We start from the raw sequence: 1,146,531 nt of genomic DNA on the forward strand, positions 1-1,146,531 counted from the left end.
ATCTTAAAAATAAATTTTTAGACGTCCATATGTCAACTTCTATATCTTTCACCCCTTTTTATAAACTCAATTAGCCTTGAGCAATGATACGAAGGTATGGATGATGGATGAATAGATGAATTACCTAACATTGAGTTTGTTTTTCAAATAAATTGTTTGCAAAGGTCTTGTTGGTGTCACTAACGAGCCATTAGGAATAGCATTTTTACTTATTAGGAAGGCTGTTAAGAAACATGGATGATATATAAGAAATGTTTAATTACTTTCTTTAAAATGACTGGACATCCTTGTGCTCTTACATGCACAACATATGTTGTTCAAACAGATGAACATGGCACCTTAACTAATCTGGAAATTGTACTAGAGGATGAACCAGACTGGTAAAAATCCACAATTCTCCATCATTATTTTTGTTTATTTCATATGAGTTTCTCTTTATGTCACACATTAGAATAAAACTTGACTGATTCACCTGGGTAACATAGGAACACAGCTCTGTCCACCCACACATCCCAAATGACATCTAGCTCAGTAAGTCATTGAAAAGTAACAGTAAAGATTTTTGCTTTAGGAAAAAGTTTCTTAGCATTCAAAGTAACACATTTTTTTAATCAGAGAAGGATAAAAAAAAGCTTGACTTCAAAAAGTCAAGTGAGAGATTGTGGTGTTCAAAAAGGAAAACTTGCTGTATTAATGGATTATACTATATCAACATGACCTGAAAATTATGTTGTTGTTTTTCTGAGGATGGCTTCTGACAGAAACATGAAGGAGGAAATGCTGCAAATAAGGACTGTGAGAGATAACTGTACTCCTTGATGTCTGGAAGGCAAATACCTCTGGGAAGAGGGTAAAGTCCTTCTTGATTTATTGGATTTGAGGATAGATGCGTCTCTGGCAAGGAGTAGCAAGGAGTAGCACCGCCATACGGCTCTACAATCTTCTTCTGCAAAACAAAGAAAGCAACTTTTTCTTTCTTATGAAATTGAAAGGCAGATTAGCTAGAATAATACACAGCTATTAATGCACACAATTATCTACAGAAGAACAAAATATGTTAGAGGAAATGTTGGCAAGGAAGAGAGAACAGAATGTGTGTTTTTTTGGCTTCCTACATGGATTAAGGCCAACTCTTTACTATATTTTGTAATTTGACTTTCTACATGTTGCTTTTATTCATTTCAGTTTAACGCCTTTTCCAAATGTCGACTGTTTATTGATTGCAAGCAAAAGGGTCTAAAGTAAAGTTCTTTCCAAGCCACCCCCTGATGCATATGCTGAAAATTACAAACAGGATCCATACTTTGTAGTTGTGTGTGGGGCAAGCCTTCAAAAGGTAAAAGCTAACACAGTAAGATTAATTGCTTGTAACATCCCTTCTGGCAGCCTGCAGGACTCTCTCTAAAGACTCAGAAATCAACCACAACCTGAAAGTCACTCAACTGAAGTGGGTCATTTGCATTCATTAGATTTTAGTAGAGCAGTTTCTACATTTACTATGTCTTATTTTCACTTTCTAGATCATTTTATAGGAACGATGCCTGGTCTATTGTGAATTCTGATAATGACATGCTGTCATGTTTCTGGGTAAGAGATGGATGATCGCAGCTGACCAAACTTCTGGATGAAGTCCTGCTGAGCCTGGACTAAAGCTTCTTCGTCTATGTAGACTGCTGGCCTCCTTGAGGTGACAAAGTACTGCACCCTCCTGAGGCTCCAGCCGAGGATGTAGATGAGAAGGCCGCATACAGCCGCCGTGGACCTGCCGACTCCGGCATTGCAGTGAACGTACACGGTGTGGCCATTTTCCAGGAGTCCATGGAGCAGGAATACAGCCTGGGGAAGCATCCTGATCCGACCTACAAAGAAAAACACAGATATCATGAAGTAGTCATCCTCTCAGATCCACTTTTATATGATTAATGTTGCTAATTCTTGTTGAATAAAATATACATATTCAACATTGAAGAATGTTTTTGAAACACAATAATTCATCAGTAGTTGCCATCTTTTTTCACATGCTTTTCCTTTCGATCCTCTCCTGAGAAAAAAGTATATATTATAAACAAATAAGTAAGGTAAAGACAACTTTATGCAGTTTCATTAGAGGAACGGCCACATATGTATTTATAATAGTTATGTATTGTAATAAATAGGTGCACGTTATCAAAATATGTAGATATAAGGCTCAGAGTCTGATCATAACTACCTAAACTGAGACTTCAGACATTTTTTATTTATCTTATCTTTGAGTCACTTAAAAAACAAATACAAATCTATACTGTGCTCTAATATTTGAATCCTCTTTTCTCCAAACTATCAGGGCAGCTTCAATAGGAGTTGAGGATGTCATACAGTTTGGGGGAACTCTTTCACTTTTATTCCAGTTGATCTTTTTTCCAAAAAAAGCTACCAAACTGATTTAGATTTTTTTTGTTTGTTTTCTATTGCCTCCTGTTTTATGTTTTGTAAGACGCTTTGTTTTGCCCTGGTTGTACAAAACTGTATGTAAAGAGTGGCTGAAAAAGATTATTTCAATCTTCTTTGCATTTTGTAGCAGGCTCTTCTTTGTGGCTGGTCACTTTTCCCTTCTAAAATACAAACATAACCAATATGTAAACCCACTTCTTACCCTCTGTGCTCATGTCAGGTGTTGGTAGCCACACATACACAATGCCACAGTCTTTGTACAAATGCATCAAGGCATCAGGGCTCATGGCTTCCTCGTGGTTACGTCTGCATCCACTGGAGTTGTTCACTACGTCCCACTCCGTCTGAAAGTTCATCACAGCAGTGATGCCCAGTTCGTGCTTCATCTTTATGGTCACGTGCTCCACCTGTCGAGGGCAGCTTCCCAGCCAGACACGTGGCAGAACTCTAGGATCAACAGACAAGGACAGATTTATAATTCTTGTCAATTCAATTTTAATGTGAGAAAATAACAGAAATATATTGTTAAGCTAAGGCAAGTCTTCTGTTAGCAATTATGACTTGTATTTTTTACAGCTATTGTGAAAACAAATTAGAAAACTCAAACTGCTAATGAGCTGCAGGCTTTGCCTTTATTTTCTGTCTCTCAACATTCTCTTGTTCTCCGTCACAGCTCTTTTGATTTCTTGACTCGCATCCCTATTTTTTCCCCCCTGGTCCGCATAGTCTGGGGCAGACTCTCTTGAGTGACCATTAGTATGCACAAAGTCAACAAGCAGAGGAGGTGACACGTGAAAGACAGGACGGACACTGTTAATATGTGATGTCTCATTGTAGCACTTTGGTCTCAGGATGTTCTCATCAGGTGAACTGGGGTTTTGGGGGGTTATTCTTTCAAAAAATAATCTCACAAAACAACAGTTTTTTTTTTTATTTAGCTTTATTCCCAGAAGTAAAAAGAAACTAAATTCTACATAATCAATAGGCCTCTTCTTTTTCTACTTATGAGAACAACAAGTTAGTTATGAAATAAAAAAAGCTCTTTGCATATATTGCTGACTTACCACAGAGTGTGTTCATGATTCTTGGGGCTGTATGGATGCACAGTTGGAGAGACTAAATTAGAAAGCAATTAATAGGCGAGTTACAAATTCACCGTTCTTCCTCCTGAACACCGGCCCTTGACATAAGACTTGTAAGGTCTTTTAAGCACAAATTAAAACCCGATGGCACAAGCAAGCCCAGCTCATTCTTATGCAAGTAAAGCACTCACAGCTTTAGGGATCTTCTTGTGCCTGCAATAGCATGGCACTGACTCTGTACTCTACAAAGACTTGACGTGTATGAGTGATTTGGTTCACAATAGTCTAAGATAAAGATTTTTATGATCATACAAAGCAGTTCTTTCTATTTTTTTTTTAATCAAAGCTAACGCCAGCTTCACTTGTTGCTCAGAACATGACATTTACTGTCTGTCGCTCCCACTGATCCTGCAGCAGTCAACCAAAGTTCATGTCTTCTCATAGATCAAGGGATGGCAGGAGAATCAAAGGACAGAACAGCAGTGGAAAAAAACAGAAAAAAAAACATGGTGGTGAAGGAGCACAGTACAGATAGTCACTATTTGCTAATCTACAGTAAATAATATATTTCATGTGAAATTATTAGGGAGACTGTTTTCACTAATACATATTTTTGTCTGTTGAATAAAGCAACAGTTTTGAATGCAAGCAGAGTTGCACCTAGACTTAACGCCAGTCCTGTAATAATTATGTTTTAATATGTGGATTTTGAAGAAACATAATAGATAGATGCCAGCATCAGCAAATAAGTACAAATGCATCTTACAGGTCCACAATAACAAAAATCTAAACAAGAAACCACTGCTTTGAACTATTTCCTTGTACATAAGAGCAAAAATAATGATTAAACCAACTCAGTTTGTCTTTGAACATTTTCTTTTACAAATCTAAGGTAAAGAGAAGAATCCTGTGCTGAAGAAATAATATTAGTATGCCGGATAAAGGCATTGGTTGGATTAGATTTTACTTTGCAGTATTTGAGAAAGGATGCTATTTGCAAATACAGAGAACTTCAGAATTTGATTAGTAAAAAAATCCAAAACTACAGATAACTGTCCTTTAGCTTTACAATTATGCACATGTTTATGTTTATCAAATTACTGCATGTTAACACATAGGTCAGTGGCAGTAGCATGTCAAAATTTGAAAAAGTTTGTAGTGTATGAATACTTTTTATAGGCATGTTATTATAAGACAAAAGTAAAATAAAAAAAGAAAACAAAAATGGTTAATATTATGAATGTTGAATGTTGTTGCATTCAGACAGGCCAGGTTTTGTTTAGTATCCATCCATGGTAAAGCTCTCCCTACAAGTAAACCTTGAGCAGAGCTCAACTTCAGTGCAACTATTCATGTTGAGAGTCTACAGTGTGCAGGAAAGACTGGAAATAGAACGGAGATTTCTTTTTCTGCCTCTCCCATCAAGAATATAGACAGTTGTGGTGTCGTAAGGTACCAAGGAAGAACTTTTTGACAGAAGAAATTCAACTTAGAGGCCGAATATATATTTATTCAAAACCTTTTTTTAAAGAAAGACAGCAAATGTCAAAAAGTGTGTTTAAGCGGAGAGATCGGCCTGATGCAATCCTCCAGGCTGTTCAAGAAACAGTCACTGTTTAGATTTCTAGAGGCCAAATGTTAAAGGCACACACAACAATAGTATCTACATATCAGGACAGCTCCAAGTCAGGATATTCTGCCTCCTCTCATTTCCTTCTGTTTGTCTATGCTTCATTTTTTTATACTCTAAAAGAAAATAAAGCACCTCCAGCCCCAGAGAATCGGATTTAGTTTTGTGCAGAAAAGATGAATTTCTGCACAAAACAGAACTTGGCAAAAACTTGGCATTTTGGAAGTTGAATGATGAAAAAAACATGCAAATAACTAAACATGACAGAAAAAAAAATCATCCAACAAGAAGATATTACAAAGAATTGTTAATTAACTTACATGCCAAGATGTAATATTTCCTTACAATAAATCTGCTTTTAATTTTTTTCTTCAAAACGTCAGATATGGATGCAGCTGCTAATTGTTAAAATTCATTTACTAAAGTTGTCAAATACAAAGAATTATGTTAAGCATTCGGTGTCTATAAAATGTACTCAGCTCCTTGGATGTTTTACTCTTTTTATTGCACTTACAAATCAATCATGATCAACCAATTTTGGCTTTTTTGACTAAATAAATTTACAAAAAAAACTCGCAATGTCAAAGTGAAAACTAATTTCTACTAAATAATGACATTAAATAAAGACAATTTACAAAAATAAGTGATTGCATAAATATTCACCCCCCCTCTTAGAGTGACTGACATAATTTAACACAGGTCCATTGTGCTAGTAGTCTCACAATGAGTGCAGTGAGTGTGTCTCAAGTGGTTCTAGTATGTAGTCACCTGTGTTCAGAGGGTGTATTCACTGGTTAATCAGTATTCCCGGCTATTGTTACATCATGAAGACAAAACAATCCAAGCCAATCAGAGAAAATATTGTTGAAAAGCACAAGTCGGGGGAATAGACACAAAACATCTAAGAACTGGAGTTCAGTTAAATTCAGACAGGAAATTGAAGGAATATGACACAATCTACCTAGATCAAAATATTTGCCGAAATCTTCACAAGTGACCATACAAGAAGGAGACTAGTGAGAGAAGCCACCAGGTCACTCACGACTATGCCGAAGGAGTTACAAGCTTCAGCGTCAGAGATGGGAGAGGCGCTGCAGTAAACGGTTGCCTGGGTTCTTCACCAGTCAACGCTTTATGGGAGAGTGGCAATGAGAAAACTACTGTTGAAGAAAACTCATATCAAGGCTTGACTAGTGTTTGAAAAAAAAGGCATGACTCAATGGTCAAGTGGAAGAAAATTCTTCGGTCTGATGTGAAATGAAAAGGGCTGTGGACAGTCGATCACCAGGCCATCTGACAAGAGTTTGAGCAGTTTTCCAAAGAAGAATTTAGTAAAATTGCATTGTCCAGATGTGAAAGGCCAACTATAGCTACACAGATTCCATTCTGTGATTGCAGCCAAAGGTACAACTACTAAATACCAATTTGTAATCACTTATTTTATGTAAAATATTTTGTCATTATTTTGCAAAAGTCAGTTTTCATTTAAATTTTTTGTACCTTTTTGTTAAAAATGTTGTTCTTCATGATTTATGAAGTAATAAAAAGGGTAAAACAACCACTGGGGGTGAGTACTTTTCATAGGTGCTGTCTTTCAAATTATACAGTTACCTGGAGAAATGTATGGCCTTCTGACCTGCAACCTTAAAGTAGAAATTGGTGGTGTGCCTCATCTCATCAGTGTGTCCTGTTTCCTCTATCCAGTGACCAATCGGGTGGCAGTACACTCCGTTCACCACATTTCTCTCATCATATAAACAATGCCTGTCATGACTTGGTCCGCTACCTATGGACAAACAAGACCACAGTTTTTTTTAAATTTTCTTATTAAAGGACATTTATATTTCAACTCTCTGATAGTGCATCCAATCAAACACCAGTCACTCTGTCGACCTATTCCATTGAAAAGAAACACAAATGTCCAATAGTTGGACGCAGTATGAGTTTTGATGCATTTTTGCAGGTTTTTATTTGTAAAAAAGTCAAAGCTTACACAAATTTATTTGACTAAAACAATTGGAAGTCTTGAAACCAACCACAAACACTTCTTATTTTCCTGACAACTGATAGTCATGAAGCCAAAAATTGAAAGGCGTTTTGAACAACTCCTCAACAAATAAACACACAGGTTCACGGAATAAATGAAATACATAAATGAATTCCTTTATCTAAGAATATTAATATTTTCAGCTGTGCTTGGAAACGTTATTTTAGCTTTAATAGGAAAAAAGATAATAGTTAATTCGTGTGTGTTAAATAATACATTTTGAAATTATCCAAGACACTTTGCTGCCACCATGTGGCTGTAAGTATGTATTACATCACATGCACCACTTGTGCAGACATGGCGACGTACTTATTTTCTCTCTATGCTAAGATAATATGACATTGGTTTCGGTCCTTTCGGTGTGTTGTGTTGCTGCATCTATGTAAATCGTTGCGTACCTTCCCAGATAATGGTGTCCCGGGCCTTTCTGATAAACTTGAACCACAGAGAGTCTTTGAACGGCTCGGCCAGCTCCACTTCGCCGGTCCACAGACACGGTTCATCTGGTGACTGCAGCTTCTGCGAAGCCTTCATCCGAACCGCCCTGTTCGGGTCCCAGTGACCCATTTCCTCACGCGAACCCAGAACTAAAACCTCCACGTCCGAGGACTCCGGAGTCAGAATGACACCGAATCTGAACAACATATTCGCAGCTGTAGCTAAACGTCTCTAAACCATGTCTTCAGTTTGAAAGCGCTTAGTATGGTACTAACAGGAGTGATATACAGTAGCTGTTCTGTAAATTCGTGAGGGACGGAGACTGACTGTGGACCGCGATCCTAAAATAGTCAGGCCCTGTGATGGTACGTTTGGCATCAAAGATATGGTATAGATGCAGACGGTTCACTCTCTCAGAATCCAGAGGAACCAATCGTGGGCAACATCACTTTTGTAAGTCGAGCTCGGAGAGAAAACAGAAATAAACGAGGAAAGCTTCTGCATATCGACGGCTTCAACAAGCATCGCAGAGGCGTCCAAAGGTCATTTAAGGCCTGAGGACCAGACTTTTCACTCTTCTAAAGCTTTTTTCTTTCTTTTATTTTAGCTGAAGTCACAATTACTTAGAACAGGACTGAAATATTATTAATCTAAGTAGTAAATTGAAGGAATTAATTTCAGTCCTCTTTTAAGAAGAAAGTGTTCAAATAAGCAGCAATTCAAGACAGATCTTGTGGATCTATTACTTATAAAACCTCCTTCAGTTGATACCTGATTAATAGCCTTTTACTGAACTGCAATCACTCAGGTGTGTAAAAGCAGGGAACCATCAAAAACATGCAGGGCAGTAGGGCCAGGGTTAGGAAACACTAATCTAAAATATCTGGTTAAACAAAACAAAACAAAAAAATAATAGGCAAGACTGTGTTTTTTGAGTTATATAATTAGATGTATTTTAAGTTAGCTACTAATGTGTATTGCAGCTAGACTGTGTGAAAGAATGGAAAAGAACTTATTTCAGATTTAACAATTTTGATCTCTACTATTTAGGTTATAAAGAAATGAGTCTCTTGCATACTATGTATTCCTCAATCTGTACGTCAAGCTTTTTTTTTAAACCTCATACATTTATCTTGAGAGTTTGAAATGTCTTTCTTGTCTTTTTCTGCTTTGCCATTCATCAGACTCTGTAGATCCTAATCAGCATGACTCTGTTCCAGCTTTGCTCTCCAGAAAGCAAGCCTACAGTACATTTTTAATAAATGCCAACTTTAAATAAATAAAGCACTCATAGTTAGAAGAAGCTTTTGAGGAACACTATTTCCTTGGCTCTAAAGTGTTTTTCTTTACATTTTGGTGTAATTTTAAGCATTAAAAGAACAATGCATGGAAAGTACCTATTACTCTACACCTCAGAATAACTGCCACTTCATTTCACCATTAATGCAGCCCGTACAGCTGTGTGCACCCCCACAATATATCAAAACATGTGACTGGATCTCAGCATGCAGACTATTACTTCTGTTGGCATCTCAAATCTTTACAAACATTATGCAGGCAATTATATGGTCAAAACATAACATTTCTGTGTTAAAAATGTGTTTGTTTTTTTTTCCTTTTCGTGATGATGGGCTTTAAGTCTCTAATCTCAACTGGAATAAAAAATCCAACCTGCCCAATACTTGTCTTTTGGTTGAATTATTTGTAGGGGCGTGTTCAGTGTTGCTCAAACTTTGGTCTTGACAAAGAGCCAGTTTGGGTCGAAACACTAACTTTATTTCTGCTGTGGTGATGATAAATCAAGCAGCCCTTCATTCATCACCACAGAATTAATTGACTTTTGAACATTTTAAAGTGATAAATCTGGTTTTCGACAAAAATTTGGCAAGAAACCTGCAAGATTCATTTTCCCTTTGAGACCAACTACACAGCCTATAGCTATGAATGGAAATGAAGCAGTCTGGCTACCAGCAGGTAAACTTTACTAAACATGTTACTTTGCTAGTAGAACACGCCTCTTTCACATTCCTCCATGATGTATTTAAGGTAAAGGTGAAGAGTCGCATTTTGAATTAGTCTTGAGGCTGATTTAAGCGAGACAGGTATGTGTTTATTGAGACTTCATAGGTTTTTTGAGAATTATCAGTCAGATTTAGAAACTTAATATACTTTCATTTAGACGTTTGAGTTCACAGTTTTCTTTTTTCTTCTGGACAGCTGCCTCAAAAAAAAAAAAACAATGACTGAATACAAACTGGAAGTGACAACTGGGGACATGAAGCATGCAGGGACAACAGACAACATCTATGTCATCTTGTTTGGGTCAGAAGGGCAAAGTGAGCACACAAAGTTGGACAATTCTAGGACCGACTTTAAAGCTGGGAAGGCAAGTTGCATTCTGTTAAGCATGGTTTATGATTTTTAAACAGGTTAATCAGGTTTTCAAACAGTGATTGACTGGTCTTGTGACTCTTGTGTTTTCCTTTCTTTGTTCATTTGTCATTTATACACCTTTCTTTAATAGGTTAATATAATTGGAAACTGATACTTTTTAGGGGTGTGAACTATTACAGAACAGAGTGAAGAAAATAAGCATTTAATTCCCTGATTTTCTCATCTTCCTCACTTACAGTCATGTTTTAGTTTATATATAATAGAATAGAATGTCACATACACACCCAGAAAGAAATCCAGCACATAATATTTAAAACATCCTTTAAATGTTAGTGACAAAGATAAGTATAGTTAGTAAAATAAGTATTGATCACAATAATGATTTTCTCAGGAAATATAGTTATAATAATGTTTCTACAAACAAGACATTTACACCAGCTGTTGGGAACAATTAAAGTAATCCACATGTACACGAAAACAAAAGCAAATTACCTCACACATTAAAAAAAAAATGTCTTCACACCAGAGGCTCAAATACTATTTTCCTCACAATAAATGTAATACTTTAGTTTACCTGCATTGGGTCAATACATTGAATTTTTTTCTTTTTTTTCTCAGACAAGGACATACACAGTCAAACCTGCCTCATCTCTGGGGAAACTTCTGTTCATAAAGGTGGAAAAAGAGCCTCTTTTCATCTTCCCAGAAAATGAGTGGTACTGCTCCAAAATCGTAGTGACGGCTCTGGAAGGGGACACGATTGTTTTCCCCTGCTATAGATGGATTTCCAGAGGTGAACTTGTGGAGCTCAGAGGAGGAAAAGGTCTGATTCAAATGTAACCTATTTTAAATGATACCGCTACATAATAGAACTTGTACTTTACCTGAAAAGGATACTTTCCAGAACTTAAAAGCATTTTTAGGAGCTATAATGCAAAGTGTTGGTTATTTTTCTGTAAACTTTTGCAGGATTCTTTGAGGCATGTTCTATATTTAAAAAAAAATAGATGAGATGTGTTGTCTAAGTTCAGCAAAAGAGGTAGATAAATTCCAGGAAAGTAATGATAAAGTTTTATGAAAGTTCCACAAAATGAGTTTTGGAAAAGTTTCTAGAAAACAAAGTCTGAAAAGCTTCAGAGGAGCACCTAGTTCATTCTGGGAAAGTATCAGGTTAGTTCAGGGATATTAATCAGCAAGTTTTATAAAAGTTTTTCTAGGTGCTAGGAAGTTATGGGTAAGTAGCAAGTATGTACTCTACAAGTAGCTGGCATGTTCAAAGAAAGTAAAAAGTTAATTCCATTAAACTTCCAAAAGCTACAGGTTCCAAAAATAATCTATGTTCTGGGAAAGTACATAGCCTACTTATGTAGTGCCACCAAATAAATATTAAATAACTGATGCTAATCTATTCATACATGGGTAATGATTAATTTGAATGTAATTGTTTTTAAATCTGGAAGCCATGACAGTTTTTGAGGAGGAACATTCCCTGCTGACTGATCTTCGAAAAAAAGAACTAGAACTTAAAAAGAATTTATACAAGTAAGTTTCCATTACACTGTGTCACAGGAGCTAGTCTGAACAATCTTTAAAACTTGTTTTTCTGTCTCAGGTGGGAGATTACTGATGAGAAGTTGCCACATTCCTGTCACTTTAAAGACATATCTGAACTCCCTGCAGAACTTCGCTTCTCTTTGTCCAAATCAGAACAGGTTCAATATACAATAAGAATGATGTGAGTGAAATATTACAACATCATCATTATCACAATCTTCTTCTGTTTTTAAACCGATATGTCTGCACTGTTTTACGCACATTTGTTTTGGCAGCTCTGACCTGAAATTTAAAGGGCTGGCTGGATCCCACAAAAAAATGGAAAGACATCGATGACATGTAAAATATCTTCTGGTCCAAAAAGACAACACTATCAGGTAGATCACACCATTTCAGTAAAAATGACATGGTTTTTGATGGTTTGTACATTTCTCCTGTCTGATATCTTTAAACAAGGAGATTAATTGATCCGTTACACCGAAGTGCTTGCTTGCAAACAATGTAAATTTGCAATTACTAAGAAAATCCTAGTGAGACATACAAACTTTATTTTGTATGTCCAGTCCACCTTTTTTTTTAAAATAAAGATTAATCAGATTCACTATGACTAATGCAATATGTATGCCCAAGAATAAAAAATCTACATACATACATATGCGCAGAGCACAGCTAACAGAGATCAAAAGACTAATCATTCTTTTGTACATGTACTAATTTGGACATTTAGAAAATCACTCAAAGATGATGTAACAAGGGGCTACCAAGACTTTTTCTTTTTTTATTATTTTGCTATAAGATAAAATAATGTCATTTATTTGTACTCGTATTTTTTTCCAGAGTATGTTTCACAGCACTGGAAGGAAGATGACTTTTTTGGATTCCAGTTTTTGAATGGAACAAACCCCAATGTGATAAAGCGCTGCTCCAATCTTCCCCTAAACTTTCCAGTGACTGATGAGATGGTGAAACCTTTTCTGGAAACTGGAACCACTCTGGAAAAGGAAATGGAGGTTCGAAAGACTATTCATGGACTGACATTTATCTTTAATTATCCACAGCATTTAATCAATTTCTCCAAAGGTTTGCCTTATTCTAGCATAGTTCTTTGTCCTACATAGAAAGGCAATATATTCCTGTGTGACCAGAAGATAATGAATGGAATCCCAGCCAGAATGAAGGATGGAAATCCTATGTACGCAACAGCCGGTTTGTGTTTGTTCTACATGAACCCTGAGAGAAAACTGATTCCAATTGCAATAGAGGTAATGACCTGATGGGAAAGCCAACTCTGTAATGATATTGTGAACAGAATGCAGTTTTAGCTGATTTGAATTTCTCATTATGACCATTATCTTATTTTTTGGTAACTAAACTTTGTCGCATGAAGGAACAAAAGTTATAGTGACGGGAGACCAGCATCACGGCACTCATCTTAGCACAACCAATCAATTCAGATGTGTTTAGTCAATCAAAAGGTTCCTGAATGACATCAACTTCAGGCAATAATCTACTTTTTAAAGCCTTCATAAAATCTTTCATTTCAGCTGCATCAACAACCCTCTGAGCAGAACCCCATCTTTCTGCCAAATGATCTGGAAACAGATTGGCTTCTGGCCAAGCTGTTTTTTAGGAGTTCAGACCAGATTGAATACCAGGCCGTCCATCATCTCATGAACGTTCATTATCTGGCAGAAGTCTTTGCTGTTGCTACTCTCCGCTGCTTCCCAACCATTCATCCCCTCTATAAGGTATCAACCGACATAATACAGCTGACAGAGCAATGTTTTTAGTTTGACTTAGTTTTTTAAAATATATTTTGGCTTTATTTATACAGCTACTGATCCCACACTTCCGCCACACTCTACACATAAATATAGTAGGCCGTAAAACTCTTCTTGGACCTGGTGGAGCTTTAAGTGAGGTACTGCAATTTAACATGCATTCCTAACACCACACTCCTATTTTGGCAATGAGAAGACATGTTTTGTTGTTGAAGACTTACAAGATTAAAGTGATTTTGAATAATTTAACTATGCCAGACTTTATGGTTAATAGAGCTCTCTTGGAGAGGAGGGGCTGACAGAGCTCATGAGAAGAGCGCTGTCTCAGATGACCTACAGCTCCCTCTGTCTGCCGGAGAATATCGCTGCTCGAGGACTGGAGACCATTCCCAACTTCTATTACAGAGATGATGCTTTGAAGGTCTGGAATTATATCAGCAGGTAATGATTTGTTAAGCTATTGTACATTTTTAGCAAAAACATATTTTGTCTACAATGTAAAAGTGATTGGTTTAGAGAAATATAAGAATGAGATATTACACAGAACATTTCAAGCATGTTCATACACCCTGAAATTGTACATATTTTATTAGGTTGCAGTGCCATTATAAATTATTAGTTTCCTGTACTCTGATTTGATCTCGTCCAGTCAGAGCGCCTTCCTCTAGATGTCCCTTCTTCGTCAGGTTCACTTCTAGGTTGTACGACCAATAGTTTCTCTATCAACTGATTAACTCTGAAAAGCTTTCCTGTACCTGCTTAGTAAAAACTGTCCCACAGGATAATGCTGCCACAACCACATGTTAATGTGAGGACCATGCTGTACACATTTTTTTTATGTGGTGTCCCCTGCATATTTTGTGGCAAACTAACTGGGACAATTTCATGCTGTTTATTCGCCAACTTTTCCTGATAAACCTCTTCACAAAAGCGCTGCATCTATGCTCAAATGTTATTCTTGAAAAGTGGACATTTTTATTTGCTAAATATAGTACCTGACTTATAACGATACCTGGTACTTTATTTTGGGTTGTCAAAATAAGGGTGAAAGGGCCTGAATATAAATACTTTCCATAGTGTATGAATTTATTTGCACTTTGTTTTCACAATTGGGTTGAAATAAAATTCCAATAAAATACAATGCAGTTTGTGGTTGTTATGTGATAAAATTATGCATGTGAATACTTTTGCAGGGCGTTTTATTGCCAAAAATATACTGCAAAATTTGATAGTCAGATGCACACTAAAGAAAAGATGAATTTGTACTTTTTTCTACTTTTTACTAGTTTTGTGAAGTCTGTGGTGGAATATTACTATAACTCTGACGGCAATGTGTGCAAAGACTCTGAGCTGCAAGAATGGATCAATGAGATATTCACACATGGCTTCCTGAAAAACAAACTGTCAGGTGAGTGCCAGACTAACCTATAATATTGGTCTTGATCAATATTTCTTTATAGTTCCATCATTTTTCAAAATAATGAGGTACAAGAAAAAATTTCCTTTTGCCAAATACTGTTTGTAACATGTTGTTTTCATTGTTAATTTAGTTGGAGTTAAAACTATGTACAAATTATGTCATAGGTTGTCCATCGTTCTTTAACACCGTGGCTGAAGTGACCAAGTTCATCACCATGGTGATCTTCAGAGTGTCAGCACAACATGCTGCTCTTAATGATGGACAGGTGGGCAAACAAGATCTACACGACTGAAATGTTTAGGAAATAAAATGATCTTCTGATTGTAAAATAATAATAAAATATCCTTACTAAATCAAAGATCAACCATTTGCAACTTCTATCGTTTTATTTGTGTTTTTAACTAATGAAGAGCTAATGAAAAAGTAAAACTTTTTCTTCTAGTTTGACTACAACTCTTGGATTCCCAATGGCTCCCTCTTGTTATGTGAACCTCCTCCCACCACCAAGGGGCAGTCCAGCATGCAGACGCTTCTGGAGGTTCTCCCAAATGTTGGAGACACAGTAAAGATTGTGTCAGCTGTTTGGATTCTCTCAGATAAGTACACCGATGTGGTGAGTTTTATGTCTGTTCAGACTCGAATCATTATAATTCTAAAACTATTCTCCAAATGAACTGGTGTATGAGCTAGTTGCCTTACTTAATGGCTTTTTTCTGACTGCAGGTTCCCTTGGGTACATACCCTGAGGAACATTTTGATGAACCTGCCCTGAAGCAGATGATTAAAGAATTTCAAGCTGAGTTGTCTTACTTGAGTGAAGAAATTACAGCAAGAAATTCTCAGCTTAAAATACCCTACCCATATCTGAACCCTGCTGTTATAGACAACAGTGTGACCATTTAGGAAACAAGGCCAGCAGATACTTCTTTTCTTTTTTTCAGCTGGCTTCTCCTGAAAATTTTACAACTCTTTCAGATAATTGCATATATTGTGTCTTATTTAATTTTCTAGTGATTGCATTTTTGAATTACTGTACATTCGTTTTTAATTTCTTAATTGCAAACATTCTCCGTGTTGCTTTGAAGTTCTGTAATCCTGGGAGCAAATCTCGGCTTTGGCTCTATCTGCCAAAGGCAGAATAACTGGGTTGAAAAAACTGTGAAGATTTTGTTTTTACTCCTGATTATGAGATCTCTACAACTTTGTACTCAATCAACAGAAAATTTAATAAAATGTTGAAAATCTAAACCCTCTTCTAGATTTTTTTTTTCAAATCGGTGACAACTTCACTCTTCTACAATCTCTTGTCACAACAGAAAAAAACCCATTACCTACATTAGTTTTATTATGGGTATTCGTAGCAGATTATTTAAGTCCAAATAAAGTTCACAAATAAGAAGCTGGTATTTTAGGGACCTGCTTTCTCAAAGATCTAGTTCACTGCAGCCTATTGTGAAAAATTACACATGAAATGATGTAATTTATTTCATGAAAATAAATTTGTGAGCAATATTCCCTTTGCCATTTATGTTTCTATGATACAGAATTACATATTGAAGTTAATTAAAAGTGGCCCAAGAAGGAACCATTGGGAGACCCCCACAATTAAATTTTTTTAACCCAGGTTTATAATTACAGAATGACAGAAAGTAATTCCTTTCGGACTCCTGCAAGGACTACCAAGTTCGCTTCAAGTGCCCATGCACTGAGTGAAACCAGGCTTCTGCACAACAAATTTACTGGAAATACAAATAAATGTTGTAGCTTTAATTTCTCTGCAAAATTGTTTCTCCTACTTTCAAGCTTCCTGGATAAATTGTTACATTTATGTATCAAGGTGAATTCTAGAAAATGTGGCTAAGGGAGAAGATATTCTGAAATTTGTGTTTTCTTTGGGGGATCATGATTTAAATAGCCTATTTGTAAACGGTTGATTATAATAAATCAATCTGAAAAAAAGAGATAAAAAAAAAACTGTTTCAGTGGATTTTTTTTAGTCAGCATATTCAAATTATTTGGGTTTATGTGATGCAGAATTTTTATCACTTCATATTTGGCTAACTGGTGACTAAATGCAGATTTTAATCTTTTATTTATAGAATTGTCTAGCAATATTGGAGTAAAACATTCAAGCTAGTAATAAACATGCATGCTAAACTGCATATATCATTTCAAGATAAAAAGTTACATATTAACACAAACTGGCAATTTAGCAAAGAATGGTTTCTCTATCACCATGTTTGCAATGGAGAGGCTTTTTTTTACCCATCTATTTTGCTCATATGGCCTACAAATAAAATCAGATAGTCTTAGAGCACATTATTCCCCTGTGGAAGTGAAGTATTTGTGAATTCCAGTTTAATGGTAATTTGAATTTCTGTATAAAAAAACGTTTAAAAGACATTTTGGTTATTTCATTTACCGGTACGTTTTTGCAGGTCTCATGTCATATCTACATTTTTCCCTCAGCAAAGTGCTTTCACACTTCACTCTGCCTTAAGCTCTAAATTACCGTAACCTACTGACTGCCACTAATTAACAGCACACCTGTTTCAGCTTTCATGATTGCCATTTTCTTCTTTTTAATCTGCATCACCTCCACCTGCTTCTGTTCAGCGATCTGGCTTCTTTCATTCCATGAAGTTTGTTCTAGCTGTCTGCTAACTTTGTTAGTTGGTTACACTGTCACTGGTAAGGTAAATGAAAGCCAATTTAACTGTTGACATCAGTCTTATGTTGAGAATTTGAAATTAACTTTTTGTGTGCTGTAGCTTAAAGACCGTTAACTATCACATCTGCAGCTGTAACTTTTGTGTGCAATAATGACTGCTTGGCCATTTCTTTCTCTCACGGAGGAGAAAGTAACTTGTTTTTGTTTTCCCCAATTGAAATGTCTTGATTTTTCCCCTGCTTCAGACTATGGCTGAATACAAGCTCAAGGTGACGACAGGTGCCATGAAGCATGCAGGCACAATGGATCACATCTACGTCATCTTGTTGGGGACAGAAGGGCAGAGTCCGCGCACCGAGTTGAACAATTTGGGGATTGACTTTATAGCTGGAAAGGCAAGCTGCTGTATATTTAAATATTAAAAAAAGCAATAAGGTTGGCATACAATGTAAACCTGAATGTATTTAGTCTCAAGAATTTTGTCATAACAAACATGGATACACTTGTTAAACATTCATCACTCTGATATGGATATGTAGGACGGCATGTTGACGTTCATATTTTGTGTGGTAACTTTCAGACTCGTGCATACAAAGTCAAAACTAGTTCATCTCTGGGGAAACTTCTGCTTATCAAGGTTGAGAAGGATCCCTTTCTACTCTTCCCAGAAGATGAGTGGTACTGCTCCAAAATAGAAGTGATGACTCCAGAGGATGAAGAAATTGTTTTCCCTTGTTATAGATGGATTTCCAGGGGGGAATTTGTGGAGCTCAGAGGAGGAAAAGGTCTGACTTTTAAAGTACAATATTACTAATGCTGACACCCTGCAGGTTTTACAAGACTGATTATTGGGTATATTAATCTTCTGAAGTTTTTTTTTTTGTGTGTGTGTGCTTAAGGAGTAACATTTATGGAAGAGGAACATCCTCTGCTGCTTAACCACAGAAAAAAAGAACTGGAGTTTAAAAAGAGCTCTTACCAGTAAGTTTCCAGTCAGGTTTCTCTGGAATTGCATCTGAGCAAATATTAAACTTAATTTTTATTTTTAGATGGGCATTCATTGATGATGGGTTGCTGCACGTCAGTCACTTCAAAGATGTATTTGAGCTTCTTGCAGAAGTTCGTTTCTCCATGTCCGAATTGGAACACACACACAAAATAATGTGAGTCAATTATTCCAGGTTACCCCTTATTCGTGCTCCCAATACCTTAAAGTTGGTATGTGTTCACTGACTTCTGCTTTGTACTCTATTCTTCAGAACTCTTGGACTGGCAATGGAGGGACTGGCTGAACCTGGTAAATGGAAACGAATTGAAGACATAAAAAAGATCTTCCAGTACAAAAAGACAAACATGTCAGGTGGTTGAAGCCTTCTTACTAGTTTAAATATTTGGGTGCCTTTTTTTTTTTTTTTCCCCAGGAGTGTTTCAGAAAATCTGAATTTTGCTGTTTGGTTTCCAACTTTTATTATTCCAGAGTATGTTTCAGAGCACTGGAAGGAAGATGACTTTTTTGGATTCCAGTTTTTAAATGGAACAAACCCCAATGTGATAAAGCGCTGCTCCAAACTTCCCCCAAACTTTCCAGTGACTGATGAGATGGTGAGGCCTTTTCTGGAAACTGGAACCACTCTGGAAAAGGAAATGGAGGTGAGCATATATGAAATGATGATTAATGGAGGTGAAGGATTTTATTTATTTTTTAGGTGCTCAGCTAGAAATGTACTTGTATTTTTCCACAACTTTAGATCTGGACTTTTAAAGGGGACATGATACTGATGCACTTCAGTTTTGTCTTTAAGGAACAATATTTAAAATATCAGTTCTACTTTTTCTCTATTCATATTCTCAGAATAGAATGGTGAGGTTGTAATGTACTGAATCCAACTTGTTTCCCCCACACACAGGAAGGCAATATATTTCTATGTGACCAGAAGATAATGGATGGAATACCAACCAGACAGAAAGATGGAAATCCTCTGTATGTTGCTGCTGGTTTGTGCTTGTTTTACAAGAACCCTGAAGGAAAACTGCTGCCTATTGCCATACAGGTAATTTACTGAAAGAAACACTTAAACATGTTCATGTCCCATTGATAAACCTAATTAGTCACTTGGCATGTGAATATGAAAATGACACAAAATGCTCATTTGAGACAAAATGGGATCTAACGGTACAAAAGTGACATTAATTGGGGATATTAGGCAAATTGAGTTTATGTTTTTGGACTTGAATTTTTTTTTCTTTATCCCAATTCTATGCAGCTGTACCAACAACCCTCTGAGCAGAACCCCATCTTTCTGCCAAGTGACCTTGAAACAGATTGGCTTCTGGCCAAGCTGTTTTTTAGGAGTTCAGACCTGATTCAACACCAGACGCTCTATCATCTCATGCACACTCACTACCTAGCAGAAGTCTTCACTGTTGCTACATTCCGCTGTCTCCCAACCATTCATCCCCTTTATAAGGTATCGGCTGACATTGTAAAGCTTGTGCAAGCAATATTTTCTTTAGGCTACTTGACCTTCAATTTTATCTTTGGTTTGTCTTGTCTATACAGCTGCTGATCCCACACTTTCGTTACACTCTACACGTAAACATCTTGGTCCGCAAACTGCTACTTTCACCTGGGGGAGCGTTGAGTGAGGTATGACTGGAAAAATCTTGGTGAAGCCTTTCATGAAACTCTTTTGGCTTTTATTTAAGAACAATGGAATTTTATTTTTTATAACAGAGCTCACTTGGAGTGGAGGGGCTGACGGAGCTTATGAGACGAGATCTGTCTCAAATGACCTACAGCTCCCTCTGTCTGCCTGAAAACATCACTGAAAGAGGACTGGAGTTGATCCCAAACTTTTACTACAGAGATGATGCGTTGAAGCTGTGGAGCTACCTCAATGGGTAATTAAACCTGGCAGCTTATTGTTGAATGCAATTGTCCTTTATTTTTTATTTTTCTTGCCAGTTTTGCCAAGGCTATGGTGGAGTACTACTATTCTTCTGATAGTGATGTGATTAAAGACATTGAGCTGCAGGAATGGATCAATGAGATATTCACACATGGCTTCTTGGAGAATAAACATTCAGGTAAAGATCAGTTTTCAGTTCAAATGCTGCTACTGCTGCAGAATAATGGACAGTGACTCTGCAACAGGTTTTCCATCATGCTTCAATACCATTGAGGAAGTGGCAAAGTTCATCACCATGGTGATCTTCAGAGTGTCGGTACAGCATGCTGCTGTTAACAATGGACAGGTGGGCAAATGTTAGCCATTTTCTGAATTGACTGTAAATTTTAACATAATTTTCATAGCCTTGATGTTGCTTAAATGTGATTAAGTAAATCAAATCAGTGGAATACCTCAGGAGAGCCACAGGCTGATCACCTTACACAATGGAGCAATGATTGCAGGATTTCCCTTCCCCCCCACCCAGTATCGTGTCTGCATCCTATGCAAAAGCATGGACAGTCTTCAGTAGTAAATCTTTATTAAAATGTATTTAATTTGGTTTTATGTTAACATTATTGAAGCGTTAACTGTAAGCTCTAATTAAATTTGGCAAATGTCTGGGGCAATATTTGAATAAGATTCCAACACACCCTAGATTTTCTTGTACATTTTATTCTAGTATGACTACAACTCCTGGGTACCCAATGGCTCCCTCCTGCTGTGCAAACCTCCTCCAGCCACAAAGGGGCAGTCCAGCATGCAGACTGTTCTGGAGACTCTCCCAGATGTTGAAGACTCGGTGAAGATTATGTCAGCTGCTAGGATTCTTTCAGAAAAGTACACTGATGTGGTAAGAAAATCAAGACAGACTTATTTTTTTTTTTTTTTTTTAAAAGTTCAGTTTTCAAATGTCTGGCACATGCAGGTTCTCCTGGGTGAATTTCCAGAGGAGCACTTTGACGAGCCTCGCCCGAAGGAGATTATCAAGGCCTTGCAAGTTGACTTGTACTACATGAGGGAAGAAATTGCAGCAAGAAATTCTCAACTGGAAATACCCTACACATATCTGAACCCTGATGTAGTAGAAAACAGTGTGACCATTTAGAGATTGTTCATTATATTTAAAAAATAAAGGCATGTGTGAAAAGCTTTGCGTTCAGTCTTGAATGTACAATTCCCCTGGACACAGGGCTCTACAATGCTTATTGAAAAGTATTATCTTTGCTGTGCAGTATATTGACATTGTAGGGTGTCAAACAGCTGTTCAAACAAAACATTGGCTGTTAAATTTCTAGCAAGGGCGAAAAGCATCTAGGTCTATTCAGAATAGATGAGGTGAATGACTTGAGTCATTTAATAGTTTGTACATTACAACTAAATGTGCCAAGTGTAAAAACACTGGGATTTTATTTAGGAAAAATTGCATTAATTAGAAGGTACAATCAGGATTTGTGCACACAAATTGTTGACCTGTGATGCTTCTTGAGACTTCACCATACCTTGCACAGATTCAAGGTGCCCTGTCCCAGATGTAACACAACAGCCCCAGAACATAACGGACCCTCTTCCATGTATCACAGTATTGACTGTTTTTGTATTTATTTTGTGTCTGAACACAAAGCTGAGGCAACTTGCCAAAAAGCTCCTGATTCCTCATGTCTGAAGGACTTTCTCCCAGAAGCTTTGTAGTTTTAATATGCATTGTGGCAAATTCCAGTCTTTTTATTTTACTTTCCTCTGGTAGTCTCCTATAAAGTCCACTTTGGCTGAAATGGTGACTAATGTGATCTGACTTTGATCTTGGAGTTCACCTTTAATTTCTTTGGCGGTTCTGAGTTTTTTGGTTACCATTAGTATTATCCCAGGGAGGTTGGCTACATTGCCATGGACCTTTTGAATATGAACAAGCAGAAATGGCCTACCTTCAACATGCTTGTCTGTAATTGCCTTTCTAATCTGCAAGGATGACTCTCTTCTTTGCTTCCTGTCAATGTCTGTAAAGTACTGTACACACCATGTCACAACACTGCAGTGACTACTTGTCACCCTTTAAATAGGCAGACTGATCATTACAAGCTCAAATACACTGGCATTGCTAATTAGAAGGTGAAACATATTTCAATACTTTCATTGGCTCCCAGTTATATTAAATGTTTGTTTGTAAGAAAGCTATGTAAAGGTGGGAGTGGAATAATGGAATGGCCAAAAATACAAAATCAGTTTGAAGGTAATCCTTGTTAATGAGTGCTGGTAAATTCTTCCGCACTCAGTCTAATAAACTTTAGTCTACATATGTACAATTTAATTTGGACACTAAAAAGTCTAAAAGGCAGAAACAATATAGTAGGAGTTCTTGAATGAACAGCACCCTTGGTGTAATCTTTATTTTTCTTTGAAAATGTAAAAACTCAATAGCAAACTTGATAAATAATTCAGTACATGTTTGACCCATATAATTATGCAAGCTTCAAATGAATCAATTCTAAGTTGGCACAAAAACCCAGAAAAAACTTTAAAAATGCTATTTTGCTTGTGAGCTATATCCAGTAATAGTGAAGCCAGATTTCATAATGGCCGAATTCCAGTCGCCTATTCACGTTTTAATGCTTGTATGGGCAGAAATCACATAAAGTGAAATTTGTAACAGTTGTCACTTTTAACCTATTCCCATTCTCTCACCACTGATGGGGTTTGACAGTTTATTTTGCCCTTGAAACAGTTGTTGCACAATGAAACTGTTAAACTGAGTAAGTATATATTACAATATGTTATTGTAATATATACAACATATTGCAATAACAATATTACAATATGTTATTGTAATATTACTCAGCTATGTAAGGGTAATTTCAGTCTAAATTTGGATTAGGTTTCCTGGATTTGGCAAGACTTGCTTTCTATCCAAACATCTTACATAAATATGGAAATGAACTATTAAAAGACACCTTAGAGAAAAATAAAAAGTCAGTAAACACTTTATTAAACTGCAGCAATCAGGTACATTAGTCATTCTGTGATGTCAAACTGTGATCCAAACTTCAAATAAAACTAAACATAACATACACACTGAACTTGACCCTTAGTAGTGATGGGAAGCTCTTCAGACAAGGTTCACTACTCAGTTTGGAAGGAATTAAAATATAAAGTGCCGGCATGTTTTATAATATTCAGAAATAATGGAGTTTTATCGTATTGTTTTCCATAGCTACAAGTAAAAAGGCAGAATAATATTTAATCTTCAGGAGAATATAAATCTATTGTGCACAATTATCTTTGTCAAAAAATGTTTTCTTAGCAGAATAAAGGTGCACTTTCAGCACAAATCCATGCAAAGCAATTGTGAATGCTAACTTTCTCATTCCACATTAACAGATCTGAAATCATATTTTCCCATTAAGGTTTATTTATAATCAAAACTAATCGGAATCCATTTTACTTCATTAGCCACATTCACATAAAGCTACAGTGAATCTCATGCAGCTCAGCCTTGTTTGGTCAAGTGTTGACATGACGTAGGACGCGGCGGAGTGACAGTCCATCTCGTGCGGTACACATGGCAGGAAGAGGTATCGGCTCTGTCTTCTGCTCTACTACATTGAAAGGACACTTCTTAAGGTGAACCGACATGCTGGGAACCTCAGTAAAACCCCACGAGGATACAGGAGTGAAAGCAGTGCTGAATCTCCACACCTGTAACAGTAAAATATATTTGAATGATCATAAGAAGATTTCGTTTTTTGTTTCACAAAAGTATTCACACTCATTGAACTATGATATATAAGTTCTGAACTCACCTTATTTTTGACCTGCCACGACACATTATGGAGCCCACTAGAACAATCTGTTCGCTCCCACTGTAGCTCTACAATGCCCCTGGTCTGGAGGAGACTGGCACACACTTCCCTCATTGTCCTTGACACCAGGGACAGCTGGCACAGGCTAAAACTATCCAGGAATCCAGCTATGTGCCACAGTATCTCAATAGGGAGCCCACTAAACCGGTCTGACTGGGAGTCTGTTGGCGGTTGCAGTCTGGTGCAGGGCTGAACCCCAAATGCCTTAAGATGCCTATCGTGAACCACCTTTGCTCCTCGGGTAGCTGGGTAAAATCTCCGCTGGGAAAATGTACAGCCATAATATGCAAGAGGGCACCGTTGCTCTATCCAGCCACTGAGCCAAGCGTGAATCTCCCCGTGGATGTTTCTGAAATGTGATGAAAACTGGTCCCGCCTGAATGACTGACCACATAAGAAAGGAAAGGTGTGCTGGTGTTGGGGGTTAGGTGGGAGGTAACGATTATATGGGACCGCCTCCGAATCCAGAGCTTCGAGGACCTGGCCAAGGCGAAGGGTGCGAAGAGGGCTGGGGTAGGCGAGCTGTGGTGCTGCATGGTCACAGGCTGAAACAGAGGCCATGTCACCCACTCTTGTATTAGTCACCAAGACTGCTGTAGGAAATGTGAAAGTCTGTGTGCCAAGGTCAACACGGTAACCATCAATGTAGACTGTATCAGAGATCCTTCTACACTCCCTGGACTCTTCCAAACAGAAGAGTAGAGCTGGTGGGATCGCATCAATCTCCCCAAGACCCATAGGATCATCATCATGCTCCAAGTCTGAAGTATCAACTGCTTTGTCTTCCATTTCTACCTGGAGCCTATATGGTGACTTGTCTGGTTTAGCACCTAATTGTCCATTAGTTAGAGGATATTGAACCTGGCCCTTATAGAAGAGGTTCAAGGGCAACATCCTTTCAGGTCCAAGATTTCCTGGAAGAACTAGCCCTTTATTGTCCAGAACTACATGGTCAGCCCACTGTGCCACACCCTGGCTCACATGCACTGGGGATATCATTTGTGGAGTCGCAGGTTCTTGTGAAGTATCAGCATTTGTTGCCTCCACCAATGGTCCATTGGCTGTGGTTTTGTTCTGCATACCGATTCCTTCAAAAGCTCCATTTTCATCTAAGCGGTTCAGACTAGAACTGTTCCAATTTATGTTACTTTTGTGCAAACCATCAGCATGTTGAGGGGTTATGTCTTCCAGTCCATTCTGAATGCTTCTATTATTGTCCAAACTGCTTTGTAACAAGAAATCTCCTACATTTTCACCTACTGAGCTACTTTCACCACAGCTGGCATTGCTAACAAAGTCTAGAGCAGCAGCTAAGCTTCTTGCAGTCTCAACTGTGGCCTCATACAGCTTACTGAGCTGTTCCTCTTTCAATCCATTAATCCCACTGAGAATTTTCTCCTTTGCTGAAGCTTTGGGGGCTGACTGGGATTGATGCGAGGAGGATAATTGCGAGGTTGAGATTTCAGGAGCAGACGACTGTAAAGCTAAATGTTTCGCTTTAATCTCCTTTCTAGTGAGTGGATCTTCTTGTGGAGATGGAGTCTTGGCAATCATCTTCATCGAATCAAGGAGTGTTTGTTGGTCCTGAAGTGCAAGCGCCATGTCCAGCTGCTCCATCTCTTCCAACAGACTAATTAGGCTCTCGTAAGAGGTGTAGTTCAAGCAGCTAACAGGCCACCTGTTCCACTCCATTGTGCAGGAGACAGCTCCTGCTGGACAAACATCCAGGTGTGCAGACATCTGGTTACGGATCAGCATGGCTGGGCAGCCGTAGCCGCTATTAAGGCATGGAATCCTCGTAAGTGGGCACAAAAGTTGGTGCTCATCAACTTTGCAGGAGTGAAACACAGCCCCACACACCAATGGACATGCGATTAGATCACAAGAAACTCCTGGTTCAGGTTTGACCATGCATCTTTGGTTAACACAGGAGATACAGTGAACATGGTGGTGCTCCATTTTAAGAGCCACTGAGGTGGTGGAGTGGTTTATATGGGCCCCTCTGTAGGAGAATATCATGAGAAATAAGAGTCAGGTACAAATTACTTAAATTATGTATTTACATTATGTCAATGGGTTTTAAAGATACACAAAGACAAAAATGCTAAAAAATACAGGGAATGACAAACACTATTCAGCTGCTATCAGAAAATAGTGTACTGAATCTACTGTATATAAATATCAGTATATTGTACATACACAGTGTGTAACAATTATTTACATAAGTATAGATTCATTACACACTCCTATACTAATCATATATAACTCTGTATAATTTTGATGCTTATGTAGTAGCTTAATGTAAATGAAAGCCCAAAATATAGAATCTCTGAAAGTTATAGTATTACAAGTTACAAAAAAAGCATATCTGTATAAAATGGTTTACTCAATCCATTTTGACTTGGTAGATGTCATTTACATGTTCCACAAGGAGAGTAGTCCTCAATAGGTCATTGCTAACAAAGTTGGTTGTTTACAGAATGCTACATCCAAGCCTATTCATAGAAATTGCAATAGAAGGAAAAAGTGTAGTAAGAAAAGGCGCACCAGCTACAGGGCTTTCATTACAGCTGAACAAATCCACAGGCTGATCGCCTCCATATTAAGCTGCTTTGATGCAATAATTCATGCAAAAGGAAGCTCAATAAAGTATTGAGTGTATTCAAATAAACTCTCTTTTCAAAAGGCTGACAATTTGGTTTATTTTTATTGCTCTTCTGTAATATTCTGAGAAAGTGTCTGAGAAACTAAATTTTGGATTTTCATTCACAAGTCAATCATAAAAATGGCTAGAAATAAAGGGTTAAAATATGTAATTCTGTCTGTAACGAATATATGAGTTTCAATTGTTGAAATGAAGGACCAAAAACATGACATTTCTATAATATTTACATTGTTTTAGATGTACTGGTATTAAGTAGACAAACTGCGTTTTAGTGATTTGTTTCAGACTTGAAAGACTGCTATTACAATAGCAACCAGCAGATGTCACTGCTACTGACTCTATTCATCCATGCCTCTGTTTCAAATCACTGTCGCAAAAGATCAATGTTTAGGTTTCAGGAACTTCGTCTATGCAATGGGATTTTTGGTGAGAATGTTTTAGGTGATTTTGTTAAGAGCCATTTAAATGTGAACGTTAGCATTTATTTTATGTGCAAGATTGAAAACAGAAACAAGCAACAAAAATTAAGAAAGAAGAATGCCTCTGCACCTCAGGCTGTACAACAAAAGGGGTTTAAATCCCTTTTCAAGAGTTTCAGTCAGTTTACATAAAATTAAATTTTTATCAAAAATATGCCTGTTCAACCCAAGCTAAGCCAAGCAACCAAGTGCATGTGCAAAACAAAAAATAAATTTAGCTAAAAGTAGACAAAGGTTCAAAAAGATCTAAATTAAAGAAGTCCTTTGAAATTTAAAGGCAGTGCTGTGCAGTTAATCAAAATTGCATTTTAATTTAGAATCCAATCAGAAAAACTATGCTACTGACCAAAAGACAAACAGCAAAAAATAAGCACAATAAGGGAAATTCCTGTCTCATAGATTCATAGCATTGCAATTTCTATTTTGGCCAAAATAACTGAGATTGGATTGCTCCATATTGGAGCCTTTCAATCTGCAAGTTGTCCTAAAACTGCAGTTTGATCATAAATCTGCGGTTGTACATTGCTTTACTTTAAAGCTGCAAATTAAATTTCTATAAATCTGACATTGCAACAACTAAAAACTTTTAAGTAGCAAAGTTAGTAAGGGCTTGAAAAACAACTTGTGATCACAGAGTGATGTTATAAATGCATCAATTTTCATTAAAACATATGAAAAGCAGAAGACGGGAAAATGTTAAATGTAAAGCAATAACTGCTCAGCTATCTAGAGAAAATTAAAAACTTGTCTTATTTCTTCAGGACATTCCAAAGTATTACCATACATTTAAATAAAGCTTTTATAAATTAAGTATTCTAACAGTTATCAAAAATCGTATCTTATCTTATTTTAGGATGGCTATCGAGTAAATAAAGCATTTTTAACGCGAATTTACTTATAACAACTGAGACAATAAGATTGGAGCTACTTCATGTCAACAGGAAAAGTTCAGTTGCAACTAACAGCTCTGTAGCAAAGTTTACAGCAACATTTCGTTTCGGCAATCTACATATTTTTATCCATCAACCTAATAAAAACTCTCATGTTGTCGTCTGTCATTTTTCTACAATATCAACTTCTAAAGATAACAATAGAAGGCTAGCTAAAGCTCGGAGTGAGTGTTGCTAATGTTGGCTAAAAACAGCTAGCTCGGACGGAAGTTGAGCAGTTCACAACAAAAACAACTTTTCGTAAAATAATGTTTTAGAGGTTCCAGATGTTTCTCACCTGTGTGTCGTATTGACAGGAAAAGGCGTGTTATGACGTCTTTGATTGTTTCCACATTAATGCGTCTAAACCTGTCTGTTAACTGTAGTTGCCACCGGGAAGAAACTGCTAAAGATAGCTAGCCACTCTCAGTCAGTCATCGTCTCGACCGGTTTTTTTTTTCCACCCCTCTTCAAAACTTTATTTAACAAAATGTGAAGTTTATGCCGTTGCAATATAATCGAGTGGGAGAAAAAGGAAAACACATTTCAATACTGCTGAAAGAAACAATAATGTAGTTTATACAGATGAATTGCTTTAGTCTAGTGTTCTAGATCAGATGAGTAGAAAATCAAAGAGGAAATGTTCTAAGTGAAATAAACAGTATAGGAGAGAGGGGGAAAAAAACAAGATTAATGTTCATTATTTGTGTCAGATTATGGCTAATTGCATTTGTGAAAGGCAGGCTGCACAACAAACCAGTTGATATGAAGTAGTAAAAGCATGGATCACGCCTTTAAGGTCAAGATTTTAAAAAAGTGTTGTACAATTAAAGAAATTTGAATCAAATGCTATCCCACATTCTTTTAATGTATGAGTTGACAAAAGTCCATTCATACTGTAAGTAATCATTTAGTCAAACAGTGGGGCTTCATGAAAAGGAATGGAAGAGTTTCAGCTGAACGTCAGTCTGAGTACTATTAGTTTATAAATCAAAATTTTTATATATTCTGAAATTGATGCCATAACAGTGGGATGTAGATAAAAACCGCAATCCCTGAAGAACGCCAGAAAAAGCAGACTACAGAGAAACTCAGATCTGATAGATGAGACCTAAACCTCACTTAAAAAGTGTAGTTACATATCAAGGCCATGGCCATTACATGAAAAATCCATGAGAAATAATGTGGGGTTGGAGGGGCTTTCCCAGGCTGCCATTCATGCAAAACTTATATTTGTAGCACAAATCCATGATGTCTACTCCTCTCTTCTGACTCAAAATTGCAAACCTGACTAGTACATCATTTTAGCGCAAGGGTTTCTGAATAATAAAAGTTCCATTTTGATTTAGTGCAAGAAAGGACATTTTTATTAGCAACATTCCCATAATTCCACAGTGAATCTCATAAAGATCAGCTTTGCTTGATCAAGCAATGAGGCTACGCAGGGTTTGATAACAATGCAGGATTGAGAGTCTGTCTTGTTCGGTGCACATTGCGGTAAGGGGTACTGGCTCAGTCTTCAGTTCAGCTCTGTTGAAAAAAGGACACTTCTTCATGTGATCCGACATGCTGGGAACATCAACAAAATGCCACGAGTACACAGGACTGAAGGCAGGGCTGAATTTCCACACCTGCAACAGTAAAAGATAAGTGAGTTTACTAATACACAAAAATAAAAAAAACAAATTTGCAGCTGTTAAAGGTACATCCACAATTAATTCCATGGTGCATGTTATATAACAGTGATTGTTTAAAACACACAGATACACAAGTTATTGTTTTTTTACTCACTTTACTTTTGACCCGCCATCTCATAGTGTGAGGATGACAAGGAAAATGTCCTCGCTCCCACTGCAGCTCTACTATCCCCCTTGAAGGGAGGAGACTGGCACACACTTGCCTCATAGTCCTCGACACCAAGGACAGCTGGCAGAGGCTAAAACTGTCCAGGAATCTAGCTATGTGCCACAGTATCTCAATGGGGAGCCCACTAAACCGGTCTGACTGGGAGTCCTTTGCAGGTTCCGCATTGATAGAAGGCAGGATTATAAACGACTTAAGGTGCCTATGGTAAATCACCTTGGCCATGTGGGTGGATGGCCACAGCCTCTGCTGGGAAAACCTACATCCATACAATGCCAGAGGACAGTGGGACTCTATGCGGTCACGAAAGTTGGGGTGAAAGTCACAATGGATATTTAGATAATGGGAAGGATATTGGTCGCGGCGAAATGACTGACCGCATATGGGGGGATAAGTGTGTGATATTATTTGAAGGGTCACAGGTTCTTTTGAAATATTAATGGCTTCTGTTTCCATAAATGATCCATTGGTTAAATCTTTACTTAATACACCAATATTTTCAGGAGCACCACTTTCATTCAAACAGCTCAGACTAGAACAGTTCTCCTTTATATCTCTTTTTTTTAAATCTTTGATTCCACTAACAACTTCCTCTGTTGTGGATCCTTTTGGAGCAGACTGCAATTGAAATGAGGAAGTCACAGTTGATGCCTCAGAAGCAGACAATGCTAAAGCTAACAGTATCGCTTCTTCAATAACAGAATCTTTGTAAGTCAAGTTTTCCATCCCCATCTCCTCTATGGTCTCAAGGAGTGCCTGACGGTCCTCCAGAGCAAGTGCAAGGTCTTTATGGCTCCTTATCTCATCCAAGATACTTCCTAATTTCCTACCAGGTTTCAAATCCAAGATTTCTGTTGGGTGCAAGTTCCATCTCTCTGGGCAGGAGACAACCCCAGCCGGACAAACATCCATGTGTGCAGGGATTTTGTTGCGGATCAGAATAGCTGGGCAGCCATAGTTGCTATTAAGACATGGAACCTTCATAAGTGGGCACAAAAGTTGGTGCTCATCACCTTTGCAGGAATGAAACATAGCTCCACACATCAAAGGACATGTGATAATCTCACAAGAAACTCCTGGTTCAGACTGTGCCATGCACCTCCGGTTAACACAGGAGATACAGTGAATATGGTTCTCCATCTTCAGAATCAAGGGGGTGGAATGGTTCGTCGGGTGCCTCTGTGAAAATAAATAAAATGTTTAATATGAAGACACACAAAGCTAGAAATGCATTGAAGATAGTTAAATAAATCAACTCTTAGGCAACAAATGCAAAACAATTAAAATGTTACTTTTTAACTACAACCACAAGATATTACATGGCTAATGGTGTTTGCTGTGTCACAGCTTAAATCTCTGTTGCGCAGTGTTACGTCCCTCCACTATGGAGGAGGGGAGAATAACCCAACAACCACAATAAATTGACAGAGTCTCTGTAAATGTAGAAATATAGAGTTTTTTTCTTAACAAAAAACTTAAAAGGTTTGCACAAACTGTGGAGGAGAAAGGGGCAGTTAGGTTGTGCCAAATAAAAAAAAATACATAAAACAAAACAGGGTCCAACTATCAGCTACTCTCAGTGAAAATCTGGTCTAACAAAAGAGATTACCAAAATGTTATATGGGTGGCACCTTATCTAGGGTGTTTAACAGAAAGAAACCTACGCAGTAGCGGCGCAAGGGTGCTATAGTTCCCCCAGGAAAAGTCATAGCACCCCCAGAAAATATTAGATTTAATTTATTTTTCATCTGATTTAACATTACTTATATGTAGTTGTTGCAGCATTTTCATCAAAAGACACAAAATAAAAATAAATTATTATATACTGAGTAAAAAAAAAAAAAAAAAAATCCCACAAGAGGATTTGAACTATGTGTATTATCACTTCCAGGAAACGATTAACATGATGCCGGCTCCCCCCGCATGCAGACGTGGAGCAATCCTCCCCCAATCATTCCAGGGTATTTGTCAGCAACTGACGAATCGGCAGTCACAATTTGTAAGAAAGTGTGCGTCTCTTATCTAGATGAACTGACTTTGACAATATTGACAGTGTTTATCATAGCAAACTACCATATGTTAGTCAGCACAAAGGTAATCAGTAGTAAGCATAACATTTTTTAATGTTTTGACCATAATTAGTTATGGTCAAAATTAAAACATAGCTTCTATATTGGATTTTGGATTTGTACATCTGACTATGGTGGAATCTGTCACTGCGCACCAACATGTCTTAAGTTTCAGAGTTTGAATTTATACAGTTGGGCTCTAACTACTTATACCATAGGTATATTTAGGTTTAAGGCAATCTTTTTATATCTTAACATGTTTGTTTAAACTGATAGTAGTATTACCCCATTTGGAGTGGCCCAGTACTTGAATCTGATAGAGACCCTAGAGCACATGTATCAAACTCAAGGCCCGCCGTCATTTTATGTGGCCCTCTCCCCCCACCACCGTTTTACAGCCCCATTGATTGACTTAAAATAGGTTTTGAGCACGAATTGACTAGAAACTACATCTCCCATAATGCCTTCCGATTGTTACCAGCCAACATTACGGCTTCTCGCCACTAGAGTGCAGCAGAGTCACCTCAAGCTGATTATTAATTTTCCCAGCGAATAAAACTGGAACATCGACAAGCTAACAAGCTAAAGAGCGAAGTCCCGTGATGTTTCAATCGAGGACTTTTACCGTCTACTGCCCCCTGGTTTGATGCCACAGCTTCGACTCCATGCAGCTCGTGTTTTGTCCATGTTTGGAAGCACCTATCTGTGCGAACAGATGTTTTCAATAATGAATTTAAACAAGACCAAGCACAGATCGCGCATTACTGACGAAAACCTACACGCCGTTTTGCGGATTGCCACAGAATAGAACTAAAACCAGACATCGACGAACTGACCAGGGGAAAACGGTGCCAGACATCCGGCCAGAAAACATTGGTAAGCACGAACAAACTACATTTAAATAGAATGAATGTAAAACCAAAACTCAGTATACTGGAATATGCATATAGTTTATTGATTTAGCTTGTGTTTTGTTTTGTGTTTATTTACAGAACACGACACAATGAGGATGTGTGAGTTGGTGAAGAGGGATCAGCTTTGTGTTCAAGGACAGGAAACATCACCTCATTGTTTTGTTCTTATGTGAAATACATGTTCGTTGTGTAATAAATAAGGAAAAGGTTTTGTGAATGAAGTTGAGAGTTAATATCAAAACTTGTTTTTATTCTTTGTCTGCTTATCTTTAAAGCAGACAAAGATTAATTTCCCCAGCGAATAAAACTGAAACATCGACAAGCTAACAAGCTAAAGAGCGAAGTTTAGCTGAGCAGTTTTAAAATATTGTAATTTTTAAACTGAGCAGTAATTTTACATCCATGCAAACTCAAATGTAATATTTAAAACTTGAATACATAAAATCAGTTATTTAACAATATGAGGTGTTGTTTAATTTATTTTTAACATTGTATTTTCAGACATTTATGCTAGGGTTGCCCAAGTCTAGTTTTCCAGACCTATCACTCTGCAACTTTAGATGCGTTCTTTCTCCAACACACCTGGATCATTGACTCATTCATAGGCCTCTACAGAACTGAGTTGCTGCTAATGAGGGAAGTCAACTTTTTGTCTGGGGTATGTTTTAGCAGGGACGCATCTAAAAGTTGCAGTCTGGAGGACTGCACTTGGGCATTCCTGATTTATACCGTCAATGTGGCCCATTGAGGGTGGCCAATATGCTGAAGTGGCCCTTGGTGAAATTTGACACCCCTGCCCTAGAGGGAGCCAAAGAATAGACTGATGGCAAGGAAGCCATCCAACCTCAAACTTGGAGCACATCAACAAAGATACTAATGGAAACATACAGTGTTTAGCATATAAGGAAAACTGATAAATCACAATTAAAATCACAAAATTGTGACCAGTAGTCAGTGATATTTCAGAAGTCAAAAACACTTAGTAATAAATGAGAGTTTTAGTTTTTTTTAACTCATTGATTGAACTCATCTAGATAAGAGATATAAGAGAGTTTTAGATTTTTCAGTTTGCATATATCAATAATTTTGAAGTTTAAGTGTACATAACTAGTGTCCAATTCAAATAATTAAAATAATTTTTTAAAGGGAGGCTGGGGAACTCGGTTGATTTCAGTCTGAAACAATATATTTCTACAAGGATTTGTATTTCTGCAAGTGTGTAGAATCATGTAAATGGAGAATTTAAGATTACCCGGCTGCATATGTCAACAAAAAAAGTACACTGCAACCATCACCTCTTCAGTAACTTCTTCAGCAATAAAATACTTTTGATATAGATATTTGTGCAACAACAATTCTTTTTTTTGTTCAAGAAATTGAGCTATGCTATTGTGTGCTAAAAACAACTAGCCCGGGCGGAAGTTAAGCATTCCAAAACAAAGGCCGTTTTTTTGCAAAAGAAATGTAAGCACTGCTGGTTTTCCTTACCTCAAGTCATGTTCACTGGAAAATGCATACGACTTGTTTGTGTCTACATATATGGGGTAAACCCGTGTGTTAGCATAGTTGCCTCCAGTGTTGTATAAAGTACTGGAATCTCAGAGTCAAGTAAAAGTACAAGTACCTCTCCAAAATACGACTTTGGTAAAAGTCGAAGTCACTGACTGAAATGTTACTTGAGTAAAAGTCTTAAAGTATCTGAAACTTCTTGTACTTAAGTATGGAAATTACTGTAAAAATGGATGTACTCAAGTAATGTAATGAAAAGTACAAGTAAAAAGTAAAACAAGGCAAGTTTGAATGACATTTCTTATATCTTGGTAAACTTGTCAAATAAACTTAAAATAATGTACCCAACCAAGTGCAGGCAAAATGAAACCTGCTAATAAATTGTTCCAGTTTTAAAGAGTAGCACATGTTAATGGTTTGTGGTTTTGAACTTGCATGCCTTTCCTATATTCGTTAAATTTAGTCTAAATTGCTATCGCTATGGCTTCTGTCCCCCATTGAACTAGGGTGACCAGACGTCCTCTTTTTCCCGGACATGTCCTACTTTTCAGACCTAAAAAGATGTCCGGGGGGAATTTAAAAATTGTCCGGGATTTTGGTCAATTGCCTCAAAACACATTACATAGCTTACAGTGGATTATAGGGCACGGCGCTGCGTGTCACGTAATCCCTGAGCCGCGTCAGTGCGGGCAGCACTCTTCTCTGTTCGACCCTCCCTCCCGATGCAAGGTGTTCCGATTTCTGATTTCCCCAACAATGGGAGAAGCGAAACAGGTGTATCCTATTGGAGGTGATGAACAAGCCAGGCAAGCAGGCTACGACTTTGTTCGGTAGCCTGCTTGCTAATCAGTAGGTGGGGTCAAAACACTTCGTTTCTCTCTCTCGCTTTTTTGTAACGAGTAACTAAACCACACATTGAAAATGTATCGGAGTAAAAGTACGCAATTGAGTTCGGAAATATAGTGAAGTAAAAGTGAAAGTCATCAAACATTTTCATACTCCAGGAAAGTATGAAGTACTCCAAAATGTACTTAAGTAAAGTAGTGAAGTATTTTTACTTCGTTACTATACAACACTGGTTGCCTCTGGAAACATGTTTAGCTAGCCTAGCCACAATCGCCACCACTTTTTTTTTTCCTGTCGGAAACTTTATTGAACAGTGTAACTGTTGCAATGCCTGAGATATTACTCGACGGTGAAAAGAAACTTGGATAACGTAGCATCGAATTTATTATTCCAGATTCTTGTGTTAACTTTTTTTTATTTTTGTCATTATATATTTTTATTTCATTCAATCTGTAATATATAATAATATAATATACTATATATAATGTAATATATATACAGTAATCTATCTATCTATCTATCTATCTATCCATACATACACACCCATATATATATATATATATATATATATATATGGGTGTAGAATCATGTAAATGGTTCTACATATATATATATATATATATATATATATATATATATATATCTTTGTCAAGTAACCCTGTTCTGAACGTTTTTCGGTGTCTGCTTCCAAATCATTGCGTAATGATCATAATTATAAGAATAATTATGAGACAGACAAGTTTAGTTGTTTTTATCAGAGTGGAGAAAATGGGCTTACATAATAGCTTTTCTTTATCATTTATTTTTTAAGTTATTTACATATGTGGGGGGAAAAACAAGTATAATTAACTCATTAAAGCTTTGTTAGTATTTTTAGTTAAATGGTAAGAAATGGCATGAAGGTACAGTGCATTCATTTGTTAATGCAAAAGTCAATAAAAAACTTCTGAACTGCCTAACACGGATTATGAATCTAACATGTAATAGCCTGGTTGCAACAGGAGATGGCAGTGTAGCACGTGATTTATTTTCTCTCTTGAGGACAAAGGTTTGAACAGACGCCTGCTCATTAATGTTGACAGTGGGAGATGCCACATTTCAAGTCTGGGGTCACCTACACAACATAAAACCCCCAGGAGCAGGAGGAGTTGACTCATGGGCACATCAACGGCACTGATGACCACACTTGTTATCAAGAATTGAAACAAAACCATCGTATGGGACCACTATGATTGCCATTATGTCACATCTAAAAGGTGTTATACATAAACATTAGAATAATTATTCTACTAAAATATATTATCTAATATGCCAAAAGCAATGCAGCTAGAATCTCAAATGGCTTTTGCCAAGTCAGCAAAATACATGAATATATATCATAAAATAAAAAGTAGTGAGGCCCGAAGAGAAATATCATCTATCTTGGAAATACTCAGCTCAGTACGTTTTGGAATATTTGAATTTGAAAGTAAAAAAAAGTTGATCATACTGGTTTTCATGTCTGCAAAGCTTTGAACTCGTGGCTAGAACATGGTTAATTTGCACAAATGCTATGTTTTTTGCAACTTGTAAGTTTGTGATTCATTTTATTTTATTGATCACAGTTCAGTGTTCATTTTCACATTAACTTATTTGCGCTTTGTTGACTTAAAATGTCTATGTCAAAAACCCAGTTTGACAGTATTTTCACCAGACATTAAATATTCAGCAAACTTCTTCTCAGGATAATTCAGATATTATAAGCACGAGTGAAGATGCAGAGATACACAGCTCCAAACAATATAATGAGCAGACTGACAGCTGCAAAACAGTTTAAACCAGTATCTTCTTGTGCTTGTGCTTGTGGGTCCACTTCAACCTCAATAAATCATGACACTTAAATCCTTTTATGGTTTTGTTAATACAGCTACACTGTCTCAAACCTTGTAGTTTATTTAGAGACACAAACACAGTTTCTGAGTGAGTTTCTTGACATAAGTCATAGAAAAAGTTGTAAGAAGAAAAACAATGTCTTTAAAACAATTAAATTCTCTGTTATATTCGAAAGTAAACTTGCAAAATAAATAACAAACATACTGAATAATACATCTAGTTCATAAAATTTCTTTAAGGCTAATAAGTATGTCCACTACCAATAATTCATCATGATGATGATTATATAGGCCTATAGTGCTTAAGTCATTTGCCTTGCAGTCAACCCACGCACACTCCATTATGAGAATAGACCAAGCTTAGCCATAGCCCTTTGGCCTGAAGAGTGTCTACAGCATCCAAACAGTCTTTCCTTCTCATACATGTCACTTTTATTCAGGTTCTGTAACAGATGATCACTCAAAAAGCCTTGGGCAACAGTGTCACACAGACTTCTTAAGTTTATTTGTGATTTATACCGCCTGGTGTGAGTCACGACACAGCCCTTCATGTATAGGGTTTGTGTCCCCAAGGAGGGGAAAGTTAAACTATTTACCAACTCATTTGCTACTTTGGAGTCGGCTGTTTTAACAGTATCTCATATTTGCATGTTTTTCAGTAAAAATGTTTCTTGCAAAGCTTACTAAGATTTATAGATATAGGAGAATGCCATTGCAGACCAAGGTTGCTTCACATGATCTGTTATATCAAATACAACTCACATTTAAGATGAACAGAGAAGTTCTCAACATCTATGACTCTCAAGCAGATGCTAAATGTCACATGAGAAGAAACTGAGGAATTTCACTGGTTGTGTCTATACTCACTGCTCAAGACTCTATTGCTATAGAGTCTATAGAAAAGCCATATTTTAGCTTGATTAAAGTTTGCTTAGAAGATTTGGACAAGCCAGTGAAATGTTGGGAGAATATAGATGAGGTCAAAGTGGGAACACTGAAATGTCACCTGGAAGGAAGAAGAGATCCACACATCACCCCAGAATCTCCTTGCCAAAAGTAAAGTTTGCAGGTGGGACCATCATGGTGTGGGGTGTGTTACGGCTTAAAGTACAGGCAAGGTTCATTTGAATGAAGGAAAGCAAAAAAATATATCATGACATTCTTGATAAAAATCTGATGAAACAAGCTTGGCAAGACAATTGCCCCAAGCGCACGGCCAAGGACACTCTTAATTGATTTGAGAGAAATAAGAAGTAAAACTGCTAAATTGACGTAATTAATCTCTGGACTTATTTGGAGTTGAAAATCTATAGACAGAACTGATTATCAGAGTGCATAATGCTGGAGTGTCAACACATTAAAGATTTTTACTACAGGTTGTGTGGGAGAACGAGTCAATTCACACCAGAGCGATGCATGTAGCTATTTTCTCCATATAGAAAATGTCTGTTGATATGACCAAAAAACGTTACTTCATACATTTCTGTAAATATATTCTGTACTTTTATCCCTTACTTGATCTGTTAATTTAAGGGTAACCCCAATAAAAAAAATAAGAAATCAAAATAACTACATTGATATTTATAACTTCTGTGCTGCAGTGAAAAAGACTGGCTCATTAAACAGACTAACTCCTGACTGGGTAAATAGCATCAAATCCATTTTAGACCACATTGACTGGAGTAATGTTAACACTACTTACTTATTTTGATTTATAATCAATTTAAGATTAAGAGTAATTAATTGAGATTAAATAGTCTTAATCTTGGTTAAAAGCACAATTATTGCAAATTGTGCTTTTAAATAAACTGGCACTATACTTTTTGCACAATTTTTGTTCATATTTTTTTATATAATTTTCAACAGTTACTCATGAACTTGAGTACTAATTTGTTGTGTAAGTATCTATGGAATTTTGGCACTTTTGGTCATCCATGAAATGTAAACTTAGTAAAAATGAAGCAAAGAGTTTTGATTTGTTGGTTGTTGCTTGGGATCCAAATGGATGGAGCAACTCCTAACATTTCATGTTGTCTTTTGATTTCAAGAATCTGAATTCACTTTATTGAATAGTACAGCATTGTAATTAAGCAGCCCATCTGTGAAAGTCAGATTTAGACTGCTTAAAGTAGTACCATAAAGAGTGCCGATTCTTCTGATTGGGTAATTATTATTGCTGGAAATGCTTCAAGTAAAACTAATTAAGTTATATCCTAAAGATAAAGGCTCAAAGACAGCTCTGGAAAGGGGGGGAAGAGGAAGAGAACTTGGGAGTGGGGTGGTGGGGAAAGGACTGGAGGGGGTTCTCGTTAACACGTTTCGAGTTGGATGAGCGAGAGGGAGAGGGAGAGAAACTCAAGTAATACCGACGAGGACCACGCGGCACAGAAGACGGATGAAGGCACGAGACATGATCCAAGGATTGAGGTAAGTTTTAATACAGCAGAACAATCCGTATGCATGGCGAGGAACTGTGTGGTTGTGTAACCAGGCACGTTCTGCTTCGTGGTTAAAGATTATAAGACAACTGGTATAATAATGTATCATTGATAATCCTGACTTCATCCGCTGATTGAGAGAGACTTCTCGAGAAAAAAAAAAGAAAAAAGAAAATCCACGCTCTATGAAAAAATAAGAAAACAGTCCAGGGAGGGAAGCTGTTTTGTGCTTCTGTTCGTGCTAAAATAAAGGTGAGATTTTTTTTTCTTTATATATATATAAATGTATATGTTTATTATTTAGGTTAAACCGTGAAGAGTTCGGATCTGCGGGAATGATGCGTGCAGACAAAGTCACATAGACGTCCTTGTAACGTGTTAGGAAAGCGCGCTGTCCGTGGTGCTGAAATCCGGTTTCTGTATTTTCTCAATGAATGACACTGGCAGGATCTGCACTCAACCAGGTGCAATAGTTAAATTCTCTTTAAAGAATTATGGAGACGCAGTTGAACTGTGTTTTAAGTGGTTTGTTCAAAGGCATCCTGATAGGAGACTGTAAAACAGGGCGTGTGGAGAAGAACATGCGTGCTTAGTAAACTCTTAACCTTCTTTCTCCATATCTCACCAATTTTCTCGTTTTTTCTGCAGGTGCCTACGGATACACTCCAAGCAACATTCCCACAGGTAATGGCTGGGATAAGCGTGGAAGCTCTGACAGACAGCAGATAATATGCCATCGCGGACGGCACGGCTCACGCTCTGTGGCACGACATGGCACGCGTAAAGATGGGTTTTTTCGCTCTCCTGTGTCTCCCCGCATGCCTCGTGATCACCCACAGCAGCGGCAGCATCCACGAGAGATCGGTGGTGCCCCGCGCCGCGTCCCGTTCCGTGGCCCGCATGGACGGGGACGTGATAATCGGCGCGCTCTTCTCTGTCCACCACCAGCCGTCTGCCGAGAAGGTGGCCGAGCGGAAGTGCGGGGACGTCCGGGAGCAATACGGTATCCAGCGGGTGGAGGCCATGTTCCACACGCTTGACCGCATCAACTCCGACCTACACCTGCTCCCCAACATCAGCCTCGGCTGTGAGATCCGGGATTCCTGCTGGCACTCCTCTGTTGCCTTGGAGCAGAGCATCGAGTTTATCCGGGACTCTCTCATCTCGATTCGGGATGATAAGGACGGTTCCAAATGGTGCATCGACGGAACCCCGTCCAACCAGCCACCGCCTTCAAAGAAACCCATAGCAGGAGTAATCGGCCCCGGATCCAGCTCTGTGGCCATACAAGTGCAAAACCTTCTACAGTTATTCAACATTCCACAGATTGCCTACTCTGCCACGAGCATCGACCTGAGTGACAAGACTTTGTTCAAGTACTTCCTAAGGGTCGTTCCTTCAGACACTCTGCAGGCCCGGGCCATGCTGGACATCGTCAAGCTTCATAACTGGACCTACGTGTCTGCAGTCCACACTGAGGGTGAGAAAAATTAGCCCCAACTCCAAGGCCAGTTTTTGAGGGATCTGGGCCAGATTGATCTAAGTTTAGTTTTAAACCTATAGATTGAAACTGATAGGTATTAAGAGCCTAAAATGTCAAATAATAATTCATTAAATATATAAATTCATATGTGATCATATAAACACAATTGGATTTTTTTTTTTTGCAACGTGCTGATCACTTTGAAATTCTCTGTAATTCGTTAAATTGTGTACTTTATCTACCTATTAATGGTTTATAAAATGTTTATAGTTCAACTAATAGTTGGTTAAAGTATTTAATACCTATATTTAAGGATAATCTCAATGTAGTCTCAACAAAATAAACCCATTAATTCACAGTGTTTTCAGTGTAATGTAATAATGAAAAGTTAAAACTAAAATCTGATGTCCTTAAATAGTAAAATGTATTACATCATTTCAGTATCGATTTGATATTTTAATTCCTGTGTTGGAGTGCTCTGGAAAGTAATTATTACTGCTGCAAGTCATCAAGCCTGAAGATGATTGGTTATGGTAAACATGAAGTGAACTTTAAACCAATCAATGTAAGCTCCACTCATCTGCTGACCCTCATGACAGTCTAGAGTAATTATTCAAACATAAAGAACGTATATTAAAAATTTCAATTGATAAGAATACAGAAATGAATAAATACATCATTAATTGTATGTGATACAATCACTGAAATATATATATATAAAAAACAAAGGTCGCAAAAAGCATGGACAAGGCTTGGTGTTATGTCTGTCCTGCTCAGAGGTAACTTTGAGGTTAGAAGTAGGTCTACAATGACATCATTGCTTTCAAATAGTTGCCTTGGCTATATATGATATCTATGAGAACCAAAGTAAAGTAAAACACCCTAATGTTACTTTCAAAATGCTCAAAATATATTTTGTGTTTCAAAACCCGAGGGTTCTGGGTTAATCTCCTAAAAACCTTTTTAAAGTCTAACACAGACCAAATCTGAATTGCAGTCAAGGATCTTATAATACATGTCACATGTTAATAAACAAAATATCTAGTTTATAGTGATCCAGGTTCTCTTGATTGCATCTTCAATCAACCATTTCACCAAAGCATTTCTTTTGATTAGGAGTGGCACAACAGCTTATTAGTTGCTACATTTATAGAAGAGTCATACACTTTGACATGTCGAGGATCACATGCTGCTGAGGTTTCACAGGTCCTCAGGGTTTTATGGTGGAATATAAATATGCACTGACCCCAGAGCAGTTTTTACTTGTTTTTTTTTTTTTTTTCTAAACTCCAACTGTGTGTTTTCTGTTTGTGTCAACCTTTCGAATTTGAACTCGATATAATTGTCTTTGTAATAATATCTCACACTTGGCAGGAACATTCACATGTACATCTGCACATGAAGACCATAAAGAGTGCTCCTATTGTTCCCACAACTTCACACCTAATGTGCTTTGCTAATCGGAAAAGAACGTGCGAACTTTCTGGCTTTGTTAGGATGGCCACCATCGCAAGTTTCAGAACTGTGTTACAGCACATAAGGGACTATTTTAGAATTTACACATGAATATTTATTCAATTTTTAACTGGAGAGGACAAGGTTAAGAATTATACAACTGTTTCAGATTTCATCAAATACCTATTAAACTGAACATAAATTCTCAAAAATATACTTCAGTTCTCGCATTGTGATTAGCTTCTAACCTTTTTGAAAACGTCCTCATTTGCAGCACATCGGTTATGTTGTGGTGGAGACAGGAGATAACAGAAAAAGGCGGGTTGGGTAGACAGAGTAATTACTGTGAAATGAATTATGTCTGTGGCTTTTCATTAAAGTCTTGGTGAAACACAGTCAGTGATGTGCACCCAAATTATGACTGACAGGCTGCATTAACCAGGATCTCTCTCTAAGGAACTGCAGACATGCTGGGAGTGTAAAACATCTTTGGAGAGTCTTATTATAGTTAGGTATGGGAGACGAGCGCAGGCTGGCATTAGGTAAATGGCAAAGGGAGTGAGGAAAGTGTAGTACCTGAAGGACTATAGGTGATATCAGGTATCTGACCCTCCTCTGGGAATGCCATCAGAAAATTTAGGAACTGCAGAACAATGACATAAAGGAAAAGTTATCATTTCTATCAAATGCCATACAGAATAGTACTGGCAAATTAATATTTGGATCAGACGCTGTTATTTTGCGATTTATTTTGTGGATACTTGTGATTTGAATACTTGCAAATCACAAGTATTCAAGCGATGTTCTTAGCAACATTTTTCATTACAATAGTTATTTGCCAGATGCTTGTTACATTGTTAAAAATTCAACAAATTATAATTAATTCCTTCGTTTTGAAATAAATAACAGTTTTTTAATGAAACTTTTCTACATTTCTGCTGCAACTGGCTGAGCTACAAGCACTGCCTTCTGCCTAAGCAGTGATAACATTTGGACATTCGTTGACATTTTTTTAAAAATCTCTTCAACCCGTTTTACTCGTATAGATCACTATCACTTTGACCAATCTGAAAGAGATTGAAATTTGTTTTAACACCCTAAACTCAATCCCCAGAGAGGCAAAGTCATACTCTGTCCATGAAAATAAAACAAAATTTTCCAAACACCAAACAATTTAAGTATTTACAACCCTTGAACTTTTACACGTTACACTTCAGTGTCTTTTACTGGATTTTGATGCGATAAACCAGTAGAGAGTAGAACAGAATTGTGAAGTGAGTACATAAGGTTTTATAACAAATGAAATCTGTAAAGTGCGGCATGCATTTGTAGTCAACCTCCTTTGGCTGTAACATAACTAAAGCGGTGTTAATACTTTTGCAAGGCACTATTCTTGTTAGTCTTGTCTTCAGTCATCTTGAATCTGTGGTCACGACTGGCTCAAGCTCATCAGTTTTCTATCTCCACCACCCGAGACAAGTTATAAGTGCAGCTTGTTGCCTGTAGCAACAGCTAGAGCTGTGAAATTGCATAAATTACCTGTCTCGATTATCATCTCTGTGGTGATGAATGCTTAGTGCGGGTTTTTTGTTGTTGTTTGGTCATTGTGAGGTGTCAACTAATGCACCACCATCCACCGGTCTCATAGCTGAGATGGAGCGAGTAAAATAATTGGATATCATTATTTCCATTTACCTGCAGCAGAATGAAAAGAGGCAATTGAAAATATAATCAAAGGACTATTGGCAAACCAACACGTGGACGCATTATGGACCTGTGTAAATGAATTACACTGATGTCTATTTCAGCAGCAATGTAAAGCTTCACCATGTGAAGATGTATGATTGTTTGTCCTCAATCAAGCAAAACACGGCATAGACATCCTTCAAGAATCAGGCTACTTATCAACTGCAAGACAAATGTTTTTCACATATTTACTGCAAGGTGCTTCTGATTTCCCTATGATGACATGTCTGTTCAAATGCAAAACATGTGCTGTCGCATACAAGCGATTGGATTGTCTGTGTGATCCAGCTCTCAGAAAGAGAAGCTGTGGGTTTTCTCATCAATTCAGAGCAGCGTTGCAGTCTACATGGAAGGAGGAGATATAGACGTAGAAACAGCTTTGCCAGGCTCTTGATTGGGACAGTTTAGAGTTAAACAAGGACAGTCATCTTCACCCCTTTGGGCTTGATTGCAATCAGCAGCAAGTCTGACTCTCATTATCAGTGGATCAGAGCTTTGGGTCAGTCAAGGATTGAGGCAGTGAGAGACTGCTGAGAGGAGTCCTTTAGGCATGACATTGATTATCTTTTACATAAATATGTAGATTATGGCTTGTAAAAAAACATGTTAACTGTACTCTGACAATCTATTTGCTTCCTTTAAAAATTAAAAACACCAGAGAGAGTACAAAATGCAGATTTCAAAAGACGTTTTATTTTATTAGATTAAAAAAAAGCTATCCAAACTAACCTGACCCTAAACCTTGGCCTGGTTGTGCCAGTGATGACAACACCTGTCATGAAGCATCTGCGATATCATGAGATGAGATTTTTTTCAGGCATAATTTCTAAAGTAAAAAAGGATGCATTTCAATTACAAATGTGTGCAAATCTTTGTCTATATTTTGCTAATGTAAACTTCCCCACCCCCACAATTTTGTGATTGCGGTGTTTCCATTAATTAAGAAATTAAATTAAAATCACAGGTGAATAAGCTTGTTCACGCATAAGTCATAAAAAATATCAAGGCAGCGACCGATGTAAATGGATGTAAACATTAATTATTTGAATAATTCACCCATAATGCTAGCGCTTATCATCCATCAGTTATCAGAGGAGACGGCGGCGTTTTGTTCAGGTGTCTGAGTGACAAGCCCCTTATTTTTTGGGGCAACTATGTATGCAGTGTTTTGACTGAAATTGTAGTTGACGATTTTATGGACAAGCTGGGCATTCAACACGTTTGCCTGACACAAAACTTCTCATGAACTGTGCGATGTTGTGACAGCTCTGGTGGAGCCAGCTGCACATTGTCCAAAAAACCAAAACAAAAACAAACATCATCCTCCTACTACTTCTCGTCGTCTTCTTCTTTGTTGTTTTCACCAGCAGTAACATCCAGCTGTTGATCATGTGACTCGGGTGGTGCGGAAAAACTGTTTCCATTGCAGTTTTGCTAAATACATCTATTTCAATACGGCGGAAAAACAACCTCATCTTGGCGGAAACACTTTTTATCAAAAAAACGGATTTTTGTTTCTCTCAAAATTGACGTGTTTTCATTAAGCAATTTTATGTTTGAAATTTCAATTTGGGCAATTCTATGGTTAATGGAAATGCAGCTAATGTCTGCTTTATTAATCACCTTCAGGAAACTATGGGGAGAGTGGCATGGAGGCCTTCAAGGAGCTGGCCTCTCAAGAGGGCCTGTGCATCGCCCACTCGGACAAGATCTACAGCAACGCCGGAGAGAAACACTTTGATCGCCTTTTAGGGAAACTAAAGGAACGTTTGCCCAAAGCTCGTGTGGTGGTGTGTTTCTGCGAGGGCATGACGGTCCGTAATCTTCTGATGGCTATGAAGCGACAAAGGGTGCGTGGGGAATTCCTCCTTGTTGGCAGGTATGGTTGTATGTATCTGCATGTTTCTTTTCACACCAGTCCAGAGCATCTTGCTGGATGACAATGACTCTGTTAACAAGCTGGGAGTCTAAGAGAGGCTGTCTTGTCTTTCCAAAGCACATGTCACCAAGGCAACCAAAAAGAATTAGACTACATAAAAGTAGCACTGAATAGAAATGTTTGTCTAGATTGAATAATTATCATATCTGTCACAGATGCGCAAATAGACAAACAGTCAATTTTTCCTGTCCAATTTCTACCGGGCCTCTTTAAGTAAGATTTTCTTATGTATGCAGTTATTGCATTTTGTTTCAGCATTGACTCATTTGGCTCAAGCACTTGAATTATAGAAATTCCCCTTAATTGGATATCCAATTAAGCTTTATCTCACAATTAATTTAAGCTTTTTTTATGTAAATATTTATTTGCATAAATACTTGCTGTTGTCAGTCACAGCAGTGACTGGGTGCGTTAGCATCACATCCACAAGCTAGGTTGAAATGACGGTGTGGTTTGTTGAGCCGTGAAAGTGGAACCTTGATAGATCTTTTCAAATGTTTTTCCCCCACAGACATGATTATTTATCCCATACAATTCAATGGAAACACAAACAAATCTGCTAAAATAATAATAAAAAAGAAAAACGGCAACATTCGTGTTGCATAAATATGCACACCCTTAAATTTATTCACTTCATTAAAGCATCTTTTGGTTTACTTTCGTGGCTCAGTCTACTTTGGTGAGAATTAAACAGCATCTCACATCAATAAGCGCCCAATCTGCCTCTTAGAAGATCTCAGATATTGGGGATTGTGCGCGCATCTTTTGTCCACAACCCTGTTCACATGGCTACAATTTTTCTGTCCATTTTAGTTTTAGATTGTGGCTTGGCCATTCTAAAATCTTACATTTCTTTTCTTTATTTTTCTGTGTGGTATTTGTTGTTGCCTCTTGGCCAGAAAATTAGGTTTTTAATCTCTATGTTTTTTTTTTATCCTGGTAAAATAATGTTTAAATAAAGAAAATTAATTGGATTTATCCTTGCTCGTACTAGATTGCTGAGAACAACAAAACAAATAAAGATAAAACAATGAGATTACAATGAAAGCCACTGATTGTGATGCTGCTACTGATATATTCATCCTGTGTGTGAACAATGTTCTTTTTATAGTGATTTAATGTTGTTTTTATGCCAAACCTACCTTGTCGAGTTTTGGTCCAAAGTTCAAGTCTGATTTCAACAAATTGTGACACATTATCCCACAAAGCTTAGGGAAACTTTAGATAATTCTTGACGTTTCACTTGTAAGAAAAGATTTCAACTTTAAAGCCCTCCTCTCTTTTCAGATAAATAGACACAAAGGATGATGTTGTTGTCTCATGCAGAAGAACACAGATATTTCTTCAGTTTTCTTGGTGCTACTGTCAGCCTCTTGGCAGCTTCATTGACCACCTTGGTTGTTGCTTTTTCATCAATTTGGGACAAACTTCAAGTATTTGCAATGCTATTGTTTTACTGTGGTTTTAGCTGTGCCATGTCATTAAGACAGACAAGCAGTGAGTTTTTTTTCTTGTGCTGTTAATTTTCTAATCTTAGACTCTTTTGCTAGATGCTATGAGTAAATTAGATGCAATGCTGCAGAGCATAAAAACTATATGGATTACAACACCATTCTGTGAATAGAGTAGAAAATTATTTTCTGTTTCATTTGAGCGATTCTCATTCAAAAAATAGGGAATATCTTGTCAGTGTGAAACCAGTTTGAGTTTTTTGAAGGCTCTCTGTTTAACATAAGATAATTAAGTTTTGTTTTTTAGAAAAAAAACAAACAAAAAACATAGTAAATTAATTTTAACATCTGCACTCCAACAGGCAGGCATGCTGCCATGACTTGAACTTATAAAAGGGGGAGGAGGGGAGAAACAATAGAGCAAACACAACAATGTTTTCAGAGATTTGTAGGTAGCTAGGGACTGAGGCGGAGATAAACACTGAAGTAAACCAAAGTTGATAATTCTGGGTTCCATTAACTTAGTGGAAGTAGGGGTAGTAAGAATAGGTGCTCATTGCAGAATACAATCTCATTCCCCATGAAGACTGCCCTGTACATAAACCCTAACTTCTTATTCATCATGTTTTATAAAAGAGGGAGGCTCTTGTACTTGTCTAAAACTAAATTATCATTTAGATGAGAATCAGGATTAATATTTGCATTGAGAGTTTTAATTATGCTTAGTATTTCCATCCAGATAGAGATCACTTGATCTAATCCAAACCTTTCATGTTGAAGAATATCTTTTTGTCATTGTCTTCATCTTTGAATAAGCCTTTCTCATGCCCTGTATTATTTCCCATAAGCAGAACTGAAGAGGACTCAATCAGCGTTCTTAGCTGCCTGTTTATATTTCTACATCCAATGCAACCATGCATATCTTAGTTCTTAGCAGGGCAGTCTTCCTTTTTTTGAATACCATCTAAATTATCTATTGTAACGACACTCTAAGACTGGCTCCCATATGTGTCCCTTAACCTTTCCTCCATAAGAGGAAAAAGTGAATCCTTTTTTTAGCTTTTTGTGGAAATCTCCATGGGAGGAAGAAGTGCTTCTAGGTCACAGAAAATAAAAGGAGATAGGAAGGAGTGTGTAAAATGACAGAGCAAGTCTGGACCAGCACAGATGCTATGCCACGTGTGTGGCCAAATAAAGCTGGCAGGTAGGTATTAGCTCACCAACGGGAGCTTGTTTTCCTAATTTATGCTTTCATCCTACAGGGAGCCTCTTCACATGATGTGTGCATGTTCATTTTGGCTTGTTCTGTGTGTTACGTTTGCATAAAGCAACAAGGGACATTCAGACTGATAGCATGCAGTTGGTAAAGAGGCGAAAAAGTTCAACATTCTAAGTTAAGACTGGATTTATGAAGTTTTAATCAATAATTTTGGATATAGGAACATTTGAAACAATGGTAAAATCATACAGCTATATGTGAAAGTGCTGTGTTGTCACAGTTTATGTTTCCTGATATGGTTTGTTCCCAGTTGTAGCCAGTTGCTGCTTTTTGGTGAAAAAGCCCCTGGAGACCACTTTTCACTTGACAGCACACAGATAAACAGATAAATTAGCAGCTGAACAACACAGAGTGTAAACAAATAACAGTCCAGTATGCTTGTAATTAAAAAAAAAAAAAAAATCAGCTTAAAAAGTAAAGGCAAATCACTACTTCAATCAGGCAAACCCTGTCCACAAAACATGTCTGTGCTTTGAAACTATTTTTAAACAACAAATAAAAGCAGTTCAGTGAGCTCTAGCAACCTTAGTGGTTTGGATATTTTTGAACTGGAAGAGCCACAGACTGAAAACAATTTGTTCAACTCTGAAAATTAAGGTTTGGCAACACCCTTTAATGGAATGTTTGTACACTGGAAGAACAACTCATCAATGTGGAGAGGAATTTAGGCTTTTGTCACCTTTCCAAGTGGAAAGGTATTAAAGCACTCCCGCTAATATTACCTGAAGGATTTGCTATCTGATGCTAATGCTGTTGACTTAGCTACAGGTATTTGGTTTTTGGTGATTTGCCTGATATCATTGCTCAGCTTCAATGTTCTCTGGATAGATTTGTTTCTGATAGACTGGTTTTATGGAGTTCATACTGGAGATCATATGAGCAAGCTTTTGAGGAAATGCTAAGCAGAAAGGAAAATGCCAAATAGTGAGTTCCTATCATGTTGTCTGATAATGCCAGAAATAGGGAAAACATGGTGGATGATATGAAAATTTTAATCTTGCTGCTTCATGCTTGAGAGTAGATGGATTGTGCACAAGAGATTCATTTCATGCTCCAGAATCACAGAAACTGCCATGAGTATGACAGCTGGTCATTTTAAGCTTTGAACTTTTGTAGAGCAACGGAGATGTGAAATCATAAATGTAGTTTTGATCTTAACAATCTTATTTTACTTAGGATGTGTAATGTGCAACTCTGTGCTGAGAGCATTGCAAACAATAGATCAAGTTTACATATCGGCAATTATTGAAAATGAAACGTTTTGGATCAACACTAGCAGCAAAAGGGTCCCAGCCTTAAACCAATAGTCAACTTTTACTTCATAACCCATAAAATGAGATTTTATATTGAAGCTTGTATCTCTTTGACATTATCTCAATTGCTGCTGTGCCAAGAAATTGCAATACACCAAATAAAGCAATATGAAAGCTTTTGATTCAGAGCATCAGGGTGAAATCATCGTACGCTATCAGTGTGGTGGTTTTCATCCTCATCTCGTACACAGTGATGATCAGAACCCCACAGAGGCAGACAAAAACACTACAGCAAGTGGGCACATGTGAGTGGTTTGAATCTGAGAGCTTTTTGTTGTTGCTGTTCATCTAACCTGCTCTTCAGACGAGGGCTGTATGTGGCGTCATCCTCGACCCACTTCATCCCTTGATTTCAACCTTTTCCATCCACTCTGCTTCTCTGTGGTCCGGGAGTCTCTTTTCGTTCTCTCTCCATGTTTTTAGCGATGATTGTCTCAGCCAGCTCTCTCAGTTGCTCTATGACTCCAAACATAGAAACCAGCTATCAGTGTGGTATGAACAGAGAAAGAGGAACTTCCATTCCCAACACATTGTGCCCTACATACTGTATATTCATGACACTTGAACCTTTTTCAATGTTGTTACCTTAAAACTACAAACGTCAATGTTTATGTTCTAATTCAATGGAAGAGCACAACGTAGAAATAGAAAAAACCCCACATTTTCAAACTTTTTTACTTATAGATAGCTTTGCTTAAAAACGTAAAAGTAGCAATAGCATTAGTAGGTCTAAGGAAAACAAAAAAATGTTATGGATATACCTGTTGTGAAGTTTGTTGAATAGTTAGGCTATAAAGTAATATCTCAAGCTTTGGATGTTTCTCATCTAAAAATGGAAATTGTATTGCACAGCTGCAAGTCTACCAAACTGGGGAAGTAGAGCATTAGTGGGAGAAACAGTCAATATCCCCATGGTGTGGTAAAGTCCACACACATGACCTTTATGAAAGCAGGGCAACAATAAAGTCATTGATGAAAGAAAGAAAGCTATTGCCCTGGTGAAGCATGGTGGTGGTAGATTCATGCTTTCTCTGACAGGTCAGTAAAGGTCATGATATGTGTTTTATCGATGGATTGTAATAAATAAAACACAGTGCAGAGGCATTAAACTGACTTGATTCACATATGTGGAAGACTGTGGGTGATTTCTCAGCTCTGCACTTAAGACTAATTGAAGATGAATATCGGTATTCTTCAGGTGTGGACTTTGAACTTTTCAGATTGAGAGGTCTTGCAGAGTAACTAGTGATAAAAATAGATTATAAAAGAGAAAAACAAAACAAGTTGACAGAAACAGAGAAATTGGAAGAAGATAAGAGAGCTGAGGATGGAGATTTTGTTAGATTATCATCTGTGGCTTTCAGTTGTTTTCAAAGATTAAACGCTTCCCAGCAGACTAGAAATTTGTTTTTTGTTTTGCAGGGAAAGTGGAAAATGCTAGCAGCAACAATCCAAATTCAAAACTTGTAGTTCCACTGTGGGCAGTTTTTATGCACCATGCAAATCTTAAATGGCAGTTTATTATATACTTTTTCCTATACAGGAATTAACTGAGGGGGTGTACGCAGAAAACAGGCCCCAAAAAAAGTCTAGTTGTATGGACTGACTGAAAAATATTTTAAATGGAAAACTAGATATCAATTTCAGACAATTTCAGATCGACCCGCCCCATTCAGTACTCAAGAATATTAATTTATACTTGACTCATGCAAATTTACAAAAGAAATGTAGAAGTATCAGTGCGATGACCTTCCTGATGCACTGCATTAATAGAAGGTTGTGAAGTTTGCTAATGAAAGGCCGGCACATCAGCTCTGCACAAAATCAGTAGCCTACTAATTTATTTTTTCAGCAGGTCAATGAGGCTTCTATGCTTTGTATGAAGGAAAGACCAACTTCGACAAGAAATGTGAGCTAATCAGAGAGTGGTGGTGCAGATGGCCACAGAGTTTTCACTTGTTAGCTATGTGCCAAAGCAACATGCACAATGGCTCCCAGTGTGCATTGTTACAGTTCAAACTTGATTCTGTTTCTTTCATATATCAGCGTCTTCACCAAATACGAGTCCTTTGAAACTATAAACTATAGATCTGTGAAGCATATTATCAAACTAAATTAGGAGCTAAGTTTGAATTTTTTCCCCTTATACAGGGAACAGTGCCTGGCAGAAATATCACAAACTCCTTGAACTTTAAGTTATAGTAGTGCAACTTTGTAAAGTGGAAGGAAAAGGAACAAATAAAAACCTCAAACGTGAACATAATTTAGATCAGATTTGTGGAGTAATTAAATCTACCGTATGTAACTTTTAGAAAACAAAATGTTAAGTTGTGACAGAATAATGTGAAACAAATGATTTGTTAATAGATCACGCTTCTCCACCTCCTCCCAGTGCTGCCATTGCTGTTTGAAAAAATGCATTGCTCCCAGTCAAAAACAATCAATCAGTACCAGGAGGAGCGTGTTAGCACTGTCAATCAACCTTGTGTATGTGCTACTAAATGTGCTAATGCTGTAGAAACAACTTACCGTTCCAGGAAAACTGTAGCTATGCTAACTAGCCTGAACATTCATAGAAGCCTGTGTTTTGGTGTACCCAACTGTAGCGTAGCAAAGAGAAAGAGAGAGGTTGTGAGCAGCATGTACACAAGGAGGATCAACAGTACTAAGACCCTCCTCCTGGCTCTGATTGGTTATTTCAGAAGGACTAGTGTATTTCTATAGCGGACAGCAAGTCCACAGGGAGAATGCAGAGGAACGAGCTTTTTTTTTTTACAGATTATCTGTTCATATTTTACTGTATTTTACTCATATTTTAAAAGTTACTTTAACTGATGGTCACTGTGTCAAATTCTGAAGTGGAGATCTCTCAGTTCCCCCAGAGTTCAAAATCACCCTTCCAAGAACAGCTGTGCACACATTAATATCTTTATTCAATTGTTAGGTGATGTATAAAGCTTTTGATTTAATCATGGGTGTCAGATCACAAGGGGTTGAAAAGATCCATGCACACCACACTTTTCAAACAATTTGTGTAAAAGCTAGGAAGCCATGGTTCATTTTATCCTACCTTGCTTCTTTACTTCTAGTTTGTGTTAGTCCTTCCAACAAATCGCAATTCAAATACAGTGAGTTTGTAGTTTGTAAGCAGAGAAGAACTTAAAACATTTAAGGGAACATTGTGAATGTTTCACAAGACAATGTAAACGTAATTTAAACCTTGACACAACTACTGCCATATAATAAAAATAAGCCTCTCAAAGTCAAAATTTGATTAATTTCCAGCTCATCTTTAGCTCAGGTACAACCTCCTGATTGTATTTAATGCCTATTTTTGCAAAAGCCTGCAGCAAGTAAAAAAAGGAGATATGTATGAGAAAGTGGCCCCTCTAACATTTGCTCTGTAAATTACACCAGATTCAGGCATGAGGAGTCAAACCTGGTTTCATGCTGGCATTTTTGAAAACCATTCAGGAATTCATTTATTTCAAAGTTGTTTTGTTGTGAGAGTGGAAAATATGTTTGTGAGATGTGGTTGCCTCTTAACAAATATTTAAATAGTGTTCCCTGGGGCCAACACCATTAGGCTTATTTTGCAGTTCAAAATGTTACAAGGAAGCTCTGAATCCGGAATAGTAATTTTCCACCCGCTCCATTCTAAAAAGGAATGATCGCGGCATTCACGTCTGTCTGCTGAGCTTTAGTTTGTGCAGCTTTTCAAAACCAGCTATACATTATCTGTGCAGTGGCCTTTGTTATTGTTCCCTCTGCCGCTTCCCCCACCACCAAGTTTCTGAATGGTGGCATGCAGTGAATCCACCCACTCATTTGCCTGCCTGCTCTCTTGCAATTAGAAGCATTCATTTTCTCTCTCTCTCTAATGCTGCTTCAATGCTGTTATTACCAAACACCATTTGCATAAGCTGCTTTTCCACATGTTGTGCTCAATTCTCTCCTTCTCCTACATGCGTGGCTTTTTGGTCGGGGTCCAATTTTCAAGACTTTGGTCTTGTTTAGTCTGTCAAAAAGGACACTGACTCGCTTGACACCCGTCATTACAATTTGCACGACTCTTTATCTGTAAAGAGAAAGCTGGAAATCTGAGCTGTATGCACCAGCTGCATTCAGCAGTACCATTGATTTTTGTTTTTGTGTATGTAAGAGGAGATTGGCATTTTCCTCCAAGACTGAATCATAAAATGTTTAGGGCTACAGGAGAAGAAGCGTTTCTGAATGGACACATTCTACTGCCTTTATCTATTCATTTCTATGTTTCTCATCTTCTCTCCATCTCAAGGAGAGCACTAGGGATGTCAAATTTTCCCTCTTGGCTTCTTGACACGAGTTATTTGGTAAATAGTGGGGCATGAGCAAAGAGAGAGGCTCCTTCTGTCAATAGCACTGAAAGTAATGATAAATAAATTGGTCTCTTTTTCAAGCAGCTCTGCACATGTTTTTTTTTTTTTTTAACCAAGCGCAATCCATCCTCTTCAATAAAATGTTTCAAAATATTCAGAATGAAATTATTTTTGAAATAATTAAAAGATCAAAATGTTTTTGTTACATAACTCAATTGAAGAATCCCACAAATATGCACTTCATTAGCTAAAAGAATAACAGCACTACCATGCTTTATATAATACATATTTTACTAATCCAGTAGTTTACAAAGTAGGTATCAGAATGAAGTTCATAAACATTAAGGGTTTTTGATTATTGATGATTATTTGTCTTCCACCTACATGTCTGCTGCACATTTCTGTGAAGATTAAAGATACTAGTTTTGGAGCAGTAGAAGAACACACTCAATAAATATTAAAGTGTCTATATTGTGAGATTCCAGTTTATGATTTATGATAGGTTTGAACAACGACAGTCCTTGAACAGTCAAACCAATTTCTGATAGTTTGGGAAAGATGGACACAAATTGGATTTCCCATAAGGATTTTGATCCTAAACACACTTCAAAAATTGATAAAACCGGATAACAGTGGGCATCTGGAATGGTTCTGACCTCAACACTTTTGAAAATGTAAAATTATACAGTTTGTAAAATTACAAATTCTTGTCAAAGAAAAAAAAAAAACACAATCTCCATGCTTCGATCAACTTCAGAAATATGTCATCCTTGAGATTTCCTTTCTATCTTATTTATTTTGTTTTGTTTGTAATTTCCCGGATTAAAGACAAAACACTCTTTTAACATTAGTGACTTTCTGCCACGTTATACACCTATGAACACAATATAAGGGGTCAAACTTTGGCAGGACTTTGTATTGATATTTAATTATCAATGCCACAAACACAGTTTAGTTTCTAATTTCCCTGTTTCACATCCTTTTATACCTCACACAGACATGTAACAATGGGTTAAGTGTACTATTTCCATTTATTCTGCTTACTTCTCTTAAGACTTGTCTGAAAAAAATACAAACAGCTTCATACCAGTTCATTAACTCTGAATTTCCTATGTGTAGGAAACGTAGATTTTTCTGTGGCATTCCACATGAAAATCATTCTAGTTTATGTCTGCAGAGAATGAATTTATTGACCCAACGCACAAAAAAATAAACAAAAATTAACTTCTGTGATGCTTTCACCACAGTCTCCATGGAGACATTGTTTGACCTCTTGACAAAGTTTGTGTGATCATTGCATTGCAGATCTGTTAAGCGCTCTGTCAGCGGGGCTTCGCTGAAGCCAACACAATGGCTCTTTCTCAGCAGACATGGCTGAAAATGTTCCATTAATAAGTAAAAAAAAATGCATCTATAAGTAAGGAATGTATTGCAGTAAAGGAATTGTTTCTAAATACACCAGTTGAATCTTTATTCATGTTGGGTGAAGATTGATGAATTTATTTGTCTTCACTTGTAGAGAACAATGTGCTGAACCTGGATATTTTTATCACACCTGTGATGTTAATTGAGATCAGCCACACATTGTCAAGGGCATCTATCTTTCTAATTGATGCCTTGTGCTCCAAGTACAAGGATATGGCTCCACGGCATTGAAGGGATCAAAAATAGCTCACTGGCCTCGCATCTGGGCATAGCTGTCACAAGCTGATTAGTGGAAGCTGTAAGGCTTTTTGTGCAGACAGAGGCCACTAGAACAAAGTGCGTGGGTGCTAGGCTTTTCTACAGAACAATATAACTGAACCGAAAACAATTTTTTTTACATATTTAGCTGAATTTTTAAAAGACACATGTCCAAAATTTTGAAAGTCTCATATGTTTTTACATTCTGTGTCGACCTTGTGTGTTCACCGAATGAATGAAGCCATTTGAAAAGATCTGAAAACTGAAAGGAAAGGAAAGAGAAGGTGAGCATTGAGTTTGCAAAAAAGAAAGATGGCTATGGTTGTACTTCAAAATAATCTATACAGGTAGTCACATCTACAGTGATGTGAAAATCTATTTTCCCTTTGCTAATTTTCCTTATGTTTGATGTTACGCTTAAATATTTCAGATCATCCAATATGTATTTTTTCTCAAAGATAATCTAGGTAAATACAAAACACTGTTTTCAAATGATGCTTTTAATTTACTCAGAGAAAAAAACTATCTAATGTAACCTTATAATCCAAGATTTACCAGGCCATCTGTAAGGCTTTAAGACTCCACTGAACCACTGAGAAATCCATTAACAAATGGAGAATAAATGAAACAAAGGTGAAACTTCCCAGGAGTCTCTAACACAACAAAAATATTTCAGGCGCAATATCGAAGGGTTTTAAGTCTCTTGTTTAACACAGAACAAGAGACTTAGCAAAATGTTGTGTATGTCTCACATTTGTCAGAAAATATCTCGATGATCACCAAGATTTCTGTGAAAATACTCTGTGGACAGATGAGGCAAAAGGAGAACATTTTGGAAGGTGTTCACCGTGTTTCCTCTGGCGTAACACCAACACAGCATTTCAGAAAAAGAGCAAAGTCCCGGCAGTCCAACATGGTATTGATAGTGTGATTCTCTGGGGATGTCATGACCTGGAAAACTCAACGCAAATTTTGTCCTATACCAGCACCCTGCCAGGATCTGTATAAGACTCTCCATCCTTCAACTCCTGACATGTTTATTCATTGTTGGTTCACAGTGTAGGACATTTAAAAACTAATTTACTCAGGCTGTCTTGGTCTGATGTAAATATTTATTTGACCTGAATCATTCAAGTGAAGCAAAAATGCACACAGGACATTTTTATGATGCTATGACCTTTTTGCTGTAGTGTAGGTATTTTTGGTCAGACATTTCACTGACAACATTCTGGATGTTATCACTTAACTACAAATTTTCTGAAACGTTTTACCAAATGTGCAGTAGATGTTGAAATACCTAAGTTTATTGTTACCTGAATTTTGAAATGCAGCATTTTGCCTCATGACCAATAATGGGTTCTGTAATGGAAAAAGGCATAATGTAGATTATATTTTTATAAGATATACAGAACAATTTATTAATGGTCCTTTATTTGATTGTTATTTAAGAGTTCACTCTTTAAGACATATAGTCGGGTCTTAAAAGCTTTTCAGTAAAACTAATAGCAATTCTTTGGAGTTCACAGGCAAACAGGAAAATGTGAACTTCACCAGAACGTAACCCAGTTTAAGAAGAGCAGCATTAAAAATGTAACTAGTTGCTTTCAATATTTTAGTATCTTTTAGACCATTTGGGAAATAAATGTTGTTAAGGGATGTAGAAGTGAACTGAATCCTTTTGTAGTAAAAAGAAAAAAAGACCCCTCCCCCTGTGGTCCTTCCTGTTAGCGCTCAGGACACTGATCTCTCAACCTAAACTGGGGCAAGATGAATTAATAAAATATCAGCTTGCATGGCTTCCATAGACCACTTTGGGCCTATGCATCACCTCAAGAGAGCTGTGCTACAAGGCAGAAAAATGGATGACAATTAAACTACAGAAAGTGGGATGGTATTTTTGATTGTGGAGTCTTTAGATGAATACATGTTAACTGCCTTTGTACAGACGATATTGCATGTATTTTTCGCTACGTATGAAAGACATTGTTTATCGATGTGGGTCAAGTTTTCTGATAAGTATAGATAGTATTGTATTGCTAGAGGCAGTCTGGCAAGACTGAGATGAGCTCTGCACATGATGATTCTAACTCTCCATCATTTAAGAAACCGTGTGCTTTAAAGATAAAACCACTAATTTAGCATCATGCCTATTTTTAAAACCTCTGTGTTTATTTATTTGAGCATTCTATGCATTTAATATTCCTTAGTTAGGCCTTGCCAAGTGTTTACTGGGGTTATATTTGTAAATTTCTTATCTATTCAGATTAAACATTGAGATTTTTATCCAATAATACTTAAAAAAAAAAATTATATTTTACATTTATATGTTATTTTATATCCTGCAATTGATTTAAATTTTTGATGAATTTATTTAATGATGCATAATCATATAAAATCTAGGAGTTTTGCACTCAAACTTAAATTAACTTGCATTATCAACTTTTTAGCTTTTTAAAATTATTATTATTTTTTTAATTTATCAGCAATCATGTAAAATCTTGCTTTCTATTTCTAATATGAGCTTTAGAGGCACCAATCTATCTCTTACTTTCCCATTTTTGTCTGGATTGGTTTTATTTGGTGATCAGCAGGTCAAAAACAAAAAAATAAATGTTTTCCCCTAATAATTAAATATATTAAAACTAAAAATGCCCACCACTTGTGGTCTAGCAGCATACTTTGTCTTTTTTAAGATTATGAAAAATCTAATACAGGTCAGGGGCATATTTATATTTCTTGTTATAGAAAAAAAGAACAAAAACAAAAATCAGAGTTGCTCAAATTCATATGTAACAAGTCAGACTTTGAAGAAAATCTTGAAATGTGTACTGGCCAGAAAATACTAATTAGTGCATCAAATCAAAAATCAAATCAAATCAAATTTTATTTGTATAGCACATTTCAGCAGCAAGGCAGCAAGGCAAAAACACAAAGTCATGCAACATAGAATCAACAATAAGAACATTACATTAAGTCAAGTGCCATCATTAAATTCGTAATTGATTATGTTTCAAAAGCAAATCTAAACAGGTGGGTTTTTAGTCAAGATTTAAAGGAAGTCAGTGTTTCAGCTGTTTTACAGTTTTCTGGAAGTTTTTTTTCCAGATTTGTGGTGCATAGAAGCTGAATGCTGTTTCTCCTTGTTTGGTTCTGGTTCTGGGGATGCAGAGCAGACCGGAACCAGAAGTCCTGAGGGGTCTGGAAGGTTGATACAACAACAACAGATCTTGAATGTATTGTGGTGCTAAGCCGTTCAGTGATTTATAAGCTAACAACAGTATTTTAAAGTCTATTCTTTGAGCTCCAGGGAGCCAGTGTAGATACTTTAAAACTGGCATCTATACTTCCCATTAACAGTAACCTAATTATTGTTCCAATTTATGAATGATTACAAGTTTTGTTATTTTTAAATCCACACAGCAAATTTAGGAACTCTTCACTCTCCTACCCCACTTTTCTAAAGCAACTCTTCTAAGTCGTCCTCCAAGGAAAACAGTGCATGTGATTAAATCTCTCCCCTGCCAATTAATTCATGATTTTATAAATATACAAGTGTACTTTCAAACTGGAACCGGATCATCTGACAGAGTCCTCGATTTCCACGTTTTTCATGCAGTTCTGTGAAATAACCTAATCTGCTGACATGTGTTTTCTCAACGGCACACATGACGATGTCTCAGTAAATCTATCAAGTATTTCACATGTTTCTGAAACTGAAATCACTGCTGACTTTCAGGAATAACAAGAGACATTTGAAAAACGTCATCTAGATATGCCTTTTGTGAATTTTTACCCCGTTGTCCCACTAATCCGGCTTAGTTAAAGGTGTTCAAATGCACAAGGACAAACTCTTACCATTCTAAGATATCTTCTGTTTTTGAGTGAATGCATCTTCATAGGCATGAAAAAAGTAGTCTGTTACATAATCTGGTTGCATAATTCTTTTTTGGCAAACTGCAACGAGGACGATCAGGATTTATTCATTATGTGATAAAACCTGCAATTATCTAAGTCAAATGTTATCCTTCATCCATCTTGAATGATTTAAACACATTTTTTTCTGCTGAAGGAGCTATAATGAAACTAATTACAGATTATCTGTCAAATTTTCCTGTTTTTGACCACATTATAAGTCAACACATTTAATATATGTGCACTTGATGTTGCTGTTATGCTGTCTTATATGTTCATGAAGCATGTTCACAAAACAATTACATGACCTTCAACAGACGCACCATGCCTTTTCACTTTCTGCTTGGTTTGAATGCTGCTTGGTCTGTTACACATCACTTCCATCCAGACATCTTCACTTATGCTTTCTGACACCATTCTTGGCATGTCGGCTGTGAAATTACAATTATATATTTTGGTTGAAATGAGAATTAGACAAATATCACCAAGCCACCTTTTCACCAATTCAGGTCAAAAATGGAAAAAGGTGGAAAAGCTCCCATTACATAACAGTATAGTTTTGCTTTACAATATCTGAAGTATCAAAAGTTGTGATCCTTTCCGGTACGATTTGCTTATTTTTAAACCTTCTGGCTCTCTGTCATTGTGGAACCATCTGCGTCGCTAATGCCACACTTAATCTGTTCGAACAGGTGTTTCTCTGGTATGCCCAACTGCATTTATGTAACGATGGACCATTCAAATATGCAGCGCGAAGGTGCAGAACATTGAGGTGACAGAAAATCAGATTTGGTCCCATTAGGCAGCCGTCATGGGGCACGGTGAGCTTTGATGAGCTGTTTGGACCTTTGCCAGACAGAAATATTCTCAAAGAGAGAAGTGTGAGAAGAAAGAAATGTCATTTCACTTTATCACAAACTGCACTGTGAGACACAGTCAGGCATGTCTTCAGTGCGCTGTGAATTATTCATGTGGAGTGTTGAACGGCACTCCTCCTGCCTCTCTTTCGCTCACTGTCTTTATTTTAGAACCGCCTGCTTCCTTCTCTTTACTTAGACCAAAACATGAAATTGCAAAGCACAGACTTTACTAAATGCCTTTAACCTTTCACGCTAGCATGTTTGTGGTGTGCTTTACATTTTTAAATGATAACATGGGGCTTGTTTTTGTGTCATTTGTACTGAAGAAGAGAAGGAGTAACAGAGGTGGTATTGACTCAGAGAGAATGAAGGAAATGTGACTAATGACCCAATGACGTTCACGTGTTTCTGAGTCTTAACTCAATTTGGAGAATTCTAGTGGTGACTCACATCAACTCTCCTTTTAAACAGTCAGCAGAAATGCAGGAAATCTTGTTGGTACATCATCCACAGAGATTATTTATTGGCATTTAAGAACACAGTAGGATTATGCAAGGTTATGCTATTTTGTAGAGTGACTGTTACATTAAACTTTAAAGGCAACAAACAATATTTGATTAGATCTTGTCTGACTGCTGACCATTTTGACAACAAGTTCATATTTAGCCCAGTTATGATTTTTGGTTTAATATAAGATAGATATGTTACAGTGTATTACAAGCCTGGCAGGCCACCAAGTTTTACTTGGGCCCCCACCAGGCTAAGCATGGCTTATTTATTTAGTTTTTTTAAATGTTTGCATTTTTTAAGACTTTATAGTTGGTATTCAAGCATTAATCTTACAATAACACATAATTATCAAGTGATATTTTCAAATTTCCTGTCAACTTTAAACACTTTGTAACTCAAAAACATAACAGGCAGCTGAATTAGGAAGCTGAATGAATGACTGGCCTAGCACCCCAACCGCTGGGCTTAGCAAGTTTTTTGGGGAAACCCTGTGTTGTTATATCTACGATGGACTGGCGACCAGTCCAGGGTGTACCCTGCCTCTCGCCTGTTGACAGCTGGAGATAGGCACCAGCACCCCTGCCAATCCCAATTGGATAAGGGTGTAAGAAAGTGGATGGATGTTATTATGTAGGCACATACATCGGCGTTGTGGCCTTGTAGACCAGTCAGAGGCCACATTTTCAAAGCCTTGGTCTTGTCACAGTCTAACTTTTTACTGAATCGTGATTTGGTCTTGTAGATGCTGGATTGAGTTTTTTTTTTTTTTTCTCAAGCCCAAAGATGCAACATTTTTTGACTGGAACATAGTTAACACATAATTGCATTCTAAATCAGTAGATATATGCTGAATTAGTCATCAGTGGAAAATTTGAAAGGTACACTACTGTTTCAAGTTTTCTCCATTTTATGGATATTTTCTCTCAGCAGGGTTTACTAAAGTTCCAAATCATTAAATATATTTACTCTTTTTAGAATAATTTATCAGTTAATTTTTTTGTTGTTTGTTGAGGGATTTATTAATTCTGCAGGTAAAGTAATTATTAGCTCAATGTGTGGCTTGTGAAATTCCACTGTTTCACTGAAAGTTGTGAATAAATAGGGGCATTGTATGTAAATGTTTTAAGCCATCAGATTGACCCAACTGTTTCCGTACTGGTATTCTTATGGATTCATAAATGTCATGTGATAATGAGTCTCTGATCTTGCACAGTGGGATGACTACAAAGCATATTTAATAAAAGTTTGATCAACCGTGGTAGTTCAGTTTTTAACAATATGAAAAGATCAGAGGATCAGACATCAGCGTCAACTTCTGAATAACCTGAGCTTTACCTTTGAAATAATTTCCATATTTTTCCCTTTTCCAGCTGAACAAATATATGCATGGCTTCTGCTTTGATAAGGTCCACACTTGGCTTCAATGCGTCTCCCACACAATCTCGCCAATTAGTTTGACTGTCTCCTTTTTCCTGACTGGCAGTAATTGTAGACAAAAAGGTCAGAGACTCTGAGCTGAACTCACAGAGACATGTTTGTGTCCTTTTCCATCACCCGGAACAATGTGTGAGGTAATTGGTTCCACGGTGAGTTGCACTTAATTGGTTTGCAGCTGTAGACGGCACAGGTATTTCAAGGCAGGAGCTCGGAGCTAACATTAGGATGAAAGAGAGACACAGGGAGTCAAGGAGCTGAAAACTCTCTGGCTCAGACTGTGAGGAAAAAGGTAGCCCTGAGCGGCGTTGTTCATCTGTTAATTTGTGTCACTTTCACTGATGTTTTTCATTTCTTTTTGAGCCCACTGGCCAGCTATATCCAAATGAGCTTGATAGGATAGATGTTCAGGCACACTGGAATATGCAAGCGAGCAAACCAGCAAGCTGGAAAGATTTTCTAAAACCAACAGTAACAGCTGAGGCAGTGAGATTTCCGTCTTCTTGACTTAAAGATTGTTGCAGCAGATTGTCAAACTCATACATTTCTGCGCAAGTTTTACATCATACCATCTTCATATGGAAATAATGATTTAATAAAACAAAATATATTACACAAGTTCTATCCTAACTGACCTAAAACAGGATTTCATGTCAAACAGTTAAAAAAAACAAGCTTAATTATCTTTTTATACAGGACTAGTTCCAGCTGTGGACATGCTGTACCCAAAATATAAACACATTAACAAAACTTCCTTTTGACATTTAAGTGCTTTTCATGACCTTCAAATGACAAATACGGGAATAATCTTTTCTTTTTTTTATCCTCTTTGAGAGCTGCTTCAAAGCAAAACATCATCAGTATGTTGATATATCAATTTTAAGATTACTTGGTAAAACTGAGCCACCAATCTACCAAAAGCATTGTGAATAAAACCAGGACAGAGCTGTGTAACCAAACACTGCATTGGCGAAACGAGTGAGCGAATGAAGGAATGAATTTCTGAGCTCTTGCAAATGTTTGTTCTTGCATCAATCTGATACTAATCGCAAATTACACCCAACAAGAATCTATTTTAAAAGGAGAACTGACAGTGACAAGCAAAGTCTGTCATTACTGTCTGCGGTGACTTCTTACTGGTCTGTCGATGCTTTATGGTCTATAATTATCATAATTATCTTGATGACTATGATTTATATTTAAGTATTTTTTTTAATTTATTTGCATGTCACTGCAGCGATGGATGGGCTGACCGTTACGAAGTGGTGGAGGGTTACGAGGAGGAGGCGGAGGGAGGAATCACCATGAAGCTGCAGTCGGAGGTCGTGAAGTCCTTCGACGACTACTACCTGAAGCTGCGTCTCGACAAGAACACCAGGAACCCCTGGTTCGCCGAGTTCTGGCAGTATCGATTCCAGTGTCGCCTTCCGGGGCATCCGCAGGAAAACAAGAACTACAAAAAAGTCTGTTCTGGTAGGTGGCAGCAGAGAAGTTCAGATTTAGTTTCTGAACTAAAACAAAAGGGTTGCATAGAATTAGATTTGAGGTAAAGCAGGGGTCTGCAACTCCAGTGCTCGAGTGTCACTGTTGGATCCATACCTGAGTCAAATGAATGGTTATTAACCAGGCCTTTGTCAAACTTGCTGACATGTTGATGATTAAAGTATTTTTTGCAAAACAGTGGCAATCGAGGATTGGAGTTGCTGACCCCTGATCTAAAGTGTCACTTTGTATGCTTTTATCTTGAAGCGGCTACATTTAAGCAGTAACTCTTAAAACAAAAGAACAATGACATCTTTTATTTTTCTCTTTCTGAATATTCTCTTCATTTGCTTCTCAAAGGTGATCACGGTAAATTTTGTTCTTGACAAAATCAACCACCACTGCATTCAGTTGATTCAATTGCACCGCCTGCTTTTTGTAATAAAAGAAATGAAATCTCATGAATTTTACTGCTTCACACATGTACAGTCATTGTAATCACAGCTGCTTTTCTGCATTGTCTGTGTCGCTGTTTAAAAACCAATCTCCCAAAGATCTTCAAGGTGGTGAGTGTTAGGTTAATATTTATTTTTTTGTCACTTGCACATTGTTTATGTTTGATTCCTCAAAGGCAAGATGAGTTTGGCCAATTTGAAAACAAGAACAAATCTCTGAGACTGTTATGATGCATACTGAGATTTTCAATGGTCAAACCTGATATGTGAAGAAGACATAGACTGCACAAATGAATGGCTCACACTGGCACCTAGGTGGACCTGTAACACCTTGTGGTTTCTAGAGTGAATGCATGCATCTGACACAGAGCACAGTTCACCCGTTTGCCATTCTGAACCACAATTTAGATGCATCATGAGGATAAAACAAGTGGTAGCAATCCTTACATTTTATTTTATTAAATTTAAATACAATTTGAATAAGGCTATTCCATTTAATTTTACTTGAATTCAAATGCATTATAATTTGGGATTTAAAAAAAAAAAAAAGCATTTTTATGCCACAATTAGCATTTTACCCCAACTCCATTAATTGTTTTTCTGTCCTCTTTCCTCAAAATGTGAGAGATTATGGTCCTTCATGTCAAAATATCTGCATACCTCTCTTGCTGAGACACACGACTACTGGAGTCCCATAACTGAATATGATTGTATGAGAATAAATTACAGAAAATGACCTGAAATTATCCATTCTCAAAATGAGCATCGATTACCCCTAGTGGAAGTAGAAACTGATGTATGGTCTCTATGGATGGCTCTATTTCATTTTGAGAAAGTCAGTTATAAAGTGAGACCCATCACAAAGATTTTTAAACTTTTACCTTCAGAAACACAAAGAAACATTATTTGGATCCACCTGAAGAAATAGATGTATTTGAATTACTTTGGGCTTTAGTTTTATTTTATTTTATTTTATTTTATTTTATTTTTTACAGAATTTGGTGTTCCTCTGAACAGAGGAATTGGTGTTAACTGTTAAAAAGTTGTGGATGGTTATCCATCCCAAAACTGGATTTTGGGATGGATAAAGTTCACATTAATAGTGACAATGTAAAAATTTTAGAAAATGTAACTGAAATTCAAACTTGTGCAACTAGCTTTATTTCTGAAGTCGTTTCTTGCACAGATTCTACATCCTGCAAAAAAAAAAAAAAAACTTAATTTGATTTTAGACTGATTTGTGTGTATATAAACTCCTCTCAAAATATTCTCCTGAATGTTTCCCCAATCTGTTTCCTGTGGAAATTTGGATGGATATGTTGATATTTACGATAAAGAAAGGACAATGGCTTCCATTCCTGTTTACTTCATTTGAATCAGATTTCGCCACAGTTCTGAGGCTTGCACTGCATGACTTTTTTTATTTTCTTTCAACAGGAAATGAGGGCCTGCATGACAACTATGTTCAAGACAGTAAGATGGGCTTTGTCATCAATGCCATCTACGCTATGGCTCATGGCCTTCATGATATGCATAAGGAGCTGTGCCCGGGCCAGACGGGACTCTGTGAGGCAATGGATCCAATTGATGGCAGCAAGCTGCTGGACTACCTGCTCAAGACGTCCTTCAGAGGAGTGTCAGGGGAGGAAATTTACTTTGATGAAAACGGAGACACCCCAGGCAGGTGAGAAAAGGAGGAGAAGAGAAGCAGAGCTTTCGTGCATAAGCACATACATGTGCGCTGGGCCTGAGCACACAGAGGGATGTAATTAGTTTGGACTGGAACAGATTCAGCGGACGGTCCACTGCGGCAGTCCACTTTCATCTTTTTTCTTTCCAGCACAATAGACACTGTTTGACAGTCGGAAAACAGAGCAGGGCCATTCCAACAATAGTGCGAGGTTAGGTGAAGCACATCCCGGCTCATTTTAAAAATGAGAAGGCCGTGTACTCCTGAACACACACCCCAACAAGGTCTCGCACTGCAAAACCAAATTTTAACAGACAAAATGGTTGCAAGGCTGTTTAATCTCTCTAAATTACCTCCCACTCTTCAACTTCATCCTGCTCATACCAACGCTTATCTGCCATTTTTCTCTCCATATTTCCAGGTATGACATCATGAATCTCCAGAATGTGGGTGACGAACGCTTCGACTACATAAACGTAGGATCCTGGCATGAAGGCATCCTTAACATCGACGACAACAAGCTGTGGATGAACAGCAGCGAGATGGTTCGTTCAGTCTGCAGCGACCCCTGCTCCAAGGGACAGATAAAGGTAGGGATTCAAATCCTGCTTAAAGGGGATTCTGCAACCGTAAGTAAACACTGTCAGCGATTTGTCAAAATAGTCTGAAAGAAATCCATAGTCATTTAACAGCTGCAAATAGCTGCTGTAGCAGAAGAGGATGAGCTTGGAAGTCAGTTGCATTCTAATGATTTTATAAATGATTCTTGCTTTCTCAATCAAAGGCAGTCTACATCACATATCAAAAGTGATGCCAGACATTTTCTAGAAAGTCGTGTAGGAAACTGCTGCTGCTGTCAGATATCTCTCACATTCCTGTTTTTCATTCAGTGTTTGACTTTAACAGTAAGCACAATCATTTTCTGTTTATTAATTTATGAACAGATATGTGTGTCAAATTACACTCGAACACAAGGATATGTCCAAAATCACTCAATATCTGCTTTACATAATAAACTTCTCAGGCCTGTTTTGAACATCCATAGTTAGGCTAAGTCTGTATGTTGTACAAGAGTTTATCTGTGGGAAACAATATAAACAGAGCTAAATGTATATAGATCAAATTCCTTTTGATAAAATGTATGAACGCTATAAATCAAGTCAATCAATCAAGTTTGTTTGTATGTCACATTTCAGCAACAAAGCAGTTGAAAGTGCTTTACATCATAAAAACACAAAAAATAAAGTCATAAAAACGTCATTCACCAATTGAGAAACCAGTAGCAAAAATTGCATTTTGTCAAGTGCCATCATCAAAATCATTAAAACACATAAAATATAAAATAAAATGTTGTTTTGCTTAAAATTAGTTATTAGTTTAAGTGGTGCATCTTAATGAAATATACTGTATTTACTCTTCCAGGGTTCTATACAAGAATATCAATATTTAGTAAATACCGATGACATAAATATACATATTACATTTATTAAATGAATAAATTTTGACTACGTATTCCAACCTTACCTGTTTGAAATAAGTAGTCAATGGTGTAACCTTAGAAAGGTTATTCCTGAATTATTTAATTTTAGATTATGCCTCATATCGCACACATATTCTAATAATACTGGGACTTTTACCCTAACTGGATGAGGAGAAGGCCAGTTTGCCTCACTGAGTAATCAAATTGGTTCTGTGCCCAATTTCATGAAATGCCCCGACTGGCCTCTGCTGGGGATGAATAGTTTCTGTTGTTGTATACTGAGCTGTCCTGAAGGGAGGGTTCAGCCTCTCTCTGTTAGCTGCCCCATACTTCTTCCTCTATCTGCTTTGTTTCTTGCCCCACTTATCACCCTGCTTTGCATATCACAGCGCTGGTAACAGCCTCTCTGGGAGCCGGATGTAAGAGAGCAGTTGGCCTTGTTTTCCAAACACTGTCTTTCACTCAAAAAATTATGCACAAAAAAAATGCCTGACTTTGAAATTTTCCTTGATGCAAATTACGATTTTGTGCTTCTTAAAGTGTACTGTGCTTTATGTGGTGATTGGATTAGCATTGTGATTGGTTGAAGCATTGCCTATTCCCCATCTGTATCCAGGTGATAAGGAAAGGTGAAGTGAGCTGCTGTTGGATTTGCACGACCTGCAAAGACAATGAGTGTGTTCAAGATGAGTTTACCTGCAAGGCCTGTGAGCTGGGATGGTGGCCCGACGAAGATCTTGCAGGTAGGAAAATCTTGCTATGAACTATTTTAAAGCCTGATATGCACATACACTGTATAAAAAGATGAAAAAGGCTTTTCTTTTCTAATTGTCTGACATAAGATCAAATTAAATGTTTCCCGTTTTGATCAGTCGAGATTACTAATACAAAATGGGGTTTTTTCGTGCAAAATCTCAGATTTTTTATAAATTTAATTTAAATATCAGTAGCATTTGAATGAATTTCCTTTTAAACTGTAAAAATGTTGTCAAATACACTGGATATCTAGACACAGATATCTGCCTACCTGATTTCTTCTGATGTCACCTTGATGTCAAACAAGGAAACTGTGTTTGAGGTGGTCCTTAAAATACACCCACAGGTCAAAAAAAATTTTTTGTTGTTGTTTCTATTATTTCCTGTTATAAAAATCATTTTGGCAATAGTGTCTGATCTAAAACAGGAAATATTTAGTTTAATTTGAATATAAGTGAGACAAGATATTGAACAAATCCATAATAGTTCACCTGTTTCAGCTCCTGTCAGGCTTTAGCTGATGTGAATAATTAGGTAGATGGAATAAAATACAAACTAGTTTATACTTTTACAGATCACGCTTCTTCCTGAAGGGTGATCCTCTCATTGCTTCCTCAGGCTCCTTGTTACTTAAAAAAGGTGATGTTGCTCGCTTCCTTGCTCCCTGCTCTTCACCTTGTATCTTGGTGGTTGTTTTGACAGCAATTTATGAAGTTGAGAGGAGCTCTTCATTCCCAGGTGTAAAATCCCATTACTGCCATGAGAAGCCTGGGAACACACTTCAGCAGTGTGTTGAGGAAGAAATTTCCCTTTCACTCTCATTACTTTGAGAGAAAAGAAAGGAAAGGGGGGGGGGCACTCGGTTTACTTAAAACGGTTTCTTTATTTTAGAATTGTAACTGAAAGGATTTAGAATGGCAAATTTAAGTTTTTATCTAAAATAAAAAGCATGTTCTCTCAGTGTTAGCCAACATGGACTACTTTTAAATGTCAGATTTCTAATGATTTGACACGTTAGGCGTCAGCTCAAAAGTGGGCTTCTAAGTGAAGTCATTTTAATGCTATTAGCAGAAGCACATCATTTATGGTGTATTAAGCTGGGGAAGTCGAGGGATGTCAGTTTTTTTTTCTTCTTCTCCAAATTAAGCTCTTCAATATTCCTCCGCAGGCTAGATGACAAGCATGCAACTAGTGCAGTTAAAACACACATATTTATGTCTTGCAAAGCCAAATTAATGCCAGAAGACTATACCATTGCTGATAAAGAAATTTGTCCAGGAACATGAGCATGCTAATAAGTCTTTGTACTGTAAATGTCTTTCAGGCTGCCAGCCCCTGCCTCTGAAGTATCTTGACTGGGCCGATGTGGAATCCATTGTCGCAGTTGTTTTCTCCTGCGTTGGCATCCTGATCACCTCCTTTGTCACCTTCATATTCATCCAGTACCGTGACACGCCTGTGGTTAAATCCTCCAGCAGGGAACTCTGTTATATCATCTTGGCAGGCATATTCTTGGGTTACATCTGTCCGTTCACATTAATCGCTCGACCCACTGTCGCTTCCTGCTACCTGCAGAGACTCTTGGTAGGCCTCTCTTCTGCCATGTGCTACTCTGCTCTGGTGACTAAAACAAACCGAATTGCTCGTATTCTAGCTGGCAGCAAGAAGAAGATCTGCACCAGGAAACCACGCTTCATGAGTGCCTGGGCCCAAGTCATCATTGCCTTTATGCTTATCAGCGTGCAACTAACTCTTGAGATCACGCTCATTATTCTGGAGCCTCCCGAGCCCATCAAATCATACCCAAGCATACGTGAGGTCTACCTCATCTGCAACACCAGCAACGTAGGCATGGTGGCACCGCTGGGCTACAACGGCCTACTTATCATGAGCTGCACCTACTATGCCTTCAAGACGAGAAACGTCCCTGCCAATTTCAATGAGGCCAAATATATTGCCTTTACAATGTACACTACCTGCATCATCTGGCTTGCCTTTGTGCCAATCTATTTCGGCTCAAACTACAAGATCATAACCACGTCTTTTTCGGTCAGCCTGAGTGTAACAGTAGCCCTGGGGTGCATGTTCACACCCAAGATGTACATTATCATTGCCAAACCAGAGAGAAACGTCCGAAGCGCCTTCACCACATCCGACGTGGTGCGAATGCATGTCGGCGATGGGAAGTCTGCGGCTCAGTGCGGGAGCAACAGCTTCCTTAACATGTTCCGTCGGAAGAAGGCGATTTCTGGAAATGCCAAGTGAGTAGCTAATCTTTTTGATATTTGGGAAAATTATATCATGTTCGGTAACATATATTAAAATTAGAAGATACTGGTGCTAATCTTTTTGATATTTGGGAAAATTATATCATGTTCGGTAACATATATTAAAATTAGAAGATACTGGTGCCTTCCCTTTGAGCTTGTAAGTCGGAATTTGCTTTCATTTATCTGAAACTCCCAGGAAGGGATAGACTGCATACTGTCCAAGACATTTTCAAATCCCAGTTCTGACTTTAGAGGCAGAGGGATTGCAGTATAATTCAGCACCAAAATGAAATAAGAAAAGCAGAAGCCTACCACCTATTTTTCCAAACGACATGGATTTGTATAGTTCTTATAAAGTGCAGTCAAAGGGAAAAGTTTGCATGAAATCATCACAGACATAAATGTTATGAAACTACAAAACAGAAATACATGCAGTGCAGTTCTCTTTTAAAAACATATTCTTTCTATCTGTAACAGAACTGCTCAGCTGTAGTGGCTGCTGTTTTATCAAGAACGCAACACTACGCTGGATGACTTCTTATGAAATCTGGCTTAGCATATTTTACATAAGCTATTTCAACTAATAGCTTTGAGTTGAGTAGTCTTTTAGAAATTCCTTAAAGATAAATCTCTTAAAAGTAATAATCCTCTTTCTCGGATCTTGATTGAGCTTCATTTATTTAACCTTTGCACTGTTCATTCTCGTTAAATAACTTCTGTGAAACAAACTCTTACCAAATAGGTTGATTCACAGTCATTCAGTGGAAGTCAAACAGACTTGGGAAGCCGACACCTATGTTCAGAGTGGACAAATACACATATCTAAAAACCTACATTTTTAATTCATAAGATTAATCCTAATTTATATTTCCCAATGAATTATAAACAAATCAAGCTATGACATCCATGTTCATGATGTATGTAAGTTTGTATGTGGAATAGTTTGAGTTCTTTTTGTAGAAGTTGTTATTGTTTATACTCCATGAACTTGTTCACATTTTTTTACATTAGTACCACAAACTTCTATGTATTTTGGGAGCGATTTTATGTCACAGACCAACATGTAGTTGAGTGAAACAGTGAAGTAAAAAGAAAAGGAAACATGGTTTTCTTTTTCATTTTTTTGCAATTGAGAATCATAAGAGTTTGGGTACAATTTGGATTCAACCTAATTTACTCTGATATCCATAAAAAAAAATCCAGTATGACCATTTTGAAGTAGCCTAATTAACATATAAAGTCACAGACTAAGGCACTCTGTGAAAACAACTAATTTGTGGAGGCCTCCAAGGATCTTTGAAACAAATATGAATACCACGGACCTCACCAGAGAGGTCAGGAATAAAATTGTGAGGAAAGTGTATAGCAGAGTTGGATCCCAAGCTTAACCCATCATCTAAAACTGCAAAGAGGAAACTCCAAGCATATCAAGACAAAACTGTCCATAAAAACTGAAAGTCTGACCAAGGGGACCATTAATAAGAGAAGCCGCCAAACGGCCCGTTCCAGCCATGGAGGAGAATCTGTTGATGGGGGAACTGTTAGTGGTGCTCTCCACAATTCTTGCCTTTATGAAGCTGGGTTTGGAAGGATATGCCGTTTGTGATTTGCCCACCTGAACTAGTGATGGTGACAGCATCATGCTGTGGTGATGCTTTTATTCAGGAGAGGCAGCAAAGTTGTTCAGATTTAATGTGAAGAGCTGCTGAACACAAAGCATTAATGGTCAAATGTATGTATTTAACACCTTTCACAGATTAAAATGACAAACTTCACAAAGATTAATATAAAAATATAGCTTTAAACATCAAATTAAAACCTGATTGAAGAAAAAAACTAATGAAATGATGAAGACAAATATGCAATGCTATGTTAAAAGATCCTAAGGAAAAACATGTTTGAATAAATGCACTTTAAATAAATGTTAGAGCCAACAAAAGTCTTGAGAATGGGGAGAAAGATTTACCCCATTCACACGTAACCATGACCAAATCAAACACCAGACTTAAATTCAGCTAAAAATCTGCATGAAGGATTAAAACTTGAACAACAATTTTTAAAGCCCTAACATAAATTTTCAATTGGAACTTTTTTTCTTTTTCCAAGGACGAATGAAAACAATCTTTCCTGGATAGGTGTGGGCTATAACTGTAGTAAAACGTGGCTCTACAAACATATTGTCACAAGAGGTTGGTGTGGGAATGAATGCCACAACTGTTAGATCCTTTCATTTTCAAGAATTATGAAAATCATGAATCCTTTTCCTTAAACTTCAGAATTAGGCAGCACTTTCTATTGGTCTGTCCTATAAAAATCTAATAAAATCCATTTAGGGTTGTGGCTGTAATGCGACAAATTGTGAAAAAGCTTAGGGTTTGTGAAATCATATCAATTTGACTTTTGGCACTCTAGTGTTAGTAATGTGGAACTGATATATGTTTTTTTTATAAATAATTTCACAAGACACATTCCCCTCCCCCTGAGTTCTAAAATATTAATGACGAAATTAACTTCAATTTATTATATTACACACACAAAAAAAATGGGACTGGTTTTACAGATTTGAAGTGAACTGGCTTTTCTTCATGTAAGTGATTATTTAAGAACAGATGTTACACAGTCAGTCAGAATTGCATGTAACTCTTTTGAGCTCCACAGCAGTGACACGAGGACAGGTGACTGAAGTAAGGAGTGGGGCAGAGAATGAGACTGATCCTAAAATGTTTAGGTGTTGTCTCTAAATCCTTGCTATGCATCCTACCTAACATTAACCTTTACTCATCTACACAAGCACTGTAGATTCAAGGCTGGCAACTGCTGTGGCAAGGGGTTTTATTTGTCTTCTTTACTGGAGGGCTGCACTGTCAGTGGAGCTGTTTTTATTTTTGACATTCAACGAAGTGGCTGTTCAGTAACTGCAGTATAAAAAAAAACATAGTGTGCTATTCAAATTCTTAACTCCTTAAACCATTCCCAGTTTGCTTCTAAAACACAAGGGTTTCGATTAACCTTTTTAAAATCTTCCTTTGTGCTTAAAAAAGGATGGGGAACAAGAAGATGGCATGTCCAACCTAACACTTAGCCCTAACAGCTCTGACACCAATATGAAGGTGTGTTTTAGTTGTCCTGTTGATGCAGGGAGAAAGGAAAACCGTAGAGTCATCTATCTGTTCAATGGGGATCTTTTAGTTAACTTGCATTTCAGAGGTTACTGCTTACCTTAGAGTCTGAGCAACCACATCACTCTTCAATCAGAGTCAATGAAGATATTTGGTAAAATATTCCACTGCAAAATCTGACAGTAAACAAACATGTCAGTTAATATAATTTATTTTTACATAAACAGACTTGAACTGTTTGAAGTGCAAGACTCCTTGCAAAGAATTGGGTAGTGATGTACTCAACATAGCACATTAGAAATTGCAATGCTTTAACATTTGTGACGTTTTCATTAGTACATCTTGTAGCTCTTCAACAATCGCCCCTAACATGCTCTGTTTGTAGGTAGAAGCGGTACTTTCCTCTCTCCTTACATCACAAAAACTGAGTGGAATCTAAGTAGATCATAATTGTCCAAAACATTTTAGGTGGTGGTGTCAGAGGATGCACATTTTAAGCTGGCAGATACAATCTTGAATTTAATCTTAGCTCACTGTTTCCTATCTGGTCATGCATCCAAAGATGAAATGAAAAACAAACATGTTTTGTTTGAGGTCTAAATGTGAAGAAAGGAAATCCTGTCTCTAGAATACGTTTCGTGTTTCTAATGAGCTTCCTTTACGAATAGTGTATGCATAGTGGCATCAAGGGTTAGAATCCATGGTGTTCAGCTGCATTTGGAAAATCCACAGATGTTCTTGGAATGAAATATTCATCATCTCAGTGAACTCAGTGCTCTGATAATTATGAGCCACATTACTAAGAAAGTAGGGTAAATCAATTTCAATTTTAGCTTAGAGCATCCGTCATGTCGAAGTGAGAGAATCTTCATCAGTGCAAACTCAGCAGAGGATTGTGTGAGATTGTTTTTATTGGGTCACTGCTGTAATATCTGAGTCACAGTTCCTTCAGTTCTGTGGCAGTGGAGTGTGAAAGCTGTAGCATTCATGCTGTAGAATTCTTTTTATTTGCACATTGATGGGAGCCTAACTGAGATGGTGTTCAATCGATGCCCTTGTTGTCCCTGAGATATAAATCATCCAAATGGTTACAGCAAGTCTTCTTGTGGTGTCTTTCTTATAAGGGCCACTGTTATATGTTTAGTAATTGTGTGCATCTTGTAGTTTGGAGTCTCTCGGTTTTTAGTGAAAACTGAAACCTCAATTTCTGCTGCCACATAGTCTTGCTGTCGGTCTTTTGCAGTCAGTTGAGGGTTTCTCACCAGCTGCTGCTTATAGGTCTGGTAGATAATCATTATTGGCTTCATCTTTCTGCCAGATTCAGGTGGTATAGCCACCATTACTTTAATTTTAAACTTGTGAAACATGACTCCCTTGGAAGGTTTAGGAGTTTTACTTTCTTATTGGACCTCTTTCCTCGTTTGTGCAAGCTATGATCTCTTCTCAGATTTTTTTTTCTTTGAAAATTCTCCAGACATAGCCTTATCTCTGATATGCCATAAAACATTTAACATGAGACTGTTTAACATGTCTCTTGTTAAACAGTTTAACAAGAGACATGTACCAGCATAGCAACATATTCAAATCAGAGTTTACAAAAAATAGATACAAAAACTTTTATCATGAAACATAAATTGTTAAATAATGAAAACATGGACGTTAGCAATTAAATCAGACAAAAGCAATGTTTTTGCATACGTACGAAGTGGTTAACCCTGTATTCTTAACATCAACTGTTCGACATGTTAAAACAAATTCAAGTTTCTTCTTCTTCTTCATTGTTTGTATATAAGAGACAAAGACCTTGATTGGTAGATTTGCTAAAGTTTGTTCTGATGAAGAAGTACATTCAAGCGGCTGAATAATTTCATCCAAAAAATTGCCTTTTATGTTGAAAATTGTTCTCCTAAAATGGTAGTCCAAAGTCCAAAGAAAAACTTTTGCAGACTTTTAGAAATTTAGAGAAATTCTTGTTTAAGACCACTTTGGCTACTTGGAAGCATGATAGAGATTTGAAGACTTAAGATTCTTGAACAGCAAATTTTTAAGTAATTAGGATATTGTACTTTTTTTATTTTACATTCAGCTACAAAGCAGTTTGCCTGCCACTGATGTATCTCTCCCTCGATTATCTGGTCACTTCGGTGTTTTTGACACTGCAGCCTTCCAACGAGGAGACCTGCCACCCTGCTGCTTTTGGTTTATCCTGAATTAACCTCACATTTAACTTTTCTCAGCATGTACACCCTCCCTGACCACCCCTCAAACTAATCACATTAGAGCCAGTCCAAGCTCATTTTGAGCTAAGCTGTATGTTTTTGTCAGACCAGTTCAGGGACAAAAAAAAATCTGTGCAAATGCATGCATCCTGTTTTATTAAAAGCCAAAAAAAAAGAAAAAAAGGAATCAAGCAATGAGTTGGATGGCTCCTAATTCTTTAAATGAGGATCATAATGCTGTCTGCAGCGCATTATGAATCACTGTTTGTTGAGCCACTACGTGTAATGCTCCTAGCGGCTCACCAGTTAGCTCTCACAGCAAAGCTGTTAATGTCTAGTTATGTGATTAAAAGTATTTTGACATGCACCAGAAATGTTAAAATGCTATCACCCTGCTGTGGTACGTTGCTGCTGTTGTGTTTTGCTGTTTTTTTCTGCCTCCACCTCCTGGTTTCCTTTGATAGTAACTTGGGTCTTTATCTCATTCATAGTTCTAATGGCAAGTCTGTGTCATGGTCTGAATCAGGTCCCAGACACCCTCCGAGGGGGGGGAATGTGTGGCACAGACTGTCTGTGCATGTGAGGAAACAGGAAGCCGGCTCGAATCAGACAGCGGTCATCAGGCCCCTAACTAACACCCCCGACCCCCACAGTTGTGAGCCCTCCACCGGCAACCATGGCACAGACCCCCAACCTCCACAGGACACGCCTGGCACCAAGCCTCCATGCAATAAGGCAGAGGAAGACGACCAGGGGGATGCACAGCGCCCCCTCTGGACTCCGGCTTGCTCGGAACAGACGCAACAAGGACTGGAATTTGATTTAGATGAGCCTGCTACTAATTTGCCCTCCGACTTCATACGCCCCACCCAGGAGTGCTTGCAGGGGACGTTGTTGAACACGCACAGCTCTCATGTCCCTGCACTAAAAAGCCACACTTCCTTTGAGCAAATTCCTGCCAATGAGCCTTTGAGCCTGATACCCTCTCAGTTTCCTTCAGACCCAAGACTGGGGGAATTTGAGGACGAAGGGTCTGAGGATGAGGAGCTGGACCTCTTGCACAGCTACATTTACGACGCCAAGGAGGAGGGGGAGGGGGATGAAGGAGAAGGTGAGGATTTAACTCCAAATAAGACCATTCTGGAAGATTCTCTGGCTCTGTCTCCCCCCTCCCCCTTCAGAGACTCGCTGTGTTCAGGGGATTCAGCAAACGGCTCCCCCATCATCGATTCCCTGCTCGGTAGCTCTGTCTACACCTCAAATATCCTCCAAAACTTTGCACACAGCTCCTCAACACTGTGAGAGCAGAACCGGCGAAGTCAATGGACATTTCTTTCGAAACATCCAGTTACACACAAACAACTTTTCAAAATTTTCATTAAGTGATTTGCTCGCTTGAGTTTATTTCTTTTATGCGTAGGTGAGTAAAAAAAAAGAAAAAAAAAAAGTTTAAGGATACATATATGAGGAATTATTTACTGTAAAAGCGCTTTTGGGAAAGGCTGTTATTGCACGTTTTTTCAAAAAGATTTACAAGGAAGAGTGCCAAAACCAATCGGAGGCTTGTGCTATGAAGCAGGTTTATTGGCTTATTGAAGTAACTTAGGCTTCCAGATAAGATTTCAACAGATGTGTGAATAAATTAAAAGGACAGAGATGACTGAAGAGTGAAGCAGTGTCTACTGTCTCTCTCTAAATTAATTTCACTGAGATGTTGTTAATAAAGTACATCCCACCAGAATTGATATTTATTTATATGTATAACAAAGACTAAACCATCCAAGGTTTTTGCTTAAATATTAAAGAATCTTTAATTACATGATGTGACGTTGTAGGTCCTGAGTGACTGAAAATGAACTTGGATGTTTACAATAGCCTACCCCATTACCTGGAATGTATGATTTTTAACTTGAATAGTATTTAGGGTAAAGTGTGTGGAACAATCATTTTCTTAATATTTCAACTTTGTCTCAGGTCTCGATAACAGGAAACACCTGCCCTGCAAACACCGGACATCCAACTTTTAAACATATTAAGAGAGTATTAAACATTCTTTTATACACATATTTAATTTCTCACTTTTCATCTTGCTGTTTAGATTAGTGGATCTCATTTAGTCTGGCTTCAGGTACCACCAATAAACCTTAATGACAACACATGACCCAAAGGAAGTCAACTCTTCAACAACTTGGACTAAAAGTATGCTATTTGGACCTTATATGGTAGAATGGGCTGATACAGTATCCCACAGTATACACACGCCCACACACACACACACACACACAAAACAGGGTGAACATTTTCCCTTTAACACTAAATTACTTGCATTTTATTTAAAACCAGCTTACATTAGACTTGTTTGCCTTTCTGTAGCAAATTCAGAAGTGCTTTCATGCTCAAACATGAATTAAAATTCCAACTATTTCAACTTCTGAGAATGAATTTCTCTGTAGTTGAACTAAATGTTCAGTCCTCATCCACCATGCTAAAAATAACTGGTTTAGACAGAGGACAAGACAGGTTTATTATACTGTAACATTCATACACATGACAATTTGAATGATTTAAAGGAAAATAAAATAGTAGAGGCAAAGAAAATTACAATAAAGTCTTAGGCTAAATTTAAAGATTAAATGCTATGAGGATCACATAAAGTGCAAATAGAAAATAGGTAAATACCTAAGACTTGCTAAAAAAAATTAATTGATAAACGACAAAGTCGTCTATTTTCTTCTAACTTTCAGTTTTGCATGTGGGACATATTAAAATAATGCAATATGCAATGGTAAATTTGTACTTTTGTGATGTGGCATTGATATTGATAAGTTTATAAATCTTTGTGTTGAACACACTGAGCTTTATTTTCTGCTTCTTCATTGTCGTTGAGTCTCTGACATCAAATCTGTCAATCTTATAGGAAGGGTAGACTGACCAAAGGTTAGTTAAGATAGTTGAGCTAAAACTAAAAACCTGCTTTGTAGTACCGGCCTCTTCTTTCAAGCCAAACGAACCTGGAAATCATGATAGAAGACATAATTTTGGTTTTGATGGTGCAAACAAAAGGTCTGTAAGAAAAACAATTTTATTGAGAACATAGAGATGTAAGGGTACATAAAAATCACAGTTTGGTATGTACCTCGTCTTTAACGCCAGATGAGAGAACATCTTCAGTATGGTGACATTGAGGGCAACAAAAGTTAAGTTTTTTTTTATATATATATATAATATAAAGTGTACCTGACTACAAGCTTCTTGCAAATTTTCCATTTCCTATTTTTCATTTTAGTTTTCTAGGTTTTACTTTTCAGGGTTTGACTTAATTGGCATATGAGCTCAAAACTTGTTTTTTTTTTTGTTAGTTTTTTTTTTTAAATCTTAAAATAATGTTGAAACTGGCTTTCCATTTGGTAGATTGATAATGCATATTTTACAATTCCTTTGAGAGTTTAACAAATTTAAATCAGTTGAAACTTATTTATTTAAAAAATGTACTGGGTTATTCAAGGGTTTTTTAAAATTATTTTTCATCCATTTGAATGAAACAAACAAACTGGAGACATTGGAGTTTTAACTTCTCTATGTTTCTCCAAAGTTGGAAAAAAAAAATGCAATTTAATAACTCCTGAACTTTAAGACTACTTGGGAACCATGAACCTAATATTGTTCTTGTGTTAAAATTAGTGGGAGGATCAGCACAACCTTTGGCTAACCTTAGTTTCTACTATCTTATATAAAGCTGATAGAGTCTGCTCGATGAAATGCTGATGAGGGAAACTATAATGTGGCTTTACTATCTTACAAATCTGTTTAAAAAGGAATATAGTTGCAGACACACACCAAAAATGATAAATATGAATTAATCTGTCGCTATTCTTACAAAAAGACAAGTTTCATGTCTTTGTTAGAATAAATGCAGCTCATTCTTCTCCGGATCAGAAGAGTAAAGAAATCTCAGCTGTGTTAAAGATATTCTTTTTTAGTTCATCTAACCTCCAATAGTTTTGTCTTAAGTCTTTAATACAACAAAATATTAAGAAATGTGCCAAACATTGGTTACATACTAACTATTAAAAGGTCTCAAACACCAAATAACGATACAAACTGTCATTTAGTTGAAGGCTTGAGCTGTATGATATACATATCATGTGCCAATCCCTGGTTTTAACTCTTTTATATAAATTATCCAATGAAGGTGATCGTGTGATTGTAGATCATGGCATTGCTATTGATACAGTTTACACTAAATTATAGCCCTAGGAATGAGTTTTAATGGCAAGAAAGATGATTTAAAAAAAAAAAAGAAATGTTTTTTTTTTTCCTTTTCATGCTGCGCTGGTATTTTTCCACGTTTTTCAAAGTTTTACTGTGTCATTGTATTTGAAACACAGTACAAGCTGTACAAGCTCTCAAAGTTTTTAATACTGTTTAAGCCATCAATTGCTTTTTTTTCTCACAGGTGGTATGTTTGTAATATGGATAAATGTTTATATATTTAGAATGTGAACAGAAAAAAAAGTTTATACATTTTGAAACTGTCCGCAGATGCTGTGTGTTTGAATTTTTGGTAACTTTTAAGCTAACTTGAGTTAACTGTATCCTCTTGCTTTCTGTAATGGGATCATACATGTTTCAGTTTCGCTTAAATCTTGCTATAAACTTAAGTAGTTCAATTAAGACTAGATTTCTTACCCTTACTTTTTTAAATCTTTAAGATGGAAAATAATTTTAAAGTTAAAGGACTACATGGTACATACTGTAGTGCAACTGTATTGTATTTCCAAATGTTTTTAGTCGAAAATAGTGTAAGTTGTTTAATGATTTAAGCTGATGTAAAATATACGAGGTGCCACCTGTTTTAACACTGTTGAATCTAGAGTGAAATAGGCCTTCATGTTTTGAGTAAACTGGACATGAACAATGCTGTAAAAATAAAAGTTATTTATATCTAGAAGTCTGGTCACTGCCCACAATTGCTACAATTTACACATTTTAAACTGTTTATGTATATTCTATTTGAGCCATGTTTCCAACACCAAAAAAGAGGTGTTAAATGTAACTTGCAAGGTTAGTACAGTAGTCTATTATTCTTAATTATGGCAGGATTTGTCCTCCATAAAAAGTCAACATAAGAAAAGAACTGAGAAAACAAAAGCTTTGATTTTATACCCTCATGACTTGGGAAGTAGTTATCATATCCAAAAGCCATGAACTGATAAACTCATATTTACATTTGTACACATGGCTCATAATAAATTTCCCAAAACTAATAACTGCTGTATCAAATCACACAGTCCTCATGTGTAGTCCCTTGTTGACTTTAGTGTAATTACAACAAGGCAGAGCACACTAAATTTGGGCAGCATTAACTTCTTGATACATCTTCCTTAAAACATACCGTGGTATGTGGTCAAGATCCTCTAAAGGTTATGTTATCGTTTTGTTACCAGGAACACAGAACTATGTGAACCTGTTATCATTTGTGCATAAGGACAGAACAGAAAAACATCCATTATAGAGGAGAAATAAAGAAATTAATATTAACTCATAAGTTAAAGCGGGAGAAATTTTAAAACAATAGGATATGGTATTATTTTCAAATGTCTTTGTAAGAAGTTTTCAGTTTGTTTTAAAACAATTTTTAAAAACAGAAATGTGTACATAGACTAATAACTTTCCTAAATGTTGCCTATCGATTCAGGAAATAAAAATAACATTACGTTGAGGAGACGATTTGGCTTTAGTGACAGATTACCTGGGAGCAGAGAGCACAGAAAAGTGTCTGATTTATTATAATAAGCAGCAAAGGTTTATGTCACTCACTGCAGAAGCATGTCAAACTTACTCGACATTTCCGGGTCCTATGACTTATCAGGTGGTTACTGTGTGGCAGAGGGAGGAGAAGAAGGAGGGAGGAGGAGGAGAAAAACGGAGATTTAGAAAGTAGTGGAAAAGGAGGGACGGAGTGGGGGACTCCCTGACCGACCCAGCTCCCTGACCTGCCCATTCTCCTTGCCCATTCTCCTCGGCTCCTGTCAGCGCAGCTTATATGACCGAGAAAGCAGAAGTTGCTTAAAGTTTCGCTAACAGCTTTCAGTCTCAGCATGGCCGGAGGCTCGGTGTCAGAGTGTAAGGAGTATCTCTTCAAAGTGCTGGTCATCGGGGAATTAGGAGTGGGGAAGACCAGCATCATCAAACGCTATGTCCACCAGCTTTTCTCCCAGCACTACAGGGCGACGATCGGAGTCGACTTCGCTCTAAAAGTCATCAACTGGGACAGCAAAACGCTGGTCCGTCTACAGCTCTGGGACATAGCAGGTAAGATATTTACTTCTTATTTTGTAAATAGATAAAAAAAAAACCAGAATCTTCTGGCTTGGAGTTGATACTATTTCTAACGTTGTGTGGGTAAGAGTCATGTGTGAGTGAGGTTTCCTCTTCAGCAGATAAGTGTTAAGAGATTCTTTGCGACTTGTTGACAGTTAACCCGTGAAATTACGCAATGTGTCAACCACGCTAAATCTGATATGCAAGGAGACAGAATAATAAAAAAAAAAACTGGTTTAATTCCGGTAGGGCGTGAGTTTAAAGACTCCAGATAGGAAATTCCCGCAGCCTTCATGCCTGCTCATTGTGTTTTCCCCTTTTGATCACAGCAGCTCATAATTGTCAATGGAATGTAGGTCACGTTGTTATTACCGACTAAGCGCCGCCTCAAAAAGTTGGCTCCTTTCAGTTTGTTTTTTTTTTAAATATCTTTTGTTTGAATAAAACCAGGGTTCTCAAACTGTGGTACTCGTAAAACTAGTGCCTGGGCTGTCTTGAGTGGTAATTTTTAGCTAATTATCTGTAATGCAGAGCCAATAACATAAAAAAAAATAAGTTGTCTAATCACACTGGTCTGTGCTCATCTTCTCAAAAAGAGGAGTGCAATAGAGAACAACTTCAGTGCTGATGGATGAAAAATATTTTTCTTTCTTACTTTTTTTTGTTGAAAAAGCAAAACAAACTTTAAATGTCCAAATCCAGTTGTAGCATAAAATATAAAGTAATTGGTTTTTCTTCTGTTCTTAAAAAAAATGAGTGTGTGTGGGAGAAAGTTTGTTCTTTTAGTCTTTTTTTTATTGTTAATGTCTTAAGTTGCTTCTATACCACTTCATAACAAAGTCCAGGCATTGATTGGCTCCCTTAAATTGCCTGGTGGCTTAAAGGCCTATTTCCAGAGCAACAGCTACTTTACACCACAATGTACTGTTTCTACACAAATAAAGTTAAATGAATGAATGACTGCTGTATCTGTCTAGGTATTATTAGGACAGAAGTAATTAAGTAAGTGGTAAAATGTTTGAGAACCATTGGAATGAACTGTTTATGGGCTTGCTCAAGGATGTAGTCTCTTATCTTTTCCCTGCTATGGATTATTATTTTCAAACACAGCCAAATTATCATTCCCCATGTATAGTCCCATGTTGACCTTTTATTTCGGTTTCAACTTAAATAATCTTCTTTATTTAATGCTGCCAGACTTGGCCCACTTCCCAACCTGTTGCATTCCAGCAGCTTGAGTAAGCAAGCTGAAAGGAGCAGGGTAAATGCAAGTTAACCCCTTATGAAGTCAGCCAGGCAACTGATAATGCCACCTCAATGCAAAAATAACAGAGTTATCACAACAGTAAGAAAGCGACATGCTTGAAAAAACTGATGAATGAGGAAGTGAGCAAAGACGTTATGAAGCTTTCAATTCACTATAGCTGTAGCCAGACTGGTGTTCCCATAGTTCAGTCAGCATGAACAAAGGTGGTGTCTGTGTTGTTCCATAAAATCCTTTACTTTTTATTATGCTTGATATGATTGTATTTATCATTAAAAATATGTCTGACATCAAGGCTTTTGAAATTCCTTGGTTATAAACCCTCATGAGCGTGCTGGAAGTCATGAGGCCAATTCATGCTAATTATCATTGTGTGTGGAAGATCATGTGGTACAGGGCCTCTGAATGTGTATGTTTTCTTCAGTCATTTTGGAAAAGCAGAATGTAATTTGTGCAGACATAACCGTTTTTGTTGTACTTTTGTTATTTTTAAATCTTTTATTTTTATAAATTCTAAAAAAAAGACATTTGAGCCTTGAGCAAACAAATTTCTGTCTTTTAAGAAATAAGACATACTGTATAAATTTAAAGGAAAAACCAAACATTTGATATTGCTCTGTAACAGTGATTATAGATAAAGGGAATATAGTTAAACAAGTGGTGCATGTTCATTTTTTTGTGTTTTAGAAGTATCAACATCAGGGTTTCCCCCCAGGAAACTTGCTAAGCCCGGTGGTCGGGGCGCCGAGGCGGTCTACCGGCGGTCCACTGTGTTTTTGTATTAAAAGACGTTAAATAGACAGGAAATGTAAAAATATTACTGGGTAATTATACTGTATGTTACTGGAAAACATCGCCAGTGAAAAGCTCTTTAAACCCACAACTAGCCTTAAAAACAACAAATCAAAAAATACAGTTGAAATGAATATCAATTATTTGCACTTCTGTTTAATCCAAATTAAACAGAGGGCCCTTCGAGGGCCACATAAAGGCTAATATTTTAACACAGACCACAGATACATAAATGTAACATTTGTTTATTGAGATGATCAATGCTGCTAAATTTGATTTAATGGTTTCAGCATACATAAACTAAAAGATTTTAAATTGTTTAACATTTATATGTAAGATTTTAAGGATCTGGCAAGTTTAATTTGTAAAAGTTAATGTGGCTTTAGCAGCTCTTCCATTTCGTGTCTGTTGAGTTTTTAATAAAGGCCACAGAAACTGTTGCTCGAGTTGATGGGACGACTTTTTCAGATCTCCGCACACATTAACTCTGCTTAAGTGGACAAAGCATTTGGTATGATTTGATACAACGTGTAACCAGAAAAATAAAACTAAAAATAATAATACAGTAATCTAAAACCAGCGTGATGCGTGCCTACGAAGAGAGCGCGAAATCTCCTCACCGGGCTGAACCTGCATGATGAGTGATCAGCGCTGGTTCTTTAATCACTAACGCACCGGCCAACCGGGAACACATACATAAACTTTATCAGCGCGGACAGAGCCGGGCGCTGAAAATTCTTTGTCTACAAATAAATCATTTTTACCGATCGCTCAACGCACCTCTGAAAGCGCAACTACAAGTTATTCCTGCGGTTCACGTAGAGCTGCGCAACCAGAGCTAACGCAGTGGGGTTTAAACTCCTACCTTGATCAAAAACTCCGGAAAGAAACATAGTTCCTCACAGGGGGTTGATGTAAATATCCATACAGGTCAGCTTGTGTCCAGTTTCAGTCAAAGGAGGCGCCGCGATCCGCAAAGAAGTTAACTTAATCCAGCTGCTGCAGCGCGCGAGGCAACACGCAGAGGCGCCAGCGGTGTGATTGGTCCGGCTTTAAATGCATAAACAATAAACCTATCTTCTATAAACATATCTTTCAGGAATAAATCTGTTCCGCCAGTGAAACGCTCAGAGCAACAAAGACATTTGCAATCCGGCTTAGAAAAAAAAAGAAGCTATTTTTATTTTTTTCATTTTCCTAAAAACATAAACAAAAAAGGCTTAGCCTGGCGGTGGGGCTAGTAAAGCATGGCGGGCCACCAGGTCTATAATACACTGGGGGAAACCCTGAACATATATGTGACAAGGAATAAGTGGTAACAGAATTTGACTATTGTCCAACGAGTGAATTATGTTTCTTATGTCTCTGCAATCATGAACTTTGAATTGTATGATATAATTAAATCAGAATCCATTTGTTATTAATGACCAATCAACGAAGTAAACAAAGCATTGGTTTCTGTAGAATTACATTTTGACCTAAAACAAGACTAACCCTGCTAAATTAAACCAAATGGCTGTCTTGAATTACTGTGAGCAAAATGTTTTGATGATTAGATTAATGCAATTTACAAATTTTATAAAATAAATAAAAAAAAAATAGTACTGTTAAACTTTCATATTGTAGCTATAATTTCGATGTGTTTCTGTCTTCAACAGTTGAATTTTAACCAAACTTGCTCGTAGAAGCTCTAAGAGTACAGTTCTAAACTTAGTTTCCCTTTGAACACACATGCTTTCTGGAAAGATGTTCTCTAGTCAGATCAATCAAAGAGGGATTTTTGACCTTAGTACCAGAGAGCAATGTTAGTTAATGGCCTAAGGCTTCTTATGAAGGAACTTCATGCTAACTGTTTTGCATGGTTGTGAAGATAATGCAGTTTTGCAGTGCTGTGCTGACTTAAGTTCTGGAGTGCTTGCTGTGATTAGTCTGTGGAAAAATTCTGCACTAAAACATTGCAGGATTACACTGATAATAAGTTAACAAAACACCAAGACAGGATAACATGTAATTTTTTTTTCATTAAAGGCTAATGCTGTGCTTTTGGAAATGTGTTGAAGTAGAGTTGAGTCTGTTTGTTTAATTAGATATTAGTCAAATCTCATTTGATTAAGCAGATATGTCATTTTAATATTTTCTTTTAAATAGAAAAATAAATTAAAACTTTTAAATGATGGTCTCTGTTAAAAAAAAAATCAAGCATTTTTTTAAAGCATTTTTTACTTATTTATTTAAATTACAGTCCAATTAACATACGGCAGTATAGTGCATGAAAAGGATCAAAATAAAAACTTCCCTTTCTAGACAATGCATACAAAAGGCATACACATCCCTGTTTAAGTGCTGGATTTTTAATTTTATTTTACTTATATTCTGTATAATTCAATATGTCAGAAATGTATTAGGAGATAAATACAAAACAAAAAAAGCATTATTTTTGATTATGTATCACACTTCAACTAAAATTTTGCTCAGGATCCTTTTGATTCAGTTATAATATTTTGCTTTTCTGGTATAAGTTGATCAGCGTCCTGTGTCTTGACTTGTCAATCAGTCTTCAGTTTGCTAAAACCCGGAAGCCTACATGTATTAAACAGTCGAGTTTTCAACTTGTCTCTTTAATTGGAGAAGCATCCAGTTTTCATAATGACACCATACCAGTCCTATGCTTTATTATTGATGATCCTTCTTTTCAGTCTGCAATGCGTGAATATGTAATGCTGTAGACTTTTTGAACCTTTATCCTGACTGATACCTTTGTATTACAATATGCTTTTGATCTGCTGTACATCCTCCACATTCTAGGATTTTAGCTAAAGAATGGAAATTTGCAAATTGGTGAGAAGTTTGAACTCAGGAAGACTTAAAGTTGAGTTAAGTGCTCCAAAATTGTTACATTTGGAACACATTGCTGTAGTTTTTTAATATCACAAAAGACATATTTAAACAATTCATAAAGGGCATTCAAGAAGGCATTTGGATTTGGCAGTACAGTTACAGCCCATAAATTGTTTTTTTTCCAGTCATTCATTATACTTCAGACGTTTTTCTCAACACCATATAAATTAGAGCTGAATCAAATGTATCGCAATTATGAAAGTAATATCAGTGTTTGCAATGTAATAATCTCAATTGAGTTCTTAAATGCCTCTTTTGGTATGACATTATATTTTAAGCATTCATATTCTGTATTCCAGTAATGAAAATGACAGTGTATATTGTGACTGTTCAGCACCATGTTCGCAGTTACATATTTTTCCTGCTATTGTGTAGCACAAAATCTTACAATAATCCTTAGGGTTAGGATATATGACTCCTGGAGCTTTGCACTAAGCTCATGTGAGTGCTGGTATGATTCCAATAATGTGACTTATTGCCATTTTGGGTTGATTTCAAAACACAAGTCACATGAGGAGTTTTTTTTAATTTTTATTATTACTAGATGTGTTCCTCTTGACAACATCTCCTTCTTGAGCTTCATTGGTTAGATTGAAAATCTAAAACTTAACTTTTCAAAACAGTTTTTAATCCTTTGGAAGGAAAAAGTATGCCCTGCCTCTAGACACATTCTGTTCTACCCGCTCCCTCAATCAAACAAACCTCATATGCTGAGACAGATCGGGACAGATGGTTATAAAGGCTGCTGTTTTTTTTAAATTTATTTATATATATATTTATTCCATTGCTCATAGCAGTGACAGAAAGGGGGCGAACGTTTGGGTGCTGGATAGGTCGTCACAACAACTTGAGTTTCTGTCAGAAGCGGATTGGCAGTCCAGGCTGACGTTCAGACCCTCGCAGCTCAAGCTCAGTGAGTGTGCACGGCATCCGTGACTAAACATCAGGGTGGGCCGGCTGCCTGTCACTGCAAATCAGGACCTAATCAGAAGATCTGTAAGAGAAAAAAAACAAAAACAAAAAAATAAAACATGATACTTTGCCTGATGTTTTTGTGGCGAGACAATGAATCATTTGCATACATTGAGAGAGCACAGATTTTTACTCCCAACTAAAAAACTTGATGTTGCCCACATCTACAACAAAACGTGAGATAACTTAGAGAAAGTAAAAAGAAAAAAAAAAACAAAATGTGGGTGTAAGAGAGAGAGATTAAGGTAAATTAGATGAGTCATTAATGAATGGCCTTTAGGCGATTTGGTCATGCAGAAAGAGAAGGAAGGAGAATTTAAATTGGAAACACAGAAAGCAATTTCTGAGTTGTGTAGGTCTTTTTTAACAAACACAACTGTGATTACAGTCCATGTAGAATGACAGTAATCAGGGGCTTTTATAAGAGGTAGGAAATGAGTATGAAGCTGGAGAGTAACCCAGCCCCTTTTCAGACACAATTGGTACCTTCGCTGGGATGTTTTTAGCTTGTGGACAGGATGTGATTACCACTATGCTACATTGTAAAAGGAGGATGCATCTTGTTGGGCAGAACAGGTGGACTATTGTAGGAATACATTTTTATGGTCATCACCTGAAACTTGGGTCATTACTGTCTTCAGCGTTCATCACCAGTCTCCTGATATCAGCTGACCTTTGTTCACACCTATTAAAACATTGTGAACGGCTGATCTGTACACTGTATAATCACTGTAAAGTTATGGAATTTTATAACTGTAACACTTTAACTCAGCGATCTTAAATGTAAGGTTAAACATTTGGAATGCCGTCTCAAAGGATTTTGGACTCCATAACTGGGATATGCGTTTTTACAAGCAGAGAGAACCCTGTAAGCAATTTTACAAAACTTTATGAGGATCAGTGAGCAGGAAGGGCCGTAAAGGTTTGACGGAAGTTGTGACTGAGCTCCTGTGCTAAAATGAGGCTTTTAACCAATGACAAATTCTGTCAAATTGACAAGTTGAACATATTCTAAATATAAGTTTTATTTGTATTGTTGTATTATTTTACTTATTTTATGTGTTGTAGTCTTCAGACCCATGTTTCTTTTAAAGTGAAATATCTTAATTTTAATGACACCTGGATAAATAAAGATTCTACATAAAATGCAAATGGTAGTCAGGCTTTTTGTTAATTGCCTAATTGATAGTATTTTGGCAGTTTTGCCAAGCATACTCTCAACTACTCTGCAGATCCTCATCTAAATCAACTCCTCTGCTATCAGATTTTTTTAAGGACATTGATGCGTTGAAAGATAGGGGGTAAGCATGCTAAACATGAGGAGATGAAGTAGAGTTTGAAGAACATCAGGTCCTGTCACTTATTAGACAAATGAATCAGTAAGTTGGTTGTACTGACAGTTTCACTTTCAGTTTTATGCATCCAGTATGCCGAGGTGAGCAATACTTGTAAAGTGTAGTCAGCAAAAGTAAAGCATGACAGAACAAATGTTTTCAGTGAATCATGGCTGTGACTGTGTACCTGTGGTTCCCATGTAATTCACATGGTCAGCAATTTTTAACTGGTGATGAAATATTTTCAGCTGCATTTCTAATTTCGACCTAAGGTAGTGCCAGAACATTATTTTCCTTTCCCATTGCGCCGTCCGAAACTATTCAATTTAAAGGCAGGTGTTTGATAGTGTGATGGATGATTGTATTAGTATTAGCTGCAGGGATAAAAAATGGGAGCAGCAGGACTGAGCCTGAGGGTCACTTGGTGTCCTTTCTTTTTGAAAGTTGCACAGACAGTAAGGTATCTTCAAAAGGTTTTTCTAGTGAAGTCTAGAAAATGACAACACTGGCACCCCTTGGAGATGAACAAAAAATCCCTGCTCTACTTTCTCTGCTTCCTGTGAACGAGTTACAGCTCAGATCAATTTGTAGATAAATAAATCAAAACGGCTGCAAAGTGCTGAGATGTGCCACATACACTGAAAGCCAATTGAGCAATAGATTAGATCAGACAGATGAGATGCCATTTCATTCGACATGACTCTGTGTTCTTTCCAAACCTCAGTCTACTGTAGCCTTTGCTAACTTCTGCTAACCTCACTTAGCAGAAGAGCAGCTATAATTCTCTTGTCTCTGACAGAAAATTAGACCATTGTTGTGATTGGCTAAACGGTCCTTCAGTCAAACTGCTTACCCCATGCATTTAGCATAGGTCTGTAGGAACAGAGCACCAGTTCAAATTCCTGCTGTAGAAGATCACAATCATATAAAATGAGAAAAGTTGGGGGATGAAATTATATTTCAGCAAAGGTCTTTATTGCTATCCTCATGCTGGAGACATTTTTGGAAAAAATAAACATCAATCCACATATTTTACAATCTGCTCAAATTTTGGCAAACCCAAAAGCGTTTAGAGGCAAACCAGTCTTTAAATGCCTGAATTTTCTTTCAGGGACTACAAGGTGGTGGGGGTTGTAGGGAGAACAGTCCAAATCTTTCCAGTGGAAAGATGAATACCCAAAAACAGGATACAGACATTTTTGACGTGCAGGTGAACTCTTGTTTTGCTGGGGATTTTTTTTTTGCTCTCAGCCAACACAAGTTTCAGAAGGATGTGAGATTTGTGTGTTCAGTAAATTCTCTGTATCTATCTAAGGTCATGGGAGTATGCAATACTGCAATTTAAGTTAATTAAATTCTTTTGCATTATGCTGTCATAAGTACATGATTTAACACAATCTAAAATGTATTTTAAATTATACCAATGTACTTTTAATGTCTAACAAGTTGTTAACCATAGTCTTTAAAAGATGGAACCAACTTAAAAAAAGGTTCTTTTGAGGGAAAGCTAAAGAAGTATACTTTTTTTTTTTTTGCTTGAGATTCACCCATGAAATGAAATGTATTTAGATTACCATAGCATGTTTTGAAAGTAATATCTATCTTCTAGTTCTTGTGATTATTTTATGTTCAGCCTAATATCCACTGTAGGTTTTCTGGTCTATTAGAATCGTCATTAAGCTCTGATTGTTTTTTAGGCCATTTGCATATCCAATGCTTTTACATGTGAATTTTTGTTAAATGTTAAATCAGATGTTTTTTCCTTATTAGCAGTGAGAATCTTTGCACAATGTGTTGCTCGCTACAGTGATTTCATTCCTCATCACAAAAAATTGTGACATTTAGTTTAACTTAATGCATTTGTTGAACAGTAATGAAAGCATCCAGGTTTTTAGTTTTTTATTCATCGATCACCGATTAGAACCAAAAATTTGGAAAGTGGGCCAATTACTTGCTGATTGATAAATGTTCTAAGAGGCTTTGTGGCAACACTGTGTTCCTACTTCCCCCACAGTCTTCAGTTTGAGTAACACTTGATTAAGATTGTCTGCCTTTTTTCAAACCTGTGGTATTTTCTGAACACTAAACCATTAGACTGGATTCAGTGGATCGAACATACAAATGTGTATTTGAAAACTAGTGCCACAAAAATAGATACTTTCACTATGATAAAACTCATGTTTTTGCTAAACTGTAGATTTCAGTCAGGATTTTCTTTAAACATTGTCTCAAACTTACACTTTGTGACACTTTAAAATAACCTACTATGATATTTGCATTTTTTCTGATTAATGATTCATACTTAGCAACTATACAAATGGTCTGTGTTGCTCCACGCGCCTATAGATTCACTACACATAACTTTACTGATACACAGTTTGCAAACTAAATGAATAATGGCACAACAACTGTTAATTTTTCATCAATCCCCTCTAAGTCCATATTGCCACATTGTTGAAATATTTGCACACTAAAAGATTAGGATGCCCATTCCAGATTGGTGCTCCTTTTTGTAGTTTTTCCTGATATTGTGGATCAGATTTGTTGCAGCTCTGACACCTAATTCTTACTCTTAGTACATCAGTTGCACTTACTCGAATGTAATGCATTCAGTTGGATGTAAAAGATGAAACGCTGCACTTGAAGTTATGGAGTTTTTCCCTGAGTCTTTGCTAAGCGCTTAAGTAAGCTGCAGCTTTTCCTCACATGCTGCTCAGAGGAATTTTAACGTGTCGGTCATGTGTTCTTCACAGTCTCGCTATGGAATTCCTGCTGAAGACTACCTTAAAGACAGAGCTACTGTGTTGCTTTTCTTTTTTTAGTGCTGTTGGGATGGGGGTGGAGGGTATGAGGAGGGTCACAGGCTGTTGGCTCCCTAACAGATGGAGGCTGCTGCCGCTGTTGCCGCTGCAACGTCTGGCTTGGACAGTTTCTATAGTAACCCACCCACAAGAGTGTGTATGACCATAGAGGAAGCAGGGGCTGCTGGGTCTGTGGATAATGATGAGACTGTGCTTTATTTCTGTTTCTCCCACGCAGCAAACACAGATTAACCAGTGGCTGCAACTTAGCTGTTTCATAAAGTAGTTGTGCAGGAGGTCTGACTGATGTGCATCTTACCAGGGTGTCTAATTGTACTAGAGGCCATGCACCAGTTCTTGTAACTTTGGTATACTGAGCTAAAAAAAAAAAAAAAAAAGAAGTTCATCTTATGAAACTTGCTGGTTTCCTTCTAAATTTCTGCATCTTAATGTACAGCTTTGGATGTATGTTTTTCTTTAGTTTGCAGGCAGTTGCTTCATGTTGTGCATTGGACGCAGCAGCACACATCTCATGCTCCTCTGTGGCATCCGCTGAGTAAATACTCTATTGTTCATGTAGTTCAGTCCATTCCCATGTTCTTTGCTGATTAGGTTAGCCACATATGACACTCATTAATGTTTGCGGTGTAATTTTGTTTTCTCCTTATGTAACAAGACAAATCTTGTTGAGATATTCTCTTCTTTTGCTTGAATATAATGAAAGATGACAGATTAAATAAAGCAGAAAAGTATGAGCACCATTAGAAGGATTTTTGCTGATCAGATTTTTTTTCTGCTTGCTAGTTTGTTATGGAAATCACGACATTATCGATGCTAAATTTAGAGTTGCTAAATTTAGCGTTTTACATTATATATCAACAAGCTTGTTTAATATAAGCAGAAAATTGTGAGAATGAGTGTCTAAACAGCATTTCAGCAACCATTTGATAAAAATAAATAAATAAATATGGGCCCTGTACAGAGTTATTAGCGAAAATGTTATGAATAAAAATAAATCAAAGTAAACTTCTTTATTAATTATTTGAAGTCTGATAGGTACACAAAAGGGGAAGTCTTGAACAATAGGTCAGTTGACAGCAAAATTTCCAAAAATATTCCAGTTTTACTTTTCAAACAAAGGGATATGTTTTAATAGTAAACTAAAAGAAAAGCCTTAAAGTAAATTTGATATTTTCACTTAATCACTTAGTCGACTCACATATCAAGAGGAAGAGTATCCTTTTTTATATACACTTGGAAAGATCATTGGCTCTTCTATCTAGAGCCCCGTGATAATGCTGGAGGAGCTACTAACTATCCTCACATGCTGGAGGATACTCTTCCAAACAGGCCACAAATTGGCCTGTTTGGAAGAGTACTAGAAAGAAAGACATTGCTGAAAGAAAGTCTGTTTAGGGTTTACTACATGTCATGGAGGAGACATTGCAAACACATGAAATAAGGGTGAGACTAAAATGTAACTTTTTTGATGTCAAATATGAAAAACATATACCTTGTCCCTTGTCAAACATGGTGGTGGCTGTATCGTGGTATGGGGATGTTTTCTGGAGCCACAGTGAAGTTGGTCAGAGAAGATGAGAAGGTTAATGATCAGGGCAATCCTGGAGGCAAATCTTTTAGGGACTGAAAAAGATGTCATGCTATGGTAGAAGTTCCCCTTACTCAATGACACTGGCCCTAAATGTAGAGTCAGAGCTACAAAGGAAGGCTTTTAATCACAGCATATTCATATGTTAGTAGGGTTTAATTAGACACTTTATCTAAATTCACTTAATCTGTGGCAAGGCTTGAAAATTGCCTATGAAAGACTTCCAATCTCGTCTCACTTCTCAAAAAAGAATGGCTCTGGTCGAATCACATCCCCAAAGATAGAATAGAGGGAGACTCATATAAATGCATTCACCACTTGTGGTGTTAACACTAGGAGGGCCGAAGGTAGTCCATTTGGTGTTTCTACCTATTCAGTCTAGAGATAGGCCAAATGACCTGAAGGATTTTATCTAGCAGGTGCTTTGTTCTGTAAATAAGGCCATTACCTTATCAGTACCCTGGTAATGGCCTCAACGCATCTCACAGTTGCACAATTGTTCCTTAGACTTCGACTTCGACTTAGACTGACTTTGTTGTCATTTTGCATGCACAGGGTGTATACAGAACGAAATTTCGTTGCATACGGCTCAGGACAATGTTTGAGGTTCCAATGTTGTGAGTAAAATAAAATACAGTATAAAATATGAATATAAATCTAAATATAAAATATAAAGTGCAGGACTGACAGTAAAATAGAAGTCCACCTGTCTCTCCTGCACCCCAATGCATGCCTGATAAAGCACATGTGCATTCAGTGCTGCCATGTCAATCATGTTTGCCAGGTTTGCTGACCAGCTGTCACATAGTGATGGAACCTTGGTCACCCCCCGCAAGATTATGACTGAAATAAATGCCAATAGTTCTTGTGAACTAAATAGGTGAAGCAGTCACCTATTTATCCTCCACAGCACAAAAGGCTGCATGCAAATTTGCATGTGCAAAGTCTCCCAGATCTCTTTTGCTTACACTTTTTGCATGATTTTTTTGAGGTGGATCAACACAATTAATTTGGTTAGTTTATTTCTAAACTGTCATTTTATACCCTCTTAGCTTTATTTCAAAGAGAAACATTACTCATTTCTTTTAGAAAAACCTTTGCATACTTTTTGAAACAGATTGTATGTTTTGCAAACTCTATGTACATTTGGCAAAATGACCTGGATAATGCAGCACAACATCATGGATCAACTGCAAAAAGTCACATCTCTCCAAAAACATCGCTTCAAAACTAAACCGACTAGTGTTAGGTATCATAGATACCCACCCCCAACATGGACTATTCACATCCCTACCTTCTGGCCTGACGGTCAACGACCACATGTACAATAGAACAATAGAAGAATAGAAGAATGGATGAATGGAGGCTAATTTGAGCCATCAGAGTCGTCAGGTTTTCAAGATCAGGTCTTGAAAACCTGGCAGGTCTTAAAAACCTGGCCCTCCTAAGGTGGCAAAAATGTTAATAAGATTTGAAACTTTTGAATGTGTATATCCTGTATATCCTTGTTGTACTTGCTATGCCTACTGCCTAAAATTAGTTTGCTGAATTGTGATGTTCCTCAGAGTTCTCCTCACCCAGTCCATCAACTAACAGTGATGATGCCGTGCGAAAATGTCAACCCATTCTGGCATAATTGTTGTATTTTACTCAGCAAGCCCATTAACAACAGCAGAGGTTCTCAGAGAATGATGAGGTCCTTTATTTTTGTCTTTATTCTGCCCTGGCCTGCTCAGTTCTGGACGTACGCTCTGTACAAGGCCTGGAAATAAAAGCCTTATTTTCAGTCCATCGGCTCTTTGTCCCACTGTGTCGTGTCTCTGGTGATTTCACCTGGGGTTACATCAGCTAAAATTAGACTCTCAATTATGAGCAATTACCACTAGGCCTGTGGGCCCCACAGTGGACTCGCTCTCTCTCGCAAACCTGCACTGGAACACACCTCTCCAGTTTTCTGCGAGCTTGGGAAGGCACCTATACTGCAAAGTGAAAGTGTGATAGGAGGAGCTTTGCTTACACTTCCTCAATTGCTTTCTAAACCCATTTCCTATTTTTGCGACAAAGATATACCGGCTGTCTTTCTCAATACGTTAACTGTAAAGTCTTTATTCTTTAATTGGAGCAATAGAACAAAAAGTTATGTACTAAATCTGTCACATGCCACAAATCATTGGAGACCCTTTATGCATGGACTCAATCTAATCACCTCTGTGCTGCTTCTTGAAACTATCCAAGAGCCTAAAAAAAACATTCTGCCATTTCTTTGGGGATATGTTAAGGTGTCTTGATATCTGGAAAATTAGCCATTTCAAAAACCTCACAATTATTAAATAACAATTAAGAGGCACTGCCTTGTTATTACACAAAATCCACCATTGCACAGTTTTGCAACTGTTTACAGCCATTTTCACGTGAATGCAGCATGAATATAAATGTTGAGTTGGAAGTGGTGGTTAGCAGCAGGTTTTTTGGATTTAAAGGGAGAGGAGGCCCTACAACAGCTCATTCAGAAATGAGTTAAAAATAGACAGAACTATAAACAAATAAATAGAAAAACTTAGTTCAGCCTCTTTATATTCTAGATTTTCCCACAGAATGTTGACAGAGAAAGATTTCATGAGAGAATGAAATTCTATGACTTATTGCATGTGGATCGGAATTTGGCTTATACCAAGTTAGGGATGCAATTTTACCTAATTTAAAAGAGAAGGATTGTGTGAATTCTCATTGGTTTAGAGTTTAAAATGTTTAAAAAAGAAGAGTGAACTACAATACCGTGAATATCAGTGTGTAGTCCTATAATATCTTTGTAATCACACCCACTCTTAGACTGATCTGCAATATTTAAAATCTTGTATTTTTCTAAATCTATAGCACTCTTCCAAGATTTTAGCCAAAGATAAATATTTCATTCTTTCTTTCCATCCCTCTAGGGCAGGAGCGATTCGGAAACATGACGCGGGTGTACTACAAGGAAGCCGTCGGGGCATTTGTTGTGTTTGACGTGACGAGGGGCGCCACGTTTGAAGCCGTGTCTAAATGGAAACATGATCTGGACAGCAAAGTGAAGCTGGCTAATGGCAACCCCATCCCCGCAGTGCTCCTCGCCAATAAATGTGACCAGAAGAAAGACAACGCCAACAATTCAACACTAATGGACAATTTCTGCAAAGAGACAGGCTTCCTGGGATGGTTTGAGACATCGGCTAAGGTGAGAAACAACCAATAACCCACATGTGGTGCCTTGAAAAAGTACTTGTCACTTTACAGGTTTCTCCTGTTTTTGCTCTTTTTTTTGTCACACTTACATTTTTCAGATCCTCAAACTGACTTTAATGTTCAATAAACACATTTTTAAATGATATATAAGCAACATACTTTTAAAATTATAAAATAGTTTTGGCATGGTTGTTTGTCCTGTCTGTTTCTGTGTTACATATACAGTATATCCCTATAGTGACGTTGTGTTCATCCTTTTATGTGTTCTTTTCATCTCATATTCAGTATCTCTATTTTAGTTGTGTCATTGTGTTTCTTCATTGGTGAATCATTCTGCAGCAGCATTAGGTTCCCAATGTTGGAGTTGCTTTAATATCATGACATGATGTGATTGTTGCTGAAGAGAGATTATAGCTTCATCAAGTAAGCTTTTTACATGACCCAACAAGAGACAAAAGTTGTCACCGGACGTGTTGCCACCTTCCTGAATGATTTCCCTGCTGCCACTGGCTGACAGGAAATCCTCCAAATCATGTGGGGAAGCCCGGCCTCTTCTGCTCCTGTGGTTATTGTGAAAATACAAAATGTTGAAATCTTTTTGGCTCTGAACTTTTCAACAGCTAGTGTCTGAAACAAGCAACCATATTGGTTAAAAGTGTTTAAACCAGTCCAGTAAGCACAGACCACAACAAAAAATATTTAATATGGTAGATTGGTTTGAGATTGGCATATAAAGGAAATGTCTTACTTTTTTTCCTTCTCCTGGAGTCACAAGTTACTGTTTTTACTCTGTATACTGTGGTCTTCGTAAAGTAGAATCTTTCAAAATTTTTGTGAATACAATTCAGAACAAATGAGCTTGATTTTCAAATAAACTCTTTTATGGACATCCTAAAAATTAGCAGTAACCTTAGTCTCAGTATAAACTCTCAGAGGTTTGTAAATTAGCATTAGTAACTAAATCGCATGATAATAAACAAAGAAACAAACAAGACAGGTCTCAGATAAAGTTTTGAAAATATTTAAAGTGTAAACGCAGATGGATGGAAAACCTGGAGAAAGAAAGAAAACTTGTTAGAAGGTCCTAAAGAGACTGAGATGGAGATTCACCTTGCAGCAGGGCAAAAGCAGTCAACATACAGTGAGGTGCAATGGGGCAGTATAATTCAACACATGGTCATCTTTTAGAAGGGCTCAGTCAAAGTCCAGACATGCATCCAAAATCTCTGGCAAGACTTCACTGATGTTCTCTATTCAGTCTTTCAGAGCTTGAACTATTTGAAAATAGGCAAAACATTCTCTCTGTGCACAACTCATAGGTACCTCAAGGGGTAGTACTTTAACAAATTACTTTTGTTATTTCTTTGGGGGGAGGCATTGTTTGCTTAAATTATTTTAAATTATCACTACTAATGGGTGTTTTGAACAACAGAGTTGTACATTTCCCAAATATAAATAAAAGAGAGTAGGAAAACTTCCTCCATATTTCTTGTCATCTAATTCCTCTTGCTGTTATACTTTACTCACTGGCATTATCAGTCTTTCTAGGAAAACATCTGGTGTCAAGAAACTGGAAACACTCCAAGAAAGAGGCTCCCTTACATTTTGAATAATAGTTAGCTACTGTTACTCTTCCCTGTTAAGAGATGTTGATGTGTTTGGAATGAGTTGGCTCTATTGATCTTATTATAAAAAAACCTTTTGCTCCTGGAGCTGTGTCATGTGAAGTGTATGGGTGTGTGACGAGTGCAAAGCAGTTTCCTTTCTGTTAGTGCAGTAACTTGCTGGTCACGTTAGTGTAAAGGCCAACCCATAAAAACCTGGGATGGGAGTTCTCTTAATGGGAGCCAAATGTTCACAGAACAATGTGTTCTCAAGGCCGTAAGCAATAAAATAACATTGTTCTGGTGAAGTAAATCAATGTTTTTGGAGGATCTTTGAAATATGGGTCTGAAATGTATAGACTTGTTACTAGAAAAGTTGGGGACTATTTTTTTTTTTTTAGAAAATAATAGAAGTTAATCAAAATAAAAAGTAGTAAAATAATGTTATTTTTGATCCAAAAGAAATCCAAAAAAACATTCAAGACTAATTTCAGTTTTACTAAAATGAAAATAGCATTTCATTGTATTCAGCCTACTTTTGAAAAATAATTATCTCTCACTGTACAGTTATTTTGGCATACTCATATCATCAGTTTTGCAAGACTTCGTGAGAACAGATGTAAAATAATCCTTTTGTAATATATCTACCTTCTGTTTTCCACTTAGAAATTGCATTTCAATTGCAGCACAGGCCAGGCATCAAGTGAACATAAACAACTGCAAAGGAAAAAACATTGTCAGCAGTTTTAAATGGCTCAAAACAATTAAAACAGCCATCTGCTTGTTAGAATATTCTGACAGCTTAAACTAGCATCTGACTGCTCCAGGTCAATTCACTCATTTTCCATCTTCAACACCCATTTTTGACCCAAGAGTTGACATTTTTTCCCCACCTACTTCCATTTTGATCCCAAAAACAAACTTCGCTATGCATCAGTGCCATTTTGATGCATAGGGAACTTATTGCAATCCTACAAAAAGCACATAAAATAGTCTTTTTGTTCTCAGCAGCCACTATGGAAACCACTTACCATTGGTTGCACATGTAAAAAAGCAATAGAAAACCAGTTCAAGGCACAACAGACAGATGGCTGTAAATTTTTATCTGGCGCTTGAGCGTCTATGTCCAACCCAAACTGTAAAAGTACAAAATGGTTGACGGGAGAAATGACCGGGAAGCTTACCACAGTTAAAAAGCCGGAGTATTTCTAGTTTTCAAGTAATTAAAATACTTGAAAACTCTTTCTGTTGGCTGAAAAAAAAAAACAGAGGACAATGTAAATTATTCCAATACACAGTCTAAAGGCAAAACAGAACCAAGATTTCAGTTGGAAAGAACAAAACTTTTTTGGGGGTATATTTTGCATTGGCAGTCAATGCCCATTAGTCATTTAAAGCTTTTGTCCAAAATGAAAATGTAGTTACAAACAAATGTTGTTCCCATGGCTTGTGTAAATCTATTTTGAAATGAATGTACTTCATATCTGTCATTTCTTTTTGTAGTACGTATCCTTTAACATCATGTTGTCATATCCCCATCTTACTGAACAATTTTCTTGTGTTATTAGGACAACATCAACGTAGATGAGGCGGCTCGTTTCTTGGTAGAGAACATCCTGGCGAATGATAAAGGTTTGCCATATGAGGAGAGCAACGGAGACCGGATCAAACTGGACCAGGAGACCGTAGCTGCTGAGAGCAAGTCAGGCTGCTGCTAACACTCAATCCACTCACATTAGCCATCCACCTCCCTCTGGTGGGGTCCAGTGAGTTCACCCAGCCTGTGGCTCCAGCTCCCTGATGCAACCTTGGAGACAATTTTTTTTTTTTTTTTTGTCTCTTCAAAGCTTCAGGAACTTCTTACACTGATGCCCATTTGAGCATCTAAGATTCTCATTACTCACTTTTATTTTCGATTTTGCCTCAAAGGTTTTCTACTGCATTTACTTTGCATTTGGGGGATTTTTTTGGTGTTGTTCCTTTAAAAATGCTTTCAGTATGTACAGCTGATTTTCAGACTGTTGCTCTGACAACCTCTTAAGTTGCTTTTTTTTTGACAACCTCTTAAGTCTTGGACTAATATCACAAAAGAAACAGGGTGGGGGGTGTGGTGCATTCACTGCAGAAAGTTGAGGAGCAATTTGTGACCTTGTGATTGTCACTTTCATGTATTCTTAATCAATATCATTCCATGTATGTCTTATTTTCTCACCTCACATTTTTCTGTGAAACAAAAAGTACAAAAAAATAAAAATGCTGAAGCTTTTCTTCAGTGCCTATAGATGGACATTGCATTATATTGCACACAGAGTGAATTTTGCCTGCTTTTTTCATTATTAGACTACTGTTAGCCAGTCGTTCTGTAAAATTTGAAAATTGCCATTTTCCTTTTATTGTATTGCATTTGTCCACTTATCTCTAATTAAGTATTGTGCCATAACATTGTTATTATTTTAACAATGGCTTGGGTAACAATTTTTATGCTTCACATAGTACAATCAAAATTACACTGCAGTATTTCACACAAAAAAAAGAAAAAAGAACAAAGCTATATTGATGGTACTGTATGACTACAGAAGCAATTGCAGACCTTTGCTTAGCTATGTTTCTGCTGGTGTGGCTGTGTAAATTCCTGTGCTTTTAAAATGTTTTGTGTCAAATGTTGCATAACTGACTGTGCAGCAAAACCAGACTCTGACAGAGGTCTCCAGGCTTTTGTATATGGCAATCTGTTGAAGTGTTGATTAAATGTAAATATTGTCTTAAACATGTTTACAGGTGAAAATACTTTAAATATGCAAAACCAAAATAGAATAAACATTTTATCAGATCTTTCTTGTCAAGTCGTGATTTAATGCCTGTTGCAGGGCTCTGGTGATAGATGTTATCCCAGCTCCAGAAAGTCTCCAGGAAAAGGTAAAAACAAAGTGGGTGAAGTAAGATGAACATTACTTCTTTAGTTGAGTTGTACTTAAGAGCACTTAAGAACACAAAATATGTGTGACAGTTCAATCTTGTCTATGACCTCCGAAGAAACAGATGTTGTGCCTGGGTTTTACATTAAGTATGTCTAGTAAAGAAGGTTTATTGGCACCTTAAAAGTAAACTAATCCATCCATCCATCCATTTTCTGTACACCCTTGTCCCTTAAGAGTTGGGAGGGGTGCTGGTGCCTATCTCCAGCTAACGTTCCGGGCGAGAGGCGGGGTTCACCCTGGACAGGTCGCCAGTCTGTCGCAAAAGTAAACTAATGATTAAGCTAAATACAATGTAGTTGGGCTAAATTTAAGAGAGGAGATTAGAGCTGTTTTCCTTACACAAACAACTTCGATATATGTTTTGGAAATATGATCTAAATTGATTTTTATATCGGCAGATATATAATTTCTTCTTCTTAATGTTTTAGAAAAGTTTGAGCACACACTGCCAAAATAAGAAAGTGCAGGAAATGCCCCTGCTGTTGATCCCGCCCACCTTTAAGCTCGGTTGCGTAGCAACTGTCAAACTTCGACAGGCAGAAAGAAACGCTTATGAAACGAGTATAATTAAGGCGCTTCGTGTTACTTTTCTTTTTCTGTTTTCTGACATAAACACAATGGCCAAACAAGCACAGGTAAAGAAAAGGGATCACGCCACCAGCAAAACGTCTGCTTCAGACCGGCAGTATGAGTGAGTAATTAAATACAGTTGCGTTGCTGCCTTGCCGTTTGCTAACAGAGAGAAAAGTGCACAAAGCTGAATCGAATGTCTCGGTATTTTAGGACAGCCAACTCCTCCGAGAGCCTCGAAAAATCCAAAATGCACATCTGGCCCGAGTGGAGCGATGCCGAAGTCAGCAAGGAGAAGTGGGACGTATCTAAAGGAGAAGGCAGAAAGTCAACCAAGACCAAGAGTAATTCTGTAAATATGGGGCGGGGGATGGTAGTCAGTGAAAGACGGTTCCTACACTGAGAAACTTGATTTCAGTATTTTCCAGGTCTACAACGTCTGAAAAAGATCTTAAGAGCGTGGACAAATGGGTGTTTCCGGATTTTATTCCGTCTCATCATCTAAAACGCTTTGTTGTTATCCTTCCTTGCTTCCTTTTGAGTCATTCCTTTTCAGGTGTCCTTTTCAGCTTCCCTCTTTTCCCTTCGTCCTTTCTCCCACACTTTTCTCTTTCTTTGATTCCTTCCATTCTTTCCTGTTATGTCTTTTCTTTGCTACCTTTGTCCTTACAGCCTGTGTTGTTACAGTTCTGTCATTTAAAGCCTTTGCACTAAATATCCTATTCATTGTGAAACTTTGTATTTCATAGAACATCAATTCTGGAAAGTACTGAAAATTTTCGTGAAAGATTAATCCATAAATGGGAGATAGTTAAACTTTATCAACGCATTCAAACAAAAATGATTAAAATATGCATCTGCATTTGAAAATTAAGTTGCCTTTACAGTCCTTCTTCGACGATCCAGAAGGAAAGGTGTTTTTGCCTTCAGCCCTGAAAGTGCACACATGGAAACGTCCATCTGAGTTTATTGTTGATAAGGTAACTATACCATCCCTTTCAGAATTATGTTGTTTTGTATTAAAACATAAACCTTTAATTTCAGTTAGTTTTAGTTGGGTATAGCTGCTAATATAATAGTCTAATACTAGTGTAGTGAAGCTATATTAACTTTGGCCATTTAGTAAATATGTTGACTCCTATTGGACTATAAATGTTGTCCAGCATTTATAGTTGGACAACAAATTGGTTACCCATTTGTCCCGCCAAATGGGTAACCAAGTTTCAGCATGCAAGAAAAAATCATGTTAAATAAGTAAATTGTTAGTAATAATTTTAACCACTTTTATCCTTTATTTTGGATCTTGTGTCAGATTGCAACTAACATTAATTCTTATCCTTGCAAATATAAAAGCACTGATACAGTACCTCGAAATGGTATTCTTATCCCATTGAACCTTTATCCAATTTGTTACATTACAAACATAACATTTTATGTATTTAAAAAGGTTTCATGTGATAGATGAAAATAAAGTAGTGTCTGATTGTAAATTGGAAGTTAAAACATACGTGAAACAATTGAAATGAACAGATGAAAATTGTGGTATGCATTTGTATTCTGTCAAAGCTTTTGAGAGTCACCTCTTACTGCAATTACAGTCTCGTTAGTTATGCTCATCTATAAATTGAAATGCAGATATTGTTTTCAATGGAAAATGGCTCAAGGTTAGACAGATCAGATTGAAAGTGTCTCCAAGTTCTTTCAAAGTTCTCAATCAGAATTTGGTCTGGATTTTGACTGGGCCTTTAATGCTTTGAAATAAACTATTCTATTGCAATTTTGGTAATATTATTGTTGTTCTACTGGAAATCGAAACCTCTGCCCCCGCCGTTAGTGTTTTCGCAGCCTGCAGCAGTTGTTCTTCTATGATTCAACGGCATTTAGCTCCATATCGATTTACCTACCTGTCAAGTATTTATCTGCTAATTGAATACCTAGGGTAATTTACTCAGCAATAAATCCCTAAAGTAAATTTCTCCTTGCGTCACAATGTGAAAAGTATACAGATATATTCTCTAACCTTCTCCAATTAAGTGTAATTTCATCACTTTACTTTTCACATTGGTGTATGGACCACTTACTAACTGGAAGCTTCCTGTTATTTTGAATCAGTCTTTGCCAAGTCAGATGGTGCCTTTTCACTCAAGAAGTCAAAACGAATTCAATGGTTTCATACAAAAGGAGCAGAGGCTAATCAAGGAAGCAATCAGCCATACAGAAGGAAGCAGAAACTCTTCTGAAAAAGCTGTCTGTCTTGCTGAAGATACATATTATGAAAGAAATGATTTAATGTCCTTGAAAAAAGTTGCTTCAGTTTGAACAACAAAAACTTCCTTCTTTAGCAGTAAACCTGTGTTTCTGACATCTGATGCAGGACAGGCATAAATAAAACAGTATTAGTATTTTATTTAAATGCATACATTTAAATATATGCATTTCAATTTAAATTCCTTATTTAAATTTAAGGACCTTGAATTGCATGTTATATTGGCCTTTGACAGTAGATTACTACATAAATTGTGTATTTGTTTATATTCAGTTAAAATTGTATATGCTACTGTATAAAATGCACACAACCATTTATTTTCACTGTTTGACATTAATTTAGTCTTAATGTTTTCTCTATTGTGTCAGTTAGGTTTACCAAAGATATTTTATGTAATTATTATCAGAATAATGAGTGTTTTTGGTCACTTTCCTGAAGTTCTGTAGGTTACCTACACCCAAACTATTTAAGAAAGTCCATATTATAATGACATGGCTTTCTAAGCCTCTGATTAAATAACTGGTTAACACACAACATCTAAGTTAAGTAGAGGTTTTGCTTGCTTTTGTGTCATTTAAAATAAATGTGACAAGACAGTTAGAAATGTCAATGTGAACCTCCTCAAGTCTAGTTCATTCTTTGGTACAAATTTCCGATGCCTGAATGAACCATGATAATCTGTTCAGGCAATATTTGCAAGTACAAACACCATGGAAATGTCCAGTCATCATACGGTTCAAAACGATGGAACTGTATGTGCACCACAAATTTTGGCACACAATTTTTGTGGAGACATACATTTGGTGCAAGATTTGTGTATCCATCAGACATGAAGCAACATCCTTGTGAAGATTCTGTCTGAAGCTGACAAGAATGTCATTTTCCAAAGTGAAACAAATCCTATACAGTCAGAGAGGAAGAAGATTTTTTTTCCCCAAAAAGCAATTTAAAAAGCCAGATTCTGGTTTGCAAATGCACAGAAACCTTAACCTTATCACGTCCCATTATGAAACTGAAGCTCGAGAGCAGATTTGTGAAAGATTGTGGACAGACCTAGAAAGCTGTGCTAGCAAAGTGGCTCACAAACTTGACACATTTTCTGACAGGAAGAAAGAGTTTAGTGTGTTATATTGTTACAAAAAAACTAAGGTTGTGTATGCTTTTTATACTGTGTATGTAAATATGTTTTCATTTGTATGTATTTACTGTATATCATAGTTGTGTTGAATAGCCAAATATCTTATAGGCAAGTCAGTATCTGTCGTTTTTAGGATGTCACTGTGGTTGAAAACAAAACGGACTTTGACCTGGTCTCCCCCAACAATCATTTGTTTGGTTGTGAGGTTAGTTTTTAACATGTTCTACGTGTAAATATTACTTCTGTATTGACCATGTAACACTTATACTGACGGTAATTTTTGCCTGTCTTCTCTGCTAAGCTGATGAGGTGGATCATCAGTGAGATCCATATTGTTTGGATGCTTTATACAGAGTCAACCTTCCAACAAGACAGCTGGAAACCCTGGGAGCACATCTACTCAATGTGTGACGTGGTGAAAGGTCATGTGCCACTTTATAACAGCTATGGGAAATATGTGATCAGACTTTACTGGATGGTAAGCCTGTCAGAAAAACATACATTCATAAAGACATTCCTGAAGTCACAGTAGTTTTGTAATCATGCATGTATGAAGGCACAGTGTTTCATTTCTTTATACAGGAGATTATATCAGATTTAGTCAATGAAAATGTGAATGAACTGAAATAGAGGGAGGGAGGGATATGAGAATCTTGTTCTCTGAGCTAAAATCAATCAGTCTCACTGGTGTAGCAAAATGGATATGTTGAATAGATAAGGCTTAACACGAGTCTGAGGTTTCTCAAGACTCAAGTTCGATAGTTACACTTTGGTTGCAGTTATATTATTTTGTATTCAAGTTTTACGATTTTGTTTCTGTAAAGCGGGTCAAAATTAAAAATCTTTCTCTTGGGTATAGCTTAAAACTCCACTTTGTGAGTTTGTGTGCATCTTACAGACCACTAAAGTGATTGTGTTTTTTTTTGGGGGGGGGGGGGGGTCAGTTCTTTTCTCCACAACAGCTTGGGTCAACTGGGAAAAAGATTTATTATATTGCTGATTCTTGCTTTGACAAACAAGCATAACACAGTTGTAGGCATCACTTTCCATGCCAACCATAGCATCCCAACAGATGGTTGTTGAGATGCTATTAGGCACCCAGCCCCCACTATCCTCCTTTCCTGTTTCCTTGTCGCATTTTTGCTCTGACTGCTTAGCTTCTTTATTTGTTCAGGTTTCTGCAATGTGCAAATAACTTATTTACATTTTAGTCCTCAGTTTGTCTTGCATACGATTATCTTGTGTTTTTAAAGTCTCTCCCTATACTCACTATCTTGCACTATACTTCACCTCATCCTTTGACCACATCAAGAGCCTCCTCTGTGGGGAAATATATATTCCTGGAGCTAAAAAGAACACGTGAGAAACTAAGTGTTCCACCCTTCCCTGCCTCTGTTCTACAGAGGTTTGCAGTGCTTGTTCACACTTTTCTGATAAGTAAAAGATATGGTTGTGAGCAATCAGACATGTCACCTGACTGCTTATTTTCTTTATAGTTAGCAGACAGACTTATAGTGTAACAATCTATTACTCTAAACCTAATAACAGTAATTGCTAGAAGGTAGAATGGAGAAAAGCATGAAGCCCGAAGTTAGCATGCAATAAATGTAACTCGTCATTATTACTAGAGTTACCCATATTACCTATACACTTCCCTCATTGGGCAAAAACTGTGTTTTTTACAATATCTGTAAAACAACATCCAGTCTGCTACAGTGTTGCTACATGCCATTATTCAAACAAGGGACAGTGTTGTACATTTTTTAATGTTAATTAATTACCTAACATTATTTTAAAGTTCCAGTTTAGTTTTTTATAAATGTTCAGCATAGTATTTACAATGTTTTGTGGTAAAATCAAATAATTACAGTTTTATTACTTTTGGGGTTTTACGATGACGAAACACTGAATTTCTACAGTAAGATATTTTTTGCAAAATATTTTCAACTGAACACTCCCAGTGGCTTTTAAAATAAATATAAAAATGCAAATACTTAAAGCAAATATTTTTTATGATATAAAAAGACTAAGTAAAAATATTCCACGTACTGTTAGTGCCATATTATCATATACTCCAGAAAAGATGGATGACTGTCGAAACGAGCATCTTTGTATCTATAAGCATAGCTTTTATTCAAAAATAATTTTTGGTCAAAGGTGCTATGCCACATGCTGCCCTGGAACCACAGAACTTCCTTATAATAGAAATGTAGATTCATGAAAATTATCATTTTCAAGAATGGCTTATGTTCTGAATAGCTTTAATCTATTGTCCAAAGATCGGACAGCGCCAATATTCCTATGATCGTCTTTGATAAGTGATTGGTTGGTCAAAATACAAAGAAGATTGTTTTCTGCTCATAAAGTGCATCAAAACTAAAAACTCCTATTTATTTTTGATCTGTAAAACCCATCAGCTTACAACACCTACATTTTTTGTACTTTTTTCAGTTTACTAAAAATTAAAATCAGTTAGACCGCAAAGAAAATCAGAAATTCACTAACGTAAGACCGATATATTAGTCTTAATGTTTACATAAAAAACTGGGTGACTAATATAGCATATTTCTTCCACTCTATCTGAAAGCTCATTCAGTTTCTTCTATTCTCCCTCTTTACCCTCAGGGTTCCTGGAGAAAGATGACTGTGGATGATAACATGCCATTTGATGAGGAGAATAATCTTCTTCTCCCTGCCTCTACTTGTCAGTCAGAGATTTGGCCAATGCTGTTGGCTAAAGCTCTAATTAAAATAGCCTGCACAATGTAAGTTACTGTGTTTTACAACATAATTAAGCATTTTACATACTACAGTTAGCATATTTTTAACCAGTTTTGATGTTTGTTTTTTTTTCTCAGTCCAGTTTTCAGGGTTGGTGGTGAAATGGGTGATTTCACCTTTATCCACTCCCTCACTGGCTGGATGCCAGTAATCAGTCCTATAGCGTAAGATTTTTACCGATCTGCTGGATGTTTGTTATAAACAGTTCTCTGCAACTCAGGATGTCACACCCAAAACACTAAATACATTCTAGATAAAAAAACACATAACACATTTGCAATTTCACTATTAATGCATCTTCTTTTTTTTCCCTTTTTTTTTTTTTTTACAATGAGTCATATTGTCTTAAACTAATTCTGTTCTCCTTTACACCCTTTTAGGCCAAAGCACTCAGGGAAAATATGGGATTTCCTTCTAGACACCATTCCTAAATTTACACACGATGATACGGGTTTGGGAGCGTCGTTCTCTGACAGTGACGATCAAGCTGGAGGGACAGATTCCATTCCTCATGACAATAAGAGTCTGGTCCAGGAGACAGAAAAAAGCACAGGTCCAGATTGTTGCATAATTAGGCACACATTCATTTTCACCGAAATACACATTTATGAACAGATTAATGCCTACATAATATTTCTAAATTGCATCTGGTATTAAATTAGTTAACCAATCATCTAACATCTGGCCATATCCAGTATGTATGTTAATTTATGTCTCATTTCTTGGTATTATCTTCTTTTGCATCTATGTAGATAAATCCAGGAGAGCCTCCATCTATTCTTACTTGGCTGATCCAGGTAGGAATTAGACATTCTCAGAGATAAATTTTATCTGAAGATAATTTGAAAAGACCATTTTATGATAAAGTGGGACTGTTCAATTCATATAGCAGATAGTAAAATGGCATTAACACTATGTTAAAAATCTGGATGAAGACAGACAAAAGTTGGGGTTTTTTGTTGGTTGTATGGCACCAAGTCATTTTCAGCTACCAAATATTTTAAACCTTTCTCTTTTTTACCTACTGGTTCTTTTTTGTTTTTACAATAGACTCCTATATATTTCTTTCCCAAGCCCTCTTAAATGTAAATAGCCTTGGCAGAGTAAAGCTATTTACACCTAAAATTTGACCTCCTTCCATATCTTTTCTTTGTCAGATACATGGCTTGTGGTACATTTCAAGCAGAGCTACTGAGGGATTTCTTTAAGCAATGAACGTCTTCTTGTCACTCTTCCCTAAAGGCCAGGCTTGGGGAGTGCATAAAAAACAGCTATCATGTTAGCAAAATCTGCCAGAGTGGCGCATCTCTGCTGCTCCTACAGTTCTACCATTGGCCACTTCCTACCTCTTCACCCTGATGGAAATAAATGTCTTTCACCAGCAACAATGGCTAATAGAAGAAACATTTTACCAGCCATTCAAAATTTCACAAGCAACTATTAGTTTCAAACTTATGTCTTTATAGTATTTGTATTATTTACAAAAATATATAAAGTTAAGTTCTTTAGGGCCCTATTAAATGTGTATGTATTTTTTTTCTCCACATTCCATTTTAGTTTTTTCTGTTCATCCATCCATCCGTACAATCATTATCTTTGCAGGCCCGTGGGTGCTACTGCCTATGTCCAGTAGTCATTGGCCGAGAGGCCTCGTACACCCTGGACAGTATGTTTGTCCATCACAGAACAACTTAGGACAAACAGCCATGCATGTGCACACTCACTCCTGGACAATTTAGAGAGACCAATTAACCTAACAGCCATGTTTTGGAGATTTTGGAGGAAGTTAAGCTATTTGGAGAGAACCCATGCAGACACATGAAAAACATGCAAACTCCATGCATAAAGACCCCAGGCCAGGATTGATTCCTAGGACCACCTTGCTGCAACCAAGTGCACTGCAGTGCAGCCCTTTTTTCAAAGTGTTTTTTTTTTCTTCTTTTTTTGTAGAAATGTAATCAATTTTTTCAATTTAGACCGCAAACTCACCCTTTTTGTAGGTTGATCAAAGTTACCCAATACCTGCTACTTCATAAATTTACCTGAGATTTGGCAATTAGCCAATTTCAACTCCTGGTTCTCTAATGAATCCTCTCTTTACCCAGCCTGTCGGATTAGATAATGGCTATGTCTGGGATGGACAGCTATTGTGACACACTCTATTTGTGAACATTATATCTCTCAAGCTTTGGATATTTTATTGTATGGCCCTGGTTAAAACGACTCCACAGGTTACTCCCTGAGAAGTCTACTGTGTTCCTTGGTGAACACAGTGAATGACTTTTGCCCTCTAATGTTGTCTAACGAACCTCTAAGGCATTCACTGTAAAGCTTCGTTTACAGATGTTTTTATGAGATAATATGCACACTGATAACCTCAGTTTACTAATAAGCTCATTTCAGAAGATGGTTGGTTGCACTATATGTTATTAGTGATAACATTGTAAAGAGGGCAAGTTGAAAATGCACACCTCAATTTCATCTCACTTTTGTATTGGTTACAGATCTTTAAACCATATTTATTGGTATTTTTCAGGTCCTCTAAAAGTTGCAGTATGTGCCAGCTTCTACCCTTCTCTACAAGATTCTTTTGGGCTTGTTCAAACGGTATTTATGTTTCTAGTGTTCTTCTGCTCTTGCTGGCTACTTCAGGTTTCAATGCTGTCACAGCCATTTATTAGGATTAATTGGGCAGACACCTTTTCACATTTGGATAGTTAACAAAATGATTATTTGAATGCTGGATTTTGTTTTCTATAGTTATATTTATCTCAAATTGACACTTATTTAATGATCTGTGTGGCAAAAACAAAAATAAGCAGAAATCTGTAAGAGCCAAATACTTTTAACTTTACTGTTTTAAACAAGTATTTATAACTTTCGCTGAAGATGTTTTTATTTCCGTGCATCTGACATTTGTGGTCATACAGGCAACTTCCTCAGAGCTTTTACGGTTTTATGGTTTGTCGATGCTGCACAGCCATGTTGTCCTGTTGACCAAAACCCGTTCATGTTCGCTGACACCTCCTCCCAAAGCTAAGATGGTATCCCGATGGAAACTCATCCGTCTGCGCAAGAAGATAGTAGTCACTTCTGAGCCTCAAAGTAAGAAAAAGAGAAAAGGAGACATTGAATTATGTTTGGAAATAAAAGCATGGTGAAAAGAAAACTGGAAGAGAATGCATGGGAGTATATCAAACAAGCAAGGTGCAGGCAATTCCACAGTGTGTTGGCTAACTGGATAGATTTGATTGATTGATTGATTGATTGCATGATTGGTTTGCAGCATTGTCAGCAAGAATTTACATGAAAAGACATACATACACACATTATACCATGACATTAATAACAAAGGGATTTGAATGCCTCCACAATTTGTGGTACCTTTTTACTGTCTAATGATTTAATTTCTTGTGGTATGAAAGAAAAATTTTGTTCTGTTTCTTGAGCATAGAAGAAGGCAGTTCCTTATCCCTGAGGGAGTCATCTCATATGAAGATCTTAAGGGGTATGTATTGTCTGCTATAACCTTGTTTGCCTTCCTCATAACCCTGTCCATGTATATTTTGTCCATGATTGGAAAAGTGGCATGAAATAAATTATTGTCCTGTTTCTTGAGAATAGAGGAATGCAGTACCTTAGCCCTGAAGAAAACACCTAAAATAAAGTTCATAAAAGGTGTGTATTGTCTACTATAATGTTGTTTGCCTTCCTTATGACTTTGTCCATGTATATTTTTGCTGTGTTCTGCAAAGTGGTCCCTTTGTGGCTGTGGTCACTGGCTTGTTAAGGATTTCTTCTGAACCTCTGTAGCATTGCCATGCTGTCTGTCTGTCTTTCAAAACTACAGTCTCTACTGAGCTTTGTTGCTGATAAAATCACTCCATGAGTCCCACTTTAAATTACAGTCCAGAACCATGCCCAGGTTCATGTAGCAAGAAACGGTCTTAATCTGCTCTGCATTGATGAAGGTTGGAGATAATGACTGAAGCTTCCTGAAGTCTATAGTCATTTCTTCTGTTTTAGTCGTGTTCAGAATTAGTTTAGATGTTTTGAACTAGTTAACGAAGAAGTTCAGGACTGGTCCTCTTGTTATTTAAAAGGCTTACCAGGTTTGTGTCATCAGTATATTTACTTAATTGTCTATTTGTAAAAGTACTTATGTATTTTGTGTTGGTGTATAGAATAAATAATAGTGAAGATAAAACATCCCTGAGGAGAGTCAGAGCTGGTAGTTGTTTTGTCAGAGAGTGTTGAACCCACTCTGACCCGCCAGACTCTACCTGTTAAAAAAAGGTCAACCAGTATTACATGCTAACATGAAAATATGAGCTGTGCTGGTACATAACTTCTGGTACTAAATAGCTCTTTGTACCCGGCACCTGCTGATCTCTGACTGATCAAGTAATGTTGGCATGATATGTTCCGAGTTTTTAATTTTTCTCCATTTGCAGAGGAACCTGAGCCATCACATGAGAAATTCATTGAGGTTACCAGCACTTTTGTTTTTCGCAGTGCCACAATCACTGGAGGCGTCCCAGAACCGTACGTTCTTTTAAATGACCAAAAAATGAAACAGTGTTGAATTGTTTTTTCTGTTTTGGTTTTGCAAGATACTATTGTCTTTTAATATTGGCTTTTGTTTTTTTGCAGTGACATAAGCAGTGAATCCTCTGTCCCAGAACCGTATGTTCTTTTAAATGATCAAAATATGAAATCAAGTTGAACTGTTCTTTCTATTTTTGCAAGATGCTATTTTCTTTTAATAACAGCTTTTAAAATTGTGCTAATACTATATTATTTCTTGCTTCCTTATCACTAAGGTAAGAAAAGCAAGAAAACTGACCCCATATGTTGTTTTAACCCAAAAATGATGCTACTTATGTTTCTCTCTGTCCTTTGATGCAAAATGGCATTGCAAGATTACTTGCTCAGAACTGTAAGATATAAAAATTATGCATTTTGTATTATCCAGTAATTTAAGGTAGAAATTTTGTTCTTAGCATTCATAACTGTTTTCTGGGTAAAATGATTTGTTCCATTTATTATAATGACAATGTGTTTTTGTGTGGCAGAGAGACCAAGGTGAGCACAATAAGGAAGCGTTCCCGTAAACCCAGTATGTTTGCGATTACTGAGTCAGAGGAGGCAGACAGACATGAACCTGAAGTAGCTGAGCCAAGCAGCACTGGAGAACTGAAGGTGTCTCCACAGGTGTGCTTTTAATATATAAATTTAGAATAAATGGATTTAACATGTAAAACTTAACCTTTTAGGGGAAATGGACTGATGGCTTCTACGGATTTTAGGATCTTTGTGAAATTGTATTTCAGTGCTGTAAAAAAGTGATATTTTGTAGCTTTTTGTTACTACCTTCCATTGTTTCATTCTTGTGCCCTCACACCTCTTTAGAGTCATTATCCATGCAGCTGAAGGCTGATCAGTAGAGTCCCGTGTGTTTGTGACAGCACGGCTGCCATCCACCAATCTCAAAGTCACTTCTGTTATCTCCTGGTCAGGCCACCACTGACCAGAGGCACATTTGGACTAAAGAAAGAACCAGCTCAGAAAGGGAAATACCAGAGGCTAGCATTCAAAGCAGGAGACATATCCTTGCTTCTGTCTGAGACGAAGACAGAAGCAAGGATGGCAAGGAGCACAGAGAGGCAACTAATGTGCAATAGAACAGAATATGAAAAGGGGCTTAAAAATGGATAGAAAGTGATAAGTCCATAGGTGCAAAGCATGAAAAGACTCTGCAGTGTGGTGGTGCATAGGTGTCGTACAGGGAGGTGTCATGTACTATGCTGATGAAAAAAGGACTGCAATTAGATGGTGAGCCATGAGTGTCTACATCTCTCGGGGGCTTCATTATTATACTCCACCCCCAGCATATGCAGGAAAAAATAGCATTCATATTAATCGCCCTTTTGTGTAACTCTGAGCAGTTATAGGGCGGATAGGTTAGGACAGTGTTGGCATGCTAATTAGATTTGTGTGTGCAGACTTCTCAGATCAGTTTGCATGTGTCATGTGTGACACTTTTCATGGCGAGCACATGGTGGATCACATGCTGAGACTGTGAATCAAGCAAAAAGGGTTTCTTGCTCCGTTTTCCCCTCCCACTGTTTTTGTTAACCCTGACCAATAGAATTAAGCTCTGCTGCTGACTCCAGGACAAAAGGGAGGTGCCATCACATGACATCATTAGTACCCTCTCCTGGAGTAGGGTTTATACTGTTAGCTCATTATACAAGCTCCCTGCTTTTACTTATTAAATGGTCGGATGGTCATCCAAACTTACAGCTTTGTCATTCATCAGTTTGCTTTATTGTTGTAATCTCTGATGCCAATATTTTGAATATCCAGTCTCAAAATCCCATCTCACCACACAGATGAGTAGTCTCATGGATGGGTATAGAAAACATTGCATGACTTGGAGCATGACTTAAAGTTTTATGAACTTTTGCCAACTTACGTAGACATCTGCATATTGGCATTTCTGTTGCAGCAGAGCTTTTTTACAGTGGTAGAGAGGAGGTCAAGTGTGCCTCCCGATCACAATGCCTCTTTCCGTCTGTCTGAATCTCTGGGTACTTATTTGAATAAGTGGTGACTCACATGCAGCAGCAGACACACTCTCTGTCTCTCTCTGAGTCAGAGAGTCTTGGCGGGAGATACTTTGAAGCTACACAATACAAAATGATAATTCTTGTTCAGAACTGAGTAAACCCTTGGACATTCACCAGATTGGTTCCTCAAGGGAATGTTTTTCGACAAAGACTTAAAGGGAGGAAGGTTTAGATCAGTGAGACATGGGCACATCTTCTTGTAGTTGGCTTTGATATCAAAGACATACTTTTCTGGAACAATCACTTTGTTTTTTGTTTAAATTTGCTTAAATTAAGCTCACAGCAAAGCTAATTTTATGGCACTGTAAATTAGGAATAAATTGGTATAATTGAAATCTAAATACTCCAATGTGTTTCATTTCATCACTTACAACCTGAAAGTCCACTATATTTTTTTCATTTAATGTTATAGGAAAATATGAAGGAAAATGATACTTGTGTTTTAAATTTTTTACAAGAAAATGGAAGTACTCCAGCTTTTGTGTTTGGCCCCCTTTGCTCAGATAACATAAATGAAATAAAATACATTTAGTTGCATTCACAAGTCAGGTCTTCTCTCTGGCAAACAGCATTAAGTAGAGAAGACAGCAAAGGCTCACGATAACTCTGGAGGACCTGCAGAGAAACACAGCTTGGGTAGGAGATTTTGTCAACAGGACAACTGCGTGCACCACAAGTCTGGTCTTTATGGGAAAATGGTAATAGTAAAGTCTCTCTTAGAAGTCTTTCTTTAAAGAAAGAGACCATGTGTTGGTCTGTCACCTAAAATCCCAATAAAAATACCATGTAGTTTGTGGTTGCAATGTGAAAGTGTACTGTGTGGAAAAACTGTATCTAGATGAATGTATTTGATTAAATCCTCATTCAGATTGAGTCCTTTTATCCTTAACTTCAATAATTTCCCTCACTTTCTTTCTTAATAGTAAAACACTTCAAGTAAAAGCAGTCAGGAGTATTTAGTGGCAGACTGAGAGGACAAGAAGGGGAAACGAGAGGGAAAATAGCTTAAGAAAACATTGCAAGTATATAATTCTGACTCATTAGTGCTATAACTTTAAAGGACTGGGCAGACTTACAGGGAAATCAGAGCCACTGTGTGAATCACCTCTAAAAGGAGTAACAAACTACACAACACAACAACTCCTCCTCTGTCACTTGCATTCAAAGTAAATTAGAGCTGGTATTCCCTGGTGGTGATTTTAGTTGGGGCGGAGCAGGCCCTGTCACATTAAACTGTGTCTCTGTGTCGGGTGAGAATGGCACAACACCACAGCTGGCGTGGAATAACTAGAGGGTAGAAGCATATCTCTCGCAGTGGTACTCTGTCAGCGTCCCACAGTTCATGCCTCTCTCCCTTTTTTTCTGTCTCTTATTATCCCTCTAGGTTACAGCAGAGGACAAGATAAAGGACACTGATCAGATGTACATTGGTAAATGCTATTTCCATGCAATATTTTCACTACTTAAAAGAATATCTGTGTGGAAAACTGCCTTGTAAAAAGTCAAATATTTGATTATAAGACAAATTACACAAGGTCTTTCATTATACATCATGAAATGTTACTATATTTGGTCTAGTTGAAAGCCTCCATGGAGTTCAGCCTAGTTACTATGATGGGAAATATTTGCACCCATCTTTCTGTCTCTCTGTGGGCGAAGCGAACATTTGAAGAAGACAGGATTGAAATTTCAGCTTGTGACATCAAACCGATTCTCTGCCTCTTCTCTGCCCCTTTTTAGTTGCTTAGTAACACCTGCAGTTTGAGTTTGCAGACCACCATTGCTCAGCGGCAGAGACGCTTGCCCTCGCAGGCTCAGCTTACTGATCAGAATCTCGCTTCAAGTAGAGCTCGGGGGTAGACCGTTTGCATGTGCTCGTGTGTTTTCTTTTTTTTTTTTTTGAGATGGAGCCTGTATGCATGCATATGTCTGTGACTTTGGACAGGATGCACAGAGATGGTGGGAGTTTGAGTGGGAGTATGGACGTGCATGTGTGCTTACACTGTGCCTTTATGTGGGAGTTTGGCCAGTTCAACTTGCTGTAATGATTTGAGTCTAGGATAACTTGCTATGACTCACATACATTTACTTGCAGCAATTTGAGACTAGAACTATCACTGTAACATGAAAAGCGCCACTCATTTCAGTTGTTAATCGTCTCAAAAAGGTCATTATTTTGTTCCTTATATAATGATTTAGTGTGTGTGCTTCAAAGACAAACATTCCTGTAGTCATGATGAATTATTGACCTAAGTTCAATCCACTTCCTTCCAGAACAACTATCAATTAAAGATCCTACAGTCAAGAACGCCAAACCTCTACTGACCACATGGGTGGACATGGATGACTTTTCAAAATGTTTTCAGTGAGACAAATGCAAATGAAAGCAAGAAACATTACAGTGCATGAAGTAAGCATTAATGGTTGGGTGAAACAAAAATAAAAAAATCTTCCTTTGTTGTTTTTCTTTAGGTCATTGTTGGTCTTTCACAAACCCCAGATGTACTCTCAACATATCCAGAAATCACAATTCAAGGTAAGAAAAAAAAGCATCTCAGAATAAATGACTAATATCTGCATTTTTAACATGCTGTTTCCTGACATTTCATTGGTTTGTGCTTTGTATATTATCTTAATACTGATTATTGTGATGACTGTTACCTGACTGTTCCTTTATCATCAGAGTACTCTCCTCTCAAGAGATATGGGTAGTGTCAGCGGCTCTGGAACGTCTTGTCAATATCCTATCAATAGATCTGTGGATATAGCAAGTGCTGAGGTACATATGCAAACACACACATTTTAGAAAAATGATTTTCTCCTTTATAGATTTAGTCTATTTCTTTCTTTTATTTTGACATTCCAAAGTTACCAATCACCTAATGCATTTTAACTAAAGACAAAGATAATACAAGTAAACACAAAAAAGCTCTCCAAATCAACCTTGACCATATGTGAAAAAGTAAATGGTAAGCTACTTAGATCAACTTAATTATGACTAAAATGTTCATTATCAAGTATGGACTGGATTATTCAGCATTAAGTACCACCCAAAATCAATTTAGTATTGAGTTTACCATTGTTGTTTTACTTTCCTTACACTTTTCTACTTTATTTTTTTAATTAAAATTTCTTTATGCTCCAGAGAAAAACATCTGAAAATCCAAGCATCTTTCTATACAATTTTTTCCTATTATCCTATTAACCAAAGATGGAAAATTATGGCCGAATTTTAAGACATTCAAGAATAGAAAAGATACTAACTCACTTACATTGGGACTCAAGAAAACCACTTTATAACGTTTGTCCATAAATTTTGAAAACATGGAGCAGTGGTGAACCTTCTCAGCAGTGACCATTACTCCCATCCATCAACAGCTCATCCAGGACGGTCAGGAAAGAACCTAAAACAACATTTAGCCCTGCAGGCTTCACATGCCTCTGTTAAGATCCTTGGTCATGAGTCAACAATAAGAATGAGACTGGACAAAGCCCATTTCACATTTTTCAAAAGATGCATTGATCCCCAAGCCTAGTTGGGCTTGGGGATCAAGGGCCCTAGTTGGGCTTGATCCCCATTTGAATTTCATTTGAATTTCTCTCTTAGACCGCAACTCCCTTCCTCCATTATTATTATTATTATTATTATAGTCACAGTTCTGATTACAGACGCTCTCAGTGAGTGCCAGCTGGAGACATCCTCCAAAGACATTCCTACAAATGTAGGAATTTTCTGGAAGGCAGCTTGTTTTCATTAATCAATAAAATAATCATTACAAAATTCCCTTGTAGTATTCAAAAATGGAATACAAGCAGCCAGCACTGTACACGTAAAACCACACTGAGAAAATATTTAATATGCATTTCACCTTCCATCCTTCAGTTTCCCCTGCTAAGGGTTTACCTTCAACATTAGTTTTTCCTCCATAAAGCTTTCCTTTGTTCTTGTTTCAGTCCTCTTCCAGTTTTTATTTAAGAATATATCGGTCTTGTGTGTGTTTCTTGGCACAGTGTTCAGAAGTAAGAGGAACTTACTATCTTTTTGTCGACTCCCTGGAACCTTCCGAGATCCTCGTCAGTTTGTCTGCCTTTCTTCACTGGGGAGACACTGGTGAAAAGAGTAAGGGATTATCTGCACATGAACACACACTGAAAATAATTTTCTGTGCAGTTTCTGTAAGAAGCTCAACTTACTTGCGTGTTGTGTGTGTGTATATCAAGTTGTTGCTAAAAAATGATAAAGTTTGTGTTTACCTGCATTAACATTTTGTAACTTAGATTTATGTTAAACTGTACAACCATTATATTTGAAATGCTTTCCATTTCAGCAAGTTCTGTTGAGAAAACGTCATTCGGAATACACAGGCGTGCAGTGCTTCTTATTCAACCTCAGTCCTGGACATGCTTGAAGGCTCAGCTTCCAGTTCTCACTATCAAGACCACCTTCTCAAAGGCAGCTGTTCTTAGCTTGGCAGCAGGGTAGGACTCATTTGTTAAAACTGCCAAAAAAAATTACATTTCACTAATAAACATAAAAGCAAAGGCATCAGTTAAGTACTTAATTTATTGGACAATGGTGCTTAAAGATTCCACATACAATTATACATCAAAACAAAAGAACTAATAGTATAAGAAATCCATACCTTATATGATTTTTTTTTTATTTCCTACAGAGGTAAATAAGTGGTTCATTATTTCCCTTCACAGCCATCGAAAAATCTACAAGTGGCTCTTATAATGTGAGCACATATATTTTCCCACTATAGTTGTCCTGAAAGGCAGCAAAAAAGTATCTGTCCTTGTCTCTATTAATGGCAATAGTTTGGCCTAGAAGGAGAAAGCCTAGTTTCTGGGGTCAGGTGCAAGTGTGCAGCAGTGCAATTACTGCTGAGCCATAATCATGCACAACACTCAATTGACAATGCCCCATAATACTACTTCCTCTCCTGTGAACTGTTATTATGCTTTTTGTTACAAAATTTACTGCCCTAGCACATCTTTGTGTTAAACTCTTTGTTCTACTCTATCCTTTTCCACTGTTTTTTGTTTCCTTTTCAGTTTCTGTAGCCCCAGCCAAGCTCTGATTCACTGCTCACCCATTTACTAAATGCTGTGATGGCTGAATTGTATAAAGCTAATGGGTCTTGGGTAGCAGAATTCCACGCTTCAGTCCCTGTGAACTCAGCTGGGCATTTGGCAGACAAACTCTTTGACTGGAGCAACTCTTGACCAGTTGACCCATTGATTACCACAGAGAAAAATGGAAACATGCAGTACTGCTTCCAAGAATGCAGTGAATCTGTCTAAAATACTCAGGAAAATTAAAAAATAGGGCTCCTACTCAGTATTGAAAGTATGAAATTAGCTTTTGATAATTTTCCATCTTTGGTTAAGTATGATGATAGGAAAAAAGAAATGTATAGAAAGATGCTTGGATTTTCAGATGTTTTCTCTGGAGCATAAAGAAACGTTTAATAAAAAAGTAAAGTAGAAAAGTGTAAGGAAAGTAAAACAACAATGGTAAACTCAATACTAAATTGATTTGGGGTGGTACTTAATGCTGAATAATCCAGTCCATATTTGATAATAAACATTTTACATTTTCACACCTTTCGGTAAAATAGAAATGATGTGAGAAAAAGAAAAAAGAAAAAAAATACATTTGTCACGTTGCCCAATAAAAAGCCAAATTGCATATTGTCTCATGATATGTGGAACATTCAGATAATGAAACTAACTTTGCTCATTTTTGTTACTTGTTTGAAATATTGTAAAAACTGAAGAAAAATGTCAATTGTTTCAGCAAGGAACATACTAAATACAATAGTAAATGACATATTAAAATAAGAAAAACGAAAGGAAAAACATTTCTCAGACTGACAATGAAGATACTTGAGATTTTTTTTAAAGTGATTTGAATGTGGTTTATACTACAGTCTCTGATTGTGAAGGGGGTCTGTTGATGAAGGATCTCTTTGTTTTATTGAATAAATGGTAGCACAAGTCCTTATAGTCTATTTAGTAAACAGTATGAGCTGCAAGTCCCTGTTTTAAAAATGTATTTTGCCACTGTCTCTCATTTCTCAGGCGCAATGTGTTTCGCCTCCACGTACATGCGACTCTAGCCTACCACATCCACCTGAGCAGCGAGACTCAATTCATGTTAGGAGATGAAGAAACCATTATGCCCATCCTAGCAAAGGTGATCCAAAACTGTTGTCAACACCTGATCATGTTGGTGGTTCTAGTGGACAATATAGTATCTTTGATTCTAAACAGATTATTTTTTATTTCCCTTTTTCTAGACAAATCCACTGACCGTATCAGTGTATCAAATGTACACACTGTTAAATAAGAAAACCACTGTGTAACCAAAAAATTCAGAAGAATAGAAATATCCTTTCATGTACCTAGCTGGGGGAAATAAGTGAGGGGGGAAGTTAATGAAAATAAATTGACAAATCTTGTGTTTGTCTATTTCTCCAAGAGTAAAACAGTATATTGGTTACTGAATTAAAGAACACGTGTTCGAGCAATATTTTGTATTTTCTTTCTCAGAAAACTAATTATGAAACAAAGAGACAAAACCAGAGGAATTTGAAACATTTTTTCCACTTTTTTCTTTAAGCATTTACTAATATAAACACTTTCTTTTGAAATATTTTCTCTAAAACATATTGGAATTACTTTTCTTTTTACCCCACCAGCTTATAAATGTGTACAGCTGTCTGTGTACTTTTCTTCACGTTTTAAATGAGTCTCTCTGTTGCAGATTTTTTTTTTCTGTTTGCCAGCAGTTTACAGTTTAAACTTTTTTTCTGCTACATTTCTGCACCAATTGCATCAATTTTAGTTTAGTTTAGTTTAACTGGCAGCAGTAAATAAAAACATATGCTAATGTTCTGTCTTAACAGGAAAGTGTTCGCTTCAGTGAGCAGGCTTTGGCCATATTCAAAGCCTTATCCTGCGTGGTTGCTTCCTTTTCTGATGGACAGAAGCTCCCATCACTCAGAAAGAATCTGGAAAATACTTATTTCCCCAAAAGTATCTTTTCCAAAACTGGGAGAAGAAAACACCAAAAGGTAACTTGTGATCATAATGCGACATAAACATAATGCCATACAACAATGATCTTATTGTGCAGCAAATAAGTATGGATGGTGCAGAGAAACTTGCTAAATGTGCTGGGCTGAACAGCTGAACTGTAAAAACAGAATTGGTGTTGGGACTTTGACTGTCACAGCTATTATAAACAAGTGTCATTTTGGTCTATGAACATTTTTGTCCTGATATTCACATAATTATTTATTATATATGATATCTCTCTGTTAGCTTGTTATATCCAAGCTCTGCAACCTAAAAACCCTATGGTAAGGCTTTAATGTGCTTTACTAAATCACCTGTAAGATTTTTTTTATATATTGGAGAAAGACTATTTGATGGTGTCAAAAATTATTTTGTAAAAATTATAAGTTGGTAAAGATCTAATAGCCCTAGCAGAGAACCTGTTGTGAGTTATTTCACATATACACAAGAGTTTGTATATAAAAATAGCAGTAATAAGTCGTCTTTAATTAGTAATAATTACTATGTTTAACTTTTAGCAAGCATGAGAAGTAATTGTCCAGCAGTTATTGTCCTACAGGTAGTCCTTCTCATAACTGTAATCTTGCAGTCAGTTTTTTTTTTTCACACATTCATGTATGTATTTGTTACTTTGTGTTTGTTTGCCGGAAACAAAGCTGTTTAACTTGGCAGTGTGCCACATGTTTCGTGAGGCCCAGGGCAGAAAGTTGACATCACAGGAGTACTTTGCACTTCAAGCCCTTACTACCGACCCCTCACTTTGGGCCCCAGTCATAGAAGCATCACCTTCTACCCGTAGGTCTCATTTTTATGTTGACAAATAAAATGTATACATTTGCATATGTTTGTAATTCACAATTATGGTATGCTGTCTTGCAGCTTATATTTGCAACAGCTGTTATATGTGCTATAATCAGTGGATTTACTCCTAAATCCAGGTCTGCTTGAGGGAAACCATTTCAGAATATAGCATTTGAACTTTTTTTTCCACTTTCTATAATTTTAACATGTTGGTTTGTTTCTCTCATTGTCCTGTTTCTAGCAAATACAAAGCGCTCTGAAGTATGGGGAGACAGGCGGCCAACAGACAAAGAAATCCAGGCAGTCACAATTCTGCAAGCTCGATTAAAAGGGTATTTGGTGCGAGCGGCACTTAACGCCTCAAAACCTGGTAAAGGTACACATAAGTATATGAGAAACATGCATTTAATGGAGAGTAGCTTACATTTTCACTCATTGTTAAAATTTGCCTGATTTATTAAACTGAGCTGTGAAGCACAGGAGCCAATAGTGAAGGACCTCCATTCTTACCAATACGCCAAGACAAAGAGCTCTGTAGATGAGGAAATAGAGAAAAACATTTAGCTAGTTGCTCTCACATGTTCATACACTAATATACAGATCAGTAGCCACGCTGAGGTTAAATGTCACAGGTCCTGAGTGTCTGGACGGCTGTAACATTCAGCACAATCTGAAGGATAATAAAATAGAAATCAGCAATAACGACTGAAGCGCTGCCTTTAACATCCAGATTGCATTTTTCTTTATTTGTTAACAAACAAAACTTTTACAATGTACAGTATTAATGTTTTACATAACCATTGTCTTATAGACCTGGTTTATTTTTCTCACAGGTAATAATTAACTTCACACATTACCCTTTTCAAATTTCCATCAGTCACTTAGATGAAGACAGCCAAGGTACAGTGTACCAAACAGGATAAATCAACTGTTAAAAATAGAATTACAAGACTTACAAAACAAATACAGAATTTAACTTGGCATTATTTCAACTTCAACCTCAATTCACACACTTTATGAACAAAGACTATTTCTCTACCTTTAACTTTGCCTGGACTCACTTTACTGATGCTCTGAGTTACTTTATGAGTCAACAACTAATTTACAATGAATATTATTCAAACAAACGCAAAATAAAACTCCTAAAACCCGGAGTTTGTAACGGACTGGTATAATTCCAACTTTACTTTTGCCTAATAAAACGGGCAACTATTGGTAAAACGGTGCACAGAAACCGTAACACAGTCAAATAAGAGGTAAACATCTTACAAAGTAGTTTTGGTATGTTTTCACCGTGTACTGACCTGAAGGATAATAAAATAGAAGTCAGCAATGACGATTGAAGCGCTGCCTTTAGCATCTAGATTGCGTTTGAGGCAAACCGGAACTCCGCCCCAAAACCATCCCGGAAGCAACGCCCCCAAAACAAAGGTTCCGCTTCGCCACAACTGCTCCCAACCCAACCTCAGGAAAGCGCTATAAATGCAGGCAGACGACCATGCCGACCTGCAAACAAAATATAATTTGTCAATTCTTGGAAAAAAGAAATAGAATCAATTATACATAAAAATATTTCAAAATTATAAAACAACCAAAATAATGTGGTGGCATTTTAGGTGCACCACACCAATGCTCAGGTGCACATCAGGATGAGACTGAAGGAAACTGTCCAACCAACAAATTTCAGATTTCAAGTTGACTACTGTACACATTGAGCCACAGTGCCGTCATATAAAAATCAGTTCATATCAACCCAGTTCACTGCAACAGTGCAAATCATTAAGTGCAGTTTGATCCCAATTAACATATGTTACAATCAAAACTAGTTGTTTCATATTTTATGCATGTAGCCTACTATCCTTTTATAAAAAGAAGTAGAAAACAAAATATGATGTTCAATGCCTCTGTGGAATAATGAGGAAATTCTAAAGGTGACATTTGTTTTTATTTCAGTTGCCTGAGGCTAGTTTTGGAAACTCCTGGTATGATATGTGTCAGTGTCAAAACAGTAGCTTCTATAAGGCATCACTTAAAAAAGAAAACGTTGACATGTAGTTGGAGTCTTCAAGACACCTAGAATACTAACATTGTTATAGAATCTGCCAGTACTGCCAGAAAAAGTTGAAGGGGGTCAGATACCATTGACCACAGCACTCACTAAGGCTTAGCTGCTTGATCTGTATGAAACTGGACTGTCATGCTTTGGTTTTTCCTACCTCTTTCCTGTTAGCATGTTTTCTCTCCATTTCTCTCTTTATATTTGAGGCAGCTTATCCCCAAAAACCCAGACATTGCACATTACGACATTTAATTTGAAAATGTGACCACATAAGGGGGCAAGGAAACAGATCCTCCACTTCACCTAACAGTAGACATTTGGTAACCAGAATAATAAACTGAATTTCAATTTAATCTAATGGTTGTTCTGTAGTTGCCAAAAGTGGCCTTTGAAGATTTGTTCGACATTTTTTTGACCCCCATCCATCCCAATTAACAGTTCCAATAAATGCTGAACTGTGTCATGTCATATTTACTCAATAAGATTTTGAGACTCTGGCCAATTTTAGTGCTGAATTTGAATATCTAATTTTGCTAAATACAAAGAAATAACAATCCTTCTAAAGGGACTAAAAAAAAGGAAAATAGAAAAACCCACAGACTGGCAAAGTGAGTCTGATTTCCAATTTCTGTGGCCCTGCCTGAACTAGCTCATCAATAACAATGGTTTGTGTTTTGTATAAACATCCATTGTCCTTCAGCCTTAATAGCGGCTACTTTTCTTACTTGTTTTTTTCTTGTGCTCTTATGTCATTCAGGAAAAAAAGAAAACCTTCGTGCTTCCAAGATCCTTTCAGATATGTGGCAGAAGATTGAAGCAGATGCAGCAAAACATTCTGCCTTGTTGCTACGGTAAATAAAAGACAGATTTTTATAATGTGAAACTGTTATGAGGAATAGAGATACAAAGATACAGGTACATCTAATTAAATTATGTTATTGGCAAGTTTATTTATTTAACTAAATTCCATAAGTAAATATTACATTAATTAATTTCAAACAGATGGATGTTTTCAAGCCTCTATTTCTGTTAATTATGATGACTTTCTGCTTATAGCTTTGGAAAACATAATTGTTTTATTTCCTGGAAGATTAAATTACTTCTGACTAATAAAAATAATACAGAAATGTTGGGTTACTGAAAAGAATGTTTAATACCTGCTTAAAGGTTGTAATTTTTAAATACACTTTTAAACTAGTTTCATCGAAACGCATACTTCAATTTATGCATCAAAGCTTGACTTTTGTTTCTGTAAACATTTGGAGACAAATACCAACATTAGAGAAAATGTAACATTATTCCAGCTTCAGTTTTTTGTGAATATTGTGTAGATTGTGTGATCATATACTTTGCCTCTAATCTACCACATACCCAGAGTTTGCTCCCTCTCCTGGTTGTGGCAGCCTGTGGGGGCCATGCAGGGAGTATTTTCCACATTGTGTTCCATCTTTTCCCAGTGGTACCATCTGCTGTTTATACTCACCCCGTACCAATCAGCTTGCAGCGTCTGTCGAATGACCCGCTGCCTGGGGAAGCATATATGTGCATGAACACTGAAAGCTCAGTCAGTGTGTATGGAGAACAGAGGGGGCATTTTTTGGCTGTTGTCAACCTTTAAGCATGTGCTTGTCTTAGCTGACAGAAGCATCTACTCCACGCTGAGAGGCAACAAAACGGCATCTCCTCCTCTCCAGAGTAGCTTTATATTCATGAACTATACTTAGCTTTCATTCACTTTCTGCTAAAGCGTAAATGTTTATTTATTCTGAGAATAAATTTTAGAAATTGTGTTTAACCTTTGCAGAAAATTTCTTTGAGTTTTTAAGTATGTTCTGATTTCTGTCTTTCCTGTCCAGATACATTATTGATCATTTAGGGGAGGAAGAAGAACTGTACTCCTGTCTGGAGGATGAATCGTCAAGAATTGCCTTCGCTGATTACTCCGTCTCTTACCAGGACACAAACCAGTCCTGGGCTTTGGTCTTTAGGTTAGAGAACAATTATATTTTAAAGGCTAGGTTTGGAAATTAAGCAGTTTCCTTTCAACCTTTAATAGGTTTTATATGTTTGGTAATTCAAAGTCACTCTGACAAGCTACCACAATGACAATTGTGATGGCCTATCAAACTGTTTGGTAGGCTTCATGTTATCTGCTGAAAGTGTAATTTTAGCAGATAATTTTTCACTTCCTAAATAAACCAATGTGTTGTTCTTATTTAATCCCCGCCACTCTTTAAAGTGTCCATACCAATGAGTGTTGTCAGCCAGACCTGGTACCACCAAGCCTGATACACAAAAAGATCAATCAATCACCAATCAGTGTCAAGCTGACCACTTCATTTTTGTTGTTTATATAGAGAAGTATTCATTGTTCCAAAGGAGATGCTGCTGGTACCGATCATCTTCTCTCCAGTTTCTAACTGTTGTCTGCATGTTGTTAACAATGACACGGGAGAGGAAATCGAGATGGTCAAAGTGCTGCCCCATGTTTATAAACCCAATAAGGTTTGTGGATACAGAGATTTGTTCTACCTTCCTTCTTAAAGCACTAGAAAATCTTTTGTTATATTTACATTCTTAATTTTCTTTTTTGTTTTTGTTTTGCAGCGTGGCTATACATTTGTTGCAGAGGTGGTTAAACCTGGATTCCCTGTCAGTGATAGCAAATGGAGGATGCGGTTGATCGGTTCAAAAGAACCTCTTCCAAAACTGAGCCGTGAAGTTCCTCTCAATGCGTTCTCAGTGAAGCAATTCCAAGATTATTACATTCCAAGCGACAAAAATCTCATTTGTCGGTGAGAAGACAAATTATGTTAAACTAACAGTTTAAGAAAGTATGGACAGGCCAAAGGTAATACTCCTCTGAGACTAAAAAACAACTATGATTTTCTGAAAATTTCTTTCAGTTACAGTGTTCAGGTGATGGCAGATGCTATGGGCACAATTCAGTTTGAAACTTCTGACCAAAACGTTTTGATACACTTGTCTGTTCTGGACAAGGAGGAGGAGATGGCTGGCATCACTGGGAGGGGCTTTGTTGTACTACCTGTATTCTTCTTCAAGGCAAACAAAGGTCAACAGCCAGGTAAGTTGAGTACTTTTTGTTCAAGTCTTTTGTATTATGAGAAAAATTTATTAATTTAAATTCTTCATGTGGCAGAAAGTTAAAATGCCTCATAAATATATTTACACACTTTTAATGTCTTCTGGATAGTGTAAAGACATCACTGAGTTTCATTTGAGATTTAAACATCCTAAAGTGATGCATATGAAATTGAAAGAAAAACATAGTGTGACATGTATTTTTATATACTTATACATCTAATAAAGCCCACATTAGCAAATAAACATCTTCATGAAGACCAAGGAAAATAGCAAACAGATCAGGGTTGAAGTCATATATATGTTTAAAAGAGCAGTATTATGTAAAATAAACTTCTTCTTTTTTTTTAGCTTCACAGCATGTGAAGCTAAAAAAATGTCACAGTGATCAAAAACATACCTGGAGTGCTGCATTGATTCTTTAATGCATGTTTGAGAAATCCTTTAATCTCCTGTGGCAACCATTCAGCTGTGTAAAACGCTTGGGGGAACCTAGGACGAAGCTCCTCCTCAGAGCTGCAGTTTCCAAGCTTCGAAGTTTCCGCCTCGTAGAGCAGTCCTCCCTTGTGACTCCTCCACTCAGCTCCTTCAGACTAGCCAGAAGCAATTAGCAAACGCCTGGTGGAACTGCACATTTGCTGTGCTCATTACATTAGCTACTTCTTAGAGCAGCGCTGTTAAAAACGTTACTATAAGGTTAATAGATGAACAATGTTGTGATGACTTCCTGAAGACGGAGTGTTAAAGAGCAGTCCTTTCTTACAGAGGCCCAATTCCAATGTGTTAAATTCCAAAGTCAAATTTCTTTTGGGTTATATTTGAAATATATCATTTTTATAACAGCTGAAGGTAACATAATTACTTGATTGTGCTATTACTATTCACCCCACCAATTAAAATTAATTATGTCACAACTGCAAACCAACTAACTTTGTGTGTGGCCGCACTTTTTAAAAAAACATTCTGTCACCCTGGAGACCCACACTTGTTGAATGAGTATGTTGTTATGGTCGAGTATTGTGCTTCATCAATTTTTTACTTCAGATATAAACCGCTGTGAATTTTGTGTTAACAGACTCCAGGAGGGATAGGCGGCGAAGCTTGGATAGATCAAAAGTGTCCTCTAACGCCATCCCGGTACAAAGACATTCTATGCTTGTCCCTCTCACCTAGTTAGTTTCTGCCTGTCCATATCAGTTTTGCTTCCTGCATACTGATTTGTAAGCATGCTCACACATATTGATTTACATTCACCCACACATACACTATCCTGCCAAAAGTATTAGCACACTTTTGCTAAAAGTGCATGCCTGTACAAATAGAGAAATTTTCTCCTCTCCAGTGGAGAAAAAGAAAAAAAATGTGTGTGTTTCTCTTAAGTTCTGAAACATTTTTTTTCCTTTCGCACTCATGACTTAATGTTTACTAACCAGGTCTTTGTTTTTGCTCCCTATGTGCTTTAGTCAAAATACGGAATAGCTAAAGCTAACTCTTGTGCTTTAAAGCACCTTTTTCACTGTCATATCATAAGTAAGGCTTATGGCTTTATGCTTATTCTGGTTTATGCTGCATATATCTATGCATCTTTTTTGTACTGTGTGGATTTCTTTGTTTTTATATTACAATGCTATATTTTTATGTGAATTTTTGCTTATTTGTGTTTCCCAGGATCATAAGTATGTGGTGCAAGCAGAGATGCTCTGCAAGAGCTGGCATTTGGATGAAACCCAGCTGGATTTTGTCCATATGCTACAAGAAATGAAGAAGAATGAAATCAGAGGTACATACTATATAAAAACTATGTAGATGCCACACCAAACAGCTATTCTCAATAGCCCCTAGGATAGCTAGAACACCAAGTCACTCAAGTGAATCTTGATCTGAACTTGCAGCTCTTAGTATGCATTCCACATGACTCATGTAGCCCCTTGATACATGTAAGCCTATAATAGGCAATGAAACCATTTTCCTTTTGTCTTTGCAGCATTTAGGCCTCAGGTTCTAAATGTTTTATTATTATTATTGTTATTTTTATTATTTTCTCATCATCGTTGCTTTCGTACATGTTATTCTTTGTTTTGAAGTGTTATTGATATTCAAGAGAGAGTGTTGGAGCTTAGGCATTTCCAGGCTTCCAATGGTCAGAAGCCTGTAATTACAAGTCTAACGGAAACCAGATGAATACAGCAAATCAAAGAGATATCTGCTTAGTCCGTTTATTATTGACTGTTGAAGCAATCTTGGTTTCTTGGATCTGGGTTTCTAATTTTAACAATTAGAACAGATCAGTTGGAAAGGAAAAAAAGAAATTGGTTTAAATTTGATATAATCCTTTGAACAGTTTGAGGATAATTCATTGAGTGCAGCTGTGTTGCTGTGAAACAAATCAGCATGGGAAGAATATGTATGATTGCCTGTAGAAAAAGGCCAATTTGCTGTCATTGAATTCTGACTGCGTTTGTTACCCTTGGCAATTTTGCTTCCATTTCGAGTTGAAATTAGATGTTCACATACACTTAATAAAAAGATACACATTTTTTTAGGTACGTTAGAAATTATTCTAGAGTAAATATGCCTTCTTGGTAAATATAGAAAAAAATATCCCTTTCTTTAAAGTTATAAATTTACATAAATTTCGTTTGATTTTGGTAGAATTGAAATTAAATTGTTTGACTTGGGTCAGAAATTTTGGGTTTTGTTTCACATGGTTTATACAATTTGCTAGAATTTTTGCTCACACTTCCTCCCAGATCAGGCATAACTGCATTAGGTTTGTAGGCTGTTTTGTTACACCACAATTTGCAAGTATCCACCTTTTTTCCCTGAATATTTATGGTCTCTGTCCCTTAATGCATTAGCAAACAGGAGAAGTAAAAGTTTTATAAACCTTACTAACATAAAACTTGACACGTTTTGTCTGAATAAACATCAGGTACAATGTAAGGTGAAAAAGATAGTAATTTCCTAGTGTCTGTGTAGACATCTGATTTCAACTGACATCTGATGTCACCCATTTATACAATGGATGGATGTTAAATTAGATCAAATAAATAAATTTGTTTCCAGTGAGACATACAAGGTAAAATTATGCTTATGGACAATACTAAAATGTATATATTTTATTATTTGTACAGAGAGTGGGATGTACCACCTGTTCTCAACTCGGCTTATCGTCTCAAAATATGCAAAATATGGTAGCATATTGCAATATTACATCCCTTGTAATATATCATAAAATATTTTTACTATGTGTAAGAAATTAATACTACCCAAAAAATAATATCAACCCAACTTATAATGTGTCATCACAATTTCTTTGTTCTTTGATTTAAATCGCTAAATGATTGGACACAATATCACTATTATCCATCCTATCAAGAATGTTCAGCATTTTGTCACTGAGTTTGTTCGTATGTCTATGAAGGGGTCAGTCCTCAAAAACCTCCTGTGTTCTTCAGATAATTTTGTAGAAATGGGTCAATGGGATGTCAAATGAAGTTGGCTCTTGCCCCCTGGTGCCCAGGGAAATATCCAAGCAGAAGACTGGATTAATTTCACCCAGTTTAACTCTGTCTCAGTGGTGGAACTGTGCCCTTGATCATGCTCCCATCACGCTACACAAATACACATGTAGTGCATGCCATGCAAAGCTTTTAAGCCTAATTTACAAGTTATCTAACATGACGCAGTTAAAACACTGCACTGTGTTTGGCACATGCATAATATTACGTGTCAACTATGTATTCTTTATTTCTCCATTAAAACAGTTAGCCACCAACAGTAACTGTGCACTTACTTGTTGTGAGGACTGTGGAACTTTTACCATGAAAACATAGTTTTAGCTAAAACTAACGTTTTAACAAAGCCAAAGTTATATTTATTTTGCAACAATGCACATATATTTAGATACAATAAGAGCAGCAAATTTCTACAGCCATAGAAGAATTTATCAAAGTTCTTCAGAGAGAATGGCAAGAAGTTAGCTAAATGATGATAAAATACTAGGATTCACTGCATTGAAAGTTAGAAGTCTGTTAGTTTTAGCTTTTGAAGTGCAACAGTGCCATCTAGCATACATGTGATTGCACAACACATGCGCCTCTTGCCACACTTAGTAAATCTCCTTTACTTGTTTAAACAAGGCTGAAAAACTATTTTTATTTGGAAATGGAAATGACTTCTTTTTAAATGCTGCTGCTTCTTTTCTTCTTAGAATATCTCATTGAAAAAGATCAAGTAAAATGTTTCAAATGTAATAACAGTTTAACACTGAATTAAAAGGGTTTGCAAACCAGTCCAGCATGTTGTAAAATATTTCTATTTTCTAAAGCCCTTAAGCATTTTCTTGAACTGTTTGTACTTAAGCTCATGTTCAAATGACATCAGGCAAAATAAAAAAATGCTTTCCTACTATCTTTAACATTCAGTGTTCAAGCCTGGAGATGTTAAGTCTTCGTCTAGAATCGGCCCATCAAGCCAGAATGGTACCAAGACTGAAACACAAAAAACGAGCCGAAAAAGTGAAGTTGACAGGCACAGAGGAAAGAGTAGTGTCTCCATAAATGTTTCCAAGCAAGAATCGGTAATGTATGACAAAATTACAGTGACAGAAGACAGTAAGCCAACAAGACAATCACAATGTAGGGCAGATCATATTTATTCATTTTAAATCTGTGAAGTAGAAGAAGGTTGTCTGGCAAGTGTTACTGTCCACCTTAATTATTAGTAATATATCATAACTAGAATGAATTTCTAATTTAAAAAAGCATCATAAATAGCAGAACAATGACTTTCAGCTAGTGCTTGTTGAGGTGAGCATGATCTTTATTATCTTGTTTGTGTGTGTACCTCTGCACAGACCCTGGACCTGACTAAGCCAAATTACACACTGCGTGTCACCACTGACCATACCAGCCCAGAGAGTGTTGAAGTAAAGAGAGATACGGAGAGAATTGACCAGATTAAATCCATGAAAAAAGCCTGGGAAACGACTGAGCCAGGGCGTTTTGAAAAGGTAGCCCAGATAACCCAGAGAGAGATTTCAAATCCAGTGATAATCCCTACCACAAATGAAAATACATTTTGATGCATTATTTGCTCAGACATACAGAATGCTACAGAGACGATGTTGTTCTGTTGTTGTAGGCTTCTCAGTCCCGCCTCCAGTTCCTCAATCAAGTTAAGCAACTGGAACGTGGTCATCATACTTCACCTAAAAGCAAGTGTCATGGCATTATTCTACAAAGACTTAAAATCATGTATTTAGCTCTTTTGTCCTTTTAAATACAATAATTTCATTCTTTGCAGCTACACTGAGCTCTGATCAAGTTACCCGGCCCAGTCCACCCAGCAGTGAAATGACCGCCCCAGCCATGCCAGATCTGTACACAAAGTTCAGTCATTTGTTCAGGTCTGCTTTCGCTCTTTTTGCTTCTAGATTGCTGCTCATACTGTTTCTACTTGCAGTTGCAGATGTACTAAGACTTAATTTCATAGAGGGATATTTTGTGTTTAGACATCGATGTTTCAGGTTACATAATGCATTGTAGATACATGCATTTTTGTAACCACAGAGTGGATAAAAAGCTACCCGAAAAACTTTTAGAGTAATTTCCCTTAAGTGAACTTAGCTCTTATTAGTGCAGTGAAGAAAGATGTCCCTTGACTTTTCCACATCTTGAAAGGGCAGTGCATCCTGTCCAGAGGGCAAGTTTTGAATAATTGTTTATGAATCAACGAAAGAGTGGTGGCTAGTCACACAGCTTGGTCCTAGCTTTGCTGTTTTTCCATATTTACAACTGTGTGGTTAGTCTCAACCTTTAAATAACACCTTAAATTAGATGAATATTGCAGTTAGTCATAGTCAGTATTTTTAAGAGTAAAGTTTTCACCTGAGTTCCCACTGGATCTCCCACATGCCTTCTTTTATTCCCTCTCTTCTCCTCTCCCATTGTCCATCCCTCTACAGGACAAATTAGATAATATTTGGGTCTGTTAATTAGAGAGCTATTTCCGAGCCCCAACGAGTTTGTTGCTCCAAAGAGATGTGCCCTTTTTCTGTCACCTTTCTTATCCTCTTGTGACATTTGCAAGTGTGTGTGATCAGGTGTGTTACTACGTCCAGGCATGTATGACTGCAGACACCTTATCCAGCAATTTAAAAAAAGATAATGATGCAAAGCAGTGGTCTGTCAGAGGCACCGGTTGAAACCAGCAGTGCACTAGTCTTACATATTTGTGGAACAGGATGCTGTGTTATACTTATTCAGACTCACACAATTTCTCACTCCGTAACAAAGATACAAGAAGGCTATTGTTCATTAACCTTTGCTGACTTTCTTCTCCCCTCAGGTAAAAATAGCCATTTGCATGGGGAAAAACATTTATAGAGTGCTCAATAAATTTGATGTGAATATACTAGGATGTAATTAAAGTCATTAAAACGTTCAGTTATTTTAGTCATTTGAACAATTCAAAGTAAATTAAATCAAGTAAAATGCAGTCCAAAAGCCGTCCATGTATTACTTATGCTATACAGTGTTGTCCTACTATTTTCAGGAGGCCAACATTTCTGTATTTAAAAAGACATGATTGTTTAGTTTTATGTAGCCAGCTACTAGTGAGTATTGTGTTCCAACTTTTTTCTCACAAGTATTATATATATATATATATATATATATATATATATATATATATATATATATATATATATATATATATATATTTATATTTATATTTACCTCCATAACTTTAATTGGGTTTCCTAAATTTTCACAACTGTACGTCATCCATTAAATCATAGATGTCATGGTTTGTTGGTGGGGGTGTGTCTGTGTGTGTTGGGGTTTTCCCCCTTGTGTTTTGATTATGCTTCCTCTGTGTCCAGTCTGTGTTTTAACGTCACCTTCCCTCAGTTCCCTGCTCAGCATCTTCCTCAGCTGTTTGGCATCTCCCTGATTATAACTGGTTTCCATGTCACTAAACACATTTAGTGTGTGTTTAGTGATATAAAATAGGCATATAAAATATTTAACGTCTCTTCTTTTTCTTTTCTGCCGCCCTGCCTGTGTCTACCTGTAAGCTTTGTCCTTAGTAAATCTTTGAAATTCACAGTGTTGCTCCTGGGATCCTACCTGCACTTTTTTCCTCCATGAACACATTATTGTGACAGTAAAGCCGTCAACCACAACTGTCTGTATAATTAGCTAATTTGCACTTATTTTTTTCCCCTTTCAAATCTTCAATCTGTCCCTTTCATATTAATGCTCCTTGTCACTTCTTATTCACAGATGGATATATAATTTCACACCTTTTCCACATTCTGTAAATAAGGATCTATAAATATGCCAATGTAACTCATCCGCATATTTGCCTACCAATAGAAGACTTCCTGTCCCTCTTCCCTTGCTTTGCTTCTTAGTTCTATTGCTGGGTAATTCAACTGTACATGTCTGAAGTACAACTCTAAATTACAACTGGAAGTGTTAATGTTTGCACTTTTTGTTGCTCTGCACAAATTAAAAGCACAGTATACATTTCAATAACCATTTCAGTCCAGCTAAAACTGGCTTTTGTTTCGTTTAATGACTTTAAAAATTCAACACCTGAACCTTGAGACGTTATACAAGACATATCCATCACATGCTGACACAATGGAAATTACCCAAATGACACTTAAATATGGCAACAATGACCCAGTATTCAGACACTGTGCCTGCACTAATGAAAATGCACTGAACTTCGCATGGTGCATGCTTGGAGCAGCTCCAATTGACGGCAGTTCCACTTAATTTCTCATAGACTCATAGAGTTGTTATTCACAGCTGGTCAGGTGATCTTTAATTATGTAGCAAAAAAAATAAATAAAATAAAATAACTTCAGTCTTTTTAAACACTGAAAGTTCCACAATCTTGATCCAAATAGCATGCACTATACAAAGCAAAAGCAACACATGTTTTAATGCTTCATGATTCCAGGATTAAAGGCATATAAAATAATTTTTGATATGCCAAAATAAGAAATAGTGACGTCATGTCCATGCCACATGGAAATAAAGTGCACAGCCTCAATTGTGTCTACAGAGCCACATAAAAACTCAAGGCATGTCGGATTTGGTCCCTGGGCCTTGAGTTTGACACGTGATGTAGAGAAAACAATTATACAATTTGAGCATTTTTGGACAGACCTCTGACATGAAGGACCCAGCCTCTGGAGTTGGACAATATTACATTAGAAAAAGTTTTGCCGTGCACTGTTAATGAATAAATTTGATCCAAAATGTGCTACTTACTCATGAATGTTCATTCTGAAAGGAGACATCTCTGAAAGATGTGAAACTCCAACATGACTGTAAATTGTGTTGCACACATACTGTACGTGCTTGCAATGTTTTCAACAAGACTTTGTGCTTGGATGCAGATGCCAGAAAGATGTTCCAGAGCTATTGGACTCACAAGGAGAGGAGGCCAGGGAGGAGAAGCGTTATGAAAAGATCCACAGCTACCGGTTGACCCGTGAAAGCATAATGGAGCACTACAGGCAGCACATGATTGAACAATATGATCTAAAGAAGCGTCACCTCGAGACGTATGAGAAAGTGCTGGTCAGTGAAACGAATACAAGTGTCGTCTGTAATTGTTTGAAAAAAAAAAACAAAACAATAATGAGCTAAGTTTGCTACATCTGTCACTGGTTTGACATCTTCCTGTCATTTGTTTCTCTCTGCTGCCGTTTTGTGTGTAGGAGACCAGTGAGAAAGTATCTGAGGATTGCAAAGAATTTTGCAACCGTCTAACGTTGGTAAAGGAGCAAGAAGAGAAACCAGCTCAGGAGGAGGCTGAGATGGCACCTCCACCCCCTCTTACACCCTCTAAGCAAGGCAAGAAAGGCAAGAAGAAGAAGTAATCAGTGACTTTGATCTTCAATCTCAGTTCACCTCAACGAGTTTGCTGAAGAATCCTAATTTTATTTCTTGTCTGTTCTTTATGGCACAGTGCCAAACTACAGGTTTGGTTGCACAATTCAAAGTTGTTTGTCCATTTATACTGTTTTATGACTTTAAACTTTACTTAAACTGCATTCTGTAGTTGTTTATGGATATTTGTTATAGCATCCAGGTGTAGCAATTTGATTGTCATTGGAAAGTGAATTTATTTGAATAATTCTACTCAAAGAGTGGAACTTTTATTACACAAATTATTAGAACTTCTGTTAAATCTAGCTATTATAGCTTGCAGGTAATGAAACCCCCCAAAAATTGTTTATTAGAAAATGTAATTTTGGAATTCTTTGATAAAGAAATGTTGGCCTACTGAGTATATGCACCTAATATGGGGATGGATTTAGCTTTTATTAGTGCAACATTGTACCTCAGCATCAAGGTGTTCATCCTGTGCCTCTGCTGAGATATTGAGGAAGTCCAGGAGACTTTAATAGTGATTTTCAACTCATCTGCATCGATGGGTCTGGTGTCTCTCATTTTCCTTTCTTCCTCCAGACTTCGAGAACCGTAATTTTTCTGATGAATTAGTTTCCAGGTTTTCATTAGCTGTAAACCTGGAAACAGGTTTACAGGTCTGCAACAACCTGTAACCTGTCTGCAACAACAAAAGAAACTTTTTTTAACAAGACATGTTTTGCCAGTCTGGATTGCCCTGTGTTCTCTAGCCTCATTAGGCTTCTGTAAACTCCAAAGCTGCCCAATAATGCTGCTGGTATTTTACAGACTGCAATTCTACAGTGCACAGAGACTAGAACACACTATCTGACTATCTGATAGGCTTTATCCATCCAAATTTACCGTCTAAAATTATGCTGCATTTATGAGTTTCACATTTTGAGTGGACTTACTGAACTAAATTAACTTTTCAATTATATTTTTATTCATCTGCAAGTTTCTATTGTAACAACATATTTACATATTTTTCAGCTTGTATTTAATAACTTAGCCTGAATAAAGTTTATAATGCATAATTCTAATGTTTTCCTACCCAAATCATCTTCAACTCTTGTTCTGGATTTTGTCATGAATGGTATTTAGTTTTGGTCTGACCCAGACTGAAATAACCTACTAAATAACTATCCAAGATTGAGACAGTTTTACCATAAGTAATAAGAATGATAATTTTTTTAAAATTCTAAAATACAAAATATTTTACATTACATTGACATGTCTGGTGAAGATTGTTAAACCTCACTTTCGTTTACAGACAGAAAAAATGCTGTTAGTAGCTTTGACTTCTTCTTTGGATCCACTTGTTTTTCTTTGAGTCTGCCAGAATGCCTAGTGTGCCTATCAGATTTGGCTAATCTTTTGTTTGGATGAAGGTCATTGTATTGACTGTCTGACTCGAGTCTTGTCGAATACAGCAGACCTCCCACAAGCTGAGTGCCACTGATTGATTGGTCAGTAGATAAACTGTAGTCTCTCTGAAACCCGCCACAGTCACATTCTGCAAGATAATGTACATTCTGCAAGATAATGTGAGGCTTGAGAAAAATATAGCAGAGAAAACCTCAGGGTGAATGTGTTGCATTTTCAAAACCTTAAAGAAGTATTCATACTCCTAAGACTTTTAAACATTTTGGCAGATTAAAACCGTAAACGTCAAAGTAGTCCATAATTAGAAAGTGGAAGGAACATCGTCCCCATATGGATCAATAGTTTGCATGTTCACCTTTAACTGCAAATACAGCTTCAAGAATTTGGGGGTTTGTGTCTGCTGGTTTTAGACATCTAGAGACAGAAATTGCATGTCTGTTAAAAGCTATGCAGGATTTTAAACAAAACAAACATGGACTCAATCACACACAGCTATTAAAGGGTCAAGCAGAGCCTCCATTGACTTCATAACAAATATTTTTTTCCCCTTCTTTTTTAAGTGAAGCAAATTAATGTTAGTGGTCTGTTTTTAGTTTAGTATTTAGAGTGCGTGGGGTTTTCTTTATCAGATTCGGCTGACAAACGAGAATGAAAATTGGAAATGAAAGGAAGGATGATGCCATCTAGTGGCTGCCTTCATTAATAAATTGTCATTAACATGTCTGCTGGTTATTCACTGTTGTTGTCTGAAGGTTATGTTGGATTATGCTGTGCTTGTATTTTTGTGGCATGTGTGTAATAGAGCAGAGTTATCTTTATTTTCCCACAGCTCCACCCTGCGGTATTCTCATCCAAAGCTTCTGAGTTGTGTGTCTGACAGTGCACAGATTATTCTCAGCAAAAAGTTGAAGCTTTTTAAGGTGGATGACTTCAAGTGCACACAAAAGAGTGTTATAACAATTGCATTGTTTCAAATTTTAGAATAGTTTGAATACATATGTACCCATGCATGACCACTCTTTATCTGCAGCTACCTGTAGTACAGTGTTGGCATGTGAGGAGTGCTATGAGCTGTGTGTCAGAGCTCACTGAGTCAACCACAGTTTTTTACCCGTTTACTGTACCTGCACGACAAAACAAATGCTAAAAATCTTGTTTGGCGCATGTCTGCACCGCTCTCGCTTCCCCAGCTCACTGCTCCTGTTGAAAACAATTAGCCAGTCCGTTATGTCTACCCTGCACCTAAATCATGTTTTCATGAGTGTTTGCATGCTGCAGTATTTTGCCTGCTACAAGAGAGAGAGAGATCTTCTGACTCTCTAAGTGGCGGTGGCATGTGTGTATTAACGGAGAGGCTGTGTGTTAATTGGCAGCTGTTGGCTTGTGGTTTGATGCAAATGCGTTGTGAGCGTCACAGGAACTCCAGTTTAACCTTGAAAGCAAGAGGACACACAGCAACTCGCTTTGTGTGTGTGTGTGTGAGAGAGAGAGAGAGTGAGAGAGACTTCCCACAAGTAATAAGAAAATATTTGATTCTTAAATGGACCCACGTTGTAGATGGATGATGAAATTAAGTGAAAGTAGATACACATTCCTGGAGTGCTGGGGAGACTCTTTCCATTGTCTGGGCAATAATTCAAGGATGCTTTAATCAGTTTTCTTTCTGCTGCTTTAGTGAGTGATTAAAGAGTATTGGTTCTTATAATATATACTTATTCTGCAACAATTAAAAAAAATACTTCATGAAACACAAGGGGAATGTAAATAATTAATCAAAAAATTCAACCTGGAATAGGTTATACTCGCATTAGTTCTTGTATGCAGCCACACAACTTCATTCCTGACATTTCAAGTGTTTTCTTGAGTTGTATGAGCCTGAATATTCATCAATGTTGGCTAAAATACGGAGACCTTCACAGAATAGTTAGCTTCTGAGCAGAATTTAAAAGTATACATCAATATCTTCTTCTTTCCTTATCACAATTATTTCATACTTTATAAAATAAATGTTTTTTCTGAGACAAAATAGGAAGTTGAAGAGGGATAAGTACTTTTGCAAGGCAAAAAGAAACCATGCATTCATACCACCATGTTTTTTGTTTCATCTGATTTCAGCATTTCTATTTGTTCGTCTAATCTATCTCCAGATAGTAATTAATACAACAAAACCTTTTAAAATTTTATTTGCTGGAGTGTCGGACAATCAATATAAGATACTTTAGCAGATCGACTCCAGCATTACCAGCAATGCATAAACACTCGACAGGAATAAAATATAGTCAAATTTAAATTACTCATCATAACCACTTGGTTATCAGCACACTCAATCCTTGCATAACTAAACAAAAACTCATCGGTATTAGACCGGATGTCCCCCTGATGAGTCACTGTGTGTTTAATACATTGTGTGATTGTCGTTAGTTGAAAGAAATGAAGTGAAACAGAGTGCACAGCTGTCCTGCTGCGTCTGTGAGCTAAATCCACCTGTCAGCATCTCAGTCATGGAGATTCACTATTAGAACATGTACATGTGTCCACTTATTTCTCATTCAGTCTTTCAAGCTGTGCAAAGAAGATGCAGTTGTTTGTTCGGCCTCACCTCCTTCCTCCACACACATTTTATACCTTTTCTCAGCACGTACATAATCACACATAAACTAACCCCAGTACTGTCAGATAGTGCGACGTGGACAATGGGTTCTTTTTTGCATATTGACTCAACATTCTGTAGCATTGTGTTGTTGTCTCTCCCTCTGGAACTGAATGTCTCCCGAGATCTGTCCTCTGAGCTTCCTATGCTGATAAAAGACAAAGCAGCGAGGCTTAGGGAGCGAGAAGTCTGTGTTGTCACAGCTAAGACTCAACTCAGACGACAAAGAAGAAAAGGCCAAGCCTTTGTGTTTTTCGAATGATAAGGCTAAAGTGGTAAAAGGTGAGAGCTCAGAGAGTAATGCCCAAGCTTTGCTGCAGTAATCGATGCTCCCCTGAAACTTCCACCTCACGAGAAATGTGCTTTCATGTCTTCAGAGGACATTACATTGACTTACTATCATTTCTTAGTCTCTTTAACCTTTACTTTTAGGTAGCGTTCAAGTTCAACCAGATCTCAGTTTCTCGGGAAAGTTTTACTTCTAATCCTTTGTGTAGGGAAAGAACTAATATACATAAGTAGATTTAACAGTTTTAGATTTAAAAAAATATATATTTGACATTTTACAGACTCAACTCAGTGGTACATATAGTTTGTAAGGTATTCTGCAGCTGCTCTAACCGTCTCAAATATATCTATAATCTTATTCTATTATCATAAACCTAAAACCAAATCTCCCCCCTCATAAACCACATGTAACTAGTGAAGAGCCCGCTGCTTGAAGCAATAGGGAATGAAAGTTCACCTTGAAACACATAATAAGACAAAGTTAGTTATTTACATCCCATCCCTGGAGGCTGTTTGCCACCTCACTCTTAGACGGAGCCTGCTGCCCTGCTGTCTCGTTATCTCTCACCATTATCCTACTTGTTTTACTACTGCTACCAATGTCTGACTCCATCAAACCTCAGCAAGGATCATCTCCCCCGTCAGCTAACATAGAGAGTCTATCGCTGTAGATAAGCGACAGAAGTGAAAAATCAACAGCCTGTAAAAGAAAAAGAGCTTAAAAATTGTGAGGTTCTCTTAAACTAAACCAGTTCTGATAGTTAAAAGATTAACAGTTGTACCACTTCAACTTTTTCAAAATTTTTCCACAAATTAGATTTAGGTGGACACAGGCAAAAGTTACACTTATATATATACATACATACATATATACAGTACAGACCAAAAGTTTGGACACACCTTCTCATTGAATTCAATGAGAATTCATTGAATTCTCATTGAATTCTCATTGTTTTTGCTGTGTTTGCTGTCAGGTTTCTCACCTGACAGCAAACACGATTTCAATGTGCAATCACATCTGATGGCCAAATAGCAAATCCAGAACCAGCCTGAGGCATAAGCAAACTAAGCTGCTGCTTAGAGCCTCTGGGACAAAACTGGGCACTAAAATATGCTTGACTTATCAGCAGAAATACAGATACAAATATATTGTACTGAAAGTTTCTATTAAAAACTGGTTTGAATTCCTTCTCATTGAATTCAATGAGAAGGTGTGTCCAAACTTCTGGTCTGTACTATATATATGTTTTTTTAAGGCCTCAGAAGTTTGTTTGTGAACAACTATTTTACTTCACTCTGGCTGTCACTTAATGATGCCTCCAAGCCACTAGCTCATAGAGGTCCAAAGGAAGAAGCAAAGGTCAGACCACGTCAATATTTAAGCACGGCTAAGAAAGCACATGTTGGGGCAGATTTATAAACTGTGCCTGAGCCTGTGTATGCACTTCAGGATTCAACACTGGCAGCAGCGCAGAGCGGCAAGTCCCTATTCAGAGCAAAGGCTTAGGTTGACATTTACACCAGAGGGGATCAGAGGATCGTGTGTATGTGTGGGCATGCTGTCATGTGAGGTGTGGCAGTGAAATGATGGCCGCTAATTCTGTAATTCCATTTTAATGAAGAACTTTTTTCCCTCCCTCCCTTCAGTCTACTCTCCCTCTAAGACTGCACATCACTGCACAACACAACAGACGTTTATTATTAAACTGTAATGTCCATATGAAACATGGTGCTGTAGGCACTGTAGCTCAATTGGTATATTTTTATCTATTCCCCACTGTTGGTCTGTCTCCCTACTGAGAATTATAGCATATTTGACTTCCCTTATGCTGTTTAAATATGGAGATTTTCAATGCCATATCAATGGCAGCAGTTTTGTCATGTTATTTTAGCAAACATATCGTTCCAGCGACAGACAGCATAAGAAAAGTTTTCATGCTAAGTTTCTTTGAACATATCTGGTGCTCAACCCTGTGAGGGCTTTTTCTTTTTAAGTTTCTTCTTCTACATATAGAGGTGAACTTGGCTGTTGAAGAAAACTCACTTTTAAGAAATGAGGAGCTCCTGCGTTCCAGCAGCATTATTGACATAACTATCTTGTTGCAGGACGATGCACTCTCCAATGAGTTTGGAGGAACTTATTGGAAACCAGGCAGATGTTTCTGCACAGCTCACAATTTGTTGGGGCAACCTGCCCTCAGCAGTCCTATTATCAATTGGCACACCCAACCTTGAGTTTACTTAAGAATCTGATGTGATTTGCATCTTGGGCATTTTTTTCTTCTTGTAGTAACATCTTTCCATTTAACAGACTTTTAAATAATTGTGCAGGATCTTTAGAGTAAAGTATAAACTTCATGACTTTTGCGTCTTGTAGTTAAGCATGTGCCTTTCTGTAAATAGGCAAGATGTAGACTTTTTCTAATCTACTGAAAGGTTGCTAAGAGTTTTTTTCTATTTATTACCATATAGATAATTCTTCAGTCCTCAACATTGAAGGTCTTCTTTGGAGCGATAGTCTGTTTGTAATTACCAAGCTCGACAGCACATTTGTTCTTCTTTGGTTTGTCCGGTGACATTCTGGATTTTCACTGGGACAGTTTTTCCTCCATATGATGAACAACAATAATTACAGAAGCAAGGCCAGTTATTGGTATTTCTGAACAACCGAAGCAATTAATCACACTTGGATTATCACATACACGCTGGAAGTCCATTGTACCAAATATTATGGTGCCCTCACATGACTATGGCATTGAAAAGTAAACAAAGGTTTGTAATGTACACTTATTAATCCCTGAATGGTTTGATTCTAGATTTTTAAATGATGAGCAGAGGGATAGCTCAAAGAAATGTGTGTCTTTGTCCCAAAAAGTGTAGAAACCACTTTATACTGTAGACGGCTACAAACATCAGCAAAGTCTTCCTGAACACATTCTTATTTCCTTTTATCTCAAAGATTGATTATTGAGCAGCACAAAGAAGAAATAAATCACAAAATATTTTAATATGTTAATGATGTATCAATCTACCAAAATAATTTACCAGTGGGCAATAACTTATATTGTGCATCACTAAGCCTTTCTATAGCCAGTGAAATAGTTGGTAGAGTTGGATTGTTTTGCTTAATAAATAAAATCATCACTTGGAATCTGCATTTTCTGCTCTCTTTGGCTACCTTTGTTTGATATTAAAATAAGCAACTTTCTTTTGAACCACTTCAATCATTTGATGTTCCAGTCTCGATGCTCGGCCTCAACCAGCATGTGGATGAAGCAGGATCTATAGATAGCTGGCTGCAGGGATACACACAATTTCCTCAAATAGCATCACAGTGACAGCTTGAATTGCTGTTTAATTGCCTCATGTTGGAGATGATTGCATTAATTCAGCGGTACAGACTCAGTTTACACAACAGAGCCTGGAGGTGTTGGGCTGCCAATAAAACAGGAGTCTAAGTTTCATTCCTCTATATTGGATTGTGCAATGGCCTTTGCCAATCACCAGGGATAATTGCTCAGCTTAATTTACAATCAGAGGCCACAGGATGAGAGTAGTCCTCCATATGATCGCTCCATTTATGCTCTGCAAGGGAAAAAAATAATTAAAATCCCTCAAAATCCTCTTTCAACAGTCCTGAGCTAGATTTCACAGCAGGCCCGCGTTAGCTTTTGGATTATGTTAACACGTCCTGACAGACCTTCACTTCTAATATGTGGATGAAGGTGGTGTTTCACGTGTCGTCTCACACCAGACCTGCGGCCCTGGCAAGGTCACTGTGAAATACTGATATGATAAAGTGTGAATTGATTCAAGCTAACACAAACAGCAGGTGGCTGCACAGGGGGATCATTGATAACCTACACAGAGCTCCGTATTGATTATTACTCTCTCAGGCAACAGGAGCCATGTTTCTGCTGTGCACAGAGATACATAATTGTGTGTTCTCTGGTTTACTTGTATTTAAACCGTCCAGATGATAAACAACAAACAGCTGCTTTGGTTTTAGGGAACAAAGAGACATAATTACTAGCAACATTTTTAGCAAAGTTTGGTGTTTGTTTTGGTACAAGAAAAATCCAGTGTAAGGTTTGTGGTTGTAATATTACAAAATGTGTAAAAGTTCAAGCTGCATACATACTTTTGCAAGCCATCGCATTTACTTTTAAATGTAGACAACCCAGAAGAGAAACATTAAACTCTCGATAGCCTCTGACTGACTGTATCGGACTCTTGCCTCTGATTCTACAAAGCACTAACAGCAGTGGCTGTCTCAAATCACTGAGTCAGTGAAGCTGATCTGAGGCCAGTATGCTATTCACCTCTCATGCCTCTTCAATCTCCAGATGACTGGTTCAAGTCAACTTAATACTGACTGCGGCTTCTTTCTGAATCTGTCCATGGAGAGGCTCAGCATCACAGCAATGGCGGCACTGGCAATGCCGTTTGGTTTATTAGTGGCATCCATCTGCTCCACTGTGTTTATATGCTTGTGTGTGGGGGGGTGTGTGTGCAGTTTGATGACCATCCTATCGCCTTGGCTGATTATTGGAAACCAGCTGTGCTGCCCCGAGTGGTGACAAGCTGATGTGTCATATCTATCCCCTGAGCTGTTTGAACAAACACCTCAGTATGAGCCTTTTCTGGCATTTTAAGCACTTATGACCTTTTGACATAAAATAAAAATCCAATATAACAGCACATCTTCCCAGGAGATGCACGTTTTCTCTTAGATTCTTGTCAGGGCTCTCCGCTGCCTTTCTAATGAGGAGCTGTGTGAACATGATGAAGGCTTTACCCTGTTTTGAATATCTCCTCCTCCACCGCTTCATCTTTTCCATCAATATTTATAAGCCTCACCACGGCAATAACAGTGAGGACAGTGAGGTGGGGCACTTACAGATGTGCCATTCAGCTGTGTTTCACATGAAACACATCTACATACGTGTCTGACATTAAAAACACACCGCGCCTAATTCCCTCAAGGGCGATGGCTCATTAACAGCTGTGTATGTATAATCTAAGTGGCATCCTTTTTTTTTTTTTTTTTTCCTGCTTTGTACATTTCCTCCTTGGTCTCCGGCTGTTTGTGTGACTGGAACACCCATGTGACAAACAGCTTTTTGCACGAGTGTCTTCTTCACGTTTCCTTTTAATCACCAGCCCCAGGCGCCGAGCGGGTTTCTTGCGCTGATGATGTATGACCGCACATTTCCTGGACAATCACTTGTTGGAGGGAACGGCAGCTGGACAACGCAGGGAGGTTCGGGGTCATAAATGTTAAACTCAGGTGGGTTCTGATGTGCGTGATTAACTACAGCTGCCAGGAAGGGCAGAAGGCCACATCCCTCCAGTCCTTCTGCATGACAGGCACACGCCCGACTCTCTGCAACCTGACATTCTCCCTCCTTACATGTCCCCCTGGGTTTTTCACTTTCTCTAGACAGCACAGGGACTTTGTTGCTGTAGGGGTCAAACAGGGCTTTCTGTGATGCCAAGTGCTGGGACTGGATCAGTCCTAGACGTGTGAGAGTCCGACAAGGTCCATTCCTGTTCGGTCATCTGTGAGATTTTAAGGGGATAAGTTCACTTGAGGGTATTTTGTTTACCAAGACACTTATTCTACATGGTTTTATGCAGACAATATATATAAATTACAGTGACAATTCAGACCTTAAAGGTTTTTTTTCTTTCACAATACGGCCACAAATATTAATGTATTTCATTGAGATTAAGTTTTCTCCTTTACCGTCATTTTTTTAGGCTAATATTCCAAGCTAAATGTAAATCGAGCAAAGATGTGATCATACACCTAAACTGACAACCTGAGAAAGGAAATAATAAATCGGTGGTGCAGGAAAGAGGTAACTGTGGAGAATCTGCAAACTACCACTGCTGAGCTGGGAGAATCTGTTCACAGGGCAGCTATTAAAGGTGTGCTCCTCCAATCTGGCCTTTTTGTAAGAGCGGTAAGAAGAAAACTGCAGAAAGAAAGCCACAACAGTTTGACACAAGCCATGCAGGTGATGCTGCAAAAAGATGGAAGAATGTGCTCTGGACAGACCAAACCAAAATTGAGCTACTTAGCTTTTTTGCTAGTTTTCTATTGCATGAGATGAAATACTAACACCTCACATCAGGGAGAAAATGACCTCAAATAATTTGCAGCAATAATTGTAGCTAAAAGTGATTGTAAAACTTATTGCTTAATGCAAATGCATGCCACACAATTCAAATGTTTCCATTTTTTTAATTTAAAAAACAGCTGAAAATCAATGTTGTCCTTTCTCTTTGTTATTATGTATAATTATGTTGTGTCTGTCAAATAAAAATAATTGCATTATAGTTTGCATTTTCAATGGGGAAAATGTCCCATAGATTGCAAATAGTTCTTTGCAATCTATTTTTGCAAAGAACTGTAAATAGATTGAGGACCTTATGTGTTAGAAATCACCCAGATTTCCACTGTAGGACTTGAAAGACAAGATGGATGTGTGTTTATATAAATATATAGGCTAATGTGATGGAATAATCTTAAACCTTATGCCAGCCACTGCATAATCCATAGAGATGAGCTGATTTTGGTTGGTCTTTTCATGTCTGACAATACATCTCGCCATCTGTGTTTACATAAAATCATAAAACCCAAAACAAAATGCAAAACAATTATTTTGGCTCTGCTGCTCTTTATTTTATCTAAATTACGTAAATCTACCATGACTGTTGGTTTTGAACACATATAGGTCAGTCCACCATTTGAATGCAGAGCTTGCCTGATGCACTCAGAGTTTACTGTAATTGTTTTTGGCTCATCTGTCAGCACCTCTGACCTGCAATTAACACTAGATTATTTCCTCAACCATTCACACCAAAATCCAATGTTCCTGTTCTTCTGGCTTGTTTACTTGGATCAATATTCAAACACTGCCAAAACTGCAGAGGTGAGGAGTAGCCTGCTGATTGCATTCATCTGCATAAGTGCCGCATACAGTGAAAGAGGATTTTCTGTTTGTGCCCTCTTAATGTATTCAAGAGGAATTAAGCCACATTTTTGATGCTTAAAAGTTATGAGAGCAATTTAGAATGATAAATATAATCGTGTCTGTTGTGAAGTACATATAAATATGTATTTCTAATATACCTTCAAGTAGGTTTTAAAAAGTCTACAGATAGCGTCATCACTTGCATTTCAAAGGAGAAGCTAAATTCTTGTCCATTTTCAGACACGTTCTATAGAAAGTTAAGTGGGCAAATTTTCCTAAACATTCCAAATTGTAATCTTTTTGTGAAAATAATATTTATGGTAATTATTTTGACATTTGTTTTTTTTTTAAGCCAACTGTCTTATTTAGACATAACATATTCCATAAATAACCATATCATTGTCATTGTGTATATAGCATGCGCAATAACAGTAAAGACAATTTATTTCTACTATTGTAGAAATGTCATGGGCAAAAATCCATGTGATCTTTGCTAGTCTTTAATATTACATACCAAACACATTTATCCAACAATCTCATCTGTTATGGCTAAATTCAGGCTCAGAAATGTGGTTTCAGTGTTTGAAAACATCTATGGATGTGATGGAGAAATGCACAGTGCGGGCAGAGGGTGTGGCCTCAATTGTCCTGCAGTAAGCAGTTTGCCGTGTGCAATGTAGGTATTCCCAAGTATACTTTCATCAAACATAGTTGTATTTCATGAATTCATATCATTTTTTCAACCAAAACAACTTAACAATGTTAACTTTCAGTGTTCAATGTCTTAAATTCCAGCTTTATTGCAATTTATTCATGTTTTGCAAACCCTTTCATCACAGCGCATCATGTTCTAGTTTCACAAAACCTAGTGGTTTCGCTATAGCTTAAAGCCTGAACTTTTATAGTTATGAACACTTCTGGTTGCATTAAAGAATTCACACAGACAATGAGTAAATAAATCCTGCATTATCAGAGATTTTATTTCCCAAAATAAACACAGTCTCCTTGTTTTGCTGCTTTTCAGCTATGACTCTGCATGACAAATCAGCAAAACTGCATACCTAAAAACATTGTCAGACAAAAAAAGAAAAAAAAAGAAACCCCCAACCGCGCAGGCACAATGCAAAGCCCTTATCAACACGTACAAACACAGCAGTCAGCCAGCAAATCCAACGCACACAAATGCATATGACGCAGCCAGATGAATGGCCTGGCCACGACACAATGGTGCTAAATTAAATCAGCGATGTCGATGTGGCCCAAAGCTCTCCCCCTTGCACAACATGCACTCACACGCAACCGAGGATCGACTAATAAGGCAGCTTTGTCTGCACGGTGATGCATTTAGGATCAGGTGATATCGGCCATGGCCTGGAAGATGCGAGTAGTCGATCGCTGCTCATTATGCAAATAAGCATGGCAACAATTGTTCTCAAGCCCCATCGTTCTGATTCCTGAAATAATGATTTGCTCCCCAGACATTTTAAAATCTTTTGCATGCCCTTTTATTTAAAGATCAGCTCAAACAGAAAGGCAATTGTACAAGCCAAAATGGAGAAGGATTTTTTATTTTATTTTTTTTACTTTTTGCCAGACTAAGCATCAGGTGTTAGGAAGCCAGGGTACAAACACGCCTATTATTTCCACTGCTTCACCTCTGTCCCTACAGCCAGCAGGCACCTGTCTAACATGGGCCAGTTAGTAAACAGGTGGGAACATCAGTGTCACTCAGGCATGAGCTGCCCCAGTTGAGCTTGTCAAAGCTCATATGTTCATCTGTGACCTTACTAACATACCGAGCTGAAGTGAGGTTATGAACTCAACCTAGTTTGGAAAACAGGACAATGGCTGAAGATTTCCAGAAAGTGATTGATTGTTGGCTGACAGAACAAAGGGGATTAATGTCTTATATGTTTAATAGCCTCAGAAGAATTCATTTAGAAACATAAGTCAAATGACCTTATCTTTATTTAGCCAAACTTTTGTTAACCCATGAGTCCAGTCCAGATTAGTTTGAGCAAAAACATTTAAATTAATATATCGCTCTTTTTGGCAACTAACTTTTTAGCCACACATAGACATTATTATACATATATATGTACATGTTGTTTTATCTTTCCCTTTTAATAAGGATTTACTGGGAAATATTTTTATTTTAATCTTTAATATGCAGAACTTTAATTTTTTTTTCAGTCTGATGACATAATTTTTAAATATTGAATCAGATGATCTGTTCAGTTTCTCAGCATTCGAGTAACCTTTTTATTAAATTCTTTATTAATCTTGAGTAATTTCTTGGACGGTTCCTTTATACTTTTGCTTGAGTAAAATATGTTGAAGTAGCCCTACTCTTATTTGAGGACAATTTTTGTCAACTCTGATAACAGGTTTTAGAGTTAAATTAACAATCACGTGCTAATTTAGAATACTAGAAATCAAAAACACATTTATGTTTTTGTAAAAAAAGAAAAAAAATAACGGTGAGTTTTTGAATATTTTTGTGAAGATGATTTGATTAAAATAAGTCTTAGTTTTGCATCATTGTTAGGCCAAACAGCCATTACGAGATCAAACAGTTCTTTGCTATTAGGACTAATCCTAATTAAAATACAGTTTTCAGATCATTATTGTTATGTTCAAAACTTTCCTCACAATCAGTTTTCCTTTGCAGATTCTAAATGAGATAAAGGTCTTCACTCTGACAGAGCCTCTCTCATGATGGCTCTCTATCAACAATTTCCCGACCACAGTGACGCTGTCTTTCTCATAATTGTCTTATTAAAAGCAACTGTGCTGCCCAGGGCCTGGATTTCATACAGACAACCGGATGCTTTCCGCCAGAATCCTAATGCATTATTCTGTTTGCTTTAACAAAATTGCCAAGCTCATTGACTGAACATTGCAATTGTGCCCACATTTAAAACAGCAGCATGAAAACAGGAAACATATTAATTTATCTTGAAAAAATAAAGGTGGCCCTTGACGTGGCTTTCTTCTCCTGTTGGTATGCCTTTGAGTCCGCTCACCAGTGGTGGGCACAGGTGATGGTTGAAGCTAGTATCTGAGGTTTGTGATTCACAAAACCCTTTATTATGGTAGTAAAAGAAGAAAAAAAATGCAGTTAATGCCAAGGAGGCTCATGGTGGTGGGTTATGACAATACAGTTGTTTTCATGTAAGAAAATGTGTGGTTGTACCCTGTTTTTTTACCTTTCATTTTACAGTACAAAGTCTCAGTTTGTATGAGAAGAGTGGATTTTGTATTTGACCATCTACTTTGAAAAATGCAGGGTACCCCATCCTGGGGCCCCTTTTCATGAATATCTACAGCCTCCTGCTAGCTGAGATTATAACAAGTAATAGCTACCATAAGTATGCAGATGATACACAGCTCTAATACAATGCCAGGTGAATGTGAACACATGCATAGATTGTAGAGAACAGATGCTTAGAACAAATCAGTGCATGGATGTGCCATAACTTTCTTCTTAAGTAATTAATTTTGGAACAAAAGAGGAAAATCAAGAGTTCAGTACACAGCCTCAGCTATTACATCTAAAAACTTCTGAACAACCAGAACCAGAATCTTGGTGTAATGATGGACCAGAGTCACAAAAAGACAGTTATAAAGTTGGTCTTCTATCACCTGAAGAACCTTTCCAGGACTAAAGTACGATAGCGTCTCAGCAAGAGTTTGAGAAACTCCTCCATTCGTTAACCATAGGCAAAAAAAAAAAAAAAAAAAAAAAAAAAGATTACTGAAACAGTGTTTTGACAGGTCTCCCTAAAAAGTTAGACAGCTGCAGCTGATCCAGAACACTGTTGATTGTCTTCTCTCTAAAACTAGAAAACTGAAATTGTGTTCAGGCACAATTTCAAAATACAAGTTATACAAAATATATGTGCTCAGGTTAGTTTAATTTCTCCTGACAAGTACATCTTAATGAGATAGTTTCCTTTAGCATTTCAACTTATAGTGTAAAACTAGTATAGAGATTAATTGCGTAGAGTGACATTGTAAATAGTTTCTAATTTTGATTACCAGTAAACGAAAACCCACATATAGTTTCTCAGAAAAACAAAACCAGTCAAGAATGATTTTTAACAGACATTTTATGTTGTTGCCAATATCTTTATTGGTTTTATGTATGTGAATGGAAAGTTGAGAGGATGGGAAAACGTGGTAGAAAAAGGAGCAAAGGAGATGTTGGTCTTATGTACTATTCAGATTTTCTAAAATCTCTACTTCAAAATATATCACTTTCTGTATCATCAAACAAATAAAGTAACTTTTTGATAATTATTTTAGTTATTAATATAATCCTCACGTTAACTTTACAAAGTGAGCAGTTTGCCATTTAATTCACCTTCACCACTACTTCCTGGTGTTTCCATGGACAGTCTTCCATACGAGCTGACAGGACCTGGGTGCAATGGGAAAGAATGGTGCAGAAGCAGCGGGTTGTTTGCTCGTCTTTCCCCACGCAGGATACTCACAAAGCTGTAGCATCCCCGCATCACCAGGTGCAGCGGAGCAAAACTCCACAAAGTGGCCGCGAAAAGGGGCGGAGGGATTAAGGCAGGGAGGGGGCGTTGTCGCTGGAGGCAGACGGAAAAAAAAAACGAGAGAGGGAGGGCATGGGCTGGAAAGGTGGCAGGATTTTAGTTGAAACCTCCATTCTGTCAGACATGCGCAAGAGCAGAAGCTTCTCCACCGCTGCGCCGCGTTTCCGCCTTGGCTGAGCAAACGCGGGCGCACACAGTCCGAGAGGGGCGGGGAGCGAAGCCGAGACGCAGTGGTGGTAGAGAGGGGAGACGCAGCGAGCACGGATTCGAGCAAATTATACGCCAGCCTCCACGTTTTCCCCTCTTAGAGAGGCGACCTGTGCGGCGCGCGCCGAAGCCTTCCCAGCATGGACACTGCGCTAAAGGAGAGGCACTAAGATGTGACGCTCGCGGGGCAGATCAGGGGAGACAGAGAGCGCGCGTGCGCGTGTCTGTGTGTGCGTGCTCGTGTGGAAGAAAGTGGGCTGCACTCATCTTTCTTTCTTTTTTTCCCCCCCACGTTTGCCGGTGATTTCAAATCTGAGCTGCGCGGCGAGGAGATGAAGAAGTTTAACATCAGGAAGGTGCTGGACGGCTTGAAAGAGGCGTCTTCCTCCTCTTCCTCCTCCACGCCGTCTGTCCAAGTAGGGCCCCAGGAGAACAACCTGATCCAGGAGACGCTCCAGTCCGAGCATTTCCAGCTCTGCAAGGTGGGGGAGACTTCTGATTCTTATCAGCTCGTTGGGACTCCGGCTAAGCCATCCTGTCTGTGTGCGCCGTTTTATTTTTTTGTTTGGCTTGCTCTCATCCCATTCCAGGATGCACACGATGCGGGAAAACTGCAAATAATTATATAATTATTAGGAGATCCTTTGTTCTTTTCAAATCTTCATCAACTATTTCCAGGTGTTTTTTTGTTTTTTTTAAGAGACACGGGGAGAATCTACCGTTCACTGATTGCATTTTAGTTTGTAAATCCATTGAGAGGCAAATCTTACGGTGAAGTGACTGTGCGCTCGAAACAGTTTCAGTTTGGTTGCATTTTTGAACCTTTTCCCAGTCATCTGGTCACAGTGTGGTGACATGCGTTGGTACACTCTGTGCAAAATGTCAGAGTTTGACGTGTGTGTGCATGGTCTGAACTGTCATATCAAGGGGCTGGGCACAACTGATCCTTTCTTGCATAATCTGATGGGTTTGGATTAGCGAAACGCTTATCATGTGCATGTGTCTTTCCTTTCACACACACTCCCCCCCCCCAAATGCGCACATCTTAACTCCACTCTTCACACATAAAAAAACATTACCAGGCTCTCTGTCCTGCAGGGAGTGATGTTGCCTGAAGTGACTCGGAGCCTGTTTGTAGGAAATAATGAAAAAAATAAATAAAATGTCTGCATCTCTCCATCTAGAGTGCACAGAGTAACAACAGAGGGGATAATTAAACACTCATGCAATTTTCATGCAGTGCATGCTACATCTCAGCCCACTGCAAAGTTAATTTGGCATTTCCCCAGTTGTGTTTTAATGATGGTGTGGAGTTTTAATAAACCACACTTTGTGTGCTGGGTATCGATTCCCCCCCACACACACTTCTGACCTGTGTGGTTGCTAAAGACTCAGTTCCGGATTGCTTTTAAACTTGTGATTTGCCATGACTGTTTTCATGTGTCTCCAATAGACACAGTTAGCTGTGTTAAACACTGAATCAGAGTTGGGGTGGTGAAGTTTCTACAGAAATCAAGTTTAGACTTATAAAGACTGCCTGAAATAATAATGCAAACAAGATGCAGAGATCAGACTTTTTGTGGTTCAGACTACTATCTGTTTTATTTTTTTTATTTGTTTACTTGAATTTGAACCAATTCTGATTTTTTTTCCTTTTGGACTGCACCTAGGAGAGAGAAAGGAGACCAGAAAAGTATTTTCATACAGGAAGTAGTTTTAGGGCTGCTGAATTAGGATTGTTGCAATGTATGCATCAAAACATGACCTTTAACTTTAAAGACACAGCAGAATAAATTAGAGTAAAATTTATAGCTAATTATTTTCAATATTTTTTAAATAAACAAGAGAATATATTACATTGTAGATTCACAATGTTATTCAATCCAGGTGTTAGTTTCTATTCATTTAGATGATTATGGGTTACAGTTAATAAAAACTCGAAGTTCATTTCCTTAGAAAAAATGAAGATTAGATGAAAAAGACAGTTGGCTTTCCAGTTGTCCTTACAACCAACACAAGGACGGTGACTCAAAAAAAGGTCATTGCTGTAGAAGCTGAGTGTTCATAGATTGCTGTACATAATGTAAAGTTAAGTGGAAGAAAACACTGGTAGAAAAAAATCTCACAAGCTATAGAAATAACCACAGCTTTTTGGGAGAACCATGAACCAAAGCACAGTAGAGGATTTACATGGTGTGAACTCTGCTGGAGTCACCGCTTCAGAGCCACCATACTCGTATGTGTCCAGGACCTGGACTCCAACTATTTCATTCCTTTTGCATTTAAGACACCGGCTAATAAAAATGTGTTTCGTCTTTAAATTTTAATCTATGAAATAACTTCAACAATATATAATAATTTATTGAGTCACTCCTCAATATACACAAGATCAGCTGTGTTGATGTGTTGCTCCTGATAAGCATCACAATTGGGATGCTGGAGAAGCCGAATGTTCCAGGAAGGCACATAAACCCCGTTCACTTTTGTATTGGGGATTGAATGACTGTCGGTATGATTTTTGCGTTTGTTTCGCAAAAATCAAAAACGCCTTACCTCTAAAGGAGGAAAAATAAATAAAATTGTTAACTTCTGGATTTATGTAAACATACATGAAACACAGGGCAGATCAGGACCTTCTGTAGACACAGCAGTTCAAGCATGTTTAAAAAAAACAACAAAAAAAAACAGCCAGACATCTGATTGAAGCATCTTCAAATGAGACTTCACACTCCCTCTTGCACCTTCCCTGTCTGCCTAGACCAGAACTGTCTGTAACGTCTCTGCAAGAGAGGCAGGTGTCTCTACTGCACTGAGTCCTCCTTATGTAACATGCTTTAGCCGTCTGCAACAAAGCAAACAAATCCAAGGGCCCACCGATGACTGACTGATGCCATAAAACCACAGTCACACATGCACCAACCGAGGAACATTTTTTTCCCCCTTGTCATACAGGCCTGCAAGGGGACCAGATCATGAGCAAATGCACTTTATTGATGTATTTTATTTCCAGACTTCAGTGTAATCACGACTTTATGTGGGAGGCGGCGAGAGAGGAAGGACAACAACATAAAACAAGAAATGAGGGAGAAGAAATCTGAAAATAGGCCTGTGATTAGAAAAAGAGGCCAGAATATCAGCCTTTTGCAGAAGACAAACCTAGACAGAAACATAATTTGTTCCTTTTTCTCATCCTGTTCTCTCTCATCTTTGCAATTTCAAGCTTAATTCTTCAGTTTCATAACAGTCATCCACATCCATCTGGGCAATTTGTTTACTGAAATCAGGTGTGTGACATCCTCTAACAAAGCAACACCCCTGCTGTGAAATGCAAATTGATATTTTCTGTTATGAAATCTGACTTTTTCCTCCCCCCCCTCCGTCTCCATCTTCTACCTGCCAACCAGACTGTCCGTCATGGCTTCCCCTATCAGCCGTCGTCGATGGCTTTCGACCCCGTGCAGAAGATCCTGGCCATCGGTACCCAGAGTGGAGCTCTCAGATTGTATCCTTTCATTTACCTTTTGAACTGTTGCAGAAGTCTGTGCCCTGAGGCGGCAGCAGGTAAGCGAGCGAACATCAAAGCTGCCATAGTCTGAGGCTGATGGACAGTTCTGCTCAAAGGTCTCGAGTAAGCTTTCGTTTTTACGTGTTTTGCTTTTAGGAGTGAGACTTTCTGGTAACTTGATCATCAGTTTTTGCAGGCTTTCTATAGGTCTAGTTTCTTTTTTCCTTTCAGTTTGATCTGGTTTTTCTCATTTTTAGACAAGCCCAGTTGTGTTTTAACAGTCTGAATAACACTTGTTCGTGCCCCATTAAACTTTTTTAACAATGTTTCATGTTGAAACCACCAGTATCGATGTGTTTTATTTGCACAGCGTGGAGGATTGTAATTGGTGGATCAACACAGGGCAGTTTGTAGCTCAAAAGCTAAAAATTACAGATATAATAGATATAATTCCAGTTGTTAGATCAGTTCTGACCAACTTCATTTCCCCCCTTTGAAGAAAAAACATCCTCACAGGCCATCACCATTTTACAGTGGAAATGATGTTTTCAATATGATGTGAAGTGTTACTTTTCTACCATTCATAGAGTTTTATGCTGTAGGCCCAAAAGCTAAATTTTGATTTCATCTAACCAGAGCATCTTCTTTCACGTGTTTGCCACATCCTAAGAGGGCTTGTGGGAAACCTTAGTTAGGAATTCTTATGGCTACATTTTAACAGTAGGTTTCTACTTGTTGCTCTTCAATGAAGGTCATATTTGCCGACTGTGTGATTAATAGTTGTCCTGTCGACAGATTCTTCCTCCTGGGCGGTGAATCTCTGCGGAGTTATCACAGGTCTCTAGTCTGCTTCCCTGATTGATGCTCTCCTTGCCAGGTCTATCGGTTTAGGTTTTGCTGATGTGGTATAATCTTTTCATTTTCAAATGATAGATTAAACATCTCCTTGATATCATTTAGTAACCTCACCCTTTCTTTTAAACTTCTGCATGGCTTTTTATTGGCTCTCTTGCTATGTTCGACGTCTCTACGGTGTTTTTCACCAACATTCTCTTAACAAAACGCTGTGCAAGTGGATTAGGTATTTTCTGAAAGCAATTGTCTGCTCTGGTTTGCATTTAGGGATAGCAAAGTAAAAGAGGAATATGCTAATAAATAGCACACTTTTTTATTTGTAAGGAGTCTGTACACATTTCTGTTTTTGCATGTGTGTGTAGCACTTGTCAGCTGTGACTGCTCTGAACTGCTTTTATAAAAAAAAGGTTAGTATGGTAAAGACTTTTCAATTTTCCCTGATATTTAAAATGAAGCACCATTTTATTTGTGTAATTGCATAACATCCTGGTAATGAACTCTCAGGTTTATGGTTGCAACCAAACAGAATGTGAAAAGTTCAGCGTAGTAGTGTGTGTTGCCTCTGTTTTTGATGGTTTTGGATGAACAGCTCTGCAGAGCATCTGCATTTTTGAGTCTCAGTGGTAGAGGAATTGTAAGTCTGCAGACCTCTCATACCTTTAAGATAATCATGTAGTACAGTAATGATGAAATGTGTTAAGTTATACCAACTCTGCAGTACTACTTTATGAGGGCCTTTTTTCCCTACTGACACTGCTGTTGAACCTTTTGTTACATATTTCAAGTGACTGAGTCCCGTCATGTCCTGCGACTCGCCACAAGTGCACCGCTGTCTTGCAATATGAGAACATTTACGCAAGCAAGAAACAACAGCTTGCCATGAAATGACACCACGGGGAGTCGTATAGCCTCAGAGAACGCCTGCAAGCGAGCCTGCGTGAGGCCACCTTTACAGCTCCTCCATGTGTTCCTCTGCCTGTCCAACAACCCTTGCCAGCTCATTACAGTGTGATGAAGAGCCGTCCGCCTTGTTGTCTCTCCTTTTCTACCTGCTGGCAGCCGTGCTCATGACTCAGTCCTCACCTGTGCTGCAATCGAGAGGATCAATAGCAAAGATTCTCTCGAACAGTCTCCAGAATCACAGTTTCAGCAAAAAAAAAAAAAAAAAAGCGTAACCTAGCCAGAGGAGATTCACACACATTAGTTGACAGGCGATGAAATGTCTGTGCTGGTGCATTTGCAGGAACTGGAGCATATAGACTTAATAGGGCTTATCTCTTACATGCTACTACATTCTTCCCTGGGATAAGCAAAGAAAGGCTGCAACCAAGAAGTCTGGCACCAATCAGCTTGGAGATCAAAATGCATCCTCCCTTCAGATTATCCTCAGCTGGGATCCTGCGGGGGAAAGTGGTCGCTTTGAAATCGAACGAAGGGAAGAATGTCTCACGTTTGACTGATGTGGATCAGATAATTTTATCAGTCAGACGAAAGTGAAATGGGAGGCGTATATCTGCTCCTTGATGCTCATCGTCCTCCTCTGTTATTCTGATGTTTAGTCAGCCCTGACGCTTTATCTGATGCCACTGTGACATTGAAGAAGGGGTGAAATAGAGGCTTCACGACTCATAAGACTTGCATTGCTGTATGCTTTGTTACTAGATGTGTTGTAGTTTTGGCTGGTTGCGTTCCCTCCAGGGAATCCCATGCTTTATGTGCATTTCTGTGCCTGGGCGACCTCCCGGACATTTGGTTGCACCACTCTCCCTTTGGAGCATTTACAGGAAGTGCAGATCAGAGGCCTTAGCCTGGCAGTGCAGCAGAGAGCCGAGAATTACAGCAGAAGCCAACGTGTACCCTCTGAGGAGAGGCCTGATCTATTTACACCGCAAAGCCAATGGAGGCTTTATGACTCTTCCACGAAACGGTTCCATGTTTCATGCTAGCCTCTGCATTTGCTTTGTCCTTCATCAACCAGCTGGAAAAACATCTGGTCAGCAAGAGAACCTGAGTTTGAGCTCAGGCTCAGAGAAGATGGAGAGAAGGGGGGGTGGAGAGGTCTTGGGGAGGCAGGCTATCCCTTTTTCTAGAGCTAATGGCCAAGAATAGAATCCTTATTGATCTGTGTGTGGTAATGCACTGAGTCAGATATGCCCAAGTGCATACACACACTTTATCACTCTCTCTCTCTTGCTCGCACGCCGAGTCAATTGTTTTCAGTACAATATATCCGCAGTGAAAAGAAGTCATGAGTCTCAGAAAACAGGTTCTGCTGCACAAGCAGTCACCTCATATTAGCTATGCGCTGATTTAACTGTGTAATTGTAAAAAAAGGAGAAAAAAACCCCCAAGCAGGACCAATGGTGCTACATAGCAAGGCTACAGCATTTCTGTTTAAAGGTGGAATAGCAAAAAATAATAATACAAATGAAAAATTGTAGAGCCCTTTTTGTTTATTGGTCCATTATGTTCTAGCCAAAATGAACAGAACTACCAGAACAGAATCTGTATTCCTTGCAAGGTTTAAGCAGATCAGTGAAATTAAGTAAATGTAACTGGCGTACAAGGAACATTGAAGGCCAGCTATCAACATACATTACCTGCTTGATGGAACGTCTGATTTCATTACTTAGAAAGCATCAGCTAATCTACAACTGTGCAAAAAACAAACAAAAAAGCATCGTTAACATTTTGCCTAACAGTTCTTTTAATAAAAAAGAGATGCAATTAGTTTATGCATTGTTTTTTCTATAAGTAATTTGTTTTTTTTCATTTTCTTTTTTTTCAGGCAAATGCCAATCAACAGCCATATCATTTTTTATTCTTTTAAAAGATGGCCTGACTAGCTAATTCACAATTGCGATTTTCTCTCTAAGCACTTTCTTACTATTTTTGTGAAAACTATTGTACTTCAACTATTCAATTTAACCAAAATCCATATAATAGCTGAAGGCGATTAAAGGAATTACAAGATTATTTCCATTGAAGCATCAGAAATGGTTTCTAGCCCTTAATCAGAAGCAGAACAAAGTGCATCAGTAATGATTTGGTTGACAATGTGTTTATAAGCCAAAAAATATGGTATATTTCTTCACTGATGCAGCAAATATGCAGTAGAAATATATTGATTTTTTTCCAGCATTTGACCTACTGATCACTGGTGAGAGCTCGATTAAGGGAAAACTGGTCAATTGATCGGTGCATCACTGTTTCTAATTCAGCATTTTTATTTGCCACCCACCTACTGTATACACACAAAGCCAGTTTCTGTGTTTGAATGTAGGGAAATATTCTGACAATGTTTTCTTTGGGTTTTTTCTGTCATTTGTAGTTCTGTGAAAAAGTATTTCCCCCTTAGCGGTCTTAGCTTTTTTCAGTTTTTATTTTGTTAGACACAATAATCATAATTTGAATGTATTTCTTATTTGCTCAAGCCATCTTTATCTATTTTTAAGATATATTTGAATAGAAACATTTAACTGCGACAAAGTGAACCTGAAGATATCTCTGAGTGCAAACATTTTTTCACAGCACTGCATTTCGAATAATCGTTGTAGTAATTTCCCTTTTTTGTCATTGAATGCATATTTCAGGTCAGTAGAACTAAATGGTTATTATTTAAAATAAATCTATACAAGCAACAATTCTACAAGCCTTTAATAAATAAATATTGACAAAGTTGTTTTTTTTAAAATGATAAACTACAATATAATTACCATTGGCATATTAACTGGCTTAGTTCTTCTTTATTTTGCATTTCTGTTTTTAATGAGACATTTTAAAAATATTAGCTACTTTTAACAGTGACTCATAATTTGTATTAAAACAAACTGAATATGTAATAATGAGTTCAAGCTCTTTTTTTGCCTACATTTTTGGGTTCAAACTTATATTAGCCGTAGGGTAATTGAATTAGGAAGTCTAGATAGTGGAGTTGTTCAGAATAGCTCTTCAGATGCACTACTTGTGCTTCTCCTTTTTTAACAGCTGGTGTCACTATTGAGCAGATTTACCCCTTTTAAGTGAGGCCAGAAGAAGAGGTCTGTAACGTCACAGTTTGAATTTAGCAGTTTATATTTAAAACCTTAAATGTTTATTTGATATTTGCAAACAGTATGAATTATTTTTTTAGTTCAGAGACAGGGAGGCATGTGGAAACTAACTCGCTCACTCTTCCTGGAACCTTTTCCTTCAGTATCAAAGGTCAGTTGTGCCAAACTATATAAAGTTAGTACAGTATAGAGTCTGAGGTTTCTCACTGAGCACTGGCGTTTGGGAAGTTGGCACCAGATTCCCAGTGTTAATCTGTAAGGAGCAGAGCAGCAGATGTAATATTCTGCCTTTTGCATATGATACTTTTGATGTAAAAACCATAAAACTGGCATTTTTATTCAAAATCATCTTAAACCAGCTTCTGCCTATCCTTGGTTCTGTAATCCTGTTGTTTGCAGATTAAAGCTTCTCATTGAATATTTTTTAAGACCTTTAATAAATTTCATCAGCTTACAAAAAATGGGGAATTATCCGTTTTCTGCAGATGGTGATGGAAAAAAGACTGTGCTTTATTTTTCTTTTAGAGGAACTGCATAATTTTCAAGGTTTTGGTCAGAGACATGAATGTTTTTAGCATTTTAACATAAATATGTAGGCTTTTTGGGGGGCTCTACAGCTGTGTGTGACAATATTGCTGATTCCCCTCCTTATTGGTGGTGGTCAGAGGAAATGGCAGGACCATAACTCAGAGGCTCTTAGGCAGTGGGAGAGATGCAGATCAATAGATCAAATTGTCAGTCTGTGCTCTTTCTGATTATCTCATCGACAGACTCAAGACATCATAGCTCTCACACACCCAAATGAGGGCAACACACATTCTTACTCACGCGGACATTATTTCAGAGCTGGTAGACAGAACATCAGTTTGTCTTTTGTGGACACATCAGTGGATGAGTTGAACAAATGTTAATGAATTTGCATGCACATAATGTAGGCTGCACATGCACAGAGATGTTGGGAACATGTTTGCAGACTTATCTCTGGACACACACAGGCATCATCAATAACTGCTGCGTCTGATAGTGGCCCTGTGCATCTTCTTGCTGCAGCAAGGATTGACTGTGACATATCTTTATCATTAATCTTCCTTCTGATTCACTCAGTATCTGTGCCGCCATTCAAGCTTTTTTTCCCCCTGCAGTTACAAGAAAACCTCACTGAACTGTGAGCTCCCTGACTGGACTACAGAATAGGAACAATTTCTGGTGTTAAAACAGGGAATACTCCCGACCACATCGGTCAAGATGCTGCCCCTTTAATATTGGTGCATACAAGGTTCCTGTGAACAATATTGTATTTGAATTTGTTAGCAAAATTATAGAAAGTTGGCACCTGCACCTCAGCATTGTCTATTGTGTTTTTTTTGAGGATTTTTGTAAGAAAGATTCACTTTATTATCAGTGTTATTAAAACATTTGCAGTGTAATGTACTAGCTTTTTTTTTCTTGCTCGCTCTCTTTGTTATAGTTATCATAAATTATTTATGTTAGGATCAAGCATGATATAATACAGCTTGTGAAACAACAGTCTATTTTAAATTAGAAAATGAATAGTTTGAGTTAACCGAACGTCTATCATATTTTAGTAATTAGCATATTAACGTTCCTATACCAGCAGTTTGTCTCAATATGCAAGTGTTGATATACTGTAGAACAGGGGTGGGCAATTATTTTTTCCATGGGGCCGCATAAGAAATAGAAAATATTGTGGAAGGCCGGGCCAAAAGGCTGAACATGTTGGTGTATAATACAATGTAAAAATACCAATGTCTGATCTGGGTCAATTTCGCTTATTTTATCCTGCATACGTTTTAAAAGTCTGACATTTTTCCTGTAATATTTTGACAACCGTCCGCGGTAACACCTGCCAATTTATTCCCATTTCAGTTCCAACTTGTCCACTCACGTATTTACCTCCGTGAAGAGATTGCTCCCTGTCGTCGTCCCTTTTAAAGACTGCATAGCTGCCAGCTCCTCCATAATCTTGAAGTCCAGCGTTATCCCACGGAGTAATATGAGTAGCTGGGCTGTGTCGCGGACATCATAGCTCTTGTCCAAAGCTACAGAGGAAAAAGTCAAAACTTGGCACTTCATGTTGCAGCTGTAGCTCCAGGTTCCCAGCAATGTCCTCGATCCTCCTCACAGTCCGCCTGGACTTGCTCGAATGCGGCTTTTTTTTTCAGGGCATATTAGCACTGCAGAGTCTACCAAGCACTCTTTCACAAACTCCCCCTCCGAGAATGGCTTGCTGTTTTTGGCTATTTTGTGGGATATCACAAAGCTGGTCTTGGTTTCTGTATTTCTGGATGTGTGGAGCTTGGTAAAAAAAAAAAGCCTTGCTGGGTTCACACTTTAGCTAACAAAGCTTCCAATTTTTGCGCTTTTTCGGCGTCAGTCAAGTTTTTATATTTCTCCCCGTGTTTCGTCTGGTAATGCCTATTCAGATTGTAGTCCTTAAACACAGCGATCTGGTCCCCACAAACTAAACACATGGCTTTACCTCCAACTTCAGTAAATAAATACTTAGCCATCCGATTTTTGTTGAAAATCCTACATTCGGAATCTACCTTTCTTTTTTTTTTGCCTGAGCTGACATTTTGAGGGCTAAAGTAGTCTTCTGATAACGTTCAATCACGTGCACGTCTTGCATGAATAAGAAAAACAGCAACTTCAGAATAAAAGCAGGGTATGTGGTCTGGGCCGTACAATGCCCAGGCCTGTCATACGGGCCAGTCAGGGTCATCCAGTGGGCCGGATGTGGCCCACGGGCCGTATAATGCCCAGGTCTGCTGTAGAAGATATGACTTCCTTTTAAATTGCTTCTGGCATCTTCTAACTTTTCCTGCAACTCATTTTGAAACAATGGCAACAAAAAACAAAATAAAACAACTAACTTTGAGTTTTTGTTCTCAGCAACTGCATCCACACAAAAGAGCGTATTCAATGTGATGTAGTAGATCTTGTGTGTAGTGCCTTTCCCTAATGGGAAAACATTCTTTCTCTTTTATATTTTCAACCAAAAGGGTGCCAGTGTGAGCCATACAAAATGAAAACTATCGGATTCACCAGCCAGTTTCTCATGTGATTTTATTGTTTAGCTTTTTGCACTGGATGCTTTTTGCTGAGCCAGTGCATTACAGTTGTATAAAGTGCAGGGGTGCCCTTAAATGAATACCTCATTAGCAGAGCTCTGAATGACTGCTGATGAGGAAGTTTAGTCATTTGGATTCAGGTGTGTTGGGGAAAGGATGCGTGTAAATGTTGCGGGATTTGATGGTAGCTCTCGAAGATTAGATTTGATGTAGTGTGACATACAAGTCTAAATAAGTGACTAAGAAGTTACTGTTTTACCCAAACTGACCTTAATGGTCAGTGCCGTAGTTTATCAAATGGGTGTGAGTGCAAAGATTGGCTGGTGAAATTGGGGAGGATGAGGGGGTAGGTTTTCAAGTAGAAGAAAAATGCTGTGATGCCTGTCCTTGGCTTTCATGTCATTTCAGTGCACATCTGCTTTGCACCATTAATGGAACACGGGATGTTTGTCTGAATTGAAGGACTGTTAATCAAAGACCCCTCGCGTACTCTGGTTTAATCTTTTATGCCTTCTAAAGGTACTCAAGATCTTCTATTCTATACTTCCTTTTTTTAGATATACTGGGGCTACAGCTTTTTTAGTCAGTTCACAAATGGAGGGGAGAAGGAAGACATGAACTAATGGTCAAGAGGTCAGAAGTCAAACCTTGTACAGCTGCTTCAAGGTCAATTAAGCTTTGTACATGGAATGCCTGATCTAATTCTGCGTCTGTGCTCTCTTACTATTGTTTCTGTCTTATTCTTTTCGCTTTAAACGGCAGCAAATGTGACCAAGCTTCAGAAGCTCTGCTGCCATGTCGCTTTGCTTTAAATTGTTTTTTATATTTTATCAGATTTGTTTCCCCTGCTTTTTTTCTGCTGATGGCTGACTTGCTGAATTGTTTCTTGGTGTTGGATAGGAAATAACCTTGAGGAGTCATATGTTAGACCAGGTACCTACGCACAGATCGGAGCTGCAAATCCAGCAAAATAATGCCTGTCTTTGTCAGTGACTCATCAAAATTTACAAGGCCATCCAGGGCTTTTGTTCAATAAAAAAAGTGAAGGGGAACATCAACGGCTGCTGTTGGTGGAATACTAAGTGCTGGCTGTAAATGATTGCGTTTTGTAAAACTTAATTTTGAGATTTTTGATGCTTGTCGCAACAGAAAAAAACAGTTTGTTCACTTTGCATCATTCTGGAGAGAGAGAAAATAGAAATGAGACTGTTAGTGGGTATGTGTATTTCGTATATGGAAATTATCAACACATGAGAGGTCACCAGTCTGTGCACTAATTGTTCCTGCAGACATGCTTGAGTTCCACAATGAAAATGCCAAATTTTCATGGCTGGTTCGACCTTTATTCGTTCTCAATGAGAGAAAATGTATGGTTTTCATATAGTTGAGGACGGAGTATAAGACTTCAGTGTGAATCAAAAGCAAATCGGGAATGTCTTAAAACCATTAAACCCCAGCCAGAGAGGAACGGTTATAAAAGTATTTTAAAGCGTCACTATTTAACCCTAGTGTTTGTAGGCAACCGTTTTTTTATTAGAACTTTTATTTATCTTTGTAGAATATTTTTGTGAGATTAAAATATTAATAAAAAAATCTTGTCTGATTTGAAGATTGAGTTTAGTTCTTATATTGTAGTTTGCAGATCATAAGATGAGTCTGGACAACTGCAGGCTGTCTTTTAAGATGAGCATTGAGCAGTGAAGTGAATATATCCATGCTGCATGCACTGCATACTTGTTTAATTTTCTTTTTCATTTCCCATCTTACAAACACTAATTAACTGGCTTAAAAGAAAAAAAAAAACTTGGAAAAAATCTAATGAAATGGTATTCCCAAATTAAACTGCAAGACCAGTTATAAAGAATGATAAATGTTTATATGTCACTAAACTAAACACAGGCCTGAGATGGCTTTTTCCCACATTTGCATTAATTTTGTAACAGTTGACTCGGCATGTTTAAAGGTAACCTGGCATAGTGGGGCCTGGTGACTCTGATGTACTGTTGATATGCAGATTTAAAGCTAAAAGCAATTGAGGATTCTGTGCTTCATTCCTTAGCGTGTTGACAGCTGCCAGTAACTTCGCTTGTATTTGAAATGTCAAATGTATTTGATGGCTGATAAGATCATTGTGACTTTGACTACATCTGCCTTTATTGTTTTGGAAAGAAGTGCAATACTTCCTGTCAGTACTGGTATAATGCTAATTTATTGGCTTTATCTAAGGAGAAGCATATTTTGTGATCATGACTAACTTTATTGGATGGTGATGTCAACAACCCTAAAAAGTGGTAGTATGGAATGTTTGGGACTGATGCTTCATGTGGCATTATGTTGTATTTATACTTCAAATATATGAACTCAATTATTGTGTAGGGGTTGTTAAAGATGCACAGTCTTACCGAGCTTTACCTTTTTATTAAATTAATTTTTGTTTTCTATTATTCTTGATTTCAGACTTGCACAGTCATTAAGTAACCTGGTATTTCACCAAGCCAGTACATCAGTGTTTTGTGATTTATGATGGAATTGACTTGGCTTTTTTTGCAGCAATGTTTACTCCCCTCTGTAAGCATCATGTTCTTCCTTATTGATTTGTGCTCATATTAGTGCAAGTCAATATGTTGCTGTTATGTGGAGATGCTCTGTGACCAAAGGGTTTGACCGCTGCTCACTCTCTATCCCACAGAGATCCCCTGGCATCAAAAGTGAAATTTTCAAAGTAAGTACTGTATCCTACACACTATTGGATTTGTTTAAAGCAATCGATTCAGGACTTCTCATGCAGGACTTTACCCCCTAGTAACACTATGCCTTCTATTGATTTCATTTGTTGGTCTGACATTCGTATTATGTTGACACTTTGGTAAACTCCCCAAAGATCAAACCATGCTGCTTAAAAAAAAATCAACACAGCAGTTTCCTGACAATCAAAATAAATATTCTGAATATTCCATAAGAACGTGCACTGGTGGACAGTTTGAAGCACAGGCTGTCTGTGACATGACCAGAGCAGAGAAGGACATGAACTGATGGCTTGTCCAGTTGTCTGAATATGGACTCGGCATACATTCTGTGAATCCATTGCTTCGTATAAACATCACTGTCATTTACTGTTCTGAATGCGACATCGATGGAGACTGACTTGCATGAAATCTACTATGCGTATTTGAGGTTGCATGAGAACGTAACACCTTCAATTACCTTAAGTAAACGCGATGTGTGCGAGGGAACTGTGATTGCCTGACATTATCATCCACAGGTCATGTTGTAGGAATTTTTATGTACTCTGCTGCCTGAGAAAGTTGTTAATATGCGAGCCAAGAGCTTATTTGATCTAATAAGATTTTTGTTTCAAGGTGACCTAACTGAATAAAAAGTGTCTAGAAACTCACACAAATTGCCTTTTACGATCTAGGGATCACCCTAAAATAGCATTTTGCTTGGCTGTAACTTTAGTTTTAGTGGTTGAGACGTTGTGGTTTTGCCTGACATTGTTGTTGGGGTGTGGAAGTGTGGCGGGGTTGAGTCAAACTCCTGCTGTCAGGTTGCCACAGTCCCTGTGGTGCTTGTAAAGGGGACTGGCTTACAGAATGCTGTGAAGCACAAAGATTTTGTCATCTCGCTTTTCTGCCTGCCTTTCATGTGACCTTCGGGGCTCCGCTTGGCCGGAACATACTGAAATAATTTCAAGTGTTTCTTCTGCTTTTCTTCCTCCACCGTGCTGTTTAGTTTCTTAAAATCTGCTTTCTGCAATTTGCAGTCCCATGGATGTAATTATTTTGCTGTTTCTGGATGGTAAGATTTCTCTTAACAAGGTTTACAGACTTGTTTCCTCTTCCATGCACTCCCTTGTTTTGCTCCTGACCCCGTGTTTCATTATTTTTGTGTAGCTGCTGTAGATAATCTGCTGCTCTGGTTTGGGGTAGGGGGGATTGGGGAGTAAGATGGGAAGTGTGGGGGATAGTCTCTGTTCTCTTCCCATTAATGTTTCATATGTTTTCTTTCTATTTGTCTCTGTAACATTATCCTCTCTCTCAGCTGCCTCGCCCAGACATCCAGAGGGTAGCATTTTTAATGTTCTTCTCAGGCTCTTTGTTCCTCACCTCAGCGACCTCAATGAAAACAATATAATTAAGGACCAATTCATTGTCTTTAACCCATTATGAAATACATAAGAGGAGTTAATGTGACCTTTTGTTACTACTGTAAACATTAAACAATAAACAATACAGTGGAATCTTCCAGTTTGCATAAATAATGTCATTTGTAGAAGTTACTGTTGAAAAATGCCCAATGCTTTTATGACACAGAACCAAATGGATCCTTTAAAACTGAATATACTTTGAAAAGTAGCTCTTCCTATATGTAATCAATAACATCTAATTTAAACAGCTGTAAAATATATACATGTTTTTGTATTTTAAACATGAATTTTCAACTGAAGCAGAGTAGTCACTGAATAAGAGCAGAAAAAGTAAACTGAAAATGTAAATATGTTTTCCTTTTCAAAAATTTAAAAAATCTCAATTTATGAATATCTTTTTTACATTGATTAATGTAAATTGCATCTTCTTTGCCTTACTACATAACTTTTGTTCAATTTATTGATTATTTAATAGAATACACACATAAATACACACCAATCAAAACAATAGCCCCCCTATCTTAGATCAGGATTTTTAGTCTGGTTCTATAATCTTCAAACTTCATCTTCTAATGTCAAAAAGCCTCAATATGGATTTTTAAAAGAAAATCCATATTGACTTCTTTGCCAAAACAAAAAACATTGCAAAACAGCTCTTTAATGTACTTTGTATTGCTGGCCAACTTCAACAATGTTTCATGATTTGAAGAGCTTGCAGGTCAAACCAATGTAACTTCAAGATTTATGCTCAACCATTCCAAAAGGCTAAGAATTTGTTGGAAAACTAAGGGAAGGAACTCTTTGAGTCTCTCTCTCTTATGTCATGCAAGAATGACTATGTGGAAAAACATTAAATTAATTAAAATATATATTTAAGTCCCAGACTAAAGGAAACGGCTGGAGACATTTGGGATGCCCTAATCAAGATGTTTGGTCCACTAAACTTGGAGTCATATAGTATTCAGTTTTTCTTGACGTTAGTGGGACACATTAATTTTGCTTACTACATACCACAAGTACAATAAAGACCAGCAAATATTTGATCAATGAGAAAACTACCCTGTGTGCCATGAGGCCAAGCAGTGACATTGGGCAAACCTCTGAACTCCAGCCTATCTGGAGTAAAGCAAGTAGTAGTCACATCAGACAACATGCAGGTGATATTGAACTTTTTTCCACCAGTTCAGATAGGGATGTGTCAACAGAGTTAGGGGTGATTCTAATCGCACAAAAATGCCATTATGTGGACCTGTAGCCAGTGGTTTGGATGGAACTGGGACATCCTTAATAAGAGAAGCAATTTTCAGGTCAAGGTGAGGTACAGATGGCAAGAAAACTGTGAGAGATGAGCTGCAACTTGACATGCAGGGTGTCACAGCAGAACATCTTTGAAAGAGTTGCCTCGACTAGCTACAACATAAATTTTCTGTAAGATTTTAGGTTTGTACTTTTGCCATTATCTAAAAGACAATTTGACTGCAGTTTGGTAGAAAGGAAGGTGTTGGTGAATGCATTTTCTGCTGACTGGGGATATTAAAGATATCTTGACCTTGAAGGATGGTGACATTTCAGTAAAATTAAAACTGTTTATATCACACATTTCAAAAGTTCTTCATGTTTTCACTAAACACAAGCTATCAAACAAATAAAAGCTGCAAAAACAATTTTTTAGTCTATTCAGTCAAAGGGGAAGGAAATGAGATGAGTGCTAAACAGAAAATGCTTAAGCTGTATAAACAATAAAGATTTATCAAAAAAGAAAAAAGATGTTTAATTAATCCCAGAAAGGTGTTCGTAGCTATAAAGGAATATTTTTTGTTCTCTGTACTTCTTTTGGAGCTTACATCTAACTTTGTCTTTGGTGATGTCAGTATTTTTTTCCTAGAAAGCCACAGGGACAAATTACTTTTCAAAATATTTAGTCCCGTTTCACCAACAGTTAATGATGGACTTGTGAGGCTGCAGTATTTTTGCCTATTGCCAACAGCAGCACATTAAGGAAATGCTTGAAATTTTGCTTAGCTGAAAAGACGGGCTCTTAATATCATCTCAGTGGCTTAAGCCTTGCTGCTCCAGCCTAAATAGATGGCATTTTCTAATGGACTTATCTGGAGTAAAGCCCGTGTCCGAAACCTCAGTCAACTGGAGCTGTGATGGCCTGGATTTTGGTGCTTTTGTCTGTTAATGAAGGGTATGCAAATGAAAGTGCTTGCAAGAATCAATCCCCCTGTTGCTCCAATTTATATATTATACTATGCTGCTTTGCTGAGCGCCTGCAGAGAAGATGCACACATGTCGCATGGCATGATGACTCAAGCTTTCATGCCCCAATGCCAACCCCGCCCCCCTGTAGCTCTTAGCTTGTTTGCGATATATAGGCCCATATTTGAGTGCATATGAGAGCTGATATTAATCGTCCGTGCCTGCAACAAAGATGGTTGTGGGGGTGCTTCAAATGTTTTCACTAGAGGAAGTACAAAATGGATTGTGCTATCAAAATAATTAAAAATGGTAGGTTTGATGCAAGAAAGTCAATGCAAATATATTTTATATGAAATAACATCAGTTTCTCTGAGCACTTTTTGAAAGTGTTTTTTTTTTCTCCACCGCACTAGAGATTGCCAGAGTCAACAGCATTAAACGAATCTTGAAACACCTGAAAGCTGGATTTGACCTTGGTGTGTCATTCACTGCCACACAAGCAGGAGAGTCCCTCTGTAGACAGAAGAGACGAGATGGAAAGAGGACTATTGTAATGATGAAATTACTGCAGACTGACCACATTCAGAGAGGAAGGGAAATTAGACAAAAACTGATCTGTCTGGCGTCCAAAAAAGCTGTCACACTGTTTCTTATTCTTGCATATCTAAAATGTGTCTAAAAATGAAGAAGGGAACCAGATTTTGTGGAACACCAAGTTTCGTCCCATCTGTGAAATTTTGTCACCTCTGATTTGCCCCTGTTATGTATCGTGAATGTATGATTAGGGGTCAGTACAAACTGGGTTCCTTTTACTTTGATGTCAGCCTCTGAGTATGAAAGTTTATGGCCCTTTATACAAACTGAGTGTCCCCAAATGATCTAATAGTTGAAGGACCTGCACACAGTTGAAGCAGCTCCAAAGAATCCAGCATTTATTATGTAATCTTACTTTTGAGTCATTTTCGCACATTTCTTTGCAGCACTTTCTGAGATGGTACATAACTTTGCACAAACGTAGACACAAACTTTCCCTTTTCCCCGATGACAGCTTACCTGACGGCTTGGAATCAAAACACCAAGCTGGTGTTTGACATTTGAAACTCCTGTAACACGGCAGGTTTGCTCTATTGGATACAAGACAACCAAAACTAGAACAGTTTGGAAAGATAAAGGGGCAAAATTACCAGAGTAGTTTGGGATTTTTTTTCTAACTAGATAGCAGCTGATGAATTGGCCCGGTCTTATTGGTTTTTCACTAGTTATGCCAACACAAATAATGCCTTATTGCAACATATCTTTCTGGTCTGTTTTTTAAAAAAACCCTGTGCCTTTAATGAAAAACCCCCATTACTGAGAATAAAATCAAGTACTGAATATTTGTATTTGCATTGCATTGTGTTGGAGTTTTAAATTTTAGTATGATGAAAACCCTGATGTGTGGTAATTATGGGTATTCTGAATTGTGATGTGCATGTGAAAAAAGATTATTTTTATTTCCAAAACATTAATAGCATCTTGTGTAAGCTGATGCTAAAATTATCTATGTTACAGTGTCAAATGTAAAAGCAAGGTGATGCTGGCACATTGTAACGTTGAAGCTGCACTTCCACTGAAACGCAGAGCAGTAATGCAGCACTGCAATATTCGCATTAGTTATTCTTGGTTTGCAGATATTGCTCTTAGTGTCTTGACTCTGAGCTCTGTGGTTAGTTTTTTGCAGAGATTGAAAGGGAAACGACTGGCTTCTGATCAAACTATAATCAGGCACTCTGGCTGTTTGTGTGCTGCCAGATCAAGAGATAGACCCCATAATTTCCAGAAATAATCATCTTTACTCTAAATCAAAACAAGTGCAGTATTTGAGGGAGGGGACAAACTTGTAGCTTGTACATCACTGCTTCAATTTCAGAGTTGAAGCTGCTAATTTGTTTGATACACCAAAAGCCCCTGCCATCCCCCAAACGCCAGTGGGAGTGAATGATGAGCAGTCAGTGGAGGAAGTCTCAGCCAGCACTGCCACTAGGCTTCTATTAAGCCTCGATTTGGGTCTATTGGCCGGATTTCTCTTCCTGTCTGGTGCTTGGCAGCACTTTACCCTCACATTAGACGCAGGCATTGAGTGTTGATATCACAACGAGGAAAGATATGGAGAACATTAACTTGTTGAATTCGCTGCTGCTGATTTAACTTCATAAATACATCTAAAACCATAGTCCATGCCTTATTTATCGGGTTGTAAGATTGTTCGAATTGTCATTGTTTTTACTCCGTATGGATCTTCTGCTCATTTTAATTTTCAATTTTTAAATTCTTTCTTTGTTTTGGTGGTTCGCTGCATATCGACCCACAGCCCGCCCTGCTGCTTGTTTTAGAAGCTGTTGCTGCAGTGCCTTGCATTTTTAATGCCTTAGGCCGTTGTAGCTGTGTGTGTACATTGGTTGTATCTTTGTTCTTTAGGAGAGTTCATGGTAGTGTATATTCAGTGCAAATAGAACATTTGTGAAATCTCTGAATAATAAAAATAAACAAAAACAAAGGAGATCCAAATTAATTTGGATCTTAAAAGTACTTTTGAAGAGGTGTTCACATGAGTGACTTTAATGCAGGTAGTTCTATGCTACCTGATTGTTTTGTAGAAGAGCGTTCCAGAGAAATGAGGCTTTGCAGTTGAAGCATCTCTCCCCCAGGCTCTGAAATTGGTCCTGAGTGGCAGACGTGTGAGGTTGGAGTTTTATGACTGGGGGGAAAAAATGGTCGTGTAGCACTGAAATCTGTAAAGTAGAAGGGGTCCTGGTCATGGAAGGCTATGAAGGTGAGCATAAGATATTCGACTTAAATTTTAACATATGGAGTTACATTTGGAGTAATTGAGCCATGCATAAATTATTATTATTTAAATGCATAAATTATTTTTGTATTTTTTTTCATGTGAATTTTATTTTGTATGCCTGCTATTTTGAACATCATTTTAAAGACGCAGCTCGAACAAAAATGTCTCATAATAAGAAATGAGTAGATGAGGGTTTTAGCAGGAGTACAGAGTGAATAGCAGAGGTAAGCAGTGAAGGAGACAGTTCTGGAGAGGATGATGATGTGTCTGTGTGTAGGGGGGGAAGAGGGACTTATTATGGAATGGCCCAGAGTAAGACCAAAGGTTAGTAATCAGGTTAGTAAAAGCCTTAGGTCCAGTTATGCTTTTGACAGCATTACTTGACCTTTTTGATTGGATTCAGCTCTGCTTTGGGGAAGTGTATTGCAGGAAAAACTGAGAAATCATGTCTGAGTTCTCGGTGAGTGAGGAAAAAGTGTAGCACCCTTCCTTTATCAGGCAAATTATCAGTGTGCAGCAAGAGGTGGGGGAAGGGGAACAATGGTGCTCTCACTTTTGGTTAGTCTTTAACTTTATGTGGCGTCTCTAAAAAAGGCTTTAAGGCACAAGTTTTTAAATCTAGGTATGCCTTGACATCATCAACTGGCCCATACCTAATGTAGAACAACTAATCCTTTAGGAGTGTGTATTGGAGAAGTTATACATTTCTTCCAACTTTTCTTCCATTCACTTTATGGAAGAAAAGTTGGATAATTCTGCAACAGTTTATGCCTGAAAAAGAGATGGACACCTGCTCTAAATAAGGCTTGATGCTCACAGAAAACTCATCGAATGCACCTGTTGTTCCAGTTTCAGAGGGTAGGAAAAGTTTGGTGCCAACACACAAATATTATTGGTCATACATACACAAAGCTCAAAATCTTGGTGCAGCATTGCTCTTTGTGTGCGCAGGTGTGTTCTGAATACCAGTACGAGCGTGAGCTGGCTGCACAGCAGGAGTCCTGAAGGAGTGATGGAACAAGAAGGAGGAAAAAGTAGGAAAAAAGAGGGATCAGACAGAGAGGTGATACAGATAAAAATGACAGTGATGGTACTAGCGAGAGAAGCGGAAAGACGACAGAAGGGATTAGCACCAGAGCGAGAAAGATCTGCTTTCTCTTTTTTGTCCCCTGAACTCTCCTCTTTCTCCTTTTTCTGTCTCCCACATGCTTAGCACACTTTTGCTAAACACACAGTGATGAAACTGACTGTGCCCTGCCCTGTGTGCCCTCCACACCACATGGCATGTCTGCAAATACCCACATTTACAAACACAGACAATCCTCTTGACTTATGTAACGGCCTTTGTGGTAATCTGTACTCCCTTTAAACCCACCCAGAATGGTGAGTTACATATGGTGATTATATTCGGGGCTGTCTCTTCTCCATTGTGTCTTTGGTCTTCACCTGTCTGTTTTAATCTCTGTTATTATCTAACAACACAACACATAAGTATTGAATCCTGTGTATGGATTTTTATTACAGGACAATAAAAGTCTTAGAACTGACGTGTAATTGAGTACGTGACATAATTTGTGAATGTACACAACTAATCCGTCCATATGTGCCGAGGCTTTCTTTTTAATCTACTGATTTACTTAATTCAAAGAGTAACTTCAGTGCAATTACCAAATCAGTCCTCACTCACTGTTTTTTGTCTTTGTAAAATTATTCTTTTATACTATTTTTATGAATTCTTACACTTATAAGTCCAGATTGTCTTTTGAAAGCAATGTGACCTCAATATATATTTTATGTAGACTTTTGCAAGATTAAGATAAAACCAATTTATTGTTCATCACCTTTTTAGAAAGGTCTCTGACATCTGGCAGAAATCATCCATATAACAAATAAAACACAAATAACCATTAAAAATACAGTAACAACTTTATAAACCTGTTATAAACTAATTAGCATCAAAACCATCATCACTCTATTAATCCAAAAATGTGTCTTTAAAACAACCCATCTGACTACAACAGGGAAATTAAGAAACTGTAGATGGTAAATGCCAGAAAAGTTCTGAACATGGACAGTAAAGATCCATAACTTGTTGATTTTAAAACACTTGTATAAGAATACGATATTACTCTACAATTATAACGGTCCAAACTAATGTTCAAAGGTTCACTTGATGCACACACCTAAGGACTACTTAGAGTGACCAATGAATGGTACCATTATGTTTATGGAGATAGCCCACACATCCACAGTGAGAACATGTGAACTCCATCCCAAGATCTCCTGTCTCCTAGAGTCATAGCAAATATTTTCTAACCCATTGCTGTAATTAACAACTCCTGCAACTTAATGTAAGATGCAGGACACAGGCCATAAATAAGGAAACTTGAAAGTGATTAATAAAACATGTTTTTATGCTGCTGTGACTTAAAACAAGTAAGACAGATGAGACCCCACTTGTGCTCTATCTCTCTACAGTTGGTCAGGAATTAATTACTTTTTGCTACCATATTAATTACCTGGTATCCTTATATCTTATTGTTTCAGGCCTTTTTAGTTTTACTTAAGTTATCTCCTAGCATGAGGTGATTTTAATAATGTAAGTCATATATCTTCTCTTTAACAATTATTAAAATGTTAGTGAATACATATAAAAAATGTATTAAATGTGTTTTCTACCCTGCCTGTTTTTTTTTAAGTGAAACCTGTTGAAGCATAAATTACTGCACAGTACCTAACGTCTGTGAGGCAGATGGTCACCAACATGGGGAACTTTAAACTTTTGTCCTCCAGTCGAAGGACACTTTCACTGCTCTTTGTGTGTGTGTTTCTCAGTGTGTGTGTGTGTGTGCAAACGTGGATGTGGATGCTCACTAATGGTTACCACTTAAGTGCTGGGAATATTTGGCCATTGATTCTTGTAGAAGAGCAAAGGACAGAGCTCAGGTTCATATTTTATAAGCTGTGTGGATTTTGGCAAGATGCCTTTTTCTTCTGGCAAGCGGACAGCGCCGCAGTGTATGGCTGGTGTCTAATTAGTCCTGAAGCAGATACAACAGAATTAATGCCCACAGGGAGTGATGTATAGAAAATTCAAATTCAATCCATCAACATGCATAAATATGGATTTATGCATGTTGATGGATTGAATTTGAATTTATATAATTTATATATATATTTATATATTTATATAATGTATAGACATTATATATGCTGAAGGTATAAACTGCCATTTTTGTGAGATGAAGAAATGAAAATCATGATAAATGATTTTCAATTTTTGCTACCTTTTTAATGTGACACATTTTGTACAATTTAATTGAAAAACAAACAAACAGACGTGTTAGGGAGGAAATCCTAAATATCGTAAATAAAACTGTTGCAATATCCTAATTTCACAACTCTGCTCAGCCATAAAACATCTGTGGATTCAATTCCAGGACTTGGTCTTCTTCTTTGGTCAGAGTATTTGCACCCCACAGCTCGTCTTTGTGATATCTGTCGACTCTCATCTCCAGAAATTGTGCAAATGTACACGATTGAATTTTTCTAGTCCACAGAGCTCTTCAGATTAGACTGCATATTTTCAGATTTAGTTTAGTTCCAAAAATTGTATTTGGTTCTAGAGAAACCGTTATCTAGATTCTGGTGACCTCCGTTGAATCTAAGAAAATGTAATCCCTGAACATGATGCCCCAACGCTATATTTCACTGTGGGCAGAATGTTATCTTGGTGATACTAAATGTCATTTTTTTCCCCAAACATATCTTTTGATATTGTATCCAAGTATACCATGTTTTCCCACATTGTTTTAGAGTATTCTAGACAAGTCTGGATATTTTGCTTGCAACATGGAAGCCTTTTCTTCCAATCTTACGTTTTAGCCCAGATATATAAAGGATGTAAGAGGTTGCAAATGTGGGAAAGGTCAAGAAATCTTCATTTTAGATTAATAAATTGAATTTAATTGATATGAGGTGTGAATTCTCAGATACTGAATGACTAGACTAAAGTCACAAAGGGATTATAGAAAATACTAGTTTAAGGAGAAACATGTTTATGCAACTAATTTACTATACCTTTTAATTTTTTAGCCCCTCTTCAGACGGATTTTTGTTTTTCAGGATGTGTCCAGGATATATGTGGCATTAAAGGTGGAAAAGGTTTTTAAATATTTCTCACAAAACTCATTTTAGCAGAGGGGTGTACACATTTTGTAGGTAAGTGTACCGATATCTACAGTTGGAACCATAATCTGAAGTTTAAAATAGCTAGAACTGTGACAAACACGACTGGATGAGGATCCAGGTTTATTTTGGGATGGGAGGACAGGGGAGGAAAATGAAAAAAAAACCTAAAGCTGCTTCTTAAACTGCAGCATTTCTAAGATTATGCTGGATGGATATACTGTAAGGGTTTTTATCGTTACATGGACTCCCAAGCAGTGAAGGGTACAGAGATTATTGCATGCTACAAAGTCTTCAATTAGTGAGGTCTTGCGTCTGTTGATGATGTTTGCACATGAAAGCCTTTGCTGAAGTGATTGAAGAGGTTATTGCTTGTTTACATCCAATTGTGTCTTGACAAAACTTACAGAAAGAATAATAATAAAAAAAAAGTCTCCACACCCCTTGCAGCTCTGATCACCACAAGGCTGAATGGAGACTGAATAATAAAACACAATGACCGAGGTGCTACTGCATGGTTGGCAATATGCTGATTTTTGCTTTACTGGCAGCTTGCAGGCACCTTGAAAGCAAGGCCTGGCTCTGCATCGGTTGGCACATCGAAGCATATTAGAGGCCAGCAGTGGCTGATCTCCCATAGACTTACCTTTGAAAAGATTTGTTTGATATCAATGCCAGAGGGTGCGTATGTGTTTGTGTGAATGCTTGAGTCCAGAGAGATGAGAGGACACATTGATTGCATTGGGACAATTTTTTGGGGGGAAATATCTGCATTTGTTTGCAAGATATTTTTAGCATTGTACACAGTTTCCAAGTTACTTTAGTCATTACACTGGTTAGTACGGTGTACAAGAAAAGCAGAGTACAGCATGGTCTTTTTAGATTGAAGGATTTCGTCCTGGCTCGAACACATTTTAAAATAGTCGTGATTTTGTAAACTAAATGTGTATGATGTTAATTTGAGATGAGGTTTCAGTTGCAGAGGTGGAACACATTTCTCTTTCTGCCACTTGAAAAGTGTAACACAAGTAGCTATCTAAATGCATGTGGTTGCTCCCGATTCTCACATTCATTATTCATAGAAAGGAAGAAAACTTGTCAAAGACTTCTTTTCCCCACTTTTCTACTGGTATAAAGCCAAGCCGTGTTTTCCTTAAATTATTCCCCTCATACTCTTTTTAAAGTGTCCACTTGGGTTTTGTCTTTGAAAGTGGTACACCTGTTTTTGTTCCTTTTTCTTCTTCCACTGAGACTTGTGATCGCTTTCGTTTTTTGTAAATGAGAGAGAGATGGATGCTTAGAGACAAGAATGTGGGAATTTATATAATCCACAGTAAATGATTCTGTTCTCCTGGCTGTGGACTTCAGCTGACAAAATGAATGACAGGAAAGGGCACATAGATCCATTTTGCTGCCTGCATTACATTTAGGTCAGTATAATGAAAGTCTGGGTCATACAAGAGGCACCTAAAAAATGTTCTTAAACTAAAATTTTTATATATATTTTTAACCTTCTCGTAGGTTGGACATTGCTATCACTTCTTGAGCTCTGAAATCTGCAGGGGCAATGCTTAATATGTATAAAGTTACAACTACGGAAGTGAAATGTGTGTCGAGAAAATACAATATTCTGAGTTATGAGTGTTTCTGTACTAGCCCCTTGGAGATGTGAGGATTGTGCATTAGATTTTTTTTCATACATCATAAGGGATTATTTCTATTATAAGTAGATAGAGATTCAGGCAGAGTGAGCATACAACCAATGCCCCCAGAGATCTTTGAAAATACAGGCAGTATTTATTATGTAGATATTGTTATTTCATAGAATATACATTTGTGAATCTAACCTGCTAACTCATGGTGTTAACAATCCCTGAATATTAACTCCAAGAAATATTTTTTAGAAATGCATCTCAAGTCTAGAAACTGATTGATACCAAGTTAGAAATGGCAAACGCATATTGTTGACTTATCAGCTACATAACCAACCAACTTAATCCCACTCACCAAATATCAATAAAGACCCTTTATAAACTTGGACTCTTCCATTTTCTTGTGACTTCATAAACATGTCACTCCATGTTTATGAAGTCACAAGTCTTTCTTTAATGATAGTTGGCTCTTTTTTACTATAGATGTTGAATATGAAAAATGAAAAACGCAAGTAGTTGGTACAAAACAAAATGCTAGTCTGCAAATCCAAACCTCAGTAGTTGAATATTTGGTTCCAGATGTAACACATGAAACCAGTAGTTTCTACTCCATGATGGATCAACTGCTCCTATCTCCCCTCTCCAGTTGGAGCATTACTTTAACACACAGCGACATCACACCTGTAAAACTCACCGGGGATTAAAGACGAGATTAATTTTACGGTAAAATGAAAAATTACCTACGGCAATTTTATTACAGACTGCAAACTGAACTGAAAATATGAGTTTTTTCCACATATAGTGAGGCTAGGTAATAATCTCCCTCGTTATACAGTTTGTAGTCTCAATGGGGTGTATTACCCTCTTAGCACATCTACGCATGCCTGAGGGAATAGCTGAATAAGATGGCTAAAACCTGTTGATTTCAGCAGGGTCTTGGTGAACTTGTCGGACTGCTCTTGCATTTGCTCAAATTTCTATTTTAACATATTGCTGTCTGTCAGTTGCGATTCTAAATGAATGTCCTGCTTAGTTTATTTTATGTCACTGTAGAAATGTATTGACACTATATACATGTGCTGCACTGTATTTTACTTTCCATGACAATGAGAGATTCAGCCTGTTAAATAGGGTCTCGGGACAGAGGATCTCCATCCCTAACATAAGCCCTTTTCAGGTTATCCTGTCATTTCATGCCCCTTTCTAAGGCTGACTTGCTCTTTATTATGAATTGCATGAAAACATGATTAACATTAAAATGCCGTTCTGAATATTAAGTTGCATGTCTACCAGAACATCTCTCCAAATTCTATACACTCTCATTTGAAATGTGACTTTTAGCCAGCGTTGGAGGGGGAAAAAATTGCAATTTTTTTAGATGATATGAGAGCTTTAAAGTTTATAGGGACAGCAGCCAGGCAGCAGCCAGACAGCAGCTTTATCCTTGTGCTTGTCCTTGGTCCAGCACTCATGTAGAATACCTAATCATCCTGTACCAAGCTGATAAGTATCATGTAAAATATGGGCAACACAAACAAACTGTTGTAGATAATGTAATCCACAAAGCTGCATGCGTTGCACTTTCCTTTTGATTTCTTTCAGAATACTTTCATCTCCATTTTTAATTGAATACACCATTTGCAAAGGCATCAGACTCCAGTTTTCTTTGTTTTAATTACCTTAAAACTTGAAACAATGTATTGATTCTATATTTTGAAGTTATGGGGGAATAAACTTTTAATTAAAAAATGATGGCAACTAGGCTGGATGTTAATCACAGCCCACACCGCTTTCTTAAATGATCCTAAATGTTCCTGTGGTCATTATATTATTCCTGTCAAATAGTAATATAATAAAGATCAGCGGTTCTGACTCTCACTGACGGAAAACTGTACATGCTTTTCACATAGGGGCAACAACTGTCTGTACTGAATTCCTTCTCAGAGCAAGACTGACAAAAAAATATAGCCAGTGGAGACACGGTCTTGGCCCAGAGGCTTAGACGTCTTTCTTTCAGGTGCCGTCCCCAGGGCTGGGACTGCTCTGCCTCAGTCATTTTCTTTCTGCTTGCGAAAAAGCCATCTCCACCTTGAGCCTTGAGGCTCTACCTCAATTAAAAGCCTTGAATATTGTTTAATTTGAGTTGGGTCTTTAGTATTTAAATTAGATTTCATAACCAAAGACAACACACAAATATATATTTTTTTCTAAACTAGTCCTATAGTTGCTGAGAATCTTTTGCTCTTCTTTTGAAAACCTGATGCCATTGATCCAAAGATTTAAATACCAAAAAGAAACCAAAAGCAACAGTTTTTTTTGACAGTCAACATTTAATTGATTGTCTACTGTATTTCCTCCTTTGTATACATTTTTTTGTTCACGACATGCTGGACTGTAAATACTATGTTGTTTTTCTCAGATTTTTTTTTTTCTCACAATTATTACTGTTTGTACTGGAACATGCTGTTTCAATCAAAAACATTTTAGACAACTGTAGATGTGATGTAGTTTAATTATCAGGTAGTAATCTCCCACATGTCACGAGTTTTATTCTTTTTTTTAACGTAAAGCATTTTATTAGCTTGACATTGCTTGAATTACAGAAAAACTGATTTTCATTGCATAAAAGATTTATATCTTATATTTGGCACAAAGAATAGAAGTTACTTATCTAATGCACAGGTATTGTTAGTTATGTATGTGTCTCTTTTGCTTTATGTAGTGTCTCCTGATCAAAATTCTTTCACTTGCTTTTCTTCCCTGACAGCCCCTCCCACCCTCTGTTCATGTCTCTTTCTATTTTCACCTCATGCTGCCTTTTTTCAAAATTTCTTCTACTCTTTCTTATGCTTTGCATGCATTCACTGCAAGGGTCGGCCGCAAGCTGTTCAGCTGACTCAACATTTATTTTGCTTAGAGTTTGTACCCCCTCATCCCCTCCAGCTTCCTTTTCCACCCCTCATCCCCTGCACTTCTCCATCTCCTCATGTTCTTTCCAGCCTTTAATTTTCAAAGGCTCCATTTTTTTTTTTTTTTTAAGGATATTTAATCTTCACACTTCATGTACAGTCGCACAGTGCTGAGATACTCTGGTAGAATAAGATGATGTACTGGGTTATCAACACTCTTCTATGAGTAGAATTGGCTTTTCGCCAATAACCAACTATTCATATTATTTCTACAATATGGGGAGGTCTTCTTTTTTTTTTTTTTTGTCTGTCTGCACTAGCACTCCTTTGTTTGCTGGCTTACTCTCAAACCTTTAAACAGAGTAAGATCATGCTTTAAGTGTTGCTTTTCAACATGTTAAACATACAATTGATCTAGACCCAAAAAGATTCTTGTCTGAAATCCCTCACTTGACTGGTGGGTGGAGCTTGTTCCTTGTTCCTTCCAGCCAATCAGCTTCAAGGATAAAGTACAAGAATTCGTCAGGTGCTCATTCACGAAAGTGACACAGGGACACGTCACGTGTACATCAGAAGTTTTACATAATAGGAGTTTGCCTCGGCATTAATTATTCAGATGAGAAAGTAAATTAGGCCCTTTTTTACCTGTAGTGTTCTGTAGTAGCCGTGGTAGTACAGTGTGCCTTGAATTAGGAATAAATCCCCCAAATCATTACACGTCCTCCTCCATGCTTTACTGTAGGAATGAAACATGTCGAAATTATTTGCTTAACATTTCTGCATCTCAAAGACATGGAAATTGAATCCAAAATCCAAATTTTGGACTCTTTGGAACAAACAGATTTTCTGTCATTGAATGTCCAAGTATTTTTCTCCTGGTTGTCATATCTGCATCTTTTGATACAATTTGGCCAGGAAGGCCTATTTCACAGTCTTCTCTGATGTTCAGATGTGCCTTCTTGAGATGTGAGTTCTCAATTGAGAGGCTGTTTGAGGCGACTAAGTCCGTGCATCAGAGGTAATGCTTGATTTTTTTTTATTCTTTATTTTTTGCTGGATTCAGTCACCACGACTCAGTTTCATTATTGCACTTGATGGTCTGTGTAATTAAACTTTACAGTACTCTTCCTAAACTGTTAAGCTATTATTGACATTCATTTCTTAAATTAATGATGTACCATCATTTTGCTTTCGTTAGGTGAGTGGCTGGTGCAATATTATGAATTACAACTTTAGTCAAATATGATTACTTACAGTATAGACCTTTGGACCTGCCCTACTTGTGCACAACCAACCAACTGATAGTTTCAAACACATTAAGAAGGCAAGACCCTCCAGAAATGAACTCTTGACAAGGTAATTAATGGGTTAATTAAAAATCATTTCAGGGAACTACCTCCTGAAGCTGACTAAGAGAATGACAAATGTTTTCAAGGTAGTCGATGAAAGAGATGGCTACTTTGAAGAATCTTATATAATGCTTTATATATATAAAAAATACAAAATATTCTGTGTTCTTTCATAGTCAGATGTCTTCTGTGTTAATTTATAGTGTAGAAATTGGAAAAAAAGAGAAAAATATATGATCTCTCTGCCAGCTATGAAACCACATCTCTCTTTTTATCTGAGGATTGCTGCAATGTTGAACTGTGTAACTCAGCAAATAGCTATTGTCAAGAATGTCATGTAGATGAATCTTTGGAACAGGGACCATAATAGATGTAGGAGTTGGAAATGTGTACGTGTGTGCACAACAAAGTGCATTCCAAGGCAAGTGTGTGCAAGCTGAAGCAGTGACCATTATTTAGTGGTTCCAAAGCAGTTTAATTGTTTGCAGGCATAATAAATCAAATGTGTCGAGGGAGATTATTTATACAAGGGATGTGTTAAACAAATTAATCACCAGTTTTCCCATCTCTGGGTCTTTATCTTTTTGTGATGTAGCCTTTGTGACCAGGCCTAAACATGACATTAGTGTGTTACTTGCATTTTTGTTTGATTGCAGGGGAAGATTTGTGGATGCTTTCCTGTTTTTGCAGCTTATGACTATGAAACTCATGAGGGAGCTGGGTTTTCATAGCTTCTCCAGGCTCTTTCTGTCATTGATGCATCATGGGCTGCTTGAATGCTCTGGCAGATGAGGGGAAAGGAAAACAAATTAACACAAATAAGTCATAGGGGGCCCTAAAGTGCTACAATGTGTAAATCTCTTAAGCTCAAGGGGTGAAGACCTATGTGAGCAGCGCTGATTTAGATTGCGGCCTTTGCAGGATGGGAGTCATTGCTACTGTTGCTAAGCGACAATTGAAAACTTCCCTGAAGTATTTTATATTTTTTGCTTGAGTTATGATCATTTCCAAATTTTTCTATTGCATCTGAAGTTCAGAATAGAAACTGATGGAATATCCCCTAAAGGAAAACTTTAAAATTGATCAGTCAACAACAAAGAACATTGCTGCACGAATTTACAGTGACGAAAGTAATAAAACTGGCAAAGGTCAGAAATATTTTTTAAAAAGTTGAAACCGAATCTTCATATTTGTTACTGTAAACGTTCAAGCTAAGGTTTGCACAGTAGCACACCTAGCTCTAACAGATTGAAAGACAATTTTCTTCTGTCGTTTATGATCCTTTCAGTGATTATTCTTCCAAAAAAAACCCAATACTGATGGCAGCTTTATTGGTCAATCTCCAAACAGCCATTACTTTAGAAATGGCTGTTATTAAGAAAAATGTTTTAGAACATCGGTTCAGGGATCTCATTTATAAATGTAACATATGCACAAAACACACCTTGAAACGGCTGTACTTAATTCTCCACGAAGAGGTTGTGATCTTTAAAAAACCAACTTGACGGGAGAACGTTGAGTTCCTCAGGCAAACACTGACCCTCTGATCCTACTTATACTCATTTTGAAGTCAAGAGAAACTGGCGACGCAGATGGTGAGGTGGGGAATTGAATTAAATTATACCCCAGATCTCTGTTCCCAAGATTAGTTTCTTATCCTTTGGAATCTTGAATTCAAAAACTGCAATCCACTGAGACTAATCATTTGAAGGTTTATAATCTTTTAATAACCTAAGATGCTTGGAATTGTTCTATCTAATGATCTTGCTTACTCCTTAGACTTTTTTTTATGTGTTTATGGATTTTTTCTATTTATGGAGCTCTGATTACATCAAGTCAGAGCTCTGTCTTCTAATTCCAACAAAGACAATTTTCTATTATCCCTTTTAATAATTACCTTTCATGTTGTCTACTCCTACTTGGCCTAACACAGTTTATCAACAAATGAGAAGTTTATTATATGCTTCATTAACTTTTTTTCAAATTTAGTGTCTTTAGACATTAAACCCAGAGTTAAGATTTCTGCCTCACAGTTGATTTGTTTGCGTTATGTAAACCTATAAACCGTGTGTACAATTGTGCTGCTTGCCATAACATAATGATTGAAAGCAACTATATTTGAAGATATTATACTTTAAATTAACAAACAGAAGAAAGACAGGTGTAACAAAAAACAACCATCCCACCCTTATCCCACCCAGAGGGCATATGGTGACCATTGCAATGTTGACTTTTTCAAAATAAGAAGACAGTAGCTAAAATTGTTGAAAAGGCTGGGAGAAAATCTTTGTTCTTGTAAAGAAACCCAAAGTTCGATTTTTAGGAGAAGTGTCTATCTTAGTAACTGGCTTAGATCATTACAGGATCAATTGTGTGGAGGAAATCGGCTCTCAGCAACCTCTAAATCAGATCTAGCTGAGAGATGGATAACAAACGATGGTTCAATAGTCTGAGGTCAAGGTAGGCTGCAGCATCATGGAAGACTTGGACTGTGGGAACAAACAACTAAGCTTCCGGTTTCATAATTTAAATGGGTTGTGAATTTAACTCTGTTTAATGCTGCAAAACCTTGCCCTGCTCTGGTCCTTCTCAGGCTAATTCCCTTTTTTATTTCAGTTTTTTTAATCACTTTATTCAGTTTTCTGCCTCCTAACTTCAGTAGCCTGATTCCTTCCTCTGAGCCCATTGCAGATCAGACTCTGATCTGGTCTCAACCCCTCCCTGGCAGAGTGATGTATGAGTGGCTAGCTTTTACGTCACTTCAGGCCCGACGTCATAGCAACTCAGTGCTCCCAGGCTTGCTCTTTCTGCCGCTTTCTCTCTCACCCTCCGTCTTATTGCTTTTCCTCTTTTTCTTTCTAAATATTCTCGTCATTCATTCTTTTCTGGTGTACATCACTTTGACATTTTCTGACCCTTCTGTGTTGGAAATTTTGAACATACAGTATTTTAGAAAGGGTGTACATATTTTCCTTTTCTCTTTTGTTTGAACCAGGTAGATATCTTATCAAGTAAAATAAAAATTTTTTTTCGAGAAAATCTAAAAGCTGAAAGCCCCTCCTCTGGTGTCTATCTCATCTATTTTCAGCTACACCTTTAATAATATCCCTCAATATAAAAAAACAAACAAAACTTTTATAATTTTTCAGTGTTCTCCAGCTGTATAACTTAGCCAAATACCCAGCGATTTACCTTTGTTTATAAAGAAATAGGTCTGTGGCTTGGACAGAAATAGATACAAGAAGAGCAATATGAAAGTGAATTTAGTCAACTTTGACTTCTAGAAAAGCTCCAGAAATTTTCATTGGATTTGACGGGACACGAAGCTGACCCACTTTCTGCTTTCACTCTCTGTCTTCCTGTACTCTTGTCTTGTTGCTATCGCTGCCCGCGGCCAGTCTGTCTACTTATAGAGTTGGTGCAGTGTGGGGAGAGGATGTGGACCGGGATAGAGACCTCACTCGGCTTAAAAGGAATGAGGAATGCTCCTGTCAGCAGCATCTCCTGTGAGGCCTGGCCCACGTTGATTGAGAGGGGGCATGTCAGAGGAACTTTAGGTCATGTTTGTTAAAATAGCGGAAAAATATGGACAGCTGAGATGTCGGTGATCTTTTCTTGGAAAGTGCTGGGTGTTTTTAAAATTCAGTAAGGGACAGAATGTTTTAGGCTGAAATGCATTCGAGTATCACTAATAGACACTAAACACATGCTGCTTACTATTTAAACAGGGCTTCAAATTGAAGATTTGGGAGACCAGATATGTGAAAAATTATACGTTGGCTTTGTGGGGTTAGCTGTTTTTATTTCAAAATGAAGACAGCTGCTCCTAAAATAGCATTGGTTAGTTACTAGAATAAGTTGCAGCTTGATTCATTTAGGTGTACACTTGAGCAAAAATCTAAACATCTGCTAAATTAAATGCCAGGTTTTAAATCTTTTTGCCATTGGTCTTCATTTGGATTGATTCATTGTTGACCTTATTCATTGTCTGGCATGGACAGAGAATGTTTATGATTACCATAATTTCTTACAAGATAGTTAAAAGATTTTTGTTCAGCAGTGTCAAAGATTAGTAATGCTAAATTAAAATAATGTGCAGAACAAAATGTTTCCTCGCATCCAGCCTGTCCATGGAAAATTGTAGTAAACCTCTTGCCTGAGGGATAACATAATATTTTGTAACACAGCATTTAGAAGGAAGCATATATTTCCTTTTAAAAATAAAGCAAAAGCTTTGTTTAATAATATTGACTTCATTGAAATTGATATGATTCCTATGTTTATCTTGATCATTATACCAACCCCCTTACTTATGAACATTGAATTATCTCCCATTTAAATACATACAAAATGCATAGATATTGTTAATACATTTCCAAGATGTTTTTAAGTACTGTCTGGGTCACGGTGTGTCTGTGTGTGTGTGCTATGACAATGGAGTTGTCGGACGGCTGGCTCTCTTCAAATAGAAGGCGAAATGAGCAGTTTAAAAAGCACATCCTTAAATCCTTTCCTCTCTCTTTCTGAGCCCCTGGAAGATTTGGTTGCCAGGCAACATTAGGACAGAGCTTTCAATTAACTCACTCTGAGTTGGCTGGTTTGCACTGTTGTTGGGTCCAAAGCATTATGCCTAACACCTAACTGCGCTGCTGTATTTATGCTCATTAATGTTCTGTGCAGAAATGAAGGATGGGTTCTGAACAGAGGACGATTTTTGAAAGTTCCCAGATTTACACAGATCTGCAGGGAAACCTGCTTGTTTTTGTGACTTTGTGAGTCATACAACCTTTTTGTTGTAAAGTGTTTTTGACTTTTCCTACTATTATCATTATCGTTATTATAAAAAACAAAAATAACAGTGCCCAATATCTTACCAGCACCAGATGTTAACCAGTGTAATTTCAGTTTGTAGAAACAGCTTGAGCCCTGGTCACAGGGCTTCAGCATTCCTGAAAGGCTCACTATTTCTACAAACTTTTAATACCCCATGTTTTTCACCGTTTTCCGCTTCAATTTAAACTGGGAGCTTTCAAAATGTAAGCTTAAATATCTCATCTTTATCACCAAATATCTCCCAGCTCATTGAGGGTTAAACAGGCCAAATAATTTTCATGCTTTTTAAGCTAAGCTGTCCACATGACTTGGTGGGAGATTCGATTGTTACTGACTTGGTTGCACCCTCCTGGTCTTGCGGTTCAAGTGTCTTCACTCCCCCTGGAGGCTTATTGGCTTAAATCCACTAAAGCTGGTGGATATTTTTTCTGGTAAAAGGATCCTCAGTGCTCAGATTTAATCCTTGGATTGCCTCTTTAAAAGAAAATAACATGGCATAATTCACCTGAAGAGTCTAGAAGCAGATATGAGGAAGGTGAGAAGCTCCTTTCCCTCGAATATCTTGCTGAGGCTTTTAGGTGGGGGAACCTTGCTACATTCTCTTATTTGCTGTATGCTTGTTGATTTAAGAAAGGTGTTCAAATTATGGTTGTTAAATTTCTTCATGTCTACAGGTATATGCAGCTTGGTGGCTTTGCTGACTCCAAATAAAATAACTTCCATCACTGCATGCACATATTTGATAAACAGTAGTGTTGTTGACTCTAAGATGGTTACACCTCCATGAGACCTTCATGATAAATTGCCACCCCAGCTGATGTTCTTGGGGAAAATGAATGGATATAATCAGTAAGGTTACTCATTCATCCTCCTTGAACAGTGAAACCCCTTATTCTCTGTCAGCCTCCTCCTGTTTATCTTTTCTTCTGTTTACTTCTGAAATTCAATTCCTCCCTTCTGCTCTTTCCTTTCTCTGTAGCTGTCATAAGAGTTCTTCCAATTGCATTTATACTCTCACTTCAATTTTCTCTCTGGGATAATTTTTTGTACTCTCTGCATAATGTCCACCTTTTGTGTTTTGATTCAGTTTCTGTGTGTATAAAATGTATATTATATATATATATATATATACAGTATATGTCTGCCTGATAGTTTTTTAGAAGTTTCTTTTGTTTTTGTCACAAGTTGACTGAATATGGTAGTCCACAATCGTCTGACCAGGTCACCTTATTGTGCTGTGAATATACTGTATGCCTTCATGCTTTAGCAGCATCCGCTTCCAGTGCAACTCAATGCCTTTCTGAATAGTTACGTTTATGAGTGCAGATTAATTAATTTTCTTTACTTGTTTCTTTCAGTTTCTTGAACCAAACTGAAGAACATTTATTAATGTGGCAATGTAATTGCCACATTGCCACCATGTAAATCCTAGATTTTCTTTCCTTAAATCGTATTTTAAACCAGAAGTAGTGATGAATGCGTCTTTCAAAGAGTTTTGCTTTCGTCTCGACAGTCTGCAAAATATTTTCCCAAAAGTCTTAGGAAATAATAAGATGTTGTAAAGTTGTATAGTCAAAATGGGGCTTCATATGTACAAGTTTGTGCATTGCCAGTCCTAATCGCACAGTTCAAAGGGGGTGAACCTTTCAGTAAACTAGAGTCTGTTAGTTCAGGGTTTTCTTACTTTTTTTCTGACAGTTGTAACAACTTAACTCTATATAAAGATGGCTGAGACGGTTCACCAATTTCTTCTTGCATGTGAGAGGAGAGATAGATCATCATAGTAACACCCTTATTTGTGTACACATTTCGTAAAGCTTCAATCAGAAGTAAATAAAAGTGGTATGCTTACTTTAAAGCCTTCCTGTTCAAACTCACATATCTGCAGAGCTATAGTTCTTGACTGAGATTCTCCAGGTTTGGTCGTCCTGGGGTCGAATGCTACTGTCAGCATGAGAGCGGAGCAGCCGTCATCCAGCTCCAGTTTCTCATCAATGAGGTGGGTTCCATTTAGATTTTTATGCCTCAGATGCCAGATGATTGCAGCTTTGCTGTGCCACAGCCTGAAGTGTTCTTTGGTATGAAGTTGAGCTTCAAGTTGCTTGTCAATGTATTGTATAGGTATGGATGGATGAATTTGACTTGTGAACACCTTTTGTGTTTTTGACTAGAAACGTTTTGAATAAATTCAATCTCAATGTTTTGTGATCAGAGATTTGTGGTCCGTTTTTGAATCTGTTTCTTGTAAGTTCATTATCTGCCGGATTTAGCCAATTCCTCTTTCTATATTTTGAACAGAATCAAATTCTGTTCAAAATATTTCTTAATGCAAAATATTTTTTTATGCTAAAGGAGTAATTAAGAAAGTAATGTGTGTGTAATATAATTCAAAACAAAGACAGTAGGAGTAAGGAATATACATTTCATGTATATTTAACATTTTATATTGCTGATTAGCAATGTGATGTTGTCTACACCCAACAGCAGTATCTGAGATGTTATTGTTCTTTCCTTAGTTCAACACCTGAATCAAATAATGATTAATCTCCAGGCCTCATCATATGGGTTGCTCCACTATTTGTTTCAGCCATGTTTGATTACAAAATATCAAACTCATTTAGGGCACAGGTCCTTGAAGACTGTAGTTGGAGATCCCTCCCTTAGAGAATGTGAAACATTAACCAACATTTACAAAAGGCTAAAAGGAACTTGGCCTTAATACATTCGACATTGCTGGTGTGGCTCCATAACATTTAGGTCCTAAATCGATTCCAAAAATCATCCAAAAGCACAAAGAAGGCAATTCTTTTTTTGTGCCTCAAACCCTCAAAAAAGTCTCTTACAAAATAGTAAAGAAACAAAATAAGCAAAACAGCTGCACCCTTCTGTAAAAAATCTTTTCAGTTTTTACAAATTTTGTGCTTCCTTTCATTTACCCCATTTAAACCTGACTTACCCTGATTTAAAATGGATGAATTTGCTTTGTTACAACTTCCATACCAAAGAATAGTAAAGCACAGATTTTTGAGCTCCTAGGTTCCTGAAAGGCCAATCACTGGTTGGGTGTAAGATCAGCCAATTCCTGTTGCACTCAGATGTCTTGGAGGACGACTGAGAATTAAAAAAATGCTTATGACTACCCCCGATTTAAAAAAATAAAATTTCGATCTCAGACGACATTAATATTAATGTACTGATAGTCTGCTTTCATTTAAAGAAGCATTTTTGAAATTAAAAATCACAGCTTTTGAACCGAAGTTCTTATTCCTTTTTTACTTTTAACAGCTCAACCAATACCTTGCTTTGCAATGGCTCAAATTAAATTCAAAATTCTATCCTTATATTATTATAAACAATAAGACAGACACAAATATCGGTGTGCTCTGAGTGGGAATCAGGAAGTCTTAAACATGCCCGTGGTCTGGATTACCTCCAGGCCATTCTGAGTCACTTAATAAAACCAACTTGATTATGTTTTGCAACGTATTTGGTGAAAGCAGCATTTCATGCTCAGTCGTGTGTGTTTTGTCTGTGTGCGCGCGTGTGATTTTGCGTCTGTGTGATTGTGACTCAGCAGCTCAAACAAATCCTTCGGGGAGATGGAGATGATTTTTAGTTCCTCCTACATGCACACATACACTTTTATACATCTTATGAATCATCATCGTTACCTGGGAGCAAACTGCCTGGGAATGTGATTAATGTTCTTGGGGGGAATGCAGTCTGAGGATGTGTTTATGGAAAATTCTGTTTTAACCTCATGTATTTCTGAATGTTGGATTTTATTTTTTGAAAAGTTAAAATAAAATTAAAAAAAAAACTTTATCTCTGATGTAACAGGGAGCGCTGGTGAGTGCTTTGGCCGATGACAGCGTCCACTTGTGGAACCTGAGGCAGAAAAGACCAGCAGTCCTCCATTCCCTCAAGTTCAACAGAGAGAGGTAATCTGTTTGTGAAAACACTACAGCAGATGACGATCGGGATGTCCACGTCATTGTTTTTTTTTCTTCTCTCTTCTAAACGAGACCCTCACACTTGGTCTGGTGCAATATGAACTGTGACTTTCTGAGCAGGGGCATAATCACACTTTGCTGCCTGTGTCAACTGCTAGCTTTTGCACTTGTACAGTATGTAAACAGACAGCATTTCATTTGGCAGCACTGTTTCAGCGCCTGGAAAACCATTTGCAGGACAAAGATGCTCCCGGAGTGGCTGCTTCTCAGCTTCTATTGTACTTTCTCTGTTTGTCCCTGCTGATATTTAAACACTTGCTATTTGGGTTACTTTCTATTATTTTAGGATTTCCCATCGCGTTGGCACAGGTGTGATCCTTATCCAGCTGCAAGGGGGTAGACTTGTACATATGTGCCTCTTCATAGATGCTGTTTTGTTCATGGTTATCAGAGCATTGATTCTCCATCTTATGTCAGAGTGATTCCATCCAACCGGAAGCTAATGAGGTACATCCGGTGACTTTACTAAAACTGCAAACATTCCAACTACCAAATCTAACAGCTATTTTATATGTAGCATCAGGTGAAAAACAGCACATTTAACTTTTTTTTGGACATAGTCAGAAAACTTTCAATGATGGTAGATAAATACCTCTATAAATATTAAAAAGCTAAAAACAAATTTCCTGATTTCTTCCAAATATGTCTTAGAATTTTTTAAAATTTATTTATAAATATTGTTCAAGTTCAAAGAAGCAAGTGGAGAATAACCTCACCTCAAGGAAGTTTGTGTCCACTGTCTCATCCAATCACAAACGTATCCACTATCCATCATAGCCAATCATATCATCTGACAGTGATTTGCCTCGATGAAAAGACATGAAGGGGTTAAACATCATAAGCAATAACCTGAGAAAGCGCTGATGTGATGGACAGGTGGCCAGCAGCAGCTTTTAGGGCGGATTGTGTTCTTGTAGAGGCGCTTGACCGCCTCTGACATTTAGTAAGCATTTTGAACGAAATGACCTCAAGTCATGGTGCTGCAGAAGAGCGGAGTTTCTGAGTTGCTTAAGAGATGTCGAGATGGGAAAGATGGGCTGCAAAGTCACTTGGCACATTTCAAATGTGGATGGAAGAGAAGTTCAACTTCTGTAGCACAAGAAAATAGCATGTTCTTTTTGAAGATTATGACAAATCAAAAGTCAGACAACTGGAATAACAAAAAGTGGTATCGAAAGATCAAATGCTTATGGTTTTTGCTTTTTGTATCAGCTTCATGCAGATTAGTTTAACAACGTTGTTGGTTGTACTTAGATTTTTTTTCTAAAGTAAAGTATTGCTTCTAAAAGGATTAGCCATGTTGCAATACTTTGCATCATCTAATGAGTATCAGGAATGAAAACATCAGTCACCCAAATCAAACCCAGTTGCTGGTAGATGCATATCTAAGTAAATTAAGAAAAAAAGAATAGTTGAGATCTACATGACAAGGTAAAACTGAGGTTTTGTGGTCTTCAGTTTATGATAATTTGATTGCAATTGCAAGATAGACCTGCACAGGGAACGCATTTTATCATTGCGGGTTGTGATTTGAGTCAAACTGAGTATTCTGGGCTTGCTGAGCTGTTGGTAGAGGAGCAACAGCAGTAAATGGATTCAAATGATAAACTTACAGACTATATCAACACTATAACCTATCTGTTATTTCCAAGCTGAAGTTACAAATATTAAGTAGATAGGAACCCAGAAATCACAGTTGGGCACATATGTCTTTTTTCCCCCCCATAAAACAACAAAATAGATACAAATATATTTCCGTCTTGCCACTCTAAAGGCTGCTATCTGTGTGGTAGCAAATATATACCTTTGTTGAATAAATATATAAAAAAATAATTATCATTCTGCAACAGAAGACAAGCTGTTGTACATCTAGCAGCATTTTATGCTTTTCGGGTCAATTTTGGGTGCATCATTTCTGTGAGTGTGTTCTGAAAAGCATTTTCACAAGAAGCACTAAGACACAGAATGAAAGCGAACAGGTTGAAAGGCAGATGAGCCCACACACAGTAAGGAGTGTGGTTGGTCCTATGGTAAATTGCTGCATTTGTAGTTTAAAGTGAGCAAATTCCCTTAATAAATGACATTATTTTAGCAATATGTTTTCACTCAGATGATCTTTGTCTGATTATTAAATTAGTTTGACCTAAAGAAACTTGTAAGGGGGCAAACTCTTTTCCTCCTCATTGTAAATTGTAAGTGAATATAAACAGACTGAGTCATTTGAAAACGGATTTTATAATTAATATGAGACAATTTTGTTTTTCTTAGCTTATTACTATCTAACCAACAGGAAATATAATTCTACTAGCTGATAGCTATACCCTGAATCGCTGCACAGCAATCACCTAGGGGATTTTGCCATATCAAGGTGGGTCTGGACACAATCCCAGTGCCAGACTGCTTTGTTAGATAGTGTCAAAAGGGAGAAGGAACCAGAAGAAGCAGGCTCAGCTGAACAGAATGCTTAATGTAAGTCATACAGGGGGGAGGAGTGTTCCAGTACTGCCCCTTTATCTACCATAACTCTTGTCTCTTAAAGCCTCCCTGTGTGCCTTTTGAAATGGAGCAGTTTACCATGCTCATTCTTTCAATGTGCAGTAATATTGTTCTGTGGAAGGCTAGAGACAAGTGGAAATGGAGCCCGGTGCCTAAAGCATACCACCATATGAATGAATTTGAAAGCCTACTCTGGTTCACTAGTGTCTGTAGTTAATGTAAATGAGGCACATGTGGCCAAGTGATTTGCCATTGAAATGTAACATAAATCATTTCAAATGGTTAAATAAAAAAAAAACTATGGAAGTATAACTGGAATTAATATTTGATTATTGATTTACTCTGGTGCAAGCAGTCAACCATCCATTCACCTGTAACAAGAAAAATGAATATCATAATGGTCTGTGCTGACTTCACATGGCTAGCTCTTTGGCATTCTTCCCTTGGTCTTGACCTTGCTTTTTACATTTTAATATAATTCAGTCATACTTAAAAAAGGCTCATTCTTCAAGGTTCCAGAATAGACAAAATAAGGGAAAGATTGCTTTTCTATGCGTCCTTAATCACAGAAAATGACAATCCATATTTAATTTTAAACACCACAGAAAACATTTTTTTAGCCAGTTATCACTTTTTTCCCCTTGAGCCATATTTATTGCTCAAAATATTGCACTTTTTTATTTCCTCCAAATGTCATCTGCAGTTAGGCCTGATTGTTGAAGTGAAGCCTAGCAACAATGTCACCAGGTTTTAAGGGTGACATGTAATATTGAATGAGACAGATCTGTAAAACTAATAAAATACTTGCTCTCTGACACTCTGTCCCATCTTTTTAACTTTACTTTTCTTCTCTCTCCCAAATGCTTAAAGTGTGACCGGCCCTTGTCAAGTTGTAGACAAGGTGACAATTTGAAACATAATAGTTTTACAGATGTTTACTGTACAACTACATACATGATGCATCCTGAGTACAGAGAACATAGACTCTCAAACAGTTCCTCATTTGTTCATCAGTTGTACTTGTCATTTGCTCAAAAATATTTCTTGTTGGGGGGGAAAAAAGGGCCCAGTGATCGAACTTGTCCCGCCCATTCACTTCACTTCAAAAACATGTCCTTAGTTATCTCTGCTTAACAATATTGCACTATATATTTTGGTAGAATTTTAGTCAACTTATTATATTTAGCAATGAGACAATTTTATCAAACATGAAAGAATGAGTGAAAACTGTAATTATAAATAATAATGTGGTTAAGAATGTCATGAAAAATGCTTCTGTTAATTTTACGGTTTCCAAATCATCCCCTGTGCACAAAAGAACAGCGAGAGTACACATAGCACGAGGTGATATCTTTTTTTTGTATTATTTACATGTACTATATAATGAATATACCAGAACATTGTTTCCTCTTAAAAGACTTTAAAAATGTATGTTTTTTTTTTTTTTTTTTCACCTAGAACAACGGCATAAACACTACACCAAAAGTCTGGTTTGCAAGATATTACTGCAGGTGTGTTCAGAAAAGTGCTTTTATAATTTTCTTGACCTAGTTGTCTGAAAATATTTGCAGACATTCAGACTTCCTATAACCTTGAATCTTTTTTCAGTTTTTTCTCATCCAACAGTCATTTTTAGTCCCCCCCCCCCCCCCCCCCCACTCCCCTTCCTCCCTTCTGACCAGAATTTGAGCTGATGGTTGAAAGCGTTGCTGCAGAAAGCGTCAGCATCCACTCACATCTGATCACAGGCTCCAGAAGCGAGAAGAGAAGCGATGAGAGGAGGAGGAGTTGAGACAGACTGGGCCTCAGCCAGTGAGCAGTGATTCAGTATGTGGGAAGGAGTGTGGGGATGTAGGGAGTGCAAAAGAAATCCTGCCGAGTCATTCTGGCGTAGGATGCTCTCGTCACCTCTTCGCCTCGTAGGAATACGTTGCAGAAGTGGATGCTTTATTGTCAAAGCAGGGTGATATGATGCGATGTAATTGTGGAGGAGGAGAAACGCTAACTTACATCATGACTAAAAATGGATTTTTCCACTTTTGCTTATTTGCTGGAGATATTGGGGAATTTTGTTTCCATTGTGTTGTTGCGCAACACCCCCCCCCTCCTTTCTGTCTCTACTGTCTCACTCTCTACTTCCTCTTCTGAGAGGGGAGATGTGCTACCAGCTCTCCTTCTAACGGGTTAATTGAGTTTCCTAAATCTGCCGGGATTTACCCTGCCCAGAACTGAAGTAAACTCTGTTTAAGCTGGTTTCGAGAAACGATTCGCCTGGTTTTCTGACGGCCTACATCCAGGTGTCCCACCCTTCTTCCCCCTGTGAATTAGCCAGACTGAGCAGCCTACAGCCAACTAGTTTCACAGAGCACACCTGTTAACGGTCGCTCGTTCTCTATTTTACAACTTGCATTTCTTATTGAACCAGGTAGGTTTTAGTGACTCGGGTGAGTCCCAAGGATGACGTTTTAAATTTGGGCTACCAGCAACCTAAAAACATTTTAAACTTTTTCCTCTCCAGAATCAAACATCACAGCTATTTTACAACCATCAAAGAACCTTAAGGTGACTCATTAACTGAATGTCCACAACATCTTTTAGATTTTCTTTATGCTAAATATTTTATTAGTAAGGCAGTTTTGCAAGGGTCAGTACAGCTTAATTCAGTAGCAGAAATAATCAAATAAGTAAAATCAATCATCTAGTCTATCTTTCCCTACTGCTGATACTGAAAACTGAAAAAGGGAACCTTTGAGAGAGACGGACGGAGTTTGGCGTTTCGAACCCCAGACCTGGCCTGATGATGAAGATGTTGCAGCAGGAGGAAGATGTTGATCGGCGAAGGTCAGGATCTCCGCAGGTCTGATGAGCTTCTTCTCCGCATGGATGGTGAGGTCACACAGGACTTGGTGCTGGCAGGAAGGAAGGCACCAGTTCTTCTTCTTTGTCTTTGCCTTTGTCTTCATCTTTGTCTTTGGGGTCTGAACCCAGCTGATGAGAGAAGTGCGATGTGAAGCCACAGGTTGTGGGCCTGACCGGTTGGTCTCCATAAGCGGGACAGTCTTCGGCTCTGTGGCTCCGGCTCTTCTTCAGCTGCAGAGTTCTTTGTCCATCTCGATCTTGGCTCGAAGCTGCCCGGAGGATCCAACAAAAGGTTCCTCTTTTGCACCCACCTTATATAGGGTTTATCCACCCTTTTGGTGCGTTTTCATTGGCTGTCTGCTTAGACAGATGACCTCACATCCATCACTGTCCTTCAGACATTATGTCCTGAAGTCTGTGCTAATGTCTCAGAGTTGCTCAACCTCCTATGTCCATTGCCTGCACAACCTTTTACCTAAATAAGGCGGTGATCATCTCTGCTCTCCTGTTAGTTCCCCTTTTTCCCTTAACCGTTCACCTTTCACCTACTCTCTACCTCCAACATATCAGTGATGTTTAATTGCAGTTACACCCTCTACACCATTTCAAGTTTAATGTCAAAATCACATTTATATCACATTTATTTTCTTTAGCTTCTCTGATTTAGCATTCATTTATAATTTTATAACCATAACTTATATCACATTTATTTTCTTCAGCTTCTCTGATTTAGCATTCATTTATGATTTTATAACCATAACTTATTAATTATACTTATTATAATCTTAATGTGAGTTATTACAGATGTTCTTCTGAAAAGAAACCAAGAATAATCCATGATTCTAATTATTTGATACCAAAGTTACAGTTACTTGTTTTTCTTGTAAGTGTTCCCACAAATGTACGTGTAAATATTATTACAAGTAAACCAATATTAATATAAGTATTTTACTTTGAATCTTATCAAATTACTCAAAATGTTTAGATTTAATTCTTTAAACTTTCATGCTTTAAAATAAGAAATAGTCTCAGCTATTTTTATAAATCTGCAGGCTGGAAACTTCCTCTTTTTCCAGGAAACCTGCTTTTCCTGTTTAATGACTCTCTCTGTCTGACTATGATTTCTTATGATTAGATAGAAAAAAGTAGAATTAAAGCAAAGTTTGCATGAGACAAAACAACACACACAACCAGATTTATTTTATTGACACTTAAGTCTACTGCTGGGCCTAGATGTCACTTGAGTGATTCATTTAAAAGATAACTTTATTTATTATTACTGTTAAACTTAAATCTCCAGCATGGGGAAGTGGGATGAGCTCGGATTTTCTTGACACCCCCTCCACGAGGTCAGACCTTTCACATGCTGGGAGTCCATCACCCTCCTGCAGTTCGCCGTCCTCATCCCCTGGAAAGAGAAGAGGTTCGTCTGGGATGTGAAGATGCAGATTCTTCATCCTCAGTTGTCACAGAGGGCTCAGTGTAGTCATCAAAACTCCACTTCTCTTGACACCCCCTCCTTGGAGTTTTGATTTCCCCCATGAGGTGATGAATGTCGAAGAAAACTTGGATCGCTCTGAGTCTTCTACAAGAACCTTCGCTGGATGAACTGTCGGTTCTTCAGGATGTGGGATGGTTCTTTAGGGAAGATGGGCTGAGACAGAAGGCCTCAAAAAAAAAAAAAAATTCTGGCTGTTTAGCAGAGCAAAGCAAAAAGCATAAGCATCGTGATGCTTTATCCGTAATCATGATCCTTTTCCATTTTAATCCATCAGGATGTGACAGGAGTTCTTCTTTAGCATAGTCCAATTTCTTCACGGCCCTCCCAGTCCAAAGCCTTGAAGTTGTTCTTTGAACGGCAACCTTCCCGTAATAGTGGCCAGTCTACTGTAGGATGGCATGGTGCTTGATTCTCTGGCCATCTTCTTGTAATGTTCTGGTTTGCTGTAGCTAAGAACTGGCTTGAGCACTGCTTCCTCATGGACCCCTTTCTTCATCAGTAGTACTGTGTTGAAGTTCAGTACTTGCTTTACAAAATCTCGGGCGTTGAATCTCAGCTTGATCACCGTAGTTGCAGGCCGATCTTGAGCTTTAATCCAAACTCTCTGCCCTGTTTTCAGTGACACTTCGAGCTGCAACTTCCCTTTTCCTTCTGAGCAAAAAGGAGAAGTGTCTTCGCCTCCCTGCTTTCTGTGACGTGAACGGAGTTCCTCTGCAGGGGAAGACCTGCTCTTCTAGCAGTTGTCACTGTGTCCATCAGCACCAAGAGGTACTTCTCACCTCTCTTTCCTGTTGTCCCCATTGGCTCTGCTACATCCATGCAGACTGAACCCCATGGGACTGTGCTCTTGATGAACAAACCTTCCATCCGCTGCCCTGGGTGCCCTGCGTATCGACCACATACCTCAAAGTCACACAGCTGCATCGGATGGGCTGAAGGGACATCCAGCAGTCCTGCTTGCTCAGTTCTTCATGGGGGAGTAGCACGCCTGCATATTCGAGGGCCTTATGCACGCACCGTACTACCTGCTCCCCGTGCTACTCTAGGACCACCTGTCCTTAGGTGTTCTGTCCCCCCTCGACACCGGCAGAGACAACCTTTCTTAGTGGCACGAAAAGTCGTCATCTTTGCCCCTCCATAGGGCTTCTTCTCAGGTGTGCGCCTTGTCGCTGCACCTCAAGTTTCGGGCGGAGCCTCAGTTCTGCTTTCTTCTTCCACAAATCTTTGTGTGCCACTGGCTTGCCCTTTGCAGTCTCGAAACCATTTTCTTCCCAAATGGCCAAGTCCTCTCTAAGGGCCTGAGCACAGTAGTAACTGTCGGTTACTAACCTGGCACTCTTGATTTTCCTTTTCACCAGCTCCAGCAATCCTTCCAGTACTGCCGTCACTTCTCCGGCTTGAGCACTACCGAGAGCTTTCCCTTTCTGACGGCATCTCTCTTTGCCGTCTTGCTTCAGAATAAATCCCCAGTATGCCGACTGGTCGGACCCCTTTCTGGATCCATCGGTGTGGACTGTCCCTTCCAGTTGTCCTGGCTTCTCAGATGTCGCTTGCGGTCGTTTCTTACTGGTGGGTTGTGCTGGTCCAATTTTAAGCTCCGGGTCCAGCAGGATGTCTTTAACCATGTCTGCGTCTGTGTGATGATGTCAGCTGCTGGTGTTTGTTCCTCTGTTGCCGGATGTCTTCTCGATGGCTGCAGTGGAGGACGCGGTGTGCTTCCTCATCCATCGTCAGCTGATGATACTTTTCTGTGTTTCTTGTGCATGCTTGCAGGCTGGTCTTTTCTTTTCTTGTCAACATGACATCACGATCCACTCCAGCAAGAGTGAGCCAACTTTTCTTTGTCAGGGGTTGATGTTTCAGTTCCTCATTCTTGGAACCAACTTCCCCACTTGCTTCAGGTCTGAGTCACAGTAGCTGTGCAGAAACTGATGCAGTTCTGTTGAGGTCTCCTCTTTCTCCAAACGATCTGGGCGGCCGGCTTCCTCCGGTTTCTTCCCCAGATTTTCCTCCTCGAAGTGATCATCCATCACTCCGTCTCTCTGTCGGTTCGAGTTGTCTATCCCCCAAAGCCTCTCTTTGCGCTCTCGAGCAGGGATGGGTCTAGACTATGTTGGCTACTAGCTTCACTGTCTGGATCCGGTCATTTATCCTCAGTAGAAGCTTTCCCTCACCTGTATGCCATACAGTTACTGCAAGGGTTGTGACTGACGGCCATATCAGTCACCATTAACTCTATTCCCTAAGAGTTAACAAACCAAGTGAGCTATTCAGATCCTCACATCTGTTTTTACTGACTTGGCAGGGCCCTTCTACTCCGTTAGTCGAGTCCCTGTTCGGGCGCCACTTGTTGTTGCGCAACACCCCCCCCCTCCTTTCTGTCTCTACTGTCTCACTCTCTACTTCCTCTTCTGAGAGGGGAGATGTGCTACCAGCTCTCCTTCTAACGGGTTAATTGAGTTTCCTAAATCTGCCGGGATTTACCCTGCCCAGAACTGAAGTAAACTCTGTTTAAGCTGGTTTCGAGAAACGATTCGCCTGGTTTTCTGACGGCCTACATCCAGGTGTCCCACCCTTCTTCCCCCTGTGAATTAGCCAGACTGAGCAGCCTACAGCCAACTAGTTTCACAGAGCACACCTGTTAACGGTCGCTCGTTCTCTATTTTACAACTTGCATTTCTTATTGAACCAGGTAGGTTTTAGTGACTCGGGTGAGTCCCAAGGATGACGTTTTAAATTTGGGCTACCAGCAACCTAAAAACATTTTAAACTTTTTCCTCTCCAGAATCAAACATCACAGCTATTTTACAACCATCAAAGAACCTTAAGGTGACTCATTAACTGAATGTCCACAACATCTTTTAGATTTTCTTTATGCTAAATATTTTATTAGTAAGGCAGTTTTGCAAGGGTCAGTACAGCTTAATTCAGTAGCAGAAATAATCAAATAAGTAAAATCAATCATCTAGTCTATCTTTCCCTACTGCTGATACTGAAAACTGAAAAAGGGAACCTTTGAGAGAGACGGACGGAGTTTGGCGTTTCGAACCCCAGACCTGGCCTGATGATGAAGATGTTGCAGCAGGAGGAAGATGTTGATCGGCGAAGGTCAGGATCTCCGCAGGTCTGATGAGCTTCTTCTCCGCATGGATGGTGAGGTCACACAGGACTTGGTGCTGGCAGGAAGGAAGGCACCAGTTCTTCTTCTTTGTCTTTGCCTTTGTCTTCATCTTTGTCTTTGGGGTCTGAACCCAGCTGATGAGAGAAGTGCGATGTGAAGCCACAGGTTGTGGGCCTGACCGGTTGGTCTCCATAAGCGGGACAGTCTTCGGCTCTGTGGCTCCGGCTCTTCTTCAGCTGCAGAGTTCTTTGTCCATCTCGATCTTGGCTCGAAGCTGCCCGGAGGATCCAACAAAAGGTTCCTCTTTTGCACCCACCTTATATAGGGTTTATCCACCCTTTTGGTGCGTTTTCATTGGCTGTCTGCTTAGACAGATGACCTCACATCCATCACTGTCCTTCAGACATTATGTCCTGAAGTCTGTGCTAATGTCTCAGAGTTGCTCAACCTCCTATGTCCATTGCCTGCACAACCTTTTACCTAAATAAGGCGGTGATCATCTCTGCTCTCCTGTTAGTTCCCCTTTTTCCCTTAACCGTTCACCTTTCACCTACTCTCTACCTCCAACATATCAGTGATGTTTAATTGCAGTTACACCCTCTACACCATTTCAAGTTTAATGTCAAAATCACATTTATATCACATTTATTTTCTTTAGCTTCTCTGATTTAGCATTCATTTATAATTTTATAACCATAACTTATATCACATTTATTTTCTTCAGCTTCTCTGATTTAGCATTCATTTATGATTTTATAACCATAACTTATTAATTATACTTATTATAATCTTAATGTGAGTTATTACAGATGTTCTTCTGAAAAGAAACCAAGAATAATCCATGATTCTAATTATTTGATACCAAAGTTACAGTTACTTGTTTTTCTTGTAAGTGTTCCCACAAATGTACGTGTAAATATTATTACAAGTAAACCAATATTAATATAAGTATTTTACTTTGAATCTTATCAAATTACTCAAAATGTTTAGATTTAATTCTTTAAACTTTCATGCTTTAAAATAAGAAATAGTCTCAGCTATTTTTATAAATCTGCAGGCTGGAAACTTCCTCTTTTTCCAGGAAACCTGCTTTTCCTGTTTAATGACTCTCTCTGTCTGACTATGATTTCTTATGATTAGATAGAAAAAAGTAGAATTAAAGCAAAGTTTGCATGAGACAAAACAACACACACAACCAGATTTATTTTATTGACACTTAAGTCTACTGCTGGGCCTAGATGTCACTTGAGTGATTCATTTAAAAGATAACTTTATTTATTATTACTGTTAAACTTAAATCTCCAGCATGGGGAAGTGGGATGAGCTCGGATTTTCTTGACAATTGACAAGAACACTTTTAAGCTCAATTTAACTTGGAGCACTTGAACACTATGCAAGCTAGTTGAAAAGTGCTTTCAAATGGTTAATGTGTAGATAATTGCATGACACTTTTGTGTGTTTTTGCTTTTGATTTGCTTCTTTTTCATGAAATCACTTTCACGAAGGACACATCTATACAACCGCATCTGTATGCCTCTTGCAGTTTCTTGCACAGGCCTTTAGCTGCTACATTGAGTGCACTTCTTGATCGACTCGTACAATGACACTTTCATTTCCTGAAAATGAAAAGCATGTCTTGTTGAATATGGCAACTTATTTATGAGAAACTGCAGCCATGTTGGTATTAAAACTTGCAGCAAGCATCTCCAGACAAAGAAATTTGAAATGCACTGTAAACAAACAAAGTCCTGCCTATGAACTTCTTGCATAATAATAATGGTTTAAAGTTACTCTGTTACATGTACCGGAAATCAGTTCTCATCAGTTTCAAACATTTATTATAGACGTTACCACTTTTCCCCTACTACCCTGTAATTGATTCTACTGTACTAGCTTAAGCTAGATCTAGTCCTCTAAATATGCCCATATTAAATTATAGAACTAATAATATGATTAAATTTTTCAGAGTTATTACAATTCAAAGAAATTAGTAGCCTTACAATTTCACTGAACTTGAGGAATAGTTTTCTTTTTATGTAAATCTGTAAGATTTAAATCGATTGTTGAATTGTTTTGATTTGGCCCATGGATGCTGTCACAGCTGGTGGGGGCTGATGTTGTTTATTGAAGTAGATGGAATATGGTTGTTTTGGAGCAACGGAAGGACACATGGACATGAATGCACAAAGGAATGTTCAATGTATGATTGCATGATTTCATGATTTTGACAATTTGTAATAAAACAGACAGAGTTTGGGGAAGAAAACGGCGGTCGTTCTTCGTTCGCTAAAGCTGTTGTTGTTTACAGGCTTCCCACTCGGAAGAAAGGAGAAGAAGAGACAAAACAAAACAAACATCAATTGTTACAACTGTTTCAATACAGCTGAGACATGTAACATAGGTATAAAAAATATTTTTTCTGAGGTAACAGCCTGCGATGTCATCGATGACATCACGTCCGTCCCTGACTGTCACTGATGACATCAGACTGACAAAACGAACGTGATGTCATCGATGACATCGCAGGCTGTTCCTTCAGAAGTGCTTGAATAAGACGACCACGTGGTAATGTGAAGGCCTGTGAAGGCCTGGGATCCTTCAAGGACCTGGCCTGTGAAGGCCCTCGCACCGAACGTGGACGCGAGGGCCTGTGAAGGCCAGGGATCCTTCAAGGACCTGGCCTGTGAAGGCCCTCGCACCGAACGTGGACGCGAGGGCCTGTGAAGGCCAGGGATCCTTCAAGGACCTGGCCTGTGAAGGCCCTCGCACCGAACGTGGACGCGAGGGCCTGTGCAGGCCAGGGATCCTTGAATGACCTGGCCTGTGAAGGCCCTTGCACCGAACGTGGACGCGAGGGCCTGTGAAGGCCAGCGATCCTTGAATGACCTGGCCTGTGAAGGCCCTTGCACCGCCACCTGGATGCGAAGGCATGTGAAGGCCCTGGCCTGTGAAGGCCCTCGCACCAGCACCTGTATGCGAGGGCCTGTGAAGTCGTGTAAAAGTAGTAGAAAAAGTTGAGTACCTTTCTACCGTTTCTACTCTCTGCTCCTTCCATGCGTTGCTCTAGGGTGTCCCTACGCTCTTTCAGGTCTCATACTGATGTTTCCAGTTTTGTTAGAGCCAAATTATAGACAGCGTTTCACCAGGAGACCTAGAGTGAGGAGCCCCGCCCCTTTCCCCCTTGCGCCTCAGACAGAGTTTGGGGAAAAAGATGGGGGTCGTTCTTCGTTCGCTAAAGCTGTTCTTGTTTACAGGTTAGTAGTGTGAAGCTGGTGGAAACTGTCCCCGCTAAAATGTAAATTTACAAGTTCATTCGGTGCTGATTTCGTAATTACTTGCTAGACGTGTTTAGACGTTCGAGGGAAAAAGAGTGATTTTGTTTCATAATTACGGTTTGTAGCTATAACGGTCGTAAAACAGCCGTTATAGAAGTTTGCTACATGTATCTAAACTTCGATACACTCTCCGACCCAACCTTATTAAGATTTCGGTGGTATCCTGACGGGTTGTGTCATCTTTTGATAGGAAGTGTTAAAAATTATTGTTAAATCTTGTATTATAATGCATCCTATATTTAAATATTTTTATGATAGAATAACTTCTAAATTAGAAACAATGTTAATATGAATGTTAAGACATATATCAGAATAGGAAAATATGCACACATATGGATATGTTTTAAGCAGTCCCAATAAATGTAGCATGAGATTGTTGGATTTGTTCAAAAGATTACACTAACTGTTGAAATCAGTGAAATATGATTACAAAGTGGCAAACAACTGCTATAAAGATATTGACACGTCAAGTTGGATACAAACTTGACATGTGTATAACTGCCTCATTCTTGTCTGCTCTGCAATGAACGTATTAAGATTGTCTTTACAAGCGGTGGTTAACAAAATTGACTGCTTTCCCTTTTTTATATTTACAGTTTGCAACCCAAACACAAAACATGCCAAGAATTCACAATGTTGTTTTTATTAGTGATCCTATGAGGTGTTATTAGCTGTAGAGCTTATTCAAATTTCTGAGGATTGCAAATGAGCTTCAGACTCTTGTGAAAGTTCTCCCGTGATTAATCTGTTATGTTGACGCTGTGGAAAAAATGAGGAAGGTTGTCAAACATCTTCAGGCATAAAGCCTCATTACTCTGGCTTTTCTACTAAATATATGCAGACCTTGAGGTACTGTAACAGTAGTCAGAGAAACCTGTCAGGCAGGTGATCCATTAAACAGACAAACTAAAACATTCTGAAGTTTGAATACATTTGGTTAAAATGTACCTTACTCAGTAATAGGCACCTTTAGTGGTGGCAGTGGATGTTCATGTTTATTCAGTGAGGACACCATGTGAGCTTGGCTGCCACTGACGTCTTTGGAAAAGTTGATCAATTCCACCACATGAGTGCTGCAACTTTTACATGCCATGTGTACCAACAACAGTGATTAAAACATAACAGCATTTACCCATTGACATGTAAATATTTATTTAGCTACTTTTATGCATATAGATTGGCTCATCCATATATAGCGTTGTCATGCATCAATGCTCTCATGTCCTCTGTCAATTTCTTAAGTTGGCTTTGTTACTATGAAATGTCACCACCAGAAGCCAGTTCTGAGTTGACTTGAGAATTTAGAGGGCAGTTTCAGACAATACCATGGTGACCATGGACAACATCTTGATGATGTACACTCAAAAAGACATAAAAAGATGCACCTCAGTAGATGGAGGGGTGTGAGGATGACTATTGTGATTAAAAAAATAGTCTTCCTTTTTGTTTACTATGTACAGAGACATGATTTTGCTGAATCCGGTGAATTTTGCCTTTACTCTCAGTGAAATTCTGAATATTAGTGCACTAAAGCATACCAATGCAATGCACCAAAGAAACATTGCTGGTATTGATATTCCACAAAATTTCCTTAATTTCCTCACATTTATACCAGCATAAGAGGTGTCTTTTGAAAAAGTAGAAAAACACCAAAATACTGTACATGGTGAGACAGAAAACGGACAACAGTTGTGCTTGTCTGCAATGAGATCCCTGACACAACATTAAAAGCTTGTGTGTGTGTGTGTGTGTGTATATATATACAGTATATATATACTGTGTATATATATATATATATATGTATATATATATATATATATACACAGTATATATATATTTGAATAATGCCACAATCAAGTGGGGTATTAAGGGTATTTTTAATATTATTTTCTTTGCAGTCTGACCTTGTTGTTGCATCAGTAATTGGCACAGATCATCTTTGTGGCAAAAAAGTGTCGCTGACATTTCAATTATGCCAAGATGTTAATGAATTTCCAAATCTAAATACAATGGACAGAAAAACACGAACAATTTCGGAGAGATAACTGTGTTAAGTAATTAACATTGTGTTTGATTGATTTTTATATTTTTTGATTAGTTCTATAATTCCCTGGCTGCATCATCCTCTGCTGTCATAATCCAGTCCAGTATGTTTGAATAAATTATGGATCTACATTTTTAAAAAGTCCAATTTATAAATTTACTGTCTCACAAAATTAGCAAAGCTTAGTTTAATGAATTAAGCAATTCATATCAATTTTGTGTCTTGAATGTTTCTTTCCTTATTCAGCAGTTATGCCTCTAGACTCGACTGCAGTTCAGTAAAATTATCTCTGCAATAAAGAAAGCAATGCTAGACACAGGTCTGTTTAAATGGAAGTATTTTTATGAAATGCTTGAACAGCTTCTGTAATCTAAGAATCCGCCTAGTTAGGAACACAGAAAACCATACATCAAAAAGGGCAATTTTCTGAATTATCCTGTCTCTTTAATTCGTTTGCAGTGAACCATGCGCTCATATGTCTAGCCCACAGTGCAGTGAGTCTCAGAGCTGAGCTGTGTGGCAGGCGTCTGTCATTTCTGAGGCAATGTGTTTGGCCCTGGGCCAGCAAGCTGGCAGCTGCCTTTGTGTGTCGTGACCACTTGAAGCTGGAGATTTTACCAGGAGACACATGTATGCACAAACAATCGGGTGCATATTTGCACACGTAGACGCACATTGCGAAGTGGACACACGCATGCACGCACACCGACAAATTGCAAGCAAATTTGTATAATTATGCTCCTGACACTGCCTCTCAGTTTGCCCTCTCAAACTGGCTCTCAGAATACTTAATCAGCTAGCTTTCGTGCGTAAACGTGTGCATGCACAGACACACGGCGAAATTATGCAACAGATATTTTCATGCAGTATGTATGCAGAAAACATGAATGCATATTTCCCGCTGGGAAGTGTGTTGTACACAAACACAAACAGGCAAGCTTTTATGGGCCCGTAAATGAGAAACAAATAGTCACTGAGAGCACACAGATTGCATTTTATAGAATAATATTTCTGAAAAGCAGAACACACAGAAGTAATTGTGTATAAAACTGCTGCAGCTGTTAAAGGGGCGCTCACTTACAGACACTATTTTACCCACTAGATGCAGGGGTGCTACAAACTGACAGCCCTTAGGTTCTTAGGTTGAAGTGACTTAGCGTGTAAAACATTTTGAATAGTCTTTTTGCAAGAAAAAAAAATGCTATTAAATTGCAAATGTAATGCTTTACGTGTGTCCACTTTTGTAGATAGTTAAGAAGTTGCAATCTCTTTTTTCTGACTTTTAAAAATGTACTTTGGAAATATTATTGCATTTCTAGTAGCTTATACCAAAACATTTTGCTGGTAATGAGCAGGGCATCAGGCTTGTGCATTGGCTGATGTGATACAGATAATGAAAGAATTCAGCTATTGGCTGCTACTTCAGTTAACTTGTAAATAATAAATTATGCATTGTTGTAGAAGTGATTGTAGTTTATCATCATCTCTATCTTATGTTTTAATCCCATGTTAACTGTTGTCATAAATTCTCCACACACCAACACATTATTAAGTGTTGACCGGTAATGCCTGTTGATGCATATTTAACTCATACCTAACTGTGGCTGGATTTAGGCCCAATTATGCCTAATACACAATGTACATCAATTTATATCTAATGGGTCATATTTAAATTAACAATATCATCTTGATTTAGAATCTGTTTAACTATAAAACACAGAGAATTGACTTTTTAAATCAGTTTATCCGGTAACGAGTAAATCAAAATGGGCAACCTGGCTGAAAAGTTTATTATCACCATGTACTGGACTGGATTGCCAAAAAGAATATTTGTAGGCAATCTAATAAAGTCTCTCATAACCCAGTATTTCTAAGCATTTTATTTTGTTGCCAATTTTTTTGTACTAATTTATTTAGTCATTTTAATTAGGAGACTTTCAGTTAGTTTTTGCAAACCACTAGTTAATGCACATTCATTATATCAAACGTGAGTCATAACTATTGAATGTTGCAGAATTATGCAGAATAATTAAGAACAGTAATTGAGACATAACATTTTATTAATCTTGACTCTGATACTGATCTGATGTGGAATTTTCATGTGTTTAATGATTTAATTGCTCTGTAGCAGCTAATTCTGTTGTTATTACAAAGGAAATATTTACATGCTTGATCACAGGATGATGTAATCTGAAAATAAAGAAGCCAGACTTTTTTTCCTCTTGCTATGTATATAATATTCATACTCAAGGAGTAACTTAAGGGTTCTGTTTTGAGCCTCTGAAGTCTAAAGCTTTGTCTCAAACCGCTGTGCAGAATCAGACAGATCACTGGAGGATCTAACTGACCTTGAAATATTAGCATGCTGGATTACCAAGGTTGCACATTATTATTCCATGGGAGGATGGATGAAAGAACACAATGATGAAAAAGGGATGAGAAGATGAATGGACAGTCACGTTAAAGGAGGGAAGGGTTTATAACCTCTCATTAAATCTAAGTCTGATGGATGGATGAAAGGAGGAGATACCGAGAGATAATGAAAACAGGAGAATTACGCTTGACTCTTGCCCTCACATGTCCTATGGATGTACAGAAAAATGGGCTAAATGGCTGAGTAAAGCCCTCTTTGGTGTGTCAGTCTTATCTTGAGTTCTCTGACCTGTTGGAGTGGTAAGTAATTCCCTCAAAGTTTGGCATAATTTGTCACCACTTATGAGACACTCAGTGATTTCCAAGAGTTTTCATCGTTATCCAAACATTTTCCCTTAATGTTTGGACAATGTCTCTAATGGTTGTTGCTTCTTTTTCCTTCCACAGAATAACTTTCTGCCACCTGCCATTCCAGAGTAAATGGCTGTACATCGGCACAGAACGAGGGAACGTCCACATCGTCAACGTGGAGTCCTTCATGCTCTCAGGCTACGTCATCATGTGGAACAAAGCCATTGAACTGTGAGTGGCCCTGACCTCTTTTTTTTTTTCTTACCCTCTGATGGTTTCTCTCCAACAAAATTTCTCTCAAGTCTCTTTCTTTCTCCTTATCTTCCAGTTCCCACACATCTGAACACAGGGCTGCACAGGCCTTGTTTTCAAATTTCAGCTTCATATTTGAAAGCTGTCTCATAGTCGGTGGACTTTATAAGTCTGAACTTTCCTGTTACAGTAACAGGCTTTTGTGATTGGTAAATAGGATTATTGTCAATATTTTTTTTACAATTGCGTAATAAAAAAAATATTTTTAAAAAACAGCACAAAGAGGAAAAAGAAACATTTAAAGAATGCAATATCTTTGCTAAAGAAGTGTTGACGCTATTACTGTTTCAGCAATTTTAGCATTAAACATATCAACTTAGCTCTACTCTACCCTTAATGTCCAAAAATGATTTCTAGGATATATTTTGTCTTCATCCTTCTTCAGGTGACCCCATGAATTTTAATTTTCACATTTTAACAGACTTGATTTTGAGTTTTAACTGAGCTTTTCCAAGACATCATTTTTCTTCCAAAGAAGGCATGTTTGCTGTTGATTTGAACAAAAAACATGCTCACGGGGAAACTGCAAAATAAAATCTCATCATCTTATCTTCAGTTTTCTCGAAAACACCTAGAGGTTTTTGGTCTAAACTACCCGATATGTGAGGCTGTTCATAACTTCACCTGAATAAAATAAACAGTTTTGAAGAAAAGGAACCCCACAGCATGATGCTGCTGTCACCCTGGGTTTCACTGTGGGTATTGTGTTCTGTAGACAAAACCCACTTTTGTTTGTGTGCCAAATTTAAATTTTATAAATGTTGGTAATTTTCTACCCATCACTTCAATTTTTGGACTAATTTACTTCTGTTTCTTTTTGTTTCTTGTATTTGTGGATTACTTGAGTTGTTGGTGTTGTTTGAGGTTCACCGTAAGCAGAATAGCTTTCTAAGCTCAGCTATAGTTTTGTAATGACATAAGAAGTTATTCATAAGTGTCATTTCAAAGCACGGTATCAGGTAGTGAGGATGCCATCTCTGCTGTTTGAATGGATCCGTCAGGATGACAGGCTCCATTTTGGCTCCCCGCTGTAGAGACTTAAATTATTCACTGGAGCATTTTGCTTCACACTTTCCCCTCATCCCTCTTCTTGCATGTGAGCCCATATGCATGTTTGTGTGTAGATAGCAGGAAAAGATTAGGAGGGGGGAGGGGGTGGAACAGGTGTCTGCCGAGATCAGTGTATGGTACACACAGACGTCTCGTCGACAGGGCTGCGGGGAAGAAAAGGCGAGAGTTGAGTGGTGGGAGAGAGAGGGGGAAGCGGGATTATGACAGAGGGGAGAGAAGCTGAATGGATGAGATGGGGCTTTCGCCTGGGGAAAAGGACGCGCACAGAGGCAGAGTGATGGAGGAGATGGGTGGAGTTGTGATGGAGGGTTAAAAGCAGGTAGCACAGGGCAGAGCAGATAAAGGAAGTTGTGCAGATAAGAGATAGCGACCAGGGAGAAGGTTTCCAATTAAAGAAAAAAAAGGGCAGAATGTAAAGAGTGATAATGATGAGATGGAGAGACGATATGAATGATAGATCAGTAGATATCATATGGCCTTCAGATTAAAGGACAAGCCTTAACTTTGACTTTTCTTGACAGAGCTCTCTTCCTCTGTCCCTCACCTTCGCAGTTCACACTCTAAGTTTGTTTGGAAAGAAAAAATTCAAATAAATTTTTAAAAGGTATATCAAAAAACTTTTCGTTTCAGTAAAAGAAAACATAACATTCTAAATGCAAAGCATTAATCAGTTATAATTAAATGTCTTGAAATGATATTTATTTGTTAAAAAAAATCCTGTTAACATGACAATATGCACAAATAGGCCTGTCGCGATAAACGATAAATCGATTAATCGTACGATAAATTAAAGCTATCGACGTCATTTTAATTATCGGCACTATCGTCTCTTCCGACCTTTTTCTCTTTCAGCTAATGAGACTGAATGAAAAAAAGCTCAACTCCGGTGCTCTCCACTGACTCCTCCCTTCCTCATTTCCTTAGTGTAAAGCCCAACGCGCACTATACGATCTTAGAACTGTCGGCCCATTGTCGGCCCATTTTCAAAACCTGACAGACCACACATTAGCCGACAGAAATCCTTGGTATAACGGTTCGATCGGGTTCGTTCCTGCCGTGTGGTGTCCAACAATGGGCACAAAATAATGGCTACAAGTTCAGTGAACTAATTTTAAAACCAGGCATTAATTAATGCTTTACTACAATCTACCTGCAATGCATGTGGCTAGTGTCAGTCCTGACCGAATGAAAATCATTAGAACCTATTTACGCCACGTTAACGAAGAACAGCTGAAAAGTTACCGGGTTTATCAACTGCGGTAGCAATTTCGCTCCAACTCCTCCTCTTGTCATTTCTATATTCTTTGCATGTTGAATAAACATTAATGTTGTTTCCACATATCATCTCCAATGTCCGCTGGACTTCGGGTTGCGCCGTGTCAGCTGTTTGGGATTCCCCGATGTAATTTCCCCTCAGAAAACACGGAGGAGAATCCGCGCTTTCTGATTGGCTGCCTGTCACATTCAACAGGCTGCGTTAAGTTCCCAGTCGGGGAAAAACCCCTGATTTAGATCGGAGCGGCAACGAGGATCTACGGTAACACACAACACAATCTTAGAAAGACCAACGTTTTAAGATTGTCGTAAGGGGAAAAATAGGATAAAAAAACCGTGTAGTGTGAACTATTGCATCAGGTAGTCGATGTGCCCATTTTCTCTATTTAAATCTAATTATTACTGAAGGGCAACATAATATACAGACTTCATAATCTGCACTCTTTTGGTTGAATGCAGTATTTATTTCCACTTTTACTTTATGTTGTTTAGTTTTTTTTTTCCAAGTGAGTTTTTTGTTAATGGAGACTGAGAATCCATTTTATTTTTGTTTTTGGTTGTTTTGTTTATTTTGTTTATCAGTTCAAGTGTTTAGTGTTCTTTTGAAAATAAACTGTATCTATCTTTGGCAGGAAATAGCATGCATTATTACATCATTTTCAGTGTAAAAAGGTCTTCAAACAATATTATCGTTTATCGCAATAATTTTTGAGACAATTAATCGCTCAGCAAAATTTGCTATCGTGACAGGCCTATATAGACGTTACCACTTTTCCCCTACTACCCTGTAATTGATTCTACTGTACTAGCTTAAGCTAGATCTAGTCCTCTAAATATGCCCATATTAAATTATAGAACTAATAATATGATTAAATTTTTCAGAGTTATTACAATTCAAAGAAATTAGTAGCCTTACAATTTCACTGAACTTGAGGAATAGTTTTCTTTTTATGTAAATCTGTAAGATTTAAATCGATTGTTGAATTGTTTTGATTTGGCCCATGGATGCTGTCACAGCTGGTGGGGGCTGATGTTGTTTATTGAAGTAGATGGAATATGGTTGTTTTGGAGCAACGGAAGGACACATGGACATGAATGCACAAAGGAATGTTCAATGTATGATTGCATGATTTCATGATTTTGACAATTTGTAATAAAACAGACAGAGTTTGGGGAAGAAAACGGCGGTCGTTCTTCGTTCGCTAAAGCTGTTGTTGTTTACAGGCTTCCCACTCGGAAGAAAGGAGAAGAAGAGACAAAACAAAACAAACATCAATTGTTACAACTGTTTCAATACAGCTGAGACATGTAACATAGGTATAAAAAATATTTTTTCTGAGGTAACAGCCTGCGATGTCATCGATGACATCACGTCCGTCCCCGACTGTCACTGATGACATCAGACCGGCAAAACGAACGTGATGTCATCGATGACATCGCAAGCTGTTCCTTCAGAAGTGCTTGAATAAGACGACCACGTGGTAATGTGAAGGCCTGTGAAGGCCTGGGATCCTTCAAGGACCTGGCCTGTGAAGGCCCTCGCACCGAACGTGGACGCGAGGGCCTGTGAAGGCCAGGGATCCTTCAAGGACCTGGCCTGTGAAGGCCCTCGCACCGAACGTGGACGCGAGGGCCTGTGAAGGCCAGGGATCCTTCAAGGACCTGGCCTGTGAAGGCCCTCGCACCGAACGTTCGGTGCGAGGGCCTTCACAGGCCAGGGATCCTTGAATGACCTGGCCTTCACAGGCCCTTGCACCGAACGTGGACGCGAGGGCCTGTGAAGGCCAGCGATCCTTGAATGACCTGGCCTGTGGAGGCCCTTGCACCGAACGTGGACGCGAGGGCCTGTGAAGGCCAGCGATCCTTGAATGACCTGGCCTGTGAAGGCCCTTGCACCGAACGTGGACGCGAGGGCCTGGGAAGGCCAGCGATCCTTGAATGACCTGGCCTGTGAAGGCCCTCGCACCGCCACCTGGATGCGAAGGCATGTGAAGGCCCTGGCCTCTGAAGGCCCTCGCACCAGCACCTGTATGCGAGGGCCTGTGAAGTCGTGTAAAAGTAGTAGAAAAAGTTGAGTACCTTTCTACCGTTTCTACTCTCTGCTCCTTCCATGCGTTGCTCTAGGGTGTCCCTACGCTCTTTCAGGTCTCATACTGATGTTTCCAGTTTTGTTAGAGCCAAATTATAGACAGCGTTTCACCAGGAGACCTAGAGTGAGGAGCCCCGCCCCTTTCCCCCTTGCGCCTCAGACAGAGTTTGGGGAAAAAGATGGCGGTCGTTCTTCGTTCGCTAAAGCTGTTCTTGTTTACAGGTTAGTAGTGTGAAGCTGGTGGAAACTGTCCCCACTAAAATGTAAATTTACAAGTTCATTCGGTGCTGATTTCGTAATTACTTGCTAGACGTGTTTAGACGTTCGAGGGAAAAAGAGTGATTTTGTTTCATAATTACGGTTTGTAGCTATAACGGTCGTAAAACAGCCGTTATAGAAGTTTGCTACATGTATCTAAACTTCGATACACTCTCCGACCCAACCTTATTAAGATTTCGGTGGTATCCTGACGGGTTGTGTTATCTTTTGATAGGAAGTGTTAAAGTTACTCTGTTACATGTACCGGAAATCAGTTCTAATCAGTTTCAAACATTTATTATAGACGTAGGCCTGTCGCGATAAACGATAAATCGATTAATCGTACGATAAATTAAAGCTATCGACGTCATTTTAATTATCGGCACTATCGTCTCTTCCGACCTTTTTCTCTTTCAGCTAATGAGACTGAATGAAAAAAAGCTCAACTCCGGTGCTCTCCACTGACTCCTCCCTTCCTCATTTCCTTAGTGTAAAGCCCAACGCGCACTATACGATCTTAGAACTGTCGGCCCATTGTCGGCCCATTTTCAAAACCTGACAGACCACACATTAGCCGACAGAAATCCTTGGTATAACGGTTCGATCGGGTTCGTTCCTGCCGTGTGGTGTCCAACAATGGGCACAAAATAATGGCTACAAGTTCAGTGAACTAATTTTAAAACCAGGCATTAATTAATGCTTTACTACAATCTACCTGCAATGCATGTGGCTAGTGTCAGCGTAAAGTCCTGACTGAATGAAAATCATTAGAACCTATTTACGCCACGTTAACGAAGAACAGCTGAAAAGTTATCGGGTTTATCAACTGCGGTAGCAATTTCGCTCCAACTCCTCCTCTTGTCATTTCTATATTCTTTGCATGTTGAATAAACATTAATGTTGTTTCCACATATCATCTCCAATGTCCGCTGGACTTCGGGTTGCGCCGTGTCAGCTGTTTGGGACGTAATTTCCCCTCAGAAAACACGGAGGAGAATCCGCGCTTTCTGATTGGCTGCCTGTCACATTCAACAGGCTGCCTTAAGTTCCCAGTCGGGGAAAACCCTGATTTAGATCGGAGCGGCAACGAGGATCTACGGTAACACACAACACAATCTTAGAAAGACCAACGTTTTAAGATTGTCGTAAGGGGAAAAATAGGATAAAAAAACCGTGTAGTGTGAACTATTGCATCAGGTAGTCGATGTGCCCATTTTCTCTATTTAAATCTAATTATTACTGAAGGGCAACATAATATACAGACTTCATAATCTGCACTCTTTTGGTTGAATGCAGTATTTATTTCCACTTTTACTTTATGTTGTTTAGTTTTTTTTTTTCCAAGTGAGTTTTTTGTTAATGGAGACTGAGAATCCATTTTATTTTTGTTTTTGGTTGTTTGTTTATTTTGTTTATCAGTTGAAGTGTTTAGTGTTCTTTTGAAAATAAACTGTATCTATCTTTGGCAGGAAATAGCATGCATTATTACATCATTTTCAGTGTAAAAAGGTCTTCAAACAATATTATCGTTTATCGCAATAATTTTTGAGACAATTAATCGCTCAGCAAAATTTGCTATCGTGACAGGCCTATGCACAAATTAACTATTAGCTGCATGTTACCAATGCACTTCCTACACATGATCACTTAGTCACTTGGCAATTTTAGAGGAAAATCACCTCCTTTAAGATGGTAGAGGTGTCTGGACTGATTTCTCTGATATGCTACAGAAGCACATGGTTTGCATATTTTTGTGCACATGTGTGATTTGCTTTGAAGCAGATCAGAGAGGTGTGAGCTGAACCCCTTGTTCTTTGTCCTTGTATCTCTGTGCCAGCTGTAGAGGTCATAGGGTCAGTGTCCAGCAAACAAAAGCTTCTTTACCTCTTCTGTTTGGCCGCTTGTGTTTTAATATGACAAGGAAGGCGATTACAATTCAACTGGTACAATTATATAGGTAATATTGATTTTTAACAGGTGTCCCTGTTTCCATTTTACTGGAATTAGCTCTTTACAGATTTGCACGTTTCACATTTTTCCAGCTGATTGCTTTTTGTAAGGCTTTGACCTGCTGATGCTGATTTTGGCCGATTTCTCTTTGAGGAGTAACATAATAGAATATTAGAACAACAGCAAAATATTATTTTCAAGTCATTATGTGTTTATATTAGGGGCTAAGGCAATGTCATACCATTAGTGAAAGAGCATTCACTGTTAAAGAGTTTAAAAAAAAAAAAAAATACCCAAGACAAAATGATCACGGCCTTGACATTTTTCTATCTTTGTCATCTTAAATTAGCTGGTATCACAGTAAACACTGCTGTTATTGCTTAAAGAGAACTCCCCATGCATTCAATTTCATGCCTTGACTTTCCAGAAAGCCATCAGCATTTTAAAAAATCAAGGATACTCCATAACAGACACAGGTTGAAAGGTCAAAAGGGTAAAAGAAAGCAACTTTGTTTACACTGTTTAACCTTCCTGTTATCTTCTGAAGAGTCACTCCTTCACAGCCTAAATGATCCCAAAGAATGTCTTAATATACTGCAGAAAATGTTCCCGTAAAGTGTCCTTTGACATCTTTTCTCTAACTCAGTTTTAACCATCTCACTGTTTCAGAGCGATGACTCAATGTCAGATATTTTTTCAGTGACATGTTGTCAACATGACCTGGTAACATTTAGTTATGGTGCGTTTGTTAATGGGGAAAAAGATTGGAATTTAGATTTAGTTTAGAAAACTGAAAGTAGTAGCTGTTTTGAATATAATTTGGGTTCTGGGAAACCAAATGTTTTGCTTTGTTAAAACAGTCTTGAGACAGTTTTTTTTATATTATTCTCAATTCAAAACACACCCCCTTCATTGTTACCATTAGCATGGGCATAATGTTGCAAGAAGTACTTAAATGTTAAATTCCACATTCTGCTCAGTGCACCACTGTTCTCCTGTGACTGCTAATAGGCCACGATGTAGCGGTTTCTGGGGTCATTGTCCCTTGGGCCCTTCTATTTGGAGACGAGCAGCACCTGCTATGCCATTTAGCCCAAGGCCTGGCCAGGCCCAACCCAAACCAATGCTATGTGCTCATGACTCACACCTCTGTTCCAAAGCCACTTTGCTGGAAACTGTACCGGAATGTAAAGTAAACACAGTGCACTATTTTGTGCAAATACACAAAATGTCTTAACAATATGTGCCTGGCTGTTTGTGCGTCTGTGAGTGAGTTCAATTTGATTCAGCCACATAGTTACTGGCAACAAAAGTTCAAGATGTGGTAGAGTAGAGTGATGAATCTTCCTGTGACTGAGTTTATGTGAGCATTTTGACTTGCGGCGTCTCCTGTTCTGGTTCCCTTTTAATTTCACCTGTTCTCTTACTCAGAGGCCAGCAGCTATTGTAAATGTGTTTTGTCTTTTAATGCTACTATTTCTTGCAAAATGTAGTTTTGTGTATTTGTACAAAGATGTCACCTTATGTGTGAAAAGAGGGAAAAAATGTCTCTAAGCCATTCAGTGGTCACTTGTCATGCAGAATCTGGTCTAAGTGACCTGGATTTCTAACTACAACCATTATTGAAGTGACTACTTAAAGAAAATAATTTTGTTGTCTTATCTTGTCTTAATTTTTGTAAATTGTACATTTTGAGTAAAAGACTAATTTATTTCAAGTAGGCCATGCAATTTTGTCCATTTGTTTTGTCCTAAATAATCTAAATATTAAAACAATGGTTTATTTAGAATCCTGATACTGATCTTACAGCTGCCAATATTAATAATATACTAATACATTTAATTTATAGAAGCCTGAAACAATCTAAAAGGGAACCTAGATTACTAGTAAAGTTTGAAAGCAATATTAACATTAGCTTTGTTGATAACTTACTCCTGGTCAGAGAAATGGTTAAACACAAACACTGGCAAAAGTGTACTTTGCACTGGAACACAAAAACAACAAAGTTGATGGTAGCAATAGCTACTTCTAGGGAAGGGGCACATCTGACCACAAACATTGAGCTAATAACAGATACTTTGTCAGTAGCCCTATTTACTCAGTACAGAAAATGAAAAGATTAAACACTGAAACGCAGATAATACAGTTTATTCTATGTAAAGAAAAAAGATGGCTCTACGTAAAACAAAACATGAATAGCAAATATGATTTAAAATGACTGTAAACACTACTGACTGAGGTGAAATGAGGCCACATATGGCATGGACAGACTGTAAATATGCTGCTTAAGCCACTCTGTTTCACTGAAAACTGCAAGCTGCCTCAGAGATCATTACCTGCGATGACACCAGATGTTTGAATCTTGCTCTCTGTGTGCATAACTTTGTGTCAGGTTTTATCAGTATGCATAAGTGCTGGTAAAGGATGCTTTAGATGTGTTTAAACACATTAAATATATATGTGTAGCATATATGTGTAGCAAATGTAGCATAAATCATATGCTACATTTTTAAATACTGGGAATTTATCAAGCACAAAAATGAAACTCCTTGCGTTTCCCCTGAAGAGATGTTGTCGAGTTTAGTGAGGTGTTTCTTTTTCTGTTGCTTAAATATCCCCACTGTGCCATCAACACACCCACCAACAATTGCTTAGCAGCACTTGTATGCTTGCTTGCAAAACACACGTAAAGCAATAGTCCATTCTCTTTAAATGCACTGAAAGCATGGTTGGGCAGTGGTGATACTCAGAAATGGAGTTTGGTGCAGCACAGGTGCATAAAAGATGAGTGTCTGAACCAAAGCTATCAAGGTTATACTTGCCACTGGGTATTCAGTTTAACTCAAGCAGTCGCCAGGTTTTGCGAGTGTGTGCTTGTTTGAAATGAAAACCTTGAATAAGTAGCTGAAAAGACTTGAATGTGATAAATGTGAAAGGTGCTATGAGAATAACGGCATGGAGACAAGCAAGCACACATGCATGTACACACCCCGACAGGTGTGTATGTGTGCAGTAAAGCATGTCCTGACAGCTTTTGGTTTGTGTGGGTGTGTCGGTTTGCTCGTGGCAGACTACAGATGGTTTTTGGGAGCCTATGTGCACTCTGCCCATCCTGCCTCTGTTGCCATGGTGATTCCTTTATCTCCAAACCTGAATGTGTATTTGCAGACTTTGTGAAAATGTTCATGTCGGATTTATGTGCTGTAAACAATTTAATCAGAATTTTTAAAGATAAATAGCAAAGATAGAATTAAGTCATTGGACAAGTAAGTATAGCTCCCTACGACAATGGTGGATTTTGACTTCCATAAGGAGATTGTTTATGCTATTGGGGATATTGTTTACAAGTGTGAAAGTGTTCAAATATGTCTTAATTGTGCTGACATGCATGTTTTTGACTGCGAATGTGCCTGCAGGTGTAGATAGCTCTTAGCTTGCATACAGACAGTGAATGGGTATTAGACACATCAAGAGATCCTGCTGCAGCAGAGCTTAGGTAATAAGGCTCCAGTACTAACAGGCTAAATATAGAGACAACCGACTGTCTGCCTGCCCACTAACTGTTACTTTCTAATAGACAAACGAGCACATAGACCCATTGTTAAATATGTTTTTCTTCTTTTGATTTTATTTATAGATTCTGGCAATGCACATCTTTTAAAATAAACAAAAAATTTTTTGTTGCAGTTTAATTTCTATCTACATTTTTCTTAAATAGTATAATACAAAATTAAAGTATACTCAAATTAATCACATGGTGACCGGGAAGAAATTTAATCTGGACCAGCTTACTGAGTCCTGAATGCTCAGAGTTATCGCTAATGTTTTATTTTATGAAATATCCTTATTTTTTCAAGTTTAAAAGTGAGATTTTAAGTTTCCCACCACCACACCTTAAAGTGTCCTTAGGCAAGACACTGAACTCCAAGTTATAAACTGATTTCTTTTAAACTGACCTATATGTGCATTTGTGTCTGTTTGACTAGAGAGCACTAAAAGAATTCAGTTCATTTTCCATTTATCATAAGAACAGATTTATAAAAGACGTACGAAGTACAATGTCAATTTATTTCTAGTAAGATTGAGAATAAGCTGTCACTGCATGAGAGTTTTCTTTCTTTTTCTTTTATACTTTGCTGTAAAATTAGAAGGAAAAAAATACTGCTATGTATTAAAGTTCACAGAGATAAATTACATTTGACCTAAACTGATACTGGAACCAGAAACTGTAATTGTAACCTTTCATCAGTACAACTCCAGTTTTATTTTAGCATCAGAAAATCCTGTCACCTTCAGCTTTTCAGTGTGCCAAAAAAAAAGTGCACTGTCATAAGATGGACCAAAGCAAAGGTGTCCAATTTTCCTCACTTTTGTGTTTCTTTCATTTAGCTTCACCTTCCTATCCTTGTGTGGCATCCTTATCCTTCCTCCGCCATATAAGAGTTATGCTTTTACAGCAACAACAATCACTGTTTTTCAGCAGTGACCTTCCCATCTCACCGCGTAAAGGAAGAGCAGGCTAGGAAATTTCTGAAACGGGGAATTTGACACAAAGCTGTCTGGAGGGTAAGACACAGACAGGAGGACGAGTGAAGAGGCGTTTTAGGCTTTCTCCACGGACATGCAAATTAACAGACGCATAAACTCACGTACACACAGCCACCAGGGACTGACACAGTCATTTATCACAACCTTTGGTGAATTTATGACTTTCGGCTGCTCTTTTTCACCACGGGGTGAGCAGCAGCATTGTCTTCTCTCTTTTTCCTTCAATCCTTTCGCTGAAGAAAAAAGTGCATTATTCAGTTTTATGTTCTTCTCAGCTGAATTATTTGAATAGTAGTTGTTTGCTAGTCAGACATACATATTGATCTGGCATTAATCACTCCAAGCACATTGTCAATTAACATATAATTGTGTATACACAATGTAGAATAATGCTTCCATTGCTTTTTTAAGCTAGTATTAACACTCAGTTTTCACACAAATGCAATATGAAAAATAGATTACAAAGAAAAAATACTTATTTCAATATAGACAAATGAATAGCATCTGTTTTTGGCCATACTTGGCAACATAATTACCAATGTAATTGTCAAATGACTGGAATCATCTACATAGAACCTGTTTGACAACATGAAGTGAGCTAAAAAGTCTCTAAAACAACACATATCACAATATAAATGAATTCAAGAACAAGTGGTTATTGCCAAGAAGATATAAAACCAATTCTAAAGCCTTTGGAGTTTACCTATATGCTTTTGGAGAGTTTTATTTTGTTGTTGATTTTTATGTACCGTGATGATTAAAAAGAAAAAGAAAGTAGTTTGCTTTTATTTACTCAGGTTATCTTTGCTATATGTTAAAAATGGTTTGATTACCTCAAAGATTCAGATTTTTTCCCATGGCATTGCTTCTGTTTTTATTTTGTGTATCATAGATCAAAACTGATAAAATACATTTTCTGTTCTGTCTTTTTGTCTCTCATAAGTTCCTCCAAGGCTCACCCGGGACCAGTTGTCCACATAAGTGATAACCCTATGGATGAGGGAAAGGTAAAGCACATTTTTTTTGTCTATAGCTATAGATTTCTTCATTGTGGTTTAATGCTTAGTCCCACTTACAGTCAGAAATTTTCATACACATTACAGGTACCAATGTACTTTTATTAATAAGGGGCTTTCAATCATGAATTTGAACAAAGTTTCCCCTGAGTGTAATGATCATACAACAATGTCAGATAATGAAAAGTCTGAATTTAAAGTGGATTTTCTGTATTTAGTAAAATCTTCATGAAAGTTGCACATAATGCACATGATTTCTTTTTTTCTTTTTTTTTGGCAAATCTAGGCAGAATTGGTAAAGCTCATTTAACCTGGTTGGTTTCCTTAATCTGACTTTTAAGCAAAGTCTACACACATTTTCAACATAGTTAAGTTCTGGGTCATCCTCAAACTTAATGTTACTGTTCTATTTTGATTCCAAACCCATTATTGGGATGTGTTTAAGATCACAGCCAGTAGTGTCCAGTTTCTATTTTGAACATTTAAGAACAACCCAAGAAAAAACAAGTTTCAAGCCTATTGTAAACAAGAAGTTAGTGATGCACCAGAGTCATTGCTCACACGTAAGCAGGTTTAAAATCAATATGGACTGATAGGGTGCTGACCAAGAAAGAACATCCTGCTCCAAAACAAATAATCAAATGCTTGACTAAAATTTGTGGCTGTTGACATTTACATTTAAAATGCTGCCTTAAATACAGTTTCAAGTTTAAAGCAGATAAGATTGAGCTCTTTGCTCATAATAATGAGAAGGTTGTTTGGAAGTCTGTCAAAGAATTAAGAATACTGTACCAAGTTGCTAGCAACATGATGAGGATTTTGTTTTCAATTCCACTGATGCAGGTGAACTGTACAACGTAGTTGAAAAAATGGACACACTCCAAATTCTTCAATTTTGTCTCAACACAACATATAGATGGTTGAAATTAGGAAACAATTAGTTGTTCCAACTACATAGTGATCCAAAACGCAAATTAAAACTTGTTTGATAATTGATGCAACATGTTAACATCAAGTTTGTGGAATAACCTGGAATTTAGCTTTGTTAAAATTTTATGAACTGCTTTTAAAAACTGAGTCGCTGCCTGGAAATTAACCTATTTAAATACTCTCAACTAAATATGCAGAGAAGCATGGTGAATATGAATAATATAACATTTGTGTATATGAGATGAAAACTTCTACCTTAAAGCAGTTGGGCTTTTATCACCTGAATTTAACATGTACTTTTAAATCACCCATGCAAAGTTGGAAGTTAACTGAGGAAGGTCAAAAATGGTTCATGTGAAGTGAACCATTTCAAGCTGAAGAACAGAAGTAATCTAAGAACGCATATTAAACGTTATTACATTATTTTTTTTGTTTAGACCACACACAACAATGAAAGTAGGCGTTTTGCTTGTGAATATTCAGTAGTTTTTTCAGTTCTTATTGCAAATTCTTATTCTGCTTATCCCTTCTTCAGAATACTTGACAAATTGACATTTTTATGAACGCTTGGAGTTACCAAGCAACTCTCTTCTAAAGATGAAAAATACATGACTAGAAACTTTTATCCTGTCGACCAAAAGAAAACCAAATATGGTCACATTGACAGACTACTGCTGTACATCTGTTGTGGAATTTGCTGATCACTGTGTTTCAAAGAAATGAAACGTCATTGTGTCGCAATCCTTTTTCGGTTGCTGGAAACGCCTTTGTTACATGTCCTTTTTCCAACAATACCTTTCATGCTTATGTTGTGACCAAATAAATCATGCTGATCTAATTTATGCTTTGAGTGTGTTTGTGGCACGCTTACTGTCAAACAGATGAACATGTCTTCTCCATGTGTTTGTGAGTCGTCCATCTGCCTGTTTTAATAAGTCTGTGAGCTCTCTCAGCCATCATTCCGTCAAAAAATGCAGCACCGTTAAAACAATACAGGACTTCATGCATACATATTTTAATGTTTGCATGAACGTGCACATTGATGTTGCAACGCATTTCTGCATATAAGCTTCCCCCTAAATACAGTGTCCACAATATTCACTGTATATAGAGTATCATTCCTACCTTCACATTTTGTTACATGACAGCTGCAAACTTAAATATCTTTAAGTTAGATTTTATTAAAAGATTTTAAGAAAATTATTTATCTTCATTTGTAAAAGACTTACTGTAAGAATGCCCCATTGCAGTGCTTAGTTCTCTTTTCACTGTAAGTCTCAGCACATGTAAAGCTTTCTGTTTGCTTTTTATATATAAATATTTTTATATTTGTGAAACAAACTGAAATCTGAATGTACTGAGACTGTGTGGTAGGTGTTGTTTCCTTAAATAGGTTGTCAAGAATCAAAGCAGCCTTTTGTTCTTTTTGCAAGCTTATTTTTTTTTTGCCTTTTCTGCTGTCAACTAGGAGTAACAGGTTGCTACTTACACTGACTTTCTATCATACTGTGCTGAAATGTCAAGAGTATTACTTCAGTTTCAGCTCATCAGAGGGTCGACTCTATCCCCTGGTCTCACTGAATGGTTGTTGCTCTTCCTCTGCAGCTTATAATTGGATTTGAGTCTGGGATCGTGGTCCTGTGGGATTTGAAATCAAAGAAAGCAGACTATCGCTACACTTATGATGAGGTAGGCAAATCTCACTGATTTATTTCTTCCCGTCTGAGTCTTTTCCTTTCGTTTTCAATCAGCAGTAAACTTACCCCATTGTCTCTTTTATAACCTTAAAACTTCATAAAATTTTCATGACCCACCTGATCTGTATTTTCTAACAGGTAAAGTGTTTGTTAAAAATGTGTATATAAGTAAGATTCAATTTTAAATTTATCACACCTTGGGCTTGCTTTTTATTTTTTATTTTTTACAATACTATTAGAGGGTGGCAGCTGATTCTGTAGAAGCACCTGGGCTCTGTCGTCAATCGAAAAAGTAGAGTCAGCAGGATGCCCCGGGTCACTCTACTGGAGTCCCATGGCTTTATTGACTTCAGTTCCATGTGACATTGATGAAAACTTAGGTGGACATGCTAATTTTTACTCGGTGTTTGCTTTGCTTGGAGCTGTAAGAATAAGTGCAGACCATCAGTAAGTTTCAAAGCTCACATTTATTGACTGAACTGTCACACTGTGGCAGAAAATTGACAGGAGAACCAGGGCTGGGACACCATCTGCAGTGTTATGAAGACACTGTTATCAGCATCTGTGGACCAGTGGGATCTTTAGCATAATAATATGCCACCTTTCAGCACATCTCTTTCTAATTTCTAGCATAGACAATTTACCTTCTCTTTCTCTTGTCATATGGGAATACATGTGATTATGAAAATAGAGAAAATGTAAAATGTGAAAACAATAAATATATACATATTAAAACATTTACCTTGTAAATAACAGATTTGTTAAATTGGTAAAATGTAAATGAAAACATTTAAACAAATCGGAGGCAACTGAAAAGTACAAAAGGTGAACACTACCTGAATAACTTTTAATATCAATTAAAAGGTAATTTAACAGTGACATTGGCACTGAGTTTAGTTACTCTTTGACTGTTTGTGCTTAGATCTGCTTTGATCTAAATAAAAGGTCCAAGCAGATGATGTTGTTTTTTTTTATTTGTTGCATTTGTTAGATTCTTAATTCCTTTTTATACCATTTATTCATATTCGGTTTTGACTATTGATTTCTCCCAAATCAATAGCCAAATATGGAATAAAACCCATACACAAAAAATAAAATTAAATATAAAAGTGATGTCTCAGACAAAGCTGTTTTTAAACGTCATGGACTTCACTTTTTCTTTCTTCTGCAAAATATAGTGTGCACCAAAAAGTACTCATGTTTTTCTTGGTAATAATAAATAACAGTAAGGTGCAGAGTTATTCATTCCTGCCTTTTGGAGATTCCTGGAAATATTCTTCACAATGAAAAAAGTACATATACATGCTTCAATGAATATATGTTGGTAAAAGGGTTATGGACCTTTAACTTAGATTCTGAATGCCTTTCTTTTTGTTGTATTCTAAAATATACATCCTCTGGATAATTTTATTGTTCTTATTTAAGGCTAATAGACATGTTGGACACAAAGAACACCCAAACTTGCATACATTCTGCTTGTTAATACGTCTACATCTGAAAACTGAATGTTGCATTGCAACGATTAGTGTAAAACCCACTTGTAGTTTTATTTGCTCCCTAGAATGTTCTTCATAACTTAAAATGTGTTGTTTTTAAAGTGAGTTTTTTGCAAAATGACAAAAGCTGCTGTTGCTTGAATGGATTTTAGGAGCAGGAGCCAGAAGTGAGTTCCCCCTAGCACCCATCCCATCCCCTCCTCTTCACTTTGCTAATTTGATTGACAGCAAAGTGCTGTTAATGCATTCAAATTGACATCCAATTTTTATTAGCTCTTCAGTAAAGCCCATTGCCTACTTGGCACATCTGACAGAGGTCAAATGTGAAATTTAAAGCTTGTGGTAGTACTATGGCCAAGGTTTTTTTTTTTATTTTTTATTTTTTAAACCTCACAAAGTCATTGATTTATAGGCCATTACTGTGCCTTGAAATGCCTTGTAAAGCCTCAAATGTAATTGGTAATTTGTTGTTGCCTTTAGTGATGTCATTGCTTCTGAAGCTTCTGAATGATTGACTCATAACTAGAATTACAGGGGCAGCAGAATCATGTTGTGTAGGTTTTTTGATGCACAGGGGACTTGTGCTATTTTATTAAAAAAGTGGCATTGTGAGAAAAAAGTGTGAATGAATATTTAAGCAATGTCTCAAGACATGAGCCTGGAATTATGGCTTGGCCACAACACGTCTTCCAAAGGGACAATGAGCCTAAGAATACAGCTAAATTAGTTCCGAAGTTTCTTAAGTACAACAAATGTGTGTTGAGGTAGCCAGCACAAATCTTGTGATCAGACTGAAAAGGTTTGTCAGAGTAACACGGTCTACAAACCTGACTCTGTTATACCAGGTCTGTCAGGAGAAGTGGGCCACATTTTGGGAAAACAACTGAGAGACGCTTATAGAAGCAGACTCTCAACTTTTGACCTACGTTATAAACTTAAAAGTCAATTCTACTAAGGAATTTAACTCTAATTTTATAGTGGGTAAATGTCAAAAGTATCTTGCTCGTTACTCTGGCCTTTAACAAATAAATAAATAAAAAAACTAACTGATTTAAAATGGGAAAAGTTAAGAATAGAGTAGAATCAAATTTAATTATTCTTTCTTGTGCCACAATGGGGAAATTAAGTTATACCAGCTTCAACTTAAATGGAAGAATGCACATTAACCCAAAGGTAAAAACAAAAAAATATATAAAAACAGAAAAATAAGGTAAATTTGTAACAAATGAAAAATAATATTGTACAACAATTAAAAATAAGATTCTCAGATTAAAGTAAATTTACAAGTGAGAAAGATCATTTAGAAAAAAGACATGAGAGATGTGTGTGTATGTGTATGAGCGAAAAACAAATTCAATTAATGCCAGACAGTTAGGAAAACGGGTATGTTTTTTTTTATACAGAGGCTATAAACATCTGGGCCCATATTACAAGAGAACCCTAGTGATGTCATTTTAGGAAAGTTATTAAAATTTCTGCAAATATTTTCTTAGAATTTTACCTAAATAAGATGAGCTATTCACAAAGCACCTTAGGCTTTAAGAGAGATCCTAATGTGACAAAATGTCTGGAGTAGAAAGGAGGATTTTTACTGAGCCTACACCTGTCTTAGGCAAGGAAGACTGGAAAGGAGAAATATTCCCCATATGATGGATAGAGCTCTGCCAATAGCAGTCACTGCTCCTGTCCTGTTTTTCTTTCATGTTTTTTACTTTCCCATTTTATGTTAGTCGTTTCACCAGATCATACAAGTGTATACAAACAGGCGATCACAGAAATGTACTGACAGCTGAGCATTCAGGTTAATATCAAATAGATGATATGGGGAAATTACCAGCATGGCAAGAAGATGAGATAAATCAAAATGATAATGAGGATGTAAATAGAGTGTGATCAAACATGTTAATGCTGTGTGACAACTCATTTCATTTTGCATAGTTTCATCATCATAACATACTTTTCTTAATTCAGTCAGTGATTGGTAATTTCTATCCCCTGATTAATGGTGTATATTAGCTCTCAGCAGCTGGCTAAATCACTCTTAAGCTGGGATTCCTCTGCAGGATGTTTTGGGGGGAGACAGGAGCGCTTTGAAAATCCTTGGGAATACAAGTCCTATTTTTAGTTTTATGTTTAGAAAAAAAAGTATGCACATTTTAGGTGGCAAATTAACAGAATTTTGCAGCTTCAAAGCAGGCAAATTTTATCAGTTAACCTTCTGTAGGTGCAACATATTCACACTGTCTGGGGCACATTATCAACAAATGCCTATTCTTAAATGAATGTAATCAATATGGAGGAATAAAAAATTGTGGTCAGTACATCCTTAAAGGATATCTGACTTGTAAAACATTTATATTATTCTGTAGAGCCAGTTTTACAAATTGACAATTGGGTTTACAACTGTTAGTGATTTCAGCATTGGTATGAGACTCTCAGAAGCGACTTTAAAGGAAGTAAGTGTCTAGCGCTCTGGCCTTAGCTAAGAAAATAATAAGCTAATGGGAAATAAGCTAAGAAATTAGGCAAGTGACTCAGACTGAAAAATTACCTGGAGCTTTTCTATCAATCCTGTGTGCCCATAAAGTGGCCCTAGCATGAACTAAAACTTTGAAGAGGAGCTTATGCTTATAAACCTAAATCTTATAAAACTAATGGGCATACACACAGTCAACAGGCACTTGCTTTTACACTGATCTCTGTGGTACTGTTGTGACCACCAGTTAGGGATAATCATATCATTTTTCTTTCTTGGCGTGGCTCCGAGATACAGAGACTCACAAACACAAGCAGCACAGAGGATTATGTATTTTCAGTACGATAGGAGCGCATTCTGTTGCTTTCTGCGTCTGCTGTGCCCATCTCCCTTAGATAAACTAATGACCTCTCTCTGCTTCTGAGCATTACAGTCTCTAGAACTGAATCTTCCCAAAATGAATCTTCCCATGAGGGCTTATCCTCATCCTAACTCTAACTCTCCAGAGACTGGGCTTTTGCTTTCATAGGGTTTGAACTGGAGGAGTGAAAAGGAAGTGCTCATCCATTGCATTTCCTTAGATTTACTTGCTGGGATGGAGGATGAAAAGATGCCGAAACACTGACCTCTTCTTTTGCTTCTCATTAAAAACGTAGCCATCAGATTCCTAGTAGGCAAATAAATTCAGTTATTAGAAAACATCTGAAATTTTTGGAGCAATTTGGCCTGGAACCCTCCTCCAGATTGACCATGTGCCACATCAGTAGGGTATTGTGGCTAAGATTGTGCTGTGACTCCAGTAATACTCTGATGGACACGGCTGATGCAATAGTTAGTTAAATTGACTTCACAATGAGGACATGGAGTTTAAATCCATTTTTATACACGATGTTTAGGAAATTGCTAATAAAATTGGAATGCAAGATTTTCTTTAGTTATAAAAGGTTGGGGTTTTTTCAGCCCAAAACTTGAATGAGAGCTTGGTATTTTAGTAAAATACACATGAGATGGAGTTTACTGTGCTATAAAGGATTTTCTAACAGTAGAACATAATAAATATGTGCACAACCAATCATTCAACAATTAGTCTTCCGTGAGATCATGACTAAGTGCAAACTCTTTCTCGTGAGGTGAAAAAGAGTGTAGTCATCTATTCATCTATCAAATCCCTTTCCAAACCACATTGTACACTTCTAGCAATATTCTGTTTTTGTTGTGTTTTCAATCCAACCCCAGTGTTTGCCCAGAAGCTTGCTGCCAAAAATCAAAGTCGTTGACAGAAATGAAGACGGAAGTTTCCTGTCTTATTGTTCTCAAAAAAAGAGCAAGCAAACATTCTAAGCAGCTCTGGATTTAGAGTTTTGAATAAGCTAATATTGAAGCTTGGTTATCATGAAAATTTTTAGTGAGACGGAATAAGTTTCTGGGTTTGAAAAGATGGCTACAAAAAAGTAATGTAGGCTGATAAGTATAACATAACATTTGCAAGTTAGACAGAAGTGAAAGATTTTTTATTTTTTGTTGCAGATGCTGTCATATATTTAAGAATTGTCAGCAAAATCTCAGAAGTTAACATGTCTTCTAAATAACCACAACATTTTTGCTGAAGTTCGAACAAAAACCTGAACCAATAAAACTTTGGTTTTACAAGCTCTTAAAGAGCTGAGAGAGCACATCATCCACTATGTTTCTTTCAGTGGTTTGTCTATTATTAGCTGCAGATCAGCACTATGGGTTTCCAGTAAGTGCCAGCCATAGAGCATCTGTCACGCTGACCCTTCCTCCCTTGTCCCATCTGACTCAACACCTTTGGACATAGTTTGAACCTAAAGAATAGTCCAAAATTGTAGCCAGATCTTAATTCTCTGCCCCTCTAGCCTCTTTTGCTTGTCTAATGGTTAATGTTGCTCTCTGACAGAATGCAGGATTTTATTTTATTGTCCTATCATTCTCTTAATAGTCCTATTGTTTGAGCTTTCTCATTTATTCTGCTGTCAGCTCTACAAACAACCTACCATTTGCCGTGCATCTCTGAACTCATTTTCTTTTCTACATTTTGCAGATTGCAGTCACTTTCTCAGCGCTCTCATTTATTTATGTCTCAATAGTTATATAGAATTCTTAATATTTTTATTTATATATTGAGCTTTTTTTAATATTTCCGTTGCTTCTGGCTATCAATGTCTTGCTGTTAATGCTAATAAAGATGATTAGTGTTTCCATTTTCTAGAGTAAATGTAAAAGCCAAGAAGTTTTTTCTTTTTTTTTTTATAGAAGTGCTCAAACTTGTATTCGAGATTGTACACAACTTTTTAAAATTTACCCTCCATTGTAGCCTTGAGTTGGGCAACAATTGGCTTGTGTCTGATGTAGATGGGCAACAGCACCAGCTGTGTATCTGATCTGTTTGGTGTCTGTTTGTGGATGATTGAGAGTTGTGAAAATACATATTATAGAAATTATAAACATTAAGGACAATATTGCAGTTACAGCAATAAATTATACACTTATTATTTTAATTCAATACTGAGGCGTAATCTGAGAAAGCTTATCATTATTCTGGAATATCATTGCCACTGACACAACAGTCTAATATATCCTGACCCTATGTTAATTTAATGCGTACCACTTTTTCATTGTGCTGCATTATTAATGTGTGCTTAAATGTACTACTTGGTAACTGATTTAATTAAAAAATTAATATGCTATTACCATTGTTAAAATGTTAAATAATGTTAAATAATAAAGTAGTGCTATAAAATTGATTATTTTAATGTTTGTGTAGAGACACATTAAGACAGAGAAAGAGGTGAAGCTTATTTTACACACTCAGACTCAGTCGTGATCTCAACAATCAACACAGACATGCAAAACCACCATAATGCCGAATTTATTTTGATTTTTAACTAATTATTCAAACCTTTAAGCAGACCGTCTGTTCTGAATCTAAAAAGCCAATGTTAATGAGTTAGTAACTTGTTTTATTTGCCTTAGAAAGGCTTGGTAATCCTTGCAGATGTTTGCAGATGTAGATTTCGATACAACATCGTCTGGAAACTTGCACGCACTGTTGATGTTTTTGAAACAGTGTGTGCAAACTGGCGTGAACCTGCTGTGTCAGACCCTGGCACTGTTGGGTAGCTGTAATTGTTGCCATATTTGAAGAGCATCGAGTAGCACCACTGTGTTTTCCCCTTCAGTCTTTTTAATCGGAACTCACCTTTTTAGGCCATAATACACAGCTAACTAATGACTTTCCTCTAAACCTGCTGAGGAGAGTTTTAGTGACAATGTATTGTTCATAGAACCAGGAGAAGTTATTATAATTTCAAAACAAAAACAATCATGGGACGAAAACTCTCATAGTTTTGAACCCATTTATTTTTTGCATTTGTGCTTTCAAATCTGAAATGGATTATTTGTGACTTTTTAAGTAAACTCTGGTTTTATAATCCTTTTTTTTTCTTCTCCAAGATTAGTTATGAAGCCAGACAGATGACCATTCAAACTGTCTAAAACCAAGTGATGTCCATCAGTGTGCTGAATATTTCTGTTTTAAAAACTTTATGCTTCTACATAAAGCTAAGAATAACTTGACAATACCTACTTTTTAAATTAGTGAAAAAAAGTGATTTCATGTCACTGTTCTTACAAGTCATTTACCAGGGTAAACCATTTCTCTATCATTGTAATATACAGTATATTGTTAAGGGGTCAGTGTTGCTGAGCTTTGTGTAAACTTTTGACCTTTCATCTGAAATCACAGTTGGGATTAAGTTTCTCTTTTGGTACAAATCTAATGATTAATCAGGATACAGCAACCCCAATATCTAAGATGCATGTGTGTTTTAGGATGAATTTTATCTAAGCCTCTTTCCTCGCTGTAGTCATGAAATGTGATTGTGAATCATCTTTTTATTACAGAAAACATCTTAAGGAGCTCAATTGGGATTGTTTTATTCAGTGCTTATGTAACGATAGCAACTCAACAACAGGCCCAAAGTGGATTTCTCATTCCAAAGCAAAAATGAATTGCTCAGTGGGAATCGGTGTTGACATTTTGCCCCGAGTGCTTGTTTTTGTAGACTTTCTTGTCATAGATGAATATTTGCGTGCACACAATTACCCAAGTATGTCTCGTGGACATAAATCTGTATTCAGTCACATTTTGGATAGTTGCATAGTTTTAAAGGACAAAGGTCAAAAGTTAAATTATGTATTTTTTGGTGAGGAAGGTTTATTCAAGTCTAGACTTACGAAATGCTAAAAATCAGGAAGTAACTGAGAAATGAATGTTCCTTGATACATCTGACGTTTTTGTCTGTTATCGACAGGTTCATCTTATTTAGATTCTCATAAAAAAATTATTTAAGCAATCCAATTTGAGTTTTATATTCACACAGTGTCATATCTAAAACATATCTCTGTTAAAGTTAATGATTTTGGCCAAAAGCAAATGAAAGACCAACATTCAGATTAATAAATAAAATACGATTCTGGAGATATGTGGAGCTGCTGTCTAATTCATGACTTTTGGCTTTACTGATCATTTAAAATAAATTTGATAAAACAGTAGATTTTAAAACCATGTAAGTGTATGTGACTACGGAGACTTCGAAGTGAGTGGGATCTGATCCATATGAGCATGACTGAATTTACTAGTAAAATGTGATTTCTGGCTGAGGTTACAGCAAGACTCCAAATCTGATTCATGGATCTGTTCAGGAGCCACTCTAGGGTTGTCCTTCAGTCCTCCACTGCATTTATTACTTGGTTGAAGCTCCTTTTGCATCAATAAGTGCAGCAATGAGGTTTTGCATGGAGATAATTAGCCTATAACAGGTCAGGTTCCTTTGCCCTCGCCTCTTCTGCTTTATTGTGTTTGATGCCTCTTCCCTCCTTCTTGGCGATCCTCCAATCAAACACAGTAATACCATGGCCATTAAAACGGGTATTAGTGGTTATGTGTAAGCAAATGCCAAGTCAGGTTGGAAAATGAAATCGGTCTTTCTATAAAGCTTATTAACTATACATTTCATAGGCACCTTTAAAGGTCACCTTAAATTATGAGTCAAATTTTAAAGGAAATTTGCAAAATAAAAAAAAGAAAAACACCACCTCACAGTTACCATAAAACTACTGTGGCAGTTAATGATTCCCCTTTCTTGTAAAAAGAGGGAAATATGAAGTTCTCAAAAATTTACTCCTAGACCGCTTTGCTGACCTGATAAAACATAGTGTACTTACAGCAGCACATAACATGGTTTTCAGTACCAGGCTGTGAGACTTCATTAGCAACAAAATTCAAAAATTACTTCCATCCAAAGGACAGACTTTGGACAGCTCAGAAATAGTATGGTTCTTATTCTTCTTAGCCCAAATAAGATGCTTCTGACATTGTCTCTAGCTCCAGCCAAAGTCCTTGCCTTGGGAGAATCCATTCAGTTTCTAAATTGAGCTTTGCTCCACAAACTTGTAAAGGATTTTACTTGTGGAATTTTTTCTACCAGAGTTTTTTCTTTAGCTAAGCTTTCCATATTAACATGCTTGCATGTAAAACATCCAGGTTTTGTGGCTTACCTTAACTGGTAATACATCAGTAGATGTATGTATTGAAAATGCATTTTTATTGGTTTTATGTAAAGTGCCATTTTTTTGTTCAAAAGTCTAAAATTTTTTGATTCTTTAATTATTGTAAGTCAAAATAAACAAAACAATTATCTTAAAATATGTTAATCTGTGTATTCAGTCCACCCAATGTGCCTCTTCTTTTCTTATTACTAAAGCCACCTTTTTGTTGAGATTCCAATTTGAGTGCTACCAGTATGTGATCCTAATTTAAAAAAAAACATAAAATGGATTCTTCAGAATCTTATTGTTTCTACCTGAACTAACGTTTACAGTCTTGTGAGGGATGGAAAAAGTCTTTAAAAGCAAAAGAGAAAAAGAATACAAAGTCATTTTCTTGGTCAGCCTATTGTACTCTGAAGTGATTGAACGAGACGTTTGTGTATGTGGTACTTTAGAGCTCCTATGGGTCCCACCATGATACAATGCTGCCAGATGATACTCCAGCTAAGGCTGGGATATTGACGTCTGTGCCCTGCATCTGGTTTCTTTTGGCAATATTAATTTGTGCTTATTAGCCTTGCTGTAAGTGCGGGTGTCTGTGAGTGTGTGGTGCTATCCTGTGACTATAATGAGTGTTGACTGTATTCTCTCTTCCCTAAAGACCAATCTGTGGAAACAAGCCTAATGTGATAAATCATGAAATTAGTCTTTTTAATTGGTATTGTTTGATTTGATGAGTACCATGTGTTTTAATTACCCTGTTCATTCTCCAATTAAGCGTAGTGGATTGTCGCCTATTGGGACTGTCAAAAATGAACAGACTTTTAGAACTCTGAAGGGTTGTTTCTGTCAGGAAACTATTGATGGTGTGAATGAAGGATCTTGGTAATGGAAATATGATTGATTTTTGTTAGATCTTTCAGTTTGATGCCTTGTCTTTAAGAGTCGATCTCATTAAATGTATAATGTTTATAACACTTGTTGCTTGATCAGTTGCTTTGTTATAGTTTGCAAATTTGAATTTAAAAGAAATTGTTTACAAATAAGTTTAAATGAAATATCTTTAAACTCTTCACCATTCCCAGTGCCATCATGAAATTCGGATTACAAAAAAAAAAAAAGATCTGCTCTGAATGTTTGAAGAAACAGGTGAATTAGTCATGGATAACTTGGACTATTTCAAAACCGTGTAGTCCAGATATATTTTGCAAAATGGGAAATTTCTTCACACTTCATTCAGGACACCTACAGGAGTACATCAATGCCATTTGGCGCAGCACTCCAGTGATTCATTTGTTGCGAATTAATGACAAGCCCATTTTTCTTCATTGGCTGCAGCTCACTGAACCCACCACTTTTTCCACGCACAACAAATCTTCATACAAAGGAAACAAGGAAATTCCATAAGCAAATATCACTAGATATTAGACAACATGTTAAGGAATCATGTTTGAAAATAACTCTATGTGCTGTTTTTGATCAATTAGACTCTTTCCCTGACTTAAAGGATATCCTATTGTGTAAATCTGTGTTTACTCCCTAACAACACTTAAAAAGAAATGCATTTAAAAAGAAGCTTTGGTATTGTGAGCTGCAAATCCATTTTCTGTGTTGAGCTAATTCATTAAATTTATAAAGAATGAATAGTGTCTCCAGTGTAAGATAATAGCATTTGTAGAACTAGAACTAGAACATTTCTTAAGAAATTTAAACGGAGCCTGCCAAAGTGTACCCGTTGGTTGGACCCCCGCATTCTGATGCTAAAAATTAGCATCAATGCTAAAGTAAGCTACAATGTGCTCAATAGCATGTGGGGAGTCACAAGCATGTTGAGTAACATGGACTTACTCCATTCAGTATGTTAAAATTAGTGTATAAGCTAACACACAAGCTCTGCCTGTGTGACCACTGGATTATTGGTCATGTCTCTGATCAATGCCCTTTTTCTCCTTGCTGCACAATTTGGTGGGGTGGCCATATATGGCAGCATCCTAGTGGTTGCTGCCCTATCCACAAAATTGAGGTCACTCAATTTTTGTGGACAGTCCTTCTGCCAAAACGTCTTCTTTCTTGCCCAGATCCTTGCTTTGACACCATCCAGTCTCAGTGGTCAAAACACAGTTCCTTTGACTTCATTGCTTGATTTCTGCCCTCTTATGACCTCAGCGATGAGACCTCCTGTAGATGAGTGTGTTTAATTCTGAATCATGTTGAGTTAACTGAATTTACTACTGTGACATTCACTCATGTTAAAGAAAATGCTGCAGTTATTTTTTTTTCCTGATAATAGTTGTAAACATTTATGTAGTTATTTTTAAATGTTTAAATCTGTTACGGATCTACAAACACTCTGACACTGGGTGGTTGTTATGGAGATTTTCAAAATAAGATTATTCGTTTTGGTTTAGAATAAGTAAAAACACTGAGGGGGTTAGATTTTCTTTTTGTTTGTTTTCTCTGAATGGATATGTTCCTTTTGAAATTTAACACAGCAAGACTATATAAATGAAAAAGGACAAACATTACCCACTGGTGTGGTATGAACACAAGCATTTTCCCTTTTCAGTTGTAGTTATTTTCTTAAAATTCAGCAAACCATGTAAGCTAGACACGCCACAACAGTTCTGATTAATGATATAAGAGGAACTGAATTCATTAACATGTATTTTTTTAATGTGATAGTTTTGAGTTTTTAAACTTGAAACACAAAACTTAACTGGTAATCTTTTTACTGTCGCTTTAAACCTCTTACATGTAATAGTTCAAATACAAAATGTTGAAATGTAAAATATTGTATGTGATGTGCTCTTATTTCATACAGAAGATCCTTCTGTTACTTCAAGCATGTTTTACATGTATGATGTGAAATCCTAATAATAACCTACAAGCCCATATCTTGATCATTTCATCATGATCAAGAAATGGCTCTTAAAATACTCTTCTGACTGTAGCATACCATAATAACAATTCAGAAGTCAAGGCATTCTTTTTTCTCACTTCTACCATCTGTCCATGAACACACAGTCACAGGCTTTTAAACCACTTACAAGTAACGTGTACCGTATGGCTTCAGCACTGCAGCAAACGTGTGGCGTAAGGGACATGGTGGCACATGATGTTCTTATCCTGTTCAACCACTTTCCCCTGACCTCCCCCATTCTCTCTGCCTTTCTGTCTGTAATTTCTTAGGCTATCCACTCAGTTGCCTGGCATCATGAGGGAAAACAGTTCATTTGCAGTCATTCAGATGGAACTCTGACCATATGGAACATCAGAGGCCAAGGAAAACCCATACAGACAATCACACCGCATGGTAAGGGGATGAAGACCCACAAGCTCTGTCTTCATTCACAACATCACTCACCTATTTAATATTTTGTTACCAACACATGCTCTGTGGCACTCTCCAGAAACCTGGAGTCAACAACTTTATGATCCATTCATCATAAGGAAATATGTATGTCGGTTTTAGTTTTTAATATTAGATTTAACTAGAGACAAATACCAATTGGTATAATGTTCAAAATTTCAATAGGAAATTAATATCTACCAATAATACATTAACATACAATATGAGTTTATGGCAGCATGCTTTTCCTAAGATGTAGCCTTCTAAACATTATACAGATGCGCAGTGAAACTTTAAATATGTGACTCCTTTCATACACAAGACAATCCATCCATCCATCCATCCATCCATCTTACACCCTTATCCCATTGGGGTCAGTAGGGGTACTGGTGCCTATCTCTGTCAATGGGCGAGAGGTGGGGTACACCGTGGACAGATTGCCAGTCCATCGCAAGGCCAAGATAATTCAAAGAGCTTTAAAAACAGTTTATAGACAATTGCTTCTGGACCTGAGTTTCAAAATGTTAGGAAGAGTTCAGGCTCTTGGGAGCCGTGCAGCAGTCTTCCCACGCCCTGGATCACATGCAGTACAATCTAAACATTTGTTTTCAGAAAATTTTCATTCGGAAGCCTCCATATTTAGAGCTTCCACTGTATTTGTTATTACTCTCTGTCCAGAAAGGCCTGTGATGCCCTGTTGCTATTTGTAATATAAGCATAAATTAAATAATGTCTTGAGCAAAGGGTTATTTGCATTTCAATTCTGTTATAGAACCAACATATCATCCATAAAAGTTGTTTCTTTTTTCCTGGAAATTTACCTATTATGTAATGACCTTTTTAGGGTCAATTTGATAACGTGCACAGGAATTGTTATATATTATCACAGCTGATCACAGATTCTTCCATATCCAGTTAGTCCTGTTTCAGCTCATTTTTCTATGTTGTGTGCTGCCATGTTTCATTTGTTATAAAACTTTTTGCACATTTTTTCACGTTTTAGCTTAAACTAATTTCATTGTTCATTTTCAAGCCTGTGATGGCAGGTAACACATAATTATATTTTGGTCATGAGAGACACTCTTATGTCATTTTCATCAAAAATACAATTATCAGGTCAATATTTGCAATGGAAAGAGAGAGTTGTAACATCATCGTAGTAGATGGACTGTTCATCCATTGTGTGCTGCACTCACTGCAGGCCCCCTCTTAAGCAGTAGATGTCATGTCAGAATAATGCTACTTCTTCCCAGCAAGAATGAAAGCAAATGAAAAGAAGCACAGGCAGTACATTCTTCATACACAACATCACCACATTCATGGACTCCCATAGCAGGATTCCCTGCTAAATGTTACCTGGGGAACATGAACTGAAATGCCTGGGAGTTATTTAGCTGGTTCTTTTGTCCTCATCCACACTACCCAATTCCCCTGTAACTAAATTTTTGCTTTTCCATGCAGCCCTTTTGCTCCACAGATGTAGTTCATCAGCAGAATTTCCTGAAGCAAAAAAAAAAACCTTTGAGCTGTTTTCAATCTCTCTTGTTGCAAACAATCCAAAAACTAGCAAATTCAGGACTGAAATAATTGCATTTATGAGGCAACCATTTTTAACAAAGTTTATATTTCATGATTTAGTTCTGATTGTTGCTGATTATAGTTTTTTACTTAATAATCTGCAACAATTTTGTCTCCCTAAATGGCATTTTCAGGTCTAGAGTAGCTAGAACACTTTGGATGGATCAAGATAACATTTTCCCAAGTTGGAGAACTTTGTCCAGTTATTGCAGAAAGGATTGCTGATTGGCTAATTTTTACCCTATGCAAAATGACAGTATTTATTTTCAAAGGGGAAAATTCTTTATCTTTTTATCCTAGAGAAGAATATCTCTTTACTTTAAAATAATGCTAAATGGTATTGTCATAAAAATATTATTATTATTTTTTTTAATTTAGGCACACATCTGAAAACCTTGATGGTCCTGATTACTTGTTGTTTAACTTCGGAAATGATGTACACAACTTATTCATAGAACTTGCTGTATTAAGATATTTTAAAATTTTTACAAAATGGTCTAAATACAGTATATCCTATTTTTCAAACATATCTATTTATTTAATCTATTTTGTCTAAAAAAATAATACCCCTTTGGTTAAAAATTGACATAGTCATTGATTTTGTTCTTTTTCTTTCTTTCAAAATGCAAGCTGTCCATTAAACATGCATCATGCATTTTGTTAGATGCATTCTCACTGAAAGCATTCCTCCACGTATTTGCCTGCTCATGATTCCCTTGCAGTTTCAATTAGAGGTTCTATTGTCAGCTCGGTTATAATCCGCCTCTCTTCGCTGTACCTCGTACCTTAATACATGCACTCTATTGCTGTGGCTCTGTTTATGTCGTTCTACTCGTATGAAGATGTTTCACTTCATACCTCTCTGCCTCCCTGCATCACATATTCACACAGAACACCTTGACAGTTTCTGGACCTCAACAAAAGGGGCAGATTGTGTGGGAGTGTCAACAAGTCGGAGAGCAAAAGAGTCTAGATGAGAACAAAGGCAGTAATTAAACCAAAGGGAAAAAGTTAGACTTTTCAAGTTGTTTTTGTATGCAAGGAAATGCAGAAAGGATTTCACCACACCAGCTTTTTAATTAGTTGTTTCCCTCACTGCTTCATACGTAATTACTTTGGTATTTAATGGGCAATTATGCAAATTCCTTTGACTGATTTAAGTAAGGCTTTTAAGTCCCTCCTTAATTGTCTTTGTTGATATCCGTTATTAAAAGTCTTCTTTATTTTAAACAGATTTGCTCTGTACACCCTGCAGGAGGGATCACCTTGAAACATCAGGAGTCATTATGTTCAATGTCTTATCGTTATGAAAAAATCTAAATACATTTGAATTTCCTATACACTCGAAAACCCCTGAGGTTTAAATTGATTGTTTCGGCAGAACCACCAACAGACATCAGACCTCTGCAAATATCCATCATTGTCTTCCTCTCCTCTGTTGTAGAAGTCTTCTGTTGCTGTTACGACTGTTCAGCCCAGCGTTTTAAGTGTTGCTTCAGGGGGAAAATTAAATGACGAGAAACACGAAGAAAGGAGGAGAAGAGAAAGCAACGGGCAAAGTAAAGTAACTTCTGTTTGTTCTATTTTAGGAAAACAGCCCAAGGATGGAAAGAAGCCAGAGCCGTGTAAACCCATTCTTAAAGTGGAATATAAAACAACGAGAAATGGGTAGGCTCCCTCTTACATACAAGAATTTTTTTTCAAAAATAGTGTACACAGTTGACAAATAACACAGCAAGTTCGTTAACATGGGTTAAAAGCTACTAAGCTGAATTTGCCAGCTTAGTAAAGTTTTATAGAATAAAGTTTTTGAAAAAAAATATGTTTCTCTTTAGCTAAACCAATTATGGTACAGTGTAGCAGTGTGACTTTAATAATATGTACCCAGTTTGTTAAATATGCAATGTTTAAAATACTTAAACCTCTATTTGTCTATGTATTTATATTTGAGATTTTCACTATAACCTGAAGTTTTTTTTAATTACCTAATATTAAGGTGACTAATGTTATTGACAATCTTGCAGAAAACCTCTGGACAGACATATCAGGAATAGCTGGTCAGTTTTAAAAATGCACTTACCTTAACAAGAGTGACAAGGTTTGCTCAGTAGCTTTCACAACATGATTGTGGTTTTTCCTAAGGGAAATATTTCCATCCATTATTGTTGCAAACATAGAAAACGTGTAGCAGCTTTCTTTCAACCATCTGAGCAGCAACATGCCGCAACAGGTGGGGTAAAGGCATAGCAGTTATTCTATGCTAGTTATAGAGTGAGAAACTAGTTGGCTCTGCACTTAGATTGGGATCTATAAATGTATTGATTTATTAAAAATATTGGTACATCTTGATACAGGCATCATGATTAACATATATTCAAACTGTTGCAATATTTTGATGAAATATTGTTACTATGCTTCTTCTTATAATATCCAGGGACCCTTTCATTATATTCTCTGGTGGTCTGTCCTACGACACGGTGGGACGGAGGCCATGTCTGACAGTTATGCATGGAAAGAGTATTGCTGTGTTGGAGATGGATTATCCTATTGTAGACTTTCTCACGCTATGTGAGACACCATATCCTAATGGTAAGTTTTGGTCAAAATTGGCAAACTTTCGGCACATCTGTAAGCAGTATTTTCATGCTCCTTGTGGATTCAAACACACACACATACTTCTATCCTTTTTAAATTATGTCAGATTGCTTGTAGCGTTGTGTTACTGCTTTTTGCAATAAATTTCCCAACGGAATGGATTCTACCTCTCTTTCATTATCTGAACAACAAAATATTACATTACATTTTAATTTCATACCTTCGTACATAAAAGGCTTCCATCAGAATTAAATGATCTTCTTTCCAATGCTGGTGCGTCAACAGTTTAAACAAGTCCAGCCTTTGCTAAACGACATGAGGTGCTGAATGTGTGTAATCCTGGGTGTAATCTCTGCTGCTATGTAATGTGCCACATGTACAGTTTGAGGGAGGATTAGTAGATTATGTAACAGTTCATTAAATCGCTGGGAACCTGATGGCACCATCCACTGCTTTTTATCTGGTGATGGTCACAACTGGGTTTCTGTTGCTGCATGAGACATGTCTGTTGATAGTGTATGATTGTGTGCACTTAAATCCTCATTAAATTGCAGCATCTGTTTATACGGTACAACAATTGGCTTCAGAACATGCAGTATTCCTAAATGTAATAACACTGGAGGGTGAAAATAAATGGCTTCCATAGTCCCATGCATCATATTAGTTTATACGCATTCAAAAGACATGTTTCTGCTGGCATGGCCCAATAGTCATTAACATAGTTTTTTTTTGTTGTTGTTGATGTTCATGTGTCACTCTGATCCTGTAAATATTCATTAATATCGTCCCTGCACAGCCAAACAGGTCAGCATTAAAACATTGCTCTATTAACCAAATTTAATGTGCTCTGATGAGCACTCAACTAAAATCTAAAAAATTGTCATTTATTCCTGAATATATCTGACTCAAAACCTTCAGCCAGTCTTTAATCAGTTTAAATTTTGCTCCTGTTGACATTATTTCTTCATGCAGAGCAATTTGCAGAAGCATGTTACTTCTGTTTTGACTCATTGATCATTTTGTTGGTACCATAACTCATTGTACATTCAGATAAGAATTACAGAAAAAGTTCACTTTTACATTAAAACACTTATATTGTCAGGAATGGCCTTCTCTTGTCTTCAAACTGATTTGCATAACCTGTAACATTTTTCATATTATGAACATGGAAATTTTATAAACAACCACACAGGTTTTTGGTAATATTATGGATGAAATTTGCATATAATTCCAAAGAAGTACAAGAAGTTCAAAAACAAACATTTAAAAATGTTTTTTGTTGGACTGCAACTTGTAGGATTTGTAGGTAAAATATTCCTATTTTATACTTTATACTTGTCTGATTTACCTTTTTTAAATATAACAGGTATAACTTGAATTAATTCCAGGATGACAATCATTATCAATGTTATACTTCAGAAAATATGGAAACCCAGTATTTTTGGATTTCCACTTACTTTTTTAAGTGGAAATGTTTGTAAAGCTACCTCCATTTCAGACATTCCAGTGTAACAAGCAGATGTATCTATGATGAAAATAAACCTACAATGCAATACTACTTAGATTTGTAGGTAACACTTTATTAGAAGCTTACCTGTATGACACAACACCTGTCATGAATATGTAGGAGTCTAAAGGAATGCTTAAGACTGTTGTATGAAGTGTCATTTGGTGAATAATGACTTTTTTAATGCAAAGTTGATGCATTTAATTGACTTTTAATGCAAGTTTTAATGGAGCTTTGCATTAGAAGTAACATTATTTACTGATTCATGCAAAATTTACACTTTTAATGAACTTTTAATGCAACCTTTAGTGCACCTTTGCATGTTCATGACAGGTGTTATGTCATGTTTATGATAGTTCATGTCAGTCTTATGGACACCCCTTCAAATAAAGTGTTACCAATTTATTATAAGGTTTAGAGAAAGCCTGAAGCCAAAAAGCAATTTAATGCTAAAAAGACAGTTTTGTGCTTTTATTCCTTTATAAGAAAAAAAGGAAAAAACAAAACTTTTTCAAGGTCCCCTAAAAATAGGCTCATAACTCTAGGCTGATGTCATTAAGCAGCTGTCAGCACGGAACATCTTAGTGATCGCTGTTGTCTCTAAAGATTAAATATTTGCATACATTCACTACAAAAACAAGCTTGAATGGGGTGCCGATATATTAGCTACAATGTTGGGCCTGTGAATTGTTCATAGATTACATGTTTTCATAAAAATCTATAATCAAAATTTCTGAAACTCTTTTCAAGACTGGTTATCCAGATAAGACGTCTGATCCAGTTTGAATTTTCTATGAAAATTTTTTTATGTGGTTTGTAAGAATCAGGGGAGTTCTCCCAAGTGCTTAATAAATGATTATATCTGTTAACTTTTACAGATTTTCAGGAGCCTTATGCTGTGGTGGTCCTGTTAGAAAAAGATTTAGTGGTGATCGACCTTGCACAAAATGGGTAAGTCTTACTTTCTTAACTACATTATTTAAAGCTGCTTTAACCACTAAAATTGACCTGGGAGTATCTCTGTTTCCATTTATTGTTCTTTTTTCTTGTCATATTCCAAAATGTAATGTACATAAAGCAAGCATTTACCACTTTTGTTAATGTGGAAACACTTCATGCATAACAAGTTGTGTGATCAGTGTTTGTTCCAATCTTGTTAACAGTTACCCCATATTCGAGAACCCATATCCTCTAACGATCCACGAGTCTCCTGTAACCTGCTGTGAGTACTTTGCCGACTGCCCTGTGGACCTGATTCCTGCACTTTACTCTGTTGGTTCGCGGCAAAAGCGACAGGGTTACAGCAAAAAGGTACCGTAAAGAACAGCTACCACATCTCATTGATAAAGGCCTCTTTCTTTGTTCAATATCAAAGAGAAGAAGGAAAAACGTAACTGTAAAAGCCTCCTCAGAGAAGGAAAATAAATCACAGAGATCCTGTGGGCAACACATCTGCAGGACATGCATTTTCATTCTCGGTATGATCAGTACGTTTATATTGTATGAATCAGTAAAGCAGCATTTACAGTGACTTTAAGACACTTATCCCTTTTATATTTGCTTATACATACAGTATACTTTCTTTTTTTGTCACACTTTACTGTTTCAGATCATGAGACATATTTTACTAGGAGTCAAAGAAAACCTGAGTAAATACAAAAAAAATTAATTAAGGATTTGATATATTTAGAGAAAAATAATTGAACCAGAATGAACAGAATAATTTGTTTTATCAAGTTTTCCAATTACAATTTTTATACTGTGTCTAGTTGTAATCAGCAAGTATTGAAAAAATGTACCTATTTAAGTCGCTCAGTTAATATTTTAGACTCATAGATGTAGCAGTTTAGACTTTATTTCAAACCAGAGAGTTATAAAATGCTGATTTTAATTTTTACCCTTTATACCTTACTGACTCATAATATACGAATTATGTATGTAAATTATTTTTTAAGAAACGCCCTCTAACCTTTATGCCATACTCCAAAAACAATAAAGTTGCAAGGATAAAGGGCAGTTTTATGTAACTACAAATTGAACTCCAACAAAATCTCAACAATTTAATTATAACTAGTAGTAATATTAATTAATGTCGTCATAAAGCAAGATATGCGTAAATCTACTACTGCTCAGCAATTCTAGTTTTCTTTCTGCACACCTCCAGTCTCCTCTCATTCTCTTCTTCCTTTCTTATATCATACCAGACAGACCCCCCTCCTGCTCTTTCAGCCATTATGTATGCTTATGTTCTTTTCCTTGTCGCCTTGTTCGGCTTTCTGTTCGAAATGTCAGAATGCACTGACCTGAACTGGCAGCCTACCCTCTTCTTCATTTTTTTTTCTGCTGAAGAAAAGCTTCACTGAGCTGCAGGGGGGCCTTCTCATATGAAGATCACTATGAGTCATACTGGTGACCTTTGTATGTGTGGAAGACTTGAGAGCCTGACCCCCCACTGACACACACACAATCTCTCACAGAGGTGTATAATGTGTTATTGCAAGGCACACTGTGAGAGATGCCGAAAGACTCGCTGCGTGTTACCATCTGTAAATTCACACATGGAGACGTTCATCATGACATCTCTGTGCAGAAGTGGCGTGTACAGCGACAGCTGTTCATTGACATACCTGTTAACTAATGTGTGTGTCCTCTCTTCATCAAGGAGTGGCCTATTAGTGGTGGAAACTGGGGACAGGGCACACAGAGCTACTCCGAGATCATCATCACCGGGTAAGATGAAAAGCACTGTCACTGACGAGATGCTGCGATTATTGTCCACCTTAACTGCACTCTTTAGGTCAACTCAGTAAGAACGATTTTTACATTTTCCTTTGCAGCGGCCTCCTAAGTTAGATTTTTTTTTTTATGCGTTCAGCAGAAGCAGGGTTTTCTAACAGATCAGTCACACTGCACAGGTGACACTAAGAACTCTTCTCTTATTCCTTTCTGTTCACCTCTATGACTGGCTGGATAAATGAATGAAAATCAATGAATCAAACCACATTAACATTTGTGAAATTGAAAGGTTCTTGGTCAGTATAAAGAAATAATACACTGCCTGGCCAAAAAAAAAGTCGCCACCTGGATTTAACTAAGCAAATAGGTACAAGCCTCCTATTGGATAAGTACTGCATAGGCGATTATCTTTCAGCTGGCAACAAGTTATTTAACCCCAGCTGATGCAATGAGTAACTCCTCATTTCTTAAACAACCATGGCAAAAGACACATCCTGTGGACGTGGAAAAGACGTTAGTCTGTTTAAGAAGGGTCAAATCATTGGCATGCATCAAGCAGAGAAAACATCTAAGGAGATTGCAGAAACTACTAGAATTGGGTTAAGAACTGTCCAACGCATCATTAAAAACTGGAAGGATGGTGGGGAACCATCGTTGTCCAGGAAGAAATGTGGTCGGAAAAAAATCCTGAATGATCGTGATCGGCGATTACTTAAACGTTTGGTCAAATCAAATCGAAGAAAAACAACAGCAGAACTCAGGAGTATGTGTAATTGTGAACGCAAAAGCATTTCCACACGCACAATGCGAAGGGAACTCAAGGGGTTGGGATTGAACAGCTGTGTAGCCATAAGAAAACCTCTAATCAGTAAGGCTAACCAGAAAAAAAGGCTTCAGTTTGCTAGGGAGCATAAAGATTGGACTCTGGAGGAATGGAAGAGGGTCATGTGGTCTGATGAGTCCAGATTTACCCTGTTCCAGAGTGATGGGCGCATCAGGGTAAGAAGAGAGGCAGGTGAAGTGATGCACCCATCATGCCTAGTGCCTACTGTACAAGCCTATGGGGGCAGTGCTATGATCTGGGGTTGCTGCAGTTGGTCAGGTCTAGGTTCAGCAACATTGTGTGCCCAAAGAATGAGGTCAGCTGACTACCGGCAGCTGACCGGTAGTCTTGATGGACCAGGTTATTCCATCAATGGATTTTGTCTTCCCAAATGGAACGGGCATATTCCAAGATGACAATGCCAGGATTCATCGGGCTCACATTGTGAAAGAGTGGTTCAGGGAGCATGAGACATCTTTTTCACACATGGATTGGCCACCACAGAGTCCAGACCTTAACCCCATTGAGAATCTTTGGGATGTGCTGGAGAAGGCTTTGTGCAGTGGTCAGACTCTCCCATCATCAATACAAGATCTTGGTGAAAGATTAATGCAACACTGGATGGAAATAAATCTTGTGACACTGCAGAAGCTTATTGAAACAATGCCACAGCGAATGCGGGCTGTAATCAAAGCTAAAGGCGGTCCAACAAAATATTAGAGTGTGACCATTTTTTGGTGGCAACTTTTTTTTTGGCCAGGCAGTGTAGTATGCAGTGAAAAGAAAAAAATAATAATATGCCATGAACCTTTTTACATATTTTCATCAAATTTAATCTCATAGTACATATGTACAGTGACAAACAATAAATTCTTATTTCTATTTTCATTACAACCTTAAATCTCAAACAGGACAGAATTGTGGGGCAGAATGCTTATTTTTATTACTTTTTTCCTTTCTTTCATTCCAGCATAAAGCTTCTAAAGTATTGCCTCATATTCACAATGGGATTTTTGGTTGGTCTGGATTTGACCATTCTGACATACAGTGATCTAGTCATTCCATTGTTGGTCTGGCCAGATGTTTAGTTGTCTTGTGGAAAGATGAGCCTCCCGCCGCTCGCTCTCTTTTGCAACAGGTTTCGTTCAGGGACTACCCTGCATTTAGCTCCAACAGTAAACTCAACTGCAAAAAACATCCATGTTCCTGTTTTACAAAAAGCAACCCTCACAACATAAGGCTGCCAGCATCATGTTTTAAAATAGGAAAAAAATGCTTAGGATGATATGCCACATTATTTTTCCACCACACATGTTATTCTGTATGTAGGCCAAAAGGTTTGGTTTCAGCCTCATCTCACCAGATCCCTTTCTTACAGATTTTGGCCCTGTCTCCTATCAATTTGTGGCAAACGTCTAGCTAGAGTTTTTGTGATTGTCAGTATTGACTTTCTTCCTGTTATTTTTCCACAAAATGTCTTTTTTTTTTTTTATTCCAGTCATGCTGATGGAACAGTGAAGTTCTGGGATGCCTCTGCAAGTACGTCATTCCCACTGTTAATCTGAGCATCCTGCTTTCTGTTTATTTTTTAGAATATCATTTTGTTAAAATAGAACTTTTTCCGAACTTTGAGTCAAAGAGGTAGATTTTTGTACAAATGTACAAAATTTTGGTACATTTGAGCCAAAATGTACCAAAATTTTGTTTTGGTACATTGGATGTTGAGAGAACATCTAAGATATTCGATGTTAGAGATTATTTTTGGTTTGTTCTCACAGAATTGGATATAGTGAATAAAGCCCTCGTTCAGTTCTGACACTGCAACTTATAAGTTTTTTTTCTTGGCTCCTTTTCAGTAATGCTCCAGGTGCTCTATAAGCTAAAAACGGCAAAGGTTTTTGACAGGAACCGATCTAAGGAAGACAAGGGCAGCATTGAGGTGTCGGACGAAGATCCCTTTGCCATTCAGATTATGGCCTGGTGCCCTGAGAGCAGGATGCTCTGTGTGGCCGGAGTGTCAGCCAATGTTATCATCTACCGCTTCAGCAAGCTCGAAGTAACTACTGAGGTGGTGCAGGTGGGTTCCAGTTGTTGCCTTTATTTTAAATGTTGCTTTCTGCTTTTCAAAAAGTCAGTTGCAGCAGTGCAAGCACGCAGACACAACAGAGTTCCTACACAGTCTGAAAAAGAATTGGATTATCAGTTCCATTATTTCCATGTCTTCCTTCTTTCTTTCCTTCTCCCACTTTTTGTTTTGTCAAGATCAATATTTAAATCCTTCTCATCATAGATATGTTTGTCATAAATTCATGCAGAACTTGAGTCTTCTATATTTGGAAATGCACATAAATGACAAAAAGGTCTGCAAAGCTGAGTCTTGAAAAGTTTTGATTTTCTGGAGAAAAAACCCCCCCGAAAACCTGTGTTCAGGAAAACAAGGTAATTGAAACAATCTCCATCACCAAACACAACCCTTGTTTTCTTGTGATTTGCTTTCGACACTCAGTCCCTGTCCCGATTTAAGACGCTTAGGCATATAAACAATACACACACACACACTCAGAGGCAGTAAGGTTGCCATGCCAACAGACAGCAGTGAAGCAAGCAAAGCTAAACCAACGTTATAATCTTCTTTGATAGCAACCTAAGTGTTAATGGCAGTGCAGTGGGAGTCTGTGTTTAGCTGAATAAAAACAAATGCAGTTAAATCTATTCTCTGTGCTGTTGCTGCACCTGGCTCTTTTCAATCACAGTGTGTGGGCAGTGCTGTGATGCATCTCACTGATGCCCTCTTTTTTTTTAAGTTCAGAACTGTTTGTCATAAATATTTAAAACCCTCAAAAAGCATTCATGAATTTAAAGAGCCTGATCAAACTTACACACTCTTCTCCCACCTCACAAATGCTGCAGTGTGGAATCAGGGCTAGATATGAGGATATAGCTGGAAAAGTGTTTTTTTTGTTTTGTTTTGTTTGTTTGTTTTTTCTGCATAAGGCCAAACTTCTATACAACCTTGTAGGAGTGAAGAAGAGAGCAGAGAGAGGGAGAGAATCTGAAGAAGGGCACTGATCACTCTAAACTCCCACATGTCAATGGGGCTAATGAGGCTGACAGAATGCCAAGGAGAAAAGCTTATCGGCATTGTGTTTGAGCTCAGGAGCTGTGTGTATCTTTGCGAAGGCGGAGGTTGCAAAGGGGTAGCCTGGAGTGGGACTTGGAAGGAATAAAGTATTTCAGTATTAGAGGACCTCTTTGACTTTCAGTCTGCCCACACACATGCAGACCCATCACTGACAAATCCATTTGATCAGAGGCTACTGTCTGAATGCATGCAGATGTCATTCATCATCACATTATCCTGTTGCTGGATATTGTTGGATTGTTGGCAACAGTAATTGGTGCTGCCATACAAAGCCATGTGTGAATGTCTCCACATTTTGTCACATTTACACTTTATTTTAATTTTATATGAAAGTGCAACTCATAGTAGCCCTTAATTTTGCAGTTGAAGGAAAATGAAATTTTAATAAATTTGCAAATTAAATTGATAGTAGAAAAAGTAAAACAAAAAAAACAACTTCTGACAAAAGTGGAAAATTACCTATAGCTATAAAATCTGTGCAGCATATCAGCTGCATTTGCTGTACAATGTATCATCCCCACTAAAATAAAATTCTGTTTATATTTCTGAAAAGCTTGCATTGGTCTTCGGCCTTCTGAAGTGTTTATGATGTAGAACCAACTTGAGCTGCAATTTTAGCTCTGGCACCTTCACAGTCTAAGCCATGCCTAAAATTGTTGCCAATTCTTCTTTGCAAAATAGCTCAAGCTCAGTCATTGTGGATGGGCAGAACCTGTAAACAACAGTTTTCAAACCTTGCCATAGAACCTCAATTGGATTTAGGTCTGAACTTTGACTGGGCCATTCTTACCCATCAATTTTTCACCACACCTAGCATTGCAGGTGCTGTCAGTCAGTTATGATGTTATCTGACTAGAGCATTTCCTTTATGTTTGCCTTTTCACACTCTAAAATAGCTTGTGGCAAACAATAGGACTTCTTATGGCTTCCTTTCTAGACTGGTTTACCTCGTCCAGGGCCTTTATAAGGGGCATATTTTCAGTGTATGACCAATAAATAGTCCCGTTGACAGATTATCTCCCACCTGAGCTGTGGATTTCTGCAGCTCCTTCAGAGTTATGAAGGGCCTCTTGGCTGTTTCTCTGACTAAAGCTTCCCCTGCCCTGTTACTTTAGATGAGCATTCATGTTTTAGTAGCTTTAAAGATGTGCTCTGACCTGCCAGCCATGTTTATTGATCTATTAAAGACCAATAAATGCATCTGCAGTTAAGTTAGCAATTTTATGAAGTCTTACTTTTATACAGAGATTAAATAACACATAATCTTTGGGGGATCCAAGTATACAGAGCTCTGTTTATAATGTGTCAAAGTGAGAAAAGGTTGCTGTGTATGTATAATTTTGCAAGACACAGTATAAATGTGGTATCTACAGTACCAGAAAACACTTTATATGTTAATCTGTACATTTCAAAACCCCCATCATAAAAAAAGAATAAAATTTGACAGAAAATAAAATTGAAAATGCATAGGAACCCTGAGATTTGCTAATATATTCTCATTTCTGCTGTCATTCTGTGCACATCTGTGTGTGTTTGCAGTTACTAGAGGTGCGAATGCAGTACGAGCTGAACGAAACAGAGTCTCCAGATGGTGGAGGTGGCGAACAAACATCGGCACATCCCACCCCTGGTGCCTCCCCTCAGACCAGCGGCCCACCTTCACACCCTTCTACCAGCAGCAACAACTCTGACGGAGGCAACATACCCTGCCTAAAGTACGAGACAGACGTGCACAGAAAAGGGCTCACATGAAAGAAGTAGGAGCACTTGCATACACATGAACACACATAAGTCTTGCTTTCAGCCTCAAGCACAGCTGCACAGAGTTATTCAGAGGCTTCAAGCATTCTCAGCCACAAACCCCCATCTACCCCTCTCACACAGAGCTTCATCTGCTACACATATCCAGCTGCACCACTTGTACTTCTCTTGTTTTTGTGCTCTTCTTTTGCCTTTTTCTCATTCCTTTTTTTTTTCTGTCTCTTCTACAGAGTGCGAAGTTCTCCTTTGAAGCAGTCTCCAGGCTACCAGGTGGATTTGGTGGTCCAGTCAGTGTGGGTGAGTGGAGAGCCTCCTCAGCAGATCACAAGTCTGGCGATGAATTCCTCCTACGGCCTGTAAGTGGATACACAGAGAGTTTGTAAGAACACTGGGATCTGTTTCGTCTTTATCTAGAGGTTTCGTTTGATATTAGCAAACTTTCTATGCTATTATATTGCCTGATAAAACTAGTTGTATTTTTTTGTCCCTTTGCAACCTCAAACATTAGCCTTATTTTACAGGCATTTCATGTGACTGATCAACATAAAGTTGCGAACAACTGAAATGTATATGGAAAATGATGCAGTTTCTAACAATATTTATATGTTTTTTCTTCATAGAATCTTAAGTGTACTGTGCATTTTAACCCAGCTGATGAGTCGATAACTTTGTTTCTAATCTATGTGTTTTTATCCTTGTTTCTTAAATTTCTTGCCCTTGTGCTTCTTCCACTCCGTCCATCTTTGCTTCAATTGCTCCCTAGATTGGTGTTTGGCAATAGTAACGGCCTGACAGTGGTGGACTACATCCAGAAAACGGTAGTTCTCAATCTGGGAACGGTGGAGCTTTACGGATCCAATGATCCCTACCAGAGACAGCCTCGGTCGCCAAGAAAAACACGGCAGCCTTCGGGAGGTAAAGGACGAAGAAGACATGTGAAAGATGAAAAGTTTGGAAAAATTTCTGCAACCAGCCTAAATTAAGATTTTAGATCTTTAAAGAGAGGTTGTTGTTTTTTTTCCATGAGACGCTAAATGACTGGCACCACATGTAGAAATAGAACATTGCTCAAAAAATGAAGGGACACCTAAATAACACAATCTGTAAATAAAATCAAGCTGTCCAGTTAGAAATCAGCACTCGATGTGAAACAAGTTCACCTGCTGTTGTGTAAATGGAACAGACAACAGGTGGAGGCAATTAACAAGACAACTCCTATACAAGGAGTGGTTGTCAGGCTGTCTCATTCTTTCTGGCTGACATCTTGGTCATGTTTGCATGTTGCACAATCCACATCAAAGTGATGTGCTATAAAGCTTTGAAGTGTCTGTCAGTACAGTGTCCAAAGCATGGCAGAGGTACGGGGAGACAGGCCAGTGGACCAGGAAAGGGAGACATAGGAGGGCAACATCCCAGCAGCAGGACAGCTTCCTTTGTGCAAGTAGGAGCAGGAGGAGCTCTGCCAGGGCCCTGCAAAATGGTCTCCAGCAGACCACTATGTGCATGTTTTGCTTAAACTGTCAGAAACAGACTCCATAAGGGTGGCATGAAAGTCTGACGTCCACAAGGGGAGTCCTTGATTACAAGCCATTACCGAGCAGAGCCATTGGCATTTGCTAGAGAACACCAATATTGGCAGATTCATCACTGACACACTGTTTTCTTCACGGATGAGAGCAGGTTCACGCTGAGCACGTGACAGACGTGACAGAGTCTGGAGACGCCATGGAGAATCTTATTCTGCCTGCAACGTCCTCCAGCATGACCAGTTTGGCAGTGGGTCAGTAATGGTGTCGGGAGGCATTTCTTTGGAGGGCTGCACAGTCCTCCATGTGCTAGCCAGACATGCCCGGGCTACCATAAGGTACCGGGAGAAGATTCTTGTATTCATTGTGAGACCGTATGCTGGTGCAGTGGGCCCTCAGTTCCTGAAAATGCCAGGCCTCATGTGGCTCAAGTGTTTCAGCAGTCCCTGTAAGTTGAAGGTATTGATGCTTTGGTCTGCCCTGTACATTCCTCAGATCTGAATCAAATGGAGCACATCTTTTCTCATTCCATCCACCAACACCATATTGCAGCACAGACTGTCCAGGATCTGACCGATGCTTTAATCCAGATCAGGGAGGAGATCTGCCAAGGGAACATCTGTCACTTCATCAGGAACATGCCCATAAATTATAGGAAAGTCCTATAAGCACATGAAGGTCACACACAGCCCAATTCTGACTTATTTTGAGGAATTTCAACTTCAGGCCGATCCCAAACCACCATAGGATAATGATTTTATTTCACATTGATCAGTTTTGTTATTCCAAATGCATGTTCAAAGTATAATATAATAGAGATTTTCAACATTCTGTTCATTTCAATCTATGATGATATTTTAGGGTCCCCTTTATTTTTTGGGAAGTGCATGAAGGGTGTACCTGAAGCTTAAACAAAATGATGCATAAAACATAAGTGAAACCAAAATATGAGGCAGACTAATGGTCTTTTTTTAAATAAATGTCATGATAAAAATTATAGATTAAGGTAAAAATGATAATGCAATGACAAAATGACTATTAAAACAAATATTGAACAAACTCATACTGTAATAAAAAATAAATCTAAGCATGTAGAAATATTATTCTGTTCTTTTCAGCCTTTCACTGGTGGCTATATTAATACACAAAATCCCAAAGGAAATTAATTCAAATTTGCATTTTTTTTTTCTAAGATGACAGGTTTAGCTTGTCATTAAGCATGATGACTTGTTATTGCCTCGAAAGCTTCACCACTGGTGCTTAGTCCCTGATCTAATCTGTAAACTTATCTAAATATGAGACACGCATACACTGCATCCACGGTGGCTTGCTAAAAAAATAATTCCCAATCATTTTTTTCACATCGTTTCAAGTTACAGCCACAAATTTTATGTAGTAGAGATACTTAGGACTGTGGAGTGGGAAGGTTTGTCATTTGATGTGTACCTGTACCAGTTTTATACATCAAGACTAAAATATATGCCCATTCCTTTTAGCAGAATTACTCATTCAGTCAGATTTCATAAATGAGTTCTATGAACATTCATTTTCAAGTTTTACAAATAAACCCGAGTTGAATTTAGATGTGAATTTAACTAGGCCGTTCTGACACAGAAATATCCTTTGATCAAACCATTCCATTTTTTGTTTGTACGCTTATTATTGTTATCCTGCTAAACGGTGACTTTTGCAACCACAAAGAGGTTTTCATACACTATTGCAGTGTTTTTAGCTGCAATACTCTACCCCATGATGCTGAAAATGTAATGTTTCACATTGTTTACAGGGTGAAGTCCAGAGTTTGGTTTCTTCATACAGCATTTTGGTTATAAGCAAATTAGTTGTCAGCAAACCCTTCTTTCACATTTCCCGCTTCCTAGATATCTTGAAATACGAAAGGTTCCCTATTGCTTTCTTTCAGCATTTTTTTTCTTCCATCAAGGTCAGATTTGTTAAGTGCAAGACAAATGGTTGTTCTGTCAACAAATTCTTCATGTAAGCTGCGAGTCTCTTCAGCTCCTCTAGAGTTACCATGGCCCTCTTGACTGCTTCTCTGATTAATGCTCTCTTTGCCGAACCTGTAGTTATACGCAGACAGGCATGTCTTGGTAGACCTGCCATTCTCTTTCTGTTTTCGGCTGATGGATTGAATGATGTCCAGAGTTCTGTACAAAGTTTGAGATATTGTTTCATTATCTAACCCTGCTTTAAACCACTATTCAGGTCAAGGCTGAATCCTTGACCTGCCTGTTGTGTCTGCTGGTCTTTGTTATGCTGCTTTTTTTACTAATATTCTCTAACAACTCGCTGAGGTCTTCAGGGAATTGTTGTATTAATATTGACATTAAGTTATAATTAAGAGGACAGTTTTAATTAATTTTTTTTTTTTCATCTTTGAGGCTGCAGTGTATTTTTTAGTTAAAGGTATTAGAGTGACAGAGGGTCACTATATGAATAGCACATCTTTTAGATTTTTATTTGGTAGAAATCAAAACCATTCAATGCATCATTTTCTGGCTGTAACATGACAAAACAAGAAATGGGGCAAATGTTATGAGCACTTTTGCAGGTAAGTTGATGCTATCCAACTCTAGTGTGCTAGGCTTATACATGACAAAGCATTTTAACTCAGTTCTCACAACTCGACCTTTCCATTTTTGTTTATGGTCTCCACATTTCTGCTTCTGTACCTTTTCATTGCATGTTTTTACTCTCCCTGAGCTCCAAACTATCTGCAACACGTAACTGGATTCAGTGTCGACACACTGCCATCATGTGCTGAACAACAGCAGTGCGGATACATTGCCTAGTAGAAACCTAATTCCCATTTGTCTTATTAGCAAGTTTGCAAGGATTGCACACATGCTGAGTGATGACCTTATGATAATGATTCATCATCAATTGCTATTGAAAACAACTATCGAAAACTGGAAATATTGAATTTATTCATCCTCATTTTCACAATGTTGCAAAAATATGCTTGTATAAATACATCTGGAGTCACTATGGGCACCAGGCTGGTTCATGTCAAGGCTTGGTGAGCTTGTGTTGTATTCAGACGTCCAGCTGTGTTTGTGTGCCAAGAGGGAGTGCGGTCTGACTAGCTTTCTGCCTCATAGGACAATGTCACACATGCGCATGACTGCACACGGAAACATGTATGTGGCAAAAAGAGAAATAAACATTCAAACTGAATGGAAACAGCTCCATTCTTTTCAAAGCAGAAAACTACACGTCTATTTGTATGTTTTGCTTATTTTTATTGCATTTTTTGAGCTGACATTTATTGTTTACATTTTCAAAATAAAGATTTCACTCATTCAATTCAATGCCAATTTGTGTTTTATCTGCTCCGCTGTAGGCTTGTGTGACATTAACGAGTGTTCAGCCACGTCAGAGGACCGCTGCAAGTCTCCAACTTCAGGTAACCTGTCCTTCAGTGTGTCTGTTGAAGCAGGTTTGTCCAAACATCACAAGTCCAAATTGTGCATTATTTTATACAATGTAGACAGAGGCAACAGTTATTAAACATCAGTCTTTTTTGATGTTTTTCAGAAAATAATATTCTCAATTGTTGCTTATTAAAGCGGAACTTTATGGTGCACATTTTTGTTAAACCATATCATTGCTTTACTGTCAGTTTCACTCATCCTCAGCACAATTTTTTTAGTCCATACAATATATTCCCATTTCCACACATATTCATTAACCTCTTCTCAGAGTCCAATAGACAAAATTCTAATTTATTTAAAAGATCTCCATATTTTGTGGAAACTGTAAATCTTTGTAGCATATCTGAGCTTAGTGTGACTGTTGATAGATGCAAAGTGAATGCAGCTTTACATTTAACAATGTGTAAGAGAAACCTATTAATTTGCGTTATTTGTTTCAGTTAGAGAAATATAATTTTTGCAACACGTACCTGCGTAATGGCATAATTATGGAAAAAATAATAAAAGCGCTGTGATGCATTTAATTTGTTTTCAAGAATATCCAAATTAAGTCTCAAGTTAGATTTTATGTCAATATCCTTCAGTTTTGTCTGGGTTTACTACATCTATTCCTCCAAATGCATAAGCAGATTTTATAAGCTGTAACAAAATACAGATTTCTGTTTTGCAAAGATGCTCCTCTGTTTGCATTCACATAATCTACATTGCTGGTACCCTTGGAAAACAAAATGGCCCAGTTTCATCTCATTATGGGTAGCTTGGCATCTGTGCGATAAAATGATGAAATTTAAAGGTCAGATACAAATCACGTCTCTAAGTCTGCCTGCTGTTTCCAGGTGTGATTGTAGTTCCAACCCCCATGTCTGGTGCCATCAGACCCCACAGTACGATACATCGGTCTGCTATGCATAATTTATGGTGAAGAGAGAGATAAGGGGCTTTCCAGCATGAGTTATATGCTTTAAATAGTCATTTGGTCTAAGCCCAAGTTTTGTTTTGTTTTTATTTTCATAAATGTATCAGGGTTTTCTGGTGGGCTAAAAACATGGATTGCTTTTATTAAATTACAGTTATTCTCTAAATTGTTCAAAAAGAATTAAAAATTACATAAGTACACAACGTAAAGAAATTTAAACTTTATGTATACGTTTCCTTATTTTGTTTTTCACACAAATTTTTCACTTCTGCACAAGCCCATATGAAAAGCTGAAATTAAAGCTGCAGTTGGTAATTTATATAAAAATAATTTTTTTGGCATATTTATTATAACTCTTACTACGTCCTGACCACAGAACTTGAGACATATAATTTGTAAACAAATCAATCTTCTCTGGCTGTAATACCACAGTGGGGAGGCAGAGGAACTCTTTTTTTTTGTACAGACTATCTTTGTCATATTATACTCAACACAGTGACAGTTTTAGCAAATACATAAAAAAACATATTATTTATAAAAGATACTGCAACTGATATTCTAAAGAACTATTGAGTTAAAAATGATACTTTGCCCATTAGAACTAAACTGACTCAAGAAGTTGTTTCTAACTGTACATTTACTGTACTTTACTCCCCCTCCCCTTATCCCAAAAGTGTTGATGTCACACAGCAATCTTCAACAGTTCTACAATGGAGGTGGTAGAGGAGGTAAGACTGGCCCAAAGTTTCCATAAGAGGCTCTGTTGGCAGGACAAATATGGTCCCAATTTGGTACCTCTGTTTTGTTTTTTGTTTGTTTTCTTTTGTTTTTCTTTGTTGTGAATACACCTTCTCTGTCCTTGGTGTTTATAGTCAGCAAATACTACTTGGAATAAATAATTTAAGTGAAGGAAACAAAAAAAAGAAGAAATTTCAAAGTATGTCAAGGTTAGCTTCTGTTCCACTACCTTTTTGTTCTGTATGCATTTCAATATAAGTGGATGGCTTAATTTGTTTTTATACAACAAATTCTTTTGGTAACACTTTAATTGACAGGTTGTGAATAAGACTAAATAAACACGACAGTGTCATGTTTATGACACTGTCATGTAATACACTTGTAATACAAAGTTGACATTATTCAAAATGTCTTTGTTATGACAACTTGACATTAACCAAGAAATCATGATCTGACATAAATCTGTTATAAAAGTATTACTGATTAAACTTTAAAAATGATGTAGCTTTATGTTATTAAAGCTAAAGATTAATCAGTAAGACTTTTATAACAAATTTATGTCAGATCATAATTTTTTGGTTAATGTCAAGTTGTCATAACAAAGACATTTTGAATAATGTCAACTTTGTATTAAAAGTGACATGATTTACCGAATGACACTTTATGACAACAGTCATAAATATTCATGAAGACTTACTCATGTTCATGACAGCTGTTATGTCATTCTGTCACGACAGTCTTATTCACAACCCGTCAAATAAAGTATTACTATTCTTTTTTATATATTTAAATGCAAAAAATACATAACATTGAGAAAACTGAAAGTTCTTGGAGCAGAGGATGACCTAGAATGACGATGACATTGCAACTGCTTTGAGACAACTTAGTTGTATGATACACATCTTGCATGCTACTTGTATGTAGCACATGTGTCAGACTGTAAGTGTGTTTGCGTTTGCCGTCTGTCCTGATATGATTGTTTATAATATGGTATGAAACCCCAGAGCTCATCATTGTTCCAACTTTGTATTCATTTATCGCCAGTGTTTTGGTCAATGGTAAAAATAAAGTCTGCAACAACTGTAGTGTCACATTTGAGATGGCCCTAAACCTTATATTAAAGGATAGATCTACAGATCATTTCATTACCAAACTGTTTAGTATCTGCAATATTAAATTTAATAACTGAGCGTTTCAATCCGAGTTTTCTATGTGTTGCAGTGATGTTTGAATTAAGAGGGACTGGATTGACTGACATACCTCTCTGTCTGTGTGTGTGATGTGACCTGGTCTGCGCTGCTCTCAGACATTTCCAGAAAACGGTCAGCGTGGGAGGAATATGCCCAGAGCACTACTAATACAGGACATAGAAAATATTTGACATTTAAGCTAAAGTGCTAAGTTTTTAGGACAGAATAAAAACTTTGTAAGTTTTATGTACACTGGATTGACTGGAACTGCGTTAAAATATTTTGCGAGAATAACACTAGACACCTTCTGTCAAAACACAGGAAACACTGTAGTTTTAGTTCAGCAATTTGCTCCACTGGAAACATTGTCACCAGGAGATAGGCATGAGTTTATAGAAGATTGCAACTCTATTATGTCAGACTATTATATTTTTGTGTTAGTTGAAGCTAAAACTTAAAGAAATTGGCAGAAGACATCAGGAGTGAAGCCTGGGGCATAACTGACTCAACACAGGAAACTTCTTCCTTCCAAACTAACAGAGTGATAGCTTTTCTGGATTGTGTTGGTGGTGTTGCATGGTCGTTCTTCATCTTCTGGTTAATCCTGTTAAGAAACCAGTCTCTGTCATGCAAACTAGCTATGTGGCTTCATGCAGTTTTTCTTTGAGGGACAAGCGTTGTTCAGCCACACGAGATTGAGCAATAACAGGTCTGTATACCGCCTGTTGATACTACAGAGTGGATTGGTAAGTGAGGTACTTGGACAAGGTATGAATGAATCCTGGCATGGGGCTGAGAAGACCACTTGTCTACCTAAAAGTTAAAGTTATAGGCGAACCTGCAGATAGACCACTAAAACTGGGTTTAAGCCATCACGCCCCACCAGGACTGACTTGGGAACTGCAATCAGGTCTATGAGGAGTAATGTTGGTTACCTTCATGATGGGAGACCTCCACTTCCTGTCCTACTCCATGTTTAATCTAGGCCCTCATCACTGAGTAAGCATTCCTCTTGTGTCCTTTATGACTTCCGCTCCTAAGTGTACAGTCCCACCAGCTTTCCTGCGCTTGCACTGTTGGTGCACAACGCTCAAGTACTGGTAATTCACAATCCGGCAGCATAACTTGGAACTCCTGCAGTGCTGTGCTTCTGTCGCCCTTCATTTGCTGATCGTTACCAAACTCTAAAGCTGAATAAGTGTTTGTCTTACTTATGTTGAAGGTGTTATCAAATCATCATAGATGCCTTACCATCAGTTTAAGGCTGCAATGTAGAAACTCTGTTCCTGTCGAGAAAGATTTATACTAGAACAATCAAATTTTGTTGAGTGATGTACAATCTTGATAATAATTGGACCATACAATGCAGATGAAATTTAGTAAGGTTTTTTTTTTTTTTTTTTTTTTTTTAGTATATGCATGCAAAACATGTTGACATGTTAATGTTGTATCTAGTACAGATTGTGCAAATACTTATGTACATGCCTCTAAACTGTAACTAGGAAAAAAGCCATTTGCCAGTTTTAATTCTAAATAAAAAAACATTACGGTAAATTTTAATAAACTTAGTGACGTCACCTGATCACATTGTTTCAGAAGTATGGTGTGCCTTAAAATTCTATACAAATAGGCATAAATGAGATGATGCTTTATGATCCAGCATGGTAGCTCTAAAAGTGAAAGAATTAATTTAGTTTCTTTTATTTATAAAGGATCTTAAACATACACACATGCAACCTCATTTGTTCTTAGGGTAACGGTATAGATTTCACTTTCGCTGTTTTGGAATAGAGTCTGGTCATTTATTAAAGCACTAATGTTAACTACTGGCACATCTAAGCTTCATAACAATATGTAGAGAATGTTATATCTCAGTGAGTGAGTGACAAAACTGGTTTGTGCATCTTTTTCCTTCTTCTTTCTACTGCAGAGAGTGAAACAACTTCTAGCCTTTATTTACTGTCATTTGTTTTTCACTTCCACAAAAAGTTATGTTAAAAAATATTTAACTAGCTGTAAACCCACTCCAGTGAACTTGAATCACCTTTTTCCACTATCACTGTCTTCTTCCATTTCTGATGTTCTTTATTATTACTTCCTGGTTCTTGCTGCATGCTTCTTTGGCATGACAGTCCTGAATGGCCCTTGCAGTTTTGGTCTGTCTTACCACTCTTCTCTTTAGGTATTTGTACAACTACAGGTCCCCTGTTTTTGTGTTCTGTCACAGCATGCCTTCGAGATATAGGAGTTGCCTCTATGTTTTTACGTAGAACTTTTGTATGTAAAGCATTTTGGCTCCTCTTGTCAGTAAACCAATTCCCTGGAACATGTCGCAGCTTTTCTTTTTTTCTTTAGGTGTGTCTCGGCATTGTGCACAATTCTTGTCCAGTGCTGGATACTTGGCTTTGCATGGCACCGTGTCATAGCTTAGATGTGTGTTTGTAAAGAGGGATGTTCTCTTTTTTCCAGCAAAGATGTCACGGAAATTAAGCTTACCTACTGAGCTAAAGCCAGACTTGGGTAAGCCTTGACTTCGTGTCTCCAAACATTTTTTTTAAATATGATTTGCAGTATGATTTTATTGCTCTGACTGGACTCAGCCACATTCCATCAGTCCAGTGGAGTATATTTCTCTGGTTTTTAGTCTCAAAATTGGCAAGCTGTGCAGATGTTCTCCTGAGTTTGCATGTGTCAAAAGTAGCACTGATCTGGCCGTAATTAAAATGTATTGAGCAGAACCGAATTGTTGAATTATTATTATTTTATTTTTTTTAACTATATTGGGGTTTTCATAAAAGGTCAGTGGTGCTAACTGCTCACCCCTTCTCACTGCAGAGCTTTTTGTAACTTTTGCAGCTTTCTTTTTCTTCTGTGTTATTTGTGTATTTTCTTTTCTCTGTGTGATTGTTGTTTTGTTTTTTTTTTACATTAAAATGGTTTTCAGTTGGTAAAATGGAAATGTTTACTTCCAGGGACATTCAGCTGTTTGTCATGTTCAACACATTGTTTAGTTTCAGATCACTAGTTAACTTAAATAATTAAACTTCTGATTGGATATAAAATATCTTTGTGCCTGATATACAAAAGGAAAGAATATAAGACACCGAAATGTTTCTGAAAATTTTAAGTAAAAATAATCTTTTCCCAATCTAAAGCATATATGAGAAGCTTTTCAGTTAAGAATTTAAACGTCAACATTACCAATAGATATCTGCTTTTTCACTCATGTTTCATTTTATTGTGCGTATCCTTTGAACTTTGTCCACTATTTGCTCCATTACAAATTCAAATGTATTTCGTTGGGATTCCATGCGATTGACCGAGATAAAGGAGCACATACTGTAATTGTAAAGTTGAAGAAAAAACTATTTGAACAATTTGCTTTTGTAATTTATTTATTTACCTCTAAATTTAAAAATTGTGACTCTGCTTCACTCTCATACGTTTGTATAAAACATTAATGAACATATGGAACACACCAGACAAAATAAAGCTGAGATGAAGTGTAAATCACGGTTAAACACACAGCCAGTGTTTCAGTGGACTTTTTGGGATTAAAAGCATATTCAATTGTTATAATAGCCCTTGCAACACTCAGATAAATTTACGCTACAATTGTAAAAGAAACTTTAAAAAACATTTTTGAAAACCATATATCATTTCCTTGCACTTTACAGTAATACTTTGTGTCAGTCTGTCAGATTAAATCCCTATAAAATAAGTTGAGTTTGGGATTGCGATGTAACAAAATGTGGAAAAGGTTCAAGGAAAATGAATACTTTTGCAAGGCAATGTACAGATTAAGTTGGTGTTGCTGCGTTGCAGGTGCTTTACCTCTCTCTGTTTTCTCCGTACTGTCCTCCTGTCCGTGTGCCCACCGCGGGGTGCCAACCCATTAGACCACCGGGACAACTCTTTCAGCCGCTCCCGCTCCTCCAGCGTCACCAGCATCGACAAGGAAGCCCGAGAGGCCATCAGCTCGTTCCACTTCTGTGAGACTTTTGCCCGGAAGGGAGACTGCACTTTGACGCCCTGTCTATATGTCGGCACCTCGCTGGGGACTGTACTAGTTCTGGCACTCACTTTGCCACCTGCAGGGGAGCAGCGGCAACTGCAGCCAATTATCATTTCGCCTACTGGTAAACTTCAAATAGTTTCTTATTGAATTTATTAAATTACATTAGAGTTAAACTGTAAGATAAACGGTACAAAAGACCAGCAGCAGAGATGCCGAGTGTGAAGCTTGAGAGACTATTTCTTTTCACAGTGTTAAGAAGGAAAGTTATTAGGTTAGCTTAAATTTTGGAAAAAGCATGGCTCTCCTTTCCTCCTGTTAGCCGGGTCTCGAGCGGATGTCGTCACGGCTGCAAGACAAGGCGAGGCACAATGACGTCACAGATCACAGAGTTTAATTCATACAAAGCACCGCATGAATGCGTTAACAGAGCTGCAGAGGTACAAAGATATACATTTTATACAGACAAAGGGAAAACAGACAACACGAAACACAGAAGACAGACAAAGGGCCCACGTGAAGAAAAGATGGAAAAAACTCCTGCTGGCTTGCTGACCTGTATTTTTAAATGTAAGAGGCATTTCCCTATTTAATATATGCAAAGTAGGCGTTCTGCTCTTCGACCAATTAGAACTCCCTCAGGCCCCCAGAGAAAGTTGGGACTCCCTGATTTATAGCAAAGGTGTCTGGTTTTTATCTAAGTAAAAAGACGGACCACTTCGTGGTCATCTCTTTCTGATACGGGCAGAGGCGCCAAAAAGTCTGTTCCCCCTATCGGAATGTAAATTTATTGCTCTGTGTGTGGGGGAGGCAAAAGGGCCCTGCTTGTTTAACTGTCTGCTATATCAGTTCCCACATGTTCAACAGAAAACTGTTCCAAATAAGAGTGTTGGCTATACCTTTACACATGTCATAAGATTAACTGCATTAAACACCAAAATAATCATTTTCCTTTACAACAGGTATGCTGGTACGGCTCAAGGGAAGCATCATGCGGATGGCTTTTCTGGACTCTGCTGGTTCCCTGGTACCTTCTGCATTTGAAACGTGGTGTGAGCCCAATGTCACAGCTGATGGTGAAGAAAGAGAGAAGATCCGAAAGCGGCGGCCCGTCTCCGTTTCACCTTCCATCTCACAGGAGCTCAATGAGAGCCAGTTTGCTGTGGTGTGCTCTGAGAAGCAGGCCAAGGTCATTTCACTTCCTTCCCAGACCTGCATCTACAAACACAGTATCACAGAGGCTTCTTTCATCTTACGGGCAGACGTCGTACAGATGAACCAGTCAGTGTGCGTGGCTTGTTTTTGTGCCAACGGCCACATAATGACCCTCAGGTAAGGAGTTCAACCAAGGATTGTTAATCAAACAATTAATTTAAACATTCTAAATGGATTTGACTTTTCTTTTCCAGTAAAAGTTTTTATCTTTCTTCAAATTAAACAACCTCTTAAATCCATTTAAATGTTATGCCAATTTTAGCATACTTTAGTGCCAAAATTGCAAAATAGTTGCAAATTGATTTTTAATTAACTGATTGTACAACAAATTGATTTCATTAGACACCATTAAATCTTTATCAACATATATAATTTGTAAGTCAATAACTTACAAATGTTATTGACTTACAAATAACATTTGTTATTGTTATTACTTTGGATAAAACTGGTAATTTGGAAAGACCAGACTGCAACTTTGCAGCCATGGAGCCTGAGCTCCACAGCATTCACAGATTGGACGAGGCATATGACCTCAGTTGTTTCCTGCTGTTGAGTTGTTACATCAAGTACTCAGATCCACACCGTTCCACAGGGCCAGCAGGTTTCTATTATCACAGCAAGGTGCTACTGAGCACCACACTGACCATAAACACTGACCTAAAAGGCAGGACAGACGATATAATTAGCTGAGGTGACATGAAGCCACCTATTTTATTGGTTTGTTAAAGTCTTACAATATACTCAAATATATATATATATATATATATATATATATATATATATATATATTTACTGTCTTAATATGTAACCCACACATCAGCTTTCAATAATTTTAGTTTTAGAAGTTTAATATGTATAACTTTAATTTATCAGTTTTTGATAACTTGCCTACTGTGAATAACAGATGGTACCACATTTTCTCCACTCAATTTTCAAACATCTTTGAATACAACACTTTGTGAATGGCCAGCTTTACTGGCATGCACATTTGTGGCGTTCCTCTCTTATGGAACATGTCATGGTATGATCTGTCTTGACTTACCAGGATGCACTTTTATTGTGCACATTGCGCAGACGATGTGCACCACATTCAACAAACCGTATCCTAAAGTGTTGTATCCAACGTTGTGGCTAATGAATTTGTCAAGGTTGGAAACTCTCCACTCAGACAGCAGGTGGATTTCTATGCAGCGTGTGACGGGTTGTAATTGAGGAGGGGTGTATCAGTGTGACGGTCGTTTTCATCAATCACGGTTCCCTGAAGTAACAGACAGAACAGCCGTCCATATGGGTGTCTGTGTGGACAAAGCGAGGACGTCCAGCTGTTTCTTTGTGTTTCTGTGTTTGTGTCATTATGTGCGTCTCCTCCAAATTGTCAGTGCATAAAGAATGCTCAGACATTCAGGGGATTTAAAGGTTTCAGGCAGTTACGAAACTCCTTTATCATGTTTAAATCATAAAATACTGGCTCTCACTAAGACAACCTAAGGAATGCAGACAACTGTTGCAGTTCTGAATGCTGAGGAAGCCTGGATACGGTGGGAACAATTATTAATAATCCATTTATTTCAAATAATTTCTATTGCTTCTGTGCCTCCTTTCTAGTGTGCCGGGACTGAGACCACTCATGGATGTAAACTACCTACCTTTGACAGACATGCGGATAGCCAGGACGTTCTGCTTCACAAACCTAGGCCAGGCCATGTACCTTTGCTCGCCTACTGAGATTCAGAGGATAACTTACAGTCAAGAAACCTGTGAAAATTTACAGGCAGGTTACTCGGTGTTGAACCAGCTCTTATGTTAGTTGTGTCTGCAAACTTTATAAAATGCAAAAAAAGAAAGATGTTATATACTTTTTAAAATAAATCCAACTTACAGAGCTTTTTATATTTTAGGAGATGCTGGGTGAACTTTTTACACCAGTAGAGACACCAGAGGCACCAAACAGAGGGTTTTTTAAAGGTCTCTTTGGAGGAGGAGCGCAATCGCTTGACAGAGAAGAACTATGTAAGCCAGAGTCGTCATAAAAATGTTCTCCTCTTAAATGTGTGCAATCAGACTCAACATAATCTTTTTCGTCTTCTGCCCTGTTCTTGCTTCACTAAGTTGGTGAGCTAGCGGCTGGGAAGGCATCTCGAAGTCTGGCCCAGCACATCCCCGGCCCAGGTGGCATCGAGGGGATGAAGGGAGCGGCTTCAGGTGTGGTCGGAGATCTGGCACGTGCTCGGATAGCGCTGGACGAAAGAGGCCAAAAACTGGGTGAACTGGAGGAGAGGACAGCTGCCATGATGGCCAGCGCAGATTCTTTTTCCAAACATGCCCATGATGTAAGAAAATGTGTTAAAAAATAATAATAATAATAAAAAAGATAACTTGTTGTGAAATCTCTCATAAAAACATGTAAAAAAAAATTCTTTAAAAGAACTTAGCATGTTGTTGTTTTTTTAGTGTGGCCAGAATTTGCTGATTTACTGATATAACTTAATAAATATAGAAACAAATTTGCTGTGGCACAATATGCACAAAAATTGTGAAAAACCAAATCAAAAACCAGAGTCCGGTTGCATTTTACATCTCACAACAGTGAACAGGTGCCTTATTTGAATGTGCAGTACATTTTCTAGGTTTGATGTGATGGATCAGATTTTATTTTAAAAAATTCTAAAACATGCTAATGTTCACTATTAAGACATGTTTTCTTAACTGATGAAACAGTTTGCTCTTTCTTCGTTGCTGTTCGTTTGGGAAAACTAAATTATTTAAAGCTAAAGCACTTAGCTTTAAGTTATTTATGCATTGTAGGAATTACTTCTCTTACAATGCATTTTTTGGTAAATGCTAATTTTATTCATTTGCCCACTAGAGGGCAGGATAGAGCCACGTATCATGACCTACGAATGTATGTGATTTGTGTACAAAGCATTTTTATTTTCTTTGGAAATTTGCATCCAACAGTTTGTATGTTGTTTTTCATTCACTGTATTTTCTCAGTTGGACATTTTTCTCCTCTCTCCAGATGATGCTGAAATGCAAAGACAAAAAATGGTACCAATTCTGACGGGCCACTGGCAAGGAGCAGAGCTCTGTGGTTACAACGATCTCACTGACCTTCCATCAGCTCATCTGGACTCACACTGACTCCCCCCGCCATCTGTCCATCGAGCCGTCCGTCTGAGCCTTCTTCACTGGAAACATTTGGGAGTTTTTTCCCTAGCACAATGTTGGATACTGTTCTGACCTCAGTGTGAAGGTGGAACTGAGGTAAAGAGGGGCAACCTCAGAGGAAAGTAATACATAAATGGTGAAATTTTTTTTATTTTGTTTTGGGGTTTTTTCTTTTTGTTCATGTTAAACCTCCCTTCCAAGGCCTCAGATTGGTCCATGCGCCTGAGGAGTCCTCATTCTCATTTTGCCAAACGTCCTTTTACTGTTGTCTCCTCTGTGTACCCTCTAGGCCAATATTCAGACCATCAGATAATGGCTGAAAGAAGACTTAATATTTAACCAAGTTACAATGAATTCATGTAAGAGAAAAGGAGTCTAAATAAATCGATATATCTATACATAGATCTAATAAATGTGCAATGCTGTATTCACTTGTAGACTTTTGTACTTTAGTGACAATTATGAAAGAATGGGATTTCTCATCAAGCCGATGGAAGAGAAGCGTGCAGAGTCTGCAACAATGTGGGCAGTCACAAAGATTAAAGCTACTCTCTGATGTATGCCGGGTATTTCCTCATCTTATTTGATCTCAAAACTCTCCTCTGTATCTTAGACTTTTAAACTGTTACAGAGTGCGTGTGCTTGTGTGCGTGAGGCAGTGTGTGTGTGTGTCATTTCTCTGTTTAATATTTCTTGGGGTTTTCTGCTCTGTATTATTCAAAAACTTATTTTTCTAAAGGTGTGAAAATGGTCACAAGACACAAAATTACTTTGTTCTTTCGAAAAGGGCTGGAATCTACGAGAAGAGCAAGGCTATCATTTCTTTATTTTTTTATATTGAATTGGATCTTAACATTTGACCCACTAGTCATCAGTCCAGAAAAGAAACACTATCAACTTCTGTCTATCTTTGATGTCACAAGCTTCTCCAATTATATATATAATTGCAGTGCTTCTTGGCAATAAACATCAGACAGCAGGTAAATGTTTTGTTTGTTTTTTTTTTCCCATCAAGGTACCACATTTTCTTCAGTAAAAATGCATTTGTGGGTTAAGCAGCATAATGGGAGATTTTGGATGCATCCCTGAGAGACAACCAATTTTATTCAAAACTTTGGAGAAACAAGACATATTAAGAACTGAACAATTCATTTATTTACCAAGCACCACTGTATTTTACATGCACTCCAGCTGTGCATGGAAGCACTGCAATCAGCCACAACAGCGTGATTGTGCATGCTGGCCACGAGCTCGGTCATTTACCTCTGTAGGACGACATTCCATTCTTTAACCAGCATTTCTCTCAGCCAGTTTGGTTGTGTTTAGTGAGATTTGAGTCAGCACAAAATGCTAGCCACTCCATCCTCTCATCCATTACCCTATTGCTCCAACAATATACATAGAGTTCCCTGCGTATATTTACACTATGACCCTACTATCCAAATGCTGCAGGAATATTTTGGACCTAGAATGATTATCCACATTAAGACTCCATTGCGCATGTTCTTGATAATGTATTAAGCACCTTATTGTCAGTACCGCGGTAACCAGACGCTCCCAACAAGAGCCAATATACTCAATTTTGCTGCTCCCCCACGACTGTATTTCCTTACAAATGTGGCACCATTCAGGAGAAGATAAACTACTGCTCACAGCATAAGCATTATCGCCATAAAGCTTTGCTACAATATGATTATATATATATATAGATATTTTAATAGGATAAAATTTGAAATCAAATTCAGATTATTTACATTGTCTTTGTAAGATAACTTTCTGTGTTTTCTATGTTTGTTTATTCACAAAGGAGACTTGAGTTCAATGTTGGAAACGTTCATCTTGATTATATTTTCTGAGTTCCAGCTTGTTTCTGGTGGTGTTTGCAGTAAGCCCCTCCAAGTGGTGTATCTCCGGTGTGTCAGGCATCTAACCTTTATTTGTATATAAGTAAATAGTTTGACAATCTTAGACCAACTAGAAAGTAAACATTAAGGTTGCACAAGAAACAAATGAGGAGACAGGCCATATTTTTTCTGACGCCAAAGAGTTTCTTTAGCTTGTCCATTGAGTTATTGTTTGGAACCAGCGGTCACCCAGACAGACATACATATTCACTTTTCAATAACTTAGAATATTATTGAAAAGTTTATTTATTTCAGTAATTTAAGTGAAAGAGAAACTCACATTCAATGTTCAGAGTGATATATTTTAAATAGTTTTTTCTGTTCATTTTTATGATCATGTCTCATTACTAAAAGTAACCAAAGTCCAGTTATTCTGTCTAGTCTCCCCAAAACTCTTGAACAAACTTTCCATAACAATCCAGTTATCCCTGTTGATTGTACATCTTTTTCAATCACACTTTTTCCTTCCACCCATTTTACCTTTAACATGTTTAAAGGCAGCCCTTGGTGAACAGACACTTTTAATAGCAACTACCTTTTCTGCCATTAGCTTCTTTAGCTAAAGCCAGAAAAGGTGGAGAGCATCGGAGACAGTCTACTGGATAACTGCCAAGTCAGCAGTCTTCCTTATGATTGTGTAGGACTTAACACAATATTTTTCTTTAAAATTGGCTTGTGCAGTATTCCATACTGCTGTTAAACCCATAATCACCGAAATGAACAGAAATAAACACTTGAAACATACCACACTATTTAATGAATTAATCTAAAAATAAAGAGTTTTGCTTTTTTAATTAAGCTACTAAAATAAATGAACTTCTTATAAAAGTGTTGTGATACATTACACGTTCATATATGAAGAGTGGACAAAGACACAGTTTAACTTGGGAGTTCTATCGCCATCGCCATTTGTTGTTGAAATTACGATCGAATGCCATTTATTCAAAAGTACAAAAAGTGATGTTTTATCTAAAGTTAAATGTTTCAGTGGACCAAGCTGTGAGTCAGTGATGCCGTTCCATTCAGTCCAGAGCCACAGCTCACCTCATACAATACGTATGGTGTTTCTAAATGTGTGAATGCGTGTTTGGATGTCTGTACGTCTGTGCCCATCTGAGTTACGTATTACTAATATTGTTTTCTGGTAGCTCATGTCCAAGTCCCTCCTTGTTAAAAAAAAAAAAAAAGTGAATCTGGTTGAGTGTCAGACTACAGTTAACAGAGCCGCCAACACAGAAAAAATGGAATGTGTCAGAGGATCAGCAGATGATGTCAAAATTCTGGTTTATTAAAACACATGTTTAGTCTGTATGCAAATAGCCTTCAATTTTCAGACAAAGCTGTTATGTATTACCAAGTTGTTCCACAGCTATGGTGGATGTCTGGTTTTCTGTGTTCAGTATGGAGTGTGGATGCTAGCAGAAAAAAAGGAAAAATAGCCTGTCTTTTTTTCTTCTATTTGTGTTTGTCTTTTTAATTTTGTTCCTGCCCAACGTCATGCTATTTATTTATTTTTATTATGTTTTTGACCTGCTTCTGTGTGGTTTGTTACAGTCTGCAGTATTCTTACCTGGTACAACCCACACACTCAAACAGTTCGAGGGACTCCTGTGTATTTCCATACACCGTCTTCTGTCCCGGATTCAAAACTCATTAGTGGGGTGCAGTATTTTTCTCATTGTAGCCAATTTTCTTGTACAGTTTTATGCAAATTTCACATGGATGTTATGACTTTATCTGCTGCCACAAAATTTAGAAATTCTGTAGATAGAGATTACTGTGCAATGGAAAATAAAAAGTGAGAAATGTATTTTCTGTCCTTTATATTTATTTTTTCTTTTAGTTTAGCTAGAAAGGAGAAATAGGATCAACTTCTGTGCCTTGCAAATATTTACCTTTAATGTAAGGCAATCTTTCATGGAAGTTTTACAGTGTTGCTTTATTACCTACTGTAGCTGCAGGAGAGTGCTGGCTCTGGAAAAATTGTTGTAGTTGTTGCATAATTTGGTTCACAAAAATCAACTGCAGTGTAATGGGCTGCACATAAACATTACTTTTAGCTATACAATTTTTTAAAATTCTTTTTCTTTTTTTAGTTAATTTGTTTTTAAAAATTCCTCAAAAGTTTTGAGTACTTTCTACTTCAAAATGAAGATAAGATAAAACTGCTTAAACGTGGAGCTTTTTGTTATTTTCCTGCTTCAAATTACAAAAATCATAGATATGCTGAACTTGAAGTAAAGCTGATGAACAGCTTTGCTTCCTACTGGTTTCTGCACAGCTTGTCTTAGCTTGTACTGCAGTACTCAGCTTGTTTTGCAGTCTGCTTTTTGATGTATTTTAATGGCCGGTCTTTGGACTTTACACTACATTTTCAGAAGTACTGTACTTACTGTACTTTGCAAGAGTACTTATTCCATTTGAACCTTTTTGCTTTGTGCCACTTTCAAAACAATACATTTTAATGGATATTACTTGGATTTTATGTGGTAAAATATAAATAACCCATAAATGGCAAGTAAAATCAATTTTTTTTGTTTTTTTATTAGTTCCATTGGCTTCTCGATACATCTGATAGTTTTGCTTTTATTCAACTCCTAACCAGCTAACTTTTGTTGCAAGTTTCCACCAACTTTACATCATTGGACGGAAAAATGTTGTCCATCTCACTATGCCAACCAGCTCAAGCTCCATTAGATTGGAAGGAGAACATCTGCAAAAATAATTTTTCAGGTTTCGCCACAAGACTTGAACATTGTTTGATCTGAGCCATTTCTTTGTTGCTTTGGTTGTATACTTACAGTCAATGTCCTGCGGTTAGGTGAACCTTTTGTTCAGGAAACAAGTTTTTCTTCCAATGCATCTAGCTCCATTACTCTTCCCAAGAACTCTTCTCAGATTCCCTATTACTGCTGAAGAAAAGCCTTCCTAGTACTGCCATCACTGGGATGTTTCACCATGTCGATGGTGTGTTCAGCGGGATATCTCCAGTGATTTTTAGGTGTAGACTAAGTTTAATTTTGTTTTCATTTGAGCAGAGCATGTCCTTTTACATGTTTCATTTGTCCCTGACTTGGCTTGTTGTAAGAGCTAAGCTAGGTGTCTTTTATCAAAGAGTCAACAATGTTTCCTTTGTTGCAGAGTGAATAAATAATAGTTTTCCGGTTGACAATCTGCCGCTTTTCTAGAGTTACCAGGGGCCTCCCAACAGCTACTCTGATTAACTCTCTCAGTTCCTTGCATGGTTGTTTCAGCATAGTCTTCTTAATTATTTTTTATAATAGATTCAACAGCGTTCTATTATATATTTAAAATTTCAGAGACTGCTTCATAAGCTTTATTCTTCTCCCCAACTTTATATATGATCTCTCTGGTGTTTTCCTTGTTTCTCATGATGCTGTTTGTTCGCTGATGTTCTGTAACAAACCGCTGAAGCTTTCATACAATAACTGAATTTATACTGAGGTTGAGTTACGTGCAGGTGAAGTCTACTATGACGAATACAAATGCACACCGCACTTCAGATTGTTTATCTTAAAAATCATTTTTTCACTTGATTTAGTTTATGGAGGATTGCAAGGCACCATAGCTTTAGTTTGTGTTCATTAGGAAATGTATGGTCTCACTAATTGCAAAACATTCATAATCAAAACTGAGATAGATGCAAGAATGAAGTGTGCCCTGCAAAACTAAATGGAATTAAAAATGGAAAAAAAAAAAAAACCTTAGCTAAAGTTATACCCAACAAATAGAATTATCTTTTACTTGTATCAGTGACAGTCTTAATGTTGTAGTTGAAGTTTCCACATGGAAGTATGCAGTTCAGCAGCAATATCTACATACAGGTAGATGAAACGAGGCATTTGGATGATTCTCTAGTTTCTGAAATGTTTGAGTCTTTACACTAGAGGGCAGCAAATACACATTGATGCATGCAACGAGTCTGAAAAGAATTAACGCCTATATTAATCGAAGATTTATTAGATGTAATTAACCCATATCAAAAATATAAATGTGAAATGCCTTCACAGTGCTCCACTGATCATCAGTCAGACTAAAAGCAGACACAAAACAGTTGAATTACTGGTTCAATCATACTTATGGAAAAGGACAAATTTGGAAACTGTATTGATAAAAGAAATATTTTAAACAGAGCTATGCATCCTACCCTGTAAGCAGCAAACGGATACTCGAAAGCATGAAAGTAATTTTGACCACTCCATTTCCTCCTTCAATGGTTGTCATGATTCAGGATCTTTAATGAGACATTATGTTATTGTTTCATAGAAATTAAAATAATCAGATGAAGCAGAGTAATCATCATAAAGTGCTGGGTTTTTTCATCTGCAATAAGCTTGTGTGGCTGAGGGAAGTTGAAGGGTAAATTAAGGTGAGAGCTGCACACCGCAGACACAAAGGGAGAAAAATCGGTTCATTGGGGGTAAAAAGCTTGTTTTGTGCAATTTGGCTGAAACCATAAAGAGAAGGTCACTGGGCAGAAGTGTTTGTTGATGCATACTGTTTGAACTACTGACTGACTGAGAAATAGGGTTAGGCAATCCACAGCCTGGCATGGTGCACAGCAAATGACAAGTCAGTGAGCCATTGTTGCCGTGGTGACTGGAAACATGAATGACCTAAGCCATGTTCGCACCACAGGAATCAGTGTGACACCAGAAAGGGATTAAGCTGGTGGCAAGCATGCAGGAAGGCAACTTTTCCACAGGGGCTGCAGTCAGAGTGTTCTGCTGCTCATTGCAGAATCATGTGACTGGGAATGTTGTAGTTAAAACCACTTGTAATAAACCAATGGAAGCAAGACTGTTGCTGATGCTACAAATCTGGGAAGAAAACTCTTGAGACAGCTCATTTATAAATGTATAGCAAAACTACGGACTAGCTAGTTGCACTGATGCACCTATTCTTTCAATTTGGTCCACTGTCAAAGCATTTAGTTGATTCCAAACATTTTTTCTCAACTTGTCAGCAAACTTTCAACTATATGCCACTTATTTAAGACATCTGAGAAGATGGTAATAACTTAAACAGAAAATAAAGAGAGAAAAAGAGACCAGGTAGACATCAACCTAAATGACATCCTCAGCAACATAAAAACTCTGGAATACACTCTTTCCACATATAAGTACTCCATTGAAGTTTACACCTAACTTGACTAAAGCACTGTTTTCTCACAATTTAACAGCTAATATTCTCACTCCTTGCAGCACCTAGCTGTGCTGCAGTGCTAGTGTCAGCGTGTACATAGGAAAACCATAATAAGTAGTGGAGAAATTGGTAAAACTGTTTTTCCTTTCTCTATAATAGTGAAAGATTTGTGCTATAATGTCCTTGCTAATTAGAAATCTAAGGCTCTTTGACGATAAGTTAATATATTAATTTATTAACATAATAATAATAGTATTTAGTATATGGTACAGCCATAATAGTCCAGTAAGGTCATTTGCGAGATGATGGTTTTTAGGTTTCAGACTGATTTTATCGATAGGGGATCCCAAATTATTCATGAGCCTGGCAGATTTGATTTAAATTAATCTTTTAATTTTACCCAAATTTAATCATCTGACTGGAAGTAATATTAATGTACTGGAGATGCCAGACAGAATCCTGTTTTAAAAAGGAAAAATAATCTGTGGCAGAAGTGACAGATTAGCATGATAGCAAGGGGACCATCCAGTCTCAAAGACTTGAAACTCAACACTAAAGACACGCAGATCAAAATACAAAAAAAAAAAAAACAAAAGCATGTAAAAGACTGGTCAGCATTAGGGAATTGAATTGTTTTCCACTGATTTTTAAGATAGTTTTTTTCCCTTCAAAACTAATACTTCTGTGACATTGTTTCATTATCTTTTCAGACATATTATGTGGATATGACTGTGGTATGCGGGAGACGTCTGAGTTGATGCTTTATTTGAATTGGTGTGCAAGCCACGCCTACTTGTGGCATCGATTACGTCCCCAGGTAACAAAAAGTGAGCAGCCAGTCCTTGCAGATCATCATCAGTCATTATCCCCTTCCAGCTGTGTCTGATTATGTCACAACGTGAGAACTGTCAGCCGAAACAATAGACAGCATTCTAAAGGCCTTTCATCAGCTAATTCAAAAACACACACTTCCAGGTATGAAGGTATTAAACCCTGAAGTAGAACTGGGAGGATTGCATGTGGGAGTTACTTGGCTCAGGAAAAAAAAAAAAAAAATTATCAAGCTTTTAAACAGAAATGTGAAAGCAACATGCCCTTCAATTGGGGATGAAAATAATAATCAAGCAACAACTAAAAGAACTAAAGCTCTATTTCTATTGTGTGTCCCATAATTCTGACAAATATTTGTTGGGTGTTGCCTGTGCTTTTAAACCCATTTACTTTAAATTGTCTGCTGCCACTTGGTAGAAGAATGCCCAGGAATTTGTTCATTTTTGATAACTCCAACCGTGTGTTTCTCCAGGAAAATATAAGCATGTGAATGCCCTTTGCCTTGGTGCTTTTAGTGTTTTATTTTCTGGTTTGTGTTTTTGTTTTTTCAGTTGTACAGCCACAATGGTGGCCCACACAGCCAGCAGACATTTTAACATCACAGACATTTAGATGTGAAATTGAACTGTGGTACAAAGTGTATTAACAATAGTTGCTTTACACTTTTGCACCTTTACGGCATGAAAAAAAGCTTTAGCTGGAAGACATAATTATATAAATAGGCTACGAATAATTACATTTGGAAGTTACATTTTCTGTAATGCTTTTGCATTAAAGGTCAAGAATTTCTTTGAAATGGTTACTTAGTCACACGTTTTCTAATTTCAGATTTTATTTGACTTCAAATGAAAAAAGTGCACCACACATTAAACTATGCAACTTCTGCATTTTGCTGGTACATTGAAGATAATCTTCTTTTTTTAATACCACTCTACCTTGCAAAACCTTAGACTTCCTATGAAACATTTTTCAGTTTGCAAATATTTGTCACCAATCAATTGAGACAAAAGTCAAACGTTCTGGTCTTCATATGCTCTGCATATTGTAAAAACTAACAAAGCACATCACCATAAACAAACCATCCCCACTATGAAACACTTTGGCGGCAGCATCGTGCTGTGAAGATGTACTTCTTCTTGAGGGATGGTAAAACTTATCAGAGTTTATGGCAAGATGGATGGAGATAAAAAAGGAATACAAAGGAATCCTCAAAGAAAGTCTGTTGGAGGCTATAAAAAAACCTGAAACCAGGATGGAATGAAAATGTACGCTTACATATTTGAGATATTTTATTTTGGATTGTGTCTTTCTACTGCTGTGCAAAACATTGTTTTCAGCTATCACATATAATTCTCTTTGTGGTTGTCATTTCACAAAAAAGCATCAAAATGAAACATTTATTTTTTGTTATATACATACATTTTTTGGTGCCAGAGTTGAAAGAGATGTAGAACACAGACATGGGTGTGGCTGAATCTCTGACCTTGTAACTTAAAAAGGACTTTAGGTCAGTGGTTTCTTTCCCAGTGAGAAGAACCTTAAGGCGAGGACTCAGTGTTTGAGTTGTGCCCACTTTCTCCTTCAAATATAGACAAAAAGATCCCAAAACAGGGTGGTTTTCGTTTGTCCACATGGATGCATGAAATAAGACGGTGGCATATGGAATGCATACCAAAACGAAACACCCGCCTACATGAGGAGTTTAAAATTGCTCTTTTATTTGGTTTCAAAATACCACAGCACAAATTGACACAAATTGAGATTGTGTGCATGTGTAATTACAGAAACTTTCAATCTGTCTGGTTCTTTGAGCTGTCGCTGGGGAATTGAGGACTTGCTCCTAGGAAGAAGAAATAGTAGAGGTTTCTCATCTTATGTAAGCGGTTCAGATGTTTGTTTTCTATAATACTACAACACATACAGGTAATGTTCAATTGTTCTGTATTTTGGATCAAAATAAAGTTTTTTTTTTTCCTGTGTCAAACTCCGGTTGTTGTTATTCCAATTAAGAACAATTTGCTGCTATCCTCTGCTGATCCTCTTTATGTCAAAACAAATTAGGTGTTTTTTCCTGGTATATGCAAGGAGTGATTTGGATTCATTTATCCTGCTGAGCTCAAGTGCTTCGCTGCATATACTTAGTCTTAAAATGTTTTGTCACTGGGGCCCTGTTATGCAAGGATAAATGTTGTATGTGTCTGTGAATTCTTAAATATTTCACTCATCCAAATATTAAACACTGTTTGGGATAGAGTGTCTTTGCTCTTTTTGGAGAGGGACCATTTGAATATGCAAGGCATGCTGTGTGTCGGCACAAAGGGGATGAATCTTTCATGGCTAGTTTGAAAGCAGCTGAACCGCTGGAAGGGGGACTGGCAGACATTTTCACCAAGTGACACCGATTCCTGCAGCTTAATCGGCCATTAATCTTCAAATAGATTCAGGAAACGTTGCCCTTTTTCTTTTGTGTGCAGTGCTATGATCAGAATTTCCTGTGATTACTGTCTTTTAACAGCTATAGTTGGACGCAGTGATATTTTATATGTATATACAGTATAAATGAAGTCATATGCACGAGCTTTGAAATCTTCAACTAGTTTCCTTCGAAACTAATGTACACTGAGCTGAGGCGTGCTCAGTGAGCACACCATCTGGCAGACACTTTCATGCAACCTGGTTACCATAACAAATTAATTAAGGATGTTCCCTGTCTGCCACAATGTGTTTGATCATACCAGGAGTTCTAATCTAGAGGTTGCACCACATCAATGATTAACAGGAACATCCAGGTAGCTGTTTAGATGTCTTTTGTGGCAACAAAAACTTGTCTTTATGGATCGTGATGGTTTTTGTTACGGCACTGCAGCAATTACCATGTTGGGCTGCAAATTTCTCTAAAGTGTTTCATGTGCAGTGCTTGACTAACCATAATCAAAAAATTTACCCAAGTGGATGCAATATCGTGATATTTAAGCCCACCAAAAATGTTCAGAAAGAAAACACCTGTAATCTCAGAGGCTGGGTTTATGTAAGAATTTAATAACACCTCGCAGCTTTTTAAAGCAAAAGCAAATCATCATCAGATCTTGGGATCATTTGACCTCCCGAAAAGAGCCAGATTACTGTATTTTATCTGTATTATAGATATTTTAAAGATCAATAAACCTGCCATGCTTGGGTTCCCTTTAATAAAAAAGTGACAAAGTCACAAACATAATCGGCTTGGAACAAACCCATTCACTGTCCTAAACTTTGCAGCCAAGGACAGGCTGTTCCAAATCGAGATGCTAATGTAACATTTAAGGCTTCCAGTCGCCTTTTTCTGTTTGGAAAATAGCAATTAGAGAAGCCCGAACTTTTCTTTGGTAACACAGCAGAAGCCTTCATCTGAACCAGGTTTACTGCTTGCTCAGCTGTTGTGGTGATGCATGAGTCTCGGAAGTGAATGGTCTTTAGTTAAAGAAATAGAAAATCAACTGCAGTCACATTCAATAAATTAGAAATTGTGTTCTGATGAAGTTTGTTTATTAGACCAAAAGTACCTTTTGAAAATAACGTCTAAAAAGGTAACGTACTTTTTTATTTTACCCCATTTATGTACACAGTGGCTGGAAAACACCAGTCTGTGATATTTTGTTTTTTCAACAATATTTTGATTTATAGAGCAGATCTGTACAGATGCTCACAAATCTGATGGGTGAAGTGTCTACCCTTTGTATAAGATATTTCCAGATACGTCCATAGATTTTCAACAGAATTAAGATCTGTGCTCATTGAGTGTTATTTAAGAATCTTCCCAGTTTTTAGACAGTTTTAAGTGATTTTTGCATTATTTTCCTGTTGGATCATCCATGATGAGGCTAGACTTGTTAGCACTGGGTTGTGTGTTTGACCCAACCCAGTGTTGCTTAATGCTTAAATCTTTTCAGAATTTAAGCATCCTGAAAAGATTAAAGGTTTTCTATTGGTGTGGTGGTGTTTTCCTTTAAAGCTGTGTTGTTCTATGTGCAAATATGGAGCTGATTTAAAAAAAACAACAAAAAAACTTAAATCTTTTCAAGTCCTTTCAGAAACATTGGGGCTTGTCAACATAAAGTTTTGGTGAGTTCCACTCTGGCTTTTTTGTATGTCACTGTCAATAGTAAACCCCTCCTGGGTTGTTTTCTATGGAGCAGATTATAGTTAAAAATGCAACACATGTTGTGATTGAATTGGATAAATATAGTGAAGTAGCAGCAGTGTCAGGGAATAAGTACCTAGGAATTCTCATAACTTTATCTGAAAATAAGTATGTCTGAACTTGGCATGCCGCCTCTACAGATATTGAAGGTGCTCACTTATGGCTTTGCTATAACGTTTTACACACACTTTTCCATGAATGTCTTTAGGTCTAAAGAAAACTACAGTTTTTACTATAGATATTGATTGGTAACAATCTTTGTCTTTCCTCTGCTAAAGGTGTCATATGTAATGTTTATAAAGAAATCTGTTTTTTTTTTAAAATATTTATTAGATATTGTCACCATCTAGTGACAGTATATTGTGACACAGACAATCTGTGAAAAGATCGATCTCCTCTTTCCTGAGCCTCCTGACAACTGGTTACTTCTAGATAGAACTGGGAGCACTGGGAGAAGGCAGAGGAGCTATCTTTTTATCAGATTATTTGTCTCATACCATACTGTTACAATAGTATGGTTGTAAGAGATATACATACTGCAGCTTTTAATAGCGGTTGTTTCTGAGTTTTCAACGCATGAGTTATTGATATCAGCATCAAAACATCAGCTTTGGAAAAAGATTACAGGAGTGGTGACCATTGATCATCATTGACAGGTAGCACAGTTCTGTCTGTCTGTGAGGGTGTCCTTAGTAGAAAGTGCCAATTCTCATTTTTCATATTTTCTAAGCTCCTTACAGCTTTTGCATCCGTTTTCTTTGCTCCATGTTCAATATGATTCACACAGCAATGCCAAGCTACCCTTGTTCTCTTTAGATAGGCTGGATAGCTGATGAAAAGCTTGAAGGCACCTGTTACAAGGCTGTCAAGGTCCCAGACTTGGTTCTAAACATAACTGTATTACGAGGAGTTTTAGAAGCACCAGCAAATCTTCCCATAGCCTTTAGGCATAACGAAAAAACAAAACACTTTCTTTTCACAAATATATTTCTTTACTATCGCATATAAACAGATCATACAATTGTTTTCAAATGACATGCTTTTCCTGAGAAATCAAGCATTATTTTTAGTTTTACCTTCAGCAACTACAGTTTTGTCTTTCTTTACATTTTACATTTCACAAGCTAATATGTAAATACTAATGAACATTTCTTGAAATAGTTTCATTATCTTTGCAATTTATAAAGTCACCTTCCCTTTTTTGCTTTAAAATACCCACATCCTCTCAATTTATCTCAACTTAATGCCCCGTTGCTTTTAGCTGAAGGCCTGCAGCATGTCATGATCGTAAAATGCCTAGGTTACTATGAGATTAAGTCATTCGTCTATTTGCCACATGCCGCTCCTCACCAAACAAAAGATTTCATAGGTTTTAAATCAGTCCGTGATGGACTCCTAAAGTGGGCAAATATCTGTTGATGAACATGATTTAATCAAGATCTCCACGACAGCTGTTAGGGGAACCTCATGCAAAAAATAGTCTTAATAGACCTCCCGTTTTTGAATGTGTTTATGAATAGTCGGCCTTTTTGCTTTTCCTATCTGCTTGGATAGCACATCGGGGGTCTAATTAACATGTCTAGCCAGCAAATAGCCCTGTTCCCCCACAACAGCAGTAATAAAATAACTAGAATGAACAAACACAGCTGCTCAGCATACAGCATCCGCAAACAGTGATCATGAAGACAGCTCGTGAAACAGAAATCGCTAAACACGCAGTTTTCACATAAAATGTTTCTGTCATTTTGGTTTATCCAGAATGATTATCATTTTACACAAAAAAGTTATGTAAAAAGAAACAAAAAAACACAATGACAAAAAATGTGGTGGCATATGTTAATCTCTCACGTTTGTCTCATGTGTCTTTGGCAGACAGTATTCCCACTGCAGGAATTTTCAAAGATCCAAATGCTTCATTTTGGAATTTCTAAATGACTGCCTGGCAGCTGCTGGCGTTTCCAAGGCAACGCTGTGATTGGGAAAGGGGATTTGAATGGCTGCTATCAGAGAGGAAAAATGAGTGCTGCCACAGCGATACATTTTACCCTGTGAGAGTTTGTTAAATGTGGGTCAATCATAAGACTCTATTAAGTCTTCACCCCGGTGAGGCATATTAATTTGCATGTTGCTAGCCTTGCCTGTCCTCCATTAAGAGTGGTGTGCTGCCTGCTGCTTTCATGAGCTGCAGTGTTATGTGTGATGAATGTGTGGCGGTAAGCGGCAGGAGAGGATAAAAAGAGATCTACCGGTTGTTGCAGACTAATGGAGGCGAATGTCATCCGGCACTCTACGTGCCTTTTCGTCATTTTTTATTTAAAAATTATTATTATTTTTTTTTGATCAAACAGCTTATATGTTGAACAATTTCATGGAAATTGCTCAATGGGAAATCTAACAACACAATTTTCTGGGATTTACCCAAACCTGCTTTATGCCAGGAGATGCACATATATTACTTTCTCAGTGGTCCATTGTGTTTGTCCTTTCTTTACTCTGTTGCGGTAAGTTTAATTGTATTAATATTAGATTTAGAAATTAAAATAGACCTTCACGTCACCAGAGTTATTTGAAGTTCATTACTAAAAGTAAGCTAAAGTAAGCTATAGCAATCTGGATTACTGTGTTTCACAGAGGTGATATCACTGAAGGCAGAAATTATGTTCCTAAATACCATAGGTACCAGCATTTAACTATATTTTGTTTTTGTAAGTCTTACTTTTTGTCATGGATTGCTAAGTTGAAGGACCCAATTTCATAGTTAGAACAATAAATGTATCGATAGGGAGAAATCCAAATTTAATGAAAAAAAAATGGAGGTAATACAGAGCAAGGAACAACTGTCATGGCACAGGGAGTGTATTGGGGAGAAAAGCATAAACTATTGAGGAAATCTGACAACTGGTGAGGGAGGTAAATGCTGTATTTGGGAGTTATTACTGAATGGAGAACTGAGGAATAAGTAACTCAATGATAAATGGCAATGGGGAAGCATGGGTCTAACGGCAACAATTAAGAATAAGGGCAATGACTAACCACAGTCAAATATAGTATTTAAAGCCTTCCAAACTCAGACTTGGGGCTCATCGGCAAAGATAAACTACCAAAATACCAGTGGCTGGTCGGATTTTTGAAGGGTTTTCTCTGCTATAATGCCAAAAAAGATTTTTCCAAAGATAAATGAGAACATCATAAATATTATTTAATATGCTATTTCTTAATAGGATGTAAATTTAGCAGGCAATGCTAGTTCAGGCAGTCAACTGGAGCTGTGCTCCTTCTATTGATGGATTGGGTGGACTGTTTAAACCATAAAACTTACAGCTGCTCTCTGTATTTTATGTGCTGCTCCTGCTTGACTGCCTCCCTGCCTGCTGCTGCCAGCTTCTGCTCAGTTCTCTTCAGCCTCTCCACCACCCCATCACCCCAATTGGATTACAAGGTCAGAAACAACATTCTCACCTCCTGAAATTCAGAAAACACGATCAAAGGAAAGACATGTGCTCATGTTGTGTGGCATGAACATACTGTAGATGCCAAACTAAAACTTGTACCATATGTACTATTAAAGATATTTTTAATCATTTAAATGTTTTTTCTGACTGGAAACGTGCTCTAAACAACATTTGCCACTTATCATTGTTCCATTGTGAAGATTGGAATGCTTAATGTGTTTTCTAGGGGACACATGCCGTTTCAACCAATGACCTGAAAACAGTGATGCATATTTATTTGATGTTAGTAATGTCAGTTTAGAAGGGAAGTAATTTAGACTATTTTGTTTTCAACTCTGATGTCTAGGTTGCCTAAACGCACAATTAATCAAAGGTTCTCTGTTGTTAGACATTTTTCATGGGATCTTGTTTCCATAAGCCTTCATCATATACTCAAAAATTAAGTTGCATACGGAAAGAAAAAAAAAAAAAAGAAGATCACAGCCTATTTATTTATAGACACATCCTTCATCAAACTAATCTGTTAAAACACCTCTAAAGACAGATTGGAAGTGAGACTCTGGTGATAATATCTTAGTCAGAACAGTTAAGAATGTTTCACCAACTCTTATTTGCAAGTTGTTCAAATTTAGTTTGCTTGGAACCTTTTCTACCCAAAACGTCCTTCAGTCAGGAGCATTCAGTATCCTTAAGATGGCATTTCAGCATTCAAGTATATCTATGAGATGGCATAGGTGAGAAATACTCGCGTATACATTAAAAGCTGTAATGAGCTCTTAACTCATTACACGCTAGTCTTTTTGCATATATTGTGATAAATTTATTTTTGCTGACTGATTATTTTTTTGAAGTGTGTAGGGAGATTATTTGTTCCTTCAAATTGATTTCTTAAGAGCATTAAACACACGAGATGACCGATAGACTCACAGCAAGTCCATTACCGGCATAAATATGAAATTTATGTCAATCATCCATCCTGCCTGTAGTACCCCTCTGACTATGGTTTCAATACCAGCCCATATTAAACATATTTTATTTAGTCTGTTTCAGGATTGTTTGTTCAGCTGCAGTAAAAGTCAAATCAAAGTGTAAGTTTGGTTGAATTTTTTTTAATGAAGTTTATTGTTCTCTGTGTCCTTACAAACTTTCCCTTTAATCCTGCCTGTGATCTTTGTAAATGTATTGTAGCCAAATAATCCTATTTAATGCACTTTGGGAGTTATTGTGCCGATTTTCTCTGCAGTATGAGAACAGAAGTGTGGAGAAGAAAAATCCCATGTGCCCAGTTTTCGTTTGATCTCCTTTTATGTCTTCTTTTCTGTGGAACATTTTCCCTTCTTAAAAACATGAGCCTTGGCATCTCTGAGAGCTTTACAGTCATTGTGTGATTTACAAGCAAAGTAATGACAAGTCTGAGCGGTGTTCTGCTCCAGCACTCATCAAATTAAATCATGCAAATTAGACATTTGAACATTTTGCCCGACAGCTGCAAGCAGGTTTATAAGATATGTATGTGTGGAACATTTTATAGATAACTTCTGTTTGGAAATATGGCAAATTAAAACACAACATTGTGTAATATGATGGATACAGTGCTAGGTCTTAGATATTTGAAACTATGTAACAGGAAGTGATTAATGACACACTTCTTTGCCCCAAAGGAGACTTCATTTGCATCCTCTTGTATTTGCTAACAAAATATCAGTCATAATTTTGAACTCTGCTGTGTCAAGTATTGTTCTCTTCTTTACAGATACTTGACAGAGAAAGTTTCTTTCCACATCTCTCTTTGCAATTAACAGTGTGCTCATGTCTGTTTTTAATTCAACCATTCCTTATTATATAATTAAACAATGTACATAAACATACTTACAAAAAAATACGCTCTTCTTATACATTTATATCTAAAATATCTTCAATGAAAATAAAATGAACAAAGTCGAATTCCTTGTCTGTGGACACAAACTTTATGAATACAACTTATTCTGATTAAGCTTGACCACTTACAATGTAAGACATTTGATATTTATTTTATATGTACATTTTCACATAAGCTACGAAAAAGAAGTGTAGGATGATGGGGCTTTCAGTCTTTTATTTTAGAAAATGCACAAAGGTGACTCTGGAATCACATTGCTCCTTGGATCTACTAAAACAAGTACATCTGCAATAAATAACACAAACATGCAGAAAAGCCACAGTTATTTGGAAGTCATTTGGTAATCAGTAAATGCAATATGAGTAATCCCCCACAACCTGATATCCACTGGTTGTTTTCAGTAGTTGGTGCTGCATCATCTGTGTGATGCACCATCAGGTCTGACTTTCTTTAATCACAAGCATCAGAGAGGCTTCACATATAAATGCAAATGTGTAGACATCGGTACTACACAAAGGCGAGAAGCATTACATCCTTGTTCACTTAATGCTAACATAACGGTTTCTTTGCAGGGAGTGAGACCCAGACATGGTAGATGATGCCTCGCTTTTTTGTTTGCAGCTGTGTTCAATTTGGACCTGAAATGGGATTCTGTCTTCTCTACACTTTTCCAATTTCATTCAGAGCACTTCCTAACTCACAGAACGTTGAGGATATCAAGTCACACTGTATTAAAGAGGAGGGAATTAATAAAACTGTTTCAACTGCATTGTGTTTGAAGTCAGAGGCCAGGCCCCGTAGTTATGTTTGACTAGAGATGCCTTTTGGTATTCTTGAAATCTATGTATACACTTACTCACCAAGTCATTTCTGATTTTTTGTGTACATAATTTTAATGCAACAATCAGACTCTACTGTGATTAATATGGAGCTCTAAAGTGAGCTACATACACTGAAGAAGACATGAAATATGTCATATCAAATAAGTCGAGGCAAATGAGAACATGCATGTCTGTGTATTACATGTTTATTATAAATAAAGGGATTACAAGAAATACAGGATTTCCTTTTAGGTTCATGTACCCCAGAAAAACATTTTAAATCTCTTGCACTCCCTTAATTTTGGGAGCAAAATGATTTAAAGAATATAATGTATTATACAAAATTTCATTTGGTGTATTGTAGAACTAAATATGTTTAGTTATACATTTAGACCCAGGTTTTAACAAATATGTAAAAAACATTTTTTATAAAAGTTACCTAATACAGCTTTAACTGTATCAAAAGCCAATGAGAGGTCAAACAAGATCAGGACTGTTTATTCTCCACAATCTGCTGACATCTTGATATGACTGTAGCTTTAAGTAGAACTGTCTGAGTGGAAGACAGTTTACAAAAAAAAAAGAAATGGGAAATTATTATAGATGTTGTACTCGATGCATTTCCATGTTCAGTACAGGCTCAGAGAGAGGCATGTACGGCCATTCACTTTTCAAGACAAAAATAAATCATAAAACTTGAACGGGGCTGATATGCAAAAACAAGTAAATAAACCCAAGAGAATGCTTCAAAGGTTAACGATTTCAGGGAGCTCTTTTGATTGCATTTAAAGCTGAAAGACTGTGCTGAGGCCTTTGGAGTTCTGACACAACAAACATTTTCTTGAATCTGGAGTTTAAACAAGGCCACACATTTTCAACATGAAAGACCTTTAATAAATATCTTGTGATTAATTTGATGCCAAATATTAATGAAAGGAAATTTGGCTGCCTGGCTACATTTGGAATAAATTAAAAGGCCAACATGATCCAGGATTCAAAAGAGATCCAATCAGAAAGCATGAAAGATACCAACATGACAGCTCAGTCATAAACTGAAGGTTAGCTGTGGGTGGCCGCGCTAAATCAAACCAACATCCATTAGAACTGTACAATCTGTTGTACTTATTTGAGGAGTTGAGGGGCAAGTAAAGATTTCTTGTAAAAAACAACAAAAAAAACTTGCTGACAAGGTTTTAAAAATGATGAGAGCCAGATGATCAGGTCTTCACCTTTAGTAGCTTTATACTTTACAGTAATTCAAGCAGGAATGTAAATCAGCTGTCTGAGGACTCAGCAGTAAAACCCTCTCTGGCTCTCATTCTATTTTCAGAGCAAGTAACAAAACAGACAAGATGTTGCTTGGCAAACTGGTGAATCTGTAATTCAGGTTATCTATCAATACTACATCACTAACAGTCCATTTTTGGTAAAGTTACAGTATATCCCAGGATTGAAAACAAGCAGTAGATCTTCAGGCATCTTCTCTGGTTATTGTTTGGCTTCTACCCAGACTGCAATCACACACTTCTGTTCTGTCCTGTTGTAGATCCTTTACATGGTAACAACGGGTGACAGATGTGTCCCAAACTTAATCTAAACTAAACTTTTCAACCTGCACACGTACATGCTCAACCAATATCTGATCTAGGTACTTTTTGCAGTCAAATGCTTGCAAGAAAGCAACACTAAAAGCATTGGAGGAGCAGAGGTCATGGGAGGCTAATGTCAGGGAGGTGGATGGGCGGGGTATTAGCTGAGTAATGTTTTAAGGATGTGAGTTCAGGTTCTGGCCCACAGCCATGACCTCAAACATTTCTAGGGCTGTCAAGACAAGCAAAGAACATCAAACTTGTTACTTGGAGTCTGTGCAGAGTTGAGTCACTACACTTTTGTGGGGTACAATGTGTTGCTGAGCCTTTTGGTTCCTGGGAACAGCAAGACGTAATTTTGTATTGCTTTTCATTGCTTCAGCTTTCATGCTTTTTATCTTGCGTTTAATTTATTTTAACGTTGCTTCATAGAAACCAAACAAATATTTATATGGATAAAATCCATAGAAATATGGATAAAATTTATATGGATTTTACCATATCAATATGGTAAAATTCTGGCAACCACAGTTGCTGTTGTTTTATCTTAAATTAGAGAGATTTTTTTCTGTTTTCTTTTTTTTTTTACATTGTATCTGAGTATCATGTACCATGATACTTCAGCTGCCTTGTCATTTACAGCACTACAAATATGAACTACTTTCTGCTATGACCATATTTCCTTTAGCTTCTTGTCTAAAAACTCCTGGACTTGCTCATCAAACTCACTGTGACAAATGAGTCGACATGGTCTCATAGCGTTGTTAGCTAGCACCTCATGGCAACAACACTGTGGTAGTGGAGCTTCTTCAGATCGAACCATAAAAAATCAGGCTTTAATTTAATCATTCTTGTTTTTTTATTTATTTTTATTTTGCTTGGCCCAGAGTCTGTCTTGTCATTTAAATTACAAATAAAACATTTTTTTTTATTATGGCATAAGCTTGGTGAAGTTACTTTATTCCTCATGTCACCCCTCCCCATAAAACGCTGATCTAAACCAATTTATCGTATCTGTGAACGTATGCTATATGTATGTGCAAAACAGGAGTTCAATCTTCCTCCAGATGGTTGCCGTGATGCTAAGAAGACTGTGGCATATTGCTACTAGGGTTTTCTTCTTGTAACGGCTATGAACTCCAGAGCTGTGGAACTACTGGAAGCTGTCATGAGAACAGGTTCTACAACATTAATTGTGGATCTCTGCAGCTGATTTTCTTTGTGACAACATTAATAATAGTATGATAATTATTATAATAATAATTAATAATAATTGCTGTAATAGCTCAAGCGCTTCAAAGGTTTTTGCCAGGCAAAAGTAAAAGAGCTTGTTCTTGAGGTGGATTAAATTATTTATATTGGGGATCAAAATATGTTCATCGGATCTGTAGTTTCTTTCATTTCAAAATCTGAACAACAAAATGCAGGTAAAACAAAATGAGCTTAATGTTTCCTGTTTTCCTGTATCATTCTGCTCCTTTATCAGCACCAGGAAACAATAGGGAAGGGGAGCAAACTAGTGGTGACCCAATCAAAGGTCTCCACTCTTCTAATTAAAACGTCCAATCCATTCATCAGCTTCCACAAGGGCTCCACAGAAAGTACCAGACGAAGGCCTGATCTGAATGAATGGAGGAATTAGACACATAAACAAAAGGGCACAGCCGTAGATAATTGCAGAGGAAAAGAAGCTTCAATCGAAAGTGACATCACCAACATAAACAGCCTTCTCAGATGAAAGCACATCCTGAATCAGGCGCCTCATATTCAGAACCAGAGAAAGTCAATACATTACAGTACAGTGCGTCAATACAATGGTGGCACGGCTTGTTAGTAATTGTCTGAGTAAAACTGGAGTCATAGTGGCGATTGTTCACAATGGCTTGTGCCATGTTCCCAGATGAGATCAACTGAAGCAGGCAACTGTATTGTCCTCAGAATACAATTAATGCTGCTGTGCTTAATGGTTTCTCTGACAAGTAGAGAAGTCTACAGAACACTGAAGACATGACTAAATATGTTAGATTCAATTGCTAGTGAACTGAGCTAAAAGGTTAGTTAACATATGTTTTAAATAACACCACTGAGGCAAAATTGCTCCTTTGACATCTATTTAATTAATTCAATCAGTCTATGACCTCTACAGATCCCATCATATCCACCATGTGTTTTATCATGTCATCCAAGTGCCACCTCTGATTCTGACTATACAGACATTTATAAAATAAAATTCCTGTCTTAAAAATATACAACTTGTAGAGTAGAACTTGAAACAGGCTGTCTATTTGTACACAGAATTACAAGATGATTTTTGTAAATTTTTACTATATAAATCATGACTATTTTCATAGGAGTAGTTTTACTTACCTGTGAAAAGTGGTGCAAGACCTTCTTTTAATATAGACCATTGCCTGCAGAAGTATATTCATTAGACTGCAGCAGATGGGTTACCAGATTGTTCTATAAGTATTTATAGTGTTGACCAATTGGATTTTGCAAGCATATTTGTTATGTATATATAGAACTGAAAAGTTGAGTTTGAATAAGAACGCAGGATAGATGGGAACAAAGACACTATGCTTTTTAAACGTATAGCTTCTCCTATCCCCGTCTTAATCAATGAATAGCTGAAGCAGCCTGGAAGGTGTGAGGCACTGGTATCTGACATTCTGAGACTGGAAACAGAGACAATATTAAAGGTCAGGTGTGTTCAGCTGTCTTTCTGTCTCAGTTGGGCTATATGGACAACTGAGCTACTGCAACAACCGATACTCCACTTCAAATGAATGGGAATGCAAACTTATGGGAGAAATTGTGTATTTATATCAATCAATGAACATATACTGTATGTGGTATACGATACTTACACAAATTTGCCTTGCTGTCTGGAGTCTTATTCTTAGCACCATTTAATGCAGTTAAAGAATTAATATGTAGGAGAGGCTGTTCACTGAGGCTCTCCGAGATATTTCTGTTGAGATTTATGAGCAAGATTTGGTCCATTATTAGCAAGTTTATTTTTGATGCAGCTATGTGCATACCAATCATTCACACGCTGCATAGCACATTCTCTCTCTGCTCAAAGCAAGACTATGTGGAATAAAATTCAATTTAGGCATGGGAAGTAACACGAAAACAAACTTCCTTTAATGTCATTAGTACCAGTGGGATGATGAAAATGATGACTCAACTACATCAAATATTTGTGTAAATTATGCTTAGATATTGCAAAAACTGAGAAAAGAATTGTCACTACACATTTATAGTAATTAATAATAATGACGCCAGGCTGTGAAAATCACCTAATAGCTCACCCTGCCTTTCTCTGACTTGATTGTTTGCCTATAAGAACAGCTTTTCTCCATGACCCTTTTCACAGAAATTTAGATCTAGCAAAAATAATTCTTACTCCATGTATCATCTCTGGATTTTCAAAATATTAACAGTTTTTTGCACTGGGTGGGTTGTTATGGCCATGTTAGAGAGCATACAACAGGCAAAACAACTTGATCTTATTTTGTCATTTCAAAAGTGAACCACACCAGCTGTAAATGGACCAAATTTTGCAATTTTTGTCCCAAATCAAACCAAGTCTACTGGACTATCAGGTGGGAAAACACCCGTGGAGTTTGGAGAATATGTTCATTTTCTGTATTCATGTGAGTTGTGGCTGTCCCATTTGCTAAGGTAGTCATTATTTAGAGTTACTCTATCACGGTCTTATTGAAAGATTTTTGGACTTCAATAAGTTCAAAGATATGTTGTATGCTACATACAGCATATTGACCAGCAAAGAATTGCTAACCCTACGGAAACAGAGCCCATCTATGAATATTTTGAACTTTGAGTATGTACAGTTATTCAGTAAGCATCTCAAAAGTTTGGTGGAAGAATGTGAACAAAAGTAGCTTTAGCACCATTTTTAAGTCAGAAATTATGCACTTTCTGGACCATTTCACAGCAGCATTAGCAAGGTATTGCTATTTTTTTCTAACATCATCTGTCCTCAGAAGGTGACACGTGACAGCTGTCACATTACGTCTCATCTTGTCACATCGCTCTCTAACAGCTTTGTGGGTTTCCTTTCCCTGAACGCCTTCAGAGCCTGCAAAAAGCTTTATATGCACTTTGATTCACACCTACACAACGCTCCGACTTTGCACAGTGCTCTTCTACCAAAAATGGCCTTTCTCTTGCCATCCTTTTGTTTTCCCTACTTGTGTTCAACCTCTTCACATCTGCTGCTTCTACTGTCAAACTTGAGGTCTTATTTCATCTCTCCCTACCTACCTATATACTGTATATATACTGTATATATATATACGTATATATAATATACAATGTTATTTTGAAAGTAGCATTTTATCTAAGCAAACACAAATCTATTTTATGCATTGAACCATGGAATAATTGCACCCACAGACAAAAAAGATAGGAACAACACTGGCTATGGAACAGAAGTGAATGTGCTATTACACCCCTTTTGTAGCGTCAGATGTGCAAAAAATAGGACATTACAAGGTGTTCCTCTTTAGACAGCATCTCTGATGTAACTAAATCTAGCTATGCTCATGTCTGCATTTTGGTCAGAAAACAAACAAAACTTTGCCGCTATATTTAAACAGAGTCTATTAGAAGCAGTTTGTTTTATGCAGAGACAAACTAAAAAGTAAATGAAGAGTGTGAAAGTTTTAGAATATGGCAGATGTGGGCCAGTTATTTTTTAAATGTAATTATTAGCTATAGTTATTAGTTTTTCAAAAAAAAGTAACTGATTTAGTAACTGAGTTGCTACCTTGTACGAATAACTAACTAGTAGGGAAAGTAAGTATTGTGCTACGTTGATCGGAAAAAAAACATCTTAGGTATGTAAGACCATTTTCTCCTCTTACTATAACTTTCAAATACATGTTCAGGTGTTTTTTGATTATGAAAACTTTAAAATCTCTCAGAAAGGAAACAATGCTTTCACTGGTTGAGGTCCTGGTTTTTGGGAGGCTTCTGACCCACATGCAAGACACTCTTGAGACTCATAAACTAAAATACACAGATTAAGTTTATTACTTGAAGACAAAGAATAATGAATGTACAGTCGTCTTGAACCAAGGGGTGAGGTTCTTGAACAGAAAAAAGAAAACCAGTGGAAACGAACAGTTGCTATAATTAAATGAGGAATGAACAGCTTATGATAGATTGAAGAGAAGAACATCAGGGAGGAATGAGCAGAGTCTGGATTGCTGGTATGTGTTGGTATGGAGTGTTGGTATGTGGTGGCAGGTGGAGACGAATCTGGAGTTGGTGATTGGAGCAGATGTAACATGGAGAGCGCAGAAAGCATTGGAGAGTAAAGGTTTGGTTCAGGAGGATGCTAAAGATTAAGGAGGTGGAGGAAGAGGAGCCTTATAGTAGCCGGTCATGGTAGATGAATCAAGTTTGTTATTGAGCAGCTGAGGAATCTAGTAAGGAGTTCTGAGGAGAATTTCCAGGAGTTGACAAAGGTGTAACTTTTAGAACAGAGCACTAGGTAGATATTAGTAAAAATACTAATGCACAACTAGGAGATGAAAAGAGGGCTAGAGGTACCGCAGAGGTTAACATCAGGCGTCAAATGACCAGCAGTCTGTTCCTCTTATTCAGCAGCTGATGAGCTTGATGAATTGCAGATATGTGGGAGCACCCTGCTCAGCCCCACCCTTCAGGGAAAACCTGCATTTCCAATACAGAGTGAAAATACACACAAACACAACAACCCCAAACTCTGAAAGTTGAATCCACTCCTGTAACATTTTTTTTGCAGAGACTCATAGCCTACATCTCTGTTGTTGTTACCACATGGAGCCCTGAAAACAGTCTGAGGATACATTAAAATGACTCAACTCCAGCCAAATTCAACTATTATTGGATTGGAATGGAACCACAAAGAAGACGAGACTGATAACATAATGGCTCACTCAATGCTAATCATGGTGTAGGAAAGAAATAGTTGAGTGATTATGAAACCAAATAAAAATAAATAGAGTAGTTTGGGAACAAATGAAACACATGGATTAGCATTAGAGAAGATCTATTAGTCTTTCCTGCTTTATAATCAAGCAATAATTTTCTTTGGCGGAAATTAATCCACTTTAATGAAGCAAGACAAGTTTATGCTTTAAATTAGGTCAGATTCACAATATATTCCCACTATATCAGCAGAAACACCACTGCCCTCCAGCTAACTTACAGCTGTCCACATTAGACACATGAGGCAGAAACCTTTGCTCAGAAACTGCTAATGTTGCACAATAACTTTAACATTTATTATTTTTATTTTTTTATAAACCCTTATCTACAGTTATATTCAAGTAAAACTAAAACTTGTACATATACAGATGCTAACAAATATTTCAGTACATCTTGGCCTTATGTACACTCAGTATACATTACCTTATGCTGAACTTTGTATGACCTGATAATAGCTTACAGCAATGGCAGTTTTAAAGTAAAATTGCCCAGGTTGCCCTACTTTCTGGTGATTATTACATAGCTCCTCATTTGTCAAAACTGCTGACTGCTTAATTAGAAATCCTAATTAGCTGTTATTGTCAGCCTCGGATCAGTATGGCACTCAAGGACCACACTCTCACCATTACAAAAACAGTATAATTTATATTCACTTTTACTTATTTTGCTTTATTATTTAAATAATTAGTGATTCACATAGTGAATCTATTTGCACAAATTACTGCAGGTATAAACAAGTCACAAAAAATAAGCACATTCACCTCTGACAATCAATTCAACCTGCTTCATCAGTGGCGACAGCCATTTTCCATTCTCATAAATACTTTCTAAATGGATCATGCAAATCAGGCTTAGAATTAGCAGGAGGGATGGTGATGATTTTGTCTCCATCTGTGGCATCGAATGTGGCATCAAATGTCCCCGTTACTACGTAGCTAATTGACAATCGCTGTCATTCTACTGCATTTAGAAATGGGAGCTAGTCCCAGCTGCATAAATTAAGACCTTTGCTGTTACCTAATTGCTCCGATTAGCATGAGCTCTGTGTCAGAACGGTGATGCTAATCATAGTACAGGTTCTGCAAGCTTCTTCGTCAGACATGGAATTTATAATGCTATTCTAACAGCGCCTAAATACTGTATGTCCCCTTCTTGCCAAAATGGAGCTCCATGATTAATTTTTCTGAAATATGTGATTTTGATTGCTATTTTTTTTCTGTTGTCTAGCATAATTTGCGGCTATGCGAATGTACAAGCACACAAATTTTGTAAAACTTACTTTGCAAACCATAAGAAGATTTTACAAATTTCTTGAAAACAAAGCATGTCTAATTGCCCAGTTAATGTCCATCATTGGTGTCATAGCATCTAAGATGTCATGACATGAGACATTATAATGTAAAATAAACTTTTTTAAAAATTTAAATCATGTGCTGTTCCTTCGTCAAAAACATACCTGGAGTGTTGATTTGATTCTTTCATGTGTAGAGGGGTCAAAAACAAGTTGTAAGTAAATCAAAGTACCAAGTATAAAAATAGGCACCCCAACATTATTCTTCATTTTATTCCTAATTTCTCATTCTAATAAGTTCTCTAGTGATATTTCAGTTAGTCAGTGCGATTCCACATACAGCCATCAGGGGCGCCTCTCGCATTGGTAGAATAGAGAAGGTTGAGCACACAGAAGAAGAATAAGCCTTTCTTATTCTTTTAGCTTCTTTTAAATGCTAATAGAAGCTCAACATATGCGTCTCATCTTTTCTTCATCACAGGTCAGTAAAAATTTATTTTGATGCATACATATTGGTTTCCTTTAAAAGTTGAATATGTTATTGAATTGAGAGTCAACTAGTGAGTCACGTTATGCAGTTTCTTGTATGAGTATTGTATAGAAAATGGAGGCTAATAAACGCTAATGCTAGCAGACTTTGTAGATGTGCGTTGAGCTAGCTGAGAATCTAGCTGAAGGACTGCTAAATTCACTTTGAACTAATAGTATTTTGCACTTTTTTGGAACGGTTCTTACATAAGATACTGTTTTGGTGTCTTTATTTTTAAAACAGACATTTTTATGGGTTATTGCAAAAGCCAGAGAAACCATATTGCTATAAATTTTGGTGAGTAAATAATGACTGCCTGTGTGTGAAGCTTGGTAAAGAGAGACAGCATTAAAGGAGCATTACACCTTTTTCAGTTTTGTTAGTTTTTTGTGTAAGAGATCAAATATTATTATTCCGTTAAAACAATGAATACAGTTGAAAGCCAAAATGCAGAGGTCCTCAAGTCTACAAGAAAGCTTGACCTGATGGTGAAAAAACAGGATGTTTCTAAAAGAAAAAAAAAAGAAAAATACAATTCTTTGAAGTAAAAGTCAGTGAAGAGCTACATGAAATCTGTAGAGAACATCCTCGGGATGAGAATAATTTACCTCATGCACAGCAATAAATTAGTGGCCTATGTCCCTTTCTTCTCCATGAGCCCATGTTATCCTTACTCTCTTATAGATTGTTTCAGTTCATGCATGACTTAATGGATTCTCTGTCTCCTCTTTTGTGCAGAATATAGACATCAAGGAGTGCTGATAAGACACTAAAACAGGCAGTCATGTGAATCCAGGTGTGTATGACACAAGGAAAGGGAAGGAGTAGTTTTCCTTTAAAGCCTCAGTTTGACAGATTGCCAGTTTAACCACTTCAAACCGGTGGCTGTTGTTGCCGTCCACCTAGGATATCAGGCTAATGAAGAGCATGAAGAAGACTAAATGACAGGGATTGGGAAAGTGGCTAAAAGGGCAGAAAGGGGGATGAAAATCTCCACATGGGGTCATGCATTAAGCTGATCAGTTGGGTGTGAACCCAGTTTAGCCGACTTAAATGAAATCAAAGTGCATTATGCGAAATTGAGCAAATAAAGGTCTGGGCAGTTGTTAGCCTGTAGTGCACCAATGCCATGCAGTACAACATCCTCAGAGGTTAATGCACACTAATCCTGAGGTTTATCACATGGGTTGGTTTTAAGAGATTTTCTGTCATGCTGTAAACATGTGTTAATATGTTAGAGTAAAGGATTGATGCAGTGAGACATACATTATCTATAATTTGACTTAAATATTGCTTAAATGATTAGTGGACTCATTTAATATATAAAAAAAGTAGCACCCAACTAATGCATGTTATTCTGGGTAAAACCTGTCTAAATAGAGAGGGAAATTATTTTGATATGCACAGTATCAAACAATTTGACTACATTAAATTATGCATAATGTATTATTTAATATTCCAGACACATAGTTACATTTTATAGCACAATCAAGTATATTACCTTCAGCTGTTATTAAAACGCTGCATATGTCAAACATAACCCAAAAGAAAATTGACTTTGCAATTATTCAATTTTAAGTGAAGTCTTCCATGAACAGGATGACATAGTCAAAGCAGCTGCAGACATAAGCAATAGGGCCAGGCAGAGAAATTTGCTGACAGCATGAAAGAACCAACAAAGGGCATTGTTTCAGCTTATATGCTCTCACAAGGACTCACCATGATAAGACAACTAAGAGGTAATGGGAACAGTATGTGGAGGTTTTGTGTCCTAAGATTATTTTTAATAAATGGTTTAGAATAAAGCAGAATTATTAAAAGTACACATCCCACAAATCATAATGTTCTACAAACGGTTACCTATGAATCCATAAATATGAAAAGTGCCTGAGTCTTCAATTCAGACACAACAGAATTTATAAATATTTCAATGAAAAATTGATTCTCTTTAAAGTGTTTTTTTGTCACTGCCTGACCCACAACTGTGTTGATCCCTAGAGAGACATCCGGCATGCCTGTCATTACATTCAATGATACAAAACTGACAAACCAATCTTTATCTCACAAGGGGTGTGTTGGTTCTTTTGATGTCTTACATTTTTTTCAAATGTTTATTTTTTTCCTCTTTTTTTTCCTCCCAGTAACAACAAATAGGTTTTGTGATTTCACAACAGCTGTCATCTGAAAAAAGTTATTTTGCTTTATTTTTGTATTAATTGTGTGAAAATAAGCATATTATAGTCTGTTTAATTAAGAATGTTCTTTCTTTGGGTTGGTGACCAGACAGAAGATAATTAAGAATGGGAAAAATGAATGGGCAAGCCAAATTACATCCTTTCGGAAATGGGCTCAGGGAATATTAAGTGAACAGGATGTATCACTGTATTGATAATGTTATCAGTTATACATTCAGATCTTGTGTCTAACTGAATAGACTGTGGCTTAGTCTGGGACATTAGGAAATGTGAGGTGAATTTTAAACATTTGTTTGAAAGAGGGGAAATTGGTATATGAATAAAATGTATAAATATCTCATCTTTTTTTTTCTGATTTCTTTTTGAACCTTTTTTAAAGTTTATTACAGCATAAAAAAACTCAAATAGAGACACCATCATATTTTGGAGTTAAAATATTGCATCTATCAAGGAATTGTTGACAAAATGGAAGAATTTTGCAAAACAAGATGAGATGTCAATCAAAACTGTAGCTATCAAAGTGCACATTCAAAGACAGTTGCTTGGCCAGAAAAATCTAATATGTAATTAATGAAGTACAGTAACTGACATCTAAAACTGTTTTTCTATGTTTTTTCCCCACATTACCACCCCATTTTCTCCCCCACCTCCTTTCAGCCTCACCTCATCTCCCCCATGAACCCTATCTTTCTCAGTGAAACATTTCCATGCACATGCTGCTAGAGGAAGGCAGCTGAGCCTCTTTGAGCACCAACAGCTGCAATGGTGTGATAAGGTAGCAAAAACCCAGGCCCGAGGTTTATTTTTTAGCCACGGTCAGAATCCTGGTGTTGTAGAGGTTTTGAGCACAACAGCGATACATCACGACTAAGACCATTTTCATCATTCCTCATACAATTTTATGGTCCTAAATGAAGACCTGCAGCCCATGTTGAAGTTTTTACCTCAACTGCTTTGTCAAAGGAAGAGAAAAGAGGATTATAACAAAAATTGATAAGATGAAGGGAGGAAAAAAACTAAAATGACAAAACTCTTCACAAGGCCATTTTCCATTTCCACCAAGGTGACAGTGATCTATGTCTCCTGTTGAGCAATATACTTTGTTTTCTACTTCTGTCCTTTAATCTCAGATAGACAATATAGATAGAGAGTACATCAGTTCAAGGAAGGATAAGGCCCACCCTGTGGTGTTTTATCAATGACATTCTGCTGGAAATTCACTGTGTCAGCGTACTGTACAGATTACTTGTAAAGCATGCCTCTTCCATCAATTCAAAGTTTAAAATGTATTACTGGAACTGCGTCTATTGTTGGACCGTAGAACGCCTTTCACTTGCATGTAAGAAAGTTTTACCCTGAATTCATATTTATTTATATGGTACACAACAGTACTTACATGCGACAAAGTGCTTTCAAAACATAGTAAAAGAAGTTACAAAGTACAGCATAATGAATTTAAGATTAGAGTAAATAAAAATACAAAAGGAAACTTATTGGCACATACTGTACTTGCATCATGAATTTGCATGTTCTGCCTTAAAAATTGAATGACTTATCAAAACCATGAATGTAAAGCATCTTAATATCCTTATAGTTAAAAGTGGATTATTTTTCAACTTTAACATTGTACAGTTTTCCCTATATAATTAATCAAAATGGTCAAGAAAAAAAAAATAGTAGCCATAAATACCAGCACACCCCCAGCATTTGTTTGGGCTATTACTGATATTGAATTTTTGTTATTGTTCTTTGAATAACAATGACATGCAAATGAAATGCATGTACTGTTTGGGATGATCCATCACGTCAGATCAGAACATACAGTGATGTGTATTATGTCAAGGACAATAACGAGTTCACACACAGACAGGTGGTTGATTGGGTGATCTACTGCTTGGTAGAAAGCAGAACCAGGTGTCAGTCTTAAGACTGTGGAGGTGACAGTGGAGTGTGTATCACTGTGTGGTTTGGTTCATCTACAAAGCAGGACAGGTTTAGGGTGCAATGAAAATTTAGGTTTGTGGTTAGGATCATTGGGGCTGACCTTCCCTCCATCTCAAACTTTTACAGCTCTAGGGTCAGGAAAAGGGCATGTAACATCTCTGCAGACCCCGCCGTTTAGACTTTAACGTTCAACTCTAATTCCAAGTTCTGAACATGTGACACTCACAGTGGCAAATTAAGTCATGTTAATGATTAGGCATCAAAGGCCCACAGTTTTAACCTTCTACCCTTTTATTTTACATATTTAAAGGCTACTTTTAAATGTCAAGATTTCTCATAGTTACTATGATGTTTACCTACCCACTAGCCCTCACATTCTCACACTCACTGCACAAAATCTGATGCTTCCTGACATATTTTACCACTTTCTATTCCCTATGTCTTTTCAATTATGGATAATTGCCTCTCTAAATATGGGTGGATAGTGAAAAGATGACGCCTGAAATGCCAAAGTCATTGGGCTGCTTATTGAAAGCAGCGTTCCTCTGTCCCAGCATGCAATTCCTGCATTGATTTTCAGAAGGCGACGCTGTTGATCCATGAAGGCAACATGGTGGCATATATTAGAGTCATTTGAGCCAATTAGAGTGATGTATGTCTCGGCAGCCGGTGGTGCCACAGTGTGCGACACACTCGAGCAGAGACACCCTCCATCATATTTCAGAGTAATTAGAAAAACATCACGGGCCACAAGAGGCGGGTTGGGCTAAGCGTGAGACTCCTGGCACACTGTGACACTGCCATGGACAAATAGCAAACACTATTTAACGTTGATTTATGATGCAGATTTTTCCTCCATATATCACTTCATTTGTCTTCATTTTAGGGGGGGAAATATCTTCTTCACAAGTCAAATCACAGATGATTTACCTGGCAATATTAGGAAGGGAACACCTCCACTGCCTGCTGAATTAAAGCTTTATCCCAGAGCTGCAGGGAGTGCTCTGGGTTCCTTGCAGGTCCCTCAGAGTCATAGCAAAGACTAAAAGGAGCTTAACTCAAGCAGCCAACCTTAGGAGGCCTATTTCTGAAAGAATTGGGATGGTAGAGTTGTGTGAAAAATATAAACTGTTTGTGTGTGTGAGACACAAACCCTATTTTTCTCTTCACTGCTCCCATGGACAGCCACCTAAATCCTCCCCTATAGACCCATACATATATAAACAGCAAACAGTTGCTACAGCTGTTTGTGTATATGTGTGTAAAGCTTTATTTTTACACTTGTGAGTAATAAATAAAACTGACAATTGCATGTGCCACATACACAGTTGAAACAAGATATTTACACACACCAAATAAAGATATACACATTTTTTACACTGAAGTATGATCAAACAAAATGTATCTGTCAGATACTGTAAAGCCAATAAGCTTGTGTCCTCATGTTCCCTGTGTGTTGTAATATTACAGATTCACATAGTATCAGAAAAAGATGTTACATTATCTTGTTGCATACACTGTAAACCTTTACTTAACTGGGACAGATGTGGGGTGAAATGGAAACATAGACTGAAACGATAACAAGCTCCAGTGCAGAAAAGCAGCTCTGGTTTTTCTCTGTATGACAAATTGAATCGAAACGATGTCCCATACTCTGACAGAGTGACTGTGTCCTGTTTTACCTTTTGCTCTACCTGCATTTGTTTGTTTGTTCACAGCAGGTTCAGATCAGATTATGCAGGTATGAAGTGTTACATGTGGCACAGGTGCCACTTGAAAATGTGCAAAACTGTCACTGACTTCTCTGACAGTTGTCCTTGCAAAAGTGACCAGACGCCTTGATTTTTTTTTTATTTCTATTTTTTGGTAGCTGATCAATGGTTGTCAGCATGTTTTATATGTAAAATACTAAAATGAGTGGAAAGTATTTGTTTTAAACCCCCGTTCCTATATACCCCTCTGGGTGTTTGCTTAGAACACCCAGAGGGGTGTTGGTATAGATAAAACTGTACTGATCTGTTAAAATCCAAAGACTTTTTGGCAAGATTTGAAAATAAATGTTTATTGAGGCTCTTCATCCAACCTGACTAAGCTTCAGCTATTTTGCAAACAGCAATTGGAACAGAATTTAGATGGACAGATGGATGGTTCTGCAATCTTCCAATACCCATAAATATAAATATATATTATCCAGATTTGAATGAGAAAATTATCCTGTCAGACCTTTATTTCACAAAGTCAACATAGGTCACGTTGAAAATTAAACAAAACACCAGAATTCAGCTGTGTTTGTGATGTTGGTTGTATAAAATGGACATTAAGTTATGTTGTTACCTATCCTGCTCCTTCCAAGTTTCTTTTCATCTTTCCTGTGGCTCTTCCTAATCCAAACAGATCGTGTTTTTTCTTGGAACGGAACACCAAAAGGGATTTTAATCATTGGTAATTGAAGACCCTGCTGCGAGTAAATGAGCTTTAATCTGACAGACGGAGTGTGAACCATTAGCACCGTGGGTTTAAGCATTTGCATGGCACTTTTAGTGCAGATTGAGGGAGGATTTATCGAAGTGTCAGTAGCTTTACAGTTGTGCTGAAAAGCCATTTCTGATTTCAGCTGGTTGGGTATTTTTAGCTCATGCAAAGCATCTTGGATAAGCACTCCTTTAACGCACTAGAGATAGCGCTGACATTAAACACAACTAAAAGCTGTTTTGATTGTGAAACACATACATACACACATAATGTTAGTCATCATTAATTAATACGTCTTACCACTGTTTTATATTAAACAGATACATTCAGATACATTTTCCATTTAAATTATGCACCATGTCCACATTCTTTATGTTTTATGTTTTAATTCTTCATACATGTTCAATACCACAGTTTATAGGCAGCTTCATACCACAGTTTATAGGCGGACAGAAATAAAAAGAAATTTGAAGATATGACATTAGCATGAATTAAAAGTTAGGAATGTTTTACATATAAACACAGCGACCAGATCTTTCTATGTGTGAAAGAAGTTTTGTATGTATTCTGTGGCTGATTTTATTTCTCTGTTTTCTGTAAAGATTTGACCAGTCAGTTTTAGCCGATTTTTCTTTTAAGCACTAGAACTCATGAGGTACAAAAACCTTTCCTCTTAGCTTTCCAATAATCATTTATATTAGAGTCAGAAACAACATCCCACTGTTGGTGTGAGAGAAGAGTCACTTTAAAGCTGATGTGCTCATAGCAAAGACAAAATATTCTGACTCCACATTTTACAGGATAGCATTTTATATAAACTGCTAGCATGTTTGCTATCATCAATCTCCATTAATGTTTTATCGGGAAAATTATCTGTAACTCTCAGATTTCCAAAAGACATTAAAAAAAATCCATCTCTCATTACTCTGGTATTTTGCAAGTAAAAATAATGCTGTTAATTCTGAGTGAAAACAGGAGATGTTTGTCTTTATATACATACTAAAATATCTAGGTTCTATTGTGTGTTTACATTTTTCTACTTTTCTTGACAGTTAATTTTTCATTGTTCTCAATTGAAGGAAGACATTCAATTTCTGGCCCATTTTCATCAAACAGAAATTTAAATATTTTAGAAGTTTCAACTGAAATTTCCTTATCCACTCCTTTGGGCTCCTTTTTGACCTTATCAGCGCCTGAAGTGTTAGAAGTCGTGATCCACAGGTGGATTAGTGGCTTCTGAGCTGGCTCATCTACAGATTAAAATCCAAATTTTTTTTGCTGCCCTCTTCTTTTACTGGTAATTAGTTAATCCTCTAATCCAGCTCCTGGTCAGCAGGAACACTCTCCAAAGACAGCTTGCTTGCTTGGCCAAAGCTTAAGCTGCTATGACGAAAAGCTGTTGCCAGACTCTGAATCAGTTTTATAACAAATGGTGAGAACACACAATTTCTTGTTGTCGGATTTGTGTGAAATGGATCTGGCTAACTGTAAATTTGTAGACTTTGTCAGACTGTGTAAAAGATGGAACTGTGGATGATTTGTAACAACTGTGAGCATTTGCAGTTCCACTTTCTTGGCCCAGTCAGATATGCATCAAAGTTCTTTTAGTTGTTCACAACAACCAAATATTCATTGTTTTATTTTACATTCTTCTCATAAATAGCTAGTTAAAAACACACTTTACAATACCAGCATAAACTGCTCTTACAATTAAAAAATGGCTCTTATTTGTTAGTCCCTTTATTTTATCAAATACATTAAGTAAGTTACAAGTTGAGCTTCTGCTGTGTTGTCAGGTGTAGAGAGTTTTTTATTCATATTCACTACATTCTGATCGTGATGAGTTGTAGTCAATAGACTTAAATCACACTTAGGTCTCAAAAACAAATACCCATGACTTACCTCAAAGTTTGGGGGCAAAGTCAAGTAATCACATTCCAGTAAATTTGTGATTTATTAGCCAGGAAAAATTGCTGACCTTGGGGTATAATTGGTTAGTAACAATCTATTCATGTTAATTATGGTTTGTTACAATGACCACACAGATGTCTCTCAAATAAAATTATATACGAGGTCTGTATTACTTTGTACTTAACTTCAGAACAAACTGAAGTTAAGTTTTCTCCAACATCTTGATGTCGTGCTGAACCATTACAAAGTACTTCCTCTTCCAATTTAAAGAGCCTCCTGATGAAAACAATCGCCGCACTTCAATCAATACCGCTTAATTCCAAACTTTCATATATTAATTACTGTTAAATTACAGCTGAAGTAGAAGTAGTCTGAATTGGTGTTCACAGAGCAATACTTCACTGATGCAGAATTGATTAGCCTGATGAGATAAGAGAGGTGAAACTGGGGCCAAACTCCAGCCATACCTCTCCTAGTGAGAAATCGCACTGGACAGGTAATCGGAGTGAAGATAAACCAGTGCCACTGGGATCTTAATTACTTTGTGGGTAATCTAATTGTATTGCCATGCATAGTCTGCCAGTCTTTCAGTTTATACTAACAGCATTAAATTCAAAGACAAGTAGATGCCATATGTTGAGACCGAAGCTGTCATTTTGCATTGAGGACTCATCCTTACTTTCCTTTTGTGTCAGGTGTTTCCCTCAGTGGTAAAATGGAACAAATGTTAAGGGATAATTGATTACAATAATACAATTGCTCATGTAGTACACATGCACACACATCACAGAATTTGTTCATGTGCTCACTGATTCTTATCAGGCAGGAAATGAGGGCTGGATAAGAGTTATCCAATTATGTAATCTAATGAACAGCATTTGAATGGATACAGTTTCACAAATGCATATTTGTTATGCACATTACCATCATGGTAAAAATAAAGTGCACCCTTCAGCATCCCTAAGGGTCTAAAATATTCAGTATTATCACACCTTTACCAGGTTGTAGACTTATTTGCTTTATCCAATGAGGAGCAGGAAATCAAAACAACTATTATCTGACTGTAGTTCCTCTGAGACTTAAAAAGCGACCATCATGTAAATTAATTTAAAAGCCCTCCGTCACAAGTCCAGTATGTTTAAAATTCACAGCGACAGGCTCAGTGACCGGTGGAGATGGGCATCAGTGACCCTGCAAGGATAAGTGGATGGATGGAAAAAGATTTTGTGGCACAAATGGCATCATTAAGAGTTTGTCATCATTAGAACAGATGTAATTTCTGCTCTGTTTTGAACCAGCGTTACTTCTCTGACCTGCATAATGTTGGCATCTTCCTGCCAAAATTACACTTTACATTTGTGAACAATGCAGTGATTTCGATAGTTCTACTTCTCCTTACATAATACATCTGTTTTTGTATTCATGGGGGTTTTACTACACTTCTGTAATGTTACCGTTAAGATGTTATTTCAAGAACATTATAGTAAAATCTAGTTCTCCATCTGCAGGTACTTTTTTATCTAAAATTTGACTTCATACTAATTTAAAGTATTTAATGGTTGAAATGGAAGATAAAGCAGTGATGTGAAATAACACTGCAGGTGCAGATAAACTTCCTCAATTGGCTCAGAATTTGTCTTTACTCTCCCATTGTTCTGAACCTCCAGTAAGTGGCCATCCATCCACGTATATTGGTAAAAATCTTTCTAATCAAGAAAATAGTTTGTGTTAAATTTACATTGTTACATCAGACAATGCAGATTTGGATGGCATATCATTATCCATATATGTCTCTCACTTTTTGTTTTTAAAAAAGGGAGAATTCAGATGGCGGAAATTTCTGCTTTTGACTGACATTAACAAATGCTTATATAACATTTTTAGAATTATCTGCTTTGTAAAACAATGGAGAGGTCCACTGTAATTTATTTATGTTTCATATTTATGGCATCATATTACTTTGTTATGATATTTGTTCTTAACATGTAGCTTCAACATGTAGCTTTTTTGATTTGTTTGCATGGAATGTTCCATCTGCACAACATTTTTATGTTCCTCTGTGCATGTGTGTTTATCACAATTCAGATGAGAGTTAAAATTTAACTGTCCTGACAAATGTGCTTCTTCCAAACTGCTTACACCCCCACAAAAGGCTTGTTAAAGTGTTACAGTACCAGGAGACCATTTGTCACTGAATGCTAAATAAACAGCAGAGAACAGACAAGTAATCGCTGTTTCAGAGTGTGTGGTCTCTGCTAGGTAAGCGGTGCAAGAGGTGGAAGATGTTTTCACTTTTGAGTTTTTTTTTAATTTGCAAGACTGCAGCTGCACACTTACTTTGATAAGTTAAATAACAAACGCATGTGCTACATTACTTTATTCTACCCTATCTTTCTGTCTAAAACTATTTCCTTGGAAATAGTCAGAAAGGAGCCATCTACATATCTTAATAGCTGGCAACCAATGTAGTCATTCATATAACATTAAGACAATAATGTTCTGTAAGAAACTAAAAGCACTGACTTCATCAAAACCCTTGCCACATTGTTTATGTGCACAGGTTTCACTTTCATACCTGTCAGTGTCAGCAGTAAAGCCCTCCACTTCACCTTCAATGTAAAATCATGTAAAACGAATGCCTTCGTTTGAGAGAAAATCTGGCTTTCATAATTTATGAAACTTTTCATAATCATCAACCTTTATCTTGCAGTTCAGAACAACCAAAATAATGTTGGCGGCTGCTGTTCTCTAAATCATGACCATGTGTCTGATGATACATTTTCAATATAACACTTGTCACATGTCAGAGTGAGAGGAGAACTTTACATAGGCCTAGTGGGTCACTGTGCCAAAGAGCTGCCTCTTCTAAAGAAGTTCAACATCATTTGCATTCCCCACACACTGCACATTTACACACATTTAATAATAATAGGGTGGGACTACTGAGGAATGTGTCCATGCAAGCAAAAACATTCAGCCCATGGTTTGGCAGAAACTCTCTGCCAAGTCTTCTAATTTGCCCTCGCTGTGTTTTCTCCTCCTCGTGCAATCAGGCTTTTGTGCATTTGTATGGATAACTGGGATGAAGACAAAGAGCTAAGCCTATTTATTTCCTCTCAGACAGGAGCTGTTGGTGCGTGACCGGGAAGAACTCTGGAGGCAATGCTGACTGAAGCAGGCAAGCTGTGTGGATTCAGCTTGTCTGAAGCCAGAGTTCTGTCAATGGCCAAACCACAGCAGAAAATCAGCCTCTGTTTTCCAATACAGGGAGATGAAGCAACAGATCCAATGCATGTACAATAGTATTGATGTTAAATAATCCTTCCAATAGATAACTTAACTGATATAGATAACAGTACAAAACTGAACCTGAAGAGTAGCATGTATTCATAGTTTAACTCAATTTTAACCCGTTTCTTTTTAAAGAGCATTCAGGACAGATCATTGTTTTAAGGTAATCTTTTCTGCTTACCGCCCTGAGCACTATGCAGTTGTTTATCCTGCGTCACATTTCCATTAGTGACACAAGAATAGTACAACATGCATTTTGTTCACAACTATCCTAAATTTCCCATTATTTCCATTTCCTGTGTTAATAAAAGTGGAAATACTTGGGTACTCTCCCACAAGCAAGATGCATTGCTACCAGTCAATTTAGAAGTATACTTTAAAGTGTGTTATTTCCAATTTCCTCCTAGAGTTGTGATGTTTTTGTGCTAGAGAAAAATGTGTCACACCTGTTTTTTCTTCTTCCTACCATAACATTTAGGCTTCCTTGTGTAAAAAGAGTTTGCATTGAGCACAGAAGGCTGAATGTAGGATCATTATTATCTTTACACCAATGATTTTTCAGAATGCTCATGACAAGAAACTTCTCAATGTAGATTTTGTCTTTTGCTTTGTCTTCTTAAGACAAAAAAACTATACCAGTTTTGATTGGCTTTAAAGTGTTTCATGGTTTAGATAATTGTTTTCTATACTAAAGCTTTTTTCAACATTACCAGGTTTGACTATGGAAGCAATGCAAGGTAGCTTGATTACAGAGTCTAATTTGACCTAAAAAAAAAAAAAACACAATTACTGCATACCAGACTAGCAATAGAGGCAAACTGACTGTTAAAATGTGTGAAGAATATCAAATTAGTATTATCTGCATATAAAAATAAAGATTAGGCAACATGGTGATGGGTCCTGGGATGACCTTTTTGCTCAAAAATGTCATAAGACTTGCTCATGTTAAACCGTTACCAGCACAACTCTTGGATCTTGGCATTTCGTGGCCCTCCTTTGGTCTTTCTGACGTCATGCCCAGGAGGTGTCGGACGCCATCTGTTATTCTCGTGGAGACAAGAAGTTTCCTGCCTAGTGTATTAAGCTGCACAGGTGAAAAAGTGAACCTGTCCAGTATCAGGAAGATCTTAACAGGCTAACAAGATGAATAAACACTTCTTGAAGCATTGTAATTCTGCAATCCTCTAAACGGCTAAAGGAAAATTACTAAGCAGCAAAATAAGATCAACTTGACAAAAGACAAATAATAAACATTTATTTATTGCAGATTCTTCTCTTTTTCTAGCAGTGCACAAAAGCAGAAAATAGAGAGGGAATAATGCTTGGAGTGATACACAAATTCTGCCCTCTGCCCTTCATTTGGAAGGAAGGCCATGTGTTGTTCCTCTGCTCCTCCTTCCCCTCAATGCTCAGGAGGAATATCTAATACTGCTGCTTTTGCTGTCTGTATACATTGTGAATTCCAGTTACGGTGTGTCTGAATCATTGGTATTCAGGGCGCAGGGTCCAAAGAGTGGATGTACCCGCCAGAATCGACATCGTACAGGTTTATTGAAATACTCTTCTTGCTCTTCTGGTAATTGCTCTCTATCTTGTTTCTACTCCCTTCTCGTCTTATTTTTGCCTTCTAATTCTGTCACTTGTTTTGTCCCTTGTTTCTTTGTCTCATTCCTTATTTGTCCTCATTTTTTTATTCCATTCACAACCTCATTTTCCCCTTGTTTCTTTACTCACTTTGTCTCTATTATTTTCAAGCCTCTCCTGGTTTCTGGCTGCACTTTCGTCTTCATTGCCATTCTCCCCTGTCTCACCTCAGAGTTCTTCTTTGTCCACCCATAAGACAGGAGGGGAGAATTACAAAGATTCCATCATCGGGCTTATGAATAGGTGATGTAGATGTCACCGATGTTCCTGCTCCTCATAAATACACATCTTATTACCTGCCTCTTTAATAAACCCCTAAATGTGCCTTGGCCAACTGTCTGCCTTCTAAAATATATGGGATTTATGCAGCGTGTATGACACTCAGTGTGACAGCACAGCAAATAAATGTAAATCGCATTCTCATTTCACCTGTGTTGGATGTTGCCCTTGCTCATCTGCTTGTCTTTGGGAGCAGATTGCTTCTTTTCTGTTCAGCTCTGCCTCTTTCAGTGCTTCTACCAACACCAACATAAGAAGCGAGTGCTGTTCGCAGCCTGCCTTGTGTGCATCACTTACATTTTTTTTCCCTATCCTTTGTTCCGCGTTCTCTTTTTTTCACTCCTGGTGCTGATACACGTCTCTCTGATTCTATGTCTTTCATTTTCCTTGACACTGCATCTTACTGTACTCCCCGGTGTCTTTCTGAACTTTAGCGCAATGTCCCAGTGGGAGTGTTAACCACATGCAGGTGTAGATTTTGCCACCAAAATACTTTTAGGTGGTATCCATCAGTGCTTAACACAGCTTCTCTTGATTTCTTCAAGGAGTGGTAGGGTTGATTTTCTTTTTTTTTTTTAGGATTCCTGCTTTATCTGTGGTGCGTGTGGGTCGGGAGGTAGACCGGAGCATGTTAACAAAGGCAGGATTACAAACAGGATTTCCTTGTGCAGACTGAGGGAGGTCAAATATCACCCTGACCAGTGTTACCTCATTATCAGCTGAGAACTGTGGATAATCCTCTTCATGTCATGTGGGGCATGCATGAGTCAGAGATGAGGAAAGGAGAAGAGAGGAGGAGAGAAGTTGGTTTCATCATTGTTTTATTTTAGCACATTTAAACAATACAAGATGACTTTCATGCTGCACCATGCATAAAATCACCAGAATTGGTCAAAATAAACTACTATGGAGTAATATAAAACATAATCAGAATAATGACTACGCAACTGAATCAAATGAGTCCACTTATTTTTAGAAAAAAAAAACACATAAGTAATCTGTCTGACTACTTTATTAGGTATGCCTTGCTGCACGTTGGGTTGGACCTTCTTTTGGATTCAGTACTGAATTAAATCTCTATGGCATAGAGGCGAAGTCTGTACCAACATAATAGTATCCAAACTTTCTAGGGTACTGTCATGTCTGAAAGGTCTTTTTTTTTCAGATTGAGATCTTTAAGACTTGAAGCCTTTGGAGTATAGCCATCGTGGTTATAAACCACCTTCTGTAACAATTGTCCACCAAAGGAGACAAAACAGAAGGATCCTAATTGAACTTTTTAATGAGACAGCTATATTTGATAGATGTTAGGCATAATGCACAGCTGTAGCAATGACTATGCTTTTGGATAAGATGTTTTTCACCATAGTGAATATCTGCCATTTTATGCAAGTGGTCATCTCCAGATGGCTCAATGCCCAAACTCAGTTTGATTTGGCTTTGTTCAATGATGCATGTAAGCCACATTGACCCACCCGTGTGATCATCTGACCTTGCTTCCCACTTGCCTGTCTGTGCCATTGAACATACTCAAATACATCACCAGAAATAGAAAGTAGTTGTATTATATTCCATTAGCAGTGGATTTAGAACCAGGAGTCAAACGGAGATTTGTCCTGTAGGAATAGGGGTCTCTGTTGTTTTGATTTTTTGCAATTCATGAATAGCACACACTGTCAGGAACTGATACCTTTTTATATAAACTTTCCTGGCTATCAATGCCAGAATATTTTGAAGGAAACGTAAATAAAGTTAATTTGTAGGAAAGTCCAAAAGATGAGCATTATTTTTCAGGAATAATGATATGTTTTTAGATTTGACTTTGACAACTGCAAGTAGAGGTAGAAGGCTTCATAAATCATATAGGTTCTTACCTTATTCAGTACATACATTTTTAAAATTGTAGGCTGAGAACATGCTGATTTTCCTTTTCTTTTTAAAATGTTCTTTTTTCAAGCTGAAACAGGTCTAGTTGCCAAATGAGTTTGAGAGAAACTAGTTTTTGTTCTCAAAGTTAATATAATCATATTAGAAATAGGAAGCAGTGATGCAGAAAACAATAGCTCAAGGTGAGTATTAGAAGTGAGGAACAGGATGGACTTAGAAGAAAGATCCAAGTGAGAGTGACGGTTGATGGATGGAGGAAGAAAATGTGTCGAGAGGCTTAGAGGGGCTCTATCTGCCTGCTGGCTCTCCCCATAGGAACAGCTGTCTCTCAGAGTGTGACAGACGCAGATTCACTGAGGTGGGAGAGATGGTCTGACAACTCCTTTGGTCTTTTCACAGTCCATTTTTTCCACACACACTTTGTTATATATTCTGTAGTTTTGTCTTCCTTCAGTGGAAATACTTTTCCTACTAAGGCAAGACATTTTGTACATCAGCAAAATATTTTAAAGCACTTATAAAAACGTTGTGAGGTAATGTTGTTTTTGTTGCCTTCTCCTTTCCCCTCTCCAAAGTGAAAAGTCCTTCAATAAGTGGTTTGATTTGATTAGTCCCATAGCTGTCTACTGGTAAGAGATGTTTTCAATTATCTTGCTTCTCTTTGCACCACAACTTATAGTTGTTTCAACCAGAAAACAGATTAAAGGTGGCTGGTAGAAGATAGTCTGTCAGCCTGATTTGTTCTCATTACAGGGACAAAGGAAAAGTTGTCCAAAAGCCATAGATCCGTCATCAAGGTCAAGGCTGTGATTTCCAACTGTAGCAAAAGAAATCGTAACATTTCTTTTGAAATTATAACATTTATAGAAACATTGCTTAGAGAAGCAATGTTTTTTAATCATGCAATGCCTTACACCTTGTTCATTGTCAGATTTTTCAGAAAATGATCTTTAGTTTAATAAAAACTTAGACCTTCAATTAACACCAGCAAAAAATGCCAAAGCATAGCAAGCTCAAAGAGTAAAGAACCATGAACAACAGAATAAAATCTGATGCAAATAAGATGCTTTTTTTTTTGCCACAAGTGACAGGCAAAAGCCTAATACTTACTTCATCTTCAAAAAATATTCACTAAGAAGTTTTGTAAGTACTCTACATTTTTTGCTGTTCAAAGACTTCTTTAAAGAACTCCATGCTTCTTGCATCAGTAAAGCAATGTTACAGTCCAGGTCTTTCGTCTTTAATAGAGGTGGGCTGAATCCCTCACCTTCACATGCATGTCAAATGTGCCGTCTACATTTTTCAGCATGATGTAATGGTACATCATTCTTTACACTTTCTCCTGAAGCAGCTTCCACAAAGCTCAAACTTAGGTCAAAGTCAGTTCATGTTGCAAGGAAGCTACAGAAAATTATTTGGTGATGATTCACTCCTGAACAACATTTTGTGACTGGAGAATAATTTTAATGTATTTGCATCCTGCGGCTCGTGACAAGTTCAAATATTTGTTTGTGCATGCTTAATGCAAATGCTCACAGTAGGCTGGTGTAAACATTGCTCCAGGTGGGGAAGATGGCTTCATGAAGAGCATGCACTGTCTGGAACTGATACCTTTTTCTATAAACTTTCCCGGCTATCAATGCCAGAATATTTTGAATGGAGTGTAGATCAAGTGAATATGTAGGAAAGTCCAAAAGATGAGCATTATTTTTCAACCCTTGTCAGACGGGTGCCTGCCCACTGCAAGATATCATCAGCTGAAGTTTCATGTCCCTTTACGACTAGATTCATTGGTCCATTTTGGAAAATACTCTGCAGATTATGATGGAGTCTTCTTCACTGTGCTGCTTTGAATACATCTCCAGTGGGATTTCTTTTTTATGGTACCAGTGCTCTACTTTAGTATCATCCAAACAAAACAAAAAAAAAAGTTTTCTAAACACAAACTTTCTAATCCAATTTACTTCCACTTTTCAGTGTCCCATATTTGCCAGTTTTTTTCCCCTCTCTTTTGTGCAGATTCCAACTGAGGTGCTGTAGATGTGACATTTGAAAATATTTTTATTTTCTATAGCTTCTAATCACACGTTTTCTTATAGCTGCTGGGCTCCAATCAGCATCTGTAAGGTGGTTAAGAGGGTTAAAAATGTGCCTGTGGATTAACAAACAGTCCACAAAATTATCTTAAAATGCTACTCAAATTTCCTGCTCTGAAACCTCTAATGTTCATTAATTTTAATAGATTGCCTATCCTATTTGTCTGTGTTACTTCCTTCTGGTTTTGATTTCAAAGCTTTTCTTAAAACCTAATGTTGTTATGATCCATCAGCACAAAATGCATTTGCAAAATATTTTATTTTTCAGTCTTAAGATTTTGACCGAGTATATTTTGGTGTCTTAGTTTCTTGTTTGCTTCAAAAGTTACATTTATAATACTGTAGAATCAATTAAAGTGACTGACATTGATTAAACCAAATTTTATTTTTTCACTTGTCACAGACAAACACAAGAAAACGTCTTGCTGTGAACATTTATTTGAACATTTATTTAACTTACTAGGTCTTTACAGTAAGAAGGATTTAACCGTGAGCATAATGGCATCCAGTAAGATAGGACAACAGCGAATACGTCAGCAATTAATTAACTTAAATGATAATATATATATATATATATATATACTATCTTTCCCTTCTTTTGCATAGACAGTGGTATTTATCAAACTGAATATGAGAGTTAATTGGCAATAATTTAACAAAAATGATGTGATTTTACACGTTGCTATGATTTAATATGTTTTGTTAAAAGATCAGTTTAGTTTTTGTTTTGCTGCATCCCACATTTACTTTGCTTTGTTTTGGATTGAAAGAAAGGAAAGTGTGGGGGTATTTTTAGTGTCATGATTGTCTGTACACCTTACAAGCACAGACACACGTGAAAACTCAAGCGTGTTTTCCCTTGATTCCCCCCAAATTATCTTGTTCATTAATTTTGACATAGCAGGAAATGAGCCTGTTCTTTGCCTGAGGCAACATTGAAATTAGAAGAACTGGAGTAATCCAGAGATTGGAAGGTTTTAACGACTAAGCTCATCTTTTCCTTGCACCCAAAATATAAATAAATTGAATAAAAGGAATTGTGCCATTTCTGATTTATCTTCTACAAGGTTATCAGACAGCAAATTATTGTTCTCCAGTTGGTGTTAATGGTTTGTTTCCATTATTTCTTGTCCGGAGTGATAAGGGTCAGATCCAGATATAGTACAAGCATAATTCTATCTTAAGGCTAGTTTTCTTCTTTTTTCCCTTCATCCACCTGTCATCATTTTACCTATTTGAAGTAAAGTATATCCCGACTCTGCTGTAAGGAGATGGATGAGGGGAAGTGGTCAGATTCTCCAGAGAGTCAGCAGCCGATTTGAAACACAAGGCGTTTGACTTGGGTGTCAGAGGATGTTCGCTAAGATGCTTGACTGTTGAACTGTTCACCCAGAGGCCTGTCTAAGCAGCAGTCAACTAGACACAAAGGAGCAGAGGAGGAGGAGGGGAGAAACCAAGAAGAAGAGGAGGTTAACAGCTGAGACAACCATGTATTGTACAGTATCCTGCCCTGTGGGAGGTCTATTGAGTGAAAGCACTCTGCACTTCAGTTGTCTGCAGTGCATCCCTGGGACCAGGATGAATGTTTGCCCTATGTTGCGTGTGTGCTAGCTTAACCTGTGTGGATTTTTTTGTGTTATTTTTAGTAGCTTCATTATTTCATATCAATAAAACTTGTCTCCATTAGTTGAGTCATAACTCAGTTTTTGTCTTTTAACCCTTTGCATATGGAAAAATGACACAGAAGGGTGGCCTTATAACTGTAGTGCTTCCTGTGTTATTTTATTTTTCTTCACTAATTTAAGACAATATACCAAGGTCAACATTGTAGTTCTGCTGTTTCATATTGTCTGCATATGGTTCTCTTTTAAAACAATAGTTCTTTGACAATGTTGCTAAATGAGCAAGCTGTGCACCAGCAAGGAATCTTCTTGATATTACCAGAAACAACATTTAGTTTATTTTTATTTTGAAAAAGTAAATTTTTCACAATGAATTATAATTTTCAAGCAGAGCAGAATTACACTCTTATCCAAATGCAGCATTCCTGTGACTGAGTGCCACATAACACTATGCTGCAAAGAATGTTTTAGAGGCACATGGGGAACAATACATTTAAATTTTATTTGTCATTCATGTCAAAACAATTTTGCCTGCTACACATGTCCTTATAAGTCCTGGACTTGTATGTTATTTGAACATAAACTTTGTGAATATGTTGCTCACTTAGAAAATACAGTGTTAGCAACTGATTGATCCTGAGCTTGGACTCCAGCTTGGTGTGCCTTTTCATCATGGTTGTCAAATTCTGCAAAAGAAAAGGACTTTATGTGGGCTTTTGAAAAGCATCTGAAGGCACATCAAGAACATTCAGAGCAAATATTTGCCAACTAAATACCTGAGATTTAGCAGATAGAAAGACCTCTTAAATGTGCTGCATAATAGATTTTTTGCAATGGTTGTAGAAAAGAGAGATCAACTTGAAGACATTTTCTGAGGTGAATTGAGCAAGTCAGCACAGCATGATGCTTCACATCCCTGCTATCACTTCTGCAAAGATAATCAATAATTAAGGCATGATGTGATGAGGGTAGGAATCCCTCTAAAGTAACATAATACTTTACCCTTTTTACCTTTGCTAATGATTGAGACTGTATAGCTAACTCCCCTTGATAACATTGACGGTTTGACACTGAGGTACTATTATAGAGTGACTTTTCAAGTTAAACAATCACAATTGTTGTTTTAATACATAAAAAATAATTTGGAGACAAGTCTTAACATGGTCTGTTGATTAGTTTTGATGCTGCCTAAATACTTTTCACACACCCAGGAAGTTTAAATACGATTAAACCAGGCTGTTAGGTTAAAATAGTATTAGGTCTCCCATCTTCAGGACGGTTAGATAAAAGAATTGCATTTGGTTGTCGTAAATGATCAATACGGGATGTCTCTGAGACAACATTCTTTGAAGCACTCAGACAGACTGGTGTGTCTGGAGGACTCGTTTGAGCAGCTGATGAAACAAAGAGTCTTATCCCCACCATGATTGTGATGCTCTATATTTCCCAATAGGGTTTCTCCTTTTTTGTTGTGTCACTCTTCCCCCTTCTCTCTCCTGCTTGTCTCATATCTGTGATTGAATGTAGGTTACATCACTTTTCAGGACTTTCTCAGACAGTTTCTTCTCTACAAAATAAACATTTTACTTAGTATCTAGTGGAATGTGTGAGTTGTGATGGTACATAAGTTGCCTTATCTCCATTAGAAGTTGTATTTTTGTTTTGAGGGAATAATATTTAGCTTTGAATTTTTAAAGCTGCACATGTGTATGTCACTGAAAAGTCAATGCTGAGCAACAAGCCAAACTAAGCAAGTGGTCTGAGTGGATGCATTATTTATGACTCACAAGATCTTTTGAAATCCTTCTTTCAAAACAAGACCTTGGAGGGTTTTGTAGAAACCCAAAGATGGAAAAAAAGAAGAAACATGTACAAAAATCTGCTGTTTATGTAAGAAACAAATTGGTCAGGTTATAAAGGCACACCGTGTTATGACCATTTCAAGCAAAGTAGTAGTTTAGCTACTTTGTGTGTTGTTGCATATAAGAAAAACCTCATATTTCCCAAAAAACAACTAAGAAAACAACAAATCAAAACTATTCTTCGTCGCAAGTAGTCTCATATTCCCTTTTTTCTCTTCTATATCATATCTTTTCCTGCAAGATAGTCCCAGAGCTGCTCATTAGAAATTGCCTTTCATCCCACTGGCATAGAAGCCCTCTGAACCCATCTTCTACCATGTTCTTAAAGCAGACCTACGCTTCGATAACCATCCCTCAAGAGACAGGGGGATAGGACGTTAAAGCCACTCACAGAAGCACCTGTAGTTGTACCAAAAAAGGGAAAGAAAAAAAAACTCAGTCACATAAAATAACAACACAGTGGGACAATGGTGCAGCCAGATCAATTTAGGAATCAATACTACATGGAGTGGCCTTTATGGGAGGACAGCTGAGCATTTTAGGAAATGTACCTTTAGCTTTTGTTTGTATTTACTGTATCTTGTCTTATCTCCTCTCTTGTCTTGTTTATATTTGTCTTCTACTCACTTACACATGACTTTTAAACTTATTGTTTAATGTTGTTCTTTTGAAAGAAAACCAAAAGGAAATTTCAGAGAATTTGCTTGATGCACATTTCGTTGTGATAAATACTAAATGTTCATTTTATTTAGTTCAAAAAGTTTTGTTAATTTTCACATATCACTGGTTGTTTGAAATGTGTTGCCTTACCTTGTTTTCACGATTTACTGCCTGAATTCTTTCAAAGAGCACAGATAAAAGAATAACTGTTCTTGCTTTTTTCCAAAGCAAAATTTGATCTTTTTATATTGGTCTAATTAAGATGTATTCAGTCAGAATAATACATTTTGATGTTTTTGAAGTGGTTTGAAATCGGTCTTGTTTGGATTTTAAAAGAATTTAGCAGAAGTCTTTTCCAAATCTTTTTGATAGAGCAGCTGCAACTTCTGTCTTTAAAATACTTTGAAATAAATAAATTTAATTTTTTTAAACATCTTTTTTGGCTGTTGATTAAGTAAAAGAATCAAACCAACACTCAGCATCTTAAACATTTCTTGCAACACTACATGTGTTCCTCCTATTTACCTCTCTTTCCATGCAGTTGTTTCCTTTTTAGATGAGCCCTACAAATGGCAATCACAGCAAATGTCACCATTGTCATTTGCATATAAATTGCATCTTTTATTTATTGAAAGACAATTTTTAACCTTAACCCCAACTCTGAAGTGTAAGTCTGTTACTTTTTATCCCTTCTTTATAATGCCTGTCAATGTATAGCTAAATTTATTTCAACACAAAATTGTGCCAGACTAAACCTAAACATGACATAAAGAGGATATCTTTCTTGATAGTTTAGCACATTATTTCCTCACTATTTATTGATGATAGTTTCTCAGTATATATACTTGCTTATATACTTGTATTTACTTGTCCTGTTCCAAAAAGGTCAACACCGTCCATTTTCCCTTAAAGATGTAGAATGCATTAATATCTTTCCTTAATCCGCTTTGAAGAGATGAGAATTTTGTCCTGTGTGACTACATAGCTCTGTGCATTTGTATGTTGGCTTTGATTTTGTCTCAATTTTTTTCATATAGGATATGTTGCTTGAAATTAGGCTCTGTTTTTCTTGTTTCTTTACTTTTTTTAATTACATGTTTTACAGCCATTGCTTTACTTTTTATGAAGCATATTTGAAGGGAGACCAGAAAATTACAGATAAAATATGAGCTTGTGGTTAGTGGCTGATTTTTGAATTGATTGTAAAAGCTGATTTAGTGGGATGGTGTTATGTATTTTCCAGCCACCTAGTGCCATTTGTAGCACAATCAAGTAACATTTTTATCTTCAGTTGTTATAAAAATGCTTTATATATCAAACATAACTTTAAAGAAATAGTGGACAGTGGATAACGGATGGTGAGTGCTGGTGACTGTCCCCAGCAGTCATTAGTTGTCCAGCAGGGTACAGCCTGGAAAGGTCACCAGGCCATCACATGGAAACACAGAACCACATGAGACAAACAATCATGCTTACACGCACGCACACGTTAGGGCAATTTAGAGAGACCACTTACCCTAACAGTCATGTTTTTGAACAGAGGGAGGAACCAGGAGTACCCAGATAAAATCTACACATGCACAGGGAGAACATTCAAACTCCATGCAGAGACCTAAAGCCAGGATTTGAACCCAGGACCTTCTTGCTGCTACCACTGTGTAGTCCGTCAAAAAAGATGAATGGTGAAATATCCTAGTCTCCCATTTGACAAATGTTAGATTCTTCCACTGTCAGCAATCACAGAATCACAAAAAATGTTTGAAAGGTTTACTGAAACTGTTGTGCAGTGGGCACAACAGTTTTAAGGTGAGTCACTGAGGAGGAGAGCTAGGTGGGAATTGTTTGAGATTAGACAACAATGACTCGATGCAACCTGCTGGGTTTCCTTAGATGGAATTTTCAAAAACTACTTTGAATAACTAACTGAGCTCAATGTGCTGTTTGACAACTAAGATTAGTTGGAATAATGAATTGAAATTATTTTTTGTAGTGTGCCTCTAAACATTTGTTGTGAAATGGTGCTATATAAATAAACTGAATTGAATTGAAGTGAGGGATTATGTTGTGTAATGGATAGAGAGAGGTTCATACTGTTGAAGTCAGCAAGTCTTATCCATAGAGTATGGGAATGACAGGTGGGGTGAATGGGAGCTGGGTTATTGTTTCCTCCGTTGTCTCTTCCCAGAGTTGAAGGTTGCAGGTCAGAGGACTGTCAGAAGATCAACAGGCAGGTGACTGAGTAATGCGCTGTTGAATATATCCAAGGGTTTATAACAGGAGGGCAACTGGAGGAGAAATGAGATTTGTGGGGAGAGTCTTGAAGGAATTTCTCAAATAATCAAGAGGAATGAAAGGCAAAGCAGAGGAAGCCAAGAATGAAGCAGGAGTGTGGGAACTGGCTTCGAGGAAAAGACAGCAAGACAAGAGCCAGAAATTTGAAGAGAACCACATTTCCATGACAGTAACCTTGGATGCCATGTATGAGAGCAAAGTAACCTGGTGTCTGCCGCAGGGAGTCTGCTCCCCTTTATGCTCCTCCTGATTAGGCTTTCTTTCTTCACCCAATGAAAGCAGTGAGATATTATTTTTATTATATTACTTAATCACTACAATGACAATTTTTAAGACAGCTAAATCACAACCAGCAAATTGCATCAATACAAATTTGCCTAATAATAAGACACCTAAGAATAGAGTTAGTATTTATTCATTTACCATTTCTAGATACTGCCTAACTGAGTTAGGAACTTATACTCCTACATGTTTAATACTCTGTCTTGTTTCTTGGATACATTGATGCATAAAGACACAGTGAAAATAATTTACTCCAGCGACTTCCTTAGGATGTTTTTTTTTTTAAACCTTCATCAGCCCATGATGAAATAAGAAACCACATGACCTTATACAGCAGTGTATACTGTGACCTCGACAACGTCATACAAGATGATGTCCTTTCTAACAACATCTCAGAACAAAAACTGAAGATCATAAACTTTGCTGTGTGAAACATACTGCCCATATGGCTTTAGTGGGAAACATACAAAAAAATTGAAAAAGTGAATTTTGTTTAAAAAAAAATCCAGGATGTACTGCTCAAATATGAGTAAACCCGTTGCTTCTTATTTCATAATAAACTAAAAATGTTCTCAGTGTACCTTTACAAATGAGTGGGTCATCCAACTCATTTGTTGGCACGGTATTAGATATTATTGATTTGTCGTGGGTAATCATTCAGTTTATGATGGAATCATCATCCACAGCCATCACTGTACCTTATAATGACTGGTGGAATTTCATGCTTTCCATCTAAATGGATGACACTGCAGAGATAAATACGGAAACAAAAGTCGGTGTTCGATAACCCATTTACTTTTGCCTCATTTTTCACTTCCTTGCTCATGTGTCATCACTGCGGTTTGTATGGTAAAAAGGAAAGATGCTGTGATTTGTTGGGGTTGTTCAAATTATGTACATTTTCAACATTCGTGATATGCTGTACTTTTTGTTCCATCAGTTTATACTTCCACTACTAAATCTGTGGACCTGGAGAATAGACATAATGCTTGGAGCCTTATTCATGAATTTTAAATTTTAACAAACCTGGGCTTGGAGCCATCTTTCATCATCTTCCCATCCATTTGAGGTCTGATTTATTGTAGCGGGATTTATGTGGCAGCTGTGGCTAATAGCTCTTTTGTCTTCTGCTCTCCTGTGGTACAGACTCCAGGAAAGGGTAGACCTGCAACTTTGAAAGAAATCCTTTTGCCCAATCCCCACTACCCCTTTTAGAAAATTTTTAAAGAATATTGAATATATTCTATTATTAAAATCCATGTTGTCTGCAATCTAATGAGGGCTCTGCCATCAAAAAAGAGTTAATTATGTTAAACTGTTCTGTGTAGAGTTGAAAAAAATGTTTTTCATCCCTTTTGGGCTGTCAATCATTTTTGATGAGTTACTTGTTAGATTTATAAGTTCTTCATATATCTGCATAATGATTAATTCACTTTCAGTCACCTTATTCTAATTAAGAAAAGAAAAGAAGGTTATATGCCGGTGAAAATAGCTAATCTTTATTAATTAGGCTTGCTGCATCACTGCATTGCTGAAGGGACTGTAATAAGACATTCTTTAAAGTCAGACAGGGATTAATTTATCACTAACTGGAATCCTTCCTTGTAGCTTGCCAGTGTCCCAAATATAAAGAGATGCAGTCTCTTACATTTTCCAGGGTTTTAACACAATTCATCCACATTCAAGCAATCCCTGGGTGATATCCTGAAATCTGAGGTCAGAAAATTCTGAGATTAAACCCAACTCCTCCGGGTGCCATTATGCGCCAAGGTTGGCTGTGGATCATGAGGTGATGTCGGTCACTGAAATTTATCTCTAATCGATAACTGTCAGAGATCGTCATGCTTGTTTCCAGCCAGACCTTGACCTCTCAAGATGATTGTATCTGCAAATAAAGTCAGCTGTGGAGACCAGAGGGGTCAGATTTGAGTGTCATTCCCAATTTATCACATAAGGACACTATAGACCAAACACTGCACTTGCATTTTGTCCTGTTTGCACATTAGTGGCAACAAAAGACTTTGTGTTTGGATAAAAATTTAGATCTTTATTCTACCACATCACTTTCACATTAGGTAGATTATGTGTGTGAGTACTTCTTCATCAAGGATACATTAGTTGGCTACAATATAGCCAAACGTGATATGGTAGAGATTTCAAATGTTTCTGGCTTAAACATTCTGGCTTAAAATGCAACAATTTGGCTGGGACTGAGCATACATTGCACTCCTATTTCATCAGCACAACTAAAGCTCAAATCTTTTCCAGCAGCTGTACAATGACTTATTTTTAATATTCTTGGTTGTTTTGCACGTAAGGCTGTGCAAAAGTCATCATCCCTCATGTAATTTGCTCCCAAGCAGTCAAACTTCCATTTCAGAAAGTTCTTGTTGAATATTTCTTCTTTTGTAATTTCCAATCAAATAATTGGCCACATCAAACCACTGCCTAAGTGTAGACAATGCTAGACCGTGAACAAAATGCAGGTACACTTTGATAAACTCTGAAAGGTTACTTTATTTCAAAAATTCAATACAAAATAAATTACCACAGTGATAGTTTGTGAGTAAGATTGCATTATATTCTAAAGTTGACGTACCAGAGTCTAGAGTAGGAGCAGTAAGGCACAAAATCCAAGTTCCTTGATGTTCATTGTGAAGTTTCCATAGTCAGTGATGTTTTGGTGAACCATATAACATGCTGGTGTTGGCCCACTGTGTGTACTGATTTCCCATAACCCCATAGAGTGTTGGGATTATTCCCAAATATGACAAACAGATGTATAAACGCAGCAGAGCTTAAGGCTGCTATTAAAGCTGGGGTTACTTAGAGCTTGAGCAAAGTTACAGGCTAATCTCCTCTATACCACACCATATATATATAAACTTAATTTTAAATGTGCATTCACATGGTTGCCCATGCTTGACTAGAATTGAAGCTGATTATGGGGACATGTTTGTCCCCTTTGAGGCACCAACATTATCTTAGATTCACCTTTCTCACTGCAAACCCAGCTCTTATTAAAGTAAGACCCAAGGCAATAACCAGAGTCACACTGCCTGATTATTTTCTTTCATAAAGCCTTATTTCACACGATAGAGGCTTAATGTCATAAAGGAGCAAACTCATGTTTTGCGTTGCATGGTGTGTGGTGTGATGGGATTTGGCTTATTTTTCTATTTTTCCATGAGACGCATAATGTTTCAAGACAGTCTGACCCATTTGTAGAAAATTATTCTATTACCTGTTGTGAAAGAGGTTTCTTTTTCTGCATGCCAAAAAATGTTTCTAGCTCATTAGCTTGTGTTGTGAGGGTTTGATTTTTTTATATATTTTTTGCACAAAACATAATTAATTTTAACTGCTCATTTGCAACAACAGCAATTTTAATTAGCAGTGCTTTATTGCCGTGGGTATCTACACTTGCTCGCCTTTCATTTCACTCTCTGCAACTATAAATGTGTAGCCCGGATTTACAATCAAGAGAATAAAACGGGATGCCAAAAAAAAAGAACAATTCTAAAACTCAGCAACCTTTTTTTTTTTTAGCCTTTTTCATTTTTCTTGCTTCAAATTTTCTTCAGTTTTAATAACACCACAGTCCACATTGAAGAAGGTGATGTTTTCAAAAGGGGATTGCACGTCCTCCTCTTGCTTTAGTCCACTCACAGAAATCACCTCAGGTGTCTGAGATCTGTCCATCTCAAGTGAAGTGAAACCCCAGAAGAACTTAAGAGGCAGGTCAAAGACGTGTTTGATTGATGGTATCATTTTTAACACTTGAGTGAAAATGCTAACACAGACGACTGACATGTTTCTTTTGCTCACGTTTTGTGATTGGCAGGTGCAGCTGACATGTTTAGAAATTCTTCCTCCATGTGAGATTTGGAGATATTTAGATGGATTGTGTGGTTCCAGAAGTGGACATGACTTCCTTGTTTCACCTCTGCACCCTAAAGACTCTAGCCCTACCAGTTGTTTTTAATTGCATGAGTGTATGAAGTTTGGCTTTTTCTCACCTGATTTAAACCAGAACAGCGTTTTAAAGTTGCCCAGTCATAGAGAGGCTAAAATATATGTTTATCGTTCCTCAACAAAGAAAAAGATAATATTTGCGTTGATTGCATTCAATTTTGTCCAAACTGGATATTACTTCAAAATGTGGTGCAACAAATTTATAGTTTTGAGTAAAGTTCAGACATCAACATTAGAACCATAGAAAACCACTTAGAAATATCTAAAACTTAAATAACATTACATAATGTGATAGCTGATATAGACCTATATACAAAGCACCACAAGAAATCCAAACAAGAGGTGATAAAATAAGGAGCCATTCTAGCAATAACAAATGGAAAAAGTTGGATTTTTAAAGCAGCTGTACAACTAATTTCTCACAGCCTAGAGACAAGCAATGGGACCAGAAGCATCCACTCAATTGAGGGGATCAGATTCCAAATACACCTGAAAGTTGTCTATAAGAAAATGGGTTAAACCAAACAATCCAGTCAGTGTAAGATTATTTGTGTAATTTACAAATTCATCTACACCACAATACGGTTTACAAATTTGAACACTTCCGATAGTGGAGCTCAAATGGTTACTGTAAAGAGGAGAAATAATTCCATACAAAAAAGAAAACCCTTCATTTGGTTTAACCCAGTGATGCAACTGATGACATCACAAACAGGAAGTGCTGGGCCGGCCTCCTCCAATACACATGTCCTAAATGTAGGATCCAGGTTAAAGGAGAAACGATGGTGAGTCTGTTCAAAGAATCATTAAATGAAATAATTTCTGAGAAATGTTTCTTTATATTAAAAGGAAACTTCCAATTTATTAATGATTCAATAGTGTTTGCTATAAAAAAAACAAAAAACATATGTTGGATGTAAGCTGCAACATAATGCTACCACAAACAAACTTCGTATAGTATGTGAAACAAAATTATAATAGGAATGTTAAACCAAAGCATTCTCAATAACTTTAAAGTAAGATGGAATAAATAGATCCTGGAGTCATGAAAAGTATGGAATATTTTGTCTCTATGCCTGAAAATTATGGAATAATGATTTTCTTTATTATTAAAATATAGAATTGTTCAAATGTCTAAGAACTACTCTCTAAGAACTAGAGAGTAAGAGATATTCAATAGTCCTATTACGGTAATTTTATTTGACTATTATTTAGTTCCCTTCATTGTCCTTTATTTGCCGTTTTGTGCTTTATTTTGCTTAGCATTTATCTAAGTTGTAAAGCACTAATTTGGTCATGTTTCATTGTCGTTAGATGTACTACACAAATAAAACCTTAATTGTTATAGAATATTCAGTGCGAATTAATTCCGAAGTGATTCCAATCCTTTTTCTGGGCTAAATAAATGTGAGCTAGAGGAATTGTGGTTTTTGCAGTCCTTAAATTATGAAGAAGAAAACAAATCAAAGAGAATTGGCTGTGAAAAAAAATAAATTCTTAGACAGTGAAAAAAACAACAGTATAACATGTTAAAATATTAATATCTTGTCTGACTTCATTTAAATAAGATTGAAAACCAGTTTATATGTTTCACTGTATGAATTTCAGGATGAGAGACAATATTTTTTTCAAATTTTTACTGAACTGCCAGCAGAGGACTAAGAATATCTATCTTATCCTGGAAGAAAAGCAACCCCTGAAAGCTTTGCCTGAGATATCACATTTTTGACCTCCATACTGCTTCTACACTTAGGTGGACAAAAGTCATTCTCTGGTTCAAAGGATTTTAAAATTGAGGTCTGGAATGACTCACCCTTGACACCTGAAGCCAGAGAAACTCTAAAAATCCACCCAACAGAGAACTGTATCTTATGGTCTTCAAGTTTTTCCTGTTAAGCAGCACAAATGCAGATGCACAAGGTGTCAACTTTTTGCATAGACAAAGCCGATGTTTTCCTTGTGGCCCATCATCTTCCTCTACCTCTTTTAGTTTACCTGCTGTAAGTTTTCCCCTTTGCTCTGCTGAACATTTCAATCAACTCAGACAAAGCAGCCTATAAAAACCATTGCCTCACTATCACCACGACATGTTTGCCCATAGTCCTGCTCTGTATATTAAGAGATGATTATTGAGTGGTTATTGATGTTGCAGCAGTTCTCTGGTTGCAGAGAAAGACAACTACAGAAAGAAGAGTAGCTGAGTGATGAATATGCCCACAGACGGGCTGCAAAACAGTGAGATGGTACAAAGATACACTGGCAGCCAGTTGTTGTCACGTGACATAAAGCCTTGTGTTTTTTTTTAAAACAGTGAACAAAAAACAAAAATAAAACGATGAGCACCTACCACAGTAGTAAAATTTGTGACAAAAAGATTTTGTTAAAAACAATTCATTAACATCGGATCTGTTGATCTTTACATAGTTAATTCGTAATTTAAAGATCAGACAATTTATTTGCATAAGAACATATATTTCACTACTTTTTTTTTACTCTGGTGCTACTTTTTGTTTTAATTTTACACTCTGTTTTACATTATTGTATAAATGTGTGCGACGTTGTCACTGTTGCAATGACTGGTGGGGGCTCACCATGGTCCAGGACAGCGGGGTGGAGTACTGGCACTGCCAGTATGCCCTCTGAGTCTATATACTGCAGAATGCGGCGCTCTGTGAGTTCCATCTATCAATCTGGGCTGATATTCTGTTTCTACTGGGATATATGTAAAGTGTCTCATATATAAAATGCGATGATGTGAAAATGATTAAACCAAGTCTTTTACTAAAATAGTGCAAAGTTGGGAAGTCTAATCTTTTTTTTATTTGCTGTTTCTGTTGCATTTGGTCACCCACAACAACAGAAGTATATTATTTATTAACTGGTTTGCTTTACATTTTACTTCATACCTCTAATCACTCTGAACTCAAATGTTCTGCAAAATGTGTCACATTCCCCTCAGATAGGATTACAGATATTAACAGCTGGCATGTTTATTACTTTATAATGTGCCACATGTTAGTGATTGGCAGCTCTGGACTGTTGATAGGTAGTTTTAACGCTCAGTGTTTTACTGCAGAATGCCACCCATGCTGTTGTAACACATTGAAAATGTGGGTTTGGCAAGGCCTGCGCTGAAAAAGACAGCATCTGGACGGCAAAATTAGCAAGCGCAGCATGTGCAGTGGTCCATCCCCCATGTCAATGGGGATTATGACTTTGAACGATGTGGGCACAAGCTGGTTAGTCGAGCTCTTTACTTGACAAGATGAATCAGTATCCATATTTCAGAAAAAGTACTGAAGGATTTGACCACTTTTCCAATTTACATTATTGCTTTTTTAAACTGACCTTTAACCTAGACAATATGGAAAGATTCCTGGTTTGCTGATCGGGATTTTCAGATTTGTTCATAGTTTGTGCATTAATCCTCTTCCATAAACTCCAGATCTGTGGAGTGTGTCACTAAAATCCATCCAGCCAAACTTGAGCTATAGATCTCTGTAGCTTCACCGGGGCAATCTTTGGACCTTGGGTGGTTTCTCCTATCTTGGTAGGTCTGTAGTTGCGCCACACTATTTTTGAATAGTGTGGAGCTCAGACAACTATTTCCTGTTGTTTCCTGTTGTTTAAACAGTGCTCTGTGATGTTGAAAGCTTGTAAAATATCTTCATAGCCTTTTCGTTTTGTTTTTTTAAACTTCTACACAACTTTGTATTTTGGTTGTGTGGTGTCTTTCTTGTTGTTGTTTAACAGATTTTTTCCAATATCCTTGCAGGCCTTCACAGAACACTTGAATTTATACTAAGATTAAGTTAGTGTAACTTAATCTTAATACAATTGTTAATCATTAACCATTTGTGAAGGAATTGCTTAAATTGCAATTTATTTTGAGGGTATCAGAGTAATTCCAAATGCACACAACACTTGTCAGATGTTTCTTTGTATTAAACAGGTATCATTTTTTTTATATTTGACAATTATGCACAACTTTCTGTTTCTCTATGTACAAGCTACATGTTGGTAGCTGTAGCATGACATAAGTTCAGGAGGTATGGATACTTTTTCAAGACACTGCATTAGTAAACTCTTAATTTGACATTGTAGGCTCTGGACATCTTTGAGCTCTTGTGCTTTTGTCAGTAAACTAGATCAGACTACTCAGGAAGACAAACAACAGAGAATATTTTGGAGTAATTATACTGACACCAAACAGCTGGATAAACCTCAGAAAACACCAACTCACTCATGTCTTGGATCAACTGTGGGATGAAGATCTAAACTGCCACTTACCTCTCGGCCTCAGTCAAGTGTTTCTGGCTTATTTCTTATGTTGTTTTCCCCTCCAAAGAAACAGCGATGCTGCTCCCTTCACCTTTTTAACTGTGTTAGTTCTCTAGTCCTGCCACATATAATAATGACTTGAGGCAAATCACTTTCAGCTTAGAGCGAAGACGGTGATTGTATCAAACTGACCCCTAACAAGCTGTCAGCTCACATTTGATGGAGCATGCGTCAGCACCGACCAGTATGACATACCTTTGGACAGACAGATCTTATTTAAGGAATGGTATCCCCTTAGGTCTCAACCTGTATGTTTCTCCCTTGTTTAACTGTTTAACTTTTTCTAATGCTAAAAAGAGGGGGTCTAAGCTGCAGCAGTTTAATGGGATTTGGATTCTATAACAGAGTTGCATAATTAGAACAAAAAATGTTCTGAAGTTCCTTTTGCTAAAGGATGAGAGAGACTGTATTTGTCTCTCATGACGTATTCAAAAGAGGGTGGTTAGATGGAATTGATAACACCGAGGTGAATCAACAAATCTGAAGATTATTGTGGAATAACAAATGTTTGTATCACAGTTTCTCTGTGAAGGGCTCAGTCTTACTGAGATATTTTCTATAGTAGAATTTGTAAACATATCAGCATCTAGACTGGTGCAAACGGGGTGGTTCAATACATACATACATACATATCCACCACACTTTCCAGTTTAATTGTAAAAGCTGAAAACCATTTATCCTTCACGATTATGCACTGCTGTGGTTCATCCATCGAATAAAATCACAATAAAATACCTGATATTTGTGGTTTATAACGTAAAAAAAATTCGAAGGATTCGGGTAATTTTTCATTGAACTGTTTTAGAGGCTGCAGTGCTGCCATTCCAACACTGAGGGAGCTCATGCGTGTGGACAAACCAAAGCATGGAAACGCTGAATGAGTGAGGGGGTGCGTGTGTATGGGTGTGTGCGCACAATCAAGCAAGAGAAGAGAAAGAGAGAGGTGCAGTCAGTGGACGAAATCATATCTTTGGGGAGTAATAATGTCAAACAGAGAAGCAGAGGAAATGATCTGTGATTGCCTTTTCGCCAGACTCTTCTGTTTCGAACTAACTTCAGTGTTCCAGTGAGTGGGGAAGCTGGTGACCGGGAGGGAAGCCACGAGGCTGCGCGACAAGTTCAGAGGGGGAGCGAGAGAGAGAAAAAGGGATTTGGCTCACTATTTTTAAATGTATGATTTGGAAAAGGGGGCGTGGACGTTATTGGAGCGCCAGCAGCTGAGACAGAGAGCGTGTTGGTTCTTGGCTGCAGCTCCAGAGTAGTGATGTGCCGGTTGGAGGAGGAACTGGACTGAGGGTAGACTCAGGGCTTTAGACGCAGATCCTCTGCAAGCTTTTTTTTTTTTTTATGTTTGTTTGTGAGAAATTGAAGACCCCTCGGCCCCCCCTTCGGCTTCTCAGTGGATTTATTTCTATTTTCTTTGCCGGTGGTCGACACAGAGAAAGGACTCGAAGAAAACAGTAGGAGCTTTTGAAGCCGTGCTTTGCCGTGCGTAACGGATGAAATCTGATTTCGTAGCTGTTTGAATGACAGCACTTGGAGACATCTGATTGTTTAAGGTAAAGCCTTGTTGCGCACAACAAACCACGCTGGCACGGGCAAAACAATCTTTGAAACTCAAAAGCGAGTGGATTTTGAAAGCTGCCTCGTATGAATGTATTCCTAAATATTGCTGGTTTTGATGATTTTAATATGGTAGCCCAATCTTTTGGCATGGATTATCTACGAAGTGCTTAATACAATTCTTTACGCCACTGAGTCTTAGAGTTAAAGTCACGGTCAGTGCCTGACTGAGAATGCGTTTGAAACGCAGAACAGGAAAGTAAGGGCCACCTGAGTTTTCTCAATACAGCCAAAATGACAAGCAGCGGACCTGTCATTGTCTTCGAGTGGCTTAAGACACTCCAGCTTTCGCAGTACGTAGAGTCCTTCGTGGATAATGGCTACGACGATCTAGAAGTTTGCAAACAAATAGGAGAGCCCGACCTGGACGCCATCGGGGTCTACATCCCTCACCACAGACAGAGGATCCACGACGCGGTGAGAAGGCTGAAGGAGGAAGCCAAAGACACGGCCAGCGGTCTGTACTTCACCCTTGAGCCGATGCCACCCGCGACAGAGATTTACACGGGTCACACGGTGGAGCATGAGTCCAAGCTGCGGGGATCCAGGTCTTGGACAGAGCCCAACAGTGACCGAATCGGGCGTAATGGTGGCTACATGGGCGCACAGAGAAACCTGACGCTGGGCAACAGGAGGGAGCTGGTGATGTACCCCAAGCTGAAGCTGAAGATCATGATCAGGGATAGACTCATCAGAGATGGCATCAATCTCGCAAGACCGCCCTACTCTAATAAGGTAAATGATCCCTAACTGGCCAAAGTACACACAAAAAGCATCATGCACTCTCTTCCTTCCATTTTATATTTAGGTTACCATTCAAACAACGAACACACAATAATAACAAAATAACATAAGATAGAGTATAGGATGGTAAAGATGTACCAATTCATCAACCAGCAATCAGAATTGCTATGTTTTTCCTCCATTTTCTCTTATCAGCAGGTCAAACAATGAAATATTGTAACAAAACCAGAACAGAGTTTTTGTCAGTGTAGACGTCACATGTACTTTGATGCATTTGTTTGAGGTTGATTAAAGATAGATAGGAGTTTAAGACATAAGGAGTTTTCTTCCTTTCTGCTCTCACCAGGAGGAGATGTTAGTGTCACGTTAATGCCTCAATACAGTCAGATGGGCTTCCTAGGATTGCTTTTTAATAGATGGCATTGCTAACAGAACTCTGATCAAATTAGAAGTCTCGTAATTGATTTTAAATCTGTCTCTTGCATTGGATTTTGTTTCTAGATATGAATGGGACCCGTTATCTTTAGCTCCTTGAGGTGACATTCCTTGTCATTTTCTGATGGATTAAAACCAATAACCTATATCAAGGAACTTGTAGTAATTTTTCTTCATTTTCTTTTTTATATCGGATGTGATACTGTTTTTCAGAAAAGGAAACTGTCGATATCACAATACCGGATTTTGGTATTGGCCTGTTTATTTTTATACCCATTTAGAGATTTACCAAAGATAATTACTTGAATCAAAACAGCAAGAAAGGTTCAACAACCTAATTTCTATCAATCTGCACAATATATTAAGTTGTAGGCTTTGTTACTGTATTAGTGTTTGAGCACAAGGAAACTTCTGCAACCACAGTAGACTCATTCTGGGTATTTTTTGTAGAATATTGTAATTTAAGAACCAAGTATTCACACTTCATATTCCAATTTTATCTCTGGTCAGCCAGAGGGATGATAACGATGATACAATGAAAGTTTTCTGCAACTAACTACATACCAAAACTGCATAATGTCAGAGCTGCTGTTTTATCATGTAACTGTATTTTATTCATGCTAACTAAATGCAGTAACTTTATGGGGGGGAAAGGAGTATTTATATTTTGGGTTCATATTCTAAGAAACTGTATCTTCATCCTGGAAGGAAGAAAAATAAATTCCACAGAAATGCGTTGATCAGAGACGGACGGCTTTCTGTCGTCTTCCCTGTCAGACCTTTATGCAGACTGAAGTGTTGGTTCATTTCAAACTTGAGGTACTCATAGCAATCAAACATCTTTCCAAGTGAGTTTGAGCTCTTTAAAAATCATTGACCTTGTCCTTGGGTTTTTGGACATTAGGCTCCAAGAGCTCTCTGTCCACTGTCCCACAGCATTTGTCACAACCATCCCATGACTAACTTCTCCAGCCTGCAGCAAGTTGACTATAACTGGTTCACCAATAGATTTTAAATAATGTCTGACAGTATGGCACATGTACTCGCACGCATATTAAAGTGTAGACTTTTCTGTAATAAGCGATGAGAAAGCCACAACAAGCAGCCAGTAATGTTATATATATATGTATAAAAAAAATAGAAAGAAAAATGCTGCCAATAAAGATACACTGATCAGGTTTTCCCAGGTCCACACCAGATTCAGCTTTTCAGTCGGGTCTGAATAAAATCTAGAGGAATTACAAGAACAGAACCTCTTTCAGATTTTATTTTTATAAACTATCCAACCCACCATCCTCATGTGTGAACATGGTGGCCGCAACATCATGCTGTGGGCATGCTCTTTTTCATCATCAACAGTTGGCCAGAGTGGATGAGAAGATGAATGGAGCTAAATATAGAACAGGAGGTTGCTATAGACTTAAGAAAGTGGTGGAAGTCTGCCTTCCAGCATCTCTAAAAGTGAAACATTTTTTCAGTCCTTTCTCTTTTTTTTGGGTGAGAGTTAAATTATTTTTATGGGCAAAAAGGTTTTAACATGTGGATACAGATGATTGCATTAAGAAAATTGATCTCCCCCCTGCTCAGCATGAGCATCATCCATTGCATAGATTAAAGCTTGCTTTTAGTCAGGTAAAGCAAGTCTTGTATGAAAAGCACATTTCAGAGAAGCACTCGCCATCAAACCAGGAGCTGAAACACAGGTGAAGCTCTGATACTTTGAAATATTTTCAGGACCACTGCACTTTTGCACGAGTCTGAGTGGTTGCTGTCAGGGTGAATGATGAGAGTGGAGTAGCTGCAGATCAATAATTAGAAAAGAGTGAAGATTCTGGGAGGCTTTTGCTCTGACAGTGATTCTCTGTTGGGCAGAAAAATTTACACTCTGATTATTAGTCTACTCTGACCTCACATGTCGCCCTGTTTTATTCTCATGTCTCTACATTCAGTTAGAAATGGAGCAGGCAGACCAGACAAAAAGTAAACCCCAGCACTTTGATGTAATGAATGAGCAACAGGCTTGTCGAATGCATGGGCAGGGGATGAAGTGCACCCAGCTGGGTTGGCTGTGGCAGTTCTGCGAGTAACCAGACTCAGAGGGCCTCTTGTATTCACAGACTGATAGTGACCTCTCCTCACAAGTGCCTGAATCATATGCCTTACCAGCTGAGGACGCCCTCGCCGAGTTACTGTTGTGTACATACAGGGAGGCTTTTTATTTGAACCTCCTCAGGCCCCTGACTAAGCAGATGTTGTATCCTGTGCTTTTTTTTTTTTTTTTTGCTCTGGTTCTCTAAAAAGATGCCCAGTATTTGTGCTGAAGCAGATAAAAACATTCACTCAGCTCTGGATGTGGAGTAAAAACTGGAGCAGGAGTAGATTTGTTTGTTGTACACAGAGTAGATAAACCCAGCATTTAGTCTGACATGCTGCTGCTGAACTATGGAGATTGAAATATATTTTTTTTGTCGTCTCCGAGAAGCTTAACACCACTTTCAATTAATTTCGAGCCATCTTGTTTTGTTGTTTTTAGAAAGTGACCGACACAAATGGGCAGAATAATTATGTGTGTACATTGTCAGGATGTTTTTCTAGCTTGTATAGTACAAAACATTCGGTGGGTGTAACATTTGCATGTTTCTATATGAAAAACATTGTTAGACTGGTTACTTTAGCATAAAAGATTTCCTACAGTACAGTTTTAGTAATCTAATATGGCAAAATATTAATCACCATGTTGAAGTTGCCCATTCTTAATTCTTTTAATTCTATTCATTCACTATATTTAAAATTTTTAATATTTACCGTGTCTATTTTTAATCTGCTTGATTTTTTTGTTATTACAATCTTCTTGTATGTTGTTTTTAACTTTCTTGTACAAGCACTTTGAATTGTCTTTGGCTGAAAGGCGCTATATAAATAAAGTTGCCTGGCCTTGCCATATCAAATTAAAGCAAATAGTGTATGCCAATCTTTTTCTGCAATTAACAAATTAATATTAGAAATACTAAATAGATAAAATACAAATGCATACAGACCCAAAACAGATAAAACATGAAGTTGCCTTACAAACAGGCAACAAGCTTTTCCGTCATTTCCTTATACATATCCTAAAATAGGGAACCAGTGCATAGATGAAAGGATATGATCTATTTTCTGGTGTTGGTCAAGTCTCTGGCAGCAGCAGTTTGGATTTTGCAGCTGCCTGGTTTATTTATTGCGTTTTTACAGAGATCTGTATAGAGACTACTGCAATAATTTAACCTACTAAAATCAAAATGTGAACAGGTTTTCCTGTGTCCTGTTTCAATAGGAAACCCTCAATTCTGGCAGTGATTTTGAAGTGGTAGTAGGCAGATTTAATGACCGACTAAGTTGTTGTTGAAATTCAGGTCTGAGTCCTTCTGCATTAAGCTTGAGGGAATTCTGACTCATCCACTCAGATATTTTGAACATGCTGACCCATGCACTGTAGACAGAGAAATATAAACTTGTCTTTCAAAAGCACATATATTGTAAGAGATGTTGCGGTAATTCCCAATCTGACCTCTGCAATCACGTCAATGGAATCATGTCAATAGAGGCCTGAGGAGCCCCATCTGTGACCTTTACTACCAAATGACAAAAAGTAGTCCTGGTATTCCAAATTAGATCTAAAACTATAGCAGTTTGCTGTTTTTTGAGTGGGAGTAAGAAGTCTCTTACAATATTAAGAACTGAGGTTCTGCTGTGGTTCTGAAACAGATCTTTACTCAGTGGTAGTGGCACTCCAATGAAGCTTTCAGATCCCCTCAAAAACCTAAATACCATTTTAAACTCATTTAGTTTTTTGTTTGTCTTGAAAAATTATGGCTAGTTTTGTCAAATATGTTTGCAATAGATTCTGCATGTTTTTTTAGTATGTGCAATGAAAACCATTTTGTGGGGTGTACATATAATTTCAATAAAACACAGATCCAGAGAAACAGAGTTGATTAAATCTTTCGAATAGCTGTAGTCATTCAAAATAGGAACATTCCAAGGACCTTCTTGGTGCCCCTCACTATACATTTCTGTGGCTAAATGGTATGCTGCTGTTGGGCCGTGAGATTTGAAAAATATATTTGTGTCTAGTAATTAAGATTATGCTGATTAAGTTAATTTCAGAACATAAACAAATGCCTTGAAGAGTTATGTGTGGTTTTCAGATGTTTAGATTTGCAGTAGGTTGTGTACAATTTTCTGTGTACAGATAGTCTATGTGCTTTTGCATATTTCTTTATGTAAGATGACTCTTCATATTATCTTCCAGGTCCAGCTTACATGAATTTTTAGTACTATAATATGGCTATATCTTAATGAAATCAATTCATTATCACTTTATTGTAAGGTCAGTTTTACACAACAGATTAGGTATTTTGTGAGCAGATTACTACAAAATTATTAAATGCATTTAAAAAAAGTATTCAAAAACACAAAACAGATGAAACATGAAAATATCTTCAGTCATAAAAAGTGTATATGAAACAGTGGCAACATAGTGAAAATTTTAATAATTATGTAAAAAAATATATATACATATTTTTATAAAAGTTACCTACAGCAACTTTTTAAAAAATTGACATGGTTGTAAAGAGCCTAAATTTTCTACTTATGCAGAGTCCACTGGTTCAGTTTCTCAGAAAAATGTGCCTGACCAGAAAAGCTGGTAACAAATGTTTCAAGTGGTTATGTTTGGTTTGCAAAAAAGTACATTTGTATCTTTTTTTTTTCAGAAATTTTCTAGTTTGAGGTCTAAAAATTTCATCCTGGACGTGACTTTTTGCACAATCTGATTCTGTAACAGCAGTTTTTAGATTCTCTTCCGGCTCATTCTGCATTTAGATTCTCTGGAGCTCATTCTGCATTTGCTCATCAAATGCAGAATGTAAGTTTCCCCATATATGTGCATTCTCATCATGTATCTGGGTTGTGTTATTGCTTCTGATAATCAGAGTTTGCTTAACAATGACTTTTGAGTTTTTGAATATTTCATAAGCTTCTTTCCTCTGGGTATTTTTTGCCACTTTGGCTAACCATGAGTCCCACAGAGGTTTGGGATTTGTGAGGGATTAAGCATGAGACCGAGGCTGAAACAAAGCATTGGTTTCAGAGGGTTAAACTATCTTTCCTCTTGAAAGCTGTGTTTAGTTAGAACCATAGCTTTGGCATTGAAGCCTTGGAGAGGAATGAGCGGGTCAAGGTCTTTGAGTCTCTTTTAGTTAGTGTGTCTGTGTGTGTGTCACCCTGCAGTTTTGAACTGGCTGCAGTCCAGTACTTTTTTTCTTTGTTTTTCCTACCCCAGGGTGAAGGAGAGTGTGGGAGATAGAGCAATGACCAGCTGATAGTTTGACTAACGGGCCTGTGATTGGTTGATATTTTCCCTCTTTGTGCCCTTGGGAGGTTTGTCACCCCCAGCAGAGACTGTGAATGGTGACTCAAGGCTGATTGGACACAAAAAGTCACTTTCTTATTTTTCCCAATGACCAGAGATTTTTTTTTCATCCTTTTTGCTTACTGATCATCTGTGCAGAACTTTCCATCAGGTAAACCCTTAGATAAACCAAGAGTCAGAATTCCACTCCTGTGTCTGCTGAATGTATTCTGGTGAGACAACTCATTATCAAGCAATTCACTGAAAGGCTCTGCTGGGTGTAATAAATAGCTGTGATCCTTATCAAAGCCACTGAGACCCCTTGTCTGAGAGGGAGTATTATTTCTTCTGTTGTAAACAAACACTTGTGCAGAGGGTTGCACATTTTATGATCGCTCATCGGGGAACAATATACGCCGGAAAGACGGGGCTGCCTGCTAGTTTGTTGCTATAATGCACTGCGTTCAATAAATTCTTGCTGTTTGTCTTGGTTTGAAAAGTCAAGCTGACTTTTTAAAGTTTATCACTTGGGCTCCTCTTTGTCTTTGTTTCTTCTGACAGTTAGAGGACAGTGAATCAAAAGACGTTAACTGCTATTTTAGATGAAAAATGGCACACTTCATTTTGACAAATAGTATTCCAAGAACATTTGTAGACTTTTGAATGTAAGAAGAACAATCTTAATGCTCAGCTCAAATTTCTATTTTAAAGGTTACTGAAGAATCTTATTTTTGATTAAACACTTTTTTCCCCCTGAAACTTCAACACTCACTTTCAAATTAAATTTTGTGGCGGAATACAAGTATGTTAACTGAAACAAAACATTTATATTCTTTTACCTTTTAAGGCTTGATTGTCTTTGTTTTTCTTTTGCTGTCTTACTGCTGCTCAATTGTTTAAAAAATACGGGAATATTTTGGCTATTTGCACTATTTTAATAAAGTAATTCATTTATTTTTGAGGGTATTTGTATTAAAGTTACGTACAAAACACTTGTTTGTTAACTCAGTGCTTCAGATTTTATTATGGATCCAAAAGGTCTAAATGTACATGATGATAAAATAAGTTGTGAAACTTCAATTTATTTTATTGTGGAAATCAGACGTGTTATCGATTATAGTAAAATTTGGAGCAATAAATATGTCAAAGCCAAACATTTTAGCTTTCTGATTACCTCCCAGATAAAATAAGTTGCCACAGGTTAACTATTAAAATTAAGTGCTAAGAGTCAGCTTTTTAAATTACTGTTTTGAATCAACAAAATTTGGCTTCCTGTTATAAAACTGTATAAGCCATATCTAGGCAATATGTTTAGCCAGGCCATCAGTGTCTTCTGTTCTTGGCCTTTGTGTAAATTTCCAGTTGACCATGTTTTTTCCAAAGTTTTGGGTCAGGTACTGTGGTTTACATTTTAAGGTTACAGTGAAATACATTCAGAATTACATATAAAATGTATCAAGTTCTTTTGGTCTGGGAAAAATGTGGTTGTGAACCATCAAGAACTAGTGGTACATTAAACCACAGACTATACACTACATGTAACTTTACTTGGGCATGACACCAAGCCACATTTCCTTCCATGCTGTCATCACAAGTAACAAACTCATTTTGGGGAAAAGATTCTCCAGCATGAATAATAACCATTTTCCTTTTAGAAGAGCTGACAATAGTCATTATTCACATTTAGTTGTTGCCATCTGACCTTCTGCTCCTCATTATTGATTTTTCTGCCTCACAGATTTCTTAGAATGGAATTCATTTCATATTATCAGAGAAATTGATCTTTTAATTTGGCTCTTTGAATCAACTGAAGCCCAAACTATGTGAGGATGTGTTCCCATCCTGGCTTCATCTTGGATCTGGATGCAGCAAACAGTCAGTCATAAGGTTTCATTGTTCGCCCAGTGTGTCTGGAGGAAATGTAGGCTAAACAGGAGCAGATTCTCCATTGTTTGTTTGGAATCTGATGGGGCTGCATGTCCTTTCACTACTGGTCTGTTTTGCATTTCCAATTTCCGTCTATTGAAATGGGCTATGGAGGCAAGTGTCCAGCATTGTGTTGATGGGTGGGTGATTAAAACCTGGGTATCATGCTGAGGGAGAGCATTGGAAATAGATGGGTACATTGTTTATTTAGGATGGAAGGGAGTTGGTGGATGTTTAGATGGTCAGGAAATACGTTTGAGTTGTTGGGAAGGGTTTGTTCCTCAAGGCCATTTTATGACCTCACAGAGCAGCTGACCAAATGTAGTCGTTGACAATCAAGAGAAGACTTGCAGCTCCTGAAAAAATGTAAAAACATGCAATGAAGTCACAGAGGTGCTGCGCCGGTCAGGGCTGGATTAGCAGAAACAAAAGATAGACTTTATCTAGTCATGTTCGTAGCTTCCTTTAGCACACAGAAGTTCACCACCTAACATGACAAGGATTCACTTTGCTTCCTGTTCCAGGCCTCTTATCTTAAGTAATATCCCAACACTCTCTCCAAGCAGGAAATTAGAGTTTAGCTTGAGGTTCACCCCAGTTGGCTGACTGTGGCTGTTGAAGTGCTTTAAGCTTCTTCTGGATTACTGCCAAGATTTGGAAAGACGAATAATTCAAGGAAATTCTGTTTATTTCCTCTGACACTTTTCAAAACATAGATGCAACATAAGTGACGTTCAGATGATAGCAAAAGCACAATTTGAAATAGCAGTGTTGAAATAGTGTTTCATTCATTTAACATTGATGCATAGCTCTTAGATGAACTGTTTAGTGAGATTTTATTTAAATTTAAGTGTGAATGTTAGTTCCCCAGATCGAGAGCTTTTTGCATCCTTCAATGTTAATTGAAACTGCAGTAAAAGCTTTCTAGAGCTTTTCATTTGTGCCTGTGTTTTCGGGAAATGTCTTCATTATCAATGTCCATTCCCATAGTGCTGACATTTAGCCACAAGGGCAGAGAAAGCCTCTCACATCAGCCTCTGAGTTTTCCATTTGTTCTGCTGAGAGCCCTGTTTGCTCAGTTCTTATTAAAGGGTCCTTAAAGGCATAATCAGCCAAGGACTCATGAAGGGGAAGTCATAAAAAAGTCAAGGACCAGTCACATTGTCCTGAGAGGACATAGAGAGTCCATTAGCATAGTAGGATGCTGTTTACATTGCAATTTGAAACTGAGTTGTATTTAGCAAATGGTGTGAATGGGTGTATTTGCACCATGTTAAAATGATCTCGTGTTTACTCTCATACAAACAAGTTCACACAGGGGCTTTGAAGCATCTTTTCAAGCATCTTTCATCAGAATAACTTAAAATACCCTTGCTTAGGGATTTAAAAGGCAGATGGCACATTTGACACAAAATTTTGAAAATGAATAGATTGTTCAACCTAATATTTTGCTGTGGATTTTGGAAATTATGATGCCAAGATCCTAGATCTTATCTCATGAATGTCTGGAGTCTCAATAGCAAATTTGTCTTCAAGGACTGTTTGTTTTGAGTCATTGATTAGCTACATTAGAAGCAGATGCAATATCTCCCCACCTGTGGGGAAGGGCAGTTGTAAAGCAGTGTTCATTATTATTTTAACCCAAATAAAATAATCACAGGGTTGACATTTTGAACTGTCTTAACCATTTATTTATATGGTTAAGCCAGTGTAAATAAAACAGGTTCCAGGTTATTGTAGACTGTAATCAGTTAATGTTCACTCTTTGACTTCCAAAAGACTGCCAGCACTAGCAAATTTAGCATGTTCCATTACAGACTGAAAAGGATAAAATCGACACAAATTCGCTGTAATACATTTAGCCTTCCTGTTATCTGTTGAACATCTTGCCCTCTCTCATTTTCTAGATTAAATAAAGTGCAGACACATCTCAACGTGTATTGGAAATTTAGTTTGAAGTAGCATCTTACTTATGTTTGTTACCTCTGACTCAGGTTTTAAGCACTTCTTTTGGTCCTGAAAACAACCAACATTGGCCCCTTTTTATAAAACACCTTGAGGAGGGGATAAGACACCTTTTCGCCCCTTCCATGTGTTTTGTGAAGAAATCATTGTCAAACAATAGGGTGATTGCGAAAGGACTTCAGTTTGTTCTGATGCAGCAGCACTCATTTTCTGCAACTCATATGGAGATTTAATAGATCATGTAGACCACTTAATTGGCACCACAAACAGCTGTAAAAGGTGCTCAGATCAAAATTGAAGATTTTGGCTTACATGCTTCCGACACCTGGTTACTTGGCGAATGCTTACTTCAGCATGGATGGTAAAGCTTTTCAGAGTTGATGAGAAAATGAATAAAGCTCAATACAGAGGAACTTTGATTGAAACTCATGTTTCTATAGACTTTGAAATGGTTCAGAGCTTTTCCTTTCAAAGGAAACAATTACCCTAAACTTACAGCCAGAGCTAAAATGGAAAGGCTAAGACATTTTGATTTGGTTTACACAAACTATGCTGCACTGCTTAAAAAGTAGAAAGTACATGCATCCTAAACAATACCAAATGTCTTACAGTACATATGACATGGTTTGCTGTTGAACAAAATGCACATAGATTCCTCAGCCTTGGACCAAGATAATGCACATTTGCATATGTGCCAAAATATCTGGAAAGAAAAGAAATACTCTGACCAAGCTCTAAAATTGGTTTAGTTTAGGACATAATGACTTAAACATTTTATTTATTTATTTATTTATATATATATATATGTATGTATATATATATATATATATATATATATATATATATATATATATACTGTATATATATAGGCTTTGGTTCTCCGGTGGAGTGATCTCGGTTTCATGCAAACCAAGGAGTTTTGACTGGCAGCTCTGTTCGGCTGCACTGACTATTCTCTGTTATCATTAAGAGCACTTGCCAGCTATATTTATGCTATGTGTAAGCTTTTGTGTCTTCTAAAATATATTGCTACTGTGGGACAGTATATGTATGTATTACTTAAATATGCGCAGTCATGGTAACGGCTTTTAAATAAAGCAGACCAGCAAGTCATCAAGGCAGTTTAATTTTCCACAGTGCTGAGGAACAGTTCCTGATGACACGTTCATGACAGATGCATTATCAGAGCTATTCTGGTCCATAGTTTAGAGCTTCTAGACAGCCTGTCTACATTACAGACATACTGTAGTATCACACAAGAAAGCCGACCACATTATCAATACCAGCTTGTCTTTATTTCTGGTACATCTTCATACTTTCACCCTGTAATCTTGTCTGTTTAGTAAACTTTGCTTTGGCTTAAAGTGCCTTTGAACTGGTGTCATGCCATGATTTCTTCTTCAGCTGGTCCCCACGGAAACCTTATACAGTTAATTTAAAATGGAAATAGTTTTTTTTTTTTTCTTTAAGTTGCTTTAAAAAAATCCTCTTAGTCCCTTTGAAGTCAAGCTCCTAGGCGCACAGCTATAGCTATATATTTCATAGTTTGCTTAGAAGGCGTATTTCTTGTCAGGGACTGCAAACAGACTAGATTCTGACTTGTGGCAGTAAACATGTTTATTTTTTGTGCATTTGTTTCCCTGCATACATATCAGTGGTTCCAAATACAGGATGCATAAACAAGAGTTTACATTTGTGCTTGAAAATACATAGAATTATAAGTATATACTGGGAAAAATAAACTAACCTTTGGTACATGTCCATTGTAATCGCTTCCTTGTGCTGACAAGAAATGAAAATATCGAGTGTGCAAGCATGAGCATCTGTCTGTGTCGGGAACCAAATTGGAAATAGACATGCAAAGTAACATGTTCACTTATGTCTGTTTGTCAACAGCTCTGCTTTTGTGATGCTTCACCCACACCAATTTGTTTTGCGAGACAGATTTTTCAAGAAATAGAGGAGGATTGCAGAATAGCAAAAAAACTGCTGTGCAAAAAAATGTCACTTTTCTCTGGGGTTGGTTCTGCTGCATCGTCTGAGGTGGTCATGTGTGACCTACATAGTCCAAGAGGTCTAATTATGTCTGACTCCTGTTCAGCTTTGTGCCAGGAGGTCACTCACTGAAGTGTCTTGTTACCATAAAGACAGTCAAACTACACTTAGATTCACAAATAAGCAGTTTTGTAAGTTAAAACATTCAGGAATTACTGTTAGGATAACTACAAAATTCTAGTACTCTTCAGACTTTAAATATGTGAATATTTGGTTAAGTAGCTTTCTATTTTAGCATTACATTCACAAAAGTTTACTTTGTTGAAGTTGAAGTTAAAAATAACCATTCAGAAGATAAAGGGGGTCAAGAACTATTCATTGTTGTAGTCCTCTTTGGTGGTTTTATTTTGTGTTTTTTGTCATATTTGGATGTTTTCCTGTTAGTTTTCATTTCTCCTGGTTTTTTTTTTCTGTAGCCTTCTGTGAAGATGGAATAAGTAGCTCCCGAGTCATACTTGGGTTAAATAAAACATACTTGGTTAAGCAATCGGCATTAATATTTAAGTAACTTATGAGACAACTGGATGTTTTATTGATATTCCAGAAATTTTTGAAATGATCTATTAAAAACTATGTGCAGTTATTATCTTGCCTATAAAATTTGAATTTGGAGGTTGATAGTTAGTCCAATAACAGCCTCAGCCAATTATTTATAAAAGAAAATCACAAGAATTCTTAATCTAATATGCCCAATCAAAACAAATCAACCAAAAGACAAAAATTTACAATTTTGAATAAAAAAGGGGGAAAATTTGTCCTACAATAAAAGGCAGTACAAACTCTATCGTTATTGTCAAACAGTTTTTTAACTAAGGTTCTCCACAAATAGTGTGTGGCTGATTGGTTGAACCAGAGAATAAATGACTGGTGGTCCGCAGGTGTGTCATGTTATGCATCACTCCTCTCAGGTAACTAATTGGCATCTGTCAGTTTTATGACTCAATCAATCATGCATAGAGGCTTGCACTTTACCATTACCATGAATTTACCATCAATCATAAGTAGACATTTGACAGCACAACATTCGAAGTAACCATAACATTCCATGCTGTTTTATATGTCTGAGTAGATAAACGTTGGACCTTTAGAAAGCTGGAAATTATACCCAAGGATTAAAATACATCCACTGTCAATCCACAGGTTGACTGCCATTTATCTCAAGTTTTGTGACTCATCTAGAAGCTTGAAAAGACATGATATAATCATCTGGGCTTTCATAATTTTCTAAAGAACATTTATTATAGTATATAAGACCACCTGTCATTGAGGAAATAAAAGAAATGAAAAGCTTTATCTCTAAAATTTAATTGCGTTCTTGTCAGATAAGATATTTTTTACACTTTTAGTTTCAAATAAATTTCCCCATATTTAATATGAAACTGCTTTTTTTCCTTTTTTTTTAAATGAACAACGACAGCATACCTTGTTAAATAAGAACTTCAAACACTCCATCAGAATGGAGAAGATAGAGAGATGGTTACTGGTAGTACTGACACCAACATCAGCTTATTGGCAAAATTCTGAAGGCAGCAAGTTTTGGGGTGGTTAAAACTCTGCAACAGAGATTAATTGCCCCCACATGTAGCTACAGTTTGGTTCATGTCAGCTGATATTATATTGGCCCATGTAAGAGAGATGTAATGCTGTGGTGCTGAGAGATGAGTGAGCCGTAATAGCGGAGGGTATGAGTGTTAGTGAGACAGACAGGTGAGTGTGTATAATTACCTTGTCTGAAGCCACTGCCAGCTAGGTGTATGGCATGCAGCGCAAGCAACTCTCAACCCACCCTTATCGCTAATTGGTCCATTTTCTGAGGCATGAGTTCAGGGCGACGCTGAAAGCTTTGATCACGGAGACCACACTGGTGTAGATATGTTCCTACCTGAGTGCTTTTGTAGTGGCTTTGCCTGGCAGGGGATTAAGCCAAACTAAACCCACAGAGTGTCTGTCTTTCTGCCTGTCTTACCCAGGCTTCCCTGCAGCTCTACATACCTGAATCTGAACTCTAATTACCAGGCAGTTACTACATTCCTCAAACACACCCACGCAAATACACATACTTTAAAACATGCAGTGTGTTGCACTTAATTTTTCACAAAAGCACTGTATCATTTCATAGGTATGCGATTGCTTTTTGTGGTTTGTAAGATTCCTAAGTGAAAACAGTGTTGTTCAGTTTATACTCGCCTGCAGTGTCTAGCAAAGGTTCAAATGTGTACCACTTTGAACAGTTAAATGGAGAATGTGAAGCAACAAATTTCAAAAGGCATAAAGATAAAACATTCAATCATCATACTTGTTTACAATGTAGCAAAACTGTGAAACTAAATTAATTGTGAAATGACAACAGTCTGCTGTTCAGATTCATAAACTTTTGAGTAGCTACTCGTCATATTTAATGCATAATTCCTCGAAATGGAGCAATGGTGTGTTTAAGTGTTTTTTCCTAACACTTTTTGTAGGGTCTATGTTTTTTTTTAGATCAATTTTTGAACAAAATGAGGAAAAGTGCATAACTCAAAATGTGAGTATGTTGCTAATGTTTGCATGCAGCTCAAATTACCAGTTCCAAGCACTCCAAAAACATAAATAGATAATGCAGATGTAGGAATATACACTCACTGACCATTTTATCGGGTTCCTCTAATTGATTTTCAACCCAGAAGGTGAATCAACCAATCACATATCAACAACTCAATGCACTTTGACATCTATATGTAGATAAGATGACTTGCTCAAGTTCAAGCTGAGTATCAGATTGGGCAAGAAAGTTTTTTTTCTTTTTCTTTTTTTTTTAGTGTGGGGTGATTGTATGCTAGACTAGTTGCTCTGAGAATTTCAGTTGTGTGTGAACTGGGATTTTCACACAGAACTGTCTATGGGTTAATAGAGAATGGTCTGAAAAAAAATACCCAGTGAGCACACTTCTTGTGTGAACAAAAGTGCCTTGTTGATTTCAGAGAAAAAAATGGCAGATGAAAAAAAGATAAGTAGCTCAAATAACCAGGTATGTGAAATACCACATACACAGTCCAGGGCTGTCGAGATTAAAATCACCTAGTTCTATTCTGCATTCATGTTTAGTGACTGGTTCATCTCATTACCATTACTATTCAGACAAACCTCAATTCAGCCTTGCTGGTGATATCATACAGTCAGCTGAAATTTTGGCTTGAAATGCATGTGTGAACAAACTAATCAAAGGCTTATGTAAATGTTGCCTTCTGCATTCACTCGACGTGGCCTTGTTTGACTTCTTGTGAAAGCTGGCAGCTTGTGTAATCAGTCTTGTTACAGTTTACTTTAGTTGTTTCAAAGAAGATTACTCTAAGTCCAGTATTTATTTCGACATGGGAGCCTTTAAAGGCCCTAGCTTATAATGAGCTTTTTAAAATTCTGCTTTATATGAGGGAGTAGTTTTGGTTCTCATGAGAAAGTAAACCACAAGATTGTGATTATTGATTGACAAGGAAGTATCAGTAATTTAGTAAATTATGCATGTATCCCAAAGCTGATTTCATAAACAAAAGCCCAACAATGAAGAGCCCAACAGGCAGCTTGCTGTCTGTCTGGGTCATGCATCACAGACTTTCTCTGCTCCACAAAATATCCTAAGTCAGTTTTTTTGGCCTCATTCTCTACACCGTACAGGGAAGGATGGCAAGCTAAAATACAAATTGACAGACAGTCAGACCTGACAAGCTGACAGAGACCAAGAGATAAAGACTGACAGCCAGCAAGGCAGGCAGACAAACAAACACAGTCTTAGACAGACAGAAAAAAGCAGGAATGCCAAAAAAAGAGCAGCATGATTGATGGAAAGGTAAAACATATGATTAGCATTTTCAGGCTGTCTTTAGTCGTTTGCAGTATTTATTAATTGGAGACTTTTTGACATACTTTCCACAGCCATTCAATCTGTTTTATTCTCTGCTTTCATCTGCATGCGAAAACTTGTTTTTGAAGATTGGCATGGAGGATACACTCCAAAGCATTTGGAAACTGAATAATAAACATAAGTAATTAGATTTATGCATCAATCCATGAACTGTGCAAGACTGACTGAAGGTACTATTGCGGGTCATGAATTGGTCTTTTCAGAGTGAATAACCATTATTGGCTTTATCAATTCAAAGTGAAATATGCCACCTTGTAATATTAGCTGTTTTCATTTCCTCACATTTTTCTGTGAAAGAAGTGGTGTCAGTGAAGGAAATGAATGTGGTCTACATGTGAATGCTTGGCAGTGTCCGTCTTTTGGGCGGACTGCATTGTGATGTGGGGTTATTGTTATGGTGCCTTCGCCCCGTTGAAAGCCTAGAGAAGGGATTGTTTTCTTTCCTCTCTGATGACAATACACTGGCAATCCAGAACAATGGTCCACAGGGAAGGGCTGCGTCTTCCAGCTCCCCCTGCAGTCCTGGTCCCTGTCCACTCCATTAATGACTCAAGGGCTAAACACTATTTACCCTTCTGTAACTGGAACCTCAACCACCCTCCCAGAAGCAACCAGTGCCAGCTTTATCCTGACCAGGTGTATGGGACATTGTTGAAATTGTTCTGTCCTACAAAGTAGCAAGTTTTTAATAAGCATATCTCAGTCAGACATTGAGATAACTTGAACAAAATTTGAGGTGATTGGATATCCTTACTAACTCCAGTGGCTGCCATGCTTAAGCGTTTTTTGGAGGCAGATTATTGTGCAAAAGGGGAAATTTAGGGTAGTGATTATGTACAGAGACAGTTCTCATTGTTATGCAGGAATTTCCCATCTGGGCTTATATCAATTGTTATGTAAAGCAGTCATTCATTTTCGGTAGTTTGCCTGGAATTGAGTTTCTGCACTAGTCTTTGTGTGCAAATGCTTTCAAGAATGGAAGAGGCGGAGACTATGTTGTTTTAAATCCTGTTTGAGTACAACACACCTGCCTACATATGTATAAGCCCTAATCTTGTCTCTTTTCCCAGGATCAACCACATATGCTGCTTTTGAGTGAGCCATGTCTGCAAAGTTACATTCGGCCATCACTACACAGTATGTGGTTCATGATGGCAAGACAAGATGCAATTGTAGCAATATTTTTGGTAAAAAGAATAAAACTTTAGGGGGGTTTTTGCAAAACACTTTGCTCTGTGACAAAACCACTAATAAGCTGGCATCTTTAGGTAAGATGTTTGAATTATCAAGCAGCAACAATTCAACTAATGAACCAAATTAAGGTTGGTTCAATCATTTGTAACATTAGTGCCTCCTCAGTGTGATTGTTCTGACTAGGACATAGAAGTCTATGTTTTGAATGGAAGGCTATGAGGTGAAATATTTGAATATTTACCCCAATACATTGCAATTGTCAAATGTAAAATATATGTCCCATAGATCTCAACTAGTATTAAAAAAACATCCATCATGGATGAATGAATAGACACATTGTTAATGGGAAAGAGATCGGGTTCTCCCTGCCCATCAACATCCCAGATGATGTTAGATTATAAATATGTTTGTCTCAAAATCAAAGCCTCTCACTTATAGAGTGGTCTTTACCTTCCAAAAACACAACAGAGCACACGGAGTCTTTGTTGCTTAGGAAGAGGTTTATCCTTTAATTCTAATCAGAATATTGATGATTAACCCTTGCCACTTGCATCTAAATTTTGAGAGAGGCTTTTTAAAGCAACATCAGTTCTCACAGGCTGAGGCTTAAATGAGGTGTCACATTAACTCTCCCATGGTCTTAAGAGACCCCACAAATTTTTTACTTTCTGTGCGGTCTGGTGGTGTCACACTGATCCCGCACTTTTACGAGGTTTTTTGTGTGTGTGTGGTTTTGGACACTGACTGTCTGATGGGACAAGCCCCTGCTTCCCCACTGTCTGACCATTTGCGCTCCTCCTGAGCTTCACCCTAACACTGCAGGAGGGTTAACAATCCTCTTAATACTAGATAGGAATATACCAAGAGAATTTTCTAGCAGGCAACTTGGCTTCTGAATAAATTGAAACAAAGTTCCATAAAAGTAAGCAATGCAGTTTTTTTCTAGAATAGGTTATAGTTCAGGTGAACACCAAGTCAAAGTTTCGGACAATCATAACAATGATGGAGGAAATGCTGATCATTTTACATTCTCTAAGAGAGACATAAACAGTGGCATTGCAATAGTGGCAATAGAGGTTGACTAAAATATGCATAAAATAAATGTGAAAGGTGGACAGAAGACTAAGTATTTAATGTTAATCAGACTGTTCCCTGAATTCTTTGTCATTCATAAGCTGCTAAAATTGTCATTCTGTTTATGCTCTGGAGTGGTTGCACTCAAGGATGCAACATTTCCTCAACTCATGTTATTGAGTGGTAATGGTGCAGCTGATTGCTGAATGGATTTATGGTGAAATAGTAGGAGTCATAATAAAGAATATTGCTTAATGATTTTTTTATGCTTTCATATAGTAGAGTGGTATTGATTTTATCCCAAACATAGAAAGTGAGTAGGTAAGGAGCTTTCTGATTTGAGAAGCAGACTTATGACTGGTAGCTGAGGGGGAATGTCTGGAGCTTATTCGCTATTTGTTGATGTTTAGTTTATTGTACCCAAAGAATTCAGTTAGTGAAGTATTAGTAAATTTTTTTGTCTTCATCTTGGTTTTTGACAATTCCATAGGGCCTCTTTAGGATTGTCATGATCTGGATTGCTTAGAATCTACACAAACACTTTCTTTCAGGGTTGTATGTTCTCATCTGGATAATTTTGGTAATGTTATAGGTAGTGGTGAATCCATAGTTTTACCCCAAAGAGTCTGTTTTGAGTTCAAACTGTTGGTAGGTGCTTATTTTTAGGGAGGGGTGTCTCTGCAAACCGCATTTGTAATCTCCTCAGTTGGAACACATGGTTGCAAGTAGCTTTGTGAGGTTTTGTTAACAGAAGATGAAAGACTTTTTCTAGTCTGGTATGTTAGCAAGAAATGAGTCTGCATTTAGGAATAACTAAATGCACACTAGAAATACAAACAGTGTGTGTTATTAATCAAGATATCTATATTGATGCTAATTGTGACTAAGTCTACTGACTGTGTGCTGTGGAAATACATAAGTATTGTGTTGCTCCAGAAAGCATAATCTTGCAACTGCATGTGTGTGCAATTACTTTAAAAAGTTGAGGATAACTTCAGAAGTTCAGATTCTTAAGAAAGCTACAAGACATTCTTGTCAAGTTAAAACAAGAACTACTGAAGCATGTCCACTTTTATAGACAGCAAATTATTTGTTTATGCAGTTGAAGGCTCAGAAAAAAAAAAAAAATTAAAATGACTTCAAATACAACAGTACCCATTAACCTCTAAAACAGAGGAGTTTGCCATTGGGGAAAATCATTTTCCAGGAACAATAAAAACCATCCAGCCCTTATGCCATAAAAACCTAGGCAGAAGAGATAATGGCATCATGGTAACAGAGTTTAATAGCAGTAAGGGCACTATAAACTGCCTACATGGGATTATTATAGGTAGTGAATTGACAAAGTGCAAAACAACACACAAAGGATCAGCTAATTACATTACTTGTTAGCATTGCATTTGTGCTTTTAAGTGTTTTTCTTGCGGATCGCAAATGTCTTTAGGAATTAGTTCATAAATAGCTTAAACCTATGCCTGAATGTTTCTTATGAAAAAGAAATATAATTTAAAACTGTAAAAAAACATTTGCATTACATGCTACTTTATTGCAACTCTTCTTTTTATTTTCACATGGGCCATTCAATCAAAACTTTTTTAATTAGAGATGAAATTGCTATTTTTTTCTGATTAAATATTTGCGAACTAAAATTCAGCTGAAAAACAATTACCTACTTCATAAACCACATAAAAGCTCATTTCCCACATTGTTGTATTCCCCACATCTCAAAGCCTAAAAGTTATTTGGATGACAGGACAAAAATGATTTTGAAAAGCCAATATAGTGTTTGAGTGAAATCCTCCATAAACTGACATATTTGTGTACGAAAACATAGTGAATACATCTACAGTTCTTAACTGCAATTAAGATTTTACAACTTTATCTACAATTCTCCATTTGTATTTCAGTCTCATAAAGTTAGCTGAAGTTATACGAGCTGCTCCAATGGCAGCTCATGCTATAATTCCTAATGTGTGGACCAGTTAGCTGGTCCACACATAGCTAACAATATGGAAAACCAAATAGATTTTCATGCGATTTGGCCTTTCACCCACACAAGTGATTAATATTACATTAACATTAAAGTCTATAACAAATAATGTGGCGCTGGTGTCACTTATGTGATCATTGTTATTGTTTGGCCTTGCTTATGAGGAAAGACGACTGTTATCAGAGAGGTCCTGACGTTCTCATCCCTCCAAAAAAAACTTCTGCTACAAAAGAATGCTTTTACTAATGTGATTTAGCAAATTTGCTAATATTTCAGGTCTGAAAATAGTTTAATACCTGTCACATATAGCACAATCACGTCTTATTTATTCACATCAGCTGGAGAATATATAGGCATCACAACTGTAGAGGCAGCAATCAGAATGTTGTGGTTTGTGGTAGACATATTTGTAAAATGTATGGTTTCCCTTTGAATGCAGTTTTACTTTCTCTGTGGTTCATCTAACTTCATTTGACATAGCTTACTCAAAATAAGCTAACTGAATCTTCCTTCGTCAGTCACAGCTTTCATGCTGTAGAGTTTTGTTGAAAGGCCTGGTTCCTTCACTGATATGATAATGGTCACCTTTTTGAGTTTCTGAGCCTGATGGGGAATCAAGCAGAAAATCGTTCGGTTCTGGACACCAGACGATTTCTCACAGGGTCTCTTATCATATCTTTATGAATAAACAAGGATCCCCTTGAAGAATGCCTTTCCACTTTTTGTCTCCTTCTCATGAGAGATTAATTTGACATGCATTGCCAGCCATTGCCTGCCACTAAAAAGATTTTAAAAATAGACCTACGTGACCTGGACTACAGCATTTTAAAACAGACATGCGAAAAAGCAAAAAATTAGCCTGTATAATCCAGTCAACATGTACAAGGCTCAAGAGGATTTTAAATAGAAATTTGGCATGTTTAGTTCTTGTGTGCGAGTTAAGGATATTTCCTTCTGAGCCAAGAGATTAAATGAAACGAGCCAGATGTTGTTTTCAGCTTGTCTCATATAAATGTTTGAAAGTTCTTGTTAAAAGTTGGATCTTAAAGTTGGAGCTTTAAGTAAAGCTAGTGTTCTTGGACTGCGGTGTAATCTTTGATCATATTCAGCATTTTAGTCCCTTCTCACCTATGTGGTTGAGTGAGTGAAAGCCTTTGAAAGGGACACTTTCAATCACATCAGCACTCTGACTTCCTGGAGGATGGAGCCCGCAAGGGGATAGAAGCCAGAAGGAAATGTCTGATGAAGCTTTTTTTTTTTGTCATTGAGTCTTTGAGCTGAGACTGTATTTGCGTGTTCACTGGGATGACTCATTTTGTTTTCTGCCATCCACAAACAGCAGAAATTTTGATGCGGTAAAACCTTCTCTTTTCCCCTTTTTCCTGTGTGACAAATTCTCTCTGGGTATTTATCCTCACTGAGAAAGGGCAGAAGGATTGTGTATTTATGTTGACAGTATGCTCGACTCTATGCAAAGCCCCCCGCTGTACCCCATTCACAGTCGTCTCATTATGGAATGTCAAGTTTGCTATCCTTTCTCTTTTTTTTTGTCCTGAAAGTGTGTGTGTGTTTTTTTTTGCTGTAATAGGTTACCAAGGCAACATGTAGAAGCACCGCTGTGGGATTTTTGTGCAGTGCTCTCGTGTGATCCTGTGGACAATAAGCACAGTGACAGGCATCAGTGATATGCTTGCTGCAGCACAGGAATCATAATAACTGGGATTAGGAGTTGCTTCTCACTTCGTGCTGCCAGGATGTCTTTTATTAACTGTGACATAGGTCCAAAGCAGTTCATTTGCTCTTTTCACTTTGCTTTTTTTTTGCTCATCACTCCACAGATGTACATGTTAAGCTAAGAAAGTAGGTCACTATACGTTACAAGACTGATGTAGGATGTGTCCCATAAGTGTCTGTCTGCAAAACGTTTCTTCTAAATACCAAGCCCTCGGCGGACAGGATCACTATATTTACAAAGACCTTCGGTCATTCAATCCCGTAGGCTTGGACCGAGGCACGTCCTGTAGGAAAAATATCCTGACTCAGCCAGTCTTGGCATGTCCGCAGGCTCTCAGCTGCTAATGTGCCACTAACTGCGTGTCACGTATCACCCTACTGAAGGTCAGAGGTTGAACGGAATGATTCATCTGGTCTCCATGGAGGCCGAAAGGCAGCAGCAAGAGGAGAAGCGTGGCTGGCTGACAAGAGCCGCCCTGGGGCTTAAAACATGCAAAGCTCCTATTTCCACACTTGTGAAAGGTTTTCATTATTAACACTCTGCTTATTCAGAGAGAGTGGAGCAAATGGTTGCTAGAATGGAATGGTGTTTCTAATCTTGGAGTTTTCATTTGATTCAAGTAGGAGATTCCTGCGAGGCTGTGATTTATTGTTTGCATACTGGCTGTCGCTAACATTTTAAATATAGGAAGGTGAAAAGATGGCTTAAGATTTTGTGCGAAAAATGTTCCAACATTTAAGACAGCTTTTTACATCAGTACATAAATTAAAACACAATTTATCTACGGTTTAGTTTAAAAGCAAGAACTCGATGAAAAATGTTTGTGTATGTTTCCTCATCCACACAGAAGAAAACATAAATGATAGAAACGTACTATTTAGTTAGTTAGTTGTCTCTTTACAAACTCCACCTTGATGACACTTTTTTAAAGAGCAACATTGTTGCATATTTCTATATGCTTATCGAACCTTTCTTCTTAGCAGAATTTACAGAGTTGCAGAGCCCAATGTCAGATTTCAATATAATTCACAATTCCTTAAAATGAGAAGGGTTTAAGGAAGCTTAATGTTAGCCTGATTATTCATTCTTAAATAAATTCCTCTATCTGTTTAGAATTGTCCTTCTGTGATATCAAATTATCTCGAGGTGTCAACCCACCAGATGTTAATTGGAGGTGATGTTCAAAATACTTTTTCATTACTCTGTCCACTTTGTACATTTCTCCTGTATCACTTCATGCAAAACAGCCCCAAAGCATGATACATCACTATGCTGGACAGTACATATTTTGGTTTTGGGTCAGTGTACACTTGGTTCATTTTGCTCCAGGTTTGTTATTTGTGGGACTCAGTGTGGTACATCAGTTGTCAACATGTGAAAGTCTCTGTTAACAAGATCTCCTTAAAACTGTTTGCACAAATGCAAAGTTGGTTGAGATTTATCACATAAACTGAGTTTCATACAGTTCCTGTGAAAAATCAAGTCATAAGTGAATGAATGAAAATAAGTTGCATAACAGTCTTGGAGTCCTGTTTAAATGTCAATTTATGCAGCCTATGTTATCTCCTGAGATAAAGCTTTGCATTCTGGGTCTAATTTGCATCAGTTATCAAACTCCTTGGTTTTTATTTTCTGAATAAGTCATCTGTTTGTTTATTTTTAAGAGTTACTTCTCCATTATAATCAAAGCAAAGCTCAGTGGAAACAGAAGAAACCAGACTCATTTCATTCATCTCTCTTTCTCTATGAGGCATTCATCTATTGTGTATTGGCGTGCGTGTGCGGGTGTGTGTGTGTGTGACTCTGCCCTGTCTCTGTCTCCCTCACTCTGCTCTGTCTCTCAGCAGAGTGAAACTCGCTGACAGAGGCTCTTTGTTGATGGGAGGGAAGCGAGAGAGTGAGAGATGAGACTAGGTCATACCGGCACATTATTTAGTGCTCATTGAAATCCTATAGGAGGGGGTCATTTACATAGTGCAGCTTAAATCCACTCGTGACCTCTCCAGTGAACCTATCCACCATCCCCGCCACCCCCTCCACTTCTGTCTGACAGTGTTTTGTAAACAAATGTCGAGCATGATTTTCAGGGGCCTTTTTTAGGACGTGGAGCTTCATAAGAGGCAGGTTTGACAGTGAAGTGGACGTTTTCAGCCACCCTGAAGTGGCCCAGCGATACAGTTTCACTCTGCTGTGATGTTTGCTTTAAGGCACTTTGGCTGAGACCAGCACTTTTTTTTTTTTTCAATGAATGCTCTGTGTTGTCAGGTTGCTGAGACTGACGACAGAACTAATGCAAAGATTGAGTGCCAATGTTAATTTCTTTAGTTAAAAAAAAAAGGAATGTGGAAATGTCGCTAAGATGCTAAGTACATGGTCTAAAGATCATTTAATCTTACTCATTCCTTTATAACAAATCCAACAAAGCACTGAACATAAGCTCATATCCACGGATTACTACTAATACAATCACAGATTTTACTGGAACAAATCAAACACCCTAGACCACTTGCATTTACGTGCGTGTAAGATTGTAAGCATATGACCAGATGGTTTTGTTGCACGGGTGCAAACTAATCTCCCACGCTTTGGCAACCATGACAAAATAGCTACTACATTGTTGTTTTGCTAACTTTGGAGTCAGCTTTGTCTTATATGGTTATGTAAACAGTAAAACATGTCTAACAAAAGCCAAAGAAAAACATTTTTCCGGTCTAGTCGCTGAACAGTGAACAAATCCAATGTTTTGTGCTGTGCCTTATTAAGAGCTAGTAAAGAGAGATCCACGAGTTATAGGTGAGTGAAGGGCTTCAGCTTTTGCCATGGAAACACTGGTGATTTTGCAGGAAGAATTCTGAACAGAACCCTTTATTAAAATTCCCCATGCCAGGTTAGACTTGTGCCCCTTATTTTAAGCTGCACTATGTATTTTAGGCTTGCCAAAAGCATTCAGCTGAGTAAATTATCACATGTCATATTAAAGCTCTTTCAGATATTGGTCTTTCAAACTGAGCTGTCAACTGATTTTTTTAAATGATCTTTTTGTCTATTGGGAGTATGCTTAACTTGATTGCCTGTCTTTCCATTACTTCAATGTTGCAAAGGATGTCCTTCAGGATTCTGTATTAGGACCAAAGCCTGTTACAATTTACATGAGCAATGTGACCAAGAATGTCACTGATAAATCTTTGCGTGTATTTAACTCCGTGGTCAATCCTCCTATTACCTGGATGTCACCAGTATTATGCCTTAATGTTCAATGTTTGGGCCAACTGACAGAATAAAGTAATATTCACATTAATTGACAGGTGAACTAAATATGGGTCTTAGTTTTAGCAGTTTCAGTACTCTGCACATAAATGGCTATTCAATCTTTAACTACTGCACATTAACCATTTTTCTGAACAGATAAAGAACCTTGAATTTTGGTCAAATTAATAAACTTAATGAACCTTAAGCTAAACAACAATCCACAACGTGGTTTGGTGGTATAAAATAACATTTCCACAATTTTCATCTTATTGTTCTTACCGTTGTGTATGTTTCACTCCGTGTGATTTCTGGTTTGATCTGTCATGTAAAATGTAATCTGACAGGGCCTTAAGAAATTTCTATGCTGCAGCTGCAGTTCACTTTACACAAGGCAGCGCTGCTTGGCTCTGTATGCCCTTATCAAACACTAACATGTAAACCCTATGACTCATCTGAAACAGATCAGTCACAGTAAGATTTCATACAGACAAGGGGGGGAAAAACTGTATGGAGCTGGAATAATCTTTTTTTTAAATAATGCTTGTGAATGCAACAAATCCCCAGGTTGCCATATCACTTGGAGTTCTAGCTATGTTTTAGTTAATTTTGGCCAACTTATGAAGGCTGATCTGCAAAAGCTTGCTGAGAAAATTTATGCAAATGCATGCATGGAGCACCTGTAAGTACTGCCTATGCTGTACAAGGTCACAACAGGAGTGTAGGCTATAAAAGTGGGGGAGGCTATGGCAGATTGATTGTCTGATTTAACCTGAGTGTTTGTCTTTTACACATGGCAGGAATTTCATCACAACTTCCAAATAACAAATGATCTGTGATGGTAGCGATCAGATTTATCTTTAGCATTTTTGCTTTTGCTTCTTGAACAGTTACTGTAGTCGTGACACATACCAACATGTTAATAGTGCACACATAAGTACTTATGCACAATTTAATGTGCAGCTCGTATAAACCAGTCTCTTTCTGGGTTGCTGAGAGCCATCGCTGCTGAAAGGTTTGCCTTTTTTGCATGAACGCCTCTTTAAATGGCCTGGTTTTTTTCTTAATGATGCCATAATAACTCTCCTCGATGGATGTCAGGCTTACTGCATGCTTAATTCATCTCAGACTAACAACAACACTGGTCGTTTTTTAGGCAACGTGCAGCGGTTATTGATGATTATCTCGCAAATAAGCTCATGCCATTCTGACTCTAATTGTTAGTAAATGATTTGGGCGGAGAACAGTGTCAGTCAGGAGATTAATTCTCCTTTTGCATTTGCTGGATATTTTGAGGAGGTTCCATGTAATTATTAAAGCAGTTGCTGCTTGATGGAAAAGGGGGAAAAAATAAACTAAATTATTTTAATCTTAAGTAACTGGACAGACTGTAGGAAAAAGTGGAGTCACATAATAAGACCTTGTGCTAAATTTAGATGACAGCAGCATTGCAATTGTGACACCGCCAAGTAAAATAGTGCATATAACACCAACTCAGCGGAGACCAGTCTTGCTGCATGTCAAACTAACTGTCGCTACTTAAGCATTTGTAGGCTGGTAAAATATTAGATGTGTGTTATATGCTGAGTTAGGCACCTGGAGCAATTCTGAACCACTGGATTTGTGTTGCATACCAGAAAAATAGACATACGTTTTATTTTGTTTTGAAGGATTTTTAAAGGTGTATCAAAAACACAGAAATATTAAAAATTCTGGAATTGTTTAAGGACACAGAAGAATCAGAATTGCTGTGCAAACATTAAAATTTTACTTTAAATTTTACTGAACAAAGTAACTACTATCTAGCTAGCTCTAAATTCACCATTAGTAATGCTATTTTTTTAAACATTGTGAATTTAAAAAGTAATAGTTCAGTTAAACCAAACAAGTTTTGTTAGACAAAAAACTTTTGTTGTTAACCAGAGTTAAAATAGATAATGGTTTATATTTTCAGAGTATTTATGTTGTTAAAAATAATCAAAACTACACCCCATGACCTGTAAATCACCAATTGGTTAATCATCAACTGCTCAACATTCTTATGCATCAACCTGGCAGCTTAAACAATTCATATTTAGCATCTTATTTTAATGTTGCGAGGATTTGATAAAAATACATGTTCACATATCAATTTAAATGAGTCAATGCATTATCTTGAATGATAATCCTTCAGAGTAAATTCAAACTTAGTGTGAAAAAGCAGCAACCCTTCCATGCGTTTCTTCATTCCATCTGTCTAATTAAGTGTAGCACACGCTTTCTGTTAAAAGCTGTAGGGAAAAGAATTGCCAGGCTGCTAGAAACAAATCACAAATTCCTCTTTACTTGTGCTTCTGTAGTGTTGTTGAGACATTTGAAAGGAAGCTGCAGACTGCTCCATCTCTAATTCAGATACAGCAGAAAGCGTGAGAAATGGATTGCTAGGCTGCAACAGGGAGAATTTGCTCAGCTGCTGCCTTCCTGTATGTACTGCACAGATTCATAATTAGTCTATTAGAGCAGGGCCGTAGCAATGGGTTATGTGATTCAGAGCGATTAGAGCACTTAAAGCCAGCGTGTCTCCTTCACTTTTATCCCTGCTGAGCAGTTATGCTGCATGGTGTTGCATGGACACTTTATCAAGCTGTCTCGGTGGAGCAGATGTGCCAACAAAATACCCTGTGACACGTTTGACTTGGTGTGCTTCGTGATTTGTTTTCCATGTTTTTAATGGACATGGTCTTAACTGTAATGTGGCCCATCTTTTAACTCTTCTACTGGAATTCTAAAACAGACTGTCATTTGAAATTTTAGTATTAGTGGATTTTGTTTAAATTTGTTCTTTAAAAATTAAATCCCCACACCTTTGCAAAGGCTCACCACTGTTAGATTTTATGGTGTATCTGAATGATTCATATCTACAGTTATTCAATCAGCAGTTTAGCTGTCAATCAAATGCACCAGCTTTGACTGTAATTACTTACTTACTCTGTTAGACCTCTCTGCAGGAAGAGCAGACGGCTACAGCTGTATTTCAAAACAGACGGCTCTCTTGCAGATTATGTTGGGTACATCTAATCAGAGGGAGTAATAATGGCTGGTTTACCAGCGGTGACACTCGGGTAAAGAGGCTTGGGGTTGTGGAGCGGGATACTGGCGAACACTCGCAGAATCACTAAGCAGTCTGGGTAATTATTTCTAAATCAATATTGTGACAAGCAAAGCTCTGGAGTGCCAAATCCCAGCTCGTCAGATTTGAGCAAACTTATCCCCGTGGAATCTCCAGAGCTCAAATGCTGCTGCCTGCGATTGATTCTCACATGATACCCTTCAAATGATGGCCATCTGCAATGCTAACACAGTGGTGCTGATCGATCAGGTGCTCTGCAGCATATGTGTAGGGGCTTTCTGCGGCGCTGGCCTTGAAGTGTATATTTGTAAGTATTTCAACTGCTGAGAAATGGTGTGACATAGAGATATTTTAGAAAGGCACCGATTCGAATTTGGTGTCCAGTTTCTTTGACCGGTTGAAACTGACTTATCTAATTAGGATTTTTCTTGAAAGCATTGTGATACAAGAAGATATAAGAATAGCAGTCAAAATATTCTTTCCTTAAGGGGCTAATAGTTGTTCATATTTTGAGTAGTTGAAACATATTATTATTTGAAACGAAGCAATACAATTACTACATTCACATTTTAAATTGTATAAATTTTTAGTCGTGAAAAACACAGTTAGTAAAAGCTAGTATTAATAAAAGCGTGGATATATTCACTGGAAAATGCAGCTCCTTACCTTAACTCTGAGATTTCCATAAGGCTTTCAACATTTCCAGATGCTAAATGATGTAACAGAAGAATAAAATAAATCAGCTTTACCGTGATAATTCAGTCCTCCCGTTACCAGCTGAAATCCTTGTTCTTTCTCCCACTCTTGCTGCCTAAATGATGCATCTTTAAAAATTCTCTTAAAATTGCTTCCTTCATTGCTGTCTTTGCATTGAACTTATTTTATACACTTTACTAATGCTGAAAATATGTTTCTTTGAGTCTCTCTGCCTCAAGACTCTTATCCATCCAGAAGAGCATTTGGTTCACTCAGCCTCGTAGGAACACATTATGCATTAATTGGTTAAAAACATTGAGACTTTCATTTTCCCACTGTTCGGTGCCAATCAAGATGAAAATAAGCCCATTCTAGCCATATGCAAAATTTCTTTGCTGAATTTTTTTGCTTGTGTCAAAGTAATATTTAGTAAAAATGTTGAAATCCTAAGGATTTACATGTATGTAGTTATTCTTGTTTAGTTTATAGTTTGGTTCTAAAGTAACAGTCCTTTTCAAGACCACTTCATATGACTTTCACTGGTTTTAGTCTTTTAATCTTTTAGGATGGTGTCAAGAATTTACTTTTGTTTCTTAAGCTACTTAACTGATCCCAGTTTCATTTAGGCAAAAAAAAACCCAAACGTAGTTTTTGAATGTAGTTAAAATTTTTTACATACTGAAACTTAGAGGTACTCTGTGACCTCTGAGTTTCCAAGTCGTAAAATCAATTTCATCGGACTTAGTGATGTATTTATGGCTAGGAGCTCATACAATGTGCCCTTCAAGTGCTGCTTAGAAATGTGGATGACACATGACCAAACCCATGCATATACATTTCAAATAGAAAATGGAGTTCATAAGGGAGATTGCAAGTCAGTTTGATGCTCTACCTTACCATATAAAACTCACCAAACTGTGTTGCCTTTTAGTGTAAATTATTTCTATAAGAACTAGTGCCTGGCTGTAGATGAGTTATTTTCAATTTCAGTTTTACTATTCTAATACAAGTAGAATGGCTCAATGTAAAGATGTAAGTATCTAAATACATAAGATTATTACATAGTGTATTTAAAGCACAAACGTATTTTTTTTCTTAGATTTTAATTTAACGGGCAGATTTCTAACAGCTGAAACATACATAATATATAGCTATATACTTGATTATTTATAGATGTATGGTGCAAACTGTTACACATTTGCTTCCCCTCTGCTTTCTTCTCCCTCCACTTTCCAGTGCTGCCTTTTAGTGCGAGACAATTTCCTCACACTTATCAGTTCGACCTCACACATTCTGACAAACTTTATTACAGTTTCTCTCTGCCGCCTCCTTTAGTGCAGTACCTTGTTTTCCCAGCTCGTTCCACAGCTTGCACTCTCTGGGAAGCAGACAGGCACGTGGCAACAGGGAAACGCTTACTCGTAGGTGACAAAATGGTCTTGGAGAAATCACCTCTGAAACCGCCAAATCTTATGAATAGGTTTGTTATTTGGGGAGAAGATTTGTTGTCTCAGTTTCACAAAGGTGTTGTTTTCAATCACAACAAGATGCAGGAGGAGTCAAAGGACTTTTCTGTCCTGTCAATGAAAATAGCTGAAAATGAAATCATTTAAAATTTCAGTCAGAGCCTGTTACATTTTTTTTTTTTTTGCAAGAAACTAGCTCAACATGCATACACGAAGTACATTTTATCAAGTTGATGTTTGACTTCATGAGTGAGGAGAAGAAATATGAAGTGGAAATACCACGTGCACTTCAATAAAGATGAATATCACCAAAAGGTTTGTCTATTTTAAGAGGTAATCTCCATAAGTGAGGTCTTGTCTATGACAGCGTTGTCAATAACATGGCCATAACATTTTTCATATTAAATGCTGTATTGAATAATTATCAATTTTCTAAGAAACTGAATGTTGGGTTTTCATTTGATTGCAAGATTTGATTATCAAAATTCAGCCCCGACTCACCCCCAACAAAAAATAAATAAAGCAGATCTCCATTAATATTAGTTTTACTTGTCACATTTAATTACTGAATTACAGTAATTTTCTTGAAAAAAAAAATTGATATTTTAATTTATTGGGATGTTCCTGTACGGTACATCCACACATTTTAGGAGCTCCGTATTTTCATTGACTAAATAACCAACAGAGTTACAAATGTGTGCGTGTGTGCGCCTTTTCTAAATTACTCCTATTTTAAGATCAGAGTTTACTCCTATTTTACGCGAAATGCCCTGTTCTTGAGTGAATTATACTTTTGCCAACTGTGGTTTTTAGTACATTGGTGTAATTATGGAACAGACAAAGGCTTGCCCCTTTCTCTCCACAGAAGAAAAAAAAGATGGATAAACTAAGATACGCAAATGGCCCCATAATGTGTGGCCATTTCCTTGTTCTTAAAAATGCTTGTGAGATCAAGATCAGCTTGAGATTTTAGGTAGAACATAGAAAGTTGAAGAAAACACCACCATTTGGTAAAAAGGCCAAATGTCCCCTATCAACTCAATACACCTTTTTGTTATTAAAATTAGTTTCACAGGAGGGACTATGGACAGAGTTTGTTTCATTCAGATGGAAATTAAAACCTAAATGGGAACGAGAAAAAGATTTAAACTTGCATTTAAATTCCAAAATAGTCATAAGCTGCAGCTCACTTCTGTCTCATTCCCTCACCACCCTCCCTCCCAGGGTTCTCCTTTGCATTAAGCATAACAAATGATTCTTCCTTGCTGTTTGAACAGATTGTGTATTCTGGTTGGGTGTCAGGTGAGTTAGCATGCAAAGCACATTGAATTGGATGGTTCTGGGGCACAGAGCTGTAATCTTTTTCATTGGTAGTCAGCAGTAACAAAAAGTAAAAGTCTCCATTTTATTAGAAAATTTAGCACATTCCTCATTTATTGGCACCCATGGTGAGGTTTGGCAAGGAAGGCAATAACATTTTCTTTCTTACATAAACAAAGTGTATTAGCATGTGTTTATACTGGAAAAAAATGCTGCACTTCTTAAACGTCACAGTTTCATTTGTTTAAAAAAAATTGCGTTTCACTGTAGACAAGTTTACACATCGAGTTATTCCTGTAGCTTATGATTTTTTTCTGTGACCTCCAAGATCATTTGTATCATTTTTTTCATTTGATATTTTTGGTGCATAAATGCAGGTTAAATACTCACTAAATTTGGTGGAAGTTTCTACTATGTATGTTGCAGAATATTACATCTCGTTACGTTTCTGCCGTTTAGAGTAACACAAGTACAAAATGAACCCATTTAAGGGATCCATGTTGAAAAAGGGGCTTTTGTCAGATAAGTCAGTACATGAACTTTTCTGTCCTGTATGCAGGTAAAACATGTACAGCAGCAAAGATGAATATATTTCAAATAGATTGCAGTTTTCTTACCAATTGCCGATCTTTAGAAAGCCTGACCTGCCTGTTCAGATTTTGGTCGATATAAATTTCTTTTGTCTGAAATGTTGCTAAATATAGCAAGAAATTCGTAGAGTTTTCAACAATGAGGGTGACTATTGTTAACTGCGAACATGCAAACATGACCTGGTGGGTGGATCTGTAAGTGAAGCCTGTCTCAGAATAGCTGATTTTTAGACTTTTGCAGAGGTAGATAAGTTAGGGTTCATATTTAATTGTCAGCTGATCACCAGTTTCCCATAATTAAGGAAATAAGGAAAATGTTTACACTTTATGGGGTGGCTAAAGAATATAAACAGTGTATATGTGGCACTTAAATGTTGCATTTTTGTTTTTGAGTTGAAGGTAGCACAAATGGATTAGAAATTTTAAACTGCAAGCTGACTACTTTACTTGAAGGCTGAAATCTTTTCTGCAAGTTTGTTTGCCTATTATGTGAGTTTTTAAAACAATATGTCATTTATCTTTTATCTGAAGAATATCATGGAAAGCTCAAGATTAATGGCAGCTCCAATATTCATCATTATTCTCCTCAACAGCAGTTCAATTGTCGTTCAAAATGACTTTTGAACAGACCCAGAAGAGTTTATGGTTTTAAACTACGGAAAGGCTAAAAACTGTCTTTTTGTCTGAAGACAAATTCCACCCACAAGAAACAACAATCTCCTACTAAAGAATACAGTATATCACCATATAGAATATAGAGTATACTTGGCATCTTGGTAGCTTACAGGATTTCTCAAACAGGGTTATCAGTCCCCCCACTGGCTCTTTCTCCAATCCCACAAGATATCCTTCTCCACTGACATCCCACACATGATTGGCTGAGTTCGCAGTTGGCATACTTTCCTCGTCCTCCCTTTAGCGCTGCCTCATTTCCTTTGGCTGCGTTGGAGGTGATGTAGAGTTCATTTTAGAATTGTACATCCTTGCTGCAGGGCTTATGGCAAGAGGTTGGGGTGTTAACAAAGAAAATCTTTGAATCTTTTGAAATGTAGGCCAGAAAGAGTGGCTTATGAGGAAACCTAATTACCTTGGAAATCAACAACTGTAAACCAAAGTAGCTCATTTTGTGTTAATATTTAAGCACTAGTTTGTGTTTGTGTGTATCCATGTGTCTGTGTGAAGTGGTTTCTGTGTGGGAGTACAGTCTGACATATGCCCGCAGGTTTGCACCAAACAGAGGCAGAAATGGAGGCTTTCCACAATGACACTCGATACATGACATGCCCAGCTGTGAATTTAGCATCAATAGAGCAGCATATATTTGGCTTTGCAGAGCTGCTCTCTTTTTCTTCTCGTATGATCAATACAAAATGACTAACTTTAACCCAGCATGTTATCGCATTTTCATTTAGATGTTTTACAGAATCAACATGAGCCAGGTTTTTCAATCTACTATAATGCTTCTCACCCTATATGGACACATTATATTTTATGTCTTTTAGCACCAGTTGAATCCAGCTGATGCCAAGATCTAATTAATTAGAAATAGATTTTTGAAGCTTTGCTGGTTGTGAAATATGCAAGCCACAAGTGGACATCATTCAGGGCCTTCTAGACTGCATTTGTCATTTCCATTTGTTAATATTTATGATGTTTCTGTGTAGGACTGTATATCAGAAAATCTTGCAGTGGCGATAATAATAGTAAATATTGTGATGACGATTTAGAGTCGGGCGTATGCCTATTTTCGCTCCAGTTATTTCACTCCAAACAGTCTTGTGCGATATGACTATTCCACACATCAATATTACAAAGATTATATCTTTGCAGTATTGTGCTGCAAAGCATAATATACTGTATACTATACAGAAATACACCATTTGTGTTCTTTTTCTCTTCTTTTGGAAGTAATTGAACATACTGCAGCTCAAAATCTACACAGCCACCTTTTAAAAATAAATGTAACAAATGGACATCAATGTGTATGAATTTGGAAATACCTTCAGATGAAATTGCCCCTTTCAGATGATTTAACTAATAGTTTATTCATGTGCCATTTCCCCTGTGTTCTCCGTGAAAAGGGGGGAGGTGGGCCAGAATGCTCTCTGACCTTTCTTCTTGACCTTGTTCTGTCTAGTCACCACCTGGCTTCAGGAGAAATGTTGCATGACACTGTTCACAGATGCACACAAATACACAGCCTGGCTTACATATACCTGCTCAAGATTAATGGCAGTTCCGATATTCATCATTATTCTCCTCAACAGCAGTGAGATATGGCCCTGAGCCAGACGCCTGCCACCAAAACCCAAAGAGAAAAAAAGCATATGTCGTTTGTTGCTCGGCTGCAGACTGTCCAGTGCAAAAAACATATTACATCAGAGGTAGCAGAATGTGTATTTTAATTATTCAGCATGGATACTTGTAATTAAAATAGATGCAATTTAAGCAGGTGTAACAAGATACAACCAGCCTTCAAGTCTTGCACACATTATCTTTTTCATCATTCAAGCAAAAAGCCTGGCCCCTGCCACCACCTCTACAGAAACTCCCTCTTGTTATCCGTCCTAATTGTGTAGAGATGAGGGTCAATGAAAATTGCACAAAGGACTGCTGCAGAGAGAGGTGTTGGACCTCGGATTAGGTGGGGGCCGGGTGTTGTTGCTGTCGGGTAGATAGAGAGGTAATTGCTGGAGGGGGTGGGGGGTGGAGTGGGTTGTATCTGCCTGCTGACTCTCAACATAGGAACATCTGCCTCGCAGACTGCAACAGATGCAGAGGCACAGAGGGAGACGTGGGGCATGATGGTGGCTATGGGAGTTAAGGGGTCCTTCCAGACTGTTGCAGGGGGGTCCACCACCAGTCTATTTGTTTCTGTGGTTCCTAACTATTAGTTATTCTTGTTATATTTGTCTTAGATACTTTAAAGACAATAATAGAGCTACAAAAGGTTATCAGATTAAATCTCAGAGATTGGAATACTATTCCTTAAAAAATTATTAATTCCCCATCTTGTCACAAGAGCAAATTTGTGGAGGGATTTTATAGAGATTCATTTTACTGAGGTGTATCACATTTTGCGTATGGGGACATGTCCAAAAAGACTTTTGGGTATAATGGCAGAAAAAGCTTGTTCTACAAATTTTTGCCTTCCAAGAGCTAAATACATATGTTGAAGGTTATCCTGCAATAGTCAGCCCCGCCCACTCCTCACTACTCCCCAGGGCTGCCTACTGACCAGTTCTCCGTCTAACAGGTCCGGAAAATCTCTGAGATCTGGGTATTACCCTAAAAGTACTCTATAAGAGATAATCTATTTAAACTGGTGGCGAAAGTGACTCGTCTAGCTCTAACTACCTCCAATCCAGAAGTTATGACCCTTTACAGTTAAGAAACAATCAGCTGAGTAGCCCTCGCAGCTGCATAATTCCAATAACCACTTCTGTTAACGGTAGCCCACTTTCTAACTCATAACTTGCACTTGGAACCGGCTAGATTATGTTTAGTGACTTAGATGTAAGTCCCAGGGTCATTATTTACTCTCACCAAAGGAAATTATGAAGCCTCCTATTTACTGGAATCATGTACATTAGTTTTACCTTGATTAAAAGAACTGGACAAAGATTAAATGACTCTATTAATTCCAATGTCCACCAACCTCATTAGAATTTTGTAGTATAAATTTATTAAGCAAGCTTAAGCAGGGATATGCGACATACAAATCAATAATCAATCGTATATAGATCAAAACCAGTGTAATAAAATTTACATGTACAATCATACTACCCTGTCTCCTTTCCCTAAGAATTAAGTCGCACGTTCTGAAATAGAATTTCAATGAGCAGATTCAACTCATACCCAGACGATGGTGGATCTTTTGGCAACAGGAGTTTCTTGCATCCTTGGTTGAGGTCTTTGCCTTGTGTGGAAAAACCCTCCTTAGAACGGAAACAAAGCAGAACGGGTCTGAATCCTTTTGCAAAACCCAGTTCCTCATCCCTGAGGGACCTTTGTCCTTCCTCCAAGTCTTGTTGCTGAGTTTGAAGTTGCTGGGTTGAGACGAGACCAACGGTCGAATAGAGAACCAGAGATGGGGCGATGGGACCCAGTCCTTTCTTAGCGGTGTGAAGTCCGAGCTTCCCCGTGGTTCTGAAGTGCGGTCCGTAGCTCAATCTGCTCCTCTGTGAGTTGTTTCTCCTTCTGCGCCGCCGGACTGGGAACAACTGGTTCCTCTTTTCGGCCCCTTTTTATGCATCTCTCCACCATGTGTGTGTATGGGGAGGTTTGGTCTACGTGACTTGCTTCACATCTGCTGTCTCTCATGAAAAAGTCCCTACGTTTCCCAACCTGTTTTTGCTGACCGTAGTGGAAGTTCCCGTACTTCCCCTTTTTCCGTTGCCTCAGCCAAACTCACCGCTCCATCCATCCTGTGCGCCCTGGCCATCTGTTCAGAACTGCTTGCGACATTTCCTGTTTCAGGGCTGTACTGCATTCCTCTCTTTTCCTATAACTCACTATTATTTATTATAACTCATTAAACACATTCAACCTGTTTGAATTGATTTCAAATGATTACAACTTCATATTCATTGACAATAAATCACATCTTTTCCTTATTGTTAATCATTAACATAATCATTTCATAGGTAAATCATTACAGATCATTAATCAGAGAAAGTTATTGAGTGATTACTTATACTCATATTATTCAGACTTATTCAACTTAATTAACTTTTAATCAAACTACAAGATTACTTTATTTCTTCCAAGCCATTATGCATCTTTTTCTGCGTGTGCCTGGAAAGATCTCATACCCTTATGCCAGTTTTCTTGACAATGTGCGCCACACTTCTTCAGATTTTTAGTTATAAAAAATTTTAAAAACAAAGCACCCTTGCTCACTTCACAATTATCCACTTGTGATTTGTGCATAGCAGAAAATCATACTAAACACACAGCATTTGTTTTTAATGTGAAAAAGTTCAAGGGTTAAACACTGATTATAATCTTATCTAAAAACAATAGATTAAATAAGAAATTAAATCTGGAAGGTTAATCTTTTAGAATTAAGGCATATTTAAACTAATCACAAACCCAATAAGAAGGTAGAAAATTTAACTGTTAAAAAAAAGAAGAAATTGTACAAGGCTGGGTGTTTACTTTTGGCAGATTATCATGCGTAGCCAACCAAATTTCTGTACCGGTAAATTGTATAAAACTGGCAGAGAAATGGTATTTGTCAAGGAGTCCAGTCATTATTCATGCTAGATTTTAATAGAATTCCAATTAGTCAATGCCATACGAAGGCCAGGTTTTTTTTTTTCTTCTGCAAGTTGTCCCAAACAACATGTGCTGTGTACCTTACAAGGCATTTCACATCTCACTGTGCTAACATGTACATTTTACAGTTTTCATTCATTCAGTCTCATGGACTCTTGCATGTCTAAGATGCAGAAGCACACCTGAACTGACTGCCTGCTGCTAAATCTCAATGAGCTAATTTCCTTCATCCAATGAGATTCACTCATTTATGGCCCTGTATATTAGTTTCCCAGCTGCTGCTGCTGCTGGAATATGGATTATAGGCTGTTGAATGTTGGCAACAATTCTTGTTAGATTTGTTTTAATCACACCAGTGTGATAAAAAAAAATATAAACAGGCCATAAAAAGGCAGATAAGAAATAATTTACTGCATTTGTTAAACAAAATTTGAAGAACATTAATGTCACATCAAATTGGCATTCATTTTGTACAGCATGCAATTCTGTACAAAATTATGCTTCTATGGAGAACTTCTTCTATTGAGAATTTCTATGGTGATGCATCTATGGAGAATTTCTTTCTATTTCTACCTTTGCAGCTGTGGATTATGTGTAGTTTGGAGACATATTTGATCTCTGAGGAATGACTTAAAGGTTCAAATAGAAATGACTTGACTTTGGTGTGAGAAGTTCCTCAGATGTTTGTCTGCTGCAAAAACATCTAAAGATGTTTCAGGGAGAAATTCCCTAAGGAACTCACCATGAATGCAACTATCTGAGGCAGACTTTATTCTTTTTTCTTTATACAGAGCTCTTGCTCATTTATTCAACAATGATAGCCACAATGATAAAACTCACACCAGCTCATTTTCATTTCAGCTGCTGTTTCAGATCTTACATGTAATAAGGGTTTTCATCTTTATTAGTTGACATTTGTGACATGTATTTTTTCTCCACTTGGTGCTAAACTTAGTTCTTCCATTATCGTGCTTCCATATCGGTCTTACTAAGTTATTGTAAGGATCTTAGGTTTTATCTGCTACAGAAGTCTGGTGTGGACAGAGATGTGCGGGCAGACCATCAGGCTTGTAACAGTGCTTATCAGCATGTTGTGGTAGCGCTGTTTTTGTCTGCTCTTTATCTCTTATCTCGGATGCAGGACATAAAGCAGAGCAGATGTTGGCTCAACAGCAGCTAAGCAGGAAATCAGGAGAGTGTTTTGCTTACTGGTGTGCTATGGACAAGAAAAAAATGATTTAGTTCCACACACTGATGTAACCTGAGATGTGTAAACAATGATTTTATGTCAAAGAGATTAACGTACACTAAGTGATAAGATGCTATTTTTACTTTAAAATGTATTAGTTCTGACAGAGAAAAGTATTGCTTTCCACAAGAACTTTGTAAAGAGACTTCATGTTCCGGCAAATTTATCTGAATTAAGAGATGCAGGTAGAGTATTCAATAAACATATTTTTTACTTTCTTTTTTGTTGTTTACACAGGCTGTTTGCTCACCTACTGTTAGAAAATTTATTCTGTTTTGATATGTCTCATTGATATCTCAGACCATAACAGGCTCCAGTTAAACGTGCATCAGGACAAATTTTACAGAAAACTTGTCCCCCTGATCCATAAATTTAAACTACCATCATATAGTTTAATCAGAATTGTTTTAAAACTGCTGAGTCTAGTGTCCTTAGGTCCTACAACACAGACAGGAAGGATCCAGCAGTCAAAATAGTCTCTATTTCATTGTGAAGATCAATGTAAGGGGTGTCAAAATGCAGTTTCTGTTAATCATTTCAGTTTCTACAAATTCTCATTTTTTCTCGTTCTTCACAACTTGGTCAACTTAATATGGCACCATCATGGTTCTTCATGGCTTTGGAAAATGTTGTCCAACAGTTGTGGCTAATGAGTCAAAAGAATAAAGGCCCTGCCAGTGTTGTAAACTAATTAATTACAACACAGCAATGGCAGGGTAATTAAAAAAACTCTTGCATGTGTTTCACTGAACTACATTGCATGTCTTAGTTCCGCCTTGCAACTTTTCGCATGTGGAGCTATAATCCTCTTCTCAGGTCCAGGAATAAAAATGCGCAGTTGCACTGTTTGATGGTGTACAACTTGATGTATGTCACAAGAAGGCTGCACATTTCCCTTCTAAAGCGCTTGCTTCATTGATAGGTGACTGACAACAGAAAGCAGAGGGTCAACATGCCCTGGCTCTTGACCTTTCTGGTATTGGTGTTAACTGTGATCCATTTTGTGGATGACTCATTACTGAACCTGCTACATTACATGACCTTTCAGAAGATAAATGTGAGGTGCCAAATGTCAGTTCCAACCTGAGGCAACGTTGTGTACAGGCTGTGAGATCTCTATGTGCAAAAGAGGGCAAAGGACTTGTTTGCCCTACTTAACTAGAGAAATGCTGATTCGCTACTGTATTCTGCCTTGAGGAATGCACAGTGTGGCCATCATGTTGACAGTCCACTTTGCCTGGCAACAGTGACTTAGATTTAATTAGAGGTCATGTCGGTGCAGCCCTTGATGACCTTTGACGTGAATATCCCCTCTATGGTGGCTATGTAAAATATTGTGAGATATACCTTGTTGATGTAATTGAGGCAACATGACTCAAAAGCATTATGCCTGCAGTCTGTATGCAATTCTTGACAGTGACCACTTGTGATAAAAACTGCAATATAAAACACAAAAAACCACCAGAATTCAAATTAGACTATGACATTTTTGGCTCCAGTTTTGATCAGCAGAGTTTGTTTATTGGAGCCAACCCTCCTAGCATTAAAGAGTCTTGCAGGCATTATGGAAGTCAATTTTTTCTAAGCATAATTACTCTGTTGTAATTATGAGGGTTTAACTGTGCTACTGTGCTACGTGTAGCTGTCCAAATGTTAATTGGAGGACAAGTCCATTTACAATTATTTTACCCACAACAACATATTTGACCCTTAAATGTAGCCTCAACTAATCCTACTGACATGATGTATAGGTAACATGCCTCTCCTTCATTTAGCTCAGACAGTTAAGAAAAATTATTCTGCAGCATTTTCTTTACTGATATGCTTTACTAAAGCTCACAACAATAACTCTGGTAACATCTGTTTTCTGGCTGTTGATGCAGGTAGAGATTGTTGTAGCCATGAAAAAACATGTGGCCAATAAGTATTCCTGTTAAATTTATTTATTTTTTGTCAAGGAAGCAATCTTTTCTGAGATTACCCTGACAGAAAACCAGACCTTGGCATTATGTACAACGTATCATCATCAGTGTGTGATAGTGCCTTCCTGTTTTGGTGTATGTGACTGGAAAGCTCTGTGTGTTTCAAAAAAAGAAAAAAGGGGCTTCACCATCACATTAACATTTTGCTTTAAAAACCAGTGGAAAGGCTGAATTTGATTTGCATTCTATATTTTCATAAATTAAAAATTTTCAGGGTCTTAATATGATGATAATTGGTCTGTTTTGATGAATTCGGCAACAGCTCACAATACGCATTTTCAAACGTGGAAGCACCTGCAAGTTTATTTTGTCTGTTTCCAGCGTACTTTTTTTTAGTGCAGACCATTTACAAATATTTTGTTTACATCAACAAATGTTTCTTTGTTGTCTCTTAGTTGCACAATCTAAAACTATTTTACATTTAACACACTTTTAATGACAAAACGGCTGATTTATTAAATGTGCAATAAATAAATTTTTGCTTCTAAAAACATTTTCAATTTCTAGCTCTTCAGTACTGCCCAAGAAATCACTGTGTGTGTGTGTGTTCTAAGATTCTGGTGTAATTATCTTTGATTTAAATAATCAAACACATCCCTGGTTGGCCATTTCACAGATCTTTATAGAGAATAAAATTTTTTTGCAGGCCTCAGGGCACTGATATCTCTTAGTCTAAACCCTTTCTACACCCACATAAACAATATTGCTGGCCCTTCAGCCCTCACACACCCACACAAAGCTAATAGTAGTTCTGAGCAGTGGAGAGTGTCAGGTGTAACTGAAGCACTTTTTGCTGAGGTATAGATTAGTGCTCATACAATTAAAATGGGTCATTCGACCAGAGAGCGCCAGTAAGGTATTTTTTTTGTTGTTGAGTGAATCCTGTTGGATTAGTCATGTGTATCCTCTCTGTGACAACCTTTTGCAAAAAGGGAGCAGAACATGAACCCGGAATTAGAATGGAATAACACTGATAATTCGCATCCAAATTGCCTATTAATCTTTATGGAAATGTAAGAAACTTTGACAGACAAATATGTGGTAGCAGGCTTGTGGTAGGCAAAGGTACAAATGGGATGCAAATAATAGTATAGCATGGTATTGGGCATCAAGACTAAATGCTAGTGTGTATATTTTTGTAAGCATTATAGGAACATTTTATGAGTGCAGCTCAGGGAAGATGACTGATATTGCTAGTCTATTCAAATGCCATTTGTCTAAAACAACAAAGTTAGCTTTCTTACTGACACTTGTGTTATTTCAAGTAGATTGTTTATATGTAAACATAATTTATATTGCATGCACATGAACATGTGTATTGTAGGTTTTGTAAAACATTTTACGTTTAGATCTACAATGTAAGTTAAGGACTACATTTATGATGGTGGTGCATCAAGCAAGAACTTAGTTTTATGAGAAATATGTCCCGATACCGTACATCTGAATACCATACATCTGAACTCTCTAACCTCCCACCAGAAGATTGAGCTGTTTTGATTTGAGCAGCGATCAATCACTGCTCAGGTGAGAGCATGTTAATTTTGTGTGAACTGGTCCAAAGCAACATTAAAACCACATCAGTGGAAATCAAAAATAATTAACTACCACAAGAACGTCCTAAGGTAATAAACTGATAAAACATAATTAAGTAGTCACTTATGAACTGGTTTGTTTACAACTACAAAATTTAGTGGGTTGAATCATCTTGGCAATGTGTCAAGTATGAAATACATGCTCAACTTTGGAAATGTGATTTGACATTGCAGGGAGTGTTAATCAAATTTCTTTTTTTTATATTTTTGTTTGTTTTCTAATCATTTTGTTCTTTGGAAGGCCTTTGCATCCTATGATCAATAAGAAAGACATAAGGGTACTAGTCTGAAGTAATCCATGCCCTGCAGACTGTGGCCATTTGTAGCATCTGAATGTGGTGTGTATTTAAAATTTATATTGCACATTTGAAAAAAAAATAGTTTGATTTTCCAGGCACGCTTAGACCAATAATTTTTTGTTGTTTTGATTATACTATTTTTTAATTACATTAACATTTCTTGTGGTGATTCTTCATCATCATTCTCACTTTAATTATCATTTTTAAAACATCATCTAATTTTGCCCTTACTCACAATAACACTATTTTTGCCTCCCAGCCCATCCAAAGCATTATCCATCATGACATCCTGTTCAGAAGGGCTGTCTTTCACCATTAACACCTGTCAAACAGATTGAAGCTCCATATTGAGCTTGATGCCTTTCTCACAGCAAATGTGTTTTTGTCTGCAGCTCATCTCTGTTCCAAACATCTTGACATTCTAAATTACCGAGTAAAATGCGTGGATTTCTGTGTTTGTTTGAGTGGGAAGGCAGATACTACTTGATTTCTAATCAGAGTGAGTATACTGAGTGGGCAAATTGTAGCTGAGCATAAAGCAGAGGATTTTTTAAACAGATATGAATCACCCCTTTGATCTCATGCAAAGAAAATCTGGGAGCATGGAAAATATTGGATTTAAATGGTAAATACACTGTTGCTTTATTGTATGTTTTTATATTTTCTTAGAGCTTGCTAGTTTTTGATAGACAGAACCAGTCAGTACATATGACAATGTGTGAACACATTGTCATATGTTCACAATAACATATGACAGTTATTGTGAACATAATTCATTTCAGTAACTCCATTCATTACTTGAAGCACATTATAGAGGTTACACAGACTGATGTTTTCAAGTCTTTAATTTTATCGACTGGTAATTTTCTGCTTACAGCTAAAAAAACCCCACAGGACTTACAATTAGAATACATTAGATCAATAATGAAAAAAATTGAAAACAAAACACTAGTGTTATTGATGAGTTTAATACGTCCCTGAAGTTATTTTCAAAGAATACGTTCAGTCTATTAAGTGGGCCTCATCGGAACACATATTAGAATTTACTGGCTATAACTACACATGCATTTTATTTTGCAATCAGTTGCTTGATGGTTTGAGTGTAGCCATACAAAAAGTCGGTGAATGCTGAGATTTCATGTGGAATTCACAGAAACAAGCAGAAGCATATTGGTTTGCTTGACTGCTGACACACAGATTGATGTAGTGCACACTCCTTTGAGGCAAGATGAATGACTTTCTGTGGTGTTTAGAGTTGCCAACTCCCCTTGAGCAGGAGAAATTTTGGCCGTAAATAGCAGAGTAGAGTTTTGGCAGCGAAAAGCGGAAGAGCAGCGCTACTGAACAAGCTGACTTTCAAGATGGCTCAGGTTACACTTACAGTAGGATGAGGTTATGAAACCCGAAGCTTAACATAACACTGGAAAATCCTCTCATATATTTCAAGACAGGGAGAGGAAAGGTTTCTTCTTTTATGCGTTATGTGTTCACTGTGTCTGGATTACACTATTAAAAAATGAGGATCATTAAATGCTAGCTTTGGACAAAACCTTTGGATCCTTCCTCTTTTCCTTTTGCCCGGGATCGAGCGGCGTTCTCCATGAGCGACCCGCAACCGCGTGCTGTTAAAACGAAACAACAACAAAACGTGTTGACGTCACAGATCACGGAGTTTAATCTCATACAAAGCAATCGACAACAAAGCTGCAGAGGTACAGAGATATACATTTTATACAGACAAGAGAACAGACAACACGAAACACAAAAGACAGACAAAGGCGCCCAAAATGTGGAGGAAAAGATGGAAAAAACCTCTCTCTCTGGCTTGCTGACCTGTACTTTTTTATGAAAGAGGTGTTTCCCTATTTAATATATGCAGTCAAGGCGTTCCGTTCTTTGACCAATTAGAAACTTAGAAACTCCCGGAAACTCCCCTTCTTTACAGCTCCGATGTCTGGTTTTTATCTAACCACTTCGTGCCCATCTCCGTCCGACCTGGCCGAGAGGCGCCAAGAAGTCTGTTCTGCTCTCTCGGAATTGTAAATTTTATTGCTGTGTCTGTCAAAAGGGGGAGGAAAAAAGGCCCTGCTTTGGCCTGCTTCTTCAGCTGAATTCCCAAATGTTCAACAGAAAACTATTCCAAATTAAAGTGTTGGCTATACCTTTACACATGTCGTGGATTAGCTATATTAAGCACCAAACAATAATTATTTTCTTTACAGTTCCCCCTTTTGAGGTCTTCAAAAAGACCTCAATAAAAATTGATTAAGCCTTCTAATACAGAGCCAAAAACTATGTATTAAAAAAATAAAACAAAACAAAAAATAGAAAACAAAAGGTTGACGTAGCCTAATTATATACAGTTCCCCCTTTTCAAACAAAACCCAAGGGTAAAAACGACTCATCCTTACAGAAATATAAAATCATAAAACAAAAACACAGGACAAACAAAACCCAAAGTATAAAATGAAAAAACAAAACAGAAACATACATAGAAAAATTAGTAAGAAATGTCTGCAACTTAAAGGACAACATTCACCACAAAATTACAATCTGGCAAAATGAGAAACACACAAAGTTACAATCTGCTGCTCGTCTTTTTCTTTTTTTTTTTTTTTTTTTTTTTTTTAAATGTCCATCGACAGTCTCTTAAAAAATATGAAGTCTTCGTCAGGAAATGTTCAAAAAATGCGCGCAAAAAACAAAACGACAGTCCTTTCCAGAGTTCACAACGAACGAAAAACACGCAATAAAAGTTTATGATGATCCTCTTGCAGCTTGATCTTCTTCGACTGGAAACCTCAAGAAACGACCTGTCACAGGTCATTACACAGACACTTTGTGTTCAACATGAATTTCATTAGCATCAGAAACACAATTACCACATTCTTTAATATCATCTTCATTACAGTCAGCATAATCAAACGATGGTTTCACCTAAAAATAAATTTGTTTTGTTATTTTCCATCCAGGGAAATTATTTTAATCCTTTTTATCAAAGAACGCAGACTTTGAAGGAGACCACATCCGCAGGGCACCAGGAAACCAGCTGCAAAACTATAATGACAAGACAGAGATCAGATTTATCCAAAGGCATCATTCATTTGTGTAATTCAACACAAACATCTTCAATTCACTTTGTGTTCAAGTGAATCCTCCAACGCTCGTGGCTCTGTGGCTGTTATCTTCGAAATAAGTGTGAAGCCGCTTCTCCAAGGAGCCCCACCCCCGCCTCGCATGACACAGCTTGTATGACAGAGTCCAGAGTCCTGGAGCTCCGAGCTCCAGGGCAGTCTGTGTGTAAAACCATGAGCAACACATCACGTGAAACCTTATCTCCTACTCTGTCCAGTTCTGTTCATCAAATGGTGGATGTGATCCCTTCAATTTACGTTTCTATTATAATATACTATAGCTCCTAACCGATGGAAAACACCAAAACCCTGTAATCATTTGCTTCAAAAGACATGTTTCCAAAGTAACGTGTTCCCAGAATGTTAAACATATGCAGATCTTTTCTTAAACCAATCTTGTAAAAATAGGATTAAACAAACGAAACAAAACAATAACAAAAACTTAAAAATGTAGTTGTAAAGCTTACATGTACCACCAAAAAATGAATAACAATGTGAGTTAAACAGTCCAGTTTAAATTACCTTCATAGAAGAAACTAGATCTTACTGATTATTTGTCTAAATCATTTTACATACGTTCCTGAAACAAAATTCAAAAGAGTTAGACCTGGAGAAATTATAATGCAACAAATCCAGACATTTTCAAAATATACCAATTTTCTAGGTCTTGTACTTGTCGTTGAATTTAAAGTTTTATTCAAAATCGTTTTAAATGGATGTAAATCAAAACAAAAATCAAGTTTAGAAAAATCATTATAATCCCGCCTGTGTACTTTTACTGATTAATGATAACTTTAATCAATGACAGATTCTTCAAAACATTTCTTAAAACATTCATGCTCCATTAAATTAATGCTCTGAAAATGGCTGACACAATAATATTTTAATTTCTATAATTATTTTCCCAAGTTAATTAACCAAAATATGCTCCATTATCACTATAAATTTATCTATTGTATCAACATACCTTAGCCCATTGTCAGAAAATCTTTTAATGGAGAACAACTCAAACCTATCTAAAATAAGCACATATATTACCAGAAAATATTTTCCTTTCACTTTTATGTGTAGCACAGATCAGACATGTTCTTCAAAAATTTGTTTAAGTATTATAAAAGATGAACCCATGCATCTTCTCCCCCTTTGATACATTACTGGCTAATGTATCACTATTTCTAGTATGTGAAATAACGATGTTGATGAAACAGGGTTATTATTCAAGCTAAGAAAAATCCCACCGATATGCAACGTTGCCCTCGTCTAAAAAGTAAACCTTTCAAAAACAAACAGAACAATTTATTGTAGCATGCTTTAAACCTTCAAGATTATTATGTTCAAAAAACATTTCACATTACAGTTTCAAAACTCAGTATTCAATTTAACTCTCATGATTATCAAATAATTCGTTGTAGAAACTTCTCAAAAATTTTCAGCAGTGTTTGACAAAACGTGTTTACCAATTAAAAACTCAGTGAAGGTTATGCATAAACCAGGCAGAGAGACGTTGAAAGAGAAAAAAATATAGTCTTAGTCAAGAAAATCTAAAAATGATAAATTTCGAAAAATACTGGTCAGAATATAACCAAATCTACAAATGAAAGAAATTAAACTAAAGACCAAAGTTCCCTATCCCCTGGTGAAGGGTCCAGAGGAAACTGATAACTCAAAAAAAATAATTCGTTATATTTAACAAAATAAACAAAGAACTGACACAAATAGCCAAATAAAAAATCAGACTAATGTAAAGAAATGTAAAGATTAAAATCCTAAATTACTCACTACTTAATATATAAAGTAATATGAAAGGAAAACAGAAAATCATTACCAAGAGTGTCTGTGTGTGACAGGCGACTCAGTGTTTCGATGCTACAAACTTATATTTTACATTTTCCAGGAGGTAGTTTAAACGATGGGAGAGAAAATTATTTGCCTTACAGTTGTTTGTTCTTTTCTGCTGAGCTGCTGTGAGCAGAGGTTGCTTTGTACTTAAAATTAGTGATATGCAAAAAGGTTTCACATGTTAATTAGTTGAATCTAGTGGGGGTAGAAATTACAGCACAGCTGTAGCTTGTTCTCCCGTGCTGAACTTCTGTGAATGGGGGTTGAAACTCCTCCCTGAGCTCCATTATTCTCATATCTTAAATAAACATACTTGTCGCTTCTTCTTGTTTTGTTCTATGTATTTATTTTACTTAATTTTCTTATTTTATTTTATTCGAAGCCCTCTCGTCTGTCTATAGGCAGTATTGAATCATCTCGTATTACAGTTTAATATTGATTCTCTACAATAGTTCCATATAATCTTTTTTATTTATTAACCAATAAGTTATTTCAAACTTAATGTTATCCTTCAACAACAAATCTTGTAAATTTTAGCAAACTTTTCTATATTTAACCAATTTCTATTTAACAAGAGAGTGACTTCTAATTTATCCTGTCTAATTATCCGTAAGTCCTGTAGATTTAACAATATTTTATCTATCTTAAAGTTTTGGTCTGTTTGAAAAAGACTGATTGTGAAAATATCTAGAGTCAGTTATATATTGCAGTTTGTTGTTATCTGAACAATTACCTCTTACAGTTAGAGCCTGTTTCTCTAAAAATCTTCGTTTTTTTTTTTTTCTTATCCTCAACTCATGAAAAAAAATCCTATTTTACTCATTGTATGTTATTCCATTTTCCTACTACCTTCACAGCCTTAGAAGGAATAATTAACATTATATCCACTATTCAGTTCTCAAGTCTATATAAATTTTTATTTAATTTATTTCATAGCTGTACCTAATCAGTTATGTATTTATCTATTTATCCATTCAGCATATTTATGTATTTAACTATTAATTTGCCAAGACAGCATTTCTAGAATCCTCTGTGACCTAATTTTCTTGGCTTATTCTTTCTTTCGTTATTTATTTATTCATTTATTTAACCGTAGAACCCATATTGTAATTTCAATTTGTTCAGATAATGTATTTTATCAAGATTCTATCCTTTAATCACCTTCCAAACTGTACACTGCAGGTCACAGTTACTGCTGTTATTGTTTAATTTTAAGAAGTTAGTTCAATTTAACACAGAGGATGTTTGTAAAAACTAGAAATTTTGCACCATCAAACAGCACTGAGAAAAATTCAGTAGTTATATGACATAAAATACCAAATGGTATTTTATCTCCAATCACACACTCTGTCAAACCAACATGAATTATAACACAAACAAAAACACACAACACATTACAGAAAACACAAAACACACACATCTGGCCAGGTTTTATAGTCAGTCAAAATTTCATCAGTCCCCAAGTGTCAGTCTGTGGTCATTATTCTATCAAATTTTACTGTAATTTATATCAATTTTACTAAAATTTATATGAAATTTACTGAAGCTTCAGAAATTGTCCAATGTTGTCATGTGTCAATTTAATTAATTTTAAAATCCAATCGTCAGGAACCTTTTAATTCCCCGTGCACGTTTAAAAAGAGACATCTCAAAGTTATGTTAAAATCAAACCACAACCAATAATTTTGTTTTCTGGTACCAGTGTTATGTACTGAACTCCTATTTATTTTATTTAGTTATTTATGTTTTAAACTAAACGACCACGTTTCCGCCATCGTTCTACTTTCCCCGTTAAGACGAACCCCGACCATAAAATAGCGTATAGCACGTGTCGCAACTCAGTGTCCATAATAACTTCACAATAAAACGCAGCAAAATCAATGCAAATTCACACACACAGCGCTATCCAAACAACTTAACACTCTGCTGAAACACACAGCCAGCCCGAACTCGTGCACGCGCACACACACGGCCACACAGACACACACGCAGACACACATACGCACACACACATACACACATACACACACCCAGAGCTCTGGAGCAGACAGCCACGTGTCGCGGCAACAAGCACAGATCGCGACACACAGAGAAACATAAACACGTTTTCAGACAAACGTAACAGACAGACGGGGAAAAATAAAATGCCGGCAAAAAAATAAAAAATGCACCATATCAAAGCCTACCGCAGGCCGTTTATAAAGTCTACCGCAGACTATTTGTCAAAGCTTCCCGCAAGCTATTTTTAAAGTGTGCCAAACACTAATACTTGATTCCTGAACAGTCTACCTCAGACTATTGTCAAAGCTTCCCGCAAGCCATTTTTTTAAAGTGTCCCACACACTGAATAAACCTACCCCAGGTTATTTCAAAATACACAATTCCTAAATTTCTTTCTTTAAGGAGCACAGCCATGGGTCTCCAGGGAAAAAGACATAAACTTAAGAAAACCCAGCTTTTACAACTGAGGGAGCGCAAAATCCTCAGTCTGAACCCGCTACGGTCCGCTGTACATGCGTATTTCCATACAGTGTACCACACACTGAAAGCCTACCGCAGGCTATCGTTAAATTCCAATTATAACTAACAACAGACTATTTTAAAAGCAAAACTATCCACCCTTGCAGCTCCGAAACTCCGCGTGGCTGCGCACAACAAAAGAGTAATTAAAAAACGTCTTACCGCACCAGCCGGACGGATCGATCGGGGAGAGACCGCCACCCGCCAAGATTCCAGAACCGGACGAAGCCCCCAAATATTAAAAAATGAGGATCATTAAATGCTAGCTTTGGACAAAACCTTTGGATCCTTCCTCTTTTCCTTTTGCCCGGGATCGAGCGGCGTTCTCCATGAGCGACCCGCAACCGCGTGCTGTTAAAACGAAACAACAACAAAACGTGTTGACGTCACAGATCACGGAGTTTAATCTCATACAAAGCAATCGACAACAAAGCTGCAGAGGTACAGAGATATACATTTTATACAGACAAGAGAACAGACAACACGAAACACAAAAGACAGACAAAGGCGCCCAAAATGTGGAGGAAAAGATGGAAAAAACCTCTCTCTCTGGCTTGCTGACCTGTACTTTTTTATGAAAGAGGTGTTTCCCTATTTAATATATGCAGTCAAGGCGTTCCGTTCTTTGACCAATTAGAAACTTAGAAACTCCCGGAAACTCCCCTTCTTTACAGCTCCGATGTCTGGTTTTTATCTAACCACTTCGTGCCCATCTCCGTCCGACCTGGCCGAGAGGCGCCAAGAAGTCTGTTCTGCTCTCTCGGAATTGTAAATTTTATTGCTGTGTCTGTCAAAAGGGGGAGGAAAAAAGGCCCTGCTTTGGCCTGCTTCTTCAGCTGAATTCCCAAATGTTCAACAGAAAACTATTCCAAATTAAAGTGTTGGCTATACCTTTACACATGTCGTGGATTAGCTATATTAAGCACCAAACAATAATTATTTTCTTTACAACACAAAAACAATGAAAGGAGCTATGGTATCTCATATTGCAGGTAACACCCTTGCACACTGGGAAAACCTGGACATCTTTCATAAAGATGGAGATTATGTTGCACTGATATACATACTCGCTGCTGGCCTTTTAAATGCTAACTGTCCAGACATGAACATTTCAGTAGTGCTTACAGACCCTGCTTCTGAAATAACATGTTTCAGTATGACTATGTAGACATACATTCAGGCTAAAATTTACTGATATCTTTTAAAATGTTTCAGATTAGCAAACAATTTTTTATATCAGATAACAAAAAGACAGTTAACACAGGAAGCAATTTACTGTTGTAATTGTATTCATTAGGAGATTTGAACGATATAAACTTCTGTAGTTCAGTTTCACCAGCCACACCAAATATTGAACGCTGCCAGCCTTTAGAAAGAGAAAATCACTTTAAAGGAATCTGTCTGATAACATGAAGTAGACCTCAGCATACAACACATCATGCACCAGTCTAATTCTATCTATCATTCTGGAAAGGATTACAAAGCCACACTGTGCTAATCCTTCCCAGGACTGGTTGGTCTTTGAAGATTACTCCAAGATCATCTTTGTTGTTGTATTGTTTGTTAAAATGCAACAAAAAGGCAGTTTCAATGTTTTCTCAGAATTAGGACTGCATTTATCTTTGTTTACATGTCATTCTATGTTTTTTAGCATATCAAAACTTTTTATCTTTTATAGATATTTGCTCACACCAGGGGTTTATGAACTTGTGTGTTTGGTGACAGAAGAATAGGCTCTCCCAGGTCACCATTCATGTATGAACTGCTCTAGATTCAAACAAAATTAGACTTCACTGACAATGGCAATTCACACCTAGCATTGAAGTTCTTCAGTGGGATGAAAACGGCTTAAAATAATAAGTTCCCACATCAAAAAGTGGGCTGTCAGCTGAGTGATCTCTAGGGCTGATGCTTCTCTACTACCATTGGTAAAGTAAAGGACAACAGATGAGATTAAACTTTACAAAGTTTTCAGCAGATAGACAGTAAAGATTTTGACCCATGAAAGTACTTCAGTAAAATTGCTGACTGCTAAAGTAATAGTTCTCGTCACCTGTTAATCTGGCTCGAGGGAAAAACTCCTCAAGACTGTATTTTCAGCTACGTGGATATGACTGGATGGCTCAGAAATAGTTAGTGTGGGGGAATAAAGAGGGTGTGTAATTCAATATATTCAGTATATTCAGACTTATACCACTGAATTTTTTACAGTTAACTTTTTTAATGTTATGGGCTGTATGAGCCTCATGTTGACTATGTAGGTCAGAAAAAACATCAAATCTTGTTTTTTTTCACTTACTGGTTTCTGAAAACATCTAACAGTTTTCATGTTAGCTCTTAAATGCAAGACAAATGTTAACTTGACTCTTAGAGGTGAATAGAACAGTTTGGTATTGTTAAAAATGCCACATAATAAACTAAATGCTTATTACTTTCAGACAATCACTTTGGATGTTGATGAGATTTGAAATAGCTGGTTGTAATAGTCTAATTTATTTCTGAAAGATTTTGTCGTCTTCCCCACAAACCTCTTTGGCCTTCCCTTTAGTCTGTGTAGCCTGCGGCTTGTCTGTGGCTGGCGCAGAACCGACGCATTAAGTTCTGTGTCAGCGAGAAGATGGATGGATCGTCACTACTCAGCTGGCTCTCAGATAGCACTACAAATATACAAGCGACTCTCTCAGAGAACAGACATGCCAGCAGCACGGGGGATAGATGGAGAGGCTGGATGTTGAAGGGAAAGTCTGGATTAATGGGGAACGTCTGGTGACGGATGGGACAACACCAGTAGACGGGTGTTTCAATTTCAGCCACCACCTTCTACATTTTGCCTTTGTTGTAAATCAGGCAGCAGTACAAAAAACGTTCCTGCTTTTTTACTCAAGTGCTCATAATTTTCTGGTTCTAATATTCTTATTTCCCAGTAAAAATATTTCCTCTTGTCAGCATAAGTGGGGCCTGATCATTCATCCTTGTCAGGCTAAAGAGTTGGAGGATACAAAGGCCTCCCACTCTAGCTAACTAGTCCCATGATGCCAGGTCATAAATTGTGGCCTTTGTTCCCCTCTCTGTGCCCTTTCTCTTCTTCCTCATCCTTATCCGCGCTTCCCAGTGGGACCACTTTAATGAGTATGATAGTATGTGTCTGGTCTGTAGCCCACTACCTCTTCCTTTCTCTATGAAGTGGGGTGGACTTGTGGACGAGAAACCAGCAGCAGAAAAGTGACAGGAATAGGCTGTAGATCAGAGATGACAAAGGAGTGAAGTCATGAGTGGAGAGGGCATATGAGGAGGCGTAAGGAGACGGGGCTGGGACACAACGAGCACATTAAATATTTATGGGAATTCTCCCATGGCTAATGGGAATTACATCTGTTTTAATTATTGATGTTCTAACCGTCTGTCTTTACAAGCATCCCCTCTGGGGACTGGGCTGTCTGACAGATGTATTCTATTGTTGCTGTTGTTTATGTATGACATGGAAGGACACGTTGGTTGGTTGACAGCACCCCACTAACAACATTTCACCTAAATTCAGTTCTTTTATTAGGTTAATCTCTACAACTAAACTCAATTATTCCCTTACATAAGCAACACAATCAACTTTTCTACAATTGTTGTCCTCTTGTATCCAGCCTCAGGCTTTTGCATACGAGGGAATGGTTCAGAGACAGAGTAAGGCAACTGGCAGATGTTATAAATTGGAAATAGCACAAGGCTGAGTTGAATAAATCTTTAAGAGACAAACTAATATGTCTACACAAAGAGTAAAAGATGTTTAGGTTAGGCTTTTTGTCTTTCAAGGGAACAGATTCCATGTTAGCAGAAACTTGGCTGGCTTCAATATTTGAGTTTTTCTCTGCTGCCAGTCATCTCTTGAGTCTAGTTGTAGTCAGATTTGTTGCCAACTGGCCCTTAGTCAACTCCATTTTGAGAAGGTATTGGTGAAGCAGATGGGGGGAGGGAGCCCAAGGTATCTTTGAGAAACAGACATCCTTGGCTTCCATGTAAGTCAGAAGAATATTACTTTCATGCAACATGAACTTCAGCTTATATTTATGGGTGTGTACTAAATTTTTATGTCTGTGCTTGTGTCTTAGGGCATATGTCACTGCAGTATCATTCCTTCTATAAAATCAGTGTTTGTACTCTAAGTGAAGTGACTAAATTTTTTTGTAAGTTCCTAATAAAGTCCCAAACATTGTCTGATAAAAAAAGATTTACACTGTTAATAGGGGCATGGGATATGAACACTGGTTTGATCAGCTTAACATCTTGTTATAACTATAGTTTTTATAACTAAAGGTGATAGTTCTTGAGTTACTTTTTTGTATTCAGCTAATACTTGCACCAAAGGAGCCTTCCCTCTTTTCTAATTGCTGTTGTGGCAGTTTTTTTGTTTTGATTTTTTTTTTTTTTGTAGAAAAGCAACATATGATAGAGTAAAAGACCTAATACAATAATAAAAATTTTGGGACTCTTGTCTCATCAGCTGAGTGTGTCATTGCTTTCCAACTTGACATATAAGGATGCCCTGTGCTTTCTAACCCCCACTCATGGTAGAATACAGATTCATAGTAGTACTGTTGAATACACAAAGACATAGATGTCCTTGAGGGTCTTTTTTGGTTGAACTACGGTCTGCGTCTCCTCTTGATTAATAGTGCCTATTAAAATCTGTCTGCTGGACATGCTCTATTAGAGGAGACGAAGTAGACAAGTTGCTGGGATGAGAAAGGGCTTGATCCCCCCCCCCACCCCCTGATGGATTGCCTCAGACATGGTCCTTTCCACATGTGTCATATGCCATCTAGAGATGTATTGATGTGGTACCGCTGCAGGGGAAGGCCTTTAAAACTATTATGCCTGGTTACATCAATAAGTGAGAACTTGGAGAGAAGAAAATAGGAATGGAATATATTGTGCTCAGCCAAAAGAAGGAATTTAATAATGCAGGTAGACTGAAAGAAAAGCAAACAATGCAGATGGTTGATAAATTTATTAAGAATATGGACTGAACTCTACTAATGGGGTGATAAGTGGACCTAAATGAAGAAGATTGGTCCAGCACCTTACATTAAGGTTTTATCTTACAAACTGTGCGTTATCGTACTCATTAGAGCATGTCCTGTGGTTAATTATTGATCAGCTATGCAGAGATAAGTCAGCCACCAAAGGCCACATGCTGGGCTTTGGGATTCAACACCTCTGCCTGCTGGGAGCTGACACAGACTCACAGACACAAATAAAATGGGCTAATCATTGTTTACACTCACTTGTCTGCATTAGAGCCACTACTGTAAATGTAACTTCCTAACTGAGCTTCTCTCAGTGTTTGTTTTTTCTTTAATGCAATGCTGAACCCTAAGGGGCAAGGCTGGTTATTAGTCACTTGCAGCTGTTGAGGATGTTGGTGTACAGTCATGGAAGTATCAAGATTAAATGACCTGTTTTCATGCTGACACAATGTGATGTGTAGAAAGAAACCTCAAGTTGAAGAGGAATTCAACTGGAGGTTGAATTCCTCTTTGCATTTCTCTCTTTATATTTCTTCTTTTTCGGTTGTTAGACTTCCGATTGAGTACCTATCATCAGGCATCTACTGCTGTTATCCATTTTGCCATTTTTTAGTGAATAATCATCATGGTTGGTTTTGTATGGAATAAACAATGTTGTACTTTTTAATTGGTTTTAGCATTTTAGATTCTGCTATAATACGATATTACATCTCTATTACCTAAGAGTGAACATAGATTCAGATCTGATACAGTTAAGTAGTACTTATTCACACTAGTATGTTCCCATTGAGAATAAGCACAAGCCAGTATTGATTACCCAACCATGGATTTTCATGAATTTATTTCTTAGACGTTGTTGTTCAAATATCACTAACTACCAGTGCTGGACCTACCTCTGACAGCGCTTGCAGCTGTGTGCAGATAAAGAAGGCAATAATGGTGTGACCAGGTCATGCACCGAGATATTGAGGGAGATTAATCCAGTTCCTCTCTAGGTCTTCTATAACCTGGCTTTGTTTGCTGCTATTTGTTTCCTGTGTTTACCTTGGATCTTCATCGCTCTCCTTTTGACAAATGGGAATTCATCTCCATGTATTGCATCTTGAGTGAAGCAGCAAACTCAAGGGTTCTTTGAGAGGGTCTTTGTTTGTGGTAGAATCAAAGCGGCACCGGTTTTGTTATTCTTTGATAAATGGACATAGGTCTAGTGAAAGAGATGGATGGGGGTTTATCATCATTTTGATCATGCCTTTGATAAAAGTGTCAAATTCTACTCTCAATAAGCTGATACATAGATACCAAGGGTATGTAGAGTTCTGTCTCCACACAAGGAAACAAAGGGAGCAATTGCTTGGTTGGGAAATAATTGAGTGTGCAGTCATTGATTTTCTTGTCTCTCTTCTTTTCCAGGTAAGTGGATGTGTTATGCTGCGAGGGGTCCAAGGGGGTGTGGGGTGGTAAGTGTGGAATCTTTCTGAACACAGTCATTTTTCAACACAGTACATGATCCCACTCCTCTTTTTATCCACATATGTAGAATAAATTACTGCTTGCCTAGAAACCATATTTTTATATCCATAGTAGTCTGTCTCTCTTTTTTTTACAATCTGCCATAACTTTAACACATCTGCAGAATGTGTCCCTTGTGTGGCTTCAATTTTATCTCACAAGCAATATGTAATTGATATTATCCACAGCTTGAAATACTAATGAGCGTCAGTGTTTGACACTCCTTTATAAAACAGCAAGTCTTCGCTTCTTGCTCTGTGTTCAGTCTGTTGCATAACTATGTATTGTTACCTGTCATTAGATCAGCCTTGATGCTTGACTAGAGAAGTGTTCTCTTGACAGATTAATGTAAATTCCCCAATGAGTAAAAGAGCTTTACTCTAAGAAGTTGTTAGAGTAAAGCCTGTTGTAAGGCCATTGTTGTGGCCTTACAACAATGTTATAAGGCCTAAAAAATGCACCTATATTTCTATAGACCCTATTTACACCAATGATTAGGTTATATTTTTTTAATAAAATCATTGATTTTTTAATAAAATCAAAGGCACAATGTCTTGATCAAGGCATTATACCGCATTTAGCATGTGGTGTATAAATCTAAATGTAACTTTTACTTCACCATGTTGAATGTTTCATCACCATTCGGAAGTATTGTTAGCATAACAAGTGCTCTGGAGCTTGAATGTATGTTAAACTCAACACCTAGCACGCAATGTGAGTGGTCGTCAAATAAAAAATGTTCAGTTTTCTGTGAGAAACATTTGTGTAATGACACATTCCCATGTCAGATCAAATGTTCATGCCACACGTTTTTTAAATGGTGAATGGGTGTACCTATAGCCAATACTCTGTTAGTTACATAAACTATATATGGTATTGGAAATTATGAGCTGCGGTTTATCAATTATTAGCCAAGAAATCATGACTTGGCTAGTAACATATCTTGAAAAAGAATTATTTCTTGCTATATCATTACTAAACAAAAGTACATGTGTAACACAAGCAGTTAACAAAATATTGTGTTCGTTCTGTGCATATCGATTGCTGACCTCTCTCTCTCTCTCTCTCCCTCTCTCTTGTCTTTGAGATAAAACAGACAAAAAGCAACATGTTGTAGGTAAACACAGAAAAAAAGTGTGGAATAAAATGCTTGAATGCCTGACAAATTGAAACGGGGCCCATCATGAACTCGTGCCTAAATGTGTGTGGTCCTGCATCTGGTAGTTTTACTGTTCTACTCGCATCTCAGAAAAAGTCTGACTTCTTCAAATGCTTTAAAGTTTCAATACTTATTTAATTAAAGGCCGCGCTGTGCAAGACTGCTGTGGAATTGATTATGTGGTGAATAATGCTGAGAAAGGGGATTCCCAAGACTTTATTTGACAATTCACTTAGGTCATTGCACTTGAGTAGCTTATCTAGCATCTTGGCTATTTAATAAACACAGTGTAAGGATTATTTGAGTTACAGGCAATTCTTCTTGGTCTGACAAATGAGATATTTCACTTGTAAACATTTCTTAAATATCTGTGCTGTTTTTGTGGATACAGTACTTCCAACAATTATCTACTATAGTGGGAAGTTTTGCTGAAATGAAAAGAATAAGCAATCAGCTTCAGTTTGTTATGAATGAGTAATCTCTGGGATATTTTCTAATGAAGGTCAGAATGCTTGCTGGAAAGTGATGTGGTTTTACAAATCAAGAATGTGCCTAATTAAGTAACTCAGCATTAGGATTTGAACTTGAGCTCAAGGAGAGTTTAGTTTCATTTTAGGGATTGACCTTTTTTAATTGATTTTTTTCCCCCTCTCTTGCACAGGTGTCGTAAATATCAAGATGCTCGGAAAAGCAATTAACCTTCATGAAATGATTTACATGTGCTAATCATCTACGACCTGATAAATTTATCAAGAGCTGAAGGTGCACACCTGTTTGTTAATGCAGTTTCTTCCTTGACATGACATCCCTTGGTAGTTTGAAGTCAATTGTTTTCCTTTTAGAAAGTTTTCAAAATCATTTGCACAAGTTCACGTCAGTCAATCAAAGTTAAAGGGATAGTTCAGGATTTTTGGAGTGAGATTCTGTTAAAAATCAATTAATGTAATACCTGAAAATGTTCTTGGCTTATTTACTTATTGTAAGGGAGTTTCAAAAGTATGTCAACTAACTCTGCCCATCACTTTAGAGCATGTACATAGCAAAGTGATATTATGACATTACTTCCAAAACAAAGCCACAAAGATGATTTAATGCACAGTTAAGTTTTTGTGCTACTGTAAACTGTGGAAGGAATAAGAAAAATCAAAAACTGGGATAAGAAAACAAACTTATCAAGACAGAGTTAACATTTCTGGTTGTCCATAAGACTTAAAGCAACTGAAAATGAATATCTTAGCCCATGTACATGAACAAATACACTGGTAAATAGAGTATATCACTCGGGAGTCTCTATTTGGCTTTCCAAAACAAAGCCACAAAGATGATTTAATGCACAGTTAAGTTTTTGTGCTACTGTAAACTGTGGAAGGAATAAGAAAAATCAAAAACTGGGATAAGAAAACAAACTTATCAAGACAGAGTTAACATTTCTGGTTGTCCATAAGACTTAAAGCAACTGAAAATGAATATCTTAGCCCATGTACATGAACAAATACACTGGTAAATAGAGTATATCACTCGGGAGTCTGGGTTCATTTTAAATTGAAGCCTACTCAACAGAGGTCACATTCAAGTTGTAGGTTTTCAAATTCACATAAACATGGTTACAAAATGCTTACCAGCATTTAATAGCTGTGTTTTCCATTGTGTAGGCCACTGACACATGCACATGCTGCTGACATCACAGGAGTAGTTCTCCATATCGATTTTGACATGTCAAAAGCAATCACAGTTTTATTTACTTTTTTGCATTTCTTTTTTTTTGTTTGTTTTTACATCTAGTGTGGGTGTTGTTTATCAAAGCATTTTAACTGTGCTTCATAAGCAACACTATTATCACTCAGCTTGTGGTGCTTGTTTTTTCATATGTCATCATAGCTGCACTCGCTGCAATGAACCATGGCTTTGTTTTGAGACTACATTGACATTAATTGTTTCTGGAAGCTGAAACTAACTAGTCAGAGAAATGTACTCGTGAAGAACTCCAGTATCAAAGATGGCATACAGGTCTACGCAAACACTATTTTCTGAGCTTTCTGAACTTCTGGTGTGCATAACATTTTTGCTAAATGCAACTCTAAAATACAAAAGCAAAGGCATGTAAAAAGGTAAATATTCTACTTTGTTGATTTTCACACTTATTTTGTCTCTTTGTACTACCTCTTAGTACAAAGTGATAGTATTACGTTGTTCTATGTTTACACAAAAATTTAATGTAAACGTAAAGTTTTACGTTTACACTAAAAATGTAAATGTGTAAATTTTTAGTAGAAATAATAGATTCCTGCATAAATAATCTGCCTAATATAATCAAAATGGTTTAAGGATTTGTGAAACTGAACCACTGTGGCATTTTGTCAATTTGAATTTTTAAGAAGTTAGAATTCTGCTTTGATTTCTAACTGTCCATTTTATTCAGCCCCCACGGGACCAACTACACTGAATTAATCATAATTTAGAATGCCAAGAGAGGTATCCTCTGCAGGTAAAACAGTAGAAATCCACTTTTAATCTCAGAATAACTGTTAACTTCTGGTACAAACTAATCTGAATTCATGAATGAAGTATCTTCATAAATGAAGATACTAAGGAATTTACATACTGCATATAAAACATTTAGTGCTGCCAAAGAATCCAATTTAGAATCGTGGACTATCCCTCTTAACTGGGATATGCAATGGTCTTTGTAGAAACAGATTATTAACACACAGAAGCATCCATCAAAACATTTGCACAGCATGATGTGCTATCTCTTGTGGCAAACATACACACCCTCTCACATCCTTCATATGAGTGGGTTTGAGTCTGCTTGGTTCAGCGCGCGCAACAAAAACACGCTACTGAGAAGCCATGTGTCCCAAATTAGACCTTGCAGAGTCACAAACACTCTTAGTGACACCACACTCCTTCCGCTGATACTGTGTACATGGATACAACTTGTTAGTTGTCTGTCCAGAGTCCCCACTGTTCTAGTCTTAACCCAATTAAACAATTAACTCTACAAGAGGTAATCATAGTTTTAAAAAGTTGTTGTTGCCTATACTGTTCTGGTCTTACAAAATCTTGTGACATCATACAGAGGTTTGTATTTCTTGGAAAGAAATGGTGAATAAATTAATGTTCAATGTGAAAAAAGCGGCAGTGGCGAACCGGCTAATCAGCATTTATAGTACTGCAGGTAAAGCCCCATGTTTGACAACAAATCCCTGGGATCTCAAAGCGTGGCAGAGAGAAATGAATGTCAGCCTGCATTGCGTGTATCATGTTCAGATGGCCTGTAGCTGACATGACAGTTTGTTAAGCCTCTTAAGCTGACCTTGTACCAAAACTGTATTGTGTTGACATTATCTAGGCAGGAAACGACACAGCACTACAATCACTGTTGGCTGAGCTACAATACTCCCCTCACGCAGTGGAATGATGTCTATTCGTTGCAAATAAACACAATCTTGTGTAAAGAACTGAAAGCATCTCAAAAAAACAATAAGTACAAAATAAATGAAATGACATATAGATTTTATCTCTTTTTGCTGCCTCTTATATTTAAATAATGATTACTTGAGATTTAAAAACTGTCTAAATCAGGTCTTCTGTAGGCTGACTTCAGTTTTACTTAGAGGAAATTTTGGAATTGCATGAGTGCAAAAGATAGAAAATTTAAGCCTTAAGTTATTTCTTTTGAAGAGAAACAACCATGTGGATGAACTGAACAAATTGCAGTGAACTAGGATCAACTGTTAGTGGCTGCTTTACTGCTCTCCATGTATCTCTAAAGGTGGAACTTTTATCTTGTATTTATCATACCTATCCTAGCCATAAATTAGGCTATGTTTAGGCTGTCAAGAAACCAGTATTTTCAGACGTTAATTGGGTTAAAGTTCCACATTTATACAGACAGCACCGCCAAGACACCTGACTCCTCTGTAGATTCCTAAGAGTTTCACTTTGAGATCTGGTTTCCAAAAATGGAGACATGTTACTGAATTGCAAAAAAAATGCTACTGTTTTTCTGAAGTGCTGCTCCACTTAAATGGGGCCTTTGTTGGACTTTGGAAAACCTTTGTAAACCCCCCCCCAAAAAAAAAACAAAACAAGGGAATATGCCAGTTGATGTTTTGGTTAGGCTGATTAGTACAGTTTTATGATGCACTACGCACCTTTTTGATCATCCTTAAAGAAAAAAAGTAAGGAAAAAGATTTTGATGTGACTTAAGTGAAACCCTGATCACAACTTTGTTTGAATTTGCACATCTTACACCCGTCCAAACTGACAAAATCCACAAGATCAAATTAGACCCAGTGGTGCTGGATTGTAAATATTAAATAACAAAACTCATTTTTTTAGATGAAGAGGATGACAGAAAGAGGTGTTTGCGCCGTGATGAAAATCTTGCAGATAAACATCCTTTGTTATGGTAATCAGATGACGCCGATGATGACAGCCATTGGCTGAGGCGGTGAAGAGTTCTCTTCTGGAGCCAATGGCTTTTGTTATCAGTTGCTGGCAGCTGGTAGACCCATAAAGAAATGGAAGCTTACAAGAGGCACTGGGCCCTGAAACAGATTTTTTTATGTGGGTCTCATTTTGCCAGCTAGAGTGAAAGAGACGAGGGAGAGATGTGGTTGTCTGCAGAATGGCCTCGAGAGCACCACTAAATTTCCTGCGGAGAAATGGAAGCCATTATTAGTACCTCATTCATAGCAGGATCATCAGTTTCTGAGTGTTATTTTTGGCTTCATCCTTTGATGGTTTAGTATTTTATGCTGCTTTTAATGTGTTTTATATTAAAACTGTGGAAAACATAACATTTTACTATATTTAGTGCCTATTTTCGTAAAATGTCAACTGGTAAATCCTATGGGATTCAGTAGATTGATATGTAAAATGTAGTATAAAGCATGTTATATCTGCATTTGTATATACACTTACAACATGACAAAGTGTTATATATATAAGCTCTTTTGGGGGAGTGCAGTCAGTTACCACAGCTTTTTGTGTGCAGAATCTTTTACAGTGTACCTCAATAACATTTTTCTGGACACGCATCATAGATGGACGTGTTTTCGTAATGAGGCCGGCACTGCTGATAACTTCAGCAATCAGCCGCTGTTCCTGGCAATCACACACATCCCAGGCCGGATCGATCGGAGACACGGAGTCAGCAGGCTGCCATCCAGCCTGGCCCGGATGGCTGCTATTAAAAGTCCCTTCAAACCACTAAAACCAAAGCCGCATACTATCTCTCTGTGGTTTCTTTCCTTCCATTCTCCACCGACCGATAACTAATAGAGCCGTGATTATGAGCCACAAATTGAAGTTTGTTTAGTCCTCAGGAGGAGTTCAAGGGTTATTTTGGTTGTTTGTAATCAATCACTGAGGTGCACTGGAGTTTTCCAATGAAATATAAAGTGGCTTGTTTTCGTTCCATCTCTCTTCCATTCTAAAACAATTTTCTTAAAAAAAATAGATAAAAATATATCACTCAATGCTCATCGTCAGAGCCAATGAAAGAATATATGAAGCCCCTTCCACATTTTGATTTTAATTTATAGTTCACACAATTTTTAAAATAAATGGCAGTAAGTAAGAGATGAGATTACCATATGTTTCTGGTCGTTGTTTCCGGAGTGCAGCAATATAGTGTGAACTCTGCACACTTGTGATGATGAGATGGCTATCATTTATTTACTGATTAATTTCTACCTTAGTGACACTGTCCATGCAAAGTGACTATGTAGCTTCTTTGCCATTTTGTACCTTACAGTTTAGCAAAAAATCCTGCACTGCAAATAGAACAATACCACCATTCAAAAACACAGATCTGAAAGGCTCATGTACAGGAGTATAGAATGGTTTGATTAAAGGCATAAAATGAATGCCTAAATGAATGAATGTCCATAAAAAGGACAAAATGGTAATGCATAGTAACAAAGTGAATTCCATTGATAAACGTAACTATGTCAACAAAACTGGGGTGGATGGGAAATGAGTCAGTGAAAAAAATATCATCTTGCACAAAAACAGGTTAGGACTTTGATTTCAACCTCTCCACCCACTCCTGCACACAATACTTAGAGCGAAAGGTTATTTGCTCTTGTGACCCTCCTGTTGACCTGAAGAACTCCAAGCCGCAGCTAAGTTCACTTTGTCATCATTTTTATTCTAAGCTTTAACATTTATGCCTCACATTTACAGTCACTAGGGTTCAGTTATTCACTGAGAAGCCATTGTTTACTGAAATTAATCATTATGCTGATGGGTTGTCAGCTGAATGGAGGAATTAGCATTTGTACCTCAATTTCTAAGACAGCATATTAAGAGTATTTTTTGTCTGCATTGTTTGTTTCTTTTTCAGCTGTAAGATCTTTATTCTCTTACTGGCCTTGGCCAGTTGTCGTTTTCTTACCAGTGAACAAACTAAGACAATTTGTGTTAGTACTGTCTTTCCCTTGGGATCACAGAAATCTTTAGGACTTCTGCCTCGGTGCCAGTGCTTGAGATGACACAGCATTTAAACATGAAAGAAACATGGATTTTTTTTTTTTTTTTTAGCTCGACTACAGTAACAGCCTTTTTGATTTTCTTATTGGTGAAACAGTTGTGTTGTTTATGCAAAGGCAATGCTGGGATGTTTCTCTAACACCTATACATCTCATTACAAAGGAGATTTAGCTCAAATTTAGAAAAGGGACTTAGATTAAAGCTCAGAGTCTAATCCCTCTCCAAGCCCATAGCAGAGCCTTATTGATGGATAGCTTTCTCTTGAGAGGTAGAGCGGATCAATAGGCAAACGGCATCATTGATCTGGACTGCTTTGAAGTCATGTCTCTCCCAGCAGAGATCCCCGTCTCTCAGATCCCTGCTGTCCCGTGTCGCCTTGTCTGGTTAATGGTTGTCATAAAACAGCAAGGCTGTTTGCAGAAAGTGCGGCGGCACGTAGAGAGGCAGAAGCCAATTCTGCCGACTTTATAATCCCTTTTATGTTTCGTTTTATGCTTGTATCCGTGTGGATTTATTGGCCATTTAAATGGCTTTTTAATATCTATTAAGAAAGAAGCATTGAAGTAACATGTTACTTTTAATGGACAGATAAACAGTCATATTTAGTAAATTGGAATATGCCTGCAACGAGGTTCGCTTGTTAGATTAAAAGTACCAGATATAAAACATAATTATTACATCTACATTTCTGTATTAAAATGTTATTTTTAGTAGTCTGATATGATGTCTTAATCTTAAATTTGTTTTTAGCTAGCTATAAGTGGAAAATAATCTAAAATGCCTGAAACCAGTATTTGAAAACAGTACTGGTAATTGTGTGTAATTAATCTACATTAGGCTATGTTTCACTCGCTGATATGAGTTACTGAAACAAATGAACTTTTCAATAATATTCCAATTTGTTGAGTGGCCTGAACCTGTATATGTAATTTCTAAAACAAATTTGAGGACAAGACGTGAATCAGTAATTAAAGAGAAATGTTTTGCATTTTACTGCATTAACATGTCCCAGATGTGAAACTCACAGGAACATTTCACCAGTGACATCATTACAGTGGTCCAGACAGACGTAGGCAGCCATGGATGAACAGGCAACCATGCTATTATGTGGTTCTTTGCAGGACTTTGCTGTCTCTCCTAAAACCATTTGTAAAAGAAGGGGGAATCAATTTACCCGAGGTGTGGAAGTCCAGGTTTTCCAGCTCAGGATAGATTAGTGATCTTTTTTTGGTGTTAGTTGTTTCCCTAAAATCTTTTCCTTGAGTTCTGTCCGAAACAAGTTTTTTTTTTTAGATTTATATTCCCCTTTTCTTTCTGTACAATGTGCTGACAGATGTTTATAAAAAACATCTAATAATGTGACAGTTCCCTCTGGTGAGCACAATGAAGGGCTTTGGGAAGTCTTGTCAAATCCATCTATTTTACAACAATGGCCTGGAGGCTCTTAGATTGTTCATTTTCCATTTAAATACACTAGAATTGATCTTTTGGGTTTTACCAAAAAAAAAAAAGAGAAAAAATGAAAAATAAAAAATTGGCAGTTGTTTCCTCTACAGACTCTGTATGTTTATTTTCACAACTTTTCCTTTTCAGCTTGTTTGGGACTTGTTTCTCATGAGTTAAAATAATTAAAGTTTTGTAAGTTAAGACTTGTGTAGAAAATCATGTAGAAGGAAGCACTGAAATCACGTAACAATTTAGAAACCAAACATCAATGGGCTAACCCTATGACAAACCGAAAAGCAAAGCAATGATAAAAAAAAACTTTCCAGCTTGAATGCGGGTTGATACTGAGAAAGTTGATAATTTGGCAATCTTCAGTCTTTATATCATGGAAATCAGCAGAGGTTTAGTTCCAACAGAGCACAGCTAAAAATGAAAAAGCATCGTAAAACAACATATCTTTCTATCTGGCAAACTCTATGCTTTCAAACAACACCTGCTGTTGCCTCGATGGCATGACTGCCAACCTCGATAGCCTGAACTGTGTTTTGCCCTCTTTTCATTAGTCATTTCTTTACTTGAAACCAAGATTCCCACTGTTTTCTTATCTGTTTTGAGTTGGGTGAGAAAATGTCCACCTTTTTCACTTTCACATCAATCTCTACCACATTCATTTGAGTCATTGCTATTAGAAAGATTTTCTTCAATGAAAAAACATTCTGTTTTCTGGTTTCTACTTTGGTCTTCACAGTCTGATGCTTCAGACGATGCATCTCTATTCATATGTGGAAATGGCTTTCCATTTTAAAGGGGTGGCTTCAATAGCCAGTTTTGTTTTGAAATGATCTCCCTTTGAAAACCAATTCTATGCCGATTTATGTTTGAGTTTCATAAAATTTTCTAAAATATATTTGTCTTATAAATATACCTATCGTGAAAACCAAAAAGTGTGTGTGGTGAAAAATACAACATTTTTAAATAAGTACAGAAAATATCGTCAGTATTATAGAATTGAAGTGCTACCTTGTGCTATTATGCGTGTCCTTCTCACTGTACATCCTGACAGAGAGAGCCAGTAAAATAGCTCTGAGCTCAGCTCATTAGTACAGCTCTGTGCTGTCCCCTGTCAGGCTTACTTTGCCAAGTTAAGATGTCCATTCCCTCTGTGAGACAAACATGTGTCTTAGGGTAAAATTTTTATCTAGCTTTGAAATGGAAACAAGAATGTTAGGATCTGACTTTTAGAAAACATATTCTGTTTTTCAAGAACTTTTTCAAATGTTAATAATACTTTGAAAGGTGTGATAGTGCAACTTTTTTCATAATTCATGCAATAATGGTGTGGGTAATATCCAGAACAGAGGACTAGACATTTTAAATCACCTTTCTCCTCATTAAAGTATATAGATGTATGAACTTGCTGACATTTCACATGGAGATGTATTCTGCCTCTGTCTGCTCTACCAACTCCACATATATTGATTGAAGAAGTGATCTATGAAGGCCAGTCTGACAGAGTGGCACTGACAATATATATATATATATATATATATATATATATATATATATATATATATATAACACCATATATTCCAGAAAACTTTCCTACATTTCTGTAATATAATGTGATAATATGACTATGTTTCTAATATATAGTATTTAGGGGCTATTTTTTAGTGCTTTTGTTTGATCAGATATAAATTATTGGGGCCTGTCATAGCAATGCATAGGAGAGCATGCAATGCATGGAAGGCATGTGTGTGTGTCTCACTCACACATGACAGTTTTCAGAGGAGATTAATTTCCATAGCAATAGAACACTGAGGAGAGGAGAGATGTAGAGAACTACAGAGATGGCGGAACACTCAGTACAGAAGAAGGCTGAGCAGATTTTAAGAACTACTTAATACAGATAAGATGGCAGAAAAGCAAAAAAAGTAAGTTCCATATGATTAATGAAATTTGATGCCCCTTAACAGACAATAACTTTGGGTTGTCAAAATAAGAGCATGACATCTAACGTTTTTTTGAAGAATAACAATATTTGTTGTTAATCTGTTGCTAAGAGATGAACACGTTTTCTGGTAACCAAGTGGCAGTAAGTAAACATCTGACTTTTACTTTTGCAAAATTTACCAACTGTAAATTTCTTGTGTCTAAACAGAAAAGCAGTATTTCCAAAAAACTTGCGTTTTGCAAACAATAATAGTCCTTGTAATTATTTGGTGTTAAAAGGTGAGTGTTTTTTTCTTAACAAACTGCCACAAAGTATAAATCAGATTTTAACTTTTGTGTTGAATGTCTGTTTTATAATATATTTACCACCAATGATAAAAAAAAAACATTTTCACTTTTCCGCAAGATTCATAAACTGCAGAATCCTTGATATAACATCAGTTGTATTTCAAAGCAGCAGAGGAAATCTTACATTTTTTGAACAATAACAATACTTGTTGTTAATCTGTTGCTAAGAGATGAGCACATTTTCTGGTAACCAAGTACCAAGAAGTAAACATCTGATTTTTGCTTTTCCAAAATTTACCAACTCTAAATTTGTTGTGTCTTAGCAGATGAGCAGTATTTAAAAGAGCTTATGTTTTATAAACAATATTACTCATTTTTAATTTGGTGTTAAGACATGAATGTTTTTTTCTGATAACGAACTGCCACGAAGTATAAATCAAATTTTTACTTTTGTGTTGAATGTCTGTTTTATAATATATTTACCACCAATGACAAAAAAACCAAAACATTTTCACTTTTTTTGCAAGGTTCATCAACTGCATAACTAAAATAAGTGGTATTTCAAAAGAGCATAGGAAATCTTATGTTTTTTGAACAATAACATATGTTGTTAATCTGTTGCTAAGAGATGAGCGTGTTTCCTGTAAACCAAGTGCCATGAAGTAAACATCTGATTTTTACTTTTGCAAAATTTACCAACTCTAAATTTATTGTGTCTAAGCAGTATTTCAAAAGAGCTTATGTTTTATAAACAATATTACTCATTTTTAATATGGTGTTAAGAGATGGAAATTTTTTTCTGGTAACGAACTGCCACGAAGTATAAATCAGATCTTTACTTTTGTGTTGAATGTCTGTTTTACAATATATTTACCACCAATGATATAAAAAACATTTTCTCTTTTCTGCAAGATTCACCAAATGGAGAATTTTTAGTAGTACTTCAAAACAGCAGAAAATATCTTAGGTTTTTCTTTTACAATAACAATATTTGTTGTTAATCTGAGCATGTTTTCTGGTAACCAAGTGCCACAAAGTAAACATCTGTTTTTTACTTTTGCAAAATTTACCAACTGTAAATTTCCTGTGTCTAAGCAGTATTTCAAAAGAACTCATGTTTTATAAAGAATGATCTTACTTGTTATTAAGTTGGTGTTGAGAGATGAGCGTTTTTTCTGGTAACGAACTGCCATGAAGTATCAATCAGATTTTTACTTTTGTGTATGTCTGTTTTATAATATATTTACCATCAATGACTAAAAAGAAAAGTTATCACGTTTCTGCAAAATTCACCAACTGCACAATTCCAAGTATTATAGTATTTTAAAAGAGCAAAGGAAATGTTATGTTTCTTTAACAATAACAATTTGTTGTTAATCTGTTGCTAAGAGATGAGCTCGTTCTCTGGTAACCAAGTGCCACGAAGTAAACATCTGATTTTTACTTTTGGTAAAGTAAAAATCAGAAGGCAGTGCATTAACATTGGTACAAACATTAGCAGGCAGTGCATTTTCCCTAAAATAAGCTTTTTAGCTTTTTTTAAATTATCCATTAACCATGTTTAGCACACTGAATAGAAGAAGTCAATGCCACCTCACATGCCACTGGCAGCATTTAGGCTAACGTTAGCATTTTGGCTAATTTTAGCTTATACACTAATTTTAACATACTGAATGTAAGACCATGTTACTCAACAAGCTCCACATTCTACTGAGTACATTGTAGCTTACTATAGCATTGATGCTAATTTTTAGCATCAGAACACTGGGTTCCAACCAACGGGCACACTTTGGCTTCGTTCACACTGCAACCTGAAGTGACCCAATTCCGATTTCTTTTTATTTTATTTTTTGACGTAATACAATCTTTTCATGACAGTCTGAACAGCAAAAGTCGGATTCTTTTTGAATGCGACCCAGGCCACTTGGGCATCCAATACGTATCTGATTCAAATGAAACCCAACGTCCAGGTCGCATTCTTCCGAACTGAACGTCACTGATACTCAACAAATCTCATTATTCTGCGTTCTGGTACGTGCAAATGGGAAGAAAAACAACAATCATGACTGACTATATGTGGATTAAGTGTTAATATGCTTCTTCAGCCGGACAACAACTTCAAATATGTAAGCTATGCTCCACCGTTAGACTCTGTGTTTACTTCCGCAAACACTTCTTTTTATAGCGGTTTTCAGAACACTGAAAACGCTGATGTTATTGCGCCGTCTACTGCGCATGCGGGACACTTTCAGGTCGTTTGCCCATTCAGACTGCAGAACACATACAGGTTCATATGTGTGGCAGTATGAATGGCCTCAGTGAGAAAATCCGATTTGACAGAAAATCGGAATTGGGTCACTTCAGGCTGCAGTGTGAACGCAGCCTTTGCCAGGCCTTGTTTAAATGTCTTCAGAAATGTTATAGTATAATGTTATGCTTGTCATCTGGCCTAAATGGAGATTAATTTTATTCATTTTATATGAATAAATATGATTAATTATACCCATAATCTATCAAGATATGTAATTACCTACATACATTGAAATATGTGGGAATGACATTGTTTATGCTAACTGATAGAAAAAACAGAAATGGGTTGTACAAAGTGACAGAATAAAATTTTTTCCTTCCTATTCAACTTTATGTTGTTCATAAACAATAATCATGGCGTCTCTCGTTGCACTCTTGCTCTATTGATGCTTTGTAATCCATTTCCAATGGAGTAACCCCATTTAGTTTACAATTTAAGTGTGTAAACTAAATGGAGATCTTGTACAATTACATATGAATTATTTGCAATGTTATGGCCGCATATTAAATGAGGGCTTTTGTGCTGCTTGCTTTTTACTTTTTGCAAAACACAGATTCTGCTCCAGCTGCATGTCACAGGTGTGTCACAGTGTATGAACTCAAGCTCAAGTTCAAACCAATATTCACCAGTTTGTCAAATCACATATGGAATATGTTGGTTTGTACAGATTATGTGATCTTTGTCTACAATGTTTAACGGCCCGAACTTTTCGGCTTACGGCAGCCACTACAGACACCTCCAGCCTGAAGGAAATTATTTGCTTTCTGCAGAGGGTCGATGCACTGATTGCCCTGTAAGGCTGTAATTACACTGAAATCTAAAATGGCAGCATTTGAACTGGTCAATAATTCACACCACAGCTTTGCAGTCTCAACCCCCAGGGCTCTAATGTTTGGTAATTGTCACCCCGTGTCACAATTAAAAGTAGCAAAGCTGACAGCCACAACTGTGTGTTATAGTCGTCACAGAAATATAAAATTGTCTTATACTGTAGATCAGCTGGGTATATTTTCTAGACTGTATTCTGATTAATTAAATTTAAAATTGAAGTTACTTTGCTTTCACACGTCTGCATATTCAATCTGTTTAGTTCCATTTCCACAAAATTAGTCTGTCTCTAGAGGCAGACTAATTTTGTATATCAAGTGTAGTTTTTAGTTTCATGTTGTCAGTCAACACAGAAACACCAAAACTTTAGGAACTTTTTTAAAAAGAATTATTTTTCAATAAAATTTCATTCACATCTCTGCAGATCATCATCATCAACCACAACACTTCTTAATATATATAGAATCTTTCATCTACATTACTCACACTGCTTTCTTCTGGTTGACATCCTGTCTTTTTCTCTACCCCTGAGTTGATTTTCCCTGACCCCACTGTCGCATGGTGATCCACAAGTTTCTGTTATATAAGAAACATATTAGTCATATAATCTTCCTATTGGCCGTATCATTCACCACAATAAACTCCACTTACATTCCAATTCTTGGCATATGTAGCTCGACATCTCAACAGAATCTTCAAACCCCCAGATCTTCAGCACCCTCTTTACATACAAGAATCACATTAACAACATCTCTGAGCTTGTCTACCATCTCAGAAACATTGCTCAGCTGTTTGATTGAATTGAAAAGATTTTTTTAAGTGCCTTTGATTACATTTTTTGTGAATTGGCGCTACATAAATAAACTGAAAACTGAAACCCTACACAGTTTTCATTTCCCCAGCATGTTTACTGCTACAGTATCCTTGAGGTTTCCCCGTCCAAACTCATTGATAAATTCTAGTACTTCCAGAGCTGTACATCTTCTTATCCACTTCCGTGCCAGAGATTATATCACTCTTTTCTTGAAGAACCATCACTGGCATCCCATTCCATTTACTGTAAACTTAAGCTCAGTCAACATGACACTACGTCCCTTTGCCAGGCCAGGATATGTAACACCTAGCAATCATGTTGTGTGGCTCTGTATTTTGCAGTTGATGGTATGCATCAATAAACTGCAACACATTTAGAGTCATATAAACATTTTGTTGGATCTTCTTATTTGAATAATCTTGCTTTTGAGAATATGCAATTTAAATAACATATAACAGAAGGTAAAGTGTTTTATGTTACTTACCACAGTTTCTCCATTTAGCGTGTAAGATTTTCTAATTTGAAGGGGAAAAATTTAGATAATGTTTTCACTCATATTAATTCAAGTATTGGCAAGTACGTAGATGAACTCTTATACAAATATTCATTGAGATCTCATTAACGAATGATTGCTGAATGTAAAACATTTTCAAAACTGAACTTTGGGCTTATGTGGTAATAATATAACCAGCTGTGTAAAGAGTAAAGTACCAATGATAATACTCTTCTCTAGAGCTCCTTCAAACATCAAATCCAGCCTTTATGGCTAAGTAACATTTGATAATATGTAATTCCATACTTCTACAATTTTAATAAACTTATTCATTAACTCTTGATGCATAAGAATAAGTTCTTTTTTAATTAAATTTTTATATGTACTATTATTTCAATGTACTTAAGAATGAATTAAATGTATATTGCCTCTAAGTGTAAAGTTGTTCAGTCTAAAATGCAACTTATCCCATGTTCCTCCTTAAGAAAACATTCTTTCACTCTAGTAACCCCTTGTCCTTGCAGCCAAGTGACTTTAGCCAACACTACCACATTATAAAACACCAACGATGTCCACTAACACTGTTAAGGCTTTGAGTGATAAAACAGAAAGGGTTTTTTATTTGCTTGTTTATCTTCTCTGTGACCTCCAAGACTGCAACATGGCAGCAGTGGCCTGAGGAAATCCTGGCTTGAGATTTGTGGCCAAGAATGATAGACTGAATTTGCCAAGAAGAGTCTGCTTTGTTTTTGACCTCGTTTTCACATTCACTACAGCTTGTCCAAAATGACTGTTCTGTTATTTTTTTATGGTGCAACAAGTACAGAAGGTCATGTGGAGTGTGGAAGCAGTAAATCTAAGAGCATTAGATACAGTTCTGTAAATAAAAAAGTTAATTGTTCTAGTTCTCCATATCTACATAAATAACAAACATTCTGGCAATGTGTGTAGAGCAGCAGATGGTGCTGTCACCTGGTGTGTGTTTGAAATGGCAGATGGCCACCTGTACAGGATTGATCTCAAATAAGAATTTTGCCTATTTATTATGTGTTGCATACTCAGCTGCATATATCGGACCTGGTAAACACCTTTGTGTGTTGAATAACCGACAGCTCAAGATCAATTTAAATGGAGGACTGGGAGTTCTTCCCTGGACTTCAGCAAGTTATCGATGAATGAGACAATTAATTGTTCAAATCTTTGTCTAGGTTACAAAGGGGGGATATTATGTAAAATTGGCTTTTTTGAGCTTTGTATCATGTTATCAGGTTATTTTCTTATTAGAAACATGCCTGAGAGAGTTGCCATTTACAGTTATGGAGGAGCATTGTTGTGATGTGCTGAAGGTGGAGTGTTGGAAAGAGTAGGAGCTTCTTATAGCTCATCATTCACATCTCTGCAGTCATCATAACTGATAGATAGATATCTTATCTATATCTAGATTGATACTGTAGATCTCCTTTCTAGGCTATTGTATTGCAAATGTTATATTTGTATTGCAAATGTTATATTTGCAATACAATAGCCTAGAAAGGAGTAGGACTTCATCTTGCACTTCTATGTGGCTGTTAAATAATTTTACAAGTATGGAACGTCAATAACAAGACTTTATGAAATATTTAAAAGGACTATTTTTTTCTTTGTGGAACAATGTTCCAAGAATTGTCAGTCTCTTTAATATGAAACTAATCCTTTGCTCCCATGCCTTTGGTTTAAAATCCAAGAGAAATCCTCCATGTTTGCTAATTCTGTCACCAAGGCCAGCACAGCTAATAGAAAAAAGAGGATGTTTTTTTGTAAATGACGATTGTTTCCAGCCATCCAGATTTTTCCATCCCTGATCTCCACTCTCCTTGTTCAGTCCTTTTGTGGTGGAACTGTCCCTGCAGCAATGCAATTTTAAGTTATTTCCAGAGACAAAAACACATCCTCAGGTTTGTTTTTTCAATGAAAAACCCAAGCCAGAACAGAGTGCAAAGTTTTGAATGGACCATATGTGTCCATATCTATGTGCTTACTGGATAAATACTGCCATTAAGTCTGTGCAGTCTCCTCAAACCTAAGTCCTTTAATAAAAAGTACAGATCATCTATCCTGCTCCATTTTCCAGCCTCACCTTCCTCTCTCTCTCCAGCATAGAGGTGCACTCCACAGAGAGCTGTCAGGCTTTGCCATCCATTATGTCTATGGCTCGCTGTGGATGGCTAAGCACTGTCAGCCTGCAAAACAAAGTGAGACTCAGGTTCAGCAGGACCCCAGTCAACATCTTTCTTTTACGCCACTTAAGTGTATCACTTCTCAATGGAGAGAATATGCCTGTTTGGCTTTTTTTTATTTCTTATTTCTCTTGCTAAGAACTACTTAACACACCTTGGAGACAGTTCATGGCCACTGTTAATTAAACTGTGGAATGTCTCTAAATGTTGCTTCAGCTCGCTTCGGGTTCAGTTCATTTTCTCATTCTCCTTAATGAGTAAATAACTGTTGGATTGAATATGTTGTATTAAATTTTGTTGGGGTGATCTTTAAGGTATGCTAGCTTTTGCTATGTCAAAAATACAGCTCTGGAAAAAAATTAAGAGACCACTGAAAAATTACCAGTTCTCTGATTTTACTCTTTATAGGTATATGTTTGTAAAATGGTATATGTAAAATGAATATTTTTATTTTATTTTATGAGCTACTGACATGTAGCTCATAACATAAAATAGCTCACGATTACATAAACCCAAAATTCCAAGCAAAAATTTAGCATTTATTTGCAGAAATCGAGAATTGGTCAAAATCACAAAAAAGATTCTGTCCTTTCAGACCTCAAATAATGCAAAGAAAACAAGATAATTTAGAAACAGTACTAATGTTTTAACTCAGGAAAAATTCAGAAATCAAAAATATTTGGTGCAATAACCAATGGGATTCAGTGCAGTTGTCTCCTAAGTTTTTCCAGAGCTGAAAACAGATGGATAGATGCATACATTTCCTTCTACTTCGCAGTTGCACACCAGTTTGTGTTGGTCTATTGCATAAAATTCCAATAAAATACACTAAGGTTTGTGGTGGTAATAATGCTTAGAGATCAAGGTTTCAAACACTCTTATCTAGTATGTTGTTGTGAATGATTGCACAGCCAAAGTAAAACATATTTCCACAGAAAATCTCTTCAGGTTTTTTATTATGTGAGTGCCATATGTGGGGGGGGGGGGGGGGGGTGGAATGTTTGTATGCGGGAATGAATGTATGATTAATCCCTAAAACGCCTTGGGAATGCACCTCCTTGGTCCTGATTCAACTCTAGATCAAAGGACTTGAAAAGAAAAAAAAAACATTGCAGTTTTCTCAGTTGCAGTATTGCCCTTGATATGATTAATCAGTTAATAAATGAGATGAGTGCATATTTTTCTGTTGCTCAAATATCTTTGATGTTGAATCATTGAAAGTTATTGTAATTATTTTTGTTTTGGGAGAAATCGTAAGCTTATGTTTACATACAAACTTGGGAAAAATTATTGAATTTTGGGTTTTTATGATCTGTAGCCTATAAAAAATATTGTACTTTTACACAATAATTAATATCTTTGAGGTCTACTAGTTTTTATTCTCATTTCTCATTCTTTCTCATCCGACTTTCCCTCGGCTGAATATTTTGGTTTTCTTGGTATGCAGCATTCCTTCTATAAAGGGAACTCTGTAATCGTCAGTATTTGCCCCAAGGAATTGAACTGGCAGAAAAAAGAAAAAAAGTAAATATTCATCCAGACCCATGCAGTGAGTTTAAGAAATTCTGTCCAGAAGTTGATTGGTTTTAGTGAATCGCACACGTTTGTTTAACTTTAAGGATTTACTCAGCAGGGTGTTTTAAATGGATCAGCCATAGTGATCTTTAATGATCTCCAGCAAATCCAGTTTATTTAAATAATGACATGGTAATAGAAACAAATGCTTTCAAAGAGTTCTCAGTGATTTGATGTCTTTGAATTAATTAACCAAATTACACCAAGAATTAAGTCAAAAACCAGATGTTTTCCTATGTCTAATCTCTATCCTGGCTGTATTAACGATTTACTTTGAACTTTCTCACACTTACATGAACCCGTATTGACACTATTGCCCCTTCAGTTTTTATTTTCTGAATTATTGATTGGATATAGGAAGACATCCAAACAATAAACTCATATAACTTTTTTTTTTCTCCTCTACATTGTTTTGGGTCATTACAGGATATAAAAGCTATTGCTGTAGCTTCCAAGTTTATGACAAAACATAATAATCTGTGTAGCTGTCATAAATTTTGTATACAATACTCCTGTTGGCCTTTCAAATAACTAGCATGTCATTTCCAGCCTTTGTATTGGTGCTCTTTGTTTTGCAATGAATTGTCAGATTAAACAAAGTCACATCTGCAAAGTGTCAACAAAGGGCTTCTGTATGCAGTTCTGAAAACTCAAAGCCTACAGGGTGGAGGATATTATGTCTTTTTGAGATTTTTTTTGTTTAACACTACAAACACATGTGAAAATCTGCCTTGGGTTAATATCAGATTATTGTTGTAAATAATATCACTATATTCAGTTTTCGCTGTTCATTTGCTCAGTTTTCTTTTTCCCTTCAGTTGTGTCATGATTGATCTCTTAAGTTTTGCATCTAGAGTGTTGAGCAAACAGCTGGTGCCTTCAAAGTTTCAACTTTTGATTAGATTCATGAGCTTGAAGACCTCAGGCTGTAAGACTTCTTCTAATCTGCAGATATTGCTGTTCATGAGCTGTTCAGATCTCCAAGCAAATGCCAAAAAGTTACTTACAAGTCGACCTGAATGGTTCCTGTATATTGATCTTTCTTGTCTGAGTATGGATACAGTGTGCTCATACATGCATAGACCTCATAGATTGTGCTCCATTGCAAACATTAGCAGCGTCACATAAAACAAACTTGTGCGTGTAATTGCCCTCTTAATGGAACGGGATCATATCGATTTATAAAACTAAGTGGAAGTCTCATTTCAGATTGGTCTAAATGGAGTTTTAACGACTCCTTTCATCTAAGGTGTTGTTGCGTCTAACTCAGTTGTAATGATCAGAAACATTTAATGCAACATAAATTGAGCCTATGAGATTTAAAACAAAACAAAGATGAGGTCTGGAGGAATTTTGGTTGTCTTCCCATCGGCAAGGTCTCAAAGCTATAAAGAAGACGACAGACCTGTGAGCCTGATGCAGCAAGCCTTTTCAGAAAACTCAATTCTCTTATCGTTAAGTTGATCTACTGTGTTGTGACAGACTGAATGACGCTGAATTTTTAATTGGAGTTAAAACTGAAGATCACAGTCATCTTTGATGATTCTCTTACCTGTTATTGTGATCAAATGTGATTATTCACTGCTTTTATTTGTGATGTGATGACAGGTCATTTCTTCCACAAGTGTGGACAGTAAAGAGCATTCCCAAAGAAGACAAATCACTTATCACCACGTTGTCTTTAATGGTCTGAAAAGATTCCAGTCAGATGTGATTCAGAAAAGCGGGCTACTGGCGCTTGAAGCTGCCAGCTTGTCTGTCACTTGTCCAACATTCTTGGCTGAGCGAAAAGTGATAGACAGGCAGCTGCTTATGAGTTGCTTTTTTTTTCTCCTTTAAAAAAAGTTTAAGTTCAACTCTTTTCTCTTAGAATTTGATCAATATATTTAGTGTAATTATTTTTTGATTACAGCTCACCATTTTGAACATATTTTACTTGTATTTCTTTGCAGCAATATTGCCTATGTTTAATATGTTTACACTAAAATGTTTTTAAATGGTTAGGTAAGCAATACTTAACCATTCCTTTACTACAACATGGTGGTGGATGTGTCACGGAAAAAACCCCCCAAAAAAAACATTAGTCTGACTTTGAGGAAGATGAATGGATGACAATTAGCCTAAATGTGCTATGACATTTGCTGTTTACAGCTTTTTATTCATGTTATGTAATTTCCTCACCCATTGTCTACTGCAGTTGTTAATAAACTGACTACAGCTGGACACAATCCTTAAATTCTCGGTCCAACAGACTTTTTCTTGTGACAATTTTTGTGCAAATTTTATTTATTCATCAATAATACGGTCCATACAAATATATATTACATAACGTATCAATAGATTAACCAATTTAACCAATATAGAACATGCAATTTAACAACTACTCTGTTTAAAATGTAAATAAAATTAACTATGTATGTTTAACAACCTCTTAAGTAACTTTTTATAGTGGAGCCTTTGTGGCTCTTGCAAGTTCTGCACGTGCTATCATTAAACCAAGGTTATTTTTTTTTACTACATGTCCATTCTGAGACAGATTAAAAAAAAAAACTCACAAGAGCCAATATATGTTCATCTTTCCATCAAATGGGCATGCTGACGTTGTCATGTGTGCATATTGTGCATTTATACTTGTCAAAGGAGGCTTGTGTTTGCTGCTGAAAGTGCTGCAGCCTGGCTCAGGTCACAGATCAGAGTAGATACAGACTGACAGCGCCTGAGGTTTTTGGGCCGGCGCCTCTGCTTTGATGTGTCATTGTTACAGGCTGAACATGATGAGCCTTGTCTTCCTCCACCTCATTTCAAACCGCTCTCCTTGATCGCAAATCCCCGTGCCGGGAATGGATGGAAGAAGGGGGAAATGATAAAGCTATTGCTGCGAAAACAAGGGTGTTGAAAGAAGAGTTCTGCCTGTCGTGATATTGTTTTTTTTCAGAATGCATAACCAATTCAGTGATCTGAGATTACTGACAACTTTATCATTAATATAAATAAAGCTTTAAAAGTGACCATTTAGCAAATGATAATAATGTTTAGGATCCCTGGGATTTTTAAAATTCCTGTCTTGGAAATCTTGTCTTTAATAAAATGTAATCTCACCCACCAGATTACACGCAGACTTGTCAGCCCATACAGATTTATTCATTTACTCTGACATTTAAAACATCCTCACACACTTGCCTCATTGCCCTCGCAAAGCCCCCACACCCATCCATCACCTGTCAGAATACGGTGAGCAGAAAATGTTGATGGATGGTTGGATGTTTCGACAGAGTACATGAAGATGATGCTTATGTATCCCATGTTGCTTGAGAGGTTTTCTGGTTATCCATCTCGGGGTACCTCTAACCCAAAGCTTAATTGTCAGAGTGAGACTGCATGAAGTATGTTGCTATGCTGTATCACAGCTTGAAATGTGTCATTTAAACTAACACATCTCACACCCACACTGAGAAAACAAACTTACTAAAATAATGTGGATTACTCTTTTATAAGTTATTCTAACACTTAATGTGAGTATCCATGAATTTAGAAAAAGCCAACAGGTAAAAATTTACAAAGAACACCACACTGACATGTTATCACCTAAATACTGACCTTACGAAACAGGCAATTGAGAATGCATTGTGTTAAGATTAGAACACAGCCACAGTAAAGCTACATTTGACCCTTTGAAAAGTCTATTTTTCTCAAAACAAATTTCTTGTATTCTTCCTGTTTTTGAATCTGCTGCCTTCGGCTTAGCTATCTATTGTTTAGACTCCAACATAGTAGGGGGGGATGTCACAAAAATTGGGGCGCACTAGTGTTCTCTACAGAAGGAACTGACAGACCATTTGGGACTGGTTAGGCTTACAAAGGTTTCAGAGTTTCAGGTGTGAAAGAAGATTTAGATTTCCCTTTTTTGAGTGCACTGCAATTTATATGTAGTTGATTGGTTTATTAACATTGACTCATATGGAACACTACAACATTTCTAGCCTGAGCTTATTGTGATGTCAGTCTGATTATTTTTAGAGCTCATGATAACAGCTTTCACTTAGTGTGACAGATATAGTCACATGGTGATAGCAACTGGATAGCTCTTTGCAAAATAGACTTCATTGAGACGAGAATTATCATGACATTTTGATATTGCAAGATCTCATGCTACACAATCAAGGATCTTACATTTAGTGCTTGGTGTTGCAGTATTAAGAAATTTTTCACAGTGGGTTTATAAATGTTATTCGGAGGTGTTAAAATTTATAACGACATAGCACATGCAGAATGAAAGTAGATTATTAGCAGTTGACAATGTTGTTTCTAATGGATGCACAGTCGAAATTTCACAAAGTTTCTTTTCTTTTGAAACACAGCTTTAACTTCAAATTGCGGCACACAAAGGCCCCAAAACAAACATTTTTTTGTTCCTGAGGTGTGGCATTTGTCCTGGACTGCTGAGGTGTGAAGGTCATTTTGACAGAGTTCCTCCCACTGTGTGCGGAAACACAGTACTGTCCGGTGCTGCCCACATCATCTCCCTGCAGGTGCCAGCCACTGATCAGCGTGCCCCCTCCCATTACAAGGCCACAGCCGCACGCTGCTCAGCTCTGCCCTTTTCCTACCTTACACAGACACCTCCTCTGATGGCACCGCCATATGTTTTGCTGCTGACTGTCATGCATGCAGGGCAAAGGTGGGATATACCCAGCGGTATCACTCTGTTGGAATGCTGCATCCCATCAGGGAATCAGACATGCTGTGCTACACATCCTGGTGCTCACATGATGCATACATCAACAGTAGGTTCTGTTTATGATGTGGAAGTGTAGCTCCACATTGGGTGTATTCTGTTTGGCTTTCAGGAATGGAGCCTTTTACCTATTCAATTAGTATTTAGAATTTGGCTGCTTTATTCATTCAATATTGACATTACGTTCTTTTGCCCTCATAAACTGCTGAGACTAGCTCAACCGTTTTGTTTTTCTTCTTCGCCACGGCTGTTAATCGGAATTAAGCTACTTCAGATAATTGCCAATGGTACTTTGTTGAATAAAGATACAGGGAGTAATGTTTCCTGTTGAATTAACCCCCTGTGGTGCTTTAGACCCCTGCTTCCTGTTCTGGGAGAGGGAACTGGAGATAAACATGATGACCTGTAAAGGCACTTGCCATTGTTTTACAAATTGTCACTCCCACAGACAAACATCAGTTTATGCTTCATTTTTTTTATATATATATAGTGAAGATGAACCCACTTGATAGTAGATGTTTACTTCATAAACACAACATGTTTCCTCCCTATATTTTATTCTACTTTATGACAATCAGTTCATCACATTTTAGCAAACCATTTGCCTGAGCCTGATTTATGTTTAAAACCGTTCTCACTTAAGTTAGTTATACAATAATGTCATTATATATTAGTAATTATTTTCTTAGTATTCTCTGTTAACTTCCACAACACTAAAAAAGCAAAAAAAACATTGAAGAAACATTTTGTGCCTTGCAAAGCTGCTTATATACCATGAAATGTTTATTTTGTGATATTATGACTAAAGACTTTTAGGTTTTTATTTGTATTTTTTTGTGATAGATCAGCACAAAACAGTAGCTCTAGAAAAGTTGAAGGAAAAAATGCATGGATCTCAAAACGTAGAACCTAAAAAACTATGTCAGGCATTGCATTCAACCCCCCGAGACAATTATTTATAACATTTAGCATTTCAGTAATAGAATAAATGACACACAGGTATGTTAATTTTGTTGTTTACTGGTTGCACTGGATTTTATTTCAGTGGTACCAGAATAAAGGGGTCTGAATACAGATGCATATCACACCTTTAAGATACTTATTTTGAGAAACAATGTGGCAAACCACATTTATTCTTTTTTCCATGTTTCAACATGTATAACTCTGTGTTGGTGAAACACATAAATGGTAGTAAAATACATTTAAGGTCGTTGAAACCTAAAAGTGTTTCCAACATGAATTCTTCTGCAAATTACCATGTAATGGGAGAAGTTATACATTTTTACAAAGTAACAAGAAATTAAATTACTTCTCAAAAGCTGAGACAACACAATGACCTCAAAGTAATGTCAGCAAGGGAAAAATATACTGTAGACAAACTCCTCACTCAAGGGCCTTTTACCAAAATACCACCCCATGCATTTAAATAGGAATATTATTATAATGACAGTTTGCCACTTCATAGTGGGTGTATGTGTTAACTTCTGTCACTATGATTTTTCTGAAGAAGGTTAGTATTCGGGCCATAAAACATGGCTACATGCTGACATGCTTAAGAGTTCTGGTGGAGAGACGAACCTTGAAGCTTGATTGTGGCTCAATCTTTATGTTAATGCCAGAAAATGTATTACCAACCAGTTTTTTCCTCGGGTGCTTCAGCTCTGACAGAAATTTATGTCAGTCTAAGTGGGATTACGGAGTAGGAGTGATGATTCATTTATTCTTCTGCTAGTTTGTTCTCTTCAGCTCAAATGCAGGCGATCATTAGAATGAGTGAGGCAGAATCTCAAAGAAGAATCCTGAGGAGTTTGTGTTTGAAGAGTGTGTCAGAAGAGCGTGGCATAAGTCAAGGCGAACGCAGTCACGTAGCTCTTTTTGGGGACTGTTGCCTCTGAAGTCATCGTTTGATACCACAATATATAAGAGGAAAGTGCTCTGACATTTTTCTCAAATAATTGTCAAAAAAAATCCAGCCTGTTATGTATTCATATTTATAATCTACCAGTGTCTGTAAGAAATTTTTCAAGTACAAAATCAAAACCTAGGAAAGCCTTGGGTGTTAGATGTAAATGAGAAGGGTAAACCTAGAGCTAAACAGTAGAACATTAGTTTTAAACTTTTTAGAGATAACTGATAGTTGGCTTCATGAAATCTGTTGTCTATAATTGCAGGGTTTGATGGATTATAGCTTGAAGTCTTAAATGTAATGCTCTCTGGAAAAGAATGGAATGAAAATTTATCAGTACTATGCGCTTCATATAAGCGTACACCCCCTTTCACAAGTAATCTGACTATTATTATTTCGTATTGATGAGACTTTGAGCCATTTTGTATTTTCAATATGCCGTGTTGGGTTATGGACCACAAACAGTTCAGTTTTCTCTGGGTGATCGGTCGTGTTGTACAGAAAATAACAAAAAGACAGTTCCAATTAAGCAATATTTTTTTCTTCAATATGGGGCTACCCACATCCTCAGCATGAAATTGTTAGCTGTGACTAAGCAAATGCCTCAAGCAAATTACCTCTGCAGTGCACATGCACAACAAATTTATTCCCATTCTCTTTGATAAGCAGATAACAGTAGCTTGTGACTTATTATTTGACTATTTGAGGAGATATTGCGTCAGCTTCAAACACTCATGCTAGAATAAATATTTGAATTTAGCTGTGGTCAGATTGTTTTTAAGTGTCATCCTAATACATCCCAACCAGCTTTTTAAAACATTTGTTTTCATGTCTGTTGATCCAGATGGATCCACCAAAAGGTTTTGTGTTGCATCCTCACAGTATGATGCTGCCATCACATTTCTTTTTATGTAACGCACTATGATTGCCTGCCTTTATTGCAAGTGAACATTTTTATTGACCGTGTGTTCTTTCCTGTACTAAGGGAAAAAAATAGTGGCTTTCATTCAGCCAGCTGACTGGTAGCATGTAGCATTTTTGAAACCTTAACTTTTAAAAACCTTTGTGCCTTGGTCCTAGTAACATGCCTAGTTCTGACCCTCACCTCTGATAATTAAATACAGTACATATGTGAACACTTAAGGATTACCCAAAATGATTTGGAGAGTGTTGCTTAGATTTTTGCTTATGGCTAATCCTACTCTGAACTGTCTTTAACTAGTTGTTGCTGTTAACCTAAACCAGTCAGTAAACTAAAGCACTTTTAGCCTTCTACATTGTGTACCCAGAGCATCACTAATTAAAAATTGTTGGTTATCAATGTCTTGCTAATGATTGTTTGTTTATCTTAAGTATACGGTACTTGGCTTGGCTGTTTTTAACACATTCGTTCCCAGATCTGACTGTTTTTCTTTCTTTTCTTCCCACATTGCCTGGTCCATGGTTCCTGTCTGGAACGACTACTCCTCCCTGTTGCACTCAGGTAAGAAAACTTGTTTTTCATTCAGATAGACATGCATCACAAGTAAAAAGAAAATCTGCGTGCATCAGTGTTTTCATTGTTCCTTTGTTACCACCTCATTCCGATCGATTTGGTCATTGTGTGCTCATTCCGGCACAATGCAGCCAACCTGACGCAATAAACCTAATTTTGTTACACTTTGCTGAGGCTTGTTGCTTTTGGAACGCACAGCGTAAAGAACAGAAAGGATGTTGGTTCTAAATTTCACTCAGTCACTCTGTGAACCGTGAAACTAACCTACTTCCTCCCCAAACCCTTTTTGTTCATTTCACAATCTATCTGCCTCTCTAATTTGGCACACATTTAGGAAAATAAAGATGGAAGCTCAATTCAATATAGTATCTTGGAGACAAATTATTGAATAAACAGAGGCGCATGAATGGAAGCTCCACAATAGAAGGGAAAAAAAGCAGCAAGGTCACCCCATTCTTCCTCTGAGCATCCCATTGAGGAGTTGAAAATGGGGACAGGAGGAGAGTGTGTGAGACAAGATAACGCAAAAGAAAGGCATGGCGTAATTGAGATATCAATCAAGGAGGTTATTTCAGGGGTAATTGCTGAGGTCCTTTAGTTTGGTGTTAGTGTGTTAGATGGATACAGAAAGAAAAAAATAATAATGTGGGAAAAAAATGGTTGGTAGATCTGATGATTTGTGCTTTGTCTTTGGCGGAGGTGGCATCCTATTCATGTCTATTTTTATCTGTTTATCACTCCAAAATGGAGATGCAAATAATTCTGTCTTCACACATAACAATAACCTAATATTTCCATGACCTATTTTTTTTTTTTACACAAAGTCACATTGTGATCCTATTATATTTTTAACCACACAACTCTGTGTGGGAGTCACTTTAATTTTTTTCTTGGCTGCACTAAATAAATGTTATTAAATTGCTGTCTTTGCTAAAACAGATCCATTTCATTTTCCTAATTGTTATGCATTATTTTAATACTGAACTTTTCATGGATATTCATACAGCGCATGTAGAATTTCATTTCATTAAATGCCAGTTCACTTTTGTGTGTGAACAGACCGTTGTTTGAGAATTTTTGAGAGGCATTGAGCTTTGTTTTAAGGGCAGTGTTGTACTCATGAATATTCCAATTCCTCATGAGATTGCTTCCTGTAATAACGCTTTCGCTCCGGGCCTCAAGGACATACTGCAGATGCTACGCACCACTTTAGGGACACACGTGAGCAAAGATCTCTTAAACATGCAGGTTTTTCTTGTGTATCTGCACACACTACAGGTAGACTGCATATTAGCATATGAATGTTCACTTTTAATTAGCCATTTTCTGCCCAAGTGCTTTCTGATGCTATACTATGTGCATGGTTAAGCCAGAGAAAATCATTTTTAATTGGTAAACTGTGTTGTTGCAGTGAGAAGAATGGCCTTGGGTAAACTGTACAAGTTTTTTATGTGATACTACTTAAACACGAAGCATCCAATTTATATAAACTGTTTTGTATTTTGGTGAGCAGAAACTCATGTGCTCACCTAAGGGACTTTTCCTGATTTAATGGACATTAGATGTGGGGAACACAATTTGTGCTAACACTAAGTGCAGAAAAAAATGTTTCAAACATTATTTAAAAGATTGCAACATGTTGCTTCAGCTTCGACTTTGTCGTCCAACTTTAGGTGAATTTATGATTTGGATCAGAAATAGAAGATGAGATTAAATATGCCACAATGTTTCTGATCAAGACAGTGTGTTTGCCAAAACTCTGTCCATTTACTGTCAGCATAGTATTCTCATTTACAGAACTGTTTCAGTTTTATTTATTTATTTATTTTTTCTCAAGGTGTGTGTCCTGAACAAGAACATTCCAGTACTGTTTTAGTCTGTGGCACTTGTTCTTGTTTTTATAAATTCATGTTAAACAGAAGTTACACCTTAACATAGTACAATTGATAGTTTATTGCAGACATTCAAAATTCTTATTGCCTTAATTATCTATATCCATTACATTTTCTCTACATTTGCTTTCATCCATCAACTTCTCTTTCATCGCCTAGAGCTCTTAATCTACTACAAGTGCGGTTTTCTGCCAGTTATAATAAAACTGAAATGATGAAACAAAAAATCTCCTCTCGATCAGCTCTCAACATTAAAAACATCCTCGGCTCGTCGGACACATGAAACGCCCAATTAGTGGCTACCAGCAAACAATTATTCATATTATTCGCTGGGTCATCATCGAGGACCTGGCAATTAATGAAGGCTCCAGCCAACCATGAAGCAGACATGATGGGCGCATTACAACATCACTCAGGGCTGGTGATGTGGGGAAAATAGGAAGAGGATGTTTGAACATGTTGTCAACAAGTTGGAGATCTGGATGACAAATGACCAGCGCTGGTTTATCTTGCAGGTGATGTCTGTGTTATTCATGGGGCTGTGTTTTATTTAATAATGCTACTGGAAGGGAATAACATGAAAGAATCTTTTAATTTTTTTTTTTTTTTTGCAGAATGAGTATTCATTTTATGCTTTGAAGCATTTTCTAATCCAATACTGCAAACGTTATGGCTGACTTCTAATAGACTTGTAGATTAGCCATTGATCAGTCAGTCTTTAAATTGATTAGTCACCTTCATTTGTCTTTCAGCTTTGATCTCCAGGTCAAGGCTTTTTGCTTAAATGTTTACCTTGTATGTTTTGTGGAGGAGCTGGGGGTTTGCCTTTAAGGGCATCTTCTTTTTTTTCATTTTTAAATTCTAGAGTTTTCTTACTATGTTCTTGGTTTTTAATTAGAGATATTTATGAGCGTTTCCCTTTCATGTTCATTAACATGTCTGAGTGCTAGTGGAAACAGAGGGGAAAATGCTCTGCTGCTTCAGAGATTGCTGCCTATTTTTGGGACATAAAAAGACTCACCAGTCTGGCTGATGCTGACATAAAAGCTGTCTGGTGCTTTGAAGACCTGAGCTCTTTCAGAGCTGATGCTATTCATCAGCATGTTGTTTGGGCTTCAGCAACTCCGGTAGTTGCAGACAACCAAATATAGGGCAGCATTTTGAAAAAGGATTAACTCATAAATAAAAAAGATTTTTGTGGATGTTGGGTGCTTGTGGTGCTCTGGGGATCCTCTCAAATTACTTGATACATGAAGTATCTTGCAAAAGTATAGAATCCCATTAAACTTTTGACATTTTGTCATATTACAAACACCACCTGTAATGCAATGTATTGTTTGTGTAGTGGTGAAATGGAGAATAAAAAACAAATAAATATGGCATTCCCAATACTTTTCAGAACTTGGATGTACATGTTTTTTTTGTTTATATCTTCAAGTTTTCACATTTAAATTCTACAATCTTTTGCTTCTTATTCTACAAGAAAATTTATTTATTCCTAGAACTCTTAAGCAACTTTGTAGCTTGTAGTAAAACCATCGGCTCCATTCTGTTGTAGCTTTGACTGTGTGGTACAGCATACATTAACAGGTTTTTTTTCCAGGATTAACTTATGCTTGCTGAAGCAAAGAATCCCTACATGCTCAGTTTCCCCAGAAAGTTGATGTGTTCATGGTGTGATGTGTAGTGTTAATTTTCTGCCACAAATAGCTTTTTGCATATAGGCCAAAAGGTTTAATTTTGGTCTCAAGTGACTGCATGCACTCACTTATTTGCATCATCTCCTACATGGATTGCATTAAACTGCAAACAGGACTTCACATGGTTTTCTTACAACGGTTTTCTTCTTGCTGCCCTCCTATAAAGGCTAGAATTGCTGAGTGCACACTGCAGATCTCTACAGTTCCTCTGGTGTCACATAGGTCTTTGCTTATTCTCTGATTAATTTTCCTCTTGAGTAAACTATCAGCTTAAGTAGACGACTGTCACTTTCTTTTTCCATGTTCTGGGGATGCATTCAACAGTCCTCAGATTTTCAAAGCATGAAATATTATTTTATAATTACCTGCCTTGAACGTCTCCACAATATTATCGTTCTTGTGTGAAGAAAGTACATTTTCAAGGCACTGTGAACAAATGACTGCATATAAAAATGGACTCGGAAAAAAAATGTCAAGAAAGTACAGGTAAGCATGATGACTTTATTTGAACAAGAATCAGCTTTTTGAGAAAGACATATGAATGCATTATGGCACAAAGGTGAAATGTAGACATGGAGATCAAGATGTTAAAAAAAAAACACAGCAAGTCATCACAACCTTACACAACCAGTCAATACTCTGTTCCCAACTCGAAATGAAACCAGCTCTACAAAACCTCTCAATTCAGCCCACACTCCTACAGTATTAACAATCACACAGCCACGCACCTACTCTGCTTCCACTTCCAAACGTTTTAGTGTAAAAGTTGTATTTTTTGATCATGCTTTGTCCTCTCTTTGAACCTCTTCACATATTTGCTTTCATTTTGCTCATTTGAGCCGCTACATTGGGCTTCGTTAACTGAGGATTTGAAAGATTCAGTGGCTCAATTTAGTTTCAGTACAATCATTTCTGTGCATAGAGCTACCTTAGTCTGGACAGATGGTAAGGTACTGTTCATTAGATGGGCTTTGAAGAGCAAATCCTTAATCTGCTTTTTGCATGACAGCCCTTTGTCTCATGCACACAAAACGATGCGTGCACACCTGCCCTAACTAATCATTTCATTCCCAATCTCTCTGAAATTAGGTCATAATATTTACTGTGTTAACGAGTTTCTATTTTTGAATTATTAACTCAGAGTTGGTGGGGTTTGAGGAAGGGAACTGGGTTTCTGTATAATCCCCAATGCCTCAAGTGAATACAGTTGTATTGCATGTGAGACCGGTTGATCTTTATTATGTACCAGTTATATTAAGGGTAGATTAGCTGTGTGTTTGAATCTCTTCAACTCAAAACAAAGGGGAAAATGATTGCTTGCTTTTATCTATGATTAGTGGTTTTCAGTTATTATTGTTCATGTTTATATACATTTATCAGCTCTGTGAAACAAAGGTTAAAGGATTCATGAACATCTGCCCTTTTTGGCGTTTTCCCAACTGTTCTTCAACTCTGGGAAGCATCTCAAAAAGCCCTAGAGCCCCTTATGATTTGCATTCACCGTAAAGTTCAACACACCAAAGACTGCTTCTGCTGAACAAGGACAGTTTTTTTTGTTTTTTTTTCTTCCACTCCTAATCAAGTCGAGTGCAGGCTGTTTGTGTAGCAATTTGCAGACATTCATTGTTTTATTTAATTATAATTTTTTCATCTTTCTTGATGCGACTCTCGATGCATCCAAGCAGAATTTTGGGCTCCCTCTTGGAGTTAAAAGAGGTTCAATAGTGTCTGTGGGTGAGTGCAAATCTGATTCAGAAAATCCAGCTGTGTCACGGTGCGTTTTGTGTTATTTCCTAGCATAAACGGCAACACCTAAAGAACAGATGTTCTTCCGTGTTTTATGGTTAGCTTCCCCTGGAGAGAGCAGAGCCACCTGGTGGAGGAGCTCTGCTGCTGGTCCACCATGACCTTGGACAACTATAGAGGAATCCATCTGCTTCCTGTACCAACAGTCCTGACGTGCAGCATTAAATTTAGATTACCAGTGGTGGTGACATGGGTTACTGATTGGCGCTGTCAACTAATAAAACCTACATACAGAAATTGAAATGGGATGTGTTCTTCCTGACATTTTTGTGGACTCAAAAGGTATTTTTAAATCTAACATTCAAATTTAACATTCAGTTAATGTTTATCAAAAAAAAGTGAACTGATAATAAAAATGCAGCTGGATAGTAATGCTTACATTTCCAACATGGGGTTTTAAAAACGTTCAAAGCAGAAACATGTTTGTGCAGGAAAAAAAGCCCCTTTTTCTTTACCTTTGAGTCACTTGTGGGCCACAAGAATTGAGACTAGACATCAAGGATCAACAGCAGGCAGCCGGTTTTCTGGTGGTCTGCTGGCTTTCGTAAACACTGTGGTGGAGGAGCCATTTTTTACCATTTCTAACATGGATTCCAATTTTTAAATTGTATGACAGCTTTTTCCCTGAAATGCAACTCGCATGTGGAAGATTAAGGGAGAACATTCTCTGCCGGCTTTTTGGCAGCTGTAGGCCATGAAATATATGTAAATATCCCAAAGGGTTTTCTATAAACAGACTACTGACTAAATTGTGGGAAATGGTAAAACAGCTAGACATGTTGAATATGAATCCAGCTTCTTTTGTAATAATGGAATAACAATTTTATATTGTGATTCCAAAAAGTAGAACATTACTATAAAAAGTAATAATATTAATATCAAACTGAAGTTTGACTGACAACTGAACCATAATGGATACTATTATGCATGGAAAAACAGTGTTTTGATTTCTGGTTAGATTTTCTTAAACAGTCACCATACCCCAATACTTACTCAAAAAACTCTTTTCTTACTAGCTGCAATGCATTTTTGTCTTCACTTTTTCTCATTAATGTTGACTGACATTAGGCTGATGATATAAGCATTACTGCTGAACCAAGATTGTGGGTATAACTGGAAGGGAGTGTGATTTGTGGCTTTCAGAATGTTGGCATGTGGACCATATGTGTGTTTTTAAAAAAAAAAATCTTGATCACTTTTGATCAGCTGTAGTCTACAATCTAAAACTCAGTTTTAGAATAAGTACAGTTGACAATACATGAGCAAACCGCTGTATTGCAATCAAAGTGGTGCTTGATTGTAACAATTAACTGATTTCTCATGCTTAGCAAGTACATGGTGTTAGTGAAGAGAAGTACCTCGCCTACAACAGGATGAAACCTCCAGCAGAATTAAGCTCTTTGTGCAAAATAGCTGCTGTCCAGGAATGACGCAAAGCTAATAGTAGGAGCAGTGAGCCGAAAGAGTTTAAAAATAAACTGAGTAAGACCGAAAGTAGAATGACTTCAAAGCTATGCCAGCTTCTGAAAGATTTTTAAACAGTAGCTCTGTACTTTCCATCTTATTTTAATTGCAGAGTAAATGAGTTCAAATAACCTGACGATAACATTCACAAACACTGGATATGAGTTTACTATTTGAAAGAAAAACCTCATTCTACCTTTTTTATCCTGTTTTACATGTTGTTTTGTGCATAAAGAAGTTGTGCTATGCAAAGGATTTAAGTACATTAATATATTTTATAAGAAATCCATAAATTTATCATCGCTTTAAATGAACAAAATCTCGATTTGAACAGCTCTTTAATTTGAAGACTAAAAGTTAAATTAACACTAGTTTTTGTTTTTTTCAGTTATCCAGGACCATAACAATGGCTACACTCTGTGACAGAAATCATTTCTTGTTATTTTCTTTCTGTGATGAAATAGAAGAAATCTATTACATGAAGCTGAAACAATGATGTGAGGAAGTGCCTGTGTGTGTGTTTCCCTGCTGTGTTACTCTCCTTTACACAGGAACTAAGTCCTGCTGTGCAATCATGCTCAGTGAGCCTATCCCACCCCCTGCAGACACACAAACACACCCCCACACAAGCGCACGTGCTCGCTGTATACCCACTTGCACATGGTGTGTCGCGTTCATTCACACAGCCCAAGGAACAGAGGGTTATGGTAACAGTGATTCCAGTTCTCTCTGTGAAGGAACTGATCGAAGCTGCTTCCCATTGGCATTAAATATGCATTAGTCTCTGCCTTTCATGTGAGCGCTGAGCTGTGTTTTTGTGTAAGAAGTCCTGGGGTTATTTTCTTATACTTGGAGCCCACCAATTTTCTATCTCCATCTTTTAATTAAGAACGAGAATGAGGTCTGGAAGAAACAGGGCTAATCTTTATTAAATGGAATTTCTGGGTTGCTCCAGGCTTGGCTACGCAGATCCTGCTAAGAGACACCGGCTTTATCATCAATTATTTCTCGTCAGTTCTTATTAAGAGGGACAAAGTAAAAAAAACCACATTGACAGAATACAAGGCAAAGGTAGCATTACCTAATAATTACAGCGACCACTCACCTATTTTATTTCATTTTCTGGAATAATAGAAAGCCGGGGTCTCATCTCTGACAAAACCCCATTGTTCACCCTGTCAGCTATCACCGTCTCTGGCACAGCTTGAAGGGCTCCAGTCTGGTTCTGTCTTGTGTAAAGACATGGCAATCAGTCATTTTTTTGACAAGTGTCTGCGGATAGGGTTGGGAGGGGTCCATGGCCACACAGCATTTCTTTAGGCTCAGAAGCTAAAGGTGATTCCTGAGCTGGCTTCTGTGATCATCAGCAGCCGCTCGTATTTCCCCCTCTTGGGCTGGCCCACCGCTGTTCGATTATCCCTCAATCTGTAATTAAAGGCAGCCGAGGGGAACGGAGATGGGGTGAGGGAGAGAAATAGCTCAGGACAGACGTCCATATTTCAGACAGAGGCTGGCCAACTGAAAACATCCAAGCTTTTTCGGGGGAAGGTGTAATTTCATCATTATAATGGAGCTTTAGCCACTAAGACTTCAGAACTTGACGATTTAATGGTGGTGAAATATTATTTTTGTATTGATCATAAGGAACAGCAGGTTGCTAGTCATGTTGATTTTTTTGGCATTTTCTACCTTTGCATTTTTTTGCTTATTTTATACCCAACATTTTCTGGTATAATATGCAACAGTCTGTCACTGGAGGTTTCATGCTGTGAAATATCCTTTTTTGTATACATTAATTATTAAAAAAGTATATAAAAGGTGTACAGTCTGGTATAAAAGTGCAACAGTTTCAAAAACAAAACATGATTGTATTTTAGGTGAATGCACTATGATTGACTGGAAATGCTTTCCTTTTATTTCAGAATTTGTTGCACTCATAAAAAACACTTATGATGCCCTTACAAAAAAATCCCATGAAAATCACGTTTTTGCATGTTTGTGGAAACGTGATTTTCATGGGATTTTTTACATTTTTGTAAATAATTAGCAAGTTCTTAGTAGGTAGCAAAGTCATTGTAAAAAGAACACAGTGAAAAAGAAAAGTTATTTGCTATGTTTCAAAATCTTAATGTGTCCCTTTAAAATCCCAAAATTTGACCTATTGGTGTTGGTCTGTCTGACCAAATACCCAACGACGTCAGTTTTCCTGGAGAAATCATTTTGTCACAAATTATTCGTAAGCTTCCATGCAATGAGTGTAGACAGCAGCTTCCCAGTCTGCGTGCGTGTGCGCACACGTGTGTGTCGGTGAGTATATTAAGATAATACTCACTGATTCCTTTCTGGCAGCACGTGTTGAGACTAAAACCACACACTGTGAGCACATCCTGTTCACAATCATAAATCTTAAATCTCTTCTCTTGACATCTTTTCTCTGAATTTGTGAGCATAGCCCCTGTTCCAGGCCTTTGTCTCAGAGCCCCACGCTGGCTCGTATTGGACAAGATTGGAACCCGTTGTGTTAATGGGGTCCATGACCCAGTGGGGGCCACCGCAGCGTGTGTCTGTAGGCGAGTGAGAGTGCATAAGCACAAGCCTGCGAGCACTGATGTATGGGGACACAAATCACCCAGTGGAGCCTCAAGGGCATTAGACTACTGACCATAAACAAACAGTCTTGGATATCAGTAAGGTTGAATATATTGATTATTTAAAATGACTATCGCATTGCACTCATAAATATTCATTGATTCCTTATCCTTAGGTGGATGCTCTTCGATTTTCATTTTGAAAAAATGTGAAAGAATTTACGTCTCATGAAAAATCTTATTATTTTTTTTTCTTTTTATGTGGTATTTGTCCCTCAAATACAACATGGTTTTAGAACAACTATTCAAAAGAGAAGGATTCCAGTTTTCTAGGAAACTTGCAAACTGTTTCTTGGTAATTTTATCTGCTGCTTTTGTTACAGTCCACTTACATAAAACAAAATGGATGTCAACCCCAGAATAGACCCCATCTACCATCATCCCTATGTTTCACTGCAGCGTAAACCACCATACCTTCCAGATCCCAGATCTGGCCAATCCGCAATCACTGTGTCTGCAAAATATACAACACATAATTAACTGTGGTGTACCTCTGGTTATTTAATACCCGGTTTCTTCTCTTAGTCCGTTAACTCCCCTTACTCGAAGAGCCTTGAGGATATAGATAGTTCATGTGTACCCATTTCTGAAAAATTTTCTAAGAGGAGTCAGCATTTTTTTATGAAATGAACTGCATTTTACCTCTAACCCCTTTTCTCAGTGCATTTCACTCAAGTGAAGTTTGTCCAAATGCTTTCATCTCTGTCTCCTCTCCAGCAGCTCCAGCAGCTTCAGGCATGCGTTGATCAATTTGAAACTCATGTGCCTCACTCACAGTGGGTGTAAATAATTAAATTTATGACAAAAAGAAAACCGGCAAGTGGAAGGAGGTGAGAATAGCGTTTTTCAACCCTAGTTTTATTTGTCTGATATAAATTCTCCTCAGCTGAAAAAAACAGCATGCCCTGCTGTCCTCATAAAAGGAAACTGAATAACTAATTTGCAACAGAGGCAAGCAAAGATTAAAAGAAAAATCACTGACTGGCAAAGGGATTCATGCAGAGCGCCAAGATGTGTGCAGACTATCTTTGTGAGATTTGGCACACACTGAGGGAATAGAAAGACTCATAAGTTGAAGCTTCTGAGGAACTATAATAAAACAGAAACTGTGTTTTGCATAAAGACTTTACAAAATATAACCCAATGGGGAATAATGATCCTCAATTTTTTTAGAGGAACTCATAATTTTTTATTAAGCAACAAGAATAGGGAAGGGTAAAAAGTAGTAGTTTGGAAAACTGATGCAATGTAATGGCCAGTGCATATGAACTCTTTATAAGGAGGCACATAAAACACAGTTAAACCTTCTGCTATTATCAGTATTACCGACAAGGGTGGTTCTCACACATTTCATATGCTCAGAACACAAACAGTTGATGGAAAAGTGGAATTTATTCTAAACCACTGGGACCTGCCACAAAATATCTTTTGTTTCATACTGTAGCTTTAGGTTTCACACTTTGAATTTAGGTTTAGGTCTTTTTGTTTATGAAAAAATAGCATAAAAGTAGCGTTTTTTTGTGTGCTTGGAAAAAAATTGCAAACAAATACAATGGCATTTTTTCTTTATCAGTAAACAAAACAATCACTGGAACATGTTTTATTGTAAATTCCTTTAAAACTGTAATACCTTAAATATAATTGCAATCTTTCAATAGTACTTGACAATTCACCTGCAGTGCATTTGAAAAACTTTTGATTTACAGCAACTTACTTGAGTTGTATCTTTACTTCTGTTCTTCATATGCAATGATAGCATTAAGGAAGCAGCTAAATGCTTTCTTATTGCTGGTATACATAATCAGAGGCAATGGCTTGATGTCAACCTCAAATAAAGCTGCAGCTATAGTTATATTGTATTTTTGCATTTACATATAAAACTCATACACTCACATGTTTTAATTCATATTTGCTCTGAATGAGAAAAACCTAATCCTGAAGTCACAATTTAAAATGATACAAAGAATCATGAGTTATTGGTATATAGTTTAGAATTTTTTACTTACCTTTAATATATAATTTTAACATTGTAGGTTTTCTATATTTTGTTTCCTTGCATCTGGTCTTTTGTATTATGCTCTCTTGCTTTTTCTGTTCTTCATTGGGTGTTGTTCAACCAGAGTATTTGCTTGAAAACATGTATAATTTTTTATTTTATTTTTATTTTTTTATCATTTTAATTCAATTAAAATTTCTGCATTTATTAATGAATTAGCTCTGGTAGAGCAGGACATTTGGCAGATTCAGCCTCAAGGCAATCTTGAATAGAGACAGCTGTAGAGAGGTTGATCTCTCTTTATGCACTTTTAATTACACTTGGCTGGCTGGACTACAATCCCCAGAGAGCCGAGGTGAAGCGGTCGTCAAGAGATGGTGAAGGATGGGAAAAAGTGAGGGGTGAGAGGTTGTAAAGGCTCCTCTGAGGGTAATCCAGCATTTCATTCACCGACAGACGGTTGTTGATCATCCTGCAGAATCTGGAGGGACGTGTAGTGGAAATCAGTTGATGAATCAGGGTGTCTAACTCTTAAAAACTACTTTAGTGTGCTTTTTGCTGTCTTGTCTTGGATTCTTGGTCCTATTTTTTGCGATCAGTTTAGAAAGAAGACGGTTATGATGAGACAGAATGCAGGATAAAACTCTAGCTGTGATCACAGCCAATAATGTCATCACATTAACCCTCAAACTGCTCACTCTTGTGGACAATTTGACACTCAATTCCACATGGATTCACAGTTTTGTCATATATAATTTACACAACCCACTATCAGAAATTTGCCTCGGGAGGCTTTGCAGTCTTTCCCAACTGTCCAACCCTTTCTCACACACAGTTACTTTCTCAATTTCATTGGCAGGTTCCAATAGTTCAGAGAGCACTAAACAGCTAGAACCAAGGGAATGAAGCGCCCCCACACTGTGAGACCTTTTATGTATCACAGGCCCTTCAGTCACATGATTCTCACCTCCCAGAACAGTATTTTACTCCAAAATGAATGGTATAACCTCCGGGCGATGTCAAGGTGAAGGAAACGTGTCACTGGCTCCCTGGCGAGCCTTTCATAGCCTCGGCGCTCTCCAGTTAATGACTCGAGTGAGGAGGGTGCGTTACCTCAGGCTCGGTCAGATGAGCCCAGACAAGCGGCTCAGACTGTAATCACAGGCAATCATCAGCTCTCTGGTTGGATTTCTGCTACTCTGGACTGAAAAGCATATTCCCAGAACTATGATTTTGGGCTCTGAGGTGGAGTGAAACAAAAGGGAAAGGAAGTTGGGAACAGATAACGACAGTGACTTATGACAAGATAGACTGGGGAGAGATTAGTGGTGCTCAATATTTGCTTGGCAGTCTAGTCACCAATTATTTACAAACTAACGCTAATACATAACATGTTGCCGTGGCTTGTGCAAATTTTGGTGAAAAATTTGCACAAATCTTACTGCTTAATTCAGGGTTTTTCTGTTTCTGCCACACACACGTCAACTACCCCTGACACAGATCAGAATAAACACTTTTAAAATTATTTAAGTCTTATGCTTCAGATTGATGTATGTTAATAGGAATACAATACTGTTTTATGTCAAAGGCGTCATTTATGTTACAGAAGGGAACATTTGTCTACATATGGATAACAGCGATCTCTTTATACAGTTTTAGCCTTTGGGCTTTTGCTTGTTTACTTATACTTTTATCTTTTCTGTTCTTTGTTGCCTCCTTAGTGCTACCTTCATGTTCAGAGCTTTACATTCACATTGAAACAAAATTTCACCCCTTTTGAATGACAAAAAAGCTACCGACTTTGTCATTCAAAAGACCTGAGTGCATTATTAAAAGACTAATGTTTTTTAAATTACCCCCCAAACAAAAAGTACTTTGTGACACAAAAGCAACCTAAAAGGATCAGCTTGAGGGAGAATATACTGTTAGTGGCATTACTTGTGGCTAGATGTCGAGAGAATGGTCCAGCTGCAAAGCCTCATCTTTTTTTCAGCGGATCTCATTCTTTGTGTGAATACCTCTGGACGCAGTGAAAATGGGTCTGCAGAATTTTCTTCCAACTGCCCATTTCTCACGGCGACCACAAGTGGGATGTCTCTCAGACAGTTTAGTCATCTTTCTTCCCTAGAAACCACCAGAAAGAGTCATGCTTCCCAATTATCTACCACAGCACCATATCTTCTACTTCTGCACAGTTCTGATCAAATAAAACATTCAAGTAATGACCCATTGTTAGCTATTAATTAATTCCTGCAGTTCAGTTTAAGTGTTTAAATATTTCAACTAGACCAAAGTGATAAAAGCTGGAGTGAATGTTATCAATCTGAAAGAACTGACATGACACTCGTACCCAGAAGCAACTTGACCTTCTGGTTCCACTACAGCCCTCCAATTTGTATGGGAACAAAAAAAGTTCAGAGCAGTTTCACATGCTGGACCCAGGTTTCGTGACTCCTTGACCCCCCGAGGCTAAATGTAATGGAAGTTCTATGTTTTCCAGCTCGCCTGTCTCTCTTCATCAACACACACAGTGACCCATACACAGCCTGCAGCGCTGACACTAATGCGGAATACAGAATGGTTGCTCATTTAATTTTACAGCCAAGCTTGCTGGTGCCACTCAAACAGAGCATGTCCCCACAACCAGCAGCCTGATTTAGTGACTTGATAAGCAAAGAAGAAACAACCCCCTCTTGCCTCGCTTTTTGTTGCTACATCCATGTCAGCTCTGTCTTTCCAGCTTTTGTACTTATATATGTCTTGTAATGGGATTGTGTGTGAGAGCAGCGTCTTGGACTGTTTCTCTAAACCTCGGCTCTTTGTGCTCTGTGGCTCCGTCTGTTTGTCTGCTTTCTGCTGCGGTCTTTCATCACGTTCACTCCCTGCTTTGGCTTGACTTGGTGTAGTATCTCTCCTCATGTCTGTCTTCACATGACTGTAGTAAACTAGATCTTTACTGCCCCCTTGTGGCAGATGCTTCAACCTCTTCAGTCATTGAAATCAAGTCTAAAATCACACAGTGAAACATAATACATAAAAATCTTACAATGTTTTTCTTGCACATTTTGCTCGTGAGTGTGTTTGTAAAGGTTGCTAGCTCATTAATGGCAGTCTATATTAGTGGATCAGGTCATTTAAGTTGATGATCCCTGTGCTGATTATTCTCTAGTTTTGTGCACCGACGCTTGTTTTGCATTTGCATATAAATTGCTTTATATGCAGATGCATATAAAGCACTTAGCAGCAAAGCAATGTGGCGTTGCTGCTAAATTCTTTGCCAGTGGTGTAAAATTCATGAATTCTTTTGAATTTGACCAAACATTGTTGGGCTGTCAAAAAAATATAAATAAATAATTGACTTTGATGCATTGAAAAACAAAAAAATCCTGCAGGTGTATAAGTACACCAGGATATGGCTCAAGAATGTGTAATCCTTCTTGATTATGTTAGATTATGACAGTAGGTCTGTCATAATCTAACACTTCCTCTGTCTGCATTGTCTGTCTTGCCTTGCATGTTAGAGAGGGTCTGTTTCACTGAATTCTCATTGTAAGAATCAATATACAGCTATCTATTTGGTCATTTCATAAAGTCTTTTGGGAAAATGATATGTCCATACTTTGCAGCTCTCACAGATGCTGCCAAATACTGTCATCTAGTCCTGGTGTATAATAAGACCTACAGCAAGCAGTCATCTTCTCATTTAATTTGTTTCTGCCTTGATTGTTTGCCTCAGGAGGGACAAGATTGGTTCAAAAAGTAATTGAATGGCCTATTTAATTTCTTCTAATTGATTTTGAGTCATTTGATACGCGTTTTGTTTTTTATCTTGTATCAGGGTGCATGAAATTTGGTGTCATCGAGGAATCTCTTTATTTTATTTGTGGTGACTACAAGACTCAGATTAAGGGAGTTTTTTTCTCTCATAGGTGAGCAAAAAGTAGTAAAAAAAAAAAATCTAAAAAATGTGTTTGAGTTATATGCCAACAGAAAGAGATTTCTATCCTCAAAGAGCACGTAAACGTCTGGTGATGTGGTCTGAAGTAAAAGGTACATGGCTGTCTGGATGTGTAAGGAAGTAAATAATAGATTATGAACAGATTATGGACACCTGCAGTTAAGCACAAGTATGCCCATTTTCATCCTGGGCATAAATTTTATAACTATCCTTAGCTTTTATTTACTTGTATAAATAAAAATTGGGGTGATAAGCGCTTCTTTTTTTCTTTTTTTGTGGGTAATTAGTTTGTTTTCAGTTAATTACATTTCAATTTTCAACCATTTACAGTTGCATCTGAAATTATTCATACCCCTTGCAGTTTCAGGGTAAGGTAATCTTTTAATTTTTTTTCAACAGGTTTCTTTTGCAAGGAAGTGAAACTATTATTTTTGTAGTGACCAGTCAGATAGTTCAACATTTCATCTGTTTTGTGCAATGCACACATGTCACATATCAACGATGATGGTGGCAGCCACATAATACAGGATAGATTTTCTGCCAGCAAATTAATCTAGCATCATAATGCTGGAACCACCATCCTTCATTTTTGGCACAGTTTTTTGAATTTGAAAGCCTCGCCACCTTGTTCTTCAGACCAGATAGCTGAGTCTTTGTGATTCTGGCTGTACTGTAAAAATAGATTTTGCTTCTCCATGTGGACAGTTGAAAATCCCTCTCTATTCATGACTGTATAATAAGGACAAGACTTTTTCAACTTATGTACCACCACCCTTTGTGGAAAAAGAATAGTTCAAAGTAATCATCAAAATCTCCAGGATTAAAATGATATTGATGCCCCTGATTGACTGTGTGTACTGTTCTCCTAAATCAACTGTAGGCCTGTAACTCCATAAATGAAAAGTCATCCTATGAAAGCTGAAAATCTACATTATACTTTCATAATGGACTTTTTTTTTGTTGTTGTTTTTTGCTTATTATGGAAGATGATAACCCATTACATCAAACAAAACGACTTTCCTGTGTGTCTGCTAATATGTTGATCTGCATGCATTCAAAGGCGGCTCTGTTACAGCAGAATGCAGGAGCTCTTTGATATTCCATCACCTGCTGATACCGAATATTAAAGATGCCTAAAATGCACATTCTCACTGTGTTTCGCATACTCATGGCAGTCATTTTCATAATGAGCACCCTTTGTGCTAGTGTGCTTGGATCAATAAGAAAAATCCTTTTTCACATAGCTTTATATGTTTGTGTTGGGATGTTGGATTTGAAAGCTGGAACACAGTGGTGTGCAGAACACAACTCACTGATCTTACTTTATGGCTCAAAATAAAAAAATTGGACACATTCGTCGACATACTTGACTTCATACACAGGAAATGTGCTTTCCAACCACTTCAACCACGATAGCTGACCACATTTTGTCAGATGGGAAGTATGTGTATACACTGTAAAGAAAACTGTCTGTTTATGTAATTTGGTCACAGAGCAGATCCTAGAGATTCACTTTCAGCCTGTTTTTCCTGTAATTCCTTCTCTGTGCATGTTTACTTCAGCCTCTTTCAGTACGCTTCCTTCTCTAAATGTTGTGACGGCAGGTCTAAACAGGATGCAGGTCTGCTGCAATGGGACTTTACAGAAGTTGTTACATGGGTCAGTCTAAGTGTCACTGGAGTGAAAGCATCCTATGTATGGTGCAGCAATATATTGCCATGAAAAAGGATTAAAATTGCAGATTTTGTCACCTTATAACCACAAAGGTTAATGTAGCTAATTGGGATCTTGTTATAGACAACATAAACACACTATACTTGATTTGATTTGCAAATTTTTCATATACAAAATGGAAAATTGATCTGAGCATTTACTCTGCATTAAACCCCACTGAATCAATAACCCATATAACCGCTTTTTGCTGATGGTCTTTTGGGGAGTGCCTCTACCAGCTTATATGGGTTATCTTTATGCTGAAAACTTTGCACATTCTTTTTTGCAATGTAGCACAAGCTTAGTCAGATTGAATAGACTGCTTTGTGATCCTAAACTTCAAAGTTTTGACACAGATTTTCTCTTGGATTTTGTTCAGAGTCATGACTGGGCCATTCAGTCACATCCTCTGCAGTTCTGGCTGTATGCTTATTTGTCATCCTCCTGGGAGGTGAACTTCAGCTCGTCTTTTGCAGTCCATAATAGGTTTTCCTCCAGGATTCTCCTGTATTTAGATCAAACTATCTTATTTCACAAATAGCAGATTTGTGGCGTATGTGATTAGCCATTGTTGGTTACCAAAGTCCTCTTTTGCTGCTTCTTTGATTAATGCTATTCTTGCCCAGCCTGTAATTTTAGATGGGTGGCCATGTGTTTGTAGGTTTCTCCAACAGCGATCTGTCAAATCTCTAAAGCTTGGGATATTTTTCTATGACCTAGAACAATATCTGTAGTTGTGGTTCTCCACAACTACAGAGCTTCTGTATTTGTACAAAGTTTTGTTTAGGGGTATAAGATGAAACCAAACAACCAGACAAATAAAAACAAGCTTCAGGTGTTTTTGCAAAGTGTTCCCATGACAACCCAGAGATGCTATGGTCTGTTCACAGAGAGGGGGATTAATGACCACCCTGTGACGAGAAATGAAACATTTAACCAGAACTTCTGGTTCCTGTGATGTTCAGGATGTCTGGTCCATCTTGCTGCGTTCCAATCCATCGCTGTGTCGTACAAACACTTCTTCTGGTCTGTCTTGAACTGGGACATACATATATATAAGAATCTTATATGGATTCTTAAATATAAGAATCTATATAAGAATCAACTATTTTGTGTATTTATATAGTCTGTTTAATGATTGTTTCTTCATGTTATTTGGTTCTGTCATCAAATCTTTTGGTTAAATGTACCCTGGAGGGTGGACTTTAAATGATGGGAAGTACATTGGTACCCATCCAAGCCCATGTCTCTCCTCCCTTTCTCTTCTATTCCTTCTCTGTTCTCCCACTTCTTCCTCTCCTGTGATCTCTGGGAGTCCTCAGGAGGCACAGCGTTCCAGAATAAGCCGATTTCCTCCCAATTTTTCCGTGTTCTTCTTTGGACTTCTTCTTTTCTTAAATTAACATTGGAATAAAAAAAAAAAACCCAAAACCTTTCTGCTGAGTGACTCATTCAAATAATTGTTACTTTTAGCTGTATCAGGTTTTCTGACTCTCTCTCGTTCTCTCTCACTGCTTTTCTACTTCTATCCCTCTGTGGTGTAGTATTTGGGTCACGTTTGAATTGAAGACTTTAAGTAAAAAGGATGACATCAGAGAAGGGCGTAAAAGAGAAGGAACTACAATCTGAGTTGTCTTTTAATTTTTTGCTTTCTGTGACTACATGCAAGGCCAGTGACATACAAGAAACAATCCTGTGATAACTTTTACTTCTTATTTGTTCTTAGGTGTGTCCTAGCACAACCCTTCATTGCTACCCCAGATAAAGAGAACATATCAAGGACTTTGTTCACTATTCATAATTCAATAACAGATATAACAAAGAGATGCTGTGTGTGTGAGCAGGAAAAAAAAACAGAAGAATTGAGCTTGTAAAGAAAAGGGGAGGGAACAAACAGAGGAAGGCCAGGCCAACTTGAAACAGACATGAAATCTGAGACTTCTCAAGACAGATTTGGAAAGAAGGCCTGAAGACGTGGAGAAAGGAGTACAAGAACCCTCCTTTGGTTTTAGGCTGAGTGTGACTCTCCCATCGCTCTCTCTCATATTTCCCTCCTCTTCGGAGCGTCCCATGTGAGCGGCGGCCTCGATGACTGGACCGCTGTGTGTCTCCACTCTGCTTACGCTTTGCTGAACTCTGGCAGATATGCATTGTTCTTCACTGGGCTCGACTTGTTGCTCCTGTTTCTCAGCAGTTAGTCTGTGCTAACTCTACAGACTGACTGGGGAAGACTTTTGGTAGATTTTCACGGTGAGTACTGACATTTAAAATGTTGGGGTCCTCTGTTGAGAATAAGTATTTGCCTCAATAATTTGGTTTTCTCTGCCAGAGGAGAATGGGTTGCAGCAATCAAGCTGTTTGACTTTTGAGCAACAAAGTTAATGTGGCGGATTGTTAAAGGGACATGGAGAAATTCTTGTTTGGATTGGTGTGTTTCTGTACTGAGCTTTTTTTCCCCAAACATTGTACATGACTGAATAGCCTCTGTTTTGCTGACTCATTCGATTAATTTAATTCACATGGTTCCAGGATCAATGGGTGTGTTTAGTTTGCCTGTTTGTCATAGTGTAGAAATTCCCCTTCATTGCTTATGTGTAATTCCACATCTTGGCCTTTATGTAGGTGTAATTAACTTATTAGTCATGTACATGTGAAGAAATGTTCTGTTACATCAGCCAGATTCATATAACTTTTACATATTTTAATCAGTTACAGCTTAAAATCTCTGAGTAAAAGGTCAGGTTAGTATATATGTAACCTGTGCCTGCCATCAGTTTCTAACAACTTTGTGTTGAGGTTTAAACATGATTAAGACTGATCAGTGGTCCTTGTCCTGGGGAAGACTGTCATTATTTATTTGTGACTTGAAGTATTTTGAAACAGTTTAATCTATAATTTTTGTCAGCAAAAGTAGAAGCCTTATTACAGCCAGCCCCTCAGCAGTGTGCAGCAAAGGTGGGAGAGAAGCAAATATTACTGTTTTCTCAACAGTCTGAGAAAAACTGTAGAACAGTTTGTGCTTTCTGTGGTATCTCAGAAAGAGTTGAGCAACAATACAGTGGAATATTCCTTTAATTTTGAAACGGTAACATTTTAAAACCTTGACACACCTTGATTCAGGTAGCCAATCCATGCCTACTTCACAATTATGTACCATTTTAGTTTTTCACACCATCATCACCATTGTGGTTTTTTTGTGTAACAGCGTAGAATGTCTTTTTTTTAAGTTTAGGAAAAGTGCAGTAGCCTTTTTTCAGAAAGCTTACTGGCATTGAGAAGCAAAGGTGATAAAGGAGCATCTGCATTCTTTTTTGCCCAGTATAATCAGTAAAACTTCTGACAACTGATATTTGCTAAGAATTTTAAAAGTTTAATTTAAGGAGTGGTATGATGGAAAATTGTAATAATTTTGAAGATGTATCTTTAAAAGCTTAGCTCTCCCTGATGCCTATCCATATTTCACATTTATGCACTACTTTGCGTTGGTTGATCACATAAAATAGCAACAAAAAGAAAAAAAACAAACAAACAAACAAAAAAAACAAATTATGAAACTGGCAGCTGTAACTTTTGCAAGGAAGTGCACAATCAGTCCTTGTTGTCCAGAGGGACTCCATTGTTCAGTGCACATAATTGTTTTTGTCTATGTGTGTAAAAGCCTCGTCCAGAGAGTCTTAGACAATGAAGTCTGTCTTCAAAGGGATGTAGATTTCTGTCTTTGTCCCTCTCTCCCTCTCCTTTTCCTGTCTAATTCCCTTTGCCTTCACATCTGGATCTCCCCACCAGCTGACAAGAAACAAGAGAGAGCGGATGGAGGGAGGTGTGAATGTGAGGGGACTCACAGAGAAGAGAGAAGGAATGAAATTGGAGGAAAGGGAGTTTTCTTAGGTCAAAGTACCCCTGGTAGACTTCCCTTTGTGCAGGAAGAGCTGACGTACAATGCCATTGTGATTACCCGATTTGGAAGAGGAAACACAAAATGTTGTAATCACACACATGCGAGAAACACCCTTTATGATGCATGCACTTATGTGAACATGTTAATTGCTCTAAAAGTGTGTGGAGATCATTTCATACGCAAGCCACATGCAAGTGAAGTCAAAACCAAACCAGACATCTGATGTCTGTCATTTTTGTAAAAAAAAAAAATAAAAGTGCTGTTGCTTCAGTGACAGCTTTGGCAGAACGAGGCCTTAGCTGCCAACACAAGTTCAGATCCCTTTCTGTCTTTGAGATCTGTTACTTTGAAACTGCATTAAACCATAATGAAAAGCTCTACCTAAAAGAAGCTCAGTTTGACTGGATGGGATTTATCAGATTTTCTTTTCTTCCTCTGATGCAAGAAACTGTCCATGCCAACTGTGCTGCAGTTTGTGCCAGTACTGGGCAGGCTCTTGTGTGGCTGTTTGTTCACACCATGGCAGGGCCCAATGCCATGGCAACAGGTGTGCACAAACATGCACAATATTAAACCATAGGTGAGCTTCTTTGAATGTGTAGTTATAGTTTGGAGGTTCTCTGCAGCTCAGCCGATGTTCTGACTTTGCGTGCTTGTTATGACTGAGACAGTGATGAAGCACAAACATCAATTCTTCCGCAGCCTCCTAAGAAGGGTTTGACTGTGCAGCTTTTACCGTATGTGCATCTGTGATTCAGCCATGTCTCTCTGTCTGTGCAGCTGGTCTGTGTCTGCCTGTAACGCTGCTTTTCAGTTTATGTCTGGCTGTCGCTAACCGTGCATCTCTGGGTGATGAAAAAGTTAGAAGGAATGACGCTATGATGCAGGTGGCATGTGTGCAATGAGTGCCAAGCCAACACGCCTTACACCACATCACTGCCTCAGAAGCGACAGCCAATGAGGCACAACAGGCAATGCACTGTACAGTAGTGTACTGTTTGCGTGCCAGCCAACAATTCAGAGCAGGGAACAGTGTGATTTGTTTGGCTCAGTGAGAACACAGGATTGTTTTGGTCATGGTGATAGCATTCTTTCAGTGTCAGTGTAAGTCCATTGTGCAATGCAAGAATGTCTCAGTGATGAAACAAGAGCAAGACAACACTACATAAAGATTTTTGTGACCACAACAATAAACACTGTATTGATAATTACAAAGAGCATGTAGCTATAGACATTTTACATGTAGCCGTACAGAATTAGGTTTACTTCATAGATTTAGGCCCTTGTGGTAAAACGATGAACAAAAACATTCCCTGCCAAACCCACCAAAACTGCTTGGCAGAGCAAGGAGAGAAATTACTGGAGAGACAGCCAGAAGGCTTCTGGTAACTCTTGAGGAGTTGCAGAAACCCATAACTCGGATAGTAGAATCCTATGACAGGACTACTCTTTATTATGCACTCTATAACTTTACAAAAAAGTAACACAAAGAAAGCCATTGCTGAAAGAAAGTTAAAGAATTGGTATTTTGGTCAAATGAGACCAAGCTTGGTATAAAACTAACTTGTTGCATAATTCTGAACACATCTTCCATGAAAAATGCATGGAAGTGTGGAATGTTTATATTTAGCAGGGACATCTAACTTTCTAAAACTTTTAAAGATGTAAATAGATCTAAATAAGTGGCAATAATAAAAGACAGCATTTTAGAGGCTGTAAGAGCATAGGTTCATGATCACAAACATGAATTCGGGGTTACATTAGTCACTCATGGCAAAGACTTAAGTAAGATTGTGAATATGTGACAACATTGGGAATTGGCTGTGTAGACAGTCTTTCCAAATGGACTAAGCTTGAGTTGCACAGTAAATAAAGATTAGGCATAAGAAATTTCTATCACAACTGGTAGAGACATGCCTCCATACCTCAAGTGAATTGAGGCTGTGATTTTAGCCAAAAGTGATTCTACAATGTTGACTCAAAGGGGCTGAGTAAAAAGTTATCTTGCGGGGTTTTTTGTATTTATTTGTAAAAGAAAAAAAAATTAAAAACAATCTTTGATTTGTATCCCATTTCACAATTGTAGTTTTTTTTTTATTTTTACTTTTTACACAACATTCTAACAAAATACTTTGAGGTTTATAGTTGTAAGGTGACGCAATGTTTAAAAGGTCTGTAAATATTTTTCAAGTCGCTGTGCTATATAACATCTTGATGTGCAATTGCATTTATGTGCCCTCATTCCTAAAATAGATTTTCTTGATCCCACTCCTTTTCTGATGTTGCTAAAGCGGCCTCTTTTATTTCGGAAAATAGGAGTTGTCTGAGCTGCACTTAAAACATCTTGGTCGCTCATTTGTTTTATCTACCACCTACTCATTTTCATGGTTCCGCTTTGATCCTGCCGCAATTTCTCAGATTCATCTCGATTTTATTGTGAAAGTCACCTTTGTCAGTCTATGGTGCCTGGGAATATGTCTTGGAATGAGATGAAATTCTTTAGAACTCAAAGAACCCTACATGTTTGCATTTACTTTGATATGGATACATTGTGTTTCTTATGTCAAGCATGTATTTACTTTTATAATAAGGATTATTAACAAGAAGAAACGAAGCTGATTATATCCATTGCTTTACACATTAATTAATAGGTGTATTAATTAAAAGTTTCAATTATATGGCTAAAGGTGGTACATTTGGACTAACTCAAATACAGTGTCATGCACACCTATATTTTTTTTCCAGAGGGTTGAACATTAAGCCAAATTTCTTTTCAAGACTACATCCATCTTCATTTCCAAATCTGTCTAGTGTTGCAAGCTCTGGCTACATTGTGTAACTCTCTGTGGTTCTGCCGCTACTGCGAAGCCTGCATTTTAAACCTGATTAGCTGTAATGTTGTAAAAGTTACGGAGCCTGGAATATTTCTGGAGTTTTGAGCATGTCACAGGTTTCACGACACATTGAGAGGAGCGGATTACAGCCATTATGCATTGTAGGCAGCTCTGTGCACAGACACAAAGAGCTCTGATTACCGCTGGCACTCTTGCCTCACTTCCCAGGATTCAGTGCATCGACTGGCACAGTAAGGAGGTGGCGGCGGCTTTAACACAGATGTTGGCAACATAACGCAAGCCTAGCCACACACTGAATTAAAACATGTTCACGGTTGCCATGTTTTATTTGTGCAACAGCAGATGGCTTTTTCTGTATCATTCATGGTAAACCGTTTGAAAAACTATTATTTTAGACAGTAGCATTACTCTACAAAAGTTTCAAATCACCACTAATATCTTAATAAATTCCATAACAGGAGCCAGACTTTTTTGTGGTCTTTGAAAGTTGTCTTGATGAAAGCCTTTTGAAGGTTCTGTTTTTCTTTAACTTTTGGCTGCTTTTTGCTAATTTCTGTCCTTGTACCCAGCCGTGACAGCATGCTTTGTATTGTTACTTTTAAAAGTAAATGGTGAAATTTATAAAAATGAAGAACTGGATGAGGAGGGTCAGAGCAGAAATTAAATGTTTCACACCAGATCAGCAGCATCTAAAAGATATGCCTGCACAGGACCTGAGAGATTTGCTATCTTTATTGACCGTCTAACTCATGTATGCCAATTGTCAAATTGTTTTGTATTTGACATTTAACCTGAGAACATAAAACTGTCTTTATGAGAAGTGTCAACATTGCTAAGTAGAAAATTATTATTATTTTTTTTTTTCGCAAGGCATTGAATGTAGGAACTTTCTTGTTTCATTTATAAGTTAGATTTGTGGATGTCCAATTCTCACTATCCCCAATACTGATGAGTCATTTAAGAATAGATCTTTGTTGATATACTTAGCACATGTTTAAAAATTAATAAATGTACAGTATGTATTTAATCCTGGAAGCTTTAAAGGGAATGCATATTCAGCACGCTTTAGTGTGTCTTTTCAGTTTAATTGCAAATATATCATTATCATAACATCAGTTTGTCCAAAATCCATATCGCAAAGGATATCTTGGAGTGTAATAATTGTTGGCAAATATATTCCAAGTGTTAACTTGCATTTTTCATTCTAATGTCAAATTTAGCCAGTTGGACAGAGTCTATGGCAGCAGATGTTCACACTGGACACAAATGACATTCCCCAAACAGAGTGTTGGAGACGCAGATGAGAAAAAGATGAAAATTGATATTCCAGGACAATATCATTATCACTTTATTTACCAGTTACAACATTGCTACATTTTATATTATGCATCCCTAAAACAGACTAAAATAAAAAACATTGTAGGTGTTACAAAAATGTCACAGAATCAGAAAGCCTAAATAAATACTAATCTAAAGAAACTGTGGGACTGTTCAACCAAATAAAAGTAATGGATGTTTAATACTTTTACAATATTTGAATATATTGGAAGACCTTTGTAGGGTTTTTTTTTCTTTTCTGATAATGTAAGATTTTTTTAAAATGAAAATTTTCCTCTCTTGTCCTAACTGAATTCATTGAGATATACAAAATAATACAATAAAATAACATAACGATACATAATATTTATAAGTTGGCTCATGGATGAAAGATGAAACATTTATTGTTTTTGATTTTAATTTTAGTTATACTATTTGCATAAAATTTTTTAGATCCAGTTTTATGATGCTGGCCGTTTTAGTTATTTTCCATCAAACTGGATGAGATGGTTAAACAGCCAACTCATCAGTGTATTTTGCCTATGTGTGTTTTGACCACACACAGCTACATACCAAAAGAAAAGCTTGCATCAATGGATGCATTAAAGGAATTATGATTCATAATCAAAGACTGCTTTTAAAGTAATAACTCATCAGTTGTAAACACTTAGAAAAACCTGCAACATGTCCTTCTCCACTACTGTAACTCCAATAAAATTTGATGATCCTTCCTAACACAAAGCATTCACTCACAAACATGCATTTACTTCACCCATGGCAACAGCTTGGCTAAGATCAATGGTGATGTCAGCACTGATGTACGAGAGTTGGAGAGTGAAGTATGACCTCAACAGAGGGGATGTCCCAGGGGACCCATATCAGCTGCAGCTAGCACTTTCCTTTAGCACTTTCTCACACTCTGTATCCCAGCTAAAAAAACTAAAGCTGCCCCCACTTTAAACCCATGCATGTGATACTTCACAGACAGCGCAAATCATGGTGAAGGTCTGACACACACAAGAAAGGACACGCATCTCACATCTGGTGCTGAGAATATTTAGAGCAATGGGAGGCAGATGGCTAAAGTTCATTTAAGAGGACAGCCCTGATTGATTAAATAAACTACTTCAGTTATAAATGAAAAAGTTTTAACACTTGCAATGTAACTTTTAGTATCTGTGCAGAATTTCCTACTAAGATGGAAATGCTGGTTCCTTTTTACATTTTATAGGTTCAGATGAACATTTTACAACCCTCCCCAGCACACCCTACCTAAATAACAATGAAGAAGATGTTAAAATTTAAAATAATGAGGTCAAAATATGCCAAAGTCTTTCCAGAGGCCTGTAAGTATTTTACTGTTTTCTATCATTTTCTTTTCTTGATGATAAAGAGAAACTCTACTTTTTAGATCATTTTGTACTTTGGATTAAATTTTCAAAAGAAAAGAAGCAATCAAATCGTAAATGCACTTTGTTAAATCAACTAGACTGTTCTGTCATCCATTCTGAAAATAAAATAAAGCATCTTTTAAAAAGCCATATTTTCCCTAAAAATATTTGACACTACTGTTGACTTAATGAATTTTCAATTTTACTGCATTATTTAGACAAAATGGGGGTGGGGGGTTGTGGGTTTCTTGAGCTGAAATATTCAGTTCTGCAAATCATGAGCTGCTGATGTGACTTCATCACAAATTGATTGCTCACTGTTTTATTCTTCACTGAGGCTGTTTGTGAAGTACTGTTCCTGCTAGTGGAGGTCATTGAGTTCTCTCAACAAAAATTTGCTTACATGTGGTGTAGAGTTTCAGTCGATCATGTTTTTTTTTTAAAGTATAATTATAGCTGTCAGACACAACAGACAAGCGGGGTCTGTGTATTTCTCGTCTTTTCCTTTAACTCCCAGCAACTATTTATGCCATCTCCTTCAGTCTCTGTCCTCGTCTTTCCAGGGGTTCTTGACTTTAGATACTGGCTTCACATCAGGAAGCGCGTTTCTTTATGGGATAAAAAACTTTTCCGCTGCTGATAATATGTCTCTGGAATGATGCAGAGTGGGTTGGTGAGCCCCGTCAACCAATGTCCTGTTACCATGGTAACGCTGAATTGTTATAGGTGAAACTGGAAATATATCTGACATCTCAAACAACAATCATAATTGAGTTGTTCTAGGACAGTAACCCATTTTTCTAGATCCTATATGTGTGTATGTGCTTGGGGAAAAAAGTGCATTCATTCACATCCAATAACACAGTTTTAAATCTCTTGATATGCATGATGTTTTAAATTGCAATAATAATCAGTCCTCAACTCATCCTCTCTGGAATAGATTTCCCATTGGTAGGCAGGTGCTGCTAAAGATAAAGCCTGGAAAGAACACCAGCCAAAGAACAGGTGGTAAAGGGAATTCTGATAATTGTGAAAATTTTGGTTGCTGACCAACCAAAATGAGAAGCATGTATTTTCTCTTACCTGAGGTGATTTCTCTTTCTTTGACTCCTGGTTTCATTTTTAGCTTTAGAAAATCCAGAAAATCTCTGAAGGGATCAGAAGGGAACATTCTGTACACTAATTTATGACAGAGGGGCCATCAGGAGACAAACATTAAAATGGTCTCAGCTTAACTTGACCTGGCCAAATCTGACTGTATTATTTGTGCTCTGCCCCAGGGGGAGCTCTTACTTCAGCTGTGGAGTTTAAAACTTTTTCTCCTTCCTCTTCTGGACCTAAAGCCCTAAAGTATCCTTATTTAACCTCTTTTTCTTTGTTATAAACTCCCTAAAAAGTTTATTTTTTAAGAGATGTTCAATTTGAAGTTTGTCCTATTTTCTTTAGTTGCACAATGGAAAATTCAAAGACTTAATTCACATGCAAAGAAAAGCCATTTTTTCCACCTTTTTCTATGCCATGACATCATAGGCTAAAGTGAGACCACAGCTGTAAACATGTTTCCACCACATGTGCTTGGCTTTCTAACACCAGACATTTGCCTGTATAAACACAGAAGATCAGATGTCTCACAAAGGATGTGTTGGCTAAATGTTAGACGCAATGCAAACCTGGCTGGGCTTCTCCCAGCTCCACCTAAATTTCAGTTCCACACCTTAAAATTTTAATTCTGGACTTTGGTTGATGCTGTGTGTAAGCATTTGAGTTATTTTTTTATTTCTTTTAAAGAAATAGCTGAAAATTTGGGAACAAGATTATGTTGAAGCATTACAAACAGGTAAAATCCCACTGCTGTGCCCCCTTGGTGTCCTCACAAAAAGGTTTAAGCAGCTTGCATTTGCTTAAATACCTCTACAAAAACCACCAGGTGCAACTTTAGATCATTTGATAGGTTTATCTTTTATGACTTTGATGGTATCTGAAACTCAAACAGAAAAAGGAACGCTACATTTCATAAAGGGGCTTTGATTGTGCTCTTTTTTTTTTTTTATCTCATCATGTTTTGAAGAATATTGCTGAGAATACCAGACTTCACATAATTACACAGTTTAATCTGTCTCCAAAAATATTAAAGATAATGACATCTAGAGTTGATTCAAGTTTAGCCCCATTTCTGACTGTTTGATGTTTTCATATCCAGATTTAAATTTAGTACCCACAATTAAATTGTTAAGTATACTGTTTATTTATTTATTTTATTTCAGCATTATTAAGACATTAAAGATAACTGTGGCAGGCAGAGGGAAGTAGAAACCACACTAATCTCTGCAAAAATCTACTTTTGCTCCACAGGATATGGATCTCTTATTTATTTATTTTTTATAGGCAGCGTGGGCTCAACATCAAGCCCTGCAGCTCCAAACTGTTTGTGCCAACACCAGCCCCCTGTGATTGTAAATGCGTGTGTGTGTGCGCGCATGAGTTTGTGTGGGTGTTTGTGTGTGTGTGGTTAGACGTACTTCAGGGACACTCTTTCTGACGCCTTCTTTCCTGAATTTCTTTCTTGTTTAAGCGTGTTTTCCAACCTACTAGATCAGTATATCTGTTTTACTTTCCTTGTTTTAGGAAACACATTTTTGTTGTGTTAAAAAGAAGACGATTCCCTTATGTGCAGATGTCTTAGATTGTAAGGTAACTATTTAAAGTTAAGCTATCTTAATCATATTTTCATCTTTTTTGATGCATGTATTTTCAGCATCCATCATTCAAGTACAAAGATAAAAAAAATACCTACCTAGATTTAGATGAATGGCACCAAATCCAACCCTTAAAAAATATATTTAGGGGAACTTGTTGACCCCAAGTTGCCACTGTTCACTTCTCCATCAGTAAACCTTTTAAACTTGCATACAGTATTTTGTGGATATGGACAAGTTTAAGTGAACAGATAATGACATGTCCCCTGGCCTTCATGACATATAAACCTCACAGAAACGGTACATTTGAATTCCCAATTTGTTTTACAATAAGCAATAAGGGTGAAAATCAATGTGATACCAGTGAATTTGCAAACATCAGATTTTTTTCCCCCCACTAAATTAGCTGCAGATAAACTAATGGTTGGATTAAGAAAAAGAGTGTAATAAAATCTAGTGCAGTTGAAGATGAATTTATTTTAAATCTTTTCGACACAACTTTACCAATAATTGCAGGCGACCGAGTAAAAGCATCTAATAAGAAGGGTTGGAAGTTGTGTTAAGCTGAGACTGAACCATTTGCAGACCAGTGCTCCTTGACCCAACAATAATTCATTGTTGGTGAACCTATTAACCTTTAAACAGACTATAGTCCTGCTTAGCTGTCTTAGCTCCAGGGAAGCTTTGCTCTCCCAGAAAGGTGATGGGCTGGTGGACCAGTCTGTTTACTGGTGGACTGACTGACTAACTGGAAGATCACAATTGAAACCTACTAATGATCACTGACCTCTGTACAGTATTTGTTTTGTTTAATATAGTTTGTTGTTGTGTGTTAGTATTTAATGGAAATCTGTGGGGACATAAATACCACAAAGCAACAGAGCGAGTGTAAGCTGGTGTAATGAGGAGATGTGTGTTAATTAGCTCCCAGAAAGTGTCTGGAGGAGAGATTTCAGACAGTGACTCCCCACCAGCCCATAATGAGCTGTGGTCAGACTGAAGCAACCCTCACCACAGTTTCTGTCAGGAGTTGGGCAATTGCCATAGTAACCTTTAAGTCAGTTTTTGCCTCAGAGGTTTAGATGCAACCTTTCCATCCAAGATGCAAAGTGTAGTTCCAGTTTTTCAGACAAATTAAAAATGTTACTTCTGTGTCGTTATTAGATTTTTTGTTTTTTAACATAAAAATCTATGCAATGGTTTGCTTTATGATTGTGTAGTTGGGTTATGGGTCAACAGCTATCCAGCTGGAAAGACAGAAACTGTGCATAGGCTCAAATGTATACAAACAGCTGAAGAATGTGGTAAAGCTGCTGACTTGGGGCCCGACTATTTATGTGAAAACACTTCCTGAAAGAAAAGATCTTCTGTTAAAAAATGGTAACTTCTGATACCTTAATATTATTCTGAAGTCATAAATCTTGCACCAACGTGATGTGTACATTTAAAATGTAATTTTCACTACAGTTTATATAAAATGATTGAGTATGTACCCATAACATAATGATCGATTTCACAGGCACACACATTTTTACTGACTACACTTACTTTTGTGCCCACGCTGAACTCATCTAAATTGGGTAATAACTGCTGTGACAACTGTTGCAAATATTTCAGCAGGGAATCTGAAAATGTGATTTAATTTATTTAAATAAAAAGAAGTCTCATACTAAAGAAATATTATGGTGTATTAATGGACCAAAATGGTATTTGAAGCAGGAATCAAAGAGTCTGGAAAAAATGATGTGATAAAAACATCCGATTTGAAGAAACTTGGTGCCATATAATTTTTGGATGCTTAAAATGTATAGGATAACTGTACAACCCTGTATTTTACCTATATCGTTAACAGCACAATTAGAGTTTTGGGATGCATGATTATGGGGATAAGATTTTTTTATTTTTTTTGTACAGCATTTATTGTGCCAAAGATATTTACTGTCATGTGCAAGTGACTGAATCCAGTTTATGCAACAGATTGTGTTTCGTGGGTTGTGTGTGAGATATATGGTGGTTATGTGGATTCTGACAGTAATTATAGAAGTCTGTACCACAGCAGCTTGGGGCTGGCTCGGTAACAAGTCATTATAACATCTGATACATAACCAAATGTCAGCTGCGTCTGCAGCATTTGCTGCTAGCAGCAGGATATAAATCAACAGAAATGCGGGCTTTGTTTGCTTTTGGTGCATAACCTTTTTTTTTTTACATTATTATTTTTTATGGAAAGATGATTCATATAAGTTTGACTTATCTTCAGATGTTATTTGCAATGTGCCTGCATCTATTTACTTAATTGTGTTCAGTATTCCAGCAACAGTTTCAGTGTGTGACAGGAAAAACTGTCCATCACAAAGATTTCAGTAATTAGCGTGGCAACAAGTATTGTTGAACACTAACCAATATCATTGACTAAAACTTTGTTTTGGTCCTGTAAAGCAGCAGCCACTAGGCCTACTTACCTGGGAAAACAAAGCAGACACAGGTCCATTAATACTTCACCAACCCCTGCTGGCTGCTGCCCTTTTAGATTTGGAATCATGGTGCAAATGTAACGTAATATTGCTCTATATGTGAACTAAATAGTCAATATATGCCAATGTTCCTGTGTGTTTTGGTTTTGGAAACCTCAGTAGAGAACTTTAAACCTGAGCTTTGGGTGAAACTGCAGGGGATAATTATGCGGTGTGTTCACAGCACACATGGTCATTAATAACATTTAGGCCAAGCCTATTTTTACAGCTTCTAGCTTAGAGGCTAACATATGGCAGACGGGCTGACTGTGCATAACAGGATGTGAAGTTAAGTTTAATACATGCTCCTGCCTGGACGAGCAGGGCGTTTGTTTTGTGGATTGTAAGTATATCTGACAACAGCAGGGGGAACCACACCATCCTGTTATACCAACTCAAACTCGGTTAGTCATGTGAACGGAGACATGTGGATCAAGATAATTTAGAACTCTGATAAGCTTTAGAGAATAGGTCTATGATAAAACAGTTCTACTTTAATTTACATTAAAGATGCATTTAGTAAATTTTAGCTATCTATTTGTCACTAATTCTATCTTTATACCATTTCATGGTATTTAGATATTGACTATTCTGCCTTGGTAAAAAGGTATGAAAATTGTTAAAAAAAACAAAAACAAAAGCATTTTCATAAATTCAGTGTATGGCATGATTGTTGCTTTTCTGAACGCACACACATCCACGCAGCATCCCACGCCCATGCCCACACACACACACACACACACACATATATATATATATATATATATATATATATATATATATATATATATTTATTTATTTATTTTTCTGAAGTTTTAGCTCAGTCTTCCCACCTGTTGCTGTGCACTGTCACTCTACTGGGTAAAAAAAGACTACTACATTTCTCTTTGCTTACAAGAAAGAAACATTATTTTTTGGAAATGTTTCTGTTTGTGACAAACCCATGCTGTGGACAGCAAAGGACCTTGTCTGTTAATTTTATTAGGGTGACTGGGATTATGGAACTGCAAAGATATGTTTTTGACTTTTTAAAAAAATCATAACCAATTTACTGTGAGGATCTCTAGTCGTGTCCATAAAAGTATTGAGACTCTGAAACTCTTATATTTTTCACACAGTGAAACTGGATCACAACAGTACCTATCGTCCAGAACACTACCCAAGATGAGACATTGGACATTAGCTCAGAGCCTGGCAGTGTCACTTTAACAGCCACACAGCTGCAAGCAGAGTCTTATGACCTCGGACTAGAGGAAGGGCAGCACATTAGCTTTATCTACACTCGTACAGACACACAAACAAATGGCAAAATCAATTTCTTCTTTATGGGCAAATACATCTGCAAGTATGAAACTTGTCATAGCTTTTTTATTTCATGGTTACCAAACATTTGGCCTTTCACACAGTGCTGATCACTCATTACATTAGAATATCACTTGGTTCCAAATAAACATGCGGTTCATTCAGTTTTGCGTATACCAAAGAAATTGGAAAAAAAAAGATTCTCAGCTCATAAGCTCACACAGTATTATAATGTAAGAACTTAATGTATGGTTGTGGAAACATGCACTGCACTGAGAAATTGAAGATCTGGGGTTTAGATGAGATGTGTATTGCTTTAGCATTAGCACTCAGATTTTTTTCACAGATTCAGAAAATGGATATGGACTTGTTAGTACTATGAATTTATTTTGGTATGTTACACATGAAATTTTGCAGTAGAATGTATTGGTAACAAAATTAATAAGAAACTGATTTAGATAAGTGAACAGAAGACAAATTCCTTTGAAAATGTTTTGTCTGTAACAACGGTATCAGCAGGGCCTCTTGTGAAACAGTGAAAACCTTGAGAACCACCGATGTCCCTTTGGATGTATGTGTCACATTAAAAAAGATGAAGATGTCAAGATTTGATGTATGAAAGTAATAACCCCACTTCCTAATGGGTTTCAATGACATGGCAAACAAGCTTAGAGCTGTTTGTGAAGTGTTAATGTTGGTTGTTTTCCTCTCACAGCAGGTCATCACACGCACCTCATACCTCAGACAGATCTTCATATCTTCTTCTACCTCCTATTTGTTTACTGTTGTGTTGAAATCACTATGTGTCTTTGTCTTACACTTCTCACTTGCCATTGTTTCTTTCACCTCTGTTGCCCAGAGCTAATTCCACTGTTTAAATCTAAAGTTGAGATTTCTGTAGGTTTCAAAAGACTCTAGTGTTACGCTTGACCACCCTATGAAAACCGAAACCTAGAACACACACAGACTATGAGCCATTGGGGGTCCCCTAAACCTTTGTTTTACACCATAGTGTTGATTTAATTTAATATATTGCTTAACTGAGTATGTGCATGTGTGCTGGGGAGGTTGAGGCAAGGAAACAGTAATTAGTTTTCATGCTAATTGGACTTGGTTGATAACTCCCACACAAACTCGACAGTGTGGAAAGCACAGTGGGGCAGTCTGGCCTGCTCATTTCACACACCCATGTGTTTTATTTGCATGGCAGAATACACAAAAGTATGTGCAAAAATAAAGAACCACCAATGTGTGAATTAAACAGCATTAAAAGCAGTTTGAATGGCCAGGGTCTGTTAGACCTTTGCAGTTGAATTAATGATGTAAATTTTTTGATCCAAGATCAGAGTCTATGCTCAAAGAAAGCCGTTTAAGTGACCACATTCAGTTGGATGTGCATATATAACATGTTTGAGAAAAGATTTGGTAATCAGTGCTGTAGTTGAAATTAATTCATTTTTTCTTGGAACCTTGTAAACAGAGAAGGATGCAGGCTACAACACAGTTCCTAGACTCTTTTTTTTTATCACTATCAAACTGCTGAGTATGTAATTTGTGTCGATGTAGTGTGGTTCTGGATAGCACTCCTTAAATGCATGGGTGGTGTCCTTGATGTCAGCCTGCTACACTGTAAATCTCTCTGCTGATATGCTCTTGACTCCCTCAGGAGATATTTTTGAACTCAGAGGTCACTGACCTTCAGCCAGGGTCACTTTCACTCTCGGGGGAGGTCCTGTTTTGCTTTAATGATACCTGCATTCTTTTTCTATCTCTATCTTTATCTTGACTTCTTTTTTTCATTTTTTTTGGTTATAATCCCATTTTATTGAGTGCCTAATACCTCAAAGACTGATTCTCATTCATACTGATGTTTATGTAGACATGATTCTTGGTTGCTACTTTTCTTCTCTCTCCAACTTACAATTGCTGTGTGATAATAGCCACTGCTGAACTTTCTATGTCTCTTCAAGACTATTTAGCCTGTGGGAATATTTGAGTGGTAAATTAAAGAACTCAAGTGGGAGATTAGTTGATTCTTTGTAGCTTCAAGGTCTCTGCAAGGTCTCATTTTTCTCTGTGTGATATCTACAAGACAGATACTACTCTTCCCTACTTATGTCTTCATGAATGTATTACAAGATTGACACTTTTGGGCCATCTTAAAGTACTCTTTAACCCCTGTCTGGTTTAGTGAGAGTGAAATTGCTCCCTGACTGTTACTAATTTCAAAATTTTGCTTTTCTCTACTTTTAATTTTACTTCAGAAAGTCGTTGTTAGCATATTAGCAGTATGGTTAGTATAGCTTGCATTACCAAAACTACAACTTCTGTGTATTTTCTCCAGAGCATTCAAACTCTTACTTACCTGAGATTTTCAACAAGTTTCCAACATTTTGGTATCCAATATTTTTCATCACAAACAGAGACTGAACTCTTAAAGCATTTCAAAAGACCAACGTTGCTCTATGTTATCTCCTACAGGTCTCACAATAGCCAAAGTGAATCTCATACACATCAAATTGGCCTATATTCAAAAATTATAGTAAACAGAAATGCCTGTCCAAAATAACCAGTGAGACTGCACACTAGATCACATGCTGGAAGGTGGTTGAAATTGCAGAACACAACTTCAGTTTGGTCTAAATTGTAGCCCTCAGGAAACTGAGAGGAACATGCTGCTACAGGTGCTTGAAAAAGGATGGTTCAGCATGTTTTAGCAGGTGTATCCGTATTTGAAACCACATTGTAAAAATAGTGTGCAAAAAACCCTTCATTGTGTTACCAGTGATAATCTGACCTTGTTCACACAGGAAATGAAAATGTGGTTGTAGATCAGTCATAGGTGTTACCACTTGATGATCTCATAGCTTTTATCCCTTCAGCTTTTGTGCCAATTACCCATTTAAGTTTTACAGCTTTACATAGGGGATTGCTGAGAACCATTGTGTTACACATACCTTACCATGCAAAAGTGGAAATGGTGGAAATAAGACTGTAATATCTCATATAATAGCCATTGTTTATGTTCTTACCCAAGTCCTGCTTAATTTCAAATAAATACACAAAGAATGAAGATGAAGCTTCAAATAAGAAAATTTCAGCATATAATCACTTTTCTGTTAGCATCTGCTGAAATAAGCAGAGTTACCGCTGTGTTTTTTTGTCTGACATTGCAGTAACATGAGTTGTATTTGTGGAAAGTAGGAAAAGATGGTTGTATACATACATATATCATTAGCAGAATAAACAGCCTTCCTTTTCTTTTTCAATAATAGTTTGACCCTTCAGTTTGTGGACCTCAAGGTAGGGTTCACCCGAACTGGCTTTGGGTAAACATTTTTCAAACCATATTTGTGCAGAGGAGAAAGTGTTTCAAGCACTACGTTCATCAGTTTTAAAGATTCAAACATGGTCATTACTCTTAAGAGCAACACTGTTGGACAGCTCAAACTTTAATAATAGTATGGTCATGTTGTTCGTTACAATACAAGCCTTACCAGCCTTTGCTTTTGCACTACCAATATTACAGATTAGAGGTTAACAGTGCAGACCTCCCACACTGTCAAACACTCTCCTCCTCCTATGAGGAGGAGAGTGTTTCTGTGTGTTTAGACTATAAGCAGGACACTGATGAGCAGCTTCTACTCATCCAAGACCTCTAAAAGCCCTTCCTCACCTACATAAACTTTGAAACTTGATATTGTGTGCAAAGGAATGTTTAGTGCCAACAAAGAAGGAATATGGATACAGAAATCTTCAGTTAATAACATGCAACCTCTATATTGTCACCTTCCTAAAATAATGGCCTAAGTCTTTTTTTTTTTTTTTTACCAAAAGATTATTTAGGCAAAAAAAAAAAAATACTTCTGACAAAAAGTTACTAATTATTTTAGGAAGGTTACCAGATTAGTGGATTAGACAAAAGTAGACTTAACTTTTTCTCTAGTGTGAAACTGATGTTTTCCTGTGTTAGATCAATGTGCTTGAGGGTTTTTTTTTTAATAACAAGCGCTTAAATGCCGATGGACTTTCTTTAAAGAGAAGAAAGATTACTTCAGCTCTGCATTTTTTGCATTTCTTCTGAGGTCTGAGTTCTACGGTAGATTAGGCAAACTAAATCAGTTGTCGTGTGAATAGTCCTCCTTGCTTGAGGGTTGGGGAACCTATGCCCTATCACAACACTCTCTTTAGCATTTTTGCTAGGAGTGTTCATGTTACACCTTTCTTTCTTTTTGGTATGGGTGTTTTTATTTAATGCTAAGAAGATAATCAGGGATTAACATGTTATGCCTTAGCATCACTGATTTCTTACCATGTTCAAGGCTTTTTGTCCGTGTTTGTGTTTCAGTTTTCTCAATTGTTACACTGTTCAACATGTGCAAAGCTGATTAAAACTAACTTTGATAGCTGAGTTTGCACATTGTGACTCCAGGTTTCTGAGCATTTATGTAAATTAAATGTGAAATGACTAAGGCAGAAATGAAATGCTGGGAACGCCCAGCCTTCAAGAAGTGTTTATTGCTGCATGTTCAAAAAATCTCCACCCTAATGTTAACTAAAAAACTTGATATTCACTATTTGTAAGCTCAACAGAACATTACCGTTCAACGGTAATGTTCAATGCGTTATCCACTCTGCTTCATGGTTCCACCTACATCTACCACATGGTATCCATTTCAAACCAGTTCAAATGCACAAGAATCTCTTATCTAGCAGAGCTAAACGTGTCCATGAAACACATTTCTAACCAGAATAGCACAGAATGCCTTCCATTTACTGAACTGCACCTGAAACTCTGGATTTCTGGTTTTATATTAGGTTCAACATTTACCCAAGGATACTCAGAAAACATGTACTCATGGGACTGATATGTGTAAGGAATGAGCTGGAAAAAATGTGAACCAGATGACATTTTTCAAGGGTTGCATAAGAAAACTATATGAAACTATGTGGAACTGAAGTCAAATTTCTTGTTTATTTGCACAAACTCTGGAAATAAAACTTGTTTGATCAGCCTTTGTAGGATTGATAGAATTCAACTTTGGGTAAAATTTTTAACCCACATGGATCCCAGAGGTGTAGCACATACCAAGCAAATTTTCCTAAAACCAATTTGAGAACAACCCAAGACCTTCATTTGTGTGTCATTGGTTTGCTGGTATTGGTGGTATGTATTCAAATCAAATGGGTCCCATACAAGAAGCCCATTTTGTGACAAGTAACAAATAGTGCTCTTACAAACTGAGCAAACTACATATAGTTAGCATGCATGATTCATTTGTAGGGAAAACAAAAGTATAAGAGGTAAAACGAGGTGCAAAGTATCAACAGGAGGTAAAGTTTAGGTTAACTGTAACGCATTCATAAGTTATTAATATAAAATCAGCTTTCTATATCCAAACTTCTTCTAGTAAGATGTTACTATTATGAACAAGTTAGTATGAATGTGAGTAATCACTTACCAATTGCAATACAAGCCAATAACGATGCTTTTCATATGCACATAGCTAAACTGTATGTCATGCAGCCATACATGATGTAAAAATTAATTGTACAGTACTGCAATGAATGGTACTTCAGCCACACCTCACTGTACTATTGAACTTACTATATAGCTACGTAGTAGAGAGTAAACCTAACATTACACACATGTTTAGACTCCCAGTGAAACTGAAGCTTTGGAGGATTATTGTGTAACTGATCGCCTTTTGCACAGTTGCAGAAAGGAATGTGGGGTGAACAGTTTTGGGGTTTTTTTGTACCTTTTCTATCCTTTTTCATGTGATACTTTTAATTTTAATTATTTGGCTGCATGTGGTGTCTGAGCTAATAAACAGCAGATAATGCAACATTTTTGGGTGGAAAAGTGGAGCTGAATCAGGATGAGGGAAATACTTTGCTCTCTACCTCTTCATCTCTGGTTGTGTCACACGACCTGACAGCTGGGCCTGCTCTGAGAAAATGAGCTATGAGAAAATGCACTCTTTACAACAATAGGGAGAGCCAGAGACAGCTTCAGGACTTCTTCATTATCAAGGAGACGCCTGCAGGCAGGGCTTAACAAATGGCTGATCAGACAGGAAAGCTGTGCAATTTCATGCTTGTACATTAAGTGTTCGTCTCTGTGCGACTCGTATTCAAATCTGTGGTTCAAAAAGCATAGCTGTCACACAACACAGCAACTGTTTTATAATGTGTGTGTAGATTCTTAGTAACTAAGATGAAGTCATTACAGAGGCGTTTTGGTAAAAGTTTGTTTGCAACATTTAAAGCATTTCCCAGATTTGTGCTAGCTTGCAGAAGCTGGGCATACAGAAAAAAGAGCAACTTTTTCCTATGATGCTTTTATTGTTTTCCAAACAATCATGTGGCTTTGTTCACAGTCCCTATTCAAAGTGGGATGGAGAGCTTTTCAGAATATGTAGAAAAAATTCTTGGGTTCTTTGGCAGACATCTCTTATTTGTGTCTTTATGGGTCACCACAAAATACAGGGCCAGGTTGTAACCATTAAATATCACAACAGCCTTATGAGAATTTCAGGAGTTTTATTTAGCTTTTGCTAGATACAATATAGCAGTGAAATAAAAATAAATCATACAAGATTTTGGACTACTGAGCAGCACTGTCTGTTCTTTCTTTAGCTCAGGCAAGAAGTTTATATAAAATATAAACTTCAGTAGAACATGACATCATTTTTCTTGTTAATGACTTAAGACATTCTCTGAGACACTATCCTAGTTGAAGAGATGGACTTTTGTGCTTTCATAGATTATTTCATAGATATTGTCCAAAGAAAAAAAAGAAATGCACAGTTTGGATTTGGAAACACTTGTAATCAGATATATTCATATTTTGAATGGTCCAATTGTAAAAATAAATAAATTCATTAAAACATTAATACAACTTAATAAATAAAATCAGCAACTCAGCTTCTGCTCTCTTGGTTATAGGCGGCTATGCCACTCTAGCCCCTCTTTTGCTTGGACTGGTTCATAGAAGGAAATATACACAATAAAAATCTGAATAAAAAAATTAAAAGTATGCCTAAAATTGTGTTCAGCGTGAACAAAAACTTTATTGGCCACCTTGACTAAAACGGATCAGAGGCTACCATATTTCTTTTATTATTATAACTATAGCCTACATAATGAGTTGTTAGCGGTGTTACAAAAGTGTTTTTCCTTCTTCCTCCTGTTGGGAGGAGTGTGAAGGGGGAAGAGAGGGAGGGAGACGCAGCGGGTGAAGTGAGGGGGGAGGCGCACTGTTTGGAATTGTTTCTCTGAGAAGCGGCGGATCTCTTACTCCAACTTTTTTTTTAATGGAAATGCCTGTTGCGCTACTTTAAGGACTTCACAAACTTTTTAACAAACTTTTAGCCAAACCATTCTGATCTCTTCTCCCCCGTCGGCTTTAGGAGAGGAGGGGTTGTTTAGTTCCCAGACACGGATCCGCGCTGTTGGGTTTTCAGCCGAAGTTGGATCAGCGCAGATTCGTGATCTTTCATTATTAATCTGAAATAATATACTTTTTTTTCCATCTTGGAGAATTTGCCAGCATGTCAAGACGCAATTTATTCACCAAACCTCGAACTGTTCCAAGCAATTTTGGAACACTTTACTGGTGCGTCAAGGGCAACTTGTTGTGAAAAAAAAACTAACAAACAAAAACAAAACAGCCTTGGCATCAATCTCTCGTGTTGCTTCGGATCTCATCACCCCGCCTGTTGGTTTAGTGTCTGGATTTACACCTTACTGAGTGCGGACACTTTCCCCCTCTAACATGGAGGGCGATCAGGGGCTCGATGCGTTCTCCGAGGAGCCCCAGACAGACACCGCCGCAGCGTCTGATAGTTTCTCCCAACTGTGGACGGACGTCATGGGGATGCTGGTGAGTTTTTAAAGTGGGGGTAATTGGGGTTGACAGGATCACGTACTGACTTCAGACTGACTTTTCACCCCGTTATCCTCGAAGGTGGCGCACTGATTTGCGCGTCTGCTTATTGTGTTGCGGCGCATGCAAATCAACCATCAGACAAACACGTCCTTACAGGCCCCTGTTTCAAACTCAAGGACCAACACTCTACTGTTAGTATTGTGTCCAGGCGGTTCGTTTTGTTGCGTCAAGACTGGCTTGGCAGGTTTGGTGTACTTTTTGTTGTAGTGTGGATGTTATCTCTATTGTAGTTAGAAGTTGTGTTTTTTCTATCTTCTTTATATCTGGGAATAGTTTGTTGTTACTGCACCACAGATTTAGGGTTTTCTTAGAGTTGGGTGTTCTATAATCACCTGTTCCCAAAATTGAGGATAACAGAGTTGATAACATCAATATAGTGGCTGTTGATGCTGTTTGTGTTGTCAGTGTACGACTGCTTTATTAACATAAAAAAAAAATGCCTGTGTACTCCTCCAGTGTTCAAAGTGAGAATTTCCTTCCACAGACATTTTGCGATTCAGAAGCTAAAATGTTAAGACATCACTGACATATTTGAATTTTTTTTTCTATAAAATCTACATTGACTTTAAAGTCAAAACAAATGTAAAAGTAGAAATGCTTATCATCATTACAGGTGTTGTCATTACATAAACCTGCTGATTATAAAGTATTTAATAAGTTTTGTTAGCATATGCAATAATATTAGATTTGATAAACTTGAGGATGAATACCACAATTTGATGATGCATACAAATCAAAACATATTACAATTATAATGATCAATGGTGTATTAGTTTACTTTCATTTTAATAAAGACTTAAACAGAAATATTGAAGTAACACCTACCTAATTTAGTAATAGTTCTGAATTATTGATCTTTTACACCTTTTTGTCATTCTGCTCCATAGTTTTACTGGGCACTCAGATATTATGTAGATACTCAGCTTTATTAGTTTTCTCATCACAGTGAGTGTTTTTCATAATCAAAAAATTCCAAACTGCCAAAGGTGTCTTTTTTGTTAATTAATGGAGGAAATGTATTGTAGCAACCTTTCAGCCAGCTTACCAGCTGTGCACAGCTTTGTTCAGCTGTGATACTTTCTCTGGGATCTCATCTAAAGGTTTTCTGTTCTTTGTGGTTTTTATACCGGACCTTTTGAAACCCTTTGTATAGCTTGATGCTGATAATCTGTCCAGCCCTTATATAATCCTGAGTAATGCTAGAATGTCATCATCAATCAGACTCAGCTCCTTTTTTTCATCCTCATACACAAATCAGATCTTCTGAAACTCTTCTTGCCGGCACATTTGATCCGATTGATCCTCCGACCAAATGTCCTGCAGTCACTTTCCAGCCTGTGAAAAAGCCTGAGGTGATAATTTGGTTTGGTCTGGCACTGAGGATGTGAATGGAGTGGAAATGCTGAATTGCGTGTGTGCAAAAGGTTGAGGGTGACGGGTGGGTGGTGTGCTGTCCTGCCCTTCTGACACTAGGTGGGAGACCTGGCTCCCAGCCAAGCAATTTCTCTAGATTTATTACTCTCGAGGCAAATGGCTCTCAGCCCGGTGCTCATCTTTGTTGTTTTTCCCTCTACTTGAACTGAAAAACAAAAATTTGCAGAAAGTTTATTTAGTCTTTCAATTGCATCATCATCAAGTCACAGCCATACTTCAACAGTATACAAGTTTGCAACAACTAGACCTGTTTTAGATCATTTAAAGTTAAGTTGTTCTTTCTCATTACTCTACTGCATAATTTTGGGCTTAGGTATTTTTTTTGGGTAGAATTCAATAGCTTGAAGTGCAAATGTGCTAAGAAAGTGGAAATGCATGACAACATATCTGAGCTAAAAATAATAATCAAATGAAAACGTCCAGAAATAATTTTGCAATGTCAAAGTCTAATGCTCTCAGGGCCATCACAAGTTCATTTTAAATGTAGTAAAATTTGCAGGAGTGAATGTTTATTTAATTATTACTCCAGAGGACACAATACTGTACACTTTTGTTTGTTAACCTGTTCTTTTAATGTTTGAATGGCTCCTCATCATTTTGGCACTTCACCCATTTTATTTATTTTGTCTCCCGGGCTTTACCATGGTACTTGCGGGATTGGATTTCAGTTTATTTTTCTTGGTAAAAACGTATAATTAGAAATGATAGTAACATTTTGGGATTTTGCCCCCCTGATCAAGTCAATCAATCAGGTTTATTTGTATGGCACATTGCAGCCAGACAGCAGTTCAAAGTGCTTACTGGTTTTCTTCATTTACGTTCAGCTTTCAGCAATGTATCATTTGCTTCATAGCATTTTGTTGTATTTTCCTGTAGAAAGGACAGTTGATTACATAAAGGTTGAAGTCTTAAGTAAATTGACCTTTATTATACACTTTATCTTAAGAACTTGCTCTGACTCCTATCTTTAAGCACATTGTAAGACCCTGAGAACAGTAAATACCATATGTATGGTACAATTAAATACATGTGCTATATATAACCAGCGCTCTATGACTTTCAATAGCTTTTGTTTTTCTTGAGGTCCCGACAAAGAAATGGCCTTTAAATTTGGGTTTATCCAACCCTGCCTGTTGGATTGAAATCATTGTAGCAAGTCTGGTCTTGGCCCTCTGCACATGAAACCTTATCTTTACAGACAGTTATCTAACTTTGTTCAGTAGGCTCACTATTTGGTCTGAACACACAATATATTTAGGAACTTAATACTGGAATGACTGTGCAGACACAACATTAAAGTACCCGTCAGCAAAAACCCTGTAATCCACCCAATGAAATCACTATTTGCATCTTTAAGGGACTTTTTCATCTTGTTTGGACTGTAAATCCAAGAATGTCAGCCTGTGTATGTTTCCGAGGGCCCCCTGTCAGTAATGTGTGTTTAATAAGAATAGCTAAGAGAGGCAGATTTTTTTGTGGTGGTAGGTGGAGTTAATACTCCTCAAACTAATTAAGATTCACAAGCAGATTAGGGCACAGAGGTATGAGCTATAACTTTTAAGTGGTTGAGGCCGACAGTACAGACCTCTCTTTGAAACTTATTTTTTAATTCAAATAAGTTAGACTCAGTATGCATCTAAGGCCTATTTGTGGTGACATCTGTATTCCTGTCTTTCCTTTTAAACACTTTTGGCAAACCAATCTTACATATGGAACGTTTATGTGTTTGTTAGATCTGTTTTATTTCTTAATGAAGCTATAAATACAAAAATTCACTTTCAGTTTACATACCTGGGCAATTGACAGTGACTTACTACTCCCCCACTAGATAATTCTCTTGATTTTGCTGGAAAAGCTGTCTCGTGGAAATATTTTACTTGTCTGCAGAGAATTTGTGTCTTCTTGAAAAGTGTTTTGTGGTGTTCAATGCAGTGTGGGAGGAGGAAGTGTGTCCATTTGAAGACTGCTGATTATGTAAGACACAGAGTTTTGTCTGTAAATATGGGGCTCTACTTTTCATGGTCTGAAAGTTTATGATTTTATTATGTTAGTCTAATAAACCCATGATCATATGGTACCTTAAACAAGAAACCATATTGAAAAATGGTCTCTTGTCCAAAATATCCTTAGTTCTGTTATTGTGTCTCCTTTCTAGAAATGTTCCAACATGGGCTCGTTTACAACCTGATCCTTCCTTCCTCATTTTAACTTTACACTGCCATGTCCAGGCTCATTATTTAGGTCAAACAGGGATCTGTTAAGTTTCCTCTTCTGGGATGGCACTGCTCTGTTTAGCTAAAGCGGATATCCTAAGGAAGTTCTTTGAAAGACTGAGCTTTGGCCTATGGCATTATCTTCCTAAACGTTCTTCCACCTTTCGTTCCCAAGACCAATGATGAAGCCCCATGTCAGCAATCATCTGGCTCCTGATTGTTCCCAGTGCCCCAATTGAGCACCGTTAGTCAGACCTTAAAACATGACACATGAACATTTCATTTGTCCTTATCTATTGTCTAGTGTGCCCAGTCTACTCCTCTCGGCTTCATTATGTTGGTGACACATGAACATCTCATTTATCCTAATCTATTGTCTAGTTTGCCCAGTCTACTCCTCTCGGCTTCATAGTGTTGGTTGGCACATCTCAGCTCTGTGATTCCGGTATTTATGTAAGCTTTGATAATGTCTGAAAATGTTTGCAAATATTTTTTGTTTTGTGGCTTTCTGTGTAAGGCAAGTGTTTGCGACTCATCCTAAATTGAGATAATATGTTAATAAAAGCAACTACCAGTCATTATAGTAATAATCAGGGTATGTTTTAAAACTGGCTCTTCCTGTCCTGATGTTGTGCTGTAGAATAGAATAGAATAGATAGAATAGATAGCATTTATTGTCATTGAACAGAATTCAACGAAATTTCCATTGCAGCTCCCGTGCAAAAGGTCAAATATATACAGTATAAATAAGCAAACACACAATAATAATAATAACAATATATACAACTAAATTAACTAAAGGCACTCAACCACACCAAAGAAGTAGCAGCAGGTCCAATTATGGCAAAGTACAGATGATGTGACATTACAGATGAGGTGAAAACGTTCAATGCCCATGCTGTGACCTTATGGACCATGTCTCTGTTGTAAATTATTCTCATTGTTCTGAAGTTTGAGTTCAAGTTTTCATGAAGCTCCCCCTTGGATAATAGTCAAACCTCGCACCCTACCACTTCCCAGTGTGTAACAGTCTCTAACATGGGAAAAACAATTTAGAAGGTAGAAGGAAATGTTATGTTTGTAGCATTTTTTAATGTTTCTTCAGGGTTGATACATGCATTTCAAATGAAATGCTTTCCAATACAATGTAAAAAGACAAACAGACAAGCAAACAAAAATAAAAACATGATAAAAATATGAAGTGAGTGTAAATTAACTGTGACATTAGATTATAAGTAAACCTGAGATCTCAGTGCCTTCTGGCAATCTTTTGGAAAAGGCTTCAACAGAAATTCAGTATTTCAAATAATCATAGTCTTTTTGGAAATGCTGTCTTTTGGATTACGGGAACAGTAAAAATGAAAGTGTTACAGTTGTGAGGAAATGTTATTACCAAACTGAGCTAATGTGAAACAAAAAAAATCACACTTCTATTGGCAGCCAGCACAAAGTCCTTTCACACAGTGCCAATTCCAGATTGTTATCCAGCATACTTAAAGAAGTCTCATAGTCAACAAATCTGTTGCATGTAATGTTTCAACAAGATGGCTTCGTTTGTGATTTTTTTTTTTTCTGTCAATTTTGAAAAACTTAAGTCAGACTGTAGACTAGAATAATGTGTTGGTTTTCGATGTGATTCTGTTAAAATGTGATTGTGTTAAATGCACTTTAAAAATAAATAAAACACAAGAGTTAAGATTTCTAAGAACTATTTATCATTCAGTCACACTGGCTGCATTTTCATTGCATATTTAAACATATAAGATTTAAACATATGAAATGCTGAAATAATTTTAGCTACTTTTATTCATATTTGCTCATAAGGGATCTTAAACTTCAAATGTATTTCTGAGATTGACATAGATACTAATTATCTGCAGTAATCTGAGGCAATATTTAATGACAGCTGTGAGGTGTGTGTCACATAGTAATTTATAGCAGCAGTATCGCTACTGCGCAACAATCTTCTGTGAGGCTAGTGAGTTGCATGTACTCTTGAAGCACACCTATAGGTGGATCAATCCTCAGCTGTTCAAAGGGAGTTGCGTTTTCATGGAGCTCATAATATGAAGCACCCCCACTTCCCCATTACTGTAAATACAAATGAAATCACACACATTCTTCTATGGGTGTTGCTTTCTGTGGAGCTATTGTTGCCTTTGTTCAAGTCATAATGGGGAGTTTGCCTCCCCTTGCATCCAGGGTGGAGTAGCTGTTGCATCAGCTAAAGCAGCATTACTCATTATTTCAAATATTCATTGGGCTAGGCAGGTTTGTAAGTCTGAATATATTATTTCTTAAACAAATTTAGATTATGCTTGATTATTTTAGAGGTTAGTTTTTTAGCCTGAACTTTTTTTTTTCATCTTTCTTTGATGCTCCCAAAAAGTAGAACTCTGTTGTTTTGGAGTTGGTAAAGTTTTAGAAAAGCTTTGATGCCTGTTGTTAAAATAGATTAGCTCCATCTGCGGCTGGTTATTAGCTTGTGGAGCTCTGTAACATGAGCATGCTTTTTGTCATTGTGAGGAATGAAGTAGAAAGCATGTGTCTGCTGTGTCAGGGAGCACTCCCACAGGGATTCTTGATCATCCCAAACCATATGTCTGGACAAAAGACGACTACTCAAATGAGGAGGGTGGAACAATATAGAACCTTGCCAACCCGGGCAAAAAAAAAAAGAGTGTTTATATCGGAAATGTTGTGTTCATCAAATTGTTAAAGAGCACTTTTTCATCACTTTTTATTCTACTGAGCCGCTTTGTTTACAACTGGGCTGCCTCAGTTTGTTTTGGTCCAATGTGTTTTAAATCCCCTGCCTCCATGGGTGTGCATGCCAATGTGCATTTTCCCTGACTAGACAGACATCTCTGAGTGAGGCCTTATGCCCTTGTGTGTAGATGTCTGGGTGTGTGTGTATGTTTGTGCGGCACCTTCGCCCACACTCACAGGGATCCATTCATTTGTGGCCTGGCACCCAGAAAGTGAGTCCGGTTCAGAAAAACAGAGACTGAGGTATACTGTTCGGACTCTGCTCACTGACTCAATGCTAGCTGTCTGCCTGGCACAGATTAGATCAACACTGATGAATATTCAACAGCTGGCCATCACTGCCAGAATAGCCCATATTTTAACCAAGCCAAGTGACGGTGGATGGCCGTTGATGCCACTTTGGACAAGAGGCTACTTCATGTCCCTGTAATAGTCTCTAAGTTAGAGCTACAATTGACTTTGTTTGGTCTGTCAGTTCTGTTGTGACAGATTCCAGATGTGTTTTTTTTCTTAGGTCTGTGACGAACACATAAAAAAGTGCTACAGGTTCATTAATAGCAACAGTAGCTTTGAACCCAAAATGAAATGATGGACTTGACAATGATTCCCACTCATGCAAATCAGCTGATGTTTCTTTATCATTTATCTAAGTATTATCAAACTTAGAAAAAAAAATCCATCAAAGTGCTTGCGCTTGGTTTATGTGCTTACAGACTGAACATTGAGGTAGTTCTTTGATTTGATATATTTAATAAGTATTTGCTGATCTCTGTCACGAGTGAATCAAAGGAAAACTGGGTGATTCAGATTTCTGGTAAAATAAAGACTGCATCTCTACGATCAACCAGAGATCAAAATTGTCTTATTTTGCTTGACGGGCCCTGATTGCTGATCAGCAAGTCAAATAATGAAGTTAGTAAAGTGATTTAAAGTTTATTGATATATGACTTTAAATTGAACACACAATGCTCCAGGTAAACTCCATGCAGAAACACAACAGGTTGATTTGAAAACAGGACAATCATGCAGCAAGGCAACAGTACTACCAACTGCGCCGCCATGCAAACATATCTAGTTAATTGACTGGTGCATTTGTAATATTTAGTTGTCTAATGACTGGAATCCATCAGTCTTTGTCCCACAGCCAAAACATGATACAACAAATTCCAGTCAAATCCTAGCTACTTTAAAACATTTTTTCATGTCACAACCTCTTACAGTTGCACATTGTAATCAGCAAGTGTTTTTTTCAGTCGGGTAATGTCGTCACTGTTTTGAGTGCTGCTTCCTCCCTCTTTCCCAAACATGCTTTCCCCCACAAAGGCAGGAACTGTGTGGATCTAAACTACAGCCAGCAGGAAAAATCTGTTTGGTTCAGAGCTATGTCAATGTCTGAGGAGGTAAAGGGCATCCTTGAAATAAGCCTCAACAAAGACAAAACCTAGGAACAAACCTTGGCTTCATCTGAGATCCAGAATGGAGCTAGATAAGAACAAAGACATTGTCATAATATTCACCCTCGAGTGTATTTTTGGATGTTTTGGCTTGTAAGTCTCAGTGTGGGACTTACACTGAGGGACTTACTTTTCTTAGTGAAGAAAAATTCTAACAAATCAAAGTGTATTGAGGCTGTTTTTGGTTCACATGACAAGTAGCATGTAGATCTCAAATACATAAATGTAATCTTAATCTAATGGTCTTACATTTAAATGTACTGCTCATTAAGCTATGCTTTGCATTTAGTAACATAATGACCTGAGTTGGCACTTCCCAGATCCGTTTTTTTTTCTTATGGAATTTGGCTTTTGTTTCCCAGTGTGCTTTCGTTCCCATATTAACCTATCCACTTTCTTTTACACCATAGGATGGCTCTTTGGGTAACATAGACGACCTTGCCCAGGAATACTCTGAGTACTACAACACCTGCTTCAGTGACGTCAGCGACCGGATGGAAGAGCTACGCAAGCGCCAAGTCTCCCAAGAGCTGGACATGGTAAGTGTATGCTTTAAAACACAAGCATCACAATTTGCATTAAAAACTACCTCACAACTTTTGTGGCTGTTTGCATTCAAATTTGAAATAAGAATCTACAACTACTTGGGATACCAGATACCAGCCAAAAACCTGACAGGGGAAAGCAGTAGCTGAAAGAGCATGTCCTCAAGTGTTAGGAAGGCTGCAAAGACTTTGTGTGGAAGTGAATGTGGTAATGTAACGGAAATCTGTCAGAAAGAGTGAGGGGTTCCTTTTCACAAGGATGTAGGGTAGTGGGGCAACCCATTTGGTTGCCAAGCTGCAAGCAGATGAATGGTGGAATGCTGCTGGTATTGCTGCAGAGGACCAAGCTTTGTGCAGCATTAAGACACTGTAGGCCTAAAAGAGAAAGTGTCTAAAGTCTTGTTCCACATGACCTTGCTGCACTATTTTTGGTACATATTTGCATGCAGTATACAAAAAGATACAGATTTTATTCTATTTTGTTTAAGTTAGCTGTAGTGCTGGTCAACTTGAAAGTAAAATATAAATTTCCGGTGAAGACCCTGTTATTGTTAATTTCTACTTAAATTCTGCTGTTAAATTGACTTAATGAATGACATAAAAAAAGGTACAATAGGTGAAACAAAATCTCAACATTTTTTTTTTTTTTTGGTCAGGCTAGCGTTAGCAATGCACTATAGCTAGCTTTAACAAGAAGTTTGGCAATTTGAGACAGTTATAAACCTTTGACACAAAAATTGCAGTATTAAAAAAGCTGACTAAACCCAAAACTGTGTCATTATTGAAGGTGAAACAAATCACTACATGTTAGATTACAGCTAAAAACATCTTTTGGAGAGGCTGGCATTATGTTTTGTTAACACATTCAGTAATTTGATAACACTATAATATGAGGTTTTTTGTTCAACTTTGGAGAAAAAGATCAGTGTTTGCAGGTGTAAGAACATCATGCTAAGCTTAAAATATCATTCTGACTCTCAGCAAAAAGAAAGAATATTGGAAATCCTAACTGACAGAACGCAAGAAATACTTAGTCTAATCTAATTTAATGCCAAACTTTTGGAAAGAAAGATTTTAAGAAATTAAGAACATTTTAAGAATTGCTGGAAGTAATGTATTGGTGAAGAGTAAATTTAAGTTTAGTTTTCATAGATTATTAAAATTCCTTAATTAAAATCATGTTCATACCTACGATCAATGAATATACATTTATAACTAGAGCTGTGCTTTTTCCCACCAAGTAAGTAAGTTACGAAGTAAGAAGAGTCACCTCTGGGCATGTTTTAGTTACTGAAGGGGTCATCTTGAGTACAGAGAGCTGTGGAGAAAAAAGAGGAAATAATCAGGGTGGATTTTTCTGCTTGAGAGAAGAAATAAAGCTGACTGGGACTTGAGCCTGAATCCCCGTGCAGAAGAGGGGATGAGGATGTGAACAGAGGAAGCGAAAGGGAGAGGATGAGGGGAATGATGAGCAGGAGGTGGAGAGGAGAGCCTGCAGCTGCCCTGCCACTCTGTGAAGTTTTGGCAGCTGAATATAAAGGAAGAGAAGAAAAAAATGCGTGACGAAAGAAATATAGGTCAGGCAACACCTTACTCTGAGCTCTCAAATGTGCAGGATTTGCCCACATGGTATAGACTGAACTTCGCTTGTTGGTTTGTTGTATTCATTTACTAAAATTAGATTTGGGAAACCGTCATGTTTGGAGCATTTTTTTTCTCCACATAGATTGTAACTCAATAGTAGAGAGAGACTTTAGTATGTTTGATATTATAGTTTGAAGGAATTGAGAAAGTAACCTAGAGAGCTGGAGAACATTTGGGACTTTGTCGACCTGAGTAAAAGATTAGACAATGTATGGTGTGAGCTGACACTCACAGACTTAGAAGAGAATGACTGAAGAGAGTTGTCTGTCTTTAAAACAGAAGGTCATGGTGTCAATAGTGAATGGTGTTGCTGATCATCATGGCAAATAGGTCACAGAAATTGAAGGATGGCATCTTCAACCAATTTGCACTTTTTTTGCAATTTTTATATACATCTTTTTTTTTTTTTAATGTACTTTTCCATATTCAGTTAAGTTTTTGTATTTTCATTTATCTTATTATTTTTCATTTAATATTATTGTTTCTATCTCTTGCATCCCTTATTGATCATATTGGATGGTAAAGGTTTACATGAATTCCAAATTTAGATTAACCAAAAAACAATTTGCTGATGATACAAAAAGAAAATCCCATTAGAAATCCCCCTCTGTCCGCAGTTTAGCTTTGCTAACACCAAAAGAGAGAAGTCTTCTCTTTTCACAAGTTTCTGTTCTTTAAACTGGCCCTAACTCTTGATTTGGCAAAAGTACTGTTTCCATGTGGGCCATTTTGGTTTCTGTTTGGACTTCTTTGCGTCTTTTCTTTAAGAAAAGCAATCTTTTATGTTTATTATCACTCCCTGACTGGCACCACGGCTAGCAAAGTGTTTGACTTTCTCTGTTGCAGTAAAGAATGGGGGTCTCTGTGTATTAAAAGCTGATGATGGAGGCTTTTTCTGAGATGACTATCATGCAGGAACTTCCTGCTTTCTCTGCACGCTGTTGTTTCTATACATCTCTGTGTTAGTTTTGTACTGGTGAGACATAAGCAGTTAAGTAAACATTCCCTGTAGATGGAACAGCTCTGCTGCTCAAAGTTTCCCACCACATTTGGGTGGACCTCTCTGGCATTCTAATTTAATTATCATGGAGAATTATTACTTTAAATGACAGGACATGCTGGAAGAGAGGAAAATGTTTCATGTTTTAAAGAATGGATTAATGAGTAAGGTTATTATCGTGAGATTAATATGCAAATTGAAATTTGGGTTGTTTTCCAAATGCAATGCCTTGCAAAAGATCTTTTCCATATATTGTCATGTTACAACAGAAATAACTAACCTCTTTTATAATGCTATTTGTGGCTGATAACTAACATTGTAAACACTGAGAATAGCATTTACCTAGCTGCATTGTATTAGGTGTAATTTTTGGTGCAGCGGACATGGCTCCCCCTCCTGTTCCAACACGACTGTGCTTTAGATCTCCACACAAGGTCAATAAATACATGGAATAGTGAGCTTGGACTGGCCTGCACTCAATGCTGAACTAAAACTGATACAACACTTTTGGGATGAATCGGAGTGATAATTGCAAAGACGTTTTGTCCAACATCAGTGTCTACCCTCACAAATTTTCTTTTGGTAGAATTTTTAATTTCTTTGAACATGTTCCTCGTGGGATCATGTTCTTTGTGGGAATCCTTCCCAGGAGAAATGAAGCTGTTAGAACTTCAAAGAGTGGGCTAACATCATTTTAAATATTTTTGAATTAAGAGTGGGATGTAATTCTAATTCATGTTAGACTAGCAAATACTTTTGGCAATATAGATAACATAATATCATAGCATAAGTAGAAATGAAAAAGTAGGTAAATGAGGTATAAAGGCTTTTATAAGGCTCTGTATTTTTGACACAAAAAACATTTCAATTGACAAAAAACTGTGAATTGAAATTTCTTGGTTTTATTTGTATTATATTAATTAAATATAAAAATAAAGCAAGATGCTTAAACTTACATTCAGTTTAGTCACTTTTTTTCTTTTGTTTGGATGGACTCTATAAATCATCTCTATTAACAGCCACTGTGTCTGCCTTGTCAATCTTAGTGCAACTCTAATTCCTACAGAGGGTGAAAAAGTGTCAAAGCTGTCAGTTAGCTCCAAAGTTCACTTTGATGGGGACTTGCTGAATGTGTAGAACCCCGAGCTTGAAACAACCCCAGCCCCAAGTGATGGAACAGATGAAGTGCATCACAAATAAATCAGGGTGAGTCACTTAGGAAGTTTGTGGTGATTAAGCACATCTTCTAAAATGTTTGCACATGAAATGTAATTATATATTGCAACAGTTTCTTATAAGGCAATTTAGAGTTTGTGGGTAGTCAAGAAGCCAGTAAGATTAATTCCTTTGATGCCTTCGCCACAATCCTCTCGTTGTTAACTTTGTTATGGGAACTTTTAACATAAAACTCACAAGTTGAGTCTGATTGACTAATTCGCCCTAAAAAGGCTCTTTAATTGTAACAGGATCTCGGTAGCTCGGGGTCAGAATTCAAGCCCTCGCCTGTTTTATTTTGCATAGAGGCAAGGAAGGCTGTGGTGAATGTGCTAATTACCTGATGGTTTCTTTTGCCCAACTGGGTCAGTTCACCTGAGTTTAAAATCTACAGTGTATAAAATGTTTGGTCTCCTGCTTATTTGTCCTCACTACCTGCTTTATGTCCTGAAACAAAGAGAGCCCACATGCTCAGACAGCTGCCTTTGTGGCTGGAAGATTGATTCCAAAAGAGGCTGGCAGCCCTCCTTTGTTGGCATAACCCTTCTGGAAAGCATGCGGTGTATTTGTAATTTTACTACATGATTTATTTGTCAGCATTGGACTACTTGACTATCATTGGAATTTGTAATAACTGTGGTATTAGTCTTGAACTGCCAAAACAATGACGATTGTTGAGTCTTAGGGAACTGGTCCCTTGAAAGGAAGACTTTCTTGTTTTATTCACTTTTACACTAGCACTAAGCTGAAAAAGCAGACTATGTACTATGGTATGAACATGCATATCCTGTTCTTGTACATAAGACTTGAACAACAATGCATTTTTTATCATTATGTCATTTGTGAGTGTAAACGCTCGAGATTAATCACCCCAAATGAACTGGTTGTGCAGGTTTGCAGCATGCTGTACTGGTTCCACGGCTAACGGCTGGCCTCCCACCTTCCTTTCAGTGCCTGTCTTTCCACATTCACATTTCATACCTTGAAGCTTCTCACTCGCCCACCCAGATTCAGCCGGCCATGCCAGCTGGAGTGCCTACGATAAACAACCGCTCTACTTTTGCAGCATATCCACCTACTTGTGCTGGCTGTGAGTTCTCATAATAAACTGAATAAGCCGGAATAAACTGTCATCTGTCTTGTCCCTCTCCACTTTCTGTGCCTGCTCCTGTTGTACTAAAATTGTTCAAAACACAGGTAAAAGGCTGTATGGTTTTTGGAATCACAGACACGTTTCATAAGTAGTTTTCAGTGAATGCATGTGCTATGTTAAGCTTCCTGCCCGCTGACATCGTGATTCTCATTAGTCAAAGCTCTTTTGCTTCTTTTTTTTCTGACTTAGCTCCGTCATGCTTTAACAGTTAGAGATACAATGCATTTCCCTCAGAGATGTGTGTCCATACACACAAGATGATATCTGGGCAAATAACTCCGGAGGCCATCTGGTGGAAAAACACATGCACGCTTAACACATGTGTGCCAGGTTTGGGTAAATAGGGCAGCATCACAAGATGATGCTGGAAAGTTTGTACAGAGGATAGAGTGCTCCCTCAGGGAGGGTGTTTCTGAGATCAAAACTTTGCACCCATATAGACAGCTGTTAAAAGTGTATTGATCTGATGTTCTGTGTCAAATATTTCATGCTTATCCATTTGTAAAACACATACAGTGAATTGTAAAAAAAATGTCTGTGCCTTGAATTTTACAACACATTATAACCTCATATTACAATATAGTTTATTGAGTTTTTATGATAGACCAACACAAACTTGGCATAATTAGAAAGTGGAAATAAGGTGATATATTTGTACTATTTACTGTTTTGGGTCTGAAATATTTGCATGTGTAGGTCCTCCTCGGTCTGTGTTTATGTCTATCTTGGCATGGTGTTAAGATTTGGGTCTCTGTCTAGCTCCATGTCGCTGTCCAGCCCCTCTACCCCCATCTTGTTGGCAGAGACATGCGTATCTATCGTGTTGCTACAAGCCGGATAACCCATCAAAGAGGATCTGATAGCAAAACCAGCCTGCCGCTACCTTTGTGAAAGCGTGGGGTGAATGTGTATGTGCGCCTTGTTTAATGCCTCTTCTCTCCCTCTTAATGTGGCTTTTTTTAAAGTACACAGTGTTTTGCACAGTGCTTTTGTTTAAACAGGAACGCCAACGCTGTGCTTGTTTAAGGGATGGATGTGGTTTTTCTTTGTCTCCAGTAATGTTTTTCTTCAATAGAAAGGTAAACAGCACTGTCCCAGATTTGCCTGGCAAGTTAATTAGGACGTTTTTAAGACCTTAGAAAGGTACCTGCTCTTTAAATTATGGAAATCCTTACATTCCCTGGATGCACAGTCTGTCTGAAGGCTCTTCCGACTTAAAATGATTTACCTCACAAACAAACATCCAGATACATGTCCTTGACCAGAGTAACAGACATTTGCACATATGGTTTTTATGACTTGTGGAAGCGAAGTCTGTCTGCTACATTGTCTCACTAACATCTTTACAGTCTGACTTCAGCTGATTACTGTTATCCTAAGTGAGGGATTGAGGCTAATTTGAAGCTTTTGGCCAGTTCAGCTTTCAGGGTCACTGCTCATTTGACTCGTATAATTGAAGCACTTAAGGAGCTCGTGAGGAGGTTATGTCACCTCTGACTGAGTCACTCACACTTAAAAGCTGATGGTGTGGAAAGATTGCACTACCCTGCGTAAAGCCAAAGGAAGTATGAGAAACTCATTCTACATTCAGTTTCCTTTCACTATTGTCTTATAATCAAATATACAGATAGAGAGTGATGAACATTTCTCAAAAGGAAAGAAAAAGCAACTCATTTCCTATTCCTGCTCTCTGGTTGGGGAATTTTAGATTCTATTAGTCTTGGTGGCAGCAGGATAAAGTTTAGATAGAAAGGATTTAAAAAGCCAAGCACAAAACGTCCTACTGAGCTAACCTACTTGGCTGATCTTAACTCTGTTTCTTAAACAAACTGTTTTCTTGGTAAGATAGCACATTAAATTACCATATGGATAGACAAGAATGGATTACTGCCATCTTTGTGCAAGATTAGAAAATCCACAACTTCGGTTTTGACCTAAATAAATTATTTTCATGTTACGTAAATCCCCTAATCTTGCAATGCAGACAAGCATGTTAAAGTTTACGAAAAATACTTGATTTTTTGAGGCATGTTAGACCTTCAGTTTTTCTTTGCCTTTCTGGTATTTTCTTAAATGTCAAACAATAAGAGGAAGCAAGAAATCATCTGAGGTTGCGGTTTCTCTCTCTGTAAGGACCTCATGAAACTCAACCTTGGTAGTGGTATTGATGCTTCTGTAAATGTGTCTTAAATTAAATACTAACACTTTTCTCAAAAATTCACCTTCAGTGTGAGTTTTAAATCTTATTCTGCTGTGCTCGTATGTTAAAAAAACATCTCCCACATCTGAATTAAAAAGTTTTGGGGTATGTCCTGTCATTTTATCTTCTGACAGTCCATCAGGAACGGTTTGGGTATTTTTATTTCTGTGCTCATTTTGCCTCCACATGGAACATAAACCAATATGGGACTCATATAAAACAATAAAAACATTGTTTTTTGAGAGGAGTATTATTATTTACAAGAAAAGAAGAACGATCTATAACATGATCTGATGATTGCTTCAGAAAGCCGGGGTTAAGACTTCAGAGTTCATACATAAAATAATGTATTGTTTGTTTATGCTGTCTGTGCTGATATTATATCAGTTATTCAAACTCTCAGACTATGATTTTTTTGTGTTGGAAGTAGAAATGTTATAGCTGATTTTATTTAGAACAGCAAATCTACATTCATTCTACTTCTAAGACAGTATAACATACTGGTTATTACAAAAATGTTATTACATAGACTGAAGCAAAAATGTAGAATAAAACGTTACTAAGAAATGTAAAATGTTTTAATTGAGCAGAATAGTATGTTTTTGCTCTGGTCATTAAGTAGCACCAGGGGCTTAAAAAAACTGACATTTGTAATTCAATCAGTAGATAGCCTGCAGTTGGCTGCTTGACAGACATGCCACCCATTGCTTGCCAACTGAAAATATATATAGCAACTGGTGGGGTAGGATCAAGGTTCTAGTCCATACAAAACATTTTTATAGTGGGGAAGAAGTTCTGGACCCACCAAAGTTTTTCGGAAGCCGTCTGTTCTGTCAGTTTGTGCTTTAAGTAAATTTTGTTTTCTCTGACACTTTTTTTGTATTTTGAGACTGTTACTTTTTAAAACCTTGTTTAACTTGGTGCCAGTAACTAAAAGACAAAACATTGTCTGTTTTAGTATTAAAATAATACTAACAATAATCAATCAATAACATGTGAAAGATTATGTCATACATTTTTCCCTCTGCGCTGAGCCAGATAACTTCTGTCAAAGACACCTGCTGACCTGAAGTCAACCTTTTATTCCCTAGTCTGTTGCGAGCTTTAAAATGCCTTTAACTACCCGTAAACTAATTGCTGACCTCAAAGTGTCACTGTAGCTTCAACACCCCCAGCTAAAGAGTCTGTAACCACATTCAGTCATATTTTTTTCCTTTGGAAATGCTCAAAAGCATTGAGCTTTCTGCTGTGCTCAAAGCATATATTATATGTCATTTTAAAAGTTACAAACTAACTTTTAAAATGACATATAATATAATGTAAACTTTATTTAAATGATATATAACAAACCCAGTCGGCCCTTGTTTTGTAGTCAAGGGAAGTGGACTTTAATGGGAAAGTACAATGGAGTTAGCAGAGCCAGTTTTGTTTTGTAATTAAAAGCCAGGACTTCACCAGGCAGCACCACCACTTACTACCAACAAGAGACATTCATTAACATTTAAACAAAGCTCTGCAGGTTTATCTACCTGGAGCAAGTCTTGACTCCACTTGTTATCTGTTACTTGTGTACACACACATGCTTGTCTTTGTTTTAACTGATATGCAGGTATGTCCTGATCATGCCAAGAATATTCCCCATAAACATCTTCCCCTCAAGAAATACTTGAGGGATTATTTAAACTGCATAAACGTGTTCAGTAATATATATGTTTTCTTTTTTTTTGTTTTTCAGGAAAAGCAAGACCCAAGCAGCACATCTCTCCAGCTGCGCAATGAGATCCAGGTAGGCAATGAAGCTTTAAATGAAGTACGGAAATAGTATTTGCCACCGTACAGATTTCTCCAGTCTGTATATTTTTGTTAAACTTAAATATGTTAGGTCACCAAACAAATGTTACTTTTTGCCCACTCTTCTTTTCTGATTATTACTATTTATTTTAAATTAAGCAGACTTTTTAAGCATGGATAGCCTGTCATGTGGTGACATTTCTGTGGTATTTGAGTCTGAAAATTGACTGGACTTTTTGAAAACATTAATTTGTTTTGAGCCATTTAAAGGTGGGCTTCCTGCTCTTTTCTGAACATTGTTTTGTCTACGAGGTTAAGCTCAAAAGGTTTTCAGCAAACTTTCTGAATATAAAATGTGGAATTTAAAATGTTGTAACTCACAGTGAATTCATGTTTAAGCAAATGGTGGACAGTTACTTTTATAAAGAAAATATACATTGAAAACTACATTTTGTGTTAAGTGAGGTTAACTTTGCTTATTTTTAATGTGACAAAAAAAAAAACAAAAGCAGAAGAAATATTTTTGAAATATTACTCTGTTATAAAGTTTATGAAAGTAACACTTGTCTATGTTTTCCTCAGGAATCTCTTGGCTTCAGCAGTGAGATGTCCACTCCTGAAACGGACAGGAAGTATGTTTCATTTTTTTGTCCTACTTTATCACTCTAACATGTGTCCGTAGTCAGTGTTGAAATCCAGAAATGTGTGCCTGTTGCATGTCCAAACAGTGTAGAGTGTGTCTGGATCCTATAAACCCGCTGCATGCTTGTACACACAAAATACCATGAATCACACTCACTTTCTACAGGCCACAGCTCACATGAAGGTAAGCAAACAGAAACACACGGGCCTCCTGAGACAGCATGTGAATGACAGATATCTTATAAGCAAGCGTTGAGAAAAGGTAGCCATCCATGTCCTTGGAGAATACATGTTGTCTCTTCCACCAGGAGGGACACCTTCTCTGAGGATCCACAGTGTTACATGTAACTTATATAATACGTTTATTTTCACAGCATTCAATCTGTCCAAATAAACTGGCTAAAATCTGGATGCCATAATTAAATCCAGTTTAAATTTTGTGCTAGTTTAGCCCCCTCCCAACACAGTTCAAAGTTGATCTGCATAGAAATATATATTTGCCAATTTCTGGTACTACAATTGCTTTAAACCCTTTCCATAAACCCTTTCCAAATTTGGCAACATTTACTTGCAGCTGCCAGAGCACAGCCAATTGTGCTGGAAACTGAACAGCCACGATTCAGCTTGCTGTCAGAGCACACATAAAAAATGTTAAAGTAGAATTTCTTAACTGGGTGACACTATCTAGCCTTCCGCACACAGACATCTCAGTTCTGATGCAGTTGGTCATCTGAGTCCCTCGGCCATGTCCCCACTGAGTATCAAGGAAACCGACAGCCTGCTTCCTCAGGCTGACCCGCGCAGTTCAGCAGCCATTCTCTGCCCTCTGTACCTTTCCTTCCTGGCTTTGTGTCCTGCGGGGAAAGAGCGGGGGAGTCAGAGAGGGTGATGGTTGAAAGATTACAGCAAGAGGAACATAGGACGAAAGAACAGGATGGAATAGGGCGTGGGTGCGGTTCTCTTTCAAAGGTTCTTGTACCACAAAAGTTAGTGTTTGCATCTTTTGCATTACTTTTCTCCACTATATGGGGCGGGCTGTGGTGGCGCAGAGGGTTAGGGGTAATATGTGTTTTGGTGGTTTAAAGGAATTGAAACTTCAATTTTTGGCTTTGATACAGCACCTTGCATAATGATTTGTATTTGTTGAATTTTGTAGCGTTTTTTCACATTAATTTATTTAATTTTTTGCCATTCATTTGTATACAGACCTCTTCCGATACCCCTAAATAAAATCAAGTTACCTTCAAAAGTCATTAAATTAATACATAAAGCCTACCTAACCTCAGTATGGATAAAGCTTTTTTCTAGAAAACATCTCAAAGAAACCTTAGAAAACATTGATGAATAAACATAAGGAATACTAAAACAAAAAAATTTTAAACATTTTCCAAAGGAAAATCAGAAGCTGCCAGGAGACTGAAAAGTATAGTGGTGCGAGTGTCATGCTGTGGGTAATCTTTTTCCGGCAGAGACTGAGGAACTTCTTAGAGTTGGTTGCACAATGAATAGAGCTACTTTTACAGTCTGCTCAAACCTCACAGATTGCATCAGGGCCATTTTTGTCAAAACCAACACTATGAAGTCATCTTTTTTTTCTTTTAATTTTCCTTTGTACTTGTTTCTGATCGTCACCCAAGTGTGACCTACCCTCTTCATGCTCATGTGATGACCACGTGCAGCAGAGGAAGTTCATACCACAGACATGATCTCTTTTTCCCATGGTTGTATATGTTACACAGCCATATGCCGAGGATGATGGGAACCAGATGCTAAAGTTTGAATGACATTTCTCTGCTGTTCAGTGAGATCCTAACTCAACCACATACTTTCTGCACTTTTCACTCTTTCTTTTTTCCCGCCTGTTTTTCATGCTTCACACGGATCTCCTCGGATACCATTCTTTATCAGGAAGATCCAGACTTTGGCAGACCTGTATTCTTCAGGGAGGCTCTTATCAGAAGGCTTTGCATTCATTTTCACCCATTCTTCTGGTAGCCTGCTCGCAAAAACCCAGACTCTGTTTCAGGTGTTAAAAGTTGAACATAAAAACTTTATAATACCTTCATGTAATTAAAGTTTTTCGTGCTTCAGGACAGAATCTCTCACATCAGTGCCCTCAAAATCCTCTTCTTTTGCGTCTATCCTCCCCTACAATCCTCGCTCTGCTTTATCTCCCCCACCTTTCTTGTCTCTCTGTTACGCCGTCCATTGTCCACTTTCCATTGTGCACGAATGGATTTCAGGTAGAATGATTTATCATGTGCAGTCGAACGGATAGACAGATTCCTTACACTGCCACAAAAGGCATTCCTGCACGCTGACACACAGCTCCCCCACATCATCACCCCTCAGCAGGACAGCTGAAGATTACCCAGACTCCATCCAGTGGCTGTGCCACCCGTACATTTCTGAGTCTCTCTGCCTGACTGTTTGCAGGAGCTGGGCACAATACCCGGTTATGCTTGGTATGCAAGCAAGTGTCGATGAAAGAGTGATATGAGAAGGTTGCAGGGTTCAAGCTGCCTGACTTCCTGTTTTGGAATACGATTGATTGGCTGGTGTTGTTACAAAGAGGAGGCAGCTGGATTATCATGGAGATTAACAGAATAAGCAAATGGATCTTGATGAAAGTCTACATGTTAAGTTTGACTGGATGAGAGCGGTACTTTCAGGAGCAGTTTCCAATTGCAAGATCGGTTTATGCAAAAATCTGAAGGATTTATAAGCTGTGGCACATGAACAATGTTTTCCTGACAGTGGTACCATGCTGGCAAGCTTAAGCACCTTGTCAACATATTTATAACTTCTGGCTGTTTTGCAGAGTTAATTGACTTGTTTTGCTCAGTGCAAAGTGGAAGTGTGGGAGGAAAGTGTTGTCAAAATGTTATTTTCTTAACTTTGAATGTTTTATTTACAGCTTTTTGTGCTTTCCTAACATGTAAACCTCTGGTCTTTTGTTTGTGTGATCTCTGAAATTTCTGGCCCCTGAAGCTCATCCTAAAGTTCATTCTGTTTGACACAACCACCATCACGTTGCTGCCGTTTATTGTTATCACCTTGTATTGTTCCTATGAGAACACAAGTATAGACTTTGTAGTCAGACAAAAGCATCAGCTATTTCTTTGTATAAAAATAACCGCAATGTCTGTACCAGAAAAGGTATTTTGTACTTACCATGCATCAATTTAAAAACTATAAAATACAAAATGGAGATTGGCTTAAATGACATGTGAATGTATGGATGCAAATTGGCAATTGACCAAGAGTTGTTACTTTTCACTTTATAGGAAAACTATTTTGATACAAAATATAATCCTTCATTACCATAAAGCTAAACCATCATGCTAGCAATGCTAAAAATGTCATGTCATGTCAAGGAACATTCAACTAACAGTGTTACATGTAGAGGACTTATTTTGCTGCTATAGTTTTCCCATTCCAAACAATGAAATTGGGCAACACGCTAGAAACGTTCTATTATGTATTGTTAACTATCTGAGTTAATGTTGTCAGGATAAAATGTTTTCATGAGAAAAAGAGAAATTTCTCCAGAAGACGTGAAACTGTGTCAATCTTGACAATAAAAATGGCCAATTCAGGACGATGAGAAAAGAGATCAAAAGTAATAAATGCATACACATTCATTCTCTTATTCCATAGACAATAGTTTAACTAAATCTAACCTTTCTTTGTCATTAGACTATAAAAGGAAACATTTTCTGTCTGCCCTGCAAAGCTCAAGCCAAAGTTCAGGAATATTTTATATATTATCTTAATTATGTTCCTGTGCTTTGTGGATGAGATACTAATACTGAATCTACAGAGATGAACTGAAACTGAAAACCATGGCGAAGATTTAAGGTTAAACCAATTAAGGTACAGAGCAACACAATGCCTGAGCTGCCTGAACTCCAACTGAAAACATCCAAGGACTTTAAAAGCCCGTCAGTGTGTGTATGTGTACCAAGTGAGGGTTAATTTATAGAGGGTGTGTTTGGTGGGTGGGGGGGCTGCAATGCTGTCACAGAAAAGCTTCTATTGAGTGAGGTCCATTAGCATTAGCTTTGGCTCTAGCCTAAACTAGGGGGAGGGTGGTGGTTGAGCAGAGGGGTGAACCTTACAGGCCTCCATTCAATTAGCATCTCATTATGTTTCCATGGTAGCCAAGGTTTAAGCGGCACTGAGATTTCCCACTGCACCATGAGAGGAGTGCCGTGTTTGAACAAACACGTGTTCCTGTGCACACGCACACGGACATTTAGTTACATTGCAGAGGGGGAAATAAGCTCTTCATGCAGCTTTGATCTTGTTGCACATTTTAACATCGCTTTAGTGTCTGGCTCTGCACGTGCTGGTAGCCAAAGTCATAAAATGTGCCCTACAGTAAACAAATCAAACAGACATGAGAAATACACACTGTAAATTTTTCAGTTCTTTTTTTCTGTGTAGATTCTTTACTCAGACAGGTCGCATTATAATCATTCAACAATAGCCAACTTGACCAGGAAAAAAAAAAAAATGTGGTTTATGTTTCTTCAAGCCTTCAAAATTTCTTTGTCTTCTCACAATGTCTTAGACAACTTTACACAAGTTTTTAACATCTACTTTGAACTGAAATCTATAAAGCTTGCACTTTTATGTGAAGTTGACAGATATAGATGGGATTTCTCATCTTTGTCTGAGCAAAGGAGAGTCCGTCTAGAGTTGACATGCTGCTGAGAGGGCTAGAAAATAAGCTTAAACTGCTCTTGCATGACTTTTTGATTGGAAGCTGAATGCAGTTTTAGAAGAAAAAAAATTAATGTGTTTGTTCCAGTCTATACTGATAATGGGGATATTTGTTCACTCAAATATTTTCCGTGTCTGTCTGTCTGTCTTATGCCCTCATTTTCCCTCCCTTTCTTTCTCTCTTTTCCTCCTAAGTGTCTGTTCTGAGGATGGAAGTAGAAACACAAACAGGCTGAGTCTGCCCTGTGGTCTCTGTCCCTCCGCCTTCAGCTTCTGGCCCTTCTCTTCTTCCAATCTACACTTTTCCTTGTCTCTTGCCTGTACAGTTTGTCATCCAGTTTTCTTTTCATTTTGTTGGCCCCTGTCTGTTTTTTTAAGATTTCTAACCATATTCTACTATGCAAATTTGTTTTCCGTCCTCTTCGCCCTCTCCCTCTCAAGCCTCGGGAGCCTGGTTCACAATCTCTCAAGTATCATTACTGATCCCAAGTGGCGAACAGGCAGAACTGCAGCACCACTTCATCAAAAATGTCCCCCACACTTGTGTTCTTGAATAGGGCTGATGCACTTTTCCACTACTGTTCAAACAGAAGGAGTTATTTGGAAGTAAATGAAGCATTGCACTTGTAATTCTACTGACTTCATTTTTTTTTCCTTTTTTTTTCTTTTTTTCTGCAGGATGCCTCTGCACAAGTCCAGTTCTGAAGATGGATCTGGAGGTAAGCTAAGATGCAAAATTGGGTTTATTTTCAGATTCGTAAGTGGCTCTAGGATCTGAAGGTTAATATAGTCCTCGTCAATTTATTAGTCCCTTTAAATCTGTACCTGCAAGCCTCTGCTATAAACTGTAACTGAAATTTGGAACACATTGAGGCTCAGTAAAAAAGATTTTGTGCATCAACCAAGGGAATGTTTTCTTCTTCTAGGTAAATGGGACAATAAGAAGAAAAACAAATCTTTTTGGCAGAACTTCCGCAAATCTCAGCACAAACCGGTGGCCCGACAGTCATCCAAAGGTTGGTGTGGCTCTCGTTTTACACACCTGAGTTATAGTGATCATACACCTTAAAATGTTCCATAAATATTAGTGTATTTTATATGATAAATCTAGATGGTGCTTAATATTGAAATGGATAATGTTAAGTTTTTTTAAATATATTTTTACCAAAAAAACAAAAAAACATTAGTGTCCTTTTTACCTTGATGCTGCCCCAAATACAGTCCAATGCAACCAACCCCTGGAAGCCTAATTTGTAAACTGTTAACCGATGTGTAACTTAATTTTGTTCTGAACTTTATTTTATTTCATTCTGTGATGTATGTAAATTTTTATTCTTGTAAAAATGCATTATTTTGGCTAAACACTTTGCAAATAAATCTCTGTCTGATTCTAAATTCAACTTTTCTGAGAAGACCTGAGGGACTTATGGTAGAACATAAGTAAACAAAATCATAATGACCAAGGAACACACCAGGCAGGACAGGGATAAACAAAGCTATGGCTTCATTAGGTCTCCCAAAAATAAAGAGCATATGTGCAAACCAACCATGATGTGGCTGTCCATCTAAACTGATAAGTTGGGGAAGAAGAGCAGGATTTAGAGAAGCAGATGAGATGCCTATGGTAACTCTGGAGTTTCTGTAGAGATCAACTGCTCGTTCAGGGGAATCTGTTGACGCTTTTAATTATCTACACAAATCTGGCTTTTATGGAAGAGTGGCAAGAGGAAAGCTTTACGACTTAATGGGAAGATGAATAGAGCTACATTCAGTGCAATCCTGAAAAAAAGAACAGTTTGGGGCTGCAAAAGACTTGACACTGAGCTAGAAAGACCCTGGACAGTCACCGCTATGGTGGGATGCTTTAGATTAAAACATTGTCATTTGTTAGGACGAACCAGTCAAGGTTCAAACCTAAATCCAGCTTGCAAATCAGATTAGTCACAAACAATCCAATTTGGATATTTTAGCTATTTTGCAAGGAATATGGGCAAAAAATTTCTCTAAATGTGATAGAGGCAAGTACAGCTGCAAATCATTTGAAGCTCTAATTGCAGTGAAAGTTGGGGGCACTGGAAATCAATCCAAACCATAATTTTCAGATTTATATTTTTTTAGAAATGGAAAACAGCATATATATTTTCTTTCATTTCATAATTATATATCTTTTGTACTGGTCTGTCACATAAAATCCCAATAACATGCTAAGTTTGTGGTTGTGGTGTGACAAAATATTTTCAGGTCTTCTAGGCATGAATAAAGTTGCAAAGCATTGTACTCTCTTTTGGTTTGTTCATGTTTGCCCTTTGGTCTGATCAGGAGAAGATATCGGCTATGTGGCCAGCGAAATCACAATGAGCGATGAAGAGCGGATTCAGCTGATGATGATGGTTAAAGAGAAAATGATCACTGTAGAAGAAGCTCTGGCTCGGGTAGGAATCATTTTCCTCATCTCTTTTGTCTACTCCCTCTCTCCTCAACTCCCTCCCCGCTTCAATGACTTAACCAATCTATAAACCAGATTCAACCCATGCATTTCTTCCCTTCCTCCTAGATCCACTTCCCTCTTCCCCTTGTGCTCCATAGTCTTACAGTAGCACTGTACTAAAACTCACTCTTACTAACCCAAACAAGGCCCCATATCTAACACTGCATTGTCCTTTTTATCCACACATATACAGACAATACACAATCAAACTCCAGATTAACTGGTGTGTCCTGAGGTTCAGTATTTGGAGGATGTTTGGGTTTGAGCTGCTGGAGTGTGTGTGGGTGTGTTGTTCAGCTCTTAATGTCAGTGTTGATGGTAATGGTGAATTAGTAGCTCAGTAGCTCCACCTGTTGGGAAAGATGTTTTGGTGTGTTGTGGTTTTTCTCTACTTGGATATGGTGGACAATCATTTGGCTTTCCTATCTATTTTCTTGTGGCCAGTCAGTTGGTTTTTGTAGGGTTCTTTTTCTATTCTCACTATTCTGCTTCTTACTTCTTCTCTTACATCCTATCTTTCAAATTGTGATAATTTGAAAGATAGTATTTCTTTGTTGTATATGACTAGAATAGTTGGCCAGAATAAGGAGTTGGATTAAACCTTGTTACTATCGTTCTACATTTTTTTCTGGATGTGTTTATTTTTCTATTTAATAATTCAGTGATGGTCTTTCAATAGTCCATAATTTAATTTCAACTGCCTTATTCAACATGTCTTTTATCTTAATCTGTGCAGAAATCTGGTCTGTCTGGTCAGTGGTGTAATAAAAATTTAGCTTGTGCAGATGGACTTTGCTGCAAAGTCACCAATTTGAACATTTTGAATAATAAACTAAAATTGGCTGCATTGTTTAATAACTTAGAATCTATCAAGTGGACTTTGTCCATATGATTGGATTAAACTGACTATATAGTTAAGTGCATAAATGGTATGTTTTTTTGTGAAGTGCCTTGAAACAGCGTCTGTTGTGAATTGGCGCTGTATTCGTAAAGTGAATTGAATTGAGAAAATGAGTAACAATATACAGTTTTTAAAACAAAAGTGTATATGATCTAATTTCTTTTCATACAAACAGAAAAGCAGCAGTTATTCCTGCTGTTAAAAATAGTCTTTTATCTGTTATATGTTACTGGTTTCTGATTTATAAAGATATGCAGTTCACTTTTATACATGAATCTGACCAGATTATTCATTGCATTAAAATATGAATGTTCAGTTTATTATTGAGTGGGTTAAAATATTTACTTTCGACACCATTGGTCTAGGTTGTAGTTTGTCTGATTCAGATCAATTCTTAATTGGATTTTTGCCTTTTTGATCTGGTTTCAAAATAGGAACATTTTAAAGCATCTTTTAAATGCTGTTAATTAACTTTGAAACCATGACATATATTTTAAATTTATTTTACCCTGCTGTGGCCTTAGCATGTCACTCAGGCAGAGCGCAGCAGATGTCATGGTTGGACAGCGGGGGAAGAAGGGGCTAAGGGGTTGCCGTCAGCCCATGGTTCCTAAAACTATCCAAAGTAAAACTTTGTAAAAGCACACACAGGGTGAGTGTGACCTCGCTGGACCGTGGGAGGGCTAAATAGAAGTGTTTGGTTACTTCCACTTTTTCTTAGCAGTTTGTTTGCAATAATGTTCCATGTGAAAGACATGTGCCATCAAGCCAAGAAACTACTTGTTGTAATCTAAACCGACTTTTGGCTCCACTCTGATTAGCACATGGCTCAGCTTACCAGGCATAATTTCTATTTTCATTTCTATTTTTCTGTAAACTGATTGGATTCTGAGCACCATCCTCTGCAGGTAAGATATTGATAACAACTCCAAGGAATCCCCCCAACCCTCCCCTACAATTCATAAGTCCTTAACTGTTCCCTATAAAAATGTTCCCTATAAAAAGCCAAAATGACGTCACAACTCTAATCCACAAACTACTCTTTGTGTGTCTAGGCATAAACTTGTTACGTAACACATTGAAGTTTACAATCATATTTAAAATATATAAAATGAGATTCTGGTTTCCAGCTCCATGCTGTAGCATTTAGATGTCACTGAATCACTGTGAATGAACGCTGCTGAACGTCCTGTGTTTCTGTGGTCCGGTAAATTATAGCCAGACGTAGTGTTGCTGGGTGAGAGTGGGTGGTCCGCCCTGTCCCTCTGCCTCTCTAAACTTCTCTTCTCCATGTAGCTGAAGGAGTATGAGCGCAGCAAACAGTCCAGCAGTACTGACACTGCAGAGTGGACTGAAGGATCTGCAGCCAATCTAAACCTGTCCTCAAATTGCAATGTAAGTACACCCCTCCCTGCCTCTCCCAACACCCCATCAAACCCCACTCCCCCACTCTACCTCTCTTAACACTCTCACCTTTAAGGTTTTTTAGTGAAAATTGTGCTGGAAGTGGGAATGTTGTTACCTTGGCTTCTCTATCAATCTTTCTCTCTGTATTATTCACAAATAGCCTGAATTGCAGTGTGTCTCCCTTTGGGGAAAAAATGTCACATGTGACATGCTCAAATTCATTTTGCCTCAGAAAACTTGGATTTTCTGAAGTATTTATTTGTCTCAACTGAATTCTTGATATGGCAGCTCATGTAGATAAAAAAAAAAAATCATCCAGTTTGATAAAAGTACTCACCTATATATATTAATCAGTTTTGTCCTGTCACGTGCATCTCATTTGAGGTTTGTTCCTGTGGAATAAAACAAAATCTTTGTCTCAGTCCGTTGGAATTGCGACATGCAGAAAGCCAGTTTGAGGGGTAGACTTAATCCCTGTGAAATCTCTTTCAGCAGATTTTGTTAGCAGGGATTTTGTGGTTACCTGAAAGAGATCTGCAACCCCTGGAGAAAGCTAATGCTGTAAAATTTGGGCTCAGGAAATCACATCCTGTTCGGTGACAGTCGGTCAGCTGTAGCACCTTGCAAGAGTGTTGATTTCTGTCTAAACAACATACGTTAATAGGTTTTATTTATATTTTATTTTATTTTTATTCCAGTGGACCAAGCAAAGTATTGTGTAGTTGTGAAGGGGGAAGAAAATTATACCTTTTTTTTTTACAATCTTTGAAAAAAATAACTCTGAAATATCTGACATGCACTTAACGGTTTTGCCCCATAATATAACTTAATAGCACGGCACAAGGTCAAACTTACTGAGACATGGCCATGCTACAAAATGGACTGGCCAGGCAAGAAAAAGAGTCAACAGACCCATAGTAATGTTGGAAAAGCTGCAGAGAAGAGCTCAGGTAGGGAAATCTGTTGATGCGGCAACTATTATTTGTTATAAAATCTGGCCTTTTGGGGAAAATGGTACGAAGGAAATAACTTTTGACGCAAAGCCAGAACATGTTCTATAAAGTTTGCCACAAGTCATCTGGGTGACAGAGTCCTGCATGCACAGTGTCATCAGTGGTGGAATAAGGGTCGACCTGACCACAAGCTCATCTTGAAAAACATTTGTGATATCATTATGCAGTGAGGATCACAGCTGATGGGAAGATAAATGGTGTGAAACACAGGGGGAATTCCGCCATGCCAGAATTTACAGGTTTCTATTTGTTAAAAAAAACAAACATTATTTTTACTGTCTCTTTAAAACAGATGCATTAATTTGTCAAAGTATGAACAGTATTGTAGTAAAAATATGTCAATTTTTGTGGGTCATGCATAACAAAATGTGAAAATGTTTGAGTGTGAATACTTTAGCATGTGGACACTAGTTGGTGTTTTTGTTCATTTACTGTGATTATCAAGGGAGGGACTTTCAGCCAGACGATCTCATACATTGACCCACTTTTTATTTTAAGAAACAAAGCTTATCAAAACAAAAAATTCCCAAGAAGGCTGAAAATTTCTTCCCACCATATCTGTGTTCTTGCGATATTCCATTGGAATTTTTTCATTAAGCAGTCCACACTTTTTTCCAGAAATAGACTAGTTATAAACTAACACATGACCTCATAGTTGTCAGATGAATACATTCAAAGAGGAATTTCCGCACTTTATCAAATTCAGTGCCCTGTTTCCTTCTGTAAACTCAAGTTCTTCCTAAGACATAAGATAATCAGATGCATATAAAACATTTGTTGAACCCAAGGAAATCAGCTCTTTTTTTTACCATTCTGCAAAGATTCAAATATTCTTCAGGATAGTGATTGATAATTTCCTTCCACATCAAAAAGTAGGTCAGTTATGGCATTCATAAACTGAGCCCAGGTCCTATGCGCTCTCTGGCTTTTTGATGTGGGTGCTTGAATTGTGCAGGAGTGTGCTGATCGCATTAATTAGTCTGCTAAACCTCGCTGCTGACTTCCTGTTGGAGGAAGACAGATCGATTTGGGATTTTATAGACATGAGAGGGGGGTTGAAAAGTTACAGTACTGAAGGAGTATTGTGTGGAGGAACACACACTTTGGCTCCAGAGGCAAATGCTGGAGGCTGAGAGGAAGTAAGGGTGTTAAGGAGAGCAAGGATAAAGGACTTAAACTTGTCCCCAAGGGCTACAAAATTGTGGAGCTCTCAGCTAAATCTCATATTGTCTGAAGTTCCAAAATTGGCCACTTTAGGACACATTCCCGCTCTGCTGAGGCCTCTGCTGATTCCTCATCTCCTTTCCAGAAGCGGATTTAGATCAGTCCCAAATTCAAAAAGTCAACAGTGTTACTCATCTGAGCTGGCCTGCGTTCTATTTCCAGAAACATGCATGTTTGAAGTTGACATGTTTGTCGTTTTCTGCCCTTTTGTTTGATGCGCTCTTTCACCGCTCCCTGGGCGATCTGAGCCTAACATTCCAGGGCTCGCCATTAGCGATTTGGGGGCCAAGGCAGGGTCAGAGGGGCTCAAACGCCGGGATTGTTCTCAGCGCACAACACGCCTTTTCTCTGCTGGCTGTACAGCACAGCGCTTCGAAACAGCCCCTCATTCCTCACTGCTGAACTCACTGAACAGGCTTCATCTGCCAGCATGCAAACAGGCATGCAGATATGGTTTTAGATGCGTGACAGTGCGGTCAGTATGGATGGATTTACTGGTTCTGTTTTTGTTAAATTGTGGGATTTTACCAGAGAAAGCAGAATGCTGCTTTCATTAAGGAAGTGGTACGTAATGTATGTATATTGTGTAATGTATTTCATAGATTTTGTTGATAGTGCTAGTTTTTTTTGGCATTTACAAGTAAAATTGTTGTGCAGAATAAAGTTTTTAAATTTTAAAGTTGTTTACAGAAGTTTGTGAACAAACCTCATGAGAGTTTGTGAATTGAACTGGAAATAGTGGAGGAGGAATTTCTCCTTTGACCTTGTTTACAATAGCAGCCATTTAGCCCTCCTTGATTCATGGCTTCATATGTTTGACTCTCTTTTTGTCTGACTCTCTTCCCTCTGATTATCCAGTCATTTGCATGGACGACTATCCTTGGTTCTGTGTTGAGAGGGTTATTTTCACCCCCTTTACCATCTTCTATAACCTTTTCTTATGGAAAGCCATGTGAACACAGTTATACAATCTGACTAACGTAAATCTGTTTGCTCTGCTGAACCTACAGCCTTTTTGCACTTTGTCTTTTTTTCACTTATGTGCATTACATTTTCTGAAATGAAGAACCTCAGATCTCAGCCAGATTTAATAAAAAAATTTAAGGAGTCAGCAGAGCGGTCAGAATTGTGTGGTTCAGCTGGAGGACTGTCTGGGTTGAAGGCGCAGTGCAGTTAAGGATTTCGGCAAGGCCTAAATGAATTGCTATAATACTTTTGGTCTTGTCTGCAGGCGAACATCACCTTGAACTGAACAGGTGATGTTCATTTTTATGCAAGTCTGTGATGAGTGAATTGAAGAGGTTACAATTTCAACAATACTTCATGAGCTGTCTTTTTTTTAAAAGCTATGTTAAAGTTTAGATAGTTTGCATACCTACAGGTAACCCAGTGTCATTATATTGGAATACTGACTGCTTTGGCTCTTTAATAAAAAAACAAAAACAAAACATAAAGTTCTGTTGCATCAAACAATCCAGGATATTCCAAGGCGTGGGCTGGTATTGCTACATGGCCTAGTATAAAAATGTCAGTTTACCACTAATTATACAAACATACTGTTATTTTTAGCATTATCTAGAGATTCAGTGATCAGAATTTTGTGATTGATTTCCAATCTCAACACAACTTTACTTTAAACCCAAAGTGCCTTGTGGTAATACCGTAAAAGATTAAAACAACAAACATTTATATTTAACAAAAAAAAAAGCATTAGAAAAAAATAAACATTTTATGCTAACATATGTAAAAGTAGCCTCTCTGATCTCTGCTTTTTCTAAATTGTCTAAACTGATTTTAGCTGTTTTACGTAGCATAAGATCAACCTTCCTACCATGAAGGGTAATTATTTATATATTTTTTATGAAAAGCAGATGTGATGTCAGGCTTTGTGTGTGAGAAAACAGACACCGTGAAACAGTGTTTTAATTTTTTTTAAAACATAGCAAAACAGCAATCTCCACAATGTAGATCCTAATACAGATTTTTAAAAGGCTGACGTTGGTGATGAGCTCAGGTTGAAAGATCAAGAAGAAAATATGGTGCAACATTTTGTTACTCTGTCAACCCTTCCTGTTATGAGCTGAAAGTCTTTTACCCTTTCACTCTCACACAACGTTGAAATATCTGCTGTTGTACTTTGTTTGAGTTCATTTTTAAATGCCTCAATGATTATGAAAATTATTCAGAATAATTAAAGTGTTGGTTTTAGCACCACCTTCTTTATGTATGGTGTGTTCACTTATCGGAAAAAGGTTGGAATAATAAACTTCCAACCATTCTATCGCTCCAGTTCAGGTCAAACACATACTGTATGTCTCAGTGCATCTTTATCTTAACAAAATGCTTTTATCCCAAACTAAAAATGAATAATTATTAAAATTACTCATAAAATAATGCTGGTTATTACAGTTATAATAATAAAGTTATCTTTAAAATAATTGCAGTTATAATATGTTTAAAATGTACATGAACTTACTACTTAGTTAGCATAATAAACTGGCAATTTTAGTAGTTTTCAAGTACTTATTTTATACTTTTATAATAGCAGCTTGTTAATTTGTAATGTTGTTTTGTATTGTTTTCCTTGTAGACAGCATCTCCTTACTTTTTGTAAGCATTATGAGTCCAAGAGGATTGAAGAGTTCATATGACAAAAAGTTAAATCATGCAAACTCAGCTGCAGAGCTGTAGGAGTGTGTGGGACCAGTGAGGAGGTGTTGCTTTGGAAACCAGGAAGAAACAGATAGAAGAGAGGTTGATTGCTTTATGTCCCACTAATCACCAAAAGACAAGTGGAGGAGTAACATGCAGCGTTGGCAGGAGCTGTGCCTGTATGTTCGTTGGAATGCTTTTTCATGAGCTGTTTGTGAAAGAAATCAAAAGCTTAACTGTTCAAATGGTCGAGGATTTCAGTGAGACTCATTCTGGGTTGTCCATGAGCTAGAAATTTGTACAATGCAGTGGGCCTACATCCATCTCCTTCAATCTCTCACCTCACTAACTTTGTTCTCATCCTAAACAGAACTTTCATCTGTTGCATCATAACACCATCCTGAAAATCTTAGTGTATGAAAAATTTTATTTTCCTAATGACGTTTTATGGCTGAATCATAAATAAACCTGATGACATTTCAAACTATTAGTACTATTATCTGATCCTAGTCTCATTCTTTTTTCCACCAGTCCCGCGAACAATCGGATGATGAGCAATCTGAGGACTCTGTGAAGTTCAAAAGGCTTCACAAACTGGTCAATTCAACACGGCGAGTCAGAAAGAAACTCATCAAGGTGGAAGAGGGCAAAAAACATTCCCCTGAAGGTCTGTGATTCTGACTGATGATGAGAAACTAAAGTTTTTACAGATCAACACAAGTTTTCTTTGATATGTTAATTTGGAAAGTTGCTCCCACCCATTGTACACTGATCTCTTGGTTTCTTTAGGTTTTCTGAATCTGGAAACTCCCTCCTGTGAGGACAACACAGCTCTGTATACCGGAGTTCTAAAGAAGCCCCCTTTGCCTCAGGAGGCATCTCTGCCATCCCTTATCCACGACCAACTCTCTCTGGATGGAGACACAGACAGTTTGACAACATCCCCTTCATCCAGCAGTCTGGACACCTGGTCTGGACACAAGCTAGTGAAAACTTTTAGTAAGTCTTCCAGCACCCACGGTCTCATCAGGCCCCCAAGGAGAACTGCAGCCGGCTCCAGGGACCTGGGGGGGCCCATCTCTGGTGTCGCAGGAAGCGGCTCTTCCTTCTCAGAACTTGATGGATGTGGACTTGACGACGACGGAAAGCTGTCACGCTCCACGACAGACAGCGAGATGAGGAAGGCGCTGAGCTCCATATCCCACGGGGTAAGTAACAACGAAGCCCTTTACGCCTTCTATGGCCTCACCAAACCTCGCCCCAAACCCCATTCCCAGTCCCGTCTCCTGATTTCCCTGGATGACAGCCAGCAAGGCAGTCCCAAACATCAACCCTCCAACCGCCATCATGGCAGCTGGACCCACCGGAAACCTGACCCCAACTACGCTTACTCCACCAAGCACCTCCTGTACCAGCGCTCACGCAGTGCCAAGTCCCCCATCTCCCCCCTTTCTGTCACTCCCTCCTCTCCCGTCCGCTGTGATGTAACAAAGTCAAAGGGTTTCGGGACCGGAGGCGGGGGCTGGGTATTCCCTCCCCGGAGACTGCGAGGCCGAACCGCAGTCAGCGAGCTGAACATCACCTACGTTGTAGAGCGAAGCCTGTATGGTCACCTGAACTGGGCCCAGCTGGTGCGCCCAGTTACCCTCAGCCGCGCTGAGCGCCGCTGTCTGCTTGAGGAGGACCGCGAGGTGGACAGGAAGTGGGCGGCTAGCGTGGACCGCTGCACCAAGCGTGTGCTCTTGCGCATCCAGCAGAAGTCTGTGAGTTTGGACCGTGAGGTTTAAGTCGGCCGCCGCGTGTGAGCAGGACTTGGTGCTTCAAAGTTGCAGAATAGCTCAAGGGGGTTGAGATGAGGAGAATTTGTACAAGAACATTAATAGCCTATGTTTAAAAAACGAAGCAAAATAAACTTATGAGCTGGAAACATGTAGAACTGGCACATCTGAAATTACTGTTGTGCCTTCAAATGTTTACCATTCCTTCAAAGTATTTTATTGGGACTCAGCTTGATTGAACAACACAAAGAAAAACATAATTATATAGTTTGGAATCTGCAAAATACTTGAGACAGGAACTGCAACGGAATATTTCTTTTTAAATTGGATTTAGATCCAATTTAGAGTTTCTTGCAGAATTTGAAATTTGATGTGCAGAAATACTCTGCGTCTAATTGAGCTTTTTTCAAAATAGAATAGTCAAAATATCCAGTGTCTAGATGTGCAGACTTGGGAGAAAGCCGCACGCATCTACAAAGTATCGACTTCGATAGGTCAAATAGAGATGAAACACATATTTTAATTTTATTTATATATAAAAAGGCATAGTTTCATCATTATTTTCCTTCTGCTCCACAATTATTCACCATTTCCTGTTGGTCTATTTAAACAGTAAATTTGGTCATAATGTGAAAAGAATGTAAGAACATTGAAGGGTAATGAATACCATCAGTCACCAAAGGCATTGTAGCCTTTGGGGAGTTACTTCGTCTATGTCCTCTAAGTGAAGGTTTTAAGCTTCCATTCTCTATTTTTTGGATGAATATGAAAGGATTCGTTAATCTGCGTTGTCCCACTCGGGAGGTTAAGTTCCATAAGAGCCTTTTATAATGTCAGCTCCCTGAGGAACATGCGCACTCTCACTGTCGCACTGATCCCTGTGGGTGTAGAGGATGTTACACAAGCTCCATGCTGCTCATTCTAAAACACAGCACGGCACACAAACTCGAGTTTAAAGACAGATTCATTGAGTGACCTTATTAAGTCAGCTTCAGCGACTGAGCAGACTTTATGCCTATCAGTTTTAAAACTAACACTATAGGCCAAAAATAGCATGAAAAAATGGGATAGGAAGAAACGTTTGATCCTGCAGGGGTTGCAAATGGGAGTAATGAGGTTTTGGATGAAAATAGTCCTATTCAAAGAATCAGCATTCTAACTGAAGAAGAGGCAGAAACAGGAGGAGTGGGTGGTGGTATAGTAGAGCTATCCTGCAGCTTTGAGGGTACCTGAATCCTGTCATGTTCTAGTGAAGTCACTGGAGATCGCTCTCATCCAGATACTCTCCGAACCCACTTTTTTTTGTCGTTGCTTTTAATCTTCTTTTGTGGCTCGTGCCTCTACTGCAGATGTCGCTTTTTTTTGTTGTTTTTGTTCTATTTATATTTTTATTAGAAATATATATATATTCTTTCTGGTAGACATTTTTTTCTGGGTGCATGTCCATTTCATCAAGCATCACCATTATTTTATTTTCTTTTTTCATTTTGTTCTCCAAACTGGTTTTTCTCACTAGCTGTGATGCAAGCGGCAGCTGTGGACATCTGATACAACAGCTTGTCGATGTGCAGGGCTGTCTCAGTGGGGAAATGTTTGTTCTTTCTAGGCGGGACTAAACTCTCAGTCAAGTTGTTTTAAAAACGCTAGTAAAAGAACAGCTACCATCATCAACCCCCACTGTGCTCAGAAGATTTATAATTGTCATTCTGAATTGTTTTCGTGTGTAACATCATAAAGTCAAAGACAGTTTTTCTTCACACCATTAGCCCCACACCCTTCTGTGTTTGCTTCTGTGTTGCTTATGGTTTCTAAAATTTTGGAAAAATGAGATACACCGATCAGAATTTAATTTTAATTTTAGAAACATTGATACTGATTTCAACTGATCCCATTTTCTCTTAGAAATAAAATCTGCACACCAAGATACCCTCTCTTTTTGCTTGATAAAATGAATAAATTGAAGAAACTAATTTCTAGAACCAGCCTAATGTGATATAGCTGTCTCTCAGAAAGAATTGCATGTGCAGCACGTCGTAAAACATTTAATCGGCCTTTTAAAATAAATATCAGCTTTGTCCAGTATAATATTTGAGAAGACAAATAGGACCGCAAGGTGGACAGGAAGTTACTGTTATGTTTGACTGTTAAATCCTGCTCTGATTTATTGTAACTGTAGGCTTTCTGTATCAATGTAGTAAGTTAGTAACTATATTAACAGCAGAGGCAACATCACATTGTGTGTAAGATAGGGCAGTTTGCATTATATTACATCTCAAATTCCAAAATTCCACATCAAAGAGTGTTTTTGCCAGTGTGATCTGTTAGCGCTTACGTATGGAGCATTCATAGATTAGAAAAACATCTGACTTTTTTGGTTTCCGATTGGCAGATCGCATGTAAAGGACTAAGCTTGAAAATCATTCGATTACGGTCACCATCGGATTTCTCGGTGCATCTCTAGACAAAGTATCTACTTTGTCTGACCACAGATAAAACTGCTTTATCATAAAAAAAGTTTTGTGTTGTCAGGATTTTGGAATCAGGTTGGTATTGCAGCTTTTCAAATGTAACTGCAGCAATTACTTTAATATGTGGGAACAGTCTATAAGTGTTTTCTTTTACCACATGATGAAAACTTCTTTAGTGTGGTGTTTTCTCTGGAGATGCAAGTCATAAAGCCCTCGAGGAGCCAACATTACAACAACTCATTTACTTAAGAGCGTGCTTGTAACCCACATTTATACAAAGGATTTTTATATACTACTTTGTTACATCATGTCTGTTGGCCGTCTTCAGTCCCGTATGACATCATGCCACTTACATACAATCCATACAGCCGTATGCACTACTCCAACTACTGCCTGTGTTCAAGCCAAGCATGAGTCATTGTGTGCAGATTGGTTGGGTGTTGCTTCTTTAACATGACCTTCTGAGCGTGACTCATTTGCTTGTGTTTTGGCTCCCCCCACACAGAGAACATGCAGCTTCGGGGGCTTTGACCTGTCCAACCGTTCTCTTCATGTGGTCAACGCAGCCTCCGAGGCCAATGTAAGAGCTGGAGCCCAAGCTTAATTCCCCTTTCACAATGAATTATCTTCGGTTTTGACCCTTACTGCTCTCGATTAGCCCTCTTTTCCTTTTTATTTTTCCTTGTATGTTCCTTCCCGTTCTCCTCTAATCATGTTCATCATCTGCATTTTATTCTCATTGAAATGACAGAATAAGGAACAGGAGGCAATATACAGAGAGGTGGTTAAATCTCCCAACACCACTCGGATCTCCCTGGGCAAGAAAGTCAAGTCGGTGAAGGAGACGATGAGGAAACGCATGTCGAAGAAGTACAGCAGCTCGCTGTCTGAGCAGGTTAGACGGACCGAACTAGACTCACACATGGAAGTCCAAATATTATTAACCACAGCCTCTCTTGTTGTAAGGAAAAATTAGTCATATTCAGACCTTGAGAACAACTGAAGCATAGCTTTAGTTGAAATTAAGCAGCTTGCAAAAATAGGTGGTTTATGCTATATGTATGCAAGTGGAGCAAACATGTGGATGATGTTTGTAGTGAAACCCACATGTTCTGTCCACAGGCTGTGAGTGGGTGGAAATATTTGTATTAGACACAGAACAAAAAGATTTCGATTTCTCTCCCTGCGCTCTTCTTCTTGGACCCGGTCTGTTGGGTGGGGAGTGTTTTCTCCACGTTGAGCTCACATAATAGTGATGTAAGTGTCCCCTGGGCTCACGGTCTTCTTAGGAATTGAAAAGCGAATAAAGGCTGTCTTGCTCAGTCTGGACAAATTTTAGGTGGGGGTAGGGAAGCGTTTAGTGGCTTTGACACTTGTACAGTTGCGGAATCTGTCTGCATTATGCATTATATGCATTATGAGCATTTTTACACAATATAAATGTGACTACAGTTCCCAGACTTAAGGTTTTGGTCAAATGTAAGTTAAAGAAAATTACTACACCAATTTAAAGTGGTCATATTTACTCCCAACAAGTTAGCACAGCTACTAATAGAATGCTGCAGATGAAGAAGAGTCATAAAGTAGTAGTGTTAGACTGAAAATGTATAGTATTACAATTGATTTTACTTGATGTCTAAACTTATCTATTGAGCCAATTTGACACAGAACAGAAATATTTGTCTTATGGTTTAAGATAAAGGTTCCAAATATATTTATGTAAGACCAGAATGTATACTCATTAAACAAGCATCATACATAATCTTCCCTTTTTTATCTAAACACCCCTCGGGTGTAAACTATACATGCCGGTGATATGGAATGTTGTCATAGATTTATATAACAAGACAAAAACATACCAGAATACTTGTCATCATGTTGCTGTTAAAGTAAAAAGAATAAGATGTAAGTAAATACGCAGTTTGTTTTTCTGAACAGCCTCAAATGTAGTGAATTTTGACAGTTTTTGCCAAGGTGTTTCAGCTATTCAGTAGACCACAGTGCCACCTTGTGGATTACTTCAACATGTGCAACTCATGATGTCAGTCTTAAAACTAGTTCAGTGTCATGTTGATAGACAGTTATTTAAGTATACTAAATAATTCTGTAAAGTCTAATTAAAAATTTGCAGAACACAGCTAGTTGTTACAGTTTCAAATTTCTGTTGCTTCAGTTTTGGAACATCTTTTACCCTCCCCTTCTGTTGATCTTTCACGTTTCTTTCCTGTTTTCTCTTCTCTTTGTATTCTATTATTCTCCCATCTACATTCCCTTCCCTTTATTTGCATCCTTCAGTCCAGTCCTGATGGAGCCCCTGGTTCCCCACAGTCTCCTCTGCCAGACACCGACTCCTTGGAGAAACCCAAACTGAAGGCTGGAGGCTCTGTGGAAAGCCTGCGCAGTTCACTCAGTGGCCAGAGTTCAATGAGTAAGAACTTATTTTTGGTTTTTTTTTGGAGACTCTGAGTGGGGAGACATTCCCTAAAATCATAGCCCCAGTGTTGGAATGAAAGGAAGTTGTTTGAATTACCCACTTTGTGTGTTTGATTTGAGGATGACACATAAGGTTATATTATAATATGGTTATATAACCAAATATAATTTTGAATCCTGATTTCACCCTTTAAATCATAGAACTGCCAACTGTATTTTGACCTCTTGTTTTATTTTTACTAATTTCATAACCTCCATCTTTTTTTGTCTGGTCTGTCTGTCAACAAATTTCCCATATGGCCATGATTTGGTGGGAACTTTTCTTTTTGGTTTCCTCACCACAGACAGAAATGGAATAAAAAATTGGGAGCTGTATGAAATAATCATAGCATCAAACCTGTCATCATAAAGCTTCCTTACACTTGTGTTTTATGACATAGCGTCCATAAAGAGACGGTGTTTAGAAGAAGGGCTTAGTCAAAATTAGCTGTGTTTATGTATGAGGGAAGTCTGCATTTAATTGTCTGTTTTTTAACTACATTTTTTATTGTATTAAAGGTGACCACTGACAAATGTATGGGCATGTTTTCTTCAGTTTTAAATAAATGTTTATATGTGTGCATGTTTGAATTCAGGTGGTCAGACAGTGAGCACCACTGACTCGTCAGCCAGCAACAGAGAGAGCGTGAAGTCGGAGGATGGAGACGATGAAGAGCCGCCTTACAGGGGACCGTTCTGCGGCCGCGCTCGAGTCCACACCGACTTCACTCCCAGCCCCTATGACACCGACTCCCTTAAACTGAAGGTGGAGACTTTCTGTTCAGTTCAGGATACATCCAAATGTATAGAATCTTGTTATTTCACTGACTCTCTTCAGTTATTATTCAGCTTTACCCTCATTAGTCAAATTTCATAACTTTGCTTGAAGAACAAATAGAAAAGGAGTAAAGACTGCATTTGCGAAAACAATATATTTAAGAGAACAAGTATGACAAATTAAGTACAGCATTTAAATTTGATGTCTTATTGAACCACCTTCAATAACAAAACTATAAGTAATCTTTTCTCTATGAGTTTATTTTGCAGTTGTGGAAGAGTTTTAAGATACATCTATTTCACAAGATCCAGCAGACTTCACGAAATCTTGACTTAAAAAAAAAAGAAAAAAATTCTTGTCAATTTGTTGCAGATATGCAATTTGTGCCTAGGAGTTGATGGCTACCTGAGCCATCCAGCATTTAGAAAATACATTCTTATTTCATGGAAGAAAGCATTAAAAAGCAGATTCTTTGTACATAGGTATACTGTATGTTGTGAGTGCAGATTATTTCCTACATGATGGTAAGCATTGTAAGATTACCAACTTGCAATTCGTTCAGGTTTATTTCATACACTTAGAAATTCAAATAATAAATGAGGATAAGGCAGTATAGAACATTGTATAGTGGTGATAATTTTGTTGAAATTCGCTGTTGATTGTTGCCAGTGTCACTTTCAGTACTTTTTAACTGACAATTGTTTGGTTTCCACAGAAAGGGGATGTGATTGACATCATCAGTAAGCCCCCCATGGGAACATGGATGGGTCTGCTCAACAACAAAGTTGGCACCTTCAAGTTCATCTATGTGGATGTGCTGAGTGAGGAAGAAGAGAAGCCTAAGAGGCCCATTCGAAGGAGGAGGAAGGGCCGACCTCCCAAGCCCACATCAGTGGAGGAGCTGCTGGACCGGATAAACCTCAAGGTGGGCTACTAAACATGGCAGAAAACAGAGCTAATACCTAATTAAATATTTTTAGTCTATTATTAACAAATTTCTCAAAATAAAAAAAAGCAGTTGTTACTATGTTTGTCTGTGAGACAAATATAGTCTACCCAATTACAGGGTGCACTCCCTTCAACATCTGATTGACACTGATTCACAAACATTAACACCACCATTGGCTCAACCGCACCCTGCTCCGGGCGCACTATCATCTCCTCCCACCCAGTCAACCGGAGGGCATCCGGCTCCTCAAATAGAAATAGAAATGAGACTTCCTGTGGCTTTGTCTTGTTTTGTCTCCGGCAAACCCAACCGCAGAGTCACAGATTAAAGTTGCTGGAGCTAAGCTGTGCATCTGCTTCTTATTAATTCATCCCAACTTTAGAGTTTAATCGGTCAGCACCAGATTCTTAGAGATCGTGAGTTAAATTAGCTGCACACTGCTTAACAACATATTTTAAGCCTGAATGCTTTTTATTACTTATAAAGTGATTTCATTTTTATTGTATAAATCACACTGTTCTGTGGTTTGATGCACATGTCAACTTAAAAAATGACAAACCCTGGATGGAATATGATTTATTTAGTTCATTTTAATATTAACAGTTAAATGCTACAATTCAAATTGACCTCAGTAGGACCACATTTTTTCTGACCATGTAGATGCATCATTTTTCACCAAATATTTTTAATCTTACCTCCTTACTTCTACAAGTTTATATTAATAAATCTATGAGGCATCTAAAATACTTGGTTTGCACAGCTGTAGAACAAAAGTGGAAGTGGTTTGACTGATGTCAGATGACTTTATACACGCAATGAGTGACGTTTTTAATGCTGCGTCAGGGCTTTGGATGTGACCTAGGGTTACTTTGATTTGATTCTTGTATTAAATGCAATGGCTTTCTTTTGTATAATAATTATTTTTCTTCTTCAAAGTATTATATTTGCATGTTTTCGTCTCTCCACATCCTGACACAGGTTCTTCTCTCTCTATTTCATATCCTTTCCACAGGAGCACATGCCCACGTTTTTGTTCAATGGCTACGAGGACCTGGACACGTTCAAGCTGCTGGAGGAGGAAGACCTGGATGAGCTGAACATCAAAGATCCTCAGCACAGAGCTGTGCTGCTTACAGCTGTGGAGCTGCTGCAGGAGTATGACAGTGAGTAGAATAGAGCTCAGATGTTGACTTTTTTCGTTTGTTTACTCATTTACCTCCTTATGTCTATATTACCTCAAAAACAGACATTGTTCAATGACTGGATGTTGTTCATACTTTACTGCAAGCACATTCATAGCTTTTCACCTGCATGTTTTGTGATAAATTACTCTTGTACTTCAGTACTTGCATTCATAGTAGCACTATATGTGTTCCAAAACTGTTGGCATTGGCATTTTTACCTGATCAACTCATCAGCATTAAGAGACATGGTTTCAGCTAAAGAAAATACATAACTGAAAAGGGTTGGGGACATTTGTACACAGAGTCACTTAACTTTCTTACACAGTAATAAAATCCAGTCTGACCCTAACTGCATTAAGAGTACACTTATTTAGTAAATATATTTAATTTAATCCTAGTATAAATCAAACTGTTATGTGAACACACAAATGTTTCCTAGAAAACATTTGTGAACAAACAGCATCATGAAGACCAAGGAAACAAACAGCCAGGGCAAGTATAAAGCAAACACATGGAGAAAGATGTTTCAGTCATTTGTGGCCAAATATAAATCTAAACACACACACATCCCTACAGTTAAACATAGTAGATGTAACATCATGCTATGGGGATGCTGCTCTTCATCAAGGACAGGACAATAGCCATAAAAATACAGCTAGAGCTACAAAGGAATGATTTATGACTAAATATATCCATGAGCTAGAATAGTTCAGTGAAAGCCCAGCTCTTTATTCAACTGAGAAATGTTGGCTCCGTATTTTAACATGGCAGAGCTTTTAGTTGGTATGCTCAGCAAAATGTCATTGCCTCTAGATGTGCAATGAAAGACCCAAATATGAATCACAATTTTCAGATTTTAAATTATTAAAGAAATTTAGAAAGCATGCTCCACATTGCAATTATGTATTTCCTTGTGTTGTCTCTCACTTTAAATCTCAATAAAATAAAATGAAGAATATGCTGGTAATGTGCTAAAACATGAAAAACTCTCGGTACTCTGAAGGCACTTTTTCCCTTGAATATTTTCCCTGCGTTTCCAGGCAGCAGTGATCCAGAGCGCAGCGGATTGTCAGGTTCCCAGGAGAAGCTGCTGTCAGAGGGCCGAGGCCTTGTGGGGGACTCCCCGAGGGATTCAGGTTGCTATGAGAGCAATGAAAATCTGGAAAATGGTAATGATTGCTTTACTTAAACCAGCTATCTTACCCTGACCCAATAGGAGTTACTGCTTTATCACACCTCACTATTTCCCTCCTTCAGTTTCCTTCCCTGCTCCACTACTTTCTAAACTTTTGCATAGCAACCTTCTCTTCAAATAAGCTTTGATGCCAATTTCATCTCTGAGTCTTACCTTCTTCTCTTAACCCTTTTTTGTATGGGTGCTTTAGAAATTGAAAAAAAATACCTTTGCTTTCACTTCACTCTCTTCACCCCTCTTTCCACCCTGTAGGCGTTCTGTGCCGTCAGTGCCAAAGTCCGGTTGTAGCTGTGAGGGAGCCTGGCTCCAGACCTCTAAGCCTAGTCCACCCCACATTGTTGGGAACACAGAGGGAGAGACTTGGCCCAGTATGCAGAACTGTTTTGATGAGGGCAAACTCCCTGCCCAGCTGTGGACATGTTTTCCCTACCGGCCCAAATGTGGCTGCAAGGCCTATAGATGGATATCAGGAAGATGAATATGAACTCGTAGAGTATTTCTGCTGAGGGTTGTGTGGATGTGGCAGGCATAAATACAAACAGACTAAAATCTTGCAGTGTAGTTATGTCAGAAAATGCTTTTTTGTTTCCTTTAAGTTGTGAATTTTATCAGTTATAAAGCCATTCAGATCTGTGCTATAATTTATCTTTGAAAATTTTTGTGTTTATAGGTGAATATATTGCACAGTACAGTATGTGCCTAAAGTGATGAAAATATTTTCATTTATAGTGTGCAGATTGTAAAAGAGTGATTATAAAAGATTGCTGAGGTCTTATTTTTTGTTTTGTTTTTCTTTTCTGGACACTGTTTCTCTGCATACGCCGCCTTCTGTCATTTAGCGCATACATTTTTCCAGCTTCATTTTTCATAAACCACTGCTTTATCTTATTTTATATCTTTACAGCTCCAGGGTAGCTATTGGTTTCCCCTCTATGTGTAATGTGTCATTTGGCCACAACAGTAAAGTGTGCAATCTGCCAATATAGATCTAAAAAGTTGTTCAATAAAAATAATAAAAGGGACTCCGGTGCTGCTTTTTTATTTTTGTTTTGCCTCTTTTTCTTGTCTGTTTTTATTTTCCTTTCATGCCACTAAGCTCTTCACAAACAAACTGCATAACATATTTTAATATTCAGCATTTCCTTCTGTAATTACAGGCTTCCACAGCTATACTTAATTTACAATCCACCTACTTTTGTTGCTTTTATTTGCAATTAGACCTAGAGATGCACCAACCAGTTTAGTGGAAGATTTAAAAAAGAAAAGAAAAAAGGCTTCCTGCAAGTCAGAAAATTAGTTGGTTTTGCTAATTTTTTTGCTAATTGTTTCTAGTAGCAAGATAAGCCAAAAATGAGATATAATCCTCCAGTGTATATGCTCAAACAACAAGGACACATGAACAAATTGAGATTGTACACCACTGTGTGCTAGTGGTTTGAGACAAACTGTAGAAATAGTTTTTGTACAAGTGGCAGCCATGTTGAACTTTGAACTCAAGACTTCCCAAATACCTTTGCCACTCAAAGTTGGAATTACATCTTTGAAGAGACATAAGTATTGTATTTTCCAAATAGGAACTGAGAAAGTATGACTTCTTGTTGTCATAATTCTTGTCAGTCAGATAAAGCATACAACAAAAAGTTTTGTCATACATGCAAATGTATTTTTTTATATTTCTGAAGATTTTTGCAGAAGTCTTGATTCCTGATTTAAAAAAAAACTGTTTAAATATTGGTTTTTTCCTCATGCCTGTTGCACCTCCACTGTCTTATTTTTTAACCCTCCTGAATGGAAAGAGCTAACCTTAAATCTTCTGTCTGCAACAACTTTAGCACAAAAGATTGGTCACAGCACGGCCTGTAATGGAAGATTCTATAAGTCAAAGCAGTCTAAAGCTGGAGGTACTAAGCTATTTATTAGTACCTCTGATGGGCTGTAACTCATTACATTTGTGACAAATACAGGATTGTACTCTATTTATATAACACAAAACACAGCAAAAGTTTTGATTTTTTAATGTGCTGCTGATTAGACAACAGTCTGAGCCAGTCATATTTTCTGTGCAGCTTTAGTTAAATTTCACCAGATAAATTATTTGTTTTAGTTAATAATAGCATCACTTAAGCTCTCGCTTCATTGATTGAAAAATACAAATGCTGTGGAGGCCTGAACACTTTTCTCAAACATGTCTCATTTCTCTTTTTAGATAAAGCACATCTTCTATACTATCATGTGTTCTGTTGAAATGCATTTATAAGTTTAGTAGATGGCTATTGACGTTAACAATAATACCAATGCTGGCTATGTGCATTATTTATTTTATAGAGTGTATTAATAAATTAGGATATTGTGATTGAATTGATTTAGCTGTCAATATAATCTAAACTTAATCAAGTTTGTGATAATCTAAATGTATTATATCAACTATGATGCTTCAAGAAATATCATTAATTATGCTCTGATATGAATTACAACTGAACTGTCTTTTGTAATCTCACATCAATTACTGACCTTAAAAAAGGTTACTGTCCAGCTGTGGATCTACTGTTAGAAATCTGATATGAACATTTAGATACAGGGACCATTAAATATTTTAGATATTAGTGCTAATTAGACATTTTGTATCTCTCATGACACTTTTTAAAATCTATGTGGCTTTCCTCCATTTCATTCATCCATTTCGCTCTGTAAGCTAAAAGACAAATGGTAAGTTGTTGCATCATCTTTCTGAAAGAGTCCCATCCAAGTATCTTTATTTAGAAATTGGTATTTTGGCAACAGTCAATCAGTCTCTCTCTGTGAGTCAAAAAGCTGATCTAATTGTCACTCGTAGGCTCTTTAAATATTTGCCTATGAAAAAGTTTTGAACAACAATAATATTTGATCATTTTGAACCACTTGGTACTGGCTGACTTGGTAAAATAAGTAATAATGCAGTGTTTGAGTTGCACTTACATTGTTCCACACACATTTGTTTTGATTTTGTCAATAAAAAACTTACTACATTTAAGTAATTTATTTTATTTAATTTGTTAGACTGTGAACTTTTGACTTGTACTCAAAGAGAGGCACAACAATTTCAAAAGAAATATCAGCATTAATTGATTTTATGCTTTACAAATATGTTGTGTTTACCTAGTCATTAATTTTTTTAAAACAAAAATAAAAAAATCTTTGTATGTACCTCAGTTTTAAGCATGGACTTTTATTTTACAGGGAAAAACAGAAAAGCATCCCGTTCCAGTCGCTCTTCAGCGGGTATGCAGTCTCCAGACTACCCTACACTGCCTATGACTCTTTCTACTGAGGCTCTGCAACAGAATGGCAAAAACCAGCGATCAAAGTTCCCTAAAAGTTTCTTCATCAAGCCTTCCCTGAAGGGCTTCAACTTACTGGGACTCCGCAAAACACAGAAACACTCCCCCATCCCGGCTAGCCGCAGTTGTGAGGACCTTGATGGTCTCCCACAGCCGTCTGGACTGTGGAAACGTTCTCACTCTTTGGGAGACCTACACGACCTTGAGCAGAAGGATGATCTGAATGTTGTGGTTAAAACAGCAAAGGACGTATCCAACAGCCCAGTCAAGGTCTACAGGGAGGAGTGTTCTCCAACCCATAAAAGGACACCGGCAGTAAGTCCTAAAGGAAGGTCTGTTAGACCACCCATACCCTCCCAGCTTCCTCTCCGCTACCAGTGCCCAACAGTCCAGCCTCCCAAACTTCCAGAGCCTCTTTCTAGTCCCACTCCAAGTCCTCCTGATTCTAGTGCTAGTGGGGAAAGGATCATCCTGACACATCCCAAAAAGCCTCCCATTCCACCTCCTGTTCCTGCCAAAAAATCCAGAGAAAGACTAGTCAATGGAGTTCGTCACCCGTCCCTCTCCCTGCCCTCCTCGCCGTCCCCCACCGCCTCACCCACACACTCAGTCAATCGTTCCCAACCGAGTAGTCCCTTAATCCGCAGCAGCAGCCCAAGCCCTGTCCTCAGCGCCCCAGCTCTCCCTGCTAAGACCCTCAGTCCTCCTCCCAGTCCATGTGCCACTTCATCGGCATCATCTACAGGTGAAGATTCAGGCTCCCCACCAGCAGTGCAACCTCCCTGGCTGTCGGATCTTGGAGGTAAAATGGCTGTGACGAGGAAGCTCTCTCACACTAAGATGAGTCCTGATCTGCACACCCTTCTCGAGCAACGACTGCAGGCTGAGAGCATTGATCTGACAGAGGAGCCTTACTCTGACAAGGTTAGAAAAGCAGCACTACAAAAACAAGTTTAGAAAATCAACCTAAGAAAAACTACATGCAGAACACACAGATTTTCACCTTTAATTTATTATTTAGCTGTTTATTTTTAGCTGCATAAAATTGTTAGGTAAAACGTTGGGGTCTGAGCTGTCCCAAAACACATTCAAACCGTCCTCCAAGCCAGCAGGGGGCACTAGAGAGTGCTTTGCTTCTTATTAAGAATATAGATAGAAAAGCAATTATGCTGCAATTATACTCTCTCAGAAGTTAAATATTTATTCTTAAAATAATGTTTCACCAAATCTAGTGATTTATGGTTGCAAATCAGAAAACAAGTGGGATTTATCAATGGTTGCATTAACTTCTGGCAGCTTTAAACTTAGACTTAGACTTAGACTTAGACTAGACTGACTTTATTGTCATTTTGCATGCACAGGGTGTATACAGAACGAAATTTCGTTGCATACGGCTCAGGACAATGTTTTGAGCTTTCAATTTTGAGGTTACTCCAGAATAAAATAAAATACAGTATAAAAATATGAATATAAAATATAAAATATAAAGTGCAGGAGTGACAGTAAAATATAAGTTATTTAGCTCTGTACATGTGCAAGGTATAAAGTGGAGACCAGATTTTAAGTGCAGTCCAGTTAAGAGTTCAGCAGTCTGATGGCAAGTGGGAAAAAGCTGTTTCGGAACCTGGTGGACCTGCACCGGATGCTGCGGAACCTCTTTCCAGAGGGCAGCAGGGAGAACAGTCCATGGTGGGGGTGTGAGGGGTCACTGATGATGTTTCGGCCTCGGGACACGCAGCGCTGGGATGAAATGTCCTGGATGGAGGGAAGGGGGGCCCCGATGATCCTCTCTGCTGTCCGCACCACTCTCCTCACGTTCTTCCAGTCGGAGGCGCTGCAGCTTCCACACCACACAGAGAGGCAGCTGGTCAGAATGCTCTCTATGCTCTCTAAAATACTATCTGCATCATGTTCATGAATAAATTATCTGTAGGGCAGTGCAAATAAATAGTTTATACTTATATTTATCACTGATTTTTTGAGTGGGCTTGCTTGGAAAGCTTCCACTTCAGGACCTGTTCATTTTGTTTCTCCAAATGGGAACTGGAAAACATTGAAACCAAAAATGCACCATTTGTTTGTAGGGAAGCAAAAATGTTATTATGTGATTGCTGAATTGTTAAATACAATTTACAATAGTTTTTATTATGACATGTTAATCTATTTGATACTTTGTAAAAAAAAAAAAAGACAAATGTAAAAATTGTCACAATACAAAGAAAAATTATATACTGTAGTTAACACAATTGAATGCAAAGCAAATTCGGCTCAGAACCCCATAAAATGCTGGGTCAGTTCTCATTGGGTAAACTCACTAAAACATTTCCAGTCATATTTTCCACAGTTAATATGAAAAAGTTGGAATCCAAAACACTTCTAGGCTATACTTGTCTGGCGTCAAACTCCTTTTAGCACCCTCAGGGCTGTAACATGCTTAACTTCACTCAGTCATAATTTGACTGCAGCTCTGTTCCAAATTGTTCTGTTTTATACCAATAAAACCCAGGACAACAGGAGCAGAGTATAACCTACAGCCTGTGTGTTTCTTGTTTGTATGGATGCTTTATGATGTCGAGGTATTTATTTGCTAAGAGGTTGTATGTGTGTGATGATAAACATGCTGCCTGGAGCTGAGAAGGAAAGATTGCGGCTTTGCCCTCTCTGTGATGCGGTTGAAACTGCTAAGTTTATAGGCTGGATCTCACCGAAGGCAGACGGGATCGTAAAAACTTTTGGCACTCACCAGACTCCAGGCTCAGCCCCTGAAACATATTGGAAGCCCTAACTCTGACAGAAAAACAAACACAAATTCAAACAGACTGGGTCATCAAGGGGTGAGGTCTGAAATAGTGTTGAAGAGCTCAAAACACCTCTGCTGGATTGCTATTTATCAGCAGTGCAAAGGTGCAGAGTTAAGAGGCACCAAACTTTGCTAAACCCCTGCTAAAGATTAATATACCTTTCAGGGCAAATGATTTATATATATATGAAATAAACTTTAAATATTTGCACTTTCCATATTTAATTATCTGTTTTCCATACTTTCCTATATCTAAAAATATCCTACATTTCATAAATTTTCAGGATTGAGTTGGAACCACTTTCAGTGGCTGCAATAAAATCTCCAATCAGATATTGAGGTCTTGTAACTTTTGATGGATTCTTTGCTGATGAAAGTAGGAATTGGGATAAAGATATAATACAGCCGTTGGTTACCTTCCTATGTATATACATACTGTATATATACGTATATGTATATACTGTATGTATATACATATACATACAGATATGTATATCTCTTTGAAAACAAAAAAAGAAACCCTGATTCTTTTGGGTTAAAATGTTTCCATTTTTTTAACCATATCCCTCTTCACATTCTTCATGCAGCACGGCCGATGTGGCATTCCACAGGCACTGATCCAGCGTTACTCAGAGGACTTGGAGCAGTCAGTCAAAGACGTGGCCTCCAGCATGGACCAACTCAGAGTGAAAGAACTACGAAAACAGCACCGCATGGCTGTAAGGCAACATGTTATTTACCTGAAAATTATTACTGTAAAATAATTTTAATAGAGAAATGTTGTCTTGGAGATGTTCAAGACAGATTTGAATTTATTTTTGACTAGTGGCAAAGAAGGTTCTCAAAACTGTTTCGTTTAAAGGGTCTTATTTACCATTATTTCACCATAAATAAATTGGGGACCATAAACACTCCCACAATAAAGTCCCTCCAATGAAGTACATTACTGTCCCTCAGTGGGGAAATACTGTATATTCAGAGTGCACTGTAATTTGAGAACTCCTGTAAAACGAATGTATTCCTCCATATTTCAGATCCCCTCCGGAGGTTTGACAGAGATGTCCCGGAAACCCGTTAACTTGGGCAACATCAGCACAGTATTTGATTGGCTCGTTTACATTGGTCTTCCCATGTACGGCCCATCTTTGGCGGCGGCGGGCGTTGACACGCTGAGTCGCGTGGCCTTGCTAACAGAGAGCAGCCTGAGGGATGCCGGGGTGCGGGACGAGAGGCACACTCGCCGCCTTATCAGCGAGGCCCGACTGGTCAATGCGCACAGAGGAATGCAGTCCTAATCTCAACAATCGCTGTTTCAAAACATAACCTGGAGGTGGCCACACTTCTAAGTGAGCACAGCACTAAAGTACATTCAAAAAGAGCTATCCCTTCTTTAATGTTTACGGTGTTAAGAGCGAAGAGAAGATATAAGATGCCTTTAGAAAAATAAATCAAGACTGACTACTCTGTTGGTTTTCTTCCATTCTAAGGACATTTCTAAAGTCTTCAATTACAGATTTTGATCTGCCTTTAAGAACGATAGCACACTCTTTGTAAGATTAAAATTATTTTCTTCCTTCCTTTTTTGCTAAACTATGTAAATGGTTTACTTCCTACATATTCCATAGCTGAACCATTTTTTCATTTTTTTACGGCAAGGCAGGTCAAAGTCTGAATGAATGAACCCACGCCAAACAGTGGATTACAGGTGGCTTATTTTGTACCATGTTTCTGTATTATAGCACAAAGTACAACTGAATTCCAAAAGGATTTATATGTTTAATTTTGTGTTTGCTTTTGAAAGGTAGAAGCCCTGTTTCAGGCCTGCTTGTAGTCATTTGAAAATAAATTTTAAACAAATGATGTCTTTATATTTCAACTTTTATGATACATCTTTTTTCAAGGCATACCATGGTGTGTGGTGAGTCTTGCAGAAAGCTTTGTTTGCTGCAGTAATCACAATCAGCTTTTACTGAAAGTACATTCCTCAATGTGGAAAGGGACACTTGAAATTGCCTTACCAATATGAATGAATAGCTACAAGAAGCTGTGCAAAAACATGCAGGGCTTTTTCTTCATCTGATTGTGTCGGTTAAGAAAACTTTTTATATATATATATATATATATATATATACACAATTACTTTGGTGGTGCACATGGACCAAAGAACAAGACGAGAAGTCCCCCAATGTTGACTCTCCCTGGACCATGTTGGAATACATTGAAAGTACATCTTGCTAAAGAAAAACAAAGATTCAGCTGAGATCTTAGCCATCACATGTGGAATCCACTGGTCTGTCTACACATTGGTGAGCACATTCAGGAATTAAAGCTCTTGAGGAGTATTGTCAAACGTTTAATCAGTGCTGGTGCAGGATTGGACCCTTGCCATGCAAAGATGGGAATAAACTGTCAAGCAAACTGTCTCAAAATTCAGGGACATTCTGAGAGGAGCCAGACTGTTGGAACGTTATTGAGAAGAAAATAACTAAGAACATTGGGTTGTGCATTCTGCATGAAACTGAGCAAACAAATATTCCCCCGGTGCATTTCTCACGTGTTAAAAATCATATCTCTCGTTCCCAGTACTGGACTGAAGACTTATTCCATCCGTTTGTTTCGTTTATAAACTCTGACCAGCTGCTGTTGCTGAGCTTGTTTCTGCAACTGGCACTTGATGTGGTTATTTGATGCCTTTTTCTCTCATCAATCAAAGTGGTGCTCTGGGAAAATGAGGATGGAGTCACAGTTTAAACAAGTAAGACCCAGGAAGCGTTCTGTAAAAGAATGAAAATACTGACACTGTAAATGCACTTTAGATGGTTAAACTAGCGGTTTTATAGGTAAGATTGGCTACATATTTTCACAGGTCTCCATATGGACATGAATGTCAGGTATTGTAAAGGGTTTTAATGAGTTATGCTGGTATGTTGTTTTTTTTTTTGTATTAAGTTCCCGATGCCAATTTACCAACCATGTGTTAACCTCCAGTTACTCATTTTCAGCTTTCAGTCTTACAAAACTAAATTCTTGATACATGAAATGCTTTGCCGAAGTTGCACATTCTCTATGTGTAATTGATGTTGTATTAATAACTTATTTCTTGTTTTTTATTCATATCAACTGTAATTAGGTGTATCATATAAATAGCAATACCTTCCTGCACATTGCTCAGTAAGGAACTACAGTATGTATTGTAAAATACGTGTACAAATGATTTAATTTGGTTTTCGTCTACTTAATGATTGTCCATACAGATTTTGCTTGTGTAATGAAACAACAAAAAGTAATGTCCATAACTATTTGTCTTTCCGAAATATAAATAATAAATTGTTTCTTGCTATACATTGACCATCTAGCAGTTTCTGCTCTTGATATGGGTGACATTGCTCTCCAGTGGAGAGTCTCAGAATTGTCCTGGGGGCTATAACCATCTGATGAGTTTAACCTTTTTTTTTTTTTATCCCACCAGGGGGTCTTTTGTGGGCTCTAGTGTCCCTTATATGAAAGTAGGCGGGGAGGGAGAGGGGGGGAAGACATGCGGCAAATATCGTCGGGTCCGGGAGTCGAACCCTCGACGAGGACTCAAGGCCTCCAAACCTGGGTCGCGCTACCCCCTATGCCACCACCATTATTTTTACTGTGGCGCATTTCCATGTCCATTCAATAAGGTATGGGCTCCTCCTAGTCTCGGGAATCTAAAGGGGACACAAAGGCACCATGTACGCTGGAAGTGCAACTGTAAAACAGGCAGTAAAGGAAGGATGTGTGCATGACTAATTTTTTTTTGTAGTCAATTTAATAAACTGGGACACTGCAATTTTGCACAAAGACATTTCTAAATAAGAGGCTAAAATTAAAACCATGTGGATTCGTAACAGAAGTAATACAATAGCTTCTTTTATTTAAAACCCGTCTGCTAGACATACTGTATTATTATCTTATATTGGCTTTTAGTAGTAGCACTTTATTAAAACTAAAAATAACAAATTATCCCATGTTTGCTTTTTAGGATCATTGCTCTGCTGGATTTTAAAAAAGAATTATCATTTTGGAACCAACATCAACTCTGCAGGTTGCCTTGGTTTGGTTCTTTTAGTCATGCTTCTGTAGCCAGAAGCACTAAAGTTTTTTCCTCTTATTCATCTTGACTCTTAGAAAAGTACAGAACAGACCTGGAACCCCACAGCGTAATATTTTGTCCAGACAATTTTACTCGCTTGACATTATCTGACTTGATGCCTGGGAATCCTCTGACTTCATTTGATAAGAATTACAAACACAATGACGTTCCAGCATGCACTGATCTGCCTAGATGTTGCGTACTGTGTGTAACCTGTTACTTTTGTAAGGACACTGTTGTCAAATAACTTATTCCATGTGATTTTTGACAAAGTGTATCTGAAGTGTCTGTAAAATGTTTTTAGGGTTATGGAGAAAAATTAAGCTTTCTATCACTACCAGGTCCAAGTATTATTCTGATTTCACTAAACACTAATTATTGTTAGAAGTAAACTGGATTACATAGCTGCTTACTTCTAAAGCAACTATGTAATCCACAATGTTTAATCCAAATGTGGTGAGACATTTTTTTTTCAAATGTGCATTGCTAATGAGGATTCCAAGTTCTTTTGAATAAACTTCCTATTATTCTTATATTTATTTGTTTAATAAGGTCATACAACTTAAACTGAGTGTGTGAAGTAGAGCAAATTCAACGAAACTTCAACTGATTGCATACCATCATATACAGACAAATAATTCAGATATAACTATGTACTTATTTTAGCTATGTTAGAAGCTTCCTCAAACTACATGGGCAGCATGAATGTTGCACATGTTTTGAATATCAGAACTTGTCTTTCCTTTTTTTTTTTTTGGTGGAGAGGGCGAGGGGTGACTAAATACATAAACTTCAATTCTAGCTGGATGTTTGAACACTCCTATTGGTGGATTTGGTGTTCATTCGTTATTTGATGTGTCACGCTTTTAAGCATATCCATATATTTTCACTAGGATTTATGTCAGCACCGTTTCAAAAGCTTAATGAGAGCCTCCCTTAGCAATTGTAAAACCAGTTTTGATGTGTTTTGGATCACAGTCCTGTTGTTACACACAGCTATATCCAAGTTTCAATCATCTGAACTGAGCTGTCCTACTGAGATAAAATAAAATTGTTCAGGACTGTTCAAAAACAATTCAAGTTAAAATGCATCGTTAAATTTTCAATTTAAATATAGCATTTAAATTGTAGCATCATGTACAATTCTGACTGATACTGTGCGGAATAAAGCTAAAAAGCTGCACCACCCACCTTTGGAAGGTGTGATATAGGGTGTAAAAGTTCCCCCTAGATGGCTGTGAAGTTAATAAACATCAGGAGTCACAGAAAAAATGTCATTTGGACTAGTGGTCCAAGTGAAATCTATACCATCAAATGGCACAATAAACATCTGTGCCAGGCTGCCTGCCTTGGTCTTAAACTTTGAAAATACAACTTTAGCTGCAGAGCTTGTAAATTGCTGCCTGTTCCACAAAGCCTTCTTAACTGGGGAAAATACCATTCCGTCAACTCCGCAAAATTACTATTCTATACTTCATTAGTTTTGCTCTTTAAAGCCAAATTGTTTTTTTTAAATTAATTATTACTTTGCTTCCTTGACAGTTGTCACCCTGGAGGGCTGTTAACAAAGTAGTTATGAAAAACCTCCTAATTGAAGGTGTGGTCTAATGGTGGGTTCTGGTACTGCTGTGGAAAAAATTATAGTTCAAACAAAGATTGTAACAAATGGCCTGAGGGGGAAGGAGAAAGTTTAAAACACACACACACACACGGGTTCCGTCTTTCTATTTTTACAAGGACTTTGCATTGACTTCTACTCATTTTCCATTCATTTCTATAGCCTGACCCAAACCCTAAACCTAACCCCAAAACAGCTCTTCTGCTTGTGGGGAATTCGGTCCCCAAAATGTAACATGTGTTAGGAACAAGGTCCTTGCAGTGTATCAAATACAAGACCACACACACATAAACTTCAACATTCTTTTGTCTACCATCTGCAGCAATATTATGTCATGACACTTTAATTTAATTACATGTGAAATGACAGTTTCAACAAGGTTTGACTGTTTCTCTTGGTTCAAATCAGATTTATTCTGGTTTTCTTTTACATGCACAATGCATTACTGCAATGTAGTTTGTCTACTGATGATACAGAATTCTGCTGCAAAAATACTGACAAAATTTAGAAAGGGAGCTCACACCACATTAGTTTCGAAGTCTGTATTAGATTTCATTTTAATGTATCTTAAATAACTTTTAAATTAATGGTCTCATAGTCCCATATTTATCATCTTTTCTGAAATTCTAGAAAAGATTCATTAGGATTTTAATTCTATGCTACAATCATAAATTACAACACATTGAATTTTCCCATTCAAAGTAGTGCACATCTTAAACTGAATGAAAATGATACATGGTTTTACAAAGTTTTAAAAATAAAAATCTGAAATGTATAGTGTGTATTTTTGGTCAGCCCCCATTACTCCGATACAGCTAAATAAATACAGTACATTGCACTTAATACACTTGCCTTTATAAATCACCTACTTACTCTGAACACACAGCCACAGTGGAATGGTTTAGGTTTATTTCTTATATTAGAGTGGCCCAGCCAAAGCCTAAATTTAGATACAAGTGAGTGAAAATGGTGAGATTTTAGATATTCTGCCTGAGCTTGAGCAATTTTGCAAAAAAAGGATATGGACAATTTCTATGTTCTCTATGTGTAAATAGTCACATCACAAAGGATAATTCTACAAAATACTGATCCAGGGGGCTAGAAATGAAAATCCACTGAAGTTTTCAGACTTTTTATTTCTTAACGCTTGAAAACCATAAATGATTTTCCATCAACTTCACAATTATGTGATAACTTGCGTTGATCTATAGCCTAAAACCCTCAAATAAAATAAAATTAAAAATATAAAACAGCTTCTACAATCAAAGTTCAAAGCCTACCAACTATTCATAACGAATCCCTCAACAGACACTGGTAGGCGCTGTTTTACACTCCCCAATCCACACAAACTATGAAGTGGACGTTTTCCTTCTTTCCAAATTCAGTAATCTGACACCCAGAGCCTCACAGGAGAAGGATGAACCCTTAACTCTGCTGGAAGGACGGAAGGAAGGAACACTCATCAAACGAGAGGCAAAGAAGCAAGGACAGAGCTGGAGCAAAACGCTGACTCCCATAAAAACAAGAACCCCGTGGCAGCAGCAGGAGTAGCAGCAGCGGAGGAAATCCAGACTTTCTTTAAGTCTCCAAAATTTACCTGTATCACCCCTCCATCAAATGATCCTAAAGCGGCAACTTTCACTTCCAAGAGGCGGATGGGTGACTTTCCACGTTGCTTTGTGAGGAGGAGATGATGAAGAATTTCGGCAGCAGTCCCCCTCACAACAGCAACAACCACCAGACTCCCAACCACATCAGAGAGCGACACCACCGAAAGCACGGCTTGCTCTGCGCGTTACCGTGGCGCTTCTCCTTGCGAGGTTATGGTTTCTGCATGGCTGCGCTCTTCCTCTTCTGCTTCGGCTCGCTTTGTTACCAGCTGAACGGCGGGGCTCCAAGAATCCTGCTGGACATCAGACAGTATCTCGGTAAGAACTTCAAATAAAATTTTTTTTTCCCATCTCCAGGCTTTGGTGCTGAAGTTTGCCATCAAGCACATTTTGATAATTTACAATTCCACTTAAACTTGAAAAGTCTCAACGGGATGTTTTAAAGTAATTACGTATAGTATCACACATAAAGCCAACTAACAACGACTTCAGGCGCACCACTGGGAAACTATCATTTCACGCAACTTTTACATAACTCCACTTTTCGCTGCGCTTTAACAGTGCTGAACATTTTTTAGTATAACATGTCAGAGCACGACTGAGGGCTCAGAGATGTTCCGATTGATACTTAATGTGCGTGATAAGTGACATGTCCGCCTGAAGGTTCGGCGCGCTCCGGACACGCAGCGCTTATTACGCACGGCTGCAACCTCTGGAACAAGGGGCAATTCTTGCAACTGCTTCTGACATGAGACAGACAATTCAGATAATTAGTTGCTTGTATATCAGGTCTTATGACTTATACTTTAGAAGTAGATTAAAACATATCTTAAGATTTATCTTAAATGGTCGAATTATTTATGCTTGGACTGAAAGTCCCTTTTTTTTAATGCTGAGATCTATTAACAGTGACGCAACTCATCATACATCAGGGGCGACCGTTAGCAATGCGCAAACCATCGCCCACTCCCTCACTCCCATACATTTGCAGCTCTAGCTAAAGAAAAGAAAAATCTGCCACCATATAATAAACAAATAATTAGGTGAATAATTTATTTTATTATTATTTTGTACATGCTTCACATATCTTATTATGAATAAAATATTCATTATTTTGGTAATTTGGAGTACTTTACATATATAAAATAATTAAATTTGAGTTCACTATATCATTAAAACATTAAACAGTAAGTAAAATTTGTTTTTATTTTAATTTTTGCAGGATGTGTGTGAAAATCAAAATAACAATTGATTTGAGCTCTCTATTGTTTTTGCTTATTTTGATTGCTATAGCAGGTGATTCTGTCTGTGCATTCAAAATATTTTCTGAACAAAAGAGATGGATTCCGCCTGGCACAGGAAATAACAGTTGGAAATTTGCAAAGTTTTATTGCATGGATGTAAAAACCTTTTGTGTGGTATCATAATTTATTCACCAGTTGTTATGTATTTTTATGGTTTCCCAATCAAAAACAATCTAAACATTTGTAGTAAATAAATAACATAAGATACTTCCAGTACACCAGATTTTTCAGGAAAATGCTAACCGTGGTGATGAGAAATTGGTTATATAAAAAAAACAAGATAACATCTGGCATTATATAACTGAAATATTTCCTGTGCGTCCTGTGCATTGTGAAATGATTTTAACTCTAACTTTAGCTTGTGGTTTAATGTCCATCTAGGAAAATTTCTGAAATGTTATCTTTCGGTTTCAGTAAACCACCCTTAGATTATAAGTACCCTCCACGTGACCTCCCCTTTTTGGTGGTGTCCCTTGCCTTTCAAGTGTACTAAAAAAAAGTTTGTTTACTTTTTGTGTGAGCATATTGGATCTTTTGACCTTATATTGTTGCCCTAAGCAGAATCATTTGCACAGGAAATTTACTATCAGCAAATTCCTTACTGGGCTTCACCTTCGGCAGCAGCTGGAATGTTTGTGTGCCTCTGTGTGTACGTAGGCGTGTGTTGAAAGGAGGTTGTGTTCTCTACCTACTACTCACCAAGAGCTTTGAGGGCTTTGTGACGTGATAAACATCTGGAGCAGAATGAGAGTCACTTACAACTAATCCCTGGGGTCAGATTGGTTTCCTGCAGACACACACATCTTTTCCAAATACACATGCCTTCACAGAGCAGCTGCATTGTATTGTCCAAAACGAAAGAAGCTCCACTTCACTCAAAACACAAACATAAGCAACAGCTGCTACATTAGTGTATTTTGCTTAGATTCAAGTTTTGTTTTAGCTAGGTTTGTAAGATGGCATAGACCTGCAAATGTCTTTTTGTAACATAAGTATTTCTTCATCAGAAGATGTACATATTTAGTGCACTGAAAGCATGCAGATTTGGAAAAAAGAAATTATCAAATTTGTCATGTCAGATTTGAGTGTTAGTCTTCAGTGACTTTTCCTGAGTGCACACCTTTTGCGTTATCAACCTGCTTTGGAATCTAATATGAGGAGTATGTAGACATCCACACCTGGAGCAAAATAAAGACCCCTGCTGTCCAGTGGAGAGCAAAACTTCCTGGTTCTACTGAAGCGGGGATGCAGACCAGGTCAAAAAAGTAACCGTATATCAACAGCTTTTCATCACCATCAAAAAAAAACTATAATATTAGCAAACTGTGTTAGTGAATTTACTCATTACACCAGGTTGAATATAGACAATTATTTTCTGCAAATTGTTTTTAGCCTGTACTGCACCTCATTTAAATCATCTCGTAATCTTGTTACTTTAAGTGAGTAATCTTTTCTGTTCTGTTTTGTGGGCTGTTCCCATGTAAAGGTGAGGATTGCTAGTTGTGAGAAATGAATCTGAAAAAAAGACAATTTTAGGTGAGTAAAGTGTGATTGTGTGTTTCTCTTGGTCAGTCGAGGAGTAGATCGAACAGACTCTGTTTTGTTCAGCCGGATGGAGAAGTGGGTGTTCAAGGACGTTACTCATCGAGTAGTTGCAAGAACTAGAGCAGTTTACAGACCTTTAGACCTGGATTTATTGCCTAGCTCTTGCTGCTGAGTGTTGCAAATCACTAACTGTGTCTAACACCTTCTCAAGTCTCTTTCTCTATACACACATTAGGATCGTTATGGCTACTGTAATAAAAAGGCTCATCTTTAGTTCAGTTTCAGTGTGGTGAAGATGAGAATATTTACATAAGTGTGATCATAGGATTATTCTTGCATGCCTCTTTAAATGTTGTCCACTCCTCTGAATAATTTTGTAACCTTTAGATCTTTATACTATTTTTTTTAATTAAGTTTCAGAAGTACCTTTAAAGACTGCACCAGTAAGCTACACTGTGACCTGCACTGCTAAAAGTGTTCAATTACATACTGTCCACATCTATGTTTTCTTCTTGTGTGCCATCAGACATTGGTGAGGAAAGTGACACACAAGCTGCACATTTTCAGGAACGTTTTTGAGTGAGCCAGCTATGTTAGTGTGAGTTTTGGAGCAACCCTTCCACTCAGCCATCCGACACACCTACTTCCTTTTAAAGGATATTAAAAACAAGATTCCCTTTCAAATTATCATTTTTTATTTATTTTTTTTCCTTTTAAAGTGCCAGATTTATTGGTGTTGGACTCTCCGCGAGAAATGACAGAACTGCTTTCTTAAAGTAGTTTATTAAGTGTCAAATTGAATTGAAGTCAGGGTGATGCAAGCCTAGGAGTCTCACAGCATCTTGCTGGTTGCCAGGTGTGCACCAGTCTGAGCTTAAGTGAAGTTGGTCATGTGGAAAATTGAACAGCCACTTTGCATTTTTCTAACTTACTCATGCAACATTTTAGCAGGTGTCGCAAGACAACATATGTGCACACTTCATATTTAAAGCAAAAGCTGAAGTCTTAGATAAGCTCATCTTTAATATCTTGCATCCATGTAACATTTGTAGCTGTCAGATCCCATTAGAAGGTGAAAGCAAGACTGCACAGTCTACTTCCTCTGTAGCTACTTTGCATTCTTCCTTCTTAACTTTCTACAGACTCCCCAAATGACTCGGAACTCTTAATGTCAAAACAATCAGATGGGTTGTAATTTCCCACTTCCTAAACAGACAGCACTCCCTGGTGAATAGAGGTGAGACTTTCTCTGTACATGAAGCCAATGTGAAATTTGTTTAAGGGTCAGCAAAGGCAGTGGTTCCCAAAGAAAAAAAATCAACTGGGCACACACATGGTTCAACCAGACATAAACCTTTACACATAATTTGTTTTCAAACTCCACTGAAGTTTATTTCACACTTCAAGTTGCAACAAGACACACTACAAACCATCTTCACAGTGAAACACTTTTGTGTAACTGGTAAATTGATGACTGATCATTTTGATAGTGACAATTATTTCCTCCATTAATTATTTATTTTATATAGGTTACTCCAACAGTAAATTGAAAGCAGTTCCACATTGCCACTCATTGTATAATAGGTGTAGTTAGCATTACCAATTAGCATCTGCAGGCCTGGCAGGATATCATCATCTCCAGCGAGACATGCAAAACACTAAAACAACACAAGCCAATTATCTTTCATTAGTGTATTTGTTCTAGCCACATGAAAAGAGGGCAAAGGGAAAGAAAATTAGCAATCCACAAGTTCTCTAAATGTGCCACTGCTGTTCAAGACTTGCTGAGTAATCGTAGCCATAACCCAGGAAAAATGCCTGGTAAGTTGTTAGGCAATGGTTTGTGACTGCATAAGTGCTTGGTTGCATTATGTTTACTATATCTGCATAGAGTTATGTATTCTGATGATATGGTGAAAAGTAGAACTTGTTTTGCAATTTACGTTTCAGAAAACTGGCTATTTGTAGAAAGGTTATGGAAATCTGTTGCAGTGCTATATTTTTATGTTTAGAAAATAACTCAAACAGTGTTTATGTTGTTAAATTAAAGCTTTCAAGTTTAACACTATGTTGCCTCTACTGTAACATTTTCAAAGAACCAGGGTAGTATTCTTGGGCTGCAATAACCATGTTTCCACTCCATTTACCAGGTTACAGAGAAATGAGCAGGGTAGAAAATTACAGCAAAAAAGGCGCTGCTAAGGAGAAAGAACTTTTTTATTTACTAGGAACTTTTCTATGAAGTGTTTCAATACTTTATAATAACCTCTGAATTAATCATATTTAATTTATTTTTTAATTATCTGTATCAACCTTATTCATTGAGATTTGCTGGTGTTCACTAATTATAAAAGTATACTTGGCTATTTATTTTGTATTATTATAAACAACCAAACCCACAGCAGAGTTTTTGTGAGACATTTAGTTGCCTTGAAATTTGTGCCTTACATCGGTCATCTCTGTCCTGTTTAAAACCTGTAATCTAAGTCTGAGTCCTCTCATTACAGATCTGCTTTGCCCGTCCTCATATCTCTTTGTTCTTGTGTTGGTAGCATAATTAGAAATGTTCTTTCATTTTTTGGGAGTGTGAAATCATTCAGCATTTTCCAGCAGGATGTTGGAGCAATGCAGCACCATCAGCAGCATGGTTTCTGTCTGCTGAATTGGCTAAATATAGGATACAATAATCTGTTTGGTTGATCAGATATTTTACAAGTTTGTCACGTAAGTAAAACTGAAATTTTCTGAACTTTTTTATTGTATTACTTATTTTGAATATGTAGATGGTGCATAACTTCTCACTTATTATAAAATAACATTCATTTCACAATATCAAACAAATCTTAATGAAGCACAATAACTATAGAACACTATAAGCAAAGGAAATAGCTGGCATACTCAAAGGAGTGAGAAGAATATTCTTCCTCACCCCTTTGTTCAACTAAAATAATTATACGTACCCATGAACTGAGTCCAAGATGGAAAACACAGCACATTACCCACAGAAATTGCTTGTTACTATGATGGAGATGTTAGAATAGAAACATGTTTTCCGGTGGTCAGTGACATGCTTTGCTCAAGAAACTTTGATTTTATTCTTGAACACGTTTACCACGACTGCCCTCCTCATCTCCCGGCAATGAAAACGTATATAGCAGCCTTAAATATACAGTGGGGCAGATAGAGCAACAGTGCACAACCCATGTTGTTTAAACCACTACATTCTATTCCGAGTATCTGCATTTCTTTAAGTTCAGCTGCCAGTTTTTTTAGATGCTTTCTCAGTGAGAGGTTAATATCGTCTTTGGCATAAGCTGCTTCGTCCATCACAGAAAAACTGAAATCTGTCACAAACAAAATGTGACAAAGTTCAAGGGGGGTTGATAACTTTTCAAGCCATTCTATTTTACTCTAAGCCACATATCACATTAAAACATTCAAATTCAAAATGTTATACTGCCAGCCTTTCAAAAACATTTTAACTGAATGGTGGTTGTTTCCTGTTGTGAAGCAACATCTCTTCTCTGCCAAATATTTCGCCTCAGTATCAGACTGTTGCCCTCTTCTCTGAAGCCCACTTTTGTTAAGCATTGTGTCTTAACGACAGTGTCTCATTTTTCCAGGTGCTTGAAGGCTTTCCTTTCAGTGCATGCCAGTCACTGCTAATATTCATCATTTACCATGCAGCTGTTCAACATGTGAGTTGTACAGCACAGGCTCAAGTCAAGTTTCTTTGTATACAACACATTTCAGCAAAAAGGCAGTTCAAAGTGCTTTAGATTATAAAAGCAAAAAAACAAAAATTCACAAAAGCATCATACTGTCACCAATTTGAGAACAGACATCGCCTTTTGTCCAGTGTCATCATCATAAGCACCATTTACATTACAAGCATATTTCCATGAACACAGCTGCACCTAAGCCATATCATTGTAGACTGGAGAAAGTGTACTATTCAGACGTTTGGTTAAAGTATATTTATCAAAAACAGAACAATCCAAAGTTATTGGAAATTATTGGAAATCATACAGTCGCAATTTCCAATAATTTTTGTGTTTAACCAAAACTACTGGGCTATACCAGCAGAACATCTCAGTCGAGGCTCGCCACAATTGGATAACTTTAAAACAATGTCCAATGACTTTCAGTTTCAGCTGCAATTTTCATACAGCAGAATCAGAATTTGGTTTAAACAGCATAAGGCAGGTTGTAACCCGATTTCTATCAAATGGTTCAGACTAGTTGTGGTGGTGTAATCAATGGTTTGGTTGTGATGAGGTTAAGTTTGCTGTTGTTCCTCAGACACTACTGCAAAAGCTTATGGTCATCTTGCCTGATTCACTGGCCTAAATTCAGGTCGCTTTATCTCTATGCTTTCTTGCTTAAATCCCCTTGCATGCATTCTTTGTTCATCAGCACCTCTCTCTGGTCCTCTCTCCTGCACCAGACAAAGATTTGGCAGTATGACCACAAGTTTCCAAAAACATCTGTAAGATATTTCATTCATATTCTCATGATTTGCTTAATTTTTTCTTGACTACTTCCTACATTTTTTTCCTCTTGCACCTGCCCCTTCCATGTATGGATATTTTCTTGGACATATATATGAGTGAACAGATGTTTTTACTAAGCACGGTGCTGTGGACTTGACTAAAATGTACAGAGCAGAGCAGTACCACTGGGTGCTTCAAGTGTGTGGCACTGCCAGCTGGAACTCTTGTGCCTCTAATCACTACATGCAGTCCTATTACACACAACCACAGGATTTCGAAACCGCTGTCTTTCTGAAGTTTCCTGGATCACCCCTGACTACCTCAGTCTGTTCAAGCATGTATTTCTCTCCATACTTATATAATCTGAGTGTGAGTTTGCAAACTGTAAGAATTACAAAGTTAATGGTTTAGTTTGTACGGATTTTTGTTTTCTTCCTTCTGTAATGAACGTATACTCTATCCATGGTTTCAACCTACGTTTCCTGACAAGTCCAAAATTAGAAGCTATTATCATCCTGAGAAAAATGATTCCTATTTCTTTCTCCAAGTCTTTGTTTTACTGTAAGTTCTTGTTCATGCAGTGTGCAACTTTGCTTTTCTATAATTAGCTGTACACTTTTAGTGAGGCTGTTCTTAAAGGCTGAAGCAAACCGCTGACCACAAGCTAGCGTAGCTTAGCCACATTGCTAAATTACAGAGCAGCTTTTCTTTCAAGGCCAGGCTTTGCGGGGCCAAAAGTCACAAATGGCAGCCCAGTGCACTTCAGTAAGAAGTTCAGTAGCACCACATGAACAATGTTTAGAAAAACATCTATAACTGTACATACCTTGTTGTTTCCATTAAGATGTATATTCTAAAATGTAGCAATGTAGTGTCAATCATACTCAAAATAGCTAAAAATATTTTACAGGAAAGTACAATCAAGTAAAAAAATAACTTACTTTTTTTCAGTACTTCCAAATATTATTACCTGAATGGAACAGAAAGATTGCCTTTTTATTAGTTTTTCTAGAAGTTTTTCTTTTTTAGGAAATTCTCATGTTTAACACATGGCACACCAGAACATGGTCTGTGACCAGCAGTATGTGGATAAAAATGACTAAACCCTGTGGCCAATTCTTTTATATATATGTATATATGCATGACCAGTGCTGGTGTGTTGTTTATTGTTGACGTCTATAAATAAATTGTGCTTGTATTGAGTTAAAAATGTTTGTATGATCCAAACCAGTGAGTTCCATTTGGGTGGGATGCATTTTATTAATTTCCCTTTTGACAGTTCTTGCTTTTATAAACGTATTTCCAGTTTGGTTTATGCATATGGGTTGTATTTAAAGTATTAAAGCTTGGTATTTAAAACCACACTGTCTGACACCAATTAGGCATCAATTGTCATGAAAGCCCTCAACTGACAAAGAGCTGACCATGAGATGATGTTTATGAATGAAAGCTGGCTATTTCTTTCTGCAGTTCCTCTGTGTGGTTTTGGCCTAAGTATTCAGCCATGCCCGTGTTTCCAAGAGGCCAGTCAAGGGTGAGAGAGTTTCCCTCACCTTAGGGCGGCAGGGCTCCACTGCCATGCATGAATCAACAATGTCGGTGGGGTTCAAATGCTGTGTCTGTTTGCCTCTGCCTTGCTTTGGTGTGTGAGTGCGGGGGATGTTCAAGGCCCAGCAGGATGCCTGTTTAGAGGCTGGACGCAGTACAGAGTTTTCAGTCTGCTGCTCCCAACCACAACGTGATGCACTGGACAACCTTGCCTTAACACATTGACAGGCACATTTAGCATTTTGCACCTTTCCAGATTCGTTCTCTCTGCCCCTGATGACTGAAACAGGAGGATCACTACATTTTGCACTCCAACGTTAATTTAAGGAAACCAACTTTATGAAGAAAATTAGGATCCTAATGACCCATAATAGGTGTATATTTATTCACTGCCTCTCTTTAGAGCTTGTGGTTTGGATTTCATTGCTACAGAAGGAAATGACATAAAAAGTACAGAAGAGTTCAGAGAGGGAAAAACCAAAGGAGCCTATTTACATCCCTGTATGTAAAGAGTAGTAATGTTAGAAATATATCCTCATTGTTATTGCATTAATTAACAACCTCTTCATTATACCTATGTGGATTACCGGTAGCACTAATTTTTAAGCTCTGTAGTTTAGAACTAGTTTTCATACGTTGTTACCAAATTCTGTGATTGCAAATTTCATGTAAGATATGCTAAACATTTTCTTATTTGTTTTGTTTTTTTTCCTCCCCAGGCCTCTTTTACTGCTGCCAGTTGTTGAGATAATTCAAATGAATAATCCAGCCATCCAGTTTATTTTTGGAAGGCTATTTGGCCTTTGTTCCTTCCTCTAGCGGCAAGAGGCAGGGTACACACTGTACAGGTTATTAGCCCATTCAGTATAATAATAATTTTTTTGTTTAATTGCCGTGCTTTTGGCCCTCCATTGATAGAAAAACGTAGTGAAAAGGAAGGTATTTGTTTAGAAAGAAGCAGAAGTACATGACATTTCTTACAGATAATTTGCAAAGCCTGTGTAATATAGACTTAATCATTCAGTTCAGTTTATTTTATTTTCATAGTGCCAATTCACAACTAATATGCAATCATTCAATATCAGAGGGGAGAATGTCTTCTAAGGAAGCACAGCCGATTGCATCTAGTCTTTGACTTTGGATAAATTCCACATCCTGTGTTTGATCAAGCATCACTTGCACCAGTCTGTTGCGGGCTTGTAAATGGTCCTTTGCTGCTACTGGAGGTGTGAAGTAACATCTGTTGTTCATTTTTCAAGTCCAGCCCTTTAGTTTCTGGCTACTCTGGTCCCTTCTTGTGCCAAACGCCTATTGGTGAATAGCCACCAGACAACAACACTCTATTTCACCTCAGTTTAAAAGAAAAGAAAAAAAGAAAACTAAGTTGATGCTTTAGTGGATGCATCAACTTAGTTTGATGCATCCACTAAAGCATCAAACTAATGCTTTAGTGGATGCACTAAAGCATTAGTGCATCCACTAAAGGATGCACTATTGCATCCTTTAGTGCAATAGTGCATCCTTAAAACAAACTATTTAATTTGTTTTAAAAACAAATTAAAAACAAATTTGTTTTTAATTATTCATGGCTGATGTATGATATTTCATGTTTTCAAGTCAGGTTATTTACTGGGACAGAGATCCACCATGTGCTTAGCACATGGCACAGTTACTTTATTTGGCACATGATGAAAATAGGGAAAAAACCTGGTGTAGTTATGTTGGTTTGTGCTCCTGCATTTGTGTGTACTGATTTTCAGTGGGCACTTGAATGATGTCACAGGTTTCAAGGTGGTCTGCCGCCGACCCACATCCTGTGGCTTCTGGTTCAAGGCACACAGAGACACACATTTTAGTAGTGTGTCTTTCTCTCACATATGCTCTTTTTCTGGGATCCTGTAAACTACACACAGACAGAGGATTAGCAAAAAAAAGTGTTTGGTAATTTACAAAATAACATGAATGACTGATGACTCAATAAAAGATTAACCATACAGCAAGGATCTAAGATGAAGCAAAATTTGATTCCTCAAACTGAAACAGATAAAATTCAAGTCTTATCAAACCTTGGAAGGAGTGTAAACAATATAGAACAAAATGAGGAGCGGTAAAAAAAAAAAAAAAAAAAACTACAAATGTATTAGTAAAATAATGATATTTATCAAATTAAGATTGAAAAGAATAAATCAATGAATAAATATACTCAATAAATACACAGAAAACAAGTCTTGCTAATGAAATGATAACCCTCCTGTTATATTCAAAACATGGCACAGCCCATGTAAGCAGCTGAAACTTATTTCATTTACTTGACAAGTAATTCCAGCAGTAACTCCAGAAAGTCACTCTGTTTAATTTGTCCTTTGATCTGTTTTCTTAGCAGCTGATATTTGGGGTCGTCTTGAGTAACCATAACCATACAATTATCCAAACTCTTTGAGAGAGCTATTTAGTGTTGAGCCTGACTGTTCATGATAACACACATGCCACACCAGAAGCAGAATGGCACTCAGCAAACTCTTCAGGAAACACAGTTTTACAGTAAAACATTTACATTCTGTTTCTGCAGGTTATATAGGTTGTACTGTCAATGTCTCGGGCACTTTTTTTCTTCTTCAAATGATTAACTAAGCAAATGTCACTCAGGCAATAATCAAACATATTCTATTTGATAGGAATAGCTGCTACAGAGTAATAGCATGTTTGGATTTATTTAAACCATTTCCTCATGTTTTATCATTTAATTGACCATGGAGTTTATTTTTTCAGTTTAGTTCTAACAATCTTTACATTTAACCCGTTTAAGCCCAAATTTTTTCCTGCAAAATAAGTGCATGCATTTCAATCCTTGGACCTCCCTAACACATGATATTTATGAATTATTACATTTTATGTTGGTTATGTTAGTGAAAATGTAGATTTTATACTTGGCAACAATTGTTGCCGGTGGGAAACTGCATAGTCTGAATAACACAAATATGGCCTATTTATACATATAAAAGAAATAAGAAAAATCATGACATGCATAACCAAAGAATAACAAAGAATGGTTATAAGAGTGTTCAGAAATATTTTAGATACATAAAGATTCAATGCTACATCCTGCAGATGTCATTATCTCAATGTGCCGAATGACCTTTGACCTCATTTTGTCATTTCATCAATGAGGCAAAGTCAAGTGAAAATGTTAGTATGAACAAATCTGCATCTCAGAGGAAATTCTCCCTGTTCCATCAGACCAAGAACTACACCTTGGCTCTGTCCTAAAGTAGTTTCAGGCATGGCGTCATCTTGTAGTTGTCATTCAGTTCATAGGCCACAAAAGGATCGCCTTTTTGAATGGAAACAATTTTCTTTATATATCTGTAGAAGACACTTGAAAGAGCATATGTTCAAAATATTTGATTTATATTTGTTTATTTAAATATTTTACTGACTTCCTCTTGTACAGGTTCATGGCTAGCATTTACCTCCAGCGTCACAGGCAGAAAGTAAAGAGATCTGGTCATGTGACCTTTCACACTAGATACATGAAATTGATATTGCTTAGAGTAGACACATTATTATTTTATTTTAAAACTTCAGTTAGCTGCCAAAAGTCAAAACAATTGTTCTAGAGCTTCTAGAAGTTAGAAAAAATGTCTGGCAACAATGTATTGTTGCCAGGCAACAATGTATTGTTGCCTGGCAACAATACATTGTTGCCAGACATGTATTGTCTGGCAACAATACATGTCTGTATTGTTGCCAGACAACAATACAGACATGTATTGTTGTCTGTATTGTTGACAACAATACAGACAAAAGTTGAAATGACTTTTTTACTGTTTAAAAAAAATTTACTGTTTTTTAAACAGTAAATTGTATAATATGCTTAATCCATTTAATCCCACAGGCAACAATACATTGTTGCCACAGACAACAATGTATTGTTGCCTGTGGCAACAATACATTGTTGCCACAGGCAACAATGTATTGTTGCCTGTGGGATTAAATGGATTAAGCATATTATACAATTTACTGTTTAAAAAAATACATTATTTATGATTTTCCTTTCATTCATATATATTTATTTATCTTTATTTAAATGTAATTTTTTATCTTATTTTTTCCTACAAGTCTTTTTATTTCCAGTTGTTTTTTAAATTTTTCTGTCTCCTATTTTACTTTATCTTATGCATTTCTGCCTCATTGTACAAATGAGGAGGGGCGGTGTCTTAAGGTTTTATCTTTTGCCCATTGGTTGGTTATCATTACACAGCATAGCTCAAATCTACATGTTACTGGCCTAATAAAGATGTCAATTTATCAGTTTATCAGTAAGTTGTAGCTTAGTAACTTTATTTGAAAAAAAAAAAAAAAAAGACAATGCTGTAACTCCTGACTATCATTTTCTGTGTGGACGCTTTAACAGAACGTGTGTTACATTTAGCGGCACACATAGACACAGACGTTCTTACATATTAGACTGGATTTTATGTAAGCATGGAGAACAGAAGAGAGTCAATCATTTGGAAATTAGGTGGTAGAGACCTGATTTCAAATGATGCAGAGAAACATTTTAGCCAAAAAAATATTCATCCCCCTGGCAGAACTGGAAATAAAATTAGCTATTTATGTAATTCTGGTCCAGTTTTTGATTCCAAATACTCGCTGACATTCACACTTATTGAAATGGTGAGTATGTCTCAAACTTCATATTAACATTTTACACATACCAGCATAGTACATGCTGTATTTTTCAACATTTTATTTCTTTTGATGCGTACATGTGCTTACTTATTTTTGAAGAATTTACATGGATCAAGGGAGCAGCTGTGTCTTGATCTAACAGTGGTTTATTCTGGCACTGACCACCACTTCAGAACAAGACAGAGCCTGACAACACTTTGTGTCAAACAGGTATTTATGTAACAGATGATACAGACATACATGAAGGTCAGGACTCTGCCACCAACCAGTGTGTAATTAGTGAGTGGCTTTGGGTTTTTGAGACTCTCATGTAAGATCTCAGACTTACATGAACCTACTTGTATGTAAGCTAAGCTACACATTTGCTTTTCTGAGTGTACTAAATCTCTATCCAGATTGCATCACAGGCAGCTGCAGTTTTGGCAGCCTTGAGAACAGAGAAAGACTATCCTCAAAGTGCTGTTTTGTATGGAAAATAGTTAAAATTTAGAGAGGGAAGACATGGTTTGGAAGCATTTAACTCTTCCAAAGTTGTAATTAGGAAAAACATTGCCACAATATGATTCTAATGATGATATATTACCTAAATTAAATTGAAACCATTACCTCATTAAAATATCTGACTAACCATTGTCCATTTGTGGTAAACACATTGTCATTTCAACTTTTGGCAGATTCATGCTGGGTTCTAGACTGTTTTCTTCTTAGCAATTACAAAAACCTTTTCATTTCTTCACCTCACCACATAATTGTGTTGACCTTTTTCTGTCAGATTGTGGGAATTATATTTTTGAAATGCCCAGTTTTTATTTGCTACAGAAGAAACATTAATTTCAACGTTCTGCAAATCACGGTGTTATTGTTTTATTTAAATGTACAGAGCATCTGAGTAAAGAGTAAATGCGCCCTATGAGATTCACAAAGATTTTAACTTTAGTTAACTTTAAGGCCCTACCAGTGGTCAGGAAATGCACATTTTAAACCCTTATAAATATTCAAATTCTAAAAGTAGGTAACCGTTCATTACCTTCTTATGGCTTCTTCATGCAGGTGACCAGCAGAATGCAAATGAAATAAATGTTGCCCGTAATGAACAAGGAGACCATAAAAAGTTTTTCCAATGGCCATTTTTTTTCAGTAACTCAATTTGCAAAATGAAACACGTTATATAGATTATTTAAACACAAATTGGTGCTTTGAGGCCCTTTTTTCAGTTAATTATTATATTTTTTACTGCATCTTTTAGTGCGTCTTCAAATTTATTTGAAAATGACTGTATTCTCTTTACCAATATATGACATTAACAAATTAGGTTAGTGGTTATACCACAACGTATAGCGTTCTCTTATCCTTGAGGTTTTTTAATTCTTGCAGACTGAGATGTGGTCTCAGATTCCTCAGCTGTTTTGGCACATTTGTGAACTTTAATGCACATGTTTGTCACTGACCCAACCTCCCTTTCCTGTGGATTGTTTGGGTTGTTGTCACCTATACTTAGCCAAGAGCTGCATAACTCATGGCTATGCATTGCAGTCAATCTTGCATTGTCAGAGTTTTAAAAAATAATACGGTTGCTTGTAACTATTTTTTTGTTCAACATTTATCACACATGGTTTCCTAGATTTTTCTTCAAACTATCTTCTTGTTCTAATTTTCATAGAAGGGTTTAAGATCTTCTCTAGACTTGGTCAACAAGTTCAAAATGGCTCGGGTTGTGTTTAGTTATTTTGTCTTTTGGATGAACTCATTTTTGCCTGACGGTGCTGTTGAGTTTGGAGTGCACTGGGATGTTGTGGTTGGAAAAGGTCTTTAGTTTGTCTGACACTCCATCCAACTTCAACTCTCAAGCATAAAAAATTTAACTTCCCAACTTAAGATACTGAAACTTAAGAGGAGAGGAAGATCACATGCCTTCTTGAAGGCCATAGGAATCTGTTAAGTGTCTAAAATAGAAAGGGTAGGGTGATGAAGTGAACCAATTGTTGCCAAAATAAATTGTGCCAACTTATCTGCTCGGTGTCGCACACACAACTGTTCACGGTGAACACCATTTTCTACCTGGCCGATTACTGTGTGACATCAAGTACACGTATGTGGCCATAAAAATGTGCCTTTCTATGGATGTTTTCTGGCGGATATCTGCTTTGAGTTCACTGCGAGTATATGCAAACCTCCATGCAGTGAAGTAGGGAGCATTTGGCTGTTAAAAAGAAAGGAAAGGAAAAATTAAGAAATCAGATGGACTCTTGGAGGCGTAAAAAAGAGTTGGTTGTCATAGCATTGACAACCAATGTCTGCCATGTCTGTAAATTCATAGTTTAAATCTCATAAAAAGATCTAACATGACTTCTCTTGATGCAGCTTATTTCAAAAATTAAAATCTTTTTGTGTTTGTTGTGCAACCTGACCTTCATGTGTAGCATACTATACATGTTGAAATCAGACCTCACTGCAATAAACAGAACTGTGCAAAAAAAATTTTCCATTGGGCTCTCATTGTGTGAATTTCTCTCTTTCTTGTCCCTCTGGAAATATTTTATGACAATTTCAGTTTCGACAAGGCTGTCGGAAAAGTTATTACAAGATTCATTCAGCCATAGGTATTTGGCTCCATTTCATCTATTTTTTACCTTCTGTAAATCATCTTACTTCAAAAGTTTGTTTTTTTCTCAGTGTCTGTTCTACCTGACCCTCTCTTTTACTTCTTTTTTCCCCCCTCTCTCTCTTCTACCCCTCACTTCAGTGTGAGACTTGACACCATACAGACTCTCTTTATGCGGTGTGTTTGTTCTGCAGGACCGAGCTGCAGCTTTACCCCCTCCAATGCCTATTTTTTTGCAGAGTCCTAATATGAGCAAAGATGGTGCAAAAACAGAATGGGATTTAAGAAGGAGCTTCCCTAAGTGGGAATATAGGTCACAGACAGGTTAACACATGGGCACGCAGATTGTTGCGATTAAAGGACTGTCAGAGCCTTACACTTCAGTCAACGGAAATTCTGTATCACGTGCCATCAAACAGGAAAACAAGGATAGTTCTCACAGCTGGATGAGGCTTTTAGCCAACATTTGCGGTGAAATTCCATGAAACTAAAGAGCCAGTTTATTTCCTAAATATTACTACATCTTTGATCCTAACTTGTACTAAAGTGCTGTCATATTAGGCTGGCCCATCAAAACAGAAGAAAATCCACTTTAGGTTATTTTATGTCATTCGTTTTTTTTTATTTGTGTTACTGTATAACCAGCTCAATTGCCTGTGGGTTCACAAATCTGCACTTCCTGGTGAAATCATTATCTTTCCATCTGCTGAAGGCATTTCAGGCCATTGAGAAAAACTTTTAGACATGGCAGTTCATCTTTTGCTGACCTCTGCAGAGGTCTCAAACTCTGATTAGATAACAATTTGTTCCACTCACTTTCTCTCTCTGTCCAACTTTCTTCCTTTTCATTTACTCAACATTCAGAAAAGCAGCTGCCTTTCCTGAATATGTTTTTTGTGTTACATTTCAAACTGTGACCTGCTGGGTTTAACTGCTGTCATTTTTAAGCTTCTGAACTCTCCTTATGGTGCTTTTTTCCTTTTGTAATTTGCACCTAAAGCTTTTTTGAGCATTCTTAACCAGTCTCCCAAATAACAATACAGTTTACCAACTTAGAAACATATAGGTCAGACTGTATTTTCTTAGGAACTATAAAAGGAAGGAGACGATATGCAGTTGTAAAAAGCACGTTCATGTTGTAAATTGATGTGCTTTGGAAAGAGAAGTTGGGACTACTCCTTCCATGGTAGTGCTTAAAGTGCAGTTTGAACCAGCAGATCATTATCTTAATGTGGCGTACACAATAAACAAGCTTTGGTGTTTTGGGTTTTTTGTAAGACAACAAAAATCAGCCACAAGACTGCCCCGTGGTTTACAGAATTTTCAAGACTATTTCGACATTTGTGGATTTTGGTACATTTGGAAGAAAACCATTGTCAGTGTTGGAACATTTATCCATACTGCACTCTTATTACTCCTATACTCTAAGCTTTTCCTGGCTCCTTTGTGGTCATCCTGTCTTAGTGCTACTGCTATGGGTATCAGATCTGCACTATGATGTATTCTCATAATCTGCTCAAATCAACTGTCAATAAAAAATATATATATTTAATTATAAACACAAAGGCTAGATATATAACTTACAAAGCTTTTTAAATATGGGAACTGCTTATCTTGTCATTTTATCCCTAATCATGCTTCTGTAAAAGTCAGATAACTAAACCCTCAGTTTATAGCAGATGACAGGATTATCTTAATTGTTTTAAGGGATTGTGAAAGAGGCCTTTATAAAGAATTTCCCCCTCAACATTTCAGTCTATGAGCACTCTCATTAAACCTATTTACAATAGGTTTAGTAATAAACCTACTAGAGGCTAGATTTACTATAATTTAATAAACCAATTGTAAATTAGGCTATGTTTAATAATAAACAGCCTAAATATACTGTGGAAAAAAATTATTTCCTCTGTCACGGGTTCCTTCTGTTTTTACTCACTCTTCCCACTTTAAGTTTCAGATCATCAAATAAATCATTATACCTGACAATGATATCTTTATGAAATTATTTCAAAAGGCAGTTTTAGTTTTCAAATTTAATTTCTTATAGGATGAACATAACACCCCTGGTTAAGTCTTAGATTATCTGTTGAAAAGTCGTGTTTTTGGGGGGTTGACCTTTCTTGGGCCTGACCTTTCACCTAAATAGATCCTGATTCACCAGACAGAATCAGGTAACTAGTTACCCTTAACAAATTAAATTATTTGAAAACTGTTTTTTTAGTACACATTAAGATAATATTTGTCTATTATTAAAATAATCCAAATATTTAGCTGTGCTAAAAAATAAAAAAAATAAAAAGTCTGTCTGGGGTACTTCCTTATGTTTCTTTTACTGTTTATCCAGTTGCATGGAGGTATTTGAAAGTATATTTTACTTGTATGTCCTCAGCTGTGGAGTTAATCCTTGCTTCTTAGTGCTGATTCCAGGATTCTCAGTGGCTACATGCATGTTCATGCATAAAACCTAGAACAAACAGGCAAACTGAGAGTTGGCATGCAAGCACAGACAGTCAGAAAAGAAACTAAACGACGGAGTACAAAGAACATATCATGCCCACCATGAATTAAGACATGAGAGATTGCAAAAGTCACACATTTTAAAGATAACTGCAAAGCAGTCCCAGGTTTTGGTGTCTTTTCTATGGCATGCCTCAGCAGCACCACCACCAAACCATAAAATATGGGTGTTGGATGTTTGGGGTTGGCTGTTTTATTTTTTTAGCTGACACCATCATGATACATGAAGTAGTAAAAACAAGCCATTTATATTTAGAGCTTGTTATAATATATGCCAGCAGATGCATGGGTATTGGTGAGTATTCCCATCTTAGGGTCAACAAATAACTTTTTGGTCAACGTCTGGCTCTTCATAGCAATTATTCAAGATATGAGATGTGAAATAAGAAACATTTGAACAACGCTTCAAAAACATAAACCAACAATTTTTTAGATTAAAAAAATAAATAAAAAAACAAATCACACTTGATCGAGGCTCTGAACCAAGGTGTTGTACAAAAGGAAGATTTTCTGATTTATAGCAGCATGCCAAATTTTAACCAGAACCCTCTATCATTGCTATTGTTCAATAAATATGGGGTAAAATGTTTTAGCTGGATTTTCAGTATGTAGTGGAAAACAAAATATTATAGCTTGTCCTGTGTAAATTCAGCTATTGTTCACTCTTACCTAAAAGTTTGTTTCCAAAGCTCCTCCTTCCCCACTAGATTTAGTTGTTTGTTTGTTTTTTTTTTACTTTCTGCCCATTTTGAAGACAGACTTAAAAGGTCCCCTCCATTTGACTTCTTTTGTAGGGGTCAGTTGGAAAAGTCACTGGTCAATCAAAAGGGCCACTGGCAGACTCTTTTTCCATAAGGACAGGGTAGAAAGACATCTGGTGTCGTGTCCACATGCCCAAAAGACAAGACAAGGTACGTACAAATTGCACAAGCATTCTTGTGCTGTCTGGAAAGGAAGTGACTTGTCAAAAATAAGCTGACTGAGCATTCAGTTAACCAAAAATCACATCATACTATCTATTTGTGCATTATGTCTTTCTCATTTCTGATGTACTATTTAAGGAATATAATTTCTTGCAAAACACCCTTCTCAGTAGCTAGAGAATTTGATGTTACTGGCTTTATTGGAGAAAACAAACAAAAGCAATCCTGTTTTTTGTTGTTAGATTGACTTTTGAATGGTATCAGCTTTTTTTGCATTTCTGTATATGCAGAAGTACTGCAGCAACATAGTCCTGCAAACGTTTTGGCAGCTGTTGAGTTTTATTCTTGAATAGACTCACTTGATTTAATTCACTATGTTACTCTACATTCATTGTCAATAACTGCTTCTTTGCCTCTTCAAGCTTTCCAAAATACTCCCGAGTTTATACAAGTCTGCTTGCTTGGTCAAGTGTTATCTACAAAGTATTAAGCTAGAGTGCTAGACCATATTGATGAATAATGAGTTGTCAGTTTCTTAAACTGGACAGTAAGCAGGGGAATTTTTCTCAGCTGCTTTGGAACTTCCTAAAATAACCAAAGTGGTTTCTTGTTAAATGCCATATGGACTTCCGTATACTAGGATTATTCATACGTAATGCCAGACAGTGTTGGTTATTAAGATAAAAAAAGCAACACCCTTGCAGCTATTGCTGTAATTCAATTTCCACTAAATTATGCAGTCAGCCTTAGAGAAGTATTTTTAATGCAATCAGTGAACATTAGCAGCTCTAATGGAAGACATTTTTGTTAAACTCCTACTGTTCACATTACAGAGTTGACATTGACCATTCACAAACACCACAGTGCTAGATCAGTCTCTCCTCACATATATCAAACTAACAATTGCCTAATCAGTTGGTAGAAAATTAACATGTCTTCTTCCATACACATTTAAACCAATTTGGCTGTAAGACCACCTTAGAGATATGCTTGTTAATTTAGACCAAACATCGCGAGCTAGCAATGCCTTTCCAACTGCTAGAAAGTTGAAATCTTTTTCTGACATTTAAACCAGTTTGACTGTCTACATTATAGATGTTTCTTTTCAGTTCAAAAATGAAAAGATAATGTGTGGTTACACACTGTCAGTTTTCATTGCGTAATCAGTTGGTAAAAACTTGAAGATATGTCTTTTTCCACCTCATAAATGTAAAAATGTGATGTTTTAAATAGCACCTTAGAAACAGTTGTCCGAGCACAGATCAAGGCAAGGCGGGTTAAGTGTTTGGCCCAAGGAGATGATGACGGTGGTGGACAGAGGGGGGCTCAAACCAGCAACTCTAGAGAAATTCCTATCACCATCAATCTAATGCCTGATCTGTTAGTCAAAAGTTAAAAACATATTCTTCAATTTTCTGCACTTAATCTACTCTGACTTTATAACCACCTTAGTGACATTGGTGACAGTTTAACCTTAACTCTTTGTTTTGCCTTTGTGTCCTCACATATAACTGAGTAACAGCAAAGTTACATAAAGGGGAAATGGTTACAAACTCTCTTTAACCATTTAAAATCGCAATGATTCTTGCTTATGTGCTTTAATTCAAAAGAGTGTTAGATGCTTTCCTTTAGTCACCAAGGAACTGGAAACTATTAAACTGTTCTCCTGCCTATTTTTGACTTGTCTAGCAGCTTTGCAGCCATCAAGTCAAGTCTCCATTTGCTGGGTCATCAGTTTTTTGGCACATACTTGTCATACAATATACATGGTGGTAACTACCGGTATCCACTAATGACATACTGAGACTCATATTGATGTTTCCCAAGACCAGCACATCTGGTTGTCTGTGTGTAAGTCCTTGCTACTACCTCTCGGAGACCAAAATTTGAGGGGAGCAATAAGTCCTCAAATTATTCTTCCTACCAGATTTTTGTGCTCAGGCACCTGCAATACCATATCAATGGCACTACTTTTATTTATGTTGCAGCGATATGTGAACATTGTTTTTTCTTTAGTGACTAAAGAGTGATGTAGAGCAGGGCATAATGGGGTGTTGCCCCTAACTCTCAACCAAGCGCCCTTCTGTAATTAAGGCAATGGGTTGAGCTATGTGTCTTAATGGTGGGCCACTCCCACACACCAAATCAAAGGGCTCTGTGACCACACACACATATTACATAAACACACCGACACACAAAGAAAAGATGTGTTGTGTATGTAACCCATGCACACTGACTCTGTTTGTGTATGCTGTCTGTTGTGGTGAAAATGTTTAGTGAGGACAGTAACCATAGACATATGTCTGAGTCTAAATTGGAGTGATTTACACAGAGGCATTGGGTAGGAACGGTGGGCTTCTGGACAAGCTACCTTCCATGTATTTCTAAAATGAGGCTTAAGGTAAGCATATACACCTTTTCCTCACAACTTCATCTTTCTTCAGCCTGTCCAAAAACTACAGCAGGATGTGGTTATACATGAGAGAGTTTAGTCTTCAAAACCAACCTGTAATCTAGTTGTGCATGCTTGTAGAACATTCCATGACAGAATGTCTGTAAGTTTCCATTTTCACTTAGACGTCTGTCCTGTAAGCAGTGCTAAAGCTCCTCAGCTTAAACCATTTTGCCAATTCTTTTGGCCATTCTCCCAACAGCCATTCCTGTGCGGTTTTCTGCTCCCACCTCATCCTATTCTTGGATGTGTGCTTTTCTAAACCATACTTATGCTGTTTTACAAAGCAAATGAAATGGTCTATAGTTTAAATACATGTTTATGAAATTCCCAAACTTGCTGTTGCATTCCTTCAAAGATGCAGACACCAAAGGAACATTCCAAAACCTGGAGAGTTGTGCTATGGTGATTGGGGCAAAAAAGTGTGACAGTCCTTTTCCAAATGTGTTTCATGAAACAGTTGGTGTATATTTCTTCACTATAGACAAATGCACATTTAAGTGACAATCTGTATTCTGGATTGAAATTCTAATCCAACTTTATGCAGATGGATCAGAATGATGCTGTGTGATTGAATTGTAATTGCATTGATCACATTTACCTGAATTACCTGAATTTGCTTGAACTGTTTGTCTTGTGAAAATTACAATAACTGAAAATTAATGCTTTAAGAAAAATTAATTTAATTGAAATCTAAATATATCTTAGATAAATTTGTAAATCTTGGCTTATTGAAACCCATTTTAAGGACTTCTTTCATAAACCAATCAAAAACTTACTCTTGCTTGAGTGTATATATTTAGATTTTTTAAGCGTTTATAGCTTTTATGGTATAGTGAAGTACCCTGTGCTTCAGATAATTAGTGATTATCTGAAGCCCTTGAATCTTGTGACTCAGTAATCCAATTTACCGTTTAGCTACATACCAATGCATGGTCACACTCAAGTTAGTTTTTCTGTCAATCACCTACTGACACACGTACACACTCACCCCCACATGCACATGTGCTGAGAGACACACAAAAATTGCCAACCATAATAAGAGAACATGTTTGTATTAAAACAAGTTGCAAGATCTGTTTTAATGTATTTGTTACTCTGTTCATGACTTCTTTCTTCTGTTCCTGAGGAAAATACAGTCTATTTAGAGGCACATAATGATGCTAGTAACCGGCATGCCCAAGCCCCTGGCCTAGTCTGCCACCTGGCTCATGTAGCACATGACCTTGACATCCCTCCCTGCATGGGGTGAACCACATGAAGGAGGCTTTCATTTTGCTTTTCTGTTAAAGCCCAAGGAGCCAAGTCTCAACGGGCAGGTGCAAACAACTTTATTTTGTCTCAATTAAAAGTTTTACAAGTTCAATAAAAACTCCAAAATATCCAGTGGCTGGATAGACTATTCATTGTTTGGGCTCTATGTTTTCTATGAATTCAAATGAGACAGATATTATGTACCCTGCATTTAGCGCTGCAAGGGGCTATAGCTCTGCTCCGCCACGTATTTTGCCAGTGGAGCAGAGCTATTCCTGACCACCCTAATTTGAATTACGTACAGCTCGCTGCAAGCCCAGATGTGCTCTGAGAAGCATGTATGGAAAATCCAAGATAAAGCCAGTGATAAAAAAGATGAGTGGAATCCAATAAAATACTGTAGTTCACTACACATGCATGAGTGACCTACCTTCTGCTTTTGATTGGTTGTTTTTGACTGGGAGCGGTGTATTTGTGCAGGTGATTAGTAGCATTAGGAGGCGGTGGAGGAGCTTAATTTTCTCAGATGATCTGTCTCATACCATGTTGTCATAAAATAGTGTGAGTTTTAACAAAGATGCAAAAAGCATACATTTTTTATAAAAGTTACATACTGCATCTTTAATATAACCTGGATTTTGAGAAAATATAGTTCTACAAACAACCTGGTTGTCATGCTCGTTTATTTCCTGTTGGTGTGGTGTGATGTTTATAGATTGACTCTGAACTTGCTGAAGTGGCTGGCAAAATATGGTTGGGTTCTACCTTTGCCAGATGGTGGTGTGGACTGTGCTGCCGTGTGATACCCTTCAGAGGCAGTGAAAACGCTCCCTTTGACTATAATGGGTACATAATTACTGCGGAGTCCGTTCGGTGGAGGAGCGGAGATGCAAGCAATGTAAATTGGAGGTTATGTAACACAGGTAATATTGTTAACAAATGCAGGTAGTAAAGTCTGCAGCTGTCTTGAGTGCCTCGCCATTGTATAGTAGTGCTGCATTGCCAACTGGACATTTTTGCACTGGAGTGTTGTCATGGTAATATGATGTTTTGTTTTCCTGGCAAAGCGGAAAAAGTTTCCTGAATTTTTATTCCTGTCTTTCTGACTGATAGTGTCACAGGACAATGGGGTCAGTGAGTACAATACACTGTACAGTGGCTTTTTAAGTTCATTTTCCTCCCTCTGTGGGATGTGGGGGCAGAGGGCAGCTGTCAGCTTTTGCAACCCTTGTGCACTGAAAAAAAACAGTTCCAATCCTTTATCCAAAACGCTAATGAGAAGCACACAGTGGAGGGAAGGGAGAGAGTTGGATGAAAGTGGAGGTCATGGCTGTGTGAATGCTTGAAGGAGATGTGGGGATCCAGGGGTCTGTGATAGATCACAGAGGAAGGAAAACAGACCTCTCCGCATCCTTACCCTGCAGTGACCTGAAAATGCATCTGAGAAGACCTGCAAACATATCCATCCTTCAGCATTCCTCAGGAGAACTAAGTAAAGCAACATAAATAGAGGGAGACAAAACAACAGGTTCTAAAAACACACCATGTAGAGACATGTAGAGACAGCCGTGGATCAGACAAGAAATGATAAGTTATAGAAATACACATGTGATTCTATTTGTGGTTGGGAGAGCCATTGCCAAGGCTGAAGAAGTAATGAGTAATTAGTAAAAGCTTATACACAGGTTACTAAACACACACTTAGAAAGTCAGCTACTTATAGCACAAGCACATAATAAGCAACTTTAAATTAGACTCAACAGAGAAACTTGGCTGGAAATAAATCCGTGTGAGTGTTTTATGCTGTTTTTCTTATTAATCTCATCTGTGCTCTGGATCACATCTCAGAGACATGCAAAGAGCCTCCATAGAAGAGGCTGTTGTCTGAAGCCTGGCTTTTACGCCTGAGCATTGATACTCCGAGTGAAAACAACACTGAATGAGCTCTATTATTGGTTTGTGAAAAAGCTACAAGTTTCTCCACCATGTCTTCACACTTTTTTCCAAGAGCAATATGCCTTGTTCATTGTTTGGAATTGACAGAGGGTGAACAGTTAATGTGACGCTGCTGGGTCCAGATGTTGACTTGGAAGGGATGTTTTTTGCAGTTTTATGCCACACGTGTTTGTCATTTCTGAAGACTAGTCGAGACTGCTTGTTGACAATAACAAGTTTTTTTTTTAGTTTACTCACCCAATCAGCTATAGACTATGTGGCTAAACCTTCTTATTTTATTCACAAAGGTTCAATCAGTTCATTTTGAAAACAGTTATCCTTCTGCTATTAGATCCTGAGTTTGCACTTGGTTTGTTTTCTAAAGTTTTACCCTTCAAACTGTACTGCAAACATTTGTGTTATTTTATTCACGTGTTGCTGTCAGGTGTGTCCCTAATAGTGCAACATCATATTGCTAGGAGTGTGAGTTTTTTAGGCAGTTACTACAATTTGAAATGTATTGTATCGATTGTCAAAGAAAAGCCTTGCTTCAGTTTTGTGAAGATAAAATGATGTTGGAAGCTGGAAGAAAGCACAACTCATTTAAAAAGTTTAGGCTTTCAGAGCCTCTGTGTGATTTACTTTTATTGATACACCAGCTTTGGATGGGATGCTCTTCCATGCAGAGCACTTCCTCAAAGTTATGCTACAATCAGTTTTATGATCAACTTAAAAATAAAATCCAGATCGACTGCAAAGATGAAAGAATAAACAGATGGTGGAAGTGCAGAAACCCACCATTCACATATAGAAAAAACAGACAGCAGATATAATATCGTTGGCAGCAGCACTGTGGCTTGACAGCTATGGAAGTGGTAGGGAAAACCTATTTTACAAGCACAGAGTCAAGTGGCATCATAATTTTTTCTTTTACATTGAAATAGGACTTTTAATCCTGTAACGTTCATAAGGTCACAAAGGTTCTTGAGACAATGAGGATGTCTTAACATGGTGCAGAGACAGACTAGCTAACATGATGGTTGCACGAGAGCTTACAATACAAATTTTCTCTCACATATTTCATATGTTGTCTTACAAATGCTAGAAATTCATTTTGTTGTTTTGCCCAGGAGGACCTTCTAAGACAGATTTGAATTAATAGTGCAATCCACTGTCTAAATGTTCCAAATAAACGTTACAAAATTGTCTGTTGGCCAAAAATCTGCTTCGAGTAGAGCTCAAAAGATGCAGCTGCAGACTTTAACAACCACAAGATCTTTTTTTCTTCTGCCACATCGATTTCTACAGGCTTTCATTTATTACCCACGTGTTTTTGCTTTGATTTTAGTGTTAGCTTTTTAACAAAATTCTTGCATTAGTGGGGGGTCTATCCAGTCATACACACTCAGCACACATAAAGTTGATTTTAATTATCCTGTGTGTAGATTCTTAAAACATTCTAACACGCTTATATTTGTTTCCTTGCAGGGGAATCCACGTATCTGAATGACCACGGACCACCTGCTCAGAGAGTAAGTCCTTATCTGGTACAAGCAATTGCTATCCCTTGATCTTTTTTTCTCCGAGCCTTCTATCTCTGATGTGTTACCCTGCAGTTGAATCCAGCTAAGTCAAGGAAAGTGAGGGGTTAGGTTGGTGTGAAGGAGTTGCATGCGAACTCTGTAAATACCAGTGGGACCTGCCTTCACAGCTACAGTAATGCTTTGAATGCACTGGCACAAACATCGAGGGAGAGCTGACACAGGGGCCTTGTATCCATCCAGCTGCATGTCTGCAGAACTATCTTTCCTCTGAGCTCCCTCTTTCTCTCTTTGCCAACTGCCTTCTCCCTCCATCTGACCCTTGTTTATTGACAGCATCTTTAATCAGTCACTCCATTTTTACCTCATTTTGTTTCAGTACAATCTCTTTCTTTTACTCCGTTCCTCATGCTTGATTGGGGTTGCTGTTTAGGGGCTGCAATGTTGAAAATCAGCAACTGAGGACAATAATGAGGTTTGTTTGTAGCTGTTGAAACCAGCTATTGCTTTTATTTTAGATCACATCTTTGTTTTCTGTTTCAGTACGTGTTTTAAAAACTTACTTTGCATTCAGACGAGCCAAGCAACCACATCCCTTGTGTCAAATAATAACACAATTACTTGTGTTATTATGAGATGTGGATTTGATGCTTTTTTTATCATTTGAAACAAGCAATTTACAATTGTGAAATTCATATGCATTGGTATGATTCAGACCAATCTATAAAATTCATGTTTTATAAAGTCAACATTATTTGGCTTTATTAAACAGGCTGCTGCTTGTCTGAAAATGTTTATAAATTTGAATTTAAGAGTTTTTAAAGTAACAGCTCAAGTGTACCTTGAGGCGTCTGATTATATTGGTTATAATCATTGAAACACAGAAGCTGATCTGTGTTGAGCTAACAAAGAAAATTGAGATTTTGTTTCTGAAACCAGATGGGAGTTGTTGAGAAAAATAATTCCTTTGACTTTTGAGTCAAAGGAATTTTGATTAAGTGATGATGGTCAACCGAGCGGGCATATTTTATGACTATGGGAAGAAACTAGTGTTGGGGTTTGATGGGTCTTACAAAAACATTTGCTTTTTCTTTTAAGTGAATAAAGAACAAGATTATTTTTAACAATAACAATAAGCTGACAAATAAATACATCAATAAAATCTCTAAGGCACCGCCACAGGAGGCTAATTGCACCGAAGTGGAGAGTTCTTCCTGCTGAGACCCAGCAATACATTTTTGTCCTCTGTGGAGCACATAGGTTTTTTGTTCATAACTCTGAAACCATACATGCCACTGTGTTAAATCCTGTTGGTCCTTAGAGAGGACATCCTGGGCCTCGAAATGTGTTCATATTTGCCACAAGAGAGTCCCGGTGTCCTCTCCAAAGGACATACTCTAAAAAATAAATAAAAACATGTTTTGAAATTTTTTCAATTGTAGTGATGTTTTTTCACTCCAAAGAGTCATGTAGTGTAAAAAAAAAGAAATTCAAAAACTTTTTTTTCTCTGGGTCTCAGGAGGATCTGTGTCAAACCTAAAATGAAGTTGCCAGCCCCACGCAGTACCCAGTGAAACAATTCCATATCTAGTGATAGCATTAAAAGCCTGCAGAAACTAAAACCCTGTCCACTGTTTGAACCTATGACCTTCTTGCTGAATGTAGTCTCACTATTGGGATTTTGAAAAAAAGTTATCATTTAATAAAATCCAATTTTTAAATTTGCACTCCCTGATTCATTTAGGCATTTTTCTAAGAATGTATCCCTACATTAAGTTGAGCCTATTGCTTTACTTTGACTTTAAATGAGAGCGCAGGCATTACCACAATACATACATCTTCCAGATGCACTGACTTGATTGACAGTTTTTCCAAAATAGTTGCATGTCATTGACCGATTGATTCCTTCTACTCTTTGCTATCCCCAGAGAGACATTAATGCTCTCATGCTGGTGGCGTGTGGTACATTAGGCACTTCTCTCATTATACTTTTGTTGACATGCCCTCTTGTAGTTGGAACTGATCAGGAGTGTCAACAGTGGCCTGATGTCGAAGAACATGTGCAGTCAGAAGGTTTTGGTTCTGGTTAATGTGGGGAAAGATTTGTAACCGAGATGAAAGTCCAATGTAAATGAGAGCATATGGAAAAACCACACTTCACCCAGAATAGTGATATAAGACTTTTTGTGTGTGGCCGTGTTCCCTGAATGTCCAATCTACAATTTTGTGGATGTTTGCATGCACATATCTTCACTTTTTTTTTACCTTTCTAGGAAAAATATGTTGATGTTAGTGTTAAAACAAACCTTTCTGTTTATGTTTTATTCTGATATTGAGTTGTTTTCTCAGGCATTTGCATCAATAATTGCTAAATCACCTGTAGATGCCGAGACATAAGAACTGCCAAAGCTACAGACACTCTGCCTTTCTTGTTCTGCTTTCTGTAATAACAGGAAATGCTTTGAATTTCCACTCTTCCCACAGCTGTAACCTAAACATGCAGTTCTTCCCTTGGTTCACAGTGGAAGAAACTGACCCCAGATCAGGTCTAGCTAAAATATGCAGAGACTCACTTTTCACTCTCATGCGGGTTTGTATCAGTAACAGCTGCTACGAATTTCCAGGAAAAGTGCTTATGATACGGGGGTCAATGAGCCGTCTTTCTTTGCCTAAACAGCGTGACATCTGACAATGTTTCAAAAAATCCCAAAGTTACTTGCACCTTTGACTGTAGATGTGTGAACAAGTCTCTAATTTTAGAAAAGTGAAGACAGAAGAAAGGGTATGACAGAAAGATGTTTGGAAGGACTACTCCTCTTCCCCAAAATCTGCATATGGTTAGCTCAAATGCATTACCACAACAAAAGTCAGACTGAAATAAATTTACTCAGATGCAAAATTAAAAACAGTCTTGTCATATTTTACTTTCTGATTTCCTAAATACACCAGAAACTGAATATCTTCCTTTAAGCAGATTTTAGGAAAACTACACCTTAAAGAACAGGAACAATGATAACCCAAATAGACAAATTGTTCTCCTTTTGTCTGTTGTCAGTGCTGAGAGGAGATTTGCTCTTTTCATAGCATTCCTGGTGTTCTTCCAGCATTATTCAGCACCAAGCTGATAGAAGTTTGAAGCAGTCATTTGTCATGATATCTGCAGGGAATGATGTCCTGCAAAACACTGCATGTGTTTTACCAACCTTAGAACTTTAGATGTCTATTGTTATTTGGCAAACACTGAGGAATGATGGGTGTGATCTCCAGGGAAACTGTCTCTGAGCTGCTTTCCCAAAACTAGTCTACCTAGCGCTATCACACTTGCAACTTGAAATAAAGCATTTCCTTGCTACAGTTGGTCAAAAACAGGTTTGTTAACATATAAGCTGGGACACGTCTGCAAGGAATATTTTCTTTAATTTGGGAAGGCTTGTGTAAGAGTTTAAAAGCAAAGTAGTAGAAGCTTAGTGGAACCCATAAAACTACATTATTACTTTCAAGCTCTATGAACCCATATATATTTATTTGGAATGATCAGCTTTTAAATGAGAAAGAGAATAAAAGGAAATAGTTTCAACCTGCATTATGCTGAATTATCAACTTATGCAAATGTTTTGAAAAGCTCAGTCTTTTTTTAAACAAAAATCTCCTATAAATCTTTTTTTCAGACATATATTTCTCAATCTATCTTTAAAATTGAGTGATCAGCTTGCGTAGATGTAATTTGAAAGTAGGCTTATATTATAAACCTAGCAGACATCTAGGTATTTGTATAATTAGTGCATTTGGGCTTAAAGATGGCATGTTTGACATGTCTTTGTTAAGGCAGAAGTAATAACCCTTTTCTTTAATTTATGAGTCATCACTGAACTGCTTCTTATTACTGGTGAGTCATGATGTGTGTGAGTGCTTGCTGTAGCTTGTGTGTGTGATGAAAAAGAAAACTGTCAGTTTTGTTTTGCTGTGCAGTTTCTGACTCACTGAGTTCAAGGAAAAAAAGAACAAATGAATAAGAGAGAAGAAACCTTCTCTGTGCACTGCTACAGCTTAAATGCAGTGTGTTGTAACTTTGTTTGAGTATCTTTAAACTTCTGTATATCGATAGCTTTTTTCCTACATGGCTGGCTGCTCAAAGACATTTGCAATTACTAATTAAAGCATAGCCATTGCACATTTGAACAGCAAAAGATGCATACATAAAATACGGAAATGTTATTGAATAATGGAATGGTTTTTTTCTTCTCTTTCTGCGTCTTTGTTTTTCTGTATGTGTCTACAGGTGCTTCCGTTTCCCAGCCAGGTGGTTTATAACCGTGTGGGGAAGTGCGGCAGCCGGACAGTGGTCATCTTACTGAGGCTTTTGGCTGAAAAACATAAGTTCAACCTCGTCTCTTCTGACATCCATAATAAGACACGTCTCATGAAACAAGAACAGGTGAGTCATGTGAAGGAGGACATTTATAACAAGATATTGTAATCTGTTATTGAAACTCCACTTAAAACAATTGATGCTAAGTACAATATTGAAAGAGTGATTCACTGTTTTATAGTATATCAGTTAAGTCTTTGACTTTTATTTTATTTTCCAGGTGGAATCAGATTTTGGCTCCTTAATGTAAAGATTACCCTTTTTCAATCGCTTAAAGCATCATGCAATAATAACTTTTGAGAAAATTCAGCTATATTAAACATGATTTTTCTTTTCATTAGGTTATTTTTAACTAAACAAAATACATTTATTTTTAGATACATGATATATTTTTTCATATAACTTCTACAATCATCTTCTGCAGTCGTCATAACCAAATAGAAATAATTGTTGATGTATTAAGCATTTTATAAAGAATGCAAAATATATTTAGCAGAAGAGAGAACTCTGAAAGAAGAACAACCTTACCTTTGATAACTATGCCCATCAGTTTGCTATTCACAATGCTTATAATAGTTTATACCTTTTCTGTCACCATTAACAGTTAGTTTTCCTACTGAATACCAAAAGCTGGCATATGAATAAGCAATACATTTACATTAATTTTTTTTATTTTTGTCAAGATAAGTGTTCAGTGTCAGTAAACACCAAATACTACATTTGTAGCTTAAGCAAATATGTGAAGTCAGTTCCTAGTTAGCATTTAAGAGTGGATGGGTCTTTTTCAATGCTAGTCCTGTCAACCAGGGAGAAAGAAACAGAACTTATCTGTCAATTTTTGCTGCATATGCTGTAAATATGAAACTGATGCCACTTGCTTGCTGCTGTGAATAGGTCTGTTTATTATATGATGTGCTTTGTGTGGGACTGCAATACAATTTATCAGGTTCAGACTGTAAAACATTTAATGTGACTGTTGATACATAAAATGACATTTAAATGCCCAGCCCGTACACTAATAATTGGTGTACTTGTTTGCATAAAAAGCACCATATCCTTTAAATTTATCCTGTGCTTTACCTCCAATTTAGAAGGGGAGGTTTATAATTACATCACCAAATTATTTAAGCGATTTCAGTGTAAATTTGATTTTTATTTTTATTTTTTTTACTTGTATTTATTAAAAAAACATCTGATGATCGGAAGGGATTGGGTTTTTTTCCACTAGAAACTGCATCTTAAGCAGCTCTTATGAACACTATTTGTTAATTCGAGTCATCTTACCAGATGTTGGCCCAGAGGTCTTAGCATAAGACGACAACTGAATTATCCCAATGTGATTTCCAGTGAAATGTTTTCAGCATTCTGCCTCTGAGTTGTATGGGAGACTTTTCCAGTAATGCACTGCACTCTTGAGAAAGCCATATGAGAAAACAACTTACTCACGTATTCATGGGGGACTGATGTGACATTGACTCATAGCCATGATGTTACTGGTTGCCTTATTCATAAAAAAGGCTATGGTTAGATTCAGCTGATTCTAATTATATAAAGCAATTACTGACTGATTTGATATAAATGTTAGGCTAATATTGAAATAGTGACTTGTTTACGTATTTGTCAAACTCTGAATTCCTCTTGCGTATGTTGTGACCTAACACCATTAGCCTGACTAGGCTTCTGCATAGAAAACATCTCAGTGATCGGTCCAGAAAAGTGTGAATATTCTCATGTCATAACAAGCCTGTTTGGTGCTTGTGTGTAATCCTGTAAAAGCCACCTTAATCTCTCGTGTTTATTTGCCCTAGTACTTTAGGGCATGTTGACTTATGCAAATGCAGATGCACATTGCCTAACTTTAGAGCTCCTATTCCCCTCAGCTGAGGTTCTGGCTCATCAGTGCAGTTTTTGACGGTTTTCTTGGTGACACTTTGACCAGAATGTTAACCATTGTATCTGCAGTCAATGATTTTTGCATGAAAGTAGCTAATTTATTTTTGCACTTTCAAATCTCCTTTTCATATCTGCTATGCTGTTAAGAGATTATTGACATCTTCTTGACTCCCAGGGCGTTTTTTTCATTTCCTGGGAGAAATGGAAAAAAAAATAAAAAGCTCAAAATGAAACAACTAGAAAGAGCCAGCTGTTGTGAATTAATGTCAAAGCTGGTTTTCTCCTTTTGAATAATCGGTTAATCTGTGCTCTGCAGGCATCGTGAGAACAAGATCCTTAGAGTAGCAACTGGATGTTGCTTGTTTACAGATAATTGGATAACACATGTCACAACACATGTCAGGACATTGAATTTCCCATCAGCCTATTTTTAACATGTTTAAAACTAAATTGTATGTAAATTGTATTGGAGTGCTTTCTTTCGGTGAAGCCCCTTACAAAAGTATTCATAATCTTTGAACTTTTTAATATGTGTGACTTTATGTAACCCAACAGGAAGTTGTGGATAATTAGAAATTGAAAAATGTTGCATTGTTTTTAAATTTGTTACAAGTAAAAATCCAAAAGGTGTTGCATGCATTTGTATTAAGGAGTTGCACACAAGAAGCAATCCTTGCAGCTTTTCACAAGCCATGCAGGAAGCACAGCAAACATTTTAAAGATGAACTGATCAGATAAAACCAACACTGAACTTTTTATCTATCCCAAAAAATTTGAGACTTGACTAGCAGTATGTTTATCTGCATTTGAGCTACTTCTCAGATAATACTTGACTAGCAGTATGTTTATCTGCACTTGAGCTACTTCTCAGAGGTTTTCATATCTAGAGAGTCACAACAGTTTGACTCTCTAGATATAAAAACCTTAAAAACAGTGAAAATAAATGTGTAATAGGTCTGAAAATAAATGTGACATTTTTATTTGTAAAAGAATTTCAAATAGTTTTACTTTAAAAGTATTCATTACTTTGTCTCTAGTAAAATTCCAGCACATAAAATTGAAATTAGTTTTTGTAACCTGACAAAATGTAAAACTGTTCAATGGCTTTGGCTACTTTTTCCAAGTCAGTGTGTTAATTGTTTTACATAGTCTTTCATATAGTCGTACTTTTTAACTGTTGTGTGGAGACTGAGTTATGGAAAAGAAAGAGCAACAGTCAAAACTTTGTAATTTTATCCTTTTCTGTTCCTTTGATGAGCCCCGTGAAAATACCGCTGGTGTTCAATTAGGAGGGGGAAGTGCCGGTATGCCTGGAATCCTTCACTTTCTCCCTTCAGCCTTTCCTGGGAAATTAGAGGAGGGAGTGCTGGACACAAACACAGACACAAAGACTAGGGGGTTGGCCAGCAAACAGACACGGAAACACACTTGCACATTTTCTTACTAAATGTTGCCCAAGGCGCTCTGTGTCAACTCTGAGGTGAAGAAAGAGGTTTAATAAAAGTCATAAACTTTTTTTTTTTTTGTCTACTAAAAGCAATACAATATGCCAAAGTATTGATCAAGGGGGTGGGTAAATGCAAAAGAATATATACTGCAGCACTAATGAAAGCTTTATATTATGTTTTATGCCACTAGAAATCCATAAAGCATGAAAACGGGGTTAGTGGAAATGTACTGGCTTTATAGGAAAGAGGGAGAGTGTGAAGCCTGAATCTGACTGGAGCCTCTGAATAACTGCCTTGGGTACATAAACAAGTATACATATTGCTGTTGCTATCCAAATAGTGTTGCCATGACATAACAAGTGTCTGTATAAGAGCAGGAAATGTAAACAGTTATTGAGCTGAACCTCTCTTGTTCACAGTTTTATTTAAAAGATGAAAATGTAAAAAATGGGGAAAATATGTATCATCATTTTCTTTGGAGAGTGATTTGATGAAGAAAGGAAGTGTGGTTGTGCGCAAAGAGAGAGAACCAAAAGTATAACTTTAAATATTCTCTTAGTTACAAGCACAGGCTTCAGTGTATTTTATTTGAAATATATCTGATTGACCAAATCAAAGTAGCATTCTTTTTTTGCAATTAAAAATAAAGAAACATATGCATATTTAGTTGATCTTACTTATCCTGCCAAAAAAATCTAATTAAGGTAGCTACCTTCAGAGACAAGTCATCCAGTAATAATTGTGCTTCTTTTGTATAATCAAATGCATGTAAAAAATACAGTTGTTTTGCAAGGCCTTCAGTGGTGTCGGATGTGTCAGAGAGAATAATTCATCCAGTGCGTCCCTCTTTCACACTCAGCTTGCTGCTGCCTGTCTCCTCTTAAGTAGCTACACTTGTTCTTACGTGGAGCTCCTAGAACTGTTCCAGAGGAATGCCTTGTTGAAAGTGTTCTTGTTCAATGACTGGGCACATCCTGCTGCTCTCCTTACTTTCCTGTTGAAGCCAAAATGCCAAGAAAGATTTGTCAACTTAACAAGTAATGCCCTGGAGTCATGTTGTGTTCATTTCTTGACCATTTCTGTCGGGCTGCCGCAATGCATAATTCATAAAAGCAGGTGTTGCATTATGGCAGGAAATGAGGCTAAGAATTTAGACTACATACCACATGTAGGCAATGCAAGTCTGGAATAAACACTCGTTCTTTTAGGGAAAATGTCAAGCTTTCTTTTTACTGAGTGACTCCTAACATGCTGCTCAAGCTTTTATTGCCCCAGTATTGGATCACTACAATCCATTATGTGTTGGCATGGGCCAGGTGGAGTTGATTCAGAAAGCTACAGCCAAATTTCTGAGTGGTGCACATAAACAGAAACATATTACACCATTTTTGGCAACATAACACTGGGTTACTGTCTAAAGCGCAATTTACCGTGAAATCCTGCTACTCAAATGCAAAGAGCATCAACTTTTATGTCAAACCTGCTGCTTTCATACGCCCTTGCTTGCAGGTGTGTCCAGATTCGTGTCCAGGGCTACATTTTGAAGAATTGCCTTTCTAAATATGCTATTATATGCTAAATATGCTACATGCTATTATCTTTATTGATAAGACTGCCAAGAATGAGTCTGTTTTTTCACCATATTGTAATTTTAAGCAGGGAATGTGTATTCTTCCTTTAAGTATTTATATTTTTTTTATTTTATAATAAGCTGACTTGTTTATTATGTCTGCCTTCAGATAACATCTGAAGGGCATCAGTATTTCCCAAGATTCTTGTGTCTTATACATACAATAAGGCAACCAGTTCCAATTCTAGTTGATATTTTGAAAATTGCTTCTGAATTTCAAAACTAAACAGAAAACAGTCCTTCTAAGCATTTTGGTATCTCAATTAGTTGTTTTTTTTAATTCCTTTTTTCAATCAAATACAATGCATTCCCTGTTTTGCAGAGAAGGAACGTTTGCTGCATATTATGTTGCATTACTCCAATATGGAACTATTTAGGTGAGGAATGACTTCATATTTGGATTCATTTTTGTGGACCTCAGTCCAAGATCCCTGAATCTGGTGTATTCTGGCTGCTTCTTGCAAGTTTCTCCAAGCAGACCTGGAAAGCCCCAAGGGTCCTTCTTTTGTCGTGTGAATAACACAAGATGGAAAATATGTGAGAAGCAAATTGCAAAAGAATCAGGACATTATGGTGATACTGGATTGTTTCACTAGTATAAAATTAGTTTGAATGTAACAATTTGTCCTATTGTGTCAGATCAACCTAAGCTAGGTTTTTGATTCCGTTATCTACTCTCTTCAGTTTATTGTTACAAATACCACAGCAAAGATTAGTTTATTTCCATTTTGTGTGTTAACGACTAGAGGAAATCCCCAAAAAGTTTTGTAAAGTTACTCTTGCTCATTTTAGAACACTTGTAGAACAATGTAGCTATATTAGTTTATCTATTTAACTGTACATAAATATGCCTGCAACTCACACAATAAAAGTCAAAATCTCTCAAAGCATGATCATCTGTCATAATTCTTTTTGTAGGTGCCAACTAATAAGCTTAATTTCTGTGGCCTTTTGTGATACCGGCAAACTGGAAACAAATAAATCAAAATAGCTATTTCTTCTGTGTGAATCTAACATTTATTTTGGCAAATGCCTTAGTGGGAATTCACATTTAATTATGCGGATTAGTTTTAGGATTTTATTCCGTGCTGTCTACACAAGGAAGTCAACTTATTTTGTTTTAAAATAAATTTTGTAATTTCATAAAATATTTTTGAAAAATGGTAAAACAAGATCCACATCCTAGTCTTCAGTATATGTCTGATTTTATTTATATTTACCCTTTTTGGCATTCTTAATAGACACATTTGTCTTATATTGCTGCATTTTGTCATGTTCTGCCTGAAAATGTATGCTTACATAAAGCACCTGAGAGGTCCATGTTCGTTTTGATTGAACGGTTACCTAGAAAATTAGAAGTGTTCATTATTTGATCTTAGCATATTGTAGCATCCAACACAGAACAATTAATATTTTGCATGTTTCCTTCTTTTTGTGTGTGTCTTTCGAACTTATCTGGTTCTCAAAAAAGACAAAGAATGATAAAGGGAAAAAGAGTTGTGCAAACTTTATTTAAAATAAACAAATAAATAACTGTGTGGGCGTGGGTGTGTGTGTGTGTGTGTGGGTGGGTGGGTGTGTGTGTGTGGCTCTTGTGCAGGTGGATCTAGTGAAGAACATCAGTAAGATCCCTCAGCCATTTCTCTACACAAGACATGTTCACTTCATGAATTTCACCAGGTACAGTGGAGCAGCAACAGAATAAAAAGCTAACCAACATTGTTTCTTAACACTTCTTGGCTAATATGCAGTATTCAAGATATTAGGTTTTTTTTCTTCTTTCTTTCAGGTTCAGGATAGAGCAGCCTGTCTACATCAACATAATCCGGGATCCCATAAACCGCTTCCTCTCCAACTATTTCTTCCGTCGCTTTGGTGATTGGAGAGGGGAGCAGAACCACCTCATCCGAACACCAGGGATGAAAGATGATGAGCGATACCTAGTGAGTACTTTGGTTTCAGCAGTTGGGACTTTAAAATCGTTTCAGCTTAAGGTGTAAGCTGCACTACACAGTTCTCTTCACTGATTTTTAATTTTAATCCCCATTCTTGTAAGTGAGGTTAGTGCACAGTTGATTATGCTAAAAAACTGTGAGAGAAAAAAATCCTGTCTGTTTAAGGGCATTGTGCCTCAGTTGGATACAGAGTTTTATGCTTTCTGGAGTCGAAATGTTTTTGTGTCTCACCAATCCAAATGCTTGAACCTGTCCAAGGTTTACAGCCAGGTTTGGCTTCTAGAACAGTCAGCTTCTGTGAATAATGAGGACGCTTCCTTTTGACAGATGGAAAAGCATTATTAGTCTATTATGCACTATTATGCAGTGTTTTCCTGCATGTGATTGCATGTCCTCAGATGTGGAAATATATTCATCGCTACCATTGCTGCAGCCTGATGAGGTTTAAACAAACCTCAGTAACTGTTACTGTTTCTACACTTCCTACCTGATCAAGATTCTGTCATGTCCTCTTTGATGGTGAGAGCTGCATCTGTCTTTGATTGAGAGATGCAGCTCATTTTTCTTGATTGTGTGGAGTTTACCTTCATCTGGCAACTGCTTTTTACAAGTCCTTTGCTTTTCTTGGGTTTGCCTCCAAACCTCATGTTTAATGTCACCTCACAAGTTTCTTTAAGGTAATTTTAGCTAAACACGTCTTTATGACTTAACCTCTTTAATTTATTTTTAAATCAAAGTGCACTTCTCTTCTGAGGACTGTCTGGAACGGCCCATTTTACTGATTTTAGTAATGTACTACAACCGAATATAAAGCATTCGCTCCTTTAGTCTTTAAATCAAAACCATCTGTTTAATTAAGGCCTATTTTTCCACAGAATAAATGACGTCCCTGACTGAACATGCTGCTCCAATTTATAACCCCTTTCAATTAATGAAAAATAATTAACAACAGAAAATTAGCAGCAGGTGGGGTTGTTTTGTGATATATTTTTTTCAACTATGCCCGCTAGGAAATGAAAGGCTTTGTAGAAATATGATTTATCATAACATTAATAAAACTGGTCAACTTATTTTCAAAACACTAAACTGGAGCCTTTGAAGAGAGAGCTGACTTTCTTATCATTTTGTTTTAGTCCCACATTTTCACTTGGTTTTTCTAAGGAATCTATTTTTAGTCACATCTAATGAGCCCAGCAAGAACTGTATCTTGCAGCATTCCTCCTCTCTTTCTGCCATTTATCCCAGTCCCAGTTTCCACAAGCCCATTAACTCTCCTATTGACATTGGCGAGATCAATTTTACAGATGCTTATTATTCAAAAAGCTAATGCATTCAGAATGTTCAACACACTGTTGCTGCATGTTTGTGCTGTGATTCTCTCTCTCTCGGCATTAACAGTGCTTTGAGATAGGGTTCGGCGCTATGATAGCCTGAAGTTGTGCTGAGATATGAACTGAAACAGAAATGCTAATGTTTGATTCCAGCGTGGCGTTCATGTAAACTCTAATTATACAATGCTTTGACACTAAAAGGTCTTTGAAGATGTTCCAGAAGCAGGAAATACTGTGTTACCATTCATACAGATCCTCAAGGTATGTCTTTAATGTGACTGCCTAGGTTATCTGAGAGTAGTTAGTGTCTCACTAACAGAAAAAGAGAAATAAGTAGATTTAATGTGGAAAATAGGATAAACCCCACTCAGAAAAACATATTCGGAATCTAACCTTTGTCAACACTAAAGGATGCCTTGCACCAACCACTTAATTGCATAGCACATATGTTATTAGGCTGAGAAAATATTGACAGAGTAAATAATTGTTGTATACAAAAATCAAATCACAACCTGATGTCAGTCTTTATATCAAATCATAACAAACCAAGGCATACATTTTAATTACAGACCTCATCTATACCATGACATACTTAATACCTGACAGCTGGTTTGCAGAAAAAAAAAAAATCATTATGTTTTTTTATGAGTTTTGACACTTCCTTTGATATTATTTATATTTTTATCTAATCATAATTTGCAATTACCATTTTCAACGTATCTAATAATTATGCCAGTCTGATCATACATTCATGTCAGAGTCAGAGACCTAAGAAGGGTCATTCTCAAAAGGCTAACAAGAGCGGGAGTAAACGTCAGCCTGGCTTGAGTCAGACGGGAGGTAATTAAGTGTTGTACTGTTTTCCCTTGAGTGAGACCATGTGAGTTGAGTTATTAAAGTATGCAGACTACAGGGGCCCCTTCCTAGTTTAGTAGGAGGAGGAAGCTGTGTTGTTAAAGTTACCTGTGCTTTGAAAGTACCATTTGCAGTTTGCTACAAGTCATATAGGGAACACAGCAAACTTGTGGAAGAAGGAGCTGTGGTCAGAGACAAAAATTTAATATATTGACTTGCAGACAAGATGCAAGGTGTTAAAGAAAACTAACACATCAAATCATCTCAATCACTCAATGCTTATGGTGAAACATGGTGGTGCCAGAAGCATGCTGTGGATATAGTTTTCTTTAGCAGGGACAAGGAACCTGGTGAGAGGTAATGGTAAGATGAATGGAGTTAAATACAGGGCAATCATAGAGGATTGCCCTGTATCCTCTATACAGGGCAATATAGTAGCTTGTTAGAGCCGGTTCTCTAATGGTCCTATAACCAGTGTGAAGGCTCACCTTTGGATTGGCTTATTATATGTCATTGCAATAGAGTACATTTATTTATTTTTTGTAAAGTGACAAATTACGAAGTTGTTCAAGGTGTTTGGAAAACTTTTGCATAGCACTGTAAATGTCAGTATCAATTCTGACTAGGAGATTATTGTTCTTGACAGAGAATCAGCATTCTTTCCCAGCCATGTCAGCAATCAAAGTTTAAAGTTGTATCAGATGTATCTCCCCGCCTCGTGTGTGTCTGCCTTCGCTGCCCTCCCCCTGGCTGAATTTCAGAGGTGTCAATGAAAGACACTGTCAGTCTGCCTACAGGGGCCGAAACGAACCCTATGCACATGTTGCAGAGACATTCCTGTGGTCCAGCTGGATTTTCTGTCAGTCTCCACACCCCTCTTTATACACATGAGCTATCCTTTACAAAGTGAGGTAATGGTTACTTGACCTCATGACATATCCACCTCAGATAAGCATCTGTCATTCATAATCTATAATAATCGATTGAACCTTTAATGAATTTAGGTCACATATGAAATGGCAACTTGATTTTAGTTTTTCAGATTACTTGCCAATTTCTCTCTTTAGGTTTGCTTCATCTCATTAGATAATTTATAAAACAATCAAATATAGAGGGAATAGCTGATTGTAGCCATATTTCCATTACAATTGTGCACATACAGTATCTTCGCTTATGTTCTGCTAATGTACTAACTTGCTAACGTGAACAATCCTACTTCTGCTGGTTCATGTGATTAGTCATACAAAAAGGCAGCAACGGATGTAAGCACATGCAATATATTCATAGATCAGCCCCGGTGCTTGCGCTCATCAATTGTCAGTCATCAGTGGAGACAGGGTTGTCTTGTTCAGGTGATGGAGCAGAAAGCCCCTTATATTTGAAAGCCCCGTTTTGGGGAATTTGTTATCAGCAATTTTTGAGAAGAGCTATGGACTCAACACTTTGGAATGATACAACTTATGATGAACTGTGCAATGTGGCATCTCCGCTAGAGACAGCTGCACAAACTAGAGCTCAAACTTTGTGAATGACTTGTGAAGCAACAAAGAATAAATGAAATAGACCTGGGCAGTTCTCGCTGTTGAAAGACAATTGTCTGATCACGAGATTCCCACGCTAACTGAAAAATCATCTGCTTCCAATTAAACTGTCAGTTACAAGAACTTTGAAAAAAATAATTGCACTCACAAAGAAAGAGGCTTTACTGACATGAATCCTGCCTCAACAAGCCTTGATATTGGGAAGACTAAGACATTGTTTCTCTCGTTGTCTTCGTGATTGCCTAATTTGTGACCAACTCACAAAATTTGCTTTCTTATTAATATTGGGTACTGAAATTCCATATTTTCAGATTTTGTTTGTCCAAAAAGATGAGGTAAAATGATTTCCCTGGAAGACTTTAAAGCCCCTAACCTGTCATAAGGACTCTTGTTTGTTCATAGACCCATTGACTTACATGCAAGTGTTTTGGGGTGACAGTTAAGAGGTTAATTAGGACTTTGACTTGGTAGTGTTGAATGAAATCAAATAAAGTTATTTTCAAATTTTGCACTTACTGTTTTTTAAAGATATCCTACTGCATTACTGTTATGGTCTTTACGCATTTGGTTTAAAAATGCATATTTTTAAACTAAATGCAGTTGAGGACAACTGAAATTGTTTATCTTTGACTACTGACTGCTGGGACAGACATGTTAGATACTGGGTAGACGGGTCTTTGACAAGTGAAAATTTGTGAAAAAAAACAAAGACTTGCACACTTCCTCATCGATAAAATTTCATGAAGTCATGTACATGAGATTTGTGCTGTTGTCAATGATTCATCAGATAAACCTTTGAGGGTGTGCTTCCTCCACTGCCCTCTTGTGGTACAAAGATCATTTCGGCTTTATACATCCCTATAGAACCCATTTGATGCTGTACACATTTGGTGCCTGCTGCAACAATGTATTAAATACTGCATTTTAACTTCTATTTATTTATACATAATGTAATGCAAGTAACCCTCAAAGCTTGAATGTGGTGTTGCATTGTTAAAATAGAATATAAGGTAATATAGTCACTTTTTAATAGGGAACTAAGAGTAGTACTATGCCTTATTTGTGTCCAAAAATAAATCATTCTATCTTTAGCATAAAAACATGCCTAGGTACAGCTAGAATATAAGCATAGGGAAATAATGGATAGCATTGTAACATTATTGAAAAGCAGGTCATTCTGGGGTCTAGGATGTGTGAAAGAGACTGATCTGGGAGAACAAAACAGTGACTGTTCATCCACATATGGAATCATTCACATTTCATCCACATTTATCTGCCAGCTGAAGGTTTTAGTACACTAAACCAGGTAAAACAAAATTTTATATTCACTTTTTGTTTTCTTGATTTAGTTTTAACCTTTTTCTATCATGGAATGATTAGACTACAAACAACAGCAATGAAATCTGTAAACAATAATTGAATTAAAAAATAATAAATACTTCTTCATTATTCGTTTAAAAAACAGACACAGTTTAGCACAGTTGGCTATTTCAGTAGTACATAAACAACGGTTAAGCTTCAGGAGTGATCTTCCCAAAGCCACAGCCTTAAGCCTATTAAAAAACTCTGTGGACTGTGGTTGGGATCTGGGTCCATTTATGAAAACCAACCAATTTAAATTAGACATACTAGTTTTGCTAAGGAGACTGGTGAATTATCCAGTTAGTAGCAAGGCAGAAGATGCTGCGTACCACAGAAAGAATGTGAACAATAAATCCAAACTTGAACATGAAATTATTTTCATAACTTTCACTTAAGTTCTGTGTTATAAAACCATTCCAATGCTTCAAAAAGAATTGGCATAAACAAACCATTAAACACTGACATTTCATTTGCATCCAGAATAACTCAAAACAATATGCACGAGCATCTAGAAGAATATGATGCATATGCAGAGAAATTATTTTTTTATTAAATTATGGTTCGGTTCTGGTTGCATAAATACAATAAATTAGTCTTTATGACATGGAAATTTATAGAGCGTTATCTGCCTATGAAAACCTATTGATGTTATCAACTTTGTTTCTGTTCACTGTTTAGTTGCTCGGTGTTTGTTTTAAGGGTTGCCAAACTACTTAATAAGAGGACATTATGCAAATGTGTTTCATGTTGTTGGCACAGGAATATAAGGTTTGACTCACAAGGAGGTGTTATTGCAACAGAGAATAATTTCATAATGGAAAGAATAGTAATGGAAAGTAAATAAAAGAAATTAAATATGTCAATAGTCCTTGGGTGGAAATCACAAGAACATGTTAAATGATCAGTATCCCAATTATTGTAATCGCCTCTCCATTCCTGGACAGGTTGAAATGTGAGACCTTTTCAGAGATTAGGCCAATTTTGCAGCAGTTTGCCCTACTAGTCATTGGCTAATCGACAGGGAGAATGATAACAGTAAGCCTGAGTGTGACTGAAGGAGGTGGCTTAGACATACTAATGAGGCTTTCTAAAAGAGTGCATGTTTGTGCCCATTTGTCTGTGTGCAGTTGTGGTATATAAATGACATACTATGAGAGACTTCCTGAGAATCAGAAGTGTGTAAGTCACCTTTGCTTGTGTCACTTTTTAAGAGTTTTTTTTAAGAGCTTTAGCTTTTTAGTTCAGTTCTGGTTGCATAAACACAATAAATTAGTCTTTATGACATGGATATTTATAGAGCATTATCTGCCTATGATAACGCTCTAAAACACTAAAAGTGCTCTTAAAAACACTTTTAGTGTTTTGTGTGTGTGGATGTAAGAAAAGTACTAAGCTAGTGTATCATTCAGCCTCAATTTAGTTCAAACTCAGGGTTCCTTGTTAAATTAATTTCACATTTTCTTAAGTTAAGTTGCCAAAAGATAACTATTTTTATCAAGAAATATAATAATATAAACTAGTGTTGAATGAATAAACACAGATAGGACAACAACAGATTAGAAATTACCCCCTTTAAGATATTTTGTCAACATAATGACTAGAGTCCTTTAATTTTAGTCTTTTGCCAAAACTAAGTCCCAGTTCGATACTTCTTAAAAGTTATTCAAATCAATTCAATTATATGCTTGATCAGTATCTTTAAACTAAGCTACATTTCATCAGTCACAGACTCACCTACCATAGACATTCTGGACTCTACAATTTCTCATCTATTTCTGTGACCCCACGTCAGCGTGAGGTCTTTCTCCATGGAATTTGCGTGATCTCCCTGGGTACTCCAACTTCATCCCACAGTCCAAAAACAGGCATGGTAGATTAACAGGTGTCTCTTAGGACTGAATGTGTGTCTTGTTTGTCCTGTGTTTCCCTGTCTCTCCTCTCAAGAGGTAGGGGTTTGCTCTATAATTGGTGGGTTACCATTTTGAGCCCCACTCCGTCTATCTCAGTTGTTGACAAGAGGACAAGAGACTTCACCTGCCTTGCCTGCTGGTGGTGGTCAGAAGGTCCAGTGGTGCCAGTGCATGGCAACCTCAGTTCTGTTGGTATGCCACAGGGCAGCTATAGTTGCAATGTAGTGGCTTACCACCATACGTGTGTGAATGTGTGGATGATTGGATGAATGACTAAATGTAGTGCAATGTGCTTTGCGATCTTCTGGATTATATAAAGCGGGATAAGAGCATGAGCCATTTACCACCCAATGACCGCAGGACAGTGTTGCTCTAATTAATCATGTGTGGACAAAATGTAACTTAAAATAGTTTCTCTTTCTTTATACACTTAGCACATTGTACTTTATGTACATTGTAAAACATAATGACTGGTGTTTTAGCCGCTCATTGCTTTTTACTACTCCAGCAGCTGTCTGCGTGTATTTGAGCATATTGCCAATCAGATGATACAGTTAGGGAGTTGCCTCAGCCAATACATCCTGTCTTTAAGCAGTAACATCATTGCAAAGAGTGAAAAAGATGTAAATTATTTGAGAAAACTCAGATTTAATAACATAAACATATGTGTGAGTGATATTACAAGTTTGATTCAAGTTGTGCTCCTGAAATCGAACAATGACTTCAAAAATTTCATAATGCAATAAAAAAAAGGCTGCTTGGTTTTGACAGTGAGTTAAATACACATTTTTAAAAATGATTTAACAGGACCTTGAATTGCTACTTGAGACTGCACGAGGATGTGCCAAATACAGGGTGCTGTTAAAATTGAAACAACAGCCAACTTGTGATTAGTGCAAACATGACCTGAATAGCACAGTGCTCCAGTGTTGAACTCTTTCTTAGAGATCTTCTGGGCTTTTGTTGTCATTTCAATGAAGAGTTTCCCACTTACTTGCTTCATTGGTAACCAGGAAGTATTAGTTCCTGTGCACAACCTTACTAAAAATAGTCTGTCTAAAAGTTCACAAAACCCCACAGCTCCTCACTGAATCAGAAACAAACTGGTCTACAAAATGATGTATCTTGATCTCTGTTGGACATTTTTGCCCATAAGGTCTTATTTAACATTTTTTTACCAGTTGTATAAAACCTAAAGATCAACAATTTCTTTTTTGTTTCTTCATGTGTTTTCCAGGCCAGTGATTTGTATGTGGTAGTGTTTTTTTGTATTTTGTTTTTTTTGCTTAAGGCAATTAATCACTTTTTATATTACTTAAATGCCACTTGCTAGCTCTCATAGAAACCAAACTCTCCAAAACAAAGCCTGTTCATCTGTAGGTCTTTTACATCATTCCCTCATCAGCAGCTGGAATCATTTGGGAAAGGCCGGAGTTCTGGTTCTGTCTACTCAGCTAACTTGATAAATTAATCATTTGAGCTCTGCTATTAGAAAATATTCCAAAGTGGTGATTAAAAGAACCAGCTTTGAGTACATGTTTACAGTTTTATCTATTTTGATACAAAAAGCCTGTTACCAACCTTGTTCTGTGTCTGCAGCATGAGCATGAGTTCTTTTGGGATATGCTGCCAAGCAAAGCTTCCTAGAGTGTTTTGTTTCTCAGGACTTGTTTCCATGCAGAATACTTACGTCACCTGACATGGATTTGACTCCAGGTTCCACAACATTCAGTGGCTGGCCTGCTTCACTGCTGCATGTGTGTTTTTAATATTTGTTCATGTTTCCCCATGCCATTTTTTAATAATGACCAAATTCAAGTAGAAAAGTCACAACTCTCCCTCATCACTACACGTCCGACATCTAAACTGTGAAATCTTTTGTGTGCTCTACTGATTTTTTGTTGTTATATTTGCACTGATAGCAGATGTAGGGCTGACTTGATCTTCTTGCACATAATGTTGCTTTCTTAAAGCGCTTTGGCTCACCATTGTGAGACTGACTGGGTTTATCAAAGTGAAGCGCTCCATCTAGTGGATAAAGCCGGCCACTAAACAACAAAAAAAAACATGTAGAAATAAGAGCTTCAAAACTAACATTATTGTGTTTGTCTACTTTCAGGATATAAATGTGTGCATTCTAGAGAATTACCCTGAGTGCTCCAATCCTCGAGTTTTCTACATCATTCCCTATTTCTGTGGACAACATCCTAAGTGCAGGTAGATTTACAGCTTTGGGAATCTTTCCCGTCAATTCCTTTGACATAAATATTTTTTGACTGCTCACTTTTCCTACTTGGATGTATGTCTCACAGAGACCCTGGAGTGTGGGCTTTGGAGAGGGCCAAGCAGAATGTGCTGGAGAACTACCTCCTTGTGGGCATCTTGGAAGAGCTGGAGGATGTTCTGCTTATGCTGGAGAGACTCTTACCCCATTACTTTTCTGGAGTGCTTGACATTTATAAGAGTCCAGGTTGGTGCAAACTGATAAATGTCATGATGTTTGTTATTCTTAAAAGAAGACTAGAGGCAAAGACTTTAATTCCAATTATAAACTATATTTCATCTGATCAAATTATTATTTTTTAATTGTGTTTGGGCATGATACTTATATCAAATCGAGAAATATGTGAAAAAACACACCCACAAAGTTCTTACCAATCACACAATAGTTTTGTATGCAGAGAGGGGCAAAAAGTTTTCAAGGAGGTTTGTGACAAGAAGGGGCGGACGACATGAGGCTGAGAACAATATGACGTGATTTTTGTCATTCTACTGCAACAATAAAAAATTATTTTGGCAGTTCGGCTCGACTATGCAGAACCCTTAATTCATTAAGTTGGGTTTTAGCAAGTGGTTTATTAAATTAATTCAACTGTATTAACTGACTTGTCTTTTTTTCGCTTTCCTATCAAAGAATATCGAAAAATGGGAAACCTGACTGGCACGGTCAGAAAACATACGCCTACGCTGGAGGCCCTGCAGGTGTTGTATCACCGCATGCGCTACGAGTACGAGTTCTATGACTTCATCCGTGACCAGTTTCACCTCATGAAGAAGAAAATTGGCCTGAGATCCACCTCTCACCCGCCGGCCTACCCGCCTGATTTCTTACGTGAACTGGCCCTTCGAACACCTGAACCTTTAGATGAAGATGAGGAGCTAGACTCAGACCTGGAGGACGCCAACAGCTGGCTGGTTCATCCCTGAGGACTGTGTAAACAGTGGATAAAGCCAAACTATAGAGTCGACTAAAACTGGCTAAAGAAAGCATGAGACACCCAGAGGAATAGTGGCAGTATGTCCTGTCTTTTGGCTCCTTTACTTTGGAGAGTTCGGTTTTTCGTCTTCCAGCTCCTGTTATGAAAGGCCCAGCACTTTGGACTTAAGCAACTGAAAGAAACAAAAATGATCTATTTAAGAACTGGACAAGGACAGATGGAAATAATTACAGGCTCAAATTATTTCATGATTGGTTTTACTGGAGCTTGTTATGAGGGTTTTATGATCTTAACTGTTATAATCTCCAGGAGAGATTAGCGGACAATTTAATGTGTTGGGATATACACTAAATGTTGAAGAGGACTTCAGAGATATTTCCAATCAGACTTTTATTTTATAAAAGTGCTGATTTAATTAAAAAAATGACTTCGAGGGGGGGGGGGAAACGTGCCAAAAGTATTGTATGTATATTAGCTGTCCAGGACTGTTATAAGTGCCAAATCTCATTAGGATTTCCAGTAACTGTGAGACAGGAAGCTTTGGGATCACAATTGGTAACAGTTGCATTAAGTTAAGTCAGTTGTTATAAGATGTTTATAACATTTTAAGGAATTGTCAAATGTTGTAAGGTATGAATGAGGGTTAAACCATACACATCTATTATGAATTCAGAGAATTCCACCTAGATGTACATGAATGACTGAGTTTGACCTTGCCAACAGAGTAATTTAGAATAGTTTTGTTATTTGGGAAATACAATTCTTTGACAGTATGTCAGGGGTATGTGTCACATGCTAAAAGCATTAGGAAGCCTCATTTGTAATCCAAAGGTGCAAAGAAATCAGAGTTTACCAAATAACAGTGTTCTGCTGTGATGCTTTTTTAAACTGTATAAATATCCTGCAGGGTTTTTTTGTGAAATAATGCTTTGTGAACATCTGCAGCAAAATGAGGGATTTGATCAAAACTGGATAACATTTTGCCTTTTATTTTGACTTGGTTATGTAGTGGTGAATGATATTTGCTTGCAAGGCATGGAAGTGTTTGTGCTCTTTTGTGTTTTAGAAAGTACTGAATTCTTAACGTGACGTTCTTTAAAGGATTATAAGCAGTTAATATCTCACCCACAGTAAAAACTCTCTATATATCTTCATTTAGAGTTTTCTGGATTTGCTGTTACTACAGGCAAAGGCTAAGCAGAATTTGTCAAGCACCAAAGGATTTTATGGCAACTGAAATCTTGATAATAATTTCTCGATTTTTTTTTTTAGATCACCTGAGAAACCTTTAGCTATAATTAGGGTTGCTTGGCTTTTGTTATTTACAGAGGAGCCGATAATTATTGAGATAATGAAGCTCAGAGATGTTGCATCACCAATAATGTTCCTGTATCAAGCAAGTACTTTGATCAGAGATGGCCACATTTCCAAACAACATGTATAAAAGAAAATTTAATGAATGTAAGAAGCAAAAGTCTCAACTCTGATTTGCAAACTTTCTTAACTGCTTTATTTTTCTATAAGTGACAGATGTTTCATACAGGTAAGTATTATTGGTGCGTCAGCTCCTATACTACGGTAACTATTTTGTTTATAGTAAATAAAGACACCCAACAAAGGCTGTTAACTGCTTAGGATCTTTGAAAAGAGCCACATAAAAAAAAATTCTGAACTTGAGTTATCTGTTTAAGTCAGCTTACAGTAACTTTTTTTTTTTTTATCATTTTACATTAGCTACTGGTAGAAGTAGTATAAAATCCACATAGCCATAAGCTAACATGTCAACTACAGACTTAACCTACACCTCATAACTTCCATCACCTGTCTTCTTGGTATTGTTGCATTTATGTTTTAAGTGTTTTATTTCATATCAATTTAATTTATTATTTTGTAATCATTTGCATTCAAGATAAAATTCTCAGGAAGGAAAACAGTGTTTAGCGTGTATCATGTTTCTCAAAGTGATGAGACTATACATGCCATTTCAATGTGTCTACAGTGGAAAACTGGTTCATAATAAATTCATTTTATCATTTAAGGCCTTTGAGATAAATGTCCTTTGAATTTGGAGCTTTTTTTGGCTAAGAATGTATTTTTGCAAACATGATTTTTTTGTTGTTGTTGTTGTGGCTATCCTGCTCTGATTGCTCCAGCTTATCTCATCTTACCAAAGCTCTATACAGGTCTCTTTTTCACAAAGAAGGGAGAACTTATACTATAATGTCACTTCCTGTTATTTTCTTTCTTAAAACATTTTTTTTTTTAGTAGACATACCTTTATACTGATTCTTTAGACTTTATGTAGGGATCTTTTATGACTGTGAGTTTAATGTGTAAATAAATAATACTGTTCTTTGAGTCAGATCCAGTGCAAAAGAAAAAAAAAAGTGTTGAACCTGTAAAATGCTGTGAAGATACAAATTCTCAGATTTGAGTGAAAGATCCAAAGCTGTTAATGAAAAGGCCACTGAAACACACAATTTCTGTAGCAGTCTGAATATGGAGTCTGATATAGAGGATTGAAACAGCTTGCTTAATGGAATAGGACGTAAAAGGGAGAAAGAAAAGTTCTGTCCCAACCCACTGTTCTTTAATTTATTTAAGAACAGTGTTGCTGTTTAAGATATTTTTTGCCTGTTTCATGTCGTCAGTCAGGTTCTATTTTAGCAATTTCCTGATTCCACAGAACTGGCAGTAATAAGGAATGGGCGTGGCTAGTGGAATTAAACATTTTCTTGTTTTTATGCTTTTGAGTTTCCTGTTCCAGTACAGTGTAATTTATGTATACTGCACTAATTTCCATCAGTGGACAGAAGGAGTGGTTATCATTGGCAGGAAAATCTAAGCCCCAACTGTAGCAGACTTCTTTAAATTTTTCCATCCACACAAATGTAAACACTGGTACAGACATTTCAGGTAATCCATGTGCAGTTTTCCACTCAGAGGCTGAATACAAAGATTTACTTCATGTGAAAGGTGATGCAGAGAGAGTGAACTTTCTGCAACTGCTGCAGTTGAACTTCGTCTGCTGCAACAAACAGGAAAGAGTGTATGTAAGATGATCACAAAAGAGCATAGAAAAATTATTTCACTGAATAGCTTTGTCCCTTCTTTTTTTCTAGCAGAAGACATTCAAATAAGCTGTGGATGTGGTATTTATGAAACAGTCTTTATTTAGATTTATTTTCTCTTCTCGATACCATTGTAAAATATGTTTCCTAAAGCAGAAACATAAATAAAATTGAAAAACAAATCTACGGTAGGCATGAGGAAGAATATATTCTCAGTGTAATACATGTATTCCACTATTATGATAAAAACAAAGGCAATGAAGCCATTTGTGATGATTGTAGATCTGACTTCTGAGCACCAATGCTTCAATTTTATAATTTACCCTCCTAATGCTCTCTATGGCTATAGGAAGCCACACATCACCTCAACACGACAGTTTGTTCCTGGATTTGGTCCAAACATCTGGAGATTATATCCTGGCTCCCAAACACAGTAATGACGTGTATATCCTTGAATATGTCAAGCATACAGATTGCAAACAGAAATACAAGCATGACAAAAACTGAACTAGTTCTCAACAACAGATTAAACTGGAAAACATACCCACATATACAACTCGTAAACCCGTCTATGGGATCAAGGCCCAGGGAGTAATGAGGCTGTCAAACTGATGTTAAACTGTAATACTTTAAGTTGTTCACAGTAGTCTGAATGCCCTGAGATTAATTAGTAAAAAAGGCACTTTTTCTATTATGATACATTCCACAGTGCAAACAGGCTAAACTATATCTCAAATAACTTACTTGTAAAGCAATTAGTCTATTTTGTTTTAACTTAAATAATTACAATAAATATAATTCTGCAGGCATCTTTATCCGCCCAATCATTGTAGTCTTTAAAAATCAGCGTCAAGTACATTACTAAAATTGATCTGACCCTTTAAGTATTATTAATTTTCCTGTGGTCTCAGAATATGTACTTAAAATTCACACATTCATACTGTTTCGTTGATCAAACATTGACCCATGTAGGAAAGCAGAAGATGTTGAGGTGAAAAGTCCTCAGGGCCCCATTTTGTACTGAATTGTTGGTCAGTTTGCAAAAAAAATGTCCACAAAAAACAAACCTTAGCTCCAATAATTTGATGAAAGCTTTTTTTTTTTCCACCAGTACAGTAAACTATTGATAGGTTGTTCGTCTCTCATTCTTCAGTTCTTTTCCTCCTATGGCCTGGTTTCCCAGCAGCGAGAAAGCTCAGGCTTTAGCTTCATGTTGGTTTAGCTCCATCCCATCCCCTGCATCTTTGTTGCAAGGGCTTGAATTCTTCTTTCTGGGGTTGCTTCCAAGAGATTCAGCCTCTTCCAAAGTGGTGGGGAGAGGTTTGCCCAAGGTTTCGGGTAAGAGCAAAGTAAGCACTCCAATTATGAATGCCAGGATTCCTACAATGATCTGAAAAAAAATGGTAAAAGTATATATTTTGTTGAAAAAGCATATAAAATTAGAATGTTGTGTCAAGAGAGACACAGACTATGATGCATTTAAATTACATTTCAGCAACACCTGCTAAGAAATTTCCTTAACAGCATACTGAGCTCCTTAGTAAAGGTGCACTCATCTCAAAACCCTGCAGGAACTTTTTTTTAACCCTATTTCATCAGATATATGGCTTTACTAAGAAAATCTGTCTAAATATTGCATAAGCAAATTGTGACCTGTTAGATTCTTAAAGATATTTAATTATGTTAGAGCCAAAACAAACATTGAAGTGTTTCAAGACACTGAATAGGAAGAATAAATATGCAAAAACAACTATTTCACACCTGTGTCATTTTTGCTTGTTTTGGCTTAGAATTCAGCTATGGCACAGGGGTTAAGCACAACCCACATGTGGAGGCCTTAGTCCTCGACGCGGCTATCGCAGGTTTGATTCCCGGTCTGGCGACCCTTGCCGCATGTCTTCCCCCTCTCTCATTACCCACTGTCCTGTCAATTCACTATCAAATAAAGGCCACTAGAGCCAATAAAACTTTTAAAAATGGTTCTGCCTTCCTGATGTTTCCTAATGATGTTAATGGAGTTAACTGAAGACATATGCATCCTTGTGTAATCTGTATTAGTCACTTAAACCCCTAATGGCTTTGGTGCAGAAAGATGTAAATGAAAAAAGAAACAGTATCCCTCAAAAATCTTTTGCTAGAATGTTAAGCATTCTGACTTTGTCTGAAATGCTTGCAAAAAAAAAGGAAAAGGTCATACCTGAGGTAGATAGACCCAGACATCAGCCAGGTAGACGCAGAAAGGAGCCACAACACTGCCAACACGACACATCATGCTGCCGCTACCTACTGCCAGGGACCTGCAGAGGGAACATCCACACACAATGGATTAACTTATTCCAGAAAGACCAAATCAAGACAACAGAATTGCCATTAGTGCCATCCTTATTAACCGACTGTAAAATGTATGAGCATCATTGATTGCAGCAATTTTAGTAGAGTTATGGAACCTGAATAAGAGCTCTTTCCTAAATTTGCAAGGTATTTCTATTAGGCAATAGTTGTAAAAGGAAGCCACAAATTGTCATATGTTTTGTGTATGTTAGAATTTGTATTTTTTTCTCACCTGATGACAGTAGGGTAAAGCTCACAGGTGTACAGGTAGATGAGGCCAAAGGCAATCGCCACAGCAAACTTTCCAATCATACTGAGAGCGATGGCCAGAGACTCTATTTCCTAAAGGTCAGATTGGGTAAAGTTTGTTGATAGGAGACAAAAAAAACGGAAAAAAAAACGTAAGAAACAAGTATCATATTCATAATTTCACATTATAAACAAAGACTTTAGCTTGCTATATTACATGCAATGTTTTTATTTCTTGGAATAAAGATAGACTTTTGAACTTACAGACTCACTGATTCACCAACATAATTCATCTTAACATGCAAGAGGAGTTTGCATTTTGTGATCTAGGGCAACATGAGTTTCTTCCTCTAGAAGGCTCTCGCATTACAAATAGGTGAAGGGTGACACTACGAGTGACTTATTTCCAATGAAAACTAACCATATTATTGAGCAATGCTGACCAGAGTTTTCCTGCTATGATTTTTATAAGTGATTAAAGCATCAATATAGACTATTGATATCTCTAATTTACACAATAATGCTGTTTTGCTTGGCATAAATGAATCAACACTTATTCTTTTTACTTTTTGTAAGGATTATGTATTCATCTGGATGCTAATTAGGCATAGCCATCAAAATGCATATACAGCAGTTTGCCAAACAAGAAAAATCAAAATGTAATTTCACTTACTTTAAAGAACAAATATTTTTGTAATCTGTTTTTAACCAGGTATTTGCTTAGAAAATGTATTAAGCAAACTAGCAATGTAATAGTGTTCTGGATCATGATATTAATTTTTCCATTCCATTTGGAAGAATCTAAAATGAGGAGTTATTTAAAAAAAAAACAGAATTGTTTTAAGTATACATCTGAATGCACATGGGTGTTTAAAGTGTAAACATTACTTAGCCAATGATATTTTGAGAAACATCTTAATATTGAGTTCAGGCTTTTTGCAGAAAGAAATGAAGCTATGTAACTGCCTTTAGCTGTCTGTAGGCATAAAACAAAAAAAGTACAAACTAAAAGCAAAAATAAATTGCATATATTGGCCTCATTGCACCACTGTGTACTGCTGTGCAAAAATAAGTTTTTGGAAACTGAGCTGAGTAATTGTATCTCTTTTACTCTGATGCAACATGTAGACACAATTGAAAAGGCTGACAGAGGGGTGTATGATTTAATGCTGCCAAATGTTTTGTTTTTTTTGGTTGTTTGGGGATTTTTTGTCCGCTATGAATTCAATAAATCTAAATTTGGGTTGTACTGATGTGGTGAACTAACAGTCACTTTATCCAGCAGATGTGGTGCTGTAACATGCTACACACTCAGCTGTTTACAGTAAAGCAGTCTTCTCTGGTAATCTTATTTTTGTCAAAAAGGTCACTTGTGAAAGGTGGGAGTGTTTCTCTCCATCATATGAAGCTGCCAAATTTCCCCTAAAAGTCTAAACATAGTACTAACTATGTCGCAAAAACCATTGGTTGTAATTTTCAGTTTAAAAACATACAAGAGGTTTTTGTGAAACCACTTAGAACAGAACAGATGTTCAACTTTACACCTCTCTGCTGTGTTTGCACTGATTGTAAAAACACACATAGCAGCCAAGGTAATGCAGCTCTTATTTTTGTATAGTTTTCACAGTTGTGTTGTCTAACCTTAGTAGTTTAGCTCATTAATTGGCATTTTTGCAACCTTTATTTTTTTTTTCTCCTTAATACATCATACAAAATGTGAAAAAGTGACTTAGATCTGCCTAATTTCCAGCTTGGTCAACCTGACAAATGTCTATCATTGGAAACTCCAAAATTCTTCCTTTTCTACCATTTTTCTACCAATGATAACTAGGCCATGATAACCACAACACCCTGTGGTGTGGAAGTTGTTACTGACAAAAGAAAGACTCAATAGTTAGTAATTTTCAGTGGATAAAATGAAGTCGGAGGACACACAAGGAATTGAGAAGCTTCTTCAAAGTAAACTATATTTGCTAGATACTTGTCTGCAGTTTATTCAGGCTGTGAAAGAGAGACAGGAGTAGGAGTTTCAGCAGATAACAGAAAGGATTAATTGAACATAGCTAAACATCACCCCAGTTCAAAAATCCTTGCATTTGCTTCCTGTAACTCAAAGAAAAAGACTTAAAAATAATTTGATATTTTATAAATCACTTAACACCACTAAAGATCAGTTGTATCAACTTTACAGAAGACCCAGGTCTTCTGGTTCAAGTCTGCTATGCATCCCCAGATCCAAACATAGAGAAACAGCATTCTGTTTTTATGTTCCTCCAATCTGAAACAAACTTCCAGAAAAACTAAACAAATTCTGAAACACTGAGTTTCTTTGAATCAAGACCTATTTGTTTACAGTACTTTAGATAATAACATCATAGACTGTAAAATATTTTTTCAATCATTTATCATTTTCTATTACTTTGCAATATAATGTTTCAGTTTTTGTGGTTTTACTTTCCTTTTAATAATGCAAAAACTTTGAATTACACTGTTGCTAAAAATGTGGTTCATCCTCTATCATAGATAATTCTTGATCTGGAAATGCTGGCAGCCATTTGGAAATTCCAGAATGAAGGTAAGAGTCTGGATTCCCTAAAATAATAAGAGAGCTGCAGTTTAACCTATGCTAGCTGTCAAAGACTTTAAAATATCAACAAATCATTTTCTCATTGTTTTAAAACAAAATTGGTGACATCAAGAGCACTGCATTAATATTGTATAAGGTTTCTATAAGTGATTTTTCACATTTACTACTTTCACTTATATATCAGAAGTAATTATATGTTTGTGAAGCTATGATATATATTGTGTTATATTTGTGTTTGTGTAAATACTCTGGTGAGTGGATCTAGAAGAATCTAGAAAAAATATAAAACAGGCAATTTGTCAATTCAATTTCAACTGTACTTTTGTTGCTATTTAATCACCCTGTGCTGGACATACTCGATTCAAAATGGCAAGTCAAAGGTTATATTTACTCAAAAGTTAAGTGCAAGCTGTTAGCTAGAGTAACTCTAAACAGGAGTAATGTAGGTCAGAGACCAGAGCACAAACACATTTCAGACAGGAAGTGTCATATATCATAGTGGTAAACAGTAACCGTCTAGTACCTCAGCACTGCCTTAAACTGCCAGGAAAAAAAACTTTGTGCAATACTTTAAAATACCCCTATATTACTTATTATTGCAGCTACTTTTCCTGTTTTTGCTTTGGTGAAGCACACACCCCCTTACAACTTCATACATCTTTTCAGCTGCAGAACTATTCTAGGTTTAATGCTGTGAAATGCTGAAATGTGGATGAATCTACTGACAATGGAGAAGCAATGTAAACTGACACACAAATGAACAACTTGCTGCATCATTGGAGTTTAAACTGTGCAAAACATCTGCATACATACAGTAGGAACCACGATGATGAGCATACAAGCAACCCCGGCCAGAAGCAGAGCCGGAGCACATGTCTTCTTCCTCCCAATCCGGTCCATTGCAAAGCAGCCAACCAGATAAGAAGGGAGCTCCACAGCCCCTGGAAACAACCAGTCAAAACAGCACTGTGGTCAAAGGTTTGTCATGCCACTGACATAGTGATATTTAATCTAGGAGATCAAAATAACCAGCCAATGTCTGAGCAATGAAGGAAACTTCAAGGTATTCATAGAAGACCCTGAGATCCAGGAATTGAAAAAACAGATGTTTTGTTTTTTTTATTGTTGCTTTAAAGGAAGAAAAGTTATTAAAGGGGTGCTTCATCCCAAATTTTTGAGTGCAACATGTGCCTAGCAGATAAATTCAACTGCAGGATTTAAAAGAAATTAAAATAGGAGTATGTTTACATTTACTGGAAACTAAAAGAACAAAACATTCAGCTAAATTGACAATACAGGTTTAGTAAAGGAACAACTTAGTCAATGAATTGAGGCTGCAAATTTTCAAAATTAATACCCAGTTTTTCTCAGAAGAACTGACAGCTTAAATACAGGACCTGGGAGTAACCCGGTACTCTGAGGATAGCATTACATTACATCTGTGATTTTTTCCACAAATCTTATTTTCTTTATTAGATGCGATGCGGAAACCATTTAGCCGAGGACAGTTTGTGTTCATTCTTGGCTCTCAGTTACCATAAACAGAGCTGTAAACAACCCCAACTTGGATAACAGCACGTTTCTCACTCTCACATCACTGAAGTATTACAGCATGGAAAAGTTTAGACACCACAGTCTAAACCTTTAATGAATGGTTAAGAGAACCAAATAAATGACAATTTCACAAGTTAAAGACAAAAAATACTTTTCTCAATATTTAGAGCATGGGTTTTGCTCTCTCTCTCTCTCTCTCTCTCTATATATATATATATATATATATATATATATATATATATATATATATAGTCAAAGCACAGACAAAATATAATAAAGGACAGAAAATATTTTTTAGTTACTCTCTCGAAGATCATTTTGTTCCATCAACATGTTTTTGGCCATCTTTGAAAAATAATTAATTCTTCAAAGAAGAAAATCCTACAGGATTTTAATTTAAGATCTTTTTCAAACTGTTACGGGGGAATAAAGACTGATTCAGTTATTTACTGACGCTGCTTTCTCATTTCCCACTAATGTTCCTGTAACTAACATCTGTTTTATTTGGATCTAAACATAAAAAATGTAGGCCATTTTCATTTTAAGATTTTTTTTATGTTTTTTTACCTAGCCTGGTTTAAACGGTGATTGAATTGTGTGTGCTACTGTTTCAGATGCTTAATAAGGCATCTGATAAGGACAACTTGCATTAAGGCACATATTTAATACACTATTAAAATCCATGGCAGATATGTAGTGATGTAAATTGTAGTATTAAAGTATTGAAAGCTAAACTGCATCCATTATTTAAAAAAAAGTGCCAGAATTAAATTCTGGTAAACAAATTTCGTTGCCTATATTCCCTAAAGATATTTACAAAAATATATCACCATTTACATCTTGCTTTAGAATGGATATATTTAATGTATAGTTAAAATTATTTTTGATTTGGCACTCACCAGCCAGGAAAAGATTAACATACTGGTTTCCTCCCAGATTCACTGAACCTAGAGAGAAGACATAGTAGCCCAAGCTGCCGATGAACCAGATGGCCCACACTGTGCATGTACGGCCTGCCATCCTCCTGCTGCAAAACAGATCCAGGATGGATAGTTTCTTCTCAGGTTGTGAGGGCCTCTCCTCTTCCTCCTTCTCTAGCAGTGCTTTGCCATTCTCCGTCTTCATTGGCTCCAGCAGATCCTCCGCCTTGAGTCGGCACTCAAGTCCGTTGAATCGGGCTATTGTGTCCAGGAGGGCCTGAGTCTCTTGATAACGGCCCTTGGCCATTAAATAGAAAGGCGTCTCTGGGAACTTCCAGCAAAACAGCAAAAAGGGTGAGGTGCATATGGAGAGGACAATCTGGTAGATCCACCAGACTCGGACCAGGTAACCCATCAGAGCCACCACCATGATGCCAACTGCAAAGGCCGCATGGATGTGCATAGCGGTCCATGTACGCACCTTGCTGCCTGTGAACTCTGTCACATACACAAACACAACAACCAGGTAGCCGCTGGACACCTGTCAACAGCAACAAGGAACAAAGAAAGAAGACTAACATTACAGAAGAAATCATTAGTGCAATGATTACAGTACAGAATTCACAGAGTTAAATTGATTTTATGGGTCTTTTGTGTTACTACTGTGGGCACAGAAAGCAAACTGCCCGCTTGTTAAGTGTTTAAATGGGGCTTGTCTTCCTTTTCAGACCACATACTAAACTCTTTGAAGTTTTACTGCCATACAACATTGCCAACATAAGAAAGTACAATAAAAACTCAGTGTTTAAAATGGGTGCAAGACAAGTATCCATAAATACTCATATCTTCCCTAAATCTCCAAACATTTGTCAACACAAGAGACTGTTTTCTTTGCCATATTAAGTAAATCCCTCTGTAATACACTGTCTTAATAATTTAAAATTGTGCGGTTAGGATTCAAAGCTGAGCTTCAGAGCTTCAAAGCTCCGCAGTTACAGTTGGTAAGTTGGGACTATCTGAACGCCTGATTCTGTGTGAAAAACAACAGCTGTTGCTGATGAGGAAAGGGGGGTTGGAAAAAGATGGTGGAGAATAAAATTACAAAAGATTTCCTTTCAGCACAACTTACAAACCATTTGTTTCTCAGCCTATAATGTCTATTTTTTCCCCTTGTGAACATGTTTTTTATGTTAAATAATTTTAACATGTACAACTCTGAAAAACTTTACCTAAAATAATAGGCCACATAAATACATACATTTAAAAAATCCTATATATTTTTTTAGATACATGTGTTTTCTTCATAAACAGAAAAAAATCCTGATCTTAGTGTGAAAATAACAAGTCTGCCAGTTTCTTGGGGTTTTTTTCCCTTTTGGTCACTTGGTAGCCTACATAAGTGATTATGCTCCCTTGCTTTAAGGACCTACATGTACATTGATACAGCCAAGTGCTAAGAAAGCAGATATAAGATAAAGCAGGTTTAAGACTGATTAAAGTTATCAAATGGTGTGTTTGTGATATACTAATTTTAAATTTCAGTGTCCAGTTGTTGTAACATTGGCAAAGACCTACAAAAGTACTCTGACCTCTTAACGTCTTTCATATTTTTTCTAATCAGAACTCAGTAAAAGAAAAAGTATCTATGGTTTACCAATTTCGTGTGTGTGTGTGTGGTGGTGGTATTTTGATTTGAACTCCTTACTCTGATACTATAAATAAAATCTTGCGCAACCAGTGGCCTTCAAAAGTCACTTTATTAGTAGAAAGAGGTTACTGTTGTTTAACTTATTCTGAGTAGAGGCGGATGTTCCGTCACAGTCTCAGATGTGTGTTGAAGAAAACCAATAAACAGGCACCAGATGTTAAAAAAAGGTTAGATAAAACAAATGGATCCAGTGTTGTGTTCGTTCTGGAAGAGCAAGAGTCACATCAAACACAGAAATAATGTGACAACTTAGCAAATAATATTACAAATCAATCTAATAGCAACACGGCCAAGCCAACATCTGTCTTGCTTGTTTCCCCATGAGTTCTCTTGAGCAACTAAAAGCTAATCTCTTGCTTACTTTGTGTGGTTCCAGGCTTCCTTTATCTTGGACCTCTTCACTACACCTGAATTTTCCCTCTGTGGAATAATAAAGGATTTTTCTATTTTCTCCAGTACTACTTTGGTCACAGTGTGGCAGAAATTAAAGGTACTTATTAGCTCTTCACCTAAAGTTTAAGAGTTTTTTTATTACAATTATTATTATTATTATTATTATTATTATTATTATTATTATTATTATTATTATTATTATTATTATTTCATTCCAAAGATTAGAAAGATATTTAGAGTTTTCTTGATGCAGATATTTGCGGACAGTTGTTTTGGTTTTTTTTGGTGATGTGACAAAAGATATTTTCAATAAGATGGTAAATAGGCAGTTTCGCCTAAGCGAATGTCCAAAATTAATTTAAATGCCCCATTAAAAGGTGTCAAAGGCATACAGTTTAAGGATTCACAAATTCTATGGCAGTACTAAAATACACGGTCACTTGAGTTCTCTTCTTTCTTTTGCTCAAGTTTGTTAAAATAAAAAACAACATCATTCCACTCTATAAAGTTGATACTTACATTAACATTAGCAGAAAGAACTAACTATTAAAGTAGCTCAGTGTCCATCTGGATTTTGCAGTAAGAAACAGTTTCTAGTAAATGGTAAAGTTGGAAATTTAAGAGTTATTTCAAATACCAAACAATAAAGGGTTGGTAATTTTAAACAAACCTTGACCTCACCATGGCCAGCAGAAAGCGAAGCACCACAAAATAGTAGTAGTTCAGAGAGAATGCCACGGCCACCCCAAATGCAAACTGACACAGGCTTGTGATCATCAGAATCTTTACACGACCAATTCTGTTGAAAAGACAACCATGGATAGAGTGCAAAGAGGCAGGGGAAGATGGACATGGACAGAGAAACAGAAGCAGAGAGGAAGTTTCATGTTTAGGTCAGACTTGTAGCAAAACATCAAGGAATTCTTTGGTTGCAACACCTGGTAGACTAATTTAAGGCTTTTTGATGGAGTTATTATTACCAAACGATGATAACTCCATTGTTTCATGTAGTATATTATTGACATCATTATCTACTTAACATGCCTGTAATTGCTGGAGAAGCCTGATAATCACTCATTCATTTAAGGCAGGTGTTCAGCAGTAGGGAAACAGCTAACACATGCAGAGCAGTGGGCCCTGAGGACTAGGGTTGAGGATCCCTGGTCTATTGCACTGCATATCAAAATTTGCACATAAATTTATTGCACCAGCAGGATGCAATATAGTGGAGATTAATAATGTCAGAATTTTAAAAAAGGAGGTTCTGAGAATGGCTAAAGTAAAGCTAGAGTTTGTGTTCCCTTTAATTCAGTTCATGATTTCCTCTTGGTCAATAACTGAAAGTTCAATGAAAACCATGAGGACAAAGTAAGACAGTGTTGATGCTGTGTTTTCCAGTATGGAAGAGCAATATGTAAAGGAAGATGTCTATGGCAGCTTTACCAGATATCCTTTCTGTAAATACACAAATACAAAGTTTCTATTCCATTTTATTTAAAAAAATCTGTTTTGCAGGTTTATCGCATGGTTGGAAGACTTTAAGCATGTCCATAATCGTCACTTTAAATTTATGCATGCAAGTCCAGATGCTATATAAAAAATAATGTTTAATCAACTACTAATGTTTAATTGGTATAAAATAAACTTTCCAAGAAAATAATCTGTGATCTGTCAATGTAGACCCTTTTGAATGATTTGGTAGACTCCATGCCAAGCATGCTCTCCTATAAATGCTGACCAGCCAAGTCTCAGCTGTTAAGCCATGTCAATTTATCTGTCTGAGCTCTCCTAGTGTTGCTTCAGACAGTTTGAGAGAGTGCAAGCCATGACAAGATTGAAAGTGATCATAGTTTAGGGGGGCTTAAAAGAGAAATCAGCTGTTACACTGTTAGAATAACAGTCTTCATGTAGAGGATATTTGAAACAACTGCCAACATGCAAGCCTATTTTTTCTTTAAGAATTAGAAATCAATATGTGAACATTTCATAATTAGTTGTCATATGTTTTCCACAGCTGTAATTCTGAAAAAAAAAAACTGAATTATAATTCACAATAAAATGCTTTGATTTCTTTCTTGTTCCATTCTGGAACCATTGCTTACCTGTCAGCAGTGTCCCCAAACAGCAGTGCTCCAATCAGCACTCCAAGCATGAAAGTTGGCTGGCACAGCTTGGCCAGCCACTCCTTTTCACACACCAAGTCCCAGTCTGTCACAATGCTATTATGAACTTCGGTGTGGTCGTAAACAAAGTTCCCACTGCAGTCTTTCATAGTTTTGTTGCCATAAAAATCGTATGTAAAGTCCTGGGGATTGATGCGCAGGGCGGAGCGACACCGGCTGAGTTCCCATTGCTCCCCCTCAGATGTTCGAACCACCAAAGGCCCGCCAACTGGCTTGATGACTGGCAAGACACTTTCCAGACTGGATCCAGTTATATTACCATACAGGACATCGGTGATGTTGCCTGGCACGCTACACACAAAGTTTGGAGTCTCGACCAGAAAAACTGAGGCAAGGTAGTGGATTCCACATGCTGTGGCCTGGAAGACAGCAGCAAAATACAGACAAGCCTGGAACCTGGAGAGAAGTTAAAATGTCAATGATTAGAAAGGGGAAATCATTCTGTTATGTTTAAGATACATTCCTGACTTCTAATGATTGTTGGTGTACCTTTCTAAGGAGATGGTGTACTGAATAAAAACAGCCTATTACAAAAGTATTCATGCTGCTTGAACTATCTCAGAGGTTGTCACATTACACTTTTTTTCACAGCCCAACATGGAAAAATGCATAATAGAATTCTTTCTGTTCTTGATTTTTACAAACATATATATTCAAAATATTGTGCATTTATGGCTTGAGCCCTTTGCTCTGATACCCCTAACTATAGCCAAGTGCAACCAATTGTTTCCATTAATCAACTAGTCAGAAAATAGAGTTCACCAGAATTTCATTTTATCTCAGTATAAATCCAGTTAGTCTGTGACGTCCTAAGAGGTTTGCTAGAAAACATGAGTGAGCAAAGAGCACATGAACAACAATGAGACCAGCAAACAGGTCAGGGATAAGGGCTTATAGAGACGTTAACAGGAGGGTTAGGTTATAAAGCAATAGCCCAGGCTTTCAAAATCTCACTCATCACTGTTCAATTTATTTTATGGACATGAAGTAAAAATAGGCACCAGCTACAACAGGACAGTTGGCAACATGGTAACTTTGAAGGAGCTGCAAAGATCCACAGCTCAGGTGGAGGATGGGACAACTGTTAGTTGTGCGGAGATCTGGTTTTTATTGAACAGCGACAAGAAGAAGCTATTGTTAAAAGAAAGTCAGCAGAGGTCCTGCTTACAGCTGTTCTCCACCAAATCTGGTTGTGTTTTTGGTACTATTTTGTAAATAATGCTTTAAGTATGATTTACTTTTAGTTTAAACTTCAAGTTTAACATGAAATTGGCTCAGAAGTGCTGAAAACAAACGTGCACCACAATTTGTGGTCTGTGATCATAACTTGACAAATGGTGGAAAGGTAATTTGGGTATGGAAACTTTCTCAGTGCACTTTATTGACAAGCCAAAATATAGAAATAATTTCAAACGGTCTCTTTATTGTCTCCATCCATCTGCATTACTGAGCACCAGTGCAACAATTTAAGTGAAAACTCTAGAAAGCAAAATTATATGATACAATGAAAATAACTGACCTATTATATATATAGCTATAGGAATATGGTTTATTAAAATCAGCAATGAATGATTTCAGATGAAACAGCTGTTATTAGTGTTTATTTTTAAAATAAGGTTATTCTGAAATCCATTTCAGTCAGAACAGTATTCCGAATATTGTCATCTGGCTTTCATTAAGTCAACAAAAAAGTGGGGTGGTGAGGATAGCTAAGGACGGAAGGTCATTGTTTACCTTTTGAAGTGTCCATACTCGTCGAACATCCTCTCCACTGTCATCTTTGCTGTCTGTGTTTGCTCCTTGGCGCTCCCAGTGCGACTCTCCCAAGCAGACAGCGGAGCTCTCTCTGAGTGCCTCAGAGCTGAAAATGTTCAAGATGACTTTCACTCGCGGTGAGTAGGAGGGGCGCAAAATGTATTATTCACAGATTGCACATACAAACACGCACGCGAACACGCGTGTATAGTAGATATCTTCTCAAAAATTCTTCTTATACAGGGTGATGTTTTTCGGTCTAATAAAGCTTGTAATGAACCTGTTAATATGATCATCTCTGTTTCTTTTTATTTTTTTCCCAAGACAGTCAAATGTGATCAAAGGCTAAATAATCGGGGCTTTGACGCAACCATGCGACCATCAATCGTGTTAAATTGACACAATCAGTGACAGCGAGCTTTTAGAAGCAGTTACCTGATAGCGACCCCAGAGGGAGAAAAACTAACACGTACTCTAACCGTAGAGCTCCTGTTTTAGGGATACAGTATAGAGACAGAGAAGCTCCTCTCGTAAACATGCCGTGGTAAACACCAACCTTGTTTCCCCCTGGGCGTCCCGGGCTTTCTATAAACATATTTCTGCTGTAATCTGCTACCAGTGGGAAGTTAAACCCTATAAAGACTCTAACTGCTGTACACTAGTCAGACTTTTACAGAGTGAGAAAACTGGCGATGAACACCTGATTTTATCGTCACTAACTCTAACAGCAATATTATGTTTGCACTCTTCCTTGGCTTTTATCTACCCCTGTTCAAAGCATAGCAAATGTATTAATACCCTTGAGCTTTTTCTCATTTTCTCAAAATATGTGCTCATGAAGACTGCACAACAGTTAGGTCAGGAGTTAAGATGTGGTGAACTGTAAAGTAAAGTTGAATTATAAAACAACATCCCAAGAACATCACTGTGGGCTCGACTTAATCTATCTGAAATGGGAAGACCAGCTCAACTGCAAACCTGTGACGACATGACTCCTGGAGTGACAAGAATAACATTTGTTAGGGAAGCAGTTCGCTTCTAAGATCATTTAATTTGTTTTAGCTACATGCAAAAATGCTATAACTGACAGATATTTGTGTGCATCACTATGAATGCACAATCCTTGTGGTGCTGAGGTGATAGCACCATCAAATAATGTTTTTTTCTCAACAAAGAATGGGAGGAAGGATGGAGACAAAGAAAGGGCACTCCTGGAATGAAAACTGTCAAAGGGCTACAAAAAAGTTAAATTAACGCAGATGATCCTCCGAGGTTATGCTTGTGCCAGGAGTTAAAAAATGCTAACCTATCCTAAGTTAATTTGGAAAGGAGAATGTCAAAAAGCTGGTGATGACACATGGCTTCTATCTTTGATGGCAGCAAAAGTTGGTTTTATAAAACATTAATTTTGGGTTAAAAAGAAATATGTTTTATTGATTTTTGAACTGAGAAAACAGTAAATATTGTAAAATTTCTTCAGTTTTGTTGTTAATGGCTACAAAAAGAGAAAGTTTGCATTTGTAACACTTAACTCTCAAGAAGTATGAATACTTTTCTGGGGCCTTTAGATTGTGTGTTTTTTTTTTTTGTTTGTTTTTTTTCTGACATCACCATAATTCACTTAACTCAAGGTTATTTGTAACTGGATCTATGTTGTAAGTATCTTATTGTGCCAATAAAGTTTAGGTAGTATCTTCTGCATCTCTTAGAAACCTCAGAATTACTGAAAGAAAGAAATTGTTTGGCATGATTGAGATCACAAATCTCACACATCACTAGAGTGATTTTGACACTGTATTTGACACCTATGCCTGCTTCCCCTATGCATTGCTCCTAGCTTTGAATAATGATTAATATGTGCTGTAGCTGTCGTTGTATTGACTCAGTGCATCTTGCTTTGGCTGGATCCAGCAGGAGTGCTGATATTATCTGCGGTAGTGTCAGATGGAAAATAAATAAAATGGATAACCACTGGCAACTGATAAGAGGTCATTTATAAATAGTTTTCTTTGAAAAATACTTTCTCTCCTTTAAATCGTGGACTTATCAAAACAGCTGACTGATTGTCCAAATCCATTAAGTAAAGTCATGCCTGGGGGTGTTGCTTTTCTGTTAGCAAAATATAAAAGTTTGCAGAAGACATTTTTTCAAAAGAGGTTAGTTTTTCAAGCATTTATAGACAGCAGTAAAACATTTTGTTCATACAAGTAAACTTCATCCCCACTCTTCTTTTTCACTCTTTGTTATCCTCCATCTCAGGATATCTTATGTGCTCTCCCATTACTAGTGTGAGTAGGAGGAAATAGCATTTTTTTCTCTTTGTGTGTGTCGATGAAAGGTTTACGCACAACCTTTTTTAGAGGATTGGAGCATTATTTGTGGATTAGAAAATGTATTGTTTGTTTTATTTTGTCTTTAAGTAGAAATCGTATTTACAAAATGTTTTAAGTGGGCGATATTGAGTTTCAACAACTGATAAATGTGCCAACACTTCATTCAAAAAGTAACTGGAATATTCTTGTTTTAAAATAAATAAATGAAAAAGTAAAGTATTGTAAAGTTCTGCCCAAGAACCACTTAAGATATTAAGATCCTTTAAAACGTTGTTATTTGCACTTGTAAACATTACAAACATAAAACTTTACAACATTAATGTTATAACATTGAAACAGTGAATGGAAACATACACAGCACTGCAACACTATATATCACATCTGATACAAAATAAGTAATTTTATCAGCAGTACATTCTCAGCTGGTTCCTCCATTTTTTTTTAAGGTGACATGTTAGCATGTCGTTATGGTAACTTTTGCTGACCTTATTGTGACATTTGCCTGTTGTGTTTATGTGTTTTCTGTAAAACAGAACCCATACAGTCAGAACATCCTCCTAAAAGTACAGTTTGCAAGTGGCTGCACTGACAGTTTTTCCAAGTGTCAAAGTGAAAGAAACTCAATAAAAATGTTTGTCTCATCTTTTCTGATTTGTTATTGCAAAAACAATTAGAAAAGCATGTACAATATAATTGTCCTTCTTCACAATTGTCAGTTTGCTCCATAAAAACCATATAAATCACATTAAAAGTTAAAAGGTTGTGTTTGAAAAATGACAAAATGTTCAAAAGTTAAAGGTGTATACGCTTGAAAGGTGATGGAGAAGCTTTACTCATTTTTAACATTTTGTTTTTACGCTTTGTTTCCAGAAATGTCCAATGTGTGGCTTAGTTTCAGATTGCATCAGCGCATGTACCTCTGTGGGGATAAAGCTCTTTGAACTTGTGTTTGTGGGTGATAACTTGGAGCCCAGCGGAGCGCAAACACTGTCTAACCTTCACCTGCTCCTGTCACAACTGGTTTCTTCCCACTTCAGCAGCAGGAGGTTAAAGGATAAACATCAGACTGTTCATCCAGTTCCCAGTGTGGTCACCAGCTGTGAGGTAGCCTCAACTCTGAGCTGTTTTAGTAAAGCTGATTCCAGTTTAACCTTAGTTACAGAACCTCAGCACAGTGCAGGAAATGCTGCATTTTGATTTTAATTACATGGAAGATTTGGCCTGTTGTCTGGTGTCACTGACACTCATCTTTTTTTTTTTTGCTTTTTCTTTAAACCTTCAATAGAGTTGCCCTACCTTATGCCTTCTTCCTTTTTTTACCCCTCTACTTTATATGAAAGTAGGCTGACAGGAAAGGGAGAAGGAGAGGGGGGAAGACATGCGGCAAATATAGTCGGGTCCAGGAGTTGAACTCGCGACGGCCACTTCGAGGACTCAAGGCCTCCAAACATGGGTCGCTCTGTCCCCTACGCCACCACTGCACTGTCTTCTTCCTTTAATGCATCATCAGTGGGTCTCACTGAATCCAAGCAGCTGTTTCAACATGTCGGTTTTCATCTTTATTTTTCAAGTGGCATTAAACAGGAAAAAAAATAAAGATGTTTCTCTTTTAGTACAATAGAAGGACAGTCAGACAGTTTATTGATTAAAAACTTCTGACTCACCTGTAATAACACTTTACACTTTTTTCAACAAGATGAATGAGTTTATATGTCTTCTGTTCTCTGAAGGAGTGAAAAAAAAAAACAGGCACAGCTGTATTCCACGTGGCAGCAGATTTTGGCTTTACATTTGGAGGAATCACTGGTATACGTGTAACTCGTCTGTCACCACAAAAACCCCCGACTGTGTTCCATAGAAAAATAAAATAACAGAAACACAGTTTGATGCTCTGCATACATCAGACATTCTGACGTCTCTTTCATCTAAGACAAAAAAGTTCTTCTATGGAACGTTCTTATACATGTAAACAAATAGGCCTGTAGATGAATATCCAAGTTGCAGCAGATTACGCCCAAATGTGTCACAGTTCATTTCATGTTATCAGTCATTTAAACTGTCAGGATTCCTTCCTGGTGCTTTCATTATGTCCATCATCTGTTAGGTTTTGGGTTGACCTGAAATTGCATTGGACATTTACAAGCTGACGTGATGTTTTAATGCATTCCATATGGAAGCAAAAATTTGCTAACAGTGTACCACCAGGTGGCAGCAAAGCTTGTTAGACACCAGTCGTATTTTTTTTATAGATAAAATCAATTGCATTATGCCAAACTCCAATAAGAGGTAAAATTGGAAACTACATATACGTAGTTTGCCATATGTAGTTTGTACGTAGTTTAACTTACACTGTAAGTTAAACTGCACAATGTGTAGTCTATTTAATGACTACACATCACAAGAAGGAGGGTAGGTAAATGTAATCAATAAAGATCACTGAGAATATGGCAAATTAATAAACTTGTTTTCTTTTCTTTAAATCTCAAACAGTGCATAATAGTCTAGTCACATTTTCTGTTTAAATAATACTGGTAATAGTTTATTAAACTCAATCAAAAACTAAAATGTCAGCTTGATCTCACAGTCTAATGTATCAGATGAGTAATTATGACCCTGATTTTGTTGGACATGTTTTCTCTACCTCAACGGGGCAGCAGAGAGCTATAGTGAGATAAAGTACAAAATCAAGTTAGTCAGTGAATTTTAACAGTTGGAGCAAATCAACTTTATTATCAGCACAAACCTGGTTGGATTTCAGTCCAGAAACATTAAAAAAACATATTAGACGGAGATGCTTTCCTCCATCTAAAACATAATCCTCTATTTTAGGCCCTAGTAAGTTCTTTACATAAGGGCATTTAAAAAATAGTTCCACAAGAAGAGACAGTGCAAGACTTTGTTGTTAATGGTGCTACACAAAACAACAATAATGATATTAATAGATGATGAAACAATAGTAAATAGATAGAGATACTTAAAGCTGTAAATTCTATTTTGTTATTACTGCAAAACCAATGCATATTGGATTTCATTTAGGTGGTTGATTACGAAAGAACAAAAATACTTTGAGAAAGTATATTGATAGACACGCATATAATAATTATGATTAAATGGTTCATTTTCTCTAATTACAAAATCTCAGGGTGATAAAACAACAACAAACACATTTTAATGCATTCTTAATCAAACTTACATCTTTGTTCATGTTGCTGAAAGGAAACAGTAAACTTGGGAAGGAAGGTGAGGAAGGTTATGCAATGACGAGCCATAGTGAGTCAACGGGACAACCAACAGAGGCTGAGAAAGTCCTGTTTAAAGCTGGTGCTGATTAGCTGGCCCTGCCCATATCTGGAGTTTTTAAGAAACCCGAGATGAAAGGCGGGGAGGGAAGAAACTCCACAAAGGGGGCACACACACAGGGGTGTGTGTCTGTGTGTGTATTTATGTGATGTTAGCCTGACAGGGAGAATAAGACGAGCAAGAAGAGGGTTGTGTGTGTTTGGTAAAAGTGGAACTTGCAAACTTGAGGAGGGAGGTACCAAAACGTTCAGCGGACGGCACACATGTGCAACAGAATCTGCTTTCAGGAATGCGTCATTAAGATGAACACAGTCCTGCTGGAGAGGATGCATACTTGTGTGTGAGTTTGAGTCTGAACAGAAGTCATCTTGACATGTTAGAGATTCAATAACTCCTTTACAGAGTTCTGAAGAGGGGAATGGAAGATGGGGTAAAAACAGCAAAAAGTAAGCAAAAAGATGGACTAAAGAGAACCAGACAGACCAGATGGGCATGTGCAGAGAGAAAGTGAACGTGGGATTGCTGCTGCGTTTGGCTGTTCTGCTTACAGCACTGTGTTGGTGCATTCACGTTGTTTACCTGCAAACCAGCTGGCAGAGCTCCCCCCCACCCTCGGCTTTGGGACATCCCACCCAGCATGACCTGAACCAGGACCAACAACCCAGGATGAAACATGGCTCAGTGGACAATCAGGAGAAAGATTTTGAAAGCAGAACATCTTATCTTCACGCACTCATCAAGGACGGTCAGGTCAGGAAGCAAAACGTGGACAAAGAACAGCTGCTGCCACCATGCTGCCCACCTCTCAATCCTCACAGAAAGGTATGGTCATGATTGCAGCGTGGTTAAAATTGTTGTGACCACATTGGATCCTAATTCAGTGTTATCAGTCTAACAAGTGGGTCAATATGGATCCATTTGCTTCATCTCTGTGAATCACTTGGTAATCCCAAGAGGGCGATGATGAAGGAAGAACAGTCAGCAGAATCAATGCATGTTCAATGTTCTCTTAGGAAACCTTCAAAAAAGGGTTTGTCAATCTGGCTTTAGTTACTTCAAAGCTCAGTGTTTTTTTTTTTCTTTTTGTTGTTTTTTTTTGAGAAATGTCCTTAAACAGGTATGGATTGGCAGGTATGAAGAGCTTTGCACAATTATACTTCTTGAATATCTTAGCATGATATCGCTGTTCCAAAATAAATTTCCGTGTATTTCACTGGGACTTTATGGGTTAGACAGTGAAAGGATTATCATTATGTTTTTCCATACTCTCTAAATACATCTGGAAAGTGTGAAGCCTTTGTATTCAACCCTGCTGAGTCAATATTGTTGAGTTTCCTCTTGCTGTAATTAGATAAACTTGTTTTTAATAACTTTATCTCTGACCTTGCTTTAATTCTTCTTGGTCTTCATGATGCTGTTTGTTCACAAGAGTTCTCTGACAAATCTCTCAGTTTGTTAAAGACTGTGAAGGCCTCTGGAGCCACCCAGGTGGAATCTGTGACTTCTGAAGGCTGTGTTTTTCTCCTGTCATAGTAAAGCAGGGTTGAATGAATTGCACTCCACAGTGCAATGCATTCACTGTTCTGACTTTATTCTGTGAAAAGTTTGCTAAGCCATGCATTGGTATTTTCTTCCTGCTTTACATTGTGAGGTTCTGTCTATAAAATTAGTTTCAGTAACATGTCAAAATGTGAAAGAAGTCTGAGCATTTCTTGCAAAACAATGCAGCTCATACACTGTGTGCATCAGCTACAAGATCCCTTGTAAAAATCTGTTAAAATGCAATGTCTTCTGGAGCAAACAGCTCACACACACAAACGTCAGGAGGTTGAACCTGATAACTTGTGAGATGTGCACTCCTTTGTTTTTAGTCCCTCTTCATGTCTTTCTCTGTGATTATTTAATCTCCTCATCCATTCATCTTCCTTTGGTTCCCCCACCCCATTCTCCTTCACACAAGATGCACACTCACTCAAACACACATGGAAAGCTTGCCCTTGCCTGATCCTCATCTCGCCTCCTTTTATTCCACTCCACTGCTTTTCCTTATTATGTTCTTTAAAGCATTCCCCACCCATTCGAGTTTTGCCTTTTAATCTTTTACAACCTAAATTACCTCGAGACACATGAGCAACAGTGAGTTTTAAATGCCACAAAAATCACTGCCAGGCTATCATGCTGCAATGTGAGACGAGCACTTGCACGCGCCATCAATAATACAAGAATGCCATATGCTGACTTTCTCTGATTCTTAACTCAAATTTTGCCTCATAAGATGCCTCGGAGGGGCCTCAGTAGAAATTCTGTGTCATGTGTTGCTCCTCTTTAAGTGTTTCTTTCTCGCTACTTTCATTTCTCCTTCTCTTTACTCCCTTTAGGCTCTCATCTTGAAGATCACAGCACCTCTTTTGCTCTGCCATGTTTAGCATTCCCCACTCTCATCCTCTCTCTTGCTTTTTCGAGTCTTGTGTCATGGGAACACACTTCTCATTTTGTGTCCACTTCTTATTTCTTCAACATTATTTCATGCATTGCAGATAAAATAATAAGCTGCAAAGCAAAGCTGATGTTCTGGAAGGAGGATGGGAGGCATTTAAGGATTCCAATGCAAAGATTTATATAAATATTGCTGCAAATTTAAAGAAAGGCTCTTAATATTTAGTGTGTTTTTTTCTCCAGCTGTGTCACTGCGATAGCTAGAATTTAAAAAATTATGGAAAATTCATATATTTGACTTGTTCACTGTGGTTTGACTATTTCAGTTACCAAAACATAAAAAAGAAGCTGCACCCTACAAATGTCTGTCTATGAGCTGATCTGAGCAAAAAGAACATTTTCAGTCATGAGTAAATACATACAGGAGTTTCTTAATAATGTATAACATCAGAAATCATATTCAGTAATTCAGTTCAAAATGTGAAACGTGGAGTATTGACTACAGTCAGATTGATGCAATTCGAGTTTTTACTTCTGTTAATTTGGTTGATTATGGCTGACAGTTTATGAAAACCCAAAGTCCAGGTCCTCACAAAGTTAGAATACTACCAAACACATTTAAAAAATCACCTCTTATCTATATTTGAGCATACAGGCAGTATACTCACAAATATATTGTCTATATATGTTCTCTGTAAAATAAAGCATCAACCCACAAAAACAAACTGCATAAAAATTGCATCATGTTTTCATGCAAAGAATTTATTATCCTCATATTGAAAAGCAATGTTCCTGATTGATGTGTGGAAGTTGTCATAAAACTATGTTGGCTGCAGCTAAAGTTTGATGATAGTTTTTGCTGCAAATCCACCATTGAAAGAAATTGTATTGAAAACTTGGTTTTGAAACAAGTTCTGTTACTAATCTAACAGAAACTGCTCCAGTGTGTAAAAAATGCTGCTCAGCTGGCTTTGATTCCCACTAATTTATAACAAAGATTCAGCATCACATATGAGGGAGAGTTGCAGACTTAAGAACCAGTGCACAGATAACTCTTTAGATGATATAGTGTGTGTGTTAAATCAGAAAAGGATGATAGAGATATGACTTTTATGGGAGTTTGGAGGAATTACATTAAAGCACATGGGCAGTCAAAGCCAACAGTTTGACATTAAAGCAGGAATCAAACCTTTCCAGCGTAATGTGCTCTGAACACACTAAGCAAAGTTTGAATGCTGTCATTGTTTAGTGAAGGTTGTAATGTATTCAACAGTTCTTGAGGGTTTTTTTATAAAGTCATGAGCCTGAAAAAAGTTGAATTGAAAGAAAAAACCGTAGTCAAATAAAGTGAGTACTGTGCCTTGCAAAAGTATTGATGCCCCAATAAATATTTACATTCTCCATTTTGTTACATTAAAACCACAATTTTGGTTGGTTTGCAGTTGTATGTCCTTTTTCATTTTAGGACAATAAATTGTTTTGTGAGAGCTTAAAATATTACAGTTTAACCTAATTTTATTCCTTCAAATGACAGCTGCACTACTGAAATGTACTACATCTGCTGAGATTAAAATACACAAATCGATTTTTTATGTACTAAATATATTATTCTGAAGGTTGCTCTATATTTTAATTAGGGGTATGAGATTAAAGAGGGCTAAATTTAAATTCACACCACATCTTTCAGATTTTTATTTGCAATGCATTTTTAGTTGCTCTACAAAATGAAATCCAAATAAAATCCACTGTGTGTTTCTTTCAATATGTACATTATTAAATGTACAATTGAATGACAATAAAATATTTCTATGTCTATGTCTTGTGTAAGGTGACAAAATACGAAGTTTAACAGGGACAAATGCTTTTGCAATAAATACATATATTTATGTAAAACTCCACATAAAATCCAACAATGCTGGCAGGAGAAGTGCAAAAGAATTACTTTTTTACTTAGATACACTGTTTTAAGATAGTTAATTATCTTTCCGTAGCTGTAAAAATCTGCTAAAGTATTGAGGATTAACATGCCTATTTAAGTAAATTCATTTAAATATATTGAAAGTATAGTTATCAGATATGTTATATACCTACTGCAGATGCATAGCTTTTTGACTGACAGTACTTAGAAACATATGTAATAAAACTACAATGTGAAACTGCTTTCCCAAAAACATCAGCAGACCTGTACAAAATAGGGCAGGAAAACTCATTTTCAAATTTCCACTCTGGAGCATGTAGCGTTGGAAGATGACAGGACAAGCTGAGCTGACAAATGCTGTCTTCAATAATGAACTCTGCGTGTGTGTGTATGCGTGTGTTTAAAAGAGACTGCTATGGGGTTCGTTTTCGAGAAAAGCAATCTTAAGGAAATCTATTCTCTTAGCTGTCAAGCTCCCAAATAAATACAAACACGTCTTCTTTAATCATTTACTTCACATGGGCTTTCTTTAACACTGGGGAAAGATGAGAGGGATGAATTGGGACATTATAGACAGACGTGGGATGTGTTGGCCCCAACAGCAGCAACAACAACAGAGAGGAAGGGAGCGGAAAAGACAGCAAAAGAGAAGAGTAGCTCAAGCATACACTGATGACTCAGCCGCTGACTTTAATACAGTAATAAACAGAGTGCTGCCCTAACGTTGCAGACACACACACACACACACACACCCAGATACACTCAGAAAATATGGTGCCTACACACTCCAGTGAATTTCTCCTGGTCTGAATGAAACACTAGCCTGAAAGGAAACAGCTGCTGGGTACTTCAAGGGTCACGAGAAGTGACCACATGACATCTTGATTTAAGGGCCTTTGCTTTCCTAGTCTGCACTGCTGTCACTTTCTGCCAACAGCAGGTATAGAGATGCATCCTTACCCTCGTTGGATGGGGGAAGTGAGGACCAAAAGAAACAAGAGAGGCTGTATTTGCATGGACATTTAAATGCCTACAGTACTATTTGGTGGAAACAAATATACAGCTTGATACACGACGCATAGGTAAAGATGAGGAATGAAATGGCTCTAGAAGCTGTGAAGTAGCTGATTAATGATAGTAGATTTCATCGTAGAATAACCCAATGAAATTCTTTTAAAAATAACTTCACTTAAATACATTATAAAGAAAATAGCCAGACTTTATTAGGAATATGTCGATGTGAGATTTTTACTGCAAAAGAACTTGAAGAATAGAGTGGTTGAATGTCTTTCTGAGAATAACGTAAATCAAAAATGAACAACATTATCTGATAGAGAGATATACAGTGGATGCGTGTTCCCTTTCAGGTAGAAGGTTTAAGGTTTAAATTCTGTAAGGAGTTTCCACGTTCCTTCTGTCTGGGTATTTCAGTGTCCTACCATCACAGTTCAAAAATATCACTTATGTTGATTAGGCATTGTTGCATAGTTGTTGGTCCTGTGTGTCTGAGTGTTGCTGTGTGATGGACTGGAAACCTATCCAGTGTGTCTGCTCTTTCCCAATGAGCACTGTCAATAGGCACCAGCCACTCCATGGAACTTCAAAGATCACTAGATACAGAGAAGTGGATGACCTTTTGTGGATTTCATCCTGTTTAAAAATGAAACCATTTCTGTTTAATTCAAAACAAAAAATGTATTAGGGTTCCTTTAATGTCCACACCATGGCTGTCTCTTTTTTGTAAAAGAAAAAATGATTCCAAAGTTATCTTAGTAATCAATCAAAAATATTATGCAGTCTTCTCTCTGTGCTTAGTTACCTGAATTCTTTGTTCTAAATTGGAAATGTTAAGACAAACAAATGTTGCAAAGGAAATGAGTCATGATTATAAGTGGAGATGAAGATTGGTACACTGACTGTTGACTGAGTGGAAGTAAAACCAAAGTATACCAACAGACATTAGCGACCAATAGCATTAAAATATGGGATTCAGTTGCTACTCTACAGCTAGGAGAACTTTTGATGTAATAAATTTAAATAGAAACAGAGAGAGGGATCCGTACCATCTTGGCAGTCCTTTCCTGTGATAATAGAGTGAAAGTAGATGATTTTCTTGGTGATTTCCTGTTATTTTTTAGAGAAGGTGCTGTGTTTTTTCTATAGAACTCAGCCATACGTGAAACATATCAGCAGAAGACTAAAAGGTTGCTTCAAATTATTTAATCCTATTGGATTTTGCAAAGTTTTCCTTTTCCATTACATAAAACCGGTGGAAGTATAAATTAAACTATCTCTATCTATCTATCTATCTATCTATCTATCTATCTATCTATCTATCTATCTATCTATCTATCTATCTATCTATCTATCTATCATTTATGACTACCCTATTTGGTGGGGATTTTCAGTAAATAAGAAAATCCTCACTTTTATTTACTGTTGTAAATAAGAGAACTGCTTAAGCTCTTCCAGGTCTTCTGTATTTCATTACGTAAACTCTGGCTGCCAGTTGCATCTGTTTTATTTGACGTGAAGTCTGTGCTGAGGCATTCCTTTCTCTCCAAAAACCGTATCCTGGATCAAAGCAATGACAACCCCAACTAAAGTATGAACAGCTTCAACAGGAACATCCCCTTTCTGCTCATTGGTGGATTTGATTTACATCAATGGAGCAGACGTTCTGAATCATCAATATCTAAATTTAAGTTTGTATCTAACCCTCGCTAGTATTGCATTTGGAAGTTTTATTCTTTTTCTCATTTGTGTTAGTATTACCCATACACATGGTGCCACATTGCAACAATACCCTTTCACTTCCTCTGTAAGTCTGATTCTAAAACTGATTTGAATAAAACAAAAGTTACATGGAGACAAAATAGCACATAATGACAAAGTGAAGCATGTTTCCAGACAATTTTGAAAATGTATTTAAAAAAACATGAACAATAGGAACAAAAATTCTTCACATCCAAGACTTCATATTGAAGCACTTTTGGAAGGAGCCTCAGGATTTTTTTGGAAATACCTCCAAAAGCTCATTGCATCTGTTTTAGTTTCTTCCATTCTCCTCTGCTTCAATGAGTTTCGTTAGCTCAGTATGTTTAGATGGGAAGCATCAACAGACACACATTTTCAGGTCTTTCCAGAAATGCTTAGTTGGACTGCTTCTAAGGTCACTCCTTTATCTTGGCTGTGTACAGAGAATAAGTGGGTGGACAATTTTAATGTGATAAATACTTTAAGAAAGGCATATTCAGCTTCTTTTCAGCAAGGGCTTTCTCCTTACCTCATAGCTGAGAAGTGCATAATTAGCTGTCCAGTCAATAGATTCTGTCAGCTGAGCTGAGGATCTTTGCAGCTCCTTTTAAATTACAGAATTAAGGGGGCTGAATAAAAATATATTTCACTCTTCAACGTTTGATTTGAATACAATTTGAAAAACAATGTACCATTCTCCACAATTTATACCCTACTTCGTCTTGCTCTGTCATGTAAAATTTTGATGCAAAACATTGAAGGTGGTGGTGGTGGTTTGACAAAAATACAACAGCTGTGTTTGAAGTCTCAAAATGAGAAAGGTTGCAAAAGAAAAAGGAGAACCAGCCTGGTATGGATTTTTGGGCTTTTCAAATTGATGATGCCAGATAGAAAGTCAGATGCTATAAGCCACACTGATTGATTAGATAAGCATTGTTCCGCTAAAATGTTTTCTGCATCATGTAGAATGCTGCACTGAGTTGATTCTTTGTCTTCTTGGTTGTTGCTGAGTGTTTTGATTCTCTGTATTTTGTTTTCACAACATCATTAATATGAAATCTACTTACAGTCTAAAACATTTCTAAAAATGTCTTATTTGTCCATCTTGAAAGACGGAATCTTTCTGTTCTATCATAAATAGTAGTTTAACTCATCTGAAAAAAAACAATAAGATTTGAAATTAAACAGATTTTGCAAAGAACTAACAGTTCCTAAAATAGTATACAACATTTTAGTCCCCATGTCAATATAAAGAAAAATACTGTTTTTGTTATTAGAATAGTGCAGTGGACTTTTGGTTTACATATTTAACTTAATTTACAGCTTCTTCTATGACACTCGCTTCACAATCTATCAATAAAATTTTTTTATCAATCTTGATTTTCTTCATATAAGAACCTTTGAAATGCATTTGCTGTCATGAGTTAAGACTCATGACACAGAAAAAGCACTGCAAATATGTGGACACTGCAAAGTCTTTTTGTTCCACCTGAATTCTTTCCCTGAGATTTCTCCCAGATAAGCCAAATGCCATTCGCATGTCAAATGCGCTGAACTTCAAAGACCAATGACGAGCAGTGCAGAGATCAGAAGTATGAAACAAAGTGAAACCATGGATTCTTTAAGACAGCCTTTCCAGATTCTGACATGAAAAATAGTGACAGCCCACTGAAATGATCATGTAGTGATGTAATGAGCGAATGTCATTCAATGCCTCAGCTGTGTTTGTAAAGAAGGGAGGACACATTTATGAAAATGATTTCCACTTGCAAAGTTTGAATTATTTTAACTTATGTAAAATAAATCTGTCTTACAACTAAAAGTAAAAAACAATGAGCATTTTAATTAGCAGATTTTTTAAAATCAAATTTACATCCATTTTTCTTTTTTGCAGAACTACTGCTAAATACATATATTTTTTTAAACTAGCAACATCATCATTGCCATTGTGCCAGAGTTCTCCTGAAATAGATCGTCCTGGACAATGTGTAACAGTCCAGCAGCCATGTGAGCACCTAGTGAAATTTATAAAACAGAAACCCAGTGACCATTGCTCCTGGTACTAAAAGAATCAGCAAAGACTGATAGGGGCAGAGAGGGGGCTATTAGAAAAGAATGAGAGAGGTTGACTTATCTAATCCCAAAGGTGTGACTGGAGTTAGTTTGCAGACATTATCGTTAACTATGGAAGCAGGGAGTCACAAGAAATTAGTGGCTTAGAATCCAGACATGTCACCTGGGTCAAACTCCCCCTCCCTGCTCTGAAATGACATGCTAACTACAGTGCTTGCTACCATTAAACTTTTAGGCTAAGCTTTTTTCTGTGCTTCTAAGATAAATTGTATTCTCATTCTCTGTTGTTTCTTTGTTTTGTTTTGTTTTCTGTAAGCTACATGCCAAAAATGTTGTGCCTGTGAAAATTCTTCTTGAGTTATAGATGAAGCTCTTGCATGACTGACTGCAAACATCTTTGCACCTTGCTCAATTTAACAGTAACTCTAATCTCTTAAAGAAAGAAAAGAAATATCTGGTATGTTTTTTTGGAGAAAAATGCAGCAGGTGTTTCTGAAAGGTCTGTTTCTCTGATCAGCAAAAAAGCATAAATAAACAGGGTTGCAGAGTTTAAAATCTTGGTAAAGAGGATTTTTTTTTCAGTCGAAACTCTGTAAGGCAGATCATGTGTGGGTCTTTAAGAGTGGCAATAACCCAAAGCTTATTGGGTTAGCAGTATGTACATTTTCATGAGACAAAGATAACCTAATCAAATACAAATGTTGCTTTGTTAATTAGTTAAATATTGCAATTGTCAATTCAGCATCTATCTATTGTAAACCTAACCAAATTGTGATTTAAATAGGACATTTATGTTAAAACCCCTTCAGGTCACTTAACTGAAATAATTCTAAATGGGCTAAAATTCCTCCACAACAATGAGAATGAATGATTGTTATTGCAGACACTTCATGGCAGATGTTGCCACAAATTAACCAATAAATCCAATAGTTGGCACAACTGAGGTCATTTTAAAAAAATTTAGCTTCCACAAACTTGGCCTAAATCCCCAACTACAACCAACTAAACAACAAATATGCATCTAGTTAGGGATTAAATATGTTTTCCCATAGTGATGCACACATTTATTTTTAACTTTGCTGTTATATGTTTACTCAATATTTATTGACCAACAGATGATTAGAAAAGAATTTGTGCCAAGTTATGGGGACTGGAGCAGCACAAAGAAAGCTTTCAGTTAATCAATTAATCTCTCTTTTTCTTTCTGCAAGGCTTACAGAAATAGCTCAAAGTGTGACATCTTGAGGCTAAGCATGATTTTCATCTTGCACATAGAAAGATTGTGACCTTTTTATTATTGACCATCACAACCAAATGCTTCCAGTGGGAAAACAAAAGGCTTTGTGTCCACATTAAGGAACAGTTGGTTTTAATATGTATGCTAACTGCTAAGACATAAACTGAAGGTAGGAGGGAAAGGGTTAAGCTGTCAGGTCCAGAGTCCAGATCGCACAATGCTCCCTTCAGACATATCCGCCTTTTCTGAAACATTCCTGAAAGTTCTGGGCCTCTTTCTCCCTTCATATGAAAGAGAACATTGACATTTGGAGGCCTAGGTTCCTCTCAAAACAAATGTAATGGTAATTTGTTAAAAACATACAAAACATCACTTCCTCCTCTAAGTCTCTATGTCAGGAAAGCAGGATTTTACTTTTGAAACAGTCTGCATTCATTGGTGTTTGACTTGCATCAAGAAAGTTTTCCATTCAAATAATCTTAAAGCCATTAAAACTACTTCAATGGTTTTACTATTTCAAGCATTCAAACATTAAAATGTTCAGTTCTTGCAGGACATGATGGCTACTACTTTTACTATTTAAAACTTCTATACTTCCTAAAATATCTAACTTTTTATAACCACTCTTCCTGTGAAGAAGCTGTGAAATCATACAAACACCTGGTGTTCTTTGAAGGCTAACAACTGTACCTTACTTTCAGCTTGAAACACTCAGCATAGTTTGCTGATTTTATTACAAAGTTTAAATTTCATTAAGTTTTCTTTGTCTAATCCTATTTTTTCCTAGTAAAGGTTCATGTCATCACCCACTCTACCTAATTTTGACAGTTTTTGAGATCACTCCTAATCACCCAAAAAAATGTATGCAAAAACATTTCATTATTCACAACCAAAGCACAGAACTCTTCATGAGTCCCTCCCATAAGTCCCTGCAGCACAACCACTTTATATTTCTCGGACTGCACTCAAAAAAACAATTCTGCCCAGAATATCCATCAAAAACAAGCTGCAAAAATGCACAAACCCGATCTGTACAACCAGAATGATGTAATTTTGTTCTTGCAGCTCTTGGGGAGAGAGAGCAAAAACAGGCTGCACAAGCTCCTACAGTGCAGCTTTCTGCCTTTAACTTTTTCAAACAACAGCTGGCCAAAAAAAGACTCATGGTTATATATGCCCTACCCTCCACATGCACTAATGTGTTCCATGGGGAATGATTTGCAATGGCCTTCACTAAATCTGGATTGAGATTAAACAGGCTCCACCAGTGTATCTACATTACTTCACAGCGATGTAAAAGACGGATTATCGGGCATCTCATTAAGAGTGAATCATTTCTTGACCTCAAAAGAGAGATAATGTAAAGTGTGAAAGCTGAGTTATCCAAGCTGCACAAAACAAATGAAGAAGTAGTAACACTGTATGACCAATATAACATTGTATCTGATTCAGAAAGGTGATGGTAAAGTGTGGTGGTGGTAATGTAGTGGTAAGCTAGGATCCTCCATCGAGTAGCTGTAGTATTTTACAGTAGTTAGCCACTCTTAAATAAGAAAGTCAAAAAAAGCAAGTCACAATTCTAGATGGAAAAAAACTCACAGTAGCATGACAGCATGAGAAACCTGACTTTATTAATTAGGTACAGACACACAGCTCATACAAACACTTAGCTTGTATTTTATTATAAAAAACATCAAACCAAGGCAGCCCAACAGGCTTAATAAATATATGATTAAAATAAATCAGACAGGCAAGAGTAACTGATGAAGAGGTTTTCAATTAAATCTGTTCGGTCTATTTTTGAAAACAAATTAGACGTTTCTAATCTACATCCTATATGTGCTGCCTTTATGTAATCAGATTGACAGTAAGTATTTTGAGACTAATTGACATATGGTAGAAAAACCCCAGCCGAGTGCTGTTAGAGATACCACAGCTTGATACTAAGTACACCAAAGAAAACATTTTCTCATATAATGACTTATTGAACACCACTGCTGCAGCTTTCAGTTTTTGTTTACAATTGCTGCAATACTCCATGTAAAAATGCAAGACATATTGTGAAGAAAAAAAAAGTGGATGTGGTAACAAAATGTGCCATGCGTTGACTTTACATGCCTCCTTCGGTCGGTCCGTCTGGCTGTCAGTCTGTGACACGATCTCTGTTTTCAGCTCCTTTTCAGGAAGTAAGTGTCAGATGGTGCTCAGCATGCTCCCTCTGCTCTTCCCAACAAGGCATCAAACACAGATCTCATAGCTGGGATATTTTCCAGGAAGCCGAGCAAACACTTGAGTAGAAAGCTTTGCACAGAGGGATGCACAGTGGTAACAATAAGACCCCCATATGTCTCAAGAGATGCTGGCCAAGAAGGCCCGACTCATAACAGATCCAATGAGGGCAGAACAGCTTTTCAATAGCATCTTGGTTCATCTTTATCATATTTCTGGCATAGTAGCATTCAATTCAATGATGCGATGATTAGCATCTAATTGTATATATAAATATATATACTGTATATATATACTAGAATGATAAAACTTCTTGGAAAAATCATTGTGTATGTTGGTGGCTAATAATTTCTAAGAACAAAGCAGTGTCCTTGGCATCACAAATTATGAAAACCAGTAACAACACCCTCTATAAAGGTATTTGTCAAAATAATAGAGAATAGTGTCAAAAAAAAAGTCTAGTGAGTTTGAAGCAATAACTCATTGGAGTTTTTAACTGTTATCTTCTAAGCTTCTGTAGAATCTGTCTCAGCTGCAATGAAACAGTAGTTTCTATGTAAACAGGAACAGCAAGCAAAGGTTACGTTTCAGAATATAGATTTTTTTAATAGTCTAAAATAAAAGCGCTACACATGTCAGTATTTTATGTTTTAAATGGAAGGGGGGATTCAGCTCTGGTAAAAAATAATGATGAACCATGATTAAATTATCTATAAGACAGAGGTGGACTGAATTAAAACAGTGCTACAACATTTTTCTTCTTGACACTTTCCATTTCAGTTTTAATTTAATCCAATGGAAAAGATTTGTTTGTCAGTTAGCCTTGCTTCCATTTTAACCTACAGTAGTAGGTTAAAATGGAAACTTGCTTCGTTGTTTCAACGAAGCAAGACTAAATGACAAAAAACGCTCATGCTGTCCCTAACCCCGCATTATTTAGCTGAGATCTTTTCAGTTGTGACATTTTTCAAGATCTCTCTTTTACATAAACTCTAACACTGTTAGATATTCGCAAGAAGAGAAGCAGCTGTTGCTGCATATGGACAGTCTCTTTCTCCTCCAAGCACACATCCATGCCTCTAACTATACTAATATTTTCTTTCCCATCTAGTCTGCATTACATTCACTTCTTCAGCTCTTCGCAATCTTTCTGTTCTTTTGAGATTAACGTATTCAGGATTACTGCCTTTAATAAGGAAAAAAGATCATCATAATCCCCTGATTTAATTCTCTTACATCCCATGAGCTCTTCAGCTCAATGAGAGACAGTGAGCTGAAATAGGCTAATGAGTCAGGCCTGCCATGACGTTGCACAATGCAGAACCATATCTGGTTTGACAGCCAGGCTCTAAATCACCTAAATGAGTGAAAAAACTTGATCTTAGAAGGCTGATATTTTACGCATTTTTTATGTGCACACATGAACAATACTAAAAGTTCAGAGCTTCCTAGAGTGCTGACAACTCAGAGCTTTTACTGGCGGTCAATGAAAATTAATTAAGACTTGTCTTTACTAGTAAGAATATTTTAAAAAATATATAATTTGAAAACAATGCATGCTAAAGAAAAATGTTGTTGTTTTTATATTATGAGTTTTAGCACAATCCAATAGCTTATAAATTTTATTATCCAGAATCAAAAACCACTGCAACCTTAAATAAAAAAAACACAGTATATATTATGGTGTATATTATGATTAATAAGCATCTTTCAGTACAGCTTGAGAGTAAATAATCATAGTTTTTCCCACTGCATCTTTCTTCCTCTCTGATACATTTCTGTGTAATAATTAGGGTTCTGTTGCTTCCCATCACAACATTTCAGAAGCAGAAACTTTTTTCCTCCAATTTTACATTTCCACTACATTAGTTAGAGACATGCATAAAAAATATGATTGATTAACCATTTTTTTGCTGCATAATATCCATTTTTGCACATATTACTAAAGTTGGTATGTTGAGCTGTTGGATGTTACTTTACTGTTACCAAATAATAACAAGCATTAAAAACAGGTTCTTCTAGCATTGATATTCCGTCAGCTGTTGGGAAAATCTTAGGCATTAACATTCTCTCAGAAAGCTTTTATGGTTTTAACAGAAGCTAGTTATGTGTAAAAAATTACTTCCTAATTTGCTCACCCTTTTGAACAGATGCCTTCCTATGTGCCTAGTATGAGTCAGAGGCATTTGCTCTAGACAGACTGTGAGAGGGCCAAAAAACACTCCTTTAATGATTAAGGTTACAGACCGCTGTCCTAACAGCGCAGCTTGACCGTGTCTTACAAAAGCATCTGGACAATGATGGGAACATAGAAGTGCCAAAAACAAGCAGGGGTTCTGAGCCCTCCCTCTTTCTGGCTCTGAACCATTTCACAGAGCAGATTTGGCAGGACTGATTTGGCAGCGCTCCCTGTTTTATTCTTCCCAACCTGCTAAACTCAACTCACCTGTGGCTTGATTTGGCACATAATTTGACACAATGATATAAATTTGTTTACGCAAGCATTGATTTTGTCCCTTTAATTTTGCTGATCTTACATTAATGTTACATAGGGGCTTTTTTCACTGGCAAAAGTCCAAAACCAGCAACAGAATTCATTCTGTTCACAGAATTTCTGCATTCATCTCGGTCTCGTTTATTTTTAGCCCCACCTCTCACCTTTCTCTCTCCTTTTTTTAGCCGCCTGCTATGTTGAGGCAAACAGTCCTGTCTTGTTTTATCCGGCCTTCTCATGTTCACTCATCCGTCCTTCTGTCTTTGGGGAATTATTCATGCTTGGCCTAGCTTCTCACACCTTTTGCACACCCAGGCTCTAAGGCACACATCCAAAAACAGCTTCATCCAAACATGCAAATTGAGCAGAAGGCCAGATTCCATGTTTATTTAATATTTAACATGCAAAGAAGATAGATGAAGTATCTTTCTATACAAGTTTTCACATTACGCAGTATTATAAAGGTAACACTGGGGCGTGCTGTTGTGGCGCAGGGGGTTAGCACGCCCCACATTTGGAGGCCTAAGTCCTCGACGCGGACGTCGTGAGTTCGACTCCCGGTCCCGACGACCCTTGCCGCATGTCTTCCCCCCTCTCCTCACCCTCCTTCCTGTCTGCCTACTGTAGAAAAAATACGAGCCACTAGCGCCGCAAAAACTGTTCGGAGAAAAAAAACTAAAAAGTAACACTGACCAGTGAAATTACCGAGAATATGGTTTATTGAAATGTTTTAACGTATAACTAAATAAGTACTGCCAGAAAAGCTATAACTGTAGATAAATACTACATTAGTCCAATGGAAAGAGGTTTTTCATGCCAAGCACTTACCAAAAGGTAAAGACCTAACTGCACCACTCCAAAACATATAAAAACTTTTATGAACAACACTTTTTCAAAAATAAGATAAAAGAGAAGACATAAATACAAGAATAGGACGAATCACACAGAAAAGTAAGTTTTGAAGACCTGATCAATAATATTTTTACAGCCCAATTTTATGGTTTTTATTTGCAGAACAACCAAAAACATAAATCATACATCATTTTTCTCCTACTTTTCAGTCATGCTGTACATTGGGTTGGTCTGTCACATTTTTTCCATTGGGAAAGTCCTACAGTGATTACTTACTCTGATTAATGATCTCGAGATGGCACATCGTTTTTTTTGGTTGTCGTAGTTACCATGCCCCTAAAGTTCAATTTATCACCACCGTCTCAGTTGATGTTTAAGTTGCTTAATTTCCTCTGAATTTCTTCTGAATGTCTCACTACACCTCCTTTGACATATGTCTTCCTGAAGCTCATATCTGTAAATGTTTAATTTGAGCACTCTCAGCTTTCTAATATCAAATTAAACCTGTAATTTTTTACGGTTTCAAGCAAACAAACTTTGTGCAAAACACATTTGACAATTTTGCTTCTTGGTATTCCATTTCCACTGCCTCTTATGTGTAATTTGTGTTCTATGTGCCAAGGTTTTCTACCTTAGTTGATTTGTAATTGTAATTATTTAGGGCATTTAACTCCAACATAATAGAATTAGCACAGCTCAGATCACACCTTGGTGTATTTGTTATTAACGCTGCTCATTAACACTCTCATTTCAGAGGTGCTGATGACTTGTTGTTGCTTGAAAGAACTTGGAGTCTTAATGGAAATCTCATCACAGCTCACCGATGATTCTTCAGTCAATGAAAGCCCATAATCATTCATTGTTTAATACATGCCTGGAAAAAAATATAATCTAATAAGCCCTTAAGAATGGGAAGTATGTAATAGTTTTGCGGTTGAATAAATATAGAATCAGATTTTCAACTATTGAACCCTGTACAGAATATTTGCTTTGGATGAATTGTTGGGTTAATATGACTCCTACAGTGCAAAACTGCTTTCAAGTATTTACTGCAAGCAGAAACAGATCAGAAAAGCTTATTGTGCTTTTCCTCTCCATACCTACTGAACTGTGTCTTACCCTATATTCCAACCTTGCAGAGTCATTGTCCCAGAAAGCAGCCCTCTGATCAGTTCCATCCTTGTACTCCAGTGATGCATAGGATCTGACAGCTAAGCAGTCCAGGTAGGACTCAGATGAAAAGGGCAGCTCAGAATTGGAGAGGCCTGGGAGCTTTCTGCGTTCCCAGAAAGCAGACAGGTGGATTTTATTTGTCTACCTATGCATGAACTCTCCATCTGTACAACTGCTCTGCCTTTACAACCGTCTCTTTGTAGCAATTCTGTTTGGAACCAATGGTTCACATCCCCTGTTTTTTCCAAGGGATCATTTATCAGCGTCAACTTTATCAGACAGATTTCAGACATTTTTTGCAGTTGGAATTGAAATTTTACAGAAAAGATTAATAACAGGCATTTGTTGTCTAGGCTTCAGCGACTGGAGGAAATCTGTTGGAATAAATGATCATCAAAATCATTCCATCCATCAGTGTTTTTTGTAAACCCTGTAAACAATTTGCACAATCTTGTTTTCACAATCCTGACTGTTTATTTCTTCTTTTCTGCAGAACACAGCAGGTGCCAGGTGGTTAAATAAAAGCAGAATTTAGAAAACAAAAAGTTATTTTGCTGAAGTGAGCCGGGCATATATAGCAGTACTTTCAACGCATAACTCAGAAGATTTACTTGTTAAAGGGAGAAACAACCCAAATGATGTAAAATAACAGCTTAGAGTAAATCTACAAGTGTTCTCAGGTACAGGTACCACTGATTTTGTTCAGGGTGCTTTTGGAGGCTCTCAGAAGCATTGACTTACAGTATATACTGCTTAAAGCTTTTGTTATTTCTAAATAGCAAATAAGATGATTCACATAAGTGTATTTTCAGTACACACACACGCGCCCCCACACACACACACACACAAAAATACAACCTGCAGGTTTTTATAACAAATGTGATACTTGGTATGTATTTAGATGTACATAACCTGAGTTTGTGTACACTTAGGTGAGGCATTAAATAAAAAGAATATTCATGACTTCTTTAGGACTCTTTCAGTATTCACAAAAAGGAGGTTTCAGTTTCTCCTATAACTTTTACTTCACTATTGTCATGATTGTGTGGTTGTTAGTGGACCAAGATGCAGAGAGGCATAGGCAGCTTGTAGATAAAAAATTTTCAATGATAAAAATTATGAAAAAAGAAAAAAATACTTACAAAAACCACAGGGAGCCAGGGCAGAATATAAGCTATAAATCCAAAATACAGGGATGATAATTTCAGCAGGGAATACGGGGAAGAAACAGGGGAAAATAACAGGGTATAACAGGAGAATCTAGCAAAGAGAGGATCCAAAGTGTTGAAGTATATGGAGAGTGAATGTGGAGCAATGGACCTGGGCTGATTGGCTAACTGACTGCAGGTGTGAGGGGTGAGAGCCAGACAGAGAGACACAGAGAGAGAGAAAGTGAAGTGGGCGAGGGAGAGTACACAGGGTACTAGGAAATAAATCTAACACTACAGAATGAGTAGACATAAGGAACATAGCTAAACTAAAGCACAAGGAAAAACTAGACACAAGAAAAATAAATTGGAATCACTAAGGATGGAGTGAACTAAAGAAAAGCAGAAACAAGACTGATCTAATAAAAATAAGAAACTAACAGAATAATAATGAAACTAGAATCAAATCAAACTATAAACAACCTTACATCCTAACACTTATAATGTACTCAGCAGTCCAGTTGTTTGGACATTTTTTCCCTTCACAATAGGCTAACATTTAAGATATCCATAAAAGATATCAGCAACTTTTGCTCAATTAGATTTGTCTAAAAAAGCTCCATATACAGGGATTCCCCCCCCCCCCAACAATTTATTACTGTGTCTTTGTTCAGATAATGACACACAATTTCTGGAAAAGGAAAGGAGTTTAATAAATAAAGAAGCTGAAAAGGTAATGGATAAAATGCAGATAGGGAGGGAGAGACAAGTGGCACGAGTTCAGAAATGTGACAGTCTGGAGATCAGCTTAAGACTAAATGCCCAAACTCCACATGGCTGCTAAGGTTCTGCTGCCATTAATTCTTTAGTAGCTGAGGCTGTGCCCTGACAGATTCCAGATCAGCACCACTGGAGGAAGAAATGACACATATGGGGCTGTCAGATAATTTATCAGCAGAAAGCACAGGGTTTCGGTGCATTCAAGGTGATAAAAGATTAAAGTGTCATGGCTTTTAATGCACCTTTGTGCTTTGAATGAAAAGCAAGAAAGGCACCTTGAAGTGAATTCCCAGTAGACGATTATTTACCTCACCAGACAGTGAGTGGCCTTAGGGGATGTTGACCAGAACTAAACAAACACAAATAATATGTCAGATATATCTCAAGGATGATCATTTCAAACCATTTATATGAAACATTAGAACATTTTACTTGGGCTGCAGTATCTAAACATCACTTTTGGAGAAAGGAAGAAGTCTGCAACAGTAAAATCAGACATGATAATTTATACCGTTGCTGCTAATGCACCCTTGGCACATGAAAATGATTGTGCAAGCAACTAATACATCATAACTCACTCCTTCTCTTATAGTTTGTTCACTGGTTCACAGCCTTTGCTTTAATCATAAACAGACACATTCCAGTAGAAATAAAGCAGGCCATGAAGAAGATCGCTACTAGTTCTCTGGAATGTGATAACTGCAGCATCAAGCTGCATCAGGTCTTCCCAGAGAGAGTTTTCCTAGGACTTCTGTTAATCTGTTAAACTCCTAACCAGGTGCATCATTTTCAATAAACTTGTAAACTACCTAAATACACGGCAAACCTGAGGAAAAAAAAGTTGCTAGGGGCTTCAAAAGACTTAAGACTGGGCAATTACTCTAAACATATAAGCAGAGCCTCACTTTTCACATTCCTTTAAATGACTAGAATCACTTTCCTTTCACTTTCCGGTTATACACCACCTTTTTGTTTTTCTGTCACATGTAATCACAAAATGTACTTTGAAGTTTGTGGTTATTATTTGAAAAAATATATATTAAAAAGTTCAAGGACTGTGAAGACTGTAAACTCACAGAAATGCCAGATATAATTTTAGTAAAATTACATTGGTAGCAAATGGTGAGAGTTTGTCACTTTAGTACATGCAGTTACACGTCCTCTCAGAGTACATTATGACCCAGTTCTATCAGTGGATATTCACAAGTGGGTTATGATACCTGAAATAATCAAGCTCTACCCCTACCCTTGCAGTGGATTTCTTGAGTGTGCCCCATTTATAGGTTATGTAATCATATTTTTTCTCTCTTTTTTTCCCACACATTGTATGTTTGTGTTTTTACCTACAGGCTCTGCGTTGGCATATAAGTCTCCAGCCTTGGGCCAGTGAGCACCACTCTCTGGAGGATGAAGCTAAAAGGTTCCTCAGCTACATCACAACCCCACAGGTGAATCATTGGTCGAAGAATTACTGTTGCCTAAAATAATTTTCTGTTGGATGAAGCCGTTTTTATTTTTTATGTACACGTGATTCTCTAGTAATAGCAGCAATTAACAGCTAGAGACACTCATCCTTTTTTGTTGAATTCAAGAAGACTGCATATAAAATACAGACTTCTTAATACAACACAATGCAGCATAATATGGAGATCCAGCTTTATCCTGCTGAATTCTTTCTATTGTTCAATCTTATTTAGAGGCACCAATGCTGCTTAATCCATTGCTACTCATCTCAGTTTATCAAAAATACATACCACCCTTCTATCAAAAAATTAATTAAACAATTCTAACATCCCTAACCCATCGATGATCACACCTTAGCATCTCTCTTTATAATGTATTTCATGTTACTAAAATGTGTTACTGAAGTAAAATAAATGTTCTATAATATCCTTATATTGAATGAATCTCTGTGTTGTGGTATTTATCTTTTAAAAGTAAAATAAAAAAAACAAACATATCCTTTGGAAGGAAAAAATGAAAACCTGCAAGAATCTGTTTCCAACTTGTCAGGGAAGTTCCCACGAGGTCGACAGTAACACGAAAAGAGCTTCAAGAAATTCTGTCTAACAATGGTTGTCTTCTACATGGAATAACAATCTCTTATCCTCTTATCTGGAACAAGGTGCACGGTTGCAAGGCAGGTGTTTTCTTCCATAGCTAAAACCTTGTGGGATAATGTGACACGGCCTGATGAAACCAAATTTCTTGCAGGACAAGAAAGGTGATTAAGAGGAATTTTAGTTTTTAGCATCACAGAGAGTCTGATGGCCTTGCCAGAGTCCAGAATTTAACCTGGCAGAAAATCCATTGAGTCACCTGAAGAAGACTAAAAATTGGGGATTTCATTAATGCTGAGAGCATATGTGGTTTTCAGAAACACAAAATGGCAGCTTTGATTTTAGTTATTTGCTAACGCAGATATTTGAATGTGACATTAGTGCTAAAGGAGAAACAGGTCATATAATTAATACCAGAACAAGGTTGTACCTCTCAGGCTACAGTTAAGTGACACATACTGTAGATCTCTTGTATATGCAGCTCAGCTATTTGTATCTCTCAGTCGTGCACTGTAATTCATTACTCTATTGATTACAACATAGATGGATCTCACAGCACCTCTATTCAGACCGAATCAATGAGATGCTGTAGTTTGTTTTTTTCTTCTATATCAGTATTAATTACAGCAAATCGATAGAGATGTTCTGCATCATGATTAAAAAGAAATTCTGTATGCCTGTGGCACTGAGAGATAATTTTCTCTTTGTTCCCACCCCAAACCCATTTGAAGACTTGTATTTTCATCACCCAAAACTAAATTTGGTATTTTCACTTTAATGAATTTGTCTTGGGGATAAATTGGAATCTTATCTGTGTCTCTATTGTACGGCAGCAGGAACAAAGAGAGTCTGGGTCCAAATTACTAAGAATCATCACTTTATATCTTCAACAAAGTACAGATTCAGCTTTTGTGCGTGTGAGTTGGTGCTTTTTGGTTATTTGCATGCGGGGAAAGCAAGAGAGAATGGCGAGAAGAAAGAGGAAGATAGCGTGTGTTTTGTGGGAAGCCGTGAAAGGGAGCTGTCCATCATCGACAGTGACAGACGAGGGTGGAAGCAGTCTATGTGGGAATCCTCTGCGTCCTCAGCTGTAATGCTGACTGACACAATGTCTGGTGGAGCTGCTACTCTTGAGAGATGGCCTGCAACACAACTGTCCAATCAATAGCAGTCAGCAGCATCTAAGCAGGCACTGGGAAACACAGAAGAGAAAACGTTCTCTGAAAGGTATATAACAAACACCGCAGGGACACTTCCTCTCATGTTCTCAGAAATTGGTATTCAATTACAGCCATAAGCTTAAAAAAATAACTTTTTCTAAATGATGTTTCTGTCTTACAATGCTTGTAAGTCAGCAGGTCAGTCCATGTTGCTGTACATTATATGCCGATGACTGCCTGCAGCTGGGTGCATATTATCAGTGTCAGACATTGTGGAGCATGTTTAAAATTCAAAAATGAATTCAAGTAATACCTGAGACCACGGCTATTTCAGTGTTAGGTACAACAAAGACACCCTTGGGGTAGAGATGAAAGGGAGCCTGACTAAACCGGTGCTTCTCTGCTTGACCCATCACTGAACAATATGACTGGAATTTCTTTAAGGCCACAGCAAGCTGCTCTTTCAAAACTGTAGAAATGTACATTTTGGCAGCAGATGCAAACATACATAATTTGGCTTCAAACGTCAGTTTTTAGCCAACAATGGGTGTGATTTTACAAGTGACTTTAAGAGATTGCAAATAATTTCTTGTATGAAAGGGCTAATCACACCTACATACTCAGTCATTTTTCTGCATGTCAACACTGATTGTTCACTTTAAGCTAATTATACACTGCAGTCTGCAGAGTATGAAGGAACACACACATATCTCCAGGCATGCTGTTGTGTTTGCACTTAGTGTAAGACAGAGTTAGATTTTTGCTCCGCATCATCACATGTGTGCCAACAATGTTCCTCCTTGTGCAAACTGAAGCTGAAGAACTAAGAGAGCAGAATGTGAACGCTTGAACAACCTGCTCTCATGCTAAAAACTCAGCTATGTGCAAAACAGCTAATCTACAACTGACATGTTTTTTATGTTTCTTTAAGGGTTTTTAACACATATCACCCTTTAAGTTTTTATTTCAAAATCTTCAGTATTTAATGTATTTAAACATCGGTGACTCTCATGAGAGTCAGAAAGAAAAATTATCCATTATAGTTTAAGGATATGGAACATGAAAACCTTGAAATCTTGAAGTCCTTCTCATCATCTTTGCTTTCCTACTTTGTTTTATCCCTGCAAGACCAAGAAATGTCAGTCAATGTCTGAGCTCCAACCCCAGCTGTACATCATGTGGAGTATTACACATATTGAGATCAAACTACAGAGGTCACACTTCACTTGCTATGGTCAAATTCTCCAGCCGTTTGCAGTTATTTATAGCAATAAATTAAAAAAAAACATTGATATTAGTATGTTCAATCAAAAGAGACAAGACTCGAAACGGATGCAAATACACACACATAAACTCAGTTATTAGATTCATTACTAATTTAACTCTAGCAGCCTCTGTTGACTTTTATAGGATGATTTATGTTGTATAATTTGACACAGATCACGCCTCTGCAAGTTGTGTTTAATAAATTGAGTCATCAGTTCTCTTCCACTATCTATTAACAGATGCTTTATTTTAACACAACATAAACTCAAAAGTGAGCCAATATTATTCATTTCCAATTCAGGGCCTGCTTTTGCTTTGTGAATACGACTTTTGCAATGCTTCAGTATTTGAAATACTCAGATGTTAAGACTAATAACTGTTTCAAATAGACATCTGCTGCCACATGTACATATTGTGTGTCTTTGTTTGTATCCAGGTAACCTGTGCTTCAGTAGTCAATAATGATGCCACTACAGGAGCATCCACTGGTGACTGGGCTGTGTGCCTCGATCCAAAATTCAGCATAACCCACAGGATGAAGAGCAAGAACTGTAGAGTGTACTCTTTTGGGTGGGTATGAGAAAAAGTTGATTCATCCATACTGTGCATGTTTAATATATTTGTGTAAGGGGGCAAGCTAAAGTGCAAAATGATTTATTGGTTATGTGTAAATACATATATGGATCACTTAGTCATCCAAAATTATGATCCCTTTTATTTTTTTTAGATATTTAGTTCTTTATAAAGAATTGTTCCCATGTCTATCTCTTACCATATTTTGTATTTATTTCCTCAAAAGAATGTGATTTAATGACTCTTAAACATTTTTACCCTGTTTTGGGATTTCTATTTTTATCTAGTCATTTTGAATGAGATCCACCAAATCACTAAGGTGTCTGACCTCCCTGAGGGTGGAGGGTTAAATCCTCCCAGCTGAATTATGTCGAGGATCATCTTATCTTGGCGGGCTCTGCCCTGCCTGCCCTCCCTCTGGCTGGGGTTAACAGACACCTGAAAGGCATTTTCTACAGTGCGAGAGCTTAGTAATTTGACTGCTGAGAGACAGCACAGGTGTCCTGGCATCAAGACACAAAGACCCTGTGAGTCAATGGAGTCAGTTCACTCCTGATTCTTCATGGTTGGTTCTCACTGGAGGGGCGATAAAAAGGTAACAAGTTAGACAGTGATACTCTAAGGCTGACTGATGGAAATCTCCATTTATCAGAAAAGACAATGCTCTGTAAAAGTATTCACACTTTTTGAACTTTTTAATGTTTTGTCTGGTTAAAATCAGAAACATTTTTTGGCTTTCATGTTTTAAGCTAGTACAAAGAAGCAAATGAATGTAAGAACTAATATTTTGACCATATTAGTAGACGGGGGAGGGAGGGCAGGCTTAGCTTATAAGACAGAAAAGTAAAACAATAACTGGAAATACAGCCAATGGAAAACATTTGGATACTTAATCTGAATGGCAATATTATAACATGTGAGTCATTACTTCTTTGCTTTAAGGAAATAAAAACCTTCTTTTCACGTTTTCCTGCAGTCCAATTAATCCTTTGAGAGCTCCGTGATGAAATCAAAACACTCAAGTCACCCCTCAACTCTGGCAAGATAGGCAATAAAAGAAAGACAACGACAGAAATTTTCTTGAAAATTTCACTCTGCAGTGCTGTTTGATATGCTCCTTATTTGACCTCCTATTATTATGCACACACCAACCGAGTTCTTGGTCATGTTCTTGACACAAAGCTAGCCATGCTGAACATCCTGCTATCAGGACTGGTTTCCACCACTTTATTTAGATTCAAACTACAGTTCACAGCTGCACATAGAGCTGGGTTATACAGGAATGCAAAACACAGGTGTCTCTGTGTACAGCCTTGAAGTCATCACATCTCGGTGGATGTATTTACTAGCTGTGCCCCGTTTGTTTTCTGTTGATGGACCTCATTTGCTCTGCGGATAATGAGCTGAAGGCAGCTGTGTCTGGGAAAGATGAGCAGCTGCTCTCTCATTGGTCGGCTGCTTGTTGCTTGTTGTGTGTGGAGAGGGATGGATTCAGAATGCTTTTCCACATGAAAGGTCACCTTCTCAACCCCCCACTATTTATATTTAGAGTTCATCTTTTCCTGTTGCCTTCCTACACTTCCCTCTTTGACATGGTGTTTTGTAGTTGAGAATGAAACAGCTCTTTCTCAGTGTATACTGTCTAAGAAAAGTGTCAGCCCAGATGATCAGATGTAAGAGTTGGATGTAAATAGGTGAGTGGAAGTGCAGGGACTTGGTCACTGAAGGTCAACTTCAGGGTTATGAGCATCATTTTTAACATTTAAAAAAAACATTTACATTTAAGAAAAAAATTTTTTTTATTGCAGTAGCATGATCTCATACCGGAAAATTCAGAGAAAGTATCCTACCTTTAATTTTAATACAATTAGTCAATGGGAGAAAAATACTACAATACATTTGTTGCATGTTTGTTTTACATGTTTGTTGCATCATTACTGACAGCAATTACAACAATAATTGTCAGGAACCTCTAATTAATAATCCATAACATCCTATTTCCTTGCATTTTTAATATGACACAGAGACACATTTCTCTTACACATTATTTAAAATAGGAAATAAGGGAGAACATCACTTTCAAATAAGGCAGATGTGTATTGATCGTTGTTATGAAATGCTATATGAGAACAGCTCCTTGCCAAAGCTAATCCATATGCAAAGTTAGAGCAATAATTCACATTTGAATCAACTTGAACTGTGACAAGCAAGGATGTACCAAAGTTTATCTTGTCACTGCACACAATGAGAACGAAAGTAAGGAAGTGAAGCCAAATCTCCATAGCTTACTGTCAGAAGCTAACAGGGTTTGGCAAACCTTGTTAGGGTATGACTTTATGAGCTTGGAAACACTAGGTGGCTAAAAATAAAAATCTGGTGAACTCTGAGAAAAAAAAACTATTGAAAATAGGTTGTCATTGTGTCTTTAAGCAGGTTGATCCAAATAATATGGCTAAATCTACACAGAAATTGTTCAAAAAATTTAACTATTCTATTCCCCAGACATAAACTTTGTAAAGGTGGACTGGCAAGAGACACCCCTTATTTATGACCCAACCTTGTGAAATGTTTTAGAAGTAGAATACACATTGTATCAAGAAGTGTTTCCAGCAGCAGTAGAGGTAGCTGTCACACCAGCAATTTTCTAAAATGCAATTATTAGTTGTGATTTAATTCTTTTCACCCACTGGATAAACAGACTCAAATTAAAGGTTGAATTTTTCAAGGTGATATTATGTTGCTTATACAAGGAGCTTGTGTAAGCAAGCTCCTCGTGTAAAAAGTGTTACAACACTTTTTACACATCTTTATCAGAGGTGCAAACAAGTCTGGATTTACACCGCATGTACTTGTTTTCCCTTTACAGTCTTTTGGTCATGACTGAATGAAAACCTACAACATCAGTGGCATGTTTGACCTTTGGTGGGCTCAACAAAATGAGAGCAGAAATCTATATGCCCATTTTTCACCTTGCTGCTTGTTTAATGTCTGCAGTGGAAGGACTGGCACATTTGACTCCATGTTTGGTCAACAGAGCACTCTCCCTTATATTTTTTTAAACAGATGGATTGATTGAGACAGATTTGTGGTCTGTCTGTGTTTGAATTTTTAATCCTCTTTGGTTCCATACTTGTGTGTGTCTGTGCCAGCAGTCTAGATGTCATTCTGCTGATGGGCTCTGCCACTTCGGTTTATAATTTACAATACAATCTGAAGAGGTTTTTCCATTCCTTTACCACAGTATGAAAAGACCCAACTCGTTTGCAAAACCAGTCATTATTTTTTTCATCAGAGTTCACCTTCTCCTGCTGAACCACAATCAACTTGTCTTGAAGTGCAGAGAAGATTTTTCTTCCCTGAAATTGGTGCACAACCGTCCTTGAAGATTCAAGGCCATGCAGCTACAAATTTAGAACACTTATGTAGGCTAGCTCTTCAGCAGGGAAGTAAAAATACCTTCACTTTATTATAAATGGACCATGTTTGCTGTCTGAGGAAATGTAGTTTCTAACACATTGTGCAGACAGGCAATATAACCCTGTAATTATTATCACTGAATCCAAAGCAAGTTAATGGGGTAAAGTGTTTTCTTCTATGCAAACAGTGTAAGAGAAGGTAGAATTAAATGTCATAATTATTTAGCTTCTTGCCATAAAAAATATTCAGTGAGAATTTGTTGATCATCTCTAAATCTGTTTTAAGGTCAGAATTTTTGAAGTATGTTTATATTAAAAGCTTACATTTCTAAAACAAATAAATTGTTAAGGAAGACACCATTAACAACATTATGATAAAAAAAAAAATCTTAAAGTAACAATACATAAATAAAAACAGCATTTTGGACATTCATATGGCTCACAAAAAGCTTTGTGTCTGTATCGTAACATCAGAAGAACAGAAGAGACCAACAAAGACCATTAATTATTTTTTGTCCATTATAATGCATTCAGCTGCAAAGTACGCTCCACTGACAAAGATAAAAACAAGTTGCAACTTCATGAGCTTAAAGTTTGGGAAAGAAAATTTTGACATGTTAGTGAACGTCATATATCTGAAAAAGGTCTGAATAGATGTCACCTGGTTGTATTTCTCTTTTGTTACAATTACACAAAATGCCCTTTTTTTGGTTGTTTGTATTGTTTCTTATCTGACTGAAACACCTCTAAAAAACTGTCATTGTTTTAACCGTGTTACTTTAAGAGCGGAAGCCCCACCTTTTTTTATTTCTTCTTCTGTGGTATTGTCTTTAAATTGTTTGTGCCCCTTAGACCCTCCCCTTTTGTCATATTGTCCTGTGGTAGAGGTGTGTGCTGTTTATTTTTCATCTTAATACATCCAGTTTATTTATAGATTTATGAAGTTAATTTCTGTTATGTATTTTTGTTTTGTGTAGGACTTGGAGCGGGCAGCCTATAACACGGTTGTTTTCTATTTGTTCCCGTCAGAATAAATCGAGAAATCATCCTTTCTTAAAGATAAACCATGTCACGGCCTGATCACTTAATAAAACCAGAACAATGCAGAAAGGATCCGATTACATAGAGATAAGAGGTGAGACATTATAACAGAATCTGAAAATGAAATAAATTAGGATTTTTAAGCCATACAATCATACTAAGCAGACCAACCAAATTTGTGAGATTGGAAATGCTTTAAGAAAAATAATCCACACTGGCTTTAGCCCTTCTTAGATTTACCATTAGCTTTAGCTATTTATCTTAAATTAAGACTTCAGGAGGTAACTACTTCAAAAAATCTGTACTATTGCTTTTTAGTAGAATTTTCTCTACACTGCACCAGTTTATGGTACCCTCAACCCAGAGTGTCTCTACTCTTGCACGCTACTCTAATGTTAGAAAATGACGGTGTTTTTCACTATCGTCATTCAGAAAGGCTTTTGTTGCATTGTAAGCCCCCCTTTTTTCTCCCTGCTGGGATGTGGGCGATACCTAAGCTATCATCTACAGTGTACTGCAGTCATTCACACCAGAGAATGGGAAACTGTCAATGACACATTTCGTGCTGTAAAAAGAGACATCGTCTTTCATATCAGTCCCTCGCATCTACTCATCTCTCATCTTTCTGCAAGTGGGATGCGTTCAGGGATCTGGTGCTTCATCCGTCGATGAATTGTATTCCCACTGCCACAATTACAGGAAAAAGTTGCAGCACAAACGGGAGACATGGGAATGCAGGAGAAACTGAGTTAGGAGAAAAGGGAAGGGGATAATGTGGGATTAGAGAAGGGAATCCGTAACAGACATGTACAGGGTGTGCATTGTCTTTTTGAGTTTTACAGAAATGTCCAAATAAAGGCAAAGTCACTTGAAACAGATGATCTGAGGAGCTTTACTGAAGCATACAAAACTTAAGTAGATCACCAAAGGCTGCAGCAGGCTAAGACATGGGTGTGTGCACTCAAGATGAGTTGCATCGTTGCTCATTGTGGACTTTATTGCCCCATTTCACAAGCTTAAAAAAGAACAAACACTTACTTTGATAATTGCATTTCACATCACCAAGTAATGACATTTCCAACAGGATTGATTAAACCTCAGCAGAAAGTTACTCACCCCAGCACAAGATCCAGGTCCTCTTCATGCACCTGTACACACTCAAACTCATAACGCTCACCACACACAAAATGCCGCACACCACCAGAGACCACCATGCGCACACATGACGACATGGGAAGTTAACAGAGAGAGAAAATAAGTAATGAATGTATGGCTCTTACAAGCAGCAACAAGTACAAAAAAGTAACATAAAAGAAACAGGAGTAACAAAGGAGAGTCACAAAATTTTCTCTGCCGTAAACACCCTTCACACTTGTATTTCTTCCCATATCTTTGTGTGAGTTAATAAAGTAAGGTCTGTACCAGAAATATTCAGTTGAGATTATGGTTAGAGTATTGTTCACTTAATTTATACTCATGTAAAAATGCTAAATTACTACGATCAACAACCTCTGTCTTACGATGTTAAAATTTGATCTAAGAAAGTAAGTTTGTAACTCATCCCATCTAGACTAAGCTAAAAGGAATTAGTGGGTATCTGCTGTAAAAATCCTAAACATTCATATAGTCAATTTTTAGCTTTTCACAATATTTAGTACAGATGTTTCTGATCCTCAGAGAATAAGGCTTTGAAAACATGGTCATTTTATGGGCTGTCCCCATGATTTTGATTTTAAATGAAAAATGAAATGAGTCAACTGTCAGAACAGACAGTTTTGCCCTCTTTAGAAATAAATACTTTAGAGATCATTTTAACAGAAACATGTCATGCTTTTCCAATTTCCAATTTTTTATTTTTTGCTTGTATATCTTGGTTTTATTTGATGTAATTGAGTCAATACAGTAATGTATAAAGGGATTTAGCCCATGAAAGGTTTCCTCTATTTTTTGCTTTTCTGTCAATTTTCTTTAGACCTGTACTGTTAGCACATCACCCATATAGCACCTGTCTGACAACATGAAGTGGGCTAGGTGATCTCAAAAAAGAAACCCATCTTCCCCTGATCTGAAAATAAATTTCAAGAACAGATGAGAAACAAAGTCACTGGAGTTTTTCTGTCTGGAAAGAGTTACGAAGCCATTTTTAAGGCTTTGGGACTCCAACCAAAATCAAACCACAGTGAAAGAGTCGCCAGCCTACTATTATTACCACTAGTGTGACTCAATGACCCATTCAGAAGTTTTCAAAGGAAACCTAAAGCAACATTTGAATCACAGTATGGCCTATCTTGCATCAGTCAAGGTCAGTGTACAGCCAGGTATTGTAAATCGACCACAACAAAAGAGATTTAAAGAAACAGCAGCATTAGGGCAGTCGAAAAGGCCTGACTCAACAACATAAATCCCTGACTCACATTTTTCAAATAATAATAATAAAAACGATTTAATAAGACTTAGGAAAATATTGTTGACCAACAAGAAAGATGTAAATCATTGAGAAGAAATGCATCTCATTACATCTGGTGTAAATCTGCCAGTCAAGCTATCCCTTGTTTGGCAGAACTGAGGACTTGGTCAAAATACCTTCACAGTGAAAGGTTTTCTAGTAGTAATAGTTGTAATTGTGAATCTTTCTTTTTTTGGTTCCTGTGGTCTTCAGGTTGGGAGCGGATGATCACTCCATGGAGCATTTTCTTGCACAATCAGGTTGTGAGGTCCACTGCTTTGATCCTAGCCTGGAGCAACCTCACCTACAAAAAGCTGAAATGTGGTTCCACCGCATCTCTGTAGATTGGAGGGACCCCAGTCCAGCATTTGTCCCTAAAAGACAAGCAAACAAGAAACTAGCCACCATCCTTGATGACTTTGGACACAGAGACGTAAGTGGCAACACAGCTTTATTTATTTATTTAGCTTTACAGTATTTATTTATTTTGTTGTTTCAATGTTATTTGGGTGTTGCGTGCAAGTACTGATCCATTCATGCATCTCACCATAAATTATCCCTCATTATGATTCCTCTCCTGGGTGTCTGTCTCAAGATCTAAGGGAACATCCTACCATTAATGAGTCCATGTTGCTCCTAAATCTGATCTCACTTAATGGTACCACTTCAAAAACTTACAGGGCTGAGGGTTCTCTTGCTCCTCAGATAAGGATTTGCATACATGACCATTAACACACAACTTCATGCCCACTAATAAACTAATAAACATACCTAGAAATCACTTACAGGTCCTGTGCAAGGAATTTCTTGTGCCATCACCTACAAGAAATGGAATCGAATACATTAGTATTCCACCTTACTTTCTCTTATTTTTGTCCATAATCCTGCCTAGCCAAGAAATCTGCCAGAAGACAAGTACTTTTTCACATCACTGTGTTGCTGCAATTCCAGTAGTGTTACATTAATGACTAATGAATTGCATATTGCCTGCTCATGCTGGTACTTTTGTATTATGAAGTAAGTAACCCCTGTTAACCTACTCTTATTTTTCTTTTATAGGCTGGAAGCTGAAAGATTCGAATTTAAAGATGACTCTTGGCTAGAAAGCCTCTTCTTAAATATAGATGCAGTTTTTATCCTAGTTCAACTCCAATTTCAACTCATTTTCTGGAATCTGCCAGTTTATTGCGATGATTCAGTTTGTGAAATGCACAAATATAACATTGTCGTTGTGTGTAGTGTGTGGGTGGGCACACTGTGCTGGTTTACTGAAGACAGTAGTCAACCTATTTTAAATGCAGGACCATGCACACATCCTCATAATGAGATTTTAATGTGAGTACTTGGTGTGCCAGCGGAGCAAGCAAAGGCACTAGCAGAATTGTTCCCTCTCAAAAGGTTCTGCCAGACCCCTAAGACCGGAAACAGTCACTCAGAAAGGTTAACATATGCATTTGTGCTGCCTGGAGCATTGGTCTGCAATGGGTAAAAACTGCACAAACGACTCATTTACGGAGCTCTGATGACCAACTGAGACAAAACACTCACAACAACTCACAAAGAAACAAATGTCAGTTGCCGAATGTCACATCTTGTTTGGAGAAAAGAACTGCGTACTGGATATTTAACTGCACTATAAGCCAATAAAATTAAGTAATCAAGACTGCCCAGTCCTCCAACCAGACATGAGGTGACCAATCAAGTATTTCTTATACCTGGTCCTCAGTTTGCAAAGACATGATTTTTTTTTCACTTTTACACATCTGGTTTAAATTTATGCCTGTTCACCAAACTTCTACAGAACTCGATAAGAAGATGATAAGGAAATTTATTACTTCAAATAAAATATTTTGACAACTTTAAGATTCTATAAGGTTTTCTGGGGGGTTTTTTTTCTCCCCTCCAGGGGGTCTTTTGTGGGCTTTAGTGTTCCTTATACGATAGTGGGCTGACAGGAAAGGGGGAAAGAGAGGGGGGAAGACATGCAGCCAATATCGCCGGGTACGGGAATCGAACCCACGACGGCCGCGTCGAGGACTCAAGGCCTCCAAATGTGGGTTGCGCGATCCCCTACTCCACCACAGCATGCTGTTTTCTGGTATTTTTCTTCCATTTTTTTAACTACATCTAGAGGCTTGAAAGATCCATATCATTTTTCTTCTCTTTTTCACATTTTGTTATGTTATTTCCCTAAACTTTGATAGATCTTGTTGGAATTCAATATATCAACACCAAGTGGCTGGCACATGGAGTGAAAAGAAGGGTACACAGTTTTCAAAATCTTTTAAAGATAAAAATCTGAAAAGTGTGGTGTGAATGTGCACGTCAGTCCAAATAGTCAACACTTTGCAAACTTTGCCACTTTTCACCACAGTTACAGCTATATATACCCCACCATATAGCACTTTGAGATTTCTTTGAAATGTAAGGTGCGTTACAAATAAAATGTATTATTATTATTATTATTATTACCATGATGCTGCCACCATTATGTATAACAATTGGGATGATGTGTTCAGTGGAACAAAATTCTCCACAAATGTATTCATTTGTGTAATACATTGGTATTCCACCTTACTTTCTATATTTTTTTTCCTCTGTACTTTTTAAGTTCACATTATAAAACATATGCTCCTCAAGTTAAAGAACTGTACTGAAAAAGGGTGAAAAACCAACTCAAGTCAAGAAAACAATGGGCAGTAAATGGGCAGTATTGTGTAAAATCGACTTTTTTGATCTTCACATTAGGTTATAATGTTATTCCCTCTTAAAAAGCAAAACTGGAGTGTTGCCTTGACTCTTCCATGCATGTTTGAGAAATCCTTTAATCACCCGTGGCAACCATTCAGCTGTGCAAAACGCCTGGAGGGACCGAGCACCGCCTTCCTGGCGCAGCTCCTCCTCAGAACTGCAGTTTCCAAGCTTTCGAACTTCCTCCTCACAGGCAACCGTCCCCTTCTACTCCCTCTCTCAACTCCTTCAGACTAGCCAGCAGCATGTAGCAAACACCTGTTGGAACCGTGGAGCTCATTATAAAAACTACTTCTCAGTTCAATGCTGATAAAAGCATTATTAAAGTTGTTAAGATCTAATAAACAATCATAACTACCTTGAAAAATTACAAAAAAATTTGAAGCATATATAAATAAAAGACGATTTAATACTTCTTTGCAGAGCACTTATAACTGTTTTATATTTTTATTTAGACTTATGAACATTTTTATTTTACACTAAGAAATGCTCAAATGTCATCTTTGGTGCATCTATAATGTCTAATTTCCTCTTCAAAGCAAACACTTATCTTTAACTTTTAAACTCAGAAAGGTCAGAAACAGGGCAACTTTAGTAGTTTGCTAAACCTCTGATCAAACTCAATGTCCTGGAGAGATGCATTAAGCACTGAGCACGCATGAGTCTATTTACATAAATATGACCTCAGGGTGCTATTAACATTCATCTTAGGAAGCAATTCCTCCCCATTCCATCCCAGCAAGCCCTGTCAAGTTGTGATTCGGCTCAATCCATCATCAGCACTGCTGAAGCAACAGCCGAGGCCAAGCTTCACTTACTCCTTTTACATCCTTTAATAGCTTTTGAATTCAATAACTCGTTGCACCTTAGTGTTATTATTAAGCTACAATAGAACTCATTTATTATCTTGGTGTGAAAGAAATCGTTTTCTTTTTTTTTCCAAATCTTTTTTTTTTTTTTATCCCTGTGTTCTAGGTGGATGTACTAAAAGCAGACATGGAGAGCGCGGAGTGGAAGATTTTGGAGAACCTTGTTCTGGAAGGAGTCCTGGACTCTGTGGGTCAACTGCTGCTGGAACTTCACCTGCACTGGGCGGGCTTTGAGGTGGCCGGCGATGACCCGTCTGTGGTGCGGTTCTGGTTCAGCCTGCTAAAGGAGCTCGAACGAGCAGGTTTTCGCCTCTTTCACGTCCACAGCAATCCGAACAAACCTCATCTTTTTTTACACAAGAACATCTTGAATGCCAGCAGCGCCTACACCCTGAGCTGGGTGAACGTATGGTGGAAGCCTTCATGGACGGCACATAAACATAAAAAATTAATTTTTTAGACTCTGTCTCTGGTCTGTGACGACCTCTCACATAGATGAAGTAATTACTTCCAGAGACTCTGTATTTGTTGGCTGCAGGTCAGCCTGATTTAGACATGCTTGAAGCCTGGCTCACAGCCAGCCGTTCCCTCTTCATAAACATCTACGGCCAACAGACCACACAGGTTGTACAGTGGATAAAAACATAATATAAACATAATGTTCCAAGGAGAAGGTAAATGAAAGAACCTCCCTCTTTGAAAGAGGAATATAACAAAGAAGCAATTTATACTGCCTACAAAAGGCAGTATGCTATTTACAAGAATACAATCCTTCTCCAGACACTTTATAAGGTACAGCTTGCTAGTATCTTTTCCTTTTCCCTTCAGAGCATTGATTCAACAATGTGTCAGAAACATTCTTCACAGATTTTCTTGAATATTGACATGACAGCATCACACAAATCCTGCTGAGTGGTTGGCTGCACATCCATGATAGGAATCTCTCGTTCTGCCGCATCCCAAATGTGCTCTGTTGGACTGAGATTTGGTGACTGGCAGCCAGTGGAGTACACCGAGATCAGTGTTGTTAAAGAAACCAGCCTGGGAGGGTTTTAGCTGGGCTATGTGGTACTAAGTCATCCACCTCCTACCGCCTGGAAAGTGAAATCATAGTTCCATGTTATCTGACCATCTACCATCTGAATGTAGTAGGTCAAGTGGTCTGATGTTTTCTTGTTTATTCTCTTTGGTGAGCTTGTTTAAACTGTAGCCTCAAATTCTTGTTCTAGCTGGTTGCTACATCACCTAGTAGGGCCATCTGAGGCAGCAGCGCATCTGCTTCAAAGTTTAATATGTGATGCATTCAGGGATGGTATTTTGCATATCATCGTCATTTGAGATACTCTGCCTTGCCATCCATCTTGGGCCAATTTTCCTCTGTCATCAATGAGGTGTCATTGTCCAAACAACTGAAAACATATCCTGTGGATTTTTCTAATTTATCAAGTCATTCTTCTCAAATCACTCCCACTTGTGGCAAGGAACATTATCGTGCTTGAATAGGACACTTCCAGAGGTAAGCATAGTACCCAAAAATTGTACTCAAGTAAGAGAAGAACTACTTAAACATATTTTTACTCAAGTAAAAGTAGAAAGCAGCCTTCCAAGAAATTACTCAAGAGCAAAACCATAAAAAGGTCTACAAAAGTACTGAGTAACTGATAAAATTATCAATCATTTAATATTAAAAACTTACATCATCAGATGGACCAAATATAAAGTCAAAATTTTGGTAATTTAAGGACAATAATTCATACAAGTAGCAAAAACCTATAAAACTTCAACAAAAACTACAGGTGTGTTTAATTGTAGCAAGTAGCGACACGTCATAATAAAATTACTCAAGTAAACGTAAAAAGCACAGCATAGTAAAAATACTCCTAAAAGGACATTTTTTTAAAAAAAAATTACTCAAGTAAATGTAACTGAGTAAATGCAGCTAGTTAGTACCCAACTTCGGCCACTGCCAACAGGTGATGTTTCCATTAATGAGGGTAAATAATGGGGTCAAATGAAAAATCTGGAGAATGTGGCAATTTCTTTTATATGCTTAATCGGAATAATTAATTACTAAAAAATTTTTTACTTTTTTCCCCCTATGAATTTCTTCTACTTTTATGAGATTTAGATTCTTTTGCAAGTGGGTAAAATAAATATTCCAATAGTTTATTGGCACAAACCAGACTTTTAAGTGCTTTCCACAACTTTTTCAATTGAGGTCAATTTACTCTGATCCCCAGAACCAGAACCAGACATGCTCTCTCTCATTCGGAATGTGTAAAGACAGACATCTGGGGTTTTATCTTTATTCTTTTTCCTCTTACATCACCGCAACAACCCAACGTTTATCTGAGTTCACGTTGCTGGTTTGTTGTCGTTTCTCCTCCTGATCCTTTAAAACGATTTGAGTTGCTTTGCTGCTCAAAATGTGCTGTAGAAATAAATTTGCCTTGCCTTAGGTCGGGGGTCAGGCTCAGGGTAAAGGGAATTTTGTGGGTCTAATTTCTAGATCTAGAATAAAATATCAAATCACACTGCTGTTGAGTGCAGATAAGATCAAATGTTACACACGCTCAGCTTATTTATCTTTTCCTGACTGTGTTTGATGATGGTTAAAGAAATACACTTTGCACCACAAATCAGTTTTGATTTCTAAAATAGGAAATGGGCAGAATGTTTATTTCCACAAAAGGATGTTTAGATGATTAAAAACACTTTGTAGAACAAGACATTTAAAAAAGAACACAGAACACTACTACAAATAGAAAAACGTGTGTCGACCCTATAATATTTCTTTCGCCATATCATTGTTAAAGATTCCAATATGCTCATTCTTGTACACACACAATATAATATGTACATATTTGAGCTCTTATCTCAAGATACAAAAATACACTTAAACAAATAGACTGGATACCAGCCTGTTGGCTTTCACTCAAAATTATTTAATAAAGTCCAAGAATCACTGACTTCTGCACATAATTTTAGACGCCATCAGTTAGTCCCAGAGTTTGATCTGTCCATCCCAGCCACAGGTGATGACCTTCGAGGTTTCGTGCGGATGCCACAGAGCACTGATGCAAACTTTGTCGTGAGCCTTGATCCTGTGATAGAGCTTGGTGGTCTTCCAGTCCCAGATGTTCAGCTTTCCATCTGCATCCCCCGATACCACATAGCTAGAAGAAAGAAAACAGTTCAGTTGGAGGGTAAAGGTGGAATACGTGGCTTTAAAATCTAGTCTTTTTTTTCTGTCAGAAGTTGTGGTGCTGCAATGAATAATGACAGGAAGTTGGAGCACCTGTAAACCAATGTGGGCAGTGGTGGGTGAGACATGGACAAAAATTAAATCAAAAGGAAGCTGGATTGCCAAAGTTCATGTAATTATAGATTTTTTTCTTCTCAGCTCTTACAAAACAAATTAATAAGGAAGCCTTATAGTAATAAAACCCTCTGTTGAAATGTTACATTTATAGATAGACTGTTACCTGTAACTACTACTGTTATTTTGACTTTGAGATGGACTAAAATAAATACACACTGAATTTAATATTTTATTTCTGCTTATTAGATAAAAGTGTATCATAAGCCTGGTGATCCACCAAGTTTATAATACACTGGGGAAAACCCTGTACGTCATACAGCCATTTTCTGTGGCATCTATTAAACTGCAGGAACAGCATGATGGAAAATTTCAGTAGACAATGATTTTATAAAAGCTTGCTATATGCTTAATAGCCTTGCCAAGATATCAGTACCTATTTTGGCCATGTAGTAAGTTTGTCTTAAAGTCTACTTTCTCTGTTTTTAGATAGGCAGTACATTTAAACATTACCATGACAGTTTTTTTGTTAGGTTTTTTGGGGTTTTTTTTACTGCTGTACTTTCATTCATTAATTTATTCATAGGTTTTATTTGTCATTGTTATTTGTAAAAACTTCTTCTGGTTTCCGTGAGGGTACCATTGCGTTCAATCAGAAAACACCCTACCTCATGTCTGGGGAGAAATCCACTTGGCAGGCGTAGCCGGCTACCATGTGACCTTTGAAAATTTTCTTTTTGTTCAGTCTGAAGCGATTCTGGGCTCCAAAGATAAGAATCTGGTTGTCCATGGACTGGCACGCCAGCCATTTACCTGAAATTAGAAACAAGCATGTGTAAACAACGGGAGAAACTCGTCTCTCCCAAGCACAGTTTAAAAGTGTCGGCAATGCAGCACAAGATGTTTGAAACTAAGGGGGGAAAAATGTTTATTATCAAGTGAAGTAGCATTAAAGCTACAAGATTGTACAGAACATTTTAAATTGCCTGTTAGCTCACTACTTGGCCTCATTTGCATGGCTCTGTACAGCCAGAGGTCTAACAAGCAGACACTGAGATCTTTGATGTCGTACTTTTATGCCATTGCCAGTCTAGTTGTAAACCTGGCATCTAAATTCAGGACTCAAACATTTTAGCTAGAAAAACAGCAAAAACTTGACTCAGGGATAAAACTTTTAAAATAAAAGGAGGACAGTTCCCCAAGAAGGGCATGGACCCATCATTCTACCTTCATTAAATTAGAAAGAGTGAAGCAATTTTAGAAAATTAGGAAGGCTTTCTCATCATTAGGTGCTCAATTATAATCTGTTTCGCGCTGTGTTTCAGCTCTTGACATGACGACAGTTTCAAGTCACTACACAGCAAAGGGAAGCAGTAAATCACTTTCAGAGCATCACACAACTCACTGCACCTCTTAACAGGAACATGATTATTAATGAGGTATGAAAGCAAGGTATCCAGTCGGTGTGTACGTGCGTGTTACATTCCTCTTCAGAAAAAAAACAGAAGCTTTAAAAAGCCCCAAAATGTCTACTGTAATAGGAACAGGAGAGCAAAAACAACTTTTAGTGAAATAGGAAGACACAGGGGACTCAAAAGAACAAGAGACTGTAGATGTGGCGCGAGGGGGGTTAGGTGTTATTTAGGCGTAAGAGAAAATTGAATAATTTCCCACTGAGAAGACATTCATTATTCACACACTGAGGAAAAACAAATCATGTTGGGACAAATACAAACTTCAACCAGAAGGAGGAAAGGGAGTAAAAGAGAACATGAAGGGAAAGGGATTTAGGCAGGTGGAGAAGAGAGAGAAAAAGCTGAGTAAGGCCCTAGCTGAAGATGATGGGCTGCAACACAGAGCCTATTAATTGGAAAACCAAGAGCTGGAGTTAAAGTGGAATGTCCATTTCTGTTAGTGTTCCTTATACAACTTGGTTGCTGTCAGATTCAGTTTCTATTCCCACTCAAAGCTTTGCAAACAAAATAGAAAAAGGCAAGATTAATCTAACCTAGTGTGCAAAATCTGCATAATAACCCCGAATGCCCTTGTCACACATCTTGATCTGTTCTTAATAAGCATCTGACAACATCAATATTCAGTACAACTGAGACACAGTGCCAGCAGCAAGCCTGCACTACATAAATCATAATACTAATTTCCAACATGCCTGGACTCAATAGATCTGCCCATAAGGAATAGACTGACATTTGGAAAGACGCACTTCTTCACTTCCTTGGCGGGTTCTAATGGGAACATCAATAACGCGTTCAGATCTGTATGTTAATTATGACGCTAAACCGAGGAAACAGTTTGCTTATCGCTGCAAAAAAAAAAAAAGGGGGGAGAAAGAGAAGCAGCAGGTCTGGGTCTGTTGGTCGAAAAAAAATTCCCTATCAGCACTTTTAAATGTTTGTAGTTTAGATGCTTTAGGTGGACGGGTACATCTGGGATTTAAATGCTTTACGATTTTATGTCTTGGTGTATCAGTGGACCTTAATAAATCAGTGTCATTTTAAAGTTTCTTTAATTTGTAATTAAGTTCTAAAGTGAAACTCCTGTTATATAGATTCATTGCATACACAATATGATTCTTTTCAAGTACTTGTTACTTAGTCAGGGCTTGTTCTGCATGAATAATTACAGCACCATACTTTGTGACATAGAGGTGATTGGCCTGCCGTTCTGCTGAGGTTTTAAGGAAGCCTGGGTTGCATCCATCCCTATTGCTTATGCGCCCTTCTATAACAAGTTTTCTTTTCACTTACTTGTATGCTTGGATTAGTGTATGAAAGAGTTAGCCTCTTTTAGTGGGTATCAATTAGGAATGGGCAATAAATCAAAAATATATATATTGTGATAAAAATACATCATCAATACAAAAAGAAAATATGTCCAATAGAATTTCACTGAACTCCGGTCCAGAACCACACAGCATTCTGGGGGATGTAGTCAGAGGAAAAGCTTTAGTAGCTCAACCTCTCACGACCAGGTGGCATCAATTAACTCACTCACTCATTGGTAACCTAGCAACAACCCATTGAGTAACCTGTGCAGCAGGAGCTCATAAGTGCTTATAAAGAAAAGACAACGATGTGGAGTGAAAAGAGAAAATGAGTGCAACAGCTCATAAGAAAATTGTACATAAAACAGGAAAGGTGACATCACCAGTTCATATATTTAAAGCAGAAAACAAATCAATACAAAACAAATAATTATAGACAGATATGAAACACATTCATTGTGATTTCTGCCATATCGTCCAGCCCCAGTCTCAATATCTGCCAGCTTGACAAATGACAAGTCAGCAGTCTTCTGTAATATTGTACAACACTTTGGTGTTATCATTTCGTAATCATGACAATGAACAAAACATACGGCCCTTCCCAGTGCCAAATAATATGGTTTGCAACAGATGCAAAGGTCTTTGTTTATAGCAATTCACAAAGTTTGTAACCAGGTGGGAAGCTTCAGTCTGAGAAACTCAGAAATCCAGTCTACCAACAATACAGAAACTCTTTAGACTGGCTCAGTTTATACCAACTTGTTCTTCAGATCTCATGCTGTTTTACTCCTCTGAGAAATGGCCAACCTGGGGCAGTATGAATCTACATCAGTGTGATAATGTAGGTTTGTATTCCCTCGAGTCCTCCGCTCTATGCTGCAGTTTGTGTGTATTTGAGTTTTTTATTTTGTTTTTTTTTTTTTGCAATAATCAGGCGACTCACCATTGGGAGATAGAGTCACAGCTGGCATGGAGTGCATACTGGGCTCAGCGATGTACTTGAAGTCCACAGGGATGTCCCTGAAAGACACAAAGCCTGGTGATCCCATATGATGACGGATTAAACACCGATTCAGCCTCCATAACCCCAAAGGGAAACAGTTAATGAACCTCTCTGTTAACCTCTGCTGTTCTATCTGTGAGCTTGAAAATACTTAACACCCACAGCAAAACAGCAGCTGTGGAACAGCAAAATTATCAGTCTAGTTAGAGCACGTAAATATCTGAATAAAATCTGAAAGCTTTTGATGTTGAACCATGACTGTACAAACAACCAATTATTTACAAAATCCTTATTTGCTCTCCTCACGCTGTCGCCAGTCCTTTCATGCTCTCTCTGTTTGTCTGCTTTGGCAGAGATGTGCAACTATTTGATCTTAATTGGTTTGAAGCATCTTTCACATTTACAGCTCTCTGTGTTTGTCTCCGTCATTATGAATGGAAAGGGCTTTGCTTGGTCATTGGGGAAGTATTAAAAAAATAAAGTTACTCAATGTCACTAATGTCTCTCTGTGTCTTTCTCAGCACATTCGCATCGGAAGTGTGCTTAAGAGTTTTAATCCTGAACTGATCCTGCCATCTGTTTACACTGAGTTATATCAGTCTTCTAATGTGACGGGGAACAGCTGGATTTAAATGAAAGCAGTTTCACCAAACTAATAAGAGGGAATAAGAGAGTAAAAGATGGGAAACAATATTTCTGCAGATTTCTGGAAGAGAACTCTAAGATTTTTATTACATAATTTAAGAACTACAGGAATTCTGAACTTAATTATGTCATAGCTATTATTTACTTTATTTAATTGCATAAACAATTTAAAAAAGTACAGAAATATACACTCTCCTATGTCAAATGAACCAATAACCAATGTAACATTTTGATTTTAATCCCCTAAACATAAAAATAAACACATTTAGGAAATAGAACTTTATTGTCTGTTTAACTTTCTACTTATTTATATACATTTGATTATTTTGTTTAAATTACAAAAATAAATTCTTAAAATATAATTTATGACAGTACTGGAAATCTGAACAAGGAGTATGAAGTGTTTTAGGACTCAAATTAAATTCAACAAGTAAAGTTTTTGAAGTCCTGTGGTAGAGCTGTAGAGAGAAATGGAACAACAAATACAATTTTTGTCTAAGGGACATTATTGACTAATAAACGTGTGTTTACAGTGAGAAGACAACAAGATTTTTATAAGGATCTGGTCCATAGTAAAAATCGGGCTGGAAAGTTTCTTGCTTAAAAGGCTAATTTAAACTGAAATAAACCAGAGAAACCATGGAAGACATAGAAGTTTGCTGACCATAAATTGCAACAGTTATTTTCATAATTGTATTTATTTTTTTCCTCAGGCGCATGTTAACAAATATTAAGCTAAACTCTCAGATTGATTATCCTAAAAACCTTCATCTATACTTGTTCCCTAATCATAAACCACTGCTTTAGATTAATTTATTTCCCAGACACATCTGATGTATGTAAATATATGAAAAAAAAACATGTAAGCTTAAATACATATAGGTATTTACGTCTTGTGGATATTTAATCTGTAAATCTGTGCCCAACCTTTCTCTTCAGTCAATATGCGTCTTCTGGCCAATTCAAATAATTGTCAGGCAATTAATCTGGTCAACAACTCGTTGATTTACTCCCACGGTTTTGTCTCCCAGGAGACAATGTGGAAAACAGCCTCTCAGGCTACAGCTGATTGGCTTCTTCTGGTCTTTTCAAGATCCACATTTGCTCTCTGTTTCTAAATTTAAAAATATAGAAGATTTTTTTATGCAGTTGGAAAAAGAAACTAGGAGGTTCTTAGCACTAAAAATATAAAGCAGAGGATAAAACTCCTTATTCTAAATATTAAGGCCTTATATAAATATTTACAATCTTTGAGACAGAAACAGCAGAGCTTGTTTATATCCCCATAGACCCTGGAGCCAATAAACATATCATTGTTGGTGGTCTGTCTTGACTGTCTGCTGACACCAAACAAACCAGGACACATTAGCATTGCAACAACAAAAATAAAAGTGAATATTAATAGGGATTTTATAATCAAGAGTTCATATTCTGGTTAAGAATATTCAAAATGGAGCATTTAAGACAAAGATACCGCATCCTTTAATTTGTAGTCTTTACTCACCACTCCCAGACTCGCAAACTCTTATCGTCTGACGTGCTGACAAAGCGGCGATTTTCGTCAACAAAGGTGATAGTGTTGACAGCACCCAGGTGGCGATCGTACTCCTGAACCACCTCGCTCGTCCTGATGTCCCACTGTCCAGCAAACACGAGCAGAAAGCAAAACAGAAACCAGGGAAGTAAACACTCAAACCCCAAACAAGTCTAAACAAACAGGATGATCTGAACAGCCAGGGAAGAATCAACCATAATAAAAAAGTGTCAGCATACATTGTTCTAAGCCAAGAGAAGATCAGATGGATGACTGTGGGAGTTTCCTCCTTTGAGGAAATATTCAATCTGTGTCAGCGCTGAGAAATTGTTCAACTACAGTGAAGTGATGACAGCGATTAGCAATCAAACGGCCTCGGATTTGAACATCAATATATTTTTGGAGAAGATCTTGCATGAATTAAGACGTAAAAAAGTTTCCACGCAGATGCTACCACCCCCAGGCAAGAAAACAAACAAAAAACATGCATGCAGTTCTGTCCAATTTCATTTGTGCTCTTTTATTTAAATCCTCCCTTTGGGGCCAGCAGCCATCTGTGCTCGTCGCCCAGAGGACAGCTGCATGATTTAACGTAAGCCCCGATTGAGATAACAAATGCAGTTCATACCGATAGTTAGGGAGCAGAGCTGGTGCTTTCTTTTTATATATCTTTTAATAGTCTATTCTTAGAAGAAATATATATAAAATCCTTCAGCTCCATTTGTCCTCAGGATGTTATGACCACACAAACTTTTATGTGATGTGATGGTTGCACTACATTACACTGTTTTCTTCACTGCTTGTGTGCAGCTTGTGATTAATGACTTGCTCTAGTCCTGTCATCCACTGATCCCCCTGCAAGTTCCACACAGATATGTACACAAGTGCTGAAGTTTGAGAGAGAAGTGTAGTTCATGCTCCTGTGAGCTCAGGCTCAAAACATGGAAACTGTAGTGCATCTGCCCTGCCGACACAAGCAGATTGCTCGCTGTCCTTTACCTGAACAATCTTCTTATCCGACATCCCAGCCACAAAAAGACTCTGCTTGTCCTCATCTGGATTGAACTTGACGCAGTAGGGTACCTTCCTGTTTGTGAAGCGAGAGATACACTGGCCTGTGGAGAGGGAAGTAAATTGAAAGTCAGGGTTCCAGAAAAATCCATTGTTTCTTCTTTTTTTCTTTTCTCCATTAAGGCACACTAAAGCTGTCCACAACTTAAAGAACACAGTCTGCAACTTTTATTGCTGTGGAGCTCAATCCGCAGGAGGAGCGACAAGTCAGCTGGAAAACAGAAAATGCTGTTTACTTCTGGTCATTCTGCGAGGAAGATAGTGCTGCTGAAGGAATACAAAACTGCAATGGGGACTTTTCAATCAAATCTACCTGCTACTGGGACAGAGTTAGATAAATGATCTCTATCACACAGAAATCAACAAAACAGACAACAATTTAAGAAATATCATTTTTTTTAAACAAATCAACAAGTGGGGGATTAAACTCTTTTCTGCCCTCTGCTGGAGAAGCATTCTTCAACTTAAAGGGGTGTCAAATTTCAACAGAACAGAGGGAGGACGTAAAGAGTATTCATTTTACACAGAGACATAGACAAAGATAGCTGTTTGTTTGCTATTTAGTTCAATCAAGACTCACTCTAAAGGTAAAAGCTAACAAAATGCGTTTCACAGCAATAAATGTCAAAAGTGCTTCCTGGCGGTGTCTGCACCACATGACAAAGCAACATATCTGTTCAGCCATCTTAAATCAGAACTTGGACTGGTCTATAAACAACAAATTAGAGATGCACCGATTCGATATTAATATCTGTATTGGTCCCAATACTGTAAGAAATTCTAGATATCAGTGACAATGTGACCGATCCGTAAGGGCAGATCTATTCAGTCTACTTCTATGCTTAGTGCTCTGAACAATGGAATGCTTTATTATTTACCGGTATTTTACATCTTATTTAGAATTCACAATTGCACTTTCTGAAAAATTTGGAAGAAGGTTTGTTGCAGTTTATTTTTACATGTTTGATCAAGATAGTCAACCTATTGTTTTTGTCAATTTCTTTATTATTTATTTTACATTGACTTCTAATTCCACAGACTGAACAAATGAACGTTGTGTTTTTACATGTTAGACCAAGCTTGTGAAGATATTGGTGTACTTAAGTGGTGAAGAGTAATCAAATATTTTTTTTAATTCAGTACATTTATGTCTGAAACGTTTAAAGTCAATTCAGCACTTTTCCCATTTTCCTATTTTATTTCTCAAAGTTTTAAATTTATTTCCACTGTAAATATTTTTGCACTGAATTGTTGATTTAATTTACATTTTATTAGACTATCACTCATTTAGTGCTGCACAGTGTCATCACAATATCCATGTGTGCAATAACACAGTCACAAAGACTTGGTAGGATATTATATATAAAATGTAATATTCTACAAAATCCTATATTTGGATATTAAATTTCAAGTGCCAAAAATCCAAATTCTACTTGTGGGGTTCAATAAGAGGTTGTCAAAGAAAATTGTGACAAAATACATTGTTCTTTTTGTGTAATTGATACATTGATTCCCTCAAATCCGTGGATTAGTCAAGATTTCAATTAGGAATGCACAATATATTGGGACTAGCATCCACATCAGTCGATATCAATCAATTTTTAGCATAGCGGTATTTCCCTGAAATACCGATTTGGTTCCTCCAAATGCATCTTGGTAAACAGAAGCAAAGTGTGTAGAGATGCAAGAGATGGAGCTTACCTGTCTCAGAGTCCCACAGTTTAAGGTAGCGGTCGTATGCAGCACTGAGGAACTGAGTCCCACTGTTGTTGAAGCAAATGTCTCGCACTGCTTTGCTGTGACCTAATACACAACAAAATCGAAGCATTTATAAGCATACAACTACCTCAATAAAATCATATTTTTACACTCAAAAAAAATATGGCAAATTTTGCCTCAGATGACTTATTGCTTTCTGGCAAAATTATTTCATGATTACACATGGGGAAGATGAGAAAGGGAAAATGTTTAGCAGAGCCTAATGAGAGAAAGGCTAAAACAAAAATTACAAGCCATAATTACGTCTTCAGTGTTTGCATGCTCTATTTTTCTTCTAATTCCTGTCTTCAACTGTCTGGCTCTTCCTCATACAGGAAGGTGATTTGAGATCCCTGCAGTCTGACTATTTGCAGCTGTCTCCCTTGTTAAAAACAGCTTTTATCAGAGGTATGCTGTTTCCACAGTGATAACAGAGCCCACTGAGGCTAAGCACCTGTCTGCACTCTTCCTCTAACCAGGCCTGCTGGCAGACCAAAGGCAACAGCACCGCCACTGAAAGCCTTGCTGATGTGTGTGCAGAAACGCACATACATTACTACCACTGAAAACAGGTCACACAAGTAAGCAAATATCCCCCGTGTCCCAGGCTGAATTAAAATATGAAAATATCACTGATTGATATTCATGAATTTCCCTACTCTCGCTGTTCCCTGTTCTACTAAGTGATCCTTCGGGTTGGGTGCTTCAAACCAGTCCACATTCTGTGCAGCGTTCAGTCAAAGTGGGTACTTCAAGCAGAAGTTTACAGAGCGACATATGCATTTAAAATGGAAGACCAGTAAGTTGTATATTTTAATTTATGGTAAATGTACATGTACTGGAAAGAGTCCAATCCCTCAGAAAAATATTACAACTTCAGAATAGAAAAATAAATATTACATAGCTGATCATTAAATGCAGAGCAATGTTAATATTCACCCAGCAACATAACTAAATACTTCTCAAACTGCATTAGATAAATTGTGTGTATATACAGTACAGACCAAAAGTTTGGACACACCTTTCTAATTCAATGGGTTTTCTTTGTTTTCATGACTATTTATAAGGCAAGAAATCCCACTTATTAACCTGACAGGGCACACCTATGAAGTGAAAACCATTTCAGGTGACTACCTCTTGAAACTCATCAAGAAAATGCAGAGTGTGTGCAAAGCAGTAATCACAGCAAAAGGTTGCTACTTTGAAGAAACTAGAATATAAGGGGTATTTTCAGTTGTTTTGCACTTTTTTGTTTAGTGCATATTTCCACATGTGTTATTCATAGTTTTGATGCCTTCAGTGTGAATCTAAAAATGTCAATAGTCATGAAAATAAAGGAAACTCATTGAATTAAAAGGTGTGTCCAAACCTTTGGTCTGTACTGTATATATATAAATCTGTATAGATATCCGTACGTTCGTACAGACAGACAGACAGACAGACAGACAGATAGATAGATTTTTATCAGTATTGCCTTACATATTGACTCTTGTTATTTCATTCATTAATAACTGGGTTTCCTCTCCCCCTCCACACCGCTTCTCCATGTTCTGTGCCCTCCCTTGCCCCTCGTTCCCTTCAGCCCCTGGGCTGCTGAATTATGCATGTTCTGTGAAGGAGCTGACAAGCAGAACCAAAGCTGCAAACAATCTCTATCCTGACAGTGTGCTGTCAGGGAGGAGTAGCAGAGTGTCTTGCTTGCATTAGCCTAAAAACACTCAAACCTGGAATAATAAATATTTCTCTGTATGTATAATTAAATTTAAAACACAGCATCTCTGTCAGTGGTCAGCAGATTTAAATGTTCCAGTTACGCTGAGCTCATATCTGTCACTGCCGTGCATTTCCCAAAAGGCTATGTTTATTCAGTGCTTGAGCATATTTTCTGTCAGCATGTTTGCAGATGACATGCTATTGGTCAGGAACTCTTGATGGATGCAGCACTCAAAATTACATAAAAAAAGATTCATCACCAGTTGACAACTTTAAAATCAAACATAGATTTAACAAAAAATGCTTACTTACCAATAAATGTGCGGAGACACCTCCTCTCTCCATAGACCTCCCACAGCTAGAGAGAATTAGACACATCGAAACATGGCCTGATCAGTACAGAGCATTTATGTGCTCAATGTTGTGCAAATTTGTACACTATTTGTACACTAAAATAGTCAACCAAAATAATCAAATGCACTGATCCAAGTTTTTCCAGGGTGAAACTAATAGCTATACCACATGAGTAAAATATGTGCTGCAGGCTGGCTGATAAAGGTTGCTCTTTTGTATCCAAGAGAAAACAAAGGAATTAACCCCATTTATACATCAAAGCACATCAAAGTATCTAATGACCTTAAACAGTTAATTAGATACAAAAAAAGTGAATCAAACACATGTTTCTGATTAATGTGCTTATAGATCAAAACAGTGGAAGTTTGACGTTTTCATAAAAAACACATTTCCCACTATTGGATGAAAGAAAAAAATGCATAGTCTGATTTGGTTTCTTACAGTATTTCCATTCCAAAATTTCCTACTCATACTCAATGTTTTAGACTTTTCTATCAATATAAAATGACATCATGGACATATGCACAAAACATAAGTTTGGTTTTAATATCTGTTCTTTTCTAGTCATTTAATCCAACATTGTTGGTTTCTGATTCAACATCATAGTAGAGTAATAAGTGAAAATATATTAAATTGAAAAATTTGGGTTGTATTATCCTAAGATAAATGCAGATCGTAAAATTATTAACATCTATTATCTTGAGGGTATCAAGAGTCTGTGCTGCTTAAATGACCTTCTGTTATTAGATAACATACCTTGATCTTGCAGTCCATGGAACAGGAGAGCAGAAGATGACCAGACCTGGGATATAATCGGATAGCACTGACACCCTGGAAATATGCAAACATGGAAAGAATAAATTTACTTATTTATCTCTTTCTTATGATAGTATTTGTCAGTACCAATATTATACAGTATTGTACTGCACAGTTTTGCGTTTTATCAAGCTTTTAGGTGTGACAGTTAATAACATTTACCCGAGAGGTTAATGGTTTTCAAAGTAAAGTCACACTTTACACAATAATGTGCCACACATGAATACATTTCAATTCAAAACACTTACAAAGACTGAATAATCCAAAACAGACATGGAGACAAACACTCTCAGTGTTTCTAGTTTTCTTTTTGCATGTCAAAATTTTCAGAGAAAGAAACCAAAGAAATATCAACAAAGCTCACTTTGAGGTTACTTCATTAGCAACAAACCCCCATGTTCTCCTTTTCCACTTACCTTAGTGTGTCCAGACCAGACATGAATCTGTTTCTTTGGCAGGTAACATTTATCTGGAGCATCTGCAGAGCGTAAGTTGACGCCCACATCCTGTGGAACATGGAGGTATGACCTGCCCTGGTAGTCATACATCTCTTTGACTGCAGACAGGAAGAAAGACATAAAATGTGATGTTTTAAACACATTTCAAAAAAAGGAGAGAAAATTTAACTCCTCTCAGTCATTAACTGTGGAAAAATAATATTTTTGATTAATTTCACTAAAAGCCATTGAAAACATAAAAGTATCTTAATTACCGTGAAGAATGGTCTTCTCTTCTCCTGGAGCCTCGTCTTCATTCCTTCCCTTCTTTTGCCTTTTAGCAGTGATCTCATTAAGTTCTTTCTGCTCTTCCTGTACAATAAAATTAATTATGAGGAAACAACCCAACAATTGTCATATTTTATATAATTACAAAGACAGGCCCGGCAAAGTGAATCAGTTTAATCTCAAATGAATGCCCGATTATGAGGGCTTTAACATGGCTGTGTGGGCGAGTGGAGTCACAAAGCCAGTGATAAGTAGCATCTGCTGCACCAAATGTCTGATCTAATGTACAAAAATACTTTAGACTGGATATAAAGGCCTATACAGATGCCTCTCAGTAGCTGCAGAAAAACTGTCCTATTAGAAGCCCTTTAACTTCAGTGCTCCTGCTATGAATTATATTAAAGAATAAAGTACAGAAAGTCTGCTTGCTAATTGTGATTAAAAAGACAATCACATATAATTTACATGTTACAAATGATCAGTAAATCATTATGTAAGCCAGCAATCAAGTTACATTGACATGTTTTCTAGCACATGCAACAATATTTCACCTCTGATGGTTTGGCCACATCTTTTTCGTCCACATATTTCGCCCACGGCCCCAGGAAGTTGTCAATCTCTCCTGCGTCCCCACCTTTGACCTTCTTCCTTTTCTCTGGCTTCTTCTGACCACTTTCAAAGACAGTCAGTCCTGGAGGAAGGAAGGATTACATTAGAGGTATTACAATTGTTTAATAATAACATATATTTATATCAAAGTTATTAAACAAACTAATGTAAAAGATAATTATTATTAATGCACACCTTTGTTTTTTTCAGCCTCTTCCACAGCACCAATATAGCTACAAGAGGAAGCTTCATGTGTGTCAACAGAAGGATCTAAAGCATAACCTACAAGCAGACAGAAGAACATTGTTAGAAAAATGGTGTGCTACCTACCATAGAGGATATAGATCATTTTACCATAAGTAGAGAAAGTCCTTCTTTGCTGTTCAAACATAAAATCATTGACGTGAGCAGGTTCTGCATAGCCAGACAGCATGTTCCTTGGGGCCGACATCTGCTGGGACTTATACGGATTCATTGGCCCAAACTAAAATGAAATGAGCCAACAATTATTATCATTATCATCAAAAAGTGTTGTTTTTAGTGTTACTTGGCAGCACTTAGGACAGTGCTTTCATTGATTTAAGAAAAATCATGTGTTTCTGACCAAATGGTTTTCTAGAACAAGTCGTCCTCTTTTTTTGTAAAATAACATGTATTTCAATAGCAACCGACTTTGTGATTTATAGAAGAGAAAATAAAAAATGGATAAGATGGCAGAAGGATCAGGAACAAAGATCACTTCTCCTAAAAAAGAGAAATCAGAGGTCAACATGAACAAGATTTTTTTTTAAAACAGATACTATGAACCAACCAAAGGATTTTTCAAAAGTATCTTGCCATCAAAAATAAACTAATCTGTACTCAAAGTGCAGCAGTGAAACTAATGTTTTCCCAAGAAAATATTATCTTCATAATTCACAGTGGTTACAGCAAAGCTCAGCACATCGGCACAATTCAATATGAACTATTTTTGTACATGCAATTTTGCAAGGACTTGCCACTGTTGCTCGGACAGAAAGTGTACATTTTCAGGACAAAAGGACAAAAAGAATCTTGACTTTTGATTGCTAATTCATCAAAAAAAATGAGAATGGAAACCAAAAAAAGCCTAATTAGAAAGAGTTATTTTGCTGCTGTAAAACTGACTATCCTGCCACATATGTTGACATATCTAAAAATGAATTTTATATGGCTACTTTTTTGAAGGAACACCGTGTCCTGTCCTGTTTTAGTAGGTAATGAACTCTCTTCTGTGTAGAAGGTCTACAGTGGGTTTAAGGTGTAAGACGTACATTGAGTTACCGTACATCATCTTTTTTACTCGGTATTCAATGGTTATCTGCCCTACAGTCATATATTTATTTAGCTGAATTAATAAGACTTAGTCTTATACATGAAGTATTAAGAAGACTGATGTGAGTGAATCATCGATGCAGACTGAGCATCCGCATAGAGTAGAATGAAATTAAACAACGCTACTGCCAGGTCTCTGCTTCAACATTTAATTCTATCTTAAAAGTTTGGACATTAGTCATGAAACTCTTTTGACTTTCATGTGTACATTTTACGTGCAAACATGTTAGTTTGTAGTTCTGTAATATATTTGTCGAACTTACCTCAGGTGCAAACATCGTTTCATATGTTGGGTTATAAGTGACTTCTTTCAGTGAAGGGTCCAAGTGTATGCCAGTCTCAACAGCCTCCTGACATGGAGACATAAATAATTAGCCAACAATGTTAACCAACTATACTACAACTACAGTTATAAAATACTAAACCAATGAAATTGGAAGTTGAAGGTTGTTCTCTATTTGGAAAGAAATGCGATTAACTAAACCTTGCATTACAATTAATGCTGTTGTAGTACATCCAGATATCTCTATCAGCAAAATAAAAAGCAACAATGGTAAATGTGTAAGCTAAGCTGCTCTCCTACTCCTTTTCCATTTAGTAGATGAAGTTGGCTGTATTATAGTTTAAATACAAAAGCCGCCAACGTCAAGCTAACGTTAGCTAGCCTGCATCTCTTAGCTTACCTTAACAGCGACCTCCGGGGCAGAATTAAGAACAGCCAAAGACATTGTGGGTCCAGACTGCAGAGGTTTAAGGTGAGCCGTAGCATCCGGATGATCCGGATCAACTTTCTCGATACTGGTTTTGGATTCTGACTCGTTTTCGGAGTCGGAATCACTCCCGTACGAAGCGAGGGAAGCTATGGCGGCAGACATGTTGAATGTTGTGAAGTCACCGGAAGCAGGAGGCGGGACATCCGCTGAAAGAAAAAAAGAGGAAACAATACGGGCAGAAATAAAACTTGAAACTTAATTACCAGAATCAGGATTGTGACTTAATTTTGTTACAAAAGTTCTACCTTGTGAATAAAAAAGAATCAGGTAAAAAGCAGCTGAATGAATTCATAAAATTACTGAAAGTGAAGCATGAAAAATGGATAGAAACTGCTACATCTGCAATTTTCAGATCACTAACTCTACCTGGCTTTTGTAACCTCAGGTAAGAAAGTATAGAGTTCAAGACTTTTAAGGATATAAGTTATAAATATTTTGTCACCACAGTATTTTTTACTAAAACAGCCTGTAGCGAGTTCTAGATTTTATGTCTGGTCATTTAAACAAGTAGCTTTAAGCACATTTTTGTTCGCTTTACTTTTTTCATTTGAAACATCAAAACAGCATTGACAAAATAATCATAACAGTTACCGTCATCATTAATATATCAATCTGTGAACGATATGATTAAAAGGGAGTAGGATAAAAACAAGAAAAACAAACGGATGGGTCATGCTAGAATAGTGCTAAATTTTAGCACACAATCTCATTTGCTTATTTCACAGTAAGTTACTTACACATTATTAAAGACACATGTTGGTCGTAATAAAAATGACCTGTTTGTATATTCCTTTATTCATACATTTGTACCTTTTTTGTATTTTATGGTACGCGCCAAGTTACAATTATCTTCACTTGTTCTTTATCCAAAAAAGTTGTGGGTTAGTGGCTTATATATATATATATATATATATATATATATATATATATATATATATATATATATATATATATATATATATATATATAACCCTAACCCTACACTTCTTAAGTTGTCTTTTTTTTATTATTATTTTTTTCTTTATTGATCTATAATTTTTGCTTGAAATATGTTGTCTGTTTGAAAAAGCACAAGACATGACCCATATATGAAATCAATAAAAATAGTTTTACAAATATCTCTCAGCTCCATGGAATCATTCCTAAAATTTCTAATTTTTGTATTACACGGCTAATATATTCACTAAATCATAATCTAAAGGATCGCAGATGAATACATTTTACAGTAGGATCGATTGGACAGCGCAGTATGACGATTCCGCACTTTAGCCAATACTGCGAGCGCACGCGCTGTCCGCGAGCCTCCCACGATCACACATCAGCATGGGACGCTGTCTCGAACCCCAACAATGGAGTGGCTCGTACCATCGGCGCTGATTGTAGCGGGGACATTCTCCTCCAAACAAACCTAACACAACTCTCCTTACTTTTGCCGAGACAACCTTTGTCGCATGGGATTAAACCCGAAAACGGGTTCATGTTAAGAAATTGCCAGCTGGTTGGACCGGAACACATTTGATGCCAGTTTAAGCAATATCTTGCCAAAGAAACCCTTTGCAGAAAAAAAAAAAGTGGCTGGATTGTTCTGCGCCGCCGCCTCTTCCAGCAGGAGCGCATTTGATATCAGAGACGGTGCAGCCATGGATCTGACCCGGAGATTTAAATACTTGGATTCTGTGGCACGCTGTGCAGCTCCGTGAGGATGGAAAGAAAATAAGTGGGATTTTAACCAACCTATCAGGTAATGTTTGAACATCGTGTAATGCTGCAGCCACTTTTAAATCCTACTCTAATAACATTGCATGGACCTTAATGTATCTCAACAGTATTCAGCTGAACTTACTGGCTCAGAACAGAGTCACCATGTTGTAACATTAGACCTAAACTGGAGCTGCTAGACTAATAACGGTCTTGGTAATTCAACACTGTGACTCCCACTTTAACCCCACATACAGATGATAAACGTGACATTGATGCGATTCCAAAGTGATCAAATTCTCGAAAAAGTACCAAATGCGTGTTTCTAATGCTTAAATGAAGGTCAGATTTATAAAGGGACTGCTGGGTAATCAATTTCAGCGGCACATCTGCATGAGCTCCCGCTGCAGCAGTGTCTTGACATACATGCACAGTCTGAGGAATTATTGGCAAGAAACCCGGAGAACACATTTGTACGATGCCGCGCAAATTTCCAGACACGATCGAAACATCCGAGATATATACGCCAGCTGCTATGTCAGTAGCCGGGGAATGGTGGACGGAGAGTTTCAGAGCGGTGGAGTCAAACCGCTGGGAATGAATTTCTCCGCGATGAGGGGCCGGGGTCTTTCTCCAAGCCTGCTCGGTCTGCAAACTGTCATGGGGGGATGGTAGGTTGAAGCCCACTTGAAAAAAAAAAAAAAAAATCATGGTTTCTGAAATTTGAAACCGTCTTTGTACTATTTAGAAGTGCGACAAGAAAAGCATGCACACTGAACCCAGTCCTATTGTGACTTGTGTGCATTTTTTTAAATCTTCCGTGCAACTGTAAGATTTTCTTTGCACTGGATGATCCAGTTGATGTGATCCTTCACGGTAGTCACTTTACAACTATCAAGAATATATTTGGAAGCATGTTCGTTCAAACCTTATGGAAGAGTTAAATATTGTGTTAATGGAAGCCAGCTTGATCCATATGTGAACTTGGCAGCTGCTTAGGTCCCCCTAACCAACAGAGTGCGCCCAAGAGCACACAAATCAGGTTTACAAATTCATATTTTTGTACAAATTATGTCAGCGGTATTCAAAACTTGTATAAATGATGCAGAGCCTCTGCTTCTGCCGCTCCACGCACAACCAAATATATATATTTTTCCCCCTAATAAAAACCCTTTTTAATATGCAATCTCTCTGAAACATAGAACTGAGACCTATTAATATGATTTCAGTTCAAATAGATTCATATATACTTAATAATTAAAATTTTATTTGTAAGTGCAGTAAGATCCTAAAAATCTTTTTCCCTGAGTAAAATATTATTTTTACTAAATGGGATAACGGTTGTAAAATAGCACAGCTGTTTATGCTGCCCTTTTTTTAATGTTGCAACTTGGGAATATCCCAACATCTGAAACAAAATGTGGCTTACGTGAATGAATATTTAATTGTAAATTCAATTACTTAAGATATTTTGCTTTCCAGTTACAAACTACAGTACAGTGATTGTTACATAGGATGTAAAATGTTTTAAGCAATTTAACTGGAAGATGTGAAGTAAATATTATCTGAGTTGTGGTTAAAATTGTGTCTGTGCTTTGGACTGGCTCTGCTCTCACCATAAAATAACTGTTTGGTTTGTTCACAACATGATATTAAAGTAAAAAACACCCTGTGTGGAGTTCTTTTAGGTTCAGATCTATGATTTACAATGAATGAATTATCTGTCCGCAGACAGATATCTTGGTGTCCTACTGGTTATGACAATGGATTAGTTGTGTCTCCTATGAACTGAAACAGTCAAATGAAATGAAGATACAAGAGGGACACAAGCTATTTTTTTTAAAATTTATTTCTTTGTTTTTGCTGGGATTGTAGCTGAACGTGATATGCAAGAACTTAATCATTTCACCAACTGTCCAATAATCAGTTTATTCAGCTAAGATCAGCTTTTTACATTTTCAGAAGACATTAGGTTTTAAACTTTAAACACCTCATCAATATCAGTAATAAATATGGGGTCAGAGATGTATGTGTTTGAAAGGAGAACGTGACTAGAATATTCATCATGTTAGTTGGGTGTAAAAGTGGCTTGTAGATAACATAATCACTCCCAATCAGCTCTGACATTGTTGAATGATGGTCTGGCATCATGACACCACAACAACACTGTTAGATGCACTGAAACCCATTTCATTCCCACAACTGAACCGGGCTGTTCCCCTGTTTATCTGATGTTTCCTGTGAACCTTTTTTGCTTTGAGATATGGAATTCTTGCTTGGCTGGCACTCTTCTTTGTGAGAGAACAGTTTTGGCAACCCTCCTGCAGAGGCTTTTTGGACTTCTCTTGTTTGTTGACATTGCTCTGATCCTCTGCCAGTCTCTGGGTTTCTCATGCAACCAAGAACAGTCTCTCCTTTTCTGTCTTTCTCCTTTCTGTCTCTCCTCTGAGGTGTGCTGGGGCGACAGGGGGGGGGCACAAACTTGTAGGGAGAGAGAGACGGAGCATGCACAGAGTTGGGGGAGCGAAAAAGATGATTAAAAGCTGAGAAAGTGTGCCAGAGATTCTGGTGAAGTCAAAGAGAGCAACGTTGCAGTTCCCATTTACGTGGCATTTTGTGGAGCCACAGACGGACCTCCTATCTCCCAGCTGCTCTGATGCTCCCGAGGGTCCGGCACACAGGAGCTATTGTTTCTCCTCTTGGCCAAGCCCACAGCTCAATAATGCTGCTTCTGTCCTCTGACTGAACTGGTCTGACAGAGAGACACCAGTGCATGGCTTAGCCTGACTGACTGGTGCTCCTTGTGTGTTACTACTGCTGTATCTACCACCTCCCGAGAGTTAAGTGGGAGGAGGCAAAGGTAGAGTTTCTGTTCTTTTCCTCCTTTTTTTTTTTTTGAAACAGACTTCATCAAAATAGGATTTAGTTGTTCTCCATGCTTTTCTACCTCCAAGCACAGCTCAAAAAGTGAAATGTAATGAAAATTTTGGCCGTTTTTTTTGTCACTCATTTCAGAAAGTGATACCAATTCATCACACAGAGTGAAGTAGTTCAAGCCTTTATTTCTTGTAGTTTTGATTATTATGGCTTTGCATTGTGATTCTGCTGAGGTGTTAAGGTCATTTGCATTGTTGGGTGTGGTGTCTCTCCTGTTCCTCTTCACAATACCCTAGAGATTCCCTGTGGGGTGCGGGTCAGGGGGGGTTTCTGGCCAATCAGGCACTCTAACCCCATGGTCATTGAACCAGTTCTTGGTGCCTTTAGGAGTGGGTGCAGGTGCAACGTCCTGCTGGAAAGATAAATTAGCACCTCCATAAAGCTTGTCAGCAGAAGGAATCAATAAGTGCTCTGAAACTTTCTGGTAGATTGCTGTGTTGACTGTAGACTTCAGAAAACACAGTGGACCAACACCAGCAGATGAACATGGAATCAACATGAGTTTGTTACCCCTTTACTCTTGCTCCAGACTCTGGGACCTTGATTCCCAAATGAAATGCAAACTTGATTTTCTTTTGAAAAGAGAACTTTGGACCTCTGAACAACTGTCCTGATCCTTTTACACTAAGCCCAGGTAAAACACTTCTTAAGTTGCCTATGATTCAGGAGTGGAGTAACACAAAAAAAATGCAACCTTTATAGCCCACTTGTAAGATTTGTCTGTGCATAGAGGCTCTTCTTTTGAAGCTCTTCCAAATTTTTGAATGGATTTCATGAGACAATCTTCTCAAGGTTGCAGCTATCCCTGTGGCGCGTGCGCCTAACTTTTTCCTTCCGCTTTTTCCTTTCGATGTTGGAACATGGTGGTGGATGCATTATGATGTGTGCATATTTTTCTTCAGCATGTACAAGGAAGCTAATTAGGGTTGATTGAAAGCTTGATTAAACACAGATCAATATAGGAAGAAAACCTGGTGAGGCTGCAAAACATTTGAGACTAGGACAGAGGTTCATCTTTCACCACAACAACCTTCAGCACACAAACAGAAGGAGAGTGAAATTTGTTTGGATCAAACTGTTTTTGATGGCTCAAGTCAAAACTGAAACCCTATATCTTATTGACAATTTGTATAATCTTGGAAAATTGCTGCTCACAGAACAATCTGTCCAGACTGACTGAGCTTGAGCCGTGTTGCAAAGAAGAATAAGGAGAAACTTCAGTCTCTAGATGTCCAGAGTTGGTAGAGATATACCCCTAAAGGCCTGCAACTGCGCACACAAAAATAAATCGAATGCTTTTGAACTGCACTGTACCTAATGGTATTCCTTTACACTTCCCGAGTCGGCAGCAGTCATCGCACACCTTTTTTAACACATGTCCTTAGTGCCTTTTTTAAAAATCTCTGTAAAAATGCAACCATTTCTAAAGTAATTTTATGAAAAGGAGAAAAATAAAACTCCATCCTCATTCACATTTTGACATGCATATATCACCTTCACAATCTCTGCTTATTATTATGCGTGTAGCTGTTCGGTATAGAGAAATGACTCTTCATTTTTCTCGACACCCTTGTCAGCTTTATCTTTTTTTTCTTGTCTTGTACAGTAGCCAGTTTGTCTCTTCATCCTCTCTATTTCAAGTTCTCACCCAGAGGAAGAGAGGGTGCTGACAGGGTATATCTCCAGAAAGGATTTGCTTGACCGTCTTTGTCTCTGTCAACATGGCTAAAAGACAAGATGTCCCAAGTGGGATCAGAGTGACCCGTTTACAGCACCCGATTCCTCATTTCTTCATTTTAACATTGATCTCATCTATTTACTTTGCAAGCTAAAAATGTCAGTTACTGACATTTCTTGTTTGATTGTTCTGTTTCACCCATTTTGCCTTCATGTACAGCATGATCATGCTCTTATTAGATGCAACCCTCTTGCTGCTAACAAGCTGAACCACAGCTTCTGCCATAGGGTCAGTCATTCAAAGCATCACTGAAGGTTCAAATGAGTTATGGAAAGGATTTTTCTTCCTTTAGCTGGATTTCATATCTGTCAGTTGCAGCTTGGGGAAAGGGACGGACATGCTCTCTTGCTCCGTCTTTAAAGAATATTTTCCCTCCTTTTTAAAAAAAAAAAGAAATTTAAAGTATCTTAACAGTTTATGGCAGAAAGCAACGTCAAATCGAAAAAAGTAGAACTAAGCATATGAATAAAAATGTGCTGAGTTTGCACAAATATTTTTAAGGACTCTCATTTTTCATCTTGAGCTCATGACTGCATGCTGCAAACTGAATAACACATCTCTCACTCATTGTCATTCTGTGATGGGGAGTAATTTGAGATGCTGAGCGCCAAAGTGTTCTGTGACTAACTGGGCCAAAACCGTCAGATGGAAGCCAAAGTGAGCTACACAATGGAGTAAACTACAGGCTGTTGGAGCCACTCCCCTGGTGTCATGTGTACGCTTAGGTAAATGTAGTCTGATCTCTTTCTGGAGACAATGCGGCCTTGATTTGCTCCAGGGATGACTTGAATACATGGACGCTTTCAGCTGTCAGTAGGCGTGTCTCAAGTTGCGTATTTAGATGTCAACAATGATGGAGTTTGGGAGTGATCTTTTTTCTTTTTTTTTACTACTGGTTGCATTTTCTAGTTTAGCATGTGCGACTGCTGCTCACTAACTTTATACTGATGTTCTTTCAGAGCTTCAATGAGTTTGAATAGATTTGAATATTCAAAGTTAAGCAAACATTGAGCTCCAGCAACATGGCAAAAACACTGCATTGTTTCATATTTCTCCTATCAGCTCTCCTCCCCCCCCTCTCCATTTTCTTGTTTTGAAGTTCACAGTCCCAAATCTCTTGTGAGCCATTTTCTTCTGTAATGATTCACAAAAATTGTAGACAGTGCCAGCACGAGGTATAAGTGAACTTTGTTAATGCGTAGGGACCGCTGCTGGTCTCTGGTCAACAAGATTACTCTAATTCACATAGGACATTTTGACAAATTGACCAGTTCTATACATACACAGAAAAACACTCCAGAGTTATTAAGCATTCTGAAAAACGGTCTAATATGGAAAATATGTTTAAGTGACCACAAGGCGGCTACCATTGCAGCTGAAAGATACAGAAGATAGAAGTAGTGATGGCAAAGCCTCCAGTTGGAGTTAGATCTCATTAAGTGTAGATTTACATGCGGATTTATCCACTTTTTATTCCTTTATTTATTCCTCTCCACTGAAGGAGAGGAAGTCAGGAGTATTCTTGTCTAAGAGGAGTAGCTTGGAGATTCAATAACACGGCACCATACAAAGAGATTTAAAGATGTACTATCGCTAATGCAGCCTGCTTGTAATTCAACTTTGGGGGCATGTGACAAAAACAAATTTTAAACACAAAAATTCTGGTAGCATCTTGATAGTGACTTCTGGGTTTCTGATCGGCATTGTTACTCTGATGTGCACAGGAATCGGCACATTCCTCAACAACTCACAAGAGATGTCTTGGTACTGGTGAACATCCTGGGTGATTGTTGCTGATTTAACATGAAAGGCAGACATTTTGAATTGAAAAAGGGCATGCTCTCAAACAGCTGCAGTTGCCTCAGTGGTCTGGCTGTTTACTCCCTTGATGTAGCTGTCGTAGTTATTTGAGGAATTTGTCTTTCCTCAAATTCTGGCTGTTCTTTCCAATAACCTGATTTCATTGCTGTTGTTTCTTACTTCCATTCAGCTCTTGCATTCCCTGTGTAAATGTTGTTTATAGCACTAGAGGTTGCTTGTTTCCTTTTTTGTTGTTCCCGCAAACAAGTTGTAGTTAATTCTGTTTAGAATCTCAAGCAAACTTGGGCCAGCTTATTTGTCAAACCCACAGCTTAAATCTGTCGTCTATATCGTTTTTATGGGGTCTTTTTTTACGCATCTTTATTTAATTACAGACACTGAGTTTTTATTAGGTTTTTCATCAGTGCTCATTTTCCCTCTCTGCTCTTGTCCTTGTGTTTGGTAACAGTAGAAGAGATTGCAAGGAAGATGTGTGAGGGAAAAAAACATTGAGGGATTTGATACAAGAATGAAGCAGAAAAGATTTTTATTTCTGGTACATTATGTGCAATACAGTTTACTTGGCTTCTAATCACCTCAAGGTTGTTGCTGCGCTTAACTCCCTCTCATTGATTTCCTTCGACATGTTTGCCGATTGCAAATTAAACCAGACAAATATGAGGGCAAACAGCCGTTAAAGAAAGCAAGTAATACTGCCACTCCACATAAAAGGCATAATAAAGTGGTGAGAAAGGAGAAGAGGGGCAGGAAAGGATGTAGGCTCTTAGTGTCCTATTGTGTTTGTCCACTGTTTCACAGCAGGAATGCCTGTGCACACAGACAACTGCTGTCTTCAATTAGAAACCAGTGTTTGTGTGTTCATTTGCAGCTCTCAGCAAGAACCCCAGCTCTGCTTTGAATTGCATGAGACCCTGAGTACGGGGTTCGTCTGATTTGTGCTGGACATAAGCCAAGCAGAGGCCGCGAGTGTAAGCTGCTCTTCAAGATCGCCTTCTTTTTTTGTTTGATGATTACCAGGAAATACGAAACTCACTTTAAATACCCAGCAAGAAAATCTACAGTAATCATCCTTATTCAGCAACCTCTTTTGGGTTAACGTGCTCATCATGCAGTCTTTCTGTTTGTGCTACTTAGCTGGGATCTCATGGAGGTCAAAATTTTCTTTATAGAAAACTACATTAGATTGAAAAAGGGGGTGGACAGTATAATTTTTTATGCTTTTACCAAATTGATGAGGATTAATACGGTCCATCATGACAAGTTGTAGGAATAGCTCTGAGACACAACAGTCGCTTACATAACTGTCTTTCGTTTATAAGTACATCCCCACAGCTACCGTAAGGGTGGGTTATGTAAGAAAGGGAAAACACAGTTTTTCTCTCGCATACATCCACCACACTCCTGGACTCTGACTCTGTCCTCTCTTATTGCCTTCTTGTTCTTCATCTCTCACTGTGTGGCGTTGTCAGCGTGTGTGTGTGCTCATGTGTGAATGTTTGCATATCATGCATGACATCACACGTACCCTGCTTAATATTTTTTGCCGCTGACCCAAGCTCAAGATGGTGGATGAGTAACTGTGATTCATTGCCTCTGAGGTCAGCATGTAGCTGCTTTGAAAGATCTGCCTGTGAACTGACGTCCCCTTGACCTAGCCGATTGCTATTGTACACTTTTTACAAACTTAAATACTTCTGGCTGAGCAGTTGATTACTGAGCATAGCTTGAATAGGCTGCAGCTAATTGTACTGACGGTGATCTAAGAAGCGGCTTGTAGTCTGAATAATGCAATAAACTGATTTGCATGGCAGTCAGTCAAAAGCAGCTATGTGTAGGGATGTACAGTAGATCACAAATTTATTGTCATGGCAATATCACATTACACAATATCAATATTGCAAAGATCTGCTTGGACTGTAGGAAATACTTCCAACTCTACTACTCTAAATACCAGTGAACATTTTGGTGGCACTTGTTTCATGCTGGAGAAACTGTTTTATAGATGTTGTGGTGAAGTGAGTAAGAAACTGTATTTCCACACAACAAAGCAGCGTTAATTACAGCAGCTATAAACAAATGCTTTTTTCACTAAAACAATGTTACTATAATAAAAACTTTGAATTTACTTAACTCGTCAGCAGTTAGACTGATCATAATCTGAAGTCTGCATTAGTGATCCCAAAGCAGAAATACATTAACGCAGTATACTTACACTTATAATTTTTAATACAAGTCCTATCATCCTCACAACATTCATGTATGTTATCACATGTTTATAATAACATGCAACCTTACTCAAAAGCATGAAATGCTTTCCCTTTTTTTTTTTTTACCTCAGAGAAATACTGTCTCTTTGCACCCTGGTTAAGCGTTTTGCTGGCTGCATCACTGATGTATTTGCATTCTCATATACTCAGCTCTGTTAATAGCAGCTTCAGCCTGCTTAAACCTGTTATTACTGGAATAGTTTATCATTTCAGTTATTGCAGTCTTATGCGTCAGATTCAATGCAACCCCTGGCTTGTCTGTATTGAACAAAATTCCATTTGAAAAGCTGGAATTTTAAATTAAATCAGGGTTTGACTGGAGCAACATGTATATTCTCGCATTAAGCCTGAACTGTCAGGGTGATGTCAGCCGTATACAAAGGTCATTTGAAGAGTCAGATGTTTGTGATGGCAAAAAATTAGAACATCATTAACCATTTTTATTTTGTGTTCCACCTTTGGAGTGATATATACCCTAAAAAAGATGGATACTGGCAAAGTAGCCTGCTCACACCTCTGGGTCTGCAGCAGATAGTCTATTTTTCTACATTAAAGGCTGGCTGCTCTAGGAAAAGTTAATAAGTTCTAAATTGCAGTTAGAAGTATGTCTTTGTTGGACATCAAGCACATCTGAAAGGATGTTCACTTTTATTGTTTCATTTATGAATGCAAAATTACAGTGAGTTCACTGGAGGGTAACTGGGACTAAATAACTACAGAACAATCAGAACTGCTATTGCCTAGAGCTTAAAAAACATCCCAAATGGGGCATATATTAGGCATAAGGAAAAGAGGAACGCTCTGCAGCTTTATTAAAAACTGTCTTTTACTTTCATCCAAACTAGATTATTTAAAAAAAAAATCTGTTTATGTATTGCATCTGAATTCCCATTTGTGGTTTTATTCTAGGAGGATATTGGCTTGACTGCTTTAATGAACATTAATATATACATATTGATAATTTTTTTTTGAGCTGTCGGTGTACTTTATGTTTTTTGCCCTGGAGGAAAGACACTGATTTTCCTAGTATTTGGCCTGCTGATTACCGATCAGAACCAATGAATCAATGTCTGGCCAATTCTGTTCACTAAAGGATTAACTGGTGCATAACTGGTGCATACCTAATATAAAAAGGCTTGGCTTCCATTCTTGAATTATGCGTATTGCCTCTTTACCTCAGTCAGAGAATTAATCAACTAATGACATGATAAATAAATGAGCTCTGACTAATTTGAAGACCTGCTTAGAAAATGGTGAGGTAGACTGTCTTTGCACTGAGTTTATCTCACTGAAATAGGACTTTAGCCTCTTTAATAACACAATTGTCATAAAGATGACCACTTCACCCCATTAAACTTTGCCTCAGTTATTTTCCTTTTTAAAAAAAAAAAGAAAAGAAAAAATGGGCCACCTACCACCATCCCACAATGCAAGACCACTTTCAGTTTGGTTTTGCTTTAATTTGTCACAGCTAAAGAAAAAAAAACTACCTACAGCTGAAGTAGAGTCATCTGGCCTGTGTCGACACACTTTAAGGTGACCTGTACTGTTTTCATACCAATAATTAGCAAGCATCAAGTGACACTCTGTGGTGTCTCCTGTGTATTTTCGTCTTAAATTCCTCGGGGATGGACCATCTGTCATCACTACATAATACACTCAAGCTACAAAACCAGTTTACATAGGTTAACTTTTATGCCACTGCTAGATAATCATCCATTGTCTCAAGTACAACAGTAGCAGGTTGACTTCTTACCAACTCTTTTCTTCCGAGTCCTTTAACAAAACTTGCACTGACTGAAAGAAGGCAATCAAAGTCTTGCGTGGAAGTTTTTTGTGAAAGGAGATTTAAAGGTCTCTTAGTAGCAGACCGGTGATTATTGTATTTGACAACGCCAGAAGGACTCTGGCACTTCTGTACTCAACAGTAAAGTGATAAGGGGGAGCACTCGAGTCAATCTGACTGACTGAGACAGATAACATAAAACTGTGTCAGACTAGGAATGCAGCTGCCCTGGATTTCATCTTCTTCCGTTACTAGTCCATTGTAGCCCTGGCAAGATCACATTTCTGTCCTAATTAATAGTGAACGAAGAACTTGGACTTTCATGTGTACAAACTAATAAAAAGGAGAATACTCCAGAGAGAACAGTTCTATCTATTGGAAGAATTTGGGTTTACGTCCATTCAGTGTGTTGATCGTAGCCACATAGACACAAACACAAGAGAAGGAAAAAAAACAACCAAGACGCTTTTCTTCACTCTGCATCATTGTCAGCCTTCCTGCCCTCAGAGACGAGACGCGTTTGGACAATATGTGTGTGTGGAGGAAGTGTACTTTGACTCCACTGTGATTTTTCTAGACATTAAATTCACAGCACTCAGTCTCCATCTAAATAAAGTAAAGTGAACTCAGCAGACACCTTCAGTAACTGTCTGCCACGATTTAAAATTCTCCTCTCAGTACTCGACTGAACAGCAGGGCTTAGCAAAATGCTGCCTGGACCACAATTCTATAAAATGTCAGACTAAGTTAACAACTGAAGTTATTGGCGATCTTTAAATTGTCTGGTAAAAAGTGAAATGTCTTATTTTGCCCCCATTGCTTGGCAAAGGATTATTTTTCCATTCCCTCCTATCAATTTAACATTAAGAGAGTAAAAGTGTACCACTTTTCAATGCAGTGGGATTTTTAAGTATAGCTAAGTGTACAGAAAATGGAGCCAAAGTGAAGCTCATGAAGGGTCACGAGAACCAAGTTTACTAAACCTTGCAACTGACCTTTTGACCCCTAACTGCAAATTTAATTAAGTCATTAAACAGACATGCCATTTTTAAGCTTGGTACTGTTTGTGTTCAGGAGTAATGCAATGAAACCTCTGTGTTCATTTGTTTAAGAAAACTGATATCCTGAACTTTATTCCTGATCTGTTGGGAGTATGGCTTTCTTACAATTTGCAATCAGAAGTCCCCATTTCCCCTCTTTGTTTATGTGTGATATATACACAGCTGATCTGATGACATTGCTTTAATAGTACCTAAGAGTACTGTCAAGAAAATCCGAGCTCATCCCACTTCCCCATGCTGGAGATTTAAGTTTAACAGTAATAATAAATAAAGTTATCTTTAAAATGAATCACTCAAGTGACATCTAGGCCCAACAGTAGACTTAAGTGTCAATAAAATAAATCTGGTTGTGTGTGTTGTTTTGTCTCATGCAAACTTTGCTTTAATTCTACTTTTTTCTATCTAATCATAAGAAATCATAGTCAGTCAGAGAGAGTCATGAAACAGGAAAAGCAGGTTTCCTGGAAAAAGAGGAAGTTTCCAGCCTGCAGATTTATAAAAATAGCTGAGACTATTTCTTATTTTAAAGCATGAAAGTTTAAAGAATTAAATCTAAACATGTTGAGTAATTTGATAAAATTCAAAGTAAAATACTTATATTAATATTGGTTTACTTGTAATAATATTTACACGAACATTTGTGAGAACACTTACAAGAAAAACAAGTAACTGTAACTTTAGTATCAAATAATTAGAATCATGGATTATTCTTGGTTTCTTTTCAGAAAAACATCTGTAATAACTCACATTAGGATTATAATAAGGATAATTAATAAGTTATGGTTATAAAATCATAAATGAATGATAAATCAGAGAAGCTGAAGAAAATAAATGTGATATAAGTTATGGTTATAAAATTATAAATGAATGCTAAATCAGAGAAGCTAAAGAAAATAAATGTGATATAAATGTGATTTTGACATTGAACTTGAAATGGTGTAAAAGGTGTAACTGCAATTAAATATCACTGATATGTTGTAGGTAGATAGTAGGTGAAAGGTGAACGGTTAAGGGAAAAAGGGGAACTAACAGGAGAGCAGAGATGATCAGCGCCTTATTTAGAGAAAAGGTCGTGCAGGCAATCTACATAGGAGGTTGAGCAACCCTGAGACATTAGCACAGACATCAGGACATAATGTCTGTAAGACAGTGATGGATGTGAGGTTATCTGTCTAAGCAGACAGCCAATGAAAACGCACCAAAAGGGTGGATAAACCCTATATAAGGTGGGTGCAAAAGAGGAACCTTTCGTTGGATCCTCCGGGCAGCTTCGAGCCAAGATCGAGATGGACAAAGAACTCTGCAGCTGAAGAAGAGCCGGGGCCACAGAGCCGAAGACTGTCCTTCTCATGGAGACCAACCGGTCAGGCCCACAACCTGTGGCTTCACATCGCACTTCTCTCATCAGCTGGGTTCAGACCCCAAAGACAAAGATGAAGACAAAGACAAAGGCAAAGACAAAGAAGAAGAACTGGTGCCTTTTTTCCTGCCAGCACCAAGTCCTGTGTGACCTCACCATCCATGCGGAGAAGAAGCTCATCAGACCTACAGAGATTCCTGCCTTCGCCGATCAACATCTTCCTCCTGCTGCAGCACCTTCTTCATCTTCAATCATCACAGAGATTCCTGCCTTCGCCGATCAACATCTTCCTCCTGCTGCAGCACCTTCTTCATCTTCAATCATCACAGAGATTCCTGCCTTCGCCGATCAACATCTTCCTCCTGCTGCAGCACCTTCTTCATCTTCAATCATCACAGAGATTCCTGCCTTCGCCGATCAACATCTTCCTCCTGCTGCAGCACCTTCTTCATCATCAGGCCAGGTCTGGGGTTCGAAACGCCAAACTCCGTCCGTCTCTCTCAAAGGTTCCCTTTTTTTTAGTTCTCAGTATCAGCAGTAGGGAAAGATAGACTAGATGATTGATTTTACTTATTTGATTATTTCTGCTACTGAATTAAGCTGTACTGACCCTTGCAAAACTGCCTTACTAATAAAATATTTAGCATAAAGAAAATCTAAAAGATGTTGTGGACATTCAGTTAATGAGTCACCTTAAAGTTCTTTGATGGTTGTAAAATAGCTGTGATGTTTGATTCTGGAGAGGAAAAAGTTTAAAATGTTTTTAGGTTGCTGGTAGCCCAAATTTAAAACGTCATCCTTGGGACTCGCCCGAGTCACTAAAACCTACCTGGTTCAATAACAAATGCAAGTTGTAAAATAGAGAACGAGCGACCGTTAACAGGTGTGCTCTGTGAAACTAGTTGGCTGTAGGCTGCTCAGTCTGGCTAATTCACAGGGGGAAGAAGGGTGGGACACCTGGATGTAGGCCGTCAGAAAACCAGGCGAATCGTTTCTCGAAACCAGCTTAAACAGAGTTTACTTCAGTCCTGGACAGGGTAAATCCCGGCAGATTTAGGAAACTCAATTAACCCGTTAGAAGGAGAGCTGGTAGCACATCTCCCCTCTCAGAAGAGGAAGCAGAGAGTGAGACAGTAGAGACAGAAGGGGGGGGGGGGGGGGGTGTTGCGCAACAACAAGTGGCGCCCAACGTGGGGCCCAGTCCAACGGGAGTAGGAGACGGAGTGATGGATGATCACTTCGAGGAGGAAAATCTGGGGAAGAAACCGGAGGAAGCCGGCCGCCCAGATCGTTTGGAAAATGAGGAGAACTCAACAGAACTGCATCAACTTTCTGCACAGCTACCCAGGGCACCCAGGACAGCGGATGGAAGGTTTGTTCATCAAGAGCACAGTCCCATGGGGTTCAGTCTGCATGGATGTAGCAGAGCCAATGGGGACAACAGGAAAGAGAGGTGAGAAGTACCTCTTGGTGCTGATGGACACAGTGACAACTGCTAGAAGAGCAGGTCTTCCCCTGCAGAGGAACTCCGTTCACGTCACAGAAAGCAGGGAGGCGAAGACACTTCTCCTTTTTGCTCAGAGAAGAAAAAGGGAAGTTGCAGCTCGAAGTGTCACAGAAAACAGGGCAGAGAGTTTGGATTAAAGCTCAAGATCGGCCTGCAACTACGGTGATCAAGCTGAGATTCAACGCCCGAGTTTTTGTAAAGTAAGTACTGAACTTCAACACAGTACTACTGATGAAGAAAGGGGTCCATGAGGAAGCAGTGCTCAAGCCAGTTCTTAGCTACAGCGAACCAGAACATTACGAGAAGATGGCCAGAGAATCAAGCACCATGCCATCCTACAGTAGACTGGCCACTATTACGGGAAGGTTGCCGTTCAAAGAACAACTTCAAGGCTTTGGACTGGGAGGGCCGTGAAGAAATTGGACTATGCTAAAGAAGAACTCCTGTCACAACCTGATGGATTAAAATGGAAAAGGATCATGATTACGGATAAAGCGTCATGATGCTTATGCTTTTTGCTTTGCTCTGCTAAACAGCCAGAATTTTTTTTTTTTTTTGAGGCCTTCTGTCTCAGCCCATCTTCCCTAAAGAACCATTCCACATCCTCCCCTCAGTTGATTCACTAAATTGATAATAAGCTTCTTAGTGTCACTTGAGCACACTTGGCAATGCCAGTTTTAGTTCAGCTAGTACTCTTTACCAAAACTCGGATATGTCTGACTTTACTTTGTAGCACAGGACCCAGAGCTGAATAATTATGTGCTGCATATTTGTAAACCACAGTTTTAAATGTATGAAATCTTGAATTACCTTTAAAAAAAGGGAATTCCGCAATATTTTGGACATTAAGTTTTGCAAAAGAGTATTAGTCATTTCACAAGAAATAAATTTCTACCAAAAAAAAAAGAAAAACTGATGTAAAAAAAAATAAATTAAAGACATAAATTGTTGTGGATAGGTGAGGCGCGGGATCACGTGGTGTTATTATTGATTGTAGATCACCTGTTGCTCACCTGGTGACTTTAGTGAGTGGGTGATGGGGGACGTTTACTTTTTTGCTGACCGCCTTAAGCTAGTATGTTTTTGTCTTTGATCACTGTTTAAACCTGCGGATCCGGTTTTAATGCTGCTTTGAACACTTGGGCACTGCCTTGGATATTGACAATATTGACAAAAATAAAACCATCTTAACTGCATCCTGGATTTGCGTTTTTGATCAGCTGGCACGTCAAGGATTTCCCTATTCAGCTGCTCTTCGACTTTGTTTGACAGTTGCTAATATAAATTATGATTCTAACATTTTAAATTGAGAAATTTGTTAGGAAAAAAATGGAATTTACTAACATTATAAAGTCAGATATTTGCGACAAAATGTGACATAAGTCCTGTAAGGTTTAAGTGGTTAATTTAAGACATCTACATTTGGATATATTCCAGATTGTAAGAGATGCATACAGGGTCTCTTCCTGTATCAGAAACAACACCTTCCAGGTGTAGACTTGTCTTTAACACCTCGAACGGAATCCAGAATACACACCTGAAATGGGGAAGAAGAACCTGTGACATGTCTGGATCTACCACTTACACTTTGGAAAATATCCAGATGCACATCCCTTACATGTACCACATCAATCTTAGAGGAGTTTTAGCTTTTCTTGTCAAAAATGACTGACTTTATTGAAAAGTAGTAATTTGTTTCTTGCAGATTTATGGCTCATCATCAAATATGAAAGTGTTTTTTTCTTGTGAAATTAATCTCAAATTTCAGACCTTTTTTGGGGGAAAATGTTACTCAACTGTTATGTAATTTTCTTGAACCTAATTACATATGAACTGGATGGATTGTTACACCTTTACTTTGTACAAGATGTACAATTGTATTTTTTCATGGCAAAAACTGAAATAGATATTCTAGTAAAATCATAACTGGTGGTGAGTGCAGTTTATTCAACTGCAGGAGCAATTAATAATTACTCAAGTTTTTTATTTGTACAATATGTATTATGTTTTAAAGCCCTAATATGGATTATTAACATGAACACGATCTTACCATTAGACTGATCGAAGCACATTGGACTTGTAACTTTCTCCTTGCTTTCAGAAGATTTGGTTTTGTCACAAAGTATCTATTATTGTTTTTTTATTTATTTTATTTTGTTGCTTATTGCCTATTTGTTGTGGTGAGTCTGAGGGGCGTTAAGTTTTTGTCCTTCACATCAGTACGAACACCAGGGGAGTTAGTGTAATAGAATTTCCCTCACAAGCCAAACAAGTGCAGCTGCACAGTGCAAGCATGCAGGCATTTATTATTGAGCAGCAGGCTTTCATTATTCATACCAGTGGGTTTCTATGTGCTCAGCAGATAAACCTCTGTGAGTGTGTTTGTTCATCAGACACTTTACTCATTGATGTTGCCACACAGATGCCCATGAATATTTAGTTGGGCTCGTTCATCTACTGTGGGATAAACCCTGATTGCTAAATGAATGTTTAAAGTGATTCAATCTTCTTACAAAATACAGTGTGGTCTGTGTCCCACTACTCTGCCATTGTGAGCTTCATTACTAATATAAAGAATAGGGAGTAGGCAAATCATAGTGGGGAGTCACAGTCACTTCTTTCACATTCCTGATTGAAATATTTAGACTTGTTGGTTTTTTTGTGAGAAGTTGGTAAAAAGGAGACAGCACTGGTTTTATGGGTTCTCTTACTCTTTAACAAAGCAGTAGGATTGTTCTCCATTGTGACCCTAACGGCTGCAGGCATGATTTTAGAATAATGTTTATCTACCCTTATATGCCTTGACACAAGTTCCCCCAAACAGCAAACCTAGTTAGCATAGCTGTCTCCCACCACCCTGACAGTGCTGCAGGTGTATTTTTAGGCCAATGTGGGCTCTGTTTATATTTGTTTGTGTGAGGTTGATGTGTCTGTACATAAATTTTAATGGCACTACACTGGTGAGAGCCAGCAAGGTGTCATAGCACTTCCCTAAGGGGCGTCAGCTGGTACAAAATTTTAATTGGCAGGAAGAAACACAGGTTTATGCTGTGATATGCTCAGCAAGCTTGCTCCGTTGTGACTTATGGTTCGGGAGGTGGTGTTGGGGAATGTGGGTTGTTATTTAAATATGTTGGTGGAGGTGAAGTTTATTGTTGAAATTCTAGGTGTGGAGTTGACAAAAAAAACTCTCACTTCTTATGTATTTTCTCTGTGTGAAAAAAAAAGTATCTCTTCAGTTTGGACTTTGACTGAGCTGGGTTTTTCTTTTCTACTTTGTCACTTTGTTGTAGATTTGCTGACACACTTAGGATAATTGTTTTAGCACAACATTAAAATGCTTTAATTGTGGCCTTTTGACTGAGTCCAATACTTGATGAGGAGTTTTTGGTCAACGCAAAGATGGGATTGTACAGTTCCCTCAGCAGATAGAAAATAATAGTAAAACAACAGAGCTTGTGTTTTTTTTTGTTGTTTTTTTTTAAAAGAGCCTCACATTACCATAAAGTGTAGATGTGTGTCTGGTGGACTTTTGGTTAAAACATGATTATTCTTCATGCATGAAAGTCACTCGCGGTGGGTAGACAATCCAGAAATTTTATTCACGTAAGAGTAGAGGTACATTCATGTAGGAATGTAATAATGGCCGTTTAATTTCTAATTAAAGTATTTGGACTTTAAATATGGTATCCTTTCAAATGCTGCATGACATTGGTTTAGTTATTGTGATATTGCACATATTGTAATGATATCTTACTACCTTAGGTAGTAAGATCTGATTTCTGATAGCCATACTGTCGGTGCCATCAGGTCGTCTGACCACCACCGGCAAGCAAGGCAGGACACAATGACTGAGATGGACAAACGGGGTGCTTGAACTGACAACTCACCAGTGACAGGATGAACTTTGACCTCCTAAGCCACCTTCTTCCTCTATGAAGTTGTGGAGAACACTTTAAATATGCCATCAAGTGAGAATGGAGGTCATTTTCTTCGGAAATTCAATACCATCAGGTGTTAAATTACGTCAAAAGAAATCACCCGCTGCTGGTTATCAACTAAAGTTCAGGTTTAATTCACTGTAATATTGGCCTCACTTTTCATACCCAGAGGCTATGTAAAATTTTTATATGTACAGTCCCCCTGCTTTGGTAAGTTTGCCTTTTTAATGAATTAGAAAATAATTAGATCCTGTGGGAGAAATTTTTCCTTACTTACGTTTGAAATTCTTGCAAAAAGGGATCACAGCTTTTTTCTCATCAGTTTTGGAGATGCCAACTTGTTGCAGTTTCATTGGCAATAACAATGGACATACAAAGTGAGTACATTCAAAAATTGCAACAAAATGTGCCCATTTGAATGTTGCCAGTTGCAAGGACAAAAATTATTTTGACTAAAGTTTTTGTCTTCCTGGTGGACTTTTGACTTTCTTTTTTTCTTTTACATGTAAGAGGGGCTTTTTTTTTTACCCAGCTCTGCAGGTCTGTTGTTGATTTAAACCACCTGTGCCAGTTGGCTTTGCCAGCTTGTTTGCCTTTGCCCCTGGCACTTCCAGTTTTGCCAGTTTCTCTGATTAGATGTCTCTGTTTTTCTATGCCTGCAGTCATGGTTTGGAAAATATTACAAGTACACAGATGTAGTTTATGTTTCCAAAATCACAGAACAAAGCACACAATGTTCAGGCCAGTTTGACACTGTGAGGGACTATTTCCACAGTGGGAGATCACAACAGAAGCAGAGATGTGCTATTATAAATTCATTTTCCCATTTTCACTTTTTTTCTTTAGTCTTCGAGGAACATGCACAATGTCTCCTAAATAATTCACAGCTTTTGATGTACATGTAGACTTTTGGCAACAATTATTGACCCTTTTTGAGCCCTAAAAGTGTTTTTAAAGCTGCTTTGACAGAGGTTATGCAGCACTATGGAAAGAGTTTTTAAAGGTCTGAAAAAGCACCATTTCCCCTCAAAACAGTTATGAATGTATAAGTTGTAATTTATTCTGCAGTGAAGGAAGGAAACATTTGTTATATTTTCATCTGCAAGATAGGACACACTGTCTCATAGTGATCTATAGTATTAGGGAAAAGTACAATAAACAATTGTCCACATGAATGTGATTTATTTAACTAACAACTTTTCACTGTAAATGTTATTAGTTAAATTCACTGTAGTTTGTTCACGTCTAATACCAATAAGCATCTACCTATAAGTATTAAATTATAGCTTTGTGAATAAACTAGGTACATTTATTCTTGAAAAACAAGATTTTCAACTCGCCTCCCAATGAAAAGGTTTCAAGACGTGGCTTGGACTTGGGACAAAATACATTGTATTCTCTTTCACTATCATAAAATGTTATATTTCAAAATACAAATATTATGTCACCTAATGTCTACAAGTTTCACAAAGCAGACACTAATTTCATAAGATTTCAGCATCCTTTATTCACAGAGCCAGAAACTGATGGCAAACTTAAATGGGGGGTATGATATAAAATAAAACAATTTAAGCTTCTCATCATGTTGCAATGCTATTCCCTTGTCAAAAAACACACCTGGAGTGTTACTTTGATTCTTTCATGCATGTTTGAGGAATCCTTGATCTGCCGTGGCAGCCATTTAGGAGAGCACTCCTGCCTGTTCCTCCCTTACCAGCTCCACCAGACTAGTGGCAGCAGCAATTAGTAAGAGCCTGGTGTGGTGGAACTCTGCTGAGCTTATCATATGAACTATTATGATAATGAGTCCAGTGCTCATAAGACCGGTTGTAAATGACTTGATGGAAGAGCGTTGTTGTGATGACATGCTCAGGAGCATCAAAGAGTAGGAGCTTCTTAAGGAGACGGAGGCCATGCATAAGTCGTGTTTGATTTATACATAATTTTTCTAACTGAAAGTAAAGGTTACTGAATTGTGCTATGGCATTACACTGTATGCCTGGAAAATACACAATACCACCCCATAAGGTCAAAAACTGTTTTAGCATTGGAAAAATTATTTTCTTTGTATTGCTGTAACAGATGTATTATGTATACATGTCATTTATATTCTTACAAAAAAAAACCAATGCTAAACAAACTAAAAAATCCTGATTGTTTCACATGTCAGCTATTCCATCTTGATAAAAGACGCTTGACCTCCACCATACTGCACGGTTTGGAATTGCATTGTGAGTGAGACAATATTCTATTAGGATTCATTAAAGCTTCTAGTAGGACATATTGTTCAGAGTGCAATGATCTGCACCACTCGAGGTCTCCCCCCCTCCCGGCACGTGCCATCCCTCACCCTGCTTTGTGTTTGCACACAATAGACAAGCAACCTTATTTGCTTTCTCATTCATTCCACTCCCCATCTCAGTTCTGATGTTTGACTTCAAGCTTAGCCCACTCTTTTATTTCCATTCTTGCTGCCCCCCTACCACCTATAGCCTCGTTCTTGCCTATGTGTCTTTTGGGACGATATAAAGTGACCGGTGACATCCCACTGCAACCGTTACCATGGTGATTGGTGACAGTGGGAAGCACCACCAAAGATGAATGGGTCATAAAAGTAGTAACAGAACAGCAAGGGGTGAGCAGAAAAGAAAGGAGCAAGACTAGTCCACACGTTAGATGGGAGAGGAAAAATTAAATAAAGCAGGAAAATTCAGGTATGTTAAATAATTGATGCACACCAATTATTCAACTCTTATGCAGACACTTAAGATGAGCTTTTTTGTTTTATATCCATATTAAAATGTACAAAACTAAACAGAATGCTGTGTTGATGCATTCCAATTAATGGAAGGTAATATTTAAATCAAAGTATATAAAATTCAGAATATAACCTCTTTCTTATGTGCCTAAGTAATAACTTTGCTTTAAGACTTCATAAACAAAAGGAAATAAGTGTTACTGGAACAGTTGAACATCTTGGGTTTATCATTATGGAGAAAATCTTGTATTTCAGGATCGTTTCAAATATCCTGTGCTATTTCCCAAGTATTAGTCCAAGTATAAAAGAATAAGATGACTCTGCTCTTGCATGAAACTGTTGGTTGTTCATTTTTGTAAGTTTAAATGAGGTTGTGTTTTGTGAAGCTGCTCTTCTTGCCATGTGTAAAATTTTCGTTTTCTTCTATGATAGAATCTGTCACATCTGTGATGCTATGTAGGTAGCTTTGAATGGGTTTTGAGAAGAAACTTCATCGTTTTCCCTGTGAGAATACACCTGTCACATGCTATCATGTCAAACCTCAGTTTGGAAATCTCAGTAGGCAGGGGTGCTTGTATGTCTGAGGCTGTAAATGTGTCCTGCAGTTGTTCATCGCACACAGAACAAGTTCACTGTGGTAGAAAAGTTAAAAAGCAAGGCTTTACTGTTGTCACTTTTTCATGCTGTACCAACACATATACTTATATGTAATGAGCCCCTCCGACAAAGTAGCACCTGTACGTTGAAAAACTCACATTTAGAAACGACATTATCACTTGCAGATCTATTTCATGTCTTTTTTTTTCCTTTTTTGTTGCTTTCCTTCCATTCATTTTCAGCTACTACTGTTCAGGTTTTGGCATCGTTATCATTACCCCCTCAACCTTTGGGTAACATTTTCTCGATAGCCGATAAATAAAAGCCTAGTTTGGACCTATGCGTAGGAGAAAAGTTTACTTTATCAAGATAACAGAGAGGAGAAAAGCCTTGAGCTGTATGGATAATAACAAAGAGTTTAAGTACATGTTTGTAAACTGGCTAGTGTGGAGGCCCATCTGGAATGTACAAATAGTTATGACTGAAAGATTTAATTTGGGTTTCCATCTTTGCAAAGGTTTTATAATATGAAAATAAAAAAATAAACTCTGCTTAATGCTTTAAAGGACCTAATTTGGATTAAGGTTGTTTTTAGATCTTTACATCTGATTTTCTTTTTGTGTGTCATTACGATATAATAGAACACCAAGCAGTAGAGCAAATCAGAAAATACAGATGCTTTGGTCCAGGACTACTTCATATTTTCAGATTGGTTCTGTTTAGCTTTTCTTAACTTTTCGGGTGGCCAAGCCGTGACTGACAAAAAAAAAAATTGCCACCCAGAATATTTCTTAAATTCTTGACTGTCTTTGCTGCATAAGGGGAATTACATGACTTTGGCCATAAGTTAAGTGAAAGCTTTCTGAAATATGTGCAAGGAGTCTTTATTTTATACTCCTTATAACAAAAGAAAATTTCATACTGTCTGTAATTGTAGGGCGCAAAGTTTTAGTAGTTCAGAGACTTTTTAAAATCTGGTTGTCTTTGATATTGAAGTCAACTATTAAAATTAATTATTGAAATTACTTTTTAAAGGTACACAGGATTGATCAATATCAAGAAAATATCAGCGAGCTTTTAGCATCTCAACCACCACAAAAACAAACCAGGTGATTACGACTATGATTTCGTACACTTTGAAGCTTTATTTCTGACTTGTAATAATTGTATTACAGCATAGGAATCACTGGCTGTTATGAAAAGTGGTGTTGGGCACTGATGATGAGTGTCTGTATATGCATGTGTAAGTAATATGCTTACTTCATGTGGAAGACACATGAAGTAAAATAAAGTGTAGAGAGCATGTTTCTATTTTAAAAAGGGTGCAGGGATTTCACTCAGTGGTTTATTTGTATGAGAGTGAAACGCTGCCGACAGATTTCACTCTAACGGCTTCAACACAAGCTCAGAGAGGTGCTTGTTGTCACTGATGGCCCCCGTTTGAGATGCCTCTAGGATGACTCACCTCAGCACAGTCACCATCCTATCGCCGTCCAGCTTCCGAGAATAGCCTTTTCTTGCCCTACATTTCTTAGGATACGGTCAATAATCATGTTTATTGCTTGGCAGAAGAGCCGGCACTAAAAATACCGCAGAATATTAAGGCACCAGATGTCAATTAAAGCTTAATCAATGCTTTAACGAAGACGCGATCACTGTCGAGGAAGTTTACATCAGAACACCTGATCTCCACATCATTTTACATGCCTGCTCTAATTATGCGCAAGCCAGCAGCAGGGAAACGGTGTTATTAGCAGCATTAACTGCTGTTGTAGCAGAGGGAGTCATGTCGGAGGATGTTTTAGCTCCCCTCCTGTCTTGGTCTTTCTTTTCACCTTTGCTTCCCACTAATTATCACCGTTCTGTTCTCATCTTCAGTCACATTGCGCATATTTCTCACAATCATGTGACATGTCAAAATAGTTTGCTAGTTTGAGCATTTCAGTGCTGAATAGGATGTTTCAGTGGCTGATGGGAGACTTAAAGATGATCGTGGGTTGTTTTGTAGCAGTTGTCTTCTAATTTCTTAGATTTGTATGTAGAAACCTAATCCACAACCATTTGAGGGCAATGATCTCACAGCTCTAACTGTACACACACATCAGTAAGCTTTAGGCACATGCCAAACACCGGGTTGTTTTTCTTTATTTCAGCATCCATGTTACACTGTGGCACAAAAGTCTGACATACTTACTGTAAAGATTTAGAAATTCCTTTTGGAAGAATAAAGGATTTTCTCAAAGTAAAACCTTTTGAAAATACAAACCAATAGATCGATTGTTGTAGATAAATCTGCAGCAATAACATATTGTGTGTATGAAGTAGACCAAAATGCAAGCCAGAATCCCAGAGGTAAATGATAAAAGTTTTAATAAAAAATACAAAAAAACTGTTTACAAACTGGGAAGAGAACACGTGAAACCAGTAAGGAATCAGTGAGGTGCGTGAGAAAGAGAGGTAGTTAAATACTGGGAGTGTGATTGCTGGAACTATGTACCAGGACTAATTACTAACTGAGTTTAGCTGTGAGGGTAGAGGAGAAGGCAAGCGGAGAGAGAGAGAGATAGAAAGAGATGACACAGGGAAGCAAGGAGAAGTAAACACTAACAGTGGAACTGAGAAAACCTAAATCCAATCTTGAGAAAGAATAACTAAACACAAGAAAAGACTGATCTGAAGTAAAACAAATAAAGCAGATCTAACTAAAACAAAGAACAACTAAGACAAAACATGAATAACAAAGGATCAAAATTAAAAACCATGAAGAAACCCAAAAACAAGATCCTGACACATGTAGTTGCACTGTTTGATACACCCAATAACTTATCATTACTAGTACTCATTTGCAAGTTGAAATAATCTTGGTAAACACAGCTAATGCACAGTATTTTCTTAATCAATTAAGACTGTCTAGATAACAATAGTGCCCTCCTCAAGTGGTCTGATTTCTGTACACATATTTTTGTTTTGCCCCTCTGTTTCTTCTTTTTCGTGTTCTTTCAAAGGAAAGAGAATTGATTCTGAAAACCTTGCAATGCCGCTAAATGCAATTAGCATGGCTGAGTGAACTGACAAAGTGCAGTGATATGTTAATAGATTGCATTTGTTAAGCGATGAGCACAAGATTGTGTTAATTAAGTTAAGCTACTTGAATGTTTCCAGTTTGTAAACATATGAAATTCATTTTTCTTTACTGTGGTGCGTTATTTCTGGGTGAAAAGAATTCTTGCTTGGTGTGAGTGACACATTATTCTTATATTTGTGCAGAATCAAGAATATAATTTTATACACTAATGACATTTTGTCCCTGTCTTCCCCATTTCCCTCCTCCATCTCTCTCCTATAGGTAGTGTCGTTGCAGCAAAACGATGCCGCTGGTTAAGCGTACCATTGAGCCCAGGCACCTGTGCCACACGGTATTGCCAAGGAACATCAAGAATGAACTGGAGTGTGTAACCAATATCTCCTTGGCCAACGTCATCCGCCAGCTCAGCAGCCTCAGTCAGTAACACTCATAAATACACTCATATCCTTATATTGGCATAAAAATTTCTACTGCAGATTTCTGAAGGATATAATAGAAAGTTATATATAAAAAAAGACTCATTCAATAAAATGCAAAAATCTAATTTCCAAATGTGCTTCAGTTTTATTTACTACATTTTTGGAAAGGCAAAGAAACGTAAAATGGCACGTCTGAAAATGTTCCCGTGCTGTGATCCATCAGCACTGACCCAGACAATTTATAAGAAGACATGAGCAAAATAATCTACCAAATGCATCGCAAACATAGTCGAAGGTTCCAAAAAGCAAACCAATTTAAAACCGGCTGCAGGATCTGTAGTCAACCCACAGAATCTCATTAGACTTTCTGTTAAGTATCGCCATGACAAGATTCATAATTCTGGGCTGCACAGATGAGTGAAATAATCATAACTGTGAAGTCTTATGTGTAACAAACAAAAACAGTGATGTGTTATGCTTTATCTAGAAAATATGTTAACAAATGTAGAAATAACTTCTGGCTTAAAAAGTAGAGGATATTTATCTGCCCTGAATTTCTTAAGATACATGTTGCAGAAATGCATTTTCAATTAAATACACTTCTGTACAATGTCCTATTGGTATTGGTTTGTATTGCTTTATTAAAAACTATAAAAACTATTTTGCACACCCCACTTTGAAAGCAGACACACATTGGTTGTGATCTTATTAGGAAAGTCTCAAACTCAATAAACTCTATTTCCACCCAATGTTTTATGACATTTATTTCAATGAAGATAATAGTGAGAATGTGAAATACTACAAAATTCCATACACACTTACTGCACATGGCCCAAGCCTCAAAAGATTTGCTCTAAAAATGACAAATTATTCCATTTGCTTCTTCACTACATGAATTACATTAAGCAGTACAACTGTAATAGTATGCAGTAATGAATGCAATCAGTCATATTTTCAAAAAATAAAACAACATTATTTTCCCTGTCATGAAACCAACAGTGGAAAATTGTTTGAAACGGCAAAATAATGAGCAGTACTAACAAAACGTCTGCCTTTTGGGGTTTGCAAAAGTAATTAATTAGTTTATTGTTGTTATTGTTGTTAGTATGAGTGATTTATTCACATTTCTTCTGCACATAAAGTAAAATGTTGCCCATCCCTTGGTGTCATTCCCAGATCTGAATTTAATATGCAAATAATGAATGAGTAGTTGTCCAGAAGGTAAGTACATCTTTTCAATTGAGAAATATAAATAAAATATTATAATTTAAATAAAATAACAATGTAACCAAAAGTTAAATTTCTGCATCAAAGGGTGTGATGAAAAGTTTGCAAAGTTCCTCTTCTGGCATAGTTATACAATTATTATTTTGCTGTTCATGCTCATCTTTTTTTATTATTATTTAAAAAAATTAAATACTACAAACATATTTTATATGCCAAATCAAAAATTAAATTGAGATTAAAGATTCCAGACTCTTTAAAATTTGTCCCCCCCTTTTCTAGAAGTTTGTATATATACTTGGATTCTTTTTCACTCTGCACACACAGACAGATGAGTAAATCTCATCTGTGTTGAGGGAATCCATACATACTTTTAAGAACAAAATACACAATGCCCAACATAGCAGTCAGTAAGTTTTGAGGTTAGAGGTTAACTTTAAATGGAGTAGTGGTGATATGACATTTTATACTGGCAGTGTGGTACTATGGAAACAAAAGGTCATGATTAATGAACTTACTCCCATTCCAATGCACTTCAGTAAAGTAAAGTCTATGTTTTACAGAGCAGACACCTAAAGGCACACTTGTTTAACAAATCTGTCTACATCACACAGCTCCAAACATTCGAAGTTGGCCTGCTCTACTACAGAGACACCCAGTCGTCACTTGTTTCTTCAAATCTCAGTAAAAGGCTGAGAACAGATGAAGAGCAGCATGGCTTGCTTTGATTGTGTTTGACAAAAGCATTTGAGTTGTCTTACCAACAGATCCACAGTACGTGTTGCAAAGTACCAAGGTCTCCAGAGTCAGTTGACTGTAACCATAACTGACAGTTACATTTAAGCAAAAATGTTCTACAAAAGCAAAATGATTTACTTTAAACAATAGAGTGAATGCTAGATATTGGTTTAGACAGCAAGCAGTTGCCTCACACACTAAATAACTGCTCATATCTTCCAGTAAAATGTTTCTAACCATTTTATTTTGAAACTTTTGGAAGAGTAAAATGATTTCTTTTACTCTTGTGTGTTTGCAGGTAAATATGCAGAGGACCTTTTTGGAGAGCTTTTCAATGAAGCCCACTCCTTCTCTTTCCGGGTCAACTCCTTGCAGGAGAGGGTGGACCGGCTCTCCATCAGCGTCACACAACTGGACCCCAAAGAAGAAGAATGTGAGTTTCATACCAGTGTCAATACAGAGCCTGGAAAAATTTCTGAAATCCCTTGAACATTGTCACATTTTTAAGCTTCATTTTATTTGGCTTTTATGTCTTGTACCAGTGCAGTGTAGTGCACACTTGTTAAGTAAAGGAGAAAAAAATCAGATGATTTGCATGCATTTGCATTCAATTCTTATGAGTCAAAATCATTCTAGATAGCGCCAGTTGTATTTTTGGGTTTACCTCCATGACTGCCCCGTATTTAGCTCTTCCATTTTCTGTTCAACTCTGACTAGTTTCCTTATCCTTACTGGGAAAAAAATTCACCCCAACATTATGATGCTGTCTCTACAAAGTTCCTCAGTGGTGTTACAGTTTTAATTTTCCACCACACATGATGGATTTGAATGCGGGCCAATTTTTTCAGTTTGGTTACATCTAACTTGGTTTCATCTCTCCTAAATGGTTTGTAGCAAACTTTACCAGGAGCTTTTTGTTACGCAACTTTCTCCCTGACCTGCCTGCTGTGTTCCTTCATGATCCTGGTTCTGATTATCAGTTCATAGAACAGCTGCATTTACAGTTAAATTAAATTACCAGCTGGTAGACTCTGTTTAAATCAGGTAATCTCATATTAACTTTAAAGTTGTATGAGTAGGGGGCTTGAATACAAATGCTCACCACATGTTTTTTTTTTTGTGTGTGTTTGTATTTTTTAGTTTTGGAAAACCTACGTGTAATCTTCCTTCAACTTAAATATGATATTAATGTTGGTGTTTCATCTTAAAATTCTAAAAAAACGAAATAAAATGAAAGGTTCTATGCACAACTCCATTCACTTATTCTTTAAAAAAAACTCTTATCAGTTTTGTTGAAATAAAATTAGCAGAATTTGAATATGTGAAACCCTCATTAAAAAGTTCCCTCCCTTTGGTTTTCCATAATATTTCCCCAGTCTGCCATGAGTTTTTAAGGCTCTTGGTGAAGGAACAGGTAGCTGTGAGATTGTACCATTTTTCAGCTGACATAGTTGTAAAACCTTTGCTCCCGTTAGAAACATTGCTTTCGAGTTTCTGTTTGACTTGCTGCTCATTTACTTGATAAATGTGTTTTCTTTGTGTGAAGACGATCTTTGGGATCCTTGTTGTGAGCAATAAAAAGAAAATGCAATAATCTGTGTCTTCTGTCAACTAAGTCAGGTTATCCTGAGAGAAGAGAGACAGAACGACAGGATAGAGCATCGGGTAGAGTCAGCAGAGAGTGTACAGTAAAAAACATGGGGAGAATCACAGCAGTGTAATAGCACGCTCCAAGGCACTGTATCGATTTCCCATGGGCCTGCAGTGTGTTTAAGGCTTTGTACAATGTTACTTTAACTGCTTCCTTGTCACTGGCAAACAGTGAAATGCTATGTGGCGATGGCCTATTTGAATGCATCCAGAGGCTTTGGTAGCCCTTTTTCAAAAGGCAATGAATTGTTTGAGATTTGGCACGTTTGCCTGTATCACTTTCCTTCTTTTTATTTTTTTGAGTCCCACAGGGATTTGCTCTTCCCCATTCAGTTTAAACCAGATATTTACACACTATGAGGGGGGTCACAAAGCATTTTTTCTCTCTGTACTACGTTAAATCAAGCTGAACTTTTCCTGTTTTAGGTCATTTGGCATTAACAAAATAATTACTATTTTCTAACTGCCAGAATAAATAGAGGGAATTTATTATTTTCAGATGTCTAAACCCACTAAGGTTGCCATGTCTTTGAACAATTTGGAAATAACAAACACACTGTCCATATTTTGCACCAACATATTCTGGTGCAAAATATGCGAATCAACCTCCGAATAAAAGCAGAAGCTTATGTGAAGTGGCTGGCTGAAGTTGTCAAGGGAGTGTCACAAAATGCAAGTAAACTTTGGAGTTTAAAGAAAGTTAAAAAAAAAAAATCTAACAAATATTTGCTTGTTAATCTGGTGTTTTGCAAATTGAAATAATCTTGGTAGTCTTAGTCAAACCAAAGCAGAAAAACACGTGAAAAAGTGTATGGTTTTTTTTAATATGGTGTATATAAATCTCAGACTTCAATTACAATTGTGATCTAGTTTTGGAAGTCTGGTTTGCAGGAGGAATGTTGTACCAGTGTACAAATCATGCTGAAGTGTTTGAGTGTCAAGTACAGATGCATTAACACATCACAATACACGTTCTCAAAATACTCACAAGGTTTGCTGCAAAAGATGTGTTTGATATGTTAGATGCACATATAAGTTTGAACCAAGTTGCAATAGAGATTTGAGATTTGAATTTTTTTGGCAACAGTGTGCCTGTTGCCAAAAACAAGAGACACACAACAGAGTGCTTTTTTTACTTAAATATATCAGGCCACGGTGCTCCGGCGGTTTTGTGCTGTTGCAAATCTGTATTTTAAGCTTGAGTCTGCATTGTGCCTGTGGTCCATGCCTTTATCTGACTTCATAAATAATCCTGACTATTCCCCCTTCATTGCCTAAAGAGTTGGCTTTAGAGACTGTGGATAAGAATCAGTTCAGTTGCAGTTTAAGTGAGTGGTGGGAGAAGTGGGGGTAGAGGGGTGTCAAGAGGGAGGACAGTAAGGAAGATGGAAGGTTCAAGAGAAGGGTGCTTAATACAGGGCACTGCAGCAAAAGCAGTGGAGTGTAAAAGGATTGTACCGCAGAATTTTCCGGACTTTGCTGCTGCTCAGACCTCAAACCTTCTTCACATTCTTTTATGGCCTGATAAAGTGTTTAAAATGGGGGTAAAAAAAAAAAGCACACTTCATCTGTTGTCGTTTATTTGAGTTTGTACAATCGAGTGACAGTACAGCAGTGTGGCTCCAGTGGACAGAATTTCACACAAAGATGAACATCTGTGGGAGGGGTTCACCAGAGGGGTTGTTTCCCGTAACTGCCACCCCGCATCTCCCATCTCAACCCTTTCTTTACCCTCATGCTGTCAGAGTGGATGCTCTTACTGTAAGACTCGCCTTGTAATTGTCTGTGTGGCTTTGTGGTTGCCATGAGTGGAGGGGTGAAGGAGAAGGAGAATTGGTGCAAGCAGAATGGGGCCATAAATCAGGGACCTGGAGGGATGAAGATGGGAAGATGGGGGTCAGGTATAGGATGGAGGAGACTGGAGCACACAATGGCTGTTTTATAGATGAACAGGCTGCAGGTCTTACAAAGTTCTTTGCAGCTGTTAAAGCTTAGATTACCACTTTAAAACTGCTGATAAGTTACAAAGCAACCCAGTTTTATCTCTTGTGACTTGAATTGACTTTTATTTAAGGGTATTATGTAGAATAGCAGCAATTACTAGCAGGAATCACTAGAGTTCCCTTCATTAGGTGTTTTTTTGGAAAGCAGGGGATTAGTTCATTATCCTTACAACTCACTGGCTTTTTGTTTTGTTTTGTTTTGCTCTGCCAGTACCATACAACGACTACATGTAGTACTTATAATTAAGTTTCCTGGAGTTTTACCTAGCTCCTATATTATTATAGTAGGGGGGGATGATGTCAATTAAGAGATTAGAAACCAAAAAAATTACAGCTTTTGATTTTGAAATGACCTCATCTGGTTCTGGATTTTCTCTTCAGGTGAAGCAAACTAAAAATTACAAAGCAAGGAGGAGACGGGGAGGAAAACCAGCATTAGTGGAAGCCAGTGCGGTGAAATATCCAGTGCTATTTTGAGGTGATTTGATTTAGACACCTATAAGGATGACAGTGTAACTATAAGCTGCTGTGGCAGGAAAAAATACAATCTGAACAAAGAGATGCCCTGCAGTATAAACAACACTGATGAAACTGTCGGCTTTTACTGAGGCTAAGACATCGATCTTTGTGACATCTACCTGTAAGTACTGTTTGTAAGTTGACAGTAATAGCTTTTTCAAGATAAAACATAATCCTTTAACACCCTTTGGGTGTGTTAAAATCTGAGTGAGCAACTCAAAACTAGGCATCTATAAGTGGATTAAAAAAAAACACACACACAAAGGTCTGACACACCCAGTTGAAATGGGTTTACTCTGCTGATGAACACATTTTAACAAATGATTGAAGGTCACAGCGTGGCCCACAATATTTCATCCAGTCATTGAACCACAAGGGCTTTATCTACCCTAATAATTTATAACTGCCCAGTGTGACATGTGAAGAACAGACGCACACTTTCTGTACTCTGCTGACCTTTTAAACAGTATCACCCCTCACTTTGTCCTTTAGGATCCCACCCCCTCCTAGACTTCAATCCACAAACTACCTCACCACACCTTTAGCTGTTTTTTATTGTCCTCTCCAGCCTGCTCTCATATCTTTGATTGATCTCTGCTTTCCCTTCATCCTGCATGGATGCCATTTGTGTTCTGTCAGACACTCTTCCCCCCCTTATTTCAGCCAGCCAAACTAATGGCCTGTATCCACTACTTAATAGCACTGTTACATCACTGGACAGACTGCAGGCCATTATGGAAGGCCATGAAGCCACACCAAACCCCTTGGGGCTCCAACTGTTTCTTTATCTACTGTCTTATTTCTCCCTTTCAGTCCTTCAGGATATGTTCATTGCTGTACTTATCTGTTAAATGGTTTCTACTTCTGTTACATTGCTGATGGAGCTTTTATAACATCTCAATCTTTTTTTAAGTTCTTCGGGATGTGCAGCTCTGTTCTTCTAATCAAATTCTGCATTCAGTCATTTCCGTTGAATTGACATACTTTTAAAAATGGCCTTTGGTTTCATTTTATCCCAGAAAATTGTATTTGGTGTCGTCTTAGTTTCCTCTTTGACTGAAAAGACGGAGAGCGCAAAATCAGTTATTTGCTATAAGCCATGTAAAACTTCAGATAAGATTTATAATTCAGTAGTAAAAACTCTGAGTCTCAGCTTACTAAAGTCATCAGGGGAGTTTCCTTTGCTTCAAACTTTGGGCAAGTTTAGGAAAGAAGCTAGTAACTTGTGGTCATGTCCTGACTTATGTAGGTCTAAGCACATCTGATTCATTTATATGTAGATGCTTTATTGTATTCTAAAACTGCAATGCCCTCAAATATTCAAAATACAATCACTTTAGAAAGAAATATAAGATTCTATAATTGATGATTAAATGCACCCATATGTTTAGTTCTAACATGTTAAATAATGTGAGAGGCCTCATAAACCATAAACTAAGTAGAATAGTATAGTTTAGGGAGGGTGGTCACAAGTTTTGTTTGGTTTAGATTTTTCAGAAAATAGCCATTGGGCTGCTGTTTTTGCAAATAATACAGAGCTTTATTGCAGAAAATGACGACTTTAGTTTTACAACTCTCGTTTTATCTCTGTTCACCATGTGTTGAGTTTTTCATGCAAGTATCAGACCCTATGATATTCAGTGTATCTAGAATAAAACGACAACCTCTGCAACAAATGCAAAAACAGAGACAAAGACCAGAGGCAAAAGCTGAATTGAAGACGGAACCGATTCAAGGTTGTAGGAGGAAGTGTGCAATAGGCAAAATTATAGGGCAGCATTTGCATCAGAGTAAAACATTGGAGAGAGCCGTGTCTGCATGGTAAAACTTGGCCTTCAACTTTTCCTATCTGTTATGCCTGTTTGTGCACTAGAACAGCTACAAGATAGTAAGTATAAAGAAAGAGGACAGCAGGGGGAAAACAAATCTGGAAAGTTTATTTTTATTGAAGCCGGGGGGTGTGTGTAGGTGACAAAAACTTCTTCACCTCACTGTAGCTGAAGTGTCTCAGCCAGATGGCATCTGTCTAAAAGTGAAAGATGCGAAGGCTAGAAATAAACTGTTTAGGACAGCTTGTTGATAAGATGCATCCTGAGATCAGAGACAGCTGGAACACCTGGTGCTGCCTCAACCAGCGCGAACGCTCACAGGTTTTACTTCTGGATTTATGAAGACCTTTGTCTACGTTAAGCATACCTTAGCTACTTAAGCTAATTTATTCAACCTATACACTCAGTGTTTACCTTTGAGGTATCCTTGTCTTGGGCTCACTGACCAACATTTCTTCTTACAATCTAAGCTTGTCCATGTAAAACAGGTAGGTTATAATTGAGTTAAATCTTATGCTAAGTAAAAGATCTTTTTAACATATTCGTCTATGTCTGAGAGCTCGATGTAAGTCAGTGAATATTTAAATCCAGTTCATTGTGCATCAATCTCAGATCTGGGTGCTCGCTTTCTTTGCTGTCTCTTATTTTGGCCTACTTGTTGCCCATGAAGTGTCTAAATCCATCTGAGCAGCGTGCACAGTGCTTTCTTCTCTCAACACTCACCTGTCAGAAACTTTCTGCTCCTTATCCTGCCTGGAAATTCTGTATCTATGATATAAACCAAGCTCATAGAAAATAGTTTCACCAGAAGTGGCAGACACAGCATAGGAAATCCTGGCATTAAATCCTCTCCGAGAATGTATTTTGGACATTTTGTGGGCAGAGAGTGAAAATTTATGACGAATATCTTGTAGCATGTTTGTCTTTTATTCACTTTTTTTGTAGTTTTCCCACCTTTTAAAACAGAATTTTTTTAAAAATTTCTGTCTTCTGCTACCCCTTCAAAGTGTTTCAGGTATAGCTATGTGTAGGCATGAAAAGTCTTGTTTTTTGTGGTTGTTTTCCATCTCTGCGTCTGTTTTTTTTTTTTCTGTTTTAATGGCTTTTCAGTCCAATCCACCCTCTGGCTATGTTCAGCTTACAAGACTTATCCCAAGGGAAGTTCGTACCATTTCTGTTTTTGTCATTGAAATTATTTACCTGTATACACTATTCTGGTATTTATTTGCACATTACTTTCCATTTCAATTTATACAAATATTTCTGTCCTTCCAACTCATTCCTAATTTCTATCTGTATTCTATTTCCATGATCTTGTTTATCTTTTTTTTTTTTTAAACTCTTTTCATGTTATGTACCAAACGTCTGGAACTGTTAAATCTGTTATGTCCATCCTTCAGGTGGCTGATCACTTACTATGCTGAGTCTGCAGAAGTAATTTTCCAGATGCTATCCAGATGAGCAACCTGAACTGGCTTTAACTTTTTTAAATTTTGTCATATTATAGTAACAAATGTCAGTGTATTTTGTACAAGAGATTTCATGCATAATTGTAAGTTGAAAGAAAATGATATATGGTCATTTTTTTAACAAGACACAAATTTTACAATTTTGGCATGCATTTATGTTCAGCCTCCATGTTTTGGGGGGGTATGTCTCTACCACATCAACACAGAATTTTTTTTCTGATCATAATAAGATTAAAGAAAGGGCATCTATGAGTAACAATTTTCAAGTCCAGTACAGATTCTCAAATGGATTTTCATCAGTTTTGGTCCGACATCTTGAAATTGGCCTCTGTCTCTTTAAGAACCTTGTATCCTTTCCAACACTCCTCCCTGAGCATATCATCACAACCGTGCTTCTCCATGCTGTCCGATGATGCCGGTTTCAACCATTCGCACACATATTCACACGCTGATGGCGCCGCTGCCATGCACCGGCACCGCTATGCCCTCTGACCACCACCAGCAGGCAAGGCGGGTGAAGCCTCTTGCCCAAAGACGCAATGACGGAGGCATGCAGACCGGGAGTCAAACTGGCAACCCACCGATTACGGATTGAACTCCTACCACTGTCGCCACTGTCGTCCTGTAACACATATAATCACGATAAAATACGAACAATAAAAAAAGTTCTAGGTGAAATTGTTAGCTTTTGTGTGGTAAAATCGTGTTTATTTTGGTCTTTAAATTGAAGTTGTCACTCCTCAATGTTGGCCTGCTAATAACAGGGAACTAACGGAATGATTCTAGGCCTGCCACACTCCTTCTGTCCTCCCCTGGGCTGCACTGTCTATTTGTCTCTCCCTCATGTATAATTCACATCTGGTTGCAACATTCTGGCTTTTCTCCTAAGACTGTTGCTTTCCACATTAAGAGTTGCCTTTAGTGGAGTTCCCCACCCCCCTGCTCTTCTGGGCAATTTTTCCTACTTGTTTTCTCAAGAGGTTCAACTGTGCATCATTGATTTTTTTCTGCCTTTAAATGTCTTTTTTTCCTTCAATATGGAGGAATGGGATAATCATTAGTTTGTCTTTCTAATCAAATTTGGGTTTCCTTAAGGAGAACTGAAATGAACCTCGAAAATGTTGTGTTAACCCAAAGGAGGAAGGAGGATGAGTTGTTTATGAAGCACGTTTGTGCTCTAATGTCAGTACAACTGATGAGAATGCTGATGGAACAGAACCAATTGATAATCACAAGCTCATCAGTGACGTTCTTGACAAGCTTACATGTTCCAAAGACTTGAGAACAAGGCTGATTTAATAAGTGAAACCCATAATTTTCCCATTACCAAGCGCCCTCCATTTGCCCTGTCTCTCTGCAGTGTCTCTTCAAGACATCACTATGAGGAAGGCCTTCAGGAGTTCCACCATTCAGGACCAGCAGCTGTTTGACCGCACGTCTCTGCCCGTCCCTCTGCAGGAGAGCCTCCACACCTGTGAGGAGCCGCCACCTCTCAACATCCTCACACCTTACAGGTCTGAATAATGTTGTTATGCTCAAATGCACATTTCACCTCATCAGCATAGGCAGCATGAAGCTAATTAAATTGACTTTAGCTGTTATTTTTTATGCACACTCTGCAAATGGTGCAAACGACTAATAAGTGTTAAAAGCCACAGTGTTAACACGTAGAGCTGAAATGACCTTGAATAGTAAACAGTGCTCTCTTTTTTTTTTTGTTTGTTTCTTTGTTTTGAGTTCTTTCACTGTTCAAAACATTTCTTTATCACACAGAGTGGACTGCAACCTTGAATGGTTAGGAAGGTAGTAATATTGCTCAGATCACATTTTTTTTGTAGCGCTACCCATCACCTGAACATTCTAAATTTATTTTCCAGATTTATAAATATTTAGACTACCTAGTATTTATGCCATTTGTGTTTATGTCTTTGTCTTTAAATCTGGATTCCCTGAATACAAAAGAGAAAGGATGTATTGAATTAGGGCACCTGCTATATGTAATGCAATAATTTGTACATGTGCTGATATCGGTTTTTAGGATTCATTAATATTTGTCATTTGGATTTTGTGGCATATGAAATTGCTTTGATTATTTTTCAGATATGGATAAGTTTCAAAAAGGGTTTCATTTTCCAAACATTTTCACTTTGCCCCACCGTCTAATCTTTGTACAGTTTATTCAGAAGTCATTCGTCAAGCAGTTCCAATAGGTCAGGGCAGTGCTTAAAGCTATGCTGACACCTGATATTGTCTTCTGAATCCATGAAGTCGTTAAACACTTTGTGTCTTTTAAAATAGCCAGGTGTTGCTTAGAAATCTTGCTTTAAGTTGTTAACTTCAGTTTTTTTTGACTGCTTGTACTGATGAGGTCCTACCTGACTCAGATGGAGATGGCTTCATAAATGTTGCTGCTTTATAGCAATACTGATCAATTCAGATGGCTATATCATGGCATCTATTTACAGGAATACTGGGGATAGAAGAAGTATGATTTGTGTAATTAGACTGTCTCAGAATAAATCAGAGGCTGTAATTTGTTCTGTTATAGCAATTTTTTGTTCTTGTGGAAGGAGTCTTGTGCAATGTTTTTAAGCTGTCTCCTTGGGTTAGTTCTTTTTTGTTACTAATATACTGTGTGATCAGACTGTGTTATCTTGGCTACATTTCAAAAATTCAGCCTGAGAAACCGAAACAAATTGTGCCTCTGTGACAGGCTGCAAGTGCCCAAACAGCCAAATTAAATCATGTCCTATATTTTATGTTTCCACACAACACTGGCTAATATTTAGAGGTTTTTTATGCTCAGAGGTTAATGGCATAGCAAACCAAAGATACTGGCCGGATATCAAGCTGAAGATGAATGTGGGAAGGGGGTAGCCAAAAGTCCAAAGGACATCTTTTTTTAGAAACTTTTAGAAAAGGCAAAAAAAAAAAAAAGCACTACAAAAGATGTACTAGAAAATCTTGCTTTTTGGAAACAAAATATGGAAAAATAAGGGATGATTTAAAACTTTTACACATTCTAGCATGTGACCTAGTTTTCCGATGTAATGTTCATGGTTGATGCTCAGTGGGATTAATTTTCTCAGATTTTCTTGTAATTAAAAGAAAACACTAATTAAAAGAAACTCTATTCAAGGACAACATCTCTGTAACTGTAAAGATCACAATTTGCTATATTCTGTTTTTTGGTCTTCATCATCTTCTGATTTTTTTTTTTTTTTTCTCAGAGACCATCTGAATTTTAGTTCCCAGCTCCTCCTCCTGAACTGATTGGTTCATCAGCGCTGAATAGATGATTGGGCATATCAGGGGTGATGATTTCATGCGTTTGATTAATAATTTAAAGTCCAACTTGAATTTTTGTCATCTTCCTAGTTCCATTGCTGTTCATTATTTCATCCCATCTCATCCTTGTCACCCACTGTCTTCTTTTCTTTATATTTTCTACTTTTTTACACATCGCCTCACTCCGTTGGAGGCCTCCCCAGGGTCTCATTTTCCAGATGGACCCAGAACATAGCTTCTATATGTATGATCCTTTTTATTCCTCCTTCTTATGCATGAATATATAAACACACACTCCAAACTAAATAAAAACATCAAAGCGTAATGATTTATCGAGTCAAATTGTACCTGCTGCAACACAAACCCACACTAAACTGGTCTCCCCTCTGTTCTCTCTTATTACTTTGTTAAATTCAATTTTGTTTCCTTTGTTGTGCTACATATCATTAAACTTTCCACTCCTGCCGTTTGAAGTTGAGTCTTTTCATCTTCTATGTGTTCACTCTTATTGGTGTCATTGCCAAATAATTGTCTCCCAAGACGAGGCCAAGGCTGGATATAGGGAAATACTCGCAGATTAAAGTTTCAATGGCCAAGAAGCATAAGATCTTTTCTTTTTTGGATCTCAAAAACAGGCAGCAGTGTGCCCTCCGGGCCTGTCCAGAAAATAATTATAATGTAGTGAAAGACAAAAATACACCAGAGAATTAAACCTATCTTCCAAACTGTTAAAAAATGACACCGAAGATTACCTTAGAAGATATTTGAGACTGACAAAAATGTTTCTTCTTGAAGGAATTTATTGTTCTTTCTCAATCCATTAACGCATCAACTTCCATCTATCCAAGATCCGGATTGCAAAAGTAATGGGTAACCCAGACATTCCTCTGATCAGTTATAACTCTCTCCAGCTCATTCTGGAGGATTTTGAGGTATTTCCAGGCTGGAAGTGAAACATTTTTGTCACTGATTTTTGGATTTACTCTGGAGTCTCATCCCAGTGAGACATGGCTGGGAATCCTGCAAAGGGAATCCTCACCAAATACCTGAACCACACCAACTAACTTCTTTTGATGGGAAGAAACAGCAGCTCTTCTTTTGGAACCCTGTGATGAGATCTCCATTCTTTTCCTATGGCAAATCAGAGCTGCACTGGCTTGACTGCAGACAATACCATAGACAAAATTTGTGCAAGGTCACGGCAAAATTACCTCAGAGGTAAACAAGAAGATAATTGAAGTGATGCTTACAAGTCTTCTTACAGCAGGGCTAAAACAAAGTGCAAATTAGTTTTCTGATGAAGTCGATTTTCACAAACTCTCATTAACTTTGCAGACAAGAAGACATTTAATCTGATTGTTCTTCATAGCAACATAGAATTACCGCAAGTTGCTGCCATAAAAACTGAAGCTTGTGAAAAGATTTCTGTCAGTTAAAAAAAAATAAAACATTTTGGGAGAGCAGCACAGTCAGTGACTGATTGGAAACACCTTGCCTGCATAAAACTGTCATGTTAGTGTAGGCCAGAATCTTTAAGGAATGTTTGATACTTTGTTAAATCTGTATGAAGTATTAAGGTACCTCTGAATGGAAAAGGTGGAGTAGCTGCTTAAATGGTGGGGGCCATACGATCTGCTTGGGAAACAAGCCAGCAGTTGGTACCTCCACACACATGCTGTTCTTAACTTGCCCCAATATGCAGCATCAAGTTTACATTACTCTATGCTCCTTAATTTCTAATTTCCCAGATTAACCTGACTTAATCCATGCGGTTTGATGAAAAGGTTTTGCAGCTTGAAAGGAAACGTTTTGAAATTTTCACCTATAGGTAACAAGCCCTTGTCATAGCTGCACAGAAAAAGTCGTGACAACAACTTTGCTTTCGTGCATCTGCAGGGATGATGGTAAAGAGGGTCTGAAATTCTACACGGATCCGTCATACTTCTTCGACCTATGGCGGGAAAAGATGCTGCAGGACACTGAGGACAAGAGAAAAGAGAGGAGGAAGCAGAAGGTAAGTTAAGACTTTGACCATTTTTTTTTTTACATTGCCACAGTGGAGTAGTGAAGTTTTTAATTAGAATGACTTTAAGTGACTGAAGAGGCTTCTTGTATTTTCTAGCCCTGCATGAATTTACCGATAGGGTGACTCACTAGTAGATTTGCAGCTCCGATTCATACCGCTTCGCCTTTTCCTTTAATTATTCACCACTCAAAGATAAATCAACTGTTCCCTCCGTCAGCCCTGTTAGTTATTACTTGTGTGATCATTAGATCTAATTAATGGGAGCATCTGCTTCTTGCATGCCCCCGCACTGTGTGTCATCGTTCTGCCTTCTGCTGACATGCATGAAGAAGAAGGGTTTCCAATATGACTAGACTATTTTTTTTTCTCTGACAAAATCAGATTAAATGAAGGGTTGCTGAAGTATTTGAAGAAGCTTTGGTCTCTTACCGGATGCAGGGGCTCTAAACCAAGGGGTTTCCCACCCTCTGCACCAGGAGCGCTAATCAACTCCAGCTTGCAGTTCCCTGCGTGGGAAGTGGCTTCCCATTTTGCCCCCTCGCAGTCAATCAGAGCTTATTACAGTCACGGCCAGAGAGAAGCAAAGCAAATGTTTTTTTTCCATTGAGGGTTTTTATGAGCACAAAGGATATAAATTGGCCGGTTATGAGGTTTTTAATGAATGTGGGAAATGCAACGAGAGGACGGAGAAGTTTCTCCAGGTCTGAGGGTAAATGCAATGATTTACCCTCCTGTTGATCCATTTAGTGTATCTCAGTCTGCCTGCATATTTTTTTCCTCCAGTGCCTGAAAAGCAAAATTGGAGGTAATTTCCAACAGTAGGTGAACCCCATTTGCTCTAGAGGACTGGGTTGATGTCACTGCTGTTAGTCAAAACTCATTTCTCTGACTTGATCCTAATTAAAGCCCCGGGTGGGCTCAACATATAAAGCCATGTTCATTTCCCCTCCTCGCCGCAGTGGGAGGTGGGAGTCAGACGGACCCCATGGAAAGACCTGTAAGACATTCACAGGGACAAAACGGACCAATTGGGAATCATTCGCGCATAGCTGCTGGCTTGTGTAGCCATCATGGTGGGTAAATGGTCAGAGTGAGGGTCAGTGCAAATGCGTAGCGGAGTCTTTCGCAGAAAGCATGCAAAATTACTCAGTGAAGGACAGAGAAATGAGAAATACAAAATCGCATAGTTTGAATCTAAGGGTGTTGACCTTACACGTTACTGCTTTTATCTTAGCACGCCTTTCAGTCACTGAAATTAGTTCTCTTGTGGCTGTTTTGTACTCCATTTGATCATTTTAGGAAACTTCAGATACATTTTTCTAGCAGCATCTCTCCAGTTGTTACTTTAGACCGCACATAAACAGCCTCGCGGGGGCATGACTGCACGCATGAGTGCTTAAAAGATCTAATAGACTATGATGTACCATGCAGTTGCAGTGTCAGAGACCTGAAATGCCTCAACACCTGTCAGTCACTGTGATTGCATCCAAAACTGGCTGCCAGCACATTTAATGGCACACCATGTTCCAGCTCTCTTATTCTTTATTTATTTCACCAATTCTTCTTCTCAAAATTTAAAATGCTGAGCTAGGGAATTGTACTCTTGCGACAATAGCTGTGTGACTGCAAATTCCCACCTTTCAAAATAACATTGAATGCTTCAGACAACAAAAATGGGTTGCATTGTAATTAGCTTATAAGACACAAACAACGCCATGGTTCATAACATTGAGATAGTTTTTATTAGAGTTTACTGTTGAAAAAAAAGAGATGTATATGAAGAAATACTGATGATATCAACCATCTGAATAATAAAGTAAATATACATACATTGTTTCACAGAGGATTAGCATCTCACTGTTTTGTTCAAAAATGAGGGGCAGAAAAGGAGCAAGAGATTGATAGACATATTGGTTCATTGTCTGCAGTGGTGTGGGCGTTATACTGTGCACTGTGGTGTAGCGAGAACTGAAACCAAAAGGCGAAGCTCTCAATTTACCGGTTGATCTATGTTCCTGCTCTCTTCTATGGTCATGACTGAAAGAAGGAGACTGAGTATACAAATGGCTGAAATGAGTTTTCTCCACAGGGTGTCTTAGAGGTAGGGTGAGAAGCTCGGTTGTCCGGGAGGGACTCAGAGTAGAACTGCTTTTCCTCCCCACTGAAAGGAGCCACATGAAGTGGCTCAAGCATCTGGTTAGGATGCTTCCTGGTCGCCTCCCTGGTGAAGTGTTGTAGGTGCACCCCGCTGGGGGGAGACCCAGAGGAAGACCCAGGACACGCTGCAGGAACTATGTGTCTCGGTTGACCTGCAAAAGCCTTGGGATTCCCCCAGAGAAGCCGGCCCAAGTGGCTGAGAAGAGAGACGTATGGGTCTCTCTGATTAGGCTGCTGCCCCATGAAATCAATCCCGGATTAAGCAGAAGATGATGGATGGAAGTACAGTTAATTTATGAGATTAGAATATACAGTTGGGGTTAGTGGAAACAATGTTTTGGACACTTAAAAAGGGTTTAAACATTGATTTTAAACATTTTGACAGATTTATTAGCTAAAATAGCACAAATTTTCTCATTGAATGTCATGATTTGACATTAAAACTTCCTAATGAGGGTGTGCTGCACTTGTAATTATGAGTTACATAAAATTGAAAAAAACAAAAAACAGATGTCACATCAAAAATTTAATTAGCTTATTACTGCTAGTAAATATTTTAGTCAACATAAATATTTGTGCGAATGTTGATGAAGTCATTAAAGACAACAGCATGAAAACTACTGAATAATTCAAAAATGATTACAATCATTAAATTACTTTTCCTGCTAAGCAGATAGTGAGACTTCAATGTCAGTTTATTTCTTTTCTTAGCACTCCTTCTCCTTTGCAACCAGCTAATTTCCTACCAAGTCACTTGACTGATGGTTAGTCTGAAACCGGATTTACGTTACTCACAGACACAAAGCGTTAAGAGCCTGTAATAAATGAGAAACAGCACAGGACAGAGCGAGGAGCTGAGACGGCTGCTGCGTCCTAATCTCATTAGGTTCTGTGTTAGCCTCATCCTCAGTGGATTAGCAGCAGACGAACTGCTGAGTGAGTCAGAAAAAAGAAAGATGTTCAGAGTCAAGTGCCCAGGATGGACTGAGAGAAGAATAGCTGGTGAGAGCAGGAGGACAAAGATCACATTCAATCTCCTTGACTTCAGCATTCAGGTGCAAGTTTTCGTTATGTCCGTCTGACGTTTGAATTGCTGCTGAGCTTCCCCTGCCATTCCTTTCTGATTTCCAACTTAATATAGACATCGCTGGGAACCTAATAGAATATACTAAAATTGTTTTCGTTCGCTGTACCGACTTGCACAAGAGACAGACGTTTTCTACAATTGGGCCATTGTTAACTAAAAAAACATTTGCCAGCTATCATTAAAAGTGGCTGCCAACTGTTTTCTACTAATGAGCTTTCTTTCTGCATAATTATGGAAGAACCTAATTTTTTTACTTGAGAGACAATGACAATTTTAGTGCATAGTTGCATCCAGTTGGACTGCAGTTTAACTGGATGCATATTAAAATACATTTTAATTTGGTCTTCTACACATCTGCTCACATCAGCATCTGGTTGAATCTTTGAAGAAACTGGTTTCTGCTCTAGACTGTATTTAACAGCCCTAACATAAAAATAACAATCTTGTAGGAAGTAATTGTTTGAGTTGGTATAGCTTGTCTCCTTGTTTAGTAAGAGCACACATAATCAGATGTTTAGTTTAGACTTTGTGGTGATTAGTAATCCATGGCTTCCGATTTTGAAATGAAAACAACTAGAACCATAACAAAAGTAAAGTGAAAAGAAAACAATCTAAGAATAAGCTACTGCAGTCAAATACCAATTAGTATAGTAATGCGCTTTACACAACATCTATCATGAAATTCTACTTGATAAAATATTTGGTAAGGCTATTGTTAAGAAAATGACAATACGGAAATTAAATGTGCTAGTTTTGTTTTGCTCTGCTACTTGTTCTCTCCCATGCAATTATAAATTAATCTCAAAATAATGTTGGACTATTAATCATTAGCCGTTGGGAAGCCGTTTCCTTTTATTAATGGTTAAGCCTGGTGCAGTCATGTTGAGGAAAATTATTATCCTCCTGCTGTAGAGCATGGATGGTAATCATTCAAATCAGCTAAACTAAAGGGAACCAAGTTGCACAATAAAATTCTGGTAATTAAAATGATGCTCAAATGGTTTGTGTTATATTCAAACATCTGAACAGAGCAAGGAAGGCTGTTTATTTAATCAAATACATTCACTACAATGTAGTTCTGAAAATATACTCAACTGTTACAGAAGGTTAAGATACAATATTTTATTATGAGCACTGAAATGAGAAGACATAACATAAAATTGCTCTTACAGTTGTCTTCTATGTGACAATCTTTTATAGAGCAGACATCAATCTCAAACTCATATGCTGCCCTATAGATAATTTCATATATCAATGAGCTCCATATAGCATAATTCACCACAACAGCCATTAAGGGGGTAAACAAACTACAGTTTTTGAACACACAAATAAAACAAGTCATATCGCTTTCTGCATTGCCGAGCAACAATAAATCAAGTCAGTACTTCTGTGTTTCCCTGTGAAAATGTGCACAGGTAAATCACACTGTACTTTAACTTTGAAGAACAAAAAGAACAATTTTGGAACTGATGGATAATCTATTCGATGTCGATGTAGAAAAATCTTATGCACACTCTTAGATGGAGCTTATGCTGTAAAACAGCAGTATAACGCCACACTTAAAGCTAATAAAAAATTTAGTCGATCCAGCACAGTTTTCTCCTTTCACCCCAATGACAGTCTGCAGCTACACCTCCAAGCTGAATGTGGTGTGAGTGTTTGGCAGCGTAAGATAATGGGCATGTTAAGATTATTGTGGTACAAAAATATGTGTCTTTTGCATTCCTTGTTCATGTATAAAATCACACATTTTATACTTCCATCATGTTCAAAATAAACAAATAAAATAAGATGCTGCACAGAAGCAGTCTGATTAATGCACACCTCCAAAGTTGCCCATTCTAAGTTTCCACAACTAAAACTCCAACACCAAACATTGTTGAACTTGTTGCCAAGAGGAAGTACTTGAGAAAAACTGAATTTGTTGAGCTGTAAAAATTTATAATTACTTGCTTAGATGCATGAATATTCAGTAGTGGAATTTGTCACCACTGACAGGTGGAAGGTAAATCAACAAATAACATAACAAATTCTGGAAAATTGTTTCACCTAGACACGTTAACTGGCTTGGGATGCTCTAATGGTAGTCAGTCAGTATAGTCAGTTGTCTTTTTCATTTCTTCCTCTCTTCACCCTAAAATCGTGTAAAACAAAAAAGAAACGTAAACATTATGAGCTCTCGGTACTTCAATCAGTTCAGTTTCTGTATGTTTTATGTTTTTTTTAGTTTTACTGTTCTTGATGTCTAATACCACAAGGTGACAATGTGACAGTTACGAGGTATCAGTGGTTCGAAAAATAGCAGTAATTACTGCTTTCGGAGCTCTCTTCGCCTATTTCCTTTCCTCCCAATCTTTTTTTTTTTTTTTACCATTTTCTGTATCTGGTCTTTATCTAACTCTGTGCAGCTGGAAATGCCTTATCTTGTGTGCCCCAAGAGTCTTATAAGAGTCCTCTCTGAAACCCCTCCTCCTTTTCTTACTCCCCCAGAGGTAAGACTGTCTGCCTTCTCCTCACTCCGTCAGAGCATCTGCTTCCTGTGCAGCAGCCTGCAGCCTTTACAGCCTTTACTCTCCAACCACTAACTCCCACTAATTTCCACTCCCCTACCACAGCTACCCACTACCCCCTCTGCCTCCACCTTCTGGTTTGCTCCCGGCAAGCAAGCTGCCCACTTTCAGTCTGACACTGACAGTCCTTCAGCACACCTGCATCCCAGTTCTACCTTTGGGAGAGAGACTCTATAGGCACCCTTCTGTCAAAATTTAATCGGGGTTTGATGGATGAGTGATTTATGACCCTAATCATTAATTGCTATTAATATCCACCCCCCCCCCCCCCACCCTTTCCCACCCATCCCCCACACACACCTGTTACGCCAACTGTTATTCCCACTATGTGTTTTAAAAATAGTACAAGTATGAAAAAACATTATGAGTTTTAAGAATAATACAATGAAAGTATGAAAAACAATAAGTGTTAGATAATTGAGAATAATATACAATATAGTATATTTAAATAGAATGTTGTAGTTACCTCCGGTTTTTCTCACTAAGCCATTTGGTGTTTGTGCGTGTGTGTCCGGCTCTCTCATGCTGACTATGAGTTTGTGACTGAATACGGGACAAGCCTCACCTGTCATCTGTGTGAGGCGGGCTAAAAAAACCCCTAGGTAGGCGATTCTCTTGACCTGAGGGTCATCACACACCGCCTGCAAGGAAACTCTATGTCTCCGGAAAACAGATTTTCAAACCGTCATCGATTATCAGCTCGGGATCTGCGCGGGAAAAGGGTTCCTGCCATCTGTCCGTGTCTTTCAGGGTGATTCTCATCAATTATTAGGTATTAGACAATCTTCCTGAATGCTGTGTATCAGGAACGGGAGAGGGCATAAGGGTGGACAGAGGCGTGTGTGTGTGTGGGTGTGTGTGTGTGTGCACCCGTAAGACTGAACACATACCTCTAGAGAAAGCCTAGAGTTTTAACTGTTTTACCGCTTTATTTTATGGTAGCATGATTAGTCAGTGCTGACTATGAGTTTGTGATTTCCTTCATCACTTCAATTTTAAACTCTTATAGATTTTTTTTTCTGTAACACTTGCTAGTGTGAAACATGTCAGTAAATGTTCCTCATTTGTACTCGTACTTCTGAAGAATATGTGACAGACAGTAAACAGGCCTACGTGAGGCTGCTCAAATTTAACTTTTATCTTTCCGCAGTTAAAGAATTTGTCCAGACTTTTCCAGAATTTGGCCCGGTATCATTGTAAATGATTTTGTTCTTTTTTTCTTACTGTTGAATCAACACTGATCTTCCCACTGCTTCATGTTTTCTCCAAAATAGTAAATATTGGTTTAAATACATTTGAAACTCATAGATTTTTTTTTCTGTAACACTTGCTAGAGTAATACATTTCATGAAATGTTCCTCATTTGTACACATACTTCTGAACAATATCTGTCAGGGACTAAACAGGCTTCGGTGAGGTGGCTCATATGTATCTTTCAGCTTTCCCTCCAACCATTATCTTACACACTTTAGTGTGTTCACTAACAAAATATAGTACACCTCTAATTTTTTTAATTTTTCATTATTAAAACTTTGAAATGATCAATGTGAACCATCAGTCTGTATTAAAATAGTTAATATAATTCATATTATTTATTTAGATTTGATGTTTTAATGTGTGCCCTTGGATTTATATTGATTTATTCAATATAATATATTGATTTATTTATCAAACTGAATAGCCATTCCGTTTTTTTTATATAGTATTTTTTTCTTTTGGTGTTTGTTGCACAAATTCAAATATATGCCGGCTATCAACCAACAATTAAATCAGTGAATTTGTGTTTTTTCTTAAATACTCCCTCTCACCGAGACTTACTTACATCTTCTGACAGCTAGCCCAACTTATAATAACATTGACTAAATTTGCTATTGGTACACTTTACCTAAAAATAAAAATTAAACATACTCACTACACAACCATGCTCCAAGAGTTGCTCACAACATGGTGAATTGTTTTGTTACCTTAAAAATGATCTGCAGCTTTTGTTCCTTGGTCCTAATGATGATGTTCACTAATGTTCTCTAACAGACAGTTCAACACCTCTTGTGATTGATAAGCTTATAAATGATCTATGCGAAGCATCAGTATGCGCTAAAGAAGATCATATCAGTCAGATTAAGTAAAATATCATTAAACTCAAAGCAATCAAAATTATATTTCTCTGAAAGGTCTTTTTTTTCAGGGAGTTTAGACTGTATGAAAGGAATCAGTGAAATATACTATGAAATATTTTATCTGCTGCATCCTGATAATAAAACTTCAATTGTGAATTGAATGATTACATTGCATCTAGACACAAAAGAATCAACCGTTAATTAGTAATCATACTGACTAGCAAGATCTGATCAAACAAGAAACTTGACGACCTCAAGGGATTTCTCACATTGGAGAATAAACCGTCTGACTTTCTTTAGCCACTAAATTTAACCTTACCAAAGTTTTGCCTTGGAGCAAACAGGTACTGAGTTTGAAGCGGATCAGACGCCTTCAGCCATCTGCTAAAGCTAGACTCTGGCCTTCCTCGCTGTAAAATAAAACATTAGACTTAAAAAAAGTTCAAGCGAACATCACTTAATTATCATCGACTTGTTGTTTGTACTCATCTTAAACAAGTGGCAGGAACATTTGGATATAAAAAAAAAAGCTTTATAACTTAATCTATTTAAGTTGAGTCCGTGCAACAAGTAAAATAAAAAGTGAACTATTTGAAAGTAGTGAGGATTTAGGGTGGTAAAAGTTGAACATTTTAACATGCCCAGACACTACGCCATTTCTGCTCAAGCAAACCAAAAAGTTTTGAACAGAACAACCATGTCAAATAATGAGACCGTGAATCTTTAATCTATGTAGCAAATATATTGCTGCTGCTGCTGTAAGCAGAAAATAAAAGAAGTTTTACGGAGAATAATATTTTGGATGAGTTTAAGAATATTGTTTGCCAAAATCACACGGTGTAACTACACTTGTCTTTTATATGTTGCAGTAATTGAATCTTTTGAGGCAATTGGTTGCATAAATTAAAGTAAATACGACCTATTTTCCTGCTCCACATACTTAGTTAGCAATTTGTCAGTTAGCTTCCCAGTCTGAACTTCTGGGCAATGTCTTGATTCAGTCAAATTTTCTATCTTGTATCTCCTGAACTCTGATATTTTGCTTGCTGGTCTTCATCGTGCTCTGAATGCAGTATCGGGTTTCTCTTACTTTAACCCGCCCAACTTACACCTGATTGGCATGTTAGCCTTTTGATTCCCTCCCAGCGAGGCGGTGCTTCACAAAGCAAACTGTTTGTCAAACTGTTGATCTGCCTCATGGCTGTTTTAGAAGATATGGTGACTGAGTTTTAGAGAGTACTAGCCAGCTCATGCAGCTTGTTTTTATTAGATGCCAGTCCTAAAAGTACATATCTTTAAAATATGAATAAATACGTACAATTCCATAATTATTCGATCCAACGGTTGTAGAAGTTTTGTAATAATGCAATTCAGGTATTTTACATTTTCTGGACTAAAGGAGGATTTCAGTTCAACACCTGTGGTTTCTTAATGTAAGTGTTTCTGCTACTGGACAAGAAACAGGGTTAAAAGAGGATTTAGAAAGCAAAATACAAAGATGATAGTTGTTTTTACCGAGAGCAAGGCTGTGACTAGTTATCAGGACAGCATGAGACCTGTGCAATTTCTTAATCTTTAGGAAATATTTTTGGACACAGCCATCCGCAGGAGCAAGATGAAGCAAGAACATCACAACATCGGATGTATTTTTTCATCCTTCTATCCGTGATTTAAAACTATTTTTAATTTTGTGTCATCTTAAAGATGGAAAGAGTCAATTATGTTTTCACCCATGGAAAAGTGTAATGTGTTTATTATGAGTAGGATTAACCAAGCTGAAGGAAAATAAAGAAAAAGGATAAATAAATATTCATTGATACAGAACCGAATCAGCAAATATGAACTTATGAAACTACTGAAACCTTCAAGAATTTTATGTTGTGTAAGATATTTAAGAAAATAATAATGAATCTGCGTTCATGAATTTCTTTATTTGGTCATTGTCTGTAAAATACGTTTACCTTTTGTTTTGTTGAACACCAGACATCTCATCTCTTTCCACAGTTTCTTTTCACTTAGTTCCACTACTGCTGTGGATTTTATAGTCAATGTTTAAAGTCAGCACAGAGTCTGAAGCGATGGAGGAAATTTACGTCAATATGGAACCTGTTGGACAAACTGCATCTAATCACACAGGTAAGAACAAAGTTACAGAGAAATTTAGTATGTATTGAATTCAATTTTGCTAAGGTTGAGGTTTTTGTTAAGGTTGGAGCAGCTCCAAAGAGAGGCTCTGCCTCCGTGCGGCTGTCTGTTTGGGAATCCTGAATGTTTTACTTTTGGCTGAACTCATCGCCCTCAGTGTTCACAGTGAGTCTTGTTCTAGTCATCTTAAAGATGTAAAAAGAGTAGATTTTACGTTTCTGTTATATAAAAAATGTCATTGTTCCCCTTCTAAAATCAAACTGACCAAATAGCAAGGGTTTAAAAAAGAATAAAGCTTCGTGACTCAAAAGTTTTGCAGAGAGGTGAAACATTACACTAAGTTACATGAGTCTGATTCATTTTCAGCAATGGTTGCATTTGCAGCCATTTAGGTTAGCGTGTCTTTAATATCTTCTCTTTTTCAAACTATTTACCCAACGATTCATTGTTCAGTGTTACCTCAGTTTAAATTCTACAGGCATAACCAAAATCATGAAACTATTTTGTAAGTCTTAAGTGAAAATACGGTGTTGCCACTTCTTTTTGCAAACATGTTTGTTAATTTTATTTTTTTTTTCAGCTCATGACATGACAGCAGATTTTTCTGACATCAGCAACATTCTGACCGACCAGAACAGCAACAGCGAGTTTCCCTCCATGAACGCCAACTTCACTGAAACGGCTCCACGAGCTGAAGACACTTTAAGGTTGGTCAAAACTTTAAAAAATGTGGATCTCGTTAAAAATTGAATTCTACTCTGAATTGTAGAGTATAACTAATAACTTTCCTTTTTGGTCTAAATGAATATAATGTAAATGAACAACTTTTATTTTAATTTATTAAGTGCTCTATCATTTGCGTGTGCTGAAAAACAATGTAAAACAAACTAAACTTTGTTTGTTTTCTCCTTAAAGGGAAATTGTGTCCTACAGAACGAACAAACATCAGTTGTTCCTGTTCATCCAGGGGCTGCGGAAGAAGAGAAGAGCAGATCCACTAGTGATGGATGATTAGGATCTGTGTTCACTGTGATATTATTCACCAACAATAATGTAGCTTATGGTGTTACATAAAATCCTAAAGATGAAATGTACACTTCCAACTGTTGTGACCTGCATCTAATAACACAACTATTTTATCGCTTGTACTCTGTGTTTTTCTTTCTTGTTAAAACTCTGACGTGATAAACAAACGTTTTTCTTTTTGTTTGTTGTTTTTTTTTTTTGTATTTTTGCGGAGAATCGGTTGATGCGTTCTGATTGTGTATTAATGTGACTTTTACTACGAAACTTTATGGAGTTCCAGTTGTGTCCGGTAATAGTGGATTAAGTTCTATCTTGGTAAAATTATATTTCCAATTATTTACTATCATTTGTAATAAAGTGATGCCAACACCACGGATTCAACAGTGAGGAGTTTGTTCTAGTCATCTTAAAGATGGAAAGAGTCAATGTTGTGCTGATTCTGAGTAACTGAATGACTTTTTATTCATTTCAGAGTTCAATCAGCGAGGTTATTCGTTTTGTGATGGTCCTAGTCTAAGAAAGAAAGAAACAAAGAAAGAAAGCAGCAAATGTACATGTTGGTTCCCCTGAAAATATGGATAAATTCAGTCATTGTAGGGTTAAAGTAATTTGAAGAGGGAGAAGCGTATAAACAAGTCAAGTCAATGACGAGTCAATGACTTGATGCATTCTGCATTTTTAACTCGGTTAACTTAACTTTTTGTTTTTTTTACTGACTTTAATACATTTAAATCGCTACGTTGTTTGATAAGTAGAATGGAAATGACTTTTTTTGTAAATGGTCTTGTAAATTAGCGTTTTAAAAATCAACTGAATTGAATTAAGAAATTTGACCATCGGATTGGACTGAAGAGAAATGATGAGCAATGTTTTATGGGTTTGGGTTTAATAAAGCAAAGATTGGTATTTTTGTAACATCAAAAGTTCATTTTTGAGGCAAACAGAAAATCCTGCTTATTATAGTTTACTGGGACTAACAACCCCCCGGACAAATTTGGAAAAAAATTCAGCTAAAATGGGTGGTGCTTTAAGGAACAATGAGACACAGCCTAGTGTGGGGATAGATGGTGAGGGGATAAGCAAGGCTGTAGTAAGCGCCGTTACCAACTTGGTACTTTGTGGTTATAGTTTTCTCCAAATTGCGCTTGAAGAAAGTATGAACATGGGCAAAACTGAGAAACTCTATCAATCAACCAAGTGGACATTAAAGTATGTCACCGGAGATTTGTTCTCCTGTCCACGCGATGAATCCTTGGCCCACTGCATCAGTGAAGACTGTCGCATGGGAGCAGGCATAGCGGCGATGTTCAAGAAGAAGTTTGGTCGAGTCTCAGAGTTAAAGGAGCAGAGTGAGTCAGACTAGTTACTAAAGTCTTTGTTTTGGAAAAAAATGTTTTATGTTTTTCCAGTTCATTCAAATGTATGATTTCAACAGCAAGTGCTAAATCATATCCTGTTTTGTATTTTTTTGTATGTCCTAATAGAGAAGCTTCCGGGGCAGTGTGCTGTCCTGACACATGATCAACGTTTCATCTACTATCTGGTAAACATACCACAATTATACTGCATTGGACCAAAAGTTGTTTCATTATTTAATCTGGTAACTGTATCTTTCCTATTATGTGTCTCAGATCACAAAGAAAAAAGCCAGCCAGAAACCCACGTATGTCAGCCTAAGACAGAGTCTGGAAGACATGAAATCTCACTGCTTAGAAAATGGTGTCAATAAGATATCAATACCCCGGTTTGTAGGAACTACTGTGAATAAATGACTATAATAAATACCCTTAAATCTTCTTCTTTATTGGGGATAATTAATCAATTTGCTTGTCTCGTATCTCCTCCCTCAGAATTGGCTGTGGCCTGGACCAGCTGCAGTGGTCAAAGGTGTCAAAGATCCTGGAACAGATCTTTAAAGAGACAAATATCTCCATCACAGTGTACAGCCTGCCCTGTGTTGGGTCAAAGCTTCAAATGCATGCCATGTAGTACATTTTCATTTGAGTTTTGTTTTTAACTTTAAGTCCTTTATAATCTCTTAAAATTTTGGATGAAATCAACACTCTTTAAACGGTTTTAAGGAAACAATAAATAAGGAAACAATAAAAACCTCCCCATAAGATGTTTACATACAAGACTTTTAACATCCCACTGATGTAAAAAAATGATGTTTCCTGCCATTAAAGATACGAAACTTATTGTAAACACTGATGTTGCACTGTCACCATCGTACTACATGATGCTACTACTAAATCATGCTACACAAAATGATCCAACAAATCACCTGAGGCAGGTAAAATACAATAGTTATGCCTAAAATTTGTTTTTTTTGTTTTTCTAAATCTATATAGTTGTTGAAAACGTAGCTTTTCCTGTGAATCTGTAAATCTAAATTGTGAAAGAGTTTGCTACTCTAGCTTTATTTTCCTGACCCAAATTCAGGAGCAAGATTGCTGTCACAAGTTTTTTTTGTCATGAGTTTTTAGTGATTCTAATGCTTGACTTTTTAGTATTTGTAACCTGTGAATGATGTTGTACAGAATATTAGGACTTATATCTTTGTAAATAAAATTTAAGATCATGGTTTTTGACAACCTTTACCTGCTCAGACAACAGGCAACGGTATGTAGGAAAATGCAATTTGAAATTTTTAAAAAATTTCTTAGTTTTGCCTCAAAAATGAACTTTTGATGTTACAAAAATACCAATCTTTGCTTTATTAAACCCAAACCCATAAAACATTGCTCATCATTTCTCTTCAGTCCAATCCGATGGTCAAATTTCTTAATTCAATTCAGTTGATTTTTAAAACGCTAATTTACAAGACCATTTACAAAAAAAGTCATTTCCATTCTACTTATCAAACAACGTAGCGATTTAAATGTATTAAAGTCAGTAAAAAAAACAAAAAGTTAAGTTAACCGAGTTAAAAATGCAGAATGCATCAAGTCATTGACTCGTCATTGACTTGACTTGTTTATACGCTTCTCCCTCTTCAAATTACTTTAACCCTACAATGACTGAATTTATCCATATTTTCAGGGGAACCAACATGTACATTTGCTGCTTTCTTTCTTTGTTTCTTTCTTTCTTAGACTAGGACCATCACAAAACGAATAACCTCGCTGATTGAACTCTGAAATGAATAAAAAGTCATTCAGTTACTCAGAATCAGCACAACATTGACTCTTTCCATCTTTAAGATGACTAGAACAAACTCCTCACTGTTGAATCCGTGGTGTTGGCATCACTTTATTACAAATGATAGTAAATAATTGGAAATATAATTTTACCAAGATAGAACTTAATCCACTATTACCGGACACAACTGGAACTCCATAAAGTTTCGTAGTAAAAGTCACATTAATACACAATCAGAACGCATCAACCGATTCTCCGCAAAAATACAAAAAAAAAAAACAACAAACAAAAAGAAAAACGTTTGTTTATCACGTCAGAGTTTTAACAAGAAAGAAAAACACAGAGTACAAGCGATAAAATAGTTGTGTTATTAGATGCAGGTCACAACAGTTGGAAGTGTACATTTCATCTTTAGGATTTTATGTAACACCATAAGCTACATTATTGTTGGTGAATAATATCACAGTGAACACAGATCCTAATCATCCATCACTAGTGGATCTGCTCTTCTCTTCTTCCGCAGCCCCTGGATGAACAGGAACAACTGATGTTTGTTCGTTCTGTAGGACACAATTTCCCTTTAAGGAGAAAACAAACAAAGTTTAGTTTGTTTTACATTGTTTTTCAGCACACGCAAATGATAGAGCACTTAATAAATTAAAATAAAAGTTGTTCATTTACATTATATTCATTTAGACCAAAAAGGAAAGTTATTAGTTATACTCTACAATTCAGAGTAGAATTCAATTTTTAACGAGATCCACATTTTTTAAAGTTTTGACCAACCTTAAAGTGTCTTCAGCTCGTGGAGCCGTTTCAGTGAAGTTGGCGTTCATGGAGGGAAACTCGCTGTTGCTGTTCTGGTCGGTCAGAATGTTGCTGATGTCAGAAAAATCTGCTGTCATGTCATGAGCTGAAAAAAAAAATAAAATTAACAAACATGTTTGCAAAAAGAAGTGGCAACACCGTATTTTCACTTAAGACTTACAAAATAGTTTCATGATTTTGGTTATGCCTGTAGAATTTAAACTGAGGTAACACTGAACAATGAATCGTTGGGTAAATAGTTTGAAAAAGAGAAGATATTAAAGACACGCTAACCTAAATGGCTGCAAATGCAACCATTGCTGAAAATGAATCAGACTCATGTAACTTAGTGTAATGTTTCACCTCTCTGCAAAACTTTTGAGTCACGAAGCTTTATTCTTTTTTAAACCCTTGCTATTTGGTCAGTTTGATTTTAGAAGGGGAACAATGACATTTTTTATATAACAGAAACGTAAAATCTACTCTTTTTACATCTTTAAGATGACTAGAACAAGACTCACTGTGAACACTGAGGGCGATGAGTTCAGCCAAAAGTAAAACATTCAGGATTCCCAAACAGACAGCCGCACGGAGGCAGAGCCTCTCTTTGGAGCTGCTCCAACCTTAACAAAAACCTCAACCTTAGCAAAATTGAATTCAATACATACTAAATTTCTCTGTAACTTTGTTCTTACCTGTGTGATTAGATGCAGTTTGTCCAACAGGTTCCATATTGACGTAAATTTCCTCCATCGCTTCAGACTCTGTGCTGACTTTAAACATTGACTATAAAATCCACAGCAGTAGTGGAACTAAGTGAAAAGAAACTGTGGAAAGAGATGAGATGTCTGGTGTTCAACAAAACAAAAGGTAAACGTATTTTACAGACAATGACCAAATAAAGAAATTCATGAACGCAGATTCATTATTATTTTCTTAAATATCTTACACAACATAAAATTCTTGAAGGTTTCAGTAGTTTCATAAGTTCATATTTGCTGATTCGGTTCTGTATCAATGAATATTTATTTATCCTTTTTCTTTATTTTCCTTCAGCTTGGTTAATCCTACTCATAATAAACACATTACACTTTTCCATGGGTGAAAACATAATTGACTCTTTCCATCTTTAAGATGACACAAAATTAAAAATAGTTTTAAATCACGGATAGAAGGATGAAAAAATACATCCGATGTTGTGATGTTCTTGCTTCATCTTGCTCCTGCGGATGGCTGTGTCCAAAAATATTTCCTAAAGATTAAGAAATTGCACAGGTCTCATGCTGTCCTGATAACTAGTCACAGCCTTGCTCTCGGTAAAAACAACTATCATCTTTGTATTTTGCTTTCTAAATCCTCTTTTAACCCTGTTTCTTGTCCAGTAGCAGAAACACTTACATTAAGAAACCACAGGTGTTGAACTGAAATCCTCCTTTAGTCCAGAAAATGTAAAATACCTGAATTGCATTATTACAAAACTTCTACAACCGTTGGATCGAATAATTATGGAATTGTACGTATTTATTCATATTTTAAAGATATGTACTTTTAGGACTGGCATCTAATAAAAACAAGCTGCATGAGCTGGCTAGTACTCTCTAAAACTCAGTCACCATATCTTCTAAAACAGCCATGAGGCAGATCAACAGTTTGACAAACAGTTTGCTTTGTGAAGCACCGCCTCGCTGGGAGGGAATCAAAAGGCTAACATGCCAATCAGGTGTAAGTTGGGCGGGTTAAAGTAAGAGAAACCCGATACTGCATTCAGAGCACGATGAAGACCAGCAAGCAAAATATCAGAGTTCAGGAGATACAAGATAGAAAATTTGACTGAATCAAGACATTGCCCAGAAGTTCAGACTGGGAAGCTAACTGACAAATTGCTAACTAAGTATGTGGAGCAGGAAAATAGGTCGTATTTACTTTAATTTATGCAACCAATTGCCTCAAAAGATTCAATTACTGCAACATATAAAAGACAAGTGTAGTTACACCGTGTGATTTTGGCAAACAATATTCTTAAACTCATCCAAAATATTATTCTCCGTAAAACTTCTTTTATTTTCTGCTTACAGCAGCAGCAGCAATATATTTGCTACATAGATTAAAGATTCACGGTCTCATTATTTGACATGGTTGTTCTGTTCAAAACTTTTTGGTTTGCTTGAGCAGAAATGGCGTAGTGTCTGGGCATGTTAAAATGTTCAACTTTTACCACCCTAAATCCTCACTACTTTCAAATAGTTCACTTTTTATTTTACTTGTTGCACGGACTCAACTTAAATAGATTAAGTTATAAAGCTTTTTTTTTTATATCCAAATGTTCCTGCCACTTGTTTAAGATGAGTACAAACAACAAGTCGATGATAATTAAGTGATGTTCGCTTGAACTTTTTTTAAGTCTAATGTTTTATTTTACAGCGAGGAAGGCCAGAGTCTAGCTTTAGCAGATGGCTGAAGGCGTCTGATCCGCTTCAAACTCAGTACCTGTTTGCTCCAAGGCAAAACTTTGGTAAGGTTAAATTTAGTGGCTAAAGAAAGTCAGACGGTTTATTCTCCAATGTGAGAAATCCCTTGAGGTCGTCAAGTTTCTTGTTTGATCAGATCTTGCTAGTCAGTATGATTACTAATTAACGGTTGATTCTTTTGTGTCTAGATGCAATGTAATCATTCAATTCACAATTGAAGTTTTATTATCAGGATGCAGCAGATAAAATATTTCATAGTATATTTCACTGATTCCTTTCATACAGTCTAAACTCCCTGAAAAAAAAGACCTTTCAGAGAAATATAATTTTGATTGCTTTGAGTTTAATGATATTTTACTTAATCTGACTGATATGATCTTCTTTAGCGCATACTGATGCTTCGCATAGATCATTTATAAGCTTATCAATCACAAGAGGTGTTGAACTGTCTGTTAGAGAACATTAGTGAACATCATCATTAGGACCAAGGAACAAAAGCTGCAGATCATTTTTAAGGTAACAAAACAATTCACCATGTTGTGAGCAACTCTTGGAGCATGGTTGTGTAGTGAGTATGTTTAATTTTTATTTTTAGGTAAAGTGTACCAATAGCAAATTTAGTCAATGTTATTATAAGTTGGGCTAGCTGTCAGAAGATGTAAGTAAGTCTCGGTGAGAGGGAGTATTTAAGAAAAAACACAAATTCACTGATTTAATTGTTGGTTGATAGCCGGCATATATTTGAATTTGTGCAACAAACACCAAAAGAAAAAAATACTATATAAAAAAAACGGAATGGCTATTCAGTTTGATAAATAAATCAATATATTATATTGAATAAATCAATATAAATCCAAGGGCACACATTAAAACATCAAATCTAAATAAATAATATGAATTATATTAACTATTTTAATACAGACTGATGGTTCACATTGATCATTTCAAAGTTTTAATAATGAAAAATTAAAAAAATTAGAGGTGTACTATATTTTGTTAGTGAACACACTAAAGTGTGTAAGATAATGGTTGGAGGGAAAGCTGAAAGATACATATGAGCCACCTCACCGAAGCCTGTTTAGTCCCTGACAGATATTGTTCAGAAGTATGTGTACAAATGAGGAACATTTCATGAAATGTATTACTCTAGCAAGTGTTACAGAAAAAAAAATCTATGAGTTTCAAATGTATTTAAACCAATATTTACTATTTTGGAGAAAACATGAAGCAGTGGGAAGATCAGTGTTGATTCAACAGTAAGAAAAAAAGAACAAAATCATTTACAATGATACCGGGCCAAATTCTGGAAAAGTCTGGACAAATTCTTTAACTGCGGAAAGATAAAAGTTAAATTTGAGCAGCCTCACGTAGGCCTGTTTACTGTCTGTCACATATTCTTCAGAAGTACGAGTACAAATGAGGAACATTTACTGACATGTTTCACACTAGCAAGTGTTACAGAAAAAAAAATCTATAAGAGTTTAAAATTGAAGTGATGAAGGAAATCACAAACTCATAGTCAGCACTGACTAATCATGCTACCATAAAATAAAGCGGTAAAACAGTTAAAACTCTAGGCTTTCTCTAGAGGTATGTGTTCAGTCTTACGGGTGCACACACACACACACCCACACACACACACGCCTCTGTCCACCCTTATGCCCTCTCCCGTTCCTGATACACAGCATTCAGGAAGATTGTCTAATACCTAATAATTGATGAGAATCACCCTGAAAGACACGGACAGATGGCAGGAACCCTTTTCCCGCGCAGATCCCGAGCTGATAATCGATGACGGTTTGAAAATCTGTTTTCCGGAGACATAGAGTTTCCTTGCAGGCGGTGTGTGTGATGACCCTCAGGTCAAGAGAATCGCCTACCTAGGGGTTTTTTTTAGCCCGCCTCACACAGATGACAGGTGAGGCCTGTCCGGTATTCTGTCATAAACTCATAGTCAGCATGAGAGAGCCGGACACACACGCACAAACACCAAATGGCTTAGTGAGAAAAACCGGAGGTAACTACAACATTCTATTTAAATATACTATATTGTATATTATTCTCAATTATCTAACACTTATTGTTTTTCATACTTTCATTGTATTATTCTTAAAACTCATAATGTTTTTTCATACTTTAATTGTACTATTTTTAAAACACATAGTGGGAATAACAGTTGGCGTAACAGGTGTGTGTGGGGGATGGGTGGGAAAGGGTGGGGGGGGGGGTGGATATTAATAGCAATTAATGATTAGGGTCATAAATCACTCATCCATCAAACTCCGATTAAATTTTGACAGAAGGGTGCCTATAGAGTCTCTTTTGGGATCGCCAATGTCTGGCAGTTCTAGACATTGATTACTGTCTGTGATTAATCTTCCATGATGTTATGAACATTGTGAAGGCACAGTATGCAGACAGCTGTGGCCTAAACACAGCACACACTATTATTTTATTTTTTAAAATGACTATTTCACATTTTAGACTCAAAGTAAAGAAAAGTAAATATTGTTAAAAAACAAAATGTATCTTTATTTGTTGTGGATCTTGGACACTTAATGGTCAGAACATGCAATGGTGTACTTGGGATACAGTCAGTGGATAAACTCTTTAGTAACAACGAGTAAATTCCAGCAGATTTTTATTTTGTCAAACTAACTTTCTACCTCGTTTTGCTACCAACATCTTCCTGCCTTTCCATGCAGCAACCACACCCACTTCCAGTTTCACACAACATACATCCGACAATACACAGGAAAAAAGCTCTGTGTAGAATAAGTGTTGAGATTAAGATGCAATAACTAAATCAGAGCTGTTTTTGATCTGTAGTCGTATTTCATGCAATATAATGTTGCTGCCAAAAGTCCAAGTACACAAGGTGTTCGATTTCAAGATCCCCTGATGGGTGTACCTGGAACCAAACCTGATTTCCAAAATATTCTCTTTCATAAAGAGCTTTTAAGAATCAGATGTCTTTAAGGCTGCTGTAGTCGCTAAGGATTTCAAACTAAATGTACATACAGTTCAGACCAAAAGTTTGGACACACCTTCTCATTGAATTCAATGAGAAAGTGTGTCCAGACTTTTGGTCTGTATTGAGTACAGACCAAAAGTTTGGACACACAGTTGTGTCTGTACTGTATGTATTTAAAGTTCTCAAAACAGTTTTACATTTTGATAATAAACCAAATTTTCAGTGGGGATTGAAACATTTCAGGTGTATGTTGTCTGTATATTTATTTTCCATTCCCCACTTAATAAATGTTCTCAAATGAAACAAGTAGTCACTGTGATGCTCTACAACTACAAAAACAAGAAGCTGTTAATATATTTCCACAGTTCTGTATGTGTGTGGAGGATGCTATGTATCAGCCTGGAGCTTCATAATAAAAGTCCTACCAATGGTTGTAGATCTTTTAATTGAAATATAATTCCGTTGAACCTCAACAGATCAGCAGCAGCTGTCCAGGTTTATGTTGTGTTATTGTCAGCAATGAGGTGGTCCAGTGCCTGCATTCCTCCCCAGGCCTGCTTTAGGGGGGTTACACAGCAGCAGTTCTGCTGAGTCTGTCACTATTGTATACACAAGCACAAAACCATCCACACGCCTGTAGTGTGGATGCGTATGTGTGCAGAGACTCTCAAACACACAGAAATGCATAAATCGAATTGCTGTTTCTCACAAGTATAGCTCTCTCTGCTATTACCAGTCCATTCTTGTGAAAGATGACAGTTCATCTGAGCCACAAAGCTCTGTGAAATCGGCTACATTTATAACTAATGTGACAAACGTGCACACGTACGTGGATACACACACATAAAACTTCTTTTTTTCTGCTTTGTTTTCAATCCTCTTTGTTGTGTTCTCCAAATTTTGTCACCCTTATTGCAGCTCTAAAACTTGCGCTATAAAATTCCACACATAACTTACAAAAGCTCGTCTTACACTTGAGGCATTGCCGTCCATCTGTTTGAAATTTTATATCAGAGTGCTGCCTGATTGCTAAAGGGTGAACACTGGAATAACTGTCTGTTTCTGACATACAGTTTTCTGTAGAACGTAAAGCACATTACAAGGTAGTACATGTCTGAGCTGTGGGTTTGTATGCGTGTTTTAGACACAGAGACTTCCCTTCAGGAACCTCCCCATCAGTTGGTAATGTGCAATGATAAATGAGAATCTAATCAATATGCATTAGGAGTGATCCCTACGCCCTCTCGCAGCCCTCTGGCCACTGCAGTGGACGGACAAAGTCAACATCATTTAGCTTTAGCAGAGAACTGCTTGTCTTTAACCCACGACGTTGAATCATCCGCCTGTCAGATATTGTGCTTCATTTGAAAATCTACACAGTTATTAATTAGACATGGCAGGCCAAAGATCGAGTAGAATTTAAACACAATAATAAATTGTGGCCAATAAAACCATATAAAGCTACCTCATGCATAGTGCCTCACACATGTTAACTTTTTCATGTTTTGTCACTTCACAGCCTCAAACTTCAGTGGACAGTGATTTCAGTTTTAGGTGATAAACCTACACAAAGCAGTGAATAATTATGGAATGAAAAAAACATTTTTATATTGAGCATCTTGTGTTAATCCTTTGGTATTGGCCATTTTTCTTTGCAAGATAACTCATATTTGCTCCAGAGCATCTTAGACTGAATTGTGTTCAGATGAATTTGCTTTAATCTAAACCCTTGTATTGAGTTTCTGGCTGTATTTCAGTGTTCTTGTCCTGCTGAAAGTTATCCTGGTTACTGCCTTCCTACACAAGTACGCTCGATTCAAATCTCACTTCTTAGCTCTGTCTGGGCTTTCTCCTATTCACTTGGATTCCTCTGATACAATTTCAACCGGGGCTAATCAGCAAATGGAAGTAAAAGTCATGAAGGATGACATCGATTTTCTACGTTTTTAGAATTGCAGTCTGCCTGTTGTTTTAGTAATGCCAGTGGCGGAAATGAACAAAGCCATTCAGTCCACATTGGTCATGCTTCCAAATATTGAATTAACAACCCCTTCATTCAGCTCAGCACTTCCCTCTTTGCAGCAGAGGACGGATGTTTACAGGGCAGGCAATTTCCATTAAGCTTCTCAGTGTTGAACTTGCACATCACATTTGTCACGGTCAAACATTAGCAATTGGGTAAAATTTAAAACGTCAACAGAGTCCACACCTACTGGAAGCAATAATTTTTCAATAGCCGAGAGTCCTGACCCTCTGTACAAAGCTAATAGCATAGAACTGCTGACTGGTTTTTACCAGGCTAGCTAAAAGATGAACTTCCACCAATCTCCAAGCCTTCTGCTGGTTCTCTTCTAGGATAAAGGCTTTTGAACTTCACTCATTTTCGGTCAACCTTAAACATCTTCTCTGTCCTTGCAGAAGAAAGGCATCTGCAGAGCATTGTGCTACCACCACAATGTTTCAATGTGGGAATTATGTGTTCAAGGAAATGCGCGGTGCTTGTTTTCCTCCACATCGAGAGGCTGTGTCCTCTACATGGCTTGGGGCAAAGTTCAGTTGGGGATTTCTTATAGCTTTTTTTTCTACACCATTCCTCAAAGTTCATATTTGAGGGGTGCATAACTAACAGATTCTCCTGCATGAGTTTTCTATCTCAGCAGCTCCTTCAAAGTTAGCAAGGGCCACTTGGACGCTTCTCTGTTTAATGCTTTCCTAATCAGTGATGCATTAGATATTAAAAGTCAAGTATATTGTTTTATAACCTAGCCTTCTCTAAACTTCTTCACAACTTTATCTGTGACACATTCCTTGGTCATCATGAGTCTGTTTGATCATTAATGTTCACTAACAAACCAAAAGCTTAAAAAAAATCCGCTTGATTTCTACTGAGATGAAACACAAGTGGACTTCAAAGGCAATTTTTTTCTTCGGGTTTCATTCAGAGGTGTCAGATTGTAGAACACATTCCAAACTTCTCCAATTTGTATTTGTAAAACAATTAGAAAACCCATCTATAATCTTACTTCTAACTTGGATTTGATTTGACTTGGAAAAAATGTAATATTGTTTGCGAAAATATCCCCATAAAAGTGAACTGATGCTCACAAGACTTGCAGAAAATGTCAGTTTCCTTTGTTACAATGAGTACAGCCAAGACTACAATAATGTCATTCAAGCAAACATCATCTTACCACAAACCATATACTGTAGATCTACATCTGTAAGACATTTTGACATTTGATTGTTATAATGGGAATGATTTGTTTTATGTTTTAAGTGGTAAGAGACAGGCTGTTGCTATTTTACATTTCCACAATATTATGAAATATTTGAATGAAAGAAGGAATTTTAGTTCTTGTGATTTTTTTTTGTCAGCAGGAATGCATTTCATCAGGCTGTCTAGCAAGAGACAGTTTGGTACTTTAATGTGTCACTGAGTTTAAAATGCTGCATTCTGTTGTCCTTAATTTTGTATCAATCTTCCATTTTATTATAAGTTGGTCAGCATGCTTATACATTTTTGGTTGTGCATGTCTTCAGCTTGTGCTGTCTTTCACTGCTCTGAATTGTTCTGGCTCTCACACAGATGCCCACTCTTCCAGTTCTGTTTGCTAGTTCCAGTGCACTCTTCCACTTTCTGTCTTGGCCTTCTTTCTGAGGGTGAAGCTCAGCGCTGTTCCCCCCGCGTTTGTTTGGACGTGTGTGAGAGGATGGTTGTTTGCGTCTCTGCTACCCACCTGCATTGTCACATCCCCCCGCCCCCAGGATGCATGTGCTGTCAGTTTCTGTTCAACAGCACTTTTCTTTTTCTACGGTTTCGCTTTTGTCTCTCTTGTTCCCACCACACACACACACGAATATTGTCCATGTCCCTATTGACTGTGAGGCAGTGCTGTGCTCGTCGCTGTGCCATTTTTTTATTTTTTTTATTTGAGCTCCCTCCCCTCACTCCTGGTGCTTTTGTTTTTTGTTCTTGTAGTTGCAGGACCCCCGCATGTATGATCAGGTCTATAGGTACTTAGACCTTCCAGGGCAGGTATGTGAAAGAAAAAATAACTGATTATTTTTGAAATGTGTGTGATTTCTGCTTTAGCAACTTGCTGCTTCATTTCTGTACAGCTCTGTGTTGAAGCTCTTCATACATTAGTATTGGGGACAGAGTGCTGATAATTCAGGCAGATATTTCATTATTATTCAGTATTTTGATTGAGTTGATCGATGAGCACTCCCTGTTTCCGATTTTTTTCCCTTTCTTTCTTTACTGACTGCTTTTAAAAAAACTGATTTCTATCTTTGCATATCTAAATAAACAAGCTTTCTGATTAACACAACTGCAATGGTAGTTTTAAGCAAGACAAAAGTCACACATACTTTTGAGCGTAAGGTTATATTTGAAAGGCTTCCCAGCATTTAGAATAATAATAACTGTGATTCTCTTTCTGTTTATAAGCCAGGCTCTAAATCTCAGTGTTGCTTGTTGTTTGTATGTAAAAAGCTTTAACTGTGTGATTTTTATTTTTTCGTTATTTGACATATTAGATATGATCAAATCTACCAAATAACTAATTTTTGGTTTGTTTTTCTTCCTCTCATCTTCTTTCACTCATCCTCATCTGCTGTGGCTCTGTCCTCCATTTAAATCACCCCCCTCTCACTCATCTTGTACCCCCATTAATTTCCCTCCCGTTGTTTCGTTCTGCCCCTCCGTCGCCCGCTACTTAATAGCTGAAGGCAATCGACCGTCCACCTGAGCCAGAGAAGGTGCCACGGCAGCCTCACGATCGGAAGAAGGAGTGGCAGAAGCTGGCGCTGGGGGCGGAGCTCGCCCAGGACGCACCTGAGGACAAGCACAGGGAGGCCAACGGATCCACTGGTTACCACGATAGCAGGTGAGTGCAGGATGCATTGTTTCCAGCTGTAAAGTCTCCAGTGATGGAAACAGTGTGTGAAGGGTCCCTGCAAAATCTGGAATAGTGCGAGCGAGTAGTTTTACAGCCTAATAAGTATCCATCCATCTATTCACTCTAAGATGAATAGGCGGATGGATACTTTATTCTTTAAAATAGGCATTAATGGATTCAATAAACCTGAATATTTGAGTCTGAAAACATTTAATGCAAAAGGTGCGTGAACCTTGAATATGGCTTCAAAACATAACTGTTTTTGAAGCAGGTCTAATTAGACCTGACCGTAGAGTGTAAACCATCAATGACTTAGTTAAATTAACATTTGAAAATAGGTTCTGCGTAATATATATGTATATAATATTTTCTACAAACTTTATTATGGCACCAAAGTGCATTCCTACTAATGTCCAATAATTTCATTTCAGATGTATGCAATTAAGATTGAATGTAAATATGTTGCTTTCCTGGACGCATCAATACCACAAATACTAGACAGAAAATCTTTCCTACAAAGATGGTTGAGAATAGATTTCATGTAAATTGATATGACAATGCTGCCTATGTATTGATAAATTGAAATAGTGTCTATGAAGGGCAGATGTATTTTATGTACAGCAGCCTCGTGTTTAGAAACTGTTACAGCTGCTGCGGCATATTAATGCTTGTACGTAAGAAATACTTTTAATTTTCATCAGCTTTATACAGAAACTTGGAAACTCATACAGACCTTATCTTTTTCACATGTTGTCACTTTCCAACCACAAACTTCAAGGTATTCTATTGGAATATAATATGACACTTACAGAGTAGAGCGTGGTGATGAAATGGACTGAAAATTTTGTTCATTCTTCTTCAGTCTGATTGGATAGAGAGCATCTGTGAGCCACTGCTTCCATGTCTTACATCAAATTCTCAGTTGGATTTAGATCTGGACTTTGACACTACAAACTCTAGAAATCTGGTCGTTAACTGGAGAGTGATTGTTAATTTTTGAAAGAAAGTGAGGTGGAATGCTATAGAAATGTCCCCGAAAAACAGCACCCCTGCCCTACCCAACTGAGAAGTTTGGTGGTGGCTGCATCATGCTCTAATGATGGTGTGGGGAAAAAGGTGAGAGACATTTGCAATTGTAATGTAACAAAAACAGAAAGATTAAAGGGTATAAAATATATATATATATATTTTTTTAAAGAACCGGGATTTCTTTTGTCTCTATTCACAAAAACTTACGTGAGAAATACTTACACAATGGTGGGTGGGATGTAAAAAATGGGCCAATAAAATAAAAATGGTGTTGATGATCATAATGAGTGCTTTTTTTTTCAGAACTGCCCTGTACATGGAACATCTGGACGGGCACTTCTCGCTCGCAGCGCTGCCCTATACCCAGATGAACGAGCTGCTGAACCGCACTGGGGACAGAATGTATTCCCGACCCCACGACCCTCCTCCCCCACCTCCTCCTGGGCACCCACTGGGTGAAATCAAGCCCCCTTCTGTGATCAGGTCGGCTCTGACGTTTGTGCAGAAGTTTGTTTTTAATAACTGCACTCATACAAATACAATATATATCGGCTTGTTCACCATTTTATATTCTGGTTTGTCAAATTAAAGATTTATTTTTACGCCACGGAAAGCCTGGTTGATAGGGACTCTCCATCCATGGAGAGTGGATTTTGCTGGTCAAAGATGAAGGGCATGATCAATAGTTTAAGGCCATAGAGCATATTAACTGCTGGTTTTCTGCTTCTACTGCTCTTTTACGGATCAGACGGATTGATCAAACACAACCAAAATTTTTCTTTATTTTTTTTTTCTTTCGCAGTTGTCCACAAGCATTCTCCTGCTTTGTCTCATTTCACACCTGTCCTGCATAAAAGCTTATTTACCTCTCAGCATTTGCTTGACGTCTTGCTGTGTTGTCTTCTTCATGAATTGCCATTGATGTGCTCTATGTCTCACTTTCACCTCCCTCAGTTTTCATTCGAGTGTGTTTGTAGAAAATATGCTCTATGCTATTTTCTGCCTCTTGCTGGGTTTTTTTTTTCTGCAGTGCAATTTTCTCTGCAGGAGGAAACATTGTGAGCTTTTCCATCTTTGTGTTGCAATGTCGTGGTCCACAGCTATATTTACCCTCACAGCTTCAGCGTCGGTGAATGGCCAGCATGATTAGCATTCTGTCTTTAATGTTGGTAAATGCTGATGGAAGTCTGATAACAGTGGGGAGTTTAGAAAGGATGCTGCTGAAATGATTTCTCAGTCCCCGTTGCTCATGCATTATTGCTCATTTTTAATTAAGAAGAGTTGTGATTTAGTTGAACAAAACAAACAAAGATGTTGACATTTGCTTCCTCCCAAAGGAAGGATTTTAGTTTTCCCAAAGCATATAATCAGTTGATTGAGCTGGATTTTCAAAATTACACTGATGATGTAATCAGCTGCAGTCTGGTTACACGGCCCGAGGGTCCAAGTATTCCTCCAGCTTGAGCTCCTTCAGATTTTATTATGGCACAGCCACACATTTCAGTGAAGTTTATTGGGATTTCACGTGATAAACGAACATAAAAGAGTGCGTAATTGTTAACTGGAAGGCAAAAGATCTGAGGTTTAAAAGCAAGTACAAATAAAACCTAGATTTGCATTCCCTGATCTTTTGGGGTATGCCTCTAACAGCTTTGCACATGCAGAATCAAACATTTTTGCACCATTCTGTCTTTGCTATCTCAAGTGTTTCATAGCGTCTAAGAGGATTTTCCGCCAGGTCTAATCGAATGTGAACAGCTTCTCTTTCCATGCAAGAAAATGCAACTTCGTCCACAACCTGCCTGCTGTGTTCTTTGATCTTCATGATGGTGTTTTACAGAACAGCTATATTTATACCAAGATTAAGTAAATACAAATGCTTTTGGATACACCAAGTTTTATTTATCTGTGTACGAGGGACAGAACCAGATTTTTATTGGTAAAAAAATTTGGGTCGCTAACTTAGAATTGATCTTCAACATAAAATCCTAGCAAAATATGTTCCAGCCTGCAATTGTAAAATAAAAATAGAAATTTTAAAAATTAATGTGGGTACATTTTGTGAGAATGTTTGGGAATCTTGATGCTTAGTTACATGATTCACTGTAAAAAGTCATATATTAAAGATGAACTGTATGTAAGGAAAGGAACATCTGCTTTAGGTGTCGGTCTAAATAAACCACATCCTTGTTTTTCACCTCCCTTCAGCTCAAGTTCAGGTTTCTCCGACAGCAGACCTCAGTCCCCAGCGAGGACGGCCGGCCTCAACTCCAGCACTCCTCCTCCACCGCCACCCCCTCTCCCACCACCTCCTCCTCCTTTGCCCTCCATGGGCCTGCGAGGCGCTGCTCCTCCTCCCATTCCTCCTCTGCCAATCCAGCATCAGCCTCCAGCCATCCCTCCTCCCCCTGCTCCGCTCCAGATCGCGCCTGGGGTGCTCCACCCGGCACCACCGCCCGTCGCGCCACCACTCCACTCCTTATCCCCGGCCCGCCTCCAGCACGGCCAGGACAAGGGCCTGAGTGGAAGCTCTGGGACCCTGTCAGATGGCACCATCCTGCCCCCTCCCCCACCACCACCTCCACTGCCACTCCCTGGAGTTCGAAGCTCGTCACCTTGTCAGTCGGGCCCTCCACCTGTGCCGGCCTTTCCCTCAGCAGGAGCCATGGCTTCCCCGCCTCCTCATGCCATGCACGATGTGGGCACCAAGAGGCACCATCCATCCAATCTGCCACCAATCAGCGACGCACGGAGCGTGCTCTTGGAAGCTATCAGGAAAGGTCAGATGTGTTTCATGGACAAAACTTGCAAATCTGTGCAATTACAAGTTATTTCTACTTTTCAGAGCTGCCAAATGTTCATCCAATTATTTTACACTAGTTACATTTTGAAATATATAACTATTGTACAACTTCTCCTTCTCAATTGTGTTAAATATGTAAAAAAATAAAACTAAATATGTAAGAAAGTGAGAGAAAAGCAAGCATAGACCAGCAAGGACCAAAGCTGCAAAAAAAAAGGATGATGTGCCTGAAACGCTGAATGATCAGTGCATAACACAATGCTTAGCTAACACTAATATATTGATAGCAAAGTCTTCGGCTCAAATTTGAGTCAAGTGAAAACCAATTGAAATTACACATTCATGTCATGTGAAATTGCAGATTTTCTTCTTATAATGGACAGACCTTTTTTCAAGAGCCAACAAAACTAGATATAAAGATCATTATAGAAATTTCCCTGCTTAGTATGTCTAGATAGCTCTACTAGTTTCTGTTTCTTACCCAAAGAGAAGTTATACTTTTAATCTTGAAATGTCTTTAATTTACAACTAAAGTTCTTTATTCGTTTAGCTGAGAGTCTGCATTTTGCTGCGACCATTCTGTGTCCAGATACTGAGGTTTCCTCCTAATTTCCTGCTGCAGGAATCCAGCTGCGAAAAGTGGAAGAGCAGCGAGAACAGGAGGCTAAGCACGAGCGAGTTGGGAACGACGTGGCCACCATCCTCTCTCGGCGCATCGCCGTGGAATACTCTGACTCGGAGGACGAGTCCGAATTTGATGAAGGGGACTGGATGGAATGACAGAGAGCATTGGGGGAGGGGGGAAAGAGATTCGCTGGTGGTTGATGGTAAAACATGTTCAGGTGCCCCACGCTCCATCAGCGCTCCTTGGCTCGCCATCAAAGAAGAGGAGGCTTTTGGTCACCCCCATTTCCACAATAGAGCTTCCTTTTTGTTTTATCTCTTCATATCTCTGTCTCGTTGTAGTTTGTTTTTGGTGGAGAGGCTCCACTCCGCTCTCATTGGACTGTCAAGTGTTTCAAGAGTTTTTTTTCTTTCTTTTTTTTATCCTTCATTTATTTTTGCAGTAATAATTCCTGGTTTATATCATCTTTACTGGTATACATGAAAATGGCATTTTGAATAATGACTTTTTTGTTTTTTTTATCTGTTCAGTAGTAATGTTGGACAAAAAGAGAAGGAAAAGTGAAGTCATGTTTCTTGTTTCTCAAGTTCTCCTATATGATTTTGCCACCTGGTGGTGGAATATGGCATTGAGTGAGTGCTGCTTTTGTTTTATTGTCTTTTATAGTCTTAAAACATTTATTGATTTAGCAGGCCAGTAGTTTCCAGTACTGAGCACTACATGAACAGTTTAAACACCCGTTGGGTTGTGTTTTTTCTTTTCTTTTAAATCAGAACTGACGTTACCGCAAAAACAGACAACCGTTTGTTTTAAAGTGAAGATGACGAAGCAAATGGCTGCTGTGACGACGTGTGCATATCCATCCTTTAATCCAGGGGAAATGTTTGACAAGAGGTTGCATTTTTCTGTCTGTCCAGGTTCTATGGAGCCACTTCTGCCATTCCTGACCTCTTTAAAAAAAATAATGGAAATGTCACAAAAGAAACACTAAGCCATTGATTTTTTTTAAAGTAGAATACAAATTTTTCATGACTCTGGGAGTGATTTTTTTTACTCTGAAAGTGAATCAGAGTTCCTGCCTTTCTCATTGTTCAGTGTGCACGAACCAGAGCAACACCAGGTACGGACCATTAAGTCTTACAGAAGAAAGCTTTTCTGTCAGATCCTCTTCCCACTTTAGTATGTACCTGCCCACCAAACCGCAGAGCTTTTCTCGTTTGCTTCTGCAGCTGTTGTTCAGAGGAAAATCTGCACACTGCTGACTTTGCAAGATCTAAAACAGAAGAACGTGTTATGCCTTGATTTGACTCATTGCAAAATAAATGTCTGTCATTGCTCTGAGTTTGTTTTTTTTTTTCTTCTTCTTTTATGCATTTTTTTCAACTTGCCTTATTGTTCGTACAAAACGTATTATTGAGTTGATGAATGTATTGTGCTGTTACTACTTACTTGCCTGCGCTTGTTTGGATTTGCTGTTTCTATGTTTTGGGGCACAACAGAACAGAAACCCTGGTTTAAAGTAAAATTGAAAAAGATGAGAACGTTACTGTATATCATAACTTATGTAACTGTTGACTGTAACAGTTTGCTTGAATTAATAAAAATCTAATGTTATGTTTCTTCCCCATACTCTACATGCCTCTTTTTAAGCTCAGTTTCACATTTTTACAAAAAAATCTGCTCTGACACTTTTAATTATTCTAAAGCTTCCAGTAGACCAGAGGAACATGGAAAGGGATATTGTAGAATATTTTTAAATGAGGTTCTGTAAACTTTGCAGAACCTCAATTCAAAATCTCTAAGCAATCCATTTAACAGAGATTGCTTAGTAATCAGTAATCTTACAGGTTGCTTACAGTCCAATAATTTTATCAACATTGGACTCTAATATGAAAATTATTTGAATAAAGAGATTAAATAATATAGATTCGAATTTTGAATTGCAGCAGCTTAAGCATATTTGGTTCTTGATGTACCTATTTAACCACAATTAATTGCATAACTTTAGTTTTCATGGTAATAAAATATATTGTATAATTTATTTAGCCAAAAATCACCATATAATTATTGTCAGTTGCCAGGAAAGATGGCTAAAAGCCTTAAATTTAAGGGTGGAGCTAATTTAATTTGTTAGTTATTGTTTATTTTTTCAGTCAACCAAAAAAAAAGATCACCTCAATTGTAACTCACGCTAATTTGCTATCTCACTCTTGCTATGTGGGCGTATAACATTGGATTTAAGTATTGGTTCGTAAAAGGTTTAAAATGCCGATACAAAACAAAATTTAAAAATACAAGCAATACAAACTAAGCACAATGCTATGAAGTTGATTAAAAGATGGTGAGTGTATAGTTGATCCATTTTTGCCTTGAGTTTGAAATTATGCCTAAATGAGCTTCACCTTGTGAGGCTTTAAAAGTCTGTTTAGGGTTGGATAATTGCATACTTCACACAAAAAAACATTGACTGCATAAAGATATCATTTGTAACATGAAATGGTATGCAGCCCCCAATTAGTCTAAAGGAATGCAAGTTTACTCTGCAGTTTAAGTTTTAAAATAGTTTGTGAGTTTCTAGCCCGCATGTGGAAAGACTATAAACCTTCTGGAAAACCATCACGATCTGGACGAATGAGGATCCCCACAGACATGCTGACAAATTTCGTCCTCATCCAGTCTTAAATGCCACCATTCTAAACTTCAAAAGCATTTCTCTGACTGTACATATGGGTAAATTTTGGGTTTGTAGCTATTACTGTATTTGTTGCCAACTTTGACTGACTTGCACATTACTCCCATCTTTCCCACTCTTATGAATGCTGAAGAGAAATTTTCCTAAATATCCATTTGTATCCCAGAAGATGGCAAATTATGAATACTGCAGATTATCAAAGAGAAGTTCGGTGAAGGCACATCTTGGTCTCCAGTAATAACACATGTAAGAAATCGTCTGTCTCTTTGGTTCGCCAAAGTTAAAGACGCCAGTGTTAACATAAAAAAAAGTTGCTGCTCTTTGTGCTGTCACGCTCATGCATTATCTTGTGATTCTCATTCTGTTCATCTTTTCACATCTACTTTAGGTGTTTCTCTCCCCTTATCAAAATGCGTCCAATGTTTTCAGCTATCCTGTGACTTCTGCTATTATCATTTTTGTCTTTTCCCAGCGTCCTGTTTAGAAATCATTCATTCAACATTTTAACACTCATCACAGTGTGGCATATCACATCTGCACTTGTCAGCTTCAGAACCGCGTACATAAAAAAAAAAAAAAATCCATTGTGAGGAGATCTCACTGCGGTTTGTTGAACGCTGACATGGTGCCAATTAAAAAAAAGTGAGATTATGTGTGTCTAAAGACAAGTGATGAGAAATATCAGATTGCCACATGCAGTTTAGTATTCTACTCATGATACAATGAATAATATTTTCTAAAATTAGCAGACTTGAAACTGACAAATCAAATTATCGCTGGTTAACTTTAGCATTCTCTGTTACTGGAGGGTGATCACAAACACCTGGGAAAGTTGTCTCTAGGGTTCTGGAAATAGCTGTGCATTCCAGCTGTTGCACCATAAAGGCAGGAGTCTAGCTTTAGTCAGGGCCTTGGAAAAGTGAAGTAAATCTTTCCTCTATTAGATTTGCTGAGGGAGTCATCAAAGTTTTATTGTCCATCAGCTTGTCTTCAATGTTGAGTCTGGTGTGTCTAATTTTCCTCCAGATATTACCACATAGATTCCTTATGAGATTTAGATCAGAGCAGTTTGCAGGCCAATCAAGCATAGCAATTTTCATTAAAGTGTGTATAAATATTTTTGGAAGTGTGGGAAGGTGCTAAAATTCCAGCTGGAAAATTAAATCAATATATACTTAATGCTAGTCAGCAGAGGGAAGCATAAAATCTTTTAAAAGTTTCTGGTAAAAGTCTTAATTGGATGTAACCAGCAGATCACCCGACTCATCAAATCCTTCCTAAAAACTTCACATGGTCCCAAGAAGCATCAGTCATCAAATTAAAAGACACACATGCTTGAAATATATCACTCTGACTGTTATGAATCCATATAGTTATCACTTTTTTTTGAATTGCTACTGAAATAAGTAAGCTTTGTTTGAGAAACCCCTTTAAATATATTTCCTCTGGTCTGAGAGCGTCTCAAGATCACCCAAGAGGAGATGGAGAGTATTACCTGATAGAGCGACGTTTGGGTTTCCTTTTTGAACTTGATATCACATTAAGTAAGTAAGTGGATTTATGGATCTAAAATAAACAATGTTGTTTGTTAAGGTGACTTAATATAAAGGTAAATAAAGAAGAAATCAAAAACTATCACCCAATATTTCTTAAGTTTCTTTTCTGTACATTTCTCAGAGTTTAGTCACATAAGAAGCAGTTTTAAATTTTAAAAACAATCTGATCACTCATTAGCGTCGCATTACTTGTTTTAAAAAGGTTGCTGGATTGTATGTGATAATTTAATTTCTATTGAACGTTTTTTTGCAAACATCTTAATCGAATTTATCCTGAGTGGATAACATGCAAACTATCTTCAGAGGTAATTCCTCCTCTAGCACATCATTTAACCTTTTGAGCAATAGTTCTCCGTTGGGGTCTCTCCTTCTGGACCTGGTGGGCTCTGGTGACAAAAGCACCAGAGCCCACACACAGCAACACACAGCATCACCAGCAGTTTGGCATCGCCTCCTGGTGGACAGCATGGGGAATTCAGTTTTAAAATTATATTTTTTATTGGTAAACTGTATGTTCACTTTATTTGTTTTTCTATTTTTGAGTGCGGATTTATGGAAGCCCGTTTCTGCCACTCTGTTAAAAAATAAATAAATAAATAAATTATCTCGTTATAATGAGATAGTATCTCAAAATAATGGGATAGTGAGATAGTATCTCACTATAATGAGATATAATGAAAATAATGAGATTTTTTTTTTTTTTTTTTACAGAGTGGCGGAAACGGGCTTCCATACGGATTAATATTTTTCAGGTTTCTGCAAATTTTTACTATTGGAACTAATATGCCACTATAATCAAAGAATAACTAAATAAAACTTTTAAACTAAGTAAATAGAAAATCCTATAAAGATAATTATAGGCATCTTTTTAAAGATGCTTTTTTAATATAATTGTTAAAGAACATAATGAAAATAAAAATCTCTGCTATAGACACATCGCAACAGCTGGAATGTCAAGAGACGTGGATACTTTTGTAAAACATGGAAATAGTTTAGCAGTTATTTTATTCTTATTAAGGTGATCTTACCTCAGCAAGCCTTAAATTACAAACAACTTTCTCCGTCTCTATTTCAAGTATTTCCACATCACATGTTATATCAAAAATATCTGAGGAGATAACTAATCAAGGATAAATAAGTGTTTATATTCTGCTTTCCAACATCATCATTAAGTACTTGCCCTCAGGTTGTGTTCCAGTAGGTTTACTGTACTTGATGTGCAACTATTGGCTCCCTGCTCATGAAAAGCGACATTTTTCTGATCAAATGAAACAATAAAAACGCAGAGCTGATGCTGAGCTGGCCTCTTTCCTCTTCTGTCGCTAACGTATCCTCTCAACTATAATATGACAACATTTGTGATGTAAAAATAATTAGGTTGCCACCGTATAATTGACATTGATCTTTCTTTAAAAAATAATAAAAAAAGATCAAGTGAGGCAGGTGGTGGTTCTGTAGTAATGAGAGTTTTTACCAAGTGAGGGCAGCAGAGCTTTTTGTCACAGAGGGAAGGTAAACATTACGAAGAAGAAAAACACTTCCGTACAGTCAGATCCGTGTCCAGCTACTTGCACATTGCCTTCTGTCGCTTTAGTCACAGAATGGCTAAAATGAAAGACAAGAAACGAGAAAATGTAAGCATCGCTTCCGAGGTAAAACTTTCCAAGCTTTGTTTTCGGTACTTATGCGTCAGTCGCTGTTTTTTTTTAATGCCAAACGTGTGTTTATCATTCATTCACTGTTCTGCTTGTTCTCTTTCTAATTTCGTTAAGTTATGTTCAGTGCACAGTGACCTCGTTTAATGTCTCTATATGTGTAAAGATTGACCGTCTGGAGGAAAGACGGGAGCGTTGCCAGGACAACCTGGAGAGGGCGGAGTTTAAAAGCAGGAAGGCGAGGCTGTCCGAGCAGGACAGGTGAGGGTGGAGAAGGTGGAGGTATCAGCTCTAAATACGCTGAAAAATGCAGTGAGACATTCATAAATCAATCAATCTGTCTGTCTGAATTAATATGCTAAAATGTTTTTTGTCTGTCTTTCCATGATGGATATATGACATGGAATTTTTTCTTTTCCTTTTTTTTTTTTTTTTTTGCTGCGTATGCAAAGTGCTGTGTTGTGGAAAAATAACACTACAGTCAAACAGAATATATTAAACACTACAACTGCAGTGTACCATTCATACACAAGGCTATCTGAGGAGATTTTCATAGAAAAAACTGATAGAAAATAAGAAAGCATAAGCATAAAAGTATCAGCTTGCATTCAATTCAATTAAAAAATACTTTATTTATCCCAAATGGAAATTAAATATCATATCATTCAAGTATTATCAAAAGGTCATTAGATAGTGATGCTGTGGGCAGGAAGGATGTCCGTCTTTTTGGTCTGTTCTATGAAGCTTTCTTTTCAATTCCTCTAGGACTTGGGGGTCAAGGTTCAGATATTGTTTGAGCTTTTGAGACGTTAATCACAGTTATGCATTCTAACTGTCTAGAAGTAAGAGCAAAAATCCTTCTAGTTGCAGAGCATTTAGAACCAGAGGCAATAACTGTCCAAAATTCAATGCCTCAGCCAAAAAATTTACAAACTAAACTCTCAAAAAAATAGCAACTCAGAACTAACTTATGTAAACACATATCAAACTGTCCAGACCATGTATCTCTTCAACTCCGTTTCATCATTACGCACAACTTGATGTTTGTCAATCACATCAAATCCTGATAAGAAATATGAATGTTTGTAAGTGTAATGTGAGTGTAATTACAAAATCATGTTTATTTGTATAGCACATTTCAGTAACAAGGCAACTCAAAGTGCTTTACGTCATTAAAAACACAAAAATCATAGAACACATAGTCAATAATTGAAACATTACATTTTGCCTTAAGATATATGAATATGTTTGCAGGACACTCTCTGTCTTTGGGAATGTACGTTTGTGTATTATTTATTTTTTTATTTGATTGTTTATTTTGTTGTATTAGTATTGTATTAGCAATTGATGCATATCATTTCCCCATTCCACTTTTTTCCACAGACAAGAACTGGAAAACGAAATGGCAATAATAAATGAGAGGGTGCAAAAGCTAGGTGAGCTGATACATCTAAAATAATTGTTCCTGGTGATACACTCCACTTGATTGCTGAACTACGTTAATGTATGATTTGGATATTTGATCATTGTTAACAAGTGAAGCTAAGGGACTCCCCGACTATAGCTTTTCAAGATTCTAGATTCATTTCTCACATTCCTTACATTAGAGCCAGCGTCTCTTGTATTCTTGCAGCAGTGCTCACCCATAGCTAGCAACATTTTAATTAACACTTAAATGTTGAGTTATGGGTCACGTTTACTAACAGAATGGCAAATTAAGAAAATGACACGCTAATAGCTAATTTGGCTGAAAAGCCTCACAGGATTATTTTTTAAATTTTTATAGTTAGTTTTTACTGTGTTCTGTGCAACAACAAAACAATAACACTAATCAGTCACAGTTACATTAGAGACTGCTAGTTGCCAAACATTACATGTTAATTGGTTACGTTTTTTTCCCTTAGATAAAGAGCTTGCGATGTTGAGAGGAGAGAACCGAAGGAACATGGTGCTGTCAGTGGCCCTGCTTACGATCAGTGCTCTCTTCTACTACGTCTTTTTCTACAATGAGGATGAGACATGATGCCACAGAGAACCTCAGAGGAAGCTGCTGCTCTTAACAAGTTCAGATCAGCCTTGTAACAGGATGATTATCTGAGCACTTACCAAAAAAACAAAAAACCTAAGGACTGAAACGTTTTTTTTTTTTTTTTTTAATGAGCCGAAGATTTGATTGAAATGCCTCAGTTCTGCCTCCAGGTGGCGTCATTGTCATGTAAAGTTTCTCAAATGGTGCCCTAAAGTTGCCAAAATTTACTGAACTTTCTTAATTCTAGATTCTGTACGATTTTTGAATCCTGTGGACCAACAGTGATAATAAAGCTTGTTGGGTAGATTTGCCTGTGAAATGAATGAACATATTCTTTAGCTTGCTTGTTGTTGTGTTTGTTTAGAACACCCTTACTACACATAGGCAGCCTAATTAGCACACTGAATGTAAAGTTTGCCTTATCTAAGCCAGTTATTAATTACAGTGTATGCATGATTGCCTTTCATGCCTGTGTGTAAAAAAATATAAAAAATACACCTATCAGTTAATGCGCTTGACTTTTTATTTCTTCCTGTATGCATTTAATAAAAAATGACTAAGAACTGACATACAAAAACATGTTATGTTTACTTCAAATATACAATAATGGATTTGATTTAATTCATTTTTGTAAATAAATTCGTATTTATCCAGTTTTGGAAGTCAGTTGTCATTTTTTGCATGACATCCTGTGTACTATTTTCTGATCAAGTTGTTTCAGTAATAACATATTTATAGAGGCTTAAAACCTTTTACAATAGCATGTTTATTAAGAAATTAATATATTGATGTCTAGTTTAACATTTTATCTCTGCCAAGATGTCTTATAAATGAGCAAAATTGTTCTTTTTAAGCTGCTTTACTTTATCTATAAGTCAGTCATTGAGTGTCAACATGACTTTTCCCCCTTTTAAAGATGCATGCACACCAAATTATTACATTCAAGGGTGCTATTTTGTTTAGTAGCTACCTGAAAAGATAGTTCACATATATATATGTACTGTATTTCTCATATGTAAAAATATATGCATTTTCTTTTCACAAAAGAAAGAAGTTTGAGGACTTTCTGACAGTCTTAGGCTGAAGAATGTTGTAGAACAGATTTCTGAAAATAAATATTAAATCCAGCTTCATTATGATTATATTAGATGAGTAAAAAAGCACAATAAATCGAGTTGAAATGTTTCAATCTACTGTAGAGTTAGGGAATATAAGCCTTGTTCCATGATGCAAAAAATGATAGGGCCGGCTAATACGTGATAGTATTTTCATGGAGTTTCTGTTGAGAAAAAATACAAAATAAAAATTATGTAAAATATTGAAAATCTGAATATTTGATCAGAGTGAATTTTCAATTGGTTCCCGTGGGAGATCTTTTATTGTGTTGGGAAATATTTGTGTGCCCTCCCTCCTACACTCTGTTAGCACCAACGCAGACTTTGTCACGCCTCTGGCTGCTTGCTCTCTTATTCCCAGAGAAAACAAATATCAACAAACCCATTATGCAATCCTTCTGTGGGATTTAAAAGATTATCATTGTCGTCACCATCCCTGAATTAATTTGTATAATCACTTTGATGTCGAGCTTGAGAGTGCTTTAAAAAACATATTTTACACAAACCAACCGTATTACTTTTCATTACAGTTAAACTACGTCATGTCTCCATGTTCACTTAAGAAACTCATGATTTATTGACTGAGGCCAATGAGGTCTGGTAAAGGATAAGACTTGATAAATACTATTTTACATTGTTTTTCTGTCTCTTTGAATTTGTCTTTTTTCTAGTTCAGAAAAATGTTTAAGCTTTCCGTGAAAATTTTAAGCCTAACCTCTGCAGTAAATATTCAATATGTACAGACAGAAAGTAGTCAAACGAGTAAATACAATATTTCCAGTAAGTTTGACAGAGTGGTAAAATGTATTGTACTGCTTTCATAGAGCTACACAGTATGAAATCCAACAGGGGTCTTCAACCTTTACTATCCAAAGCGACATACTAGCCACAAATGTTACGTGAGCTTTTTCAAATAAGACAATTTTGAATTTTTATGTTTGTATAAATATCAATTATAGGGAATTCATTATCGTTCTAAAAAAATCTCTGGTCATGCAAAGCTGGAAGAGACTTGAAGCAAGGAGTCCTCCACAGTATTGACCCAGGGGCACTGAATACAAACCTTTGACAAAATTGGCTGATTTTTATTAGCACCAAAAATTGCTAATAATTGCTAATAATTTTCTTCAACTAAATGACAGTTGAAGAAAAACTGTCATTTTTCTTCAACTTGTAAGATCTTCATAAATTCACTGACGTTGGTGGACATGTGACTAGTTTTGGAAGGCACTGAAATGCCCGAGCCGCAGATTATCAGTAAAGAACTCACTTTGAAGACTCACCCAGAGGGACATGTACAAACATTTGAAACTAATTTCTCTCAAATCAGCAGCTGTAACGGCAGATAATCATTAGCATTTCAGTCTTTGTGCGCTGGGAGTGATGCAAGTCATATTCATGAGAGTGTCACGCTGCTTGTGGCTGAATATGCCCCTTCATGCTTAATTTCTGCATTAGTCACCATCGCTACAGTTAGGAGAAGAGGACCATCTCCCAACAATTTCTACTTAAAATCGGATGACAGCAGGGTTTAGTAAATTGAGGAGAATATTGGGGTTACGGGTGAAAGGCATGTTGAGGCACACGGTTGATTTGTCATAGAAATGATTTGGAGGAGTGCAACTGCCAGATTATGAAGGACACACTTTTCTACACTGTCCTTTAAAGGTTCAAAGGAGGATGTGATAAAGTAAACTGATGACAGGTAATCATGTTGGGAGTGAGGTGTGAGTGAATGAGAGCACCTGCTCTCGCTCTATCTCTTTAACCTTACTTTCCTGCAAGTCAAGTTGACTTTTTTTCACACGTTACATTATCGCAGATATTTCATTCAGTATTTCAGGTTTGCTTCATTTGGCAGAATAACTGCAGTGGTGTTTTGGTCAGTTTGACACTTGTCTGGGAAATAGTTTTAATTGGGGCTTCTGGGAGAAACTATTGATTGCATGTTTTCTAAAGTTCTGTGCTTTGCGCGGATGATTAAGTGTTTTGATTTTCTTTCGTATGTCTGAGAACTACAGCTAATACACAGCAGGTAATAATCAGAATGAAGATCTCAGTGCAAAGAGGTGTTTGGAGGTCAATGATCTCATAAGAGCACAGAAGTTACTTGCTCACACTGTCCTCAGAAAAGAAATCCTGTACTGTGGTTAGTTAAACATACATTTTCTCTTTTGAAGCTTGAATTTTGAAGGAAATTGTTGATAAAATATTTGACATCTAAACAATTTACCAAAATCAATGACAGTTTTAAGTAATCTTTCAACTTTACCAGTATTTTTATCCTGACTGGAAGTTGTATTAAGATGGGCTTCAAACCCAAAGACTTAAATTCCATCGCTAATAACAAGTTGTCAAAAAATATCAGTGGAAACGTGCAACATACTTTCTAAGCAATTACAAGACATGGTTGACTGCTCTTGCAATATTTTATTCCTGCTGACTATTGAGAAGGCTACAGAAGAGAAGATATTTTACACAAATAAACATTTAAGCACTTGTTTTTGGTGAAAATTGATTCTTTTTTAAACACTTTTTACTTATATTTTCTTATTCTTTGTGACATTTCTGTCTCAACAGTAACAAATTTCTTGGTTGAATGAAAATCATTTTAAATCCAAACGTCTAAGTTGATAAGTAGTATGGGTAATTAAGGTAATAAAATTAATGTATGATTCTCCATTAGATAAATACATTTGTAAAGATCATTTTCAGTTCTTGGTGAAATATAAATGAAGATGTCATTATGTCATGTTGTTCAGCAGGTTTTTACAGCGTTCTCCTTTCCATAGTCAGTATCAGCACCAAGCAGAACACAGCCAGACATTTCTAATTTTTATTCATATTTTTTGACTCACTGGCTCAGATGCCGCTCTCCCAACAGATGGAAAACATCATGGCATTTGAAGATGTTCTGCCCGACAACTCATGCAAAAACTCATGAAGAACATAATTCAAGTTTGAGCGCTCCCATTCCTTCCTGATGCTTCTTGACATTTCGTACAGTTATAAGAACATCTTTAATGCAAAACCTTTTGGATCGGTGGATGCAAGGATGCAGAATTGAAGCTTGCAACAACAGCAGGAGCATAGACATGATGAGTCAGAGAGGAAGTCTTGAATCTTAATGAAGCTGTCCATATTGGGAGCGCATGGATGTTATGTAGAATATGAAGTACAATACATGTGAAGCGGTGCAGCTCAAGTTGACTACCTTGTGTTTCTCCTGTCCTGTCCTCTTGCTTACAAAAAGGCATATTCGTTTTTTGTTTTGTTTTGGGCTTTTTTTTAGAAACAACATTAAATTGTATTTTGACTTTAGTTTGGTTTCAGCAGATTGTAAATGTGGTTATCCACTACATTTGACATTTATTCTGAAATTTAGACCTCATTCTGAATCCCCTTCCTCTTCCTTTTACATCTGCCCCATCTTGAGAAAAATACTGCTTCCTATCCCTGACTCTTTACACCCATCTTTACTAAAGGAAGGATAAGCCCCCTACTTGTTCCAGTTTGGCACAATGTTTTTTATTTTTATGACAAAGGCTTGCTTAAGTTCCCTCTATTCCAATCACAATGAGCCTGAGAACCAAGTGCAATGAACCAGTCCAATGGCATTTTATGAAACACTACAAAAAGTGTATTAAAACAATTCTGTTTTAATAGAATTGAGGCAGTGATACAGTTGTCAGATTGTACTTTGTTGCTGGTGGATGATTTTGGTTTTTGATATAGGCCAAATTGGCAGTTTCCCAGGGCAGCAGTGGCAAAGGGACGAAGGTTGCACATACACACCAGATGGGAAAAAACTAACTTGTGGATAGGCCCTGCATACATTTGATTTATTTAATTTTTTCAAAGAGCTTGACTTTAATAACTTGGTGCTGATAATAAGAAGACTATTGATTACTATTACTATTGATTTCACATTACCATTGCTTTCCAGTTTTTTCTGTTTTCTAACTTGAGATGGAGTTTAATATTCCTCAGATTTTTTTTTTTTTTTTTTTGTATTTTTTATGTATTTTGAGCAGTCAGGACTAAGAGTACCCAAATGCAAACATAGCCTGCAGGTAAGTACAGAAACTTCAATGAATGTGAAAAACACAAGGCTATGTGAGGCAAGGTTCAATTAGCCCAAAATTCTATATAGACACAAATCCAAAGAACATCAAACATTACTGATGATGAGCAAACAGGTGATTATCTACGGCTGACACAGACAAGGCGAACAGAGGCTGGGTAAACAAGCCGGGTGTACAGGCAAATTATACATAGTGGCTGACACAGCTGGAAACAATGACGACAATCGTAGAGTCGCAGCAATCAGGGAGTTTGGATTGTCTTCCAAAAAATTTGTGAAAAAGACAAAAACTACGTCCAAATGAACAAAATAAATATAATGAGTTATGAGACAAAAAGCACTTCCAATGTTATAAAATACAGAAAAAAAATAGCAATAAAATAAAAACTAACTGAAGACAGAATTGAAGCTTCAATCTCCTACCTGTTCCAACTCTGTTTTTCTGCTGTCCATGGATGTTACATCCATCCATCCATCCATTTTCTTTACACCCTTGTCCCAACTCTGGTCGGGAGGGGTGCTGGTGCCTATCTGCAGCGAACGTTTCAGGCGAGAGGCGGGGTACACCCTGGACAGGTCGCCAGTCTGTTGCAGGGCAACACAGAGACAAACAACCATGCACACACAGACTCACAGCTAGGGAGAATTTAGAGAAACCAATTAACCTGACAGTCATGTTTTTGGACTGTGGGAGGAAGCCAGAGTACCCAGAGAGAACCCACACATGGACAGGGTGAACATGCAAACTCCATGCAGAAAGACCCTGGCCCGGGAATCAAACCCAGGACCTTCTTGCTGCAAGACAACAGTTCTACCAAGTGCACCACTGTGCAGCCCTGGATGTTACATGTACACACCCAATAGCATTTCCAGAACTTTCCAAAAACCTGGAAAATATCAGGTTGTAGTGTATAAGTTCTTAGGATCTTTAAAAGACATCAAAACGCCTCTTCAAGTCAACCCTGGATTGCTTTTGTGTTTGCTTGATGTGAAAACAATAGCACAATTATTTTCTGCACCCATAAATATTTTCCCACATGCTCGGAATGTTAAATATGATAGTTTACCAACAACATTTATTAGGAATAAATGCTTAAACACTGACTAAAATAGGGAGAAGCCTCAAGCTGCAGTCTGCAGTTTATGGGAGAGGTTCCTGTTTGACCCTACCCCAATTTTTAATTTTTTTTATTGCCACATTTGACACCAACGCCACCTATTGATACAATATGGATTTTTTTTCTTTTCCTTTTTCTCATATATTCTTTTTCTTCTTGGAGATTTCCTTTTTTTATTGCAATAAAAAATGTTGTAATAAAACTTATCTTTCACTTTTTAATCAAATATTAGTTCCTATATACCACAAAACAATAATTATGCTGTTAATCATGTTTTTTTGATTCAGTCAACTGAAATATCATTACACTGCGACTTAATGTGGTCCAAACTTAGCCTACATAGAGCACACTTATGCCTACTAGAACCATCTATTTAGGGAAGACCTTCTGCCCCTTTACCTGTAGCTGAACCTTTAAGACAAACATAGTTAGGAGCAGAGAGTACAGTGGTTAAACAGCATGATGCTGAGTGCCCATAATACTTATTAAGCTCAGTGTAGCTTGAAAAATTTCTCTTAGTCTCACTTACTACGTCACAAAGTGTTTTTCTGAGAAAGTAGAAGCTGAAGGGAGCAGTTTATGGCTGCTGCTTTCTCTCTCTCTCTCTTTCTCAGACATACTCTGATCTTTACGTGCTTTTCTTGCACGCCGCACACACATCGCAGACTGGATTCAGGCAGCACATACACACCTACCTTCAGTCTGCTAATTCAGTAATGACAAATCTTTGCAGGTGCCAGGCTGCTAACAAGCACACTCAAGCAGCTCAGTCCTCTGCCAATTTGTGCCTACCCACCGACACACACAACAACACAAGCAGCCTTTACTGGCAATCAGAAACATGCCTCTGAGAGAAGCATAAAATGTGTTTTTCAATAAAAGCTTTTAGGATTTGTAAACTGGTGGGCATGAGTATTACTCATTTTGGGGCCCTGACTCTGTTTTCAGAGTCCCTTTATGGTGACTTGTCAGCCTGTTTAGGGGATAAAAACCATGTTTTGATATTAAGGTAAATTCTTGAAACTAAATGCTTCAAGGAGTTACTGTAATATTTCAAAACGGTTATTTGAAGATATATAAAGGAGTTGCTTCCTCTTTTGTAGTGTGCAAGTTTCACTTTAATGTCTTCAAAAGTTGTGAGATTGTTTAGGATGAATTTATCAATATCTTTTTCTTTGTACAGTGATCATTCAGTCAGATCGTTATGTTCAGTAGTTTTCAATGTGGCTTTTGCTAAAGACAAAACTTAAAAATTATGATTATGACAGACCCAAAATACAATGCTGGTAAAAAGTTTTCCTCCCGTTATAGATTTAATCTGTTACTTTTTCTTCTCAGATTTAAATGCTTCAGATCATCTGATAACTTTTAGTGTTAGTCAAAGTTAGCTGGAAGGATTATAAAAAGGAGTGTTCAAATGATGATGTAATTTATTAAGGGAAGAAAAGTCACCCAAACCAACCTGGCCCCTGTGTAAAAAGGCTCTACGTGAAAAGTAAGCTGAGTTAAAGCTGTTCTGTAAAGATAAGTGGTTTTTATATCCCCACTTAGAGTTAAATCAAGATATTTTTTTTGCAATTGTTAACTTATATCCTCTGATGTTGTTTATGTTTATGCATGTGCCTTGATTACTGTAAAATCAAAGATGCACATATGAGTTGGAGAGTCACTCTAATGTTTTTTGTGGTTCTCAGAAAGCTGTTTGTGAAGAAAGAGATTAGAGATTGGAGCAAACATTTCTTTTCCAGCTGTGTTATCCCTTATCACTTGTTTCTATGACTTTCCTGGGAGATCATATCCATATGAATAGGAAAAGAAAAAACAGTAAGGGAGTAAAAGCACCTGTTTAAGGGGTTACATAATCCATAACACCTAAGCATTTTCCATCAAACTAATGATGAAGTCAGTAATAGTAATGTTTCTATGGAGAGCATTTGCTACAGCCCTGTAATTATGTTATTAATGAGGGAATCATTTGACTGTGTACTTTAGTGATTGCCCAAAGAGTCACTCAGGTCTCAGTCAAGCCAGCATTACATAATTCAAACACAGCTACGAGCTTCTGTTTCGTCTAATGGATGCTATGTTCAAGAAGTACCTGATTTATGACCTCTATATACCAATAAAAAATGTGGTAATTTTTCTGTATCGTTGGATCAGAGAAAATATTAAGAGGTCATGCAGCAAAAAATGTTGAAAGGCTGCTCTAGTTGCAAAAGTCATCTGGAGCAGAAGAAAATAAAACAAGATAATTTATCATGCAGCAGCCATGTTGGATTTCAACTGTGACAAATGGAGAAAAAAACTACTTTTGAGTCAAATGACCTTTTGGTGGAAATCACACATTAAGGAACATGAAACATGAAAATGACCATTCAACTTAGAACTGCATGTCCTGCATGTTTTACTACTTTTTAAGGTTTCACACAACTGGTTCATTAGCAGGGCTCTGCAGAACTTTGACGAGGTAGTTGGACCAATTTAATCCAGCTGTGTTGGAGCAAAGACAAAACTAATACCGGCAGAAGTGTTGCTGGACACTCATACTATAGCCGGTTCAACTGGTTACTTTTAAAGCATTGTAAAGGAACTAGTTTTCAGGGGAGGATCAAAAGAGACATCTGTTGAGGTAAAAAAAAAAACACTGACTGAGTAAACATGACCTCCTCTCTGAGTGGCCAGACCTCAGTTTGTGGTCTATTAGTGGCCTTCAGTGTCCCTCACCTTTCTCCCACTTAATGTTCTGCCAAGAACTGACCAAAAGCAGCTTTGATACTGGAGGCGGTTACAGAGAAGGAGATATTTATTAACGCTGTGTGAGAGCTACTGTCAAAATGTATTTAAAATGGTACTTTCCACCAGAGGTTAAACAGGAATTACAGGAAAGAGAAAAGAAAGGAATGAAAACAACAAAGGCAAGTTTGAGTTGTTCAATAATGTTCACAAGAAACCTCAGAGGTCTTCAATGAACACCATCTAAAGGCAGTTTGATTTTACTGGATTTTATTTAAGGGTGTCAGAGTAAAAGGACTGGATACACATTAGCCCTTCTTTAGATAGTTTGAAACCATGTATTATTATACTACACACTACACAATAGCTTGTTGTAGCTGTTTGTATGTCATATAAAATCATGTGAAAATTCAAGGAGCCTTAATACTTTTACAAGTCACTTTAAGTATACCATAATGACAAAACAATATAATCTATGGTAGAAGAAAAATTAAGATATCAGTTCCTGTACTCTGAAGCAGCAAATAAAACAGATTGAAGTAAAACTTTTCTGTCAAAAGAGTTGCTGTGTTTACTGAGCGCATCTTAGACTGCTGTTGATGCTTTATAAAAAGAAAATTCATCAAGTCCTCCCACATACTTGTTCATTCTTATTGCTAAACATCACTTTATTGAATTCAAGCGTTTCAAGTGGAGTTTACCTATTTCTCACTATTCAACTTCAGGGTTACTGGGAGCTGAACTGTGTTAGAAATAGTTTGATAAAAGCAGGTGTAAAAACATTTATGAGGAATACATTTCAGATCTCCTGCTGTTAAGCACCGATTTCGACCCCCTTTGGCACACTGACGGCTCTCTGCTACCTGTTTAAACAGCGTGCCAGATAAACCACTGTGTTTGTGGCTGCAGAGTCTTCTTAGAACAGGCAAAAGGCTCATTATCATTGCTGGCCATGCTTTGTCACACACACATCCACGTGCCTGCTGCTGCCTTGGCCCTGAGTCATAGCTGGACATGCTAAAGAGATGAGAAGAGTTTAAAAAATAAAACTCTCTCAATGATTATATGATGTGCAGGCATGTCGAATGGATCATCTCCATTCAACTAAGTACTAGATGTATTGACTAGTTTGACTTAATTTAGATATGTTTTACCCACTTGATTAGATGTCAATGCAAATGTCTGCACATTCTATCAAATAGAACAATTTCAGTTCTTATATTTCTCTGGGTTATTCTGCCTCAAACACTCCTGTTCACACACAAGCAGACTGAGCAAACATGATTTGAATGTGTCTGGCTGTCAATTTAAGCTTTTTTCCAGGACTTGCTTTCACAGTGGGCTATTAGTCTATCCAAACAGACCCACCTGGCAGAAAAAGACGAAAACAAGTCACAGGAAGCAAAGAAACATGCAACAGTGAAGACACGGGATGGCGAGAAGGCAGAACTTTATTCCTTTATTTGTTTGATACAAAACGGACTTCATTGACAATACAATACAAAATAGAAAAAATGGCACAGGATGCACACAGGTTCAAAACATTTAAACACATCCGAAGTCAAACAATACTGCTTTGGTATTAAAAAACAAAACACTCAATAAAGTGCAAAAATATTTTCCTCTTTTTTTTTCTCAGTTAAATACATTCACAGATTTGTTGTCCTTTTTTAATAACAAGAATTCTTGTTCACAGCATTTCTAACTTTTCTGAACTTGTTTCGAGACATATTAAAGTGCAGGTACGATATCCACGCCCCATTTGTGTCTGAAAAGCATTCACTGTCGGCAGTAAGCCAATTGTCTGGTTTGTCTTTTTGCTCGGTCTCTTCTAACGCACACACACACATTCCTCCAAACACATCAGAAGCACCTTTTTAGACCTCACTTGGTGACCTAGAGCGATAAGAGCCGTTGGCCTGAAAGCAGCCACACAGAAGCATGTAAATAGAGCGTTGGATCTCAGAGTTTCTGTAGGCGTAGATAATGGGGTTGATCATAGAGTTATAAGTTGCGGGCAGCAGCGTAGCATAGGTGTACACTGATGGATACTCCCTCTCACCTACAAGGCAGTAGATGGCAAACGGCAGCCAGCTGGCACCAAAAGTCCCCAAGATGATGGCTAAAGTGGACACCCCCTTTTTGGTGGCAACATAATGGGATGTGGCGAAAAAGTGTTGCTGCAGGGCAATCTGGTGTGCGTGTCGGCACACAATCTTGCAAATCTTAAAGTAAAGGGTCAGCATGAGCACAAAGATGACGAAGAAAGACGTGGCTAGGAGCATGAGGTTGCTCCGGGTCAGAGGGCGGACAATGCTGCAGGAGGCTGGCTCGTGTAGGCAGTTCCAGCCCAGCACTGGCAGCAGACCCAGCAGCAGAGACACCCCCCATGTCACAATTAGCATCAGATGCACGCACTGCAGCGTCTTGTCTGAGAAATACGTCAGGGCATTGTAGAGGGAAAAGTAACGGTCCACGGTGATAGCTAGGAGGCTGCTGATGGATGCCGTGAAAGATGCTACCAGAAAGCCCACCGTGATGAGGCTGATGGTCTCGGAGGAGATGACATACTGGAACACAAAATTGAGGATTAATCCCATGCCAGCCAGCAGGTCTGCTGTGGCCAGGCTCCCGATCAGCACAAACATGGGAGTCCTCAGGGTGGGAGTGTAGAAGATGATTGCTACCACGATAGCGTTCTCGCAGGCGATGACAGTGCCTGACATGCAGAGCATGATGTCCCACGGGTTGACAGGGAACTCTAAGGGAGCGGTGGACAGTTCTAAGCTGCCGTTGTGTTGGTCCAAAGACTCAACTTCCATCCATGGGACGGGTTCTCCGGCTGCAGAGGAGTCATTCACAACCAGGGACTCGTTCATAGCTCCACCCTGCCAAAGAGTAAGAGCAAGGTTGTTCTTAAGGATCACTTTATCATGAATTTACCTTTAGTTGGTAGAATATGGGGAGCTCAAAATTTGTTAAAAGGTTGCAATGGCTTTAAAAGGCATTTCAACATCAGTACTGTGAATTTACAACAAAACATAATTTCAATGCCCTTTTAAAGACAAACAGATCCAACTTCTAACCATAAATGTAGAATCATTTTAATCCCCAAAAATTTGAATCACATAGAAAGATTGAAATTATGTGACATGGACTCCAATTTAATTCTGATTTTAATGCTACGCAGTAAAAACTCTGTTGATCAAATAAGTGGTAGTTGGTAAAAAGGTTGTCTAAGCAACACAGCTCATTGCATTTAGTCACTAACTTTGCAGCAATCCCTCATACTGAGCCATAAAGTGCAACAAGCTGAGTACTAAACTAAATTTAACAAAGAACACAATCAATCATCCAGCAGCATATGTAGAGAACAAGCAAATATTGAACTAAGCAATTCCCAAAGTGATAATAGGAACATGCACTATAGACCATCTGTTAGAGGAGAGTTATGTGAAATTTCCCCATAAAGTTTACTTTTATGTTGCTCTGTATAGTTAAAGCCTTGATTTAAATCACTCCGAAATGCTTTCTTTACAGATAAATAAAACAGCTGCTTGAGATTACTCTCTACAAGACATGTAGATGCTCATCATTTAAATGTATTCTTTTCTAGTAGATTATATAGACCAACCTTTCAAATTCAAAGAAAAATAATCCTAAAATGTTATTTGCAGATTCTTTGCAGATGCTAGTGCGCCAGCAGAGGAACTGTCCCTGGTCCTGAAAGATCAGGCTCAAAAAGTTAGGGTGCTTCTTAGCTTAAAGATTAAAGCTTGTGAAAAATATCCCTATATGTTTTAATAGCCACCCCACTCTGTTTATTCTTACAGTAAAAAAAAAAATCATTTCAATTTCAGAAAAATAAAATCAGTGTGTTCTGCTTGCATTTCTCTACATTATGTTTGTAAAAAGATTCAACGCCCATAGTTCTTACTCTGATATTATCTGAAGACAAAACAATAATATAAAAGATGATAGAAGGAGTCTATTTTTTAGTCTTTGGTACTTTATAAAAGGCTTAGACAACCTACCTTTCTGACAAAGCTGTGTGAAGTAGAATTGTCGTTCAAATCGAGCTTCAAATCATAAAGAGGTGGAGAATGAAGGTGCTTGGGTCCCTCTCAGGTGAAGCCCTTGATCTTGTTGTGCTTCCCAGGCATGGGACACACACCCAGGGCAGGAACGCTGTGAAGCATTGGCTGCTGTTCAGCTCGATGGAAAGAGGTGAGTGTGAGGAGGCGGAGGAGGTTGAGGAGCAGTATAGAGGGGAGAGACAGAGTCATGCAAGGAGCGTTTCAAACTGTGGAGACAGCGAACGAGAGAGAGAGAGGGGGAGGGAGACAGAGAGAGAGGAAGAGAGAGTGAGCAAAACACAGTACTTGGCTCTCTGTCCTTCCTTTGGATTAATCCAGCAAACAGAGTCATAAGAGAAATCCAGACAGGTTCTAGAAGAGACTGATGGATATCTGATTTGAAGCAAGCAGTTAAAATGTTGCTTTGCATCAAACTCTGTTGGAGATTCTGAGGAGCCCAACCTGTTTGAAGCAACAGAAATCCATCTGTACATGTCATTGTTTTTATTATAAAATAACAATGCACTCGTACTTTAACTACTATTAAATGTACTATTAAAAATAAGGAATCCAGAAAGCAAGAAAAAGCTCAAACTGTTTATATTACCTGCTGTTTTTGAGCAAACATACCAAAAGCGTAAAGTCAGTCATATGTATTGATGTAAAAGCATGATGAATAAATTACAGTAATCTAAAATCTTTAAATAAAATTTACTCGGTGTTATCACGGTTGTTGACACGTCATCATATCTTGTAGGTTTAACTTCGATTGGGTCAGTCAAGTATTGGTTTCAAAATATCATCTCTACAATAGTCAAGTAGGAAATACTTAAAAAAATAGTCCATGCAAATTTTTTTACTTAATTTTTCAATAACAAACCTGTGTATTTTTTTTCTTTAGAATGTAACTAACTTGAATAATAAATTTTGAAGCAAATGACTTTATTAGTTGGAGTACATATTCTACTTCAGGGAAGTGCAAGGGTGGAACTGCATATTCACATTGTGGAAGTTAAACCTTGCAGCAACATCTTGTTGAATCTATCCTATAAAGAACTGTAACTATGGGTAACTGTAGCTGCAAGGTGTACCTAATAAAGTGGCCACTGAGTGTATCTATATGTATTGTGAAACAAACTTCTCAGTTCTTTCTCTGTGTGGGAGAGTGATTTGAAATACCTACCTTATGTGACAGCGTAGAGTTTATACATTAATCATATATGGCAGAAATTATTTATTAAGTAGAGTATAGCATAAATTCAAACAGTTATATGCTTTTACTTTTATTGTGTGAAAAGAGTGTATTATTTCAAGCTAATCAGTGATGTGTTTGAGCTTCTAGTGAATGCTGAATTCAAATAGAGAGGAGGGAAAGAGAGAAAAAGCAGCAGTAAAGCAATATGTAAACTAGCTTTGGTTTCCTGGTAACAGCAGTTTGGTCAACCTCTGTCAAGCTTGGGGGCTGCAGAAATCTTTATTCATGAGCTGAGTAGTCACATGAAGCGTGTAATATTTTATATCAAAGACACTAAATTCCAAACAGGATAAAAAAAAATATACAAGTCATTTTATTTGCCTTGTTAGAATGCTACATGGGCTAAAATGCCACCAAAACCAAAGTACTCCACTGCTAAATCCAAATATTCAACCTCTGCTCTATTTTAGAGGGGTCTTCCCGTAATGAGCTAAAAGAAAAACAACAACAACAACAACAAAAAAAAACAGAGCTGTTTGCATTTATTCACCCACACCAATGTGCTCTGAGAGAGTTCTCAGCGTAATGAGACATCTGCCATTAGGAACAGAAAAATAGGACTATTTCATGAAAAGCCTTCGTTCCGTCAAAACAGTCCATTTTTGGGAAGCAAACCTCAACTGTCAACAGCGTGCAAACACAAACAGCAGAGCAGTACAGGGGGACAAACACCTGCCTATGTAAACACAAAGCAGTGACTCACCCCTCAATTCAGGAATACCCTTCTAGTGATATTTAACAAAAGCAGAATCCGAGTATGTCTCTAATAGGCAGCGAAAAGGTCAATAACAAGAGCCTGCTCCCTCAGAAAATTTAAATAAAGAGACAACTCAGCGTGCAGGTGATAAGTTTATGGTTAAGTAATAGGTGAACAGATTTAGTGTAAAAAAAAAAATTGCATGGACAGGTATGGGCTTGGTGGGCTTGGTGGTGACAGCAAAAACAAAAATCTGTCCTTGGGGAATAAATAGAGACACAGCAGAGAAATAACACTTCAATTTCACTCAGAAAATTGACCTACTTCTTACCTAAAAAGCTGCTGTACTCACCCAAGGAAACTTGTACCCTTTATGCAACACATCAATCATACAAATTAGATGGCTCTATCACTAGAGATGTCACGTAATTAGATAAAAGCTCCTGACCCACTGTTCAGTAGTGAGTATACAGTAAAAGCTATCATGACCCAAATTCTACAGAATTTCCATAATTTAACCAGCAAGATTAGTGCAGATGTTAGCAATAAGTAAATAATGTTTATGCTTTGACGGTTCTTGCATGAATGGCCCTTTGAGAGCCCCTCTTATAGTTCCTGAAAACATGGGAGGTCATCTAAATTTTTGGGGTATTGAAATAGTTGTCCTATTTTCAGAGGGGGGCTGACAGCAGCAATTCTCCATTGACTGCAAATGCTTAAAAGAAATAGAAAACTCGTTGAGGTGCAACAAACACATAAGTTATACATATATTTTTTATCCGATACTTGTGTGGCATCCTTTCTAACACGCCCCTGGATCACAGAATCACTCTGCTTTCAAAACTGGAAAATGTATAAAACAGGACGATCATCACAAGTGTACAAAATTTATTGCTACAGTCTTGTTTCATTATACTACACAAAGTAAACTTTGAAACTTTTAGATTAGGTTGCAACATTATGGTATAAAAGTATTTGTAACTCTTGTACACATTTTCACATTTTAACCAAAAAACCTCATTTTTTAAAAAATTTGTGGTGTCACATGATAGACCAACACAAAGCAGAGTGTAATTGCAAAATAGAAGGAAAATAATACATCAGATCAAGAAGCAGCTGAAGAGCCCATGACAAATCTGGCAGAGCTACAGAGATCTGCAGCTTTGATGTAATTGTTAACTGTTTGTTGTGAACTTCACAAATTCAGCCTATATGAAAAAATGGCAAGAAAAAAAATTGTGAGAAGTTCTGCTCTCAGATTCAGAGAAAAAAGGTGACTTTGCCAGTTAAACAAACACAGCATATTCATACTGCCCAGGTCCCTCTTGAAAATGAGATCTAGATCTCAACGGGGTTTACCTGGTTAAATAAAGGGATATGAATGAATGAATATGAATACTCTGTATAATCTTAATACACCATTCACACACTGTAACAAGGTGGGGGGAGCATCATGCTGTGGGCATACTTGTTATCTAGTAGGGACTTTCGTATAGATGTCAGAGGCTGGAAATGATATGACACTTGTGCAGACTTCTAACATACAAAGAGACAACAACAGATCACAAACATCTGAGAGTGGCCCATTCAAAGTCCAGACCAAAATCCCACACAGATTCTGAGGCAATACTTAAACATTACTTTTTGTTTCTTTTACTTCACTATTATGTGCTACTGTGTAAAAGTCTGTCATATAAAAACACATAGAGGTTTGAGGTAAGACTGAAACTCTGCCTTTATTTTCATATTTGTTTTAGGATTCAAAAAACAAAAAACAAAGCACTCACATTTTCAACAGAGAAACAATAATCTCAGACTTTTCTTTATCCAAAGAAAAACTTTGTGACCCATACGCTGTTTAAAAAAAAACATATATTAATGAGGTGATGTAGTAGGTTACACAACTGTTCTATTTCAAAGCTGAACAGTTCAACCTGTACACAAACAGAAATTCATGCAGCTATGTATAATCACACTACCGCCTCTAACTTTAACTGTGGCTTATCCTGATAATCAACGGTCTATTTTCACCAAGTTTCTCCACAAGTTCTTGGGCAGGCTCTTATTATTCAGTAATAAAAAGAGAGCGAAAACTCTGTTCACATTAAAACTGATCTCTTCTACATTTCACTGCATTTTTATCAGATGACAGTCACCTGATATGAGGCATTTTAGTGCAGCTGTCCAAGCAGAAGACTGTTTTTGGGAATGGAGCTCAATGAAAATATATCAAACAAGGGTTAAAACTTTGAAATAAAATACACTCAGCTAATACGAGTTGATAGGAGCCATTTCACAGGAGTCCTGTCCCATTGATGGCCTTTTAGGCAGTGGTTGGCAGAATTACAGAAAACGTAACCAATAATTACAATTGACAATTCTCTATTGGTTTACAAGCTACATGTTGAATGGATTCAGTGTCTCCCTGTATTTCAGCCTCCAAAGAAGAGCTTAAATAAAGGAATAAGAAATCTCTGCCCTATGTAGTCTTATCTATTAATGTAGAGAGCATAGTGCGAGTTATGCCGTCACACCCGAGGTGTCGCTAGCACCATCACCTCACTATTTTGGAGTCGACAAAGAAACTATGAGAACCCCGTGGCCGTGACGCAACCCAAAATCATTGAAGCATCTCAACCGAGGCAGGAGAAGAAGCCTTCTAGGTCCACCAAGAGGCTCTTGTCACATTAGGTGAGATGTGCAAACCTGACATCAGCAATACAATCTTTGCTCGTTGCAATTAAATGTCAATGCAGTGTTTCAAAAATATAAATATTCATTCACATTTAAAAAGAAACCTCTTCATTCATCACATCATATGCATGTCATGTTCTTCCCTGCTCCTCCTCCCCAACTCTCACGTGGCACTAATGCAGTGGCCGGTGGTCAGTCTGAATGACGACTGAGTGTTTATAACGGAGAACATTTCACATTTTCTGACACCTGCGCTTGAAAGCTGAGAGCTGAGAGAGTGTGAGGGGAGAGGGAACATAAAGTGTAAGGCAGCAAGGACGTGAAAGCGGAAAAAGGATCTAATGGTAGGGGGAAATGAACACTTAAAAAAGCTGCATGAAAGGTAAAATATCAGATCTATGGATGGGTAGCAAATTAGGGAGACCAGATTGCACCCTTAATGAAAGGCATCAGAAATACAATATGGAGGCTTCAGTTGTTAACAGAATAATGCATCAAGTCACTGAAATTTTTTTTTAATTGAAACTAGTAATATAATATAAAACTTCATTGGCTAACAAGACATAAACATACATGAAATCCAACTACAAAAAAGGAATTTAAGACAATTTTATTTATATTGCGCATTTTCAGAAAAGCAATGCAGAGTTCCTTACATGAACGGAAAGAAAATAAACAAACAGTTGTGTTCTTAAATATCAGTTTATCAATCAAATCAATCACATCCCGTCACAACCGACCATTTGAGGACATTCATGATCTCGATGGGACAAAAACTGAAATTGAGTGTGACATCTCTGATCAACATAGTTATGGTAATTAATATTACCATTTGCTATAGTCTGAGCTAGGGGGAGGTTATGGAGATTAAAGAGAAGAGGCCCAGAGACAGAACCCTGGGGTATTCTGCACGTGGTTAGAGAATGAGTCTTAATTTTTCCATTAGCTGTTAAAAGCTGAACTTTATCAAAAGGCATTCATCTTCATCTGGAAGGTTAAACAGAAATGTTATTGTAGCAAACCTGTGTGTTTACATTTTCAGTAGACATTTAACATGTTTAACATGTTTACTATCATTGCATTTGGACAATCTCAAGAAGACAGTCTGCTGAATTAAAATAATATAGATTTTATCTGATGTTACATGACGGTTTTAAACAGTACTGGTCAAAATAGCAAAGTGCACATTTGTGCGTGCATAATGTGAATGAATGAATGTTTAAGGTCAGTTTTTGTGCATTAATGTTTTGCATGTGCACCTCAAAAACAACAGTTTCACAATGGAGTCCTTCACATAGGTTTGATAAATAGGTGTTAAATTTATTAAAACACATCTCATATGTTCAACACAAAATAGTAAAAATTTAAAATGTGTACCATTTTGTCAACTATGAAAGTTTTATGGTTCATGTTTACAGAAACACTTCATATTTACAAAAATAAGCGGACATGTTTTTGGAATGATAAATATATGCAAAATAAAACAACATTTAAAAAGAGACAAAAGATTAGTCAGAAATGACAAACTGACTCCAAACAATATGTTCTTTTAGAGACAGTTCAATGTCATCTCCTTGCACTGTGTTGCAAAACATAAGATTAAAATTATTTGCATCAATTCGCACAACTTATATTTGCTTTTTATTCTGTAACTACTACATATATATATATAGATAGATATATAGATATAAATATATCTATATATCTATCTATATATATATATATATAACTTTATCAAGTTACATATAACTTGATAAAAGTTATATCAAGTTATATATGGTGGTTATATATAAAAACCACCATCGTAGCCTTGTAACAGGCAGGTTTGCACAAATAATATAGTTGAAAACTTATAAAACAGAAAATATACAAAAGGCTTATTTGATTTTATTATTTTTTTTAGTCAAAATTCAGCTGTGTAAGGTCTTCTGTACATCGTCAGGAGAAATGCATACAACTTACCAGAGTCACGAGCAAAAAAAAAAAACTGAAACATTTTTGTCCTTATCATCATCCAGTTTCAGATATTTGGCTTTCACATGTATCTGTTCTTCACGTACTCCCTGTACATCAAAATATCCTCCCTGCACAGCGCCCTCACCTGGCCGTGACCCGTCATTACATGGCTCGCAAACATTTCGTGACTGCCTCTGTCCACTTGAGGAAGAGAGACGGCATAGATGCTGTCATCCTTGAAGTGGGACACTGGTTCTCTGAAAGTAGACATGTAAGAGAATAAAAGCAAACTGTCAGACCAATCAGGTAGCAACAGAAGACTAACACAAGCGGGGAAAAAAAAACCCTTTCCACATATTTAGCAAAAAAAGCTATTTTTAGTTTACCAAGAAAGAAAAAAAGCTTTTTGAATATCACGTGTTTAAAGCAGCAGCTAATGGCCACGCTGATAATAAAAGCAACACGGGGATTGTGGAGACGGGCACTTTTTCAGCAGCATATTAGATGTTTTGTCATGTTTTCTCAGAAACTAAACACCAAAGCATGCCTTTCTATCCAAACAATGGATTAACAAGCTTCTGCTTGTCAGATGGTCCACTCAGTCAGCCAGTTTGACAGCAGCTGGTGTTCATACAGGAGCGGAACAAAAAAAAAAGCAAAACGGAGTTTCAACAGAACCTTACCGGTAATGAGATTTCTGAAAGTAAAGGCAGAACTTCAGGTAGACACAAAAGCATGCCTTCATGTAAGAAACTTGGCATTGGCTCTTCTAACTAGACACAAAGTTGTGAATTATTCATCTTGAACAAACTAGGTATATGTGTGTGTAATTTGTGCATGTTGTTGGTTTTAAAAATTGTATTAAATCAAAATAAGCCAAGAGTTAAAATTTTGTGACATTTGTAGTGTTTACAGAAAAAAAAGCTGCAATAGGTCACTAAATATAAATATTTCCTAAAGATATTTCCTGTGTGCAGATACTAATTGTACAGATGATTCAACCAGCAGCTCTAAAAATGAGTCAGATTTAGTTGTTCTTTTCCTGTATATCATGTTAGTCTGCACTGTAATCCTCATCAGTGACTTTCATTGAAAAGGAAATTCATAAACTCGTCTTTTTAATGCAAAACAACAGGAATTGGCAACAGCATTCATATAATTTCCATTTTTATCTCCACCAATGGAGTCAGTATCCAGTTGCCTATTCCGGATGGATCAATAGAGGAACCACACAGAGGGAGGTGAATGAATAATGCGCCCCTAACAGGAGCCACACGTTCAGGGTGCCGTAACAACTTAGAATAGCCCGGTTGCGCAACAGCCAACACACCTGCCACCAGCTGTGGACCAGACAGGAGGAGACGAAGAAAGGTGAAGAAAAAAAAGGAATAATTGATAAGATTGAGACCACCTTCTAACTCAACTTATAGAAAACTTCCTTTTTATTCATTTTTCTTGTGTGTCTTGTAGCAATCAGAGTTCTTATCTTAGTGCCAATGAGAAGCCAAATAGATTTACATTCACAAGTGAAGCATTACGGCTTTCGCTACGGTGCTCCGCTTGATGTGATCACTATAAAACTTTAATAGAACTTACTTTGGATTTATTTCGAAACCAGTGGACATGGAAACAGAAAAGAAAGAGAGAAATAGAGAAAAAAGAAAGACAACCGGGGCAACAAATTAAAAAGAAAAGAAGGAAAAAGAACAGAGGAAAGAAAAAAGGATCTTATAAAGATGCCTCCAAGAGAATCTATTGAAGTTTTATGTTATAATTACTGGAAGACATAGTAGCGTGTAAATCAGCAGCTCAACATCAATGCCTTTTCTAACCACAGAAAGTGCAACAGTCTTTAGGGGGTCTAAAAGTGAATAGTTACAAGTATAGGTAATCTCATTCTTTTAATAAAGACACAGAAAAAATATCATTATAAAATTTCTACCATCTCTGAATCAACCTCTGACTTTCGTAGGTTTGCTCAGAAAGGTCTGGAAAAGAAGAAAACCTTCTTTCAGGGTCATCTCTTGCAATTCGTTTAACTGTGATTCAACTGCATATGCTCTGCAGCCTTTGTTCTCACAAAGCAATGTACAATTGCAGGACAAGTAAAAAAAGGATTGCCACGTGAACTTCTTTCATGCAGTTTTCTACCATTCTACTAAAACGTGCAATGTCCAGAATGCCTGATTATTTTCCAGCCAGATGTTCTTCACATTCCCATCCATAGATGTTCTCTGTGTAGATTAACTTACTTTTAAATAAAAAAGTAGCATCAGTTGTTTCCTAAACTTTTGCTTTACTATACAGATATCGAACAGTGAAGAGTGAATTTGTGCATTAAGACTTTCAAAATACAGTATTTCCATTTTTAAAATTTATTCAAATTGATTTGACATTTACTAAAATGTGATTAAATTATTGTATAGCACTCAGCTTTTTCTGTATCCTTGGAGATGAAGCTGAAATTAATACCTCTGTTCGAACTGCATTGTGCAGCTGCCAGGAAGAAAGTATTAAGCAGAAAAAGTTGAATTCAACTTTTGTCTTTAATGCTTGAAAGTTCCAAGGTCTTTTGCCCAACTATCAATTAAAATGCATTTAATCCATTTTAGATCAATTCTGCTCCCGATAAAAGATAAATAATGTGATGGCCGCATCCTTTTGTTTCTAATGCATCATAATGTCAATTAATTATATTGATACTTAGGCAAATTATTTTAATAATTAAATTACAAAAAAAATTTCAAATTACTAAAAAAATATGTTAAGGCTTTCAAGTTTCATCTGAAAAAATAGATGAAACTATAAATTTTTAATTTATAGGCAGAGAAATTTTACATCTTGGGATGGAATATGTGCTTCCTTTTATGATCAAAAGAAAGAGTGTTTTTCTATGGCTGCACATTGAAATTACACGTGTGCTTGTGCATAGTGCCTCCACTTCCTGCTGGGTCACGGATGCAGTCGCAGCGAGAAGACGGCTGGACCACGCATGGAATGAAAAGAAATAAAGTAAGTACCATAAGAGTGCACAGCTAGAGGCCTTGCGGGAACTTATTTAGTTTTGTGCTTCTCCCAAGGATACTTAGGGGGAGAAATTGTATTTCCAAGTGTTTTTTATGACTTAAAGCTAATATGGCAACGGTTAACAAAACGTGAGTTTGAGCTACTAAGCTTAGCTACACGTGTCTGAGTATTTCCATGTATATCTCGACAAACAGTAACAATGTTTGAATTCAAAAACTAATCAGAAAATTTAGCTTCTTCAGCAATGGCTCTTTGTGGCTTTCTGTCCTTGTGGAAGATGTCAACAAGTTTCTACAGGACAATGGTTAAGTCAACAGTATTTCACATGAGTTTGTAGGCTATATGCAGAACTATACGTTTTAAAAAGCTTTAATATCCAAATTTTCTAAGAGTCTGAACTTGGATTTTCATTAGCTGCAAGGCATAAGAATTGAAATTAAGAGTCAACATTATTTTTGCTGTTTTCTGTTTGTTTGCCTCTGCTGTGTTTCCCTTTCTGAGTATTTCTGGACCATCTTTATGAAATTAAAGGGCTCTCCTAAAAGGTTATGGATTTAGATCATTTGTGTTTGTACAACCAGCTCTATAAACACCACAGGCTCAAGAGAAAGGAGAAGTACAGTCAAATAGAGTATCAGTAGAATGAGATCCAGTGGAAAAAACAGTGAATAAGGTTTATATAAAAAAGCTGCAACTTTGTTATGTTTTGATATGAAAACACCAAACTGGCATTTGTGCTGAACTGTTGGACAGCGACACCAGTTCTTTTCGTTTAATGGTTCACATGTTTTACTTACAAGCAAATGATATTCGCCAAGTTTATGCGTTCTGTTTTCTCCACTGTGTGCTGGTTCTCACCAAGATGTGCAAACCTGCAGAAAGAAAAAAGAAACGTAAATAAAAAATTACCCTCTAAAATAAAACCAAAAGGTAAATTGCAACTCCTTACCCTTCAGTATCATATTATTTTCTTTATAAATATCTTTGGATCCACCGTCTTCTAATTATTCATCAGGTTGCCCCCCCCCCCCCCCCCCCCCCCCACTGGCAAATAATGTGCAAAATCATAAGGGGATTTTTTGTTCTTGCTTATGATTTTTATTATTGATGCACTGATTAGTGACGCTCTGGCTTTCACTAACATCTTTAGAGCTGTTGCTGCTTCCAGTTTCAATAATGAATGCAATTTCGTTCTTATTATGAGCCACTATGGTGGAGGGATATGAACATCATTCTTCACGACAATTTGGAGGCCAATTCCCTTGCTCCAATTACATCTGTGTCTGCCATCAAAGTCACATGAAACAGAAAACAGAAAGCGCTGAAGGTGTTTGGAATACAAAACAAAGCCTGGGAGGGGAGACCATAGCGATATGTGTCAGAAAGGAATCAGCCGGCAGTAGAGAACAAACAGCGCACGACTCCACCACTGGCAGAGAGCATTGGGCAAGTTTCTGACGGGGCCAGTCCACCGAGTCAACTGTGCCACCTCACCCACAAACACGTTTTCCCCAAAAATGTCACACCAGGTAAAGAGAAATAAGCAATATTTGCAACAATGTAACTGTTATATTAAATAATCAACCCAAGATAAATTTTCTTTGAACATTTTTCTTAAACAGCATAGGTTTTATAATACATCACAAAATAAATTGTATATAAGTGATCCCTGACCCAAAAAAAACATGTGACCTGGATTTAACTATGCGAATAAGTATGAACCTCCTACTGGGTAATTACGCCGTTGGTGATTATCTGTCAGCTGGAAACCAGTTATTTAACCCCAAATTAAGCAATGAGTGGCTAATCATTTTTTCACGCAAAAAAAGACATCTTGTGGTTGGGGAAAAGATGTTGTTTCCGGTCATTTTCATGCATTGAGCAGAGGAAACATCTATGGAGATTTTACAAAACTACTAAAAGTTAGCATAAGAATTGTCCTGTGCATTAAAAAGAAAGGACAAACTGTGGTCTGAAAACAAATCCAAGACTAATTCTGATATGCGATCACTTAAACGTTTGATGAACTCAAAACAAAAAAAACTACAGTAGACCTCAGGGCGGTTCGTACTGAAAGTATATTTCACTTAAAGGTCGACTATCACAAATAAACATAATCACTTCCAAACTGTTCAGGGTCTTTCAAGGACATAAGAAGGCTGTGTCTGAAAAAGACATTATTAAAGCTATCATCAAATATTCATTTAGCTTCTGAACAAGAAATAGTTATGCTCAATTTCGAAGCCTGTGGGGATCTATTTATCAACACTGCTGGGTGCATTCTGGGGCAAAAAATAAGATGTAACACAGAAGAGAAAGATGAGTGAATGAGGGGACAAAGGTGGACAAAGAACAGTCAGGTCAAGAGTGTGATGCACAGAGCAGGGCAAATATGACTATGTCCATTTATCAAAATTGATTATTTTGCCCTGAGGGGGCGACTGACACAGACTCCTTGTTTCATCCTTCGCTGACTTGGGGACATATGAATGGAAATAAAACCTTTTGAAAATCATAACAGCACTTCTATTCAGACATAATTTAGGTATTTAGGTCAGATTTAAAAAAAACAGTTATTTCAATGGTTAGTTGTCAGGTCAGAGTACTTGTTGCCTAAGCACAGCACAGAAATTATTGGCATGAGAATAGATTGCGTGGTGAGATTCTGTTGTTTGCAGTTGCAGTGGTGATGAGACACGATGCATACAAAAACCATGAATGGCCAAAATGATTTTTCTCGACCTTAATCTAGTGTAAAGGGGTTTTCTGGTTGTTGAGCTTCTCCAGCTGTGTTTTGAAATAATCAGTAAAACCTGATGTAGATGAGGACAAGAGATAAGCAGACAAAAAAAAAAAAAAAAAATGCTGAACACTGGACATCTAGGAACATATTTTTTATGACAATTATAAGGTTGAGTTGCGCTTAGTTTTATTTAGCCACCCATAAAATTAGCATCCGTTTTTTGCTCCATGGTCCTCTTAAAATTCAGGCCAGGTTAGCCTCTTTAATCAACTCCAAGCTACGTTTTTTTTAACCACATTTAGACATAGACAGTTTTCTTTCAACTTCCACTGTTTAGATGGACGGCAACATCTTTTTTTATTACATTCAATAAAAGAAAGAAAATCTGTTCAGAGGAAAATAAAAGCATCCAACAACAGAATTCCGCAAAAACTAATGAACCACTTTATTAAATAATTATAAATCTGCCTTTGATGTGGACAATTTGCAAAAGGTGGGTCCATAAATGAAATCTATAGCAGAAACCTTTACCTTTCGTAAATGAGCAAATCCTCCTCTGCGGGACACTCTGCAAGAATCCGACCATAAGGCTCCTTCATTGCTTGCTGCAGCTGGACCTCCTGCAGAGGTAAGACAAATGGTAACAAATGAAAATAAATGTGCTGAAGTATTATTGACGCGTTAACATCAATGTTACCAAAGAGGTACAAAGAAGACCAGTTCAGGATGCTCTTCTCAGAACATAAACCCATTCAGACAAGGTCATCAAGTTCAGATGCTCCTCTGCAACTTCTTCAGCAATTACGGCCACCCAAGGAGTTTAATATAAGCAGCTTTGACAGTAATTTAGTGGTGTCTGATGAGGCAGTTTTAGGTTTCTTCATGTTTGTGTCCTGTGGCCTCCTGGGGTTCTTTCACATGGTGCCCAGTTCGTAGAAACACAAAATATCCATAGAATTATAACCACTTGTCTAATCTTTTGCAAGAATTCATTTTTGCCAACTAAAAGGAATGACGCACCAGAATATAAACTCTACTAGACCTCTAAAGTTACGTTATGGCACCTGAAAAAAGGTTTTAGAGGGCTGTTTTATCTATCGTTAAGTCTACTGAAACTTGTTATATGATCTCTAATGCGTAGATATGACAAAGAAGCATATTCAGAAATACTGTATATGACTTAATTGTTTTATGAACTGGAGGTGATTTTGTTTCAAACTGAAAGGAGCCTCTAAAGAAACAACAGGCGGCTTATTATGTAACAGCACATAGAGCAGCTACCAAGGCCAATATCCCTCGTTGTATTGCAGCAATAGTTTCAGCACTATGCTTTCGATCTTATTGTTTTTGTATTAATGTGAGTTGCACAGATAGGGGACCATGAACAAAAAATAGCTGCTATGAACACAAAAAACATATCAGCAGAAAAACAAAGATCCACAGATCCTGTCCAAAGCAGACAGAGACAAGAATAGGACATTTAGGACAAGTGCTACAGGACAAACATGAACTTACTGATACATCTATAGTAAGGCAGAAAAAATAAGCATGTGTAGTTTAACAGCAAATGCGGTAATGATCCAATGTTTAAATATTTCAGCGTTTTCGTGTGTTGTGCTGGCACCAAATCCATTCTCAGAGAGTGCCTGCAGGCAGCGACACACATAATGTGTGCCTGACACGTGAGCTCCATGTCCAGCACCAAATGCATTTATTCATGACTGGATCATCGCTCAAGGTCCTGACAAGACAGAAAACTGAAGAACAATACATCATGACTCATGAGTTAGAAACAAATGGATGGAGAGAAAAGAGGCAGGCATTTTTCTAATCACAGTCAGACCTGTTGAGATTTCTGAAAGCAGACTTTTTCTGCTCAGAAAATTTTAATTTTAAGGTTTTAATCGACATTGTGTCAAAGTAGCAAAAAAAAAAAGAAAAGAAAAAAAGCACAATACTTTTTTTTTGTTTAAAATCCATTTAATTAGATGCAGACTGTGAAGATAATGGCTCACCAAAATCCCTCAACCACCTCACCTCAACCAAATGCCAGCTATTCAGCAACTGAAGTGACAGATTAAAATGGAGCAGGACTCCTTCTAAATTCACAAGGGAGTGACCTAATTTTAACCTCCTTTAACAAGGACCTTAAGTAGTTTTTATTGTTTTGTTTTTTGAAATTTAAGAGCTAGAAAAAAGTGTATGAAATGACAAAGCAGGATGCTTGTTAATTAACTACAAAAACAACTGAAAAAAAAAAAAAATTCTAAAGTGTCCTTCATTTATTAGCTGATTCAAGTGCATATGGACACTCTGGAGAACACTCAGTGTTTCTTGGAAATAAATAAACTTAGAATAATTTTTCTTTGAAAGTTCCTGTCACCTTTTGAGAATGGATGGATGAGTATACAAATCTTTTCATTATTCTCAAGGAACTCTTTATTTAACTCAAATAAAAGCAATTATTTTTAATCTGCGGAACTTCATAAATAGCTCAAGTAATTTTGCTCAGTATTTAGTCCTCATTTTTAACATGGCATTGTTAATAAAATGTAACAATTATTTTTTTTTCCATTTCTTTTTCATTTTTTTCCACTGTACTTAAGAGATGATTATCTAATTTTCAAACAAAACCTAACTTTTTGATTGACTGAAACTAATAATTGAATCTAAATCAGGCAGGAGGTATGAATAAATTTGGGCTCAGTTGTACTTATAAATATGCCAATGAAGAGTAAAGCTTTAATGTAAGAAATTAGTTGATTGTGACATGAAATTGGAGCAGGACTAGTTTCAAGACAGAAAGACTATTTACAAGTAGGGGCAGAAATCCCCTACTTTGTATACAACAGAACCAGACGGCGTACGTCCGACACAACAAAATCCTTTAACAGCAGAGCCCAGCTGTTGAGTCACCAGCCAAGAAAGCACTTCAGACTGTGGGAACAATCACCTCATTTCAAAAACTGTGAATCACAACTTCATTACATGTAAATGAGGGCAAGAGGATAGAGTGTGAGCTGATGTCATGAAAACCATGAAGAGGATTGAATTTGTTTATATTTTGCTCTTGAAATATATGTCTAATTCATTTCTTATGAAGAGTGCTCTTGGAGAATGCTGTTCCCATTGTACATTTGAGCCATCTTGTTGACATAGTGACATTGTACCTGTACAAGATGTTCCTGCAGAAATACAGAATCTGGGTCAATGGGAGGATGGAAACGAGCGAACAGTCCACACGGGGCGTGAAACGGATACAGATATAGACGTGGCAGATTCACAGATTCATGCCTCCGCAAACAGCCAACATATGGTAACCTATATACTCATAGGTGTTGGTTCAAAAAGCGTTTATGGGAAACAGTATTCAAATGATGAGCACAGTGAGATTAATGGAAAGTTGAATTTCCGTTTCTATTAATTTTAGAGAAAAATGCTGCAAATCCTGTTTGTGTCCCAAGCAATTCTTCAGATGAGATTTAGTTTTAATGATTGAAGGCAATCAATGAACTTCAGATTCACTGATGGTACTTTAGGTTCAAGGGCAAAAAATAATGGATTTTTTTTTTTTTTTTTGCAAAAAAACCCCAAAACAAAACAAAAAACCAAGATTTTGAAGAAAAATTTCCAACTTTTTACATTCTCTAATACTGGGAAAGATTGGAAATAGAAATTGAAAAGTATTTGCTACTTTCCTTTCTGAGAACTTTCTCAACAAATTGCTTTTGTATCAACCCTCCACCCTTAAAAACAGAAAGATAAGTTTTGGTTTAAAGTATATATAAATCCAAAGCTGCTTGCTTCAGGGTTCTTACACTGTTTGGAGAACTTTCAGCCTTTTGTTTTGTTTTTTTTTTTTTTTTTTTTTTTACATTTTCTTTCATCCAGTGTATAAAGCATAGGCAAAAACCTTGACAGTTGATTTATAGATATTTTTTCTAAAGGTTGTACCAGTATGTAATTTGTAAAAAACAAAAACTGTAGCAAGGAAGAAAGAAAAGAAAGAGGAACAGACAGACTGATGTTGAAAGATGGACAGACAGAATGCCGGACTGACAGACGAAAGGATGAGCAGATGATAAAATGGATAGATAGCTGAAGTGATGGATGGACAAATGATAGATTGATGAATGGAGGGAAACATGGCCAGAGTTACACACAAACTTATAGGTTAATGGATGAATGGACAGATGGACCAATGGATGTCTCAATCTGATTTCCATTAAGTACGTCTGCAGTGGTTAAAATATCTAAAAGGAAAAGAACTACACTTGTAGAAAACAGAATCAAAGCCTTGGCACAATAAATCTAAAACATGTTACTCATATTGAAAATGGTTACCTTTTTTATTTCTGTGAATTAGGATTACTACCAACTCTAACCTACTTTGATATTATTTTCGGAGCAAAAGCACAGATCAAAATCAAGCTAAGAAATCAACCGAGGAGAGTGAAGTGAAGCCCAGAAAAGCAGACACCTGCATGTGACTCTCACCTGATATACTAAAAGCAGACAAATCCCACTGCACGTGCCCTACATGCTTCAGACTCCATAGAGACAATTTGATTTAAAGGAGAAAACAGATGGAACTGTGACACACTCCCTCTGAGAGAAATAAGGTGCTGAAAAAATACTTCAATCGTTTCTTCACAATAATACCTATTAAATTATTCATGAAATTCCTAATAAATACTTTTAGCTACAAATTAATTTAGTATCGTAAAATAACATATATTTTTGTTTTATGTCCTCTATAGTGTTTGTTCATAAACATATATAGAACAATGCATCTAATGTGAGACCTTAAGAATGACTGAAAAGTAAATGATTAATCTAGACTTTTGATTCCATTAGTCAAGCTGTTTCCAGTACAGCTTACAGAGGTCTGCTGGGAGTCATTTACACACCAACTTTGAAGGACAGTAATCAATGACACTAAGTGTAGCTGCTCCAATCAAACTTAGCAGAAAAAGAAAAAAAGAACAAAAGTTGTGACCATGACAGAAATTGATTGGTGTAATTTGAATGCTCCTGCAAAAAAAAAATTCCAATTAATGTGTGGATGTTGCACACAAAAACACACGCCAACGCATAAACAACTTAAAAGTGCTAAAAGAGATCTTCACTTTCATCACCTCTGCAATTTTGTAGGCCATAAACAATACAATTTACTAGTTTGGTGTGTCATCAACATTCCAAATATAGTGCCTTGAAAAAAAAATGCTTATGGTGCTTGAATTTATTTTATGTATCCTTAAAAGTATCATGTGTGTAATTTTAGACTTTCTCATACTGGCAATGCTATTATCTAAGACTTCTTATAGCACCAAACTGATGTTGAAACATCAGCCAAACAACACTGCTATTGACATTTTAGGGTAGGAAAGAGAGAATTGCATTAATTGGGACTTTTCACTTATTTTGGGGTGAAAATCGACTTTATCTTCACCTTATTGACCTTCATGCTGTTTCATAGAGTGTGACTAGGCTCATATTTTTTGGTTTGATGTAAACCAAAGGGAATAATTTTCTTGAGAGACACTTAAATACAAGTGAAAACATGGAAATAAGGAGAGGTAAGGTACTCACTTTGCAAGGCAAAATGCCATTAAGGCCTAAAATACAAGCAGTTACCATTGCATTTATTTCCCTTAGGCCTGTGGGAGCCATTATTTATATTTGGATTGCCACACGGAAGGAAGCAATTCTCTCTCCATCATTAAAAAAAAAAATAGTCACAACAGTTATAAAACTATTCAGTTGGTAGGAGATGTGATTTAGACCTCATTTAGCAGATAATACATCAGATCTCAGAGGAAGTCACATTTGATTGCAGTAATATTTCCCATTGACTTATTTTTGACAGTATGTGGCTTTATCCTACCTCTTGCATGCGACCACTCTCTCCAGACTCTGTCAGCAGCTTGATCGGGGTAGAGCGCTGTGAAACAGACCCTTCATCGTCCCGATCCTCCTCCGAGTCGTCCTCAGACGTACTAGAGATGACCTCCTCACTGGGGGGGGGAGGCGCACTGGCTGCCGTCTTCCTTTGGAGAATGGTTTCCTCCTTACTGCTCTTGCTGTTCAACAAGGAAACACATTATTAGTAACTCTTATATGAACCTTAAGTAAGGTGCAAGTAAATTTCTCAAATACCGACAGGCACCAGAGCTTGACAAAGACGCCATGATGAGATATTCTTATTATGTAGTAGTAATCTCTCTGAAGTATTTTCTCACTTTGTACAGAAGAGACATTTAGATAAATTCAAACAATCTCTCCCCATTTTAAGTCCTACTTAACCAACTAAAAATTAATCCATTATACTTTAAGTTGAGGTCGTAGCTTGTAACTCACTTCAATAAAAAAAAAATAATAATAAATTGCAAAAAAAATGGCAGACTAGCAAAAGCAGTAATTAGCAAAAGCCTGGCTGAATGCGAGCCTACTGATGCTACTTCTCAGTCCAACGCTCCTAGGAACAGTTGTAAACTGCATCATGGAGAAGAATTGTTTTGATTTCGTGCTGAAAGGGGGATTGTCAGGAACCTTTTAGGAAAGAAAGAGTCTAATTTCAATGCATCTGATAGGACAATGATGCAAGTTATTTTTGATATGAAATAATTGTTCTTATTTGCTCTTATATACCTGGAAATAAAATAGTACCCCCCTTTAAAACCATGATTTTGAGTTTAAGAATACTGTGCTCCAACTAGAGCACTAACAGCATATTGTTCTATTTTAAAGAGCAAGGACCCTGCAAAATTATTCATTCTCCATTAGTATTTCCTCAAATCTTAATGTATTTTGGGGGTAAATACATCAAAGATATGTAGCACGGAGAGGGACGGATACATGTGTCTCATCGTAGCTCTCTGACTATAGATGTAGAGTCGTGTTTTTCAGGTTGCTGCAGATGGCCATAGAGTGACGCCGACCCCGTTATGCGTCACCGAGAGGATGGTGTGTTCAAGATGACATGTTGTGCCATTTTGTCCCCACACACAAGGTTCTCTGGGCTTAAAGTTCAGCTTTGTTTTTTCTTTTAGAAAAGCACCTTCTTCACATGATCGTTGCATATCCTGTATGACTTGTGACAATTTCATATGGGACCTCTTATCATTAACTCTCAACAACGGCTTTCATTTTGCCACTATTTTATAAAGCTCAGATGAAAGAGCTACAAGATTGATTTCCAGTTTTCTTAATTCCTGTTCTGTCAAGAGATTATTCCACATGAGCTGTCGAGCTCTACTGCTCCTCCAAAGTTACCATAAGGCTATTAAAAACAGCTGTGTTTGTACAGAGATTAAATTACACACACAGGTCACCACTTATCTCAATCACTTCATAATATTTTGTTTTGAGGTCAAATTATGACTCAGCACAGAACATTTGACAGCCCATATACGGTATATATACTTACGGTAATGTTGCACTGAACTAATGCGGAGATGACTGTAAAAGCAGTAAGCATTATTCTTTTTCTTAGTAATGTTTGTCTGTTTAAGCTTTTGATATCAGAAATGCATGCATTCACAAACAGAGCTCATCAATGTGTCCGCTCAACAAAAACACGGAAAAGGACAGACCGTATTTTCTGGTAACCTGAGAACATGATGATTAATGAAGCTGTGTGTGTGTTTGCGGGCGTGTGTGTGTAAGGGCATGGTGACATAGGATTCACCGTACAGAAAAACAAAACAATAACATCATCCCCAGTGTGCTAAAATGGACATAGTTAAAGAAGGATTCACCCCAGCACTGATTTTCCAGTTTCCTCTGGCTTGCGGACTGTGAATGGACTTGGATCCACTCCCACGGATTTTGGCATAAATTCCCTGTATGAACAAATAAGAAAATATAGTCACTCAACATCCTTTTCTATCTCGGTAATAAACAGGTAATAAATTCATCAAAAATTTTAAATCGGTTCATTTGCAATTTCTACATCAACAAATGAGTAAACTCAATATTGCACAATCGATTTCACCTCCAAAATCCTCAGTGTTTTGGTGTTTGTACTCATGTACCTTGCAGAGTTGGTCATCGCAATGCAGAAAGTGTCATCAAAGGATGTGAGCTCATAAGGTTTGAAGAACTCTGTGTAGATGTCAACACTTTCATCAAACTGGTTCATCCTCTTTACTTTGACGGTCTTCATTGTGTTCTCACAAGCAACTGCGCACACCAAAAAAAAACCACATACTGAGGAACATTAACAGCCGGACACAAAATAAAAATGACATCAAGAGTTTTTATGTGCCACATTAATGAGCACTGCAACATTTGAAAACATAATTATGTGAAATGAGGTTAAAAGCAGATGGTTTCTTACAGTAAAATTGAATATCGTTAATAAGAAAAGCAATAGAAAAAGTGAAATAGTAATTGTCCTTTAAATCTAATAACCGGGTGTACCAACCTGATGGCAACAACTACCATCAACCAACAGGGAAAGAGTTTTTTGTGTTGCTGTGAAAAAATTATGTCCCAATCTTATCTTTTAATTCAGTCAGCTTGGAAGGTTTTTAAGCACTAAAACATGCTTCAGGTCATTTCACAGCATGCTTCAGGTCTTTTCACAGCATGTTTTTAGAGTTTTTAAGAACCGCACTTTTATTATATGCTTGGCTTTACCAAAGGATCTCAGCATGACATCCAGCCCCCTCCGGCTTCTTTCTTTCTTTCTCTCTTTTTTTTAATTACAAATCTCGCATCTGTTTGTTGACGTAGGATTTTGTTGCGTAGCCTTACATGTTATTTTAAAGTAAAAAAAAAAAAGAAGCAGAAAGAAATAAAACAAACAAATCATATATTCAAATTCAGATTATACAGTCTAAAAAGGTACAACTTGTAGTTCTCTTTTCTTTTTTTTTTTTTGCTTTAAACGCGACAAGAAAGGGTGATATAGATATGCCGAGGTTTTCAGAGGGCACATTTCCTAGAAATACAATTCCAATTCTAATTCCAACAAATTATTTGGCTTTTTCTTTTTTCATACATTTTTGTGCCGTTTGGAAATAACGTGGAGCCTAGTAAGTAGAGAGAGCAGTTGAATGCACAGACACAGTTACCTTCATCATAAGGTACAGGCAGGTAGGACAGGACTCCCTCTGACCACCAAAATGTGTAGCTGGAAACAAGTTAGACAAAAAACATTTATTAAGCTCCTCTGAGAACCACTGATGTGTTCTCTTTTTGTCTGCACTCTGAGGCTTTACTTAACCCAGATTTAGAAATTGGCTTGTCATGACCGCCTACTGTAGTGCTGAATACACCCGACTCCTATTCACCATTATGAAAGAAGAAATGCATTCACTGTGATTTTACTATGTGATTTGCCCCTTATGCTAGCCAGAGAGAAACTGGACAATATGTGACAGCCCAACTGATTACAGCTGCAGTCATGCTAATTTCTTGGAATAATGAGTCTGGTTTCTGGGACCATTGTTGCCACAGAAGCTACTGGTCCGAGAAAGAAAATTAGGTCCACTTTTGTGTAAGCATGAAAACAACAAGAAAGCATAGAACATGAATACACACACATGTAGCAAGTGATACTGGGTCAAAACCTCAAAAATAATAGTATCCCTGTTACCAATGAAACAGGAACACTGCACAAAGTTAAGCACAAAATTATTTATACCCCAGGTACATTTACTTTTATTACCATGTTTAATTTAAACAAGAAACGTGTTTCTTATTCCTTTCTTAATAAGATGCTCTTTCAAATGACGCTATCATCACCATTTGTGTTAACTAGCAATTCCCAGTATTTTAAGCCATAAAATTGATGTCTGTTTGTGTAACATGAAGGGGGAGTTATACTTATAAGCATAAAGTCATTTCCTTACCTGTGTCTGTTCTTTTGAAGGGCCATGGTGCTCTTCTGATGAAGATAAAAGTCAGTGGGAAGCTCCCACAGATGTGCCTTACCCTCTGACGGCTGGTAAACTTGAAGGAACAAGTTGATGGCGTCTTGTCTGTCTGCATCTGAAGGAACCAAACACAACCATCAGTCACACAAGATTAGAAAATATAAAAATATAAACAAGTGAGAACAGAGATATATTTCACTGTCTAGAAATACAAATGTTTTCCATCCTTATATATTTTTTAAAAAAATGCTTATATCAAATTGTAAATCTTCAGTGGTTTTCCAGACAGCATGAAATCCATGATAGTAGATGTTTTTTTTATTTTGGTATAAAAAAGGTGTAAAACATTTTTCTCTCTGTTAAAGATCATAACTATGAATAGAAAAGTCTTAATGAACATTTTCTTTTCCCAATAAAGCTGTCTGGCTTACCAATCAAACAATTAATAAGTCAATCTCCTAACAACCTTACCAAAATAAAAAGTAAAAAAAATGCAGCAGTTTGATTTCTGGCTGTACAGCTGCAACATAATCCCAGTAAATGTTTGTATGCTCAGCCTGAGGCACATGTTCCGCATGTTGCCCAGTCTGGTGCCAGTTATTCCACCTTTCAATTGTGAAGTCACGTGCATAATGGTCCAGCAGCCAGTGGATAATTAGAAGCTAATTTCAGGCCCATTAAAGCATGCCAAACAGCCTTTTTTTCCCATCAGGCAATGATAAGACTTGGGTTACTGGTGAATCACTGATGTGCACAGGAAGGTCTGGTTCACGTGCTCAAATTCAACCCAACGGTTTTATGTTAGGGTGAGACCTGGACTCTGCAAGTCAGTCAATTTCTTCTGCAACTAACTCGGTCATCTACACCTTTACGGCTCATGTCTATGCACTCATGTGCAGTCATGATGGAGGGAGTCCTTGACAAAATGTTCACACAAATTTCTCCAATTTTTCACATAGTAGAGAGATAAACTGTACCAGCTAATGTAAAAGTATGAGCTCACAGCGTGATGAATCTTTGTTCATCACGCAGTATGAATAAAGATTACACATAATGAGATAACTAAAGTACAAATCTCTTTTCTCATGTGCAGCTCTGATGAAAATGTGACAAGTGTAATCTTTTACCAAGCTTTTCAACACAACTTACAGTTTAAGTTTAAAACTGCTAAATTTGTTTTAAAAATCCGTTTTCAATAAGATAATTCTCTAATCACATTTAATAAATTGAAGACTACTTTATCCACAATATACATTCAGTAAGAGAAGAGCATATATATATATATATATACATATATATATATATATATATATATATATATATATATATATATATATATGCATATATATGCATTTGAAAAAGTTGTTCATTTATTTTTTTACCATCCTTACTTTCTTTGCCAACATTTTACCGGCAACAACCACAAAAGCAGATGAACAGTAATTGGACTTAGAGAGTGAAAGAAATTATTTTCCCCTTTCAAAATTAGAAATGGATCAAGTGACAAACATTTTGGCAAAGGGCCTTGAATCGTGATGTGTTTTTAATAATCATTGAGCAACAGAGAGGCACGATTTCAACTCTATTTAGAAAGCTCATAGTGGCAATTAGTTTGATGAGATGTAATTGGTCTCCAAGCCAAGTAAAAAATAAAGGGCATCACGCTCACATAGTAATTTAATGTTTTCCTTTTAGAAGACACCAGGTAGTGAGTGGGAACAGCAAGGCATTTTATGACTGAAAGACCAAACCCTGCCAAGTCGAACCTTGCGAACATGTAAAAGTGCAGGCCGATAGGGAGGAAACATAAATGACAAAAATTTTAAAATGAAGCCCACACAGACAGGTATGAATTGAAAAGTCATACCTGTCTTTTCAATCTGAAAAATCATATGCTGGTAATGTCATAAACAAAAACATATTAGCAGTAATGCAAACACAAGATTGTGGGCCCCTGGGCTTGAGCCAATGTGCGGGCCCTGTACAGTAATCAGCCACCGTCTCCCATTGCTCTGCCATGACTGAGGGCTAACGGACAGTCTCGGACATTTTACTCTGACAAAAGTAACCGACCCATCAGCTGACCTAGATTTGTAAAATATCCGTCTGACCTGAATAAAATCCAAGACACAAAGTAGGAAGTTGACTAAGCAGGTAAATTAGGGCAGCTGTGATTATCTGCCATTACACCCAAACGTCCTAAAAGTGGTTGAGTCACTCTAGGATGTCATGAAAATATAATTGTCAAGTCAGATAATTGTTTTCTTATAGCCAACATGTAACGACAAACTGGGGTGTGATTTATATTATCACGAGTCACAAGTGAGAGCATCATTTTGTTATGAGAGAGAAGAACTCAGGCTTTCACATCTTGGCTAGAAACTTGTTCTAATTTAAACAATAAAGTGTGACAAATGAAATATTTTTCTAGCTGTAATTAAGAAAATTATTTTTAAAAACTGCTAAAGACTGTGCAGAGCTGCATGTGTCAATGCCATGCATACCTGAGAAAGCATTGCTGTAGTACCGTGACAACGTCTGCATGATGTCTTTGGAGTGCTGAGTCCAGGGTGCAATTTTGCGGTAGGTTTTCACCCTGTGGACCAGCTGAGAGCCGCCATACTGCAGAGATAAAGTATCTCCATGGTCCTCATACAGCTCCTCAAATAACCTAAATTAAGAAGGTGACATATAAAAGAAAGTTGATTTCTGTGACTGGTCAGACAAAAATATTACACATGACAGCAGGTTTTTTTATTATTATTATCATTTTATTTTGCTAAACAGATGTCAAATGATGAGGTTCTGAAACTTTTACTGAAGTAAAATCTATAATCATGGTAAATATGTGAAAGCATTAAGCTAGCTTTACCTGACACAGTCTGTATCAAACTGTAACTTGGGCTTATCAATCATTCCCAGTGCATACAGTTGATAAGCCAGTGCACATTTTCCCACCATAAACTGGGCTGTATTGGTTCGGTCCAAACAATCCACACAGTTGGTTCTCAACACACCAGTCTGCAACAACAAAGTCTTCATTAACCTACAAGAGGTTTATTTATTTCAAAGACCAAAAAGGAAAAAAAAATGAGCAGAATTGTTGGTAACAAAGAGGAATATTTAAAATTCAAAAATAACTGAGTTATTGGATAATTTTGTTACCCAAGTCTTAAATATTAAGAGGCAATCTCTCTGCGAGCTGCTTTCAAACCAGTTTTATACTCTCTTAAAATAGCCATCCACAAAACAATGTTTTTTTCTGCTTTCTTTTAGTAATTTTAAAGTTCATCCTCCCAGTTCAAGCCTATAAGACAGATGGTTTAATTAGCCAATGACATTCAGCTTGAAAAATCGAATCTTGCCAATTATTTTCAATAATTTATTTTTTTTTAACTTTCCTTTCAGTTTTGTTGTAGCTCTATGAAACAAGAAATATTTTCCACCCTTATTATTATACTTTTTTATTCTTTTTAATTTATGAATATTTATGAAGCTATTCAGATTCTGGTTTAAAGCTATGATTAAAACTGTATTCAAACAGTAGCAGTAGTAAAAAATGTTAATCACATGTCTTAAGGTCACATTTAAAGAAATATATGCTAAACAAAGTTGTTTTTACCATTTACAAAGTTACACCAAAACTATGTGATGTACCTGTAGTCGTCCAGTGGATGTAACAGATCCACCTACATCTCGCCACCTGAAATTGGAAAAATAAATTAAAAAATCAATAGGTAAGAATTCGAATTCCAAAATACCTTACTGATCCCAAGGGAAAATTAAATAAAATGAAATAAAAGGAAAGTTTTATTGATATTCAATATTTTAAATGCTGTAATTTCCAGACTATAAGCCACTACTTTTTAAACATGCTTTGAACACTGCCTGATGTGACCAATATGTGGATTTTTACCAAAGTCTGGACTGCCGCATGATGAAGAGGACATATTAAAGTACATTTTTCCAAAAAGTTACTGAATTAAAGATAGCCGAATGAAAGCAATTGCTAACTACCCACCTCTGTTTTTCAAAGGCCTAAAAATATTTGAATGCATATATTTTCTTAGGTTAAATACAATCATTCAATATCTGCTTTTTCAAAGAGGCACTTTAAAATGAATGGGTACCTCCAGCTCTTTAAATTAAGATTTAAGACAACCACAACAGAAATTAAGGAGTGTTGTAATACAAAGTGTACCTTGTCACTGCAGGAACTCAATGACTTCATTCAGAATGAGACAGAATTGGCTAATGCGGTTGGTAATATATCCCAGAGCACCAACAAAACAAAACCAAGGTGTTTAAAAAAAAACTAAATTCAGACATGAACCTTCCCCCATGTGTCAGATTAAGACTACAGGTGCCATCATTAGTCGTCCATCCACTGCTATGAGTGTGTACAGAGGAATCGTGGTAATGCGTGCATGCATTTGTATAAAGAAAAGGCAAGTGAGCAAGCATTGTGTAATGCAGAAGAAAGGGTAATAAATATTGGCCAGGGTATGGCTGCTGGGTTACATAACAGGACGGTAATAGCGGCTGAAAGCGATTAAAATATGCAGACGGTGAAGGAACCAGTCTCTCAGAGGAGAGATGGCAATCTGCTTGGCTTATTAGCAAAAGTTTCCTTGCATTAGACCCGCCATCAGGCACCATTTCCATTATGAATTAATATCTTTCAAATCCAAGCAATACTAATACACTTGACTCTGCATAAAGAAGAAAAGATTGATCATATTCGCAAAGACTTGAAAGTAAAATATTCCTGACACAGCTTTGCAGTTTGTTTAATCTGGGTGTATTGATTACAACTATGTATGTTTTACATTTGCTTTCACTGAAAGAAAATAAAAATCAGTAGAAAGTGTGAAAACAAAGATTCACCTGTCATCTGGTCTCAGGGTGTGGCAGTAGAAGTCAGAGCGATTGATGAAGAAACCTGTTCGCTTCACCACATTTTCTGCTATCATGCTCAAACGGTCTAAAACGTTGCATAATTTGCTGGAAAATAAAAAAGATTTTTAACGTTATTTTACCATATCCGTAAACAGGTGGTAAGATGTTCCTAGATTTTCAAATGATACATTTTCATATAAGGATATCTTATTAACTGAATTCTTTTCAATGTAAATAAAAGAAAAGTTGATCAATTTCTTCTGAAAAAGGTTTTAATTCAGCGTTTTATTGAAAGGTATCTACTTTGTTGCTTTGGGTTTCTTTTTTGCACTCTACCTTCATCACTTTAATCAACACAAAAGTTGCAACATTTTCCTCAAAAAAGGAAACTCCCTTTATTTTTTCTTACGTTTAGCAAAGAAAACTGACTAATGGCCACTTAAACTTGTGTTACCTATGTACAGGTACAAGATGTGATGTGTGATGCCTGGCAAAACCTATCAGCCTTTTGGTGCTGAATACTGTTCTTGGCAGGTACATTCAAGTGTGAGAATCACCACAAACTGCCAGTTAGAAAAGTCAGGGAAAAACAGGGATTCTTAATGTTTTTTTTTCATTTATTTTTGTTTTTTTAATAAGAAAACAAATCAAGAGAAGCAAGTTTATCTTGAGAGCTGGACTAGTCTACATTTAAATGATGTGGAAATGTATAGGTCAAATACTCTGGCCTAATTTGGTGATTTTGTGAGGCAACTGTTGACTTGTCATTTGATATTGCTATTTTCCAACCACACACTCCAGTTTGTCTATATTTTGCAGAGGATGCTCTTTCATTCATGCTTCACTATATCTACTGAAGGCATTTCAGTATGAATTTAAATTGAAAATCTGTTCTTTCTTGTTTATCCGTTTTTGATGCTCTTTATTCACATTTAGCCTTTTGATAAAGGTGTCTTGGCAGACTGAGATGACTTGGCTGTGCAATTAAATGTGCACAAGACTGAGTTATTGAAAAGGGCACGTCTTGTCTAGCTTAGTCCAAAATGGGAATTTTTATTTTTAATAAATGGATTATAACCAAAGGGCCTAATAATAAAGTCAGGAGTTGAAGATGAAGTTGGGCAGAGAACTGAGATGGTGATAGATTTATAAATCTAGGTAATTTAAATCCAACATCTATTTGTATAAAACTAATTTCATATAACCTGAACTTCTTCAGCAGATTATTGGTTATTATATATATTTTTCCCCATGTATCTAATTTAAGTATGACCAACTCAATCAAAGTGTTTGTTATTGTTTCAACAGAAATATTCAAAGAACAACACATTAATGCAACCTTTGAATGATTGTACTATCAATTGTGTAATTTACCATACATTCTTTACTTTTTCATTTTATTTGCCGTTTATAAGCATGCACCCTGGCAGTTTCTATTTGTCTATAACTTTGCTGGAGATGCTCTGTGACTTTCCCCACTGAGGGACAATTGTATGGTACGGATTCTTTTACATTCTTAAAATTAATTACCTTTTGGTGTAGCGGGCCATGTCCCAGGCAATGTAGTCAATGCGATGGTCTGGAGGGAGGAACTGATTGAGGTTGATCACAGCTGGGTAGAGTTCTTCACTGAGAATCTTTTCATGTTTTCTCTTTTCACGTTTCTGTAGAATCCAAAAGAGATGTACACCAGGTTACATCACTAGCAGATATCATCACCAGAGAGCTACAATAGGACTGAGAAGTGAATTTATGGACAGTGCCCAAGTAAACTAGATGGAAATGGCATCAGGCAGCTTTTTAATCTATCAACCAACTACATCTACTTGATGTCCTTTTTTGATATAGCAGTTAAAAGCTAAAAACACATACCTTGATGCAATAAAAAGATCTAACCTTATTATGTTAGAATTACATATTTTCTTTAAGAAGCCCTTACTCCAACATTTTTAAAATGTGTGGTCATAATGACCATTGCTAGGTTTGGAGAAAAAAGGGGGAAACTTGAAGGCCTGAGAACACTGTCCCAACTTATGATGTTGGTAGCATCATAATTCATTGGTGAATTGGTGCATAGAAGACTTATGTACTTCAGAAAATATATTAAATCATATAGATATTGTTTTTTAGATTTTCAATATCTCAAGATATCAACCTGGAAGTTAAAACTTGGGCAAAAATACGACTTCCTATTGGCTAATGACCATAAGCATACCACCGAATTAGCCCCAAAGTGGCTTAAGGACAACAAAATCGGTCTGTTGGAGAGGCCGTTGAAAAGCCTTGATCTCAGTCCTATTAGAAATTAGTGGGAAAGAATGAAAAATGAAAATGAAAATTTAGACACATTTTGTATTTAAGCCTTAAAACCTGAATCAGTTATACTGGTAAGAAAGAAAAGGCCAAAATCCCAGCAAACTACTCAGAGAATTTAATGGAAGGAGAGCAAAGACGTTTGATCCAAAAAATATCATTTAAAATCAATGCTGCCAAATTTAATTTATGTAAATTTTTGATGTAGAAGAAAGTTATAACAGTTTGTAAAAATGATCAAATTATTCTGGCATTTAGCTCAGATAAATGCTTATAGTGCTTTTCTAAAACAGAAAACCTTAACTCTAATTTTATGTAAGATGATTGGGGAAAAAAAAGTTATTTCTCTATTTTTGCAGTCTATGTAAACATCTGATTTCTGCCACATGTGCTTCTAGCCTTAAGATAATGACTTATGTCAATAAAAAGGGATGCAGTCAGTCTGTCTCTGTGACTTAGACCATCCATTAAGTTATTTGTGTGCCCCCACACTGTGCCTTTATGACCCTTCACTCTGGGTGATAATTGTCATGGATGCGTCATTAAGCAGGCTCACATCTCCATTCACACCATCTAGCAGCAGCAAAGTAACATGGCAACCAGCGAACTTACCAGAGCATTTCCTAGCACTTACTCTGCAGGGCTTGTCAGACATAATCACACATTCTACACTCAAATGAGATACTATAAGTATCCTATATATGTGCACACACTCACAAAGGCCCCAATGAAGTGTTTACATGTATGAATGGAAAAACATGACTGTCAATGGTTTATGTGGGTGCAGCTTCTGACATTAAACTAGAATCTGCAGCAGTCACACAAGCACGTGTGAACACGAGGAAGCTGGAGATAATGGGAGTAATTATGTCAAATTTTATTGTAAGGCAACAAAAGCATATTTTTCCACACGTTTTTTTTTTTTCCCCCCTTGTGCCAGTTCAGCTGTGTGAGTGAATATTCAAATAATTGTGATCACATTAAAACAATTACCTTTTATTATCTTATCTAAAAATATATTTTTTTGCACACACTTGACATTTTAATACATTTTATTCCAATTTGATTATAGTAAAAGTCATTCACATGCTTGGCCATGTGTTTCTTTATTCCTCCTCTAAAACATACCTTAGACTTGACAGGACACCTGCTGACCCCAGCGTCCCCACTGAGGGGGGTCGGCTGTCGAGGCTTTATGGTTAATTTCCTTTCTTTTCCCCTCTATCTGTCTCTCTGGGATAAGTGAGGGAGTGTACAGTGAAAGAAGGGGGCAAATCCCTCTTCTATTCCCTATGGTCTGCAGATTTCACATGGCTGTTGCTTGTGCGGACATTGGTGGCCTGCGATTGGTCCCTCATGTCGCAGCTCCCCTTGTGAGTGACAACGTGAGCTGGAAATCCAAGCTACAAATAATATCTCTGGGTAGCCAACAGAAGCTGTACAATGTGATGGACAGCCAGGTGGAAGTAAAGTGAAATATGCACACTTCAATCTGTTTGCTCCCCTTTTAGGAGGGGAAAGTTATAGCAGTGATCCCTACTTTAAAACTAAGAGCAGTTTAAATACTGATATTACCACCGCCCTGGGTAGGATTTCAACAGCTGGTGATCTCAAACCACTGAGAAAGTCTCTTGTGACCATAATAGCTCACAGCTAATGAACAGCAATCAATCGAATGCCGCAGAAATTACACATTCCACCTTGCCCTATTACACCGGTCAAATGATACCACAGGCAGAGCGGATAAAAAGATAAATACTTAAAGAATGCAGAATATTTCCTGTTTGCTTTCTAAATAATCCACAGAGTAAAATGCCAGTTATCTAAATAACAAAGGGAGGGATTTTATTTTTGTTTTGTTTTTTTACAATGAGCAGATATATTTGAGAAATCAAAATTGTAAAACGTTTTATGATCAAATACATCTAATCTAAAATTCACAAGTGGATTAACCACTGAAAAAGGTCCAAGCTTAAATCAATCTAGCCATGCATCCATACTAATAACACCAGCAAATAAAACACAGTTTGCATGGGAATCAACTTATTTAATGTGTATAGTGAATGTGCTTAAAATTGAGTGAAAATTATGCAATCGTCAGGGTTTCTGTCAGTTAATGCTTTTTGCAATTAAGTATGAATAACTTTTTAATTTATCCTTAACATAAATAGTAAACTAAGTATAGCATTAACATTGCTATGTGACCATAAGCAAGGTCATCCTGCTTTAATCAACATCTGTGAATGTAGATTTAAAGCTGTTATGTTCCTTTAATAAACAGGTTGTTTGGTAAATCTAAGAAATCATTTTCAGCTTTTCAAGAACTTTGTTGTGTGAATTGTCTTTTATTCAAGTTAGGAAGTGGTAAATGAAAGTTACACTCCATGTAAGAATTTTAAATGCTGTGCAATTATTCTCCAGAGGTTGTCAGATTCTTTGACTGTTTCAGGGCAAACATAACTGTAGGTGTTCAAGTACCTATAATGTGAATGTAAAGCATAGGTGGGTTTTTCTTCGTGTTCTCTTTGTTCCAAAAGGTTTTGAGAATTAAAAGGTTTGCAGACTTGAACGAATTAAACTGTTCATCCTACAAAAATAAAGGAAGAAAAACCCTATTTTTAAACGGTCCGAAAATTTATATGCTCTGATAACAAAGTTGTTGGCTCAGCTTAAGATTAATACAAATCGCTTTTGTAAATCAGATTAAAAATACTTCAGCAATGTGCAAGCCATGAAAGTCCATATCTGTAATTTTAAAAAGTGTACTTAATTTTAAAAGGGAAGTACAGACATTTTTCCTAAACCTATATTGTATATTTTCAATCTAAGTCACCAATGAACTACCACACTTATATTTTGCAAATTTGCATATGTTCTGGCCTTACATAAAGGTGAGGACAATTGTTGACATGGTTTAGTGGGGTACCACCTTAGCTAGGTTTCCCCTTCACATGAGATTTTGGATCTCAGAGGGACATTTCTGTAAATGCTTATCACCTTAACCAGGTTGAGGATGATGATAGGTGATCCAAACCGCTGCAGCATCTGGTCAAAATGCAGGGCAGCTATATTAGCATATGGATCTGCTTGGTCCACTGTAAAAAGAGAAAAAAACAAATAGAAAATAGACCAGAATGAGATAGGATACACACAAGAATATGAAAAAAATCCTTCTCTGATTGATGTGATCACTGATCAAGGTTGTTTTTAAAAGAATTCAACATTATTATCTTGTTCCATAAATGGCAATATGTTGTCTTAGTGCGGTGCTAAGGATGTTGGGAATTTAGACATACAATTCTTACAGTACTGCCTTTGAAGCATTTGGTTGACAATCATACATATCACCAAAGTCATAAAAAACAATATATAATAAAACATTTTAAAAAATCCTTCCTGTAACAGATGGCATCATACCTGTATAGGAAATGCAACAGTCTAAAATCATGGGGGCTTAAACCATAACTTTGGCAAAATTGCCTCAAAATAACTTCCCCCAAGTGCTTGGAAAAATTTAGTATGCATTTGCAGGAGAGCCAGTGATTCACAAAGGCAGAAAACAAATGAAAAAATAAAAACCTTATGGCAACTTTTTGAAGTAAAATCAATCCATGGCTTTATTTTTGGAATCTGTGCACGTATCTTTTCAAGGTTGAAACTTTTAGAGTCTAAAACTTAAGAGTCTGTGATGTCAAACTTCACCACAGGCCCCCCTGCTTCATGTTCTGTGCTGCGCATCTTCACTTCCATTTACACTCTTCTGTTCATTCTAAAACCTGCAAAACGTTACCTGTCTCCATCTGACACATGCTGAGCCGCAGAACTGCTATGTGGCGCGAAAATTAAGTGTGAGGAAAAAAGGCATCAAATGCCCTAAGCGCCATTTCATGGAGTTGAATTTAAGTACAGCATCTTCCACATTAACTGACACCCTTGTTAAAGATGTGGAAAATCCTTGGGACAAAAAAAAAGAAAAACATTTTTCTGCTGCAGCAGTAAACAAAGTGCTTCAGTTCTTAAACTGCACAGTGTTTGGAGATTATTTTTTTCTCAATAAACACCTCCCTTAATTATATGGTGTGTTTCCCATTATTTTCCATTTTGAAGTTAAGAGCAACAAGAGAAAAGGACTTGTGACTTTGTCACATCATATTTCTACCTCATGTAAACAGAATGCCATGAATCACTTACTAAAAATTCCTTGACACTGATTAAATAAATTAAAAATATTTCAAATAGAAACCGCCAGATCTATTTTTATTCTATTTACAGGACTGCACCAGGACAATAACTGTGAAAGCTGGTGCAACTTAAAATTGACAGCTCACAGTTTACAACTTTGTTGTCCCTCATTTCATCATTTTTTTCCCATTATAAATGTGAGTTATTGTGTTGATAACGTCAACAACAGAGGGGCAGAGCAAATCATTCAGGCTATCAACTTCGCAATCATGTCATCTTTAATCCAGTCATTATCCATTACATTACAGATGTGAATTTAGAGATTTTGCTGTCATTTTGAAAATGGAATAGCAAGAAATGGATGGGTATGTATTTACAGCCATGGCGTTGACCTAGCTCTTTCTAACAGATGGCAGGCAGCAACAGAATCAGATAAATATTATAACTGTGTTGGCTGTGGATTGGTCACACCCACTTCAACACTCATCCAGAAGCACACACAAAGAAACTGTATGAAAGTATACTTAGTTAATATTCTTTACATATAAATAAAAGTGAGTTCATTTAAACACTAATTATCTTTGACTTTCTTATGAGTCAACCAAAGACTGAAGCTGTTTCATAAGGACTAAACGCCAAATAATTACAGTCCTGTCTTGAATAAGCAGCTCAGCTTTTAATGAAAAGCACCAGCTGTATTAGTAACCAGAGGCTATTTTTTTTAGAATCTGTCAGTTTAGGTGGACAGTCATGTATTGTTAGGTTTGCATATTGAACATACTCAGTGAAATGTTCAAACTTTGTTTTATTACTTTTTTGGCTAAACCAGCTTTAAACTTCTCAACTTTAAATGTTGTCAATTTTTATGATTAAAATATCTTAGCTGAAAGGAATAACATTCCAAAATATGACAAACATAAATGGCAAAAAATTATTAATTCATTAATTTATGGCGTCTTCAATGATAAGATGACCCCCAAAAACAACTTTGAGACTTCGCTTGAATCAAAACAGAGTGTCAAGAATCCACAAATATATATTGACAGTATATACAAACACATAGTATGAAATATAACCAGACTATCCAAGGCCTGGATTAGATTTCCAAAAGTCACATAAGGACTTAGGATCAGAGGACCAGGACAATAAGACAAGCCAAGAGGGGATTTTGAGGGATACGTTGAGCGACTAAAAGTCATCTGAGGATGAAAAAAGTCCCTAGCAGAGGAGAAAGGGATTATCAGTTAATACAGGTATTGTAAGCCTCAGTGTATTTCTGTTGACACACACACGATAAACCATATCAGTCTCTAGTGTCATCAGTCTCACCCGACCACCTCCCATTGGTTGAGGTTATAGAGGTTTTATTCCATTCGTAATGAGACAGATACAAATATGGAAAGCATGAGGGGGTCATCCTGCCCTTATCTACTAATCTTTTTAAATCCTATTTACGTAGGCTTGTACAGCAAACAGAAAGGCCTTTGTAAGAAACCAAAGTCTTATTTTAATATAAAACTGTCATTTTCCAAACAGGTTGTTTTAGGTTTTGAGAAGCAAAATGTAATTCAAAGTGGCACTTTTTTATTTCCTGGGCCTCACTGCTGCCTCATAATATTTTAAAAACAAAGGATAAGTTATTAAACCAACTTATTACAAAGACAAGTAGTCTGTGTTTTTTGTTGAGTAAAGCTGAATACATATACACAAAACAATGAAAAAGACTCCCTTTAACAGTGCATGAGATACCCATAAGTCTTACATCTTATGGGTGGCTTTGGCATCATGGTGGAAATGTCCTGAGACCAGTACAGTGGGACAGAACCTCGGACCTGGACGTACGAGGAGTAGCTTCCTGCTGTGAAAGACATAACCGAGGCATCGTGGACGATCTGTTCGGTCTCTACCTCATTAGCTACGTCCCCCTGGGGTAGAAAAGAAAAACTCAATTAAACCATAAACAAGGGATTAAAAATAAGACATTTTCAAATACAGAGAGCGAATGTTCTTTAGAGCTTTATCTAAATGTAAAGAAAAAGGTTGAAAAATATTGGTACAGCCACAGCTGCAGGATGTGCACCGACAATGATCTTCAGAAATTTCTTCAGAAATTGCCACAATCTTGAAAGTTCATTAAGACATATTAGTTGCAGAACTATTTGCTTCTGTAGCAGTACAGGATAAAAATCCTTTTTCATTTTCATACAGAAAAAGCAAAAAGCAAAGATGAAGGATGACATGGGTATTTTTTTCTAAAATTAATTGTGGATTTTTTTTATTTAAAATGACTGCAACTATATATACACATATCCATTCATGTTCATTCATATGTCCACAAAAATATGACTACCTGCAAATCCCAAACATTTTTTTTAATTAAAACAGTCCAAAGCAGGAGGATGGAAAACAAAATCTGCGCCTTAAGTTTATCCTTCCTTCCACAAAACACCCACACAGATACTCATGCATACTGAAGAAAGAGGCAGGGATCCAATTAACCCCCTGTGATCAACTTGAGTCATCTCAATCATGCTGATGGCCCTCATCTTTGCTTCCACTATCTATTATCCCAGTTGCCACGGAAACGGTTGTACCTCGCAATTGGCACCTCTTTTCAGGAAGCGGGTCCCGGCGAATTTGCTGGAGCGCCTGGCAATGAGGGTGATGTGAACCGGTCGACCGTAGATCAGAAGCTCTGAAGTCAGTGGGTTAAGGATTAGGTAAATGAATAAGTATGCTGGCAAAAGCAAAACGAAAGTCTTAAATCTGAACATTCTGATGCATCTGAATTTTACGTATGTCTTAACAAATCAAAATGTTATTATGTTTTGTTGTTTGTTATTAAATTTAAAAACTTAAACTCGCATTACATAGGTACAAAGGGGGACATATTTCAACTGTTAATTTTTGTGTATGTTGATGAGTTGCGTTTTACATATTATTAAATCTAAAATATTTTTAAAACTGAAATTTTATCTTATATACATATTGCTGTCTAACATGAAATAAAAGGGAAGAATATTGCCTTAACAGCTTTTCAGCAGATAGTCGCTGATACCTACCAAAGGAGGTTAAGTCATAAAGGTTATAACTAAAGAGAATATTAATGGAAAGTTAAGTGGAATCCTGGTAGAAAAATGGTCATTTGCAACTGAGATGCCGATGGCATATAGGGAGCTATTTAAATAGCTGGACAAAGTTGTACAAGGTATGGACTTTGGCTAGACTCAGAGGCACTCCTGAACCAGAAACATCTTACTTTGACCAAAGAGTAAAGGAAATGAGCTGTTGCTAAACTGTCCAAATTCCTCTTTTCTGATGAAAATTGCTGCACTTTTTGGAACATCAATATCTGGTGGAAGATTGCCGAAGAAGGACTTAAAGTTTCGTGAGGTCTGATATAAAGTTTCCACAGCCAGTGGTGATTTGGGGAGTTCTGTTATTTGCTGGTGACTTAACCATATCCAAAGTCAGCACAGCCTTCTACCAGGACATTTTAAAGTACTAACAAGATTTATTGAGATGCTGATCTCATTTTCTAGACAGAACTACCAATACATCAATTATCATGAGACTCCTGTGTTTGATTAACCATTAGACTTGCCTGACTCAAACCCTAGAGGAGAATCATGTTAGATATGATAAAAGGAAGATGAGAGACTCCAGACACAACAATGCAGACGACCTGAAAGCCGCCATCAAAGTAATCTTCACTAACAACTCCGTGCAGCCTCAGAATGACTACCTCCAAACCACCATTGATGCCATAAATTATTCAAGAGGCGACCCAACCAACTATAGAGACGATGTACTACACAGTATCCGGACACACTTTTCAGAATTCCAATATTTCTTTCACTTTTTTTATCTAATCTGATGTTATGCTTTTATACAGGCTTTGATTTATTAATGTTTTTGTATCTCATGTCTTGTAGTCATAGAAGCTAGCATATTATTGTGAAAGCGAATCACTTAAGATGTGGATGCATTTGACTGATGATATACAGAAAGAGGAGGGGTGTTAAATAGTGAATATGCAACACCAACAAGATTAGGTAGCGTCCTGTCTTGAACATTATTTTTGGAGTATGTACTTTGCTTATGTTTCATACTTTTAGATACACCCAATCTACTGAATCTCGCTGCATTGCACCATCTGGCTCTCTTGTTGTTGCACTGAAATTCCAGTGAAGGCCAAGCAGTTTCTAGGAATCATCTAAACTCACCCACACGTTATCAGCGTGCGGCAGCACAAACATAACGTGCAAAATAAAAATAAAAAATAAAAAATAGAGATGTTGAGAAAAGCACTCTCTTATCAGTCTGTGTACTTTAAATGAAGAACTACAGAGCAAACAAAAGACAAAGGCTGGCCTAGAAACATTTATTTGTTCAGAATCAGTCACACCTGAAAAGAATATTAGTAAAAAAGTAACATACTGTATTTCACTCGGTTTGATATGATTTGTGCTGATGGTGAATGACTTGAAATTTTAATCTGAGCCTAAGGCAGACTGCTATCCGAATCAATCAGTCTCCTAATGCTTTGTTGGAGTAAATCATGAATCATTATAACAAAAGCTGTTCATAAGTCGAGAGAAAATTATTCATGTGGAACCAATTTAGTGATATGCATCCAGAATATATTTATTTAAAAGATTCAAAAAGATTGGATTAAAATGTGCAAAAGCTTAGCTTTTAATCAAAACACTGACATTCCCTTCGATCTTAAAAAAAACATGCACAATTAACTTGCTCCCAGCCATTAACAGAAGGAGAGGTTATGTAATCACCAGTGTCTTTACACCTGATAACTTTTGCTGAAACCCATCAAATTTATTTTGCTTCAGCTTAGTTACCAAATCCTGCAAATTTCCCTCTGACTCCCACGCTGGAGCTCAGTGAGATCCACGTGCTCAACAAAGAGAGAAACTGGGACAAAAAACAAATGCAACTGTGTTTGCTGGGTATGTGTGTTCACTTAAATCTCCATTCAAAGCCTCAGCAAGGTACTTTGTGTGTTATTTATTAGCAACATACTTTTACGTTTTTCTTAACAATAGTAGAAACAAAGGAAACGTTTAGCTCAAGAAAAAAAAAACTTCTCAGAGAAATCAAAAGAACAAAAAAAACACCAAATAAAACTACTCCCTTGCTTCAAAAGGATACTGGACTGGCCACAAAAGCCATGGATTATGTACATGAGCCAGTCAGGATGCACAATGTCCTTGACCCGCTCAAGGAGCTTCCCGTTCCACACGTACTTGTAGTACGGCTCGTTCTGGAGACCATAAACCACTGTGGCGGAAAATCAGAGCACATAAAACAAGCGGGTCATTTTACTGACATGGATTCAGTTCGAATAATATTCTGGAAAACTGCATATTTAAAGGAAAATATGCATAATAAACATTGAAGTGCATTTAAAAACTTACAAAGATGGTACAAAATGAAATGTGTGTATGTTGCAATATAAATGTCATCAGTGGCTTGTTAGAAAATGCCAGCTGTTTTTGTTTTTTTACAAGTACATCTGCTCTGATGTACCAGTATCTATAAGAAGACATAGAATAAGTATCATAAATTACAAAATGAATGGTTGTGACTAAAGAAAAATGTTTTAGCAATTACATCTTGCAGGTTTACTAAACAATTTACTACACATCCAAAAGCAGTTTTTTAAAATGCAATTTAAGATGCACTGATAATTCACAGTTTATGTCTGTGAATTATCCATTTTTCTTTGATGTGTGACATGTCAATTACATTTTTTTAAATGTATTTTTTTAAAAGTTATTTTTAAAAAATTAATGACAAATTTTATAAGTAAAACTACTATGAATGAAGGAATTGCAAGATCATTTACATTTTTCATTACAGCATTTGTCCGTATCCTTAACCTGATTTGAATTAAACTAAAAACAAAAACATGTCACAAAATACATTTTGCTGATTGTGTTTATAGGCAGAAAGTGGTGGAAATTATTTTAATGTCATGTGAAAACCATGCACATTCCTACATCACTAGAAAAAAAAAGGCTGATTGGGGTATTTTATTATATAATTTTACAGAGCTATATTTGGTTACTGCAACAATTTATCTTATTGGAATACTAATAAGATAATACGGTGAATTATTTCCTGAGATCCTGAAACGAACTCCAATGTAATTATTTTACAACCATTATATATTTAATATAGTGAATACATTTCCAATACACTTGTTAATATCACATAGTGGATGTTTGCGTTTTTGTATTGTGACAGAAGTATGCTTTATTTCTTATTCAATTAGCCTTTCTAGCTCAGACTCTTCCTTCTTTTCATGCTCGCCTCCATCCAATTATTCTTCAAGCAATCTACCGCCTTTATTCTGCTGGCCTTATCATGTATGTACCAGTATGACCTCAACATAAAAACTAAAAGAGGCCACCCAGGTATACTTGAGGCAAGACATTCAACAAAAGTGACAGTGATTCACCTCTGCTCACCTTGTGTAGGCAAACCTTCATCCTCAAAGATGTCAAAGCTGTCCTGCTTGCCCTGTGTGTGCTCCTCTTCCTTATTCAAGGGGGGCGCCATCGACCACAGTTCGTAAGGTCTCTGCAGCAATGTCAGGTTGTACTGCAACGAGTGGCTCAAGTCGTAGCTGTAGCTGCAGGGAACAATGGCAGTGTCATGTGAAGAAAGAACAGGCTGTTCAGCCCCATAATTTACCTTCACCCATTTGTGATTTACCTTCACCCGTCTCTATTCGCTACAGAAATAGAGATTAGAACAGTAAGAAATATTGAGCACGTTTTACATCAAACAAGAATGAGTTGTTAACTCAGCCGAAGAAAACCTTTTAAAACTGATGCGTGCAAATTTCATTCCTATCTTTACACTTCAAAAGCTCAGAACAGAAAGAAATAAAAACATGCATTTGCTCCTCCAAAAGACACCATCTTAATACGTTTGTAAGCTAACTGTCTTAAATAAATTGACAGATATGCATTATTGAATTATACAGGTTCTGCTTTTAGTTTAATGAAAACAAATTGTGCTACTTATTTTTTATTTAAAATTTTGAGAAGCATCTTGTTAAAAACGGAATAATGCTAAAATATATATTTTTTTATTTTATGTTAATTCAAACAGTTGAGTCAAAAATTCACTCGTGATAAACTGCAACTAATTTGTTGAAATTAAGACTCACTCTTTTTTTGACAAACTAATACTGTGTATTGCACAGGATGTGTAATTTCCCGTAAATGCAAACCTAAATTCAAGAAGGCTTTTGGCGTAAAGAATTTAAACTCAGATTTGTCCTACCTGAAGTAGAAGTTGCTGGAAAGGTCCACATTCTGAAAGATTCGTACGTACCTTTAACATAAAAACACAGTCATCAACTTAGCTGTCCCAAATTTAACACAATGATGAGCTAATGTACTTATTTACAAGCTTCAGTAGATAACCATCAGATCTAATAACATCATGCAGGTTTAAACGTGGAGAAATTGGCATATGTCCTGTCGGATCTATGAAGTATAACTAATGATGTTCCCTTGTTTCATATGGTGTGTGAGTTGTGGTGGATGCTTAAAGACTACCTAATCTTCAGAGGGATTAAAGTTCAGCAGAATAAATAAGAAAGTAGGTTGAACTATTGCCAGTTGGATCCACTTACAGAATTTGGCATACTGAGGTGAGTGAATCTTTATCAGCGGAAACAGTTCGTATGAATACTGTAGTATTAGATTAGGAAATATCAGCCCACGGCTTGTTGCTATAACTTCTGAGGATCCCTTGCTTAAATTCTTAGTAGTGGAGCATTTGTGCTGTAGATGTCACTTTTAATGTTATCCCCAAAAATATTGCTTAATATGGAGATGAAATATGAAATTCATATCATCCATTCTTAATGTCCATGATGAGGATGCTTGAACTTTTCATAGTTGTACTTACATTTGTCATCTTCAACTACCCTTCTCCTTATTGGTCCTTCCACAACACACAGAAATGTACAGAACATATCTAGAACCTGATATGACGGCTTTCTCCACAAGAGGCAGTAGAAACAAATACTGATCTCCTTTGGTACAGGCATACAAAGATATTCTGAATTAAAGTACCCACTTATGAATCAAGTACTCTAACTCCTGTGCATTTTAATGTGTACTCCAAGTACGTTGATATTTGTCTTTTTAGTTCGCTGCCCTGAAAATTACCTCGTATGTGCTTATATTTTACGCATTGAGAATAAATCTTTCTCCTACTTCTAAAAAACAAACTTGGCCAGACTCGACAAATGTCATGCCACCTTCAAAAGAAAAAAGCTTGTTTCAGTGGTAGCAGGATGATATGGACAAATAAGCATTTTCATAGATCTGCACACACTCAGTGGTAGGTGTGATATTACATCTGAACTATTTTTAAGCCACAAGGAGATTTGTTTTCCTTGGAATAACCTGATAAAGAGAAATTAGTTTCAATAAATTTCATCAAGCTGGAATTCAATTTTATTCATGACTTTGTCTGTAGGTGTGAATGAACTAAAATGCAGATAGAATGTGAAGGAAAGCATTTGATGCCGGGAAATACCAAAAGCAACCTAATTAGTAAATTGTTTCTTTGCTGCCTCGAACTTATCAAAACATCTTAATGAACTCGTATTAATGTAGGCTTATTAACTCACAGTTTAAGAGGAAACACAAATTTAGAAGCGAATCATGGTTTAATTTTGAAGGTGGTCATCTTTGTGTTTAAGCCAAAGCTTAAAACACCTTAGTGCATTTCAAAGAAATATCTATTAAATCTATTTGATATTTTATCTGTAAATATAGAGATATAAATAGGAAAAAATATCAGTAACTCTCCTTTTGTATTAGACATCTTAATTTACACTCATTATATAAAAAAGCACAAAAAGGGATGATGGAGCGATTGAGACAACACCTTGCTTCATCAGGATGTGAGACTCTAACAGAGTCATTGGGGATGTAGATCATGGTGGTGTCCTCTATTTTATAAATGGAGTGGCCACCGATGTCAGCCATTTTTCTGCGCTTGGTGATGAGTACAATGTAAAATCCTTCGAGGAAACGCACAAACCCTGCAAAAAAGGAAAAAAATACAACATTAACATACATAAGTACAGGTTTCTTTTAAGGAACACGTTTATTTTACAAACACAAACTTTAAGGTAATATATGGGGATTTTATGTGATAGACCAACATAAAGTAGTGCATAATTATATACGGTAACTATAAAAGAGTTGCAGTCAGCTGTGTTCTTTCTCTATGAGTATCTAAAGTTCATCAGTTCTATACAAACTCTCAACAACTTGATAAGTATGTCAATGTTTCAGTTTATTTAACCCATTACCAGAGGTTTATTATGACTCATTTCTCTTTCTAAATATGAACTACTAATGCATTTCCCCTTTTATCATTGAAATCTCTCAAAGATATGACCTGCAGCAAGGTTAATTATTTTGTTTTAGACGTGGCTCACCTAGTTCTCAAATATCACACTTCACGCATAACATGTTTGCATGTTATTTCTAAAAATGGCTTAGAAACCCTGAAAATAAATTATTCAGTCTTCTGTAAGACATTCAAGGCTTTTTCTCAGTTGATAATGAAATTTTAAAATTAACCCTGAAAAAAAAATGGCTTTGTGCTAATTGTTTTGTTAATGTAAACTAATAATGTTTAATGTTTTTAAATAGTTGTCGCTTAATTCAGAACTCTCTTTCTTTCAGAGCGCTGTGTTTTGTTACCAGGATACTGGGTCAGAATGACAAGCCCAGTAATGACATTGAATAAAAATATACTTAGAATGACAATCCTTAATAAATACTATAATAAGAACTGTACCAGGCAAAGCGTCTCTAAGAGGCACTGTAACCCACATGGCTGAATCACTTATACTATTAAGGGCCTAAAAAATGTTTTGTGAACAAAGATGGAAAATAAGCAATTAGACCGTCTAATTAAATGTCAAAAATAGACCTTGTTAGCATGAGTGTGACCATTTAATATGATGCTATAAAATGATGTAGTGTGCAACATAAAGAAACAATCATCCATGCATTGCTTCTCCTTGAAAAGTAGCTGTCATAGTTTTAAGAAACTTTTCCAGAAATTAAAATACGAAATCTAATTTCAGTCTGGGTAAATTTTTTGTTCATGCTGAAGAAATAGATACTACTGTAAATATAAAGAGCTGTGAACAAAATATTTGCCCCACTACAGATCAAGATACCTTCAGTAAATACAAAATGCCTTTTTTGCAATTGAAGATTTTATTTATTACAGGGAAATTTCTAAAACATATCAAGATTTACCTGGTGTAACATCACTCAGCTGAACACAAACATAAACAACAGAGAGAGGACAGAGATGCATGTTTTCTACCTGAAAAAACAAGCGCTATTCTTGGGTTTGTCCTATTTAGGGTCAGAAATACCACATCAAATTCAAACATTTGGAGTCACATGACAACACAGTCAAACTGAGAGAGCAAGTCCCGCCAAGTGGTGCAAACCAACATGAGGTCCTCCACCACCCAAACAACAAAAGCTGGACTTAGGTGGAAAAACCAGTCAGTGGAGGCAAGTTGAAGAAGTTGGTCAAACAGTTATCAGAGAATAATCTGCCTTTAAACATGGTTGACTTGTCCTTGTTTTGTGCCATAATAAACATGATCCCCTTTTGCTATCCAGATGTGTAACTAATGTAAATAGTAAAATAACTTTTTGTCTAACTTCAGTACTTCAGTATTTTTTAAATAAAATCAGAGCAGTAACAGTACATCCTATTACATCTGGCACAAAACTGACAATGTTTGGGAAAAAGACAACTTTAACCCATAGTCAAACATGGTGGTTTTGTATTGCAAGTTTCTGGGCCTGTTTTACTACTTGACAACCTAAACAGCTTAGCTGTAACTCATGAAACTATAAGCAGCATTTATTCATTCTTTATGGAAAATGCTATGCATATATTACATAAAGATGCCAAGAAAAAACTACTGAAGTTAGCATTTATTTAACTTTACATTTTTGAAACATTGCTCAAATCTTTAGTGCTTCCAATCAAAGCTAATATGAACCACAGGATGCAGATCCCTTACCTAGTGCTACATCCACTATAATGTGTCTAGTACATGTTCTTATCACACTCTACCCTGTATGAGACTAGTGTACTTCACGATCCCACTAATGAATTCACATCTCAGTGACACTGGAAATGTTTATCATGCAATGAGTTACAGAAGCCTCTTTTGGATTTTGACAAAAGAAAAAGTGGTTAGTTCTAAAGCTGTGAAAAACATTGATTATAATAAACTGTAACAAGATCTGTAGGTCAATATGAAAACCATAGAGAGGAAAAATTAGTTTTCTGTGCAACATAAAAGGTTGATTAATAAATATGTTTTTACAGCTGCATCTCACAGGTCACATTAATTTAATTCTTACTTTTCTAAGAAACAAAACGATAGTGGGTAATTTTGTATATGAATTTCTCAAAGTTTTGAAAATGTTAACGTCATTCAACACAAATAATTGTGTTGTAGGACAGAATAAATGATGTCATATCAAAAGCAGAAGTTTTACATCAAACGGATAATGATGGAACTACAAGATTATCCCCTCATTAATGCTTCAAACCATAAACTTGATCTGATTTTTCATTTAAGTGAAAAGTTGCATTGAAGGTTCTGGTTAATTAAGTTATAGACTGTCAATGATAGAAGTTCAACGTTTTCATGCATTTAATAAATAATAAAAATATTCATATTTTATTTATGATCACTAACCAGAGCCAATCTAATTGGCCAATTCTGTCCATAACTCATCAGTGCATCTCAATTTGAGAATGATTTATATTGAACAATACTATTTATTTAAAATGTAAAATCACAAAGTAATTTCAGAATGTTAAGACATTTGAAAAACAGTATGTAACATGCAAACTCTTTACAATCCCTAAGCCAAGACAAACCCACAATGTTTTTGCTGCAAGGTAACAGTGCTAACCAACAAACCACCATGTCATACAAAACAGAATTATGTTAAACCCCGACATTATAAAAAAAAAATTTGAAAAACGGGAGAGTTCACCCAAACATCGAGGTACTTTTGTTTACTGCACCAATGTTGGTCTTCTTACACTCTTATAAAGTAGTTCTATACACAGAAAAAGGAAAGAAAAAAGCTTAGGGGTGATAGGATTACTGCAATGCTGTAATGTAGTGTAATGTTTTGTTAATCCAATTAATATACGTACTTGAGAATCTGTTTGTTTTTTTTTAAAAAGCTATGTGGACAAAGCCTACCTCAAAAAGACCATCTAAACAAAAACACACAGATAACATATTATTGTGTAAATTTAACTATTTTGTGTTCTGCGACCTTCTAAACCAGAATGAAAACTACATGTTATGCCACTGAAAAATAATGTCAAGTGAGCACACAGTTTGCCAAGCCACTAAATTCCCAACATTATAAATAATATGTTAAATCGATTTTTCTTTTTAAACAGAGGAGCTTGTTTATTTTTTCCCCACATTCTTAGTTAAATCTTAACTATTCTTTAATTAGACATCTTGTCTATTGCACAAAATGTGTTGGTGCAGCACGTGTTGACCTGACAGGAGACTCAACGTGTTTGCTTTTTGCCTGTTTACATAAAGTTAACAGCACCACACAAGCAGGTGCTCCTTTTACTTCGTCCTTTCAATTCCCTCTACATACAAGCAAAACCAGGTCACCCCACACTGTTTCTGCTTTAGAATAAACTACTTGTAGACATTGTTTAACAAAGCAATAGTCAAAGTAATGCCAGTTAGTGCAAGTGAACAAACTTTACTCACCTACAATGCCGAAAGCTGAGACAGCTCTGGACAAACCAGATGAGCCCTTTTGACCCATTTTGGTGCGGTTTCCCAGGTCCAGACGGCCTAGTAGCTCCCGCACTTCTTGTTGGCTATACACATGCTACAGACAGGAAAACATATATAGCAAAAATACGGATTTTATTCTACTGGGATTAGATTGGTATCATCATAAAGATAGATGTCTACATTGATTAAACTTAACTTCTTTGTTGAAACATATTTTTTGTCAAGAAATCTGAAACCATTAGAAAGCCTGTTTATTTACCTACAATTGTGTAAAGAAAATGTTTCTGTGAGTTTAGTAGCAGAGTTGAGTACATAGGTTGTCCACAAAAAAAATCCCTAGTCTTCTCTGCTTATTTTGTTTTTTGACTTGTTTTGAACTTCTGGTTCAAAACAAGTTTTCTTGTCAACACTCATACTGGTGTTGACAGTCGGGTGATTGATTGGAGTCTGAATAGCAGCACCTGCAAGCCTGGACGTGGCTACAGTGATCATGTGTGATGGTATGAGGCGGCATCTGTCTAACTGGAGAAATAAGGTTTGTCATCATTGGAGGCAAACTCAATATAGAGAGATTTCAAGATGAGATTCTGCAACCAGTGGCAACATTGTCACAGTTTTTGAGTATTCAAAACTGAAAGCATGAGATGATACATCTTTAGTCATGGCTGTATTATAACGCACACATCATAGTAAACAAAAACATGACCAAAGTCTTGTCAACAACCAGCTCATACATTCTAGAAATGAGCAGCAGGCAACCAAATAGGAAGTACTCGTCGATGTTACATTTGTGACATGCTCAGTGATTGAACAAAGTCACCAGAGGCCCACAGTGCTGTGTTGCATACGCATATACTGTGCATTGACATGATACTGGGTCTGATGAAAAGTCACAGTTTACCTTATCGTCAATTATCACCAGATCCTTTGGTTCGGTGCGGTCAATCTTCAGGACTCTGTGTTTGGTCTGTGCATGGTTGCTGCCAACCAAAAAGTATCTCTGGTAAGAAAAAAAAAATCATTAATGAGCAGACTCTTCTAAGTGCACACTGAAGACAAACACACAGTTTAAAAAAAAAACAGAACTCAATAAAAAAAGTTTTCTTATGTGTAAGAAAACGTACGTATTCAATTAATCAGTATGTATATTTATTTTATTCTACCATGTCATAAATTCATTTATAAAATTCAAAGAAAAGACATGCAGGTTTATAAATCCAGCACATAGAAATACATGGCATTTCTCCCTTCTACAGCACTTTATTTGGCCATTTTGACTTATTAATATGTTGAACCAGCATATACTGTAGTTGGAGTCAGTGCAATCACACAATATAATGTATTAAGGCCTGATATGCTGTATATAACTACATTTCATTAAATTTAATTAAGCAATATATTGATCAATACACTGTATGGAAAATAGAAAGTAACCAGTACTGAATAATTTGAACATGTCAGATATCTGATAACAAATCTACATCATGAGATGTTGATCAGAACTTCCATTTATGTCTCTTCCTTTCATGTTATTATCCTCATCATACTCAGTGGCAAAATGGCTGAAGATTTGGAGGCCAGTAAGAAGTGTCAAAATTAGAACGTCATGTATTGGTACGTTCTGTAACTATTAGAACTATTCTGTCCTGTTCCACTTTTGAATGAGTGATAAACATACAAATTAATTAAAATATCTACTTTCCTTCTAGCAACATGATGGGGGGAAGAAAAATCACACCATTTACCTAAAACTATCTAAAGGTTGTACATTTTGATTAAACCTAGAAGATTGTGACACTTACGTATTCAAAGTAAACATCTACTGCCATCTAGTGTTACAACATAACAATGTGTCCCTATCACTCTCCACGTTCCAAGTTTCCTACACATTTTTGATGACAAAGTTCCATATTTTTCCAAAATCAAGATTTCCCTTCTCAGGCATTTTCAACCCATTCTTACATAATAAATATAAAAGTTCGTGATGAACTCATTGGAAATTTTCCATACACCGATGAGGTTTTAAATATGAAACCTACAAAAACCAGAAACAGCGAGATGGAAGGAACAATAGACATTCTCAAAGTCGGAAAGTACTAAAAATCATATTTCATACTACTCCAGAAAATTTAAGACCTTGAAAACTCATATCAATTAACTGATAACAATGCAGTGGTTTACACAAGTGCAGTTTTAAGTGATAATTTTTTACAAGTTTTAATTATTGTCTTTATCATACAGTATTCAATCTGAATGTATCCCTGCAGCCTACCATTAGTTACAGCAGATTAACTTACCTAATGACACATACATTTTACAGTGTAAAACCAACAGTCATATTTTTAATTGGGCTTAAAGAATTCTTACTGTCATAAGCAAAGTACCACAAGGCTTGGTGGGTATTTCAGTTTGATTATGTACATTGGCCGATTTTCAGACAAATATCAACATTATAAATAATAAATCAATTTCTCAACAAACAGAGAGTTGGGAGCATTAAGCATCTCTATGATGATTGATTCGATTGTCACTACAGGGGTGCTCAGGAGGAATCTCAAGAAAAATCAACATCATGATGGCAGAAGCCCATACAGATAACTGTATGGGCTTCGTACAGGTAACTTTATAATCAGTTGACATTAGAACTGGACTCCAATTGAACCTCATAAACATGACAACATAGAACTAGCAGCAGACACAATTTATATAGTTCATTTAAACTTACTGCTCTTGTTTCGTACAAAACCGTCCTCTGGATCCCACTGATGACAGCCGCTGTTTGAGGCATTTTTGGTCCTATGACCTTAAAAAGTCAAACTACAGAGGAGATAATACAAGAGTTGCAAAGCGAAAATAAACATATAAGTCCAAAACCATACAAAATACGCCTAAAACAAAACACTGATTAAGAAACTAATTCAGATCGTTGTCTTATAGGCAATCTGATTGAATCTGCCAAACTAGCTAACATAACTCCCCAATGAGCTAGCTAGCTTGCTGCAAAAAACAACAACAATCGCTTCCATTGAGAATTAGTCTTATTTGTACTTATGCTAAAACTACAGTTTTAAATGTTTTAGCAAGGACTTTTAACATATATATCTATGTAAACCTTAGCGGTCAGAAACCAGAAACATGCTAAATTAATTCATTGTAGTCATGTGACAGTCATATGTCACGTATCAGCTGATACGGTGCCCTGCGAAGTCAAAAAAACTAAAAGGGCGAAGTCAAAAGTACCAAGGAGCGAAAATGCGTGGAGAAACTACTTACTCCCCATTTTCATTTCTATACTTTCATATCTATATCTATATATATCTATATCTATATATATATCTATATATATCGAAAGGCTAGCAAAATATGCAGCAAAGTGTGCCCTTCTATGCTTTGAGTTTAAGTTTGTCTCTATGGCAACCAACAGACAGCTGCTTTGTTTCTCCAAAAGCAACGTCGACAGTGTTCGTCATCTACAATTAATACACATAGAAGGAGTTATTCGATGATTTAAGACTAAAGTAAGCACAAACGGTTAAATGGGTGACAGTTGATATGGTTAAAAAAAGAAACGGTCTTCTTTGAAAGTATTTTAAAAGTTCCGGTAGTCTCTCCGTTGGACAAGCGAAATGGACGCTTTGGTGGACAATCTAATAGAAGATGAAGCTGAGAGAGAGAGTCTTCTTGCTAAACCCACCTGCTTCATTATATTTGGAAGACCAGTAAGTTCTATGAGACAGTTACAGTTATCTGCAAGGACCCTTTGGAAATGATGTAGTCTACTTTTTAAAGATAACACTTCATAAATATAAAGAACAGATTAAAATGTCCACAGAGTTCCAAGAATTCTGTAACGGCAAGTTATATCACTCTTAATAATGTTGATACTGATGTAATTAATTCATTCATTCATTATTGATTCATGGATTAAGTAGTTTTATCTGTTCATAAAAAGTATGAAAACTAAAAATAAGGAAGACAAATGTGGGAGAAATAAGGATGGTGTTTTCCTCATTTAAAAAAGTTAAATAGACTACTCCAGCTGATAATGGTTAGAATCCACCTAACTTATCAATGTGCATAAGGCATCAGTTTGAGCTATTGCAGAAAATCACATTTAAGCTTTGAAGAAATACCACTCAAAATTAATAAAATTACAAAGTCCAAGACATTCCGTATCCTTGACCTCATTTTCAATGTTTTTGTTTTTCTTTTTTTGACAGGGTGTTGGGAAATCAACATTGGGCAGAAACATTGCAGACTCTTGGAGGTGTATTCTAATTGATTGTATGTTCTTCTCAGATACTTTGTTTCCATACTTGTCTGCCTGGCACCTAATACATTCCTTATTTAAAAAACATTTCAGCTACTGATATGCTCAACACATACATTAAAACCAAAACTAAGGAAGGAATAGAGGTAAGAGAGATTATTTCTATTATTTTTCATTAATGTGGTTATATACATCTTAAAACTAATATAATGTCCATGTTGTAATTTTAAACCATTCCAGCTTCTGAACATCTTGCACGAAGGGAAAAGTGTCCCAAACGATGTGGTACTGCAGATGATTCTTGACAGAATTAACAAGCCCGATGTTCAGCACTATGGTAAACTGCTCTAATAGTAAACTAAAACGGTTTAGTACTGTATGCTCTTTAAACACCAAACATCGTTTTTGATAATAAGTCCAAAAATTATCAACCAGAATATATGAGAAAAAAACAATTTTTATTGAAACAGCATGGATGTTGTGCCAATGTTTGATCATTCCGTTTCTCTGTACAGGCTATTTGCTGAGCTGCCTCCCTTATGTAACAGAAGATCCCCAAGAGATCCATGATCAGATTGAATTGATCAAAAACCTCAAGCTAAAGCCAGATTTCATCATTAACATCAAGGTCAAATTTGTAGAATTGAAAGTTGTATTTTGTTCTTTAGTTATTTTATACTTCTTTATTTGTAGTTCACATAATTAAAGTGTAATAACAGTACATATTTAGAAAATTTATATAACTTAAAAATGATCCTCGGAGTTACTGATATCGTCTATAAACAATAAGTCCTGTCTTGTAACAGTGTTCAGACATTGACCTGGTCAAAAGGTTGTCTGGTCTGAAGCAGCATCCAGAAACTGGGCAGCTACACAACATGAATCTTTGGCAACAGGAAGAGGAGCTTCTCAGAAAGAACAAGGAACAGGAGATGGACGATGTTGACAATGATTATGAGGAGGTACTTAGTGTACAAAAGGATTTTCTACTTCTGCTGCTGTTTCATAAAATTATAAATCACTTAATTTTGTTGTTGGTGGTGGTTTTTATCTTGGATTTGCAACCAGGTTTATCATTTTTAGCGCAAAATAAATAAAATAAGACACGATAATAAGACAACAACAAGCTTCTGAAAAAAATGTGCTCAATTACAATATTCTAATACACAACTTTCCTTTTTTCTTTCAGCCCGAGGAGGAACCCCTCTCTGCGGAAATGTTTGAACAGATGGTGTGGTTACCAGAAAACCTGCCCCAAAATATTTTTGCTAAAATCAACACTTACAAGAACATCCTGCTTAGACAATTGGAGGCAAGTTAGAATGGCTTTTTTATTTTCTAAAATATTCAGTACAGACATAAAGTCTTGTACTTTCTTTCATTTCAGACAGAAGTGTGCTTTGAACAGCAGATATTTTCTGTTCCTCTTATGTCCCCTGATCACAAGGAATGCCATTTTAAAGATCGCAATAGCAATACTGATTTGATTATTCTTTTAGGAAAATATTAACACTAGTTTTAAGTACAATCTTGGCAAATAAGGCTAATTATGATTTCTATTTGCCATGCATGTAAAATATTCATAAATTTTTAGAATTTGTAAATTCCTAAATGCCAGTTTTAGCAGCACACTAAAAGCTAGTATTTAGGTCTTGGAGAGCAAAACTGGCAGCAAGAAGGATTTTGATATTTTTTTATTTTGTTCTGCAGTCATTCATAAATTGCTCAACCCGGTTCCTTAATAAAACATTATAGATTGACACAAAAAATATAATTTACGTCTAAAGATTTTAAGAAAATCCTTATCAACTTAAGTTTTAAGTGTTTCTAAATATTCTGAATTTTTAGCCACATAAATTGAAGTTTTACTTATTAAAGTCTTTTTTTCTGTTAAAACACACAAAAGGTGGATTTTTATGCGATCCCTATTTCCAAGTGTAAATTGAAATTACTTTCCACATCTTACCAGTGATACATTCATGACCTGTCCAAGGTGCACGCTGCCCTTTGACTACTTGTGTGGGCCATTTTTCCATGCAGGCTTAATCCTTGCAAAGATTAAGGGCATATAGAAAAATAAAAAATTAAAAAATAAAACCATATATCAGAATTCAGCACAACAGATATGCACCCTGGACAAAACTGTTGTCATTTGCACCAACATAGCCAAAGTTTTGCAAAAATTAAGTAAAATATAAAGTAATGGAACCAACATGGGTGATAAAAACGTCTTTGAACACATACCATGTTTGGTGTTACTTGATATTTTTCCAGGACTTTATTGCAGACCACAACCCCATCTACCTTTTGGAACTAGATGGAAACGATCCACCTGAAGAACTGTACTTGGTAAAATTAAAAATGTACATTTAGAAAAGTTCAGCAGCTGATTTTTTTTGGTGGGCTGACTTTAGTTTATTTCTATTTTTTACCTTACAGTCTGTGATGGCTCGTCTTGAAACTATGGCTATAAAGTTTGTCTCTGTTCCAGTCCTGCTCAGTCAACATGTTGAGGAAGAACTACCAGACACCATTACCACAGCAAGGCCATCCTCATAGTTTTCCTTAATTTTTTATCAATGAATAAAACCTCCTACTAATTTGTTGGTGGAGTCTTTAAACACTCCTTCTCTGACTGAACTTCTGCAAATTTGAATGAATCGGTGTTAGCAGGCATTTCTCTCTTTCATAGGAAAACCTTTTAAGATTCATGACCTCCATCAGAATTGTGGCCCCTGGCTTTCGGTGGAGAAGAAGCCGCTGGGGCAGAATTTGTCCAGTTGCTCTGAAGGAGGGCAACATTATTGAAGGAGTGACAGATTTGTGTGTGGGGTGAGTGTTCTTTAATGAATTATTCTCCTTAAATTGACTGGCCTACCACTAACAAATATGACTGGATAAAAACCTTTCCCTGCTCAACTATTGTACAGCTTTCAGGACAAGTTGTACATACTTTCATCTCAGGACGCCTACCAGAAGTTTATCACAAATCCACGCAAGTACCTACTGCCTCCAATGCCAAGACCTCCTTGCAAGGTTTGCATTATTGGCTCTTCTCTGGCTGGAAAGAGCACCATGTGCAGTCTTCTAGCTCAGCACTACGGTGCTTTGGTGCTCGATTTAGAGGAGCTGATAAAGCCATTTTTAGCCAAGGCTGACCAGGAGAGGTTCGAAAAAATTAGAGACCTCACAACACCTACTGTACAGAGTACCAGGAAGAAGAAGAAAGGTGGTGAAAACATTTCAGGCAAGTTGGGCCCCTTCTAAGATTTCAGATTTTCACATAAAATATTATCCATTATGTGTTATGTAGATATATATGCAAACTATCACTGATCTTATGTTAAACCCTTATATTTTTTATGTGAACAAATGGAGCTTTCATCTCGTTAATTAAAAATCATTTGACTTTACACATTCATACCTCATTAATTTTTTTATCAGTTTATCACATTACAGCCACTGCATTTTTGGTTTCTGTAATAGACTTAATCAAATAAAATCAAAATCATTAAGTAAAAAATTATGCATGGTTTTATGATTGTTTTAAAATAAATATCTCAAAAATGTATTTGCAAAATAAAGTTACATGTCATTTTCTACAGGGAATATATATTTTATATACGTATATGCATGTTCACATACATAGTAGGTGTGTATGTGTAATTTTATGTTGTATTCTGCTCTCAGTGGCAATGGATAATCCACAAGTAACTGCTCTGGTGAATCAAGCCATTGAGAACGCCAAACAAATGGCCATACCGCCCTTTGAAATGTATGTTAATGCACTGAAAAGTCAAATAGAAGAGGTAAGTTTCTAGGTCAATGTTAGCAGTGAGCTTGTTTTCCTGTTTTTTGTTAGTTTATCATTCTTGTTCTTATCTATTATTTTTCTCCATGTATGCAATATTAAGATAATATAAGGGTATCAATGTTACATTTTAAAATCTTGAACATGTACAATGGAAAATACTACTATGCACACAGGCAAAGCATTCAATATATATTCTTTCTGTAAACAGTTTTTTTGTTGTTTTTTAATTCACAAAATACACATCTTCAGTTTTTTAATTAACCCACTCATGCATCACTTTTCTTTTAATCTGAGTATGCTTTTCTTAATTGCTGTACAGTATTATTTTTATTATGTGGTCAATTTTGCCTAGAAGTATATTAGCATTAAAGTGTTAATGTCACAGATAGAGAGAATGAACTCCAATTCTGAGGACAAAACAGGATGGGTGCTTGACAACTTTCCCAAGAATCTTTCTGAAATGGAAGTCATTCAGCAAGCCGGAACCCTGCCAGACACAATCATCTGTCTCAGAGACACTGATAAACATCACAGTGGGAGCATAATTTATGCATTTGTTTTCTCCAAGTTTCCCCTCAGATTGTGTCTTTAATGTGTCCACTTTATTGTATCTGTGTGCAAAACAGTTATGAAGAGAGTTTATGAGAAGAATAAGGAAAGCGTGGACAAAGCCATCGAGAAAAGATTACAGAACCAACCATTTCTGCGAAATGAGACAATTTTGTAAGTTCAGACTCAGTAGTCTTCTTCAGTTTAGAGTATTTAAGTGTTTTTCCACATTTCTGATACAGTGCTAAATTTCTTCCCACTTCAGCAAAGAAAAGGAGCAAGAGTCAGAAACACTGTCGGACCTATTGACGATTATCGAAGAGGAAGAGGGTATTATGTCTCCATGTGCTTCTAGAACTTGTAGTGTCATATTTTCTAAGATAATTCTTATAAACAAAAGAACTTAAATATATTGATGTTGCCTGTCCAGTAAACACAGATAAAATAAACCAAGCAGTCGATTGTTATAATTTGAATTAATCGGGACAGTCTGAACAAAAATGAACAGACGTGCCAACGATAAAAGACTTAAACTTGAATCCTTTTCTCCTTTTACTCCTATTCTGTATTAGTAGAATTACCAGGAGGTATGGAAATGGACTATACCAGCATTCCAGAGATGAAAGAGTATAGAGAGCAATTTGAGATATTTGAGACGGAGTGGGATCATATGCAATCGAGTATATCAGTAAGAAACTTCGATGTTGAGATTGGGAGTAAAAGCCCTGACGACTTGCTTCAAGAAATTGTCAAAAAAATGGAAAGTGAGTGTACAAACCTGTTTCAAGTCATCACAATAAACTTCTAAGGTTTTGAAGTTTGATTGGTAATTATAGTGCCTTTTTGGCTTTTTGGTACTTAAATATTTCAAATTGCCAAAAATGCTATATTCAAAGAGTAACTTACATATGTTCAAAAAGTGTTTTGTTTTTTGTTTTTTTTTATTATGATTTCCTTTATTAAGGGGAAAACATCTTTCCAAAACAACCTGACCATGTGTAAAAAGAAATAATCCCTTCTTTTCAACGATCATAGTTGATAGCAACTACCACCTTTTATTAGAAAAAAATGGCAAGGAATCCTTTTAAAATATCTTTTTGAATTTTGCAAAAAAAATTTGATCATGAACAACCTGTTCAAGGTTATGCCAAAATTTTCAAGCTTGATTTAAATTTAAGCATGTTATGTTGCTTTTTTAGAATATTTAGTCTACTTCATGCTTTTAGACAGGTGCAATTTATATAAAATCCTTTATCTCTTGAGACTCATTTAGAAGAAAGACATGTTACATACATCACTAAAAACAATAATACAATCTTATTTATTCAAACTGGCATTAATCCAGTTTGAATAAATTTGGACAACGCTATAAAGAAAATATGGATAATCTAAATTTAGTCTGGATTAAACATGGCAGGTAATCACTATTTCACACAGAGCCAGGTTGGGTTGGAAAGCCTTTTGCCCTAATAAACAAAACAGTTGAAAACTGCATTTTGTATTTACTCAAAGGTTATCTTTGTCTGATATTGATCTTTATTATGCTCTCAAATATTTAAGTGTGACAAAGCACAAAAAGAGAGAAAATTTGTGAGAAGGTAAAGTCTTTTCATCTTTATTTCCATCACCTCTAGAACCATTTCAGTATGTGGCTTGGGAGTTTTCTTCACTTGACCTGAATGAGGAGGAAGAAGATCAAGAGGCCTTAACAGCACTTGAAAATGAAGACGAAGATACTGACGAAACAGAAGACGAAGAAGACGAGGAAGAGGATGTACTGACAAATGTTTTTTTATTTAAAATCGATATTACAATTCTATTTAAACCTTAAAAGTTTACTATGTAGATCTTTTATTTTGTAGATAAATATAGTTTTTAATAATCTTTAAGATCATCTTTGTTCAACCAATGTTACAGTTTGAACCAACAAGCAAGAGGTTGTTAGGCGACACCAAGCATTTCTGCCCTGTTGCCTTCAAAAACAACAATGTCCTGTGGCCAGTGGCTGACAGAATCTCAGCCAAGTACCGTGAACGGACTTATTACTTCTCCACTATAGAGGCCAGAGACTCCTTCATTGAAAATCCTGACCAATTTGTTACACAAGGAGAGCTCCTTAAGGTAAAGCAGCAAAAATGAGAATAAAGAAGTATTTTTTTTTCAGAATAAGATAGAATCACTTACATGTTTCTACTTTCCTCCTATGCAAGCCTCCTGCCTTGCGAATCTTTATGCTTGGTGCTAGAGGGTCAGGCAAAACAACTAATGGTGAATGGCTTGCAAAGAAACTTGGGCTTTTCCATATTCAGTTCAGAGAGGAACTGCAAATGAAAATTATGGCCAAGACAAATAAGTCAGTTCCCTGTTCTGATGAGGCCGTGTACCTAAAGAGTGATACTGAGTATGTGGAGGCCCAAATAAGAGCAGAAAAGGGAGAGGAAGAGGAAACAGAGGAAACAGAAAATACATCTGGCAACATGAACATTGAAAAGGTTTGGTTCATTTTTTTTTTTTTTTTTTTGCTAAAAAAACTGAGAGAAAAAAGAAAACTTTTTTCTCTAAGTTTTAAAAGCAGAAATTTTGTTGTCAGGTTAAAATATTTGAAAAGAACTTCTGTGTTTTTGTAATCACAACAGGAGGTGTTTTTGACTGAAAATGAATTAGTCATCAAAGCCTACCTAGCCGATGGAGAGCCAATGACTCCTCAAGTTTTGGATATGATTCTTTTACGTTACTTTCAAGAAGAACCATACAAGTAATTATTACCAGACATTATTCATTTTAGGATGTACTTGACTAGAATAGTTTTTTACTACCCTAAAGCTGTTTTTTTGTCCACCCATCCATAAATCCATATATCCATTTTATTAAACACCATGTGACAACAACAGTTTATTTTGGATTATTATATAGCTTGCTGTCATACAGTTGTCAAGTCTTGAACCTGGAGATTGGCTGGAAACAGCCTGAAGACATATCTGGAAGCCCCCTTCACCTCTTTCACTCAGGAACATCGGGGTTGGGTGCCATGCAAGACAGATGACAGCCAAGCGTGTGGGTCTGGATTTTCAGCTGCCCTACTTGTCTTCGGGGAATTATGTTAGGCCCTGTCCGCATTAATTAACATTATGCTCAGAATCTTGTTTTGAATTCAAATGTAGTTAATGTTTATAACACCAGGCACCAAAACTACTACATCTTTAGTAGTTTTGGTTATAGTAAACACTTTTTCTTGATTTTTTTTCATATATTACTATGTACTTTCTAGGTCTAGAGGCTTCATCTTGGAGGGTTTCCCCCATGATCCTGAGCAGGTGGAGTTCATGTTGGAACGACAGCTATTCCCTGATGTTATTGTTATCATGGAAGTTGAAGCAACAGATGTCCAAAGTCGCCTGTTGCCAGGCTACCTTGAGAAGTGGCACATTCTCTACAACAAGCATGAAGAACAGATAAAGCTTCTGCGACATCTGCGGCAAAATAATCGAGTATGAATGTGATTTCTTTTGTGTTTGTGTGTGTTGACAGATTATTTTTTAATCATTTCTATTACTAATTATTTATGTTATTTCCTTTACTAGTATCTAAATCATCTGTTTTTACTGCTTTGATCTAGGAAGAAATGATCACCAAGAGAAGGGCTGAACTCATAGAATTGCAAGAGGCTGATGAGTCCAGATTTACCGTAAGCAAACTCATCAATACCTTGTTATCTCACGTTGGATTTTAAATGTTCTTTAATTTTATACATTTAAACAAATAGTTTAGGCACCAGGTAAAAGAAAATGAGGAAGAAGTAGAGGATTCCTACAACATGGAAGAGATAGATACTATATTGGAGATGGAATTTCCTGAAACAGGCTTCAGTGAGGACATAGAGGAACAGGAGACTGAAGAGGCAGCGACTGAATGGATTGAGGAGGAAATAGAAGATCGCTTTGAAAAAGATTCTGCAAACCTTATGACTGTGATGGTATGAATACAGAAAACTTTTAAAAGCTAAGAAGTGGAAGTCTAATAACCACGCTGGAGAGCGTATGACTTCTGAGCATGTCTTCTCCACCTCTCTTTTCTTGTTAATGTGAAGATCCTAACATCCTTGCATTTGTTAATGGTCTTCTGAGTTTACATGTGTTGTTGTAATCTCAGGAACTCCTCAGTGAAAATGACATACCCAAGCTGGAATTCAATGCATCTCAAAAGTTAGGAAAAATCCAGGATCACCTGCTCCACAAAATCAAGCCCATGTTAACAAACAGGGAGTCACTTTTCCTATCATGTCAGCCCATCTCTTACAGACTTGCACAAAGTCTTCTACTCCACTCCTATAAGATTAACAGTGCCTTTGGCTGTGCAGACCCTGTCCAGGTTAGTATAATTAAGGAAATTGAGAAGCAACAGCTGTGTTTCTAGAGATTTTAAAAATTATTTGACATTCATTTATATTTATTTCTATTTTGAGTTTGGAAACTGACTGATTGCATGTGTTGATTTTTTTTTTCATATACTACCCAGCAATACAATGAGGACATAATTCATCCAATCCACTGGCCTCTAAATTCCGCATATTCCCTCATCCTCGGTCCGTTTATTTACTTTTTTCGAACCAAGGAAAACCGCATCAAGTTCACACTGAACCCCTTAAAATACCTTAAACAGCCAAAGCCCACCACTCCCCTCCCTATAAAAATAGCAGTGACTGGACCTCCTAAAGCTGGAAAAACCACTGGTAAGTCTCAAGGCAGCTGCAGATGATTCTCGATTGTCAAGAAAGCATCAAATGACTTTTTAATTTTGTTAATCATTTATTTCTGTAGTGGCAAAAATGTTTGCCAAGAAATATGGTTTAGCTCGGCTTTCCATTGGGGCAGCAATGCGTCTGGTGTTGAACTACAAGGCGCACACCAACCTGGCTGCGGAGATGAAAAAGTATCTCACAGAGGGCCTTGTTGTGCCTGATGAACTGGCTATTCAGTGTCTGGAAGTGGCACTCCTTAGCTCTGTATGTAGCATTCGAGGGTAAGATATGTTTTTTTTATTTATGTTGTACAATATTTTTTGAAATGACAGTACCTTGGCATCTATATAATTTGCAGTTTTTTTTAAATTTGTTGCATTTCAGCTACAGATATCTGCATATTTTATTAGAATTTCATGTGAAAGACCAACACAGAAGCACAGAAACAATTTTTTATAAATTATAAATTGAGAGAAAAAGGATGCACATATCCCCTCATCCTCAAAAAGGGTTGAGTGTATCAGATTTTATTCCATTTTAATTAACACTTTGTAGAGCCACCTTTTACTGCAGTTTGCATGTACAACTCTTTTGAGGTATGTCTCTACCAGTTTTGTGCATTTAGGTGCTGAATTTCTGCTCACTCTTTCTTGCAACATTGCTTAAACTCACCCAGAAAGGATCTAGAGCTTCTGCAAAAAAATTTAAGTCTTGTCACAGGTTCTCTGTTAATTTTAAATCTAGACTTTAACTAGGCCATTTTGACACATATGCATATGTTTTGATCTACATCATTCTATTTTAGCTCTAGCATTATGTTTAGTCTCACCACTACAGGAATGTGAACCTTTACTCTGCTCTTAAGACTTTGCAGACTCCATGGGATTTTCATCCAATGCTACACTTTCTCTGCTCCATATATCTTCCCATCAGTGCTAATTATTTTGTGCAGTCTTTATATTGTGTAATAAGACAACTGCTTTTGGATTTCTTTCAATAATAGCTTTCTCCTAACTATTGTTCCATGGCGGACAGATTATGGATATGGAGTGAACAATGTAAAGTTTTTCTGTCCGCAAATATTCCAATTTGAGATGTGGATCTCTGTTGCACTCCATGGCGTGAGTTACCATGGGCATCTTTGCTGCTTCTCTGATGAATGCTCTCCTTACCTGGCCAATTGTTCTAGGTAGATGGCTGAATGGAACTTTGCTTCTGTGAGATGTTCAAAAGCATGTAATTTATTTAATGATTTGATCCTACTTTAAACTTCCACACAGCTTTGTCTCTGACTTGTTTGCCTTGGTCTTCATGATGCTGTTTGCTCTCTAATGTTGTCAACAAACCTATGAAGCCTTCACAGAACATCTATCTTTAACCTGGCATTAGACTAATAGCAGAAATATTCACTAATTAGGTGACTTCTGAAGGTAACAGGTTACACTGCATTTTAATGTGATACCAGAGCAAAGGGAACTGAATACAAAATAATGTCACAGTTTTCCCAGTTTTATTTGAAGAAAAGTGAAAAGAAAAAAAAGAACATGTATCATTTTCCTTTTACTACACAATTATTCTCTACTTTTTGCCGGTCTTACAAACAAAGTCCCAAATTTGTGGTAGTAACATGAATTTTGAAACAAGTCAAGTGTTATTGATAACTTTAGAAGGCCCCGTAAGTCTAAGAGTTTTTTCTATTTTTTTTAATTCTGTCGTTTAAAGTTTGAACAAGAAAATTACCTTTTTTGATGCAAGAAAAAAACTGCGCAATTTCTAGTTATGTGACTGTAAAAACAAATGTCTGGTTTAATTTATGTTTCAGGTATATACTGGATGGTTTTCCAATGACCCTTACGCAGACAGAACTCATGGAGTCTCAGAACATCATACCCATGCTAGTATTTGAGCTCCAAATCAGTACCGTAGAGGTCCTTCTGAGAGGCCTTTCTGACAAGCTGAACCCCGACAAGTAAAACAGCCTTTATTAAAAGCAGTAGTTTCCTTAAATACTACAAGTCTGATAGCTGGTTGAAGCAAGAAAATGAAAACCAATACAAACTCTACCCATGCTTTATTTTTCATCATTTTAGGCCTTACCTGTTACATGACAGCTCTGAGATCCTGCACAGTTGGGATTCTTCTTACAAGAAAGAGGTTGAAGATGTTAGGCCATTCTTCCAAGAACAGCATCAGAACTGGTTCACGCTCAATGGCTCTAAAAACAAATGGTGGATATGGAGAAATATTTTACAACAAGTCAACATCAGTATGAAATGTCTGCATTCCTACCTGAAGAGGAGACAAAGTGGTAAGTGCTGGAAAAACTGTGAAAAGAATAAAAACTTGCTAAAACTTTTTATGTGCAACCCTTCAATTCCAAGCACTATTTCTAAACAGGGAGAGCTGCCTGCATAAACAGGCTGTGCATCACACCCAATGAGCTTAACAGTCGCCTTGGAGAGTTTGGCCATTACTGTCCTGTCTGCCTTGCTCTATACTATCACCTGGTGGATTGCTCAGAAACTGCAGACCTGACTCATGCTGCTGAGTACAAAAAGTTTTATTATCGCCTATGTGGCAGAAACCATCTGGAGGTCAGTGTATGACATTTACACAATATGATTACGTGCATATGGTTATACTCTCTTTTACACACGTTTCCTGTATTTAATTGAATGTACGGCTAAAATTGGGCTTAAGAAAGATAACAATTGCATTGCATTCTTTTGACAACAGATATTCCTGTCAAATCCTGATACGTTTTTGGCGCCTTGTTGTCCATTCAACCTCCCTGAGCCCCACCTACTGCCAAGAAAGCTGACAGAGTTGCAGGTGAAAAACAAATTCCCACAGCAGGTTGAATTGAAGGGATTCTGTCCTGTCACTTACAAGGATGGAAACCAGAGGTATGCATTCCTGGCAAAAATTATAATTCATCATACATAAAAAAGTAGCTGCTTTGTCATATCTTTTGAATATGTCTAAACATTATTTTTTGTAGGTATGAAGCACTGGTTCGAGGAACGATGGAATATGCAGTGGAATACAAGAAAAAACTTTACATTTTTGAGACAAAACAGAAGCAGGAGAAGTTCATGAGGTAGACGATGCAAAACAACTTTTTGCTATATTATTCTCTCATTGCTCTTTTATTTTTTACATGTACTCCCTCTGAATTATTTCTGATAAACTAATTTTTAATATCAGGCTAATGTAAGTTGAGTAAATATGAAAAGAAGTTTTTAATGGTGATTTAGTTCATCACGGAAAATAACTACCCAAACTAACCTGGCCCATTGTGAAAAAGCAAATCCCATCCCAATCATCCCCTTTTTAGTCATGAATAATTCTGAAATCTAAATAGAATTTTAGTATCCATATCCGTCCTTAATTGGTGCCGGACCAGTTTTTGTATTCAATTCAAAAATATTTTATTGATCTCAAAGGGAAATTAAATGTTCTTATAAGAGTTACAGATGACACTATCAACATCCTTATAGAAAATATGCAACATTGTGCTGCAAATGTTGAAGGATCACTAAAATTAAACCTATCTGACAAGCTGTGGCCTAGAAGAATTCACAAAGCAACATTGCATGCACTGATTTAAAGAAATTTAAGAACAAATGAGAAACAAAGTCTTTGACAACAGTCAGTCTGAAAGGGCTAACAAACCATTTCTAATGTTTTGGGAGTATCTAACTCATTCTAGGGCCAGTGATAGACATCCACAAATGCAGAAAACATGAAAAAGTAGTGAATCTTCCCAGGAAACCCAAACAAAATCCAAACCACTGCAGGCCTAACATAACCTAGTTTAAGTCAATATCCATTATTCAATTATTAGAAAGAAGCTGCAAAAATTTAATCCATGGGAGAGTCCCAAAACCAAAGCTCACCCTAAAAGGCAACCACAAATCTGTGTAAGAATTTTCTGTTTATTAAATAGACAAAAGAAGAAATTTTAAATAATCTTATGAAAGAAATGCCCTTTTACAAAACCATTAGAAACCATTACAAAAAAACTGTTTTTCTGGAAAATTCTTCAATCCTTATGGAAAATCTCAAGGAATCATAATGGCAATGATCTAAAGAGCACCAACTCTGACTGGCTACAAAAACAAAGCAAACCCAAGAGTATGGATTATCCTAGTCAAAGTCTGGACTGAAATCCAGTTGATAGGGCTGGCCATGCTTGAGAAACCTCCAGATTGGCGGAATTAAAATAAATCTCAAAAGACTTTCTGGCCAAAGAGTGGCACAAATAGTTATTAGGTTTAGGCAGTAGTTATTTTTCTTTTTGAAAACTGCTTATTGTATTTACTCGGGTTATCTTTGTTTGATCTGAAATTTTATTTGATGATAAAAAATATCCAAGTGTGTCAAGAGGGCAAAAACAGGAGAAAATCTGTAACAGGGTAAACATGTTTTTACATCACTGTATTTCTGTTCTTCTCTGAAAATAACAGTTACTGTTTTTGTTTTCTTTTACACTAAATGACAATGGAATTAAACATTTTGCCTTGGTATATGTTACCAAAGGATGCCTGAAATCTACTGTGACCAAAAGCTGCCCTGCAAGATTCCTCCTCTTGATGAGCCTGTTCCCCTCACTTCCCTTCCAACACTGGGCTACCTGGAACAGGTCAGACACACTGCCCCCCTGATTTATGTCTTTTTAACGTTAAAATTTTCATTGCATGCATTTTACGAGTGTTTTTGTTGTTCTGACTAAGGTTTGAGTTGAACTTGTTTGTTTCTTTAGGGAGTGGCAGAAGCAGTGATCAAAGCCATGACAGCTGTTGGGTCTCTCAAACCAAAGTACCCTTTTGTCAGTGTAAAAAGATCAGCTCTTGTGTATGTGGCCTTCTATTTGAAAGGTGAGCAGACTGTCAAGGGTACATGTACTTAAACTAAACCATTAATCAAGTTTTATGATGACAAAGATTGTAAGTGCTTTTTTTTTTATTGTTGTTGTGTTTCACAAGCTTTCAATCGCAAGTCCACTGGCTGTCTTCGTCAGAGGTACAAGAAAAAACTTGCATCATTTCTAGAGAACTGTGAGCTCATAACCTACCTCAGTTCAGCAATGACAGGAGCCTATAAACCTCCCAGCGAACGTCCCAAAGATTTTGACTTTAAGCTTAACAGGTTTCTGGCACTGGGAGCTCCGGGAGCCACTGATACTCTGTAGCTACATCTTTTCTGGGTGTTTTTTCACCATGGTCAGTTAGAAGTAGTGCAATTCTGTGTATGTGTATGTGTATCAATAAAATTTAAAATCTGTGACTTTTATAAATGTGCAATCTGTAATGAAGCATATTTCTCTTTAAATAAAAAACATTGGCTTTGATCATTCTTCAATCTTGTTTCTAGATATCCAAAAGCTAGAAACAGAAACAGGAATAAAGTTATTTAGACACTTTTTAGCTTTGGTTTTTATGGTGGCAGTTTGAACTGAGTCTAGGTTGCCATAAAAAATGACCAGATTAAATGCAGAGCTGAATACTTTTTGTCACTTATATGGCTCCCTCCAAAGAAATAGCTGCCAAAAGGTTAGGGTCAAGGGTGTTGCTGTTCATAAGATTGCATCTCACGAAACAACTCATTGATTTGTGCAGAAATTCAGTAGAGAGGTTTAATTGCTGTGAAGAAAGAAAGCATGAAGAAGGAGGATGTTTTGGATATCTGTGAATTTGCGCACAAAAGTAGCCACTTGAAAAAAATTTTATAAAGTTATTCTCTCTGAGGAAGACCCCTTTATACCATCTACGATGTTTTGAGAAAAGACTGTCCAAAGAAAAAAGGTGAACACAACCATGATTGTAAATGCATCTCATGTTGACAGAAATTAGCCTGAATTATCTAAGGGAGTGGGATTACTTATAATTTTACCTATAAAAGCTCTGCCTTCAGTAAAATAATTGGATCAATGATTCAGGAGGAATTTGGTAATGTACAATGCTTTTTCCTTACACTGTGCCACAATGTAATATCTTAGCCAAGAAAGTGGCTAAGATATGAAAATATCGGAAATTCCCAAGATCTTAATTAATCTATTTTGAAAATCTGTTAATAACGTTGATAAACTTGATTTATTTCTTAACAAAAGGCTGTGTGAAATATGACCCAAAAGTCATTGAAGTTCAGGAGATTAATAAAACATCTGACAACACCAAAGCAGTAAAATTTGTAAAAAAAAAAAAAAAAAAAAAAATCTAATTTTCATTTTAAAATATTTTGTCAACACTGTAAATTGAGCGAATGAAATTATGGTGTACCCTATTGTACTCACAAATTAGATAGAAACAGTAAATTGAACAAAAAGAAATCATAACTAGGCCCTTCGTAAGAAAAGGTCTGCATGCCTTCTCTAAAGCGTCATAAAAATTATTTGCACCGCAGTGTTTATGGCATAAGACCCTTTTTCTGAAAAATTCTGCTAAAAACTTCGCGCTATGTCACAGCTAACTACTTTCATATACTTTCAGATAGAAATGCCATTTAAAGCCATAAGATGTAGTCCTATCATTCAAATACAGCTGGAAGGTAGAAAGGGGCATTTTTTGCACTGTTTAATCTGATCTGTTCTCGCGATGTTTTGTTGGAAATAGCGCGAATTCGATGGACACCGGTCCGATGTGTTGTTGCTGAGCCACACAAACTAGGTAAGAGGTCAGCCAATACGTTAATTAACGTCTTTCCTTTGTTACTATTAATAGCATAAAGTCAATTATAATGCTCCTAGCTGCTTCTTTAATAGATAACCCTCGTCTATTTTTGTTTAGCGGGCAAGGTTGGTTAGCCATACAAGCTAACTGAGTGCAATAATATAGAAAGTATACCTGTGGCAAAAGAAATACTAACATTTAACTCCTAATAACCGCCGGAAGGAGTCTCAGTAAACGGGAGTACAGTGGCGAGATGAGACAAGCTTATAAATGCTCATTCTTACTTTGTGCTAGTCATTTTTTCTTTCGGTTTCGTTTTGCCCTTAAAAGTGAGGTCGGGCGTCCAACATGTCGAAGCGAAGAAACACAGCTGTCAGTGAAACCTCAAACAAACGTCTCCGATCTGTCGTGAATGGTGAAAATGAGGACGACGACGAGGATCAGGATATTGCTGAAAGTGAGCAGGGAGATTCCGCTCCGAGTAAACGGGTAGGTAATGTCACTGCTGCTTTTTTCTGCAATGTATTTTGGGGGAATTTTATGTACTAGACTAACATGAAGTAGCTCATTAACAAAGAAGTTGAAGATAAATGATGTGCGTGTCGGAGTGGATTATCTTAAAAGTGCGGCATGCATTTCTATAAAAGGGCTCCAGAATGAATACATCATTGACCTTTTGCAGAAATTATAGCTGCTAATCTTTTGGTGTATGTTCCTACCAACCTTACACGTCCAGTTTTTGCTCATTATTCGAAGCATATTCTCTTAAATAAATTGCATGGAGAGCTTCTGTAAACATTTAGTTTACATAAATTTTGCTGCAGATTCTGATTTAAATTTATCGCTGGGCTTTGACTGGGTTATTCTGACACATGAGTATAAAAACTGGCAGACTATTTACTTTATGGCAAAATTTTCTTATGAAATTTGATTGCACTAGATTTTCTTTATGTTATGAGATTAAAAATGAGTGTTGCATGCCAATATTTTGAAAACCATTACTCATTTTCCTTTACTTTAATTTTATTTCTATGTTGGTCTATCACATAAAATGCTACAAAAATTCATTGAAGCTTGGGGGTGTAAGGTCAAAAAATGTGGAAAAGTTCAAGAAGTATTTTTCAAAGTGCTGAGGAAATAAGACCATAAGCCCTCTTATTAACCTTTTGTGTAGTTTCAGTGTACTGGTGATGTGGTGAGTGATGCAGGGATAGTGGAGAGCATCACTCTGAGGAACTTCATGTGTCACTCACTACTTGGACCATTTGCATTTGGCTCCAATGTCAACTTTGTTGTTGGTAATAATGGAAGTAAGTCGACCTCTATAATGTTTGAAATGTCTTTAATTGAAATAATCTTTTGGAGATAATTTTTTAGATAAATTAAAATGAATATTGCAGACAGCATTTTTTACACAAGATATAGCTCCAGGTTTACAGATTATCTAAATGTGTAATTTGTTGTTACTAAAAAAAAAAGGGCATTTGCTTGTAAGCATTTCATTACTAAGTGAGAGTACAAGTAGATGTTTCTGCATGAGTCGATCACACATGACACTTGATAACAGTCTCTAAGCCTTATTGGATTCATGTAGTCGTTCAAACTTGACAATGTAGATCAGCTATCTTTTTACAATACCTGCTGTTTGTCTTTAATTTTCTATAACCTCTGATATGTATGCAAACTGTTTGTAACAGGTGGAAAAAGTGCCATTCTGACAGCTCTCATAGTTGCCTTAGGGGGGAATGCACAGGCTACGAATAGAGGATCCTCCTTGAAGGGTTTTGTGAAAGAAGGAGAAAGGTAAAGGTTTACCAAATGTATAGTTTTTATACATTTGATGACACTGTGTAAAAGCCTAACATACTCTTTGATCCACAAAATAATCTATTTGTTTATTTTTGAATACCATTTCTCAGTGTGGAAAGAAAATGTCATTTTCAGCAAATTAAATACTGGTACCACTGCTGTTAATACTTTGTACTTTTGCCAAAGCACCAGCTCTTATTCTTCACCTATGACATTTCCAAATAAGGAGCATATAGACCACAGGTGTCAAACTCCAGTCCTCGAGGGCCGCTGTCCTGCAGTTTTTAGATGTGCCACTGGTACAAAGCACTGGAATGAAATGGCTTAATTACCTCCTCCTTGTGTAGATCAGTTCTCCAGAGCCTTAATGACCTAATTATTCTGTTCAGGTGTGGTGCAGCAGAGGCACATCTAAAGGTTGCAGGACTGCGGCCCTCGAGGACTGGAGTTTGACACCCCTGATATAGACCATTGACCATTCCCTCTTGCTCAGTCTCCTGAAGCAACCAAATGCTAATGGACTCTGATAATTTAGAGTGAATGATACCCTGCACTCCAGAAGGTTACTGGGACCTTTGCAACCACATATTATTCCACTTTGTTTCATACCAGATTCACTAGGAGTGTTAAAAATATGCCTCAGTTATTTATTTTCTTTTTTTATTTGTTTGCTTGTTAGAGATACTAATGACTGCCATAACTGATTTTGTTTAAAAACAACTGCATAAATTGTTTCTGCCAGTTTCAAATTAAAGATTGAATTGTTATAAAAACTCTTCAGTGTCACTTAGATAAAGGTATTATCTAAAAAACGTAATTTAATAATATTTTTTTATTATTCTGAGTTGGAACTTTATTGTCTTTTCTAAAATTCTGTCTAATTAGAGGTTCTTTATCTTTTATCGGGTTTTCAAAGTCAGATTTTTGTTTATTTGCTTTACAAACCATGTAAACCAGTATGAAATGAAGAATTTACTCAAGAAATTTTTGAATACATTTTTCTTCTTTTTGTTCAGTTCTGCTGATGTGTCAATCACCCTGCGTAACAAAGGGAGAGATGCTTACAAGCTCGATGTGTACGGCCCAACCATCACCATAGACCTGCGAATAACACGGGAAGGGCTGAGAACCTACAAACTGAAGAGTGGCGGAGGTAAACACTTGAGAGGTTTATAGATTTCTCTGTTTTTGGATTTCCAAGGAAAATCTAATCATTGAAAGCCATGCTTTTTATCCTCTGATAGGTCAGGTCATCTCTACCAAAAAAGAAGAGCTAATTTCCATCTTGGACAATTTCAACATTCAGGTAAGTTGGACGTCAGAATGTTGGCACCAAAAGTTGTATTTTTCCAGCCAGGTGAGGTTGTGTAACTGATGGTCCTGTGTTATAGCAAAATCTGTGTTATTGATCATTATTTTTTGCTTTTCTTTTATAGGTTAACAATCCTGTGTCAGTTCTCACACAGGAAATGAGCAAATACTTCCTGCACTCTAAAGGAGAAGGAGACAAGTATAGGGTCTGTTTAGAGAAGTTAATATTCTGTCTTAGTAGCTAGTAGTCTGTCTTGACGCAGCGTTAGTTGTAAACTTTGGCCTCAATTTTGTTATAATTTGGATCTAGCTGTTTTCTTTTTCTGCAAGTAAAAAGAGGTTGTACATGTGTTGGTTTTTTTTCCTTACAGTTTTTCATGAAGGCTACGCAACTAGAGCAGATGAGGGAGGACTTTATTTATATTAAAGCCACCAAGCAAGTCACAGAGGAGAAAGTTGAGCAGCATGGAGAAGTATGGCTCGGTTTCACCGACAAGTTTTTATTTATTAGAACTTTTTATTAGTAATATGTCAATTTTTTTTACTGTATTTTTTTATGGTTTGGTATTTTTTTTAGCTAAAGTTTAGTTTTAACTTACATTTTCTTGACTAAGTGAGATAAATGTTGTCCATACTTATTTATTATGATCTTAAGTCATATTAATGGATTTACTGGGCCATGAGCTAATTCATTTCATTGTCAAGAATCTTCAGAAATTCAGGGGGGAAAAACAGTGTTTATATAATTTTTACCTCTTTAAATTAAAGTGCAACACAACATTAAACACTTTGTACAATCTTAAAACATTATTGTTATTAGAATTGTTATTACTATTATCATTTGTTTTGTTTTCAGTGTTTGAAAGACTTGAAGCGTAAATACCTTGAAAAAGAGGACCGGTACAAGAGCTTAGCTTCACTTGGGGAAATGCACGCCAAACTGGAAGAATTGCAGAAACAGATGGCTTGGTCCTTGGCAAGTGTTTTTTTTTGTTGTTGTTTTGTTTTTTTATATATATATGTAATTTTTTTGTGTAAGTAACATGAATCCTGCTCTATGTAGGATTTGTAGTTAGTAAACCAAGTGAGTTGAATCTTTCAGGTGACTGAAGTAGAAAGACAGCTAGAACCAGTGAAGGAGAAGTTACAGGCAGACAAACATTCCACAGAGAAATATGATGAAAAGGTTGATGAATGGAAGGTAAGATATGTCTGCTGTTTTTTTTAATAGTATTTAAATGTCAGTCAAAGGTAAAAATCTCCTGAACCTTTTTTTTCCCTTTATTTTGGATCTTAATGATGACCTGTTGCACAGGTCATTAAAATGACCATTTGCTCATTTTATTTAAATCAATAATTTAGTCTTTAAATGTAATAGTTATTAACTCCAACCTTGTTGTCTTTTGCAACATATATGTTTTGACAGAATAAGGTTGAGCAAGCCGAGAAAAAGTACAAGCAGATTCAGGAACAGCTGGAGGGAATCACTCAGCAAGTCCAGGAACTCCAGCCTAAATGTGCTGAGCTTAAGGCTGAAGCCCAGGAATGCAACAGCCTTCTCAAGTCCTGTGAGGTCAGAGTCTAAGCATTGTTTTACACACACTTTTGTGTTTTCTATTTTTACTGGTACTCACCTTTAATAAACCTCCTAATGGCTAGTCTATTGCCGTACAAATCTGTTACAAAAGCAAAGAAAGTAGATCTATCAGCAGCAACTCGTGATAAACTATTTCTCTACTATATGTTTGTGCATTTTCTTCCCACAGTTGCCTTTTGCTACAAAACAAAATTCAGGATTGACGCCTATTACCAAAGTTTCTTCAAAGATTTGTTGTAGATTCTGATCGTGTGGGAAGGAAGGATCTCCTGTAGCTGTTTGTGTTGCAGCGGTTCAGAAGAAAGAGCTGTTGTAGCATTTTTACAAACCACTGTTTATTTGGCAAATCCAGCTCATTAGGAAGTAATTAGGAATTACATGTTTATTTAATTAGAAGCACAGATGGAGCCAACAAAGTACCAGCTCCAAATTTAATGGTATTAATTATGCTACTCAATTACAGCAGTCTTTTAATCTTACAGTCTTGTACTTCAATACTTTCTTATATTGCTGTAATTTTGATGCAGGAAATTCATCCTGTTTTTTCCTCTCTTCAGCTCACTGTCCATAGGTGTAGAACTAACCTCAGGGACCTGGAAAAAGACAAAACCCAGCTGTCTTCACGTATAAAGGATCTGACTCTGAGGTGTGAGCTTTGCTTACAATCTTTTTTTATAAACCATATGACTGGTGGGTTTATTTTTGTTCTTTTTTCTGATCACCTTTTAATTTCTGTAGCATCAGCCAGACAACTGGAGCAGAGAGCCAGGCGAGGGCAGAACGTATAGCGCAGATTCAAGCCGAGCAGGAAAACCTCAATCTTCACATTTCCACTCTAGGTCAGCAGATTGACATGTTTCAACATGCCCGCAACCGTGTCAAAGAAGAACAAGGAAAGATGAGGTATGTAAACAGAAAAAGACATTATTTATGCTATTCTTTCTTTATGTTATATAGTAAAGGTTTTAGTAAAACTAAAATGGAACTAACATTTTCATGTAGAGGTTTCAGGTCAGCCTGATATACAGTACAGACCAAATGTTTGGACACACTTTCTAATTGAATTCAATGAGAAGGTGTGTCCAAACCTTTGGTCTGTACTGTATGTAAATACAATAAACAAGACTCACCCATCTGCCTGCTAATAGTTAAACGAACTCCAACAAAATTTTACGACACATCTATTTGTTTTGGAACAAAATCAACTCTGCTGGATATGTTTGTTTCACAGTCTAAAACTTTATCATCTCAAATCAATTGTTCTTTACCTTTCCAGAATGGAGTATGATGGCCTCAAGAAATCTATCGACACAAACAAAAGGAAACTACAGACCATGAAGAGCAGTCGCTCGAATCGACTTCGGCGTTTTGGAGAACATATGCCTGCATTGCTTAGTGCTATTGAGAAAGCTAACAGCAGAGGCCACTTCAGACACAAACCTCGGGGACCTCTGGGTAGAATTTGGTTTCTCGTTTTCAGTGCTTGTCTTGATTGTTAAAGTCAGAAAACAAGCATAATGACTAGAGAAAGCCTGCTTTACTCTTACTTATTTATTCCGCTCTGCAGGTTACCTTATTGGTCTGAAGGATCCAGAGCTGGCGTTGGCTGTGGAAATATGTATTAAACACCTGCTTATGGCCTTCACATGTGACAACTATGAGGATGAAAAGGTTCTAAAGGGCCTCATGACCAACGTGTACAAATCTGGTCAAAGGCCAACCATCATCACCAGTCAATTCCTCCACCATGTCCATGATACAAGAAGAAGGTGAATGCATTTCATTCCAAACTCATTAGTTTATTCTTCCTCTTTATAAATATGGTGCTCTTAAGCCACATTAATTGCAATACACTGTGGCAAAAAAGCTATTTATTGTTTAGATGTATATTAACTGTTTGGGAAGATAAGGGTGCTTGTCTATTAGCTGTGATATAGCCAATACTGTGCATTAACATACAGGTCCAGCCAAATAAATAAAGTGTCATGAAAAGGTTTTTATGTAATTCAAATCAAAAAGTGAAACTGATTATTACATAAATTCTTTATAAACACATTTCTTTGTTTCTGTTAATGATTAAGGCTTATGATTGATGTTATAAAAAAGATGTCTTGTAATTAATACAAGATATGTGTTGTATTAATTATTTACGTGTACTTTTCAGTGATGTAGTTATTGTTATATGCGTGGTTTGTTGTGTTAGTTTCTTGGTTATCTGTTTTTTCTTTTTTCCTCCAGGTGCTTCTAAGGTGTTATCTTGTGTAATCTTGACTCTTCTTTCTCTCCTCTACTCTTATCTGTGATCCCATTTAAACTTTTTCTCCACGTTTCTCTCTTTCTTTTTTTCCCTTTCTTTGTTCCATCTCCGTGTCCATCACATTTTAAATAAACCTAAAGGAATGTATAATTTTTTTTTTTGTATTATATATACTATAAAGTGGAGCATTATAGCAAAAACTGTTATCCTCCACTTGTGAAAGTAAATCTGTTGGACTTCACACTGGCACAATCCTGGCACAATTGCAGGCAGGACATGTTAAAAAAAAAAAGTTGACAATTTTATTGACCTAACATCGGTTTATTTTGTTTAGGGCTGTGAATCATCCCCAATATCCCTCTGTGCTTCAAGCTCTGGACATTGAAGACCCCGTTGTGGCCAACTGCCTTATTGATCAAAAAAACATTGAGAGCATTCTTCTTATTAAGGTGAGAAGTCTTTCGTCCAGAGTGAATGTCCTAATGTCTTCACTGGGTGCAAATGTTTAGACAGCTTTAGTTAGACTTGGATAAATCCACCTGAACCAAACATCAGCTGTGTATCCTTTTATATAAAGGATTATCTGTAAGAAGGTTTTGGTATTTTTCACGTAAAACTGAAATGTTTCAACAAAATGGTAAGTGTTGTTGTTTTTTCTTATTTGCATTCGTTATGTGTGTATGTTTTCAGAATCGCACAGAGGCTCGGAGAATAATGCAGGGCAAGAATCCTCCAGCTAACTGCATCCAAGCTTTCTCTAAGGATGGTGATCAGATCTTCACTAACCGTAATTACACTTGTGATCAGACCAGACCAAACTACCTCTCAGGGGATGTTGAGGAAGAAATCAGGTGAGTTTCTCAGATTTATATGCTCTTTAAGCATGCTTTTTTTGTACAAGAACATAAACATATTTAGCTAAATGCAAAAATACAAAAAAATCAAAGCTGTAATAAATTGATTCCAGGTATTTAGAGTTTTATCTATATCTATTTTATCTAAAAGACTACTTTAAAACTGTACTTTACCATTCTTATACCTTCTTTCTTTTTCTTTCCCTTTCCTGTTTTCTGTTTTTTCCATCAGGCATTTACAGAGAGAACTAGAAAACCAGGCAGGTCAGGAAGCTCGTTTCCAGCAACAAATGAGAAAGTTGGATGAAGACATCAAACACAATGAGGGGCTTCTAAGAAAAGTGCTCTTGGAGCAAAGGACTACCAAAGTAAATTATTTTCCAAATATTTTTTTTCATTATTGTGTTCTTATAATTATTTGCAAAAAAATATGAACAGCTTTTAATATAGAGTAATTAAAAATAGATATTTATTCTAGGTTCTTTTAAAATAGCCACAATTGTTATGAATAAATTCCGGTATAAAATGTTTAAAATATATTTCTTCTACAAGCTGTATCTAATTTAATGCCTCACTTTGCTTATTTATTTTAGGATAAGGCCACAAAGCTCCAGTTTGAGTTGACAGACATAGAGAATGTGGAAGAGCCTCAGTCAGAGGACCTCAGGCCGCTGGTAGGAACAGATCACGTTTCTGCCTTCACACATACATAAAAACCTTTAGATGTGTTATCCAGCGGTTGCAGGCTCATAGTGTTAAACTGTTATATTTTGTCTGTCTCAGGAGGAAGAGCTTCAGGAGATTGTTACAAAGATTTCATTCAAGCGTGCTGAGTACGAGGAAGCTAAAACCAAAATGGCCAACCTGAAGGCAGATTATGACAGAGCAGACCAGGAATACAAGCAGCACAAAGAGAACATAAGCACCATCACTGAGGAGGCTGATTCAGTAAAGGTAAGGATTCTGGTTGGAGGCAGACAAAAATGGCTTGGGGGGTCTTCAAAAATTACCTGCATTCATGTTCTACTGCAGGATGAGCTGAGTAAAACTGACCAGGAGGTGACGAGGTGCAAACATCACAAGAAACACTACGATGACAAACGCAGTGCCCATCTCCGCAACATTCACACTCTTGAAGCTCAACTGAAAAACAAGGAGGAAGACCTTGCGGTACGTGAGATTGTCAGTATATGGTATTGATTAACAAGTGGCTGCGAGACAACTGGTTGTCCAGCTGGTTTAAAGCAAAAAATAAAATTAAATGATTTCAACAACAGTTAGTTTAGACACAGGGATAAAAAGCTAAGCAATGTTTTAAATGTACTACTTTTGTTTTGTTTTTACTGAAAATCTTAAGTATTATAGTTGGAAAAAAAATAAATAAATCAAACACAGACTTAGTTTCTACATCAACAGACATCCCTGAACTCCTCCAAGCCCGATATCCAATAACGCTGCTGCACGTATGAAACGTTTTGACTGTTACTATCATTGTAAACCAGTGGCATACATAAAGACTATATGCTATATATTGTCTTTATATATCATATAAAGACAATATATAGCATATAGTCTTTATTTGTGACTATGTTGTTTTGAACAATGACAGTTAAACCACACTGATTTTGTTTCTTCAAGTGCAACTACAACATGCTGCATTTACATATGGCATCATTCCCAGATCCAAGTTTTGATTTCCAAGACAAATTAAATGCAGGATTAGTCTGATGACTTGACCACTTAGCTACAGCTTGCATCTTTTTCCTCAGATGAGCATTTCTTGTTGCCCATATTAGCGTCTTGTTTCTGTTTCTCCTTTATGTTTTTGTGCATGCAAACTGCTTGTCTAGGCGACACTCCACACACCTCAACTTTTTGTTTTTTTAACGGCTGCCTTTTTTTCAACCTAGGTCTCTGTTGCTAAGGCTTCTGAGATTTGTCCAGAACGCCTTGAAGTTCGTCGAACTGCCAAAAGTATTGACAGTGAAATTAATCGTCTCAAAGTCAAGATCACAACTCAGCAGGAACAACAAGGGGACCGCGAGGAGATTGTGAGGTAATAGCTTCATGTTTTACAATTGCTTCTCAAGGATTGTATTTGGGAAACACTGCCATGTACAATTTCCACTTTTACTTGACAGAATGCAATTCTGACAACACACCAGAATACTAGTTCTAATAATTTTGTTTTTACACTCTTTTGTCTAGGCAATATCATGAGGCTTTAGAGAGCTACAAGAATATGTCTCAGCAAATGAGGAGCCTGAACAGCTTCATCAGAAGTCTGGATAACGTCATGAACTACAGACTCCAGGTTTACGCTGATCTCAGAAAGTAAGTCATGACGCCGCCTTTGTTCATTAAGCAGTGATGCACTACATTTACATGGAAATATTTTAATGTTTGACAGAGCATTTCCTTTGTACTTCCAAAAGAAAAATATTAATTAACTTTTGTTTTAGATACTCTTATTTTTCCTCTGGATGCTTTTTTTATTTACAATTGTTAATTTTTCCACATTAGATTCCTCTCAGCCCGTTGTAAATACTACTTTAATAGTATGCTGGCTCAGAGAGGCTATAGTGGAAGCATGACGTTTGACCACAAGAATGAGACCTTGACCATCTCGGTAAGCAGCTTTTGCTTGTTTGCTTCAGCCTCAAGTTTGTATTCAGAAAGAGCTGCACCAAGAGATTGGCACTGCTTGTTGGGTTCATGAATCTCTTTCACTGTTTTTTCGAGGATCAGCATCAGAGATGTTAGGGAACCACTGGTGTCACAAGTGTCAACTATGTTCTAACTTTGCTTTTGTCTTAAAACAGTTTTAAAAGCCCATTTTTTTCTCAGAAACTTCCCTCACACAGAAGTAGAATGAGGTTGCCTCTGGTCTTTTGTAAGTTCAGCTCAAAACATGAGGATATCCAAAAATGCTCACTATTTTTTGTCACTTATATTAGAGTGAAACTAATATGCTGCATAGATTTATTACAGGTTGAAATATTTCAAGTTTTTACTTCTAGTAAATCAGAAGCCATAATCTTACTGAATGCATGCATTACTACATTGATGTTGCATTGAGGTGATTAACCTGTGGTACTGCTGAGGAGTGGTGAAAGTTAGTGGTGGTTTTTATTATCTGATCATTAGCATAATCAACAACAAATAAAGCCCTGATGTATTTCACTCTGTGTTCAATGAAGTGATGAGTTTCAGATTCTGATTCAGATATAAGCTCGGTTTGGCAGGAACGACCACAAATTTGACTGTTTGGGAGTCGCCATTGAGATGTACCAGCAAGACTCTAAGGCCTGACCTAAAACAATCATTATCTGAACTGGTTCCCCCTTTACTGCCGCTAGATGGCTGGCTATCTCAAATTCTCTTGGATGTCATGTGAACAAGTTGCTCTGGTCCCGCTCCCGTACCCTTCCCATGACATCTGTGGATCTGACCCAAAGCGCTAGTAAGCAAACAAACAGGCTCTTGCTGTTTGTTTGCCTTTTCTTTGGATGGGCTGTACTGAAAAGAAATTTTGTTGTGCTTCTGTACAATGACATTAAAGGCATTCTGATTCTGAAATAAGTGACAAAAGGATCAAATGCAGTCAGAATTTTGAATTTATTTAAATTTTTTGTTTTTTTACTTGTAAGTAATTTGATCTTTTATAGCAGAAAGACTAGAAAATTTACAGTGCTAATCCAATATTCTGGATGATATACCTACATTTAACTATAATAAGTAAAAAAATTGTAGCACTTTCTTTTGTTTGTTTCAGTTGTGAAGTCTAACTACAGTTAACAGAATAAGTTTTTGGCAGTTTTGTTTATTATAGTTTGGTTCCACTGCTTTTTACATATTAAGTCGTTAATTCAAAAATTCAAAAACACTTTCTTGATCCCAAAGGGAAAGTCAATAAACAAAATGACCTCAGAGAATGAATTTTCTGCACAAACCTGACATGGTTGATTTATTTTTTTTCCCACTCCTATTCAGGTCCAGCCAGGCCAAGGAAACAAAGCGGATCTGAGTGACATGCGTTCTCTGTCTGGAGGCGAGCGCTCCTTCTCCACTGTTTGTTTTGTCCTCTCTCTCTGGGCAATCACAGAGTCGCCTTTTCGCTGCCTTGATGAGTTTGATGTTTACATGGTAATGTCATACAGTTTTATTGACATTTGTTGTGTGTTTGTATGCCAATTATGTGGCATGATGACAAGGGGAGAGTAACATGAACTATGTCAACTTTTTCATGTGTTAGGCCCAACATAAAGGAGCCTGACATGTCTACAAGTTCAGAACATAGCTGGCTAACAAAGTTTACTTTGTATCATTTAGTAATTATAGATCTGATCGAACAGATATCACATGTGTGGTTCGTCCCTCCTTACATTTCATCCATTTACTGTATCTGGCTTTTTCTGGTGCAGAATTATGATGCATCCGACATTAAAGTCGGATAAATTGCGACGTGACTTCTCAGTCTGCAGACGCTTTGAAAACTATTGAGTGTGTTTGATTTAGTACCACATGGAAGTGACACAAATCTGACCTTTTTGGAGGGGGGCTGATATGATTGGCCGTGTAGACTGCCATCAAAAAGTCGGACTTGGGTCATGTGCATGCTGTGTGAACAAGTGGATGGGCCACTTGTTTCTCCAGCTTAATGCAAAAAAGTATTTTAATACAATAAAAAAAATCATTATTATGATTATTAAAATAAATTATTAGCCAATTTATCTCTAACCTACCAGAATTTGCAGCATAACTTGGTCTAAGATGTAAAACAATAAACTGGACTCCATTCCTCTTTTGCTCTTTTAGGACATGGTGAACAGGAGGATATCGATGGACATGATGCTGAAAGTAGCTGCCAGTCAACGTTACAGACAGTTCATTTTCCTCACGCCCCAGTACATGAGGTAACCATCAGAACCATTTCTTTGTATGCAACGCAGATCAATTCCACCCACACATTTTGACTGTCTTACTTTCTTGTGTCTTAAATGATGTTTGGTAGAACCGCTTAACTGAAATGACACTACTTTAAGAACTTTGTCTCATTCTTTTAAAGTACAAAGCAACTTAAAATCTTGTCAATATTTTTGTTGCTTTCTTTCCTGCTCAGTTCTCTTCCGGTGAGCAAAACCATCCGTATCCTCCGCCTAAAGGACCCTGACCGAGGGCAGAACAACTTTCGCAGTGAAGAGCAGTGATACTCTCCATTGTGATGTTGAACTGGTTAATGTAATGTAAAGTGTTCAGTTTGTAAAATAAAAAAAACAGCTGCATTAATAATAAATATAGTGAAGCCACTAAAGAGTCTGTTTTCATAAATATGGCCACCCAATGCTGCTTGCAGCTTTAAAGATGAGGTTATGATCAATGCAACTGCTTGAACCAGAACAAGCTACAGCTTCAGTTTCTGGAACACAGTGGCATCTAGTGGTGAAATACTGACTGAATACCATTAAACAAATCAGACAAAACAAAATATATATTGCCTGTTAATATTTCTAAAGTAAAGTGTTTTTTTCTGTAAAAGTTTTTTTTTCTTGCAGTTTTACTATTGTATAAAGAATTGTTGGATTAAAAAAATAAAGAAACCAAAATTGATTTTAGATGTGTACAATGTTGCACATTTTTCTTATGTTGGTTATATAAGAAATAGGTCTGATATGCGCTTAAGCTTTTAATGTTAATTATTCATTTGTATTTTACTTGTAATTATTTAAAGACGATTTTGGTGGGATTTTGAATATGGCGATACGACACAAAATGCCTACATTTCTAAGTTAATTGAAGTTTTTGACCTTTTCACTTTAACAATTGTACAGATTTTGCAGCAGAGAGACGTTTTGTAGTTTTTAGTGTTTTCAACGTGACTTTCAACAGGTCATTGTACTTTCTGCTCAAGTACGCTTCTCTTACAGCTGCATTCACTTTTATCATTAAAAATGAATGATAAACTTTTACATTGTAGCATAGAATAAAGATTGCCGTTAGTTTTGTAACATTTTGCCGTCAGTTGTTAACAAGGTTGGTCACATTTCAGATTTGTAAACAGTCATATTTGTAGCATTTTCTTCAAGATCTCATTTCTTTTCAGTGGATGTGTAATTTATCTCAGGTTAAATATTTTTGAAGCTACAAAACAATAAAGTTTGTAAACTGTTCTGCAAATGTGTATTGGTGTTTTTGTATTTGTGTTTTTGAATAATTCTGACTAGAAGAGATACAGAGATGCAAAACTGAGGTGGAAAAAATTCTTGACATAACTTTGTTGTGCTGCCACCTTAAAGAAGGACAATATTACAGGTAGAACTATAATGGAATAGTTTAAGGTCAGTCGTTTCACAAAATCCCCAATTTGTATTTTGAGTAAAAGTTGGTATAAAAGCAAAAAATTATGTTGAGAAGTGCTCTGTGTTGAAAGGAACATCGCCCATTTTAACTTGGCAGCCCTAAAAAATGGGGTTGCTATTTCTTAGGGTCGCTAAGAACCCTAAGAAACTGGCACATAGTTTTGATGTGTCAAAAACTATGATGTGTCATAGTTTTTGACACATCAAAACATATTCATGTTCTAATTGCCTAGGCAAAGTCCAGACCTAAATCTTATTGTGAATCTGTAGCAGGACTTGGAAAAAAATGTCTTCACAGATCCTGAAGTTTAAGGGAAATAAATATTCTTGCAAGACACTGAAAGCACATATAGAGCAATCCAGACCCTCTTGTGCACAAGACCAGAGATGCTAACCAGTATATTGTTTTTGGATTATTAATATAAACATTTATTAGTTTACCTAAAGGATTCGCATACATTTTTCTTCTGCTGTAAATGGTTTTATTGAAAGCTGTAAAAAATAACTTATTGGTTTTGAATTTATTTTTTGGCAGGTTTAGGAAAAATGCACTAGCCTACTTACATATAACAATATTAACTGCACATGGCCTTAATTCTGGTCGCTATGCTGTGTGCTTCAGAATAATGGTGACTTTGATTAAAACGTGGCACTTGACGATGCTCTTTCGAGGTCAGCTTTGTGAGGAGAAGGGATTTGCACCTTTAAGGGCTGTATGCCAAATCCCCCCGACCCCCCAACACCACTGGAATGCATTTCAGCCTGATGCACGTAACATTAGTTGACAACATAGCTGACCTCCCAGAGGAAACTGGTGCTTCTCCTAACATCTCCCAAATCTGCAACCAGGAGACAACATGAAGCCCAAATCTTTTCCATCCCGACTGTTTGACAGGAATTCAGCAGGAGTGTCAGGTGAAAGGAGGAATAGTTGTGCAGCAAAATATCAACGACATGTTGACTCTGTGGATCAACCACCTTCTGATGGCAGCAGTCCAAATGAGAAAGCCAAAAAAGACCTAAACCTTGCCTTTTTGCCAGAGAGGTATGAACCACTGATAGATGATGAGGCTAAAGAAGAGAAGAAAAAGAGGAAGAAAGAAAACTACAAGAAAGTAAAAAAGGTATGTATTGTGTATTTTAACTAAACTAAAGCTGACAATTACTGTTTATATATCGCAACAAAGAGGAGTGTGCAGCACACTTTTGAGTTTTAAATATTTCCATACACATCAGCTAAATTTAATTTGATCATATTTTGATTATGATTCTTTCACATCGGATGATATATTAAAAATGGTCAGATATCTTTGTAGATTAATGAACTTGTTTACAAAATTTGCCCTCATAACCCTGTGGAGAGAAAGTCAAATAAGTAAAAAGAAAATTAAATATAAATATAGATATAATAGATTTTATTTATAAGGCATTTCACATCTTTAATGCTAAAAGGACAAAATCAAAACAAGCAATTGCAATATATAAAAATAATCAAATAAATGAATAAATAAAAAAATCCTATATGACCACAGCAATCAGATGCTACAATAAAGTTTTGAAGAACCTTGTATGAGTTATAATTGCCAAAGTAACCTCATTGTGAAAAATAGGAGCTGTACTTGCACAGTGCTATACAAGATTAAAGTTGTTAAGAAACTGACTTAATCTTTGGCAAAAAGATACTTCTCATTGTGAAATCCAGATCAGGCTTCTTTGATGGAGATTTGATAGCTACAGTGTATTTATGTAGCTATCAAATCTACATAAATTTAATAGCTACATATCCAACCTGCTTAAATCTATGGTTTCTTGTTCAACTCCACCAGTAGATAGAGTTATACTCAGTTCATCCTGTTTCTGCTGCAGTCGGTCAGCCCTTTCCTGTCCAGGATGCGTGAGACAATGGAGTTCTCAGGACGTTTTGTGTTGATGTTGCAGTCAGGACGAAAACGAGCTTCTCTTCCTGCTGCTGTTATTGTGCCACAAAGGAATATATATACATCCTTGAAAACTAAGTCTTGTCCTTTTATTATTTTAACCTATTTGTCTTGAAGCCACTGGTAGGGCTAAGTTAATAGTGACACCATTGTGTTGAAAAACAACTTTTTGATGATTTTCTTCTATATCCAGAATGTTGGGAAGGCACTTCGCACCACCTGGAAGTGTCTGATGCTCGGTCTGTACAACTTCGCCCTCGCCTACTCCACTCCCATCGCAGCAGCAGCAACTTTTGTTCCGGATTTTCACCCCAGCAGAGACAGGACATGAGCTACGCTACAAGGATGCCGCCTTTGGAGTTTGCTGTAAATAGTTGTAACCTTGGGACCTTGACCAAACTCTGTATTTTCTGAGGTTCTTGTATTTTAAAAAATATATCCTCCTGAGACCCAGAGAAAAAAAAGTTTTTGAATTTCTTTTTTTTTTTACACTACATGACTCTTTGGAGTGAAAAAACATCACTACAATTGAAAAAATTTCAAAACATGTTTTTATTTATTTTTTAGAGTATGTCCTTTGGAGAGGACATCGGGACTCTCTTGTGGCAAATATGAACACATTTCGAGGCCCAGGTTGTCCTCTCTAAGGACCAACAGGATTTAACACAGTGGCATGTATAGTTTCAGAGTTATGAACAAAAAACCTATGTGCTCCACAGAGGACAAAAATTTATTGCTGGGTCTCAGGAACAGTATTTTTGTCTTTTTGATTTTTTAAAAATAAATTCCGCCTATTTTGACTTGTTATGCTTAAATTTCAATGTACTGTACAGCATAATCTTTAAGAATAGAATACTTAGAGGATCCCCCCCACACAATTTTGTTGTTTCCATATGTTTAATCAAGTCTCCTGCTGCAGGATAGCAGTAGCAGATTATGTATTTTTGTGGATATAGATATTTAGAAACAGAAAAAGTTTAACAAAAAAGTGATTAACAGTATGTTGTACTGGAACAGACTCTTTAAACTCTACTTACCTAATTAAGTAGGAAGTGAGAATACACTTTTTCTTTCAAACAGCCTTATATAACTGCATACACTTGACCAAAGATACCATATATGGAAATGAGCAATCGCACATTTTATCAATTTTAAATATTTTTTATGCAGTTTGTGCCCTAGAATTACATTAATACACAATTGTTTTGGGTGGGCTAGAGTGTGCAATGTGTTCACATGCTGGGAAATCTCATAGAAGATGTGAAGTTTAGCAAAGTTGATGAAGAAGCGCAGAGAAGGCACTGAAGAAGAAGAGAAGATGTCCTGTATTTTTATAGATCAGGAGAAACCTTAGGAGGAGCTCTGAAGTCACTTGCGACAAAGAGGTGCAGGACATGCATGAAAGTGATTAGAAACATATATACCTTTAATAACATGCACAAGGACAGTGAAACAGTGTTGAGATATGTGATAGGAGTTAGAAATGCAAAGTCGGAGAGGTATTGCATCAGCGATCATGACTGAAGGATGAGGTTCTATGAATAATGATGTCAGAAATTGCTATTGTGCTCTGTAGTGACAACTGTGGTTTGCTTTAGAGAAAGGGAGCACAGCTCCAGTCCTCTAGAGCCATTACTGTCAGCTGATAGAAGAAACTTTTTTTATTTATTTATTGTATGCAGCAATATAAACTAAATGTGTTTTTATGTTACATATTGAAAATTTGTTAGAGGTATTTTCTTTTGTTGTTTGTAATATAGGTTTTAGGTCTAAGTCAGATTTTGTGTAGTAAAAGACAAAACTGTCTATTGATTGTTTTGTGGTGCTTAGCTGCACTCTATGTCGTATATTAAAACTAATTTAAAAAATATTTAGCTTAACTTTCGTTTTTTATTATTTTACCTATTTAATCATTTTGCAACTGTGTAACAAAACATTTTTTCATATTTTCACGTTTCAAACATTTAAAGAACTTTTGTAAAACAATTTAAACAAATCAAAAAAGACACTTGTGAAGACTTATTCACGTTTACACTTTGAAGGAAGCTGATTGGCTGGATGTCTGTGACCTCATCCGCCCCATTCGCATTTCCGTTTTCTTTTACCTTCAGTTAAGCTATGCGGTTAGCTTAGTCTTTTTTTTAAGATGACAGAACAAAAACCAGAGAATATTAGCTCCATACCCATCGACGGATTTAGTAATTTAAGAATCACGTCGATATGGACGTTTCTAATGTCGGTAAGTTTTAATTTTCTTTGCCAAAATGGCTTGACTAACTAGCTAATCGAGGTGTTAGCCATCTCTGCCTGACTAAAAACAATGATGCATTACAATGAACAATTTGTGTGTTTACAGGTGCAGTGGTCGGAACCATGGCTAATCGGGCTCATAGTATTTCATGTGGTGTGTTTGTTCCTGACTGTAGTAACCTGCAGATTTTACAGAGCTCAGATCTGCCACTTCCTGGTCATCGGTACGTGTTCTGCAACATCCCATCAGTATCTAGATCAGTTTCTGGAAAACTACCGATTGTACATTTGTGTCACATGAAGCAGAAAGAGTTACGTTTTTAATAGAGTCATAGATTAATTCAAAAATAACAAAATGCTGGAAATCAGCAAGTTATTGGCTTCGAAAAACACTCAGGAAAAGTAAACAGGATGCGCCATAGCAGCGGTGTATTTCATACTTGCTCCACATCAGGACGTTATTTACAACTCTGAAGAATCCATATTGTTTTGGCTATCCTTTCTACTGGCCTAAAACCCTATGAATATAGGTTGTGATTAGATCATTGGAAGACAAAACATTAATTGTACAAGATTCCATACGAGTAATCCTTCAGCAGCTGAACAGTGCCACAATTTTAATAAAGCTTAATTTTATTAGGTGAATGTGTCAAAATAGGAAATGAATGATCAAAAAGAGAGATAAAAACGGAAAAAACTTTGACTATTTAATTATGTCATGGTCCAATGCTGACCCACAGCATGCATTCATTTTATTCATAAGCTTTACCTATCAATATAGTTAGGATAGTGAGATAAAGAATAAGTGTTTTTGCTGTTAAGCAAGCAGATGTAAAATCAATACCTTTCAAACTGAGATTTTTAATGCAACACATACACTAGAAAATTTTAAAACTTCTCCGTCTAAAAAAAACTAATTGAGTGACTGACTACGTAGAAATCCCTTCTCCTGAACGTGCATGTGGCGACAGTTTAAATTGCATTTAGTCATTAACTTTGCAGCAATTCAATAGCAAAAGCACAGATGCAGGAGCTTGGGGTTGTCGAGGGTTGGTTTTCTGCAACTTTTAGATGTGTTTCTGCTTCAACACACCTGAGTCAAATAATCAGGTCATTAGCAACACTCTGGAGAACCTGACTGCATACTGAGGAGTTAATCCAGCCATTTGGTTCAGGTCCAGGAAATCATCTGAAAGGTGCAGAACACGGGCCTTTTAGGAATGGAGTTGAATCCTCCTGGTATGCCCTGTGAGCCAGCATTGTAATTTATGGCATGAGTAATGTATAACATGTGGTTAGTTCATGTGTCTAGGCGAGAGTCTGAGTTAAAGACAGGAAAGCAGGGCCAAATGTGTCACATTTAGAAAGCGAACATGAAGTGTTTGGCAGCAACTGCTCAGCTGAAGGCCTCCTGCAGGAAGGTGTTGCATCTTCACTGAAACACTGAGCCATGTGTAGATTTTACGAAGAAAAAAACAGAGAGTGAGCATAATGTTAACGGCAGCAATGGCTGCAGACAATGTGATTGAATCTGGGTCATCATCAAAGTATTTAAAATGCAGCTTAATTTTGTAAACTGGATACAGTTTAGACATCCAGCTGTTGAGCTAGAGCTAATTTGGGGACAGGAAAGTGCAGAGATGACGATGTTATGTTAGTGATAACATCATAATGTGCCATCACTTGTTTATGTATTAATAAATTAGTTAATGTAGGATCTCTCCACAGTTGGCCTGGTTTATAGTGCTGAGTATCTAAATGAGCTGGCAGCGATGAACTGGAGGTAAGACCTAATATTTTTGTGCATTTGGGTACCTATTAATGTTTGTACAGATTGGAAAAAAACAACCTTTGTCTACAAAAAATTGCTTATGTAAAGTTTTTTTTTATCTTCTCTTAGGTCTTTTTCTAATTTCCAGTATTTTGACTCCAAGGGAATGTTCATATCCCTGGTTTACTCAATTCCTCTCCTTCTCAATGCAGTCATCATCGTGGTAAGTTTTCAAGTTTATTCTCCTTCAGCTTGTCACATCAAACAAATATGTCAGAAATGCTCTCTAAAAGATTAAACCTCAGATCACGTGAAAGTCTTCTCTTTTTTTTCCTTCCTCGCTGACAGATGGTGTGGGTTTACAGGACCTTTTCCACCATGACTGAACTCAAGACGCTTCAGCTGAAGAGAAGGGCCCGTCGAGAGAGAAGAGAGAAAAACGACTGATCCCTTTCCCTATGTCCGTACATGGCCTTCATTGGGAGAATTGAGAATTTCTCCCCTGCTAATCCTGAATTTTGGAAAAGGAAAACAGATTTGCTCTTGTGACTTTAAAAGGACTACTCTCTTTCAGGGTAGAAGTTTCCCTTAACCTTTTTTTTTTTTCTTTTTCAGCAGTGGAATTTACTCAATGGGATTTATGTAGACCAAAGGATATTATTGTTTTCTATTTCTATTGTCTCAAAGTGTGTTACAATGAAATATAAAGAAAATTTTTCTAAAGATCATGTTGTTGTTGCTTTTCATTCTTTAACAAAGCAAGTGAGAAAAGAGTCATGTGGGAATGTTTAAAGTAATCCAGTCCTCATAGATTCTGAGGCAGCTTGCTGCTTCTTAAGATGGAGTGTATAATGAACTTCCTCTTTCTCTCTCTTTCTCTGTGTGTGTGTGTGAGAGAGATTCCTTTCCTGACTTTGCAGATCTTCCAGCCACAAATCAACCCAGGATAGACTTTGAAGTTGTCACTCCATAACAGGGGTTCCAGTTTTATCTACTAATTTATTTACCCATATAATGACTTTTATATTTATTCAATTTTAATTTCTATACCACTATTTGTAGTAAAAAATATTGTCGTTTAATAATATTTGATTAAGATCTAAGGTCCTTTTTATCCAATGAGGAAGTTTGGTCAAAATGATACAGGCATCTCCCAAAAACAAAACAAAACAATACAAGAAATAGCCCAATATACAATTTACATCACCTTAGTTTTTACATTTATTCAAAAAATGCATATTGAAATGGTTATATGATTAAATGGTGTTTTTATGTTTCCACTTCAATTGCTGACCATTCATCCATGCAAGAAGATTCAAAGCTTTGGAGGCTGAAAGGCCTCCCTGCCTTGGCGCTAATCTTTAGCTCCCACCACAGGTTCAAGTTGAGACTTATGAGAAAGTGATATTTATGAGAAATAAGTTTTGTTTCCTTCCATATTCAGGGTGTTGGGTGTATTTAACGGTAAATGTGGGTTTCACTGAGTTAAACCTGTTATTTCCAGTCTTGCAGGCCTAATGTTTCATTGCAATTTCATGGATATTTTTAGCCTCACTGGAGTTTTATTTAGACTGCTTTAATAACTTTAATAATCAAATTAATCATTTTCCTTTTTATTTCGAAGCACATTTATTGTTTGATGATGTTTTATCATCCTTGCAGGCTTTACTAATGCTTTGGGCAGCAAACTAATAAGCCGTTTCCTTTTCCTTTGTTTTCCTTTTAGCTGGACTCTTAATATTTTTTTCACTACTGCTGGAATTTTTTTCCAGCACTTTTAGTTGGATGTACATCTGTAAATGTAGGAACACTCCTCCCTGCAATTTTCTCAAACTGAGTTATCCACATTATGCTGCAATACAAATCCAATGCACAGTGTCTGTTGGAGTCCTGCAGGAGAACAATAGTGCACCACTAGACGGCAGCATGAGCTAGACCACATGAGAGATTCAGTTGTCTGTACTTCAGCAAACTTTTCACTCACTCGCACTCCATTTTTCACCTCTTATCTCCTGGAATTTCACAAGATGTTTTACCCGGACTGCCCTGCTCTTTTTCCCTCCTTTCTAAATCCATCATTATTTGTTTTCTCAGATGAAGCTGCTAGGCATAGGCATACATAACCCACATCCATCTGTCAGGATGCATTAGGTGTGGACATGAGGGATTGGACAGCAGTCGCTGGAACTTATCAAAAAGGAGGGGGAGGAAGAGGAAGGGGAGTGGGGCTGTTGTTCAGTGGATGGTGCTGGTGTGCCTGCGTGCTGGCTGGTCAGAGCTCCATCCCTCGTGTAGGAGGCTAAGAGGAGGAGCGCATCACTTCAAAAGACATTAGGCATAAAAAAAACTGCCTCCTGACCTCACACTAGAGTGCAAGAGCAGGTGTTGACACGCAAACAGACTGCCTGTGAGATCACTAACCACACACATACACACACAGGGTATAGCCAGCAACATCAAGTATGCATAATTAAGTCATAAAGCTTCCCATGCTTGTGTGCATTCCCCTTTTCACTACAAAACCTGGACTAAACTTCATCTGCTAAAATCCTCTTCTACAATTTGGTGTCAAAGCGGCAGCCAAATTTATCAGTTCATGTATCACTAGCGCACCTTCCATTTGTTCATGTAACGCAGCATGTTGCACAACGTCCAGTCAGCTGCCGTCCCGAGGGTGAAAACACTTGGGATGAAAACCTGCATGAAAGCATAAACACCTGTTACATGGAGGCCTGCAGACAGAACTTTGCACAGTACATTATGAAGAACAGAACCTACTTTGAACAGACTGTGCGTCAGATAAGGTTCAACGTTCAAATGAGGTAATGTCAATAACATGTAATGACATCTGCCAAGTAAGTCACCAGCAACAATAAAGGGAATTTAAGGGAGGAGGAAAGAAGCTGTCTTTCAAAGACTTGCTGCAAAAATGTAATTTTCCAGTATAATGTTTTAAAAGTACTTGAGTGAAAAAAGCCTTTCCTTGCACTTATCAAACATTTTAAGCAGCCCTGAACAGAAAGACAGAGAGGAAGGACTGGAAATTGAACTGGTGACAAGTGTGTTCAGGACTGCAGACGATGCACCTGCACTGCCACTGAGCCATATGGTGCCCCAAACCTTAAATAAACTTTTAACAAGTCTTTTTTCCTTCATTTTGAAGTTCTGTGATTTCTCATTTGCTTTTTGAACAGCTCATTTGATTGTCTCTTGTCTCCCAGAGATCTTATAGGTAAAATCGGAAACATTTTTTAAAATTCACTTTTTGATTAGCCAGCTAATTCTGATTTGCATTTAGCTTAAATCAGTATCTAGAAAACATTTCTGGTGCTGCTTTCTTGGCTTTCTGTGGCTTTTCCACATCCTTTAATTTATTTGTTGAATTCAATTTCACTTCATTTCTAATAACTTTATAAATGGACTAATTTGTTCAGATTTTTGTGCGTGGATATTTTGTCTTTTTCTCTGACTGACCTGTACATAAATTTCATGTCAACAGAAATATGTTTATTGAGAAAAAAGTTAATATTTATTTTACTCTCAGCATGGTAAAGCGATAGATCTTTAAAATATAATAAATTATGTCACACAACCCACTCCAAGCTTTTCTTTTCATCCAGATAAATATGAATCTTTGAATTTTTTATTTTTTTATTTCTTTTTTGCATCATAAACATTTTTCCCTTTAACGTTGATTGTTCAGTTGGACTAAACCTGAAAACCTGCAAGTCTTCCATCAATCTCAACAGATGTTTCTGAGTGAAGTTTGGTTTTAAGCCCCTAAAAAAAAATCTCTTGACATTGATTTTATGGGAAAACTTTCTCTGAATGATATCGTCAATAGTGTTGCACGTGACGGAGTATCTGTTGCACAAAGAGGACATAAAGACATTTATTTCATTCTGTCTAGCCATTCTTTTGTTTTTTTGATGAAGTTTGTATTGGTTCCCTTTGGGGATGTCAACATCTGTTGCTATCTATTGAGCTTGTGGGGATTTTTAGCATGGACTTTGTTTTTTTTTTCAGTTACGCTCATTTAAACATATTCCAACCGCCTTTCCATAAATCTTGTGGCGACTCTGAATCTACATTCCCGCACGACTGAAGAGATTTAATATTATTTAAAATATTAAACAAAATGTAAGATCTTTTCTGTTAAGGAACACTAAATGTGCTTTATAAAGTGGCTCACTGCTTAGAAGAAATTGTAAAATGGAAGCAGAATGTAACTATCAAAATCCAGTAAATGCATACAGTTGAAACACCACTGAATCTTTTTCTTTAAACTGAGATGCTTGCATACATTTATTAAGTATGTAGAAAATTTTTCCTTTAAACATCAGCAATTAAAACATTCCCAGTGAAAGGTTCATCAATGCTTTTGCAGAACAAGAGGCACAACATTAGTGTTCTTTACTTTAATTAAAATGACACATTTGACCAAGGGCTCTGATAAATTGGAAACAACAAAAGTGCACATCTTAAAACGAACTTCAAAAATCAAATTGAAAAGGACATAAACAAAATGTGTATAATGATTGTTTAAGTGGCTGTATTTCTCATTGCGCTTTTTCTGAGCATAAACCATGCCTTTGAAAAGTATGACCAAAATACATAAATGTCTCAAAGTGGGTTTGCAAAGTTTAATGTTTGTTGAAAACTGGAAGCGACGTACGGCTATCCTGGAAGGGGTGTCGTATATCAACAGCGTCTCGTCGCCAATTGAGTCACTGTGTTACTGAGCATGCTCTGTAATGCAATGAAACGATGAAACACAGAGCGATGACTCATTCAGTGTGTGCTTGTGAATAAGTCTGTGTAATATGCATGATTATACAGAAACATTTTAGTTGACATATTATTCATACATGACAATATATAAGAACATAAGTTCAACTATTGTCCTCATGTGATTCAACATGCAGTTTCTTTATACCTGAGAGGTTATACTTTTATTTATGACCAAGATAGTTTAAAACAATATACTGTGACATTTACAAGATACTAATTCGATCAGTCGATTCCACTAATGTGTTTTTATGCTTTTTCAGATGCAGCATGTCTCCAGGATTCAGACTAAAAGCCACAGAGGCCTCAAAGTCATGACTCAAACTCAAGCTTATTCTCAGTGAGTCATCAGTCAGCCTTTATCAGTTACTTCAGTCCACAGAGAGGATGACCACCTTCTTTCATCATCACTCAAATCCAGAGTCTCTACTACAATAAAAAATACAACCAGGGATAAACAATCTGTTTCCAACAACATGAGGAATTTCAAGAAAAACTGGCTATGTCAGAAAGACATTGAAACTGCTCAAAAAACTTTAGAAAGACAATACATTAAAACGAACAACAGTTGGAAACGGTAAATGATGGGGTTTACAGTCACGCTTGCAGAAAACAGTGAAGCAAAAATGTAAAGGAATATTTAGTTAACAAAGAGGATGTCGGTTTGAAAGATTGAGGAAATGGAATGATTTTAATAATGACGGTAAGGAGAGGTATAGAGTAAAAAAACTTTATTGTTCTACATACATTACCAACTGGTTGTAAAATATTTGGTCATTCATTTATTTTTCCTTCATTTTATCTCAAGTTTTCTGTCCAGAATCCTTTGAATTGAAAGTTTTAAATCTTCCATCTGATCAAAATATTGAAGCACCATCTGTCCGGCGGTGCTCTCCAATGATTCTGGTTGGGAGTCTTATGTTATCCCTTCATGTAGCAGCATATTCTTTCAAGCAGATGTGCATTCTTGGAAGGAAAGCTATTTATTGATGTCCCCTCCACTCTCTACCCCCTTCAACATACATTTATTTAAGTTGATTCTGTAAGATTTACTGTCCAGGTGAGCTCAATGTCATGCATTCTTCCCAGGCATATTTATGCTAGATGGAAGAAATCCAGAACAACTGATATATTTGGATTTATGATTTTAGGTGAGATCATGATGAAAATCCTTCTCCCTGGAGCTGCATCTGAATCCACTCACTGGGAACTATGTTTTGTATCCACTGACATTCCCACAATGATTCCTCTGTTGCACAATGATTCCTCTGTTGCTCAATGATTCCTCTGTTGCAGATTTCCAGTCTCGTTGAGAGTTGCTGCACCGCTTCAGACATATGGACAATGATAAACTCTTTACATCATCAAGACTGTAAATAGATGCAGTAAAGGTGAGCTGGAGGTGAATATTATTGTACTGGGAGTGAAATTTACTGCTTGAAGTCCTGCTTTTTCAGCAAGATGCTTAAGCCATGATATACAACTAGCATATGTACTATACAAAGAACACATGGCAATTTTTCCTGTCTTAAGTGAAATCCAAGGAAACATTTTCCTTTTTAAATCTGTGAGGATTACCAAAATAGTTTTTGTCTGTTAAATGCTAGAATAATGACTGACCATTTTTTCTCTCTCTCTCTCTTAAGTTAAGACAACTATGTTTTTTAATGATTTGGGAAAGTCTGTGTGATGATGTCATGGCTTTGAATTTGGGGGACACATGTAACTACATGTTGACGCAAAACAGTACAATAAAAACCCCATTTTGATTCAAAAAGAAAATATACTGGTAATTCAGAATTTCTGTTAATTGCCAGAAATATTGACGTAGAATTAACAAGAAAACAAATCCAACCAACCACTTAACTCACTTCTCCTGTCAGGGTCGCCAGGGGTGCTGGTGCCTATCTCCAGCAGTCAAAGCACGAGAGGCGGGGTACAACCTGGACAGGTCGCCAGTCCATCACAAGGCAGCACAGAGACACACAGAGACAAAAAGGAGAAACAACCATGCAGATGCGACATTCACAAATAGGGAGAATTTAGAGAGACCCGAGGAGAAATCATTTTTATTAATCGTAACTGAATTCAAATGTGTCACCCATATCTCACCTTAGCTGTAGATCTTTTGCTCTATGATCTAATCCAGCCTGATTATGATTCATGATTATTGAGGTTCAACTGGGAGGTTAAGTTGAAAGACAAATTACATCTGGAAATACATACTGGAAAAAAATAAATAAACATGTTTCCATTGGCCAACTTAAACATTAATTCAAAAATGTTTAAATGCTTTTTCCTTTTACTGCTACCAGACTACAGCATTCATTTCAGTCCCAGTGATCTTTGTATAAAACAGAGTTTGATCCCCAAGATAGCCGAGGAAAAGCCGGGTTTCCTCGGCTTTTTGGCCGAGGAAACCCGGCCATAAAGCAAACAAGGTGTTGATCAGATGGTATTGTGGAAATTCACAGCCCATAAAAAATAGAAACATTTTTTGTTTGGTATAAAAGAGGTCATGATGTACTCTGAAGACAAATGTTAGATGTCATAGTGAGACACTGTGGTCGCCCCCCTTCAGCTTATCAGAGGAAACTGCTGTTTTGTTGTATCGACTTTCAGAAAGATGCGGCCAAGAGTGTTAAAACTCCCGGCGTAATGTCATAAATCTATGGGTGGACTTAAACAAGCCTCCTTGTATAAACACACAAACGATATCTGAGGTCATTGACTGTGTATTCATGCAGAAAAAAGAATGAATACAGTCAACTTTACTCTCAATCCCACAGTCCTGGAAGAGAATACGTCGTAGAAGAAGAAAATTTTTAAAAAAAAGATGTGGAAGGAGTGTGCATGCTGAATGAAATCCACCCATTAATGTCCATTCTCAAACATATCTATCTGTCTAGTCAACGTGTGCACTCAAGGGGACAGTGTCTACATTTCCACTTATGCCAATTTGGTGCTCCTATCTGAAATGCATGAATCACGGCCAATTATTGTAATAGGACTTTGTCAGTAAGGATGAAATTCCAAATCAGTTCTTCTGTGCAGCAGAAAGGAAGAGAATCTATCGTTTTTCTATTTCTTTACTCAGTATTTTCACCAAACTCTGTGTCAACACATCTGCTTTTTTGTTGTAGCTCTGAGCTTCTTTGTGCTTTCGTTTTGATGTCATACCCAAGTTGTTGTCTCCAGAGGGTCATTTTGGTTGTAAATGTTATGTTTGTAATGTTGAATTACATTGTATAGTGTGTTTAAACAATGTTCATGAGAGACAAAAATTAATAGAAGAAATGTGAGAACGATTAACCGATAGCAGCATTATCTCAGCAGTCGCCTCCAGTGTCATGATGTTTGGGTGTTTGGTGTTTTTGTCATGGGGTTTTATGTTCCATAGGTTTATTCATAGTCTTTGCTTGCTTGTCTGTGGGTTTGGGTTCATAGTATGTTCTGGTGTCATGGTTTGTTTCTCTAGTTTTTTTTTCTGTTTGTGTTTGTAATGTTTTATTCAAATTAGATTTTAGTCTCTTGCTTAAAAGACGAGTTTAGAGTAAAGCCACCACAAGTCTGAAAGTACTGGCTGGCTTCCAGCTCAAAATTAGACTTTCTAAAAAAAAAAAAAAAACAACACAACAATGGAAAAAGGAACAATCATTTAATTTTGCTATAGTCATACACTTACTATTTTTCTACTTCTCCGTCTGGAGCAAATTATCTTAGTGATAAAAAAAATTACTGTTTTTTTCTTGCTTTTGAATAAAGTCAGTTTTTGGATTAATTCATTTATCTGCAAACGCAAAAAAAAAAAAAATGTATATGTTGCAAAGATTTTTTTCCAGCTCTCTTCATGCTATTGTGGTTAGGGTTGTAGCTCAGGTTATTTATATTAGCTTAAATGTCCAAAGTCCAAAAAATATGTAAAAAGTATAAAAGACAGAAACCAAGAACAAGAGAGCCAAGCATGAAGCTCAGGAGGAAGGAGTAGAAGAAAGTTTAGTGTGATGTAATTTACCACTTTGGTAAATGATCGCAAATTATCAAAGATTTGAAATCAAAATCCACAGATTTTAGTGAGTGAGGTAGAAGTCTGCCTTCTACTTAAACAAATCTCTGATACTTTTTCTTTCTTTTTCTTACTAAATTTAGTAAGAGGGAAGGGTCTCTTCCCTCTTACAAAGAGGGAAGAGACCCTTCCCTCTTCCCTGTTTTTTTTGCTAAGAAAACTGTTGTTGTTTATAATGATAAGCAAACATGCTTTAATGTTTCAAGTGTACCATCATTGCTCAATAATGGTAATTCCATTTCTAGAGAAGTACAAAAAGCTTTTTTGTGTGTCAGAAAATCATATTTTAAAATCAGATTTGCTTAAACAATGAGGGGAAAAAACCAACAACCGTGAATCATTTGTTTCACAGTTTTAAGACATTCAGGTCTTCTCAGCATCAAGTTTCATGTTCTAATGATATTACAGGAAAAAATAAAGTTAAGAATCTTAGAAACAAATAATTATGAATCACATTATCTATTTTTGTGCTGACACATTTCACATTTTATCCAACTTAAATTTGAAATAAGGCATTAGTGATGTTTCAATGGGAAGAAAAAATACTTCTACATTCACAGGGTGATGATTTATTTAGTAATGATAAACACTAAAAAAAATACCAGCTATCTTTCTTTATTGGAGTTTTTGTAACTGATAAAACATGTTTGTTACTAAATGGAAAGCTCAAAACTGATTCAGCCTCTCTGCAGATGTTTGCTTGTTGGTGCAATCTACCATCTCCCATTGGTGAACAGTTTGCATAAAAAGTATTTAATTCACAACAAGATTAAATATGTAAAAAAAAAATTAAGGCGTTAGAGGAGGAAGCAATACTTCTGACGGTGAATCACTGAAAGATTAGATTTATTTTTTTACATTTTAAATCAACCCACCACATGGAGAAGTCAACATTTCTTTGAATGAATGCCATAAATCATTTAGGGGTCTGCAGATTTTATGCATGGCCTGTGTCCAAAGCAAGCCTGATCAGTGTACAGTGTACATGCATTAAATATAATACAAAACTTATGTTTCCTTATTTGTGTTCAGTATTCCATGTTGACTATACAGACTATACATGATGTTTTTGTACTGTCTGTATGAAGCCTGTGATCAACTTGTAAGAAAATGATGAAGTTGACAGACCCACGGTAAATGCAGCGTTGTGCAAAACTGGTGCGAAACAGAAACATTTACACCTCCACATGATGTTGTTTGGTTTGGCGTCTAACCTCCAACATCTGCATACTCAACATATTTGCTGAATTAACAAAGTACATTTAAAACGTGAGAGGCAGAACATCTAAACAGTGCTACACTATTTAGATGTTCTGTATGAGTTAAAAAAAATCTTCACTTAATCGTTACTTAATAAAATATGGCAGAACTTCCTTAAAAATAATATTGAAAAAATAATGTTGAGAGTTTGTACTTTGGATGTAATATTGAGTTTATTGCCCTGGTTTGAAGGGGTCCCTTTGACAAAGTCCAGATCTTGCATTGTGCTCATTACAACAAATATGAACATTTTTTATTTTTAGATACATAAAGCCTAAAAATAAATGTGTTTCATTTTAACGTTTTGCCACAGACCGTCTAACATGCTGAACTGATTCTGTGTGGCACCCAATGCTCAAAGTGCATTGATTATATTTACTGATAATATTATGTCTGTCTGCACAGAGTAACCTTAAGTAATACCACAAATCTTTTTACCAAATAAAGTTTTGGCCTTTTAGGGGCAGTCAGGGTGTCTCCGAAACCAGAAATAATAAAAAGCAGACAAGGACATGAAGTTAATTTGGAGTTTACATTTCTGTCTACGTAATAATTTAATATCAGCAGTCCAAAATAAAAATGACACAGTCAGTGTACGCGTGTGCTGTTCTAAAAGAACGGCTCACAACTACGTCTTTCTCTTTCATATGACTTTTACAAGATACACTCTTATCATGATTTGTCTGTTAAAGACATGATGCTCACGACTCCTTTTGCACCGCAGGCAGAGATGCTGGTTTTTCATTAACAGAGTTTGTTTTTGAGGAACGTCAAGCCATGGAGAAAAGCTTTAGTCAAAAGAAAACAATGAAAAATGAACAAAGGCAATAACAAAACTATAACCGAAACCAGAAATTTTGGGGTTCTGACTCCTGCTTGAGAAGAAAGCAGCTAATTAGGCCTTAATCAAAGGGGCGGAAAAAAAGAAAGAAAATAGCAGCTGTCAAACAACAACAAAGTTCAACATAGTCAGAACATCTAAAATGAAAATGTTGCTGGATTTCATAATTTGATTCAATAAGAATTGTGCCAAATGGTTTGTTCCCTTCCCCCCACCATACATCTGAGCAATATGAATAAATTGCAGCAATCCATTTTGACTTTTTTTTCTGTATAGCCTGAACTTTTTCACATTTCATCACATTACATCCACAACCTTAATGCATTTTATTGGGATTTTTGCCTATCAGTCCACCAGCCGTGAAAATGATAGAACCAACCAATCGCCTTAGAGGTCACGCAACCAGGAAATAGAGTCCACCCATGTTTAATCACATTTTTGATTAAATGCAGTTGTTCTGTGAAGAGTTCAGAGGTCCGTTAGAGAACAATTGTTACCAAACCGAATCATGAAAACAAGGAACACATCAGATAAGAAAGCAGAAAATTTAAAACCACGGTTAGATTACTCATATTCCAAATGTTGTATGTTATGGAGGCTATTATGAATAATAATTATTTACTCCTCCAGTCACCATTCATGACGACTCAGAATGAATATTTGCAGTATTATCCACATATCTGGCCTGTATTTAAGATTTTCTTTTCTTGGGTTTAATTCAGAGATTAAAGATAAATGTAAATTTTTCACCTTGGTTAAACATCTGTAATTATTCATTTTAATAAATACAAAATCTAGTGCATAATTGATCTCCTTGTCACTGAAAACAAGGCACAGAAGAAGGGCTGATACTGACAAACCTTTAAATGGTTAATAAATACAGCAATATTAATGAAAACAATAAAAGTAGCAAAATGAGACAGATGGCCTGGTCTCAAGTTTCTGCAAGTGCATTTTCTCAAACAGCTCATGAATCTCAGATAAAAAGAAACACACTTGCATGGTAACTTGACAAATAGCTCATGAGAAATGAAAGCCACAGGAGACGGGGCGTGTGGTCTGGCAAGAACATAAATTTAGGTTGTTGCGGTGCACAATCTTTATCCTTCAGCACTAATCCTGAAACTTGGACAAAATGCCACATTTACATTGCAACTCAGGTACCAGACGACTATGACACTAAAGAGAGCCAGGTCCCTCTATCAGTGTGCAAGCGATTCTCTGTTAGTGTTACAAAAAATATTTTATCATTTCAGAACTAGCTGATTTACATTTAACCAATTTAAATTATGTTTTACTTTCTCTTGTGCTTAAGCAGTGTGGCATTCATTCTGTAATTGGACAAACATTTTCACCACAATATCTTACCATCTAGCTTAGGATTTTATCTGAGTATACTTTTTACGTGACCTAAGCTTGAAGAAATGACATTGCAGCTGATTTTGATTTTGTGAATTATCACATACATCTGGACTTAGTATTCAAACTTATATAAAGAGAGGAGAATGGAGAGGATGACGTCACCACTGACAATGAGACTAAACAATGCAGGGCTTATTTCAGGAATACTCTCAAGCCATAAAGGTATGTGCCGCATATAATTACCAGAATAGAAATGTCTATTAATGCATTAAATCCACAAATTGTACATTATAAATGATAAACGGTTCTCACTATTCTACGTTCCCAACTCGCTTGTTATGCGTTCGGTATTTTCAGCCATTAAGGTCCCATCAGAATCCAAATCTGAAGAGTTTTCGCTGGATTCCGGACATTGTGCACATCATGATCTGAGAATGGTAGTGGACAGTAACTTCACTCTAAAATTACCCTAATTTGGCATTTATTGATAAAAACATTAAAAACAAGTTTTAGGTCAGAGAAAAGGGTGCCTGGAGTTTTGAGGAAGTGTTTCACTGAATGATATTCATGCCAATCAATATTTTGAGATTTGATTTCAGTTCTTCTTTAAGAAGCCATTACGTTACTATGAATTTAAATGTAGTTTTAAGAAACCACAGTATATGTCTCCAAAGGTGAGGGTCTTTGCTCCAAAGAAGGTATTATTGAAGAAAATTGTCAAAAACCTTCTTCAGGCTTTGAGCTTTCTGCCATGTCTGCATGATGACGAGTCACACTACACACTATTTAAATTGACTGAAGAAAAGTAGAGCTGTGCTCCAAAATTCTAATTATTTAGGTAGAGTATGCATCTTAAAACATGACCCTGAACACTTTTCCAATAACCATTGGAAAGAAACAGGCATCTATAAGGGAGAACAAATTTGCTTACATTAATCCCTCTGGGGAGGCGCTGGCAAGTGCTTTATTTAAGCTTTGCTGTGCAAGGTCGGAGTCCTGTCGTTCCCTCCTGCGTCATCATCCTTGTTTGCAGAGGTTTCCATCTGGGCTGAGAAGATCTCCTCTTCCTGACGGTTCTCCTCTGAAGACATTCCTGTCACCGGGTTAATTTCCCAAAACAAGACTGACTGCAAACATCAGTGACCTCCAACACCTCCAACAAAACACGATGTCTGCTTATGAAGACTGACATGAAAGGGGAGATGAGAAAGGGATGCGCCGCTTTTTAAGTGAAGGAAGAATTTGTTTGAATAATGATAAGTAAATATTGGATTCTATCTTACCTATTCAGAAGATGTATTTACCCATTCATCAGCCACCCGCATCCATTGAGCTGCACACACACACAAGCTACAAGCATGCTGCACTGATGAATAGCAACATGAGTCTCTGTCTGTTGGTTTGTGGGTTCCACCTCCAGTTCTTTGTCATCCTGTCAAACAAAATTATTGGTCCTATGCTTCACCTCGCCTGTCACTTTAATTGAATATCTTAGATGATATCATTTTGGCAGAAAAGAGAGATCTCAACTTTAACAAAAGATATCAAATTCAATTAATGACCAAAGCTGAATAAATGTCACTGACGATCAGAAAAGGCAAAAATACCCTCAAAGGAAAATAAACAGTGATAGCTCCTGAATTACAATTAATAACCAGTTCAAATCTTTCAACCATTGTTAAACTTGCTTATTTAGAATTGCAGGGGAGGGGGCCTGGACATGTTGTCAGAGAAACAGAGGACAAACAGTCATGCGAACACACACATACTTAAAGACAATTTAGAGTATCCAATTAACATAACTGTTGGCGCACACGTAATGAAACCACCATTGCAAAACAGACTAGAATTCAAACCCAAGCTTTTTAGCTGCAAGGCCAGCTGAAACCAGATTTTTCCATATGCTTTACAAAAATACTTTATTTTTTTCAATGCTAAACATTAACACCAGAATCTTCTAGCTTTAGTTCAAATTTCAATAAATAACTTTAACAAAAATGTAGTTTTACATAAGACAGTCATGATGTCCTGACAGTTGAATATGAGACAGAAAATTTATGGAAAAGATTAAGCTCCTCTGGTTTGACTGCCACTTGCAGAAATACATCACTCCTGGTCAGAAACAACCAATCAAAGCCAGAGGGAATGTCTTAGCAGTGTCAATCATCTTGTGTTGATACCCTTCGCCCACGCAGCAGGAGCAGTCATTCAAAAAGTGTAATGGCTAAGTGTAACGTTAGCTCTGGCCACAGTGTATTAGCTTACCACCATCAGTGTGTCAATGTGTGCATGAATGGGTGAATAATTGAATGGATCCCCTGAACAAGAGAAAGCACTATTCAAGTCTTCCTCAGTGATCTTTATTTGCCTTGAGTTTAAAAATCCAACTCACACTGCAAACTTCAGCCATCAGTATGGCTCATCCGATTTGCTACTTGTCCGCATGGTCCACAGAAACTATGATGTCATAGAAAAATACATCAAGAATAGGTCTGCATTGACGAAATAAAATTAAGAAAAAAATACGTTTGCCCATTTTGACACTGACAGATTTCTGTTTGACATTAACTAATAAAATAAGGACGTCAATGACCCCGACTGGCAGCTGTTTTGCCTTCAGGCTGGTCACGATGTTCAAGTTATGATCAGACAGAGCTGCAGAACACCAGTGTTTGATGTCCTGCGAATGACAACAGATTGAGCTTGTGCATTCAGTTGGCAATTTGTCAGATTCACCCACCTCCAAAAAGGCATAATAACATGCAAGGGAAATTTCTTCAAGAAATTAGTGCACTTAACATAAACATTTTCAGTTTGTCTTCTATTCTCTGAATTAATTGTAAATAATTTAAGTATTAGAGATTACATTTAGGTTATTAAAAAACTTAACCGTGGATTCCCCACAAGTACAAACCCCATGAGAAGCCTCATTAATAATAGATGGAAGAACACAAACACTTCAGGAAGTCAGGTAAACAGCAGCTGTTATGAGAAGATAAATAATTCAAATGGAGTTTAAAAAAGGCTTTGCTGAAATATAAAAGATGTTATCTCCAAGTGTTTTGTCTGAGCAACTTTTATTTCTGTTGATTCTTGTTTCAATGAGTTTAATGGGGTTGTGAACAAATTTTAGAAAGATGCATTTTTAAGGTGATAAATGTGAAGTTTGACACTGTATAGTGTTTTGTCACCTAAAGTGAAAACTTTCCCTTTTTTTTCTTTCGATTAATTTTATTAATTAGAAAAAAAAATAGAAGTAACTTAAGTTCACGTTCTGAATCAATCAGCCAGGAAAACAAGGAAAATTTGTCTCTTCATGGTCTTCGTATGAGCTGGTAGAACAAATTGGCAGATTACACTGTCCTTAGTCTAAAAAGGATTCTATGCATCCATTATCTTTCTCTTGATCCAGGGTTTTATTGAAGGGCTGCAGCATAAACAGTGGACATTTTACCAGCAGCTTGTTATCTATGGTACATAGCATGCTTGAGTTCAGTTTGGAGAAGCAATTCAAGGCAGATTTCTGAAACTCAGAGCTTAAACTCTACATATTATTTCACAAGAAATGCTAACCCAGTCCCCTCACGTATGAGACTGAGTTAGCATCTGAAAGAAAACACATCTTAAAAGAAATCACTCAAACTTCTTCATTGGAAGGAAACTATTGTATAAGAAAGGCTGTCTTAATTATCTTCAGTGTACAGTAGATGTCCAACTTAACACAAATAATGTTTACATCTTTTTATGAAAGATCATTTTGAAAACATGAGCAAAATAGCAGAATTTCACAGTTTTTTAATGAGTTTGTTTTAGGAAGTGAAACATTGAAAAACGAAAAAAAAAAATGACGATGCCTTTGGGTTAAAAGCACGCTTTTCTTTGCAATGACTCAGGATAACAGTGACTGTTGTTACTCCCTAAAATTCCTGCATGTCATTGCACCTCTTTACTAAACGCCCCTGTAATTTGTGGGAGTCTTGTGCACTCCCACAAATTGTTGTAGGGAAACATTTATGAGTAATAAGAGTGTGTGTATGTGGGGGCGTGTGGGGGTGTGTGTGCGCGTTGGCTTTGTAGCTTTTGAATGAAGTGAAAGAACAGGTCAGTAAGGTCGGTAAGGTCAATATCTATCTGATACACAATTTTCTTGCTGTTATATTTCTACTCTACTATAAAATTGGACACCTGGAAACTATATTAAATATCATCAGGAGAGAAGAAGAAAGTTGGAACATTAGGTTTTGATTTTGTGGGGGGGGTTTCTTATATAAAGTTCTGAATTATGAGCAGTTGTAGAAGGCCAGAGTCACTTGAGAAAATGTTAGACTTTATATTGCTAAGACCCAGTTAGACACAAGTCAATAAACAAAGAAAACATGAAAGAAATTATTGGACCTGATTTTTTAGGCATTATATTAAAGGGGGCTGAATGTAAATGCAAACCAAACCACTTGCTTGACTCTTTTTTTGTTTTTTAAAGTTTGGATTTGAATGATACATTACTGTCATATAAAGTCTCAATAAATAATATTGATATTTTTGGTTGTGACACTTAAAAATGTAAGGTTTCCACTAAGGAAAGCTTTAAACTAGACATGCTAGAGAATTTACTTCTTTACCAATGACTGAGTGAGAAGATGAAGCAAGGATACCAAATTGAACTTTTAGAGTTTGATTGAAGCTTACCAGCTGCATGGCGGTAGATGGCATCTCTGTCTCCAGAGTTAAACATCTATTAACACACACAGATCTTAAGTGGGGGAATGAAGACGTTAACTCTGAGCTACAGTACAGCATTAATATTGCTCAAAAAGGTATTTATTCATAACCAGGTGCTTATCCTTCTCACATAAGACACACATGCAGTTTTATAGAGGAGATAAAAATCACCAAAGGAAAGGCATAATTAATGGATCTGAATAATGCAAAATAAGTTTCTGAATAGAAAAATGACACAATAAAAAAAAAGTTGTCAAATACATCCTCATCAGACAACTAATTAAAAATATTTTTTTAAAATGCCTTTCTGGGATTATTGCAGTGGAGAAGGACTTGTGTTTCATATGTTATCCAGTCACAGTTAAAAGTCATTTAATTTCAGAAAGACTCAAGAAGTAAAAGCTTCCACATTATATTCAGTTTCTAAGACTGTGTAAATGGATGATAGGATGTGTTTTTTTCTTGGTAAGACTTGGTCTACACTCTATACCAGCCTGTGGTGATAATGCTCTATAAAGATATTTGCTAACCACCATTAAACAAAAAGTAGAAGAAGAAGAGAGTTTCACACCTTACAAAAATATGTAAAATGACCAATCATAAGCCCATTAAAATACTGTAAATATCTTGCCGAGATAAGAACTTTTGAATCACATTGTGATAAAGAAATCTGCTCAGATAATTCCAGAGTTTTGTCCCACTGATTAAATTTATTGGTTCATCACTACGATAAAGAACAAGGAGTAACAGGGAGTAATAATAAGATAAAATAAACTATAACCTTTTAGGCCTGAAAACGGGTTCACAAATTTCACTAATATTTAGACTAAATGTTCTTCAAAAGTATTTTAAAAGGTAATAAAATAATCGGAACATAAATAATGACCAGAGTTAGTAGGTTCAAATAGTCACATTAAAAACCAGAAAAAACTAGGTAGCTTAACTTCAATATACTGTGGATTTAAGATAACAACGAATCCAGGCGCTGAAGATGAGAAATCCCAGTACATGCACTCATTGTCCACTAAAGGTGAAGCCAGGACACAGAGCACAGAGTAAGAAAGTGACAGGAATATGTACTGCTGTGGATGATGAGGTCAGTGGAAGCCGGTGTGATAATGAGGAATAAGGTGAAATAAGGTGGAACATAAGGTGAAATGGGAAATGGAGATAAGGATAATATTCTCTGGAGATGAAAAAGCCATTGGTAATACTAACTTTAAAAAAAAAATTCCCCAGCAGAAAAAAACTGGCATTTGTTGAATGATCTAATGTCTTTTAATTCACATTCCCTTTCCTCCCATAACTGTCCGTATTTTATAAAGTTTAAATGAGTGCTTATTTTGAGAAAGACCCATTAAACATTGAAGTCAAGCTGTGCAACCTTTTACTCTACTTCTTGAAACCTACTTTAAGAGATCAGTGTTTTCTTAAAGTCCTTGGTGTGCGATATTTTTCAATTATGCTTTTCAAATACCACTTGATGACAAGAGCATTTTCCCCAAACAGATCATAAAACACTTTATTAAACATGCCGAGATTTACTCCCTTCAGGAGAGCTTTCAGGGACATTGTTTTTTCTTCCAAAATGGTTCAAGTTTTTCACATTAGTTTGTTCAGAGTGTGATTCTTCATTTTAAGAGAACGAGCAACAAATAACCACAATTTTATGTGAAATAAGTTGCTTTGAGAGATATGTCTCCTGAAGGCAGAGGGATCCCATTGGACCACCATGGAGATGAAATAGATATTTGAATGAATGTGCGCCTCGCTGCAGCTCACTGGTATGATCATGAGAGCATTTGCTCTATTCAAATGAAGCCTCTAATGAAAAACTATCAGTCATCATAAGATTAACAAACAATAACATCCTGAGTTAGGCAAGAGCCACGTCACAATTTTAATTTCACGTTCCTAAATTTAAATAAACATAAAATGGTCAAACACATATGTTACTGTAGTTTTTTTTTTCCTCAAAAATAAAATACCTGTGCTCGAACAGTTTATGTTTTTAAGGAGGTTGCTATCACATTATTTTTTTTAATTAATCCCCGCTTTTATACTCAAGACATTTTTCTATTAAACTGTTTACGTTTCTCCCCTGTGATTAAGTGAAAGAACTTCCTTACATCGTAAAACGTTACGGACAGAGAACGATGAGACAATGAGATATTTATCACTTTCCTTTTACTAAAAAATTATGCATTAATTTGAACTAATACTCATATCTTTACAAAGTTCTAAGAAGTCCTTTTAGTTTTTTTTGTTAGTTTTTTTAGCTCATCATCACATGGATTTCATCTATAAGGTTTAACAGAAACAAAAGTATTAGGAAATAATACTAAATACCAAACTAAATACCATATAATAAATATATGGTATTTAGTTTGCATCTCTTGGCTGTTCAAATCGGCTACAGCAGAATGGAGTGTAATGACTTTGCATTTCCTATGTGTCTGCATCATCTGTTATGTGTGTGAGTTTGCATTACAGCCAAAGGGAACATCCTGTTTCATTTGTGAGATTTGAAAAAAAAATAATAATAATAATTATCTTTCAACACTACGATGATGCAACATAAACTCAGCATCTGCATGTGAGAATGGGGGAAATTGTACATATGAAATGAAGATGATGGGAAGGGATGGGACCATCGCACATATTTAACAATATAATTCATGTTCCTGCTGTGGGAAGGGTAAACCGCAAAACCCATTAAATACTTTGAAATAAAAAAGAATCAGTTGATTCTCCAGGAACAGGCCAGAAATGGGATCAACTATTCTCTCAGTGAAGGCAAAGAAAAACTGACACAGAAGAAAATATTGTCTTTATTTTCCTAAATTTTCTCTAAAATGAGCAAAGCATGTACAAAATTGTCTATTTTATTCTTACCTTCTCACTTCTTGTGAATAGTATTTTAGAAGATTAGTCTTTTTGTTGCTGAAAATGTGCTATATAAATAAAATTACCGTACCTTACCTTTTTGTTTAGTTGCCTTTGATCAATATTGTTAGGAAATCAATAATTTTATTATCCTGTTTAGTATTTAGAATCCTTCATCACTCACATAGAGGCCTGTAGAACATCTGAAGATTTTCGCACCTTGCTAATCAAGTAAAAGACGCCAAGAGTCCTTCTAATTTTTTCCCCTACAACTAGTCAATTTTACTGATTAAAACATAAACTTGCTTCTTGTTATGAGATCACAAAGCTGAAAATCTAGGAATTGTGTCTTCACAGATAATGGTACCACAGTTCTTCCAGTGAATACTGCATGCTGAAGTAACTGATCCATGCCTGAGTGCATTTTCCGCACAGTGATGGTGAGACCTTTTCTCGAGAATGCACTGTTGTCAAGGAAGAGGCTTCTAGGAATTAATTAAAGCCTCTGATCTAATATCAAATCAGATACAAATTGTATTCCTCTGAGAGCATTTCAGATTTTATTCTTCCTCTGCTTCCTATCTGTGGCATCCTCAGATATCCACGGGTGCATGCAAGACAAAGGAAGGACATTTTCCTTTTTAATGTGATACAAAACAATACCACTTATTCTCTCTGGGGAAATTTCATTTTAAAAGCCTTCACTCTCTCAACATTCGCAGTACAAGTGTTGAGATGATGCAAACCCATCTTTTGTTTGTTGCTCCCTCTCTTTCTCAGGCCTTTAGATCCCATGTCAGCAATTCTGAGTAATCTGGGCTGGGGGTTGAATTAATTGTTCTTGTGGGAGAAACGTGTTAATCAGGAACTGGAGGTTATTGTCCTTATTTTTCTCAATCTGCTCCATTTTAAAATCAGAATTAAGCAGAGAAATATAAGCCAAAAATTTCAACCTCAACAAATGCTTGTTTAATTATCCAGATTATGGGTTACACTTATTTTCATTCAACTGTTTGGTAGCCTTAGTGTTAGACATCAGTGACTTTATTACACCTTCTGGGTTGGAAATCTAACCCTGTGTACAAACCAATCACACTGCTGACTTAAATCAGCACTGGAGTGACTCTTATTTGACGAGAGTTGGTCAAATAAAGAAGCTTGTTGGAATCCCAGTTTCCCCCAGTCAGCATTTTCAAGAGTTCTCCAGCAACCCATGCGGTATGAATGTGTGTAAATCAGTGCGTATGGTTTTACATTTGCTTTGAGTGATCACTAAGCCTGGGAAACTGCTACGCAAAAGCAGTTCATTGACTTTCTGAAATAAAGAATTGCAATTCTGCCAAAACAAGAAGACTCCACAGCCTTTTCTCGTCTGTTTTATGAGACATCACCTCTAGACCAACTGATTTTGGCAGAACTTTGACTTAACTCCCTCTAGCTGATTTGTAGCTTTGCAAGCCAAGCAGTGGTTCTGATACGCCAAAGGCAAAATAAGTCAAGACCAAAGAAAAAGCAGAGGCCAAAGCAAATCATTTCACTATTTGAGCTATTTGAGAAACTTTTATACAGTCAGATGTATTTTGTATTACTGTAATCTGTAAATCATTGTGTTTTGAGTTTTGTTACATGTGTTTTTATTTTGCTTGGTCCTTTATTAAACTGCATTCTGTGTTGTTGTTTTTTTGTTTGTTTTTCTGCCTGATTTTGTTGTCCTTATGCCACTTTATAACTAATTTGGTGGAATCCTTAGTGTATTGCATATATGGAAGATACATTTTCAGTCACTGATGCACTGAGATTGTTTCAAAAGTTTTCACGTAACTATGACAGCATGCTTTTTGTGACATGTACCAGTCCCTCCTGCAGCAAAACACCCAAAGAACATGATGCTGATTCCCCCATATTTATAGTCGAGCTGAAGAAACTCAGTCAATACAAACTGGAGGAAGCTCAAAGGGAAATCACATAGGAGACAGCAAAATGAGGACCAAGTCAGGCAGGACTAAACAGGAAATAAAATGAACACAATACTGAAGGGAAGACTGTAGCCTGTAGAATAAAATAGGAACATGAACTAAGATCTGGAGTTAAGAACAAACGACATAAATTACAGAATGAATAACATTCAAATTAATGGGAATCAAACCAGTGACTCACCAATGGTATGGCAAAGTCCTACTCCCATCACCAAGGTGAAGTAATAAAAGCATTTCTTTAATATAAAGTCCCTCTCTAATATTCAGGTATTTAGCATGTTTAAATGTCATTTTGGTAACCATGACCGGCCTAGCAGGAAAGGTTTGGTCTGGCTAAATGTCAGATATTGAGGGAAACAGTGAATGGTTATACATCTTTCCATACAATGAATATCTGGCTTGTACTTTACCCATGTAGACGGGTGCAATGTGAGATTATAAGTAGGCATTTTTGGTTGTTTTTAAATTTGTAGCTTCAGCTTAGTAGAAGTAATGACATGCATCCTCATAAGTGATCTGAGACTTTGGTACAAGTGCAAAGATGGACTTGTCCAAAATGTGGCGGTATTGAACTGGGGAAACAACAATCGTGGATTTGGGCAATCCACGATTGTCAAGAAAGATGAAGTTTTTGCCTCAGAGAAAATATTTGATCATTAGGAAACCAGTTTGATTGTTTGCAGACAATGAGAAAACACAATGGAAAATGATGTATTGTCCAGAGAGTGCATTTTTATTGTGATGAACAGACCACAACTCAAAACTGAATGTGTATTTCATCACAGACATAGCAGTCATGCCTGCAACTGATTTCAAATTGTTTACACCTTAAGTTTGAATCCCTTTAGGAACTTCGAGCGTTTCTAGACAGAAGAAGCTGGAAACTATTTGTTTTATAGGCTGAACATTTTCACCTATTTAGACACCTATTATTATTATTTTTTTTTTTCTCCGAAGAGTTTTTGCGGCACTAGTGGCTCGTATTTTTTCGACAGTAGGCAGACAGGAAGGAGGGTGAGGAGAGGGGGGAAGACATGGGGCAAATGTCGTCGGGACCGGGAGTCGAACCCGCGACGTCCGCGTCGAGGACTAAGGCCTCCAAACGTGGGGCGTGCTAACCCCCTACGCCACCACAGCACGCCCCAGACAGCTATTATTTTATCTAGTTTCCCTGTGTGTAAAATGCTTCCTCCTGCACATGATAATGGAGTCCTGTGGTGAGCACAAAAAGTAAAAGTTACAGTGGTGTAGCAAATGTCATTGATTACCTATATTGGCTTCAAGTGAGTCACATTTTGCAAACTTTGGAAAATCCATTCCAGAAGGAAAAGCAGCGTTGGTGGAGTGAGGATGGATGCAAATCAATGAAGCATTCAGGCAGATGGCATGCCAAGAGGAAGAGGAGGACCATGATGATTAACAAGACAGAAAAAAGGAATTTTGGGGGAATTTGAGAAACTGTGCTAAACCTTGTCTTTGTTCATGAGATGACAATGAGTAAATGCAGTAGAATGTCAGCAGCCTCTCTGTAGCCACTATAATCAGCTCAGTCATACAAAGCTCACTTTTGCAGATGTTTCTTCTAAAATTGTCTGTTTTGTATGCATTTTTATTTCCCATTCACTGTTGCAAATCAAGTTGGAGGGACTGCTCTTTTATAACAGCAGCTCCTAACATCTTGTAAAACTAAAATGGTGTTAAAGAGTTGTCAAAAAGGATAAAATACTCCTCCCGTCAGATGTGCTAACTCTAATCCTAAGATTTACCTGCAGTTTTGAGGCAGTCTCTGGAGTTTAAACAGCTAAATTACCAAGTTTTTGTTTTTGATATGGAATCATTGTTTGAGAGTATTAATTGATCCTGGAACATTTATTGACTTTGATCTTATAAACAATTATTTTGTGAGCATTGAGGGATATTGATTAAAAGACCCCAATAATTAAGAAAATAAGGATCTAAACCAAACCCCAGAATTTTTTTTTTTTTTTGTTACAGTTTGGAGACAAGAATATAAGTTTTAAAAAACCAAAAAAAACAAAACATGTCTTAGCAATTATCCCCAAAAACCTCCCTAATAACGTGCTGCAAACAAATGCTCCATTCAAGTGTGGGCCAAAGACAAGATCCCAATTGTGTCTGCAAGCAAGAACGTTATGTTCAGTCCAAGCATCGCATACATGCACTCAGCAGGATAATAATCTGATAATAGCAAACACACATTAGGGGTGATTATTCAAAGAAAAGCACTGGGGGAGAAGATAAACTGTAGAATGATCAAAAGAAAAAGGCAGCCAGCCGAATAGGGAAATGGGACAATGTTGGCTCAAGTGGAGATGATTTCCTCCATAATGCTTTTAACTGGAGAAGACTGTGGGAACATGAGGCCCAGACTTGTGCTGCATAATGTCAGCGGCTGCATCAACACGCGTGAAAGACCAGAATCAAATTAATATCCATGTTCTGTCACAAGAGCTAACATTTACTTCAAAAACTATTACAGGGTGGCTGTCCCCAAATGAACACAGAAATCTTCCAACCAATAAATCAAATGTCATGATTCTGATTCAGTTAGTTTGATCAGTATACCTAACTTGTACAATTAGCAAACCATCCCCAGACCATCACACTACCAACTCCATGTTTGACTATCAGCAGAATGTTCTTTTTCTAAAAATTACAGAGATTTTTGTAGACATATGCACATGCTATTGGTAATCACGACTTACTAGATGATTACCAAAGCTTCAACTAGACAAGGACTGGAATTTATTTCCAAAGAGTAATTTTCATCAGTGCCTAAACTGGATCTTGTGGTAAGTGAGAAAGTTGGGTATCTGTTTTGTAAAACTCTCCTTTCCTTCAAAGAACTAATCAAGTCTATCAACTGATAAACATGTAATTTTGCAACAAGCAAACAGATCTAGGAACACATTGACAACAAAAGGAAAGTGTACACATTCTGCAGAAATGCACTGGAGAATCTGATACCTATCAGGTAGGTTGTTTGTGATAGGACCATGTGAAGGGAACACCAGAAAACAAGAATAAGATGGATTTTTTAAAATGGTGAATACTGATTTCACTGACTGAATCTACTCTGGGACCTTTCTTTTTTTCTGACAAAGATTGGGGTTTTACATGAGTTAAAACCAGATATTTAATTAATAATATTTGTTCCACCCTCACTTTATGACATTAGATTAGCTCTTAAAGATTTATATCCATTACAGTTAATTGTTGTTATTTTTAGGTGTTTATGGTTGCACTAATCTTTGCGTATTTGGAACAAGTCTCTGCACTTTTTCCTCTTTGCAAACCTAACCTCACTGTGTCAAGTATTAACATTTGGATGAAAAATTGTATTTTCATAGCCGTGCCAAAATTACAACCACTTGCAACCTGTGTGATTTTGCAATCAGAAACTGCACGCTCATTTTTCATTTTGACATCAGACATTTATTTTAAGATTATTGAATTTGAAAAACATCTTAAACAAATTACAATTGCATGGGGCAGTAAAATATTACATTGGGAAATTGACTGACCCTTACTGGGGAATCTACTTAAATCCCTTAGATCCTTCTGGAAGCTGTCAGTCAAACACGGCCCCTATTTCCCTCCACAGTTGTGAAAAGATCAATCACCTGGTGTAAGTGAAAACAGAAGAGTGAAAATAGGAGGTCTATTAAACTTCCTTGTAATGACTTAGCAGATGAGTATGCAAGAAACTTATAAACAATTGTAAACATTCCCTGCTATCCATTAAATTTCATTTTTGATTAAACTCTGATTTGACACATAAAGTGGAGGACTGATAAAACAGAAAAGTTAATAACATTACGGCAATCAGACTTCTGACATAAAGCAAATCAACTTTTTCCTGTGGCTGAATTTAAATTAGTTATTTCTACATTGGTGTAAAATATGTTAAAATAAACAAATTAACAGGCTACTCATTTAGAAGCTTCTGAATGCTCACATCCAAAGAGACTTTAAGCAGACATTATATTAAAGACAAGTGACCAGAGTGAAACATGGTCCAAGTTTTATTACCAACTTGCCTTAGTTAATTCAACAAAATGTCACACTCTTTCTCAAAAACCTAGCTTTGTGACATACATATCAAGTTTGGAAAACTTTAATTGTATATTTTCTTAATTCAGACAATTTTTTTTTGCAATGTGAACCTAAAGTAAAGGGAAAAGATTTTCAATATTACTTTGCCTTACAAAAATATTTTAAGCCCTTAACTATTCTCTTCATACTCCTACCACACCTTTTCAGCTGGTCTATGAGATGTTAGCTTGAAAAAACTATGTTCAGCCTTCAAGGAGGAATTTGCTCGTGATTGTTATAGATGTCTGTACAAAAACCCCTGATAAAAACAAACATGAACTTCTTGAAGTGTGAAAACAATGTAAAGCTTTATCTATTTTACAGAGTAAGAGTTGGGATAATAAGCACAATCGTCATCTACAAGTCAGATTTTGGCAGCAGGTGAAAATATCAGCAGAAAACATTTATTATGATTTCTCCTTCAACATTAATTTTGACTATTTTTCTTCACACTTAGAATACATCTTTTGTTAATTTACATAGCTCATAAAATGTTTGTTAGTTTGTCAGCAACAAACTTCTGTATGTATGTCTTGCATGGTCAAGATTTTAAATGTGAGAAAAAAGTATTTCGGACTCTGGTTTGTATGGCAACAAATCATGCTGTTTTTTAGATAACTGAGAAGAATGAACAGATGCATTTGTCTCAAACATATTAAGATGCTCGCTTTATATCCAAATTTTTGATAATAATAGTGCTAAAGACCTCATCTGATGATGGGTATATGTAAACTTCTTCCCCATATTATATGCTTTTGCAAAACTAATTGTGTTCTACACTAATTGAGAATGATTCACATCATTTTTTAATTTGAGAAAAAGAAAAACAGAAATGAATTATAAAAACGTCCAGCAAACATCCGTTTATATGAATATTCTTTCCCCAGATGTTCACTTTCTTTCAATGAAACACCAATTCCTTTGAGAAACTGAACGTTCATGTTTCCTGTTTTCACCTAATTTAGAAATTGTGTTTTCAAGCCCAGAGTTCACTTTAAAAGTCATAATCATTAGTGCTGTGAGTTTAGCCAACCCCACAAATGAAGAGGGAAAAAAAGAGACTGAAACAAAGCTATATAAATTTCAACATTTATGAAAGGATGGAACTATTCTGTTTTCTCAAAGTCAAAAAGAGAATGATTCAACTTGGACAAGAAACAACCACGTTCCTGGAAGGATGATAACATCCACTAATGACAAGCAGATAAACTGCAGACAGGTCATTTGGAAATAGAAAGTGTGACAATACGATGTTGAAAGAAGCAACCCCATCGGATCTGGGAAATTTTACCGTTCATGGTTCACTTGAACTCACATGAGCCTGACTCACTGAATGAAACATGGCAGAGAGAATTGTTTCATATGTGACCACTAAGGAAAGTTGACTATGGTTATTATTGAGGTTAAGCAAGGGAATATTCAAATGGTACATTTTCCTAAGTCTTTCATAACTTCTTTTGCATGTAAAAATCCAACCGATAAAGACATAGTGAGAAACAGAAAGGATTCTTGGACATTTCCAGCAGCGGTGAACTGCAAAATGCATGATTCGAAGACCGTTTTTGCTCTTTTCATTCATTCAGAATGTTAGAAAAAAATGAAAATATGAACTTTGTTCGTCTTTATTTGTGATCTAAGCCAACCCTTATTGGGTTTCTTTTTGTCTTTGTGGAAAGGTCGGACAAAGTTTCCAGGTCTTGTGTCTCAAACATGTTTTTTCTTTATTTTGTATTTACGTTTTTCCAAACCTCTCACCCTTCCTATGCTACACAGTGACTTCGGTGAGTGAGATCTGTTATGATGCAAGGCACACAGCTGACCGACAAAGCAGATGTGGATCCTGTGGTGTAATTTGATCTGATTGGTTTTCACAATAGTACTTTGGTTATCCATTTGTATGTAAATATCTCATGAGTCAAATTTCCTCAAACATGCTGGCTCAGTGCACTGATGAGGATTTGCTAATGTGAACAGCATGAGTGTGTGCAGCAACTGCAGAATGATGCCCTCTGCTGAAACTGCTAATGTCGTCACTTATTTGTAAAAAAAAAAAAATGTCCTAGGCCAAAATAAACAACAAATCTGTCTGTCTGTCTGTCTGTCTACCTACCTATCTGACGTGTTAACACAAATAGAGAATCAACCAATCACATGGCAGCAACTTACACCACTTAGGGACGTAAACATGACCTGATATGAGTTCTTCAGCAACTGTAGATCTACCAGAATATCCCAGAAGAACCATCTCACCAGTTTACAGAAAACTGTCATCGTTTAAACACCTCAGCTGATAGGATTTTCATCTGTCAGAAAAAAATATAAATGCAGTCAAACCCCATTAACTCTTCGTACGCAAATCCCTGCTCTAAATCTGCTGATACGTGGTCATTGGAAAGCAAATATGTTCCTGCCTCAGTGGTTTTTCTCATGAGCCTTGAAATAAGTTTGACTACCGATTCCCAAAAGAACAGGGTCGAATCTGCTGATGACTGTGTGTGAATCAGCAAGGAAACCAGATATCACCTATATTTTGTCATCGTTTATTTTTAAAGAGTAACTCTCTTCTCGTCTGCCACTACACCTCTGGCCACCCTTTTAAAAACTTTGTACAGACGCCCTTAGCCAGGAATGCATTAAAAAAAGCACAGTTCAGTAAAGAACTTCGGAGAATGGTGACAGTGCGCTGTCCTTTCAGCACCGAGAGTTTGTTCGTTTAATCAAGGCGGTACGGTCGTTTCCTCGCTGAACTTTGCAGGGAAATTACAAGAGTATGTCCATAAAATGCTGTTATCCGATTATGACAAAAAAAAGCAAACTATGCGCCAGATATTTGGATTAGTTTCATAAAGATTCCAAGTAGCTCATAAGCTTTCTGTATCCTGCTTTCTCTTAGGCAGCGAAGTTGGGGTGAATGAATATTTCTTCTCAAAGTTATGTCTCCCCTTGCAGGTTTGTGAGATTTGAAGTAGTGGGCGTGGGAGCCACTCGCACGCCCCGACTTTTAAGAAAGCTGCTCCAGCCCCAGCAGCAGGCCAGTGCACACTAATCTCCAGCGAGGACGAACCTCGACCAAAGGCTTGCTCTGTCGAGAAACCACCGGGAACGAACTAAAAAAAGAACAAAACAAAACAATCAATTTTCAAAGAATTGCCCCTAAAAGGTGCATAATTGCGTTTCAATTTTCCATGATGGATGTAAAGCGCGCAATGGCTCTAAATGAGGTTATGAGGATCCCAAGAAGCATATGGCAGCATTTCCACTAAGATGTGCTGCATCTGCGCTGCACGCTGGGCTGATTGGAAATTTCAGTGGAAGTATTAGTGGAAGACAGACGCTTCCTGTAACCGCGTATATCGCACAGATAAATGGAGTAACGGAAAAGAGGAGAGGGAGGGGGGCCTCAGTAAACTTGACACAGCATTCAAGGGATGATCGGACAACTCGTGTTAACTCTCCTCTTCAGGTACCGTTTCCTATAATTACCACATAAATTTGTGGAGTAGTCCACAGGGGACAGTCCTCTCCCCCCGCCGTCGGGGAGATAGAATAAAAAGCGACTGGACGCACAAGAGGGGGCAAACTTGGAACTTGGAGCGCCACACGGGATAATATTAGATTCTTCTTCTTCTTTTTTGCGCGTTTTCTTTGCACGCCCGGCGCTTGGAGGGTGATCACCAGCCATCAGCGACCACACATACGACTTCCGTAGCTTTAACTCTACCCAAACAGGAACCGACTTTTTAAAAAGTGAACACTTACTGGGATCAGGACGGGAACGCAACAGAGAGGGAAAAAAAGTTACGCACATGTGCATCGTTTTGGCAGGACGCACCAGACGCAGTCAGAGCGTAAGAGAACTTTGAAAAGGTAATGACATTTTCACAACTAAAACTGTATTTAAAAACATACTTATTAAAAAGTGTTAAGATTATCTTATGATTTTATTGTTGAATAACTAAGATGTTTGAGCTAACCGTACATTAAGTTGCATGGATATGTTAGAAATATTATCCTGGTCATTTAAAAGTGCCAATATTTAAAATTCGTCCTCAATCTCGTCCCTCAGGTCTCCAAAAAGAAAAGAGTTTACTTTTTCCTCCTTGGGTCCACTTTCCACTTTCCTCACTACACTGGAGCTATGAGCGCACCGCGCAAACCCGTTGTTGTGGGACTGCTGCTATTGATGTGCGCTCTGACCGAGCACTGCGGCGAGAGCGCGCCCACCACGGCGGCCGGCGGGGACGCGCCGCGGAGTTTGAGGCGGATGGTGGAGATCATGAAGCACGTGGGGGATAACCGGGGCAGACACCCAACAAGAACGGAAGCCCCGCTGACGCCGCGGGCGGTGGACAGCGCGTCGGTAGAACAGAGGGACTTCCGCGGCAAGACGGACAAAGGGAACCAGGCTCTGGGTGAGTGGCAGGACGATGACCCTCACCCCTGGTGTTAACCAAGATATCCTTCATTTAATTGTTGTATAACATTTTCTCTCCTTTACTCTCCTCCCGCAGTTTTAACCCCCACAGATTATAAAATGAAAGAGAGAATAATTAAATATTTCACAGGTAAGAACCTGTTAAAATGTTCCTCTTTTCTAAGATGTGTTTTCAGTTTGAGTCTGATATTTTTCCCATTGAGGCACTGAAGTGGTCTATGGCAAGCTATTTGTGCCCATTATTGCACTTCCTGTTTTAGTTCAGCCAACATATTAAAATAAAACTTCCGGTTTGCTCACTACTGCTGCCCCCCAACAGCAGGGGCGCCGTTTAGGGGGGGGAAGTTATGACAACAAGGGGCCCTCCACAATTTTTTATTTTATTTTCTTTTTTTGTTCATAGAAATTAAAAAAAATGGGGCCCTGACAATTACAAAATTAATTATATTGTGTTTTCTGAAATTGTTTTTAGCAGTAAAAATTAAATGTTACCCCTCCCAGATCCAAAAGCGCACATTTGCCCTTAACACCCCCCTGGGTCTACATGAAATGGATCGTTCCTGCTTGGAGCGCTTGACGGTGAAGGTGTTCAGCAGCAGTCAGTAGAAGACAAGAACTACAGTGGCAGTTACTGTGCTGCTAAGAAAAATACTAAAGTCAGGTTTTCAAAAAAATAGAGACAGGGAGAGAAAAAGGTAAAAGTGTCAATTTGTAACCCAGTTTTTCTCCGAGAGGTGGGTAGACTGTGTGAGATTATCAACCATTCAGCATAGTTAGCTTTAGCTACAGACTATTGTGAAATGTTGATGAATTAAGGAAAGAAATTACCAACATATTCATATATTGAACTTGTCCCTGTACCTTTTACCACACTTAACAGATGAGTCAGTCAGCAGCAGCTCTAGCCCACGTCCCTCCTGACCTGCCCTCTCCTAAGAGAAATTAAAGCTGCAGTATTTAACTTTTATAAAACATTTTTTTTACATGTTAAAACTGTCATTATGTTGTGACAGTATGACATGAGAGAAAAGATGTGAAAAATGATCTCCTCTGCCTTCTCCCAGTACTGTCTAGAAACAGCTAATCAGAGACAGGAGAGTTTTAGTGCTGTCAATCACAATCTCATGTGGCTGCTCATCCCTATGCTGCCGCTAACTGCCTGTTGTGAATGCTCAGTCTAGTTAGCATAGCTACCAATGACAGCAGATAAACATTTTTCCTGTAATGATAAGTTGTTTTTCCACCATTTGCACATTTAGCAGTGAGTGAATGAGGTTGATTGACAGCGCTAATACCCTCCTACTGGTTCTGATTGGTTGTTTTGGTGGGAACATTGCATTACTTTAGCCAGTAATAGTAGCTCAGGTGGAGAAGATTGATTGTTTTCATTTTCACATATTATCTGACATGGTGACAGCTTTAACAAATATGGAGAAGACATATTTTTTATTAAAGTTGTACACTGCAGCTTGAAAAAATACAACTACATAACATTTTTTGAGAAGTCTGGATTGCTTCATGTATATTTTGCATGTTGCTTTTGACTGTTGCTGGTGGGGAGAGACATTTGAGAAAGCTAAAACTAATAGAAAAAATTTAAGCAACCAACTTCCATATTGTATGTGGACTGTTGCATGTAAAATTCATGAGCAGTAAATATTGTGCTTGTTATCAGTATTGGACCAAAGAATAGAATAGAATAGAATAGAATAGAATAGAATAGAATAGAATAGAATAGAATAGAATAGAATAGAAGTACTTTATTCATCCCAGCAGGGAAATTACTTCGCAGTTACAGCATAGAGACAAGACACAATAACAACTACCACTGAGTAGTAGTTGTAGATAAAATAAAAAATAAAATATAAAATGTTATAAATTGTAAAAATATGAAATGCTGTTAATATAAAAAGCAACTTAAGAGCAGTCCTTGCAAAGATTTAAAAAAAAAAATGCAGATATGTATATGTAAATATATGTACAGCAAGTGTGCCACAGTGCAGTTGTGCAAGTCGGACTGATTAGTGCAGAACAATGATTTAGCTTTTATTGTACAGTGAGATGGCATGTGGCAGGAAGGATTTCCTGTATCTGTCCCTACGACAGCAGAGCTGGAGCAGTCTATGTGAGAAGGTGCTCCGCTGTCTGTCCACTATGTGGTGGAGAGGGTGCTGTTTATTGTCCATAATAGACAGAACCTTCTTCAGTGTCCTCCTCTCCACCACAGTTTCCAGGGACTCCAGCCTCAGTCCCAGTACAGAGCCAGCTTTCCTGATGATTTTGTCCAGTCTATTAGAGTCGCTGGCTCTGATGCTGCTTCAAGGCAGTTACAAGCCTTTAAAATTGTGATGCTTTTGATGGGTCAGATAGACTCAAGAAATTGTAACAGCAGCTGGGTGGGGGGGCCCAATTAAATTTTTTTGTCATGGGGCCCAAGATTCCTGGCAGCGCCCCTGTGTCAAGGTGGTCCAGTATGACAAGTTACTATTATCAAATAACATATTTGGTAACAAAACAATATAAAAAAAAATAAACGTAAATTAAGGCAAGACACACAACAGAATATCTGGAGTTTTAGTGTTTTTGTGGATAAACTTACATTTAATGTCTAATTAAAAACAGAATGAAGAACTGATCCTGCTTAGGATGTTTTTAAATTATATATTTCTTAGTTTCATATTTTCTAAAACTTGCACACCACAAATCCACCAATTTGAATGTTAGCTTATACTTTTTATCCTACACAAAATGCATAGTTTCTAAAAAGCAGATGTTGATGAAGATGAATGCAAACATTAGAAATGTGTACAAAGACCCTGTTTCTCCTTCTCCGTCAGGTCCACTCGTGTTCAGCTCCAAGTGCAGGAAGAACGCGTACAGACTTTACCACCACACCAGAGACTGCACGTTACCTGCATGTAAGCCATGATTGCCCTGGACCTTGTGCACCAGGAGGGAAAGCTATCACCGTCCAACATCAGCACACTGCATGAAAAGAAAACAATTCAGTCTTTCTCTTTGTGTTTTCTCTTTCTCAGACTTCAAAAGATGTGCGCGACTTCTCACACGGCTTGCAGGCAGCCCGCAGTGCACAGAGGGGTAGCGCGTGCACATTCAAAAGGTACTACAATGCTTCTACTCACACACACAGCGAGCCTATGGTATAAGCTAATGAAGTCACTGCTGCTTGAGGCGATCAAGCCTCCAGTAGTAAAAAGATCTAAAAACCTAACTTTTGTAGTTACAGCTACAAGAAAACGTAAGAAAAAAAAAATCACAGAGAGGAAGGTATTTGTAGCTTGACAGATAATGTTGCAATCAAAATTGTATGTCAGTAGTTAAATCACTTTGTTGCTTTTGTCTGTGCAACTGCAAAGCAATCAATAATTGACAAATAGCCTTTCCTGCTCAACTTTTCTGAATTGCATTGAAACATTACACTCTGAAAACTGTCTGAACAAATGTCTACAAGTCAGATAAATGACTTTGCCTCCACAATTTGTTTACTGCTATTAAATGTGTAAATAAATAACTTGAATTGGAATTTGCTATGCTAAATAAAAGTCTGTTCAACTGATTATTGGTCCATCTTTAAAACAAGGACTTTGCACAACACAGGAAAAAGGTCAAAATGTTGTGCTGTAATTTTTTTTCTCTAAAATGCTCCTCAAAACTTTTGATCACTGGTGTTTACATTCACATCTGGTCAGACTATTTATGGAAAAGAAGCACAACAGTTCTCTACAGTAACACAGCAAATCACTCTGCACCGTGTTATAAATGAACACTAACACTAACGATATAATTCCCAGTTATTCTGAGCTAAAAACACATCTTAGTATTTAGTGCTAAAATGGTTTAAAACAAACTCAAGAACTTGCCAAAGAAGAATGGATCAAAGCAAGTTAGGTTTTTGCATGCAGGCCTTTACCATGCAGTGGAGCATTCCTAAACTGAGGGTTTTTCTCATAAGTGAGGTGCTTCCCACCACTCTGCCAAACACTCGTAAACAGCAAATGATCATAATCAGGCATAACTCATAAAACTCAGCATGAATTGGAACTGAGTTCAGAGTGTAGATCATGTTGCTCAAGAAACACTCAGACATTTGCTCGTAGTGTTAACATGCTGGCTGTATCAACACACACAGACCCTTGTAGTGGCACAGTGAGAGCTTCAGCTCTGTTACAAATCAAGTTTCCTCATTTATTATTTGTGACTGTTTCATAGTGTTGCTTGACGGAAAGCCATGCTGACATTTGCCTTTTCTGTTTTGCAGGTTGAAGTCAAACATGTGTGCTTCAGAAGAAAAGATAAAAAAAAAAAATACTTTGGTGAAAAAGTGCCTTGGACAGTGAGAGGGAAGCTTAAATCTGACCGGCCTGTCTGACTTTAGGCACAGCGTTTTGCTTCACTCGCATCCCTTCTGCTGAGGTGAAAATTGCTGCCAATCACCACTTTGGCTGGGCCTCAACGGTTAGCTGTCATTACACAGGAGGATCGAGGCAAGGAAAACACAGAGCAGGTGAAGAGTGAAGAGAAGAGGAGCTGGCAAAGACAAGCAAAGTGGGGGCTTTTCTTCCACTGCACTGGATTTCAAAAGGATGTTGCTTAAACAAATAATAAGAAACAAGAATCACTTTCCTTTTGAGACATTTTGCCCTTGTTGAGTGTTTTAGGTTGACATTGACCCTTCTACTGCACTATCACGATCTAAAAACAGAAGTTCTCGCTGACCCCCAGCTGGTGACAGCGTAGTCACCCACTTGTGCTCAGAATGAACTGTCATTAAATTATTGCAAGAATATTTTTCTGAAAAACCAAAAACACAAGTGGTGGCTTTAAGCCACAGCCAACCTGTGGATAGACTAACCCTGGGTACTGCGTGGTAAAGACCATGTTTATGTATTTTACTCGTCAAATGGCTTAGTGGTACATAAATCATAGGTCATGATCTGTCCACCCAGGAGTGTAATGTATATACGGTAAACACAACCATAGGAAGAATCCACCATTAAAGAACGTGGCTGGCCTTTAGCAAAAAGGTGTTATATATGTAAAAGTGTATATCTATATATATTTAAAAATGAGATATATTTAAATAAATTATGAGATTGTTACAAAATAATTTGTCTTTGTTGTCCTGCGCTGTATTTCCTCTTGCGTTCCCATCTTAAAAGAGGAATGCTGCCTGAGTGAGCGCATGACTGGACTGAGCCCTGGGACAGCTGATCCAGTGAAATTCCCAAGTGCTGTTTCAGACGGAGATGCTAAAAAAGTTCAAACTCAAATGAGAGCCGTGGATTTTTTCTTTCTTTCTTGTTTCGTTTGAAATAGTGTTACAAAATCTGTTTTATGTGATCACTTTCCAGGTTGAGAGTGAGGATATTTTTCCATGTTTTATTGCATTGACACTGTAAAACAACAGATTTCTGTAAAGGATTGCTAACTTACTCACCGAGTACCCTTTATATGCAGTGGCTTGAAAAACTAACTACACCAATTATCATTATTCTTATTAGCAGTAGTAGTAATATTTTTTGCTGTGAAAGACCAACACAAAGTATCAAATACTTCAGAAGTGTTGGGAGAATGATAAAAAAAAAATTTTAAATCTGAATGGTGTGGCATGGATTTGTATTCAGCCCCCTTACTTTGAAAGCCCTACATAAAATTCCCTGCAAGAGGGAGAATATTCATTACGTGATACTTGAAATACTAATTTGTTTTTGTTGAATTAGACCTCAACAACCTGTAGTGGCACCTGTAATTTTTGTTGATGCCAACAAAAATCTGAAACGTAAGAACACTGTGGCAGTTAAGTCATCTTTTGTTAAATGTTGTAATGTTTTCTAAAGTTTGACTCGACATGTTCTCATTTAATACTTTCTTAAAGACCATCTTTAATAATGAAACATGTTTTAGTGGGTATAATACTGATTCTAGTAAGTATATTTTATTTCATTTTATAAAGAAAGAAAATAAAGTTGCATTTGGCTTCACAAAAGTGGTGGAAGAAATAATAATTAAATCACATCCCAAAGACAAAACTACCACATATCCTCCAAACTAATTATTTAGACTTAAACTTATTTGAAGATCCTGACAAAACAGCCAACTGGCTTTTGGCAAGACTTTAGGTATTCGATTTATGATTGATTTGATATATTTGGGGGTATTCACGCACATCCATACTAGCAGACAGCCATGCTGGAGCAGACTGACAGAGGCAAAGTTGCCATTCACAGGTGCCACCAGTACCTCTGGCCACAATCAGCAAGCAAGGCATCTTGCCCAAAGACATGATAGAGAGGACGGTATCGAACCAGCAACCCACAGATTGAGAGAAACTCATATCACCCATGTATTCTTTCACTTACACTGAAGTGTGTGGTTGTAAAGTGACAAAATATTTTAAAAAGTTTCAAGGGTGAGATAAAGACTGCAAAAACCAAACAGTTTATGCCCTTAAATGTTGGTTGAGTCTACAGATGTTCTGCAGTAGAAATGATGGTGCAAGGATGGATATGTTTTCCATGCTAACACAGTCATCTAACATGCTGTCAACAGTTGTCAGAGAAAAAAATCTTTTAAACAAAGTTATATCCTTTGTGAAATCTATTGGAAACATAAGCACCTGTGGCAGTCTTGGGCTCATTTTGATGAGGTGTTCTTGATGTTAATTCATTTCCTCCAACAGCTTTTGGATGGAGTCTGCTGTTTTTTACAACACCTGGCTGGTGCAGCATAAGGTTATTTGGCTCCCCTTGAACTAGTACGCTGTATGTATCAGTCTCGAGGGTGTCCACCATTTTTTAGAAATGCCTTGATTTTTTTTTTCCCACACTGATTGGGAATTGTGCTAGTGTCAAAATTAACATAAAAAAAGAATTTGATTAGAAAGTAAATTTTACATTTGATTTTCAAGATGAACAGGACATTGACTCTAATATGTATAATTTGACAGATGCATGAACATCTCAGGTATTTCTGGTTCTAAATTTTTCAATGGATGGAGACTGTCCAGTAAGCAGCTGGTTCATCTTTCCTTCAACCCCACCCACATATGATTTACATCTGTTTCCCCATCTCCACCTGTGATGAAATCATAAGTTTACCATGAGGAGGCTGATAGGTCATTTGTGTCGATAGTGGAAAGACACAGCTTGTGGGAGTAACACCAACCCTGACGAATAAGCAGTGACTGACAAAAAACTGAATAATTTCATGACAGTTAATGACAGTGATTAATTTTCTTCTTTAATATTTAAGAAATTTCAAAAACCTAGCTTGGATTATAGGAGCATAATACAAGACAAAAAAATTGTAACTGTAATTACATATATGGACAATATGGCCCACATACCAGGGCACTACAATCTAACGATAGCCACTTGCAAAACAGAATATCACAAAGATTTGCTTGCCAAACCCCATTCTTAACTGTAGGGTTTTAGGTGATGATATCCTACCATTTGAAATACCATTAACTCTTCTGCAAGAAGGCTTTCCACAAGGTTTAGAAATGGCTTTATGGGAATTTTGTTTATCATTATTCCAGAATATCATTTGGAAGGTCAGACACTAATGTTGGACAAGAAGATCTACCTCACAGACATTGCTCTACTTCATCTCAAAGGTCTCATCAGATCTGGGAAGCAGCTCCACACCAAACTGCTTCTCATGTGAATTGGTGCACATTGATGCTGGAACAAGAGGAAGCTATCATCTAACTGTTCCCACAAAGTTGGGAGCATTCAAAGGTTCAAAATGTCTTGGCATGTTGAGGAATTGCCAGATCCTTTCACTAAAACCAAGGAGTGAAGCCAAACTGCTGAAAAACAGCCCTGCATCAGTCGCCACAGCATTATACTTTACACTTAACATAATGCAGTCAGACTAGTGCTGTTCTCCTAGCAACTGCCAAACCCAGGCTTGTCTATTGGATAGCCATGCTTTATCACTAAAGAGAACTGAAGTGACAACCTGCTTTACACCACTACATCTGACACCTTTATTGAATTTGGTGATGTGAGGTTTGGATCAAGCTTTCCAGGCTCCGTTCTTAAGTGAAATGTAAAGCCGCATGAAGATGGGAGGTGCGTTGCTGACTGGAGAAAGTTGGCAACCTCCAACTACCATGGACCTCAGCATCACCTCACCTCGTTTACCACAGTCAACTGTTCAATATGTAATAATGGAAAAATGTCAGTATTAGACTTGCTGCTCAGGAAGCATCTTATACCATGCTGGAGTTTACTGATCTCCTGAAAGCGACCCCTTGTCTCACAAATTTTGTAGCAGTAGCAGAAGGGAAATTGGGTGAGCTACAACAGGAACAACAGGCAGAAAGGCCGGTGTTCAATAGTTGATTTGCATTTGCATGGCTCCCAGCAACTTCTTTTAAATATGAAAGCCTCACCTAGGCCCAAGGGGAGGGGGGTGATAGAGCAACACGGACACAGTTTTTGACAATTCTTTGCCATTCCCTACAATTTCCCATTCTGACAAAAACTCTTGCCGATAGCCCTCAATCTCTAAGCGCACGGCAGCGCTAGCTGTCAATAACTGTCAAAAATCCCTCTTTTCTTGCAGTGATCCATGTCTCAGTGCTGGATTTTATACTATTGCGGCCACATGTGTTTTAGGGACACCCACATTCAATGATTCTGATGGTTAACAATTTTAAGAAAGGCCTGTACTGAATAAGACTTGAATGCTGAATCAAAATTATTTGGTGATTCACAAAGTTTGTATTTTTTCACATTTACCTCCCTTAAAGGTAGGATGTTACGTATTTTTCAGGTTCATATAGCCATTTTATAGCTATGCTATATTAGATTTTTCTGAAAATACTGTTTGTGTCAAAAACAGCTTCAACGAAATTTGATTTTGCATCATAGCCATATCTGACTCCTTCAATTTGACTTCTTCAAATTAGCCTCCATCTCTTTAAGAACCGTATCCAACAATTTCCCTTCAGCATGTCAATGCAACAATATTTCTCCATGCTGTTTACTGATTCCAATTAAAGCCATTCGTAGGAGCGTTGGACTTAGAAGTAGTTTGTATGATAAACTCAGCCAAAGCACAGTTCCAACAGGTGTTTGCTAATTGCTGCTGCCGCTAGTCTACGGGAGCCATGTGGGCATGGCGTGTGAGAAAGGTTCTTTATGAGGCAGAAGCTTAATTGGATCTACAGCCGCAAGAAAGAGCTTTGGGTAAATAGCCAGTGCACTGCATCAACCTACGCTAAGGAACCCAAATGGCTACCACACGAGATTCAAAATGTTCTCAAACATTCACAAAAGAATCAAAGCTACACTTCATGTATGTCTTTTAAGAGGGAATAACACTACGACAACATATAAAGCTCAAACGCTAATTTTCCATAATACCCCTCTGAAAGAATTTCAATACTTTTCCCTTCTCATTTTTCACATATTTTATAAATACACCACCCGTTTCTCCACCCATTTTTATTGAGGCTTTAACAAAACTACATTTAACCTTTTGTGGAAATTTACACATGTAAAGAAGATGGATTTGTGAACAAATGAAACACCTTTTCAATTAGATTGATTCACTTTAATGATCAAAGTAAACCAGGAGAATCAGCACTGCTCTAAATGTCACTGGTAAGACATCTACAATACTGTAGCAGAGCAATGTAATGATCTCTGACAGTTATGGTACAGTTATATTGATAAGTGCTTTTGTGGCAACCAAGAGGTATCAGGTTGGTTGATTATGCAGGTTCTTCTCTGAGATCTTGTGAGATCTTGTTAGGAGTTCTTCTCCAGGAAAGCTTTGCAGCAGCGTAGGCACTGTTCATACACATTTTCAAAGTCTGCATCGCTTCCCTGAGGGATAAAACACAAGACAAGCTTCAGTAAATAACACATTATTAAATGATGACTTGCATTGGGTTGAGAGATAAAAATGGACAAACACACTCTTATAAATGTAAAGCGGAAAAATGTGAAATGACAGCAACCTTTTCAGCCAGAACATTGTTTTCCCCTCTTACTGAGTACCAAATTAAAGCAAAGCAGATGCCAAGAGGTTTACTGAATGGTAAAACCCACACTCAAATTCAGACACATTAATACTTTTCCAACATAAAGCCAAAAGAGACTTTAGTGTTTCTGAAACTCTGGTCTCTTCAGTTCTTGAGGGTTTTGGCACATACCTTGATTTTTTTTGTTTGTTTTGTTCTTTAAAACAATTCCACTCCAGAAAAACAGGAAATATTTATGATATTTGATACACTCTCTGAACTTGTTTTTAAATCTCAACTACTGAGATTCAAACATATATTTGTTAAAGTAAATGTCTTTGTTCACCTTAAACATTTTGTCACATAAAAACCACAAACAAACATACTTTACTGTGAGTTTTGCATTACATCAATATAAGGTTGCACATAACTGTAACATGGAGAAAAAAATAATGAATGGATATCATAATTTTTACGAATACAAATTGTGTCCACTTGAATTTAGCACCAAATGTACAACCTAGATCAATGCTTCCAAATAATATGTACACATTCATATATTAATGTGTGCATGATTGCTCTTATATATATATATATATATATAGTTCCTATTCTAAATAAATAATAAAGGATTATTTTATTGTATTTTGAAAGAACTGCAACTGCAGCGAAAGGTGGTTTTAAAACATTTTGACTTGGAGGGCCTAAATGCAAATACCGTACATGCTAACTTCTAAAAAAAACAAAAAAACAAATCAAAACAAAGTGTTACTGTTCTTTTACTTCACAACTATTAAAATTGTGTTTGTCTCTTACATACTATCTCAATAGAACACATTTAGGTTTGTGTTTATGACGTGCCAAAATGTGAAAAAAAGTTCAAGGAGTATGAATACATCTGCAATGTGAAGTTGCTCAGCTGGGAGAATTTTACTATAAACTATAGGCGGTGTCACATATGGATATTTATGATGGATGTTAGAAGAAAAACTCAGACCACAAATATATGAACTAATTTGGGTGCAGTTGCTAGATCGTTTCTGAATGAGGCTATCTGCTTATCTGACAAAACACCAGATTATAGAACGCTATAAAATTTTGTAAACCTAGTACGCAATCTGTTGAGGAGTAGAACAAAACTGGCCCAATTTGGATAATAAACAGCAAAAAGGAGGAAATGATGCGTTCTGTAAGGCTGCAAAGCTTATCCTCATCCCTCCTGCAGAGAATAAAGCAACACATGTCTCCATTTATTTTGACACAGCGACACTGATTGTCTACCTGCTCATTTTGTGGTCATCAAATGGGTTGTTGGCGGCGGTCCACAACCAAAGTGGTGTTAAATATTCAAAGAAAAACCACAAAGCATGTCAGAAGCTCTGGTAAGTAGAGCTAGAAAGCCCCTGAATGCTGTGCAATAAAGTGAGACATCCAAACCACGCCTAATATAACTATCCACACTTATATATTAACTGTTGAGCCACAATGTGTTCCTCCGGCCACAACCCTAACAACACTCTTCTGTACGTTTTATTTAGGGCTGGTGTTCCAAGAAGAATAACTCAGCCGATGAAAACAGGAAGAAACAGATCATATACAGCCAACAGAAATCTGCAGCACTTCTTTCTTCAAGACCACACATGACATTAGTTAGTTATTGTGAGATTATTCTAAATACTTTCAGGAAACATAAGATTTGCCAATCTTCAGTGATATGTCATGAATGTAAATCAGTGTGTTATCAATGTATTGTGTGCTCTGAAAACCTTCCACTACTTCTGCCGTTTTTCATCCACAACCCTCAAGAAAGATAAAAAGGAGCCAAGAAACCCAGTCCAAATCCTCTGGCTGGGCTTCCGACTGCTGAGTATGAAAAGAACAAAAGAGACGAGCCAGCCACGGAGCGTGGAAAGCCAAACCAATCGGAAAATAAAATAAATAAAAAAAACAGACGAAAAGTAGACTTTTGTTGCAGTCCAAGTAATTACAGTTCGGTTAAAAAAAGCCACTGCAATGAGCACAGGTCTGGAAAGGTTGTGAAACATGTTTTTTGGAGCTAGTAACTGATCTGTTTTATTAACGCAATCTGCACTGTTTTGCTTTGGAGCTGATTACTGCAAGAAACGTGCTTCGAAAAGATCGAATGTCTCCCTTTGGACTCTGAATTCTCTCTAGAACTACCACATGCACCTGAACATGGCAAAGTTCATCCAAAGGCAAAATACTAACAAAAATACTATCCAAAATGTTGTTAGATAACAAAAACATTAAAAAGAAGCAGCCCGTAAAGGACAAGCTGATCAACATCATCAGCTATGCATTTTAAGTTCAGGCAATCTGTTTTATCAGTTTTGTACGTGGAGCAATATGGTGCACATGATTCCTCTTGATATTTCTATCCACCAACATTTGGGGAAAACCTGAGAAAAACTGTTTTTTACAGAGAAAAGTGGGAAGTAAAATGTATAAAATTCAATAAGAGAGGATGTGACTGATTAATAAAGACGTATGAACCATATTAGTTCTGTTGCTTTGTTTGCAGACATTTGAAGGTAAAAATGTACAGAGATAAGAAAAACAGGCCTGCAGCTAAAGTGAATAATAACAAATAAAGATGTCTGTCTTATGGGTAAAAGAGCTGAAAGCATTCAACTAAAAGTTTTAAATTCTTGGCGATGTGACACGTTGCTTCACTATCTCCAAATAATGTTCTTTTCTCATGATGCCCTCTATTTCGTCTATTTTGCAGAGACAAGTTTTCTGTCAGGTCTTGTTATTTCTATAAATTGGTTGAGTGCTAATAAAGATATTGTGTTTGAGTAAAGAAAAGCTAAGAAAGGGTAATGTCATATGCATGATGGTATTTAAGCAAACATTAGGAAGGTTGCAGTGATCTTTATCAGAGATTTTAGGAATATTCAAATAATTAGAAACAATAGCAGCTGTGTTCAATCTAACCTCACTCAATAACTGTAGTCACGCAACCCACAAAATTCCCTAAATTAAAAAGTATTTTTAAGCTGACTCAAAATCAAAGTGCCTTGTTGAGAGGCTGTTTTAGAATAAAAGCAAAACGTTTTATCCTAAATCATCAGAACTACATTGTTTTAGAGTGACAGTTTGTGCCTCCATACTAACAACCATTATCTTTTGGACATTTGAAGAGAAAGGGCCTTTACAAAAGCTTTGGGGGAATTGAACAGGAATCCATCCTGTCAAAATAAGAACTTTTAATCCTTTTTCAACTGTGACCACTTTGGCAGTAAGCTTCATTCACCCGTGACAGTGTTTTATCAAGATTGAGCTAGAAAACTATTTTCTCATGAACATGTAGCCAAAACAATTATTCCACTGGATTATAATGTCTGCAAACAAAGACTATTGCGCATGTATGTCAATTTAAAAATTATTCAGAGATAGTAAATGCTAGAATGTAATAATCCAGTTGTGAAAATTGCACATCAATGTAGGCAAAGATCAAGTACCCATGTCATGTAAAATGAATCGTTTTTCCACACTTGTTTATTGAATGTGAAGTTTCCAAACTGCTAGGTTATATTTTAATTCTATAGGATTACAGGTATTTTCAGTGGTCCGTTTAAGACACGCTTTCAACACAGAACTAGGCTGGCATTATCTTGCAGAAATAACTAAAAGTTTCTTAGCCAGGTTGATTATTAAGTTATATAAATCTACACAGTGAATGATGACTGTTTCAGTTTATATTTTACTAAAAAAAAAGAGGCAATGCAGCAATACAATGTGAGGAAAACCACACTCATATTCACTTTAGAAATAATTTATTTTAAGCGGCGGTGTTCATGACACAACCACATCAAATTTAGGATCTATTTAATACTCAGAAATCTTGAAAATAAACACAGCACATGTGATTTTGTTTTAAAATTGAGCAAGGGAAAACAATTTTCCTTAAATACTTACATAATATGGGTCTTTGATGATCCGCTGGTTCTGAGGATCATATGAACCGAGAAGCTCGATCTTTGCAGTGGAGGTTTTCACAGACTTGGCCTTCTTGTTCAAGTCACTGTGAAGGAAAAAAAAAAGAAACTCATTTGAAGCAGAGATGAATAATTCTAAAGGTTTCAGCATACAGCTTCCTTATAATAAACATCCATGTGGTTAATCTTGCCTGAAATCCTTATATAAATTTTACAGTTTATGTCATGGCAAACCTCTGTGCAAAAGTTAGAGAAAGTAATGTGCAAAAAAAAAAAAAAATCAATCAACACATCTCTACTACTTTAGAATGTCAAAGCTAAAGCAGTACAAACAATTAATGAACTCTTTGTCAGGCAACAAAAATATGTGGGAGGAAGGAGGAAGAAAAAAATGGTTAAAGAGCAAAGACGAGGCATCCAAAGAACTCAGTAAGCAGCTTACAGATCAGATCTGCCATAGGCATGTGATCTCAAAATGATCCCTAAACGTTCAAAGTAGCAAAAAAAAATATCCCTCCCTATGACCTTTCAGAAGAGCTTAAGAAAGGCTATTGCTCATTAAAGGGAGGCATTGACTGGGGAGTGAGTTATAGCTCAAAGCTACCAACGTTTCTTTTTTTTTTTTTACGTGAATGTGAATGAGCAGCATAGAATCTCAATGCAACACAAGTCCATTCTGAGGGAGTGTTTTCTCACCAAGACGAGACACTTAAAACATGACCTGGTGTTTTCAGTGCCTGCGTGTCGTCAAGCTGCGATCGACACTCGAAAGGGAAAATAAACAATGCTGCGAGTCGGAATAACCATACCTCAGGTTGCTCTCGTCCATGCAGAGTATGTATTCAAAGGTCATGAAGTCATCTTTGGTCACCTGGAAGTGGGATAGAAAAGCAGAAAAAGGCAAATATTAGTTTTGCCTCTTAGTTGAGACACGGTAAGGTGAGCAGAGGCTCCCGCTGGGCCTTCGGAGAGAGGGGAGAATCCTCAGCAGAAACTATAAATTATTGTTAAGCAAAAACTTCTTTCTTTCATCCATATTTCATAATATATATATATAAAAAAAACAAGAATAAATAACTTATACTTTAATTACAGAAATTCAGTGATTTACACAGAAGCAACAGTTGTAAGTAACCAACTCTATTCAGCAAATTCATGTTTACATTTTATTGTGCATCCAATTATTATTGGCTAAACCTCCACAATAACTTATTCAAGAAACTTGGTCTAATTTTTAAACACAGATTACAAAACAAATCCCGCAAATACATTGCTGTGAAAAAGGATTTGCTTCATTACATATTTGTGCTTTTGTTCCCCCAGGCATAAAAATTGTCTCTGTAACACTTTCTAGATGTTATTCACTTTGTTTTTGATCTCGAATTACTGTAGATCAATGTATGATGATACTTTATGTCAGACAATTTCAATATCTTGATTGCATGGGTCTGGCAGTAATTATTTTCAGGATGTGCTTAAATAGCAAAGAAAGGAAATAGCAAATGAGAAACAGGTGAAAAATAAATATTTTCTTTTAGACAATGTTACTCATGCAGGAGGAAATTGTTATAACTGAATATTCCAATAAAATAATATTCTCACTCTCCTAAACCTCTTCCTCACACATGGTGGTAATGTGTGCCTGTTGAGCTGTGAGCTCAAAGCTGACCTGGTGCTCTCACAGTTTAAATGAAGCAGTGATAATCCGCCATTTAAGAAAGAAAGTTCTCTTTACAAGCCTTATGGGGATCTTTTACTGATTTGAGTGGAAAAAATGTGAGTGAGCATGGAGGATCTTATTGAAAATAAGGAGTAAGTGGAGTAAGACATAAGTTTCAAACCTCTAGATAAAACTCCTGATGAAGCCATGCTGAGATGGTACTGCTCTGTGTAAAAATAAACCAGTGTTCCTTTTAATTTGAAGGTACTACTTTCTGCTTAACTGTTAGCGCAAAGGCAGCATAACAGCAACAAAAGACAGAAGTTAAGTTGTAACAGAGCTCATAAAAATGTATTTTTTATTAGACCCCCTGTGATAGGCAAAGGTTGTTTATGTTTATGATTTAAATAAATACATGCTTTAAATATTCTGTGTAACTAAAACAGTGCATTTGGTTAATAATATGACAAAGCTAAATATATTTTCAGTTGTAAACATTTACATCTGTCAGTGTAGATTTTAGGTTACATATGCCTAGATCTTACAGTGCAACTGAGCGTTATTTGACATCAAACCCAAAAATTCATCAGTATAGAGTCATCCTGCATTCAGTGGGGTGTGCTACATGCAATATTCAGCTACATACAGTATTGTAATTAGATATTTTCCTGATATTACACAGGATTTGATGTGAAAATAAGCTAACTAGAGCTGTGATCTGTGGCTAACAGAAAATGGCCTTTGATGTTTGTAAAAGTCTCTAAAAGCCTGTTAGATAAAGAAGTTACTTGCATCACAAAAAGATGATGTGATGCAATTTTGTTACAAAAATAAAATATTTTATTTCAGGGCTTCTCTAACCATTTTTAGCAGAGGTACCAATACATCTCTTTATCTGGAGCTGCTAAATCCTTCCTGCTAAGGATAAATATTTCTATTTAATTTTAGACATTTTTCTACCATAGTATAAATAGAACCTCCCACCAACAGATGGTTTAATGATAAAAACTAATATTTGGTCAAAAAGATATTTGTACTCTTGGTCGTGGTGGGGAGGAATCGACTCCAAAAAAATATATTTGTCCAACATCAAAACTTAAAAGATGATAAGCAAAATTAATGTGATTATAGGAGGATCATGGTATTTTGGCTAAAGTTGCTCATTCCTCTAATGTTGACACAATGATAACATATTTACGAGACGGAATCAAAATTTCAGCTCTCCTAAATCTATAGTCTTGCTGGTTTTTTGATAAGAGAAAAACATTCCACATTACTTGTTGTAGATGTCATCTGAGAATGTTTGTCTCGTAAAAAAAAAACAAAAAAACCCTCTTATTTATTTGGGGATGCAATGGTCTCCAGGCAATATCCCAATTGGTCAATTTGCTTATTTGGACATAAGCCTTACCAGAAGTTGAGCTAAGTGGGATGGTGGGAGCAAAGAGAAGTGAGAGAAATAGGAAGAAAAGACTGATAAAGGAAAAAGGGAAAAAGCTTGTCGGAGCTCATCGTGTGGATTTGGTTGAGTTTAAGCCAGAGGTCTAGCCTTCTGATTTAAGCAGATTAAATGTGAGCCTGACTGAATGGGTTTATTGTGAGACAACGCAAGGAGACAGGAGATCTCAGGCAAAGGGTCAGACACCAGAGATGTCTCACGAAAGAAGACGGAAAAGAGTGTTATAAAGTGATGGAAGATGAGGATGAGCCAGCATCACATAAAGCTTAAAGTCCTAAGATAGAGAAGTATGACTGATTCCTAACTTCTGCTAAAATTGGAACATTATTTGAAAAGGATGCAGCTATGACGGGAATGACTATATTTCATTAATTCTGCAGATATGAACATATTGAACAACATTTTAGCATGTCAATAAGGTTTGTATTTTTATAAAGATTATTTTTATTGCAAAAGAAAATAAATAAAACCCAAATAAAGAAGTTAAGTTAAACTGAATTGTTTTCCTTCATAAATAGTGTTGCGATAGTTTACTTTTTTAATAAAACGCCATAAAAAGCATTTTCCCCCCAGACAATTTCTTTTCTGTTTTTATAATGTTATAACATTTATACATTTTAGAACAAACAACATTATCTATTAGAGGTAATCAATGCAAATACAAAACATGCACTTTAAAAATGAGAATTTCGTTTATAAAGAAGGAAAAAAATGCAAACCAAAATGATGCCATTTGAAAAAGCAGTTACCATCTAAAGTTAATACCTGGTCATGTCAGCCGACAAGTATTTTAAGGTCTTCACTGCAAAGTAGATTTAAATAAGCCACATCCCATCACAACCATGAAAAGCCTATTAAAATTTATATTATAGCATCTCAGTCTAGTCAACTTTTTGACTTTTACCTGGCCACTCCAAAATCTTTTGTTATTCTTTTTTTTTTTTTTTTTAAGGTTTTATTGGCTCTAGTGGCCTTTATTTGATAGTTACTTGACAGGAAAGTGGGTAATGAGAGAAGGGGGAAGACATGCGGCAAAGGTCGCCAGGCCGGGAATCGAACCTGCGACAGCCGCAACGAGGACTAAGGCCTCCTTATGTGGGTTGTGCTTAACCCCTGCACCACCACAGCACATCCCATTGTTATTCTTTTTTAAAGCATTATTTGTGTGCTTTGTATGACCATCTCACTGAATTACTAAGCTCATAAACCAATGGCTGGACATTCCCCTGCAGAATTGTCAAAAGTCTTCCGGGTCTTTAAGCAGAAAGTCAACCCCGAGCCATAAATCTTCCATCATATTTGATTATTGGTGGTAAGCTCTTTTTCAAAAAATCTTTGTTAATTTCATGCCAGATATGTGCATGATGTGCATCAACTCATATTTTTCAAAAGTTTGCAGATGTGTATCTCCCCGTGGATTTCTTACACAGAGACCATGTCACCCTAGTCTCCTTTCTGAATTATGAACACTGACTTCAGCTGAAGCAAATGAAGCCTAAAGTGTTTTAGTATTCCTCGATGAGTATGTTGATGCATTTTTGCAGTAATTCTGGTCAGCCAGACACTCTTCTGTATGTTTACAGCTCTACATTTTCTCCATTTGTGGGAAACTGGACAGTGATTGACTGGAATCCAAAAGCAATAGAAATTGTATTTTAGCAAATTCCTGACCGATATGTCAGATGTCACTTGCTATGTTTCTCTTCAATTCCTACATTTCTTCAGATTAGAATATGACATGTTGCTTTCTGATTTTAACCAAAAAATGTGTTTGATCACTGCTGATTCATGACTTAACAAGGTCATCATAGTTTCAAACAGGTCAGGTGTGTTTGGATGCTATTTTTCTCATAGAGCTGCAGTAGGTAATTTTTAAAAACGTATTTTTGACATATTTGAACTATCACCATGTCCTCAAGGTATAACATGACATACACAATTTTTTAAAAAAAAGAAAAAACAATCTGTAGCTCTGCTGATTGCTCCTAATGTTACAGGAAAATGGCAAACAACAGAAAATTGTGAGAAAACACACTAATGAGGTGAGTGGTGCCACGGATTATCCAGTTGTACCTGTCGAGCCCTATGGCTTGTCTCAATGCCATGCTTCCTCAGGCAAGCCAGACCACGGGTGTCCGGTGAGCTGCCTGTATTCCAGTCAGATGTGGCACCACTGTCTATGACCCACTGCAAGAACAGAGCACAGAAAGGGGCCGCTAGCTACCGCTACATGTAGATGAGCGTGGTCGTACCTGCCTGGCCACATGACTCATGGGCACGCCATGTCTCTTCATGCAGGCTTGACCGCGGTGGTCTGGAGTGTTTCCTATTTCATAGGTGGAGGTGGCAGCACTGTCTATCCTCCACTAGGCAAATCAGGGCATGGAGAATAACAATAGATCAGAACTGGGTCATAATGTCAAATGAGTAGAAGTTGAAGATGGTTTAGAATTTGGTGGTTTAAATATCTATAAGGATCATTGATTCATTTTTTACTTAGTTAAATACATACACTAAAAGTGTAGAAAATTTCTGATAACATCTTTAAATGATTTATTATACAGAATTCTTACTGTGACATTTAATAAAAACATGATGTCAATACTTCTTAAAGCTTTCAAAAGGTATCTACATCTTCAATAAAATATGATTTTGGAGACAGTTAAAGCATCTGCAAACACTGTGGAGCTGAATATAGTTTGCACACTGTAATAACAATAGCCAAATTACCAAAATATTTTAATATATTCCTTACTACATTTGCAAAAGCAAATCAACATAGCTACTTAAAAGATGGATGTTTTACACTTTATTTTTTTTTAACAGCTGAAAATTATTTCACAGTCTGTAATGTATCAATAAAATGCAGATGACTTTACCTTATCAACCACTCCAGAATCTGTTGCCATTTTCCTAAACACAGCTTCGGCAATGGGAGACCTGCAAATATTCCCTGTTTAAAATCACAAGAGTATTAATAGGATGTTCCAATTCTTTAATATCCTAATTACATTATCTTAAAGAGTGAAGTGTGAGTTGATCAACACTTTGATTAACCCAATCCCATTTTCTGGCATCTTATGAAATATTAACCAGAAAACTATTGTTCAGTTCAATTTTAACCTGTTTTAATCTGGTGTGATAAAGGTTTATTGGGGAAAAAAGCAGTCCAGTTAGTTATAAAAATACACAAACTTAATGATCAACAAAATGCATATATCTTTAAGGCACCCACTCCTCCTCAAACGAAAGTGTACAAATATCAATCAAACGAACAAATATGGGGTAATTATAGAAATTAGGAGCTAAAAAGCTGGAGCATTATACTCGGTTTGTGTAAGTCATGCACAGCAGCGCGACGTCCCGTAAGTGGAATGCAGAATGCTTGCAAGTCGATGTTGATTTTCCAAAATAGGTTTTGTTAAACTAATTTACTGCACGAGTTTGGACGTGGCACTAAACGAGTTTTATGAAAAACTGCAGATTAATATGTCAACTTAATTAAGGTTCATAGTGGCAATAAAAACGGTGAAACCAAAACTAAAATGTCAATCCGGTTTACTGTCTCCAAGACATTGCAAACCGGACTGACTTAAGTTCAAAATGTAGTTATAACATTAAAACATGTTTTATGAGTAAAGGGTCTTTCATTTATGCTTTATGGCCCCGAAGAGCAACTTTAATGACAGTACCGGGGATACAAGCTAGCTGGAAATCTGACGCTAACTCGGTTTAAGAAACAAACTGGTGAACCAATGAAACCATAAGAACTTGCATGTATTCTATATGTGGTGTTTGATTTAAACATTGTTGCGGATAGGTTATAAAAGACGCTCTTACCCAGGCAAACGAACAGAACTGACTTCGAACCGGTGGCCGCCATGTTGCTGTGGACTCTCCTGAATTACGTCACAGTGGGTGACCAGCTTCTGCCTGAGCAAAAATAAGCTCTCAACTGAAATCACAAAATCACAAAAAATGAAATATCTTTTATTTTGTAAGGGGGGAGAGGGTTGTTAATTGTGTATTTTGGTGGTAACCACGTGTGTTTTAAACGAAAAACAAAGTAATAAATGTAGAAAAAAAAGACTGAAAAAGAATCATGACTTAATGTTGTGCTTGCCTGAAGATTGAAAGACAATACAATTCTGGCCCATTCTGCATTCTGGCCTGCAATAAATTCAAGATGCAGTGTGAAGGTATAAGGTTTAGCTTTTGTAATAGTTTTTTTAATAGTTATTATCTAGACAATGACTACTTTTCACTTTTTCCCCTTATTTTTTGTCCAATCATTTCAGTCAGTGTCTTGACTGTATTTATGTCTATGGTTCTGACCATATGGTACTGTTTCAGAAAGTATGAGGCATCCACACAATACAGCATTTCAAATTAGAACTGGTTTAAAACTTGCAGGGAAGTATTTGAACCTGAGCTAGAATGATAAAATTTGCCAAAACATAATTGGTAGATATAGTGATAGAAATTAAATTTTTTACAAATGAAAATATGAAAAGTGTCTATATATTCAGTGCCCCTTAAACTAACACCCCTAAATAAAATAAAATGCCTTCAAATGACACTCAATAAAGAAACCTAGTCACATTTACTTTAATGTAATCTGAGTTCAATATAAATGTAGTTGTTTTTCAAACATTTCAGAAGTTTGTTAAGACATTGTGGATGAACAAAAAGCATCATGAAGAGAAAAGAACATAGCATGTAGTTTGGAAAGGAACTTGGGACAAAGTTTAAACCAGGGTTAGATCATAAAATAGTAGCCTAACATGTCATAAAAACATTAATAATGCTAAAAACAATTAAAAGGAGACATGACATCTGGAAGGGACATCAATTTCTTGGTGAAAGTTCCTGAAAATAGATTAAAATTATTAGTGAACAAGTGCATGAATGACACTCAAAATCCACATGGTCATTGTATTTCTATTCTATGATCATGATGCATTAAGATTTTTATTAATCTTAGGAAATATTGCCTGACTAAATGATACAATTTTTGTCTAAAGAATGAGTCTCATACATTTTCCCTATAAAAATAATGCTTGGTAGGGGGAAAATGATCGCAGATGCCTAACAAACAGCCTGGGTTTTTTTTTTTCTCTGATCACACTGAAAATGAGCAGTAACAACTTCCTCAGTCCCAAGACAAAAGCCAAATTTTCTGAATTACAAAATTGAATTACAAAATTATCTAATTCAGCTGATACCCACAAGGTAACCCATACGTGAGGTAAACTTCCAAGATAGCATCTAAGTTTAATTAAATGCAAATAAAAAAAGACAGCATGTAATCTCTTTAGTTTTCTGCAGTTGCCAAAGTACAAGATTTAACAAGGTTGCTTTGAAGTCCTTTGCTTTGCTCTTCATCCTTTAGGCAAAATGCAACAGATCCAACATATCATTCAGTATGTGTAAAATATCAGATTCAAATCTGATATTTATTACATATTACATATAAATTACATGTATATGTAATATAATTCAAATGGTTCAATAACCAGATATGTCAGAGCCACAGGGGAATTATTATGCATTGCTTTAGGAGATGTAACCTTTGCCACTGACACCACAACAGATTCCTTCCATATGCTGGTATGGAATCATCATCTGTTATTCTGATGAAAAATAGAAGGAATATTATGAAGTATCAGGCAGCTGCATGGCAAAAGACCTCAGTCATTTTTCATTCTTTACCGACCAGGAAAAGAGCTTTTCCTCTGTTGCAGAAGAAAAACAGATTCACTGAAAATCACCTCATTAATTTTAATGTCCAAGCTTCTAGCCGCAGCTAATAACAGTAGTTGGTTAAACTGTAAAATCAAGGTAATGAATATTAGCTATCAGTGTCAAGGTTGTTGAAGTAATTTGTCAAGTTTTATTGAACAAACACACTATTTATTTGACATCTGATATTAGGGTTTCTCTTCTTTTTAAAATTCTACATTAAATCAGGTCTTTCATAATTGCATTCTCAGGTAACGATGCAAAATAAAGAATATAATTTCCCAGATCTTGAAGAGGTAAGATGTGTTTTCCAGGCACATAGAGTCACTTTATAGCACATTACCTTCAGTTGTCATAATATGCTGTATATATCAAATATGATTTAAAAGAAACTTGACTGCCTAATTTAATGCCTGGAAATTGGGCCCCTGTCTCTTTAAGAAGCTCCTGCTCTTTCTGACACTCCCCCTTCAGTGTATCATTGCAATAGTGTTTCTTAATATGCCAAAAACACATTCTTTTGACTGTTTTACTTATAAGTAGTTTGTATGACAAGTTCAACAGACTCAACAGGTTTTTGCTAATTCTTTGCCTGTTATCAGGAATGATGTGATTGGATAGTCAATGGGATTGTTCCAGGAAAATAAAATAAGTTCCACAAGGTAGCCTCTAAAATCAGGGAAAGTAGCTACACAGCCATGGTTTGACATCTTTTTACACCATGTGTCACTTTTTTAAACCTTCATGTCTCTGTCCACAAATACTTCCCTCAATGGAGTCATTCACATTTACATATAGCCTAATACAAAGAATACATGCTGATGTTTACTTTAAACCATAACTGCTGTTCTTACTCACATATGGTGGTAAATGTATTAAAGCTTGAGAACCACATCTGTGTTCATTCCAGATTTGGATCACGCTAAGTCTGCTGTTTCTTCTATTCTTTGTGAAATGACAAGTGAAAAGCAAAAATGAACAATGATGTGATTTCAGAACCACAAAGGAGCATTAAAAGGATTCATAGCTAGAGACTTAACACTGAAAAAGTTTGCTCTTGTTTACATTTTGCATTTCCATGCAGGCATAAATCAGCAGAAGGGTGTTAAAAATGAGGAAAACATAGCAATACATCTGTGATCTTATGTTTTGTGTTTGCCTTGTGATCAATCTGTTTGTATTTTTTTATTTTGTAGAACTATGTAGAAGCTTCATTTTGCTTGAATCTTTTTGTGTATGTGTTCTGTACAGAAGTGTATTAAAATTTGCCATTTTTAGCATTCTGGCTAGGTAGCAAAAAGGTTTCAGGTTCCAATCCTTGCTGTAGTTGGAATATTTTCTCTTTCTGCGCACATGAGCTTTCTCTGAGTACTCTGACTTCCTCTTATAATTCACTTACATGCATTTCAAGTTAATTGATCTGTTTGAATTGGACTGTAAGTGTCCAATTCAAACAGAATTGGACACTTAGTCACCCACTACTTCATTGGGTGACTGAAGTAGTCAGTCAGTCACCTGAAGTAGTCAGTCACCCACTGACTACTTCAGAGTCACCATTCCTTCTCCGTGAGCCTGCATATTGCATAGATAGTTCTGAGCTGTTAAATATTTTTCCTCTCATGAGTAAAAGTAACACACAAGATCCACACAAAATTTTATAAATAAATCATCTTGCACCTAAAGTTTTTGTCACATCTATTTGCGAATGAGGATTTAATATGAACTACATCTCAACTATAAAAAATGTCATTGCTCTTTATTCCTTTGCAGCTATCTCCAAATATGTTTAATTTGCTGTAAATTTAGATATTTTGAGAACGTGCAGTGTGTCATGACTCCTGCAAACCTTGAAAAGCTTCAGATCCCAACTGCGAGGGTCAAACATGCAACCAGAGTACTTTGTCAAATTACTATCCATTTACACTAGAGGATTTGTCAAGCTAAAAGATACATAAAGCATCAGTAGTATAAAATACAAACACAAAGAGAGATCTCCATATTATAAATGCTAAAGCAGAAAGACAAAAAAAGCTTCCTAACACATGTGACTCCTGTCTACATATTACATTTTGGCTCCTAAGCTGTATGAAAAGTCTTCTATTCATTTTGATCTCTTGTTTATAAAAAAATCATTCTTTTTTTTAATTTTCCACATTAATAGCATAATATAAACAACTCTCAGTTTCAGTCTTTGTATTGCAAAGAAAAAAAAACCCTGTAAGAATACAGTAGGAAGATTCTGTGATAAATAGACTATCACTGACTGGAAGTTGAGCTGATATTCCTGGTAATTAAATATGAATACATAATTACTAATTATTTCTTACTTTGCATACTTAAAACAATAATTCCAGGCAAAACGATGGACACAGCAATTACATCTAATAATTAGAGAACGTTTTTTAATTGAGTCAGACCGTTTCATTCACGTCTCAGGGACGGCACTTAATTGTTGTCAATGACTCGATGAGGAAACAATTACTGGATGATGTTGTCACATTAAAGAATAAAATATGTTTTTAGAGATAGTGTAAGGTTTGAATTAAAATGAAGCAAAAATGACTCAGGGGAAGAGTGGCTAAATTATCTCAGTGTACATGTTTACTTTGCTTCTTTCTATCCCACACAGGGCTTTTCTAACGAGAAACAGATTTCACATTTGTCTCAGACAAGTAAACATGCTTTTGCACTGAGTTTCAACTCTGATATTTGGTTAAAAAATTGAGACAGAGGGCTTTCCAGGATCGTGTGAAAATTGCACCCATGGGGCGATCTGTGGTGGCGTAGGTGATAGCGCGACCCATGTTTGGAGGCCTTGAGTCCTCGACGCGGCCGTCAAGGGTTCGAGTCCCGGACCCGGCAATATTTGCCGCATGTCATCCCCCCTCTCCTTTCCTGCCAGCCTACTTTCATATAAGGGACACTAGAGCCCACAAAAGACCCCCTGGAGGGGAGGAAAAAGAAAATTGCACCCATGAGGACAAAGGCTGTCTCAGTGTGATGTTTTGCATCTGTTTTTGTGACCCATTTTGACTAATATTAACTCTGACTAAACTTTCAACAAATTGTTCAAAGAAATATTTCACAGTTTTATTGTGTTTTTGCCCTTTGTTAAAAATGTGAGGGAAACCACCTAAAATACTTAGTTCAATGATATCTGAATAAAACAAAATAAATATGAATGCTCATTTAAACCGGGTCCACAGCAGGATGGGACTGTACATTTTTTTGTTTGTTTTGTGAGTTGCTGCTAATGTTATAGTCACTTAGAAAAACATTAGGACCATACTAAAAGTAGACAAAGGCCAAACCTTCTTGGTTTATGCTATTTCCACAGATGAGCCTAAAATAGAATTCACTGGACAGAAGAATGGAAGACATCATTATCTAAATATACCATTCCAGGATGGGAAACTCATAACAACTGTAAAGCATGGAGGTGGAAGTGTTATGGTTTGGGAATTATTTCTTCCAGCAGGACAGCTCACCATCATAGAATTCAATAAAAATTGTATCATGTATCTAAGGCATCTTAAGGAAAATGTGAGTCCATCTGTGAAAAATTTAAGCTGTAGCAGAACTGGATCCTGCTACACGACAATAACCCAACACACACAAATAAACAAGGACTGGTTGAAATTTAAAAGACTCAGCATCGTCACACTGCTTGGTGTCACTACAATCATTATTTCAATATGCAGGAAAAAATGTAAGCATGCAACACATTTTTAAAATTTTTGTTTTATATTTTTTTCAACATTAAAAATATTATGGTGAATACACCAACTTGTTTCATTTGTACTTTTGCCTAAACCAAGGCATTAAAGATATGCATCATCATTCCAAAAGCATTCATTGTGTTCTTTAACAAACAAAACATTTTTGAGACATTTCAGACATTTATATTTCTGTAACAGCAGGCATGTCTGCTTTAGATTTGCAGTCCTGTCCTAAAAATTAGACACTTATGATCCCTGTAAACAACCATTAATCATCGTGACACATTCTGCATGCCTTTTGATCTGAAAATCTTGGAATTTATCTGAGGGCTATCATTATTAATTCAAACTGGAGGTCAGGAAGACTGAAAATACGAGTGAACCCAGATGAATTCCCAAAAGAGGGATACTGGAGGGAATCCAGTGAAAAGAAATCATGTGGCTGAATAAATGTAATCAACACTAAAAAGCAGATGTGGTATGAAAATCATGTACAAAAGTGGTCTTTGTTTTCTTTTAGTTAATTAAACATGCTGGAGGATACAATGTCTTCCTTCTGATCAAAGGAGTGTGGTGAGATATGGTGCTAAGGGGTGTTTGTGGCTAGAAAAAAAGCACATGAAAGTTACATACAATTTGCTAAGCTTCACCCTGACCTTCAGACTTCCCATTCCAGTGCTGCCCTCTGTCTTCTGAACAAGAAAAGCTGGTGTACACAACACAGGTTGTGTTTAGATTTCTACTTTGATGTCTGTTTTCTAAGTGGAGCAAATAGACGCCTGGATGTTAAAATTGGAACTTTGACTTGAGATTTATTTTTGAAATGTACTGTTTAAGTTTGAAAGTTGTCTACACATTATCAACTCATATATCTTCATAGTTTTGGGTTGTCACTATTGAAAATATATATGGCAAGACATAATGCAAATGTTAATGGTATCAATACATTTACAAGACAAAAATGTGAATGTGAGGAACTCTAGTGCTACCTGTAGGTGCCACTATTCATTTGATAATTTCCGTGAAAGACCTCCAGTTGAGACAGTGAGAGGAGTGTATGATTAAATCTGTCATTTACAATGGCTTTTTGAGGAGCAGAACTGTGCTGAAGTGTTTGTTGCACCGGCTTTTCTCTCTGTTGTTTTAAGTACAATTAAAACAACAGAATTAAAGAAGCTGGACCCGTAAGTTCCCAGTTACTCATGTTTCCCTGGGCATATCTTGTTTTGTTGTGACAACTTTCAAAATGTCTCAAAAGAAAAGACGGATTCAGAGTAGATAGTCAAATGCAGTCACGGCCCAAAACCAAAACGAAATTAAAGCAGAAAATTGCAGTTTAAGTTTACTTGAATCAAGTTTCTTAGAATGTGTCAAAGAGCACGTAGGCATTCAAAGCAGAGGGGGCAAGCAAAAACAGGATTCAAGCGAGGTCAGAAAACAGGCAGAATAGAAACAGAGGGAGAGCAGAGGCTGTCAACAAATACCTGGCCTATATGCTCACAGGTAAACCTGATGATATCACTGGCTATCAACAGGTTTAACTTTACCAAGACAAGTGGTGTTTTTTCACAACAGCAACTACTTTCCTATACAAGTCAAACTAGATACATAGACATTTTATTGCCTTAGATATGGTCTCCTCTCGGAAGCATTTGTTTCCCTCCTCCCACACAGTTCCTCATTTTTACTCGGCCTGTGCTGGGGAAAGGTAAAATGCCATTAAAAAGACTGATTAGGAACATTGATATAGGTGTGCTGGGAGTTATGACAGATCAGATGACTCATCTGGTAGAAAATGCAGGGAAGGGGGGAGTGGAAGAAAAATCAGAACAATTACCTTCAACAGGAGAATTGGCTCATATTCAAAAATAACACATATAATCAACACTGTATGCCTAATAAACAATACAAATTTTTAGTTTTGCTAATAGTTTCTTATTTTTAACTTTGTGCTACCTGTTAGTACTGTCACTACAAAGTGTTGTTTCTTTTCAACAGCATTTAATAATCATATTATACCCATTTACCTTTCCAACAGGTTTCCATGTTTATAATGTTACAACCACATATTTTAATGTGTTTTGTTAGGATTTTATGCCAATTGTGCAGAATTCTGAAGTTGATAGATATGGATGTGATGTTTATTCTTTGTATTCCAATTAAACCTAGGAAAGTATGGTGTGCATTTGTATTAAATGCCCTTAAACCACTATTTTAGAGAAGCAGAACCAGTAGCAAGGTTTTCCAACAATAAACATCAGCAGACTGGAAATGTGATTGCTTTTGCCTTGAACAATAGCTCAAACAAGCCAAATTGGGCAGAAAACATCTGTAAGGAACAAGTTTCTTTTAAAACGTGTCCTGTCCCCCAGTGTGGCTCTCAGAATTGTTGTCTAAGTGCCAAAATGAATCTCAACAGATTTACTTTCACAACTGGAGCTCTATGGTTTTCACTTCACTTGGTAAATATATGAGAAACATTGTTAGAAATTGTATTGGGTTTATTTAAAATGTAAAGGACATACAGATTGAAAAGAAAGGGGACAAAAGCTTAAAGAAAAAGGAAATAAAATTAGAAGAAAGAAAAGCTGGAGTACTAGCACTACTTAATACAAAATGTATAGTGGTAACCTCAGTCAATCAGAAAATACCTAAATCACCTGTGGGAGTATCTATGTGTATGAGAGGAAGAGAGGATGCTTGTGTATATAAGGTTCTCTGTACGAAAGTTCAATAGAAGGTGTGAGGAGCCACAAACCCGCCCCTGGGACACAAGGCAGACATGGGGAAGATGGGAGCCCCAGGTCTCCAAAGGCCAATGAGGTTTTAGGCCCATTTTACCACATTCATATGCATTGCAGCACATCTTCCTTAAAATTGGCAACTTCTACATGTTGCAGTAAAGCAACATGGTACTCCAATTTCTGCTCGCTAATCCTCCATTACTCAATCATTAATACATCAGGCTATTTACCTCTGAATTAGCTTGATGTTAATCAGGCTAATTAACATCAGGCTAATACCTGGGGACTAAGTATTATTGAAAACTTAGTTCCCAGGTGAATGAATTACTTTGATGACTTTAAACCATAAAAGTAACAAAAAAATAACTTTTGAAAAATGTAAAGGAGCAAATACTTTTTTGCAGCACTGTGGGTCACAAATAGCCACAAAATGTTCTTCCTGGTATTGCACAATGATGTGTTAATAAGGCTCCAGTCACCAGTCACTGCACTCTACCTTCCTTTATTCCTTGCATTACTCATCACATCCCCAAGTTTTTGCACAACATTTACCAGCGATGATGAACGTTTTTTTTTTTTTTTGATGAGTCAGTTTTCCATGTAAATACCCCAATAAGAACTGATAAAAGAAGCTTGGATCAGGTGAAAACTGGTTTTCTGAGTGTTTAGGAAGGTTTATATTGTATGTTGAGCAACAAGTTAAAAGACCCGCATTTCCATTGCAAGCGGAGGTGGGGAAAAACGTCTGCAGGGGTTTCAGCTTTCATTATTCTAAGTATCAGGTGTACTTTGAACAGGCTTGTGTTTGGCTAAAACTACTCCTGCGCAGGATGGGTGGGGTGAAGGGATGTGTGTTTGAGCATACAAGGTGAAGTCTCCTGTTGGGATTCATGCTCAGGCAAAGAGCGGGCTTGAATGGAATCCTGTCGCTGTGACTCTGTACGGTATACTCAGGGATATTTGACTCTTTGGAAATAACAATTTGGAAAACTTGTGAGTATACAATGGAGACAAGTAGTGACACTTCAAAAATTCTTGGAAAGGGTCCGGAATACCTTCGGAAGCAAATGGAACTGGAGAGTGAGACAAAGGGACGTATGAGTGCCGTGGAGAGGCTTGCTGCGAGTAAACCAAAGTACGTCAAAAGTCAGCAAGTGGTCAACTCTACCCAGGAGCCAGTGATCAGTCTTGGTTCAGCATCTGTGAGTAGCACCGGGTCTTCAAGCCAAAGCATAAACCGCAATGGAAATCTTGTTTCTGAGAGTACCTCATCATTGTATAAAGATGTTCCACAACTCTGTTTACCGGGACAACTACATCGGCCCACTGTCAAAAAAAGACCAGACTCTGTTCTGCTTTACAGACAGAAATGTGACTTACTTCAAGGATCAGCACTCAAGAACCGAAGGCACCCCATAACTAGAAAGCTGCCACTCAGTTCTGGGAATAAGCATGTTTCTATGCTTCTGGCTGCTGACAGGAAATGTGATCATGAAGGCAGCAAGGAAAAAATCAGCACACCTGAGGGAAAAGCAAAGGAATGTAGCATCGGTGTAGTTATTTCTCAGTCGGAGAACAAATCTAATGGAGCAACAGAGGACGACAGCGAAAAGCCAACAGCTGGTGGTCTCCTTGTAGTTCCTGAGATTGAGAGGAGGACTGGCAAGGGAGTGAGCCGTTCCCACTCAGATATCAGCTCCAGATACTCTAAAAGCTTTGCAGACTTTGATGCATTTTTCAAGTACTGCGGCCTGGACGGTGAGGTGATTGAGACCTTGGGGAGGGAGAACTTCTCGGCTCGCTCTGATGAGATTGTGATAAACATTCGGAGCGTCAGCATCTCCACATCCGATGATGGCTTCTCAAGGGATAGCGGTGACAGCGATGGGCTTCTTCAGAACGAGCTGCACAAAAAAATACAGCAAGGCACATCGGTAATTGAGCGCAATGCGCGTATCATCAAATGGCTGTACAGCTGCAAAAACGCTTCGGATGCCGGAAAGAAGTTACGGGACCTTGACTGAATGTTACATAAAAGTTACAGATTTTTTGGTGGAGACCAAAATGATTGTGACTGACCTCCAGTTCTTGCATTCCTGACAGTAAATATCACCAACTGATGGATTCAAGATTGTGGGAATGTGTGTTGCTGCCATGTTGTCCAAAATTGTATCTTGAGCACAATGTGACTGAGATATATTAAAACATATAATGAGTTGGAGATGTTGTTGTACAAACTTTTTTTGTGTCATGAGATTAATTCAACTGACAATTTTGCAAACTATAGCTATATTCAACAGTTGTGAAAATGCCTTTATCATATCAGAAGGAGGAATTGAGCTATGGAAAAGTGTAGGGCTAAAAGTCCACACTCAGCTGTAATTACCCTGTATCTTGTCATAATCTTCTAATAAACGACATTATATATTTAAAATATGTGTGAAGTTTTGACAAACTGTAGTGCATACCCTCAAATGGAATTTCATTCTAACAATCATACATTTTAGTATTACATTTGAAGCATTGCTATGTCATTTATCATGGAAACTATTTCTATTTTTTTCCACCAATGTTTTAAAAAACTAATGGTATTGGGAATTGGTATGAGTAATTACATGAAGATGAAAGGCTTTTTGGATTTGAGGTTTTTGCTGGAAACATCTAAGCATAATGTTCATAATTTGTGGATTTTCAGATTACCTCAAGCATGAAAGGGGACTCAAATAACAGTTTACGTAGTGTACCTTTAAGGTTCATGGTCTGACGAGTGCATTCCTCATTTTTTCTCAGATGAAAGGTATGCAGTCAATCCTGCACACACACAGACAAAAGAAAGACAAATAATGTCAGTCTGTAAGACAGGCTGCTGTCTTACATCTCACTTAGGTAGCAGCAATTAAACAATGTAATTTAATTTGAGTCTGAGAAAGTGAAAAACAAAACAGGAAAGAAGTGATAATTTCCTTAGACAAGCTGTCAGCTGGACCCTTAAGATCTGGGTGAGAAGAATGTGGCTGGTAATCTGATGGGCTTATGTCCAGTGACCCGTTGAAACTGTATCTCTACTTACCTCCCAGTCTTCGCCTGCTTTGTCTCTTCAAAACACACCCTAACCACCATTTTCTGTATCCTTTCCAAGTTTGCTCCAGCTTGTTTGACCCTCAGAGAGTGTAATTGAAGATGAAAAAAAACAGAACAGATTGACTAGGGGCTCAAGCAACATTAATCCACAGTTTTTTCCATTAATTTGGAAAGTTATGACACTAATATTTCATGGACATGAAAATATGTTCTAACTACTTCACAGTTGTAGAAATATATTTCACTAACTTGAAAGCTATGCCATAACAAATCACTTCCTGCCATCTCTACTTGTCAGCTGCCAGGTCTTAAAGTTGGTTGAAAAACCGATCCATTAATACCTTAGTGGCATTATGATTTTTACCACAGCTTGACTTTAATATGACCTTAATCCTTCCTCAAATCAAAGTTAAACTACCATTCCATAATCTTTTTATCCAGAATGTGTAACATTCAAACAAAGCAATTACCTACTTACTTCCCAACTAGTGTGCTACATGTGATTTAAAAAATCCATTAATGACACAATAGAATAATCAACCTTGTTGGTGACAGCAAGTGTCTTGTCTGTTTTGTAAAAATTAGCAAAACTAACTTTAGGTTTGTGTTTGTGTTTATTTGCTATTTAAACAAAATAAAAATTTCATATCTTTGAAATATAGTTGAGATCCTGATCATTTTTATCATATGTGGCAACCAGCTACAAATGATTAAAATTCAAAAGGAGGGCTAGTCTACCTTAATATAATTAAAGAATGGTTTTATGAACTCTATTTACATCTGTATGAACATGAATTTTTTTAAATTTAGATCGCAGAACAAAATTTTCTCTATATAAATATATACAAAAGTAGAGCTAGAAATGGTGAGGGAGAATCATCAGTAAAGATGCTTGATTGTAGCGGAAGTATCTCTAAACATACAGTATCTGTTAAAGTCTAAATAAAATATGAAATAAACAGTGGATTACAATCTTCCTGAACTGGCCTGCAATTTTCCAATTGAATCTGACAAGACCCTAACAATAAAAACCATCCTTTTACCATAATACTGCTGCTCCCTTGTTTCAATACATGGGGTGATGTGCGATAATTCTTTTTTTTTCACACATAAGAGAATGGTCCAAAATGTTGTTCTGGTCTCACCGAGAGAGAAGACCTCTTCCTCATAGCTGCTTTGTCTTCTATATTACTTTTTAAAAAGTTTAAGTGGGATTTTTTACATCTTTCTACTTGTCACTCTTCCATGACGGCTGATTTCTGGAGTGGAAAATAAACAGCTGGGGCTTTTTATTTAAGGCTGTGGGGTTGCAGATCTTACAGCCTTAACATGGGTTTCTGTGCTACTTTTCTGATTTATGCTCTCTGTCAGTTTAGGATGAGTGCCATGTCTTGGTAAGATTAGAGCTGTCCTGTTATGTTTTCATTTTCAGATTATTGATTGAACTCTGCTTTGTCATGTGTTCAAGTTTTATTGCCTGAACCTTCTTTGAAGCTCTCTACAATGTTATCCTTGTCCTGATAGTTGAACTCTTCATGATGTTGTTTATTTACTGATGTTCTCTAATTCATTTCTGAGGCCTTCGTGAAACTATTTAAAAGGAGAAATTTTACATAGGTGGACTAGTTTACTTGTTAGGTACTTTCAGATGGCAGTTGGTTTAGCTGTGTTTTGCTTTTTAGGATGTATGTTAGAGTAAAAGAAAGTAAAAATACAAGAACACCAAGTGGTTTCTTTTTTTCAATGTTCTTTCCTCATCATTTACAAATAAATTACCAATAAAATACATTCAAGTCTGCGTTGTAACATGAGATGATGAAGCCAGAGGGAAGGGATTTTTTATGCAATGCATATCTGTGATTCTGAAGCCATACTGTCTTTTAATTACATGTGTAAAAATGCATAAAAAGGTGACAAACATTCACTATGATTAATAAGAACTTAAAAATATAGTAACGACCTATATTTGATAAATGGGACATGCACATTAGTAGAATTAAACCACAAAATAAAATGGAAAATATTGGAGTTCTAATGCACATTAAAGCTTTAAAACGTTGCACAGATGTTGCCTAACCACATTACGCACTTAGTTGTCCGATTGTCCTGTTCCCATCCCCCATCTGCAAAATAAAAACAGAAGTACATGTGCGCAGTCCTCAGTCACGTGTAGGAGAAAAGCCCCAGCAAAACACACGGGATTAAAAAAAGGCAATGATTGGCACCGCAGATTAGCCAATCAGATGCGTTGCTCCGGGTAGCAACAGTGTAAATTCGAACATATTGTCCAATAAGAAAGCAGAGGGGGCGTGAACGAATTCTAGGGTTCCACACTGTATTTACTTCCGTCAATATTTCCAGCACAGCAAGAAGGAAAGCTGAGAGAGAAAACGACCACAAAGGAACTCCTCGGATATTAAGGTTTGTTCGGTATTTTAGAAACACACAGCTGAAGAATTTCGCTATATAGATATTTTATTTTATATCCTCTCGGTATATGCACGTTAAACCGAGTGACAACTGGCTTTCTTCTTGTTTTTTAACGTTAAGGGTTGCAGCGGCGGAGGATACCATGCAAAGGCAGAACGCCGAAAAAAAATGCGTCATAAACATGTTTATGTGAGATTTTGAAAACGTCTACTTAATCACATTCCCAGTGTTGAACCTGAAAACCCTAGAGAATAAGCTCATTATTTAAATGTTTTACAATCCAATTGCGCCCCTTGTTATGTGGCTTAGTGTTCTTACAGCCTTAAAAGTGGGCATAGATGTAAAGAGTTGCTGCTTCCCCTTTATGCAGGTATTCTAAATATTAGACTTGGTGCATATATAAAAAAGTTTCTTCTGGAAATTTTCATGTGTTTTAAATATAAACAAACAATATTCATTAATAAATATTATTTTATTTAGTTTATTAGATGCCCAGTTGAATTCTGTCCATGAAACGAGTGACTGAATATATTGACATACAAAAGTGCCAAGTACATTTTTCCTCTGCCAGATCTTCATTTTGCATTCTGAAATTATTGTAGCAACTTTGTGATTTTTTTTCACTTCAAACCTCAATTTATTTTGTTGGTACTTTATTTGATAAACCAACATAATTGTTGGACTGATTCATGTATTGAATCATATATTTTGAAAAAAAGAACGTGAAAGTGTGACAAGCCCCTTTTTCAATGTTTTTGTTGAGAAAAATATATGTGTAAATGACCGCATCCAAAAAGGAGAAGACAGTTAAACAAGTGATGGAGGAATACAACAGTTCGAATACAAATTTTTATGATACATGAATGTTTTGGCCTTCTTGTAAAAGGTTATGTTTGGGAGAAAACTAACACTGCATACTTTCATCAACACACTGTCCACACAGTGCAGCATAGTGATGGGTGTATTATGCTGTCAGGAGGAATTTGTTCACATGGTGTAGTCTCAATAGAAAACCAGTGAATTTCTGAAAGTGTTGGTCTTTGACATACAATCCCAATAAATTACATTTAACCTTATGTTTATAAGAAATGTGAAGAAGATAAACAGGTACGAATAGGTCTTAAATGTTCTGTAAATACAAATACGGTAACACAATCTTTAATTGAATATTTAGAATAATATTCTAATATTTAGAATATTAGAATCTTTTAGGTAGAATAAATATTCTACCTAAAAGATTTATTTTTAGGCATCCAAAAATAAATTTTGTTACTGATTAACCCTTTAGGTGTTCGTCGTGGCTTCAAATCTTCTCGGCTCACAGTCCGGCCTTCCCCAGTTAATATGCCTTTCTTGGGCAAAGACTGGAGGTCGCCTGGATGGAGCTGGACAAAGACAGACCATGGGTGGAAGAGGATTGTTTTCTTTGGTCATGAGCTGGAGGATAACAACAAAGATATAGACCTAAAAGAGTAAGTTCATAAATTGTTTGTCTTTGTGACCTGCCCTATTTTTGCTTTTATACTAACATGTCAATGTTAGTATAAAAGTATATAATGCCCCACATTTGACTTATTTAATTTCCTAATTAAATTAAATAGTTTTTTTATCTTTTTCTAGTTTGCATAAATTACGAACTTAGTATTTGATCATACCCTGAAAGCCACTTCACATTTTAATGGGCATCATTACGATCCTAACAGAAATTGTTTTTCATCTAGAGATGAACCTATAAATCAATGCTTTGAAATATTTTTTTGTTTTTGGGTATGTGGAGTTTTACTGTTGAATTCAAAACAGAGTAGCAAAGTGTAGCTTTGATCCTACATTTCAATAGATCTGACATGAAGTAGACTCTCCTCAACTGACTGACTGCCAGTGCTCTCTTTAAATTATAACGTCTACAAAATCTAGAGGTAAAAGGATAAATTTTTCCATCGTGAAAGTAAAACAAGAGGAGAGCAGACAGGAAATTAATGGAGATTGAACAGATACAGCGACGTTATGTTTTGATTACATGGTCAGTGTCTCCAACCCTCAGACGACCACCCAGGTTTAGTTTTCTATCCGATGTGGTTTCATTACAGATGTGCATTGATTTTGCTCCATTTTATTGCTTATGTTTATGTCTAATCTATCTGTTCTCCTTAATATTATACTGTAAAAATAAACAAATGAGATCTGTTTTAGAATTGTATTTTTTTTAAAAGAAAAAGAAAAACAGAGTTTAATAACACCAGAGAATTATCTTAGACGAGTAGTGAATTTATCCTCCTAGAGTGAGATCCAAAATAAATGCTAAATTAAGGTTTTTAGCATATTATTGCTGTTGTTTTTTGCACAGTACTGTGTAACCCTAGCTAAGTAAACTCCCACATCCAAGTTTGAGAAATCTACATGATCAAGGAGAAATTAATTTATACAAACAGTAACAACATTGACACAAAGAATGTAATGATAAACTTAGTTATATTTTAGTTACATTAGATGCTTATTAACACAATTACTCAATCGGTTAATCATAGGAGATCTGAGGATTTAGGCATCTAGACATAGTGAAGATGGCTTGAAGAAGTTAAAGCCAACCAGGGTTGGTTTGACCAAACATTCTTGCATACTGAGTATAATAGTCTATTGAGTCCAAGCATTAATTGAAATATCATATATTGAATTTGCAGTGACAACTGATACTTGATGTAATGTGCAGCCCTTTTGTGTTTTTGTAGAATAGTTTATTCAGGTTGGTTTGAGCATTTTATTCCTCACAGTAACTGTAGCTGTACAACTGCTATCGGCTTACGCCACCAGCTTCTGTGAGGCACCAAGAATGGGATATCTGGATCATATATTGCTATACACAATGTCTTTACAATAGCTGACATCACAGTACCAGTTTCACTAACCCGCAACAGAAACGACGCACGTCTCCCAGGAATCCCAGCATCAGCTGGTGACATTTCACTCCGGTCACAGTCTTTCCTTTTGTATTGATTGGCCAGCTAACAGTGACTCACAGCTCTGTATCTTAAGACAATAACTAATGACATCACTCTTCAGACTGGCTGCTCTCCAATCCCAGTCCTCTCTGGTAACAAATGACATCATGCTACAAAAATACAGTGATTGTTGTGTGGTTGAGTTCAGAAAGAATGAGTAAAATAAATCTGCCACTTATTAAATAATACAACATTGATATTTAAACCTTCATTTTTTTAGTAGTGTTTAAAAGAAACAGGCAGCAAATGCAACAATAATGAAGCCATCAACGAATGTCTGCTGTTGTGTTGCAAAACTTACTGAATCCAATCAGTTCAGTTTTCTTAGAAGAGTTTCACCAACTGGTAGTATAAACTGAACTAGACTGCAACATTTTATAAGTAGAGTCAATTGGAAAGTGTGTAACTGACTTTGTTTCTGTCTGTATGATTAGATTGAATTGGTTATTTCTGCATACAGGTTGGATGTGTTTTATAAAGCTTCTTGAGATTACATTTGTTATAACTTTGTGCAATCTGAAGGAACTCAATTAAATTTAAGATGTTGGCTTTCAAAACATGGATATGTTTGGTTCAAATTGATGTAAGATCAGTACTAAACACCTTGTGGCACAGGACTTCTTTTACATGCCTGAAAGTCTGGGATGAAATACAAAAGATCAGTCCATCCAAGGTCTTCCCACATTAAGAGTGGCTGGTGTCTATGTCCAGTAGTCTTTGAGGGAGAGGTGAGGGTACAGTCTGAACAAATGGCCAAATCATGACAAGTCATGGTGATGTCTCACCGTCAACCAGTTGTTAAAAAGATATGCACAATAATTTTATTGTGTTTGCAGGATTTCTAACCCATCAGAGTTAAAAGCAGTAGTGCCACCAACAGTTTTGATATAGTAGCAAAAACTGCAGTATGAGTTTTGTTTGGAGAGTTCCAGTTCCTGATACAGTGATGGTGTGAACTGAACATGTTAAGAAGGAAAATGTTCCGAGATTCTCATTCTGAGCAGTTCTACATCAAGAAGATTAAAAACCTGAAAACACGAGGACGATAGATTTCTTGAGAATAAATTAGTATTATTATAAGGGGAAGTTCTTCATTTAATTTCCATTTAGCATCAATGAAGTAATGTTACTTTGAGTGCAATTAGAGCAAAATAGTCCTTATAACAAAATACATATTTCCCTGTCCCAAAGGTCTGCTTGGATGCTATATTAAGGTAGGATATAATAGTTGAAGTGTCGTTTTCATGCTCTGCATAATTACATCATCTAACATTTGGCCAGCTGAATGGATGCTAACTTCCCTTAATGCTCTCATCAGGTGTATCTGTTTAGAGACTAAGATGCTAAAGCCCATATAGAGTGCTGTGGATGCTATGTATTTACCAGGAAAGTAAATTGTCTGGGAATTGCAATTTACATCAATTGTATTGTAGTTCAGTATTTTAAAGAAAATATTCAGCTCTAACTTATATTTAAATCCTCAAAATTTCTCTTTTTGTTTGTTTGTTTTTCTAATAGATTTATATTTGTTTAGTACATGTAAGATGTTTCCTGTTGGTGCTTTTCAAACGACAGCCGATGACAAATTAAGGTCAGCTCCCATAATGTTCAGATTCTTTTAAAAACAATGCAACTGCTTTAAAATGTGTGCCAAAAATAACAATAGTCAGCTAGATGTTTGATATTTCTGGCACAATAGATCTGTTAATGTTTGTAGCTTTTTAGTTGGCATGTTTTGCCTGCTGTCTGAGAAAAGACTGAGTCAGTCTCGTGTGTGTCTGCAGTGTCTCCTCTGTGGTGCAGACAGAATGACTCATTATCAGTTCCCTTTCTGATCTTTATGGCTTTTTATAGCTTGCATATATTCTGTGCTGTAAATCAATATTGCGAGAGTAGTTCAATGACACGCCTGTCTGTTGTGTTTTCGGCTTCAACTTCAACTGAGGCTATAAACTTATAATGTAGCAGAAGACACAACTGAAACCTTAAGCAAATTGCCAGAGGAAGCTGCTGCACATCAGAGTCTTCCCAGTGGTTTGTAATTACAGTGTTGTGGATCTTCTGGTCAAACCTGTATTCTCTTTTAACTCAATACAAAAACTGTTTCCTCTGTGTGAACAGGCTCTGCAGTGACAACAATGAGAATCTGTTTGTTGGAGAAGTGTGTGAGCTCGCCAACACCAAGAGGAAGAAGGAGTTGTACAATAATAACACCAAATCCCAGTGTGAGTTTCCGACACTGTGTGGACTTAGTGGGGAGTCTGTGGAATGAAAATTAAAGGTCTTGTGCATAAAGGTGCACAAAAGTAAGATTTGAATGCTGAATGCAGGACTAGCAGGTCATGGAATGACAAACATCCTGTACTTTTACAGGTCTCCCCATAGTTATCAGTACCCTGAGAAAAGATGTGTAAAGAGGATCAAATAAACTATTTTTTTCTTATAATAACGTAATCTCACACTAAAAAATATAAATGTAACTCTAAATGTAAGAACATATATTCGAGAGGTGAAATATTTCTGCCAAATCACAAGCAGGAACTCTGCTGGTAATATTTTTTACAACCCACCTTTTTCCAGTAGGTTGACACTTAGTCAATTATTTTTGTTTTGAAAAATGTTCTTTTATGGATTTTTTCAAATTAAATAAATATTCTCAAATGAAATGTTACTGTGTGCCAATATTAATATTTGTTGTTCCAGAACATCATTGCGAAGATCTGCCTCTCGCACGATGAAATAAACACAAGAAAATTACTAATAATGAGAGTAAATTAAAGTATTCTGAAATTCATTTAAGTAGCATGCGATACATTTTTTTAAACAAAAATCTATCATAGTTTCCCTTCAGAGGTTTTGATCTGCAGTGTAACAGGAAACAGGAAAACTGTTAACATTTATGTTTTCTGTCTTAGTTGTTTTTAGAGATAAATGGATCTACGTGCAGAAAGGAAGCACGAAAGAAGTGAGTTTTGAAACCTTTGAATTGCTACATTTTTGTGTTGGACCTTGCTCTTTGGGTATACAACCAATTAAGAATGTAATTTTCTCACCTTTGCTTTATGTTTTCTTTGTTCTTTGCCAACAGCGACATGGCTACTGCACACTCGGGGAGGCTCTCAACCGATTAGACTTTTCCAGTGCTATCCAAGATTTGAGAAGATTTAACTATGTTGCGAAGGTGCGCAATGACTATCACCTATAGTCAATCAGTGTTTTATTTCATGACCTGTACTGGTGTATTTTCTTACTCTTTAAATCTCTCCTTCCGTTTTCTGCAGCTTTTTCAGCTGATAGCCAGGTCTCAATTAACGTCTTTGAGTGGAGCTGCCCAAAAAAACTATTTCAATATACTGGAGAAGATTGTACGAAAAGGTAAGAGGACGAGACACTTATACTCAAGTATAGAAACACTTGCTATTTAAAACATAAAAACATCTGCTATTTGCTTTATATCTGCACTGCATTCAGAGCAGATTACACCAGAGACATGTTGATGTAAACATTCAGATTAATCCTAGTAGATGAGAGCAATGTGAAGCTAAATTTATGTCAGTTTTGGTTGCAGTTTTTGAGAAAGATTGCTGTTAACAAACATAACAGATGCAATAAAGTGATCCAATTTTAAATAAAGAACTCCGGGCCCTTACCATGGCAATTTTCTTCTAAAAACTTTAAGACCAACTGATTAACAGAATCATGCAGAAAAGCATTTTAATATAAATGTTAATTATTACTAAAGGATCACATTAAATCTTCAAAGTTTCTCTTAGAAATGAAAAATAAACAGCATTGGGACTTCATGACTAAGGGCTAAATATACACTGATAAAGACTTGAACATTAAGTCAAGTCTTTATCAGTGTATAAAGACATGGCATTCCCATGGCATTCTACTCCCAAAATCATTATTTTTAGACACAATGTAAGCATTTTATTTTGTTAGAAAAATTATTAGCAAAAATATAAGGAAAGACACACTGAGAAACAGGATGAAATCTACCTTGTGTGACATCCCTGATGTTGGCCCCTAAGGAGGGTGTTTTGTTCCCTTTTTATTTTTCTGCAGCAATTTTAGCAGACAAACTGCTCTTGTCTTTGAGATTGGGAAGATATTGGTCTTGTTTGTAATTTACATAATGTATGTGTGAAGTGTACAGCAATAGGTTGGTCAATAGTACAGTACCTTTTGAATGAATCATTTTATTTTATTTTCTTGGTAAGATTTATAGATGATTGTTTGTTTTTCAACGTTGGCTTTAGTCCTTGAGGACAACTATAATCCACGCCTTGTTAAGGAGCTTCTGCAGGACCTGAGCTCCACACTCCACAGTCTGACCATCCATTTTGGCAGGTGTGTCCTCGTGGGCAATGTGAACATCTGGTTGTGTCGCCTGGAGACCATTGTTAAATGGCAACAGGAGCTCAACAATATGCAGATCCCAAAGGTAAAAACTGAAAAGAAACATTTTATATTTAGTTACATCTGAGTTTTTCCAGGGCAGTCATTAGCCTACGGATTCCTTTGTAACTGTGTTGATTGTTTTTATAGTGCAAAGTAGATAAAGTTTTCAGTTCAAGTCTTTATCAGTTTTTGTGCTGATTGTTTCCATAGCAATTGTACACGGGAATGTCTTTCAACGACCTGCCGCTGCACATGCAGAACAAAATCCTCTGTAAGTTATCCGACGCCTGTGACATCATCAACCTGGGTCAGGCCACACCTATGTTGCACATCCTCAGTGAGAACAGGACGCTCTGGAAGAAACTCTGTCAGTTTCACTTCTCAGACAAACCGGTGAGGAAGTTACATGGTTATCTCACCCAATTTGAAGTTGGAATTTCACGTTTAATTGCTTGAACTACCGGTAGTTAAACGTTGCTGTGGTTTATAAAGCATGCAATTTACATGTTAGCCACTAGAGGGCAGTGCTGATAAAATTAAGCTTACTCTTTTAGCTGAAAAAACACTTCCTCTGAAAAAGAAGCACCACAGAAAGATTGGTGTTAATTATGAGTTGCTCCAGTTGTAATTCCACATTGATCTCCTGTGATATTAAATGTTTGCTCCATGCTTCATGTTCTGCTTATGGGCTTCCACTGCTCATACGCAGTTTTGTAGGAATTTGGGTCTAACCAGGAGTGACAATGTGGACTGGAAGCTGATGTACTTCACCTTGCAGAAGCACTACCCCATGAAGGAGCAGTACGGGGACACGTTGCACTTCTGCAAACACTGTAGCATCCTCTTCTGGAAGGTAAACAAGACAAGCAGCCCATCTTTATCTGCCTTATCTCAGGGATTGGGTTTTTAAAAAACGCTGAGTTGATGCTAAATTAAAACCAGAATGTTGCAGATAGCAAGTAATTTAAACTACATAACATGCTTTATTGCAATATAAAAGTATTTTAAAACTTTGAAAGACATTTTGTTGCTTTTTTTTGGCTCTTATTAAATACAATAGTGACATATTTCTAAATAACTTTAAAAAATGATTCATCGTTCATTTTGCCTATTTGCAAAATAGGCAAAATCTGTAAATCTTAAAATATTTTAGATGTACGTAATGTTTGTCACTGTTCTACTGCAAAGATAAAATAATAGTTTGCTTATATTACTGAAAACACACATAATAAATCAATTTGACCAGTCAAACTTTGTTTTAAGCATCATTAACTCAGTCCTCATCCCTTGTACCTTATGAAATGAAAACATAATGTTTTGCTTATTAGTTTTAAAAATTATCATTTCAGAGACTATATTTTAAGTAAATTTTCTCTTTTGACTATTGTTTTAGGATTTTTAATATTTGTTGACAAAAATTAAAACAGATGCTAAACAATTGAAATGACTGGTTTAAAACTAGACATTTTAATCATGCTATCATGATGGTTATTCTGTGTTTTATGCTTTTTGACAATACTTTAAACCAGGGGTCTCAAACTCCAGTCCTCGAGGGCCGCAGTCCTGCAACTTTTAGATGTGCCTCTGCTGCACCACACCTGAATAGAATAATTAGGTCATTAAGGCTCTGGAGAACCGATCTACACAAGGAGGAGGTCATTAAGTCATTTCATCCCAGTGTTTTCTACCGGTGGCACATCTAAAAACTGCAGGACTGCGGCCCTCGAGGCCTGGAGTTTGAGACCCCTGCTTTAAACACTACTTGAAACATAATGTATCAGAATAATTCAAGCTAGACAGTATATTGAGTCTGTTTATACTGCACAGATGGAATTGGTGCTCAAAATAAACTAAGTCTGTGGTGTTTAAAATACAGATTTTAAGTGTTTGTGAATCAAGTTTTTTTTTTTCTCAGCTTTTTACCAAAGGTCTTGGTCTTTTGTTTGCTCAAGATAAAACCGAGGTGAAAATCTGTACAACTGTTTGTTTTTCCTGGAAATTTCCAAAGGCTGACCTTCGGGTTCAAAAGTTCAAATATTTTATTTTCAAAAGTAGAAGAAAGAAATTCTGTGTTGCTTTTAACCATCCATAAAAATGTAGTTTTTGATGTTTGTGTGATGAAGTGAATCACAAACATCAGCACACGTGAGCACTGCTAATAATCCTAATCCTTGTTAGTCATTAGAGTGATTATTTTGTGAACTTGTGTTCTCACGTGTAGAAATATCTTATTTCCAAACAATTATTTTCGACCCCTTTGCCCCCAAGTTCAAGTGTTGAAATATTTTGTTTGTACTCTCTGAACTGATGGATTTGTTTTTCCTGCAGTTCGAGTGAAATTACTTGGGAAATATTTCTTGAATTTGCAGAAACATGCAGAACAGTACTTAGAAGGAACAATAACACTGAGTCGGAGCGTTTCCTTCTTTGGATCAGTTGTAACTTTCCTCATCATCTGCTCCCTGTATGGTTTAACTTCTTCCTTCTCTGCATCCTTTCCCTTGCTTGCCACCCTTCCTCCCTGCCTCTTCTCCTGGTTCCCCTTCTCCCTGACTCCTTAAGGATCGCCATGTGGCTTTGTTCCTCAAGGTACTCCGTGTCCCATCATGCCTTTTGTTGTGCCTGTTCTGTTCTCTGTCGATCATATCATGATTTATCTGTTTTCATGAGTGGAGCTTTTTTGCGTGATGTTCCAGGTTTCTCTTGATGCCATCTTGTTTTTCAGAAGTGTTTAGTAAACAGTGCCGTTCATTTTGCTGTGTTCTTACATTTTCACTTTACCAACTTGTTTTTGTTAGATCTCCGTTTAAAAAGGCTGTCAGCTGCCTTTGTATTATCTTTGTATAATCTAACATAAATACAAAGATAAATGTTTGTGTCTGCATGCCAATGTCCAATGTTGGTTTACGGTAACTAATTCTATCTCTACCACTGCATTTATTTAATTTATTCCTGAATACTATTCAATTACCTTCCAATCAAATTATATTTTAAGATATAAATGAAAACATGTTATCTCTGGAAAGTCTGACACCTTTTGTATTTTTGCACAAAATTATCTCTTTTTTTCTGCAGCAAAAACTAACAAGAGAATTTCTGAATATAATGCTGTTTTAAAAGATTATTTCATGTCCTTCAATAAATTGTAGGCTTTTGTACCCAACAATCAATACAGTAATGTAGGCTGGCCATTATTTGAATAATTTCCCCACCAGATCCAACTAATTTAGATGTGTTCAAGTGGCCTCTTAACTTATTTCAGGTGGTTTTGTGGTGAAGGTTGTAGGAAAGAAGTTTAGGATTTTTTAATATTTGTTGACAAAAAAAAAAAAACACTTCTAGAGTTTTTTACTGAAAACTCTAGAAGTTTTCAGTAAAAAGTTTTCTAGAGTTTTCTAAAACTCTAGAAGTAAAAACTTCTAGAGTTTTTACTGAACTCTAGAAGTTTTCAGTAAAAAGTTTTCTAGAGTTTTCTAAAACTCTAGAAGTAAAAACTTCTAGAAGTTTTAGTGCATTTTTAGAGTGCAGTGAAAAACATGAAGCGTACCCTCATGATTATGAAAAATGTTATTGATGCCTCTGTAAAAACTAATTAATTTTATACAACAGTTGAGTAGACCTATTTTTAGTGAATGTGTGAATTACGATTACCTTCTTTCCTGGTTACCTAGCCTTCTCACATTCTCCTTGTTGACTGTTCCTCAGGACTTTGGCCACCCGTGCACCGCCAATGATCCGGACAGCTGCCTGATGCCCATTTCTCCGCAGCACTTTATCGACCTCTTCAAATTTTAAACCTTCCACGTTGTTCTCCGACACAACGTCCATTACTCTCTTTGAGTGTGTTTTTTTTAAAACACCTCGTTGTTGTTTACCCAAATAAAGAAAGGGCTCAAGTTGTATGAAAATAAAACAAAAATTTCAACGCACAAGTATTTCCAAACATAGAAAGGATACAAGTGTGTGTTATTTTTTTGTTTGTTTGTTAGTTCAAAACCTTAAAATATATTTCATGTTTCAGCACAGGTGTTGGTTTCGAAGACAGAAAAAGGCTTCTCTCTATAGAGGGAATTACATTATGTAAATATATAAAAGGAAAAAAATATAATGAAGGAATTTCTTGTGTAAAACATGTTTCAGCCTGATGTTGGTAGCTTAATATTAATTGATTGGATGTGTAAAGATTTACAGAGCGCTAAAAGAAAAAAAAATATCTGGTATTTATTCAGTGAGGTGTAATTGCATCCTGATCCGTTTGTTTCTAGTGGCATTTTTATACAATAACAGCTCGTTTGTCATGTTTGACTCCGTTTACAAACCGTCTGTCCTTTGTTAGTCAATGTAAGCTGTGTTGAGTGTGCACGTTTTCTACCGCTGTTAGGCATCTCATGTGGCAAACCGAAAAATATAAATGACTGTTTTAAGAGGGAAAAGACTTTTGTAATTCTCTTCCAACTTTTGTAACTTCCCTTTACCAATCCATACTGTTGAAGGTACTGTTGTGATTTTTACAGTGTGGCAACTAGATATGAATTAAAGTTATTTCTAAAAACTGCTTGTTTTTCTATTTTTCCTTCTTTTGGTTAGGTTTGATGCAGATGTACTGAGGTTTTATAGTTCAGATTAATCTTTAATTGATTTTGACAAAAGCATACATGGCATGGACTGGTGATGGAAGTTGTGTGTACTTTTTTTACATGTGGAAAGCTAAAAAGGAAGGAAAGAACAGAGACACGAGGAATAACAGAAGGAGGTCATAAGTCCACCAAATGAATGAAGGATAGAAGTGAGAGATGGGTAAGAAAGGAATATGAGCAAAAGAGGGAAGAAAGAGTATATGATGAAGAAGTAAAGGAATGACACAAGGAGGAAAGAACAACTTTATCCATACTGTGAGGGAACATTGTGTAATCAATAGTGGTGTGACCTCTACCTCTAATACAGCTCCAGAACTTGAGATGAGAAAACATATTCAACCACCTTTGACATAGTTGATTTTCTTAACTTCAAAGACACACACACACACACACTGTTGTTTCAAAATATGTTTTTTTTATGATTGCACAACCCATTTCTGAGCTTTTAAATTAAGGCTTCAGACAGTTTCAGGGTGCCGCATTTGTAAAGAAAGGATGTAAAAACTAGCTACATAAACTCTCAGTAGTACAACAAGCTTGCATAATATTTGATTGTCTCGTTGGAGCGAGAAAAGATCTTCTCGCCCGTTGGCAAAAATTGCGCATTCCAGGAAAGAAAACGGAAATTTTACAGTATATGAAGGCTTTCATTTCAACAGATTTAGCATTTGATAGTGATTCACAAACAAAAGTCCTTTTAAAAAAAAAAAAAACTCATTTCCTTCAAACCTAAAAACCTTACATGTAATATTTAAGGATTAGAGTAGCTTCCTGGCAATATGATGCCATTAACAACAGATTGCTAGCTAAGTCGGAGCCCTAGTTGGAGTTTTTTGTTTTGTTTTGTTTTTTTGCTGTAACCATCATGTCCCTCTTGAAGAACCAACACCACACTGCTCAAAATGAAGGAATAAAGCGATTAATGACTAAAATGTCTTGTAGTGAAATTAACTTACCATTTTGGGGAAAGGTTAAAGGACAATACCACATTAGAGAAACAGAAAATCTACAAATATTGAAAGTATGAACCACAAATAAATCACAGTTTGGATTTCTATTGTTTTTTTAAGTATTTTATGATACAAAAAAAAAACCTTTTTAAGCTATACTTCTCTACAACAGACAGGCAGTCCAACATCTGGATGATGACCCTCCAGATGTACATGAATTCTTAGACGCCTTCTGCTCGGTTTCTTTATTCTTACTGCTTTTAATTAATTACTTCTGATTTCAGATATGGAAATAACTTTCATCACATACAGACACGAACAAAATTAAAAAGGAAAAGTTGTAAAAAATTATGATATACAGTGGACCCCCAACTATTCGTGGTTCAGTATTTGCTGAAAACTGTAGATGTTGGCCTCTGTAGTAGTGCTAGGATGGTTTCCACTGTGCACAGTAATGCATATTAAGGTATATTTTGTGTTTGAACTGTTAAAAAAGGCAGTTATAAGTGTTTCTGAGTATTCGCCGGCAGAAAACATCCTTGAATACCGGGGAGAGGGGCGGGAGGTCCACTGTATGCCCTTTAATGCTCTCAATAGACACAAGTAGGAGAATAAGAAATCCTAGCATCTACTGGCCACTACTGGTAGAGCAATTTAAGGCACTGCCTCTTTAATTTTCTTGTGTGACAGTCTCTAGCATTACATTTTCCTTCTGGAGTTAGACTAGAAAGAGGCAGAAATCTGGAACAAATTGTCTACTGAGCATAACAATGCTACTGTTTAAATCCTGCCCATGGGCTCTCTGACGCGATCCCTCTGCTCATTCTGCTGATGCCAGCCAGCTTGACCTTGGCACGGGACGTCCACCTCACTGCAGCTGCTGGGTCATTGGAGTCCGTCAGGTTGGCATAGCGAGAGGAGTCCTCCTCAAACCCCTGGCCACCCCATGAAGGAATTTCCAAGGGAACGCTTAAGGAGTCGGGAGGAAGGGACAATGCCGACTCCCCGTTCTGACCGTTCTCAATGAGGGCTTCATCAGGCACAATCTCAGAAACAATTGCCAGCCGTGGAGGCTCCCAGCCCTCCATCTTCTCCAGTTTTTTGGCAGGCGAGATTTGCCTCATCGTCATCGTAACATTGTCCCAGAAACAGTGCCCCTTTTCCGGCTTGTCCTTCTTCTCCTTCTCACCTTCCTTGAGCTTTTTGTTGGACCTTTGAAGAAACAGGAAAAGGGAGAGAGAGGTCAAAATGTGAAGTTAGAGGGAACTTTGTGGACCGTATTGTCACCATAAATAGAACCGTCTGACTCGAGGAACTCGTGTTTATCGGAGATTTCAACACTGTAGACCGGAGTGTTCCCCACACACTGGGCCATTATGGAGAAAGTCCTTTATGTTTTTCAAAACAAGGTCATTAATAAAGGTTTTCCTGTTCATACGTGTTCCACTTCCTCAGCAGGTCTGAAAGATAACATCTTGTAAAGGCTTACATGTAAACACATCCAAGGGTGTGACTCTGCTTTTTCAAGTTGAAACTGTAAATGCTTTTGCTCCTTACACTTGAGCAGTAATGACTGATATACTGACAATATCCTGAAAACATTTTTTAGAAACATAAATAGATTTTTTAGCTCATTTTCAATCCAGCGCTTGACTTTCTTTTTGTTTAAGCTGCTTCTCTCTGAACTGCTGATGTTTTTCTTTTTTAGGCATAAGCAAAAATCCTTAACTAAATGGACAAACCAAAACAAAACATGTCATTTCACAAAGATCCTCTTTAAAACAGGATAGTTAGGCAATAAAAAGCAGTCTGTTTTGATAACATTATTTACTTCCATTTCTATAGCTGAATCTATGAAAAATACCACAAATAATTAATGGGAAGGAAAGATTTTTCTTCCAACAAGAAGAAATTTTTGAAAATGTGTAATACAATAGATGATTAGCTGAATGATTCTGACAGAGGTTTAATTACAGGTTTCATCTTATTTGTCAAAAAAAAGAAGATTTTTTTCTCTTTCTGCTCTCCTTAAATTTTTTAAACAGTAGGTTATTCTGTCATAGTTGGGTAAAGAAAAGGGGGTGCTAAAATACAAGCTAACGGTAGAAGACCTTTAAGAATGCTGTAAAACTGTTTGTTAAAAATTACAAAAAAGAAAAAGTACAAATAAAAGATCTGCCATGAAAGTGTAATTGAAGTTTATTCAGTTTGTCATAATTAAGACATTACAAGTGCAAACTCACACTTTGCGCTCTGCCACCTTCACCCCAGACAGCAACAAGTGCTCGTCATCCTTAGAGGACAGCATCTTTTTCTCCTTCTTCTCCTTCTTTGACATCATCTTTTTCACCTTTGCCTCCTGACAAAAAAAAAACAAACAATGACTGAAAAGGAGATTTGATTTTAAACATCACAGCTAAAAAAACATTTACAATCCCATGTGTTAAATGTTAGTTGTCACTATTGCCTTATTTTGCTTGATTTATCCTCCCTGCAGAGAGATATGTCACAATTAAAACATGACAGGAATGCAAGGAAGAATCATTCGTTCAGCCTGACAGTTGCTCATATTTTGGAAAATACTTGGTGAAGCTTTTTGAGTGCGTTCCAGTGGGAGAAAACTCCTGATCTACTTTGCATCAGAATTCCTTCCTGCGTTTCATACATTCCTTATCAGCAAAGATGAAGCAAAGTTTTGACTTCCTTTCTTGCCAATGGAGAACTCCTAATCTCAGCTGTCAAGGTCTCGCCCTCTACTCCTCCTCCTCACATCCGGGCCGGCCTGCTCCCTCAGTGCAGAAAGGAATATTTGATTAATGGGTTTAACCTCTTTAAACCGCTCCAGTTGTTTCTTTATTCTGAGGTCAGGTTAAAAATCTTAACAAGGTGCACAATGTAGATCCGTTCATGTTCTGGACAGGAAGTTGCCTCAGCTGCTACAACAAGCAAGCGGCTTGTTTGTCCAAGAACACATTCTTTCCTCAAACCAAACAGGGACACCTTCAATCAGCTCTGTCACCGGATAAGGCTTCAGAACGCTGCAGCGAAGATTAAACAAACGTCCACCAGTAAACAGGCCCCGCATGTTTAACATTTGCTCAGCACGTCTGAGAACAGATGATTCTGCTCATGTTCTTCTTGTTGATAAATGAAGGAACAAGTACAATCTTCTCACTTGCATGATTAACATATCCTGAAATAAATATTTAACCTCTCAGTCTAAGCTCCTTCAGGACCAGGTTACTGTCCTGCCTCTATTGTTTCGCACCAGCTTGTTTCTTTAGTAAAATAAAGCTTCTCTTCAGCAGTTTGAGCTCTGAAGCAAAGGAACCAGATATGCCAAAACCACAGGGGGTCCTTCTTATTGGACGTGAATGTGTGCAGCTGAATTCCACTCGCATGCTTGCACATACAGTGCCTAAACTATTCTCTGTCCATGTCGCTGGCCGAAAGGAGCTCCTTGACTTGCTGTGGGCGAAGGGGAGAAATACCTACAGCTCCACAAACAATCCAGCTTTTATTTACCATGAAAGCTGAGGGAGGCATTATGCATTTTTAAAATAATTTTTTAAGATATGAGTCAAACAACTGTAGATGTATTTATGTTTGGTGATACAAATCAGCATTTGGATTTTGGGACTAAGTGAAACAATATTTCAGAACTGATGTCTTATCAATCGAAATATTTTCTCCGTAGCATATCTACAAACGCTGAATTTGAAGACGATAACCATCACAGATTAGTAGTTCATGCGTACATAATTACACATGAACTACTAATGCGTAATTAGTTCATCGTACTTGTAATTAGTACGAAGAAATTTTCTTCTGCCACTATTTAAAACTTGACATTTTAGAATACACGATGACTAACACCGTGGATTTAATACACTAAAAATGCAGAAGAAACACCATTAAAAATGCTGCCGCTATTGTGCCTTGCTAAAATATTCTTCATTTTCACATTTTATTAAGTTACAACCATAAACTAATGTATTTTGTTAAAATTTATGTGAATGGAGCTGAACCTGTCACAAAAAGCAATTATCAACTAATCGCAGGATAAATTAAAATGAGCTTGATAATTTACATTCTGATGATTAATAATTTGTTAAGGGCAATTTTGTATTACAGAGACATAATAATCCATTTTGTTAATGGTTTCAGCTGTTTGTGGTTTTTTGTTCCTTTTTATTTCTCTTTTTTGGTGGTTATGATTTATTTTGGATATTTAAAATGTCTTCCAACTCCAGGGTGGAGTGTTCTGTACAAAATTAAGGTTTATTAATCTTTGAGAGGGGTAAGCTTGTATTATTATGCCATTACCAATATTTTACTTAGAAATGGTTTCAAAACAATAATTTTATCATTTATCACAACAATATCTGGGACAATAAATGGTCCAGCAAACCGTAGTATTGTGACAGGTATACTGCATGACTTGAAATGACTTAAGGTTCACTTAAAGACTATAAACATATCCCTAGAGCTACAGTGGAATGGCTTAGATCAAAGCCTTTTCAGGTGTTAAAGTCTGACAATCTGTTGCCAGACTTGAAAGACAACTGATGTTGATTAATGCTCTCCACCCAGGATGACTGATGTGAAGCTCTGTTGCAAAGAGGCAAAAACTTAACTTTCTGGAAGAGCGACGTGAGTAGAGACATCGATAAGACTTCAGCTGTAGACCACTCAGCTCCCGTAAATTCAAATGCACAAAAAACTTAAAACATCCATTTCTTAAATAAAAAAAAAATACTTCAATATCCAAAAAGTTTGTGGTTGTGACGTGACAATATGTGAAAAATTTCAATATGTATAAATATATGCAAGACATCAATTGTTTACACAAATGTTGCCACTGTGTAGATTTTTCATCAGTAAAAAAAAAAAAAAAAGATGTCACTACTTTGAAACCCTTTTTGGACAAAAGCCCACATAATTATCTAGTAAGCACTGAGGAATTAAAGTCCTTCCAACCCACAACCTTTTCCAGGACTCCATGACCACTTTCTCTGTCCTAGTGTGAGCATAAAACAACTAAGCATTTAAGAGTGATAGCCATTCACACCAACCAAACAGCCGGTGGCTATTTTCAACTTTGTTTTTCCTCCGCAGCAATTGTTCCAGTATAAAAAAAACAAAGCTACTCAAAAGAATGCTGCATTTCCTTCCCTTCTCCGGCCAACTACCCCCTCCACCTCACCAGCAGGACACATCATCAAATATGTGCTTCCAACGAGGGTTGCACTTAGGAGCTGGAGGTAAAATGCGGCAGCAGGCCAGAGTTCAGAGACAACACGGCACCCTGTGTTTGACTTGCAGTCAATCTTCACACATGCAGACAACCACACCTCTGGATGAGAACTCGCTGTCAGCACAGAATATGAGATGATACACATCTCTCATGAACCGGGCGATGAGAGACAATCACCTGCTCAGAGAGAGGCCAACGTGTTGTCAAAACGCATCAGAAATAAAACATTTAAAAGGCACGAGGATGAAATCAGCAGCTGGAAAAGTCTGGAATCTCAAGCTCAGTATTTTCCCGGTCTGGATATGTTTAGAAAATGAAAAGACCAGTATGGACCACTATAATTTTTACAGATTTTACTCATTTTCCAATTGTCTATAAGTTGTCTATCCTTCCATTTCTCTTTCCTTTTTACTTCCTTCTTAGTTCCTTGTGTGCTTCCTAAGATATGTCCTTTCTTTTTTCCCCTGTCTTGTGTTGTTCAGTCACTGCAAAACAAACTGGTCAATGCTTCATTATAAATGTTCAGAGAATTTTTTTCTTCCGCTCTTTGCACTAAAGACCAAGAAGGTGGTGAGAAAGAGTCCTTATTTCCAGTGAAACAAGTTTTATATGGACATGAGATGAAACAACACGCAATGAAGAAGCCATTATTTCAAAAGCATCAAAAAAGGCCAATCACAGTGCGGAAAAAACTCAGAGAAAAATAACTTATTTTCTGGGGATCTCATGACACTAAAATAGAAATGTTTGGCCATTCACTTCACAAAATAGAGAGCATCAGCAGCAACATTGCAGCAGCTCTGAAAAGGCACCACTAGTGGAGTCAGAAGGAATGGACCAAAGCTCCAGCAAGCTATTGTACGTAGAACCTTGAAATTATTTTAACCAATTTATAGAGTTTCAAAGTATTCCACTGAGTATATGTGGAAACTTTTTGAATTTAAAAAAAAAAAATCACCAAAAGAAAGTCCGATTATGTCTGGCATTTAGCAAACAGAAATAATTGTAGTGATCCTAACAGACCTAAAGCTGGTTATCAGTGTGTAAAAATCTGTTTTCAACTGTGTGTAAGAACTGTTGATATCTCCAGCTTGTAATCATACAGTAATATGGACATTGATAACTTTAATGTCCATATTAAAGTTATCAATAACTTTAATATTGTTATTAGTATAACAATATACTAATATCAGTTATCCTAAATCTAAATCAGTACTAATATGAGAATTAGTATACAGTCAACTAAAGTGATAAGGTGATTAAAAACAGCACCAATGTTAAAAGACATCCAGTAAATAACATAACCTATGACAACATGTTTGCCAGAGATAAAGAACAACAGCACAATACGCAAAGATAGGAATGATAGGTTTGTTTACAGATAAACACTGCGGCCTCAGCAGTTCTCTCACCCTGCAGCCTTAACTCTGTGGGACAGCGTGTTCTCAGAAGAGACTGTCTGACCCAGGTTGGACAGTATGAATTTAAAAATGTGGGCCCTTTTGGCAACGTAAGATTGTGTCTGCTGGTGATGCTGCAGGGATGTGTGTGAGGAGATAAGAAACCGAATGTTTCGTCCATATCTACGAGGACCATCTGTCAAAGCTAAAACAGTTTGGACTGCATGCATGTTTGGAAGCCGATGGTGTGTTTTCATCATTGCAACGTGCAAGCAGCTGTGATGTTGCCATGTACCTTGGCTAACGCAGTGCCAGCGTCCTCCTCCTCTTCCTCTCCCAGGTCTTTGTCCTGCAACACAGACAGACAAACACAGTCAGAGACAAAACACCAACAGACACCCAACAAACCAGCTTATGCCATTTACTTTATGCTGCAACGATGGCGTGTGTGTTTGTTTTAGGAGTGTGTGCACATTTTCCTGTGAAAGGGAAGCCAACTGTTGGAAGATAAACACAGTATTCAGAGGGCTAGATGGAGGCATGGCTGGAGGAGTGGGGAGGATACGAGGAAACCACCGAGCTCCGAGGGCAGATTTAAACAAAGGACAAAGAAAATAAACCTTCACCTTGGGCATGTATGCTGCATTGTTGGGATTTGAGGATTATTTTGGTTCAATTGTGGTTGATAACTCAGACTGATTTTCCCTTTTAACCTGATCTTAAAATTTCTATAGTGTTTTCATTTGATTGTTCATTTAAAATATTTATTAAAAGTTCCTATGTCTTGTCTGTTAAAACGGCTCATGATGAATACCTACAAATCAATGCAAAGTAAAGTGCTGAAGTAAAGAACTGCATCAAGTATGAGGCACTGTGGCATGGTGTTAATGGTTGAGGCTGCTGCTGGTGGTGTAATGAAATGGGCATATTTTCTTGGCACACTTTTGTTCCATTGGTTCACTAGGCAACATGTTACAAAATTCAAATCATTTTAAACTTGCTTCCTGCACATGACACTGAGTTCATTGTTCTCCAACTGCCTCTAGAGCCACCAGCTCTCAATCCAACTGAGCACCTTTGGGACACAAGATAAATGCCAATATGGACCTAGTTCCTGAAACCTTGTTAAACTTATGCTACAAAAACTTAAGGCAGTTCTAAAAACAAAAAGACAGTCAGGCAGTAGCAAGGTGTTTGACTCACAGACCTAATGAGAAAATTATTTCCTAAATCTGACCAGTGATGTTCAATTTTTCTGTTTAAATAACTAAAATTGTTTACATTTTACAAATTGTTTTGTTTTATTGACACTTTACATTGACTCTAGCCTTTTAGACACTATTTCTACTACAATCTCTGCAACTGCACCAGTTATTGTTAATTTTTTCCAGTAATTCTCCAATGAAAAATGCTAATAAGATGTACATATAAAAAATAAAATGAAACACAAAAACAACATTTTGATTGACATTAACTGTGCTTAAAGACAAATCTGGTTTAGAATGATGTGGAAAAATTATAATTAGGTTACACCTGCTAGTTGTATTGCTATATGTTTATTCTAAGTTCCTGTATATTCCCACCTAGTTAAAACTATTTGGGTTACATATACAAGGTTGGACGTTGTTTTTCACAGCTGCATGTGAACCAATCTGTTTCCCATGCTTTGGATCCCTTATCCCCCAGGTGTCAAACTCCAGTCCTCAATGGCCGCTGTCCTGCAGTTTTTAGATGTGCCACAGGTACAAAACACTGGAATGAAATGGCTTAATTACCTCCTTCTTGTGTAGATCAGTTCTCCAGAGCCTTAATGACCTAATTATTCTATTCAGGTGTGGTGCAGCAGAGGCACATCTAAAAGTTGCAGAACACCGGCCCTTGAGGACTGGACTTCGACACCCCTGCGTATCCCTTTGTATAAAACTCATGTGTTGTCTCTGCCTGGCAGAGCTATTCATCCAGACCTGCTTCATTATTGATTGTCCTACAAGCTCTCTGTATTGTGCACAATATATGAATAAACCTGATTGAGTGATTTCACCTGAACAGTGCTTGGAAATAGTTTTTTTCCATGACAAGAATCTCACCCAAGGCATTAAAAGATAGTAAATGATAAAAGGCAGGCAGTCCGAAATCATCAGATGTGCAGTCAAGTATTGTGACTCCTAAAACAAAGCCAGAACTTCTTCAAAAAGAGTCTAAACCCCAAAATCGTCCAACATCTAAGAACTCAGAGGCAGAGAAGGAAGAATAACGATGGCTGGACAAGTCTGAACAAGCTCTTTTGAGTGTGTGCCACAGAAGCTGATCAAAGAAAACACACACACTGATTACAGATTACGATTAAAGCCTAAAGACATTAGCAACTTTAAGATGAGAGAGAAGGAGGGGTTTTGGTGGAAGGAGTATGTTAAATATCCCTAACAAGAATCAACAGAAGTTTGTGTATTGTTTATAAAGGAGAAATTAACATTCATTTTATCTTTCTGTTTTACTTTCATGTTTCAAAAGGCCACAAAGACACACCTGTACAGTCAACACACACAAAAAAGAATAGTATTTACTCACAGTTCTTAAATGCTTCACATTCTCAAATTCTGGGCACAAAAAGAGTTTCACCATCACACTGTACCACAGTGTTGACTAGTTCAACATTTTGGAAACACACCACTGTTTAGGCACCTGGTTACAGCGACAATACACCTAGCTGGAAGACGTCTACTTAGCTACAAGTGCCTTACTGACCCAAACAATGTGCTTTATATATGTATCACTCAGGCCTTTTTATTGAACCTAATCAGGTCAACACTCAGCTACACCAAGACTGACCAGAAAAAGTCAACTTAGATAACATTATTTGTTTTTCTGGGAAAAAACCCACAGCCTGTGCCTGTGTTCAAGCCAATCATATATTATAAACTTCTGTCAAAAGCTACGTCTTATACTGTCATGGTTTGGCATCCTCTATACCACAGTACCAAGCAAATTACTAATGAGTTCAAAAGTATTTTGCATAACTTACTAATTTCTTTCCTAAATAAATATGTTGGTGTAGATACATTTGCTTTTTGCATACCATTTTAGTTCCCTGTTCTCACATAAAATTACTATTTTAATGTTGTTATTGTTAGCAACAATAACAACTTTGCTTTGTGTAAGCAAACAAAGTTACAGATTCCTCCATTTAAATGCCATAAGCTTATTTCCCTCAACACCAAAATATATTTATAATTTTAAAAAGATTAACTTGAATTTAGGAGATGAGACAAATCCTCATTTAACTTAACCCTCTTCCCTTCATCAAAAGATTAACTTTATTTAATCTTCTGTTTTCCTCCTTTAAAGCCTAATGCTTCAGATTAGAGGTTGTATTTAAGTTTAGTTCAGTTCCAAGGTAAGCTTTCGTGATCTGTGATAGAATCACAGCGGCGTTCGCTCAGTATTCAGGTGCGAGGTGCTTTAAGCTAAAGGCAAATATTCCCTTCTTCAGGTTTACAGCTGAACTTCAATAGAGAGTGAGCGATGAAGGAGAAACACAGGCAGAGGCTGTGCAGATGGCCCAGAGCGGGATGGAGGCAGGAGGAGAATGATAGTGTCTTTAGAGTCTGTGTTTTATCCTGACTTTACCTTTTATCTTCTTTCTTATTCTCCATCTTAGGGTGTTTCATCCCTTTACACATTGTCTGAACCTGTCTGCCTCCAATGCTCAGTTTTGATCTAAAACAAGCAAGCCATCTGTTTCAAAATTAATACCTGAGACTGTTTTAACAATAAACCCTAAGAGATTATTAATAAACTACATAAGAAAGGTGACCACTACCACCATAAATAAATTTATACTTCTGTTAGTTTAAGACGGAGAGAAAAGTATGCAAACAAAATCAGAAACCTCTACTAACTGATTAATGAAGTCAGACTTGATGGCTGCAAGGTTTCCAGAATCTGCAACTTAAAAAAAAAAAGAAAAAAAAGGTTTTGGGTTACTTTTATACCACATCTGACCTTCATGGCAGCTTTGGACAGTTGGTTTTTGATCGTATCAATATACTGAGCTAAGGTTTTGTCATCTTACATGATGTACAAACGTTTGGACACACAGTTGTGTCCAAACTTTAGGTCTGTACTGTATATAGAAATATTTTTGAGAAATCCAACATGTTGTCATACTTTTCTGTTCTACAGTACCAATAACATTCTAAGAAAAAAAATCACTAAAACATCTAAATTTCTTGTTTTTGAACATTAATATGCATATCCATCTTTTTTCATGCCTTACATCCCCAATCCCTAAACCAGCTTTATTTCATTAAAATGTTAGAAATTGTTGCAGTAATGATTATTTACTAAGTTATCAAAATATAGAATCCTTTTATAATTAACTTCTTATTGTGAATTTTGTTGTTATTTAACCCAAACATCTTTGAGTTGCGATCCATTTCAACTATTTACAGAACAACACAAAAAAAAATAAACATTCAAAACTTCTTTTGATTCTTGTATTTCTGCACACAGCTTCCTCATTTGAATAAGTGGAAGGAAAAACACTGCCTTTCCAGACTGTGTTATCATAACTTCCATCCTGTCCTCATCCTGTATCCCTGACAGGGTTGGCGCTCGCCTCTCCGCTGTGTTTTTGACATTTTACGATCCAACCTCTTGACCCCTTGGACATACTTTACTGTCATGGCGACTCGAGGAGACCTCCCTGATGACTTTCCCAGGACATCATAGTCAGTGTTGACGCTAACTCTGATCTCAGAACTGCTGCTGACAGGCAAGCAACTCTAATGATCACAGGACAAACTGAAACCGGGGACGGACGTCACAAATGAGGGGCGCATGTTTTCGTTCCCAGGATGGAAGTTCAATAAAGTTCCGGCAAAGGTCTTACATGTTGACATTAGCACAGCAAGAGCTGAAAAATTATGATAAATCATGATGCAGTTGCCTGCAATATGATAAATACTTGTCTCCATCTTTGCTGGATGAAGGAAAGCTTGAGCAAAAATGGACAATGAAAGATTATTAACATAACAAATGTCAGATTTACACTTTTGAAACCGTTAACACTTTGATATTGCTCAGTGTTTTCTCAGATTACTTAAAAATCTTCCAAAGAAAAAAAACCTTGACTTATTGCATTATTTATGCCAATTTCTATATCACAAAGTTGATTAGATAAGCGTTCACATTATTTTGACTGTTATGACGCAAACTAATCCAAGAAAAAAGGCCCATGTGAGTTTCACAGATTAATCTATTGAGAGATAGCACACTGGAAAATGACCTGTGACCTCCTTTCTTTAACTGGAATGCAAGCTAGAAGTGTGCGCCTAAGAATATCCCATTTTTATTCAAGTCGATTTCAAATTCCACCAGATAAAAATACATATATATTATATACACAAGACTCCCACAAGATAAACATGTCATCTTTCTTTTTCCTATGTGCCAGGACTGTTGGAGGCCTGTCCTCCCTTTTAGTTGTGGAGTATTTTGTGTGTGTGCTTCGTAATCACCTCCTTAAAAAAGAAAAAGACAGAGCCCAGCTGCTGGTTAGTGCTGATACAGAGACTTTTTGGACCTCAGAAACACACGGCTGTGGCTCATCTGGGATGGACATGAACACATCACATAGACACAACAAGAAAAACAGGCTTGAAATATCCAACCTGCCAACAAAAAACAACATAAACGGCCGGGTTATATCTTCAATCCAAATCCTAGTTTATGCTGTTGGGTAAACTCTGTGTTAAAGGTGAAAAGGTAAAGTCTGGAAAGGGGTTTCAAAATTTGTATCATGCCAATCCTGCAGCTTAAAGCAGTTAAAACAAGAGGCAGGGGAAAGAGGGACCACTCAAGAGTTTTCACAGGCTTTATGGAGCTACAAGAATGAATAAGAATATTAATCTCATTAAGCCAGGAGCAAGAATGAGTAGCTGTCTCATTCTTATTAAGACAGTTTGTATGTTAACCAGCCAACTGAAGGTTAATATCAAAGCCAGCAAATATCAGCCAGTGTTGACAACTTAGCAACTTTGTCTTGTTTTTAGCGACTTTTCAGATGCTTCCAAAAAAAAATAAATCACTAGAGGCAAAAAAAGAAAAACACTTTCTGATGTCATCAGCAACGCTGAGTTAAAAGCACACAGGCCTCTCAGCTGTGTTTATGGCATTTTATGATCCACCCTTTTACCCTCTTTGGAGATACTTTACTTACTCCACTAGCAATATGACATCACGACCAGCACATCCCACTGGCAGCTTGCAAACTCTACTTTTAAGACAGTGTTATGCTAATGAAAGTGTTGGTTTATGCTCCTTTGAAGCATAAACATCAATGAAAAGCTGAATCTGTATTTTCTGCCACCAAGAAAGAAGTGACACTTCTTTCAACTGCGCAGAAACAGGTGGGGGGCGGAAAAGGCTGATCTCAATGAATGCTCCACACAGCCTGAGAAACGTACTTCATATCACATTTACCACATTACCATAACATTTGAAGGACTTCTGTAGGAGCATATGATGGAAAGTTATTATGGTTTGGAATCTCTATATATTACAAATAGCCATGTCTAACTAGAAAACTAAAACTATCAACTTGTCAAAAAGCATGAATTTTAAAACTCAGGTCAGTTTGAGTGTAATAGTTTAAATCCAAATATGTAAACATTGTATCCTATAAAAACTATATTTTTTACAATAATTAACTGAATACAAAAAAATGTATTCTTGTTTTGAACTGACAGATCGCAGAATCTCAACGTATTTTTTTATTTTTTATTTTTTTACTGAAGCACCTGCTGCTCATCCAATTAAAATGCCTTGAAAATTACTGGTGTTCAACTCGTGAACAGTGCACCTTCAGCTGACCTGACATGGCTTAAAGCACTTGTTCACCTCCTCTTGCTTCCTGCCCGTAACCGCTCTGCGCGTTCACTTTTAACCAAGTTAAAAACAAAACGATATTCAGATTCAGAACATGTTCTTAAATCTAAAGATGAAAATATATTTAGATGGGAACAAAAAAAAAACCATTAATATAATTGGTTGAACTACTTTAAAGCAGCAACAGAGGAACCCGTTGCGTTAAGAAGGCTATTGTTCAGACCGCTGCTTCCTCTCCGTCTGTTTCATTACCTTGTAGGAGTGATGATAATGCCAGGACATGTCGTCTTCCTCTGACGCATAATCCACCAGTACTTTACTCTTGGTTTTCTTGAACATATCTCCACTTGTCGCTGACAAGAGTAGCCTAAAAATTTCCAGGTAAGGCAACTGTCGAATTCGGCACAACAGAGAAAAAGTTTACCCCGCTCCGTTCAGTGCCCGTTTTTTTTTTTTTTTCTGTTTTTTGTCGCAGCGCAGCACCACCGCAACGCGTCCAATTGTTTCGGGTCTTCCTCCCGCTGCAAATCCAAAAGCTGTACTTTTCCTCCTCTCTCCTCTGAAATCAGCTCAACAACAGAGAGCTGCGGCGAGGTGGTGTGTTTCGTGAGTGTTTTTGCCTCTTTTTTACGCTGCGTCTTTACGCATTTTGGACCACCTGGACTTTAGACTTTAGCTCCTCCTATGTCACCCCCCACCTACGCCTCCAATTCTGGTTCCTTGAAGTTGCCATGGCAGGAGGAGGAAGGGGGTCACACTTCTTATCTTGTGCCTAAACAATCATTAGACCAAAAATGCATGCAAAACTATTCAACTTTTTTTATAATTATTGTTTTAGAAAAATACTTTGTAAGTCCTTTATAAAGTAATGACACCCCTTGAATTTTTCTGAAAATATTTCGTCCACAATCAAAAACTTACTAAATTTTACTTTAAAAAAATGGAATAGTTAATTAAAATGGACATAATTATGAAGTTATAGGATTTTTTTTTTTTAATTGGCTATTGTTACAAAAAGCTGACATTTTTCTTTGATTGTGACTTTAACATCTTTGCACATCTATAATAAAACTTTTTCTGCATTACAAAATTGGATAGAGAATATCTGTGAAAATGAATGTTCAAGTCTTGCAAAAGATATCCAAGTGACAAGTCTATTGGCGCACGCTTTTATGTAAACCATCCCATCGTCACTCTAGTTGTGTGTTTAGTAATACCATGCTTAAAAATTAGCTTCTCCCCCATCTCGAAACTTTAGTGGCTTGTATTTTGTTAATTTTTCCATAAACTCTGATCTTGCTGAAGGAAAACATGCCCACAGCATGATGCTGCACTGATAGTTTCCAAATCCACTTTATTTATAAAGCACATTTGAAACACAGAAGCTTCCCTAAAGTGCTGCACAAAAAATAGGACAAAGCAGAAAATAAAAATCAAGATCTAAAGCAACAATAAAAATGCTCTCATTAAAACATTCATAAAATCAAACAAAGACAAGAAAAAGAACACATCAAGTCACACTGGACAAAACGCTATTGAAAAAAGTTTTTTGATCTAAATCGAGGACTTATTTCAATGTCTGTGCTCTGTCCTTTACATGACTGGTCAAAATCATACAGACTTCATTCAGCAGTGGATTTCTTCTCGCCACTCTTCTGTAAAGGCTAGCTTTGTGGAATGCACAACTAATACTTGTCCTGTAAACACACTCTCCCAGATGACTCCTCCTGAGTTTAGTGAGCCTCTTGGCTGCTTCTTCTTGTCCAGCTTGTCAGTTTAAATACTTTTTAGGTTAGCTGTTTTCACATTTTTACCATTTTTTGTAGATGGATTGAACAATACTCTGTAAGATGTAAGAAGATTGTTTTATGAGCTACCCTGCTTTCAAAAAGTAAAATTTGGATTCATGATTCTGCTCTTCCTTATGCTGCTCTTGCTTCCTTCTTCTAAGAAGATACACCATAGTTTAAGGCTTTAATGTGACAAAATGTGGAAAAAGTTCAAGGATTATTAATTATTTGTATCAAATACCAGTGATAACGTTTAGATTATGCGACATTCCATTTCTGAGACTTGCAATTAGATCAATTTTTTAGATCAAAGCTCTTCTAGATATGTTTTAACAGAATACACACAATTTGAGATGTAGAGGTCCAAGCAAAGTTCATCAGTTCTTTTCTTTCTGTCCTTCCCTTAGAAGCCTTTGGCATGGAAAAAACTAGATCACCAGAGTTTAAGGAGTCAGGTTGCATATTTACTATAGACAGAGACTGTTTATTGTACAAAGCGTAAGCTGCAGAATTTACAGTGCTGAAAATGAAATCCCTTTCCCCCTCTGTGAGAGGCCTCCAGCGTCAGAGGAAACAAATAACACATTATGCTGGAGGGCTGACCCCTTAAAATAGCCACAGTTCAGCCACCTCCTCGGCTAAGACCCCTCACCTGATTCAAAGATTTGTAACGTCCCACTTCCACATTCATGCAGTGAGTCATTTGGGAACGTGGATGGAAAATAAATGTTGTCAGAACTCTTCAACACATCGGACAGGGTTGCTTTGATAATACAGGTGGCGTGATAAAGCAGTAAATTAACCATTTGTTTCTCTGTAATAAAATTCTTTAGTGGAGTTTGGTGTTTGTGTTTTTGTTAATGTCAGTTGACATAAACCATGACTGCCTGTTAAGATGAGTCTATCAACTCCTCATTAAGGAGGTCGGTGACCTTTAATCCTGAGGCCTTCACGTTGTCAGCTGTTCATTTTAGAGCTCTTCAAGCATCCCAATCTATTTCAACAGGGCCAATATAAAGTTTAAATGGGTCTTACTCTCTGAGACACCCATTCTTAATCACTTCTTTAGGTTGTCTTCATCCTATCTAGTGATACTTCTTCCTTTTTTTTTAAAGAAAACAGTATCACAAACAGTGAACATTTGACAGAGCTATTTAATTTATTTTCTAAAAAAAATAACACCCACCGTCCAGCTAACTGATGGCCTCTCAGTTTAGGTGGACGGTGGTTTTTTGTTTTTGTTTTTCTGCTGTAGATGGAAGCTGGTGGAGACACGCTTCAGATTTTTATTTGAGAAAAAGTCTGAAAGCTGTCTATTATTCTGCTTCCACTTTATTGTTATGCAATACTTTGCGTCAATGTATCACATTCACCAAAGTTTATGGCTGTAAGGTGATGAAATGTGGGAAAGTTCAAAAGGTTTCTTAACAGGAGATGTACATTTCTGAGCTCCAGATATTTGGAAATTGACTCTCATACAACATATGATTCATTTCCTGCCTTTATTTTTTTTACACATGCATCTTTAGTGAGTTCATTTGTACTTAATTAGACATTAATTTCCACAAAATATATCTGTGAAATTATGTCACCAATTTTTTGGTCGATCTTGCTCACTTAGAGTTCCATTTTTTTCTGTTTTTTTTTTGTTTTTGTTTTATAATTTTTAGTTTTTCTGATGTCTTCTGGTGGAATTACAACAACCCCACAAACTGTTTATGTTCTTCATTTCACTCTGCTTGAGTCTGCTTCTCTGGACAACTTCCTGTGCTTGACCTCCACTAATTTAATTATCTTTGAATTTAGGACTGCAAACTGTGGTCTCATGAACCCTGAGATAATGGTCCTGCCCTTGCCCGTTTTCCCATGCACACATTAATCATAGTTTTTTATGTGATCAATTAGAGTGAATAAATTTGTGCAGAACAGGCTAAATTGCTGTGGGTTAACAGATTTCAGATACATACTTCTTAAATACATAAAAGGGGAAAATCTTAAAAGTGTAATGCGTGGTTGATTTTTTTTATTTTCACAAAAAACATTTTTTAACAGTTTTTGTGAATAATCCTCTTTTCCTAAACAAAACCAAAGCAAATAAAGAAATAAAAAAACGGAAATATTCTTCAAGTAATAAAAAAATAATAATTATTACAATGGTAGGATGAGTTGTGAGAATAGCCAATGAGACTTAAAATGTATTACATTTTAGTCAAAAGACTAAAGATGGACCTAAGTAAAAATTAACATTGGTTTTATGTTTCTTTTTACTAAGTTTGTGATAACAGGATGCCCTCCAGTTTCAGTTAAATGTAATATCATCCACTTAAAGATAACTTCATGCCGCTTTTAAATCTTGGATTAACATCATCCCATCACCAGAAATGTTAGACAATAGGACAAATCTTTACCCAAGAATCCCGTAGGGACCTGATTCGAGCTGCTCTGATCTCTTCATGGATTTTTCTGATCCAAATGAGTTTCATAGGTGACATGTGAGCAACTCTGACGTCAAATGCTCTGAAGTTTGAGACACCAGCTCAAATCTGGCAGGGTCAAGCCCCCATGGAGGAAACAAAGCTGGGATTGTCCACTGTGTTTTTACAGTCACACAGATAGATTTAATTCACATATTCAACAGCTGATCAGATACTCAAGAGTTAGTTTTATCTTTTTATTTTTTTTTTCAAAGCAGAGTTCGTCATCTTTTTGGCAGTGCAGTTAATTCTGTAGTTATTTACTTTTGTCTCATGAGGATATTGAAAACTTAAGGCGTCTTTAGCAAAACCAGGATATAGTTGTTAGAAGACGGCCTTGTAATTATTTTCAAGCTAGTGTAATTATAATTCTGTCACATGAGAATGAAATGGATAAAAGAACAAGGTGTAATTTTAAAGTTAAAGAAAAAAATCCATTAAAAAGGACATTCAAATTATATGAACATGTATTCTGTCTATAGCTTTAATGGACTTTTTTTTTTTTTTTTTACTTTATTCTACATCTTGTCACATTACTGATGTCCATGTCATGCTGTGAACAGAAAGAGCCAGCTGAGATTAACTGTGACTCAGCAACGTCTTGATGAGATTCTCAGGTCATCACATCGGGACATTGTTAGCCAGGAAAAGAGATTAGAGCTTTAATTACATTCACAGGCCAAGTCACAAAGATGTTCCTCAGAGGCTCAGTTAAGCTGCAATGAATGGTTAGGATCTGCCGAGTGACGCTCCAGGTTTCACTGAAGTGATGCAGCACATTTTATAAATCATTGACTTATTTATATTGGAGCTTAGCTCAGCACATCTAGTGACCAAAATTGTTGAAAATATTGAAAACCATCAGTCATTTTTCTTCAACTTAATATGTTATTTTGTGTTGGTCCACAATCAAACCCTGAGCTGAGGTTTGTGCCTGTATTGTGGCAAACTGAAAACCAAATACTACCCTATTGTACATTATCAATAAGACAAAATAAGAAAATACACTTAAACTTAAGTTTCTCTTCCAGAACAACCCTCCATAATAATTTGATGAAAACATTTTGTTTACTTAGGCACCAGCACCCCTCCTGACTCCATTAGGGACAAGGGTGTTAGAAAATGGATGGATGGATGGATGGATGGATGGATGGATGGATGGATGGATAGATGGATGGATGGATGGATGGATGGATGGATGGATGGATGGATGGATGGATGGATGGATGGATGGACGGATGGATGGATGGACGGACGGATGGACGGACGGATGGACAGACGGATGGACTGATGGATGGACGGACGGATGGATGGATGGATGGATGGATGCCATTTTGTTTATTTTTCATGACAGTTACTAAAGTTAATTGTTGTTCTTTTGACAGCAACACATATTTCCCCTTTTTCCAGCTAGAAATCTCAAAGCTGAAGTAATGCTGGTGGAAGTTGCAAAGAGCGGCAAAGGAGAACTGAATGATAGACTAAAAAAAGCTTTGCAGGAAAATAACAAAAGGTCAGAGAGAGAAGCGGTGCAATGAGGTGGTAATACCGCTCTTCATGCAAAGGAACTTGGAAAGTACGTGCTCTTAAACACATTTAAGCAGCTTTTTAAAGTAAAGGTAACTTTTTATTCCATTGGTTAGTGAGGCAGCTGCACACAGGGTTGAATGTGTCTTTAGTGACTATATTCTTCTTCTGCATCTTTTCTTATAAATCCAACTGAGGGCATTTAATAAAAGCATTGACCTGGACATGTATTCATCTGGTTAAGCACAGTAAATGTCACTATTTACCACAAGGTAATTTTGTGTCAAGCCTCATCAGTCATGGACTGCAAACCCAAAATAGATTAGGTGTGTCTCAGCATATTCACCTCCTTCTTAGTGTTTGGGGATAAGATAGCATGTGGGATATCACACACATTAATGTTTATTATGAATAAAGCTAGTATAAGTTGGCCTTATACTGTACAGTTCATGTCAAGTTTACTTATGAACCATGCAGATTTAGATTTCAAGATATTTTAATTTAACCAAGATCTGTTTTGATTCCCATTGGGCTTGATTGAAGTATGTTTCAAAAGCAAATAAGACAATATGCAAAGGATTCAGATTGGAGAGGGTCTCTTTGCCATTATCCTAATCTTCAACTTCCTCCAAAAATTCTTCATCATAAGTAGCTGAGTCACTCCGAAACATTAATAGTTGTTCTAGCCATTTATGTTGAATTTTGTAAATTATAATTTCAATCAATTTTGTGCTATACTCGCGAGGATGAAACCTTGACTAAGATGATGATTTGATCCTTGAAAATCTGAAATCTTAGGCTCTGCACAGAGCATGAAAGTGATATGTCTGACAAACTCTTGCTTTTCTCTGTGAACAACAATATGACCTGCAGCAGGTTGAATGCTCTTTGACCTAAGCATATTGGTTACATTCTCTCATTTTTGTTTCAATAAAGACTTTGAGTAGCCTGAGACTTTATTATTGTGATTTTGTATGGTAATAATTTAAGTATAATAAGTAGGAGGAAAATCTTTCCAGACACATAAAATCCACAAAAAAACAAATGCCAACACAACTTCACACTCACTCCTCTTCTGTAGTGAAGACATTCAGCTCTTTGTCGATCCCTGCAAGGCAGAGTAACAAGAGCCCTCTGAATGAGTTGAACTAGAAACACAAAGGCCCTCTGTTTGTATGTGTTCACATCTGTTAACATGGAGGGAGTGAAGAAAGAAGCCGTCTCTGTCCGGGACTCTTCTCTTACCTGAGGGAGGGGAAAGTTGATTAAAAGTATTTTTTAAAAGTCTAGCTATACTTGTGTCTCCACCTGCACAAACCACATGGATCTAATTATGTGTCTAAGCGCCAACAGAAGAGCAGGTCACAGCCGACATCAGGAACTCACGTGTTACTTTCACTCAGCATATTTCCATGCATTCACCTCTAATCTGTAGGTGGCAGAACTGTAACACTTGACATGCAAGCGCTTGGCTACAGAGTTTGCTTTTATTAAAGCAGCTTACGTCTGTAATTGGGTCAGGACTCCACGCCTGAGCCTCCAGTATCAGGTGGCAGCGACTAGCAGCTCTGGAGCCGACTGCCTGGTGAGCAGATCAGCTCACTTAAGCTAAACTATGTTTAATCAGGCTGCTATTTAGAAACAAATACATTTTCAAGGGGTCCCAAGAGGTCAGTTGGGGGGGGGGAGGAAGCCCAACTCCAGCTCCAGCCCTGTATAGTCACTATCCTGCATGTTTTAAATACATTCTTGCTTCAACACACCTGAATTAAGTCATCATATCAGTCATCCAGCTCTGCAGAGGCCTTTTAATGAACTACTCATTTGAGACTAGTGGGTTGGAAAAGGGATGCTTCCAAATGTTGCAGGATGGTATAGCTTGATTACTGAAGCTGGCGCCCACTATTCTATGTTTTTTCTGAATGCAATATTAGATATAATATTTAGCGTATAATTGTCTTTTATGTCTGTAATTGGGTCAGACTCAGTTACAGATGTGATTTATTGTTAAATAACATTTACTACATTTCGCAGTACTGTTGAAATTGATATTATCTATATATTAAATAAATTAGAAAGACTCATATTCTATACTGACTTTTATACTTGTGCAAAAATAATTTTCTATTTCTAAAATTATATTATATATTAGTTCCCCTTTCTAAACATATGTTTGTTTTATCTGCTTACTTTCATTTCTGTCAAATCTTCACACTAGTAATCATACACGTGTTGTATGCTGACATCTAGTGGACACAGCATGTACTGCTGCCTTCTTTCATGTAAGTTCTTACAAACTAGTCAATAGGCCTATGTCCAGACACCGTATATCACAGAAAACACAAGTCACACCTTAGCTGAGGTTTTTAATGATTTGTTGAAACATAAACAATTGTGCACAATGTTTATTAAGGTGCTTTGTTGTGCATCGGGTCCATAAGGGCAAACTGACAGGCCATTCTGAAAAATTACTTTTTTTTTTTTAAATGTACTTTATTTACTGCACAGATTTCAGTAAACTTGCACTAAGTCTTATATTGGCTGTAGGAAACATAAACACTGTCATTTAAATCTCTTAGTGCAACAGTTTTGTTTTTAATATATGTAGCAAAGGCATTGTATGCCTTCATACCACAATGCTGCATCAAATACGTTACTGCATCATCGAATACAACTTTATCTTTTTAAATCACACAGTGTCCCTATAAATATACAACTTCCTTACACTTTTTTTTTTCTCATGTCTCAGTTGTAAGCTGGTCTTATCTGTTTTTATCTAAAGAAGATCGTTAGGGATCACCTTACTTATATCATAACCTGTGAATATGCTACATGTCCTTTTACAGTCATGCTATTGTCACAACCTTCACTTTGCTTTTGCAAAGAGGTTTCAATATGATCATCCTTACAATTACAGTCTAACTGCTCCTATTTACATTCATTGTGCTGTCAAAGTTCATTTTCTCCATTAAAAATGCATCAAGCACAACAAGTACACAGGTACATTTTTTGTTAAGAGACCTCCAACGGTCATTCATCTACATTCAGATTATAATATTCGGAGTGCAACCAAGAGAGATCCATGTGGATTCACCTGTTGACCCAAGGTGGCATCTAGGATGGCTGTCCTGGTTTCTCTGCTCGGCAACAACAAATGAGCCCAGCTGGATGTCTCCCGGTCCACCTCACAAAATAAGCAGAAAGGACTCAATGTCCTGCACTACTAATCTCATTTAGTGTCCAAGAAACACATTCATGGCTACATTTACAGGTAATATTCACAGATAAGTGTAAGAGTACACAATTGTTAACTTCCTAAATTTTGACCTGAATAGATATTTTTCTCTTCTGAGATTTTGTTATGAGTCTTCACAGCATGGTGATTCTCTGACAGGATGTCTTTGCTTCATCACATATTGAGGTGAGCATCACATATAGTGATACTTATCACACACTGTAGCTCTAATGTTTTCCTTTTTTTTTTTTTTTTTTGCAAAATTGCGACTTTTAACTGAATAATCCGATGATAAGGCACGGGAAAGTGGGAGAGCTGAGGACCGTGATCCAAGTACAACATGAACCAAGTTCCAAAGAAACATCATTAGCTGCCTTTCCTTTTGTCTGTGCATCTTTAACATTAAACAAAAAATACTCTGCTGTGCAGAGGAAATAAAGGTACCTCTTATTGGGACCCATTTAAACAAAACTGTAAGGCAACACGCTTGTCAGTCCAAACACAACAAAAATAATAATACTAAATTGTTAGAACTTTGGTGATGTTGAACCTGAATCGGATAATGAGAAACTGCAAACAGCAACATAAACATACGATGAGCAAGTTTGCAGTTGTTGATATTTTGGGAAATAATTATGTTTAATTTCATAAAAAGACTCAAAGACTGAATATTGGAATAAAAGCTGCCAAATGGTAGAATACTTCTGTCATCAGTATCTCTAAAGATTTTGTCTGGTTCTGTCAAAATCCAGAAAACAACCATCACAAGGAAAATACTTTCTAAGTGACCCAGATATATATACATATATATACATATAAAAAACTTGGTGTCTCCTCCATCTCTTTCATCTGAAGAGGTGAGTGGATGGCTTGCAGTGGAGTGTGAGCTGGCGGGAGCTGTAGCCGGACAAACCCACACCAATCAGACCCATCAGGAGAGCCAGGTATGGCGTGGCAGTGATCTCCCTGTTCTGCAGCACCGTCTGGGCTGCCTGGGTCTAGAAAAAAAGAGTATAGGAGTATAAGAGCAATCCATCTCCACGAATTGCAGCTATGTCATTCCTGCCACTGGAAAATAAACAATCTGAAAAAATGTGACCCTCCAAGACTAGACTCATTCCAGTAGTGGTCTTTTCCTAATGGAAAAGCAGGATCAAAGTCTCCATATTATGTCTGTTTGACTTTGTTTCTATCACAATGGAAGATTTTTGCAAGTTTTTATAAGTTATTTCTGAAACTTGAGCAGATACCGGACACCATAAAGCATTTCTGATTGTATTTTTTTTTATGTAAAAATGCTTACTCTAAAAGCTAAATTCAAACCATTTACATCTTTTGCATCTCATCAGAACATACAACAAATACTTCAGTTCATTCATCCTCACTTATGTTTGACTTCAGAACAACATCTCAGCAACAAACTGATGCTGCAATTTTTTTAATTAAAATTTGCGTTAGAGCTCTAAAGTTCGTCTGCATGTGTCTGAAATAACAATCAGGACAAATGGCTTTAATGCAACTGCAACAGAAATCCAATTAGAGGGTATTTGCCCGACCTGAAGACAGCTTCAAATCAAATCCATTTAAAGACAGGCTACTGTGGTTCTCTATCCTAATCCTGCCAGGACTCAGACAAATGTAAGCTCTTTGGAAATCAGGGTTGTTGTTAGAAAGAAATTTCTAAAAGATGCTATGTCAATTACCAAAATTTGTATTTTCGGTTGAACAAATTAACTTTAAATATGCATATGGTGCATAGAAAGATAAGTAACAAAATACTGTGCAGCATAATTTATTCACAGCCACATAATTCTTCATTTAAAAAAAAATCAAAAGATATGCACTCAGCATAGTTATAAGATGTTTTTTGTTATTTTCGTCCCTGATTTGCCACTGGAGAGCTACGGCAAAGTCTAAAATGATCTGAAATCTATCCACACAAGAAGAACATCTGAAAGCATCACACAAACCTGCAGATATCTGATATATCCAGGGGTCAGGCGAGGGATGCGAAAAAACATTCTTGTTCCCTTCAGTGCTTTACAGTTGAGGTCACAAAACTCCTCTGGAACTTGCCCTCAGGAGTTGCTGCGGGGCAACTGTATCCCACTGTGTCTTTGTGTTGAGGCAGCAACAGCTCTCCCCGGTGTCTGCAGGCAAGAACACTTCAATCAGATGATCTGCTCTAGGGAAATCCAGTCCCTACAGGTTGTATATAAACCCTTGGATGCATTGTCATTGCGTAAGCTGGACGGTTTGTGCGTATCGTTGTGTGTGGGGGTGCGTGTGTGTATTAGTGTCACTGATGGATTAGCAGGTCCACTGGCGACACAGTGGATTATTATACCTGGGATAGATGTTCCAAGTCTTTTGTCCACCAATTAAGAGCAGGGAAAAATACACTAACATGCAACAATGGATAACAAAGCTACACTCCAGTGACGTCTACTGGGACACTGTTAAGTAGTTTTAACAATTAAGAACAATTAAAGTTTGTTCCCATTCTAAAAGGTTTACAGAGGAATCTGGCACAGCTGTCTGAAACAACATTTTCTACTCCTATTCATCATCTGTGATGGCAGAAGTCCACCAGTCACTTCATACAGAAGAAAAAAACACAAATATAAATGTATTAATTTAGGCTTGAATGGTATGTTGAGGAACAGTTTTTATTGTTTTTATTAAAACAAACACTAATGACATAACAGACAAAATACAGTGCCTTCCGCAGAAATTCATTAACTTTTTGACATTTAGTTATAACCACAATCATCAAGATACTTTAATGGGAACTAGTCTGAACTGTGACTGAGCCAACTATAACATAGATAAGTTTTGATCTGAAATAGTCCATTGTATCTCTGGCTGTATATTTAGTCTGACGGTTGAATCTCCACTCAGACCTTAAGTTTTTGCAGCCTCTAACAAGTTACTATTATTACTACTTTTTTCATAATTGTTCTGTATTTAAGCCCATCCATTTACCGATTAATCATGATTACTTTTACTGTCCTTGCTGAAGAAAGCAAGGCAAGGACAGCATTATATGATGCTGACAATATGTGATACTCAGTGTGGGGACACTGAGTTTGAGGTGTTAGAGTTTTGCCACATATAGCACTTCTGTTTGTAAGTAAAATATATTTATTTCTTCCACTTTAAAAATTAAGTAAGTGCTCTTTGTATTAAATACATTCAATTTTAATGAAAGTTTAATTTATTTCAATAATTAAATTCAATTACTTTCCCAAATACAAGTGTTATGAATATTTTTTAAAGGCAATTTGTAATTTTCAAAGTAAAAAAGAAACAAGTTGCAGTTTAAAATTATTCTTACGACCCAAACATTACAAATACGTATCATAAAAAACTACAAGGCAAGAAACTACAGTATTTAAAACACATTTTGTATCCAAGCAGTATTTTAAAACCGCTGTAAACATGTTTGCTACATCATACGAGCATTTACCCTTGATACACTGCTGAGAAATAATATAAGGAAGAGAAAATTTTAAATTATAAACACGCTGTAAGAACAAAACACCTCAGTTTTTTTTTAAAAAGATCTCCATGCTGTTGTGTTGGGAGCCTTCCGGAAGTGACGTCATCTCTATGCGTCCGTCTGAGAAGAAGGACGCTCTGATTACGGAGAGCGGGCTAATGTTAACTTCAGAAACTGCTTTTTTGGCACATTTTTCTATTCAAAATAAAACTGTTATTCGAACGTTTTGAAACATTTATGACAGTAAGTCCCAGTCGGTGTTATTTCCCCTCAGAAGAGTGAGGCTTTTCCCCCTCCGAGCTGGTAAAACAAAAAATAGTTGGCTAACATTTGCACGCTAACGGCTAATGCTGCGTAGTTTCATTTCATTGAAAACAGACTGCAGTAGCCCGTTAAAAATTTTTTTACGCCTGTTGGTGTTTTCTACAAAAACATATCTCGGAGACTGACATGGGCCTGTACTCAATACATTTACCACATAATCGATAGGTAATGGTTTGCATTTGAAAGTGTTGATTGTTTGTTTGTGTGTAGTTCCTGGCAGGGATGTTGAAGTTGTTGAATTTGAGGGAGAAGGGCGATTTTTATTCCTTGTTTAGCTACAGTTAAGCAACACAAACGGCCTTAACAAAAATTTTAAATTAAAATTTACTGTTAAAGTATCAGTTCTGTAGTTGCAATTATTGAAAAAATATTAGACACATGCTGTTCCTTTTAAAATTACATTTATTTAACTATTTTTACCCTAGAAAATAACTAGTACATCCTTTTTGATCAAACATAGCAGATGGTTAGATTTAAAATACTACCTTGCTTTCATGAAAACTCAAAAAATATCCATAAAAATTTATTATGTGAATTCTTAAATTTAAAATTTTAACATGAATTAAACATGAATCAAAATTTTCTGTATTTGTTATTATAGTCACAGGTCAGATCCAATCAAGGAGAAATTGGGTAATTTACTGGCCAATAAATTGGTGCATCTTCATTTAACTCTGCATCAGAACGACAGTCCCCAATTGTGTCTCCCCATATTTACACACTCAACCTCCTAACTGTGATCTGAATAGTACTGTGGAAAATGGAGCAGGAAATTATATAATTTTACATAATACAAGTTTATAATGAGCAAAGTGTTTCCAGTTCAGTTATGTCTGTTTTGCTGTGTTTATATTCAAAATTTCAATTGATTATTTATATTCATCCATAATTTTGCAAAGTGAAACAGATTAAAACCTCCATTCTTAATTGTTCGTTGTTGGCCTGGTGTTTATCTGTTGAAGGTGTAATCCCATTAAAGATCTTGTTTTTTTTTTACGGTGATTCACATCACATTCACTTGCAGCAGTTTTTGCTTTCACCGTCGCTCTTCTGTTTTGTTTTTAGCAATAATGAAAAGAAGAGCAGATGCAACATATTCACCTCTGCCGGGGACAAAGAGGCGGGTCGATGAAAGCAGCTCAGATGAAGAGTCATTATCTAGACAAGGTAAGTACATTTATATTCACCATTAACAAACAAAATGCGTTGGCAGTTTAAAAGAATTAAGTAAGTGCTCATTGTGTGCTAACCTGACTAACATTATGTGTGCTTTTTGCACGTTTTCAGTATGTATTTGATGAGCTAAATTTGCCCTGGATCTGTCAATTCCAGATGTTTTTAAACAAAAAGACATAATATCCTAAAATTTATAGACTGACACACACCTATTGTTCTATTTGTATGTGTCTTCTTGTCCAGACTCGAGCCAAAATGACTCCCTCAGTGACCAGGAGGATCACAGGCCGAGCTTCTCTATGCCGTCCATATCAGCATCCTCCTTTGATGCCCAAGACAATGACGACTCCGCTCAGAACCCCTCAAAGTTCTCCATGTACAACAGCGTGTCGCAGAAGCTCATGGTGATCAAATCAAAACCTCATTATATTTTTTGATATTTTGAGATCTCTGAAATCTTACTATTTTGTAGTAAGATTGTTCAGAAGAGCATTAAATCCTGTGTTTTAATAACGTTTCTATCATGTCTTCTTCCACAGGCAAAAATGGGCTTTAGAGAAGGAGAAGGTCTGGGTAAGTTCAGCCAGGGGCGCAAAGAGATCGTAGAGGCTTCTACCCAGCGTGGAAGGAGGGGCCTGGGGCTCACCCTGCAGGGTTTCCAGGGAGAACTCAATGTTGACTGGCAGGATGAACCAGAGGTCAGCAAAACCAGTGCTCACCTTTTGTTTGTTTTCACCACTTTTATGTTAGACATGTTTTGTTAGAACAAAGATCTCAACTTTGTCTTCACAGCCCAGTGCAACTGAGAAGGTCGACTGGTTTCCAGAATGCACCACAGAGATCCCAGATGCAGATGAGCTGAGGGACTGGTTGATTCCGGGACCGGTAATTTATCAACATTTATCAGCTTTGACACTTTTATTCTTGTATTTTGCTTTATTGAAATTTAAGTCTTTGTTTTATCTCTGGGCAGAGAAAACTAAAGATTGAGGATGAAACAGAGTTTTGTACAGAAGATCTTCTTCACACGCTTCTACGGTGCAAGGTCATATTGAAAATACCAGTTATTTATTATGTCTGATGTAATATAAGAACTGAAGGAAATAAAAGCGGCTTAACTAATTATGGTACTAAACTCAAAGAGAAGTTTTGTCCTGATAATTTATGTATATTTCATCTACAAAGAACATTTCAATCTTTAAACTTTTCAAACCAAAGCTGCCTTCAATAAAAATCCCAAATTTTGATGTTTAGCTAATTTTTTTCTTCTATGCATTATTGCGAAACTTTCATGGTGTTGGGTACTTTTTTCATCTTAATCCAAAATGTTGTGGTATCTAGACGGTGTTTGATGATCTGGAGGGCGAGGAGATGAGGAGAGCCCGAACACGCTCGAACCCTTATGAGACGATCAGAGGAGGAATCTTTCTCAACAGGTAAAGGTTTATGCTGCAAATCACTAGCTGCTCTTTTTTTAAACTTTAGATAATGTTAAAATAATCTTTTTTGTATTTTTGCTCCATTGTGTAGGCTCATTTTGTACAACTCCAAATTATAGGGTTTTTTTTTAGGTTACAAAACATACTTACAAAATAGAACTATCTCATTTGTCACAGTTATGGAAGAAATGTTGTAATTTAAATGATTTTCATTTTTAAAAATATGAATTTTTACTAATCATATTACAACTCAGTGAAAGATCAAAGCTGTATGTTCATTAACGTTCTCCTTTTTTTTCATTTATATTCTCAACTGAATGCAGCATGTGAGAAAATATTGAATGAAAGTGTAAAAGCCGTGCTCATAGAGAATTGCCATCTATAAATAGGTAGAAACCTTTAAGATGTGTCAAGTATGGGAAGTCTCCTTCAGAGATTTTGACAGTAGGATAAAGCTGCTGATTTATGTTTTCTTTAAAAGAAAAATAAACAATTCTGAGCCCAAAAGGACATCTACAACAGTGAAGCAAGGTTTATAAAGATGTTACAGCGGTAGCCACTATGACAGATCCAAATGCCTTGAAAGCATTTGGATTTGGAAATGTAATCACTTTTATTACTTTTAGTAATTAAACAGTTATACCACAATTACAATTTTAATGGCATAAAAATATTGAAAAGCAAGGAATGTTGTGTATAAAATTGTTCCTGTTTTGTCATCTCATCACTTTTTCCTCTGTATTCAGAGCAGCCATGAAAATGGCCAACATCGATCACTGCTTTGACTACATGTTCACTAATCCAAAGGATTCTCAAGGGGTGAGCGTGTTACACCTAATACACACTGTATTGAAACTTTGGTTACAAAACGCAGACCCACATAAACACATTGATCAAATAAACTCTCTTATATTGTGTAGAAATCCCGGATGAAGGACCACGAGGGCGAGCTTCTGTACTTTGGCGACGTCTGTGCCGGGCCCGGTGGCTTTTCAGAGTACATCCTGTGGAGGAAACGCTGGCACGCTAAAGGCTTCGGGATGACGCTGAGAGGGCCGTGCGATTTCAAACTGGAGGATTTCTACGCAGCGCCCAGCGAGTTGTTTGAGCCTTACTATGGTGTGTTGATAAAACCGTCACGTCTCGGAGGGCAGAAGAGAGGCATCTTATATTTGAGATCATAAATGATTCAGTGGAAACTTGACCTGTGCTGTGTGTGTCTCAGGTGAGGGTGGAGTGGACGGGGATGGCGACATTACTCTGCCAGAAAACGTGACCGCGTTTCGTAACTTTGTCATGGAGAACACAGACAGAAGGGGGCTGCATTTCCTCATGGCAGACGGGGTAAGACGACTTCTAAGCAGTAACTGCCTGAGGTTTTTTCTTCACATGTTTCAGAAGCATGATGTAAGCCTGGTGTTTTCAGTGTAGTCAGCTGGTGATCGGTTTTGATGTGATTTCTGTGGTTGGCAGGGTTTCTCTGTGGAGGGCCAGGAGAACATCCAGGAGATTCTCACCAAGCAGCTGCTGCTCTGTCAATTCCTCACTGCCCTCTCCACTCTCAGGACAGGTACAAGTGTGTTTAAATGTTTTCAGAAAACTCAACAAATTAGTGGAGCTCTCTCTAAGGAAATCTATTTTTTCCTTTTCCTTCCAGGTGGACATTTTGTATGTAAAACCTTTGACCTCTTCACTCCTTTCAGCGTGGGTTTGGTGTACCTGCTCTACCTCTGCTTCGACAGGATCTCTCTCTTCAAACCCGTCACCAGCAGGCCAGCCAACTCTGAGAGGTGGGCTCAGTGACAAAATGATCCAGACGAGTTTATTTGTGTTGAACTCAGGAATGAGACATCTAGATTGCTCATACCTGAGAAGTATTTAAGCCTCAAGATAATTAATCTCTGTATAGATCAGTTTCAAAATCAGCCTTTTTATGGCTGTAACAATTTAAGATTCGCTGAGGTATTTTTCATCTTCCTTCTGTTGGCTAGGAATCACGCAGCAGCATTTTGGATGAACTGCAGCTGTCTGATGGATCTTTTTTCGTTCAATGACGCCATTACTTACTTTGTTTTTAACCCCACTGAGTGTAGTTCAGTGCTAATTTATGGGACCAAAACCAATGACTGCAGCTTTTACTTAAATAAGTTGGAGGAAATACTGACCCGCACACTCCAGATGTTTTAAGGTCAAAGTAATAGTGGTTTTAGAGCATTTGAAGTGTTGTAAACTTTTGCCACATACAGTAGCTTTGAACATTGACCTTATAAAAGATTTACAAGACTAAGATCTAGAGGTAATCTAAGGCTGGTTTTGTCACCACTGCTTGGGGGGATTGTTGGACTTAATACTTAATGGCTTACAGAATTCTATTTATCTCTTTATAGTTTTATGTTTCCTGTTAAAATAGCAGTTGGTCTAGATATTAATCACCATTGTAATGCAGCTGAGTTGAAATTTAAAATTTAGGAATGCTTTTAATTGGAAACCTGAGCCACAAGTGTTGGTCACATTATTTAAAGCACTATTCCCAGTGTGAGTTGTTAGAAATGTGCTGTATAAATAATTTTGACCTTGAGTCATCAATACTTTTTAGTTCTTTTAATGTTATGCTAAAAACCATAAATGATTATTACAAATACAAAAACATGCACGTATGTCTTATTTTTATATATCCAAAAAATTCACCTTCTCTCAGGTATGTATGGTTTAAGCCAGTGCAGTTTGATTCCATCAACAACCTGCTTGTCGTCTGTCGCTGCCAGTTCTGTCTGCAAGATTGACCTAACACTAAACTTAAAGAAAATTTGTCAATCTATTTTTCTGCTTTTGGCCAAGTATTTGTGATACAATTTCCTCCTTTAAGTAAAGAAGCTACTGTCTTGCCTTCGTGTGATGTTCAGGTACATCGTGTGCCGCGGTCTGAAACCAGGTTCGGATGCGGTCAGAGAGTACATGTTCAAAATTAACCTGAAACTGAACCAGTTCAGGAACAGGGACACTGATGTTACAGAGGTGGTTCCACTGAGCATCATAAAGGACGACACAGACTTCTTCCAGTTCATGGTCAACTCCAATGAGAGGTAGGGACGCCGTTTTCAACATGTTGCACCAGCTGCTTATTTAACAACTTTCCTGACAAAGACTGCGTTCTACTGTGAGTTCAGCCTCTGTGTAGTCCAGATCAAGGCCTTGGCAAAGATCCACGCTTTCGTCATGGACCCGTAAGCAAACACAACTGGGTGCAATATTTGTGTTAACTCATAATCAGATGAATGTCATGTCTGACAGTGGCTGTTGTCATATTTAAAGGGCGCTCTCAGAGCCGAGACAAGCTGACATCAGGAAGGAGTGCTTAAAGCTTTGGGGGGTGAGTGGAGAAACTGTAAACTCTACAGATTTACTGTAATTTGAACACCTTCTTTTCCAGAGAGAAATTAATATCAATAGACATCAATATGTAAATATTTCTTTGGAAAGAGATGAATAATTCATTTTCTTATTTTTTTCACATAACTGTTGTTTTATACTGTCACTTATAGTTAACTGGTTTCTGATTCTAGGTACCAGACAAGGCTAGAGTCGCTCCTTCTTCATCCGACCCAAAAACCAAATTCTATGAGCTGACAAAGGTTTGATATGAAAGATGTGGAAATATTTTTATCTTTTATGTAAAATCTTGAAAAAGATCAAATGTTGTTGTGTTTAAAGGGATTTTTCTTTCCTGTGTTGTGCCTCAGAACTCAGATGTTGATGCGTTCCAGAGCAAGATAACGCCTCTAGACTCCAAGACGCTCGCTAAGCTGCGACAAATCTTTGACTACAGGTGCATTGTGGGAGGTGGAGAGCAGATCTTCCTGCTTGCATTGGGGGTAGGTCTGAAGGGACAGGGCTTCCAGTATAATTTATTTATATCAAGAGCAATAGCAGAGTGCTAACTATGTGCTTTCTTTAAAACTCATTCTCTGTTATCTGACTGTGTAGAAGTCTCAGATATACACGTGGGACGGGAAAATGCCCCTGCGCTGGAAGAAAATGGAAAATTTTAAGCTGGAGTTGCCAAGGGAAACACTCCTCAGTGTGGAGATTGTTCAAGAACTGAAAGGGGAGGTGAGAACCGGGCCGAATCTTAATGTTTATAAAAACAAAACAAATAGAGAAAAAAAGATCTGAATCAAATATAACACCATCTGTTTGGTTCTCAGGGTAAAGCTCAGCGCAGAATCAGTGCTGTCCATGTAATGGATGCACTGATTCTTAATGGTACTGATGTAAGAGATCAGCACTTCAACCAGCGGTAAGATGTTGGCTCTGTTACAAAGTTATCTGGATTTATCTTTAAAACACATTATTTTGTTCGTTTTGGATTCACTCAAAGCATTTTTAGGAATCGGAACGTTTCTCTTGTTGGGAACATTCATGTATTTTTTTGGCCCCTCAAGTGATATCTGTACTGCAGACATCCACCACAATTAAAAAAAAACTGTGAAAAGAGCTGAGAGATGTTACTGTTGGCCACAATGTTCTTGTTTACGCTTTGTGTTTTTAAAATTTGCAGAATCCAGATGGCTGAGAAGTTTGTGAAGGCGGTGGCAAAACCCAGCAGAACAGACATGAACCCAATCAGGTGACAACTGTACCAAATTCAGCCATTTTTACCACTTCTTTCACTTTTCACTGGAAAACGTCAAACTTAAATTACGAGCACATTATATTTTATTGTCAAAATTTATCTCAAATTTGAAATTGAAGTCATGCTGCCAAATTATTTTAATTTAAGTGGCCCCTGGTACTATAAAGTAAATATTCACATGCTTTTTTTTTCTCCCAACCAGAGTCAAGGAAGTTTACAGACTAGAGGAAATGGAGAAAATCTTTGTCAGGTAAAAAATTGATCTCCCATTGGCTACCTGTAATAATAGGGTTTCTCTGTTTTCTTTAAGATCAGTGCTATTTTAGTTGTTTTCATAAGAAATTGTCTCCAACGATGCAAATTGATCTTTTTTTTTTCCTCAAACAGACTAGAGATGAAGATGACCAAGAGTTCAGGAGGCGTCCCTCGTCTGTCCTACACCGGCAGAGATGACAGGCACTTCCTTCCCACAGGCCTCTATATCATTAAAACTGTCAATGGTGAGTATTTGTGCTTTTCAGTATATAGCAGTGGATGTGTTAAAATATAAATAATAAAAGCAAAACTTTGTTTTTCTTTCTGTTGCCCTTCAGAGCCGTGGATGATGGCATTCAGCAAAAACTCAAACAAGAAGTTTTTCTATAACAAGTTAACCAAGGAATCGACTTATGGTATGCCACCAAATGCTGCTGCTCCTTTCCGGTATGTATACGCCTTTCTGTTCAGTCCTACAATACATTGCAAAAGTGTCAATACACGGTTAAGATGAAGGGGTGTGAAGTGTTAAAAGCTTTAACTGGTGATGATAGAACAACAGAAAGTAAAGTGGAAGGAAAACATTATTTCCAGAGTGGAGCTTTGCAGTCCACATTTTTATTTGTGATAAACTTTTAAAACCAAGTGTTGTTTTCCTTCCGCTTATAACTTTGCACAACCTTTTGGTGGTCATCTACATAGAAGCCTAATCAAAGACAGTAAGTAAATAAATGTAATAAAAGTAGATAATTTCTGAAATATCTGGTTTGTTTTAATTCTTCAGCGTCTGCCACTCTGAGCGACTCTTCTGGGCCTGGGTGGAAGGGGTCATCGTCCACGATTCTCAGACCCGAACAGACCCAGAGAAACTGTCCAAAGATGAATTTTTAACCTTCATCCATCAACATCACCAGTAATGAACCTTCAAGAGCTTCGTCAGCTGCAGACCGTCCTCTGAGGCACAAAGTGATGGAGCGCCTTGGAAAAGGCCGTGTGATCCATTGATCATTATTTATTTGACGATAAAGTCTTCAGATTATAAAACGTTTTTTTATGTGGCCACTCAACTTATTGTTCATTCATTAAACTGCTTTAAGACCACTATCAAGCTCCTTGCTTTGATGACTTTCAGGGAAGTTTTTTTTAACTGAAGGTATGAATTATTGGCTGTCCTTTGAACCAGTTTGCTTCCTCATTATTTCCTACCCCCTCAGTGAACTACACTGAATCATACTGCCTTACACAACAATATGGAGACAATGAAAATGATGCTTTTTTTTACCATGCTTTGACCTCTCCTGTGCATCTGTGTTTTCTCAACTTCTTGATGGGTGATATACTTTGCTGTGCTTTCATACATCACTTTACCAATGATGGAGTTAAACTATGCATCAGTGTCTATATGGTCAGTGTAGCCTTTTTTAGAACTGCTGTAATGCCATGACTCGTCTTCTTCACAGAAGATGAAGCTGGATACTAAAACCAGCCGCAGCTCTGCTTTTTCCTCACTTTTTTACAGCCTGGTTGTAGCAGCTCACTGTGTGTGGCCTAAAACTCTGTTTTTAAATTTGATTTCCTTTGCTTTTTGTGCCTGACAATTTTTGTAAATGCTGCAATGTATTTATTTTTCTGTTGAGTGAAATCTCAAGCTATTAGATGTAAATAGTAGCGAATAAAGGGATGACACTGTTACCACACATTGGTGAAACTAGATTAAAGTCAGATAATCAAAGATATTTTAGAGCTTCATTTTTACCTGTTTTGCCCTCCATAATTTATGGTACAATCTATAAATAGGTGTATTTTTTATTGCAGTGAAATAATCTAATACTAGTTATTTTTAGAAAAATCCAACTATTATTTTGATGTATTTATTTACTGGGGTCAATAAATACCACATTAGGAGACGATTTCAATGAAAAATTTTACAACGCTAATGTATAAAACAGAAAAGTAGCTGGAGTGGAGCATTATTTGAAATTTATACAGTTTTTTTTAAAAGAGCCAGAATGTGTGTGGAACTTTTAGTGATCCATCGCTTTTTGTCCCTAAGGTATAAATGTGATGTTTCATAATACCCAGTTTCTGTCTCTCTTCTGAATGGATCAATAATATCTGTAATAATAATAATGGTAAAGGAAAGACAACAGGCCATTTAAGTAACTACAAGAAAATTTGATCCTAGATTGAACTTGCTCCATATTGACAGCATATGCAGCAAAAAGTGTCTCCACAACAACCTTGTTTAAGGTTTTTTAACACATCTTTACCATTGTTGAGGAAACTGAATGAAATGTTTTTTACATTTTCAATGATTTGATCAAAAGTTAATTCTTGTCAAAAGCCTTATGAAGAAAATTGTCAATTTTATATTTGCACCAAGAAACCATTTTTAAGTAACATAAAATTTAAACCTGCCAAAATCGTCAGTTTTGTAACTCATTCTGTGACTCATTTTCATAATAACTCGTTTTGAACATATGTAACAATCGGGTCTTTTATTTTGAAGTTTGAGTCACTCAACCAATCAGATGTCAGAGGTCGGTGACAGGAAGTTCTGTTGTGAAACATCACATTGCTCGTCGCACCGTGGAGAGGATCAAACGCGCTTATCGATAGGTAATTGCTTTATTATTTTTGCACCAATGCTAGAAATGAAACAGTTGGACATATCTGAAGGTGGGAATGTGAAGGATGCTTAATAACACCAGCAACGCCTTGGTGTTGTTATTAACAACACCAAGGCGTTGTTGTTGATGATGTAACCTCCTTTTGTACGCGTTCACTCTTAGATCTTCTGCTGTTTGCAGGAGTTTGGAAGCTGAAGATTTGAGGATTTTCTCTTATTTGAGGAGCAGCTGCCCGTCAGTCATGCTGAAAGCTCTGGGACAAGCTTTTTTCTCCACCGGACTGAAGAGTCCTAAATTCACAGCAGAGGAGGCGAAGGTAAATTATTCTCAGTTGGCTCATAAAACCAGAACTTCAGACCTTTAACTGCTCTGTCCTCCCGTCTGTCATGGGACCGCTTTTCTGGGTGATGTAGATGAACTCAGCACAGTCCACAGTTACATGATTCAACAGCTGTTCTTATTATCTCTTAACACATTCACTGACTGAACCTCTCAGATAAAAATGAGAACCATTACCGTTTCTATTTCTCCATATGACAGTAATCCTAACAGGCTTTATTTAGTTAGTCACTATTGGGTAAATATGCACCTTGGACATGCAACATTTTGCAGTTTGGGGATTTTTTTCCTTTTTAATATCTCATTGAGATCTTATTAATAGTACATAGAATTGTTTTTAGTTTATATTTTTTATATTTCTTTATTTAATCAGGTAAACCCCATTGAGATCTAGATCTCATTTTCAAGAGGGACCTTGTTTTAGTTGACTAAAACATTGAGATCAAATATGAATGGCACTATTAACCAAGCAACATAATGAGTTTTTATACTATTGCAAACATTTTGTTCTATGAAAATAAATAAATTAGTTTAAAAAAATAAGTTTTGGTGGAAAAAGGGATTTGAACAACAAAATTGTATCAATATACTGTATTTACTATTATATACAACTTTTATATATGCATAATGTCTGCTTTGTAAACACTGACAATCATGCAGTCACTATATTGAGTGTTTACATACAATGAATATAAAAAGTGTACACAGCCGTAAAATCCAAAACTGCTTTAACCATGTATTATTTTTAGAGAAGCATTTATGATATTGTGATCATTTGAAAAGAAAATGCATAGCCCAGAAGTGAAAACACCACCAGCCTAAACTCTAAGTTATGATTATGGGTCTTTGTTTAACAGGGTCAGGACTACGAGATCCGCACCTACCATCCCACTAGGTGGATGAGCACCACTGTGAGTGGGATGCAGGGCGATGAATGTACGAGCACCGGCTTCCGCAGGCTCTTCCGCTACATTCAGGGCAACAACAAAAACAGTGAGTCCGTGTGAAACTTTGACACATGAACAGAGAAGCGGGGGGATAAGCCACCATGTTTTATTGCAACTTTGTGCATCCAGTGTTGAGAGATGTTTGTTTTTTTTTTCTTATGCAAAGCACTTAACTTTACAGAATATTAGGCAGTTAATTAGAAAGAACCAGTCAAGTGAAGAAACCTGCAGATAAACTGCAGCTCAAGACAAAGAAGTTGATGAATAAATGCAAGAGAAAGGGCACTTTAGTTCCTGCTCAGCAGTTTGCGGCAGCAGTGCTGCTTTTGTGTGACTCAGCAGTTTGCAGTAGCATTATTGATGATGTTATATATTGTTTGTGTTGTTCTACACTGAAGTCTGCATCAGCGGGAGAGTTCTACCTGTAAACACGGGGTTTAGTGTTTTCAATCCACCATCTGGTCAGGGATCGTTTTACACCAAAGTTTTGATTCAAGCAACAGAACCCGATATTCCCCAACAAAAGCTCGTCACATTTCAAACCGGGCACCTGTTGCATGCTTTTTCAACCCTGTCTAGAGGCCAAGGTGGAGATGACCGCACCAGTCACGTGCCATGTGGTCCCTGGAGCCGGCCCCTCCTGCGAATCTCAGTTTACCGTGTCCTTCTACATCCCAGATGAGCTTCAGGAAAACCCACCTGAGCCCACCGACCCCGATGTGTTCTTGGAGGACCGGAAAGAGTTCACTGCATACGTTAGGTAACAGACACTGGCAAAAAGCAAAAAATGCAGATGGGATGTCTCGTGTACTGATAGCATTGGCAAATAGAATGGTGGGTCTGGTGGCCATGCAGTGTCACTTGTTGATTTGTACAGCTGACTTAATTGAATTAATGGCATATCTGGTACAGATATTTGATTGAAGACGCTACAATATTTATAGAGAGAAAAACATGATGATAAACTGAGAGAGGAATAAAAAAGGTGGAAAAAATGACATAAATTATGATAATAATAAGACAATTTTAATAATAATGAAATAGAAACACATGGAGGGCTAAAATATGTCAGTTTAACCCATAGTTATGCCCGCATCAAGCAGTATTGCATCATTCACATCAAACCTCCAGTCAAGTTGGCGTTTCTAACCTTTGTAACTCAAACCAGGTTGATGTTGAAAGCACATTACTGCCATCTAGTGGACAGGTTTATGCCCAATTACAGCTAATTTGTATGTGAAATACCTTAATTTAGATCTATTGTACATACCAAATATTAAATCACCTCTTTGGTAAAAAAAAAAAAAAAAAAAAAGCTCAAATAATGTGCATCTTTATTTTTATTTTAGATAGAGCCGCGCAAATATAAAGGGCTTAAATTCTAATTCATGATCCTATTTCCAGGACTTATGGTGGGTTTTCCAATGACAACATGAAGCGGGAAGAGCTGCTGAAGCTTTTGGAGAGCCTGAAGAGGGACGGCGTCGAATTTGTCGACAAGCCGTACTACACGGCCGGGTATGACAGCCCCTTCAAACTGACCAACCGCAGGAACGAGGTGTGGGTCCTCAAGAAAGCAGAGCAGCAGTAAAGTTGCTCCTATCAGCAACTTAACAAATGCTCAGACTAATGTTGAAAAGGATGAGTTGATCATTTACCGTTTAGTAGCACTTACTGATGTTGATGACAAGACCAAATACTTGGAAGATGCAGCTGTGATTGATACTACATGTCCAGCAGGTGGCGCTAACTGGATTAAAAAGTGCCTTGATTTTTAAATTTTTTTTTAAAAGCACATAATTTTTGCTTTTGATTGTGAATATTCTTTTACTGGTTTAAAAGGAGATTTTATTAACTAACAGAGCAATTTGTTAACATGTAATGTATATGAAAGGAGCGAGTGTGAAAGCCAAGTGGTTTTATAAAGCATCTGCTGCTATTGCTCCATAAACAGACCAAAAATCTTGTCCCATCTCTTGTTAGAATGTTCCACAGTACTTGCAAATTATTTCAAACTTTTCCCATTTTTGCCACACTACAGCAAATTATTACTATTATTATTATTTTATTATATTTTATTTTATTATTTTTATTTTATTTTTTACCAAAAACAGTCTGGTTTCTGTCCAGCACCCTAGAGTCAATATTTTGTAAAAACCTTCTTTCACTGCAGTCGCAAGTCTTTTATGGTTTTACCTTCCAGTTTTGCCACCTTTAATTGGACTCAGATCTGGAAACTGGCCAATTCTAACAGAAGAATGAGCTCTGACTCTTTAGCTGTGAACCTCCACCATAATTTGAAGTCCACTCTTCCCAAGATATTTAACCCCACCTTCCTATCATATAGGCCAAAAGCTTCATGTTGTTTTCACCTGAACAGAACTCCCCCTTCCACATGATTGCTGTGTAAGCTGCTTGTTCAAACAGAAAATTGAACTTCCTTTCTTTCTTTCAACACTCTCCCATAAAGGCAAGATTCATTCAGAATATGCAGATTCTCCCACCTGAGCTGTGAATCCCTTCAGCTCTCCCAGACCTACCAAGGTTCTCTTTTTTTTCCAGTTATCTAAAATCTTGATAAATGGAAAATGAACATAGATCATTCACATTGACTCATATTTTTATACTTTTACATCGTACTTGAAAGTGACAACTTTAGCACTTTGCAGCAGATCATTTGGCCCTGCTAGGCATTTGTCAGTTTGAGAAATCCCAGCTTATCTGGTCTCAGACCTCACCCACAGCCTCTCCCATCAGATCCATTATGATTAATGACTGAGTCACTATTTCTGGACGTGTCACACCACTGGAGACTCATCATTTGTCATTTTTCTCTGGAGCTAGTGATGGATGAAGGCATGTAAAGTTAGCAAGTGGTGCTGTGTGGCTCAGACCTGCGACACTTTTAGATATCTAGTGGGTTGCAGATATTTACAGGAAGGTAGTCATAAGCACTAACATGAGTTTTTTTTTATGAGTAATTGTGTGATACAATGTTCTTGATTGCTTCTAATATGATGTTGAATGTAAAGCGTTTTCATCAGTAATAAAGCGAACTAATCAATGTTTTTTTTTTTTTTTTTTACCTTTATTACATTTACCTCCACAATTCATTTGGTGACATTTAATTTGAGATGTAAAAACGTTCTGATTGCCCTCCACACTCCAACGATCGTGACCTTTTATTGGCCGGAGCAAATCTTCGCCGCTGTTCGTGTTGCCCTCTTCTTTCTAAGCTTCATCTCTGCTGAATCACTCGTTTTATTTATGGCTGGATTGTTCCCAATATCATGTTCAGACATTCAGCAGAATTAGTCTTTTTGTTTTTCTCCTTTAGAACACAGAAACGTGCCGTCTCAGTTTAATGTAATTTAAGGTGCCCACTGAAGCGTAGCATTAATGATGGAAACAAATACATAGGGATGTTTCCTGTTTTAATCTGAATGCCAGAGTCGGGCATTTTAGCTGCGTCTCTGGAAGAATTGGTGAAGAATTAACTGAGACTTTGGCGCATAATGGTAAACCAGTGGTAAAAGTTAGCCATTTATATGTTGGATAATATTAGTTTGAAGCTCGGTAATTTGATAGATAGTGGTTCAGACCCGAATGGGCATATTAAATCAGCAGGTTTGGGGATCTCTTCAGAAAGGAAACTAAATAAAAAAATCAATGATGGTGAAGTATACTTCCTGGTCTGAAGAAAGTTTCCACCTGCATTCAACGGACCAAACAGCTGGCTATAGATGGACAAATGGCTGACATATAATGGATGGATGAACAGACAAAAGGAGGGAAGAACAAACAGATGAAAGGATATAAAAATTTAAACTACAGGATTAGGAATAAAGTTTTGAAAATGTAAATATCTTGAAATATCAGCCATGGTAATATTTCTTTTTCCAATCTTATTCTGACCTGTAGAATACTTCAAATTTAATAATTTCCCAGACTGTGTAGAAACCCCGGCTATGCACTTTATGCATAAATGCAGATCTTGGGTAATCCATTCGTCAATTACATGACATGCAACACAATTATCTTATGTTATGCTCAGTGTTTTAATTCATCATTTAAATGTGACAAAGTTTACACAAATGAGTTTGTATGTATTAAAACCTGATAAATCTCCAGGTCAGACCTTATTATATGTGTCAATACCTCACAGTGAACTACTCCTCTTTGAAGCATGGAGAACAAAAAACAGCTACACAAGGAAAACAGGACATCAAATTTCCCTAAAAGCCTTTCAAGATTTTTAACATGTTTAACACATACATTTTTAAAATCCACTAGCATCTCCTGGAGAAAAAAAAAAGGTAAGTGATCAACAATTCAAACAGCACCTAGACACTGACTAGTTTTCAGATCTGGGCAGCCGTAGCAGCATGTTGACCAGGTTGCAGTATGTTGCAGGGCTGGAAATATTCCAGATTACTCTGCTGAGCTTTTTTTAGTCACACCCTGTGAAGATGCTGCGCAGATGCACGTGCTAACAGAAGGACAGCAGGAAGCGTCTGGAGTGTGATCATAGCCGGGAGGGGAGGGTATTGATTCCCTTCTGATGGCCAGATGGAGGCAGCTTGTGGAGGACAGGTGACTGCTGAATCACACAAAACTGTATGAGGAGATCTGTGTTTCCGTTCCAATACCTTCCAGAGAGCATTTTTTTGTTTAGTTTTTTTTACTGAACTTGTGGACAGTGTGGAGTCCGAACAGCTCACTGTTGCTCAGATCCCTAACGAGGATGTCCAGGAGGAGATGTAACTGATGACCCCATAGAAGGGGAAGAAGAGAGGAGGGGGCTGAGCTTTCCAGATGACCGAGGAGCATGGCATGACCACGGCGCTAATGAGGATATGATTTGGTGCGTCAGGCAGCCAGATGGCCCTGCATCACACACAGAGAGAACTGACATATTTAAATATCACCTTTTTTTTTGATTACAGACGTATAAATGGAGCCTGGCACTTCACTGCCACCCCTATCTGCCAACCAGCCTCTAACAAAGCTGCAGAACTGAGATGTTTCCAAGCACGAGACAAGCGCTCGGTCATCGCCACAGAGAGGCTGAGAGACACACAGGCTGGTACGGCTGGTACATCACACGCCTGTCAGTTTGGTTCATAAATCTGAAGGGAGCATATTTACCCAGCTGTGAGCCCCAGAAAAAGATTTACACAAGTCAGGAATGAGGACAGGAGCAGTAAGAGGAATATTAACAGAAATGTTTATATCAAACTACAAGCCTACACTCATGGCTCCTAAACAGCCTGGAAATCTATGGAGGTCTAATGTTTTTTCCAGGTCTTGTACTTCCAGATTGTATTCTCAATCCAGTTGTCTAAGTTTTGTACACATCCATCATCTGTTGGTTCATCAATCCATTGTAAATCAGGACCATCCATTCATCAATCAATCTATACATCATCCAAACATTCATTTGTGAGCCATTATCCATCCATCCATCCATCTTTTAGTCCAACATTTGACCATCCATGTTACATATTTAATTCCTGAGCACAGAAGATTATTGCCAAAGTAATTCTTTGTATTTATACAGCAATCTAAATATAAAAAAGTGTAGAGTACTGAAATTTGACATGAGAACTATGAAGTAACCCTCCTTATAAGGAATAAGGAACAAAATCCCAATGCCCTGCGACGAGAAATAAACGATGTAAAAGTAAACACAGGGCTCTAAAATTTTATAGTTTATAAAACAATTAGTCAGACTTAGTCAGACATCGTAAAAGAAATCATTTAACGTCTACAAACATCAAACAGATTTGTTGCCAGACAAAAACACACCCTCAGTTTGAGTTCAGATTAACAGCCAGTTCTGTTTAATAATAAACTCTTTGGTTACCCACATGAAAACTAAAAGAGCTGGACAATAAAATAAGATCTTTTAATATACATTTACAGGTTTATATTTAACTCCCAAACACAACTCATAACTAAAACGATCTTTAAAACATAATTCAAAGTCACAAACAGAAACAGATCTATGCACAGTGCAAAGTCTACAAACTAAAAGTCAAGATTTTTTTCATCCAGTCTTGGTATCGTCCGCACTGATCCCATCTCTGGGTGGCAGCACTGAGCCCCTCTGCACGTCCTGTGGACCACTGAACACATTAACGGCTGAGCTGTGAGGAGAAAGTAAAAAGCTGGTGTTTCTACAGTTGAAGGTGTACCGTCAGGCTTTCTGTCTGCTGTACCTGGTCCTCCAGTTTGACTTTGTAAACGGTGCTGCTTTCAGTCACTTTCTAAAGCCAGGCAGCAAAACACAGAAACTGAGTTTTCACAAGCTGAGCAAAAAACACATCTTTACTTTCCAGCTGCCACAGCTGCAAAGTTAAATGTTTACAACTCTGATTCCTTCACCTTAGCTTGCCCTCAAATGCTTGTTCTTTAATTAAACTAGAGGGATAATTAAAACATTTAAATAAAAGACACCAGATGTTAAAGAAGGACTTCTTTTAACAGGAGGTGAATCACTACAAGATTGAATGAAATCATACTAGCAGAGCCATTTTTCCACTTCAGACAGGTTTGCGTGGTTCATGATCAGGTGACCACTGGCATCAGATCCCTCCGTCAGAGGCAGCACAAAGGGGGCTGGAGCTCGGGGAGGGCCCTCTTTGGACCCCCTTCTAGGTTATGTTCCACATGAGCTCAGCTTATCAAGTGCCATTGGAGTCTGTGAGCACGGGGAGAGTCCGGACCGCTGGGTCGGACAGATCTTCAGCAGTTTCTCCATTCTCGCTCTCAGCCAGTTCTCCTTCGCGCTCGCAGATCACGGTCATGGGGCTGCTGAGGATTCTGTTCCGGGCGTTGTATTTACTGCTGGCGGCAGACGGCGGCGTGCGAGAGCGTCCGAACTTTGAGGTGCCCATCGAGTAGGGCGAGGATGTAGGCGACGACAGACCCTCGTAGCGGCCCCACTCCAGTTCGGATGCCCTCTTACCTCGGCTGGGAGAGTTGGAGGGGCTGTTTGGGGTAATCGGCGAGGTGGGCGAACCCAGAGCGGGGTCTAACGAGCCATCCGAGCGTGTTCGCTGGAAGCGAGGGTCAGTGGAGCGAAGCATCTCGGCGGCAGACATCCTGAAACTGGTCTCGGAGCGGCTTCCCTTCTTGAGGAGGAGGGCCTTGAAGGAATCGCTGCTGGTGGAGGTCTTGCGGAGGTTGCGCTGGATAGAGCCCGCCTGGCGGGGCAGCGGTGACACCGTCCCCGGAGACAGGCTGGTGGGGGTCGACGGTGGAGACTGGGGCTGGCTCCCAGTTAGGGATTTGTCTTCTTCAGACTCCCTACGTCCCAGAACTTTCCGCTTGGACCTGTGGACACAAAGACGACTTGAACAGTGAGTTCAAGGGTTAAATTAACCACAACAGGTACAATAATCTAAGTACAACACATGTAAAAATATATAAAAAGTGGGGGGATTTCACGTATCGCACAATGTCTGTCATTCAATTTCTTCTGACAGGGCTGTTTGCTACCCTGCATACACCGGCCACTACAACAAATTTTGCTGTACAACAAATATTGTTTTGAGACCATTTTCAAGAAAAGTTTTGATAGTGGCATAATAATCAAGTTTGCCTCTCAAACATAATAAACTTCCTTTTTGTACTGAACAATCGAGTCAATTTACAGCTTTCAAGAAATAAAATGGAAATAATTATGTGTAAAACAATGCAGAAACTCTGTAGAGCACCATTTGTACCGAGCGTACAAATGGTGCGCTCGGTACACCATTTGTACCGAGCGCAAATATATCTCTCTGCTATATTTTCATGCTTTGTTCTTCCATTTTATTAGTAAAATTTAAATAGACAAATATTTGCTGCTTCGTCTAAAGATTAAGTCAATGTAAACTAGAATAAGTTAAAATGAATATATTTATTTTAATTTAGCAAGTTTCAGATGAAATAATCTAGAAATTGATAGAATTCAACTAATTTTGATGAGGAGAGATATTTTTAAAAAACTGGTTTACGCAGTTTACACAATTCTTACTTAGAAATAATGATTAATCTACCCAAAGCAGTTTTATTGGTTTGTTTTACCAGGTTAGCAATGCAAAACAAGAGTAAGTTGTTAGGTTTTGGTAGCAACATTTAAAAAAATGGCAATTTTAAGCTACCTTAAACACTTTACTCAAAATTTAAGCACTTTTAAAATAAAGAAAAGGATATCAAGCACCAGAAGGGATCTCCAGAACCTTTTAACAGTTACGGGATATTTGTCTGTTGTGAACCACTAAATAGTATACAGAGTAAAATTTCCATTTAGACCAAAGTGATTAAAATCAGAACACTAGAGTAAATGTTTTATTTAAAAGAGTCTGATGCCCCAGTATGCCTAGTAGCGCCCCTGTGAGAATGTAATTAAATGCATTGAAAATGCAGAGCGGGAACCTGATGCTCAAGGTAACAATATGTGAAGGACATATGTAGAATCTGTAATCCTCTAGTCTTCACCAAAAAAAATCCTCCATTTAGGAACAGGAGAAAAAAAAAATAAAGCTCTCACTGAAGGTCATAAGAGGGAGGACTGAAAACATGATCGATTATTGGAGAATCTCACTACAAAATGCATTTTTGGCCTAAATTCGATCTCATCCCTGCAGCCTCCCTCTGCAAGTTGCTGTTGTCACTTGAGCATTGCATAAGATAGGGAACCTGGATCCAGTGGACCGTGATAACGGCATACTGAACAGCATCAACAGTTCTAGAGGTGAACACATGTGCAATATGAGACCGAGCTCCGAGCACGCCATCGATCTCTTCCTCCTGGCCGGTTTGGAGTGTTTTATTTCAGATAAGTTTTCTGCTTGGGCTCTGAAGACTTTTCACACAGGATGTTCATCAGTAACTAAAAAAAAAAAAAAACTACAGAAACCAGATGTGAAAGCTAAAAATAACTTGGTGTCTCCCAGCTTCAATTGCTTGGTCAGAGTTTAAACTCGGCAAATTTTTTCCTTTACTGTCTCCAATCAGCGACTGCATTGAAAAATCTGGAATTTTTTTTTCCTTTGATGATCAAAGGCATTAAATTGTAATCTTTTATGGGTTTAATAAAAATCAGATAGAGGTTAGCGACATAAAAATGGGGATAAAATTCATGAATCTTTAATTTTATTTTTTTTGCTCAACACTATTACCTCTACTAAGCAACCTGCTGCACAAATTTTTATCATCCTAAGAAAGAGAAACAGTCACTGAATGTATGTTGCTCCAAAATGTCCAATTTATTTGAAATTTCTGCCCATTTTGCTGCTAAAAATCTCCAATTGTGATCATTAACAAAAAAAAAAATCTCTAAATGTCTAGCACTTCCAGAAATCCTAATGTGAAATTATTCTTTACGCTCCGTCCCCCCCGAGGTGTTGTGGAGGAGGAGTGTGCCGAACAAATACAAACAACTCGCCTGCGAGCTGCATGCAGTCTTCATCTTTAATTAGGCTGCACAACACCATACTTGTACACGTGACGCAACGGGTGCCATAAATGCACCGAAAACCCCTCTTCTGAGCGGAGATAAAATCCTGTGAAAATGAAACGCTGTGAAGCTCAGGGAGAAGTCCGACTGCCGCTGCCGTCGCACGTGACCGTGGAGCACAAACTGGCGGGCTGCATGGGATATTTATGCGGAGCAAGGCAGAGCAACGTATGCAGAATGTGTCACAGAGAGCAGAAACGTGAAGACTGAAGATGGGAAAGTCTCCAGTGGCCCCTAACCTAGATTAGGACTTAAGGGTGTTCAATAGTTAATAATAAATGAAGAAACTGTCTTTTTTTCCCTCCTCTCCTGTTGAGAATGAGCAATGATAATGTGACTAAATGAACACAGATGCCTTCATGAACATTTAATGACTCATTTTGGCTCCTGAAACATCGCGTTTCGTCATTAAACTGTCCAGAAAAGGCTTGCTTCGATGCTGGACAATGCTGGATTGGTAAAGTTATGTCAGAGAGGTGAAGAAGTGGAGGTAGAGGAAAAGAAATCAAGCCCTGAACGGTGATGGAGAGGAAGGAGCTTATCAGTTTGTGAGGATGAGAGAATTGGATGTTGATAGAGGATTCGGAAGCAAGAGCGATAAATAAGAGGCGGCTCAGGAGAACAAATTACATTTCTGAAGTTGGACCCTGAAATTAGGGGAGTTGTGATGAGTTCCTACCTGTGAATCACAGCAAAGAGGTCCTCTGTGGTTCTGGGTCGGGTAGCAGTGGGAGTAGGGGTCACCATGTTCTTCTCAGACGCCCCGTTCGCTGACGGGGGCGGAGACGATTCAGCCGTGCTGGGTTCAAAAACCTCACCTGAGGGGGGGGAAAAAAAGGCAACTTATTTACATCTTCACACAAAAAACAAGTCAAAAAAAAACCACTCATGTCTCCATCTTGTCGCTTTAACCTGGTGATATCCAAAGAGGTGGAATCCCTGACTGTCCTCTTACATTCTCCTCCACTCCATATGTCGCCTTCTCATCCTTCCCTCGCTCAGGTCTGAGCATCAACTGCCTGCAGTCACAGTTTACACTCGCCCCGTCCTCCCCTTCATCCTCTCTACAGGATCAGTTCCCCTCCCTTCACTCCACCATGTAGCCCCTCCCCCCGCCGATCTCCCTCCAACCACAAAACAGCGTCTCCCCTGGGACACGTGCCCCCATCCTTACCTCATACGAAGAGAGTGAGAGAGGGAGAGAGAGGGGAGGAGGGGTGGACCGGGCTAGAAAGGACTGATTTACAGAGATGGAGTATGGAAGAACAGCCCAAAAAAAAAGAAAGAGAAAATGAATATTTGGACTGAGAGTGGTTTCCCTTTTGCAGATTCAAATATCAAATTCTCAGTCTATTTTTAGCCTATTCTTGAAGTTTTAAACAAAAAGGAATTAAAGGCAGACAGAAGGCTCAAAAAGAGTAGGATGGATGGAGAGGAGGACATATGTATAAATAAATGGCCTGGCAGATGGGTTAAAGATGAGATAGTTGGATTGATGGGTTGAAGGATGGAGGGAAAGCTAAGTGCAACTTTTAGACAATGAGTTTGGAAATAAAGTCTGGAAACACAATTATATTTCCAGCTCTCTTTTTTCACACTTCAGATCTGAAAGGAAAATCCATGCTTTTCCAGCCTTTGTTGGAACTTTCCAGAGAGAGTGTGGTGGGATGTGTGGAAAAAAGGAAGTGTGTATAAAGGAGAAAGTCTGATTTTATGCAGCAGCACTGCTGGCCCAGTGATAAGCCACAACATTCAGTTTTCATAACCAGAAAAAAAAATCTAATTTCAACTCTAACAGCAGCCAATAGCTCAACTTCTAACCATAGAAGATTATCAAATAAAGCTTAAGTGTTGAAGTTTCTGGCATAAGAGTCTATCCTGTTAAAAATGAATACAAAATTGAATTCAGACCCACCTATATCATCATCCTTGGAGCTGATTGACCCAGTGGTGCTACTCATTCCATCTTCTTCCTCTTCTTCTTCCTGAGCCTCTCCGTTTGCAAGTTCATGATCAACACTTCTGTCTTCATTTGTATAGTAGGAGTCATCCTGGTCTGGTGATGTCTCACCTCTCCCTGACAGCTCAAAGCTTTCTTGAGTATCCTCCTCTTCCTGTTCCTCACTCTGCTCTATCACCTCCTCATCTATCTGCCTGTGTGGTGCATCCACTTGGTCATCTGCTTGGGTTAGAGGAGTTGCATCCAGAAGCTGTGGCTGGACATGTTCGCCTGTGCTAAACGGTAATATCAGAGAAACTTTGGGTTTCTTGGCGACGGCTGGGGGCTTTTGTTTGATGGGGGAGCTACGTTCCTTGTTTTCTTCACCGTTTAACATACGGTAACTCTGCTCATCAGTTTCCCCATTGATGGGAGCGCCATCTGGTGTTTCATCTGTGAAACTGCAGTCCAGTGACAGCTCTTCCAGAAGCTGCGACACAGGTGACGGCGGGGCCTTGAGCGAATCCTGTTCAGATGAGCCAGTCAACGAGGTCAGTACAGTGGGATGCCCTTGAGAGTAAGACAACTCCTGGTCCTGATGTTTCAGACCCAAAATGGTTTCTAGACTTGTTTCGATGTTGTCTGATTTACTGTTGATTTCATTCTCTGGTCGTCTAACTGAGCGGAGCTGAACACTCTGCAGCGCAAACGGGGTGATCAAGGGCTTGGGCGAGTTTGAGGGGCTATTGGAAAGATCTGCCATAGGAGGATCTTTTGCTGTCTTCTTAGGAGGAGAGGTACACACTGAAGCAAAATTAGGAAGTGGAGGAGGTGGAGGGGGCCCTATGGCAGGGAGAGGCGGGGGAGGGGGTGGACTGAGGCTCCCATTGAAAGATGAGCTGGTATGGATTAGCATGTCTGGGGACGGTGGAGGAGGAAATTCTGGGGAAGTGGAGTGAGCAGGGAAAGAAGTATCCTGCGGAGGTGGAGGAGTAGAAGTTGGAGGGGGAGGGAAGGGTGGAGGTGCATTGAGAGGGGTGGTGGGAGCTGAGGAGGAGAACAGCAGTGGTGGAAGTGGTGGAGGGGGACCAGAGCACTTCAGACTGTCTGAGGTATTGGAGGACAGCGAAGTAGAGGAGGATGAGACAGAAACCGAGGAGAGTAGAGACGACTTTCTCTCCGGGACTTTCGGTCTAGGTTTTCCACCCGACGGAGACATGGACCTGACGAATGCGGGTACCGGTGTTCCAGCTGTGGGGGTGTTGGACTGACTGGAATAGCCGCTGGATGGGGAGGTGAGTCTGTGCACCCGGTCCGGTGAGGAGTTGGAGGGTTTGCTCTTTGCAGACACCTCTACTTCCTGAGATGGAGCCCCCTGGGTCTGACCTGCTTTCCGAAACTTTCCTGGATGACCCCCAGCTGTGACCCTATCTGCAGCATGGCCAGGAGGTGTCTGGACCCTCTGGTCAACTTGGCTGCGTGGGTAGTCTGAGTAGTATCCCCAGGACTCGGCATAGTCAGAACGCAAGCTGCTAGTGTCACTGGGGGTGGGCGTGACGTGGCAGAGAGAGTACACGCTTGGCATGCCAGCACCGTTGGCGCTAGCTGCTAGCGAGGCTGCAGAGCTACCTGCACTGATGCTGCTCTGACTGCGTGACCGCATCACCCAAGGGTCATCATAGTCACTGCTTGGACTGTGCGATGGTGAGGAGGGCGAAGCACCCTTTCCCTTTCCTTCTCTCAGTCCCATCTGTAAGCTTTGCTGCAAGCTAGCAATCAAAGTCTCACTGAGCATACTGCCATTAGGAATATTAGCACCGCTAATGGCGGCAACGCCTCCTAGGGGTTTCTTTGCTGCAGGCTTGCGTCTCAGAGAGTCTGTGCGAGTTGGGGGAGGCGGGGGTTTCCTGGACTTGCGGAGGGAGATGCTGCGGGAGAGGGAGCGGTCACTGTAGAGGCTCCCAGAGTCTTCCTCACCAACCATCTCGCGACACTCATACATGCTGTGTCTGGAGGCTCGTCCAGCTGTGGCACCATGCCCGCTACCGTGACTTCGGGAGCGTAGACCCGAATCCAGGTGCATAGAGGTGTAGTACCCATCGTTATCCTGAGAGTAGAGTGAACTTGAGTCGGTGGTGGTCCTGGAGGAGTGTTCCAAGCTGCTGTAGAGCTGGTTGATTGGGGTTGAGCAGCTGGAGGTCAGGGTGCGGTGTGGGGTCATCACATTTTCAGGCGTGTCATAGATCCAATTCTCTTCTGGTAGGAAGGACGGCGGAGTGGGGGCCAGGGTGCTGCGGCTGTGGATGCTGCTGTCTGAGTGACCCGACTCACTAGCTGGCCTGGCAGGTGTGAGACAAATGTCCTGAGGTGTGTGCATGAGGGTGGAAGTGGTCAAGGATGGGCTGTGGCTAAAAGCGGTTGGACTGGACATCAGGTGGTCGGTGTTGGTAGAGGAAGCCTGGCTGAGTGCTCGAGACATGGGGTAAGCTGAAACTGACTGACTGGAGGTCTTGAGGCTAATCACTTCAGTCGAGCTAGACAGTGTGGCATTGGGGATGTAGGAAGTGGAATAAGCAGCATGAGGGGAGACGACGCACGCCGTGCTGCCTCCCCACTCAGTAGGGTGCGTCCCTCTCACTTCTTGAGACTTGGGCCTGGGTAAAGGGTTCATCCTCGGAGTATTCCTCATGTGCACCACCGTGTCGTCAACCTGTAGCTTCCCAATCTGCCTCTGAGGCTGGTCCTCTGGCTTTTTGGGCGTGCTGCTATAGATAGGATCAGCACTGAGGGACACCCTAGCACCTTGTCGAGGGAGGCTGTGAAAACGGGAGGGGTCTCCGTTAAACAGATGGGGCATAATTACAACCCCCGAGCTGTCGCTGCTGGAGATGGAGATGCTTCCCGTGGAAGAGGAAGCAGATATACCGGCCATCTGAGCGGCAATCCCCTGTCCTCTCTGCGCCCGGATTCTCCTCATAGACGGGGGGACAATCTTCACTTCCTCCGTCTGGCAGCTCGAGTCTCTGGTCTCTGAATGTCGGAGAGTTGAGTTGACGCTCCCCACTCGGCCCAAAGTGGAGTACTGTCCTGGGATGAACATGGACTGTGGCCGAAGTTCTCCGCCTCGCCCTTTAGCTGCTGTGGGGGGAAAAAAAAGAAACATGTGATGGTGAAAAATCTTTTCTCTGGTTCAACGGAGTCTTCTTCTCATCGGACCGGACTTTCAGATGAACTGGTCACAAAAAGAGATTACTAATTTGATTTAGCGTAACCGTGTCGCATGCGTTAATAGAATCTGGTCTTTGTCATTAACGAGGAAATGATGATGGGAGACACTCTCCACTGCACTTCCTCTCTGAATCTTATTGTAGCTCAGCCTAATAGATTACTGACCACTTCACCCGCATTAACATTTACACAAAAGACACATGAGCGTGCATGTGCATTGCAAACATGCTCATTCAAGATCAGAAACCCAAGAACATGCGCCGAAAGAAGATACACATACTAACCATACTGGCTTGTGCACAGTCTGAGGAGTGAATGTACAGAGAGAGGATGTCTAATCTCATTTATGATGGTTCTCCTGTTAATGTTTGTGTTCGCGCACTCACTCCTGCGTACTTTCCTTTCTCTCTCCTCCTTCTGTCTCCACACCACGCATACACCCTCTCCCTTCCTCTGCTAAAAGCCGGACTGACAGCTTGGCTGCTGCTTCTGCTGCAATAGATAGATTAAGCTACATCTCTACTTTGCAGGCAGCTCCAGTGCTAAAGGAGGGAGGGGACAAAGCAGCGGGACAATTTCCCCGGAGTGAGCTCTGCCGACACTCAGACGCTGTAGTCAAAGGGGGTACTAACCAGACTTTAAAGCTCCATTCCAATCTATCCTGATTGATCTCAGTGACCAAAGAAAGAAAAGGGACATGAAATGCTGCAACCATGTGACAATTGAGGGAAATGTAAACATTAGTCATGCTGCACTGTCAGAGCACTGTGTCAGCTCAAAGAGCTTATTGTCGCTTAACACCCAGAAGAGTAACTAAGGTTAGAGAAGCACATAACCTTTTATAGGAATGGTTCAGATCTGGGAGAGTCATTTATTCTGAAGCACAATTTCCAGAAACAAAACACCTAATGTCGCTAGACTAAAAAAAAAAAGAAGAAAAAACTCTATGAAAGCACAATTATAACCACAAAAAGACTTGAAGCCTCTATAACTGGTTGTTGGCTGCGGGCTCAGTTTAACTGGGTGGAGGAGAGCAGAACTCCAACAATGAAATATGAGCTGCTGCAAGGCTTTTGTCATTTACCAGTAACTTAAAATTCATACACATTGAACTTTTTCACATTTTGTCATTACACCCATGAATCTCAATGAAATATAATGGGATTTTATGTGACAGACCAACACAAAGTAGTGACCAATCTTAAAGGGGAAAGAAATTCCTAAACTTTTTCCTTGGATAAAATGTTTTACAAGGAAAAATCTGAAAAGTGTGGTCTATATTTGCTTTCACTCCCTTCTAAATAAAATTTAATGCAACCAATGACCTTTGGAAGTCACCTAATTAATAAATAGAGTATGTTTTATTTAATCTCAGTATAAATTCAGAGGTTCTGTGAAGAGCTCAGTGTTTTTCAAAGTGGGGGATGCGGGTCCCCTGGCAGGTGCCTCACAAATTTGGAGGGGAAATGAGAGAAAAAAGCAAAAGTTAAAAAAAAAGTTTTTAATCATAAATTTTTAATTATGCTTTTTATTATACAACGTAAGCTGACGTTGTATAAAAGGAGCTTTAATCAGAGATGCAGCCATAAGATCCATGGCAGCTCTGGAGAAGCTGCAGAGATCCAGAACTCTGGTGGAAAAATCTGAATGGCTCAAACCAAGTCATGGATATATCACATGGCAAACATGTGGAAGAGACTAAAGGTTTAAAACCTAAATGCAAAATGCTTTCTGTGGCAAAAAAATCAAGCTGAACATACCATTCCCAGGGTGAAGCATGGAAGTGGAAGTGTCATGCTATGACTTGCTTTTCTTCCATGGGACAAGGAAGCATATCAGAGTTAATTTGAAGATAATTAAAGGATATCAGGAAACCTGTTGGAGACTGCAGCTGACCATGGGGCAGTTCAGTACAAATCCACACCAATATTGTTTTCTTTTCATAGATTAAGCACTACTTTATGTCTGTCCTTCACATAAATTTATATAAAATATATTAAAATGTTGGTTGTAACATGACAACATTTGAAATAATTCAATTCAAGGGGTAGGAAGACTATAGCAAGACATAATGTTTCTCTTTATATAAAAAAGAAAAGATAACCCACCAGGCATAGATAAAAAAAAAAAAAGAGAGAAAGCTTTCAATGGTTGTGACAGAGTGCAGGATGCTCATGCAGAGAGTTAGCACAGAGGGCTCCGCAGAGATCCGTACCTAGCTCCTGGTTGATGTTGTCAGGCAGCCCTGATATAGTCTTTCTGCGTTTGACCTTCTTGGGCCGGCGGGGCACGGTGTCAGTGTTAATGAGGGAGCGCCGGATGCTCGCCTGGCGGTCAAACACTGCCCCTGGAGGCCGGGAGGGCGAGAGCAAAGGCAGGCAAGACACACAGGCAAACAGCACTCGGTTAGTCAGAAGGAACAAACTCGACGACATGCAGAGGGTTTCAGGGTTTTTAAAAAGCTCAACATGCAACATTAACAGGTCAGGAAGTGAGAGTAAGTTCAAACATTAAAGTATTTGTTATGTTGTTTTATTCTTATTAACTTAAACATATTATTAAAGCTTTAAAAACTGATTAATTTAATCTATCAATGTATAAATGAGACTTAAATCTAACCAGAACTTCTGAACTGTCATAGTATTTTGCAGAGAGCAAATATACACAACAATGCCAATACATTAAATGCATTGTAATTATTCACTTAATCTACAACTATTACATATTTATAAGCAATTTAGAATCACTTAGCAGCTTCAGATTATTTAAAAAATAAACTTTAAAAGCTGCAAAGAGTTCTTAAGGATGTTTGATGAAGAGAAATTATCCCAAAAATTGAAGTTTAACATCTAAATTTGAGTGAATACAATTAAAAAATATTGGCATCATGTAATAATTGCAAAGTTCTTTACAACAAAATGGTTTGGCAATTGGTTAATGTTTATTTCTTTAAATATGAGCAACTAAGGTAGATAAAGGTAAAAAAAAAAAACAAAAAAAAAAACATGCACATGGCAGATACAGCATGACATGAAGTGTGCACATTCACACAGACAGTGCTTCATGCCCCTCTCACTCTGTCTAGTTTCCCTTCAGGAAGACTGAAATGTCAGAGTAAACTCCCTTTCTTTGTGCTGTGTGGCTAGCTGGTGACAAGCTGCGGAGCGTCAGGGAAGCAGGATTTGATAGGAGGCCAGATAGTGTCTCTCAGGCTTCTCCTCAAAGTGACAGTAAAGTCTCTGATCTCTCCACGAGTCTGCATATGAGCTTTGGAAGTTCTCTCGGTGACCTGAAGTGACAGCAGCTGAAGTCAATACTAAATGAGTGGAGTAAGACCAGATTAGGCTCTGATTAGTGTCTGCAGGAGCAGCTGTAGGTAAATAATGAATGGTGGAAGAATACAAATAATAAGAATGCTTCCATTTATGTTTTAAACACCAAATCTTGCTAAATGAGATGTTCCTACTGGATAGCAGTGAAATACAAATAACATGCTAACAGGGTTATGTCAACATGTTTTGCTGTGTGTCCATGTGTCAAAAACAATGGGGTCTGACAAAGTCAGCAAGAATCTTCGACCTCTGGATAAGCCGTCAACAGATTTTCACACACAAACACTCACTCACACATGCATAGAGGAAAGGTGAAGGTCAAACCCATTCAGATAGGATGGAATAGGAGACGGAAAGTAAACCTCCATGACGGACAGTTTCATTTTTTTCCCCTAAGTGATGCGATACAGTTCCTGATTAGTTTATATTCAGCTCAGAGAGTAAGAGAAAGAACAGGAGAGGCAACTTGTTTCCCTTCTGAACTATAAGAAAACAATATAACACACCTGTAATGTTGATGGGCACCATATCTGTGGGCACGGCCTGAGCCGCCTGCCTCATCTTCTCCTCCGGGGTCGGGAGAGGCGGAGCCTTGTTCCATACCACCTGCCCGTCAACTTCAGACGCCTCCCCCACCTCGCTCCCACCCTGCGGCGTCGGGGATCTCACGGAGAGCTGAGATTTGTCATCCTCCGCTGACGAAGCTGTCGACTGGAGGAGGACAACAAAACGGAAGTTTAATGCGGCGGAAAATATGAAGCTCAAAAGAAACGGTGAGAAGCAGCAGGAACTAGTACGACAAAACATGGGAGGGAAAAAAAATGTGATTGGAAATTAAAAAAACTCCAGATACTTGTCTTAAATCATCAACTGAAGGCTCTTCATGGATTGAGCTATAAGTGTTTCTGGTGCTATGAAGATGTTTTATGATCAGTCGGATCCAAATGAAATCAGCCTGTTGACCAAACAGCTGAAGATGGCGCAATAAAAGCTGCAGGCCAGCAGCAAGGAGAGAGACAGAATCATTCAAGCGGTCAACCGAGCTGGAACACTAAGAGCCCTCAATCGTAAAATCGCACAGGGGAACAGACAGCTATGTTAAATTGAGCCATTAGTCACCAGCAAACCAGTCATTTTAACGTCTTTGTGTTTTCATCTAGAGGAAAACACTTCCAAATAATCCTGGAGAGATCCCTTCACATTCATGGTGCCACACAAGCTCCGTTTGTTTGTACTGGATGTAGGGGGAGGATGATTTGGAACAAATAGAAATTTAAGTTTCTGAAAATACTGTCAGTGTTGTTTTTTATTTAATATTATTAACTGGAATTTCTTGAGTCAGTTATAAATCAAAATTCTTAGTGTGATGAGAAATGTTCCATGATAAATGACAAGCGATACGGTAAATGCCCACCCCTAAGTGGAGGTGTGGTGCTATGCATTGACTGACTCCCATAACACACCTAAAGAAGTGACTCTTTAGTTTAGTCAAAGCCTAGGATTTAAGAGCATGGCAAGTCTATAACCTTACTGTGTTTTACGGACTAAAATAAAAGAATTCCTTTAAGATTAACTTATTTTGTTGATCCAGAACTCTTTAAAAAATAATTATTAGCATAGTGAGTATTTATTGTTAATGGTGTTAAAGGTTTGAGTGAAAATGGCATTTAATATTCAGGAGCAAATGAATAAATCTTAAGTTTAGCAGCAGTTTGTGGAGTCCACACACCACTGACCAGAAAAGCTTTCTCAGCCAGAAAGGAGCTGATCTCCGATTCGCTAAGCCTGGAGTGCTAAATGTGCTTTCACACACTCTTCACTCCAGTTTGTGTGAAACTGTTTTTAGATTGCTTTTCTTGTTTTTTCTTCCACCCACTAAAGAGGCATGATTAGTTTAACTCAGCCAATTCGGACAACCAACTCAGTGATTGGAGGACAGAAAGAAGAGCACAACTTAAATCTTTGGAACTCGACAAACACACCCAGGCTGATTCTGAGAGGTGAAAAAGAAGAAACGCTGACCACAAGTAAGGCACATTCTCAGTTTAATCATGTTGGCTATCTGGTGCTGCCAATGTTGACAGGCGAAGATGTTTAAGTACATACAGTATCTCTTTCATGTTCTCCCTTTTAGAATAATGTTAGGCTTTAGTTAGGCATCAGAATTAGGCTATAAGCTCCTGATAATCCTTTGAAACCAATTTTAAGCACTGAAGTTTTATTTCAGAATTTTATTATTAAGTTCACTTTAAATAAATTTGGAATCTTGAGGATTATACAATGTGCTTTACTGGAAAAGAAAAGTATTTACTCTTCAGATAGATTTTAAATGATTACAAGTTTGACTGATTTAAGAACCTTAATATAATTTAAAGCAGTTTTAGCTCATCACTGGTTTAGATGTAAGCAATTATCCCTTATATGCAACTCTAGGAAGACTAAAAAATATGAAAACAGGAGCTTAATGAAGGATTATTAGGTAAGAAGGTAACAGAACAAGGGAAGGACAATCTTAGGGGAAAAAAGCAGAGCGGTACTTTGGTAACAAGGATGGATTGTTATCTGCATTTTCTCCAGGTTAAACATGAACCCAGTTTCCCTTTCCTAAACAGACTGTCAGGTTTAGTTAGGATCAGAACAACAAGTACTGACGGCAGGGAAAGGAGAGGGCAAACAGTAGAACGGACGGCAAGCAGACAAAGAGGGCAAGAGTGGAGTGGAACTATGGCTGGGCCTGTTGGAAGTAGGTTAGTGTGAAGAAATGAAAATGACGAGAGAAAGGGTGACAAGTCACAATAACAGTGTTATAAAGGTCAAAGGTCAGAGCATCCTTAAACTGAAAAATAGACGTAAGCTGGAACATAAAATCCAAGGAGATAAATACTGAATTTACTTTATACTGGTGACAGAGTACATGAGTGTTATAGTACCAATATATACATTTCATGACTCAATTAAAGTTCTATATCCTGTCTTACTTATTTTTAAATATAAATACAAAATTTCACTATGAATTTATTTCAGATATTTCAATTGAGATCACACTTCAAACGTAACACTTTTAAAGTAAACTTTCAGTACGAAAGACTGATGGATGACTATGTAAATCTAAATTATAGGTAATAAATGACAGGTAATAAAGCTTGAAAATACAAATATTTTATATCTTCCAAGAGCTATAACATAGTTGGTCTTTTTCAGACTATACTCTATTTATATAATGTGCTGTTTACCAAATACGTTCAATAATCACAAGTGTATTAAAGAAAACTTTCTTTGTTTAGCTTCATAACCTTTGTTTCTCTTTTGTGTATTTTCTCAATTTTCAATTTAGTTTTATTTCTAATTTTGTTCTCCATTACTGCAATAAAATCACTATGAACAAAATGCACACCACTCTAAGTTTGTACAAAAATGAGCATTAGGTGAACAACACTGTGACTGAGTAAAGCTAAATAAATTAGCAACACAGAAATGTCTGAAAATATGTATTTTCCTTTCTAGCCACTAGAGGGCAGACAAAGATCGATTACAGGCTTCATGGCAGGCTTCTGCAGAACTTTACGACATGCTGAGATCATTAAATCATTTCAATCAGTGAGTTTCACAGCATGGACACTGCAAAGACAAAGAGGAAACTGGTTTACAAAGACCACAATAAGAAATCACCTTATACCGCACTGCTAATTCAGCAACTTTGCTAATGTTAAAGACACATGTTCAGCATGTTAACATCTATAGATATAACATCTATATGTGCTTACACACATACCTTTCTGTCATTTTCATCATCCTCGTCATCCTGTAGGCTGCTGATGGACTGTTTGGGGTCAGAGAAAGTGGGACCCTGAGAGTAGTACTGAGAGCTCCGGAAGCCATCTTTCCTCAACTTATCACATTCTGGAGGACAAAGACAGATAAAAATAAAAATAAAAAAAAACATCAGTGGCTGTAAGAAGGTACGAAATGTACAAGTTAAGATTGTACACTTTTCAGTTTACAAAGAGTTTTTCTCTAATCAAGGCACTTAACTCAATTTTAGCTACAATTGGGGAAAGGAGATCTGTTGAGCTAGACAGTATTTATCTAGGGACATGACGCCATTTTAACTTATTCAAATACCAGCAATATAGACATTTGCTGCTGTGAACCGGATTTTATAATCTATGACCCAAAAGGAGAAATCTTAGGTGTTGTGAACTGTCTTCTAGCACACTTTTTCCCTCCATTTAATTTCCCATTAATATGCGTGGACACAGCACTGAGCTTCTTCAGCATTGACCTTTGAGGTCTTACCTCTCTTATGGAGGATATCGGTAACTGTCTGCTTGAAAATCTACAATCTATCTAGGATTTAATATGAGCCATTACTTACCAAATTAATACAAAAATCATTCTTGTCTAATGTGATACTCTTATTTTGTGAGAAACCAAATTTAGTTTTTACATTGTATGAACACCCTAATTATTAAAATCAATACAAACAGGTTTTTGAGACCGATGAATCTATACATGAGTTCCACTTTTCTGACTTAAATTACTCAAACTAATTATTTTTTAATGTATTGAGATTATAACACATTAAGCTTTGAGCTTTTTGTCTATCATCCCTATTTTATATGGCACTCATATCTGCTAAGTAGATTTTCTGTTGTCCGAAGAGGAAAATATTGTAAACTGAGCTTGTTTTGTACATCTGACAATTGTGTGAGTGTGATCCCTTTTGTACTCTGCCAAGTGCTGCTTCTGTGTCTTTTTGTCACCACCTGCTGTCATAAGGACATGATGTTCGTGCGTGAGTGTGTGTGTGATCTGAAGAGGTGTATGTGTTTATGTGGAAGCAGAGGAGGTGATATCGGTTTCAGTCTGTCACACACAGATGGCAGAACCATCCCTCTCTCCCCTGCTTCCTCCTGTTCTCTCAGGGGGCATTTAACACATTGTTGCTCTGTTTGTCAGTGTCTGTAGTTTTCCTGTTTTTTTTTACTAGTGCATCTTTTGTTTTGCTTTTTTATTGCACAAGTTTTTGAGTATAGTGCACCTTATGTGTTCAAAATCTAAAAAACTAGATTTCAATCAACTTGCTTAAGACTCGATTTAATGTCACATCAACAAATATCCGCTTCTTTATAAATTTATTTTTTCCCCTTTTGAAGCATTGCAAATTAGGACGAATGTAAAATAATTTTTTTAAAAACGCTTTTACTTTATATATTTGTTTGTTTTTGATACACATGCAGAACCACTTGATGGATTCTGGCTGCGTATCAAAGTGCACCCACCTTGCTATTAGCTTGGCACCTCAGAGATCCTCCTTTTGATCCTGTTTTATATTTAATTCATCCCCACAGCTAATTACAGCCTATCCCGATGGAGAGACACACTGATGCATGTATAATACTGTCAACTAATGGAGCCTGATGGGGCCAGCACACAGAGCTAATGTAAGAACAAGCTGATGAGGTGCCAGTCAGTGAGATGGGAATTAGAAAAGAATGATGGTAATTAGGAGGATGACAGAGAGAGATTGGTGGAACATGATTTGGGATGCCTGATAAAAAAAAATACACCAGACAGAAGTGCTTCTTGTTGCTAGGCAGGATGGAGGAAGAAGCAAAGGAATAAAACAAGTAAAAGATGTTCCGTGTGTTTTAAAGAATGACTAGATACACTGTTTACATACTTATAGCTAAACTATTAATTCATCACACCTTATTTCTTCGTTTTTGATTTAGTTTCTGCAATTTTGACTCATGTAGTAATAAGGCATTTCAAACATTTAAAACAAAAAATCTAGCTTTTTTTGTTGGTGAATTTACAAACCCATCCAAAGAAGAAACAATCTGCCAAAAACCGCTAAACAATAATCAGATTAACTACGAGCAATTATATTCTAATGCACAAGTAAAGATTTCTACAGGATGGTGCAACATTGCTACGGTGTATGTGAATGCATAATAACTGTACTTTTTCTTTTCCCTGTGTTTGCAGCAGGTAGGACAAACCGCACATTCACACTTTATTCTGTGTAATCATTTTCCATATTTTAGACACAGTGCACTCCAATGCAGATATTTCTGCTGATAATCTCTGTTTACACTTCCTGTACACATGCAAGATGTTGTTTTTTTTCCATTCAAAAAATAAAAATAAAAACTTCCATAAAATGGAGATTTAAAAGAAAACACAGCCATGTGTTTAGAGGTGCAAGCTGGTGGAGGGTTTTTCGACTCTAGTGAAAATGTGTAAAACTCTCCTTTGAAAGTGAACGCTGTATTCTGTTATTGCAGGAGGTGAAATCAAATGAGATTTCACCTCGCCAAAGACCCCAATGATGAAGGAAAACTTTGGACTTGGTGTTCCCTCGCCCGGACGCGGGTCACCGGGGCCCCACTCTGGAGCCAGGCCTGGAGGGGGGGCACGATGGCGAGCGTCTGGTGGCCGGGCTTTTACCCATGGAGCCCGGCCGGGCTCAGCCCGAAGAGGAAACATGGGCCCCCCCTCCCATGGGCCCACCACCCGTGGGAGGGGCCAAAGGGGTCGGGTGCAGTGTGGGATGGGTGGCAGCAGAGGGAGGGGACCCTGGCGGTCCGATCCTCGGTTGCAGAAACTGGCTCTTGGGACGTGGAATGTCACCTCTCTGGTGGGGAAGGAGCCGGAGCTAGTGCGTGAGGTCGAGAGGTTCCGGCTAGAAATAGTCGGTCTCACCTCGACGCACGGCTCTGGTTCTGGAACCAGTCTCCTTGAGAGGGGCTGGACATACTTCCACTCTGGAGTTGCCCAAGGTGAGAGGCGTCGGGCAGGAGTGGGCATACTTGTTGCTCCCCATCTCGGCGCCTGTACGTTGGGGTTTACCCCGGTGAACGAGAGGGTAGCATCCCTCCGCCTACGGGTGGGGGGACGGGTTCTGACTGTCGTTTGTGCTTACGGGCCGAACGACAGTTCAGATTACCCACCCTTTTTGGAGTCCTTAGAGGGGGTACTGGAGAGTGCTCCTCCTGGGGACTCCCTTGTTCTGCTGGGGGACTTCAACGCTCACGTGGGCAATGACAGTGAGACCTGGAGGGGCGTGGTTGGGAGGAACGGCCCGCCCGACCTGAACTCGAGCGGTGTTCTGTTGCTGGACTTCTGTGCTCGCCATGGATTGTCCATAACGAACACCATGTTCAAGCATAAGGGTGTCCATATGTGCACTTGGCACCAGGACACCCTAGGCCGCAGTTCGATGATCGACTTTGTCATCGTTTCATCGGATCTGCGGCCGTATGTCTTGGACACTCGGGTGAAGAGAGGTGCGGAGCTGTCCACTGACCACTACCTGGTGGTGAGTTGGCTCCGGTGGTGGGGGCGAAAGCCGGTCAGACCTGGCAGGCCCAAACGTGTTGTGAGGGTCTGCTGGGAACGTCTGGCGGAATCCCCTGTGAGACGGAGCTTTAACTCCCATCTCCGGCAAAACTTCGAACACGTCCCGGGGGAGGTGGGGGACATGGAGTCTGAGTGGACCGTGTTCCGTGCCTCCATTGTCGAGGCGGCCGATCGGAGCTGTGGCCGCAAGGTTGTCGGTGCCTGTCGCGGCGGCAACCCTCGAACCCGCTGGTGGACACCTTCGGTGAGGGATGCCGTCAGGCTGAAGAAGGAGTCCTATCGGGCCTTTTTGGCCTGTGGGACTCCGGAAGCAGCTGATGGGTACCGGCGGGCGAAGCGGCATGCGGCTCGGGCGGTTGCTGAGGCAAAAACCCGGGCGTGGGAGGAGTTTGGAGAGGCCATGGAGAAAGACTTCCGTACGGCTTCGAGGCGATTCTGGTCCACCATCCGGCGTCTCAGGGGGGGGAAGCGGTGCAGCACCAACACTGTTTATAGTGGGGATGGTGTGCTGCTGACCTCTACTTGGGACGTTGTGGGCCGGTGGGCAGAGTACTTCGAAGACCTCCTCAATCCCACCAACATGCCTTCCACTGAGGAAGCGGAGCCTGGGGACTCTGGGTTAGGCTCTCCAATCTCTGGGGACGAGGTCGCCGAGGTGGTTAAAAAGCTCCTCGGTGGCAGGGCCCCGGGGGTGGATGAGATCCGCCCGGAGTTTCTTAAGGCTCTGGATGTTGTAGGGTTGTGTTGGTTGACGCGACTCTGCAATGTCGCATGGACATCGGGGGCAGTTCCCCTGGATTGGCAGACTGGGGTGGTGGTCCCCCTGTTCAAAAAGGGGGACCGGAGGGTGTGCTCCAATTATAGAGGGGTCACACTCTTAAGCCTCCCTGGCAAGGTCTATTCAGGGGTCCTGGAGAGGAGGGTCCGTCGGATAGTCGAACCTCGGATTCAGGAAGAGCAGTGTGGTTTTCGTCCTGGTCGTGGAACGCTGGACCAGCTCTACACCCTCGGCAGGGTCCTGGAGGGTGCATGGGAGTTCGCCCAACCAGTCTACATGTGTTTTGTGGACCTGGAGAAGGCGTTCGACCGTGTCCCTCGGGGAGCCCTGTGGGGGGTTCTCCGGGAGTATGGGGTACCGGGCCCTTTGATACGGGCTGTCAGGTCCCTGTATGACCGGTGTCAGAGTCTGGTCCGCATTGCCGGCAGTAAGTCGGGCTCGTTTCCGGTGAGAGTTGGACTCCGCCAGGGCTGCCCTTTGTCACCGATTCTGTTCATCACTTTCATGGACAGAATTTCTAGGCGCAGCCAAGGTGTTGAGGGGATCCGATTTGGTGGCCTTAGGATCTCATCTCTGCTTTTTGCAGACGATGTGGTCCTTTTGGCTTCATCAGATCGTGATCTGCAGCTCTCGCTGGAGCGGTTCGCAGCCGAGTGTGACGCGGCCGGGATGAGGATCAGTGCCTCCAAATCCGAGGCCATGGTCTTGAGCCGGAAAAGGGTAGAGTGCCTTCTCCGGGTCAGGGGGGGTGTCCTGCCCCAAGTGGAGGAGTTTAAGTATCTCGGGATCTTGTTCACGAATGGGGGAAGAAGGGAGCGGGAGATCGACAGGCGGATTGGCGCAGCGTCTGCTGTCAAGCGGGCGCTGTACCGGTCCGTCGTGGTGAAGAGAGAGCTGAGCCAAAAAGCGAAGCTCTCGATTTACCGGTCGATCTACGTTCCCACCCTCATCTATGGTCATGAGCTTTGGGTCATGACCGAAAGAACGAGATCGCGGATACAAGCGGCCGAAATGGGTTTTCTCCGTAGGGTGGCTGGGCTCTCCCTTAGAGATAGGGTGAGAAGCTCAGTCATCCGGGAGGGACTCAGAGTAGAGCCGCTGCTCCTTCACATCGAGAGGAGCCAGTTGAGGTGGCTCGGGCATCTGGTCAGGATGCCTCCTAGACGCCTCCCTGGTGAGGTGTTCCGGGCACGTCCCACCGGGAGGAGGCCCCGGGGAAGACCCAGGACACGCTGGAGGGACTATGTCTCTCGGCTGGCCTGGGAACGCCTCGGGATTCCCCCGGAGGAGCTAGAAGAAGTGGCTGGGGAGAGGGAAGTCTGGGCCTCCCTTCTGAAGCTGCTACCCCCGCGACCCGACCTCGGATAAGCGGAAGAAGATGGATGGATGGATGGATGGATGAAATCAAATGATTAAATTTCTTACATGCAATTCAGTTCTTGAAGGCACTGAATACGATTAAATTTAAATATTTTGACAAATAAACACTTTATATTATTATCCTAACTACTGAAGAATTGAAACCTCATTAACTTCAACCAGCTCGCAAATTTTTCTGCAACTCATCATGTGAAATATATTGGTGTCAAAGGGACACAGAGTATTGATTATTCAGAAATGTGGAGCAGTAAGCAGGGTCATGTGTCTATATTAATGTACTGTAGCTGGTTGTGTCTGCATGAAACTGCGGCCAAATCTTATTTAATTAACCTTCTTGCCCCTCATTTACTCTTGCCCTAAAGCATACAGTAATTTCCTCTAGGTCACAATCCAACTAGAACTTTTTAATAATTAAAATATGAACCATTTTGTGTAATAATAATTGCACAAAGATACAAAAATGTAAGTTTATAATACTCAACACTGATTGTAATTTTTTTCCCCTGTTTTTAACGTTAAATGTTTGTATTTTCATTTGAAGTAAAATGTTTTTGTTAACTTTAAGAGAATTCTGAATCCAGAGAATTCTGGATTTAGTTTTAGAAAAAAGCAAAATTGTTCACTCTTCAGACCTATTCACATAGGTCTGAAAGTTATTAAAACTTGCGGTTTTAATAATCAGATTATTAAAATAATCCGTTTATTTTAATAAACTGATTGATTTAATATGATTTAATGAGCTTTTGACTTACTTACACTGCAGCATATGTGTGTGGGCGTGTGTGAGAGACTCAAATAAAATATATCAATCAAAGCTTGTGATAATAAATTGATTAGAGAAAAGTAAAGTATTTTAAGTCGTTGACTATTAAACTGAGTGTAAAAGATGCATGGAGGGTATGGAAAGTCAAATTGTTGATGGTATTAAAAGGCCAAAAGTAAAAAATGGAGACATATGGAAGGACTGTTTTGGGTTTTTTAGCTACAAGAAAAATGAAATGACAGTACAAAGTTGTAACTGATGTGCCGTCATCAACAAAGTCTTGCAGGCCTCCTGGAATTGGACAGGAGCTTTCGCTGGACACCTGTTGTCTATCAAATAGGACAACTGGGGGGTCGGACGGTGTTGCGTTACAGGGGCTTCCATTCAGTTGATGTTTGTGTGGTTTTCTGTTAGCAACATCAATATTTCAGGGTGTAATATCTATTAGTAATAGTTCAAGGGTAAAACAAAAAATGGGAAAAGAATCAGCAGTGAGACAGGGACTCCAAAAACTGAAAGCATCATGTTACAACAGCTTGTTCCCCATTTGCTCCGGTTTCCCACCATTAACTCCACCACACAAGGCCAGACCAGAGTGTAAACGTTCTGTTTACAGTAGTTAGTAGTTCAACACACACACACACCTGCATGAACTGCATCGTGAGATCCTCTCACGGTTATCTGAGCAATGAGGCAATAAGGGGGCTTTCTCAAAATGTCTTAGGAAAACCAGTTTCAGGATTCACCGGTATTCCTGCTTCCCTTTCTGGGAAACTGATCATTTTATATACACAATTGTGTCTGTGCTGCAATTTGACTCCATGTGTTTACTGAGCAACAAAGGTGTGCCTTGTCTCTAAGTGCACCGGACAAACAGGAAGAAGGAGGATCTCACAGTGTTGTGTTGCTGGATAAACACAAAATGACGTGTTTGGACATTTTTCACTGTGCCGCGCACAAAGACTAGTTGCCTTGACGCAATGAGAAATGTAGGTCTGTCTACTGTTCTAGTGGTCAAAATTATCACTAATGTAGAGCTAGAGGCATTTTAGCCAGTAACACAATTATAACTACACAGACTTGTCCTTTTTAAAGTTGAAATATCCTGAATTATTTGCATTGTGTTGGGTTGTTTTTTATGACAAATCTATCTTTGGAGCTAGAAATTAAACAGCACCATTGTTTATGATAAATACGTTCTTTTTTTTTCTCCCCTCCAGGGGGTCTTTTGTGGGCTTTAGTGTCCCTTATATGAAAGTAGGCTGACAGGAAAGGGGGAAGGAGAGGGGGGAAGACATGCGGCAAATATCGCTGGGTCCGAGAGTCGAACCAGTGACGGCCGCGTCAAGGACTCAAGGCCTCCAAACGTGGGTCGCGCTATCCCCTACGCCACCACAGCACGCCCAATACCTATTTTTAAAATAGTCTAAATGTAAATTATCTCAAGTTAATTTACATTCTCTCTTTGGCACACCCTTTTCACAAGGGAGAAATTCAAATCATCCAACAATACACAGGACTATTTAAAGGATTATCATTTTCTTTTCATTTGTTTGATTTTGATTTTATGATTGATAAATTCATAAATTTCTGTCTTAACAATATTAGGACAGGAACCCCTATAAAAAAACACAAACCAGTTTCTATTGCAAATAGAAACTGGTATACAAACTAGTTTCTATTAAAAATAGAAACTAGTTTGTATACCAGTTACCATATTAAACTCAACCAGGTTGTGTTGGCAATAACACTCTTTAATGTGACGGTTGCTAGTAAAAGAAGACGCCTCCATGTAAGCCATTTTTACTGTTATTGAGTTGTTTGAAATGTATTTTCTAAGTCACATCAAGACATGTCTACATTTTATTCAGGCTGCAAGACAGAGAGAGAGAGCAAGGCTTTCATTAGATAACGGGAAGGCTGAACAGAGTGAAGTAAATCTTTCAACCTCTCTCATTGAGCATCCTAGCTTCAACATACGGCTCTCATACTCTATTTTTTTTTTTACCCCTCCAGGGGGTCTTTTGTGGGCTCTAGTGTCCCTTATATGATAGTAGGCTGACAGGAAACGGGGAAGGAGAGGGGGGAAGACATGCGGCAAATGTCGTCGGGTCCGGGAGTCGAACCTGAGACGGCCGCATCGAGGACTCAAGGCCTCCAAATACGGGTCGCGCTAACCACTACGCCACCACGGCACGCCCCTCATACTCTATTTTTTATGCTACTGATGCTAACTGCCATAAGAAAAATTAAAAAAAAATATTGCAAGCAATGTATGACTTAACAAATGGTCTAACAGTGCATATTTTGCAGCTTTTTTCAAGGTATTTACTTTAGGCGATATTTACCTCGCAAAGCAGTCTTAAGGTTGACTTTTGCCTGCCGGTGAAGGTCTTCTACACAGGGCGGCCTGCTGCCGGGGAGAAAGACGTTCTCCTGTTGATGCCAGGGAGCCGTGTAGTGAACCGTCCATTTGCTCTCCTCGTCCAGGTTAGACACAGCTGCAGAAACAACAAAGACTAGGTTATGAACTTTGCTGAATTACCTGTGTGAATTATTTTGCCCCTAAAGTACCAAGTCTCACCATCCATTTTATCTGGGGAATTGTAGTATATCGATGAAAACAATCAAAAATGCTAATGTAAAGTCATTATGAATATTTTTTTATGAAGTAGGGTGAAATTTGAGAAATATCAATGAAACTATGCCCCAGTATATCTCCTCTAAGAGAGCATTTTGCCACTTCTCTCTCCTAGTGTTACTTTGGTTTAATCAGGGACATTTTTTACTATAGGAAATTGGCCTAAATAGTAGCTAGAAGCACAATAAATTGAAATAGGTTGTAGTATAAAGTCTTTATAAGGCAATATACAAATGATCTTTGAATTTTGAGCTTTTTAATGGTTACTCGTCTCCAAAGTTTAAGAAAAATACGGAACTGCCAAGGGAAATAAACTAATTACCATTGCTTAGTTAATGGGTAAAAAAGAGTTTGGCTCCTAGTAAGAAATGGGAATGGGAAGAGATGAAATGGCAAAGTGTGGGTATGAAATAACTCACACTTTCAATTTCAGTTAATTGGTAATGGCTGAAAAGTGATTAAAGAGTTTGTTTACACAAACTGGCAATAAAGAAGGAAAGAGAGGATTTAGGTGGTCTTCTAAAGAGGTGCCAGACTCCCCTCCATCAACTCGACACTTATTTGAGACATCGCAAAGAAGTTTTACAAGTCAGAGGGGAGGAAAAGAGTTACAGCACCATCTAGGACTGAACTAAAACCTCTATTCAACCAAGTCATTTTCAAAAACAAAACGTTCCTCCAAGAGACAGATGTTGTGACACACCATTTCTATTTGAAAGCACAACATGAAATGTAAGGCATTGTTCCAAACAGAAAACTACAGAGACTGAAAAACACTCACTATAGATAACCTTCAACGTGCCTTTTATCAGACAGACATTTTCTTTACGCCACTGGAATGAAGGAATTTCTTCCTAATCTGTGTATCCATTTCCATCGGTAGCCACCATTACCTCGCTTAATGAATGAAAATTTGGTTTAGACTCTTTAAGCTTACCAAGTGAGCGCAGCCAGGCCAAGGTTGGCGAACATGGATGTAGAATTAATTCCATTTAAAGCAGCGTCTGTTTCACCTTCATGACCACTACAACTCTGAGAGATCGGCACAAGTCCCGACCGGAGCAGGATGAAGGGGGCCGGATCACAGCAGTGGATGTAGGTGTGGGGAGTGTTTTTGTTCTTTCCTACACAGGTGCAAATGAACCACGGTAGAATGCACTGCATGTGTGTGTTGGGGGTGGATGGAGGCACTAGTGGGTTAGAGAGGGGGGGCATAGAGCTACAAATGGGTCGTTAAATAACATGTAGCCGCTTTGATATACAGTTAAACTTTTAATATGTCTCAACAGTGACCATTACAAAAGGTGCTTCTGTCTTTAACCTTAGAGTTAAAGACATTTATTTTTTCTACCTCAGAGAAAATTGGTAGCAACTCTTAAATTCGGCACCTTCATGCCTCCACAGCTCATTCATAAACGTTCAACCATTCACCGCTTCAGGAAGAGAAGGTTCATTGTATTTATTCATGTGCCCTCTCCATTACTTCTTTTTGTCAGTTCCTCCATTTCTGCTACGTGTGTGTTGCATTTAGTCATGCTGAATTGCAAATGGCCGATGCAGGCGAGGAGTCTAGGTCCACCAGCTCAACATTATTGTTATCGAGCAGAATAGCAACATGGGTGAGCTCGAAAACCAAAATTTTAAAAAGTGAGGAAACACAAGCATGAAAAATGAGGAGATTTACACTGATCGGTTACCATCGCAAGGAAGGTTTCCACAACAGTTTTCTAGGTGCAAGGGTAGGTTTCTGGGGCCCTAATTGCCCCAATGCGTCTCCAAAGCATTTACCAAAGTAACAACAAATTATCAGGTTAGAATTTTTAAATGAAATGTCGTGAGAGGTTGCCAAGCACTTTGAATTGGTTTAATTTTTTAACATTGTACTATAGTCATTTGTGCTCAGAGGAGACTTTGTTCCAGAAAAGTTTGTTTTGTCTTTTGAAGTTCAGGAAAACCGCAAAACATCCAAAATGGAGTTTCTATAAATCAAGGCTAAAGACACACATTGCCGTTGATCAACAATAACTAAAACACTGATCAATATATGTGATGTAAATTTGGAAGTAATTATTATGATGATGGCATTTGATATAATTAGTTACTGTGTTATCTTTTTAGCATGCAAAGTTTCCCCCAGCGTATTATAAGCCTGACGGGCTAGCAGCATTTACTTGCGCCCCCACCGGGTTAAGTATTGTTTGTTTATTTTATTTATTTATATTTTTTTACATTTGCTTGATTTCAGACATTATAGTTGGTGTTTAGGTAATGTCTTCTAATAATGCATGATTACCTAATGATATTTTCAGATTTCCTCTCAACTTTAAACATTTTTTAACTCAAAACGCTGTGGATGGGTTGTTGGATGGCTGCCCTAGTGCCCCTACCACCAAGCTTAGCAAGTTTTCGGGGGGAAGCCCCAAGCACATAAAGCACTTTGAACTGCCTTGTTGCTGAAACATGCTACACAAGTAAACTTGCCTTGACTTGACTAGATGTTAAATCATTAGTCTATTTACTGCAATCTGTGGACAAAGAACGTAAATCATTTATTCAAATGCCAAAGTTTAGGGTTTTAAGCCCTTTGTGTTATGAAACAAATAAATTATGGATCGTTAACAGATTTTTAAGAAGTAAAGCACATCTGCTGCTCTAAGTTTGTGTCATCTTTCAGGCATTATTGATAAAAGTGTGGGAAAACTCATGACAAAAATAATTTTACACCACAACTTGCATCAGATCATTCTTCGGCAGACTGTGAATAAGAGCTGATTTTAAGCTAATCAAAGATTTCACGTTCTCCTTTTTTTTTTCTGTCACTCACACATACACACCCAAACAGACGGGACAGGTAGCTCCCTCCCCCACTGTCCTCTTCTACCATGGGCTTTGAAAAGAGTAGTGAGCAGACCAAGGACATGGAGACTGGGGACACAAAGCCCGTATTGTCCCACCGCATCAGTCTCCACATCAGGCGTTTCAGTGCCACAATAGCCCCTAGCTCCCAAACACGCATACACACAGGACACTGGCGCATAAGTCTTTTTGAAAGTTCAGTAATCCCTCTGTCCACTGACATCCCAGCCCTCCCTAGGCTCCTACCATATAGAAACTGGGAGAAAAGAGGTTACTGAGAAGTTTGAGGAGCACGTTATGAGAACCAATAATGAGAAACAGGCTGCAGGACAATGGGAACATGGTGGACAGAAAATAGTTTGTACAATATCTATGTTCCCTCTAAACTAAGTTCTTTTTTTACCCTCAAATCAATACAAGTTACTGACATTTAAATTACATTCATGGTTCTCCAACTGCAGACCCAAATCACCTGATGGGACTGGAGACGTTTTAGTTGTACTCAAGAAAAATTATGATCCAAATTCTTTGCAAACAACCAAAAAAACCTTGCAGCGATTAAGTTTGATGTGTGAAATAAAAGTTGCAGTAAACTACTCAGAATATCTTGGGAGACCATCTTGACCCCAACATAAAAATGAACTTTCTTCTTCATGTGTTTAAAGGGAAGAAAAAAAAATTGCCCAAGACTCCAAAGCATTTGTGACTGGTCGTTTATTTTCCAGGATACAAAATATGCTGTGAGGGAGCTTTTATTTTAACGTGAGAAAAGTAAAGGGTGGAGGTAATGATTAACAACACCTCAGCCTGAACTTCAACACAAACATAAGCTATAAATAACCTGCAGATAAACTTTTCAAGCAGCTTGTCCTGCGTCAAGGAAGTCTAAGTCCTCACGTGCTTAATAAACACTCATTGATTAAATAAGTCGTGTAATATTATCCTAGGTGTACTAAGCCCAGTCTACTTCATCTGTATAATACATATGACTTTAGTATTTTCTTTACTAAATAAAGAACAAAAACATTATCTCTAAAAGGAAAAGGAATCAAAATCATCTGTTGTGATTTAAAGTATCTTCATTTTCTTCCAGTACCACGAAATCTTTGACCAAAGGTTACCTGGTAACAGGGTGAAACACAGCGGAGGCAGCGGTAGGGCAGAATGGCCACAGGAGACTATTAGTTGTAATGAAAATCATTTAAACGTTATTAATTCAAGTATTTTTTTTCCCCTTTGCAGAAGTTAAAACATGATCAGCTTCCAGAAATCCATATACAGAGCCAAAATTTTGTTTTAATCTGATAACAGCAAAAACGTTTTCAGCATCCAAAGGAATAGAAGAGATAATCTTACCCTTCCTCTTGAAGTACTTGATTACAGATTTTAATGAGGTCCCAATAAACACCATTATTCCGACTGAGTGTGATATTCTTAAAAAAAAAAAGTGGCAGAAAATCTGCCAAATCCTGGAATAAAATAGGGATATAGGAAGATGAAGGTGTGCTGCTGAGGACGCTCACATTCTCACAAGTCCACGCGGGCGTCTACTGTGCTGACAATACGTCTCTAACCCTACATCTCTCTACAAACACACACACACGGTCCACCACTCCTCCCCATCATCAACACTACCACGCCTCCAGCAGCCAGTCCAGTCCTCAGAGACACAGACAGCCGGAGGGGGGGGCAGCCCCGGCCTCTCTCCTTCTCTGTGCGATGGTTACCAAGGAGTTCTGGTAGCCCAACCCTTTACTTCTCATCATTACAGATTCTTCTGCAGCATCTTTGTGCATCTATGCTGACAGAGCTGAAAGTCAAAGCTTTTTGTTAAAGCCCACAAGCTTTGACAGCTGATAATTATTCTAATATTTTTTTTTTTTTTCTTTCCCAAGCTTTCCAACTTGCTCTTTGACTAAAAGTCTATAACATCAGAACCTTAGACACTCCTACAACCAGCAAAACAATATGCATCAAATTACTGCAATCACATTTATCACATTAAATTTAATATTAATGAACAATTTTTAACTCGTAAAAAGACCCTTGTATCTTTTCAAATAAACTTAATTCCCTCTATCTGGCTGTCCCTGATTGCTGTGTTCACATAAAACACATCTGTGCTACATAAAAATAGACCCAATGTCCAATCTGTTGGAGTCTACAGCACACGAACCCCAACACCACTATTTCAGACACACACCCATTAGTTTAGCACAGCCCCTCCTTTAGTAGCCGTATTTAATTTCAGCCAAAGCGGTTGAAAAATAAAGGGAGGTGAAGTCGAAGGGGTGCAACAAGAGCTCGAGTCAGACAGCAAATGATCCCCGACTTTGTATAGCAAGGCTTTCAGTTCTCACTGCTTTCTGCATCTCTCATCAGCACTATAAGTTCAGCTTTAAAGTGCAGAGACAAAAGAATGCTGACAATTTGTCAGAAGATCAATTACACAGCTTGCTTCTCTAAATTGTTTTAGAGAAACAATAAGCTTGTTTCTATTGAAAATTAAGAAAAGGGTCTACCTTATGCAGACTACGTACACTGACACAGATGTTTACAGTTAGCGATGCTATTGGCTCTAATTGCTAACAAGAGATGCTAAAGAGATCTCAAACTGTACAGTCACCATTGATACATGATGGCCACTCATGGCTGTCATCTAGTCTTTAAAGATGAATTGAAATAGGCTAAAATCAGCATAGGCAGGACAAAAACCTACAAAAATCTGAGATCACACACAATCAGTAAAGACTGATTTTACTGTGTTAAGAGTTGGGTAGTTAAAACCAAGCTTGTACAGTGCTAAGCTATAAAAAACATTCTTGACTACAACTTTGATGTTTCATATCATTGTAATGCTGAACTCTAAGCCTTTAATCAGACTTTTTTTAAAAACTAATATTTTGATATGCCCTTAGGTTTTTTGAAACTTTGAAAATATCACAACAACTTTACATTCTGCCTCATACATTAATTAATCAATGCATTACTAAATAACCACACACAACCCTATTTTAGACAGTGAGCACCATGGAAGCATTAAGATCTTTGCGTAATGTTTTGTTAGTGTTAAATTACCTTCTTGTTTTGCTGATAACCTTTCATGCATCTACACTATACCTTGTCCTGTTAGGCACGCGTACAGTATTAGTGTAATATATGCAGACACGAGCTCAAGCAGCTCCTGTCATTAGAGAGCCTATTGTTCTGCAGGAGGCGTTAACAAGCACGCACCCACTGTCTGACAGTCAGGTCAACATCTCTATCTGCTGAGGGAGCACTTCGAATCTAGGCCACCTCCTGGATTAGGGATATCCATTCATACGTTCATCTGCTGCGCCTCGCTAAAGAATGGAAGCCCCCACTTTAGCCCAGCCCAAACACTATAAATCTTTCATCTGTTCATACTCCAAGCAGCATATGAAGGAAGCCTAAAGACTGTCTGGAAACCTTAGCGCTGAGGGGAAAAAAAGGACAAAACAGATTAATATGATTAATGTTATTAAAAGGGAGTCCTATTAATATTAGTCCTTTGACATTTCTTAAATTCAGATTATAAAAGCGTAAGCGGTTGGAATCCTTTTTCTTTTTCACACAGCCAATCAGTTTAGTTAATAAAACAGAAATAGTGAAAACTACTTGCAAATGTACTCCAATGATTTTCAGGACAATTTGTTTAAATCTTCAATTTCTTATTCAACCAAAACCAGAGGCGCTTCAAAACATGGAAGGCATTTAAATTTGCTTATTAAATTGTTTAGCAGTTGTGTATTAAAAACCCTTTTAGTATTATATCCCATGACAACACTGCTACAATCTTTAAATGCTTGAAAAATCATAGCAGTCTGTAGAGGGAGAAATAAGTGGGAGGTAATGTCTTAATAATGTCTCAGTGATTTACTGTGGCACAGAGACCAGGCAAAGACCGATGGAGGACCGTGGCTCTTCCTCCTGTCGCTGGGCTCGTATTATCTTTGTCTTTCCCATCTTGTTTTCACACCCCGTTTGGATCTCCCCATCAACCTGGCAGAGGCAGCTGGACAATGTCTCTCACATTCAGGCCCGCCTGGGGAACAGTTGTCTACAAGTTGGAGGGTTGGTGGTTTAATCTCAGGGTTTCCCAGCACAAACCTCAAAGTGTCCTTGTTGGAGAAACAGAACCACACACTTTGCTGGATGTATTTATGGGTGTGTGATTTGACCTCTGTGGAGGTTCCTGACGCATTACCCATGTTTAAAATCTGTCGGTTTCTGCATGTTTTTTAGTATTTTAAGCACAACTTTTAATGTATAAAAAGTTTCCTTCATGCAGATATTTGTACAAAAGTCATGTTTTATATGCAGAAAAAAAATCAAACTAGATGATGGACGGACAGTCGGATGCACAGATAGACTGAGAGACAAAAAATAGTGGTTGGACGGTTGGATGGAAAACAGATGATGGTTAGATGGTCGTGTGGATGGACGGACAGATACGTCTTACAGTGACTTCCATACTTTTCCATACTTCCATATTGTTGTGTAAAGTAGTTATCAATTCAAGAAGTTTAATAAAGCTGTAACATGTCGATGTCTAAACAGGCATAAACCTCGTCACGTCTCCCAGCATCTTTCCTAATTACGAAGAGTGAGTGAAGCCAATCCTTCAAACCCTTCAGCTCTGTCTGAACCACTTTGAATCCAGTCCCTCCTGCCATCTCCTTTCACAAATCCCAGTTTTTCCCTTTTTCTTCAAGTGCTTTCATGACAGCTAATGTACTCGAGTGCTATTGATTTTACCTTCCTCTCTTCTCTAGTGAACCCCTCTAAGGCTCAAACCTTGCACGTCTTTATCTCTCCTATACAGAAAAACAAAATTTCCTGCTACATTTTGCATCAATGTGAGAGCAGTTTTCATTTTCTTGTACTTTAATTTAAAAATACACAACTATTTTCATCATATAGACTTAACTGAAGCAGTGAATATACCAATGAAACACTTCAAGCTGTTTTGCATTTCTCTTACATTGTCTCTATATGGTTTAAATGAAAATCAATAATTCATAGAAAGCAAAGCTGTGTATTTGTTCGCTAGCAGTTTTCCATTTCCACATAACCAAATGAGAGCTAAACAGTAAGGCTCAGTAGAAACCCGATCACTTGGCTTCTCTCACTGCTATAAAGCAAGACATGAATAATATATTAGCAATGAGTCAGAAGGTTGAAACACACTAAAGAGGTAACATGACATGATCATGGTAGAGGGGAAGAAACTGTAAGCGTCTGATCAATGCAATGCACATAGTTCAATGTGCTAAGGTTCCAGAAGCAAGTCTGAGAACATTTTATCTAATAAAAAGAAGATAACCTAAATAAAAAGTATTATATCTCCTCTCCTCTGAAAGTGAAATACCCTCATTGGAAACTATGACTGAAACAAAAGTTTTGAAGTTTTTTTCATCCTTTATAATGAAAAAAAAACATGAACTAAAACTTGTGGAAAAGCCTTTGTAGATCTGCTGTTGTAAGCAGTTTTACAGATAATAAAAAAAGGGCAGTTAGGAAAAGTTAAACTTTTAACTCCAACTTTCACTAAAACCCGACACACACAGAAGCCGAGGTGACAGACAGGCTCGGCTGAATAAACAAGAGCTGAAAGCTGTTTCTTCCCCTCCCCACTCAACACTAATGATTTTACCATGAGGTAAAGTTCCCGCACTACACCTCACCATGCAAACACGCACACATTAATTTCATACACTCCCATACTCACTGAGTGAAATTTTCTCACTCAGCAAACCCAATATTTTCATCTCTGCTCTCCTGTTTCCTGCATCTTTTCCATGTACTTCTGTGTGCTGGTATCTTCAGTTCTTCACCTTCAACATTTTGCATTCATCCTTCTGTCTGACATGCTTCTCTGAATCAATACAGACATTAATAATCTCAATCAGTCATTTACGCCACCATAAAAATTATCTTTTTAATAGTATGTTTTAGCATAACTTAATTAATATTAGAGATGCACTCATTGGGATTTTTCTTCATCAACAAGATTATTGGGGTTTTTAAAGTTCCAACCTGCTAATTGGATTTTCCAATGTTCTAAAGCACACACAAGATAACAATGAGCCACAGGTGATCTAATAAAGTTTTCAGTGTTAATTCAAGCTGAAAATGTAAGATTTATAAGATGACAAAATCCATGTTTGCGTCAAAGCTAATCTTTAGCAGATTTGTATCTAGCACAAAAAGTGTAGTAAAGTACACACCTAGTGTTGATGCAGTTATTGCTGAAAATTGGAGGAACACAATTCATTTTAGAAGCAAAAGTTGGATTCTTTATTTCCCAAAGGAGCTGAAAAAGAGTGACTAAAATGAAACCATGTTCCTCTGGTTTCAGAGGAACATGGTTTCTCTGAATACTTTGGTAAAAAAAAAAAAAAAAGTGAACTTCTATAAGGTTTCTACAGCTTAAACCCTTGATTTAAGGTGAAAAAAAGAAGAAGAGAAAGAAGAACCAACTCAGCAGTCTGCATGTGTGTGTGTTCTCTGTTGAAAGGCAGGAGGGGCCTCCTTTTATAAGCAGCTCTTCTTTTGTGATCCATGAGAAAAACCTTCACATTGGAAAGACAAGCTGCTAGCTACGCCCTTCTTTTACAACCAACATTGCAAACATGATCGGACTGCGTTCACCGTGTTTGTGTGGTTTCATTCAGCTGTTTTGATGTGGTGACAGATATGTTGCTGTATTTTTTGTTTCAACACTAGAGAGTTCTCAAAAACTTAATGTGCATTCATCCTCAAGATGCCTTTTAAAACAACACACAATACCAATGGGGTGAAAAATCAAAGTGAAATACAAAAGGAGCAGAATTACGCAGGAGGTGAAGTAGGATTCACATAAAAGTTGAGAGATCGTTTGATGTGTTAGGAGCTCAGATCTAAAGCTTGACTGAAAAGGTAGATGTTTGAAAATTAAAAATAAAAGAAAGATGAGATCAAGATAGCTGACGGAAAAGTCAGAGGTGCAGGGTAGAGGGGAAAAAAAGAAGAGATGAAAGTGTGAATCAAAAACACCCATTTGTAGGTCTGGTTGAAGAAAAAAAAAAAATACACACAGGAAGGCCTACACACAAACATACACCACTGCTCTGCAGTCGTGTCTAATTTTCTCTCCTTCGGTGTCCGACCCCAACAAACTCCTTTGAAATTTAAGCCAGGATGAAAAGGCATGGGGGGCGCACTGAGAGCAGACAGAGGATGGAGCTATCTCCGTTTGACTGGGTGGACAGGCAAAAATGTTAAACTGTTTAGTCTAAAATGAAATCTCCCAAAACAAGGTTGAAAACAACCACCAGGAGAATCCCAAAATGACAAGATGCACAACCGTTGCAAATTCACTTAACTGGCCTGCTTTTGTTTCCTAATGTTCAGCGGGATAAAGGAGCAACTGAGGGAGTTAAAATGCTGTTGTTTTACTAGAAGATTGATGGGTTTTTGGAGCTTTCAGACTATGTGACAGTTATGTGACTAAGTTAAGACATCTAATACCCCGTCATGGTGCATTTGTAGCCAACTGTCCCTGGCAACGCCGTTTTAAACCACCTGCCATCTTACTTTGCTGGCTTAAGCGCTGACAGGACTAGGAGCTAAAACAAAAACAGTAAAGCCAAAACTCTAGACGTGTGTTATTGAATCAAGAGGCATAAGGACTTTTTTTTTCTCCCGTGCATAATTTGCTTGACCATCTGGAGATTAAAGTTTAATGCTATCTACACAAGTCACCAGTGGTCCAATAATTACTGACTAAATAAAAAAAAAGGTTCTGCCGTACCATTAAAGCTTGATTCCACAGACAGAGATGAGTGAATCTTAATCAGCGCAAACAAAACATATCAGCATATTAAGTTTTTGTTGTGACATTTCAATAGCACCTGCCAATGGCCAATCTTATGTCATCAGTTTATAACAATTTTTTTCTAAAGATTCCTACTACCCTCAAGCTTAGTGATGACATTTACTGCGCACCATTTTTTTTCTCACTTTTCTTTTTATTTTGGGTAACAAGTAGACATTTGAATTTCACAATATGACAGAAAAAAAATTTAAAAATACTAACACTTACAGGAAAACATGACACTAATATATATTTCTTAAATAATGCACTGACAAGATTGTGAGTAACACATATTTTCCTCACTATTTTCTTATAGTAAGCACGTTGGCCTCTAAGATCAAGACCAGGTGTGGGAATGAACATCAGCAAAAGTCAATCTAGCTGGACAAACATATAAATGAAGCACTGAATCAATAATGCTAGTTAAAACAACATTTGGTATGTTTAGTTAAGTTTCAAAGAGGGGATATAAATGTATTGATTACTGTGTGATGTTTGGCCGGTTACCCTCCTGTAATAGTTCTCTTATTCGTTTGTTCAGTGCCACCACTAGGATCAAACATTCACATAAAAAGCAGGTAATTATTTTAATAGATGAAACATGGCTAAAAGACACAAGTGCATTGCTCTAAAATGAATTGTGATAAAACATGGGTGAATCAATATTTTCCTCCACCACATAAACAGACCTGAAGAACATGCTAGATGCGATTCTTTAACATCACTGCAGTAACACAACCCTGCGATTACAATAGGATCCTTTACCATCCAGCCATATTGTCTCCACTCTTATCGACTCTTGGACTTTCTTATTCTCCGGTGACTCCATTGAGGATCACCCACATCAATAACCACATTCTGGTTTTGAGGGCAAAATCTATGACATAAGATGACTACTCTGCACTGTACTGGCATAAAGCAATCTTTATGAGACTATAGATGGACGTGAACATCATTGTGCAATTGTGAATAGGTGCCTGCAGCAATTTTTGCATTTAAACAACATAGAATGAGACACATGAGCCTGGCTAATAAAAAGGTCAGCACCATTGTGCTTCAAATGTATTAATATATATTCTTTATCGGTTTGTCCTGTTAAAATAGAAGACAATGGTTTCAGGAAAAAAGTGGTGGAGGGCAGAAACATTGAAAGTACCCACAAACAACCCTGACATTTTCACCAAGCTGCACATAAAACAATATTTTGGATTCCACCCTGGCTTCCTGCCCTACATTTCAGCACCAGGTCTGTCTGCTCTCTTCTCCTGAGGGGGTTTGTGTGTCTGTGTTTCCTTCCTCTTCCTTCATAGCACTAAACAATCATTAATTCAATTCTGTAATTAACTTCACACATGAAATGCAATAAATCTGACCTTAGACAAAAAGAACTGATACATCATGCAGAACTTGCTAAGGTCCACACAAATTTAGCTTGCTGTTTTCAGTCATTCCTGATGAGATAAATACAAAGAAAATCCTGAATTTGAACCAAAAATGTAACTATTGTCAGGCTTGAAACAGATAACATGCCAAAATTAGTGACAGATTGCATGGCTGGATGTACAGATGGAACATTTAAATAACATGATTAGGAGTTAAGTCTGCAAATACAAATACTTCTTCATACTAATTTATTTTTCTATACTCGTCCAGCCATTGAAAGTACTCGAGTAATTCCCATCCTTTGACTGAGAGAAGCCTGATAAGTGATTGTTATTTACTTAAATGACACTTAAACTGGATGAGACCCCTTTGCATGTTGCCATGGCCCCAAACATTCAGCTCCTGCTGATGCAAAAAAGGTTTTTATTCTGATTTAGACTGAGAAGCAGAGACAGACTGAGCTAATTTAGGTTAAGTGCCTCCGATAGCTGAAGGGCACAACCCAACAAGCCACCTGGAGCTAGCCTGTATCACACTGAGGAAAACCCTAGCAACATGTTTCTATCAGGCAATCATAAAGACACCACTGAAAGGTGGATTAAAGCCATATTACTTAAAATGTCAGCATGCGTTTCATCTAAAGTTTTCCTTCAAGAGAAGAAACGCTGGCAACGCATGCTTTGACCTATTTCTTACAATGGATCTCCCTTTCCATTGCAGTTTCCACTGCAAAAACAAACCGTCCAATCAACAATCAGAAACAAAAATAAATGATCAGCAATCACAGCTAAAGGAAGTGGGCGAGACAATCCGCCTGAGAATGGGGACACAACTAGAGGGCTGGATATGAGATTGGATGCTGGCTCTGGTGGCTGACATCGATTCTTTCTTATCATAATGCATGACTGCATTTGACACAGCTCATCAGACCTGCAACATTGATCTAGTCAGTACCATCTCTTGGTTCATCGCAGAAAGTGTTACAAAGATCACCTATTCTCCATAAAGATTAGGGAGTAAAGATAAACTGCACAGCCTTCAATGAGACATAAGACTTGAAATCAGCTCTGATCTATTCACTCCTTCTCCAATTCCTAACCTTGATTATGTCATATATCTTATATTGCCTCTTCCAACCTCCACCCCAGGACTTTGTTTCATGTCGACTAGTTTTGATTTGAAATCCTCATATCGTAATCCTCAATTATTTTGAGGATTATTTTCAGAAACTTTTAGTTCTTTGTTGAGGCTAAACTTTTGTTTCTTCTTGTGTTGCAGTTATTTTTAGTTAGCATTCCAATCAGTACAATGTGCAAAAACTATATTCATAATATTGATAGATGTGCATGAATATTTAAACACAACTTTACAAAGACAAGTGTCAAGGACAAGTCAGTGAGCTCAAATGTAAATGATCTTCCTCCCCAAAACAGAGGAAACAAAAGAGTGTGGGGCTCCTTGGGAATGCCCACTTTGTAAACAGTGTTTCAGTGGATTTCACCTTAGTGTCATTGTCTGTGCAATACAGATACTTCTAATGCGGTGCTTAGTGGCAAACTATGAAATAGAGGTCATGGCTCCCCACCTGTTGGTGGCTTTCAAAATAAAAAGTAATCTTTGCGCTTCCAACAAGTTTTCTGTTGTTTATCTGCATGTCCAACTGGTGTGTCCAACTCTTGAGGAGTGGGCACACCTCAAGATTGTGCACAACCGTAAAGGAGATCCCACCAAATCTAAAGGGTCATTTCATTTTTTTTTTAGGTCTATGAATTTAGTGAAAGCAGAAAAAAGAGGAGGGTGGGAGATTTAGCATTAGTTCGAGAGAAGTTTGTAACCTGAAATTCAGAGACTGGTCAAACGTTGACTGAATTATGCAATAAGTACACAAGATGTACAGTAAAAGCCAAATTTATTCATACCCCTGGCAGATTTAGAATTAAATCTTTTCATTTTATAATAGAGTTCTTCTGACTGTGTGTAATAATAATAACCAATTCTAGATTTTTGACTTGAATAGGTGAAGGGAATTAAAACTTAAGAGTGAAGACAAGGAGGCTCTCTGACCTCAAAAACTTAAAGCTCATTACCAAAGACAAATCATCAAAAATACAAAAAGGTGGTCAACAGTAAAAATTAATAAAATAAGAATGCCTCCTTTTTTCCCCTCAGTTTTTGTTGATTACAATATAGCCCACCAAAGAACCTAAATATAACATCCTTCAAAATAAACTGACCAGGATCAGTTGACCTAATATGAGCAAACTGTATGTTGTAATCCCTGTTACTTATTTAAAGTCGAGCTTGGTGTTCTAGGATAATTTGTAGAGTTAAACAACACTTACAGACATACTGTGCCTGTGTAGTAGATCTTTAATGTGGAAATTTGGGAATTCACTATGTAGAGGTGTGTAAGGGTGCACATGCATGTGTTAACCTCGACCTCTACCAATGATAATCCCGTGTTTAGACCTCGTCTGGAGGTTAAAAAAAGCATGACCCCGAAATCTACTTATCCATGCGTTTCCTCCCTCTCTTCCCCATCAATCCCCTCCTTCCTTAAAAAGCCGCCCATGCTTCCCTCCTCCTGCTTCCCATCCATCTAAGCTTCCCACCCCCTTCTGTCCCATCTGGGCAATAATGGGCAGGTTGGACGGAGGCTTCAATTGAGAGCGTAAACCTCTCTTGGAAGCAAAGAGCGCCCCCCCTCCTAATGGGACTCTGGGGAAATGATTACAGCTCCCTTATCAGATATTCCAAAAATTTAAGACCAACATCACTCAAAATTAAATACCTCATGTGGCTCTTTTAGGCGTAGATAAATGGACGTTCAGAGCCTGAGAGGAAATAATTAAAACATAATTCTATGTAGTTATTGTCAAAATATTTTCAATCTGTTAATTTTCTCTTAGAAAATATTCTACAAATGTATTTGTCAAAACTACTGAATGAAACAGTGATTAAAATACAGATTTTGAAGCCTCCCCTCACATTATTTCGTTTGTATGTACTCTTATGACCCCTACTGGTGAGAATAAGCAATAACTAGAAATTCAATCCAGGTTAGTTTCATGCAAAACAATCAACAAATTTAGCTCATTTTCACACACACAAAAAATAAATAAATAATAATAATAAAATAATAAAGTACCACCATCATCAGCTAAGTTTTTCCTGTGGTTGCACAAATAAAGAGGCAGCTGCAGCTCGCCTTATTTCTACATTTTACTTTGTCTGCATCCCGAGTCCACCTATGCATGCATGTGTAGTGAAAAGCTTCAAATAAAAGATGTTGCCATGGTGAGGACAACTCATTAAGGCAACAGATTTAAAGAGGCTCTTAAATTCACTTTCTCTCTCCTCCATGTCCCTTCGCTCTCTCCTTTATAATCAGTCTCTATGGGGGGACATGAGCTTTTCAGAGGCTCGACTGGGCTTTGAATGGCTCAATGGAAGCGTCCAGCTGACTGGGACCTAACTGGGGTCTAGGATTGAAGCTGGGGATACACCAGTAGAAAAAGAGAAATAAAAGATGGAGCTGGTTAAATGTGCACTCTCGGATTAGTTGGAATGTTCTTCAATATTTAATCATAAGCCATGTAATTGAATTAATTTTGCATCAGGGAAATACCTAAACATTAACAGTGCATGCATTTTTAATATCATTTTTGCAAACTATTAATAGAATAAGTTGCAGACAGGCAACAGGCAGCTCATCGGGGCAAGCGGGGCTAACGTCAGCAGACCAGACTCAAAGCAGCGTGAGGTGGAGAAATCTCCCTCTTATAGCAGCTCTCATTAAAGAAATGAGCTGTGACTGAGGTCTGTGCAGCCAGTGATTAAGCACGCTTAGCCAGCACCACCGCTCACTTAGATTTTTTGATTAAGACTAGTGTGGGATTTCAGCAGGCAAAAGCTGGAGTTGGAGGGGCCTGGAAAAAAACTTGCCTAGCTCATCGGCAGTGGATTAAAAATGTATTTAATAGGATGTGCATGCATGCTGATTAATGTGCTTTATTTAATCTAACCCATGTGCAAAGCTTATGAGACTAACCGGCTGACACAAAATGACAGAACATCTTATCAGCAAAGTTGGTTGCCATCTTTTTATCGATCACAGGTGTCTTGTCTGTCTTGCAGACACAAAAAAAATCCTGTGAAACTCGAGTCTGATGAGAGAAATATGAGACGGCAGAAAAAGAAAATAATAGTTGCACTCTAAAGATCTCAAATTCATCTTGATGTTCTCCCACAATTAAACCACAAGGTGGCTCCAAATACCAGAGAGAAATCAACAGGAAACCTAACCTTAATAGGATGTTCATTGAGTGAGTGAAGACACCAACTAGAAACACTAGAACATAAACCAAAAGGTACCATTGTCATGATAATCTGATATCTTTATAAAAAAAAAGTGCGACCATCTGCTTTGTCACAGCTCTCCCATTCTCAATCCTCTGACTAAATTAATCAATAATGGGATAAAGGTCCCTGCAGATCCCAGTGATTATCTGGCTGTTATGTCCTGATGCGATAATCATATCACTAAGTAAAACTCCGTTGTAAAACATATGGGGCAGAGAGTCTCTCTAACACCTGATCCCTTCATGGTGACACTGCTGACTCAGTCCTCTCCTTCATCACTTCCAATCTCCTGAATGAAGAGCCAGCTGAGCCCAGACACATTCATTATCAGTGACTCACGTTCACGACAAAAACCCATATCTGTGACACATCCCGTTATATGAGAGTTTAAAATTACTTGGAATATCTGACGAGGTAAGTGGGCTGTTCAGTGTTGGGAAGTTGCACTTTTGTTCAAAGACATAAAATGATAAAACCTGCTAAACTGGATACATAAAGCTTTAATACAAACCGTAAACAGTAGTTCGCAGTTACAATCTGCCATAATACGTATTTAAATGCTGCCTAAAATTTGGGTTACTTTTCGATTTAAAAAATATATACACATCCTGTTATGCCACTCTTTTAAATTCCAACTCTAAAGACCTGCTTTCAGATAGAATGTTTGCAACAATAAGTCTTCAAATGATGAAGAAGTGACATGCTTTACCTCTGAAACATCAATAACATAACATTTTTAACAAAAGATTAAACAGACTGCTTCTTTGAACAGGTATTACTGCTGCTCATGTGCAAATAACATGAATTCTGCAACCAGGGAGAACTAATGCTACATTCAATCTGTACCCAGAAACCAAATTTTCATATCAACTTCAATACCAAAAAGATGTCCAATAAAAATAAAAACATAAGTTCTAAGAGTGAAATACAAAATACAGTGTTTTATTAATGACATTCTGGTGACACACTTATAACAGTGTCCAAGTGATGCCAGAGAAAGAAAAGCGATATTATAAGATATTTAATAGAAAACAATTTTCTGTGACACATCTAGACAGGTCTTTTGTTCATTCAGGGTTAGAATAAGAAAGAACAAGAATTTCTGCAGATAACAGGAAGGGTGAATGGAGTTTTATTTGACTTTTTGGAGCTTCCAGCCTCTATTATAGAACATACTGGATTTAGTAATACTTTTGGAAATCTCAAAATTAAGTAAAGTGTTTTTATTGTCTTCATAGACTTAATTACGCTGGTCTCACTCATGCTAACAGATGGTAAAGCTAGTTGAAAAACTCAGCTGTGTAATAACTTTTAATTAAAAAATTATCAAGAGGTCAAAATTGTAAAAATGCATGATTAAGAAAAATCTGCCATTATTTATCAGCTAATATTTTTCTGACACCCATTTGACTAATAACTGACCCGCTTTTCCTCATGAAGGTTACTGAGCTTAAAGCACCTCTTCCAGGATTCGGGGATTATTTCTCACCTGAGATTATTGAAGCACCAGAGGTTATTATAGTCATAATAAATTACCTTGTAAAAAATTACACATTAATCCAGTTAACAGAGGTGAAGCATTGAAGACAAAAAAAATAAAAAGTAAAATAAAAAATTGAGACAAACACAGCTGCTTTGAAGAAAAACAGCCTTCACCCATTTTACAGTTGAATGACCCAAACCAACCCCTGACCCCCAAATCCTTAAAGTGTGTGCGTGCACATGTGTGTGAGAAATCCCCTTTTCCTTCATCTCATTAAGCTATGTGTCATGCTCTCCACTCCATTGTTCTCCCACCTCCAACCTGCTATTCATGGCTGCCGTGCACATTCAGGCAAAGTGTGCACTTGTTTGTATTCATCAGTCTTTGGGAATGTGCTGGATTTAGGTCTTGAGTTTTGCAGGCAGGGGAATCTAACATTTCATTGTTCATTTATGAGCCATTTACAACTAATCCTACACTACTTACGTCAGGAAAAACACTGAACGGATGAATCGTCCATTTTGGGGTCATAAAAATGTCCATGTTTGCTGAATTGCTGAAGATACAGCAATGAGATGTTCTATTCAAAAAGGAAGCTTGAATAGAACAGCTCAAGCTTCCACTTGAGCTGTTCTATTCTTATTTTAAATGCTAAAAATGATGATAAAGTGATTATGTTTGTGTGTCTAGGAAACAAACAAAAGGAGATTATGATGAAGCACTGTGGTCAGACCCCTTTCCAATTCCCACAACCAAAATCATATTACCTTAACTGGATTTTAGCCAAGCTTCCCCCCATTCTAAGAGTCAAGAGCCATTTCATTTAGCCTCATCTCGTTACTCTATAAGCCTGACCTCTCTCAGGTGCCCTTCCCCAGGGAGCAATTGCTTTCATTGGCCAATAACTGACCCTGCCTATTTCCATCGAGGGTTTATGGGGGATCCTGTCAAACAGCTGCTCCAGAAAAGAGCTGGAGAAGAATAGAAAGATAAATCTGGTTTAAAGAAATCTGACTATAATTTAAAGCCATAAACTCCCCTGTAAAAAAGGAGACCATTTTCTAGAAAAAGAACAAAGAAAACTGAAAATGATAAATCAGCATGAAATCAAGTAAGCAAAAGTGAACAAAGGACGAATTAGCCAAGTTTTAGTCTGGGGGAGTTTGTCTGTAAGGGGATCATTAATCCAGCAGTTGGACGCTGATTAAACGACGAGAGCAGGGACAATACAGTAGCAAAGGCTGCTACATCTTGACCTGTCAGGGCGCATTAGCCCAAGTGATCGCGAGGACGTTTTTATGGTCGCTTGGCAGCACGTTTTTAAGCTTCAGACTTCTTCTTTTTTTTTTATTGTAGTTTACAGTTACAAAAAGTGCATGGACCAACTAAAGAGCCAAAAAGAAAAACTGATCTAAGGTTACAACGGATCCTGCTTAGCACAGCTTCGATGTTTTATTTATAGAGATTTGGTGTTTTGTATATTGTACAGTACACAAAAGAAGTCTAGACATAAGTCAAAGGCATTCCATTCCACCTCATCATGTCTCTCTAATGGTTCCTTTATGTAGTGGCAGAGTTGAAAGTGGGTCACCTCCATAACCCGAACCGGGTGTCAGCTCCTTCATCCCCAGACTGTTAGCTCTCTTACACACATCCCTGCGTGCCTGGCCCATCACCTCCAGCTGCTTGCCATTATGTCCTGTTCCCAGGGGTGGACACCCAGTGGAGCGGCTTCAGTCATGTGTCCCAAGTGACACGCAGTCATGCATGTCATTTGTGCATGGCTGGATACAGAAGTTTCATATTTTGTCGCATGACAACTACAAACTTCAGTTTTATTAGTAGTTTATGTGACAGGCCAATGCAAAACAACACTTAGTCATTATAGTCCCCCTGAGTCAATATTTTTACAGGAGTTTCCTAATATATTGCAGTCACAGCGGGTCTAGAAGCATGATACTTAAATAATTACGCAACATTTTTGCCATCCAAGTAGTACAGGTATACTGAGATAAAGATACCTTTGTATCATTATTTCATCCATAATCTAGAGACTAAAAGTTTTGCCCATTGTTCTTTGCAAACTAGACCAAGATCAATCAGATTGAATGGGATGGATTTGGGATATGTTCAACTGGATTTAAGTCTGAACTTTGACTGGGTCATTCCAATTCCTGAATAAGCTTTGATCCAAACTAATAAATTGAAGCTCTGAATGTTAAGAGTGTTCAGCTGCTGTCCTGCTAGCAGCTGAACCTCCACTCAACTTTTTTTTTGCAGCCTCCAAGAGAGTTTCCTCCAAAATTGTCCTGCATTTAGCTCTATTCCAATTCACTCCAATTCACATCAACTCTGATCAACTTTCCTGTTCCTGCAGAAGGCAATTATTCTACAGCATGATGCTGTCACCACCGCGTTGCACAATGGGGGAAGGGTGTTCAGAGTGAGGTTCGATAAGAGTTGTCTACCACACAGACATTTTGCATGTAGGTCCAAATTTCTCATCTGACCAGAGTCTAACAAGATTTATGATAATCTGCAAAAAGAACTTTGTGGCCTTCATTTAACAACAGTTTTCCAGTTATTCTCCCGTATCTATAAATAATTGATTTGGGGGTGCATGGCTAATAGTTGTAGAGGTTTGAGTGTTGAGTATTGTTATACTCAGTGGGTATGAATACTTTTGCAATGCATTGTACCTAGAATGTTAACATTAGCAAATTTCAAAGGCAGGTATGCAAAACTAGAATCCCAAGTAACAAACTTCATGCATTATGAACAGTATTTATGCAAGCCTCTGGTGAGGGTCGTTTGGGGTTTGCCTGGATGAACCCAATCATTACCAATGGGTAAAGACGACTGGAGTCATAAAGTCACAATCCATACCCATCCCACAAAGGACATCCAGCAAATCATACAGAATCGCACACACACACAGATTTACCCTCAACGACAGACGGTACAGATCACTCAGTTACAGGAGGATGGAAATCAGCTAATAGGAAGAGACAAAGCCCAGCTTGGAAGGCTTCTCCTCCATGTGTTGTGACCGTTGCTCTGACAAATGGTGTGGAACTATTTTCCTCAAACAGTTCAGTGACTTCAAAAAAATCTGTAGAAGAAGCTAAATTATTTCTCATATCAAATGCATGAGAGGTCTACGGACAGCTTTCAGATAGCAGAAAGCACTGCAATCACAACGCTTTCTTTAAAAGTGTTGATCGACAAGATCTACATGACAAAAGTTGTCGTCTCTCAATTTTTTACCTTTTCCCTCCAAACAGGTTGTTGTTTTCCCCGGTGACCCTTCAACCATAGGTCCCAGCAGTGGTTTGGGCGTCCAGAGCGAGTCCTGCTTCTGGTGCACCTTCGAAACGGAGAGGAGACGTTTGCGCAGGCAGCCTTCTGGTTTGGGGGACCTGAGGCTGGGGCAGGCCTGACCCTGGAGGCTGTTCCCCATGTTGCTGCAGGGCTTGAAAGAGCACAGAGTTTGCTTGCCGCCTGGCCGGTCCTCATAGCAGGCTCTGTCCCAGCAACTGACCACTGGCTCAGATGAGAGGCACTGTATGTATGTGATCATCTCGGACCAAGACCTAACCTTCTGCCACCTGCCCTCCCCTTCTCTCCAGGACCTAAGCCCCCCGACTACTCCTCCTTCTTGTCCAAGCCTCCTTCTCAGGACCCTCTGCTAGAGGTGATGTGGTTGAGACCTCCCCCTGCACTCAAACCCTCAATAGGCCTCCCCCCTTCATTTCTAGGAGGATAGGATGGAGATGTAGAGGGGTTTCTGAAATCCACATGGGACTCTATCCCCCCACCTCGTCTCCTCCTACCGTTTTTGTCTTTGCTTTCCTCCTCTCAGGGATGCTATTGACTTGAATTGATTTGCCTGACAAAAAGGGTGTGGGGCGGGGAGGGTGGTGGGTACGAACGGTGTTCGATTACAGGAATCAACTCCAACACAAATATTTTGCAGCGCTATTGCAGCACAAAGTTGTTGAAAACTGAATCATGGCTGTCAGTGGGATGACTGAATCCAAGCATCTTGCAAAAACATGAGTTGTGAGCCACAAATTTGACCACAGTACATTTCTGCAATACTCTTAAAACAGCAAAAGTACATTTTAAATCCAGTGGAAGTGAGTTATTTGAAAATACCTGTGGTTAAGACATGCTTTATGTTCCTTCCAGAACCAATGTGGTCCTAAAACACATTATAAACAGAAAAAAGATCCGCAAAGCTCAAGAAAGCAGTTATCCAAAAGTGAGCGTTTTTAAAGGAAAATCCAAACTTTCAGAAGAGTCCTCAGAAAAGCATCCACAAGCACCCTTCTTCCTCCTACTTCCATTTGAGAAAGCAGCAGCATTGTCCAGAGAAGTCCACATGGTCTCTCCTCTCAGCTCCTCCTCCTCCCGCTGCTCCTCGGTGCTGCTTTTCTAATCTGTAAAACCAGATTATCTAGCCACCAGACCCTTACTACTAGCTTCTGATTGTGATAGACATAAAACACAGATGGACACCAGGCTGCTGGTAATGAAGTGCATCAATTCTTCAACACAAATGTGCAGAGCTTCAGGAAAAATCATGCAAACTTTTGGCAAACATGTTATCCTGGGCCAAATAACAGATTTACCTCCATGTAAAAAAAAATCCCAGCAGTTTAAACTTACTAATTATTGAAGCTCTGGCCTTTTGCCTCGGAGGCTGCAGAGCACCATGTGGAGAGCAGATTGGAAAGTCTGACACAAACAGGTGTAAGCACAGCAGACACCAGATGAAAAGTTAAGTGGCAGGTCAGTAAATACTGAGAGATTAACAAACAGGTTGAGAGTAGCCATGACCAGAACAAATCTTATGTCAAGTGAGAGAGAACTACATGTTGGAATCTAGATGGACAACATCTAAATCCCAACATGTAGACATAGCCATGTGTTATAGAAAAATGGAAAATGTGGAGGAAAGTGGCTAAAAGACTTCAATGGCCAAATATCTCCCCCTAGTGGTGGCTTAAACATATCCTGGCTGATTGTAATCTTATTTTTTGAGGTATTGAGGAGTGATCACGAAATAAAAGGGAATCGTACACAGTAAGAAAAATAGTACAAATGTTTCCTTCAATACTTTGGAAAAATATAAAGATTACCGTACTTATAAAAGGAATTAATGACCTGTCTCCAGTAATGCAAAAAATCATTTCTTGCATGACTGGCAGCTATGAAATTCAACAATCCTGTCTTTTTAGAATCGGTGAATGCGTCATACAGCTATTAGGTTTAGACCTAATTCTGAAAACAAGTACTTTCAGTATCACTTAGGTGCTAATAATAAAGTCAGGGGAAGTACAGAGATATAAGGAGGTGTTTAGAAGGAAAGTATTTCATCAAACATGCCCAGAAAATTCTGGTGCTCATTCAGGCTGTTAAAGAGAGCAAGACTTTCAGGAGATAATAATAAGGCTCAACCACCTGTTTCAGCTTTCAAACTGGATTTAGAAACATTGGCAGTTTTTTAAGGTAATTAGTCTTTTTCTTTTCACACCAGTTTATAAACAAGTATTTTTTAGTAGTCATGTATTTCCACAGTTTCTCTTAAAATTAATGATATCTAATTGGAGAGAAAAAAGGGCAAACATAAAATGGCCAATTAGTCAAAAGTCTAAAAGAATTTCTGCAAAAATTAATCAGATGCAAGATGAAGTCTACACAATAAAAAAAAACATGCAATTAAGGATAAAAACAGCAACTGTAAAAACTCATTATACGAGTATTGCTTGATTTCATTTTACATCAATACCCTATCACTCTTTATAAACTTCAGCATTTCAGTAAATAAAATCTATATTAGAAGACTGTTATAATCTATTTAGCTAACCATGTTTCAGGACTAGAGCAGCTAATTTTTTTCAGTTTCACTCTTAAATCCTAAATTAATATTAAAAGTCAAAAACACCCAAGTAACTGTCTTAAGCTAAAATTTACTTCATTTTCATGGGAAGTCTATCTCAACTTGTAAAACTCCAAAAATATTCCAGAAAACATGCTTTCCTCAGAGTCAAATAGATTTCTGTGAGTCTCTGGATCCTTTCCTAACTTGTTTATTTTTACAAAACTAGTTCAGTTTTCCCCATTTTATTTTTAGAAAATCTATGAGGTTTTAGTTCAGGGAATCATTACCTGACAGTGATTGCCTGTTCTTTTTTTTTTTTTTTTTACAGCAGAGCATGAACCTAAAAAAGGAAGAGGGACTGAGTGACTGTCACTGTGCCAAAGCCGCCACAGATAACCAGGGGCTAAAACAGCCATTACCAACAGTTATCATTTCCACAGCATTCGGTGAGGCAGCCAACACACAAGCCGATTAACCAAACCCTAAACCATGGTGCTCTCACACACAAATTATAAGTGACAAACCATGGAATGCACAGGAACACACAGACACAAAAAACAAAGTGTGAAAACACACAGTCCACAGACTGTGGCCTGAACTGCACTTGTCCTCAATCCAACAGCACACATGCGTGCAACTGTGCACAATAAACCATCAACGCACAACCAACTGGACATCATTTAGTTGGTTCTGTGTGTTCAGGATCAGAATCCCATCCACTTCCTGTCAGTGGTCACGTTAGTGGCTCTGAATACTTGTGGGTCCTCTTCTGGAAGGATGTAATGCTCAGCTTAGGTTAGGATGGGATGTATAGACATGTTTTTACATTCTTGTGGATGCACACACACATTTGCACAGATATTGTGTGCTTGGAAGGGGGGGAAGCGGAAGGCCATAGGAGACAAACAATGGTTTCCATGGACACGTGTCTCTGAAAGGACCGAGAGGAGCACCTGCATGCTGAGTAAGTCCTCTGTCTGGGGAAGTCTTCCACTTGTCCACAGGGAGTCGACCATTGTCTTCCCATGGTTCACTTTCCCACTCTGTCTCTCTAAACTTCACACTTGCTTCTTGGGAAAAGTTTTTCGCGCCTTTTAATTACAGTTTCAGGTTAAAAATACAATAAGATCTTGTTATAAAGACTCAAAGTTTTTACATTTCTAAAGTTACAGTAAAAAAAACTATTGTTTTGGTGAGTCTATTCAGGGGACAAAAGGTTTACTGCAATCCCTGCAGATCCCACTGACGGCCAACAGGAACTCTGGCCTTTATTGTTTGCAGATCAAGAACAAAATCTTCCTCTTGGGCTTTGACTTGTTTACAGAGATCACCATTTCATCATAGACTTCCTCTTAATACCGTCATCCAAACCCGCCTACCATTTATCAGTCAGATAATTAAAAAGGGCATTAGTGATAACTGCAGATTAATTTGAGATAAATTTAAAAGATCAGAAAACAAAAATGCTCCCAATAAAAACTGCATTTTCTTGACTAATTTTTCAATTTTTTGAAGATCCCAAGCTCCTCTTTAAAAATGTTAGTTTTAAAAAAAAAAAATTAATTTTACTTTAAAAATCCTTATATCATGATATTTTAGTTTGAGTGGATTGCATATTTGTGATTTCTGTAGATGTAAAGAGATTCACCTTTCACCCGAATTTAAAGTATAAACCCACTTCCCTGCCAGAAATATTTCTCCTCTCCTCTTTTCATTTCCACACTTCCTTCCTTCCTGTCCGCTGCAGAAAATCACACTGTCACATCAAGCGTGAGAACATCCATCAGCGCCGTGATCCACGCCAAGAAGGCGAGGATATGGGTCAGCTGAGGGTCAACAGGTCACAGTCTCTACAGACATGGACTGCACAGGTGTTTTGGTTAGGGGGGGTCCCTCACCATCTTACAAGTTCGGAGAGCTCAACACAGTCAGTGTTGTCTCCAACCTTGGTTGGAGACTTGTTGCTCCAACCAAGGTAAAATGCTGTGACTCAAACGCAACCAGAAAAATACTCTTCTAGGTATAGTACTACAGCTTAATAAAGCTTATACTGATAAAATGTCATGCTTCAGTAATTTACAGTTTTTCTATGAAAGCAACACTAACTCAAGGCACTAAATGATTATTAAAATGTCTCTTTTTCATCCTTTCTTGGAAGGATGAAGCAGTTTTAAACAAGAATTGCATTCTACCGCATATTGGGTGAAAACTAAATGGGTTTAGGAACGGTAGGCTGCTTTTTCCACTCCAAAACCTGGCTAGAAATGTGACTTAACGTTGAAATATTTAGCGGAAGTCTTTGTTCTGCCATCCATTTTGTGAACCATTGATTTGGTGTCAGCCACACAACACGATGGTGCCAACTCCATACTGAACAGCAAGTAGAGTTTTTAGGCATCATATTCTTGTAAATGTGGCTAAATAGTTCAGATTGTGTCAAATTAAATCTACAGCTGACCTAATCAAACTATTATTTCATGAAGAAAATTAGAAAACGAAGAAAAAGCTTAAAAATGCTTGTCTGAGTAACAAATCAATACACATTCCTGTGCTTTCATACATGAAGTGCTTTTATACATAAACTGACAAATTTAGAACTAAAAGCAATAGTTTTAGCATTAATTTGACAAAAAATGTGATATGTACACACCAAAAATTTATAGATAATACCCTAATATTTTGACTATATGTTGTAGGTTAATATTGTAAAAGGCAGGCCACATAAAACTGCATGAATGTCCACAGCAATGAGATCAGTAATAAACTGTAGTATAAGAGTCTGGATTGTTTTGTTGTTCATAATATGAGCTTGGCAGATTCTTCAGGATACTTTAGATTAGACTTTCACTGCCTTTTTCCTTAACAGAAACATCAACAGCCTCCATTTTCTCACACGTTGGAGTGATTTGAAGAGATCAGTTACACAGTGGACCACATTCAGCTCAGCCAAAAATATGTTCTTGCGGACTGGACAGAGCCCAAGACGGCCTTAAGTAAACTTGCAACTAGGCGGTCAGTTGAACTCCAAGCAGGGCTTATATTCACAGACGCTAACAGAGATGAAGAATTTCTCTACCAGTCACACGACAGGAACCCTCCTCATCCGAGTGACATCTTCATCTTCGACTAATCCCTGAACACATCCCGTCCCATGTTCACGTTCTCCACTGGGGCTCAAGCCCTGAGATAACTTATGTAACGCACGAAAAGCTGAGCCGAATCAGGGAGCATAAATCTACCCACACACAGGTCTTATGCTCTAATACGAGGTTTTGGTTTTGGTGGTGGAAACAGATGGGAATTCTCTCCGACCACAGCTGGGAGTGCAGGAACACGGACAGAAGAGTGTCACAGCTGTCTTAGAGCTGAGGGGGAGTTTGTTTAAATAATATAAGCAATCTTTCATCAGCTGGCAAACTGTGTAATCTAGTGGTTGGATCACAGAATTTAACATGATGCAGAGTATTTGGGTCAGTATGCTAAAGAGTTTTGAAGCCAAAAAAGTCAAACTGGACGCATTTCAGCTGATATGAACCAAGTGACGGTTGAAAATGTTCATGATCAACACTGCTTCAGTAAAAAATGAAACTTAAAAAAATAAATAAAATTGGCAGTGTTGGTGCAACATCTGTTTCTGTCCATTTTTAAGAGTCCCAATCTCTGTGGACTGTCTTTCACAGCATGGTTTAGTGCATATAGATGAAAAACTGGGATACTGAGAGATACAGTTGATGTGTTCAGTTTATATGACCTAATTTCCTCTGCTGTGAATCTACAAGCAGCCCAAAAAATGGCTGCAGAGGAAGAATTTGCTAAATAGCAAAAACAGCAGAAATCAGTCAATCAAAAGCAGATTTGTTCCAGTAAACATATCCAGCATTATTTTGGCCTTTTAAGACTGTATGGAAAAATGGAAAAATGAAACGTATTGATCAGTAACAATAGATAAGTATTATGATAAAGTGTTTTTTTTGTAATTCTAGTTTTAGTTTCAAGGTTTTCTTGAACTTTGCTTTATCATGTCTTTGATGCTGTTCCAAAGTTAGATATAAAATAAACATTATGTTCTTACATAAGGAGACTAAATGTAGTTTTAAAGCACACAGATCCTTACAGAAACAGTTTTATCAGTTTAGATCAGCAGGCTTATGAAGTATTTAAAAGTGAGAGTAAAAAAATAATTTGGACATACGTCAGCTTTTGGTATCAAGGTTTTAGATGATCACAGTCCTGCCCCTCCCCAACCAGTAGCTACACACTGCAGGCCAGCTGGCTGAAAGAAGGCTTTTAGCAAAAAAAGACAAACTGAGCCGTTTGGAAATATTCACTGTTAAAACTACAGGAGTTTATATAAGTTAAATTCAAGACTTTTTAAAAGCCGTTTTAGATCATTCTGACTTATCTTTTAAAACTGTTGGGAACAGTACATAATGAATTCACCTTGACAGCTTCCATTTAACTTCAAACAATTCTAGAAAGTTAAAGCTAATATCCAGCAGCTGATATCCCTCATTTCAAATCCCTTCTTGATTAAAATACATGTTTTTCCACGGCAGAGGAGCTGGCCATTACTTTTGAACACTCCCTAAAACACTCACTCACACAAGAGGCTGAATATCCAACTAAACTCCTTCTAATGGGGATTAATGACCTAATTTCTCAGCACATGGAATGAATTAATGAGGCTAAGACATTTCTGAACAAAAGGAAAAAAAACTCTATAAACAGAAGAAGCAATGGATGAACAAATGTACAAATTTAGGAATTTGGGTTGGAAACCAGGCTTATATTGGAGGTCCTGCAGAAACCAAGACTTTACTTTTATCAATTTGATGCATTTAAAATCTCTGTTAAGCAAATGACGGATGGCTACCTTAGCAGATAGCCTGACTAATTATAAATCTAATATCAGCTCGTATTAATTAATTTACTACACACAGAGCAAAGCAAAATGGCATTAGATTCTGGTCAATAAATATGTAGAAACTTCTACTGAGCTGAATCAACGTTTATTCTCTACATATTTACACCAAAATAAATAAATAGCACAAATATTCTTAATTTAATAATGTAATATTCGATCAGATGTATGATTACGTGTTCAGCTTCAAAAGTGTGGTTTAGTATAAATATGATTATATGGTACATAGAAATGTAATGTGTTTTACACGAGGTTATCATACAATTTCCATTTCCAACCTATTTTAAAGGTTCCAGAAAAAATACAAATTAGTTTCCTCTTACCATCAAGTAATGACCAACACATGGCTTCACTTTGCAGCTGCTGCTTCACCAGCTGTTACTGTGGTCAACAAGCTCACACATGAAAGAAAAAAAACGAGCTGTTGCTTCTTGAAAACCATGAGTAATCAATTCAAATGACAACGAGGAGTGTGGAGGCTGAGAATGGTTAACTGAAAGGAAAGGGTGGGAATAAAGTTTATTAATGTGGCTAAATCAGAGACCAGAACAAAGAAAGAAGTGCTTAAAGAGGCAAAAAAGCTGAGTTTTCCCCTTCACTTAAGAGAAGCGCATAAGGAAGGATGTGGAACAAGGACTGTCAGTAAGGGAGGTGGGAGTTTAACTTTTCTTTGTCTCACAGAGTCAAGAGTTTGTTCACAGAAACACGGACAAAGCAAACTCTTCGATGTTATGAACTCACGCTTACCTTTCAGACAGAACATGTCCCTTCACCTCCTCATGCAACAATAAACTAACACTGGTTTCTTCCCTCTGGTTCCTTTCTTCCTGGTAATCCTCTGCCGTGCACTCTTCCTCCTCTCCTCGTTTCTCCAAACCACTCGCTCAAACTGTCCGCACGCCGACATTCAGATCCTGACATATTCGATCCGCGCTCCATCTCCCTCCCTCTCTCCTCTCACACACACACATGTGCACACTCTGAGTGGCAGCAGGCCAACTTCTACACTGCAGGAAACCGCTCAGAGACCACCCCTCTCTCTCACCCCCACTGATATTCCTGCCCAATCGGAGGATGGATGTGATGTTGAAGCATAGCCTCTATCTAAAACTCAACAACCACAAGTTTCTGTGTTGGTCTCCTTAAAGCAGCTAGATGAAGACAAAAAATGTAATAAACTCGTAGTATTAGGTCAACAAATTAAATTAAAATGAATTTAATAGTATGAAAAAACATAAAGAAAGCGACCCCGCCCACCCTGTGAAAGTGTTTGGGACATTGGTTGTAGACGGGAATCTGGGCAGTCAGCAGTTTGCAGTGAGACAGGGGCCCCAGTTTGAGACTGATCTTTTGTTCACTGTTCAAATATAATCGCTTTAATCCTCACAATTCAACTGTTTGTTATCAGTTGCAGCCACGAGCTTGGTAGATTACAAGCCCTACGAACTTGACTGCCACTTAACACAAAGATGAGGTCTGAATAAGTTTATTAAAGGGGCGGTATTATGTAAAATCAACTTTTTTAACTTTATGTCATGCTATGATGTTATTTCTTCATCAAAAACAAACTTGGAGTATGGCTTTGATTCTTGCATGCATGTTTGAGAAATTCTTTAATGTCCCATGACAACTATTCAGGGACGCCTAAACACTTGATCACACAAAGCACCGCCTATTTCCACAAAGCTCCTCCTTGGAGCTGCATTCTCCAAGCCGAGCCTTCGCCTCACACAGCATCCCTCCCTTGAGTCTTCCCCACACAGTTCCTCCAGTCTAGAGGCAACATCAATTAACAAAAACCTGGTGAAACTGAGCTTTTCATTCAAGTAACACTTGTAAATGGCATAATGGAGAAGGACTGTTGTGATGACGTGCTGAAGGCGGAGTGTCGTAAAAAGCAGGAGCTCCTTAGAAAGACAAAGGCCAATTTCAAGAAGACAAATCGCGATGTCAAATTTCTTTTATGTTATGTTTAACATATCAAGCATTTTTATAACTGAAGGCAACATAATTGCACTTCATAATTTGACACCTTGAAATTGGGTCTCTGTCTCTTTAAGAAGCTGCTCTTTCCTAGATAAGGAAAACATTACGTATTTGAATTATCTTAGCTTTAGTCTAAACTGTTCCTCAGGCATTTCACAACCATTCATAATTTAAATATGTGACTGAAACACTTCAAGTGTTGGTCAAGGACATTAAAAAAAACATTCAGAATGGGGGACGTATGTTTGTTTGTGACACAAACAAACATACATTTGTGTGTATGTATTTTATAAACCCGATCTTCCAGAGACCAACTGGAAAGCACTTCAGATTAAAAAAATAAAAAATAAAACAAAACAAATCAAGAACAACTGTGTGTTCTAAGTTCCCAGGCTAAATAAAATCTTTGGAGTACAGGTAAAATTTTAAAGAATCTCTATTTGAACACCACAAGAAATAACATAAAATAGTGTTATTTCATTAATTATTAAAGGGTTGAAACATCTTTTTTGCGTGTATTTGGCTCTCATAAACAAGCTAATCCTTTGTCAATATGGCCTGTGGGTTCCGACTCATCTGCCTTGAATTAATTAGAGGCAGATCACCAAGTGAATGTCTAAGCGTGACAACATGACTGTCAGCATGAAAAGACCGTAAAAACAGTCCCAACTAAAAACACATGTAAATCCCTAAATAAACCCACCTGACCAGCCCGTAAAAATACCCCTCATCAAGCTGCCACTTTAACTGGAAAGTGCTCAGCCATAATGGCTTCAGTTTTAAGCATGTCAATAAAAATAAAAAGCTATGCCTCAAAGGCAACTGCTTCAGCTGAATTAAATCTCCATTCTCATGGAGCTGAAGCTTTTAAAGTAAGAGGGAAATTCTCTTCAAATATTATAAACCCTACCAACATAATAAACCTTTTTAAAAACATTTCAAAGAACATTTCTATTTTTTTCTTAGTAAAACATCTTTGATAAAGAGACCGATACCCCAACTCTAAAACACAGTTGACTCAATTGTACAACTGAAAGAAAATGCAGCCTTAAATTAGGAACATTTACATTTAAATTTTAACAGTAAAACAAAGAAAAAACCTTAAAAAGTAGTTTCTCCTTTTTTATATCCAAATACATACCAAAGACATTTTTGTATAGATTATTCTTTGTATTCCCTTTCTCCAAATTAAAATATACTAAATTCACCAGTTAATGTTGCTTTACTATACGTAGCCTACACATTAAAAATTGCACGTTTTCCCTTTAAATTTCCATTTACAAAAGACAGTCATTTATTTATAGATATACACACACACTTTTTATTTACCATTCTATGTAACTTTTAGATTGTATTTTCCATACAATCATACAAAAAACATAAGACAACTTGTGACAAGCAAGTTGCTATAGTTTACTTAGAAAACAAAATTGTACTGGTTTTGTGTTTACTGTTTCCAGTATGAGATTTGTTGTTCAACAACAACAACAACTAATTCCTTCCCTTCTTGCGGTAAAGACTGCTATCTGATTCTTACAAGACATTCAGCAACAACTGGCACAGCTACACGTTTCCTGATTGGACAGGCCGTCCTACCTGTGGTTACTGAAACTTTGATCAGACCGCAGTTATCAGTCTCTTTGTCTCCAGATAAAACACCGTCATAAGTCTTGGATCATAATGGCCCATACTAATGCTTATCAGAGTGCTTCACATCCATTCTTACATGCAGTGCTGCACAAGCACATTGTGGTGTGATAGCGTGAGCTTTGTGTGCTGTGTCAGTGCGTGATAAGAATGGGCAGATAAAAACGACAAGCTCCTTGAAGCAGGCATGAAGGTTCAGACATGCAAACAGGAGGAAGTTGAGGTATGAAATATATTTAAGGATGAAGGCCTCTTGGTTAAACATGCTTTTAGATCAAAATAAAACGGAGTGAGAGAAAAAATACGATCTGTCCCAAAAATGACCCTGACAGAGCTTTACTTCAATTGTTGACAGTTTTTAAGCTGTTGGATTGTGTTGTGACCACATCAATGGAATGGATCCTATTAAAATAAGCTGCCATTCCTCTATCCCCTTTAAAACTGAAATCCTGTTCAACAAATATAATCACTTGGCTTTTTTTCCCTTTCCATTGTTCATTATCCATTTGTACCATTAGGGGAAAAAAATACCAGAACAATGAGACGTTCAGGAATGAAAACCAGAAAAAAGATGCAACTTACCTACAGGAGATCACATTTTGATCAGCACATAAAAAAAAGACAGAAAACTGCAATTAGACACAGTTTAAACCAATGATTTACCCATTTATCCTAAAGGAAGTGTGCATGTTTGCTATTTTAATCATCTATGTTCAGCCTTATGATGCATCCATGGGAAAAGGGCCACAATCTATGATTTCCGTGTCTGAGTTTTAATGAGGCCTTGCAGGTTTGTTCATATCTGCTAATCTGGATTTACAAATGTTCTACATGGTGATGATGAGCTTATTTCAGTGTATAGAAATGTGTCCCAAATGCTCTAAGACTGTTATGCAAGAGTTTCAATAAGCATCTCGCAAACATCAGTACTGTCCCAAGCAGACACGGCCAAAAATGTATAAATACCTCCTTAATAACATTTATATGAGACCGAATTCTGGTTCTGATTGCAACAGTATTTCAGTGCCAAGGTATAGTGGCAATGTAGGTTAATCTGTGTTCTCGAAAATATTACCAGCCGAACCGACATACTGTAGATCCACAGAAAACCTCAAGCAAATACTACTAAGCCTCACAGCACCCAACTTTCATGTCAACATGTTTTGCATTTGGCAAAAGTCAAAGTCTTGACTCAGAATTTGACATCTGTTACATTTTATTTGATGACCTCATGTACTGTAGATAACAAACAGCTTTATGAGAAGCAATAATGTAGACAGGAGCCTAAACATGCCTCTGGATGAGGAAAGTTTAGCTTTAAGTTAGTCTTGAACTTTCCAGACAAGAATTTTTAAGTTTGGCCTTATGACAAACAGAAATCAAGAAAACGTTAGTTCTGTTGTAATGATCAGATTTGTTTTTAACTCCGAAAATAACTCCAGCTTTCACATCAACTTGCCCAAGGAAATGTACAACTTCACCAGGAGAACCTACAGCAGCTTGTAGGTTCCTGAGCTTGTGTACCAGGCGGCTCAGGAAGGTCAAATTGAGCCTGACCAGGAAACAATCAGCTGCATACCTATTACCGTGACAACAGAGGCAAACACCCAAAAAGTCAGGCAACAGGCTGCGTCAAAAATTGCAGGCTTTGATTCTGAAGGCAGTAATTTTAAAGCTATATTTACTCTGAGGCAGTGCGCATGGCGGCCCACGTGTCTAGTAACTGGGTCTGGTGAATGCATGAATGCGATCTCCAGTTGTTATGCATGCAAAAGTGGAGAATTACTCTAAAGTTTCCTTTGCAAAGTATACGGAGTACGAGTTGTCTGGATGAGGACAATTTTAGAATGACCTGTCTATGACTCTGACTCTGGCCTAGCATTAGCTATAAAAAGACATAACTGCACATAACAGAGAGACAGGAAGAGACAGAAGAAAGAGGGCAGCGCTAGATTAAGCTACCAGACCATTTGCATGGTAGAAACAAAGGGTTGCAAATGTGATACATGTCATTGTTAAAAGGTCTGGCTGGTAAAAAAAAAAAAAAAGAAAGAAAATCAAGCCTGGTCTTAGTAAGGAATAAATATAATTTTTTAGTGTCCTCAACATTTGTAGCTTGCCAGTACAACAAACTTATAGTGGTAAAACCGAGGATTTAGTAAAAAAAAAAAAGAGTTATAGCTTTCTGAGGAACTACATGTGCAGTAAACATGGATGATGTAGACAGACTGCATATCAAACAATTATGCAGGAAAATATTTATTTGGATCTAAAGACCCTTTAGATAATTAAAAATATTCAGGTATAGAGAAATCATATTAAAAGCAGCACATTAGAGCAATAGGCAAGCAATGGAAATTCCAGTAACATTGCCAAGCAATCCATGTTCAAGAAACTTTAAACAATGTGTTATTTTTGCAACACATTGTTTGTTTGACAAATTGTTTGAAGAGGTTGGAATAGTACCCAATGAGTCGTCAGTTTAATGTTTTATGATAAAAAAAACATCTAATATAAGGAACAATTTAAGCTTCACCAGGGTGCTGCTCTTTGACTTATAGAAGCATTCCAAGCCCTCAAATTATTCAAGTTATGTGCATCTCAGAGTTGTTTTAGGAAATGGGCATGTTCAAACGCAACACAGAAAACTGAGACATGCAATAAACAACAACAGTGGCGACAAGCTTCACATTCCTGTCAGGGAACTTATTTGTAGATTAAAATGCTCTCATTTGTTCAGAGTGACAGATTAAAAATATGATACAATTTGTAGTAGCTGTCAAATTGAACAGAGACAGTAGTCTAAGCAAGGACCAAGTTAAATCAGAGTGTTTCAGCACTATTCAGTACTAATTCACAAAAAGAGAAGACGCATGATACTGGAAATACAAGAACACGATTAGGCAAGATTTTAGCATTCTTGAGAGAAACTGAAGAATCATAATTTTTTTGTTCACATTTTTCAAAGTATTTGTAGTCAGTGCCCAATGATTCAATCCAGGTTTGAGTAGTCCATGTATGAACACTTTCTTGGTTGTCTAATTCTGAGGTGAACTTCATCTAAAAAAAATACTGAAAATGTTCTCTTTTGTTTTCCCAAAAAACTAAAGTTATAAAGTATCAATAGCTGTGACATAAGGAAAGCTTGTTCAGTGTAGAATGAAGACCATTGCAAGACCATTGGATCTTATTAAACCATTAGGTGACTTATTATGGAGCAGCATTAGTGCATTTTCCATGAAGGTTTCAAGAAAAAGCTACAGTTACAACCACTGTCCTATAACTCTCAGTGACAGCTGACTGATGTATAAACCAAGATACGATCAGTGTATAATTGGACTAATCCCAGGCATAACACCCAAGAATCTCTATGAGAACTAGAAGTTACATTTTCACATCAGCCAAGATGGCCAAATAGGAAGCATAAATTCATCCATTTAGTTCACTTGTTCACAATACTCAGCCATCCAAAGATGACACATACCCTCTGCCTGACACCAATCTCTGAGTAGTACCAGGCTGTGATACAAACATTTACATGACGTCACCTTCTTCCGGTCAGACAAGTCTTTATTTATCAATCGCACACACGCACATGCACAGAGCCTTCTTTCACCGCCAACTCAATGTCGACCCTCTAAACCAAACAGAGCTCCCACTCACTTGCCATAGCAACAAGGAAGTGCAGGTTGTAAATACACAGAGAAAGAGGCAATAAGCAGACAGATGTATTTCTAGATTTACTTTTCCATATAAATAAAATGATTGAATCATTGGTCTTAGAGGGAAAGAGAATGATTGAGTGGGCATTTCTTTTGTTTTTTTATGTTCTTTCTTCATTCTCACCTATTTTGTGTTGAGGTCTGTACACCCAGTTGTCATCGTCCTCAGCCTCGTCTTTTTGAGGCATGTGAAGATGAGTGCGTGAGCGCGAGCGGCGGTTGGGAACCAGATGGAGATCGCTTTGACTGTGGAAGAAGCGTCTCCCCTGGTGGGAGAGGGGCGACATGTTGAGCCAACTGAGAGCCCGCGAAAGCCCTGCCGGCTTTTCCTTGTGGAATGAAGCGGATCGCCGGTCTCCTCTCATCTTTGCTCGGAGAAGCAAGTTTAGGAGGAGGTCAGATGAAATAGTTTAAGATAATTAGCCTCCTTAGTCACTAATCCAGTGGTTGAATGTCTGTTTTAGGAGTAACTCCAAATATTAAGGGAAAGCAATCCAAATCCACACACATTCCAATCAGATTCCACATTGAGGAGTAAATTAGTTTCAGGAGGAACTTCATCCATAAGCCAAGTATTTTGTCCGACTCCACATCACGACTTCTCGGCAGCTCCCAACTTTCGACCTCGTTCATATCATCCTCCTTTCACAAACTGAAATTCTTTCTTCAAATCATCTTTCCACATCTCTTCCGTTTCTTTTTGCTTTACGTCTTTGGGCATGATTCCAAAACCCAAGGGAGTAATTAGGCAATCCAGTTAGCTGGAAAAAACATCCACCCCTCTATGCAGGCTTTCCGTAAAAAAAAAAAAAAGGGGTGGGGAGAGAGATTTCCAAACTTCAAGAAGATAATGTTCAATCACAGCGAATTGGCAGTTGTAATTTACAACCACGCATGTTTTCCAGTGCTGTTATCTCACGTCGCTGGAGCTCATCGGGTGACACACAACCCGTCAGTGCAGCGGCAGACGAAGAGGTTAAGAAGTGTCAGTCTCCCTGGGTCTATTCCCAGCCGGATGAAGGTATTTGCATGCTCACAGGAGAGCAAAAACACAGTCACATATCTTATCCTCCTGCCAAATAAAGATCTCTTGTCTTCTCCCGATTCTTCTTGTTTTCCATTTCAGTATTGTAGATTTTGGTAATGGAGGAAAAGGTGAACCAAGCAGGGGAGCCAACGTTTTTTACAAAAAAAGCAAAATAAAGAAGAGAAACAGAAAATGCTCCAGGCGTTGGTAGCCACCAAGTTCAGGAAGACTAATCAGCTGATCAGCGCCTGAGATAAGGTGTATCAGGAAGGCTGCACCTGCTGCACACCCAAAAAAAACCAGACGGTTTTAAAAAGAAAGCTCAGTCTGCTGAGGATTCCCAGAACTTTCTGCTTCTGGAGAGAGCAGGCTGCAAGTGTATGACTGTGAGGAGCTGCCGAGAGTACACCCAACCCTAAAACACACTAAACTGAAATACGAGTCAGCCCTTCCCTTCTTCCTTATTTCCTGCCTTTCTGTTTTTCTGCGATCCCTGATCTCCGCCCTTCTCCTTCATCTGATAGCCAGCATGGCAACCACTCCCCACACCCTCCTTTGCACCTTGTTTTACCCCTTCTACCTTTTCTGTTTACTCTCCGTGTTATTCATGCTCTCCAGACTCCTGCTTCCCTAATAAACCTGCATTTCGCCGCAGGACAATTCAAAAACCCATAAAAGCTTTCTATAGCTGGTATGCACTGCATGTTAAAGGCATGCAAAAAAGTGTCTTATAGTTCACAGCATGTTTTGGTAGCTGGCTTCAGCTCCCTAACATGAAGGGAGCCACTGGAATAGGAGGGTAGTTTAAAAATCAGCCAAATACTAACAAATTTTTTGAAAAAAAAAAAAAAACACTTGTCATACACACAAAGTCACACATAGACCTTCAGGAACAACAGCTCCTACGATATTTATTAGGGAGGTGGAGTTTTCCCACCCAATTGTGAATGCAGAACAGGCATGTGACCACTAAGGTGTGACAGTAGGTTGTTTGTTCAAAAACCAGTAGTCTGTCAGTTTCACAATCTTAAGTAAACTCAACCATAAAAAAGTTAGTGGATTACTTGTTGTAAAATAATCTGCATCTTTAAGACACTATGTTCCATTTTGGGATGGATCAGTTACGTTACTGAAAGCTGATTCCTCATTCGGTGTAGTCATGTAGTGTAAACCAACACTCCAGAACTTGTTGCACATTCAGGTTCCTCACATTAATTTTTTTTTTCACTTTAAATCAGAAAATAAATAAATATAGCTGCGTTGCTAAGTTCTCAAATGGTAACCATCAGGAACAAATACCATATTAATATACGGTGACAGATATGGCTGTTTTTAAAGACCTTTGTTCAGAGTGATGACACATGAGGCCACAGTCCTTTAATATTTAACCAGGACTATTTTCTATTGAGCGGAGATGGAGGGATCAGTTTGGCGTTGACAGACTAATAACTAGCAGGCCATTCTGTTGATGAGGAAATTAACTGGTTCAAACATGCAGGCATTAGACAGTGTACCCTCAACACCATGGGTGCAAAAAAAGTGCAATTTCTTTCAAAGCCAAACAACCCCCTAGAGAACCAGAAAGCTGAGCAGGTCAGCATCCTAGTTCAACCCCCTACTTCATTTTTATTTCATGAAACGTACAAGCAGTGCCAATAATCAATACGAAAATCGATACCAACGGCTGGATCTTTACGCAATGCACATCCGGTCAATACTGGGTTGGCTTTAATGCTCAGGTACAGAAACACAATAAATATGTTGTCAAAGAGACAAACGTCTGACTGTCACCATTTGTCACTTTGCTGTGGCTTAAAATAAAGCAGTTTGCAAATTATCTTGCAAAAGCTTTCACATCGTTTGAACTTTCTCACATTTTTCTATATACTTTAGTGTCTTTTATTGGGCTTTTGTGAAGACTGACATGAATTTGTATTCATCCCTTTTTAAGCGCATACCCCCAAATAAGGGTGAGGTTCGACTAGGTGAGAGTTAATCAGAGAAGCAGACAAAGAGGCCTGTGGCAAATGTGAGGAACTGGAACCACAGAACGAGATCCCGGAAAAAAGGACTGACATCTCCCTCTGGGATTAATAAAGTATTCATTCATTCATTCATCAGCTTCCTCTGTAGGATAGCTGGAGTCAGTCTTGTAAATAAAGGTAACCAGCTCTGTCACCTTAGGGAAGTTGCGAAGCATTCTGGGCATGCTCTGGCTTGCCCCACTGGGAGGAGACCCCAGGACAGACTCAGAACTTTCAGGAGGAACTTGATGTTCCTTCTGGGCTGGGAACACCGTAGGATCCCGAAGAATGAGCTGAAGAGTATTGCCAGGATAGGGAGCTGCTTGGCACAATAAGTATAGGAAGTTGTCCATCAATGAAGGTTCCACACAGCTGTCCTGGGGTCCACTCCTGGTCTGGTCCATTTACTTCATATCTTCCCTCTTCTCTCTCTCATCCCTGGCTTGTCTGCTAAACTGTCTAATAAAGGTATTTTTTGAAACTAGAGAGACCTCTGGGTAACTTCCAACATAAATTAATTAGGAGATAATCCTCTAATTCCAGTGAGGATAAAAAGAAAATGTTTAGCACATAATTGAAAAAAACCTAGGAAACTTTCAAGTTTTTTGGTTTCATCCGTCTACATTTTTGAAAAACTACTCCTATATAATGTTGTTGCTTCATTCCTGCTCCACAGGAGAAGATGTAAAGAATCACATGCTGCTGCTCTGTGTGCAGTAAAAAATAAGAAAAATATAAATATAAAAAATCATCCCAGTATAATGAGACTTTTAAAAAGACCTCTGACCGTGCAAGTTACCGTAAAGGGAGTATGCATGTTCAACTAAATGCTGTCTGGTTATTTCAGACGGGAGTGTGATTATATCAGCACAGAAAGTTAGCTGTGGTTACCCATGAGATGACACATGCCTTAAACATGTACAAGATAAACTCCAAGGATTTCTTTCTGGGTCTTACCTCCATTATATCATAAGAAAGGAGACAGGTTAATCTGAATTACTGGATAATTAAAGAAATTAAAGGATATCTAAAGATTAGCAGGATCCGAAGAAATGCAATGCAGCTTTTTTCCTGCAAACAACAAAAACCTATTATTTGATGACTTTAAGACAATTATTGTAATTTGCAAAAAATACAATAATTCAGATTCACTTCTGAATTCACTGATTATCTGGATTACACAAAAAAATCCTGTAATTTTAGCCAACATAAAAGCAGCCCTACTAAACTGACTAAATTATATATTGAGTTAAATAAACACCCCAAAGATCAAATATATCAGCTACTCCATACATTCACTTCTGCACGACACAAATGGCGACACATGAGTGCTATCTGGTTGCAAGGTAACACAATCCAACACAAGAGCAACCGCTGACACTAAATACACCCTGATCAGACGCTCCTTTAAAGGATAAACATCACTTCCTGAGCTTTACGAGTGAAAAAACAGCCCACAGAAGTGCATCCACACGTCCACAATTGTCTCATCCAGATAGAAGCCCTGGCCAGGCGTCCCTGCCAAGTTTCAAATCCCGGCAAGTCGAGTTCGTCTCTCAGCAGCAGCACGTCTCCAGAGCCAGTTAAACACAGGGGTTCAGCTGCACCGCAGAGGAAACCTTTTATTACCCCTGAGCACCTCGCATTTACAGGGACGGTTACGTGGGAGTTTGCGCTGGTGCAAGGCTGTTTCTGTCCAAGACCGCATGTGGGAACAAACTCACAAAAGCAGAATGCGACAGAGTTGGTTAAATGTTTTTATTTTTGCATTGTGGGTGCAGATTTTCACACTATTAACAAAATGCTCCCTGTAATACAACAAAATGAGAAGCTAGAAAGATCTGCCTTTAATTAAACGGCACAATTTATCCAGCCTTCACTTACTCCGCCTGTATCTCAAGAAATCTATGCTCATGTTTGTTTTTGCACATTTGACAGCTTTTTTCCTGTAGACAAATCTACAGTAGGAAGCTGAGAAGAGCAACACAAAGAAAAAAATAAGTTAATCATAAATTGCTGCAACATGTAGTATGAAAACTGACTATGATTTATAAAAATAAAAAAAAACACTGCATGTTATGGATTATGCAGTTCTCTCATGGGTAGAACTTGTTTTGCAGGCTATTGAGTAGTTATATTTACACCACATCACATACGTGTAATTGATATGTTCAACACTACTCCTGTTTTTCTTGCATGTCATAAATTGCCACGTAGTAAACTGTTCTATAATCAGGTGAGATATTCCGCAACTTAAAGCCACCAGAGGCCCTGCAGGGCTTGTAGCTAAGCAACAACCCTCTGATGGCAGACAGGAGGGCTGCTCAGCTCTCTCGTCTTTCTCTCTCTATATATATAGACATATATAAAAGTAAGTAAAACTCATTAAGAAGGATGTTTGTTCAATTTAACCAGAAAAATATATATCTTAGGCTTACAATAGGGTTTCCATGGTATTACGAAACGAATCGAGCCCACAGCCCCACAGATCCTCTATCGTACTTATCAGTGGAAATGAGTTGTTTATTCACAGATTTTTTATTAATTTAACACCAAACCCATCTGGACATTTGTTTCCAAAAAGCTCAAGATTTTTTTTTAATTGAGTTACAATTTATAAATGTGTAACAGAGATTATATAAGCACATTAAAGTGTGAGCCTCCAAACTTTAATCTGAATACTTTTTACATCCTTTATATGCAATTCCCGTTTCCAACCACATGGTGGCACTACTTGTTTAACTTTATTTGTCCCAAACTCTCTTGGGAAGTGACTTTAATAGTATATTACCTTAATGCAAAGTCAAATGGGCCATAAAATATCTGCAGATGTTGGTCTTTATTCATTTATTCATGTTGAGCACCACAGAATTAGGCTTCAGTTCATAAACAACGAAGGCCTGGAGGGAATCAAGTTTGTGTATTTACAAGACCCTCTGTCTGAGTGTGTGTTGTGGGAAGATAGCAATCTATAGTGGGTGATAACGCAGTTATTTCAAACATTCAAGGCCTATCTATGGCCTCAGTGGAATAGCACTTTTAAAATCACACACACACTTAGGGACTTGCTGAGTTGTTAAATGATGACCACACTACTGGAAACACCAAGGTCAACAGGTGTCACCCAAGTTTGAAGAAATCCCTACTCCCTCTAGCCAAGTGCTTGAAATAGCTAAAGTCCAGCGGTCAGATACTAGTCTTGCAAGAAAACAAATGTATATATTTATATGTGATATTATGTGGAGGTGTTTCACTGAAGCAGAGAATCCATGTATGTTAGTGGTGTGGTCATTTTTTCACAGAATCAAGAGGGTTGGGAAATAGATGGAACATATTATTCTCCATTTAGATGTTGTACAAGTAAATAACTGTAATTCAACCTATTCAACAATCACAGCAGCCCACTGTCATTGGTGTTGCCAATAAAATTACAGTAAAAAATAATATTCTTAATGAGAGCCCCACGTAAACTGTTTTTAAAATATAATTGTTTTTTTTTTTTTAAAAACAAAGTGTTCTCACATTAGAACACAATGAAGAGAAGTCCTGCAGCTACAAACCTTTGACCTCTTACTTGTGACCCCAAAGTGCCAACAGACTCACAGCTGCTGCTCAGTATATGCTTAGAAGTGTGGCTGTGTGTATTTTAACAGTTATGCACTGAGGAGCTATGGATACTGGGCCATTTTATGTGTCTAAACACTCTTGTACTTCCTTTAAACAAAGACGTGTGTGTCTAAGACCTACATCTGAGAAGCAGCAAAGTGTTGCAAAAAGGCCTGGAAGCAGTTCAAATATATAGACTCTGTCCCAGGTAAAGGTTTGTTCATGATACTGCCCTCGAGTATATTCAGCTAAGTACTCTGACATGCAGGCCATCTGAACAAAAGACGAGACGACAGCTCTGAGGTTAGTCTTAAAAAGAACAGAAAGAAGTGGCGCTCCAGCTTATAGGACAAATGAACTCCGGTAATCCGAGAACACCCAGCAGGGCTGCGTCCAGTGGTTGAAGCAGAGAAAGGGCGCGGCCGGCTATGCATTCCTGATCAGTCATGCCTGAGCAGAGGGGCCACTCCAATGGACCTGTAGCCAGATGTGTTCTGCATGGGCTTTGCACGTTCACATATATTGTATGTTTCTGGTTAAAGTCTGGCTATTTTAGGAAGAATATGGGACTGCAGTAATAAGGATTAATATTTAGCATTTATAAACACACTGCCGTCATTTCTTCTAATCTCTTCGCACTTCTTTGTTATAGAGTACAAATGGAAGGTAACTTGCTTCCTCAAGCAACAACACTTGAATGCCAAGGCGGAGGTCTAAATCAAGCACTCAGCACTTAAAAATGTTCGGCACCCTGACTTGTTTGAATGTGTTAAAGGAGTTCCTGTTTGTACTTATCATCTAAAGGATAACGTGTTTGTCATTGCTACAGTATTCACTTGGGCTTGTGCCATCCTACTAGGTCGTTGGACCTGTTTTAAACTTCACTCAGTGGAAAAAACAATCACAACAACTTCTTTGCTCATACATTACATGGTACAGGTGTACATTGGTGTAGTTCACCATGTACCTAAAAATGATTTTAAACTGTGATTTATAGATGAAAATATCTTAGAAGTGGAACTTATAAAATCAGCTCATTAGAAGGGCTGTGTAAGGCTTGACTGTATGCTAATGGGGGCGTTTCAGTCATCTGATGCAGGTGTCCTGGAACAGGGACAGTTTTAGATTATTTTAGGAGATAAAACACACAAAAAAACTCTTGAAATTAAACAAAAATAATAATATCAAGTCAAGAAAAAAATTGAAGGCAAAAGTCAATATGTGTAACCGAATTGGAAGAAACCAGAATCAGATACAGTAAACCTAATCATGACTCATCATTAGTTCAAAATTAGAAGGAAATACAGTGGAAACACCAACAGGTGTGCCATTACAGTCTATGGATAACTGGGTGAATGATAAGCTTGTTCATAAATCATGTGACTATTGGACAGGGAGAAAAATCTGGAACTTGGTTTCCTGTAACATTTAGATGCATCTCTGCTTCAATAAACCCAGATCAAATGATGAGGTCATTAGCAAGACTCTGTGGGACTAAGAAGGCAAATAATTCAGACGTTTTGGTCCAGGCGTACGTCTGCAGTACGAGTTTCCCGGGTCTTGAGGGTCTGGAGTTTGAGAACTGGAGACGGGCCAATTGAAAACAGACGCTACCAAGTCAAGCACACATCGACACACTTTGATTTCTAAGTAGTTACAAAGTATGTCAAGACATGTTTGCAGTTTGTTCAGGCTGTGTGAGAGAGCAAGACTTTCATCAAGTAACAGGAAGGCTAAACAGAGTAGTAAAGTTGCCCTGTTTTATCATTTTCAGCATTCAATCGCAGTCTGTAATTTGATATTAATATCACAAAGGACTGTTTGGAATGCAGTTTTTGTCTGCCATTACATTACAAGTGTCAGGAATCCATATTTTGAATACATTTCTGCTGGATGCTCCATTGCAATGACAGGCAAGAGACAGAGGAGGAAAACTGAAAACTTAGGATTTATTGCAACAAATATCACTGCAGTGTGTAACAGTAGCATGATATATTTTTAATATCTTGCAGTCCTAATTGATCTCCAAGAACCGCCAACCAACAAAGCTGACCTATTAACTGTTTATGAGAAAGAATACATTTTATTGGTACAAGTTCATGTCTCAAAAAGGGTAAATGTTAAAAAACAACTATTAGCGGTGGAATAATGGTTCATGATTACATTTTTAATCATAAAAAATATTAAAGTTCTTAGGATGTTTTAGAAAACCAGAGTACATAGTGACCCGTTATGAAACCAAAGGACAAAATTGATCTATGTGTTTGCCACAGAGCTACTTTGGTTACAAAGCCATGGGATCTGTGGTTGCATTCCAATAATGCTGAACTTGTTATAGTGGTTATAAAATATAAACACTCATATTTCTGGCATTTCTTGAGAAGAGTCTTTTGAAACAGAAAATCCCATCCCATAATTTAATGTGTTTTTAATTCTTTTATTGAAAAAGTCAAATAAAGAGCTGAATTGTCTAATTAGTCAGTAACTATTTGAGGCACTAGCCAGGTTTCTAGCAGCAAGGTAAAAACAAAACATTTTTTCAAAACGTTTTTTTCTGTCTTTTTGGATCATGCTGTACTACTGCTGTTGCTGCACCCTGTCAGTCAGCTGCTTGTAAGAAGGCTTCTTTACAATTTTAGTGTTTAAACGAAAGACAAATTTGGCTGTTTTAAAATACTTGTTGTCAGCACAGGCGGTCATGGGGTGCCCATGCTTGATCTATGGGTCAGTTAAATAGGCAGACCAGGGTTAAGGAAAAGTTCAGCTCATGTGCTGACAGCCAATTTGGCAACCCACCAGGAGTCAAATCTGGCAACATGCCCATCAAACCCCAGAGGAGCCTGCTTTCTGCTGTGTGTCTGACAGGCAGTTTGAGTCAAAGGGTGGGGAAAATACCAAGCACAACAAAAAAAAAAAAAAAAAAAAAAACCCTCTTAAACAGAAGGGAAAAGCACCGAAAGAACAATGAGGGAAAAGGTGTTTTGCAATCGGGACGTGAAGGCTAATATTTTCCAAGTGTTTTCATTTATAAAGCATTTTTAACAAGCATACAAGCAGTGAGAGGAAAACTAATAAAAGCCAGGATGCGTGAAGTAACAGAAGCAGAGGCTGCTGCTGCAAGTTTGTGTGGTCCTCATCAGCAAAACTCTACCAACAATTATTCTGTTGGTGTTAGCACAGACTTAGAAAGAGGGTAAGATTCATATGTGGTAATAATAAAATGCAGAACAGACAAAGAATAGAACAGAAAAAAAGAGATAAGGAGCGACAGAAGAGAATTATGCTGATTAGGCAGGCGGCAGGCCGACCGTTACAGAGACAAAAGGGGCTTGACTCAGTCTGGCTTTGTGCCGTCTACAGCTGGGAGCTGTCAAACAAACACACACACACACACCCCCACATGCAGAGTAAGTCTACCGTTACTCTAAACTCATTCCTCCTTATCTGGGTTCACATCAATACATCAACCATTCACAAACTTCACAAAGCTGGACTGAGATCAGCTTTAATTTACCAATAAGCTCACGTAAACCTACAAGTTCAGGCTCATTCCTGTCTGCGGCCTCGCTCCACACTGCTGGCTGACTTTCCTCCTTCCCGATCCAAGAGGATCTTCCACAGCCAATCATCCTTAGAGGAGGACTTAAGGGCGCAGCTGAGATCAGATCCTGGATCTGCTGCCTGCCAGCCGTTACATGCTGGGATTATAAGGAACATTACACACAAACTGCAGGTGTAATAGCAAGCAAACAAAGTAATGAAGGCAAAGAGGGAGTTCATATGATTAACAACGTTAAAAGCTGCAAAACGGGCCTCAATCCCCCCCCTTTATGTCCGCCCTCTGTGTACAGTTCATCTAAGGTTGATTTTTTATTCTTCTTTACAATAAATCTCCCTAAAACACCCCAAAAACAGATCAGGTTCAACATTTCCCCTCTTTCTGGACCTCTCTATTCCTCATTATATGCTTCCTTTGTTCCCACACAGTCTCTCAATTCGGGGGGAGGAACATAAACTCTCGGCCCACCTCGGACTCCGAGCCAAAGGCCACTGGTTGCGACCACCCGCCCACCCACAGCGCAGTCGGCGCAGCAGGGTTTTCCATGCGAGTCTCTGTGAGCGCGTTTCCTTGCAGCTGCCCTTCTTCACGCCCGACTGCATGCATGTACCTGTGCCGGCTTACAGGTGTGCATCTGTATCTGCCTACAGGCGTCTGTGTGTCTGGTTACGCAGTCCGCAGAGGAAAATCTGTGCAGTTGTTTGTTCAAGCTCTGCTCCCACCATAATAACAGCACGCACAGGTCGTCGTTACAGGCTGGACAAAAATCATTGTTTTACTTTAATAAAATAGTGGAGACTGAAATTACAGCCCTCTCAGATCGGCATTGTGTGTTTTTCATCGTATCTCAGGCGCCATCGGTTTGTTGGCCTCCTCCAGGGCACCTCACTGTTTTCAAATCAGCTCAGATTTCTGGGATTGTTGGGAAGAAAACATCTATTAGAGGTGGGTTGACATATCTGTTATTCATGTATAATCTTTGCTTGGAGGAGAAGATGAACAATGAAAGTCATCTTTCCACCTTAACTAAGATTTTGTTCCACTGAACCTAATTCAAAGTTGAATGTCTTTTTTATTATTAGTGAAAGCTATTTATGTGTTTTTCCAAATGTTATTCAAACTAATAACAGAGAAAAAGGCAAAATAGTTACCGCAGGTTACCTTATTAAAATAAGTGATGTTCCAATCAGTTTGGCAGATGAAAATCGGACAATTTTTCCCAAAATACTCCTTCCAATTTAGTTAGAAACTGAAAACCTCCTCTTCTTACATCACTAAATTCTTCAACAAATGCATTTTACTTGATGTGCTTCCTGTTTGAGCTTAGTAAAAATCAGATACAGGTCAGAAAACGTGCTTTAATGTATAAATTGAATAATTCAACATCTTTTTCTTTTAAACAAAACCACTGCCCTCAATGAACCTGCAGCTTTTTCTTTTCTTTCATAGTGAATGTTGGTACATTTAATTGTTAAGTTTGTTTTCTAGAAAATCTAAACCAGTATCAATAAGTTCGAACTCCAGGGAAAGCCAGAAATCGGTATCACTTAAGAAAAGCCCGATCAGGGGAGCTCTCATAGTTGAGGCTAATTCCTCAAGTAAAAAAAGAACTCCATGCAACATGAAAGAAGAAGTTGTCATTATGAGCAAAATTCCTTAGCAATCAGAATACCCCCCAAACACTGCATTCCAGTCAATCATTTGCGGTATTGATATTGCACATACCATATTGTGATTGTCGTCAATTTGTGATTTACTGTGGGTACTTCTAGGAATCCTGCAACATCCATTTGGTTAATTTATGTTTTATCCTCTTACTCAAATGCTCTTTTAATTAGGTGGTAACACCAGAGTTAATAAAATGTGGGGAATGAGAGCAGTTCCTATGGTAGCCAACAACACTGAAACGGACAAGCAGACACATGCAAACACACACTTTGAATAATTTTAAGGGGATGAAAAACCCTGAAGACACTTTGGAGATAAAAATATCCATCAGTCAATGAAACAATTTTCCCCTAATTATGGAGGGAAAAAATGATCCATCTCACACACATCCTGACAGATAACTGGAAAGTAGCTACATGAAATAAAATCTTTACTTTTCGGCTACAAACCTATGACAATCGAATAAAATAACTAAACAGAACAAAGTAGAGTTAAACTGATCTTAAATAAGTGAAACACTGAAAAAGAGATAGATATATTTACACACAGTCATAGGCACAGCACATATTCCTTGTTTGTCCAATTGGGAAAACAGAAAACAAGCAACCCAAACAGGCAATGATGTCACGGGTTTTTCACAGACCCGTGAAAAACAGAAAAAAGACAGGATGCCCACTCAACACCTTCCTGACCCCCCGTGCACCGCCCAGATGCTTAAGGTCTCAGAGGTGAGGTTTCCACTTCCTTAAGAAAAAACACTTCTTTTTCCCATGTGAAAATAATGGGACGGGCAGTAAATCTCTGGATCCAAGTGACAAGTCAGACCTGTTGGACAAGTCAGCTGGAGCTTGAGACTGCCGGCGGGAGAGGGAGACATGAAGACGAGCAGCGTGAAGAGGGGTGATGTGGGTCATAGGGGTGTGAGAGCGGGTCAGAGCACTGCAGCGAGGAAGCGTTATATGACAGCATGAATAACGGATTCTCTCTGGGCAACTTCTAAAAGTTTCCCAAATGATGTTAAAGATAATGATGTGACAGATAACAGGTTTTATTTTAGTTTTTTTCCCGTCAGTGAAGACACCCAACAGGTAATTTCCAGTTCACGGTACTTGACTATATTTCTAAAAAGGCACAACATCCACTTTATGGTTTTATAATTATTCGAAATAGTTAGAAAATCAGCTCCACATTTTGGCTCGGCAGCCACCACCGAAGCATCTGGGAACTTTAAAGCATAAATTACAGTTTCTATTATTTCCCTAACATCTGGATTTCTACAAAGAGAAAAACATCCTGATTCAAAGGGGTGCACTGCAGAGTGTGAGTGGGTAATCTCACAGGACTACAGAGTGTCAGACAAATAAAGAACTTACCTATTGAGATGTGGAGGAAGGGTCAAAGAGAGGTCAGATGAAAGCAGGGTGAAGGTCATGTGGAGAGAAAATAAAGAAATGTTTGTTTATTTGGCAGATGCATTTGTTCAAATATAACCTGTGTGTGCTTTTGAACTTGACAGGAGATAAATGTCACTGTACACTGAGGCAAGGCTAGCCTAGGTATGTTACAGAGAAAGCAAAGAAAATACAATAAAAAAACTTCAAAACTTTACTTCAAAGGAAAAATATGTAAAAAGACAAAAAAGGCAAAACACAATTTTAAAACAGATAAACGGAGCTTCAACTTAACTGACAATGACCAGGTAAAAATTCAAAACAAAAAACATTTTAGTGTCTGATCCAAAAGATTTGTAGTTTAATTTCACATTTTCATTTCAACTTTTTTTTTTCAAATTAGCATTAGCAAAATTAGCAATTAAACAATTGGTTATTAAACATGTAGACTATTATTGTTAGCAAGTATCACATCCCTGGCTCCAGCCCCCGTTTTAACCATGTGACCTGATGCGGACCAAAAAGCTGCAGCAAAAGCAAATGAGGTGGATTAGTTGTGCTTCGGTCAGAGGCCTCATCAGATTTGCTACAAGACTGACTGCTACTGGAGTCATTGTCATAAAAATGCTAAAACTGTCATCTAACCTCTTATTCATACAGTTATGAACACCTTGTGTGTGTGTGATTTTTTTTTTTGTTTTTCTTTTTTACAAGCCACATTTATATACTATACATGAAATCAATGTAACAGCATCAGCTGCATTTCTAAATCTAATTGGACAGTAGCAACACAGCAAGCAGTCGGCACATACAGAAATACAAACTCCCGGATGTGAAATATGAACTCTGAGCCAAGCCTTCTGTATGCAAAAGTTAAATAGTTCATGATGTCAAGGCTTATACAAGCTACATTGATGCGGGAAACCAGCTGACGTGACACAACTCTTAAATATGCAGTAATTCAAGAGTGAGAAAGAGGAGGAGGAAAGGTGAGACGTTTCAACTTTTGGTATTCTCCCAATAAGTTTATTTAAAAATAAAACAAAGCGATACAGCAAAATGTCGCTGATCGAGCATTTTGGAGAAATGCCTGTTCATGCCCACAGGAAAATACTGTACGTAGAAAAGGCAAGAAAACTTATAATAATTTTAAAAAAGAAAAATATCAAAAACAAAATGATCACCAACGTGAATTCAAAAAAGAAATATCAACCTGCTTGTAAATATCTAAACCAGTTATAAGCTAAAACAGAAACTCCTCACGTGTGAAAGGTTGTAAAAAAAAAAAAAAAAAAAAGTGTTGATGAATGCAATCATCACCTCAGATGTGTGGACAGTCGACTGGAGAAAGCTGGTAAAGCATTATGAGTGTGTTTGTGTGTGTGTGTGTGTGTGTGTGTGAACAGGACAAAGATGAAAAGTCCCCGGGGCTTTGATACGGCTCATTTGAACTCTTCCTGCTGCTAAAATGAGACATGACCAGGCAGTCGCTACTGCTCAGCTGAGTGATCCTTACAGATGAATCTAGGTCAGCCAAATGGACAATTAAAACGCTTGCTCTTCACAATTGGTCATAAAGTAGTTGCAAATATTATAAAAGAGGACATAGATAACAATTTTCTTTGAATCTGTTCACAATTATGGTTCATAGATATGATTTTTCCTATTATTTTTTGGATGATGCCGTTTCATGCAGTGATAAAGGGGTCATTAAAGAGCATGTGCAAACAGAAGCATGTATCTTTCCCTCATTTCTGCACATTTTATCAGAGGACTGTATAATAATGATTTTCTAATTAATCTTCATGCAAATACAGTCAGTTCATGATAACATTTGTAGAATGCTAATGTATAGAAAAGAACAGGAATCCCTTTACAGGAGTTGTGACCTGCAAGTGAATGATTTTCAGCTTGACCAGCCTGATTGGTCAGAAACTCAAAAATCAAATCCTTTTTTTAAACATTCAACATACCATAAGTAACCATTAACAGGTCACAAAAAGCCCAGCACTCTTCAGGGCAGAAGACGTTACGGTCTAAAGAAGATCTATAGTTTGCCATTTTAGTATCAGCAAGGTGATTCTCTGTTTCATTCTTCAGAGATTTCAGCCTTTATCTAAATGCTCTGCATGCACACATTTGGAAATCTCAAAGTCAACATCCTACATTCTCTAAAGAAAGGCAATACAAACAGACAATGTTCATAATTAATAATGCTGATACCTCAAACTGTCAATTGTTTCTTAGTGCATCTGCACCTTTAAAATCTGATATCTCAGGATTTGACAAATATTGCATATTCTTGCACACACTACTCACAGTACCATACTTGCAGCTGTGAGAATGACCTCCCATTGGAAGCTGCATGCATTAAAAAGCAAGTCTGAAAAGTATCTATAAATGGAGCTTCACACTTTGCTGTCTTTAATGTTAAAAGAATAGAAAACATGAAGGACCATCACCTTTGACACAAATTTGCTCCACAGCTGAATTTCATCTATTAAGAGAAGAGCAATGAAAGTCCGTCTCCAGTCCGCAGGTCTGGACTTCTTTCAACTCTCAGTCCTGACCTTGTCCAGCCTGCACACCGCCAGCCTGAACAATGCAAGCTCAGATCCCACACTGCAGCACCTGCTGATCACCATCGGCTTTTTATCCATCTTCCTCTCCCAGTCCACACATTTTTGTTCTTTCTTTACCTCCTTGTCTCACTCTCTCAGTAGTTTCATTCTCCCCACAGAACTCACACCATGTCCCTGGCAAAGATTGTTTCATATTTAAACAATGTGTTCTATTAGGTAATGTTTTATATGCAAGTATTTGCCAAGATGCTCATCCATAGAAACACATGCACAAAGATGAGTACCTGTATAGGTGGTCTTCTTCTGCTTTTGGGATGAAATCCTACTTGCTTTCACAGGCATGTTACCCGATAGCTGCACATAACACTGACAGGACGACTTCAATTTAAAGGCTACACACAAATCAGCAGGCATTCTCTGCACTGCCTCAGTGCATGTGTGAAGACCCCACACACACGCTGACCAATCAAAAACCTGTTATGAAGAAAGAAGAGGGGGTGTACGGTGAGTGGTGAATTCATAGGAGCCCCTAATGGTGACCCTCTGCAAAACTCAGGGTTGCTGCAGTAATGTGGTCACTATCTGCCACAGTGTGCGGTTGCCAGGGTGACATAAGGCGGCCTGTTAGTCAAGTTTAACGGGACCTCCGGCCCCTTTGAGATATCAGGTTGAGGGTCAACGGCAAATACTTCAATCAAATCCTTTTTTTAAACATTCAACATACCATAAGTAACCATTAACAGGTCACAAAAAGCCCAGCACTCTTCAGGGCAGAAGACGTTATATAAAAAAAAAACAAAAGATAGATTGCAAAACAAATTACAGTCAATGAAATCTGTTTTTCATCTGCAGGTTTAGGATGTATTTTATCACAAGGTTAAAATACAAGCACAACTACAAGGGTACTTGTAGTTGTGCAATCCTCAAATTAGGCTTCTTGAGATTTTCTAAGCGTTGGATATTGTTTCATAGCCAAATCCTGCTTTTAAACTTCGGCTCTGTTTCCAGGTTGATCTGTCTGCTAAGTATTTTTCTCAGCTATACTGCTTTGTGTTATTCTATTAGACAAATCTCTAATAAAATAGATTCCAGGTTGCAATTGTAATGTGACAAAATACTTCTGCACAAACTGCATGTCCACATCTCCATCTCATCCTACAGGACAACAGCTCCCATTGTAATGAGACGATGCAATTGGCTTGTACAGCTCCACATCCAATGCAGACTGTCATTTCAGGTTTGCCTCTAAATGCCGTCAGTTCCATCCTTTGTTTAAAAGGTAATTACGCATGTGACCAACGTTTAGCACCGGTTGTTTTTTATGGTTTGCTTTAATCACAACCTGCGATGCTTTGCGGAAGCCTCTCGGCTAACCCTTCCCACAGACAAATCCATCACCGCCGCTCTCGTTTTCCGATCCAGCAGGAAACAACTGCGAGAGACGTGTCACGTCCTGTTGCTGGACATGGTGACAATCACAAAGAACAATCTGAGGGGCGCAATTGGATGAGGCAGCTGTCTGATTAAGAGCACTTTTCCTCTGAGCGCCGAGCGTGGTGTCTGGGGAAAGAGGAGGATGGCGGCAGGGGCAGGAAGTAGAACAGGATATAGTTGACAACGCCATCTCCCACAGGATGCTGGGACTTGCAGGGTTGACAAAGGAGTAGTTCATGAGGAATAGGCTGGAGGTAGACGAGGTTAAATCTAAATATCAAAACAAAACAAACAAGAAAAAAAACAAGCAATCAGTTTTTAAAGAGATATGCTGGAAAGGAGCGCCCCAATCCACAAATCATTCAGTTACAACATGCTCCACTAATATCGTCAAAAATAAATAAGAGCACAGTCGTGTTAGAGTAAGACCTGAGGGATTTTTTTTCACTAGCAAAGTATACTTTAACGTTTTCTTAAGATTTTAAATGTTACTGAAGAACTTGGTTCTCCAAACCAAGACTTTCTTCACTAAATTTAACTCTAAATGCATCACTCTCCTCCTGTTTTCCTCCATTATTGAACTGTTAGAAACAATGAAACGACAATCTGGTTTGTGTTTGAGGACAAAAAGCTGAGATCTTAACTTAACTGAAACACAAAAAAGCTGTGTCTTGCTTTTTTTCTAAAAATCCTTCAGACTGTGCAATAAATCTGTCAGCATTTTTAGACAGAGGACTCCAAACGTTGCTTTTTTTGAGAAGTTTAGACTTAATTGTGCTCTATTCGATTGTTTCTCAGGGACAAATCACTGACAACATGCAGAAGGATGCTCCCTTTATGATCCATTGCTCATTGATCGCTGTCTGCATGCTTAATTTTATGATTTTGAACATCGGAGTAGAACAATAAACTGGCAACATAAAAAAGCAGGATTTATTTGTTCTCTAAAAGGCTTCATTTCTGTACTCAGAGAAACAAATAACAACTCTGTTTCTATGCATGCATTTATCACTGAATCCAGCATTTAAACATATAATCAGCCCATTTTGGTAAAAAGGTGCATCTATGTTGAAGTTCTAGTAGTCCAACCTCTTCATAGCACAGGGGTCACTTGTCCGTAATAACAACCATAAATCCTGGATATGCACTGGAATCACCAAGCTGAGCTAAGAGTAAGTTCTGTATAGAACGGCGGTATAAAGTGAGCTGATATGTCCATTTTTGAAGACAGAAAAGGAAACCATCCAACCAGACACACAGATTTCTACTCACATTTTCTTTAATCCCTGTAGCTGATAGAACCTACCAGTCTCCAACTTTGTTTCTGCCATTAACTCTGTGTATACCGTTGCTCCTTTCAGTAGACAGTATTCCTAACTCAGAGATCAGGTCTCTCAGCTGTTGCTCTTTCTTGGACGAAGTCATTGTTGACACTATTAGCAGAAATTAATGTGTTCCATTTTTCTTTAATACAGAAAATACTCCTGGTCCAGTGATTCCATTTGCAGCGGTGTCTCTTTCCTACATAAAGTCATGGGCACAACGTTTACCATCATTAACTCTCTGTGCTCTTCACATAAAGACTGGAGCTGGGCCAGTGCTTCCAGGTTCCTCTGCTTCCATTCAGACCGGACGGAAGCAAAGCCCGGTTCTGCTGAGAGTGTCTGCATTAAAAGGAGTGGTTTCTTTTCACCGTCGTCTTTGCTGCAAAGCTAAAGAGTCGATGCTAACGCCTGAATTTCTGCAACTTCTAAGGTTTTACCAGCTGGCATTATACAGCATAAGCAGTTACATTTCCTATTGTTGCATCAGATGTAGGACTCACCTGTATGTGTAACTATGTGACTATATGATTGTAATCCAATGGAAAATCCAGGATATGTTTTAATTGAGTTTGAATGCAATTACATTCTATGTCTGAATATTAAATGGATCTGTTTGTCTTATAAAGAGCCTTAAGATGACATTTGATATAAACACTATATAAACAAACTGAATTAAACCAAATGTCATGTTGTGTCATGCATCAATTTATTGGCTCTTTATTTGATGTGCTGCAGAAACATGCCACTGTGTGTGTTTTTGGTGCCAGGTAGCATCAATCACACAGATGACATCACACAAAAATAATAATTTATGCAAACGTATGCCAGTCTGCTTGATCGGTATTAATTATTTTATGTAATGTCTTTACAAACCTAATGCACGATGCAGACAGACCAATAACAATTAAATGCACCTAAAACCAAAACATTTAGACTAACACCACTTATCGGTGCGACTGACATTATCTGCAAACACCTGATAAAGAACACATTCATCAGCAGAAAATAGCTTCACATTTTTGTGGTATGATTAGACAATGGGAAATATTTAGAAGGAGAAATGGGGTTCATATTTCTAGGATTCCATTAACACATCATGTCAGAGACTCATTGTTTTAGAGTTAAAGTTCACCATTTATTTATGGTAAATATTTTTACATTGGGCAAGCTTTAAAGTAAAAAAAGGACAAGAAAAACAGATAGGAAGAAGAATGAATGGGAGGAATGAGATGTGAAAAGAGGGAAAGACACAAAAAAGAAATTCAGGAAGGACATAAGGAAGAAAAGCGATAAAAAAACAAGGAAGGAAAGAAAAGACAGACTAGAAGGAACAGAAAAGGGTACAAAAAAAGAGAAGAAGGGCACAAGTAAGGAAGAGAGGGAAGAATGGAAGAACTCGAAGATAAAAATGGAGGAAGGACACACAAAATGAAGTAAAGAAAGTGGAAAACAAGGAAGGAAAGAAAAGGAGTGAATGAAAGAAGGAATAAATGGAGTCAGGATAAAAATATTGAAACAAAAAAGGGATGGCAGTAAGGGTTTAAGGAACAAAGAAAGAAAAGAAGGAATGACCACACAGAAGAATGGAGGGAACTGAGGAAAGAGGGATGAATTTGAGGAAGTTAGAATGGAAGAACACACGGCAAAAAGAAAAGGAAGGAATGAGGGAGAAAAGAAATGAAAAAAGTAGAGGGGAGAAAGAATGGAAAGACAAAAAAGAAAGAAAGAACAAGGGGAAAAAAAGATTTATACATTGAAATAGCTTCTGGAAATGCAAACCTTATTTTTCACACTTGTTTTCTTTTTCCCTACTTTCCCAGACCTGGAAAAGTACTGAAATCAAATTCTTCAGTTTTCAAGAGACTTTAGGAACTCTGCATTAACGAGAAGTGATGCCCAGTTTGAAAAACTAACCATAAAGTTACTATTTTGTAGCATCAATAGAAATCTGACAAGATTCAAGTAATAAGGAAATTAGCATTTTGCTATATCTGGTGTATTTAAGGCAAAATTCTACATATTGTATATACAATGCACTATCCCATTCCAATACAATCAATTCAATTGTCTCCAACTGACCAATGTATACAGAGTCAGCTCCAAAGAATCCAGTATGTTAGTGTGTGTATGTGCTTTGTGATTATACTACATTTCATGCTGACTGGGGCATGCACTGGGCTCATGCAGACTTGAAGTCACACAATGGGCTTCTGTGTGAGATTGTGTGATGGCGAGAAAAGATAAAAAAAAAGACGAGGGGAGAGGACGGAGTCAACTTTGTAGGTCAAAACAATTAAACATGCAGAGGTTAACTGTAAGAAGAATCAGACTTTTATTTACAAAAATTGCCCTTTGTTTTGAAGTGGTAATCAAATTAAAGCTCTTATGTGAAGAATTACAGAAATAGACAATGACCTGTCAACAAAATTACATTTTTGTGAGAGATTAAAAAAAGGGTCAGAAGAAATATTGGGGCTGCGACCTTTAATTGCTTAACCGCACATGTGGCAAAACTTAGTCAGCTACACCCAAAGTACTCCACCCATTCTGTCAGCAAACTGGAAACTATTGGGGTCGTGGCCAAACCACACATTGCTCTGTTGCTTCAAACCAAACGATAAATATGAACCCCAAGTTGGGGAAGCCATGAGCTAAAACAAAGAGAGTGAGCGGAGCAGAGAGGAAAGCTGCTTAGGACTCCAATGTCACCTCCTTCCCTTTCATCCCCAGTACAGCCCACAACCACATGAAAGGACAACTGGGTTGAATTTCCACATGAGGAAGAGACAGGGGTGTATGGATGTGTGCATAGACAGCTTAGACAGTTATGAGGAGGTTCCTCTGACCTTATGGCCCCAGTCTTAAGAAGTAGAAATCAGCTGTTTTCCTGAAGACCTTCTCAGTTTCTCCAACACACACAGACACTCATCTCTGACCAATTAAGAACCAGTCCAGGCCATTAGTGGCTGTTTACCATAGACTCCCTGCTTTGTCTTTCCTCCCTGCTAATCTTCCCTTCTTTGCTTGATAACCTTTCAACTTTTCATTTTGTGACTCTTAAAAATGTTATTTTATTACACCAATAATTATCCAGCGCTCAATAACTCATTAACCTGAGGAAATATAGAAAGCCTCTTCACATAGCATTATTTACTGAGGGAAAAGCTATGAAGCACATTGGATCCTATGTGTAAAAATATACTGTTTGCAAAATTATGAATTAACTGTGATTAACACTATTTTTGGACATCTAAGTTACATTTTAACATCGCTCAAATCGAATTAAATTCCTTTTATAAAAACCTGTCTGATAACATAAAATAGGCGAAAAGATTTCAAAAGGAATCATATTGTGAATTCAATTGAACTGCTGAGAAACATATAGACACCAATCTATCAGTCTGAAAAGGCAGTGTTTCCCAACCCTATTCTTGAAGGCACACTGCCTTGCAAGTTAGATATTTCCCTGCTTTGCTACTGATTCAGCTGATTGAAGTTCAGCATTTTCTCTGCGTATGTGCAAACATTATGGTCTTCAAAAGTTAATTGAAATAAATATGGCATTTGATTTGTTTTTAAATACACAAATAATACTGGTTCCGTGAAGAAGAAAAAAACAGACTTTGCAAACCCGAGGCATATTATGGGTAGAAGCAGAGCTAAGAATGGAGAATATGATTCAGTCTCTGTTTTCTTTCCCCTTAAGATCTATTGATAAAAGTGTTTAATTACTCAAGTATTTTAGATAACACCACTCCTCTCCTTTGGTTACATCTTGCCCATCTGTGTTGCTTAATCTGGATGTCAACTCTCCGTCAGGTAAATGCAAAACATTGGCAGTTTTTACTTCTGCTTCAGCTTTAAAAAATAAAACTGGGGATGGGCCACATAAACCCATTTTGCCTTAATGTTTAGTGGCATTTATTGATGTGATGATAAAATGGTAAAAAAAAAACAAAAAAAAACTTCAGTCTTTTGGTAATAAATCATTAAAGTTAGAGCCCTGAAACACATGTTGCTAAAAAAAAAAGAAAGAAAAAAAGTCAACAGCTGAAATTTAAGTATTAGACATTGTACACTAGCAAAGAAAAAACAGCGATATTTAATAGCAAATTGTTGGAGTCATCTGATTTTTTGCACAAATGCTGTAAAAGAAGGAGTCACTCCTTTATTCAGAGATTAGAGTTCCTTATTTCAAATCTACTCCTTGAACTCCTTCATATTTGTCATTTCAACAGCAGAAACTTGCACAAGGTAGTCCATCAAAGTATTTATCCAAGGATGATGGGGAAAAAAGTCTGCCACTTTTTCTAGATTACTTGCAAAAAATATATCTAAAAACTATAAATCCACTTCTTTCCATCTACAATATGTACTTTGTGTTGGTCTGTTACATAAATCGCAACAAAATACATGGAAGCTCATGGCTTGTACTGGTTTGTTACATGACACTTTGGCCATCTGCCTTTCAGGACACTATATTAGGAATGCAGCAGGGTTTTCAGTATGTTGCAAGATCTTAAATTCAGTTAAGAATGTCTGTTTTTGTGCTCATCATGACATTTTGCTTATGTGACCATGCTGATCTGCTGAAGGGAATGAGGAACAGTTTTTTCTCTCTCTGACAAATGCAAAATCTGCTCTTTGAAAGGACACAAAAAAAGACTACACAGAAGAGGGATTAATCTCTCTTTGGAGATGAGTCAGAGTGAACATAGGGCAGAGAGGTGGACATCCCAGTAGCCTGTGTCTGTTTTGCACGTGAGAATAACAATGAGATATCAGGAAATAGCCACCACAAGTGTGTTTTCAGACACACCTAAAGATTATGGTCTGCTTTCATCAATATAAAGGTTACTACACCCTGCGATTAAATAAGCTTTTGTAATGTTTTTATTTTATTAATGTGAGCATTTCAGTTCGGTAAACAATTAAAGACAAAGAGTGAGAAAATACAACGGACAAAACTGATAGAAAACGGCAGAAACACAAACAAAGACCAGATTTGTACATAAAATATAGATAAAACAGAAAGAATGATAGATTTGCCTTTTCCTCTCAGCCCTGGGGGATCTGACATTTCCATCCAGACCACTCATCACTGCCTCGCTTTTCCTACAACAAAGACCCTTAGTCTCATCTCCAGACTTGCAAGGTCTCAGAGGGGGCGCAGCATTGCTCCCCAAAGAACAAGAGCTCTCACTTGGATCATTACCTGCCTAGCTAACCCAATCTCATTCAGGACCTTAGACCCTCTTGAATGAGTTTATCCAACCGTCCCAGGAGGATGAAGGCGGAGTGAGGCCTGTAAACCTGGAGATGTAGCTGATCGAGCAGATTCGGTTCAGTGTTAGCAGACTTTAGAGCCACGCTGTTGGGGCCGAGGGTGTTTAAGTGTAAAAGGGGCATGGTGGGGGATTTCTTTTATGTGGTGCGGCCTTGTTAGCAGCTTTGGGGCCCCACTCAGGCTACTGGATCAAACGAAGGAGAGATGTGTGTGTGGAACTGTGTATGTCGGAAAAATAGAATTAAGAATCTAAAGAAGAAGAAAGGCTTTTTTTCCCCACAAATATTTCTTTTAACAGAAGTAACCTCCAATTTGTTGGCTAATCCTCGCTTTTTTCCACTATTATATTGTAGACATTAAATTCCAAGTTTTTCAGACTCAAATTAGTCGTGTTCTCAGGCCAATTGTGGCCAAAAAGTTCTGAATTTACAGCAGATGTTCAATAGAGATTAGCCTTAAACTAGGACAGTTAAGATGGATGGTTGGACAGATAAGTTAGAGAAAATGTTGACTGAAATTATATATTCATCTTAAATGTCATATTGGGGAAGCACTGAAACTTAACACACAAAGAACCTGAACACAGGAAATTGCTTTCAGCTAGAAACCATCAGAGCCAGCAGTGAATCCAACATGAGTGAAACTATCCAATGAAACAGCAAAGATGATGCGACTGACAACAATAGTTACCTGATACGCCGGTACCACAGAAGTACATTATGTCCTGAAGCCTGAAGCTGGTCCTTCAGTTCCTGGTGACTCATAATCCAGTGTGCAAATATACATGCCAAACATGCATAACAAGGTAAATGCATTGACCTAACAATGAAAGCTTTAGTGTACCAACCATTGATTGGCAAACCCATAGATTGAATACTAAAGAAAACAAACAAATATAATTGCAACAACCGGTTCCTGTGCAACTGTGTGTGGAAGGAACCCAGTTTCCTTCCACACACAGTTGCGACAACATACCTTAGCTGGCAGTGACCTCAGTACTCAAGCTTGTGGCCCAAAACTTTGCCTATTTTCAAATTCAACCCCTTTCTCATCTTGGAAAGCAGAGTCTCGACACTCGGATTTGTGATGGGAATGCCACCAGTCTCTAAAACATCTTTTTTTCCCCCCTTCTTTCTTTTAAATCTGGCATCCTCAGAATGTTTAGACAAGAAAAAACCTCAATGACTGGCACAGAGGAGAAAACTCAAGCCAACAACAACAGCAGAAAAAGCTCAGACAGACCCTAATATATTCGGAAGATATGGTTTGCAGAGGAAGCACTGAAGTCAACATTTACAACAGCCTAAAGCAACATACAATTACTCATATCCATCATTACATCCTTCCACAGCCATAATTCCTATAAACCAACAGGTAAGACATCTGTAGACATACTGTATATACGCTTGGTTTCCCATCAGCTATTGTTGTCTGATCTTTTCACTCTTTTCTGCTTCCATTAATGGCTGTTCAGACTCCAGCAGGGATTAAGAAGATTAAACAACTCTGTAGTTATATGAAATTATCCTCATCATAATCCCCACCATTGACTCTGAAAGTTTAGTTTTGCTGTGTGATAGCAGAGGACCTCTGTCATAAGCACACAGGCAAATGCTGGATTTCACAAGAAGCTCACTCCTAAGCAGGTCAACAACACACTTGTTTGAAAAATTGTTCTACTGAAAAGTTCCAGGAAAGGTTTTTCAGAAAAACACTTGTACAAAATGGCCAGTTTTGCAAGGTTAAAGGATGTTGAGATCAGCAATTTTCTGCAGAATCACCAGCTAAAGAACTCCAAAGTTCCTGTTTAGTAAACCAATGCATGGGTCTAAGTTTTCAGGTTGCCACCTGAAAACTTTGTCAGATGTCAAGTGTGCAGATGAGATTATGGCTAGGGTTAAGGGGTTAAGTTCCAGGTAAAGATAATCTTAATGCTGCAGAGTACCGATGGGAAAAGGTTTGGTCGTGGCCTCTTTCTGTCCCAACATGACTGTGGAGGAGCTCCGACCTCAATTTGACAGAGCACTTTTGGGATGAATCAGAATAGCGACTATTAGGCAAGCCTTTTCGTCCCGCATCAGTACTTAACCTCATCCCTTATAGACAGTCTTCCTCTAAGCTGTTGTAGCTGCAAAGTATGTGTCAAACTTTAAATTTCATTAAAGTTTGTGTGTGTATAAAGGAAAGTGGCCAAATACTTTCAGTGTATATCATATTTATATGGGGCGTTAATTCTTTGTCCTTCACTGGTAATTTTCACGTGTTTTACAGAATGCTGCCATACTGAACAAGTACTTTTTGTATAAAAGATCATGCCTTCTGTACAGTAGTGTTCTCTTATAGCTTAAGGGGCATTAATTGTATTCCGATCTACATTCACAGGTAAAAAAAAAAAAAAAAAAAGAATATTTCTCATTTTCAAAGTTTTAACTCCTGCCAATCAGCTTCTGGTTCAGGAATGTTTTCCTAATAAATGTAAGTGCCAACATAATTTACTCCACTTATCTCATAAGTCAAAAAATAAATAAAAAAAAACTCATTCTACCTCTGCCATACTATGTGTTGTTGATTGTCACTGTGAGTTTTTTGTCGAATTCATAATAAACACCGAGCCCAACATGAGAACAGTTGGAAAGCATAGGAGCAGATTCCTAGGCTTTAAAAAGGAAGGGCCAACCTGACTACGACTTCAGGCCAAACATATGAAATCACCCAACACCACATCTTGTGCAAACAGGAGGTGCTGACAGTGACTAAGAGCTGTAAACCGGTAATCGTCTCCTCTATCACTCTGATGGAAGCTTTGAAATGATCTAAAGTTTTGAACACACATCCATACATGACCTTAAAAAACCCCACACAATGAAGTCTCTGTAGATAAGGCAGACAGCGCAAACTGCTTCTGGGGGAAAAATTCAGTGGCCAATGGGGATTCCAGCTGGCAGTATGTCATATTTCACAGAGCAAGAAACACACATGTGCATGCTTTAGTGGGACAGTATAGCAGGGAAGTGGGAAGATTGATGAAACACAGAGGACCTGCATCAAGAAAAGGGTGGAAAAATAAAACCATACCATTAAAGCTGATTTTGCTTTTTCATTGATTAAGAAATTACCACCAAAAAAATAACTTCAAAGTTTCATATAGCCAAGTCTACAGAAAAATCAGAGCTACGACAATGAAAAGGGTTAGAATCATGAGAGGAATGGATCAGCATGTCCAAACATGTTATTTTTAACTGAAAATATGTGCAGCATTTCTAACTAAATAAAATGCAGATTTATGTCAACATCTAATACATACAGAGGTATGTTGAAAGTTCCCTCCTTGCATCAACTCCAAGTACCTTAAGGTAAAAGTCCATCTGAAGAAAAGAAAGAAATGGCTCTGGGCTTTATTGATTACCCTCAATCCCGCAGTCTTTATCTTTTCACAACCTTTGCAATACAATCAAGGCATCCCATGCTGAGCGTCCCAAGACATGTTCTCCCCTAAAGCAACTCATAATGTTTCACCTTTGACAGGAACGTCTTGCATCACCTTCAAAGCTCAAAATAAGCTCAGCAAAAATATGCAAGTCCTTTCATATTCTACTCACCTTTCTCACTAATGCATTAAACAGTCCAGTTTGGATGAGGGCTTTCTTGCTTCAACCTCTAGCCTAATCACACTTCGTGGACACAATCAAAAATTCCCCTGTCGCCACATGCTTGTTCAGCAGGAGGAATTGTGGCAGTCAGTAACTCGAAGAAATCAGCTGAATTTCTTTAGATAGAAAACCTTTCACCAATTGGAAAATAAACTGAGCTTCTTCAGTGTTTTACAAGGACCAGACTGGAATTTATGTATGTATTGGAATGTTAAGTTAATTTTTCTGATATAAACTGGATCTTCTTAAAGTGACTTGAGATGACATTTGATGTGAATCAGCACTGTATACTCTGCAAATAAACTGAGCCAATAGACTACTTTGATGCTATCTTTTGTAGAATATTTTAGGTGGCATGCATTGAAATTGCGTTCATCAAAAATATATTTGGCCAGCTGAATGAACTTTCCACGTTTTTTACGTTGTCTCCAGCATAAAGACAATAAGATACCTAACTAGCATCAATGCTAACTCCGTGATCTACTTGGATTTTTCGCTCACTGTTTCTTACATATGTTATAGTTACAAGATGTATTTAAGTTGTGAGGTTCTTCGTTCCAAAGGTTTTTGAGTCAATCTATAATGTCATTACACAAATATGTGTTCTTTTCCTAACATTGCACAACCCTAGTCTGTTTTATAATTACACAGTTATATTTATCACCAGCATGAATACTTGTTAGTTTTTCTGTGCAAAAAAATAGATCATATTACAGAATTTCAATCTCAAGAAGACCAAGCCAATGTCAAACAAACATTTCAAAGGGAAAAAACTGCAATCACTCAATAAACTACAATAAAGGGTGTGGTATTTATACTATGACATATGATGACGATAAACCCTTCAGTAAGAATTGAGAACAGTGTATTTTACTGCTGGTCTGACTAACATACAGACATACAGGGTGGTAGCAGACAGGAAATAAGCTTTTTTTTTCAAGAGAGCTGAATCATGGGTGTAATAACTTATTTTTGTCATTAAAGTGGGAAAAGTCTTACCATGTTAAAAAAAATAAAAATAAGCAGTTGTAGCGTGAATTGTTTTATGTGGTACTTTCTCATCCTGAAGGGATTTCTCTCCTTACAAAGCTCTTGATGCAACAGTAAACAGAGCTCACCTCAACACTGTCAACACCCTGATTCACACCCCCATCATCTCCTCACTGTGGTGACAGCTGATGTAAAAGTTCTTACAGACCTAGAGGTGGAACTTTTCTGTCACAGAACTCTGGATCTAGCCTAAACTAAAATAAAGCTAGTCCATTAAACAGTGATATTGCTCAATGCAAGCGCTGGATTGTACAAAGTACAAATAACGAAAACTGAAGTGTAAAAATGGCCTCTTGTGAAAGAACAAAACAACTCAGCGACCCTCGTATTAGCTCGTCTTGTTTATTCAGCTGAGGAAGTTCAAGTTATGCGAGGTCACCGATGTTTAGAGGACTAAATTTATGTCTGAAAACACTCAGCCAACAGCTGTTTGCAATGACTTCTCTGCCAATCCAAATATAACCGAAAGAGGCTCCACCCCAACTTCTCATCTGTCTGTATCTGAATTTAAAATTCAAATTTTTTATCCAAAACAGTAGAAGGTCCCAGGTTTGCACTATGGACTTTATTCCACCAGCGCTGATATAATTACACAAAATATATTTTAACGTCCTTAACAAAGATGGATCCAGTATAGTCTCTCAGTCACAATGCATGGCTGTGTAAGTCTGATTTCTATCAAAATAAAAACCCTTGTTTATTTACCATAAAGTTAATATAGAAGCGAGTGCAGTAAAGTGCAAATGCAGGACAACAATAGCCTTAAAGCTCCTATTATATGAGCCGCCATCTGCTGCCGTTTGTCATCATGTACTGTATAGATGCATGTTTGTCTGCCATCCTGTCTCCCTCCTGTACTCACCACTGTTGGGTTATAATATTCCATAGAGTATGTAGTGAGCCATTTAAGTTGTTAAAATTAAAGCTGTTAAGATTGCATGATTCTTCTTCTGCAATCAAACGTACAAAAACTCTGCAAATGTAAAACATAACCATGAGTTTATGTGGACCTCCGGCTTTGTTTTGGAACCCAAACTTGGGGTTTTCCCCTTAGATGATTATTTGTATGGAGATTTAAGATAGGCTGTACACAGTAGATGGTATTGTATTGTAGGATCAATGGAAAAGCCACTAAAGGTTAACCCTAACATGCACTTACACAAAGATTAACATTTTTACATGCATGTGAATTAGTACTTAATGTGCAGCCTGTAAATCAAACCACTCTGGTGACACTTGAACAACAAAAACCTAATAGCCACCCCTAAACTTAAAACAGTGACACCTTTCTACTTTTTCAGCAATCTGAGATTCCAAAAAAAACAAGCTGGTGTTGAACTCCATATCCCTTCATCTCTTCCTGGTCACAGGATAAACATCCTACATCAAGGCAGACAGACAAGTCAAACTATAAATTGCATAATTACACACAAATGAAAACAAAATCCACATGTGAACGCTATTGAGTCTGCAACAACAGACAATATTCCTTAATGATTTAAGGCTCCTGTAAGCTGCCACTCCCCAACCCCCAAAAAATCCTCCTCAATCCCAGCACAATCATGCAAATCTAAAACAAAAAATGCCAAAATATCAACCAAGTTTAGTCTTAAAGTATAGTTGTCCAAATATAATTTTGAATGTGGTTATTTTGCTGTTTTCTGTATTTTTAGGCATAAACTTGAAATAGGCATGATTACTGATATAAAGGCTTATAAAACCAGCAACATTTTCCATTCCTAAAAAAACAATTCAGTGGAGCTCAGAGAAAGTGCCAGAGAGGAGTTCTGACCTTAGATTGTATTTAGAATAGAGTGCTGCTTTGTTGCCCCTCCCCCACCTGTTGCAACCACACTCTTCCTTCGCTTAAAATGAAAAAGAGAGAAAAGTTAATCTGTTTGGAAAAACTTCCAGCCACAAAGCACAAACAGCTATGCCGTTCTAACAACAGCAATAAAACACACTGCTCTTTATCGAGCCAGTTACTTTAAGACCAAAGTCAGCAAGACTGCAGCCCAACTAATTAACTAGCTAATATCAACTTGTTAGTCATACTTTATAAAGAGCAGAGAGGCAGAAAGATCACTTATTCTGAACAATTAGCTCACATGAGGCTACTACGTTCAGCGGGTGTTGAAATTTAGATTTTTACTTAAGCCTACTGTATATAGAAATCCTGAAACAACAATATCTTTTCAAGAGATTAATAATGAACATGTTCGATTATTTTACCTTCAGTAGGAATAATGATTGTCTTTTCTGTGTTAATTAAAAGCAAGTGACGATGTGAAAACTACAAGCTGCATACAGCCCAACATATATGATTATCTTACACACTAATATATCCAAGTAATGACACCATCTGTGATATAAACAACCATAGCAACAGAAAAACAAAACAATCTAATTCATTTGTTTATTAGGAAACTGGTTACGGGTCAAGATATTTTAGATAATTTGGACCATTGAAATCTTCTATCGTGCAGCGTTTTATGACTTTTTAGTGGAAGAGAATGTAGAAATCCCACAAGTTGTGTGCAACGAAGAGTAAAGCATCTGTGTGAGTGTGTGTGAGTCACTTTAATCATTTTCACACAAGCAGAAAAATAGGTCGCGCATACTTCTTCTGATATGATTGGGACTGCAGTGGCATGCTGGTTGAACAGTTCTGGACGTCAAACACAATAAGAAAGATTCAGACGAAAAACAAGAAAAAATATGGGGAAGGATTTTTTTTGTAAAATAAAGATGAAGTCACAGAATGAAAATTTTAATTGATTATGAAAGAGGCAAAGAAAGCAGAAGATGAAGGGAAGCAGAAGGCTCGTCTTTGTTGTGGTCAGCATGACATCAAAGTGCTAAAATGGTTGAGATGACAGAGGAACGCTGTGGAAACCATATGAAAGAAAAGAGAGAGAAAGGATGACAGAACAGAGTGAAAAAAGCTGATAGAAAAGAATACAATGATTCATTATGTGACATCTGTAGACAGAGCCATGCAAAAACTGAACATTTTTTAAAAAAGAATCTATCGTCTCTTTAGAATTATATTTACTGCACCATTCCAGTCTCTTGGACAATATGTCTTGCCTTTAATTTGTCCTGTGGGAGTTGAGGGGGGAAAAATATCATCCAGGCTCATCTGTCATAAAGAGTTTTCACCAGAGATTTGCTGGCAGCTCCGCTCCCGTTTGTCTTTCGAGGAAGTGTATTTCGTCCCAAACATCTGGTTGTGTGTGATACTTTTCCTCCGTAACAATAGCTGTGTAAAAATCTGCAGCGTGACCTCAAACTGGAACTCTTCAACTGCACTCTAAATAAAACCTTTTGCAGTGAGAAAAAAAATAAAATTAGAAAAATAAATTTAGAATAAAATTCAACTATTTGGTACCACTGTAATGACAGAACAATCTGCCGGTGAGCCCAACTAAAATCTTATTTTGACTTATAGAAGATATAACAATGTTTGACTCCAAATTTAGTGAAGCAGTATCTTTTTTTTTTTTTAAACCTGCTTGGCTCTCAGTTGTAAAAGAAGTGCGATAAACTGTGAGTGCATTTCTAAATCTTGTATAAAACAGTAGAATCTAACGTGTGCAAAATGATGAACATGTGGAAGCTGAGATTTTTTGAAAAACATCCAAATGAAGCTGAGATTTTTAGAAAAACATCAAAACAAGTGAGATCCAGCATCCCAGGGGACTCTCGGTTTGTCCTCTTTCTGAAAACCATCACCGCAGTGGGGATTAAACCGTCTCCTTATTGGCTGCTTATTACCCCACAGCAACCTCAACTACCGAGGAGCTAGCAGACCAGTCTCACATGTGGCTTCTCTAAATGTGGGAACATACTTAAGCAAATGTGGATATCTATAATAAAACAAAACAAAAAAAAAACACATATGCACTTTGCAAAGTGAACAATGCAAAGTTTACAATGCAGCTCAGATCTAGTTTTACACCCAGTCACGTCAGCGTGAACAGACACTGTCATTTTATTTTGGGCTCACAAAATTATTGGAAGGTTTTTATTGAATAGAATTAGACAAAGCCACTGTTGTGGGAGCACCATGGATGATGACAAACAAGTGTGTTATCCCAGAATTCCTGGACTCCTCTGAGCATTGAACAGGACTGTATCCAAATTCAGGGAGGTCTGAACAGAAGCGTGAGAGAGGACAGCTGTGAACTTCACACACACACACAAGAACACCAAAAGTCTAAAAGGTCATCATAAAGTTCATCAAGTATTTCTACATTGTTGAGGATGTAAAAATGAAACCTGCAGAAACCACAGAGTGTAAGGAAGAATGTACAGTAGGAAAAATTAGAGGACGGAAACAATGACAAAGCTAAAGATAACAGGATGATGGAAAGAAAGGAAGCACAACGAAGGAATGAAGGTATCACACAAGAAAGGACGGAGATCCAAACCTGGAGGGGAAGGATGATTGGATAGTTAATGGAAGAAAGGACATGAGAAAGAGATTAAAGAAAGACACAAGGGAGGGAGAATGCACACGAAAAAGAAAAAACAAAAACAAGAAACTGAGAAAAGGAAAAGGACAAAACAAATAAAAGAAAAGAAGGGAGGGCAGAAGGACAAGAGTAGGAAAGAAAGAAAAGGGAGGGGGGAAAGGTAAAAGAATACAAAGAAGACTGGATAGAAGGAACAAAAAAAAAAAAGATTTGACATATTTCCATACTCATTTTTTCTTTTTCCATACATCTGTACCTGGAAAATGCTGGAACTCTGTCAAACAATCACCATCAGAATCAGCTCCCTGTCAATTCTCCTAAAGCTGCAGCTCTTTCTAAGTAATTTTCCCCATGTTTCTCCCCTCTCACTGATCCCTCTCCGTCTGTACAACTGGACCTGAATCTTTTGTTCCCCGTGGGAGCAGGTCGACCTCCAGAACCAGGCCAGGCTCCTCTCTCTGGAGCGAGTTCTGTGGGAACTGACTTGTGGATTCTGTCAGCGTAATGACTGCTCTCCCATCAATGAAAGGCAGGGAACCGGGGTGAGACAGAGTGAATAGTGAGCAACGAGAAGTGAAGCAGGAATAAATGCGGCTAGCAGGAGCATCGTTGGGTGGCAAACCGGAAAAGAAATAAAAACAAAACAGTAATTAGTTTATCCAGGCATGAAAGTGCTTTGCAAGGAAAACAGACTTGGATCTCAGTCAAGTGAGTTTTTCAACTCAACCGGAGTAGTCCCACCCCAAGTAACAACTGTCCATCAACAGACACTTGTGTATGGTCCCACAGACACACAAGGGGTCTTAGAGGAACACTTTAGCATTGCAGCACACCCTCAACATGACAGCACGGAGCAGATGAAAGATAGGGCAAAGACATGTGCCTATAATTATCTGAGGGATAGAGGAGGAATGCTCGGTGTGGAAGAGTGTGAGGGAAAGACAAGATGGACTACTGGCGTTAGTGGGTCAGCTGGAAACAAGTCTCCTTTTTACTCTGTGTGTCAATGTGTGTGTGTGTCTGTGCGTGTGTCTCCAACATCCAGCTGGTGGGCATCAAGACGTCTGACAGGGAAGCCCTGAGACTCACCCAACTCCAATTAACCTTCACCAGTTTGACCTAGATTCATTAAAAATAAAACACTCCCAGTTCAACACAGGGCTATATTTGGCCGAAGGACTGGGAGTAAAACGTATAGTTAAAAACAGCGCTCACATACATACAGTGCCTGGCAGAAGTATTCACACCCCCTTGAACTCGTAGAATGTCAAACATGTGTGAAGTTATAACTACAGACTTTAATAAATTTTATATGATTGACCGTCATAAAGTTGGTGCTGTCGTGGGAGGAGATATCCATGCTTTTTAATTATTTTTACAAGTGAAAATATAAAAAGTGTGGAAGGCATTTCTGTCAGTCAATACATTATAGTCACCTTTTGCTGTAATTGTAGCTTTAAGTGTCTTTGATGAGCACTTTTTTTTAAGACAGTGATTTTTAATTTAATTTGGTCTGGACTTTAACTAGGTCTTTCAAGTAATTTCCTCTCTTCTCTGATTTCAACTGAGAGATTTCAAGCTACTGTTTAGTCTAAACAAAATGGTCGCCTCATTTCACACATATGGGTGAAGCAGGAAACACTGTTTATCCAAATACAGATGACTCGGCTATTTTGGCCCAAAGCAGAAATCCAAGCTGGGCCATTCAGCTTTGTTTAACTCTTCACTCTGTGCGTGTCAGGTGTTCCCCTGCTGAAGTTCCACAGGACGACCTCTGAACTTTGCCCTGATGGCATCTGCTTCAGCAGAAATGGAGTAATGGTAGCAAAATACACAAAAGTAGATGCCCCGTTTGACCTATTCAGTCCAACCTTGATTACTTTAAGTCGATGTGCACACATTTACTATGTCTGGCCCTCCCTTCACTCAATAGTGTTCCTCCAGCATGAAGGGGCCCCTCACCCGTAATATGATCCACCTCTGAACTAAGGTAAAACCTCCACAGGAACTTGTCAATGGTAAATATTTACATGCAAACTTTAAGGGTATATTAAGTAATACAACAAATTCAACACCGCAGGCCAGCAAAAGTCAACATAGGATTAGGTATTAAAGATAGAAAGAACTACAAATCCAGCTTTGAAAACATGTAATAGAATAAGTTTGGCAATGCCACAACCTGCCTCTGCTCTCTGAAGTCACACGACGCTAACAGCAACTTTCATTCAGAGCGCCGCCAGCTGATCTGATATATTCAAATGCAGCACTCACTTTCTGGAGTAACGCTGCAAGGCCCTTCAGAAGGCAGGTGGTGTTTTTCACCTTTATGTGTGGAAAGATTTAAAGTAAAGCTGACAGGTCTGCGCTGTAATAAATTGGAAGTCAGAGCTTCTGTACACTCAGGGCTGCGCTTGGGGCCATGTGTGAGCTGGCAACTGAGAGTCTCGCAACGTAACACACCGCATTCCTGCCTGCTCTCCCTCACCTCGTCTTCAGCTGCAATGAAAAAGCATACAGGAGTTTCAATGGGAAGAAATCAGGGTTGTGCATTAGAGACGAAGAAGTCATGGTGTGTGGTTTTTTTTGAGTACTCCTTGAACACGCCTGCTTCACTCCCATGTTTTTATGCATCTCCCTGCTCATACAACACTCTCACTTACTGTAAGTCTGGGATCTGTCAGCTCAGCTTAAATTCCCACAACCAGACTCTCTTTTGACTCTCTGACAGTGACTCACAGTCGGACCCAAGACAGGATGAACCAACTACTGTCACAAGGACGGAGAAAAAAGGGGAAACAAAAGCCTATGAGTCAGAACCGAAACCGCCATCTTTCAATGGCGCTTAGTAGAATCTGGGCTGGACGTCTGAACACTACTCTGTAACATTCTTTAGAGGCAAATTAGATGAGCAAAAGAGCTGTGCCGGAAATCAGGAGGTAATATAATTCCATAATTATCGTGTTCATGAACATTAGAGGACAAAAAAGGGTTAAGTTAAAGGCACAGACACAAAGTGACTTTTACTTCAGATCTATATCAGAACTTCCTAATGTTTCTTTTTATGGAGTGCTGAAAGTGACAAATGAATAAGATAGAACTTATTATTAAACAAAAACCTAAAACAAATACATTTAATAATATAATTCTCCTTTTTGCTAATTTTTAATTGTATTAAAATTTTTAGTTGATAATTGTTGCCTGCATTAAATAGCTCTAATCTGATCAGTATAGTGTCAAACTCCAGTCCTCAAGGGCCACTGTCCTGCAGTTTCTAGAATGAAATGGCTTAATTACCTCCTTCTTGTGTAGATAAGTTCTCCAGAGCCTTGCTAATAACCTAATTATTGTATTCAGGTGTGGTGTAGCAAAGGCACATCTAACGGTTTCAGGGCAGTGACCCTCCAGGACTGGAGTTTGACACCTGTGGTATAACTGGTCTGTGCTGGAATCACTCTCCTTGTTAACCAATCAGATACAAAAGTCTATTTGATAAGCCATAGCAAAACATCTCATGGCTCACTGTTGAACAATAACCATAAAAAATTAAATACTAAAATAATTGTACATAATCTTTACATAATTTTAAACAAGTAAGCACATGTGTTGTGTATTTTTTCTATATTTTACATTAACAAATCTAAATGATCCTTGCACTTTTGACACTCCATAGATATTCTAGCACCACAAGTATGTTTTTGAGTTTACAGAATTTTATTAAATTAATAGGCAGGCGTGTGAATAAATATCCAGTAATTTCATTACTCAATGAATTCAATGTTAACTTTATATATTTTTATAAAAATGTATTTTAAAATATCAGCTGACAAACAATACAATTAAAACACGACTTGAAATCTTGATCCAAATAATGAAATAATAACTAGTCCAAGTCACTGATACATTTATGCACATATTTTATTTCTTTTTATTGTAATATATAGGGTTTTTTTTTTATTTATACTGTGGCACTTTTGGCACTCCATAGTCAGTTCAGGCACCAAACCATGAGTCAGTGTCTGAGTTAATATACAACCACTGTGCGGGACAAGTAGCAGCTTTACAATGACAAGCAAAACAAATTAAACTCCTGGAGTCAGGAAATTGATTTTCCATTTATCCCTCTGCTGACCAACTTTGTTTACATCTTTGAAACTGCATGAAGAAGCAGAGGAAAGGTTGTCTGGGAGGCTTTCTGTGATCTTGTTCTCCAATAAAGCTCTACAAACAGATGGTCAATAAGACGAGAGGAGATCCATCACTTTTGAAAGGACTCTATGCCCTCTATTAACATAAGTTTGAAGGAGGACAGAGACAGCAATGTGTTCAGAAGACACAGGTCAATAGTCCCTGGTTGCGTCAATAGACATAATGTGAGTCACCTTGGACTTGAACAGACAGTAAAAGAATGTAAGAGAATATAGACACCTGTCTGATAGCTGCCAGTTGTCCAGATAACTACGATCAACTTTCAGCACAACAATAAAGCCTACTGCAATTCACCGCGCATTTTCCGGGGTTTGGTGTAATGTTTACAATGAAGAGGCAGAACTTACGGATCTTAACTTTCTTTGGATCCAACTTGAGGACCTCATTCTGCAGATTGTGCAGGCGCCCCTGAATCCTGCAGGACCTCCTGAACACCATCCCTGCCTCCATTTCGATGCCCAGGAAGATGTCGCTGGCATGTCGGGAAAGGTCTGAGAGTTGCTGGATTAAGCTGGTCAGCGTGTGACAGCCAACCTCATCCAGAGACGAGTATAAAACAGGTCTTCGGAGTTTGCGTCTCCCGCTTCCTTCCCTCGGTTTCCAGCCGTCCCTCGCCGACAACCGACTCACACGGCGCGGCTCAATAGTCCTCTGATGAAAGGGCATATTTAAATCATACCAATAACCTCAGCGGGGACCGAAAACTGCACATGAAAAAAAAAAACTCCGCTTCAAAACAAAGTAATGTAGTATAAAACTACATTACAGCAAAAAGTAATATTCCCAAGGCTATGGAATCCCTCAATCCCGCCATATTTATTGTTTTCAAACCGTGGTACTTTGTCCTGCTGCTGTACACCGGAGACGTTGCCTCTCAAACCTATTCAAATTCAACCAGACACAGAGCAAGCTGCAGGAGAAAAAAAAAAAACACAGCAAGGGAAAAAGTCGGGAAAGAAGTCTGTACCAAAACCCGGAGAATACTACAACCACCTGTAGGAACTGGAGAGGACTCAGTTTACCTGCCCTCCTTCTGAGTCAGCGGCTTTACGGAAAAGCTGGAGCGGATTTTCTCCATAACGGAGCACGGAGGGACAGCAGCGGGGGAAGGATGGGTAAAATGTGGGCTTAAATGGAACCCAGTAGGAAAACACAATGTTGGTGTTGAAATGCAACTATGACCATTTTTAAAACTTCTATAATATCTGTTTCTGTTTATTCATGGCAGGCTACATCAATCTACCAATTTTCATATCATGTTTATGTTCTATTTGAATTTCCATCTAAAAAGCCAGAGTAAAAGAACATCACAGTAATAATAGAGTTATTATAATCAAGCCTCTGATTTACGTTTATTTTTGTATTTATTTTTAACAGTTTGTACATTTACCAGTTCTGAACAAGACTTTACTATTTCCTTCTCACAGCTATTCCATATTTTTTATGACATTTACTGTGTTCTTGTAAAGCACTTTCAACTAGTAAACAATGAATGGTGCTACAGAAATAAACTTTCCTTTTGCAAAACAAGCACGTGCCTTTAAGTTCATGCTTAGTTTCTTTGTACATTGCCAGTGTAATAATGAGTTGTTCCAAACAGAAGCATTTTAATGGATACAATTTAATGAATGTTTTGTTTGTCATTGTTATCTAAACCATTTATAATTCATGGGTTTCTTTTGTAGCACTTAAGTTGCATTTCCCCACATTTGTGCACTGCAGACTATGTTTGGAATTGATCAGGGATGGACATAGCATGCTTCATTTGCTTTTTATGTTTAAATTGTCTTTTGTTTTATATTACATTGCTATTTTCTTTTACATGGGTTATATCACCATGGCTTTTAGCACCATTGTAGTTGACTCTCAACAATAAAAAGTGCTGCTCCTTCAATTTAAAAAAGAAAATTTATAATAAAGGGATGGAGTATTTAGTTCAGGATGTGACACTTGGTTGTATTTCATGAATTTATAAATGCGCGGACTGTACTGGAACAAAAAAAGAAAAGAAAAAAACTAATGGGGCTTATGTACTATGCTGAGGTTAAAATTGTTTTGTCCTGTAGTACAAAACAAGAACACACTGAAACAGACTGAGTTGAGGCTGCCTCCACAATAACTCTTGAACTGTTTTCTCATAGCTTTGAAAATAAACCCTGGAAAAATTATTTGAATATTTCTCTGTAATGCATCCCGACTCTGCTTTGTCCACCATTAGATATTAACTTTTTTTTTTAAAACACTTAAAAGGAGATGGGTATTTTTTTTAATGGTTGCACGAGGAGCAATCGTTTACTCCTCCTGGGCATTCAATTCAACTTTTCTGTGAAAATAATATAAGAAGCAACAAATTCAGTAGACCTATGTGATAGTAGTTGCGCCCCCTGGTGTCTGCAAGAGAACATAGCATTTATATTGAGCCGCCTGCATGTGACACAGGCAAGTATTTTGTCATTACTCAGCAAACTGGAAACTCCTTCCTTCTTTCCTCCCTTCCTTCCCAACAAGAATGTACGAAGTGGCAATAGCTTACCAACTCATTCACTATTAGTGAATACAATGATACACCCACTGTTAAGAGTGTTTTGAATGTGTGACACCCAAAGTGATTCATTTAGAAAAACAGCAAAGACAAGATTGATGATCTTGCTAGGCATGATTAAGATCCGTGTTTCTCCTTCAATCCAAAGAAAATGGGTTTGACAGAAAAACAGAATGGAGATGACTCACTACCGGTGGGAAAAGGAACCGGTCTGATACTATTTACTCGCTGCAAGGTTATTACTTGTGTCCTTGCATTCCCATCATTGCTTCCTTTGTTTGGTTTAACACATGCATGTTCTGGAACTGAAGTTTTTGTTTTTTCACTTGGGAACTGTTTTGAAAATAATGGCAAATATGTCCTTGTTATTGGATAGGAGGTGCAGCTGTGAGATTAGAAAGCATTCAATAGTTTAGTAATCGGGGTTCCGACGCATTTTGTTGGAAGAGCCTGGAATTGCCCGGAATCCTGCAATCTCCAAGTCTGCATAATTCAGGAAAAAAAGAAAATACGGTAATGTATTTTAAATTATTTCCTGTCCCATTATCTTTCTTCCTCCATTATTCTTCCCTTAATTCTCCTTCAGTATGTTGTTCCTTCTTTTCCTTATTGCTAGTGTACAGTTTCTTACTTCTCAATTTTTTCCTCCCACACTTTTGTCTTTTTATCATTCTTTTCTTTCCCTCATGTCCATTCTTGTTTTGAGCCCTTCCTTCCTAGTCTCCTTATTTGTTCACCTGTCTTTTATTCCTTGCTTCTCCCATTTTTTTATATCAAAGGAAAAAATATATAATGTATTTTTTCTTTCACCCTGTCCCTTTATGTTTTTCCTTTAATTTCTTTCATGTCCTTTTTTCCTCTCTTTACTCATTAAGGACTGCCTCAAAATTTGAGGCTGGAAAAAGTAGCAATTTTTACATTCTTTGAACCCTGAAGCAAAATTTGACAATTGGCATTTTTATTACACAATTTTGTGAGGGTAAAAAAAAAACCCTATTCATATTTTGCATATGGAATAGCAATAAAATCCTTACATTTCAACAGAAAAACCAGATCTAAGACCACATCGCAGGTAAATGTGTGTATGTAAAAATAAGCAAAGACAAGGGTCAGAAGATGAAGTTTAATCAAGATTAAATATATGCCCAAAATGATTTTGCAACTTATGAATTCAAAAAACAAAAGAAAACATAAAACTTTAAAGTAAAGAAGATGAGCTTCTCTGTCATACCAATAGTCTTATACCTTTGTCCTTTTAACAAGTCATTGGGCAAAATGAAACTCTCATTCACCTTATAATACAGTGCATTGATTTCCAAAACCATCGCCTTCCTCCAAGTCTAAAACCCCCACACATAAACCCATTCATTGAATTATTTACAGACAAGGCTTGACCAAATAAAACCAAACTGGTTAGAAATAAGAAACTTAACAGAAACGCATCTGTAGGTACAGGAATGGCGTTGACTGGGCCATATGTAGTGACAATTTGATCCACAAATCACTAACTGCATTAGAGCCAGGCGTATTAAATTACTGGAAACTCGTGAACAGACCCTTATTCGCCTTTGGATAAATACACACACAATGCACAGTGACAAAGCCACAAAAGAAAGAACCCTTTTCCTTAAGCCATTTAACAAACCCCAAGTTTAAACAAATGTTGAGAGCACAATTTATCCAGCAGACACAAAAACATGTGGATGCATAAATGGAGATGAATTTGAATGCAGAGCACAAGCCAGTCATCTCACTTTTATTCCAAACACCAGAGATGAAGATCGGTGCAGATGTGAGGCAATCCACACCAGGAAGAGTAGAAAAGAAACAGCATTTATGCAACGCTAATTTCTGCGCAGATGTAACAGAATGCGGTGACCTGAATGAACATGGACTGTTGCTCGGGTTATAGATTACCTACAATGGAGTCAAACACAACTCTCTCAAGTAATATTGACACCATCTCATTTAAAGTGATTTTTAAGGGATTTGTGTTTTAGCTTAGTCAGAACCATTGTGGAAAAGGAGAGAGGAAACAGCTGCCTGAAAATGAAAAACTGCATTTAGAAGTAACTGGATTTTAAAGTTTTTCTGCACCTTGTATTTAGATGTATTTATTCACAAGCCGAAGAGGCTGACCCTTCAGATGAACATACCGTTTTATCACCTGTCCTTCATAAATTAGGCCAGTAGTCTTCATTAAAGAAAATGTACTGGTGCTGCATTCTGCCTGTCATACAGAATCAAGTCATGAAGATAAAAAAATTTACAGGAAGCAGTAATCTGAAAACTCCTCTGCCTTAGCTAAACGATCCTCCCTGGACTTTACTTAAGCTTAGTGACCATGGAACAGAACACATTGTGGTTTCACAACAAAAACAATGACTATGTTTGTGTACACTGATGTTTTTAATGTGGTGTTTAAGCGAACCAGAGGATCTCTGGAAAAGGCATAGTGTTATGAAGCACATTTCGCAGTATCGCTGGAGTTCCAGAATCATCTGTGTTCTCAAAGGGGGCTGAGGGGGTTACATGACCACTATTTCCGACAAACAGGAAAAGTCGGCTCACAGTGTTGGACATGCCGAGTTTCCATTCGTTTTTATGGGCGTCAGTCACACAAGGCCACACTGGGAAGTCCTGGGCCGGTGTGGTCAACAGGAGGAGGAGGAGTCCAGGGTGGCGGAGGGGGAAAGTGGTAAAACACAAGTTTAGAGGACACTCCTACAGCTTTGTGTATGCTAGTGCAGCAAGGTCAGTTAGTGAATTTACAACAAGAATGCACACTCCTTTTTCTCCCCAAAAAGGCTCAAACAAGATGTGTAGCATGGTTGGAACTTGTTTCAGGCCTGCACATACAGAATACATCAGTGAAATCTCCAGTTTAAGGGCTCCAGATGTGTCTCTCTGCCTCCCTCTGGTGGTTTTTTTCCTCCATAACGGTTCAATTAGTCCTTCGTACACAGATACAGCCTGCCTTTTACATACATCTCCACCTACACACACAAAATATGAACAAACACTCTCCCTGTGTCTTTAGTCAGGCTTATCTGGTGTAGTAGACTCTGTAGTAAACACTCTTGGAGCGCCAAAGGGAATAGGAGTTGTCAAACTTTAGCAGGTACACTCCACGGCCGGGGTACTGGTGGCTGCCGGCGTACACTTCCTCATGACAGTCCCGCCGATAAACCGGCACAATCTCATCCACGTGAGGCTTCCCTGCCTCCTTCTTCGCCTTCTCCTCCTCAGTGGGAGGATCACCTGAGGACAAAAGGACAATGGGAAAGTTTAGACCGGAGGATTAAATAATAGAGAAATTATTTAATTAAGTCCAGTTTAATAAATCAAGATTTTGCAAAGTTATGGTTTCAAAACTTCAAAACTGTTCCTTTGATAATCCGCTTAACTTTATGTATTTTTGGTCTGTTCTTTCCAAATTTTTTCTCCTTTTTAGCAATACTAAAGATATTTTTACTCAGTGTTATTGAGTGCAGGAAGTTCAAGGCTTAACAAATGCAAACTAACTGAATGAGATCACTTACCTTCATCGTCTTCTTCTTCGTCGCTGGACTCCGACACGTGCACACTGACTGAAGCAGAGGCAGCGTCTGTCCACTCGAAGAACACCCCAAAGCCAATGTCATAATAGTCTGTTGCAAACTCCCAGAACAGGTAAGATCCTTCCTCGTGGGTGGGGACGCGCACCGTCACAACCTCGCCACGCCCCACTGTAATCACACTGTCGGGATCCTGGCGGATCTTCTCCTTGAAGTCCTTGATCTGTGGTCGCGTCCACATCGATGGTGCAGCGATGACTGGTGGGGAGTCTGCTGTGATTGAGGGAGAAGAAGCAATTTGTGATCTGTTGAAGGGATCTGCTACCAAACTAGGAGCCCAACCCTGCATAAGGCTGTGATACATCGATTAATCAAGTTTTCTGGTTTTGAAGATTTAATTTGTGGAAAATCTGGATTTTTTTTCCATCAGTGTAATCCTTGGATTTCCATAGTTCAGAGTAATGATAACCCACCCAAGGAAAACTATCTTTATTCACAAGCATGTTTTATAGCTTCTATTTATTTCAACCTTCAATTCAGGTCAACTCACAGAGGGAATGATTGAAATAGGATATTTTTGTCATTTGTAATTCCTTTTTAAGAACAAAAAGTAATAATCATATATATATATATACACATACACACACACACATATATACACATCTGGGATTTTATTTTTAAGATACATCACCCAGCTCTATCTCTACACTTAAAATAAATATTACATTCCCCATTAGCAATTATTCCAGCTCATAGAAACTGAATGACCAACAGGCTGATGAATAATTTGTTCATAAAGGGCACGTGTGTGTGAATGATAAGCAGAAGTGGTGGGGTTTTGCTTACACAGCTATCCCTCTGACATTTTGTCCTCCACATTATCTCTTACTGGGACACCAGTTGTCCCGGTTTGTGTTTTGGAATAAAATCAATGCCTTGCACATTTCCTGGATGACTTCTTTTTCCTTTGTGACTAGGACTTGTGGCCAGAGGATACCTAAACATATCATGTATCACTTGGTCCAGCACTTATCCTCCCTGCCCTCACGGTCACATAAGCAAGCACAGAGTGCCATTTCCTTCTGCCATTAGCTGCACTAAAAGGAAAATGTGGATCTTTCTTTACGAGTTCAAATCCTGCATGTGTTTTTTTTCCCCAACAAGAGGAAAAAAAAAAAGTTACAGCCAACAAACCTAATAAAGGCCCGTTCTCTGAGACCTCCTCTGCCGGCTCTGGCTCCGGCTCCCTGTCCATGCTCTCCGAATAAGAGTCCGACTGGCCTCCGTTGACCGTAGGAGCTTCCTCACTATAAAGTGGTGAAGCAGCACATAACGTTCCAGCTCCTGAGGCGGCGGTCACATCGCCGCTGTTAAAGCTGTTAGCATCCAAGGAGCTGTGCATCAACGAATCATTCTGCTGCTGTTGCTTCTGTAAGGCCGCCTAAAACAAAAGAATGGCAAAAATTAACCATCACGCAGAATACTCCACGCTGGAACTGGAAAATATTTTAAATATCCAAAATAAAATACAACAACCAAAACCAATAAAAAGGAAATAGAAACTACAAACAACCAAAAACAATAAAATAAGGCATTATGAAGTCTTTGTGAGCAATATAGTCCTAAAAAAGAAATATTGACTATCAGAAGGAAATTATCAAGCTTGTTTTAATTTCTCATGCGATTAACTGCTGATTGCGGCATGCCTGCAAATGACTATGCTTTGATGTAAAAATGTGCCGTTTTCAGCTACATCCATCTTCCCATAAACTCTGACTAGCTTTGCTGAGGAAAACGTCCTAGCAGCATGATGCTGCCACCATGGTTTTGACCGTGGAAATCGTGTGTTCAGGTTGGTGTTATTGCAAAGGTTGTCTGCATGAAAACAAATAAAATACACAGAGTTGCAGATTTTTTTTAATATTTTTTTTTTACAAGAGTTATAAAAACCCATGTTTTCCTTCTGCTTCTTTGTGTCGGTATATCCCATAAATCTCCAAGAAAATACAATAAAACCTTTTCATTGTGAACAGGTTCAAAGGGCATGCATACTTTTCAAGGCCAGAGCCAGCTACAGTCTCTCTTGTTGTTGTTACCTGCTGCTGAGCCAGCTGGACCTGGTAGAGCTGCTGCATGTACTGCTGATAGTGCTGCTCCTGAAGCTGGCGGATAAGGCTCATCTGTTGCTCTGGGTTGTTGGGGTACTGCTGCGCCGCATACTGTTGGAACTGCACTGCTGTCTGGGCGTTCAGTGCCGCCATTATCTGTTGTCTGGTTGAAATAACAGAGGAAAGCTTTGAAAGTCAGGATAGGCAATAACAGGTTTGCCTGTAAATGTCTGATAATAGTGAAATCTAGAGGTCAGTTTTCCATTAGAACTCTATAAACACCTCACAGTGACACATACTTCTGCTGCTCGATCCGTAGCCTCTCCTCCTCTGCCTGTCTCCTCTCCTCTTCCTCTCTTCTCAACCTTTCCTCCTCCTCAAGCCTCCGTCTCTCCTCCTCCTGCCTTTGCCGCTCCCTCTCCTCCTCTTCTTGCCTCAGTCGCTCCTCCTCTTCTTTCCTAAACATGGGCAAAAACAGAGAACATGGGCTCAAACATGCGTGACTGAAAATTAAAAGCAATTTTAGGCACAAAATTGGCACTTCAGGTACTTTTAGTTATTGTATTAATATAAAATCCTTAACTGAATTGTGTGTCATGCATGTAGATGAAATTTTGGTCAAATTAATACTTAGACACTGCAGCAAACTTGTATACTTTACCTTTTCCGCTCCTGCTCCTCCCTTTCAATTCTGTGCGATATGACGTAAGGAGCAAAGAGGTTACAGCACTTATTGAGAAGCTTGACAAACTCCACCATGGCCTCTTCTTTCTCCATATTACCTAGGGAGGCCCACTCCTTCCTGCACAGAAAGTAACATGGAAGGTAAACAGCACAATTAAATCATGAACAAACAGCCATGATAATTACCTGCTGGTTAGAAACTTAAATAATCTAGTGCAGTACAAGAAATTCATCAAACTCATAAAATGTTCTGATTGAATTTAGCTCTTAATAATAGGGGTCATAAACTGATATTTGACCTAAACCACCCTCTCTGAGTCAATATGTTGAGTTTTCATAACAACACAAAAACAAATATAAAGACTACATAATTCACATGAAAGTAAAGTCGTATTCTGCGGTTACCTTCGATCGTTTCCCAGGACGTCAAAGAAGCCAACTTCTGGGGATGCATCAGGATTATAAGGGCCCAGCAACACCTGTTTGTGAAGGGCCACAAGCCGAAGCTTCTCCTCATATGTAGGGTGGAAGGCCTTGCCATCTTTATCTGATCAGGAAAAAGTGGAAGAATTTAGTTAGCATATCCTTAAAGCTAAACTATGCTCAAAGAAAGCCTCTGAATATTGCAACAAACAGGTGATACTCTACAAAGAGGACACAGAAGAAACTGCAATTTCAAATCAATATGATCATCTATGCAGAAAATCAGTAACAATTACATGACTAAACCAGGAGGTCACCATGACAATCTGTCTAAACTAAGCAGGGCTGTTTTGAGAAAAAAGGTGGTCAGAAAGGCGATGCTTAGGACTTAATAGATATTACAACTGCAATATATAGTTTTTAAGTGAAGAGTAGAACATGTAGACAGGGACCAGCAGATTTATAATGGCACTGGCCAACTAGTGCTAGATCTAGATCAAGAGGCAGATTTATGTACTGTGTGATATTTAAGCAAGTAGAACTAACCCAAACTGACAAACTGGGGAGAAAATACAAAGCAGAGATTTTCTTTGTGCAGAGTGGCAACCAGGCCACTTATCTGTTTGCACAGTCATCAGTAGTCTTCTGTGCTAAGAAAAACAACCCACATGGCCAGTGCTGGAGTTGCTCACGCTTTGAAGGATCTCTTATTTTGGCATGGGTTTAAAATATAAGTGAAGGACTTGGAATTAAAAGAGGCGGAAACATTTCAAGAGCATGCTATTCTGTAGAGTTAGCAGAGCCTTATAGTTGGCAACAATGTTAGAGAGTAGTTGGGAAGAAAAAAATCACAATTATACTGTCCAACATTTAGATAAATTCGGTTAAAAACAACAAGGCGTGCATCTGTCCTCATTTGTAACTCTTGGACTTCATTAAAATGCACCCATAAACGTTCTATAGAGCTGCAGTAAAAAAGACTGGGCGTGTTAAAACCCCCCAAACAAGTCGCTGTAAGCTGCCACATTCATTTCAGAGTGGCGAACTGTTTCAGACAACATGACAAGATATATATCACTCCAACTAAATAACCTAAATCCCGAAAACACAGCGGGTTTACATCACATACAACCGCAGACCAAAACCTCAAGCGCCTCGCTCTTGTTTTATGCCTCAACGGTCAGCTAACATGTCGTTAGCTACTGATTAGCTAGAGAGCTAATAGGCGACTGACAGTTAGCAGCTAGTGGTAGCAAAATGCTAACCACAGTCAGGAGAAAACCGAGCTCACAATACATCACGCTCTTTAAAAAAATGTCCTGCATAACAGCGCCAGAACTGTTTACATCTTAAGAATTTAACATACCTTTAAAAAATTTAAGGGCCAGTCCGTACAGCTCCAGTAAAGGAAAGCCCCATTTCCTCTCTATCGCAGGTTTGCCTGACTCTCCATCGTCGCCCTCTTCGTCCGCCGGTGTATCTGTCCCAGGTTGAGTGGGAGCGAGATTCGGTTCTTCTACTTGGTTCTGCTCGCCCTCGGGGTCTGGGCTGAGGGTGAGGCCGTCGATGGAAACTTCGAGCCGGCTGGTCGTAGCGCTGTCGAGGTCGCCGCTCTGAACCTCTGTCGCCATCATTGTAGACTGTCAGCTGAAGCAGCCACGTACCTACTTCCGTTTAGACCTGACGGAAGATCCGTTTTTTTCTAACAAGTAAACAGTGACGAGGCTTTAACCTGATAGGCAGACACATTCACATTGGATTATTTACACATTTACTTCGTTTTAAAGCAAACTAAAATAAAAAGCAGTAGGATCACAGGAAAAGTGGATGAGAATTATAGTTTAATATACATTACTTAAAACCAATGGAATGTCCAATTATGGACATAGACCAGCCAGAATATTCATTCCCTTATTCTGATAAAAAAAATTTTTTGTCCTTGATAGCTCCTGGTCACACTGTCTCTCTTGCACCTGGTGTTCACTATCAGCCCATATTTGCACAATTTGATTTTTTGTAGCTTAATTTCAACCCTTTTTCTTTATTTTACACAAAGACAACGTACATTTGATTGACATTTTCTAAAGGAAACATTGTAGGAAAAAAAACAAACATTCTAATTTCCACCTGTAGTGCCAGTGCAGGTTGAGGTCAAGTATAATTTAATAAACTGAATTGATAAAACCAGTATAAAATCTTTGAATTCTATACATTTCCAATAAATCATGACTCACATCTCATTAAAACCAGTCAAACCATTCCGACTACAACCCTACACATGCTAAGTAAGACCATTGCTTGATCTTCACCATTCACATTAACCAATGGCTAATTTGTACCATGTATGAAATAAAGCAATGCTGCAACGAGAATGTGGAAAAAGATTTGATAAGATTTGATGTCCAACATGTACCTTATAATGAGAATGATGAAACATCTATTTATGAATGAACTTTAGCAACTAAAATGTAAGTTGCAATGTCATGTGTAAAGTTCAAATACCAAAGGGCTTCATCTGAATCAACTAAACAAATAAAGAAATCATGGAAGATCCCCCCAGCCCCTCAAAAACAAATGTTTTTTGTTTTTTTTAATGGTCAGACATTTTCAAAAACATTGGAGTAGATAAATGGGCTACCACAAGAATCTGACCATTCTTGCAGTAAAACTAAAATACCTCTTAAATACACAAAGACCACACTGAAAGGAAAGGCCCATAAAGGAGTTGACATTTTCACATATCTCTGCAAACCTTTGAGGTTGATCTACCTACCAGCCTGTCTGTAGAACAAATGCATGTGGGCCAGATCAAACTGTTAGTTTGCCAAGTCTTTGGAAGGTGTGAACATGTTTTTGGATCCTGAGGCAGCTGCTGATTGGAAATGGCCATTCATCCCTACGCAGCTCTGGTGTCTGAAGTGCAGTCCTAACTGTACACAAACTCTGATTCCTTTTAACAGTTTTGTTTTATTTCTGTAGCCTAAAGCTGATCACCCAAATTAAAAATAAATCAAGACAAAACTGTGTGTCTTTACTTAATATTTGTAAAATTGTAAGCTTTCTTACCTGTTTGTATTTGCAGAATTGCTTCTAGAAAGCATATTGCTCTCTGAGAATTTGTCACTGACAGTCACAAGGGAGCTGGAAGTTTAACACCCTGATTTTGCATAGCAATATGGTCTGTGTTCACAGGCAATACCCAATTAGGGTTCTCAGACAGACTGACCGATAGAGCTGTGAACGTCCTAAGTGATAAGAGCATCTTACCTGAACAAAGATGAAGGCGTAAAAGCTCTGAGATAAATAAGCACTAACGTTGATGGAAAATTACACAGCAGCTCTCAGATACTGTAAATTCACAAAGCCAGCAAGTTCACTGCTATACGCAGGCCAGGTGACTTACATTCTCAGTTTTTTTTTTTCTTTCAAAATAGGACGACAAAAAAATGGATGACTTTAATATAACTATATTGCCAAACATGGAGCCTTTTTCCTGTGGTTTACCACAGCATGAGATCAACCCTATAAATCTCATGAGTCATCCAGAGTCTGGATTTCATGTAGTGATTCTGTTTTGCAATGTTAAAGTCAACCCACACCCAGAGAAGTTTCGTATATGGTAAAACACTAATTTTTCAAAGGACATTTACATAAAAGCCGCCAAACTTATGATCAAGTGCACTGTTAAGTTATTAACCGAATAAAAGCTAATTCTTACCCATCTTGTCAAACAACAGGGAACAAATTATCCTGTCTGCGATCCTAGCTGAGCTATTGACTTGATCCTTCTCCTATACAGATGAGTCTACTAATAACAACTGGCCACTCCTTCTTTTGAACTGGAGTTTGTATATTCCAGCTAACATTGTCCCACTTAGGAAGACAGTGAAGCATAATTTTAGGACAACATTATCTTTAAAAGAAATAATAATAATAATAATAAAAAAAACAAGATAAACCTGTTTATGGATAGATGGATTTATGTCATAACTATAAACAAATGTATTTATTAATTTACTACACAATGTGTAATTGTGTAAAAGAAAAAATAATTTTAAAAATCAATAAAAGTCTGAAAAGTGTATCATGAATTTGCATCCTTACCATTTGAGGCAAAGCTGTCAGCAACCTTACAGCTGCAATCCTTTGGGAAAATCTGACAATTCTTCAAGGCAAATCAGTCAGATCGTACAGAAAACCTATATAAACAGCAATTTTAGGCTTTACCAGCAATTTTACATTGGATTTAAGACTAGACTTTGAGTAGGCTTTCTTACTCATGAATAAGAAATAGCTCTTTCGATATGGGTTATTGTTCTGGCACAAGTAGAACGTCTATCGGCAGTCTGAAATTTTTTACAGCTTTTCAAGAATTTCCCTTCACTTTGTCAACTTTGGCCATGTTGAAGAAATGAAGTCCCACACAATGATGCTGGCACCACCATGCTTCACCAGGGGCAATGGTGTGTCCAAAGGAAAGTACAGAGTTCTTTGCCACACATTGTATTTTGCATACCAACCAAAATGTTCAATATCAATCTCATCTGATCAGAGCATTTAAGTAGGTTTGCTGTTTTTCCTCTGACTCATTGCAAATTATATACAGGACGCACAACTTTCATTAAAAATTTGGCCTTTTTCTTTCCACTTTTCCATGAAAGTCAGATTTATGAAGTGCACAATAAACATGTTCCTTTGATAGATTATCAACCTGTGCTGCAAGACCTCTGTGGTTTCTCCAAAGTTACAATGGTGATCTTCAAAGATTTTCTGATTCACTCTCTTTGTCTTTCCTGTCAGCAGAAGTGGGTAGAGTACCCAAAACTGTACAAAAGCAAGAGTAGCACTACTTCAGTTTTTTTTAATTTTTTTTACTCAAATAAAAGTAAAAAGTAGTCATCAAAGAAATTACTCAAGGAGGTAAAAAAGTATTTGGTAAAAAGTCTATTCAAGTACTGAGTAACTGATCAAATTATGAATCATTTAATATTTAAAAATAACATCAGACAGACTAAAATCTAAAGTTAAGAGCAAATTTTGGTATTTTAAGGACCAAATCGACAATTAGTTACAAAGAAAATTAATAAAATCGGTTAAAACATGTTTGTTTTTTTTCAAAATCAGTTTCTTTCAATATAAAACTTATGAAACTTTAACAAAAACTGTGGATGTATGTCTGTGCCTGGTGAATTTTTGGTTAAAACATGTTTTTCATTCAGTGGGTAGAGAGTCCAAAAATTCTGAGGAGCGATACTTCATAACAAAATTACTCAAATAAAAGTAAAAAGTACAGTGTAGTAAAAATACTGCTAAAGGTATTTTTTTTCTCCAAAAAGTTACCCAAGTAAATGTAATTGAGTAAATGTAACTGGTTATTACTAAACTATACCTGTCAATTTAGGTGAAAGGCAATTTTTTCTATAAGCTACGACTTCCTTCCATTTTATGCTAATTAGGTGGCCGCACTTTTCAGGCTTTTATGTTTAAAAACTGAAAAATATATCTATCAAAGAAAATCCCAATAAATCTTTGAAGTTTTCAATTATAACAAATTGAGAAAAGGCTTAAGGGGTTAATATTATAACTCAAACTTTAAGTTAAATTATAATTTCTAATTGTTTTACTTGACATGAACTGGGTTTGCAAATTCAGTGCCAAGCCATGGGATTCTGTCCTCCTCCTGTCGCACGGCGAGCCCTTTGAACTTGTGCCCTGTTGGGAATATTTCCGTCCAGTTTCCGACTGTCTCCGTTTGAAGACTACCGGTCCATTAGTGTAGCTTCACCCATTTCAGAAGCGGATAAATGTTTTCTCTGTCAATGTGTATTGAAGCCCGCAGCTTCCATTATCCCCCGCCTTTATATAGGCCCGCGGCCGCTCCACCGCTCCGGGTGTGATGGTTTACACCTCCGCGGGCCCGCAGACGTCTGAAGTCGCTGCGCGGTCGCTCCAGTGCCAGTCGGCCCCGATGGCTGACCCATTCACACGTCCGGACAGCAACTACCTTTGATCGCGGAGGGATATATTAACTCGAGCAAACTCGAAGGATTCAATCTCAGTTGGACACTAAAGGTAGGACGCGGAGGACCATGTCTGCGGTTCATGGGAATATGCGCGTTGGGGATCCGAGTCACTTCCAGATGTATCAAGAGGAGCCCCTGCAGTTGAACAGCGCGGTATCGTCAGGTAAGTTTCTTTAGGATCTAAGCTTTCTGTAAAAATAGATAGTTTCAGCAAGTATATGCATTTACACTCTAGCTGATTCTTCGTACCATTTACGCATTTCCCCAAACTACTTCTAGACTATGGCGCCTCAGACGTTACAAACTACTTTACCTCAACAAACCCTGGTGCGAAAGAGGACAAGTGCGTTGCTATACTGACCCACAGGAGAAAGAGGACCAATTTCACCCAGCAGCAGATAGAAATTCTGGAGAAAGTTTACTCTGACACCAAATACCCAGACATCTACTTGAGAGAGAGACTGGAGGCTCTGACTGGGCTGCCAGAGTCCAGGATTCAGGTAATGTGCTTTAGGTTGACGGATTCAACTCAAGAGAATCAATTTTTATTGATTACCTGTGACAAAAATTAACCGCTCTTTTTTTATTTTCTTGCCTCAGGTGTGGTTTCAGAACAGAAGGGCCAAGTCTCGTCGCCAAGTTGGCTCCACAAAAGCATCCAGCGCACCACCAGGAGCCCCCTTTGGGCAACTTCAAAGCAGAATGTGTCCAGAGAAAGGTAACTATTAAATAAAGGCAGTAAAAAGCCCCCCCCCCCGGATCAAGGATCTTTTCTTACTTGGCTTCTTTCTTTTCCAGTCTATGACAGCCATGGTACTGAGGTACACAGGTCAAGTGGTCTAGAGGATGGTTGGACCGGCGTTCAGCTCAAATCCAACAACTACGACCGCGAGCTACCTTCCTGCATCTACGACAAGGGAACCAGAGTCTCAGCAGAGCAGATACAGATTAAGCCTGCCGGGGCCGTCCCAAGCTGCTGCATCCCTCTTTATCCCAATGAGTTGGAGCACCATTCAAGAACCAAAACCAGCTTGTCTGGCAACCAGGGCCCACAAATTCTGGTGGAGTATGACAATTTCCCACCAAATAAAACGATTGGACCAGAGATGAAAGTTGTGATTCCTCCCATACCGACCCAAGAAAGCTTCAGCAGGTCATCCCCGCAGGATAAGGAAGGTCAAATGCAGTATCCACAACCGAAGTCCACAAAAAGGTTCAACCAGTTTTCTCCAGTCTTTAATGTAGAGGCACAGGACATCAGTGACTCTGATTCTGACTGGGAAAGTGATGCCATGACTGGATTTCATGGCTTTATGTGATGTGTACAAAGAGTCAATGTTAATGATAATATTTTTATTTATTATAAAGCTGTAATAAGACTGAGTGTTAAAAAAACAACTAAGAAATCTCTTTATATGTATTAACTTGAATCTATTTTTGAATAAATTCAACAACAATAAGCAGTTGAAATCGCATGTTTAATATAAAAAGAGGAAAACATTTATGTACAATTGCCCTGAGGCGCTCTCATATACATCTGTACAAAACAAACAGGAAGGAAGTGTTGACTTGAGATCTTAAGGGTTAAGTCAATAATGCAGGCTTCATTTGAGGGGGGGAAAAGGGAGTTGCAGCAGCAGCCATGCCTGAGGTGGAAATGCTAAGATCTTAGAGTAAAAGGCATCGAAACCCAACATTTCTCCTTTATAAAAATACCAAAATCTCTTTTCAGTGCACACAAAAATTACAAAAGCCATTTCTGAACATACAGCAGAAATGTCAACAATAGTCCTAATAATCATATAATGTACAATTATCTACAATCAGTTTTATAAAACATTCTTCAGCTTCCCCTGTGCTTGCCAGTGGCGGAGCAACAGAACAAAACACTTACAGGGGGAAACATTAGGGACAGGAAATATTTCTTCACAACCATACACATCTATGCAAAAATAAATAAATACAGACTATAAAACTGTTAGAATCAATGTTTGGCACATGGAAACCAATAAATAATACCTAAAAGCTTGGAGATCTCAACTGTGGCAGGTAAAGGTAAAGATTAGTGATGACAGGAGACTATTTCAGGCTTGTATTGGTTGGTTGCACAAACATTTTTATACAATAAAATGGGTGGGTAAAATACATGACATCTTCCCTCTGTTTATAAAACCCCAGGAATCCGAGACAAACTTCGCCCAAACTTGGGCTTGCACAACGGTGAGCCACAGTGTCAACACGGCCCAATGTTTGCCGCCTTAACAACTCCATTTCAGGAGACGGCAATAGTAAGCCTCATTTCAGTGTGTGCATGCACCTGTGTGGGTGTGTGTGTGTGTTAGGGAGGATGCAGAGACTCAGACCGCATTGGTGTTGTTGGCAGCGAATGCGTGCAGATTGCCCAGCTGACTAAGACCACTCTGGATGTGTGCCACGTGGATTTCAACGTTATTCTGAAAGCAACTGGAAAAAGAAGATTAAAAAGTCATTTAAAAAAATAAACAAGCAATGCCTCCTAAAAGTTTTCATACTCAAAGTTTTTTTTTCCCCAAATTGTCCCTTTAAAAAACCACGTGGTTTGTGGTTGTAAACAGTTTCTATGTGAGAGATCAACACCAATTAGTAACATAACTGAAGTTGTAACAAAGATCTTAAAAGTTTGGCATGCGTTATTTTCTACTAAGTTTGTACATCTGGACACAAAATTTTATAGCCCATTCTTTGCAAAACAGCTCAGTGTGAGCCCGATCAAATATAATGCAATAAGATTATTAATTGGATTAAGGTCTGATCTTTGACTGGAACCTTCTAACATATGATTATGTTGTGATCTAAAACTGGTGTCCAAGCTTTTAGCTGAAAATGATGCCAGGCCAAAAATATCAAACTAACTGAACTATTACTTAAAATAAATAAATAATTTTAGTTTTCAATATACGTCACTTGCTTGCTTGTAGACTAAACATACAACATTTAATTGGAACAAATAAAGTAGATTAATTTGGTAAACAAAAAAGAACAGCATCCCCATAGCATGATGGTACCACAACCGTTTTTCACCATGGTATAGTATTTTTAAGGGTTGTGTGGAGTCTAAACTAAACTCCAAATAGAATTCCTTATAATTTGAAGTTGCAATGTGATGAAAAGGTAAATATATCTAAAGTCACAATTATACATTTTTTATTCACCTGGAACATGACTACAAAAACGTAGAAGGAACTATTTGTAGGTGGTTTACCTGAGGTTGGATGAATCAATTGATGCTTTGATGTCATTCAGGGAGTCTGTTAGAGATTTAAACTCAAATGAATTCAGATCTCCTCCATCTGCAAGACACTGAAACAAAAACAGGACACCATGTAAGGATTTGCCACACATGAGCATAACCAGTCTAATTCTGTCATGTGTTGCTGTGAGCGGCAAAATGTCTCTCTATTCTGCAACCTTTATCTGTAGCAGCAACGCAGTGAGGCGGGAGACGAGGTGTGTGAGGCTGGCGTTTGTCACGGTCGGCTGGCCGTCCCGCTGTGTGTTGCTCAGTTGCACCATCTGCTGGGCCTCTTCTTCGCAACGCCGCCGCAGATCTGTGGGATGGTCAGCTGGAACCATGCCCTGGTCTGGAGAGAGCTGAAAACATAAACAACTCTATGTAGCAAAGCCTCTTGTCCTCCACTTTTTATTACCTGTATGGTTACAGATAAACAATGGTACAGACAGTGGGATTCAAAATAAATCGCAGTGACTAAGCCTGGTTGCATTTAAGCATTCATTTTGACTTACTTCACAACAGAACTGCTGAACTTCATGCAGCACCTTGTTCAGATCTTTATTGAGCTGCTCCAGCTCGAGCACAGTGGTGGCATATCGCTTCTGGAAGTCCAGGTCGATTGGCATCGAGTACGACTTCTGAACACAGGAAGCCAACATGCAATAAGGTTAAGCGCCACATCTGCATCTTCTAAGAATTTACTTTTAGTCATATTAGTTAATGACTTTACCAGTTTCTCTGCCTCCGTGTTCATTTCTTTTAAGTGCTTTATGTGCTCTTTCTTGATCATGAGGATTTTAGATAGCCTCGTCTAAAAAGCAGAAAAATGTATTTGAAGTGGCTCTAATTTTTAATTATCCAAACCTTTTGACAGGAAATACTTACAACTTGGACAAGGAATTTTACAGGAAATCCTCCAAGTGTTTCTCCCTCTGTGCTGGGCAGCTTGCTCCTCCATGGTGAAGCGTTCATAAGAGGATCATTGTCCTGGTTTTAAAAGAAAGAAATTAAAATGTATGTTGATAACCAGTTTAGGCAATAAGAAAAGACAATTACACAGAATGATGAAAGTACAACAAAATGTAAAATTATTGTACTGTAAAATGACCATCCAGTGTTTGCTTCAATCCTCGGGGGTTGTTGGAAGTTGTGATTGTGTTACATCAACTTCCGGATTGAAGTGAGTTTTCTTAGCCTAATATTAGCTCCTGCTGCTGCTATCCATTACATCCACCTAAGCATATACTCCTTTGCTATGAAATGTATTAAACTGACATGGGAATGTAGCTGCAGATGAAGCTAGTTTTACAAAATACAGACTCACGAGTAAGAATTCATGCTAAGCCTTTCTGACTCTTGGAAGTTGATCATCTCTTAAATTCTCAATAGAATACATTGAAGTGTGTAACATTACAAACTGGAAAAAGGTTCATGAGGCACTGCCTACTGAGAAGCAGACCAAACCAAAAACTGTCATTGGATGTAGGCTTACCATTTGAACAGGAGTGGTAACAGATGGGTAGGGCGCTCGAGGAGGAGTCATGAGGTTCTGTATGTAGCGTGTTGACCGATGCTTCTGTGCGAAGGCAGAGATGGGCATAGTCTCATTGGGCTCATTGCTCTGAAAAACAGAAACATTGTTAAATAAAAAATAAAAAAATCCACCATTTACTTTGCTTATGTATTTGTTAGAGCAATTGCCTATTGTGGTGTTATTTCATCAGCAACAGAAGAAGGTAAACACTTTACCAGGACTTCATAATCAGGCACAGTGTGAGTTCCCAGGCCGCTGCGGTCGAAGGTGACACGGTAAGTTGCAGCGCTGGTGTCAACAGCATCTATCTGCCCCGTGAAAAGCCCGTCATGAACACCTCGAAGCCGAGCTGAAGGACAAAAAACCAACAACAACAAAAACATTATTTGATTGCAATCATGTGACTGACGTTAAGCACATACCTTTTTCTTTCCAGTGACCTTACCTGTGACTTTAGTTCCTATGATGAGTGGTAACGGGATTTCATCGGGAAGGTCTTTGCAAGTCGACACGTCTGACAACTTCCTCTGCTGCAGAAGACGCATCTTCTGACGCTTTTGTCTCAGGGCCGTTCGCTCTTCAGCAAAGAAGGCTGACGAACACCTAGGTGGATCATTAGAGTCCAGCAATGAGATGCCAATTCTTTTCCACTGCAGAGTTCAGAGATGCTCATCGAAAAACGAATGAAAATGAGCTAATTCAATTTTTTATTGTAAAACTCAAAGCGCACCGTCTTGGTTTCCCCATCAGCCTCCTGATTGTTCCCCACTCGACTCGAGTCAGTTTTCTTGTTTTTAGGTTGGGAAAAGATTCCTTGAGGCACAAGCAAAATTCATTGTCACCTTCAAAAAGAGGCCTGGAAAAATAAAAGAACATAGTTTAATGAGGGAAATAAATGAAAACATAATTATTTTATTTTATTTTTAACTAAAGATATTTACAGATTAGAAATATAAGTACACAGTCATATTCAGTTAATTACAATACAAGTTCCGATGAGGCTCGCTTGTCAGATTAAAAGTAGCATTGAAAAGTTCAAATGGGTATTAAATATGCTTTTCATCCACATTTTTGTATTAAAAATATTATTAGTCTGACATAATATTCTAATCTCGAAACATGAATGTCATGTGGACACAGTTCATTTTTCTGCATGAACTGTGTCTAAAATGACAAGCAAAACTTATTTTTCCTGATTTATGTGTCCCAAATCTAGAAGTATTAATTACTATGGGGAAAAGTGAGAACTTACCTGTCAATATTGGAATAAAACCATTCATAGATGCACCATTTGTGAGCCTTGGGTAGCTTAAGAAGGTTTCTCAACCTCAACCCAATTTTTTGTGACGCCTTCTTATCTGGTGTTACGATGTTAGAAAACTTCTGCAAGACAAGTAAAATAGTCATTTAAGTAAATATGCAAACACAATAAGTGAACATTCAGTTTAATGGACTCATCACAAGGCTTTTTGTTGAAAGACAACTAAAAATGCCAAATCTCACAGATTTTATCTAATTATTTTTTATTATCTAATATTTTTTAAGGGCAAGCTTTATACAAATATTTTGGCAGAAGACTAGAAACGGATGTGAAAAAATAAGGTATTAAGTCAGAATTTTAATGAAAGAACAAACAAAGCTGAGCTGAGGCAATTCCTATGTAACGGTATACGAATTTTAGCCTTGTGAATAATTTTCTTGTAGTCTGCTGAATATTTCATGAAGTGTCTTTGAATATACACACACAGCTCTGATCTGATGTCGTCCCATATATATATATTCAAGGCTACAGAAACAACGCTACAACTGTCAGTCACCAAATATTCACACTTGAGGCACCATTCCAGAAATTCAACCAGAATGGGAAAGTACATGTCACTTCTCCTTTGTAATTATGACATGTTAGTAGCTTTTCACCTGTGGTGTAGTGGTGACCCTCTGGCTCCTACGAGGAGATCTGGAAGAGATTCGCTGCTGGGGCGATTCATCTTCATCCCGAAACAAACGGCTTCTCTTAGAACTCCGCGTGGGCTGAGGAAACAAACGTAGGGTTTCTAAACAGACTTAATATCGCTCAAAGAAAACAGTTATTAGACATTCTCTTTTCATCTCTTTATAAGAATTTATAAGCACCTGGCATTTGATGAGATAAAGGTAAACTAAACTAAGTCTTAATTTTTTCTTAAAGCAAACCTCCATAAAACCCCCTCCAATAAATATCGAGAGGAAATCCCTTAAATTGAATTTGATTTTTATATTAATGTGAGAAATTTGCCCCTCTGTTATTACATACCAAAACAAACTATTAAAATGTCTTTTAATATATGATAACTGACTGGTACAATAACAACCCACATGATCTGGATCATTCCAGTCTTAACCCTTATTATGTTTCTTACCGTGTCCATTGTGATGGAAGAATGTCGTCCTCTGGTGTTATGAGCTCTTGTGAAGCTGTTCTTTTCATTTAATGTGTTGGACAAACTGCCCTCTGTAAAATAGTCAGTGGATTTGTTTAAAATAACGTCACTACTAAACACAGATGACAGGTTTTGAAAAGAAAAATTAACATGTTGTCTGAAACATGAGAAAAACTGACGCTGACAGCACCTAGACAAACAAAGTGACCACCGACCTTTTAGACTGACGAGAGCCTCAGCTGAGGAACCTGAGGAAAAGGAAAAAAAATGTACTATGTCAGATAAAAACAAAATTGTATAGAAGGAAATGAAATTACATTATAATTTGTTTTATAATTTATACCCATATGTTTTCTGTATTTTGACAATTTAAGATATTTGTATCTCAGTCTATTTTGTTTTGTCCCCCACAAAAAAGACTGAATTAAATACTTTCAACCCAAACTATCACTGGCTGAAATGTGTACACTAGAGATGAAGTGGGACATTTTTAGGTGACTGGAATCGGATGTTTCACACTTCATCTATACGTTAAAACAACAGGGTCCCATTGACAGGCAGACTTAATCAGTCATTTTCACTATTAATGAAGTATAAAAGTTAAGTCAGAAGAAGCAAAAAAGATGCAAGACACAAAGTAAACATTATTTTTCAACAGAAACACACGAGGTGTTCATTCAGGCTACTAGAACAGAAGTTCGGCCACAGAAGATAACAGATAGAGGAAGTTTTAACGTTAATAAGAGTTCAGTATTTTTGTCATGGTGGATTAGAAAATGTAGGTAGTCTTAGGGAATTCTTTTTGTTCAGCTGCAGGTACAATATAACAGAGGGAATATTTAATTGGGGAACAGAAAATGCTAACAATGATGAAGGTGGGGGTTTCAATTCAATAAGGCAGGCAATACATGTGCTCTATCTGCCAGTAATTGAACCTACCATTATTTGAGCATTTGTTTTTAAAAAGCTGAGGTGGTAACTTGTCATGTAAAGTCGATTTCCATGACTTGTAGTAAAACATATCTGCGCTCTTAAACACTACAGCAAATCATATTTTATTCTTCAATATATTGCCAGTTGTATTTTTTTAAATGTTTTAATTAAAATCTTAAACTCCCCCAAAAGTCCTACATAAAATTGTGTGCTTAGTTTATAGGAATGTTTGAAGATGGACGTAATTAGTTAATAATAATGCTTATTTTAATTATTTCTCCCAGTTTGTATTTGAACAGGTGCAATCTTAGAAACTGCACTGGGGTAAAAAGCAGAATTATTCATTCACAGACATTCATCAGTGTTTGAATACGTGTATGAATGGGTGGATAGCTGAACGTTTGGAGTTCTCAGAGTTAATAAAGAACATGCAATTCATATTGTTCAAAAACATAAAAAATACAGCAATTCTGAACCATCTGTCCAATATTGGTCAGCTCTATAGGAAATTCTAATGGAAATTCTGACCATGCTAACTACTAATGTATTTTTTACCAATTAGCATTATAAACTAACAGCACTGTTTAAGAACTTGGATTGAACTTGAATGAATACAAATGACTTTGAATCGGTCTACATAAGTGGACTAATTTGACAATATGTGATGCTTAAAGCACATGTGTTGCTGCTAAAATGTGTGAATGACCTAACCTAAAACATAAATGGGGCCCATTTTCCTCTAAAGTATTAAAGGTGAACACATCTGTTGTTTACTTTGAAATGATCTTATTTTGTGACATAGTGCACACTGCATTTTCAGATTTCCAGACAAAGTGTAAGCGAAACATTGCCTCTTAAAGTAACTGTCAGGATATCAGTGATACAGAGAGAGACTGCTCAGTAACTTTAGACTGCTTTTCAGAAGTCAGTGAGTGTTTCATTTTTATTTTACCTATTTATAGCTCTTAAAAGCTAATCGGATTTAACTAAATTGACTTGTAAACACAAAGGTATAACAAGAACTGACTCAAGCATTGCATCGTTTGACAGCAAAAATAAAAGACAAAATTTTGTTTTTTAGCTATCAATTTTCAAATGGAATTTAAATCTCTGAGAATATCCTAGTTACCCCCTCCTCTCCCACTACGCCAAGCTCCCATGAACCATTGATCCAAGGCGGACCTTTTAACCCTGACAGCATCCACACAGTTGCTGTGGAAATAGCTGACGAAGTCATTAAGGCCTTCACCCTAAGTTTGAGCTGTCAAGTGTGGACTGTAACGCGAAAACATGCATTAAACCAGCTAACGTTAATACGTTACAAAGTTATTATAATAATTAATTATATTATCAACGATAGTTTCAGTTGTTGAACAAAAAACTTAAGAAGCCGATACGTAGCGTTTAACCAGGTAAAATTACCGTAGCTAACGAGCCGTTGGGATAAAACTAAGCCACTGGCAGAAACAGAACTAAAGAAACTATGCCCAAGTACACAAATTAATACCTTGTAGCTAACGTCGCTTTTGTAGTCCTTTTGTTATTGCTAATAGGGTCTTGGCGTTAGCATCGGTTAGCTCTCAGCTAAGCTAATGGCATTTGTTTACTCGGTTGGGGTGAAGTAACTTGTTCAACTCTAACGTTAGCTCTGGCTAGCCTGCCGTGCTAACAAACGGTAGCTGACTAGAACAAACCGGTGCATCTAGGTTTAAAACGGACTTTATGAAGTCAGACCACGGCATCATTATTTCTATTACATGAATGTGATTCTGGCTTTTTATCCGCTCTTTATCTCATCAGCAGAGCACCGCAGCTTGTTTACGTTGTAAAACTGTTAAATTTGTGTTGTTACTCACTCTCGTCTAACAGCTGGTCCATCTCCGCCATCTTGAATTAGCCGCGCCGCTTTTTCAAAGACGTTGTCAAAATGCATTCTGGGTGGGAAATCTGTGTGGAGGGCGATTTGAGGAATAAACATTGTATAACTCAGCAAACTGGTGGCTGGAAAGTTGTTTTGTTTCATTAAATTATATCAGATATAAACTTTACATTACAGATATCCACAAAGGGGATTGTAATTCTCACCGGAAACATTTGAAAAACTGTTGGGAATGATATCCAAACCAGATTCAGCCTCAGGCACTCAGCAACCAGTCTTTGTTAGAGCTTTAGCACATTCTGAGACCTACGAGGGTATAATGCCTTAATAAGCACACTATAATGATCCTATGTTGAATTTTCCCAACTGTATAACTGATAATAGCAAATATTTGTGAAATAACACATTCTCAGACAAGTCATTTTTATTGAATGAGATTGTACAGGTAATTAAGTGCATCTCTTAATGTCAGCTGGCATACGCTCAGATCATATCTAATGAGGAATGGTTAACTTTTTCACATTTTGCATTATTACAAGCACAAACCTCAATGTTATTGGGAAAACCAAGTGATGCATAACTGTCCGGTGGGAGGAAAATCATGTTTGTTTTTTTTACATTTTCTTCCCCCAAAAAACAGGAGTATTTATGTTTACTTCTGTTGTATCTGAAGTATCTGCCTTCATAACTCAAATATACATAGTCCCCATGTGAAAAATTAATTTTCACAAAATATTTGTGAAAGAGAACATTGCTGAAAAATTATAGGCATCAGTAACTTTTACCATCCAAAGAGATATTTGGAGCCTTGCTTCTTTAGAATTAATCAAATGTTGCTTTGCAAAACAACAAAAGAAACATCATCTAGTTTTGTAAGTACCTGGCATTTTTTTCAGTGGTTAACAAACCAGTCTTAATCCTGTTCTTGGCTTGCAGCTCATAACCCCCCCCCCCCCCCAAATAAAAAAAATAATAATTTGAACATGTCAAACTTAAAAAACTAAAAGTAAACTAAGTAAAAAAAAAAAATCTGATAATGTACTGTATATACAGACATTCTTTGCTTATATTAAGCCGCAGAAATATTTTTAAAACTTGATTTTTATTATGTTTATATTTAACAACACTGCTCAGTTCAACACCAAAAATAATCAGAGCAACTGCAGAAATCCCGAAGCCTGCCACAGGTTGCAGATCCCACAAGCCGCATCCAATGTGAAACATGAGAACAAAAACATTCTATGGGGATGAATTCTTTGGAATGTTGGTCAGAACTCAAAGATGGTTCAAGCTAAATGTAGAGAAATGCAGGAAACAAAACGGTGCAAAAAACTTCAGACTGTTGAAGGTACACTGTCCAGTATAGTGACAATCCATTACCTGAGGTGAGATGTTTTGATCAAAGTATTTTCATTTTATAATCCTGTTCAGTTGCCCTCCATCCAATCTGATTTGAGATTAACCTAATTTATGAGGAATGGGAAGAAATTTCATTCTCCAGGTTTGTTTAAGAATCATACCGCAAAAGTCTTGCAGCTGTAACAGCAAAAGTTGGCTCTATGAAAAAATTACTTAAAAGGGGAGAATATAGATGTAGACCTCGCTTTTCCATGTATTCTTCCACTGCAGAGTTATATGCTAGCTTGTGGTAATCATAAAATTACAATCTAATTTGCGGTTTCAATATAGCAACACAAGAAAAGGTTAAAGGAACATGAACAGGTTGGCAAGGAACTTTAATAAGGTATGCAGGAAAAACAAACCAGTTTGTGTGAGGTTGATTATGCAAAACAGGAATTAAACTTAAATATCTGGATATAATTACCACGTGGTTTAAAGTCAACCAAGTCCTGGATCATCACATGATCTACGAGAACTTGTAGAAGAATGGAAATTGTTTTTGCGATCAGGAAAAGAAACTAAAGTGACAAATATTTTAGGATGCAGCTTGTTTTATTGCTATGGAGGTAAGCAAGAAAAGTGGAACCTTTAAAGGGGGAAAACAGCATGATAGAAAGAACAAACCAAATATGTACATATCAAACGTTAAAACTGGCAGTCTACAAAATGCAAGAGTCTAGTTCAGAAAAAAAACCCTAACCACAGGTATGCATGTGTGTAGCGTGCATGAACACAGCTCAAAACGGCTTTTACACAGGTGTTATTTATTAAGTAGAGTTTAATGTTCAGGATCAAATACGATCAACTCCTGATGAACATGGTTTATCACTAGTCCTTTTCCTGCACCGCCGTGTGCACTACACATGAACTAACTGTTGATGCCCAGCGCTACAAGCTACAGAACCCGATGAAAATAAAGTAAAATGACTTCACATGGATTAGGGCATAGTATAGCTTCACTCCTCTATATGCAATCTGCTGCAGAAAATGAAGCCAATGCATGTAGCCGCAACAGTGGTCTTTTTTTTCTTTCCTTGAAGGGTCCAGACAAGATCCTTTTCACCACAGAGATGTCTGGTAGTTAAACCTGATCTTCAGGAGATACTTCAAGTTTATCTGAGCCACATCATATACAATGTACCTGGAGGAGCAGTGGTTAAGGAAAACAAGGTGGACAATACAGTCCAGTGTATTTTATCATATCCGATATATCTGTCATGTTAAAAATAGAATATTGAATAAATTACGATGTAGAATTATTTCTGGCTTTTTCTATTAGCCCTGACCACAACCCCACTCACCCCTCCGCTCATTCCCACACTCGGCCGTCTTTTGACTCCACCCAGTTTGCAGGAATTTTTCAAACTTTGCCATGTGAGGGTTTATTTTTTTCGGAGGGGGCTTAGTTGCACTTTAATGATGACATTGCTCTTTTTGTGTTCAGAAGCTGAAAAAAAAGAATCATAGTGACAGGATAAAGGCACCTGGCAAAACAAGAAAACTAAAGGGTTATTTCTCAGAATGATTTTTACGTTCACAGGTAGAGAGATAAATAAAGGATACTCGTTGTACAGTAGACTTGTGTCATCAATGTTAGTATTGACTCCTTTTCCCAGAGGCACTTGCACCCCGTTCAAAGTGGTAGAAGCATTTGGATCAGGAGCGGTTCTACCCAAACCTGGAAATATAGAAAGACAAAGTAAAAAAAATTAAAAACACAAATGAAACAAAAAATGTAATCTCCAACACAACCTAAATATAGAACCTTTATAATATTTACAGTACTCTCCGCAAGAATTGACACCCTTAGTAACGATGTGCAAAACATAAACTAATATTCGAACAGAGCAGCACAACCTCACTAAAAATTTCTGAAAAGTCACATTCTTAATTTAAAAACATTGATTCAATGGAGGAAAAAATATCAATAAATAATTGGTTTTAAGAAAACCACCAGTGATATAATTTGTGGAATGCCGAACAACTATATTAAAGCATAAGAGAAGAAGATTTCCAGTCTGCTTTGAGAAGTATGCTAAAATCTAATTTCATTAACAAAAAAATATATGATATGACACAGTGGCCCATTTCTATTATCCACTCTTCTAAACGTATTTTTATTAGGGGTGCACAAAAAGTGTGCATCACATGATCCATCTAATATTTGATGAAGCAATAGTGAAGGTTCTTACCTTTAACACTGTGCTTTCCCTTTGGTAATTTTGTAATGTGAGAGGCTTTCTTCAGTTCATGCCTGTGTTTGTGACACAAAGGATTGTGTTCATTTATACAAACATCAGCTGTTCTTAAACTAAATATATACATAAAATTGCCACTCACATGTTGCCTAGAGCGACCTCTGCCAGCAGAATGAGTCCCACAGGGTCTGACTGAGAGGTGTGACAGTAGTTTGCACTCTTGGACACCATGTCAGCAAAGTACACACCTTTGCCGAACATGTAACCAGTCTGAAATGTTCAAGTGGAAAGTATTAGTATATGAAAACAACAAAGCGCTGCGACAAAGAACACCTTCTTTGCATACTGGACACTCACAACTGGGGCCTCTGGAGGTGCAATGCGAAGACCCTGAGACATAATACCAGCATAGTTTGTGGCGCGAGAGCCGTGCCACAGTAGCTGTCGATTGTGTAGCTCCTCGAATGGACGGTAGCGTTGGTGCTCTCCTTCTCGTGCAACTTTGAAGATCTTAAGAGGAGATAACATTGTGAGCTTAAATTTATTACATTGAAAGAGATCTACTTGAAGAAACCAAGCTACTTAAGCAGATTTTATAAACAAACGTGTAATAGCGACGTACGTCTTGCACTTCCAGGGTGTAGGTGTTGTGTGTAGCCGCGTGGGTGTTCTTAACGTATTGCATTATGATCTCAGCCTCCTGCGTGGTCTTGTCAACAACCTGTGGATTACCAAGCATGTTACGCACCTTTCTCGGACAACGGAAAATGAATAAGAAAATGTTTCGCCCCTTACCTCGATCTTAGTTTTGAGTTTCTCATAGTTGATGTCAATTGGATCGTGCTCATTGTCCTGAGCTCCTCCTCTCAGCAAGCTGTAGGCGACCTCGATGTCCAGCAGGTTGTCCAACATCTCAACTTTGGCCTGCAGAGTGTGCAATGAGCATTTGCTCCCAAATTCAGAACTGCTCTTATCAAAGAGATGTAAAGAAAAGAAGATTGTTGTGAGTGGGACAAAAAATTTCACCTGAATGTAATCCAGGTTGTTGAGGAGAGGAGGTTTCTTCATGCCGAAGTCATGAGGAATGAGGGTGTAGAAGCGATTGGAGAGATCCAGTATCTGTGCCTCAGGTACGCTGTCTGACACAGCCTTTAATAACAATAACAATGTAATAGTTATTAGTTATTAATAGTTAATAACAATAATAGTAAAAGACACAAAATCTGACAATAAATGAAACAACAGATCAACATTGCCTAATAAGAGTCATACACTTGAAGACTTTTTAAAGGACAGTGCAGAAAGGTTGTAATGTTGCAGCCCATTGCTGCCAGCAGCGATGGGCTCGCTGCTGGCAGCAAATGATACAGGTTTAAGCTTGCATTTAGGTGGATCGTCTACAATGTAATCAAGACTACTTAAGGACGGCTGATATAACTATAATAAGATGCTGACAGTCTGCCAAAGCAGAAGGACTGTGGCATTGTCTACAAGATGGGGCCCTATGATTTCTGCATGGTGAAAAATTCATAGATACAAAAAAACTCAAGTATAAAGAGAAACCCTTGCACAATTGGTTTATGATGACATGTTATCTAATGAATCTGCCTTTTCTTAGAAAAAAAGAAGAAAAAAAACCTTTAACAACTTTTGCAATAACGTTTCGAATGAACCAACAGCGACAGACTATATTGGTCACTGCAGTTTTCTTTCATTGGCTGCACACGATGAACCGAAGCTGCATGCTGTGACCTGAATGATCAGCAAGACATATCAAAACAGGGAGGAAGCAAACTGATCAATCATCAAAAAAACCTACGCAAAATAAAGATGCTGTTTTATTAATGATGTTTTGTAGCCGTCTGTGCTGAAGCGATGACAAATTTAGTGGAAATATTTTAGAATATTAAGTTTATGTGAAACAATTTTTGGCTTCTTCACATTTATGTAGCATATGAATCATGTTACAACCTCTTTTTTCTACACAAAAATATTAATGAACAACTGACATATTTTAATAACATCAGAATACTGTCAAATCATTTCCATTATTCTTATATTTTTTGCTATTTAACAGAGTAAGTTTTAGAGTCAGTTTTATACAAGGCAGATTTTGTGCTCGTCTGTTCTTTGCTCTAAAGCAGACTTCACTAATAAAGTTGCACAACCTGGTGAAAATCTGCTGGAAAATGTGATTATAATTTCAATTTAAAAGAAAAAGTCTTGATATTCTTGCAATATTACCCAGATATAGCAAGAACATCAGATATTTACTGTTTATAACCAACCTGCTGTACTTCAGTCAGAAGAGCGTAGGCACTCTGGATTTGTCTCTTACTCAGCTTGCCAAGTGGCATCTTCTGCAGATCAATCTGTAAACAGGACAAGAACAAAAAGACCTCACTAATTGTAAAACTAAAATAGCATATTAAATTTGCAGTACAGACAAAAAAATAAATAAAAAAGCCTCAGCAATTAATATTTACTACTTAGAACAAAACTGCTGAGAAAAAGGACAAAAAAAAAAATCTAACATCTCACATTTTAAAAGAAGGATTACCTCAAACTCAACCATGGCCTTCTTCATGCTCTCTACATCAAAAATCATCTTGATCAGATCCTGAACTGGTTTGTCCAGCTTAGACTTAGTGCCAGCAGAGGCCGTCAGCCGTCTCACAGCTTCCTCATCCTGAAACGAAAGCATTGCAAAACATAAACCTCAAACTGCACTGGAAGGTTTTGTTTTTAAGGTTTGTGGGTCTGTGATGGTACCTGTCCATAGTCAATCTCCAGAGGGTAGAACTTGTTTGGATATTTAGTGAAGTTGGAGGTACCCCAATCATTTCCAGTCTTTTCCTTATAAACCCCAAGGAAATTATCCAGCGCAGAGTTCTTGTCGTGGAATTTGTCCAACTTGTTGCCTCCGATGGTGGTGCCCACTCTGCCCCAAGACCTGAAAACCCAGTATCTACAAAACACATAGCAGAAGGACACATGGGTTAAAGTGGTCGAAGGGAAATAACAGCCTGAGATGCAGCATAAGAAACTATTGTGTGAATATTACACTACAACAAAGGGATGTTACCTTTTTTGTACATCTTCCTCCAGCAGCTGCAGCTTATAATAAGAGTTTGTTCCTCTGACGATGTCCACAAGACCCAAAGTAGCACTGTACATCTTCCCATTCTGTTCCAGGACATGGGCATTGTTTTCAAGACCTGCAAAAATACCCATTAAAGTTAGGGAAAAATACGACAAAAGACAAAGATTACAATTATAGTCCAGAAATTTTATATCTACCCGAGTCTGGATCCACAGCAGCTCCGCCTTTGACCGTCAGCTTCATCTTCTTGGTCTTACTACCACCTGTATGTTGACAACGTCACTTAATGACCCTCCTTTAGCACTTACACCACTAATAATTACTGCAACTAGCAGCGTTTACCTTCTTCCTCCTTTACCCTGCCGGTGCTCTTAGCAGACAGAGCTCCAGATTTGGAGGTTGCAGCTGGAGCCTGAGGTTCAGCCTTAATTTCTGCACCCCAGGGAGAGATGGCGTGAAGAGACACCAGCTCCTGAAGAGCTTTACCCGATGACTTGATGTCTGTGAGGAAATTCTCTGAGACGACTCGCACGCCTGCGTCTCTCACTTCCTCCATCTTCTTACCCATCTTCTCCACCTCCTCTGAAAAGATGGTTACAAAAAAACAACAATATCCCATTAAAAATGACATTTCCAATCGTCACAGGCCAAGGTAGGTTGTTACTCACTCTTAGAGCTGAGACAGAGAGAGGCCTTATTGGCAGTGCCGGTAATTTTCCCACCAAGTTCCTCCACAGCTGCCTTCAGATCATCTTTGTTTTTAGATAACTTGCCGACAGCCAGCAGCTTCATGCCAGTTAGAGGTTTGTCTATTTAAGAAAAAGTAGAAAACAATTTCCATAACTCACTCTTTGAATCCAAAAAAGAATCCATTTGAACAGGATAAATTTATTTGAAAGAAAAAACAAAATAAATCCTAGCTTCATCACAATACTCTGCAAAAGGAACTGAAGTGGAAATTGAAGGATATGTAGTGTTTAAAACCTCAAAAGCTTGGGATGCATTTGAATGAGTCAAGTCTGTTGTTGTGCCAGAGCTGCAAACCCAGAAGTGAAAATTTGCTCAAGTTCAGACAGAGTGGCCAACGCTTGGCACCAATACTAAATGTGTTTCAGGCCCAGGATTTGAGTAGACCATTCTAACACATGTAACCTTAATCTAAATTAGGGTTGCAAACAATTAATTGTCTTATGATTACTTGTTGATTAATGGTTTATTTGAATAAAATCAGTTCCAATCGATTAACGTCTGCTTAGACCTTTGTTTGTGTTTTAGTTTGGCCGCCCCCCAGAAGAGGGCGCTGTTGGTCATCCTTAAGTGGAGCCAGTCAGTGTGCAAACTTGGCAACTTTGTGTCTGTATTTAGCAACAGTTTCTTTCTCAAAATTGAACACCATGCATCATTTCATTCCACTTCACAGATCGTTTGCGTTCGCCTACATTATAAAAATACTAATTAAACACAAAATATGAGAAGGTTCAAAGAGTTGTGAAAACGTTTCCATGCCACAATAGATGAGAGGACATTAGATATTTAAAATCAGGTGCCCATAGTGTCCTAAAACAAATGTTCAGTTTTCCTGACCTGAAGGTGCTGCTTCCAGCAGTCGCTCACTGGGAGCACTGGAAGCGCTCGCCAGGGTTTCGGCTTTCGCTGGTTTCAGAGTTTGAGCGGGAGCCTCTTTGGGGTAAACCCTGTCCTGCCCCTTGAATTTAAATTTCTTTAGAAAAGGAACTTCGTGGAATTCCTGAAATGACATGTGAAATGGCCAAATAAAATAGAAACAAAAATCCAAAGTAAGTGTGTTTTTCACTTTCCGAATGCTAATAACAAATAGTGACCCACCTTAGGGACGATAAAGTTTTTGCGTGGAGGAGTTTTGGTTTTGAACACACACTTTGTCCAGGCTGAAATGTCGCCAGAACAGTAATACAAATCTCCTTTAAACACCAGCTGGCCCTTGCACTCCTTACAGGATTCCAGAGCACCGAAGGCCATGCCATCAGCCAGGCTGTCCAGCACCTGGGTGGAGACAACATTCTCTTCAGACTCTAGGAAACCCCAAAACACTGACATTTACTTAAAAAATGTCTATTTCTAACAATTTCAACTGTTTTGAAAACACATGCATTAAATCTGGGCTTCATTGTACAAACTGCAGAAATTTAAACATGTGCAAGAAACCCTGAAATAAATTCAAATTTTTCAAAACAACCTTTTACCTCTTTAAAATTCTACACTTTTAATTTCATACCAACTCCTAGATTTTTCATGCATTTTTTTAAAAACAACATTTTACAAATTTGAGAACAAAATAATTACCTTTGTTTTCATTACCTTATTAAAAGCTGCTTCAAAGTTGTTTTTTAAAAATCAACTTTCAGCACCAACTAAAGCCTGTTATACGTTGACTTATAAAATCGGAACTGAATTATGTTACACTAAATACAAACTCTTTAAAGCTGAGATTGTGAATCTCAGATTAACTCATTTTTTGAGCAAAAGTAATTAAAAAATTAATTAAATTAAAAATGAAAGTGTCAATGCAAACACCAAGATTCTGGTGTAAGAATGTTTAAAGGCCAAAAATAATCATGAATAATCATCTAATATTTGAATGAACGTGCATTTATGCCAGTAATTCTTGAAAAACAAACCTAAAACATGTTATGTCAAATGAAAGATACAGTAGACCTAAATAAAAATTTGATTAAAGATTAATATATTTTACGAATCTTATGCACATTTATCATCTGTACACAAAATGTGTGGTTTTACCCACAGAACAGGATTTTTAAAAAATTTTTATTCTCTTACGTTGGACTCTCCGGAGGGAACATCCTGGCCGTTTGCAATCAGCAGCTCCTTCATGTCGTTGACTGAGCAATGTTTCTTCAGCTTGTCTTTAATACCCCAAATCAGCTGGCTTTGATTCTGTTTACATATGCAGACATGATGTGCATTACAAAAACCAGTTTATCAAGGCCAAAGATCTCTAAACATGACTTTATGTATAAAGAAGCAAACAAAAGTACCTTCAATTGCTCTTCAAGCTTCTTCTTCTCCTCATCTTCCTCTTTCTTCTGCTTCTTTGATGCTCCATCCACCTCATCCGCTTTACGCTTCCTGTGGAAACAAACCCAACTTTAGTCACAAACTTTGGCGGATTTTCAGAGCTCAGAAAGGACGAAGGAAAAGGTCAGAAAACATCATCATCAACTTGATAAATGAGGCGCAGTGGGACAGAGCACAACAACAAAGGTGAGAACCAAACAAGCTTGAATCTGACACCTTTATTCATTAAAACTAATTCATTAGGGCCCCATCGGTTAACGGACATGCATCCAAACGCAAGCTGGTGCACGTCTCCACCATCCCTGGCGTCGCTGATGATGTCCGGACAGGAAAAATCACCGTCCCAGAGAGACCATTAACGCAGCGTTAATGACCGCCCGTCAGGAGCGTCCTCACTCTGATTTATTTCCACTTTAGGAAAAAACAAGACAAAAAACCTCCCTGATCGGACAACAGATGACTGGAGGAGTAAAGAAAGAAGCTATTTAAATCTGAATCTTGCAGATCTGTTCATACAGAAGATGGCTGTTGTCTAGGTGACACAAATGATGCTCCAACAATCCTAAACGACACATTATGAACCGGTGAGTAACCATACAGCTGTAATGCCTCATATTATTAAACATGATTACACTTGAATGTAATGACAAGAGTTTTACAAGGATACAAACCAGAAAAAGCTGAGATTCCAGTTATTTAATTGGCCACTATTGCATTTTAGGTTTGTTTTCTTGGTGTTTTCATGTTTTATCTTTTCTTTGGTCCAATTTATCTGATTTGTTTTCCCCTTCAAGTCCTCCAAACCTTTCAGTTCTTCTGAGTCTATTGGTTCCTCAAGTTGAGAAGTTAAGTTCAAGGTGAGGAGTTTTTAAATTACAACTGACTGAATTTTTAAAAGCAAATTCACTTTAACTTCAGTCTTATTTTTAATGTATGTTTTGTTTTATATGATTGATGTTTGTTCCCTTTTTGTTTTTCTCATTTATTTAATCGTTTTTATCTTTTTATTCCTACTTGATATTTTAAATTCCACCATCTTTATTCCACCATAAAGATAAGAGAAGTTAAGTTCCCTTATCTTTGACGATAAATTTTATATATACATTTAGAATGTTTATCTGATGCTTCCACATTAAATTTCAGTTCTGCATTTTATGTAACTTTTTTAAAAATAGTTTTCAAATAATTAATATTGTTACAATGACTGAGATGAGAAGGAAATAATGTTTTTGATAGAAACGGTTTTAAATGTATCGGAAAATTAATTGCAAGATTGCAATTAATTGCAAGATTATTCCAATTTTTGGATCCAACCAAATGTCCCCTAGTGTTAGTACAGCATATGAAATTGTCTGATTTACGTCAAACTCAAAAAGTAAAAAGTGAAAAGAATTTTGTTTTACAATACTTTGCAAAAGTATTTCCACATTTTTGTCATGTTACTACCACAAACTTTTCTGTATTTTAATCAGGATTTTTTGAGAGACCATCACAAAGTAGTAAATAACCGTGAAGCAAAAGAAAAATGCTAAAATATTTGAACACTTTTTGCATATAAAATCTGAAAAATGTGGCATACATTTGTATTTCGTTACTTTAACTTTTAAACCCCAAAGTAGTTCCAGAGCAACAAATCAATGTCAGAGGTCATAAATCATCAGTAGGTTTTCTAGTTTGATATTAAACACCCAAACCCAGTAGATAGACTGGTTAAGTTCTGGGATGGTTTTCTTCAGCTGAGGCAGAAAAGCTGGATGATGGGAGGTGGATGGAGCTACAGGAAATTAAGAATAGTTTTGCAAATTTGATCTCCATCCAACCTGATTAAAGTTCAACTGTTGTATAAAAAAAATATGGACAAAAACTTCAGTGTCTTACTGTAAAAAGCTGGTGAAAGCGTTAGCGTAGGCTAAATGCCTTACAGCTGCAACTGAAACGAAATGTGATACTACAAAGTATCGACTCAGAGAATGAATAAAAATAGACACCATATTTTGCAGATTAGTTGTAAAAACAATCAGGTATTCTTTCCTTCTGCTTCACACTCATGGCCTTCTAATCTTTGTTATGACAATACTTTTATAAGACACAGCTTATTTGTTAATTTCAAAAATAAAATCTGACTTTGATTGACTGGTCTAATTTGTCTTTTTAGGAGAATGATGGAGAACCCGACAGCTCCTTTGTTCCTCCACAATCTCAAACAAAGCACCAACTCATCTCATGGAGATCCACCAAACGTCTCATTGTTTTCCGTTTCCCCGTCTCCATCCCGTCCACCTGCTGATGTTGTCATTTCCCCCAATGTGCCGTACATGACGGCTGAGCTCATCATCGCCCTTTTGTCTACTCTTGGTAATTTGCTGGTCTGCGCCGCAGTGGGTCTCAACCGCAGGTTACGCACCGTCACCAACTACTTCCTAGTGTCGCTCGCAGTCGCAGACATCTGTGTGGGCATCATCGCCATCCCCTGTGCCATCCTGACAGACACCGGCTTACCACGTTACAACCTCTATCTGTGCCTCCTCATGCTCAGTGTTTTGATCATGTTCACGCAGAGCTCCATCTTCAGCCTCCTGGCAGTGGCTGTGGAGCGCTACGTCGCCATCTTCATGCCCTTCCGCTACCGTGTCCTGATGACGCCTCGCAACGCCATCCTGGTGATTCTCGCCACATGGTTGCTGGCCTTCCTCATCGGGCTTGTGCCTCTCATGGGCTGGCACAAGACGCCGCCCGATTCCGGCCACTGCTTCTTTGTGCTGGTGGTGGACATGACCTATATGGTCTATTTCAACTTCTTCGCCTGCGTGCTGGCGCCCCTCGTCATCATGTTCCTCATCTACGCTCAGATCTTCGTCACGGTCAAACAGCAAGTGCGACGGATCGGACCGGAGCAGCGGAGCCGTGCTGAGGGCCAGAGCCGAGCGGCGGCCAGCATGCGGCGGGAGATGAAGATGGCCACGTCTCTCTTCCTGGTTCTTTTTCTCTTCACCGTCTGCTGGATCCCTCTTCACATCATCAACTGCTTCCTGCTGCTCTGTCCGCGCTGCCCCGTGCCGTTCGAACTGCTGCTCGCCGCCATCATCCTGTCGCACGCCAACTCTGCCGTCAACCCGTTCCTGTACGCGTACACCATGACGGCTTTCAGAGACACTTTCAAGGCTATTTTCTTGTGCTGCAGGACGTTGCGAGACCGAGAGGAGTCGAACCAGCACAACAGAGGAGAAGAAAGAAACACCAGGTCGAACCAGTGATCCACAACAACACTGTAAATATTACTGTCCATTTTTCCAAGTAAAAATTCCAAATAGTAAAGAATTTTCTCCTGGTCCTGGGAGGAGAAATCTGCCCTAAAGTTTAGATCAGAACCAAAAAATAAAAAATCAAACCTGACCGAGTCCAATGCTTATGGACTCCGTCCGGTTTGATTTTTTTTTTTTTGCCTGATCCAACCAGACTAATTTTAATTGAAGGCCCACGTCTGAAGTAAACCTGACATATTATAAGACTTTACGACACATTTTTACAAGTCAGCTTTGCTTTACCGTTACTCTGCGATATTTTGAGCTGTCTGAAAAATTCCAACAGTTTTCTAAAGGGGATGTTGCGCTTTTCAGCCAATATCGGGTTATTACGGTAATTTCACTCCTGCTGTTGCAGGAAAACTTCTCACAGGCTTCCTTCCCCACAAACCCAGTGAAAACAGTGGAGGAAAGAAAAGTTCTGAGTGTTTTTAGAGAGCAGAATGCTATGTATTCTGTACATACAGAAGAATGTACAGAAGAATTCTGTACATTTGAGAGACCATCACAAAGTAGTAAATAACCGTGAAGCAAAAGAAAAATGCTAAAATATTTTAACACTTTTTGCATATAAAAGTGTTAAAATATTTTTTTAATATTTTAACAGTACATGATCTACATGTACTGTTGATCTACAGTACATGTAGATCAACTTGAAGATCTACATCTTCAAGTTGAAGATGTAGATCTTCAAGTTGATCTACATGTACTGTAGTCATGTTAAATGTGCCACTTCAGACAGAGTTTGGAATGTGCTTTTTAACCAGACGTGTTCCACAGCATCCTGCTCATAACTCTTCAACGTGCCGTCAGCTCCGGTCAGCTGCATGTAGTTCAGTGTCCATGTCAGAGATGTTACCTCCGCGATGCACTCTGTGCGGACAGTTGAAAGTGTCCGTGCATCTGCACCAAGTATAGTCAGGGGTGTGAATTAGTAATCTGTCAAAATGACGGACAGGCTTCAGATTTTTCCGTCGCTTTAAAAAAATACCGGTCAAATACGGAATATATTCCGCTACCACAACTCCTGCTTTTAATGTATTTCTAATACAGTATGAATAAAAGGATGCTTAAATGAAAAATCTGCAGAACGTGCCAATTTTTCATCTGAATAACTGATAGAAAATCAGTTCTTAAAGTAATTTATAGTTGCAGCTCTATTCTCCATATTTATTCTCCAGGCCTGGAAAGTACTTTAATCCCAGGCTTACCCAGACTGTTTAGGAACCTGTTAGTTCTGTTTTTCCTCTCACCCTTCAGATTTAACAGCAGGCAGCCTCTTCTTCAGCTCCTCCTGGTCTTCTGCACGCAGCGCGTTGAATCCCTTCAGCTGGGCGGCGTTGCATTCGGGCCTAAACACCAGCTCCTCCCTGCGGGACACGAAGCACGCCGTGTGGTACCAGCGGTCGATCAGGCCCAGCTGAGGCTTCTCCGGGTCCACCGTCTTCTTGGACACACGAATCTGGTCCTGAACGAGAGTCCAGAAGACACCAGACGTGTGAGAAAAAAAATCTCTGCGAAGCAACTAGATTTAGTTACTGTGCAATGGGCGCAAGATTGGTGCAAACCTTTTCTATTTTCTGCTCGCAGCCTTTGCATGTGCTGCGGTTCGACTTGGCATATTCCACCGCAAAATCATTCAGAGTCTTTTCTCCTTTAGCTGCACTCTTCTGGCTACCTTTTCCTGCAAAAATGTCAAAAATTAATTAACTTAATCCAGCAATATCTTTACAACAATAAATGGAAAAAGCCAATTATCATAAACAAATCAGCAGATGTTTGTCTTTCCACTTTGATCACACTGTGATCACAACCCCCCCCCCAAAAAAAAACACACTGTTGACTTAACAAGACCTTTTACGAGCCATATAAACCAGACAGCTTAATTAGGTTCGCTTAGAACCTAATTAAAGATTAGAAGTAGATTAGAAGCTTAGAAGTACGGACGACCCATCGTCTTCAGGAACCGAGCACTGACCTATTCCGACAGCTCCGCCGCTCTCGATGGCCTTTTTCACCTTCTCCTGGTCCTCCCAGCGCAGATCGGAAAATCCGGCGATGTCGGCCGTGGACTGAGCCGCCGCTCGCAGCCAGAAGCAGGAGAAGTGGTGCCAGTGGGGGACCTTCCCGTCAAACATGGGCGACTGCAGGACGAACGTCACAAAGCGTCCACAGAAGGTTTACAACGAAGCAACAGCAAACAATAGGTATGGGGGGTGTGTCACATGATCGTGTGAACGTTTCAGCGAGGACATGTAATCACAATCACTTGAAGTTTTTGCTCCCCTAAAAGATTTAAATGGTCCTTATTGTATTATTTGAATACTAGAAAGGTTGAATAAATAAAACGTAGTCATATTTTGAATGTAGGACTGAAATAATTACAGCTGAATTATTTACTGTGCATCTGCACCAAGTTAAAAATATTTTGAAAACTATAATAAATCTAAAATCTTTCTTCTAACAGCTTCCTGTTAACGCTTTAATGGCTGGACTTCATAGGAATTTATTCTGTCAATAATAACTTGATTTACCAAATGTAATGAATATTTTTTTTATTATTATGTTTTTATCTACATCTTGTACAGAAAGAAGGGAAGTGTTTGTGTTTATTTATACATATATTTGAAATTAATAAACATATTATACAAGTTTTTTTGCTGACATGTCAATTGGGAAAAAACTGTTTTAAATTTGTCTCATTTTTGAAACATTTCAAATAAGATGTTGGTGCAAAAAGTAATTATTTAGACAAAATTGTAACAAAATAATTTCAGTTTTTTTTGTATCTTAATTTAATGTAATACAACTGGAGGATTATATTTTTTGATATGTGTATGAATTTAAATAAATCTAAAATAATTCCAACTACTTTCTCCCATGTTAGTATTTTAGTTCACTGAGATTTTGACAAAATATTTTATTTCTGCCTGATGTATCAGTTATTTTTAAATGAGTTATGTTTTTTATTTACACTGAAAAAGGAAGAAACTTTGATTAAACCCCAAATTTGCACACACAAGCTTGCAAGGTGCACCAGTAGTTTTAGTAAATCAAAACAGAAGGCGACTAATTTGCTTAGAAATGAAAAAAACAAGAATATCTAAGGAGATTCAAATATTTTTAGCTTTTCGAATAAGAAGTGATCATCTTCGGTTACACTGTCAAAGATGTAAATAAATCAATCAAATGAAAAAAAAGTAAACATTTCTAGTCAGAAATGGCTACGCTTTTTTTTTTATCTCATTGATCCTGCAAAGTCAGAGGATGAGGAGGAAAAAAAAAAAAAAAAACATTTTATGAATTTTTTGATTAGTGCTCATTCATTAACATTGTCGGCGTCCATTAGGTGATAAAACTGATGGAACTGCTGACTTTTGCTGAAAGCACTGACTCACTAATTAAACCTGAACTAAATAATTACCCTTTAGAGTTAAAAAAAAAAAAAAAGGAGAATGATTGCAAAGCAGGAGCTGCTCCAGGGGCCCATGAATCAGGAGGCTGACTTTAAGAAGCCTCATAAGCAGGTTTTATACTCTTAAAATAATTATTTCTCCAAGGGGAGGCGCAGCAGTGTGCACTGTCTGGAGGAGCTGTAGATTCAGTCTAAACTTTATTATTATGTGCCTATTTACTGATATATATACCTTTTGAATCGTCCAGGGAAGTACAAGACAACAAATGTAAAGACAATCTGAGCGGTTCTTTGTGAGCAACAACTTAGCACACAATGTCAGCCATTTAAATGCTAACTAGGGCCTCACTGAGCTGAACAGAAACCACTTTTTCCATCAGCATTTTCCTGCTTTCTAACTAGTTCACAATGACTCCATGTGTTCACAATAAGCCACATCAGTTATAAGCCAGTATGCATTTAGTTAGTTGATTTATTCTCGGATAAATCAACAGCAGATCTGAACCATCTCACCTGAACCATGATGGCCATCCTCAGCGAGTCTTTAGCGATGCTATCTTTGCATTTCTTGCAAGAGGCGCGGCCGCTTTTAGCGTACTCCGCCTTGTACAGCTTCTCCTCCTGGTTGTCCGCCATAGCTGTGTGTGGTGATGAAGCAAAACAAAGAGAAGAGACTGTGAAAGCAACTTTCTCCTGGCCGGCGACACAACAATCACAGGCAGAGGAGTCAGCTAAGCCCGCGTGCCTCCACAGAGAGGAAACTGCACGAAGAGCACTCACTCTGAACAGATTTTCAAAAACTTTTTTAAAGTAATAAAGATTACATTATTATTATTATTATTATTATTATTATTATTATTATTATTATTATTATTATTATTATTATTATTATTATTAAGCAAATATAAGTGTCTGAGCTTTGTCTGAGGAATGCTAACACATAGATATGATTACATTTCCAACATCCCGTTGCAGCTTTCACTGCATGTTTAGGGTTATTGTCCTTCACCGCAGCATTAAGCCTTTTGCCGTCCATCTCAGGGTTCATTTAGCCTTTCTCTGATGTCTCTGTGGTAATCTTCCCACCAGTTTTGGCCGGCTTCCCCATTCCCATTGAAGTTGCCACCACTGTGTTTCATCATGAGTTCAGGGCACAAAAGCTTTTCACTGAGAGACTCAAATTAAGCAATAACTTGTAATGTCACAAGCTGCAAACAGGAATTTTTGTCCCTTCCCCCAAAATGCCAGATTTGTGTAGTCCATGACTAATAGTTATCAGCAGATTCTCACACCTGAACTGTTTCTTCAGTTTCTCAGAGTTTGCTTGTGTCTTCTCAGCTGCTTTTCTGATTAATGCCAACCTTTCCATACTTTCTCCATTTTCAAACAACGCATTAGCAGTGTTCTGTCATAGATTCAAAGTTTGGAAACTTCTCGACTACAACCTAATCCCTGACATGTCTGGTGTATCCTTGGTCTTCCTGACGCTGCCTGTTCAATAATATTGTCTAAAAAAAAAGACCTCTTGAAGTTATGTGAAGGTGTGGTTATTGAGGTAAAATTACACAAAGGCACATTCTAGTTACTAATTATATGACAACTAAAGACAGCTAGGTGCACTGAATTTTATTTAGGAGCACCATAGTAATGGGGGTACTAAAATAAATGTCCATTTTATTTTTTTAAAATATTGAAGATTTTTTTGCATAATTTCACATTTTATTGCTCATCTTTCTGTTTCCACACATTATGTGATCACGTTGCATCAGGTAATCTGTTCTTCAATTTGCACTTTATCTGTTCTACATCTTTATTATTTACGGTTAACTCCTATTGTTGTTGCCTAGCAAGTCTTATTTCACATCAACTAATTTTTCTTGTTTTATTCAAACTGTTTCACGTCTTTATCTTTAATGCATTTCATATTCTGGGTAAAATCTGCTAGTCTGAACCTTGGGTCCTTAAATCTATAGCTATTATCTTTTGTGATTACATTCTTTATACCAGCGAGTGAACCATCTTCGAAATAGACGATTGTCAGCGAATACCCGCGGTAGTTGCAGTCATGACCAATGGAGATGCAGAAAAGTCAAACTCAGGATTTCACTAATACCGTTATAAAATACGATTTCTTTACACAGTCTGGTGCTAGTGTTCTGGTAAAATTTAGAAGAAGAAAAAAACCTTCTAATCTGTTAAAGGTATTTGATTTATAAAAAACAAACAAAAAAAAACTAACCTAAACAAACAAAAAAATAAACAGGAGACACAAATTTCCCTTTGCCCATTTTATTGGCTTAAGTTATAAAAAAAGGGTAATACAATGCAATGTAAAATACAATGCATGTCTGTAAAATGAATAAAACTTTTTTCTGTTTAAAAAAAACAAAAATATCTGTATATTACTTATGACTGCACAATAAGAGCACAAAATAACCAGCACATACTGCATCAGATCTGATATAAAATATATGGTTAATTAAACAAATTACATTCTTTTTACTGTGATTTACAAGAAGAGAAGAGTTGCATGAGTTTTTAATTCATACAAAGACAAAAAAAGAGAGAAACCAAACAGGAAATAACATGAATACACAGAATGTAGCTGTTAACAGTACTAAATAGGTGAACAACAATGAAGTAAAAACATTTGTTCACAGTTTAATAGGCCATTTGAGCTGGTCTTATTGAGGTATTCTGTGTTTTGGTTCAAAAGTCTGTCATCTAGCCAGAATATCGTCCCAGCAAAGAATCGTTGGCTTTTCCTTAACTAAACAAAATGGCATAAAAGATGTCTTCAAGTTAATTTCAAAGCAATGTTCAGAAAACACCATTCTGAACCTTCCCCACATAGATTAAGAAGTCACAAAGCACTTTCCCAGTCGGAGGAGCGCAGAAGAAACCAGAACAAGATTTTTTGGCAAGTTTTTACTTTATCCTGTAAACTAGGAGAAACACCATTTTTAGACCATGTGGTTTACTTCTTGCAGCATTCAGCAGTGCAGTTTGCAGGGGGTTAAACCAAAGTTCCCATTGGCTTCTCTCATCTTCTCCTTGTGCCTGGCCTGGACGAGGCCGTGCACCACTCCGGCCAGGGTCATGCGACCTCCCGCTCGGCCCCCTGAACACTTCTCTCCTCCAACTCTGCCCCTCTTACTGCGCATGGTGCTTATGAAATATGTACGAACTTTCCCCTGGCATTCACTTACCTAAGGCATCAAGAGGAGAAATAAAATGCAGAAGATCGTTTTTAAGCCACAGTCAATGCAGTTTACTAAGGCATACAGTATTTATACAAGCAAAGTCTTGCAAAAGTATTCATCACTTTTGAGGTATTTTGTTTCCTACATCTTGTTATGTTACCACAACAAATATTTGTGTATGCTGCTGAGATTTCATGTGGATCAACACAAAGTAGAATATAATTGTGAAGAAGTACATGTGCACTACACAAACCAGAACTTTAAAGAAGAGAAGCAAAAATAAAGCTGTTAAAAGAAGAAATAAGTCCTCACTTTTGCTATTCAGTTCAAAGTATACAGTATGTCTGTTAGGATGACCAAGTCAAAGTTCAGTTCAAAATCTTAAAAAAATGGTGTGAATATTTGTGTATAGTATGTAATTTTCTGCTTTTAGAAAGCTCTTAGTGTGAATTCAAATATTTTTATCCCTAACTGAGCCTAGAAATGACTTAAAATTGCATTCTTATGACTTACTATCTCCATGAGACACTTTATCTTACCCCCTTAATAAATATCTCTCCTCGAAGTTTAAGAACGAATCCCCATTCTGCCAAGATCTTGCGGGTGGCCTCAGGAACCTGGATGCGTCCGCTCACACCTGTGCTGTCCATGCGACTGGCCAAGTTCACTGTCGATCCCCAGATATCATACTGGGGTTTGCTGGCACCGATCACACCTGCAATCACCGGTCCATGGGCAATACCTGGAAGAGTCCAGTGTTAATTAAGTATTTGGTTGGAGGTTGGTGGCCAAAGACATTACAACAGGACGTCACAGTTTCTTGTCCATAGACCTTTAAGACCTTCTTGGATTGTTTGGCATCTTGAAAAGTTTCAATAGAAATCTGGTGGCTTCTACCAGAAAAGTAAAAATGTGTCATCAATTGATTTAGCCAAATAAGTAAGACATATATAAGTAAATCATCTTCCATAACCATCTCAATACTTAGGCCTAAGACTCATAGAATACCTGTGGCATGAGAAGAAAGAGAGCATAAGATATGAAGTGAAAGGTGCTAAAAAACTAAACAATAAAACCCCAACTATTATTTCATGATAGTGTGTGGTGGTTTGTTTTCACCATAAGTTTTTGTCTTAGGATATGGTAAAGTTGAGTTAATTTTCAGGCTTTTTTACCCTTCTTTAACACGGGTGGAAGGAGCTACGTGTAGGAGCCCAGTTACTTACCCACACGCAGCTCAAAACTTTGGGCAGAGTGGTTGTTTATCTCTCTTAAAATCTCCTGCATCGCCAAAGCAAACAAAACCAGCTCACTCAAGTGATTCCACTCATTCAATGATCCCTAGGAAAAAAATGCAGATCGATACGGGCCTGTGAAGCCAAGTCATGTGCCAGAAATAAAAACTGACTAAACTTTATCTGATGATCCAAAACGTTTTGTAGAACAGTGGAAGAAGTTTATATACACTCATCTTAGTCACAGCAGTCATTCTGTCTTACTTTCTGTTTTACTAAAAACAGAACAGAAATGTTGGAGTACCGATTCTGTTTTAGGTAAAACCATGAAAGTGTAAAATCTCACCTGTTTGTTTGGAGCTAAACCAGATGCTGCCATGTAACAGCTTCCAATTGTCTTGATCTTCTCCACGTAGTGGAAATAAGATTCCTCCAATAGCTTGTTAGAAGAAATAAGCAACAGAGCAAAAGCTTAACTTTTTACATCTATGCTTTGTAATTATTTCTGTTATTTTTGCCAGGCACATACTAGTTACTCCAAGAGGCAAACTAATACAGATCCCGCGGTCTCCTGCTACATACTCACCTCATCGAAGCCGGCTATAATCTCGTTCAGCAGTCGGAGACAGTCCACTCCTTCATGTTTGACCTCCTTTTGCTCAAAGTACTCATTAAACCCAGCAACAGAAGCAAACATAACACCCACTTCATCATAGGACTGGGAATAAAGGTCCTACAATGAAAATTGTGACAAACACATTAATAGAGATTAATCGATCAAACAGCTGGAGACCTGAAGCAACCGATTTTCCTCTGATTGCTGATTTTTCCTTTACTCATTAAATGCATTAAACTAATAAATCGCACTAGTTTTGGTCAATAAGCACAACAACCAACAACATGTACCGTACATGTTTTAATTTTGGGGGGTGTTATTAAAATCTGAAAATGATTTGGAACATAATCAACATGATCTTGTGATTCCTACATTTTTTGTAGGAATCAAAAGATCCTACAGGTAATGTTTATGTGAAAATTCATAAACATTACCTCTATCGAAGAATTCGCTGCACGTTTCCCCTTTTCTCAAAGAAAGTTTAGCCTTTATAATATAAAAAATCGGAGTCAGGTAAAATCTGAACAATTTTCACTTAAAGAAAATACTGGACATCGGTATCGGCCAGGAAAAGCCCGATTGGTGAGTCTACATTCATCATTCAGCGCTAACCCAGGTTGTGCATTCACAGAATGGGCCATAAAATGACTCAGCAGCCTCTGGGAAGAGATGCCACCCTTACCTCATCATGTCTGCTGCGCTCCAGAAAATGCTGTGCGACATGCAAGGGCAGGATGTTGTGCAACAAACACTCGTTGTGTTCTCGCAGCTCCCTCATGTCCTCCACCTCCTGCTGAGCCTGCAGACGCCACAAGAAGTCCAGTCTGGCAGTGGCCTCCCACTGGAACGCAAACAGACAGAGTCACCATCCACTCTGGAATGCAGGTTGAAAACATGAAGATGTCTCAGCTACACAGTGAACAGGGAATACGGAGAAAATAATCATCTCACAAATACCTGCCGCCCGTTGTAGAAGACTGCTACAATAAACGTCGCCATGAGAAGAATGGAAATCCATTTTCTCCTGATATAGTGGGACCTGAAATAACAGAGAGGAATAAAAATTTTTACAAATTCATCTTGCATTCGAACGGACCGGCTTGTTGGCAAAATGTAAAATCAACCGTAAACAAACTGACCTGTGCTGGACGTCGCTACGTGTGAGCGTGACAAAGGCGAGGTGTATGAGGTAGGAGTACACCATCACCACCATCAGCAGCACCGCCAGCTTCAGCAGGGAGTTCAAGCGCAGAAACACGGCACATGTCACCATGGCGACCACGCCACTCAGCACGAAGATCTAAAGGGACGAAGATATAGCAGAGAGGACAGGAAGATTTTTATCTAGAGTTATCTACAACTCTCTCCACATTTATTGAAAACCCCGTTGGAGATGCGTAAAAGTCCTTCGATCCAATTAGTGGGAGCCCTAATAACGGCGCTAAAACAGAAGCTAAAGCCTTTCATAGTTCAGTCTTGAATAAATATGTTCCTAGAAGTTAACCAGTGTTTAGGAACTTTTTCCAAGTAATCCAGGACTTTCAGTTCCACAACAGTGTAAATGCAGTGGAGGATTTCTCTAACCCACCTGCCACTACGTTGGGGGATACATGAAAGTAAGATGGTAAACACAATATTTTTTTTAATAGAAGAATCTTGGGGCCCCAAGATTACATAAACAAATATTTCTATTTGCCAATCAGTTAACTGGGAGAATGCCATGCCAAAAAAAATCAAAGGACTTCTGTCCTACCATCACAAATGTAAATAAACTCACATTACTACCACCTTGACTGGAACTGATAGAGATGAGGCTACTGAGATTTTCAAGAACAAGTGATATCTATTTTCAAATAAAGTCACCTTATTTTCTGCAATAAACACACTTTTTGTCTTTGCATGTGCACTTTTTGTAGCACCGTCATACAAACACTTTGGTTGGATCTGTGCTGAAGCAAAGAATGAATATGTGGGAAAATAATTATTGCCCACTGTTGAGCACAGTAAAGGATGTGTGATGCTTTGGGACTGTTTCTATTCCAAAGCTCTATGAAGTGTTATTAAAGATCAAGACATCATGAGGTCCTTCAAATACTAGAAAGTTTTAAATAAAAATTTAGTTGCCTTTGCCAGAAAATGTAAAACTGGTCACTAAAGGGTGTTTGCAATTACCAACATGTGATATAAAAACAGAAGAAACATAGAAGAGACTATGTACAAAGAAATGTTGCACATCTTTATCCGGAGGGCCAAAGAGCGTGGCCTAGAAAAATACCTTTTTGAAAATGTGTTAAAGAAAATAAAATGCGATGTGACCAGTATGTGAAACAAGATGAAACGAAACCATTCTGTCTCTACCTCAGGATAAACGCAGATGGAGACTGAATGTGAGCCTGGGCTCTTCTTCTCCATTATGTCAGCTTCTTCAGAAGCTGTTAGGACACACCACACCTACATGCAACACACAACGTAAAAAACTGTTCACTTTACATGATCTATTTGAATTTTATTGTTCCATATACTTGCAAACAAAGTGCTGAACTGTTTTGGCTACGTTTCAAAAGGAGATCTTTGGCCACATGGTGGCAGCAACAAACAAGCTGTCATAATGGAAACTTTGCACTTTACTTGTGAAGATACACGTTTTCACTCTATACACTTGTGAAATAAATGTCTTCTATCTTTAATAAAACTGCAGTGTATGTATGTATGTTGCATTTTCTCATCCCTTGTGTCCATTCCAACTCTCACCAAGTCAGTCGAAGCCAAGCTAAAGTTGGTGATGATGGCTGTGAGAGTGAGGAGGTTTCGGGCACTGTTGTTTTCGTGGATCCAGCAGCAGAACTTCTGCAAAGCAACTGGAGTCCACTTGAACTCCTCGGCGAGGGCAACCAGCAGCAGTAGCCAGTAGGCAAGAAGAAAGAGGAAAAACTGGAGGACAGCGGGGAACAGTCTGCAGGTGGAGCACCCAGCAGGGACAAGAGGAGAAAAAATGTTAATCCAGGACAGAAAATCGGACAGGATGGTAAGAAGTCATTCTCTGCTATCTCTTTCTATACATTCTGCATTTGATTGTTTTGGGGGGGGGGGGTTTCATTCAGATTTTTGCCTACTTAGGAACAATTCCAAAAAAGTATAGTTTTGCTTAAGCCTTTTTTTTAGTTCTCTCTTTATCTCACAGTTGTTTTTTGAGACGTCATTATATTTCTTAAATGCTGGCAGTCTGTTAAATAGTCTGTCAAGTATTTAGGTGCAATGCTCCATATCTTTAATAGTCTGCAACTCTAATTCTTCATGCTTCCTGCATCACAAAAAAACATGAAACAGCTCAGCATCTTCACACCTGGGAGTAGGGATGACGGCCTGGGTAGCCATGAGGAAGAGGAGCACGATGAAGGAGCAGACCATGTTGGAGTTAAACATTTCATCTCTGATCTGGGAGAACTAAATAAAAACAAAGTAACTTGTTGTAGTTCATTTAAACTATTTAGAAAAATCTGTGATATTAATTTCTTAACACTGAGAACTACATTACCTCCATAGACTGATTATGAACTGCAACTATGCTGTACCTTGTTCTCTATGTGTGTGTCTTTGAACACCAGGGTCAGAGCAGTGATGTGCTCCTTGCGCATGCGCTCACTGCTTCGAACCTCGATAGCGTGTTTGATCCGTTTGTTTATCTCTCTGGAGGTGCACTGCCATAAACTGGGCAGAGAGCCGTTGGTGAACGAGGCCAGAATCTGTGGAGGAACAACATAAAAAAAGACTGAAGCAACTAAAAAGCTAAATAATAAGCACATAAATGTAAACTCCTTAAATCTATTTTGTGTCCCTACGCTTACGCAGTTCATATCGATAGCATGACCAAAAGGGATCTCTGGATTCCAGGTCCGAATTCTCTTCTGGACTTTTATGGGCTCAGGATGGCCGTCTTGATTCCTGCCTTCTTGAGGACAAATAAAGAAGGTGTCGATGTTGTGTTTTCGCAGAAACTCATTCCTGTCACGGCCATGACCGTCTTCCGTCTTGTATGTAGTTCCCAGGCAATCCAGGGTAGCCCTGGAGATGTGGATACGTCTGGATAAGTGACAAAAAACAAACACGGGTTACGCATCTTCTCATCACATGTCAAAAGTGACCATTCAGGTGCTTCTCTGTGCTTATTCATGGTACACCCACCCAGGTATTCCTCCTGCTTCCAGTTTGTTGGCGATGCTCACATCCCAGGACCAGACATCAAACTGCCATTTCTGCAAGCCCAGCACCCCACAGAGAATGGAGCCGGAATGGATACCGATCCTCATGTCCAAGTCAATGTTCAGCTGCTTCTGGACGAGTCTGGCATTAAAGCAATTAAAGAATTTTATGAAATTTCAGTGCTAAAATCAAGCCCACTGCTCACTGGGTGCTTAAACTTTAACTGGGATTCTTTTCTTTGGTCTGATTAGATCAGATGAAACATTAGGCCCAAATAGGTTTTCTATCTGGGCAAATCCATGTAGGGCCACTATGGAAACCACAGCCCAAAATCTTGGAACCCATATTGTTTGCCACTATTTATCCCAGATAGGACCCACCTAGGTATGCTGGCTGTGAAACATACAGAAATGGTTTAATGCAGTGGTCCCCAACCTTTTTAGTGTCACGGACTGGTCGAGACTTCGGATATTTGCTGCGGACCGGGGGCGTGGGGGGGTGTTAAAGGATTTTCAAATAAAAGATCCTCCAGACTCAACAGATAAAACGGAAGTATTTCATTATTTCTTGCGCGGCCCAGTACCAATTGGTCCACGGACCGGTACCGGTCCACAGCCCGGGGGTTGGGGACCACTAATGGACGTAAAATCAAGCTTCCATGTCCAAATCAGATTTTAACTGGAAAGAAACTAGTTGAACACGTCAAAAAGAAGAAAGCATAAAAGATCCCAAACTCGGAGCAATCTTGAGAGTTTGCGTTTTCATTTATTCACACAATTCAGGTATGTAGACTCATTAAATATCATTCTCTTTCTGTAAGGACATTAACTCTGACCGTATTGTGCTGATCATAGCCAGGCCCATTTCTACGCAGTAACGTGCATGAGCAAGCTGCGGCTCCGGTACCCCCGAAACACAATAGTAACAGTCTCCCAGTATCTTTATCCGCAAACAGTGATGCTCCTGTGATAAGATATAAAAGAAAAGCTCTTTAGAATACAGCCAGCAGAAAAAGATATAGAATTTAATATACACACCTGTGAAAAAATTAGGACATAACACATGAGTAAAACAAGGTTAATATTTGTTGTTGAACTGCAATTAATTTGTTTTGCTAGAGATAAAAAACAAAAAAAACAACATTAGACGTCAATACTTGAACATTACCAAAAAAGAACTCAATATGTAACAGATTGATTATTCTCAGATGAATGTGAGAGATCACAGAGAAATGATGCAGGTTCTAACCTCAGCTAGTCGGTCAAAGCGTCCAAAGAGCTCATTAAGGGTTAGAACCATTTCCTGGGCTGACAGGTTTATAGACAACTGGGTGAAGCCCTTAATGTCTGCAAAAAGGATGCTAGAGAGAAGACAGAAACAAGAATAGAATTTAAAGGGCAATTTAAACATTTTTAATGAGTCTGGACAGAATTATCATTTACCTAATTCAAAATCTTACATTTTGAATTAGGCAAAATGTAAGATTTTGCCTAATTAAAAAACCTTACATTTTGCCTAATTCAAAATGTATTCTGAATTACAAAAAATACCTTTTGCAATTCAAAATGTATTGTAAACTACATAATTCTGCAGTTTAGAACTAAACTACAGAATTCTTAACTTCACTAAGATTATTAAAACCACAGTTTAAAGCTTTGAAACTTACTCTAATCTGCATATTTGTGAGTGTGTTTTCTGTTGACTGTTGGGCAAAAGAGAGAGGGCCCTACCCAGGATGCCATTTTTGCAAGAACTGGCTCTGTTTGTCTCTCTCTGCTCTTTGTTATAATCACCCTTTAAATCCTAACTTGCTTTAATTCATATTTGAACATGGTTATATTATGGGTGGTAATCAAGAGGTCCACAATCATAAAGGTCATGAATCGCAGATCCGCAATCACAAATGTGTGCCAGTGTAAGTACCTGACATCTTTATACTGGTGGATGTAGATCTTATAAAACTCGTGGGGGTTGAGTTCGTTCTCCAGGGAGCTCATGTCAGCGATCATTTCTAAAGCAACAAAACGAGGGAGGATTGACAGGACCAGTCGCTCCTGTCAGGCAGCAGCACAAGGAAGTAATCAATGACTGGCAATTCAAGGACAATCACAACAAAAAAATTTAAAAGAATGATAATAAAGCTGGATTAAAAACCCACCTGTTTATAGTTCTATTTGAAACGTAATCAATTACGAATTTAACGATGGCACTTGGCTTAATGTAATGTTTAGATTGTTGATTCTATGTTGCATAGCTTTGTGTTTTTGTGTTTGTTACAATGTAAAGCACTTTGAAATACCTTGCTGCTGAAATGTGCTATACAAATAAAATTTGATTGGTTGATTGATAATTATCTAAAAGGTTGAATGAAAATAAAAATTTGAGAAATTAATAGCTGGTGATTTTTTTTTTTTGTCACTTTGTACCTGTCTTTGGTTCTCTTGCTCAAGTTTGAGGCGACCCTCAATGCAGCGCCGCGTCTCCAGAAAAACCTGTCGCTGGGCGTGGTCTGTCAGATAGTGGATGAACAAGCCAGCTGTGTTCATGCCCATGTACAGCAGGCCTTTGGCAAACACCTGGAATCAGAGTTGATATGGGACATTTTTAAAATTTTATTTCAAACGAGAAAATCTAGAACATTTGGATCAAAACAGGTTTAAGGAAATAACTAGCTAACAACAAAATAAAATAAACCCAAAGTAGGAACAAAAATATATGAGTTTTATTTAGCCATTTCCTGCAACCTTGTCCAGCACACCTGAATCCGCCGTGGGTCCTTATCATCCTCTCCCTATTTTCTTGCCTATCACAGAAAGTCACTCATAAAACTTCATTTAGTCCAGAACACAGCCACTCATGTCATATCCAAAAGCCATTTGACCAACAACATCTCTCCTGTCTTGCAGAATCCTCACTGGGTCAAATTGCATCAAATTTCAAATGCTTCTTCTTACATTAATGATCATTCATGTTTCTTCTTTTTAGATACACTTGTCTTTTTTCACGCTAACTCAAAATGTTGTCATTTTTTTCTTGTGAGTCTCTAGAAGGATTTTTTGGGGTGAAAACTAATCTTTTCATATTTGCTTTACTTACCTTATTCAAAAGCAAAGCATCATTGTAGTGGAACCATATCTCCATCAAAATGTGCAGTATTGGGGTGAGGAAGCCAGCACACATTGCCCACAGCAGAGGTAATGGCAGCAGTGTGTATGTTGCAAACAGTGTGAACAAAATATACCATGATGGGTCTTTTTCTAGTCCATAAGCCAGGCCCCCTAGGATCTGTGTGGTCTGTGACAGCCAACTTGCAAAGCCAGCATAATGGAGCCACTGTGGGGACATGGAGTCTTTGCAGGTTAATACTAGTACGCAAAGAGCTATAGCTAGCACCATGAAGATGCCAGTCAAATAGCCACGCAAACGATCCGTAACAGCATCCGGGGCCAGTGACAGATACAAAACCAACATGTGGAGCTTAGTCACAGCATCGATTACATTGGTGATGGCTAGAGAGTTCCTCCTCTGGTGAGAGGAGTATTGCTGGTAGAGTTTCTCCAGATCGTGGGATTTGAAGGTGTGCCCCAGCATGGGTACGTAAACGCTGTGAACAGTGTTACACCAGTGCACGAAGAAGTCAGCGTCGCTGGTGTAGTGCTGCGTTGGAACCCTGATGCTGCCATGCGTGCTGGTGGAGGTTCGACTATGGACTCTGAATGTGGAGGAGCGGCGTTTTGTGACTCCACGGGAGGCCTTGCTGCGGATTTGTTTGTTGATCTCATCTATGTAGGTATCAGTCACAAAGATTTTGCGAGCTGGTTCCATACCCACCTGATGAAAAACAGGAAATCAGTGATTTGCAATGAAAAATGGCTTTACTAGAGAGAAAGAAAACATGTTTTTTCATTTTTTCTCATTATATTTGGTCTACTTTTGTCATATTTTAAAGAAAGTGAATGAAATAACTGGCACATTTTCATGGTTTCGACTGTGAAGCTTCATGCGGAGGTTCTATTTTACTACAAGACCCAAATTGGGTGGAATACAGAATTAGTGTTACTCAACCTCACCTCAAATCAACAACTAGACAAATGCAACTTGAACATAGAAAAACTGAGGTATAGAGTGAACCATGAATCACCTGAGAGCTGAGCTCTTGTTGGGTAATGATGTGTTTCACTGCGTTCTGCCACAGCATCTTTTTCCGCCTGAGCCCAGGAGACAGCGTGGCACTCAGACATGGAGGTTCATGAAGCTCCATTGGAGAGACCTGCCTGGTGTCAGCAAAGGTCACCATGGTGACCTCAGCTGGCATCACCCCTTGGGCTTAGATCAGGAGGAAGCTGCAGACTTGAGGTGTACCAGAGGAAAGGAGAAACAGTGGCAATCAGAAGATTGACAAGAAGTAGATCTTGTCATTTTTACCAGTTCCTATGTGCAGAGAAGCTTTTTTCCAGGATGCTAAAGTGTTTTTTGAGACACTAATGTTATTCGTATACTCTTCAACTCAGACTCTCGCTTAACCTTTCTAATTGGAGTCGGGTCAGTACTTAGACTTGACTATTGAGCAGAATTGTCTTTGCTCTTAACCATTCAGCACTCGTCCAAGTTCTATAGCTGTTTGTTGATATCTAAGCATTATCCAAATACCGGTACATCCAGGTTCCATCAATGATAATCTGTCCTGGACCTCATACAGCAAACCCATGTTTCACAGATAGCATAATGTTCCTAATCTAATATAAACTGTGTTGTTCATGTCTTTAGCTTGTGCAAAGTTCTGCTCAGTGGGCTTTTAATGGTGCATTTGAACAACTGTTTTTCTGGGATGGAACAATTATTCAACATACAATTTGTGTTGATTCATTCTTCAAAATATCAACAATGTGCACAAATTCAAAATTTACTGGATGTATTCTGAAGGTTCCTTGTGTCTATTTAGACATTTATGCCTAAGAATACTTTACCAACTGTCAAGCATGGTGATGGAAGCACCAACCCTTCAACTGTGCATTGCACAGTCTAGGTGGAAAAATTTAAATGAAGGACTACCTCCAAATGTTTCAATATCACCTCAAATCAATAGCCATTTGATTAAAACTTGGTCTTGCCACAGGACAATTACCCCATGCTCACAATAATAAAAATTTACTTAAAATTAAGCAATGAAAATCAGGCATTGATTTTGATTTTTGGTTCAAGATAATGATAAAAAAGACAAACTATTTTTAAATTAGAACTTGTCTGGGACAGATAAAGCATGTTAATCTGAATAATATCTCACAAGCATAGCAGTCAAACATCCACCTGGAATTATGCCAGGGTCTTGGTGATAAAATAATACAATAATTCCGCAAATCGGAAAAGGAACCGAAATGTCTTCAACATTTAGTGTTTTCAACATTTCTGTTCATGTGCAACTGAACAAAGCAATAGGATTTAAAGTGGAGCTTTGCAGCCCTGATGAACATTTAGATCTGTTTTAGATCTGATCTGTTTTGAGATTCCTGAGACAGATTTGGGTATGCAGCAAACACTCAAAATAAGACTTGTTTGGCTCCACGTGTTGACAAGGTGTGTGCCATGAGGAAGGCAGCTTTCAACTGAATTATCTGGTAGCCAAAATTAGCTCTGAGCTGGTTTATGGAGAATTAAACTCCTCCAGGTCCTTCTTGCCTGCATTCCAAGCCTCTAAAAGTCCACTGTCACCAATCTCCTTCTCTCTAAGATTATGTGTCCACACACACAACAGGCTGGACGTAAAATAATAAAAAAAATCTGTTTAAAACAAACGCTTTGTCATCTGGGCATTTAGAAAAAGGAAATAAAAGTGGGAACAAGCAGAGTTTGTCTTTGTGGGTCATGTTTAATTACTCGAGCCTGTCAGTTACCAATACGTATTTGTTTCAATGTTGGAGTCCTGTATACTGTTTTTATAACTATTCTGGGTAATTTGTATCATGTAGAGTACTAACCTCTTTTGTTTTACGTATTATGCCCCCACTCCTCAAATCCAGCATTTGTCCTAGGATAGATGTAACCAGCTTGTCATAATCCACTTCTGCTGACTCCATTGCACAGCAATTGTAGACAGATGTCGTAATAAAGATGTATCCCATACAGGGGGGGAAAAAATAGTGTAAATCCTGAGGTAATGAGAACTCCTGCACTAAAGTTATCTTCCCATCAAAGATGTGTGAACTGGCTCCTGGTAAGTTGTAGGTCACCACCTGGACGCTTTTGAAATGAAGTCAACAAATGCCACAAAGCGAAGCTGCGGAGTGAAGAACACTAAGAGGATTAATTAGTCAGCAGCCACTCTCGCTGCCCTGCAAAGCTGAGTTCACTGTCCTCAAGACGGGGCCAGGATAAATGCAATACTCTCATCTATTTAAGACAGCACCGACACGTCAATGAAATAGCATTAAAACAAAACCATATTCGCAACTCTTTTTCCATGCAGTCTTGTTCATGTAGTTAGCCCCCACTGTGTCACAGAGGCGATGCCTCGCACACTGCTTCTGCCCCCTTGCTTACTGCGTGATCTGTCTGTACAATTACAGGCTGTATACAAATAAAAACACTGCCAAAAGGTCTTTAGAATCTGCCGGCTCAAAAACAGCCGGGCTGACTCACCCACCACCTCTTCAGCTCCCAGAAGGGATTCGGCTGCATGCAGGTGCAAATGAAACTACCCGTGTTAGACTTTCTCTTAAAACATTGTTTTAAAGGTAAAAACAGCGATTCATTTGGTTAATAAAGATGCCTCTTTAAGATTTTGTGCGCTAAGCCTTTGCTTTGTGTTTCATGAAATAATAACCAATCCAAGAGAAATTTAATATTTCACATGCTGTAATAATAATCCAGCCTGCATTGCACAGGCACTGTTTATGCCTTCTATGTAAGTGCCCCACTATTTTTTCCCACATCCAAACTCTGGTTATTTAACTTTTATTACATATAAAAATCCACCCATCCATCCATTTTCTTCTTATCCGGGGTCGGATCGCGAGGGTAGCAGCTTAATAAAAATGTAGAACATATATATATATATTTTCCTTTTCAGATAATAATTATTTGTAAAAACTCTATTAAAACCTTTTGATTACATCCACTATCGTCCACGGTGTTTTTTTAGTATCTGTTTCTAATTGAAACTGATCGTTTTCTTGCAGTATTTGTGTACATATGAAATGCTGTGTGTGGCAAGAAACGAACAGAGTAGACAGGGAAATGAAAGAAGCCGGAGAAGCTTGCAGGCTGCGAAAGATACTTTACTGGGGCAGGCATTCAGCTTCCAGCACAACACCAAGCCTAACATACAACCTGAGCTACGATGGCATGGTTTTGATCAAATTACATGTGCACCCGTTAAAATGATCTTGACAAAGCTCAGCCTCAAACCCAATCAAAACAATTGTGGAAGAATGTAAAATGTTTCCAGACACTCCACTCTGAGCCTGAACTATTTTGCAAAGATGATTTTACAAACATTTCAGTGTCTAGATGTGAAAATCTGACAGTAACATACCCTGAAAAACTTTAAGATGTTTTTGCAGGTGCTTTGATAGCAAGATTGACTCAGGGGCTTGATTGAAAATGAACATCACACCTTAAGGATTTTAATGTGAAAATAATAATATTCATGTATCCTTTTCCTCCACCTCCTCCTAGTTTGTGTTGGTTTGTCTTGTGAAATAAAATAAATGCATGATTCTAATGTTTCAAAATCAGACAAGGTTAAAGGGAGATGAATATCAATACAAAACATTCATGTATAAAAACTAAAATTAGGATTAGATGCTTGTGTCACAAAATACTGAACAGTTTATCTCAACTGTTTGTGAAAAAGAGGAGATCAACGAGAGGGTTTGGTGCCTTGAGGACTCCTGTGTATAATAAATAAAATCTGTATTATCGAGAGCAACAGTCCTGAGTATTGTGGAGCACGTTTTCTCACTTGCCACATAATTCCCGCGTCTCGGTGGTGGTAAGCTGTTTAAAGTTTTTTAAACTGCTAATTGTTTCCAGGCAACACTCAAAGCCCCTAAGGCTGATCTAATATGCTTCCATCTGTCCCTGTGCGGCTGTGTTGCTGAAACCTTTCATACCGATTACTGTGCTTCTAAACATAGCTGGCCATCAGGTCTGTAGCACGTAGCTTATACCACAACTGAAATCAAACCATCGTCTTCTACTCACAAAGCAATGCATGGCAGTGAAGAGCCTTTTGATGCATCTCGTGATGCTGTGAAGGAGGAGCAAAGCAGTGAATATCGCTTTAGGATTTTAAATCTTCTGATTGTTACTGTTGGTCATCTGCTTGCATTTAATTCACAGTTTCATTCAACGAGTGATACTGGTTTGGGCACAAGCCTAGATACAGCTTAGTGTTAAGACCAACTGCTTTGGATGCCCAGTAATTAGATAATTCTCATTTGCACCAAAGCCAAACTAACAACAGAACTGACCCTATGGCCTGGGAATCCATGCCAAGAATCTCACTGATACCAGACACACATCTATTTATGGCCACCGGTGCGCAACAACGATAACTCTTAGCACTTTTGCGTCCTGCATGCGGTACATTACATACTTCCGGGTCAAATTGCAGAAATCTTAATGAGTTAACTTAGGAAGGGGTTGCTAGAAGTAGTTGGCCAAGCTATATTTTGCTTAGATAAAGCACAGTAGGTTATAAATAGTAGCTATAAATAAGTGTAGATCAATTGGGGACAAAGCAGAGTCTTGAAAGGACTCTGCCTCATGTCTATTTGAAGTAACAGGTTTAGCTTGATTTCACAGTCTTTTTAAACACTTTTGTGGCATTATCCCACTCACATTCACATAACTTTTCACGCCATTTATTTAATTTAGATATTATTTCACAAATTAGTTTCAGGAAGTGTGACATATAATCTTTGCCCTGTAATAAAATAAGCCATCCTCCAACACATTATTTTGTTCTTTGAGTGATTTAAAGCTTTTACATCACTTTCACCTTTCTTTTTTTTCTTTCTCCTCCCCTCCAGGGGGTCTTTTTGTGGGCTCTAGTGTCCCTTATATGAAAGTAGGCTGACAGGAAAGGGGGAAGGAGAGGGGAGAAGACATGTGGCAAATGTTGCCGGGTCCGGGAATCAAACCCGCAACGGCCGCATTGAGGACTCAAGGCTAGCAAACATTGGTCGTGCTATCCCCTATGCCACCACAGCACGCCCTTCACCATTCTTTTTAATACTTTTGGGTTATCTTTTGTTCCTCCATCTGAATTTAAGCAATCTGTGCTACTTTCATAATAGGTCAATTCAGAACAAGACTCAGGTGTTAAATCCTGACTTCTAATGTATGTAATCAAATCTACGCTTTAAATATAATGTTCAACAAACTGCAGAAATAAAGAAGAGCTCCTATTGATTTTATTACTACAAATACAGTTTCAGAAAGTGAGCAAAATCTATTTTATAGAATGCATGAATTTGTCATGCTTTTATTGTTTTTGAACATACACTCAACTTAGCGGTAGTAAGAAAAACATTCTTATCATCGAGCAGTTCGTATCAAGAAAAATATCAATGCAAATAAATTGTAATGTGTAGTGTTTATTTTCCTCCACACTTGTAGCCCATTTCAAAATAGGTCTGTTTTTTTACGAGAAGCTTTGGTGTTTGTGGGGTTGTTAGCAGTGACATACAGTCACAGCCATAAAGTTGTCTAAAAAAGTCTGCAAATAAGTTGTAAAGATTTTTAATAGTCACTTTTACAAATAACACAAAATAATGTGACTTTAAGTTCCTTTTACCAATCCTTAGTTTGCTGTGCGCCATACTCTGTACATTTCTTGGCAATGGATTGAAAAGCACACTGTGATATATTTGAAGCTTGGAATATTATTTTAAAACCTAACCCTGCTTTAATTTGCTAAACTTATGGCGTACTCTACAGTCTTCATCGTCCTGAACAGAACTGCTGTTCTTATTCTGGGAATATTAAACACTAGAGGACCAGTGGAGTGAGGCTGAATGCTTATACAAATGCATATCACACATTTTAGATGTTTATTTGTAAAACAGTGCTGAAAACCATTCATCTTTTTTCTTCAGCTCCTCAATTATGTGAAACTTTGTACTGGTCTATCACATAAATGTAAATAAAAATGCTGACATTTTTGGCTGCAACAAAATGTGGAGCCTTGCCGCAGGTATATACTTTAGAAATAAAACATAAGCCTATTTGGTTAAACTAATTTCTAGATCTAAATGTACATCACAAACATCAGACACATTACTTCAGTATGAGGAGGCCCGCTATATAAGAGGGAATTTGATTAATATTCACACAACCATGTTTAATAATTGTATGTTTATGTATTAGTATTCTGACAATTACTATTTCTATAACATCATATTTGTAGTATACATGAAAACTAATGAAGTCAACAGCTTTGTCAGACAGACAACACAGGATGTGAGCTAATTATGTTAAAAACTTGATGACAACAAGGTGGTGTCCAAGGGGTCCCCTGGTGGGTTGTCACAGTTAGCAGCTAGGCGTCATCTGCTCGGGGCTAAAGGGATTTAACGCTGGCCTGAGCCAAATGAATACTCCCCCTGGTATAATTTAACTTTAAATAACGTGGTCTACATTAACTCGTTGTATGCTAAGTGCATTAAGGATTTTGTTTTCGCTTAATGGTAAGAAACAGCTTTGCTGTCATTCATTGATGTTATGTTAGGAAACAGCTAAGGTGATAGCATGCTGAACAAGTAGTATAAACAAACGTTAGGTTAAATTAAAACACTGTTGTGTAAATTAGTAACAGGGTTTATATTTTGTTCACACATCATGTGAACATTCACACTACATAGCCACCAAGTCAATATGATCGGTGATGTTTAAGTTATAGCAAGGAAAGCTAACCTCTAGCAAAGTATATTTGTTATCATAACATTGCTGTCTGAATTATCTTTAAAACTCACTCGTTGCATTTCAGTAAAGTTATAAGACTAACTAAAAAATTAATAGCCTCGACTAATATAAAGTATATTCAGATGTTATCTAAATTTGGTCTCGCACTAGCTAAGTTTGGCATACTGACATTAGCAGGCCAAAGAAAAGCCGGTGGGTTTCCTGACTCTCGAAGCCCTGGCAGACACTCTTCCCAGAGCTGACGTGCAACCCAACTTTCCGTCTGCTTGATTAGCAACGCCGCCTTGTGACTGAAATCCAGCATGACAGGTGAGTAACTCTTCAACTTCACACCTGCACCAGAAATGAGTAGAATTTTAAAGAATCCGCATGAAAAATATGTCAGATCATTTTCATAAAAATAAAAATGCTTACTCAGCTTCTGGTGAAAGGAAAAACCACCAATTCTTTTCGAGTATAAACTTGTTCCAGATGTGTGCATGAAACAAGTCATCTCAGGACAGACTAACTGTAGCACATTTGTTTTCTTTACTTGTACCCACATCACATCCAAGTTCACATTCCCTGAACTTCAAACCCACTCACTGAATGACAGTCCCACGGTGCCCCTCGTTCCCAGCCTATCTCCACCCTCTTCTCCTTGTGGTTGGATAGTGAGCTCCATTGTGTCTGTGAGATGTTTTTTAATGAGCGAGATTCACACTGAGCCTGGAGCTGCTATTGAAGGATTTGTTGCTAATCTCTTAGTTAATGCGGACAACTTGACTGTGCTAACATAAATTACGAAGAAGCCTCAGGACAGGGACATGCAAGTTGGTATTCAGCAGAAATTGATGGTGTATACGTTTTCTTTTGGTGGTTGTAAGTGTTCTGGAGAAGTTGGTTTTGCGGTTTAGTTTTGTCAGGGGGAAAAAGTGGTGCTTTTTGCAACTAAGCTCATTTATTTGTGTCAGAAAACGTAATTTCCAGTGACTTAAAATAACAGAACTGTTTCACTTTGATGGTTGCAAATTAAGATCAGTATTTTTGGTTTTGGTGTTTTAAGTTACTGCGTCTGGGTAAAGTAGAATAGTGTGTGTGTGTATTGCCCACTATGCCACTGCCTGCAACTGATGTCCCAGCCACTCAGAGGCTGGCACTGGACTGCCGTACCCTTCTGGACCATCGCGTTGGCAAGGGTAAGAGAAAACACCACTTCTATTGTTCTCTTCGGACATAGAGAAAGAAAGCTTTAAAAGAAATGTTCTTAATTGATATGAAAGTAGTAAAAAAATAAATCCAGGTGCACTTTTCTCTTATTTTTTTACTCTTTGCTCCTTTGGCGACTTAAGACAAAATACTTTTTCTTATAAATTCAAACACACAAGTTGTTCCAAACTTACAGGAGCAGTGGCTAAGATAATAGAAAATATCCCAATATGGTTCGTAGGCAGTCAAGAAAAGCATTGATTGTGTTTGTTAGGTATGGACAAGTATGGGAAATAATACAATATAAACAACGTTTTCCATATCCCACTGACTATGAGATACATCCATCTTGTTCTTATTTCAGATTTCAGATTTAAATCCTGACCACTTGTTAAACAAGAACTAAAATGACTCTTGAAATATGATCCAATAAGAAGTATGGAAGTTGGACATATTGTCACTCAAATACATTTCTGTCATCCAAACTAAATTAAAACTATACATTTTCTCTCAGAAAATTTAGAAATAAAATTCCCAACGCTGTTCTTACTGGGAGCAGGAAGTCACTGAATAGCCTTTCATGCATGTTTTTTGCACTGTGGAAGGAAACAGAAGAATTCACAGGAAATGCGTGCAGGCTTTAGAAGAACATTAATAATCCGCACACAAAGCCTGGTACAATTTAGCTTCAATCCGGAGGCTTTCTTGCTGTGAGGCAGCAGTACTAATGAGTTGATGACTGTGCAAGGGGGTTGAACTGTGGATTGTTCAGGTGGTTCGGTCTTCAAATTATGCTCTTATGAATCTTAGCATGTAAAATGCTTTGTGAGAATGAAATGCAACTTTTTATTAGTGAGCATTGTGTTGTCTGACCTTGCGGTGAACTTACAGGAAACTCTTGACTGTTTTTTAGCAAACTATATTTTTCTTTTTAGAAAAGGACTTGGTGCCTTATTTGTTATCTGATCAGGTTTTTTTTCTCAAGTACTACTCCAGCTCACACTGACCCATTTATTAAAATCAGTGTTATGTAGATTGGATCATAGAACACACTGTCAGTATTACATGGTCTATATTAATAGTCTGATTGTGCCCCACCTAACTCACTCATCATTGACTTTGACTTTGTTTTTCTTGAAAGTACCAGATTAATTGTCCCAACTAAAGTCTTTGCAGGACTGTGTTTATATTTTAACTTTATATCTGGCTTGACACATTAAGCCGCTGTCTTCAATAAATTCACAGTTCTATCTGCTGACTTTTTTTGTTGTTGTATGGAGCATTTTCTGAAATGAATGAATGGATTGTTCATAAGTTAGCATGTTTCAGTGCACTTTTGAATAATAGTGTGCAAGGGTAACATCTAAAGCTGTTCTCCTGGTGTATAAACTTAGTGCTTTTCTTTGAACTTTGTAAAAGGAAATATTATTTCATCTGTAATATTTCCACTGCTCTCCCACAGCGACAGCTGTCTGGGTACAGTATTAACTTTATTATCTATTGTGTTATTGAACATATTTTACATTGAGCGTATTTTAAAGTGGGAATAGACATTCCTTAGATCAACAAAATAGAAAGGGTTTAATTTTGTCAAGAAATCTGATACATCACAGTTTTTTTCACTGCACAGTGGCTGCCTTTCAAAAAAATCATTATTGATACCTTTCATTTTTGGCATTGCACCAAACTCTTGATTTCGTAGCGTTGCCAACAGACGGTTTGTTTGGCAGCATCTGGCTGCATTTTTTCACTGTACTGTATGAATGCTGTGGATGGATATGCAAAACCTTAGAATTCAGGGTGATTTTTCATATTAACCTTACTGTTTATGGTTCTACCGAAAATTAAAGAATGGAATCAAAATGTTTGCATTCCACTCATTTCTGTATTGGTGCAGAAGATGTGCTTTGTTATGTAATACTGTCTTTTCTTCAATATTTACATTAGGTGTTGTGTAGAAATACAGTTAGAGAAGATTAAATGTATTCTTGATTTTAACCAAAAAGAATCATAAGGATGGCGTAAAGTTACATAAGCTTTGTGTAACGGTAACAATAAAGAGGAGGGAATGTGGGACACTGACCAAAGGAAAGAGGAGGTTGCGTGGGAGAGAGGTGTTCTCCCTTTCTGTCTATCTTATCTACTCGTCATATCTATTTCTCCAATCTGTGTTCTGCTTTTTTTCTCCTGCAGCTGATTTAGGAGAAGTGTGAGGGTCATAGTTAAATATTTGGTTCTGTATATCTGCACTGCTCTGTTGACAAGGAAAGCTATTGCAGAAGAACGGGGAAAATCCAAGGTCATCACGGCGTGATTTCTCTCTGACGTTGTCTTTTAGCCCCCCCATTCGTGCGCAAGTGTGTCTGCATGGCAGGGAGGGTGTGTGTGAGCGTGTGTCACTGTGAGTGATTTCCAGCGTTGAGGCTCGCTATGCACCAATCACGGTGCACGTTTGTATGCTTTATAGCTCAAAGCACACGTGCAGGCATTTATTCCCGAGTGGGCTTTCTCTCTCTCTCTGTCTTTCTATGCCTCTCTCTTCTGCTCTCTCTTTCTGTGCTTGTGTGTGTGTGTGCATATGCGATTGGATTTGTGTACATTTCCAGTGCCTCTCAGCACAGCGGTGTGTCTGAATGAGGAACTGAAGCTGCATTGAGGAAACATACAGTTCTTGTAGTGAAAAACTCCCCACATCACAATCGATGTACGGTAAGAATATCATTTGTCATTTTTTCCACTGTGCACTGATGTGTGTTTTGTTCTGGGCTGCTGAAGCCTGTGAGTAATGCCCTGAACTCACGTTGAGCCAGTTTTCCTACATTCTGCAAATGCTTTCCTGCTTAGCTTTCTTCTGATAGACTAAAGCTGTTACCGAAGTGTAATGTCTCTAGAGAGCGCATTATGGGAACTCTGGCTCTTGTGAGGATTTATTCAATTACGTTGCCGGACTGAAAGAAGACGCCGCTTTGAGGATGTTCTTTTTCTGTAATGGACCCTCATTTGCTTAAATCTTTTTAAATCATATTTCTCTTTCTATAATTTCTGGGGAGCTGTGTAACATTCTTTGAAAAGTGCTGACTTGAGTCGTGATTCATAGATCGCATAGTAACCTGCACTTCTTGAGAAATTGGAGCCTGGAAAGCATTTTTGTAACAGTTCAAGATTTTGTCTTTCTGGTCTTCTATAGGGCTGTACATTTTTAGCTACAACTTATATTTTAAGAGTTTGGAGACACTGTGTACTACAGATAAAAAGAAACAAAATTCAGTAATGTAGTTTGCCTTATCCAGCCCTGATTTAAAGTGTGTCAGCATGGCTTTATGTCTTGAGAATTTGTTGGACAGCAGCTTTTTGGTCTCTTTATACCAGCTGTGTTTGCTGCCACCCACAAAGGATGGAGTGTGTGCTCCGACTTTGTCTCACTGCTCCATATTTTATTGGCTGAACGTGTGTATTGGGTATATGTCCCGAAGAGTCTATAACTCTGATAGAAATAAGGAGGGATTGATTGATGATGTCATAAATATTCACAGAATTCGAATTTGTGTCACTCTCTCGGCGCTCCCTCGAGGCACACGCATATAAAAAAACCCCTAATTTCTTAGCCTATGTCATGCTCCTGTAATACCGCCAACCTGCTCTCTGTGATACTCGAGCTTTCCCAAACTCTCAGCAACAGCTTATGTGCTCAATGTTGCCAAATCAGTTTCTGCTCATAAATTTTGTTTGTTCGCTTGCATTCTGTTGTATTTCTGTCTCATTTTCATCCTGACTTTGAAGGATCTCTTTTGTGCTCAGATTCATCTTTTGAAGATGTTTGAAGATGTAAAAATAGCACAAACGTACTCTTTCCCCCTCCCTTGCTCTTATGTAATGACAACCCTGAAGGGCAGAATGCTTTGTGATAATTTTGAAAAAGTGACGTATATTTATGGAGGTGATGGATTATATTTTGCTTTTGTATTTTTGTGAATATTAAGTAGGTGTGTCCTGCAAAACTCTACATGAGCACATGACAGTATACATGCAAAACAATAAGTTTAGATATTTGAAAATCTATTCAGTTATTTCCCTTTGTTTTCTGTCACTTCATTTTGTTTTTCCTGTGTTTTAGTCTCACAACCTAATGTGAAAATATTAAGCTGACATCCAGGGGAAAATGGAGAGTGTAATCTCTTAATGTATCCACGCATTGTTTTGAGGATAAAAATACATTTGTGATTGGCTTGGTGATTCTAGGGGTTGGGGACCCTTCACATCACACATGTTGCAGCAACAAAGTAGTGTGTATTTTCATGAAATTTTATGTGTTAGACCAACACAAACTGGTACATCACTTTAAAGTGGGAAGATACAGTGGAAAGTTTTCAAAATGTTTATATCCAGCGCCCCTCTAGTCATATCTGTGATCAAGATGGATGGAGCTAAATTGGGTATAACCCTTGAAGAAGCCTCAATGGATACTTCAAGAGAGGGATTTCTATATATCGAAGTGCAAAACTGGTAGAGACATGTCCTAAAGGATTTGTGGAGATTGAGATTTTCATTTGTACATCTCATTTACAAGTCATGTAAATGTAGCTGGTTTGCACCACATTTTATTCAGGAGTATGAGAATAAGGGAGGCTAATCACAAATGCAGTCCACATTTTTTATTTGTGAAAAGTTTGAAATCCAATTCAGCATCTTTCTGACACCTCACATTCATACAATGCGTTGTGCCACATAATGTCCCAGTAAAATGTGCATAAATTTGAGGATATTGTCAGGATCTGTGTTTTCTGTGTTCATTTAGAGTGTTCTGTGTCCTTGAGTCTCTTCGTTGTCCTGTCCTCCCCTTGATTGTTCCCAGGTGTGTCTCGTTCTGTGATTACCCTCCCATGTATTTAACTCCACCTGTGTTCCTTGTTCGTCGTCGGGTCCTCGTCAATGTTTTGTCAATGCGTCTCTGTGCGAGCTGCCTGTTGTTTTGGACTGAGTTTCATCATTAAAATCACCATATTCCTCATACCTGGGTCCGCGGCCTCTGCCTCACCACCTCACCACACCGCACTTCATGACAGATATAAAGTTAAAAAATATAGAAAAGTTTATGGAACTGGGATATTTTTGCAAGCTGCTATATATTCATCCATGTAAGAAAGTTCTCTGAGTCTGAGGGTTCACAGATGTCCATCAACTTTTTATCTACGTGTTTTTGTTTTTTTATCGGTGACTCATTCTGTTTGTGTGCCACCATGTTTATTTTCTGTGGTTATTATTATACCGTTCACGAGGGTCCATGTAGGCGTGAAGGAGCTTGGTGTGTCGCCCCTATGTGTCGGTCAGCTTGCTGTGCAGAGTAGGTGGATGTCGTGAGACCCTCCTTCCCCCCCCTCCGAGTATGTGTGGTTCTTATCACTGTCATGCGAATCCTTGTCCACCCACCTTGTTGTGCTCCCTTCCATGCCAACCCGTCATTACCAACCACACAGAACAGTTTGCCTTATATTTTTTGTCCACCATCTGAACTTGCGGGATTTTTTTCTCTTAATGAGTCAATTTCTAACAAATACACATTATAATGAGCTATGCTGCAAAAACCTTACATGCTTTTTACAATTAACCCTCCACCTAGCCTGGCAAAATAAACACATGGTGGACTCATTGTTAAATGCAAAACGGAGGCCATTATCTGAGTAATAACTTGCCTATATCAACAAGCAACAGTGGAAATGCAAATGTTTGCTCTGCAGCAAAGTTTTATGAAACATCGTATCAATTACCATGTCCACAGGACTGTTGAATTTATGCAAGTTTTACTTTACAACATTTAAACCTTCAACCTGAAGAAGAAATTGAGTTTGACACCTTCGAAAAATTTATTTTCTCTCCAGCGAGCAGACAGGGCAGGACAGATTTGTGCTGGTTAGAGAAGGTACAATAAGTCCCACTAATCTGTGACTCATTTCAATCCACCTCCCCAATCACACTTCCATGTTTATCCCCTACCACGTCTTGGTTCGTGTTTCTCTGTGTTCAACTGTCCCCTTCTTCTCCACACCACACCGGGGACCTGCCGCATTTTCATTAATTCATCAGTGACTCCTACTCTCAGGCCCCAGTCCAGTACTGCAAGCATGAGAGAGAGAGAGAGAGAGAGAGAGAGAGAAGCAGAGGAAGTGGGTGCAGAGGGTTTATTAGTGTTTGAAGTGATGGAGGAGAAATGCTATGAATAGACGCACAGCTCTTTGAGATAAGCCCCAACACAATTCCTGCTGTGGAGTTCCTGCTGTGAACAAAAAACAGATTGAAACTCAACTTTTATAGTAAATATATTTAAGGAGCTTTTCTTTTTCAGTTTCACTCAATGATTAAAGAGCGAGTATTATGTATCTTCCAGGCTCACAGTGTTACCTTATAGCACAATCAAGTAACTATGCTAACTTTAATTGTTATAAAAATGCTGTAAATATCAAACATGACTTAAAAGAAATTTGTCTCCGAAATTCTGTCTGTCTCTTTAAGAAGCTCCTGCTCTTTCTGACACACCACCTTCAACATATCATCACAACAATCCTTCTCCGTTTTGCCATTTATAACCATTCTTAGGAGCGTTGCACTGAGAAGAAGTTTGTACGATCAGGTGTTTGCTAATTGCGACTGCTGCTAGTCTGAAGGAGCTGAGTGTTGAAGGCATGTGGGAGGGATGCTCTGTGGGATGGAAGCTCAACTGGAGACTGCAGCTCCAAGGAGGAGCTTTGCTTAAATAAACGGTGCCCACTCCTGAATGGTTGCCATGGGAGATTGAAGGATTCCTCTTCATCTTGGTGTAGATTATTGATAACCAGACGAGGCTCAGGGAGCTATCAAGTTAATCTTAGCTAAAAATACAAAAGTTTTATTATATTGTCTTTACTAAACTTTTTAAGCATTCCTGTTATTTATAACATTTTATTATAAAATGTATAAATGTTATTTAAATTTTTATAAATGTTACTTATAACATTTTATTATTTTGATACTTTATTAGTCAGTTGGGAAATCTGCTTACAACAGTAAGTTTAAGTAAATATTATTTTGAATATTGTAGCTCTCTGCCAAGGTCTAAAATATGGTCTCATACCTCCAGTTCTCCTAACATAATAAAATAGGCATTTATTATGTCAAGATATTTATTAGTATCATTTTACGGCTTAAGGATGTTGTGAAAACATTTTGAAAGAAGAGTGTCATTGGCTATTCTGTGTGCAACTCCGAGATATTTATTCTGTGATGTGCATTAGATACGGACAGATTGGTGGTTATTTATCGAGGATATAAATACTGTGATTTTGGGACAAATGGCACCAGCTGACAGCTGGTCTGGGAAATCTCGCCTCTGTTTGAGTCTGGGTGTTTCATAAAGTGCTGCTCATCATGAGCCACAAAACTATCTATGTTAGTTTAAAGTGTGGAGCCTGAAAGTTTCTGGGGGTTCTGTGAAAATCTGAATAGTGTTGAGTCGACTTCCTGGAGGCTGGATGCAGCATGCTGTCCTGGTGGAGTGGTAATTGGGCAGCTGGTAATTTTGTTAATGATGGGTCAGGGTGCTTTCGCAATGAGGTTTGCTGTCACTTTAGTGAGAAGGGCATCAGTTCATGTAATGGAAGCTATAATAAATCTGTTTTCATTAATTAGAAGTAGATAAATGTTGGACTTTATATAAAAAGAATCAACGAATTACTGTCTGTGTTTGCCTTGCACAATTTTTTTTCCCTTTGCCTGTATGAAGTGTCAGACTATCATATCCCTCATCACTCGACTCCACTGCTGATGGTGTAATGACCTACTTTTTCCATTAGGTTTTAAGGCTCTCAAACTTGCATGCTGAATGTATGATTTCTTGTTTTTTTGTACCTGAAAATGGATACAGCATTCATTTGGGGTTTTTTGGAGGTTATCCCTTTTTTTTCATATCTTCCTTCTCCCTGACTGTGCTTATGACTCACCACTGCTGAATTCTCCCAGCCAATCAGAATTCAGCTCTGTCTGGGTGTCTAGTTTGTCTCTCAAATGTAAAATGTGAAAAACCACCATCTTTCCTCATGTTGTGTGTGTTGCACGATTCAAGACTGCTTTTGATGGGCTGCATGTGTCTGTTCATGTTGATTTTTATATGTTTACTTATGTGTCTGGAGCCAACACTGAACCATCTCTCTTTGCATATCTTGCTTTTGCAGTATGTAAACTTTTTCAGTGGGTGCATTATTATTTTAATAGCTGTAGTTGTGTTGCATCTGCTGACAGGTTTACTGACTCCCTTTGCAGCAGGTTGTGCCTCTGCCTCTTCGTTAAACACTGTTGTTCGTTTTCCAACCTTACTGTGAATGAAGTTGGTCATATCACTTCAGTGGTATAAATGAATCAGAATCAAAGATAACGAACTTACTGTTTGACGTGTCTCTAAGCGTATCCCTAGAGTGCACAAGACTTTATTACTTTTATATTATTTGTAGGGGGAACTGGAGCAGTTTTTGAAAAGATGTGTAAAATGAACCGCCACTTACTTTTATTGCATTTTTCTCATGCATACAGGTCTAATTGGTCATGTCTGTCTCTGTCTGCTTCTCTTTCAGGGGTTTGTGGTTGCTGTGGGGCACTCAGGCCTCGGTACAAGAGACTGGTCGACAACATCTTCCCAGAGGATCCAGAGGTGAGAAACGTAGTTGGCACGGCGTATTTTTTTTCTGATGCTTTCTCCTGATGTCCTTGTCACGATGTGATTGTATGGAGTACATTCCAAAAGTATTTATACCCCTTTATCTTTCTTACATTTTGTTGTGTTACAGCCACAAATGTTGGTGTATTTTATGGAGATGTGATGTGATGGGGCAACTCAAAGTAGTGCATAATTGTAAAGTGAAATTTAATAGATACCAGATTTTTAATTAATTTATTATTCATTGCAGAAAATATGTTTTCCAGCAAGACAACAACCCAAATCATTAAGCTGGAGCTACTATGGAACAATTAAATCAAAGGATGTTCATGTTAGAATGGCCTCTTCAAAGTCCAAAACTTAATGTATAAAGACCACATGTCCTTGTCCTTTCTTTTCACTATTCTGCACTGTTTTGTGTCGTTTTGTCACATAAAATCCCAATAAGATCCATTAGATTTGTGGTCAGAAGGTGACAAAATGTGAAACAATTCAAGCAGTAGCAACACTTTTTTAAGATACGCCATAGAAATCTGTTGGAGCTTCTTACCCCACTAAAGTTGTGACTAATGGCCGATAAAAGCATTTTTTCCCCCCACAGATTTGACAATATTTTTAAATTCCCAAGTGAATATATAGCAAGCCCAAAAATAATCTCCTTGATTTAGGAAGAGTAATGAAGTGGTGGGAACCAAGGATTTAAAAATGCATGAACATGCATAGCTGCATCCTCTGCTGCTTCCTCCTCTTTGCTACAATTTCCTATGATTAACTTGAATCTGACTCCGATGACTCATAAAGAAAACTCATTTTGGTGGAGATGAAGAGGGCGATTTAAATTGCAAAGGAAACTTTTCATTAAAGCTGCATTACAAGTGCAACAACCCACTTTGTCTTTTAAATATGCCAAGAAGTTCTACTACAGCTGCATGAGAACATATTTACATTTTAGTTCCTACTTTTGGGTGTATATAGCTGTGCACCTGCATGTTGCAGCCCCAAAAATAGTTTCTAAGTTTGGTTTCAAGCTGCTGTAATTAATGGCGACCCAGGAAACTCGAATAAATTGAGTTATTTTTGAATGTTCATTCTAATATGTTACTGACTGTGCAAGCACGTGGTCGCCTGTCAGCACATTTACACTATTCCATGGTTTACACAGAATAACTGTTGGTGACGGGAGTAATTATATATTGCATTTCTATTTACACCAAAGCTTTTGACAGTTTTTAGTATTTCAGACGGCTTGTTTTGAGATGGATTATTATAACTGCCTGTTAGATTTGAGATCTCTGTCATCAAGTGTTTCAGAGAAGGCAAAAGGCTTTTACTCTGTGCTGATTTCGCAAATAAATCCGATTAGAAGTCTGTACCTTATTTGCAGAACATAAAAAGCAGAGTCAGCTAATAATGCTAATGCTCCCTTTTTGCTTTTGTTGAATCAGGAGGACCTACAATAGCTGTTTGCAAAGCACTTACGCTTGAAAAAAAAATCTTAAATGTATGATATTGTCAATGTTTATTTGGGTGGCAGGTTACTACAAGGCTGTGATTTCATTTTCTCTGTTGACTAAACTATAAAAATCTCTAAAAGAACATAAGTTCCAATAAGTTTTCTCTCCAAACTTATTGGAAAGGTTCTTAATTTTTGCTGTAGACAGCTAGCATTGAAACGGCTTAAAGTGAACAATATCTGGTATCTTGTTTCAAGTCTCTTGCTTGTGATAACTGCATCAATTAGCCACAGTTCCAAGAATTTTGCCTGAAAAAAAAGAAATTTGGTGTTCAGTTGCAGAAGATGCATCAGATTATGAAAAGGACCACAAATAAAAACTGAAATGTTTCATTTTGTGATGTCAAATCTAAATGTTTGCAGTCCCATTGCTTATATAGGGGAGCGAATAGTTTAATTGTTGAGTTTGAGAAATTCAAGCATTTTTCAGATGCCTGAAGTTTTCAGAAAGAAATAGAGAAGTACAAATAACTAACCTAGTTTTGTTTGTGGAAAGAAGAATTTGATTATATTTATGCTGTATGCAGTGAATGGTTGGTACAAAAAAATGCCATCAGCATAGATGTGATTAGCTTCAGTTAAAAATTCCAGTTTGTAATATGAGCATTAAATCTTTCCATCCCACAAGCGCAGTGAAAACATTCCTTCATCTTCATCCACCTCAGGATGTTAGTTTAATAATGTGAATGCGAGCAAGTTATTACATTTTAAATTGATTCTGCTCATTGTGTTTTCCAGCTAAATAAACAAACCTAAACTGATTTCAGTGCACTGGTTTTTATTGGTCCTTTGTATGTTTGCTGTTATACTTGTTTTATTGAATTTTGAAAGGCCAGAGCTGAAAATAATATATATCCGAGGAATAATATTAAAAATATCAAGACACTAGCTGACTCAGAGCCAAGAATATATCATACAGTCTTTGATTTCTCTGATTATGACCAATCATAATTAAATAAATAATATCTATTTGGCTGGCTGAGCAAAATATATATAAATATTTCTATTTAATTCCTGCTCCAAACACAGTCATAAACCACTTATGGTTTTATAAAGTTGGACTAGATTGTTTTCATTTTTCAATCTGGATTGTGACTTTGAGTTGTTTTGGGTTTCAAAATTAGTATCTCTGTGGACTCGGTGTGTTTTTAGCTCTCTTCCATCCTCGGCCGACGTAAAGAGCGGTGAAGTAGGTCATAGGGAGAGAGCAAAAGGGAAACTTGGTGATCCAGTTATAAGCTTATATTTAAGTTGCTTAGAATGAGAAGAACAGTTTCCTGTTTTAATATATATATTTTTAACATCTTATATTCTATCAGATTTTTTTAAAACACAGAAATTGATTTGCAGTGAACCCTAAACCCTACAGCATGCATATCTACTCTGCCATAAGTGTAACATGGATATTTCTCCTGATATAGAGTAAAATGTCCTAATTATTATTCATATTGGTTACCTCTAGTCCTTCTGTCTCCTCCCATGACACTCCTAGGATGGACTGGTCAAGGCCAATATGGAGAAGCTGACATTTTATGCCCTGTCAGCTCCAGAGAAATTGGACCGTATCGGGGCCTACCTGTCTGAGAGACTGTCACGGGATGTGGCCCGGCATAGATATGGGTAATGCTTCAACTTCTTTCTTCTTTGAGTTTAAAATAATACGTCTTTTCCATTTTCTCTGCTCTGAAACCAATGTTTAGTTTTCACATTCTAATAATATGGATAGGATTGGACAGGATTTATCTTTATCTTCATTAAAGCTCAAATTGTACAATTCTAGGAAGAATTTCAGATAGCCATGCTATGATGTAATAAGGCATGTGTTACATTTATAATCTTCTTATATCACTGATCTCTAGACAAAATCAGAATTCATCAAAGAGCTTAGGAAGATCTCCTGGGTGATGCATGTAGATGATATTATGTGCTGTAAACACATAAAACCCTTAGTCATCAGTCTGTTCAGTCCACACCTGATTCAAATGTTGATGATGTTTGTTTAGGACTATAATACTTTGATTTTCACGGCAAAAAATAACCTTGCGTGTTACATTTACACTAAAAAGTGTCAAACTAAAATGAGCACCTGCTTTCTTGGGAATAATAAGGTTCCGTTTTTTAGAAAGTGAAACATGTCCTCCTTTTTTTTTTTTTCCTATTGAGATATGTGTGTATAGCCATGGAAGCCCTAGACCAGCTGCTGATGGCCTGCCACTGCCAGAGCATCAACCTGTTTGTGGAGAGCTTCCTCAAGATGGTGCGCAAGCTGCTGGAGTCTGACAAACCCAACCTGCAGATCCTAGGAACCAACTCTGTAAGTACTCTGGATAAAGACAATAATGACAATGTGTACGTTAGCAACTTGTTTTATATTCGTTAATGTCGAGAAGAAACTTGCGCGTCAAGCACGTTCACAATCCACACGTTTAATATAATGCCTGTGGTTAATGTGCTTTGATACTCATCAGTGTTATTTTCATCATGTTGCCAAATTTTACTACTACTTTAGCAGTAGTAATACTAAAGTAGTTTACAACAACTATTTTGATAGTTTTTGTGAAATTTCCAGTGGTTGGTTGCTACTAGAATTTTAAAATCAGGTTACCATTGAAATTACATTTGGTCTCTGTGCTAAAACTCCGGATTACTTGATTATCACTTAACCAGAGTTGGAAGCAGAAGGCAGTGAACGCAAAGCAACTAAATTTCAAGAATATCAGGAGTTACATGTGCTGTTTTAAGGAAGAGTTTTTACAGGTTTCTTATTATGTAAAGACAATGCACATGTCACTATATAATAGTAGCGACTGGTTGGTGGTGTTGTAGTTACTCAGCTGAATTAAAATGAATTTGAGTTAGAAAAGCGGTTCAAGATTGAGTGTATTTCAAGTCCTGTCATAGTGTATTAAATATCAAATGCACTTGAAAAAATTTTGACAAAATTGCACAAACTTTTAAAAATCTTGTTTTCCTGAGTGTTTAAATTGGGAAGTTAAGATAAAATTGTAGTTTTATTAAAAAAATACAATATTTCTGTCATATTGTTCTCCACCAATAGCACATTCAACATATAAATATACAATACAAAGCTGCCTGATAATATGATGATCCATAGCTTTTACAGAAATCAGCGAAGACATCCTGCAGCATCAAATTCATCTCAGTGGATTCAGCGTGTATTTACGTTCATGTTGAAATTTCAATGGGTAAGACATATAAACCTTGAGAGATGTGTACTGTGAAAGATCAGAGCTCAGCACAGAACATTGGGAAGAAAGAGTGATGAGTTTCCTCTTGTGTGGGGAGCAGCAGTCAGCACTGCTGGCAATGCCAGCAGAAGGCACATAAAGGAAATTAAATTAACTGCAGACTTCAAGTGCAAGGCTTTGCAGACTGATGAGATTTGGAAACTTCACTGTCATAATGTAGAACGATCGAAGAGTTTGATAAATGTCCATGTCCAAACATGGCTGTATACTCAGAAGCATCCAGATGTGTTGTTTTTCACACATTAAGCTCCTGTCATGAGCTTAATGGTTCGCTTCTTTTATTTCACTGCTCTGTTATGAACAGTGCTTGAAGCAGGTTTTTATTTCTCCTGGTGTTGCCTGGAATTGCAACAAAAATCATTATAATCTCTCCTCCTTTGTAATAACTATTGATTAAAGCTTTTAATCAGATATGTTCCACTTTCATACCTGGAAGATGCTTCATATTAGCAGCAGCTGGATCGTTTTCAGAATCACCACCAGAGCAGTCATCAATTTGGATACTTACTGTAATTTAAAAATCTCTCCAAACGTTAATGTTTAAGTAGATTAATGAGTTTTTTTGTTACTTTTTTAAACATTGTTAATTTTTTTATTCCAGTTTTCCCACTAATCCAGATGGTGTTTTTAATAAGATTTTATTAGCTGTTATTATTATTGTCTACGTTGGTGGCTGCTCCACATTTAATCATCACTTCAAGTACCCTTAAGATCCAACTTGTTTAAAAAAAAAAATAAAAAATCCAGTTGATAATTTATTAACTTGATGATGTTTTGAAGCTGAATGTCAGCCGGTTGACTTTGCTGACATTTGCCAGCCCAGTGGGAGAGCTCCCCCTCTGCTCTGCATTATTCATTCCTAATTAGATTAGTTACATAGCTACAGTTTGACTTCAGCTAAATGAAAACTCTTTTGGCTAACTTTGGTTTGTCAATATGATTTAAAAGTAAGTGACACCTTTTCTGCCATTTTTCTTTTTCAGTTTGTGAAGTTTGCTAATATAGAAGAGGACACTCCATCGTACCACCGCAGCTACGACTTCTTTGTGTCCCGCTTCAGTGAGATGTGCCATTCAAACTTTGAGGACCCTGACATCCGTACCAAGTATGTAAATAGCTGCTTTGTTTGCTCTCTGGAGACAAAAATATCCACAAAGTGCTGTTTTTAGATTAAGTGGAAAGTTGGTTTTTTTTAGACTAGAATTGCCTCAAGTCCTTTCTTTTATGGACTCATTTTTAAAATAGACACCTTTTTAAAATAACTTTGGATCAAATCAATCAGTAGTTAAAAATACATAGTGCTATAACTGGAACTCTTTTTATACTCTTTTATTGCTATTAAGGGCTTTCTGTCATGTGTAAATGTTGCCACTAGGATTCGGATGGCGGGGATTAATGGTCTGCAGGGTGTGGTGAGGAAGACTGTGAATGATGAGTTGCAGGCAAATATCTGGGAGCACATGGACAAGATTGTCCCCTCTCTGCTGTTCAACCTGCAGAGTGGAGAACGCACAGAGAGGTGAGTGTTCATGCGCTATTTATTGCATCTGTATTGAAGCTAGCATGTTGGTTTTTATCCAAATGAAAAAACAAAAGTATGTGGAAGCCCCTTTGTTAGAGGCAATGTCTAGAAGCATTACCAACATCTAAAAAATATCTAATTACAGTAGAGATGCACCAATCAGAAGTGTGATTCCAATTACTGATCTCTGGTGTTTATAAAGCTCTGACCTGCTGATTTTAGTGGATCCAGATTTCTCCATAGGAACTATAAGACCAATGTTAATAGTTTTTGAGCAGCCGTCATACTTGAACAGAAGCTGAATCATTAATCTAAAAGTAAGACAAAATGAATATGGAGTAGACATTTGAAGCAGTTGGCATTACTATAGCACCATCTACATTATCTTGCTTAACTCTGAGTTTCCCAAAGTTTTTGCCCTTTATGTTTTCTGCTGAATGTCTTGTTCTGTCGCTTATTGTTAAAATGGCCGACACGTCTCGATATGTTGTAGAAAATTTCATTTCTTTGTTCTTCTGACTTTGCTTTACACAACTAAAATTAGCTAACTTTGTGTCTTTTTGCCTTAGTAAAGTATTTCCACAACAAAAGCGTTAATTGAAAAAATATTGGGTTTTGATTTAATCTTCTCTAGGCTGTTCTAATAAATCCTTCTGTTGTGAATTTGAAGTCATTACTAGATTTTTCTCTCAAGTTCAAGAACAATACTCCTTTAATATTTCACTAACTTGCCTTTCTACTTTTAAACTTTTAACTAAATGCATTGTATTTCTAAGGAATAATAATTTCTTAGGAAGCTATAATTTAATCTACCACCAGCACTCTTCCTTTCAGAAACATTTTAACTTGTCATCATGCGTCTTTACAAACTCCTGTTAAGATAATCCAACTGTTTTAATTTTGCACTCAATTGACAGCTGGCTATATTTTTTTTCCTAATTACCAGACTTTCTTGTACAGTAGTCTCTTGAAGATGTTTCAGTCGCTGCTTTTTTATTTTCTTTAATTAACTATTTAAATATTTAGTGAAAATGTCTGGCCTTAAATGAAATCCACCACGAACTGAGAGTATCTGCTGTATTTTATTTGACTCGAATGTTTCTTGTGAAACAAGTTTTAAATGAAGCAACATGATAAAATCACTCAACACAGAACAGAGAACTGTGAAAAGAGATTGGTAAACAAACATTAAACATTTCCCTGATGTCCTCATATGAACTGTTATGTTATTTTATACAAATTAATATTTAAATTTAGGTAACTTCAAACATTTTTCAGCAGGATCATGGTTGTGTCTTGATGACGTGCAGATAGCCAAACTCAAACATGACTTCAGTGTATAAAAGCATAAGAAAAGGTGAGCACAATGATGGAAAAAAAAATCACTTGTCACTTAACTAGCAAGAGTCACAGAGTTGAATATGAGATCCTAACAGATCAAATCATAGCGCAGCAACCATATCTCTAAGTTAATAGTGTTAATAAAAAAACTTACAAATAGCCATGAAATTTATCAAGTGTTAAACTCAAACTCGACCTACAGGCATTAGAAAATTTTAAATAAGAACTTGACTGGAATATTTACTGATCACAGAAAGTCAGATAAAAGGAGCGACTCAGGACTTTTGCACACCACAATGCCTAACTTAAGCTTAAGTTTTTGCTTCTAAAGGCAAACTGTCATCTGACGTTTGCATAACTATTATCAAGCAGATCAGTCATATTTAATATGTGGTGATGAAGCTGAAGCTCCAGCCTTGACCTTCCAAATCTTGACAGCCCAGTCCAGAGCCTCTGAGTCTCACCTATAACTCATGCCATTTATCATTATTGTCACTTTATGAACCCACTGACAGCTCTGTTCTCCTCTAGGGGGATTTATTAAACCACCAGCACAATCCAAGAACAAACATGCTGCAGTGTGGGTTGAAATATTTAAGAAGACAGGAGAGGAGCATGAAAGGAGGATGCAAAGAGAGTAAAAAGAGGAGTGGGTGGAGAATAATATCTCAAGTAGGAGTCTGAAGGTGCCAGTTTGTGAGACTCTGGAGCCTCACTCTGTTGGCAGCATTCCTCATTCTGAAATTCCCTTTGACGTCAACACCAAGATCTGACGGATAAGGGAGCAAGGGGGAAGTAGAACACTGAAGGATGAATAACAGAGCATGGAGCTTTAGAAACAGGGAGGTTATTGACAGAGGGAGTCGCAGACAGACTGACACTCTCCAACACGTCGCATTTCCCTCTCAGCTTGCCTCCTCTCTGTTTGTGTTCTGTGGTTCTGCTCCTGCTGTGCATCCTCATTTCCTTCTCACACCGTGTCCTGCTTGTCATTACCCACAGCAGTTGGCGCTGAATCTAATTACCTCAAGGTCAAAATTTTTCCTCCACTGCTGTCCCAGTGGACATGGGCTATTTTATTTAAAGATCGGAGAGTTCAGACTAATTTTGGAAGTTTCACTTCCTGGAATTACTGTGACTGTATGAAAAAAAGATGTTGCAAATATTTTTGTTCCCCTTTCCTAGCAACTCTTCTTTACATGTTAAAGAAGAGTTAACATGTAAACTCTTCTTTGCACTCAGCAGAACAGAGAGACTGGAAACACCTGACAATGAGAAGTTCCTTGTTTCACTTGTGGAGAGCTCAGACTTTATCTTTTTACACCTGTTACTAAACCTTAATTAATCATGATTTGATCCTGAACACAATAAAACTTTTTAGTTCTGAAACTAGACATGAAGGCAGATCTACTCCTAAAACACCCTCCCAGCAAATAGCATCTTCCTGCGTTCACATTCAGAAGAGCCAGCATGGATTCATTTTGGGCAAATTCTGCTCACAATTGTGCATATTTATGTCAGTTTCAAAAATGGCTAATAGAATCTCATTCTCAAAGACCAGAGTTGTTTGTATTTAGCAGTTTACATGAAAATAAAAATACCATTGACTAAAACCTGGTGGGAGAAAAAGAGCAATCTGCTGAACTGCTGACTTTCCAAAATATGGCTCAAGGATGCAAATAGTATTTCCAATCAAATAAATTGTCTAAATTTGGTTATAACAACATAACTTTTTTAAACTTAAGAATACAAGCCTTATTCTTAACCTACATACAGATGATGTATCACATGCTAGGTTTAATAACCACAACTTCATTCAAGTAATTGTAAAGATGCTCAGTTGATGGGTGGGAGTTTTCACCGTTGCAAGAAGTGCCTCAGGAAGTGAACTGGTGGACCTTAACGCTAATCAGACATGATTTCTGCAGTCTGTTGTTCTTTGAGTTTTGAGAAATGTCTCATTGGGTCAGATCCTGGAGTTTTCTGTTAAATAAAAAAATATATATATATTATAAAGCTGCTGGTTCTGATGGGGTTTCTTACTCCAGTGTGTATCTCACAACCTTTGAATTCCTTACTTAGTTTTAGAAAACAATCAGGACTGTACTAACAGAGAACTCATTTTCTAATAAAATCTGAAGATCTCACCCTCTGGGTCCTGCATATATTTGATTCAGACATTATTAGGTTCAGATTCACTTGAGTCACATTGATAGCACTGACAAGTATGCTTTGTTTTGTAATGCCATGAATGAGTAATGAGAGAGAAGAAATCATTAACACCCCCTCTTCCAAATAAATACACATAAGTAAATATCTGTATTTTTCACTCTAATACTGTTCTTGCCTCATAACTTTGCAGCCTATGTATGATTTAGAATTATTTTTCTTCATTTCTAGTTCTGCTGCAAAAGCTTTTAATGGTGGACATCTAAAAATGTGGAATAATGAGTGGAACGTCACGCTTAAGACAGACAGGACAAACCACTGATTTAGTGATGTTTACACAATTTATTTGCTCTTTATTGTAGCAGAAATCATCACAGCCAGCAGCAGGATTTTGACAAATTATTCAGTCTGTGTAACTTAAATTTGTCTTAATAAGAATAATGAATGTTTTTGATGGTTGTGTTCCTCACTGTGAAGTTGTAAGCTAGCTAGTCTGTCACTTTTTTGTTGTCGGCTCTATAATATGGATTAAAATATTTATGTTTGCATGTCATATAGGAGCAGAATACCGCAGTTTATAAACAAGAAGAGGATCATACTGGACCTCTTCTGGTCAACACATTGCAGTTTGACTGAAAAGGTTTCATTCTGAAAAGGTTTCATTCAAACACAGAATCATCCTGTAGAGTTCAAAGGAGAACTATACTTGTTCTCCTAGGATTTAGTTGTATTTAATCCTTTTGTTTGTTTAGTTTTATTATATGTCTCAGAATAAATTTATCTTTTGACTAAAACTTTAGATTATAGGTTTTTTCAAACTTCTAACGCTGAACTTTTCTCAGCGTTAGAGAAAATATAAAAGCTGTGAGCAGAAACTTCATCTTCTTTATTGTTTTTAAGTTTAAGGAGTTACCGTAAGATTCTTCCTCCCCTTCAGCAGCAGGTGAGATAAAAGAGTCAGGATGTTAATAAATAATGCCATCATTGCTGGACTACCAGAGGCTTGTTTTGACCAAGTTATAATGGAGGGGTTGATGATTTTAATTATGCATGAGAATAACCCACACATGTATACAGACTTAGGCATGAATATGTCTCCCATGGTTAAAGCAGATGTGCTCGTCTACACACTGCTGTCTTAGTTCCTACTGCAGAAGAGCTGCAGTCAGTAAAGTCGACCCAGTTCTGAGTGATGCAGTGGTTTATCCGATCCTGAGTGTTTCATTTAGTAAGAAATTGCTCTTTCTCTGTATGTTTGCTTTACTGACTCACAGCGATTCCAACGTTTCTGTTTTTCTCTCTCTTGCCTGCACTTCTCTCCCTCTCCTCACTTCCTCCCTTCCCGGTCCCTCGTCTCCCTTCGCTCCTCTTTTTTTCTGCTTCATCACCTGCGCTGCTCCCCACCAGCCGCTCTCCTTCTCCGCTGCAGGCGTCGGAGAAGGAGAAGGAAAGCCCCGTGGAGCTGACAGAGCGCTGTTTCAGGGAGCTGCTGGGTCGAGCTGCCTACGGCAACATCAAGAACGCCGTCTCGCCCGTCCTGATGTAAGGCAAATTTCTGGCTCTTTTTAAAGATCTGCCTCTCTTGTGCAGTTGTTTACATATGCGAACACATCGGCTAACTGGGGGGGAAACGCTGCATCTTTGGGTTCTGCTGGAGCATTTTTATCTTTCTGCTGATCAGTTCAGAGGAGAGCGACAAGGGCGGTGCAAGGGTATCGACTAGATCTGAGATTTTGTTTGTGAATGGGGTGTTTAAATTATATATTACTGTGGCGATGCTATATGTAGATCACATCTCTGGACAGATATTGTTTTTGGCAGGACATTCTTGATTTTTCGTGTAATTTTTTTTGGTTTAAATAATTTGCTAATCTAAATCTTTGCCTGATCCTTTTAAAGCTGCGTTGTTCTTTTTAATGTAGTCCTTACTGCATCAGTTCTCACTCTCATAGTTTTTTACCTTTTGTTTGTTACACATTTATACCTTTTCATTGCTTGTTAAGTGGTTTTGTACCCCATGGCTTCATTTTCGACCTCTAAGCTAAAGATTTCCCGAGCTTTTGTTTTTTTGAGTGAAACTTTGGTGAAACCGAACAAGTGAAATAAATTACAGTACTTACAATTAAAGCTAAATAGGAAAACAGTTGTAAATTTTAGAATTATTTAACATTTGGGTATTTTTTACCTGAATCTTTAGTACAGGATAAAGGATTTTACCACTGATATACTGTTGTTTTATTTGCAATGTAGTGTACATCAAAGTACCCTGTAAAATGATATAGTTCAAGAGACAATGACAAAGATGTTGATCTACTTTGGTTGCAACTTATCTGTTGTGATAACCTTTAGGAGATGTGCCACAACTTTGGAGTTTTTACATAAAAAAATGCAGTATCTTTTATTTGAATGAGAAGAGCAGCTATTGTTTCTGCTTCTTCCAAAATACAGCTACAATAATTTTAGTAATGTTTGAGAATTTGTTGCACGGAAACATAAAGGGAGCATCTAGGCGAGACTGTAATAAAATCCGAGCGGCTCTACTGTGTTCCTTATCTTCAGGAAATATAAGGGTTTGGTGCTTTTTCATCTTTTTGACGTTTTTTTTTTTTATTTCTTTCATGGCATTGCTGCATAGAAAAGCTCCAAATCCAGCACGAAAACACGACGTCTTACTGTCTGTGGAACTCCAAAGAATCCATTACAAATGTCAAACCACCATCTGATTAAAGAGATTTTAGTGGTTAAACTGGACCAATTATATTGATATGTCTTATCTGATTATTTACAAAATATAAAAACTTGCTTATTCATGATGGATTACAGCCACTTGTAAATTTGCTGTTTCTATATTTTAAGCACCATCAGACTTAAATTGTTCTTGTATTCAGTATTTACTCTCAGATGCTTATACCTACCTTCTTATCTCAGTTCTATCTTTGCATCTCTTCTCTCCATCTTCTCTCCATCTCCTCTGGCCTCCACTTCTCCCTCCCTCCTCTCTGTCTCTTCCCGCTCCAGGCACATGGACAACCACTCTCTATGGGAGGGAAAGATCTTTGCTGTGCGTTGCTTCAAAATCATCATGTACTCCATCCAGGTGAGAGAGACGATGCCCGCTCACACTCCTGAAAACCTCGTCTCACTCTGCTCTCATATATTCCGAGTCCAGATATTATCATGAGATGTGTTATTTGCTTTCAGACAGCCTCATGTTTTTATTTATCACAAGCTTTATCACACACCCTAGAGGCCAAAGCGGATACAGCCTCCAGTGTTCGGTTTGATTAGCTTTATGTTTCTGCAGTGTGTTCACATTTTGTCGGGACAAAAAAACCAAAAACAGCCCTTATTCATCGGTTTCACTCATGTTTCAGGCAGTCCCTCTTCTGCTCTTTTTGTTATAGTCCCAACACTCTCACTTAGTAATCCAGCAACTCCTGGGCCATCTGGATGCTAACAGCAAGAACTCGGCCAAAGTGCGGGCTGGCATTGTGGAAGTGCTGCTGGAGGCTGCTGCCATCGCAGCCAGCGGCTCCGTAGGTGCGTCACACCTGGAGAACAGAAACTCTGCTTGGCAATTTTAAAATCTGGAAAGTGCTTAGGATTTAAAAAATGTTGAGCCTTTTGTTGTGTGAATGCAGGCCCTACAGTGTTGGAGGTGTTCAACACCCTGCTGAGGCAGCTGCGCCTCAGCGTGGACTACGAGTTGACCGGCTCGTATGACGGAACCAACATCGGCACCCAGATCATCAAAGCTCACGAGGAGCGGCAGCTGCAGGAGGCTGTCATCAGGACCATTGGTTAGCTTGTTGCTTTCATATAAGGCAGCTTTAAATGAATACATCTGTTTTTCCACTTATTTAATGTTTGCTTTTTGTTTCCAGGCTCATTTGCCAACACCTTACCCACATACCAGAGGTCAGAGGTCATGCTGTTCATCATGGGAAAGATCCCGGTCCCCGGAGTAAATTTGACTCTTCCACCTAACGAACTTGTGTAGGTTTTTTCACACCACTGCACACAGTACCTCTTATAGACATTTTCCCATGACCAAGAATAATACAGAGAGGTTCAAAATGTTGTTTGAATACAAATGTATTTAGACCCAGGTTTAAATGCATTGTTTCCATTTCCAGGCCTGAGGGAACACAAATGATTCAGATTATGTTGCTCAAGTCCTTGGTGCAGGTAAATGTTTGCTTTTTCTTTTCATGATTCTAAGATTTTAATGTATGGTTCTTTTTGTAGCATTTACAAGCAAGAAGGTAAATATGAAACATCAGATGAGTAATTTACTCAGGGTTTCCCCCAGAAAACTTGCTAAGCCCGATGGTCGGGGCGCCAAGGCGATCCACCGGCGACCCACCGGGTTTTTGTATTAAAAGATGTTAACTTGACAAGAAATGTAAAATTATTACTGGGTAACTATATGTAACGGGAAAACATCTCCAGTGAAATCCTATTTAAACCCACAACTAGTCTTAAAAACAACTAATCAAAAAATACAATTAAAATGAATATCAATTATTTGCACTTCTGTTTAATCCAAATTAAGTCATCAGCTCTATAAGGCCTCCCAGGGTTTCAGGGGCCCCATAAATGCTAATATGTTAACAGACCACAGATACATATGGTCTGTATCTGTAACTGTATCTGTATCTGTAACATACAGATACAGATACATATGGTCTGTAAATGTAAAATTTGTTTATTGAGATTATCAATACTGCTAAATTTGATTTAATGGTATCAGCATACATAAATTAAATTTTTTTAAATTGGTTTACATTTAAATGTAAAATTTTAAGGAGCGAGCTGGCAAGTTTACTTTGTAGAATTTCAAACAACAATATATATATATTTTTTTTCCATTTTTTTTCTCCGAAGAGTTTTTGCGGCGCTAGTGGCTCGTATTTTTTCAACAGTAGGCAGACAGGAAGAAGGGTGAGGAGAGGGGGGAAGACATGCGGCAAAGGTCGTCGGGACCGGGAGTCGAACCCGCGACGTCCGCGTCGAGGACTAAGGCCTCCAAACGTGGGGCGTGCTAACCCCCTGCGCCACCACAGCACGCCCCGGAAACAACAATATTGATAGTTAGATAGTTTTGTTACCACAGTTACAATCTGATGCTGTGAGTTTAATTTTCGAGTTTAAGCTCTGTTTGTTCACAAATTTAAATTGGTAAACTGCAATTATAATGTATTGCTTTTTATTTTGGCCAATTAAATTACTCCCCCTTTCCCAGATTAAATCTGACACAGAAGCTGCTAGAGGTGCCAATGTTTTTAGCAGCAAGAGGGGCCCCTAAGTCAAATTCTGCTTAAGGCTTCATACAGCCTGGGACCGGCCCTGCATGATGAATTAAATCCGCTGCACTGCGCACAGAAATGTGCAATAAATGGTAGATTTAATTCAATGCTGCTAATGTGGCTTTAGTAGCTCTTCCATTCCGTGTCTGTTGAGTTTTTAATAAGAGCCACAGAAACTGTTCTGTTGCTGGAGTTAATGGGACGAGATTATCAGAGGATGCGCGCATTGACTCTGGCTGACTAAATAACGCATTTGATATGGTTTGATGCATTGTGTAATACATAAACTTCAGGGAAGACAGAGCCACACGCTTGGCAGTGTGTTGAGATGTAAACGCTGTACATAATTGTTCGTTCACAAATATAAATCATTCTCACCGCTCCCTCAACACGCACCTCTGAATTCGCGACTACAAGTTATTCCTGAGGTTCGCCTAAAGCTGCGCAACCAGAGCTAACGCAGTGGGTTTTAAACTCCTACCTTGAGTTCTCCAAAGAAACATGATTCCTCACAGGAAGTTGATGTAAATATCCGTACAGGTCAGCCTGTGTCCAGTTTGAGTGAAAGGAGGCGCACGCAAGTAAACTTCATCAAGCAGTTGCAGCGCGCGAGGCAACGAGCAGAGGCGCAAGCTGTGTGATTGGTCAGCGCGCTGCTGGCTTTAAATACATAAATTATAAAACTATCTATTATAAATGTATCTTTTAGGAATAAATCTGCTCCGCTAGTGAAATGCTCAGAGTAACAGAAACGCTTGCAATCCGGCTTAAAAACACAAAAGACAAAAAATGAAGCGATTTTTTAAAATGTATTATTATTATGTTTTTATTATTATTTTCCTAAAAACATAAACAAGCAACGCTTAGCCTGGGGGAGGGGCTAGTAAAGCATGGCGAGCCGCCAGGCTAATAATACACTGGGGGAAACCCTGTTACTGATTGTAAGAAATACACAACCTCGAGAGAGACTTAGGATTTAATTCCTTAATTGTAAAACAAATATCTGGACTATAGTCAACTTTCCTTATTAAAGAGATAATTTCCTTTCAATATTAACCTCTTAAGGTGACAATGGGTTTCCAGACCACCAATATGCTCACAGCGTTGCCGGACACTTTCCTGGACCCTCTGCTGTCCTTCTCTCTAATCAATCACCCGGAGATCCGGTTACTTGTTCTCCAGATTCTCCTCAGCCTCATCGACAGGCATGACAACAGGCCCAAATTCGCAACAATCTGGTGAGTAAATCTCTTTGCAGCAGCAAGAACGGGTCTGCAGTTGTAGTCTTGTAGAGTTTACAGGTTGCACCTGTTTTGCTGTCTTCCTGTGTAGCATCATCTCTGACATCTCTGTGCTGAAACTCAAAGTTGACAAGTGCTCCAGACAGGACAATTTATTCATGAAAAAGGTACTCCATCATCATGCTTCTAGTCATTTTTCTGTGTTTTCCCATGCTGAAAATAAGCAGAACATTGGAAACATTTGGAAATTCTTCATTAAATCTGTACTTTCCTTGGGATAAATGGATCTAAAACATTAACCTCCACTCGCAGCATGGCCAGCACCTGTGCCGACACATCTACCTTAGCTGTAAGGAACAGAGCAGCAGCCAGCAGCACTATGAGACCCTCTATTCTCTGTTGGGTCTTCTCAGCGTGGAGTTGGCGAACGAAGAGGTGGCGGTGGACCTCATCCGACTGGCACTCGCCTTGCAGGTATGGATGAACATAACACTTCATCAAATTTGCTTTGAATAAACGATTGGGGAGTTTTGTTTATTTTGTTTGTGTCCTCTGCAGGACTTGGCCCTGTGCACGGATGAAGGTCTGACTATTTATAACCGCTGTGCTGTGCATGCCCTCTCCGCCGCCTACCTCAACCTCATCTGCCAGCTCACCACCGTCCCAGCCTTCTGCCAACACATACATGAAGTTTGTATCTGGGTTTCTTTATGTGAATCTTTGTGTCTTCAGACAAACATGTCATAAACAGTATTTTTATTTCCTTGCTCTTTTCCAGGTAATTGAGGTGAGACAGAAAGAAAGTCCTTACTTTTTGCCTGAGGGCATCTTTCTTGAGTGTCCCACGTAAGAAAAAACTTTTTTAATATTCTTTTATCGCAAATATTGTCTTTACTTTATTTACAAAACATGCAGTGAATTATTGCTCTCTCCTGTAAGGATTTTGTGTTGCACTTTCTTGTTTATAGGCTGCCGCCTTCGCTGGAGAGGGTGGAAAGTGGTGTTTTGTTTCTCCAGTCGAAGATCGCAGAGGTCCTGGGAGGAAGTGGTTACAACACGGACCGACTGGCAACGCCCTACGTCCCACAGTACACCGGTAGGAAGCGTTGGGAGAAAAAATTCAAATACTTCGTTCACTGTTTAGTTTGAAAACCAGAGCGTGAAGATCCAGTTAGGATATTAGACCTACATTTGAACAACCTCATAGACTTAATTTCTAAAAAAGTAAGCTCAAAATTTTCAGAATGAAATGACAGAAAAACTGGTGCATGTTAATATTCCAGTACTGATTAAATTTATAGTTTGCTCCACTTTATATCAGGTTTTCTTATAGAAGTCCAGGCTACAAGATCACATCTGGGGTTCCTCAAAGCTCTATTCTCAGGCCACCTTTATTCAGAAAACATTACGCCTACAAATCAGATAAAGGTGTATTACAATATCTCAAACTGTCATACATCATCTTACCATATGTGAATGACATAAAGCTTTATGTTTGTTTCATCACATGATTTCAGTCCTTTATTTGTCTTTAACATCAGTGAGTATATGGGTCTGAGTTTCATTCAGCTTGAGCTGAAAAGACACAAGTCATTGTTTTTGGTCCAGGAGATTAAAATCTAGAGACTGGGAGTGAACTAGACTCTGTGAAGGTGAAGACCACAAAACATGCCAGAACCCTTGAAGTCATTATGGGCTTGGACCTCAGTTTTAACAACCACATAAAAAATGTTGCTGGCAGTTCTGATCAATGGCAAGAACTTTATTCACATCATGCCAGCCAATAGGTTGCCAATAAGTTGTCTGCCTTTTTTCTAGATGAGGACCGGCTGTCCAAAAGAAAGAGCATTGGGGAGACCATCTCACTTCAGGTGGAGGTTGAGTCCCGAAACAGTCCAGAGAAAGAAGAGGTAAAGTTTAAGAAACCCCAATGATCTGTAGAGGTCAAAGACATTTCTTTGACACAAATACATTCATTTGATGCTTGTGTTTCTCAGAGGACTCCGGCAGAAGAAATCACATTTGAAACCCTGAAAAGTGCCATTGGTATGTCTACTGTTTCATTGGCTCTTAGTTATAAATACAATTCACCCTTAAGTGAATTTGTGCTTGTTCCCAAGAACAGAATTTGTCTAATTATTTAATTCAATAAACAGTGAAATTGAGGTCTTGTGAGCTAAAATTAGGAGGGGAAAAAAGGTCACTTTGATATATATATATATATATATATATATATATACATATACATATATATATTTTTAGAAAGAGTTTGAGCTGAGATTTTGCTCAATAATCATTAAGTCAGCTAACATTTCAACAGTTCTTGAAATTGATTATTCTGTTTCTGTCTCCCTCTAGTGGACAGTGCTGGTATGGAGGAGCAGGAGAGGGAGCGGCGGAGGCAAGTGGTGGAGAAGTTTCAAAAGGCACCATTCGAGGAAATCGCTGCCCACTGTGGTGCCAGGGTACAAAAAGAATTATCTTTATATTTATTTTTTTGTTTTTGCTAAACCGTGTAATGATTGTAATTACTAATTTGCCTCTTTTAGGCCACGATGCTGCAGAGCAAACTGAATCAGATATTTGAGATCACAATCAGGTAAAGATTAGATTTCACTTGTATTCAGCAGCAAAGATTTTAACTGGCTGTAATTTTACAGAACCAGGGTTCATATACAATTTGGAAAGTCTAAAATTTGTGGAAGTATTTTTCTAGTCTGGATGATTATGGAGAAAACAAAAGAAAGGGCTTTTCCCATAGTTTAATTTCTTTCTATTCAACCATGAATTCATAGTGAACCTTTATATTCATACTTTAAAAATGTGCTATCAAAAACACGCAACCCTTGAAATCTGAGTATGAAAAATGTTGTAATTTGGACATGAACATGTACAGGACCCCTGCTGCACACATATTGAGAAAGCTGACTAAAGGTTGACTAATTTGTCTCCTCTTTTCTCCAGACCCCCTCCCAGCCCATCTGGAACCATTTCCTTGGGTTACGGCCAAAGCCAGAGTCGATCTGTTCCCATTTATGAGATGAAGTTTCCCGACCTTTGTGTGTATTAGAGCACAAAGTTTCGCAGCGACGCAACAAAACTGATTAACCTTTTTTTTAGGTTCAGGGAAGAGCAACCGATCTTTACTGTAAACTGATCTCAATCGTGGAATCGGACGTTAGATGAAACTTTAGACCAAGACACAAGACACTAGTTAACTTAGTTGTGTGAAAAGGTCTTTTATGGTTTGATTGCAACCAGAACAAGCTGGCAAAAGTAATCAAAACACAACAAACTCTCTTGATTTACCTTTATTTGTAGAAACTCCACTGGTTGGATTATCAAGTTTAGAGATTTCCAAGAACTGTGACAGAGAAGCTTTGTGTGTGTCTCCTGGACCTGGGAATGTTAACGGCACTGCAATCTCTGGATGTTCCTAGTGTTTTTTGTTCGTCCCAGACGGGGTGCCATACCTAACAAAATTAGATTAACCTGTCTCATTTTGCTAACATTTTCAGTTTATTTATTTAGATCTAAACACTAGAGAGTGTATTTGACTTTTTTTTTTTTTATCCATGAATAACTCTTGTTACTCTGTAGGTTTTCTTCGCCTTCTCAGTGTTGGCCAAAAGTGCTTTTTCATTTTGTGATGGGCATTTAATTCCTTATTTTTTACTTGTATTTATTTTGATTCTAATGGTTTCTAACTGAGAAACGACCACTAAAACAAAATTTGTGCCACACGTGACCACATAAACTCCTGAAATGCAATGTTTACAACATTGGGAAATACTATAAAAATAATTATTTTTTTCGTCCCATATAAATGTGTATATATTTAGAGAGAACTATATATAAGTCTATAAGCCTATGTACAGAGCAGGGATGTTTTCTGTGTGTATATTTTTGTTTTTAACTGTCGCTGCACTGGTTGTCTCCAATAAGTTGAGGGAAAAAATCTGAAGCAACCAGCAACACATAAAATCCAAATGAGCAGTCTTCTTCCGAAACAGAAGCTTGTTCCAGCAGCTTCACCCTGACCTGCATTATTACCGCTGCATCCTCGGCTCTGCAGGATTGGCTTCCCAGCAGTGCATCTGTCTCGTCGAGATTTAATAAGCCATTTAGTGCGCTAGAGCGCACAAAAAAACACACACACAGGTACAAAAACAAGGTATAATGGCAATAATTTGGCACGAGCCTGGCAAACGCGGTCCAACTGTTGGTAGCAGATTCCTTTGTGCGTTGTTGAAGCGTGCCTCTTATCGTTGTGGTGCTGTGATGGCTCAGTGTGTGACGTTTTAAAGGAATGCACTCCTTCTCTGGCGCTTTGTTGACTGAGTTGCATCTGTCTCATGTTATGTAGATGCAGAGTTTTTTTTTTTTCTTTTAACATGTAGAGTCAAATGTGTCAATCGGTTTACCAAATCATTGCCCCACCTTTTTTTTATAAATAGAGTGAAAGAGATTGTTTGTTCATGTATCTGTGCAAACACAGATGTGTCTTTATCGTTGTTACCGGAGACCAAACCCTTCAGACACAGTTTACAGTCTTATCCAGTGACTGACTCCTCCTGGTTCATGAAGAACAACCCGTTGATGCAGCAGCACACAGCTGCCCGAACCCTTCAGTGGCGCATCGTGATGCCGTCTTTTCAGAATCAGATCTGTAAATCTGTCTTGCTTGTTGTCATTGCATTGTGTAATGTGATACTAGCTTACGGCCATCCTGACTTAGTTTTTCTTCATGACATGTCTGGTTAATAGATCCATTTTGCAATGTAGTGCTGTAGAACAAATTGATTCATTCTGTGGACTTTGCACTTTAAAAACTGGATTACCTAGTGACAAAGGCAGCTTTTACATGGGGAAAATGCCTTACATGTGTCATACCTGACTTTGCATGCTAGTCGACTCGTAGCTGTGTTATACAATAAATGTATCTCAAACCATGAATGGCCTGACTTGTCTCTGATTTCAGTTGCTAGGAGTGACGGTGAAGCCACATTACAACCACAAACCTGAATGTATTTGTCTTTTTTAAGATAAGCAAAGTGGAAGAACAATGATTGATAGTTTTCGACATGTTTACAAAAGAAATTTGGGGAATAAAGCAGACGAGCTGTGACAAACTTGTGCTGAAGTTAAAGCGTGTGGCAGCAGCTTTTCCCACCTGACCTAAAACCAAAAATCTTTTACATTTGCTTCACAAGTGCGAAGTTTGTGGTTGTGACATGAAAGAATGGGGAAAATGCTCAAAGCAGTTTGGATGCTCTTGCAAGATAGCAAATTTAATGGCAATTTTTTTCAGTCGGTAGCTCTCATCTATTTTACCTTTACTGCACTGTCTCATTATTACTTGTATTACATGTTTGCACCCAACCGGCAGGTCATCTGGTCCTCTAATTTAGTGCAGAAAGCTTTCATTTCTGACTGTAGCCTTTAACCACAACTGATGATCTGTGTTGAATTAAATTAGCCCTGAAATTCCTAATTTTCAGTCTTACTTTTGCTTCATCAGAGTGAGTTTGCTTTTTTTTTTTATTATGTGGCTGTCCGATATAAAATAACTTATGATCCACCTGGAGGGACATGTAGGCAAAACTAGACTGATCATGTTGAAAGCTTTTCAGATATGAAATACCAACATAAAGAGTATTTGTTGTCTTTTTTTGTTTTGACTTTCAGGGCAAAATGGCTGTTAGCAGAAGTTAATCATCATAAAAATGTGTTATCTTGAAGATGAAATCAGTCTGAATTGTCAATTGCAAAAACTAAATATTTATTTTCAGAATAAATTACAAAAAGAAACCAGTCTGCCACTAAATTACTTCAACACATAACATCCACAAAGAAATATTTGAACAGATAACACATTTAAGTCATTAACTGAGTTTCCAATAAGAGTTACTTTGAACCTCTCAAGTCATTTCCAAGAACTTAAAGCAGGTTGTGCTTTTTTTTGTCTTCATACAGAGTCCTTTAATGAAATATTAGGCCCCAAAAATGGCATTCTAAAGATAGCAACTAATTTCTGGAATTTACATTAAGACATATGGAAACTAGCCAAGAGTCATTTTAAATTCACCTCTCTGATCTTATTTTAGTACCTTTACTCTATTTGGTCGACCTTTTTTTTATTTTTTTAGCCCATTATCATTTTCACATCCTTCACTAAAATGTTCTTGAATAACTTGGACAGCTTTTCCCGAGGTTTCTCCTCCCACAGCTTCACAAACCCATTGTTTTGTTTGGATGCAGGCGGGCTGCCCCATCTGAAGTGACTCATCCTGTAGGTCTCGGCTTTTCTCTCTGGTGTGGCCCGAGACCTGAACCCGGCTCTGGACCCGAGCACATCCTTATTCTGAGGCTTTCCTTTAACAACGCCTCCCTTTGATTCAGCTTTGTTCCAGCTCAAGTGCCTGCGCGCCCGCAGGGGAAAGACCTCCTCATCCAGAGCGGAGGGGAACACTTTAACAGGCCTGCGCTTTCGGCCGAAAGGCTTCCCCCAGCGGAAATGCTCCATTTCATAAGAGCGGCGCTGGTCATCATGGGTTTTCAGATCTCCCTCCGGTACTTTGCCTTCAGAAGCCAGAGTGGAGAGAATGATGCTGAGCAGCAGGTCACCCGTATGGCTCTCCTCAGGAACATCAAAATCATCATTCTCCTGCTGATCTGTGACCCTGGGTGGCTTGGTTTCAGGCTCGATTGCAGAGGCGCAGAGGTGAAGGCAGTCCTGTGGGTGGGGGAAACCACACAGACAGCAGCAACATATGAAAATGCTATTATCTGTTCTGTTTTAAGCACAAACACTTGAACGGTTCAACAAAACCATGAAACATTTTTATTTAAAGTGTCAGCTAAAAATTTAGCGAAAAGATTTCACACTTGGTGCCTGATTGAGCTTCATCTAATCATACATCCATAAAATGCAATAACCTCATTGCTCTCTCTTAAACCTATACTTACAAGTTCTGGCTATTCTAAAATATAGATTTTTTTGTCTTTTGGAGTTACCCTTATATTAATCTGGATGTACGCTTCGACTCACTGTTATGTTGAAAAATTAAATTCATTTTAACTTTTTTAAGTGTTTTCTTTGGAGAGAAGAAAACCTCTCAACCCTTCTCCTTACTCCAAATATGTGGGAATTACACAAGATACTTATCACATGTAGAAAACAATTTGTCCTTGTTGGAAACTGCTGCAGATCCTACAGTAGCGCTGTCAGCAATGGGCACCTGATTATTTTATAAATGCAGTGAGCAAATTTGGAAAAGAACAAGAAAGGGACTTTTTCTCTTTCATGGCTGTAAGTAACTTGGGTGGACCAATCTCTTTGAGATGAAGCACCTTTTATTTCCCAATCAGGCAAGACGATGGGATTAAAATTAGATGACTGTTTCCAATATTTATTTATTTATTTATTTTATTTCGATTAAAGAAAATACTCGCAACAACAATTTACAGAGAATTTAGAAGTCTGTGACTGCAGGAAGTGAGCAGATTTCTTTTGGTCATAAAATGGAGGAGCAAAGCATTTGTTGTTCGGGGGCCAATGCTGTCAAGCTCTCGACAGGCTTCCTGTCCAGCTTGTAGGTTTTCTTCTCAATAACTTTGGAGAAATGTCCTGTTTTAATGTTACTCCTTCCAGATTGTTCCTCCAGCATATCCCACCTGGCCCATTCCTTTGAATAATGGGGTACTTCTTATCCTTTGCGACCTCTCTGACAACTATAACTCTGGCTTAAAGTTGCAAATGTGGGAAAATGAGAAAAATGCTTCAAGGACAGATGAGCTCTATTTCTGGTTAAGCATAATCAGTGGAACTAATGGCAGATGTGAAATGAAGCAGACCATGAGTCAGAAGGAGCTTCAGAAAGGTACGCACACTTTTCCGACCAGCTTTAGTATTTTAGGTTTTTTCTTTTTTTAATATATGACAGGCTATTTTGTTTATCTGTTCATTTGAGATAAACGTCCCACCATCTGTGGAAAAAGCCTGTGAATTATTTATCATGGTCTCATATTTTTATTTGTCAAAACCCCTCCACCTTTACTGGAGTGTGCACACTTTTAAGTGCTGCTCTGTGTGTTTTGCTAGTTTATAAATGGCTGATTTATAACTAATAGGAAACTGTTTCCTTCTTTTTGAACTGCTTTTATTATTTGACCATCTAAATGATCTCCATATTTTCTTTGACTAATAAGGAAAATTAAAGCACAAGAACGATAAATGAGCATTATTTTAATGATTCATCTTTTGGACTTTTTTAAAATAGCAGAATTAACATTGAATCAAAGGTAAATTATTAAAACTTGTAGCATTTCCGTATTGAAAAATAACTTCCATGGCTGCTTAGATTTAAATCTACTTTCTTTACCAAAGTTAAACAAATTTTATTCACAGTATAAAAAACAACAAAAAAACAATTGGATAATCAACTCTGTCATTTCTTTTAATTAAATAATCTTCCTGTGTAACTTTAGTTTGTAATGGTGGAAAAGGTACATAAGTTAAGATGTCAAGAATATTCAGAAGGACTTCATGTTCTTTTAAAAATTCTTTAAAAAGATGAACCAGAAAAACCTGCAGAGCTTTATTTTCTATCATTGTTCCAAATGATGATGTTATTATGTGTCATTATTTTGTCATTGTGGCAGAAAATGACAGGAAATGAGTGACCAGGCACAGCAAATAGTGCTTAAAAATAATTTGACTTACCTGTATTATGTCCTTGTTACTCAAGTCATTGCACGTAGAGGTCTCTAAGCACACTGAGCCAGACCCAGAGCTGCACATGAATCCCATCAGAACCATAAACAACCAGCACTGACACACCATCTTCTTCTCCAACTCAGAGCTGGAAAAGAAAAGAAAAAGAAGCACAAAGTTTTTAAGAGCACTGGAAATGTTTCTGATCCAGCAGAGGCAAATCTTCACTTGATCACAGGGGAGAAGAATTTTCCAGTCATTAGAAGAAACAGAGTCTTTTGATCTTTATTCTTGTGTAACGCATTCCTGCCTTATATAACTCAATTTGCTTCAATGCTGTATTTGAGATGAGATGATCTGTATAGCTACAGTATGTGTCATGGTTGAATAATAGCTGAGCTCAAATACCAGCGGTGATCATTCCTGCTGGAGAACGCATAGTAGCAGATGGCCGTGTTTATCACATGCATCTTATCTAAAACTGGTTAGTGACAGCAGAAACGTGACAGATTTGAAAAGATTTATCAAAGGGGATACAGGGTCACTTTTAAATGTTTCACATCATCAAATAACTTACTATAAAAAAAACTTGAGTAAATACAAAATGCAGTTTTCAAATGATAATGCAAGTGAAGATGTAACTTATCAAGTGAATTCTTTAATTTTTTTAAAACTAATTAACTATTTTTGGTTCGATTTCACCATCTACTTGACTGACACACTTGTAGGATCAAAAGAATGACTTTATTAGGACCTGTCTGACAAAATGAAATGGGCAAAAATATCTGAAAAAGCAGCGCATCATTTTCTGATCGACAGATATTCAAAGGCCTCACAAAAATGACTCAAAAGTGCATCAGTGACCCATCTGGGAGATCAAAACACAACCCAGAAGAACTATTGATGACCCAGAGACTTTTGGGAAACTATTCAGTTTACAGATACGATGAAAGCATTATTGGTAGAACTTTGAAATTTTCTCTCTATCAGAAAATGTGGAAGGAGAATGTGTAGCCATCAGTTTGTGATATGATCCAAAGCAAACCAGCAAGTTTACCTCTAAACAGCACATGCTTAAGAAAACAAAATTAAGATTTTAGAATGGTCTAATCAAAGTCCAGGCTTGAATGCTGTGGCATGACATTTAACAGGCTGCTCATGCTTAAAAACCCTCCAATGTGACTGATCTTAAACAAGAGACGAAATTCCTCCACAGTGACGTCAAAGACATATTAAGATTTATCAAAGATGTCTGATGAAATTGTTGCCGACAAGGTGGCCATTAACTTTTTCCACACATGGTTGATTTGAATAGTCTTTTTCACTTTTAAACAATGCATTAATCATTTTAAAAACTGCATTACAGCTTTACTCTGGTTATCTAACCAGGGTTGTCTTGAGAAGCTGATGACCAAGACACACTAAACCATATCTATGAGAAAAAAAACATCTGGTGGAATCCCCTGTGAGACGAAGCTTTAACTCTCATCTCCGGCAGAACTTTGAATATGTTCCGGGGAATGTGGCGGACATTGGTTCTGAGTGGACCATGTTCCGTGCCTCCATTGTCAAGGCTGCTTATCGGAGCTGTGGCCGCAAGGTTGTCGGTGCCTGTCGTGGCAATGGACACAATACTTCGAAGACCTCCTCAATCCCACCAACATGCCTTCCATTGAGGAAGCTGAGCCTGTGGACTCTGGGTTGGGCTCTCCAATCTCTGGGGACGAGGTCGCCTAGGTGGTTAAAAAGCTCCTCGGTGGCAGGGCCCCTGGGGTGGATGAGAATCGCCCGGAGTTCCTTAAAGCTCTGGAAGTTGTAAGGTGTGTTGGCTGACGTGACTCTGCAATATTGCATGGACATCGGGGGCAGTTCCCCTGGATTGGCAGACTGGGGTGGTGGTACCCTTGTTCAAAAAGGGGGACCAGAGGGTGTGCTCCAATTATAGGGGGGGTCACACTCTTAAGCGTCTCTGGCAAGTCTATTCAGGGGTCCTGGAGAGGAGGGTCCGTCGGATAGACAAACCTCAGATTCAGGAAGAGCTTGTGGTTTTCGTCCTGGTCATGGAACACTGGACCAGCTCTACACCCTCAGCAGGGTCCTGGAGGGTGCATGGGAGTTCGCCCAACCGGTCTACATGTGTTTTGTGGACTTGGAGAAGGTGTTCGACCGTGTCCCTCGTGGAGCGCTGTGGGGGGTTCTCCGGGAGTATGGGGTACCGGGCTCTTTGATACGGGCTGTCAGGTCCCTGTATGACCGGTGTGAGAGTCTGGTCCTCATTGCCGGCAGTAAGTCGGGCTCGTTTCCGGTGAGAGTTGGACTCCACCAGGGCTGCCCTTTGTCACCGATTCTGTTCATTACTTTCATGGACAGAATTTCTAGGCGAAACCTAGAAAATTGAGGGGATTTGTTTTGGTGGCCTTAGAATCACATCTCTGCATTTTGCGGATGATGTGGTCCTATTGGCTTCACCAGGTCGTGATCTGCAGCTCTTGCTGGAGTGGTTCGCAGCAGAGTGTGAAGCGGCCGGGATGAGGATCAGTGCCTCCAAATCTGAGGCCATGGTCTTGAGCCGGAAAAGGGTAGAGTGCCTTCTCTGGTTCAGGGGTGGGGGTGTCCTGCCCCAAGTGGAGGAGTTCAAGTATCTCGGGATCTTGCTCACGAATGAGGAAGAAGGGAGCGGGAGATCGACAGGCGGATTGGCGAAATGTCTGCTGTGAAGCGGGTGCTCTACTGGTCTGTCGTGGTGAAGAGAGAGCTGAGCCAAAAAGCGAAGCTCTTGATTTACCGGTCAATCTACGTTCCCACCCTCACTTATGGTCATGAGCTTTGGGTCATGACCGAAAGAACAAGATCACGGATACAAGCGGCCAAAATGGGTTTTCTCCGTAGGGTGTCTGGACTCTCCCTTAGAGATAGGGTGAGAAGCTCGGTCATCCAGGAGGGACTCAGAGTAGAGCCGCTGCTCCTTCACGTCGAAAGGAGCCAGTTGGTTAGGATGCCTCCTGAATGCCTCTCTGGTGAGGTGTTCCGGGCACATCCCACTGGGAGGAGGCCCCGGGGAAGACCCAGGACACGCTGGAGGGACTATGTTTCTCGGCTGGCCTGGGAACGCCTCGGGATTCCCCCAGAAGAGCTGGAACAAGTGGCTGGGGAGAGAGAAGTCTGGGCCTCCCTTCTGAAGCTGCTACCCCCGCGACCCAACCCCGGATAAAGCGGAAGAAAATGGATGTGTGGATGGATGGAGGAAAATTTTTATAGCCTTCTTTTCTTTTGTTTTTTATTATTAAATCTGAAAATTTGCTTGCTTTTTTCTGTAATCTCCTTTTAAAGGCAAATTTGAAGCAATGAAATAATCATGAAGAAGCTGTTGTTGTTTACAGCTGCCTAAAACCACACAATAAAGAGATAATGATGATGATTACATTGCTGTGATTTATTTAAGTGAACAAAATGTGCTACTTAGTGCTAATACAAACATTTGCAGCTGAAGAAAGATTACTGAGGCTACCATATTCGCCATCTTGAGGACATGTAGAGAAATTGACTTTCAAGGACTTTTCAATGTTTAAAATCCTTCTCAAGTAAAACTTTCTTTCCTCACTTTATTCATTGGATTTAAAAAAAAAAGATTTTAGTTCAAAAATTATAATTTTCTAATAATTGTACTCATTATCAAGTTTTTAAACATTTAAAGTTCAATCAGAACTTTTTTTTAAACTTTTGTTTTTTGCAGTTTCCTGGGTGATTAAAACAGGTATCAAGTGTATGAGATAATAATCTTGTCTATGTTGAGAAACTGGCTCCTGGTGCTTTTCCCCCTCCCTGCTCTGTTACTGTGACTCCTTGGTGGGCTTTTTGTTTTGTAGCTCTGGCAGAGACTCATCTCTTTCTACAGCATGACTCACTCAGCTGAGATCTGCACTGATATACGCACTTTGATCAGAGGAGCCTACAAAGCTGCAATAAAATGAAACACGTTTTTTCCCCCCCATAACATTAGAAAACAATCAAAATCAAACCTTAAACTTTTTCAAACATCTGCCCAAATGCACTTCAAGGTGCTTGTCATTACATTTGCTGCTATTCATATCAGTGCCATTAAAATAAATTATTATTATTATTATTTTTTTTTACCTTTTTTGAAATTCTTGTTTTCCCTTCTTGCTTCCCCCTTCGGTCTTGGCTCCTCAGATCTCGCAGACTTCCAGTCACTCTCCTGCTCCAGCTTTCTCCGTTCCCAGTAATAAAATGCTCAGTAGGAGATAGGCTCGCCGTTGCCTCTTTTGACGATGAAAGCTCTTTTTATAGTTGCAAGAATTAAAGAGTGTTGAGTCTCAAGGCCTCTGGGTGTGATTGAGGTGCGGCATCAACTTCTCTGCTCCAAACGGGGAGGAGTGTGTGCGCTTTTGCGCATGGCCACCCACACAGCTCCTGATCAATACTGCGAGCTCTCTTCATCCCAGAATAAAAAAAAAGAAGAAATTAAGCATAACTGAACGACTTATCTTACACACTGTGCTCTTTATATTTTCTTATTTGAATGCACTTCTAGAAAGCCTCAAATTTCCCAAATAAATGTTTCTTTGGGATGTTTTTGTTCTTTCCAGTAATTTCTTGAATTGAAGTTCCCTTTTAACACATGACCGTTAAAACAGTGGCTCTTTAGCTGTGAACACTGGAAGGTCTGGGTCAGAATCCCTAAAAGGCTTAGCCTAATTGCTCATGTGTGAACACAATTAAGGGTGCTTGTAAAGTCAACCTGACCAATTCAATCGTTTTCTTGTTTTTTTTTCTCTTTATTTTTGGAAGTTGTGCGTGTGTCCCTGAGTGGAAACTTCATTATAAGGGTCTGAGTCACTGGCCAGACGTCATGGGAGACAAAGACACACACGGACAAAAGCACACCAACACAAGACTTCACAAAGGGAGGAGAAGTGAAGGAGAAAAATCCAACCTACTTACTTTTTTTCTTTCAGTGTGAAGTTTTATTTACTGTCACCTGCAGAAGTGTTCAGATTTTGCCCAAGGACAAACCACATAAAATGGGAGAGGTCTGTTCTTGATATGGGAGGAAATGTGTGCTTGTTATGAAAGAGGTTTTAAAGTGTATCAAATTCAGACAGAATGGCTGAATAGAATTTCTATTAGTCTAAACCCATTCTGTCATGTCCTTAAATATCTTTATTCATCTTCTTCATCTTTTATTTACTCATTCATCATGACCTCTGACCAAATATATTTAAACTTTGCATGTAGGAAATCCTGAGCTTTACATCTTCTTCCACTCAAGGCTTGAACTACAGTTAGTTGCATTGTTTCTGTAGTCATAAGACCATAATAGGTTGATTCCTGTTACTGTTGATACAGAGTAAAACCCTGAAATAGCCTTCAAATTTAACGATGATGAAAATTTATATGAATTTAATCAAACTATTAAACCTAAAGAAGAAGCCATTTAAATTTTCTTTGTAAAATCTGGGGGAAAAAATAAATTTCTGGTGAGGAATAGGTAACGTTTTTGCTGTTGTTGATGTAAAGGTGCAGATTTATGTAATCAGGAAGATATTGCACCTTGTAGGAGTGAGAGGAGGAAACCCTTGCTCTCCAAGAAGAACATGACAGAGAGTAAGACATCTTCAATATTATTGTGTCTGAACTTTTTCTCAGCTAGAAAAGCTGTATTTGTTGACGTTTCAACTTTCAGAGATAAATACAAAGTAAGACTGGACATCACTATATCAAAACTTTATAAAAAAAAAAAAGAACAAAATATTGAATAGGTGTTCAATATTTATGTAGTTATAAATAAAAAAAAGACAGCGTTTTCATGATTACAAATGTGATGAGAATGAATTTCAGGCTGTGAGCCTGCTGTACTTATCAGACTCAGTTTTTGTGAGGTCGCTTTTCCAGCTATAGAAATCAAAGCTTGCTTTAGCACATTGATATGCTGCCGTGTTCCCTGATTGGGTTTAAGATACAACAAAGTGCTTAATCCTCACACTGTTCACTGACTCGCTCAGATTCAGGGTCTTTGAACCCTCAGACAGGGACTTGAGCGATGGCAAAACCTGAACGCCTTATTTCACAAGACAAAATGGAAAACAGATTTTGAATTAGATGTCTAGAATTGTTGGGTTATCTGCTTTTTTAAAACAGACCACCAAGTCAAAGGATAAGAAAGCTCTTTAATGTGTAGCTGCAGAAAAATTATTAAACCCCACTGCAAATGTGGTTGTGTGCACAACAAATTATCAACAAATTGAGTTATAGCAATTTAAATACAACACAGCTAACATTCCAAATGGTTTCTGCTAATTCAACACAAAATGTTACTTTTAATGACAACTCTGTCTCAAAACCCTGCTCAGCAGAGCACACTTGTCCTGTTATAACATGCAACAAACTTGCCTCATGGTCAGACACAACTATTGAGGATTGGGGAAAGGACTCCACTTCATCAGCAGTCTTAGGTTTGGGTTTTCTCAGATTTTTTTTTTTTTTTAAAGAATTCAAATCAGGCAACAATGATGGCCACTCAAATCTTCCAGGGCTTTTTCTGACGCCAAGCTTTGGTGGACTGTGAGTTGTATTTGGGATCATTGCCCTGATTACATCCAGTTTGTCATCCAGATGCTGCAGGTTTTCAGTGTCATAGGAAATGATGCAATCCCAGAGCATCACTAAAACACCCACATGCTTCCCTCTTCTTGTCAGTGAATGCTTCATTCTTGTATCTCCAGACATACCCCTTTTTCATAGGCCTGAAATGTTTTCCTCTTCCTCATTTATAGAGTACATTGGAGCCGACTTCTCTTGTTTTGCTTGCGACGTTCAGGCATGGAGCTTTCCAGTATTTTTATTTTATGCTTCTCTGTGGAAATTGAAACCTCAGTGGCTGCTGCCACCGAGTCTGCTCTTTTGCAGTCAGTCAGAGGTTTTTGACCACCAGCCTCCTCGAAAATATGGTGACGGCCACTGACAACTTCCTCTTTCTGAACTTCTTTAGTCTCTATTTCTTTGATTTTAAACTTGTGAGCTACTCTTCCAACTGTATCTCAGGGAAAAGTTCAGGCCTTGTATTATCTATTTATATCATTTTACCTGTTAGTGCAAGACAATAATATTTTTGGTTGAGTTATGCGTGTCTGAGACCAAACCTGATTCGCAGATGTGTTCTTTTTCTTGCATACTTCTTTTCAGGGAGTTAAATGATATTGAGATTTCAGCATTAATCACAGAGAACATTGTATTTGAATACAACCCTTTTAATATTAGTTTAATTTAACTACTAAAACAGTTTTTATGTGGGTTGCTCATTGCTAATACCTGAACAAATTTTAACTTTTCCAATAAACCCCCCCTCTCAGTGGGGTTTGAAACACTTTAAGTGCAGCTATGTTCAGTAGCTTGTTCATTAAGACTCTGTCAGCAAAGTTAAGATCTAAAAATTGTCTTTGGATTTAATGTGAACGAAGTGCAACTGCAATGGTTATTGCAGTTTTTCATTGTACCTCAATGAAAAACTCAGCAGACTTAGTCAGAGGCCTTGGAGAAGCACTCTAAAGAAGACAGTCATAGTCGGCTTTGTTAAGTGAATTACAATAATCAATACAAAACCAAATAGATGTTGACAACATGATTCTTGTTGTCAGATTACATTTTCTTAATCTGAGAAAGTTTCCTTCAGCAGAGTTTTAGCTCTACATCTGTAAAAAACAAGTAGGCATTTAAACAAGAAATATGATCGAAAATCAACAGCAATAAATGGATAATAAATTTCCTTAAATAAGCTAAAAATATACGTGGCAAAATCTGCGCTTCAGATAGTGGTAGTGGTAGAAATAATCATGAAACATGTTGTAGCCTTTGGTGTTGTACTTGTGATTTGCAGGAAAGTGAGTCCTAAAGTAGAAACGGGACATTTGTAAGAACAAGACGAACAATGAGCCTTTCATTATACGTTTACAACAAGTTTCTGCCAGACACGACAATATTGAGTGGACTGGAAACAATGGAGGAGGCTTAGAGATTACTGTAGATATCTGCTGCTTGATTGTAATGACAAACCACAGATGTGCAAAGAATTCAGCTTAGCGCTTTTTGTCAGGCCTGACAAACAGGCCTGACAAACCCCCCACACACTCAGCAGGGGAGGAGGAGGAGGGAAGCACATGGGGAGGAGGCAGAGGTGCTTGAAGACTGCAAACTGTTTTAGTTAGCATTGGCAGTCGCTCCCATGATTACAAATATCAGACATTCAGAAATAAATCTTCTTTGGTGAGACATCAACAAACCCTTATCGGTAAATGTGACTACTGAAGACAGATGAAAAATGTGCAGACATGAGAAAATTAAAGATGGGATAACAAGGAAACAGTTTAGATTAATTTAACTTCAAAGTTAGTCTGAATATGAAAGTCAAGTGTTCATGATTTCCCCTTTCCAAAGCTGAGATGAATCCTTCTTTTGCCTTAATCATAAACAACAAGAATGACTTTCTGCATGAGGAGAAGAGCATGACTCCTCAAATATTTGTCCAAACTTGCCTCAGGCTTTGATGGTAAAAATAAAATTAAACCGATGATCTGTTTCATTTTTCATTTATTCAATTTTGTGGCCTGAAAATGGACAGGGTGAAGGGACCTTGGGTTTTGTTTGCTATTCACAGCACCTGCTTGTAAATTTGAGTCACTGTTCTATGTAAATGCAGAAGGTATTTTTGAAATAGAAAGAGTTATGCAAACGTGTCACATCAAGGCTTAGCTGCATTTGAGAAGTTTCATCATATCTGACATACAGCCTACTGCCACCAATGGACAAATGTGAAAAAAAAATATTTGTAAACCATTATAAATCTTGATCTAATTGATCAGACTTCATCTGACCCAAAGTGTTTTGGGTCAGATGAAGCAGCCTATTATTAACGTAAGCAAACTGGAGAGCTTACAGGAAATTACTGGATAGAGCTCAGTTAACAATGTTGTAGTTAAATTGTGAAACACATGGTCTGATCAGTGTCTCAAACCCTCAGGCCATTTAAATCAGATTATGGATTGTTGTTGCTTGCTAATACTGATGCTTGTCTGCGAGCCATGGTTATGCATCTCCCTGACGACTAATTACATTTCCTTCAGGAAATAAGTGAAGTTTATTACCCAATAGGTGTGAAATGTTTCTCTGACGTGGAAACTTCACAGTCTATGAAAGGGGGGGCAGGTGCTTGAGGTTCTGATATAATACATTTACGTAAGGCCATGGCAGATAAACCCGAAAAAGAAGCATTAGGGCTTAGAAAAGGGAGTTCTGGCTGAACATATCTCTCCAGATGGTTTCACTTAGATTCTACGCTTAAAAGCAAACCTCTTATTCAGCAGTGATGTCTTCCCCTGCAAGCTCACACACAAACAAACTAGGCTGAATTAGTACAGGAGATCTGTTGTAAATCTAAAGCAAAGAGGAAATATGTTATCTTAAAACATCTTTAATCCCCAAAACTTCCTAAGGTCATGATTCTGTAGACTTTATGTTTCACTTTGGTTTTGGTTTTTGTTCTTTTTCAATCGTTTGCCATGTTTGTTTCCCATTATTCCCTGTAGTATTTATATATTTTGTGCCTCTGCGTTTGGTCACTTCCTTCGATTTTATTCCCCATTGCTTCTGTCATGATTCTTGTTGATATGATGCAGTTTCTTTTCATCTTCTGCTCTCATCTCTCTTCAGGCTGCTTTTCATTTAAGAAGAGAGATGTCAAGTTCAATACCTCAATGAAAAAGCAATTTGTTATCCAACATCTCCTTATAAACCAAGACACTTGTATAGACACTTGTGAACGAACCAAGCAATTCAAGATGAAATGCTGAGGAAAAAAACAATAATGACATATTGTTATTATTATTAAAGATAATGCTAGGTTTTAAACAACGAAGTTGCAGAACGCGAGAGTGAGACAAAAAGTAATCAAATTACTTTTTCACAGAGATTTTGATTTTATTCTTCAATCTGAAACTGTAATTACATAAAGAAATAATGTTTTGTTATCCTGTGTTGGTGTTTTTCATTTTTCATGCTGTCTTTTACATTCATGCTTTTTATGTTTCAGCAATTGTGTGGATTGTAAGGCTTAATCGGGCTCAAAGCTGCCTCTGATAAATTGATGGACCTGCCTTTGAATGAGGTAATGTAAAATGCTAACTGTTTCACATTTTCTTTTCAAACCATGTGCAATGCTGTTCACATATACAAATAGATGATAAAATGCCCCAATTAAGCCATAAAATGTATAAATACATTCTGAAAACGAATGCGGCAAAGGAACACGATTGTCACTGGGATTTTGCTGCTGCGACTTCCAGGAGAGCCACAAGAGGTTGCAATTTATTCACAAATCCGACAGCTGTGGGCTTCTTCTGCCCTCAGAATGTCAGAATGAAGCTGTTCCTTATAAATATATATACAGTATATATATATATATATATATGACTTTTGGTCATATATAAAATCATTACCGAGAATACAGAAAGAAAAAAAAAGATGTGTGAGGCTCATTTGTCAGCTATCTCTGACAAATGAGCCTCACACTGCTTCTGAATAGAAATGTCTCACTTTAATTAACACCTTTTTCACTCTCTTCTTGATAGTAAATACCTGTTTCTTTCGCTCCTGTACCTCAATGAAATATTCTTGTGCTCATAGATTTGTCATTAACAGCGAGATACAAAGCGAGTAAATTTCCAATTATTAGATAATTCATTGACTAAACTTAACCCCTTAATTGTCATAATGAGACTGGTGTCCTCATGGACCCATTGACTTACATGTACATTTTTTTGAAAGATAAAGAAATGAAATTACAGTGCTCTAGAAGGGTAAGCAAACTAGAATATAATGCTCCTTTAGTTAGTGTAGAAAGTATTCTATTTATTTGGTTTAATATAAAGATAAACCACCTTTTTGTTGCACATTTGCATAAAAGTAGGCCTACATGCTAAAAATGTAGG

The 1,146,531-nt window shown here is 37.5% G+C and overlaps 39 protein-coding genes and 5 long non-coding RNA genes across 86 annotated transcripts; 26 read left to right on the forward strand and 18 right to left on the reverse strand.

The window, feature by feature from the left end:
- Positions 1–238: 238 nt before the first annotated feature.
- On the reverse strand, positions 239–8,167 carry epm2a (EPM2A glucan phosphatase, laforin). 2 transcript variants are annotated; one of them, XM_032584441.1, is made up of 5 exons: positions 7,588–8,166; positions 6,754–6,928; positions 2,633–2,877; positions 1,614–1,859; positions 239–946 (listed from the first exon to the last, which is right to left on the reverse strand). In XM_032584441.1, the coding sequence occupies exons 1-5, from the start codon at positions 7,832–7,834 to the stop codon at positions 726–728; spliced, it is 1,134 nt and encodes a 377-aa protein (XP_032440332.1). In that variant the 5' UTR covers positions 7,835–8,166; the 3' UTR covers positions 239–725. The 2 variants fall into 2 exon arrangements, with proteins under 2 accessions (XP_032440332.1, XP_032440333.1); XM_032584442.1 differs by lacking the exon at positions 239–946 and having other exon boundaries at positions 1,099–1,859; positions 7,588–8,167.
- Positions 8,168–9,570: 1,403 nt separating this feature from the next.
- Positions 9,571–16,024, forward strand: LOC116733716 (hydroperoxide isomerase ALOXE3-like). Its single transcript, XM_032584523.1, is given in 16 exon segments — positions 9,571–9,729; positions 9,845–10,013; positions 10,640–10,844; positions 11,482–11,563; positions 11,634–11,756; positions 11,851–11,884; positions 11,886–11,952; positions 12,413–12,585; positions 12,694–12,837; positions 13,120–13,323; positions 13,410–13,496; positions 13,631–13,797; positions 14,643–14,764; positions 14,941–15,041; positions 15,219–15,389; positions 15,500–16,024. Coding segments are annotated over 15 exon segments (2,007 nt in total). The 5' UTR covers positions 9,571–9,729; positions 9,845–9,866; the 3' UTR covers positions 15,680–16,024.
- A 1,636-nt stretch (positions 16,025–17,660) lies between these two features.
- Positions 17,661–21,527, forward strand: LOC116733717 (hydroperoxide isomerase ALOXE3-like). The gene is made up of 14 exons (XM_032584524.1): positions 17,661–17,842; positions 18,028–18,232; positions 18,347–18,428; positions 18,497–18,610; positions 18,707–18,807; positions 18,925–19,097; positions 19,355–19,498; positions 19,712–19,915; positions 20,008–20,094; positions 20,182–20,348; positions 20,413–20,534; positions 20,602–20,702; positions 21,078–21,248; positions 21,324–21,527. Exons 1-14 carry the CDS (start codon positions 17,696–17,698, stop codon positions 21,501–21,503), a joined length of 1,998 nt encoding a protein of 665 aa, XP_032440415.1. The 5' UTR covers positions 17,661–17,695; the 3' UTR covers positions 21,504–21,527.
- Positions 21,528–23,355: 1,828 nt separating this feature from the next.
- On the reverse strand, positions 23,356–29,054 carry LOC116734388 (F-box only protein 30-like). Its single transcript, XM_032585742.1, has 3 exons — positions 28,624–29,054; positions 24,193–26,254; positions 23,356–24,088 (listed from the first exon to the last, which is right to left on the reverse strand). The coding sequence occupies exons 2-3, from the start codon at positions 26,209–26,211 to the stop codon at positions 23,894–23,896; spliced, it is 2,214 nt and encodes a 737-aa protein (XP_032441633.1). The 5' UTR covers positions 26,212–26,254; positions 28,624–29,054; the 3' UTR covers positions 23,356–23,893.
- Positions 29,055–29,663: 609 nt separating this feature from the next.
- Positions 29,664–35,817, reverse strand: LOC116734389 (F-box only protein 30-like). The gene is made up of 4 exons (XM_032585743.1): positions 35,764–35,817; positions 34,660–34,741; positions 30,117–31,367; positions 29,664–29,956 (listed from the first exon to the last, which is right to left on the reverse strand). Exons 3-4 carry the CDS (start codon positions 31,326–31,328, stop codon positions 29,750–29,752), a joined length of 1,419 nt encoding a protein of 472 aa, XP_032441634.1. The 5' UTR covers positions 31,329–31,367; positions 34,660–34,741; positions 35,764–35,817; the 3' UTR covers positions 29,664–29,749.
- Positions 35,818–39,729: 3,912 nt separating this feature from the next.
- On the forward strand, positions 39,730–81,680 carry grm1a (glutamate receptor, metabotropic 1a). Of its 4 annotated transcripts, XM_032585106.1 has the most exons (10): positions 39,756–39,824; positions 40,140–40,299; positions 40,484–41,315; positions 46,149–46,398; positions 64,496–64,731; positions 66,633–66,879; positions 67,307–67,475; positions 68,982–69,108; positions 70,446–71,382; positions 77,221–81,680. In XM_032585106.1, the coding sequence occupies exons 3-10, from the start codon at positions 40,607–40,609 to the stop codon at positions 78,029–78,031; spliced, it is 3,486 nt and encodes a 1,161-aa protein (XP_032440997.1). In that variant the 5' UTR covers positions 39,756–39,824; positions 40,140–40,299; positions 40,484–40,606; the 3' UTR covers positions 78,032–81,680. The 4 variants fall into 4 exon arrangements, with proteins under 4 accessions (XP_032440995.1, XP_032440998.1, XP_032440997.1 ...); XM_032585104.1 differs by lacking the exon at positions 40,140–40,299 and having other exon boundaries at positions 39,730–39,824; XM_032585107.1 differs by lacking the exon at positions 40,140–40,299 and having other exon boundaries at positions 39,730–39,824; positions 77,256–77,495.
- A 954-nt stretch (positions 81,681–82,634) lies between these two features.
- Positions 82,635–102,377, forward strand: rab32a (RAB32a, member RAS oncogene family). The gene is made up of 3 exons (XM_032585109.1): positions 82,635–83,044; positions 97,657–97,934; positions 101,115–102,377. The coding sequence occupies exons 1-3, from the start codon at positions 82,831–82,833 to the stop codon at positions 101,262–101,264; spliced, it is 642 nt and encodes a 213-aa protein (XP_032441000.1). The 5' UTR covers positions 82,635–82,830; the 3' UTR covers positions 101,265–102,377.
- Positions 102,378–103,035: 658 nt separating this feature from the next.
- On the forward strand, positions 103,036–138,954 carry adgb (androglobin). 3 transcript variants are annotated; one of them, XM_032585598.1, is made up of 39 exons: positions 103,036–103,215; positions 103,308–103,446; positions 103,970–104,074; positions 106,632–106,703; positions 106,800–106,976; positions 109,124–109,263; positions 109,357–109,443; positions 109,660–109,832; positions 110,032–110,076; positions 111,816–111,886; positions 112,210–112,384; positions 112,734–112,787; positions 112,904–112,957; positions 113,734–113,824; positions 113,933–113,965; positions 114,355–114,493; positions 117,296–117,341; positions 118,186–118,276; positions 118,384–118,447; positions 118,595–118,690; positions 119,923–120,031; positions 120,240–120,390; positions 121,999–122,113; positions 122,826–122,993; positions 123,654–123,792; positions 124,040–124,168; positions 126,615–126,708; positions 127,714–127,845; positions 128,215–128,362; positions 128,465–128,652; positions 128,764–128,942; positions 130,035–130,096; positions 130,628–130,739; positions 133,387–133,541; positions 133,818–133,973; positions 134,105–134,177; positions 134,267–134,369; positions 137,379–137,562; positions 137,703–138,954. In XM_032585598.1, exons 1-39 carry the CDS (start codon positions 103,142–103,144, stop codon positions 137,862–137,864), a joined length of 4,485 nt encoding a protein of 1,494 aa, XP_032441489.1. In that variant the 5' UTR covers positions 103,036–103,141; the 3' UTR covers positions 137,865–138,954. The 3 variants fall into 3 exon arrangements, with proteins under 3 accessions (XP_032441489.1, XP_032441490.1, XP_032441491.1); XM_032585599.1 differs by having other exon boundaries at positions 103,982–104,074; positions 124,040–124,174; XM_032585600.1 differs by lacking the exons at positions 103,036–103,215; positions 103,308–103,446; positions 103,970–104,074 and having other exon boundaries at positions 104,091–106,703; positions 106,852–106,976; positions 124,040–124,174.
- Positions 138,955–153,329: 14,375 nt separating this feature from the next.
- Positions 153,330–153,800, reverse strand: LOC116734014 (uncharacterized). The gene is made up of 2 exons (XR_004342153.1): positions 153,699–153,800; positions 153,330–153,625 (listed from the first exon to the last, which is right to left on the reverse strand). It is a non-coding gene; the product is annotated as an uncharacterized LOC116734014 (long non-coding RNA).
- Positions 153,801–153,938: 138 nt separating this feature from the next.
- stxbp5a (syntaxin binding protein 5a (tomosyn)) lies at positions 153,939–273,795 on the forward strand. 4 transcript variants are annotated; one of them, XM_032585086.1, is made up of 27 exons: positions 153,940–154,456; positions 157,379–157,476; positions 191,506–191,587; positions 193,429–193,529; positions 211,778–211,912; positions 224,128–224,191; positions 226,736–226,819; positions 239,560–239,683; positions 242,887–242,965; positions 243,732–243,886; positions 246,278–246,350; positions 246,563–246,710; positions 248,062–248,129; positions 250,457–250,497; positions 250,815–251,035; positions 253,640–253,815; positions 254,092–254,217; positions 254,625–254,776; positions 258,749–258,811; positions 260,430–260,483; positions 264,153–264,203; positions 265,541–265,822; positions 266,661–267,030; positions 268,519–268,684; positions 268,812–268,923; positions 269,023–269,243; positions 269,933–273,795. In XM_032585086.1, the coding sequence occupies exons 1-27, from the start codon at positions 154,307–154,309 to the stop codon at positions 269,972–269,974; spliced, it is 3,438 nt and encodes a 1,145-aa protein (XP_032440977.1). In that variant the 5' UTR covers positions 153,940–154,306; the 3' UTR covers positions 269,975–273,795. The 4 variants fall into 4 exon arrangements, with proteins under 4 accessions (XP_032440979.1, XP_032440978.1, XP_032440977.1 ...); XM_032585088.1 differs by lacking the exon at positions 264,153–264,203 and having other exon boundaries at positions 153,939–154,456; positions 265,583–265,822; XM_032585087.1 differs by lacking the exon at positions 260,430–260,483 and having other exon boundaries at positions 153,939–154,456.
- Positions 273,796–331,426: 57,631 nt separating this feature from the next.
- Positions 331,427–510,945, forward strand: sash1a (SAM and SH3 domain containing 1a). 8 transcript variants are annotated; one of them, XM_032586062.1, is made up of 20 exons: positions 331,438–332,837; positions 466,464–466,592; positions 475,546–475,596; positions 476,184–476,233; positions 481,650–481,690; positions 481,898–481,987; positions 483,291–483,403; positions 485,657–485,755; positions 491,188–491,323; positions 491,446–492,419; positions 495,408–495,482; positions 495,654–495,797; positions 497,198–497,330; positions 497,971–498,140; positions 498,868–499,077; positions 500,114–500,264; positions 501,326–501,454; positions 504,697–505,721; positions 508,185–508,316; positions 508,632–510,945. In XM_032586062.1, the coding sequence occupies exons 1-20, from the start codon at positions 332,337–332,339 to the stop codon at positions 508,890–508,892; spliced, it is 4,614 nt and encodes a 1,537-aa protein (XP_032441953.1). In that variant the 5' UTR covers positions 331,438–332,336; the 3' UTR covers positions 508,893–510,945. The 8 variants fall into 8 exon arrangements, with proteins under 8 accessions (XP_032441960.1, XP_032441953.1, XP_032441954.1 ...); XM_032586065.1 differs by having other exon boundaries at positions 331,442–332,837; positions 491,446–491,864; XM_032586066.1 differs by lacking the exon at positions 331,438–332,837 and adding an exon at positions 436,226–436,507.
- Positions 510,946–514,594: 3,649 nt separating this feature from the next.
- usta (uronyl 2-sulfotransferase a) lies at positions 514,595–565,301 on the forward strand. Of its 2 annotated transcripts, XM_032586071.1 has the most exons (9): positions 514,595–515,263; positions 534,441–534,557; positions 541,699–541,742; positions 546,031–546,186; positions 552,692–552,771; positions 552,881–553,034; positions 562,165–562,262; positions 562,358–562,515; positions 562,960–565,301. In XM_032586071.1, exons 1-9 carry the CDS (start codon positions 515,026–515,028, stop codon positions 563,250–563,252), a joined length of 1,338 nt encoding a protein of 445 aa, XP_032441962.1. In that variant the 5' UTR covers positions 514,595–515,025; the 3' UTR covers positions 563,253–565,301. The 2 variants fall into 2 exon arrangements, with proteins under 2 accessions (XP_032441962.1, XP_032441963.1); XM_032586072.1 differs by lacking the exon at positions 534,441–534,557 and having other exon boundaries at positions 514,605–515,263.
- Positions 565,302–566,411: 1,110 nt separating this feature from the next.
- On the reverse strand, positions 566,412–580,116 carry slc22a16 (solute carrier family 22 member 16). The gene is made up of 8 exons (XM_032586070.1): positions 579,994–580,116; positions 578,179–578,655; positions 576,758–576,875; positions 573,955–574,516; positions 572,315–572,442; positions 568,898–569,007; positions 568,532–568,631; positions 566,412–567,724 (listed from the first exon to the last, which is right to left on the reverse strand). Exons 1-8 carry the CDS (start codon positions 580,035–580,037, stop codon positions 567,530–567,532), a joined length of 1,734 nt encoding a protein of 577 aa, XP_032441961.1. The 5' UTR covers positions 580,038–580,116; the 3' UTR covers positions 566,412–567,529.
- A 5,596-nt stretch (positions 580,117–585,712) lies between these two features.
- Positions 585,713–622,220, forward strand: mettl24 (methyltransferase like 24). The gene is made up of 5 exons (XM_032585603.1): positions 585,713–586,469; positions 606,094–606,192; positions 609,667–609,800; positions 616,920–617,139; positions 620,433–622,220. Exons 1-5 carry the CDS (start codon positions 586,134–586,136, stop codon positions 620,784–620,786), a joined length of 1,143 nt encoding a protein of 380 aa, XP_032441494.1. The 5' UTR covers positions 585,713–586,133; the 3' UTR covers positions 620,787–622,220.
- A 745-nt stretch (positions 622,221–622,965) lies between these two features.
- cdc40 (cell division cycle 40 homolog (S. cerevisiae)) lies at positions 622,966–638,905 on the reverse strand. The gene is made up of 15 exons (XM_032585601.1): positions 638,692–638,905; positions 638,272–638,358; positions 637,010–637,139; positions 636,851–636,937; positions 636,598–636,737; positions 636,034–636,130; positions 635,738–635,877; positions 635,262–635,336; positions 634,464–634,509; positions 632,382–632,483; positions 630,609–630,724; positions 629,580–629,713; positions 627,371–627,447; positions 624,314–624,458; positions 622,966–623,502 (listed from the first exon to the last, which is right to left on the reverse strand). Exons 1-15 carry the CDS (start codon positions 638,881–638,883, stop codon positions 623,325–623,327), a joined length of 1,746 nt encoding a protein of 581 aa, XP_032441492.1. The 5' UTR covers positions 638,884–638,905; the 3' UTR covers positions 622,966–623,324.
- Positions 638,906–640,088: 1,183 nt separating this feature from the next.
- wasf1 (WASP family member 1) lies at positions 640,089–711,981 on the forward strand. 4 transcript variants are annotated; one of them, XM_032585222.1, is made up of 11 exons: positions 640,089–640,522; positions 665,599–665,753; positions 668,017–668,151; positions 676,549–676,702; positions 680,373–680,490; positions 686,155–686,238; positions 704,974–705,030; positions 705,720–705,883; positions 707,228–707,407; positions 709,133–709,704; positions 710,350–711,981. In XM_032585222.1, the coding sequence occupies exons 2-11, from the start codon at positions 665,621–665,623 to the stop codon at positions 710,505–710,507; spliced, it is 1,755 nt and encodes a 584-aa protein (XP_032441113.1). In that variant the 5' UTR covers positions 640,089–640,522; positions 665,599–665,620; the 3' UTR covers positions 710,508–711,981. The 4 variants fall into 4 exon arrangements, with proteins under 4 accessions (XP_032441113.1, XP_032441115.1, XP_032441116.1 ...); XM_032585223.1 differs by lacking the exon at positions 640,089–640,522 and adding an exon at positions 641,127–641,150; XM_032585224.1 differs by lacking the exon at positions 686,155–686,238 and having other exon boundaries at positions 640,090–640,522.
- LOC116734084 (uncharacterized) lies at positions 690,694–691,980 on the forward strand. Its single transcript, XR_004342168.1, has 3 exons — positions 690,694–690,743; positions 691,159–691,285; positions 691,494–691,980. It is a non-coding gene; the product is annotated as an uncharacterized LOC116734084 (long non-coding RNA).
- On the forward strand, positions 693,034–693,802 carry LOC116734082 (ADP-ribose glycohydrolase OARD1-like). Its single transcript, XM_032585228.1, has 3 exons — positions 693,034–693,147; positions 693,236–693,348; positions 693,455–693,802. Exons 2-3 carry the CDS (start codon positions 693,299–693,301, stop codon positions 693,591–693,593), a joined length of 189 nt encoding a protein of 62 aa, XP_032441119.1. The 5' UTR covers positions 693,034–693,147; positions 693,236–693,298; the 3' UTR covers positions 693,594–693,802.
- Positions 694,837–696,123, reverse strand: LOC116734083 (uncharacterized). The gene is made up of 3 exons (XR_004342167.1): positions 696,074–696,123; positions 695,532–695,658; positions 694,837–695,323 (listed from the first exon to the last, which is right to left on the reverse strand). It is a non-coding gene; the product is annotated as an uncharacterized LOC116734083 (long non-coding RNA).
- Positions 711,982–716,102: 4,121 nt separating the features above from the next.
- Positions 716,103–718,937, forward strand: ccdc167 (coiled-coil domain containing 167). Of its 2 annotated transcripts, none has more exons than XM_032585227.1 (4): positions 716,103–716,234; positions 716,422–716,516; positions 717,639–717,691; positions 718,160–718,937. In XM_032585227.1, exons 1-4 carry the CDS (start codon positions 716,202–716,204, stop codon positions 718,276–718,278), a joined length of 300 nt encoding a protein of 99 aa, XP_032441118.1. In that variant the 5' UTR covers positions 716,103–716,201; the 3' UTR covers positions 718,279–718,937. The 2 variants fall into 2 exon arrangements, with proteins under 2 accessions (XP_032441118.1, XP_032441117.1); XM_032585226.1 differs by having other exon boundaries at positions 716,109–716,252; positions 718,160–718,793.
- Positions 718,938–728,769: 9,832 nt separating this feature from the next.
- On the reverse strand, positions 728,770–731,736 carry gpr6 (G protein-coupled receptor 6). Its single transcript, XM_032584509.1, has 2 exons — positions 731,369–731,736; positions 728,770–730,222 (listed from the first exon to the last, which is right to left on the reverse strand). Exon 2 carries the CDS (start codon positions 730,211–730,213, stop codon positions 729,212–729,214), a length of 1,002 nt encoding a protein of 333 aa, XP_032440400.1. The 5' UTR covers positions 730,214–730,222; positions 731,369–731,736; the 3' UTR covers positions 728,770–729,211.
- A 4,913-nt stretch (positions 731,737–736,649) lies between these two features.
- fig4a (FIG4 phosphoinositide 5-phosphatase a) lies at positions 736,650–781,131 on the reverse strand. The gene is made up of 23 exons (XM_032585645.1): positions 780,678–781,131; positions 778,854–778,952; positions 777,923–778,046; positions 773,998–774,154; positions 772,375–772,425; positions 771,552–771,715; positions 770,230–770,358; positions 767,655–767,755; positions 766,823–766,985; positions 763,876–763,973; positions 760,096–760,229; positions 758,554–758,670; positions 757,324–757,369; positions 756,539–756,687; positions 756,171–756,337; positions 753,643–753,781; positions 752,863–752,921; positions 751,819–751,966; positions 751,543–751,626; positions 749,670–749,865; positions 744,314–744,402; positions 741,837–741,911; positions 736,650–738,269 (listed from the first exon to the last, which is right to left on the reverse strand). The coding sequence occupies exons 1-23, from the start codon at positions 780,738–780,740 to the stop codon at positions 738,092–738,094; spliced, it is 2,730 nt and encodes a 909-aa protein (XP_032441536.1). The 5' UTR covers positions 780,741–781,131; the 3' UTR covers positions 736,650–738,091.
- A 100-nt stretch (positions 781,132–781,231) lies between these two features.
- ak9 (adenylate kinase 9) lies at positions 781,232–796,676 on the forward strand. Of its 2 annotated transcripts, XM_032585644.1 has the most exons (34): positions 781,232–781,671; positions 782,173–782,236; positions 782,316–782,368; positions 782,463–782,559; positions 782,738–782,850; positions 783,029–783,184; positions 783,412–783,534; positions 784,497–784,571; positions 784,662–784,763; positions 784,915–785,054; positions 785,153–785,469; positions 785,913–786,031; positions 786,422–786,569; positions 786,663–786,759; positions 786,851–786,915; positions 787,161–787,349; positions 788,220–788,359; positions 788,503–788,706; positions 788,796–789,077; positions 789,222–789,340; positions 789,854–790,073; positions 790,202–790,270; positions 790,349–790,558; positions 790,735–790,953; positions 791,101–791,314; positions 791,403–791,604; positions 793,146–793,292; positions 793,414–793,631; positions 793,721–793,917; positions 794,060–794,229; positions 794,325–794,423; positions 795,866–795,968; positions 796,089–796,203; positions 796,312–796,676. In XM_032585644.1, the coding sequence occupies exons 1-34, from the start codon at positions 781,579–781,581 to the stop codon at positions 796,515–796,517; spliced, it is 5,085 nt and encodes a 1,694-aa protein (XP_032441535.1). In that variant the 5' UTR covers positions 781,232–781,578; the 3' UTR covers positions 796,518–796,676. The 2 variants fall into 2 exon arrangements, with proteins under 2 accessions (XP_032441535.1, XP_032441534.1); XM_032585643.1 differs by lacking the exons at positions 781,232–781,671; positions 782,173–782,236; positions 782,316–782,368; ... (4 more) ...; positions 784,497–784,571; positions 784,662–784,763 and having other exon boundaries at positions 784,787–785,054; positions 787,158–787,349.
- Positions 796,677–797,918: 1,242 nt separating this feature from the next.
- On the forward strand, positions 797,919–812,003 carry si:dkey-119f1.1 (Structural maintenance of chromosomes protein 6-like). Of its 2 annotated transcripts, XR_004342219.1 has the most exons (28): positions 797,919–797,991; positions 798,325–798,483; positions 799,169–799,304; positions 799,692–799,797; positions 800,820–800,956; positions 801,048–801,109; positions 801,240–801,320; positions 801,486–801,587; positions 801,971–802,090; positions 802,217–802,315; positions 802,541–802,687; positions 803,269–803,357; positions 803,450–803,614; positions 803,988–804,166; positions 804,279–804,480; positions 805,303–805,417; positions 805,659–805,819; positions 806,055–806,190; positions 806,416–806,496; positions 806,606–806,776; positions 806,855–806,992; positions 807,733–807,878; positions 808,031–808,156; positions 808,346–808,451; positions 809,816–809,968; positions 810,641–810,738; positions 810,945–811,110; positions 811,183–812,003. XR_004342219.1 is itself a non-coding variant. In XM_032585786.1 (27 exons), exons 2-27 carry the CDS (start codon positions 798,343–798,345, stop codon positions 811,030–811,032), a joined length of 3,285 nt encoding a protein of 1,094 aa, XP_032441677.1. In that variant the 5' UTR covers positions 797,919–797,991; positions 798,325–798,342; the 3' UTR covers positions 811,033–812,003. The 2 variants fall into 2 exon arrangements, 1 of the variants encoding a protein (XP_032441677.1); XM_032585786.1 differs by having other exon boundaries at positions 810,945–812,003.
- A 934-nt stretch (positions 812,004–812,937) lies between these two features.
- On the forward strand, positions 812,938–814,557 carry LOC116733652 (uncharacterized protein C1orf115). The gene is made up of 2 exons (XM_032584436.1): positions 812,938–813,305; positions 814,312–814,557. Exons 1-2 carry the CDS (start codon positions 813,039–813,041, stop codon positions 814,447–814,449), a joined length of 405 nt encoding a protein of 134 aa, XP_032440327.1. The 5' UTR covers positions 812,938–813,038; the 3' UTR covers positions 814,450–814,557.
- Positions 814,558–816,184: 1,627 nt separating this feature from the next.
- tmem18 (transmembrane protein 18) lies at positions 816,185–818,862 on the forward strand. The gene is made up of 5 exons (XM_032586244.1): positions 816,185–816,357; positions 816,475–816,592; positions 818,097–818,151; positions 818,269–818,362; positions 818,488–818,862. Exons 1-5 carry the CDS (start codon positions 816,265–816,267, stop codon positions 818,584–818,586), a joined length of 459 nt encoding a protein of 152 aa, XP_032442135.1. The 5' UTR covers positions 816,185–816,264; the 3' UTR covers positions 818,587–818,862.
- Positions 818,863–847,201: 28,339 nt separating this feature from the next.
- alkal2a (ALK and LTK ligand 2a) lies at positions 847,202–852,904 on the forward strand. The gene is made up of 6 exons (XM_032584555.1): positions 847,202–848,020; positions 848,220–848,565; positions 848,665–848,718; positions 851,426–851,506; positions 851,627–851,709; positions 852,868–852,904. Exons 2-5 carry the CDS (start codon positions 848,292–848,294, stop codon positions 851,689–851,691), a joined length of 474 nt encoding a protein of 157 aa, XP_032440446.1. The 5' UTR covers positions 847,202–848,020; positions 848,220–848,291; the 3' UTR covers positions 851,692–851,709; positions 852,868–852,904.
- Positions 852,905–858,052: 5,148 nt separating this feature from the next.
- On the reverse strand, positions 858,053–869,617 carry acp1 (acid phosphatase 1). Of its 2 annotated transcripts, none has more exons than XM_032586075.1 (6): positions 869,510–869,617; positions 868,549–868,622; positions 867,743–867,856; positions 863,360–863,421; positions 862,531–862,636; positions 858,053–858,451 (listed from the first exon to the last, which is right to left on the reverse strand). In XM_032586075.1, exons 1-6 carry the CDS (start codon positions 869,550–869,552, stop codon positions 858,374–858,376), a joined length of 477 nt encoding a protein of 158 aa, XP_032441966.1. In that variant the 5' UTR covers positions 869,553–869,617; the 3' UTR covers positions 858,053–858,373. The 2 variants fall into 2 exon arrangements, with proteins under 2 accessions (XP_032441966.1, XP_032441964.1); XM_032586073.1 differs by lacking the exon at positions 867,743–867,856 and adding an exon at positions 867,922–868,035.
- Positions 869,618–878,553: 8,936 nt separating this feature from the next.
- fam110c (family with sequence similarity 110 member C) lies at positions 878,554–880,308 on the forward strand. The gene has a single exon (XM_032586256.1). The coding sequence runs from the start codon at positions 878,879–878,881 to the stop codon at positions 879,896–879,898; it is 1,020 nt and encodes a 339-aa protein (XP_032442147.1). The 5' UTR covers positions 878,554–878,878; the 3' UTR covers positions 879,899–880,308.
- A 2,960-nt stretch (positions 880,309–883,268) lies between these two features.
- Positions 883,269–895,340, forward strand: fbxo25 (F-box protein 25). Of its 3 annotated transcripts, none has more exons than XM_032585626.1 (11): positions 883,269–883,376; positions 884,674–884,857; positions 888,503–888,606; positions 889,297–889,346; positions 889,470–889,562; positions 889,663–889,756; positions 890,644–890,828; positions 890,996–891,178; positions 891,495–891,638; positions 893,348–893,374; positions 894,491–895,340. In XM_032585626.1, exons 2-11 carry the CDS (start codon positions 884,730–884,732, stop codon positions 894,578–894,580), a joined length of 1,098 nt encoding a protein of 365 aa, XP_032441517.1. In that variant the 5' UTR covers positions 883,269–883,376; positions 884,674–884,729; the 3' UTR covers positions 894,581–895,340. The 3 variants fall into 3 exon arrangements, with proteins under 3 accessions (XP_032441517.1, XP_032441518.1, XP_032441519.1); XM_032585627.1 differs by having other exon boundaries at positions 890,999–891,178; XM_032585628.1 differs by lacking the exon at positions 893,348–893,374.
- Positions 893,381–894,314, forward strand: LOC116734311 (uncharacterized). Its single transcript, XR_004342205.1, has 2 exons — positions 893,381–894,158; positions 894,253–894,314. It is a non-coding gene; the product is annotated as an uncharacterized LOC116734311 (long non-coding RNA).
- Positions 895,341–895,651: 311 nt separating the features above from the next.
- si:ch211-225h24.2 (testis development-related protein) lies at positions 895,652–910,575 on the reverse strand. Its single transcript, XM_032585629.1, has 4 exons — positions 910,170–910,575; positions 903,325–903,378; positions 898,616–898,731; positions 895,652–897,584 (listed from the first exon to the last, which is right to left on the reverse strand). The coding sequence occupies exons 1-4, from the start codon at positions 910,254–910,256 to the stop codon at positions 897,146–897,148; spliced, it is 696 nt and encodes a 231-aa protein (XP_032441520.1). The 5' UTR covers positions 910,257–910,575; the 3' UTR covers positions 895,652–897,145.
- A 7,491-nt stretch (positions 910,576–918,066) lies between these two features.
- LOC116733723 (uncharacterized) lies at positions 918,067–921,133 on the reverse strand. Its single transcript, XR_004342095.1, has 2 exons — positions 920,914–921,133; positions 918,067–919,941 (listed from the first exon to the last, which is right to left on the reverse strand). It is a non-coding gene; the product is annotated as an uncharacterized LOC116733723 (long non-coding RNA).
- A 1,443-nt stretch (positions 921,134–922,576) lies between these two features.
- Positions 922,577–932,008, forward strand: cmtr1 (cap methyltransferase 1). 3 transcript variants are annotated; one of them, XM_032585752.1, is made up of 24 exons: positions 922,577–922,934; positions 923,835–923,936; positions 924,189–924,349; positions 924,485–924,643; positions 924,738–924,830; positions 924,919–924,990; positions 925,287–925,381; positions 926,131–926,203; positions 926,305–926,503; positions 926,610–926,728; positions 926,858–926,954; positions 927,042–927,174; positions 928,288–928,467; positions 928,552–928,608; positions 928,697–928,754; positions 928,948–929,016; positions 929,125–929,256; positions 929,369–929,494; positions 929,590–929,681; positions 929,943–930,011; positions 930,220–930,267; positions 930,405–930,517; positions 930,611–930,719; positions 931,057–932,008. In XM_032585752.1, the coding sequence occupies exons 2-24, from the start codon at positions 923,840–923,842 to the stop codon at positions 931,187–931,189; spliced, it is 2,484 nt and encodes an 827-aa protein (XP_032441643.1). In that variant the 5' UTR covers positions 922,577–922,934; positions 923,835–923,839; the 3' UTR covers positions 931,190–932,008. The 3 variants fall into 3 exon arrangements, with proteins under 3 accessions (XP_032441643.1, XP_032441645.1, XP_032441644.1); XM_032585754.1 differs by having other exon boundaries at positions 922,577–922,748; XM_032585753.1 differs by having other exon boundaries at positions 922,577–922,688.
- Positions 932,009–932,769: 761 nt separating this feature from the next.
- hebp2 (heme binding protein 2) lies at positions 932,770–937,256 on the forward strand. 2 transcript variants are annotated; one of them, XM_032585756.1, is made up of 5 exons: positions 932,770–932,891; positions 933,083–933,218; positions 934,099–934,234; positions 934,768–934,948; positions 935,593–937,256. In XM_032585756.1, exons 2-5 carry the CDS (start codon positions 933,144–933,146, stop codon positions 935,777–935,779), a joined length of 579 nt encoding a protein of 192 aa, XP_032441647.1. In that variant the 5' UTR covers positions 932,770–932,891; positions 933,083–933,143; the 3' UTR covers positions 935,780–937,256. The 2 variants fall into 2 exon arrangements, with proteins under 2 accessions (XP_032441647.1, XP_032441648.1); XM_032585757.1 differs by having other exon boundaries at positions 932,796–932,891; positions 933,065–933,218.
- Positions 937,257–939,398: 2,142 nt separating this feature from the next.
- On the reverse strand, positions 939,399–1,039,439 carry nhsl1b (NHS-like 1b). Of its 7 annotated transcripts, none has more exons than XM_032585744.1 (8): positions 1,038,883–1,039,439; positions 964,830–964,982; positions 955,968–956,095; positions 952,702–952,906; positions 951,079–951,210; positions 945,612–948,773; positions 944,376–944,514; positions 939,399–941,526 (listed from the first exon to the last, which is right to left on the reverse strand). In XM_032585744.1, the coding sequence occupies exons 1-8, from the start codon at positions 1,039,199–1,039,201 to the stop codon at positions 940,875–940,877; spliced, it is 4,890 nt and encodes a 1,629-aa protein (XP_032441635.1). In that variant the 5' UTR covers positions 1,039,202–1,039,439; the 3' UTR covers positions 939,399–940,874. The 7 variants fall into 7 exon arrangements, with proteins under 7 accessions (XP_032441635.1, XP_032441637.1, XP_032441642.1 ...); XM_032585746.1 differs by lacking the exon at positions 1,038,883–1,039,439 and adding an exon at positions 1,001,373–1,002,720; XM_032585751.1 differs by lacking the exon at positions 1,038,883–1,039,439 and adding an exon at positions 994,641–994,863.
- A 2,746-nt stretch (positions 1,039,440–1,042,185) lies between these two features.
- acbd3 (acyl-Coenzyme A binding domain containing 3) lies at positions 1,042,186–1,049,530 on the reverse strand. Of its 2 annotated transcripts, none has more exons than XM_032585477.1 (8): positions 1,049,216–1,049,530; positions 1,047,832–1,047,973; positions 1,047,404–1,047,544; positions 1,047,042–1,047,200; positions 1,046,731–1,046,905; positions 1,045,829–1,046,075; positions 1,044,620–1,044,904; positions 1,042,186–1,044,338 (listed from the first exon to the last, which is right to left on the reverse strand). In XM_032585477.1, the coding sequence occupies exons 1-8, from the start codon at positions 1,049,481–1,049,483 to the stop codon at positions 1,044,124–1,044,126; spliced, it is 1,632 nt and encodes a 543-aa protein (XP_032441368.1). In that variant the 5' UTR covers positions 1,049,484–1,049,530; the 3' UTR covers positions 1,042,186–1,044,123. The 2 variants fall into 2 exon arrangements, with proteins under 2 accessions (XP_032441368.1, XP_032441366.1); XM_032585475.1 differs by having other exon boundaries at positions 1,044,620–1,044,907; positions 1,049,216–1,049,529.
- A 4,429-nt stretch (positions 1,049,531–1,053,959) lies between these two features.
- mixl1 (Mix paired-like homeobox) lies at positions 1,053,960–1,055,881 on the forward strand. Its single transcript, XM_032586089.1, has 3 exons — positions 1,053,960–1,054,035; positions 1,054,122–1,054,438; positions 1,054,604–1,055,881. The coding sequence occupies exons 1-3, from the start codon at positions 1,053,960–1,053,962 to the stop codon at positions 1,055,189–1,055,191; spliced, it is 981 nt and encodes a 326-aa protein (XP_032441980.1). The 3' UTR covers positions 1,055,192–1,055,881.
- lin9 (lin-9 DREAM MuvB core complex component) lies at positions 1,055,332–1,063,948 on the reverse strand. Its single transcript, XM_032586101.1, has 15 exons — positions 1,063,887–1,063,948; positions 1,061,313–1,061,345; positions 1,061,077–1,061,168; positions 1,060,595–1,060,708; positions 1,059,930–1,060,060; positions 1,059,408–1,059,533; positions 1,059,123–1,059,280; positions 1,058,893–1,059,026; positions 1,058,636–1,058,764; positions 1,058,029–1,058,130; positions 1,057,874–1,057,954; positions 1,057,656–1,057,781; positions 1,057,320–1,057,502; positions 1,057,114–1,057,211; positions 1,055,332–1,056,335 (listed from the first exon to the last, which is right to left on the reverse strand). The coding sequence occupies exons 1-15, from the start codon at positions 1,063,915–1,063,917 to the stop codon at positions 1,056,230–1,056,232; spliced, it is 1,644 nt and encodes a 547-aa protein (XP_032441992.1). The 5' UTR covers positions 1,063,918–1,063,948; the 3' UTR covers positions 1,055,332–1,056,229.
- Positions 1,063,949–1,065,628: 1,680 nt separating this feature from the next.
- On the reverse strand, positions 1,065,629–1,081,167 carry parp1 (poly (ADP-ribose) polymerase 1). The gene is made up of 23 exons (XM_032585922.1): positions 1,080,917–1,081,167; positions 1,078,967–1,079,132; positions 1,078,557–1,078,672; positions 1,078,242–1,078,456; positions 1,073,647–1,073,737; positions 1,073,429–1,073,545; positions 1,072,457–1,072,633; positions 1,072,196–1,072,358; positions 1,071,280–1,071,420; positions 1,070,954–1,071,193; positions 1,070,809–1,070,874; positions 1,070,594–1,070,726; positions 1,070,281–1,070,476; positions 1,070,069–1,070,197; positions 1,069,797–1,069,880; positions 1,068,535–1,068,657; positions 1,068,304–1,068,432; positions 1,068,131–1,068,229; positions 1,067,866–1,068,018; positions 1,067,651–1,067,778; positions 1,067,503–1,067,564; positions 1,066,874–1,066,988; positions 1,065,629–1,066,451 (listed from the first exon to the last, which is right to left on the reverse strand). The coding sequence occupies exons 1-23, from the start codon at positions 1,081,037–1,081,039 to the stop codon at positions 1,066,370–1,066,372; spliced, it is 3,048 nt and encodes a 1,015-aa protein (XP_032441813.1). The 5' UTR covers positions 1,081,040–1,081,167; the 3' UTR covers positions 1,065,629–1,066,369.
- Positions 1,073,747–1,077,126, forward strand: adorb1a (adenosine receptor B1a). The gene has a single exon (XM_032585923.1). It carries the CDS (start codon positions 1,075,846–1,075,848, stop codon positions 1,076,938–1,076,940), a length of 1,095 nt encoding a protein of 364 aa, XP_032441814.1. The 5' UTR covers positions 1,073,747–1,075,845; the 3' UTR covers positions 1,076,941–1,077,126.
- A 1,535-nt stretch (positions 1,081,168–1,082,702) lies between the features above and the next one.
- On the reverse strand, positions 1,082,703–1,095,127 carry LOC116734023 (adenylate cyclase type 8). 2 transcript variants are annotated; one of them, XM_032585126.1, is made up of 20 exons: positions 1,093,799–1,095,127; positions 1,092,754–1,093,488; positions 1,092,084–1,092,233; positions 1,091,581–1,091,711; positions 1,090,906–1,091,017; positions 1,090,493–1,090,620; positions 1,089,640–1,089,798; positions 1,089,303–1,089,537; positions 1,089,030–1,089,200; positions 1,088,801–1,088,901; positions 1,088,209–1,088,410; positions 1,087,816–1,087,908; positions 1,086,597–1,086,757; positions 1,086,415–1,086,496; positions 1,086,140–1,086,298; positions 1,085,428–1,085,574; positions 1,085,188–1,085,280; positions 1,084,833–1,084,947; positions 1,084,146–1,084,348; positions 1,082,703–1,083,612 (listed from the first exon to the last, which is right to left on the reverse strand). In XM_032585126.1, the coding sequence occupies exons 1-20, from the start codon at positions 1,093,970–1,093,972 to the stop codon at positions 1,083,397–1,083,399; spliced, it is 3,567 nt and encodes a 1,188-aa protein (XP_032441017.1). In that variant the 5' UTR covers positions 1,093,973–1,095,127; the 3' UTR covers positions 1,082,703–1,083,396. The 2 variants fall into 2 exon arrangements, with proteins under 2 accessions (XP_032441017.1, XP_032441018.1); XM_032585127.1 differs by lacking the exons at positions 1,082,703–1,083,612; positions 1,084,833–1,084,947 and having other exon boundaries at positions 1,084,162–1,084,348.
- Positions 1,095,128–1,100,166: 5,039 nt separating this feature from the next.
- LOC116734024 (protein EFR3 homolog B) lies at positions 1,100,167–1,131,771 on the forward strand. 6 transcript variants are annotated; one of them, XM_032585130.1, is made up of 24 exons: positions 1,100,167–1,100,348; positions 1,100,758–1,100,892; positions 1,110,369–1,110,445; positions 1,113,457–1,113,584; positions 1,114,128–1,114,278; positions 1,116,217–1,116,338; positions 1,116,609–1,116,752; positions 1,121,673–1,121,807; positions 1,123,284–1,123,362; positions 1,123,670–1,123,805; positions 1,123,907–1,124,065; positions 1,124,150–1,124,261; positions 1,124,402–1,124,453; positions 1,126,640–1,126,812; positions 1,126,907–1,126,982; positions 1,127,128–1,127,289; positions 1,127,374–1,127,505; positions 1,127,594–1,127,661; positions 1,127,784–1,127,911; positions 1,128,634–1,128,725; positions 1,128,813–1,128,861; positions 1,129,174–1,129,280; positions 1,129,365–1,129,414; positions 1,129,780–1,131,771. In XM_032585130.1, exons 2-24 carry the CDS (start codon positions 1,100,886–1,100,888, stop codon positions 1,129,883–1,129,885), a joined length of 2,445 nt encoding a protein of 814 aa, XP_032441021.1. In that variant the 5' UTR covers positions 1,100,167–1,100,348; positions 1,100,758–1,100,885; the 3' UTR covers positions 1,129,886–1,131,771. The 6 variants fall into 6 exon arrangements, with proteins under 6 accessions (XP_032441021.1, XP_032441024.1, XP_032441019.1 ...); XM_032585133.1 differs by having other exon boundaries at positions 1,100,761–1,100,892; XM_032585132.1 differs by lacking the exons at positions 1,100,167–1,100,348; positions 1,100,758–1,100,892 and adding exons at positions 1,103,933–1,104,172; positions 1,104,378–1,104,480.
- An 805-nt stretch (positions 1,131,772–1,132,576) lies between these two features.
- LOC116734026 (pro-opiomelanocortin-like) lies at positions 1,132,577–1,139,963 on the reverse strand. The gene is made up of 3 exons (XM_032585134.1): positions 1,139,666–1,139,963; positions 1,135,541–1,135,679; positions 1,132,577–1,133,551 (listed from the first exon to the last, which is right to left on the reverse strand). Exons 2-3 carry the CDS (start codon positions 1,135,658–1,135,660, stop codon positions 1,132,961–1,132,963), a joined length of 711 nt encoding a protein of 236 aa, XP_032441025.1. The 5' UTR covers positions 1,135,661–1,135,679; positions 1,139,666–1,139,963; the 3' UTR covers positions 1,132,577–1,132,960.
- Positions 1,139,964–1,146,531: the final 6,568 nt, after the last annotated feature.

Source organism: Xiphophorus hellerii, chromosome 15 (genome assembly GCF_003331165.1).
Source record: "Xiphophorus hellerii strain 12219 chromosome 15, Xiphophorus_hellerii-4.1, whole genome shotgun sequence".
Lineage (NCBI taxonomy): Eukaryota > Metazoa > Chordata > Actinopteri > Cyprinodontiformes > Poeciliidae > Xiphophorus > Xiphophorus hellerii.

What these genes read in the sequence shown, in the direction of transcription:
- epm2a (XM_032584441.1), bottom strand. Translation starts at nt 7,834, where the DNA reads ATGTTGTTCAGATTCGGTGTCATTCTGACTCCGGAGTCCTCGGACGTG. An exon ending in GGACACCATTATCTGGGAAG is followed by an intron (nt 6,929 to 7,587) that starts GTACGCAACGAT and finishes GTTTGTCCATAG; the next exon opens with GTAGCGGACCAAGTCATGAC. An exon ending in GGACTTCATCCAGAAGTTTG is followed by an intron (nt 947 to 1,613) that starts GTCAGCTGCGAT and finishes TTTGTTTTGCAG; the next exon opens with AAGAAGATTGTAGAGCCGTA.
- LOC116733717 (XM_032584524.1), top strand. Translation starts at nt 17,696, where the DNA reads ATGGCTGAATACAAGCTCAAGGTGACGACAGGTGCCATGAAGCATGCA. An exon ending in GAACACACACACAAAATAAT is followed by an intron (nt 18,611 to 18,706) that starts GTGAGTCAATTA and finishes TCTATTCTTCAG; the next exon opens with AACTCTTGGACTGGCAATGG. An exon ending in CAAAAAGACAAACATGTCAG is followed by an intron (nt 18,808 to 18,924) that starts GTGGTTGAAGCC and finishes TTATTATTCCAG; the next exon opens with AGTATGTTTCAGAGCACTGG.
- LOC116734388 (XM_032585742.1), bottom strand. Translation starts at nt 26,211, where the DNA reads ATGGAGCACCACCATGTTCACTGTATCTCCTGTGTTAACCAAAGATGC. An exon ending in CGTGGCAGGTCAAAAATAAG is followed by an intron (nt 24,089 to 24,192) that starts GTGAGTTCAGAA and finishes TTACTGTTACAG; the next exon opens with GTGTGGAGATTCAGCACTGC.
- LOC116734389 (XM_032585743.1), bottom strand. Translation starts at nt 31,328, where the DNA reads ATGGAGAACCATATTCACTGTATCTCCTGTGTTAACCGGAGGTGCATG. An exon ending in GATGGCGGGTCAAAAGTAAA is followed by an intron (nt 29,957 to 30,116) that starts GTGAGTAAAAAA and finishes TTACTGTTGCAG; the next exon opens with GTGTGGAAATTCAGCCCTGC.
- grm1a (XM_032585104.1), top strand. Translation starts at nt 40,607, where the DNA reads ATGGCACGCGTAAAGATGGGTTTTTTCGCTCTCCTGTGTCTCCCCGCA. An exon ending in GAATTCCTCCTTGTTGGCAG is followed by an intron (nt 46,399 to 64,495) that starts GTATGGTTGTAT and finishes ATGTCACTGCAG; the next exon opens with CGATGGATGGGCTGACCGTT. An exon ending in GCTCCAAGGGACAGATAAAG is followed by an intron (nt 67,476 to 68,981) that starts GTAGGGATTCAA and finishes ATCTGTATCCAG; the next exon opens with GTGATAAGGAAAGGTGAAGT.
- rab32a (XM_032585109.1), top strand. Translation starts at nt 82,831, where the DNA reads ATGGCCGGAGGCTCGGTGTCAGAGTGTAAGGAGTATCTCTTCAAAGTG. An exon ending in ACAGCTCTGGGACATAGCAG is followed by an intron (nt 83,045 to 97,656) that starts GTAAGATATTTA and finishes CCATCCCTCTAG; the next exon opens with GGCAGGAGCGATTCGGAAAC. An exon ending in GGTTTGAGACATCGGCTAAG is followed by an intron (nt 97,935 to 101,114) that starts GTGAGAAACAAC and finishes TTGTGTTATTAG; the next exon opens with GACAACATCAACGTAGATGA.
- adgb (XM_032585598.1), top strand. Translation starts at nt 103,142, where the DNA reads ATGGCCAAACAAGCACAGGTAAAGAAAAGGGATCACGCCACCAGCAAA. An exon ending in AGTCACTTCTGAGCCTCAAA is followed by an intron (nt 112,385 to 112,733) that starts GTAAGAAAAAGA and finishes TCTTGAGCATAG; the next exon opens with AAGAAGGCAGTTCCTTATCC. An exon ending in ACTGGAGGCGTCCCAGAACC is followed by an intron (nt 113,825 to 113,932) that starts GTACGTTCTTTT and finishes GTTTTTTTGCAG; the next exon opens with TGACATAAGCAGTGAATCCT.
- stxbp5a (XM_032585086.1), top strand. Translation starts at nt 154,307, where the DNA reads ATGAAGAAGTTTAACATCAGGAAGGTGCTGGACGGCTTGAAAGAGGCG. An exon ending in ACAGACAATCACACCGCATG is followed by an intron (nt 239,684 to 242,886) that starts GTAAGGGGATGA and finishes GTTCTATTTTAG; the next exon opens with GAAAACAGCCCAAGGATGGA. An exon ending in TGAGACACCATATCCTAATG is followed by an intron (nt 243,887 to 246,277) that starts GTAAGTTTTGGT and finishes TAACTTTTACAG; the next exon opens with ATTTTCAGGAGCCTTATGCT.
- sash1a (XM_032586062.1), top strand. Translation starts at nt 332,337, where the DNA reads ATGACAAGCAGCGGACCTGTCATTGTCTTCGAGTGGCTTAAGACACTC. An exon ending in ACTCCTGAAACGGACAGGAA is followed by an intron (nt 476,234 to 481,649) that starts GTATGTTTCATT and finishes TTTTTTCTGCAG; the next exon opens with GATGCCTCTGCACAAGTCCA. An exon ending in CAATGAAAATCTGGAAAATG is followed by an intron (nt 501,455 to 504,696) that starts GTAATGATTGCT and finishes TTTATTTTACAG; the next exon opens with GGAAAAACAGAAAAGCATCC.
- usta (XM_032586071.1), top strand. Translation starts at nt 515,026, where the DNA reads ATGATGAAGAATTTCGGCAGCAGTCCCCCTCACAACAGCAACAACCAC. An exon ending in GGACAACATCCTAAGTGCAG is followed by an intron (nt 562,263 to 562,357) that starts GTAGATTTACAG and finishes TATGTCTCACAG; the next exon opens with AGACCCTGGAGTGTGGGCTT. An exon ending in TGACATTTATAAGAGTCCAG is followed by an intron (nt 562,516 to 562,959) that starts GTTGGTGCAAAC and finishes TTCCTATCAAAG; the next exon opens with AATATCGAAAAATGGGAAAC.
- slc22a16 (XM_032586070.1), bottom strand. Translation starts at nt 580,037, where the DNA reads ATGACAGTGGAGAGGATGTTCGACGAGTATGGACACTTCAAAAG. An exon ending in TGTTAATCTTTTCCTGGCTG is followed by an intron (nt 572,443 to 573,954) that starts GTGAGTGCCAAA and finishes GGTTGTTTCCAG; the next exon opens with GGGCTGTGGAGCTCCCTTCT. An exon ending in TCTGGGTCTATCTACCTCAG is followed by an intron (nt 567,725 to 568,531) that starts GTATGACCTTTT and finishes ATTTTTTTTCAG; the next exon opens with ATCATTGTAGGAATCCTGGC.
- mettl24 (XM_032585603.1), top strand. Translation starts at nt 586,134, where the DNA reads ATGGGCATGTGCAGAGAGAAAGTGAACGTGGGATTGCTGCTGCGTTTG. An exon ending in GCTACATCACAACCCCACAG is followed by an intron (nt 606,193 to 609,666) that starts GTGAATCATTGG and finishes GTTTGTATCCAG; the next exon opens with GTAACCTGTGCTTCAGTAGT. An exon ending in TGTAGAGTGTACTCTTTTGG is followed by an intron (nt 609,801 to 616,919) that starts GTGGGTATGAGA and finishes TGTGGTCTTCAG; the next exon opens with GTTGGGAGCGGATGATCACT.
- cdc40 (XM_032585601.1), bottom strand. Translation starts at nt 638,883, where the DNA reads ATGTCTGCCGCCATAGCTTCCCTCGCTTCGTACGGGAGTGATTCCGAC. An exon ending in CCCCGGAGGTCGCTGTTAAG is followed by an intron (nt 638,359 to 638,691) that starts GTAAGCTAAGAG and finishes TCTCCATGTCAG; the next exon opens with GAGGCTGTTGAGACTGGCAT. An exon ending in AGTTTGCGAGTCTGGGAGTG is followed by an intron (nt 627,448 to 629,579) that starts GTGAGTAAAGAC and finishes TGTGTCTTTCAG; the next exon opens with GGACATCCCTGTGGACTTCA.
- wasf1 (XM_032585222.1), top strand. Translation starts at nt 665,621, where the DNA reads ATGCCGCTGGTTAAGCGTACCATTGAGCCCAGGCACCTGTGCCACACG. An exon ending in GGACCCCAAAGAAGAAGAAT is followed by an intron (nt 668,152 to 676,548) that starts GTGAGTTTCATA and finishes GTCTCTCTGCAG; the next exon opens with TGTCTCTTCAAGACATCACT. An exon ending in CTTTTCTTACTCCCCCAGAG is followed by an intron (nt 686,239 to 704,973) that starts GTAAGACTGTCT and finishes TTGTTCTTGTAG; the next exon opens with TTGCAGGACCCCCGCATGTA.
- LOC116734082 (XM_032585228.1), top strand. Translation starts at nt 693,299, where the DNA reads ATGAAATCTCACTGCTTAGAAAATGGTGTCAATAAGATATCAATACCC. An exon ending in AATAAGATATCAATACCCCG is followed by an intron (nt 693,349 to 693,454) that starts GTTTGTAGGAAC and finishes CTCCTCCCTCAG; the next exon opens with AATTGGCTGTGGCCTGGACC.
- ccdc167 (XM_032585226.1), top strand. Translation starts at nt 716,202, where the DNA reads ATGGCTAAAATGAAAGACAAGAAACGAGAAAATGTAAGCATCGCTTCC. An exon ending in ATGTAAGCATCGCTTCCGAG is followed by an intron (nt 716,253 to 716,421) that starts GTAAAACTTTCC and finishes ATATGTGTAAAG; the next exon opens with ATTGACCGTCTGGAGGAAAG. An exon ending in AGGCTGTCCGAGCAGGACAG is followed by an intron (nt 716,517 to 717,638) that starts GTGAGGGTGGAG and finishes TTTTTTCCACAG; the next exon opens with ACAAGAACTGGAAAACGAAA.
- gpr6 (XM_032584509.1), bottom strand. Translation starts at nt 730,213, where the DNA reads ATGAACGAGTCCCTGGTTGTGAATGACTCCTCTGCAGCCGGAGAACCC.
- fig4a (XM_032585645.1), bottom strand. Translation starts at nt 780,740, where the DNA reads ATGCCTCAAACAGCGGCTGTCATCAGTGGGATCCAGAGGACGGTTTTG. An exon ending in AGAGTGGTCGCATGCAAGAG is followed by an intron (nt 744,403 to 749,669) that starts GTAGGATAAAGC and finishes TTACCTCTGCAG; the next exon opens with GAGGTCCAGCTGCAGCAAGC. An exon ending in TTGGCGAATATCATTTGCTT is followed by an intron (nt 738,270 to 741,836) that starts GTAAGTAAAACA and finishes GTCTACTTTCAG; the next exon opens with AGAACCAGTGTCCCACTTCA.
- ak9 (XM_032585644.1), top strand. Translation starts at nt 781,579, where the DNA reads ATGGACGCTTTGGTGGACAATCTAATAGAAGATGAAGCTGAGAGAGAG. An exon ending in TCCTGCTTAGACAATTGGAG is followed by an intron (nt 783,535 to 784,496) that starts GCAAGTTAGAAT and finishes ATATTTTTCCAG; the next exon opens with GACTTTATTGCAGACCACAA. An exon ending in GTGACAGATTTGTGTGTGGG is followed by an intron (nt 785,055 to 785,152) that starts GTGAGTGTTCTT and finishes ACTATTGTACAG; the next exon opens with CTTTCAGGACAAGTTGTACA.
- si:dkey-119f1.1 (XM_032585786.1), top strand. Translation starts at nt 798,343, where the DNA reads ATGTCGAAGCGAAGAAACACAGCTGTCAGTGAAACCTCAAACAAACGT. An exon ending in GAAGAACAAGGAAAGATGAG is followed by an intron (nt 803,615 to 803,987) that starts GTATGTAAACAG and finishes TTACCTTTCCAG; the next exon opens with AATGGAGTATGATGGCCTCA. An exon ending in ATGAGACCTTGACCATCTCG is followed by an intron (nt 808,452 to 809,815) that starts GTAAGCAGCTTT and finishes ACTCCTATTCAG; the next exon opens with GTCCAGCCAGGCCAAGGAAA.
- LOC116733652 (XM_032584436.1), top strand. Translation starts at nt 813,039, where the DNA reads ATGAAGCCCAAATCTTTTCCATCCCGACTGTTTGACAGGAATTCAGCA. An exon ending in ACTACAAGAAAGTAAAAAAG is followed by an intron (nt 813,306 to 814,311) that starts GTATGTATTGTG and finishes TTCTATATCCAG; the next exon opens with AATGTTGGGAAGGCACTTCG.
- tmem18 (XM_032586244.1), top strand. Translation starts at nt 816,265, where the DNA reads ATGACAGAACAAAAACCAGAGAATATTAGCTCCATACCCATCGACGGA. An exon ending in TATGGACGTTTCTAATGTCG is followed by an intron (nt 816,358 to 816,474) that starts GTAAGTTTTAAT and finishes GTGTGTTTACAG; the next exon opens with GTGCAGTGGTCGGAACCATG. An exon ending in CTGGCAGCGATGAACTGGAG is followed by an intron (nt 818,152 to 818,268) that starts GTAAGACCTAAT and finishes ATCTTCTCTTAG; the next exon opens with GTCTTTTTCTAATTTCCAGT.
- alkal2a (XM_032584555.1), top strand. Translation starts at nt 848,292, where the DNA reads ATGAGCGCACCGCGCAAACCCGTTGTTGTGGGACTGCTGCTATTGATG. An exon ending in CAAAGGGAACCAGGCTCTGG is followed by an intron (nt 848,566 to 848,664) that starts GTGAGTGGCAGG and finishes CTCCTCCCGCAG; the next exon opens with TTTTAACCCCCACAGATTAT. An exon ending in AGACTGCACGTTACCTGCAT is followed by an intron (nt 851,507 to 851,626) that starts GTAAGCCATGAT and finishes TCTCTTTCTCAG; the next exon opens with ACTTCAAAAGATGTGCGCGA.
- acp1 (XM_032586075.1), bottom strand. Translation starts at nt 869,552, where the DNA reads ATGGCGGCCACCGGTTCGAAGTCAGTTCTGTTCGTTTGCCTGG. An exon ending in AGTTCTGTTCGTTTGCCTGG is followed by an intron (nt 868,623 to 869,509) that starts GTAAGAGCGTCT and finishes GATTTTAAACAG; the next exon opens with GGAATATTTGCAGGTCTCCC. An exon ending in ATGGACGAGAGCAACCTGAG is followed by an intron (nt 862,637 to 863,359) that starts GTATGGTTATTC and finishes TTTCCTTCACAG; the next exon opens with TGACTTGAACAAGAAGGCCA.
- fam110c (XM_032586256.1), top strand. Translation starts at nt 878,879, where the DNA reads ATGGAGACAAGTAGTGACACTTCAAAAATTCTTGGAAAGGGTCCGGAA.
- fbxo25 (XM_032585626.1), top strand. Translation starts at nt 884,730, where the DNA reads ATGCCTTTCTTGGGCAAAGACTGGAGGTCGCCTGGATGGAGCTGGACA. An exon ending in AAAGATATAGACCTAAAAGA is followed by an intron (nt 884,858 to 888,502) that starts GTAAGTTCATAA and finishes CTGTGTGAACAG; the next exon opens with GCTCTGCAGTGACAACAATG. An exon ending in GGAGAAGATTGTACGAAAAG is followed by an intron (nt 889,757 to 890,643) that starts GTAAGAGGACGA and finishes CGTTGGCTTTAG; the next exon opens with TCCTTGAGGACAACTATAAT.
- si:ch211-225h24.2 (XM_032585629.1), bottom strand. Translation starts at nt 910,256, where the DNA reads ATGTTCAAGAAAACCAAGAGTAAAGTACTGGTGGATTATGCGTCAGAG. An exon ending in CTGGCACTGCGTTAGCCAAG is followed by an intron (nt 898,732 to 903,324) that starts GTACATGGCAAC and finishes TTTTTTTGTCAG; the next exon opens with GAGGCAAAGGTGAAAAAGAT. An exon ending in AAGGTGGCAGAGCGCAAAGT is followed by an intron (nt 897,585 to 898,615) that starts GTGAGTTTGCAC and finishes GTTTCTTCAAAG; the next exon opens with GTCCAACAAAAAGCTCAAGG.
- cmtr1 (XM_032585752.1), top strand. Translation starts at nt 923,840, where the DNA reads ATGAAAAGAAGAGCAGATGCAACATATTCACCTCTGCCGGGGACAAAG. An exon ending in CCTCTCCACTCTCAGGACAG is followed by an intron (nt 926,955 to 927,041) that starts GTACAAGTGTGT and finishes TTTTCCTTCCAG; the next exon opens with GTGGACATTTTGTATGTAAA. An exon ending in TTCAAGAACTGAAAGGGGAG is followed by an intron (nt 929,495 to 929,589) that starts GTGAGAACCGGG and finishes TTTGGTTCTCAG; the next exon opens with GGTAAAGCTCAGCGCAGAAT.
- hebp2 (XM_032585756.1), top strand. Translation starts at nt 933,144, where the DNA reads ATGCTGAAAGCTCTGGGACAAGCTTTTTTCTCCACCGGACTGAAGAGT. An exon ending in TCAGGGCAACAACAAAAACA is followed by an intron (nt 934,235 to 934,767) that starts GTGAGTCCGTGT and finishes AACCCTGTCTAG; the next exon opens with AGGCCAAGGTGGAGATGACC. An exon ending in GAGTTCACTGCATACGTTAG is followed by an intron (nt 934,949 to 935,592) that starts GTAACAGACACT and finishes TCCTATTTCCAG; the next exon opens with GACTTATGGTGGGTTTTCCA.
- nhsl1b (XM_032585744.1), bottom strand. Translation starts at nt 1,039,201, where the DNA reads ATGCCCTTTCATCAGAGGACTATTGAGCCGCGCCGTGTGAGTCGGTTG. An exon ending in TCCAAAGAAAGTTAAGATCC is followed by an intron (nt 964,983 to 1,038,882) that starts GTAAGTTCTGCC and finishes TTGTTTCTGCAG; the next exon opens with CTGTGTCTAACCTGGACGAG. An exon ending in CTCTTTGCTGTGATTCACAG is followed by an intron (nt 941,527 to 944,375) that starts GTAGGAACTCAT and finishes TTGTGTCCACAG; the next exon opens with GTCCAAGCGGAAAGTTCTGG.
- acbd3 (XM_032585475.1), bottom strand. Translation starts at nt 1,049,483, where the DNA reads ATGATGGCGACAGAGGTTCAGAGCGGCGACCTCGACAGCGCTACGACC. An exon ending in GTCCTGGGAAACGATCGAAG is followed by an intron (nt 1,047,545 to 1,047,831) that starts GTAACCGCAGAA and finishes CTTTCTGTGCAG; the next exon opens with GAAGGAGTGGGCCTCCCTAG. An exon ending in TCCAGCTGGCTCAGCAGCAG is followed by an intron (nt 1,046,076 to 1,046,730) that starts GTAACAACAACA and finishes CTTTTGTTTTAG; the next exon opens with GCGGCCTTACAGAAGCAACA.
- mixl1 (XM_032586089.1), top strand. Translation starts at nt 1,053,960, where the DNA reads ATGCGCGTTGGGGATCCGAGTCACTTCCAGATGTATCAAGAGGAGCCC. An exon ending in GAACAGCGCGGTATCGTCAG is followed by an intron (nt 1,054,036 to 1,054,121) that starts GTAAGTTTCTTT and finishes GATTCTTCGTAC; the next exon opens with CATTTACGCATTTCCCCAAA. An exon ending in TATTGATTACCTGTGACAAA is followed by an intron (nt 1,054,439 to 1,054,603) that starts AATTAACCGCTC and finishes TAACTATTAAAT; the next exon opens with AAAGGCAGTAAAAAGCCCCC.
- lin9 (XM_032586101.1), bottom strand. Translation starts at nt 1,063,917, where the DNA reads ATGGCGGAGATGGACCAGCTGTTAGACGAGA. An exon ending in CATAGGAACTAAAGTCACAG is followed by an intron (nt 1,059,027 to 1,059,122) that starts GTAAGGTCACTG and finishes TTTGTCCTTCAG; the next exon opens with CTCGGCTTCGAGGTGTTCAT. An exon ending in ATTGATTCATCCAACCTCAG is followed by an intron (nt 1,056,336 to 1,057,113) that starts GTAAACCACCTA and finishes TTCTTTTTCCAG; the next exon opens with TTGCTTTCAGAATAACGTTG.
- adorb1a (XM_032585923.1), top strand. Translation starts at nt 1,075,846, where the DNA reads ATGATGGAGAACCCGACAGCTCCTTTGTTCCTCCACAATCTCAAACAA.
- parp1 (XM_032585922.1), bottom strand. Translation starts at nt 1,081,039, where the DNA reads ATGGCGGACAACCAGGAGGAGAAGCTGTACAAGGCGGAGTACGCTAAA. An exon ending in GCGAGCAGAAAATAGAAAAG is followed by an intron (nt 1,078,457 to 1,078,556) that starts GTTTGCACCAAT and finishes ACTCTCGTTCAG; the next exon opens with GACCAGATTCGTGTGTCCAA. An exon ending in ACAAGTCTACTGTACAACGA is followed by an intron (nt 1,066,452 to 1,066,873) that starts GTATCCTTTATT and finishes CTGCTCCTCCAG; the next exon opens with GTACATTGTATATGATGTGG.
- LOC116734023 (XM_032585126.1), bottom strand. Translation starts at nt 1,093,972, where the DNA reads ATGCCAGCTGAGGTCACCATGGTGACCTTTGCTGACACCAGGCAGGTC. An exon ending in ATGCTTTGCTTTTGAATAAG is followed by an intron (nt 1,092,234 to 1,092,753) that starts GTAAGTAAAGCA and finishes CTCTGATTCCAG; the next exon opens with GTGTTTGCCAAAGGCCTGCT. An exon ending in GCTTGGCTTCGACTGACTTG is followed by an intron (nt 1,087,909 to 1,088,208) that starts GTGAGAGTTGGA and finishes TGTTGCATGTAG; the next exon opens with GTGTGGTGTGTCCTAACAGC.
- LOC116734024 (XM_032585128.1), top strand. Translation starts at nt 1,101,677, where the DNA reads ATGCCACTGCCTGCAACTGATGTCCCAGCCACTCAGAGGCTGGCACTG. An exon ending in CTTCCACCTAACGAACTTGT is followed by an intron (nt 1,124,262 to 1,124,401) that starts GTAGGTTTTTTC and finishes TTCCATTTCCAG; the next exon opens with GCCTGAGGGAACACAAATGA. An exon ending in TCTGCCAACACATACATGAA is followed by an intron (nt 1,127,506 to 1,127,593) that starts GTTTGTATCTGG and finishes GCTCTTTTCCAG; the next exon opens with GTAATTGAGGTGAGACAGAA.
- LOC116734026 (XM_032585134.1), bottom strand. Translation starts at nt 1,135,660, where the DNA reads ATGGTGTGTCAGTGCTGGTTGTTTATGGTTCTGATGGGATTCATGTGC. An exon ending in GTAACAAGGACATAATACAG is followed by an intron (nt 1,133,552 to 1,135,540) that starts GTAAGTCAAATT and finishes CCCCACCCACAG; the next exon opens with GACTGCCTTCACCTCTGCGC.